This window comes from Cricetulus griseus, chromosome 3 (assembly GCF_003668045.3).
Source record: "Cricetulus griseus strain 17A/GY chromosome 3, alternate assembly CriGri-PICRH-1.0, whole genome shotgun sequence".
NCBI classification, from domain to species: Eukaryota; Metazoa; Chordata; class Mammalia; order Rodentia; family Cricetidae; genus Cricetulus; species Cricetulus griseus.
Genome location: NC_048596.1, coordinates 102472659 through 103413598, shown reverse-complemented (window position 1 = coordinate 103413598; position 940940 = coordinate 102472659). Strand labels below are relative to the sequence as shown.

At 43.9% G+C, this 940940-nt stretch overlaps 1 protein-coding gene, 1 long non-coding RNA gene, 1 other non-coding gene and 1 pseudogene across 9 annotated transcripts; 2 read left to right on the top strand and 2 right to left on the bottom strand.

The window, feature by feature from the left end:
* Nucleotides 1-183032: 183032 nt before the first annotated feature.
* Tenm4 (teneurin transmembrane protein 4) lies at nt 183033-902942 on the top strand. 5 transcript variants are annotated; one of them, XM_027407667.2, is made up of 33 exons: nt 183033-183387; nt 326944-326999; nt 403497-403595; nt 467944-468040; nt 525072-525359; nt 528615-528884; nt 627871-628080; nt 680752-681007; nt 691424-691522; nt 692709-692944; nt 719167-719337; nt 725841-726055; nt 727550-727760; nt 762787-762888; nt 764688-764882; nt 768622-768822; nt 789171-789356; nt 805401-805547; nt 819184-819400; nt 831969-832088; nt 837759-838020; nt 840506-840773; nt 842984-843127; nt 846003-846252; nt 856732-856964; nt 861451-861605; nt 866927-867804; nt 876951-877123; nt 880063-880298; nt 884283-884579; nt 886383-887997; nt 894576-894718; nt 897691-902942. In XM_027407667.2, the coding sequence occupies exons 5-33, from the start codon at nt 525137-525139 to the stop codon at nt 898447-898449; spliced, it is 8472 nt and encodes a 2823-aa protein (XP_027263468.1). In that variant the 5' UTR covers nt 183033-183387; nt 326944-326999; nt 403497-403595; nt 467944-468040; nt 525072-525136; the 3' UTR covers nt 898450-902942. The 5 variants fall into 5 exon arrangements, with proteins under 5 accessions (XP_027263468.1, XP_027263467.1, XP_035298282.1 ...); XM_027407666.2 differs by lacking the exon at nt 467944-468040; XM_035442391.1 differs by lacking the exons at nt 183033-183387; nt 326944-326999; nt 403497-403595; nt 467944-468040 and adding an exon at nt 496316-496497.
* Nucleotides 226200-226299, top strand: Mir708 (microRNA mir-708). The gene has a single exon (NR_105265.1). It is a non-coding gene; the product is annotated as a microRNA mir-708 (primary transcript).
* Nucleotides 470600-504194, bottom strand: LOC113831885. 3 transcript variants are annotated; one of them, XR_003483829.2, is made up of 5 exons: nt 503897-504194; nt 498106-498527; nt 472229-472373; nt 471682-471822; nt 470600-471264 (listed from the first exon to the last, which is right to left on the bottom strand). It is a non-coding gene; the product is annotated as an uncharacterized LOC113831885 (long non-coding RNA). The 3 variants fall into 3 exon arrangements; XR_003483827.2 differs by having other exon boundaries at nt 471682-471806; nt 503897-504189; XR_003483828.2 differs by lacking the exon at nt 471682-471822 and having other exon boundaries at nt 503897-504191.
* Nucleotides 594882-595466, bottom strand: LOC100767601 (annotated as a pseudogene).
* Nucleotides 902943-940940: the final 37998 nt, after the last annotated feature.

Below are 940940 nucleotides of genomic sequence, written 5' to 3'. Positions count from 1 at the left end.
CTGGTAAAAAGGAGGTCCGGGTGTATAGCTTAGTAGGGTGCTTACCTAGCATACACAAGGCCCTAAGCTGAATTCCCAGTACTTAAGGGTAGGGGCCATGTGGGAAGCACAGAAGAATTTCTTGCACAACAGAGGAAAAGCTGAGTCAACTACAGAAGTCAGGGAGAAAGCTCAACAAGCCTTAAGACTATCTCTGATGGTGTGCTGTGAGACCTGAGTGAAAAAAGGAATCAAGTGTGCTTTTAGCAACAAGTTTGTAACTCCCACTGTGCAAGATTGTTTTAGTGGTGTCAGATCCCAGCCAATGTGAGAGGAAAATATCACGGCCCTCTTCCTCAGAAGATGGTCCTGAGACCAAAGCCTAGTTAAACAGAAATACTGAAGGATGAGAGGCTAGTGATGGTAGAGTTTGAGTTTGAGCCCATTCGACTCCCTGCTGTTCCCCTTCACACCCCTCAACTCACATTTGCAAGTAGATAACCTGGGAGCAATCACTGCAGATCTAAGTGACACCATCTCTTTGATTTTTTTGAAAGGATGGTGATCCTTTCATCCCCAGCATTTAGACACAGCATGCAATAGCCTGTTATTAATACACTGACACCCTGCATTAGAGTCTGCAGGTCAATACCCACTCATTTTGTCATAATAAATGGCTGTTCAAGTCAGAGCAGACGAAACTCCAGTTGCATGGTTCTCACTGCGGACATTAAGGCAGAGCTGATCACTTCTAAGGCCAAACAACCCAGACCCCAGCCCAAGACCAGAACTATTAGACAACTAATTGCCTTCCCCTTCCAAAGAGTCAGGCATTCAGACATCATCACCCTCCACCTTCTCACAGCAGTTCTTCGGTATTTCATCTTTCTTGACAGGCAGCCAATCCATCACTGGACCCCTTTCATAATTTGTATTGATTTGCATTTATCTGCAGCCGAGTCCATTTGCAGACCATTTTTAATGACCAGGAAAACTGTCACTTGGACTTGAGACAACTTCAAAGCACCCATGTGAAACTCAAGGGTGTCCATCCCACTCACCTTGAAGGCTCTAAGATCAGCCTAATATCAGCAGCTTTAAATAATTCAGCTACAGAGGCAACTGGAACTTGTCTCTGACTCTGCAAGTCTTAGACATTTAACCCATGGCCCTCTGTCCAGAGCTGCCCCATGGAGAAAAAAAAAAAAAAAAAAAAAAAACACTGGTCACCACCTATCAGACTAGGCCTCATCTGGCTCATAGAGGGGTGTGCTTTGGACCATTCGGTATTTTTAATTAGAGCAAGTTGGCAAGATGGAAAATGTTCTAAGATGTCATATATCAAATTTCTTACTTTCCTTAGAATTTGAAAGTCTGGCAGGGATGACTCTATGTGACTACCTGATGACTGTCAGCGGTAGATGTTAGATGGTTTCTCCTAGGGAGATAGGGGTTCTCCATTCCTACATTACCACTAATCTCCTGCCATTGGCCCCTTGTGGCATTTGAAGGCATAACCTCTAATATAAACATGAGATTGGTGGTCAGGTCTTCCCCTAGCAGCCACCTATGTAGATGTGGATGGGATACTTCTATTCTGAGCTTTCGTTCTCTCATTTCTAAACTTTAAGATGTGGCTCTATTTGAGACTTTGTCATTTTGGCTAGATACTCTACTGGGCATTACAAATGTGAAGATAAATTAGAGATCACAGTTGCTCCCAGGAGAGTTGGGATTTAGGAAAATATATAAACATGGTACATTTTAAAATCATGTGTTAGTAAGCATGAATGCAGGGATGTGCGGGGTGGGAGGGGCCCAGGGGTAGTCATCTCTGGCAATGGTAAGGAAGAGTAGAGAATACTATGCACAGAGTGATGCCCAAGCAGGCATCACAGGAGAAGGGGATTGTGCAAAGCATGACTTGGAAAACAGCCAAGGTGCAGACCTATCTTTGATCAAAAGGACAAAAGCCAGGACATTTCCTCTTAAAACATTAGATTTTAGGTCTTTAGGCAAGGAGGACTCACTAAGGCTTTGGAGAGAGTGGGGGAGATACACAATGAACTTCAGCTTGGAGAACATTGGGCACAAGGCTCTTCCTGTCTGCATGGAGTTTTTGGACTTAGTCCCAGAAGACTGTTTGAATGAAGAGACACAATTCACTCTCAGAATGGAATTGTGAGTTCCCAGTTATTTCCAGCCTGTGACAGATTTGATGGAAAGCAGGTGGATATACACAGTAGGAAGATATCTTCAAGGTCAGAGAGGCAGTCTTAATTTTCAGAGATCTGGGAGACTGCAAGAGAACACTGTCTCCATGTGCCAGCTGGTCAGACCCCACAAGGAACATTGAAACAGCAGCTTCCGTTCACTTCAGAGAGCAGGCATCTAATGTCTAGTATCAATCTCACATTTTCTTCTTCGTCTCAGAGGAATGGAGGATACATGGGTGAATAGGAAAATTAAAAAACAAAGCTTACCTTTACAAGCATACTGCTGCACATTTGTAACAACACTTAGCAAGTAGATAAATCAGTAAGAAAATGAAGACAAGCCAATGAAGATGGCATGAAGGAAATAAAGCAGGGTGGTGTGATAGACAATGATGGGAGGCTGAATGGAGAGCTTTGTGGGGTAAGGTCATGTGGCTTCCAACCTGGAAAAGGGTTAACTCAGCTTGGAAAGGACTTGAGAAGAGCACTGAACACCTCGCTGGCCACTCATGCTATCCATGTCATTGGGAGAGCAGGTCCAAAGCAGGAGAGCTGCTATTTTTTTTGCCATTACTTCCTATAAGAAAGAGTGCAGGGTGTTACTGTTGGGAAGACTCTTTTCTACCCATGTGCTTTATTTGAATCATGGAAGAACATCAGAAAAATACACAAAGAGCCCCTTTATGGATAAACTTCTCCCCTCTCTCCTTTGTGTCTATTTTCCCTCTGGGTTGTCATGAGCCCATCCTCATGTACTAGGTGAGTGAGACCCAGACAAAGCTCAGCATACAGCACAGGTTAAGGATGCATCACTTGCTCTTAAATGAGGATAAAACCAGCAAGAAAGATCCAGGATAAGGAATCAGAGTATGACATCAGATAAGTTATATGCTTCACCTTTGCCTCCCTTATATATGACAGATATTATTAATAGATTATCTCTCTCTTTCCTGCTGGGACCAAATGTAACCTCAGAATCCTTATCAACTTATAGCATAGACTATCAATCTACCAAATTCAAACAACAGGGGAGATCTATTTGTTAGGTCATAACTTCAGCTATTCATGGGAGCAGAGTGAAACATTCTGATATAGCAAGATGAAAATGAAAAAAAAATTCTATCTTATCAAGTTAATTTATAATCTCTGGTTCCTATCTCCCACTCCCCCTCTCTCTCTCTCTCTCTCTCTCTCTCTCTCTCTCTCTCTCTCTCTCTCTCTCTCTCACACACACCCAGAGTTGAAAAGCCTCCATGTTAAAACAGTTTTGTAGGGTAACTACTACTTTGACACTTCTAGAGAGGTACCTTCCCCAAGCCCCATTGAGGACCTGTGTCACTGAATCTTACCATCTTAGTTGCTGCTTTTGGAGAAGATACTAATTAGCCAAGGAAAAGTCTGCATATAATGCTCAGCTTGTTGGCAGATCAAGGCTCTGCCACCATATGCCCAAAGTGTGTTGACCCTGCCATTAAAAATGTGTAGTTGTATCATTCAATTCAACAGGCCTCAACTTTCTCATCTTCAAAATGACTAAAAACAAATTATGCCTACTGTAGATCTGGTGAAAGGATTACCAAATGTTTAAAACTCACGTCCAATTCAGAGTGAGAACTTAATGTGACTGCACATGAACAGGGGAAAAATAAAAGTAGACTGCAATAAAAGCTAGATAGGACATCTTTCTGTGAACAGTGAGAATCCAGAGAGAACAGCCAGGAAGAACTAGCCCAGGCTGGCCATGGGAGGGGAGAGACTGGGTTCTCATGAAGCACAGAATGAACAAGGAAGATCTCGTTACATGACCCCAGCTGACCAATTTCCAGCTGAGAGACCCCACGCCTCAAGTGACTCACATTCTCTGAGGCCTAGTCACCTCATTCATGACAGAGGTACAAAGGCTAATGTCCATCTCTCACTGCTGACATGAGAACCAATTGTGAGCATTAAGCCTGCTCACAGGGGAAACTTAGAAATCGTGAACTGCTGCCTTTGAGTGGAGGTCCTCAGGGTTGGGGGAGAGGGAGAAAAGGCAAGGAAAAGGTCAGAAAGAGACTTGTAGTGTCTTTATAGAGCCTGCAGGAGGGAGCTGACAAGACACTTGCTGGCAGAAGCCCCAGTCTCAGAACATGGCAAACCTAGAGATAGGACCATATGCTGTCCATTGTTACAATAAGATTCTTCACCTGGTGGCCAAAGACAAAACAACAAGGAAAAAAATTAGCATATTGCCACAGGGTCACAAGGACAAGAGAAAGTGAGGGGTTGAGACCAGCATGGTATCACAGGAAAGATCTGCTGTCACAAGAATATCCTGGATCCTCTGAAGCTATAGTTTTGTTTCATTTCCTTTCAACATGTATGAGTGTATGTCTCTGTGTGGGTATATCCATGTGAGTGTGTGCCCACAGAGACAGAACTGGGCATTGGATTCCTTGGCACGGAACTTGAGTCTATAAAAAAGCTGTATGCTCGTAATCTCTGAACTCTTTCCTCAAGCCCAGGTTTTAATGATGTGTATTTATTAATTTGTTGTAATGTGGTGGTGGTGGTGGTGGTGGTGGTGGTGGTGGTGGTGGTGGTGGTGGTGGTGGTGGTGATGGTGGTGGTGGTGGTGTGTGTGTGTGTATACTTGATTTTATGTGAACTACACTGTACAGGTGCCTGCAGAGGCAGAAGAGAGCATCAGATCCTGTGGAACTGTAGCTTAGTTGTAGATGGTTGTAAGCTGCCCAATGAGGGTGCTGGGAACCAAAGCCATAACCTCTCCAAGAGCAGTACATGCTCTCAACAACTGAGCCATTTCTCCAGACCCACAAAGCTGCAGTTTTCCTGGGGAATAGGATTCAGAGAACAGACCTTAGAATAGGTTCAGGTTTACTGATTAGATTTCATGGAGCTTCATTTAAAGGTATAGCTTTGCTCCTTTTCACAAAGAGATTGAAAACTGCAGACTTTGAAGAGCAGAGAACTTGCCTTTTAGAATCCCAATAGCTTCGAATCAAATGCCCATCTTAAGAGCCATCCAGTTTATCTCCTCCAAGCAGGGAAGCATCCTCTGTCACCTGCTATGAAATCATGCAGCTTCTTTCTGGGTATGTTTTCTGTCAGGGACATCACTGTGCAACTTGTCTGATTGATGAAACAAATTCCCTTTGTCATCCTGAAATGAAGCCAGACTTCCCTCCTCCATCTTCCATCCACTACACTCTCATCTCATCCTCAAAAACCTGGTTCCTTCTGGCTCCACAGTAGACTATCACCTTCTCCAAAGACCATGCCTATTCATACCACTCACCACTAAGATGAGTTTACTGCATGGTGGAACCATGCTGAACTCACTGCGAAGCCCTATCAGCTGTGAAAGAAGGTACTTAATACATTTTTCCGTGTGTGAGAGTGTGTGGAGATAACACAGGATAGATGTATGCGTGCTTAGGTCTTTACAGAATACTAATTCAACATCTTCATTCTGTTAAAGAGCAATCTGAAGTCTTATGAATATGATTTTTTCAATAACATTTAGTGACAAAGACAGAATTAGAAGCCAAGTTCCAGTATATTGACTGAGCTCAGAACTGGAGGCATGGCCCTGAGAACTGCTTTGTAAAAATGAGAACCCTGCCACCCAGAGCAGAGCAGCAGAAAGGAGAGGAATGGTCTGAAGGCACACAGGCCAAAGGCTGCTCGGAACCTAGGATCACCCTCACACTTCACGGTTTGTTTCATATGCTTCATTGAGTATGCACTGTGAACAAGGCTCTGTGCCAGACCCTGATGGAATCCAAGATGATCAAATCTCCTCCATAAGTGTGTGCATTCATAACCAGGGACATTCCCAGGCAGGCTATGTGATTATCTATTGCAAAAGCATCAGCAAAGGGCTATGATAAAGCAGGAAGAAGAGTGTGATTCATTCACCCTTTTGGGAAGAAGCCAGGCCTTATGGAAAAGCAAGCACTTGACTTACGCCCCCAGCTGGCTATAGAAGCTAAGCCAGCTTATGAAGCCCTGATATAACATGGATGGCAAAAAAGGTCATGCTGTGAGGCTGGGAATGGAAAAACAACCATAGCTCCTGGCAAATGCTTGCTGCTAACCCTTATACACCACAAGGCTAACATTCCAAATGATTCTCTCTCTGTGAGTCATTATTTGGGTATCTTTTCCCCATGAGACATGAGTTTCTCTAAGCAGACATAATAAAATGGTGGCAGGGCCACCTCCTTCCTCCAGGATCTTTGAGCAAACTCCTTAACTTTCTGACCTTCAGTCCCAGTTCAAATTAGGAGCAATAACGCATACCTCAAATGTGTTGTTGTAAGAATTTAAATGTCAAGTCCAAAGCAGGAAGTTCTTTCCCTAACCCTCCTCCAGAAAGAAAGCCAAACTCACCTAATTGTTTCTCCAGTACCAAGGATTGAGGAAGGGATCCATGAATGCCATTGTCTGTGCAAATGGAGGTTAGCATGGCATTTATATACTTGGCACAAATTACCCGAAGTACCTTGCCTAACTGTTCTTTTCCTCTGTTTCTCAAGAGATTTTTTCCCTTTTGGAACATGGGGTGAAACTTAGTAGCAAGCCCATGACTCATCATTCCAAAAGCAGAATTCTGAACCAATGTCACTGGAGGGAAAAGGGGGCTACTTCGAAGTGGAAATGCACAGTAAGGAAACACAGAGATGTGGCTTCATAGAGCTGCTTGCTCTCTCACATTTAATTAATACAGAAGTCAAAGTGCTGTGGATCTCACTTGTCATCGATGCATAAAGTGGTCCAGGAACTCCTACTGGAGCTGACAGCCTGAGGAATGTGAGTCATGCCAGGTCTGAATCAAAAGCTGGAAGGAATGCTGGAGAGAGATCTCTTGATAGTGCCTGGCACAGTACCTAAATGGTTGTATCCATGTATATTTTGTCTCACATATTCCAAAACTAAATATTTAAGATGGCATAGTGGGTGGAGAGATAGTTCATTTGGCAAGGTGCTTGCCTTTCAAGAGAAAAGACCTGAGTTCCATTCTCAGAACCTACATTTAAAAGCCAATCATGGTGCCATGTGCTTGTTGTCTCAGTACTGGAGATGGGAGAATCCCTGGGGCTTTTGGAAGAGCCAGCCTGGCTAGCCTGTTCAGTAAGACCAATAAGAGACCCAGTCTTAAAAAACAAAGTGAATGGATCCTGAGGAACAACTAGAGGGTGTCCTCTGGTATCCACATATATAGTCACCTGTATAAACCAACAGATACACACACACACACACACACACACACACACACACACGCACGCACGCACGCACGCACGCACGCACGCACGCACGCACGCACGCACGCACACACACACACACACAATGTGCCTTAAGTCACCAATATGTATTATCTCCTCAATCCTCACTGTAACACAGAAATACTTAGTTCTTTGTATAAGAACAATTCAACTGTGAACTTGAGAAGCCCCATGCAGAAGCATGGTGCCATGGTACTCAGATGACAAAATATGAGCTCTAAAGACAACAGAGCATCTCTGTCCTTGCTCTTATGTTCCAAGCAATCACCTGAGCCTTTTAGAACCCCGTTCTGTTTTAGACAAAATAGATCAAGCAGAGCTGGGATGTAATTTAGCTGGTAGAATACTTGCCTAGCATGTGCAGAGGCCTGGGCTGTGATCACAGCCCTGCACATGCTTTGGCTGTTAACACCTGTACTCTCCAGCACTAGGAAAACTGTCAGGAGACTCAGAAATTCAAGATTACCCCTAGTTACATAGTTCCAGGTCCATCTGGAGTGTCTGAGACCCTGTCTTGAAAAAAAATGGATCAAATATAATTAGCTCCTTGACAGCAATAGGAAAAATCACTAGGACAGAATATAAGAGTTTACTATGTCACCTGGTCCATGATACACGGACAAAGAATATTAAGAATTATTAGAAAGTAATTTTCCAAGACCATGCGGCTGCCTGAGCAGAAAGCTATAACCACCTGCTAGGTCATTGCTTCTTTTTTGCCTCTACAGTTTGTTGTGTTCTTCATTCCATCAAGTTAGAGATCCAGGAAGACCCACTCAGGGCAGAGCTAGCAGAGGACAGAGCCAATAGCAGAAGATCCTGGGTCTCTTGGCACAGAAGAATGACTTGTGTGCCATGACTGTGCTCTGCCTTCTCTTTCTGCAAATATCCTGTGTCCCCTGGGATCACCTATACTGAGAGGGGAGGCACAACTTGTCCAGTGAAGCCCAGCTATTAAGGGGCAGAGCTGGGGCTAAACCCATATCCCAGCCCCCATCCTCATTGTTTCTCATATGCTCTTTCTAATTCAGAACACTCCATTATGTGTCAGAGAGACTCAGATGAGGAAGACAGGTCAGAAAAAGGGACAGACAGACAGAAATGGAGACAGAGGGGAATAGAGACAGGAAAAAAATAAAGAGAAATAAAGAGAAAGTTAGTAAGCAGTCAGAAAGCAGTAAGCTAAGAATACATTTTGTTCTTTGAAGAGGTACTTAAAATGATGAGAAGTTGGTGATTTTTAAAAGAAGGTGAAAAGTAATACCATAGCAACTACTGGCACAGTTCGTTAGCAAGTCTGAGTAAATAGGGAGCAGTAGTGAAATCAACAGAGAACCCAGGGCTCTGTCACACCTATAATCATTCAGTTAGGTGCCTGCCCTCTTCAACCACTTCCCATAGAAAGACCAGGTGCCTTTGTGCAACTGAAGGTGTGAGAAGCAACTAATTAAACACTCATAAAATGGAGATGAGTACTTTGCAGATGTAGGCTCTCGCTGATTCCAGAGGTTATTGTGATCTCACCTGTTCCTATTGAACATCAGGGATACTCTAGGCAGGAGAGTGGAGGGTGTCTGAGCTTCCAGTATCAGAAAGGACAGGAGAGGCAGTGTCATACAGACCAGCAAACCACCTCATTGGGAAGTCAAACTTGGAGACTTGAATTGCACAATCCTTGAATGTACCTGACCAACTCATTCCCAGTACAGTGATGGTCTTTTAATTACTGGAGGCTCTACTACACAGAACTACTTGCTGGTTTTCAGCCACAGTTATACTCTTAACCCTGTACTTTTTAAAAAATTTTAGTATATTTTTAAATTTATTAACTTATTTTTTATATCCCAATCCTTGTTCCCCCTCTCTCCTCTCCTCCCACTCCCTCCACTTCCCCCCCAAACTCCATCTGCTCCTAGGAGCCTAGACATGGTGGGGGGAATGCCTTGGTCATGCTTCAAAGAGATGATGTGATAGACTTAGTAGACTTCCTAGGGGAGGCCTTAACCCTGTATTTATGCTTCAACTTAGTCCTTGGCCTGACATGCTCTTTCCACTCAGTCCCATCCCCAGGCCCAATCCTGCTGTCAAGGCTCAGTCTCCACAGGGAGACTCCATTCTACTGGTGAGCTCTGATGTCTCCCTTCTCTAAATGTCTATAGTGGCTTCAAGTTTCTTAAGAAACTCACTTTCCATGGGACTTTATAAAGAAGAGAAGGACACCTATTGACAGTCCACCATCAAGGAAGGAAAAGACATGGTTTAACACACATGTAATTCTGTGTGTAAACATACTATGCCTGAGAACCACTCTGGCTGACTCTGTGTCACCACAATCCTAGTGAAGAGGGAAGTCAGTTTATCTAAATCATCCAGTCTAGATTAAACCAGTGAGCTCCAGGCTCAGTGAGAGACCATGGCTCAAAAGGTAGGGAGGTGTACAACCAAGAAAGACATCCCACATTGACCTCTGACCTACATGAACTTATAACACACACACACACACACACACACACACACACACACACTCCAGATTGTCCACTGACTAAATGAGGGTTCATAACTCAAAAATGACTTTGTTCATTGGCAAAGTAGTGACCCATATACCCAGGCAGTAAACAACGCATAAGCATTTGTTTTGTGTCAGGAATTGTTTGACATACTGGAAATGCAACTGCCAACAAAGCAAGGTCCCTGTCCTCTGAAGACTTTATGGCCTTAGATAAATAACACTAAGTGAAAGGAATGAATAAATTATAGTGATAGATATATATTAAATGGCAAGTTAGTGGGAAGTGCTTTAGGGAAAGAAAAGCAAGATGAGTCACTGGGTCATGATAAGGAAGAGAAGTTGCATTATAAATAATTGACTAGGAAAAGTCTCAATGCTAAAGTCACACATGAGCAAAACCCATGGACTGCATAAGAGTAAGCATGTTGGTGGATTATGGGAATCAACTTTACTGAGCATTAGGATACCTAGATATTTGGCCAAGCATTATTCTGAGAATATTTTTCAAGGATGTATTGTGATGAGTTTAACATTTGAAGTAATAGATCCTGGAAGGATATGTCTTGTCCAATCAGATGAAATCCTGTGTTGAACAAAGCCCTAACCATCTTCATGAAAGGGAGTCCCCCTGCCTGAATCCATCATAGCTGGATGGGCCTCGGTTTTATTAGGCCTTTGAACTTGCAACAGCTCTTCTGCATCTCTAGCTTGCTAACTGCTGGTCTTGGGACCTGGCTGTGTAATCACAATGTGTCAGTTTACCATAATAAATCTTTTTTATCTTACATCATCAGCCTTTCAATTTATGGGTCTCACGTCCATTAGCAGTAGATCAGACCATAGTCGGATATTTTCTTGGCACTATTCTTTAGCCAATGCAACATAACACATTTCCATAGTATTTATATTGTATTATTCCAAGTGATCTAAAGGTGATTTTATGTAAATGAGAAGCTTCATGCAAATTACACACAAACACTAAGCCACTTTCTGTAAAGTACTTGAGTATCTATGCATTTTAGTATCTAAGGATTTCCTGGAACCAGTCCCCCATGGTTACCAGTGGCTGGAGAACCCTGATTAATCCCATGAGCCATGTGCATACTTTTAGAAGAGCTCCTGGCCATGGCAAGATCTATAGTAAATGCCTAGAGGTAAGTATATGCTAGTGTGGGCGAGAGACAGGCAGGGCAGAGTGACCCAAGAGGGCAGCCATGGCTGAGTCCTGAGTCATGGATGTGTCAGGGTGGAAGGTCTTGAAGGCCATGAAGAAAATGTGTTTCCCTCTGTACAAGATAGGGAGAATTTCCAGCTGCAAAGTGAGGTGACCTGGCAGATGCTTCTGAAGGCAGCTCTCGCTGAGCTAAAGGCAATGAGTCTGTTAAGGTGCTGTTAGGGTGGTCCATGGAGAGACTGTGGCTGGACCAGAGTGCTTCCAGGAAAGACGAAGAAATGGCCATACATAGGGCATGTATGAGGGAGATGTGGAGGAGGACTAGGCTGAAGACACAAATTTTGAGAGTCGCCATATCATTAAGATGACTGACATTTCCAAAGGAGATTAATAGAGATACAGACAACCAGAGACTAGGCCTAAAGCCTGCCAACACCCACAGCAACTTCTTAAGCAGTTTCTAGTCAGTTTACAGGATAATAAACAGTTCTTTGTCCAATGGGACAGAAACGAACGGAAAATATCACAGTGTTTAAAATGTGGTGTTTCATGAAATATTTTCAACATATTTCTAAAACAAATGTATGTTTGCAGATGGCTATTTTTGTATCTGAGTGATTGTATATGTTCCAAGCAAATTTATAGCTTTACTACATGATGTAGACATATACATATAACTAGTTGTTATGATTTCAATGTGAAATGTCCCCCATAGACTCATGTGCTTGAACACTTATTTTCCAGCTGGTAGTACTGTTTAGGAAGGTTATGGGACCTTTATGAGGACGAGTTTTGCTGGAGAATATAGGTCACTAGGACGGAGCCTTGAAATTTTATAGCATGTCCAACTTGCTGTTTAATGGTTTCCTACCTGCAGACACAATATAACCATGCCTGAGTGTAACCCCCTAAACTCTAGGCCAAGCTGCTTCATGTCAAGGATTTTGTCACTGCAATGAGAAATGAGAAAAATAACTAACACACTTGTCATAAGGCAAAGTACATCTTTTTTACACTGTCCTAGAATGAAACAATTGTTTCTGTGTCATGGTAGAGTATCCCTGTAGCCGAGCTCTGCCCTGCCAGGAAAGAGAAGATGACTAAACTATCCTAGCTTTTCCCAGAAAGTAAAACAGATAGGGCAACTTCAGAGAAGGAAGCAGAAAAGAGAGAGGCAGAATTTCCGATTGAGAAATGAGCCAGATGCCTACTCCCTGCGGGCCCCTTTTCCTTTGTTGTGGCTCTGAGTCTAGTTCAACTCATGAGCTTATGCACAGATACCTATGTTGAGTGTCTTTCTCACAGCGTGCAAGTTGGTCCCAGTAATGAGCCTCACTTCTTATCCTCTCCATTTGTGCATCTGTAAGATGATGCCGCAGCAGCATCCTTGGCTGTGATCTGAGGACAGAAAAGACATTTGGGCTCCATCATTTGGGCTCATTAAATGCTTCTTGGAAGAAGGTACAACTGATGGTCTATTGTCCCCTGCAATTTTCTGACAATGCTGGTCTGTACTGGCATCAATCTTGTTGGTGACATAATTTAGTCTCTGGGGGATGCCAAGGCCTCTTCTACCCTCCAGAGGAATCCAAAATGGTCTAGAGAGGTACAGCTATTCAAATGTCTTGAAACAAAGGGAAATTTGAAGGGGTGAAGGAAAGTACTAAAAGGCACTGGACTGAAGCTGTGACTATCATCCAAGCCTCTGCTTTCTAATTATCTAATCCTCCTCCCCTGCATCATACAGAGGAGGTAAACACAGGCTATCCCTACCAAGGACCAAAATGGGAGGAAAATAAAAGCAAGCACTGTCTGGGTGAACTAGTGGCTCAGAATCAAGTACTAGAAAAAGGTCTCTCCTTTCCCAAGGACTTTTTTGTTTTATCCAAAAAGTAATGGTTTGGGAGCAGAAAAGTGAGATCAACAGTTAAAAGCACTTTTGCTTCTCCAGAGGACCAGGGTTTGGTTCCCACATGGTCACTCACAACCATCTGTAACCCAAGGTCCAGAAGGGCTCCGACACAGTCTTCTGGTCTTCAAGGCATGCCCATGGTATACATATATGCATGTAAGCAAAACATCCATACACATAAAGGTAATAATAATAATCAAAATTTAAAGAGATGATTTTATAAGCTAGGAGGACCCCAAAGGTAGTATGGGTTAGAGGAAGGTAGCCTTACACCAGGCTTCTGTGCTGCCTTCTACTCCAGGCCACAAGCCACAGGTACATAAGATATACTGGAAACAAATGATTGCCACTATCCTATCAAGCTGACAGAAACTGGGCACAAATCTCCTAATTTCTCACCCTCCCTCAATTTTTCCTCCATGCAGCACTAGTTTGTCTGCTATGCCTAGGATGAATGTAGCAAGCACAAAAACCAGGCTACCCCATGGTCACATATCCATTCATTTTGTCTGTATCTGTGCTAGCCTCCCACTTCTGGCCTTCCATAGCACTTTTCGTGTATCTCTTTGATTTTGCTTATGAAACTTAATACATGTTTGTGTCATTTCAAAAAGAAAAAAATCTCAAGTTTCAAAAAGACAGGATCTCATATCTGTTTTTTAGCATTAAAGATGTAATTGGTGCTCAACGTATATGTGATTTTTCTTGCTTAAATAAATTTATCAACTCAATTCACCAAGCACTTATTGAGCTTAGAGTGTGCACCAGTCAATGAATCTGGGGCTGAGGATAGAATTACTTCCCTGACTTGACATATCTCATATTCTAACAATGGAGAAAAGTATCTAACAAAGAAACCCAGAGGGTTGAATACAAAAATCAAAGTGTGTTCGAGTTATAAACTCGACCCAATTAAAGAAGAATATTCTAAGAAAGAATAGAAACTTTCTAGAAGGATCTGATACCTGAGAGTGGCTTAGAGGATTAACTAGGTTTTCAACAGATGGATAGGAATGGGTAAAGGCAAAGAACACAGATAGAGGGGCAAAAAATAGTTCCAGTCAGAGGCAGAATTGCCCCAACTTCACTGCATGTTTCCCAAGGTCAAGACTGTGTCTGTGTTGTGAGCATGGGACCAAGCTTCTAGAATCTTCCACTGACTGTCAGCTGAAGGCAGTGAAAATGATTTTAGTCTTCCACTCAGGATAAGTTTCAGACACAATACAAACCTGCCTTGGGGGCTGTGAGCAGTGAAATGAGGCTGTGTGCGGGAGCACAATTGATATTCATCTTCTTCATTCTTTAAAAACATTTCTTCCTAAGGACAGTCGAATGTAATTTAACATCTTAAGCAATTTGTTCAAATGAGCCTGACTGCCTTGCGGTGCTGCAGGGGGGACTCTAGAGGCCACACTACACAGGAATGAAAGCGTGGAGCCATCCTGTTGATCAAAAATGAATTAGCCAGAGAAGGCCAAGAGTTATGTGATCAGAAAAGATGCTTCCCAGGGAGATGAGATCATTAAGGATGGGGTCTTGGAAAGGGAGGGGAGAGAGAATATGGACTAGAGGCTCAGCCCTATCATGCAATCACAGAGGTGCCTGTGCTGATCTGCCACTGTGTTTGAGGCTTGGGGAGTGATTGAGGTGAAGATGGTGAGAAAAGTTCCTTTTATTGCATTGATGCTTGAAGAAAGAAAGATAATTGGAGAGAGAAATAGAAAATAGAGAACAAACAGGTTCTTGAGTTCCCACTGTATTATAGCCCTCATGGTGAGTATATCCACAAGCATTAGGGTTGATTAACCTCTCTCTCTCTCTCTCTCTGTCTCTCTGTCTCTCTGTCTCTCTCTCTCTCTCTCTCTCTCTCTCTCTCTCTCTCTCTGTGTGTGTGTGTGTGTGTGTGTGTGTGTGTGTGTGTGTGTGTGTGTGTGTGTGTACATGTATGCGCATGCTGGTTCATTCATCTGTGCATGTATGCTAAGGCAAGAGGAGGATGTCAAGTACCTGCTCTATCACTCTATCTTATCTGCAACTTGCAGATGAGCCAAGTTGGCTGACTAGGGAGCTCCTGGAACCTGCCTATTTGTTGGTGCTGAGGCTACAGTCACACATGATGGCTCCTTACTTTGAAGTTGGTACTAGGAATCTGAACTTGGACTCTCATGCTTGTACAGAAAGAGCCCCTCTACATCATCATCTCTGCATCCCTTACATTCTCTTCAATAATGCAATTTGATTAGCTCCATTTGACAGATGGGGAAGATGTTAGGTGAATATAAAGAAGTGCAAAATAAGCCAGGGGCATAGTTTGCAGGGATTCAGAGAGCACTCTCATTCACTCATTCATTCACGTACCTTTAACAGCCAGGTGTGGTGGTACATGCCTATGATCCCAGCACTGGAGAGACAGGATAACAATGAGTTTGAGTCTAACCTGGGCTTCAGAGTAAGACTTCGCCTCAAATATGAAAAAAGGCACATCCATTGTCAAAGTGAGAGGTATTTTATAAAATATGCAAGTAAATGTGTCATTCAAAATTTAAATGTCTTGAAGGACATGGGGATAACATTCTAAGAACACATGACAAAGTACTGGATCGCTTGAGGAACTGTGTGAGCAAAGAGACTGGCCAAGAAAATGGTAACTCTGCTGGGCAAAGGTGCTGCAGCTGGGCTTTGGGGAGTGTAGATGACAGCACTGAACCATGGCACATACTCCAAACCCTTGCTGAAGGGAAGATCATGGAACTGTCAGGGTACTCAAAGTGGACTAGGACCCAGAAAGCCAGAAAGATGGGAGGTTGAAAAGGGGACATGAGTCGCATGCAAGTTGTTGATTTTGCTTTACTAGAAAGAGGAAACCATTGGATAATAATCAGAGGATGACTGGCACTTTAAAGAGATAACCCTGGCTACCATGTATGTAATGGACTGGAAAAGAGACAGCTGTTTGTGGAATGGCCAAGGCAGAGGCTGTAGCACCACATAGGGAGCCTGTGGTGGGAGCTTGGCTCAGAGTGATGGAGACAGATGCAAGTCGGGTGATTTGGGAGATACCCAGGAACTAGACTGACTGGAGAGTAATGACAGCAAATAGGACAGGACAGCATTTGGACAAGCAAATCAGGGAAGGAAAATGCACATGTTGACTACCAGTGCCTGCTTCTCAGGGCTTGAGGACAATGCAAAATGCTACATCTTTAAAACTGAGAGAAGTATAAGATACAACCACGAATTTCCTAAGTATGAACCTGGGAGCACTGCCCTCGTGGCTCCGCTTACCCACCTGGAACCAACCTTACCCAGGAAAAGGCAGGTGTGTCCCTGATCCCATGTCTTTTCTTGTTGCTGCTTCCCTTGATCCATGACCTTCTGGATAATTCCCACTTGGTTTGAAAAGGCTTTTGAGGTATGGGTTCTCTTCTCACTATTTCCTCAAGCACCTCCCAGTTCTTCCTCTCAAGATATGAATTCCATACCCCAGAATGCACCTGTTCAAAGGAGTGGACTACTTCCCCAAGCCTGGGAAGGCATGCTGTTTCCTTGGAACCATCCCAACCCTCTGCAGTCTGAGACAAGTCTTTAGTGATAATGTTGGGTACCTGTCTAACTTAAAAAGTGATCTGAAGAGACCATCTTCTCTCTCCAGTTCCTATATAGAAAGTTTTAGGTTAATCATTTCCCTCAGCAGTGTTTACATAAACACTACACCTATTTAGGAGTCAGGAGATGAGGGTTTCCAGCCACCAACTCACTGCACATGTTTAACTCTGTCTCTTGGCCACAGGCCTCCTATCTACAGTGCCTTGGGAGGGCTAAGTCCTTCCAGAGTCGAGATATATTCTTTCAGTTTTTTTGTGACAGAAGGCACTTATCTGTCACATGTGATAGAAACATAATAAGTTACATTTGAACTATCAAAGCATATGCTAATGAAGCATTTTCCTCAAAAAGATGGAAGAGAATGGCATAAGAACTGGAAAGAGGAAGCCCAAGCAGTGCTGTTGCTGTGTTATGAGCATCTGAAAAACAACCCAGTTCAGGGATAAGTAGTGGAAAGGGCCAGAAGAGGACATGAAAAGCAGCATTTGGCTCTGCTATTAATGGTAATTTATGTGTTGTTTGTTTTTATGTGTATATGAGTGTCTCTGTACCACATGCATACAATGCCTGTGGAAGCCAGAAGAGGGTGTCAGATACCCTGAGACTGGAGACACAGACAATTGTGAACAGTCATGTGGGTGCTGGGAATCCAAGTCAGTCCCCCAGAAGAGCTGCCAATGCTCTCAACCACTGTGCTGTCTCTCCAGCCCCAATAATGCTAATTTATACTCATGACCAAAATCCTATGAAATTCAAAAAAATATTAAGACACAGAAGGATAACTACCTGTTGACAGAATCAGACCAGGTTATTATAAGAGCACAAAGCAATACAATAGGCCAAATCTCGGATGAACACAGAAAGAAAACACCTAAACAAAGTATCAGCAAGTTAAACTCAGCAGCATGTTAGAAAGGTCACAGGCTAAGGCCCAGTGGGATTTGTTCTGGGATACAAGGAAAGATCAACATGAAAGTCTATTAACATCATGCCACCCTAGCATAATGAAGGATAAAAAGCTGTGAGCTAGATATGAGCAAAATGAATTCTATGCTTGTATGGAAATCTCAACCCAGCACTCAGGAGGCAGAGGCAGGTGAATCTCTGTTAGTTCGAGGCCAGCCTGGTCTACAGAGTGAGTTCTAGGACAGCCAGGGCTGTTACACAAGAGAAACTGTCTCAGAAAAAAAAAGAAAAATTAAAATATTTTTAAAGATAAAGACCATAATATGATCCTAGAAACTGCAGTAAAATTTGGTAACATTTCATTGGTTTTTATTATGAAAGAATTCACAGCAAGCTAGGAATTGGTAAATTTCCATAATATATGAAAACCCTACTGACACCATCTTATTGAGAAGTGGAAAGTTTGGCAGCTTTTCTTCTAAGACAGTGGTTCTCAAACTGAGAGTCTCAACTACTTTGGGGGTCAAATACCAGATATCCTGCATATCAGATATTTATATTGCAATTCATAACAGTAGCAAAATTATAGTCATGAGGTAGCAATTAAATATTTTTATGATTGGAGGGGGTCACCACAACATGAGGAACTGTATTAAAGGGTCACAGTATCAGGAAGGTTGAGAACCACCACTCTAAGATCAGCAACAAGGTAAGGCAGAGTCTCACTACTTCTAGTCAGCATCATATGAGAAGCCTTAGCTGGGGTTATTAGGCAAGAAAAAAAGCACAGTCTGCCAAATCATGAAGAAGCCTGTTTGCAGATAACATTACCTTACATGAAAAAAAAACTCCTAGATATACTATAGAATTGTTACAAACAACAAAAATATAAACTTGCAGAAAGAAAACTCCACATAGACTTGTAGGAGTTGATAGTGTGCCCAGAGGGTAGCTTGTTGTAGCTTGTTCAACTGGTACATTGAGACCCTGAATTTGATCTCCAACACCAAAATTTTTTTTTAAAAAAAAAGCAATAAAATAAAAAATTAAATGTGTACCACAAAAATGAGCCAGCTTAACTGGATGTAAAGCTAGGGAACAATGTCTCATTTACAATAGCTTTCAAATTAATAAAATACTCAGAAAAATATGTAAGAAACTTAAGGAGATACTCTTTGTTTATTTGTTTATCCTTTGACATGGTGTTTTGTGCAGCACCCACTGGCCTGGAACTCATTACACACGGAAACTGGCCTTGAACTCCTTGACTTCCTATTTGTAATTCTTGCAAGTACTAGGATTACAGGTCTGTGCTACCACACTTGTCAGAAAGAAATTACAAAAGAAAGAACTAATGAAAAGAAGACCTTTGTGTATGAATTGAAAAAATTTTAGCACTGTCAAAATATCCATAATATCTCCAAAAGAATGCTATGCATTTAACAGAGTCCCTACCTAAAGCTCAATATCAATTGTCGAAGAAACAGGCTTTCAGAAAACAAAATAGTTTTGAAATCAAGGAGAAAATCTGAATGCATAACACTTCCTGGTGTGTATGTGTGTGTGTGTGTGTGTGTGTGTGTGTGTGTGTGTGTGTGTAGTTAAAAATAAAGATACTGACCATGCAGTGGCAGCGCATGCCTTTAATCACAGCACTCTGGAGGTAGAGGCGGATGAATCTCTGTGAGTTCAAGGCCAGTCTGGACTACAGAGGGAGTTCCAGAACAGCCAAGACTGTTACACAGAGAAACCCTATCTCAAAAAACCAAAGAGAGAGAAAGAGTTGGGGATAGAGATATCATGTGATCTACAATTATACATTGAGCATTTATACAAAAGAATTAAAATCAGAACCTTGAAGAACTGTTAATGTTTGTTGTACCCTATTCATAACAGCTATGACACACATTGTATTCAATGATGTACAAAAAGCACAAAGAAGCAGCATAGATGTTCATCAATAGCTAAACAGATTGGGAAAGCTTGAGGTACAAGATGCAGTGTTATTCAGCCTTAAAAAACAATATTCTGTAGTATGAGTATGTGACAACATTTGAACTTAGGGGACAATGTGTCAAATATGCCAGATCCAAGATAAATACTGAATGATTTCAATTCTGTGAGGTATTTAAAATGGTCATACTTGAGTTGGGTGTGCCTGCCATTCTTATCATAGGGGATGCCACAACAGGAAGACAGATTTGGGGTCTACTTTGGCTACACAGGGAAATCTGTACAGATATACATATATACAGGTAAAAGTGTGGATGTAGCAAAAACACCTAGAGAGGAAAACAAAGGAAGGCAATAGATGGTAAAGAAGGACAAGGGGAGGGCAATAAAACATGTGAGACATGGAAGAAGAAAAGAGACCATAGAGGAGGCTACAAAGGGGTGGGTCAAGAGTCGTCAGGAGGAGAACCACAAAACCATACTTCGTTCAAAAATACCATAAAGATAACTAACAGTTTATATGCTGATTTTAAAAAATGACATGACTGTGGAAAAGGGACCTGTAGGGGAGAAGGGGATGGAAAATAGAGTGGGAGGAAGATAAGAGGGGGTGACAATAATCAGAATGTTACACTGTGTATTTATATATGTCAAAGAACAAATTTAATATGTTTTTGATGGAAGTAAAAACAATAGCAAAACAGTAGAGAGTAGCTTGGTCTCAAAAGTAGGCAGACTTAATGGGAGAAAGAAAAGAACTCAGGTTGCTAGGATAAACCTAGAAACAAACACCCTTCATCTTTTAGTCATTCTTGGTAGATTATTCACATTGCTGACATTATACTGTGTGTCCTCATACACTCTTCTCCAGGCATTTTGTCACATAACTATTATATCTAGTGCCAGGCAGAAACCGACTTATACTTGTTTAGAAAAGCCAATGTACATCTCTTTCCAACCATGGGTTCACTAACATTCACACTGGTAACTTGAAAACAGTGTGATGGAAATGTTTACACCATGGAAATTGGCAAACAGCACAAAACATGACTGTTTTGTTTCATTATTTTTTTTCAAAGACGGTGTTGTTAACTTTATTGCATGCCATGGCTGCATCATATGCTTCTCCAAGGTCTTAGAATTTTCTCTGTAAACAAAATTCAGAGAATACAAACATAAGGTAAGTCTTGAGGTAGCATGTCCCACTGGGTCAACTCACCATCATATTTGAGCAATACTTGTGAATGGGACTGGAATTCCCCAACAATTTTTATCGTCTAAATAGAACTAAACTCCCTCTTCACTGAAAAAGACATACTTAAAACAACAACAAGGGACCAAGGAATAAATAGGACATGTAGTTTCCTACTCAGAGTGAGGGAAACTAAGTGTGCAACAGTCTAAGGACAGTTCTTGCCAAGCAGAAGGCTCCTCTTTGCAGAAACTCTGTGGATGTTGCCCACTTTGGAGTTTCCTGAAGGGCAGTTCACATTTCCTTGAAGTTTTGGCTGTTTTCTGAGACTGCAGGAAACTGCAAAGGGGGTGAGCAAAGCACCCAGAGCCTTCCTTTGTTCCTGCACACCAGACTGCTGTCAAGACTCTGGGCTATGTATAGGTTTGAGTGAATTAGTCTTCCTGAAAGTAAAATTCAGAGCCAGGGAGAAATACATTCTGGTTTATAGTGCATTTTGTTATGTAAATTGCATGGTACCACTTAGGTGATATTGTCATCAATCACCATGTGTATACTAAGGACTATTCAGAATCCTTTGAATCAGATGAGAAACAACAACAAAGCCATTATCCTTATCCTCAAGAAACTGGATCTTTGGGTCACAATTTTCTAGGATTGCCACAGGCTGACTTCTACAGAGCAGGCACAGAAAGGGGAGTGACAAGAGAACAGCAGGAGATCAGGCAGCCTTTAAAGGAAAAACAGGGCTTAACCCTTGGAAGTACCTGTCAGGAGTGAGTACCTGCACCATTTCTTTTTCTATGATCGGCACCTCTAGCCACTCAAGTCAATTAAGTAGCATTCCAAACATGTTAAAATGTATCAAAAATAGGAGTTCTCAATCAGTACATATAATGATCCAATGTGGGGCCTCCTTCGGTATTATATTGACAATGAAAAACAAAAAGAAAAACTATTGCTTTATTTCTCAGCCTATCATAAATCAATAAGCCATAGTATTTATTTTTCTTTCATTTATTATTTTTATCATGGTACTACAAACATAGCATAAAATGCACCACAGGAACTATTTTGAATGTGTATTCAATGGCATGAAATGCATGTACTGCCCAACTCCAGAATCTCTCCATCATCCTCAGCAGAAATTCTGTACATATTAAATGATAGTTCCCAGTCCCTCCTCTGCCAGGCCCTGGGAACCATGTTTCTCCTATCTCATTGGCTATGACTATTATAGACACATCATATAAGTGGAATCATTCCCTCTGTTTTATTTTCACAGTCATTCTCAGTCATGGTCATGGGGCGGGGGAGAGGGGGTGGAGAACAGATGGCATACAAAATTGGGTAGTTGAGAAATTATAATTGATAATTGAATTTAAGAAAAGGAGTACAGATGCTCCTCAGCTTACAACAGGGCTACATCCTGATTCATTGTGAGATGAAAATGCCTTTAATATACTTAACCTACCAGACACTATAGCTTAACCACATAGCACACAGTGGCAATGGGTTATATCTCCTTATGAACAAGAGATTGACTGAGAACTGTCCCTCACTGTGCTTCCCAGCATCTCCTAGAGTACTTTACTCCAGGCAAAGATCACACTTCAAGGATGTGTTCTGCTGAGGCTTACTACATACTAAGCACCACAAAATAAAACATCCTAAACTGAACTGTCATAGGAAGAGGATCACACACACGAATGAAGATTTGTGCAGGTATAAGAAACCTATCAAGAACAGGAAAGTGTTAGCAACTATAGATAGATAGACCCAGATCTGTGTAGAAGGCCTCTATCAGGATCTAGGATCTATCACAGAGGGCTATAGCCAGCTCCCAGAGACCCAGCTGTGAGTGCATCAGAGGACTGAACTCAAATTTCCTCTTCCTTCCTCCCTCCTCCCTCCTGTCAGAGTTAATCACTGAGTAAGCCAAAAGCCAAGGAGACCTTTGATGCAATCCATGGAGTGTGGCCTCCTTCTGTGTATACAGTATAACTGAAGTCAAAAGAAAGGTATCTAACTTGGAAATTCCTTTGGCATATACTAAGTATGCTTTGCTGTGTGGTGTGCAAAGGTGAATGTACAGAAAATTGGGAGGAGTATAATGTAAGAAGAGAGGTGTAAAAGAGAGACTGTATTTGTCAGAAAATTGGAAAAGTACTTCATGATCTGCCAAGGTGAAACAAGCACCCCAGAACAAGTAATAAGGCCTAGCATTAGAGAAATGGCTACCAAGCTTATATGGTGACTACCATATTCCCATAGACTCCTAGAAGTGACCAACTCCTAACCTAGTCTTCTTGGATTACACCATACAAGAGGATTCTGAGAACTAGAAAAGCTTGTTCTCTATAGCCCTAAAACTCTCACACATAAAGATAGTTAAATCAGTGCAGTGGTTCTCCCTGCCATGCCCTTGCCCTCACCTCATGTGGTGATGGCTTTTAACTCAATCCATCACATTCCTCAACATCAAACCCCAAATCTAAATTGTAGTCTAACTTCCATGATCTCTCTCTCTCTCTCTCTCTCTCTCTCTCTCTCTCTCTCTCTCTCTCTCTGTTTATGTGGGGGGTTGTGAATTTGTGAACTATGGTATGTTCAAATTAGCATTAAATGTTATGAAAAATGGGAAACTGCTTCCAGACAATAGTAGAAACTAGATTTAAAAAATAGATCTTATGCTAGGTAGTGGTGGCATATGCCTTTAATCCTAACACTTGGGAAGCAGAGGCAGGTGAATTTCTGAGTTCAAGACCAGCCTGGTCTACAGAGCTAGTTCCAGGACAGCTAGGGCTACACAGAGAAACTCTGTCTTGAAAACACAAAGAAAAAAATATAGATCTCACACCTTTCAGAAGGGCTAAGATCAAAAACACTGATGACAGCTTATGTTGGAGAGGATCTAGAGGAAGGCGACATTCCTCCACTGTTGGTGGAAGTGCAAACTGGTACAACCACTTCAGAAATCAATATGACGGTTTCTCAGAAAAATGGGTCAATCTACCTCAAGACATGTGATACCGCATGCCTTTAATCCCAGCACTCAGGAGGCAGAGGAAGGGGATCTGTGTGCATTCGAGGCCAACCTGCTCTATAGAGTGAGTTCCAGGACAGGCTCCAAAGCTACACAGACAAACTCTGTCTCACAAAACTAAACAAACACACAAACAAACTAAAAGACCCAGCTATACCAATCTTGAGCATATCACAAGGACACTTGCTCATCTATGTTCAGAGCAGCATTATTCATAATATCCAGAATCTGGAAACAACCTAGATGTCCCTCAACTGAAGAGGGGATAGAAGCCAGTGGGTGGAGGCTGGGTACAAGAAGCTGTTTGGAGGAGGGACAGAGGGCTAGGAAGAAACCTGGTACCAGGAAAACTCCCAGGAATGCACAAGGATGACCCCAGCTAAGACCCCTAGCAATAGTGGAGAGGGTGCCTGAACTGGCCACCTACTGTAATCAAATTGGTGACTACCCTAATGGTCATCACAGAGCCTTTATCCAGAAATTTATGGACACAAGTGCAGAGATCCACAGCCAAGCACTGAGCCAAGCTCTGGGAGTCCTCCTGAGGAAAGGGAGGAGGGATTGTATGAGTGGGGGTGGTCAAGGTCATGACAGAGGAACCCACAGAGACAGCTGACTTGAGCTAATGGGAGCAGATAGACTCTCGACCAACAGTTAGGGAGCCTGCATGAAATTAACCTAGGCCCTCTGCATGTGTGTGACAGTTGTATAGCTTGCTCTGTCTGCATAGCTCCTAACAATGAGATCAGGACTTGTCCCTGGTGCTTAGCTGACTTGGGAACATGTTACCAATGATGGATTACCTTGCCCAACCTTTATAAAGGGAGAGGAGCTTGGTCCTACCTCAACTTGATGTGCCATGCTATGTTCGAGCCCGTGGGAGGCCTGCCTCTTTCTGAACGGAGATGAGGAGGAGTGGATGGATGGGGAGTGGGGAGATGGCCTGGGGGATGGGAGGAAAGGAGGGAAAGGAAACTGTGGCTACTATGTAAAATAAAGGTAAAATGTGTCAATTTATAAAAGGAATAGTTTTGGAAGGATAAGAGAAAAGGCACAAAACACAATTTTGCAAAACCTAAAAGGAGCCACCAGGGCTAATTTGTGCCAGAAGCCAGATTGAGTGCTGCTCTCAATGGAAGGAAGAGAGATGGGTCTTCCACAGGGAGAGGCAGTGCCACAGGAATGGGAAACATGCAACCACAGCAGGGAACATGAGCGTCCCTATGAACAGTAAAAGCCTAAGGGGTCTTGTTCCAGTCATCTAAGCAGCCCTAGCAATAACTCAAGGGTCTTTAATGAGACTTTGGGGTTCAGAGAACATGGGGTCATGTGGATGGGAGGTGAGGTATAGCTAGAAGTCCTCCGGGGTCCTGAGTCCCTGACATCATGACTCCTCCCACCTTGGTACTGTTTCCATCCTCTCTTCATTGACCCTACCCATTGGCTCTGTACCTTGGCTTCTGCATAGCCATAATTTGTCCTCCACTTCCTCTTCCTGTGTCGCTCACTAGCAACCCAGCCATCTCCTCTCTACCTAGCCATTGGGTTTCCACTGACAGAACCTTACTCTGTGAGTGGTAACTAGTTCATATTAGCAAGATAACTCTACATCAGATCCCACATTGAATCCCTAATAAATGTGGACCAGCTACTTTTGATCCTTGCAACCAGCACCCAAGAAGACAGAGTCATTCACACTGCATAGGACTTTGGAGAACCAACATGTTTACACTGAGTCTCATGTTAAGTAGTTCTGACGTATAGGAAAGTTGACCCACCATGACCGACTTCCATCTGCAGAGGACAGGGCCACAGAGTCAGACTGCGTAAGTGATCCCCAAAGTGAAAAAGGCATTTCCAGCAGATGCTGGAGCCATTGCTTGAGACTCAGAAGGCATCAGTCATGGAAGGTTGTTCCAAGGTGACCTCAGCGGAGTGCTTCTGGGTCTCACCCAAAGGCTATAGCTCTCTGGTGTGCCTGCAGTGAACCCTTCTGTTTTGAAGGGACAAACTGTTCAAATCTGTGACTTTCTCAATGTCACCTGGAACTGAGTGTCCAGAGTTCAAGGCCAGAAAAGCCCAGCCCAAGTGGGGCTGGAATGACTTCAGAAGCAGAACAACAAGGAGGGGACCTTGGTACAAGCTGCTTCTGCTCCTAAGCACCAGGTTGATTGGAGGATTGATTGCGAGAAGGCCTTTGTAATAAATTGTTCCTGGTAGGTTGCTCACAGGAGGGGGCCAGCTGCTGCTGGCTCTCCCAGCATGGAGGGCACAACTGTGGATTTAGAAGTCAGGCAGAGCAGATGGGGCAGCCTCTCAGCATCTCAAGGATAGCAGCCAGTTTGGGTTTGTGCTGCCATTTGATCTATTTTTTCCTCCTGATGTTCGTATTTTGTGATCTGTGAAGGAGCATGGGATCTGAGAAAGAGTACTAGGCCAGAGGACCAGGCTGAAGTCCAGAATGCCAGCATAGCTGTTCTTCAAAAACCTCTGACTCTCGTCTGCAGAGTGGTCACATTAGTCATGTGTCCTGGTACTCTTGCTGAGATAGCTAACTGTTCACTGAGGCTACTAAACCAGCAGCAACCCAGTGTCATGTTTCAAGGGACATGTTGTTGTGCCCTGAGCACTGTGCCTTCACAGACTGGGAAGTGTTACATCTCAAGCAGGCAGTGATGCCTATGAAAGGCCTTCAAGAGAAAGGGATGCCTCAGCAGAAGGCTTAAACATAAGTAAAAGAAGAGCTTGCAGAGCAAAAAGACCCAGATGGCATTGCCTCCCCATTTGTTCAATCAGGTGAGTTAGCATAGAGGTACACACAGACCCACATAAGTAGATCAACAACCACACCAGGGTGAACAAGGGAAACACTAGGTATCCTGAGATGCTGGACATACAACAGATCACTAGTCTGACTCCATCCATCTCAGATCCTTTAACAAAACACTTTACAATAAATAGGAATGTATTTCTTACAACTCTGAAAACTGAGACATTCAAAGTCAAAGTAACATGAGAATGGTGTCTTGTAAGGAGTTTTTCTGTAGTCAGTACCTTCTCACAGTATCTGTACGTGATGGGAAAAACCAAGCAGCTTCCGGGGACCTTTTATAAGGGCATTAATCTCATTTGTTAGGACTCTGATCTCATGACTTAAGCAGTTTCCAAATGTCCCATCTCCTAACATCACCTTGGAGGTGAAGGCTTCCACATGTAAAAGTGGGAAATACACAAATTCTAGCCAGAGTGAAGGCTCTAAATGTTTGTCCATTGCTTGGGGACCATCCTTTGAATCCATAAGAAATAAGTTCTAAGAAAGTTCTGAGCTTTAGCCTATTGTATAATAGGGGACAATAACGAATCCATGGATTAGATACCTTACCACCAAACATGAATAATTACATGGGCAACGTGTGCCGGCAATCCTAGTGTTGGGAAGGTGGACACAAGAGGACCCCTGGAATGCACTAGACAGACTCCTGTCTGAATCCATGAGCTCCAGCCTCCGTGAGAAACACTGTATCAAAAACTAAGGGGTTGGGGAGATTGTTAGAGACACCTGGCATTGAAAACTGGCTGCTATATATGTGCTTGTGCACAGGTGCCCCCCTCTCAAATACATACACACACAACTGAAGTATAAAAAATACTATATATATATATATAAAATGCACACTTTTCAGGGCTATGGATATCATCCACTATTTTATCAATAAGCATATGGTGTGCCCTGTGCATGCCAGAGATGGAGAGATAAACAAGATATTATCATTATTACCCTTAGCATCTCCACTCTAGGGTAGAGGCAACCACGGTGAAAGCTAAGGAGTAGTAAATCAATAAATTTAGGGCAAATCAAGCCCAGATAAGGAGCAAGAAGAAGAAAATTGGTGGTTATTATTAGGGCAAGTGTTGTGCTCTATACTTTGGGGAATGTTATGTTATTGGATCTTTTCAGAAGCCCTCTGTGGTAAAAATAGTAGGTGAGGCACCACAATCTCCCATCTTAGTGGAGTACAGAAAATCCACAGGGGAAGGAATCACTGGCCCCTGACTCTGGGCCAGGTTTACATGCTTAGCCAGCCAAGGCTGGGAAAATGGGTCATTTCAAAGGTCCAGCCTGGTTTGTTCCTCTCATTGTGTGCATTTGCCTTTTTGCTCCTTACAGAGAATACTAATTCGGTGCTCCTGGGGTTCTGAAAGTGAGAGCTTGATTTGCAGGAGCCATGAAGAACTCCTTGACTATAGTTCTGAGGACAAGTGTTCAGGGGTGAAGGCAGCTTCATGCTGAGATACCTGTTGGGGGAAATAATTCATGAACAGAATGGTGATGAATTTCTTTTGAAATTAGGATTTTGTTTAATTGAATATTTATCACATTTGAGGCTATGTTTTGCATTCTTTTCCTGCCTTGCTATAGATCCTTTGTGAAACACAATTGAACTTCTGAAACTGTAACCAGGGCTTCCATTTTAAGCAATATTCATTTATTAGCTTGTTGTTAATGACAATGACCAAAACCTTTTGCACCCATCAATTTGGTCATCCCATGTGTCCACTCAACAAAAGTTTACTGAGCATCTAGCATGAATAAAACACTGTTGTAGTTCTGCATTGCTGAGACAGCTATTTTCCACTTATAGAGGGAATGATTTATGGTGGCTCATGGTCTCAGAGGTTTTAGTTCTTGGTTGGCTTGCTCAATGTTCAAAAACCTACAGTGAGACAGAGCATCATGAAGGAAGGGCATGACAGAAAAAAAGATCTGCATTCTACAGTGGCTAAGATAAAAATAAGGGAAGAGGAAATAGCTGTTTACAAAATATTCCCTAAGAGTCACACTCTCACTGGTGTACTCCCTCCAGCTTGACACCACTTCGGAAATTTTCCAGGGCCAAGCCTTCAACATATTTTATGTTCAAACTACAACAGGTCCTGTGGGTAGATTTTAGCATGTGGTAATAAGCAAGACAGACAGAGTCACCTGCCTAGAATATAAAGTACGCAGAAAGGAGGCTTTAAAAAAAGGAGTATTAGGATGTGATCTTAATTAGTATGTTGCTTATGATTATAGGGATACATTATTAGTTCCATACACAATGAAGAGCAATGTAAGAAGGGAGGGTTTGTTTGGATTCAGGGTTTGAAGGCACAGTCCATCACTGCAGAGAAGATGTGGAAGTCCAAGGCTGCTTGTTCACATCTGGGTGGGTTAGGAATACTAGCACTCAGCTGACACCTTCCTTTATCCCCTTGCATTTTTCCTGGGTCCCAGTCCCTCAGGGTGGGGCCACCCACACTCGAAATGAGTCTTCCCTCCTCCCTTAAACATCTCTTGGAAAGCCTTCAGAAAGTGTGCCTCATTAATGCCCCAAGAGTTTCTTAATAACTGTAGAGGTGACTATTGAAACCACACATCACAACAAGAGACAAACATTATTATTGGCACGGCACAAAGGTCCAGTACATTCCTAGGATAGAGTAGATGGGAACCTAACCTAATTAACATTTTAGGGATGCTTTCTTTGGGGACTTTTACTTTTCTGCTAAGCTCTGAAGGATGAGCAAGTGTGGATTGGATGAGGATGTTGAACTTAGTTGTGGGAGAGATAAGTATGTCAGGAAGTCCCCAGGAACAAAGGGGCGTCCACTGATATCAAAGGCAGCCAGTATGAATGTTGCATAATCAAGAAGCTGGAAAACAAACAAACCAAATGAAAAGAAAGCACTGTGACTGGCACTAAGCAAGCAAGATGGGAAAAGGAGGAGCCCAGTGAGAGGCAGCAAGTCCCTGTGGGCAGCTTGATTACAAACAGACCTAACTAGTATCCCACACTCAATTCCAACAGCTTTACAAAGCATAGCTTCACGGTCACCTCCATCTGCTCTGGAAGATGATACATCACAGTCTTAGAGACTCACTATACACAGTAGGGTATCCACAGCACTGAAGTTTTACAGATGGGACAGATATTTATCCTGATGTTCCAAAGCTCTGAAGACTACAAAATGTTTGAGGCGCTGGCACTTCTAGAAACCCAGTTTAAGGAACTGTGGATTAGGACACTACATTCTTCAGACTTTAGTGGAATTCTGTGACATTTAGTAGCTTTGGACAAATGGTTCCACTTCTTCAAGTCTCAGAGTTCTCATCTCCAGCATAGCAATCCCAAGAGTTGGCTTAGATGTTTTCTATGAGGATTAAATACAAAGCATGTGTAAATTCTTTGTGTCAGTGTCTGACATTGCAGAATAACTCAATAACAATAGACATTAATCAATGCCATTTCTTCCATAAAACAGACTACATTGTGCTTTGAGTCATACTTCTCACCATAAACCAGTATGCAAAGAGTTTTTCCCAGAAATAAAATCAAATGCCTACAGTTATTTAAAAGAATCCATTGTGTTCTGGTGCAATATGGGCAGAAAGATTCACATTGAATTATATCATGATTGGGGTTAAGAACCCAAAGAATAGAGAATATACTAAAGTTCTAGAGAGAATAAAACATAGAATACAAAGAACTTGGAATCAAATTAACCTTAATTTTATCAAGAATAAGACCAGTAGTTATATGATAAGGGAGAGTTGCTTTCAATATCCTGAAAAAAAAAAAAAGAATCATTTCCAGACTACAGATTTATACTCAGCTAAACTAGCACAGGAGTCTAACTAATTAGATGAGAAACACAAACATTATTTTAAAGTAAATGTTGTAAATGTAGCTTTCTTAGGAAACTGTCTTGAAAAGTAAATCTTATCACAGGAAGCTACGTCCTACAGAAAGTGGAGAAACAAACAAAACAACTTCCCAGGATGGTGGTCAAATGACAATCTCTTTACCACCATTTATCGCCATTTCAAACTGGAACAGAAGGGCATACTGTTATACAGGGACAATCTCCAGGGGAAATGGAATTGACATGTGGAGTTTTTAAAAGAGTTGCTGAAGGGTGAGAGTTGGAGATCTTGGAACATGTGAGGAAAATTAAAAAATATATTGAAGGGTACAAATGAGAAGTAAAGTAATTACTACTCTTAGAGGGCAGGAAAGCAAGGTGTACTACAATGAAGGAGATACCCTTGACTATGAATAATATCTACAAAATCACAACAAACATATCCATTGTTTTGGGATCAAAATAGAATAGAATATGTTTTTCTCATGGAAGGGAATCAATGAGGGAGAGAGACAGAAAAATAGAGGCAGGAGAGAAAGAGTGAGACAGAGATAGGAAAGAAAGAGAGAGAAGAGAGAACGAAATGCTAGTGTTCATCAGGTCTTGGAAGTCATATATAAAATGAGTAAATCAAGCAGCCACTTTCGTCTGGGAATGTAACACAGTGATAGAGCACTTGCCCAACAACTCACGAAGTTCTGATTTCAATCTCCAGCACTGTCAAAGGGGCAAGGAAAAAAGGAATAATATTATAATATTATTAAATAATATTATAAACATAATATTTAACAATTTGGAGATTGTCCTAGTTTGGGTTTTTATTCCTGTGAAAAGACACCATAACCACAGCAACTCTTATAAGGTAAAACATTTAATTGGGCTTGGAAGGATTCAGGCATTGTGCTGACCTACCCCTGTCACCTGGCAGAATGCACTCAGGAAGTACCCTGGTCAGCCCAGAAGCAAAAAAAAAACATTAAAAGAAAGACCTCCAGCCACTTACACTCTCTTTCCCCATCTCTTTTCTGCTGTTCCCCTGGGGCAGACAGGACTTTTCCTGTCTCCCTCTTCTTTCCTCTCTCTGCCTCTGTCTCTTTATCTCTTTTCTCTCCCTCCCTTCCCTTTCTAATAAAACTCACTAAGCTCTGTCTGCCTGGCATGTTTGTTCCCTGCCTGGGTCATCCTCACCTGCCATAGAATCTGCCAAGGTCCCCTTCCTGCTTTATCATAACAGAGGTGGCTTATGGCTTCAGAGGTTTAGTCCATTATCATCATGATAGCATGGTGGTGTGCAGGCAGACATGGTGCTGAAGCTAAAAGTGTTTCGTCTTTCAGGCAACAGGAAGTCAACTGACAGTCACACTGAGGGAAACCTGAGCAAGGCCTCAAAGCCCTCCTCCAACAGTGACACACTTTCTCCAACAAGGCCACACCTCCTAATAGTGCCACTTCCTTTGGGGGCCATTATCTTTCAGTCCATCACAGAGAGTAATACAGTAGCCACATTCAGAATAAACAAAGTAAGGCTAGAGACTAATGTTTGCTTTTATTTATGCTGTTTTAATCATGGGTTTAAATACATGTTTACCACATGTGTTTATCTATGTGGAGTATACATGCCACAGTGATTATTTACTTCCCACCATGTGGGATCTGGGGATCAAATTCAAATCATCAGGTTTGGTGGCAAGTGCACTTATCCACTAAGCTGTCTTGCTACCCCAGGCTCGGGGTTTTCTAAGATAGTATTCTATATTGTTTGAAAATATGTACTTATTAGTTTGAGAAAAATGTCAAATGCTCTTAAAGGAATCAAAACTATAGATACATAACAACCAAAGTTACAACTGTATAAAATTGTATGTATGAGTGACCCAGGCTTAAATGCACACAAGATCTTTAGATCACATAGATAAAGTCTGGGTAAACTGGTGGAAGCCATTGTTTATGAACCACGAGCCAGAATCAGTTGAATTCCAATGTCTTCTATAGAATGAGGATAAAATGGTTCCCCTCACCTAGGACTGTTATGGAGATAACATGAAAGAATACATATAAGGTCCTAACACAGGTTCATACCCAGTGTAAGCACTAATAAAGGGCAGCCTCTAAGGAAGTGGGGGGAGGTCCAGCCCTAGTGAATTGTGGGAGGGAGTGCCATTAACACAACCTCCCAAGCTGTGTTGCTTCCAGCAGGCTATCCTCTTAGTGATTATCCACTTAAAGGGACTTTGTCAAGGTTGACAGGCTCAATTTAATATACATTAAAAAGAACTTAGCCTGTTTTCTCTTGTCCAAGCAGACTGTCAGTGTGGGAGAGAGGGTGAGCTTCACTGCAAGGTTAGGAGATGTGTTGAAGGAAGGCAGTCCCATGGTCCAGCGCCTCCCTAATGGTCCCATTTTGTTTTCACAGTGTCTGAGCTCTCCTTAGAAAATGCATTTGCAGCCCCATTTTTGTCACTGAAGGTCTGATCCTGGCAGGTGAAAATTATTCTCTGGGCGTAATCAGGATCTTCCAGGACTACTTCATGGCCCCATCTTCTGAATATTCAGGGTGACTAACAGGGCATTCAAGCCACAAGGAGCTCTTCCCCCTGTGAGCCTTATGATATCTCCTTTACAAAGGAGACCATGGTTTAGAAGAATGGGGAAGCAGAGAGAAAAAATGCGTGCATAGCTAGTAAGTTGTACTGTGAACATTCAGAGACTGATTAGCTTGACTGCAAGTCCTGCAATCTGTGTGGCCCTCCAGTGTGGTGCAAAGCTCCACAGACAAGGAAAAAGAATGACTGAGTGGATCCCAATGTTCCCACTTCCTAGTTCTGTAAACTTGAAATAGATCTTGATTCCCCTGACTCTGAGTTTTGCCATCTATAAAGACAGGAAAATTGCTGAGTTGGTCCTTGCCTTGTTGAGCTCACGGTCAGAATCTCCAAAGTGGGTGTGTGGAAGGAGCAGTGATAGCTACCAGTCAAAAGACCAGTGACAGCAAGTCTTCCCCTAACCATGACATAGTTTAGGTAAGTCTTCCCCACACCAGAAGAGCCAGGTCTTTCCAAACTACTGACTGTAGCACAGTGGGGCTCAGTTTGAGGCTGTTGATTTTGATGGACACCTCACTGCTCACTTCTCTCTAGCTCTACCATTCCCTGTCTATGTGTCCCCGGTTCTTAAATTACAGAACCAATTCCAGCTCCTTTTTTCTTTCTATTTTGTGATCAACTCCACATAACCTCTGTATTTGATCAGTATCCACTAAGTTAGGCATTTTCCCTGTAACTGCCAGACCAGAGCATGGGAACATGGCCAGAAACCCTAAGCTGCATTGTTCCTTCATCTTTCCGCTGCTCCATGTTACCCTTCAAAGCTTCACAACTTGACCTCAGTAACTCTTGACAGCATTCCACTTATAATTACCCTGGAGGGTTATCTCATTGCCTGAGTCTTTTATTTTGCCTTTGGAGTAAAACCCTTGTGGCCAGTTCTTGATCAAAGCTTGTTGAAATTGAGGGAAAAGAGAGAAAACTTCAGTGTGATTCCTGGAGGGAGGAAGAGATGAGGATAAGGGAACATGAAGTCTGAGGGGTATGAGAAGCCAGAGCCAAAGGCAAGAGATCCTAAGAGGAGACAAGCAGGCAGCATTCTTGCCTTGCCTGGCAACCTTTGAGCCTTGGATTCTGAAGTTTGGCCATGACTCTAGGACATCTCACAACTGTCCCTGCCTTGTTCTCAGCCCAGATATCTGCTCCCATGCAATCACTCCCTTAAACAGGCTGTAGTGCCCTCTCATCTTCACTGTCCTTACCTGTAACACAGTAGTGCCACCACCTTCCAGGTAGGGTCGTCTGAAGACCAAAGTTAAAATTTTCCAGGCATCAAAGCAGAGGGTACAAGATCCAACATGGAGTAGGTACAGGTCAAAGGTCACTAAGAGAATGATTAGTTCTGAAGGTCAGGGACGCAGAACTTTCATAGCCCCTTGCCTTCCATCCTGCCCATTCTGCCTGCCACAGGGACTGCCACAATTCAAACTGCTTCTCTCATGAGAGAGGCTTTGCCCTCCTGCCACCTCTCCTCTTTTGCTTAACTTCTTTTCATTAATCTTGTTGCAGTTGTTCAGGAAGCATATTTTTTTAAAGAAAATCAAGCAGGCTTCCAGATTAGCACTTGAAAGCAGTTGAAAATTCATAAGCCAAACCATCAGAGGAAGTGACAGCCTCCCCAGGGTCTGAGTGAGCTTCCAGTGTCTGTGTCTCATCATTGTGGACTCACGTGGGTGCTGGGGAGGGGGATGTGGTTACCAGAGCACAGCCACAGTGGATGTGACATCAGTAACTCCAAGTCCACTCGGTCCACCCCATCCTCCAGGGAGTCCTTCAAACCCCTAACTCCTGGGTACAATTAAGTACATTAAATCAGCTTCTATAATTGAGTTCAGTTCAATTTCTCACTTCAGACTCGGAAAATTATGTGTAAGGAAAGATTCATATGCCTTTCTAATCAGCCAGGGTTGACAGGAGGAAGGAAGAAAGAAAGAAAGGAAACTTTGGATCACTCAGCCATGAGCCAAATGCCAGCAATGGTGCCGATCTAATTACTAGGTTACTATAGACTTCTTGTATTTTCAAAGGAGGCACCCTAAGCCTGAGGGTCTCCACATTCCAGAAGTCAATGTCTTCTTCCTTTGGCCTTCATGACTTCTACCCAGACTGCTTGGAGGCCAAGCTCAGAGGAGGCTGGTACCCATGTGGGCAGCATGCCCTGACATTCACTGGTGACATCTCCAATTATCCTTTGTGATACAGTTCTCCCATGGGACACCATGGGACTTATTACCATGAGTTCCTGTTCTCCTCTTTCTTCTTCCAATGGGAGTCATTTAATATGTTCAGGGAGGACTAGGGAGATGACTCAGCCAGTAAACTGCTCACCTTAGACTCGAATGACCCTGCCATATCATTACCACTCCAGTAAGCTATGGTTTCCAATTGTGTGTGAACAATGGGAAACCCCAACAGAAACAGAAACATTGAGGAAACAGGAAGGGAGGTCAGATATTTATTCCCTGGATTCCTCTCTACAGGGGCACTTCAGATGCTGTGTCTTTTGGTTGAAGATCACAGTTTTTCTCAAAATCATTTCTATATGACCCACCCTTTGTTGGCTCCAGGAATTATCCTTGACCACATTTATTTGTAGAAGTCATAACAACTCCACTGATGCTGACCCTGTGTCACTGCAGTATTTCTGCCTTATGTGTTTGAATATCTTATCCCTCTCCTGCCCACAGTGAAAGGTCCCTTTATTAAACCTTTGTTATAGTAGCTGGTTCAAGTTTCTCATTGGCAAGCCTCCATTGGAGCTTTATGTCTCTGTCTCTCAGTTCCACCTTTCACTGGGCTGCTCTTGACTGCATATCCATGATGCTGGGGGTAGAGCATGACCTACAGCTCTCTTAGTTTCAGAACCCATAAGAGAAAATTAAATCCTCATTTCCAGGATTTTCTTCTTATTGATTCATGTGTGCCATGCACCATTACCTGTGACCAGAAGAAGTCTGTCTGCTAGAGGCTGGGACATCATGCTCTGGGTGAGACAAATGGTTCTCCTGGTAGGGGATATAGTACCAAAATATTGAGGGAACACAGGAGATATGTTTTTTAATAAACTAAGTGGAAGTCACTCCCCCTGGTCATCCAGTTGAACAGCTATCTGACTTCACATCCTAATACATGACCAAGGATGACCTCGGCATCTGCACAGAAGGCAGCAAAGTAGGAGACACTGGGTTGAAGTAACAAACATGGGCAGAATACAGCAAGAAGTCAAGTTTATTAGATGAAGTGAGACGTTTGGAAGCTGGGAGAGCAATGAGTTGCAGTGGTAAATATGGAAGAAAGCAATGAGCATGCCACAGAAGGGAAGGGAATCCATCAGGGTATGAGTCATCCCCACTGATGCAGGGGCGGGTTCAACTTTAAGACACAGAATATTTACTTCATGGGCACTAATCAGAACAATATATAGGGTACTATATAGCACCCTCAATTGTGTTGGGATTACATAGCTTCTTATGTGGCCCCCATCCCCATCAAAGCATGATTCATCCAGCACTAGTATTTACAGATGAATTTGTATGGAGAAGTGATGACTGAGATTCACACAGGGTGTTATCATTCCCCATTCTCTCACATACTGGCCACCCTGACTTTCACCCAGTGCACCCCAAGAGCCTTTGAAGTAAAGACTACAGTGTACAGATATCACCACTGTTAACACAGAACTCACTTGAGTAATATGTAAATAGAAGAAATGAAGATGGGAGGAAGATAGCATGTGGGGTACTAACGGTGCTGGAGGGAGGTCATGGTATATGGACATCATCTACCTATTTATCTGTTTCTCTGTATATTGTATTATGCATCAAATATATATTGTATAAATGTGTAGACCTTTCAGAAAATAAAGGTATGTTTTTAAATGAAATGTTGTTTAGAATGACTGAGAGAATATGTGAATGAAGATGAATAAATGAATGATCTCTAAGTTCCTTCATTAAAATGCTACATAATCCTTCAAATGCTAACACACAGATGGTCTGTTCAAGGGACCAACAAATATGGAGAGGTGTATGTGTTTTGATCCAGGAAAAGCTTCTTAAAGAAGAAGATTCTGTGCCTCTCAGACTATCACTCTCCCTGCCACCAGACACCATCTTTTTCCAGACTTCAAATACAGGGTTCTTCTGATTTAGTTGTTGGTAGAGCCAAAAGCTTGGAACCTCTAGGCAAACTTACAGAACCAAGGACTCAACTGAGATCCATCTAGAATATTTCTAATTTCAAAAGCAAAAAATGGATCCTTTTCTTCTCTTTTTAGTTCATATTACCCTCTCTCTTTTTATTTATAATTACATGATCATTATGAAATTTGAAAAAACCAAGCAAATTTCACTCCCACTGAGAGTTCAGCCACTGTTGACATATTAGTACATTTCTTCCCAGGATGTTTCTTAAGCATTTATATTTTTTACATAATGTTATTGGTATCTTTTTCCTAAAAATTTGTTCTGCTTGATTTTGTTTAACATTGCACCATGAGCATCTAACCGTGCCATGAAAATGCCTTCATAAACATCAGCTTAAATTGCTATGGAGTGTTCTGTGCTAGACAGATGAGTCAGGATTTACATAACCAATCCCAGATCAGGCATTTAGGTTATTTGCAATATTCATTATTATAGTAAGTAGCCCAATGATGGACATGCTTGTTGTAGAAAGCTGTATTTGTATTTCTGATCTGGTTCTGAGGACAGGGGAAGAGGAAAATTAGTGCGTCAAAGGATATGGACAGTTCTCAGGGTGTAATTATTCAAGAGTGGGTGATTTTCTAAATGTGTTGCCCTAAGATGGACTCCACCAAAGAGTCAGGGGAGACTGTTTCTCTATGGCAACTACTTCTAGTCATCTCTGCCCTTTGGCTTTGCTAATATACCTTGTCTCCACTTCAAGCCTTCCAATTTGTGTTAGCCTCTTAGCAATAGAAATCTGCATCCAGAAAGTTAGCTATCACCCCAAGCTTAGTATAAGATACAAGGAGAGAAAGAGGAAGGTATGGATGGATGGATGGATGGAGAGAGAGAGAGAGAGAGAGAGAGAGAGAGAGAGAGAGAGAGAGAGAGAGAGAGAGAGAGACATATTCAGAGGATTCCCACAGTAGCACATGGCTATGCATATAGAAAGTGTCTGGCCAGGCTGGTGAAATGATTGAACAGCTAAAAAATGCTATGCAAGTCTGAAAACATGAGTTTGAGTCCCAGAACCTAACATGCAAAGAAAGAACCAACTCCTTAGAGTTGGCTTCTGTCCTTCACTCTACATATGTGCTGTCGCATATGACCACCTGTAACAATTCTCTCTCTCTCTCTCTCTCTCTCTCTCTCTCTCTCTCTCTCTCTCTCCTTCCTTTCTTCCTTCCTCTCTTCCCTCCCTAGCTCCATGTTTCTCTCTCATATGAACACAATAGTAATTAGTGTTGAAATATAATATAAAAGAAGTAATCTGGCAGTTACATCAACAAACAGTGCTAGAAAAACTGAACATCAACATGGAGAAGAATGAAAGTAAATATCTAAGCCAATACCAACATCAATTAAAAAGACATCAGGAACCCAAAGTTTGGAGCTGGTACTTTGCAGCAGGAGCAAGAACTTTCTGGGAAGGTATCCATTAGCACAGGAAATAATCCCAAGAGTTGGTGACTGGGGTTTAAAAGTTCCTGCATAGCAAGGGAAACAATCACGATTGTAAAAAGATAGCTACAGAGTGGGACTAAATCTTTTGAGCTATGTACCTACCAGACAAGGGATTAATGTCGAAAACAATGGTTCTCAATTTTTCTAATGCTGTAACCCTTTAATAAAGTGTGTCGTGTTGTGGTGACCCCAAACCATGAAATTACTTAATTGCTATTTCATTACTTGGGATTTTGCTACTGCTATGAATTGTAATGTGAAGATCTCACATGCAGGATATCTTATATGTGACCCAAAAGTTAAGAACCACTGGTCTAGAACATAAAGAACTCCAATAATCAAACACCAAACATCCAATCAATAAATGGATAATGAACTAATATTCCTCAAATAAAAAGAAATACAATAAGTCAATAAATATTTGAAAACTATTTAGCATTGGTTGTGTTTTTGTTTTTTCAAGACAAGCTTTCTCTGTGTAGCCCTGGCTGTACTGGAATTTACTCTGTAGACCAGACTGGCCTTGAACTCACAGAGATGCAACTGCCTCTGCTTCCTAAGTGCTGGGATTGAGATGTACACAATCACTATCTGGCTGAAGTCAACAGACTGAGAATCTGTATCACCCCATCAGAATGGCTATCATAGAAATGCTGGTGAAATGTAGGAAGCAGAATTCCTATTCACTACTGGCAGGAACATAAACTTTTGTAGCTACTATAGAAATCAGAATGGAGGTGTCCCACAAAACTAAAAATAGAACTGCCATGTGACTCAGCCCTCTCGCTCCCAAAGGAAGGACTCCAAGTCAGTATGCCACAGAGATACTTGCTTATCCATGCTTATTGCTGTACTGTTCACTAGCTAAAACCTGGAACCAGCCTAGTTGTCCATCAACAGATGAATGAATAAAGAAAATGTGGTACATATACACAATGGAATCTTAATCAACCATAAAAAGTCATGACATTTCTAGAGGAATGAATGACAGTGGAGTCATCATTCTGAGTAAAATAAATATTGCATGTTTTCTCCCATTCAGATTCAGAATCTAGATTGAAATCCATGTCTCTGTCTCTGTCTCTGTCTCTGTTTCTCTCTCTCTCTCTCTCTCTCTCTCTCTCTCTCTCTCTCTCTCTCTCTGTCTCTCTAGAAAAAAATCAGAATGGAGGTGTGTGTGTGTGTGTGTGTGTGTGTGTGTGTGTGTGTTGAAAGTAAAAAGAGGACAATCAGAGGGACAAAGATTTTAGGAGAAGGAGGAGAAAGAGAAGGCACTGGGATATTTGTGCCTTGAAAACAGGAGGTTTGTTTGGTCAGCAAGATGGAATAGGGAATAAGAGAGGGCAGAAGGGAGAGGCATGAATAAGAGCAAAGAATATTAACATATATGTATGAACATGTTTAATCAAATCTACTACTTTGTATACTAAAAATTGAAAATATTTTTTTTTAAATATAGCATAGACAGTGAGGAATACTGGCCTCTAGACAGGAAGGCCAACTTGACTTCCTACTGGGTAAGAATCAGTGGGAAATATCCCCTTAGACATAGAAGACAATTCAATAGACCATACAAGGACTTGGATCAGGTATCTCTATGATGCATGACAGAGTTCAAGTTCAAACAAAAGCCTGCAAAGCTGAACTCCAAAAACCATCTTTGACCCCAAGATGAGTCTAGACCTCACAGCCAAGAGACATAGGGAGAAGAAGGTGGGCTGCTGGAGTCAAAAGGCAGTATCAAGCACCCTGTTCAGTAAGAAAAGACTGGAAAAATGTATTCAAGGCTAGCTGGGGCTTTGGGAAGAGACAAGGTGGAAACAGACTCCCAGGAAGTGTTCTGTATGCTGTAAGAGTCTGCCTGGGAACATGAGCTTGAGGGTGGAGTGGGACTATTCAAGATCTAAATTTGTATCAGGTTTTGAAAATGGTAGAGAGAGAATCACAGGTCCCTTTGAGACTTATGACCCATGGAAATCAGCTACATGGGGCTCTCTGTCAGTATTATAGATGAAAAATAATGATGTCTCCATGTCATACTTGAAATGTCTTTATCTAGGAGCCATGTTGAATCTTAGTTCTAATCTGATGCCTTTTCTACATTTCTTCAGTAAGGTGTAGTATTAGAATACTCCTACAGGAAACCTGCTGGAGGTAAATTCTCAACAAAGTTTCCCTCTTCACATATGACTTCAGCTTGTGTCATATTTACCAAACAAAGACTGATGAGCATACCCCAAACTGTCAGCCTCTTTCAAGGGACACTCACAATGGGCACGGTTGTTTAAAGCCAGTCACTGACCCTTTGTGTCCATTTAGTTTCTGCTTTAGGATTTCCATCTTTGAATTGGACAGGTTACCACTTTGTCTCTATGTTTCTTGGGAGTCATTTTGTGGGCGGCTGACATAATGTATGTTAAAGCTATTTGTGAATGCCAAAACACTCCTAAACACAAGCCAGGCAAGTGTTTGAATTATGAGGTTCTTGAAGGGTAGTAAGCTTCTGTTGAGAACTGAATGAATGGGCTGAGGCACACGTAGTGCCTGACTCTCCAGGGTCATTTGTACTGTCAATAGAGGTAGAGCTGGGATATTGCTCAGTTCCGAGAGTGCTTGCCTAACATGCATGAGATCTTGGGTTCAGCCCCAGCACCAAATACACTGCTTATGGTGCCACACACACTCACTCTGTAGCCAAGGATGATCTTGAATTCCTGGTCCCCCTGACCCTTCCTCTCAAGTGTTGAGTTTGCTGGTGTATGCCACCACACTCAGTTTTATACTGTTCTGAGCATCATACCCAAGACCTCATGCATGTTAGGCAAGCATTCCAACAATTTAATTACATCTTCAGCCACAAAAACTTTTATTTCTCTTTTGATATTTGCTACCCTGTGATGGCACTAGGGTAAATTCCATTCTTCTCAAGTGTTAGGAAACAATCTGAAAATGCCTGATCCTGGTTTGCAATTTTAGACCCACACAGTCTCATCATTTCCCCATGCTCATTCCTCAGGACCTAGAAGGCCTTGGGATAAGTAACTTGTCACAGAAAGAGAAGCAGGAATGCCCAAAGCTTAAAGGAGATGGAGAAAGCAGGTCTCTCTCACTAGCCTGGTGATGCTGTGAACATCTCGGGCTAAGCACGGCGTCCTCTGCATGGCAGGTGTTCAAACACTGAGGCTGGCTTGAGTGTACTTGAGAGTTCTTCAGAGGGCCTGTCAGACATAGCTCTCAGATAAGGGAGAAACAGAGCTCATGCCTTGGCCAAACTCTAGCAGCCAATAGCAGTCACAGCTCCCATCCAAAGCAGTCTACCTTGTGGCTTCTTGCAGCCAGTGCTCACCCCTAGCAGCCAGTGTTATTGCTAAGGCAAAAGGGTAACTCTAGAGTCATTACTGTCCAGAGTAGACTCCACTCCCCCAGACTCCCCTGTCAGGAGCATTCATATACACTCCAAGCTGCCCACCTGCTCTCTGCTCTCTTTCTCAGCTCTGCCCCCCCCCTCTCTCTCTCTCTCTCTCCCCTATTATCTGGCCCCCTGCTCAAACAGACATGAAACATACCAGCAAACTCAGGGCAGAAAGAGTCATTAAATGGAAAAGGGAAGCCTGTCTCCTCTTCTCAGTGACATCCCTAGTCTTCCACTCTGCTCATGGGCTAAGGTCATGACTCAAGCTGAAGGAATGCCCCTGTATCCTTAGTCTGTTCAGACAACTTGGAGTTGAAAGATTTGGTCAGGCTAAGATGTATGGATTCTGAGTGTTTTCCTTAGAATGTGGTATTGCTGCCCCTCTGTTCCTAGCTCTGGGTTCTTGTAGGTAATTTCCCCTCTCCTTCCAATTATCCAAGCAAGTATCCATGGGCTTCCCTCTGCCCTGATTTTCTCAAGTGGAAAAGGATCTGATGTGAGGTACTAACTCTAGGGGCCTTCAGATTTGGACAAAGTCAGGAAAGGTAGCCATGGGAGCAGAGGCAGATCAGAGAGCTTTGCTGGGCTGTTTCTTCTGAGAGCACCTGAAAGAGGAAATCTTTGGAGAATCTGTGATGTGTAAGAGGTGTTAACCAGCTGAGTGATGGGGTGAGCCATGTTTCATTGCAGTGTCTTATATGTAATGAATCTATTCTGCACCCAAAGCTCTGGAGAGAATTTGTGGTGAAGGGCTGAATTGCTTGTCAATGACTATGAATGCCATTTGGAACCAAGACACTGAAATGGGGGTTGAGTTTCAGGCTCCTTATATTATCTTTCACAAAGTAAATTCTGGAGTGTTGTTATTCTCATTTCTGTTTCTAAGATGTATAAACTGAGCTGAAAGGGGGTTAGGAGGATTTTGAAAAATATGTTAACAAAGAGCTCACAGACTCTAATTCTAACATCAACATCTTCTCTTTAGGGGCTGGGGAGATGCTTAGGAAAGTGCTTGCTGTGTGAGCACGAACAGATGAGTGTGATTCCTGGAACCCAGGGAAAAAAACTGGACTAGGCAATGTGTTCCTGTCACCTCTGTATTGGGGAGACAAAGACAAGAGAATTCCTGGGTCCTCCAAGAGTTTGCTTGCCAGCCTGTCAACCAAACTGACAAGTTTCAGGTTCATTGATAGACTGTCTCAAAAAATGTGTGTGTGTGTGTGTGTGTGTGTGTGTGTGTGTGTGTGTGTGTGTGTGTGTGTGTAGGATGTTAGAAGAAGTGAATTCATTGAGGAGGTTATCAGTGTTATCCCCTGGCCTTCACAAGCACACACACACACACACACACACACACACACACACAAATCTTGATTTAGGCAATGCTACTGCTATATTGAGGAGAAAAGTGTGACACGAGTTATAAATTATTTCAATTTCAATGCTTCTAAAGTTGTTCTAAAACAGTCTGCATCCTCAGAATCCATTTGTGTAAGTAGAATTGTGGGAAACCCTGAAGCTCAGGCTGAGGTGAAGTTAGTAGCCCTCAGGTGGCTGTCCCCTCTTCCTGCCCATAGCTGCTCATAAACAGAGCTGAGACAGGCCAGTCATAGTTAAATCGGCCAGAGCTCTGCATTTGGCAGGATGTCCCAGAGGCCTCTTCAAGAGAGACAAAAAGCCATGCTTCAGAAAAAGCGGAATCTCAGATCCCACTTCTATACACAGGTGCCCAGAGAGTGGCACTGACTCTGGACTTGGCTCTCACACCATTCTACAAGGATGAATCAGCAGCTTTGCAAGAAAACAAAGCAAGCATGAGCTCCACAGGGCATCAATGCTGTGAGGAGCCACTAAAAGCTGAGGCTCTTTCCTAGAACCTCATTACTGTATGCTTTGTTAATGTGCCTCAGGCTGCAGGGGCCAGACTACTCCTGTGACTTAATCTGAGCAGGCCCTCTGGACTGGACAACATGCTATGGGACCTTTGTATCTTCTCTCCATGCTGAGAAGCTTCCAGGCTCATGTGGCTTCATTCACTATTTCATGTTTTCTGAATTCATTTCTAGTTCAATATATATATATATATATATATATATATATTTTACAACACATAACAAGTTTACACAGAAAAATGTATGTGTGTATACACTCCAGTAACCGATTACTGTTTCTTATAATTTCTATTTTTGTTAATTTTCTTTTTTTCTTGCATTTGCTGACATCAGGAAATTTATTTCATCTCATTTAATCCTACAATAGCCTCAGGCATCAGAACTTTCAGTCCTAATTTGTAGATGGAGGAAAGCGGGACCCTGGTGCATTGGGACCACTCTCAGACTTCATAATGCCTCAAGACTGATGCTATAGTGGAGACTTGGTTGGGCTACAGCAACCTTGTGTATGACAATACCTCACAATTAATGCATCTACATCCAACTATAGAGTTGAGGTGGCAGAGACCACAAGGCCAGGACATTTTTTGAAGTCTTTTAAGTCCTTGTTCTGTGAAGTTAAATGGCAATGTAGAGCACTGCCATGGGCCCAGCACTATCATCACTGCCAAAGGGAAAAAACTGTAGCAAAGGAACAAGGTCTCAAGAAAAAGCATATTGACAACTTTGCCCCACTCCTCACCATCAACATGGGCAAGGGAAAACAGCAATGTATTCCATCATGATATTCCATCATCCATGATGCACTGAGTCTCCATGGCAACACACACATGTACACACATTAAAAACTCAGGGCTGTGTTATTAGCTGCATTTTACATGTATGTCTTGGAAAGGCAAAATGACTTATCCAAGATCACATAATGAATAGCAGGGACAGAGGTGTGAATTGTGGTTGTTCATTCTGTCATTGTTTTGACTGTTGAAACCAGTATCTCTGATCACATTGCCATCTCACTGAGAACCCTCCACCATTTCAGAAAAATCTCTAACTCTTCCGTCATCCCTGACTACATCTACATTTCCCTTGAATCCACTTGTGGTATTTAACATTTGGTCCCTAGCTGATGGCATTGTTTGGGGATATTATAGAACTTCCAGTACACAGGGGTTTACTGTGTATGTCACTGGGGTGGATTTGAAGAATTTATTGCATCACTCCACTTCCAGTTTTCTCTTCCTGCTTCCTGTATGTGTAGCAGAAGTGATCTCTCTGCTCCTGCCACTTGCTATACTCTCTTCTGTAATGGACTCTTATTCCTCTGGAACCATAAACCAAATCAATGCTTTTGTCTATGAAATATAGTCAGGGTACTTTATCACACAGCAGAAATGTAACTGGTACACTACCTCATTTAGCTTCTAGAACTTGTTGGCAGTGCATTGCAGTCTGCACATCATGCTACTTTCCCACGTTATGCCTTCTGTCTCCTGGTCTTCTGCACAGGGTGATCCACAACATTCCCAGTGTCTCTGAGCTGTCCAGGACACTACATGCTCTCCCAGCCTATCTCTTCCCCCCCCCTTCAGTTTTAAGAGCTTCTGTGTTCTCAGGGGATCCCCCAAAACTTGATTTGACTATAGATGTATTTTACTCAATGACATTTTTGAAAACATATTCTGTGTATCTATGCCCTCTTTCCCTAATATTCTTCCATAGCTAAATGTCCTAACAGTGGCCCTTCCCAAGTGCCTTCTGTTTGTTAAAAGACAAAAGATTCATATGATCTGAGAAGAAACCAGAGTCATTTTTCACATTTAAATTAGACATTTCATTTCCTTTTAAAAGGACACAGGGCGAGTCCTTCATCTTGGTTGTTCTTCAGTGTATGTTATATAGCATTTATGCAGAAAGAAAAAGGGTATTCTAGGTGTTGGAGCCAATATGGTACAGAGCTGTATGTAGCATCACTACCACTGCTTTAGCAATGTTATTTCGTTTTAATCTTTGTACATTTTAATTAAATAATCCTACCATCTCTCATTAGCTTATAAGGAGACTGAAGTACTTCTGGGAAGAGTTATATATAAAAGTCACAATTTTTTTGGCTCTTCTGAGTGTCTCATGACCATCTTGAATTTTCTAGACTCTAGTTCTGCCTTGTGAAGGTCAGAACTGCAATCTCAATTCCCCTCTTCAAGAAAATTAAAATAATTGGTGTTTCCCATCTCATCTGCTCTTCTGCATCTCTGTTATTGTGCCAGTTGCTGAACAAACATGCCACCTAAAATAGTCACATCTTCACCATTTTCCATCTGCTTTATTGGTTTCTTTAAATAAAATATTGCTGTGATGAATAATACCATATAATTGTAAATGTGCACATCACATTTCACTGCTTCAAGTGCCTTCCTGAAGTACTCTGATGGGAAATGCAGGCTTGAATGGCTCTCTGAAGTGCCATGAAGTAACTTGGACATGGTCCATAGTCCACCTCTCAGCCATGACAAATGCCAATGCTCACACCCCATTGTCTATTAGAGCTGGCACTGTCCAAGGACTGAGCTAATAGGGCATAGAGCAACCAACTCTGGGCACTTTCCATTATATCACAGTCATCTAACTAAGATGGACAGGTTCATTAAGTAAAGAGTTAACAGAGCTAAGTATAAATGGACAAAAGACAAGAGGTAAGTGTTAGTGGATTAGTCACAGGTCTCCTTGCTGTTGTCAAATACCTGACCAGTGTAAAGTACAGTAGGAAGCACTGACTCAGGCTCTGTTTGACAGTACCACCCAACATGGCTGAAAAGTCCTAGGGACAGGGGCTTGTGACAGCTGATGACATAGTCAGGAAAGAGATGGAGAGATAAAGACAGGCACTCAGCTTGCTTTTTCCTTTTCATTCAGAATGATACCACAGCCTATGAAACACTGCTATGAAGCAATGCTCCCTGTACTTAGGACCCCAGCCTATGAAACAGGACTCCCTCCAGTTACAGTGGGTCTTCCCACTTCAATTACCCTGATCAAGAAACTCCTCAGACATGCCCAGAAATTTGTCTTCTAGGAGATTATAGTTCCTTGTAAGATGGCCATATTAGATATCACAGGCAATTAGGTGGTTTGGTAGAAAAGTAGAAAGGATTAACAATGCAAGAAGGATGAAAGAATCTATAGTTTATAATTCAGCTGTGGAATTTAACTGAGTCTTTGGGTTGGGTGTAGTAGGACATACATATAATTTCAACATTTGAGAGGCTACAGCAATTGAATCAAGGGTTTGAGGCCAAAGTGGACTATGTAATGAGTTCCAGGTTAGCCTGAGCAACAGTGAGATCTTTTGTCAATAAATAAATAAATAAGCCAGTTGTTAATATAACAAAAAATCTTGAGCACTCACTATGCCCTTACCTAATATGTGACCATGCTGCAAATCAATTTACTCTTCACAAAGATCATTGTTACTTCCATATAAATATAGATACAAAATTTTTCTTGTAGTACATAGTATGTATTGTGTGCTAGTCACACAATGTTCTGCCATCAGAGTCACATACCTGGATGCACCCCTTGCCACAAGATACCACTGTTTTTTAATCAAAATCAATGAACATGCATTGAGGCTTCATACTATTGGTATTAGATATTTGGGGTTGAGTAGGAAATATTACCAACCCTCAAAGAGCTTATGATGTTAGTGTAAAGAAAAAAGAAGAGTATTGAACACTTGCCAGCCAGATGGTTCAAGCTTCAAGAGAAGCCATGAAACCTGGCCTCATGAAGGTCATCAGAAGCCAAGCCTGATGCTTACTTTTCAGTGAGAACTTTCTGTCCTTCCTACCTATCATTTTCCAAGCCTTTGCCAAGAGGTCCCCATCTTCTGAGTGTATCTCTCAGAATAATATCCCTGTGTCTTAATGAAGAAGAAAAAAAATCACATAGACAGCTTCTGCCTCTCTAGTTCCTCCTATCACTAGAAGAAAAAGGTTAACCTATGAAGACCAGGGGGTTCTGTAGTCTTCCTCAATCACATGGGGATCACTTTGCCCATGCACTAACAGCCTCTACAATCAGCCTTCTCCACTCTAATGGTAAAGGGTAAGAAAAATAAGATCATACATATATTTATTTTTCTTCCATCTTGTCAGTCTCTTTTTTTATATCAGAGTTTTTGTTTGTAACACAAATATGACTTTGTGAAATGTGCTACATTCAAATCAATAGTCAGTAAATTGACTGTTACTCTGTAATGATGTGTTGTTAACATTTTTAAAGAATGGAAAAATTGATCGTGTAATCCCAATTAGTTGATGATAGTTTCCACATTATTAAATGAGGTAAAATTAAAGGCACAATCGTCTCAAAGCATATGCTGCCAGATGTCATTTGTTCCAGCCTTAATTTGGGGATCATGTGCTCACAAAATGGTAGTCTGAGTCATTTCTCAAAATGTTAGCTCTAAACATCATGATGATGCTACTCCTCACTTGTCTGTGTTCCCTGTGAATCCTCCAAAGCAATGGAACCTTTGCAGAGCAGCATTTTTCATACCCCCAGACTGCCAGCAGCACCAGCAGCACCAGCAGCAACAGCAGAGCTTCCTGAGAACTCCTCAGAAATGCAAATTCTTGAGCAACAAATCAGACTGATGATCTGGAGGCAAGGCCAGGAATCTGTGTTCTGAACACATTGGTGCTAGTGTGTGCTAAAATTTGAGAGCCACTGACATAGCATGATTAGACCTTGGGACATGGTTCTGTTCTAACCACAAACATTTATAGAAGCTACTAAGGCAAGTCTAGAACTTGGCACTGAAGAAATGCTCACAGAGATGCATAAAACAACACATCCTTGGGGAACCATAGTCCAGGAAATTATAAAGATGCCTAACTAAGCTAAGAGGCAGCATAGTGGAGCCTTGTGGTACTGGACCAGAACTGACCAATAGAATTATCTCTGGGGATTTTAAAAACTATGTATCCCAAGTGGCGGATTCAGAAGTCTGGGATAGATTCCAATAGTCTCTCCTTACTTGAGAACACGGGTGTCATGACAAAAAGCACCAGTCTGAAGCAAGACTGTGCTGTGCCCTATGTCAACTCTGTGTCCTTAGGTATCTGGACTCCCTGGTCTTGTTCCATGACATGCTAATGATGCAGCCATGGGTAAGTTACTTCATTTCTCTGCACCTCAGTCTTCCTGTCTAGAGAATAGGGATGCTCTGTAAATTTAGTTTTAAGATTAAGTTGGTGATGTGTGTATGGGACTTGGGCCAGAAATGTAACATAGATAGGTTTGTGGTGATAATGATGATAATAGCCTCAAATGAAAAGTAAAATAACAACACTTAGACTACAGTGTTGTTGGGACAATATTAGATGGTAAAATGCAAGGATAAGAAATGTTTCAGTTTCTACCTTAGGGTTTATTATAAATTATTTTCCTCTTATGTGTATGTATCATCCTCTGGGGAAAAATACAATAAGGAGGACTGGTTGTATTTTCAGGAGTTTCCAGATGCTGTTAGTAGGCAATACATGCACGTCTTCACAGAGTCCCACAATGCCCTCAAACCCTCCACAAGTAACATCCACATGTCCTCAGACTATTCTCATTACTCTGGATTTTAGTTGCAAGCTTCTAAAGGCAAATAGCACACTAGAAGAATCCCTGAACTGAGACACAGGCATTCAAATCCAGGTTTCAAATTCAGTATTGTCTTCCCATAAGCCCAGTGATCTTAAGAAAAGTATTTCTGAGAGTTGTCAGTATTTCCCACCTATACTCCCTTGACAGGGTGCTGTGAAAGCCAGAGAACACTGAAGAACAGAAGTCATAGTACAAAATAAAGATCATTGTCCATGCTATGCCTACTAATAACCTTCTTCCTTGTTAGCCCCTTGAACCAAAGGGCCAGAGAATAAAAATCCCCCTTCTTTCTTTCTCACCTTATAGTCTCTCTTGGATTTGAACATTTCTGAGTAAAGAGATTCTGTCAGAAAAGCAGAAGAGGGTATATCACAAAGGGATCAGTCAGCTCTACTCCATAGCTCAGATCTGCCCTCCTGACTGCTTTTTATAAATAAAGTTTTATTGAAAGACAGTCACATCTATTTGTTACATTTTGCTTAAACCCATTTTTATTGTCCAATGTTAGAGTTTAAGAATTGTTTCAGAAACCACACAGCCTACAAAAGTGTACTGGTCTTTACCATCTGATCCTAAGTTTGCCCATCCCGGCATCTTGGACTATTGAAATCTGAAGAGCCGAATGGAGACACAGTTTTTAGAAATAACGATTGAAGCCACATAGAGGAACTAAGCTTCTAGTCTGTTTACCCACTCTACTCAGAAAGATGCACCAACAAGAAGTTGCCTAGTAGAGTACTTACTGGCCATGTTGACTCCTGAATGGTGTTCCAACTTTGGCTGTGCTCCAAATGAATTGCACAAGAATTTCTGCTATAGCCACACACAAAATCAAATGCCTCCCCACTGTGGCTCCTCTTCCTTCCTAGCAATAGAAATAGAAAAAGCTCAGGGGTACCCTATTACATCCTTGCGCAGGTGTAGCTTAATAAGGAAATCTAAATCACATCTGAGTCTCCTGCCATCAGCATTCTGGGAAGCAGATGTTGTAGCTTTCAGTCTACAACACAGTAATGTGTCATGGAAGGTGATTCACACTGACCCTGGACAAATCACTGCCTGCTATAGTCTTTGTTTTCCTGCAGGGTTCTGTAAAAAATTGCAATAGACTTGGGGAGGCTGTTCAAAGGAAGATACTTTGTTTTTCCCAGTTCTGGAAGTGAGGAATCCACCATCAAGGTGCAAGCAGATCCAGTGTGTAGTAAAGACACTCACAGTGGGTTGAGGGAGCCATCTTTACCTTGTATCTACACATAGCGGGTGATTCACTGTTCGGTAAAGACATTCAGTGGGTTGAGAGAGCCATATTTACCTTGTATTTACACATAGTGGAGAGAAGAAGGGTGATGTTCTCATGTCTCATCTTATGAAGCCACTGCTGCAGTCATATTCAGAAGTCACTTCCTCCCAGTCTCCTCCCCGCAGAGGCTGGGAGTTCAACTACGAAGCTTAGAGGGACACAAGCATTAGTTCATAACAGTCCCCAGTCAGGCACAGGTTCTGTCTTCCCTCCTCAGGTCTCTAAACTTTCCAAATGGGTTCTCATCATAGTGGTTCCAAGCTTGTTCGGGTCGCTGTCCCAACAGCACCTACAAGGGCTCTGTGTCAAGATGAAACAATAAGTAAAATCTGAACTCACTTTCTGGAGAAGTTATTCAGAATGAGCCATTGAATCACATACATGAACAGATGCAAACATACCTGAACAGTTATAAAGGACCAGGGTCAGCCTACCCATAGCTGGGTGCCCCTTGAATAACTGTGGATATTCTGTGAATTCTTTTGGAAAGTCATGACTCTTCCCGCTGGCCTTGGTTTTCAGCTAAATGTTTTCTGAGGTAAAATTCCATGGTTCTTAGACAAACATTGGGTCCCAAAAGATAATAATGGGATTTTTTTTAAGCACATTGACCTGAAATAGCTATTGTAGAAATCCAGCATTTGATTAGCCCAAGGCAGAGTTAGAGGAGGCCTAGAGCTTCAACGCCTTGTGACAGCCAGGCTTTGAATACAGATTAGTGCAAGAACCTGTGTCCTGTAGATTACATTAATTCCCACATCCACAACAACCCTTACTGAGGTGGCACTAACCCATCTGCTTGCCTCAGGGTTTAGCCCTCCCTCCCCAATGCTCCAGTAGCTCCCTGTCTCCCTTCAGTTTCACTCTGACAACTGAAAAGATGACGGCAATGAGATGGGTGCAGCCCGGAAGATAAAAACAATGTGAAATGTGGAGATTGGGAGCTTATCAGCTAAACAGGACATGGGATAGAGAAAGTAATCAACCAAAAGCTCTTATCAAAATCTCCCCCAGGGAAAGGCTTGAGAAAAAATCCTATCATTCCTCAAGGAAAAATTATCGGATTATTACAACAGAATCTCATTTGCTGTGCTCCCTGTACACTAAGAACACACTTGCTGGGGACAAATGGGAGTCCGTCTTAAGAATTATGTTTAGAAACTTTAGCCAGCACATTCTTCACAATTAAGACTCAAATGATACACATACACAGGTCCACTACCATCATGGTGGTTACTCTACTTCCTCGGGTTCATGCTGTTTTGTGCATTTCCCTTCATAATGTGTCATACTAAACATGACCCATGTCATTTCCAATATTTGGATGCGGAGGTCAAGGCTTGGGTATATGTTCAAAATCACACAAATAAATGGACAGACTAAGATCCAAATCCAGCTTAGTCTATGCTCATAAGTCATTTGAGTAATTCAAACCTTCGGTGTAGATACCCTTCTAGCCTTTTCAATTACATTTATGTACTTGTGTGTGGAGGTCAAAGGATTTCTTGTGAGAGTCAGTGCTCGCCTTCCAGCATGCAACTCCTGAGAATTGAACTCTGGTCATCAGGCTTTGTTGGCAAGTGCCAATACTTGAACCATCTTGCTGTGCCCCCATCCCTTCTAGTTTCTTTTGGGGGGGGTCTGAGACAGGGTTTCTCTGTGGCTTTAGAGCCTGTCTTGGAACTAGACCAGCTATAGACCCGGCTGGTCTCGAAATCACAGAGATCCACCTGCCTCTGCCTCCCGAGTGCTGGGACTAAAGGTGTGCGTCACCAATGCCCAGCCCCTTCTAGTTTCTTAATAAACTAAAGGAAACTAACTCAAGCATCACAAGACAGGCCAAGGGAAACTTTTTGTCTAACTTCTTAACTAAGATTCAACCAAAGGAAAAGAAAGAGTCCAGGGGTGAACCCTGAGAACCAAGCAGAGGGAAAGGCCAGCCAAGAATGAGACAGAGAGCTGCCACCTCTGGAGCCTCCTGCAGAAAGGCACTTCCCACATTCACTCCTGCTTTCCAAACCTTCAGAACTATTCTGGAGTGGCATGAATAGGAATGTGATATTTAATTTATACATTCTTTGTCCTCATGAAGCAATCTGTCTTCTTTAATTGCACAAAGTATTCCTGATCAGGTGTATTCAAAGTGATGTTGTGTTGAAAGAAAGCAGGTCGGGATTTTTTCTTAACTTCCTGTCATCAAACCTATGTCAGCACTTTAGTGGGAGGGGGAAGAAGTTCATAAAGATGCACATGGAGCTGAGAGGTAAGCCTGGGATACGTTCTCAGACCAGCCTCCTTGCACAAGAATGAAGAAATCGAGATCAGTGCATGGACAGCAGACAAGCCTTACCAACACGTGAGCATCAGGGAAGGACAGAGAGCTAGGTCCTAAAGCCTTTTGCAAGGGCTCCTCCTGCCCCACTGTAGCTCATAAATTGCTGAGGGGGCAGGGGCTGAAGAGATGGCCCAGAGTTTAAGAGCAATCACTGAATGCTTTTCCAGAGGTTCTGAGTTCAATTCCCACTAACCACATGGTGGCTCACAACCATCTATAATGGGACATGGTCCCCTTTTCTGGCCTGCAGACATACATGCAGGCACAACACTGTATACTTAATAAATAAATCTTTTTAAAAATTGCTGGACAGAGAAGGTGGTACACAGATAAGCCTAAGACTCAGAAAGAGAAAGCAAGATGGTAATTGGGCATTTTTGATGGCAATTGGGAAAACTCAGTAAAACTGTTAAATTAAATTTCAGAATTATATTTTTAAAAAGAGGACTTGATGGCATGTTTGTGTTAAGAAAACAACTGAAAGGAAAGACGCCAATATGCCCAGAGCTTCCATTTCGAAAGCATGAGCTCATACATGCACGTATCGCTCATTAACATGTCTCTGTGCTTCCAGATGTTCGACAACTAACGCAATAGCCCCCTTTATTTATAATCTTCCTTCAATGCTCTCAGTTACTTTTGGTCAACCACAGTCCAAAAATGGTAAGTGGAAAATTCCAGAAGAGGCATTTGATACATTTCAAATTGCACACTGCTCTGAGCAGACTGATGATCTTATGCTGTCCTACTCTGCTCCCAAGCACACACCTTCCTCCCCTCTGGCACACTCATGCTGTGGAACCTTCCTTTCGTTAGACACTTAGCCTCCCAGATATCACATTAGCCATCACTGTATTGAGCACTTGCCTTCAAGTAGCTCTTAGCTTATCAACAGTGAGCCCGGAGCACAGCAGCAGTGTGGCTAGCAAGTTAGACTTGTCATAGAGAAACTTTCAAAAGCTTTTCTGAGTGAAAACCTGCAACTTAAAAAGCTAAAGAGCGGAAGCTGGGAGACTAGCTCAGTGGTTAAATCGCCTCTGTGCAAGTGTGCAGAGGGGAGTTTGAATCTCCAGAACCCATTTAAACATTTAAATGCTGGGTGGAAGAGGCAGTGCACCTGTAATTCTTTTATTGTTATTATTATTATTATTATTATTATTATTATTATTATACTTTAATTGATTATTTGAAAATTCCACATAATGCCTCCCAGTCACATTCACTTCCCCATCCTCCCCAGTCTACCCTCTACCCTATAACCTCCCTTAAAACAAAAGAAGAAGAAAACACTACCAAGTCCAATTTGTGTTACACATATACTCACTGAAGCATGCTCAAACTGCCAGCAGCCAGCCCCTTTCCCACCCCACCCCTGCCAGAAGCCCTCATCTGTGAAGAACTACACTTGAGTGTCGCTATCACACTTCTTAAGTGTTCTCTTCAATGGCTACCTATCTAGACTCTTTCTTTGGAGAGGGAGGGACAAGGAGAGTTTGTCACAGAAGTCTTACATCAACATGGTTACTGGCTGCAGTAGGCTCACAGACACCAATATGGTCCTCAGAGGCCCCATGGACCACATACATCAATGTGGCTTCATGTGGCAGCATAGTCCACACACATCAACATGGCCTCCAACAGTGACATGGACCCCAGACTCTAACAGTTCACAGCAGCAGCACAAACTAAGGACATCAATATGGCATCAGGTAGCTTTGCAAACCCTAGATATCCCCATGGTCTTCAGTAGTAACATGGGTCATGGACATCAACACGACCTATGATGATAGCACAGACTATGGATATCAGCATGGTCTCCAGCAACAGCACAGACGATCAACATCCACAGGGCCTTAGTGGACCATGTGGACCATGAGCACTACCGTGGCCCTCAGTGGGAGCACAGGTCATAGACATCAACATGGCTTCAGGTGGCAAAAATAGGCCATTGACATCTCCATTGCCTTCAATGGCAAGACAAGTCACGGGCAACAACACACACACCCATCCACAGCAGGGTCACAGACCCCAACATGGCCCTTAGTGGCAACATGAACCATGGACATCAACATGGCTCCAGATGGCAGCACCACCAACACACATCAACATGTCCTCCAGTTACAACATGAAGCACAGATATCAGCATGGCCTCTGGCAGCAGCACAGACCACAGACATCCACATGGACCTTGGACATCAACACAGCATTGGGCAGCATCAGGGACCACTGACATCAGCACACCCTTTGTAGCATGGATCTCAGATAGCAACATAACCTCCGGGAACATCACAGATAGTGGAGAGCTTTCAAGGGTGCCTAATCCAGAAAATGGGCCATTCTCCATCTCAGACATCCAGTCACTGCTCCAAGCCCAGGGGGTTAATGTGGCTGGGCCAGAGGCAGTCTGTGCTAGCTCTAGACTGCTGCACACTCTAAGCAACTGGGTGAGACTTCTTCATGTGCATCAGGGTGTAGGGCTTAGAGAATCACTTTATCCCATAGCACCTGGTAGAAATTCTTGGTAAATTCTACCTGAGCTGAACCTCCTTAGCCATCACAGTGCTAAATACAGTTTGTGCTGCATCAGTTTGCTTCAACAGTTTTCCAAACAATGTGCTTGAGATTAAACAGGCTCATAAGGGTATTCCAAGAAATGGAAATTAAAGATCTGCCTATTTTAGCATCTTTCTAACACTTACCCGTTGGTTTGATGAAAAGTCTTTTATGATCACAATTGCATTCCCTTGTAGTTTAGGGAAATTCTCTGTTATGCATCCCCCAACCAGAAAATAATAATAGTCTCTTATGTTCACTGTTGACAAACATCATGGACACTGAAGGAAAAGGTATGAAGCCATGATAGAAATGCTACCTCAAGGGATCCGTGCCCAGACACTTGCATAAAGGGTATGATGGCAATGAGATTTTTACACATTTTAATTGTGAAATGCCAACTCCTCTGAGTTGTTAGTCATCTCCATGATGTGTTCAGAAAGGAGTCTCAAAACACACACTTCCAAAGCTTTGCCAGAAATGAGACAAAGGGAGGAAAATATGCCCCTGTGAGCCCCAGAAAAGTGGGTTCATTAACTGTTTCCTCAATGAGCCATCAATAGCAATTTGGAGGGGAAGCTAGACTCCAAAAAAATCCCTGAGTTGCCACTGAAAGGATATCAGGGCCCAGAGGATGCTTGTCAGTCATCCTTACTTCTCTTTTGTGCTGGGAAGTATCCCTGGCCACATTATCTACCCTAACTATGCCTGCAAACATTGTGCTCCTGTGAACATCAAGGTATTATGCATAGAACACTAGCATAACTCCTGGGAGACTTTGAGGGAACTGTAAAGTAATTCCCTTCTTGTGGCCATACCTAATGGCCTTACCCCATATCTCTGGCCTTACCCCTTCCCACATCAACTTCACATCTAACTCAGCTGCTTACTAGACACATTATGGAATTTCCCTCCTCTACATCTTTACAACTAACTGATCCTTTATCTTGGAATGTCCTTAGTACAATCACAAACCATCTTTGTCTTTAAAAACCCAAGTTTTTAAATGCCATGTCTATGAGATGGCTCTCAGCATTTCCTGTTTCCCTGGGTGAAAGCAATGCTTTTTTTTAATCCTGTGGATCTATGGTATGGATCCCTGTGGCCTAGAACATAATGGATGTGACTTCACTGAATTTTTGCCATGTATGTGTTAAATGAGCTAGTGTTGTTACATATCATAGTTTGTAATTTCAACAAGGAAAGAGGTGTGTGTCAATATCAAGGGTATGGCACTGGCTTGGTAAATGATGTTTCCTTTGAATTTCTAACCTGTGATGTGGTGGTAGAACCAAAGGGAAATGTAGATGAGAGAAAGTGAGTATCAATAAGCATTTAGCATTATTTAGTTTGAAAATAACAATAACATGTGTTATTGATGGAATAATTACCTATGACTATGCACAATGCTTGGATCCTTTATAAATGAGCTAAATGCTTAACCTTCTCAGTGACCTATGGATCTGGCCTCTTGATCTCTTCCTAAGAGTCACAAATCTCACTATTTGGGACATGAGTCTTTGGAGCCAATCAGTTTAAATCCTACTACTCAAATAGTTAAGCAGTTTGGAGCAACTCAGTTAGTCACCACATGCTTTGTTTTTTTTTTTCTTCTGAAAAATAAGAATAAACATAGAACCTGCCTTACATGGCTGTCATGAAAAGTAGATAGAATAATATATAAAACCAAGTCAGTGAGGTAATGCAAGTAGTAGGCCTAGTGCAAAATAAAAGCTCAAAAAGCAGCCATATTACAGTCCTGGTCATTGCCTATTTTGTATGTAGGTTTCTAGACATGGGTCTTGTATGCCTGACACCAATGCAACCACATGAGTTCATTTAATGCCACTTAAGTAGATAGTTATTCACCCCAGTCTTCTAAGAGGAAGCAATAAAAAGTTCCAAGGACTATCCCCAACTGTCCTAAAAGAACATGAGAAGACACAATCACTTATCCACCCCATTGGATAATGTAAATTTATTTCCAGTCATTAGTAAAGGAAAATTCCTCAATACCCCATTATTTCTTCCCAGTTCCTATAACTGAGAGAAGTAAAATGTCAAGAGGAGATTTATTTTAGTTTGACTCAAACTGAGAGGAAAGAGGTAGGGGTGGTTTATAATTAGAGTGATCATAGGACATTTCACCCTGGAGAGTCCCAGTTTACCTAAGTTGTCCCAGTGTATCTATTAATAGCACTCCTTTTTATGCCCCAAAATATTCCAGTTAGGAAAATAAATTTTATGTCCCTTCTCCAACAATGGAAAATGCAAGTGCCTTAGAGCCATGGAGATTTGAATTCAAATCTTAATTCCAACCCTCACTAGCTTTAAACCTATTCATGCGCCATCCAAGGCTTTACTTTCCCCCTCTAAAATGAACTTCACTCTCCCTGTTTTCTACAAGTCTGTGAAGATTCAGAAAATGAAAGAATTCTAGAAAGCATTTGACACATAGTAGATGTGTGCCTCATATTGGTGAATTCTCCCCTACTTACTCTCCTCTCTCTCCATTCACAGAGTCTATTTAATTCAGAAGGACTTAGAGCTGTATTTTATAGTTCACCAGGAGCCTCTTGTATACTGGTTACATATTCATCTAATTCAATTCAGTCCTCATGGGTGAAAGAAGACATGCCATCTCCTAAAGGCAATACAAGTATTTTTGCAGTATCTTTTATTCGGGGCAGCTTAAAATAAGCTCTGTAGAGGAAATACAAGAAGCCTTAAGGTTCAGAGCAGGGTGTGGACAAATCTGACTGGTTGGACTTCCTGTAGAAAGTAGCATTTGGGAGAGGTTCAAATGTAATGGGCATGCCGGGTGTTGGTGGCGCACGCCTTTAAGCCCAGCACTCGGGAGGTAGAGGCAGGTGGATCTCTGTGAGTTCGAGACAAGCCTGGTCTACAAGAGCTAGTTCCAGGAAGCCTCCAAAGCCACAGAGAAACCCTGTCTTGGAAAACCAAAAGAAAAAAGAAAAAAAAGAAAGAAAGAAAGAAAGAAAGAAAGAAAGAAAGAAAGAAAGAAAGAAAGAAAGAAAAGTGATGGGCACATCTGTAATAAGCAAAGTTCAAGAAGATTATTCCAAAGAAAATAGCCTAAGGACAGAGTAGGGAATGCTTTCAAAGAATGGTGTTAATCCAACTTAACTGAAATGTTGAGTACATTGGGAACAGACTAAATAGAAGTTCTGCAGAAAGCCATGGTAAGACACTGATGGTCCACGAGGAAGTCTAGTCTTACCAAGACGAGCCTTATGAACAGCTGTTGAGTAGTGGCAATGGCAGGCCATGCAGACAGGCAGGAGGCGGGAAGCCCAGCTCTGATGCTATTGTATGAGCATTATTCAATCAATTTCACAAGTTCAGTTCAAGTAGCCTCTTAACCCTACAGCTCTAGGAGTCAAGTCTCTGCTAACAATAAAAGGTGCCAATCTATCTCTCTTCTAACTGCATAACTAGATTCATTTATCCAGTTTCTAATCATAAATCCAAACATGACAAACATTGAGGGCTCATAATCAGCTGTCTCACATGCTAGAAGATGTTGCCTCCTGTTTCTTTAAGGAATTTCCTCTAGTTTTCCCTATATTTTCTCAGTGTTCTTCTAATTCTTATAGTAATTTCATCTCTAGTCTAACCCCAAAACACTCATCTGTTATATTCCTGCATTCACTCTGTGTTCCACCTTGGAGGAAATATCAACCTGAACTCCATCTAAATTGGAGCCGAAGACAGTAAGACATTGGTCAGCATTCAGGCTTATGAATTAATAAGAGAAGAAAAAAAGGGCCAGAATAAGAACAAATTTCATAGTTTATTGGTAACCATAAAAGTAACTGGTTGTCTTAGTTAGAGTTTCTACTGCTGTGGAAAAACACCGTGACCAAAAACAACTTGGGGAGTAAAGGGATTATTTCATCTTACAACTCTCAGGTCACACTCCATCATTGAGGGAAGTCAGGGCAGGAACTCAAGGCAGGAACTGAAGCAGCGGCCATGGATGGATGCTGTTTATTGGCTTGCTCCTCATGGCCTGCTCAGACTGCTTTCTTATAAAACTCAGGATCACTGTCCAGGGTGGATACCCCCTATAATGGGCTAAGTTCTCCCACATAAGTCATTGATCAAGAAAATGTTTCATAGGTTAGCTTCAAGCTAATCTGGTGGGGTCATTTTATATTTTTGATTGTGAGCCTTGCCTTTAATGACTGAGCCATCTCTCCAGCTCTTCCCAAATGATTCTGGCTTGTGTCAAATGGCAATAAATAAATAAATAAATAAATAAATAAATAAATAAATAAATAAATAAAATAAAACAGAGAACTAGTTCTCAGTGCTACTGGAAACTTCCCCAATCTCTAGAAAATGCAGCTCAGAATCACTGCCTATAGGAGGAAAAGGAGTAGCATGCAGCCTTGAAGTCCTCCCCATTTGACAAAGATGATCCCACAGTTGTTAACTCTCTGGTACCTCTGAACTGCACACATCAAAGTAGGGCAGGTTGCAGAAGATGTGACTAACTAGGGTGTCTGAGACATCCCTGGAAAACAGAAAAAGATACATGACATGAGACCTAAGGTGAGGCACTGTACTGTGCAACCAAACCTATGCAAGGGTATTATAACCTACAGCAAACCAATAAAATTATACCAATTCATATCACAAGTGCCAAATACATAGGGAAAATCCTAAAGGTGGTGAAAGAACATTGGTAGAAAAGGATGGAAATGAGAATTCCTATGACGACTCAGCAGACGCAATCCAGATGAGGAGAGAAAAGGCTGACATCTTCCAAGCATGGTCAGGAGAGTTCTAGTCCAGAGGCAACTCAGTCCAGGTGTGATGCAACATAACACAGTCCCCTCCCTCCCCCCCCCACCTCTTCTCAACCCATGCCTTCTACCAATGTGCAGCATGGCCATATAAGCTCCATTTCTAGTCAGTTAAAACAAAAAGGGGAGAAAGAACAACAAATTCTCCTTTTAAGGACCCATTTTCTAGGCATCACATAAGCACCAATAGAATTATGTACATAACCATAATCCAAGACAAGGAAGTCTGGGAAGTACAGTACTCTTTTTAAGTATGTGTATGTGGGAAAGGGAGTATGTCTGATCTTCTGGAACTGGAGTTACACACAGTTGTGAGCCACCTGACTGGAGCTGAGAACTGAACTCTTGTCCTCTGCAAAGTCAGCAAGTCTCTTAAGCACAGAGCTATCTCTCCAGCCTAGGAACTAAGTTTTTATTTCAGTGGCCATGGGTCCAAATTGAACTTTGGGGCTATGTTATTAAGGAAACTTCAGAGAAAGTTATTAAAGATGACTAGCAATCTTTGCCATAGATACTAAGCTATATAGTACACACTAGTCCCTTTCTTTTTTTGATGCTATTAATAAGGCATAAGCTACGGTAGCCAGTAACCCATGTAGATAAAATTAAGGGGCTGGGAAAATGATCCGCAACAGTCCTTCCATTTATGACTTTTACTTCTATGTGTTACTGGGATACACTGACACATGGTAGGTTTTCTTCCATTAGGCCAAGAAGAGGCAAATTATAGCCTAAAGGTGGAATCTAATTAAATGATCTGAAAATAAAGGCAGTTGGAATACAGTTCCATTCACCTGGTGGAATGTTAACTGTTGCTATTCTCATGTAACAATGACAGGGGTGAAAATAGTTACATAGTCATGAAACCAAAGGACATATGTCCTGGTCCTTTGCAAGTACAGTTTGGAAATTAAGGTTCCTGCATTAGATAAATTTATGTGACCAAGCAATTTGAGAAAACTTTGTTTTCAGCACAACATGTCTTTCTTCTCTTCTACTTGCTTCTGTGGCTTCAATCTGTAGTTTGAAAATGAGTGTACCATGGGCTCAATTTCTAAGGATCTCTGGGAAAACAAATGCCAATGTTCTGTCAAAGACATAAATGAAATTATTTCCTTGACTCTTGAAAAAAAAAAAACACATCTGGCCTTGAAGTCTGAGGTTTAAACACAAGAAACTTCTCCCCTAGAAATTTGACTGCCCAGGGAAATGACTGTTAAAGAGCATATCACAAAGAAGCGAATACATAAGGCATGGAATCCTGGCAAAGGACAGATTTGCATTTGTAAAATTCTCACATTAAAGAGAGTGATAAGACCCGGGGTGGGGATGGAAAGAAGGAGCCAAGCACAGTTTTTACAGGATCCAGAGGTAAGGAAATCACTAGCTAAAGACTAAGCCCTGAATCTGGGCAGGAGAGGTTCAGATTCCATGGAAGAAGAAATGTGTGACAAATGTGAGGCTGACCCTTGGTGGTTGATGCTCAGCAGATGAATCGCCATCAGCGCTGTCAGGGTTAGGGAAGTGATGCTTGTTCGTGATTTAGAAAGGAGGGCTTACTTCAGTAAGCTTCCCAGGAAATGATGGACAGGACCCAACTCCCTGGGCAAGGCTCTGAAAAACGCCTTTCAATGTGTCCTTCTCAACAAGAAGGCATAAAAGAAGCCTGTCCTTTAGCCAAGGCCCACAAGGCATACATTTGGAACAGGGTTTCATGACTACAGTGAGGCTTAGTTTTTATCCTCTCTGCTAGACCTGGGCTCAAACACATGTTCATGGCTTCTAAGAAGTGAGTTCAGTAGGTCATGTTAGTTTCCCCATTTGCCAACAGATAATTTTAGATGTCCTACAAAATTGTAGCAACTATGCTTAAAGTGTTTTGACAAGTGGTAAATATTGCTTTCATTATCATCATGATCACCAACTGCCATTATCCATCATTATCACTCCCCCATCACCATGACAATCAACATTCTGGGCCTATAGTGGTAAATCTAACCTGTACCAATTAGTCAGCTCTTGACAGGGCTAGCTTGGAAGCTAAAAGACCTGAACTAGAAGACTAAATATATCCGCATCTATAGAAAAGTGGGACCTCACAGGCAGAATTAAATTCCTGAGATTTCCAGAAAGTGTATGTGCCTGCTTTGAGAAACAATGTCTGTAGGAGTGAGGTGAGTACAGAGAGAGACAAACAAGTATCTTGGGGAATAGAGCCTGCTGCACCCATGGGCAGAAGAAACCCTACCACATTGTTTCCTTCTTCCAATGTATAAACACAGTATCCAAGGCCTGCCACATGCTGCCTCAGAACAGTGTCTCTGACCCAATCCCCTCCCTGCACCATGTCATGCTCCCTTACTTTATTCCAGACTTTGTTCAAATCCTTTCACAGACTCTCTGTAACCCCAAACAGGACCCCCTTCTTGCAAGTTCACCTGCCTCCTTCTTTGGCTTTGCTTCCCCCAGAGCTCTCATCATTTCCTGATGCATTATACATTTGTTTTATGTATATCTCCACCTGTGAGAATGCAAATTCAATGAGGTTGGAGATTTGACTTTGTTTTCTAGTGTTTCTGCATATAGAACCATATCTGAAATATCAAGAGACATACAGTTTGTTGAATAGCTTTGAATGAGCCTAACCCACCTGCATTCACAAAAAACAATTTTGTTTTTAAAAAAATAGGTCTTCAGGGCAAGGGATACAAGGGATTTCCATATAATCATCAGGATCTGAGTTAAAGCCCTTAGTGCCCATGTAAAAAGGTAGGCACAGTAGCATGCACTTCTAATTCCAGTCCTGGGGAAGGGGTAAGCAGTGATAGAGACAGGAGCATCCCTCTGGCTTGTTGGGCAGCCACATTTTCCAAATTGGACATCTCTGGGTTCAATGAGAGACTCTTTATTAAAAAACTAAAGTGAAAAGCAATTAATAAAGACACCTGGCATCTGTCTGAAGCCTCCAGATGCACATATGTACATACATGAGTACATATACACACATAAATGCATACACACAGGAGTATATACACACACAAAAATGCATACATGCATGAGTACATACACACACAAAATGCACACACATGAGTACATATGCACATAAAAATGCATACACACATGAGTACATATATACACAAAAATGCACATACGAAACAGGCTTTCTAGAAACAGTAAAGAAAAAACAAAAGACCTTAATGAAAAAAATAAGTAGTTCTTAGGTGCTAAGGAAAGAATTGCCTTAGAATACTTTGGCTATGCCCAACATTGCCTCACAAAGTGTGCCCTAGTCCTGTGATGCCTTAGCAATCACAACTTAAGGAATCAAGAAAACCAATAATGATCAAGTAAGACTGCTTTTTCCTTTTTTTTTCCAAAAAAAACCCTCTTAACTCAATGGCTTTCAAACATTTTAGCTCAATAAAGTCCAAGTATAATAATAAAAAAAACAATTAGAAGCCTATGTAGACATTATTGGTTTTTCTTTTGCTTTTCTCTTAAGTTCAAATGTAGCATGGGCTTGCTAGGTCAGTAAGAACAATCAGGTTGTAATATTGCAACCTTCAATCAACCTCAGTATCACTTTTATTTCCCTACTTTGTATAGTTCCTTCTGGCCCAGGAATCCCCTGACCTGCACTATAAGTAGCTGTGGACGGCACATTTTTAACAGCTTGTCTTGCAATTTCAGAGTGCTCCTCAAATCAACTGCTACAGAAACTTCAAAGAGGAGAAAAGGGAGATGTTCTTTTCAAAACTGATTTGCTAATGACCTCTAGCAACACCTTGAGTTTCTTTTCTTTTTTTCACATGAGTACCAAGGACAGGAAAGGAACATCCAAAAATGACAATAAACATCAAACCCAGTCCTAATTCAATAGCTCCATGTAAGGAAACATTTCAAATGCAACTGCTATTTTTTACTCACTGTCCATTTAGTAAGAATGGGAGAAAGCCAAGAATAGAGGCACCTGAGCCTTGCTAGAAATAGATCACAAAGCTCTCCACAGCACATTTCACGCTGCAAGGGGAAAGGAACTCGTGTGGGCCGCATGCAGAAGCCTGACATTGAAAACAAAACCATATACAGTGACAACTGCCACACCAATGACGCACACTGAAGAACCCCAAAATGTGCACCAACTTCTGCAGGGGCAGGAACCAGCCCTCCATTAATCACACACCCTGTACATACACATGCACGACTTACTTTCACAAGTCTTTGACTGAGCTGGAGTTTCTTTACCTCCAGGGGCTGGAAACAGGGGACAGCTTACCTCCAGTTCTGCTAGGCATCTGCCTTTTCAGTGCTGACTGAAGAACGTGTGTGTTTGTTCCTGATCACCATTGATCAGTTTCCACATTCCCAAATGCTCAGATCCCAGACCAAGACCCTTTGTGTCTTCCTGTCTCATGAGCAAAAAAAAACTTTTCAAAAGTTCTAAGGAAGTATTTCTAGGGCCTGTGGCACCTCTGTGGCATCTTGAGGTCTCCATATGAGTACTTCTTTTATCAGTGTACTTGACTGACTGTCAAGCTACACAGTGACAGAGCCCTCCCTTCACAGCAGTTAACCAAAGAATAGCCTCTAAGCTCACGCCAGGTCAGCTTCACACAGGACACAGCAATCTCCACCATGGAATCTCAGCCATGGGCTTAGCCAGACCCTACTGTACATTTTTTAAGAAAAAAAGTTTAGCACCCAATTATCATCACCTGTTTGTTGAAAATGATTCCTTTTTCTGCTTCTTTGGGTTGAAATAATTTTTTCATTTACAACCACACAGAACAGAAACACTAGTCCAAGAGAGCCCATGTCTTTCCCATCACATCTCTGATTCATGTACCCGTCTGCAATTCCTTTAATGAGTTCCAAGAAGCCTCAGAGAGAACCAACACAGAACTTGCAGAATTAGGTGTTTGTAATGGAAAGTGTTCTCAACACAGGGACAGATTAGCAAAGTTTGATTCTCAGCTGTGTGACCTTAGACCCAGTGACATGAACTCCATCCACACAGTTCAATTTCCCTACCTATTAAACAAGCATAGTAATCACTGTTAGGATGGCTATTCATATGAAAGAGATTTGATGTCAACTACAGCAGTGGCAGGTGAAGATGGGCACCCCTTTTCTTCCCTACCCATCCCTACTTACAACCCGCATATCTTAACCAAATGCCCACTGCTCTAACGTCATGCACAAGTCATGTTTTTTCTTCCATATCTGAGAGGGGAAAGTGACACGAACACAGCAAGAGTTTCTATTGAGTTTAGAAGTTATCATCTCACTAATGTCTGGGTTGATTTCCCTTCTCACTTCTGGGAAATCACATCACACATTGGTAACAATTATCAAGTCTGAGTCTGAGGCATCCTCATTCTTGTAGAGTTCAGTGGCTTAACACTAGGGACAGGGCAGGGCATGGGCAGGGGTAGGGGGAGGGCCTAAGAGAAATGTAAAGGTAAAAATGTGGGCTAGAGTACATGTCCTCTTGCTACATTGCCGGCATGTGTCAGGGAACAGACCTGGGCTATTTTGGGGATTTTCTTTCCTTATTGCAAACAAGAAGATTATAAATGTAGTGAGTACCATGAAAGCTTCCAAAGAGGAAGCTATGACATAACGTTCTCCGGGTTTCACAAAGTACTGACTTGCACATTCTGTATTCTGAGGGGCTGGGTCAGCTAACAGTGCAGTGGGTGTTTCCTGGTGCTTACTGGCTTATGAATATTTAAAGGTAATAAATGTCACAGTAAGTGTTTAACGATCTTGTTTACATGTAAAAGTCCTTGAGAAGGGTCTATTGAAGATGAAGCTGATGCCAATATCAAAATGTCTTTATTCTCTCATCCCCTCCCCACTTTTGGGGGACAGGAAGATGTCCTTTAATACAATAGAGATTCAGGGAACGTAGTCTTTCAACTTGAACATGGCAAAAGCATTAAAATCAATACAGGTATTAGAATTTTTTTCTTTGGGGTTTTACAGTTATTCAAAATGACATTTTTCCCTGCTAATGAAAAGAGAGGACAAGAGAGGACAAAAGAGGGAGGAAGAGAGAAAGGAAGGAGGAGGGGAGAAGGGAGGAGAGAGGAAAGAAGGAAGGAAGGAAGGAAAGACGGAAGGAAGGAAGGAAGGAAGGAAGGAAGGAAGGAAGGAAGGAAGAAAGGAAAGAAGGAGGGAAGGAAGGAAGGAAGGAAGGAAGGTCCTTCTCTGCCAGTGTCGGCAATTATTGGTATTCTGGAATTTATCTAGTGACCCAAGGAAGCCAGGGTGCTTATTTGTGGGGAAATAACCTCAGACTTGAATTGAGCAGAGCTGAGTTACAGATCCAGAAGACTGAGCTTGAAGAAGTTCAAAGACTCCCAACATAACCCAGTAGCATCCATGTCAGGGCAGTGGTGAGGTTAAATGGCATAAGATGGCTGAAATTGATGCAAAAGTGCCTGGCACATAGGTTCTTACTGTGTGCTTATGATAAAGTTAGAATTACCCAATATATTCACTGTGCAACCTGTATCATACAAGAAGACTTAACCTGTTGTAAGTGAGCCATTCAATAAAATGACCAACACTACAGACAACCAATACAGGTTTAGGGATCTAGAGTGAGAGAATGCAGATAAAAGCCATCAAGGTCCATCAATTTAGTGAGCTAATCATTTATCACACAGTCATGCCCCTATCTTCGTGAAGAACACAGTGTCATAGAGGAAAGAGCCTAGAATCAAGAGCCTGATTTGTAATCCTCCACCACTATCTGAATGAACTCCACCATGACCTTGTCCCTGTAGGAGCTCAGGTTTCCCTATCTATGTACCAAGACTGAGGAAAACACTCTTCTTTTAGTTCTGTCATTGGACTCAGATGGTAGGCTGACAAAAACAGCAAGATGTTGCTGGCTTAGTTTCCCATTCCTATATCCATTACTATATCATGTGTACACACATGAACACACTCACAAAAATACCCTAAATTTATTTACCCGGAATAACAAAATGTATTACCCCTGATTGAGGATCTGTCACATGGTGCAATACAGGGGAGGAGATTACACAGGGGGTGAGTATCAGGAAGTCCCCTACCATAATTCACTCAGAACTGAAGGGTTATCATTTATATCATAAAATGAGCCGCCTGTATTCTTTAGTGAAAAACTTGCCCCTTTCATGCTCCTACCTGAACTCCTGCTAGCTTGACAAGCTAAACAGCCCAACTTTCAATTATTTTTCTTTAACTTTGCTTTGGTCTACAAGAATGCTCACAGTGAGAGTATGTGTCATATAATGGAAACCAGTGAATGATAAGAAACACAAGTAATTTGGAACATATAGAACAGCTAGGGAGCCACAACATATTGGCTGTCTAGAGTGCTGGCTACATTCTTGGACAACTTGCTTTCAACTTGAGACTAAAGCTAAATGAATCAGCAATGACCTCACATGTGCCTGTGTCTTTGTTGACAACAATAAGAAAAAAGAGACCCATCATAAATACTATTAGAAAAAGAGATGGAGCCTGTTCTACTGAGATACAAAACATCTCCTAGCAATCAAAACTTAAACACATCCTCATGAAGCTCATTGAGTGATGTAGTGAATAGGGCCTCAGCAACTTCCTTGCAGAAACACAGTTCTATGATGCAATTCTAATATCCTTTCTCAATGAAAGTCTAGAGCATTGCTACCAGATACAAAGAAAGTATAATTCAACTGCAGGACCATCCAGGGGCTTGGCTTAATCCAAGCACATCTATTGTAGCATCAAATAAACTTGATCTTGAATGCCAAGCCTACATCTTAGGAGGAATTGCCTAAGAAACACAGGAAAAGGCCCAGAGTCCTCCTTATTGAGCTTCATGGGAGAGAGTATGATGATCAATTAGTAATGTCTTCCATGGCCACAGGAATTAGAGGGAGTGGTTCGCCTACATGTATGTGAACCACAAACATACCTGGGGCTCTCAGAAGTCAAAAATGGTCGTAGGTCCCCTGAAACCAGAATTCAGATGGTTGTTAGCTAACATATGGGTTCAGGGAATTGAACCCGGGTCCTCTGCAATAGCACCAACTGTTCTTAATCACTACATCATTTATCCAGCCCTTCTCTGTCTTCTTGAACTGTAAAGGGTCTCTGGAATAAGAAATAAGAGAGCAATAATAATGACCAAAGCCAAGCAAATACTACTTAAATAATAACTCTGTTAAAACTTATGTTTTATAAACATAAAATGCAGTGGGGTGTCCACGTATGATATTTATGCACATGCACACACACACACACACACACACACACACACACACACACACACACCTTGAAAGAACATACCTTACCAATTAAACTTTGATATGTTATTTTCTTAATATCTGTGTATCATATAAATAATATAATAATAAATAAATAAATAAATCAAAATATAATAAATATTTTGATTGTTAAAAAGAAATTGTAAACCAAATATTAAACCTCCCTGTGACTGTCATGGACTTCTTTGTTGGCCAAAGAGTGTTGTGTTTCTTAGACATCACTGGGTCTCCTCTATCTCTGTGTATTGCACAGAGTGATAGGTGCTAAAGGAAAGAAGACAAGGTCTCGCTTATTCCATTCAATGATAATCTGTACTATGTGCTTCACCTGCTCCTAAGTATAGTCTCAAGGGTTGTCGTAGACATAATGAGCTTGAAACCAAATCTAAATTTTTCCATTTGACTCTCCAGAGTCCATCTTCTCTGAATTAGTTTTGCCTTTCAGATAACAGTTCATGAACCTTCCCAAACAGGCTTCCAAAGGCAATGTGCATATGCTTAATTGCCTCAAGACCTTTTATTATTGTTTTTGTTTTTGCTCATGTAGTTTTACATAGGTACCTGGTGTTCCATGGTGCCATGGCAGACACTCTTCAAGGGAAGGTTCTGCTTTTTCAGTCTCTCTATTCCCTGCAAGTTGTGATTAATCCAAGGGATGTCCCCTCCACTGAGCACTATTAATTACTGGGACATTTAACATGGAAACCTCCCAGGAAAGGAACTGAATGCTCCTGCCCCACAGAGCCTGACTCAGACCCTCCTGGGGCTATAGGGAATGAGTTCCCTTGCACCATAAAGAACCCCCATTGATCCAAATGAGGCATCCTGATTGAGCAGGGCTTCTGGCAAAGAGCCAGGATGCTAGGGCTTCTGGCCACAGAGATAAGAAGAACCAGCCCCAAAACACCCCATTCCCTGTCACAGGCATTCTTTTCCTGTTATTAAATGTCCAAGCCAAGAAGTTACAGTCTCTGAAGGCGACTTCCCTAAAATTGGCCATCTAGAGAAGCAGCCCATGCCTACTCTTCACACAGGTCACTGTGTGCCTTTTTATTTCAGCAAGCATCACAGTGGGTCTTTGGGGGCACCAATAAATGGTACCACCCAATCTTTTCTCCATGGAAGTGTATAGCCTAGGAAAGGTAACCAGAAAATAGCCTGAAAGGAGAGACTCGGTGTAAATCACTGTGTAATTAATAGTAGCCCCTTTTGCTTTCTAAGGGAGTGGGATCTAATGTAATTTATATTCGGATTATGTCATTCCTAAACTCCTTGCTTGACCTTGCTGGAATAGACAAGGTAGGCAAAAAAAAAAAAAAAAAATTCCAAAATCCCTGCCAAATTTTTGTTTCCACTAAAGGATAGGCCTCAAATAAATGGCCATTGTTTACAAACCCTGTCATTGAGTCTTTGGACATGACAAGGTGGGATTTTCAGACAGGAGGAGGTGAGAAGAGGACTGAAGCCAGGAAGCCTGCTGGCCGAGTAAGCACTTGCTGTATGAACAATAGCCTGAGGCAAGCTCAAAAGCAAAGGGGTGCTTTCCTCATCTGGAGTAATATAGAATAGAGAGATGACAAAGGAAGGGGGAGCTGACACAGCCACTCAACACATTAGGCCAAGAGGGAATCAGAGGGATGAAGCAAACCACATTGTTGCCCTCAATGCCTTTCTCTCTGTTTCTCCAGAGAGAAAGAGTAGAGGGAGGGTAAGTATAGCAGGGAGGCACTGAAGGTCCCACTGCCTGGATTTGAGTTTTCAAGACAAATTAACTTGGATGTCAAAGACACATAACTTGAGCTAGCCTCCAAGTTATATATAATTTTGGTTGTAAGCCTAGCCTTTAATGGCTGAGCCATCTCTCCAGCCCCCAAGTTATATATAAAATAAATGAGAGGGGCTAAGGAGATACCTCTGTTGGCAAAGTGCCTTTTGTGCAAGCATGATGGTGAGCTGAGTTTGCATCCCATAAACCCACATAGAAATAGTGGCATGGCAGCATATGTCTGTAATTCTAGCACTGGCAGGACAGAGAAACGAGAATTCCTGGGCTGTGTTGGGTATGCAGCCTAGCCAACCAGTAAGATTCAGGTTCAGTGAGAAGCTCTTGACTCAAAATATGAAAGAGAAATAATTGAGGAAGACACTATATATCTGGTCTCCACTTGCCTGCAAATTCAAGAAACCTATATACCTATGATATATGAACACACACACACACACACACACACACACACACACACCAATTGCAATGTGGACCAGGGTAATTAAATGCTAAACAAGATGGATAATAACATAATTTGAACTTGTTAGAACACATAGCTTTAACCTTAATGCAAGATGCTGTTGAATCATCAAAGACAACAGATATGTGGACTAAGGTAGTTGGGCCTTTAGTGGGATATATGGACTAATGTAGTGGGTATAAATCAGAAAGATCCCCACAGGTTCCTATGTTTAAAATTCTTGGTCCCCAGTTAGTAGAACTGTTTGGCACAGATTAGGAGGCAAGCCTTTGTTGAAGTAGATATGCCTTTGTTGGAGGTGTGTCACTCAGTGTAGGCGTTGAGGTTCCAAAAGCCCATGCCAGGCCCATACTTGCTCTTTCTCTGCCTGCACCTTGCATATCAGATGTGAGCTCTCAGCTGTGCTCCAGCACCATGCCTGTCTGCCTGCTACCACACTCCTCACGGTGATGATCATGACTAACTCTCTGAAGCTATAAGCAAGTTCCCAATTGAATGTTTCCTTTTATAAGTTGACTTGGTCATGATGTCTCTTCACAGCAGTGCAACAGTAACTAAGAACCCTGAACCAAGATCCCTGCTGTCCAGTTTTTGTTTTTTTTTTTTTTTTTTTATAATTCTGTCCCTTCAGAGGGATAGGAAGGTTCACCAAGTTTTCTGTATAATTTGGGCTCCAAGGTCAAAGCCTCGGGTTTCATTCTTCTGTCCCAAAGGAAGGCAGTTGAGCTTTCTGTTTTGGTTCCTCTGTAGATCATCAGTGGTTTTGATTCTGAGCATTAAACTGAAAGATGTAGTATGTACCATGGAGTATTACACAACATCTGGTGCACCTGCAGCACCAGCTGGCCCTCCCAAGGTTACATGAACACCTGGTGCATCTGCAGCACCAGCTGGCCCTCCCTAGGTTAGGCAGAAGAGTTCCTAGCACAGTTAGTACTGCTGCTGCTTACCTAGAAGATAAGTGCATAGACACACCCTTGTGATGAGCTAATCCATTCCTACTCAGAACCTATGGGTCCAATATCTGCCCCTGGGCATTCTGTCCTCTATATAATAATGTTTCCTCTGTCCAAGACACCTAAATATGCCTGCCATAACTTTCCTATATGTGAGATGCATGGGGTTTTCCTACAGGGTGGCTTCCAGTCACTCTAAGGGCCCTTCTAGGGCAGCCAAGGTAAATTCATGTCAAGACCTGTAAGTAAGACTACCCAACCACACTGTTCCACTCCTGCATATGTCCCTTCAGAATGAGTAGTGAGGTTTCCCAAGACTGAGGCTCTGTCCTGTTTTCATAGCCTGTCACTATTATCATTGCTTTTGCTGTCAGCAAACTCATCATCATCAACTTCATTCAAGATCCAGGAGCTTTAACACTCTGCTTTATCAAACTGGGTGACTTAAAAATCCCAGAAATATCATTCTTGCAGTTCTGGTGGCTGGAAGTTAAAGTTCAAAGTCAAGGTGCTAACAAGACCCTGCTGTTTGCAGAGACTCTGAGGAGTCTCTATTCCATGCTTCTCCCATGACTCCAGTGGCTGCTGACCCCCTCTGTCTTTTGACTGACAGATGTGTCACTTTAGCCTCTGCATCTATCTTCCCACAGTCCCCTCCTCTTCATGTACCTCATTGGATTAGGCCCATCTTAACCTAGGATGATGTCATTTTAATGCAAATGCATGTCTAATGGCTGGAACTACAAATAACATCACAATCACAAGTTGTAGGTGAACAAAAACTTGGGATGGGTAGAGACTGAATACTATTTGATTCATAAATAAACTAATATCAAGTATTGAAAATGGTAAAGAGAGATCATCACAAGTCCCTTGAGATTGTATCACCCAGAGACATTAGATCATGGAGCTTTATCAGTTTCATAAATGAGAAATAAATAAATAAATAAATAAATAAATAAATAAATAAATAAATAAGCCCCTGAGATTTGCAAGTTATACTGGGAAAAGTGACTTTATCTAAGACCCATGTCATATCTTAGTTCTAGCCTAACGCCTTTTCTACATTTTCACTGCAAGCTATAGTGTTAAAATATCCATTCCCATTTATGTTCTGATGTGGAAATTCAGTCTTTCCAATCATGTTAGACACTCTGACTGGTTTGTAAGAAGGAATAAAATAATCTGTATGCTTGGCACATAGCTGTAGTAAGTACATAATGGAGTCAGTATGGTAACTGTTTCTTTCCCGCCTTCCATTTTCTCCAAACTTCATAGCACAAAACAAGATGCATTAAGAATTATCAATAATGGTGAGGGGTAAGGTACATTGAATTACATCCCTGTTCTGGCAAATGCTCATTGTCAGCGATACCATTTACTGTCTTCTTGGTGTGTGTGGCTGGGCTCCATTTAATTCAACAGCCATTAATTGAGCATTCCCCATGCATCAGGCACTAGCCTAGGCATTGAGAGCAGAGGCAAAGTATTACAAAGTGGAATCAGATACAGTCCCCGCCATCAAACAACGTGGAGTCTTGTGGTGTATTAATAGTGAGCTGACATTCAAATCACAGTATGATGGATGCTCTAGAAGAGGGGAAAGTAGAGTGCTTTGACAGGAACGACAGTATGATGGATTCTGCCTGGGGTGCAGAGAAGAGTTTTCACCAAGATGCCATTAGAGTGGAGCCTCCAAGAGAAACAGGAATGGTGGGGGTGGAAATGAGTTCCTGGACAGAGAAAAGAGCAGAGGCAAAACACTATGATAGCAAAGTACATCTGGATGTGAGCTGAAGTCACTGCTGTCCTGAAGACAGTGAGTGGGGAGGGTTGAGAGATGAGTAGGGAGGTGAAAGACTGGATCCAGGCTACTGTGCAGGTTGCTCCTTTTTAGATCAGGGCAGAAGTTTGGACACATCTCATATGTCCAATCTTACTTGTTTTTACCCCAGTTCCCCACACTTCCACACTTGCCTGTGATGTTCTCTAAGAAAGTTACCAAGTCTCTTTAAGCCTGCATTCACTATGACATAGGAGGGAATGCCTTCCACTCCTAGTTGCTGTAAAGATAAAATCAGATCATGACAAATAACACCTGTAGATTTACAAAATGAGCTTCCATGTTCTTGAACAGTATTCTTGTTTATTATTTGCCATTGATCAGGTATGCAAGGGGATGTTTGGGGTGGCTTTTTTTTTTCACCAGACTGTCACAGGTCTCTAAATGTTTAAAACAAGAAATTCCTGTTAGGCCTAGTGATAGAAAGACATTTCTAAATCAAGAGGAGGCTGGGAGGAAAAGCAGGTGCTACATATCTAAACCAGGACTCAAGGAGACAGGATGGGATGTGGAAATGAACCAACCAGCTAGAGGATACAGCAGGAGAACTAACAGGGCATAATGAGTGGTGGGGTTGTGAGCTACATACATAGAATGGTTCCAGTTCTCGAATCATTCATGAAAGCACAAACCTTGAGACCAAAGGAAGTTCTAGCAGGAAAGGGAGTGGGTTCAATTTTAAGCTTCTATGAGAAAATTGGGGGTGAAGATGCTATGCAAGACTCTTTCCATTGGCTCTATGGATAGTGAAACTCATGTCATTGTCATATGGTAGGAACATAAGAAGTGACAGAAGGGCATAGCCATCAAGAATATGCAGAGAGGCCAGGCATGGTGGCACATGCTTTTAATCCCAGCACTCTGGAGGCAGAAGCAGGCAGATCTCTGTGAGTTAGAGACCAGCCTGTATACAAAGCAAGTTCCAGAACAGCCAGGGGTATTACTCAGAGAAACTCTGTCTGGAAAACAAACAAAAAGATTATTCAGAGAAAATGAGAAGCAGGCAGATGACAACCTAAGGAGAACCCTAAGATTTAAGAGAAGAGCAAAGCAATTTAGATAGTATCTGCCTTCCTATGTTAAAAATGGTTCCCTCTAAACAACCTGCCAGCCATTGTCTCCAAGTGTATCTAAGTAAAAAAACAGAAATTATAACCCGCCCATGAAAATAACCACAAGTGGGCTATAGCAAGCCCACTCTATTCTCTTGACCTTCAGTATTGGTTCCTTCTGTCATGCCTTGCTGGCTAACATGCCTAGCTGGCTGTCTCAGGAGGTGCTTGACTGACACCCTTTCCTACCTCTCCAAAGCAGCCTTAGTTTTCTCTGTCTGCAGGACTGACCTGGTGACAGCTCCCAGCCAGCTAATGAACCAGTAGTAGTTGTCTGCTGTGCCTTCTTAATTTCCCCCAAATGTGAGTTCCCCTCACGTGGCCACAACTCTAGGAAAAAATGCATCACATGCTCAGTGAGAAGCCCGGAAAGCAGGAGGAGACTGATGGGGGCACCTGGTGTGCAATCTGTGACTCCGTGTACTTGAGCAGAGTCTTGGGATATGGTTGGGAAAGGAGAATAGACAGGATCACCTGATGTTTGTTCTGATGCCTTGATAATTAGGGCTGTCAGGGCACCCTGCCTCTTGAGCTCTCCTGAGGGCAGCAACAAAGCATCCTCACACACTGCCTGTGAATTCACAGGGATGGGAACACCCTGGTCTGTGCGTTGTTACATTGGGGTCAACTCACAAGCAGATTCATCGCTGTTCTCAGTATTAGACACCATCAAAGGATAGAAATGTGATCAGATGAAACCTCTGCCCAAAGGACACATGGCAGCTGTTTAATGAGGACTCCGGGTCTCTTTAGCAGTCTCTTTTGACACATATGCACTGTATATGTAACACCTCAACTCCAATATCTAAAAGACATCTATTAATGGCATGGAAAGCAGACTCATGAGCAGTGCCTTGGTACCCACAGATCTGCTTGGCCCATCAACACTCTCATCTTGCTGAACACTCCCTTAAGCTAGTGGCTCAAGCTAATGCATAGGTGTTAATCATGACTGCTCTCTCCCATACTTACACACCCTCCAGTCACATTGTTTCTCCTTCAATGAAGAACCCAAATCTGACCCACTCCCTGGCTTCTAATCAATGCCAGTCTAGTTGGAGCAAATGTCAGCTCTCTCCTATCCCCAGCAAGCTCTACAACTCAGATGATCTGATTAGTCCCAGCCTCCAGTCTCCCCAAGTCTGCTCTCTACCTAGTACTCACAGGAGCCTGCTAAGGCCTACATAGATTGTGTTATTTTCTTCCCATTCTCTAAGTCTCCAAGTCCCCCTGTGATGCCTGGAGCAATCTTTAGATGCCCACATAGCTTTCTTCCTCCATTCCTCCCAGCCTTGGGCTTGGCTGACTACTATGTCTAATATAGCCCCCATCATTCACTATACCCTCACCACACTGGACTGTTTCCAGGGTATTTATCTCTACCTGATCTTATATATGTAATTTAACACCCGCAGGAAGTAAAGATTCTGTCTCATGTGCTATGCTGAAACTATCATCTGAATAAGACTAGTCACGCAGTGAGCATTCAGTGAACATCTGTTAGAGAAGAAAGGAGAAACAGGAGGAGGGAGGGGTGGGAAGTGAATGGTGTATCATAGTGACATCACAGAAGCCCAGGGAGGAGAAGGCAAGAGTGTTCCTACTCGGCATTTCCCCATGGAACCTACCTGGCAGAAGAGTGCAGGGTATACACAGAAACTACTCTCATGCTAGGTTTTTGACTGAGCCAATATCCTTAAGGACTGAGTACTTCTTTTTATACATGATTACGTTGACCACTAATCAATATAACTTAAATACTAACCTGTGAACTTTTGTAGAATTTCCAAAAAGTATGCTCACCTCACTTTCGTGTGACCACCAGCATAACCCTGGGAAGGAGAGTGCAGAAAGGCACATTTTACCTGCTTCTCATTTTTTGGTTGAAGTCACTAAGGTGTAGAGAGGTTAAGGACTTAATACAAGCCTCATAGTAAGACATCAGAAAAGCCTGAATTGAAGCTCATCCTTCGCATCAGAGACTCACTATGCCTGAAATAACCGGATCATCACACTAGAGAGCACCATGGGGTCCTCACAACATTCTATTGACTGCCTGGGCAGGTAGAATTGCTTATTGCAAAAAGAGACTTTGAACAAACTTGACCTCTGGAGACTGAGTGAGGAAATGACTAGCTTCAGCTATAATCTGACTAGAATAGAGACACCTATATGTCATCTTGCAAGGGCTAATTTTCTTAAACCATTGAACCAGGGATTGTGAGGGATAATTTGGTCTCTGTTAGTAAAACGGGACCTGGAATTATTGAAAACTGCCACTCATTACAGGATGGAGAGGTCCCCTCACATCCCTGCCCCAAATCAAAGTAGACCATGTCTCTGAATGAGGGATATGAGTTTGCAACCACATGCTGGGCAGAAAGACAATGATCTGAAATTAACTGAAATAATGAAATGCTCTGCAATTAATGGGATTGTTATTTCTATGGAGACAAACCCCCTCTCAAAACATCCAAAGATTATTTAGCTACAGTGTTGAAGCTGGAGTTTTGAACAAAGCATTGCAGGATTTTAGTTGTGGGGAACCTGAGGTCAGTCATACTCAGGCTTATATAGCATTTTTATTTTGTTTAAATGGAATAATACATAGTTGTCTGATTTTTAAGGGTTATATGATTATACTACTTCTTTTGAAAATACATGGTTCATACATGAAGTAGATCATGACTTGTGACATCCTTCCATTCTTTAGGATCTAACAAATTAAATTCATGCTGTCTTCATATCCAGAAGTACCTTGGTTTCCCCTTTGTCAGTGGTAAACTCTCCTCTCTTCTGCCTTTAAAACTTCACAGCAAATGATACAAAGTTCCCAAAGTGCCAAAGGAAAGGATGGATATCCAAGGAGGTATTTGAAAGCATCTAATGCCATACTTAGCATCTCAAGTGATGAGTGTCCTCACTTACAAAATGACCTTCTCCTCAGTGCCCTGGCATTGTTCAGCATGCAGAATAGGATAATAGCAGAGGGGACAGAGGGACAGAAATGGACATACCTTCAATAAGGGGCAATTATGAGAGATGGAGACAATAAAAGGCAATCTCTTGGGGTAATAATGAAATAAAGGAAAGTCATAGCAAGTGACTACAAATTATTTACTAAGCAGTCTTCTGATGACCCAAGTTTACAAATGTTTTGAGCTGACAGTCCCCTAGGACAGGCAGTATTATCGTGTCCATCTTACAGATAGGAAAGATATGGCCAAGAGAGGCAAAAACCCTTAGCCAAAGTGCTGAGCTAGGGAGTCACAGGATACAGTTTGAAGATGTCCGAGCCCTGCCCCTCGAGCTGGTGGTGTATTCCACACCATAGCCTTCTCTGTTTGGGTAATCAGAGATTAGTCCCTCCCAGAATTTAGGAGTTGCTGTATTACCAAGGAAAGAACATATTCAAAGGTAGAGAAGTGCAGAGAGCCTGTTGAATACATTTTCTTCAGATTTCCTGGAATATAAACCTTATTTACTCAGGGAGCTTTTCCTTCTTTCATTACTATTTTATTCAGTCATGTGCTATGTGCTGCTATGTGCATGTGTGTGTTCATGCACGTGCATATTTATCCATGTGTGTGTAAGGCAGAGGACAACCTCAACCTCAGTTGTCATCTCAAGAACACTAGGGACTCTCACTGGCCAGGATGAGATTGGCCAATTGCTCTCTAACTGATCAATTCTGATGATGGGCTAGACAGTGAGCTGCAGGGATCCTCTCCAGCACTGAGATTCCCAGCATGTATCACTGAGTGTGCCTTCTTACACAGGTCCCACATAGGTGCTGGGTCTCAAGTTCAGGTCTTTGTGCTTGCAAGGCAAGTGCATCAGTCATGGAGCTATCATTCCAAACTCCATTTTTAGTTGAATTTGTTTTGAGCTGATACATAAAATCAAACAAAAATGCACATATTTATGAGGCACCATGCAATACTTTGATACATGGATTGTATGTGTGTGTTTTTTTAATGTTATTTTCCTCAAGCATGTCTTTATGGTAGAAACAGTCAAAATATTTGCTTTGAGAAACACATAGGATATTATCTTTGGCTGAATAGGGTATTGTTGTGTATACATATCACTTTTTATCCATTCTTCGGTTAAAGAACAGTGAGGTCATTACTATCTCTTAGCTACTGTGAATACTACTATGGTCAACCTGAGAGTGCTGCTGTCTCTTCACACTGATTTCATTTCCTTTGGATATGTACTCAGGAGTGGGATTGTTGTTTCATAGAACAGTGCTGTCTTTAGTTTCTTATTTGCCATAGTGGGTATACTAGTCTCCATCCTCACCAACACAGTGTAAGAGGTACCCTTTCCTCCACATCCTTGCTAGCAATTGTTATCTCTTGTCATTTTAGGGATGCCTATGCTTTCTAGACTGTGGTGATACCTCGCTGTGCTTTTGATTTGATTTCCATGGAGACAGTCACTTTGACCATTTGTTTTTGTGTAACTGTTGGCTGTTTCTATGTTTTCTTTTGAAAGATGTCTGTCCAGCTCTATTTCCCAGGTTTTTTCTTTTAATTAAATTTATTCTTCGACATTTTCATATGTGTACACAATGCATTCTGATCCCCTCCAGCCCCTACCCTCCTTTGTCTTCCTCCTACCCTCATCAGCCCCCTCTGCTGCCTACAAGTCCCTTTTTCATATCCATGTGTTTCTGTTTTGTTTGGAAACCAAGTGGGTTTACCCAGGGCCATCTGTAAGAACGTGGGTTTGGAACTCTCCATTGGAGCCTGGTGGGTTCACCAGTGGTTACTCAACAATTGCCCAGTTTTTAATTGGGTTATTTCTGGTTTTGTTATTATTGTTGCTTTCACTATCAAATTGCTGGAAGTCTTCACATACCCTAAGTGAATTAACCCCTTCTCTGGGGTACAGTTTGCATCCCATTCTGCTGGCCGTATCATCACCCTGCTGATCATTTCTTTGCTGTGAATCATCTCTTTAGCTTGACATAATCTTGTCTATTTTTGCTTATATTTCCTGCTTGAGGCCCTATTTAAACAGTCATTACCTGTTCAAGGGTTTCAATTCATCTCCCCTAAGTTTTCTGTCTAAAGATTTGTTCTGTAGAGTCTTACACATTGTTCTTCTGCATGTACACATGCAGTTCTTCCCAGCACCATATCCTGAAAAGGCTGCTCTCAGATTAACATATGTTTTATCATCCATATTAAAACTTGATGGACTGTAGATATGCAGGTTGGTTTCTAGGCTCTCTAACCTGTTCCCTTGCTTATTCTGCTTACGTGTGTTGCTTGTTCAATGCTGGTTACCATGGCTTTGTAGTATATTTTGAAATCAAGTAGTGCCATGCCTTTGTTCTTTTTTTTTTTTCTCTCAAAACAACTTCAGCTATTCAGGAATTTATTTTTAGTGTCATGCAAATTTTGGGGATTTTTTTTCCAGTTCTGCAAAGAATGTCAATGATACTTTAATGGGTTTGCAAGGGATCAGCAGATGGCTTTAGATGGTGTGAAGACTTTAACAATACTGATTCAGCCAATCCATGAGAATGGGGCTCCATTTTCTTTGCTGTGTGTGCTTGTTAATTTCTTTCATCAAGATTTTATAGTTTTGTCATACATACCTTTAGCCTCTTTGAGTCCTAGGTATCTGTGTAACTAGTATGAATGGGACTGCATTTTGATTTCTGTTTCTTTCTCTTGTTTGTTTGTTTGTTTGTTTTTTGTTTTGTTTTTTGTTTTTTTCGAGACAGGGTTTCTCTGTATTGTTTTGGATCCTAGCCTGGAACTCACTCTGTAGACTACGCTGGCCTTGAACTCACAGAGATCCACCTGCCTCTGCCTCCTGAACTCTGGGATTAAAGCCGTGAGCCTTTTTCTTTTTTAATATACAGCATATAGCACCACTACTGATTTTTCTATGGTTATTTTGTGTCCTGAAACTTTGCTAAATTCATGTCTTCTTTCTAATAGATTTTGGTTGCATCTTCAGATTTTTATATATATCAAATCACATGGTATGTAAAACGTGGCAATTTGACATTTTTTTCCAGCTCAGATACCCTGCATGAATTTCTCTTGCTTGATGGCTCTGACTGATATCATATTGAATACAAGTGGAAACACACACATCCTTTCTCTGGTCCAAGTGTTAGAAAGCTTTCTGCTTTCCCCACTCAGTCTGATGCTCTTTGTGGGCTTATCCTATGAAGTGTGTTCTTCGTAAGTTTTATTTCCTCAGATTTTTTTTTTAAATCATGAAGGGATATTTGAATTTTCTCAAGTGACTTTTCTACATCTGTTTACATGTCTGTAAACATTAACATACATGCTAAACTTTTCTGAGCAGAGCATTGCCATAGGAAGGTAAAGACATCAGGAATTAAAAAAAAAAAAAAAAGGAAGGGCTCTATACTGTTGGAGCTTCTAGTATGCTCCATGTATATCCATGTCACCTTCATCCAATGAATGAGGAACTCTGGAGCTCAGAGAAATGGAACTACCTTGCCCAAGCTCTTGTAGCTCCAAAGTACTCAACTTCTTTCATCTGTTTGACCCTACAGTCTTTGCCCTAAGTGCTGTAACACACAGTTTCTCTGGTCATGTACTGAGTGCTTAGGGTACTCTCCAGGGAATATGAGCAGATACACAACTGGGCTTTAAAAATCCATGTCGTGCTGGGCACAGTATAAGCTGGCACACCTGAAAAGGACTTAGCTCTCCAGTGCTATTCATAACACCAGTACTCACATGCAGTGATCCTTGCTATATCACCTGCAATGATCCTTGCTATATCAAGCCTCTCAGTGTTAAGTGTGAAAACTACAATTGTCAAGTTGAGCCTCTTACAAGACCCACACTCCTCGTGCAGCAGACCATTCTTCTTACACAACTCTCACCCCCATCTTCCCTCCACCATTGGTAAAATTACAATCATTAATCTCAATGAAGAGAAATATCAGACTCTGATTCCCTTGCCATGGGTCCCCATTATTCATACTTTAAATATCGGGTAGCACTAGATGACAACAAGTGTAGAAATAAATTACCAGGAGAGGGAAGGATCAGAGCGATGGGCACTGTTGTTTTATTTTTTCCTACCTGAGGCCACACTTGAAAGACTTACCTACCTGTTGCCTTGCAGAGTCAAGATCTTATGCAGACTTGACTCTCTCACTCTCCACAAAGAGAACTGATTCCCTGCCATTAGCCTTAGTGGTGGTGTGCATTTGTGCATCTTGCTTCTACCAAGAGCATCTTATTGGACTTTCTCTCATGGTCAACGTTCTCATACCCTTCAAAGACCCATGGAAATCTGCTCCCTGATTCCTCTGGCCAGAGGGACCTGCCAAATGTGTCTTGTGGGTAATTCTGCCCAGCTCTCCCAGATTCTTGGCTTACAGGCTTTCTGGATGAGTAAGAAGCAGCTCTTCTCTTTGCAGAGCTGTGTAGTCCTAGGCAGTTCAGTCAGTACACTCCCAGCCAGCTATATTTGACAACCTATTGTCAGGAGTTGGGGGAGGGGTATGAGGAGGACAAACAAGTGTGAGATCAAAGAAATGCCTTTACACTTGGGTTTTTGTGCACAAACCAGCTCCACCTGGCTAATCACAACAGTGTGCATTCTTGGTTGAGGCACCTTTGATAAATGTGATATAACAGAAACATTTTGTCATTCAACCAGATTGCACAGTGTAATTGGAGTGTCTGTTGCTAAGATGGCTGGGAGCAGCCTTGGCAATGGTGTAAAGAGCCAGGGTCTCTGTGCTCTCAAATCAGGGTTATTGATCTCAGTAATACTATACCATAATCTAGTTGTGTGCCTCAGTTTTCTCCTTCATAAAATTAGAATCACACACACACACACACACACACACACACAGAGAGAGAGAGAGAGAGAGAGAGAGAGAGAGAGAGAGAAGTGAGAGACTCTGGGAAATGATATTAGTATTCAGCAGTCATCCTCCTGCCCAATGCGTATCTGAGGTCAGTTTTACACATTCTCATTGTCTAGACGTGGGACGAAATACTATTTTAAAGCAGTGAAGTCAACTGTGGACCCTTTGTCACCACAGATCTGCCCCCATCCCCCATGATACTACAGCACTTCTAGTAGTATTTCCAATCCAGAATCCTTTGGGAAGGCTACAAGGGTCTATAAAACCAAGCCACCAAGAGACACAACTAAAGAGACTGCAATCCAAAGGAAAGAACAGACACCTCCCTCAAGGGCAGAAGAGCATGGGGGTTCAATATGACATCTCTAAGTTCACTGCTTTCTCCCACCAATTAGAGCTTCTGAAGACAATAAAAGAGCATTTGTTTTGTTTTTTTAATTTTTTAACTTTAATTAGAAAGACTATTGTACATGTCAATCCCAGGTCCCTCTCCCTCCCCTCCTCCCCTCCCCCCCCAACTAACACCCTACCTATCCCATAGCCTTTCTGCTCCCCAGGGAGGGTGAGGCCTTCCGTAGGGGGTCTTCAGAGTCTATCATATCCTTTGGGATAGGCCCACAGCCTTGTGTCTAGGCTCAGGGAGTATCCCTCCATGTGGGATGGGCTCCCAAAGTCCATTCCTATGCTAGAAATAAGTACTGATCCACTACAAGGGACCCCATAGATTTCTGAGGTCTCCTCACTGACACCCACATTCAGGGGGTCTGGATAAGTCCCATGCTGGTTTCCCAGCTATCAGTCTGGGGACCAAGAGCTCTCCCTTGTTCAGGTCAACTGTTTCTGTGGTTTTCACCAGTCTGGTATGAACCCCTTTGCTCATCAGTCCTCCTTTTCTCTGCAACTAGAATAAGAGTGCATTTGTTACTTTTCTTGTTGCTATGGGGAAAAAAATACCTGACAAAAGCAATGTAAGGGAGAAAGGGTTATTTTGCTTCACGCGAGTCAGGAAGAAGAAAGAGACCACTGCTGGTGTTCTGCTTCGTTTCTCCTTTGTCATTCAGTCCAAAACTCCATTCATTGAGATAGTATTACTTGTAGCTTAGGTGAGGCTTCTCTGCTCAGTCAAACCTTTCTGCAAACAGCCTTGTAGTCACACACAGAGTGTATCTCCATGGCGATTCTGAATCCCATCAAGTTAAGAACCAAGGTGAACCATCATAACCTCCAAAGACTGGGAGGAGAACTAAAAGAGTTAATAATACTACTTGCTGCATGGCAAATGCTAACACCAACTGTAGCTGACAGTGTTAACTATTACCTACTCAGCAAACAAGATAGTCCAAGAAAAATGAAGTAGGAAATAGTCTTTGGCCAGGAAGTCCCTAAGATTTGAGGATAAGGAGAAAGAGTAAATACGAATATGCCCTGACATAAATTAGCAATCAAAACTAACCTGGGTCTATTTCATTTGACGTTATGCTTTGGCTCCGTGTGTCTTAAGTGTAAAATGTCTTTTGCAAGTTCATACATTTGAACACCTGGTCCCGAAATGATGGCATCGTTTTTGGAAGGTTGTGAATCCTTTAGGAAGTGGGGTGTGGCTGGTGGAAATGAGTCACTAGTGTCAGTCCTTAAGAGTTACAGCCTGGCCCTTCCAGCTTCCAGTAAGTTTTCTGCTCCCTAATCTGCCAAGATGTGAATAAGTTGTGTCTCAAGCTCTGTCACTATGGATAAAGTTGCTCTGGCTGCCACGCTGTTCCCAACTATGGTGGACTAGAAAGTGCCCTCTCAATCTATGCACTGAAGTAGTAAATCCTCCCTTCTCCTTAAGTTCCTTCTGGCAGGGATTTTGTCATAGCAATGAGAAAATGATTAATATAGAAGGTGTTTGGTTTGTCTTGGGATTTCTGTTCAGCAACTGGTATCTTTTATTCAGTCTTAGTTGCCAGTGGGGTAGTGGGTATGATGGGGGAGCTAGATGGAGGTGTCAAAAATGAGCAACATAAAAAAATTAACATTAGGAAATGCTTTCAAGTTTATATGGCATATTTATACCCAACAGCTCATTTGCCCCTCAAAGCAATGCATGGAGATGGGCCAGATGAGAACTTCACACACAGCTTAGCACACACAGATGGAGAGAGTGATACTGCAAGGAATAAGGAAAGAAGATAAGGAAAATGGAGATTATGGAACAGTTATTATATAACATGCCTTATTTAAAAGGTTGTCTGTTAAGTGGCTACCTGAGCTACATGCCAAAGAGACAGAGCTAAATAAATGGCATTTTCTACACAGGGAAGCTGTGTTCCCTATAATGGATAACTACAGACAGGAGACTAGCCATTGTCTTTGGATGATGGGATGCACAGGGTCAATTAAACTCATCAAGGGGGCTCAGGAAGGACATAACAGATAACCTGCCAAAGCCTGAGTCAGAGTTAGCCAGAAGTGCAGAGAGGTGGAAAGAAGATTCTCAGACATCATAAGAAGCTAAACACAGGGCAGAAGGGCAACTGTGGTTGCCATGTGGAGATCAGAATCTGTTCAGGATCTCTGGAGCCGGGGTGAGAGCCAGGGCAAGGAAAAGCAGATCATGACATAGACAAATGGATGGACTTAGGTTCTGGTCATTCTGAGTCCTGCAGGTCAATCTAAAGAGGTGAGATATTTTCCTGTGGGTGATGGGGCACCTTAGATCATCCTGGCAGCTATGTGGAAGATGGGAAAGGAGCAATGAAAAGAATTCAAGCTGAAGGCAGGGAGACCAGTGTACAGGCCAATGCAAAGGTCTAAGGAAATGCTAACAAAAGCCCGAGCAGGGCAATGGCCACAGAAATGGAAAACCCGAGTTGTTTTCAGAAATTGGTAGCTGCATACATATAGAAAGAGGAACCCTTGGCAGTTCTAAGGCTCCTACTGACTTACAGACAATGTCACCTTGGCAGGCAGCGATTAGATAGAGATTGAAAATATAATGGTTGAAGATTTCACACAGCAAACCTCTAAAGACTCAAAAGACAGAGTTTTGAGTTGTTAAATACTGCTTACTTTTTAGATTTTATTATTGAAAAAACTTCTTTTGGATTAAAAAGTACCCACTCCTGGAGATCCACAGGCTCTATAAATTCCTAGTCAGCTTCTTCAGATTTACGACATGTTTTTAAAATGTGAGAGAGGGAAAAAAAAATCACAGGTGAGGGGAGAATGACATTTTGTGCCAATCACTTTACAAACAACCTGACTTTGCTGATGGGAAAATAGACCTTGAAAAGCCCGATTCATCAATAGAGCAGAGGTCAGACTCCAGTAAATAAAAGAAAATTGCTATAATTGCTGATAAAATGCAGCTTTTGTCATTTCATTTATGCATTTCAATTGCAATTAGATTAACAAGGATTTCAAGGGGGAGAAATTTCCATTGCAAACTACTTTTCAGATTGAACAGGCAGGGAGTTTCCAAAATAGCTCAAAATCTACAAGCAAGGGCCCAGAGGGACAGGCAGGGCCAGGTCGTTATTTCCATAATCTTCAAGTCACATCTCCAGTGGAGAGGTTTCCTGGGGTGCTAGGAGGAGAAGGAGCCTATCAACTTAATTGTGACACAAGCAATAAGTGGGTACACTGCCTGTAGGAAACTTAAAGGCAGCAAAAAAACCCAAAAAGTCAGAGTGCTAAACTGTCCACATATTCAGGCTATTCTAAACATTCTCAAGGATTTAAGATTCTTCCCAGGGACCCTCTCCTGCCATAGTCTGTCCTTGTGAAGTCAGTCTTTCTAAACCCAAGAGTGTTTAGGTCAGCGGAGGCTACAGTGTTTGATAGACACCATTCCATCATTTATGCACTCACCACATCAGCAGACATTTAAATGTCCCCCTTCTCTTTGTCATTATCCTACCAGGTAGCAAATTTTATGAGAATCCCAGGGTCCAGAAAAGTGAACAGACTAACTGAAAAGAAAAATCCAGATCACAGACAGAATCATAGAGTTTGAATCCTAGACTACTTGAATTTCATAACCTATGATTTTTCCATCTCATCAGTTCACCAACCATAGCTGGTCCTACGCATGGCTTGTCCTTTGTTTCAGGGTGCCATACTGCAGATTGCACTTGACTCTACCAGGCTTCCTTCAGGATGGGCTAGGTTGAAAAGTGGTAAGAGAGGCTTATTTAGGATCCCAAAATAATAATAAAAAAACAGACATGCATGCATTTCTCTCAAATTAGTATTTTGGTCTCCACACTTATAATGGGGAGAAGGTATTTCTATGCCAATGAAAGAAGGGAATTAAGAAGAACAGCACGGGGGGGGGGTTCATTTTCCAGTGCATTGAGATTTGGCAACATGATCCACATTTATGGTAGGCTCACAAGCAGAGATAAATTTTATCAATCTTCTAGGTATTTCTCAATCCAAACAAGTTGACAACTAGATTTAACCACCACACACCATCTGTAACATCCTATAACTTGGAGCTGAGTGAGGTTGATTGCAATGTCTGATTTATCAGCTAACCGTCCTCTGCTCAAAGTATGTTGCAGTTAGCATGCTATGAGTTCTACCACCCCTTCCTGTGGTCTTAATGTAGGTATGTATCACCTTTTGTTGTTGTTATTGTTGTTTTGGATCTCCTTCTGTCCCCAGTCTCCACCATTGCCTACAGGTTTCCCTTGGCAAAACTTCCTGGGGTCTCCTCTTCAACTTGGGTTTCAACCTCATAGTTTCACACAAATTACCTGCAGGGGCTTCCTTCAGGGACCCTATTCTGCAATGCATTGCCTACTTGTCAAGATTTTCCTTTAAGATCTTGTTGCCTGCCTTCATGACTCTATAATGCATGCATCCTGCATTTTGGGTAGGCACAAAATCAGTATCAAATGGACAGGGTCAAGTTCTGCCAACAGTGTGAACCATAGCCTCCTCTGCTTGGAAATTGGCTGAAGCTGCCTCTGAGAGCCTGAGTTTAAACCTAGGGAAAGACTTCCCTAGGTAACTGAGAAAAAAAAGTAAAATATCCCAAAGAAACTTTCTTTTAAAGGGAAATCTTCAAAGTGAGTTTTACATGCTGGAGTCTTCTGTGGGTGGCGTCTCACCAATTCCTAAAGTGACCTTAAGGAAACTTACCTATTATTTTAGTGCTTAGATGCCATTTAATAATGCTAATCGTTCTAATAATCAAAGCCTCTTTGTCTGCCTGTTTTAGTGTGTGTGTGTGTGTGTGTGTGTGTGTGTGTGTGTGTGTTCCCTTTCTGATTAACCTTCATATTTTCACATCTTCCCATTCTCTCAATGTTATTAATTTTCATTGTAAGCCTAGCAAAAACCATCCAGCAGCTTTAATGTTACACTGCCTTGCAATTCCTTCAGTCTTATAAGGTGAACCATTATCTTTGACTTAGGCCTCACTCAAATTATCAGGACACTAGGAAAATGAAGACAAATTCTTTGCTATGCTGTAATTCAAGTGATCCTTACTCCAATATCCAGTGGAGTGCTTATTCCCATCAGAAACCTCACCAATGCAGTCTTTGCTAGCTACAAGGCTTTTGCCATTCTGGTCTTCCAAATCCCTGTAAGTATGTTCATCTATTCTCTAGTTATGACATTCTAGGGCCTCTCTAGTCCATATCTCCAGACTCTTACAAACTCCTCCTCCAAATCTGTTCCAAAGGCCTGAGAACCACATAGACATGTTTAGTCACAGAAATGACTCCACTGTCATATAAATTTTCTATATTAATTACTTTTATTCACCATGACCAAAACCACACAAGGGAGGAAAGGTTCATTAGGACACAGTTTCAGCAGGATTCAATCCATCAGTACAACAAGTTTTACATACTTGGACAGACATCTTGACTATGAAATCCTATGACATAAGACAGTTGTGCATATCTCAGGAGCCCACGCAGCAAAGAACAAAACAGAATTAAGGACCAGGTATAGTTTCAAAGCACTACCCTTAGTGAACTACTTCCTACAGTTAGGACCCATTTCCCAAAGGTCTTACACACTTCCCAAACAGCACCTCCATCTAGAAATAAACATTCAAAGTGCATGCCTGTGGGGGACATTTCCTATTCGAATCATACCAACTACGTAAGAGAACAATTACAAATCTATGGAAATGGCCACAGATGTATAAAGCTGCAATTTGCAAAATAACATTAAACAGACATGCCAGTGCTTAAATAAAGACAAGGCTATTGTATAATAATGAAACTCGGTTGTTATTAATTTAGACTAAGATTCTGTAAATTGAAGTAATAGCTATGATTTTTAAATGACTCCGAGGAAAGACTTGAAAACAAATGGTATAAAAATTAGGATCTAATCAAAAGAGTGTATTATAAACATGTATCTATATCTATTGTCAAATAATGTACAAATTTAGAGTAAAGTATGTATGATATATATGTGTGTGTATGTTATATGCACACATATATGCATGTATATAAAAATAGCAAAATTAAGCCATGCCATATCAGTCATGCATGTCAGTAAACATTAAATGTTAATGGACTAAACTTAAGACTAAAACACACAATGTTTTTTATGGTACACTGTATATTTCCCATAAGAGACTCAAAGGCTGAAAGTGAAAGAATTCTAAAATATGTATACAAACAACCACCTTTAGTTTCAATAATGTATAGAAAACTACAGATAGAGAAAAAAAACTTGCCCAATACAATAAATTAACTATACCTATACTGGATTTCCCACTCAATGGTAGTAAATGATTCTTCTCGAGTTCATATGAAGCAGTTTCCATACATTAGGTTATAAAACAAGTCACTAGAAACTTTAAAAAATTGACATATACAGCTATCACAATGGGATAAATTTACACAAAAAGGATGAAATTAATATGGAATATTCACAGAACCCCCAAGGTAAATTAGAAAATGCTTTGAGATAGATGGAAGTGAAAGCACAACACACTAAAACAGAACAGGACATAGTAAAAACAGTGATCAAATTAAAACTCATCTATTTAAATGCCTACATTAAAAAAATAAGAAAAATCTCAAGTAAGTAATCCTTGAAGAGCAGGTGAAAGAAGATACAACTCTACCCAAAGCTACCAGAAGGGAGGAAATATTTAAGATGAAAACAGAGATAAAATACAAAATGAAAATATATTATGTATTATCAATGAAACAAAATAATGTTTCATTGCGAATATCAACAAAATTGGCAGATCTCTAGCTGTGCTGAGAAAAGAGAAAACTGAAATTACTAAAATAAGATTTAAAATTATGAACATTATTACCAATTCTACAAACAAAATAAGGATTACAAAAGAATATTACAAATTTCTGTATGTTGATAACCTACCTGAAATAGCCACATGCAAAGAAGCAAAAGTGACAAAAAGAGGAAATGGAGTGTGCGGATAGACCTGCAAGTAAGTGTGATCAACAATCAAAAAACTGGAAAGACAAAGCTGTCCACTCTCTCCATACCTCTTCAATATTGTCCTTGAAGTTCTAGCTAGAGCAATAAGACAACAAAAGGAGACCAAGGGAATACAAATCGGAAAGGAAGAAGTCAAACTCTTACTATTTGCAGATGATGTGATAGTCTACATAAGTGACCCGAAAAACTCAACCAGGGAACTCCTACAGCTGATAAACACCTTCAGCAAATGGGCAGGATACAAGATTAACTCAAAATAATCTGTAGCCCTACTATATACGGATGACACTTTGGTGGAGAAAGAAATCAGAGAAACATCACCCTTTACAATTGCCACAAACAACATAAAATACCTTGGAGTAACACTAACCAAAAAAGTGAAAGACCTGTACCATAAGAATTTTGAGTCTCTAAAGAAAGAAATTAAAGAAGATACCATAAAATGGAAAGATCTCCCATGCTCTTGGATAGGCAGGATCAACATAGTAAAAATGGCAATCTTGCCAAAAGCAATCTACAGATTCAATGCAATCCCCATCAAAATCCCAACACAATTCTTCACTGACCTTGAAAGAACAATTCTCAACTTTACATGGAGAAACAAAAGACCCATGATAGCCAAAACAACCCTGTACAATAGAGGAACTTCTGGAGGCATCACCATCCCTGACTTCAAGCTGTATTACAGAGCTAAAGTCCTGAAAAAAGGCTTGATATTAGCACAAAAATACAGAGGTAGACCAATGGAATAGAGTTGAAAACCCTGATATTAACTCACACACCTACAAACACCTAATTTTTGACAAACAATCCAAATGTATACGCTGGAACAAAGAGAACATCTTCAACAAATGGTGCTGGCCTAACTGGTTGCAAACATGTAGAAGAATACAGATAAATCCAAGCCTTTAGCCCTGCACAAAACTTAAGTCAAAATGGATAAAAGGCCTGAACATAAACCCAGCCACACTGAACCTATTAGAAGATAAAGTGGGAAATACCCTTGAATTAATTGGTACAGGAGACTGCTTCCTGAACATAACACCAGTAGCACAGACACTGAGATCAACAATTAATAAATGGGACCTCCTGAAACTGAGAAGCTTCTGTAAGGCAAAGGACACAGTCAGCAAGACAAAATGACAGCCCACAGACTGGGAAAAGATATTCACCAACCCCACATCTGACAGAGGGCTGATCTCCAAAATATACAAAGAACTCAAGAAGCTAGTCTCCAAAACACTAAACAATCCAATTAAAAAGTGGGGTACAGAACTAAATAGACAATTCTCAATAGAGGAATCTAAAACAGCTGAAAGACACATAAGAAAGTGTTCAACATCTTTAGCCATCAGGGAAATGCAAATCAAAACAACTCTGAGATACCATCTTACTCCTGTCAGAATGGCCAAAATCAAAAACACCTATGACAGTTCATGTTGGAGAGGATGTGGAGAAAGAGGAACACTCCTCCACTGCTGGTGGGAGTGCCAACTTGAACATCCACTTTGGAAATCAGTATGGCGACTCCTCAAGAAAATGGGAATGAGTCTACCACAAGATCCAGCAATTCCACTCCTAGGCATATACCCAAAAGAAGAACATACATACAACAAAGACATCTGTTCAACAATGTTCGTAGCAGCCCTATTTGTAATAGCCAGAAACTGGAAGCAGCCTAGCTGCCCCTCAACTGTAGAATGGATAGAGAAAATGTGGTACATTTACACAATGGAGTACTACTCAGCAGAAAAAAACAAAGGAATCTTGAAATTTTCAGGAAAATTGATAGAACTAGAAGATACCATTCTGAGCGAGGTAACCCAATCACAAAAAGACAAACATGATATGTACTCACTCATATGTGGATTTTAGACATAGAGTAAGGGATTACCAGCCTACTATCCACACTGCCAGAGAAACTAGTAAACAAGGAGGACCCTAAAAGAGACAAACTTTGTCCCCTGGAGAAGGGGAAAGGGTCACCATCCCCTGAGCAAATTGAGAACATGGGAAGAGGGGGGAGGAACCTAAGAGAGTGAGAAGGGAAGAAAAGGAAGGATGCAGAGGTCATGAGGGAGCAGAGAGGTTGAGTCAGGTGTAAATTAGAAGAAAGGATATGTGATAGGTAGGGTTTTAGTTGGGGGGGTGGTAGGGGAGGGAAGGAGGGAGAAGGGAACTGGGATCGTCATGTAATTCAATCTTGTTTGTAATTTTAAAAAAAAGTAAAAAAAAAAAAAAAAACTGCAAAGAGACTTTGGCATGATAGCAGACACCTGGAAACCCTGATTGGGGAGACAGAGACAGGAGAAACATGAATTTAGTTTTAGCCTAGGCAATATAGTAAGTTCAAGCAAGTCTAGGATACTTAGCTGGATCCTGTGTGTAGATGGGAGTTCCTGTGTGTAGATGGGGGGAAGCCATCTACTTCACTAGAGAATTATGTCAAACATCTAAGTATGAATTAACACCAGTCTTTCTCAAAATCTTTCAAAATTAATGGAGCAGGCTATGGGATGTAATCAGAGGATAAAGTGCTTGCTGAATAGCCTGGCATGGTAGTGCACATCTTTAATCCCAGCACTTGTGATGCAGAAGCATGCAGAGAGCTGAGTTCAAGGCCAGCCTGGTCTACGAAATCCAGGACAGTTTGCGCAAAGTAGAGAGAACCTATCTGGAAACAAACAAACAAAAGTGCTTGCTGAACAAGTGTGGGAACATGAGTTTAAATGCTAAGAAACTATATAAAGCAGGAGAATTGGTCTATGATTCCAGGATTCCTACAGTGAGATAGGAAGTAAGGACAGGAGAATCTTCCCAACCTAGTGAGCCAAGTAGCCTCGAATATATAGCAGAGTCTTAAAATAGACCCTTCCTCAAATAGATTATCCCCAACAACCAACATTGTCCTCTGACCTATGTAAGTATGCCATGGAATATATGTGCTTTCACTCACACACATAAATGTGGAAACACACATAACATCTATCATAAACATAGGCAATCAATGTAAAATAATCTTAAAAGAAAACAAGTAGAGGAGGGAACATCTTTGTTAAAATAAAAAGCACTTATTATAAAAGTATAGCTAGAATCCTAAATAATGGTAAACAATCACACACCATCTCACAAGATTATGTACATTTTCACCTGTTCAATATAATATAGTATCAGGTAAGAACCAGGTTTAAAAGGTACCCAGGTAGTAAAGGAATTAGTCAAGTCATACCTTTTTGTAGATAACATCTTATAGAACATTCTGAAGAGACTACTTTAAAAACATTTATAACAAATGATTTCAGCAAGATTGCAGGATATAAGATCAATATACAAAAATCAATTGCCATTTTCATACAACTTGCCATAAACAATGAGTTCACGCTCCATCCCAAAATTAGATTAAGAAAGCAATTCCATTTAGAAGGCCGTAAAAAATAACAAAATGCATGGGAATGCATTTAGCAAAATGCACACTCTGAAAATCACAAAATTTTTGCTGAAAGAAACCTAAGTAGATGGAAATACATCCCACATCCATGGATCAGAAGACAATTTTGTTAGAATATTTCCCCTAAATTGATCTAGAAACCAACGAGCAGATCGTAAAAATGTGTGTGCATGCAACTAAGACTACCCAAAATAAAAGAAAAAGAAAATAAGAACTCACACTCCCCGATGTCAAAACTTACCACAAAGAAATAACAATCAAGAGTGTGGACCTTTTCATTTATAGAGCATACATCAATGAGTTAAAACTGAGTGTCAGAAATGAACCATGAATTCAAAATCAGTGAATTTTCAGCAAGAGTACTAAACTCATTTAACATAGGGGAAAATATATCTTTTGGGTGATGCTGGAACTACTGGATTAACACATGGAATTATTTTTAAATGTGGACATTTACTTAAAGGAAATTAATGCAATATCCTTATGATACCTGATTGCCAATGCACACTTAAATGTGGTAAGCCAAACACAGGGAACAGAGATAGAAATAGATGACTTTGACTTAATCAATATTAAGGGACACCAGAAAGTGATATCACTACCTGCAGAATGGGAGAAACTATTTGCAAATCAAAAACTTAGTAAGCATTTAGTATCTAGAACTTATAAGAAATAACAAAATGATGCCAGGCGGCAGCACACACGCCTTTAATCCCAGCACTCCAGAGGCAGAGGCAGGCAGATCTCTGTGAGTTCGAGACCAGCCTGGTTTACAAGAGCTAGTTCCAGGACAACCTCCAAAGCCACAGAGAAACCCTGTCTCAAAAGAAAAAAAAAAAAAAAGAAATAAAAAATGATTTAATTTGTACAATGTGGAATGGGCTTCATATACATTTCACCAAAGAAAGTATGCAAGTGGCAGAAAAATGACATGAAAAGCTCAACATCATTATTCATCAGGGAAATGCAAATCACGGCTATGATGAGCTTGTGGGCTGCATGCTCAATAGAACACTCATTATTATTAAAGAGCAAATGGAAATAAAAAAGATTCTAAAAAAAGAGAAAAGTGGAAAATAAGTTCTGGAGATGGGGAGAATGGGATACATTGCAGATAAGGATATGAAATAGATTACGCATTCTAGAAAACAGCTTGATGGTTTAACCTGATGGCCATTTCATTATTATTAATAATAGCCATTCATCCAAATGATTAACAATTGATGAATAAACACAATATTGCCTATATTCCTTGTGTATACAAGGCAATGTGTAGTATCTAACCATAAAAATTAGTGAAATACTGGTACATTTTATAGTGTGTATGAACCTTGAAAACATGGGAAGGGGAAGACAGCAGGGACGAATGATGATTTAAAGACAACACATTGTATAATTACAAACATCAAGAGTAGGCAAGTATATAATGACAGAAAGACTACTAGTTGCTAGAGGATATGGTGGGGTAGAATGGATGCTGAATGGATATGGGTTTGACTCCAGGACCACAGAAATCAGATATGGTGGTGCTCACCTGTAATTCCAGCACTCAAGAGATGGAGGAAGAGGGGTTCAACAGTTTAAATGAACAACATTATGAGCAAACTAAAAGCCATTGATTCTTCCACTGTTGCAGGGTTAAAGTGGGCTGAGAATTTAGCTCAATAGTAGAGGGCCCATATGTATAATGAGACCAGAATGAATCAAAAGCGAGTGGGGCGTGAAGGGTTACACTCTGGCCCTGGACACATGGGGAAGGGCCCAGGACCAGCACAGGAAGATTTGGTGGACGTTGCAGAGCCCCCATTGAGGGCCCTACCCTGCCTGGGGAGTGGTGGGTGGATGGGGTGGGGGATAGGCTGGGGGTGGGGAGGAGGGATGGGGGTGAGGAGAGGGAGAGGGAGGAGGGACTTACATGTGAAACAAGCTTGTTCCCTAACTAGAACTAATCAATAAATAAATAAAAGCGAGTGGGGATAGGTAGGCAGGCAGGAAGGAAGGAAAGAAGGGAGGAAGGAAGAAAAGATTGAGGATGTAGCTCAGTTGGCACTTGCCTAGCACACACAAAGCTGTGGGTTTGACTCCAGGACCACAGAAATCAGATATGGTGGTGCTCACCTGTAATTCCAGCACTCAAGAGATGGAGGAAGAGGGGTTCAACAGTTCAGATGAGCCTCTGCTCCACAGTGAGTTGACGGCCACCATGGAATAGATGAGGCTCTGTCTCAATATGGGGAAAGTAAAAAGGAGAAGAAATAAATATGCTAGTGCAAATGATGGGGAGAGACATACCCTTCAAGGAACAGACAGGGAAGTTACAAGTGTATGATATACATGCTTAAATTGGATAAAATGTGCCCCCAAAAGCATAATAAATTAAAAACCAAGGAGAGGAAAACAAAATACCTGGAAGAAACAAATTTAAATTTCTGTACATTTCAAAAACACCAATAATTAAATTTTAAAGCAAAACAGACTAACAGAGTAGTAGCAACAAATTGGGCAAATTCCTATGCATATATGAATGTTTGTGTAAACAAATATAAATTGTGTGTGTCTCATTAATAAATAAAAATCAACCACACAGAAAGTCTAAAAATTTGGATAGAATAAGAAATAAAACATGACCTCAGTCTTAATGCTGGGGACTCAGCATTGGATTGAACCAAACCCTCTGAATGTGGGTGCCAGTTAGGAGGCCTGGGCAGTCTATGGAACCTCTAATAGTGGAACCAGTGTTTATCCCTAGAGCACAAATGGACTTTTGGATCCCATTCCCTATGGAGGGATAATATTGCAGCCCAGATATACAGAGGAGGGCCTAGGCCCTCCTCCAAATGATGTGACAGACTTTGATGATTTCCCCAATGGAAGGCCTCATTGTCACTGGGGAGCAAGTGGGGGGTGGGTTGGGGGTTGGTAGGGAACATGGGAGGATGGAAGGGAGGGGGGATGGGGGAATTGATATGTAAAATAATTGTTTCAAAAAAAAAAGGGAAATAAAAGATGGCGTTTTCTTGCCAAAAAATTCAATCCCTAGCAATTAAAATGAAGCATTGGGTCTAAAATATTTTCAGTCTCTTCAAATTGTTATTTCAATAACAACACTTTAGCAATATACAGCATACATCCTAATACATTGTGTATATAAGCACATAATATTGCAATCTGAGTAAGAATTTAACTACATGTATCAAGAGCCATACCTAGCATTAAAAAAATAAATAAATAAATAAGAGGGAGTAGACATGGGCCAAAATAAAAAAGATTGCTTTCACTGCAACGATAGTCTTAAAAGTATTCATGCACATTGAGAAACATTTCAAAAGTGAGTGTTAAAAAGCAAAACAATCAACCCAAATCTGATCTTGTGGTAATAACCATCATTAAAAACAAGGTGACATTTCTTTCTGTTTCTGGAGCTATAGACAGAAATGGGTAGGTGGGGTTGTGCAGAAAGCACTGCATAAATGGAAACAGCTTGGGGCAGAGTCCCTCATAATGCTGTAACTAGCAAAACAACCTATTTTTTGTATATTTATACATTGAAAACACATAGAAATTGGCATTAAACTGGAGGATTAGTAAACTTTAGACAGATGATTTTTCATCATTTATACAACAATCCTTTTAAAAACACTGTTATGTTTACAAGACTGTTTCAAAAGCATGGTACCTCAAGTGTCTTGGAACAACAGCCTCTCATTGTCTCGGAGTTCTCAGGGTCAGGCATGGGATGGGAAGCTGTAATGAATGTCTGTAATTTCAGTTCTTGAGCAGGAAGATGAGAAATTCAAGGTCATCCGTTGCTACATAGTGAGTTCTTGGACAGCCAAGGATACATCAGACCTTATCTTAGAAATCAAAAGGTAAAACTAAAACAAACAACAACAACAAAAGGGCTTTGTTGTTGTTGTTTCAACTTTGCAGTTTGGGGACTAGAGTTAGGGTGTCAGTGGTGACATCCTTTCTCCTCCAGTTCCTGACAGCCTCAGAGGTCATCTCAACCATCGCTGTCTTCTCCCTATGTTCAAGTCTGTGTCCAACTTTCCCCTTGCTTGTAAGGGCTTATGATCTGCCCCATGACCTCATTTAAGTTCTGTAAAGACCCTATGTCCAAATGGGTCACATTCTGAGGTAATGGAGCCCAGGGCTCCAATTTATCTATTTTAGGAGGACAAAATTTAGTAACAAATATGCAAGTAAACAAGTCTCCTTCCAGGGAGATATCATTAAAAGATTTGAAAAGTGTGAGTCTGTGTTTTCTAATATGGTCTTAAACCGTATTGAATGATTTTTACTGTGAAAAATGGGAAAATTAGCACTTCTACAATTTTCCCTCTTCTGTCTTCTTTTTTCCCTCAAGGATTTTAGTAATTTTACTGTATTGATATTTATAATATTTAACTTCTATGGTGAAATAGTATATCATATAATTTTTCAACCATGGCTCTCTGTTTGTGGAGAGCATTTTATTTAAGAATATTTGTTTAAACATTTTTATTTGTTTGTTAAACTATTGAATACTAATCAACAGACTTTTACCAAGGCATTTGTACTGGTAGAATTTTATCCTCTTATAGTGAACTGTGCTGATATATTATTTGTAATTTATTAATTCTTGCCTGAGAATTCAGAAAGCAAAATCAGCCACAAGCTATAGAGATCAGACGATGGTGGTTCACACCTTTAATCCCGCCATTTGGGAGGTAGAGGTAGACTGATGTCTGTTAGTTCAAGGCCACACTGAGCTACAAGAAATCTATCCAGTCCTAAAGAGAAACAGCACACACAAAGATGATCTCAGCACTTGGGATCACATGTCTTTAATCCCAGGACTCATGAGAGGTATTTAAGACAGGAACAGGGTCTCAGAGCTGGCATTCTTCAGCCATACTGAAGATAGGAAGGTATAGAGTCTCTAGCCACCTTGAGGAGATCATAGCAGTCTGAGTGAATCTGAGGAGCAGTGGAGTCGGAGCAGTCTGAGGACCACCCTTTTGGTCTGAGCTGAGGTAAAGGTTAGAGCAAGTTGCCAGTCACTTTGCTTTTCTCATATTCAGCTTGAACCCCAATATCAGTCTCTGTGTCTTTTTACTTATTCATGTTACAGTGAACTTAATGTCATCATCAGCTAACATATTTTTTAAAACATAATATTCCCATAAGTTCTAACCTGTGGCCCATGGACCACATGCTCCTTGCTATAGTTAATAGATAATCAACTTGCCCCAACACAAAATCATAAGCTTGTTTAAACCTCACAAGGGTTGGACATGTAGCTCATGTGGTAGAATACTTGTCTAACATGGGTAACACCCTAGGCTCTACCCTCAGCACCAAGTAAACACACAAGCTGGGCATGGTAGCACACATCCATAATCTCAGTTTGTCTGTATTTCTACTTAAGAGATAGAAGCAGGATGATCAGAAGCCCAAGGTCATCCTTCATTACATGGTGAGTTCTTTGTTAGCTTGTCTCAAAAAAGAAAAAGTTGAAACAAACAAACAAAAGCAAATGAGTTTTTTTTTTTTTTTGTAATGTTTTATGACTTCATTGCATGGCTCTCCAGCACCAACTTGTTTTTAACAACATGATGTTCACAACGTCATAATGTTGTACAAGCCTATGTATCACTCATCTCTGTGTTCCCATACCTTGAAAACACACGTTGGACTTGTGTATAAAATATACTTAAGCTGACACAGCCACATCAGATCACACTCTCTCACTTGCTCCTGCAGACATTGTTCCAACATTGTCTCTTTGACTGTGTCTCCTCTACTCATGCTATTTATGATCCCAGTTGGCTTGCTTGCAACTGAATAGTTTTCTCTGGAAGTGCAATTGATGCTGACTTCTTATATTTTGTTTTCTGATATTTACTCTTTTGCTTTTGTATTTATTATTGTTGTTATTATTAGTGTATTTATTTCTGTGTGTGTGGTATGTGTGTTAAATGATGTGTAAATGAGTAGGTGGATATGTGGGTGTTGTATGATGTGTGGGTGTGTGAGTGAGTGGGTATGTAGGTGTGTGTTGTATGTGTATGTGAGTGGGTGGGTATGTGGGTGGGTGTTGTATGTTTTTGTGTGCTCGAGTGGGTGTGTCTGTAGGTAGGTGAGTGTGCATGTGCCATGACACATGTGGAGGTCAGAAGACAATATGAGGTACTTAGTTCTCTCCTTGTACCTTCTTAAGACCGAGCCTGTCAAGTTGCTTCTGCCCTGCTGCTGATAGATGGTCCAGTTCTCCCTGCCCCCCATCTCTCTGTAGGATTGCTGGAATTACAGATGCACACCACCACATGGGCTTTCTACATTGGTTCCAGGGAGCAAACTCAGCTTTTCAGGCTTATATAAAAAGCACTTTGACCAGCTAGACCATCTCTGGGCCTGAAGGATTTTTTTTTTCCTTTGTGTATCCACAATGAGTGGTCAGTCACAACAGTGCTTGGTGCCTGTGATGTTGCTCCCTAGCAACATCCCAGGCTCTGCGTTAGTAACTTCTGGTGTCAGGTGTGTTTGTGCAGAAGTCTGAAGTCAGCTTGACCTCTCTCATTGAACTCAGCCTATTGTTCCTTGTTTATTGCCAGAACCAGCATGTCTTCATTATTGGAACTTAGTAGGAACAGGCTATCATTCTTACCACCTCCTCTATTTCCCTGGAGTGTGATCAGCCCTTTCACTCTAGGGGACAGAAGGAAGATGTGTCTTCTATCCCACGTGTTGCTCCTCAACAGAGACAATGTGACCCTTGTTTTAAAGTGGCCCCTTCACTAAGAACCTTAGACTCTGTTCTTTACAGAAGCTTCCCTGTTATTACAGCAAGCCTTTTTACTATGACAGCAGTGCAATTTTCAGCTGCCTAATTTAGTTATCTTTTTGTTTGTAATTTGTTATTTCCATAATACTGTAGTTTTTCGCCAATTTTCTAAACACTGTGAATTCTGCTAATGCTGTGCTGAGTTGCTTGTCTCATTTCTTGTTGAACCTGTTTTCATGGAATTTAGGATGTTAATGTTCTTCTAGTACAATACAAAGCAGAAGTTTTCCATAGTCTTTGTGATGTGTGCATTGTAGGCAGAGTTTTTGTCAGGACCTTCAGTCAGCTCCCAAATAACCACACAGAGATATAGTATTAATTTTAAATTTTAAATGCCGGACCAATTGCTTAGGCTTGTTACTAACTAGCTCTTACAACTTAAATTAACCCATATTTCTTATCTATGCTCTGCCAGGTGGTAGCACTGTTTTCAGCACAGCATGATTATCTTGCTTCTCTTGGCACTCTGCCCTCTCCTCCCCATGCTCTCTTTTTGTCCACAAGTCCCACCTAACTTCTATTTGCCCAGTTACTGGCCAGTCAGCTCTTCTTAACCACTGAGAGCAATACATATTCAATGGCTACAAAAAGATGGCTCCACCCAAATGTATTTCTTCATAGTTGGATTTTCATTCATCTTTTGTAATTAATTTTCTTCTTCCCTCCTCTTTTTCTTCCTTTCTCTCCTTTCCCTCCCATGTCCCTTTCTTTCATGAGGATAGAATGGAGTGAGGACCACATTCACTTAGCCACTACATGGTTTCTTTGTTCTTTGCTTTCTGTTTCCTGGCTCCTTCTTGTAGTATCTGATATTTGTTTTTGTCCCTACTCTAAAATAATGACTATAATATGGCAAGACTAAAACCTTCTCAATAAATGAAGACATTACTTTCCAGTGTATAAAAAGCATAGATATAACATCTGAGAAATACGGTGAGCCAGGAGACAATCTGAGCTAGTGGAAGTGCCTTGGGGATAGAGTACAGGCTCTGCCCCTGGACGGTTTGCTCACATCTTCACATATGGGCTCACCTCTCCTCCATGTGGCTTCTAACCTGGTGTGGTTAGCTTAAAACACCACCAGCAGAGGCAGAATATTTCCTTGAAATTTATCACATGAAATGGAAACTCTTATTGATTGCTAGAAGATTTAGGGGAAGAGTAGAGATGAGCAGATTTTCAATTAGCTACTACTTATTTAGTCAAGAATTAGGATGGACTAATTGTGCAGCTGACATAGCTAAAGTTGTTCCATGTAATTATTTAAATGAGTGAAGAAGCAAAGAAGATCCAAGTTTTCAATAACAGAGGATTGCATAGATAAAGGAGAATAGATCTTTATGATTGAGCATTAGTTATGAAAATATGTTTGAATTCAAATGAGAAAATAAAGTTTGTACAACATATTAAACAGTAGATCAAACCATATGTACAGTATGATCTACTTATGCTTGCCTTACAAATCTAACCAAGCAGAATAAATCAGCCTGCACAGTTTGAAGTTCTAAAGTCCCCATAGTGTTGATGGTCATTACTCTGGGCAATTACTTCACCTCTTGACAGTTTGATTTCACCAAAGAGAAACTTTTTGGAGCATTGAAAACAAAGAAAATGTAAATGATCCCTTACTAGAACTTGAGCGATGGCTCAGTGTTTAAGATCACTTACCACTCTTCCTGGGGACCTGGGTTCAATTCCCATGTGTTGGCACACAACCACCTATAACTTCAGTTTGAGGGAATCTAATGCCTTATTTTGGCCTCCATGGGCACTGGACATACATGTGGCACACTGACATACATATAAGCAGAACATCCATATGCATAAAAATAAAATACATTTTGACTAAAAAAAGATAATTCCTTACAGGACAGATAGAAACCTAAGAAGTGGTGACTGGAAGACTTAATAGCAAGAAACTGAGAGCCCCACCTCTAAGATTTAAAACAAAAGAATCAAACTTGGGGGAACTGGAGAGGAAGAAGAAGGGTTCCAGTAGATGTGAGAGAAGGACAACAGGGGTGATGGGAGGTTCACGTGACAACAGTACCTATATACCTTTCTGAAAATATTAAAGAATGCATCTATAAAATCACAGTGAGATCCAAAACCGATATAAACTAACAAACAAACAGAACAAAGCACGATGCCCAGTCCTGGGGCTGGGTTCCCTGTGAAAGTGGTCATGGGACACAAACACAGTATCCTGCCGTCATCCAGTGTTACCTTGCAATTAGCTCAGCCCAGAAGATGACAGCTCCCGCTACATAGAAGTGAAGAGAAAGTGTTAAGAGATGAATGTGAGGGCAAATAGGCTCTAGCCAGAATAGTCTCTTTCCCATGAATCCCAACTCAGGGCCCATTGGAGAAATAACAGGCATACAGAAAGATCAGGGCAGGACTTGCCCAGGAAGGGATTAATAACTTTTCAGATTAGTGAGGTGCATCTTGGTAGGATTATCCGGCTGGAGACCAGGAGAGAGAGTTCAAGCAAAGGCTGATGATGACTCATAGTCAATGAGAAGGAAGAAGCATTGTTCACAGTGACTCACACAGCTTGCAGGTGTGCTGTCAGCTCCATGATCATGAGTCCCCGCCATCCGTTCTCCACCTAGAAACCTCCAACAGACTGAACACCCACCACATGTTTAAGTATCTCAAACAGAAGCTGTTGAGAACAAACCTGTGAGGCCCTGCTGGTGCCCCTGAAAATCGTGACAACCCTACTATTTAGGATTTCTTAGCAATCTGCCTCATCCCCTTTTTTCTTCTCATTCTTTACAACTGCCGAATAAAGTGTGGGATCATAGCCGCCAAGCATCCTCCTTATTAGCATCAGAACTATAGTCAAAACACATTATGCTTGGCTAATACATTTATTTTTTATGTAATGGAAATGCCATCAAAGCACAGTTAATCGGAATTGAATTAAATCATAATTGGAGCTCTTGTGCACAAGGAAGAGAAATTATTCTTTATTGTGGCAGATGGAAAATGCACCCGTTGTAATTTACTTTTTTAACGAAAAGCCATTTTTACTCAGAGGAGCGCAGCACAGTGGTGCTGGATTCCAGTGTCATCAATGTCAAGACAGCTTGTGTCCATGGCTCTACCAGTGGAGAGGGATGAGAAAGATGCTTTCATCTAAACCAAGAGCCTGCCCAGCCATGTGACCTTTGCCCTCTCTGTGAGAGGAGAGTGTTCCTGCATGCACACTGAGGGAATTCCGCAGACAATGAAATGATGCATCAGACATACTAATCTCTGGATTACTCATGGGAGAGAGGAGTTTAAAACCAGGTCCGGTTTCTGTGCTGTAATCTGTTTATTCTTTCAACCATGTATGGCCTGAAGAGTGCAGGAAATGTCTTCTAAAATTAATTAGATACTATGTCTTCCCACACTCATTCTAGCAAGCTCTTCAAAGGATTTTGGGGTTCTCTGGAAGTTCCCTGGGTTCTATTCACACCTGGTCTGAACACCACTCTGCCAGCCCTTGGCATTCTTCATGGTAAAGAGCAACCATGTCTGTGTGGATTTCCCATGGACCCAAATAAAACCATATAGCCTCCTGCTTCCTAATAGCACTGGAGACCCTTCTTATAAAGATGTGATAGCTCAAATCCAGATCAAGCAAGTACAGACCTGCACACATGTGCACATGTGTACAAACACACACACACACACACACACACACACACACACACACACACACACGCACGCACATCCTGACACACATGTACATCCTGACATTCTTATGGGAAACTTCTGCCACCAAACCACAGACCTCTCCCTCTGTGTTTCACCTCAGTGACTACAGAAAGATGTTTAATTCCAACTCTAGGGTCTCCATCTCCCCAAAATGGCTTTTAGATAATTCTTCTCCTCCTCTATCATTCACAGAGAATGAATGAGAATCTTGAGCATTACCCTGCAAAGAGGGTCAAAATCCTGTACCAGGAAGTGAACTGAACATGTCCCATGGCCCAGAATGGCCCCAGGCAAATGCTGTTCCAGCCTTGTGTTCCCCGACTTCTAAGCCAACATCACACACAGCAGAAAGAAAATCAATAGAGGCCCCTGACTCCAGGCCTCAGAGGCTTTGCAGGCTCTCTCTGAATTTTGTTCAAGAGCAAGACCAGCAAGACCAACAAAGGATACCACAGGATGTTTTTTTACCTCCAGAGCTCATATTGTGTTTGAATTTGACCCTCGGACTGAGTCATCCTTATTTATCAGATGAAGACAATGAGGCCCAGGGAACTTGGACAAATTGCGATGTTGCATGTGGTAGAATCAGGACAGGAATTACATTGACATTATACGCTCCTTTTGTCTTAAGCATCTGTATTCTTTCTTTAGCAGTCCTTATTAACAGGGCTATATTTTAATAAATACACTGTTTCAGTTTTCACTATTAGTCTGTCATTGCCTGTGAAAGGCCTCAATACATAATCCAGCCTGACCTTGAACTTGAATTTCCTCTTTCATCTTTCAAGTATAGGGACTTGTGTGTGCCCCACAGTGATAGTGGGTTTTTAAAGCAGTCTTGTTGCACAAATATCAAAGAATGCACTTATGCAAACTAAGACGGCCATAATGTAGATGAACCATGATTGACCAAATGTCTTTAAGCAGCACATACATGACTAGACCAGAAGAGCAGGAAGTACAGGAGGGAAGAGAACACTTGTCAGAAAGGGCCACCTTGCACCCACATTCCAGCCACCATCATTCACTGTGGGGCAAAGGCCAGGTGAGTTGAGAGAGAACCCTTCCTAAGGAGGGAGAACAAGATGAGGGAAGAACATGGCTTTAGAGTCCCAGAACTTGGGGTTTGTTCACAGTTCAGTCCCCACACTTCCCAGCTGTGTGTCCTTGGGCAACATAACTAGCTATGGGAGGCTGATTGTCCATGTACCAAATGGCAGCAATAATCATATTTGCCTTGTGGGCTATGTGATGGACAGCAAATGTGCATTCTTAGCACAGAGCCTAGCATGTAGCAGGTACTCAGGAAGGAATCACTGAAGCAGGTGGTAACTGCATAGTAACAGTAGTGACAACACTAAGATGCTAAATATAAACATCATGCTTGGCAGATAATAGAAGAAATCCAACAAATCCACCCCCTCCTAAACTTTAGTATTTCCTTCCCTAAGTATTTACCCAAAGACTCCAAGCTAGCACATCTCAGAGACACTTGCACATAGTGCTCATTGCAGCATCAACAGCTGAGTTATGGATCCAGCCTATGTTTGAGACAATGGAAGAATGAGTGAGAAAACATAGTATATATGCACAATGGACTTTTGTTCAACCATAAAGCAGAACAATTACATTGTTCACAATGAAATGGATACAACAGGAGATAACCATATGAAGCCAATCTCAGAAAGACAAATATGTTACATGTTTTCTCTCATGTTCCTAGATTTCCATATATATATATATATATATATATATATATATATGAAACTTTAAATTAATTATTAAAATAAAGCATAACAGGATAAGCCACAGGTATTCATGGTCTTTGACACTAAAGTGTCAACAGTGTATAACAGGCATCTGTCCACACGTGTCAGTAGTGAAGGTGGATTTGTATTCCATATCACCATTTCCTAGCCATAAACAGGCAGGGGTACAACCTGCAGTCTGCTGGGGTCAACAGACCTTGTCAGAATTGCCATATAGCAATGTGTTAGGCCCCTAATTCAACCATGAAAGGAGGGAACCTGATGGCAAACCTGTTTGAAACAGTGATTTAGTGATTTGGTGTCCTCTCCTCACCAAAAAGCAAAAAAAAAAAAAAAAAAAAAAAATGTGGTATGCAGGGAGGGGGAACAGGAGTATGGGTACTTTTATACAAATATATAAAAAGCATTTGAGCTAGCAAATGCATTTCTTAAATCCAGAGTGATTTTTTTAATGTTTGATGGTAGAGACGCAATTCCCTGAGCTTATTTCAGCAGGCATGTTTTAGGCACAAGTCTTCAATAGTATGATTTTTTTTAACCCAACACAAAAGTAAAAAGGATGTGGTTTGTTTGTTTACTCACTTAAAAGTAGTATGACCAGGTCCTGCTAGTGCACCTGACTGTGGCTCTTCATACTTCTGCCTATGAACAGCTGCATCCCTACCCCTCAGGTTAATATTCCCTCCCCCACTCCTTCCCAGTGCCCCAACTCCACCCCCACCAGCACCCTTTCCTGTACCTCAGTGGCCTGGCCTCGGTCTCTCCCATGGGGCTCCTTCCTAAGGCCCTCATCCTCCTTGCTCCTTGCTCTGTGGTGCAGCCCAAAGGGGAGCTGTGAACACCATCTCCTTACTCTGTGGGAAATGCCACTCCTTTCCTCTCTATGACTTTTACAAGGTGATTATCAATATCATAAGGGACAAGAAGTCAGGTGAGAAACAGTGGGGTTGAGCAAATCTGGGGACTACAAATTGACCATGGAGAACACAGTGGGGAGGTGGCTCTGGGGACTTAGTTCCATTGTAAAGTGACTGCTTTGAAACCATGAAGACCTGAGTTGGATCCCCAGAAACCACATACAATAAAATCCAATTTGGTGACACAGGATTGCAATCCCAGAACTGAAGAGGCAGAGAAAGACAGATTCCTGAGGTATGGTGGTCTTCCAGCCTACTCTTGGTGAGTTTCAGCCAATCAAAGATCTTATCTCAAAGAAACCAAGGTAACCAGAGACACCTGAGCAATGACAGATGAGATTGTCATCTGTCCTACACACACACACACACACACACACACACACACACACACACACAGAGAGAGACACACACACATACACACACAGAGAGAGAGAGAGAGGGAGAGAGAGAGACAGACAGACAGACAGACAGACAGACAGACAGAGAAGTGGGGAGGCAGTAGAGAAGCAGAAAATAAAGGAAAAAATAATCTGACCCACTTAGAATTTTGACAAGGCTGGCCTCTTGAGCATTATGTAATTTCTTGAATTGATTTATATGCTGCCTCATTCTAGAAAGAGTTTGGGGAAAGTTACCAAAAAGAGGGCATTCACTGTGAAGTTAAGTATAAAAATAAAAATATTAAGAAAGGGGACAGCAGAGAGGAGATACAAACAGTTCGTTTAATTGAAATAGGAGAAAACAAATGTGTGGGATGCCAGCCCCAGGACTCCAGCAAGCAGGAAAACACAGGAAGGAACCCGACCTCTGGGGGTAGGTTCCCCAGGGATGCAGGAGGGCAGAAGGCCCATGGAACCCAGTAGCCTCTTCCTATTTGCAGATCAAAGAATTGCTAGGCTTTAGCTCCTCACCTCTTCTGCAAGCATAAAATGATTTCATGAGGAAACTAGAGTAAGAGACAAAGCCTTGACCCTTCAGGGCATCCCAGGGCTGATACTGTAGTGCCAAAATAGCCAGGAGGCAGGATGCACTTTGACCACAGTCAGGTAATCAAACTGGCCCTTCACTTACATCTAAATGTTCTACTGTGGAAGTCTGCTTGCTTTGTAAGGGAGGGGAACCTTGAACTCAGATAATATGGAAAGAAAGCATCTTCAGGTGTTGCTTATACGGGTGCCCCATCAAAATGTCAAAATTTAAAAATAATTACAAAAACTTCACGTTTTTATTTTCCCAGTTTCAAGAGAAAATTGTGCTATGTTGATATACTTAGTGGCTTCATTCACCTCCTGGTGTACAACTGATAATCCATAGAGGAAAAAAAAAAAAAAAAAAAAAAAAAAGAAAGCCCAAATCTTAAACCTGGCGTTGGTGGCACACGCCTTTAATCCCAGCACTCAGGAGGCAGAGGCAGGCGGATCACTGTGAGTTCAAGGCCAGCCAGGTCTCCAGAGCAAGTGCCAGGATAGGCTCCAAAGATAATCCATAGAGATATAAGCAATATGAATATCCCGTGTTGTTGGCCCCATCTAAGTCTTGTTCTGAAGCCCATACTCTGGTACCCAGTATTCAGTGTTAGGAGCATGATTGTAGTACAGAAAGAGACTTAGGTGACAGGCAGGTAGAACTTTCACCACACCCAATCAAGTGGGGTACCTATCTCCCACCCATCTCAGTAAGGCTGGAGAAAGGTGAATCACTTCCAATGCTATGAGATGCTCCTAGATGGTTAAGAGCAATTTCTGTTTTTGCAGAGGACCCAAAGCACCCTCTTGGTGTCTCACAACCTTCATTAACTCCAATTCCAGGGGATTAGATGCCCTCTTCTGGTCTCTATGGGCACTGCTCACATGAGGTACACATGCATACAATGCAAGCAACACACAAACATAAAACAAAAACAGTTAAATCTTAAAAAAGAAAAGAAATAGATTCCCTTAGGAAGGTTGGGGATTTGGCTCAGTTGTAAAGTACTTGCCTAGCAAGCACAAAGCCCTGGATCCAGTCCTCAGCTCTTGGGGGAGTGGGGGGATGAGGAGTGCCCAAAGTGAAAATGATAGCCAAATAGCATTCCCAACACCCTTGATCACTGAACACTAGTTCTGTGAGTTTTCTCATTCACCCATTGGTCCATGAGCCTTGGGTGTGGTAACATAGATGTCAATTCATGGCTGAGCACTTCATAGACATTTATTCCCTGCACTTGGACCAGTAGTGACTTATCATCTACCACACAAAGACACTACTCTAGCAACTGAGAGCGGCACTAATTTATGACGCCTCAAAACCTTACTATGGTAAACTTTATTTTTCTTATCGAAAAGCAGTCAGGGATGGCAAGGAAATTGAATTTTTATTTGAGATCCCAGCACTGCCCATCTTGGGGCACCATACCCCAAGAGCATCCCTGCAGAGCCTCTAGACTGAAGAGGTGAAGATTCCAAGGAAGAGGTTTTTCAGAAGTGAAGCCATGAAGTGGCATAGATCTCATCCCTCACATTCCATTGGCTAGATTCAATCATGTGAGCATTCCCCCACTGCAAGGTATGCTAGGAATTGGGCATAACTGTGCTGTAGGAGATCTCTAGCAGTTTTGGAGCATAGTTTCTCTTTTGGTCCAGCTTTCTCCTTACTTTCTGGTTATCCTGTGGGTCTCTGTGGCCCTGATGTCTTTCACCCATCAGCCATGCAGCCTACCATGAGGGCCTTTTGAAAGAAGCTGCTAGAAAGTAGTGTGAACACAACTTAAGCCAAGACCTCACACTGTAGCTAGTATTCATGTCCCTCAGTTCCTTCTGACCCTGTGAAACTGTTCTGAAGATTGATCACACTTTACATTTGAGGGAATTTCAGAACAGTGTGCACAATTATTCTGCCATCACTAATGACACAGACACACCTCTAGAAGCAAGCGCATGTGGGGGTTGAGGAAGTAGAGGTGCAAATGGAAGTTATGCACACCCTTTCCTAACAGCAGGTAAGCATGTTAAATGTGTATGAACCAGAGTGACTTCCCAACTGCACAGCTATTCATCCTTCTTACTGAAGGAAATAAGGCAGGAGGCTTCCAGGACAACAATCTACCAGCCATCCCTCCTGTCCCCATCAAGAACTAATACCCAGCTAATTATCGCACTGACCAACTCGGCCACTTGGCACAAGTCACATAACCCTATCTACTTTCTGACCAGCCTCAGTTTTGTCTCTGAGGTGGGAAACTAGAATGATCATGCAGAGATTTTGTGAGGATTTTGATAGGATAATCTGTTAAGTAACTTTCCAGGTAGCATATGCAAAGTGCTTGTGACTAAGAATGTCTAGAAAGAAGCTGTGACTATAAAGGCTGATTGATAGATGTGGAGATATTGGAATGGTGCAGGGCCAGAGCCTAATTGCAAAGCATCCTGTGCTACCTTTCACCCTACAGTTATTCCTCGTCTACCTCGGTGTTACTGTACAGCTTGTGGTTAACAGATAAAAACCTTCTGGAATGTATTAACTTAATGAAACCCTAGTTCTCCACCAACCAAAGGGCTAAGAATGCTGTCAGTTATCATCGTATGCCCATAGAGTTCTTTCCATCTTGTTATAAGCCGCCTACCTGATATATCCATTGACATATTTGAAACGGGGTCTTGATTTGTAGCCTATTTGTTCTGTTACTATAAAAAAAAGTTCACGAAATATCTGCTTCATTGGAACACAGAGTTTGAGGTAAACTAAATCTGTGTTTACATTGCCATGGTCACTCATATTTGGTCCCAGAATAAATTATCCCTTTTCCCTTATGAGGTCAGAGTTGTGTTTTTGCATCATTGTGCCCCGATGACCACCAGCATCTCCATGCAGCTTGTCTAATTCAAATGCTCCAGCCTTGATACAACATTGGAAAAAAAAAACCTAGTTTCTGGTACTTAGATAGCCACCTGCTTTTAACAGAGTATTAGACACTGAATGATACCCTATGACCTAAATTTACCCAGAAAACTCAGCAGTTCTCTGAACATCTACATGACACACCTTACAAATGGTACTATGAACCTGGCTTTAATTTGTTGGTTTTTCAGCTATTGTCAGACATAACTCTCCTCTTATTCAACTATGTCCTTTATCAAGAGACTGTATTAGTTTTTCTGTGGCTGTGATAAAATGCCCTGACAAAGGCAACTTAAGGGGAAGTTTCTTTTTATCTCACAGTTCCAGGATACGGTCTGGAACACAGCAAAATCACAGTACCCTTAAGTCTGGAACATGCCAATTCCCAAAAGATGATGCACAGTGATGATGATGGTGATGATGGTGATGATGGTGATGATGATGTCTTAACATATCTTTCATGGGGAAAGTGCTGTTCTTAATGAAGACAAATAAGCAAACTGAATATTGGTGATAATGATGATGATGCTTGGTGACAGTGATGATGATGGTGATGATAATGTTGATGATGGTTGTGGTTATGATGGTTATGATGATGGTGATGGTGGTGATTAGAATGATGAAGGTTGTGATGATGATGATGACAACAATAATTAGCAATTAAACAGACTTCACCCATTTCATGCTTTGTCTCTCTATTTTTAAGAAAAATGTATTTCATACTGTGCAAATAACTACACAAAAATAAACTTATTTAGTATTTTATTCCTAATCCCACAACCTAGTTATCATTATCTCCATTTTGTAATGGAGAAAACACGAGAGCAGGCAGAGCTCAAGTCACTTGTCAGAGGTCAGCCATGGGTGTGGCATCTAATCTGCATACACCTCCTGTACCTCCATACACACCTTGAAGACAAACCAACTTCATTCCGGAGAGTTGCTCAAGGGACATGGCCCTTAGAGTCTGAAAAATTGTTCAAAATAACAGAAGACTGATGAATCCAGTCCTGCTCAAAAGCTTGCTTTCTCTGTAGCCTCGGGCCAAGAGTAATCACCTCACATTTTGGTTTCCTTCATCTATAAGCACAAATTTACACTTACCTACACACAAGGGTGCTAGGAAGATTAATCTGATGCAGCAGAGTGCTTTTAAGATGAAAAATGTGGATTATTTGCATCATTATTTTAATAGCCTTGGACTTTGTTATCCCCAGTTTACACAGATGTGGAGAGCAGGGAAGATGGAGATTGGTGAGCTTCATTTTCTCCAGCCTGGACCTCTGAACAGAGCAAGAGAAACACAGTCACCAAAGGCCTGAGGGTTAGGTGGGAGTCTGGGTGTGCATGCTACCCCAGGGTTAATAGCTAGCTACCTGCAACTGTTCGAGAGGCTAGAACCTCAAAACAACCATTTACCGAATGATTCCACAGCTATAAAATGAACAACCAAGGCCTGAAAACTTTGCTGTCTCTATGGATCTAGCCTAGAATAGAGTATCATATGTAGTGGTGCTCAATACAGGTATGTTGAATGAGTGAGTAGGTGAGTGAATGAGTGAGTGAGTGAATGAGTGAGTGAATGAGTGAGTGAATAAGTGAGTGAATAAGTGAGTGAGCAAGTGCATGAATGAGTAAGTGAGTATATGAGTGAGTGTGTGAGTAAGTGAGTTTGTGAGTGAGTGAGTGCATAAATGAGTGAATGAATGGATGAGTGAGTGCATGAATTAGTGAGTGAGTGACTGAGTATATGAGTTAGTGAGTGAATGAGTGAGTACATGAATGAATGAATAAGTGAGTGAGTGAGTGTATAAGTGAGTGAGTGCATGCATGTGTGAGTGAGTATATGAGTGAGTGAGTGTAAGAATGAGTGAGTGTATGAGTGAGTGAGTGTATGAATAAGTGAGTGCATGAATGAGTGAGTGTGTGAGTGAGTGAATGAATGAGTGAGTGTATGAATGAGTAAACAGGCAACAAAAGAAATCAGGAAGTGTCAAGTAGAGAAAACACCCAGGAGTCTCTTCTGGAAAAAAGCAGGCGTCATTCTGCTAGAATGGACACTGAATTCCACAGTCTCATCCTTAAGGAAGTTTCAAGTTCACCATAAGTTATGGTCCATGGAAGTTTGCCTCTGATAGATGACTAGAGTTTCCTGTGAATGATTGCTTGCTCTGGAAGGGGCAGGCAGGAAAGGTAGCATGTAGCTCGATCCTAATGAGGAACATCTCTAAGGAGTATGTAAGGAAGTCTCTTGCTATGGAGTGGGAACTGTGTGCAGGGAGGAGGTAATCAGATTGGTTACTGGGGCATCAGGAATCCTACCTTACTCCTGTTAGTACTGTGACTACAAGAAGATAAATTAGTATGCGGGTGTACCTGAGGAGTCTCTGTAGGATAGTGCATTACTGGCAGGCTGGCTAGCAGAAGCAAACTAAATGTACAAAGATGATCAGGTATTTCTTTGTTCCACAGTGAGGCAGAGGTATGCTCTTTGCCCAGGAGGGGCAGCAGGCAACCTGGAGTAAATTCCAAAGGGCCTTGAATACCACACTCACATTCAGGAATTTGGAATGCTTCCCAAACTCTGTCCTTGCACGGTTCAATTTACTGTTTCAAGCAGTCTTTTTCCTCCTAAGGCTCTCTTTCCTCTGCCAGGCCTCAGGGCATGCTCATGAAATGTAAAATCTGTTTAAATAATTAAACCTGTGGGCAAGAGCTGTGGTCAGGGTGGAGGACACCAGCCCGTGACACTGTAAATCACTGCCAGGGTTGGGACTTGGCATAGTCCAGCTGAGTCTAGGAAGGCGCACGCACACAGCCAGCCTGTGGCCCATGGAGGAAGAGCTGAGTCAGCATCTCACACTTGGTTTGGGATGAATTATGGAGTTTAGGTGGGGACAATGTGCAGCCCGACTTCTGACAGATGTTATAAGGCTATACCACACCCTTTGCCCCTCTTCAGCACTAGATTAGCTTCCTCTCAGACAAGCAGTAAAGGAGTAGAGACAGAAACCTGCATGGGATAGCATGGCGCTAGAAAGGGCCCTCTGGTTCCAGTCAGGCCTAAGCCTTCCCATCCTGAAAGAGTACAAAAATCCAAGGGTCTGTGAAGAGAGGAGGATGAGAAAGACAGAGACAAGGCCACCGGGGGCAGGCCCTGTGCTCCCTGCCTTCCCCCAGAGACTCCAAACTACTCCCTGCATCGATTGAGCTCCTACTATGTGCTGGGTTCTTCATATACATCATTGAAATCTGTTGTTTTATCTAAGTTGTTCTATTTACCAATAAAGACTCAGGAGTCAGATGTTGCGGTGAAAACCTGCTAGATTTGTCCCGCGCGATAGTCTCGCCGGCAAGAACCACACAGGACATTCGGATCCTTCTGCAGTAAAGCTTTAATGCGTCTTGAGAGGAGAGCATAAGCTTACCAGAGCGGAGACCCGAGCCAAGAATCCCGTCCCCTAATAAAGGCTGGCAACCGCCGCCTCGGACGTGTCACACCATGATTGGCTGCAGCTCATCGGGCCATATGACGACACGGAATAGGCAGAGATCAAGGAATGGAAAATTACCCAGCGCCTGCGCAATAATCTTGTTTACATTCGGTGCCTGCCGGATGCAGGCGCCATCTTGTAATGGAGAATGCAGGGACGGCTCCCTACATAGATCAGAGAAGCCAGGGGCAACAGGCTGACTTTCCTTTGGGGCTGAAAACCTACCAAGAGAGCATCTCTCCACCTGTCCCAAACCATAAAGGTTCTGAAATCTCTCAGTCCCTCCCTACTCCTTCCTTTGTGTCTTTCTATCTGTCTTCCTGGGTCCTCCATGGTCTCTGTGGTTAACTCTAATCAACTAGTTGCTGGCTCCACCCCATGATCCAGGGTTAATTTTATTAACACAGTCTCAGAGTTTCACAGTGCTATCAAATACTTTGAGACAGCAATCAGTAGACTTGCAGACCAAATAGTCAATTCTACCACTCAATGGTGAATCTGTGAAAGTTATTTAGTTTCTCTGTGCCTCTGTTTCATCATCTTTAAAATGTGGTCACTAGGTAGAAATGTAGTTTGGTTGGTAGAGTGCTTTGCCTAGCATGCATGAAATCCTGGGTTCAATCCCAAAACCAAAACTCTGTGAACCAGTCACATATCTGTAATCCAGCACAGGTAATAGAGACAGAGGATCAAAATTTCTAGGTCATCCTCAGAGGCCATCCTGAGATATATAAGACTGACTTAAAAACCAAGCAAAAATGGGAGAAATGCAAAATGGGATCATTTAAGCTGGTAAAGATTGCTATAGGGACTTCATACATGTCAATCACTGTGTGTCAATCACCTAGAGTACTGCCTGGTACATGTGAGAAAGCTGTATAAATACAAATGCTGATGACCATATAATTAGCAGATACTCATTAGCCATCTGCTCATGCCAAGCTATGGGATGCATGCCTTTATCATGACATTCATTCATCTACTTATATGTCTTAAGAGCACCTGCTGGGGCAGGAGAATGGTCTCAGTGGTTAAGAGCAATGGCTGCTCTTCCAGAGGACTGGGGTTCGATTCCCAGTACCCACACAGCAGCTCACAACTGTCTATTACTCCAGTCCTGGGGGGATACAATGCCCTCTTCTGGTGTCTGTGGGAAACAAGCCCACAAGTGGTGCACAGAAATATCCTGTGAGGGATTTTTTCTATATCATCTCATCAATTTGTTTGGAGACATTTCTAACCTTGGACCTTCTATGCCAGGTAACAGCCTTGGATCTATGCTGCCTTCTATTTTATTAGTGCTCCCTATATTTGATGCCTGGGGCTGCCATTACAATACATCACTAACTCTGTCTTAAACAAAGAAATGGATTTTCTATTATTTCTGGAGACTGAACAAAATCAAGGTGTCAATGGGTTTGGTTTCATCCAAGGGTTGTGAAAGGAATCTGTTCAGGCCACCCTCCTAGCTTCTAGTAATTTGGCATCCATCTTTGACATCATGGAGGTTGTGTACACCCCACCATGACCTCTGTCTTCATTTCCACACAGGGCTCTCTGTATGTCTCCATAACCAAATTTGTCCTATTTATAAATAATTGGACCATTTGAGCTACGACCTTGCCAATACCCCCAATTTTAATCCAAATGCCTCTACAAGACTGTATGGCCAAACAAAGCCATTCTCCAAGGTACTTGAATTCAAATTCCATCACAAGCTCTACATAGGTAGCAATGCAACCCACGGGGTGGCATTCTTGTGCACATCTTACAGCCAAGAGCTGTGTCTCCAGAATTTGGGTCTACTCAAAGTCTGCACTGCCACTGAGATAGCTGCCACCCCTGAACCTCAGATATCTTTGCTCATTCCTGGGTTCCAATTCAAGGGAACGCTGTTTTCCTAGCACTGGGTGTCTAAGAATTGCAGAGTTAATAAGCTGGGTAAGCTGCAGAGCAGCTTGCCACAGGGAAGTGGACAATAATGCCATTAGTTGTTTGGAGGAGCTAAGAATAGCCTGATACCGCCTAGCTGAGGGGGGCATTGGGTGACACAGCCTGTCCCCAGCACACAAAACAAGGAGGGCATATTGCAGGCTCTGGCAGAGGATTCATAGGATAAAGTCAGAGGCAAAATCACAGAAAAGTTTGCCCTTAATGAGAAATGACCTTCATAACTCCCTGTCTCCCCAGAGTTTCCTTCAAAGAATATTACATTTTTTCATATCTAATTCCATTCCATCTATCTTATCACTATTGTGAAAATATTAATAAAGATGGTTTTGTTTAGGGCCTTTAATACAGTGTGTATATATATATATATATACATATATTGGTACTAAAACCTATAAGATGAATTTTCTGCTCCTTCTCTCCCTTCATATTCCTTTTGTTTTGTTGTGTGGGGTCCTTGTTGGTCATTTTAACATTTTTTAATATCCTGCATGTTAGGCTGATACCCTGGTCCTTTGAAAAACTTGAGTACCCTATTGGGGTGCTGGGTGTAAGCCTTTCATCCTACCCAGTCTCAGGCCTGTAGGGAGGACTTCCCAACAGCTCATTGTCCTGAACAGGTATGAAGCATTTGTCCGCAGCTCCAAGTCCCCAGAATGGCCATGCTCTGCACTCACAGTCCATTCCCTCTCAGGTTTACGGCAACCATTATTCAAAGGCAGACACGTCTATCAACTGAGAACATTTAGTTATGTTTGGCAGAGTTCTGTTCTGTGAGCTTAGCTCTGGTCTCAGCCTTATTTGAATGGTACCAGTATATCATCAGCACAGGCTTTTATCCATGTAACTCTCATATTCTTCTTCTCTTTCATTCTGAGTCCTCCAGAAGATGGCAATGTCCATGGTATAACATTATTGTAACAGTGAGAAGGGAAAAAATACCCACAGCACAAAGAAATGGTAGATTTGGTTACTAATGTGGGGAAAACATCAGAATAAACTAATCTTCATCAAGTATGAGCCCCTCCTTGTTTTTCTTTTTAAAAATGAGGCCCAGGGACTGGTGAGATGACTCCGTTGATGAAGAGCTTATTACACAAGCCTAAGGACTTGAGTTCAGAACTCCAGCAACCATGTGAAAGCAAGACACAGCACTATACACCTATAATCCCAGAGCTTTGGAGGTGGAGACAGCAGGATACCTGAGGCTTGCTCACCAAACTATCTAGCCAAATTGGTGAGCACCAGATTCAGTAAGAAACCTTATCTCAAAAATAAGGTAGAAAGCCACACAGCCTTGACCTCTAACCTCCATATGAGAGCACATATAAGCATGAGCACATACATGTATATAGGCACATCAACTGCCTGACTTCATAGCACAATGCAGAGACCAAGCAAGTATTTTAACCCACTAGTCCACAGAAAAAGAGGCTGAACCTCCTCAAAACAGTGGGAAGCCAGCACTGGAGGAGATCTGGCATGTCTGAATGACAAAACAGTGACTTAGAAGGTAGGGCATTACACAAAGTCAAAGCTAGCGCAGCTTCCTCAGTGTCTGTTAAGGACCTTTGTTACTCCCGGGATTTTCAGATGCTAGCTGTATCTCACAGTCACACATATTTTAGTTCATAATCAAGTTCCTCTCTTTAGAGAATGCTACTGAAAAGTTTGCCATTAACATATTGGCCAAGTGCGAACTTTTCTCAAACAAATGAATAAACATCAGTCCAGCATTTCAGCAGCCCTTCTACCACGGAGGCCCTCTACCACTGCCCTGAAGCAGAGCCATGGTAAAGGCAACCATGTCTCCGGCTGGAACTTTGAGCTGGCAGGCTGTCTCCCTTGCCTCCTTGCAGCCTTCCTCAAAGCACAGTCTCAGGCTGGCCTTCTGCGGCACCTTATTTAAAAATAACTTCCATTTTTACTCCAACCCTCCCCATCTCTCTTCACCTTCAAAAACACTAAAGGAGGTTCCCTTTCTGCATTGTGTCTCTTCTCCATGGTGATGTAAGTTCTAGGAGGACCTAACTTTGGGCCTGGATTGTTTGCTTCCTTATCCTGTCACCTTACCCAATAATATCTGCTCAATAGCATTTGTTGAGTAAATGAATGAATGAATGAGTCTGTACTGTAGCCAGTTATTATTTTTCTTTATAAAGCATTCTTTCTGTGGAAATGCAGATAAGGGAATGAGCCCTATGAGGGACTCCTTCTTGGATACTGAAGAAATAGGATCTTATTTTAGTCCTTCCTAGTTGCAGAGCCAGGGGAGGGAAATGGTGTCCCAAGACCTGGGACTAATCTAGGCAGTTTCCTGGTTTAGGGATGAAATACATTTTCAGCAGTGAATGCCTCCAGCAAGCCAAACAGACATTCCCTGTGTATATTTTACATATTGTGAGATGCTCCTTGACCTAAGGGGGTTTTGTTCTGTTTGTAACAGCCGGGCTAGAGATTTACAAGTCCCACAAAGCCCTCAGTTCAGAGCCCCTCTTGGCCACCTCTTGGCAAGAGCAGTTCTCTTTCTTGTCTCCCTAGTGAAGGTTTGCTGTGTGGGTCAAATGAAGCAATGTTCATAGGGTGCTTATCACAAGGCCAAGGGCAGAGGAAGTGCTCACAGTGTGGTTCTCAGCATTGATTTCTGAGCCAGATCTCCATGGGAACCCCAGCTCCTTTCCTGCCTGGCTGGGTGAAACCAGAAAGCTTCTTAGTTTCTCCTGCCACAGTTTCTTCATCCACAAAATGGATGAGCACTATTCTTGCTTGCTAGGGTCATGACGACTGCAGGAGTTAAAATAGCTACAAAACACAGAATGGTACCCAACATGCAAGCTAGTTGTGTTACAATCCTATCGTCTATGCTCAAAGTGGCCCTGCCAGAGATTAACTAGGAAGCTTTCAGGTCAGTATTAGCATTAGAGACTCTAGAAAATCCCATGACAAATACTTGCCAAACCTCTCTTTCTGTTTCCCTCACACTAGTCTCCATTGTGGATATTTGTTCCCAAGCAACTAAGAATCTGATGACTTCTTTCCTGGGGGCTCTCTTTTGGGAACTGTCAGGATCCCCAATGAGATGAATTAGGTGTCTGGAAGACACTTTGGATGGGACTGGGTGACAGCTAGATATTCAAGTTGTTACTCTTCCAGTTCAGAAAAACTCATAAAAAAGTGTCAGGAAGGAAGTCTCTGTGAAATTCACATGAGAGAAGGCCACTCTTGGGGACATAGAGAGTAGCAAGCAGCTGTAGCAGTGCTACTCTGAGATGCAGGTGTGGGCCATACTTGAGAGGAAAGGGTGTACCTGATAGTGACCTAGAAGATAGACCACTCAAGAGAGAAGCAAAGCAGGGAGGCCTGAGACATAACTCCAGGTCCAGACCATACAGGCCACAACCATTGGGTATGGGTATGGATAGCTGAACTACCCATAAAACAACCACTAAGAAATGGCAGGGTGGACAATGTACAGGGTTATGTGGTAACCTCTTGCTTGTTCAAATAAAGCCTGTCCGAAGGTCAGAGAATGGAGCTTGCCACTAGCTAACCATAGAGGTCTGTAGGTCTGTACAGACAGATAGGAAGTAAACTATCTGGGCAGAAACAGGATAGAAGATGGGAAAAACATGAACCCGCTCTCTTGTCTGTCTTGTAAATGGAGTTCTTAATTGGTCTGGATAATAAAAATCTGGAGTCAGGTATAGAGGAAAATGCTGAGAGATCAGAGAGAAGAAAGAGAAAGCCACCACCACACTTTACCTCCTTAGCATCTCTGCAGACAAGAGAGTGAGTTCCTGTTTCTCTCTGCTTATATTCTGTTTCTACCCAACTATCTCACTTCCTATCTCTCTGTACAGACCTCCAGACCTCTATGGTTAGCTAGTAGCAAGCTCCATTCTCTGACCTTCAGACAGGCTTTATTTGTACAAGCAAGATATTACCACAGAGTCACCAAGGTGACTCTGAATGGCCTTCTCTCATACTTTGTCTCAGCAACACTGTAAAAGCCAGGGAGAGGATTAGAGAGCAGTAGTCTGTGAAGTCTGGTACTGGCTGTTGGTTCTTCCCCTCTTCTTCCTTGCCAATCTGTAGCCCTTTCATGTGTGTACGTACTTATACACACCATGGCTCTGACAGTCCTGTTCCCTCTGCTGAAACTGCTGGGGACATAGCATGTGGGGAACTCCAGTACATCTGAGATTCAGATCTTGAACAGAGAAGATTATAGCCCCCGAGATCAAGGCTCATGGTCTGTGTCCCACTAGCAGTCCTTACCTCTCTGTGTGCCCCTTAGGAGTCCTGGTTGTCCCTCTGATACTCAGTTTCTTCATCTGAAAATGAGTTATTCTGCTTCATTGAGTCATTGTGAGAGTTAGCTGAGGTGCAGGTAAGTGCTATCAGATAGCCCAGCAATGGGAATAACACCATCAACTTCAAACAAATACCGAGTTCTTTCTGCAAGTCACCTCAGCTCCTCATGTTCTTTCTGCTTTCTTGCCTTTAGTTTCCAAAAATTCTGGAGGGACAGCCTCTCATTGCCACTTCACAGTGGGGAAAACAGTACTCAGATAGAGTGGTTCACTTTAAGTTTGAATAACCAGGGCAAAAAGCAGGGGGCAGGGACCCTGATCCACACTTTATTCTACATTCTCAAGAAAGTGGCAGCAAAGACTAATGGGGGGCGGGAGTTCTCCTCTGGAAAACAACTTTATGGGGATCCTTCCCACTTCCAAGGTCCAGATTGTTCACCCACTAAATAGAAGTGGCATGGGAGCTGAGGAACCCCGGTACAATGAATTGCCTTTGAGTAGAGGACTTAGTTCAACAGCCCAGTGATTGTCACCCTCTCGGGTGACTCTGGCTCCCTAGAGGGAAAGCTGTACCCATTAGCCAAGCCTAGAAGTCTTGTCTTAGAGAGAGAGCAACAACAAAGAGCTGGAGTTGAAAGTCACAGGCAGGGCCCTTGGAGGCCAGCCCTCAGTGGGCAGGCAGCCTTCCAGCTTGGCATTTTCTTCTGGCACCTCTGTGTCCAGGCACTAAAAATAGCACACAAGGTCTCTGCAGCCAAGCCAGCTCCCCAGCAAGGACTTGCGCCCTTTATGGCCAGTAAGCATCTGCTGCCTTCTGAGGGCTGTTGACAATTACAGCAGTGGCTTATCTCAGTGGAGGCTGTTTCTGAGCCCAAAAGGAGGTCCCTGATCCAGCCTCTAGCAAAGTGGTCTCCTGGCCAGCTGTGAGAGTGGCCAGAACCCTGCCTGCAAGAGGTTGGGCATAGACGACTGGGGTAGAGAAACCAGGTCACCAAGAAGGGTGCAGCTGGAGCCAAGAGGGAGAGAATGAAGGAGGAATGGAGTGCTTTCTTTCAAACCTCCATCTGGGCTGTCTTAAGCCAGAACAAAGGTGACATGGCAGAAGTGGGGGAATACTAATGAACACAGATGTAACAGCTTCCTGTTGTTTGTACCTTCCCTACACACAAGTTAAACACTGTACAAAGGTACTCAGGCCAGGGTAGCTAGTGGGGCTGGAACCTATAGTCTTTGAAGGAAGGGGTGTGTGCAGTTAACCAACCATCACTGTAAGAAAACACCTAAGATGACTAGCTACAGGGAGGAAAGGTTTATATTCCGCTTCAAGGGTTAAGAAGATTTACTCCATGGTCACCTGGCCAATTGACTTTGGGACTGAGAACAAGATGTACATCATGGCAGGGAGTGAGAAATCAGGGAAAAGAGAGAAACAGAAGGGCTGGCCTCCCAAAATACACCCCAAGTGACTTACTTCTTCCCTCTGGTCCTTGCCACCTGAACTTTCCACTACCTACATAAGCTACCAGTAGTACCAACAGTTGGGGACCAAGCCCTCAACCCAAAAGATATTGGAGCATTCTGGACCCAAACTCTCATAGATTATCCCTTCCTAATTCATGATTGGCCTTGGTCTTGATAACTGGATACTGCTGAGCAATTACCTTAGTTCCAGGCATGGCCCTTTCACTCTCGTGTCTCTTGCTCAGGCTGCCCAGTAGGTCTTGTTTCCTCACTTTGCTCAGGCTGGAGTAACTCTGTCACACTCCAGTATTGGAGGATGTTGTAACAAGCACTGCTGATGGCTTGAAGACTATGCCAGACATTGCCTGGGTATTTTCTATGCACTCAGTATTCCCCACCATGCTGCAGATGAAATAGGTGCAGGCAGACTGAGCTGTTGTTTATGGCCACCTAGGAAATGGCCAAGTGGGACTTAAACCTGGTTATCCTGACTTGAAAGCCCTTGCTCTTGACAACTCTAATACAAAAGCCTTCTGAAGTTTCTTCATCTTTGAAGGAACCTAATCTACACCCTAATCTACACCTGAGCCCTACTCAGATTCTGTGAGTCCTCAGATCCCAGGAAAAATTCACACCTCCCAGCTTGTACTAATTGACCACTCCAGTGGGCTGTAGGTTCCCAATGGTTGACCAAGGAAAACCAGAGGTAGCTGTCCATCATCTCCTGCTCATGTCCTTGCTGCACTCCCTACTCATGTCAGCTAATCCACCCTAGGTAGAAACATGGCTTTGAACTTTGATCTTCCCCAAAGTATACAAATGATTTTGTGGCAGGCTGGTTAATATTAGGTCTTCAGTACAAAGAAGCAGACAACATAAAAGAAAAAATACAAAGGGCTCCCACAATCTTTGGAGCCTGACATATCTGACACACAGGACCTCCCCACGGGCAGTCCTGTGCCACCAGGTTACATTCCCCCCTTCATCCTTCACTTTTATAACCCACACCACAACTTCAACTTCACAAAGTGTAGCTTGGTGTCCTTTAAGCATGGTGTTCATCTCCCCCTGATCCCATGAAGTGAAGTGGCTTCCAAGGTATTTTCTTGAATTAATACAGGTTTCCCCACTACCATGAATGCTAGCGACAGCTCTTCAGATAGTTTTGTGGGTTTTTTTGTTTTGTTTTGTTTTTTTGTCTTTTGAGATGGCCTCCAATGGAGTAAGCCATCCTCCATCCTCTTCCAAAGATAAAGACTCAATGTGTTCTTCCCCAGAAGTCAATGGCACTATTCAGGAGCCCAGGCTAGAGTCAGATGGCTCTCTCCACCACTTCCTGCTAGATCCCACAGTCCTCATCTAGAAACTGAGAGGACAGGGTAGTTTGTTTCCCTTACACATGGGTGATAAACTAACAGTGACTCCTGAGTCATTGAAAGAATTGAGTACAATGACACATTGATAATAGGGGGTAAGTATTGGATAGTAAGTAGATTGATAGAACTGGAAGTAAGCCTGCAAAGCCTGCAGTGATGAAATATATGTATATAATTTTCTCCCAACTCAACGATCTCTATTTGAGACAGGGCCTCACTAACCATTCCAGACTGGCCTTCAACTCCTGACCCTCCTCTTCCAGTTTCCAAGGACTGGGGTTACGGGTGTGTATCATCACTCCACCTCCAACCATAAGCTTTTCTGAGACTCTGCTTTTGATCTTTGTTGTGTCAAGAGAACCTGTGATGGGACCTGGCATACAGTAAACATTGGAGGGATAGCTTGAGAGTAAGTAAAAGAATGAAAGAGTAGATGAAAATGAATAAAGAATAAGACCAGAAGGACACCATGAATCATCCTTCATGCTTATTGGTTTGATTTCAATTTCTCGCTAATCACTGTGTATTTTCTTGTTTTCTTGGTGTTGCCGACAGAAGAAAGTACAGTCAGTTCTTCTATCTTACCCCATATGTGTTCTGAAAAATCACTGAGATATGCAAATTCACACATGGGAGGAGGGACAGAATTTATAAGAAAATGGAGGTAGGGCCACAACACTCTAAAACTTCTCCAGTGAAGCATAACTTTAAAAATCACACAAACAGACACCCAATAATAAAAAGTAGCATCATTTAAACTATATTAATGACCAAATAAAATAATAGCATGGCATTTCATTTTGAGAAAGCCCTACAGCTTGGACCTGACTGTAGAAATGTGAGATGGTAGAACCCTCATCTGAAATTAGACAGAGTGTTAGGAAGTCAGATATGCACAAATGGAGATAATAGCATGTATATTTATTTATTTATTTTATTTTATTTTTGTTTTTTCCAGACAGGGTTTCTCTGTGTAGTTTTGGAGCCTATCCTGGCACTCGCTCTGGAGACCAGGCTATCCTGGAACTCATAGAGATCCAACTGCCTCTGCCTCTCGAGTGCTGGGATTAAAGGTGTGAACCACCAACGCCCAGCTTCGAATGTGTAAAATTTTTTTAAACTTTTTTCATTACTCTAACAACTGCTTCTGACAAGAAACAATTTAAGGAGCGAAAGATTTGTTTTGGCTTACAAATTTAGGGCACACATTCCATCCCCTAAAGAAAAAGTGTGGTGACAGGAAGAGAGAAGAGACAGGCTGATCATTCTGTACCCATGGTCAGAAAACAGAAAGGAAACAGGAAGTGAGGCTGGGCTATAAAACCTCAGGGGCTTCCCTCTGTGACCTTCTTTCTCCAGCATGCCTCCCCCTCTAAACATTCCACAACCTTCCAAAACAGCGCCACCAGATGGAGATCAAGTATTCAAACACAGGAGCCTGGAGAGGACATTTCACATTCTAACCACAGCAGCACATGCAAGGAACTCCTGGAGAGGACCTTTCACATTCTAACCACAGTAGCACATGCAAGGAACTAAAGAGGCTAGATGATGTTTGGATGTGTCTGTGTGTGTGTGTGCGCATTTTGTGTGTTCCCACACACTCTGTTTGACTGCTTTTGGGCATCCAGCTAGGGCTTTTCTTGGGGGAAGGCCTTGTCTCATGTTCATGTTGCTCCCTAGCATCAGCTGCATGAGAACAAAGCCATGTCTTTAGAACAGTAATAAGGACAGAACCAGGGGTCTGGCATTTAACTAAAACTATGAGAAGCTGCTGGAGAATTTTAAAGGGGAGCGTGTGTAAAACGTCGTTGCAATTGGTCAAACTTCCACAAAGCAGACCCTTCCTTCGGATAAACAGTAAGCTTAGAGGCAATCAAGACCAACATGTCCTCCACATGCATGCACCTTGTGTCCTGTCAAGTTCCGAGAACAAGCTCAGTCTTCAGTGGGAAGCAAGGGCTTCTCTTTATGCTAGCTTAGCCCTCTAATTCTTTAGGGCAGGGCCCCTGAGTATACAGTGAGTAGACAGGGCTGCAACCTTCAGTAGGATTTATGATAGTGAGAGCTGACCACCCGCCCCCCACCATGGAGGCACTCAGCATTACTGCATTACTGAAATGTTCCTTTCCATCTGAGGCACTCTGTGAGTCTCTGGTCCATTATTTAAGTACATCTTTAGACTGTGAGCTATGTGAAACTAGGGGCCATCTGTACTTTATCTCTGTAGCTCCAGACTAGCATGGAATCAGGGCTGAGTAGGCCCATGTTGAAAGCAGGGTTATGTGGGAGAGAAGGACACCAAAAGATTAGACCTCTTTTTTATTTTATTTTATTTTATTTTATTTTTTGGTAGGAATCAAAAATAGGAAGAATACTAACAAACAGGAAATGACAGGTATCAGAACGCTTATCTGTGGTCTAAAAGACACTATAATCTCTGAGACCAGTGTAACAGTCCAACCTCACTTGACAGCTCCCCGTCCAGCACCTGTATTCCTCCAGAAACCCTGCTTTTGCTGAAGACTGGTCACATTGGTTGTATTTGTTCTCCATGCTCTGGGCCTTTAGACCTGCCCTTTGCTCTGCCTGGAATGGACTTCTTGGGAGTGGTTCTCCTATCCATTCTCAGAGTAGCCTTCTCAGGTTATTATCTCAGTGTGATTTCACCTTTATTCTTAGCTTGGATCATAATCTGTAAAAATTACTACCAGCTGCCTTCAGGCAACCGAAAGTTACTTTCCAATAGTTTCCCAAGTGAGAAGCCTGAAGTGGGTGGGCAGAACTGCATTCCAGTCTGAGGCTCTGGGACGTGGAAGTCCACTTCCTCTGCCCTCCCATGATCTAGTACAAGGGTGCTTTCTTTCTCTGACCTCTGGCCTCTCCCATTTTGGAGCTGTCAATCACAGTAGCTTGACCTGGGTTTCCATGGTCCTATCTTTTGTGTGACTGGGAGCTTGCTGCTGGCTTTTCTAAAGATTCTTTTGATTGCATTGGGCCCACCTGGTTAATCCAGGTTAATTCTCCATTTCAAAGGCACAACTTAATCACATCTGTAAAGTGTCAGGTAGCTCTCAGAGGTTCCAGGGATAAGGATGAGGAGGTCTTTGATGGGAGCCATTATTCAGCCTACCACAACCTTCTTTACTATCCATCCCCATCGCCATGCTAAGCCCTGGGAGACAAGGATCTTTTTTATCTCATTCACTGCTGTCTCCTCCGAACCCAGCATAAATCCTAGCGTGGTAAGTGATCAATAAATATTTATAAAGTACAGGGATTAATGACTGAGAGTTTTAGTAAAACTGCAACCAATTCCCACTTTTTAAACAGTATACAAATACATTCTAGTAAAGAGGATTGATGTTCAAAATGTACCCAAAACCCAGAAACTGTGTAACTTGGGCACAAGTTGCTTCACTTCTCTGATTCTTTGTGGTCATATCTATAAAAGTAAATACAGAAAAAAAACTTAGTTCTAATACTGTAGGTATTAAAGATGATAAAGAAGAAAAATGCCAGGAAACTGTGGCCTCCACAGCTATACTCATTCCTGATGCATAGATTATAGATGAGCAAGGCTGCCTAATGAGAAATTGCAACATCAATAACTAATGCAAGGCATGTGTGTGTCTCTGTGCTGCCGGGGGCTGACAGACAGGGTAGGGCACAGGAGCAGGTCTCCTTCCACTCGAGGAGCCAGAGAAGGTACAGTAGTGGATGTCGGGGAGTGCCCTGAATGGTGGCAGCAGGAAAAGGCCAGAATGGGAAGTGATGAGATTGTTCCAGGAACCACATTCCAATAAATCCCCCAGCACAGTGGAGGCAGAAAAGGAAGATGCTAGAGAAGCCATTTGCAATGACCATCTGGCTTGTTAAAATTGATTAAAGGTAAAAAGAGAAATCGAGATCTATGTCAGTGGCATTAAATTACTCCTCAGACAAGCCAGTCTGTGAGCTACAGACTCTCCTTGCTGCAATACTGAAATATCTGAAGACACGATTTCACTTTATAAAGAAAATTCTTTTTAAAACTCCACTAAGAGCCTGCTTCATTGAGAAATGTTGAGCATTGCTCAACTGCTTTATTAAATCCTTTTTATTTATGTGTTAGGAAGGGCACTGTGGCATTTCAGAAGCAGGCTCGGCATCGTGTCCTTACTGGAGAGTGGAGACAGCACACATGCATGCATCTTCAACCTTCTCAACGCTCAAACATTTTATAATGATTTAGGAGAAGAAAAGAAAAGAAGTGATAGGCTCTGAGGTGAGGCACATTGGAGCACCATGCTGAATCCTCTTAGCTCCCTGGCTGTGTGACCTTGCCAAGAAAGGGATATGTCTGACCCCAGATTCTTCTCTAAAATGACAACAGTCACAACCACCACACTGGTAGGTGTGACATGAGTCGTGACACAAGGTAATATTTACTTTTGGTGTCATAGAATTCAGTGAGTTCCTGTTCTTCCAAGAAGGAGAGAGTGGAGGATGGCTTGGCACAGCAGATCCTAGTGGGTTTATTGGTCAAGACTGATTAGCAATGTCTGTCATAGACAGGGTTGTGGCAGCAACAGTACAAAACATTTGTATTTTCCCTTTAGAGTTTCTGACTTCTAAGAAAATCTTAACAGTGTTGCTTCGCAGCCCCACCACCACCACCCACACAGACTACTAGCACCACTGCCAGCCAGCTCTTCAAGCAAAAGAATATATAGTTCTTGTGTAGTTTGGGAGTTTTGAATGTATTCCTATGCCATGATGGCCATGGTTTGTGGCAAGGATCTGTTTACAGGATTTTCTGTCCCATTCCACCTTGAGGTCCATGAGGACAGTAAGTATCAGTGGGTGACAGCATGAAGGAAACAGCCCTGGTGACTGCATGAGCTTCCACTTTGGTTGACTCTAGGCAAGGTGTTTCACTTCCTGGACACTGGTTACCTCATCTGTAAAATGCATTGATAGAGCCTCTTGGAGTCATCATGGATGGTAGCAAAAGATGGGTTTGAGAAGCCCTAAGGCTGTCCCAAGATTCAGAGAAGGAGATGCAGGAACAGATGAGGCACAGAAGGACAAGCTGGGGACTTCAGGTCTTGGCTATGGTAAGTTTGGGTAAGTCGTCACAGTGCTGGCAGTGAAGCCTTGAAGGAGTTCTTTCCCATGCCCCTCCCCTGATATGAGCTTTTCACTAGGAGGTACTCTGATCCAGGCTTTGCAGATTGAAGAGAATGCTGACTCGGAGTAGAACAAGGATGGTGACTGGTTTTCATAGCAAGGCATCAATAGCTAGCTGCCCTTGCTCCTCCTAGCTGCAGTGAAAGTCAGGAGAATGAGTGGTCTCAGATGGGAAAGATGGAGAAGCCAATGGTCAGAGCAGAATTTACTTTCTGTGATGAAGGGTCATGATGTGTGATCATGACCTGCCACATGGGGGAGCCCAAGAGACTGAGTCTGAGGGTAACAGAAGCTGGAACAGAGGGGGTGGGGAGGACCTGGGTGAACTAGGGTGACCTTTGGAGAAGGTAGTCTGTGCCATGGACAGAGAGATTGGGGCTGTGTTCACTCCACAGCAGGCAGATGGAGAGATGAGGCAAAACTGTGGGGAACAAGAGTGGGTAAAGGAGGCAATACACCATGTTGTGAAGCTGCTAGACCGGGCCTGGAAGATAAATACAGCTTTCCCGCCCTTCTGCAAACTAAACTGAACAGAGTAGGGAGGGAGCATGTGACTTGATAAAGCCCTTTGAAATAGTGATTTATTCCCAAGGATGCCCTAAATTTACACATGAGGGAGAAGCAAGATTGCATTCCACTCAGAGTTTCTTCTTAATACTGATGAGTTGTAAGATGAGCATTAGCACAACATAAAAATTATGATCATGATAACAACAATAATAAAAAGGGTTTAAATTTGTACAGCACGTTATACTTTGCAAAATGCTTTCTCATTAATTAGCTTGTATGTGCCTCATAATAGCCCGTTGAAAAAGGCAAGATGATGGTCACTATCCATTTGATGGGTGAAGAACAGGCTCAGAGATAAAGTGACTAGCTAACAGCTGGTAGGAGATGAGATCTTTACCCTACGGCCAAGGCTCTTGGCCAGGCTTTCAGAGAGAGGCTTGACCACCCTTGTTCATTGCCCTGAGATTAGCAGGGGAGACATCTATGATAGAATCTCAAACCCAACATGGCTTCCACAGGCCTCCCACTGATAAGGGATCACTGGATTTGAGACACATTGCTGGGTACCTCCCCCACCACTGCTTGGAACATAAGCCAAACCAGCATTAGGGGTTCCAGAACTCAAGCCCCTCTTTTAGTAAACATTTGAGGACCACACCAATGTCTGCTTCAAAAACAGGTGTGAGATTCTCTCCATTCAGGAGCAAAGGAACAGGAAAGTGAAAGAAGCCAAAAGTGGAAGATATCCAGAGAGGAACAACAGGGACAGCAGACACAGGACAATAAGGAAGTTGGATAAGAAGGGGGCTGAAGAGATGGCTCAGAGGTTAAGATCACTTGTTGCTCTTGCAGAGGACCTGGGTTCAGCTCCCTGAATCCACATGCTTCACAATCATCCGTAACTCCCCTAACTAAGGGGATCCAACACTCTCTTCTAACCTCTGGGGTCGCCAGGCACATAAACACGCACACAAATAAATAAATCTAAAAGAAAAAATTAAAGAAAGGGCAAGAATGTTGAACAATAAAGAGGAGTGAAAAGGAAGAGAGGAGAGAGAGAGAGAGAGAGAATTTCGGAACAAAAGAAATAGAAGAGAAAGAGGGAGAGAACATTGCCTGGCTTTGAGTAACAAAGAAAGCATTTGTTTTTAAGAGGCGATTAAGTATCTTATTCTTCTGTCCCCAAATGCAAATGTTTCTGTCTCCTCCGGAGTTAATCAGGCTTAAAGCAATTCTAAGCCCTTAAGGGCTTGGTTTAACCATAACAAAGAATCTGTCCAGTATGCTGACCTCTGTCGGGCCAGTATGTAAAGGCAGCAAAGAGTAGAGATTAAGGAGTTGCCCTCACCCAGGCTGGGCTGCCACTCCTACCAAGGCATCTCAAGCCCCCACCCCCATACTCATCCCCAGGGGCAGACAGCTGACCCAAAACTGCTGATGTGACTCAGAAGCCACTTAAGCAAGCTTCCACTCCCTCTGCCTCTCTTCTGCCCACAACCACTGGAGGAGTTGGAGGGCAGCTCACAGACTGAATCCCCATTGGCAGAGAGGGTGATGAGTGGGGCATTAACCTCGGGGCGGAGTCTCTGACAGCGCTAGCCTAGCAGGGCAGCTGTAGTGGATATTATGTATGGGCACTTCTCTAATCACAAATCCTGCTGTTCCTTCTGTCTGCTATGTACTGTATTTGTGGTTTTATTAAAACCTGCTACATAATATATTGCTGTGATTTTGCTAGCTTAAAACAATTTGCAGGTCAGGAATTTGTAAAGAGCAGCAAAAATGGTTGGTTTCTGTTCCTCCATGTTTGGGTCTACCTCTGGGAAAGCATAGGCTGGGAAAAGCTGAGAACATCTTTAGGGTTTAGGGTTAGGATTAGGGTTAGGGTTAGAGTTAGGGTTCCACACACATATCTAAACAGTGGTTGGAGCAAGAATCTGGATGGTTCGTCCTGTTGTATAGGTTCCCCCATCCCACCATAGACATCCTACAACCCCACCCAGCTTAAAGGAGAGAATAGCCAGAGCCCAGGTCTTGGAGACATGGCTAGCTCCCAATCAAACATGTAAGATTAATGTCACTGTGCGTCTTTGGAAAATGAACAGCTCTGAGAATGGCTTTTCCCTTAAACCACTACAGTTCTACTAGGTATCCTTGTTCCCCTTCCTAGGAATGAGGAGTCTAGTCTTTGAAGGAAGAAGTAATGGATCCCAGATTCATCAACTAACATGAGCAGGGCAGGAATCTGAGCCCCAGTGGTTCAAAGAGTTCTGACTTCATATTGCCATAGGTATCCTGAATGATGAAAAAGAAAAAGAAAAAGAAAGAAATCCTCCCTCTTGTGGCTCTTGCAGCCACACCATATGTGGGACACTGTTCTGAACATATTTGTTCTTTTCTTCATTGGACAAAATAATTGCTGTTATTTGTTGAGATTACTCTGTGCAAAGACTTGTTTTGCAGTAGGCCTCTTCAGTCTTGAACAGAGCCCTCCAGAGTCAAGGATGTGTCTGTCTTATAACAGAGGAGACAGAAGGGAGAAGCAGCCCTGCTAGCTCAAACTCCCAATTCTAGGAATATGGGCATCTGGGAACCTGCCTGCAGTTTTCCAACAAGAGAAGGGTACAGGTGGTGCGCATGGGAAAGGCTATTGTTTGTGCAGAGTGTTGAGGGGTCTGAGGCTCCTTTGCAGAGGTATAAACTTGTCTAAGGAAGAATGTTCCAGTGTTAGTGATGCCTGCGCAAAATAGGAGACAGAAGATTTCTGTCTCACTTGCAATTGTTTCAGAGGTGTGTGTGTGTGTGTGTGTGTGTGTGTGTGTGTGTGTGTGTGTGTGTGTGTGTGTGTGTGTGTGCACCTGTGTGCATATGCATGTTCCAAATCCAGAGGAAAATATTGGGTGACCTGGCTACCAGTTTCTGACTTATTCCTTTGAGACAGGATCTCTCTCTCTCTTTCTCTCTCTCTCTCTCTCTCTCTCTCTCTCTCTCTCTCTCTCTCTCTCAAATTGAACTAACCTGTCAGCCAGGAAGCCCCAGGGAACTTCCTCTCCCTGCTTCCGACAGCACTGAGGTTACAGGCATGCATCACCATGCCTAGATTTTTATGTGTTGCTGCTATCGGGAGTCCAGGTCCGCATGCTTGCAATAGGAGCATTCTGGAGAGATACCCACTGTGATACCTCTCCAGATCTGATATCAGGATTATATTAGGAGAAGACAACCTTATCTTCTGTAATCTACATAATGCACATGTATGGAAATAAACCCAAAGGCTTTGGAGATTCTCAATCAAGAAGGAAATATAAAGTAAGCCCACAAATAGCTAGAGAACATAAGATAGTGTTAGAACATAGAGTTTTGCTCTGACAGAGAGAAAGGAGCAACCTCTCTAAGTATGGAGATCAGGAAGGGCATCCTGGAATAAATGGCATTTGAATGGGGTCTTGAAGATAAAGAGGATTGCATAGTATAGTGATGAAAGAACCAAGTATTACTTTCCCCACATCTTAATTTTTTTCAATTTTTTGAGACAAGATTTCTCTGTGTAACCCTAGCAATCCTGGAACTCACTCTGTAGACCAGGCTGGCTTTGAACTCAGAGATCCAACTGCCTCTGCCTCCTGAGTACTGGGATTAAAGGCGTGCTCCACCACCCACCTTCCCATGTTTTACTTCTACCGGTTTTCAGAGCTGTATTCTGAAAGAGCTATCTCTTCTGCAAGAGTCAGAGTCTTACTAGCGGATGAATGACTAGTCAATTCAAGAGGTATTTTCAACAGAGAACTCAGAGCCAATCAGGAAACTTATTTGAATGAAGTCTTAAGTCAAGTTCCAAAAACCTGACACCAGTTTTACCCTCCAAAGTAAGATTAAATATTGTATAAGGCCCCTAATTTCCAGGGGCAGAAGTCAGTAAGGATATATACCCATGGTGAGAGAGCAGTGAAGAAGAAGAAGAAAGGACAGCTGTTCAGCTCTGTATTGGATTATGGTACTCAACTTCCATATGGCCCAAACATGCATTTTGATGTCTCAATCATACACTTTGACGTCCCAGCAACGCACTTTGAGCTAGAATTTCCTTCAAGGCAATTTGCTAAGTGACCTGCAAGTGACCTGTTATAAGTCCTTTAGTTTCCATAAACTGACTTGCACTACTATAAGGCAGGAATACTGCAGAATTAAATACCAAATTTTTGTGGCACCTTCTTGCTCTTCTCAAGCGTGGTACCAGGGAAACATTATTTTAAAACCCCATGAGGGCAAGTGAAATGACTCAACATGTAAATGTACTAGCTACCAACCAAAAAGACCACAGTTCTATTCCTGGGACCCACAGAGGGGAAGAAAATGACTGATTCCTGCAAGTTGTCCTCTGACCATTTCACAAGTTCCAGAGAGTGTATGCAAACAAATAAATCAATAATTTTTAAGAACTCCATGAAACGATGTCCACATACATGTAACTTCTTAAAGACAGATATCTAAGCAGCCACTTACTAACATCTGACTTCAGTCACCTTTTCTTGAGGCAATTTTAGAGGAGTATGGTTTTATTTTTATTGTTTCAGCAACGTTGAATGTTGAAAGTATCATGAAAATGTGAATATCAGAGAGGCTCATGAACATTCTTAATTCAAAAATAAAATAAAACTTTCTCTGATGAGTACCCAAGAGCACTGAAGCAATAATAAAAATGGGGGGAGCTCTTGTATTGATATCTTAAAGGTACATTAAAAATCAATCTTATGTTGGAATTATATTGCAGAAAAATGACAAATAACACAAATTAAGAAAATATCCCTGGAATGGTGGCATTGTCCTGTAGTGGTACCAGCACTTGAGAGGTAGAGGCAGGAGGACCAAAGTGTTCAGAAACATCTTCACCAACATTTGAGTTAGAGGATAGCCTGGGTTACAAGAGATCCTGTGTGTAGGAAAATGATCAAACCAAGAAAGTGAAAGAGAGAAGGGAAAGGAGAGAAAGAGGGGGTAGCATAAAGGAGATGGGGAGAACAGAGCAGAAAACGGAGAAATGGAGGAGAAGGAAAGAAAAACCATAAAATCAGCTGACAGGAAAATTAGCTGTGTAACCCAGGAATGTAACCACAAAATGATTCCAAGACCTGAGGCTTTTGTGAGCTGGTGTGAGGTGTGGGTCTATACTTCATTGATCATAAGCTCTGGCTTCATTAAAGTACTGGAGAAGCTCATGAATGACTGTGGGCCATGGGAGATGTGGGCCATGGGACTTGACTCTGACTCTGGTTTAGTGCTGATTCTGCTCACTATCCTTGCAGGGTGGTCAGGACATGACTATTGTGTCACTGGCCTCAGTTAAAGCGATGAAGGTTTGCTGCTCCTGTCAACACAGAATACTAAAAGCAACGCTGGGTGTACACCCACCTCAGAGGATCAGTTCAGAAATTGAGACAGGCATATTTTTTGACATTGGTAGACTCTACAATCTCTGTAACACTCAGTTCCTACTTAAGAAAAATGAAGATACTGGGAGAATGACAGATGTCACTGTGTATGTGTTCTCCCATGTTTGGTCCTCACTGTGCACATACAGAGACCCCAGTTCCTTTTGTGTACAGGAATGATTTTCATAAAAAACTTGTCAACTGTCTGTCTCATTCTGCCAGGGACTGTGAGGTTAAATGGCTCAGCAGGCAGGATTGGGAAAGCCCTGGAAATGAGATCTTTGCCTGTGGCTGAGCCTCCTCTGGGAAGTTGTGAAACGGAGTTGGCCTGGGGATTTCAGAGCAAGGGTGAGGTGGTTCTCCTGGTTTGCTTGGGGAAAGGCTCTAAAGGAAGAGAGCACAAGGCTCCAGTGTCCAGGGATCCCTGGTTTCTCCTCTCTGTGTCACTGCAGAAGCCCTTCCTTCTCACTCACAGATACCCTTAGCCTCTAGCATGAGGCTCTCCACCAGTCCCCACTGAGGATCACTCAAAATCAGCGTCTGCACAGACCATGAGAATGGAAGCAAAGCTTTCTTGGTACTGAGCATTAGCTCTACCCATCAGAGAGGGAGAGAAGGGACCGAATAACAGCCTCCAGCACTGCAGCTCAAATGTGCCCTTAGGGAGCAAACATCCCTTCTAGGACTTAGATCATAGGCCATTTGTTCAATGTTGGAATAATATTTTATATCGTATTAAACCAAAAAGTTATGATTCTCTGTCTGCATTCCCTCCCACACCATGTCTATATGAACCAAAGCTGATAAGTGGCCACCCTGGTTAATTGGGATAAGAGCTCAAGTTCACAACTGCCATACGTGTGCACCTGGTGCATCCATTAGATCCCCAGACTGGCCCCTATCCAGGGTAGTTTGAAATCTGTGGCTTGGTTGATAGGCTATGAAGTGAGTATATGTCAGATTTAATCAGGTGTCTCTCAGAGAGTTTTCAACAAATTCCTTAACTTCTCTGAACTTCAAGTTTCTTTCTTCTTGAAAACAGTTGCAAATGACTTCTAATCTTGTAGTTTGTGGGAAAGGATTGTGATGATGCATTTAGTATGGTGCATGTGCATACAGTAGGAAAGGATTAGGATGATGCATTAAGTATGGTGTGGGTGCATACAGTAGGCACTCACAGTTTAGCATCATTGTTATTGTAGTCACCTTTATCATCACTCCCAAGTTCACTAGGACACTCTGTGAATATCATTGGAAAAGCTTAGACATTATTAGACTAGGAGTCCACCTCAGTTAGCCTGTACCTCAAGAATGATGCCACCATCACTGTGAGCAAGAAAGCCCAGGCTATACCTATGGAGGATTTAGAGGCACTTTACAGTAAGTTCCCACTCAACACGAAGGTTCAGTTGTGTATTGTCATAGCTGCCACTTTTCACATCTCACTTTAATAAGATCCCCACATTAACTCTATGAAATGTGTGCCATTGTTGTCTCTATTGCACAAATGAGAAAATTAGACTCGGAGAGAGAGAGAGTCAGAACTCAAGGCCAAGAGTTCTTTTTGATAACTGAGGAAGCTTCCAGAAGTATGTGTCTAATAGGACATTAGAGCACAACTCTAATGTGAAGCAAGAGAAATGGATGCACCTGCGTGGACAGAGTCCTAACCTGAGCACCAGCAACCTCAGGACCATCCTGGAGTGACCTGGAATGGACTGATGACTTCCTGGAAGCCACAGCTTAGTCATGGCATTCCTAGTAGCTGTCCCTGTACCTAGCCCAGAACCTTTCCCCTACAGAAGGGAAAAGTAACTATGCCATACTTCTGTTAGAAGATGAAATGAGGTCTGGGCAATGATGGCACATATCTTTAGTCCCTGTACTTGGGAGGCAGAGGCAGAGGCAGAGGCAGACAGATCTCTGTGAGTTTGAGGCCAACCTCATCTACAGAGTGAGTTCTAGGACAGCCAAGACTACAGAGAGAAACGCTATCTCAAACAAAACAAAACAAAACAAAACAAAAACAAAAGATGAAATGAATTTCTCATGGTGTACTGTTCTTCTTAGGTCATTGTATAGTAAAGTGCCATCAGCAAAGGACTTAACAAATAAACACATCCACATGGTTCTGAAATCTGGAAGGCCAAGGTCAAGGCTGTAATCTAGTCAGTTTCTGGTGAGGGCTATCTTCCTGACTTTTGGGTTTGGCCTTCTTTTTCTGATTCACATAGCAGATATATCAGATATCTCTTATAAAGCCACTAATCTAATTTAGGGGTACCAGCCTTATGGCCTGATCCAATGACAATTACCCCCCCCAAAGCCCCTATTCCCAAATAACATTGCACTTCAGAGTAGGGCTTCAATAGAGGAGCTTGGAGGGGGCGCAATTCAGTTCATGTTGTTCGTGCCTCCAGATGACAAATGCTACACTAATGCTGACTGATGGGTTGTGTAGGTAGTTGTGTAGGGCAAAGTCCCAATCTTCCACTCTGCTGTCCTGCCCCCACCTCCCCCTTAATTGCACAGTTGATGGCTTAATGTGAAACCTAATGCAAACATAAAGGATAGGAGAGAAGGAAAGGGGACAGTAACAGCTGTGTGACTGCAGGGTGGCACACAAGATTTGCTCACTCATGTGTCTGCTGTACTTAGACAGCCCACACAGGCTGTCTGGTGGGAAGGGAGTGTGGAGGAGTCCTATGGCATTAACACCTGCTACTCCCTGGAAACAGAGCCTCCCACCTCCTGTGAGGAGCCTCAAAGTTCTACCTTGGCATGCAGAATGAAGAGAGCATTGGCCAGAAACAAGTGCTGTGCCTGCTGACCTGTACTGGATCACTCACTCATGAAAGGCCCAGTTTCCTTCCCCAGGAAGCTCCTTCAGGTCTTATGACAGTACAGCACAGGGTGTGAGGAAAAGGCAGACCTGTAGTTTAACCTCTGTCCCTTCCTCTATCTATTCCTGTGACTTTGTCCTAATTACAGACTGACTGAGCCCTGTTCATTTCAAGGATCAGACTGAATACCTTATGTGTGACCTCATCTCTCATCCCATGTGATTTTCTCACTTCTTCACCCAGAGACATATCATCTCCATGACCCCTGGTACTTCAGAGAGAGACTTTGTCCTCAGAAGAGGCAGCATGTAATGATAAATCTTTCTACAAGCCATCAAGCCCCGCCACCATGTGGATACCCAAAATAACACACAGAGATTAATATTATTTACAACACTGCTGGCCAATAACTAGGATTTCTTATCTGCTAGATCAGTCTTAATTATCAACCATAACTATTAATCTATATATTTTATAAAGACTTATCTTATAGAGGACACCACAGCATGCATCCTCTCTTGCTGAGTGATCACAAGGTGACTCCACAGAGAAGAGAGGAGGAGGAAGAGCACGATTTCCTGCTTGTCCCTGCTTATATTCTGAGTCTGCCTGCTATGTCACTTGATCACAAGACTTCTCTTTACTACATCTCCCAGAATCCTCCTTGACCCCTAGTCCCACCTAACTTGCTTCCCTATTGGCCAACAGTACTTTATTTATCAACCAATAAGACAAACAAATACACAAAAGAACATTCCCCATAATCTCCTCTTTTCTGTCTGAAAGAAGGGTTTAACTTTAACCTAGTTAAATTATATATACCAACTATAGTTATGATATTTAGTTCATTAACATTTAGCAAGATTTAAAGAAAACATTTATCATCTATTTTATCTTTGTGAGTCTAAATTCTTATATGTAGCTTATCTTTTATAAAAACTAAAGAAAACTATAACCATAACTATGTGTCTTCAACTCCATCAAAGACCACAGAAGGATAATACATAAACTCTAGAACCAACAGAGATATCTTGCTACCTGGACAGTCACCCAAAGTTCCTCTGTAACGTTGGGGCATCCATCTTCAGCCTATAGGCCACAGTGTGTTTGGCAGACTTCTCCATGAAGCAGGAACCCTTCAGTACTGTCTTGTTTTGCAAGTTCAGCAGTCACTTTCCTGTGGGTCCTGCATGTCCAGTTTATACAGCAGCAAACAGTCAAGGCAAGAGCAGTTTCTTACCCAAATGGCTAATCTTGCCATGTTGAAAGCAAACTCCATAATGAGTTTCTTTGATGCCAATCTTCCTCTCAGAAGTAATTGGTGTGCCAGGAACAGCTGTGTCTCACCACCATGAAAAACCCTAAACCATTTAAAGTGCCATATATTCTGTGGGTCTTTGAAAGGTTTGAAGAATATCTATCCATCTCAAATATAATATCTTTGTATATCCAGAAAACCTAAGGAAATTAATTATAAGTTCTGACTATTATATGTGACTATAATCTGTATTATATGTATTATAATATAATATTATATGTATTATAAAATGCATTACATTTTAAAAGATCAGTATAAACACAATACCTAAAAAAGAGGAGACATACAAATCACAAAATTGACCTTAAACTTGTATCAATTAAAGAAAATCCATACCAAAGCAAAATATTCATTTCCATATTCTATTCCCCTTTTTTCATTTAGAAAGAGATTGACTGTGATCATTACCATTTATAAACAACCCCATTTAAATGAAAACAAACATTTATAAACAATATTTGGGAATTTGGGCATCCTTCTTTCCAAACTGCTTCCTACTGGTTGGGGGCGATGTCCATACCATGGGGATCATGATAAAATACAGAAATCCTGGCTGTAGTGGTCTATGAATGCATCATCTCAGCTGTTTTGGATGTAAGTTCAATTAGTTGGGCCACTGCTTCAGGGGGTTTTGCTAGATCAAACCATATTAGTCTGGAAGGAATCCATAGCTTTCCATTTTCTGTGGAAACACAAGCAAAAACTCTTTTCCCAAATAACCTGTCCTTATATTTAAATTTAGAAGTCAAAGCATTTTTAAAATATGTAAGTTGGATTAATTTAGCAGCACCTATAATCAAATGTATTTTAGCAGCTGTAGCTCTTTCCTAGGCAATCAAACAATTTAAAGACAACACAATAGCATACAGTATCCAGACTCTCTGTGTATTTTCCATCTTTACAAGGCTTTTTCATTACTCTATTTCCTTTACTTTTATTTTTTCCTTTTATGAGACAGGGTTTCTCTGTGTAACTTTGACTGCCCTGGAATTCACTCTGTACACCATTTCTTTTGTTTTAAACTTTCTCTGTACTTTCTCTTTTCTCTACCAAGCTTGCATATATTTTTAAGCACACTGTAAACCTTTATGACATTTTACTTCATCTGACTCTGTCTTTACTGTAAATCTTTATCTTTTTCTAGCCACACAATCTTTTATCTGCTAAACAACACTGCTAAAATTAAAGCCATGGCTGTTTTAGCCACTGTCTTTCCAAGATGGCGGGAGTACATTTATTGCCAGCACTGAGAGCTGTGTTCACTGCCTTGGTTTATGTTGCCATCAAGCAACAGGCTGCTGGGAGAGCCAGCTGGCCTTATACACCATTGAATTGTTAGCAAGAACCCTGTGGTTTTTTCTGCTTATGCTAAGTCAGGAAGCCTCTCTTAAAGGAAACTGCTCAAGTCTCTGCTTGACTCTAGCAAAACAGAGACCACCCGAGAAAATGCTGCTACCAAGAAGTCATGTTCATCTCTGTTCTTTTGCTTCTAAAATCCCTTTTAAAGCTTTTGTGAAGTTTTTATGTGGTAGTTTATAAAACCACATCTGACACCATTTTGTAATGATAAATCTTTCTGCCAGCTATCTGAGCCCCACCACCACATGGACATCCAAAATAACACACAGAGATTAATATTATTTACAATGCTGCTGGCCAATGACTAGAATTTCTTATCTGCTAGATCAGTCTTAATTATCAATCATAACTATTAATCTATATATTTTATAAAGACTTATGGAGGACATTGGTGGCATGCATCCTCTCTTGCGGGGTGATCACATGGAGACCCCACAGAGAAGAGAGGAGGAGGAAGAGCACAATTTTCTGCCTGTCCCTACTTATATTCTGAGTCTGCCTGCTATGTCACTTCCTGCCTGGATCACAAGACTTCTCTTTACTGCATTTCCCAGAATCCTCCTCAACTCCTAGTCCTGCCTAACTTGCTTCCCTATTGTCCAACAGTACTTTATTTATTAACCATTAAGACAAATGTATACACAGAAGAATATTCCCCATCAGCAGCATGCTCAGTTTTTTTTTTTTCTTTCAGGTATTTGGGCACTTTCATCTTCTGTGTGTTTGAAAGGATAGACAGTTTTCAGTCCGGTTCTCAGACAATGGTGTTTTGAAAGTTCATGATACCCATGTGTTTCCAGGCATTCTCAAAGTCACCAGGATCCAGGCAAGAGAGCCAACACCTTGACCCATAGGACTGTGCCCTTCCCACTTAGCTGTCTTGATGTTCACATACAGTACACATCTTTTGACAGTGAAAACAAAGACCATGAGATCAACCACAGGCAAAGATGAGTGTCTAAGCTACAGACACTGTGGAGGGGAGATTAAAAAGCCCCTCTCATTTTTAGAGGTCTTACAGGAATGTACAGGGAGGCAGGTTGGGGACCCTCAGGAGCTTGGAGGTGAATGAGACTCTATTCTGGGGCTCCAAATGCATAAGAAAAAATGTTACCATGTCTGATCAGGATTCCTGGAAAAAGTTGAAAACCTTTATTCAACCTATTCTATGTGGCTCTAGCTACCATGGCCCATCACACAAAACTCAAAAGCCAGTTTTACAGGGGAACCAAGAGCCTATGTAAAGGAGTCCATGTAATTGTTATAACATCTGCTGTTCATGTAAAACGACAGCTTCATCCAAACCAGAGTGACTTCAGCAGGAGGCTGGTATCAAGGATAGACTGTGGGAAGGCAAGGGAGAAAGGGAGTGTGAGCCAATCCTGCCTGATTCATATCCCTGAGGCCCTGAAAGTGCATCAGGCCTCATCAACCTGCTGCCTGTTGCAGGACATATTCTTGGATGCCTCTGAGACCCCTGGATGCTGGGGGCAGGAGCCACCTCCTCTGGATGACTACTTATAGCTTCATTCTTGGTCCCTGGACATGTTCTCCAGCTTTCTGCTGCCTGCTTCCCATCCCTCAAAGTATCTCTGATGGCCAGCATGTAGAGCTACCCATTTTCCTTCTTTCTCAGGTAGCATAATCTGGTGGTGCTTCTGAGAAGACTGGGCATGTGTGCTGGCTAGTTTTATGCCAACTTGAAATGAGCTCAAGTCATCTGAGAGGAAGGAATCTCAATTAAGAAAATGCCTCTGTAAGATCAGGCTGAAGGCAATGCAAGCCTGTAGGGTATTTTATTAGTTAATAATTGATGGGGATGGCCTGGCCTGTTATGGGTGGTGCCATCCCTGGGCTAGTGGTCCCTGGTTCTGTAAGAAAACAGACTGAACAAAGCACTAGGCACAAGCCAACAAGCAGCATCCCTCCATGGCCTCTGCACCAATTCCTACCTTGAAGTTCCTGCCATGCTTGAGTTCCTGTCTTGACATTCTTGAACTGTGATGTGAAAAAATGTGAGCAGAATAAATTCTTTCCTCCCCAGTTTGCTTTAGTCATGTTGTTTCATCACAGCAGTATCAGTCCTAGCTAAGACACCACTAATGGTACATAGCTTTTGCTCTTCTGATCAAGAAGCAGCCACGGGCAGTCTCTTCCCTCTAGATTTCTTAGACCTCAGTTGGATATCTGGGCTCCACATTCCATGGTGATCTATAGAGTTCTATCTGTGTTATTGGGACAGCCCAATGAAGGAAGGGTGCACCTGCTTTTAGAAGCAAGACTGAATGTCAAAGATCACTGGTGGCCTTCTCCAAACTCCCTCATCCATCAAAATTTAATGGCTTGGATCTGTGAACACTTCTCACCACTCCCAGCTCTGACTTTTAAATTGGGAGTGTTGGGTACCCATTGCAGAAAAGTTACTAGAAGCACAGACTGGAAGGTTCCTCGAGGAACCTCTGTCATAGCTAGCTACAACTGGACACAGAGTCACCCCACCCAGCAAGGAGGGAACCTCAACTGAAGAATTGTTTGAGTCATATAGGTTCATGGCCAGACCTGTGGGGCTTTTTTCTTAGTTGCTAAGTGATGGGGGAGGGCTTAGCCTATTATGAGCAGTGCTATCCACCAGCAGGTAGGCTTGGGCTGTGTGCAAAGCCAGCTGAGCAAACCAGTAAAGAGCATTATTCAGTGGGCTCCACGTTCCTGCTTACATTCCTGCACTGATCTCCTTCAAAGATGGATGCTGACTTGGAAATGGAAGCCAAATAAACCTTTGTGTCTTCCATGATGGTTTTAGTCAGTGGTTTGGCATAATAACATCACACACTGGAGAAAGTGAACAGAGTCTAAGTGGCCTAAAGAAAGAATGAGTTTATAAAGTGTAAGTGTAGTCTTAGCCACAATGAAAGCCAAATGACATAAAAAAGACTCTGTGACTTTGAAATTCACTGAAACATGGAAACCCCGATAATAGAATGAGAAAAAATATTTTTGTCCATTTGCTAATTCCTTCCTTTGATAAGTATTTATTGAACCCTGACAATAAACACTGACTGGGTCTTGGGACTCTGACAGAGCTTCTTCATACTGCAGCCAAGGGAAGCACATGTGTGCCTAAGTGCTTTGGTATTGCACATAGGCTTAATATCATGGTATTTCAGTTTGTGTGAATTTAACTTAAGCCATACGCTAAGCATGAAAGGGAACCCAAAGACATCCAGGTCCTAACACCAAGACCTTGAGGGTAAAGCCAGCTGTGGCTAAGAACTCCATGGGGCCTCTGCCAGCTGGGAAAGCACTAGGAACCGGATTCATCTGAACATCTCCTAAATAGTGCAGCCCTTTCGGAAAACTAGATGTTAGCCAAGAGAGGCCTATTTTGGACTTATACACTCTGAAACCATAAGATGATAAATGTCTGTTCTTTGGCATCTTTAAATGGGTGCTAATTTGTTACAGCAGAAAGAGGAAAACTAATTTAAGTAATTGCAACTAAAATCATTCAGTAAAGAAAAGGAAGCAGGGAGGGGGAGGGGAGAACATAGAAAAGAAAGAAGTGTGTAATCTAAGTATTTTCAATGAGGTGGCACTTCTGTCCACCTTGCTGGCAAGGTGTGTTTCAGATCAGTCCAGATGTTTTTTCTATATTTGGTCTCAAATTTGAGATACAGCTTTAGGGGAAATTTGGAGATGATTCAACGTTCCATACCTTCCCTAACTTCACAACTTGAGCTCTAGACAGGAACATTCCTTAGCTTCCCTTCTCTTGGCACTGAAACCATAACTTTTATGCTACACAAGCACTATACCACTAAGCTACACCCCCAGCCACAATGACATCATTCTGTCAGAAAAGAGAGCCCATTGAGTTCACCAGGCATGAACTTGAGCTATGAAGTGAGATAAATTTGAATTGAACAAACTCCAGCCTGACCCTTACCAACTGTGTACCTTAGACAGGCTTCCAAATGCCCTTAGCCTCAGTCTTCCAGTCTGTGAAATGGAAAAAAGATAGTGATCCCCTACTACTAGTTAAGAAGGTTGCTAGGCAATGCATGCAGAGTGGCTAGTGCATAGTAAACTCCTAATAAATGATTGCAGTTAGTACAGTCTGAATTACTATTAGGATCCTCTCTGCTGTTGGGATTGAATTGCCCTCCAAAGACTAATTTGCCTCCCAGATAATGTGCCTGCTTCCGGTACCCATTGCACAAGCTTATTAATAAGTTTTCCAATCTTATTTGTTAAGTAGGCAAAGTCTTGCAGGGAATAAAAGGGGGCAAACAGTGAAAAGGAGGTCCTTGCAGTGAAAAAGGTAGGTGTCATGAATCTCATTATTGTATAAACAGGACACACCTGACATGCCAAAGGCAAATACATGTGGCAGGAGTCAATTCTCTGGGCGAGTAGACTAGAACTTGGGCCTCTCAGACCCCTCTGGCTTCCTCTCCAGCATGCCACAAACTGTCTCTAACTATAGCAATGTCTCAAAATCACTAGGTTAGACCATGATCATTGGTGATCCTGTCTCAAATTAGGGTAAACACAAATATTCCTTGCCCTCTCCTCTAGCAATTTGTGGAGTGTTATTCTTCCAAATCTGATTTCTGAAATATAAATATCAAGCATTTGAATAAGTGCTTGTTAAATACGGCTGGAAGTATTTTTTTATACAGCCAACCTTTCAACACCTTTCAGTTATTATTTTTCCTCTGTAAAAAGACACTGTAGTTTTCTTAAGGCATTGTAGTTAAGGCATGCCAAAATAATTAAAGAATTATCTTTTCTAAGACAGCCTAGGGTTAAATTAAAGGGGTCACCCCTTGTATCCAGTCATACAGCTTCCTTCTGGAATGTGCTCTATTTCACTCTGTCTCCTGAGTTGTCAGTACATGAAACATCGGTTCTAGGTTCTTCAGTAAGACCCATCTTCGATTTTCCTAGCTAAAATGTGGAAATAATCCCGACTCACTCATTTGACCCTCAAATCGAGTGAACATACTAAGTGGTTAATGGGAGGCAGTGACCTCTCCCTCAACACCTTGGTCAATGAGAAAAGTCTGTCCTTCCTAGGGGATTTTACTATTGTTGTTGTTACGGTTATCATTATTATTCTCAGTTTGTAGATTAGCAAACTGAAATTGGGGGAAGTTCAATGACTCTTTCAAGGTCACACAGGAAAAACTGAAGTCAGAACTTGAACCCTTATCAGTGGACTCCAAGAACAGGCTCTTCTTCCTCATGTGTGTTCCATGAGAGAGACTGCTATGAACTATAGTCCACAGAATGTATGAACTCATAGGAAAGGAGGAGGCAGAAAACTACTTCTATGTTCCCAGTCACATCGTAGCACTGTCAAACATTCGCTTATTCTACGGGTAAACAGTTAGAAGGAACAATGCTGCCCTCCTGCACCTGAGCATCCCCCCTGGGAAAGGGACATTGAAGCTCAGCAATAGGGTCCTCAAGTCTCATTTTGAAAAGATCTCTCTGGCAACAATAAGAGTTAGACGTTACTTCTATCAAATACCAGGTTCAATTGTGTGTGTGTGTGTGTGTGTGTGTGTGTGTGTGTGTGTGTGTGTGTGTGTGTGTGTAAAAACAAAGGAGCTTTTATCTAAGAAAGTCTCCTCCTCTGGGCTTCCTTGTGTCTCATTTGTTCTATCCTTTTGTAGCTTCAAACGGAGTTAGTTTCCTTTGATTTCCAGGTGTGTTCTCCCTGCCACCTTACACTGAGAACACCTTGAGTGCAGAGTTTGTCCTCTCTCGAGTCTCTAACATCAAGCGGAGTGCCCTATATGTCATTTGTTCCCCAGTAACTTCTGTTAAATGAACAACTCCTTTCCACCCCTAATGTTGAATTGTATGCATTACTACTATTTTAATAGACAACAGTTAACACAGTGAAAGGCTTTCATGTGAAATGTATATTCACATGCACTATGTTTGTATGTGTAGCTTTGCTTTTTTATTGGAATCTTCTACCAACAGTCCAGAGGTGATCACACTTAACCTTCAGGCCACAGCTACATTGCTGTTGGTTACACAATCACTAATGATCATTCAGTTGCTTGTTTGGTGGAGGGGGCCTTATATTAGCACTGCTATTGTTCACTCTCTGTTTCAGCATTTAATTATATGGCATCTGATTTCTCTTTATGTGGTTATGTGAGAAGGAGCTCATTTCTCTTTAATAAAGTGAAAAATTGTGTTTATATTTATTGTTTAATCCACAAGACTAATTCTCGGAATTTCTTTTCTTTTCCAAAACACCCTTTAATATGTCAAATGTCATAAGGAGGAAACACAATTAATCAAAAGTTCCCATTAGAGATGAAATTTCAACATCGATACAATGGGAGGTGTCAATTCCTATGCCATTTGCAAGTTCAACAGTGACAATCATGAAGACTCCAGCTTTGTCCCCATTGATTCCCTTGCCACCTACTGTCAGTTGTTGTCATCTTTATACCATTCTTCTGTCATCATCAGGTTACATCTTAGAAACAACATTCTGCCTGCAGCTTTAGTAGAGTGTTCAAGAAATAAAACCAGCATGTATTCAGCCACTTTTGCTGGGAACTCTTCATGCTTACTACCATAGGAAACCCAAACCCTGGGCGACCCTCCTGGTGGGGAACAGATGGTCACACCTCAGACACCTGTCTTTCTCCCAGTGCCACTCTGAGTCCTTCAGAATGTGTCTTCTGAGTGCAGACTGTCTCACCTTCTTACAATCTCCTTTATCTAGGGTGTGCTTGTAGGGCTGACTCAGCTGGCTCAGGATGGTGATTAAAATGCTAAGGTCTTTTCCTGCTGGATGCAAGGCTACTGTTCCAAACCCCCCTCCATCTTTACCCTGACCCCCACAGCTATGTCCTGTCTTAACAAGCCAGTAACACAGCCTGGTGTCCTAAACAAAAAATCTTTTTCTTACTGTTTATAAGCCTGGAACCCAAGATTAAGGTGCCAATAGGGTTGATCTCCTCTAAGGCATGCTGTCTTGGCTTGCAAATGGGCTGATTCTTCATAGTTGTGACTTTCTACAATAGCCCTGTACTCTTCTATGTCTTCATCTCTGTTATTTAAGGCCACCAGACTGGATTAGGGTCCATCCAAAGACTCTCATCTTAATTAAACTACCTCCTAAGGCTCAATCTCCAAATACAGTGATGTCATGAGGTATAGGGCCTAGGACTTCAAGGAGGTAAGGAATACAGCTCAATCCCTGCCACTGGCCTGGTTTATTCTAGCTAGCATTCTGATCTTTTGTGTCCCACCATGCCTGGGGTCATGTATCTAGAGTAGAAGTACTGAGTTTGCCACATTCTTTAGTTCTCATTTGCAAGCACAGACTGTGAAACTAGTCCTGTGAAGATAGCCATGCCCTGCAGCCTCTACCATGTAGCACAAGGGGAGCCACTGGTGTTTGATGACATGTTTTTATGTCCTTACTTCCAAAAATAGTTTAAAATAAAAAGAAAGCAGTATATACTATAAACACGTATTATATATAATCCCCCAATTAAATTAACTGTGTGTACACAGTGTGCACCTGTGCATGTGTACATGTGACATGTTTGCATGTGCATGGGAGACAAGAAGTCAATGTTGGGTACCTTCGTCTGTTGCTCTCCAACTTATGTCTTTGAAACAGGCTTTCTCATTGGACCTGGAGCTCACCATTTGTCTAGACCAGCTAGCTGGCAAGACTCAGGAATCCCAGATTTCCACCTGTTCCCAGAAATAGGCTCCAGATGTGTGCTACTATGCCCAGCTTTTATGTGAGTGCTGAGAATCTGAACTCAGTTCTTCATATATGCCCAGCAAATACTTTACCAAATGCTATTTCCCCAGCCCCCAGATTTTCATATATTCTTTTGTAGATTTGGCCTCCTTCTGTTCACATCTCAAGTTTCAGTTTGAAAAGACAGTAAAGAACTCAGGACAATGATCCTTCATACATACCCCAGTTAATAGACCTTAAAGCAAAATGGCCATAGTCAATGGGCATCCTTCATGAACAAGGGTGTACTGGCAGATCAAAGCAGAGGTTCTGGACTTACACAGCCTATATTTAAATTCTGTACTGACCACTTTTTAATTGCATGACTTAGAACAAACTTCAGAATCCCTTAGTTTCCTGGTTTGTAATAATATGTGGCTCATGAGACCACTGCAAGAACCAAGGGAGATGGCATGAGCTCAGCATCTCCGCATGCCCTGCATGGGAGCACAGACTGCTCAAAAGGTGATGCTCCCTCTCCTCTCCTCTCAAACCATACACCTGCCAGGCAGTTCTCTTCCATACCACCTGGCACCCCCTCCTAAAGTGGCTGCCAAGCCCTGGTCTTGTTCAGTTCTTAATAAATCCACCCTCCCCTTTCACCCAGTGCAGAGGGCTTGTGCAAATCCTATGGTAATAGATTTCTTTGGCTGATTCACTTGGCAGATTTTACATCTGAAGGACAATTTGACAGTTTCCCTGGGCATTTCTCCAGGGCCCCCCAAGGGCTAGAAGCCTTTGGCAGATTAACTTCTGCCTCTTCTGGTCCCGGGAGCCACTCCCTGCAAGCAGCACCTTTAGCCTCACTCCCTACCCTATCCAGAGAAGGAAAAGGGAAACTTGCTGACAGGGGTTTAGGAAAGAAATTTGAAGAGGAGGGAAGGAAAGGATAAACATTTACAGAGTGCTGCTTTTAATCTTCCAGGCCCTTGACCTTACTTTGTGGTCCCAGACACTCAGAGCAGAGAGTAGGCTGTATTCCTCCCTGTTTTATTTTCAGAAATGGCCTCATGTTCCTAGGCTCAAACGCACAGCCAAGGATGATCCTGAGCACTTGATCCTTTTGCCTTCAACTCTGGAGTTCTACAGATATTATAGGCATGTGTAACCGCTATCCATTCATATGGGTTGTGTGGGTCAGAGTTAGATAAGCACTCTACCAGCTGAGCCATGTCCTCAGTCTGATTCATGCCCATTCTGCAGATGAGACAAAGATTCAGAGAGATTAACTAATGAGTGCAAAACTACACTGGAGAGCTTGGTTCAAGGCTGGTGTTCTGTAAGACTAAATCCAAGCCAGCTCTCTTTCCCTGGGGGAAGTGGGAAGTCCCTTAGATCTCCCTACAACCTTTCCTTGTATCCCTTTGCCCCCCTGGAATCCATCGTCTTCCTCTTTGTGTTAGAGTCTAGTTCCTTGCATCAGTATCTTCTTTCATCCACTTTCAGATCACTAGTTCATTCTTTTGCTGTTGTTGACTTTTGGAATTGTATTTTAATTACAACATCTACCCTTCCCATTTCCTCCCTCCAAAACCCTCCATATACCCATTCCTGCTCTGCTTCAAATTCATGACCTCCTTTTTTATCAATTGCTTTTGCATGCATAATCATATACACATATATATTCCCAAATCTAGCCTGTTGCTTCCATATGTTACTTGTATGTATGTTTTCAGGGCTACCAATTGGTGTCCTTTCTCTCTTTTTTTTTCAGCATATAGTAAGATTTAGGATGTATCTTCAACAAATAAAGAATTGCACGAATATGTGCATAAACAGATGAAAATTTATATTCTCAGACAACAAATCTATGAATCAGTGAATTTAAAATGATTTACTGGATGGATGGATGGATGGATGGATGGATGGATGGATGGATAGATATTGGAAGTAAAAATAAATGCTTCATACATGCAAAACTGAATGTGTATGTGTTTAGTAAGTGTATAGATTATATGAAATGATAAACAGGTGAAAATATATCTTGATAAATGATAATACAAATGAATGTGTCGATCAATGAATGAATAAAAATATATGTGAATACTGACTGGGTAGACGAACATAAGAGGGAATAGGTAAATTATTATATAAATGAATTAGTTCCAGAATGAAGAAGAAACACAGGAATATACTGATGAACTCATGCATTCAGGGGATGAATGTTTGGGGCACAAATGCCTTTCCTGTTTCTAGAGGACAATCCCACCCAGACTGTCCTGTGATGACAAAGCCTGAGATACTTAGACCACTGAGATTCCAGGAGTCAGCATTAAGTTATAGCTTCGAGTTTGGGGTTGAGTCCCACCTGCACATAGAGGATGCATCGGGCAGGAATCTCCTACGGCTCGTCTCTTAAGAGCCAGGCATCAGTCAAAACTGTGGAAACCAAGGGCACTGCTTCAGAGAACACAGGACCCCTGCTCCAGTGTCCCTAGTCCCCATTCTTAACAAGCACCCCACTCCATCCACATTCGGGAGCACAAGCAGGCACCTACAGGCAAGGAAATTAATCCTCTGAATCCAAGGACAGCCTCTTGTAATGAAGAGGCTGCTGCAATATCTTTGCAACAAGCAGCAACCCACATGTTCGATTACAACAGGTTGAGCCATTCCACGCTCCCCAGTGCCAGGGCTCAGGGAAAAAGAAATGAAAACACCAGCACAGAAACATGAAGCAAGAACACAGGCTCCCTGACAACCAGCGCTGGGTGGGGATGGGAAGAGCCCCAAATCTGGACTCCTCCGCTTGCCGGCCGCTGAGAGACATTCTTTCCCTTTCCTTCCTTTTCTCTTCTTCAGACTCTGAGCTTCAGCAGTTTTGAATGACTGGAACCTCCCTACTCACCCCTGGGACGTCATTCCTGCAGGATTGTGGCAAACTAGTATTTCAGGTTCCCTTGGCAACCTTGCTGCCCTGTCTCCTGAGAACTGCACTTCTCCAGGACCTGAGGAGACCGGACTTGTAGGTAAGAATCTCTCCGCTGCCCCCGCCCCCTCCAGCAGCTGGCTACCGCTTGGATAGGGAGGGGTTGGCTGGCAGAAAGGCTATGCTTGAAGTTAGAAACCACGCAGAGCGAGGAGGAGGACCCTGTGTGTTCCCGGCTCTGGGCGAGAAGGCACAGCATATTCCTGGGATGGAAACCCGTCTGTTTCCAGTCTTCAATCCAGTCATTGCTTGTTCGATGACGCAACTTTCGAGTAATACCTGCGACTGAGCACTGGGTGCCTATTTAGCCTCAGGCATTTGTCAGTCATTAAGTTAATCATTCTAGTTTGACACATGCTGGAAGGAGTTACTCGCTCTCATGGCTATGGAGGAGCAAGCAGGTGGGGAGCGGACCCAAGCAGCCTCTGTGGTGGCAGAGCTGTGGGGCAGTGCTGTGTGTAGGGTTGCACCTTCCCTCTCTGCTTGCAGAGTAAGCACACCTGCCAGGCATCAAGAAGTCTATAAAGCATGCCACCAACCATCCAACTTTCTGCTTTGTTTGGGGAGGGGCTGGAAGTGGCAGGACCTTGGCCTTGATGACTAACTCCAAACAGCCGCCTCTGAGAGAGATAGTGATGTGCAAATTACTGATTTTTATTGGATGCTTTGGGGAATCTAGTTGTTTGTCAGGAAATGAAAGAGAATGTTTGTGCTTATAAAATTATATGGAAAATCAATGTGGTGTTAAGTATATTTTTCAGTCGTTTGAGTCAAGGACTGTTCTCCAGCCAATTCTAGCCAACTCCAAGGGGGATGGCGAGGGCCCAAAGTGCAGCTACGGGACTGAATGGAAAGGTCAAGCCTCTGCTTACTACTGCCCTCTTTCTCCCTGGTGTGTGCCTAGTGACATGAAGTGACAGAGTGATGAAGGCTGGGCTGAGTTTAAATGTGGTGGGTTAACGGTTCGCCTCAGCAGCTGTACCTAGCTCCACCTGAAGCTTCGGCCTATTCCTAGTTCCTTTTCTCTACGCTAATTCAGGGACAGCTCTCCCCTGCCCCACAATATTAAGCTTCTGTCACAGGTGGGATAATCCCAGGGGAACTGGAAATCCATGAAAATGTGAGGCAGGAGGAGAAAACAGAGTTGTCTAAAACTTGAATGAAAATGGCATCCTACATCACTTCTGGGTTTCAGGAGCCACCTCCCATGGTGGAAGAGCCCTGTGTTACACAGGCATTATCTAGCACTAGGCTTGACACACAGAATAAAGTGGAGGTGTAGGAAGAGCTGAGTCTTTGGCCCTCTCGGGGAGTGCTTGACATTGTTTTATGAATAAGAGTCTTTGACATTAGGGCTGAGAGGATGTCAAACTGGACAGAGCTCTCAGAAGGTCAGAGTTTGAAACCTAAGAAGCTACCAACAAGAGTCCCCCCTGTGCTTACAACTCTTACAATGTACCAGATAACATTATAAATATTTTGGAGATATTTAATTGAGAGCCAACACCTCTGTTTCTTCCCTTGGTGACCCATGTATAACCTCTCTGGGCTCAATATATATAGTTTCCCCTCCTTTCTCTCCTCTCAGTCCCTCCCCAACCTTCCCTTTGCCCCATCCATCTACTCCTTCTCCATTTCTACACAGAAAAGGACAGGCCTCCCATGAATACGAACAAAACATGGAATATCAAGTTGCAGTAAGACTAAACACCTCATCTTGTATTAAGGCTGAACACGGTGACCAGGCATGAAAAAATAGAGTCTCAAAAGCCAGCAAAAGAATCAGAGACAGCTCCTGTTCCCACTGTTAAGAGCCCCACAAGAAGAAAAAGCTACACACTGCACATAAATTCAGAGGGCCTACATCAGTCGCATGCAGGCACCCTGATTGCCAATTCAGTCTCTGGGAGCCTCTATGAGCCCAGATTAGTTGATTCTGTGGATTTATGATGTCTTGACCCCTCTAGACCCTAAAGTCCTTCTTCCTCCTCTTCTACAGGATTCCCAGAACTCTGCCTAATGTTTGGCTGTGAGTCTCTGCATCTGTTTCCATCAGTTGATGGATGAAGCCTCTCTGATGACAATTGGGTTAGGCAACAATCTATGAGTATAACATCATTACATTGACTTCTTTCCTTCCTTCCTTCCTTTCTTCCTTCCATCCTCCCTTCCTTCCTTCTCTCCTTTTGTTTGCCTGTTATATTTGGTTCTATCCTAGGCCTCTGGGCAACTAGTCTCTGGCTTCTAGCACTCCAAGTAGTGTCAGGGATGGGCTCACTCTCATGGCATGGGTCTCAGGATGGACCAGTCATTGTTTGACCATTCCAACAATCTCTGTGTTACCCTTACAGACTGTAGGTTAAAAGGCTATATGATTGGGTTGGTGTCCTAATCCCTGCACTGGAATTTTTGCCTGGTCACAAGAAATGGCCAGTTTAGACTACCTAGCCCCTATGGCTAGGAGTCTTAGCTGGAGTCATCTTTGGAGATTCCTGGGAATATCCCTTGCACTAGGTTTCTGCCTGACCCCAAAATGTTACCCTTTTCTAGTCATCTATTTCAGTACTCTCCCCCTTCACTCCCCAACGGATCCCTCTTGTTCCCATCCCCACTCTTCCGGAGTCTACTCAAGAAACTTATTCTATTTCCCCTTCCCAGGGAGATCAAATACTCTCTGTCCCCCACCCCACCCCACCCACACACACTTTGAGCCTTCCTTGTTACCTTGCCTCTCTGGATCTGTGGATTACAACATGGCTATCCTTTACTTTACAGTTAATATCTACTTTTAAGTGAGCACATACCATGTTTGTCTGTCTGGGTCTGGGTTACCTCACTCAAGATGACCCCCCCCAGGTTCCATTCATTTTCCTGCAAATTCCATGAGGCCATTGTTTTTAACAGCTGAGTAATACTCTATTATATAAATGTATCACATTTCCTTTATTTGTCCTTTAGTTGAGGGACATCTAGGTTGTTACTTGGTTCTGGATATAATAAACAAAGCTTCAATGAACATAGTCGAGCAAGTGTCCTTGTGGTATCGTAGAGCATTCTTTGGATATATGCCTAAGAGTGGTATAGATGGGACTTGATTTTCAATTAGAAGCTCTTAGTTTGTTGTTTAGAAACAGATTTCACTGAAAAGCTCAAGCTGACTAAACCTCACAATACCATCCAGACCAACCTTGAATTTGTTGTGAGCTCCCTGCCTCAGCTTCTTGAGGCAAGGATGACAGGTATATTCTACCATTCCCAGCCAAAGTAACATCTTTTCATTAGTCAATTTTATTATTCACCTCTCCCCACAACTGCGTTTGTGTATATTTGCCAGCCACAGTACACATGTAGAAGTCAGAAGACAATTTTTGTGGCTTTTCTTCTCTCCTTCCACCTATATGTAAGATACAGGAAATCCAACTTGGGTTGTCAAACTTGCATAGCAGCTGCTTTTGAGCTGTCTCTGGCCACACATAGAAGCTTCTTCTGGTGTCCTCTCTTTATATTCTGGGATGTTAGAATGCAGGGGTCACACTAATGAGTGAAGATGGACAGCTAAATGGATAAAATATAAATGTTTTTTTCTTACATTGATGCATTTATGGAGTGGTGGTCCTGTACCACAGCACTCCCGTGGTGGTTCGAGAATAACTAGTTCTCCCCTTCCACCATCTAGGCCCAGAAGATCTAACTTCTGTTATCAGTCTTAGCAGCAAGTGCCTTTACCCAAAGTCATCTCTCCATCCTGTCAAAGTTTCCTGACGTCGCTCACTAGCTGTGTGTAAGGCAGGCCATTCATCTTTGCTGTGCCTTAGTTTCAGCTTCTTCATTTGAGAACTAAATGTTAGCTTGCTTGCTTGCTTGTTGTTGTTGTTGTTTGTTTGTTTGTTTTGGATAGAACTGTGCAGGTAATTAAATGCAGCAATGCAAGTCATATATGTTGATCTCCATACTTCTCACAGCAGATGTATACTCATTACTGATGCTATACAAGAAGGTAATGAAAACAATGTGTTTAGCAAACTGTCCTGCTGTTCATACTCAAAGGAACTGTCATAAATGAAAGAACAAATTTCAAGTGACTCTTTTTTTAAAGAGCAAATGATCTTGCAAATAATACCTTAGTAGAGTCCAAGGACCACATTCAAAAGATATCTGCAGCAAAACACAACGCAACATGAATTCAGGTGCTCTCTCCCATCATGCATCAGTTTTGTCACCTGTGAGATAGGGTACAGACCAAAAACTGTCAGAGAATTAATGTGACATGTGCAGAGCATGCTTGAGGCACCAAATAATGGTATCAGTTATTACATTAGTGACTATTATTTGAAATTTATGATTTGAAAACAGAAAGATCAAAGAAGCTACAAAGCCCACATCTGTTTTTAGCATGACCTCCTTGATATGTGGGCACTGCTTTTTCCCAGAAAGCTTTTCCCTGTGTGTCTTCTTTCATTTACTCATGTGCATAGCTCATTATTTTCTAAAGCAATGAAGCAGAGATGGCTGGAAGTATCATCTGTATTTTACTCAAGTATTAGAAGATTTTTGGGGCTTCCAGCTGCATTGCAAACACTATCCAAGTGTTACAGCTTGTGTTAGCAACAGAATTTCCTTGCTGTAAAGCATTGAAATTTGAGAGAGAAATGTATTTGTTGACAAGACGTTACTGGCCGTGACTGTGGCCAATTGTAGTCACAGACCCAAAGAACTCTTAAACAGTATTTTCTGGCATGAAAGGAAAAACACATGTCCCTTAAAAATAAAGACATGATCCAGGGGTGTAGGGTGGCATAGCATACCCATTTAATACCAACACTTGAAATGCAGCAGAGGTAGGTGGGTCTCTGTGAGTTCAAGGCCTGCCTGATCTATACAGTCGGGATTACATCATTAGTGAGAACCTATCTAAAAATAAGTAAGTTAATAAACAAACAAGCAAATGTGCTCAGCTTTATTGTCATTGCTATGGGTAGAGAAGAGTATAATAAGATGCCTACATTCCTTTCCTGGCCCTGGCACCTGAAGATGGGGATTTATTAATATATAGTTGAGTCTCAGTTTCAAAGAGAGAGATTTAAATGTTCCTAAATCTTATAGAATATACAGATCAAAGTTTAGGATGAAAATACCATTGTGCCACATATTTTTTTATTTAAATGCAGATGTATTTGGTTGTCAATTTTATTCTGTGGTTTTATGATTCTCTAAAAAGCACCCATTCTTTTGCATGGACATAAATAACTGCAAATTCTATCATCTATCTATCTATCTATCTATCTATCTATCTATCTATCTATCATCCATCTCCTACACACACACACACACACACACACACACACACACACACACACTTAAAATTGTATTTCCTTTACATTATGATTAGCTTGTCTTTACTGGAGAGATATAGAGATAGAGAGAGAGAAGAGGGGGGAATCAATACATTAGCATAAAAGTTATTCTTTTTTATTATTATTAGGAAAGAAGCATATCAGACATATCAAAAATCTAAAATAACAACAAACCAATTAAAATTACCCCATTCTTACAGGCAAAAATATAGTAAAATGTGAACAGTAGCCATTTTTGCATTGTAAAACTAAAATTTTCCTCTGTGTATTCATACCTTCTCATTTTCAGTATACATATATATATATATATATATATATATCCAAAAGTTTTAATATTTTTAGAATTATTATATTAAGTGATAGTGCTTTTCCAGAAAAAAAAATGTGTTTCTACCTAGTGAGTCCACAGTCACACTGTGCAAGTCATCTTTCTGATAGCAGATATCTCCTGTGCAAGGTAGCCTACTTCTAAGCAAGTGTCACAATGTCATGCCACATTTTATAAGATATGAGGGTACAGCTCAGTGTTAGAGAACTTGCCTAGCGAGGACAGTCTGTGTGAAGCTTTAGGTTCAATTCCTGGCAGCACAAAAGAAAATAAATGTGCACTCATTGTCTGTTTCAGTGGTGTACTGACAATAGTCAGGGATGCTCCAATGGGCTGGTCTAGCTTCAGTTCCTGGGTAAGGCCTAGGTCTGACCCAGTCTGATCCCACGGATGATTTATTTCTTCAGACAGTTCTCCAACATAGGCTGCCACATTTTCACATTTCCATAATACCATATTCCCTCCACCCAGAATCCTCGTTGCACACTTGTGAGTTTTCTTCACTTTGGTATATGCAATGTTTACTGGATATTTTTTAAGCAATTGAGATTATATTATGCCTATGTACTTGTATGTGTGTGTGTTATGCATTAAATATGCTGGACATTTTCTAATGTCATTCCAACCATTCACTATAGGTTTTTTTTGTGCCTGTGAAGCAATACATATATTGTAATTTATTTAAATAATTCTCTTTCTGGGAATTTAGCCTTCTATGAGCCCAGGTTTTGTTAATGTAAACAATGCCATGATAAAACTAACTCATACTTCATTATTTTCTTAGTATAAAATTGGAATTAATGAGTCAGAGAACATCAACACTTCAAAACCTTTTAGAGTCAAAAAGAAAAAAAAAAAAAAACCACAAGGCTGAATGGGTCAGGAGAGGCAAGTCTGTAATGCATCAAACTGAGAAATGGAAAAACACATCCCACATGCTTACAAACAGTGAGATTTATCTTTTCACCTTTGACAAAGAGTTTGCAAACATTAGTCCTGTCATGTTATCTTAATTTACATTTCTTTGATTATTCCTGAGATGAAACTCTTTTCATGTTTATTGCAGATTGTCTATACTCTTAATTTTCTGTTCGTGGCCCTTGTCCATTTTTCTGCTGATTTCTTTTTTTCAAATCATGAAAGATTCATCCCTAGTAATGATATTAGGCCTTTGTCACTTCTATTAAAAAATATTTCCTTCATGCTACTTGCCTTTCATTTTTTAATGAATTTTCGGGTGTGCAGACATTTGTTTTCTGTAGTCCATTGACTGATCTCTCACACAGTGATTTTTTTCCCTTTGTGGTCCTTAGAAATATGCCTGAATTCAGAAATGAGATTCCCCACTGTCAGCATTTTTAAGTTTTTCTTAATATTAAAATAAGGGTGTGAGTGGTGGCCCAAAATGAGACACATGAGTTTCAGCAAGAGGCTCTTTCTGCCTCTTGCATCATAAGAACCCACGGAGCACTGGCTTCCCAGGGTGCTCACTGGTCTGAAGATACAGACATAGGGTGTAAGAGCCAGCCAGGGTTTGCTAAACCCCTGAGACTGGGAATTTTGAGTATGGGCATGAGTGTTTGTACAGCAAGCATGGTTTTGAGTGTTAGTAACTGGTGAGTCCTTTGACAGAAGGGCCTCTATAAATGTTGATCCTGAAAAGTCAGACAGCCAGACGAGGTCTGTAAGTCTTCCTCCAGTGAGCCCTGCGCTGGGATAATATGGTTATGGTCTCAGGTGGCAGACAGGCAGCTAAATGATTTTGAATTAGATCTTTGCTTTGGGTCACATCTGATGAAGTCTATTTTCCCTTTTCATTGTAAGGTGGTGGTTGTCAGTTTGGAGCACTGCACACTGTAAGTTCTATATACAGCAGGGAGGGGTGCTGCAAAGGAACCCCAAAATAGGCCACAGATCAGGAGTAGAGTTCATTGCTAGTCTCTGTCTGTGTCACCTTGAGCCTCAGTCCCCTTGTCTACATAAGGTGGAAAGCCCTAGAGGAGACACCCAGTGTTCTCTGGCTTTCACATATGTAAGCACACACCGAATGCCCCATACACAGCACAGGCACACACCAGAACTAAATAAATAACTGTGGCATAATAATGTAACAATGTCTCACTGTATATTCAATGACTTGCCTTATTTTACAAAGTACAATTTTAAGAAACCCAACTGTCCTGGGAAATCTGGTATGTCTCCACACACAGTACCCTGTGCCTCAGACCTTCCTGAAACTGGCCCTGCAGTTTACTGACTGGCATATTACCTGAGTATCGGTTGCATGTTGGGTAATATCTGTTGGGTATTTCGCCATAAAGAGTAACTGTGTTAGGGAAGACGTGCATAATTAATAGTCCTTTAAACCAATGCTTAATCATCTTTGCTGCCTTATGTATGAAGGGGAAATCAAGTAAGAATGAACTGACAGGAAAGCCAAGCTGCAACTCTTTCATGAGTCCTACTAAGTGCCAGGCACAGCGCCAATTCCCTTGGCAGGAAGGAAAGGCTGTAAGATATAGTGGAGGGAGGCAAGAGTGCCAACACCACCAACTCTGCTATTCCAGCTTGACTGCATTGGGAGATAAGTATAAAAAAGCGAACTTTCCGATGGCAATGTCAGATGTACAGAATGACTTAACCCTCCTGTCTCATCCTAAATGCTTTAAGTTAGTGGTTCACAACCTTCCTAATGCTGAGACCCTTTAACACAGTTCCTCATGTTATGGCGACCCTCCACCAAAAAAATTTTTTGTTGCTACTTCATAACTGTAATTTGCTACTGTTATGGATTGTGATGTAAATAATCTGATATGTAGGACATCTGGTTTGTGATCCTAGCGGGTTGCAATCCATAGGCTGAGAACCACTGCCCTAATTGCTGGTGTTAGAATCCTTAGGGATTTATGAATTTGTCTCATGGGGCACATGGGAAAGGCAGTAAAATTTAAAACTCAAAAACAAAAGACCCTTTGGGCTCCTGTCTAGAGGTACAGTTCTGTGATGGGGCAGGGCCCCCAGTGTAACACTGATGGGTGCAGTGGAAGCAAGTGCTCACCCTTCCAATCTCCCAAACCCAGGGTGGTAAAACAGGGGTAGTAATAGGTCCCAGTGACAAGCAGATAGGAACAGGAGGAGGAAGGGCAGGGTTTGAGGGGCCTCTGTAAATCTTTGAGAAGCAGGAAGAGAGCCCCCACCCTTGCTTTCTCTTCAAGCACCATTAAAACAGCAAAGTGGCAAAGTGGGGTGAAATCTTCAGTGTTCATTGGGCCCTCTGGCACAGAATTACCCACAAGTCCTTGCACATTGTGCAGATGCCCCTGATTTCTTCCTAATTGGCAAGTGAGGACTGGTGCACCTGACCTGTCTTTATCTGAGATGGATGAGCAGTGCCTTAAAGAGATGGACCCTGGATGAGGGGAAGCATGATGTGTAAGGAGACAAACAGATACTTCATAAAACACTGGAAGTCTGTGTTGTATTGTCTGCCATGCCCTTGGCAGTTGAGAAGTCTTTTTGTTCTCTAGAGATTAGAATAATGTATTATGTATAGGTTTGCTCATGAAATTGTTATGTTGGGCATACTAAGTTTAAATGGGCCATCAACACAGATAGATCATGCTTACACATTTAGTCATACATAATTTACTTTTAAAAAATCTCTAGTGTGGTGGGCTAGAGATATAGCTCAGTTTTTAGAGTGTTTGTTTAGCATGCAGGAAGCTCTGGGTTCAATCCCTAGCACCATATAAACTAGGTGTGGTTTCGCACACCTGTAATCACAACGCTGGGAAGGTAGAAATAAGAAGAGCTTCTCAGCTACATAGCAAGTTCAAGGCCAGCCCTAAGCTATGTGAGACCCTGTTCAAAAAACAATAAAATAAAACAGAGGTTGGTGGGGTTAGGTGCCTGACATATGACTGACTATGAGGACTTGAGTTTGGATTCCTAACTCCCGTATAAAAGCCGTGCATGGCAGTGCCTATCTGTAACCCCAGCTCTGAAGGGTAGGGGTTGGGGGTCAGAGACAGGAAGGTCCCTGGAACTAGCTGATCAGTAAGTCTAGCTGAATCAGTGCACTCCAGGTTTCAGTTTCATGAAGACACCCTGTCTCAGAAAATGCAGGTGGGGAGTGATAGAGTAAGAAACCAGTTTCCGGTCTCTGGATTCCATACTTACATATGTACATGTATTAGCTCCTCCACAGCATGAACATGGCCACAGGAACCACATGCAACAAAAATAAAATTTAGTGTGGCCACAGACACTTGAGGGAAGCCTTCATCTTCTGGTCCTCACCTGTGCAGGCCCAGTGAGCCCCACCACAATCATGCATTAAGGCCCAGGATTGTTTAGAATTTGTGTCTTGGCAAAGGTTGAACAGACTGAGAAGTACTTATTTCACAAATGTAGAATTGGGACAAAGTAGAATTTTTTAAAAAAAACTGCTTTTCTGGAGACAATTTTTGCCACATGGAACCTGGTCTAATCAGCTTCACACTGAAATATATATTTCTTCTGACACACAGCTGCAAATTACACTCCCACTCTCCTGCCCCACCCTCACCCCGAAAAAGCTAACAGTGTAGAAACACTTCCATATGCTCAAAGTTTCTTTCCCCATTCTTTCTGAGGAGAAATAAAGAAAAACGGAGCCGAGTAGCCAGCTTGCATATACGAGTAAACACTTAGCGGCAGCACATGTAGAGGGAGTAATAACAGTCCTCAGAGTTGTTCATAAATAACACTCCAAGCCTGCAAGCCTTTGCTCACTGTGTGTTGAAGTTTTCCTACAGAATGGCCTATTAACTGGAACACAATTATAGCTTACATCGGTTATGAAAATAGTTTAAGACCATAGAGCTCAAAGTTCCCAAATTGGGAAATATTGAAGCAGGGATTATGGGTGGTGTTACCTGCCAATGTATCACATAAGGATCCTGTAATCTTGCTTCTACTCTGGCCTCTGTTGTTGTGTGTTCTTGAGTAGGTGATCAAATGTCTCTGGGTTTCAATAGTATGAATGAAATGCAAAGATATTAATAAATGTGTCTGTATTGCAAAATGAACATACAATTGAGTAAGCAAAAGTCTTTTGTCGGCTAACACTAAACTGAAGTTGGCAATATTGGTGCAGCAATGGAAAGGCCTCAGGAACAATGGAAAGGTCTCAGGAACAATGGGAAGGTCTCAGGAACAATGGAAAGGTCTCAGGAACAATGGAAAGGCTTCAGGAGCAACACTCCTTGAATGCTGTCTGGTGCCAATGTTTGGCACCACCGTCCAAATTTTCTGGTTCTTGGCTTCAGATTTGTCATCTATAGTGTGGGGTCTCCAACAATGCTGATTTCTCTCACTTAGATGATGCATTATCGAAGAATCTAGCAAACCACAAACCACTCCAAAAGAACCATGTCTAGATTTGATCTCAAGATTTGGCATAGTGGTTGGCACATTGTAAATACACCATACATATCACCGGCCTTGGGCAGAGCCGGTGATAGGCCCTTTCCAAATGGAAGTGTCCTTTCGATGCAGAGTTAGGCAATAATTACTTTTTTGGTTATATCTCTAAAGGAACATGTCACCAAGTTTGCCATTTCTTCTCAACTCAGGTTTGAAAATTAAGTCAGTGGGCAGGGAATGTTTCTCAGCAAGCGTTGTGATTTTCCCAGAGACACACAGATGCTAAGGCATACAGTCAAAAGCAAAACTTGGGACAGGCTGACACAAAGTTTGCCATTTTGTGTTCTCCTGTGTAAATCTACTTACCAACCTGAAGTTCATCCGCTATCCAAGGACACCCTGGAGCTTGCCGCCCTGTCTTATGAGCACGGTGTTCACTGGAGGCCCAAAGGACACTGTGTGGCTGCCAGGGCTCCCATGCCTGCTCTTGATGGGTAGGAATTATCATCATTCACTTTCTGCATGATTGTAGGTAAGAAGCCATCAGTGGTCCTGCATGGCATAAATAAATAATTCTAGGAGGAAAAATACACTTATATCAAACATCTGAATCATATTTAATATAATTTCCTAATAAAAATTATGTTGGTGGGGATCAAAGCTACCAAGCCCTGCCCCTTCCCTCTCACTATCTATAAGATCTAGAAAAAAATCTTGCAGACTGATGATATATTCAATTGAATATGTGTAAAGACGTCTTAAACCAGGCATGGTGATAGGTATCCATAATGCCAGCTATTCAGGAAGCTGAGGCAGGGTAATTGCAAGTTTGACTACATCTTAGGCTACATAGTAAGTTTAAGTCCAGCCTAGGCAATTTAGCAAGCAAGACTCCTTTTCCAAATAAAAATAGAAAAAAAAAAAAAAAAAGGCTTGGAATGGAGTGCTACCTAGCACAAGCAAATCTTGGGCCAAATAATAACAATAATAATGAAAATAATATTCTCCAATCTCCAAACTGTTCCTGGCTCTATCTTAAAGACCTGGGCAAACAGATAATCTTGATTCTCCATCTTACCCCAGCCTGCGATATCTCTGCTCACCTGACTAGCAAAGCCAAAACACTTTCCTCTCTGCACAGGCCTGGCAGCCCGGGGGCTTCTGTGTCAGTTGTTGGCATAGATTTTTTCTGCAAAAGAAAAGAGGAAAGTTCACTTCTTGTCACACATAGCTTTGCACTTTAAAACACATTGCATGCAACAGTAACATCATTTCATCTAATTAATGGCTATCTTGGGTAAAGTGCAGGATTTAGCTTAGAATTCTGTGCGCAAAGTAATTGCTGAGGATCTATGTGCAGCATGTTACTGAAACATACAGTAATGGGAGTTTTGACAATACTGTGCTTTTAAAGCCTTTTAGGAGTACCATGAGCATGTCTGCAGGAGAGCAGTGTGAAATGAGACTTTTTAAAATGCTAATGTGAGTATAAAATGGAACTGAGCCTTAACCTTTGTCCGGTATCACCTTAATATCTATCTGCCCCTATGCCTTGACCAGATTTCTTCATGCCTTTCAATATTTACTCTTTAAGCACATGCTGGACATAAGGCATATGATATTCTACAAGACAGACACCCTGAAGTCTCCAGAACCACAGGAAAGACTAATGGTGAATACATAACTATTCACAATGCTGTGTTGCTTGTAAACAGGCAAGTGTAGGAATGGAACTTGAAACATTCTCCTTGGCTTGACAAGATGGCTGAGTTAAAGGTGACTGTCACCAAGCCTGATAGCCCAAGTGAAATCTTTGGGACACATGTAATATAAGGAGAGAAGAGACTCCTGCAAGTTGTCCTCTGACCTCCATGTGGACTCTGAGGATGTACATGTGAGCCCATGAACATGTGCACATACACATACTCTATAAATAATTTTTTAAAGAGAATTTTCTTTTCTGGGTCTATTACTGATTCATGTTGGTGTGGATAAGTAGATATACCTTCTCCATGTGAAATGTCCCTCTCTCTTGCCTGCAGAGAGAACCTGATCCCCCAACACAGTAGACACTTTTCTGGACTCAATTCCCAAAATACAGTTTAAGTCCTTTAAGAGTTTGTTCTGTGCCTGGCCTCAGTTTCCCCATATGTGGAGATCTATAATAGTATATAAACCCTAGGATTTCCTGAGAGGGTTAAAATGATTCATCGTATAAAAACCATTTAAAATAACACCCAAGTCCCTGCTGAACACTGGCTCTTGCTATAACTGTACCCGTTAGTGATCAATGCTGAAATGGTGTGTCTAATGCATCTGCCTTCTTCATTAGTTCATAAATTTGTGGAATTCAAGGCCCTTCATTTAGCCACCCTTTTATTCCACCATATGGCAAAGGATTTGGCCCTTTTTTTAGATACCTGTCTCAGTTGCCTTTTCCTGCTGCTGTGATAAAATAGTGTGACAAAAGAAACTTACTGGAGGGAGGAGGGTATGGCGTATTTTGGCTTTCAGTTCAAGATATAGTCCATTATGTCAGAGAAGTCAAGACAGCTGGGGGTTGAAGTAGTTTGCCACACTCTGTTCACAGAAGAGAGCAAGGAATGTATGCTTAGCTAGCGTTCCTCATTCTGTCCAGCCCGGGATTTTCCCGCCTAATTCCTGCCCACGATTAAAATGAGCCTATTCCCATCAATTTCTGTGATCAAGATAATCTATCTACCACAGCTATGCCCACAGGTCCATTTCCCAGACGATTCTAGATTCTGTTAAGTACACTATGATCAGGAGCCGTCGTAGTATCCAAGTAGCGTTCTTTAAAAGAACCTAAGAGTGGTGAATCCCCACAAACATAATGCACCTACTGCCTGCCTGAATCAAGAAAATTTATATCAAACTATTCTACAAACTCAACTTATGCTTCTCCTACATAACTTTGTTCCCTTTCTTGGTAAATAACAAGAGAAAAGAAAGTGCATGTATCTTTTGGACAAACATTCAAATTGCTCTTTGGCTCTTCTACATAAATGTGTGTTCTTTTTGGGTTCTGTGGACAAGACAGAAAGTAACTGACATTTCTTTAGATACAGCCATCATATTCTTTGAATAGGAAAACGATGTCATGTCTCTCTTACTTTAATTATGCCAAGCTGCATGCATCAGAGTCACGTAACACAATGCAATTTTATTTTGTCAAATGCTTTTCATCTGGAGCTACATCCCTAGCATTCAAGTTAAATAGTAAATAAAGCAGCACAAGCTGTTGGGGGTGGGGAAGAGGAGAATTAAATAACAAAAACAACGGAGAAGGAAAGCTGTGAGCATAAAGAACCTCTCATCAGATTTCAGAGGACCTCCAGCTCCCCATGCAGATTTGATTGTTTGGTGATGGTATAGACAGAGGAATGGGATTGGAGATGCGATTTAGCAAACGGCTTAAACAATGGCTCTGATTTCATGGTGGTGACATGGTTGCACCACATTTGTCATGCTGCCTTGGAGCTTTTGATACACCATACAGGTTTTTCACTCAGAAGGACATGTCTCAACACACAAAATGCTGCACACACACCACCCCACCCATATTGTCTGAAGAGAGTCGGAACGCCAGTGAGAGTTCTGATGGGCACTGTGGCATCCACCATGTCTAAAAGGGAGAGAGGGAGAGGCCGGGGCTTATGATGTAGAGAAGAAACATTTGTTGATACTAGTCAGGTGATGGGCTTCGTAAGTTCTCAGACTTGGTAAACTTCGGCCAGAGGCAAATTTGTCTGCCGCCTGCCTTTATACAGCCTCAGAGCTAAAGAGCCTTTACATTTTCTTCTTTTGAAATTCATTTTAAAATTAAGAATGATAATATAAGGAGCCTATATAACTATGGAAGGTACTTCAATTGGCAGAATGATTACCTAGCATGCTTGAAGCACTGAGCTGGAGCCTTAGAAAGGGACATAGAGGGAAGAGAATCAGAAGTTCAAGGCTATCCTTGGATGCTTAAGGAGCACAAGGCCAACCTGGATCCCATGAAACCCTGTCTTAGAAGCTAGGATGGAGAGGAAGAAAACCAAGAAATCACATGTGATCTCCAACTCCTAACATACTTCCCTTCTTCCCCAGAAGGCTGCTGAGCTTCCCGGCACATTAATGTAGCCTATATAATAATGTGAGCACTTACTATATACCCACTGAAAAATTTGGACACTGGGTTTTAGAAAGGGTAAATAATTACCTGACAGTATGCAGCTCATCCATGTGACTACCAGTCAGAGATCACCAGCACACATTCTTCCAAGGCTTAAGTAAAATAGAAGGCTAATGTGGACCCAAGAGGGCTAGACCAATGCCGAGGACACACCTCTTACAAAAGGTGGCTGCAACTTCCTAGTGCATAGTGAGGCATTAAACAGAGAAGTGTAGAAGTCTCTTGAACATACCGATTTCATTCCCTTTAGATATATAAAAAATAATCAATGGAGGCTGCGGAGATGGCTCAGTCAATACAATGCTTTCTGCATAAGCATAAAGACCTGAGTGTGGTCCTTGAGAACCGAAGGAATAAAGGCAGACACCAAGAGCCTAGGCCAAGACTTGTATGTCATAGCATATAGCAGTTGAGTTCACAGACATCACCTGCTTCGCCTACCTGGAAATTGACTCCAGTAGCCAATTCCAAGAAAATTGGTCTAGCAGCTAAAGAAAGAGAAAGATGCCAGAGAGCAAATGTTGTATTTCTGGGTGGGTCATAGGCTGTAGGTAGCAGCTGACAGAGTTGCTCTCACAAGGGGACTTCTGACACCTAAGGTATATAAAGGGCTGCCTGAGGTCCCAGTGACCCTGAGTGGCAGAGTCTTCTGCACATTTCTACATAGGTGACATGGCACAACCCTGCTGAGGGCCTCAGGGAAACATTTCCACACCTTGAGAGTTTTCTTTGTTGTTGTTGTTGTTGTATGTTTTTAAACTTGTGAAGTTTTAAAAAAAGAATTATTACATGTAGTGTGTGTGTGTGTGTGTGTGTGTGTGTGTGTGTGTGTGTGTGTGTGTGTGTGTGTGTGCAGTTTGCCACCACACACATGTGAAAATTTGTGGGAGTTGGTTTTTTCTCTCAGTCATGTATGGTCCAGGAACTTAGGTCATCAGCCTTGACAACATATCCCTTTATCCACTGAACCATCTTTCCAGCCCCACACATGAGGACTTGTACGTTCCAGGAGACCTGCTTAGAATGCCAGTGTTGTGTTCTAGAAGGTGCTAGAATCAGTGTGAACAGTAAATGACAGGTATACTCCTGGATCAATCCAAAGGCAATGGCAAGCAGTGAGAATCTTGTCCTCAGACCAGTGGGAGTATAGTGGTAGAACCATGCCAAGGATTCCTGAGCAAGGATGTGGCGAAGGCAGGGTGTCCATGGTCCTGGATATGCACACAGGAAGAGACAGTGAGCACATCATTGTTCTGATGGTCTCACTTGTGCCTTTGGGAAATAAGGTTCCATGCAATGCAGCATCCATAGAGATCACTATTTGAAATGGGGTTCTTGTGGTAGCATCACAGACATCACCTGGGAGCTAGCTGGATATGCAGACTGTAGCCCCATACCAGGCCTGCTGAGCCTGCACTATAACAAGATGTAACCATGCCTGCACTATAACAAGATCCTCAGTGATTTGTGACAGCATTAAAGTTTGAGAAAATCTGGTCTTGATGTAGGAATAATCACCCTGGGGTGAACTAGACTCTCTAACCTTATGACCTGCCATGTCTCTATTGTTGTGCAATTGACCTAAAGACTTAACATATCTGTGCCTCAGCTTGTTCCTTTCTGGAACAAAAGCAGTAAAGGTACACATGTACAGAGAGGTGTCATGATGTTCAATTGAGATGACATTGGCAGCCCCTCCACACATAATAAGTTTGTGCTAAACATCAACTATTACCATCGCCAGCCATCATCACCACTATTATCTTTATAGTCTGGGATTTTTCATTACAACATTTATAAAGGAGGATCCTCTCATTCCATGTAGTCCTCCTCATCTCAATAATAACTCAATAAGCTTTGCCACCAATACAAGCCAGAAATGGCAATATTGCAAATATATGCGACTGGCATTTGTAGGTATTCTTCCAAAAAATAGGAACTAGGATTACAGACCAGACATCACTCTGGTTGTTCTCAAAACTAGAAGACAGACATGTTTATCTCCACTGCAATGCAGAGAACACTAAGGACCACCAACTCACCCACAGTCTGGAAATAGTATATAGAGCCAAGAGGGTGGTGTAGCTGATTGAAGTGTCTGCCTTAATCTCCTGCTGCTCATGAAGATGAATCACATCTTCAATTCTTGTTTCTTCTATAATAATTACTAACTTGAGAAAGAAATGTTAAAAAGATACATAACCACAAAGGAAAAGAAAGAGCTAAGAAGACAATTGCATTTTAGAACTACAGCTGATGAACCAGAAGTGACTCAGCAGACCTGAGATTTCAGACCCCAAGCTCTCTGTAGGGAATGCCTGTGGGTATCTGACTGTCACTGCAGAGCTCCAGGGATCCTTGAAAATGGGAAGCTTGAGGCGCTTCTATCAACAGTGGTCTGGGAGGAGTTGAAAATGAAAAGACTGGTTGACAGTCTTCATCTCAACCCGATATCCCACTCTCCTGGGTACCTGCTTTCTCAACACAGGGCACTAAGTATTCCTGGGAATCCAGGAATCAGTCTAATAAAGGAAGACACAATGTGCTGTGAAAAGGAACAAAGGTAAATTAATTCTGTCTAGAATGACCAAACCAGCTCTCCACCTTCCCTCTTGCTAGGTCTCCAGGAAACCTCTGAACCAGTTTTCTCCTCCCTTGGAACTGCCTAAAGAAACTGAGAGGCCTGTTATGCAATCACCAAGGAAATTACCTGGCCAGAACATCCTATGGCAAAGCCCACCAGCAATAAGCATTACTCTACACCTTATATTATCCAACTGTTTTTTTCTTGATTATGCATGTACACACCTAGACCATCCAATATGAGCATACTCATTAATGCAAACAGGCAAATCAGAAAACAAAATAACTTCTAAAAGATTCTCAAAGTTTGTGCTTTCTCTCTCCTCTCTCAATTTGTATTAAATTATTTTTTCTTAATAACCCCAAATTTAGTGCAAAAAGGAAAAAATGCCCTTATCCCATAGACATGCATATGCAAGCATTTTCACTCTAATTATATTCAGTAGATTATTTAAAGGAAGAAAGAAAAACATGAAAATAAGAGAGGACATGTTGGGAAGGAGAGGGTTCCAGAGTGAGTGGTAGTGGGTAAGAGAGAATTAGGGTTGCATATGGCAATCATCCACTATATATGTGTATGAAATTGTCAAAGAATACATAAACAAACTTCAAAGAACATAGAGACAACGATGGGAGCAGCATCAATAGAACAGCTCATAAAATAAACTGTTAGCATCCTTAGAGATGCTGCATGCATGAAATAAGAAGGCTATTTAAAGAGAAGCATCCAAACAACTAAAACAGGCTCCCGTCGATTAAAAACATAACAGCAGAAGTGAAAATGTCAACAGAAGGGTTAGTAGGCAAAACTGACAACATCTCCCAAAAGTAGAACAGAAAGAAAAGAATATGGCAAGTAAGAAGGAGAAAATTTAAAGATGAGAGACAATCTATAAGTTCTAGTATGTGAATATGGTGAATTTTGGAAACAAAGAAGAAAATTATCAGTGAAGTAAAGCAAAAGCCTAGCACAGTGCATGAAATAAGGCCCACAGCAAGCATCCTGTGACCTCTGAAATGGAGATGTAGGAAATGGGGGCAGGAGAGATGGCTCTAAGCTTAGTCACCTGAGTTCAATCCCTGAGACCCACATGGTAGATGGAGAGAGCCAACTCCACCAGGTTGTGCCCTGGCCTCCACCCAGTGTGCAACTGAGCACGGACACACACACACACACACACACACACACACACACACACACACACACACACACCGGTAGGGAGGGAGACAGAACAATAAATACATGTAATATTATTTTTTAATATTATTAAACTGAAGTGCTCTTAAAAACTTTCAAGACAAAGTACTGGAATGCCAGGGCAAAGAAGGGCTGCTAGAGAGAAACAGGGCAGACAGTTTCTCCCCTAGTCCTTGAAGTTGGCTGGAGGAGTAACAGACCTCCTAAGTTTCTCACACCACATACACATAGCACTGAATTTGAACACTGCTTATCTTATTAAATTTATCTTCAATGTTCAGACATAGTTGGGATCCTAATGGTCATTCACACAAATAAGCTTAGTTGTGTACTTTAAAAAATAAATACTGGCATTTATGTGAATCCTCAGGTCCCATGCTAAAGGAAGTTCTACCAGCAGGGAGGATCACCATCAAACCCTTACAACCACTGTTTAGCCTTACAGTGATGACCACTGAGAGATAGTTTTATGCATTGGAGGGGCACTGGCCAACAAATGGGTAGCCCCTTGAGACCATGATCTATGATAGTTTTAAACCTCAGATTTCTTTTCTTGTTTACCTTGAACTCAAGGAGATCCACCTGTCTCTGTCTTCAGGTGCTAGCATGAAAGACATGGGCCATAACACCTAGACAGGGTTTCTGACAAAACAATACTCCTATCCTGCCTATCTCAGAAATATGTTGAAGTGATCATGAAAGATAATAAATACATTGTAAATAGTACAGCACTTAACAGATGTCATAGATGATCATTATTCTGCCCACATATAAGATGGGTAGTTTATAATATTGTAATTTATACCATCTAGTTTATTTGGGCGGGGTGTTTGGTTTTTTGTTTGATTTTGTTTTTGTTTTTCCAGACAGGGTTTCTCTATATAGGTGGTTTCTTAGTAATGCTAAGGAAAGTAATTGGCTGATTGTGAATATTTGGCAAACAATAAAAAGCAAAGGAAGAGAAACTAAAATTTATTCTTAATTTCATTTTCAAGAATTATTATTGTTGCTGGGCAGTGGTGGTGCATGCCTTTAATCCCAGCCCTTGGAAGGCAGAGTCAGGCAGATCTCTGTAAATTCGAGGCCAGACTGGTCTACAAAGCAAGTTCCATGACAGCCAGGACTGTTACACAAAGAAACTCTATCTTGGAAAAAAAAAAAAAAAACAAATCCAAAACAAGCAACAACAAAAACAAATTATTACTGCTATCCTTTACCCCCTCTCTCTTATTCTTAACTATTTTTATAGATAGATAACATATGCATTATGTTACATATGTGTATCTATATATGTGTATATCTGCTATATATCTGCAATTATTTTCCATCAATGTAAATGTTATGGCTGTTTTTGAAAATTATTAAGTACTTTCTATGGTCTTGTCTGTAATGGAGGAAGAGAGAAATAGGAAATAGATGAAGTTAAATAAAAAGTGAACATATCTCTCTTTTTTTGGGGGGGGGGTCTTTCAAGACAAGGTTTCTCTGTGTAGCTTTAGAGCCTATCCTGGCATTCACTCTGTAGATCAGGCTGGCCTCGAACTCACAGAGATCCGCCTGCCTCTGCCTCCTGAGTGCTGGGATTAAAGGCGTGCGCCACCAATGTCCGGCCACACCTCATTTTTTTAAGATTTATTTTTAATTATGTTTAATTGTGACGTGTCTGTGAGATTCAGAGGCATCTGGTCCCTTAGAGCTGCAATGATAGAGAGTCATGAGCTGCCCAGGAGGGGTGCTGGGAAGGGAATTGAGGTGCTCTGAAAGAGTAGCATGCACTTTTGGTTAAAAGTGCCATCTCTCTAGTCCTGCAGGTGAAAAAGTTTTGCTATAAAATCATAATGAATTTCCTTTTTTAAAATTACATATTTTCTGGTCATTCCAAATGACCAGGGGGCTAGAATAATGCAGTAGCACTGAATAATTCATAATGATGAGATTGTGAATTCTAAACAAATTTGCTATTTAAAATTAAGTGATAAATAAATAAATCCCAAGAAATGAAACAGGTGTTCCAGGTAATTTCAGTTCTATTTTTTGTTATAAGCTCAACCTGGAACATTTCCTTTCATTGGTGTTTTGTTGTTTATTTTGGGTTTGTTTTGTTGTTCTGAGACAGGATCTTGGTCCCATCTAACCCAGGCTGTCCTCAAACTATATCATCCAGGCTACCTTACACTCAAAATTCTCCTGCTTCAATCTCAAGAGAACTGGGACTGCAAGCAAGTGTCACAGTGTTTAGTTCTGGAACATCATTTATTATAGAAAGAAAAGAGATTTCAAAAGGCTCAGGAATGCATATGAAAATGTTCAACTGTCAAAAGATGGGATAATTTGAAACTAACAATACATCAGATATATTTAAATGCATAAATTCACTAATATTCTTTTCTTGCTTATTTTCACTATTTTAACTTCTGTATGTGGAAGCTACAGTGTGTGCACTTGAGCATGGAATCTCCTAAACTGGGATTACAGACAATTGAAAGTTGCTTTTTTTACTCCTAACCCTGAGCCATCTCTCTGACCCCTCATTAGTGATTCTTAAACACACACACACACACACACACACACACACACACACACACACACACACACACACACAGCCTTTCTTACTTCTGGGAGATTCTAAGGAGCCAACTTGTGTTTTGGAAATCTGGCAGGTAAAAGGAAAAATATCAAAAATGGATCCTCCCTTTTTAAGATAACCAAGGAGCTCGTGTAAGGTCATTTCTCTTTATAGAAGTATTCTGCTAGAAAGTGAAGAAGGCATGATGGACGATCACCTCTTTACAGCCCCCGGGGAAATGATGAATCTGGTCAATGAGCACCAAAGGCTGCTGACATCACAAAGACAGATGGAAGCACACTCTACCATTTATAAAGCAGTCTGGCCAAAAAAAACTAACTCTGAAGGGGACCAAGCTTCTAGAATGAACTTCAAGTTTAAGGAAAGAAAGCAAAAGGTGTTCAAACATCTCCCAGAAGAGTGCCATAACTAGATTGTAGAATACTCTAGGATAAATCAGTAGCAACTAATTTAAAAGAGAAGAGAACTAGATGGCAGGAAACCTGTAGATCAAAAGGAACTTAGGAGAGCTGTCAATCAGTTGCAGCATGTAGAATTTAATTGGATGATGACACAAACAAATAGACTGGCAAAAGGGACAATTTTAACAGCAACTGAATACTTTGATAATATTGATAAAAACTATTGTTTTAATATAAAACCTAATATTTTTTTAAAAAATAGCTCATATCTTATAGTGATGGTGACTGGAATATCTGTGGGTAAATGAAATAGTTCCTAGATTCTTCATTCAAATAACACAGAAAGAAGTGTCAGTCAACCATGACTGGATGCAAGCTACTGATTACTGCAGCTAGGTGATGGGAGGAGTTTATCAACACTTCCTTTGCTTGGAATTCTCTATAATGCATTAAGGAAACGTCACAAGAATATTTATTGCAAATCCTTCACAAATTCATTAAATGTTGTATTACATCATAATCTGTAGTGGCTCTGTAACATACGCCTGTGTGCCACAAGGCACTTGATCATAAATTAATAGGTTAATATTTAGGGTGTTTCCAATTGGCCTGGATTGATCACAGCACTCATGTAATGTTTTCTACAGTTCTCTGAGTCCCTGTGATTATTTTATATTTTTAAATGTATTTTTATGTGCATTGGTGTTTTGCCTACATGTTTGTCTGTGTGATGGTTGCAGACAGTTGTTAGCTGCCATGTTGGTGCTGGGAATTGAACCGAGGTCCTCTGGAAGAGCAGTTAGTGCTCTTAATTGCTGAGCTATCTCTCCAGCCCTGATTATTTTCTTTAACAACATTAAATCACTGGCAAACATAGAATGTAGGTGGAAAGTGACTCACAGCTGAGACCTTTGAGTACATATGGCTTAATAATCTAGCTCATATTCTTATGTAAAGAATAAATAGGGAAAGTGACACTCTTCTTCGTACTTTTTTTCTTATGTTTTCTCATCTGAGGAGCAAACCCAAAATGAAACAGAAACACAATGTCATTGTACCTCACAATTCAATGTCATTAGTGAGTTATATCCATAATATATGCATAATATGTATATTGTACAAAAAGCATTTTTAAATAAACTAGCATTTTATGTCCTTTGCCCTTTTTTCTTTTGAGATATCATTTCACGTTTCCCCTTTCATTTTGTTACTTGTTTAATTAAATTATGTGTATGTTACTAGGCAGTGGTTGTATGTACACACCTTTAGTCCCAGCATTCAGGAGGCAGAGGCAGGCAGATCTTTGAATTCAAGGTCAGCATGATCTACAGAGTGAGTTTCAGGACAGCCTGTGCTACATAGAGAAACCCTGGCTTAATAAATAAATGAATAAATACATAAATAAGTAAATAAGTGCATTCCTCTATGTCTGTTTGTGGGTATGGGAACATGCATGGAGATATCTAAGGAGGCCAGAAGAAGTTCCAGCTCTCATGAAGCTGGAATTACAGACAATTGTAAGACACTCTGTATGGCCCTTCAAAGTGAACCCTAGCCCTCTATGGAGCAGTTCATTCTTTTAACTGCTGAACCATCTGGCCTGCCCCAAGATGTCTTTTTCTTATATGTCTGCATAACTTCACTATATATTAAGGATACTAACTCACATTTTCACATATGCTTCAAATACTTCAACATTTTTTGTTCTTCTGACTTTTGTGTTAGACTTTCAGTATTTTAACTTTACATATTTTTAAGTTTACATAATTCTTTATGATTTCTTCCATTTAATATGACATTTGAGAAGGTCTTCTATATTCACCACCCCCATTAGATAAATTGTTGCCTATGATTTCTCTAGAATTTTAAATTTTTAGTTTCACATAAAGGCTGGATATTTTAGTGTCAGTGAAGGCATTTGCTAACAAGTTGAGGTCCGGAGTTCAATTCCCAGACCCCATAAAGTGAAAGGAGAGAGCCACAGAATCCCACAAGTTGCCCTTTGACCTCCACAGGTCAAAGTAAGTTTTTAACATGTAAAGGAAGCAATTCCCTTCAGGGACTTCAACAAGTAACTGGAGCGTTTGTCACTCCTGAAGTGACCTAAGGTCTTACCTCTTTCTGGGTTGCTTTGCTAACAATCAGCAGACATGAGAGTGATAATATAATTTACCTATTTAACATTGTGGAACAACTGCTGTGTGCTTTATCTTATGTTATTTACCTGAGTTTTATTTAAGTCAATATTATCACAATTGCTGTGATTGCTATGGTCAACTTCACAAAGTATCACATATGTGTATGCGGAAATAGCATGTAACCATGAAAAATAAGGCTACACACATGCACAGGCACACGCGCGTGCACGCGCGTGCGCGCGCACACACACACACACACATACACACACACACACATACACACATAACTTCCAGATACACTGTAAACAAGAAAAGTATTTGGAATTGAATAGTGTTAGGTTCTGTTACTGCATATATAGGCTGTTAAGGCCTGAAAATATTGGATGATAATATGACTTGGAAGCAGCAACAGGATCCAAGAGGACCTAGTGTGTGAATACTTGTCAAGTGCTTGGCAAGTATAGTGTAGTGACTCACACCATAAAGGCTCTGAGGCTTGAGTGAAAGCCTTTCTTAAAGCTTTCATGTTTGCTCTTTGTTCCCTTCTTGGTTATCTCTGCCACATATCCAGGACCAATACACAGTTCTCATAAAGGCCAGCGACTTCTACAAGTAGGGGATGGAGCTGTTTAGCTTTGCAGCACACCAGCACCTGCCTCTGACCTACCTCAAGTGTAGAGGACACATCTATGCAAATGACAAGGAAGCCTGTTAGGCCAGTGGCAAGGTGAGGAGGAGGGCAACTGGGAGGACTGAGGTCTTGGCTGAGGGGCATCCTTTTTAGAGAGTATCACAGGGGATCAAGCAGGCTGGAGAAATGGAAAAGCATTAAAATGCCTTTTGAGGAGATCCCTGGGAAGTGCTCCCACTAAGGAAACATCATGCAGGGAAGGTCAGGAGATGCGCTGAGTGGTGGTGGTTGGGGAGTGAGACGGTGGCTACTCCGAGAGAATGCTTCGGCCACAAAATTTTGCCAGCTAGTCACCTTTGACCAGGACAGATGCTGTTATTTTCTGACCAGTGTTTTCCCTGCTATCTGGGAGCAAATGTCAGTGGAAGGGCACAATCTGACATCAGAATCATCACATGCTCATCTGAATCTCAGCCCTGCTGCCCGAACTGCATGCCCTCAAGGACAGATAGTATAGTGTTGGCATGGAAATGAAGTGAATTCATGGAAAATCTCTAGCTTTCATCAAGGTACATGCATGGAGGCTCACAGATGCTCTGCTGCTGTGGAACCACAGGAGCTCATGTTCATGTATTCACTTCACAAGTATTTATTTAACACCTACTTAGTGCCAGACATTGTGCTGGGTGCTAGGAAATACAACAGCAGCTAAAAGACAGTGTGGTCATTCCACTCATGGTACTTAATCTTCCATCTTGAAAATAAAAGACATGAATAAACAAAGCAATTGCAACTCTAATTTGTAAGATATGCAATGAAGGAAATAAAGAGAACATTATCATGGAAAATAATGTGTTAACCTACTCTCAACAAGCTTAAATAAACCATAAATTGTACTACAAGCTCACTCACTTCACTACTGATATCAATAATTCTACCCACCTAACCAACACAATGTGGTGTTCAGGTATAGTCTATACCAGAAGGCCACTAGCTTTGGCATTTGTTAGAATGTAGCACAAATATTAAAAACCTAGAGACAGATATTGGGGTTCAAGCTGAAGGTCAGAAAAGCAAAGCAGCCAACTACTAGAGAGTTCTTACCTCTACAAAGGCTGGAGTGATCCTGTCCTCAGAGCATCACTGCAGACTGAATACTCTGCACTCCTGTCTCCACCCACCTTATATTCCTCTCTAGTGCTGGGATTAAAGGTGCATAGCACTACCACCTTGTCTCTATGCTAATTAGCATGGCTACTGAGATTAAAAGTGTGTGCACCACCACTGTCCAGCCTATATGGCTGACTAGTGTGGCTAGGTTTGCACTCTAACCTTCAGGCAAGCTTTATTTGTTAGATCATAAACAATATCACCACATTAAAATAGTGTTAGAATAGTGACTTCCAGCAATTTGCTTAATTTCTCTGTTTTATTTTTAAATTGTATTTACTTATTGCCTGTGTGTAAATGCACACGCATGTTCATGACATGTCAGGACCTGAGTGTAGAAATTAAAGATGTCATAGTTAGGGTTACTATTGCTGTGATGAAACCCCATGGTCAATAGCAGCTTAGGGGAAAGGGGTTTATTTGACTTACACTTCCATATTACTGTGTATCTCTGAAGAAGTCGGTTCAGAACCTAAAGGCAGGAACCTTGAGGCAGGAGTTGATTTGGAGGCCACAGAGGAGTGTTGCTTACTGGCTTGCTCCCCATGGCTCATTCAGAATCCAGAGCCACCAGCCCAAGGGAGGACACCACCTACAATGGGCAGGGCTCTTCCTCATCAGTCACTAATTAAGAAAATGCTCTATAGGCTTGCCTAAGTCAGATCTTATGGGGGCTTTTTCTCAGTTGAAGTTCCCTCCTCCTCTCAGATGACTATATCTGTGTCAAGGTGACATAATACTAGCCAGCACAAAGGACAATTTATGAGAATAGGTTTGCCCCTTCTATGTGGGACCCAGGGATGAAGCTCGGATAAAGCCCCTTTACCTGATGAGAGCCATCTCATTAGCCCTGGCTTAACTTCCCTGTCTGTTTTCTCACCTTTGATATGGAAATAGAGATCCTGTCAATCACTTGGCATGGTGCTACAATTGAAATGAGGGTCTCCAGGACGGTGTTCTGGCCACCTAGGCTCTTTGCATTAACATCTATCTTAATTCTGTGAAGGAAGTTTTGCTAAAGATATGTAAATGCCAGATACATTGCTGAACATTTAGGAGTAAGGAGTAGGGTGGAGGACAAGACCTCCTCTAAAAGAGAATATTTGTGATGTTTCTGAACAGAGTTGCGCAACCCCACCCCACTTACTTGCTACCAGACAATGTAAGCCATTGTTTATCTCCAGATACCAGCTTCTCTTTCCCATCAGGTAGAAAGACAGTTCACAGGTTAGACAAACGCTGGGCAGACAGCACAGAAGTTCCCTGAGTCAGCCTGCTAGGGAAACATCACCTCTTCACCTCTTGCCTTTTACAAATGTGGTTGAGCTTGGAAAGACTAGGTGCCTGGGTGTTCTGACATTAACCTTCCATTCTCATGTTGCTGAGCCAGCAGCACACTGACTTCAGTTACTTGCCCCCTGTCCTCAGATATCAAGTGTATCCTACAGATGGCACATCCAGTAAGCTCCAGGCCACACCCCAAAACTTCCTGGAACTTCTCCTGCTGCTGTACCTCCACCCTCACCCCTCCCACCTGCCTGTTAGCACCCTTCAGCACTACTCAGTCTTTGACCATTTCTGGGTGGTTCTCCTTTTCTGTCACCGGCTCCCCCTTGGCTAGTCAAGGGACTGAGAGAATCAGCAGATGAAAGGATGAAAGGGCTCTGTTTAGGTGCTGTGTTATTGTTACTCAGATTGGAGAATCCTGGTCCTGGTCCTGGCCTCCTGCTAAACAAGAAGTAGAAACACAGCGAGCAGCTGTTCTACAAGCTTTCTGCTTAGAACTTGCTTTCCAAAGCCTGGGGACATGGTCTGGCCCTTTCCTTACCCTCTAATTGTGAAAGTCTGCTGGGACTTACCAGTGGGTGTCTAAATCCTATGTAACCAGCTTGGTATTTGATGAAGTATCAGACAGCAGGCAGCAAGCATTGGCTGTCGCCCTCTGTGACCCCTTGCCTGGAATACTCACATCCAGAAACCTTTCTGTAGTAACTGCTGGTCTCTGAACAGAATTTTTTTCAAATAAATATGTTTCCTAATTAAAACTTGCCCTTTAAAGACTCACATTTTTTTGGCCCCACTCTATGTTTTCTTTTCCTTGTAACATATTACAGAATCAATAAGGGCAATGCAAATATCTTTAATATATACAGCTCCAACCAGCTCTAATAATGCATCTTCCTCTACAAAGTGGCCCCCTCCCCTCTCCAGGCCAGCTGATAAGCTCCCCCTGGTTTGTTAAATGCCTTGGTATTTCACTCTGGATGAGAAAGCTTGGAAGGCACTTAGCTCTTTAGAGGAGTGGGGAGGGCACCTTGAAAAGGGATAGAGTAGATGGAGAAGGTGGTCCAGCCATGACTGTGTTTTCAATGATAGTTCTTTAGTTTGTATTATGAAAATAAGGAACATTTATTATGCAAATTAGAGAACATATAAAAATACAAAAAAGGAAATACCTGTTACCTGTAATCCCACCAACATGAGGCAATCATACCTAATATTTTTATTTCCTCTTGTTCCCCAGATATTTTTGCTAGAAGATTTCAAAGTATAATTATCAATTTTGAATTGTTTTAAATTTTTTACATAATAACAATGATATTTTAATGGTATGAAAAACTAGACAAAATATACTTTAAGAGTATATGTACAATATTATAACAAAGGCTGTTCCCCTTTTGCTTTTCAAACTTGACCTTTTAGGTTGTTTTGATCTCTGTCTCCATCATTATAAATGATGTAGGTCTCTTGTAAGCAGTGTCCCAGCCTTTGGTGTAACATTAGGTATCCATCCCCACTTTTTTTTTAATGTCATGTGCTTTCTGTGGCCCAACACAGCCACACAGGAGCATGTGAAGTTAGCAACAAAATTGATTACCACATAATGACAACGGACTTTATTTCCCCTCTAAGCCCTCTACTTAGAAACTCCACTTTGCAATGAAAGTAGTTCCATTCTCCACCACGATAACAAAACTAGAAAACTGGTTGTGACTTTGGATTTCTAGCCCAACCCCGTGTAGTCAGTCGCCCACGCATGCTCATTGGGCTTCCCCCAGGTTTCAGACCTCTCCTCATCTTCATAACAGCTATCTAAGTTTTCCTAAAAGACTTGCTTAGTCCTATCTTTTGTCTTCCCAAGATACCCCCATTTTTCTATTTTTCCCTCCTACTGCTGAATCATCTTGTCTCAAATATACTCAAGAGCACTTGCCTCCTGAGGTAAGAACCTTCAGTAACTTTCTCCCATCCCGGGAAGTGAACTTTGAGACCTTTGGATCTTTGGCTTCCTTCAGACCCCTACCTCATCCAAGCATGCCTACTGCTCTAAACTTGATCCAGTTGTAACCTACACATTCAATTATGCTTCCTTAAGTGCCTCATGTCCTGGACTGTTCCCTGTTTGAGAAGATAGCCCTCTCCTTTCATATTCTAGCCTGCCTTGGGAAGCTAACCCACCAGGAAGCCTTCCCTTGCCCCTAAATTAGGATAGACATATTGATCCCCTACTGTACCTTTCAGGCAGACACAACTACACTTGTGTCTCTTTTTAAAAGCAAAGACTGGCTTTACTACTTTTCTTGAACCTCTAAATATCTTACCTGTCTATTTATTTAAAAGGAAGATAGTCTCCTGTATAACCACCCAAACTAGAAATTAACATGGACATATTATTGTAAAATATTCATTTTATTTAACAATTCCCCCATTAATGTTCTTTGCAGATCACTTGTGGCATTTATTATAATAATGACTAAGCTATTCCTTTATCTGAAACTACTCTGGAGACCTCTTTCATGATTTTGCTGTTCTTGAATAGCATGCAGCATGTGTGGAGCCCTCAGTTTGGAGTTGTCTGACATGTCTCAATGATTAGATTCTGGTTGTTTATTTCTTGCAGACATACCACAGAAATGGCATTATGCCCTTTGTCATGCACAGTGTCAGGAGCACATGGTGCCTGTCACTCTCCCTATGATGTTAACTTTAACGTTTTGATGAAGGTGGAGTCTGACACAGTTTTCAGGTCTGGAGCTGTTATTGTCTCCTTTGAAATGATTTGAATCTTGGGGGAGATACTCTGAGCCTATGTAAATATCTTGTTTCTCATTAAACATCCACTACCTTCAACATCAGGGCCTGTTTTCTTACAGCTTGAAGAAGGTGCATAGTCTGAAGGCAATTTCCAAAGTTTTCATTTTCAAACATCCTTTATTATCCCCATCATGGACCTCATGTTTTAATAAGGACTGTAATTGCCACTGAAGAAATGGCACTTGCTCAGATCATGTGTGTCTTCTTGCTCATTATGTAATTATGAGACACATCTAGTACACTGAAGTCCAGAAAGCAGGGACGGTTGGCTTCATAGCTAAGCAGCCAGAGCCCATTACATACCTGCCACAGATTAGATGGCCAACAGGTACTTGTTGAAGGATGTAATGTGACTGCCATTAATGATGGTAGTCAGCATTTGATGTCTACAGTGGACATGGAGTTGATAAATGCCTCCCAAAGGCTTGACATTTTAGTTAGTCTCAAAGGCTTTGTCAGTGGTCAGTGTTCACTCATCATTTGGGTTTTAAAAACAGACTGGACTGCCTATAAAGCAATCTGCCCACACCATCCCTAGTCTTGCCTTTCTGTATGCTAAAGTGGGAATATACTAAGGGGCATCCAATACACCAAGTCTATAAGCCAGGATAGCTTTGTAATCAGCACAGGGTCTCTAGAACACACAGTAGCAGGTTTGTTTGTTTGTTTGTTTGTTTGTTTGTAAGAGCCTAACCTTCCTTTCACATAGTGTGAATTCAGCACCATCACCTATCCTTCTCAAAGCACTTTATAGCGAGATAGCAGAAGATGGAAGAACTGAAGGACGCTAAGTACTTTCTATGTACTCCAATGCTTTCTGTCCCTTGTTCTTTCTAGTAAGGTGGCTATAACCTGTTTTACAGGTGAGAAAACTGAAGCTGGACGAAGGGAAATATGCTGAAGTCAAGTCCTACAATAGTCAGCATGAAGCAGGCTTTGGGTGGGGATTCCTTTATTCTCTCTCCGGAAAGCCTCTGTGAGTTCAAGCTGTCTCTCTATTACAGACAAATGTCCTTGCCTTGGTAATATGCTGGCAATTACGATCCAGATTCATGAGGGACGGTAATTTCTTGGACTGTATTCACTGCTGCCCCCCCCCCTTTGCTATCACGACTCAGTAGCTGTTACCATGGTTTTGGGGAAGTTGTCCGAGGAAGGAAGGCCTTTCTTTAAGGCATCTTGCATTCCCAAGGAAGGAACCGTTAATTACCTCTGGCCATGCAGCAGAGCAGCAGCCAGACATGGGAAAAGCTGGCAAAGGCAACCCGGGAAAAGTGTTGGAGGTGTGGAAAAGCATTTCAGGGAGTTAGGCAAAGAGAGAGGCCAAGGCCAGCAGAGAGGTGTGAGGAGAGAGAGGAGTCGGACAACACCGCATACTAATAAACAACTCTGAAGGGAAGGAACAAGAACAAAAGACAAGAGGGAAGGAAGTAGAAAAAAGTAGGGACAGGGAAGGAGAAAGTTTTCGAAAGGCTGTGAGGAAACCAGAAGGGAGGGTCAAAGGGAAACCCGAGAAAAATACTCAACTAAGAGCTTGGAGAATTCCAGAGAAAAAATGAGATGAGGAGATGGAGAAAGCAGCTCAGAGAAAGGGAGGAAGGAGATAGGGGAAGACATGCACACAACAGAGGCTTGTAAGAGGCAAGAAGGGCGAGTGGCCCCGGGAGGAGGGGCTCATCACCTGTGTGGCGCCCCCAGGCGCCATGGTGCAGCCCTGCTCCAAGCACTGCTTGCTGGGGCTCCTAGGATTGGCTCCCGCCTCTCATTCATGTAACCTGCGTGTGTGTGTGTGTGTGTGTGTGTGTGTGTGTGTGTGTGTGTGTGTGTGTGTGTGTGCGTGTGTGTGTGTGTGTGTGTGTCTGCGCGCGCGTGTGCGCGTGTGAGTGTGTCTAGCTCGCTAGCTCGCCCTGTGTGTAAGAGAGCGAGGGTGGGGGACCTAGGCAGGCAGGCGAGCAGGCAGGGAGGGGAAGAAGAGGAGGGAAGCTATTAAACACACACACTCACACACACCCGCGCGCTCACCCCCGCCCCAACCCCCAGAATCCTCGGGATTGCAGCTGTTTCATGTGGGGCAGCAGTGCTGGCAGGGAAGCCGGCCAGGAGCGGCCGGGAGCCGGAGTCCGGCGTGTGCGTGCGGGCTGGAGACGCGGAGACTCGCTGGGGCTCTGCTCCCCGCGGGAGCTATTGTTGGTCTCGTCGGAGCTGAGCGCAGAACCGGGATCTGATCCTTCTTGGGCGCTTCTATCCGGCTCGTGAAGCGGTGGAGCCAGCCGCGCAGTGCCTCGCCTCCCCGCCGTCCTCGACCCGCTTCCCCGGCGGTGGCAGCCTGAAGCCACGGTAAGGCGGCGTGATCAGCTCTACCGAAAAAGCGCCTTGGGAACCGCGGCGGCGGCTCGCCAGCTCCGTCGCCCCTCTCTGAGCTCGCAGGTCCGGGCAGCTCATGCAACTCGCTGAGAGCTCTGGGAGATGCTAGCCTGCACCCTTGCTCCGCACCGGGGAGGGAGGGAGGAAGAGAAGGAGAGCCGGGCGTCTAGGTTACCAGCAAGGCAAGGAGCCTGGAGCCCAGAGCTTCGGCTACCGCAGCCCCGGGAGTCCGCCGCTGACTGGAGCCTGGGAGCCACTGTTGGGGGAGAGTGGAGAGGTGGAGGCCAGCCCTAGACTCTGGACCGCGGGTAGGATCGGTCCAGGTTGGTCTGCTGCACCCGGCTCCCTTTCCCCGCCACGGCCCAGTCGCCCGCAGCCCCTCTGCAGACTCGTCCGCCCCAGATTCCCGGAGGGCGCTGGAGGAGCCCACGAGGCGGCGCCGGGCTCCCGTGCTGCAGCCTGCCCTGCTGGGTGAGAGCCAGCTGCAGCGGCCCCCGTGCGCGTTGCGGTTGGTGCCGGGGACCCGGGGACGCGACCCTCAAGCCTCACGCCCCCTGAAACCCCACTGGTTCCCGCCTATGCTCGTCGTCCGCGTTGTTTCAGTTCGGTTTGTCTGGGAACGAGTTGAGGCTACAGGCGCTGGATGGACTCTCTGAGGGTTCACGGGTGTGAGTGTGTGACTTCTTGCACCCCCAGCTTCGGGAAATGTGCTGTGTATTGAAATGTGATCTCTGGTCTCCTTAGTCATTTTCCTAGTGATTTAAAAATGCAGTCGTTACGTTGGAGGAGCGGATAGAAGGTGGTGGCGTGGTGTGTGTGTGTGTGTGTGTGTGTGTGTGTGTGTGTGTGTGTGTGTGTGTGTGTGTCCACATGTAACCCAAGAATATCCCGCTAACTACCTGGGGGAAAGGGGAGAGGATGGCTTGAATGGTCAGTGCTTCTTGGCGGTTCCGTAGGTGGGTTTCTCTGGCCACTGCCCTCCTCTTCTCTGCCCTGCCCCCGCCTAGGCCAGGTTGGAAAGTACTGGAAATTCAATTGCGTGGTCTCTAACTTTGGAAATTGGCACCCCTTTCAGTGGGATGCGTTAAGATGGTTTCTGAACTCGGGGTCTGTGTGGATGAGAGTTTTGCTCAGGTTAGATGTAGAGCCCCTCCTCAGACTTGCACCAGTCCCTCACTCTGTCGCCACCCCCTCCCCATCCCTGGAGAGAAGGTTTGTACACATGCAGTTAACAGTAAGCCACCAACGCAGCTACGGGGAAGCAGGGAGTTAGCCTGGGTTTGCCGGAATCTGAGCGCACTATTGGCGGCGTTTCATTAGCCCTGGAGATTGCCCTGCTGCTTTGTAGAAGGCGCCGGTGGGGCACGCTCGCGATCCCCAGCGCCGGGGCCAGAGGGTGCCCATGTGCTGAGCTGTAAGGCCGTGAACGGAAGATATCTGCCGAACAGTATCGCGGACAATTATATAAGCTGCCTCGGTGATTACCCAGAACTGTATTGCGAGCACCCGGTTCTTGCTGAAAGTTTTCCTGCTTGGGGACTGTAAGTACCTGGGAGGGAGATCCACTTCGAATATGGAGATCTTAACATCTTGTAAACGAGGCGCCCAGTTCTGAAATGGGCTTTGGATGCTAAAGCTCTGCCCCCAAGGAACCGGTTACTGAAGCAGGGACTGAGTGGGTGGAGATCCAAGATTAAGCGGTGAAGAGGAACCGGTCAGAACTCAGGTTTCTTTAAGTCCTTGGAACCTTGTGACTCGAGGAGGGGGGTGTTGGAAGGCCTACCAGGGAACGTACTTTTAGGAAAAATGGTGTTCTAGGCAGCCCTAAGACTCTCTTCTTTGCCCCTCTCGGCGCCCCTCCCTTCACTTGTTTAGAAACCTGCGCCCCTGCCCCGGTCTCTTTTAGAAATGTCCAGGTGCCTCATGCATCCAGGCCCAGGTTGGGGTGGTGGTGGTTGGGAAGTAGACTATTTGCCTCTGAGGTGGTAAGCAACGATTTGTGTATCTAATGCGGATGCGATGGGAATGGGTGCTTGATATGGCTCTGTACCCTTGCCTCCCTCCTGGACGAAAAACAGTTTGTTTCTATGGCGCTCACCTGCCCCCACCCCCATCTCGCTGCCTCCTTTCGCTGCCGCAGCCTGTCGCACGTTGATGGGCCTTGATAGAGAACCACAGTAGTGGAGTGTTTTTAAATCTTGTTTTTCGCCTGTAGAGGGAAAAGCTATCCCAGCCCTGGCAGAACCCTGCAGAACGCTGAAGTCTGGGGCTTGGTAGCCCTGAACTCCCTTCCCCAGTCAGAAGACAGCGTGCATGGGTGGGGAGGGTTTGTTTTTGCCACATTCTGGCGTCCTGAAACTCCGCATCCCCCCCTCTCCCGAAATCCTGGGTCTGTCGGAGTGCTTTCGGCGCTGTAAAATAAATCCTCCCTCGCGCAGACCTGTGGGGCTGTTCGGATTTCCTGCATCTGCCATGATCCTTAACAATGTGATTGCAAAGCCAACGCTGGGCTGGGAAAAATCCCCAGGTGCCGGCCGGCCGCGTCCTGACCTTGCTGAAGGCGCCTTCGCCTGGGCTGCTTAGCGGCTCTGGATCAGGCGCTGGGGCTGGGGAAGGAAGACGGCACCCCAGAGCCGGCCGGCCTCGCTCCCAAGGCATGGCGGGAGTTGGTTCGTGATCGGGTGGCTTGGGGGTGGGGATGGGTCCGGCGGCGACAACCTGTTTCCCAGTTCTCGGGGCCCAACACTTAGCTCCCCAGCCCTGCTGCTGGCCCCACGTGATTCACCTCTCTTCATCCGCCTTTAGAAGCCTCCGGGAAGAACCCTTCTAGGGTTGGCTGCGGCCCCTTTCAGCTGTCTGCCAACCTGGGCTAGGCGCCCTCGGCTTTGGGCTTTTTGGTGGCCTGATCTGTGGTCGACGTTGGCGGGGCTGCAGAGTGGGCGGGGTCTAGTCACAGAAACCCAAACTGTGGCAGCCAAGTTCCCCCAGGAGCAGGACCCAGCTGGGGTCTCCAGCACGCATCCCTCCCTTCCAATGTCTGATCACTTTCTTTAAGACCCTGGGTGTGCTTCATGCGCCCTGCAGCTGTACTTTGCAGGTTTCCCTCTATGCTAAAGTTACAAGGACTGTTTTCACAGGTGGTGGCAGTGAGAACAAGTTTTCTGCGTGTGTGTGTGTGTGTGTGTGTGTGTGTGTGTGTGTGTGTGTGTGTGTGTGTGTTGGAAAGGGATGTAACCAGTCCATACCATAGCCTGAAAGCAGGATTTCCCTAATTCTAAGCATTGTAAGACTACTGTAAAAGAATCTTTGGTGAGGGTGACAAAGAAACCCTTTCTCTTAGTGGGACTGGGTTAGTCTGTGCTATATGACTGCTCCCAGTTTTTAATTGTCAGCTGTAGGCCCTTGTGGATGTTTAGAGTGGTGGATGCCTCTGTAGATGCTCCTAAGGTTTAGAGGCTTTTCCTCCCGGTATGGGTACTGGAGTGAGTGGGGGCAAAAAGCAGGGTAGCTTGTGAAATTACCATGTTCTTGGGTGGAAGTGTCAGGGATGGAGAGATTCCATTCTCTAGAGATTTCCCCTGCTCTTGGGTTGCTAGTCCTGCTTTTAATCAAGGCATCTCTGGGTGGAAGTAGGCTTTGGGCATTAAGCCATGAAACCACCCTGTGAAGGAAAGAGTCAGTCCTTGCTCCAGGGTGGGGTGGGGTGGGGTGGTGGGAGTCACAGCCAGTGCTAGGTTTAAGGAGGAACCCTTAGAGTACAGCAAAAGGAATGAACTGGAATGCTAAGTAGTGAGCAGATGTTCCAGCAGAAGGGTGGGTATTGGGTTAGAGGACTCTGTTCCAATAGAATTTAATTCCTTTTAGTATAATCCCTTCAGCCTTTTGTTATTTTGTGGGAGGATGTTGATGGGGATTCCACTGCTTAGGGATTGTGGCCCTGTGGCCTTAGGCAGGTTATTTTGGGAGTTTCACTTCTCTCCCCTGCAAAATGTCATGATGCCATCTACCTTATGATACTGTAAGTAAGCACTGATGCCCACTAAACCTCTGACAAACTTCACGGCTGATCCTTTTGTTCCACCCTTTTCAACTTTCTCCAGTATTGTACATTTGTTGGGTGAGGTTAGTCAGGGAAATCAACAGTGCCCAAAGAACCAGCAACATTGCATCCAAAGTCTATTTAAAACCAGCTTCAAATGCTTGAAACAAAAATATCTTCTCTTTTCTTAGAAAAGTCATTTCCAGCTTTGTTAGAATTTGTGCTTCATTGGGTCCCTTTTCTCTGACAGAATTACATCCTTGTGCAGATTGGCATATTATATAACCTGATATTTTCAGACCAGAAGTTACAACTCTGGGGAAAGAGGTGATTAGGAATTTAAGGGAAAAACTGTTGGACAACACCAGTGAGAGACTCAGTTTAAGATGCCAGTTTCCACTATTTAACTATGATGGAGGTTGAAGGAAAACGAGTTTGGATAAGCACAGTCATGCAAATGCTTGCCTTAGTCCTTAGCTCCCTGTCCTATACTGACAGACAGCTGCTCTGCCCAGGCTCCAGGCTTTAGATTCTCCAGTCCCAGGACATTCTCCCACATGCATCACTCTAAACAGTGAGACAAAGGAACAACAGGATTTAAGTCACCCCCTTGAAGATTTGCTTCTAAAAGCTTAGTAGAGCAAATCAAAGTCAACTTAGAAATAAAGGGCTAATTTTTACCTACCTTCTTACATGGTGTATCACACAAGTTTATTGCAACTGAGAGCAGAATCACTCCATCTTTGTTTTGCTCTGGCAGACAGCTGGAGGAGCCACTTGGAGAGTAACATGCTCCAGAACCCACAGAGCTAAGTAACATGGATTCCCAAACCTTGTAACTTTCCATAGGAAAGTAATGAAACTTATAAAAATAAATGTGTATATGTATATGTATGTGTTCATACACATAAGCACACACACATATATGGTATGTGTTGTATGGGTTATATGTTTATAACTTTGTCATCCTTTTTTCTCTATAGGTTTTGCTCAGATTTCCTAGGTAAAATGTTGTCATTGAAGAAATTCAGACAAATAGAGACAAAAAAAAATCGAAAAAATTTACTTGCTATTGGGGTTGTATCTTGAGACTATGAGTACAGAAAAAGTGAGATCACATTTATAATATTTTGAATGCTTACTTTTACTTAGTGATAAAGCATTCAGATGTATCCTGTTGTAAACTCCTTGCATGCATGCGTGCGTACACACACACACACACACACACACACACACACACACACACACACGCACTCATAGCAACAATTTCAATGGCAGTATAGAGCCCAGATGTTTTAACATGGAATGCTTTTATTTAGCCAGTCCTCACTTTATGATTTCTTGTTTACTTTTAGTGTTTTATTGTAATATAACCACAATAGACAGCTTTGTAAATTCCACAGAAGTTTAGCATTTCCTTAAGACAGTTTCCTAGAAAGTCGGACTGCAGAGTCAAAGGCATGCACTGTACCAAGGCTCTGTCACACGTGAGAAGCAGGAGGCTAAACTATGCTGTCTACATCTTTTTAAACCAGAATCTGGCTGTTTACTTTCCAATCCCCTCTGAGCTTAGAAACTGAGGTGGAGAGGAAGGTAGGGGTGACATGCAAACCTCACATTAGAGATTTGCATAACTTTAAGATGTTCTGCTGAACTGATAATCAAATCCTTTTTTTTTTTTCTTTTTTTTTTCCAAGAACATTTTTCTTCTCTGGCTGTCTTGGAATCATCACTTTCTCTGGTGCTTCAGCCAGCAGTGGAGTTGAAATATGTAAATATGTTCCTCAGCCTTGTAGGTGGGGTTGGCTCCATGATAAATGACAAACAGTTCCCTGGAGAAGTGAGCATGTCTTCCAGCACTTGCAGAGAGGGTAGATCCACGCTTTCCACTTCTTCCCTTTCCTTGGTTCAGAGGCCTTAGATTGACCTAGGAGCTCCCCACAAGAGACAATGGAGAGGGAGAGTGTTCTCAAAGAAGCATGGCTGTCCTACCTGCAAGGAGCACTGCACTGCAAACCAACCCTTTGTTCACTTCACTATCCCAGGGCAACGGTAAATAAATCACTTGTTGTTTCAAAAGCAAAATTAGTTGGGTATCTTGTCCCCTCGGTACACGATCCACTTCAATCAGAGGGTGCATTTGTCAGCCTTGGTCCTTCCCTGTTGCTTTTCTGTGACCCAGAAAGGATTTATTCCCTGTGGCTAGATGACTTGTTACCTGACAAAGAACTCTGTAGAACCGGTAAGGGAAGCCTCCCATTTCCAAGATGTCCCCATCCCCAGCAAGAGAAATCAGGAATTCCCTTAGATCTGGGACAAAAAAAAAAAAAGGTCACTTCAGGGTTGTTGGATGATGGCTTGTCACTATAAACGGAGTGGCTCTGATGGTCACTGCCTCTGACTTCAGACAAGGTTTAGATGCTGCCTTTGATAACTATGACACTCTGGTTTCATCAGGGAAAGTGAGAGAACGTTTTTTGTCATTTGTCTTGTCTGAACATCAAACCGAGGCTTGTCTTTTGTTTGGAGAACAGGTGGAAACAGGCAAGTGAAGCAGTCTATAGAGCAATAGCGACTGCCCACTTCTTTTCCCTATTTGACATGTGCTTGCTCTGTGGCATGGGACCTGGAACATCAGAGCATACCGAGTGCAATCAGCTAACCATTAGTGTCTTGGAAATCAGGTTTCAAAAAAATGTGTTTTTAACAGAGTCTGAAGGCATACACTTGCAATTCCAGCACTTGGAGGCCAGGAGTTCTAGGCTGGCCTAGGCTACCTAGTGAGTTCAAGGCTAGACTGAGCTACTTAGAGAGCCTCTGTCTCAAAACAACAAACAAACAAACAATTTTCCCCTGAAAAAGTCTATTTATTTACTGTGAAATTTGTTGGTTTTTGAAAGTTTGGACTTCGTGTGCTTTGAAAGTCAAACAAAAGGGTAAGAGCTTTGCACATACCTTGCTAATTCCTAGAGCCAGTTTCCCTCACTCTGAAATCACCTTGGGTGTTGGGAACCAGTGTTGCTCAGAGTTGAGCATGTGTACACACCTAAATGAGAATCCTGTTAAGAGGCATACTCTCGTTCAGTGGGTTGGTGGACTCAAGAACTTGCACTTTTAATCAGTTTGCTGATGGATGCCAGGCTTTGTGTCATACCAATGAGAATTGAATGAAAATGCATACCAAGGAGAATGTTTTCAAGAGCCTTCTTCTCTGGTTTTTTTAGAACATGACAGTAGTGACCCCCCAGACACCAAGAGATTCCAGTTGTCCTAGATTTGAGGGCTTGCATTATAAAGAGAGCATCTGTCTTTCCTTATGGGTCCTGAACCCTGGCATCCTCATTTCCATAGACACAGCTAGATGGGTATAGTGAATCCTCTTGTCCTAAGTCGTGAAGGAGTGAAAGAAGGGACAGGAATCAAGGGAACACCTTTCAAGTATCATTGGACTCCATCCCAGATGAGGAAACTTGGTAAGGAGGCACAGTTTGCCCAAGGTCACATGTTTGGAACTGACATTTGATAGTAGGTCTCTCTAGCTCTCACCTGCTCTGTTCCATAGAATGGTAACCATAAAACTTTCTAGAATGCCATGTCATCAAAGTGGTTGACAAAGTGGTTGTTTTTTTCTGAGTTTCTCCTCTGTTTGTTTGTTTGTTTGTTTGTTTTTTTCTCGGCCAACTTTAGGAATAGATCAGGATATTTACAAATGTGCAACACTATCATGTAAGCAATTAAAGTGCTTAAGAGCTTAAAAGCAATTTGTTCAAGTTGGTTAAATATCCACCCTCCCCAATCTTGTTGGTATCATTAATTTACTCATCAAACTTGTAATAGCAACTCCACAGTGAAGGCCCATTTCAGTATCTGCTTATTGGCAGAACCTTCCCAATGAGAGAGGTTTGTTTTGATAAGGTCCACAGTGAAAGGACCCAGTTCAGGATGAGTCAGAGAAACCAGCATTTTACTAAATAAACCCAGCCCTTCATTGGCCTCTGGACGAGAACTGGTTGTTTAAACATTTTATTAAGGTGCAATTATTCTGAGAACCAGTTAGTAATGCAGCTCTTTGCAAACATTAATTAGCTGACCCCACATGACTGATAAGTAGCATTAGCCTCCATTTGAGAGAATAAATGGACACAGGAAGCTGAGGGGGTAAGAGGCCAACTCTTGCCCTGATGGAAATATGGTCGTGGCAGGTGGAGTTATGAGACTGCATGAGTTCTTCCTTCAATAGTCTGCACTACAGTGCATAGATGGCACTGAGCTACACAATCTAGCTCAGTAGTCACTAGTCACGATTGAAGTTTAATTTAACCTACATGCAACAAAACTAAGATTCCCATTTCTCCAACTGAGGAAGCCATTTTTTCAAGTGTTCCAAGAGCCACCTGTGGATAGTGGCTACCATAATAGATACTGCAGTTATAGAATGCTTCCATAGTTGTGGAAAGTTCTCAGAGGTAACACCAAATTAGATGATGGGGATAATCAAAGAACAAGACAAAAGTCCTTGCCATTCATGGAGCTCAAATGTAAAACTTCTCCAAACTGGCTCTCACATGAAGAATATCGAGCAGTTCAAGCTGTGGCACAGCACTTTGGGGGTGGCCATTAGGGAGCCAGCTTTAGACACCAAAGGACGAACTCAAATCCTGTCAGTGCACACAATTCCTGCACCTCTTTGAAGGCTCATGTTATTATTTATCACTTCTCTTATTAGCCAAGATTATTTTTAAGATAAAGCTGGTTCCTGGAGAGGATGATGGGAGACAGGTACTCTCCTTCCCCGCTGGTGGAAATGCAAATGAATGCACCCTTTTTAGGAAAGTAATTGGGCAGTAACTGCCAGTAGTTTCAGAAACACTTATTCCCTTTAGTCCAGTATTCCAATACTAAGGATCCAGCCAAAGAAGACATTCAGAGACAGGCAGAAAAGTTTCCAGAATAGCAATGTTCCCTGCAGTATTGCTTATTAGTTGAACAAAGAGTAGGGAATGGGCTGGACAAAGTGCCTTGTAGTTAGATGTTATGATACTGTACAAAGTTTAAAAGTTGTTTGGAGTTTTCTTTTCTTTTCCTTCCTTCCTTACCTCTATGTTATATCTATATATCTATATCTATATCTATCTATAGATAGATATATCTATAATATAGATAGATATATCTATATCTATCTATGTTATATCTATATATCTATATCTATATCTTATCTATATCTATATCTATATCTCTCTCTTTCTCTTTCTCTATACACACACACACACACACATATATAGAATTAGGATCATTTAGAATCAGGGTTGCTGTATAGCTTAGCTTAGGCTGGCCTAGAACACACTAGTTTTAATCTTTCAGCCTTCTTGCCTCAGCCTCCCAGGTGCCAGGATTACAGGTGTGGACCACCATACCCAGTGAGATTAGTGTTTTTCAACCATATTTAAGTAGTAGCAAGAGTATAGACTTATTACAATGAAAATAAAAGCATTGAGTATGTTCCATGTAACTCCAGTGAGCATGTGGCTAAAGTGCCTAAACATAATTGATGACATCTTTCTGTGTCACAAATCATATTTTCAAAAGCAACAGTTAATATAGAGCGCGACTATGATCCATGACTATAATACCAGTAACTCGATGGGCTGAGTCAGGAGGACCATAAGTTTGAGGCCGCCCTGTGATGCATAGTGATATCTGTCTCAAAAAAAAAAAAAATCAAAACCATAAAACCCCCACTAAACACCGTATTATTGAATCCCTATTTATATATGTATATATTTTTCTTTTTCTTTTTTAATTGTATGCACGTGTGTGTGTGTGTGTGTGTGTGTGTGTGTGTGTGTGTGTGTGTATGCTTGTGGAGACTAGAGGTTGACAGTGGGTATCTTCTTCAGCTATTCTCTACCCTATTTTTTGGAACATGATCTTCCATGGAACTTTGAAGTCACCAATTCAGCTAGAACAGCTGGGGAGCAAACTCCAGGGATCCTCCTGTCTCCACCTCCATAATGTTGCTTTGTAGTCTGGAACCCCAGGTGTCATGGATGTATGAAGCTGGGTGTAGCATTTGCCTGCTATCCCAGAGCTGGGGAGGAGAGGTCACTGAAGTTCACTGGCCTGTCAGTCTAGCCAACTTGGCAAGCTTCAGGTTCAGAGAAGGAAAAAAAAGAAAGATAGGAATGAAGGAGGGAGGAAGGGAGGGAGGGAGGAAGGAATGGAGGGAGGGAGGAAGGGAGGGAGGGAGGGAAAGGGAAAGGAGGATACTGAGGTGACTCAGATGAGCAGGGTAGGCTAATTTGAAGAACATTGGCTTTGGAGACTGTGTTCAGGGGAAGAACTGGCATTCAGACCCAGAGCCACTACGTCCTGGCATGGAAACCTTGGGTAAACCTTCTGTACCTCACTGTCCTCATCTATTAATAATAAAAAGTGCAGTAAATCAACCTCACATCTCATGGCAGTGAGGATTCAGTGTTAACCTTAGTAAAGATACAACCCAAGCAGGTAAAGATGCAGATGACATTAGGGCCTGGTATGTGCACTGTCTAGAATGTACACTCATGATGTTCCCTGGAGATTTGGGGATCCTCACTCTCCAGAGGAAGGTAGAAGGTGTCTAGTGGTTCTATGATCCTTATCCGACAGGCTTCTGATTGGCAGAGCTGAACCTGGTACAGACGTGGCTGACTGTGGTCCCCATCTGTCTCTGGTGCAGACTAGGAAGCTGTCTTCCACCTGGTCCATTGTGTTTATGGGCTTCCCTGCAGTGCATAGCACTGAAATGCTATGTAAGCCCCTAACAAGCCCCCATCCTTGCTGCTCCTCTCTCCCAAGGAATAAATAAAGCTGGAATGCCTTGTTCTCCTTGTTCACAGGGTTGTCTGATTAAAACCCAAAGGGCCCCTAACTAAAAAGTAGCCCTGAGCTGCTAAGTGACTGTGACTGTGAGGCTCAGCATAGAGCCACGTTCCAGGCAGTGTCTAGGGCTGTAGATCAGTACACTCCCTGCAACCCTTGAACAATCTCCTCCCAAGCTTTCTCCCCCTACCCCAGCAGACATATGAAAGGGGAACTGAGTTACCACTCCCTGTTTTAATGCCTGCTTTTTGTGGGACCTTGACAAACTACTTAATGTCTGCATGCCTTAGTTTCTCTGTTCATCAAATGGGAATAAAATTGAGAAGTTGGCAGGGTTGTTAGCATGGTTATTGGGAAAGATCATTCATGACAAGCTTAGGAGTCCTTATTGCTGCTGAGTCAACATGATTATTCCCAGAACCTTAAAAGTAATTTATTGACTTTTAGCCCATAGCAGAGGGTTTGTTTGGCACTGCAAGGCTCTGGGTTCAATCCTCAGCACCGCAGCAAGCAAACAGAAATATAAAGGGAAGAGAAGTAATTGATTGGGCTACAAAGAAGTTCTGGGTTCCTTCCTCCTTAATTGTTGATGGTTACACCTTGTGCTGTGGTTTTGTAGAATGCTTTTGGGGGCCTGGCAAGACTGGGGAGATGCCAGCACAATGAAGGCTGAATTCTGTCTTGTCACCTAATAGCAGCAAACATTCAAATAAGATGCACAGAAATCCTCTGAGCATCCTCCCTCTTTTCAGTAATAAAATGGAAAATCGGAGTCCATCTCTAAAGCATTTGTGTGGTACTTGTGTAGGATCTTGGTCAGGGTCCTTTGTACCAGTGGTGGCTTCTGGCATTGGCCTATTTCTTGTTGTTCCCCATCTGCTCAGCTCTGGGTCCTCTGGCCTGCATCTGAAGCTTGTCAGTGCAATTCAGTGGTGGGCACAGGTCTGGGCTGGGGAGGATCAGACACATAGGAGGATTTGAAGAGACAGGCTGCAAGGTTGTACAAGTCTGGCTCCAGGAGGACCTTGGCATCCTTGCCCATTGGTAATGAAAGTACCTGTAGAAGTAGAAAGCTAGCCATCTCTGATGAACAGATCCTGGCTCAGTATCAACTGTCCCTTTGCTCCCTGTACCAGCTTGATCCTCTCTACTTGCTTCTCCAAATGACTATTCAGTGCTAGCTCTGGTTTCATTACAGTGCCTGACAGGGGTTTCTAGCCCCATCACTGTAACAGACTCACCCTGGAATGTTCTTATTAGAGACCAGCCCTTTTTCCCATGAGTGCTTTGTGTGTGTGTGTGTGTGTGTGTGTGTGTGTGTGTGTGTGTGTGTGTGTGTGTGTGTGGTGGTGGTGGTGGTGGTGGAGGAGAGGAGGGGACCAGCAAAGCTACTACCATGATCACAGAGTACAGGCAGGGCTGAGAAATGGAACTTCGTTAAACATTAGATTCTCCCCCTTTTCGAAGAAGCAGAAAGAATTCCATATTGAGTGACCTAATTCACTAGGGCCATGGGACTAGAATATGGTAATCAAGGTTTCTTGCTCTGCCCTCCACCCTGCCTCTGGCAAACTGGGGCATCTCAGTGGGAGAGTCAGCCTTCTTTCTCCCTTGGCCTGCTCTGTTCTCTCCAACAGCTGCATTCTGCATGCTGGAAGGAAGGCCTTGCCTGGAGGTGTTACACTAGGCCTTTGGGCTACTTCTGCTCTTTTTATGTTCTTTGCTGGCTGTGCCCATTAACCACTCCTGTACAGCTCCCCCAAGACTGTGAGGGCTTTTCTGATTCTCTAGGTAGAAGAGAGATGTCTCATTTCTTTGAGCATGTCAAATGCACATCTCATGGTACTAACCTCTCAAAGTTGTGCCAGAGACTTGGCATCGTGCAAGGACCTGAAGGATCTACAGTTTGGTGGACTTGGGAGACTTTCATATCTTGTAGATGACTACAATTTTTCAGATGTCCTTGGTAGGCAAGATGACTTAACCAGGAAAGTTGCTTGCTACGAACACCTGATTACCCGACTATACTCCTTGGAGCATATGTAAAGGTAGAAGGAGATACTGTATTTTACAGAGTTATCCCTCCACCTCTACACATGTGCCTTGGCATATATGTCCTCCTCCAAGTCATGTGCATGCACACACACACAAATACATATGAATACTGTTACCACACATAATAAAAATGAAGAAATCCTTCATTCCTTTGGATGAATTTTTCTTGATATCATCTCAAACACGGAAAGTGAGTTACATTATAGAGGCCTTTTTAATTTTTTTTTTTTTTTAAAATTGCCGGGCATTGGTGGTGCACGCCTTTAATCCCAGAACTCAGAAGGCAGAGGCAGGCAGATCTCTGTGAGTTCGAGGCCAGCCTGATCTCCAGAGTGAGTGCTAGGATAGGCTCCAAAGCTGCACAGAGAAACCCTGTCTCAAAAAAACAAAAACAAAAACAAACAAAAAAATTAAATTTAAATTAGAAACAAGTTTCTTTTACATGTCAAACCCAGTTCCCTCTCCCTCCCTTCCTCCCCTGCCCCCCCCATCCCATCCCCTTTCTGCTCCCCAGGGAGGGTGAGCCCTTCCGTGAGGGATATTCAAAGTCTATCATATCTTTTGGAGCAAGGCCTAGGCCCTCCCCAGTGTGTCTAGGCTTAGAGAGTATCCCTTTATGTGGAGTGGGCTCCCAAAGTCCATTTGTGTACTAGGGATAAATACTGATCCACTACCAGAGGTCTCATAGATTGCCCATACCTCCAAACTGACATCCTTGTTCAGGGGAAAAGTCCTATGCTGGTTTCCCAGCTATCAGTCTTGGGTCCATGACTTGATCGGGTCAGCTGTTTCTGTGGGTTTCTCCAACCTGGTCTTGACCCCTTTGCTTATCACTCCTCCCTCTCTGCAACTGGATTCCAGAGTTCAGCTCAGTGTTTAGCTGTGGGTATCTGCTTCTGCTTCCATCAGCTACTTGATGAAGGCTCTAGGATGGCATATAAGGTAGTCATCAGTCCCATTATCAGAGAAGGGCATTTAAGATAGCCTCTCAATTATTGCTTAGATTATTAGATGGGGTTAAACTTGGAGATCTCTGGACATTTCCCTAGTGCCAGAATTCTCTTTAAACCTATAATGGCTCCCTCTATGATGGTATCTCTTTTCTTGCTCTCCTCTATTCTTCCACTGACTAGATCTTCTTGCTCCCCCATGTCCTCCTTTTCCCCTCTCTTCTCTCCTTCTCTTTCTTCTAACTCCCTCTCCCCGCCATGCTCCCAATTAGCTCAGGAGATCTTGTCCCTTTCCCCTTCTCCAGGGGACCATGTATGTCTAGAGAGGCCTTTTAGAGTCAAATGTAACAGTGCATTTCTCTAGTCCCAGCAACTTGGGATTCTAAGGCAGGAGGATCACACATTCAAGCCCAGTCTGGACAACATACAAAGGCCTGTCCCAAGAAACAGACAAAACAAAATAACAAACAAGAAATGCCTTACAACATGTAGGAACTAGCTTGAGACTTGTTCAGATGCAGGTTCTCAGGGTTGCAGAGATGACTCAGTGGGTAAAGTGCTTGACACACAAACAGGAGAACCAGAGTTTGGATCCCTAGCTGGGAATGTTGGCCTGTTCCTGTAACACCACAACTGGGAGGGGCAGAGGCAGAATGATCACAGGAGCTCCGTGATCAGCCAGGCTGGTGAAAATAGTGAGCCTCGGGTTCAATGCTAGACTCTGTCTCAAAAATAAGGTATCAAGAGATAGATAAAAGACACCAAATGCCAATGTCTGGCCTCTAAATGCATATGTGGAAAAGCATGCACTCATGCTCCTGTACACACTCACACACACCACACACAACCCCTTGCCACATGCACAGAGATTCTTAGTCGACAGATTGGAGAGTAGACCCGAGAGTCTGTGTTTCTGACGAGCTCCCTGGAGATACAAGTGCTGATGACGGACACCCTTTCTTTGCTGAGCAGGGCTCTGAAACCTTGATCTACCACTCTGTTTCTACTTTTCTCCTCTTCATCTCCCCAAGTCCATAAGTACCAGATGTGGACTGTCATAGAGCAAATGAAGTCTACCAGCCATGTGTGTCTGGCTGTTAGGGTTGCTGTGGTCTCTGTAGTGGTCGATGCAGTATGCCAATCAACAGAGTAAACAGTGGCCATCATCGCCATGCAGGTGCCAATTGCATTTGCAGTTGGAGCAGTCTGCTCTCCAGGCTTCCTCACCATCCTTAAATCTATTAAACCTTGTGACATATTGTGGAGGAGGTAGCAATTTTATTATTAAAGTATTACATTAAAGATATTATAGTTTTTTTCACGTTTGAGGGCAGGAAATATAGTTGAGTGATAGATAATTTGCCTAGCATGCATGAGGCAATGGGTTCAATTTTCTGCACTATTAAAATGAATAGAAAATCATGTGTTTATTTATGTGTTTTTCCCTCGTGATAGGAACAATTCACATTAACACCAGAACATTTAGAAAGCCTAAGGTAACCCAGATAGCAAGTAAAAACAACATACATCCCTGTAGTTATACAAACAACAGTTCTCTCCAACATTTTGGTCTTATAGCAAATATTGGTTTTATGTGCAAATCTTTGAAAAAAATCTTTTAGATTATTTGCTTTTATTTTATGTGCTTGAGTGTTTTGCTTGCATGTATCTGTGTTCACCACATGCATGGTGATCTGAAGAAGGTGTCAGATCCCCTGGAACTGGGGTTACTAATGTTCCAGTTACCATCTTTCTGGTCCCTTAACTGAAATTCTAATCTTCCTCTATTCCTGCTCACCCCTACCACATAGAGCAAATTATACCCATTATTTTCTGACTTTAATGTTAAGATCATTTCCCATGCCATTACATTTTTCTCTCGAGCATGCCATTTATATGTAATTTTCCATCATAAGGATATACCATTATTTCTCTAATTTCGTACTGTTGTTTCCAGTTTTCTACCACTGTAAATAACACTGAGGTTCACATGGCTGTGGGATCTTCTGTTTTAATTCCTTTCACCTGTTTTCTTTACTTGAAATTTCTAGGTCAAAGATGAGGCAGCACTTCAGAGCATTTGATAATGCTGTTCATGGAGCAAGGTGCAAACTAGGTTCTCCTACTCTGGGAGGAGTTTCATCAAGGATGTTTTCATGCATCATTCCTATGTTAGGTTGGGAGCTGTAGAGATTGTCACTTTCTGTGGATAACAGGATATCTCTGGAGAACTTAGAGCAGACAACTTCACTGTGCTCTTCTTCTGGATGTGTGTCTAAAACTGTGTCATGCTAGGTGAAGTGGTCAACAGCTGATACAGCTGAACACAGACCACATATTCTTTCCAGAATTTCTGGGTAGGTGAGAATGCAAAGAGGACAAGGGAGGTACTTTGCAGAATGTTCTCCAAACTCTAGCCTCATTATTCCAATCAGCTCTTTGATATTTCTCTTGAATAATCTCATAGCTATCTTGAACTTGATGAGCACCAAATTAATTTTTGCCTCAAAAATTGTTCTGCCTATAGTCTTTGACCTATCTTGACAGGTGGGAACTGCATCCTATGTGTCATAAGTCCCAAACATTGGAATCACCTTTAGTGTCTGTTTTCTGTTTCCACGTCTGAATGTAGAACCATCTTGAGATCTTATGATGGTTCACCTTCAAAATTAGACCCAGAAACTAGCATATTTTCATCATCCTTACTGCTATCATCTTGGTCTATGTTCATCTTCTCTCATCTGGATAGTGGCATCTTCTTGCCCTGGGTTCCCAGTCTTGTCCTTGTCCCCTTGCAGTTTCTTGTCGTCATAGCAGTTAGAATGATCTTATTATTACATCTATATTTAAATCCTATATTAAACTATAGCTCTGGTCTTCTCCCTCCTCTGCTCAGGCGAGTAAGCCTCTGAGCAATGGCCAATGTACTTTCAAAGTCCACAAAGCACCTGCTTCCTGCCTCAATAACTCTCTTCCTCTTTTTGTAGAGCATCAGGTCCACTCTTGCTTCAAGGCTGTTCTCTTTCCTGAGATGCTTTCCTCCTTGGTATTCCCATGAGTAATTCCCCACCTCCTGGTCTCTGCTCCAATATTCCCTTCTTATCAAGCCTTATCCTGACAATCTAGTAGCAGGCAGAACCTTACACTCACCCATACTCTACTGTTCCCTAACCCTGATATATATTTGCTTCTTCCCATTGTGTTAAATGCTATGCTCTAGTGTGTGTGTGTGTGTGTGTGTGTGTGTGTGTGTGTGTGTGTGTGTGTGTTTTAACAAGATCACCCTAGCTACTATGCTGAGAATAATCTGAAAGGAGGAGGTGGGTCAAGGACAGAACATGCTATGTAATTTACTTATTTATTACACTTATTGGCTGAAAATGAATAAAGACTACCCAAATAGGCACAGGCAGAGACTGTTTATTCAGAGCTTGTTGTAACAAGGGAGTCAGCCACCATCACTTGCCTTTGTCAGTGCCTCAAAGGCAGGCAGGGGAGTAGTCAGCCTCCCAGTGAGATCAGGGGAGGCTGCAGGATTCTCTGATTGAAGACTGTTGCCAAGGTAAAGGGGCTAACTAGAAGTAAACATCCTATGAAACTGGTTTAGAAAGTGGAGTTTCCTTCTGAGGACAAAAGTTACGAAAGCTGGAGGGTCAGGGTTGTTGATCAATTTGGCCAGTTACTACTGAAGTGCTGGGTCACAGATCTGTTTTCATGTCTGGTCTAGCCATTATTTGTTCATCTCAATCACTTGTGAATGCTATTAATCTCCATGGAGGTAGAGATCTTTGCCTTTTGTTCACAGAGGAAACCCCAGTGCCTTGACAAATGAGTCTGGCAAGGTCATCCCATTTAGTGTTTTTGCTGAATTGTGCAAGGCATCTAGCCTGCATTGCCTCATTTAATCCTCACAACAAACCCAGTGAGGTCTTCTTAAAATTACATTTTAATTTATTTATTATGTGTGTATGAATATGGGTGGGTAGATGCATGTGTTCCTGTGTATGGATGCCAGTGGACATGCCGAGAGTCAGTTCTCTATACCATGTGGCTCCCAATGATCAAGCTCAGGTCATGAAACTTAGCAGTCAGTGCCTTCTCCCACTGAACCACCTCACTGGCCATCAGTTTAGTATAGGTTCTGTGGTGGCAGTGGGGACAATGAAATATCTATAACAGTAACCCTGCCTCCTCCCACAGTGTGGTATTCTTATTCCTTCTTTCCAAAGGTGGCTCAGAGAGGTCAGGCACCTTGCCCAAAGTCCTGAGCCACAGTGAGTCAGACAACTGGGTCCATAAACAAATCCACCTGGCCCTAAAGCAAATGTTCCTCCTATAGAGGTTTCTACTTAGCTCATGGGAAATGGAGGAGGGGTGGGGAGCTTGCCCAGTGGCAGAAACAAGATTGGTTCCATCTCTAGAGGTCACTAAATTTTCAGACAGACCTTGGAGCAGACACAGATCATCACTGAAAAAGCAAACCCTGTTTTCGAAATTATTTTGAGCTCTTGGAAGCTCCCTTTAAAGCTCTCTGTTAAGATGCAAATATATCTGTAGTATGGGAAAATTCATTCCAGACTAGAGTTTGGGTGATAGCTTCGTAGCATCAAAATAGACACACCACACACACACACAAACACACACACACACACACACACACACACACACACACACACACACACACACACATTCAGGCCTGCCTGTAGTTTCCAGAACATTCTTAGAACTTTTCAAGTTTAAAGCATTGCCATGGTAACTCTCATGGTTGCCATTTCTTGATCTGTTGTCACCCATCTCAGTTTTCCATCTGCATCGTCACGAAATTAACTTCACCTGTTCAGAAATGGACTCCAGAGACAAGCCAGCAGGTGTCACAAAGTTCATACCAGAGGCAGGGAGTGACAGCCAAGGGCCCCTGCAGCAGTCTCTGCCAATGAAGATAGGCTTTGCATGTGCTGAGAAATGGCAGTGTGTGTATGTGCCCAGTGTAGCAACTCTGCCAGCAGTATTTATTATGCTCCATTGTCTTCCATGTAAACAGTGGAGCCAAGTGTGAATATAAGTCTGCCTGACTTTTACTTCAATACTCAAGCTCTCAGAAGTCTGTAGCCAGGACTTTAAGGCTAGTTTCTTATGGGCTCATCAATGGGCTCACCAGCAGTTATTCCTCTAGGCTGGATGAAAAGCTGTCTTCAGCTCTGCTTCCTGGAACTTATTCACTAAGTACTGTGGTACTGTGGCAGGAGTGAGCCTCTCATCTCTGGAGGAGAACAATGAGGTTGAGTCTCCTGAGCTTCCTGAAGGGGCTAGAAAATTTTCTTCTAAGATCCTGGGCAAGAATGGCTGGTTTCTTTTGGTGGAGTTTCTCAGCAGGATCCCGGGCACCATCCTAGGATAGAACTGGTTAAGCAACAAGAGTTAGCTGAGTGAGCTCACACTTGGACAACATGTGGTGTGAGAAGACAGAGGAGTAGGCATGTCTGTTCAGAATTCGGGGCTCTTAAGATTTAAAATACTCAAGGGAGTATTTTAAAACACTGAGTTGGAGTCAGGTTGACCTCTGCTTAAGTTCTGGCTCAGCCATCTCTGCCTGGGGTTTTCTTAACCTTGGCACCATTGGCTGTGTTTCTCTGTTGCACTAGCGTGTCTTATGCATTGTAGAAGAGTCATTGTTGCCTCTGTATCACTAAGATTCTGGAGCCTTCTCCACCACTTGTGACAGGCAACATTTTCTGAGACATTGTTAAATGTCACCTAAAAGAGGAATACAAGATTGTCTCAGGTTGAGAACCATTGTGCTGACATGTGTGACCTTTGGCCAGTTACCTAAACTCTTGGATTTAGTGTTTTCTTCTTCACTATGTGGTAACAAGACCAGCTTAAGGACTAAATGAGAGAACGTCAGTCGAGCTTCTAGCATAGAGCCTGGCTCAAGACAGATGCATTTGGGAAAGTGCTCTCATTCCCACGGTGCCTGGCAGAGACAGGAGAAGCTTCCAAAAGAAAGAAGAGCTTGTGGTTGGACTGGAAAGCTGAGAGCATGTTTTCCGTAAGGACGTGAACGGCTGTGGTCAGGGTTATTCTCCCTCCTCTGTCTACCCCCACAGACCTGCTCTCACTTGCTCGTCACCCTTTCTTCCCTGTGAAATAGATAGACCCAGTGGCCTCTTAGTTTCTAGAAGAGGTAAGTTTGATTCTAGCCTCCCATTTAATTCCCCCTCTGCTCCAGATGTGTGTGGACTTGCCCTGTGTCCTGAGGCAGGCCAACAATAGTTGCTGTTTCCCCATCTTGTTAAGTACAGACTGGAAATTTCTTTCTGCACTGTTTCTTTCTGCACTGTTAAGTACAGACTGGAAATTTCCTCTGCAGAGAAAATGCCCCAAGGAAGCTTTCGGATCTGGTCTGGAAGGGGCAGCCAGAAGCTAAGAATGTGGTTGAATATTTCATGGAGACCCTTTTAAACCACACACTCAATTCTCATGGACAGTGTGGGGGAGAGGCCATGAAGTGAGAGCCAGACTGCTTCAGCAAGTCCCCGCCTACTAGGTGGAACTATGTGGGGGAAGTCCCTTCATTTCCGAAAACCTCTGGTTCCTCCTCTATAAAAACATGGAGGCTTTGCTGTGGGGTTATTGGAGAGTTCTAGGAGATAATATAGGTGGCTATCCTTATGAATGACATAGACCTCTGGCACTACATTTCTTGAGAGACTGGGTTTAAAGTGGTCTTACTAGTCTTCTCTTTAGAATTTTCACTTTGGGATTGGGCCTGGAATCTTAGGAGAGCGTACCAGGAGAGCATACCAGGAGGGTGTACAAGAAGACCAGATGTAGAAAAAGCTTTTCCCATGCTTCCAGCAGCCCAGCTGAGCATACTTTGGATTTAAAAATAAGCCAGCCTATGAGAAGGCAGTTTTAAAATATAGCTGTGACAAGCAAATGCCTGCCCTGCTATCATACAAAAATTAGTCATTAGAAAGGTCAGATGAAGCCTAGGAAGCTCCCAACTCCCAGTCCCCACCCAGGCCCAGCTCCAGCCAGACCAGACCCTCACTCCTGTTTCTACCAGGGAGCTGAGGTTGTTGTAATAAAAACACAAAGAGTATGGTGTTTTGTAACTATTTTTATACCTACATCAGACTTGATGTTAGTGCTTCTGAATTATTTAACATTTTTCTTTCTCAGCTGGCCTCTGCAGTGAGTTTCTCTTCCAGGGCGGAGGGAGTTGTTTTATAGGAAACCAAGGAGGCAGACAAACATTGACTGTAGGCCCTCTGCTTTTCTTTCTGGAGAATGACAGTATCGGGTGTCCTGTTATGGACCAGTGGTCTCCTATTAAAGGGAGGTGGCAGATGGCTTGTCTCCATTTTCCAGACAGAGAGGCTGTGTAGCTTGTGTGATGGAGCCCATCAGGAAGGGTATAGGGGTCGAGGTCTTCAGGTGCACGGGTCTTTCTGACTCCAGAACTGGTGCTATTTCTATTGGAAGGTCCCGTACACCCTGCTGTACATCACATGTACATATAGTCTCAAGTCCCCTGTTGGCTTACAGGGTGCCAGGTCACATGTCTCCCACCCCCACCCTGAGAGTATGAAAGTGAACAAAGGTGAGAAGATGAGCCTCAGAAGGCTGAAGAGTGGGAAGAGGAGGGGCCGAGCTGTTCCTGTGTATTGCGTCACAGGGAGATTGCTGGTAGCTGTAGTAGGAAGCCAGTTCAGTGCACTTTGCAGTACTCTAGGGCATTTTAACTTGAGTCTATCAGCTCTGTGGGCGTGCGCAGAGCGGATGGAGCCCCTCCCTTACTGTCCAGCCTCTGTATCTTGGGCCTCTTTGAGGGGGTAATGATTGGCAGCTTCAAACCACCCCTAACAATGAGAAGCAAGGAGATGGGCTCTTATCTGCTGCTTCTCATAATTAAAGTTCATCATAGACTTTTTGTGGGCATTTGAAATGGATATCTGGGCTGAAAAGAATCCTGCTGCAGATTGGGATGGTCTCACGGCTGCTGCCCCAGTGTTATCCGTTTCTCTATTTCAGAGTCAGAGATTAGACATTTTCCTTATTCTATTCCTCCAGCTCCTATTTAATTATCAGTGACCCTAAGATGACTCTTTTCTAAGTATTTTAAAATCCTCATTCTAGCATGTGGGAAACCTCAGTTAGAATTGTGATGTGAAGTCTCTGGGGGAGAGTGGCCTCTGGAAATTAGCTAGGGACAACTCACTTTAAACGTGTCCATCATTATGGTTTCAATAACATTCTCCAGGATAAAATAGCTGTTAGCAATGTTAATAACAGCTGTATTTTGGTAGGACTGCACTTTATGACTCTATCAAGTGATATCACATTCTGTTAAATAAAGTAATATTCGACATAGGCAGATTCCATGTTATTAAATTTTAGATAGCTATATGAAATATTCGATTCTCCTTCACACACACATGTGCTCTTGTGCACACACACGCACACACACATACACACACACACACACACACACACACACACACACACACGCACACACGTGCATATAAAGACAGCAGTGCCCCTGCCATGACTTTATTTATGAAAATGTGCAGAGAAAGAGAGTGACTCCTTTCCTTCCAAGATGGTTTCTTATATAAAATGTTTTGGTTTCAAGGTTTTTTTTTTTTTTTTTTTTTTTTTTTTTTTTTGTTTTCGAGACAGGGTTTCTCTGTGTAGCTTTGGAGCCTATCCTGGCACTTGCTCTGGAGACCAGGCTGGCCTCGAACTCACAGAGATCCACCTGCCTCTGCCTCCCGAGTGCTGGGATTAAGGGCGTGTGCCACCAACGCCCAGCTTTGTTTTAAGATTTACAAGAAGAAACTGGCTAGTATGTTTTCCAACATCTCATCTTATGATTCTGCAAAGAGGAGGGAAGAGGAGAGTCACATTTTCAGAGCAAATCCTGTGTGGCAGATGCCTCATTATGTGTGTGTCACAGCTCATCTCATGTGACACACAATACTGCAGGAGCCTTCTAGATCTTACAGGTTAAGTTCTGTCTTTAAGGACATACTGTGGGTGAAATTATCATTGAGCTTGGGTTTATCTAACTGGAACGCATGCTCTACCTAATCCCCACCCCCACCCCCACCCCAACCCTATCTTGGTTCCCTGCACTTGATACAAAGCATGTTTTTCCATGTTTTCCATGTATGTGTGGTATATGAAAAGGAGCAAGAGTTCTCTCCCTTCATGGGGCAGAAGAACCTTTGGCAAACTGTGTCCAAATAAGTTTGAAAAATGCCAAATGAGGGTGGCTAGACATGTGTCTGCATTGTCCCGGGCCTTGGAGCCTTTCCTCTGCTTGGGTGCATCTGCAGTGGGGTAAAGGGCATGTTGGAATTCTCCAACTGGATGGAGCTGTAGCTCAGTGGTACAGTGCTTGTCTTTCATGCTTGAGGGCCTGGGTTCAATTCTTCCTGTGGATGAGGGCTGGGGAAGTGTTCTCAAACTAAGAATTTCAGAATGTCTCCAAGAGAGGAAGAGGGTGCTCTTGAGAACTGTTTCACAGTGAGCCACATGGATTATTGAATTTGCAGGATTATAGCGTTTCTTCCTCTGTTAGTAATGTGCTCGGACCAAAACCCTCTGATGGCCTGCCTTGGGAGGCCACAAGCCTGCCTCTCTCCCTCCCTTTCTGACATCTTAGACTAACAGAGTCAGGCTTTGTTCTGGCCTTTCCCAACTTATCTTATAGGAAACATCAAAAAAATTAAGCAGAAAGAATAAGCACTTAACCTTTTTTTTTTTTTTTTTGTATGTTATCAGGAGGGAGAGAACCTTTACTATGTTTTGGGGAGGATTTATGCTAGTGAAAGAGCTAAAAGGCAAAGATAAGCTTTTGAAATACTTATGAAGCAAAGAGAACACAGTGGGTTAGAATAAAAATATTGAAATTGTATTCTCTGAAGGAACTTTAAAATCTCCCTCCCTCGCATAGACACACATGTACATGCACAGAATACCACATGGAAAGTCTCACTCCAAACCCTATCTTGGATCTAGAGGGAACAGAGGGGTGATTTGCCGCATCCATGTTGCTGGGGACAGAAAGGAAATCTTCAACCATCAAGCCTCTTTAAGGGACACAAGGTACTTGGATAGAACATTGATGTCTAGCATGTCTAAACTCTGACCATATAACCAACCCTAACCTTGTTACCTCTTTACAACTAACCCAGAAGATGAATTCTTTTTTTTACTAAGGAAAAGAGGCTGGGAAATTTTAAGTAACATGACCCATGACTAGTGACATGTGGTGGCACTTTAGCTCACTACAAGGGTGATGCTACAGTGTCAGGTCCAGAACAGATGTTTTTTGATTGCAGATCTCATTTTCCTGCAGCACTCATTACCTGTCCCTGACTCCAAGGAAAGAGCAATGTGCTGTCCCAGTTGTCTCCTAGAGAGCTAGGAGAGAGCATCCCATCCCAGAGCTGTGGTTTCTGTGGGTGTCCATGTGAACAGGAGGAGGAGCAGAACTCCTACCTGTGGTTGTGAGCTGTAGTTTCTGCAGCTGCTCAGGTGCCTGGTAAGCCTTGGAGTGAGTCATAGAGCAGACAAAGGCCACTGACTCAGCAGCACAGAGGGAGGCATCTCAGTTTTTAATTCCATATTACCATGGCTTGCAGGAGTTGTTTTGAATTCTTTCCTATGTATTTTTGAAAAGCCAGCTGTGTGTGTGTGTGTGTGTGTGTGTGTGTGTGTGTGTGTGTGTGTGTGTGTGTTTGACTACTTTAGTTGTGAGTTTGTACTGGTGGCAGGGATATGGCTCAGCTGCTGTCCTGATGTGCTTCATTCCATCTTATGCCTCAAACATTTCTGAGCTAAGCCTATGATAGATATGACCCAAGGCATAAACAATCCAATGAAGTTACTTCCTGCATGGGGTACCTAGGGAGACCGTTTATTTATTCAGGCGATACAGCTGTGGCTCAACACAAGGTGGAATGCCTCTTCGGGAATGTGGCAGTTGAATCATTCCTTTCAAGTAATATTTGTGGAGGACATCTGATTTTCCAGGCACAGTGGTAGACAGAGTCAGGGGAAGAGACAGCACCTGCCTCCAAGAAGATCATAGTTTGCTGGAAGACAGCCACATAACAGAGTGGCTGCAAAGGGTGTTAAGTGTCCCTACACACACAGCTACCTCTGCCTAGAGGCAGTCAGGGATGGTATCATGGAAAAGAAGTAGCTTGGTGGAGCTATGGCTCAATGTGCAAAGCTCTTGCTCTGCAAGCATGAGTACTTGAACTTAGATCCTTAGCACTCACATAAATTCTGGATGAAAGTTGCAGCTCACCTGTAGTCCTAGCATGTGGCAGGCAGAGACAGAGGGTACCTAAGTGGAGACAAGGGATTCCCTACAGCAAGCTGGATAGCTAGACTAGCCAAATTGGTTCAGTTTGAATGCTGGGTTCAGTTCAGAGACATCCCCTTAATCAATAAGGTAGAGAATGGTCAAAGAAGACATCCATCGTAAACCCATACATATGCAAACATACACACACAACACACTCATAGACATAAAAAGAAGATAAATCCTGAGTTGCACTGTGATGGGGAAGGTACTTCTGTGTATATGACTGTCTTATTGGTTGATAAATAAAGTACTGTTGGTCAATAGGAAAACAAGATAGGTGGGACTAAGAGTCAAGGAGGATTCTGAGAAAGGTAGGAGAAAGCACGGAGTTACCATGTGAGCCCAGGAAGACAGGATGCTTCCGCTGGCATCCAATAAGTCTTATAAAATATATAGATTTATGATAATTAAGACTGAGCTAACAGATGAGAAATCCCAGTCATTGGCCATGCAGCATTTGTACCTAATACAAGTCTCTGTGTGTTTACTTGGGACCATAACGTGGCAGAGGGCAGAACTTGGGCGGCCTGGCAGAAAGTACCCACGTGGCAGCAGGGCTTGGGCGGCTTGGTGGAAAGACCTATTGTTACAGCATTGAAGGGTGATGGGTGTTGGTCATGCTGACAAAAGAGGACATTGTAGGTGCAGGAAGAAGTATGTTCTAAAGTGGAGAAATGGGAAGTCAAATTATTTCAGTAGGACTCAAGCAGAGGGTGGTATATCAAGAATGGACCTGTACAGAGGAGAATGGGTTAAAGTTCATAAAACACAGAATTAGCCACCAGAGTCTAATTAAAAGTCACTGTGTTGACTGTGACTTTATAGATATGGCACCTTGCTGCTAGGGATATCGGCATGTCTATGTTTATTTTTCTACTACTACAATTCCTGTACATTTTGCTTATTTAAGAAACTAGTTACACTCTAAAACAAATTTAGCACCACTGAGATGACTTTTGCATGGGAGTATTCTAGATGGCCATGTCCTGAATGTGTGCCTGTAGCTGTAAGTCATAAACAGAAGTTAGGCTCCTTGACCTTTTTGTTTCATTCTGCTTTGTTTTGCTTGAGACAAAATCTTGCTAGGTAGTTGAGTTTGCCTTCAGCTTGTGATCCTCTTGCTTCTGCTTTCTGAGTAGCTGGGATTATGTGTGTGTGCTACCAGATCTGTGTGCTACAATATAATCTGTCTGCTACTGGGCTCTTGAAATATGGATGGAATAGAGTCTTACATTTTATTTAGTGTGCTATATAACACTTAAATTATTATTATTTTAAATATTATGATTATTGGTTTTTTCTTTGAGACAGGGTTTCTCTGTGTAGCCCTGGCTGTCCTGGAACTCACTATGTAGACCAGGCTTGTCTTAAACTCTGTATCTGCCTCCCAAGTGCTGGTATAAAAGGTGTGTGCCACCACAACCCAGCTAAATTTTAATTATTGTAATGTTACTCACTATGCATGCTTATTTATTTTACTTAAATTGTCATTCTGTTGGGTGATCCTGGTGTAGCAGAAGTAAACCCACAAGCCCATTGTTTATTCACTCTCAAATGGAGAGTGAATAAACATGGCGGGGAAAATAGCTGACCTGGAAGTGAGCATCCAGCGCTTTAGGGGTGACCCGATCTGCCTGGAGGTCACTAGGGAAGACCTCAGAGAACAGAAATGCCTCTAAACAAGGCAGAAGGCAGACCATGGAGAAGCCCTGAGGAAGTTTGTTGGGCTGGGGAAATGAGGGAGGATGAGGTGACCCTAGGACTGAAGAAGACCATTAGGGAACTTAGACTTTATTCTGATAGGGCAAAGGAACTATGCATAGATGATGTCACAATCTCATTAGAAAAAAATGCCAAAAGCCTCACCCAAAATCATAGGACACATGCATCTTCTTCAGCATGATAAAACTCTGTAGACATGAAGCATCAACCCCACAGTACAAAGCCAGGGTTGCAGAGTCAAAATGTGAAGTTGAAACTTGGGTGCAGCTCTTTTATTGGGTTAAGCCTCCTTATTATATGTGATGTTCACTAGCTCTTTCATGGTTGCAGTTTTCTGCAAACCTTTAAATTCAAATAACACAGCTTTTCTGGAAGAGGGAGAAGAGGGAGCCACCTGAAGCCCAGAGAAGAAACTAACTCCAAAGAGGGTAATGGGCAGGCTCAAGGCCACTCAGGTTTCCCACTGAGTATGCAGCCTTGCACTAGATGCTAGAACTCAGTCTCTGGGCTAAGAAAACCCTAGATGTGTTTCCAGTGCTTATGTAAGAATCAAAAGCTTGAGATATCTGCCCTCAAAGAAAAAAGAAAATAGAGGTTTCTTTTTGAGTGATTTCTTCAGCAATGCACAAATGTGCTAAACATTGATGTCTTACGCTAGTCCTTAGATTCGAGGCTCTTAGTTAACTGCTTTCCAGATATCTGCTCTCCCTTTAATGTTATCCAGTATTGATGTATTGATCAAGGCCTCAGCCACAGTGTATCTTGGCTAACCCGTCCCATGCTCCTAGCAAACAGGGAATGACTGGATGAGCGGCAAGAAAGGGTCGATGTTACATTTATCTGCAGTGTCCATCTGCATTGTCTGGTCAGAAACTGATGCTTTGACTGCACTGAGACGGAAGACACAAGCTCCGCACCAGAGTGATAGTAGAGGTCGCCTCAGGATGAAGGGCTGAGAGCAGGTCCTGAAAAGGGAACCCAAGGGAGGGACTGTGGGACAACCTAAATGTCAGATGAAGAGAGAATCTCCTTCTGAAAATAGTTAGGCAGCCTCTTAGTGATAGAAACACAAGCCAATCTTAGGATGCATGCCTGTAATCCCAGGAGTTCGAAAGATGAGACAGGAGAATCACCACAAGGTCAAGGCCAGCCTGAGCTGCCTAGTCAGTTCTAGGTATACTTGGGCTTCAAAATGAAAGCTTGTCTCAAAACAAAACAAAGTGATACCTACTTTATGACAAGCCTCTTCACTCCTAAGCACTTAGCTAAGAAATGAAAATATTTTGACACAAAGACCCCCCACTAGGATATTTAAAGTGGGTTTACTTATATCAGGTGAGAATGGTAAGCACCAGAAATGGCTATCAACAGGTAAGTAGATAAACAAATCATTCTGTATCCATCCATACGGTGGAATGTATAAGCAATCAAAAGGGAATGGATTCTTAATAAACCCAATAGAATGAATTAGTTTCAGAGTAACGACAATGGGTAGAAAAAGCCAGATAAAAATAATGTGTATCATGCAGTTCCATTTGTTCAGAGCCCCAAATGTGTAAAATACTCCAATCCCAATAGAGTAGATCAGTGGTTGGAGAGAACAGGGAGGGGTTATGAAGGGGACCATGGAAGCAGAGAGTGATGCACGTGTCCTTTCCTGGGGTTGTGATGTTTCACAGTGGTGCATCTGTATCAAAACCCAAGCTATGCAATTTAGATATAGAATGCTTTATTGTCTTTCAAACACAGCTTCATGATGTTTTTTCAAAATCTGACGTTGAAGAGGAAGGACAAATAATGTACTCAAACTGAAGTTTGTTTACAAGATGACAGAGCAGCACAGATCCTACTGCAGTGATTGACTTCTCACTAACACCCTGGACATGATTTTTAAGCTCTCTGAGCTGCAGTCTTTCTATATAAAACAGGGATGAAATGTCCATGCTACCCTATTGTTGTGGTTGTTGACTTACACACAAATCTCTTAGAATAGAATTCAGTCTGTATTGGATGACCCCCAGCAATGGCTGTCTATAATGCTAGTATTGTTTATTGGTTTTTAATAAGGTCTGTAGATGGCTTGTTTATCCCTAATCGCCTGCTAACAGATGACTTCCTGTGAATCATCTAGACTGGAAACTGCAATGTATGTTCTTCCATGCATAGTCATGAGAACATCCTAAGTGCTCTGAGCCTATTTGCTCTCTCTGTTTGGTTAAGTGTGCTTGATTTTCACAGATACCAGTTCTAGTCAGCAAATATTGTTTTTAGATTAGGAGGACTTCTCCCAGGAGAAAACTAATCATAGAATCTTAGAACTGGTCAGGACTGGAACAGCCTTAATCTAACCTATCTTTTTTCATTTAAACAAAATTTTTAGGAGATTCTTGCTATGTAGCCCAGGCTGGCCTTGAACTCCTCATCTCCCTGCCATATTCTCCCTATTGATAGGATTACAGGCAAATGCCACCACACCCAAAAACATCAAAATTTTATGAAGACAAAAATTTCTGGGAAAGCACAGTGCCTTATAATAAGTGATGGAGTCCAGAGTGAAGCAAATTCCCTGTCTCCACTTATATACGCAGCGCTGCCCCCTGAGCTAAGCTGTTCTTCACAAATTGGACAGGGGCAAGGTCAGACAAGGCCTTGGCTAAATACATTCACAGTTTCTGCATGAATGAGGTTTTCTGCCCCTGTCTAAAGTCACAAGGCACTCAGGAGACTTCCAGCCACAAGCTTGGCATTCTTTACCCATGATCTAGGCCTGGTTGTGTGGTTGAGTTCCATGGCTATTTTTAACCCTTCTGCCTCTACTACGCTTCAGAGCCATTCGTATAAGATGGCTTTACAAATTCTTGCTTAAAATAACTGAAAAGCCCATGATTTTTACTACCGTGGCCATGCAGGTGGAGGCTGGAAAGTTGTGTGGCTAGCAGCAGGCAGCTCTGAGTGACACATTGTTGGAGTCCAGTTTCAGGAACTTTTAGTCAATATTCACCCATACCCTACATTTGAGCCTTAGGCTTGTTTTTGTTGTTCAGTTCTTTTGTTTTGAGGATTTTTGTTTGTCTTGTGATGTTTGTTTGTTTTGTTTTGCTTTTTGAGACATTGTCTCACTATGTAGCTCTGGCTGGCCTGAAGCTCACTTTGTAGATCCTGCTTGCTTTGATTTACAGAGACCTGCCAGCCTCTGCTTCCTGAGTGCTGGGATTAAAGGCCTGAAAACCACAGCCAGCAGCAACTTTGCATGCTCTCATCACAAGTAATGATAGGGAATGTTGACATAGCATCTTCACAGCCATTGTTTCTCCTGGTGCTCATATTAACCTTGTGAGACTTGTAGTCCCGTCATTTATTTTCCCTGGTGATACTGGATGAAGTGACACTTGGATCAGTTCAATGGCCTCTCAAAAATATCCACACAAAGGTCAGAGTGATAGCTCAGTAGCAGTTAAGAGCACTTGCTGTTCTTGCAGAGGACATGGATTCAGACCCTACACTTCAGGCCCCACACTTGGCTCACAACCTTTGTAACTCCAGTTCCGGAGACACACATGCCTTCTTCTGACCACCTCAGGCACAAGAAATGCACATGGCACATATCCACACATGCAGGCAAAATACTGACATGCATTAGAAAGAAAGAAGGAAAGAAGGAAGGAAGGAAGGAAGGAAGGAAGGAAGGAAGGAAGGAAGGAAGGAAGGAAGAGAAAAAACACACTGGCAGAGTCCTCCAGTAGTCTAGAGTAGAGACTGGCCCAGTCTGTCATTGCTCTATAACAGCTCTTATGAATTTTCTCTTACGGCTTTCAGCTTAAAGAAAGTGCCTTCTAGTGCAAGTGTGAGCACATGCGTGTGTTTGCCTGCCTGCACCTGTGTATATGTGTGAGTATGTGGAAGAAGAGGTGCAGGGCAGGAACTAGAGACTTTTCTACTTTGAGAGAAAGGCAAGTTGAATTTTTGAATTGTGGAGATAAACGCATCCTGTGGTTCAGTTCTCCATATAAAGGATGCACGAATAAACTCTGTGTAGAGTCACAAGGAATTAATCTTCCTTTCTCTTAAAATATCTTCCATGTATGCTTTATCCTTGTGCATTTGTGACACATGTGAATATATGTATCCTCTGCATTCTGTGGACAAAGGTCTCTTTATGCACACAGAGAACAAAGATTGGTTTTTTAATGTCCTCACAATATGGGACTTATACCTCAGAAAAAAAACTAATAACACCATAAATAACCATCTGCTTTATGGTTCATGTCACATTGCACTGATTGTCCGAACATGTCTTCATGGCTTCTTTTTTCCCCTCCCTAAACTGGGATCCAAACATGATTTATGCATTACATTTGGTTGGTATGTTGAACCAACATTCCTAATAAGCAGTTTTCACAAGCTAAAATCATCTCCAAATTGGAGTGAGCCGGCCCTCTCCAGCTGAAGCAGCTGCTAGGGGCTGGCCAGTAAGGTCTCATGGGCACATGTGTGCCTTCCCTCTGGTGTGTACATACAGCAGGAGGGACACGAGTCCTTGTGCCCAGATATAGAGGCTCATAGGGCAGGCAGAGGAGAACCATCTAGCTTCTTGCCTGAAAGGCTATGGCTCTCGAGGAGCTGTAAACCAAAGTCCTGGACTCAGTGCTAGTTTCTCAGGAGACTGAGAGCTGCCAAAGGAGTTATGAAGAGTCTGGTATGTGAGCCTAGGGTCATCTTGAGAATGGAAGACATTGCCAGTAGGTTTGAGAACCCTACATGTAACGGAACCAGAGCTAGGACAACCTCCTTGCTCTCAAACTGTGTTTTTTCTACTCTGACCTCTTTTTGCTGTATTTCATTACATTTTTTAAAAGTAACCCTCTGACAATGAAGCTGCCCTTTAGAAAGAGACTCACACTGCCCCTCCATCATCTGATTAGGTGACCTGTGCTTGTTACAACATCATTAAGATGCTGGGTAAGCAATACTTAGTGCCTGTTGTTCTCTGCCCTGGCCTTTGTTATGTGATGATCCACCCTGCTTCTGTCTTCCCTGGTGGACCATGTGCTGTCGGTGTGCAGCCTCAGTGCAGCCACACTGCAGTGAAGATGCTCTTGGATATGCTTCAGTGACCCAGAGTTCTCAGCACTGTGATCAGGCAGAATACTTTAGGAATGCTGGGGAGAAAAAAAAATAACTCAGTATATGGAGATGAAATAATTAATGTGTTTTCCAAGAGGTTCACTCTAGGAAGCTGGTGGAAGGTGTGGTATCTACTCAGTAAACAACTCACAGGTTTTATGATGCCATGGTGCTTTCTGAATCACTTTGTAAAGCATTCATTTTATTTTCTTGAAAGCCAAGTGGATAAAGTCTCCTACAGTGACTTGTCCAAAGTCATATGGGATGAGCACATCAGGTAATTTGGCTCAAGTCCATTGCCAGTCACCTCACTTTGTGCTATAGAAGGGATGGCTACTCCATGGTCAGGGAAGTCACTGATAACTGCTGGACTCAGAGTCTCTTCCTGGCATCATGGCCAAGGCTGTTCTGGATTTATGGACAGCAGAGGGCTTGACTGACTTGAGGGAGCCAGCCATCTTTGACATTCTTATGTTTGTCATTTCTCACCCTGTTGGTTAACATTTCCTTCTGACCAATCGCTAGAATGTTCTGGAGCTGTACTGAACAGAGAAGCACTAAAAGACCTGAGAACACTCTGTCCTTTCACAGGGTCTGGGAGGTTTCTGAGCTGTCATGGTGGCTGCCCTCAGGCTACCATCCTTTTTCCTGACTTGACCGCTGAGACTTGAGGGTCTCAGCCCAACAGAAGGCTGAGCTAGTGGAGCCCTATGGTGTGGTGGCCTAGCCGTATCAAGCCCTGCTGGGTTCCTCTGCCAAGCGGGAAATGAGATATCAGCTCCTACTGTTGTGGACCTCTCTCTTGACAGGGAGCATTTGGTGGTGTTTAACAGTGTTGTTTGGTGGTTTGAACTGCTGCCCAGTGCTTGTCTTTACATGTTAACAGAGCTGAAACAGGGCCATCAGCAGAGCAGCCATCCAGAGTTGAGAGCTAACTCAGTTGAGTATCTTTACTCTGAGCTCTAACATGACCTGCAGATAAGATGGAAAGCAAAATGCAACCTAGGAGATTCTTACCTTCTAACCTTTGATAAAAGAGGAAACTAGGAGAGGGAGAGGATGCTGTGGGAGACCCAAAGAGGATGGAGCAATGCCAGATCAGAAGGGAGCGGCAACAGGAGGCAGAGCCAGGAGGCACCAACTAGCCAAAGCACATTTTGTGCTCTGGAAAATCTCAGCTGTAAAGCAGGCTAGCAGTACCTACCTGGAGGTTCCTGGTGGTGCATTAGTTATCATCAAACCAAACAAGAGTGAAGCCATTCAACACAGTGGAGTACTGCTGTGACCTTCAGTAGACTGTTGGGGTGTTATAGCATTAGCAACACTGCAGGCTGTGGACTTCACTGGGAGCCCAGTGCAAGCAGAGGGTCTGCAAACAATCCAATAACCTGTAGACCTCTGACCTCTGAGCACTGAGGCATTCAGCTTCTCCTACTGGGTTTCACTTCCAGTGTGTGTGAAATGGCTAAGTGGCCTGGTGGTAAGGATCACAATGAGTCTAGAAATATTCTGTATAGAATAGGTGTCCTGGGCTTATAAAGCAGCAGTGTGTGTGTGTGTGTGTGTGTGTATGTGTGTGTGTGTGTGTGTGTCTGTCTGTCTGTCTGTCTCTCTCTCTCTCTCTCTCTCTCTCTCTCTCTCTCTGTGTGTGTGTGTGTGTGTGTGTGTGTGTGTGTTGTATGTGTCTGGATGTATCTGTGTGATTCTGTATGTGTGTATGTCTCTATGTCTGTCTGTGTCCTGTTTCTGTGTGTATTTGTGTGATCCTGTATATGTGTATGTGTGTTTGTGTGTCCATGTGTGTCTCTCTGTATGTGTCTGTGTTGTTTGTATGTGTCTCTGTGTGTGTCTGTGTCTATCTGTGTCTGTATGTGTCTCTCTGTGTGAAGAGGAACACAGGAATAACTCACCAGTGCCCTGGGGCTTGAGTGACATGGTATTCAGGGGCTCCTCTCTATAGAGCCTGGAACTTAGCTAAGGAAGTTAAGGGCTTTGAAGATGGCAACAGAAAGAAATGGAGATGGAAAGGAACTCATTCTTGTTAAATGCATACCATGTACCAGGAAGTCTGTATCTCTCGGCCCACAGTATTTGCTGTATGCTGACATGCAGGCTATACTATTGCCACTTAGTTCAGGGAAGCTCAGAGAAGGCAAAGACTTCTCTTCAAATGTGACCACTTTCCTTTAGCTACAGCACTTCAGCTAGCCTTAGAAATACATCCCTCACTTGAGGATTTCAGCCCCACCCACTCATACCTGAATCTATGTCTAAATGTTCTAAACAATCTTAGAAAACTCTGTGATATGCACATGTACCCCCACTATAATACCACTCAGCTTATATTTAGTCCCAGTGCCAAGTTCCAGCCTTTTCATACATTCTGCTTTTTCAGGAAGAGAAGCTCACAAAAGATTTGTCTCTGTGGTTTATTTTAAAAATACCACCACCATGTACATGCACACACATGCTTGTGAAGCATGTGCTAACACACACACACACACACACACACACACACACACACACACACACACACCTCTATTCCCCCATAGACAACAGTTTACAAATTAGGCAAAGGAAGACCAAAGGGATCACTTAATACTTCCCATTTATTCCATTCAACAACAAAGTACTTTTAAAACCCCATGCAATTAAAGTTCTATTTTATAATGATTGTTCTGTATTAAGCTTCAAACAAATCAGATTCCATCAAGCACCTCGGTTTTTGCCTGTAAGTACTTTCCCAGTAGGCAATGCTCCCACAGCAAGGCTGAGCCGCTGGGAAGAGCAGCCCTTTCTAATCCACTGGTTTTTGCTCCAATGGGTTCCAATCACAATCATTTTCACCTGCCTTTCTTTCTTTCGCCTTTCTTTTTCACCTGCCACCATTTTCTTTTTTCTTTCTTTCTTTTTTTCATAGAAAATGTAGAGGGGACTTGGGTTGTAACTCAATCTGAAGAGTGCCCGCTTAGCAGCACAAAGCCCCAAGTTCAGTCCCCTGACACTGCTTCGGATGGGGATGGGAATGGCGGTACATGCCTGAAAACCCAGCACTTTGGAAATAGAGACAGAAAGATCAGAAGTTCAAGGTTATCCCAGATTGTGTATCCAGTTTGAAGATAGCTTGTGATACATGATACCAGAGAGAGAGAGAGAGAGAGAGAGAGAGAGAGAGAGAGAGAGAGAGAGAGAGAGATTGAGTATTTGGGATGAAATGCCACTATCCCCAAAGGGCCAATGCACTCCCTCCTCTTTCCAATGAATTAGTCAGTGGCAAGAAACATGAATTTTCTCTCTGGATCACTAATCAGTATTGTTGGAAGCCATGTTTGGAATACACACTATACAGTAGATATTTGACAGGTGATATGCATAGCCTCATGCAATGTAATCTTCACTTGGCTTTAGCTGATAGCACCTTTCTCCTTGATAACTGAGATCAAAACTTTGTGACTCTGAAAGTCACACAAAAAGCAGGTGCCCCAAACAAGGTTGTGATGGTGTCTATCTACCACTACAACACATGATTCCATCACCTGGCATTTCTCAATGTGTGGTCTCAAGCAAGCAACATCCCCACCTGGGAACTGGCTGGAAATGCTAGTCCTCAGGCCCCACCCTAGACCGGCTGAGTGAGAACCAGGGGCTGGTCTCCCTAGTCTCTGTCCTAACAAGCCACCTAGATGATTCCAACACGAAGTGGTATTTGGGGAACACAGCCACACCCCTTATATGATAAATGGATAAACTATTAATTAAACTGATAGGGCTTTTAAGCTGCCCCTCCTTCATAGTTATATTATTCAAGTAAAATAAAAATAAAATAAAACCTCAATGAACTTTTATTTCCCATTCTCATAAATATGTGTTACAAAGTTTGATGAGTTATTATCTTATAGCCAGCTGTCCGGATTGGTATGGAGGCCTCAAGTCTTTTTATCTGTGTGATCTGGGAAAAAGCTGCTTAACCTCTGTGCCAGACTTGGTTCCCAGCTCTGTGTAGTGCAGATGGTAACGATCCTTTATAGAATCCGTGTGAGGATTGAGTGAGTCAGTGTCTACAAAGGGGTTTAGCACAGTGCCAAGTATACTGTAAGTACCCAATAAACATCAGCCAGTTGCTAACCATTAAATGATTAATGTGGCTATGCTGGTTCTTACTAAGGAGAGCTAGACTAGCAAATGGTTTGATTTACTTTTTTTGGACATGCTGGAGGAGGGACCCAGAGTTTCAGGTATGCAAAGCAAGTATTCTCCCACTGAGCCATACCCCCAGCTGGAATCAACACTTTGAAAACTATACCCTTCTGCCCTAGCTTGTTTTCTGTCTCTGTGACAAGCACCGTATCCCAAAGGAACTGGAGGAGGAAAGGGTTTACTTGGCTTCCAGGTTGCTCTCCGTTGTTGTCAGAAGTCAAGGCAGGAACTCAAGGCAGCAGCTTAAAGCAGAGAGCATGAAGGAAGGCTGCTTATTGGCTTACTTCCCAACCTCATGTGAAGCTACCTGTCCAGTGATGGCACCATTCCACGGTGGGTCTCCAACATCAACTAACAATCAAGAAAATGGTCCACAGACAGGCTCTCGGGCCAGGTTCTGCTGTTATAATACTCTTTGAGATTTTATAAACAAATATAAAAGTAAACTCTATTTCTTTCCCTCCAAATGCCGCAGCCCAAAGTTGAAGAACAAATCCAAGAGCCATCAAATAAGAAAGGCATAAAGGAGGCTTGCATTCTTGGCCTAGCTTTACTACTAGGCTTAGATACAGCTAAGTTTTATCTCATAACCTCTAGGTCTTTTTTATTCCCATGTAAATGGAGAAGGTCAGGCTCATGAGTGTTTTCCACCAGGGACAGGTGGAAATGGCTGTGTGGGGTACCTAAGCATGGAGTTAAATACCATTGAATCATGTGGTGATAAAGTCGGTTTTCATTTCTTTTCACTCTTTGTGAGTTAGCTGAGGATGGAGCCTGATATTGGGGCTGGTCGATATTTAATACCTCAGTGACGTTCTCTCAGCTCCCTGTTTAACAAAAGCCTGTCTGGGTTAGGAAGCAACAGTAACCATTTGATTCTCCTGGCACCCATTCTTAAACTTTTTCTCTCAATCCACAAGATGATGTCTCTTAAATGATCATAATGGGATGCATTTCCCTCCTTAAATAAATTGATTCAAGACACAGTCCATTGAATTCAAACAATACTAGGTTAATAAGAGTTCAAGAAGACTGTGGATGTGTCTGAGGTCAAGTCAGTGGAAGGAGCTTCTAGTGAGAAGCTAGGAGATTGCCTGCAGTCCTGAGGCTCTGCAAAATATTCTTTTCGTAGGCCTTTACTCCCATAAAATAGCTCATCTGTATAGTCAAGCCAGGAGAAGGGGCAGAGCTGAACATCAGTACTGGCAACTGGTTAGAACCAGAGTCATCAAAGCATGTATCCTACCCCACTGGAGATTTTGGTCCTTGCTCCACAATGGGCTGTGTGTGTATTCTAGAAACTACCCTAGGGGATGCTCTTGCAAAGTCAGGGTTCTAGACAAGGATCTAAAATTCAGAGCACATCTGGAATCCGAAGATTCTGAGAAAATAACTACAGATGGAGAGAAAGTGGGTGGGCAGAAAGGATTACATCTACTTTATGTATATTCACAGGGGCTGCAAATCCTTTACCTGCCCAATGTGAAGAGTTAGCTATGACATCTCAGACACAGAATAGTATGCAGCTGTTCCATAAGGTATGTGGGGGTTGTAAGATGTGGAGAAATGTTCAGGTGCAATGCAAAGGGAGAAACCATCCTACCAATTGAATCTGTAATTAAAAGAATAATTAATTTTCATGTGTATGATTATTTTGCACATATTTATGTCTGTGCATGCGGTGCCTTTGGAATCCATAAGAAGGGACTGGATCAACTGGGATTGGAGTTACCAGTGGTTGTTAGGTAATATGTGGATGCTAGAAATCAAATCTAGATTTATCTCTTTGGCGCCCCTTTCTTTTTTATCAATACAGGGTCTGACCATGTAGCTCTACCCTGGACCTTACTATGTAGATGAGGCAGGAATTCCTCAGACTCAAGCACCTGTAGCTTTATTTCAATCAGTCATACCGGTATATTTGATATATTTGTGGATGTTAATAGTGGTTATTTCTGCTGAAGTAACCATGTCTGTTTAAAATGTTCGTTATGCTTTCTAATATTTTTCTTTGACAATTGAAAACATTATTGTGTTCTCCTCCCCCCACCAAAGCACAGACATCCACTAGTTGGACCAAATTTGACTTTTGGTTCTGGCATTACTAATGTGTGACCTTGGACAAGTGCTTAATCTTGATCCTCAATTTCCCCCCTGAAAAAAAATCAAAGAATTAGTTTCTTTTGGGTTTTTGTGAACATTAAATCAAGTAATTCATTGGAGGTACCTATTGGAGTGCTTGACTATCAGCAGCCTCCCAATAAGTAGCTCCACTATTTAGTAAAGGGTAGACATTATAATTTTTATTTTTTTCATTCATTTATTTAGCTCATAAATAAAGTCATGCACAATTATGATACACAATACAGTATGTTCACAATGGCATGGCTAAATTAAACCAATTAACATGTTATATCACACCTATTCATCATTTTTGTTTTGAGAACACTTAAAGTATGCTATCTCACAACTTTTAAAATATAGCATATTGTTATCAACCATATTTATCATGCTCTCAGTAGACCTCAAGACTTCACAGAGTCCATTCCTCTTGTCCAACTGCAGTTTTATATTCTTAAACCAATCGTTTCCCCATTGTTAAAAGACCCACATTGAAGCCTAATAGCCACAATTCTGCTCTCTGTTCCCATAAGTTCATCATTTCTAGGTTACACATAAAATTGAAATTGTGTGACATTTGTCTTCCAGTGTGTCACTTATTTTTTTTTTTGGCAAGCATATAACTTTACTACTTACTAAAGATGAAATCAAATTTGCATGCACAGGTGAGCACTCTCTGAAACACCTTGGATTCATCACATATTTGAGTTTCAATTAGCATATATATATATAATTTATATAAAAAGAGCAATAATGGCAATATGTTATGCATCAATAGCAGCAAGAGCTTTTCCAGGTTCTGCAGTAATTTGAACAAAATTGTAGAGACATCCAGCACACTCCATTTAAAAAAAAAACAAAACAAAAACAAAAAACAAACAGACCACAACAACAAAAAAGTAAAAAACAAAATCCCAGAAAACAGCACAGTTCTGTTACTCTTGTGGTACTTGACACCATTTTTTTTTTTTAAATTAGCTTCTCAGTCATCATCTGGGAGGAAACCATTCTGAGCAACATCATTAAAAACAGCTCTGATAAAGCATGGTCACTGCTATGTATATGTGGACCTGCTTTATGATATATAATTTTTATTTTTAATGTTTATTAAATTGGAAGGCATAGTGAGTTACTATGTCAAAGCGAGTCCAGGCCTATTGGTACAGGCTTGAAACCCCAGCTACTCAGAAGTCTGAGGCAGGAGGACCATAGCCCAAAATTGGTCAATGTAATTAGATTCTGTCTCCAAAAGCAGTAGGCAGATTTGGAGAGCTGAACATACAACACAGTTGGAGAGTGCTTGCTTAGCATGTACGATGCCCTAGATCCAACCCTCAACCCCCCAAAGAAAAAGACTGAAGCTGTAAAGATGTAATTTTGAAGCCACTGCCTACCCGCAGCCATTGTATAAATGCAGGTGCATGTGTTCACAGTGGAAATGGGTGCTTACATATGTCTGACTCATGCTGGTGCTGAGCATGCACTCTGCTGAGTTCCTGGACACTCATGTTGGGCAGCAAGAGGACTGCTTTCATCTAACAAATGCCTCCCGAGGCCAGTCATCTCCAGACTCCAGAGTTGATTCAGCACATATGGCTTTTTTTTTTCCTTGAGCTCATTGGGAAAGACAGTGAGACACTGTGTGCCTGTGGTACTGAGTGTCATTTCTGGAACCTCTGTTGAAAATTGAGATTAAAGTTAATGTAATCCTCTGCTTAGAGCTCCGTGCCAAGTTGCAGAGCTTGTGAACTAGGAGTAGACCCATCCTCACTCCCTAGGTATGGAAAGTCTTGGGTTTTCTGAAGTTGAAACTAAGGAGTCTCAGTGAACTCATTTAAGATAAGACTTTTCACTCATGAAGGGTTTTTTGTTGTGTTTTTTAATGGTTTTATTTTGTTTTGTTTTGATGGGAGATGTTTAACTACAATGTCAAGTGGTCTGCTTTAGTGCCCATGAGGATCCCTGTTAGGGTGACCCTTTTTCCTGAACCATGGTGGGGCAGAACTGGGGGACTAACACAGAGCACACTTGGCTGGTAAGCTAGTGAGAGGCATCATTACTCTTGGGACTGTTTCTGTCCAGAAAATAAAATCAAGTTCAAATCCTAGCTCTCCTGCTGATCAAGCACCCCCAAGTTCAAATCCTGGTTCTGTCACTGTAGGCATATGACCCTGATCAAGATCAGTATCTTGCTGGGCCTGTTTTGTACTTCTCCAAAAGGGTATACCTATGGTGAGTGTTTGGTAGAATACTAAATGGAATGCCACCAGGGGGCTTATGAACATCATGACCTGGGTCTAGTCCTTAGAAGTAGAGAGGCAAACTCAAGGTTTGGTCTCCTACCCAAGAGGGTAGGAAAGCATACTCAAAAAGCTGACACTAATCAAGCTGAATTAAAATTTTAAGCCAGCTACTTACCAAAAGTTTGGTAGACTTCAGCCAGACTCTTCCACTTTAAGCTTTGGAGCTGAGAAAATTTATTTGTTTTTACAATCTACCTCATTTTTTAGACAGAAGCAGCAAAGCCTCCTTCCCAGTTCTGGGTTGGTGGACAATGAGATGGGGTGTGCGTGTGCGTGCATCCGTGCTTGCATCCGTGTGTGTGTGTGTGTGTGTGTGTGTGTGTGTGTGTGTGTGTGTGTGTGTGTACTAAGTGTCACTTCTGCTACCCACAGTACTATTCTATGACTGTGGATAGTCTAGATGGCCACTAGAGGGTGTTCTGTGGACCAGGGAAGACAGCTGTGGCGGAGGGAGAAGGAAAGTACAGGCACTGCCTCTTGGACACTGGCAATTCCATGGTGGTGGTGTGATGGCACCCCAATTCAGTTTTCCTTTTCCACTTGTAAGCCAACAGGAAATAGAGCACTGGTTGGGCAATTATCCTCATCTGACTGCTTCCTTAGGGTAAGCCTCAGTTTCTGCATTTGCAAAATGGAGATATCAATCTATACCTCCCTTGAATACCTCCACAGGGGTCCTGTGAAGAAAAGGTGAGATAAAAATGTGTGTAGAAATATTTGTAGACTGTAAAGGGCTGCATAAGTGTGCCTGAATGTTTCATTGAAAAGACATTGTCATTCTGATGTCTTATCCAGGAATGTTCATCTTCCCACTTAGTCCAGGTGACAATTTTGTGTCATAAATATGCTATGTGAACCAATGGTTAGCAGGTCTTTGGATTTATCCAGGTGGTCCATGAGCTGGAAAAGATGGAGAATTTCCTCACTAAAGAGCCATATCACTTGACTCTATTGACAGAATGTCATGTGTATCTCAAAATTACCTTCCTGAATGCAGATAGATTGCATCTATTAGTTGCTTCTTGTTGTCACGACCTGCCAGACGGGAAAATTAAATGTGCCTACAAATATTTCAGTATCTGTGCTGTGTGAAGGTTTAATATTCATTTGGAGCAGTGAGTAGAGAGAGGGGGAAAACAGTCCACATCTTTTACCTTGGGCTAATAAATTGCTAAGTTCAACAGGAGTTCTTTGAGCATTCACCCCAAGCAAGCAAGTAAAGGATGTGTTAAGTCTCCAAAAAGAATGCCATATAGCTATAATATTGATAACTCTACCTTTATACACTCTGTAAAGCTACAGAGGATCTAAGTTAGGCAGAAGCCTGCCTGTTCCAATGGGACTTGATGAAACTTGCCCCAAAGTAGGTGGGTTGCACAGCAGAGGAAGAACATGTCCATGAAGGGAGGGAAAGATGTTAGTGGCAGGGGGACTGTCAGACCTCAGCAGTGATCTTGTCTGTTAGGATGTGGGCATGTATTTGCATTTGTATGTGGGACCAAGAAATAAAGTCAATAGACTAGAGTCATAAAAGCCATAGATATCTAGTACTGGGCTAAGAATGTGGCTGGGTGGAACATTTATCTAATTCTTATGAGGTCTTAGGTTCAATCGACAGTATCTCAAGAAACAAAATTAAAGATGAGAACAGTAAAACAAAATGCAATTGTATTTCTCTTAACAATTAAAGAATGATTCCATATACATATTGTTAAAGATATGAAGAGGAATCTATTGAAGAAATGAATAGTCAATTAAAGTAACTTGTAAAGTGTACGCTGTTAATATATGTTGATATGTTGACATGTTTAATTTTCACAGATTTTAAATGTTTTTAGTATGCTGCCATTGTCAATTTTCTATCAGTGTAAAATATGGTTTCAGAAGTTCATTTGTGACTTCATCCCCCTAACCCTGTTTTTTCCCCAAGAAGGTCCTAAATTCCTCAAGCCTGACTTCTCCTGCCCCAGGGGTTTACAGAAATCTATCCCCCTTGGTTGACGAGGGACAGCTGTGTTTGAAGTGGTGACTGCCCTCAAGGAGCTTACAATCTAGCTGGGGGTAAATGACTTGCACTTGAACACAACTAGACTGTGAGCTTCTAGAGGGCAGGGGCCTTACCCTAGTCATCTCTCTGCTCACCCTGCACACCCTCCCTGTGGGACATCCTCCATCCCCATGGCATCAACCACTGACTGTTTGCTGAGAACTCTGTAGGACTGAGCTGTCTTCTGAGTGCTGAATCCAGTTTTGCAATGTCTCCAGCCTCTATCTCTAGTTGGGATGCTCTATGGGCACCTCGGATGCAACTTGCTCAGCAACATCCAACTCAACATCAATTTCTTCTTGAGGCCAGGCCTGGTTCCTCACCTCCTGGGCTTGGTCACCAAAGCAAAGATCCAGAGTTATTCTTTTGGACTGAGCTCAATGTAAAGTGCTTGTGTTTACTGTTAATTGAACAAGATCTTTCTTATTATACATAGATTGGTTGAATTTGTGGGTTGAAAGATTAATAGAGAAATGCTCTGGAATGTATCAGTCATTGCCTCTAGTGGTAAGAAAATGGTTAGTGTTTTAGTTTTCTGATATTGTGCTTTCCCAGTGTTCTGTAATGACTATGTGTTAATTTTATAACCAGCAAAACTGTTTAATAAAAATGGCTGAAAAGTGCTCCATATAAGTGTCACCTTCTCTGGAAAATATCTTTTACTTCTTATTATCCAACATAGGATCTGATGCTATGGCTTGTCTTATCTCTGTTGGGCGACTTGTATTCTTTGTATAAATTTGCCCCTTTAGAATGTGAGCCCCTAGAGGGCAGAAGGACCGTTGGCTTACTTGTTTTCTTTTCCCAGTGCTTAGCACAAGGCCTACACAAGTAACACCTCAGTGCATGTTTAGTTTTTAAAGGAAGAGGGGCTGGAGAAGACCCTTAACAAAGGATCCAGGACATTAAAACTCTCTCTCTCCATATATATGTGTGTGTGAAGCATCAAGAAATCACTAGCTTTTGCTTCTTCTGGCTGTCCCTTTATTATGATTTTTAATCTACTACTAGTCAACGATTTTTAGGTCAATATTTTAAATTGTTCTAAGTTTTCACTAAGACTTCATAAATGCCTTTTAAGACTCCTCTGAGGTGAGGTCTGGCATATTGACTGTTTTTCTAAATCTATCTAGGGTAAAGTGCCCCCGCCTGATACCTCAGGCATAACATTCAGGACTGCAGAGTCTAGACCAGAGTGTAAATTCTGAAGCACTCTCTAAATGGAAAAGTGGCAGATGACAGTGACTCATGGAAAGAAATAGGGCAGGAGGATAGCTACAATAAGAGAAAAATGACAGTAAACGTCTTTAATTCTGTGTTTACTCTGTACCAGGCACTGTGCTAAGCATCAGCATGCATTGTCCCTGTCTACTTTTGTCCTACAAGGTGGGTATGGTTATCATCTCCATTTTGTTCCCAAGGAAACTGAGGCTTGAGGACACACTAGACGGGGAAAGTAGAATTTGCACTGTGAACTGTAAATTTTAGTTAATTGTCAAAGTGTACTGCAACGTTGTTGATCTTAATTCGTCCAGTTTCCAATGGTGAAACCAAAGCCTAGGGAATAGGAAGCAAGGTCACTGCTCCCACCGTGTCTCTTCTGAAATTATGGGAGGAGAGGGAAAGAGGGATACTTGGAGAGAGCAGCAATTTACAACCCTTTTTGGTGAGATGCTGGCTTAGATGTGCTCTGCCCCAAGTGCACAAAGATCTCCACCAGGTTCACAATGCTCCTGAGTTACAAGTTCCATGGTTATGCAGTGTTCTGGGAAGTTCTTCAAAAGAGTCTGTGCCATTTAAAAAAAAAATAGCTAAGAAAACATAGCAGGTACTGGAGAGAAACCACACAAGGTCTGGCTCCGTGCTAGGGCTTTAACCATTAACTGTCAGCCAGTGCAGTGAGGTGTGGTCTGAGAAGACAGTTCCTTCCTCTAGAAGACTTGAGAAATCTTACTGGAGAGTGTGTGTATGCATGTACGTCTCCCGGGTATGTAGTCAACTAATTACAAAACCAGCCAACAAATATTTATTCAAGAAGTGACCTGATAGCTCTCTAGTTTGTTGTCTTTTAAAAAGGGTTACTGCCTTGGGTGGAGTTAGGGCTAATGAGATAATAATAATTACTACTTATTGAGTGCAGGTTACATGTCGGGAACTTTGCTGGGTGCTTTACATACACAATTCCAATTAATCCTCACAACCAAAACAAGGAAGGCCTTATCACCCACTCTACACAGAGGAAGGAACTTACAGAGTTTGGATGGCTTGCCTAAGGTCATAGTAATCCAAACCAGGGAACTAGAAAGCCCAGTATGACTCGATCTCCTCAAACCCACCTTTTGGCATCCTTTCCTTTTCGTGTGTGATGTGTGTAGCTTAGGTTTATTAAATTAGCAAACATTTGTTATCCAAGCTGCTGTTTTATTAAGAAAACTTATCCTAGGTAGCATGCTGAACACGATCATTCCAGGTTGTCTCCTAATGTTACAATCCCCTCTCACACTCTAAAACATCAAAGGCTTTATTATCCTGACAGAGCATAAAACTGTGGCTCCCACTCTTGCAGTCTCCCCTCCTTAGCTATGGTAGCAGGAATTGGAAATTTTTCCTATGCCTTCATAGTAGATTAGTCATTGTCCAGACATGTTTCAAGGAAGAGGAACATAACATGTAAATATGGGGAACAAATATTCATTTCAGTCAATTCCCCAAGGAAGAGTGTGGAGCCCCTAGACTCTGTTAGCTGAAATAGTCAGAACTCTTGTTATGTTTCATGGGACTGATTTGCCTTCAGGCAATTGCCAGCAAATCCCAGTAAGAAGCACAAAGCTGGGAGTCATTTTAGCAGGAGACACAAGGAGCTGTCTCTGTGCTTCTGCTTCTAGAAAGCCATGCAGGGTAGCTACAATGACTGTCGTCATCGACATACTCTGTCTCTTCTCAGAGGTTGATAGGTCCCTGTGAAACCCTCCATACTGAACTTGCCTATGTCCCTCTGCCCATCATCCTACTCAGGATTCCCTAGGAGTCATGTGACATGAGTTCACCTGGATCAGTGAGGATCCTGATGATCTTCTCACTAGCTGTCTGACCATGTTTATGCCACCAAGTCCCCTAGGCTTTTGTTTTGCTATTTGTAAAACAGAGATGTAATAAAAAATTGTATGCAATAGGATAAATTTTGAACACAAGATAAACTCACATAAATATCAGTGAGCATACACATCTACTGCCAGTATGTAATAGGCTGCTTTGAGTTTGATGCCCTCATTCGTGGACATAGCTATTGTCTTCTTAGCTCCAGGTTTCCCCAGCCCAGCCCTTGGAATGTCCCTTCCCAGTGGTTCAAGCCTGTAACTTACTGTGGACCAGAATCTGTCATTTGAATTGGAAAGCCCTGTCTAAGGCTCCCATGTCCTTTGGCTAGGCTCTTAAGCCCTCAGAAGCAGTATTCAGAAAAAAAATCCATTGAAAGACAGACTTGAGATACAACTGAGTGACAGAGTACTTGCCCAGCATGTGCAAGGTCCTGAGCCCATCCCCAAACACGGAAACAAGCAAAAGCACAAGAAGGCACGGCTGAAGGAAAGCAAGAAGAAAGGAGGGAAGAAAGGGAGAAGCAGGGAAGAAAGCCAAGTTCTCCTTATCAATGGAGATGGCTCAGGTTCCCCTAAGCATAGCCTCCAAAAGAGCAGCTTTATCTGTGTCTATCTGTCTGCCCTGGCCTTGGTGATTTAGTTACTGAAACCACTCTCATCTTGGTCTTGTGGTCTTTTCCGAAGCAATACACTGGCACTAAGGGGAAGAAAGCAGAAAGGGCTGTGGAGGTCCAGCAATCCTACCTGTAGGTTAGAGACAGGCACCAAGAGGTCCTGTTCTGGGAGACACACAGAGGAAGGAGGCATACACGTGAGCTTGTTCACCACAGACTATCACACCATCGCCCTGGTCACCTTCCAGTTAAGGCTGTCATCTGCCACTTATATCTATCTTCTGCCTGAAATGGAAGGTCCTTGGCAGCAGTATGAGGAATTGGCTGCTTTGGGAGCCACAAAAGAGCCATTTCCATCTGGGAACCACAGGGATTCTGATAGGAGAATTCCCCTGCCTCAACTGTTAGAGATACTGGCTCCCGAGTAGCCCCAGTCCTTGAGGGACTTTGTATGACATCTGTTTTCTCCCTTTTTAAGGGAACTCGCATAATAAATCAGTCAGCTACTTCTAGAATAAGAACTAGACATATAAAGCATAATAACGCAAAGACCATGAGAGGGAAGGAGCTAAGGCAAAGTAAAACACAGATTAAGGAAGTAGTGTTCAGTCTGACCATGCAGTGGGGGGAGGGGAGCCTCAATTTCCATACAGCTGGAGAATGTTGGAAAACTAGTTAGGGAACAGTTCAACAGTCCATGAATCTTACAGATGTGTCAGCCACGAAAAAGTTGGGATGAAAGGCAAATCTTAGCAAGGGGGGAGGGGGCAGGGAGGGCAGTAGTTCTGAGCAAAGATTCAAGAAGAAAAATAAGTGCGGGGAGATCTGGTATATGTCGCACACTAGTGTTAGATGTTGGCACATCAGTGTTCCTTAGGCTAACTGTAACGTGCAGCCCATATTGCTGGCCCCCATTTTACAAATGAGCAAATAGAGGCCCAGAGTCTCTGGCTAGCTCTTCTGCTTGAGGCCGTGGAGAAATGTGTGATGAATCTTTGTGTATTGAGTATTGAGCCCCAGAATAGGCCTCTGTTATTTAGTGATACTGAAGGGCAAAAAGCTGAACCTGACTTTAACTCAGTCCCCAACCCCCATGTTACCTGTCCATTTGGTGGACTAGAAAGAGTAACATGTGGCAAAAGTCAGAAAGAGATGAGAGAAATTCCAGAAAACCCTAGAATTTGTTTTTGCCCCAGATGCTGTAGCCGCTTGAAGTCATAGTAAGAACCTGAGATGTGAGTGATGTGTTGCCCGTGGCCTTTTCTAACTTGTGTGAGTATGTCAAAGTGGAGATGGTGACAGATTTAGTGGATCATCTTTCATCTTCCTACTGTACCTCCTCAGAGTACATATATGCCTGGTCCTGCCTAGTCATGCATTTCCCAGGTGCAAGACCTTGTTCAAAGTGCAGTGTTCCACCCCTGTGTCTTCCATGTCTTCCTTGGAACAGGATGGCTGTTCAGGCTTGCTTTGATCTATCAGTTTTACAAAATGTGGTCTGTACTTGTAAGGCTGCATTTCAGGGGTATCTTGCTACCAAGAAGTCAGAAATGATTGATTTGGGGATTGGAAGTCAAGGCTAAAAGAACAGTATAGCCAGAGAAGCAAACATTCAGGGGTGGTGGAGGTGAGGTGCCCCTTCTTATTCTCTGTGGCTCGTGTTCTCTATTATGGTATTTCTTTGTTTTGTTTTGTTTTGTTTTGTTTTTTCGAGACAGGGTTTCTCTGTGTAGCTTTGGAGCCTATCCTGGCACTCGCTCTGGAGACCAGGCTGGCCTCGAACTCACAGAGATCCACCTGCCTCTGCCTCCCAAGTGTTGGGATTAAAGGTGTGAGCCACCAACGCCCAGCCAGTATTATGGTATTTCTTGCATGGAGGTTTGGTTGGTAGATTTGTTAGAAAGAACTTCCATTACAAGGTCTCATAAACTGAGTGAGCTGAGGACACTTGGAGGGACTCTGTGGTTTATCCCCATTTGCTTAGCAAATAGACAGCAGAGATCAAAGCACCTGTTCCCGGGCACATTTGCCTCAGCTCTGCTATAGGACAAGGAAAAGAGGATGGAGGACAAGACTCAGACAGACACCTTTAGGAGTCAAAGACACCAAACATTATGACTCAGAGGACCTATAGAAACATTATATGTGTGTATTTTCCTCTGAGACTCTCCTTCACCACTGACAACCCATCAGTTGTCAGAAATGACCACACATACTAATTAGCCAGTGAAGCCATTATTTAATTTTCTTTGTACATTTTCTTCCAAGTCCACAATATGGTCTGTCCTGCCTAATGTCAGCACCCAGTCTCTGACCCTGCAGGACACCCCTGTGAGCCACCACCACAAAGAAAGAGTGACTGGCTATGGCCTTGGGGGCAGTTGATGAAGACCTCACCCTTAGAGCCCTTGCTCCACCTCTTCACCTAGCCTGCAATATTTCTGGGGCTAAGGCATGTTGACTGATGTCAAAGCTGGGTTCTTCTGTTTGAGAGCAGTCTGTAGGAATCTGAACTGGCTATAAGTAAATGTTTGAAGTATCAACTGTATGAAAAAAGAGGAAAGCTGATTTTATTGCTTGGATTTCAACAATATATTGAATTTTTTTCAAAGAGAAATAAAAAGTCATTCAGTTATGGGCAAACACCAATTTTCTATATCTTTTGGTTGAAGGGAACAATAGGAGTGATTACAGCTGTCCCATGGAAATAATAAATTCATGTCCACAATCTATCATCCAGAGCCTTGGGGTCAGATATATTTAGGAATCTGTGTCTTTGGATGTTTGAAGGGAAATGGGTTGCATATGCTATATATTCTATAATACCCCTGGTGGAGTCTGGGGCAGTGTTCTATAATCAAGCCTATTAATTTTTCTGAAGGAAAATGTCTGGCTGTCACACTAAGTGGGAAAAATAAAGACAATAAATAGCCTCACATCACTGCAGGTCAGGTTTTTAAAAAAAAAGAACCCAAGCAACCTTTTGGTTTGAGAATTTTTTGAGTGTCAGGATTGATAAGGGCCTGTGGCTCTTGATGATTAATACTGGCTACTTTACTATATAAACCCATACAGAGAAGATGATTGCCTGTGTGCCACTGTATAAATCAATTTTCAGTAGCTCATCAAGTGAAGACCTCAGCCATGGGGCATGGAGGGGGACTTACTCCATGTGGCATCCCTAAGGATTGAACAGACCAGGCGTGGAAAGGGTGCTGATAAGCCCTGGATGGATACATCTCTTAGCAGGCTCCCAGCACTGACTCTTGACCCCAGTTTGCGTTGATCCAGTTGCTTCTGTGCAACTGGACTACTGGGAAAATATGTAGGAAAAATAAATCGAACTATAAAATAATAGCAATAACTCACACTACCCTGCTTGGGTCTTTACTATAGCTTGGTTCTGTGACTGACATACATGCCACTCAAGACAATGTAACTACTACGGTTCTGTTTTTGTGACTTCCCAGGGATCACACAGCTAGTTGTAGAGCCAGGTTTGGGACTCCAACATTTTGGCTCTTGAGTATATATTTACAACCCCATTGCATCCTTGTATATGTACATTGAAGCCAGGCTCCATTGAGAATGTGGACTGATGAGAAAGAAGCAACCATATAGGGCAATATGCATCACTGAGCTTGCACTTAGTAATCTACATTTGCTTTATGTAACCTCAGCACCTCTACAAAGGGGAATCCACCCCTGTTTTCCAAATGGATGAACTGAAGTTCAGAGTAGAAAGACACACAGGGCTGGATTTCAAACCCAGGACTTTAGGGTTTTTGGTCCTGGAGCATAAGTGAAGGTTTGGGGCCCATGTCACACAAGTACCAGGAAGCATTCTGACAACAATTATGAACCACAAAGCAATCTTGGTGCCCCATCAGCTCACAGAGAGGGAAATATGCTGAATTGGCCTGTCTTTTCCTATATGTTGCAAGCCAAGTTCCTGCTCTTCTCTGCATCCCTGTTCTTGTTTTATAAAATGTGGGCAGTATGGTCTATTTGATTGTCATAGGGCCAATACTGAGGATGATTTGAGGATTCAAATGGTATTATAGTAAAATTGCCTCTTTTTGCCAAAATGTCTATACACAGAAGTACCAGGGAAGTGCACCAACTCCAAAGGCTGTTTAGAAGAGCACATAGGGTCTTTTGGAAGTTAAGTACAAGAAGGATGAGCAGAAGGAGAAGGGACTCTTGTTTCCTACTGAACATGCTGGATCAATTTCACCAGTGTAACCCTGCAGATAGATTTACTTAGCCAGGTCTTCTCTGTATCCTCCTGTACCTGGTTTGTGCAAACCTTTGGGATGGCAAGTAGAACAACACCCTCTTCCCATCACATGCTTCAGGTCTTTGCATCTTTGTAAATTACCATGATGGTGCCCATGGCTCTGTCTGATCATTGTGACCCTAACAAGGTCTCCTGGGGGCCTCCTCTTGCCCTCTTCTTCCAAGTCAGTCAGCCGTTGTCCTGAGTGCTGCTTCTCAAACCTCTGAGGTCTCAGTCCTTCACCCTCTTCATTCCCACTGCTCCCAGTTAGCTCTCTCCTAAGCCAAGACAAAGTGATGATGGCATTTTTTTTCCCTATTCCTTCCTCTTTCAATTCACCTCAAGTCTGTCACAGAGGGCTGTTTTGAGCAAATCCTTACCATGTTTCTCTTTTGCTGGAAACAATCCAGTCATTTCCTATAAACTATAGCAGGGCCAGCAAATGTTTGCTGTGAAGGGCCAGATATAAGTATTTTAGGTAACAGTCCAAGAAGGGAAGTTGAGAATGTTAAGTGAGTACCCATTGAACTTCACTAGCCCCCAGAACTGAAATGCTCCAGAAGCTGAAGCTATTTGAGTGACAACTGATACATCAATTCACTGGACACAAACTTTGTCTCATACAATAGTTATCTAAAGTAGCATGTAAAACTGCCTTTGTGACATGTGTATATGGGGTTTATGAGAGATAAATGAGTATTGCCTTTAGGGATGCTACCCTGAATACAATTTTATATATGCAAGCACTCTCAAATAAGAAGAAAGTTCAAAATATGAAATGCTTATTTTATGTGTATGTCTGATGAGTGTATTCATGATCACATGTGTATGTTTGAGTGCATGTGAGTACACATTGTATGGAAGTCACAGGTCAAAATAAGGTATCTTTCTCAATTATTCTCCATCTTTTAAAAAATATTATTTATTTAAAAGTTTTTTTCAATTTACATACCAACCACAGTTCCCTCCTCCCCTCCTCTTTCTCCTGCACCCCACACTTTCCCCAACCCACTCACCCCATCCACTCCTTAGGAAGGGTGAGACCTCCCATGGGGAGTCAACAAAGTCTGGTATATCAAGTTGAGGGAGGAACAAACCCCTCCCCGCTATATCGAGGCTGAGTTACATATCCCAACATGGGGAATGGACTCCAAAAAGTCAGTTTATGCACTAGGGATAACTGCTAGTGGCCCCACAGACTGAATCTTTGCTCACTAATATAGGTTGTAGGCTATTCTAACAAGCTTGCTCGCTCCAGAGGTCCAGAAATTACAACTGGGATGTCAGACCCACCTGTCATTTACCTGGGGTCTGGTCCTAGTGCTTGTTGCTTGCATGGCAAGTGCTTTACCTGCTGAGCTACTTCCTTAGCCTCTGAAATACTCTCAGGCTCAAGAATTTCACATTAGAGCTACGTGACCAATCTATAGTCATTTTCTAACACAGTAAGAGGGAAAGTACATTTCCACAAGCCTAATATTGATGGAAGTCTGTGTGTAGGGAGCACTGAATACTTTCTGTTTTCAAAGTTTTAATTTTAAGCTGAAACATAAAAAATTAAAGTTGTGAACATTAGTGGTGTACCATGTGATGCATATATATGTTTTATTCAGATTAGAAATCTACCTCCTTATATACCGATCATCTCTTTAAGATGAAAACATTCAGAATTACTTTCCTAGCTTTTTGAGATGCAAACTACATAGCCATCTGGACCAACCTCTTCCCACCCCTCTTCCCCATCTCTCCACAGTCCAGTGACCACCATTTGTGAATTCTTTTCCATGCTTTACACTGGCTGATGAGGAGAATAGAGCTTTTTGGGTATAAAACCAGAGCTTGCTTAATTGGAGTTCATGTTCCCTAGCACAGAATTCATTGCAACTATTTCTCCAGTGAAAACCATTCTTAGTCCACTGGTCACACAGAAACAGGCTTGGGCCAAGGCTCTAGTTTTCTCAAATGACCTGGGTGATTCTCAAGCACCTGATGATGATGACTGCACCAAAGCCTACTTAGCGTGCAGTCCGGGTATCAGAACATGGTATCTAGTATCCTTTGAAAGCTTCTTTGTGATTGTGAGGTTGTAGCCAGGACTGAGAACCACAGGCCATAGGACAATGTCTATGGAATACCTACCCTGATCTCACGGTGACAAACTTCTCTGCTCTTTTTTGCTTCTGTTCTGGTGATACCAGCTGGTCCTTTCTTACTTCTGGGTCTTGAAGCAATGCCCACATCTATTTCTCCATCCTTTTATAACTGCTGCCAGTGATGGAGAATGTTTGCTTGGCAGGTAAAGGATCAAAGCGTAAGCTAAGCAGTTGGGGAAGGGGCTGCTCAAGTGCATACCAGGAGCCAACCACCATCCAGGAAGCCCATCTAGTGTTACGTGGTTGAGGAGACATCGGCAGTAGTGGGTTTCAAGTTCCTGGTAATCACTAATTTAGTTTCTGGGAATATCATGTTTTCTGTAACTCAGACTTTCTCGCATCAGGACTTTGGCACTTGTTTTGAGAAAATAAAGTAGGTTTTTCCTTGGTTTCTTTTTGGTCTGCGAACAGTTTCACTATTGAAAACAGCCCATGTGTGGTTAAAAGAAAAGAAAGTGCAATGCATACAGCATCCCACAGCATTCTTCCTGCAGTCTCTGTGCAATCCCCAACACCAGTGCTTCCAAATTGACCCCAACTGGAGGATCACCCACAGGTTCAACTCACACCCCAGTCCTGTGGCTGCAGCTTGATACTTCTCAACCTCCCAAGACTACCATGAAAGCCTCATACCTTGAAGACATCTACTCAGGTGCTGTTGTACTTATTTTGGTTTGGATTTGTACCTTTTACAATGTGTATAAGAGAAAAAAAGACTAAGTATCTAAAATCCCAGGCCACAGAAAGATAGTATGATGTTCCAACAGGGAGGGGAAGAAGACGAAGGGAAAGGAAGGAACGGAAGCTACACAACATGTAGGGCTAGGAATCTGTGGATATATGTCTTGGAGGTTTTCTGTTTTGTTTTCCATTTTAACCTGAACATCTCAGCAAATCAGGAGAAGCAAAAGATTAAATGTTTTGCAAGGTTGTATAGTTAAAAGGTAAACTTGCCAAAGCTGGTTGGTTGGTTGGTTGGTGTTGGTGGTAGAGGTATGTCCTTATGTGTGTAAACTTTTCATGTGTGTGTACTGTCCATGAGGATGGTCAGCACATTGTTTGTAAACTGAACTCAGCACTAATCTGGAAGCAAACATTACCACCTGCTGAGAGCTCCCCTTTCCCATCCCAGACTCCACCTTTCTCTTCACTTCCTGTTAGCTTCATTTCTATCCAGACATAGAATACTGTAGTTTGGCCAGTTTTATGATGATGTAGTGGAGTCATAGAGCTTAGGCTCAGTTTGTCTGCTCCTCTTGCTCAGTGTTCAATTGTTGGGATTTATCCATGCCCTGCCCTGCAGTCGTTCATTTATTATGGTCACTGTGTAGCATTGGTCTTACATGACATTGTTTTTTGTTTAGAAGCATTTACAAATGGTGCTTCAAGAAAAGTGATTGTACAAAACTTTTGGTGCTACTTTGATTTGAGGATTAGAGTTTCTGGGCTATATCCATCTATCCCTACACACACACACACACACACACACACACACACACACACACACACACATTGTTTACTAGATTTTGCCAGGTACAAACCCAAATCCAGCTGTCCAGTAGTGTGGTCTGATTGCCTGCCTACTCCAGGGACATACATCCCCTAAAAACTGCCACTTTCACTTTAGCTACTCCAGAGGTCACATTAGTATGTCTCATTGTGGTTTAGATTTCCCTAGTATCTAATGACACGGAGCACCTTTCACAAGCTTATTGGCCCCTTTGAGATCCCCTTTGTCAAGTGTTTGGTTACAACTCTTTTTAAACACTGAATCACACGATCTGCTTTTTGTTTCTTGTTTATTTATGTGAATTCCCAGTACATTACAGTCTAAATCCCCTATCAGACACTGTCATATTCTTCAAGTTGGTGACTTGTGTGAGTTCCTTTTCCTGTTGCTGTGGTAAAATACCCTGCCAGAGGCAACATAGGGGAGACACAGAGTTGAATTTAGATCACAGTGCATGGTGGGGACATCGAGGCAACATGAGCTTGAAACAGCTGGGCATTTTGTATTCATAGTCAAGAAACAGGAAGCAGTGAATGCTTGGGCAACTCATGTCCTTTTTCTACAGTTCAGTATCTCACCCACAATGAATGGGTCTTTCTAACCCAATTAACATAACCAAGATCATCTCCCACAGGCAGAGGCCCAAGGCCTAGTGATTCTAGGTCTCATCTAGTTGACAATTAAGATTGGTCACCACAATTATCTTTTCACTCTCTTAACAACATCATTTGATAAGTACAAGTTTCCATTTTGGTCAAGTTGATAAGTTTTCCTTTATGATTAACATATCTTACATCATGCTTAAGAAACTTTGCCTAGTTTTAGGTCATGAAGATGTTCTATTATTTTGTCTTGTAAAATTTATTTTTCTGCCATTTACATTGGTGATCTACAGTCCATCTGGAATTGATTTTCCTTTAGAGTGTGAGATGGAGGTCAAAGTGCACTCTGTTTTTTGCTGAGCTAGAAACACCCACTGAAAAAAATTCCTTTTCCTCCACTACTAAGCAGACTTCTCTTGTTCACATATAGGGTAACTGCACCTGTGTGGGTATGATGCCAGCGCCTACATCAGAGGAGCTTTTGGTAGAGTGATCTAAATCCAGAGTGTAACTTCTTTTCATTATTCTGTAATAAAAAGAATTTGAATAATGGATTTAAGAACACTTTACAGATGGAAGGACCCCACACACTGTCATTTGAGTGGTATTCTTCTATGCTGTCTGATAAGGACACTGTCAAAGTCTGGAGGTAGAAAGGACAGGAAGTTCTTGTCCCTAAGATGGAGGTATGGGAAAAGTGCTGGCCGTGGGCTGAGACCTTTGAAAAGTTCTAAGAGTTTAATGCCAGGGGATGAGGGAAACACATTTTCATTTTCTATAGCTGTAAAATAAAGCAAGCTGTCAGACAAGGAATTATTTGTTGAATAAATGGAGTTTATAACAGTTTGATTTTAATGAGCGTGCATAATTTGTACTTAGGGATTATTAGCTCTTCAAAATCTTGTTGTAACTGGGTTATTAATTACATTTTTTGATTACAGGAGTTAATCCATATATGCTCTTTTCTTAATAGGGGATTACATTTTTGTAAATGAAGTACGAACATAAATAGAGCAGTTAGCAGCCCAGCTTCTTTACTGTGATGGAAATCCCCTATTCACTCCATCTAAAATCCATGTTCTTGGTGGACATGATTAACCATCTGGTGTAAGTTACCCAAATGCTGAAGGTGAGCTTGGTCTTGGCTACACATTTACATCGTGAACATGCATTGCAGTTCGAGACTCCTGTTTCATCAGTCCAGGGTTAACCTAGGCTTTAAGACTGAAGAAAGCTCTTCAGCCAACTCTAATGATTGGAAAAACATTGGACAAGGTCAAGTTCATCCAATGGTGGGACTTTCTCTCCATGCCCTGCAGTACCAAAAGTGGACCACGGTTCTTTTCCCTGCATCCCACAGCACAGTGCTCAGTGAATGACAAGTGTCTGTGAACTGGGCAGTGAATTTCCATAAAGGGCTTTGTCCCTATATCATCCAAAGCCTGATGCAGCTGAGGAGCATAGGAAGAGAGTGTCTGGTGGGTACTGATACAGTGGTGTTTTAATGACAGATAGACGCTGAAATACCTGGCTCAGGGTCAGAGGCAGGGTGAGAGTGACAAGAAGACAGGGATGTGAGTCCCCCTGGAGAAAGGACACAGAACAAGATTCTGAAGCCCAGCTCTGTACAAAGCCGGTCCTAAGCAGGAAGCTCCATAGCTGTTGAGTGAATTCTAGAAGCATCAGGGAGTCTTATGGTTCATAGGTAGACTTGAACACAGGCCCCTGTGAGCCCATGCTCTATGCAGATCCTATCTGTCTTCCATTCACCAGGTCTTAAACAGTGTAGTCAGGGCCCCCATGGCATGGGTGTGGAAAGTCCGGATTCCCCTACTAAAGTGTGTGGCTGGCAGTGTCCTTCCAGATGAGTCAGTACAATGAAGAGACTATCTTTATTCTGGCACAGAAGGTTTCCTTGGTCACACAGTACACACCAGAGGCTCAGTAAGTATCCCACAGGCTCCAGAGTGTAGGCATACACCTCAGGAGGATGCTCCTTTTTGAGGGTTGACTTCTTGATTAGGGTTTGGCACACAGAATGCTCTAAGGCACCTGTGGGTAAGTGAATGAATTATGGGGATACAGTCTCTACTATTATTTCCAGAATTTTATTTGCCAAGGATGTAGTCAGCATGGCATTTTGTTCTTGGCTAAGGTAGAAAATGAACACTCCTTCCTCCCACAAACACACTGTGCTATGAAAGACTGCAGGAATAGTCCTACTCCTGAGTCCCTGTATCTCTCTAATGCCTTCTACTAGCCAAGGCCAACTAATTGTTGCTAGCTAGGGAACCAGAATGACACATGTACTGTGTCAACCAATGTAGGAACCCAGCATGAGGGTGGAGTACAGCAGGGTCAAGGTGGCCACTATAGTAGCAACATGCATAAAGCGTCTGCAGTAGCAGGAGGAAATCCAAGAGGCCTACAGGCTGCCTGCCCTCACTTCCCATCTCTGAGTACTGCAAGCTGCAAGGAATTAATTAATACCACATCCAGGATTTGAATTCCTGTACCCACAATTACACATATAAGAATTTTTAAAGATGTGATGGCAGTGGTTTTAATATCTCATAAATGTTCCTCCAAGGATCTTTGGCACAGAGAAGAGTGGTTTTGCTTCTCAGGAAGGGAGCCAGAGTAGCCTGTCCTGGAGAGAGAGTCTATGGTGATTCTCCTCCTTCCTTGTTGCCCAGACTCAGGCTCCATTGATAGCTTAGCGTGTGGGTTCCTCGTTACAGGAACCTCTCTACCTTAGAATATCTTGTAAACCAGTCTCCTAGGACTGCTGCCAGGAGAGGAATGGGGGCCTTTGATCAGGCCTGGGGGTTATACTGGGAAAACCTGCCATGGAAACTCAGTTTGTGTGACTAAATTCTGGTCTGATTATGGCCTGTACACAGCAAGAGGTTTTATTCCCTCACCAGAGAAATAAACTAGAAGGTAGAAGGCAGACAGTTAGTAGGCATGTGAAAATGAGTCAGTGGTTAAAATGCTTGCTGCACAAGCATGCAGACATGAGTTCAGCTCCCCAGAAACCGTGTAGAAGCCAGGCATGGCAGCATGCTGAAACACTGAGCTTCCAGTTCTGTGAAAGAATGACCCTGTCTCAGGAAGAAGGGAGGGAGGGAGGGAGGGAGGGAGGGAGAGAGGGAGGGAGGAGGGAGGGAGAGGAGGGAGGGAGGGAGGGGAGGGAGAGAGGGAGGGAGGGAGAGAGAGGGAGAGAGGGAGGGAGGAGGGAGGGAGAGAGGGAGGGAGGGAGGGAGGGAGGGAAGAAAGGAGAAGGAGGGATGGAGGAGAGCAACAGAGAAAGACATCTGATGTCAACCTCTGGCTTCCACATACACTGGCAAGCACATGTATGCACACACATCCACACAGGACACAGACACAAAAGCATGTGTACCTAGAGCCCCAGAAGAATGATATTGCACAGACTTTGTGTCCTCTGACATAGGCACGGTCCATGCAGTGAAACACTCCCCACTGGTACAGACTTAAGTTGAACCTTGGCCTCTCCTCATGAGCTCTTTAGATTTGAAAATTCCCTGCATCTGCCTGATTCTTCATTTTACCTTTGTAAAATATCATAATTGTGTCTGAGTAGAGATAATTTATGTAAGCATCTCCATCCCAGAATCTGGCTCTCACCAGTTGTTCCCCAAATACAAGCTGATTTCGAAAGCACTTTTAGAATGAGCCAATGCCTCATCCTTCCCTTGGTCACAGGGCTGTTTGTAACTCTGTCCTGGTGCTAACTGACTCCCTTGCCCTCCCCTCTCCAGCAGACTGGCAGCTCTTTTGCACCTTAATGCCTGGCTGCAAAGTCTGTCTAGAGAGGGGATCAGCCAAGATGTGTTGAATGAATGATGGAGTGCCGAGCAAATAGTGGGGGCTGTTGAAATTCCAGGCCACGTCCGGCATTTGAGCCACTGCAGAAGCCATAGTTAAGGAGACAGGGAGCTGGGAACGATCCAGAAACCTGATGCATTTAGAAGGCTATTCACACTGGCTCTTTCTTCCTTGAGTTTTTCAGGCCATTTAACTTGAGGGATGTGATTGCATCTTTGGCTACAGTCTCCACGTGCCGGGTGGGGGTAGGGTGCTTATTTTGAAGTTCCAGATTGTTCTTGGCTGCCCCTTGTCTGACTACTTGAGAGCTGATAAAAGCAGGAAATTGGGGTACCTTAGAGGGCTGTGACCAAGGACAGGTGCAGATGGTAGAGCAGAGGAGTGTGATCTACAATGACACACAAGACTATGTACCCAAAGTTCAGGAAGACCTACTGTGTGTTGATCTGGCCTCCATGCCTTCCTGGAGGTTATCTCTAGTCATCCTCATGGTCAACTTGCAATTGAGAGAACACGATTCAGAATGGTTCCTCTTGTGGCTCTGGATGCACAAGCATTCAACCTAAGTCTCAATACATAGCCTTTGTTGTTCCCTCCAAGGCCATGGCTTCCCTTTCTGATCCACAAACTGGGGAAACTTCAAACTTCATTTCTGAGTCATGAGTCTGTTGACTTTCCTTGAAGAACCAGACATGAGAGCAATCTGTCCTCAATCTGTCCCCTGGGACTCTTGAACTGGGAGGTTCCCCAGTGGAATTGTTAGCCTTGGTGAATCTCCTTCTCATCCCTGAAGGCCCATAGAGTGCTTTCCTGAGTTCTCACAATCCTGTTGTTAGGAAGCTTCCAGAAGCTGGCCAAGTCTGAATGTATGTACTGTTCATGTTTATTAGCATCCCACAGAGCTGAGACTCCCTAGTGAATGCTAAGACCCCCAATCAGACTGCTCCTAAGGCCTGACCCAGCAAGTGTGTCTCCTGGGATGGGGATTCTCTTATGGTTATTCAAGGGTCTCTGAAATAGCACTGGAGTCTGCCTCCAGGGTTTGAAAATTCAGTGCAGCTCCATGTTGACATTCATTCTTTCTCTCCTGCTTTTTCTACCTGTCTTAACTTGAATGGAAAATAGAAACAAACGACCACCCATGTTTGAGCAGTTTGGCTTTGCTGTGCTCATTTAGGGTCTACTGTATTTCTGAGCAAGCCTGCCATCTCACACAGACAGGTAGAAGTTCTTTTGTGTCCCCTGACCCATAAGCCCGATCCCCACACAGCTTCCCTCCATTGACTGCTGTCTAGTCAGTGGCTGGACCTCAATGTGTCCCAGGCAGAGCTCTTCCCTCACCCCAGGATTCTCCTTTTCTTTCCACCCTCCATTTTCTTTCCACCAACACTCAGGCTACGAAGAAAATACCCACAGATCTCACTCTGAAACTGGTGATGACAACAGGAGGTGAGGTTGAGTGCAATGCACCCAGAGGGACAAGCTTGAGCAGGACAGGCAGGTGACAGCGTGTCATTTCTATCTTTGGGGAAAGCATACACATTGGCTACCTTCTAACATGCTTTAATGTTGAGATCTTGGGATCATAGTTCATATTCATTGATTAACTAGGAAGTTACTGGGCAGATATTCTCTGCCAGACCTCTCACTCTCACAACCTAGACAGCAAGCCAGATAGGTCAAGAAATTAATACATTCACTGTGGCAAGGAATGAATCAATAGGAAGGCCCTTCCTAGGAAACTTTTTCAGGAAAAGGCAAGCCTTAGATTGAGGCTGAGGCTGAAGGATAAGGAAGAGTCAGCTGGGTCGACCTGAGAGAGAGAAGGGCTTTTTAGTAGAGCGGTGTTAACAAAACTGCAATCACAACCAAGCCTGGCCAGGCACATGGCACATTCCTTCAATCCTAGCCCTTGAGAGGCTGAGGCAAGAGGATCATGAGTTTGGGGCCAACCTGAACTACAGAGAAAGACTCTACCTTAGCTAAAGCTCAAAAGACTATCTACCTGCCGATGTCACGGTGACATCGATGTCACAATGTCACCCAGTGGTCATCTAAGGACTGAGACAAATTTTAAGTGAGGACATCTCACCCCAAATATTGCATTTTGTCATAGAGTCAGAGAAAGACTCTACCTTAGCTAAAGCTCAAAAGACCATCTACCTGCCGATATCACGGTGACACCAATGTCACGATGTCACCCAGTGGTCATCTGAGAACTGAGACAAATTTTAGGTGAGGACATCTCACCCCAAATATTGCATTTTTGCAATATTTGAAGTCCTCTTGGTATCTTTCCCCCTGTAGCTTTCCATATGGGCGAAATCTACCAAAGAACAAAGGACAGATTCTGCACGTATGTGCTAGGTGACAGGGCTCATCTTCTGTTGGATGGATGCCCTGCTATCCTGTACATGTGGCCCGTGGTGCACAGACAGGCAGACTGGCCAGCCGTGAAATCTGAATGCAAACTGGTTGCTAATTAGAGACTTGTCAGGTTTGAAGAATCCAGGACCACAATGTTCTCAGTGTTAACACACTTTGCCTTTAAAATGCTAAAATGCATCTTGCATTTATCACAGTGCGAATGGCTTTTCAATGAGTTTAGGCTTGAGTGACCTGGAGCTGGCCCTCTTCCCTGCTCACTGCATAGTCCAACCATGAAAGAAACCCTGTGCAATCTGCAAGGAACATCCAAATCGTGCCCAGGTGTGTTTGCATATGCATTTCCCTCTGGCAGCTGCCTCTGCTACTCCCTTTCTGACCTCACTATCCTCTATGGCCTCAGGTCTCAGCTGAAGGGCCCCTTCTCTTATTGCATACACACAGCTTTGATTAACTATGTGTACATAGTTAATCTGCTTCAAATATTTCTTCCTGAGATAGCGAAGATAATTTCATTGACCCAGGTGCATAACACAGGAGCAGGTAATAACAAACAGCAAAGGAAATTTCAGATGTCAACTGTCTAACAGGTGAATGAGTTCATGCCCATGATATATACATTCTAGGTAATATTCCATAGCCAGTAAATACGTTTTGAAAGAATATTTTTTTATTAGAAACCTAAAATGCTGAAAGGGAGAAGCAGGAGAAAATGTTACATGCAGTCTACCCACAACTTTATAAGGTTAATACAAATTCACTTTAAAATCTATTAAAATGTTAGTTATAGACAGCAATTCAGTGAATAGCTGTTTTTATTTTTACTTTTCTACCTCTTCTCTGTTTCCAAAGTTTTCTCTGATGAAAACATGTGACATTACTAATTAAAAGAAATTAAACTATTACTGGGGGTACTTCAAGCCATCTGGTGTCTTGGTCCTTTCTCAAACTCAGCCTTAATCTTCTCCACACATATCACAGGCACTCAGGGATGAGTGGACATCCCCCACTAGAATGATTTAACCAATTAACTTATTCATTAACTGCCATGGTATCTTATAAGTGCTAGACAAAAGATCTAGACTAATCCTTATTATGGGCTAGACAAAGGAAATATTTGAACCCCCCCCCGCCCTCATTCCTTTTCAGCTTTTCTTATGGAATTCCCACAAGAACTAATGCCCAGGGGGATAAAAGACAAAGTGGCATTAGAGTCTTTGAAAGGAAAATGAGCTCAAGACGCTGCCAGAGCAAAATTCCCATGGTGTGTGTGTGTGTGTGTGTGTGTGTGTGTGTGTGTGTGTGTGTTTACTAACTATTCCAGGCTTTCAGCTGAACTTCCCTTCTACATGGTATATTCTTGAAGTCTGTTAAAACATTGCTGTAATATGTATTATACCATTCTCAAATCTAGAGCCATTTTTTGAAATTAACCAGGCATCATTCTTCCCATTCAACTACCAAGAGAATAAAATTAGCGAGTCTGTGGCAAAATCAGCATTTTATTTATCATTTATTGCAAAGCTGTGATACATCTATGTCCTTTTTGAATACTTACCTTAAAGATATAATTCAAGAGAAAAAGAGGAGGTGTTACCTGTAAAGGTTGTATTCTGCTGTCATCCACATCAGAGAGAACCTGGAAGCAGTGTAGTAATAAATTTCTACCTGTCAGGGAGTGGGCTCTCTGGTAACTATGGGCTAGTTGAGACCGTATGAAAGGACAGTTCTAAGGAACAGGGGACAATGTGTAAAGTACTGATTGCCTTAGGTTCAGTTTCTACATTGGTGTGCCAGGAGGTGAAAGTTTGTGTAGAGAGAGACATACAAATGGCTTTGTCACACTGTGACACAAATGTCTTCCCCAGATCCACATGAGTCCTTGCAATAGTGCTGGGCTCACAGTTTATTACATATTAATAAGCATGGGATTTGGCGGGGCCAGTGTGGTTACTTACTAATGATTCATCTTGGAAGAACTCAAAGTCCCGTACTTCCCTGAATTTTAGCTTTGAAAATTGTCAGGTGACCTTTGGCTCTGACACCAGATTCACAGAAACCATCATCTTGTTTCTCATTTGTGGAGTTTGGGAGGGAGTGCTAGTTGCTTCTGTTCCACCATCTTAATCTGTTTTACATAACTGTACTTGGGGCTGGATAGCTTATGAAAAAAAAGAGTTCTTGGCTCCTTGCTCTAAAGCATCAGTTCTCAACCTGTAGGTCATGACCTTCAGAAAATGTGTATTTCCCATGGACTTAGGAACTGAGACACTGCTCAGTAGCAAAACTGCAGTTATGAAATGGCAACAAAAGTAATCTTATGGTTGGGGGTCACCACAACATAGAATTGTATTAAAGGGTCTCAGCATTAGGATGGTTGAAAACCACTGCTCTAAAGGCTGGGAACTCCAAGAGATGGTACAGGCACATGACAATGGCCTTCCTATTATGTCATTCCATGGCAGAAGGGCAGGAGTGAATGAGAGCAAGAGTGAGACCAAACTCTCCTTTATAACAATCACTTGTGTAGTAATGACTCCACTTGACATTTTTCCATCTCATGAACGCCACACCTCCTAACTGGCCGGAAGCACCAACACTGTTGTATTGGGATGATTGTTTTTTCTAATTTAAATTAGAAAGAATCTTGTTTTACATGTCAATCCCAGTTCCCTCTCCCTCCCCTCCTCCCCTTAACCCCCCCCCCCACCAACTCCCTATCCCGTCCTTTTCTGCTCCCCAGGGAGGGTGAGGCCTTCCATGGGGGAATCTTCCAAGTTTGTCACATCATTCGGAGCAGGGTCTAGGCCCTCCCCTGTGTGTCTAGGCTGAGAGAGTATCCCTCTATGTGGAATGGGCTCCCAAAGTCCATTTGTACACTAGGGATGAATACTGATCCACTACCAGAGTCCCCATAGACTGCCCAGGCCTCCCAATTGACACCCATGTTCAGGGGGTCTGGGTCGGTCTTACACTGGTTTCCCAGCTATCAGTCTGGGGTCCATGAGCTCCGCCTTGTTCAGGTTAGCCGTTTCTGTGTGTTTCCCTAGCCTGGTCTTGATCACTTTGCTCATGGGATGATGTTTTAACACATCAACTTAGCGGGCACCTTCAAACTCTAACAGCCCCTCCTCTCACTTGCCTGTGTACCCCTCTCTCCTACCTTCCTTCCTCCTCCAGCCTTGGGTAGCCCTACATTCTCCTTCTGAATCAAGGAATTCTTGTTTTCCTGTGTTGGGGAAAGGTTGGAATTGAAAGTGAACACTAGGAGCAAGCCCAGGAGCTTGGGACCAAATATCTTCGCCTTTAACTTAATGGCTTTAAGATGACCTTTAGCTGCACGATGTGTCATGCCAGGCTTTTTAATAAAATAACTATTTTAAGAATCAGCTCCTTCACCATATTTTACCTTTAAGATAAACAAAAACACATATTTTCAAATGATAATTTGTACTCCCGGAGAAGGTACAAAAATTAGCAATAGTATATGACCTGCCCTCTTCCTGCCCCTTCTCTGTGTCTCCTGCTCTCTGATCACTCCTGTTGCCCCCATGCAGACCACATTTTCATCTGTGCCTCATCCATTCTTTATTCCCAATGTACACACCAGACATTTATTAAATACCTGCTACTTCTCAGACATTGTTCTAGCTTCAAATACACAGCAGTGAACTCTGCAAACAAATCTCTATGTATTTAATGCCTCTGTTTGGTGTGTGTTTTTAGTGGTGAAAAACAAAACAAAAACAACAACAACAAAATTCTTCTCTAAAGAACAAAACCAGCAAAGCTTCTTGTCCTAAATGTCCAGTCACCTCTTGTACTTTTGATGTGTCTACTTGATACACTTTATTGTCTGCATGGATGAGTCCCCACCAACCCATGGAGAGCCTGTGTTTATAATGTTGAGATTTGCCATCCATCTCCTTTATACAGTGCTGTGAGTTTGTCAGGGAGAAGTAATGTAGAACCCAGATGGATCGAGCAACTGCAACACTGCATGCCAAGCTCTGTAACTCAGGTGCCCCTCTGTCTGAGTCTTAGATAAAAGTCAAATGGTTTCTTCAGGGTTTTTGTAAAGATTTTTGTTTTTAAATATTGTGTGCAGAGGGCAGGGGCGCACACATGAGTGTGTGTGCAGATGTGTGTGTGTGTGTGTGTGTGTGTGTGTGTGTGTGTGTGTGTGTGTGTGTGTGTGTGTATGTGTGTGTATGTGTATGTGTGTGTGTGTGTCCGTGTCCATGTGTGCTTATGCACAGATGAGGGCACATGCTCATAGAGGCCAGAAAAAGGTGTATGATCACCTGGAGCTGGTGTTACAGGTGGTTGTGAGCATCTTGATACGGATGCTGGAAGAAGAATTCAGGTCCTCTGCAAAAGCAGCAGTGTGTACTCTTAACCTCTGAGCCGTCTCTCCAGGCCCTCTTCATTAAAAAAGAAAAGCTATGTACTGGCATTTTGCTTTCATGCATGTCTGTGTAGCATGTGCATTCTGGTGCCTTGAGAGGCCCAAAGAGGGCATTGTATCCCCTGGAACTGGAGTGGCAAACAGTTGTGTGCCATCATGTGGGTGGTGGGAATCAAGCCCAGGACTTCTATTAGAGCAGCCAGTATTCTAAACCACAGAGGCCTCTTTCAAGTACCTCCTTCTTCAATTTTTTTAAGGCTGGTGTTTTCGGGTCATGATTCACACCTGCTCTGCTGACTCAATTACAGTCCTCTCTGCTGACATTATTGACTGGGAGAAAGGGATCAGTTCTGAGTTTTAGATAAGGGAAGTTAACAGCTGTGAGATAGGCCTCATGCCCCCACACCATTGGTTGGGGGTAGGAACTCTGGCCTGGTAGAGCTCTGCTTCTACCAGAACCATGAAGATTTGCCAGAGTGAGGCCATTCACTATCCTTAACATATAATTTTAACCTCCTCTTCTTGCAGATTTTCTTATTATATTTTACTGCAAAGAAAATGGTTCTGCTCTCTGGAGCCCATCACATGGGTCCAGGCTGTATTGCAAACCCTGGGATGTCCATCTAGTATGTATTGGATTGACCTTTAGAGACTGAGATTGGAAAAAATAAAAATAAAATCACCACTCAAGATATATTTCACGGCCTGGAAGAATGATACAAACGTCCATCTGTCTGTGCCAAACTTCCAGTGACCCTGATGGAAGTACGTGATGCTCAGCTGCCCAGCAAGGGGAGAGGCAGAGCAGGAGCCCTGAGCAGGCTCTCAGGATTTCTTGCTATTTGCTAGTCCAGCCTCAGCCTGGTATCTAAGGCTCCTCCTCAGCTAGCAGCAGATGTGACAGCCACTGACTTGCCACATTCTGAACGCCATTTCGGGGTTGTTTGCCCCAGCATCGGTGGAGCTTTGAGCTAAGGAACAGATAAAGCCTTTTTTTTTTCCTGCAAATTACAGGGGCTGGTGACAGGGGTGATCACATTTGCTGTATGTAGTCCTCAAGAGGTCTCTTGCTTTGTCAGTAATAGCCATTGTCATGCATAGCAACTCTGTATTTCTTTTGTGCCTTTCCTTAAGGATTTAGGGGATTTGGGGGTCACAGTGCCCAGGCTTGTGTATCTAGGACTCACAGCCTCCTGCACACCCTAGGGAAGCTGCTAGGGAAGGGAAACCAAGAGCTCAGGGCTGTTGTGGGAAGGGCACATTCAATGGATTTTCTCCTTTTGGTACATGGTAAGTAAGAGAGCTTGCAGGAATGTAAGTGAGTCCCAGATTCGAAGGGCTAGGGATAGTGTTGGCAGTGAAACTGTGTCCTAAAATGGTAAGGTAGTGTTTTCTATGTGCCTGAGCCCATGGACCTAGCCTGTGACACACCCAGCTACCTTTTATCTTCCAGCCCAAGTTGTTGTTGTTTAATATTCAATGAAGTTGTACCATAAAAGCACATTGAAATTATTAGGTTTCTAAGCAACATGATTGTTATTATCATTCTTGTTCTTTGTATCAAGGGACTTCCAAACCATTCTTAGTCTCATTGCTCAGCAAGCAGGCCAGTATGGTTTGGTGGCATAGGTCTGGAGACCAGCTGCAAGTCCTGCTTCCGAGGCTCACTTGCTTGGTGACCTTGGGCGAAGCACCCTTGTCTCAAACCTGCTTTTGCATCCGTACATGGAGCCTCTGACTCTGTGGCTTTGGTGAGAACAGAGCAGAAGATGTGAGAGCCTTATGCCTTCCAAAAATGGGTTGATACGGGCATTTCACTGTCCCCACTCTTCCTATTAAATCCCGTCACTATTAGGTTTAGAAATCTAGATTTTTCTTTAGCTTTTCCCTCATGGTGTTGTCCTGACTGGTCTGGAACTCTGATTTCAATGATATTCTCTTCTCAGCTTCCTGAGTAGAGACTGCAGGTGTGCACAGCCATGTCTAGCTTTAGATCCTCCCAGATAAGATGCTTTGCTCAGATTTGAAGTGAACTGCATGTGATGAAGCTAACAGACACATTACAGGTGTTTTGAGAAAGTCTCCCAGTGGAGTCCCTAATGTGGACAAAGCATGGTTGGTGGATTAGGGTCTTCATGTATATTCCATGTGCATGTCTGTGGTCACTCAAAGGGAGATGGTGCCTCACCTAAACTCAGCGAATACTCATGCACTCACACCCTCATGCATTCACACTCATGGACACACACTCATGCACATGCACTCACACACACACACACATACTCATGTACTCACACGCACACTCAGGCACTCACACATATGTACACATATTAGAGCTGGGACTTAGAGAAGTTCAGTAGCTTAGCAAATCACACAGAGAAATCAAGTGACAGGATGATATTATACCATGCCAGGTGACCTCTCAATCCATCACATTTCCTAAGGTCCCAGATGCTTCCCAGATTCTATACCCTGTCAGAGTCTTGAAAAGAATGGGCTGTACTTTTAATTTGTATCAGTCTGATGGCTTTTCTCATATCTTGCTGGGTTTTGTCTTTTTAGTACAAAGTCAGTTTGCCTGTTAGCTTTTATTGTCCCTTGTCATTGACTTCTCTATATTCTTTGTCTATTTGTCAATGGAGGTTCTTAAATTTTCTTATCTTCTGGAAGGAGCATCTAGTGAATTACAAATATGAATTTTTGTTAGTGGCAGACAAGTATTTTCTCTAAAATTTATAGATGTACATAAATTGCAGAATCTTTAATTATAGGGTTCTCACACCCATCCTTTTTTTTAATCTTAGAATTTATATTTCTGGAGGTTTAAGTGTTGTGCCCACCAAAGCACAACATTTTCTTCTCTTCTTTCTTCTAGTACCTCTTGGAGGCAAAGGAATCTGAGACGTTATATCCTCCCAAAAGAAGGCCCAGATCTGTGACTCCCAAACTGACCTGGCTGCTAGTTTTGTTTTCTTTCCTTCACAGGACCCTGTAGCCAACAGGAAAGCAATTACATGGGGAGGGCTTTAATTAAATTCTCCACTCTTTAATTTTTCTGAACTTCAGGGGTGCTCATACCTGACATTACAGAAGCAATAGTTAATGAGTAGAGGATCCCTGGGAGTTCTGCACTGCAATCCATCACCCTCCATCATCATTGCAGTCTGTCCGTCATCACTGGTGTCTGTCCATCTGTCTGTGAGGTCAGGTAAGAGGCACCTGTGAAATTCAGAGTCAGTGGACAGAGGAAGGAGAGAGACAAGACTGAGGGGTTGGTAACAGCAGTGTGTCTGCTCAGGCATATACCTCACTGGACCCTTGTCCACACAGAGGCCACAGGGAAAGCAAGGAGAGCAAGTAGGAGGCAGTTCCAGGGCCAGAGGACGTCTCTGCTCTTTGCTGGCCTTCCCTCTTTGGGGACCAGTCCTTGTACGCATGAGTCCTATTTGACAACAAATCCTAAAAAAGTACAGTAGGTAATTCAGATGCCACAACACATGTCCTTCACTAAAGGGGAAACAGATACAGAGAGAAAGCAGGTGATGAAGGATAGAACATTCTATGAGTTGGAGACCCAAGATCAGCTGGAACTTTTTCATAGGGAAAGATCGTGGTCTTGGAGATAGGCAGTCCAGAGTTTAAACTGAGCATCCATTAAATAGTAATCACACAGATAGGTATAGTATTTTCCACTGTGCTTAGTGCTTTAAGTCAGTTTTACTTACAAATGTGAGATCTTAGGAGATTTTTGATCCAATTTTCAAAGGTTCTGGATGGAAATTGGCAGAGATCCATAGATGAATCCAAGTTAAACTGGTAAAAGGAGGAACAATTATTGGATTCATAGAAGTGGGTGGCTGGGTGGGTAGGAGGTAGGTGGAAGGATAAGGGGATGGATTGATAGATGGATGATGGATGGATGGATGGATGGATGGATGGATAGGTGGATGAGGGGTGGGCCATAAATTTGTATTACAGAAGCTCTCCCTCTGTTCTGCATACCAGCTCCCTTCCCTCCTACCCGGGGATCCTGATAGTAAATTGCTAAATCTGGCAGAAGGGCATGAGGAAAATGTCTTGTTCTCTGCCCATCAATTGTCTGAGAGTTTCACTTAAAGCTGAGCACATGTTCTATTGAAGCGCTCACCTCTGTCCCTCTCTGCTTCTTTGAACCCTATCACTGGTCCTTAGAAAAGGAAAATGAGAAAGGAAAAAATGAAAAAATTCTGAGTGAAAGAGGTGTTAATCATGCTGAAACGTAATGTGCCTCTGTGAACCTTGCTAGATGAGAATTATACATGCTGATTTCACCCGCTATTTAACTCAGGGGGTGACAGGCTGCAATTGAAGAGGCTTCTGCCAGTTAAGTGCTGCAAACCCTTGCCCAGGTTCTTAAGCTGCTTTCAGAACCCTCTGATTCTGGTAGGTAATTTGGTGGTGGCCTTGCCACTAAGTCTTGGCTCTGCCTTAGGGGAAAAAAAGAATTTCATTACCAGCTAGAATGTAGCCTGTTCTTTTGTTGTCTAGAGACTAGAGACAGTTAAGAGCAAAAGGGTGGGGGAGAGATTTTACAGGGAAAGAAAAGCAAGCAAGAATAGACTCACATGCATCAGAAATAGGTAGCCCCTCCACAGAGCTGTCTTCTTACTGGAATTGGAAAGGCAAAGAGAGAAAACTAATATTTATTTCCTGTTTACGGAGTTGCAGGTTCCTGTCACTGTTGAATTCCTGAACTCCACACATTCCCAAGAGACAGGTGTTGTTACCCCTATTTTTCAGGTTGGAAATTAGGCTAATTAGCTTGCCCAACACAATGACAACAGGATGGTGATGATGCTGACAGTGATGGTAAAAGCTAATATTTATGTGGTAGTTGCTGCTCTCAGTTCTTTGTAGGGAATGTGCTCTCTGGCTGTCTCCTCGCATTACCCTGCAGTACAAAAGTGGTTATCATAAGTGTTTTTCAGATGAGTACTAAGTCCAAAGAATGCTTGTGTTCCTATACTCAGCTAGTGAATGGAAGAACTGGGATTCAAAGATATGCAGCCCTGACCAAAGCCTGCACTCTGTCTCCTAGGGTGAAAGTGGGAGAGCAGGTCTGAAGGGCTGCAAATATGCTTGTCTCTCTAGCATACCCATCCTGTTTGAGCTCCTGGGAGAGAGCAGTGCTGTGTAATGTAGTCCCAGGGACTTTTGAGTGCTGGCCAAGAGCGGGCCCTGTACTTGTTGCTTCTTTTTGTGTATTTACTTCTCAATGTCTCCCATCCAGGCTTGTGGAAACTGGAGATCAGAGAGGTCAAGTGATGTACCCAAAATCATACTGCTAATTGGGGCTCTGGGCTACTTTTAAGCTAGATGATTTCTGTTTCTGGCTCATCTCATTAAATTTAGAAAACTAGTCCTGGAGGCCTGATCGGTTGAACAAACAGTGGCTCAACAAAAGCTGCACAGCTGCCCTTGGAAACTGTTGCTGGAGGGGCAGAGGTGGGGCCGGCCTGGCCTGCCCCAGAGGACCCTGAGTCTTGGGGTAGGCTCTGAACTTCTGCCTTCTTGCTCTCTCTCCAAAGGACCACAGTGAGCCAGAAATAGCAGGACTTGGCTTCTGTACCTTGAAGAAAGATACAGCCACCTCCACTTGGCTGAGTCAGATCTAGTTACAGTCAGATGGACATCAATTATTATTGCTGTTAATCCCAACACAATGGAGGCTAGGCTCCTGATGCTGAGAAACATAATACGCCCTCCAAAGGCAAGACCAGGGCCTATTCAAATTGTCACTTTTTGCAGTCTTTGAGTAAAAAAAACCCCACCCCCACCACAGCAGGCAACTGGAATGTCATGATTGTTTCCTTTCTCTCCTTTTTATTTTCTTCAAATATTTGAACCAAAGTGATGATAATTGCTCCACTATAGATGTTTTAAGCAGGCCAGTGATATATTGGATTAACACCAATCAAGTTTTTCCAAAGCTCCAGTCCATATAGCCAAGAAAAGCATAAGCAAATAAATAATTGTGTGTCTGCATCACACACACACACACACACACACACACACACACACACACACACACACAAAGAGAGAGAGAGAGAGAGAGAGAGAGAGAGAGAGAGAGAGATGTATTTGTGTATGTAGACAAGTACCTGTAGTAAATGGTGGCAGTCCTTTCATGGTACCTAATCAATAACAGATGTGTACCAGGCAAGGCTTGCCATGTGTTAACTCCTGGTATGAAGAATAGTTCTAAGGAACTATTTTCTTAGACTTTCCTGGAGAGTGGTAGTGGGGAGACAGGGTAAGGGTGGGTGGTGATGAAAACCACCAGGCACCATAGCCAGGCACCATGCTGTGTGAATGCCCCCTTCATGGCCGGCTCATAGGGGGTGGGTGATTCAGGCAGCCCTTGACTAGAGTGTCTTGCATACTCATGTTGAGGTGTATGAGGAAGAGGATATACTCATTCTCACATAGTAATTCCTTCGTAGGAGCTCATAAAGCTCCACCCTGTCTTCCCAATCTTACCAGGTGGTTTCCAAATGAGACTATCAGAAATTCTAAATGACTGGTATTGCTCTCAGAAAACTTCTTTTGAACAACCTTTCTTTGTGGAGGCCGAACTCATGCAAACTTTAGCTCCATGTCCAAAGCCAGGCCCAACATGTGCTAAAGATAGCTTCTATGTCTAAAACGTTAGGGGAAATAAAATCAAAAGAATATTTTGTGGCCTGTGAAAGCTGTATGAAATTCAAATTTCAGCGTCCATAAATAAATGTCTGTTGGAAGACAGCCACACACGTTTGTTTCCATGTTGTCTATGGCTATTTGGGGGCTGGAGTGGTAAAGTCGAGTTGTGACAGAGACCATAAGCTGCGGCTTGGAACTCACAGGAATGCTCTGAGAGTCCTGGGCCTCCCACCTTCTTTCTTATGTTCATGCCTCTGTGTCCACCTCACCCTGCCCCCAGCCCCTACTTAGCAGCTCTCAAGGCTGAGCTCCAGGTCACTAACTCTGGGAAGAGGAAACTTTCTTCCATGTATTCTCTCATACCAATGAGAATTTGGGACAGGTTACTCAATCTTCCAAAAGTTAAATTTTTATCATCTGTAAACTAGGACTGATCACACTGATCGCCTGCCTGGTAACAAGGCACATTTTTACACAACAAGCATGGCCATAGCTGCTGCTGTCGCTAACACTGCTTGAATGTAAACTATAGAATTTAGTGTGTCCCAAAACATGGCCTATCCTAGCATGAGCTAGAGTCCTTTACATGGCTTTTCTCTCCTTGAGGATGTGTAGAATAGCTTTCTGCATCCTCAGCCTGGTCATGGGAAAGGGTCCAGGAAATAGTCTCAGTCATCATCTGTCTTTGTAGCCATCACAAATGGCCTATAAGAAACACACTTACCTCCCCTGATAGCATCCTAGTCCCTGTTACCTTGTTCTGCCTGGATTCAAGTTTCTCACCGTTCTTCCCATTTCAATGACCTTTCTAGTTGCTGGGCAGAAATGTAACAATCAGCTTCCAGAGTGGGGAAGAGTGTTCTTCCATCTGTGCAGTGTTTGCCAATTTCTCTGATCTTCTCACGTCGGCTGATCTGGGCCTTCCAACATAAGGCCTCTGCATGTGGGGCTGCAAAGTGGGGCATGGAAATTGGTCTCCAGCTCTGTATATGATTTCATCATTTTGGCACACCACAACCTTCTTCTGTTCTACAATCACAGTGACATTTCACAATGGTCTCTTCTGCTTCAGCTGCTTCCTGTTGATCCCAGAATAAAGCTCCAAGTCCTTAACACACACACACACACACACACACACACACACACACACACACACACACACCTCACTAACCAGCTCTGCTGCCCCCCCAAGTCATGTCCCCTCCCCAGGTTTCTCTCTGTACTAGACTTTCTTCTGAACTTTACACACCATGTGCCTCCACCACCTCTGCCTTTACAGGTCTTCCAAATGCTCTACAATGTGGGGCAGCTTCCTTGTTCCCATGCTTTAGAAGCTTTCTATTTGTACTTGCCATTATTATGGTAGATCACTAATCTGCCTGGTTATCCATTGCTGCTGCCTGTTTCCCATCCGAGTATAAGCTCCGAAGTACAGCACCCAGGACTCATCATGTCCCAAGTCCCTAACATAGGGGGAGCTTAGAAAATCCTTCTCTGAGGACTGCAAGGCTTGGCCCCTCTTGGGTATTTGATTTCTGTCTCTGGCATAGCATTTAACATTTGGATTCTATTTACATTAAAATCTCATGATTTTAGAATTGAGAAAAGCTCATGATATGGCACCTTCTGGGAGCACTGAGGCAGACTACATCCTCCGGGAACTGTGACAAACCTCAGGTAGAAGAAAAGTCCATGAGCTACATTTATCAGAGGTTGGAAACACCCTGTCTCAATTCTTTGGGAACACAGGTGTCACATCAGACTAGTCCTTCCTTAGTTGATGAAACAAATGTTGGTGCTTAACATCCCAGCTCAAAGCCGCTTGGAGCTGCCATTTTTAGAGTCAGAAGTTGAAAAACAATCTGTTATTCCTGTGCTGCTGAACCCATGTAAATCCATCGATTTTCTCCAAAGTTGGAATGGCAATCCCATATCTATCCTGCAGTCAGAGGATTGTATCAGGCAAACACCCTTATTGGGAGGATTTGGAAAAATGTCTCCCAACAGTTTTTGTTTTCCCCTTTAAAACAACAGAAGTTTAAAGAAAAAGTGTGTCTATTGTAATTGAAAATGATTTGAGTGAGTAACTTTGAGTATCTCTATCCAGTCCTCTTGAGAGAAGAGAATTGCAAGATGACAAGTTACAGATGGGTTTTAAAAGAAAGCATATGCTGCCTATGACGGCATAGTGGATGGCTGCTCGGATTTGGGTGAGCCTGAGATAGGATTAAGTTCCCACTCTGGCGTGCACCGATGTGTGATTTGGGGCCCCAGGTTAACCCCAGCCTCTGCCTTCTCATCTGCAACAGTGGGGTTCTAACACTTCCAGGAGTCACTGGTGGGTGAAATAGAGTGGTGAAATAGGTATTAATAAAAGCCATTGCTATTAACAGCATATGACAATTCATTGTCTATTAGCAAATTGGCCTGACTTTGATTTTACTATAGCTTTTCCACACCTGTGAGGATTTTAGTTAAATGTATGTGAATTTTGAAATTGCTCTTTACAGAGAGCAATTTTTTAGGGTGTGTGTGTGGCGGAGGGGGGGGAACTTCAGACTTCAGCAAGAAAAAAAAGTGGTAAGATCATGAGGGATTGGGAGAGATGGTGAGAGGAACCCCAATCCCTTGTCCCAGGTCTTGCCATTCTGGCAGGACCATGAGGCCTGTGGAATATGCTGAGGTATAAGGAAGGGTGACAATGATCTGATGGGCTTGAGAAAACACATGTAGTTCAGGACCATAGGACCAGTTCTGTCCTATTCACTGTTGTATCCCTGTGACCAGTAGTCACAGTTTCTGACACATGAAGTTATGGGAGCATGCATGTATTTAGCAAGTGGCTTCTGTGGCCAAAGCTGACTACTCATCCTCCTGTTTCATGGATGACATTTGAAAAGTACCAACTCAGTGATGGCTCCTAGACAAAATAAGAGTCACTCCTAGAATTTTCTGTCTCAATCAGCAAAATAACCCTTCATTTCTGGGAACACAATGGAATTGGAAGGTAGAAAGTGTCAAATCTAATTGAAAACAGCCATGTTCATGGACATTAAGATGAATGGTGAGACTCATTCCTTTAGGCTATGTATCACTTGTCACAAAGCATACAAAGTCACAACTATGTCACGGAGACAATGGGGGAGAAAGATCCCCAGGTGTTTCAAAGATTAGTATCTACAGACAAAATATGTAGGCTACTACTATTTAAAACCATCACTGTTTAAAGTAATTGTAGAAGATCTGGTATTATTAGTTCCATTTAATAAAGCAACATGAGGAGATTCCTTAGGTTTCTCCATAGTCTTGGTCTCCTGGCTGGATTTTCCTCCAAATAATTATCCAATGTCTATCCTGTTTAGGTCTGCTGCTATGGCCACACTCTGAAATACTTCACATCTACTGTCTCATTGAAACCTTCTAGTGTGGATGGATGCTTTCTTGATGCTTTTCAGAGATACATGAGCATACAGTTCAGAGACAGATTCAAAGAAAGCTGAATCCCAGAGACAAAGTCTACCACAGAGCCCTAAGTGGCAGGACCACAAGTCAAACTGAGGTCAGCCAAATTGTAAAATCCATCATCACTAGATACATCACCAGTTTTCTAATTTTGCATCTTCAAATTTATACCATTGGGGAAGAAAGCTCATGTCAGGATGAGTCTAAACCCATTTCAGGAATCAGGATGGTGGAACAAGTGGGCTAGGTCGGGACAGTAGCAAGGGTAAGTTGACCGTGACCTTGGTGAAGCAGACAGCTCCTGCTCATTATCTTGGAAAAGGTGTGTCAGTGTTTTGACATTAAACTTCTCGGGCCGGGCGTTGGTGGCACACGCCTTTAATCCCAGTACTCGGGAGGCAGAGGCAGGCAGATCTCTGTGAGTTCGAGGCCAGCCTGGTCTCCAGAGCGAGTGCCAGGATAGGCTCCAAAGCTACAGAGAAACCCTGTCTCAAAAAACAAAACAAACAAACAAACAAAAAATGACATTAAACTTTTCAGTGCTCCAAGGAAAGCTGGAAATCCAAATTTTCATGTGAAAATTTATGTTCTTAATGTGTTATCACTTGACTAAAATAAAAACAGGTACAAAGCTATAGTTAGGAGGAATAAGGTCTTTTGTTCTCTTGCACAATGGCTAGCAATATTAATATTGAACACTTCAGGACAGTTAACAAGGGTTTTTAATGTCCTTACCAAAGGCAATGACATGTGTGTAAGATGATGTCTGTGTTAAATACCCAGATATGGTTATTACAAGATGTATGTGTGGACTGAAATTTCACACCATGTTCCATAAACACGTACCATTTGTTATATGCCAATTAAAAACCAGTAATGAAGCTAGCTGTGGTGGTATGTGTTGTAGTCTCAGCTCTCAGGAGACTAAGGCAGGAGGCTGTGAGTCCTAGATACTTACAAAGGCCGTATCAAACAACAAACAAACAAACAAGGAAACTAGGTGGCCCTTTTGAGGAATGCTATCTGTGTATGCAGTGTCTATGTGTATGTGTTCAGAGGAGGATGGCAGATATCCTATGTTAGCCTTCTCACTGTATTCACTTGAAATAGGGTCTCTCCTTGAACTTGGAACTAGGCTAGCAGCCAGCAAAGCCCCAGTGACCTTCCTGTCTCTGACCACCATCTCTGCGCTGGGGTTACAAGCACGTGTCTAACTGTACACAACTTTATACATAGGTGCTTGGAATTCAAACTCATGTCCTCCTGCTTGTGCAACAAGAGCTCTTACAACCCCAGCCCATCTCCTCAGCCTCACAGTAAAATATTTTAGAAGAGATGTCAGGGAGAGATAGGGGAGAAAAGGGAAAAGGAGGAGACACAGAAAATCCACACAAGGCAATAGAATATACATGAGTGGCCTACGCCAGTGTGACATCAGTGGCCAGCCTTCTATAATCTGTTCATCATTCTCAGAGTAGTCAGCAGACAGGCAGTGTGCATGCTCCAACTGTGCAGCTCAAATTTGAGAACTCTACCCTGGGAATATTCTTTGAGGCAAAAAAAAAAAAAAAAAAAAAAGGGCCACACTAGGAAACGAACTTAGTCTTAATTAAAGCCCATCAGTTGCCTATGTTAATACCACTCCATCTTCCAGTCCACTGATGGATATTGTCATTCCTGTCTTCTGATGGGAAGAGAATACATTTGAAGAGGTTGAAAGCCTGAGCTAGGGTCATAAGACTTTGAACTGGCTAGGTCTGTTTGGTTTCTAAGTCTGTTCTCTAATCTCTGCCCTGTCCTGTCTCTTCTGGGCTCTATAAGCATGGAAGACCTGCTTTGGACATTGCTTTATTCAGTTCCCATTGTTCACCAAGGCTAGATGTCAGAGAGTGTGGGAACTTGTTCTAGAAATAAACACCTTGCCTGGAAAGGCATCGGTCTTCCAAGTAAAGTGCTTTGTGTATCGTAAAACCTTCAATTTAGCTCCATTATATTTTAGGTCCAGGAGGAATAGATTGCAGCTCCTGCTTTCCTGCTGATTAGAGCATCCTATTTACGTGTGTACAGTACCTATTAGACGGTGAGCTTTGCAGAATTAGCTCCCTGATGAACAGGTATTATTTCCCTCTCGGCTGACATGCAGCAGATGTCTGCACTCATTGTGTTCAAGTTCACCCTAGCCAGGATGCTGGGACAAATGTTGCAAAACAGTTGCCTTCAAACCCAGAGATGGGTGAGGCCAAGTCCTTTGGAATACACCTTTTTATTACTTACTAGGTGACTCGGAACAGCCTATGTAATGTCTGGGCTTCCCTGCTTCATCTGTTAAATAGAATGATCTCCTTCCTAACTGGGGTCACCATCTGCTCTGGATCCTGTGAGGGTCCTATACTTTTGCTGCAGCCCCTCCCCCTCTCCCTCCCTGAATATGTTCTGTGAACTTCTAAGTAAGCATGTGCTAGACGTCTTCTTGTGCTAGTCTTATTTTCGTCCATATACTGCCTCTGAATAGTCTGTTCTTTCCTGTCATTGATTTGAGCTGCCACTTCCATTGTGCATCAAATCCCAACATCCCTCTCTCTCACTTCTGCTGAAATATTTATCTCCCCTAGTGTTCCCACTGTGAAGAACATGGCTTGATATCCGGAAGAGCAACTGTTTCTTCTTTCTTCACAGTAGTTTATTTGTGCTTATCAGGGCCTCAGCCGGAAATAAATGGCCCATTAGAATAGGGTGACTGAAAGGAGTTTTGTCAGCTGCCTATGTGTAGCGAGACATGAACAAGGATGAGGACGTGACAAGCAATGGCGAGGAACTCAGAAGCTAGCAATAGTGAGGAGTCATGGCCACCTTGTGCCTAAGGGATGAGGAAGAGATGCAGGATATTGAACTGGTAGAATATCTCAGAATGCTGTGTGAATGGGATCTGTTGCCTATGTCCCACAGTGCTAGGGCTGCAGGTACGCACAGTCATGTCCAGCTTTTATAAAAGTGCTCTGGGGATTTGAATTCAATCCTCCTGCTTACACAAGTACTCTTATCAACCTAATCAGTCTCTAGGTTTTCCCAAAATGTTTCAAAAGTAGATCCATTCTGAATATGATGACATATGTCTGCAATCCCAGCACTCAGGAGACTTTGGCAGGATTTGAGGGCAGCCTAACTAAGAAGATATATCCCACCACATACACATCAGGAAGAAAAATCTTACTCAGTCTTCCTTCTAATAGGCACTGGTTCCACTTTTTCCCACCCACCCCTTCCATTCCTACCCTTCATGCTTAAGACCTCAATACTTCCCATCCAACTCATCCTATTTATTTTAATGTGGCTTTTAAATTTTTATATGGGAATAGAAAAATACTCAAACTTATGCAAAATATAAACTAGCATAATAACCTCCACATAATCACTATCTAGATTCAGGAGCCATCAGTATCCTGGTCATTCAATTATTTCATTTGTAAATACTGGTGAGTGTCTAAAAAATTTAAGATTTCCCCTGATTTGGGAGGAAAAAAATCAAACGTGAGATCATGTGTGCATCAACATTAAGTTATTTAGTGGTGTCAGATATTAAGAAAGTGTTCATATTTCTTGGATTGGCTTATAGAATTTATAATTTGTTATTTAGAATAATGTAATTGTTTTATGCCATAAAAGAAATATGCCATCTATTTTGAAAAGAAGACAGATACATATAAAAGATACATATAAAACATAATGAGAGGTAAAGGTGTGTTTCTTGTTACTAAACTATTACCAGGGCCCCAGCATAATCTCTTCTTGGTTGCACCTAGCTTCACAGGCAGCATGGATTTTCTGAATGGAACTTTTCATAAATGTGATTTGATACTCCTATGATCACAGTGTATGCACAATCTGCATCCTGCTTTCCCATATGGTGATAAGCATGTGTCCTTAGGCTGACTGGTGATTGATTGATGGGGCTTCTCCTCCTGCTGGTCCCCACAGCCCCCAGGCTTGACCACAGCTTCTCCTCTTTTTAGCCCATATCTTCCTGCAAGGAGACCCTCACTCAGTGGTTACCCAGTCATGGCTTCTCAGGCCTTGGAGCGAGGTGATATAATGCTGGCATTTATTCAGCTGGCACTGAGCTGGAAGTCATTTAAAAATATTTATCATTTAATTTCCTAAATTGTCTGCCATATATTGAGGGGAAGAGAGGAGTTGCACAGTGGATAAAGAAATAATTATTCTAAAGCATTTGGGGAGCTTTGTCATCCAGTAGGATGCTCTGATAACAGATCTCATGACTCCTAGGCCCAGAGGCACTGTTCAGGGAGTGCCATAAAAGAGCTGTCTTTCTGGGGGTAGCTCAGGCTATACTATTCCTTGGGACTAGGCTAGGATTGTACATCTTTTAAGCTGATATCTGAGGCCACTGTGAAAGTGATCTCAGATCAGGAGATGTACTTTTACACCACACCTGTGTGTGTGTGTGTGTGTGTGTGTGTGTGTGTGTGTGTGTGTGTGTGTAAGAGAGAGAGAGAGAGAGAGAGAGAGAGAGAGAGAGAGAGAGAGAGAGAGAGAGAGAGAGAGGAAACCAAAGGACAGTACAGCCCTTGGCATGGTAATTACTGTGTTAACATTTCTATCTCATCTATTCTGTTTCTGTCTCTCAGTTAAGCTGATACATAGTGTTGCACTTAAAATATTTTGTTATTGACTGTTTTTACGGTATGTAAACATATTCATGTATGAACACACTTGCCATACCAGGGCAGGTAATTGCACTCGTTGCTAGAAATTGTCAGGACAGTTTAATTAAGAAGTTGCCAACCTAAGATGTAAATTTAACAACAACCAAAAGCAGCAGCCACACTTGCTTTCACCCATCTTTCCTCCCGAGGGACAGAAGATCTCTGTGAAAGGTGACTGGGATGACTACTTAGTTTTCTGCACAGTCACCAGCCCTTTGTGCTGTACCAATAGCAACATGGCTATAAAATGTTCCTTTCCAACATGCTTCAGGAATATATAAGTCAAGAAGTTATGGACACAGTGGGTACCAAACACATGGAGCAAGAATTTTGACAAGTCTTTATACAATCCTAAATCCTTGTAATTTAATGAAGTAGGAATTCTGGGGAAGAGTGGAAGACATTGAGTGAAGAATCTTCAAATTCTAGTGAAGACTGAGAATGGCCTCATGCTGGGACCAGACGAGGACTCTGCTTGTGCATCTTTTGAGCTGATATCAGAGAGAATTCTAAATGTGGCCTTATGTCAGGAGATGCATTTTTCACCACATTTGCTTTGGTCAGTTTTGTGTGTATGCATATATGTGAACAAGCATGTGTGTGTGTGTGTTCATGTATGTGCAGTTTCACATGCACATGTGTAAGTGTGTGTGGAAGCCAGAAGACAACTGTGGTGTTATCAGTTTTTGAGATAGGGTCTCTTTAGGGACCAGGAGCTTGCCTCCTGTAACCACCTCTCTGGTGACATAATTGGAACTGCATGTTCCCACATCCCGCTTTTAATGTGGTACTTGTATTGTACTGTCTGAGATATCTCCCCCAGTCCTCAGAACCCCATCTAAATCACAAGCATGTTTGGTAAAAACAAAGTGTGTGTGTGATTTGAGAGTATGCCATTTTTTTAAAAAAAAATTCCCAACTAGAATAGTTCAGGTTAAGTTTTTGCTTTATTTTGTTTGGTGGCATATTTTATGAAGAAGAAGAAGAAGAAGAAGAAGAAGAAGAAGAAGAAGAAGAAGAAGAAGAAGAAGAAGAAGAAGAAGAAGAAGAAGAAGAAGAAGAGAAGAAGAAGAAGAAGAAGAAGAAGAAGAAGAAGAAGAAGAAGAAGAAGAAGGAGGAGGAGGAGGAGGAGGAGGAGGAGGAGGAGGAGGAGGAGGAGGAGGAGGAGGAAGAGGAAGAGGAAGAGGAAGAGGAGGAAGAAGTCCACAGTGACCACATGAAGAATCACCTACCGTGCCTCCTGTCTTCTGATCATGGCCTTGTTAGAGTCAGGGAGTAGAAGGGGGTGGGGAGAGAACGGTCTCTGCCTTCTTCCCAGGCAGCTTTTGATTTCTGTAAAGTAGATCTCACACCTCCCAATCCTGCTCTTTTGATAGCACGTCCGTATCCCCAAAGGAGACTTCCTTGACTGTAGCAGACAGGAGGAGGGGGGAGTAGTTCTCATTAGAGTGTGATATCCATTATGGATATGTAGTACAGGAATAATTTCTGAGAGCAAGCACCAGGTCATGAAACCAAAGTTTTAAAAAAAGAAGTCTAAGAATGCATTGTCCTGTCAGACATAAAAATGAAACGCAATGGCTCTGCAGATAACTCCCTTACTATAATAACACTTCCATCACTTAGGCCTGACAGTGGTAATGATGATAATAATGACCTTGACTCATTTGTGAACAGCACTTTGCTGTTTACAAAGCCCTAGCATGTCTATTACTTCACTTGATCCTCCTAATGGCCTCACTAGACAGATAGATGGGACCTATTGTTTCCATTTGCTAGGGGAGGGACTGAAGCTTGGCAGGTTTGTGGGCTAACTTTGGTCGTATGGTGAGGACAGTCAAAGTAGGAGCCGGAGCATCCTCAATGTCTTTCTCTGAGATGAGGTGTCAGTGTTGTACTAGAGCAGAAGGGACTCAGGCCCAGTCACAGTGACAGGCATGTCATATGAATGTCCTTACTTGATGCTTGCAAGTCAGTCCTGCTGCCTCTTTAGACAAGAAACTTGAGGGTGGAGAAGGTTACCACTTGCCTGAGGCTATGCAACTGAGTGTATAGACTTGAATTCAGGACCCTAGAATCCCTAATAACCTCTACAGGTTAGCAGAAAAGACTGAATGGTGAAGGGTGGAGATAGTTATTGGTCCTCTTCCTTGGAGATGTTCCCAAACAGATGGCAGGGACTTACTGGTGGGCCCCAATACTTTCTGTTTATGTTGTCCAGATGTCCACTTACCACTGGTGAGACCCACACAGGGTGGCTTACATCCCCATTGCCCATGGTTTCTGAAGCTGAAGCGTCCAAAGACCACCCAAGGGGGTTTGCCTCAGGTCTCTTGCGTATCTTGGGGCTCTGGAGCCTCTCAGAACATGTGCTTCCTGCCTTTAAGTTTTAGATTCTGGCTGCTAAAAGCATCAGAGTAATTTTCATTTCTCATCTTGACAAACACTCAATTGTATGAATTTGTTCCACTGAGGTCCCATGATTCATCACTCTGGTCTCATATGTCAGTGTGAGTTGCAGCTCAGCTTCTAGCCAGCTAGCTGTGTGACTTAGTTGAGGCACTTTGTTTCCTCGGTCTGTTTTTCTTTTCTATAAAAGAGGAAGGTTATGACATGCACCTCTTCTTCGCATGACTTCTCTGACCATCAAATAAAGTTAGATATGGGAAATTCTCCAGAAGCTAACAAGGCTCAGTATAGAATATTGCACATAATTTATTCTATTCATGCCAGCTTTTCTTTAGGGCTGACTCGAACCTTTTGAAATTCAAATTCTGTTTTGTGTAGAGATTTCTTCACATGTGTCATAAGGAGACATATCGTGAATACTTGAAACTTTCATTTTTTGCAGTGTATATAATCATTAAAAAAAAAAGAGAGAGAGAGAGAGATGGAGTGATGGTTCCAGCTTTGTCCTCGGACACACTTATGTCACTCGCATCCCCTTTGTAGATAGGAACCCCTCAGGATTTGGAAGTGGGCTACTCTGTCAACACTGGTTCTCAGTATTTCCAAATAAAGTATCACCAGCACTTTCAACCACATTCTTTTAAGGCAGAAAAATAATCAATGCGAATTTAAGGTATGAGTAAAAGAGACACAGGTATGCATGCCCTCTTTGTTGTTTGGGACTTGGTGTCACCTCTCTGAACCTCGACGGTCTCACTCATGAAAAAGCACCAACTCTTTATGGGAATCAAAGAAATGAAGTGATAGGAACTTAGAGAACACTCACCTCCAAATGTCCACTTCCTTCAACTTCAAGGTTTTATGGGAGGCTGATCTCAGTTCACACACCAACATGACTCTGCATACTGGAAAAGGCTTCTGTGACTAGAATGTTGTATAGCACAAGAGATCTCTAAGTGAACACTTACTGTGTGTCAGGTGGTGTACAAAATACTTTTTTTAGCTTCCATGTTTTACATTAAATCATTATGTGGGGAACAGTGCAGAAGTTAGCCTTGGGTGTTGTTCCTCAGGAGACATCCATGTTGTTTTTTGAGGCAAGGTCTCTCACTGAGACCTAAGACTTGTTGGTAGGTTATACTGTAGCCACAAAGTCTCACAAATCCACTGCATTTGTCTTCCCAGGACTAGGGTTACAAGGGCATCCAACCACACCTGGCCTTTTCAGTGAGTTCTGAGGACTGAACTCAGGCCCTCATGTTTACAAGTCAAGCACTTAACTTACTGAGCTGTCTCTCTAGGCCCTACTTTTTTTATTCAAACTCAATTCTTAGGTTGGTAGACAGAATTATACATTCCATTTTTAAATGTAGCGGGGTCACCCACACAGAGAGCAAGATTTAACCTATAGGAACAAAAGAAAATGTTGAGTCTAACTCAAAAGTCAGAGGTTGGCAAACTTCTTCAAAGATTTGTTAGTAAATCTTTTCAATACTTCAAGTTGTACAACTTTGGTCACAAGCATTCAACTGTGTGTAGTCATGGAAAGCAGCCATCTATGACAGGCAAGCAGATGGGTGGGGCCGTGTGCCAGTAAGCCTTTATTTACAAAAAATGGCTGGCTGGGTGGACTTGGCCTATGGCCCTGAGCATGCCAACCCTTGCTCTAAACCATCCCTCCCCCCCACATTCTTTTGTTTGAATTACCCATCTCTGGCTGGATGGTTGATCACAAGCCCACCCCTTCTGAAGCTTTGCTTGGCAGTAGGTGTACAAACTCTTACAGCTTTTCTGATTTGCTCGATAGGTTATAAGTGTTTCTCATGAACCAGGCAGCACGCCGGAGTCATTTATGAGCTGCGATGCATTATAGATTGTCACAGCCCCAGGATGCTACCTTTGTTGGGTAGCAGATAGAGGCTTGGGAAGTTGTAGCAGTTCAAAGTCTAGTTCGATGGGTTCAATGTGAAATACATTTCCTCATCAGTGGAAAACAGGTCCAGAACTGGGAGATGGCTCAGTAGATCCAAGTGCTTGTCATGCCAGTGTGAGGACCTGTTTGAATTGTCAGACCCCACACAATAGCTGGACATGGAGCACAGAACAGACATCTGTGTCTCAGTGCTCCTATAGGTAGATGAGAAGCAGAGCAAGAGAATACTCAGAAGCTTGCCTGCTAGAAAACAGTTGTACATAACATAAAGAAACAGTAAAGAGACCATGGCTCAAATAAATGATGGCAGGGACTGACGTTTGAGATCATCCTCTGACTTCTACATTCCTGCCATGTCTTGCAATGCCTGCTTTCATATACATGGATACCCATGCATATATTTAGATTATAGAAACACACCCAAATAAATTAATGCAAAAACCACCTTTAAGGTGGGTCTGAAAATGGAGATTTCAGATCAGAAAGCCTCTCTTTACTTGACTATCAGAATGTAGAGTCCTTCAACAGAAGTAGGACCTCTCCTAGGAAGACTTTGAAAGAAAATATAACCACTAAAGATAAATCAGTTTATGTCCAACTATTCTGGAACATTCTGTCATGCACATTGGCAGTGATCATGTCCCAGAAGCAAATGTGAGCCCATCACACTCACTTCCATCCCCAATCCTTAGCAGGCACCATACATTGTATTTTCCCACAAACTAAGCCCTGTTTAATGTTCTATAAGGCAAAAGTGCTCTGAACTGTCTTTCCCTTGTCCCTATTCCCTAACTGGGGGACATTCATTCCCCATATTGCAGAGCTGGTCTTGTTCTTACGTTGTTGGCATGCTCAGGGTACCCATCTCCCTGAATTTCTGTCCTTTCTCTGTCTCTGCCTCTCTCACACATCTTTCTTTTCTTCACACTGCATCGTATTTTCCTACTTCATTAGAAAAAAGCTTGAACACAGGAAATGCTAAAAAAAAAAAAACCCAACTGTTTATTTTGTGTTCATGTCCCCATCTTATTCCTCTCTCTTGCTCTCCTCTGTATTTTCTTTTTTCCTGTCAATTAAAATCCAGAGGCCACTGTGGAAGCTGCTGCAGGCTGGCCAGCTGGCCAGCAACTGACAAAGCTACCCATTTTGCTCGAAGCCATCGCAGAGCATCCTGCTCCTGGGTCCTGCACGTCCCTCTGTCCACAATGCCCACAAATCAATTAGCTGCAGGCAGTCATGCTTAGTGGCTTCTCTCTGTTCCCACAGATGTCATCCCACTGGTGGTGTGAGATGCCTGCCTGGAGAGAGCAGGCCAATTGGGTATAATCAGGGCAGAGAAGGAAGCTGCTGCATTTTTTGGGAACTCATGGTCTCAACAGCCCCAGGTTTGGGCTTCCCCTCATGCTCATGGCTGGTAAATGGGCCTGGAAGTCAGCTGAAGCAAAGGCCAATATTACACAAGGTCTCCCACAGCTACATAACCCTCCTCTTACCCCTCATGATCCTCCATCTGTGCCTACATCAGTCCCCCTAGTGGGTTGATAGAGAGGATGAGAAGGTAATGCGTGGGGGAGATATTCATGAACAAGACTCCAGGGTCCAGGGCTAGCTGTGTTTTTTTTTTTTGTTTGTTTGTTTTGTTTTGGTTTTGGTTTGTGTTTTGTTTTTCTTATGCAGCACACATTTCTGGACTCTATGTAATCTCATCTCATTTTACAAAATAGGTATTATCATCTTGATTTTACACAGCAGAACACTGACACTTCTTACTTGGGGGTTTGAGGGAGTAGGAAAAAAAAAGAAAAGAAAAATAAGACCTAGACCATGTATTCTTGGTTTCACTTTGTTTCCATGGCACCAAAAACTGGCTCATCACCTCCTTGGCTCCAAGGGAAGCTTGTCAAGTAATGGCACCAAAACCATGGGTGGTTAGAAATAAATAATCTTGCCTTGAACCAGAAAGAGGGAAATCAAAGGAAAGACAGCTTGTTTTAAGCCTTGCATTGCAAACCATATAAAAATCTCCTTCATGAAGGACCTTGCAGTTTGTTAAGGGAAACCAGACCATAAACAAAATAAGTTACTTGGTTACATTTGACAAGATACATGTGTGGAGAATAAGGAATGTTGGGAAGGGCAGAGTGGAAGTTTCAAATTAAAATATGATGAGGTTTGTAGGAGGCAAATCTTGAAAATACCAGCAGAAAGCCATTCTGGGGTATTGTGTGTGACAACCTTGAGGTAGGCCCCCAGTCCTGGTGCCTGGAGAGAGGGACAAGGAGGTGAGAGGGCAGAGCAGAGTAGGTAAGGAGAGTGACATAAAAGAAGAGAGCTAGATAAAGGGGTACAGATTACATAGGGTCATGTTGTCAATGGAAGTGATTTAGGTCTTGCACTCAATGTATTAAAGACCATTGGAAGACTCTGAAGAGTAGGGTAAGGTGACTGATTAGTGTTCAATAGGACACTTAGCTGCTGGTTAAGGACACTGTGGAAAGGGTGTGGCAGCCTAGGTGCTGACTATCCAGGTGAGAGATGATGACAGCATCCACACAATATGAATGGGAGAAGTGGCTGCAAGTTGGGCTTGTGTTACTTGGATGATAAAGACAAAAGTGATGCCATATGGATCACTAATTCATGAAAGCTCCTTAAACAACAAAACACCCAGAAAATTTTAAGAACTGTCCCTGGCTAGCTTCGGTGGAGTCTCATTTGGAAGGGCCAGAGATAGTTGTGTGCATCCTGTCCTGAGGCACGGCTGTGTATGCATTTGTCCCTGAGGGCAAGACCCTTGTCTGCCGCAACTTCCCAGCCAGTGTCCAGTCCAGGTCCAGCACACTGTAGGTGATGGCAGGTGGGTAACATGAGAGCACAGGATCCAGGAACTCCATCTTCATGCACACTGAGCTCACCTTGCCCCTGGGACTGACTTTCTAGATTTGGTATCCTCCAGACCAGGATGAAAAGAATAAGAGATGGCTTTCTGGCCCTTCTGTGTGCCCATGGTTGGATTCGTGGCCCCTCTGTGTGCCCAGCGTGCACATCTGGGCTCTGTTTCCACACCTATAAAATTAACAATCAGTCATTCATGCAATAATTTGGTAATCATTGCTCAAATCCATTCAAGAGAGAGCTTCCTGGCTACTCCAAACAATTCCCTCCCTCACCCCCTCTCCTCTCTCCGTTTTTCCCACCTTAGTTCATCCTAACACTTGCTGGTATTTGAAACTATTTTACTTCTAGATTATGACGTATCACTTCAATCCAGCCGAAGCCCCCCACCCATCCCCCTGCAGGCAGAGGCATGTGTGTGTCTTATTCACCACCAAGCCAGGCACCTTGTTCTGACTAGCACTTGGGGGAATGCTGAGCCTGTGTTCATGTGGCAGTGAGAACTGGAACTTGACCATTTACACACCATAAAGAGCAAAGCAAATGAAAGCTATTGGACTAGAATAAATGTGCCATGTGGGTGGCTCGGTGCTAATTCCTCCGCTAACATTTTTCAAAGCAAACTTTGGTTATTACAGTTTGGTTTTGTTTTAATTGGGGTCTTCTTCAAAGGGATGAATCTTAACAACCTAATTTAAGATAACTCCAGGTGTGGTATTCAAGCTGTAGACTCCAACTGTGACTGTCTGTCTCCTAGCAACCTCATTGGGAGCCTGGTACTACAGGAGAAAGGTGATAGGGCCAGTGGGCCCCCAAAACGTCAGAGATAGTGAAGAGGACTAAGCATGGGGGTTTCCCCAGATGGCAGAAGAGCCCAACACCCTGGAGTAGATATTCCCTAGCTAAGACCCCTCTCTGCGATCCTCATTTCTACCACACAGGAGCCTCAAGAGCCTCTTCCAGCCCACTGTCCTCTGAAGGACATTTCTCTGCCATCATGAAGCCAAGTCTCCGTATTAAGCATTTAACACATATCATTTCTTGTATTCCTCATTTAGGCACTGAGGGTTGGAGTCATTTCCATTTTCTAGATGAGGAAGCTGAGACATGTAAAAATCAATGAAAGACTACAGTATTAGTCAGCCATGGCCTGCTGTACTGCAGTTCTGTGTAAGTGCACTCCAGGTGGCTTAGACTAAGGAAATGTGGTTCTCACAGTACTGGAAGCTGAGAAGTCTGAGAGCAGTGTATGGCTCATTCTGTTTCTGGTGACATCTTGCTGGACTCTGAGTGGCCACCTTCTCAGCATTTCCTGAAGTAGCCTTTCCTTTCCCCTCTGGTTATAAATCTGATACTCCCATCGTAAGAGCTCTGCCCACAAGACTTCATCTAACTTTGCCTCCATAGCCCATCCTCTCCAACCATCGCATTGGGAGTTGATTCTGTAGTCTTTAACAGTCCCATACCTAGCAAGTAACAAAACAATGCTTAGTTTCCACCATCATCAGCTCCCCTGTTCTGGATGCTTGGCATCTTGTGAAAGCCCTTTATTTGACACCCTACACCAATGAAGGGAATTCTGCTAGACTGGAAGGGCTGCCCAGGTGCAGCATTTGTAGTCAGAGGACAGCTGCCGTGAGCTCAAGCACCAAGTGCTGTTCACCACTGTATCCCTGTATCCACATCATAATCACTAGACCAGAGACGTTTTAATAAACACGAATTTCATAATGAATTGATAACTCTGATAAAGACTGATGACTATATTTGGGTACAAAAGGCTACAGATGGTGGCTTTGTTTAGGTATCCTAGGAAGATGGGGCCCCTTGATGTCTGTCAAGGCGGGTGAGGGGAAGAGTAGTAATTAAACATGATAGTTTGGCATTGTGGTGTTGCCCATAACCCCAGCACTTGGGAGGCTGAGTCCAAGGGGCTGGGATCTGAAGGCCAGCCTGAGCTACATAGTAAGACACAAAAACCTTTTCACATATTCTACCCCATTCACACCCCACAAAAATACATTTCTCTTAGGTGGTGATGGAAGCTTAGAGAAGCCCAGGAAGTGAGGAGCAGATAACTTTCTTGCTCAAGGAAGTATGGCTTCCTGCAGACCCTACTCACAAGCAATGAGTTACTGGTGTGCCATAGGAATGAAGTTCACCCTACATCTGGTAACTGATGGAAGAAGATGCAGATATCCACAGCCAAGCACTGTGCTGAGCTCCTGGAGTTCAGTTGAAGAGAGGGAGGAGAGATCATATGAACAAGGGGGGGGGGTCAAGACCATGATGGGGGAAAATCACAGACACAGCTGACCTGAGATAAAGTGAGCTCACAGACAATGGACTGTCAGCTGGGGAACATGCATGGGACCTAACTAGACCCTCTGAATGTGGATGACAGTTATGTGACTTGATCTATTGTGGGTGAGGAGGGGCTGGTAGTGGAACCAAGACCTATTCAGAGTTCATGAACTAGCTTTTTGGAGCCCAGGCCTTATGCTGGGTTACCTTGCTCATCCTTGATATGGGGAGAGGGACTTAATCTTGCCTTAAGTTGGTACACCAGACTTTGTTGACTTCTCAAACACAGCATGCATATGCTCTTACTATGACAAACACAACTTCTGCTACAGCTGTAGTTGAGTGCCTACGGTATCACCAGCTGTCTGCATTTATTCTTCAAACCCCTGGAGGTAGGAATGGCAGCCTTCCTATGGTTAAGGTAACTTAGAAGTTACTTGGGTTTGACAGCCCCTAGAGTAGTGGAGTAATCTGGAAAAGAGTTTGATGTTTTCTTTGGGAATGTCACTTATATCCTTAAGACCGAGACCAAATCGTCAAGGTGCTGCTTCTCCGTTGAGCTCATGCAGTTAGATTATAACCCCCACCCAATCCCACCCCACCAGGGATGAGCTGAGAAACTACATTTCATTAAGTTTCTGGATGATGGGGGGCCAGGTTCCCCCACACCGAATAGCATGGGTTTCTTCTACAAGCCTCTCCCAGCTTAGCCCATTTGGAAGTCACAATACAGTCTGCTTAATTGGAATATATGGTGAGATATGATGGTAGCAAAGATGCCTTTTTTAAGTTCCTACTATTTGCAAGGAACTTCTCAACGACATGTGGCATGGGTGTTAGACCTGTCCTTTTACATGGAGGAAAGTGTGGTTTAAAGGGATAAGCTAACCTGAACTCATAGCTAATAAGTGCTGAAACACAAACTTAAACTCCTGTCTTTTGTCGCTGTCACATCTTGCTTTGTCTATATATTCATGTTATGAATATAAAACTACCTAGTGATTGAAAAATGAAAACTTTTGGTGATGGTGGTAGTGGTGGTGGTGGTGTGTGCGTGTGTGTCTTTGTGTATGTGTATCACTGTGCATATGTGTATCTGTGTGTGTTTTTCTGTGTCTGTGTGTGTGTGTGTGTGTGTGTGTGTGTGTGTGTCGGTGTGTGTGTGTGTGTGTGTGTCGGTGTGTGTGCATGTATCACAGCACACATGTGAAGGGCAAAAGAAAATCTCAGATGTTTGTCCTGAACCTATCTTGAGATAGGGTATCTTGTTTTTTCTACAGTGTGTGCTAGTGTAGTTAGCTCTCAAGCTTCTAGGAGCCCTTCTGTCTCCCTATGGGAACACTGGGATTACAGGGAGTTCAGCTTTATGTCGGTTCTTGAGATTCAAACTGAGTCCTCGTGTTGGAGCAACAAGTGCTTCACCCATGAAGCCATCTCTTTAACTCTGAAAGATAGAGATTTGTAATACAACAGATAATTATTTTTCTTCGGATTATAGAAATAACATAGGAAAAATGTATTTTCCAAGTTGTCAGGACTTTGGGGATGTGAATTCTTATTAGTAACCAAATAGTGATAGTATGGAATTTAATGACACTAATACTATGAAAAGTGTTGAGAGGAGGTAAGAATGTAAATGGTTACAGGAGAAAAGCAAAAAAACATTTGTTGTAATGCCTGTCAACACACAGAAGCAAAGCCTGGGAACAATGGCTATCCATTGAGGAAAAACCCCCATGGCATTAGAGAAGAATGAAACAAAGAGAAAAGCATCCCTGTTTTTTGGCTGTGCTCCCTCCCCTTGGGTTCAGAAAACAGAATTGAGACAACACCAAAGGGGGTGGGTAAAGAGTTGGAACAATGAATACGCATTACCAGCATCGGCTGGGTATCTTGTTAGTGTTAACCTGATGCATTGCAAGTGAGCTGCAGTTAGAACAGTAATTACAGTAAATAGAACCCATTTGGAATCCTCTAGCAAATATGAGCAGGGAAGAAAGATGAGCTGAAAAAAATCCATTACCCTTTGGAAGTTGTGGAAGCTTCAGATGGCAGTGATTTCTACGGTGAATTGCATCTGACTAAGAAGCTGCAATGTGAATGAATCTATCTCCCGCTCTCAAGTGTGTTTAGATGGTAAATAAAATAAATTACCTACCCATTCCAGCCATGTGCAGTTTCCTGAAATATTTGTCTTGGTAATTTAGGTAGAAAATATAGGTAGAATTGGGATGGCATCCTGTCTTTTCTTCCTGTTGCTTGGGCTGCTGGGTTTCTTAGTAACCAAAAAATATTGCGATTCTCAAAAAGTCAAAAAGAAGGGCTGAGGGGGGATGGGAGAAGGTAGAAATTTTCGCTGGTTATGGGTCTTACTTGTATATGTGCACACCTGCGTGTGGAAACTAGAAAACTAGGGGCCAACCTCAAGACTTGTTCTTCCCATGTCATCCTCCTTGTTTTTGAGATAGAATCTCTTATTGACTCAGCAAGTAAACTGTGCTGGCTGGCTAGCCAGTGACTCCCAGGGATCCACCCCTCCCCGACTTCCCAGGGATGGGATAACAAGCATGTGTCACCACACCTAGCTTTATATGTGGTTTCTGAGGATCAAACTTAGGCCATCATGCTTGCTTAGTAAGCCCATCACTACAGCCTGATCAAAGGTTTTATTTTAAAGACTCCTGCACCAGACCACCAGAACTGGGTACAAATAGTCTTTTGGGTGGGTGTCCATACTCTCGCTTAATAGTTCAGATATCTACCCAGCTCAGCCAGAGGACCAGTGACCTACCCAGCTCAGAGCAACAGTGGGGAAAGGAGACCTTACTTTTGGCCTGAGTCTTATTCCCTGGTTTTACCTTTAGCCTTCCCTCTCTGTTCATGCCTAGGTCAGACATTCCTCTCTACCTTCCTATTTTCGTTTCCTCACCACCACTGAGAAGATATTTCTCCCCCCGCCAGCTTCCAGTTTCCTGTGGTCTCATGCTCTGAGCAGCTCCCATGACCACTGTGCAGCTAATGACTGCAAGCTTAGGGCCACTGAATCTGGAAATTAGAAGCCTTAGGAAGAATAGATGAATGTATGTTCATTTACTCAAACATTCATTCAACCAACAGTTATTAAGTGAAAACTCTGGGCCAAGCATGATCCTCTGTCTGGTTGAAGACCCATTTCATACTCATGGGATCTGAGATGCCCCACTGACAGGATGTTTTAAAGTAGAAAATAATGGACAGTGAAAAGTAAAAACACTAAAAGCAGCATGTCCGTGTGCACAGAGGGGAAGTATGTAGGATGCTCAAGATATCACCTGAGTGACTTGTGCCACTGAGCCACCTAACCTCACAGACCCAGCCGTGGCAAGGTGAGGCACCAGCCTGGGGGAGCAATCTGCCTCACTTCTTACCTTCATCAAAAGACCCCAGCTGGCTGGCCTCAAACATCCTCTCATTGGCTGGGTGCCAAGACAAAAGTTAATTAGTGATGACAATGATCCCATTCATTTTTCAGAAAGCATGGAAAATAATCACAGCAGAGATGGAAAAAATAATGCTCTGGTCTCAAGCTATTGTTTTTTTTCCTTTGTCAATATAACTGTATAACCTCTTCAAGCCAAGCACACATTAACATGGCATCCTTCTAAACAGAAAATCAAGGGCCTTTGTGTCAAGTGTTTACATCTAAGTACCAACCACCTCCTTCACATAGATAGGTAAACATGGTACATTTCAATGCTTCCAAGGAATTATTGTGATGCCTTGCCATTTTACAGGTGAGAAACGTAGATCCTGAGTGTCAAAGGTCAACCTCTGGAGTCACAGACCTGGGTGCCGGAAGCTCTAGCTTCTCCCATTTATGAAACCCTAAGCCATATCCTTCCACTTCCCGGTGTCTGTGTAAGCTCAGCTGTAAAACAGGATGCCTGGTACAGGCAGCTGCCACATGAGGAATCATGAGAAATTGACTCGCATGATTGCACATGCTCCAAAACCAGATACAGAATCAGGGTTAAGTCCTTTGATCCTTTGATCCCTTACTTTAGGGCCAGTAACAAGAAGCCCCAATCCATCCATGACCCCTCCCTTGTCTCCAGGCCATTCATGCTAAGCATGGCTCATAGTGAAGCAAGCTTTGGCTATGCTCATGTGAGCTGGAAAGGCCAAGGCCTCAGGTGTCTCAGGATAAGGCCACCAAGCCACTGTGACACTCTGACTGGTGAGGAAAATGAGGCGGGTGGAGCCTAATCCTCAGACACTGCACAAACACCCCCAAAGGCTCAGTTCAGACGAAGGACAGGAAGGGAAGGATCATGTTCACACAGTGCTTCAGGGCTGGGGGGCAAGGCAGGGGGAGGGAAGTGTCACAGCAGCATGGGAAGGGCTGAAGATAATCCACTGAGGTGGAATTCATATGATTCCAAGCTGGCATTCTGACCCTGGGGACAGGTCTCAGAGCACAGCTGCTCAGTCTTTTAGGGATTTGCAATTTCCCAGAGAGCTCTGACTGACCTCACTCCTAGAAACTGGGTTCAGTGGCTTGGAGTGCAGCCCGGACACTGGAATCTAAGCACTCCTCAAGTGACTCTCCTTATGGAGTGAGGGCTGAGAGGCCCTAGCCTTGATAGTTGGCATGTGACCCTTGAGCTTGTAACTGCCAGTCATGTAACATTATTTCTTTACAGAAAGGCTAGGTATCCGCCCGTTCCCATTTCCATTGGTTTCCAGCCACCAATACCACTGTCCCTATTCCCTCTCTTTGCATTCCTTCCTGTCCTTCCAGTCAAGCTGCCAGATATTATAGTGTCCTATGCCTTTGTCACAGAGGCCTTGGCTCCATAGTCTTCTGGCTTCTCCTTGCCCACGAGGCTGTCTGTCCTTCATGTCACTGCTCAGCCTTTGCACACCGCTTTAAAGCCATCCTCTCACCATGGTGCATCAAAGTTGCATGTCCCTTTGATGATCACAGGCTGGGCTCTAAAGTTCTAGGTGTTCCCATCTATAAATGGAAGGATAGGATCTGCTTAGCAACACTGTAGTAAGATCAAGTGTGCTAATGTGTGTGTGGATGGTACAGGTTTTAGTTAGGCCTGGCACGCAGAAGGACCTTGAGAACTTCAGCTGTGAGAAGTTCCACAGTGGACAGGGAGTTCCAGGAATGCAACGGAAGGAGAAAAAGGCAGTGTGTTGGTGCATTGGTACTCTATGTTGCTATGGCATGTGACCAGAAGCAAAGCCTTGAAACAATGCACACATATTCTCTCATGGATACATATCTCAAAAGTCTGCAGTCAGTGTCACTGGGGTGCAGACAATGGCAGGTAAGTTTCCTTCTAGAGATTCCAAAAGTGAACCCACACGCTCACCTGTGTGGTTCTTACAGACACCTACTGTTCTTGGGTTGTGTTTCCTCCTAGGCTTTCCTTCAATTTCCTGTTCTCATATTCTGTAACTAAGTCTGAGTTTACTGTCTCCCTTCTTCCCAATAAGGACCTGGAGATGATAGTGGGCTTAGTTAGATAATGTCCCCATACCAAGATCCATAACTTCATCCTATCTGTCTGCAAAGTTCTTTTTAGCCCATGCAGTTGAAGTCATAGGTTCTGGGGATTAGGGCATGGACACGGTAAGGGTCTATCATGGTCAGGTGTGACTTCTTAAGCAGGAATGTTTCACACATTCTCACTCTGGGAGAATGAGTATGGGTCTGCCAGTCTGAAATGCAAAACTGGCCATTCTAAGTGGAGCAAAGATGCCAGGGCATAGAAGGAAAGTCTGTGGGTGTGACCAGGTAAGAATGTCAGGGTGAGGGGAATGTGGCTGTGCCTAGAGGAATGACGGTTGTCAGGGCCTTTTTATGTGGTGACAGCAGAAGCAAATGTGCATGATATGGCAGCTGCAGATGGAGTCGGCTGTGCAGTGTGGCATTCTGTTTAGGGAATGCTGACATTCCATCCTGGCTCAGTCTAGCCAGCCTCAAGAGTATCACATTCCACTGGGAGGTGTGTGTGTGTGTGTGTGTGTGTGTGTGTGTGTGTGTGTGTGTGTGTGTGTGTCCCTATAGGTCCCTAAGGCTCACAGTTATCTTTATTGCCTTCTCCAGACCAGCCCCCAAGCTCTAACAGAAGAGGTCCCCTCCCTAAGCCCATCCCGTGACTCCACTTCCTCAAGCTCCTGAGCCGCAGAGCAGAGGATCAACTCTGGTGATGGAGAACAGACCCTGATGCCCATTTATTGGAAGCCATTTTCCTCCTCAATATCTTCGGGAGAGGTGGACCGGCAAAGCGACATTCCCGCAGAAATAATTTTTCAATTTCTTATAATAGGACATAAAAGTCGGCCCGGGGAAATTGATTCCGTTCGGTGCTCCCTTTGTAGGACACTTTATCTTCCATTGCGGCCTCTGTATTTCAGCAATTTCTAAAGCCTGAGGAAGTCTCGCTTAATGTTTTTTTTTGCTACCCTGGCAGAAGGCTTTTGTAGCTCAGCTGAATGTCTCTGCTGACCTGTCACTTCCTCATGCTGTGGCCTGTGCCCCCCCTCGGGTCTGAGGGGCCCACCCCACCTCCATCTCATACCCACCCACCTGGGGGCAGATTGTTCGACTCCCTAAGGTTCTGTCTAAGGCAGTTTATCCATATCCTTTGCTCTCTCCTCCTGTCTCTTTCCCCTTCCTTTCTCCTGGTTCTCTTTTGATATTGACGTCCCCTTCATTTCCCTCTTTCCAGTGCTTTCATTTCTCTTTCTCCTTCTGTGACTCTGTCCCCAGGTTACAGTTACTATTTAATAACTATGGGACCAAGCAGCTGACTTGGTCTTTCTGGACCTCAGCTTTTAGTCTATAAAATGAGAATTAATAACACTTACTTCAAAAATGTGAGGGCTCCACATTAACTATTCAATGAGCCCCAGGGAGGGGTGTACTCAGGGGCAGAGAGCAAGCTCTTGGCCCGCGCAGTCCTACACAGGAATCCCCGGTCTTAGCTCTGGCTCCCAGAGGGAGCAATGTTTTTTTCCAATGTGCTAAGGTGATTTTTTTTTCTGCTGTATTACCAAGTTTGATTTCTATGACAATGAAGAAAGAGCAGGTGCCTTGGCCTGTTTATAGATGAGAAGCCCAAGGCTCAGAGAATGCATGTACAAGGACACTAGTTTCAAGTGCCCATGGAGCCTGATGTCCTTTATTCCATGGATCACGGAGTAGAGCATTGGTAGACAGCCATCCACTTTTCTCTTGGGTGGCCTGTTGTTCTCTTGACCCTGAAGACAGTATTAGGGAAACTATATTAAGATCTTTCCTGACTTGCAGAGTCTCTTCCCTTTGCTGTGCTGTGTGTGAGACTTGAGAGGGGGTCTGAAGCCTTAGGTCCCCAAAGTGAACAGAGCCCATCTCCAGAGTGCTCCGATGTGCACCCAGCCTTGCTCTACAGCTCATTTGAGTGTTCACAAATTCACAGACAGCTGGCTAGCATTTTTCTGCAGAGCTCCAAAAACAGGCTCAGTAGCAAATGTTGCTTCGCAAGGTCCAGCTAGGACTTGAACTAAAGTCTTGAGTGATGGTTTCAGGCATTTAGGATTCAGAGAGGATAGGGTGACCAGTCAAATTTCACTAAACAAGTTTAGAATTCACATCTCCCTTAGGCAACATTTCAGGATGATTTTTTTTTGCTCTGTGTTTTATTTGAGGTAGTGTAGATTGCTTCGACATGGACCCAAGGCCAGAGCCCTGGGGAAAGAAGCAGAAGTCAGTGGGTAGAAGTCGCCCTTCTACTGGTGCAGCTGCCTCTCAGGGAAAGGATGGGCTGGATGCAGTCCCTTGGGCTTATGTGCAGGCACCAAAATCTCTTGCTGGAGATGCTATGAAGAGAATTCCAACGTCTGCCATTTGGGTGGCAGTCAGAGGCCAACCCATTCCAAGGATTAGGTAGCCCTCTTATATCCCGGCACTGACCCGAAGATGAACCCAAGCTGATGACAGCTGTTGTTCATAAAGAATTCCCAGGGGAGAAGGAAGTGAAAATTTGACTCCAAAGAGAATCTGGAATCCCAAGTGCAGTTTTTTTGTTTTGTTTTGTTTTTGTTTTTTGGTTTTTTTTTTTTTTCTGTCTGTGCTGAGGGAGTGAACCTATCTTAATCTTATTATAGTCAGAAAGTCCTATGGCTGATGAATGGATGCATTCATTCGTTCCCCACACATCTCTAAGCATCTGCTCTGCGGCCAAGTCCTGTTCTGGCCTACAGAAATGCAGCAGAAAATTCAAGAAGACATCCCCAACCCCAACCCCCAGCATCATAGTCTATAGAAGGGATATTTGGGAAGCAGGTCATCACAGTATATATGTCATATGATTTCTTTCTTCTGAGACTCGGTGGGTCCTTAGTAATTTCTCATAGCCTGATAAAATAGAAGAGGCATGGAGAAATGATCCTTCTGGAATCAAGTTGCATGGGACACAGCTCCAGCTGTGAGAGCCAGTAGGTCTCAGGACCTCCCTGGTCCTTGTGTGCCTCAACTATGGAATGAGGATGATGTTATCCACTCTGATCTTGTCCTGCACAGGATCCTAGGAAGAGAGGAAGGCCTACAGTGCAGCAGTGGGGGAATAGGCAGACAAGAACCCCATTGCAGCAAAGACTCACCAAAATCCCAGGTGGGGATTTGTAGGACACTGGGGTATCGATGTGTCGTTCCCTTCATGTGGCTGCTCTGTTCTGCTCTCTGACCTTCTACTGCCTAACAGCTTATAGACCCACAAAGTTTTGAACCATAAATTCCATTTTACTCATCCTGGCCTTTTCAATATCCTAAAATTTCTTGGCAACCCCTTTGCTGTTTCTCCCCTCTTCTCTATCTCTATCCCCTCTGCCTCTATCCCCCAATCAAGGTCCCAATCATCAGAGTAGTAGCTTAACCAAGACAAAGTAAGGTTACTGAACCATTAAGGGTTGTCCCATCCAAGGGACAAGTACCAATTCTGTTTTAATTAGCCCTGATTACAGTAGGACATGTTCATATGACATGAATATTCCTTAGCTCTACATGAGATAGCTTCCAGTAGGGTGTGACATTTACGCATTCACCATAGATGTGCTCCTCCTGGGATGCCTTGGACAGATCAGTGAGTTTTTCATTGCCTTTGTTTTGTTCCTCCTTTTGCTTATGTTTAAGTACCTAGCAGGCTGATTTCCTATACATAGCAAGATTTGCTAAATGACTAGTTTCTAGAATGCCTTGAACTCTAAGGTACTCTGTGGATGTGAGGTGTGTGAGAATCTCAGGCAAGTGCTGACAAACTTAAACATTGCAAATGGCTGGCCTGGTTGGCTTTAGGCCAGTGGCTTTAATCAGGAATGATTTAGATTGGGAACTTCCTTGTCCCCTCAGCCGTTGCTTTTCTGTCCCTGAGGTCTGGGGAGACTGTGACTTGAATGTGAATTCTTCAAAGTTACTCTATGCTGTGTCCCTGAATGGGGTCAGGTCTCAGCGTTAGAAATTATAGTTTGTCACATCCTGCTGTGCAGCATGGAGTTAGTGCACACTGGTCTATCCCAGTTCCTAGGAGATCCCAGGCAGCCAGCAGCAGGACTGACAACTAGTGAGCTGCCCCCTAACATTCTAGAGAGAGGGAAGAAGGGTGGAGAATCACAGATAGGTTGCACCCTGTGGATCTGGATCTTCACATATCTTACATCATTGGATCTTCACAGCAATGTCATCAAGGGGTCACTGTAATCCCCATTTTAAAGATGGGAATAATTAGGCTTGGGAGGATTAAGTAATTGATCCAAAGTAGTAAATGATAAATGGGAGCTCTCTGGCCTCCCCACTGCACTGTAGTGATAACTTATAAGCATATAACCAGTAATTCCTCCTGAGGACTTAGAGCTCTCTCCTTTGGTGTGGAAATGAAACTTTGCCAGGCTGTGTCTCCACCAGACTCCACTTACACAGATATGCACAGACTCTAAGACTGAAGGAAGCTGGCCTCATAAATGAAATCTGCCCCACTCTGTCCTTGGTGCCTGCAGACCCACTCTGCACTTCAGAAATGCCCTAGGGAGTACCTCCAGTCTTCAACCTGATTTCAAGCTTTGCCTTTCCACTGGGACTCGATAAGAGATGGTATGCCGATGCCTAGCTAGGACAGGTTGAAAAGATTCTGTCATTTCTTGGTTTCTGTCTTCCTTGCAACACTAATCAACCTGCCTTGTAGCAAACTAGCTGTTTCCTAGCAACAATAAGTGTTGTAGCAGGGTGGCATCTATTTTGAATCTTCCCAAAGTGACCTGTTGACTCTCTTTGAGCATGGCAGCTATTGCCTTAGACAATTGGCCTCGATGGCAGGGTTCTTCTGCAGGGATGCCCTGAACTGTACCTCCATCCTGAAAGTAGATTCCTTCATTTTCTTTTTTATGAACTTTTGCACCCCACACACAATATCTGTTGCCTACTGTTCCAGGACCTGTGCCTTCTACAGGCATTTTCCAGAGAGGAATTAGGCCTAGTTCCTGCCACTGGGTAGGAAAGATCATTTTATATTAAGTCTTGTAGTAAAGGCTATCAACAAGAAGATCAAAGTTCAAATTTACATAAATATTGTTCAGAAAAGTTGTAAGTTGAGCCAGACTTTGAAACATCACTAGGAGTTTTCCAGGGAAAGAAGGGATACATTTGTCATGGGGTATAGTACAAGTTAATACCCCAAAGGCATAAAAGTTGCAAGAGGGATGTGGTTGACATCTCTGACTAATCCAAAATGCTTTCCCTTTGGATGATAATGGGTGTTATTCAGACAAAGGATTTTTGTCTCAAAATAAGAACTCTGGGCATGAAGTGAAACACTTGTTTTCAAAGTTATTTGTGACATGCTGACATTCATAGTTTTCTAGGACCATGGAAGGGTCTTCAGCATTCCTTCCTGTCCAAAGACACCAAGACCATGCTCTAAGAAGATTGGGTAGAAAATTCTGGGCTATACAATAAGGTTGTTTCCACCAGGTGGTAGTGGCACACACCTTTAATCCCAGCACTTGCGAGGCAGAGGCAGGAGGATCTATGTGAGTTCAAGGCCAGCCTGGTCTACAGAGCTAGTTCCAGAACAGGCTCCAAAGCTACACAGACAAACCTTATCTCAAAAAACCAAAATAAAAAAACCCCAACATGGTTGTGTCTTGGAGATGGTTCTAGAATGAAAGGCCTAGGCTGAGGATGGAGTTTGCCCTTAGAGGATGAACACTGTGGCATATATTAAACAAGAATCTTTATTGGAAATAATGCACAGAGAACTGACAGCCTACCGTTGTAACAGCCACCCTTTGGAGTCTTTGCTATGGATTTCTATATGAGCATCTCTTACTTGTGATAACTCAGGGGACTCAGCAACAACACACAACAGTCTTTAAGACTCTGTTGAGTGATAGCTGGGTGGTGAGAAATGCCTTTAATCCCAGCTCTAGGGAGGCAAAGGCAGGTGGATCTCTGAATTCCAGGCCAGCCTTCTCTACAGAGTGAGTTCCAGGACAGCCAGGGTAACTCAGAGAAACCCTGTCTCAAAAAACAAACAAACAAACTCTGCTGGGTGTCCAGATAGGCTTTCACTGGCCTAGAATAGATTCCTAAATGTGATGCAGTAGATTAATTACCTATTCCTGGAAGTTCTTTGCTTTTAGGATGGCTAGATTATGGTGTCTGCTTCTGGCAACTGGGTTGGTTGGAGTTATTATTCTGTCCACTCTCTGCTTCTGTGTCTATCTAGCCCAGCTACATACTCTATGTTATTTGTCTCCAAGCTTTGATGTGTCCAGGAACTTCAGAAACCTGAGATAGATCCACTCTCTGTGCTGAGAAGGGTAGAAAGTGCCATCAGATAGAGGATCAAACACTGTATCCTAAAGCAATGGTCCTGTTCAAAGAAGAGGAAACTTCACAGATAAAAATGAGAAGGCCCAGGAGGTGAAAGAAAGCTCAAGAGCCAGAGGGCTGAGGTCTTACACCCCAGCTTTCCTGCTCACAGGCTAGAATAGCACAGACAAGTTACTGGGCTCTCTGAGCCTTAACTTTTCTTGAAGGAAAATGCAACATGTAATACAGATTTTGAAATGTGCCCATTGTTTGTCATTAAAACCAGCACTACAAATATTAGGAGTATTTTTCAAGAACAAACATGGTTCAGTACCAACAGCCATGAAAAACGATTTTCATGGTTTCAGTTGAAAAGTTGTTTGTGGGGCCAGAAGAGCTGATGTGAGCAGAGGCTCTGTAAGTAAAAGGAGAGATTGCCACATCAAAGGGAATCACTCCCAGCCACATGCTTGTCCAGCCTCTGTTCAAAGATCACCCTTCCTTCAGAGTCATGGGGATGTTGGTCCATGTTCATTTTAGACAGCAATGGTTTAGAAACTGAGTCACATAAAGGACAGATAATAGAACCTTGGAATTTTTGCCTAAAAAAGACATTGGTTGGTGATATGATAGCTAAGAAAGCTGTGTCCTTTAGTAACTAAAGCTTTGTCTGGTACATGGTGTTTTTCTGAGTAAGCATTTGTTTGTTTGGATGGATGATAGACAGGCAGGCCTTTATGGAATCACATCTCTATCTGATGCCGCTCTGACTTTTTGGATGGTGCTTAGCCTTCCTGGATGTCAAATGGGATAGGGGAGCCCAATGAGCTCCCAGAAGGAATCAACAGAAAAAGGAGCATGCAGTAGGTGTCAAATACTGAGCTTCCTATCTGGGAGATACTTGTGAAATTCTCTGCCATATTCATGGTTGGTGGCCAGCAATGCCTGTTGTCTTAGGATTTCTATTGCTGTGATAAAATGCCATGATTAAAAGCAACTAGGGGGGCATTTATTTCAGCATAGTTTCAATGTAGCCCATCATGAAGAAAAGTCAGGGCAGGAACTCAAGGCAGGAATCTGGAAGCAAGAAGTAGATGCCATGAGAAGTGCTGCTTACTGGCTTGCTCTTTATGGTTCCCTCCCTCCCTCCCTCCCTTTTTCCCTCCCTCCCTCCTTCCCTTCCTTCCTTTTTCTTTTGTTCTTTATTTCTTTTTAATTAATTAGTTTCACATCCTGACCACAGTTGCCCCTCCCCTCCCCTCCTCTCCTCCCATTTCCGCCCATTACCTCCCCCCACCTCCCCCATGCACTCCTCTTCCACTTCTGTTCAGATGGTGACAGGCCTCCTATCGATATCAACAGAACATGGTATATCAGGTTTCATCAGGACTAAGAACCTCCCCCATGTATTAAGGCTGAATAAGGGGACCCAATATGAGGAGTAGGTTCCCAAAAGGCAGCCAAAACCTTAGGGACAGTTCCTACTGCCACTGTTAGGAGTCCTGCAAGTAGACCAAGCTATACAACTGTCACATATATGTAGAGGGCCTAGGTCAGTCCTATCAGACTCCCAAGTTGTTGGTCCAGACTCTGTGAGCCCCTATGAGACCAGGTTAGTTTGTTCTGTGGGTTTTCTTATGATATCCTTGATCCCTCTGGCTTGTACAATCCTTCCTCCTTCTCTTCAGCAGGTTTCCCAGAGCTTTGTCTAATATTTGTCTGTAGATTTCTGCATCTGTTTCCATTAGTCCCTGGATGAAGGCTCTCTGATGACAATTAGGGTAGTCACTAATCTATATGTTAGGCTTCACTACATTGACACTTTTTTTTTTTTCTCCAACCATGTTTGGTTCTATCCTAGGTCTCTGAGCCACCCAGTCTCTGGGTCCTGGCACTCCAGGCAGTGGGGGGGGGGCTCACTATTGTGGCTTGGGTCTTGAGCTGGAGCAGACATTAGTTAGCAACTCCTACAATCTCTGTGCCACCCTTATCCTAGCATATCCCATAGGCAGGCTAGACTGTAGGCTGAAAGTCAGGTGGCTGAGTTGATATCCCAATTCCTCCACTGGAAGTCTTGCCTGGTCACAAGGGAAAGCTCGTTCAGGCTACGTATCCTCTATTGCTAGGAGTCTTAGAATTTCTCTTGGACTATGTTTCTACTTCACCCTGACATGTTCCCCTTTTCCAGTCATCTCTTCTAGTCCTTTCCTACTCCTCCCTCCATGACCTGATCACTCATGTTCCCATCCCCACCCACCCCAATACATTCACAAAATCTATTTTATTTCCCCTTCCCAGGGAGATCCAAACATTCCCCACCTTGAGCCTTTCTTGTTTACCTACCCTCTTTGGGTCTGTGGGTTGTAGCCTGGTTAACCTTTACTTTACAGCTGACATCCACTTATGAGTGAGTACATGCCATGTTTGTCTTTCTGGGTCTGGGTTACCTCCCTCAGGATGAGTTTTTTCTACTTCCATCCATCTTCCTGCATATGTTATGATGTCATTATTTTAACCTCTGAGTAATAATCCACTGTGTAAATGTACCACATTTTCTTTATCCATTTTTTGGCTGAGGGTCATCTAGGTTGTTTCCAGATTCTGGCTATCATGAATAAAGATGTTATGAACATAGTTGTGCAAGTGTCCTTGTGATATGATTGAGTATCGTTTGGGTATATGCCCAAGAGTGATATAGCTGGGTCTTTTTTTTTTTTTTTCGAGACAGGGTTTCTCTGTGTAGCTTTGGAACCTATCCTGGCACTCACTCTGGAGACCAGGCTGGCCTCCAACTCACAGAGATCCACCTGCCTCTGCCTCCCAAGTACTGGGATTAAAGGCATGCGCCTCCAACACCTGGCTAGCTGGGTCTTGAGGAAGATTCCCAGTTTTCTGAGAAACTGCCATATTGATTTCCATAGTGGCTGTACAAGTTTACACTCCCACCAGCTATGGAGAAGTGTTTCCCTTGTTCCACATCCTCACTAGCATGATTTGTTTCTTGTGTTTTTGATCTTAGCCATCTTGACAGATGTAAGATGGAATCACAGAGTCATTTTGATTTGCATTTCCCTTAATGGTTAAGAATGTTGACCATTTCTTTAAGTGAACATTTGAGATTCTTCTGTTGAGAATTCTGTTTAGATCTGTACCTCATTTTTATGGGAATATTTGTTTGTTGATGTCTAGTTTCTTGAGTTCTTTATACAATATATATATATATATATATATATATATATATATATATATAATCAGCCCTCTGTCATACATGGGGTTGGTGAAGATCTTTCCCCATTTTGTAGACTGCTGTTGTTTTGTCTTGTAGGTGGTGTCCTTTTTGCCTTGCTTTCTTGTACAACTCAGGTCTTCATGCCCAGTGGTGGTGGGCCCACACCCATCAATCATTAATCAAGAAAATGTAGCATCACTAATGAAGAAAATGCACAACAGACTTGGGCATTTTAATGGAGGTATTTTCTCATTTGAGGTTTCTCTTCACAATTAATTGTAGCTTATGTTGACCAAAAAAATTAAAAACCTAAACACCTGCTTCACAGATGGAGAATTGAGCATGCCTCTGAAGTTCCAGAGTGAGATAGACAGGCAGAAGCTCAGGCCACTGGTTCAGAATTAAGGACATTCAACTTGATCCAGTTTACTGTCACAGAAGTCAGCTCCCCAGCCCCAGAGGACAGTATACAAAAGGAGAGAGACATGTGTGACACTTAGCTAGGATAGTGTATTGTATCAAGTTCAGTCTTTTCTAATGATCACCTTGAGATAAAAATCTGAAGCTCTTGGTCTCGGTGTGTCCATCTGTCACTTGGAGAGTGAATTGAGTATCCTAGCAAAATGAAGAAGTGATTAGGAAGAGTGCTTATAAATCATGAAGTACTGGGTTGTCAGTCACCCCTGGAAGGACTTTGGTGAATGGTATAATGAGCATCATGTTGGCCTTTGGTGGAGAATTGGATTCCATGTGAAAAGTTCAGGTTTTTCAGCTTTCTGTACAGAAAGAATGTAATAAGATGATGGGACCCATGTTGCTACCTGGTACATGAAGCTGAGCAGTGGAAAGCTTCCATAGTTCTCATACTCTCTTACACAAGTCTCTTAAAAGCCTAAGGCCAGATTTGGCTCTCTGGCCTCTATGGCCACTTAGTAGTGACCTCTGCCCTCATTGTTAATTTCTGGGATCCCCTGTAACCTGAATATTCCATTCTCATCCACTGTGGGAGAACAAAGGACAGCCCAAAGTGGGTGTGGACACCTTGACTTCTACTATTGGGTTACCTTGGGGCATGCCTGAGTTCTGCTACTTTCTAGATTACTAGTTTCTCAACCTTTCTAGTCTCTGTCTTCACTATAAAATGAGGCTAGTAGTCAAAACAGCTTTACCCATTGTGTGGTGGCTTGAGGATGTGTCTAGCTCTGAGTGGGCATTCAATAGAAGGCACCTGTCATTACCAAAGCAAGGAGATCTCTTGTCATGAGAATCAATGTCATTCAGGCTGCCTGGACTTGTTCTGTGGACCTGGACACAAAACCTGACAGGTTTTGACAGCAATGATTTCAGAACAGGTGCCCTTTCTGCACCAGTAACCACGAATGCCAAAGATGGACCTGGAACCAGTTACATGGTGAAGAAAAGATTGGATCAGTAGCCCCTGCCAGATCTGGGAGGGCTGCACCTAAGCACCTTGGCCCCAGGAGCCTGCTCTATAGCTCTATAGTGTAGGCAGCACTATGATTTTGCAGGGCTATTAGGCTACCTTTAACATCTGACAATTTATACCCTTCCCAGGGTGTGATGTAACTAATGTGTCACTTACATTTGTATAATATCTAGATAAGAGCTGATGGGATGCTTCCCCCTTTGTCACCCCCACACACACTCCTGCTTAGTCTGCTGATACTGTGTGCAATAGGTGTCTGAGAACAAACCACATCTCCCCTGGAAAAGAAAAGAGGATTCTGGGATTGGCTCTTGGCTGTCCTTGCCCCCCACTCTATGGACCCCTCAGTTCTCCCCACAGCTTTCTGAGGGGAGGACTTTCCTGGAGTCCTATTTTCCAGGTGAGCAAAGAGAGGTGTTGCCTGTTCTGATGAGCTGCTGGCTACAGAGCTCGGAGTAGTTAGAGTGGAGCCTAAGTTCAGGCTTAAAGGACCATGCTCCTACACCTCTATCAGCCTGGGAATGTGTGTTGGCCTTGCAGATGAGTTTTTAAAAACGATCACTTATCAGTCAGGAACAGGTCAGCCTGTCTCCATCAGGGAGACACACTGACTACTGTGCTGATGACATACAGGCTGTTTTCAGCTGGGTAGCCATGCCACCATCACGATCCCCAAACGGTGTAAGCAGATCACCATTGCTTCTGTGATACATGCTTGTAGATTTGCCATTTGCCTGCAAGGCTTGGTAGGATACTGGTCACTATTATGTCCTTCATAGTCATGTGACCCTTCTGTCCCTAGTGGAAACTGACCTACCTTTGGCTGTGGTTGCATAAGCTTCTGTAAAATCAGTCTGCCAGCCTAAGCCTCTTTGAATCCTGGCTCTGCAACATGTGAGGTGATATATTTTAACCAATGGCTCAGCAGCCACGAGACAAGAAAATAAAACTTGAAGGGCTGAGGTGAGGGTACATGTGCAGGTGTGCAAGGACTCATAGGTCTTCACTCTGGAAGCTGTTATATTATCTCCCGTATGATTCCCACAGTTCTCTTTGGAGGGAGTTCACACCACCATTCCGTTTTGCAGATGAGGCAATCAAGCGTGCATTTGTTCTCACACCCATCCCTTACTAAATTCTGCCTGTGTGTCAAATCAAGTGCTGGGGCAACAGAAGGGGCTCAGGCTTGGATCTGCTCTCAGAGGCTCCGAGCCTCAAGACTGTGCTCTTTCTCCATAGCCTCCTGAGTTTCTGTAACCCAGAATCCAGAATCAGATACAAGCCCCAGAGGGATTTAGGAAGTGGCTTCTTTCTCCTTCATGTCAGTCTAGCCCAAACCTTTGAGGTCATCTTTGGTCCCCCTGCCCCTCCCACATTCATGTTCAGTCCCTCACTGCTGAGACTGCTCCTGGACCACTGGTGTGCAGGGTTCAGCTCCCACCTCCTAGTGGGGATTTGCTAAGCACAGTTCTTCCCAGTTCTGCACTCAGTGTCACATTGACAGCTTGACATTGGCCACAGTGGGATGTTTGCACTATGGAAATTGGCAAACAGGGATGCCTCCCAAGTTAAACATTTACAGCACTCTGTTGCCTGACTCTCTGCACTTCCCTTTCTTTCTCCTTTTACCATCTCAGTCTAAGCTACTGTTATCCTCTACTCAGCAGGTTCTGCCTGGTTTCTAAACATTCTACTGTCTATTCCATCCCAAGGAGCTGGAGGAATCCTTGGAAAACTACAAACTAATTCCTGCCACCCATCCCGCACAAAAAAGAAACCTCTGCTGTTCCAAGATTACTGGGACTAAAATCCACTCCTCCTTGAGGACTGCCCAGTGTGCTCCCTATGCCATGGCAGATTCCGATCTTGCCATTATCCTTGACACCTGGCCGCCTTACTGTGGTGGAAAAACTCAGCCTCACCTTGGATCTGTGCTTCTGCTAGGAGCACTCTCTCCTCAAGTCTTTGCAGGCTGCTGACTTCTACTTTCTGTATTTTCAGTCACAGTTACATGCCACCTCCTCACAACATCCCAACACAGACAGGTCCTCCTGTCTGCCTGAAGTTCCTGCCCAGAGCACCCTCTTTTACTATTTTATTCCCTGTCATTGATGACAGGAGGTCTTTGCTGCATGGAAAAAAAGGTGGACAGATGTTGACAAATGTAGGGAGTATCTGGTGAATGATGGAAGGCTCACTTCTAGAAGAGCACGTGCTCCTGAAAGGGACCCACTCGCCACTGCTGACTGGGGTTCTGTTCAGTTTCTTCAAATCCTTAATTCAACCAGCCTGAGGAAGCATTCCTATCCCCACTGTGTGTGTGTGTGTGTGTGTGTGTGTGTGTGTGTGTGTGTGTGTGCATGTCAGATGTAATCCAAAACTTAGAGAAGTGGAAAAGAAATCTCTGTGCTTTGAGGCTAGGAGAAGCATTGAAGGGAAACTGGAAGAGCTTCTCTGAGGGCTGCAGATGTAACTCAGTCTAGGGCCTAGCTTCCATGAGGCCATGGGTCCCGTCCCCAGCACTGCTGAAAGCCGGCATCGTGGAATATGCTTATAACCCAAGCACCAGCATTCAGGATGTTGAGACAAGAAGATAGGGGATTCAAAGCCACCATTAGCCATATACTGAGTCTGATACCAGTTGAGACCAGCCTGGGGTACATGAATCTTCCATAAATAACTAATTAAATAAATAGGAAGTATCCATTCTTCTGACTGTGGCTACATATGCTTCAAACTCTCCAGGCTTTTGATGAATTTAGCTGTTATGATAAATCTTTCCACCAAAAGCCGCCCAAGCCCTATTGGCACGTGGGCCGTCTCTGCCAGCTGCCAGAGTTCTGCCCGTCTCGTGGATGGACAAAATAATACAGAGACATATTAGGTACAAATTCTGCTTGGCCAATGACTAGGATTCTCATCTGTTAGCTCAGCCTTAATTATTATAAATCTATATATTTTATAAGACTTATCTTACAGAGGATGCCTTGTGCTGGTGCCCTCTCATGCTGGTGGCTCACATCCCTCTGCTGGAGGAGGCAAAGGGGAAAGGGGACACTTCCTGTTTCTCCTTTCTTAAATATGAATCTCCTTGCTATGTCACTTCCTGCCTAGAACACCACTTCTCTACTACATTTCCCAGAATCCTCTTTGACTCCTAGTCCTGCCTACCTTGCTGCTTCATTGGCCAAACAGTATTTTAATTATCATCCAGTAAGACAAACACACAGAAGCACTTCCCCCATCACTTAGCTGCTCCTGAGTGGTGTCCAAAAGGCCAGTGTTAGATGGTTAATTTCCATGAGGTCATGTGCTGACTGGCTGGGAAGTTACCTCTGGGAAAACTTTCTGTGATATCATAAACAGTCTCCAGGGCTGGGGACATAAGGCAGTGGTAGAGCACTGGCCTGGCACACATGAGGCCTTGGATTCAATCCCCACTACCACAGATAGAAAAAGAAACAGTTTTTAGAGTCTGACAAGTCTTGGCCTGTCTCAGTTCTTGAAAACTAGAAAAGACCTTGAAGCCCTAGGAACCTCAGTTTTGTCTATGACAAAAGGCTCATACAGTTTACTTTGCAACATGCTCTTAGTGATCAAATGCAATAGAGTATATAAAGATGCTTAGATAGTATGGGGAATAACACATAGGATTCTATCATTGTTGGTTTTATTCCTTGCTTCTCTAAAAATGTGCCAGCATGAGTCTGTTCAAACCATCAAAAGAATGGGCATATTCTAGAAGACGCTATGTATTTTCTCTGTTCAATCCCTATACTAAACCCTCAGTGCCTCCAACAGGGGATGCTGAAGAGAATCCCATAGGTGTGGCAGCCACGAAGTTTGCTAGCCCAAGGATAGGAATCTCTCACTGTGAGATTCAGTGACTTTCTTGGAGTCACCAGACAGCCAGAGATATCCACTGAGGAGCCAGCATCTGTCTTTACACAAGCCTGTTTCCCTGAGTTCTGCTTTCTAGAAGTTGAAAAGACAGGGACCGTCTGCCTAGCCTGAAAAGGAAGAGTGGGGTGCTAGAGAAGGGCAGCCCTGAGCTAGCATTCAGGGCCTGCATGCTCTCTTTGACTGTTAGTAACTCAATGGCCTTTCTGCATTGGTATAGCCCCATTGACTGATGAGAACACAGAGCCCGAGAAGAGAATGGGATTGGGTGCCCAGAGCAGGAATGTGATAAACATCTTTTTATCTTCTTCCCACATTCTTGATTACAGAAGTTCTGACTCAATGCTTGGATGGGTCTGACAGGACAGTGTTGCATTCCAGAAAACAGAGGGAAAAGACATTTAGACATCTTGTTGAGACAAGCATGCTTGGTGACCTGGTGTAACTTGGCCTGGCTGACACTGGGTCCTCTGTGGGGCTGCTGCTACTCTCAGAATTGTGCCTTGGAAACACTTTCCTCCGTAGCTCACAGGGCAAAATCTGGAACCCTAGTGCTTGAGGGTTCCATTTTAGTGTCATTTGCAAGAGTGATGTGTCTCTCTTTGGGAGCACACACATAGCCTCAGGGTGCCAGGATTCAGGCAGCCAGGTTGTGATCCATTTCCTCAGGGTGTCTTTTTGCTATTAATATTCTGTTTCTTTCTTTAGTTGGTCTGGTTTTGTGCAAAGGTTACACAACTGGGTAGTTCTGTTTTTGGTTTTTTAAGCTGATTTCCAAGTTTGGCCTTGCTCTGACTAGATATTTAAGTGAGCTTGGGAACAGCACACTAATTAATTCACTAAGACTCAGCTTCCTTAGCTGTAAAATGGGAACTTTGAAACTTAACTTACCAGGTTACTTGAGGCACCATGAACTTTACATTGGCATTGACTTAAATTCAATGAGGTGATAAATATTATTTAAGTGTTGTAGAGCATTGTGTGGTGATGGTGATGACAGGGGAATTGTTAAGTCATAAAACTTCTTTCTAGAATGTACTTTTGATGTTAGCCCTAAACTTTAATTTACTGGAAATGAATATGCTGAAAGTTAATTGGCTCGTATGCCTTCCTCATTGATTCAAATTAAACTCACTGTCATCTGGTAGAGGAACCCTCAGCCTCTGCTTCAATCGGAGGATTTTATATCTGTAGAAATACAGGATCCATTAAAATTATCTATTTCTTTGGCACTTAAAACTGTCCACATAGTCTCCTTGCTTTATGTCCTGGCTGACTTACACAACCCCACTTTGCTAAGGCTGGGGAAACGTGCTTGAATGTTTGTGAAGATTAATGTTTTGTTTAAGAACCAGGACTTAAGTGTGATTCAGTTCTGAGTAGCTCATATCAACTATTGAATATTTGCTGTGATGGAGCGTTCAACAGGGCAAGAAAACCAAGCAAGGCAAGGCTGGTGACCTTCTGGAACTTATGGTTTAGGGTTTTGTTGTTTGGTTTTTGTTTTCTTCTTCTTTCTAATTTGTAAATAGTTTCCTAACTTACTTAATAGTGGGTCAACACTAACACCTACAATATTCAAAGCCCTGGGGCACAGAACCAGAAATGGATGGACCTGGTCCCTGCCCCTAACAGGAGAGTAGGAGGAGATGCAGACAGAGGCTGGTGTGGGTCTGGAGCCCCATAGCCCTTAGACAGGATGCTGGAATTCCACTGAGTGAGGGCCTGCTTTATATCTTATTATGGTTTATGAACACTGCTACAGTAACACACCTGGACCAGACAGTGAACAGGCAGGAAAGGGGGACTCAAAATATACAGGAATGTGAAGGTTTTGTTACACCAAACAGTAAATGTTGTTAAAGAAAAACAAGCCTGGAAATATGGGACTTTAGGTGAGGAGATTTCTTTGGACTGGAGAGTCACGATGGGCCTGGGAAAATGTAAATGCTGCCAAAAGTCTTGCCGGCTGGCTGGACACTCCTGACCAGGTAGTGCTGGCCATGAGTCACTATAACAAGAAGGTAATGAGCTAACCTTGGGTGGCCTGATTAGGAGAGTTGGTGTCTAGGAGCAGAGGAAATTAAGTAGAAAAGGGATCATTAGGGCTCTTCCATGTCTGATGGGAGTTTCTGCTTCAGTTTTCAGGCAGAGGAGCACAAGGTAGGCTTGGAGCTAGGTTCTTCTTCAGAGAGGTGGGACTTTTGGAGAACTTGTTGAAAACATTCACTATATTAGGAAGTCTCTTCCCCCACAGTATGTTCCTGGGATAGGGCTCACGTTTTCTCTCTGAGGGCGGTAGTTAATAATAGGCACCCAGCCCAAAGTGGAAAATGAGAAAAACACACAGAGATGCACACAGGCACATGTTTAATGAGTTCACAAAGTAATTCTGTTTCCTGATTTTTCACAACGCACCCCCCACCCTCCCACCTGTGCGAAAATCTTTAGTGGCACTGGAGCCTTGTGCTTCCTTGAGGCTGGCAGGAGCCAAGGAGTATGATGTGACATGTGCTGCTGGTGTGTGTAGGGGGTTGTGGGGATGCTATCAGGAGATTCAGAAGCAATCCAGAGCCTCTGCCATACCTTTGACCTAGTGAACTGGAAAGTCATGACCCTAGTCTCTGAGCCCTGAGTACCTAACAGGCCACCAGATAGCACAATCTCAGTTGGCACTCCTCCTTCAAATAGGAGTCTGTAGGGTACTTTTCTCGTTGCTTTGATGAAATCCCTGGCAGACAGAACACAAGCAAGTGAAGGTTTATTTGGGTTCATAGTTTGAGGATAGGTCCATCATGGCAGGGAAGTCATGGCAGTAGGGATATGAGGCAATTAGTCACGTTGCATCCACAGTCAGGAAGAAGAGGGAAATAATATTTTTTTATTGTGCCCCAAGACTATAGACCATGAAATGATGCTGCCCGCATTTTGACTGTTTCTTCTCAGCTAATCCAATCTAGAAACTTCCTCACAGATATCTCCAGAGATTTGTCTCATAGCTCACTACAGAAAATGTCAAGTTGACAAAATTAACCATCATCATCATCATCGAATCTTGTTATGATGCCCAGGTCCCCTGGAACTCATAGACTCAAGTGATCCTTTTGCCTCAGGCTCCTAAGGAGCTGAAACTACAGTCACATGAGCCATGATGCCCAACATGTAACCCTAAAGTCAGACAATGATAGCAATCTCTGCTCTGGGGAGCCTTCCTGTCTATGCTTACACAGCTAGTAGCTAACAAAGCTAAAATTATGCCAATGGAATATTCTTTTCAAAACATGTCCTAACTTAGGGTTCCTAGTGCTGTGATGAAAAATCATAACCAAAGCAAATCACTGTTCATCATTGAAGGAAGTCGAGATAGGAACTCAAACAGAGCAGGAACCTGGAGGCAGGAGCTAATGCAGAGGCCATGGAGGGGTGCTGCTTATTGGCTTGCTCATCTTACTTTGCTCAGCCTGATTTTCTTTAGAACTGAGGACCACCAAATCAGGGATAGCACCATCTGCAATGGGCTGGACCCTCCCCACCAATCACTAATTAAGAAAATGTTCTATAGGTGGATCTTATGAGGGCATTTTTCTCAATTGATGTTCCCTCCCTTTAGATGACTCTAGCTTGTATCAAGTTAGCATAACACTAGCCAGCACAGAGGAAGAAGGGAACAAATTGAAGAAGGAAATATGTGACTGCTGTCAGTTATAATTCTCACTTAGATATTTCCCTTGTCTGGGGTTTCTCAAAATGAAACAGTCATTCCTTCTCCAAAGTATCTCTGAGAGGAAAAGGTGATAGACTTCTCATAGGTGATATCTACATCTGGAGCAGTCTTTGTAGATTTGGAAATTGGAGCATCCCCTTCCACCACATCCTCACATGGGTACCAATCACTTCTCAGTGGTGGGTCAGATCTAGCTTAAAGCTACCACAGTCACCTTTTCTTTAACACCCCCTCCTCTCCCTCATTCTGCAGTCAGTTTTGGAACATCTCTAACATGGATTTGTATGCTGCAGATGGTGGAGGGGTATAAGAGCATATCTCAGCCCTGTCCTGGTGTGTATCTGCCAGAACTCCCTGGGGAAACTGAAGTTACAGAGTTTCTTCTAGGATCAGTCTCTTCCTGACTCCCATTTTATATGTCACCTTTTGAAACCTAAGCAGGTGGTTCCCACATTCTCTTTGGTTCTTAAGAATGTTTTTCATATATCCAGTTTGCCAGTTGTGTGCACTTCTGGTGCACATAGCCTCCAGGAAGAGCAGTGATGTCATTTAGGATGCTTCTGGTATTCAGGCACTGTGCAGGGTCCTTATTGGAACAGAACCACTAGGGTATGTCTGTCTCTATGGATATATAAGCCAGCTATATAACTGTCTCAACAGCTAATACATGTATGAACCTATTCACAGATTTACATCTGTGCCATATACATTCTGAAAGAAGAGATTTATTTGGAGGGATTGGTTCATGTGATGGTTAGACCTGACAGGTCCAATATCTACAGGGCAAACTGTGCAGCCTGGAAATTCAAGTAGGATCTCCACATTGAATCTGGAGTCAGGGAAATCTTTCTGTGCCTCTCTTGGAAAACAATGGCCTTTCCTTTTATGGTCTTTCTGTGGACTGAGGAGGTCCGACTGGGTGAGGTCTACCTACATGGAAGAAAATAATCTGCTTTGAGCCAACCAATTATGAGTGCCAATGGTATCCACAACACTTTCACAATAACTCCTGACTAGATCTGGGTGCACCCACAAGAAACCCTAGAGCTTTGAAGGGGCTGGCTTGGCTGATGAGTCCCCAGACACAGGAAGTTCTCACAAGATCTGTAGCTAGAAAGGAGGCTAGTATTGCTGATGAACAGCTCCATCTTCATCTAGGTGGAAAGCAAGCCAGATGGATGCTAGAAGTTTTGGGTCATATATTCATGCATTTATTCATGCAGATGCCTGGCCACTGTTCTCAGATGCTGATTAATGCTAAGTCTTGGGTTAAGCCTTCTAGGACAGGAGGCAAGAAAAAAAGTTTGAGAAGAGCTCCAGGAATGTGTAATCCCACAATCTAACAGGTTCTCCATATTGCTCCTTGGTGTATAGAACAGGCAGGACCTTATAGGTAGTCCATTAACTTGGGTGGAGGGTCATTATGGGAAAGTGAGCACATTCCACTAGAGTCCAGTGCATCTCAAGCCTTTGTGGGTCTTGTATCCACTGGAGAATCCAGTATCAGCCATGGAGCTTATGCTTTGTAGTTCTCACCCCATGACAATATGAATGGAGGTGACTGTGTGAGGAGGCACAGAGAGTAGATTGAAGTCATTCTGGCTTGCAAGGTCCTTTAGATGATAACTCTCATGGAAAATACCACTTCTTTTTCATTTTAAAGATAATACAAGGGGATGGGGAAAGGGTTCAGTGGGTAAAAGCACTTTCTGTGCAAACCTGACTGCCTGAATCCAATTCCCCACTACCCACAAAAGATAACAAATGTGATGGGCCATGCATCTGTAACCCCAGAACTCCTACAGTGTCATGAGAAGTGGAGACAAGAGAATTTCAAAGAAGCCCATAGGCCAGCTAGCCTAGAATACTAAGCAACAAACATAAAAAAGGAGACCATTCCTTAAGAGCAAGGTGGAAAGGTAGAGACTAGCTTTCAGGCACTGTCCTCTGACTTAGACAGGTGCAGCTGCACTTACACCTTGCTCCCTCCCTCCCTCTTTCCCTACCCCCACCTCTCAACACACACACACACACACACACACACACACACACACACACACACACACACACTAAGAATGCATATCTTGGGGGTTGGAGAGATGGCACAGTGGTTAAGAACACTGGCTGTTCTTCCAGAGGACTTCCCACACCCACATGGAAGCTCACAACTGTCTATAACTGTAGTTCCAGGGGGACCTGACACCCTCACACAGACTTAAAATGCAGGTAAAACACCAATGCACATAAAAAATAAATATATTTTTAAATCGCTAGAGTGGTTTGTTTTATCTTGTAAGCCCAGAGCTGTGAGAGCAGTGGCTTCTTGTCCCAGTAGCCAGCTAGGAGGTACTGAGCCACCCTGAAGTCTGCCTGTTGAGAGAAACGGGCTAATTCATAACTCACTTTGAGTTACCACCCTGCCCTTTTCTTTCACACCTAAATGTTTGTGGTCATAAACTTGGAGAAGGCTTTGGCATCTATTTTCACAGTTTAAATACTCTCCCTTTTTTTGGTAATGAGGCAGAGTGAAAGAATCACATAACTAAAGCAATGGCAAGCTATGCACTAAAGGAACCTTTAAGGTCCGAGGAGGCACAACCTGAAGGGGTACGAATAGTCGGTGGGACCCAGTGTGAAGCGCTAACATGGAGTCCCTCATTCAAACATTCGAGCTTTAAAAACATTAGCAGTAGAGCACAGGCCGAGCTCAGGCTAGCCCAGGCTTCATCTATGCATATGGAACAGACATAGAGGAACCTAACCATGATGGGGAAAGAGACTTCCCAGTCAGGCAGTGCTCAGAAAATCAAAGAGAGAAGTAGAATTTTACCAGCAGAGCATCATAGGGCTGTCTGGGAAGAGAATCAGCTAATGCTACCATATGAAGATGTGGGACTCAAGTCATGAGAAGGGCTTAGCCTGAGGTGATGCAGAGAAGGAAAGATGAATTGAACAGGGCCTGCCAAGAGCCTGTGACCTGTGATTTTCATCCGTTCCCCTCAGAAAGTCCACGAGGATTTCAGGCCCACAGAATCCCATCTGTGACACAGCCCAGTATATCCTCACTTGCCGGCTCATCTGTCCTTTGCCTTTGCTTTCATTGCCCGATCTTCCCACAGCATGGTTAAGGTAGGCCAAACTAGCTCATGTGAGGTCCGTGAACGGCCAGACCCTAGCTAAGATGGGGATAGTCCCAAGACACACTGCTCTCAGCAGCTCTCTGGTCTTTGAGGCTCTGAGACAACAGCCTTCCTGAATTTCTGCCAACTTCAACGTGTCCCAATTGTCCATCTTGTTGTCATTCCCTGTTTGTGGAGAAAGTCATCACAGGAGCTTGGTGACAAGTTGTTTGAACTCTGATAGATTGCCTCTTAGCTATGGCTGTCTCAGTCCTTGCCAGCAGAGACTGGGTGGTAACCTGCTTCTTTCTCTGTTATGGTTTACTGTTCCTCTACAGCACTTTCTTTGATAAATCATTTGGGTTGTTGAACCATCAACAGCATTGCCATAAGCCCTTTCTACAGATTCATAAACGAGATCACACTGAGAAGGCACATTAAGCAGTGACTTGGGAAGCGTTTCGGGCTGTTTATTTGCCTGAAAACCTATCCAGCAGGGCAGAGGGGATGATGGAGTGTGGAGCTGAGGCAGCCCTTCTCTGAGATGAGAGAGAGTCCCCTACAGTTCTTAGTGGCAGCCAAGGATCTGTGTAGCAAAGTTGGGATGGAGCATCCATTAGATCCCCTCACTGTTCTCCCGAGAAAATTAAGGCGTAGTGGATAAGGGACTTAACTGATGTCCTACAGACAACAAGCAACAAGTTTGCTCCCAAGTCAGGCCTTCTGCTCCTGAAACAAAATCACCACTGGATGAATGCTTACATTTCTCAGCCATGAATCTTTGAAGAAGTCTTGTGGCTTCCCCATGTAAGAATGCACAACACCAGCAATTATTTTCCCCAAACTAGTAAGAATAGACTGAGAGAAGCATTCACGTGCCTTAGCCCCACAATTTCGGCGTAGGCCATATATGCTCTCTGAGCTTATCTTCTCACATTGAAAGTTAACGTTTTTAGAAGCATCTAAAACCTGAGTTTTATCACTACCTGGCATATACGGTAAAATGTAACTCTTTTCAACATTGCCATTATTTTCATCATTATTATTGGTACCAAATAAGCCCTTAGTAATTGTTATTTTTTCCCATTATTATAGGCAGGAGCTGCAGTGTAGTTGGAAGAAGCATTCTCAGCGTAAGCAGCCAGGGCTTTAAATCATGCTGTACAATTTATTGGCAGTGTGAGCTTCCCAAATGTCTGAGGCTTGTTTAGCATCCAAGAAGTGGAGTTGCAATAGACACCTTGAATTGCTGCTTATAACAATTGGAAAAGAACCCCTGGCCTGCCATGTTATTCATGCTGAAAACATTAGTATTGTGCTCCTCCTTCATTCTCAACTGCTATTTTGAATGATTTTAAAGTGAAAAACCCCCTCGCCGCCAACCAAGAGCCACATAGTCCTCCCTGTGTTTGTTGCAACAGAGGCATTGCCTGCAATTTAGGCAGTTTGCATCATGCATCTGTTTCCAGCCTGCCTATGCAAGGAGGCATGATGAAAAAGCCACCAATCCGCATGGCCCAGGGATCTTGCTGAAGTTGGTAACAAAGACTTTTGCAGATAAACACTGAGTGCAAACGCTTGCATTTGGTTGTAGTCTTGGCTGGCTCTCCCGGAGACCACAGAAGTGGGCAGTGTTCTTTGGGCTTTCTCTACCAGTTTTACTATGAGTGTGATCTGGCTGGCCTGCAGGACCCTCTACTGTAGAAGGTAGGTGATAAACCATATGGGGAGGGAATTAGACCCCAGGCCCACTTACCATGGGTGAAGCCTTTAGTATATTGGTAAAAACATCTGTCAACCCACAGGGTAAACCCAGCTGCAATGATCACTTATCATAGACTAAAGAACTCGGGAGAAAGCTTCAGGATACAACAGAGAATTCCATAGGCTTTTTCTAGAGAATTATCATCCTATCTGGAGGCACAACATGGAGTGAAGGGTTGGTTCCCAATAAAGACCTATGTGTCTGTGTGATGCAGAAATACGTTGTCGGGCCTGTCTCAACTATCTACAGGCAGGTATACCTTACACTTACCAGCTTGTGTATTGCTGAGCATCTTGTTGGTGTACTCCACATTGACCATTAGTGGAAGAAAGTTAAGTTGTGTATATTTCACTCTTTTGGGGGATGGTCTACATTGATAATTATTTTATATAGAAAAATGTAAGTCTTAATAATTTAATTACTTTTAATATTGATTATCAAACAAAAAGAATAAAATGAAGTGTGCTACCCATTTAAAAACTTCCTTTATATGCTCTGGGCTATTTGATTTCTGGATCCCAGAGACTAAACAATGCTGCTAAAATCTTCAACTTGAACAAACTTGTTTGATTGTTTGTTTGTTTCTGTTCTTCCAGATGAGTTTGTCTTGGAGGGCAATGGAATAGTAGGAATAGTGTATAGCTTCTTATGTCAGAGTAATATACTTTTTTAAGGAAAAAGGATTAGAAGTCAAACATTTCCACAAAGTGACTTACTGTTTTCTGATCCTAGGCAAGTTGTTTAGTTTCTAAGCCTCGGTTTCCCAACCTGTAAAATGGGAATGATATCCACTCCAAATCTACCTACTGATGTTTTGGTCAAGACACTGAATTAAAGCATGCATAACTCTTGATACTGTTATAGGCACATTGGAGGCCATGACATGCCACCAGGCTTTCTTAGGACAGTAAGACTACAGCTGCAGTAGTATCTGATGCCTTGATGGTGTGGGCTCAGAGACTTATGTGATAACCTCATTGATAAGCAGCCATCCTGCATCCACTGGTCTACCTCCATCCCTAGGGTACTGAGGGCCTCAAGAAGGTCTGCATCTTCCAAGCTGGCTGGCGAGAAGACATCAATGCATGGTTAATTATTAAGGGATTTGTGTGAGCTAGTTATTAAACACAGTTAGAATTAAAAATTAAAGGACATGACTTTACTTATAAATAAATTATGTTAAAAACAAAAAGAAAGCACTTGACACTCACCATTTCCCAATTCTTTTATTACATTACCCTGTCCTCCTGAAGTCATAAGTCTGTTTTATCTTGGTGGTAGAAACAGCAAGATAGCTGCTTCTTCTCCTGTCTTCCCAGCTCCCCTCTGATAACTGTGCCAATTGCATGAAGGCAGCCATGGCAGGAGTATTTACACCCCAGGAATGAGAAAACTCTGAAAATCAGTACTGTTTATTCATTGACTTACTTACTGTTCCTTCAGGGGGGCAGTAGTTAAATATTTTCTAGCATGAGTTTGGGTTAAACTTACTAACAAGCATGGCTGCTTTGTTGTGGGGCAGGATCTGGCAGAAAGCTGAGATGAATCTCCTTCCAGCTGACATTCTTGTTTGAACTTACAGGGAATTTGTGTTTGGCTTGAGTTGATGACTTTGTACGGTTTTGTAGCCCCTTATTAACAGTGTGTGGAACATCAAAGGCCCGGAGGAAAGTATTATTGTGTAAAATCAACTGTCTTTGTATTCAGATTGGGGTTTTTAAATGTCTTTTCTCAGGTAGGACCATTTCCCTCCAAGCATTAACCAGTTTTGGAATGCTTAAACTGTGCTATTGAGGAAATCCAGCCTCACAGACAAATATGACTGAAATTTCCCCACAATGATAACAAACTAGTTTTGTTTTGTTTTGTTTTTGTTTTCCAAAGTGGTTGACTGAATAGAAGGGAAGCAGGTATCATTTGGGCCAGCATGAAATGCTTCCAGAGACTGACTTTCTATAATGACCATCCACCAACACAGGACAGCAGCAAGGGGAAATGTCAGCCAGCTTCAGTGTAGGACCCAGAGAGAAGAAAGTAGGAAGGAAAGAAAATAACAAAAAGCCATAGGAAAGGCCACTGTGACACACTAGGGCCACTATGACACACTAGGGCCACTATGACACACTAGGGCTTTTAGAACTTGAGGTAGAAAAGTAGTTGGGCGTGTTGACCCCTGGACAACTTGATTGACATTTTGTATATCTTCTGTTTATGTTCTACTTGTATCGCTTTTTGTTTTGTTTTTCGAGACAGGGTTTCTCTGTGGCTTTGGAGGCTGTCCTGGAACTAGCTCTTGTAGACCAGGCCAGTCTCGAACTCACAGAGATCCATCTGCCTCTCACTCCTGAGTGTTGGGATTAAAGGCATGTGCCATCAACGCCCAGCTTCTACTTGTATCATTTTGATGAGCTGTGTACCATCTCACAAAAAGTACTTACCCCATTGATTATTGCTTGCATTAAATAAGATAATATTATAAAGTTCCTGGATCATTAAGTTTCCAGTAATAGCTACCCCAACTGCTATATCAAGCCAAGACAATCATTTTAAAGTTTGGGGTGCTCATGATGACTCTAGAAATGAGGTACTCTGAATAAGAAAACTTGTTTTTATAAGTTGTAGATTTTTATCTTTTAATAATTTCTTTGTTTAAAATATAAAATGAAACTGTTCCAGTAGACTTTGTAGGAGCTTATTTTTGGAGGGAATTCTGGTCTTGATTCTGTCATTTTGTAGGACAGACCCAAGACCAACTACAAGAAATTGTGTGGAGTTGGACATGATGGTGCATACCTTTAATAATCCCAGCACTTGGGAGACAGAGGCAGGTGGAGCTCTATGAATTCAAAGCCAGCCTGGTCTACCTGTTGAGTTCCAGAACAGTCAGGGCTATGTAGAGAGACCCTGTCTCAAACCTGTGCCCCCCCCAAAAAAAGTTGTGTCTTCATTGATTTTGAAAATCTCTATCTCTTCTCTTCTCCCCCCCCCTCTCTCTGTGTGTGTGTGTGTATGTGTGTGTGTGTGTGTGTGTGTGTGTGTGTCCTGTGCCACTCCATCCATGCAGAACTAAACAAAGTGGGAATACTGAGGTCCATGTTTTATAAACTCTACTAGCCTGGAAAATTTTATTTTAAAAGTCATTTTTGTCATCTCCCATTAGACACCAATTTCCTAGGCAAAATGAAATGTAGGACACTGTTGTGTGAATGAAATAGCAGACATGTGGCCAGAGGTTAATAACTCCCATTGCCCAGTCCTGAAAGAAAGAAAAACCACAGTGTCACTTCTACTCTTGACATTTGGTTCTGTCACCCCTTGAATCGAACAAAGCATCTTTGTGCATTATAAAGAGACCTCCATTTATGTCTTTCCAAAGTTTTCCAGAGCTGTGCCTCTGCATTTGGGGGGGGGGGTGAATAGTGGGTAGAGGGAAAGCTTAGCAGCAGTGCAAAGCAAAGAAGCCTGCCATCAACCATAAACTACATTGCCCCCTAACTCCCTCCTGGGACAAGTGGCAACAAGCCATGAGAAACGAAAGAGACTTCTGCAGTACAGAAAACCCACTGCTCACAGTGAGAAATATAATCACTGACATATTTGCTCTCAGGGTGGGGTAAAATGCTACAAAATACTGTTGAACTAGAAAGAAAAAAAAAACAAGAGCACTTTAAAATTGATCCATGGACAGTGAAACTCAGAGGCATCCCCCCCTCCCCACCTCAGCAAGTATGCTTGCTTGTCCATACCGCAGTTGCCCACTGTTGGGTTGCTGCTCCTCTCGAAAGAGGTGGTGAATGACATCCAAACCAGCCTAGTGAATTGTTCTGTTCTCCATGGCTCCTAGCTGTGTACCTCTCCAGCAGCCCCAGGGTCACTCTTTCATTCTTGCTCTGTTTTGCTGTAACCTTTACTCCAGCTATCTGTTCTCCAAACCACTCAGAATCCTCAAGATACTGGATAAGAATCACCAGTGCCTGGTCTTAAGAAAAACTTTAGGTGTTGTTTAAAATGAAGCTCATAGTAATGACTACTTTTAAGTCCTGCTTGGGACCTGCATGTAAGAACAAAGCTTGCTGTTGATATCTGGGATGAACTCCTTTTTAATCCTTTTTAACCCCATTTCATTTTTCAAACCCTTCAAAATGATCTTTCTGATGCATTAAATTCATTTCATGGCTCATGAAAAAGAGGCAGCTTCCCAGTGGAAAACCCTGCGTTTTGGGCTTTAATGGGCACACAGATCATCTAGGTACTGGTAAGTGGCAGGTTCTGACTCATCAGGTCTGAGATGGGGTCCCTGATTCTTCATTTTAACAAGCTCCCATGGGGTATGGATCGGGCTTATGTTCCGACAATACCTTAAGCACCCCAGTTCTCCAGGGGAGGCATTGTTCAGTACCATGGACAGAGCAAACCCATGTCCTCCTTCCCCTTCCCCGATCCAAATGTCTGCCTGCTCTGCAAGACCTGCTTTACCAATTGATCATGGAAGCCAAGGAACCTTCTAGAGGCTGCCTAATGATGTAAACTATGATTACACATGTAAACTAGGCTTCCACAGAGGAAGCCTCTTGGTCTTCAAGGCTGAGCACCTTGAAGCAGAGACCCTGCCAAAGAGTCAGGTACAGGGGCAGGACTTGACAAAGCAGAGGAAGATCCTTCCTTATGGAAATAAGCTTAGCTTTTCATAGAGTCCTACCAATCTCTCTGGCTTACTTCAGTTCCTGAAGCCTAAATCTAGTTAATCTTAATCAATTAAAAACAAGGAATCAGATATTGGGGCAAGAACCTGGAAGATCAGGGAACCAGGAGCAGCTGCCAGTTGCTTGCTACCTGTCTCCTTTGAGCATCCAAAAGGGGACTGAGATCCTGTCTATCCCCTGCCTTATCACTTCCTGTCTCCACCTCCTGATGGCCAGAATTAAAGGCATGAGCCACCATCACCCAGTTTCTATGGTTAATTAGTGGCTAGCTCCATCCTCTGATCTCCAGGCAAGCTTTATTTGTCAGGACGCAAACAAAATATCACAAGAGTTCCTGCCTACTGACTGTGTCTTTTTCTCCACTCGGAGTCATGCAATAAATGTACAGAATGTCCCACTCACAGAGTTGCTCTGGTGAACTACATTCCAGCCTTAGTATGCAGCTAAGGTGACAAGGCCTTTACTGTAGTCTATGACCATGACTCACATTTTATGAACTATGATTGGATCATGGAACACACATTACTAGGAACAACTGTGTATTTATGGAAGTCTACAATCAGACCAGTCCTTCCAGGTCCTAGCCATGTTATGATCACCTGGCAACTTTGCAAAATGCTGATAGACCAGTTCCACCTGAGACCAGTTCCAACAGAGTCTGTGTAGAAAGCATATCTCTGGTGTTATTAGAAGTTTCCTAAGTGGGCTGGTCATGTGGCCAGGATTGAAGATCATGGAAGGTGCCATATTCTCATTGAGACTATTGATCAGGCTCCAGTTACCTTTGCTTCCTCCTCCTTTTGTTCTTCAAAATTCTTCCAGCACCTTGTACAATGTGATAGGCTCCCACTAAATACCTAAAAGTAAGTAAATGTGACTAGGTGACCTACACTAAATACCTGCTTCATACACAGAATGAAAAACCCATGTATTTGCTTCCATTGCTACCCAACTCAACAGACCTGGGAGTAGACCTTACTTATCTCCCTCTGAAGTGGAGGTTGCTGAGGCTTAGAGAAGTTGGCTGGATCAGATGAGGTTATGCAGGAACCACCAGAGCCAGCATCTCATCTTGATCCAGGTTATACTGAAGCTGTTTGGAACTGGCCCCAGCAGGCTTCTGAGGCTCAGGGAGACGCAGAACCACAGACAAACTCCTTGTTTCTCTCTACCATCACTTTTAGAGTTTTACAGAAAATACAGAATCCTTATTAGTATTTTTGTAGTATTCATTTTCAAAACAATTGTAGCCATTAATAAATATATTTAGTTTGGTAATTAGAGTTGTCAATCAGCAGACATAAAGGACTGGCTTCAGGTCCCCTTGAGGATATCAAAGTCCGTGAACATTCAAGTCTCCTAAGTACAATGCTGTCATATTTACTCGTAATCTGTGTTAATCTTTATACATAAATGAAATTCTCTATGAATGACTTCCAATAGCCAATGTAAATTGTATATAAATAGATATTAGATGAATTGTTTAGGGGATAGTGAGAATTAAAAGCATGCTTGGAACAGACATGAGTTTTTTCCCTCAAATATATTCACTCCTCACTGCGCTCCAAGATGTAGAACCCAGAGAGGGAGAGACAAAGGTTGTATCCAATGCATCTTTACCCACTTGAGCTTCATGGTGTCATTGCAAGGTAGGTATTGCTCCTCATACTTGGGCAGAAAAGAAACTGAGGCTTGAAGAGGTTAATTAGCCTACCTGTAAGGTTACAGCTAGAAAACGGCAAAGGCAGATTTTAACGCAGGCCTGCCTGGCATGAATCCAGCCCCTCATTAAGCACTTTGCCTGTTACTTATTTGCAGTGAATGTTAGTGAAATTATCTTATTAGATCCTTGAGCTCAATAGGGAGATAGATAGCATGATGGCAGACAAGTTCAGGATGCAGATGCAAGTGGGGATTGGCCACCCTGCAAAAGATTACACAAACAGGGTTCACAAACTAGAAGGGCTTCGTGTAAAGTAAAATCTTCTCTACATCTAATCCCTGTTCCAATGATCCTAGCATTTCTGGTAACCCTCCAAGGATACAAGGAGGAAGGTCCCAAGCAAGACTGCTTGCAGAGGGACACAGAAGCACCTCTGTTGTTGCCATTGGAGCTCCTTGATGATGGATGGCAGGCCATTTGTCAAGCCTGAAGCTATTATTCATGAAGGACAATGGCTTCCTGGAAGCTAACACATTCGAAGAAGAGCACGAAGCAGACAGAAGAGGGATTGTGTGAAACAAAGTGAAAGGGAAACTTAGGAGTCTTATTTCCAGAGTCTTGAAAGCAGCAGGAATGAAGCTCTCTGGAAGAGCTGGCTGTCAGCAAATGCTCTGAGAGCCCAGACAAGTTCGATGGTTTCCTGGTGTCCACTACTAGCCAGCATGGAAAGAGGCTTTATGGATTTAGTGGAAGATTACCCTTTGGACAGCATTACATGGGATATACTTTGGTATGGAGAGGAGCCTAGTGTATGTGAGATTTACTTTACTTTGTAGTGAAGAACTGACATACAAAGAACTGGGTCAGTAACTTCAGAACCATCAGCAAGAGTTTCCTTTGTCGGGAGCACTGATTCCTGGGCACTGGTTTGTGAATACAAACAGATGAATGGCTTTGTTTCACTTGGCCTAGGAATCACTTTCTAAAATGCTAGAAACCCCACTGTGTAATCTGAGGAAAAGTTAATGCTGTGTGTATGAACATGGGGTTAAAGATAATAAAGGCATCCAGTCAGAGACATAGAGTCTCAAGCCTGCTTCTTTGGCTTTGGCTTTGGGTCAGGAAGAATTATTGGCTTCACAATCTGATGCTTTTCTGACAGTGGTTAAGGAGGGGGTTTCCGGAAGTAAGTGGATAGCCAGCCTTGATGGTAACAAAGCACACAGCTCCCTACCATGGGGGCTCTGTGTCTTGGAAACTGGACATCTCATTAAGTGAAGGGAAGCAGCCTGCTTCAGACCATGCTTAGAACAGGGTTGTCAAGGCTGGGGCACACTCTGCCAAGTACTCATTGGGTCTTCCCATGATGGGTAGTAGCCTTCCACTGAAGGGCTGTTGGGAACACTTCCCAGTGGGTGTTTGGTGCTGGCCTGGTTACTTTGTAGATGCTGTTTACTAGTCTGTGCTTATGAAACTCATTTCTGGAACAGCATGGCCTGAAGTCAAGCGTAAGTTCTGTCACTTGCTCAGCCTTAATTGGATGTATTACTTGCCCCCCCATTTCTTCATCATAAAATGTGAGACTGTAGGACTTTCTAGAAGGTTCAGCAGTTCAAGGGGCCAAACTTCAGGACCTGAATTTTATCCCCAGGACCCACATTACAAAAAGAGAGAAACTAAAGGAGAGAACTAACTCCTGTAAGTTGTCCTCTGACTTTGATACATGTATTTTGGGGTGCATCTACCCCTCAACAAACACACACACTCACACATATTCAAATAAATGAACAGAAAATGAATATAATAGACCATATTTTATAGAGAGGTTATATATGCTAGATATGTAAAATAAATTAATATTTATGAAACATTAAATAAACTAATATATTTAAGATATTAGTTTAAATAATATATAAAGTATTAAATGATCTAAGATACAGCAGTTACAATAATATCTGGAACATAATATTTTATGATGAGTTATTATTATTGTATATATGTGTGAGCAGATGCACATGTATATGTAGGCACATGAGTACATGTATGTCTATGAATGTGAAAGCTAAATAATGACCTTTGGTGTCATTCCTCAGGAGCTGTCCACTTTGTAGTTTGAGATAGGGTCTCTCATTGGGACCTGGGGCTAATTTATTAGACTAGATTGGCTAGTTGAGTAGCCCCATTGATTCTACTGTCTTCACCTCTGTGCTGCTGGGATTATAAGTGTGCACTAGCATATTTTTTTTACATGGGTGGTGAGGAATGAACTCAGGACATAGCACTTGCAAGGCTGGAACCTTACTAAGTTATCATGCCAGCCTTGTAAAACTGATATGCAGCTGGGCGGTGGTGGCACACATCTTTAATCCCAGCACTCAGGAGGCAGAGGCAGACGGATCTCTGTGAGTTTGAGACCAAACTGGACTGCAAGAACTAGTTCCAGGACAGCCTCCAAAGCTACAGAGAAACCCTGTCTCGAAACCACTCCCCTCTCCAAAAATCAAACAAACAAACAAACTGATAAGCAGTGAAATCTTGCTCACGTCCACCTTTGTGCTAATGCCAGGAATGTAGCAGTGAACATCATATGGTCCTTTCCTCATGTGCTCAGATGAGAACCAGCACCTAAATGACCATTCTGTACAACAGGAAGTAGTATGTCCTCTGAAAAGGATTCAGGGGAAGTGCTGCAGGGATTCATCAATGGGAGAGATAGAGACCAGTTTGCTGAGCCAAGAAAAACCTTCTGGAGAAAAGAGCACTGATTATGAGGCTTAAGGACAGGGAGGAAATTTCTGACCTGCTGACAGCAGATGAGAGCTTGCACCACAGGGGCTTAAATGACAGGGATGCTGTCCATATGTAGGTAGGAGTGAGGGAGACAATGAAGTGTTTGGATTGTTCCAGGACAGAAACAGTCAGCATAGACAAAGGTGTAGAAGTGGGCTTGAGTAGAATGATGGTGTGTGTGTGTGTGTGTGTGTGTGTGTGTGTGTGTGTGTGTGTGTGTGTGTGTGTGGTGCATAGATGTCTGTCTAGTCTGTCTATCTGTCTCCCTTCCTCTCTCCATCCCTCCCTCCCACGCTCCCTACCCCCCCATCTCTCAGTGAAGATTTGTATGAAAACTACAGGGCTCACTGGAGAGAATTTGGCCAGAGAGCTTAGAGGATAAGCTTGAGGGGCTGTAGTCCTCAAACCAGAGAATAGCAAGTGAATTTGATTCCACTCTGAAGATTTTTATGGACTCATAAAACTGTATCTTGTGGGCTTGTTAAGCATCAACTCAATCCACAAAGTAGGATTAGCAAGGTACAACAGAAGCAAGGTTCCAGGAACAAAATAGTGCACCTTCTGTATTTGTCCTTTTCGATTCATCTTTCAGTTACTTGTTTCTCACACTCAGCCCCCTAGAGCTCTGCAATGGGAGTGGTAGGGAGGCCAGGAAACCAGCATTTAAATGTTGGACACAGCACTGAACAGTTGGCAAGTATCCTTGTAACTACTCTCCTGTCTGCCTAAGCATAGAAGCAGAGTCACAGGTTTTCAGTGGACTCAGGACTTTGGTTTCTCTGACTCCAAGCCCTTGTCTCATCCACTTCAAAGTATAGGAAATCAGTATACAAATCATTGACAGACACAGGGTGTGGACCACCATAAGTTCCAAATGCCCAGAGTGCACAGAGCAATCAGGATGTTTCCATTGTGTAGACTCTCTGTCAGTAGCTATGCTGCAGGTTGGAGGTAGAGAAATAATTTATTAAAGCCCATCCTGACTCTCCTGCCTAGGATAAGCAGTGAGTAGTGAGAATGCCCCGCAGTCGTGTGCATCAGCTTCCAGCCCACCCTCTATCCTGTGACCTTTAGCCTCTGCTCTTTCCATCCCTCTAAAGCGGGTGTATCCCACCTTCTTCAAAGCTTATGGAGAGGCAGTGTGTGGGGTACCCAGGTGGAACCTGGCAGTTTGTAGATCTTCAGTCATTACTTAGCTTCCCTCCTCCATTTGTTCTCAAGAGAGACTTTCAAAGAAACCTCATACCTTTCTCACCAGAGTTCTAGCTCTTCTTTGATGTTAGAGACCAAAGTCTCTCTTATATCTCAGGTTTGTGACCATTTGCATGTTAGATTGATATCAAGGTGGAGTTTGGTGAGTTCTTTCCTATCAGGTTTTATTTGCAGCTTCCATATGTCACAACAGGTGGGAACTGACACTCTGTATTCCTCACCACAGTGGTTTAAAGAGCATCACTGTGTGCAGGCCAGATCTGGCCACTGAGTAGGGACTGGTGGATGAGGCAGAGCCCTATCTTTCAGCTACAAGGGCAGAAAGAAGCACCCACAGTGGCCACCATGAAGGGTGTGTGCTACAGTCGATGGGGACAGAGGGACTGTGATCCCCAGCAGCTTTCTATCTGCTTCTGCATGGAGGAGTCAAGTCAGGGCCAGACTCTCACAGGCTGACTCGAATGGGTCCTTCAGGTCAAGACTGAGATAGTCAGCTCTGCATGGCGAGGACATTGGGTGGGAAAGAGCAGTACACTTTCAAGAAACTGGGATTGTCAATTTAAGAGTTCTCAGATAAGGACACCGATGCTAGGAGAATTCATGAGTATCAAAATGATCAGCAGGACCCCAGCATGTCTTTTATTTTCTCTGGGTGTCTCCCCATCCTCCACATGAGCATTCCTTCCAGCCCCACAATCCATGCTGCACAGTGTGTGGCTCACACAGTGTATGGCTCACAGCCTGCAAGCCAGTGTGAAACCGGCTTGGCTCTTGGTCTATTTATCTTATCTCCTATTTATATTTGGAAGCCTGCTTCTTCATCTGTTAGAACTGCCTGCATCGCACGCCCTGGAAATGTCTCTGTTTACCTTCATGTTCTGTGAGCATGATCCAGGGTTATTAATAAACACTGCAGCTTCCCAGATGCTAGGGCTAAAGAACTGCTATAAAAATCAATGGCCACAGCTGGGGGCTCTAGTTGCCCTAGTGAGAACCCCCACTCTCCACTGGCCCCATCTGATCTTAGGGACCAGGTTGGGCAAGGGTCACTGAACCAACCTGCTTGGGACACACTGCCCTGTTTTACCTTTTGCAACCTCAGATGGTGGTAGACCTCACATTTCTGTACATCCCAGAGATAGCAAACAGACAAAATTTTGGTCACACATTCTGTCTTAGCATTAAAAAAAATGCCAATATCTTACCAAAATAACTGTTTTCACAATCTCCTAGAAAGCATGATTTGTCCATGGCAGGCCTGCCTTCCCTTGTGGCATCCCCACCATTCTGAAGGGCACTGTGTTGAATGGAAGCTACCCCTCTGTCTATGTTTACTGCGATAAACACTACAACCAAATGCAACTTGGAGAAGAAAGGGTTTATTTAGCTTTAACATCATGATGACAGTCTATCACTGACGGAAAGTAGCAGGTACTCAAGCAGGGCAGGAACTTGGAGAAAGTTGTTTATGGCCTTGTTGCCCCTGGCTTGCTCAGCTTTATTTTTAGCTCATTTTTAAATTTTTAGTTAATTTTTTGAGACCATCATATACAGCCCAGGGCCACCTGCTCAGGGGTGGCACAATGAGCTGGACCCTCCCATTTCAATCACTAATCAAGAAAAGGCCCCACAGATTTGCCTACAGGCCAATGTGAAGAAGATTTTTTTTTTCAATTGAGGTTCATCTTCCCAGATGTCTTTAGCTTCTGCCAAGCGGACAAAAACCTATCAGTGTGAAGTTTTGTTTGCCAGTCTCCACCCCTCCCACTCTGTTATATTTTCTGTGACTTTTTCCTCCCTGGACCATCATGTGGTGTGGTTTCTCATGAGAGTATAACTATGAGTATTATTGATACACAGTCCCAGCTTGCAGTTATTCAAAATAAGAATTTTGTGATGGTGCAAAAGTGACACAATCAGTAGAAAACACTTGAAATGATGGGTGTTTGTCTCTTCCTAGGCTAGGGATAATCTGTAAGGTATTCTTCCAAAATGCTGGGCAGTGAAGCAAGGAGCTGTTAGTCACACAATCTAAAGGGGAAACAACCGATGCCCCACAGTGCACTGTTACTGTTCAGGTGTACTGCATGCACATGTATGTGTGCATTTACACCAGGTACATGTGTTTTTGCATGCAGATTCTTGTATACATGTACATCTGCATCTCTCTCTCTCTCTCTCTCTCTCTCTCTCTCTCTCTCTCTCTCTCTCTCTCTCGTGTGTGTGTGTGTGTGTGTGTGTGTGTGTGTGTGTGTGTGTGTGTGTGTATGTGTAGACCAGAGGTCAACTTCAGGTGTCTTGCTCGTTTGCTCAACATTTTTATTTTTTGAGAGGACTCTCTCACTGAGCCTAGAGCTCATTGATTCCACTAGGCTGACTGTCTAGCCAATGACTTCCAGAGGTCTGTCTGTCTCTGCCTCCAATCTACCCAGGACTGTGCTTACAGATGCACACCTCTGTGTCTTGCTTTGAGGATCAGTGCTCTGGTTTTCATATCTCACACTCACTCACACTTCCTAACCTAGCCATCTCCCAACCCTGTAAGTGCATTTTTGACTCAATAGTATTTTTAACTTATAGTGGGTTTATGAGCTTTGACCCCATTGGGAGGAAGGAGAGTCTATACACACAGCATAAACCCTTCCAGTCACCATTCTTTTCTATTCCCTTATTCTGACTCCATTGCAGCCTGCTGAGGTGGGGGTAGTTATTCCCCTTTCACAGCTCTGGAGACCAAGGTTGAAAGAATGAAATGACTGTTCTGTGTCACAGGTTCAGAGAGTCTCACATTTGACCATGGCTCTGCAGAGTGGGCAGAGTGGGGCTAAGGAGGCAGCAGGTGCCCATGTTAGTGTCTGATTTAAGTCATACTCGCTGTGAAACTCTGTTCAGGGACCTGCCCCTCCCCTTGGGAGCTCAGTTTCCTCCACAGTAAAGTGAGGTTACTGCCCTAAATCAGAGCTTCTTAATGTGAACATGTGGCCAGGAAGAAAATAACTGAAAGTTAGCATTTTCTCCCATTGCGAATATAGGCAATAAACCACAATAGCATTAGCAGTTTCTGGGACTTTGTTACCAGGAAGAATCAGATATTTTTGTATCCCATTATAGTTATTGGAGATGCCTCAAAATATCATTTGCACTCATCACTACCTCAAGGTTATGATAGTTATTAGACAAGCCGTTAGATCTTGTTATGACTTGGAAAAGAAATAAAAATATAACAATCACAAATTTCTCATTTTAACATTTTGATAACTACTTCAATATAATTGGTTTCCTTTGTAATCCGATTGGTTTTTATTTTATGCATTTGAAGATATGGGTTTTTTTTTATTTCTATGAGGGTCTATGTGTTTCAAGGAACTGCTGAAGGGGTTTGTGGGACCCCAGAGGTAAGACCCCAGATTTCCACCAAGCCCAGATGCTCACCCAACAGCCCAGACTCTCACCCTCTTCTCAGACCCATCTGCTTTCGCACCTGGGACAGCTGCAGAGATGCTCCCCTGGGCCCCATGCAGTGTGGATGGCATTGAATTTCATCAGACCAGTGCCTCCAGGTCTACAGTCTAAGGAAGGCTGGTGCTGTCAGAGAAGTGTGGATTGGGTAGGAGAAGGGAGGTGGAGGCTCTAAGCCCATCCAGGTCTTTTGCGATGGGCAACATCTAGTGTTCAAATATCTTGGTCTCATCTCTCACAGATGACATCCTCCTCACCTCTGCTCTTCTGTAAGATCCTCCTGGGGTATCACAGATTCAGAGAGTTCAGGTGTTTCTTTATGTTGTATAGGAAAAGAGGCAGGGAAGATCAGAGTCCAGAGTCGTACAGGACAGGTTATAGGAGGAAAGGAAAGGATGGTTAGGGAACGAGGCTGACTTCTGTCCTCCACATGGACATGCATACATGTGCACACACACACACACACACACACACACACACACACACACAGGTGCGCGTAAAACCCATAAGTGAGTATAAGCAGAGCTGCAGACAGGAGATAGAGTGGGCTTGTAACCTTGTAACCAGGGCAGAAACCATGTGTTCTAAGAGCACAAGGCACAATAGAACTAGTGATAAGAATCATACCAGAAGTTCATGTGAGAGATGACTGTGGCTCCATTTGGGTCACAAATGGAGTCAGAAGTGGAGAGAAGTGGACAGAAACTGGGAGGGCTTGAGAAGGCAAAACCAGCAGAGCTAGGAGATGGTGAGCTATTCAGTAGAAATAGAGGGCAAGGAACTAAGGGTGACCTAGGTGCTCCACTTGCTGACATAGGGACCTGCAAAGGAAGGCTGTGGGGATGTGAACTGCTGCCCTGTGAAGTTTGAGGTTAATAGGTGGTTCCTAGCATCAAAACAATTGTTTCTCTTTCATGCTAATTACTCTGCAGTTGGTATCACCCTCTCGTGCTTCCATGGCAACCATCAGACTAGAGGAGTAAAAGCCTACTTTAGGAGTTTGCTGTGATGGTTATTGCAAATATGGAATGGAAGCATCCAATGCATTGTGAGCTGTCCATGGCCTCATGTAGTTTCTGCCAGTAGCTGAGTCCCCAGGAATCCCAGAGAATCCGATTACAGAAAGGTAGCTCTAGTGTATTTCCCACTATGGAATGAAATTTGGAATCCATAACAAGTGTGACAGTGGTGATGCTGAGTCTGTTTCCTTGACTGTTAGAAGGTAGTCTGTACTTTTGTCTCTGGCACTTGAGATTGTGGCACACAATGGCATCACTGGATGAAATTCAGATATTTGTTTTCCAGTATTGTTTCTGTGGCCCTGGTAGGCCATGTAAGTTCTCTGAGCCTTTGTTTCTTAAGTTAAAAGAAGAAATGGTGTTATCTCTAGCTGATTAAGACTATTGAAGTTGAAGTTGAATAAATTTATGTAAAGTTAATGTAATAAAATTCACCTTAGCAGGTGCATGGTGGATACTTAGTAACAGTTATTGCTTTCGTTTTTATTGCATGATCATTTCTCTGCTGCTTCAGAGTTGAAAACAGGAAGAGATAAATGCCAGACGCCTCTCAGTATGACCTCTGCCTACCTCTGCCCATGTCTCCTGTTACCTCTTCACCCTTGAGGTCCTGCTACATCAGGAAGGCCATTTTCTTCACGCAGACCCTCTCTCTGCCTCTAATGCCTTTTTCCAGACCATTACTGTAACTTCTGAATCTCTAGGCCCAGCAAGTGCTGCTTTGTCCATGAAGCTTTTCCGGTGCTGCTAAGGCTAATCCGAGGCTCTCTTTTGTCTGGACAGCACTATTATCTTGCCCTCTCTTGAACAATCTGAAGACTTACTTAGGGATTGTGGGATATCTGAACTTCCTTCACTGCAAACCTCTTGGGCCTATGGCCTTCTCTCAGAAATGAGCACATGGCCCACACATGTGAAAATGCTCTGACTGAGTAGTATAGAATTCATTTGGCTGGTAAAGGTGGGGATGGTACCATAGTCACCCTCCCCATGGCTCCCCACAGCAACTCCACACATGTCAGCACAGGGCCTGCCAGGCCTGCCTCAGAGCACACTGTACCAATTAAGTCAGAAAGAAGCATGCTGGTTAGGTTTTGCAGCTGGTGTCTAAAAGGACTTTCCTCAGGACACCTCAAGAGCAGTCAGGCCTGAAGCCTACAGGAACACGGTGACATATGATGCTACATAGTGACTGAATAGGGTTGCCTGGTACCTTCAGCTGGATCATCTGTGATCTATCCTTGTGTTCTTCAGCCTCCATCCTATCCCCAACTTCAGTATGTCTTCGTTGCAGCCATCAAGGAGCTCCAGAACAAACTGGGCTCTGAGTGTCCAGCTTCAAATCCCTTGACTGCAATCTCACTGGTAGAACCAGAGGTCTGAACTTCATCCTTCCTAATCCTCGTATCCAGCTGCTCTCTCAGAGGCTCAATATCTTCTTGCCTGCCTGCCCGACTGCCTGTATCAACATGGGTCTATATTTCACACCTCCTGCTTGCAAAGGCTATTCCCAACTTCCCATTCTCATCCATTAGAACAGGGCCTTCACTGGGTTCCACTATTGAGCACGAGACCCCCTTCTTCCACTTTGTGCTTTAGAGACACACTTGATCATCCAGAATGAGCCATTGAAAGATCACAGTGGGGCTGGGGAGATGGATCGCCTGTGTAATTCTCATAATATACATGTAGATTGTAGTAAAGAGATCCACTTTGCAGATGAAGGAAGATGAGGCTTGGGGGTGCTAAGTGACTTTTTCAGTGTCACATGATACCTTTGGTACAAATCTGGGGTTTGACACTGATAGGGTACATAGACTTCAGGACTCACCCCTTACTGAATAGCTAGCTCATAGTTGCTGGGGAAGGGAAAATCATTCTTTTTCGAGGATGTGACCACTTGCATGTCTCCTATACTCCAGTGGATGGTCCCCTATCCCTGTACATCCAATCAGTACTACCTGAACTTAGTGTGGGTATGAGAGAGAAAGAGAGACAGAGAGGGAGGGAGGGAGGGAGAGAGAGAGAGAAGAGAGAGATAGAGAGAGGGGGGAGGAGTGGGAGAGAGAGAGAAGACATGAAGTTTGGAGGAAGGGGTGTCTTGGGAGCATATGGGGATAGTTGGAGGGGAAATAGGGTATGGTAATGATCATATTTCATTGTATATCCGTATGAAATTCTCAAAAATAAGTAATTAAAGTTGGGACTTGGACACAGATGAAGCCCATGATCTTTCTATTTTTCTCAGTCACAAGTTTCTTTCCATGTGTAGTCCAGAGATGGGGGCTGGCAATTGTGTGTCAAATGGAAGGGTGAGCATGAAATTGCTGGGTGGAGAAGTTGCTCTTCTAAGCAAGGCTCACTTGCTAGAGTTATTAAAATTAGAAAGCCCCTCTCCCATTGATCCAGAGGTCTGGTTGAAAATTGACAGCGTCTTGCAACATCCTGGATGGTTACTAGACCTCTCGTGTTTTTAGATAAATAATGAAAACCATTATTTTTGTAGGAAACTCCCCCTGAAAGCAGGGTAATGTGGAACATCCTGCTGTGAGTGCCTGGGGATGGGGCAGCTGTCTGGAGGCCCTAGCTGGTCCTTGGAAAGCCAGTTAATGCACTAGTGTTTCATTCTTGGTCCTGCCAGGCTATGGGGAGTTGTTAGGTGGTGGGGGTTAAGACCTTGTGTCTACAGCATAATTTTTTTCATACTAAATTGCTTCCATCACCCTGACCACACACACAAGATGAAATCTAACTGAGGAGTGAGAAAGGACAGGACCTTTGATTCTAAAATGCCCAGGAGAAAGCTCAAGTGAGCATGTTTTGATACCCTAATCAGCAACAGAATTCCAGGCGAAAAAAATCCAAGCCCCAGCAATGATGGCATGGGAAATTACAGAGCTTCATCCTCGGGGAGAACTTCCTCACTCAGCCATCTGGTGGCAAGGCAACTGGCCTAGCTTAGATCAACAGAGTTTCCTGGAAGTGTCTATACCTGATGAGCGGACACTCAAAGCTCAAACAATGTGTCTGAGCCTCAGGGTCCCTGGAGCCTCCTGAGTAAAGGTCTATAGAAGTTTCCAGAAGGGCTGTTCATGCCTTCTTCAGCTCTGCTGTGCCGAGTCACTGGGGTACATAACTCTCTCAGGTCTGGCATCCACCTTGATACAAGATCAACCCAGTGAATGTCTCAGCCCTCCTGGTGGGTGGGCCTGGAAGTTCAGATGCTTCCTTTTCAGTGCAATTAGAGGACGACTACCGTTCCATCCCCCAGCTCTCACACATTGGCACAAGGCAGCTCTGGGACCCAGACATGCTTTCCTCTTCAAGTCCTTGTTTCCCATGGGAACTGGAAGCTTTGGGAACTCCATGAGTTCCTAACACCTAACCCTGTCACAGTCACCCCACCTGCTGGATTAGTGTTCTAATGCCAGTTTGCCTGGGTCCTGAATCTTGGTCCTACATCTTGGTCTTACATCTTGGTCCTACCCAGGCATGGTCGTATGCTCCCGAAGTCTCTGCATTTGGGAGGCTGTGGGAGAAGGAGCCATGTTCTTGACCTGTCTGAAATAAATAAACAAACAAGTCCTGGCTCTACTACTCAATGTTTATTTTAGGAAATTTGTCAGCCTTTCAGTGGTCTTATTTCAACTGTAAATCAAGGAAATGACAGCACCTAACTCACAATATTGTAAATGAAGATTAAATGAGGTGATATTTATAGAGCATTTAGGACAGTGCATGGCCCACTTGGGCTGCTCTGGCCACACAATTAGAACAAGTTGCCTGTAGTGTCATAAGCAGCTCTAAACCAGGAAAGACAAATCTTTTTCCTGGTGTGTGAAGTCATACACCAGGACAGATACCAGGCAAGCAACACACAGGGCTCTGGGGAGTTTCAGAAAGATGGGAGCAGGGAAAAAAGGAACACTACTGCCCTGCAAACGTGATGGCGGGAACTTAAGGGATCCTAGGCCGAGAGGCACCAGAGTAAGAAGCTGCACTTTACTGTTGGCAACTCAGGCTACTCACTGCAATCATAGGGTACTTGCCAATTTGTTGAATCTCTACTAGATGTCAGAAGAATAAAGACTGTGGCAACCCCGAGGTTCAGTGCTTTCAGTATCCACACATTTCAAGTAAAAACATGGAGGCTCAGGGAGATCACAAATGCTGCCTAAGATCAGCAAGCATGTGAGGAAATCGGAGGCAGGGGCCAGTGTTTGTTAGCAGTGTTTTCTAAGGATGAAGGAGCACCATGCATTGTCCCCAACACTCTTCCTTGGAGACTGAGATGGAGAAAACTTTTCAAGGGTGGGGGGAGGTGCCTCAAAAAAAGGAGATATTGAAGCAATGCCTAGAGTGTTTGGGGATGAGGCTGAAACAAATGCAGAACCCAAACTACTAGTAGTATCTTGGTCTTAGCTTCCTAATGGAAATTTGACTGTGACCAGGGCATCAGAGAAACTTTGATCTTTCTTGGAGCCTCCTTTAGGATCCAGAGGATCCTGATTTACTGACTTCTACTTCCCAATGTCAGTGGCTAGAGGGGACAAAAGCAAGTTATCAACAGGTCCCTGGCAACTGGGGTGGATTAACTTGAGAAGATTCCACCCTGACCTGAAGAAATGGCACTACACCTATCATCATTTCTTTTCCTGTTGCTGTGATAAAAGGCAGCTTAAGGGGAAAGGGGTTCATTCAAGCTCACAGTTCAAGGTCCACTCTATCCTGGCAGGGACAATAAGACCGTGGGAGTTGGAAATATCCTGTCTAATCACACGCACGATCTGAAATAGACAGCAATGTAGGCAAGCTGAAACTCCGCTCACTTTCTCCTTTTATCCAGTCTAGAAGCCCTGCCCAGAGAATAGACTCACTTTCAATTATGATGGGTCTTCCTGCCAGTATGCTCAGAGGTTCATATCCCAGGTAATTCTAGATCCCGTCAAGTTAACAACTGATATCCCACCTGACTTTTTATGTCCCTCTCTGGGTCCCTGTAGGAGAGTGGGGGTAGAGTGAACAGAGTCTCAGTAAATATGGTGACTAGATGCTGTACTGAGGACAAGACAGACTTGGGGAGCAGAATAGAGACATAGAGATGCAGTCAGAGGAAAGAAGAGCCTCACTCCCTCTATCTGCTTCCCTCCCCCATTTAACTCAGAAAAATAACGTAAGAGGAAATATCTATAAATATCTGTCTCACTCTATAGAAAGAAAAATTCATCAAGTCAATAATTCCAGTCATGCAAATTTATTTTTGAATGTGGGAGGGAAGAGGGTAAATTTGATGTAATTACTACATAATTTGACTTAAAATTGAGTCCATTGAAGAGACATTTATTGAATATGGGCCCAGAGGGTAGAGAGACACTGGAGCTGCAAAGGAGCATGTGCTGTGGATGTAGCCTTCCAGGCACCCCCAGTTCTAGGATGCTGTTGCCAAGGCTAAGACTTGAATTTTATGTGTGGGGAAAAAATGTGATGGTCCTTCATGATTGCTTTAAGCCAAATCCTGGCATTTGATACAGACCTGGTTTGTCCCCTCATGTTTTTTCTGTCATCATTAAAATCTGGAGGAAGCAGGTATGGTGCAATGTACCTGTAATGCTAGGGACATGAATAGACAGACAGATAACACCCAGAAGTGCTGTTCCCAGCTTCTAGAAACAGCCTTGTAAGGCTCAAGGACTCCACTGATTCCAGGTTTTAATTTTAGTAGAGCAGGAAGTTTGGCAGGGCTATTCATTTATTAAAAAAAAAATCACGCAGACTTATGAGAAGAGAATGGCAGTAGAAGATGTGTGCCACGTGGACAGAGGGTTCCTGCAGAAATCTGTGTGAGAGGCATCAGTGGCTTGGTGAGATTGTGGAACTGAGGGTCTGGTTTATCTCTGCTGATGTGGTAGGTGCATGGTGCCTTGGTTTTTTAAATCTGCATCTCTTCATTGTAAACATTGTTTTCTACATCTCTTAGCAATGAACTCCGCTGGAGAGTTAACATGCTCAGCATGCTTAATACAGGCAGAGAGGCCCAGATCTCCCTCAGCTCTTGTGGAGGGAGAAAAATGAACTGATTTAAGGTATATTTGAAGGTAGAATTGATAGGCATTGGTGAATAATTGGCCAGGGCCAGTGTGACACGCAGGATGGTGTCAAAACAGCTATCCAGGACTCTGGTGGAAGCAATTGGGAGCTGGTGCTGTGATTGAACACACTGGAAGAATGCTAACAATAGCAGCCACTGCAACAGTAATAATAAAGGAACAGACAAATGGCAAATCCTTTTGTACCAACACGGAGAGTCCAGCACCTACTCAGAAATAGGTAAAGGGCAGCAAGAATGTTAACTCCCCAACAAAGTTATTTGCTAAGACATGTAAAAAAACATGTTTATATTGAAGATATGCAGATTAAAATACCAAGGCATCATGCACCTACCACACCAACAGAGATAAACCAATATCCTAATGTTTAATATTGACAAGAGCAAACGAAGCTGGTATGCACATCAGAGACTGATGGTAGAGATTAAAGTGATACATTCTTTTGTGAGGGGTATTTACACATTTTTAAAAAAATTGTTCAGCAGCATAGCTTAAGGACATAATCAAACTGCCACGTGAGAAATATGTATGAAATATTAATTAGCAAAAAATTGGAACGCTTATACCTCCATCAGTGGGGGATTTAATTATCCATCTATATAGCCATTTCAGAGTATGTTATTTTACTAAGTTAAAAAGACATTAAAGTCAGTGTACATGGTGTGACCCTGCTTTGGAAAACATCTGAACACATACTATGTCTACATCTGTTTCTCAGTATTCTTAAAGAAAGCCTAGAGGGGCCTGAATCTAAATTGACACTGCCAGGTGGTAGGGACTTTTAAAAATATTTAGCGTATTCTGGTAAATAAAAATGACTTTAAAGGAGAAAGCAATCTGTGGCTGCAATATCACAGACAATAGTACTTGATTAATTCTGATGTGGATTGGTGGGCAGAGTACTCCAGAGAGAGGGGTTGTTGGACTGGGAGAGACTGATCAGGGCTATGTTCTGTTGCTGCAGCTGCTAAGTCTTGGTTGAGAGAATGAGGACTTGCAGCAAGGCAGGCTAAGCCACTTCTACAGCCCTTTTCACCTATTTGCTGTCTTCTCATAAAAATTCATGCCAATTAATTTTAAACCGATGACAGGAAGTGGGAACTTAGAGTTCTAACAAGCCTACTCCACCACCTCGTCAGCCAGAGTCCAGCACAGCCCCTTGTTGGCTGGGGTTTTGTCCTCATTTCCAGTGACAGTGGAGTCCTGGGTATTATGTGACGGGCCCTTTCTATTCCCTTGGCTACTATCTTGGATCTTTGAATAAAGAATCACTTTTAGTCACATATTTTGAAGCCTGGATGCTTCTTATTGAAGTGCCCTTTTTGGGAACTTAAACAGCTATTGATAGGATCTCCTCACTTTATGGAAAAGCAGACAATGTTACAGAATGGGCTGTAACCTGTCTTGATTTGGAAATAGAACTTAATTAGTGGCCAAATGCCAAGGAGTTATAGACTGGAGTTCTGAAAACAGGTTGTAGGAGAGGGAGTGACTATATTCACAGAGCACTGGATTAGAAATGGCAAGTCCTGGCTTCTCCAGTCCCTAGCTATGTGACCTTGGGCAACTTTGGTGACATAACAAAATGTAAAGAACTTTTGTTATCTTAGCTTTAAAATGTGATAGCTCTAAGTTCTGAGGCCACAGAATAGCCAAGGACCAAGTGCAAGCATCCCCAAGTAGTAGATGGATGAGCATTTTAGACTTCAAAAGTTACATATTCTGATGAGACATGAGCAAATATGTTATACAGACAGCACCTGAACCCTGGAAGTTTGTAGACATTTGTCTGTAGATCAGCTACTATGATCATCTCTTTTACATTGTTAACGGCCCTTTTGCAATTATAGACTCTATCTTTTTTGCAAGGTTGCTTTTTATTGGACCACGGATTGAAGGGCAAGAAATAAAGAGCTGCACGAACTTCTTTTATAAATCCTTTTAAAATGAAGTCAAGAGCCAGAGAGATGGCTGAGTAGGTAAAGTCACCTGTCACCAAGCCCAATGTCCTGAGTTTAACTCCAGAAAACACATGGCGGAAGGAGAGAACCAATACCCACATGTTGTCCTCTGACCTCCGCCTGTGCTCTGTAACATCCCCATCCTCATGTGCACACAAAATAAATATTTAAAATGTAAAGTAACAAAAACTGTGAAAATTAAGTAAAGCAAAAGAAAAAGTGAATTGACCCTAAAAGCTTAGTAAGTTCTGGTATAATGACACATAGATATCACACACACACACACACACACACACACACACACACACACACAAATGTGAAGGTGGCTCCCGGTGACTGCAGCAGGCTTCGGGTGGATTGCAAGCCAGGCTGAACTAGCCTTCTTTGTTGTGAAAATTTCCCAGTGTATTTATGAAATCATGAGATAATATCTATAGATAGTGTCAGCTCGAGAGCTGTCACATAGTAGGGGCAGAGATGGAGGGGTTTCCTTTTCTTTCCTTTGGCCTCAGGTTTCTACTTTGAAAGTAGTATCTGTGAGTGACTGGCTGGTATGCCTCCCTTACTCTCCAGACAAAGTGGTCAACTTAAGGCTGTGGTGAGTCCAGTGGCCAAACTTGTGCACCCTGCACTCCACTGGACCTGGCATAGACCGTGTTACAGCCAGAGACCAAAGCACAGCCTGCAAAGTTGGAGAAAGAGAATAAAAAGATGAGAATCAAACAACAAAATAAGGGCAACAGCCCTGGTCTAACTCTAGGGACAAAAAAAGGAGGGCTTGTGATCTGATGAGTCCTTTAGATTTTATGTCCCATTGTCCTGCCATGAGAAAGGGTAAACTATAGTCCTGGGAGGAAAATGATTGTAAGAGTGATTCACAAATGGGGCTGCAGAGATAGCTCAGCCATTAGGAACTCTTCCCTGTCTCTTCTAGAGGCCCCATGTTTCAGTTCCCAGCACCTGTGTTGGATGTCTCACAGCTACCTGTAACTCCTACTCCAAGGGACCCTATGGCTGCTTCTGGCCTCCAAGGGCTCCTCACATGCAAGGTATTTACTCACACAGATGACACACACAAATATACATCAGTAAAAACTTTTTAAAAATTAAAAGAAACACCTCTGCATAGCAAAATAGAATGTATTCTCTTTGTGCTTTCTTATGGTGTCCCTAACATCGTATGTTGGCATCTGCGAAAATCAAAACTGTGTGCCAAAATGATTGGAAGGCTGAATTTTCCATACTGAGATGTAAGTTCTGCTGGTGTCAAGCTTGACACAGAACCATCATCGGGCTTAATATTTTTATGCCTACACTTCATTTTGTGAATAGTTCCCTGGTGACCCCTGAGCATCAGAAGCATCATCTGTTCCATGGGCTGGTGAGTAGGTAGCAGGCAGTATTAGGTGTGGGATTTGTGATGCCTATGAGTGCAGAGGACACCCAGGGTTCATTGTGGTTGTCTTCTTGTTTTGCAGATGGACAATCTGAGGCTGAGAGGGGGCTAGTGATTTCTCGGACACTTGGGCAGTAGGTAAGTTATGATGCTGAATTGGGCCTAAAACAAGGCATACAGCTGGTCCCCAGGGCCTCACCTTTGTAGGCACATGCACCCCAGTCTCCTGACTTTCCTGTTTGATGCAAAAGTAAGGAAATGAACTGAGCTGGTTTGAAGAATTTGGGTATTAAGTGACTTGTGATTTCTGTTTTATTGCCACAATCTATCTGGACTTTGGACCTGACAAGTTGGTAAAGATCTCTTGGGCCTGTGGTAGGCCTTTCCTCAGGGTAGTGGGACTCATTAGAACCTGGCTGGTGTGACACCCATGGTCTGTCTCTTTGGTAGGCCTGAATATTTTGTGTAATCAGGAGTCAGTAGGTCTGTACTCAAGTTCTGTAACAACATATCAGTGACTTTCAGCAAGTTACTTCAGGCTTCATCCTCAGAATTGTTGATCTTCACAGATTCTTTTGAACTGCTTTTCATCAGACTTAGGTTTTAGCTCTGTGCTGGGCACAGAGAGTGACAAGTTACTATGGAGTAGGCTGTGCCTCTGGGATATAAACTTCTCCTTCCATCATTATTGGTTCATGGAAACTTCTAATAGCTGCTTTGGAGTTTGTTGTTATAGTGTTTTTGAGATTGATTCATTTGTTGTAGAATGGAACAACATTGGTTAGGGTTATTTGATACAGACAGTAAATCTATGAATTAGAAAGTACTATGGACGTGTTTGAGATGCAGACTAATGTCAAGGTATTTCTGATCTCAATGAACTTGCCTCCAGCGATTTTATTTCATGAATGAGAATTCTTCAAAAAAATTCTTTGACAGTTCCATATATATATGGAAAATTTATAATAAATTTTCATTGTGAATGACCATTTTAAACCTATTTCTCAAGAGTAAGGATGGTGCTGGGGAAGTGGACATCAACTTAGGTCCTATGCCTGGGCAAGGATTTTTTGCCTAGGGTTTTTTGTTGTTGTTTGTTTATTTGTTTTTTCCCTGTGTCTAAGTCTTTGTTTTGCAGAAAGCAATGCCTTCCCTTCTCAGAGTGAAGGTAGTTGTGAGCTCTGAGCATGCTGGTACCCAGAGAAACCTGCCCAGGGTCCCAGGACCCCTGCCTCCAAGTGGCTGGGATTTATCATATCACAGAGACTCTGCCAAGGGCTATGGGACACACTCCCCCCTGTTGTGGAGTGACCCTGCTGAAGGCTGCTGCTTTCCAAAGTGTAATGGTTCTGGGCTCTGAAGCAAGTGCTTAGCTCCTGCCTTTGCAGAACCTTGCCTTAGGCATGAAGAGTGGTAGGGATTACAGGCTAGGCTGTTTGTTTATATGGAGGACAACTTCTGATAGTTGAATTTCTTGGGTTCCTTCAAAGTCTGGAATTTCAAAGCATGCATGAATAACCTCCAGCCCAACCTGGTATTTCTATTTAAGTGTATGTTGGTGTGTTTGGAGGTGGCTGGTGGTCCTATTTAATTAAGAAGACACACATTGTATGTTAAAGGGGAACGGAGGGAGGGAGGGAGGGAGATAGAGAGGCCAAGAGAAAGAAAATACCTCTGTGTGTGTGTGTGTGTGTGTGTGTGTGTGTGTGTGTGTGTGCGCGCGCGCGCGCGCGCGCGTGTGTGTGTGTGTACAATGCTTAGAAAGAAATTCGTACTACATACTCATACACACACACACACACACACACACACACATATGCATGTGTATTTCCAGATTTAAATTTTCAGCAGGGCTCTCAAATTGGCTTAGAATATTTGTTTTAATGTTTTTATCATGTGTCTGTATTAGTCTACACACACATGTATGTGTGTAGATGTCAGCCTCTGCTGAAGAGCTGGTGTTACAGGTGTTTTTTGGTCTTCCAATGTGGGTGCTAGGGACTAAATTTGGGTCCTATGGAAGAGCAGTAAGCACTCTTAGTACTGGGCCATCTCTCCACACCCCAAATGGCTCTTAACAAGCCCTGTGGACCTCTCTGATGACAATGGGAGACCAACTGTCCCTTCATTCTGGCTAGAATTACCCAGATCTCCCCACCTTCTTCTTTGGAGTCAACTGCAAACTCTTGCTTCTTGTACTAACCTCTCTGTGGCAGGCACCTCCCAACTCCCTTTGCAGTACCCCCTCCCTTCAGGCTGCTCTCTCTCCCTCCACCTGTCTCACTCAGCACTAATAAAGCAAGTGACTGCCTGGCTTGATAGGTGATAGCTGCCATGCTCCTGGAAGCTCATCCCCTGATGTTCAATGTTGTCCCAGCAAGAATCTTTGAGGTCTTTGTTCAGCAGTTGTTCTGAGCTTGGAGTTCAGGGATGTCTTTCTTTCTCTGCAGGTCAGTTTCAGCTGCAGACAACCAGCAGGGCAAAGCCTTTCCTTGCCAGGTAGGGTTTCCCTTCATCCCAAAGAGGACAAGGGGTAGGCCTGTTGAAAGGCCGACTTGGCTCCACACTGCCAGCATTCTGCCAGGTCTCTTGAGCAGAGCCCGTTCCCAGAGCGATTATCTTTCCTGCATGAGAAGCAGGTGCATGGTGACAGGAAGCAAAGTAGGCTTAGCAACAGACTTATCAGGCTCGCTAAAAGAATGTTGTTCCTGTAAACAGGTCTGCATCCAAGTTGTTTTGTTCCTCTCACCTGCTCAGTTGTGGGGCTGGTGCGCTCTAATTTGCACAGCTCCACTGCAGAGGTAATCAGTCCCTGCAATGTGAAGTTCTGTCTGAAGTACTCCTGTTTATCCCCACAGTACTCTGAGGGGGACTAGGCCAGACAGGCTCTGGTCTCCAGGGATGCCTCTGGCTCCCTCCAGGAAGTCCTGTGGAGTAGACATGCATGCATGCAAGTGTGTGTATGTATGTATGCATGTTTGTATGTTAGGTGTTACTGCACTTGAGTCCTAATTTGGCCTTTTATTCACCAATTTACTCAATCTCTTTGCACAAGCTGTTGCATACTGGTCTTAAAAGTGTACCTTGTATATGTGCCTTAGGCACAGGACAAAGATGTGTTGGGGTCAGATAAGATTCCTGTTTCTCTCTCTCTCTCTCTCTCTCTCTCTCTCTCTCTCTCTCTCTCTCTCTCTCTCTCTCTCTCTCTCTCTCACACACACACACACACACACACACACACACACACACACACACACACACACACACACTTAATTAATTAAAAATAAAAAAGATGCCTCTTCCTTATATTGATCTTTCCAAGGCAACTTTGCCCTCACATACTCTGTAGATCCCTCTCCCTCCAAGGCTGTGACATCTCCACTTGTCTTGCTCACAATGGACAAAGCTGATGTCCGGATTGGCAGGATGGCTGCTGTGTGCCTGGAACCCTAGCTCCTGGTGCCTCATGTTGTCCTAGCAGGAAACTTTGGAGTCTTTGTTTAGATGGTAGAACCATCTCTTCCAGCCTCAGTTTCTTCATTTTTTAAATGAAGGGCAGATTGCTGATAATACTTAAGGTACACCTGACAGATATATAATAGCTGTCGTTAGTACTTCTCATGGGAGCAGCAGGAGTAGGGGTGTCAGTATCGACAATGCATCGTTTTTATAGAACTTTATATTCTCCAAGGTTCTTTTACATTTGATTCTCTCAATAACCCTGCAAAAGAAACAAGACCAGGATCGTTCTCCTGACTGGAGATAAGGAGACTGAGATAATGAGAAACATGATGGGAATTTTCTGCAGTCAGCTGCTGAAGTCCTGGATGGAGCCAGCAAGACCCCTGTAGCCATAGTAAAGGTGAGGTGGTATGAACCTTGGAATGTCTGGGAGAGCCTAATGTTCCCAGCTTCTCCTGGAGCTCAGATCACTTTTCCCTGTCCTCCTACCCCCATTACCCACCTTCATCCTGGAGGTCTGGCCTATTTATTTGAAGCACTCTGCCTGATTCTTGTCAATTGTTTCATCTGTGTGTCTAGCCTCTGACCCCTGGGGCTGCTGCCTTTAGCCTACTGTGGGTACAAAACTAGAAAGGCCACTGAATGTCAATCCTGCCACACATCCTGGTAGCCTTTTGCCAGCCTTCAGATTCCCCCAGATGCACAGTCCAGGGCCGGGAGAGCACAGCCACTCAGTGTCAGCTTCCCATACATTCCTGAATGCTCCTGCTTCTAAGGCTTATTCTACCCTCTAGCCAATGACCATTTATTAATATCAACTAGACCAGAAGCCATAAGCATTGCCTTTATATGAAGCATGTAGCAAACAATACATACCCAAATAGGGTGTCACTGACTGGGGCTAGTTCTTTTAAAAATTAATGCTACATCCTAACCCTTGGCTGTCTGTGGTCTTCTTCCATTGGATAGTGAGGTTCCCTAGGGTGGCAACTGGAAGCCCCAGCCTCAGCAGGGCACAGGGTCTACAGCAACTAAGAGACACAGGACAGAATGATCAATAGTGTTAGTAGTAAGTTATTGACTGTGTATTAACTGTACATAATACTAAGGGTTCACATATGTCACTTAAGGATGAGATGAGTCTCAAGAACTGCGAGGTGAGGTGATTTCTTCATTGTGTAGCCATTCTAAGTACAGACTCTTTTTGAATGGTGCAGGATTTGGTCACTCCACATGGCCTCAGATATATAATTAGCAGAGATCTATGAGTCTGGTGTTGACATAACATGGCACACTGTTTGTACTAAAGTTAACTATACTAAACTGGTGTTCAGTGGTGCTCTATTGTAGTAAGTAGAAGTGCAGTCTAAAAGATGATTTAAAAAACCATGCTAAATCCGTAAACTTACACAGTAGCTTGCTATCTCTACCAAGCAGTGTATTCTGTAGGCAATGAACATGCTACAGTTTCCTACCTCTAACTGTGCAATAACTTGTTTACATTAGCATCACCACAATCATATGAATAACACATTCAGCTCTACCATGATGATGATGTTACCACAAAGCAATAAGAATTCTATCAGCTCAGTTATAATCTCAGGAGTCTGCTATTGCATATGTGATCTGTTATTGATCAAAACAGCTCTGTGTGACATATGACTATATTATTTTGTTTAATTTTTGAAGCACCCTCTACACTAGATGCTGTAGTTATGACTATCTTACAGTAAAGCCAATGGCTTGAACATGTTTAGTTGCTTTCCCAGGTTGCACAACTTAACAGTAACAGACTTGGGGAGGTATCTGATCTAACAGACACAAGAGCTGGCACCCAGTGGATATCCTGCCCACTGAGATGCACTGGTTTCCTTAAGTAATGTTTGTCATAGATACAGCAGGCAGTCCTGGCTGCATCTGTGAACTCTTATGAAGCTGTCACTCAAATCTAGTGCCTGACAACCTAAAGCAGTGTTTCCATACAGTCAGGGCCAAACCTAGATAAGGCTGAGAAGCCATGTCATATATGAAAGATGATATGAAGAGCCATGAATAGAATCAATAGGATACAATGAGGACTTTCTGGGGAGTAACCCTCATTTGTAACATACAGGTAGGACAAGGACAGCATTAAGAGATGCTATCTAAAGTCATGGAAAATGGTGGGAAAATTTGCAGCCACATTCTCTGGGGGACTTTTTTAGATCTGACAAGTTCCCTACAGCCAGATCATTGGTGACTGAGGCCCAGTGAAGTGGGGGGGGTGCAAATCTTGATGCATTGCTCTCAAGGGACACCCTTCCCTTTCCTGTGCCTTCCCACAAGATCTCGAAGGCCTGTGACGTGTTTCATCATGTGGAGTTTCATCTTATGCAAGCCGGCGAAATGGTCCTTCAGCCTCATTGTGGCAAGATAATTGACCCCTTGTGACTTTGTCCAAAGGGTAGTAAGAACATGTGCTCTTGTAATGTTAAGCAGCAGAGAAACTGAACTGAATCAGGAAAGAGGGCCTTGGAGAATCTCCAAGGAGCTACTGGAATGTGACTAGATTTCTGATGCAATTCATAAGCTGCCAGGGTTCCCTCACATTGGAGACAGCAATGACTAAGTGGCCTCCCGTATAAGTACCCGAGTCAGGGAACCTGTTTGGTGAATGGAAAGGTAACCAAAATAACTATGAGGTGACTGATGAGCTACAGCATCACACACTTGCCTTTGGGTAGAATCAGAACATTGCTCTCTTTGTGGCTGTTGGATGTCCTTGTGCACCAAAGAGAGAGACCATCCTGTGTCTTGAGCTGAGGTCCAAAGGCCCTGTCTGTTTCCTGCACTGCAGTGGATTTTCACCAGAGCTCTTCAGAGCATCAGTAAAGGTAGGGAATCCTCTCTGGGACTTTAATGTGAGATTAGATGGAAATTCTCTTTTGACTCCTGGGCTCCAGCTGAGAAGTCTCCTCTCTCTATTTATATGTTGTGTTTCTACTATGCTGGGGCAGATTTTCATCTGGGACATCCAACCTCCCTTTGCAGTGTTGTTCTGCAATTCCCATCGTCTGTTCTGATGGTTCAATGCCCACCTACCACAGTTGGTAAATACTTTTCATTTGAACTCTGTTTTCGAGGTGTCCTTTGTGCAGAGCCAAAGGAACCACCTCATGCCCTTTGCTCCTTACACAGGTCCAAAAGGACAATGACTAGTCTTTGAGCCACTGCTGCACGTAACTAAGCACTTAGGCTTGCTGACAACTGCTTCTTCTGCTAACTAGTCTACCCCAGGGTAACAAGGTCCCTGGGAAGTCATCAATCCACACTGGTACATGGGGCTGGTGGATTTTTATATAGTCCAATGTTCCCATCAAATCAAAAGCCCAAGTTTAATGGCAGCAGCAGGCCTGGGAGCTGGATCTGTCTTCACTCTCTCAGCCACCACAAGTCTCTTGAGTGAACAGGTAGCACCACACTGTATCACGTGACTCTGAGACACTCTGCAGAGCAGGTTCCTTAAAGGAATAAATAGTTAGGTTTCTCAGGTAGAAACCCTCCTGGTGTCCTGGTGTCCTGGTGTCCCTCACTCATTTTGTTCTAAAAAGGCAAAAAGAAAACCAAAACAAAAACGACAGAAGAAATATTCTATAAAGGTAAATGTGTGCACTCGGGATCCAGGTAGACCAGGGTTTCTATGCAGGCTGTGCTTCTTATTCAGACATTTGACCTTAGGGAAATGGATGAATCTCCTGTCTCAATTTCCTGGTCTAATGAACATGAATGGTGATGGAAATGACATTTAACATTTACCATGTGCCCAGAAAAATTTAAGCATGTAGATGGCAGTCCTTGCTAAGAAATATAGCATGATTCCCTCTTCATCCTACAGATGGGGAAACTGAGGCACAGGTGACTGGTCAACTTCTCTAAGGTCAACTTCTCTAAGGTCACATGGCAGAATGGTAGAACCAGGCCTCACACTTGGATGGCATGGTGGCAGAAGCCATAATTAATCTGTGTGCTTCTCTGGCTCTATGTGGGGGTTGTAGGGAACATTCCTGGCTCAAGGGCTAGAGCTGAGCTCCATTTTTATATAATTGTTCTTCCAAAACAGGAAGCACTTCCAGCCAGAGCTCCCACTGTGCACTCAGAACTGTGCTCCAAGTTCTGTGTCCCTCATCTCCTTTCAGTGTCACGGCCTTCCTTCTTAGTCGCAATCCTATCATGCAGGCAAGTGAACAGCATGATAACGAGCCATCTCAACAATGAGCTGCCCATGGAGGGGGAGTCCAAGCAGGTACAAGAAGGCCCTTGTCCAGCCTGTAGCAGGGACTTAAACACCTTCCACCTCCACTATGATCCTCAGCACTCACTGCAGGATCTGGACAGAACCAAGACTCTGGGGATTCCACGATAACATAAAGAGGGCAGTTCAAAGGGTCTCCTAAGCTAATTTTCCAGGACTCTCTCCAACAAGGCATCAGAATCAAGAAAAGCAGAGTTGAGCCTAAGCTTTTCAATAAAAAGTGCTGTGTTCAAAAGAGTTGATGATAATCTGCCTTCACTGTGCCTATGATAACACATCTAAGTTGATGCTCGCTGTATCATGCTGAGAGTCAGGGGGGATGTATTCTTCAGACCCCTGATAACATCTTTGATCTATAATGATCCCCAGACTAAAATGTGGACAAGAGCAGTCTCACCTGGAGTCAGAACCTAGGAGAAGAAGTATCTGAAATGAGAGAAAAAGAGCCAAATCAGCAAAATTTTACCTCAGATATCAGTGAAGGAGAAGAGAGAATGGAAAACTTAACTTTGAGTCTCCTTGCCACCTAAGGAAAAAGAAAGCTGATGAAATGTCTTGTTCTCATTGGCGAGCACTGAGTTCTTTGAAGGAATAAGCAAACACAGATGACAAGCTATTAGTTAGGCACAGAGACATAGAGCTTATGCAGGGATGGCAATATATGATGGATTGAGTGGACTTTCCCTGACTGTGTCTGGGGCAGATTTCCTTGCAGAAGGTTTATAAGGGCATGTTCCTCAAACCAAGCACAGAAAGTGAGAATAGGAACCAGGTGGAGGGAGTGGTGGGGGGAGCTACAATGTAGTCACAGCAGTGCTTCAGTTGACCCCACTACAAATCACAGGATGCCTCCTCAGACAGCCCACATTACATCTAGTGCCATTTGCCTTAATGCCACTGTAGTGACCGCTGAGGAATGCCCACAGGTGACCACTCTTTTGAGCTGAAGGCCATTTCTAGAAAAGAACTCAACTGAGGATCCAACAGCAACCCTCTCCAGAGCTGGAGGAGTGAGTGCCTTGGTTCCTTTGTACACAGCAGGCAGCTGTCATTCTTGCCTGCCAGCCCTCCATAGACACCTCTGGTTAATGCTGAGTTCTTTACCACTGTGTTTCAATGAAGTCTCAGAACTCCCCCAAGTGCAGTGTTCTAGATAAATGTTCCCAATCACTGGAATCCACTCATGAGAAGGAACTTATTTATTCCTTTTGCCCTCTCCATCTATAGGGGACGTTTATTGATGGTGTAATAATAAGTCTTCAGTGTTATGATTGAGCTGGCAAGATCGAACGCTTGGCAGACCTCGGACAATTTCCCTGACATGTCTGCTGGAAAATGTGATTTTCTTGTATTTTCCCTTATTATGCTCCCTGACCACATTCCATTTGAGTGCAGACTTGTGTTCCTCTTGCCTCGCTCAATGCACTTCCCCCCACCACAAATTCATTTCTTTTCCCTTTTATTTCCTGGTCTACACTCTCTTTGCAACTAAGGTTGATCCCTAGTTAGCCTGACCATGCAATTAGCCCTGTAGCCTTCCTAACAGGGCAGGTTGTATCCATGCTAGTTGGATGTGGATGACATCGGGGACATGGGGAGCTTACAATGTTTTCTGAAGGTCAGACATCCTGGGAGAGATAAAACCAGGCTTTATCTTGGCTCTGCAGCTCCCTAAGTCTGTGTTTCTGTGTTCTTCCTTCTGTAGCTTTGGTATATTTGCTAGGGTTACTTTTTTATTTGCCAGTGTGTGTGTGGTTGTGTGTGTGTTGCGTCTGTGTGTATGTATGTGTGTATGTATGTGTCATGTACATGTGTGTATGTATGTGTGGTGTGGTTGTATGTGTGTGTGGTATGTGTATGTGCATGTATGTTATGTGTGTGTAGCATGTTTGTGTGTGTGTGTGTGTGTGTGTGTGTGTGTGTGTGTGTGTGTGTGCGCATATGTGGATGCTGCCCTCAATCACTTCTACCTCACTTATTGAGACAATCTATCAGTGAACCTGGAGCTCACCCAGTTGGATAGATTGGTTCCCCAGAGAGTCCTGGGATCCTCTTGTCTCTGTGTTGGGATTATAGAGGTACACTACCCCATTCAGATTTTCACATGAGTGCTATGGATCAAACTCAGGCAGGCTCTCATGCTTTATGTAATGGGTACTTTACCCAAAGAACCATCTCCCTCACCCCTGGGGTGATTTTTGAAAGGTGCTCCTGGCTGAGTGGGGTCTAGCTTTGGTTGTTATTCTTACGTGTTGCTGTTAATTGCTGAAAAATCACGTTAGAGTTGTGGGAGCTACCCATCCCTGCTCTCACCCCCAAGACATACTGGACATCTCAGATAATCTTTTCTTTCTTTCCCAAGCACACACTGGTTCTCAATCTGAGCAGAGTCAAACCTTTTATTCATTTCTATACATGTTTCCACTGCAAGAGGCCTTTGGGATCACAAACTTGCTGTCAGACAATGGGCTGGGGTAGACACCTAAACCAAGTCAGGGCTGGTAATGACTCTTGATAAATAACACTGCTCTTGGTTCAGCTGGCCAGCTTCTACAAGCTTGACACTGATGCTCTAGGGTTTCAGGGGTCTTTGAGTGGAATGTCAGAATTCTGCTCCTGCTCTTGTATTCATGGAAACTGGTTTTGGTAAAGGCAGGAATTTGGTTCTGAGCTGGAAGCAGACTCCACCAAAACCTAAGATAGATTAAGGCACTTCAAAGAGGACCCACTGAGGTCCAGTTCTGTGCCAGGGTTGAACAGTACCCCCACAATTTAAATTATAAGCATGGTTCCTCAGCTCCTTGTCTTCTATACTGTGTGTGGGTTGTGCCCTTGGCCCTTGAGATGATGGCTTCTGTATATAAAATGGAATTTAGAATCAGCCTGAGTTAACAAAGAGCCTGATTCAAATCTCCACTCTTGTCTGTGCAATCAGGGATAGGTCACTTGACCTCTCTGGTCTTCAATGTTACTATGGTGTCTGTATAGACTGTGTCCATTGTATGGCTCAGTCCCAAAATCCTGTAGGAACAACCGTAAATGATGGTGCTCTGGGAACGTGAAAGCTCTGCTTTCCTTCAATGGCCTAACTTTTCTTAGGGGAACCCCAAAAATATTTGACTCACCAACAAATAGATAAACAATTCTATACCAGTGCAATATGGAAAACCAATACATTTACCGGAGTTACTAGAAGCATGAGGGTTTCTTATGCAAGCATGGGTGACTCAAAGGTGACACATCACTGAACAGTACCAATTCCTGGTCAACTATCTACCTTCTATATTCCTTAGCATTCCTCCATAAGCCCACCTCTCAACAAGCCGTAACTGCTTCATCATCATTACCATGGGCCTGGCAATAACTGAGTTCTTCAGCTTGTCTCTTTGTCATGTCTGTGCCCAAGGTCTTCTGTATAACCCCAGCTGCTCTGCTTCAGGATGGCTGTGGCCATGCCCCACAAAGAGGAAATAGATTATTTAAAGTACCCTCCCTCCACTCATGACTTAGCAACATACTAACATAGCTTAGTACTTCCTAGACATTGATAATGTGCAGACACACAGTGTTTCCTGGAAGATAGCATTATATCTTAATTGGATGATCTAAGGACAATGAGTCATAGGGTTTCTGTCTGACATGATACTCCCTGGACCCTAAGGAAGGAAAAGGCATATTCAAGTTATCCTACCACCATGACTTGGGAAGATTCCTATTCCTTGTCTGAGGAGTCGCCTTCCCCATCATCTTCCTTCCTGGTGGTAGAGCCTGGGTTGCTCAGTAGAGGCAGTAATGGTAAAGTGAGAGGGATTCCATCACTTGTGGTGACTGCATGAAACCAAATACTCAAGTTCTTCAAGACTAGCTTGTCATCTTCAAATCGATTGCCACCTTTTCCTTGTGGCCATTGTCTGAGAAGCTCATGAGATGGTATATGTGAAAGCATACCACAGAGCAAACAGAGACTGGGGTGAGGGTTTGTAGCTGTGGTTCTGTCTTTTCTTGATTTGAATTTCTTGGTCTAGGCCAATCAACAGTAGCTCCCAGTGTGAATGTAGAAATGTCTTTCCTCTGTGCACACAGCCATCCAACAAGCTATCTGAATTATGCTACCCTTTCCCGATGAACACCATGGAGCAATTGCTATGTCCATTTTCCACTTTCAATTCTAACACGTTTAAGAACAAAGCCTCATGTTGATACATTTTTTTGTCCCCAGTAGGTAGCTGGTGCTGTAGAAATGAGTGAAAAAAAATGAAGGAAAACAAGCACTATGGGAAACTGGCACATGACACTCTGGGCATGGAAAGCTTCATGTAATTCTCATGGTGGCTTTAGAGGGCTGGTGTTATCGTGTATCTGAGAAAAGGGCACTTGGGCCCAGATAGGCAAAGACCGGACTCAGTAGCGCATGGTCATCCACTAGCAGCATGAGGGGTAGAAACCTCAGCTCTCCTAACTCCAAACATGGCGCCCATTTTCTATACCAAGCCCAGCTCCCTATCTCCTTCCTTTTCATATCATTGTTCCACAAACAACAATAATGGGAAAAGAAATAAAATCACCTTCCGTCTTACCATTTCTAGCAAGTCAGCTGTTTCCATTTTTTCCACATTCCCTACAGCCTCTTTCTTGCATATTTTTTATAACAGCATTATTGAGATATAATTCACATGCCATAAAATCCACCCTTTTAAAGCACACAATTCCCTGGTTTTTAGAATGCTCACAGAGTTGTGCAACCATCATCACTATCTAATTTTAGAACATTTCATCACCCCCCAAAGAAACCCTCATTAGTAGTCATTCACCATCCTCCATATCCCCCATCCCTGGCAACCACTAATCCACTTTCTCTCTCTATGGACCTGTTTATTCTGATGATTTTATAGAAATTGAATCATACAAGATTCTGCCTTTCTGTCTGTTTTCTCTCACTTAGCATTTTTTCAATGTCCATCCACGTTGTAGCATGAATCAGTATTTTACTACACACACACACACACACACACACACACACACACACACACACACACCTTAATGTTTACATATTTATCACACTTGAATTGACTCTACTACGTGACTGTTATAAATAATGATTTATGTGCAGAAAATATATATGTGGATATATATTTTCAGTTATTTGTGTATATTCAGAGAGTGTTATTACTAGGTAATACATCTTTGGAAATATACCCTTATGGCAATATTTCTGGGTCCTACATTCTTTGGGTATATCCTAAGTGTGATATTGCTAGGTATTACATTCTTTGGGTATATCCTGAGAGTAATATTGCTAGGTCCTTCATTTTGGTAACTCTGTGATGGTTAATGTTTTTAAGAACAACCAACCAGTTTTTAAAAACAGTTATACCATGGTAATTCCTCTAGATGTGCATGAAGTTTCCAATTTTTCATGTCCTTGCTATTCACTGTTATATATATGTATATATATATATATATATGTGTGTGTGTGTGTGTGTGTGTGTGTGTGTGAATTTGATTTCTTTAATGACTAGTAATGGCATCTTTATATGTGATTATTAGCAATTTAAAAAATTTCCTTGAAGAAATGTCTATTATCGTTTTTTGCCCAGTTGCTAATTGGCTTGTCTGTCTTTTTATTGTTATTATAAGATTTCATATATTCTTGGTTTAAGTCATTTGTCCATGATTTGAAGGTATTTTCTCCCTTTCTATGAGTTGTCCTTTTCCTTTCTTGAGATTATGCTCTGAAAGGCAAATTCTTAAATTTTTGATGAAGTCCAATTTAGATCCCATTTCTCTTTGTGTCACATCAAAGAAGCCACCGCTTATCCAAAATCAGGAAGCTTTTCTCCTCTGTTTTCCTCAAATACTTTGAGCTCTTACATCTAGGTCTGTGATCCGCTGTGAGTTAAGCTTTGTACCTTGAATGATGTCTGAGCCCAGCTTTACTCATTTGCATGAAGATGTCCAATTATCTTTGAATCATTGATTAAAAAGACTTTTTTCCGTTCATTTGTCTTGGTACTTTCGTCAGAAATCAATTGAGCATTAATGTGAGACTTTATTCCTGAGCTCTCCATTTTATTCCATAGATCTATATCCTTCCAGTGACCCTTGTCTTCATTATTGTTCCTGCATAGCAGTTTTAAAGTTGAAAAGTGTGGGTACCTCAACTTTTTTCTTGCTTTCCAAGATTCAGTCTTCTGTATCTCATGCATTTACATGTATATTTTAGAAGACACATCACATTTTCTTTTTATAAAACAGTGATTTATTGTATTATGAGTGCTCTATCTGCATGCATGACTTTATGCCGGCAGAGGGCATCAGATCCCACTATAAATGGTTATGAACCACCATGTGGTTACTGGGAATTGAACTCAGGTCCAATGAAAGAGCAGCCAGTGCTCCTAACTGCTAAGCCACCTCTCCAGCCCCAAATCTCAGTTTCTAAAAATAAAACAAAATAACAAAGTTCATTCTAATATTAGATCATTCGTTTTATGAACATAGGATGTTAAACTAATCAGTTAAGACTTTACATTTTTTTCTCTCTGTGATTTTTTAAAAAAATATTCAGTATGCGTGTTTTGTATTTATTTTCTTAAATGCATTATTATTCTATTCCTTTGGATAGCATTATAAATAAAGTTGTTTTCTTGATTGCATTTTTGGATTGATCACTAGGCATGGCCCTGGGTTCAGTCCTCTGCTCCAGGAAAAAAAAGACAAAATAACAGAAAGGACTAAAAAGAGGCAGGTAAATCTTTGTGAGTTTGAGGCTAGCCTGGTTTACAAAGTGAGTTCCAGAACAGCCAAAGCTATACAGAGAAACTCTGTCTCAAAAAACAAACAAAGTAGTTGTTATGAGAATAAAGATTTTGACAGCTCGTGGTTAGGTTTTTCCATATACTTGTGTCAGAAAAGAGGGGGAAGTCAAGAACACAAAAATTTGATGTTGAATTGAATCTTGAACATTTCTCCATTAGCAGAACTGTAAATCTCTTGCCATTACCCAAGGCCCTTAACTGCAGAGCAAGGGTGGGCAGAACAGATGGAATTCCTGCTTTTAAAAAATAAATAACTGTAACTATTTCAGCACAGATGTCTAGATAGGTTATCCTCTCAAGCAGACGGTTCCTCCATCACAAATAGGAGGCCGGCCTCTCTATTACATACTGAACAAGACCAATGTTCACACCACCATCTTCTCTGGAATCCATCCTGGTCACCATAGAAAATCAAAACACCCACAAGTATTAAGATATTAGTGTCTGCCGGGTGGTGGTACCACACACCTTTAGTCCCAGCACTTGGCTGGTGGATGAGATCAGTCTGGTCTACAAGAGCTAGTTCCAGGACAGCCTCCAAAGCCACAAAGAAATCTTGTCTAGGAAAGAGAGAGAGAGGAGGGAAGGAGAGAGAGAAAGAGAGAGAGAGAAAGAGAGAGAGAGAAAGAGAGAGAGAGAGAGAGAGAGAGAGAGAGAGAGAGAGAGAGAGAGAGAGAGAGATTTGTGTTTAAGGGGTTAGCCAAAGGGTACCGGGTTTGTTTTTGTTACTTTTTAACTTGTGAATGTGAGAAAGGAATATTCTTGTCTTAAATGGCTTGTCACAGAAAAACAGGAATATGAGATTATCTCCATAAATGCAGTCATTTCACTACAGGACAGGTGATAATAACAATCCTGAATATTTCTAATGCAGAGGGTTGGAGATGTGGCCTCTTGCTCATTCATTCAAACAATCTTTTCATTAGTTAATGCAACAATTATTTATTAATCTCCTTTCCTGTGCCAGTCCCTCCACTGGAGTGTCTGCACAAAAAGGAATCTAAAGGAATCTATCTGAGTCCCTGGACCAGAGCAGCAGATGGTCTGATGCTGGGGGGCTGGGATAGCAAGTTATATAAACAATATTCTCAGGCATGGACAGAACTGAAAACTGGGAGAAATGTAAGCAAGGAGACATGAGGATTGGTCAATGTCAGGAGAAATGTGCTCTACATAGAGCCTTGAAGGATACATAGCAGTTTTCCTAGCTAGCCTATGGTACACGCTGAGGTCCAAGCAGAACATGGTGTATGTTCTTGCATTCAAAGTAATTCTCAAGGCTTTAGAGGACAAGCTAGAAAGTGATTTGAAGAAACCCAAGAGGCAGATCCTAAAGGGTCTGTGTGCTTTCTATCCTGGGACATCCAAAGTTTTAAGGATTTAGGACTTTGGTCCAAACAGAATCCCACAATGTCAGAAAGTTGACACTGAAATAAGATGTCACACACTCATAAAAATCATGTTTAGATCTTGGAGACTTCTTCTTGTATGGATGCAGGTGTCTTGAAGCCTTACCACCAAGTTCTACCTCCACAGGCCTTTTCCTGTCTGTTGTAACCTAAGCATGCCATTCAGATGACTAGGAGGCTAGAGTAGAAAGTGTTGAACTCTGACCCTGACTCTTATTCAAGCTAGGTCTGAACCCAGTGTTTCTCATCTACAAAACAGGGTCACTGATTCCATTTCCTAGGTTGTTGGGACAATGAAATGAAAATGGGGTCATAAGTTCAGTATGGTGGCACACACCTGTAGACCCAGCACTTAGAAGGTAAAGGCAGGAGGATCAAGAGGTCAAGGTCATCCTCATCTATAATAGTGAGTTCTAAGACAAGCTAGGTTGCAGGAGACCCTGTCCTACAAACAAATCAGCAAACAGAACAAAAGGAAAGGAAAGAAAGATAAAAAGAAAAGGACATCCAAAGGTTTTAGGAATCTCTGTTGCCAGCTGAATTAAAGATAAGTCCCAGGCCGTTACAGATGTGTGAGCACCAGTATTGAGAACTATACTGACCAGTCCCACTTACCCACTGCATGTTTGATCCTTGACAATTCATCTAACTCTGAGTCTCAGTTTCTTCCTCTGCAAAACAGAATAGACTATGATGTCTCCTTCATGGTGTTGTCAAGGGGCGTTGGTGTGATGATCACTGTATCTCTCAGGCATGTTGGGTTTTGAATTGTTTTAAAACTCATTGTGAACACCAAGTTCTATTTTATCCCTTCTCTCAGATTGACACATAAAGACAGTTGAATGTTTCTGCAGTTGCGTTTATTTCAGCTTTCCACCCTTTACTCATTCCAGGCTTTTGTCTGACTGCAAAAGAATTGACTGTCCTTTCAGAAGTCTAAATAACCAACCTGGAAAAAAAGATTCTAAATCATCTCATTTTATATATCTGTTTAACTGAGTGGAACAACCAGGTATTAATCCATTAGGGGCTACCCCAAGAGAGCAGGCAGGACCTTCATTCAGCTCCTGCTTTGCTAACCCAGCCTGGCTTGCTCCACTTTATGCAGATAAATGGTGGGACTGTGGCTGCTGTGCATTAGGGTATTAGACAGTGTCACCTGGGAGGGATGTATCTTTAGCAAAGCTTCATACCCGTGGCCCCACCAAGAGAAGAACTTTGGAAAGGTAGAGTGAGACAGAGACTGCAGGATCCATAGGCCAGGGGGACAGGGATGTAGGAAGATGGGAGCCACGCCTTAGCATGTGTCTTAGGGGAGGGCATATGTTTTGCAGTCACCTTAAGAGATAAATTTTGTGCAGTGTCTGCTCCTGACTTGCTTTTCCCCACCATCTGGCTCCTGTACAGGGCATCTACTGATTATCTTTCTACCCAAAGGCAAAAGGTCTAACTGAGATGTCCCCAGGTCCAGAGTCAGGCTCTGAAGTTACAGCCCCTGCCCTAATGTTTCCTCACATGTATTGCCCACTCATAGCTAGGCCCTGGGATAAAGAAACTATGCTTCCATCTGGAACTGCTAGCTGAGGGGAGACACCTTCAGATGGCTGAAAGAGGGTCTTTGGAGGGCCCTTTGGAGGCTGTGGTCAACTGTGCCTTGGGGAAGAAAGAAAAGGAAACTCCTGAAGAGAAATATCCTGGTCCATCATACACCTCAGACTGGGGGATTTGCCAATAACAGAAAAAGCAAGAGCTCAGCAGGTTTAATGTCTGCTGAGGGATACTCCCTGCTTCTGAGATGGCACCCTTTGCTCTGTCCTCTAGAGGAGATGATCCCATGTCCTCACATGGCAGGAAATGGCACGTAAGGGCCTAGCTGGATCCCTGTGTTTATAAGACACTAAACCACGGGTGAAGGCAGATCCCTCATGTCGAAGTCACCTTCCAAAAGTGCCACCTCTTAAAGCTGTGGCACTGGGGAATTAACTTGAAATATTAATTCAGGAGGACACAGTCCCCCAAACACCGGGGTAAAAATAGATTTGCAGTACATCTTGAAGGGTGAGAAAGAGTTCACCAGACAGAAGAAAGCAAAAGATATTCTAAGAGAGGGGGAGGGTAAATGTCCCTGAGATTAATACATGGGATTTCAAAAGTAAAGAGCAAAATGAAAAGATAACCCAGGAGGCATCAGGTGGGGGTGGGAGGTCTACACAAGGGCTCTGAGGTAAGTTCAGTGGAGCAGGAACAGTTGGAGAGAGAGACACTGGAAAGGCATAGATGTGAGGTTGATAAGAGCATCTAGGCTGATGCAGTAAGGCTGGTGGATCTTGTTACTAGGGACATGCACTCAATACTTCTAAGGGGTGAGGAGAGCAGATCCCAGATGGAAAGACTAAATGAAATTCACCTGAAATATCCCTTAATTTAGTCACTGAATAATCATCTATGGAATCATGACCAGGTGTGTTCCATATGGAAATGGAAGTTGTACTTGACCTTGAGCAGGCTTAATCTCCATTGCCCTTCGTTCTTGCCTTCGTTGAAGAAGAGATTAGGGAACTATGCTGAAGATGACAGGTGGGAGAGTTGTGTGAGGTTGAGCTCATCAGGTTAGAACTACTCCAGAGCAGGTAGGTACCCAGCAGCAGAGTCCCTAATAGAGTGGATTTTCAGCCTGAGAAAACCATCCTCCCTTGCTGCAGGCTACAGTCTAAGATACAAAGAAGGCTGAGGGATATGTCTGTGTGTCTGTCTGGTACGTGGTGGTCACACAATGATCTTCAGTGTCAGAATATGTACTTCCTGCTTCCTGCACATGTAGGTCTGGTCTCAAGTGTGCATATTACATATGTCTGTATCCTTGAGCCCCCAAGTGTCCCTTTGGTATGCTGTGTGAGATGTGCTGCGAGATCTCCCTTCAGGCTCTATTGGTTCTGAGAAAGGCAAAAGCCTGGCCTCACCTAGAAAACAATCCTGTTGTTTGTGGTTTCCTGATAGTGACAGTGTCGCTGCGCTTGCCTGTCACTTTTTCACATGTACACACATTCTCAGTACCACTTGGGAGCTGTGAACTCAGAGAATTCCCAAGAGACGACCACAGGCCACTTGAGTGACTCACTAACAAGCCTGCTTCCTTCCTCAGAGAAATAGTGTGGGGGAAGGTTCTAGAAATGCAATTTTAGCATCAGCTCAACTTCAGCAAACTACATCCAGCATCCAGTGTCCGGACACTTCATCCTCAGAGGCTGCTGTGATGGGAAAACCCCTCAGATGTCTGCAGCCTAGAAGGGAATCCTTCCCAAAAGCTCTTGGGAACTCCCTCTAGTTTCCCAGCTGCACACAGGCCCTGGTGTTTAGTTCCCAGTCTTAAATCCAGATGTTGATGATGAGGCCGACTGCCCTACTGCGTGTGTTTCTGCAGCTGCCAGAAAATAAGCTCCTGGGACATTCATCAGTCACTGTGCCCAAAGATGTTCATGTTATGGAGGGGGTAGACAAGCTCAGTTAGATCTTTTGTTTTTACTGACTTTACTTCTTTTTAGAAAATTACCTCACCACCCTGTTAGGTAGCAGCAGCTTCTAAACACACTATTGCATGTCTTTATTGGAACAAGGTGGGACAGAAGCACGGAGTAGCATCAGTACTGCTGTCTCCCCACACCTTGTCTCTGCTCACTGTCTCTCATGACTGCTTTCTCCTTTGCTGTGAGTGACTCTGGAGCACCACAAGGCCCTCACTGACACTAAGCTGCTTTGACAGAGTTATCATATCTGTTTTGTTCTCTCCTACTCCATGGGAAGGAGCTAAAAGCTATGGAGCTGATCAATTTGTTTTGCACACCATGTGCCTTGTGCTCCAATCTGGACCATCAGACAGTAAAGAACCTCAGCACCACATATGACCGAGCACACCTACAGTCTCAGCACTTAGGAGGCTGAGGAAGGTGAATTGAAACTCCAAGGCCATCCTCATTTATGCATTGAGATCCTTTCTCTGAGAACAAAAACAGGGCTGGGAGGAGAAGAAGGACTTCAAAAACAGGGCCATCTCTGGGGGTCAGGGCCGTAAGCATCTTTGAGTTTCCTTCTTTCGGAGTTCCAACTCAGACCCAGATGAGTTCGATAGATTACCCCAATTGGCCTGGCAGCAGGAAACTTAGAGTTCAAGATGCGGCATCCAAAGTCAGTACTTTGCCTCTATGACCATAACTGTGTACCTTCACAGCATCCTCCAAAGAAATCTTTCCAGGGACAGAACAGGTAGATTCAATGGCCTGAAGAAGAGTGAGGTTTTATTCACACAGTCACAAAACCCTAGGTTCAAATCCAACCTTGACATTGGTAACCCATTGTCCATAGGGCAAACTGCCTTCATAGCTTCACTTCTGTAAGCATCAGTGGCCTCATCTGTGAAATAGGGCAGTAGCCTTCTCCCAGGGTGCTGCTAGAAAAATCCAATGATATCATGTGTGTGAAATTCAATGCTATCAGGTCTGTCTCCAAGAAAATTATCAACAAATATTAGTATCCCTCCCATTTGGTAGCTGACAAATTCAATTAACCAGAGCCACCCATTCCCACCCCTACCCTCCACCCCCATTTCCAAGCCTCCCAGTTCACAGAATCATAAATTTCCTGTCTGAAAAGCAGCTCTATTAATCACCTGGCACAGCCCAAGTGGGGGAACTCTAGCAGAATTGGCTCCATGTGTTCCTCAGTCTTGCTGGCTCAGCCTGCGAGCCTTCCTATAAGTAGAAGGGATCCCACCAGCACAGCCAAAAAGAGGGAAAGAGGCTGTCAGTAGATTTCACAAAGGGGCTAATATTAGCCAGGCAGGAGGATGGCTATGAGTGTATATTTATAGATCTGTGTCTTCAGTCCTTTCAGATACAGCAGAGTTGGGTGGAGGGGTGGGTATTTACAAGATGTAGACACAGCAGCTGGACCATGTCTCCCTTCCTCTCTCTCCTGGAAGTGGGCAAGCAGCACAGGGCTGCTAGGGAAGGGGCAGACAGTAGAGTGTGCTCCCATAGTAGAAAGAAGTAATATAGTGGCAGAAGCCTTGGGGGAACTCCAGGAGTGCTGAAATTGGCCAATAGGATGGCAGAGAAGTAAGCTCTATTTTGAGTTGGTACCCAAAGAAGTATGTCCCTGGCTTTGTTCTATAGATGCTTTGGATGGAGGTAGCATATGACAATGGACTTGGGTTAGAAGAGAGGCACAGGACACATGTCTTTCACAAAGGCTCCTTGCACATCCTCCCTCTCTCATGTCACCTCCATGTCCCTATTCTGCTTGCACACTGTACATACACTGCCTGCCTCCCTGAGGCACTTCTAGTCCTTCTATGAAGTTTAAACAAGAATATATACTTCTGCCACACATATATAGTACTGTATCCAGCAAGATCCAAGGCAGACAGTGTGGAGGTGTTTGGGGGTTCCTCTTACTTCATAGTGTAAAGTACAACCTAAAAAGCGACATGCAGAGGCCTTGATATTCCCCTACAAGAACCATGTCCACATGCTCTCCCCAGCCCCCCTTGCCGTTATGTCTTAAGGGGACTTCAAAACGTGGCCTGATGTCTACCCTGGGCTCTACTCCAACAGCTAGCTGACTCCCTGAGGGATTGAGACCTGGCTAGCACCAGAAGGGAAAGCCAAAGTACTTCCCTGCCCACCACATAGGGGTTTTCCACCCTTGAGATGAGGGAGGTGAACCAGATGATCAGCAGGCCTCCCTGCCTTGCAGTCAGTCTATTTATCTGTAGAGTTTTAGGTGGCATAATGAGGATATAATCAGAAAAGCATGTGTTCTCCACCCTCTCCCAGCTCCAATAAAACCCACATGATCCCAAGAAAAATAGAGATGACTTAGGATTTTTCACGGTCTGGTGTTCCTTCTCATTCACTCCCCTTTCTGGAATCTCAAGCAGGCCCAGAAGGCCTGACTACACAGGATGGGAGGGATTACCCATCAGCCAGGGAGAGCTGGCTTCAACTACTCTCCACCCTTAGGCCGTGTCTGATGTTGCAGCTCTGGGTAGGCAAGTTGCCCCCATGAGAGGTTGGAGACTGTTTTGTGGGCCTGCTGCCCCTTCTGTGTGTGCTTTCTGCCATTATGTCACCATCTTATATGGTTCTTGGAGCATGCTTTCCCCCTTCCCTTTTCATCTTGGATCTCTGTTCTCTCCATTGGTTTGCTTGTTTGCAGTCTGCAGGCACAGTGTTGTCTCCCCTGCAGACTTCAGAGCACATGGCTGGGCTGGCATGGGAGTAGTCTCACCCCTCTTAGTCGAAAGGTATTTTTGACACATAAATAAAGAACTCTGAGAACAACTGTTGTTTCCAGGTAAAATGTTTGCACATGATTTGTATCTGAGAAGCAGAGGCACACATACACACACACACACACACACACACAGCCTTTTGGAGAATTAAAAACACAACATGCACAAATACACCACTCACACATGCACACATGCCTGGCCCCTAGAGACACTCTGGAAGCTGTTTGTTCTTGCACATAAATTGGGAGTTGGTGAATTTGAGAACCATGGAATATCAGGGCTGGGAGGAACATAGGAGAGTATACAGTTAGAGGATTTCAAACTTACTGACCTCCATCACCCATCTTCAAAGGGAATTTTATAGGACCTGTGAGATACAAAAGAGAAAATCAGGGGTGTTCTGAAGCAAGTGGGGAGGAGGAAAGAGGGGAAGCCTAGACTTTGCTGAATGTAGTGTGTGTGCAAGCCAGAATACTCAGCACCCTCCAGGAAACTGAGGCCAGAGGAAAGCCTTGCATTCGGTCAGTGTGTAACATGGCAATTGAAGAATGAAGCCAAAAATGGAACCCAAAGCCACACCACAAGGACATCTCACAATTGAGCTAAGATGGAAATACCATTGACTTTTGGTATATCTGTGAAGGTTCAGTTCCAGGAAGGTCAAACCGTGAGTAGCAAGGGCTAAGGACACCCAAGTGCCTTATATAGAATGACATGGTGTTTGCCTATAACCCACGCAAACTCCTTCCAGGGTACTAACAATCTGCTGTCATTTGCTGAGAATGTCCACTGCAGTGTAAGAACAAAGCAATGATGTTGTTTAGGATACAATGATGGGGGGGGCTACTAAAGAGTTCTGCCCAGGGACACTCCAGGGTGAAGGCATAAGTGGGCAGAGGGCATATTCTTACTGTATGTCTTTGATTTTGAGGGCAGTAACTTACTGGTCTCCAAATACTTTAATACTTTCACACTGAGATGATTCCTACAGCTGGAGGCTATCATGGCTTAGGTGGCATCGTTGTAGGAATTTTCTGCCTTTAAAAAATTGTCTTAGACAATAATTAATGACATCATCTTGTAGTTCAGGAAATTGCAATTTATGCCACTTCAGCTTCATGAAATTGATTTTAAGGACTTGTGGGCCAGGTCTTGTGGGCCAGTCCCTCTTCAGGACCACACTGCATCACTCATTGTGTTTAATCTTTGGAGCCCTTATGGTTGTCAGGGATAGAGAGCCTCACTCTATAGATGGGGAACTGAGTCTCTGAGGAGCTAAGGGACTTCACCAGGACACAGATTCATTAGGGAGTAGAACTGGAATTTTTAACTAATGTCCTGCTCCTGTGTAGCTGTGTAAGAGAGGAACAACTTGTTTCTCTTCACTTTTTAGAGCCAGCTAAACAGACTGATGTGCAAGGCCTGAAGGGAGCTTCATTTTAATTAGTAACATCATCTCTACTGACTGCTTGTCTGCTGTGTACTAAACACGCCCTAGACATCAAAGCTTTGTCTAGAAACAAGGTAGAGTTAAAGGTGAAGAAATCCAAATAGTTGAAATCCATTCGGTGAGTGTCTTCAAAAACCGTTAACATGCTATGGGACATGTGAGAGAGGCCCAAGAGTGGACTTAGGAAAACCTTCTAGGAGGAGGTGTCCTATGATCTGAAAGTTCAGGCAGCTGAGTGAGTTGGGGTGGTGAGGTTCTGAGAAGTCAGAGAAAATGTAACCACTTGGAGAATCTGAGGCCAGCTGAAGGTTTCCAAGTTAGCCAAGTATGCCCACTGAGCCCCAGAAATGTGGCTAATCCTCACAGATGTGTACTATAGATACAAAATACACATGGTTTTAAGAAACCACATGGGAAAAATTGTCAAATATCATTGATTTTTTATTTTGATCATATATTAGAGTCATCATTTAAATAAAATATATTTATAAGTAAAATTTAAATTATATTATTGAAACTAATATACTTTCCTCTTGTAAACAGTCAACAGAATTATATATATATATATATATATATATATATATATATATATGGTCTACCATTTGCCTCACAGTATATTGGGACTTAATCTATCGGGACATGGGAAATGTCTCAAGGGTTAGAACCTTGGAAATATAAATTAGGGAGACTGGACTTGGAAAGTGTGAGGTTCTGGTACATTTCCTCAAAACTCATTTACTTCCCAAAGCAGCTAACTTCATGTATATGGCTCAGACAGAGAGATGATGGATCCAGTCATTCTCTGTTGGACCATCTACAAGTCAACGCCCATAGCATGCCACTATGCAAGTACAATCTGAGCTCATGTCTTACACACTTATTATTCTCTATACCCCATCCCTAGATGCCAGCCATTTCCTTGGTTTCATTCTTTGTGTCTATTGCTAAACAGTCATCAAGTTGAGGTTTGGTTTTTCTTGCTTCCTGTTTCTCTCACTTTACTATAATGCATCTGGAAAACCAGCTATCTCACTATCAGTTTTATGAGATGGATCTCAAAGAAAAATACTGTCATATGATGATGTGTCTAAGGGTATTGGTTTAGTGGATTATGCTGGTTCAGGTTTCCTATGGGAGCTTCAGTATATATAGTGTCTTCAGCTGCATCCGTATCAGAGATGTCTACGCCTCTCTCAGTGGCCTGAGCTTCAGGAGCCAGAATACAACCCTCTTAGTTGGCTGTGTCTACAGAGGATCTTGGTCTAATTCAGCTGACTGAAGACACAGGATGTTGATTAATTTCTGTAAGTTTCTTAGAGGTTGGGTTACTCTAGTGAGCCCCAGTAGGTGTAGCCCAATGTGACTGACTGGTAATGGGGACAGGACACCTGACAGTTTTTGAGTGCTACACTGGAGTGAAGCCACACCAGTGAGTACCTCCAGTGTTTATGAGCTTGGTAGGTAACCTTATAGAACCTTTAAGGGGGCTAACCTTTCCAAGAAAGACTGCTTGTTGGTTGATGAGGCCAAAAATGATCAGGTAAGAACTGCTCCTCTGATATTCTGAGCCTGTGAAGAAATGAGAGTTCAGGGTGGGTGATCAGGGAGTTTCAGGAACTCTTCTTCATGCCTTGTATGGTAGGGAAATGTATACAGATCAACACTTGAAGTTCTGCTCACTGCTGATGCTATAGGGATTTGTGTGCATGAGGGACTATTGGGAAACTCTGGGATGCATCTCAATAGACAAACAATTGTATTTAAGAAAGCCTTCACCTTCACTGTTGAGAAATCCCTGCACTAGAACCTTGGGGTCTTACATAAGGCCTTTAGAGAAAATCTAAAAGTTCCTCTTCTCTGAAGAAAGAATACATGGAACATCACCAGAAAGAAACTAGGCAGATCCTTCCCAAAGTGAAAAGGAAAGATTTGAGATTTCATCGCCTAAGTTATCCACAAACCCAGACTTCAGAGTCAACCTGAGCCATAGAAGGAGCTGAGAATGAAACTCATAAGAAATTAGAATTAACTTCTGCTGAGACCAGGACTTCACTGTGGTGGGATATTTGAATACCTTTTGTTTTGGGAATGGGTTCAAGCATGGGTATGTGAATATATATGGCTATGTGACTGGTATGGACAGATGGGTAGTGTGAAAGACATTAATGCTAAGCTTAACTGCTAGCCAAATATTTGCCTTAATTTTTAGAAAATAAAAAACACCTTATTAATGGCCTAAAGTATATAGATTGCATTCAACTTAATATTGAGAATATAGGAATGTTTCAAATATTAATTAGATACAATTTAGAAAGCAACTACCATATGCCAAGTGCAATCCGAGAAGCACAGAAGGGCCACCCACAGCAGGAGAAATCACAGTAGACTTCTTGGAGGAGGTACCTAACAAAATCCTGGAGGATTGGTGGGTACATGTAAGGGAAGATAAATGGAGGGGATTCTAGGCAGAAGGATCATGAACAACTGGCATAGCCAGAAAAGAAGTAAAGAATATTGGAGTGGGACTGGAACCATGATCAGTGATATGAATGAAGAAGAGATAACTGGAGAAATAGGATGCAGAATTCAATGAAACTATGTGCCATTTGTCACACTTAAATTTTATACAATACAAATGGTATCAAGTCATTTAGGAGGTAAGTATAGGAATTGGATAGATAGATAGATAGATAGATAGATAGATAGATAGATAGATATAGATAGATGATAGAGATGGATGATTGATATATAGATAACAGTCATAGATCAATGATAGACAGATAGAGAGGTATAGATAGATAAATAAATGATAGATTATAAACAGATAGATAATAGACATAGATAGATAGATAGATAGATAGATAGATAGATAGATAGATAGATAATTTATTTAGTACAATGCACATGGCATATAATGTATTGTTTGCATTATGGGACTAGGTGCTAAATTGCTTTGACTGCAAAATGACAAAGAAAATAAAACTGCTGGGGGATCATTCTGAATGGTTCACTGCTTTTGTGCCTATGCTAAGCCCTGCTTATATTCCCTTGTTAACACAGCCACTCTGCCCTCCCTACTTGCTGAAACCTGGGAGGAAAGACCATTTCCAGAGTCAGAAGCAAGAGGGGAGAACCAGCCTCTGGTTCCTGAGGGCCCAGGCAAAGGAGACACTGTGGGGCCAGGACTGGAGGTGGAAAAGGGGTCAGGGAACCTGGACATTGGCAGCAGCATCACAGAGGTGCCTTAGCCTACAGGAAGCCTTGGAAGGTGTGGGGAGGAATCATAGGGGAAGAGGAAGGGAGGAGGAGTTGTGGGGCTGGCAGGACACCCACAGAGCTTCAGGGAGAAGAGGAAGCCCAGAAGCAGTTAATCCTGCTGGTTGAATTGTTTTTATAAACGACACTCTAAAATCAAATAGATGCAATAAAAACACAGTGGCCTTTTCATTAAACATGCCACAGAGGCCCCTTGTTCAGCAGCCGTTGTCAATCAGATCTGGGCCATTGTCTCTTTTCTCAACCCCCTATAATTGGCATCTGTCTGGGAACAAACAAATAAATACAGGACTGGCATTTTAACTAGGGCAACAGGGAGTGAGGGCCCCTGGAAGGCTGCTTCTCAAGCTAGAGCCCAACTAGGTGCAGCTCCCTGGCTGCGACTGCTCTCATTTGACCAGGAGAGTACTTTGTTTCTACTCCTGTCTAAAGAAGCCCCTCAGAGACCATTCATTAGAAGGTCTTGGTTTTGTTTCCCTTCAGGAAAGTCCTGGGAGAAAGAAGTGGACATATTCTCTGGCTGACTTCAGATACAACCACTTAATAACTGTAATGCAACACTCTTGCCAAACTATGAAAGCGGAACAAAACTATCACGCTTAATTAGTGATAGCATTAAGGCATTGTGACTAACCAGTAATAATAGCCTGTCATCACACTATTATTAACTAGGAGTTTTAGAATAGATTGCTAGCTACCACCTTGGACCACATATTCATGCAGGTGATTCTCATTATTCATGGCAGCTATGCTCTGCAAAATGGATATGAACTCTGAATTAGCAAATTCCAAACATTTGCTACTAGAGGAAGTTGCTGCAGGCCTTTGACCACCACCTGTCCATTAACTATCAATGCACTACCTCGTTTCTTGTGTGCTTCTAGTTAAACACACCTGATCTAACATATACTTTTAAGTAATTAATGTTGAACTCAGATGTGAAGGAAGATTACATAACACTAAACAACCTCCTTGCATATAGGAACACTAGACGCTAGCCTTGAGGGCATTTAACTCAGGAAGTCACCAACAGAATTAGAAACATGAAATATGCGGCACTGAGTAGACTATGACAAAGAGGCAGACTGTTGCTGTATTCAGCTTACACATGGTGATCATAGTGAGTGACTTTAGTTTTCCATATCTCTGTGCATGTTGCAAACATCCTGAGAGTACTTAAAGTAGGGTTACAAGCATGTTTAGTGAATAAGCAAATTCACAAATACATTTGAGCAGCAGGGTAAACAGGCTCTCCATGAATAATTAGGTCTGACTATTTCATTACATTTGGCTGTCACTCTGGCAATACCTCCTGCGTTTGGATACAGGAAGTAAGATTTGAAGAGCTTCAGTGACATACCCTAACATCTGGATTGTGCTATGCTATAGAACTCCAGGGTCAGGTGGAGCATTATTTTAAAAGTTCTATTGAAGCACTCTTATTTTACACATTGTTTGGTTACATATTGTCTTTTGTGTCAAAATGAATACATAGAGTCTTTGCAAGAAAGATCATATAGACTGTCAAGCCTACACTGTTTATAGTCCAGGCCTTTAAGATCCAGGTATAATCACAAATGTATTCCCCCCCTCCCTTTCTTCTTCAACTTCCTGGTTCAGAGTGGAAGAGATTTTCTTTGGCCACCGTGCCAAAGCCATTTGCACTTTACTTAGTTCATTTTCCCCTCTTGAACATTTTTAACATTAGACACTTTATGTTTTCTTCTTTGCATCAATGGTAAGGAACTTAAAGCTCAAACAAACTGGAATTCCTTACACTGACATGATGGGAACAGAGATGATCTCCATCTTTGTGACACTGGAAGAGAGTTAGGTAACCCTGAATGGTAAAAAGTGTGATCAGTGTGTAAGTTATACAGGTGTCTGGAATTTTCCAGTAATGAATTGTTACATCTGGGACAGGGCCTGGGTTCTGCAGGAATCACAGTTGTCCCTAAGGAGACAAAGACCTACTTTCCATGAATAACCTTTTTTCTCTTCAAGCAACTATGACTTGCTGTGGGTTTAAATGCCAGATTCCCTGGTACCATTTTTCCTCTATAGCATATAGCTATGGATCTGGATTGTCTATACCATAGGGTCAGATATGATTATCTCTTTTACAGAACTGAAAGGAAAGAAGAAAATTGGATACTGGAAGTCAGTATTTTCTGACTCCAAAATATAATCTCTACAGGTTGCTTCATCACCCTGCATTGTGACTTGAGTGTGTAATATCCCCACAGGTTCATGTGTTTCTCGTAGCATTGTTTTAGGAGATTCTGGAATCTTGGAGATGGAGCCTCCCTGATGGAACTATGTCACTAGGGCTGATATTTGATGATTATACATGTTTCTGGATCTTGTCTGAGCTCTTTGCTTCCTGGTAGGCCACACAATGTGACCAGCTGCCTCTGTTTCCCACTGATATGGACCAACTCATTTCTGCAGCCTTGCTTTTTCCACCATGATGAATGGAGGTCCTCCTGAAATGATGATCCAAGAAAAGTTATTCCTCCCTACTTTGTGACAGTAATGAGAATGTAACTATTAAGCCAGACATGCCTGGCACTGAAAGTTGACCCCATTGCACTCTGTAACTTACTCAGCATTTCCCTCTCCACCTTTCTAACTCCTGATATTGGGGCTGGAGATTGAGCACTGAGGCAGTGTTCATATTCCCCTCATATTGGGACACTAGTCTTTGGGTTGGAGTAGAGTAGGCAGCATCCACAGAACACTGGGCTAGAAGTGTAGGAATCCTATCAAGATGAGACTTTAGAGACCAGCAAGAGTAGTAGAGAGTAGTAGCCTAGGTGTGTGATGACCGTACTCTAGACTCTAGAGGTGTAGGGAATTGGTGAGTGGGATATGTGTGGTAGGTTACAGAGTTGAGGACTGGATCATCGAAGTTTATTCCATGTGGATGGTGAAAAAGGAGAGATGGTGATAGGATGACCTCCATTTCAGTCTAAGAACAGAAGATGAGCAATATTCAATCGTAGGGGGAAGATGAGGAGTTTACACTGAGGACTAGACTCCTGAACGAGTCCCATAAGCACCCCTTGTGTGATCAGCCTTCCTCTCAACATTGATTGTGTCTCTTAACCTGTGAGCATGACAATTTTCCCCCTGAAACTTGAGGTACCTAGGGTAGAGAGCCTTCAGATTTATGGCCCTTTGGAAAGTTAGGAAAGCAGTGTGGGAAATGCTGGGTAAGTTACAGAGTGCAATGGAGTCAGCTTATCGTGCCAGCCATGTCTGGCTTAATGGTGACTTTCTCACTGCTGCCACAAAGTAGGGAAAGAGGACCTATCTTGTATCATTATTTCAGGAGGACCTCCATTCATCATGTTGGAAAAGCACGCTGCAGGAATGAGTTAGTCCATGTCAGCGGGAGAGGGAGGCAGCTGGTCACATTAGTGACTATGATGGCTTCAAATGGTTCTCATGAAGATGGAGAGATAGCTCAGTGGATAGTGTTTGCTGTGAAAGCCCGATGATTTGGGTTCAGATCCCCAATACCCACATAAAATGTGGGCATGGTGGCACAGATGCCTGTAACCAGGTGCAGGGATCAGAGACTGGTGGGTCCCTAGGGCCCACTGATCAGCCAGTCTAGTTGAAATGTTGAGCCCCAGGTTTGGTGAGAGAACCTGTCTCAAAACAATAAGGTGGAGAGTGGTGGAGGAATCAACTGTTGTGATTCTCTAGTCTTCACATGAACCTGCTCAGGCAAATGAGCATATACATATGTCTTTCCCTCCATGATTCCTCCTTCTAGACAATTCTGACAGTCTTGCCATTCTCTTTGGTCACTTGTGCAGTGACTGCAAGAAAAGTGAGAAAGTCTTGCCTTAGCCAATTCAAGGCCTCCTTCATCTCCAATAAATAGTGGTTGTCACACTGCTATTTCATATCCTAAACTATGTAGTACACAGCATAAGCAGAAGGTTGTAAAGACTCTGTTAAGACTGTCTCTGTGGGAACAGAAGTCAAGAGAAACCTGAAAAATGGGCTGGAATTCCCTTGCACTCCTCCTCTGCACTCACCTTGTAAGGCTCTACTGAAACCTGAGCATCAGCTGTGGCAAGGGGCATTCCCACAGGGCCTGGCAATTCCCAGTGAGCAGATACTTAGTCTGCTTCATTCATTACCTTTCCCTAGACTGAGCTTGCCATAATGTTTCTGTTTCCCTTGGAGGAGAAAGAGGCTTCCATTGATCCAATATTCACTAAGCATGTATCAGGCTTCAGTTAGGCCTGAGAACTCAGAGAAGACCACCCCTGAATTCAAGAAGTCATGAAAAGGAATGGAGAAATGGCTAAATGGTTAATGTACAATTAAGAAGGCTGGAGTTTGGATCCCCAGAACACACAAAAATGCAGCTCACCTGTAGTTCTGGCTTAAAAAGACCAAGGCGGCATCCTCAGAGGGAGCCAATTAACATAACTAGACATGTTGGTGAGCTCTGGTTTTATTTGAGAGACCCTGCCTCACTGGATACCATGAAAGAGTGATCAAGTAAGATTTCAGACCACTTGGCCTCCGCAAACACATGCACACATGCATATCCATGTCACACCACACAAATACATGAAAAACTATAAAAGATGATGTGAACTCTTGGGAGTTGCAACCATTTGAGGTCAGTGTCTGGAAGAGCATATTGTGGCATGACATGGAAGATTACAGGAGGCAGTGTGATCTGGGTCTTGAAGGATGAGAAGGAATACCCCAAGCAGACAGTAAGAGTTCTCCAAACAAGAGAGAGAGAGAGAGAGAGAGAGAGAGAGAGAGAGAGAGAGAGAGAGAGAGAGCTGAGACTATTCTTGTTCATAAGCCTGTATCCATACAGAGGGGTGCTACCTCTTAATCCCTATTACTTCCCTATCTTTCATGGTACTGTGTTATCTTCCTCTCTGAAGGCTCAAAGGGAAAGGCAGGAAGTGAGCAAGAAATGCTGAAAAAAAATCACACAATATAGATACATCCATGAAAAAAGAAATAGAATAAAAATAGTCTAGGACTGTACTTTCCAATAAAACTGTAGCATTTTAAGTTGTCCACTAAACATATTACAAAAAAGGAAAGAATCTGATAAGATCAGTTTTAATAATAATTGATATATTCAAGTAATTCAAATTCAAATAATACTTTAATATATCCAAAATACTATTTCAATGTTTAAATAATATAAATATTTTAAAACAAAATTTAAATTCTTATTCATAGGTTTAGTCTGTGAAATGGAATGTGATTTTTATACTTCACAGACTGGTGGGTCCCTAGGGCCCACTGATCAGCCAGTCTAGTTGAAATGTTGAGCCCCAGGTTTGGTGAGAGAACCTGTCTCAAAACAATAAGGTGGAGAGTGGTGGAGGAATCAACTGTTGTGATTCTCTAGTCTTCACATGAACCTGCTCAGGCAAATGAGCATATACATATGTCTTTCCCTCCATGATTCCTCCTTCTAGACAATTCTGACAGTCTTGCCATTCTCTTTGGTCACTTGTGCAGTGACTGCAAGAAAAGTGAGAAAGTCTTGCCTTAGCCAATTCAAGGCCTCCTTCATCTCCAATAAATAGTGGTTGTCACACTGCTATTTCATATCCTAAACTGATAGATCAGTTTGAATCACTACACTTCTCATGGCCAATGGTTATAGAATCAGGCTGTAGAAGCCTGGGCCCTAAACCTTGTTGTTATTCACCCTACTAAAGAACTAGGAATGTCTGGGATCCACCTACTCACCCATCCATTCAGCTACCTGTGGACACATCTATGAAGCCACTCCATCCATCCATCCATCCATCCATCCATCATCCACCTATCATTCACTCAGCTGCCCAGTAACCATCTACCCATCCACCCATGTACTCATCCACCAATTTATCCATTCATCCATCTACCCATGCACTCATCTATCCTTTTCATCCATCCATGTATCCACCCATCTACTCAACCATCCAGTCAGAAGTAACTATTCCCTACATGCTCAAAGTTCCTGGTGGAAACTCAAAAAAGACATGGCCCGAATGTCACCAGAAAGTAACTACAAGCTAGTAAACTAGCCACCTAATGTGTACTGGAACTTGTCAGTTTACTAGGACTGTCAATCTGGGGCTGCTGACCATGGGGATCAGTTGGTTCTTCCTGTCCCTTGTCTTTCACAGCAGAATATACCCAGCAGATATAATAAGTATCTCTTTGTTCAGGGCTTGGTTCCCTTTACAAATGAGGTCCCTTTGGGGCTCTATGCAGACATATGTGTTTGAGAACCCTGCATCAGACATCTCTTAGAAATCTCAGATATGAACAAGCTCAAAGCCTGGGTAACCACAGCCCAGAGACTGTGTTTTGGCTAGGGTCACACAGTAGGTCATCCCTGACTTCCTATCCTTGATGTTTACTCCAAATAGCACTAAGTTCAGAGGGGCCCTCTAAGAGTTCTTGCATATTCATGAGGCTCCACCAGGAGCTTGGAGCAAGAAGACAGGAGACTGCAAGGGCTATGTTGCCTCTTCAAGAACAAAGCCCTTGTCGGTTTACCACTCTGGGAAGATTGCCAAGCTCCGGTATTAATAATAATCCCTTTGTATTTTAAATGCCTTATAATTGCATAAATAAAGCATACTTTCTCTTCTTCAATGATAATGAGCCTTATTTGACTGATTGGTTGATTAATAACACTCTAATTCCTCCAATGACAAAACACAAAGGCCAAAAGATGGTTGCAGAGCTTCAGTGGCTTGGGATGGGAGAGAACCATTCTGGGTGGGTTCTGCGGCTGCCTGGGCAGCTCAGTGAGAAGGGACAGGCAGCTGGCTTTCTTCTTCTCGGTTACATGCTGATAAGCTAAGGATGTAGCCAGCAGTAGGAAGAATCCCTGCTTTTCTTGCTGGGGTATCATGGACACATTTGACCCCACATCATTCTAAGTACGTTCTCTGAAGACTTAGGGACAGATTTCAGTGACTTTGGGTTTGGGGATTTCTTGGTTTTTAATTTGGTTTTTGGGGTTTTTGAAGGTGTGTGTGTGTGTGTGTGTGTGTGTGTGTGTGTGTGTGTGTGTAAGGGGGGTTCAAGACAGGGTTTCTCTGTGTAGACCTGGCTATCCTGGAACTCACTCTGTAGACCAAGCTGGCCCCAATCTCAGAGATCCACCTGCCTCTGTCATCCTAGTGCTACCACCCAGCCTATAGCAGAGATTCTTAAGACTCAGAAATGTTAAGCAACTTGTCCAAGATCACACAGCCAGCCCATAATTAGCAGGGATGGATTTGAACCCTGTAATACATTTATACCTAATACACCGACTTGCTTCTTTAAGTGATTCTTGACTCACTGTGTCCCACATTCTTGTTTAAATAGTTTTCAGGTTTCTATTTTGAGATTTCATTTCTAAAGTATCTCTTCTTGGTGTCTGGGTTTTCATGAGAAGGGGACCACCAACCTTTGAAGCCACAAGGGCACTGGAGGGAACAAGCGGTTTACACTCACACAATTTGTTTTCAATTCTAGCCAGGGGTCATAGTAATTGAATCGTCAGAGCTGGTGTCCACTTCCTCGGGGACTCCCTGCCCTGAGCCAGATGGGTTTCTTGTTGTTATTGAATCTGGTAATTTTCAAAGAAAGGTCTACTTTGGGCTGTCAGATCCATAGCTGGTGTTAGAAACACAGTGTGGGAAGGAACACAAAGGGACAGAAGGACATTGAGTTCTATACCACAGCTTCTTCCCTGCTCCCCCAGAAGCTCAGGGAGGTAGGCATGGATTCCTGAGTGAGAAAACCAAGCCAGGGGCTTCTTCGAGGTAAGGCAGAACTGCATCTGCCATATCCTAGGAGAGGCAAGCCTGGACTCAGCGTGGGCCAGCATTAGCCAGCATGGCTGTAGAGTCCTGCTCCATCCCATATTCTTCCATGGTGCTTCTCTGTCTCTAGAAACACTCCATTAGGAAGGCTGGGGTTTGTTTGTTTATTCTTGGTTTTATTTTTTGGGTTTTTGTTTGTTTTGTTTTGTTTGTATCAGACAGTCCATCAAGGGCTCTGATCACAGACCAGTCCCATAGGTCCCTTTGAATTTCTGAGGGACCTGCACAGTCCTCACTTTCAACCATTCCAGGGTTGAAGGAAGCTACGTGTTGGTCTTTCTTCTGAGGAATTCGGATACCTGCTTTTGTCTCTAGGGTCAAGGAAGAAACTTGAGAGGTTGTGGAGGAAGAAGGCGGCTGGCTTTGTTTTGTCAAGGTCTGTGCCATGTTTTAAGCAGTTTCATCCTCAACCCAGTACATATTTCCACCAAAGAAAAACAACCCAAAAAGCTGCAGGCCTCTGTGGCCTACAGCTTGAGTGCACTTGTACACCCTTGTCCTTCAGCCCCTTCCTGCTTCTTTTCATCCCCAGCTAAGTCCCTCCGAACCAGGAAATAGAAAGAACTGTTTTCCAGTGGTTTCTGGCCTGAAGAAATGCATACTTATTTCCTTAGTACTCCAGGGGGTCATAGTGGACACTCACAAGGGAAACAAAGGTGGTGCCTAATTAGTGTGAATTATATAACCTCTCACCCTGGCCTCTGTGCATTGAGTTAAACACTACCGGCTTTCCCTGCCCAGGATAGTAAAGGCAGTGGACTAGGGCACCCTACCTGCTGTCCTGTGCTCAGCAGTGGGACATGATGTGGGCAGCTTCTCATCAGCCAGGTCTGGGCTGCTTGTCTTCACTCGGAAATGACCCACCATTTGACTTCTCCCTCTACCTGCCAATTTAGGGCAAGTAGGGACACTGCCTCTCATGTCCAATTGCCATCATCCAGCTATATAGACATCTTTGCATAGGCCCCCAGACGACTTAGTTGCTCTCTTGGAACTACCTCACTTTCTCCATATTTTTTCTTCCTCTGATTCTAAGGAGGGAGAACCAGACTGAGCAACCTTCATTTCTGTATCCCTGATTCTACCCAATGAGGGAGCTTTGGGAAGAGGACAGGAGTGGCCCACGGAAGTCTGCACATGATCTGGTTTGAATCCTGAGGAGACCCTCAGATCTGCCTATGTAGGGAGGGATCCAAGGAGAGGTGAAGTGAAGGCAGCCTGGAGAGATGTGAGGTGTGCCTTAGGGCAAATGGTGCTTTGCTCATATGGCAGTTGAGTGAGGGCTCCATGAACCTCCACTGTGTCTTGAGCCCCAGGGCAGCATGGGGCAGAGCTGAAGTCCATGGGCTTCCTGATTCTACAATCTGAGGATACATCCCTTCTTTAGTTTCAATATATTCTCTTCCAAATGGGGCTAATCACAGCCATTTAACAGAATGATCATGAACACCAAAATAATATAAATGCATCCACAGTACATTTACAGGAATAAAGGTATTGTTTACTAAAGGGCTACTGCTATTTTATTGCTGATGAGACTGAAGTATAAGTGAGACACCTGAAGCGAAATTTAAAGAGACACTCACAGTCAGGACCACACCACTGCTGCAGCACACTGGAAAAATGAGTACCTCCTTAAAGTGTCCATGGTTTGACCTTCACTCACTTTATAGTGGTCCCAGCTATGAGATTGTATGACAATTCAGATCACTGATGCTTTTAAATGAGATTATATATTACCACAACAGTATCTACCTTTAAATAATAAAACAGATGTACAGTTGTGCGTAAGGTATGATATTCAGTCTATTGAAAAGTTGAAACCTTTTACAGGAAGCCACAGCCTTCCAGCCACCCACTGTTGAAGGATGATTAATGGCTGCCCACTCTGTCTCACTAACCTTAGTTTTAGTTGTTTCTTGCTCTATAGAGAGCTGTTTAACTAATAGGTTTCTGAGAAGAAACCATAAACAGATCACACCCTCGGGATCTGTTCTGAAAACAGTTTCATGTTGACCCATCTTGGGGTAAGGCTACCCCAAGTATGTTAATGTACAACTGCATAGAACACCTCAGTTGTTTATTTTTGAAAATTCTTTCTATCAGCTAGCACAATGGAAGTATACAGTGGTAATTTAATGAATACTTGGTGATACAGCTCATTGGTATAAGGGCAAATAAATGTATTCACACATACATGGATGGATTTGTGGATTTACAACTAAATAAAAAGGTGGGCAGATGGATGGATGGGCGAGTCAATGAATAAATGGTTGGATGGACATACAGATTGTGAACAGGTGGACGAATAGGTAGATGAATGAAGAGATAGTTGTGTGAATTTACAAATAGATGGATGGAGGTTAGATGTGTATATAGTGAAATGGGTGGGTAGATTTCCAAATGATAGACAGATAGGTAGGTGGATGAAGGGATCAATGGATGTAGTCACACATAAATGGTCATATGAGAAGATAAATGGATGGATAGGGTAATGGATGGAGTAGATTTATGAATAGATGGGAAGAGAGTAGATAGATAGGTGGGTGGATAAATGGGTAGATGGGTGGATTTACAAATAAATAGACAAGTGGATGGGTGGATGGATGGATGATGGATGAGTAGATTTATTAATAGATGGACATGTGGGTGGACAGATGGCTAGGTGAATGAATGGATGGATGGGTGGATTTATGAGCAGGGAACAGGTGGGTGGGTAGATTGATGGGTAGCTAAATGTCTGGGTGAATGAATTAATGGCTGGCTAGGTTTCACCATTGTAAGTTCCCAAGAAGCAGTGATTTCAAATATTTCATTTATTGACATTTATGCAATTCCTAGGACTTGGCTATACTAAACATTCACTAAATATTTGTAACATTTATTATTGAGCCGGGTGGGAACGTGAGAAAAACTGTATAAACGATGAAGGTAGTTGGGTGAGTAGATACCCATTCACTTTTGAACACCATTCTTGCCATTCTGTAATTTTATGTGAGCCTTGATAGTCTTGGGAGCTCCAGGAGTAGCACCTCCAGCTCCTTCTTGAACTGCAAGCTCATCCAATCTGAGTGCGTGCCTTAGCACACTGCAGCTGCTCTGCTGGACTGCTTAAGTTTGATCATCGAAATTTGAATGCTCCAAAGTGATGAAGGAATGGTCCCTAGCCACATGACTTGTCAGTGGAGAAAAGCCAGGACTAAAACTCAGTTCCAGACTGCTCATCTTAGACTTGCTTCTTTCCTCATGTGATAATTGGCCTGCCTAGAGAAGTGAAGCCTTGAACCAATGAATGTCACGCACATCATTCTATGGCATGGGGGAGCAGACAGGAGATTGTTTGTTTAGAAGAGACACACAGCTTTACCTGAGCATGCTTGAAATAGCCATGTCTGCTTAAGCCCCTGACTATGTCATCAGACATGGACTATGTGCCTTGCTAAGAATCTTGGACATCTATTTGTGTTTAATGGATTCATTGTCAGTAAAGTTCACCTGGTGCAGGAAACTGATGAGATTTAGAGGCAGTTAAGGCCCCCCATTTAGAAACTAGTGATTTACAAGTCACTTTTGCTCCTGCAAACTTGACTCTTCTGAAATAAAGCCTTCCTTGTTCTGGTCCTCTTTCATGAAGTATGGCGGGTGCGTAGAATGGTTGATGAGGACCAGTCTTTGCATTCACAGACTTTTACTAGAATGGAGATACCACTTCATACCAAGTTAGAGAAGCAGCAAATGGGAAGGAAGTTCTGTTTTCTGAACATCAGCCATATCAGGTCATCTGAAACAATATGGAGATGCACTAATTTACTCCTTAGCTAGAACTCAGAAATACATCTTACAGATTGAGGAAGCCAAGGATAAGAAAGGTTATGTAGCCTATTCAATGTCTGATCATTGGTCACTGGTATCATAATTTCAAAGTTTATCACTTAAATTTGTGGCAGAACCCCAAACCTATTTCCTTCTCTCCTCCCGGTTGTGAGGGGAATAACTAAAACTCCAATCACCCAGTCTGTCCCAGTAATCAAGTGAACCACACTTTCCAGGGGTTGGCAGGAAGAAGTCCTGAATTTTTTCACATGAGACAGCTGTTTGCACCCATGACGGTGGTGGATTCTCAAATGACAAGACTTTTGAACATTTGCCAGAATCTCAACCCTTCTAATTAAAACCACATTATCCATGATGATTCTTAATGATAGCATTTGTGGAGTTGGAATGCTCTCTGCTCTGGAGTTCAGTGTGAAAATTTCCCATCAGAACAGTACATGCCATGGCCTTGATAATGGGTTGGGTGGAGATTCCACATGACCTGCTCCAGTAGCTTATGTATTACCTCTCATTCTAGAAACTTCTATTTGGGGAGACTTGGCTTGCCTGGCAATTTTGTTGTTGTTGTTTTGGGGGTTTTTTGGTAGTTTACATGTCAAAGACTCAGTTGAATACTTTCTAATTTATTATTTTAATTGCACTGGTTATGGATACCTCTCCCTTCCAAGGTACAGGTGTGAAGAAACAAATAGATCAGTGTGTGCTGTCCAGGGTTTCCACTAGACTGCACAGAGCCCACTGGTATGTCCTTCCCCATTAATTGAGACTCTGCACCTGCAGGGTTTTTGAGCAACAAGCCATTCTCACCTGAACCTAGAGGAGACAGCTAGAGAGCATCCTGAGTAATGGGTATGTGAAAGTTCACTAAATTATTCATTTTACTGCAAAATAAGCTTGAAACCACCAAGAAAATAAACTCTTTAAAAATGTCATAACACCCTTTTTGGGCATGACATACAGTCTAGAGGTAAAGGTGGAAAGGACTGGGCAATTAGCTACATAGTTTCTACCCCACTTCCAAGCCCTATCCCTACAGCGTCCTGGAGCCCAAGAATAGCCATAAAATCTGAAGGTAGCCCATGTGAGGCTCAGTGTCCAGTATCTATGACTGGGACAAGAGCTTAGCAGTTAGAATCCAAAAGATAAGGCAATAAAAGTCAGGATTCTTACCACATCTGGAAAATATGGCATGGCCACTCTCAATGGCCCACTTTCAGCATACTCTCAAGGAGAATTTCCCAGTGGTTCTTTCACAGTTGGCAGCATCTTGCAAATTCTGGCTGCCTGCTTTGGTTTCACAGCAACATAATGAAGCTGTCAGATGCCAAGCTCTGGTAGTAGGCAGCCTTCACTTTGGTTCCAGCTCTGCCAACTCCTAGTATGCAACTTAGGCAAGTCAGATATCCCTTTGAGGTTCTCTACTCCCCTGGAAAATGTGGCCATTGAACTAGACAATAAAGGGTACATTTAGATGTTGATAGCATAGTTAAATGGGGTTGCTGAAGGGTTTAATGAAAGGTATGGTCTCCAGACATGGAGAGAGATGCAGCTATCCAAGACAGTTCCATAAAGCATGGTGTTAGGTAGAGAAAGCAATCCCTTGCAAGCCTGTAGCCTACTTGCAGGCATGTCCAACATCACAGCCCACTACATGTGGCTAAGTACAGCTCTGAAAGTAGCCTAACACAAAATCATAGATTTCTTGAAATGTGACTTTTTAAACTTTTAACTCAGTTGCAAAGTTCTCAAGCAGGAACTCTGTAGATAACAATGATGTATAGTAATGTCAAAAGTTTCTTTTTCCTCCTCTAATGATGGAGCCTCCCATTGGCTAAGCCTAAGCAGAGATCAAAGGGAAAGGTACAGGTACTGCTGGAAGCCACTAGGGCAGGGAAGGTAGAGAAAGGAATAGGAGGGCAGCGGAAGCACACCCAAACCAGCTTGTTCTGAGCAAGGAAGGCTCCCAGGCTGGTCCTTTTCTCCCTTAGCTTATCAGCCCCTCCACCGGGACAAGAAAAGGGACCAAAGACAAGATCAGAGAACTAGGCGAGTTCTTTACAGGGCTTCACAAGAGTGTGGTAAGGATGAAGTTGAAATAGAAAGAAAGAATAAAGGATTTTTAATTGTGATTATCTGTGGATTTCTTTTATCCACCTTATCTCTCTGAGCCAGTAGCTGGGGTCATTAGAACCTTGCTCCTCCCCTAACCATGGCTCTTAAACGAGCTGAATGTACTTCAAAGGTACTTTTGTAAGGAGCTATATGCTGTCACTTTAATTAATTTTAGCTTTATTTTTCCATTTGATCTGGTGGAGTCAAATGAACTTTTATTGCTCAGATATCCCTAACTGGTGAACTAGGTCAGCCTTTCCAGGAGTTCTTTGAAAGTTTTCACATGTATAAATAACTTCTGCCTGCAGGGCTCTGCAGGAGAACTAGCTGCCCTGCAGGGATGTATGGGAGATGGGATCCACCCACAGGCTACTTCCATCAGAGAGCTTGGCCCACCCACAGGTCTTCCTGAGCATCAGGCACTTACTGGGTGCTAAGTAGGAAAGGGATCCATGAGGCTATATGTGTCCCACTGGGAAATAGCAGTTAGGACCTGAGGAGAAAAATTAGCAAGCATCTTACCTTTTCCTCCTGAATCTGCCTTCCTGGGGGAGGGGAGAGGGACAACTGCAATGTGCCCACCCCTCTGTCATAATTTCTGGAGATTTCCTGTCCCTTTTGATGATGCTTCTTAAAACTCGGTGGGTGTCACTTGTTAGACACTTCCCACCACTGTCATCAGGAAGGTAATGAATGTCTCTATGGGATTGGGAAGACTTGGCGTGTCTCTCTACCCCATCCTGCCTCCTCCCTGTTGCTTCGATTCTTTTGCTTATTATCCCTTCCCATTAAGAAAAGAAGCTCCTTGCTGTGGAGCTGTGCCTCCCCCACTCCTCCGCACCCTGGCACTTCTGTGCGCGCGCGCGCGCGCGCGCGCGCGCGCGCGCGTGTGTGTGTGTGTGTGTGTGTGTGTGTGTGTGTCCTTGTCCCCCTCATCTTCTGCTGTTCCACATCCTTTGCTTGACACTAGGACACATACCATCAACCCTTCATATTGTAGTATGTCACAATATTTGTTAGCCTTTTTCACTGTGCTCAAGAGTATGAAGAATGCACACATAATCTCATTTCCCAAATAGCTCCTCGTGGGAAAGTGCAGAGTTCTGAAGATGTATTAGAGCACATGGTGACCTTGGCTCATCCCCATGGTTGTCTGTCTCCAGCGGTGACCATTGCTTCTCCTCATTCTTCTAGGAAAAAGGGAGAAAAGCTAGGCCTGTATTTTATTTATACGATAGAGGTAATTTGTATCCCTGCTTTTCCTTAATAAGGTGGATGGGAGCTTGCTCCCCTAGGTCAGGCACTCCCGTGAGTTGTGCTATGCTTTTCTATTGTGTGAATGCCTGTACCTGGTGCTGTCCTCTGACAGCTGTCCTAGACATGTGCATAATTCCAAATGCAGCTGTTACCCACAGCTCTTTAATGGCCTCTGTGTCATCTGTCTTGATGTATTTGGTGGGGATGACTATATCTATCAACTCATATCCTAATAACTGAATGCATGGCCCCAAATACTTTGCATTTCAGCAGAGGTAGCCAAATTGGCCAGTAAAACATATCTCTCATGGTCATCTCATGTGTGTGAGAAAGCCCCTTTGCAATAGGCAAACCCTTGGAATTATCATGCCTTTGAATGCTTGCCAGCCTGATAAGGGTGTTAAAAATTACATTTCTTTGTTGTTTTGATCCGTATTTCTTTAATTATCAATGCAGCCAAACATCTTTTCATATGTTTATTAGAACATTTGTTCTTCCCTGAATACATTTATATCCTTTATTGTGTTTCTGCTGGAAATAAGTTTTAAATTATTTTGTAACATCAAATGCAGGATCCAAATCACAAGTTTTTAAAGTCATCATCAAATTTATTCTGGCTTAGTTGGAGATGCCAAACCCAAGGGTGCGGGAGGAGGGTCTAGATGTCTTTATCTCCTGCTGCTGTCACAGGGAACCCTCTGTACCTCTTTGAGTGGCTCGACACTCTCATACTGGGTAGAACAAGGAGATGAATTATTTAGGATGCTATTGGTTCCAGGGGAAGCTCTACTCATCAGACCATTCTCTGGCAGCTGCTAAGTACCAGGCACTACAGCATGGATCAGCTGTGGGACTCTGTGTCGTCCATTTAGATGAGGACTCTGTCAACTGCCCATTGAGAACCTCTAGGGGTCACATCCTTGACACCATCTGCTGGACCATGAAGATCACCAGCCTGCCAACAAGTCTGACAGGCTGTGATTATTTTCCCCTCCAGTGCAGTATGTTTTCCTTTCCCTGGCATTAAGGGGATTCATTTTTCTGAGCAAGCTCTTTGAGCAGCAGACATCACATAAAGGAAAATGGGCCTCTCCGGGGACCTTGATGTACTGGACCAGACCTCACTGTTCAGGTCCTGAGTGTGAGCTTGAGTGCCTGCAGGTGATGTTTTTGGTCTTGTAGGTAAGTTGTTATCCATTCATCCATCTATTCTACAACAATTGTGCTGAGATGCAGTTTGCTAATACATTATAAATTCAGGCTTTAAGAGGACAACAAAATGGCTGAATAGGTAAGGGTACTTGCTGCCAAGTGTAATGGCCTGAGTTCGATTCTTAGAACCCATACGATGAAAGGAGACAACTGAGTATACACACAGGCAAAAAAAAAAAAAAAAAAAAAAAAACAAAAAAAAAAAAAAACAAATCTAGGTTTTAGAAATAGTACAAGTCTTAATTCTTGAACTTACTTGAATGACATTGAGCAAATTGCATTGTTCCTTGGAGCCTATGACATCTGCTTAAAATATAAAAGGAAGTAAATAAAATGGGGTCAACAAAGTCCATCTCAGAGTTGTGAAATTTGTTGAGCTAATCAACAATTGTTGTCACAATCTAGCTTCATTAATGAGCCACCTCAAAATACAGGTACTTAAAATAATCATTTATTCCTGTGAGGGTAGACTGGGACCTGCTGATCTAAACCAGGGTTTCCTCTAATCTGCAAGGTAGATTCAAATGTTCCCAGGAATCTCTTATCCTCCCTCTTGGACCAGTGAAACAGTTGGAGTATGCAGATGTTGCTGCAGAAGAGGGCTAGCTATAGCAGTACATCTGCTACTGTTACACGACATGTTAGTGCCCTGTGGCCATAGGAAGTCACATGACCAAGCCCAGCTTTCAGTAGAGAAATATATTCCACCCATAGTGAGAAGTACTGGGAGTCAAGGTCACAAGGGAACAGTACTGCCAACTTGTGCTACAGGTACAGCCCCCACAGTTGCTCTAGCTTCCTGCCTAACACCAGAGAGAAATGATCATAGCATTAGTCTTCAAAGAAGGCTACTTGTTTCAATCCACAGCTTCCCTTTATTTCTTATTTCTTAATATTCAGCTACCCATTAAGAGTATGATATGGAAGGAAGACTCAGTTTTTTGGGTTTTTCAGTGAACATCCTCCACCCTGGTGTCATTTGTCAGTTTGTATGCTGACTGGCTTTGCCCCACCCCATCACTTTGTTTAGCAGAACTGTTGCATTTTCTGTCCTTTCCTGTGTACTGCATTATGGGAAGATTTCCAAAAACCTATTTAACATTGTATTGTCCCCCCACCCCTCGCGCGCGTGCGTGCGTGCGTGCGTGTGTGTGCGTGTGTCTGTGTCTGTGTCTGTGTCTGTGTCTGTGTGTCTGTGTGTCTGTGTGTGTCTGTGTGTGTCTGTGTGTGTCTGTATACACAGGTGCCATAGCATGGGGTGGAAGTCTGAGAGTCAGAGCCACCTTTTCCACCATGTGTCCCAGCACCTTCACAACCTAAGACATCTCACCAGCCCCACAAAAATATTTTTGAGTTTACCAAATCCCCTTTAATTGGATTTAATCTTCAATTTCCTTCATCTTCTGAAGTTTAATATAAATAGTGATTTTTTTAAAAAGAAAGTCTTGACTTTCATTTGTGTATGTTTCAAACCTTTATATCTTCATGGCTAAAAGAGCACAATGCTATTTTTCCAACATAAATCTTATCCTTTCACTTCCCTTCTTACTCTGTTATTGCATCTATAATCTATCAGATTATTTAGTATTTCAAGGGTATCAGCTCTCATTGTTGTGCCTGCTAATAAAATATGCTTGGGTGAGTTGTAATTTTTTTGTAAGCTCATTTCCAGATGATGTGTTTTGTGTTCTTTTGGTTTTTATTATTGTTAGTTGTCATTCCCCCAGTGGGTTTTACTGTAATCAACATTGTCGAAAGGCCTCTGCAGCATCTATGAATTACCATGTACTTGATGCCAACCATCACCAAGGATGCACTGGCTTCTGGCCAGTTTTCCATTAACTTCTTGGTGTAGGATCCCAGAAACCCATCATTGGTGTGAGCCTAAATTTCAGGTTTGCATCTAACAGAGACTTCATTTTTCTAATTATGAGATTTTTCCCCCTTCCCCAGTCCCTGAGCAAACACAAGCTTCTTGGTCTCCTGTGTTGTTGGCTGGACAGAGGCCTCAACACTGGAAAAACCATTCAGGCTCAGGCTTTAGGCAGAAGTCAGGGACTCTGTTCTAATTGTTGGCTTCACATGGCCTGGGTATATGTCTTTAAGCTCCCAGCCCTCAGCTATTAAGGTCTCTGTGTCTCCTACAATTCTGAGTCACCATGGCTCCTGCTTTTTCACTCGATAATCTAGGTGAATGTTTCTTATTTTTTGTTCTCTCTATTTCATTTTGTCTCCTGTTTTATAAGGCTTAATAGGAAAGAAAATCTATAAATCTAGCCTTCTGTATCAGCCAGAGCCACAAACCCAACACTCACAGGTCCCCAACAAAACCACTAGTGGTTCCTTGTATTTTAAGCTTCTTCCCAAGACATACACCCCCGCCATGTGTTTTTGTTAAGTAACTGACTAGCTGGATGCCTACTGGATTTAAAAAGCAATTGAGAATTTAAGCTGTGCCCAGCAAGTTACTGTCTTGAGTTACCTTCTATTGACTCTTGTAATAATTAGAATTTCAATTATTCATTTTCAATTAGGAGCGTGGCATAATCATCATGAATGTCATTAAGAAATTTAATTGTATCTAATGTTGGATTGATAGAAGGGACGTTTCCTAGGAAAACAGACATCCTTAATTAGAAGAGCAAGAGTTACAGCAGAACTTTTGAAAGATGCTCAAAGAACAAAGTCCAGTAGGCTGGACTTTAGTGTGTTGAGAATGTGTAGTTTAATGCTCCATTCATGGCAAAGGTTCCCTGTCTAACCACTTGCAGAAGCAGGAATGGAAATCACCAGATATCAGTTCAAATTCTAGCTCTAGCTCTAGACATAATGGCTACCGTGGTGCCTGCCCTGTACCTGGTACCTGTCCTGTGCCCAGTGCCTACCCTGTGCCTGGGTGCCTGCTTAATTCTGTGCTTGGATTGTTTTATTCAGTCTCATAGCCAACTGCCTGGGTATTACAATGGCTGACTAACTCTACAACCACTGCAGAGAGTAGCTGCTTACTTTGCTTCTGCCTGGTGGGAGTTACCAGAATAGTTGCCTGACATGCCTCTCCTGACTTCATATGCTGAACCAACTCCTGGGAATGCTCCTGTTATAATATGGAGAAGCTAGCTTGGGGGACATAGGTGAGTCACCCAGGACTCAGTCAGGGAGTAAGGGACCTGCAATTCAAACCTTCATCCTCCGTCCTCTATTTTGGGATTATTGACATTGTATAGAGAGAAATGCATGAAACTGTTACCAGTTTCTCAAATAAATAAAGTGTGTGGATTCAGGGGTATGTTGATGTGACTTGGGGGCTATTTGATATCATTTCTTTGTGGGGGATTCATCTGAATTTCTGACTGAGTTTTCTGGGCAGATGAATGTGCAATAGGGCATTATGCTTCACATATTGTAGAGGCTTAAAATATTTAATAAATCAATCAATTCTTTATGATTTGGTGATTGACTGCGGAGGGGTCACACCTTTAAAAGGAAGACTGAGAGTGCAGTAGAAAATTCACAGGCTAGCGTTGTGATTAGAGGAACCTAATGTGTTCAAATTCTACTTTCTAGCTCTATGACTGGAAAGTGGATTCAATCCCTCCAGGCCTCAGTTTCCTCATCAATAAAATGGTGCACCCAGAATAGGCCCTGCACAGAGAAATACTAGACAAAAGCTCTTGTTTTGTTGTAAGTACTCAAGATGACACTGGTCTTAATAATTGTCAAATGCATTATGTTATAGTCGTGCTAATAAGAACGAATATAAATTGGTGACGACCAATTAATTAGTGAAGGTCCAGCCCTGGATAAACACCTAGGCTCTGTAAGTAGGATCACAAGCAGAAAATCTTCCTCTTTCCTTGTTCTTATTCCTGTCTTCCTGGAAATCTGGCAAGTAGTGTCTGCTGTCCCAGAGAGGGTGGAGGACATAACGAGTCTGGAGTGGCATAGGGAAGGGGATGGAGGACATAACATGTCAGGAATGGGGTAGGGAAGCAGAGCCTTGTTATCCCACAAAAGGACGGAAAAAGGCCCATTATTCCAAGTTTTTTTTGCTGAAAGGAGAGAGAGAGAAAACTCTGCAAAGAAAGAAGATACTGTAGTTTCCATGGCAATTAATGGTGTTAAGTGCACTTCATAACTCAAAGGTCTCTAGTGAAGGTGCAGGAGGATGGTATGTGGGTTTTTTTTGTTGTTTTTTTTGTTTTGTTTTTGTTTTTTGTTTTTTTAGTAGTAGTAGTAGTAGTGTTGGAAAAAAATATTTGTTTAAAAAATCCTTTCACTGACTATTGGGCAAGTTTTATTTTTGAATTCTTGGTAAGATATGCAAAATAGCTTGAGTTACAGAATTATAGGTACAGTTGCAACATCCCCCAAAGGCTCTAAATGGTGAGGAGGTCTCCCCTGAAGACATTGCACTGTGCTCTGCCCCAGGTGGGAATTCTCCAACACAACAGTCCCTGGCCCTCCAGGGAGGTGTGGCCTTGTAGTCTAAATGGACTCTCAGCAAGGAGAGGCTGGTGGGACCTCTACCCTACCCCAATCACAAGGGATCAGCATTTAGCTAACCAATATCGATTTATTAAATGTCTACTATGAAACTGGCACTTCACTGGGGTGACACATAGATGTTCCAGTTAATCCTAAAGGGGTTGGAAAGGTCTTCAGTTTGGAGGGGACTGGGACTCAAGGGAGATTACTGAAGTTCTGCATTACATATGACGGGTCACAGAATTCAGGGCAAGCCACAACAAAGCTGAGGAAGAGCCACGTCATTTGGGCTTCTCTGTTTTCCCATAGACAAGAGATCATCCCTATGTTGGCAAGCCAGGCAGCAGGGTGAACAGTAAACATCACTGCAGGTGTCACCTGGGACAGGTTCCTGTTGAATCCTGGCTCTGTCACATCTTAGCCAGGAATTTGAAAATATTCACACATTCCCACCATTGTAGAATAAATTCTCATTGGCGACATTGCAGTGTGGTTTTAAGAATTACTGATAAAGACTGTAAATACCCAAAGCAGATCTGGGCCTGCTAAGTCCTCAGAATGCAGACATGATTGTAAAGTAGCAAGCCTCCAGGCCTTCTTCAGCCTTAAGACTCTGTCCAACAGGACAGCAGTCGAGGGATCAACAGTCTGCATGCAGGGAGGCGATCTTTTTTGTGCTCAAGATGAAGTTGTGAGTGCTTCTAGTTGGTGGAATCAAGGAAGGGCTTCTAGAAGAGCAGTCTCCGGGGCCTTGCTTTCCCAGCTCCCTTCTGCTGGAGAAGAGAGTGCATCCCTGATAGCAGCCTCCTCTTCAGGCGACCAGGGATCTGGGCTATGTGTCTGGTGTTTAAGACCGAGTGCAGACTTCACCTTGAATAGAGTTCCCTGCTCTCCCTCCAACCTCCCTGTAGTCCACTGTGGACACAAGCTTGTGAAAGAGACCACTGTTTGTTTTATAACAGGAGCTTAACATGATTCATCTCAGGTTCCCCAAGGACTTTTGTAAAGTTTAGATTGAGTGATAATATATTTTTTATTAAACTCCAAGACCTAACAAACAGGAAGCTGTGTTCGACAACATAATAGAGCTGATACACTGCAAGGCAGCTTTTTACGGGTGAGCCTTCAGTAACTGCAGCATCTTCAGGCCTTTCTACCACCACTTGCTTTAGCAAGGAGATTAGAAGAGACTCTAGAGACTTTCTATACCACCCAGAAGGTCCCATCCCTCCCAATGCCACTGACAAAAGCTGAGGGTCTAAGGACAAGGGCAGCCCACTTCCAGACCTCCCAAGAACAATGGTCTGGCATCCTCTGTGGAGTCAAAGGACTCAGCACTCTAGTACCGGACCTGGCTGGCTCCCCAACCACCCAAGAGCTTAGGACTTGGAGGATGGGGAGATGGTTCATTGGGCAACATGTTTGTCCTACAAGCATGAAGACTGATTTGATCCCTCAGATACTATATAATAATTGTGGGTGTCATGGCTGGAGAGACAGAGACAGGAGGATCCCCGGAGATAGCTGGGAAGACCCCCTAGTTAAGTCAGTGAGTTTTGGAACAGTGTGAGGCCCTGTCTCAAAACAAAGACAAGAACCAAGGTGAATCTCAAAGAAAATAAAAGGTTGACTTCTGGCTTACACACACACACACACACACACACACACACACACACACACACACACACACACGTAGGGCTGTGTCAAGGGACAGAGGGTTATCCCCTACACAGCATCATTATTGCCTGAAAAGTTCACATAGCACAAATTCTGAGGTTCCGTCATAGACCTGCTAAGTTACTAGCTTCAGGGGCTAGACCCTGCATTTGTGCTTGAAGGGGCTTTCAAGGTAATTTGTAATGCTTGCTAAAACTTGAGATGCACTTGCTACTCAAACTTTGGTCCCTGACTCAACAGCTCCAGCATTGCCTGGGAATAACTTAGAAAGGCAGGCACCCAATCAAATTCTGAATGTTAATACTGCTGGATGACTCTCCTGCACATGAAGCTAGAGAAGCATTCCTGCAGCCACCACTGGAAACCAGTTTCTGAGGGTCAGAGATTTCAGCTAGGCATTTTAGGCGTCAGTATTTTGATGGGATCCTTGCATTGGTCTCTGCCCTCTTAGCTACAAGGATTATGAAGTCTCCTCCCCTACCCCCCACTTCCCATCCCTGCCCAGCACAACTACACACACACACACACACAGAGAGAGAGAGAGAGAGAGAGAGAGAGAGAGAGAGAGAGAGAGAGAGAGAGAGAGAGAGCCTCTGCTGCATTAGGAAAGCCTCCTTGGTGACAGTGCCCTGTGCCTGCAGCCACCTTCACTGCTTGTGTTGAGGGTATTTCCCCCCTAATAAAAAGCCCTGTTGGAGTTCTCATTCTACCATAAAAATCTCCATCTGGGTTCCCTTTGAAGTTTTTCATTGTTTTGTGTAAGTTCCTCCTTACACTCTGGTCAAGCACCTCTGATGTCCTTAGAACATAAATCAAAAGTTTCTCTAAGGCCAACTGAACCCAACCCCAAAATCCATCACATAGAGTACATTTCAGGACAGCTCTTTGACATGGCACAGAGCCTTCCCATGTGTGTGGGTTCTTCAACAAAAGAGGGAAAACAAAAAGTTTTCTGCAATCTGATAAATGGCTGAAAGAATGCTAAATGACCTTGGAAGCATGGATGCTCCCTACCCCTTCCTTGCATCCTATGGAATTGTGATATGTGATGGGCTAAGCCATGCAGAGCCTTCTCTGTGCCCTTGGCTTAAGGCCATAACACCAGAATAAAAATGGGGAACTCTGGACAAGGGAGGAGGAGACTAGGGAATGGGAAGATGCATCCCATGTGTCTCCATGGAGACAGTAACCACATCCTTCCAGTACTGGGTCAGGGCCCTAGGCAAGTAGTATTTTCCCTTCCCCCAAGAGGATGGGTTTTTAAATGCACACTTGGGGTCAGCGGGCTAAGTGCACCAAGGGGCCCTCAGACTCTACTGTGGGAGGGAGATGTTAGGGCTTCTGTCTGACAGTGAAATTCAAGAACATCTAAAAAGCCTGTCTCCTCTGACCCAATAATTCTATTTCTGGGAATCTGTCCTAAGAAAATAATCTGAAATGCAGGCAAAACTGTATCCATACTGGCAATCACTGTGGCTTTGTTTATGAGTAAAAACTGGAAACCACTAAATGCCTCACTTTAGGACACTGGTTAGGTGAATTGTGGCTCACTTGTAGGATGGAGTATTTTGTTGTCGTTAAAAATGATGTTTGAGGGGCTTTTAGTGACTGGGGAAATGTTTCTGGCCAGACCATTAAATGCCAAAGACAGGATGCAAGTTCTCAGAGTTAAAATCTATGCTATGTGAAACAATTACAGAAAAATGACAGGAAACAAAAAGGAGAAACCTGCTCCAACTGGTTCTCGGGGTAGTGGGCCTCCGCATGACTTTGCTCCTTTTTTTTCTCATCTTTTTGAATTTTCCCCCTGAATTTGGAAACTACTGCCTATCTGCATTAGGTGATTGTTTCAGGCTTGCTTGTGATAAACCAAACAAATATTCATCACTGGTGAGAGGCTAGGCATGGGGTGTAACAGCTTCCTTTATCTTCTGAACATACATTGCTTTTGAAATGAGAAAAAATATTAAATAAACAAATTATTTACCAAATTAAATTCAAATCAAAATAAATAAAATAAAACATTGGGGATGGCCTCTGCTCATGGAGGAAGTGACTGCCTGTTCCCAGCTTATCAGTTTTCGGGGATCTTCAAAACCCAGCCACTGTGAAATTGACTTCTAACTGATCTTAATTGAGATGGGCCCCAAATGCAAGGATCAGAAATGACATTTGTGCTATCAGTCCCCATGCTGTTTTGTGGATGGTTCCTGTGTCAAGGATGTTCTGGCCTATAGCGGGTACACTGGCCCAGGTTCCATCTCTGCCTTATCCAGGGTCCTGCCACACACTGGCAGAAATTTTCACCAACTCCACAGAGTGGGAGTTAATCTTAGTCCATCTGGACCTGCTTCTAGTTGAGCCCTTCCTCCTTGCTTACCTACACCTTGACACTGGGCACTCACTACCTTGCAACAGTACTATATATGGCCCTTCCCTTAGCATAAATGAGTGTATCATTCTAGTGATGCTGTCTCTGCAGGACACGAGCCCTGTGATCAGCCTCCAAATCCCACAGTGACCTACGAACTAAGTACTATCAACTCTCTCTGCCTCTGCTTTATACCAAACTCTATTAAATATTCTTCCTCTGCCTATTGATATAGCTCACATGATCTCAGGAGTGGGCCTGCACCACAGCTCCAAAGATGAATTTCCTGGCCAAAGACGAATTCACAAGCAAGCCAATGTCTTAATAATAAAGTGTGGAAAGCATCAATATTAAAAGGAGAAGAGCCGATAAAGGAAAAGGGAAGCAGGCAACTGATATGACTTAATAATCCAACAGAATAAAGCTCTGTGACTGTAACATGTCTGGAAACCTTAAGACCGGATATTTTCTGAGAAATGTAAACTGTGCAAATTTACTCAAGAAAAATTTAGAAAGGCTTAAAAGGAGAATAATTCTATATTCAAAGAGAACAATGCTCAACTTACTAGGGGGGAGAGTGTTCCCCTGGGTAGAAACAATGAGTTAAAAAAAAAAAAAACCTTTCTGTTTTGAATTTATTTTTGTCCCATTTTGTCTTAACAAAAACTGTATGGAATCCATATCACCACTGTGTGCTGTGTCTATGGGTAAAAGAAAAAACCTAATCCATTTGCTCTGCCAGAAGCTGGGAGGCTCTGGGCCTCGGTAATAGTGCATGGAATTCTAGTTACCCCTGACCCCCATTTCTCTGTATATACTGGGCTGAGAGACTGTGCTATGCCTCCATGTGAATATGGACAGTTAACATCTACCAATATGTGCCTGCCTACTTTCTCTTCTTTAATGAAGATAAGAAAGAGAAAGACAGACAGACAGACAGACAGACAGACAGACAGACAGACAGACAGACAGACAAAGAGAATGAGATATAAAATTAGCAAAGGACAGGTTTGGGACCCTTGGATGAGTCAAGTGGGCATTTTGATAAAACAACTCTTTCTTTAGCATGTTTAATTGGGTTTAATGGACACCCTTGCTTTTTAAGATGACACAGTAAAATTTTCTCCTAATGATGACTTGAGCCCTGCCACTCCAATGAGGGAAATCAGCAGAACCTGGGGGACTTTATTTGGAACTGGCATTCTCTATTGTGATTTTGTTCATATTTATTTATTTATTTATTTATTTATTTATTTATTTATTTATTTGGTTTTCACTGAAAAGAAAGATAATGTTCAGTTTTAAACATCAAATATTTACAAATTTGTTTCAATAAAACCAAGTCTGTATTCTCTCTCTCTCTCTCTCTCTCTCTCTCTCTCTCTCTCTCTCTCTCTCTCTCTCTCACACACACACACACACACACACACACACATTCACCTATACAGGCACACACAAGATAAAGGTTTTAATGGGATTATTTTGAAAAGGCTCCAGGTTGAGACAGCTTAATACCAAATCAAAGAAGCCAGTATCAGCTCTTGCTTGTGTTGGGGACAAACTTCAGTTTGCTGTTTTCTAGTCCTTAATCTTAATCTTGGGTGCAGAACTTGATCTTGCTGAATATGAGTTTCCATAGAAATCCAGTCCAGGAATCAGCTATGATAACCCAGCAATGCTGGGAGCTTTCTGAATGGCTGCCTTAGATGGATTAGACTATCAGCCATGCTACCAATAGCCATTTCACAGTCTTATGCAGACCCCTTACTCTTAAGATGTGGGCTTGTAAGTTGCCTGGCAAAGTCTGGATAGAATCCACAACAGGGAAGTGTTGAGCACCCAAAAGCTCTGGGCTCATTTCTTGGCTATCTGTGTGATAGAGTCCATCTAATCCTCAGAGCACCCCTGAGAGATGGACACCACGGTCATCCCTATCTTAGAGATGAGGAAAATGTGCAGAGACAGTCCAGAGTGTGCCACAGTCAGAGTCCACTCACACCAGAGGCAGGAATAGAACTGAGTAGTCTGATCTCAGAGCACTTGGCTGCTATGAGATTGTTCATCTGTTACAGCCTCCGGCCTGTAAAGCCTTGGGCAACTGACCTATATCATTTGCACTGCTCATATGCTCCCTGCAGTATCACAAAGTTGGGAATGGATAACTCTGAAGAGACTTACTCATAGTCAATAGGGTGCCTTAGCTCGAGGCCTGGCCCACCCTTTCTTTATTCCTCGAGAACCCCAAGTCTCAGTTTCTACATTCTCAGGATGCAGGGTGCCCAGGAGTGGTACATGCTGAGTGGATGTCAGTGACTAGTTATGACTAGCTGTTGCATTCAGTACTAGCAAATGACATTTGTTTCCTTTGTCCTTCTTGAGCAAAGAAATGTCTTAAAATGCCCTATGATGCCTGGTGCCTTTCTGTGCACCCTTACAGCAATGCTAATCAATTCCAGATGTGCGGGACAGCACAAGGGTGCTAGTCACTACTTCCAGTTCTCTCTACAAAATGCAAATGACAACATTCCCCTCAAATGCTACTTGGGTGCATGACATGAGCCTGTGTGTTTTGAAAGTGTATAACTTAAGAACTTGCAACAGCAAATATGATTTCCTTCCCCTACTCTGGTTGTATTTTTCATGGAACAGAGCCATATTCTTTTTTTTTTATGAAAAGCAGACATTGGCAGACGTTCTGCTGTAGGTTTTCAGTGGGACTTTTCAAGGCAGGTCTGTTGGGGAAGTGTTAACCAAGCACTTCCTATGAGCACAGGGTTATGTGGATTGCAGAGGAAACACAAAACACAACCTTGTGTCTCCACGGGATCAGGCATTGGCACAGGTATAGCTGCTCCACAGACAGGAGGATAGAACCTTATAGCTCACCGCACAGCACCTAACTCTTAAGGCCTATAATCAGTGGGGCTCTCCAGAGAATCAGAACCAAAAGAGCAGATTAAAGTAACAGAAGTATAGATTACTCACACAACTATGGAATTGAGAAGTCTCACCAACTGCCAGCTGCCAGCAGGCACAGAGAAACCAGTGATGTCAATACCAGCCAAGCCCAAAGACCTCTGAATGCACGGCATGCACCTCCAAGAACAGAAGATTGGTGGCCAAGGGCAGACTACGGATCTCGAACCTCAACTCCACCCTTCCCTGCTGTCCAGATCTTCAAGGTTTGGCCAATGCCCACTCATACCGAGGAGCTCCATCTAGACTCCAGTCTACAGAGTCTCTTCCACAAAATGCCTTTGCAGACACATCCAAAAGGGTTTTAGCAGCTGAATGGGCATCCTGTAGAGCAGTGAGTCAATTCACAAACCTAAGCACTCATGTCCAGTCCTGGGTCAGGGGCAGCTCTCCAGGAAGTGTTTGCCTGCAAGGAGGTTGAACAATCCAATCCAGACGGCACTCCTAAACTGTTAGCTGCATATTAATCTGCAGGGACTAATATCATAACATAATTAGTGTAGCAGTGCTCCCAGCTTAATTGAAAATGCTGCATATGAGGGGCAGCTAATGAGAAATGCAAGGTTTGATGATTCAGAACTGCAGAGATTTGGCTGTTTAGTGGGTGTAGCTGGGAAGAGTTGTATTTATTTCCTTTTGCTATTCTCTTTGTACATCTGGACAGGAAGGGTCTGAAAGGAGTTGCTAACAGTATGTATGGTGAACGAGCTTTGATTATCTGGAAGTCCCTCAGCTATTTGGAACACGGCAGAGAGCCAACCAAGCAGGAAACAAAGAAAAAATAAGCCTCTGCGCCGACAAAACACATTTCAATTTGTCTGTACAACAGTCTTTCCACGTTTCTGATAAGAAAACCTCTCAGCCCACCCCGCTGTTAATGCTTATGTTATACACAATGTTAATAAGCCAGGTGATCTGATTCTCCAGTCCTTAGCAGAGCAGCAGCTGTGCCCACCCCCCCAGAAGGGGTACAGTGCCTACAGAGGAACTTGGCTCTGTACCTACATCCAGTCTCAGAAGGACTTCAAGGCACAAGGTTATGCTTTGTACAAAGAGAAGACAAAGATGTAAGATTGTCCACTCATATGTAGCCTATGGCATGGGGAAGATGTGTGCCCATCTAGTTCTGGCTAGTTTAGACAGAAAAGGACATAAAGGAGGCTAGTAAACTGCTTACACACTTTCTTTTTTTTCCATGTTTATTTTTCTTTCATTTTTATTAGTTCAAATTAGGAACAAGCTTGCTTCACATGTCAATCCCTTCTCCCTCTCCCTCCCCTTCCCCCACCCCCCACCAGCGGCCCACTACCTCTCCCTCTCTACTCCCCAGGAAGGGTAAGGCCCTCCATGGGTCTCCCCAAAGTCTACCACATCATCCTGGGCAGGGCCTAGGCCCTCCCCCATGTGTCCAAGCCCAGAGAACATCCATTCACATGGGATGGGCTCTCAAAGTCCCTACTTACACCAGGGAAAAATACGGATCTACTACCAGGGGCCCAATAGAGTTCGGAGGTCTCCTCATTGATGTCTACATTCAGGGATCTGGATCAGTCCCATGCTGCCCTCCCAGACAGCAGTCTGGGGTCCATGTGCTTCCCCTTGTTCAGGCCAGCTGTTTCTGTGGGTTTCACCAGCCTGATCCTGACCCCTTTGATCTTCATTCCTGACTCTCTGCAACTGGGTTCCAGAGTTCAGTTCAGTGTATAGCTGTGGGTGTTACGAAAGTAATACTTAAAATTATATGTATTTATTTGTGTGATTATGTTGGGAGGGGCACTTGGTGCCATGTTGTGCATTTGGAGGCCGGAGGATAATTTTGTGAGAGTCAGTTCTCTCCTACTATGTAGGTCCTGGGGATCAAACTCTGGTCATCAGTCTTGGCAGCCAAGATCTCTGCCTCCTGAGCCATCTCTTTGGCTCATTATGGGTATATTTATTTATTTATTTGTTTGTTTTTATTTTACTTATGTACTTTCAAGGAATGATATGACCCAAGCTTGGCTACCACAGGACAGAGGAGGCCCCAGCAGAGCACAGAATCCCTCTTGCCCTAACTCTTTGACATTTAAATTCTAGAAACCAGACCATGCAGGCTAAAGCAATGTTTAGATAGGCAGTCATCTCTACCAGTGGGCTGCTGGGAAGGCCCCTAAGTGTACTCTCCACCTACGGTGCTGTATCCATCCTGGACTATCTGTGTGCTTGCTGGGAATGAAGGGGTTTGTAGTTTCCCAGTGTCCAGCCTGTTTGGAACAGAGCGGATATTGAGGTGAGTGTGGAGAGAGTGTGTGATGTCTGCTACAAATGTGGACATAGGATGAGAGTTCAATGGCCAAGTCCTACTATCAAGTTGCATTCCAGGGCTGACCTTCTGTTGGGCAGTAATATAACAAAGGGAATACAAAGTGACCCCTGTGTGCTGATAGCCATGGAGGAGCTCACAGCATGAGAAAGAGTAAACAGAAACTTCAAAGATGAAAGAAGTGGGAACAGTTCATTTAAGAGTGACTAATGTTACAGAGGGCAGACTCACAAAGGACATGAAGGGAATAGCTGGGCATCAGCTGGAGTGACGATTGCATTCAGGACACTGAGTGGAGAGTAGACACCTCCAGGAGGCTGTTGAAAATTTTCTGCACACACCTTGTGACTTTCTTCTTCTTCTTTTTTTTTTTATAAACCTGTAGCACCAAGGTATAGAAGTGTTATTTGTCACAGCCTTTCTTCTGCCATGTTATTAGATGACAGAGGAGTGGTAGCAATATGAAGCCCTGCTTTATACTCCTAGAGTGTCAACCAGGGATCTGGATACCAGAAACCACAAGCATCCTTTCTACAAGGGCAAGTTACCATCCCCAAAAAATATTGCAAACATCCACAGAAGACTGGCTTAGAGCAATAGTAGCAGCCCCCCCACACACACACACACCATGTTCAATGACATACAGAGAGAAAGGTGTGGACTTTGGCAGGAACATAGTAAATACACACCCAACTAGGATCTCACTTTGAATCTCAGGCTAGCCCGAGCCTCACTATTAATGCGAAATGGCCTTGAACTCAAGATCCTCTTTCCTCTTCCTCCTAAGTGCTGGGGTTACATGTATATGATGCTATGTCTAACTCATAGCTCTAATCTTACCCTGAGATTTTAGGCAGATCTTTGCAAACTAAATGAAAGTGTGTTGAACAGTTTGGAAGGAGGGTACTGGCCAGAGGGAGAGGTCATTTTCAAAGAGCCTCGGGCAGATTATTTAACATGCCAATCTAATACGTGTTTGCACATTTGCATATTCATTTATGTCTGAATGTTTATGCATCTATATCTGTGTAGAGGCTGCCATTATGTCTGCTTTCCCCACTTCCATTCCTAGCTATCTGTTCGGTTTTCCCTGCCTTTCTATACTATCCTGACCTGAGCTCCACTGAGTCAGTCACAGCCTTAACCAGTATCACTGATCACTAATCACTAGTGTTAATATCAGGGTTCCAGCTTTGTCACCCCAGGTCCCTACTTCATGCCAGGTAACATGACTAGAGAGGACCATAGCAGGAGCTCCCAACTGTCTCCAGGTGTTCATACCTCAGGTTCTTCACTTTGTACTCCATAGATGGGAAACTCTGGCCATAGGTGTTTAGCTAGAATGATTGTCAGGAACATTTGCTAGAACTTTTAGTCCCCTCTTGGTGTTATGATAAGCCCCCAGGGCTTCATCAAGCCTTCTACCAGGTGTTTGTTTCTATAAATGGCATGTATATATGAGATATGTGTGTATATGCATGCTCACATATATGTGCACATGTGTGAGTGTGTAGGCCAGAAATCAATGACAGGTACCTTCCTCTATTGCTCTCCAGCCTATTTTCCAAGATGTGAATGTCTCTCACTGAACTTGGACTTCATCTATTTGGCTAGGCTGGCTAGTTAATGAGCCCCAGGAATCAGCCTGTCTCCACCAGCATTCCCAGCAATGAGACAGACATGTGAGTTGTGTCCAGATCTTACATGGGTGCTGGTGATTGGAACCCAGGTCCTCATGCATGTTAACCACTAAGCTGTCTCCCCAGTCTTATCTCTAGAAATCTGAAAGCTACAGTGAGTGCTGCTATCTTGCTTGCTAGTCCTCCTGGCCAGCTGCCCAGAATAGATCAGGGAAAGCCAACCACATGCTCCACCAGCAGGGATGCAGGAAGCAGCCTCGCTGTTTCCTAAGGGAAGCACCAGCTTTGGGAAATAAGCAGACCTCCATTCCCACACAGCAATTATGTGCACAATTACATTTCCAGCAGGTGTCACTTAAGAGGGTGAAACCCATTAAGTGTTCAAATGAGAAAGCAGAGAGGAGTCTCTGAGAACACCAGGGAAAGGTGTGCTCTGCAGCATAGGGAGGGGACATGTGCAAGCCTCCACCATGGCCATGTGTTTCCTCCACTCAGTCTGAATACTGTACTGTGTGCAGAAGTGCACAGGCCTGAGGCAAACTGGTGCAGACATAGAACTCAGCTGGGAGAGCAAGTTGCTGTGATGATCAGGCATAATGTGTATACACCCTGCTAGGGACTGAGTGTGGATGGCATTGGCTGCTTCACTTCAAGTCTACAAAGATCTGAATCTCCATCCTCATGCCTCTCTTTTAGTTTTCAGGGTACCAGACACAGGAAATAAGAAATAAATACACAACAGACTTTTAAAGGCAATTTTTTTCTATATTTCTTAAATGATGAATTAGATGTTTAGCAGAAACATCTAAGGAGTAGGAGTTCCAGGCATATACGAGCTTGCTTAAGTTGACATTTGCCATGGAAAGTGGCTGTTATTGCCCCCATTGCCCTCATTAACAAATAATGAAACAGAAGCTCAGAAAACAGAAGGGTCTCACGCCAGTGTATTTGTTGATGAGCTGCAGACCTAGGATTTGAACCCAGGCTTGCTGGACTCCAAAGGTTGTGTTCTTTGCACTACACTGAACAGCCTAAGTTGGGATCCATTCCATCACAGAGGTGATCCAGTCTGTCCCTGAGGATGCCATACAGGAGGGGAGATCAGGGACCAGAGTCCCTTCTGTCCTACTCACTAGGCCTCAGAGCCTATCTGAGACAGAAGGAACTTCAATTTGCTCTGCTCAGGGCATTCCTACCTTTGGTCCTTTTGGACTTCCTGATGGCCAAGGAATTGGCAGCTAGAAATGGGGTAAGAACACACCCTGGACACTTGCAGTTGGCAGGCCTGCCTCCTTTCCGACAAAGCCCAATGGCTCAGCCATATGCCATTAACACAAAGTAGCATTTCTGAGTCCACACCATGCCAAACATACCATTTCTGCACTGTCTGAAATGGGGGACTAGCCTCCTTGTCCAGTCTCTCAGCCTTTCTTTCCTACCGTCACTCACAGATTCTAACAAGTCCATGTGGTACTATGAATAGAACCCCTCTGTCCTAATCAGGGTTCTTTAGAGGGACAGAACTCATAGGATGTGTGTGTGTGTGTGTGTGTGTGTGTGTGTGTGTGTGTGTGTGTGTGTGTGTGTGTGTAGGGGATTTATTAGAATGGCTTACAGGCTGTGGTCCAGCTGGTTCAACAATAGCTATCTACCAATGGGAAGTCCAAGAATCCAGTAGTTGTTCAGTTCTGGAGGTTGGATGTCTCAGCTGATCTTCAGTATATGCTGAAATCCTGAAGAAGTAGGCTCTAATGCCAGTGAAAGAATTGACTTGCCAGCCAGAGTGAGGGCAAGCAGGCAAAGAGCAAATGCTTTCCTCTTCCATGCCCTTTATATAGTCCCCCACCAAAAAGAATGGCCCAGATTAAAGGTGGATCTACCCACATCAAAAGATGTTGACTAAAAGTGGGTCTTCCCACTTCAAATAATTTAATTAACAAAAATCTCTCACAGGTGTACCCAGCTGCTTGGGTTTTAGTTAATTCCAGATGTAGTCAAGATGACAACCAAGCATTGCCATCGTACCTCCTTTGTCAGGCCCCTGCCTCTGCTGAACTCCAGCACTTTACATAGGTTGTGCTTGGGACTTCTTTGTCACTCCTTTACACCTGTCTATCACGTTATTGAGGGTGAACTTTGTAAACAGTTTCGCATGTCCATTCAGCCAGTTGCCTATGACCTTCTATCCACCCAAGCGATAGTTACACAGTGTGAATATTTACTAGGAGGTAGAGTTCATGATAGACTTGAGATGGATACAAAAGTCAGTGAGCAGCAGTCCAGTTTCCATGTTGGAAAGATAGGTCACCTAATAAGAGTGCAGGTGAAGGGGCAGGTGACGAATAGGCTACACTCTGCTTGTTAGCCTCAGCTGACACTTCTGGAGGAGCTGTCTTGGCACAAGGCCACTGTGTACTAACAGAGTTTTGCCTAACACTAAACGCTTGAGCAGCTATCAATACTTAGATTGGGAAGTGGGGGTTAATACTTCAAGAACAGAGACCAAACCAGAAAGTGCCTTGTTCTACAGGGCTAGATCAGCAGTGTAGATGATGGGAAGAATGCCCAGGGCAGAGGGCTTCTCACTTCTGGCTCCCTGCTCTTATCAAGCTGTGGGGACATGCTAGTATCCAGGTCCCACCCTCCCAAAAGATCACTGATCAAACCCCTTTTCTGGATGACTTTAATCTGGTCAACAATTTTTTTCTCCCAGGCACTGGAACTCACAGGACTCCTGAATCTCACTTGGAGAAATTCATCATTAGACTCTTTCTGTGGTCGGCATTGTGTATGTGGAATGCTGGCACGCTTCTCTGGGCCTGGATCTGTCTTTGTGTGAAGAAAGGGTCATATGGGATGCACGTGAGGCACCCCTGCCTCCTGTGGCTGCAGTGCCAGGGAGTTGTAGATCATCAGCCAGGCCAGCCGCCACCTCCTGCTCTTCTGTCAGCTCTGGAAAAGGGGGGGGAGCCCTCCAGTGGTCCTCTCTGAGAGCAGATGGTGACTTTGTATTTGGAGCTTGGGCTCAGGGTGGGAGTCGTCTGTGAAGGTTTCTGCATCTGAAGAATCTACCCCAGCGTTGCATTCTGGCCCTGTGTTCTCACCTGTCACCTCAGGTCCTCTCTTCGGCCTCTCTTTGGTGATCTATTTGTGTACTCAGTATATCTGATAAAGTGCCCAATGAGTGCTCTTTTTAAATAGCTGCCTCCAAATAGATTGTAACTTTTCAATGAGTCTGCAGCCATTTGAAGTTAAATTCAAATTTAAAAAGTAAGATGACTAATTTAGATAAAATGCTATTTTGCTTTGCTCTGATTTTCATTTATTTAGTTAGTAGGAAAACAACATTTTCCCCATGTGTCTATTCACTTAAGGTACAATTGGCCTCCTGCCCAATTTATTTATTGGGCAACTAAACTTCCCTCATCATTTGCACTGGATCTTCAATGAGTGGGTATTGACCTTATTCTACTTTACATCCTACATCCTCATCATTTGCACTGAATCTTCGATGAGTGGGTATTGACCTTATCTCTCCTTACATCCTACAAATATGGGATTTTCAGTCTGATGGCCTTCTTACTTAGTTTCTTTTTTTATGCTGTATAGAATTTCAGAGTGCAATTAATTTCCATTCATATGAAGTTGTATCATCAGTGCCCTAACGTCTACATTGAGTATTGGAGTGAGTCTCCTCAGGCAACACATGCTCCTCCCATCTCAGCTAGAGTCCCAGCTAGACGGGTGAGTCGAACAGGTGGGAAAAGGGCACAGAAGTGCATCCGGAAGCAAATCTCTTGTTCTTTATGTTCACACCACTGGCTTATGCATATGTGTTTTGGGGTCCCCTCTCCATTTTGCTCTTAGTTAAAAGCCTAGCTGTTTGCGACAAAAGTTCTACTTGAACTTGATGGATTTCCTCCTCTCTCCACTGATTGAGCAAGGTTCTCCTCAGTCAAATGTCACAAGGCCAGAAAACACGAAATGGAGTTGCATTGCTGATGAGGAGCAAAGAATCATTTCCTCTTTATTGCACCTCTCTTTGAAATACTGTACTGTTGTGCTTGGATCCCTCTGCCCTCTAAGCACCTGCCCCATCATGGTAGTAGAGGTTTATCTTACATGGGTATCTGATGTGGAAACTGAGGCACAAGAGCTTGTCTCTGGTCCCTACCAGTCACACTTGCCCTCTTGTGTCAGAACTGCTGTTGGTTTTGCCTTAGCAGAGTCATAGAAGTGAGAGGTTTTCATCTTAAACCCAGCTCTAAACAGAAAAGTGTCTCTCCACTATTGAGAAGTTGCTAGATTTTAGATGTCTGGTGACACTCTTGCATGGATGTTCCGGCAGGGAGGGCAAGGTGATGTCCTAACAAAATAACAGTAGCTGGTGACATCCAGTGTGTTCTGAAAAAAAAAAAAAAAAAAAAAAGCTGTAGGAAGTGACTTAACTGCCAGCTTTGCTATCAGGCTTCTTTTGTGAAGCAGGATCTGTCCTTTTCCAGAACTTTGTTATCCACCTGAGGAAACAGGCAAGCCTGGACAACTCTAAAAAAGTGTGCAAAATGCATCAGGAGCCCATGCATTCATCCAGAAGTTTTTAAAAATTATTTGCCATCTAATGTCAGGGTGGTGGCGGGGGACAGACCAAAATCAGGAAGTTTGTAGCAGGGAAGACAAAAACCAAAACAAACAAACAAAAAACAAGTTAATAACCATTTCAGTTCAGGCACTGGGGCCTTGGGTAGAGTAAGGTGTTCAGGATTAAACTAGAACCCTCTACACAGCACAGAGACATGGGGTAAATGCTGCTCTCAAGATGAGTGGTTTTGTGCTGTCCTATGACTTTCAATGGTGGCTCCAGGCAGCCAGCAGGAGAATATATCTGGTGAGGGAAAGGGCAAAATCATAAGTCTGAGAGATGTGAGAACTCTCTAGCAAGGCTAGAGAAAGAGGTGGAGGAAAATTCAAGACTCAGGAGATGTGGGTTGTAGCCAGACTGTGAGGGTTTGATGGCATCCCCAGGAATAAGGACACCAGGACTGTATAGATGCTGTGGTGACAACATGCATACCATTGCTCTGTGTCTGGGATATCAGCTAGAGGCCCCAGCAGTGGTTCAGGCATCACTTCTATAACAAGGAACAGTGAGACATGTAAGGGCACATGTAAGAGAGAGACACCCTTCCGGGTCCTATAGCCTCAAAGAGCAATCCAAACACACTCCAATAATGTGTGGGTTAGACACTCTCCTTGCTGTCATGATGGTGTCTTAGTTAGGGTTAGTATTTCTGTGATAAAAATACCATGGCCAAAACAACTTGAGGAAGAAACAGGCTTATCCCAAACCACAGTTCAGCATCAAACATAGCGAGGGCAGAAACTCAAACATGAACCTGGAAATAGGAGAATGCAGAGGTCATGGAGGAGTGTTGCTTACTGGCTTGCTTTCCATGGCTTCCTCAGCCTGCTTTCTTATAGAACCCAGGAGCACCAGCCCAGGGATGGCACCACCCACGATGGACTGGAGCCTCTCCCATCAATCACTAATTACGGAAACACCCTACAGGCTTGCCTATAGACCCGTCTTATGGAGGCATTTTCTTAATTGAGGTTCCCTCCTCTCAGATGATTTTAGCTTGTGTCAAGTTGACATAAAACTAGCCAGGACAGACAGACTGCCTGGGAAGAAGCAAGCTAAGGGAAGAAGTGTTTCTATTTGCTTGAGGGCATTCGATCTATCATGGTGAGGAAGGCATGGTGATGGGAATACCACATTCACTACACAGCTGGGTAGCAGAACAGGATGAAAACTGGTGTGGTTCTCTGCTCATTTGCTGCATTTTTGTGCAGTACTCTAGCTGATGGAATGGGGTCTCTTTCATTTAGTATGAGCCTTTCTATTTCAGCAGTTCTATCTTGAATTTTCTCACAGACGGGCCCAGAGGTTTGCTCCTTCAGTGACTGTAGATTCTGCCGACTTGCTAATCAACCTTAACCACTGGAGTGGAAGCATCCTGCAAGGACCTTCCTTCTCATTGCTTCCCCCAAACTGTCAAGTACTGTCTGAAGAAGTGGTCCAACCAAGAGGAACTTAAGGACAACTAAATATGACAACTAAATCCAATTAGGTATCATTGCTATAGATCCTGGGAGAGAAGAGGGCATTAGATATAAAGCCAGGAAAGCTGAATAAATTATAGGCATCAGTTAAAATAACTTCCCAAGATCGGTTGATCATCTGGAGCAAATGAAGCATAGTAATGAAAGGTTACTATGAGGAAAACTCACTGCAGGTTATCGAGGATTCTCGGTACTGTCTTCATAGTATTTTTGAAATCTATAACTTCAGAAATTCTTATGTTAATCATGGAAGATGTGTGTGACTAAAAGGTTAAAAAATGAAGGGGGAGACATTGTTAAGCACCTTCTCCCTCTGGATATTCTGGGTTTCCCTGTCTTTGGGTGGAACTCTTTGTCTCTTGGTTTCTCCTTGGGTAATGTTCTCATCTTTACTAGAATAATTCGGGCATGTGTCCACCTGGATGAGCCTGGGACAGCTGAGTAGGTGGACAAGAATGCTGAGCTTGACAGGAAGACTGTGTTGATGTCTCAGTCTTGATTTCCTCCCTGGGGCCAATTTCCAGGGAAGTGAATATGCAGTGGTTCTTTAACAGGCCTGATGTCCCACACCCGGCCATCCTTGCACTTCCTCTGGAGGACATTGGTCCCAAACACTTGGGTCAGTCAATAAAAGGCCATCTGTGACAAAGGCTTGATCAGAGATAGAAGGCAAATGTGTCACAAGATCCCAGAACCCCTGCTCTCACTGTGAGAAGCTGGCCTCTGCTGTGAGCCTGCCACCCAGGAGACATGTTCACACAGAGAGCCTGCTGGGCTTTGTGCCTTCGTTTCTGGTCTTTTTGTTGTTGTTGTTTGGTCTCTGGTTCCAGCTGGTGTCTGTCTCTTCATATATACTTTTTAAAAATATCCAAATGCTTCTTGACTAACAAAGGCTACCTCTCAATGGTCAGCCCATCATAGCTAGAAGAGAGAGGCTTCCTCCCTCTCTCATAGAATTCAACGGAGAATTGACCGCCCCAGATGATGGAAAGATTTCCCATTATATTCCCATCCCCATACATCCCTCTCTAGCAGACATGGTGCTCTCAACCCTTCTGAGTTTGGAAGGATGGAGGCTAACTTTATCCAGTACCTTGTCCACCCAGACATGATCCCCAAAGCTACATAGTAAACATCTCACCATCTCTGCAGCATGATATCTTCTTCTATACCTTTGGTTTCATTAAACTACAGGCTTCCCTGAAACAGGACACTCTGACCTCCCCAAGAGTTTGTTAGTCACAGTGGAACTTACTGGAATTTAGTGGATTGATTGACAGTTGGCTTTCCCTATGTTCATCTACCAGGAAGAGAGTCACATGCAACTCTCTCACACACGCTAAGACTTGACTACATGTCATTACCTGTCTTTGTGCAAAGCTTCCTTCTCATCCTCATACATGCCTCACCTACTGCTCATTTGCTTGGAAGCTTAACTGCTGGCCAAGTCCATAATGAGCTCCCTTTCTTAGCCACACACTGACCTTCTTGTTGCACTGGTACATTCTCTCCCTGAGATTTGCCAAGCAGCACTTCCACCTGCAGATTTCCTCAGTACCTTCATCAGCTCAAGTCCAGGCAGAAAAACAGAAACCATTCCAGATGTTTCAGCAGAGGGACTCTAATACAGGAAATTAGTCAAAGAATTGAGGAAATAGCTTAGAAACTGTCCAGAGCTCAGCTGAAGCAGGCAATCCCTATCATTTCTAGGCTGGAAGGACAATGAGAAAGTGACATTTTAGATTCCAGAAGCCAGAACAATCAGGAGAAGGATCTAGAACCACTTTGTAGAGCACCTCTCAGGACCAGAAACAACAGAGGGTATGTGGTTACTGCTCGGCATAGTGTCTAAGACAGAGCAAGGGAGGGGTGGCGACTCTGGTTGCTCAGGATCTTTCATTAGCCAAACCTGTCCAGAAGCCAGTGAGCAGGAAGACTGAGAAAACAGGCTCCCACAGAGCAGAGCAGAGAATGGCAGTGTGGGGGGTGGATCCGCAGCCACTAGCCAAGTAGGCTCAGTGTCTGTTCAGACTTCTCAGATGCACCAACAGGCTCTGTCCAGCGCTTAGCTGGGCCCCTCCATTCCTGAAACCTGATCTTTCCCAATTTCTCCGAACACAACAACTGACCTCTTGATAAAGACATCTTGTTCCCATGCAATCTCCTGAATAGAAAGACTGAAAGTCAGGATTTCCCTTGTCCCTGGGGAGGGGGGCAGTGAACTATGTCACACTCGTAGCCAACAGTTCTGGCTCTTGTGTGTAACTGCTGTCCCCACTCCTTTGGAGAAGACCATGCCTCTTTTCTTTCGTGGGATCTTCAAGGTAGAATGGTTCTGTTCATCCTTACCACATGGCAGCCTTGGAGGCTAAGCTGGACCTTGAACGATTATCTTTTGATATATAAGATCAAGCCCATCACTCACACCCCACTATCCAGGCACACTCTGCTGTCAAGGGCCCTGCCCAGGAGCTGTTAGGAAAGCCAGTGCACTTGCATCATGGGCTTCAGTTCTTGTCCAAGAAGGGTAATCAGTTCCAGCCTTTCAGCTCTGTAAGCACGTTTCCCTCCTCTGCTTGCTGAGAGCACTTACTGCTAGCACAAGAGCTCTGGACAGAGGTAGATGTGGAAGAAAAAAAAAAAACCCAAAGAGAACAGAGGAAACGAAGGTCCTTCAGTTGGTGCAGCCAAGAGAACACCATGAAACCTGAGAAAAGCTTTGTGATGTTTTTGTTTGGCTTTGCAGCATTGCAAGGACCCAGGCACACAACTGTGTTTGGATCGGGAAGAAAGACATAACTTCGCTAAAGAAAATCCTTTCCAATTTTATTCTGCCTGTTAGCTGGATTAAAGGAAGCAGAGAGAGGATTAGGTTGTGCAAGGCAGCAGCAGCGACTGGGCAGGACCAGTCTGATTTTGCCTGGGATGTGTTAAGGCAGCATTTGCAGCAGTGGGAACCCATGGCCTTCGGCCCCCAGACTAATAGATTCAACATCAAGTGGCATCATTCCTATCACTCTTCTTCTTAACTCTGATGGCAATAATAACTATGAAATATTAACAGCAGTATTAGGAAAGACTACTATTAATTTGAGATTTGAGGTAACAGAACCCCATCCCCATGCCCAGTCCATTATGCTTACAACAAAGTGACTTCCTACTGTCTCCTAGAAACCAAGAGTTGGCTGAGCCAAATGGAGAAGAGGGAAAGATGCAGTACAGTTAGGATGTAGTTTTGTTTTTTTCTATTTTTTATTAATTAAACATTTTCATTCATTTTACGTCTTAATTGTAGTTTCCCCTCCCTCCTCTCCTCCTGTTTCCCCCCCCAACTTCCCCTTTACCCACCACCATCCACTCCTCCTCTGTCTCCATTCAGAAAGGGGCAGGCATCCCATAGTATCAACAAAGCATGGCACATCAAGTTGAGGCAGGACCAAGCTCCTCCCCCTAAATCAAGGCTGGATGAGGCAACCTCATATGGGGAATAGTTCCAAAATCCATCTCAAGCACCAGGGACTGGTCTGGATCCCACTGCTAGGAACCCCATGAACAGACAAAGCTACACAACTGTCACACGCATGCAGAGGGCCTAGGTCAGTCTCATGCTGGCTCCCTAGTTAATGGTCTAAAGTCACTGAGTTCGCAGGAGCTCAAGTCAACTGTCTCTGTGGGTTCCTCTGTCATAACCTTGACACCCCACCCCCAGGCTTGTATAATCCTTCCTATCTTTCTTCAACAGGACTCTGGAGCTTTGCTTAGTGCTTGGCTGTGAATCTCTACATCTGTCCATCAGTTACTAGATGAAGGCTCTCTAATGACAATTAAGGTAGTCACCAAACTGATTATAGGAGATGGCCAGTTCAGTCACCCTCTCCACTATTGCTAGGAGTCTTAGCTGGGGTCATCCTTGTGGATTCCTGGGAGTTTCCCTGGCACCAGGTTTCTCCCTATACCAAAATGCCATCCCCCAGTCAAGACACTTTCATTACTCTTGCCATCCATCCTGCCCCCAACCTGCCCAGCCAAATCCCTCATGACTTCCAACCCCAGGCCTCCAGCCCCAGTTCACCCAGATCTCTTCTACTTCCGCTTAGGAAGAAGTTTTAGTCCTATGAAGTTTGTCCTGTGCTGTGGGTGGCTCTGGTCTGGCCATTTCATCCACATGCTTCCTTCTCTCCTGCAGACTTTTGTCATTGCCATGATGAAATACCCAACCAAAACAATTGAAGGAGAGAAGGGTTCCTTGTGGCTCACAGCTTGAACATATACTCCAATGGTTCTCAACCTTCCTAATGCTGTAACCCTTTAATACAGTTCCTCATGTTGTAGTGACCCCCAACCATAAAAGTATTTCATTGCTACTTCATAACTGTAGTTTTGCTACTATTATGAATTGTAATGTAAATATCAGATGATATGAAGGATATCTAATATGCAACCCCTGTGAAAGGGTCATTCGATCACCAAAGGGTCATGACCCACAGGTTGAGAACCTCAGGAACTTGAGACTATATTGGGTCTACAGTCCAGAAGCTGAGAAAGATGAAAGCTGGTACTCATTCAATATCTCCTTTTATTCAGTCTGAGGTTCGAGCCCATGGGATGCTGCTGCCCTCATTCTCAATGGGTCCTTCTCCTCAATTAAGCCAATCCAAAAACTCCCCCACAGACATGCCCAGAGATCTCCATGGTGGTTCCAAAGCCTGCCAAGTTGACATCAAGATTAACGACCACACCCATTGTATGATTTTCTAAAGGCTGTTGTATGGAAACCATATACGGGAATGGGAGAAGAACAGAAATTTGTTTATTTACAATTTTGGAGGCAGAAAGTCCCAGATCCAAAGTGACACTGGTACTAGGCTTCCCTGAAGGTGCTGGAACAGAGAATGACCTGTTCCAAGCTTTTCTCCAGTGACATCATAAGTCCCATCATCATATGCTCTTATCCTATGAGCACATTTCCTTTGTGCCAACATTTCCTTTTTCTAAGGACACCAGTTTACCTGTATTATGTAGTTTCATCTTGATTAGCAACAGAAGGGCCTATCGCCTACTGATGATTTGGATTCAAACATATCTGTGTGGAGGACACAGCTGACCCTCTCTTTATTGGGTCCCTGCAACAGCATCTCTTCTCAGTTATTTCACACACACACATACACACACACACACACACACACACACACACACACACACACACACACACACGTCAGATTTGAGCAGCAAACCTATGGAAGTCTCACAATTCATAGCATGCCATGGCTGACATTGTGAGCCACTTCATGCATAAGCATGAAAACCACCCAAGAGAATACTGAATAGAAAAATCTGACTACTACCCCCAGACAAGAAAATGGCAGATGAGGTCTAACCTGCTTTCACACGAGCAGAGCTGACACACACATCCTCTCTGCCATATATCTAGAGGTGGCTGCTTTTTCCAATAGAGGCCCTACATAAAAGACTCCTTCACTCCCTCACAATGAGGACATCTAGTTAAAAATTTATAGGCCTGAGAACAGAGCGACATACGTATTTAGGAAACTATATATGCACACACACATAGTGTGTGTGTGTGTGTGTGTGTGTGTGTGTGTGTGTGTGAGAGAGAGAGAGAGAGAGAGAGAGAGAGAGAGAGAGAGAACAAGAAAGAGGCCATAAAATAATAAAATAAATTCATAGGGAGATTCCATAAAGCCATCTGCTACCTTTATTTCCCCCTATAAGTGTTTTAAAAGTATGGTTGCCCACCTTAAGACATTCCATCATACCAATGGGCCCCTGAGTTGCTCTTCACGGTCGGCCGCAGAGAGGAGGTCAGGTGGGAAAGAAGGCATGTAGGCAAGCACAGGGCTCTCACCTGGATCTGTCCCAAGTAGGACAATCCAGGTTGGCTCAGGCTACTATTACTGCCTTGCTCTTTGGAGAAGGGGCCATTCTGGGCTTGAGGTAGGCTGTGTTGGTGAGTTTGTATATGACTGTGTGTGTGTGTTTACTCTGTGATCTGAACACTGTACCACCAGCAACTGCAGCTACCATAATAAAAAAAACGATACAATCGGCTTCGCTTAGGGGAGGGAGATAGGCTTCAAGTGGGAACTGTAAGTGAACTCAGGCATGCAGTATGTCTTCTCTTCTCCTGTTGACTTGTGATTTTCATGGCTTCATTTTTCTCCAGAGACAGAGGAAGGGAAGGAAATTAACCTTTACCAAGTACTCATCCTGATGTTGCACTGCACAGGGATGCACCCACTTGCTCAGATGAGCGTTTGGATCTACTTCAGATGCTCCATGCTTCCCCTGTTAGGCCTTGTTGGCTCCCCTACCTCGCAATCTGGTCTGTTTCTGGGCACAGAGCTGGGAAAATTGGCAATATTAAGATGTTATCAAATAGATTGGCACGTGGAATTGGCTTGGATTAGAAACCAAAGCTCTCGGCGAAGCAACAAGGTGAAATATTTTGAGCTAATGATTTATACAATAACAAGATGGTTTTTCTGGAGGATTGCTTGTGTTCTGGAAGGCATAAGTCCCTCTTCAAAACAGACTGGTGATAGGAAATCCCACAAGAACTGAAGACTCTGAGGCTTGTTTGGGTCTCAGAAATAAGGCAGCTAATGTGGAAGGGAGAGACATGAATGGGCTAGGAATCCAAAAGTGGTGTCCATTGCCAAGAAGCATCCAGACTACAGGAAAGAAAAGTTAAAGGTCAAATAATGGCAAGACTCTGGTTATGAAGATGATAACAAGAGCATGAACATCTCAGTGTGGTTTCAGAACTTCTTTCCTCCCTACAACCATTTCTTCAGCTGGGAAGAAGTTCAACTACCTGAGATGATAGTTGTGATCAAATACCCAACAAAAGCAGATCCAGGAAGGAGGAGCTTGTTTTGGCTTACAGTTTGAAGGCACAGTCCTTCATGGAGGTGGGAGCTTGAGGCAGCTGGTCACATTGTGCTGCCAGGAAAGAGAGAGAGGTGAACGCTGCTTGCTTTCTCCCTTGTATGTGGTCTGTGACCCCAGCCCATGGAATGGCACTACCCACACTTAAAAAGTGGGTTTTCCCACATGAATTCATCCAGTAAAGAAACCCCCTCACAGGTATGCCCAAGGAATTGTCTCCCAGGTCATTCTAGATCCTGTCAGACAATATTCATTACTACAGCATCTTCACTGAGGGGCCAGCAATGCTCATGCATTGTATATTAAAAGAAGAGCACTCAAATGCCTAAGGCAGGAGAAATGTTGTGAGCTTGAGACCAGTCTCAGCTATAAACTCTCTCTAAAAACAAAATAGATAAATAAACAGAAGTAATTATTTCACTGTCCACTGCCATCGATGTACTAAGGGTCTGGTAGTTATCCTGTGTCATCCATTATTTTCACCTCCACTTAATGAGAATGCATAAGAAGCTAGGAGATTGCACCCAAGCCAGGGAGCTGGTGATGCTCCAGGTGGGCTCGGGGATGAACTCACTGTCCAGGGAGGATTGCTTGGAGAACTGTCCATGCCCTTGGAGCATCTGTTAAACTTAATGTCACTGTGACAAAGTACCTAAGAAAGCCAGCTAAGGAAGGATAGACTCACTTGGTCTCATAGCTCAGAAGTTTCAGACCACTGACAGGTGGATCCATTGCTTTGGGCTAAAATAGTGAGTTACTCCATGAGCAAAGACATACTGGCACCCTCACATATTCTGTCTCACACCCATGTTTCTGTGTGTACAACAAATGGTACTTGGGGAAGCCCACTGCTTCTGTAATCTCAGCTTTAGGTGAGAAATGAAAGATGAACATGAAAACACCTTGACTGAGAAGAGGACAGTTTTCCTCTCACTTTGTGAAGAATGGCACAAAGGAACTAAGGATCATTTTATCCCCTTCATCTGTGGTCCTTTAGGGGAGACACTAAGAGAAGCCATGGGTTCTCTGTTGAGCATCTCAGGATGGCCCAGGAGGTGATGGAGCCACAAACATCCTGGGACATACAGGATGTGACATACAAGCAGCAGCAGGTGTGTTAGGTAGACTTTCTGTATGGAGTCAGAACATGCTTCCAAGCACATTTGCACAGGAACACACAGGATTGAGAGCATGTCTCCACTGCTTCCTGGCTGAGGATTACAGAGCCCCCAAATCCTCCCTTTCTCATCAGAAAGTCAGAAAGGATAATGCTGCCCTCCTGCAGCTATTTAGAAGGCTCAATGAGATCAAAATACCTAACAGCCAGCCAAATACCTAGCATATAGCCAGGAGCTTCCTGCCCTGTTTGCCGCCTCTTCAAACTCTGCACCTGTCTTTAGCAGATCTCCAGTAAAATCACACCTCTTCTCAAAAGCCCTCCTTGCCTCCTTTTGCTAAGAAGCACTTGCAATCTGACTTGGCCCTTGGGTCCATGTGCATCGAAGCTCCCATGTCCCGTGTTGGAATATCTGCTGTCCTGAACATAGCCACACTGAGCGATAAGTGTATGTGTTTGCCATTTTTTTCTCCTCCTGCACTTTTACACCCTTACTTGGAGAACCCCATCCAATCCCCACTCTGTATCCCTGGGGCAAGACTGAACGTCCTCAGCACATGCTCTATTAAGTCCTTTCTGGTTTGTCAGCCAAGGAGATCCTTCCATCTTGCCTTTGCCTATGGTTTATCTATATGCCTTATGAAACTGTTGGAACATCATAGTTTTGTGGCCAAATCTTGTTTTCCTTGCCTGTAAAGTTTCTGAAGTCAGGTTTTTGTCCTCAGTATATCCACCCAGAATCAGACTCATCATATGAATAAGTGAAGGATGAATGAATGAATGCCATCATTTCCTAACTACACTTCCCTTCAATGGAGTATTAAAACTTTTCAGCCATCCATATGTGCTGGTTGATTTCTGTCAACTTGATACAAATCTGACATACCTGGGAAGAGAGACTCTTATTTGTAAAAACACTCCTCAACACTGGCCTCAAGGCAAGTCTGTGGAGTGTAGTTCTGATTATTGATTGGTGCGAGAGGGTGCAGGTCAGTCACCCCTGGGAAGGTGGGCCTGGGTTATTTACGGAAACAGGATAAACAGGCCATGAGGATCAATCCAGGAAGTAGCATTCCTCCTTAGTCATTGCCTCAGTTCCTGCCTCCAGGTTCCTTCCTTGCCTTGCCTTCCTCCATGACAGATAACAAATGGTAAACTGAAACAAACCCTTTTCTCCCCAAGTTGCTTTGGTCTCCATGTTTATCACAGAAATAGCAAGCAAACTAGGACACCATGAATATTTTGGTTTTATGAACAGTTATTGTGACACTGTCATGCTTGCTAGAGGTTGTGTGAAAGGGAAGGAATGCTGGGCTGGAAACTGAAAACAAATGACTAAAGGGGTGGTTCTCCCTGAGGCCTCAGCCATGATGAAGGCAGAAAAGGAACAGACATGGCAGCCCTGCAGTTTCTTCCAGGTGGGGAGCCAAGGTGCGCAGCTTTGGCCTGCAGCCTTCAGGGGCTAAGTGGAATCTTAAAACCCGGACAAGTGTTCAGTCACACATCATCCATCCAGATCAGTGGATGTGACTAGGACCCCACAGGATCCTTGGGAACAAACCCAACAGATCTAGATCCTAAAAGCCACAAATGATTTGGGATAGATCCAGACACAGATACAGGGCATGTTTAACCTCACCCATGGGTGGAGCAGAACAAGGCAGGTTCCTGCTCTCTTTGAAGCCCCAGGGGATGATATTCTCATGAATAAGGCCTTGTAAATAGGAATTAAGTCTTTGCACGTTAGTTTTGTAAATTTAACACATTAAGTCATCTAGGAAGATGGAACCTCAATTGAGGAACCACTGCCACTAGGTTAGGTGACGAGCAAGTCTGTGGGGCAATTTCCTAATTGAGGTAGGGTGGCCTAGCCCGCTGTGATCAATGCTGGGTCAGAAAGCAGGTTGAGAAAGCTTCGATGGCTTCTGCTTCAGTTACTGTTTCCAGGTTCCTGGCCTGAGTTCGTGTCTTGGCTTCCCTGAGTGTTAGATTATATAAGCTGTAAGATGAGATCTTTTTTTTTCTTTCCAAGTTGCTTTCAGTCATGGTGGCTGTCACAGCAATAGAAAGCAAGGACAAAGTCCCAGATCCATTTGAGAGGCATAGAATGAGCGCCATACCCTAACTTAGTATTATAGCTTTTATCTTCTTCATGGGTATGTGCTTTTAGTGTGTGTGTGTGTGTGTGTGTGTGTGTGTGTGTGTGTGTGTGTGTATGAGAGAGAGAAATAGAGAGAGACAGACAGACAGAGAGAGAGAGAGAGAGAGAGAGAGAGTTCATGTGTTCCTGTGTGATGATGTTCATATGTGTACAGGTAAACAAATGCACGTGTGAGTGAAGGTCAGAGGTCAGCCTTGGGTGTTGCTTCTTCAACTGCTTTCCACTTTTTTGTTTGAGTCAGGTTCTCTCTCTTACAGGCCTGGAACTTCTCAGACAAGTTAGCTAGGCTAGTTAGCAGTCAGCTTCCAGGGATTCACCTGATGCTGCCTCCCTTCCCACCACAGCTAGGATTGCAACTACTTGCTGCCAGGCCTGGTTTTGTAAACAGATTCTAGGGATCCAAACTTAGGTCTCAAACTGAATCATCTCCCCAGCCTTGTATTTTGTTTTAGAGGAACCTTTTTAGTTTTTATCCAGACTCTTTCTCTCTACTCTGCAGTAGTTCATGAGGTCAGTAGAGCTTGACCCTGGGGTGGGGGCGGGAGGGCCCGCATTTGGGCACATCCTGGAAATGTTCCTGCCTACTAGCTACTCTCTGCTTAGAATAATTAGAATTTACAGTAAAGAAACATCTGAGACATAGGGAGAGTTGGCAAATTTTCACACTTACAAGATTTTTGTTTTTAATGGGAATTGCTAGTAATTCCTCACCTTATAAGAGACAATAATGACTTCTTAGCAGGGTTCCTAAGTATATTTGGCAAATATGTATTCAGGGAACTTCTCAAATAATGGCTTGAGAACAAAACTCAGATACATTAAGTGCCTTGACACCCAGGTCTTTGCCTGCAGGATCTTTATGCATAGAGCGTTTGGAAGTGTCTGTTATGTTGCAGGGATCTGCAGCTTTTGAGGATCCGTGTTCAGTTCCTTTTGTTGCAATCACCAGAGGCAAATTAATTAAAACCTTTTAGCCCCTCCCTACCTTTCTTTCAAATGGGAAGGAATTTCTTGGATTCATTTGACAAATACTTATTGTATAAGGATACTAGTGGTACTGATTAATCAGATTCGTAGTTGTTGAATTCTAGGCCAAAAATGTTCACATGTTGCCCAGTTCAGAGTTTTCTCCTTTCCAATGAAGAAGTTGAGGCTGAAAAAGGGAAAGTGATTTGACAGAGGTTGCCATAGCAAGAGGACCAGAGCAGAGTTTTAATGGGAGAACCCCTACCCAAGTGACTCTGAGACTCTATATGGTACATCTTAGTGAAGCAGGTCCGCTTCCTAAGCCAGATGCCGAGACTCAGAGAGCCAAGGTGCTTGCTTCATTTATTTTCCTGGCATGCCATTGATAGGACTGCTGCAAGGCTTCAGGCCCATGCTGTGTGCCTTGCACCATGGAAAGTCTATGGAGATGACCTTTTTGTTCAAGGCCTTCAGGTTTTAGAACTCCACTTGCTTTGCTTCATGACCATTGCACCCCATGTTTCCAATTAACATACATTTGCAAAGGATGCTGGGGAGAGGAAGGTGAGAAAGCACTGGGAACCAATCATGCTGTTACTTAATCTACTCTCTCTGCTTCCTCAACAGAGAACACACGGCCCTGTCCTCAAGGATCCGATGGCCTTGGAGAGGGGGCTACACGGCCTGTGGACACAAACTCTTCCCAAAGTGCTGACATGGAGCCAGGTCAGTCCCTGTCATCTCTGATTTTCTGTCATCAACTACGAGCCTGAGGCTTAGTGAAAAGGCATTTTAGTATCTGGAAATGCATATACTTTTCAGGATGTATAGGACATGCAGGAGATTGAGTGATGGTGCAGTGAACTTCTTAATAAGAGAACAAGAGGCAAAGGCTCCTGGGAGCTGTAGTGCCTGTCTTAATAAGAGAACAAGAGGCAAAGGCTGCTGGGAGCTGTAGTGCCTGTCTTAATAAGAGGACAGGAGGCAAAGGCTGATTGGACTTGTAATGCCTGTTATATTTGCCTGGTGAGGAGATGGTAGAACTACAGCTGGATTGGTGTCCCTGGGATCCTCCTCAAGCAGCACGGCATGGTGAAGAGGGCAGTGTAAGTGGGTTTGGGCATCTAACAGTATTGCGACGGTGTGCTGGCCGCAAGTAGGTACTAGTCAGGACCATCCAAGACAACAAAAGCTATGGTGGATTGGCGTTCGTTCTCACATGCAGGATACCAGGGTACAAGTCCTGGAGCTCATAGGCATGGTTGAACATGAAAAGAGAACAGTAAGTGGGGGACTGTCAGAAGGGGTCCAAGAGGACTCTCTGGAAGGTTTTCCTCATGTTGTTCTGCAGCATAGCATACATAATGGGTAGGAAATGCAGCTCAGTGATGATAAAGTTGGGCTGTATGGGGAAAGTGGCATGATGGAAAGCGTCATGGTGAAGGAGTATAGCCTACAGTAGGGAAGCTTCATAAATAGAAGCAGAGCCCAATGTAGGAGGCTGCAGAGGTGGAAACGAGGACAGAGGAGTGAGCTCCTCATTGGAGATATGCTGCATACCCATTTTTACCAAGTTCAGATTCTTATCCTCTGAGCAGTCCCATAAGGTGACATATGGGCTCTGTTGGGCTTCATATTGCTGTAGTAATGAATCAACTCCATAGTCCCAGTGAATGAACAGACTGAGTTCTTACAATAAAGCCCAAAGCCATCTGGTAGAGAGTTCTGCACACTACCTGGAACACATGGCCTCCCTGGTCCCTGCTCCAGTACTGATAAGTACTTTGGATCAGAGGTAACATACCTGGCCTACTGGGTAACTCAGTCTCTGCTTGACTCCCAAGGTCCTGGGGTCTGTGGGAATGAGACAATGAAGGAGCCATAATCACGTTCATTAGATTAGACAATTATTTCCATCTCACAGCCCAGCAATTGGGAGACTTGGAGGCATTCACTGTACTGTCCATTTTCCCAAATACAAAATGTTGTGGTTTGGGTGTTGCATAACCTCTGTTTTGAACATTCGTGTGGCCAATCAACAAAGGCATATGGAATAGTTACCATAGTCTGGAGAATGACAAAACCAGAGGTGACTGGAGCATATATAACTGCATGGGAAAGCAAATGCTCTGCCTTGGCCAGATGGTTCTCAGGAACCTCTGGAGGCTTTAACTTTTGTCTATAGGGACAGGTAAAATGAGATCACATGTACAGAGGCTTGATTGACACATCTCACTTAACTCACATTACCCCATGAGCCATTTTTCATGGCCTCACATTTAAGATAAGAAAGCTGAGTGTGGCTCAGCCAGGTGAGAGGAGAGCACATGTGGTCCTCAGCCCCATCTATGGCTTGTGTGCAATACTGATGGGTTCCAGTAAAACAGTAACTGAATCTCCGCAATCCATCTAAACCCTAGAAATGCAGTCCCTGGTCTTCCTAGAAGTCTTCTCCAACGAGGACTTTCCTTCCCTGCTTCCTCAATGTGCCCAATATGGCATACTGCACTTTGGAGACACTGCCTTCAGCCCTGACAGGAGGAGACTGAATTGCTCATTCCTATTATGATGCCACCCACAGAACTGGGCCTGGAGCAAGGCTTGTTGAGCTAATCTGTACCAAGGGAAGGGAGAAAGACATTGTGCAAAAATATCTGGTTGAAAGATCTGAATCTGGCAGGGTGGGATCATGCATACACCTTGACATCAGTGAGTCTTTGTCTCGGGAATATTCTCCCTTGTCTCTCCAGCTCCATCACCCACCATCCCATCCCCACACTCAGTGCTGTATTTACACTGACAAATCCCTTCTGTACTTCTCTCATGCCCGTGACCACCTCCTCTATCTGCACACTGACCAGGCCACTCTCAGTCCTGGATTCCAACAGTACCCTGCTCTCTGCTCCACACAAGGATTGTCCCATCTATCAGACAGAGCTCCGGGAGTTTCAAAGGCAAGAACAGATCCTGGTCTTTGAACCTGATGTACCAGAAGACCTGGTTACAGTTCATTGGCCTCAACAGAGTGGAAGGAAACTTTACATGCAGCTTCAGCCCTTTGCTCCACCTCCTTTTCATGTCCTTTTTGCCTGCAGTCAGGCACTGGGAAGCCCTGGTTATCATCCAGGCCTCCTCTTGCCTACCACCTGCCTCAGAGATCAGGAAGAGGAGGCAAATGGGACACTAATGAAATTCAGAGTGAAACTAAATCTGGAGGTGTTGCAAACAGCATGGAGTGGGGAAACAGGACTTAAAAGGTTCTCTCTGTAAGGGAGGGGGAGCTAAGGATGTAAACAGCTAGGACCAGCTTCACACTGACCCATCTTGGACAACACATTCAAGCGTGGCCCTTATCCTAACTAGGGGTGTCACTTTGCAATCTTTAAATTAGAGACCTTTTAATTGGTGGACTGACTCATTCATGCCTTTTCACTCCAATGACAAAAAAAAAAAAAAAAAAAAAAAGAACTTGAGTAGATTCACAGCTTAAAGTTAATCAAGTAATCAAGACAAAAGCATTTAGTACTTCAAATAAAGGTAGAGTTAGGAAGAACAGAGAGAAGGAGAGAAAGATGAGACAAGAAAGATGTGTAGGAGAAGAACTGTAGGCTGGTGTCTTGAGAATGGCAATGACTGTGTGACAGGTAACTCAGGTCTTGAACCTAATGAGCTCCAGGAATGGAATGCTCAAGTCACATAGTAGTAATGGTGATGGGTGTTTAGGACCTTTTCAGATCCACTGTTCATTCATTCTGTTATTGGCATTCAGTACTTCACACCAGAAGCACCACAGGCTCTTTCTCCCTGTGTATGTCATTAAACTCCCTTCAAGTCTTAAAGGGTGGTCTCTGAAAGCTCATATGAAAAGTGAGGCTTCTGAAACACTGGGATGATTATGTCTTTACAAATGATGCTGGCACAATAGCTGTCCACATGTAAAAGCCTGGGAATAGACCCTTCCTCATATGCAAAAGTGTCTCAGAATAAATCATGACCCTGAATCTAAAAGCTAAAACTATAAACTTTAAGAAGAAAACATAGGTGTAAATATTCATGACATAGTGGTTTGACACCTAAAAGGGAGAGGAGAAATACAATAAATAAAATGGATTTCAAAATTTTAAGTTTTGTGTTTCAATGGACTGCGGCATGTCCAAAATAGGACATGGTATTTGCCAATCATATATCTGATAAGAGACTTATATCTACAATATATAAAGAACACAACTCAATGATAACATGATGAACATATTTTTAAAATGAGCTAAATGTTTGAAGTAGATATATATTCAGAGAAAATACAGAAGTGGTCAATACACAAATACAAAGGTATTTAATATCCATAGTCACCAGGGGAATGTGAATCTAAGGCATGGAGTTGCTTATGCAGCCCAGCCTTTCTCATTCCGAAGCCTCCATCTCATAATCCAATAAGCCTGAGAAAGAGGCTACTGGGGGAGAGAAGGCTGGTGTTCACTGAAGGCTTCCACAGGAGGTAAAGAAACCACCCTGGAGTGTGTGGAAGAAAGATTTGGCTGCATCCCACCCTCAGGCAGCAAGCTTCCTGTTTTCAGTACCTGTGTTCTTCAATATTATTGATGTCCCAAGAGGCGTTTTTGTTTACACAGATTGTATATGACAAGATAGTGTTTATTTATTTGTCATATTAATAATTAACAGTTAAAATGTTAAATTGGTATGTATAATTTATTAAAGATAAAATGCCAAGCTGTGATATCAGCATCAATAACAAATTTTCATGAAAACTGTTTAAAAGAAAGAAAACAGAGCTGGATAGGAAGGCCTCACTTTACAGTGTGGAAGATTTCTTCAGTAGTTGGCTCTCTGGAAGATGTCCTTGCTCTGCCTCCAGTCTGGAGGCATCACCTGCATTACTGATGGAGTGGGAAGGAAAATGATGATAGGACATTTTTGGAAATAGTTTGATCTCATAGGTGACCTAAGGGGCCTTGGGAACCCTCAGAGATCCCTGCTTTTGTACCTTGAAAATTGGTCAAAGGGACTAGGTGTGGTGGCACATGCATGATTTAATCCTAGCACTTGGGACGCAGAAGCAAGTGAATCTCTGTGAGTTCAAGTCCAGTCTGGTCTACATAATGAGTTCTAGGACAGCCAGGGCTATGCAAAGAGACCCTGTCTCAAAAGAAAGAAGAAAGAGAGAGGGGGGGAAGGAAAAGAAAAGAAAGGAAAAGAAAGGAAAGGAAAGGAAAGGAAAGGAAAGGAAAGGAAAGGAAAGGAAAGGAAAGGAAAGGAAAGGAAAGGAAAGCTGTACAGAAGTGAGATCACTGACTAGCCTGAGTGCTATGGGAGGGGACAGGAATTCTGGGATGGAGCTTGGCTGCTTCAGGAGGCCCAGTCTTTATGCTTGTCAGATTTCACAAGCTTTCAAATGGCAATCAGAAGCTCCTCATGCCATCCTTTATCATTCCCAAGTCTTGACTAAGCTCTGTTCAGCATCTGGCAGCTGCCATGAAAGAGGAAAGAGGTTAACACAGGATTCCAGAAGGAACTGAGTCCTGTTTGCAGAAAAGTTGGCCTGTCAGGTAGGGATTTGGCACTTTGTGAGATTGTTATCTAGCTAGCAGCCATTAAAAGTTTTTGCAGGAGCATCTCTTTGATATGTATACACACAGGAGACCACAGGCAGAGAAAGGCTTCCCAACAAATTCCAGTTCCTTAGCAAACAAAGTAATGTCCATTTCCCAAAAGATAAGGGTGGAATGTCAGGAGGAAACAGGTAGCTGAGCACTCCCCACTGCCCGGCATTCCTCATGGTCCTAGCAAGAGCTACCTGGGAGACTCCATTATACAGATAAGCAAATTGAGGCTCTCTTCCCTTCTACCCTTTTAGTCTGTCTAGCAAATGTCTAGGAGTCGACAGATTGCCCAGTAAATGGCAAAGTGGGGATTCACATGCAAAACTCAAGCCAGCCTGCCTGTGATGCTCATGACTTTGTTTCCAACTCACCTATATGACCTTAGCATCACTGGTTTAGACATGAGTGTTTATATTGCTATATATTGATTTTGGAAGAAAAAACAAAAACAAAAACAAAAAAAACAAAATTTAGTCCAGGGTTGGGGAGATGGCTTAATGGGCAAAAAAAAGCATGTGCTATACAGACAACGAGATGTGAATTCACCACCTACTGAAAAAGCCAGCTGTGGGTGTATGCACTTATGACCACAGCACTGTTGGGAGCATAACAGGGGGATTGTTGGGACTTGTTGGTTGACAGCATAGCTCAAAGCTCAGTGAGAACCCCTATCTCAAGTGAATAAAGTCAGACACCAGATAGCTTGTTTTGACCTCCTTTCATGGGAATGTGTGCTCCTAACACATGAACACCATACTCACACAGACTACACATATATTCTGCCTCCCTGCCCCCATAATCATACTTTTCCAAGAATATTTTTAATTCATGGAAGGATGGATAGAAACACTAAAAACGTGCTTCTTTTTCCAAATTTTGGTATCTACTGTGGCAGATTCCGAAGACAGCAGCCAATCTCTACTTTTGCATTGCCTCCTTTTCACTGAACAATACCACAGTTAAGATGTAAACCCAAGTTACTATCAATTAGAGGTACTAGTAACTCTGACATACTCAGTTGGTTAGACCCTATCAGAGATGTTCATCCTGGTTGGTGATGGGAACCAGGGAAGTCAAAGGGACTAGTATATAAGGTCAGTTTGGAAAAATAATCCTAAATTGGACACTCAAGGTCATATATATATATATATATATATATATATATATATATATATATATATATGAGACAAATCAGTCTTAGAAAACTAAGAATGTCCTGTCACATGTGGTGCCAGTGACGTCAGCTCTCAAGGGTGAACGTGCATTTAATAAACTCTTGTTATGTGTCACATCTGAGGTAGGCATGGTGTAAGTTTTACCTCCAGTACAACAAAGCTTATATATTTGGGCGTGTATGACATGGGGCTTTTCCTATTTTTAAGCTGTGACTCAGAGAAAAATCTTGCCTGGGAAGGCATAGCTGTGACATGGTGAAGTCAGTGCTATTTGCTTTGTCCTTTAGCAATGACACTGGGAGGAAATGGTGAGTCTGGTCTCATAGAGAGCCAGGCTGTCACTCTGAGGTGGAATACTCAGGGGTTCAGCAGTTGTCATTCTAATCTCATAGAGGTTTCAGGCTTTCTTTGCAGGCTCTGTGCATCTTCCCTGGCTGCAGTCCTGTATTGAGTCTGTACCTCCATATTCACTCAGAGACCTTCCAATGCCTCCATCAGCATCCAACAGCAGCCTCTAATTAATACCATTGGACCAACAAAACACATGTTTAGGCTTAGAAAGAGAGAATACTTAATCTGAGTAGAAATTCAAACAGTACCCCTGACTGACACTGAAGCCCAAAGTTCTGTTTGCCCAAATGGAACCTCCTCTGGCCCCGGCCTCCCACAATTTGAAGGCAATGACGAGGCAGATATTGTCAGAACCTTGTGTAGAAGTCGGCCTATCCCTAAGGCCTGGCAGGGTTAATATTAGAAGCCTAATCCAGCCAGTACTGTAGACGTGGCTCTGTAGGTTCTGAACCCTTTCATGTCACCTTTCATGTCAACCTTATTTCACTATCCCTGCTTCCCCAGAGTGGTGCACAGTGTGTGAGGGGGGGTGAGAATGAAAGAGAGAGAGGGGGACAGGGAAAGGGAGAGGGAACGGGAAAAGGAAAAGGAAAGGGAAAGGGAAAGGAAAAGGAAAAGGGAAAGGGAAAGGGAAAGGGAAAGGGAAAGGGAAAGGGAAAAGAAAAGGGAGAGGGAGTATTCAAAGTGATCACAGAGCCATTTAGCCACTTGCAAGCTGAATGCCTAATTTATTTCGAAATGGAAGATTGGTGTCATTATCCTTTGTGGATTCAATCACCAAATCACAAGGCTTGCTTCCTATTGCTAATTGCACCTACAACCATGTACTTCCCTGCCCAATTTGCCAAAGAGGCCGAGGTAGGAGTCTAACCACCCATGTCTAAGGCTTTGGACCTCTATGACTGTATTGCCTCGACTTACATACCCTAAAAGGAATATGTTTAGATATTGTCAACCTCCCTTTGCTTTCCTGAAAGTTCCCCTGGTGGAAAAGAACAAGTCAACCAAAGGCTCAGACTCGTCTGGTTTTTTTTGGATTGTAACCATAGTGGAAAACCCACGTGTGCAGAAATGCTCCAGGGGTGAGAAGAGACATTTGTTGAGGGCCTATAAGATGTCAGCCACTGTGCCGAGTGTTTCACAGTCCATTTAACTCTCACAGCTACAGGGAGAGGTAAGCATTGTTATTTCTGATTCACAGATGGGGCCATGGAACCTCCGAGAGGGTCAGTGACTTGAAGTCATATAGCTGGGAAGTGGAGGAAGCTGGAATTCGCTCAAAGTCATCCACCACAAAGCCCTACCTTTTCCCTGTGTATGTGGGGGGAGGGGCAACACTGACAACTACAGCTAGAACTACCATTTGCAGAATGCTTACTCTAGGCCCAACTTATATTAACCCATTTAACCCTGATAGGAGCCCATGGGATTACGTACTCATCACCCCTATTTGGCACAAGAGAAAACCAGGGCTGAGAGAAGTATTTTCAGAATGGATGATTTTTCTGAGAGTGGCTGTTAGAAGATGAGCCTCAGAAATCTGTCACTGTTTGCTACTCTGTCAGTGGGGGCTGTCATGCAAATAAGCACAGGCATTGCCTATAGACTGTACTTAGAAATCTTTAACTTTGTATTTTCCTCGCCAGTGGAGTGGTTATTCTGGTTGCTACTAGCAGCCAATTCAAGCCAGTGAGTTGCCCTCTACTATGAGAGACTTCTAACAGGTCAGAGATTACCAGAATGTTGACCATCAAGACTAGTATGAGGCCATGGACTAAGAACAAAAGAGAAGGCTCTCAGATTACACTGATGGAGGCCAATCCTGGACTACTAGTTCTAGACTCCAAGCAAGTTACCAGCAGTCTGTGATTTTGTTTCCTAATGTATAAAATGGTTATCCTTAGCCCATACTTTGCTGGGATATCACAAGGACTAAAAATCATGTATGATACTTTTTACTATGGGGTGACAAAAACATAGGCCAGGAGATGCTTTCCCATATGACGGAATGCTAATATAAAGAATAGGACTTGACAGGGAACCTCCTTCCTTCCATTTGCAGCTGAGGACACTGAGGCGCCAAGACAGACTGATTTACCAGATTGTCACAGTTTTTCCCTTTTCTTTTCTATTTTTTGAGACAAAGTTTCTATGTAGTCCTGCCTGTCCTCAAAGGTGTAGATCAGGCTGGCCTTGAACACACAGAAATCTACCTGCCTCTGCTGGGATTAAAAGCCTTTTGGTTTTGATTCTTCAGGGCCCAGGCAAGTTATACTTAGAACCCCAGCCTTAGGGAAGCTCATGATTCTTTCAATCTGCTTTGCTTTTCTGCAGTATGGCCTCAGTGTAAACTTTCTCAGGCCTCGAGGTATATGTGTGTCCTGCAGCTGCTGTCTTATTGCCGGATTCTGATTGCTGTGGGAGTTAGCATGTGTAGCACTGGTCATTTCAGTCACCCTTTCTTTTGCCTCTTCCGATGGTGGCTTCTTTTGTTATGTACTCTTTGATCTGTGTGAGTTCATGATTTTGAAACTTTGGGACTCTTTGAGGCCTGTTCTGAAAATATACTGCTACAGAAAGGGATTGATTTGCTCTATTGGAAACTACCTCAGGGTTACTTTAAATTAAATACACAGCTTGCACTTTGAGCTTTTGGAGGGGGTGTATTTTTGTACCCATTATACAGAAGGGTCACGCTTGGAAATTTCCTTGTAGGGTCGTTTTTCTTTTTCCTTTGCCTCTGACAGGACCACATTCCCTTGCTATATCCTTCTGTGGTGTGCAGGTATGGGGTTCTAGGCTTTTCTAATTCATGGACACACTAAAGTTTGGAGTCCTAGCTACACTGAGGATTCCAGCCTGTTTTCCCTTCTTTTAAAGATCTGCAGCTTTGTTTCCTGTGTTTTCGCTTCATAACCCAAAGCCCCAGTACCACAAACGGTGCTCAGTTACCCTCAGGACACTAATCACGTTCCATACTGTATAACCTCTGTGGAGTCATGTTATCTTGTGTTATTATGGCCTCTGAGGAGTTCCTTCTGTATCTTGCCAGCTTCACTATACATTTAGAGATAAATGAATATATTAAAATTCAGTAGTATTACTTGGGGTGAATAGAAAGCTATATTTCTGGAAATAGAAGTCTAAAGTGGTCATTGCTAGCCTCCTCTAAGTGGGTGATGTCATCATTTAAGGCTTCCCTGGTCATTACACAATTGCTATTTAGTGTAGTTTTCCTTCTAAGTTAACACTGTAATTCAGGAGAATGGAGACATTTCCACACTGCAGAAATCTCTGTCTTTCAATATTGTTGTTATCTTTCTTCTGAGGTCTTGGCTTGTGCTTGTCTCAGTCCCAAAGGGACCTTGACCACCTACAGATGTTGACAAACAGAAACTTGTTTGAAAAAAAAAACTGATAAATGCTACATTCTGAAGGAATTCCTGCTCTCTATTCCTGTGAGACAGCCAGCCCAGATTGGTCCTCAGATAAGCACCCAGCCCTGCAAAGCAGTGGCAGGCAGAATAAGAAAGGTTATTTGTCACTTGGGTTCATAAGTTCTGCAAACATTTTCTAAGCACCTATTGTGTGCTGTGCCCACTCAAGGTTCTAGAATTGCCAGTAGGGAGGTAGGCTATGGTCCTTCTCCTTGCAGACAAAGACACTGATATGGATCATGACCACCCAGTTTGACATTGCTGTGTGGTAAGAAAACTGACTCAGCTCCAGTTAGAGGTACCCATGAACCAGCACACAAGGGATGATGACAAGAGCTAGAAATGAACAGACCAAAGACAGCTAGTCCCTCAAAAGAAAACACTACTCAATGAAATGGTCCTTAGGCATTCCCTTCTTAAGTTTTAGGTTGTAGCTCAGACCCCAGAAACCACCTTTGTGTATTTTCAGCAGGGGCAGTATTATCTCTAAGGGGGTAACATTGTTACTTGGGAATTGGGGGTGAGAGAATATTAGTTATTTTAATGGTTTCTGTTCCCCCAAGGGCTACATTATATAGTACTGTGGTGCTAAAAGAAAATATGGACAGGAAACAGGGAGTAGCCAAGAAAAGCAAGTTTCTAAAGGCTCCCTGGTAGAGCAAGCAGAGCCACATTGAACAGAGATGGTGAGCATGGCAGCAGCCATACATAAAATCAAAAGCTGCCAGTCTTGGTGAGAGCATATATAACCAGGACAAACTAATCTCACTGCACCTCTGTTTCCTCATCTGCAATGTGGGGTGTGCCTCTCTTTGCCAAGTTGTTCTGAGGATTGCATAAAATGACATCTGCAAAGTCCCTGGCATGTAGAGGTCAGGTAGGGTATTAGCTCCCTACCTCTGTTGAGCCTACCACTTGCTTGTTCAGAAGGCCCAACACTAGGGATGCTTGTTTGGGGGAGCTGCTTTCCCACTAGTCTGTCCTGGGGGTTGGAGAGAGAAGCCATAGGAGAGCTCTTTCCTTTGTCCCCATGAAGATATACATTATCCAGAGCCCTGGGAGTCACCTGGGATAGGGCATAGAGTGATCTTTAATATTCAAGGAGTTTAAATAGATCCAAGGATGACTAGGGTTTCTCTCTTGTGTTTTCAGCTCATTTGAAGACCTCAGCTCTTGATCTTTGTAATACCATGGAGGGAGCAACCTGCTGACTCAAGCCTAGGCATGTGTGATATACACTTGAGAGCAGTCCACAGTGGGCCTCAGTGAGGGCAGCAGGGAATGTTAAAGAAGGAAGGCTAATGTCCCCTGCACCCTAAAATCCTTCTTACCTGTCTGCATCCTCCACCGCTGTGAAGGCCTGTAAGAATCCCTGGATAGTGGCTTGCACAAGCTGCACCCTCATGATACATCTGTTAAGCAGTTAGCTATCCTGCCCCCAGTACTTATAATCACACCTTCATTTCTTGATTACTTGGTCTTTTGATGTATCATTGCTCTTAACCCTCAAAGTGACTCAGCCATCAGTCTACCACCATCACCATCATCATCACCACCCCTGCTGAGATCAAACTATGTTGTGTTCCAAGTTACTCATACTGTGTAAAACCGTGGTTTTTCAGGCTGAATCTCTCCCCCAGAAACTCCATATTATAAGAAGCTTCTGACTCTGTCTTGACAATACCCATTTTATAGGCAGGTACCCCGAAGCTCATATGAGATTAGGCATTGCCCTAGGTGAACACATTGAAAAGCCAGTGTAGGCATGTCATCCTGCTTATCTTTTTCCCTCAGATTTAGGTCCCCTTGACTGTCACAGAGCCTTCTCCAGAGCAGGGCCGAAGGGTTATTTCATTCCAAAGTCCATGCCTGGTCCAAGAAGAGAAGTTACAGAAAAAGGCTTCCTGTCTAGCAGTAAGCAGGGCTGTCTCCCTCTTCCAGCCCTGTCAGAGTCATTCCAGCTCAGCTGCCATCCCTGACTCCTGTCTGGACTTATGTACATCAGGTGTGACAGGCAAGTCACCTTTACCACATCAGTGGCATACAGAAGACAGCATGCAGGCCCATGTACCAAAGAGAAAGGAGTGTCACCATGTTCCACAGAGCCAGGGAGAAGGGCTTCTGTCTGATACCAGCTCTTTCCCCACAAGCCAGTCTTCTACAGCAAGGAACAGCAGTTAAGCGGTTCTTAATCTCTGTACAGAACACGTCAGGACAAAGGCCCAGCAGATCAGCCCCACCTGATGCTATGCTGCAGCTCTGTCCACCTCTTCAGTCTGCATCTGCACCCACCCAACCCCTGCTCTCTCACCCTTCTCAGTGTCTGCACAGGAAACACACACACAGGAAGGAAGGGGAGTCTAGAAACATGGGAAACAAGCTAGCTTGGACATGGAAAACAATCTGCTCTTCAGAACACAGTACAGGTGGCCAGGGTTGACTGTGTACTTTCTCCTTGACCTTCACAATGGGCCATTGGCAGGTGGATGTTGTTGTGTCTTGGAGGAGATATGGTACTCTGGGTACTCCAGGTGGGGCTGCATGGGCTGGAGAGTCCTTGGGATCTGACCCAGGGGCGGGGGGGGGGGTGTGGGAGCTTTCTAGGAAAGTTTGTTCAGGTGACAAGTGGCAGAGCAAAAGACTGATCCCAGAGGCTGACCAAGAGGGCCGTGTTTATCTTTCCATTGCACAGAAATGTCTCAGAGAGGAGAAAACACACAAGCTGAGGCCTGGTCCTAGGTGGCTTTGTGAACTCAGAGCAGCAGATAGGCACTGGGGAGTCTCAAGTCCATTGCCCAGGTTAGGAGAAATGTGTAGTATTTGGCTTTTCTATACCATGTCTTGTCTGAGAGAGCAGGAGTGGACTCTGTGTTTGGACACTGTGACCCCTGTAAACCCTGCAATGTGAGCTCCCACTATGTAGACTGCCCTGACATCTTAGGATGACTGCCTTGCTCTTTCTTGCCTCTGTCCCACAGCAGGAGTCATAGCATTTATGTGGCCATCCCAGCATGTGTCACTATTCTCTGGGCAGATGGGGCATATATGGATGTCTAAGCTGGAAGCTTTTGTGGGTGAGGAAGTGTTTGGGCCTTAGAGGAACCCACATTGGATGTTTGTGGCATGGCTCTGTTTGCTTCTCTGTTCTTTCCAGGGCTATGAAAGTCATAATAGATATTTGCAAGGATTTAAGCAAAGAAGGCAAGAGCCACAGGGGGAGCAGTGTGGGAGATACACAGGAAACCAGGGCTCCACATGGCTCCTCTGCACCTGGCAGAAACAGATAGTATTTGGACCTCATTATCTACTCACAGGCAACAAAAGTCCCAAACAGCGTTGACTTTATTAGAAAAAGATTCCACCTTTGCAATTGGCATTCCATATTCCAGGCTTTCAGGCAGCTCTCTGCTGCCATTCTGGGTCTTTCTCAAGGATCACTTCATTGTGAGGCTTCAGTGCTCCCTTGTGAGGCCTAGAACCTCAAGCCATCTGGTACCCAGGCCCCACTTCCTGTACACAAGACCAGATGCTCAGGTGGGAGGCTGGCCCAGCATTCCTGGAATCCCCTTACTCTTTTCTTTATTTAAATTATCATTATTTGGGATAAAGAAAGAACACAGTGAAAGTCTACATACCTACCACCCAAGAAGAGATTTAAAACAGATAATCACTGTAATTGCAGATATCCTTCAGTAGGCAAATGCTAGGACACATGTGGGCCATCTATCCCATGCCTCTTCACTTTTCTCAACACCAAAAATGAATGAATTAGTGGTATACTCAACAGCTTGGATGAATCTCCAGGGAATTTCTCTGAATGAGAAAAGGACAAATTCATAAACATACATATTGTGTGAGTCCATTGATTTTGGAAGTTACAAAATTTTATAAAAGGAGAATGGGTTAGTGGTTGACAGCAGTTGAATGGAGTGGGGCAGCTGGAGTTAAAAAACAGGCAACAGGGGAGGCAAAACATTGCTCAACATGTAAGGCATATGGCAGAAGTATCACCAACTCACAAAAGTTGTCCACTGACCTCATGTATGCACAGTAGTACATGCAACTCCCCTCTAAAATTTGTGTATGTGTTGTACGAATTGTATATGTGTGATGAGGAGAATAATTTGTGGTGACAGAAATCTCCTTTGTCTTGACTGTGCTCAGAGAGGCACAAACCCTTTAGAGGTGATAAAATCGTGTAGAAATTAACACAGGTACAGACAGGCACCATCCAAATGAGGGTGTGAATAAAGCTGGTGGGTTGTCCACCAGTTGTGTTAGCATCCATACCTTCACAAGATGTGGTCAATGAAAAACCTCAGGAACACACACAAGGGACTCTGTGAATTGTTTCCACAACCATGTGCGAATTTATAATTATCTCTGTATTAGTTGCTGTCCGTTGGCTGTGATTTAATACCTAACTAAAGCAACTCACCAAAGGGGTTTCTGTGAGCCAACTTACTCTGGCTCCCAGTTCAAGGGTACAGTCCATCATGACAAAAAAGAACGGCAATAGGAGCGTGAAGCAGTGGCTGCAGTGCATCTACATTCAAGAAGCAGAGAGTTAGGAATGCTGCTGTTGCTGCTCACCTCAACTTTCCATTTTACTCAGTCCACAATCCCAGCCCATGGAATGGTGCCCCCTCACTCAGGATGGGTTTTCCCACCTCAATTAATCCTGTCTATAAACTCTCCTGCAGACATGCTAGAGGTGTGTTTCCATGGTGATCCTAAGTCCCATTATGTTGGAAATTAAAGTTAACCATCATAATCTCAATATATACATACATACACACACACACACACACACACACACACACACACACACACACACACTCACACACACACACGGCTTCTCTGTATAGTTCTGCCCATCCTGGAACTCACTTTGTAGACCATGTAGACTCACAGAGAACCTCCTGCCGCTGCCTCCCCAGTGCTACGATTAAAGGTGTGTACCACCACCACCCAGCTCGGTATAATTTTTTCAATGAAAAATAAGATAAAATATATTGTGAGTAGTTTTAAAAAGTAACATTGTAAGTTCAATTAAAGGTCTCATGATTTCTTCTGGTCTTATTCATCTTAAGGGCCAACTAGCACCCTCAAATTGGTATCTGTTACTCCACAAACATTTTTATATTAGCTCTCTGCCTCACATATAACATGGGCCCCAATTTTTTTTAATTTCTCTTTTAACATTCTATTGATGCTTAAAAAATAGTTTTATCAAGATACAATTGATGTATAATTGGCTCACTTAAAGTGTGTAGTTTAGTGGTATTTAGTAGACTCACATTATCATAGAAGAATTCACCACAGCCTATTTCGAAGCATTTCTATCATCACCCTCCAAAGAGCCTAAATACATCAGCAGTAATTTTTTTTTCCCAATATAAGCCCTACTCCAGCTGGGCGTTGGTGGCACACGCCTTTAATCCCAGCACTCGGGAGGCAGAGGCAGGCTGATCTCTGTGAATGGTCAACAGAATAAGTGCCAGGATAAGCTCCAAATCTACACAGAGAAACCCTGACTCAAAAAAACAAAAAACAAACAAACAAAAAAAACCCAAACAAACAAAAACCGCCCTACTCCTCCCTATTCATGTTGTTAGATCTGACAGCCATAAATGGCCATTGCTGTGCTTCATTCAGAGTTTGGATTTGCTTGTATTGAACATTTCCAGTAAATAAAACCATTCCATTTGTATTTTCCCATGACTGACTTCTTTCAGCTGTTTCAGGATCCACCCACATGATTTTATCTTTCGGTAATTCCTCATGTTTTATTGCTAACAAATACTCTATCATATAGATATGGGCATTTCATTGTTGATTGTCTAATGAATGAATGAAGTAGTTTCGCCCTTTTGTTATGATGAATTGTACTATACTACTGTAAACATTTGTGTGCAGATTTCTGCATGGCTACTCTTTTTGCCTCTATTAGACATATATATATATATATATATATATATATATATATATAACTATTAGAGGAACTCTTTGATTATTTCAAGTGACTGCAGTATTTTACATTGCCACCAGCAATGCACATGAGTTCCAGTCTCCCTTCATCTTCACCAATGCTTCCTATGATCTCTTGTTCTGATTATAGCTCAGTTATAAACTTTTAACTCATGTAACCTGAGTTACAATTCTAGCTTTGCCTATTTATTTACAGGCCATGCAATTAACTTTTTCCTCTACTTGATCCTTCTACCAAATGAACCTAACAATGCTCATCCCACAGGGCAGATGGGAGGATGAATCAGATAGGACAAGAAAACAATCTGGGAAAGCCCTAACATGGTAACAGATGAAGGTGGCTCTCCCAAAGACCCAATAATATGATAGCTTATTTTTACCTGCACATGCCTTTCTTAAAGTCACCCAGGCCCTCCAGGAGTACCTGTTCTCACTGTGTTGAGAGCTAATGACAATCCGAGAGTGCTGTTTTCATTAATGCTCACAATTCACAGGGGGAACCAGAGCAGTCACTCCATCATCTGAATCCCATAGGCTACAGGGTCTACTGCTGGAGACTGTCTCATCCCAAAGTCATACCCTTTTTTCCTTGGCATGAGCAAAGCAGAGAGCCAGAAAACAAAAGTAGACTCTTGTTTTGGATACCTTAAATAGTGTCTGAACCACTTGAGTTTGTTTAAAATAGGCTTTCCTCCTTTTCTTTGGCAGAAGCCCCACTTTTTACAACATTTTTGTTGTTGTTGCAAAAACCACAGACATTATCTGCACACCCAGCCATTGCATTGGTGAGGAAAAGATTATTATTTTTTGATTACCATTTGGTTAATAACTATATAGGTAGGAAGGACACAGCTCTGTGTGTATGTGTGTGTGTCGGGGGGATAAGAGACAGACAGACAGACAGACAGACACAGAAAGGCAGAAAGCAACACAGTTCACAATACCAGAGCATGTGAGTTAGCGAGTGGGATTGGTGACAAGGGGCAGAAGAATGGCGATGGATGAGTCCTTCATAGTGGGAAGGCCTAAGTGGTGTGACAGTGGGGTTCCTCAGGACAGCTCCATGCAGTTCATGCAGGAGACTGCTAAGAGGTGATCCTGTCAGGCTCAGCAATCCCCCAAACAGATTCAACATAATCTCTACTTCCAAGTTACTTCCCTAGTCCTCACTGACTTTTCCTCATCTTACTTAGTGACCCAGGAACTTGTAGGCCATCTTGATTGTGCCTTCACCTTTTCTCCAATCTAACCATTGACCTCAACATATGCATACAAGAGTTTGCAAGTGTGTGCATGCATACTTGATAAATTAGCAAGTGACCAAGTTAAACTTCTTAACCACCACTATCCTGGTTGTGTTCTCTGTGCTACCTCTGCTGGACTGGGTAGAACCAAAGCTCCTCCCCAGAGCCTCTGCAGCATGGCCTTTTCAATTAGGTCAAAAAGCCATGTGAGGGATACACATTCCCATCCACTGAGGATACTTTCTGCCAGGACAGATTAATCCAGTTTTCCTCCTCAATGACTCTAGATGTTAAGGAAACCAGAACATGGGTCCCTTGTACTGCCCCAGGTAGAAGCATTTCTGAGGCCAAGCAATCTACCAACAAGGACAGGAACTGTTAGTGACAGCAGAAAGTTCAAAGGCTGTGACTGTGCCTGAAGCAACAGCTTTGCCCTCTCCTGCCCCCACCTTGACTTTGAAACATTCTGTCAAAAATGATCAGCTTAAAATGAAACGCCATCCATGTACCATCTGAGCCCCATAGTGATGGGGAACAACCCTAGAAGGCCTGAACTACAGCAGTCTGATATGTGACCTCAGATGAACCCCATCTTCCTAGACCAGGTTGGCTGTGGTGGCCTATCTCTGAGGCCCTTATCAGCTTTGATGTTAAAATCATGGCTTATTCTGTAGGACACTAGTCTCTAGAAAGATTTCCTCTCAGCCTTGCAGATGGGAGGTCAGTAGGATGTGGTCAGTTGATACCACAGGAGGCTCACCAACCCCCAACACTTGAAGCTCATAAGTGTGTAGCCTCTGAAAGACAAGGGAGGAGACATGGCTGTGTCCTCCCAAGTCTCTGAGTCCCTGGCTGTAAAGGACTTTAAGGGTCAGTCACCTTGTACTTGCTATTCTGCCCATCCATTCTGTCCAGATGTCCGGTTCCCAAATTCATGGTGTGCTTGTATCCCCTAGGGAGTGAGCAAAGCTGCACTCCCAGAGTTTCTGCTTCAATAGCACAGAGATGAACCGCTAGATAGTTCCTTTCTAATGTGTTCCAAACATGAGATAGAACATTCTAAAGTATTCCCATGTATGGTTGCTGCTGCTCTGAGGGTGACAGTGAAAACTGATGATGCTTTACCACATGGTCCCCAGTGAGTGACCTATGATGACACCTCACTCCTTTCCAGGAGGCTCCTTTGCCCTTTGGCAACTGTCCCTTGAAGGAGTTTGAAACCTATCTCCTTGTGCCTTTTACCCGCTTAGACTCCACAGCAAGTCACAATGCTTGGGGGTGATGGCAGTGGCCTTATGGCACTGGCTATTGTCAGGTACTCCTTTCAACATTTTACATGCATGTTACCAACTCTCTACTCTTATGGGAAATATATTCTTTCTACCTTACAAGGTCATTACAAAATAAAACAAAAGCTGCAGGATTTGTGATCTTATACACTGGTAAGAGTTTTGCTTCTATTTTTAAGCTTTAATATTTGTTAGCTAGAACTTCTGTTATAAGATACCTCCGAGCAAAAGAGAGTAACTGCAGGTTGTTTCCTTAGTGTTATGGGAGACAAAGTCTGTGATCACAGTATTGATGAGTCTGGATTCTTCCAAGCCCTTTCCCTTGCTTTTCAGAGGGTCACCCTCTCATGGTATCCTCACAAGCCTGTCCCCCACTGTGTGGTGTCTGTGTCGCAACCTCTTCTTTTCAGGACACCAGTCACCATGGATTAAAGGCACACATCTGACCTCATTTCAACCCAGAAATTTTTTCCCAAATACAGTCACATCTGAATTACTAGGGCCAAGACTTCCACATGTGAATTTAGAGGGAAGCTGGACCAATTATGTAATCCAAACTTCATTGATGAATAACTGTGTGACTATGGGACAGTTACTTAATCTTTCTGAGCCATCTTTTCTCCATCAAAGGCCAGCACATAACAATTCCAGGCACTGTGAGAGGTTTTGAATAGAGAAGAGACTGGATTTGGAGAAGGATATTACCAGGATGGACTCAGCTGAATCAGAGCAGGGAGCCCTTGTTTGGGCATCTCTGAAGGTTAGAAATAAAGCTCTGAGCACACCCCTGAAGCCAGCCTGCAGAGTCCCCAGGTGGAGTGACATAGTCTAGAGCTTCATGTGATGGATGTGGAGTAAAGGACAAGACCCCAGAGAAGCCGTCAGATGGGAAGCCCGGAGCTTGTAACTTCCCCGTTCACCAGTTAACCCAGGGAGGTCTTCAGCCGGAGCTGCTGTTACTGCTCTCTGAATTCCAGAACTTGCCAGAAAGGGAGTCTGTGGTGGACTTCAAAATTAAGCTAAATACCTGTCACCAGAGGGAATAAAGAGATCTTGATCTCAGTTGTAGTTTAATAGAATTTATCGTTATTCACTGTATTGTGACCTTGTTGACAGTCCTTGAGCAGTCATTAGGAAAGTGTCTGTACTTTGCCCTTGTCATAACCTATGATGGTGGTAACTACTGGTCACCCACTTCACAGATGCAGACACTGAGGTTCAGGGCCCAAGGCCAAGAACCAGGACTTGAAGCAAGATCATTCGAGAGGAGCACATATGCTTCATCTTTACACCATGCATAATTAAAGTTCAGATGAAGAAAACCATGAATGGTGTGGGAAGATGCTGTTGATGTGGTTTTCAGTGAGGGGAAAAAAACTGGGAAGCACTATCTCAATTATGTAAATAGGTGGGGGGTATATGTGTACATGGTATATGGTGTGTATGTTCATGTGTGTGTATGAGGTATGTATGCATGTGTTACATGATATGTGTGCTGTGTGTAGTATGTGTATGCCTTGTGTGGTGTGTGTATGCATTATGTGTATGTATGTGCAGTGTGTGTGCCAGCATGTGAGCAAGTACACACACTTGTATGGGAATGGTGCTGAGGAAAGAGAGAAAGAATAGTCAGTTTTTATTTCTGAACAGTGAGATTACCTTTTGATGATTTCCATATTACCTAGAATAATGAATAATGGATATGTTTTTAAAGTACAAAATAAGGGATTCTAAGGAGACAAACTGAGTAAGAAGCCTCATTTCTCCTGCTCCCAGCATCCAACCACTTTCCAGCCGCTGGCTCCCTCCAAAGGGCTCTGGGACTGATGGTGAGAGACTGGGATGAGGAAGCACACCTGATTGGGGTTCTATTTTTGAAGGAGGCCTGCACTGCCATCCCCAGAGACAGATCACAATATTTCCCTGAATAACCACTGCTATTTTTAGAGGGCGCCGTTGAACTGCACCCCAGGAGTGGGGAGGGGAGCTGTAGGATGCTTCTGAAGACCCTGCAGACCCAGAGCAGGCTCAGTTGCTCATCACCCACTCTGTGTCACTGATGCACTGCAGCTCCTGGCATCCTGTGTGCTGTGAAAACACAGGAGGCTAGGAAGCTGGCCCAGGGACCACTCCCCAGGTTGTGTGGTACCCTTCTTGCAGGCTGTTAGCTCTTTGAGTATAGATGATTGACTATAGCATCCATTCCTCTGCTATTGCAAGAAAACAAGCAAGACAGGGATTGGTGTCTGAGTGCAAAGCCCCCAGGACATGTTTGTGAGAATTGTTAGATGCAGACAGGACTCAGCAGAGATCAGAACTGGGTAGACTCATGGATTCTTTACTCTAAGTGTATTCTGGCCAGGCCAAGATGCAGACCAACTGTCAAGGTGCACTTCCCTTGAGGAAGCTCCATTCTGTTCCAGGCTGTTGGCCAGTTTGCTCCCAGAAGTCTCACACGTCCTGCCCAGCATGCCCAGTGACTGATGCTAACAACAGAGGTAAACTTGCACTGCTGCCTCCTATTCGTGGGATGCATACTGCATACTCAGTTTCTCTCCCTTAGTCTGAGTCAGGAACATTATTACTCCTCCTTTATGGGTGTGGGATCTGAAACAATGTCTGGCACAATTACTAGTGACAGTGAGCATTTATATGCTCCTTGCTATGTCCCATGTGCTCTTCCAAGTGCTTTTACATAAGCTAATTAGTTTAATCTAATTTTCACCAAAGCCCTCATTATCATCTCTGGTTTAGAGATGGAGGTCAAAGAGGTTAAGTTATAGCCCAAGGCCACAGAACTCCTAAGTGTCTGAAGCAGTGTTTGAGCCTGGCCTATCCAGGCCCAACAGTCATGTTCCTCACTGTCACTGCTGCGGCCCCTGTCTTCTGCCGCCCATTACTAGTGTGTGGGGACCATGGGATGCTGCCTTCAGGGTTCTTCAGAGGCAGCTCTTTCATTCTGGGCACCATGTCTGGTGCCCAGTGTCAAGGTTGTTGCTCAAGAAAGTCGCCATCCTCTGCTGACCAGCTCAACCTATCTCATCACGTGATCTCCTAGTAACCCTTCTCCCCTTCACTCAGATCAGAGGCTCCAGGAGCAAGATGGCACTGCTGTCCTTAGCTACCCACCCTAACATTGCTGCTCAGTGCTGGCCTGGGAAGTCAGTGAAACAGGCTGGGAATACCAGGTCCTCTAGGAGGCAAAGCTGTGCGTATGGTCAGGCTAGATGCTTCCTGCCTACTCCCCAGCTTACCCAGAGCAAGGCTGTGAGCCTCTCAGCAAACCCACCATTGCTTTCAACCACCCATGCACAGCAACAGCTCATGCTCATAGCTTCTCATGCCTCGCTGCTTAACAGAAACCTGACAGCTTTACACACACACATACACACACATACACACACTCATTCACATACACACCACACACACTCATACTCAAATAAATACACTCGTACATACATACACACCACACATACCACACACAAACACACACATACACATACACACCACACACACTCATACACACATAAATACACTCATACATACATGCACACCATACACATACACCACACACATATACACTCATACACATATGCACACACTCATGCACATACACACACTCATACACACAAATACACACACATCACACACTCTACATACACACATACACCACACATGAACCACACACGTACCACACTCATACACATACAGACACACACTCATGCACACATACAGACACAATACACACTCATACACACATACATATAAAACACAAGTATACATAGCACATATATACCACATACATTTACAAACACACTACACATACTTGAATACACACACACATATACCACATACTTACATATACACTACACATATACACAAAACACACACACAGTACATATACACACATACATGCACACCATACACACTACAGACATACACCACACACACATACATACACCACACATACCACACACATACAACACACACACACATACTACACACACACACACACACACACACACACACACACACACACACACACCACAAAGGCAAACACACCCCACACAAAACTGCATACCTGTTGTTGCCTAGCCAGTGGAGTCAGAATCTCTTGGTTCAAGAACAGCTTTTATTTTCAGTTCCTTCAGCTTGGTCTTTGAGACAGTGTTTTGAAGGCCAAATCATTCAGACAGAAAGAGCCCTTGTAGCACACACCTGGGATCCTAGGAGGACTGTAAGGTTGAGCTACATAGGCAAATCCTGACAAAAAGAAGAGTGGGGCAAAAGGAGACGTAGAAGGACCAGGGAGAAGAAGAAGGAAAAAAGAGAGGGGGTTGGAGAGGGAATTGGGCAAACACAGCCCAACCTTAGTCATTCCACGCACACCAGAGGCCTCACTCGAGAGGCTCGCAGAAACCTGTGGTCTGATAATGGCCTCCATCCTCACCACTTAAAGATGAGCAACAGTTGCCATTTGCCGAGTAAGTGTTCAGGACCTTTGTCTCCAGACTGGCAGTGCCTCACTAGCTGGTGCCTCTGCCCTTTTACACAAGGGTGAAAGACCTCAGAAGAGGTACTTTCGTAGAAGGAGACCTGCACCCAGGAATCGGCGAAACCACGAACTTTGGATGCAAAAGCAAGAGGTTTTATTGATGGCGTGCGTACCCGGGGTCTTAGCTTTTGTTAGGCCAAGCCCCGAGCCAAGGGAGAGGGGTCCTTATATAGCTAAAAGCACAGTGCAGAAGCGAAAAGCATAGTTACAGGGATTCTATTGGACAATTTAATGAGGTACAGAGTTATTTTTGGTCAGTATATTCTCAAGGTCTGTACCTGGTACAACAGACTCAATTCCCCCCTCCGCGTCCAGATGGCTGACCTTGGGACGGAGGTTCCCCATCGGGCGGGGGGTGGGGGTGGGGGCGCCCTCTCCCCGCTCGGCCCCAGCCCCGGGGCGCAGCGCCAGGCGGGCGGGCCTGGGTCTCGGCCCCACCTGGGTGAACCGGCTTGGGAGGGAGCCAGCCGCCAGGCGTGTGGGTGCGCGCGTACGGGAGTGTCACCGAGAGAGAACCAGCCAGGGGGCGGGGTCTTTCAAGGGGACGTAGGATAGAGTCATAAAGCAGGGACTCAGACCTCTGTGAAGAATCCTGAGCCTGTGGTCTACAGTGACCAGAAGGGCCACAGCATTGCACACGTCTCCCATTCCGTGTCCCCTGAGCCTGGCCCAGGTGGACAGGCTTCTGCCTTCATGACTAACAAGACTCTGAGGTAGAAAACTGTTCTGATTGGAAGCCCTCAGTATTCTGTGATAGGATTTCAGAGAAAGCCAGGATTCCCCCCCCCATCGGGTCCCCCAGCAAAACAATGCATTTTAAATGTCTCCAAAATTGCTAAGCTATTTCACTGCTTTGGAGGAGAAATAGCTTGGGGGAAGCTATTGGCCCTTCATGCCTTGAACATCAAAACAAAATGCCAAGTGGGAAAATGAAATCACAGGAGGTCGAGGAAGTGGGGAGGATTGCGTGGGAAGAGCTTGTGTGATGCAGAGGGAGAATGTTGAACCTGGGACTCTGGGAGGATCTGTAGGAGGCTGTGTAATACCTTGCTCCTGATGTGGGCTCTGGAAGTCCTGGGCCAGGACCTAGCTGGGCACTGGTGGTTCTAGCTGGAATTCACGCAGTCATGCTGGGAAGACCTCAAGCACCAGTGAGGGGAGTTTGCTGACACTCAGGCTCAACCCTCAGAGGCTCTAGTTCAATTGATGTAGTATTGGACCCTGAAGGAACATCCTGAGAGCTGCCCAGGTGATTCATGAGAGACGAACCTCTGCTAGTCTCTCCCCACTCTTTCTGAGCCTATTTCTTCACCCATCAAATCATGTTATCTGAGGAAGCAACCACAGTGTCATCCAGGGAGCCACAGTGATCTCTGTAAGCTGTAACGAGGAGGTGGGCACAGGCCCAGCCTGTTTGTAGTCATACCTTTGCCTCTGAGTGGAGCCAATGCCAAACCCGTTTTCTAGTTGGCACAGGAAAAAACCCACCAGGGGGAGGACCTGCAGTTGGTTGGCATAGAGCACTGATAACTCAGAAAATGATTTCTTTTGACTGTAAAACCCATAAAAAAAAAAAAACCTTCAAAAAATCAAAAACTCTGTTTTCAACCCAAGGGCATCTGTTAGACACACTCCCTGCTTCCACGTTTGTAGCCTGAGAAGAAGTAGCACCTTCAATCCTGGGACAAAGGCTACTACCAGAGGCTTCCAGTGAAAGTATAGAAGTTCTAGAAATACAAGTTGGGTATGCTCTGGGCCAGCAGTGTCACAGCTGAGACACAAATCTGAATGCCATAAAAAGAAGAGGGAAGGATTTTTCTCACATCTAAAACTTCCCGCTTGATGAATAGCCCAGGGTTGGGAGAGAAGAGTCCAAGAAGAAGTGTGACCATGGCCCTGTCAGGAATGGATGTGTCACCCTGGAAACATCCTTGGGGAGAAATTCCCAACTTGCACCTGAGCTGCCCCGTGTGTGGCTGGCTTAACAATAATTACTTCTGACAGAACACCATCCAGAAACTTCCACTACTTGCAACACCAGCTCTAGATGGCAGAGTTGGAACTGAACCCAAGGGGCCACAGATCTAGCCTATGCTTAGGCTGGGGCAGGGAGTACCTTGGGAGATGCTTGTCAGAGAGGCTTTCTCACTTGATCTCCTCAGCAAGACTGTGAGATGAGTGAGGAAAGATTCGCTGTCCTTTTATTTTTATATTTATTTATTTCAATTTTTGGAGGCAGGGTCTCATGTAGCCCAAGCTGGCCTCAAACTCACTTAAATAGTCAATGATGACCTTGAACTTTTTATCCTCCTGCCTCCAACTCGGGAGGACTGGAGTGGTGGGATCACAGACATGAGTCACCACACTCATTCTTACATGTTGCTAAGGATTTTTTCACACAAGCATTGGACAAGCTGAGTTACATCCCCAGAGCTCATTGTGCCTGGTTTATAGGTGAGGAAAACATGCACAGAGATGAAGGGTGGTTTCCCCACTGCTACAGCTAAAGAATCATGGCTTAGACAGGTGCTTTCGCCTTCAACCAGGGCCAATTTGTAGATGCATAGCCTCCTACTTGCACCCTTAGGACCTCATATCCTTCCTGATAGGCTACCCTCCCATCTTTGGACACCCCTCCTGAAGTCCACTCTGGTTGCCTGTTATGTCATTTTGGGGAGGCTGATGACACTTCAAGCTGAGTAAGTTTTCATTTTTATCTCATTTAATGTCCTTACAAGGTGGGGAGAGGAACATGTACCTCCCATCCTCCCGAGAGGCAACTGTCCCTGGCCCTTTGCTCCATGCTGTCACTGCTCAGTCAATGCCAGATGCTATTGTGTGCTGAGGGACATTTTCAAGATAACATATGCTAATTATCATAAATACTCACAGAAGCCACACAGCACAACTCCTCTTGGGTGGCAGAAGATCAAAGGAAACCAGGGTCGCTCAGCAAGTTAACGAAGGACCAGCCAGTTCAGTCCCAAGCTCCACAGCCACAAAATATGACACCAGAGGGCCTAAGGAGTAGGGAAACACAAGTGGGTAATTCTAAAAATGATCTCCACTTTCAACCCAGGATCTAAGTGTTGTTTACAAATAAAGCATGTCTGAAGATCAGAGGGTAGAGCTTGCCGATAGCTAACAGACAGGCAGGAAATGAGATGGCTGGGCAAAGAAAGGAACACCGGCTGGAGGAAACAGGAACTTGCTCTTTTCAGCAGTTGGTGAGGTAAGATGTGTATGTGGCTTGCTCCTTCATCTTTCTGATCTCTCAGCATTGTCCCCTGTATCTGACTCCAGGCTTTTATTAATAAGACCTGTTAGAACTCATACTACATTTGCTGATGAGGCAACGTGTCAGCTGGGAAAGGACTTCAAATGTCCCTCTCAGACCTGAGCTCCTGGCTATCCTTGCCATGTGGCTGCCTAGATCTTGCAGGCTGGAGAACCTTAGTCTTCTGAGGCCCAGGTTTCAGATCTATAAGACCAGATGAAGATGGGTTGTGCCCAAGGAGATCAGGATTTTTACTTATGAGCTGAAAGGAAATGATGGCCGTGAAGGGTGGTACAAGTGGGTAATTCTAAAAATGATCTCCACTTTCAACCCAGGATCTAAGTGTTGTTTACAAATAAAGCATGTCTGAAGATCAGAGGGTAGATGGTGGTGGTGGTACATGTCTTTGATCCCAGGACTCAGGAGGCAGAGGCAGAGGCAGAGGCAGAGGCAGGCGAATCTCTGAGTTCCAAACCAGCCTGCTCTACAGATTAAGTTCTGGCACAGCCAGAGCTACACATACACCAAGAAACCCTCTCTTAAAAAACGAAACTATGGCCATGGGTTAGGGAGACGGAGATGGCTCAGTTGGTAACGTGCTTGCCGTGCAAATATGAGGACCTAAGTTTGAGCCCCAGTTTTAGCAACAACAACAAAAGCCTAGCATGGTGGCTCATGTTGCTAATCCTGTACAAGGAAGGTGAAAAGGAGCAAATCTCCAGCATCATTGGCCAGCAGGCCTAGTCTAATCTGAGAGCACCAGACCAAGGAGAGACCCTCTCTCCATAAACAAAGGGATGAGGCCCAAGGATAAACACCAGAGGTTGACGTCTGAGCTCTACATATGCACACACAGGTGCATGCAAACCTGGATATACATGTGTGTCTGTCCATGTAGATACATGACTATATACATGCACACACAAAAATGACAAGGCCATTGATAGTGGTCATTGTAGCAGTGGTAGGTGGGAAATCTCCCTGTGTGTGGAGCTTTCCTTCTCTTGCTTAGCTGGGATCTGCAGACCATAGAGGAATAAACTGCTATGCTGGGGATTCGCCTCAGGCTATTCCTTGTATCTCCTGCAATATCCTCACCTAGTCTTGGCCCTTCCTGGGAACAATACAAGCAAGGAGTGGGGAACCGTAGCTGGAGAAGGCTGTCACTCTTCTACCTCTGCTGGGAAAATAACTATCTCATCTGGATTATTCTCCAAAGCATCTTCTGCATGCCTGGGGTGCTCCCATATAAGCTTGATACTCAAAAATCTTTTTTTAAAACAGTAATTTTACTTTAAATTGCTTTGCAACACAGGAAAAACATGCCATATTCCCTGAACCACACTCCCTATTTATGTTGACTATTTGCATTTAAAAGTATTTCCTTCCACACCCATTCTACCACAACCTGTATTTCAGGTTCTCAGGGGCTGTCTGTGCAGTGTCCTTAGGATGTTACTTATAGGGGTAGGGGACAATAGTGGATAAATTTTGAAGTGCACACACTGAAGCTAAAAATGAATAATGAGCACTTACTCTTTGCCAAATATGGAGGATCTTGAAAAATAAATACTAAGTATTGCCTTCGAAAGAGGGTGAGGAGAGGAAAGAGAAGTTGCTGTTGACAAGACACGGAGACACACTGTGTCCTTTATGTTATCCAAGCCTGTGGCACACTCAGAAGCTAGCTGAGACTTGGGAGGGCAAGTCAATGTCTGGGGCACTTTAACCAGTAGTCAAAAGAGGAAAATTGAGAGCTCGTGTCTGGCTGGTTGGCTAATCTGGACATCTCTTCAAATGCCACCAAGGTATCCTGCAAACAAGACAAACATGTAAATGCTGAGCTAATCCCCTATGTGACTGGAGCTGAGGGACATTTTTTTCTCTCTCTCCCAAGCTACATAGAACAACAGTGTGAATAGTGTGGTCACTCTTACACTGAAGGTTCTAGAAGGTCCGCCCAGAGAGAGTGCCATTTCAATAGATTGCTGTCTTCATCTACTAGGAGTGAGAAGCCACCACTAGAAGAAGAGATGACCACTGCCCTCAGTCATTTCTTCTGCCTATTAATGGCCCAGAGACCCCACAATGCTCTGTGTCTTGAGCCCAGGAATAAGACCACAAGGCCATCTCAACATGTGCCTTGACCCTATGAAACCCACAGGAATAAACAGCTTCTGGCATCACAGTGTCAGGCCTCTCCACTATTATTCATGCCAACTGTGGAGCCCAGTCAATATTAGCTTTGGTTTTCATTCAGATCAAAGCAAAATCCATTTCACAAATATTTATCAAGGCCCTACAGCTTTTTACACAGACGTCACTTACCCGGGGCATGAAAGGAGAGTTAAGACTGAATTTTGAACTTGAAGCGTTCTGTATAGGAAAGAGAAGATAATCAGAAAGTCTCATTGCAGGTGCCAGGTCAGGCCACCTCAGGGGTGCTATGGAAGGGAGCCATAGGTTAATTTCTCACTGTTTGATGAGCACCTACTTTATATCAGAATGGAACCAAACCCTGGAAATTATTGGAGTGCAACCCAGACCATACTATAAAGAAACACAGCCTAAGCTGAAGGAACAGATGTGTAGACACAAAATTATAGTAAAATACCTGCCATAATGGTGAAGGTGACTACAGTGGGGGCACAGGGAGGAGAGGATGCTAACTCAGTATGGAAAGGAGAAGGGGCCTAATATTTATTAGTCTTACTACTAAATGCTCCAGACTTGCATGTATTACCATCACTTCATGAATTTCATTTTCTATGTAGATATGGCAAATAATACTAATACAGTTAAAGTAACTTGCCCAAAATCACAAACTATGAAAATGTGGAATTAATTGCCTATTCTGTTCCATAATATATCCATATTTACGATCCTGTGATACAGTGCTTTGAATACCTTGCTAAACCTTTACACATATTTTCTATATTCCCTGCAATTCATGAAGAGTGACATTCTACCTAGGAAACTATGCCAATCACATCAATTCTAATACCTGTAAACTTCATACTAAAATAAAATCCCCTGAGCACTGAGAACTCCACAGTTTTGACAAGATCCTTAAATACCTATTTGTGTTTTTAAATGTTTTAATTAGCATATATAAATTACACATAATAGTGGGCTTCATTATGACATTTTCATACATGTCTGTAACACATTTGAACCACATTTATCCATTACCCTCTCTTGTCCCCACCACTCCCATTGATCCTCACCTCTTACAACCTAGTTATCCTTGAATTTTCACTGGTGTGCACACACATCTGTATGCTTTTGTGAGTGTGTGTGTGTATGTGTGTGTGCACGTGTGTGTGCGTACACATGCATTTCATTAGCATGGCTCAGATGATTAAATATTTATTTTCAATGTGCGCAACTAACATAGTCTAAGTTGCCCTTGTACCTAGACCTCTAAGTACTGATGAGTTTCTGGAGTTTGGACTTGGGATGTATACTGACCACCTATGTTCCTCTTGCTTTAATTCTGCCTGGACCAGCCCTTTCTCTCTTATCCCTCCTGCATTCTCCACTGTGTGATTCTCCCTCTTCTCCCCCTCTGGATCTTCCCTTTTCCCTTCTCTCAGTTTCAGTTCACTTCCCTTCTCCCCTCCTTTGTCTCCTGGCTCTCTTGAAGCTCAACTCATCATTCTATTTTCCTGGGGAGAAGTTCCACAACTTTCATTATATTCTCAGATTTCTAGGACTGTGTTCCTGGCTCTCTCAATCCTGGATCACCAGGGCATGTTTCTCTAACTCACTGTTTCCAATGAGGTTTAAATGCACCCATAGTGGCTTGTTACTACTGAGAAAGCAAGCCTTTTGTAAGAGGACTTCCTTTTGGTAAGTGAGACCCCTTGGATACATTTGTATCTTGGTGATGCTAAACAGCAGTGCCCTGGAACCCTGTTCTTTGCAAATGAGCAAAGTTGCAAATAGCCTGCCACAGCTGCCATGAAGTGTCATGGACAGAGTGTTTCACAGGGCAGACACTGATTTCCTTCCAGTTCTGGAGACTGAAAGTCTGTGGTCAGGGTGTCAGCAGCAGCCCCTTCCAAGGCATCTCTCCTCAGCTAGTGTATAGCTGTTGTTGTTGAGTGTCTTCACACAACAGTCTTCTGTGTGTCCATGCCTCAGGCTCCTTTTCTCCCAGGGACACACAACACTCTGGATTAGGTCCCATTCACAAGACTGCACTTTTGCTGCATCACCTCTTTGAAGTCAATTCTGAGATACCAGGAGTTAGGGCTCTCATTAGAATTTAGTGAAGGGGGGGGCATTAGGCCCTTAACAAATTGTGCCTGCCTGAAGAGGTGACCCAGGAGGGGACCATGTACAGAGCCAATCAGTGGAAAACTATTACATTTAGAACTTGGTCTTTATTCAAACCACTATTGACAGAAGGTTATTTAGGAAGCACTTTCTGGCCAAGAAGGCCCAGGATTAATTATTCAGGACCCATCTATGGGCCAAGCCAGAGTTGTGGACACTGCATTAGCAAGCAGCAAGCCCACGTGGATGCCTCATCTCTCTCTCTCTCTCTGACAGATAGCAAGAATCTCTGTTTTCTTTATTCATGTAGCTATTCTTAGTCTTCACTCTTTGCTCTCTACCCAGTAGAAGGGATTATTGTAACTGCTGTATCTCAAACCTCTCCTGTCATCAAATCAATGCACAGAGTTCAGTTCACTGTGCTGGAGTTCAAGGGCTGGGGGTTATCTTTTTTTATTTTTTAAATTCTATATGAAAGTTAATAGTGCATTATCAAAATGTTGAAGAAATATCAATATTTGAGAATATCCAATATTTGAAACAATTGTAATTTTTTAAAATTCTTTAATTACCACTCATATTTACATATCCATCCCCCCATTCCCTCGCCCTCTCATCCTCCCATGTTCCCCACGAACCTCCAAAACCCATCCCCCAACTTCTCCCCAGGGACAGTGAGGCCCTCCACCAGGGACCTTCAAAGTCTGTCGTATCATTTGGGGGAGGGCCCAGGCCCTCCTTGCTGTGTCTGGGCTGCAACAGTATCCCTCCATAGGGAATGGGCTCCCAAAATCCATTTGTGCTCTAGAATTGAAGACTGGCTCCACTGTTAGAGATCCCATAGACTGCCCTGGTCTCCTAGCCGGCACCCATATTCAGAGGGCTTGGTTCAGTCCAATGCTGTTTTTGTAACTTTATGACTAGGGTCTCCATGCTCTCACTAGGTCAGGTCCACTGTTTCTGCAGGTCTCTCTAGCCCTGTCTTGATTCCTTTGCTCATCCCTCCTCCCTCTCCACAACTGAATTCTAGTAGTTTGGTTCAGTGCTTAGCTGTGGGTGCCTGTTTCTGCTTCGAACAGCTACTGGATGAAGGCTCTGGGAGTGGTAACCAAGGTAGTCACCAATCTCATTATAGGGGAAGGGCATCAATGACACTTTCTCCACCACTGTTTGTTTCTTAGTTGGGGTCATCCCTATGGATCCCCTAACATTTCCCCTGTTCTCTTCATAACTGCTGCTCTGTATAAACAAGAAACTTCTCTGACCAAGGTTGAAAGCAGCACTAATCTGTAGGCATAATCATAAATATTTAGAGGGCAGTTTTAACACATGACCATTAAGTAAAACAATAGCAGTACGTTTCTCACTTAGGGCCTATGACTTCTCCAGCATAATCTGTTGGATTAATCATGTATTCAATTAATAGCGAATCAATTTTTGTTGTTACCTATCCAAATAGCTCTTATGATTGCCAATTTTTCCATGACATCCCCATTCCATCATGTATGCCAAGAGTCAGAAGCCCACAATTTAAGAAGCTGAGATGTAGACTACATTCTCAGAAGCAGCAAGACTGTCAGTCCCTGCCTCCCTGCTTTGACCAGAGCAATCTATACTCTGAGCCACAACTGCCACCCTAAACATTGAAGTTATTACTAGCTTTGCCAATAGCTAGCTAGCATGTGGCCTGTTGCAATGTATTACTTACCTAGTACATGAGGCAATTGTTAAAGGCAATGCAATATAAAAGAAACTAGATCTTATAGTTAGAATTAATTCAAACCCCAGGTTTGCCTTTTACCTTGGACACATGACACTTATGTATTAGTCTCTGAGTTTTTGTCTTTGAATTTGAGAATTGAGATTTGTTTTTAATTGATTGCCAAGATGACAGGGACAATAAATTCCATTCTTCTGCATAAATAAGTTAGCAGATTGAGTCACAGAAGACACTCAGCCCTGCTTCATCACTTACTGTGATTCTGGGAGTTACTTCATTTGCAGATGTTAGAGGGCTATAACAGGAGAACTCTGAAAATCGAGAGATACTGGGTGGAATCATGCTTCCTCCTGTCTGAGACAATGCTCTTTTATTTATTTCTAAAGAGTGCTAGAGTTTATGACTTCATCAAAATGAAGATATGTGGACAGGGATAAGCAAATTTCCCCAAACCTTGGGCAACAACATATCCAACTTTACTTTTACATCGTCCATGTCTCTGAAAAATCAATCAGCAGTAGGTCAACATTCATGGTAAATAGGCTCTCTGTGGAAAATTCCAGGCTGATTATGATTATCTTGTCTGGCACCAGGAGTCAGATGAACCATGCCATGCTTTAGAGATATGATGTAAAAAACAACTGGACACCTACCTGGACCCAGGGACACTACTGGACCCCCACTTCAGCTATAGGCTAGAAGCTTCCCTTTCATTTCTTTTCAAAGTCATAGGCTTCAAAAGTTACTTCTAGTTCAGAACTCTGTTTTTTTCTTATATGTTTAAACATTAATGGATTTGTACTCCGAAACATATTACACATTTTGACAAGAATATAAGACATTAGACATCCCATACATTAATATGAGATATTGAGCCTTTTGCTTAATTTTTTAAATTGTGGTAAAACATACATAATGAACTTTAATATTCTGATCATTGCAAGAGTATAGTTTGTTAAAGAAACTCAACCGTACATGGAATATGGTTATTGATGGCCAATCTATTAAGAAGAACCACTCACATGAGAAGCCGATAACCAGATTGGTGCTCCGAGAAGATCCAGTCTCAGCCATACTCGGAGACCCGACCAGAACCCCAAAAAGAGATTGAGTCCCCCTCTCTCCAGCCCTTTATTCCACAAGGCTTCTACATACCTGTGACCACACCCAAATGGGCGTGATCAGCACTACAGGTACATAGCCATTTCTCCCTACAATAGTTAAGTAGATAGAAATCTCTTCCTGTTGATATATATCTGTCCACCTCCAGAGCCCTGTCAGTCTTCCCAACTGGCACCCTGACTATGCACATTAAGCAATAATCCCTCCTTCCCCCAACCCCTGGCAACTACAATCTATCTTGGGTCTCTGAATCTGATGATCCTCAGCAGCTCCTATAGTTAGAATCACACACTATTTCTTTTTGCTACATCTTTATTTCACTTGACATACCTTTTCCAAGGTCCATCTATATTACCACAGCAGGAACTTCCTCTCTCTCTCTGAGATTAAACAATAGCTCACCATGTGTGTATGCAATGTGTCTTCCCTATCTAGTCATTTGAGATGGGCCCTTGGATTGATTCATTTTTGACTACTAATGCTTCTCTGAACACCTGTGTATGAATAGCACCATCAGTCCTTATTTTAAATTCTTTTGGTCATCCACCCGCAACTGGGAGTTTTGGATCATTTGGTGATCTGCTGTTAATTTTAGTCTTGATTGGTACATCACCATGTTCTTCACACAGTGGCTGTAGCATCTTGCATTCTGATCAGCAGTGTACAGGCATTCTATTTTCCCACTTTCTTTGCTAATATTTTCTCACTGTTTTGACAATAGTCACACTAATGAACATAAAGTATAAAACAAATGTTATTATTTCTCCTTTTAATTGTATTTAAACTTAACCTTTTTAGAATAGTTTAAGTTTCACAGCCAAGTTAAGTAGAAATTACAGAGCCCAGCATGTACTCTGTCCTGATGAATCCACAATCTCCCCATCAATGTTCCATTTCAAAGTGGTACATTTACCACAGCTAATGGCCCAATGCTGACATCTTTATCACCCATAGCCCATGGGCTACAATAGTCTTCACTTTGGGGCTTATAGATCCAATTGGCTTTGACAAATTTGCATATAATGTCATATACCCACCATGGAGGAATCACACAAACCTCTGTGTACTAGGCCTTCTTCCTCGGACCCCTGGCAAGGTCACATAATGGGAATCCTAGAGTAACTAGGCTTTTTGGAACAGGTGCTTTCTTTCAGCAATATGCATTTATATTCTCCCATGCTTTTCCATGACTTTATAGTTCATTTTGTTATTTGGATGTACTAGCATTCATTGATCCATTCTCCTTATCTAAGACATCTAGGATGGCTCTGAAATTTGGCAGGTGCTAATGAACCTACCATAAACTTTTACATGCAAGTTTTGTGTGAAAACAATTTGTCAACTCATTTGGTTAAGTGCCAAGAAGTACAGTTTCTGGGATGGACAATAAGGATGTGTCTAGCTTTTAAAAAGATTACAACTGCCCATTTATCATCTGTGTAGAGAAGGGCTACTGATTTTTTGTTTTTTAGTTAATCTTGTATCCTGCCACTTTGCTGAAGGTGGTTATCAGCTGTAGGAGTTCCCTGGTAAAGATTTTTGGGTCACTTATGTAAACTATCATATCATCTGCAAATTGTGGAAGTTTGACTTCTTCCTTTCCAATTTGTATCTCCTTGATTTCCTTTTGTTGTCTTATTGCTCTAGCTAGAACTTCAAGGACAATATTGAAGAGATATGGAAACAGAGAACAACCTTGTCTTGTTTCTGATTTTAGAGGCATCACATTGAGTTTCTCTCCACTCAGTTTGATGCTGGCTGTAGGTTTGCTGTATATTGCCTTTATTATGTTTAGGTATGTTCCTGTTATACCTGATCTCTCCAATACCTTTATCATGAAGGGGTGTTGAATTTTGTCAAAGGCTTTTTCAGCATCTAGTGAGATGATCATGTGGTTTTTCCTTTTCAGATTGTTTATGTGGTGGATTACATTGATGGATTTTCTTATGTTGAACCATCCCTGCATGCCTGGGATGGGTGTCAGTTAGAAGGCCTGGGCTATCTATGGAGCCTCTGGTAGTGGATCAGTATATCCTTAGTAAATGGTGGACTTTGGCAGCCCATTCCACATACAGGGATACTCTCTCAGCCTAGACACACTAACCTAAGCCCTGCTCCAAATGATATGACAGACTTTGAATATCCCCCATTGAAGGCCCCACACTCCCTAGGCAGCAGAAAGGGAATGGGATAGGGAGTTGGAGGGGACAGGGAAGGAGGGGAGGAAGAGGGAACTGGGATTGACATGTAAAACAAGCTTGTTTCTAATTTAAATTTTAAAAATCTGGGGAAAAAAAGATTACAGCATAGTCTTCTGGGCTGTTTTTCCATATAAAGTTGAGACTTGTTCTTTCAAGGTCTGTGAAGAATTGTGCTGGGATTTTGATGGTAATGCATTGAATCTGTAGATTGCTTTTGGCAAGATTGCCATTTTAACTATGTTGATCCTACCTATCCAAGAACATGGGAGATCTTTCCATTTTCTGGTATCTTCTTTAATTTATTTCTTTAAAGACTCAAAGTTCTTACGGTACAGGTTTTTCACTTTTTTGGTTAGCATTACCCCCAAGGTATTTTATGTTGTTTGTGGCAATACAGTATTGAAAAGTGTGGTCAGAGGAACACTCTTGCCTGATTCCTGGCAGAGGCACCTTCTTGTTGTGAACAGTCATGTTATCTATAAGCCTTTGAAGATAACCTTTATCAAAGGGAAGGTATTTCCTTCATTTTCAGTTGACCACAATGTTCTCACAAACACATATTGAATTTTGTCAAATTCTTTCTCTGAATCTGTACATGTGATTATGTGGTAGTTAACCTGTTAATGTGATGGATTAGGTAATTGATTTTTAAATGTTGAACCAGCCTTATAGCTGGAGGGAACCCCATGCAGTTTTGATCTATAATTATTTTTGTGTATTACTCATCTTGACTTGCTAATATGCTAATATTTGGCTGGAAAATTTTTACCTGTGCTCATGAGAGATACTGGTCTATAGTTTTCTTGTAATGTCATTGTTAGTTTTGGTGTTGAGATGACTCTGGTCTTACTGAGTGAGTTGGGAAGTTCTGGGTGGGGTTATGGTGACCCCCCTGGATTGTTACATAGAGCCCCATTGGAATACTGGACAGATCCTGCCTTTAAGGCTGATATAGGAATCTTTAGAAGATTTTAGTCAGAGAATTAAATCATAGGAGAGGAACAAACAGAGGAGACAAAGAAAATAAGCCATGGTGCTGCCACAGATGATGAAGAGAAGGGAGAGTAAGAGAGCAGCTATGTATGTGAGTTGAATGGGCACTGATGATTTGGGGGAATGCTTCAATTTCATGTTGGGCAGGGGTGAAGACTAGAGGCTATTTGTGTGTGACTACTTTCCAGGAGTCATATATAAACAGAGAATTTAAACAATTGAGTGGCTGAAGCCCTCCTGGGGAGGGGGAATGTGGGACAAAACAAGGTGTGTGTGTGTGTGTGTGTGTGTGTGTGTGTGTGTGTGTGTGTGTGTGTGTGTGTGTGTGTGTGTTCCTGGGGAGACTCTAGCATGTTTCTTTGTTCTTTCCATTTCTCTCATGTGCTTCATCCAAACCACCATCACTAATATCAAACTACACTAAGGCTCAGAACACGAGCTTTTCTCTGTCTGTGTTGTTTTCTACCTGCATGGCTCCAGCAACACAGCTGGCTTCCTCAGGCTCTTCCTGGTTCCTTCTTGCTCCTCTCCACTCTGGTCCTATGTTTCAGTCTTCTGTTTAAAACTTTGTAAAGGTTCCTATCACAGAGTGAAAGCCAAAATTTTCCCAGTATCCTATGGATACTGTGGAAGGATTACAGTGTGTCCTACCCTGGTTCTGGGGACTATTCCCCTCCCCCCTGCTCTCTATACCCCAGTTCTGCTGCACCCGCCTCCTCACCACCCTTCCCACATACCCATCTCTCTTACACACACCTTTGTGCCTGCTGGAGTGCAATCCAGAGGTCACCTGCAAGCCTGTCCTGGATGCTGCCCATTTCTTACCTTTTCTGGCCTCACTGTAGAATTGTCACTCCCCATTTTTTCTGCTCTGCTTTCCTCTGTAACATTCACTGCAACCTAATGTGTCATATATTTGTTCTCTGGGCTCTGTTTTAGACCCAAGACTCTGATAGTCATTTTGTCAGTTCCATGCTTGAGCCTGGCCCTAGACCAACACATTCAGATGTTCAAGCAACTGTTTGAGAGAAGAAAAAAGCAAAGAAGTAAAGGGCAATGAGTTCTCAGCATCTACCTGCAGGATGATGGCTGCACCAAGTCTAAAAGCCACTAAAGCTGGAGGGGAGCTGCAAGCCACTAGCCTTCCTCTGCCAGGCAGGCACTCATTTGACTGCATTGTATTCTGAGCACTTAAAGAAGTCCCATTGGAAACTTCAAATAGTCACACCACTTGTTTAGGGGTGTTTAGCAGTTCATTCCAAGCAGTCACCCTATATCTGGGAGGCCACTGGAGGACTTGGCACAGGAGAGTCAGAATGTGCCATCTACGAGTTATGAAGAAGAGGCTGGCAAGGGAGTGTCAATCAGAAGAAAGGGCGGGAACCACAGCCAAGAACCCATAGAAGGGTTAGTGCTACTGAGGAAGCACAAGGCAGTACACCTCACTCACTACTGTGGCTACATACACAGGAGCTAATCTTCACACGCAGAGATGTTCATGCAGTTCTCTGTTAGCTAATTGCCTTCCTCGAGTTCTCGGGAAGCAGAGGCAGAGTGAAAATTATAGAGCAAATAATTAGGTGCCTAATAATTAAGAGTACTATTGAGAAAGATGTCTCTTGAATCTTTTTGTTTTAATAGGTTTTTTAATATGACTGACTTAGAAAGCATCTCTGAGAAGATGTTGCTGATTGACAGCCTATGTAGGTATTAATAACATGTCACTGAATCTGCTAGGAATACATTACGTGTTCCGGAGAGAGCACACCTGAGAAAGACTGTAGGGATACTACTGGCAAGAGGCTCAGATTGGGACATGTCTGTCTTGTGAAGAGGCAGTGGATCCTGCTCGGAACTCGAGTTGGTAGTATACTAAAAGCAATGGGCCTGAGGATCCCAATGGTCTGAGTATCGAAGGTTTGAAACGCCAACCTCCTTCAGGGAGACCAGAAACCTTTGGCTAAATATCTAGCTTTACAGGCTGTAAAATCAGAGGCTGCTAATAAGTAGTTGCTGGATAACACGTCTCTAAAATTACACTAGGTGGTTTTGAAAACTACATTTTATTGTGATATTTTCTCACTAGTAAAACTATTTATTCCTGAAGTCGTTGAAACTATGGATAAGCAAATAGGAGGAAATGAGCCACGCTAAAGGCAGCATTGCTGATGTGTAGGCAAGTACACTCGACTAAACAAAAAGGTGTAGGCGAATTAAACTTAGGAGAGTTTATTAGTGCAAACTGCGCCTCGTAAGCCAGGCAACACTCAGAATCCCTGCCTGGCAGCTTAAATAAAATAGCAGGATTTGGAAGGCCTGAAACAAAAGCAAAGTCTGGAATTACCTGCCTGGCTTCAACCAGGCATCTGCTTGTATAGGGTGTGGTGTGGTGAACTGGCTGTCATCTATGACTGGTGAAACTTGACTGTTCCTATACTTCTAAGCTATGTCTCCATTTGTAATGAAGATTAGTCAGAATTATGTTGCATTTTTTTTATATGTATAAATTCAAAATACAGGAACACCCTCAGGCTAACAGCTTTCTGCTTCTTTAACATGTTTACCTACTCTTTGTTTTTGTAATCTTCTTTTTCATTGAACAATGTGCATCTCTTTTCATGTCAAGTATTTACCTACAAAATGAGTCATTTTGTGTGGTTGCATAGTATTCCATAACAGGGAAGGTAGGAGTTCATTCCCATTTTTCTCCCTGTTTCCCACTGCTTTAGTGGACTGCTCAATCCAAGATGCAAATGCCAGCTCTGACTCCAGGAGTTGATACTCAAACAGTATAAACTCACAGGAGCCTATACCAGTTGTTCAGTATTTTAATAACCCTTTAAACCTCTTTATGTAAATCTGAGGATTATTAGAATATCTGAATTATAGGAACTGAACATTTTTCAGGATATTTTTTGACAAATTGATCTCTAGAAAATGAGGTGGGGTTTTTTTTGCCTTATAAACAATTTAATTGTGTCAAACATTATTAGCTAAAACAATAATAAACTGTTACTACTGATACACCTGGCAAACCCCTATTCAATGATCCTTAGCTTTTTTGTATTTTTTTATTTCTTTTCTTTTTTTTCTTACTTTTATTGAAAATAGATTCTTTCCTCACATAATATATATCCTGGGTCTTCAATTTGATTCCATTGTTCAATGTGTCTGTCTTTGTGCCAATACCATGCTGTTTTTATTACTGTAGCTGTGTCATAAATCTGAAATCGGGAAGTTCTTTTATTATTCAGGGCTGCTTCAGCTATCATGGTTTTGGTGTGTGTGTGTGCGTGTGTATGTGTGTGTGTGTATGCTTCCATTAGAAGCTGAGTATTGTCTCTTCAAGATCTGTGAAGAATTGTGTTGGAATTTTGATGGGGACTGCACTGAATCTGTAGATTGCTTTTCATAGGATGGCCATTTTTACTGTTACTCCTACCAATCCATGAGCATGGGAGATATATCTGCCATCTTCTTCAATTTCTTTCTTCAATGACTTAAAGCTTTTATCATAAAAATTTTTCACTTGCTTGGTTAGTGTTACCCAAGATATTTTATATTTTTGTGATGTTGTTTCCCTCATTTCTTTCTCAGTACATTTGCCCTTTGTATATAGGAGGGCTATTGGATTTTCTGAGTTAATTTTATATCCAGCTACTTTGCTAAAAGTGTTTATCAGCTTTAAGACTTTCTTGGTAGAAAATTTTGAGTCAGTTATGTATACTATCATATCATCTGCAAATAAAGATACTGTGGCTTTTTTTTCCCAAACTGTAACCCCTCAATCTCCTTCAGTTATCTTATTGTTCTAACTAAGACCCTAAGTACTATATTGAATAGGTATAGAGAGTGGACAACCTTGTCTTTTTCCTAATTTTAGTGGAATTGCTTTGAGTTTCTCTCCATTTAATTTCATGTTGGCTATAGGCTTGCTAAAAACTGCCATTATTATGTCTAGATATAACCCTTCTATCCCTATTCCCTCCAGGTCTTTCATCATGAATGGCTGTTGGATTTTGTCAAAGGCCTTTAGAAATGAGTATTAATTAATTAATTAACATCACATTGGACAGTTCATAAGATTCTCCTGTGCTAAATTTGTCTGGGGTGATTATTCAAGACTTCCCCTATTCAAACCCCAAAATAGAGTCTTGTAAAATGCATGCAGACCCTGACTTCATTATATAGCGAAGGGTGATCTTGAACTTCCTCCTTCCACCTCCCAGCTACAGGGATTATAGGCATATGCTACTATGCCTGGTTTTATGTAGTGTTGTATCTCAGTCAGCCAGGGCTTCATGTGTGATAGGCAAACACTCTACCAATTGAGCTATATCTCAAACACTGCTAAAATCATTTCATGGGGAAGTGTTTCGAAAGAGAGGAAGTGATCCATTTGAAGGCAAAGGAAAACAGACTTGGACATAACTGTTGACATGGAAATGCCGTGTATTGATTAAGGTCCCGGTAAGAAACCACTGCACCATCAGATGAGGTCTTGAGGCAGGGGTGGGGAGGGATGATTTTAAAACCATGGGTAGAAGAATGATAGCCACTAAGGTGGTGACACACCCAATGACTGACAGCAGCTGAGAGCTATCATTCTAGGCCCAATAGAGCAAGTAGTAGCACCAGGAGAGAGCTGTATCTGCAGTTAGGACTCAACCAGGGGATCTGTGCCCTCCTACATAGGCACTCAGCTCCTGCTAATTCACATCCCAGAGAGGAGTTATCCAGAGAATGAATACCCCAGCATCATTCTCCCAGCTAGCTCAGACCTCCTACCTCTGCTTCCTACTGGCCAGATCCAACTAGAACCCTCAAGGAGACCCACTAACCTCTGCATAGTTGGCACAGATACCATGCACAGAGCAGTCTGGAAAGGGGGCAGAAAGAAGAAATAGGATGGCTCCTAAAAGCATGGCAGCTTTGTTTTCACGGCTGTTGTTTTACAGACTTGGAAGAATGAAGGAAGAATGGAGCAAAGAAAGAGTAATGAAAGATTCTGGGACTATCCTCTATTGCTGTAGGAGTGTATGAGAAAATAGTATGTGTCACTATGTCCCTCTGGGGAGTGTCCTAAATTATGCTTCCTTATTGTCCCCTCTTGCAAGCCACTCCTGCTGTTTGAAGGGTTGTTGTTTTGTTCTGCAGTACCTGGGCCAGAAGCAAAGGGAGGATTAAATGATGGGAGCAGGGAGCCTGGTTTGTCTTATGTAACTCACATCCTCATGAGAGCTCCGTTTGCCTTTATTTTAAGAAGTGCCATTTATGAACCCTCCGGGGGGTTAAAGAGCATAGGAGATGGCTTTTTGATTCGATGTCAATAGGAAAATCGCTTAGCTCCTGGGATAAATGATGCTTCTGTTTGGGCTTTCTGTTTTTCAAAGGGGCCATCTGTTTTCATAAACAGAAACGAGCCTCTCTTGCCACGTTTCCCTTCATAACCCTCCGTCTCTTTGCACAAATGACAGTATTCCCTTCGTGATTCATTCCTGGGGACATTCTTCTGAGCTAAACGCGGCTGCTAAATCTGAGCTTGAGTTTTTACCGAGAACCACGTGATTCCCACTCAGGCAGCAACTGTGGTTGGATGGCAGCTTTCCTATCTCCAGAGCCAGGGTGGCACAATCTGGTTGCCAGGGGCTCTGCGTCAGGCTTGAAGCAGGGGTTTCTCCCATTCCTTGGAATGTCTGAAGTCTTTGAAGGAGTCCAATAAGTGATATTCCTCTCTCCTCCTCAATTTGGATGCACTGGGTGAGAAGAAAAGAGTGGCAGATGGAAGCCAAGATGCCACGTTGATTGCTGAGGATGAATAACTTAGTTTAGTCTGAGTGCCAAATAGACTTGGTAATTGGATTCAGAGTTAGGCAGACTGACCCATCTGGTCATGGGCAGTGGTGGGTGAGGCAGAGGAAGAGCCAGCTCCTTGGAAGAGGCAGAAGTATGGTACCAACTGCTGGGGCTTAGAAGGTGGCGGTGCTCGAATGAGCCAAGTTTATTCCTTGTTTACTGCTACGGCGATTCATTGTACTGCCTATGGCTGAAGTAGCAGAGAAACACTATGGGCCTCCTTCTCATGAAAATTACTATTAGAAACTCGGGATGAATGTGGTGGCCAGAATCCCAGAGCTTGGAAGGCTGAAGAACAGGGCCATACATTTTAGCCCAGCCTGGGCTATGAAGTGAGAATTTGTTTGAAATAATAAATTTAGCAAAGAAAAATGTCAAAAACAAAGTTTGAAGATGCAGCTCAGTGGTAGCTCACTTACTCAGAGGCATAAGGTCAATGCCCTGGGTTCTGTCCTCAATAGCATGAGCAAATGTGCATGCATGCGAGCGCGCGCGCGCACACACACACACACACACACACACACACACACACACACACACACACACACACCACTAACAACAACAAACCTCCCAACACTTGAAACTATGATGAAAATTTCCTCTCAAAATTGATGTGAGTAGCCTAGAAGCTATAAGATAGCCTTTCGTGACATATGCTCATCATAACTACATTTCTGTTCATTTATGTAACACACATTAATTGCACAGACATGTAAGAACAAGATAAAAGGATGGCCCCTGACTCTCAACACACACACACACACACACACAAAAAAAAAATGATGCTAGAAGATTATGAGCAAGGGCAAAGAAAGCATGATCATATTTGTGTTTTTAAAGACGTACTCTCTTCTGCCCCCTCCTGTCTTTCCCCTGTTCCTCCATTCTCTTCTCCTTGTACCCTCTTTCCTCCTCTTCCCTCCTCTCCCCTCCATATAAGAAAAACAAGTGACTGAGTCAGGTGATGGATCTAAGGGTTCCTGCTGCTGAGGAGAGAGGCAGCACTGCTCATCACTGGGGTGGAATTAGGAGAATGGTGCAGATGGACACGTGGGGACAGAGCGTGCAAGTTGAGCTGGAAAGATGAGCTGTTGGGATGGTGTTAGGCATATGAGCCTGTGAGAGAATGAGAAGACATGTGAGGTGTTCCTATCAGAGCAACCAGATAGACAGAGATCCATCCAAGGAGGGGCAGACTGGGAACCTGGTAGAGTAATCAACTGAATGGATAGAAGTGATGATCCTTGACGTATCTTTTGGAAGCTGCGGTAGACTACACTTGCATCCTTGCTTGCCTGGTTCACATCTTCTGAGTCCAGAATATCACAAAGAGGGAGGGCTCAGTTATACTCTTTTAGTTTCATTTCTGTGCTAAAACATCCTGACAGAGAAACAACTTAGGGAAGACAGAGTGTGTGGCTTACTACTAAAGGGGAATCAAGGCAGGAATTTAAAGGGGCTTTGCATATAGCTTCTGTAGTTAGGAACAGGGAAAAAACCTAATGCAGCTATGCTACCTTCCTGCTTACTATTCAGCCAGCTTTCCCTAGTCTTAGAGCGTCTAGAGCCCAGTGCATAAAACGGCGCCTCCCACATTCAGTGTGGGTCTTCCTACATCACTTGGCAGTCAAGACAACCCCTCACAGACATGCCCATTATCCAAACTGATATAGTAGAGAATTCCTCAACTGAGACTGTCTTCCCAACTGGCACTCGGTTATGGCAAGCTGACATTTAAAACTAACCATCACTCCCTCCAAAGGACCTTCTCTGTGTGATGGAGTCACTCCCACTTAGAGAGAATGTTGAGCCTGCTAGAGTTGTTGGAAATGTGCTTTCCTGTGTGGCAAACATTAGGTTAGTGTGAAGTGCCCCACAGCAATCGCCAGGCTGATGATACCCCCAAAGGCTGAGTCTTCTCTGATCGCTAACTTCTTGGATTATTTTAGGGTACATTCCTCTGCTTTCTGATTCTTCATCCATGCCATGTGGCTCCCACCCTGCGGTGGAACTTAGGTTCCCGTGCTGTCCTCCCTCTCCTCTTCCTCTTCTTCTTCCTCCCCCAGTGATTTCTGAAACATGCTACTTAATGAGCCTGTGGACTCACCACCCTTTAAAAGCACCTCATGGTTGATCTTTTGACCACATGCTTCATGTGGGCACTAACTATTTACTTCCTACTGCACAGCTTCTTCATGGCTAGGTTTTCCTCCAGTCTTGGAAGAAAATCCTCACTTGTCCCAACTCCTAAAATAATCTGTGAAAATGGAAAGAACCACTTTCCTGCCAGCCTCCCTCCTTCCTTGAGAATGTCTAAATATACAGTTGTGCCCACGGAGGCTATAGCATTTCACACAAGGCATAGTTCTGGGTGTCTGCTGGCCAACGCAGGCTGGTATTTGAAGGATATTTGCAGCTTGCCGAGTTCTAGTCTCAGTTCAGCCTCCACCTTGCTAACAAGAACATCACCCTATCCTGAGCTTTTCTTTTCTTCCCTCTGATTACTTCTGCTTTGACACATGCATCCATTAGGGAAATGGAAAATGTGATTCCTGGGCCTGAGCCTGGTGGCACCAATGAGCCAGAGTCTCCACCTTTTACATCCCATGTCAGATTGAAACTCACATGAGCCTTGCACAGATTATTTGTAATCCCCTTCCTGATTCCTCCTAAAACTGAGGAAATATGCACTGCTCCCCTGGCCTCAAACCATAGAAAGTGTCTCAGAACCTCCCTCTGTCATCTTGGCAGTATAGGACTGTACAGCAAGGTACCACAAGGTGAGTAATTTTGACTGCATTCAGTCACCGTCTAGAGGCTGGGAGACTCAGCTGGTGTCACAGGCTGCAAGATTCATCTGCTCATTCTCTCCTGTAGCCTCTGCCAGTCGCAGTCAGCCTGGGCACTCCTGGGACAATAGATGTGATGTATCACCCCAGTCTCTGCCTTCCTGTCTCAAGGTGTTCCCCCAGGACTCACCTCCTGAGTCAATTTCAGTTCACTTGTTGGAGACCCATGCTACCTAGATTTGACCTCATCCTCAATTAACGAACTGCCTCCACAATGACCCCATTTCTAGATGTGATCACATGATTGAGGTGCCAGGAGTTAGAATGTCAACATGGGAACTTTGAGTAGGAGTACCTGGAACTCCTGGATGTAAAAATAGGCCAAGATAGTCTGAGCTATCCTGCAGGATAGCTGCAGCTGCCTCATCTTGCTTCTTAGACTGGTAGTGATCTGTCCAGCATCAGAATCCTGAGACAGTGAAATCTCACCTCCCAGCTCCCTAAGACTGGATGACCCTTAAGAGAAGAGGGGTCTTCCTGGTACTCTATTTGTTCCTTGTTCCCCACCAGATTCTTGAGACCACCAGCCCTGCTTGACACCAGTCTTCTACCCAAATTCTGGGCTGTCTCTATCCCCAATGTATTCATAACAACCAGACAAGAAAGGGCTCATAAGAACTCTCTCTCTCTCTCTCTCTCTCTCTCTCTCTCTCTCTCTCTCTCTCTCTCTCACACACACACACACACACACACACACACACACACAGAGTCCTGTGTTAGTTCTATTGTCACTATGATCAAATAAATACCTAACAGAAACAATTTAAGGGAAGACCGATTTGTTTTGCTGGGTCTCAGAGGTTCTGAGCCATGATGTCAGGGAGAGCCTGGTGAAGTAGCTTACACCATAGCAGACAGGAAGCATAGCTGAGCCACTATAGGAAAAGGCCATAGCAAGATACAATCCCAAGGGTATGTCTTCAATGGCCTGCTTCTCCAGTCAATCCCCACCTTCCAAAGTGCCACCAGCTTCTAACCCATCAGTGGGTCATACCAAGCCAGAGCCCTCTGGAAATGTGCTCACAGGTACACCCAGAGCTGTACTTTACAAATTGCCTAGGTATTTCCCAAGTCCATCAGGTTGCCAGTCAAGACTAATAACCATTATGGCTCCATGTGATATGAAGCCATGTGTTTCATCAATACACATTGACTAAGGAGGTCCAAGCCTAGTACTGGGTTCTGGATACCAAGTTGATCAATCCATGGCTTCTACTCAAAAAGAATTTACCATGGATAGTCCAGGTTTTATAAAACAGTTTGATAAACAGTCTGACAGAGAAAGGCAATAATGTGGTCAAGGTGCAGAGGCTGGTCTATGTCAAAATTAGAACTTGGATCCCCTGCTGAGCTCCTATTTTTGTTCAAAGTCTAGGTGTCTTTGGGCCCCTGTGGCATGGGGAGTGCAGGTAACATGAGGCAAATCTGAGCAGATGACTATTTTGACTGACAAGCACTTGCCTTTTCCCTGCTCTGTGGCCATAGTGGAACTGGTGGTGGCTTGTGGTTAAGCACTGGTCTCGTCAGTGCTTCTGGGGAGGTGGTCATAGCTTATGCTCTGACATTGAATCTTGTAAAGAAAACCATCTTTGAGAGCCAAGCACGACCAGAAATTTGTTAAATTAACAGTCTCTGGGGAAGCTCGAGTTCCTGCCACACAAATGTGCTGGCTAAAGAGGCAGCTGGATGGGGGGAGAGGGAATTGAGCTCCAGTCTGCATTCCAGACTCATTGCTGGTTCAGATTGTTCGTCACCTTCCTGAAACTTCTAAATTTTCTCCATGGCTGGGTGTGACTTCTGCATCATCAGGGCACCTTAGAAGACCTGTGGGTCTAGACCAAGCCTGGCTCTGACCACTCATACCCCAGATGTCAGACTCTATTTCTAAATAGAAAGAAAGGAAGAAAGAAGGGAGGGAGGGAGGGAGAGAGAGAGAGAGAGAGAGAGAGAGAGAGAGAGAGAGAGAGAGAATACAACGGACAAAGTGCCTGAGGAAGAACATCCACTGTTGTCCTCTGCCCATATGGAGATGTGCACACAGGTCCCTGCAGATACACACACATGGGCATGTGCTTTCTCCCTCCCTCCCTACCTACCTCCCTCCCACCCTCCTTCTTTCCCTCCCTCCCTCCCCCTCCCCTCCTCCCTTCCTTCCTCCCTCCCTCCCCCTCTCCTCCTCCTTACCCCCAAGACCAGAGAGGATAAACTAGGTACTGTGGGTTAGCTGGTGGATCTGCTAGAGCTGAGTGTCACTGAGGACAAAGAAGTAACACCAGCAGAGGAGACTTGATCACTTCCATTCTCTGTAGGCTGGCCTGGGCCTGTTCCCCTAGGGCTAGGTTTAACAGGTAGCAGAATTGTCTCCCAGGGAGCCATACCACAGAGGGATGTGGATGCAGGCAAGACTTGAGATTCCACAATCAGTATACCACAGCCCTAAAAGTTTTGTCTACACCTGCGTGGAGACAGCTCATCAGGTTACCAGGGTGACAATGAACAGTTCCAGGTCCTCCCTGATGCCCTCTGTGTGCCTTGCTGTCCCTCCTGTCTCCAGGCACGGGCAGCAGAAGATTGCTGCTCTGCACACTGCCTGCTGCTTGGCTTGGTCTCAACACTATCACGGGGGGGGGGGGGAGTCCACAACCAGTGACAGTGTGGGTGGGATGGCAGGTGTGACTCTTCATCTGGAATCTCTGCCGTGTCCAACATTAGTGCCCAGCCATGTTCACACGGACCCAGAGAGGGCCCAGTCTAGAGAGCAGATGACTATCCAGCCCTGAGATTCTATTCACGAATCACCTTCAAGCCTATGCCACTCCTGTCTCTGTGTCCCAACACTCCCCACTTCCCGCCCCTTTTTCAGGATCCTATTCCCTCCTCGGGCATCGTAAAGTCAAAGTGTGCTTTCTAAAACGCACAAAAATGTGTGATTAACAGAAGACACGAGACCCAGACTATCCAGTTCCCTCTGCTCCAGGCTGGGCCACCTTGGGTCACTTTCTTACCCTTTCTGTGCTTCTTCACTGTGTTACTTCATAACTAGAGATGAAGATAAGACCTGAGGAAAATGTTAAGTCTGGCAGAGCCAGAGCATCAAAGGAGCTGGGGTGACATTGTTGACTGCTGGCAGCAATTCTTTTCCTCAGATGACTTTCTGTGATGTAACTTCCTGTGGGAAATAGTCAAACCCTGTGTATCTCTTGGATGGACAAACTGTGTTAGCATCTATTCTTGGCATTCTTCAGGCACCAAGGGCCAGTCCCTTTCCCTTCTGCAGCTTCATTCCCAAAATCACACCTCAACCTCCCAATCTCACCCTTGTGGAGCTACCTGGCATTCTTTCTGCACAGGATAGTTTTGCCTCTTAACCACTGATCAGGTTTCTCTCATGTTCTTTTTCCCGTCTGGGACTTCCTAGCCCACTCATAACCTGTGTTCTTCTGCCTAGATAACTCCTATTCAGACTTTAAAACTTGTTCTTCATTCCCTCTTCTATGATAATGTAACTGACCTCCCCAACAGTGCAGAGGGAATTAATCACTGCCAGTCTACAAAATCCAGCTTGACTGACAGAGTGTGACCCCACTTGATGGGCAACCAACCCATCTCTCTGTGCCTCATTCTCCTCGTGAATTAAGTGAAGCAAGTTAACAGAGCATGATGAAAAATGAGATAGTATATATGAGTGCAGTCACTCAGACAGAACAGCTCAAAATAAGCAAGCACTCCATGTTGACATGCCCCAAGAGATAATAAAAGTAAAAGCTCTGCAGGGGGTGTCAAGTGTCACTCAGGACCACCAGTGTAGATGCTGCCAGTGATCAACCCCTGAAGTATGGCAGGACCTGTCTGGCTCCAGACCCTTCTGAGTCTGCATGAAATCCAAGGACCCTGCCTGTTTGCAGTATAGAAGTCTGGTGTTTGCCTGGTGTCGAAGAAGATGCCAGACAGGGGTGACTCTCTTGAATTTTCTGGGTAATGAGGCCTGAATGAGAGCCTCCCCCTCTTTGGCCTCAGTTTCTGCACATGTGACACAGGACCATTCTCGGGATGACGTATAAGAACAGATGGAATACCTGGCCCTGCATCTGGCATCAGAATTCTAAGTCCTACCCCTTCCTCCCCTTGGCCTTCCTGCTCTCCCCCTTCAACCTTTTCATCTCAGCCCATCTGTGCAGCTGAGGTGAGGGGGATTCTCACCTCTCCGTAGATTGGGAAAAGACTGCCTCTCCAAGGAATCAAGGAATCAAGCTGCCTCATGCAGGGCTGAGGCCCTGGAGCTCATCAGGAAGAGAGGCCTTGTTTGTATTGTGCTCTCTCTAGATGCAGCCCTCAGCCACGCAGAGTCCTCCACCTGCAGGGCCTGGGAATGACAAGGACTTGACAAGGCCTTCTTCCATCAAGGCTGCAGCCTGTCACCTCTGGGATGTGTGGGAAACTTCCAGCCAGTTCCATCTAGTGGGGAACCTGGTAGCTCTGGTAGCTCAACCCTCAGTGCAGACAGAGACTATGCAGCCTTCAAGGGTAACCAGGGGTCCCCGCTCATCTCTGAGACTGTCTCTTCACTTGCAAAATGAAGCTAATGAAGATTGGAGTTGATAAGTTTTGGGGCTCTGGGGAAGTCAGAAGGTAATGAAAATAATGCCAGTCGTCCATCCTGAGTGTTAGCTGAGACACAGGAGAATCAGAGAAAGGAGCATGGTGCTAATAAAAACAATCCCACGGCACCATCAGCACCAGCCAAGCTTTAACACTGACAAAGCTCTATTTGTTCACGCTGCCAAAGTGTTCTCCAGTAGTAACTAATTTAAACAGCACAACAGTTCCATAAGGAAGGGATTGTTACTACTGACATTTTCCATATGAAAAAGAAAATTTAATTTCACCTGCCACATACAACAGTTTGGCGGACCAGGCCCTAATGTTATGGTTTCAGAGGCCATTGTGACCTTGATTCCAAAGGAAAGTCCTCAGTGTGTCTGCATCTCTGCAGCCAGAAGGCTTGCTCCCACTTCACCCTGGACTCATACAACTTTGGCTAAAGAGGAGAGCAGAGGGTAGAGGAAGGAAAAGGAGACACCATTCACTCAGAGCATAGGGGTAAAGCTTGCTTTCTGTAGGCCATCTAGGATGGGGCAGCTCGCCTTCCTCCTGCCTGCACCACACACTCCACTCAGAGAGTCTTGGTTTTCTAGTGCTGCCTCTGGCTGCTGCTCACTGTCCTTGCTGCTCCTTGCTTGTAGATGCAATGATCCATGCTCCTCTGGCACCATCACAAAGTCCCCCTACCACCACCAGTGTCTTTTCTTGTTTCCTAGAGGCTCTCATTGAATGTGATGTTAACAATAACCTGCTGTGATCTCATTTCAAACTGCTATTACATCTCCCAAGATCCTACTCAGCTGCACTCTGGGACGCTGAGTAGACACGAGCTTTTAGGGAACTCGGTACTCAGAAGAGAGCTCAAAAAAGGGACAGGAGGCAAGAGTGTGCCTCTGAGGTGTTTCTCCACCAGGAAACAGGATGAAAGAGCAGGCACTTCCTCTTTCCATAGCATGTGGTCCTCCCTGGCTTGCTGCTTTATTGTCACACCAAACCACTGTGGCTAAGCATGATGCATGAAATCCCAGCCAAGAGACAAAGTCAACTTCCCCAGTTTCTTCAGGAGCCAGGGCCTCCTGTCTTTTTCTCTTCCATGCCCTGTAACACTTCCTTTACCCTGAAGTCAGATGACAGTAACTGTCTCTGAGGGCCACTCTCTGCAGCAGGTGCAGAGAAGGGAAATGAAGAATGCCCAGCTTCTTTTCAAGGGCACACCTGGAGAGGTCACAGAAATCATCTTTGCCCACACCCAGTGGCCACAACTTTGTTGGATGCATCTCTCAGCAAGGGAATCTGGGAAATGTAGTCTTTGCCTGAGGTGTCACAAGACCAGCTCAAAGTCAGGAGACTGAAAGGCTGAAGAGATCACATTGAGGGACAATTGGCAGAGTGTGAGACACACCCAGCATACATAAGAAACTAGTAAAGTGTTGTTTCCATCTTCTGCCATTGTATTGTTAACACAGTCCTCCTCGATGGTGTCCAGTGTTCTCTGGCTCTGTGGACTGTCACTAAGGTAAAACAACTCTGGGCTGCTCATGCCTGGCATCATCAGCCCTCCTCCCTTGGAGGCCCCATATTGCTTTTCAGACCCTGCTTGCCTGTCCCAGATCATCTGCGACCCCAGATCCTGGAGTAGAGAGGTCCTCCAAATGCCCTGTCTGGCTGCCAGTGCTACACCATGCCATGGAATCTGTACCCCCAGGCACTGAGCTCCCTGCCCATGCTGCCTGCTTGCCTTCCTGTGTGCTGCAGGAGTTTGTGGAAAGAATGTTCTGGCATTAGGGGGTGAAAGTCAAAACAGTAATTACAGGAACATCTGTTCCTGAGTGGAAAGCATGTCCCCTGCACACCAGGAGACATGCCTGCACAGCTCAGCAAGCTGATGTTCAAATGGAAGAGAATGTTCTGGAAGGGAGGGCTAATGGACCCAGCCAAGGGAGGTTCAGCTTCCTGGTAGGATGCTGTTCTGTGCTGGAAAGCAGAGAGGGAGAAGTGAGGGGGCAGGCAGGGAATGAATAAGTGATTGGGCATGGGAAAGGAGGGGAAATACGTGAAAAGAGTAAATGAGTGAGTGGGTTAATGAAATGGGTAGAGGAGAAAAAACTGAGGAACAAGATGAGTCAATGAATGAAAAAAAGTGAATGAATATATTAAGAAGCCAGCAAGCAAATAAATGAGTAAATATGTGATTGTGAAAATGTGAGAAATGAATATGAATGAATGACTAAATGAATGAATGAATAGTTGAATGAAGAGAGGAGTGATATCGGAAGCCACGGGGAGTGATACTGTAAGCAATGGGTGACTGGGTGAATGAGTCTATGGTTCTGTTATCCTTCTTATAACAGTGGGCACAGTGGGAGAAGTGCAGCTCTCCTTATCTTCTCAGGACTGAAAGAATGGCAGAAGCATCCTTCTCCTCCCAGGTCACAGATGGTGAAATGAAAGACAATAGGATCATAGAGACAATGGGAAGGAGACCATGGGGACAGTGGCTATGTGATAGTAAGGAAAGTACTTAGCCCTTTAAGATTTCAGTTTCTCTATCTAAGTGGAGGTGATGCTACCTCCTGCATAGGATGGGAGCAAAGAAGACTCTGTGGGCACAAACAGTTATTCTTGTCATATTGATCTGGTGTTCTGTCAATAGCTTCATCTTAGACTCAGTACTCTGGCTAAACTAGGATAAGGTATGGTGAGAGAGGATTCACCAAACCTGAGTTAGTTGACACACCAAGATTTATTTCTTCTTATCACACAGGAAGGGCATGCCCCACCCCTACCTAGTAGCTCTTCAGCCTGAAGTCCTGGCTTCCAAGGTCACTTTGGTGGAGTTTCCTGGTTAGTTGCTTTGTTTTGTTTTGTCTTGTCAGTTTGACACAAAATAGAATCCTCTGGGACAAAGGAACCTGGCTTGAGAAAACAACTCCATCAGGTGGCATGGGGACAACTCTATAGGACATTTTTATTAATGGTTGATGTAGGAAGGCCCATCCTACTGTGGATGGAAAGGTAGTCCTGGGTGTTAGAAAGAGAGAAAGAAGGAAAGAAAGAAAGAAAGAAAGAAAGAAAGAAAGAAAGAAAGAAAGAAAGAAAGAAAGAAAGAAAGAGAAGGAAGAAAGAAAGAGAAGGAAGGAAAGGAGGGAGGGAGGAGAGAGGGAGGGAGGGAGGGAGAGAGAGAGAGAGAATGGTTGAGAAAGCCACCGGAAGCAAGGCTGTGAGCAGTGATTCTCCGTGATCTCTGCTTCCCCAGGACCATGAAGTCATGGTCCTGACTTGAGTTCCTGCCCTGCTCTATAATGGGCTATAAACTGTAAGCTCTAATAAAACTCTTCCTCCGCAAGTTGGTTTTGGTCATGGTGTTTATCACAGCAATAGGAAGCAAACCAAAGACGTGGAGGAAGAATGAAATAGAGGCTGCTGCTCTTCTGGGACTAGATGTGACACATATCCATTCCACTCTCTGTAATGAGTCTTTCTCTGTCCCAACATCCCGCTCCCAAATAATGACATAGAGCCTTTTTTCTGCAGATTTTTTTATTTGAATCAGAAACAAGATTGTTTTACATGACAATCCCAGTTCCCTCTCCCTCCCCTCCTCCCCTACCACCCCCCCCCCCCAACTAAAACCCTACCTATCACATATCCTTTCTGCTCCCCCTGGATGGTGAGGCCTTCCATAGGGGGTCATCAGAGTCTATCGTATCCTTGAGACTTCTTATTAATTATGAAATCTTGGCTTTTAGCTTAGGCCTGCCTCCAACTAGCTCTTATAACTTAAATTAATCTGTTTCTATTAAACTATGTTCTACTACATGGCTCTTTTCTTTTTACCACTTTTCCATTTCTGTACATCCAAATTGTTCCAGATCTCTTGGCTTCTCTGGCATAATTCTCGAATCTATATTCCGCCTCCTCTCCCTCTCTCTCCCCAGAAATCCTGCCTAGCCACTAGCCATTCATTTCTCTATTAAACCAATCAGAGTGACACATCTTCACACAGTGTAAACAAATATTCTGTAACAACCCTCCCCCCAAACCATCCCCACCTCCAGGAAGATAAGTTGGGACAGTGGCTATGCAGTGTGTATAAACCACCTTAACTATGCTGGTGTTTTGGAGGGGCTGTGGCCACGGTCCTTTAGAGGTGACCATCATAGCAGAATTACTTATCCATTAATTGAAGATCCATGTAAATATTTAAATGGCCTCTCTGTGTTCTGGGGCCACTGAAGGATCCAGATTTTGAGGCAGAGAGTTCACTAGTCCAGGACAACCTCTCTGTCACTTTTTGGCTATGTGTTCTTAGACAAATCCTCCAATGTCTCTGATCCTCAATTACTGTGATTACTGTCTCTATTTTTTTTTTAAAGGAATGACCGGGTGTGTCATACATACATGGTTGGAGGCTTCACTGGGACATTGTTCATAATCTCAATTTCAGATTTATAAAACATAAAGAGGCATGGTGTTCCTATTCTATTTAGTTGTCCCAAGGGGTCCAAGAGTCAATTCTCACTGAGAGTCCACTGTCACATTCCATATCCCAAGAGTCTAGCAATAGCAGAAAGGTTGTGTGATCAATTTTCATGTTCAAATGAGAACCTGGAGTCTCCTCTCAGGAAGTAAATGAGTCACTGAGGCCTTATAGTTGGCATGTCAGAACTGAAGCTCAAGCCCCAGTGGTCTTATGCCAAGACGAGGTCTTGCCTGTTTCTGCAACCTCCTGTGATTTCACAGACTTGTAGAAGCTATTTATCATGGTTTCCTCCTTGAAGAACCAAAATTGTAGGATGCAGAAAGCAGAGCTAATGGCCCTAGGAATGCATTTTACTTGTGAAAATGACACAAAGGTGAATCTTCCTCCTTTAGATGGTGCACCTTCATCAGTACATCCTCAGAAAGTCCACAGCATTAAGAAGATATCAAGGATGCAGGTATAGGGTTCATGGAACCTGTGTGAGCTGAGAACAAATTCTGAGGGCAGAAGAAGCTATTGAGCAGCCTGGTTTGGGCATTGATGGCAAAACAACGGGTACGATAAGGACTGTCCTACCTTTTCTTGCATCCTAGGCATGATGGTAGTTCAATTAGTTCAAATTGTGGGATGCAGCAATGGAAGAGCAGTATCTGCCCTTGTAAAGTTCATAATAATGAATGGAAGATATAGAATCCACCAATACAGCATAGTGTGCTTATAGAAGAAAGAAGGTGGGTCTGGACTCTATAGTGAAGGCAGATCAGGGAAAAGTATCGAGGAGGCGACTGAAGTATGTGGGCAAGGTCTTGGGAGTGGATAACAGACCTGAGACAACAGAGAGTGCCTTCCAGGCAGGCACACACAGGAGCAGAATCACTGAGAGCTGATCCACCCACACTGTGTGCATGGCTGAAGAATAGGATGCCAAAAACCAAAACATCGAAGACCAGGAGGTTGAAGAGCAGGAGCCTGAGAACTGAGAAGCCAAAGACCAGGATGGTGAGGACCAAAAGTCTGGGGTCCAGGATGCTAAGGACCAGGATGGTGAGGGGAAGACAAAAAGTCTGGGGCTCAGGATGCTGAGGACCAGGAGCCTGTGTACCAAGAAGCTGAGGGTCAGGACTTCCACTACTTCCCAAAAGGAAACCTCTAAGTCAACTTTATCACTATAGCTGCAGACATGGAGCATACTGCCAGGTAGTGACTTCACACATTTATTGAATGAAGGTATACAAGAGAAAGCAAGGGAAATGGAGGGAGGCCAAAGGATCAGAGCTTAGCTGTGAAGTGGTGCAGGTTTCTGGGCCAACTAAGTTTGGTAGTATGTAAATAGAAGTATTTCCATGGAGAAGCTAGGCCTCAGGGACCTGCAATGATGCTTCCTTGTACCATGTATGTCTTGAGTGTGCATCACAGGAAGAAACATAGTTACACCAATTGAAGAGGACCTGGTCATGCCATAGCTTATCATCTGGGATGTCAGCTCCACCCTTCTGGTGTAAGTAAAGCAGCCAAGGCTCAGCAGGGAGCAGCAATTTACCAGCAGGGAGTGAGGAGTGAGTGTTCCTAGTCACCACTGGGAGTCCCAAGGTCATTTCTCAGCTGCCATTAGTTGGCAGTCTCTCTCTTCTCCCTCTCTCTCTCTCTCTCTCTCTCTCTCTCTCTCTCTTCAGTTTTCCTTGCTAAAATATGTCCTTTCTAAGGCCATTCAAGTCTTCTCTATCAACCAATGTCACGTGTTCAAAAGCATCCACTAAGTGTACCCTCATATTATTCTTGGCCCAAAGGACAGCAGAGGAAAGGGCCCCTCCCTCATAGCCCTCATCCAAATCTTATTATCTCAGCCCTTAAGAATGTGTATATGTCTGCTATGCACGTTAAGCTCCTCAGGGGTGTATTTGATCTTTGTGCTTCCTTAAATTCTTCTGAGGGTAAGGCAGAGAGTCGATGCATGGATTAATTAATGTATTGACTCTTCTTTGCGCATGTGTGCTGGGTAGGCAGGCACTCCCTCAGACACCTTCTGGAGGCAGGTACAACTGTAGACCTACTTACTGCTCAAAGACAAGAGTGATCTCCAAGGAAGCATAGGATGGGAAAAGCATCCATAGACCCAGAGCCAGCCAGATGGTGAGAAGGGTTTAGGTCTTCAAGGACAAAGAGAATGTACTTAGTAATAGGAGGAAGAAAAGACAACAACAAGAAGCATTGTGTTCTAGGATCTAAGGACCTTGCCTATTGGAGGATCTGCAAGCAGTTTTGATGGTGGTAACATCTTACCCTTCAGCTTGTCCCTCTATGACTTCTTATGAAACATGTATTATGTACAGTTCAGCATAACCAGAGGGAAACCAAATTCCAATGGGTACTCCACAAGTAGCCCTTTGACACATAGCATTGCTCTATAGATGATCCTAGGGTACCAGCTAGCCCTGGGACAGAAGTAGTCTGATGGGCAGGACAGGCCCAAATGGCACTTCCTCAGGCTGCCAGCTGGGTGAAACCTTAGTCTAAATCCCACCCCTCAAGCCTGCATAGTGCAAGGATGGCCACTAGGCAGTACTTCTAGTGCAGTGGCTCTTCACACCTGACGGAAAAGGCCAGCCGTGACTGCTTACACCTGTCATGAGAAGAAAGTTCACCCCTTGCAGGAAAGAATCTTAAGCATTCTCAGAGTTACATTAGTTCTATGACAGGCAGCAAGTATGTAGGATGGGTGGCTTGGGAGACAGAGGGAGGTAACGAATAGAAAAGAGAACAGGAAGCTGAGATAAAAGGGCTCTAGAGGCAAGCACAAAACTCCAGTGTAATCCACCTATGCATCTCCATGGGAGAAGCCCAAGGCCAATATATTCTTAGCATAGCAATGAAGAAGGAGGAGAGGAAGAAAAAGAGAAAAGGAAGGAGGAGGGAGGAAAAAGGGAGGGAGAAAAGAAATGCAGAGTATCCAACTCCACTTGGAAACAAGCATCAAATGTTATTTAAACATCAAGTGTTATTAAAGGAGAAAAGCGGCTGGCTTCCGGAGTCCTCCACAGTGCATCTTGATAGGTCGCCATTGCTCTGGGGTTAATATGAGGAAATGACATTCTTAAGAACCCATATTAACCTGTCTGCTGTTCTATGAACTGTGACAGCTGCATTTTACATCTTAATGGCTAACTATTTATTTCACGCCAAAGGGAGGAAGAAAGAAAGAGAAAGGCAGTTTTATACCCATGGAACCAGAAAGGCTGGAAGCTTGGCTCCAGAAATAGGTTGTGAGGTCTCTGCCTGCTGTTTCAGGATTTCCCTTCATGGACCTCCAAGGCTCAGGGTTTCCCTTCATGGACCTCTGGGGCTCAGGTTTTCCCTTTGTGGACCTCCTCCAATGTCCTCTCTAAGCTGCTATGGTCTGCAGGGAAGACAAGCTACTCATTTGGATAATGATTAAGTCAAGGAGTAAATAAGACATGGAAAGGCACAGACATGGGAAGTGTAGGGGAGGACGGAGGAGAGAGGGCGGCATAGTAGCAGCTTCAGAAAAGAAATTGACTTGCATGGAAATGTACTTAGTAAGTTTTTACTAAGCACCTACTAGGTGCTACGTGTTGCTTTAGAATCATCAATAGAACAGGTGCTGAGTTCGCTGTGCTCATGGCTCCAAGAGGATGGACATGAGTCTGTCTGCTCAGAGGATTGACCTTCAAGTCAAGAGGTAGACACTGATTGTAGAATCCCTCATATAGGTCAGTCTGCTGATACAGACTTAAAATCCCAGGTATGGGAAGCTGGGCAAGACTGTGAATTCAAGGCCAGCCTGGATGACATAGAAAGATCAGATTCCAAAATAAAATGTAAAAGCAGCTGGAAAGTAGCACAATAGAGCACTTGCCTACAAGGCCCTGGGTTCAATCTACAGTGCTGAAACCATATTTAAAAGTCAGTGAGATCAATATGTGGTTCCAGTACTCTGAAGATGGAAGGTGAGAAGACGGGCATTCTGGTATGAGGTAGTGAGGCTGCCCCAGGCACTCAGTCTAAGAAGACTGAGAGTGGAGAGAGGGGTGCCTCTCAGAAAAGGGGGAGCCTTTGTGCCTTGGATGGAGCCATGGGATGGATAGTAAGTGGAGAGATGTTTATGAGTGGTCTTGAACACAGATTTCAATATTTCCAGGTCTTCTTGGCTTCTAAAGCTCTTCAAGACCACCATCCTGGTTTGGTTTTGTTTGGGGGGTTTTGGTTTTGGTTTTGGCTTTGATTTTTTTGTTCATTTGTTTGGTTTTTTGTTCGTTTGTTTGTTTGTTTGTTTGTTTGTTTCAGGCAGGGTTTCTCTGTGTAGCCCTGACTGTACTGTCCTGGAACTCACTCTGTAGATAAGTCTGGCCTCAAACTCAGAGATATTCTTGCCTCTGTCTCCAGAGTGCTGGGATTAAAGGTGTGCTAAGCCCCCATTCTTGACTTTAAAAATTGTTGGGAGACTCAGGCAGGTCTGGGATTTCCTGATTATAAACCATGGCACCAATGTGTTCTCAGCTTAGAGAGCAGTAAGCAGTGGCCATGAAAGCCAGTGTCTTATTTAGGTGGGCAAGTTAGAGAGTCATGGGAGAAAAGAGACTTCTTGGTGTGCATGCACGGTGTGGGTGATGGAGCATTATGTCAAGTGGCAGGCTTGCACATGAGGGCAATGTGAAAGTGTCAAGTCTGTGCCTGGCACAGGCTAGATCCTGGGTATATACTGCCTTCCTTCCCTCGCTGTGAGAAGCACTTTACCTGGTTTCTTCATCTCACCTCCTGTGTCAGTGTTTGGGAGATTTGGCTTGCTTAAGGGAGGAGTGCTTTGAGTGGCAGGCAAGCTGTTAATGCTTCAACCTGAAACCCAGTCTTCTCTCCTAGCTCCAGATGGCTCTGCTGGGAGACCTGTCTCTGCCAGAGCACCATGCAGGGAACTAGAGAAGATAACCTTCCAGGCTTTCTGTTGCTCTGTTCTTGGCCCCATAACATTCCATAGGACCTTGCTCAGATTAAGGCCTCGGCTGAAAGATCCTTTGGAGGGACTGGGGACTTTGCTCAGCCAGTAATATGCTTGCTGTACATGAGGGACCTGAGTTTGGATCCCCAGCACCTACATGAAAGAGTTGGCATATGCTTGAAATCTCAGGGCTTGAGAGGAAGGGACAAGGAGACCCCTGGAGCTTGCAGGCTGGTCTGTCTGAAAAATCAAGGTAGAGAACAGCACCCAGCATGGACCTCTGACCTTCACATGCATGTGCACATATACACGTGTACAGCTAGACACTTACAAACATGAACACACAGGCATGCAAAAGAAAGAACTGTTTTGGAATTTATTTACTCGACAAAGACCTCTACTATTCATTTCTTAAACTCCTTCCTCACTCCTTTTATATTTCATGGACAGAGCAATGTAGTTACTCATTATGGCCAGTTTACACAAAGTACTCAGAGGGGTTGTTATTCCTGGCACATGTAAGGAATGAAAATCTAAATGATTCTGCTCCAAGCCTAGTACTGTCTTCCTTTAGCTGCATGGCCCAGCCTCTCTGGGCCCTATCCTCTACTGAACCATCATAGTAGGCTACCCTGTGTCGAGGCAAGCTGAGGGAATCTGTCCTGAAAACTCATCTAGTATTTGTGGAGGGAATCCCTCTGTGAGATCAGTCTTGGCTGTGTTTGGCTTGGTGCATGCTAATGCTTCCAGAGATAAATTTAAGGCTTGTGACTCTTCTTTCTTCCATAGCAAATAAATGCCTTTGGGTTTCCCTGTATATAAGTGGTGATTTAGGCATCTTCCAGGTTAGTAAAGAGTAAACCCTGTTGAAGGCCTTATCTCCAAAGTCATACTTTCCAGAGACACCAGAACCCAGAGTTCCCGTCCCCTCTCGTGGCATGTCCACTGGCCATCAGTAGGTGGATGCCTGCCAGCATGGAAATTATGGCTTTGGAAGGGGGCTGGAGGAATGTGGCTGGCGCCCAGCCTCTTCTCTTCCCATTCTACTGGAAGGTTGTGTTCATTTGAGCTTTGAAACCAAAAATAAATCATTGTAATCCATTTGCTAATTATACCATGTGAAGTTCTAGACGCTGTAAATTGCAGCTGCGATATATCTAGATGAAGTTTTGGGAGTTTATTTTTAGTGATACCAAAGCTCTTGGCTTCCTGGAGGCTTCATTTGCCAGTCTGGGAGGGGATGGGGAGCTTCATGGACACAGCCCTATTGCCCTGCTGCTGGCCTCTGTGGGAGGGGCTGGTTGTATGGTGATGCCTGAAGCCCTTTCTACCTCCAAGTTCTAAATATGATCTTTTGACTGTGGGAACTGGGATGCATCTGAATGTAGGCTTCCAATGCTTAATTCACCTGGAGAGTGTCAAAAAGCAGCTCACTGACATGTTTGTGAGCCACAATGCACAGGCTTTCAGTAATTTCATGCCCACAGGAAACATCCTCCCTGTTTATTTTGGAATCTTCACATATTTGGAATGGGTTTGGTACTCATTTAGCACCCTGTATTTGCATCCTCATTTCACTGAGACTTGCATTTGGTGATTTTTGAATGCCCACACCATCTTGTCTCAGTCACTTACTGACATTTGTGTGCCAGACCCTAGATTTGGTTCTGAATGCACCAGGAATGAATCGTTTGCATCCTTGAGCCCAGCTATGAGAGAGGGAGGGGAGGCCTGAAGTGAGGATGCTGCAATTCCTCTTGAACTGTGACATTCATGATGGACGATGGGATGCCAAGTGTGACTTAGGGAGCAAAGATACTCTGGAGTGAAAGTGGGTTCATTTACACCTCTTAGGGCAGGAGAAGCCGAATATCTCAAGAATGAGGAGGCATTTGAGTGTGGCTTGATGTGTAAATAGGATTTTAAAATGTGGAGATTGGGTAAGGAAATTGACAAGACCTGGTTTAGTAACCTTGGCAACTGCCCTGGCCAGATCATGTGAAAGGCATCCATGCCCAAGTGCTGAGCTGAACTCCTCCCTCACCCAAGCACCACAGCTTCTAGTAAAGTTCCTTCCATTAGAACAACAGCCTGATATAGTTTTTCAAAGGGTGAGCATTTAAAAAAATCCTTAGGATGGCTGGAGAGATGGGTCACCACCTGATGCACTTCTCAAGGGCCCTTGTTCAAATCTCACCACCCACAGCCATCTGTGGCTCTGGTTCTAGAGGACCCAATGCTCTCTTTTGACCTCCATGGGTCCCAGTCATGCATGCAGTAACATACAGGCAAAAGACTCATACATATAAAATAAGTAAATAAAGTAAAGAACAACAATCAAAAAAGAAGGAAGAAAGAATAAAGAAAAAAGAAAGAATAAAACCAAGAAAAAATTCCTTGAGAACAAATCCTTTTGGCTGCTTCTAGTATTTAGACTTCTGAAAAACCAATCTGCTCTGTATGTGCAATTCCTAGGGGTAAGACACCAATGGGTGGCTTCGTATGGAGCTATTTCACAATGAGGGATGGGAATAGTTTCATTGACTTGGCTTGGCAAGAGCATTGAGGAAGGAAATATGAGCAGAGCCTGGACCAATGAATGGTTTGCAGACCAGAAGCCTTGTAAGGGAGGCATGGCAAGGTGAGGGAGGATGTATAGCATTGTTGAGAGGTGGTAACCCCAGAGTCGAAGAGCTAGGAGAGAGCAGGAGTGAGGACCGACCAGCTGAGCCCACATTGGTGTGGATTAGATGGAACTGGAGTTTTTCTCCTAATGTGCCATGTCTCAGCTGAGTGGTCCTAGGAGCTCACAAAACTTTTCTAGGCTTCCATTTTCTCATCTGTAAAATACAAACAGTAACATCTACTTCTGGTGGTTATTGTGCAAATGAAGAGAAATAAAATAATGTTAAACACAGTAACAGGCATGTACTTAGTGTGCTCTTAATAAACAGTGGTTTGAGGCCATTGTTCTTTTTGAAATAATTCCAGTGAAACTATGGAAATTCAAGTTCAAACCACAGAGATTCCTTTGAAGAGAAGAAGGGCTGGGAGAAGTGAGCAGCATAAATGCTGAGGCAGGACAGTTTCCAGAAGGGTGGGTGGCTCCTGCTGCAGATGCTCAGAGAGGTTGCCATGAATTGATAATTTGCAGTGACATCATTGTGATCCTGATGAGAAGGGGTGAGAGCCACACCACTGTGATCTGTGATAAGTGAGTGTAGGTGTAGCAGAGAGATGCAGACAGCTATCTCAGCTAAGCTGAGCATCGGATGGGGGAGGGACAAGGTCATGGAAAGGGCGTTTGCTAAGGGAAGAGTGTTGGAACTCTGTCAGCTCAATGCTTCTCTGCTTGCCACCCACTACCTAACCCCAGCCCTGTTCCAGAATTATACCTGCCAAGGAGATTGCCTCTGAATTTCCCTCCTGGAGTTGTATATTAAAATCTTGTCAGAATGTAATCTTGGAATGAAGCAGGTTAGAAACGAGGTCAGCATTGCAGGTGATCAGGAAGGCGGATCTCGAGGGCAGTGAGAAGATGTATCTGAGCAGGGCAAGGAGTGACTGAAGGAAAAAGAGGAGAGATCCAGGTTCCAGTTCTCAGAGCTGAGGGACTATCTGTATTCCCCTGTGTCACTGGCTTCATTGGCAGTATCCTACCCCCTACCTCTCTGAGCAACACCACAACTTCCATTCAGACAGACTTGGTTTGTGACAGATGTGGTCATTATTTTGAAACTCAAATGCTTGGTGAGCACAAGCTGCTGGTGGTAATATTATTATAAACAAAACTAGTCCAACCTGGACTGCTTTCTCTTGTACTCTGTGTTTGTTTTGTCTTGTTTGTTTGTTGTTGTTGTTGTTGTTGCTATATTGTTTGTTGGTTGATTTGTCATCACTGGAACTAAGAGCAATTTTAAGTTATAAGAGGGTTGCTCATAACCTCTTTCATGGGTAAGGAAATGGAAGTGTAGCAGGGGCTGCTGAGGGGGCCTGCAACTAGAGTACTTGCCCAGCATGCACAAAGTTCTGAGTTCAATCCCCATTTAGTACTCAGGAAGTAGAAGCAGGTGGAGTAGGTGTTAAAAGTCATCTTCAACTACTTAGTGAGTTTGAGGCCAGCCTGGACTACATGAGGCCCTGGGTGGGAAGGAGGGAAGGAGGAAGAAAAGAAGGCAGGAAGCAAAACAGAAGCTAACATGAGATCACACCAGCATAAGCATTCTAAGCGTAGGTGAAACATTTACAGAAGTTGACTACATTTGAGTCCATAAAACATTTCCCAATAAGTTTTAAGAATTCAGAACCCTACAAACCACATTCTCTCACCACAATGCAATTAAGCTAAAAGTCAATAACAGGAAAATGAGAGGTATGAAAAAAAACTGTATTGAGAGAATTTTACAAACACACTACTAACTCACTCATGAGTCAAAAAGAAATGACAATAGATATTGTAAAATAGTTATAAATGAACAATCAAGGAAATATTAAATATCAAAAGTCATGGAATATGGCCAAAACAACACTTAGAGGGGAATTTATGGTCTTCAGTGCTTATATTAGAAAAAGAAAAGGGCTAAAAATTAATGAATGGTCTACGTATCCAATTTAAGCACAGCAGTGGTCATAAATCAGCCAGCTTAGAGCTTATGGTAGCAGCAGAGCCAGGACTCTGGCCACAGATATGGCTGGCCCAGCATCCCTCAGTCATATTCCTATACCACAGACATGGCTTCGGGGCTGTTTCTCACAATAGGCTCAGTGCCTTCCAAAGAGTTGAAGAGTTGAGCCTCCAGGGCATCTCTCTGTGCCAAAGTGTGGCAATAACCTCATCCACCCATCCTTTTTGTTCATTCATTCCACCTAGGTTGACTAAGCACTTGCTCAGACCAGACACTGCTATCTTCATAGAAAACCCAGCCTCAGCTTAGTGCTACTGCAATGCTGTGGCTCCTCCAGCCCACCCCTCCCCTTCTTTCCTGCACCACCCCTAAGCTTCCAGACTCTTCTCTGACACTTGTAAGAACAGCAACCCCCATCAACAATGACTGATTTCTCTCTTGTCTTTTCCAACAGGTAGACTGAAATTATCATGTGTCCAAATTAAAATTGCCTACTTCAAGGATTATTTGAAGGACTATTCTTAGACCCTTTTAAGAAGATTTTTTTAAAAGTGAGTCAATTTTTTTTCCACTTCAGAGTATTCATGACTTAAGTTAATGTCACAGGTGCCCCCTCCTACCCTGCCTCTTAAATATGCACTAATAGGTAACTTCATCTCCATTTATTTTATAGTAAAGGTTTCCCCCCCTAAGAACAATGAGCAGGGAATATGTGTTTATTGCTATACTGATTCGCATATATTTCATAGCCTTATAGAATTTCAGAGATGAAAGGGTGTTAAAAGTGTGGAGTCTTTCTCACTGTCTGTCAGAGATTCCCATGAACCTCTGGGATCCTGGAAAGATCCCAGGAACTACTGGGGAAGCTGGTGTCTGTTCATATCCAGGCCTTTTAGAGAATTCTCTTACCTGTCAAAATTGGAAATCTGTGCCTCCTCCTCCTTCCATCTTGCCAAACCTTCCTGGCTAGACAATCCTAACCATGGCTGTGCACCAAGAGCACATACCCTTCCCCAAGATCATTTATTTAAATCCCCTGTTCCTCTAATAATTCCACATAGTTTCATTTCCAGGACAACTCCTGCTCAGTTCTTCGTACCAACTCAGCAAATGTCACCTTAAAAATGGAGCCAGCCTCTATAGAACACAGACTTTAGGGCACTGTGGGCACTGCTGGTGGGAGGGCCAGTGCAGAGGCAAGCCTCTGAGTTCTCATTCCAGTTTTGTTCATGCTGAGCCAGTGGCGGGAAAGCTGCTGTGTTATTCTGAGCTCAGAGTAGAGGAGGAGATGGGGTGAGATGCTTCCACAGGTGCTGCTCCCTCCACCCATATGCTTTGCTGACTCATAGTAAGGAAGTTGCCACTTCCGGAAGTCTCTGACACTGGAAGTAAGTCAGGATTTGCTGGCCAGTGGGGCCTAAATCCAATCCTGGCTTTAAAGGCTTGCAGACTATGCATGTGGCTATACACTGTTGCTTCTCAACTACAAATATCTAGCTCTTCACTTGTGAAATGGGGATGCTAATGTCTGTTGGAGAGGGTCTGTGCGACAATGTGGCACTTAGTACCTAGTTCCTAGGAGATTTGCAATCAATGAGAGTCCTTGAATTCATTAACTTGGGATGGAATTATTTATCTTTGGCTTTAAGAGAGGACAAGAGATGATGTTGAGGCTAATAAAAAAGGAACAAGAAGAGATAACATGTTTATTAGGAGAAATGTTCATACCTGATAAACTCCCATGCAAACATAACCCCCAGCCAAGAAAGCAGATGAGGTTAAAACTCAAAATCTCATAAGGATAGATTGATTTTTGAAAAGGAAAAATGACAGTGGGTTCCAGAGCTGTACAAGCATTCCTATCCCTTAGCCAGAGTCACAGCTCTAGCCATAGACTGCAAGAACTCATATCCCTGGAACAAGGATCCTAGACTCACTGATGGGGCCATGCAAAGCATCGTGTATTTATGTATGCTTAGAAGGCTGTTGGGAGCACCAGATGAGATACTGACTGGAAATGAGAGTTGTAAAGTGTAAAATTCCCTACATTTTTGTGCTTTTGAATTATATGTGCATTAGGGACTCTTAAACACTTTCAAAGCAACACAAGGCAAAATTCAGATGAGTGTGTGATGAGCCGCTCTAGTGCAGCTCACAGATTTTAGAGGAAAACAGATATATACATATATGTACATGTCTCTGTGTGTACACATGTTTATGTATGTGCCTCTGTGTGTATGTTCAGGGGTATGTATGTGTGTGTGAAAACCTCCAGCCCTTTTACTATGACCAGTCTCTACACAGTGTCTGATTCCTGCCAATAAGTATAACCAGGCTATGAAGTCAGTCAACCTGACTCTGTAGCTGAGTGTCAATTGACTAGCTCCTTTATCTTGGATTAAATAAGGTCATCCTATTTGACAAGAATGGCACTGTCCCTGCCTTCCTGAAGCCTCAAGTCTGTGGAAAAAAGCTGATCTGAAGAGTTGGGATAAGGTTGCTTAGAATTACACCTCAACTAAGAACTTACTCTAGACTTGCAAAGCCAGGATCCTGTGGCCACTGGCTGCTGGCAGCATTAAAGGAGTGTGATCCTTACTTGTTGGATATAAAGGACCTCTGGGAACATCCTGGGTTCTTGGGACTATTTTTTGAGGAATTAGCCACCTCTGTGGATGAAGAGCCATATAGTTAACATATCCCCTCTCTGTGTCATGGTGTCCCACAACTCATTCATCCCTGAAGTCCTTTCCCTCAGGAGAATTGGATGTTACTGTCATGTAAGGCAGAAAATAGATTTGTTAGTTGATTTTAACTAAATAAAACTAATATCCTGGCCTTTGCTCTCCAGACAGCTACTGGATGCAGACACAAAAATGTTCTGACTGCTCTAGAGCCAGCCATGCCTTTAGGAGATATCTAGACCCACAGAAGCTACACAACCAATCTGAAGCCATTTCCAAATTGTGGATGATTCATTTGCAAGTCATGAAATTAATTTGGTGACTCAAGACCATTATTTATTAAAATTAAATAGAGTAACCCATTAACCCATAGGGAAGGGAGAATATTTTCATTGTATGTATTTAATTATTTGTGTTTTTTTTTTTAATGGGGTCTCTTTGCTGTCCAGACTAGCCTGGAACCCATGATTCTCTTGTCTTAGTCTCCCCTCTGGAAAGCTGGGATTACAGGCTCACCCTGTCGTGCTTGACTCTTTAACAGTGATTCCCTTATCTAAAATCTATGTAATAGGGAAGAATCAGCTCTCCATGTAAGTTAATAAGAAAAAGACAAACAGCTCCTAAAAAACATGGACAAAAGATTTAGATATTTCTGAAAAGAGGATAGCAAAGCAACCAATAAGAATAAGGAAGTATTATTGTTGAGAAAATGGTACATGAAAGCCAGGATGAAATGCTACCACCACCAGGCTTCCATTAGAAAGACTCAAATGGAAGAGATGGGCTTTACCTAATGTTGGTGGCCACAGAAAGCCACTGGTACACATTCACACTGGTTGAGTTGAATTGGTATACTGACTTAGGAACACTGTTCAGCAGTAACAACCACTCGGAATGTGGGTATGCAAGCAGTTCCACTCTGTGGGGTACACGCATGAAGTGTACACGTGGGTGCATATGATATAAAATCACAAGTAGCACACAAGTGTGCCAAGCCCATGCCAAACTCAGGCTTTAATGGACAAAATACAGCCTCTTCCCACAATGGAGCAGCTCGTTCAGCAGTGCTAATGACCCCAGCAAACATAAACCTGAAAGACAGAAGCCAGGCACAAAGCTTTGTGACTCCCTTTTATAAAGTACAAAAGCAAGCAAAACAAATCTGTGCCCTAGGCATCTGGGGAGTGATTACCCTTAGGGGAGAATCTGGGGTCTGGGAGAGAGTGAGAAATGGCTTCTGAGGTACTAATGTTGTTCTGTCCTTTGATCTGAGGGCTTTTTACAATGGAGAATTTTTTTTTTCTTTTCACTCCCTTTGGTACGAAGGATTGAATTAAGGTCCTTATACCTAATACCTCAGTGAGAAACTGTATGCTACTGAGATATATACCCAGCCCTCTTTTTTAAAGATGGGGGAGGGAGAAGAGAGATGGCAGAGGGAGAAAAAGAAAAAATACAACTAAGCTGCCATCTGGCCTTGTGATCACTTTAGAGTGAGGTTGACTTACTGTCCTTGTGCTGCAACCTCTTGAGAAGCTGGGATGATGTGCCGCCATCATCACCGGACCTGGCTTCCATTTGGTGTAGTTTCCACTGAGTTCTGATGGGCTCCTTCCACTGTACTTAGGTCACACTTTAATAAACAAATGCTTGTGACAGTAATGGGGGAAACACGGTGGGACATAAAGTTGGCATTGTTTGGTAACGCCTAGCCTCACCCTAGGTATGCCTGCAAGGTCCGGGTATTTCTTACTATGTATTTCTTACTATGAGTCACAGGCAGAGAGTAAGAGCTACCATTTTTAGGTGAAGAACCTGATGCCCAAAGAAGAATTAAGAGCAGAGGTAGGGTAGCACAGAGCTAGGTGGCAGCCTCACTGTGAATGGTAAAATGTGTAACCAGTTGTCACCAGATAGAGATGGATGGCATGGTGAGGCCAGATGGGTAGACCACTGAGTCTGGCACCGTCCTCAAGGGAGGCATCCCTGCACAAGATGACTGGGACTGGGGCGGGGGGTGGGCACTGAGAGGCAATTGTTTTCCTCCCCAGCTACCTTGGCATGACTCGGGCTCCCCAGAATCTCTCCCTCCTCCTTCCAGCCTCCTCTGTCTGAATCTGTTCTTGGTTCATCAGTGCACTCAGTCACTTTTCCATTTGTGTAGAACAGCCTCTATGCCAAAGCTGTAGATGTTGGAAACCTGTGAAGAAAACACACTAGGTAACTAAGATCTGATAAAGCACATTTCCAGGCTAGTTTGTGGTTTTGTTGAGGAATCTCTGGCAACAGAGCCTCCACTCTGGACTTGAGTAACCGTGAAGCTTTCTAGGTGAGGGCAAGTTTGTGAAAAGGGCCTGAAACCCTCCCAAGCAGGATGGTAGGTGTGTCATTAGCTCCTTTCCAACCCTTCTACCCAGGATCCCACAGCACAAGCTACATGGGGTCTCTTTGCTTAAGGCATGGTCCACCTGCACAGATACAAGGATAAGTGCAGTATATAGAGTTGCCTATGCTGCTAGAAAGGGGGCCAGAGAAGATATTGAGCTGAAGCTAAAGACTGAAGAAAGGGAATGCGCCTGCATAAGGCTGCTGAAAAATCACCACTCGATGTATAAGGAAACTGCCTGCTGTCCCATGTAGAGAGAAGAGGCAAATGACATGGGCAGAGCTGAGTGCTGATGGAGCCTTCCTGTGTGATGAGGAAAACCTCATCAGAGACTTGTAAGGCAGAAAATTCCTGTCACCTAGGAGACAGGATAAAGAGATACAGGCAGATGCTACTATGAATGTTGGTACAGGTCTAACATTATGTTCTACAGCACTCACCAGCTTATGCCCTCTTTGAAGACCTGTGCTGCTGTAGGTCTGGCTGAAGGCCGGAGCTAGAGAGATGAGTGGGAGATTCCCCAGCCCTCCCAGCCCTGCCAGGGACCCAACTCTCAAAACCAGACACAATTTGACATCATCATTATTCTAGGACAAATGTCCTAAACTATCTCTAGAATACATTAGTCCCACGGGATAGTCATTCCTCTGTGCATGCGTGCATGCATGCATGAGTTTGTGTAGAGATGGTCTTGACTATCTATGAAGCACCGTGCACTGAATCCATCTAGGGAGCTGTTAACAGGACTGGCATGCTAAAGGTTCTGAGAAAACCTGCAGAGAGTATGCTAATGGTTCTAGTCCAAACTTATTTGTCCTCATTCAAATCCTCTATTCCTCAGCTAGAAAAGTCCGTCCTTAAGAAGGCTTGAAGGCAATTTTTCAGAGGCCTAAAAACGAGACCTGGGCTTCTCTAAGGAGGAAAACTCTGCATATTATGTAAGGTCCAGTCTGCCCCCCTCCCCCGTAAATGCTTATAGAATGGTAAGTGAAGTGATGGCTAGCTAATGTGTTCCCTTGCTGAGAATAACTTGGAGTTCTGAGCGGAGGCAATGGCATTGGAGTGTAACTTCGGCAGCCTAAAGCAGGGCCTTGGCCCTTCCTTTCTCACCTGCCCCCTTTCTCTCAGCTACTTGGGAAAAGGTAAGAGACAGAAATAGTAAAATGGTTAATTCAGGCATGACAATATACACCTGGGATCCTAGCCTTCCAGAGGCTAAGGCGGGAGAATTGCCAAGTTCAAGGCCAGCCTGGGCTACATAGGAAGACTCTGTCTCTAAATAAATAAACTAATAATAAAGGAAAATGGTTTAAGGGCATACTCATTGGAACCAGACCATCTGGCTGTGAATTCCAGTGCTGTTCCTCTTTTCCTGTTCCTTCAACAAGGTGCTCCCCTGCAAAAGTAGTGGCCAACTCAGTGGCACCCAGAATGAAGTGTGTTCATCTATTTCCATCATGAAGCAAGCAATGTAGGTATAAGGAAGCCTTCCTGAGTGTCCTTTCCAACAACTCCTGGCAGCCCAAAGAATCTCCTATTTAGATTGAACCAACTGCAAATCCACCTTCCCCATCAGCCTCAGGAAGGGCTGGATGCTCTTCCATCCTTTACAATAGGCAGAACTGCTCCAGGTCAAGCTTAGGTTCTATTCATGGTTTTCAAGCTGGAGCAGCTGCCAGGATGGGTTGATCCCAGGGACTCTAATGCGTCTATTATTAATTTTCTGCAAGCAGCCATTAACTTCCCAGACAAGTTTCTGTCTGTAGATGACTATAGTCTTCTCAGAGCACTCCTACCCTTTGTACTTCTCATGAGGCCTCATAGGAAACAGCCCCCCTCCAGCACCTGTCTCCCTGGGAAGGTGGACTGTGGTGTACTGGATCTGACCTATGGAGCTAGGAGTCTTGTTTCTTCTTCACACCTCCTGCCTCACACATGGTACAGATTGTAGAGATCTCCTGTCCTATTAATCACTGAGGGCTGTGATGCCATTGACAGTGTGTCATGCATCCAGTCCTTCCTCTGTGTGATGTCACCAGGAAAGTCCATACAGCTGTCGTCCTTACCTTCCAAGCTACCTTCCCCAATCACTGAACTAAATCAGAGCTGTTTCTTTGTGTCCCCTGGGGCACAAATCCCTCTTTAAAGTCACCTTCAAATCTCTCAGCTGTTGGGGTCCTGACTTTGCCCCTGGACTGTCAGCTTGTGAGGGCAGGGGACTGTTCATGTTCTAGCATACTTAGCAGTGTGAATATCCTCCCAGTGATCACTGCAAGAGTGGACTTACCTCCCTCCCTTCCTCTCTCTTTTGCTTCCTCCTCTCTGTCTTCCTGATCCCCTTCCTTGTTTCCTTCATTGTTCTTAATTACATCAGAAAGGGAGTTAGTAATCATCCAGTCAAACAATGCCCTAGAGGAACCCATGGGCCCACTGTGGGGAGAAAAGGGACCAAATAAGGAAAATCTCAAACCTCCAATCTCTCAGCCCAGCAATCCATACTTTGTCTCTCCTATCATCAGAATAAAAGGTTCTTCCATGATAAATGATTTAGACAACTTCAATCTATTCTTATATTCTCCCCTCTCTTTTTTTCCAAAACAAAACTGTGCCAAGTGCCCCACATATATTCAGTCACAACAAACAAGGTGCTGTCCCCATTTGTAGATGCAGAAGATGGCTCCAGTTACCTCAGAAACTTGCCTGTGCTGGACATGTCACCAGTGTCCAACAGGTCCAGAGTCCACCAGAGCTGCCACACTCCAGTCTCTCATTGGCTACCTCCCACCCACCTCTTGGGGACTTGTGATTCAATCCTCAGCCAACCTTTGAGCCTGCCATGGCCACAAGTACCAAAGATAACATCCATATAAACCACTGGGGATTAACTGGGCACCACTTGCTCATTTAAGAGCAGGCCCTTCATTCCTGGGGTTTCCTGGCAGTGAGAGAGAGTGTTGCTCATTAGAGAAGCACCGAGTCTGTGCAGGTCCAGGGAAGAGCTGGCTGCCCCCACATAGTGCCCTTATCCCCAAAATAAATCTCTCCATGACCTGGAGGACGAGTCCCCATCCTGTCCACACAGGCTGGCCCTTGCTTCCCAAATATTAGGAACTTCTTCCAAGAAAATCTTAGACAGTCCAGGGAAAGAAGCCATGGTCTAGATGGTATCTATTTCATCTTGACCTTTACAGTCTCTTGACTATTGTCTCCTTTGTTCCTGGCATAGAACATTTTGACTTTCACTTTGGAATGAAATCTAGCTTGTTTCCACAATAATGGAACTAGAATGGAAAACAAGAAGGCTAAATTCTCACCCCAACTCTCTAGAGAATTTACTAGGCATGTCACATGGCCTCTTACATCTCAGTCTCTCCATCTTTAAAATGGGTGTTTTGGAGTCTACAATCTCTTCTCTCTGGACAAGGATAATGAAAAAGTTTAATTTGGGAGCCATGCTTCCTGAACCCCAGCTCTGCCTCTGCTAGTGTGTGACCTGACCAAGCTATATGAGTTATCCCTGGTTTTGTGTGATTATTTGCATAATGCAATAATAATAATATGACCATCTCATAAATTTCTTGTGGGGGTTAGCATATAACACTTCTAGAGGAATGTCCAACACATGGCACATTGTTGACTGTGGCTGTTATCATCATGAATCCATATACAGTGTAAGTCTATACTTTTCAGTTGCCAAATAAGATCTACAGTCTCCTGGTGGGTAGCATTTATTCCCTTTGCCTTTGTTGGTTCAGGAAACTCATGACAGAAAGCTGTTATGAACCTGATAATAGTTGAAATGAATGTGTGCAGATCATAATAGTTCCCACATATGTTGTGCAAGACAATGACATATATAGGCAGTGTATAGAGAAATAGTGTACATGTTCCTAAAAGTGCCAGTACCAATATGTCTCCCAGTTAGAAACCTCCAATCTAGATTGCTTTTTTCTTCCAGTTTGATTCTTGCCCACAGTAGATGCTAAATCAATGTTGGAATAGACAAATGTATTTACATATGTATAGGTGGGTGGGTAGATGGATGAATGGGTGAACAAGTAGATGGATGATGAGTAGGTGGGTAGATGTATGAATCTACTTTATACTTGCTTCTTCATTTAATTTAAGCAGAGTAATAAGTGTGTGCATATATTAATATGTGTGTACATGCACACCCATGGGCTTTTACAGAGAATGCTCCAGTTATTTCTTTTGCAGGGAAGTAGATGGCCATAGCTGTGTATTTGCATATCCTCCCATCTGTTAGCATGCAGGGTCATTTTTCAGAGTCCTTTCAGCTGCCCATCGTTGACAACAGATATGCACTCTTCTGCTTCTTCCATGCCTTTCTCCTCAAACAATGAGGGTTTTGTGCTAGTAATATTGCCTGTGGCTGCTTCTTTCCCAAGGCCTGGTCTGGCTTTTATCAGTGGTATTGATGGAGGAGGGGGTCCCAGAAAGTTGGATTCAGGGAGTGGTGCCTGTGGCTAGGTGCCAGCTGAGCAGGACAGGCTAAGATAGTTAATCCAGGTCTGCTCTGGGAGACAGGCAGCCTGATTACCTGAGCTGGTTATCCAGCTATTTGCAGCTGTTGCATTGCCATCATCAAGCTGTTCTCCCAGGGGAGGATGGAGATCTGGAAGGGATGGGATGGGCATGGCAGAGTTGGGTACTCTTGAGTGTGAAGAATCTTGCCCCACAGTGCAAAGGGCTGCTCTGGCCTCTGCCTCTTAGAGCTCCAACTCCCTAATGAGATTAAAATGCCAACACCCTGCCTCTATGAACACTTGGAACACATTGACTTGAGTTGCTTAATGAGCATTAGTCAGGAATCTAAGCGAGGTCTGGGCAGGCGCCTGGCTGATGCCTTCTTGATTAGAATACTGAATGTGGCACCCTTTGAAAGCCAGAAATTGTCAAAGGCCAGGCTCTAGGCTCCATGTAGAGAAATCCTTGGTAACTCTACATCCCCCTCCCACACACACACACACACACTCACACACACAACTTCCAGACCTTTTTACATGCTCACTGATCTGGTACAGGATGATTGTGACAGGGAAATTGGTAACAAAGACAAAACTGATGATAATTATCACAGTAGCAAACAATGGCTATCAAACTGGCACCCACCAGAAACACTTGAGGATTGGTTTTTGGAAGACATTTCTTTCTTCTTTAGAGATATAGTCTTATGTAGTCTGAGCTGACCGCAAACTTGCTATATACATATAACTAAGGATGACACTGAACTCCTGATCCCCACGCCTCTGTATCCCAAGTTGCTAGGATTATAGGCATAAGTCCATGCCCAGTTTGTGCTGTACTGGGGATTGAACCCAGGGCTTCATGCATGCTAAGCAAGCACTCTACCAACTGAGCCACATCCCCAACCCCTTGGATAACACTTTCATGGTTCTCTTTCTCTAGACCCAGAGGCCCAGAAATCTACCTGCTTAATGAAGGTGCTGGGTGTACCTGTGCTCTGACTGAGCCCCAACATCGGGAACTGTTGTTCAGTCAGTGCAGGCATTAGGAACTGCCACTTCCTAACCTGTACAGCCTTGCACCTGCTGTTTAGCCTCTGCGCCTCAGCTTTTATCATCTCTAAAATGAGATTGGTTAAAATAATAGCAACTGAAATTGAAAAATTGAATTACAATATGACCCACTAAGTCCACTTCTGAGCACACATCTAAAAGACATAAAAAGCAGGGAGCGGGACCTTGAGGAGCTATCTGTGCACCCACCTTCCTAGCCCCATTCATAGAGCCAAAGGTGAAGTAGCTGCTAGTAGGTGAATGGTCATGGCATATCTATACCATGGGATGTTATTAAACTTTTTTAAAAAAGTAGGTTCACATATTCTAACATGGAAGAAGCTTGAGGACATCATCTAAGTGAAGGAAGATGCCACAGGAGATGCATGCCATGACTCCATTCTTAGGAGGGACCAGAATAGTCAGAGCTGTATAATGAGAAAGTAGAGTGGCAGGTGTGGGAGGCTGGAGGGAGGGAGAATGGGGCTATCATTGTCTCGTAAGTTCCAAGTTTCAGCTGTGCAGGTGACAGGGGTCCTGGAGCAGGATGGTAGTAATGGAAGCACAACCAGTTGTGTCTTAGAGCCAGAACTGGATCCTTGAAAATTACTAACATGGAAACTGGTATACTGTGGATGTTATAGGTTGGTTTTTACCTCTCTCTCTCTCTCTCTCTCTCTCTCTCTCTCTTCTCTCTCTCTCTCTCTCTTCTCTCTTCTCTGTGTGTTGTGTGTGTGTGTGTGTGTGTATGAGAGAGAGAGAGAGAGAGAGAGAGAGAGAGAGAGAGAGAGAGAGCAGATGCCCCAGCATACTTGTGGAGTTAGAAGGACAACTTTTTGGAGTTGGTTGTCTCCTTCCACCTTGTTGAAGCAATGTCTCCCTTACTGTTTCTACCACTGCACTGTTTACTTCAGCCTAGCTGGTCCACAAGCTCCAGGGCAGTGTCTCTGCCTCCTGTCTTGCTGTAGGAGCGCTGCAATTACAGATGTGGGTCACCACATCCAGATTTAGAATTCTTATTTTGTATGTATGAGTGTTTTGCCTACATGTATGTCTGTGTAGCACATGCTTGCCTGTTGCCTAGAGACACCAGAAGAGGGCATCAGAGCCCCTGGGGCTGTGATTGCAAGCTACCATGTGGGTGCTCAGAATCAAACTAGGTTCTCTGATAACTGCTGGGCTATCTCTCCAGCTCCCACATCTAGCTTTTTCTGAGTTCCAGGGATCAAACTCAAATCATCATGCTTGTATGGGCAAATATCTTTACCAGATAAACCGTTTTACTAAGCCCATATCTTTATTTATTTACTTTTCTAAGATCAGCATACTTCCCTCCAGAGTCCCTAGGAGGAAAGTTTGCAAATGGCGTAGCACAGTTTCTGACAACATCTATATCTAAACATCCCTTTCTCATCTCTTTATCAATTGTCAGGTCTTTCAAAAGCATCTTTTAACCTAGCATCTTCATATGTATGCTCTGCACAGATGTGTCTAGCGGGAGTGGAGAAGGGGATACATGTTTGTGAACACTTGAATACCCAGATGAGGTTTAAGTTTAGATGACTTCTCCCAGCACTTGGGAGGAAGAGACAGGTGTATCTCTGTGAGTTAGAGGCCAGCCTGGTCTACAGAGTGAGTTCCAGGACAGCCAAAGCTACACAGAGAACTCTGTCTCAAGAAACCAAAAGGGGGAACAAGTTTAGATGACTTCTCATAGTCACAGAACTAAGGCAAGGCCCATCAAGGCTTGCCTCCACTCACCCATCTGAGTGGCCTTTGGCCTGCGGATGACTGAGGAAAGTGCCTGCCATTCTTCAGGAAAACCATGCAAAAAGTCACACTTGCCAGTTGACTTTAACATCATTTGAGGCAGTGGGAAACTTCACTGATCCTCTTCCTAAGAGTCCTTGCTTTGTTTGACTTTCACCATACAAACCCCTTTTGGAACCATGCTTCTATAAGGCCAGACCCCAGTGATGCTCACAGCCTCAGAACATCAGCCTCTCTAAGAGACTGTGATTGACAATAGACAGACTCCAAATCAGCCTTGAAAATAGCCACCTGCCTACTTAGGCCGAGCAGGAAAGATTTATGCCCCTCAGGTCCAAAGGAATGTTCATTTCCCTCACAGCATGTCTAGTGTGTGCCTGGTTCTAAGATGAAGAGAGCTGGTGAAGGGGAAAACCATGTGGATATAGTGTGGTCAGAACCCCACGGGTGTGGTTCCTGCCAAAGTCAATGTTAAGCCTGGAGTTTTATTACAATGAATGAATTAAATTGGACAGCAAATTGAATAGCTCCATTTTCAACATTATCATAGCAAATTGAATAGTTGCCTTGGATAGCTAAGTAAAGATGATGATGATGACAACAACGATGATGATAGTGGTAGTGATAATGCAATAGACTACTTGCATAGCTGAACTGGAGAGCAAATTAGATTCCTCCTCACCAGAAATGTTTTAATTGTTCTTACCACAGGCATTGTCTATGCTAATCACATTATACTCATTGCTCCATTTTTCTATTAATAAAGAGTCCAGGGAGGTGTTGTTGTCTCTCTTTTGCCAATAAGGAAGCCTGAGACTGGGTGGCAAAATAGTTAATGCTACCCAGAACTGGAACCTGAGGCCTACCTGACCCCAAATTCCATGGTCCTGACACCAGTAGATTTACTGTAGAATGCAATCACAGCTAATTCTGCATCTTCAGAAACGAAATTGTTTACTTGCTTCACAAGAGGTGTCATGTTAGAAATAACTCTGACCTTGTATGTTTTGCACAAAGCTCTGATTATGAAGAGTCACTTGGGGAAGAGAATTTTCAGGAATAATTCATCCCATTGGCATGGTGGCAGTATTATCACAGGTATTAGGTTAAACTTCAACTTGACTTAGACAAAAAACGATACCCCTCTTATCTATGGCAACACCATCCATTCAGTATCTCTTAGTGGTTAAATAGCAGAAAATGATGCTGGGGTCCCACAGTCAGGTACCAGCTATGTATACTCAAGCAAGCTACTTAGCATTTCTTTCTTTTTTGTTTTTGTTTGTTTGGGTTTTGAGATAATTTCTCTGTAAATCCCTGACTATCCTGGTACTCACTTTTTAGACCAGGCTGGCCTTGAACTCAGAGATGTTCCTGTCTCTGCCTCTGCCTCTCAGTACTAGAATTAAAGGAGTATAGCACCACATCCATGACTACTTAGCATTCCTGAACATCAGTGAATTTGTGTGACAAACAGAGGTGCATATATAATATATGTTGTTATATCCTGCTCTTATAATGTCACAGACTAAGCAAGGAATTTGCTCTGCCCACCAAACAATCATTTGAGAACAACCTGACTTCCTGTATGGACAGCTCTGAGTAAGGGGACAGGTTGGTGTCAGTTATCATATTGGCATTCCATCTTATACTTCAGTATCATGTGTTCCTCTTTAGCATCTTCAGGTCCCATTGGTACTGAGGCAGTAGCTAACTGGGTCCTTGAGAAGGCCAAGCTATTATTGTGACACTAGGCTACACAAAATTCCCCTAAATTCTGTCCTTGCTGCATTATACTCAGGGTAAAGAAACCTATAATTCTAAAGCTAAACTGACCCTGAAAATCACACAATGGGACACAGCAGGAGCTTGGCACCTATGGGGTAGGTGAAGCAGTTGACTAGTGGGATCGAAAGTCCAGGACCTTGCCTGGTCACTTTGCCTCCCTACCCATCAGTTTCCTTTTCTTAGCCACAGGCTCTGGTATCCTGGGCAAGCACAATGAATGCCCAAATGTAACAGGGTCTGACCCCAATGGGGAACCACACCTCCCTCTTTCAGATGCCCAGAAGCCCCAGGGAACAAAGGCAGTTAGTATTCACGTCTGAAATTCAAGAGAAAGATGAGGACTATAGGATAAGATTCAGGATAAAGAGTCTAAGCAGGAGGGAGGAAGCAGAGGGGTGGGAAGAAGTGGGATTTGCTGCAGAGAATAGGAGAAGTGAAAATCTATCTAGCCTCTCCTGTCACAGTGAAAGAATGGGAGAAAATTCCGAAGTATGACCAGGAGAAAGTGGTCTCTGCCTGTTTGAGAGCTGGGGAAAGATGAGTCAGAGCTGACTAATCCAAGCCCTTCCCCAGCCCTGTCCTTGCTCATCCAGGTGGTGCAAGTTCCTGCTCATTTATGTTCTAACTCAGTCTCTACAATGACAAACTCACAGTGTAGTGTGATTTTCTGCTTCTGTGTCAACATCTTCTGTGTTTGAATCATCCATGATTTATTGACGTTTTTACTACTCTGAAACGAATCGTGTGCCCCCCCCCCCAGTTCCAGCCCTCAACATTTTATCCTTCTGTGGCTTTCCCCATAGGACTGCCCAGCAAAGAGAATTGTTTATTTCTTATCTGTCTCCCCTGTCAGCATCTAAGCTCCACAGGGCAGGGACAGATGGTCTGCTTTGTTCAGTTTTTGTCCGAGAGCTTAGAATAAGGCTCAAGACATTCAGTAAACACTACGTATCTTCTGCTCCTTCACAACCCCACTGAGAATCCCTAGTCCCCTTGATGCAGCACACGCTAGTTTCCTAGTTGTCCTCACCATGGCCTCTGACTCGGGCTAGCTAGACACAGCACTCCAAAGGGTGTTGGCTAAAGAATTGGATGGATAAAGATACTGATAATCAGCCTATTACCTAAAATTGTGGTGTATGGTGCATAATAAAAATGTGCCAGGCTTCTTTAAAACCTAAGAAAGCCATAGCAGGAGCTTCCACCAATCCCATTTGCTTCTGAGTACAGGCCCTGTGCAACTTCACGCATCACACACCATGAAGCCAGGCCTGCTGATGAGGACCAGACCTTAGAAGACTATAAATACCAGATACTGGATTTATGGTTTGTCGTGTAAAAAATAAGGAACTACAGAAGGTTTTTTGAGCAGAGGTGACATTTCGAGTTTATCTCCCTATTTCCTGACTGTAGGTCATAAGCACTGTGGAAAATATGTACAAGTACAGCAAGGCATAAAGCCTGGCTAATCTCCTCCTCCCTTTCTCCCTGCAGGCACCCGGGCCAATAGGACCCAGCAAGCATTTGGTTAACATCCTCCGTCTTCCCGAGTTCATGTTTTTCTAAGTCTCATAGTCAAACTGGTACTTCTTCAGCTATAGTATTGGGTTTTGCTTTATTCAAGTGACATTTTAAGAGGTGGAGAAAGGCTTTGCAAACATGTGCATAGGGAGCCTTGGCCTGGAAGCCAGCTTGTGGAGTTGAAGGGAGGACTGTTTATAGGGTTGGCATTAAGGCACTGAAATGGAGGAGGAAGAGGAGCTGGGGAGTCCCTACTGGGTGGGAGTGGAGGGACAAACAGGGAGCTGCTACCACTGTAACAAGAGAAGTTGTACTCCCACCTTCCATAAAGCCCTCCTTCTGAAAGGAACTTGCAGGATTGGGTGAGCCTTTGGGGGGATCTGTAGGTAACAACAGGTCCTTGCCATCTTCTGTCCAACATCGTTCTTCCTTTCTGCCATTCTAAGGTTGAGCCCCTCCCTCCTGCCTAGCGCTCGGGCTCACATTCTGAGTAGCCTGGGGTAGGCTATGGGATGGCAATCTACCAGAGAATGTGTGCAGGGTCGGGGTTCCTAACATGGGCAGCTCCTGCCTCAGGGTTCAGATTCACCCATTTCTTGATAATCCCCCCTATGCCTGGGCTGGCAAAGGAGAGAGTTAACATTGTCATCGGATCCTTAATTGTGCGTTTCATGAATTTTCATGTTTCCGCTTGCAAGCTTAATGTTGCTTTCTCCATGAGGTTTTTTTATACTCAAGCATAAGAGACTTGTAATTACAGAGTGTTGTGGATTGCAGAGGGTGATTAAAATGGATTTCATGAAATCTGAGATTCAACCCCCAAACTCTCTCTCACTCTCTCTCAACACACACATACACACACACACACACACACACACACACACACACACACACACACACACACACACACACACACCAGTCCGATGGGCAGGGGAGTAAGTCAGAATCCCACGAAGTTCAGAGAGCTGGGATATGAAGGCTATGAATTTTCTTTATGTTTTTCCTCCCTGGATCTTGGATCCGCTCCAAGACAGCCCTCCCCTCCTCTCCCTCCTCCACCTCCTCCTCCATTTCCTGAAAGGAGTCCAGCTCCATCCCTGACCCCCAGCCAACTCTGACCCCCAGGGCCCTCGCTGCTTCTCACTCCAAGAGACAATGAGACAGAGTAGGTTTGTCTTTGCTTGAGTGAGGTTGTTGAGCTGTTTCATCGTGGTCATGGCCAGCCTCTGTCCCTGTCAATTTGAATGAGCCCTGAAGATGCAGAAGCCAGTGAAGGGTAAGGATTCCCATTTCATGGATCTCTCCTCCTGGGACAAGTTGGTGCCTGGTAGATGTAAGACCTGGGTCTCTTTACTTTTGCCTGAATCAGGAATGGGCTGGTTGTTGTTCAGAAGACATGAAAGAATAGGTGGCTTAGGAGTAGGAGAGGTAGCTGCAAGCTTCCTTGAAGAGGCAGACTTCACCTTTAATAAAGAAGAGCTGGTTCTCGGGGGAAGGCAGGCAGAACAGTAGGAAGCCTAGCCTGGCCAACCAGGAAGATGATCACCTGAGAGTGCCTCAGAGGTTAGCTCTGAAGGTGTGTAATATAGCGTTGGAAGGGAGTAAAAGTACTTCTGTGTAAAAGGAAGACTATTCGCCACAGTAGGCTTGAAACATGGGGCTTCCCCGCCCCTGACATGTGGACATGCACTAAATCAACCCTCTCAGCTCTGTGCACTAGAGCAGTAAACAACCTGCCCACACTTTGTGGCAGCCCTGGAGCAGAGAGAAGTCAGGCCTTTCTTTGTCTTGGATCATGCTTGGCCTGTGTCCTCTGGCACAGCACATGTGCTGTGCATGAAAGCAGTGCCCAGACATTCATGGGCTGCGTTGTTGTCTGGACCTCTGGAGCCAAGTCACTAGCTGAGCCTGGAATCCCGAGGGCAGCCCTTGTGGGTCTCCAGAAACTCTGCCCAGGATGGGTCTGGTGCACTTTCCAGGCTTTACTGAGGTCCAGCACTGGTTCTTGAGTGGAGCTTCTTAGACAGTGGATGAAATCTGAAAGAGGGAGGAACCTGCCTGGCACACAAGAAGAAACGTGTGTCCTTCACAGCCCACGGAAGAAGGGTGAGGCTTTCCAAGCCAGAGGCCCCAGCTATTGGGTCCCATGCCTGGGTTCCAGTGTCACCCTTTCCAAAGCAGACACCTCCCCAGCTGTTACCGCAAACCAGGACCTTTTCTGAAGTTCACTGCTCCTTAACTTTGAACTTGGACCTTGCCTGAAGTGCACATCCTTGCAGACCTGACTGTTTTTGTGAGGTCTGCTCCATCCTGAAGACCCTGAAGTGGGACGGGGGAGACACAGTCCTCTCTACTCTTAAGCCTTCATTGTTGCCTGGTCCTGGTCAAGTTCCTGACCTGGTGAATATGGCTGCTGAAAAAATATCTGTGACCCATGTCTCATTCCACAGAACATTTCCCTGACACCCCTTGGACTCCTGGCCCTAGGCTAGAGTTGCCCCCAGGGTTTTTTGAGTGCTATGCCTGGATGACAGGGATCTGTTGCAAGGCGACCAGGCTGATGCCCTAGTGTCAGTCTACCATTACCATCTCCTCTGTGTGCTTAATCGATGAGGTTGGTGGCGGCACAGCAGATACTAACAGCAGGGGAGAACTGGTCCTCCAGGGAGGATGAAGAAGACAGAGTCTCCTCTAAAACAGGATGGGCCTCATGCTAGAGTGAGAATGATGGTCACAGATAAGGTGTCCTAGCAACAGAGATAGTGGAGGCAATGTTTTAAACAAAGGGATTAGAGAAAACTTCTAGCAAATGAAACATTTAAACTAGGCCTCCAAGAACAGACATTCACCAGCAAGACGATTCAGTTGGGGTGTAAGGTGGGTTGGAAAGAAAACAGCAGCGAGACCGTTAGCTGTGCTAGTATTAACAGAAGGCCATATAGATACTCTCAGGCATCTCCATTTACAGATGAGGTAACTAAGCACCAGACTGATTCAGAATTTTTCAGAGTCACGCAGCTTGTATTTGGCAGAACTAGGCTTCAAAGCCAAACAGTTCTTGTTCTCTAACCCATTGTCCTTATAAACACTGAGCTAACCATGTCTGGCAAGCATGCACTGGCTTAGGCATTTCCCAAAACATGTATTTGTTAGGCTGTCTCAGCAGCTCCTTGAAACCCTTCATTCCTATTTGTATGTGGGAAAGAGGTTCTGATGGGCTAGGCTGGGATTCAAACTTCTGCCTGCCTGTTACCCTAAGCTCTCTGCTCTGTGTGTCCATAGCAGAATTTGCATTGCAGGTTCCCTCAGTCTTCTGTATCCTGTTGCATGCTAGGGGCAGCTTGGGCTTGTTCTCTGGGAACAACCAAGGGGCCATTGTTTCAGAACCCCCCACCCCCAGACAAGGTGGTTCCTTTCTGGAGCTTGAGTTCACTCCCTCCCTATGGGAGTCGTTATACTTGCAGCAATCGGGCCTGTGGCTCCAAGCCTGCCAGTGGGGCTTCCTGGGTGTTTGTTTTTGACCAAACTTATTGGCAAGCTCTATTGGTCCATTTATAACACAAGAAGTGAAGTAAGTACTAAGTGATAATATTCTACTTCTATAAAAAGGCACCTGTGGCTCAGAAGGCTAGCAGGCACCTGTCTTCTTTGAAGGTCCCTATCCCTGCATATGGCGGTAGCACTAACATCTCTCTGTAGGCAGATAACGAGGAGCCCACAAATGTATACAAAAATGACTTTTTGCCTAGGCTGACCTCTTACAACCTAGGAGAGCAGATTACCAGGGGCCTGCTGAAAACCAGGCCCCTGTTTGTGATTGCGTGCTTGGGTGGGGAGAAGGGGAAGAAGGCAGGGGGCAGAAGTAGGGAAGGGAGGAAGAAAAAGAAGAGAGGAGAGGAGGGGGAGGGGAGGACAGGAGAAGAGAGGAGGGGGAAAGGAGAAGAGGAGAGGGGAGGAGAGGAGAGGAGAGGAGAGGAGAGAGGAGAAGGAGAGGGAGGGGAGGGGGAGGGGGAGGGGAGGGGAGGGGAGGGGAGGGGAGGGGAGGGAGAGGGGAGGGGAGGAGGGGAGGGAGAGGAGAGGAGAGGAGAGGAGAGGAGAGGAGAGGAGAGGAGAGGAGAGGAGAGGAGAGGAGAGGAGAGGAGAGGAGATCCTGGGATCTTAGAACCCAGATGCTCCTTGTGTGAACACATCCACCAGGTGTGAACCTGTCTCTGCAGGAGCATTATTGTGGCTGCTAGACTCATGGGCCATCACCACTGCTTACATGTGAGCAACTGAGGCAAGGCTGCTTCTGCTAGTTCATTTCTTCCTCAGTTGCATTAGAAATCCTGCATGAGTCTGGGAGGCAGGGGTTGGTTCCCATGGGGATGCACAGGCCACCGGGATGCTCAGGCCACCGGCATGTACAGGCCCTCTTGTGTCTTACTAATGATGCTCCCTTGAGCTTTGCTTAAAATGCCGTGTTGGTCAGCACTGTCCAGGAAAACAGAGCCAGCAGAACATTCTCACGGCTGCATACATATATCCACATGTTTATAATCTACTACATCCACATACATACAGATTTCTGGTTAATACAACAGGCTGTGATAGAGACTGTGCAGCTAGAGTCTGAGAGCCACAGGGCAGAAAGCAGGCTGTGAACTCAGGAAAGAACTGTTGTTGTGGTCTTAAGATTGAGACTTCTTATTTAGAAACCACAGCCTTTGCTCCTGAGGAATTCAACTAATTAGAAGGGGCCCACCCAGATTCTCAAAACTCATCTCTCTTTCTTGAATCCAGATGATTATGGAGGTCAATCATACCTTAAGAACCCTTCAAAGGGATCCCTGATACAAACTCTGTTTTCCCGACCACTAGATACTGTCCATGTTCATGCAAAGCTTGCATCATGGGTGGCTTCTGGTTTCTCCCATGACCATTTTACCCTTCCTTGGTCATAGGAACTGTGTAGGGAGATATTTCAAGACTGTGCAAATGCTCTGTTCCTTGTCTAACCCCTCCCACCTGCATCAAGCATCTATTGCTGGTGCTTCCTGGAAGGAAGTGGTGTCAGCTGTGACCTTTATGTAAAGAACTTTCTCTTGGAGAAGAGGTTTGGGAACCACCTGCCCATGACAGTGCTGTCATTTAGTCAACCCTGTGGCCTGGTCAGATTCCCACCCAGAACCCCTTGCAAACACAAGGTGGTCAGACTTGGGAAACTGGATACAGCATTATTATGTGCACATGTATGAAAATGCCACAAACAAGGAAGGTGCCCCCATGCATGTGTGTGTCATGAAGAGCCTTAAATAGACATGTATGACCTCAGTCATGACTAAGAACACCATCAATTAGGAAAACATTTATCTTTGTCGTCATCTCTATCACAGCCTTCTGTATTAACCCTTGCTGAGTCACAGAGTGTTTCCCACTATATTACTTCCCTCATTGCTGTTACAAAATATCTAACCAAAAACAATTGACGAAGGAAGGAAGGAAGGAAGGAAGGGATTATTTGGGCTCTGAGTTTGGGGGTACAGGTCTTCATGGTGCAGAAGGCATAGCAGTGGGAGCATAAAGTGGCTGAATGCATTTCCACCCATAGTCAGGAAACAGGCATGCTAGCACTTGGCTAGCTCTCTCCTTTTTGTTCAGCCACGTTTACAGTGGCCTTTCCCTCCTTGGTTAATTCAATCTAGATCCGGCCAAGTTAGCTGTCAATATTAACCATCATAGCCAACATTACAAGGGACACTGTGGGAAGGGTGTCACGTAGAGAGCAAGCGTCTAGCTGAGTCTTGGAGAAGAGGTCTAGAAGCTAGACCTGGGAGGATAACACCTATAGACAGCAGGTGTGTGATCAGCAGACCCACTGGAGAGAGAGACAGGAATGGTTATTTGGGAAACTTGAGCACATAAGGTTAAGTTCCTGAAAAGATACTCCTAGGGAATGTTTTCTTACACATTCTGTTTAATTATGGCTATGGTTAGTATCCTCAGGGAGCACCCATGTGCACACTCAAATTCACAGCATAAAAGCAGTGACTCCTTATTCCCTGTGAAAAGCAGCACCACGTGGTAGTGATGATATGTGGACTCTGGAGCCAAACTCTCTAGGTTCAAATCCAAGTGCTGCTGATTTACCAAAATTAGAACTTGGTGCTAGTTAACTAAGCCATGAGCACCTCAGTCCCTTTGTCCATGAAATGGGACTCCTAGGGCTGCAGTAATGAGTCCCATTTAGAGAAAAGCCTTAGGGCAGCAGCTGGTGTTTATCACCACGATCACCACCTTACTTATACCAAAGCTTACTGTGCCACCTCTCTGAAGAGTTCCCAACCTGCTGTGGTAGAAAGAACAGACGGCAGGGACTCAGGGGTGTGGGTTCCTGTCCCATCCCTGCCATGGCCCTGTGCTATGTATGACTTTGGGTAAGTTAGTTTCCCTTTCTGCTAAGTTAGAATGTTGGACCGGGTAATACCTAACCTAAGGCCTGGGTATTAATGCCCCTCCCAGCAGCTTTATTTCAGAGACAGTTTGGCCAACTTAAGTCCTCCAGGTACCTACTGCCTCCCAAGCATTCTTTATACAGTGCTCCATTGGGTCCCCAGCATAGCCCTGTCTTAGATACGCTGGAGAGATGCCACACCAATGCTCTGAAATGCTGGACTACTGCTGGTTCCTCTACTGGTAAAGGGCACAGCCAGGACTAAAGCCTGGGGCTGCCCATCCCAAACATCGTTTTTTCTTTCGAGCTGGCTTCCTCCATGATCAGTGGTCAGGAGAGTAAGTTTTGAGAAGGCACCAGGCTCAGTATTGGGAAAGCCCCACTGCTTCCCACCTGCAGCTCTCTGAGCCTCAGAGGTAGAACTATCCTTCTTGGCCTCATACTGACCTGTGACTTACAGAAAATCATTTAGCTTTTCTTTTTAAAAATAATCTGTTTAAATTTATTTTATGTGCATTGGTGTGAAGGTGTCATATGCCTTGGAACTGGAGTTACAGACAGTTGTGAGCTGCCATGTAGGTGCTAGGAATTGAACCTAGGTCCTCTTGCCATGTGAGTGCTGACAATGGAACCCAGGTCCTCTGGAAGAGCAGTCAGTGCTCTTAGCCACTGAGCCATTTCTCCAGCCCCTCATTTAGCTTTTCTATGCCTCAGTTTCCTAGCATATAAAAGGTAGTTATTTCACACAGTTTTCCCGAGGCTTGGAAAAAAAAAAAAGCCTTGTAATATATTAGCATAGTCACTAGCAGTTAGGTACACTAAGCTAAATAGTCCTGCTGGGCCAGTCTTCCAATCCTGTTGTGAAGAACAGATGCACCAAACCATAAATAGTGTATTATAGACTATGGTGTGCTGTTTACATATGAAGGATCAGGATTCTAAGATCTGACCCTGGAGAAACAATTGAGGGCAGGAATAACAGGAGCTCTGGAGGAAAGTGAACTTGCTGCTTCCACACATCTTTTGTTCCTGAGTTTCCAGGTGCAGTTTTTTCCTCAAGGTCAGACTAGATTTGTTTGAGGGGACAGGCAACATGAGTTTGTAAAATTTTCAGCTCAACTCAATTACAAGGAAGTGGTAAAGGAAGTGGGAATTCCAAATGAAGCCAAATTACATGCATTGGTTTTACACCAGCAATTAAGTATGTTAAGGGGAAGGGAGAAAACAGTGATTTCACCCTTTGGAACTAGAACTGGGGTTAGTTGGCAGCACACACCTGTGTTGTATTAAGTTGTGGGATCAGTGGGTATAATTACAGAATTTAATTATAAATTTTGCCTTACCGGCATGTGCATGTATGGACCTACATATTGTAAATCCTTTCAAGATAATCTATTTAAAACAAAATCATGCCAATCTGGAGGGTCAGACACTCACTGAAAGGTCTGTAGTAGATCTCCCCGAGTAGGGAGGGGCACAGAATGTCTTTAATTTCCCGTGTGCTCTGAGTTAGAAAATACCACATTGTGTGTCTCTCTCTCCTTCTTCTCCTCCCCCTTTCTCTCTCCCACCCTCCCTCCTTCCCTCTTGATCCTTCTCCACCCACCCCCAGCAGTAGTGAACATCAAACCTGAGCCTGATGTGCACTAGGCAAATGCTCTATTCCTGAACTATAGCCTCTTCAAGGATTTCTTGGCTGCCTACAAGACAAATATTTCTTTAGAGAAACTTAGAGTCCCGTTAGGAATGACAGAGAATAAATAACCAGACAATTAGTTCCAAATGCTGCTGCATGCTGGGATGACATGGTGTGGTTAGTTTGAGAAAAACCGATGATGTAAAGGGAGGTGGTGACACAGGCTTCACCTGGGATGTTAGGGAGGGACACTCAGGCCCCATCTGTGAGGCCAGAAAGAGACTCTCGGGTAGAACCTGGGATGGAGAGTTCTAGGAAGAAGAGAAATCAAATGTATAACCAGGGTTTGGAGGCAGGGTGTTGCTCCGGCCTCCCTCTGCCTTTACAGACATCAGCCCCTTCTGTCTCTGTAAAAGTGTTTACAGTTAGGGATAACAGTGATGGATGCTGCCAGTTCCCCCAGCTCCCCTAGAAAACATGACAAGTTACTGCTTTTGAAGCTTCAGGATGCCTAGGTCTTCCCCTGTCTCAGGCAGGTACCCTCTTGCCAGGATCCTTGTCTTTCTGTGGAGTTCTCTGGACTGCCATTTAGTCTCCTCCAGAGAAGGACCGCAGATGTGGCTTTGCATGCTCCAGGTCCTGAGTTCAATCCCCAATATCATAGAACATGAAGGTAAAACAGCCCTCTCCCAGCTCACATCCTCTCACAGTTGTGTCTTGCTCTTACCGTGCATAGGTCTGACCTGACCTATCTAGGGAGTGGATATGTTCCTCAAGAAATGCACAGGGGACTGAGTTTCCTTTTACAGATAAAAGGATTGGGAATATTTGTTTAGATTTGTATTTATTTGTATACATTTATATGTGTGTGTGCCATGTGTGTGCAGCACCTGTGGGGACCAGAAGAGGGCATTGGTACCCCTTGAACTGAAGTTACAGGCAGTTGTGAGTCACCATGTGGGTCCTGGGTGCCAAACCTGGGTCTTCTGCAAACTTCAAGTACTCTAAACTCCTGGGCCATCTCTCCAGCCACAGCTGGGGGACACTTGTATTAAATACTTTTGTCCAGTCTCACACCTTGGGAGGCAATGGAAGGAGCCTCCTTGATAGACTGACCCCAAGAACAACACTATTAATTGTCGCCATGTGGGCATCTAAACCGCAGAAGGTCATTTTTTTTTTTGGTTTTTTGAGACAGGGTTTCCCTGTGGCTTTGGAGGCTGTCCTGGAACTAGCCCTTGTAGACCAGGCTGGTCTCGAACTCACAGAGATCTACCTGCCTCTGCCTCCCGAGTGCTGGGGTTAAAGGCGTGCGCCACCACCGCCCAGCCAGAAGGTCATTTCTTATACAGGGTGTTTACTGTGTGCCAGACAGTGCCCTAGGCACAGGGAATGATGTGGACAAAATGACAGACACACCCCCTGATCTAAGGTTTACTAACAGGCAGGCCCCAGCCCTACATCTGCTGTTGATCCTCTGTTTGCCATCAGTATATACAATAGAAAATAGAGTGTGGATAATATGAGGTAATAAGTGCAGAAGTGCTTGGAAAAGCAGAGAGAAACCTAGCTGACCTTCTTTGCAGGCCTGTCTACAATCCTGGAAAAGAGCTAGAGCTTTGGCATCTGTAGTTATTCAAAACTACCGCTAGATGTCAGTGGTGTGCAGGAGGGGAGGAGGACAAGTGGTGATGACCTTTTAGCCAGGTTGTGGAAAACACAAACTAAAGACCTTCTGTGTGCTAGATGCTGTCCTGCATATGGTGTATTTCTCATACCGTTTGATGCTTACAGAGGCCCTGTCATTTACATATTTCTATCCCTAGTTTACAGGTGAGGAAATGGGTGCTCAAAGTAGAGAGGGCTGCAAATGTCACTCAACTTTCCTTCTGAAGCCACCAGACAAAGATCTTGTTAGCAGCAAGTGTTCAGCCAGACAGTCCTCAGCTGCTGCTGATCCCCTGTAAACAGTGTCTCCCCATATTGAGGGCAGCAAATGGCTGCACAGATAAATGAGAACAAAACATCCATGGATGCTTGAGAAGGGTACTGTACAGGTGCTCATTAGACAAAGGTGTGTTAGACAAAAGCCATGTCTTGTCAAGTACATTAGAAATCACAAAAGCTTTTTCTGGCTTAGGCTTGACATGAAGAATACAAAAAGGCCTCAGGAGACCCAGCTTTAAATGAGCATGTAGATAGATGTGCTGGATGCCATCCCTAAATAGCTAGGATCCAACAATAACCAGATCAGCAAGATATTCCCAAGGTGCAATAGTGGCACTTACATCCTGGGGTAACCAACAGCCATTGTACTTAAGGCCTGCTCAATAAAAGGGAACTCATGACTGGTACTGTAAATCTAACCAACTATCTGTGGCTAGTGAGGTCATAGACCCTAGAGGAAAACATAATACATACCAGTATACTGTTTACCTATATTCTAAATCCTTATATACGCAGATAAGTGTAGCTCTCAGTCCTCGTCAAAGAAGTTTGTTTTTGTAGCAGACAGATCATTCATAGAACAAACAAAAATTCACAACTGGTCAAAATGTAAGAACTGATTATGAGATGCCCAGCTCCGATCTACACATCTACAGCAACCCTCCCCCCAAACCTAAGTCTCGGGGAACATTACAAAAGAGGAGACAGAAAAAGTGCTAAGAGTCAGAAGGACAGGACATCTAATAATGACAGGGAAACTGAGCCCATGAAACCCCAAAAATGTGACTGCTTAAATAAGATCTGCACAACGATACCAGTTGACATGCCAGTATGAATAGGTGAAATCTCACAAGGCCCAGAAGGGGAGCTACAGGTAATTAATAGCTACTGAGAGGGGAAGAATTACTGCTTTTCCTGGACTAGCCCAACCTCCTAGAAGCTTATCCAATCCCAAGTAGTCAGCGCTAAACATGTACATAGGAATAATACTAAATGGACTCAGGAAGATGGATATATAATATATATTATATATCAGGTTATATAAAAAAGAGGAGCTTATGAATTTGAGATGGAATGGGGTCATGAGAGGAGTGGGAAACGGAAAAGTACTCATCTATGAAAATTAAATTAAAAAGAACTAGGGTCCTATACCAGGTTTTCTGGGGGGGACCACCAACCAGCTCCCATATCATGATATGGAGATTTCTTATTAGTTATGAATGCTTGGCCTTGCTTAGGCTCACTTCTTGCTAGTTCTTATAACTTAACCTGTCTCTTTTCATCTACATTTTGCCTCAGGTCTTTTTACCTTTGTTTCATTCTGTATATCTTACTTTCTGGTTGGTGGCTGCCTGGCTTCTTGCCCTGACTGTGTCTCTTTCTCCCTTCTTCTCTCCTCCTCATTTTCTCTTATTTATTCCCTCTGCCTGGAAGCCCCGCCTATCCCTCTCCTGACTAGCTATTGGTTGTTCAGCTCTTTATTAGACCAATCAGGTGCCTTAGTCAAGCAAGGTGAAACACCTTTACATCTTTACATAACTAAGCACACATCCTTACATTGTTAACAAATGTAACATAAATAAATGTAGCACAGCCTTACACAGTTTAAATAATATTCCTCAGCATAAACAAATGTAACACATGTGTTAAATAATAATATTCCAGTTAAAATAATATTCCACAACAGGGTACAGATCCTCCCTAAGCAATCCCTAAGAAGATACTGAAAGTTAAAGAAAAAAGTGGGAAAAGGTTCAAAGTCAAAAATCAAACAAAGACAATATGCATGTAGTAACTTTAAATAATTCTGGAAGTCAAACAACAGGCCCTTGTGAGCTGGGGAAATGGCTCACAGTTAAGAGCACACACAGCTACTACAAAGCACTTGAGTTTGACTAGCAATACCTGCATTGGGCAGCTCACAACTGCCTATAACTGCAGCTCCAGGGGACTCTGTCACCCTCTCTGAACTCCTGAGGTACCCTCACACATGTGCAGATATCCAGAAAAGCATACACACACAACTAAAAATAAAATAAATGATGACATCATGGCAAAGGCAAGGAAGACACTAGGTTTCTGCTCTCAAGACCCATGGACCTTCAGTTTGGACCCTGAACCATGGTGAGAATGACCTACAGAATAGGATGTGCCACAAAAGCCTATGGAGAGGCCTTGAAAAGAGCAGAAGAAACAGACTAGGCCTGATTCCTATGGACAAAAATCTTAGAATCCCTCTCTTGGACTGAGCTCCACCCAAGGGACAACCCAGGTGATACCTGCTGCAAACCAATGATCTTGGAGCTGGCTAGTCAATGTGGTCACACAAATAGAGAGGGGAAAGGCTCAGAGGACCTGATAGCAAGATGTCTCTGTAATGCCCAGTGGCACCTACTAGGAAGTAGGTTTGGGCAAGGCAGAATAAACACTTACATTTGTCCTTGTTGAACTCTGTGTAAGGCAATTTCTACATGTTACATCCTGTTTGAGGTCAGACAGTGAACTGCTAAGGGGCTCTTCCTGTCCTTACTTGACAGATGAGGAAAACCAAGGGGTATTCATGGTTTCCCCAAGTTTGGGTGCTGGAATGAAAATCCTGGTTTTTCTACCTGCCATGTCATGCCCATTTCACATTGGCATTGTCCAGAGATGCTGATAAAGTTGCTAATGTCTATGGCTCTGAGGTCCAGCATGTTGGCCCTGCTTTGTACATCAAAACTCTGAGGGCCTACAAGGCACATGGCATGCCTAGCATGACAGAGAGGGGACTGTATGCAAACTGACACTTTGGTACACTAGTCAGGTGCGCTTTCCGCTCCTCTTCTTTGCCAGAGTGGGGGTTGCCCCTGTTCCAGGAGAGTGGGAGCCTATTCTGATGGCCTGTCACCAGGCTGCCTTCAGGGTGAGTCCTCCTCAGGCACAGGCTTGGGACGAGCCATCCATGGCTAAGGGCCTGCAAGTTCTCTGACTTATGCTGAGTGGAGCCTGGGCACAAGCAGGTGCCTGACTGGGAGCACATTCCTGGGGCTTAATGAGCAGCTGTGGGGGAGGAGACAGGAGCATCTAGGGGTAGAGCTAAGCGATCATCTAGGAGGAGGGGAAGCCTGGAGAAATGAGCCTGGACTGGGAGTGATATGATCCCATGGTATCTATGAAAGATGACTATCACTGGCCAGGAGATGGGATGGAGGCCTCACAGAAGACCCAGGATGAGACCCAGGATGAGGCTATGGAAGGCAGCACATAATGACACTTGGGCAGGCCACCACAAGACAGCAAACAGCCCTGGGGACAGAGGATCCTGTGAGTTGAGAACTATGCATGTACCTGGGATTCTGCCAAGTCCTCCCTTGGAGCCTTTGCTAGCTGTTGGAAAGAACATTTCCCTTCTTAGTGATGTTTATGCTGCCAGATGAGTAGAGCTTGGCCCACTGTCATAGTTTATACTTATCTGTTTGGGTTTTATTTTCTTGTGGTCTGTTGATTCCTAATTCTAAATCAATTGGTGTTAATTTTTCAAGGCTTCTTAAATGGTTTCATATTCGGGTTTTAAGAAGGATGTGTGAATATGATCCCTCCCCATGCCACCCCCATCAGTGGCTAAGAAATACCATCATCTGGATCCTCAGTGTGGTCACTGGCAGCCAGGTGATTCTCATGGTCATTGTTTGGAACTGTCCTGCCAGTGCCACCCAGCTTGTTGTTTGGTCTCTCCTCAACACAAGATGCTGCTTGTAAATGCACTTTTAGGATCCTTTGATTTATTTTGAAGGGTTAGGGGGACATTTTTGTTGTTGGTTGGTTGGTTGGTTGGTTGGTTTGGATTTGTTTTTAAGATAAAAAAAATGGAGGAAATTTCATTTTCTAAACACATGTTCTGGAAGAAGGAATTTGGACTATCAGGCCACAGAGAGGAGGAACAGCTGGCTAGGGCTGCACTGTTCAAGAAAGCCAGAAAGGAACCTGCAATTGAAAGTGCAAAGAATTCTGGGTTATCTGGGCTTCCAGGGGAAGAGACCCCAGTGATGATACAGTCCCTCTCTGCCAACCTTAGAACCCAAGGAAGGAGCAACTATGCCTGGAAAGCTCCTGGCCTAGGAACAAGGGTATGGGCAGAGGAAACAGGCCCCCAGGACCATCTCCACCATGTACTCCATGCCTACTGTGCAGGACTAGTGTCTGCCTCTGGCAAGTCAGCCTGCTTCTGTTTCCCTATCTGTGAAATGGGGATAACAGAGTCCTCACAAGTCCTCTGTGAGGACTTGGTGTAATGATAAAGAAGGAAGCTACTTTTTTAGTTAGCATGAGCTTAATGAATAGTACAGTCATTGCTATTACTTGATGCATTGTTGAAATCTTTTAAAATGTTTTAATAATTAGAACTTTATTATAAAGAAAGTACAAGTAAAATCCACTCAGTGAGATTAGCCAGGCCCAAAGTTTAAACACTGATATCTTATTAATCATATCCAGGGCCAAATTAAGTGTGTGTGTGTGTGTGTGTGTGTGTGTGTGTGTGTGTGTGTGTACACTTACACAAGAACTGGTCTTCCAAGAAAAGGGATTTAAAAGTGTGAGAAAAGAGCAGATTGTTCCCTTAGAGACCAGAATATCCTGGGAAAATGTCTATAAGTTGCTGAAACTATTTTAGAATTGCCAGAATATTCCAAGGAACAGAGGAAAAGTCAGCCAATGGCCCAGCTGTGGGCTTTACTAGGCTGTAGGTCCATATGTTTGGCTAGGTCTGGTCTTCTGGCATCAAAGCCATGCTGAACAGGGGACAGATCCCAAGGAATGGCTGCCCAGACAGCTGCTTGCTATCTTCAGAGCTGAGCACAGGGAAGGCTAGAGGACATGGAATTGATTCTTTCCAGCTTCGGATGGACATAAAGAAGACCCTTGGTAACTTACCAGGTGTCTGTCTGTGAGGACAAGCTCCATCTGGATGTCTCTGTAACAGTGGAACCAATGCTGTCACCCCAGCATTTGTCATCACAGTATCCTCACTCTGTTGAGTCAACAGAACTTTCTTCATCCTATTTCCTTACTGGATCTGATGGGATGGAAGCAGGGCCACTGCGATCTTGAACTTTTGCCATTTGCTTACCTTGGACCAATGTGATGCCAGATGCTTCATGGGAATAGTCAGTTACCTGGGTTTGGTAGCTAGGCAGAACCAGATGCAGATCCAGAGAGGTTCCTCATGGAGAGTCACAATGCTAACTCACACAGCTCTAAGAAGCACTGGTGACATCTAGATCCAAACTCAGATTTTAGTGTCCACGCTTGCAACCTCTACTGTGTGTGTTTATTTCCTGGATGTGAGACACCCTCTGGACAAAACAGCAAAGAGATGGCATCATATGGCACACAGAAGAACTTCATTGGGTTAACCCAGGATAGCCCTTTTGTAGAGGCTACAGTGCTGCAGTGAAAGCATAATGGGGCTAGGAGATAATGCAGCTGGGCTGAGCTCTGGTGCTGCCGTGCATGAGCTGTGAGTCATAAATCCCTCTGAATTCCTGCAAACCAGAAGGAAATGTCTACTTTTCTGAGCTAAAAAGAAATAATGATAACAGGATGGCCTAGTGCCTGCTGGGCAAATGGCAAGTGGTGCCACAGTTGCAGAGAACTGAGAGAGTTAGGGCTTTGTTGAACCCTAGGGGGTCTGGTCCCTCACTGCATGGAGATGTGATTGGTCCTCTGGAGGCCTAGGCTAAAAGAGGCAAGCAGCTTCCCAACTCTCCCATAGGCTGCAGGCTGCAGGCCTGGCGTTGGCCCTGGCATCAGAACTCATCCTATTTTCTCAATGTTTCAGGACCTGATGCCTCAGTCTTCATTCACCCCTCAGTACAGTATGTGGGACAATGTAAGGGAGCCTGCTGACTGTTCTCCTTGATCAAGAAAGAATGACCAAATTTGGGATGTTGGGCAGGGAGATGAAGGCAAAAAGAAGTGTGTCCTGGCTTACTGCCACTCACCCCTTGGGATACCACTTACCCTCCTGAGCTGTTGTCTGCATATTTAAAAAGATGGTCCAAGCTTCTCTAAAGGATTCCCATGATAACTGAAGGCTGGCTGTTCTAATGTCTACCTACTAATGTCATAGGTAGCTCTGCAAACAACCAGGGCCCCACATCCAAGGTCCTGAGGCCAGGACTCCTCTGCCCCTCCACCTTCCAGTAAATTGAAAAATGGGCTTGGCCAGGGACACCCTCCCCTGTGGGACACAGCTGACTCCAAGCCCTCAGGAGAGCAGATGGAATAGATCTGGCCTATTCGGCTGGGTCCCGCCTCAGATCTTTTGACCCATCTCTAGTCAAAAGCTCAACTTGGGACTGGGGCAGGCACAGATCTGGGACAGCCTGGAGCCATCAGCAACCTTGTAAATCAGACCCAGCCTTTGAAGCTGCTGCAAGCTCCCTGGGGGAGCTGAGAAGCCCCAGCCCAGCCTGTGAGGGGAGGCCCCAGGAAGAATGAGTTTGCCCTATGACCTGCCTCCCAGGCCACAGAAAGAAGCAGAGGTGCCCGGAAGGGAGAGCCACCTCCCGCTGGACCTAGGTGGAAACTATCATCCACAGCCCGCCCCTGTGGAATTTGGTTTTCCTCATAGAAAATATCCAGTTGATTCTTTCAGAAATGAATAAAGGGAAGAGACACTTCCAAAATGGCCCCTTGAAACAGAGATGAGGTAGAAGGATCAGGGTCCTCATTCCAGCTTTACCATGCCCCTAGCGGCATGACCTTGGACACGTGTTTGTCATATGCCTGTATTTCACTGTCTTATTTGCCACCTGAGAGAGACAACCAGCTAGCAGAGGTCGGACTCACTGTACAGTGACAGTTGTTCATACTTGAAAAAGGTTCTCTTCCCCCATTCCTTTCTGCTTCTTCAAGCCAAACAGGAGACAAGATGTTTGGTTCCTTGTGCTAACTTGTCAGGTAGGGACTCATGAATTATTCTATGACCATACCAAGCTCCTAGACCACCACTGTCTATGCTTGGCCACTCTCCATATGTGCCTGCTGCACTCATGATATGTGACTAATACTATTGAAAACCTTAATGTTACCTTAATTGCAATTAGAAATCTAAGTCTAACCATTATGTGTTGGTGATGGCTACTATGGTAGACAACCCAGGCCTTAACCACAAAGACAAGAAGACCTGATTCAGCACTGGTCTCCTGACAAGCCTAATTACCCTCCACACCTCCTGTTTCTTCATCTGTGAGGTAAAGGCTGTGGGTGGAGTCAGCACTGAAGTGTTTCATTCCATCCACACCTGTAGATATTCAAGGGTCTGTTATGATTAGTAATGATTTGCTTCGTTGAGAGAAAGGGCAGTGCTAGATAAGGCAGGAGCCCAGTTTGGGACAACCATCACATTAAACAGATCAGCTCCTATCGTTGTGCCCAAATTCTGAACCCCAAAATCAACAAAAGGCCCATTTTGATGCAAAAGCAATGAGTCTTTTATTGCAGGTGTTTAATGAGCTAACCCCATTAGCTAGGGTCTTTCATCCACCCACCACTGCCAATGGCTGGGGAAAGACCCCAAGAAACCACAGGACAGAGATCTTATAGGGCAGCGAAAGGGGAGTGTCTAGGGGTACACACAGGCTCAGGATTAGTGCACCTCCAGTCTTGGAGGACCTGCCCTGTGTTGATTAGTTAACTGGTTGTTATGGCCTATAGGACCACCCAGGGTGGTTGCTATGTTCTGTATGTCACTGCTGTGCTCTTGTCCATAAAGCACACCCAGAGCCATAAAGCATAGCCCTGCTAGCTAACTTCTGATTGGTCCCTTGCCATGAGGCGAGCATCTGACCTCCTAGTGACCAAGGCAAGTTCAGGCAAGCACGTGTGTTAGGCTGTTATGGCTGCCAAAACGGGGAGCTGGTCCCTTCACTATGATATAGATGAGGGTACAGACCCAATCCTGTCCCCAGTGTTCTCTCACCTCCAAGGTACCCTATTCTAGCTCGAGCCCTGTTCTTTTCTCTGACTGTGTCTAGTGCTTCTTAGGCCCCCAAGATCTTTCCCTACGGTGCCACAATGTTTTCAGAATCAACATCTCATCATGTTTTCTGTTACATCAGCTTGACCTTTAGAGTTTGCCACAAGACAGCATCTGGTTGGAAGCTGAAGCTGTCACCCACGATAGATGGCATCTCAGGTAGTATGGAGAGGCCACAGAGATATGGGGAGCAGAAAGAGCAAGTGGGGCTATGCAACCACCCTGAAGCCTGTTTTGAAGTCTTGTCTGTCAATGCAGAGTTCCACCACGGCCATTTGACCTCACATTTGTGATAAGGAAATAAGTGTTATCAGCCACTTCCCTCTCAAGTTCCTTCCACCAGTGAGTTTCCTTTTCCATCTTATTGTCATGTGATTACCAGTAGCTGCAATGGAGTCTGAGAAATTGAATAGCTGGCAAACAGGGACTAGGCAGGCTTGTCTTACATGTCTTACTTGCCTTAGACAAATTTGGTTTAGTCTGGGAAAAGTGAGTTGACAATGATTCTTGGATTGGCCACCAAACCTGTCTGCCTTTAAAACCACTGGTACAATTAATATAGTGTTTTCTAAATTGCCACACACTTTTCAAATTTGTGATTCTGTGTGTTTCTCAAGATTGTGAACAACACAGAAGTTGTAATCCTCATAATATGGATAAAGAAAATGAGGCTGTTCAAAGCAGAGTAACTTACTCTGGAAACAGTGGATTCTGCTGGGCCACCCAGTTTTCCACATTCTTAATCCCTCCACTGAGCTGGAGGAGAAACCTCAGAGGGGGCAGCAAGCAGGAGTTATTTATATTTATACCCCAAATAGCAGCCTTGGTGGCCTCGCACAAAGTAGGTGTTCAGCAAATCTTTGCTGGTAATAATGAGCTACTTTGTTTATTGAAATGATGGACAGTAGATCCATTCATATGACTATGGTTTCTGAAAACACTGTTTAGAAGCCAGGGGCTATCCCTCAGGGAACAATAAATGGAGGAGGGGAGATGGTTTCTTTGCCTCAAAAAGGCTTTGGGTTAGTAAACATCTTATTTACAGATCTGTGCTGAGAACATGTGTTTGTACTCACAACTCTGGCAGTCTTTCTGACTGAACTGGGTGTTCCCAAGGCAATCTCTAAGTCCCATCTGCACCCTGAGGGCCTAGAGAAGTGGTTCTCAAACTTCCTATTGCTGCAGCCCCTTAATACAGTTCCTCATGGTGTGGTGATCCCCAGCCATAAAATTATTTTTGTTGCTACCTCATAACTGTAATTTTGCTATTGTTATGAAATGTAATGTAAACATCTGTGTTTCTCAGTGGTCTTAGGTGACCCCTGTGAAAGGGGTCTGTGACCCACAGGCTGAAAACCAGTGGCCTAGATGCACAGGATATGGAATAATGGATGTGAAGGAAAGAGAAGGCACATCCCTGCCTCCTTCTTGGACTCACCATATTTGTAACAAGGCAGACACCTGCATAAGTAGCTGACCAGCTGCAGGGCCCTGAGCTCTGGGAGAGAGGAAGCTAGGCCTCAAGGGTCATGTGGAAGGGAAAGGGAAGTTGAGGAAACCCCAAACACATGGGAGTCTGTCTTTCAAGGATTTAGCCGCCAGTGTGAAGGAGAGATATTCTAGGCAGAGGGCAGTGTGTGTGCAAGATGAAGGAGAGGCTAAGTGGTCAGGATAGAGTGGCATTAAGGGTGGTACATTTGAAAACAGGGTAGAGAGGATGTGGGCAGGTAACAGCAGGTGTTAGGATTGAGGGGTCACAGAGGAATCCTGAAGATCTAATTTCAGACAAGGCTTGAGGAGCTCCGAGGTGGAGCCTGAGACTCTGCATCTCTGACAGGCTCTCAGATGCTGCAGCTGTAACTTGTCTGTAGAGTAACAAAGCCACCAAAGATTGGGCCAAGCTAGTTCTTCTCCCATTTAGCTGGATGGGAGCTACTGCAGGAGCATGAGTAAACCTAGAGTGCTAACTAGCTCCTAAAAGGTGGCCAATATACACACATGGAACAAATCAGCTGTCATTCATGATAGAGTTCTTAAATGGGAAAAGGAATAATGAAGGGTTCAGTTATCCTGGCTGAAAAGCCAATGTTCTGTATGGCTCTCGCTGAGGCCAGGCCAAGTCACTATGAAAATGGAATGGCTTTGCAGCTTGTTTTTAACCAGGCATCTGACAATACATGTGAAATTCCAGAAAGACACATATGAAAAGTAATTTAGTGCCCACCCAGATTAGCCCAGAGATGGGGCCCTGGAGCCAATAGTCTAGTCCTCTTATCTCCCCAACACCAGGGACTGGCAAATGCCCACTGCCTCCACCTACCTCTCACAAGGATCAGTTTTCCTGAAAAAGCCAGGCTAGCTCTTCTCCCATTCAGCTGGATGAAGCCACCCTACAGCAGGGGCTCAGGTGTGGATTGGATATGTCTGCATTGGTTCCCTGACTAGATAGCATGATACTACCCGATAGAACCATGAAAACCCCATTTGCGTATCCCATGGCATATGCAAACTAGTTCAAATGAGGTCCTTAGGAAAGGGAGATTTGAGGTAGATGGCTGATGCAGCAAGTCCCAAAGACAAGGGAGGCTTGAACTCACTGAACCCTTCTCTCCTCCCAGGCAGCAAACAAAGTGTGGCAACAGAGCATACAGGAGACAAAATTCATCTGTAGCATATACATACTCAGTATAACATTTGAGGGTTCAAATCCCAGCTGTTCAATTTTAGAAAAATCCTCAGTGTCTCTGGGTCTTGGCTTCTCATTCATAAAAGGACGATGGCTGGTCTTGCCTTTAGAGATGCACACTGCAGAGCACTAGATGCGTGACTAGATGCAAGCGGAGCTTTTCAAACTCTCCCCAGACACTGCCTCTTCCGGCTCCCAGCCTGTTTCTCTTCTGCATAAGTGTCTGCACACTGTTGCATTTAAGCAGGAAGCATCAGTCACGCTGACAAATCTCTGTGCCCCCAGGTGGTGTTTCTAACCAGTTAGAGGTTTGGCATTTATTCTCAACTGCTTGTTGTTATATTTTTCAAATAACCAAGTATTTAAATACCATCAGCCTGAATGCTTCTGCAGATTTGTAGCCCTTGTCCTGCATCAGGGAAATCCTCCCATAGGCTGTGGTAAAAGAGGCAATATAGCCTAGGGAAGGAACTCCAGGACTCAGAGAAAAAGATCAAATCCCAACTCTACCTCTTACCAGCTACATGACCTGGGGCAAGTCATTTCACCTGGTGAAGGCTTCACTTCCTCAATGGGAATAACACATATTTTTGTTGTACAGTTTCAAGGCCACATATACCTGCTGGTGTGGCACACCCTAAACCTCTCCAGATATACACCTTAATCATATCCAAGTTGTGACTCAAAACATTGAGGTTCACTGTATAACCCTCTGGATATGATTTCCCTTCAAAGGTGGGGAGACACCATGAGGAGATGGTTTAGTCTACAAGGTGCTTGCTTTGCAAGTGTGAGGACTTGGTTTGGCTTCCCAGAACTCATGTAAAACTCTTAACAAGTGTGGCAGTGCATGCTTGCAATCCCAGCACTAGGGAGGCAGAGAGGAAGATCTCAAGTTTTCTGGCCAGACAGACTAGTTTATTGGGTGAGCTCCAGGCCAATGAGAGACCCTATCTCAAATGTAAGTAGATGCTGCCTGAAGAATAAAATGCAAAACTATCTTCCATCCCCCACCAAATTCACCTACCCATATACCCCATCCATATATGCTTGCACCTTCACACACATGAACACACCATACACATACACAAAAACCTGGAGTGGTATAGAACAAGTCCTTGCTCACCAGTTATGGAGTTTCTGTAAGAAAGTAAGGATGCAACAAGCAAGCATCACCAGGTGGTCAGTAAGTAAAAGCCACCATTTGGGTGATGATTTGTACATTCTAGGTAATCTAAAGGTAGCTAGCATAGCATGACTAGCAGTTCTGGGTCCAGGTAAGGCCTCAGCCTAGTATATTCTCAGGGTGGCCTGGACCATCTGGCAATGTGTAGCCAATGTTGTCATAGGTTTTGACTGTTAGGTCTACACATTATCTAGAAGAATCATTGGCCAGGCTCTTCTCAGTTCTTTCTTCACCCAAGACTCACCTAAGCATCCATTTCTTGAATTCACGGGAATGGGAAGAGACAGGACTTAGCAGCCCTGCCTCCACCCCCGCTGAGCCATAGCAGAGGCTCATCTCAGGAAGGTCTAGGCAAATTGGGCCAGTGTCCAGCCACCTGCCCTGCATGTGAGGTAAAGCGTTGGCCTGCTGTGCAGAGTGGAGGGGGCAATAATCCTATTTTTGGAAGCTGTCTTGGAGTGGGCACAGAGCCTAAGCCAATTAAAAACTCCTCTTTGAAGGTGGCTCCAGTTTCCCAGAGAGGACGAGTCTGCACAGTGACCTGGGGTAATCGCTGGCTCCCTCTCCTCCCTGTCGGCCCAAGCTGGAGGAGACCAGGGGCTTTGCTGGGAAGGCACCATCACTTTGTGCCTCCATAGGGCCTGTCAGACCATGGTATAGATCATCAGCAAAGTAGGACACTAGGAATATTGAAATTCCAGGACAAGGAGGAAGGCAAAACCCAGATGATCTACCATGGCTCATGGCTACCAAGTTCAAGGATGTGATTCAAACCAGACCATGCCTGCTCAAAATCATTGTCTAGATCCTTGTCACATTGTATTTCACCACTGATGAGGAAATATTGTAGGTTCCCAATAGAGATTTATTTTGTGACTAAATGAATATGAATGAATAAGTACAGCTAAACCGAGTAATTTGTATCTTACCCCAAGGATGAGAGGGTAAAGAAGGCTAAAACTGAAAACGAGCTACAGCGAGAGCTTTGCAGTGAAGATGAGAACCAGACGATCCCATAGCTGGGAAAACTGTTCAGCCCAGAAAGTGTTAGCTTTGTAAGCACAAGGACCCAAGTTTGTTCCCTGGGACCCACATTGAAAATAATAATAGTAGTAGTAGTAGTAGTAATAGTAGTAGTAGAAGGAGGAGTAGTAATAGTAAAAGCATTGATGTGGGGGCTGGAGAGAAGGCTCAATGGTTAAGAGCACTGGCTGCTCTTCCAGAGGTCCTGAATTCAATTCCCAGCAACCACATGGTGGCTCACAACCATCCATAATGAGATCTGGTGCCCTCTTTTGACCTGCAGGGATATATGTAGACAGAACACTGTACATAATAAATAAATCTTAAAAAATAAAGTTTTCTTAAAAAAAAAGCATTAATGTGTACTATGGATCCTGATGCTGGGGAAGCAGAGACCAGAAGTTCTTGGGGGTCACCAGTTGGCCAACATAGCCTACTTTGCAAGTTCCAGGCCAGTAAGAGACCCTGTTTCAAAAACTGAGGTGAACAGTGTGGGTGGACAGTTCCTAAGGAATAACATCACATCACATCCACACATATGTGCATATTCCTTACACACACACACACACACACACACACACACACCGGGTGGAGGGGAACCTGCCAAGTGTCAGCTGTGGTCTGCTCCGCTAGAAGTGCTTTGCCTCATTAAATCACTAGCCCCTCCCCAGCAGCCCCACTAGGAAGGTAGAATTAGTGTCTCCACTTTGAAGAGAAGGAGGAAAGTGGGAGGGTTGAAGGAGTGAGTGTCATTGTACACCATAGGGCACGACAGAGCAGGATGTGAACCCTGACCAGAGTGAGGGTTCTCAATGGCCACAGGTTTCTCTCTTAAGGGATGGATGGGTGGTCTGTTAAAAATATTGCCAGATAAATGGAGGTTTCTGCTGCTTAGCAAAGGCAGGCTCAGCCCCTGTAATCCAGCCTGCTAAAGCCAAGTGGCTCACCCCTCTCCCTCTCCTGCAGAGCAACCTCCAAGGCTGGCACCATTAATTGAGGTTAACAACCCAAAAGGGCAGAATTGATGGAGTGACGGGCAGCATTTCTTAATGAAAACAAATTTAGGTCTATGATCAAGAGAACAAAGTCCCCAGGAAGCCAGGCTGCTGTGACCCAAGTGTAACATTAGACAATGGAGGGGCAAGGGCCAGAGCTTCCCCACTGAGGGGACAGATTCAAGACCCTCCTGAAAAGCAGAGCCACCACAGCCACCCAGGGGGCAGTTCACAGGAGCTCATGGAGATAACAGAGGGCTACAGCATGGTCTTGGTGCCTGATGGCTGCTGTAAAGGTAAACACCATCTCAGGTACAGTTGGGCTTCTTGGGACGGCGTGGTTAAGGGCGTTCTGAGAGGATCACTTCTGTAGAGTAAGTAGAGGGGTTGGATAGGGCAAAGGGACACAGGCATCTGAAACTAGTCCCTCCTTCAGCCTGTCCTAGAGCTGAGGAAGGACAGTGCTGTTCTGGGTTGGGTCTGCAGAATGGGAGCCATGTTCCTAGGTCTGAATGTGTTGGATGATACAAGTCCATGCAGGACCTCAGCTAACAGGCATCTTGGGTCCTAAGCAGTGGGGTTCTTGCTGGTTCACTCCTGCTCCAGCTGGGAGCTTGTTTTGGTCAGAATCCTCTTAGCATAGAGATTGGCATTCCTTAAACATATGGAATTCATCCAGCAACATTCCCTCCTAACTGTGGGGTAGTTACTCATTTCCTCATCTGTCTCGCCCTCGGGATGCATGGAAAATTTAAGGGCAGACCTTTGCACCCTGGGTTAGAAGAACAGAGCTTCACCAGTGCCCAGGCCCTGCTAGCTATGCATCTGGGTAGCAGGGTCCTTTTCCCTGGGTGTGGGTCTTCTGTCTGAGACAGCCCAGCTACTCAGAGACCTTGCATATTTATCCAGTTAATCAATCATTACATATTAAGTGCCTACTGTTTAAGGGGTTTGGGAGCATACAGTTGGGAGCATATGGTTAAATAGTTACTTATAGACTAATGCCAATATGAGCAGTAAACTATGGAAGAGGTGCAGGGTGGTGGTAGGTTAAATCACACCAAAACGAAGGAGAAATGTACAAGTTCTACAGTGCTGGTTTTAACCTGAATCGTCTGAGTCTCACTCAGTCTCCTCACCTCTAGTAAGGAAATTATAGTCATGTTTTATAGCAATTTCTCTTTACCATGTAACATGCCACCCGAAATCTAGTGGCGTATTACACTAGTCTTTCATTGGTTCTTACTCATTGGTTCTGAAGGTCAGTGATCTGGGCCAGGTGGAGCTGGGTAGGTCAGAGCACTCGTGGGTTTATACATGTGGCTAAATCAAGTAAGAGCTTGTTTTTCAGCTCTGGGTCTAGTTGCAAGATCCAAAGCTCTTTGTATCACACAAGGGTCTTCCCTGCCTCTGCTTTGAGTTTCCTATTAGTCTTTGGTCCACAAGATGGAAGACACATGGCTAACACCCTAGAGGCAGAGTTAGTGTGCACAGAGTTTGAATACAAGAGATGGAATTCCTTGGAGTTGCTATTGTAGCTGTCTGCTAGCATGCCTAGGTTCCAGGGATGTCTTGGAGATTTAGGAAGATTTACAAGATGTCATGTCTGTGATGTTTGTGTTAATACACAGGGTTGGATAAATATGAAGCCGAGCCATTTGCTTTCTTCTTAGGGAAAAAGATATTGCTTAGAAAGTAAGTGGCATATAAAGTGTCTTTGTGGCTAGAAATCATAAGATGTCAGAGTTGTCTGTGGTAATGAGACTCATCAGACTTTGTCACTGTCCATCCTGGCATTATAAAGATGACATGGAGTCTAAAGTCATACCTCCCTGAATGTACCTGGTGTCATCTGATCTCAAAATAGTAATATTGACCAAAATTAACCTTTTCCTCAGAGGAAGATTGGCAGAAAGGACAAAGGGGGAGGGGAGTTGATAACAGAACCAGACAATGGAACAGACATATTCATCTTGGCTAAAGATGCAGGATCTACACATGTTGTCTACCAAGCCCTTACTACTCTGTGCCAGGCCCAGAGTGAAGTATTTCCATGGATCACCTCATTTAAACCTCAGGACAGCCCTTCAGAGTGATAGGAACTATCTTCATTTTATGGATGGGGAAACTGAGGCTCGGGCTCAAGTACTTTATTTGTCTAAAGGAGCACAGGAGCATGAACATAAGTAGACTCAACATTCAAATACAATGTGCCTGACTCAAATGCATTGGCTCAAAACCCTTATTTAAAAATATTTTATTGAGATAATTATAGTTCGCATATAGAAATCATACAGAGATGTTCTGTGTATTCTTTACATGGTTTCCTTCAGCCACAGTGCTTTGCAGTAATAAGAGTGCACATGTCACCACCAGGATATTAGCATTGGAACACTCCATTCGTCTTACCCACATTTCTTATTTTATGTAGAGTCCTTAGTTAGTTGTACAAAATGTGACAGCGTGGACAGCTGAGTCTATGCAGGAAAGTGGTGAGATGCCCTCCAGCACAGGCTTCCCTTACAGTGCCCTTTGCAGCCACGCTGTACCCCATCCCTCTCTGACCCCTCCTCGTGAAGTGTTGGCATTTCCAAATGTTATGGAAGTGGAAGTGTTCAACCTTGTGTGTCTGGCTTTTTTTCCCCCACTCAGTATAAGTCCCTGGAGATGCAGGGGTGTCATTCCTTCATTCCTTTTTATCATCAAGTGATATTCCATGGCATTCTACATTGATATAACCAATCCCCTGTCAAAGGGTGTCTGGCCTGTTTCCAATTGTTGGCTATTGAGAGCAACTCTTCAGTACATGTTGTCCTGTAGGCTTTTGTGTGCACATAAGTTTCCATTTTTTGAGGGCTAAACGCCCAAGAGTGCAATTGCTAGCTCGTACAGTAATTGCATGCTCTGTTTTCTAAGCAATTTGCCAAATTATTTTCCAGAGGGACTGCACCATTTTTCATTGTTACCAGCAATGCATGGGTGATGCAGTTTCTCTGCATCCTTGTCAGCAATCAGAGTTGTTGCTATTTTTCATTTTAGCACTGCTGATGCAAATAGGGTGATAGTTCATAGTGATTTTAATCTCCATCTCCTTGGTGGCATTGTGTCCTGGGATTCTCTGTGATCGGTATAGCCTCTTTGGTAAAATATTTACTCATCTCTTTGGAGTGTTTGTTTACTTCACTATTGGGTTCCTGATGGGATCTACATACTAGTCCTTTGTCGATGGGTGGTTTACACAAATTTTCTCCCACTTTTTAGCTTATCTTTTCATCCTCCAAACAGACTTTTGTAAAACACAAGAATTTCAGGGAAGCACTATTTATCATTTTTTTGACTGTTTGGATGGTGCTTTTGATAAAAAGCTTGCATTTTTATCCACTATGTTCTGCTGCTTCCCAGAGCCCAGGTAAAAGAAGTCTTGTCCTAGAGGAGGGTTTTCTTGTTTGGGAGCTTTCCAAAGCAGAGCTAGGACCAGCAGGAAATCTCCTTTAAAGAAAGCAAATGTTAGCTCACAAGCAGAATGGGCCGTGTAAGGCCAAATTTGGAGGATGCAATGTGACAGGAGTAAGCAGCCTGTCATCACAGGTCCATCAAGGGCTGGCAGGGCATGTGTATGTGCAAAGAAGTCACCCTGCATCAGATGAGTCTTGGGTGACTCCTGCTTTACATTCCCTTCTAAGTCTGAGACTGGGACAGTGATTTTATCTCACTCTTGCCAGAACTTTTTAACAGACATATCTTCCATAGAGTAACCCTGTTGAGGAATTAAGAAAGGCTTTTCATGGCTTAGCCAGGCCTAGCAGAAGCCACCAGCTACTCTGTTGTGGCAGAAAGCTCAGAGGTGAGTAGCCATTGAGGGCCATTCTCAGGAATGAAGACCTATTCCTGGCTCCCTACCTCCTGTTCTAGGAACTAGCACCATAGCTGCCTGCTCCACCTCCACCCTGGCAGTCCATTCTCCATCCTGACTGCCTTGGAGAATTCCTTTCTTTAAGACACTTAGGAGACTTAATTACTGATGGCAGAGTCTTTTGAGCCTTTGGATGAAAGAGATGGGGGCAGTACAAGGCTTGATTAGGCGTGTACAACTCTGGGCACAATTAGCTTCGTGAGAGACTGGCCCTGCCTTTATCTGTCTCCAGTTCTGTGAGACTTAAAACCGCTAATTATTGAAATGAAAATTGCCTGGCCACCCAGCTACTGGCAAGAGGGTCCTAATATCTGCCCTAATGACTGGAAATGGAGGCAGCTCCAGGCACTTAGGGTTTTCCCATCATTAAAGGAGTTGTCTTCACCACCTCCAGATTTGAGTACCCAGATATGCAAGTGAAATTCTGCCAAAGCCACTTTGCTCTGCCTTGTTTTCTATGGGACATATCTTTCTGGGACACCTTCACCAACCAGCCTTGTGAGCCTAAGGGGTGTTGTAGTCCGTGTACCATACATAAATTGTGGTATGTAACAGCCAACTCTGTGTGTGTGTGTGTGTGTGTGTGTGTGTGTGTGTGTGTGTGTGTGTGTGTGAATGTGTGTTTATTATGTGTCTGTAATGTGTCTTTGTGTCTGTGTGTATGTTTGTGTGTGTGTGTCTGTATGTGTGTTTGTTAAGGCTCCAGCCACAAGGAGGATATGTCTTGAGTGCTATCAAGTGTCATGTCACCAGTAGCATTTAGGCTGCTTTGGGCTGTCACCAAGCAAAGATATAATCAGAGGAACCTGCAACTGGTGTGGGGAACAAGGTACACACATCATATGGGACTTCTGGAGAGCTGTGTACTTTGTTACTCTTTGGCTTAGTGTAGCAGATCCTTTCTTTGCTTCTAGAGCAGTCTTGGCACCAAGATGCAATAACCACCAAGAAAGCAGTGATCCAGGTCTTTCTCACAGATGGAGAAATTGAGGCAGAGACATTTGGGGATTCGCTCAAGGATGTGTTACCAGCTCTAATGGCCCATGAGAGTACCAGATGAGGGGACTGTTAGTGGGCACTATAACACTCCATGGTGGGACCCAGTCATCAAAAAAAAAAAGTTAAGAGAAGTTAAAAAAAAAAAAGACTTAAGAGTGTCTAATTCTTAGTGACTGGGGACAGGATAGATACAAGCAGAGATAATAAAAATGTGGTTTCTAGCCAAGTGGTGCAGAGAGCACACCCTGCTGGTGAGGATAGGAGAGAGCTGGAGGGCTGACAAACCCTGCAACCACCCAGGCCCAGAACCAGGGCTATGAGTTGGCCCACCCCAACTCTCTATCTATGAACTGCTGGAGCATGTGAAAGTGCAGGTCCTACTGATCTAAAGCTGCGGAGTCTCCATGACACAGGACAACAGGATGTCCTAGAGGAGTCCTAGTGAGAGCCCAGTATCAAGAGTGTAGTGGAAACCAGAGGCCTCCAACCAGACCAATGGTTCTTTGCACTTACAAGTAAAGATATATGAACTAAAGCATTTACTGTGTGACTCACTGTGATGCACTACAGCTTCCATGATGAGATTTTTCTTTTTCTTTATTCTATTCTTTTCTCTTAAATTTTATTTTATTTTTGGTGGGAAGGATACAAGGGTAGAGGGTGGATACAAAGGGACAGGGAGATGAAAGGGACTGAGATGCATGATGTGAAAGCCACAAAGAATCATTAATTACAAAGAAAAGGGATAAGAATTATTAAATGAAATAGGAATAGGTGGCTATGGAGACGGCCAATCAGAAAACTGGGATATCCAAAAAAGTCATAAACTTTTAAAATATTGGGCCATCAAGATGGATCAGTGGGTAAAGTCATCTGCCTACAAGGCTGACAACCTGAGTTCTATCCTTGAGCTCCACATGATAGGGGACAACCAGCTCCTGGATGTTGTCCTCTGACGTCCAAACATGCACTGCAACACACCCAGTCACACAGGCAATAAGTAAATACACAAACATATAAACAATTAAAATATCAACTGGGATAAACTATGGATTTAATGCGATTGAAAGACTTTATATGATTTACCTGAAACTTAGGACAGGCAAAGAAATAAACTATGAAAAAGCAGTTAAGAAATATAGCTAATAACTTGACAGTCCCTAAGAATGTGTTTGAGAGGAGGAAGAAGGTAAATGAAATACATTGTATGCTATTCACAAAGAAGTAATTAGAAACATACATTTAAAAAAAAATGTGAAGTTCCTGCCCCTGCCACACCATGATCCTGGGTCAGTTCCCCGAAGGCTCTGAGCCTACAACCTTACAGCCATTGAGCAGCATTTCAATGAAAGTCTTGCCATTTCCAGAAGCCTTGAACTGTTGCCTGCTATACCCCCTCAGAGAGCCTGGTTCCCCCTCAGACTCCTCCTCCCCATCTGTTGAGGAGGAGGCCTGGTGAGAGCCCCAGGTAATTGCAGGCTAAGACTTGGCCACAGTAGGATATGTTCAATCAGCCAGCATCTCTGCTCTACTCTGAGTATTTCACAGTATAGTTCTAGACCAAGCCCACTGAAAGTCAGGAAAAAAGAAAACTTGATGCGTAGTTAGCACCCAGACAAACTGAGTTGCAGCCTTGTCTCTTGCAAGGGTTTCCTGAGAGAAAGAACAGAGATACTAGTCAGTGGGCTGAACTCTGCAAGAGGTAGGCAATGTCCCAAGGTAGTACTCATAAAGAAATGGAAGACCTAGAAGATAATCCCTGCGGGGTGAGTCTGGCTTTGAGAAGCCTACAAGACCAGCTTCCTGGGGGAAGATGGAGAGGGTTCAGTGGAAAGAGAAGTAGAGGCTCCAGCAGGCTCCCATGGGAAATCCAAGGGACAGTGAAGAACATCTTCCTCTCTAGTCCACTGGGTAACTCCAGACTCAGCCTGGTGGCTTGGTTCAGAGATCATCTCTCCAGACAGCAGAGGTCTAGAGTTGCTGTCCCATCTCTGTCTCTAGGTCATCTTGTGTCCATTGTTTCTTTGCCTGCTCTATCCTGGACCCAAGGGTAGATGTGTTTGACTTTCTGACAACTTTGTGACTCCTTGAAGATCAAATCCAATCCAGCTCCTCAGTCTATACCCCAGGATTTTATAAGGGCCTGATTAGAAGTGGAAAGGGTAATAAGGCAGACAAACCTTGTGGGGAGGGTGATTACCAAGAAGGCAGGGACTTGAAGAATTCAAGGACACAGACTGGCCCTATCTTCAGTCTGGAAGGATTATTCTGGCGGAATAAAACAGTAGACAGATATCCTAGAATCCCAAGGAACAAAGCTGTGGTCTACAGAAGGAAGGAGGCTGAAAGGAGGCCGATTGTGACTCCATAACAGGAAGTAAAAGCTGGCAGGCAGAGCTGTCCCAAGAGACAGCCAAGTCTCCAGAGTTGAGGTCATGTGATGATGTCTTAGTACAAATTACAGCAAGGGTCATCGAGCACCCAGTGTGAGTATTATTACCTTCTATCTGAACTATGAAGTGACAGTATCTGTAAGAGACACTTCAGCTCATCAGTGAATTTGGGGGCAAAAAAAAAAAAAGGACAGAGAGGGTTTGTAGACAGCACAGCCATCATGAAGCCTCCTTCTGCCTGAGGTCCTGCTGTGTACCCAAGTCCTGGGCATGCCCACCCTTTGAAAGGGAACCCTCTGGCTCAGGATCAGAGTCTCTGCCCTTTGATACCTGGCCTCTGACAAACCTCCAACAGAAGGCAAGATGGCTCCTGCAAACAGTGGCACCATCTGTCATCTGCCTGCCAACCACTGATTAGAGATGTCCCCACAGCCAGGCTGGGCACAGGGCCACACTCCAGCCAACTCACTCCCAAGAAAGCCCTTTCCCTAGTCCAGAATGCTGTTCAGTTCCAGGTAACCAAGAAACTGCTGTGAAATCCTTTGGCCTAGTCCAGACCAGAGGCCAAGTGGGCCAGCAGAAGAACTGATGCTATTAAAAATGAAGCAATAAAACATTGGCACAAATTAGAATCAGAATGACTAGATGGGAGGCATATAGGTTGGTTAAAAGTTTGAGCTTTGGGGTTAAGCAGCTAAGGAGTGACTCCTGCCCATACCATCTTCCTAAAGTGGTCCCCTAGGCAAGTATTTAACCTCTCAGACCCTGAATTCTCATCTGTAAACTGGGAAGGACATGGTGTGGCTTCAGTGTGGGAATATATATGAACACCTTACTCTTAGGCACCACTCTTAACATCACTGTCCCCCTGCTTAAATGGTGAGGGTTCTCTGATAGTGACAGGGCTATGGCAAGGTATTCTGGGTGTAACTGTGAGCATAAATGTGGAAGCCAGAGCTCCAGGATCTATCCTGGTGTCATGAACTTGTATCCCTTTGACACTGTAACCTATCCCAAATCTCTAACATTGGGGAAATGATGCCCCTCTTCTGGTCTGCAGAGTCCATCACAGAATCTGGTGCCAGGATAAAGGCTGTGCCTTTGCTATCCCAGCTGAAAACAAAGGATTCTAAGGGCAAACTTTGAAGGACTAAGGAAAAAAAAGAGATTTATGCCTTTATACATGCCTCGTTACTCCCTGGGACTTTCATTCTGCAGAACACATGTTAGCTCCAAAATGTTTAGGGGCCTTTCTGACACACAGAGAACTCAAAATACCACCCCCTGCTTATGTTAAGCAAAACTGATAAAACTTTAGCCCGGCAGGAATTCAGCCAATTTCCTGGCTGGGTTTGGGTAAGCAGGTGATAACAGCCCTTTTCCCTGTGGGCTGTGGGGGGAAGATGTATTGGCAGCCCAGGCCTGGCTGTCTATGAATGTCTCCCTCACAGATGTTCCATGCGCCGCCTCTATGTAAATACAACTGGAGGCCATGTGAAAGGTCCAGATGTGGGTTTCTCCCCAGACGTAGAAAGCTTTGTTTCTGAGACCTCTCCTTCTGCACAAACCCCACACCCAGGCCATTCTCCTGGACAGTTTCAACCCTACCCTGCTGCCCCAGGCATCAGGGTCTCGGAACCCAGTTGAAGGTATCTCCCCCTGCCCCCGCCAGACTTCCATGGGTCTTTCGCCAGCATTCTCTTTACTGTCCACTGATACTATAGAAATGTATTTCTTCCAGCAGGCTGCTCACTCCACACTACAAGCTTCATCTCCCACTTCTTCCTTCCCCATAGTCTGAACTCCAGGAATAACCTGGCTTCTTTCTGCTCAAGGTCATTCATCCATGCTGTGACCTACAATTATGTATTCTAATGCCAGTTGGCAACCCATTATAGTTCTACATAAGTAGAATGGACTTGAAAATACCAAATTCCATCCTGGCTGTAAGATTTAGCATGGTTTCATGAAGCTTTGGGTTTGGTTAGATGTGTAATACAGGGGCTAAGCAGGTGGCTCAGTGGGTAAAATGCTTGCTGTGCAAGCCTGAATACCTGAGTTCAGATCCCAAGCACATATAACCCTGGTGCTGCATGGGCAGATCCACCCAGGGGCCTTGCTTTCTAGTCAGCCTAGCAGAACCAGTGAGCTCCTGGTTCAGTGAGAGACCCTGTCTCAAAATGTGAGGTGGGGAGGAACAGAAGAGGACAAACCATATACACCTCTGTCCTTCACACATGCACACAAGGGCACACACAAACACATGAGACATTTATAATGAATGGATGTGAGCCTTGGACTGTAGCATCAGTATATTTTCAATTTATCAGAGCAGTTAGGAAGCCACAAATCTATATTGACTGCTTTTTTCTTCTTATCTCAAAATCCTTGTTCCTTCTCACCTTTTACCTAGCCCTTTCTGTCCTTGGTTTAGACACCACCACAGTCTCTAGTGAAGGACCTTGATTGTCTTTCTACCACCCAATGGCCCTGTGACATTCTTCCTTGTCTCTCCTCCTATCTGAATTGCCTGCTGGAGTCACAGTCACATGCTAAGCAAGCACTCTGCACAGGACTCGACTTCTGATACCACAAATAAAGCTTGGACAGTAAGACAAGACTTCGGCACTCAGAGAGGAGGGAAGATACCATAAGGGAGGCAGAGGGGGGTTCCTGTGATGCCAGTCTGTGCCTCTGCAATACTGAAATAAGAAAGGGGATTTAGCAATTATTTATCTAGTGACTCAGCCTGTGGCACTAGGTGTTCAATGCTTTTCTTGGCTTTGAAACATTTATTCTGTTTCAAATATAGACCCAGACGTGAGAGAACCATGTGATTTAGAGTAATTCACTTTACCCCCTTGAGCGTTTGTTATCTCATTGCTAAAAGAAGAATAAGAGAAAATATAAAATAAGAGAATAACACCTAGCTTGCACTGTTGTTATGGGAACTAGGGGTGATATGCACACAGTAACCAGGACAGGAGGAAACATAAAGCGAACAGGATTTTGTTTGTTTGTTTACTTGTTTTATCTGTTTCAGGCAGGGTCTCATGTAGCCCAGACTGTGCTTAAATTTTCTGTGTAGCCAAGGCTGGCTGACTTTGAGCTCCTGATCTTCTTTCTTCCACCTCCCAGATGCTGGAATTGCAGGTGTGTGCAAGTGTGCTCAACACAAACTGATTGCACACATACCTTCTCTTAGCTTCATGTTTCCAATACTGGTAATTTAACCTACAGCTTTGCACATGCTAAGCAAAAACTCTGCCACTGAACTCTGACTGCAGCTCCCTTATTTATGTCTTTGTTGGTTCTTTTCCTATCCGAAATGCTATTCTGATCGCCATCTCCGCCCTTGGCCTCCCCATTTCCACACACCTGCTCAAACCTTCCAAGACTAGCTCAATATAAAGCTACACCAAACCAAAGTAAAAATACAAAAATGTGGTTAAGAGTTCTTGCTTCAAAGGAACTAATGACCTTAGTTAAAATCCCTAGCACACATACAAAAAGTAAGGGATAGCAGTACAACAACCTGTAACTTACCCAGGATCTCTGGAGCTTGATAGTAGCCAGCCTACCTCCAGGCTCAGTGAGAGACCCTGTCTCAAAGGAATAAAGTGGAGAACAATCAAGCAGCGTGGCCAGTGTCCTCCTTTGGCTTCCACAAGCAGACTCAGCATACACATACGTGTATATATACCACAAACACATACATAAATGAATACCAAATGTTGACTTTAAAATCAGAGAGTCCTGGGTTCAAGTCTTAGCCTTGTCCTTTACCCACTGTGTAAAATGAATCAGCTATCCCTGTCATGAGAAACATGAGACAGTGTGGGAAGGCTATGCTCTGTGCTCAATACACTTACATTTCTTTTGCCTTCCTGTCCCAGCCCCTTCCTCTGGCCATTGACAGACCAAACTGATACCCATGTCAGAGTCTAACAAGAAACTTAGGAATCCACAGTCCTAATTTATCAAAGCACTTTCCACTGATAAGCCTTCTGCTGACACTTTACCCAGGCAGAAAGCTATCATTGCAAGGCACATGTCCTAATCATCTCTGGATAGACACTAGCACAGTGACCGAATGGTCTGCTGCTTTCTCAGAAAGGACCTGTTCACAATACACCTTTAGGCTGCAGCTAGAGAAGAATCTCAAAGAGTTGTGCTTAGGAAGGGCTGGCAGCTGAATCTGTGCCAAGGCCTTGCTTGGCTCCTAGATGTGGCCAACATCAGCGTTCTCACACAAGGATTGCCAACTTCAGCTGGAGACACAGTGGCAGCTGCCTTATCTAGCCAGAGGCCTACAGCCTGCCCTACTATCTATTTCTTGGCTACGCATTCATTTTTCAGCAGAGTACACTTAAACATGCCCCATCTGCTTAAGTTAGTTCATGCTTTGCATTATTAAGAATATTTTGTTTAGAAATAAAAAAATGATGGTGATGATGAGGACATAATAACTATGACATTAATCAAAACTTCCTAATCCCTTATACTGGCATAGAACATTGCAGTTGGCAAAGCATCCAACAAATTACTGTCTTGAGAGACCTTCCCAGAGTCACACAACTAGGAGGTAGCCAGAGCTCATTCTGCCCCTGAGAGAAGATATGGGAAGTTCTTGATGACCTTCCTATCATTTCAAACTGGTTTTTTAACTTCTCTAAGCCTCTCCTTCTTCCATCAAATGGAACCAAGTCACAGAGATGGAGACTGTGAGAACACTAGCCCATGCTAGCCAATTGCAAATTGTTCTAGAGCTCTGTGCTCTGCATGTGACATTGCTGTTGCCTCTTGAAATCACAGAAGCCATGATTACCTCTCACAGGGAGACTCTCACAAGACTGGAGCCTTTTATGCTAAGGAGAGCAAGGACTCCGAAGATGACACACAAACACAGCAGACCCTACTCCTCTAGGAGGATATACAAGCAGGCCAATAGTTGCTACGAAAGAATTTCTTCCATAGTGTACCCCTATGAAAGCTGTTCTTGTTCCTGACAGTAACCCATTTAAACTCATTGGTCAAGATAGATTTGAATGAAATCATTTCTTGGGCTTATCATTGGTGCCCTATCTGGTGTAAATAGACATTTGTTCGTGTCTCCTTGGGAGAATTTAATGGAGCACAATCATGAGAACATGACAGCCATTGACATGTTAAGGGAATGGTGATGGTGATGATGATGGCTCACAGTTAACCACCTAGTAAGAGGTGAAGCTCTATCACGTGCCAAGATGCTTACAGGAAACACATTCATCTTACATGACATTGATGAAGAGACAGAAGTGTGGAAGGCTCAGGGAACCAGCCAAGGGGAGATGCTCAGGGTCTCAAAGAGCAGGGAGGGGTCCATCCTGGAACTGCATAGAGGAAGACCCTGTGACTGAGGTGGAGAGGCCATCTGGAGGGAAATGGTGTAGACAGATACCTGCAGAGAAAAAAAAGAAGCAAAGGAAACACCCATAGACGTCTCAACAGGCACACTCCAGGTCCTCCTCTCCTTCTGTCCCTCCTGCAGGAGAACACAACAATGAATGCTCAGCATCAGACAGGGCATAGGGGATTGGAATAATGGTGGGCAGCTCTATAGATTGCCTTAGCTTGCCTTCTGTTGCTTTGATAAGCACTAGGATCAAAAGAAACTTGGGGAGAAAGGGTTTCTTTCATTTTAAGCTTGTAACCCATCATGAAGGACAGTCAAGGCAGGAACTCAAGGCAAGAAACTGGAGACAGAAACTGAAACAGGGGACCTGGAGGGGTGCTTACTGGTTTGCTCCCCATGGTTTGCTCAGTTTGCTTTCTTAGAAAACTTGGGATCACCTGCCCAGGGGTGGCACTCCCAGTGTGCAGGGTCCTCCCCCATCAATCAAGAAAACATTACCTACGGACTAATCTTATGGATTCATTTTCTCAGTTGAGGTCCCCTCTTCCTAATTGACCTTAGTTTGTATCAAATGGACAAAAAAAAAAAAAAGCCAAAAACAAACAAAAAACTATTCAGCACAGGAACTGAAATAGAGGGAAATAGAGATGCATGTCAGAGGAAAGAAACTGGGGAAGTGAGTTGTTATGAGACAGTAAGAGAATGCAGAAAATGTGTTTTAAAGGGGCAGGGCTACAAAGGCCTGGGATAACTATTACTCATGAGGTTTATGGGCAGTGGAGAACCCAGAGGTTGGTGTGTTCCTTAGTCATGGGTGGTTGCTACAGAGGACCACCAGCTGATTTCTAATGTTTCTCAGTTCTGAAATTCAGGAAATGCCATGTGAGGAAGCGTCAGGTGAGGATCGTCTTGCTTTGGGACTATGTAATGGGAGGTATCATGTAGCAGAACAGAACTTGGGAGGGGAATTTGCTTAGGCCTCCCTCTTCCATCTCCTTATGAAGACACTAATCTTATCTGGAGGCCTCCAACCTCATGACCTCACCCAAACCTAATTCTTTCCCAAATACCATCAACACCACAATGGTGTGAAGGCGGGGTCAGGAGGGGTGCAAAGATATGTGCAGCACATTCAAGGCATAGCAATGGGTACAAAAAATACCAGGTGTGTTGAAGCAATGTGTTTCCTCCTGCTGTTTCTCCACCCATGCATGCATCACAGAGCCATGAGCAGGAACAACCCCACCCTGAGCAATCTCCCCATCCTTTTGTCAAGAGCCCAAGGTCTCTGTCTACTTCCAGGCTCTCTTTCCCATCTTCTTCACCCAACCTCTTCTTGTTCCGCTAAATGCCAATTGAAATGCGAACTCTGTCTGACCCCTTATCTGTTCATAAATGTAAATATTTACTGAATTGCTCTTTTAAGAGGGAAAGACAGGCTCTCCCTGCCTCAGCTCCACTTGGGGACATCTGGGTTGGTAGCTGTATCCTTTGGAACTTGCAAACTTGCATGCAGCTAATGTCTTCCTCTTGAAGCTGCTGTGTTTCTCCGGAAGAGACACTAGTGGGTAGTATTATCAGCCACTAGTTTAGCAGCCTTAATGACAGGTTTCTGTGAGGTGTCCCTTTTTCATTGGCAATTGGCAGCTAGTTGAAGCCTTCTCAATTGTGCCTTTTAAAACAGGGTTTCTGAAGTTAAATAGTTAATGCATGTTGAGCATTAATTGTATTGACACATCTAATCCCCAGAACAGCCAAAAGAGGCTTTGCTGTTAAGGAAACTGAAGCATAGATAGGTTAAGTATCTTGCCTAAAGCCATCCAGTTGGTCAATGCTGGGACACAGACTTTCAACACAGACTGACCACTACATTTAAAAGAACATGTGTAAGCAGTGTCTCTAATTTAGTTTTATATTCAACTAGTTTAGTTGTTATGTGTTTGACTAAAGCAAACCACCAAAAGCTTGCTAGGGTCACAGGAGTGAAGTGCCACACAGTTCTCTATTCACTTATGTATGCAGTGAACACCTGCAAGCCCCTCGAATGCCAGACCTACTTTCAAAAGAAGTAGACTCAAAACTGGTAGCTTGTTATCGGCGTGTACAGCAGGGAAGGAACAACATATCCAACAGGGTGGGAGAATGCACACTGCACAAGGAAGTGAAAGTGGTTCTACGGCTGTAATGAGAGGGTCCAAATCTAGAAGTTCATTTTGGTTAAGAAGCTAGAACTGGTCCTAGCAGATAGTCAGGAATGCAAAGGAGACAGGAGCAGACCAATGGCATGGCCTGGGCTTTGGAAATTTAACTGGCACAGCCCAGGAAGGCCAAACCATCCAACAAACCACGCAAACATCCATGTGCCAAATTCAATTCTCCAGGTCATAACCTAGGATCTAGCAGAGCTGTGTGACCTGTGTGACCTTCAGCACCCTCCTAGGCTGAAATTTGCCAGTACTTCTATGTCCTCCATAGCAGGCTTAGCAAGACAATTGACGTGTTATCATTTATGATCGCAGGTAAATTAAGCACCCAGTAAATATCGGCTTCCACTACAAATATATTTGCTACTGCTGGTGCTAATTTGGTACGATTATGAGGTGTGTTAGTGATGCTTATTTGTGATGGCTAACCTTTATTGTGTGTATGTTCATATCAGCAGCGTCTCTGGGGCTGGAAAAGCCACAAGGGTTTGCAGCAGTTGCAATAAATCCTCACCCAAATTAAACCAGAGCAGTGCTGTGGGTCAGTAGCCATGATTGAGCCATCATATTATAATCAGCCTTTCTTTAAAAATTAAAGATGGACAGCCTGGAGAGATGGCTCAGCAGTTAAAAGTGCTTGTTCCTCTTTCAAAGGACCCATGTCAGGTGACTCACAACCACCTATAATTCCAACAGTGGGGAAATTAAACACCCTCTCCTGGCCTCAACAAGCACGAGAGCGTACATGGGTGCACGTGCACATGCATGGGCACATGCATGCGTGCACACACACACACACACACACACACACACACACACACACACACGAGATAAAAATAAAAATAAATCTTTTTTAAAATTATTAGATTAACATGGGAGCTAGGAACACGCATTGGCTGCCATGTATTAACTTTTATAGATTTTTCTGCTTCTAATAACATACTCCATAAATATATTCACTTACCAATGTATGTATGGGATGCATTGCAAAATGCTATTTAAGCTAAGGATTACAGTCAAGGAATTTTAAAGACCCTGGGATAGAAGGTGTGAATGATCGCTGATATTCCCTGTGGCCTTACTTCCCAGATCCTCAGAACATGGTCTTGGCAGTGAATATTGGGAGGCTGAGTATCAAGAAAACACAATTCCAGGGCTGGAGAGAAGGCAGAATAGACTTGTAGAATCCCCATGTGGGCATCCAATGCCATCTCCTGGCTCCTGCAGGCACCAGACATGCACATAGTACACATATATACATTCAGGAACATGTTCATACACATAAAATAAAAGATAGCAGAATTCAGAGCCTAGATTTGGGTCTTAGTCATATGAATTGATTCTTGTGTGTTCTAGGTCAAACTGCTACCCAGTTATCAAGGACATTTTGAGAATTAAGACCTCAAGAAATACACTTTGGTCTCTCTAGTTATACCAACTTTGCTACTACTGACATGTGATATGTGCCTAGGTGGGAAACTGAATGGTTCAGGATCCATGAAAATAGCCACACTGTATGCTCCATGGCTTTTATGCAACACCAATTAAATCACAAATGTTTATACTTTGAACAGTGCAGGAAAATATGCCAGAGAAAGTCTATAGTAAGGCATGTGGGATCTATAATATACCCAAAGACATCGAGTGCTATATCCTTGACTCCAGACTATATTCTTGCAAAGTGACTGTGGTGTCCAGCTTAGGGTATAGGGCTGATGTTAAGGGGTCTAGGGGGCTCTTCAAGTAAGTGGACAGAGTCTTGTACTGGAGTAGAGCTAAGAGCTACCCTGGGAGAGCCTTTGAGGTCTTGGGAAGGAAGATCTGAATATCTGAGGCTGGTGTCAATGACCAAGAGCAGACCTGCTAGTCCTCAAACAAAATCTGGTCTATCATATTGGGTTTTGTTTGGCTTACAAAATATTTTGAAATCAAAAATAAAAAACATTACATCTTTAAATTACATATTTTATTTCTAAATCCAAATTCCCAGCTCACCTTAAAATTTCAGAAGGCATCTTCTAACCCTCCCCCACCAACTGCATCATGGGCAGGCACTAAGAGCCACTCTTGCTAGCAGTCTGGCCAGGCACTGAGCCCCCGGGTGTGTTCCATTTATCACAGAGCTCCTGATCTGCTATTTCTCTAGCAAAACAGGGAAAAGGGGGGTGTTTTGTACCCCCATGTTGTTGTGACAAATGGAACAGAACTGAGCAGGTTGTAGGCTTCAAGAAAGACAAGTTGTCTCATTGATCATTTGAAAGATAGATACACTGCTTTCCTCCCAGACTGCACTCCTGGCCCTTTCAAGGGTGGAAAGAAGTTGTGTCTATGCCACAGACTAAAGAAAGACTCTAGAAGAAGAAATGCCACTCAGCTAAAAACTCTCAGGCCGACAGTCTAGAACAATAAAGCCAATGCCATTCTGACCTAAGTGAAATAGAATCTCAGTGTAGTGTTAATGTGTAGCCAGAGTGGCAAGTCATTGAGAAAGCATAACAACAAATACTGGTGAGGATATGGACAGGAGGAAACCCTAATACACTCCTGGTGGGGAAGTAAAGTCAGCCACTATTAAAATCAATATGGAGATTGTTACTGGAGACAGTAGTAATGTCTGCAGACCTACTGTGATCTAGTGAGGTACCTGAAGAAATACTTCCCAGCCTGGCTATAGTCAACCATTTCTCAGATTCCTAAAGATCCCCTATATTCAGGGTTAGCCCCCTCCCTCAGCTGAGAAATAGTAGGGATGCAGCTCCTGCCTCCAACCATCACTAGTACCAGCACCTTCTGGTCTTTATTGGTACCGCTATAGGAGAGCATGGAGCAACTTCAGTTAGATATGCCCAGTAACAGAAAGGGAAAGGATTGTTCATGAGAGGCGCTGAGTGCCAGTACCATATGCTGCTGACTGCAAGTTAGTGATGGCGCCTGCCACACTTCAGAAGCCTGGTTCTTGGCTCACTTTGCTCCAGGAGTATGTTGGGTCCAGGATAGACCCTGGCATTACACCTCCCAACCCAAATCTGACACTCAGCATTTCCTTGGTTTTCCCCACTGCAGACCGGTCGGCCCTGAGTGCGGCAAGGGCCCAATTCGTGGATGTGGAAGAGCGTGGGGCAGAAGCCATGGAGGTGAAGGAGAGGAAGCCCTACCGCTCGCTGACCCGGCGCCGCGATGCTGAGCGCCGCTATACAAGCTCATCGGCAGACAGCGAGGAGGGCAAGGCCCCACAGAAGTCCTACAGCTCCAGCGAGACCCTGAAGGCCTATGACCAAGATGCCCGCCTAGCCTATGGCAGCCGCGTCAAGGACATGGTACCACAGGAGGCCGAGGAGTTCTGCCGCACAGGTGAGTGCACACTGAAGTGTGGGCCGAGACCAAACGTATACAGGTGTGTGCCTGAGTGATAATATGGGTGAACTGGACAGGAAGGAGGTGACTCTAGTAAATCCAAGTTCCTGCTGCTTTGGCCCCTGGATTTGGTGAGGGCCTGCCCTGTAGTTCATTGCTAGGACAGACACGTCCTCGTCCAGCTGTCCAGCTCAGAGAGATGGTTGGAGGCTAGGCTCCAGCACCATCCTGAAGTCAAGCTCTTCTGCTAACCCTTGTCCTTCCATCAGATGGCCATGAGCAGTCTCCCTATCACGGTGACTGGTAAGGGAGGCTTCAGTGGGATGACATGTTTAACTCGTAAGCAGTAAGTGCTGAATAAAGGCTAGTGCTTAGTTGGGGGGTTTATTCATTCAACAGGCATATATGAGCACCTTTCTTGTGTCAGGCTGCATGTCCTTGAGAGAAAAGCTGCTCCCCGAGATGGTTAGACTAGAATACTTAGTGATTTGGAAGACATCCTGGTGTGCACTCTTCCTTCCCCAGCTCCTCCCATACAGTCCTCACCAAAGTCTAGCCACCCTTTCCCAGAATACCTTTCAGCCAACCCCTTTCTCCTTTCCCTCTGCCACTGTCCAGTCCTGGACCTTGTTATAAGTCCTGGAAGATTGACCTTAATGACCATGCACCCCCAGAGTGGCGCATTCAGGCCGTTCTCCTCCATAAACCACAATGAAGCTTGAGGGTGACTCCGTGTACTACTGACTCCAGCCTCCTCAACCCAATGCTAGGAGGCCTTCCTCAATTTCCTCCCCATCTTCTTAGAATTTTTTTGTCTCTTGCTTCTCTACCACATCTCTACACCCCACCATCCATGGCCCAGCCCATGTGAATGGTTGCTGCATCCTGCACGGATGATCGCTTCCTAATTCGGTGCCTCCAAGGTGCCTGCTGTTCTGCTCCAGGCCTCTGTGAGTCCTGGTAGGTGACCATATTCCCTCAAAATGGCAGCAGTCCTCGGGGATTCTGCCTGTGCTTCTCCCCTCCACAGACAGCATCAGCCATGTAGCAGGCTATGTAACTTAGATACATTTTAGCAATGCTGTTTAATTCTCACAACAACCCCAGATTGAATCATGTATCCAAGATCAAACAAGTAAGAGGAGCATGTGCAGGCTTGGACACACACACACACACACACACACACACACACACACACACACACACACACACCTATAGCCTCATTTCTGCTCGGTCCCACAGGCCTGGACCCACATGAAAGCTGCTCCACTAGAAAGGCTGCCTCTCAGGCTTGAAAAATGACGGTTCCACAGCTCTTCCCTGGCTCATGATTAAGAGCTCAAGCTCTGGCATCAGACAGATCTGGATTTGAGTTCTGGCTCTGTGGCTGTTACAGCCCTCGGCATCCTCACCTGTTCTGAGGGATAATGGCACCTAATGGTAGGGTGCTCATGGGGATTAGTGAGGACTGTAAACAATATCCTTGCCACCAGAGCCTGGCATGTAACTGATGCTTTATAAATGCCACCCACTACTCACTGTCACCTCTGAGCCTCAGTGAAGGGAAGAGACAAACACCGCTGAGCTTTCCTCTAACACTGCCCAGCCTCTGCTCGATAAAACTCAGTGAGCTAGCGGCTCAGATGCAAGCCTAGCACAGCAGGCCCAGGAAAGGAGCCCCTCTGGTTCTTGTGAAGAACAACTAAGTATCCTCAAGCTTGTGCAGAGCCATTTGCTAACTGTCATCCAGGATCTTAAAAGATCCTTTGAAGGACCAAGACACAGGTTATCCCCCAACTGAAGGAAACTCTCAGGTGACCACTAGCCCAAGATTGTAGTTACATGCTGAGAGAGGTTAGGATGGTAATCCATGTTCTGGACTCCTCAAGAAAGAGGTCAAAGGTCACAAAACAGAGCAAGTGGTGAAACATATTTCCCACCTCATGCAGGGCCCAGTTGGCTAGCCGGGATCCCTGAACTTTAGGAGTTGGCCCTTACCTTGCATTCCTTCTGTCTCAGGATACCTTAGCTCACTGGTATTGATGCCAAATCTGTCTGCTTAAAAGGGAATGGAGGGCAAGCCATATGGAAATCAATGTGGCTCAGGCTGTTTATGGCAAATAAATTTGAGTTTCACTTAGCATAGCAGTCATTCTTTATAACTTGAGTGGCCTCTCTTGAGAGGTTTAGCTCAGTAAAGCACAGATATAGGCTTGGTGGAAAGCAGGGCAGGACAAGAGTATCCACAGCAGCCAGAACCTGAAGTGTGCAGAAACCTGCAAAAGTGATAGGTGGACTAGGGCTCCAATGTACACTTTGCTTTTTCTTAGAAGGAGAAAAAAATAGAAGAGAAGAGTGGAGTATGGTACATGGGGGTGAGATTCAAAGTATGCAACATCTGGTCTGGCCCACACCCCAGCCAATCAGAACATTTGCCTGGGCACTGAGCAGAGCCCAGGGGTCCCTGAGGTATGGGGCCTGCTGACAGGAAACTATTTGTCTGATAGCTGATCTAGGGAAGATAATGGAAAGGGGTGGAAGAAAAGTGGCTGAAATAGCCATGGCAGAGTATGGGAGGAAGAGGGGGCTTCAGATACTGAGCACATTACTTACCCACTAGGGTGGAAGGGTTTCACAACTTTAACTTCAAGTCATGGCTGTGTCAGCCTCTAAACTCCTTCCCATTCCAGGCTCTTCTGGCCTGGTCAGAAAAGAAGTCCTGGTTCCAGAGACATACGTAGGGCTCATCCAAGAAGTTTCTGGCCTGTTCTGGACTTGTTGGCAAGCCCTACTTGAGAGAGGAGACAAAAGCCTTCCATGCAATTTAACAGACATATTAAACTGAGTGCCTTTGTTACATGGGATTTGGCCAGAGACACAGAGATTTAGAAATAAACAAGTCATAGTATCAACCTGTGTAGAAGCCACCATCAGCTGAAGTGGCAGACAACTCTACCATGTAATAGCACTGGGGCCAGGCATCTCCCAGAGGGAACTGGGACAAAGAGACAGTGAACTATGCACAAGTATGGGTGGGCGATGGGGCGCTTGCACGGAGGGAGGGAGTTTGAATCAACTTTGATGCACAGCACTTGATTGGGGACGGATGTGCTGAAAGAGCCCTACAGGCAGACGAGGTGGCTGGAGCCATTACAGTGAGTTTAAAGTGCAGCAGGGAATGCAACAGTAAGGGGCTTCTGGTTTGGAAAACTCACCCAGCACCCTCACCATAATTATCTTGTCTCCTTCCAGGCACCAATTTCACCCTGCGTGAGCTGGGGCTCGGGGAGATGACTCCCCCTCATGGGACCCTCTACAGGACAGACATTGGTCTCCCACACTGTGGCTATTCCATGGGGGCCAGCTCTGATGCAGACCTGGAAGCAGACACTGTGCTGTCTCCTGAACACCCAGTACGCCTGTGGGGCCGGAGCACACGGTCAGGGCGCAGTTCCTGCCTGTCCAGCCGGGCCAACTCCAACCTTACGCTCACAGATACAGAGCATGAGAACACAGAGACTGGTGAGTGCCTTACCTGGCCTGTTGGTTACTGGGATTGCCAGACCATGGTTTTAATCATACTATTGATTTCTTGCTCTATCCCTGGAGCTCCAGGGGAAGCTGATGAAAAATTGCTTTGCCCTCAGTGGGCAAAAGTCAGAGCCTTTTGTAATGTCACATGAAATACCCACCCATCAGCCATGTGTCAGAGAGGGGTCACTGCACTTTCCATCCAGACTAGGGCAGGGCTGAAGTGCTGGGTTATTGCTTACAAGGTAAGGGAGCAGAGGGCTTCAGGTGTTGGTAACCCATCCCCTATAGAGCTGGTTCCCTCTGTATCCGTCAGTATCCAGCTCTGTTCCTAGACTCTCTAGCATCCAGTTGCTCCCCAGGCCTAGGCCATCTCCAGGGACCCTGTCCCATTCCACAGTCTTTGGTTGCTCAGAAGGTTTACAGACTAAAGAGTATCATCTGAGAGCAACTTGACCTTTGGGGTGTAGGGGAGATATAGAACAAAGACTCCAAAGTTTTAGTTAGGAGGAATAAATTTACATGATTGTATGTGTGGAATGTCCAGTAACCCAAAAGCTCAGAGTAGGAAATCATAGTTTTCTGAAACTGCGTCTATTTTAATAGACATTACTTTTTGAACATTTCTAATCCCAAAATCTGAAATCTAGAAATTCTCCCTATTCCAACACAATGTTCAAAAAGTTTAGATTTCAGAGTTTCTGTTTTTAAGATAAGGGTCTTCAACCTACAATGACATGCATTTCAAAATTATTAAGGTATAGGTTGCCAGTGTCCTCTCCTCCCTCAAAATGTAAGATGGTGGACTCACGATTTGTTTGACTTAATCATTGCACATCTACCAAAGCATCCCACTATAACCTGTAAATATATGCAATCACCATTTGTCAATTAAAAAGAGTTAGGAAAGTAAGAATCAATTTTAAGTTGAAAAGGAGGCTCTGCCCCACATCTTCACGTCATCATGAGGGGCTGGCTGCAGGTTCCCTGTTCCGCAGCTCCACTCACCAAGGCTCAGGGGTGCTAAGGTGTTAGAAAAAGGACAATTAGTTCACACATGTTCTTATGTCAGAGGAATGGGAGCCCAGCTTCAGAACCTTCCTCTCCCTCACACCTTGTTGGTGGTGCTCTGAGGAACTACTTTGGTCCTATGTGTGGCCCAGCTGCTAGGGAATCAGCCACTCTGCAACAGTGTGGTTTGTCCTGCCCGGCCAACCCTGGGGAGGGGTCCACTGTGATCCAGTACTGGGGCCTTGGAGACACTGACAGAGCCTAGAATAGCCCCATCTAGGGAGGTTTTTGTTTCTGAGAAGCTCGACCAGAGATCTGGGCTCTTATTCCTATAACTGACACAGTGCAGTGTGGAATGTTACTAAAAAAAAAGTCAGAATGAGCAGAGCCAGCCAGATGCGAGTGCCCCCTACTGGCTGCCAACTCTAAATGCAAGAACCTGGTTTCCCAGCCCACATATGGGTCAGGATGAGGGCTTAGTCCCTTTAGTCTATTACAAGACAGCTCCAGCTGAGCTGCAGAAGATGAAAGCCCAGATTAGAGATCAGGCAGCTGACCATGATAGTTAGAACCAGGTACAGGATTTTATCCCCTTAAAGAGACCAGCTGCAGCAGGATTCCAGATGTCTATTCTGCCATCTAGGCCAGCGAAGTCCTTCCTAGGAGTGGGGGAGAGGCAGGGCCTGGGCACTAACTTGACAACTAACTCCCAACTCCAGGGAGGGTCCAGTGACCTAAGCCCCTGTGGATCTTTCTTTCCACTGTGGATAGCTTGTGTATGTTCATCTCCCACCAAGGCCCAGGCTGAGCTAATAGTCCCATCTCCCCCTAACTCGTGGAACCACAGCACATGTTTAAATGGCCAAGTCACTCATAGAAAATGAGGTCTGGTTGTGGGAACAGAATGTGTTTAGCCCATCACTGGTCTGGAGTATGCCATTGCTTGAGTTGCATCCTCTCTCTTGCCCTCACTTTCCTCACTTAGAGTTTAATGAACTTAGCATCTCTCATTTTCTGAGCCTTTCATTTAGGAGAGGGAAAGGGTTTTGTGGTAGTGAAGAAACACTAGATTAAACAAGCTTAAACCAGTTTCTCCTAGCCGGGCGTTGGTGGTGCACGCCTTTAATCCCAGCACTCAGGAGGCAGAGGCAGGCGGATCTCTATGAGTTTGAGGCCAGCCTAGTCTCCAGAGCAAGTGCCAGGATAGGTTCCAAAGCTACACAGAGAAACCCTGTCTCGAAAAACTACCAAGAAAAAAAAAAAAAAGGAACCAGTTTCTCCTGTGCAGGACTTCTCTGAGCCTCTAAAACATTAAAATACATGAGATGGATAAAATGCCAGCATTTGTAAACAGTCCATGTCATAGTCTTCCATCACAGAACCCTTTATTCTCAGCTCATCTGGAGGGGGCAGTGTTCCGACAGCTGCCTTTTACACCAGCTGGGCTGAATGACATTTGGGACTTGTAGATGTGGGGTTCTGGCTGTCTAATGTTGGCATGTTGGTGATGAAGGTACACAGGCTGAAAGTAATAGGGATGCAGAGAGTTAACCACAGCTCCTGATTATCAGCGCAGGGGCATGGCTGAGTACTTCAGCCACGGGAGCTCATTTACTGCCTCTTCAACTCTTTGAAGTCAGTTTTATTACAACCATTGCTCAGAAACAAGGAACTGCAGCCACAGAGGCCAAGAAGTCTATCTGGTTCACATGCTAGATAGAATTAGAACTCGGGCCTTTTACCCACCTAAAATCGTTATCGGTTATCCTGCAGAATTCTCTGTGTAGCAAAATGTGTGTTCTTTTGAAGGCTTCTTGCTATGGTGATAAGGGATCGTTTTCTGTATTGTAGTGACAAAGTAAGACACACACCGCCCACGTTATTGTGTATCCCTGAGAGCTGAATTAAGCCTCTGTTTGGGGGGATAATGGCATACATGATGAGACAGCAGACAGCAGGACCAGGAGGTTGGTTGCTGGTTCCCCAGCATGGGCATAGCTCCCTCCCTCTGCTTTCCATCTCCACTCAGACCACAGAGCCCTAAGGCCGCTGTACTCAGAAGAAATGGAAAAGCAAAGGAGTGGGAGGGGAGTCCAACAAACGACCCTGATTTCTGCATCTCTTTCAGGCCTGGACTCCCAGAGCAGACATCCTAGTTTCCATATTCTCAAGCCCTCACTCCATTGAAAAGTTGTTAATGGCTATTTTATACTCTGGTCTGAATCACAATAGCGATCATCAGAATAGCTTGCTATTGTCCATTGATTAGGTCTGAATTACTCTTGCTCAGCGGAGGAAACTGAGGCTTAGACAGATGAAAAGCACAGTGCTGTCTGCCTGGCTGAACTGAGGATGGGCCCTGTTGCACTTTCCATATTCTCCTCTATCTGCTTGCCCTTCCCATCCAACTTCCCACCACCCCATCCTCTGTTACTCCACTATCCACCCCTCTAGACTTGACTCTCTCTGTTTTCTCTGAAGAGAGCTTGGATCTCACCAGAGGAGGAGGGATTGGTGTACTGGGCATGCTAGTTATTCATCCCATCCCAATGAGGCCACTGCTCAGTAATAAAGGAAACCGGCACCTGCCAAGGGCCCCCAGTGTAACCATGTGATAGCCTCTAATCTTCATGACACTGCAATGGCATTCCCACCTGCCAGATGGGAAAACACTCCACAAACAAAAGCCAACTAACACAACAGTCACTCATATCGGCATGTTGGCCAAGCTTTAATTGGACTGCAGGTCTCTCTGGTCCCTTGCTTGTATCCATCTGAGTTATAAGGAATTTGAGGCCTCTCATTTGAGAACACCAGCAATGTGCATCCAAGTTATCAAAGGGACCTCCTGAAAAATGTAAAGGGCAGAGCACAAACCCCAGTGACTCCTAGCCACAGAAATGTGCATTCCACTTCCACCTGGCCTTGCATCCATCATTAGTAATGGTCAACCCTACTGACAGCACTGGGAGCTTCCAATGAGGTCACAGGGCTACTGTGTGCAACTGTCATCAGTAATAACTTTTATAGGGTCCATTAAAGCCAATTTCTGTCCCAGATAGTTAATGTCAGCCACTTTTATGTCGTTGCTTAACATTTGAAATAAATATAAAATTGACTGGGTGATATAAACACAAGCCTTCCTCCTCAAGACCATCAGACAGAGATAGCCTTCAGGGTCCCTCCTTCTGGAGGCAGCAAGGAGGATCCAGCATGACAAACACCTAGTAGGCATTCAATAAATGTTTCTCAGAAGGTAGAGGATGTGATTAGGGCTCCACTCCCAACACTGTGGAAGGATGGCAAAAAAAAAAAAAAATCTCTCTGTAGATTCATGTGAAATTTGTTTGTGATTGCTGATTTCTGGCATGGCAGGCATTATTCCAGAATGTTGAAAACAGAGTAGTAGTGGGAAGGATATGAAGCTAGCCCCCTGTGGCTCTCTATGATAGCAGAGGCATCCAAGATTGGAAAGAACACTGACTTGAGAGCCCCTGAGGAGACCTGGTCTCACAGTCCATTGCACCAAGTCCCAGCTGTGAGACCTTGAACAAGCTGGTTCACCTCTGAGCCACAGAGCCTGCATTTTAAAAGTGACACACTGGTGGTTATTAGAGACAGGGAAGGGAATCCTAACAGGTGATTGTTACTGACTACAGAGTTCCAGTTTGAGGAATGAGATGGTGCTAGAGATAAATAAAAGTGATGGCCATACAATAATGGAAACACAATAATACCCCCCAAGTATGCTCTTTAAAAGGCCTCAATATTACCTTTAGTGATCATAGTTAAAGACTATAAAATCTGGAGGCTGGGGAGATATCTCAGTCAGTAAAATGCTTCCTTCATAAGCATGAGAACCTGACTTCCATCCTCAGAACCAGCATTTGAAAAGAATAACAGGCCAGGTGTAGTGGTAACCTTGTAATCCTGTCATGGAGACAGATGGGTCGCTGGTTCTCACTGGCTAGTCAGTATAGTCTACTTGTCAGGCTTCAAGCCAATGATAGACCTTATCTCAATAGTGCCTGAGAAACCATGTGCCTGGTTGACCTCTGACCTCCACATGCACATGCATACCCATAGACTTCTGTGAACTCACTAATATGTATGCACACGCACACAGACAAATAAAAATATAAAACTTCATGCCATCTTTAAGGTGTTGCTAGCCTGGACATCACTTGGGAAGTTTCTGCTCTGTGAGTCCTGAATTCAAGCTTTTGATCCTGCTATTTGCTTGAAGTTCCAGAGGAAGGAGTTACTCCTCTTGGGTGTGCAGAGGGTAGTCCTCCTCCTCACTCATGCTCTGAACCTGGAGCTGAGGGCCTGGTAAGATCTGACAGTGCACTAGAGAGAGGCGTTCCCAGGGGAGAACACTGCAGGAGCCAGAGCTGGAGGTATGAAGAAGCCTGTGTGGCCTCTGTGCTTTCATCCCAGGCACCAAATTAGAAATTCACTGAGGAGAGAAAGTGAAGGAAAGTCAGTTTACCCCTCCTCCATATGATTACATAATCTGGCATCAAAGGGGAGATTGTGGGTTAAGCTAATGAGGCATCAAGTCCACAGAGCAGTCGGGCATCTCCAGGGCATGTGAAGAAAGAGCTCCTTACCACGTCGAGCTGTTCTCAAGGACACAATGTTTTTAATATCCTTAGATGTTTGCTGTTTTTCCCTGCCCTTGTTCCAGAGCCAGTGGGTAGCCTAACCCAGGACAAGGTTTTGGAGGACACTTGATGTAAACATGCTTGAGTCTGAGACGAAGGAGGGCCTTCTTGATACCACAGTCCACTCTTGACAAGCCCAAACATTTCATGACTATTCACTATGATGAGGTACATTTCAGATGCCATGATATCTCTTGAGCACTTATTGTATTCTAGGGATGGTTTTAAGTACAGAGATTCTGTCAATGGTCAAAACTATTGAAACCACTCACTCTTAATAATATTAGATTTTAATGGGGAGAACTAAGGATGACAAGTTGAAAAACTAAACTGCATAGGGTCCTTCAAGATAATAAGTGCTATGTGAACAGGTCTTAGGGTGAGGAAAAGGAGTTTTTAATATGGAGGCCACAGAAGAGTTCATAGAGACATGGCTTTGGAGCTTTGTTGTTGATAACAGGAGATGTGAGGACATGGGATAAAAGCCAGTGGGGAGGGGGAGGACAGCTGCAGGAACCTTGGTAAAGAATGTAAATGGCTTGTTTGAATAGCAACAAGGGGGCCAGTGGGTATAACAGTAGAGAATGCCAAAGTGATGACCTGGGGTGGAGGGTGTGCAGGCTGTTACTAGGAGAACCACTGAAGATTCTGACTGAGGATGAGTAAGGTCTAACTAGTGTGTCAGTGAGATCATTTTGGAGGATGTGTTGAGAGTATACTCCAGCAGGTAAAGGTTGAAGAATGATGCTATGGCAAAAATCCATGTAAGAAAAGATGGGGATCTCTGACAATGCAGGCAAGCATCAGGGTTACCTCTGTGCTGAGCTTCTCTGTCCTGCTTTCCCAAGATCTTGCTAGCATCAAGTCCTTGTTATTCCTAGTCCTATGACCAGCATGGATTCCTAGGTACTCTAGGGCAAGAGAACATCTATTTGATCTTCTACTTAACACACCTACTTTGGCACAGTTGCTGAATCCTTTAGCTACTGGCCCATCCAAAGCTCCCTCTCTCTCCAAGTCTGTGGCTTTGATCTTGAACCATATCCCCAGATGCTTCTCTCCATCCTGCTGCTGATCATCTTGTTTTCTGATCCTGCTGCCTCCCTCCCACTGCTGGCCTTACATTCTCTTTCCCTTGAGAGACATTTGCTACTAGCTTATTTTTGCTAAAACCCTGCCTTTAGCCACAGTTCCAGCCCTTCCTCTGCTCAGTGGCCTCAGACAGCATGACCAAGGACCCAGCGAGCCTTTTCAGCACTCTCTCTGCTGTGATTCAAAGGCCATTAACAATGCTGTCCTTGGGAGATCCTGGTAAGAGGACTTTAGGAAGTCCTGGCCTGGAACTGGTGCTCCCCACCTCCCTCTATCTGTAAGCTTGGTTAGCAGTGCTAATTAGGCTGTGCTCCATTTCTGCACGGGGAAAGGAGAAGAAGAAGGGAGATTCAGACCTTGCTGAATGAAAATGGATTGCTTTCTTGAAACTCTGTTAAGACCCAGTGGGTGTTCAGAGAGGTGCAGCAAACAAAGATTTTGTTTCTAATTTGAGCAAACATGATTTTCAATTCCTGTGGAAGTAAAGCAATGACCAAATTCTTTCCTAAGATATTCGAGAGGCATTTTCTCCTTGGGTAAGTTCAGCCTTGTCTAGGTCAAGTTGGCTCCTAAGCCTGTTTGAACTTCATCTCACTCATGATGAAAGAATAGCCAGTGGTTAGAATCGAGCCTCCTGCTGATGAGAGTGTAGTGCCAGCTGGGAGTGTAGCATCCAAGGACAAATCTGGTTTCAGAATGAGGCTGTCACCATCCCTGATGTGACCCCAGACCAGTTATTTCTCTTCTCTGTCCACCTATCAGCAGTCGGACGATAAGGGAAGAGGATGGGTTTGGGACTTAAACTCAGAATCTCAGCCACATAGCAACTGAGGAGTTTTATGCAAATCACTAAAGTTGAGCCAGCCTCGGTTTCCTCATCTGCAGCTTAGGGATAAGTGCCTGTTCCCTAAGACATGATGAGAGTGGAAAGGGTAAAAAAAAAAGGGGGGGGGCTGTACATGAAGGGAGCCGGACACTATTTTTCAATCAAAAGTTATTATGTAGAACCATTGTTAAAATAATAAATGACCTAGGGAGATTTAGGAGAGAAGACATAGCACAGAGCCAGATGGATGTTGACCCTGAAAGATGTCGATTTCAGGGACACTTCATACAAAGCATGTGTACTAGGTCACCCTGTAACATATATCAATGGTTATATATTTCAATTTTTCCAAAAGTTTTAAGGGGCCAGTGAGATGGCTCAGCAGACAAAAGTAGTTGCCACATTAACCTGACCACCTAAGGTTGATTCCTTATACCCACAGTGGAAAGAACCAATTCCTACAAGTTATCATCTGACCTCCACATGTGTGTGGTGGCACATGTTCTGTGTGAATGCATGCTTGCACTTCTCTCTCTCTCTCTCTCTCTCTCTCTCTCTCTCTCTCTCTCTCTCTCACACACACACACACACACACACAGACTAATAAGAATTAATTTTTAAAGGATTTAAAGAAAGTATCCAGCACATAACTGGATCCTGTAAATGTTAATTCCCTAACTTTTAAAGAACCTTTAGCTCAAAAGTTCCATGATTCATTTCTTGATGGGTTTGATCAAAAACTATTAGCCCACTATTTCTAGGACCCCCTGTCTGAGACATCTGGGCAGAGTTTATGGCTCTGGGATCTGTTAGGCTGACTCAAAGGCTCAGAGCATGTGTGATAAGACTGAACCCCCTGGCCTGTGAACCTGTCCTCCCTTCTTTTTCTCCCTCCTGTGTGAACGGATGACTCATAAGCCCAAGGGTAGTCATGGGCTAGGAGGGTGGCAAGAAAAGCATCCTTGAGCAGGAAGTGCTGCCCTGGGAACACCTGGGGGCTGGATGAGTCATAATGTAGATTTACTCAGCCATCTGGACCACTGTGCTCAGTACAACAGTGACGGCAGGACCTTGGGGCACATATTTAAGAATACCACATGTAGCTAGCTAGCATGGCTAGTGAGTTTAACATCCCCCAAACCCTTACTACAATTAAATTTCACACTAATCACCCAGGTAGATGGACCACCATGTAGAAACAGCTTTCTTTCCTTTGACCTCATTGTGGGGAGAAGCATGGGGTATACAAAAGGTAAAGGGGACCCAAGGGGCTCATATGGGCTTGATACATGAAGTTTGATGTGGGGAGGATGACACTGGTTACCCCTAGGATCTCTGGAGCCAGGCTCAGGGGAAACTCAGGACAAACCTACTTAAGTGATTTAGCAAGGATGAGACACTCCCCCAAGCTCTTCCCACAGTGACAAGGCCAGCTGTCTCTGATAGGGAAGCAGCCACGCAGAGAAGAGCACCCTCAGCAGTGAGGGGGATGGCTCTGACTGCTGGCTGGATATACTGTTTATCAAATAGCTAGCGTTTGTTATGGCTGAAGCTTAAGCGATGGGCCAAAGGGAAAGCTAGACTCCCCGATGGTGTGGATAAGGCTGAATTGCTGCTTTGCATGCAACATTTCTTCTGAAAGCGATAAGAAGCCAAACAAAGTTTTACCCGGGAGAAAGTGAAGATCTCCCCTGCTTCAGATTAGGACACATCTAGGGAGACCTTACTCTCTAGAAGACTCATTGCCTCTGGGTATGAACTGCAAAGCAATCCGGCAAAGTCTCGGGGCTAGCTGGAACCTGGGGTCAGAATGCACTTGCCTCAAACAGTTAATCAAGAGCTTCACTCATTGATGATCTCAGGTCCTGTCTGTTGAACTTGGACTAGAGGGTTCCTTAGTGCATACAGTTTCTACAGAGCTAGTTTGTACAGTTTTCTTGAGTGTATAATTTCTGCCCTCTTGTATTGATAAAACTGATTTAGTCTGAGTTTTCTAGAAAACAGCTTCAAGCAAGGAGAAGAGCCCATGTCTTCTTTGGGAAGTATAATTTCAGGGTAGTACGGGCAAAGTGGAGGAGGAGACTCAGAAGAAAGGTATTGTGTTGCCATGCTAGTTAGTCTCCACAGTGGCACAGGATGCAGGTACATAGCTGGCTTCTACTCAGTACGCCAACTCATTGGGTTCCCACCAACTGTAGAGAGAAACCATGCCTCCAGAAGGAAGAAGGTGAGAAAGAAGGGAAAACAGAAGACAAATCATTGGATCCTGGATCGAAGACCTCAGTGAGCATCAAGAAGTTCTAACCGATCACATCAGCAGGTAGCTCATTTAATTCCAGGGAGTTAGGACTCCAGAGAATTAGCAAAGATGCTATGCTCAATAGTCTTTTATCAGCTTGACATGAGCTAGAGTCATCTGAGAGACTGGAACCTCAACTGAGAAAATACCAACAGAAGATAGGCGGTAGAAAAGCTTGTGAGGCATTTTCTTCAATAATGGTTGATGTGGGAGGGCTCATTCACTTGGGTGGTCCCATTCCTGGGCTGGTGGTGGGCTTGGATGCTGTAAGACAGCAGGCTGATCAAGCCCTGAGGAGGAAGGCAGTAAGCTGTATTTCTCCATGGCTTCCACTTCAGTTCCTTTCTCTGGGTTCTACCCTGACTTCCTTCGATGATGGCCTGTGATGTGGATGTGTAAGCTAAAATACCCCCCCAAGTGGCTTTTGTGCATGGTGTCTATCATAGCAATAGAAATGCTAAGACAGGTGCATACACTGTCTTCAGTACCACTCCTGTGGGTTCATTCAGAAATATTCCCAGAAGATTCATGTTCTGAATGTTTGGGATGAAGACTGGCATGAATTAGGAGGTTCTGGAAGCTTAGCTGAAGGAAGTGGGTCACTGGGGGGGCAGGTTCTTGAAGTATATTATCCCTGCCTACTTCTTGTAATGCTCTCTTGCTCTCCATCATGTTGTGAAGATGTGACTTGTTCTATAAAACCTTCCCTGTTAGGGTGAACCCAAACCTCTAAAACTATGACCCCAGATTAACTTTCTCACCCCTAAGATGTCTGTTGGGGTATTTCTGTCAGAGCAAAGCAAAGTGACTAATCTACTGGGGTTAACTATTTCCTTCTCCCTTCTTCTGCCTTTCCCTCTTCTTTTTACTCATAAACTCTATGTCTGTTAATAAAGGCATCAATAATGCTTACTATCTATTGTGTGCATTTATAATAAGCCAGGCAGTATGGTCACTTTGTTTCATTTAATTTCCCCAATCAGTTTGTAAAGTCATTTGTTATTAGCATTTTATAAGTGGTTAAAGTGAGGCCTTAAAAGTTTTTAATTATTTACCAGGCAGGAAGTCCCAGAGTTCAAATCTAAATCCAAAGTTTGAGCCACTAGCAGTGTTGCCTGGTGAAGACAGGACTACAAAAATGGTTTGAGTGAATGACCACCAATGCTTTCACAGGTTAAAATGATGCTGATACACCAGACTTACCCCTCTAAAAGAACATAGTTGCCCACACTTAAGCTCTGGGGCCACATTATCTGGATTTGAACCCCATCACTTTCGCTATGTGTTGTTGTATATAGAAAGGCAAAAATCCCTTAATTTCTCCATTCCTCTGTTTTCTTGTCTGGAAAGTTGGGACAATTCTGCTCCCCACCTCACAGGAAAGTTATAAGGATTAAGTGAAAGTGAGTAAAGAGAGTCTCAGCACTTGACATACTATTTGGCACACAAGGAGGTGCTGGGCAAAGTCTGTGTTGTTATCATTAATTGCACAGCACTTCAGGGCTTATGACATTGTTTCACATCTGCAGGAACCTAAGAGGTAGAAGTAAGTAAGTGCTCACAGATCACTCATCTGGATGGAAGCAGAGATGGGATTCAACCCCAGGTCTCTCCAACTCCACACCCACACATAGTTGTTCATGGTTCCATCTGGCATCCAGTGAGCTTGGCTCTTACTTCAGGGATGATTCTCAGGTACCTGGGCCAAAAATAAGGGCTCCAGCAAGCCTGATTGTCCTCCTAGGCTTCTTCCAGGCTGCTCTGTGAGAAGCAGCCACCTTTTGGACGAAACACACTTCCCTTCAAATAAATAGGCAACCCCTTTATGTTCCCAACACTGATGAGCTTGCTACACTTAGTTTTGTAGTACCCTAACTACAAAATAAATTGCTTTGGCAAGTGCACCTCTATGAAGCAAGTAAGTGTGTGAAACAACCCAGGTTCAAAGCAGGCTATAAACAAAGGGAAATTGTTTGCAATTCTAGATCCTTGTAAAGATGGAAGAGGGTGGAGAGGAGAGCCATCTTGGGTGTGAAGTGGGCTGTGAAAATGCAGAAGCTGCTTCAAGTGGGAACCGAATGGGCTGGAGGCAGAAGTTAGGCAGCAATTAGAAGCTAAGAGAGAGTATGTGCTTGTGTGTTTATACCCCAAATGTTACAGCCGCTCTGAGTCCCAGGGCACCTGAAGTTTCTGGGCTCTTGTAGCTTAGCTCAAAAATAGAAATAGAGAGTGTTATTAAGAAAGGGAAATGTGCTTCAAAGAATGGGAGTGAGCTGGTAAGCTAAGGCTAGAGCATTCGCTCAAAAGAGTAGAACAGGGACTTCTGAGCCATCACAGTCATTTCCATAGCACCCATCCCTCCCATGATTGTGCACCATGGGTTTTTTTTTCCAATCATGGTCTGGCCCTTATGTGCAGGTTGGGTGGTGAAGGGATTCCAGCCTTTCTCTGCCAACTGATTTCTTTCATGTATTAATCCTGATGTAACTTTTTCCAGTCCCTACTCTCATCACTCAGGATTTAGGTTTCTTCCTAGCTCTATCCACCACCTTCGCATTCACAGCTTCCCCACAACTATTGGGAGCTAATGGTATATGTGAAGAATACATTTGTACCACATTTGTCTCCAGGTGGGTTTTTAAAGGCCTTAGAAATCTACCCCACTAGGCTGGCCATTATTATTCACATTTAGAAAGAGCAGAATAACTCACAACTCTTCAATACCTGCATTCCACAAACAGCTATCTCATTACCTGTCTCTTAACACTGACAGTGAAATTAGAACTTGGAGCCAATGTTGGGACATACCCACAGTTCAGTGAGATCCTGGTGGGGCCCAGTATACTGCAGGATTCACTGCCAAAATTTATGATTCAAAAGAGACCCAAAGCAAAGCATCTAAGGGGAAGGCATATGGGATAGAGTGTCGAGGAAGCCAGCTCCAAGCTTTGGAGGGCCTTCCTTGCTGAGTGACAGAGGGTGAGCTTGATCTGTGCATCCATGAGTTGTAATGACATCCACAATGTGCTGTTGTCCAGAAAAGCACAGGAGAGACCCGGAGCCCTCGTTTTTCATCAGGAGACTGATCATATAGGTAACTTCTGCTGGCTACACACCAAATTCCAGACTCAGAAACAATGCAGCTTACTTAAACACATTACTTGAATAAGCAGCCAGGTACCGTGAGTCACTCTGATGACTCAGGGTGGGGCTGTTTATCAGCAGGTTCCCAGACACCAGTCCAGGATTAGCCTTGTAGGCAGAAGAACTGTGTGGATGCAATGTCAGGTTTGCTGTGGGTTAGTTCCTTTGCACACTGCCCTTGGATGTGCCTCCTGATTCATTAAAGACTGATCCAAACAGACCATCTAGTCCGTATTTCTCAGGACAGCCTCAAAGTTTTTCAACATTCTCTGTCCTTAGAGTCAGTCTTAACCAGAGGCTTTAAGTTTTAGATGGGAGAACTTGTCTAATGGGGAACACTCCACAATGGTGCCGTAATAAGGGAAAAAGAGATGGAAACAATGCCTCTTAGAGGAAAGTAACCTGCATTCAAGTGACTCTCACGGTAGGACCATGCTCCTAAGTCTGTGGTGTGGGTGAATTACACTGGGCAGGACAGTATGAAACTTCCTTTTGGCTATGCAGTGGACTAGCTATGCATGGCTACAGCAAGCCAGAGGTTATCTCAGCCTAGAGGCTCACGGTGCAGAGAAGACAGTAGATAGTCCCCAAGTAGCCACTCTGCAGAAGGACACCTCAGTGCTAGGAACAGCACCGAGTGGCCCATAGCCAGCCAATCAAGGAAGAACTGCCACAGAACCACAGGAAGAGGTGTCTGTCTCTAATAGTAGGCAATGTGGGAGCTGTCAGATCATTTTGTGGTTTGGACAATGCTTTGGGGTTTTGTCTGAATTCAGAAATGACCCTCATTTACCCTTATCTTTGGCTTCATCCACTGCAGTCACAAAATTGTCTGGGGCTGGTATATAAAACCGCGTTGGTTGTTTATATCCAATAGGAAAATGCCACCATCTATCTAGCTGAGGGTGTTTGGCTTCTACAGTTGCTTTTTCCCTCTCTTATCTCTATAACTTACTTTCTCACTGAAACAGGAAAATGAAATTCAGTTTAGGAGAGTTTCTTTTGGTTCACAGTTCAAGTATAAAGTTCAGCATGACAGGGGAGGCAACATAGCAGGACTCTAAGACAGTGGGTGGCTTTGTACCCACTGTCAGGGTATAAAGAGAGGGGAAGGGTTGGTGTTCCTCTCATCTACATTTTATTCAGTCTTGCACCCCAGCTTATTGGATAGAGATGCCTGAATTTATGGGGGATCTTCCCACCTCAATTAAGACCAATGTAGAAACTGCTCTGCCCATACCCACCAATTCTACATCCCCTCAGGTTGATGATCAGCACTAAGCATCATATTATGTGAAAAATAGAGAATAAGACATTGGTACCAGATATGAGAACTTGCTTTGAGAGCCTTCAGTAGCTGTATTTACCCTTGACAAAATCTAGTGTTCAGAGAAGATAATAATAAAAATGACTTATTTAATAATAAGTACAATTATATGATTGAATTAAGTGCTATTGCAATTTATTTAATAATGCATATTTAGTATAATTATTATAGGCCAAGTATAAACATACTCTTTAAAAACCCTTATTTTATCTTTCTGTCTCCCTAAAACTGCTACCTTCTTTTTGGGCAGATAAGAAAATAGAGAGTGAGACATGCCAAATGCAAACACATATATCTGCATGGCTCCAGAACTCACATTCTCTCCACTGCCTGGAGTGTCCTTGACTTGCAGATGCCATGGACACTGAAAGAAATGACTGACCAAGCTGTTTGCTGAGCTGAGACCAGTACAAGAGCTTTGTGATATATTTCATCGTGTTCACACACAGGGAGTTTACAGGACTCCAAAAAGGCCATTGCCCTGGCAGAGGGAGGAGGTACCTAGGGGGTTGCTGTCACAGCTGAATCAAGTGAGCTGGTTGTTGGGCATCCCCAGAGAGCAAGGTTCTGTTTTGCCTACTCTCCATTCCTGCACAGCCAATTAATGTGAAAAAGAGCTGCCCATTATTGATCAGTTTGTATTCCACCACAATGATGTCTTAATGAAGAGCAAAGTCTTCAAAAAAATGGGGTGAAACCTTTAAAGTGGAAGTGATAGTTAACTTTGCTGTCCCCTTCAGGGGTTCATTATTATCTCATGAAGGATATTCTTCATGACCTTTTTTAACTGTGTCTCATAGTCAGCTGCATTATTTTCCCTTTATACTTAAACATTTTCACAGGTCTATGTATGTCTTAGCAAGACTTTAGTGTATGCATCTCTTTCCATGGGATCAGGGCCTGGACATGAGAGTCTGTACACACATGCAGGCTGGAAGGCATTCTTCATACATCCTGTGCATTATGCTCATCATTTCAGAATACTAGATGGTGGTCCAGTAAAGATACAAGATACAGAACTCATACACAGAGTACAAGACTAAGTGTCTCAGAAGGACCAAGATCTCTCACCTTACCACTTCCTTATCATACCAGATAGAAGTTTGACATCTAAGATGTGCTCCCTCTGAGATCTGCTGGATCTGTCCTCATTTCCTCCTGACATTTCCACCATCCCCTGTGTTGCAACTGCATCAACACAGTCTCTGTCTTCTCTGATACATGGCTCTCTCTCTATCAACACATTCATCTATTTCTTGTCCAATAAGGGCAGATTGGATAATGGGGCTCTCTAATTCCAATGTGACCTCATCTACAATTCCAAATATGGCCGTGAGCTGAGGTCCTGAGCATAATATTTTAATGCATCTTCGGAGGGGAAAACAGATGCTGCCATTAAAGATGCCTATTAGGCACCAGACACTACCCTAGGCACCACGGTTCTCCCAATCAGAAATGGGATTCCTGAGTTCATGTGATCCATGAATTACAGGAAGGAAAGAGACTGTAGTCTGAATGATGGACCATTTGGAACCCTGAAGCTCTCTCTTCTTCCCTGATTAAACCAAGTCAGATCACCCAATCTTATACCCCTTCTCAGTGTCTCAACTCTTCACTGGGGACAAGATACCCCCAGAACACATTCCTGCTTGAAACCACAAAAGTGACCTGAGAGCCAAGTCTTAACAACAGTGTGTGTGGCTGTGTGGTGACCTGATGATGTGATGGTGTGTCTGTGCTGGAATTTCTATGTGCAAGCACTTGCAAATGTCAAGGGAAGGTATCCCTGACAGTACATAAGTTACACCAATATAAGTTTTTAGTGTGGAAACAAATTGTGGCAGTGCTTGGGAAGCGTGGAAACAAGTGTGTGTGTGTGTGTGTGTGTGTGTGTGTGTGTGTGTGTGTGTGTGTGAATTTGAATATACACGGTCGTGGTGGTGGTGTGGTGTGGTGTGGTGTGTGTGTGTGTGTGTAAGAAAGAGAGGAAGAGAGAGAGAACAAGTGGGAATTTTCTAATTAACTATTTATTGTATTCTAGAATCAGCCAACATGCATAAATGAAGTCTTTCCCTTCCCTCCTATTAAGACTGGGAAGAAAGGCTTTGAAGACAGAGAGAGAGAGAGAGAGAGAGAGAGAGAGAGAGAGAGAGAGAGAGAGAGAACATTCAGTTAGTGTTTGTTAATTAAGACCAGGTCCCAGGGAAGCTGATACACAACAACACCAATAAATCACTCATTAATGGTCCATGGCTGCCTGCCTCTCAGTCAGCTATATTGCAGCTCCAGAGGGATCCAGGCCAGGAGGCCTTCCACTTCAGACCTGTCAGCTGGGGAAAGCTGTGTGTCCCCACCCTCTCTTCTATGAGCATCCCCAAGTCACACCAGGCCAGATAAGGGCTGAGCCACCATCCCCAGATTCATGGACTTAAGACTAAGTCTCAGCATCCAGCCTATCTGACATCACTGGTATCATGGCTCTCCCCTCTGCCATGACTGGTCCCATCTCCATGGTGTTCTCTCAGGATTCTGGTCACGTGCTTCTCCACTACTTTATAGCACCTATACCTGCTCTTCCACAGACACCTGCCCCTGAAGAGAGCACCTTGCAGATATTCACAGTCAACCAGCTAAAGCTCATAAAGAAACAGCTACCAGTTATGCTTTAAGGGATAACCTTTGTCTAAAACCGCCATAACTTGAGAGGATAATGGGAATGGGAATTTCTTAATGGGAATGGGAATTTCTCTTTGGAGTGATAAGAATGTTCTAGAACCAGGTAGGTGCAAGCATTGCATGGATTCCAGTGCCACTGAATTTTATGTGGGGGTGGGGAGGCCAAAAGAAGAAGGAAAAACATAGAACATCTTATTTTATTTATATTTATTTACTTATTTTTTCAATGTCTCATTTTGCTTTTGGTGCTGCCACTCAAACCCAGGGCTTTGCAAAGTGCACACTGTACCATTAAGCAACCCTTCAGCCATCACACATTTATCGAATGTGTCTATTAGATCAGTCCTGGGAATATGGAAGTGTTTGGGATGAGAGGATGCAGGCTAACAAGCTGCAGAATATAATCTGTATGATTCCAAAAACTAGAACTCTCCTATACTTTCCTCTACTTTATCTAGAGGGAAAACTCAGAAACACAAGGGCATGGACCTTGCTCAAAGTCATAGAATCCTAAGGTGGTCTGGTAGGATATGTACCTCATCTTTGTGCTGCTGTGTGTGTTCAGCTCCCTCAGCTTCCTCCTTGTTTCAGGCTCAGCACCAGCTACCTCCATCCTAGTATAGCCAAAGAGTTGAGAAACACAGACCTGACCAGAGTATCAAGAACCTTGGCTCTGTCTCCTTTGACTGGGAGAGCTTCTCTCCTTTCTTGCCAGCCTCCTTGCCTTAGGCAGTCTGCCTCCCAGTCAAGCACTTCCCAAATCAGGTTCTTTCTACACTGTGAGCTTGACCTTTGTATGAGTACTTTGACTTTCCGCTAGGCAGGGACGTCAAAAACCTGTGATACTGGAATGGAATGCTTTTTTGTGTGTTTGTTTTTGAAAATACATGGTCTCAATCCAAAAAACTCTACTTTTGCATTCAACTGAAACATGTTGAAAAGTTTAGGAATGGTAACCCCCCCATATGCATAGATATTTGGTCTAATGAGGCTATTACTTAATCTGGTGTAGGGGAAGGAACTGTCAGAATCAAAAATCTTTGGCCTGGAGAGTTTAGGAACCTCCATCCTTGGAGCCAAATCCAGATACAGCCCTGGAAGTATTCAGGACTATAGACTGGTGCAAAACCGATTTAAAAAGGGTCACCAGTCTCCCAAGGCACTGAAGCATACTCCAGGACCTGTGTGTACTTTTGATTGGCATATATACAGTGCTGTCTCAGAGACAGAAACCAAAGGCTCAATCCTACCATGGGTCCACATGGAGATAAGATGAGCACCAAGGGGAGAGGAGATATTGGGATGCTTAGCATGGCTTTGACTCTAGGTCTCAGGTTCCATTTTCTATACTTATTTGCATATTCATGCCTGCATTCTTGCTACTATCCAGTGTGTCATAAGTGCTTATATCTCCAGGTCCTGTTTTAGTGATTATAGATGGAAATGTATTTCTGTATTTATCAGTCTATGTTCATGATGGAACTAACAATTAGGGGCGAGTCTAGCATTTCGATGATTTAACAGACTTCTTATGTCCCTTACCAGTCAAACTTTGCTCCACATAATCTCTCAAGGACCCAGAGGAAGAGAGGTTCCATATCTGCAGCCAATGGCCTTCCAGCTGCTTTCCACCGCCCACAGTCTGCTTAGTCATATGGCTCTGCCTAACTACAAGGGAGCTGAGAAATATGTAGTTAAATAGATGTGGCTGGGAGAGAAAATGGACACAGAGTTGTGTTACAGTTTCTGACTGTGTATATGCCTTAGACCAGTGGTTCTCAACCTTCCTAGTGCTGCAACCTTTTAATACAGTTCCTCATGTTATGGTGACCAGCAACCATAAAATTATTTTGTTGCTATTTCTTAGCTGTGATTTTGCTACTGTTGTGAATCATAATGTAAAACATCTGTGTTTTCTGGTGGTCTTAGGTGACCCCTGTGAAAGGGTCATTTGGCAACCCCAAAGAGGCTGGAACCCACAGGTTGAAAATCAGTGCCATAGGCCATTTGGCCTGTTACGATTAAATGACTTAGAATGTAAATTATATAACAACAGAAAGTTCTTGCTCCGAGTTCTGAAGTCTAGGAAGTCTAGGATCAAGCCCAGCAGATTCCTTGTCTGGTAAGGGACCCAATATCTGTTTCTTTTTCTACATCCTCACATGGTAGGAAGGGGAACTGTGTCTTTGGGCCTATCTTATAATGGCACTAATTGCAGAAATAAAGGCAGAACTCCTATGACCTAATCACCTCCTAAAGGCAGTAGCTTTTCAAACTGAGAGATTGCCCTAAATTAGGTTTCAACATATGAATTTTTCAGGAACATCAGACCAGTTGGCAAGGCAACTGTATGGATGCAGTGAGGGAATGCTAGGGCACAACTGTAGGGAGAGATAATAAGATGAGAGCTAGACAGGGCTGTGTCTGTAGTGCCCGTGGAACCTCTAAATCAAAAGTGTTTGTGAAGCAGTTGAATATTAGGGCCTGAGGCTTAAGACTTCCCACTTTTCCCAGTGCCTCAGAAACTGAAGGTGTGGAGCAACCCCTGGGGAAATGGTGCTTTCCTCTGGGGACCTCAAATCCCACATCTATGCCAGGGTCAGAATTGCTTTTTAAAACTGTACAGCAATCTGGGTGTTTTCAAAATGGAGTCATTTCCTGCTTGTTACCTTCCTCAGGCCCAGTCTCTCAGGTTGGGGGATGTCACAGCTCCCTGGGCTTTTGGAGTCCTGTTGCTGGGATACTAAGCCCCTCTCATTGTTCAGAGGCCAAGTCCAGGGGGCTGGTACTTGCTTGCTAGGCCTGGTACCCAGGTGCTCAGGTAGTGTTTTTTTTTTTTTGTTTTTGTTTTTTGTTTTTTGTTTTTTTTGAACAAATGAATGAATTAATGACAAGCTATTCAAAACTGTTGGATCCCTGGTGAGAACAAAAATAGTACTTCCACACTGCAGAAGCTTTTAATAAGTTATAACTCAACAAATTAAAATAAACATTTGTCTAAACTTCCACCAACCAAGTCTCCAGAGGGTTGAACACCTTTTCATCTTCAAAGTGCTTTCAAAACAAGAGCTGATTTTCCCCTCCAGGCCCCTCAGTGGATATTGTAAACAGTAAACACACAGAGAAATATATTAACATTCAGTAGCTAGGTTGCCTTGGGCTAGTTTTAAAGAGTGCCTTCCCAGGAAAGAAAAGTAATTGCCTTTGGGGTGCGTGCCTGCATGCGTGCATGCATGCATGCATGTGTGCGTTTGTGGGTGCCTTCCATGAGCTAGAAGTTGTGCCAAAGGCTTCTAGGATCATGATGTTATCATCTCAAAGCACATGTCAGGCAGGTAGTCTACTTCCTGCTTTAGAGATTTAAAGAATTTGAAGGCTCCGAGATATAACTTTTGCAAGGGCACATACTGGATAGATGAGAACCAAAGTTCTGCTAATGCCCCAACTACCACCCTTCACCTTGAAGGCTTACTTCCCAACATTTGGCCTACAGATTGGTAATATTAGCAACATCTAAGACTTATTAGATGAGACTCTGGAGAGAGAAACTTGGGATGGCACTTTGTCTTCTTTGATCACCTAGACCTTATGCTCATAGTGTGTCTCTAAAACTGAGAGAGATGTCTGTCTAAAGGGATAAGAGGGAAAATCAAAAGGGAATCACTGGGCCCAAACACCTCATGCCTTGCCTTGAGCTTGGCAGCTCGGCTCTGTGCACAAACCATGTGGCAACGGCTTCCTCCCCCTGCCTCTGCAGGCTGTGCCGGCCAAGATGGAAAGCTTCCTCTATGCCCTGCTTTTCATGGCAAGCCTGGGTGGATGTTTTCTCTCCACTCCATATGGATTTTGCAATTAACTCACTAGAAAAGTAAATCACAGGGTGCCTGGAATAATAAGTGCAGTGAACACCAGACTGCAGCCAAGTAGACTGGGACTGGATCCAGCATGACTAAGGTTGCTGGGCAGACACAGGAAAAAGGCAGGAGGCTGGAGGCTGAAGAAAGGCAAGGGGGAGATGGAGCACCTTTGTGGACTAGCCATCTAGGTCTGCGCTCCTGTTCAAGTCATAGGTTTCATTCCATCCTTACTGGCCCTATTAAGGATATCACTTTACAGAAAAAGCGGTTGTAGCCCAGAGAAATATCAGTGCTCCCTCCCCAATTTTGAGCTTCTCTAGGAAGTTTTCAGATGTATCTCCTGGCCTATGGGGATCTTTCACTGAGCAGCTAAGTAAGGAGAACCCCTTACCTATGAACTTGAAGACAACTAGAAGAGAGTGAGAGCTAATCTCAGGGGACCTGGCTCCTCTTCTGTGAGATAGGATGGTGACTATTTCTAATGGACAGGCATCAAATCTGGTATCTTACATAAGAACACCTCAGATGCTGCTTGGCACACAGTAGGCCTTTGAGATGTCACTCACCTTTCACTTCTACCCAATCACAGAATGACTGGTGCTTCCTTCAGAGAAAAAAAAAATGCCATTGAGTCACACAAAGGACAAAGTTGGGAACCCAAGCTATCACAGAGAGTGTGGTTTCTAGAGGGCTTGTGGATGGAGTAAGTGATAAGTCACTGGCATGGAAAAATCATGAGCAGTGGCCAACCCTTCTGGTCATCCTAGTCACTGCTGCTGGCTAGACGTTCAGGATCTAAGGCTGGTGCTGAATCTACATGACTAGGCTTCAAGAAGCCTAGAGCACTGCCTTTCTCATCATCCTGCTTCTCACTGGGTTGGTTTTAATCTCTTGAACTGATTGGTTGAGCCCATCTTTGCCTATAAAGCTGCTGAACAGGTGAGACCATGAGCTGCAACTTGACTACATAGGCTATAAGAGACAGGTTTGTGCCAAGCTGCCAGCTACTGTTCCACAGGCAAGCATGCACTTAATATGGGTTCTTTTTTCTTTCTTTATTTTTCTTTTTAGCAAGACTGAAGATTGATCCTGGGGCTTGTTCATGCTATGCATATGGTCCATCACTCAACTATATCTCTAATCTTCCTTTGCTTTTTATTTTGAGGCACCAAGTTGCTCAGGGTGGCCTTTAATTCACTCTATAACCCAGGCAGGTCTTGAACTTGGAATCTTCCTGCCTCAGCATCCTATGTTGCTGGATTACAGTCCTGTGCCACCAGAGTTGGCTTCTTTGTCATGGCTAGTCCTATCTAGATTTTGTACCACACACTGCATCTTTCATTCTGTCTCCTTACTCTGGGCCTATCATCATTCATCAGAGAAGACTAATGGGGTTAGGAAAGAGATTCTGAAGTGGTTAGAGACACATAGAGACTCTGTTTGCCCCAGCTGGAAAATATGGTAGCTGGCAGAAAAGCCTTCACATGAGACATGAGTGCCAATGTCCTTATTCTGAGAGGGTCTTACCTACCTGCTGGTCAGTGAGACTCTTCTACAAATCTTTACTAGACACCCTGTCCTGGGCCTGTCACACTCTTCCCTCTGACCATCTCTATATTCCATAGGCTCAGTTCACAAGTCAGAAAAGGGTTTCTTTCTTTGCCTCCAGGGCCTAGACATCAAACTGGCTCCTTTGTGCTTCCAGCATCTTCTGGAGCAATCACATCTGGGCAGGCTGGCAGTTGCGTTGATGTAGAGAATCACAGGGTTATGCATCTTCCTCTGGCAGCATTCACTTCCTGTCACCACTGTTCCCAAATCCTTTTGGGGCTGTAAGGAAAATGAGTGAGGATGACTCAGCAGGCACCAAGAACAGGCAGGGGAAAGATAATACACTCAAGCTCTCAATGGGGTTTGGTGATTGTTTCTTTGCCTAGATAAAAAACAGATAAAGAGAATAGGATTTATAAAGAGCAGGGGAGATGAATCAGTAGAAGATCGCTTGCCATGCAGGTGTGAGGAACAGCGTTCAAGACTCCTCAGCAACATAAAAGCTGGGTGTAGTGGCATGTGCCTACAGTTGCAGGGGAATGGATAAGGCATCGACAAGAAAATCCCCAGAAGCTTGAGGGCCAGCTGCCCTGGTGTAGACAGCGGAAACATAACACAGAAGGTAGAATGATGCCCCATGTGCACCCTCCACACACAGATACTTTATAAGCAGATGCAACTATTTCAATGCAACCCAACAGATGCCCAAATCTCTAATATCCCTGCAGTCCTACTCAGTACATCTTCTCTGCTTCCACCAGCTAAATACACTTGCATCTTTCATGACCACCGGTGTGATCCTGAAGGTCTTTGGGTATTCCCAAAACCAAACAATTTTCAACTACACTATTCAACAGAACTCTCTGCGATGATTGGATGTCCTGGCTGCGCTTTCCTGTGCAACACCCTCCACACCATCCCCTGTGGTTACTGAGTACTCAGGAAGCAACTCATACAACTGAGGGAATGGCCTTTTCAGTTTAGTTGCCTTAATCTCACATCTAAACTGTCATGCACAAAGACGGAATTCGTTCAGCTCTCCAATGGGGGGAGGGATTCCTTCATGTCTGTGAGGGCAGGAAATATGTTTTGTGCTCCATATTCCATGTCTAGTACAGAGGCTGCCTTGGGCTCAGTCATCATCAAAAGAGTCACTAGAGTCTATGGTGGGAGTGAGTCAATGGAGATGATGCAGAAGATGCAAGCATGCCAGATATAGGCTCAGTTAGTGTCAGAGTTAAGACTAACTTTGACATTGACCTATGGAACTGCAGAAATGTGATGGGCACTGGTAAGCCTTTGTCTTCTGTGAAAGTCTGCAATGCCTGCCCTTCTCATGAAGGGATCTATGAGTTGGCATATGCAGAGCGTGCTACAGTGCCTGGCATATCATAAACCCCTTGATAAGTCATAGGTTCATTTTTTAAAAAGACACAGATAATGAAATTTATTCCTCCCTACCTCGACTGTGATATTCCCAGCACAGACAAACCCTCCTTGTGACCGTGTTCAGGCCATAGACAAGGTCAATACATGCTATGACAGTGATGGACCAGCCCCTTCTCTGACTACCGTCATCCTCCTCTGTGTGATCTCTGCTGATGTGTTTATTGCAGTCTCTTCCTCTCTCTAATCTTTGCCCGATCGAGGTATCATTCAGCTTTCCCCACCTTGAAGTCACCTCGTCCAGAGCAAGCGTGATTCCCTTGATTGTCCTGACTCACCCAACAGATGCCCAAATCTCTAATATCCCTGCAGTCCTACTCAGTACATCTTCTCTGCTTCCACCAGCTAAATACACTTGCATCTTTCATGACCACCGGTGTGATCCTGAAGGTCTTTGGGTATTCCCAAAACCAAACATTGACTTTCCCTCATGACAACAGAAGCTGAGCAGTGATGAGACACTCTTTCAATGGCCTCTTCTTGTGAGCCTCCACTTCCTGCAACTTCCCTGCCAAGTTCAGTGCAATTCTAAGATGGCTCTTTCCTGAGTTGGGCTTTGAACTGCATACTGGTTGGAGCCCATGGCCTCCTCTGCTTTCCCCAATCAGTGGTCTATATTCTGCAGCTAAAAGGACAACAGAGAGAGAAGAGCTGCAAGAAACTTTTCCTTGCCCTTCAAAGACAATCCAGCTGCCTGTATGCTTAGGGCATCTTCTCTCCTCAAATCCATAAAGGCACTGGAAGGACCAGTAAGATGGCTTCATACACTAAGACATGTGGTTCCAAGCTTGACAAACTGAGTTCAGTTCCTGGGAATAAAACCCTTTTCTGCAAGTTGTACACACACACACACACACACACACACACACACACACACACACACACACACTTCAAATCTACAAATCTAAAGGCACTGGTATCACTTCTGAGTCTAATCTATGCTCAAATAAGAAAGCCAATGAAAAGGAACAGGTGAAAGGCATCAGGGAGACAGGAACACTCACACTGAGAGGTTTGTAAATAAAAAAGGTGAGGAAGAGAGGCTCCAGTGATTAAAGATGGTGTTGAAATTCCAGAGTCCTGAAGGAGCAGTTAGCAGGGACAGGGAGTGGGGTTTGATGAGTTAGAATTGTAGATGTGATGAGCTTGAAGCACCTGGGAGGCATCTAAGTCGAGATAATTACTAGACACCTGGAGCTGAATAAGAGCTTCTGGAGATATTGATTTAGAAGTGATCATGCTCTCAACCCTGTCCCCATTCATTCAAGGGAAATATATGCAGCACCTACTTCATGGGCTGAGCTGGATGCTGGGATACAGTGATAACTAAACAGATGATAACCCAGACAATGGCAGCCTCTGACTTGCTTTGTCTGGCTTTGGCTTCGCAGAGTCACTGGTTGGAGTGTCATCTGTCCCTGTTCCCTGGAGATGTTCCATAAAAAGAAGGTATATTGAGGCTAGGAAGATGGCTCAGTGGGTCAAAGCACCTGGTAGGCATGTCTGAGGCCCTGAGTTCAAATCTCCAGAACTTATGTGTATGTCAGGTAGATAGCACAAGTGTCTATAAATCCAGGTATTCCTACAAGGAGAGGATGGGAGACAGAGACAGGAGGATCACCAGAAGTTCATGGGCCCAGTAACTTGACATGCAGTGAGAAAACAACAGTCTCTGCCTCAAGATGCAAAGTATGGACCAGTACCTGAGGTTGTCTTCTGACTTCACACATGCGCATGCACGCACGCGCACGTGAACACACACACACATACACACACACACACACACACACACACACACACACACACACACACACGCACGCGCACACACACACACACACACACACACACACACACACACACACACACACACGCACACACGCACACACACACATGGTATTTTGGGATCCTGACTGATAGACCTTGGTTCTATATGCAGTTAAAACCTCCTTGTAGCTGATGTATAAGCTCCTCACTCTCCCACCACAAGAGTCATTTCTACCCCTGTTGCTCAGCTGCTTCAGGTAGGGAAGGGAAACCCAGTCTTTGTGGGGATTTTTGTGTGAATCAAAGTCATGGAAGTTTATCGGAAAGGTGTGTTGATTTCTGGGATCTGGAAAGATATGAATGAAAACTGCAAATGCATGTCCTTCTATGTTCTTTGTAGGTTTGAGTTACTTTGGAGGAATAATACTTATAGACAAATTGTTAAGAAATGCCTGCCAACCATTATCAGTGAAAATTTAAGATGCTGTGGTCTAATAGGGTCTCAAGCTATTCTCTAGTATCCAAAAGATTTAAAAAATTTAAAATGCATGATGAAATGTGTTACACTTAACTGTAGAAACTATAGGACATTGTTTATGCTTGGCAGACACCATCTTACCCTAGGGGAACCCTGGTTCTTTAATTCTCAGAGTACAGCAGATTCAAAGCTGTACTTCTCCCTAGTCCCCAGGCTGGATGACAAATCATCTGACTGGTCCCAAAAGCCTTGTGTTCATCATGGCCAAGTGCCATGGTTACATAAGATACCAAAGGCTGTGGTTTAAGATCATCACTGGGTGGCAAGGATCTTTGTGAGTTCCCTTGAGGAGACCTATATACAGAAGCCACACTGGTGGTTGTATCAATGGGCAGCTGCTTGCCTTTTTGTGCCTGTGAGCACTGCCCCACCCTACACTGTCTCCACTTTCTCAAATCACCCTGTTCCCACAAGACCCCACCCCTACCTAGAATCCTTTCTCAGAACAAAGGAGCGTAGATTCACTGACTGTCCGTTTCTGTTTCTGTCCAGCTCACTCCACCCTTCACTTCAACTGGGGTATCAAAAAGTACTTAACTCTTTCTGCTGAGTTTAGGGGTTTAACTTTTGCTGCACTTCTGGCTTCTGTTACTCAGTGCAGTTTAAACCTCCTTGTAGCTGATTCCTTGGATGCCACATCTTTGTGCACTTGCTATGGTGATTATGATGTCTCTTGCCCCTGCAGAAGATGATTCGCACCAAGTTACCTTTTGTTTGGGGACCCAGCACCTTCCAAAACTCCTTATCATGGATTACCTAAAATCTCAAGAAAGACTTGTGCTTTAGACTTTATTCTGGCCAATCAGGAAAGGATAGTGATACAATACTTGGGACAAACAGGAGAAACAGTCATCTGGGTGATGAGGCCTCAAGTGGATGGATGCTTTAAACTCTGTTCCTCAGAGTGCTCCAGAGAACCAATGGCCTGAGTCAGTTAGGAGTGCAGAATCTCAGCCCAGTCCAGACATCCTCACAAATCTCTTCCTCACCCAGTTTCCAGTGGCTCACACACACACAAAAGGTAAGCAGTCCTGCCCTAGATTTTCTTTAAAGTTGACTTCAGAGAAAATATTGAAGACCAGATGTTTTTGAGCAAAAGGATCCACAAGGCCTGAGAAACCAAACATGAGGTCTGAGGACATCATTTAGAGTTTTTGAAGCATCAGTAACTGACCATAATATGGAAATTAAGAGAGAAATGTCTGTACATACACCAATGAACAGTGGCTGCCTCCCAAGATGAGTAGGATGGGTGGGGTAGGAAGGAGTAAAAGAAGACATGTACAGTTATGATCAGCTTTTATCTGTGTTGCTTGAATTAAAATATATGCATACATTAGTATTTTTTTAGAGAATACATATGCAAACTAACATTTCAGAAAGTACAGGAGATTATGGTAAATGTACATTTAACCACACAGTGGAGAATAGCCTACAGAAGCAGCACAGGCATTTCACGGAGGATCTTAACAGAAAAGAAACATGTTTTTGTGTTACCAGGGTAGCTCCAAGGAATGGAATTATCGGTAATTGCTTTCTTTATTTCTTCTTCGTTCTTATTGTCTGAATTTTAAAATTTTCTACAATGAATGTGTATTTCTTATATAAAAAGAACCAATAGACCAAAAATGTTATAAGGAAGAATTAGGAAAGAGGATAAGGCAAAGTCAGCTAATGTAGGCACAGTGGCATGACACAGACTTGCAGGATGGAAAGGGCTATGGCTGAGGGTGATCTGGGAATATAGACAGAAGTAACAGAGGAATGTCAGGATTAGATGGCTGTTATGTTTTGAGCCTCCGCTACAAAACAATTATGATTACCACACAGCTGGAGAAACAGAGGTTAGGAGAGCTGCTAACACCCTTCAAAGGTCAGAGGTGACCTGGTTTGCAGACCTCACAAGAGTAACTCCACCATTGCCTGGCAACAGGAAGGCAATGTTGTAGTCTGAAGATGAACATGAGGTTTGGACTGACCCAGAGGCCTCAGTTCTTCCTCTGTTGAGGAAAAGTGACTTCCCACATTCTCAGTGGAGCATGGGAACTAGTCCAGGGCCTCGGAGCACCTCAAACTTCCTCTAGGAGCCTCTGGAATCCTAAAGAACACAGTGTGAAAACCAGTGTGCAGCAGAGATTCAAGAGCTGGGTGTGTGGCACAGCACTAGGGCACTTGACACACATGAGCAAGGACTTAGGTTCAATTCCCAGCACCACTGGCACCAGGAAAGGTTCATGTAAAAGGCTGTGAAAACTGAGTTCCCTAAATGTCCTAAGGACAGAGGTTTCCAGGAAAGTTCAAGAACCCCCTACCACTGTGTCTGCTATCAAAGAAGCACCCACTGCAGCAGCCTGCTCCCTGCCTATCACCCGAATCCCACAGCCACAAGTTTACCTCGCCAACCTTTCGTGCTGGCTTGACTACTAGTGACTTAATATGGAATTCCCAGTAACATCTCACAGACATCTCAACTGTCCCAAACCAGAGCTTTTGAGATGCTTTTTAAAGACATCTCAAGCATTACTTTTTTAAACCTAACATTTAAAAATTGTTTTAATTAAACTTCCACAATATTGCCTACACAATGGCTTAGGATTTCTTCTGAATGTTTCATTCCTTGCAAGGGATTCTGGAGAGCCAAAAATATCTGTAATTATACCCACAATGAAAGCAGGATCTCAGGCACGAGCATCTGAGAGCTGGAGGTTAACAGGGATCACGCCTTGGTGAAGCACCAGAATAGCATCTGTGGCCGCAATGACTACACTACAATTACAAGGGCCTTTCATCCTTGACATGAGTGGGGAAGGGAAGACATTGAGCGTAAACGCTGACATCTGTAAGCGGGCCTACTGTTATACACTATTTGAGTGGTAGGTTTGTTTTCTTTCTTTCCTTTCTTAACTTTTCCCTTGTACACAATTAAAGTTGCTTTGAAATTAAGCATTTGTAAGTGGACACAAAATGCTAAGTCTGCCACAGCTATAGTAGCCAGGGCTTCTGTGCTGTGGCTTACTAGGATACTTTTAAGGTCATGACCTCACAATAGACCGATGTAGATTTCAATAGACCTATGTAGATTGCATGTTAGGCCTGCTTTACAGTGTACTGTGAATTGCTCCTGCAACAGCAGCTTTGTGATCTGTTCTTCTCAATCTATGACCTATGTTGCCCTGTATGCCTTGAATAGAACTGAATTTGGGGGATTGTTAAGCTACGGTCAGGTCATTAAGCCCTTATGGAATATCGCTTATCTGTATATTTGTAGAACCTTTCAAACAAATAGCTTCATAAATCTGAAGTCTACAAATCAAATCAAGTCTTTTATGTATTTCTTCCAACTGAGGAAATAGACTTCTAGTGATCTGCAGCCAAAGCAAAGCAAGCAACAGCTTGGTAGACCAGAAACCCTGGCTCTTTAAATGTAATACCATCTCCTTATCAATAAGCTGGGGTAATAACACAAGTCGCCCCTGAGTCCTGATGACTCAGCTTAGTGGGTTTATTTTTACTTCATAGACATACAATCTTTCTGTATGTTGTGTTTAGACAGTATTCAGTCAATTGTGTAAGACGGACAACACCTTGTTATAAAACAGATGTTGTATTAAGTAACTTTAAACAAACACAGGCTACTGTAGGCAGTCTAGATTAAGCCAAGTTTCATGCCTGTAACCCTGGCACTTGGGATGCAGAGGTTAGATGATCACAAATTTAAGGCAGGTTTAGGCTACAGTGAGTTATGGGGCATCTTTAGCTACATAGAGGGAGCACAAATTTAAAAGAAAAATAAACCATAAGTTAGGCTAGTTGAAGCTTTGATTTTTGGAAGGTTGAGTGGATCAAATGCATGTTTTCAACATAGGTTGGGTTTGTTGGAGTATAAGCCTATCAAAAGTCAAGTACCATCTATATTTTGTTTATAGGCTTGTCAGGAGAACTAGGCCTATCACCATAGTGTCTCACACAGTAACAGATTAGCAGGTGTGAACATCCTTTGGCATAACAAAATTTATTCTTCTTTCTGGTATATGGCATTTCCCTTTCAAAACAGCCTTGGTACCAGGAACTAGCTCTCTCTCTCTCTCTCTCTCTCTCTCTCTCTCTCTCTCTCTCTCTCTCTCTCTCTCCTCTCTCTCTCTCTCTCTCTCTCTCTCTCTGTCTCTGTCTCTGTCTCTCTCTCTGTGTGTGTGTGTGTGTGTGTGTGTGTGTGTGTGTGTGTTCGTGTGTAGGTATATGTATAGGATAAATATTGACTTGGATTACTTTCCCCTATCTCCAATTGTTCACCATCTTATCTTTTGAGACAAGCTTCCTCACTGAACCTGGAGCTCTCTCTGATCCAACTAGGTTGTGTGGCCTGTGAGTTCTAGTGATGCTCATGTCCCTGCCTCCCCACTGCTGGGATTATAGGTATGTGCTTCCACCTCTGATTCTTTAAAGTGGGTTTTAGAGATCTGAACTCAGGTCTTCATGCTTGTACAGAAAGCCCTTCACCAACACAGTCAGCTTCAGCATGTCAACAAATGTTTAGTGAGTTCCACTCTCCATCCATCCTCATGCCAAGCACTCAGAACACATCTCAGAGTCTGGTGGGGACACATCCACAATATATCAGGTGCTGTCTGTGTATCCATTAGAGTAATGAGGTAGTGCAAATTTGCCTCTTAGGAGAGGATGAGACATGTTTCTGGGGTCAGGGATACAGGAGCATAGTGCTCAGTGATGAGTGGGTGGATGAAAAGAGGGAATTTCACTGTTCCATGGCTTGTTAAGTGACCCCATTTTCAGGACAAGTCTGTGATTTTCAATTTTCACTCAAAATGAGCTAGCTGATACGTCTCCGTGGACAAGTGAAGAGCAGCTTTTTAATCATCAAAATAAATCTCCAAGGTCCCAGGAATGGTGAAGAAATGCCAGTGCCTATTTGCAGTACTTATTTATTTTTAACAATATTTTTATTATTTCTTTAAGAATTTCATACCATGTATTTTGAACATATTTGAACCCCCTTCCAGGTTCCTCTCATAACCTCTACACCATCTATTCCTACCCAGCTTTGTGATTTCTTTTTCTTTTCCCATCAAGTCCAATTTGTGGTGCCTAGCTAGTCTTGGGAGTAAGGCCTGCCCTGGCATGTGTACTATTCACGAGGGGTCACAGCATTAAAGAAAACTGACTCTCCCAGCAGCTCTCCAAAGTGCTAGCTCCTCAGCTAGTGGTAGGATCTCACATTCACCTTCCCTACTCATCACTGGGATTTTGTCTGCATAGGTCTGTGTGTGCTCTTAACAGTTGTTATGAGTTCTTCTGTGCACCTGCCCTTGTTGTGTTTAGAAAACACCATTTCCTTGATGTTATCTACTACCTCTGCTCTTATTATTTTCACATCCCCTCTTCCTCAAAGATCCCTGAATCTTGGGGGAAGGACTATGATGTGTATGTCTCCTTTTTAGGGCTGGATACTCTGTAGTATCTTATTCTCTCCCCATTGATCAGTTGACGGTCTCTGTATTACTTGCCAGAAGCTTCACTAATGAGGGTTGAGAAATGTCTGGCCTATGGGTATAGCAAGGTAGAGTCTCATGTGTCCCAGACTAGCCTCAAACTCAACTATGTAACAGAGGATGGCTTTGAACTCCCAATCTTCCTCTCTGTACTTCTGTATTGCTGGGATTACAGGCACAAGCCACCATGCACGACTTGTCCCATCCCTTTCACTACCCAGCACCAACTTTTCTTAGGGAAGTAAAGGAGACATACCCTGGCTATTATACAGTAGTCTTGGTCTTTGGCTCTTTCAGGCCCCCCATGAATGGTTAAGAAAGTCCTTGAGCAACACAAATGAATTGCTCAGCCACAGGCTCCAAAGAGAACTTCATCTTGGGCTCCTGCTCCCTGATCAACAGTCAGTCTGGAGTGAGCTGAACCTGGTTATCCAAATGCTTGCAAGACTTACAGCAGGTCACCTGTGGATCTCATCACCCCTTCTTGTTGAAAGTGGCACTTCTTGGGACCCAGGTTCCCAGGGACTGTTTCTCATAGGAAAAAAAAGCTCCAAGGCTAGCCATGCAGAGCTACTCACATGCCCCAGTACCCTGGATACATCATTGCTGTCTTGAACATCTGTTTCTTTACTTGTCAGGCAAAGTAGTGCTCCTTCTATTTCAATGGTCCAAGGTTGTAAATTCCAGAAATCAAATAGGAAGCCCTGAGTAAGGAACCTTCTAGTAACCTCATATCTGTGGATGAGGGTAACAGACTTGTGTCTCTGAGTGCAAACTACTACTTTGCTTTAAAAAGAAACCCAAGAGGGCAACTATCTACTTTCACATCTTGGTACTTAGTGAATCTTTAACAATCCCAGCTATCTTAATTATAATGACTAAAAAGCACTTCTCAGTGAGGCCTGAGATTCAGAGACAGCTAGCCCCTTGTAGTCAGTCCCAGGGAGCTACAGAACACCCTGATGTTTGACAGCTAATTCATTGTTGTAGAGTTTGCCTCCTGTGTTGTCGTGTGTTAGCTGCAGTTCCTGGCTTGATCCTAGCACCTTCCCTGAGTTGTAACAGCCAAATAGGTCTCCAAACATGGGCAAGTATCACCTGAGGAAGAAAGTGAACCCTTTTTGAGAACCAGATGTCTCAGTGTGTGAGTAAAAAGAAGGTTCATGCACTGTGCCCACCTCACAAATCACACTGTTCTTCCACGGATACTGCTTTAAACCTCCAGCCTTGACCTTCTTTTCATCCTCCACCTGTTCTCTTTCAGCACACAGCACACTTCTCTATGGGCCCATTGCGTGTCTGGATTGGTGTGGGATCTAAGAGAGCAAGTGTGAGTTCTCACCCCTGTCATTGTCATCCCTCCTCTTCGCTATTCAAGAATGTGAGTGACCATGCTGACAGCTTCTTGGTCCTCATGAGGAGGTTTCCCTACCCATGACTGCATACCCTGGCCTAAACCCATCTGCTTGAAGGCAGTATTTGGCCCTTTGCTTTTTCTTTTTCTGTTGGATCTGCTAGACTCCTGGCCTGAAAACTAGGTCTCTTAGACTCCCCTACCCACAGCTACCTCCTGATCTTAAGTAGTTATTTCATAACTAAGCATTTGCTGCACTCCTTTAAGTTGCCAAGACTGATATTCTATTATTTCTCTTTATTTTTAATCGCACTTGATAAATAATTAAAGCACCCCCCCATCTCTGTCAGTATGCTGGGTGCTGTGGATGTAAAAGTGAGTAAAACCAGGCATGGCCTGTGGGGGAGGGGAGTTTTCATCACATAATCCATCATGTACGTGAATGTGCCTTCACCAGCCTTCCTGTCTCCTCTCTCTCGCTACCCCTGCCTTCCTCCTACCTTCTGTCTGCCTCCTTCCTGTTTTGACCTCTCTTATGTCCCTCTGGCTCTCTTCATCTTTTACTCCCACCCAAATCCATCAGGGCCTTTTCCCAGGGCCAATGAGCAGCTTCTCTGGGGTGCCAGAGAGAGATCAAGTGCCTGCCACCCTGGTTTTCTCCCTGGTGAAAGAGTGACTGTTTAAGAGGTCTGCTGATGTGGTTTGACAAGTTAGCTGGGCTGAATGATAAGTAAGAAGGATGGTCCCTTCCTGGGGATGGTAGGATATGAGGCCCATCAGTCATCCCAAACAAGCCCTAGTCTAACACATGGCTCCTTCTGTTCCTTGTGCTTCTATGGAAAACTCCCAGCAGTGGACGATCAAGGGCTGATAGCCCAGGACCAGTGGCCAGATGCCACAGATATGCTGCATGTAATCCTGCCTACTCTCTGCTGGAGGGAAAAGACGTGCCACATTTTATCGGTTGCCATATTCAAATGAAGCAACTGTTTCACTTTGCGGATGAGGCACAGCCTCTCTGGAGAGTCAAGTCAAGAAAGGGGATGGAGTAGTTTCTGAGACTTTTTTTTTATTTTTCTGATTCTGAGTGAGGAGTTGGGAGCCCAGGTTGAACTTGGTTGGGTCTCTTCTCTGAGACTGTTTTCTATCATATAAAATGTGAGTACAAAGGTTCCAAATCCCATAGGTGTGAGGAGTCAACGGATCCTTTGCAAATGGCTTAGCACTGTACCTGGCCCATGAGGTGCTTGGCATATTCCAGCTCTGCCCCCAAGTGACTATTCTGGCTCACCTGTCTCTCCACTGATCGTATAACTGCTGAATACCAAGTAGACACACTCTTTATTATTTTTTTACATTATTTTTTATTATTATCGTTTATTTTACATCCTGACCACAGCTCCCCTCTTCCCATTCCTTCCCTCCACCCCCTTTTGCCCCCTAATTCACCTCTGTTCAGAAGGGGGAAGGCCTCCCATGGGTGCCAACAAAGCATGGCCTGTTAAGTAAGTTGAGATAGGACTAAGTTCCACTCCTTGTATTAAGGCTGGTCAAGGCAACCAGTGTTAGGAACAGGTTCTGAAAAGCTGGCCAAAGCATTAGGGACAGGCCCTGCTCATACTGCCAGGAGTCCCACAGGAGTCCCAAAAGCAGACCAAGCCACACAACCATCAGACATATGCAGAGGGCCTAGGCTGGTCTCATGCAGGCTCTCTAGCCATCAGTCCATAGTCTGTGAGCTACCACAGCAAGCCAGTTGTTTTTGTGAGTTCCCTTGTAGATGGCTCTGACCCCCCCACTGGCTCATACAACCCCCCCAACAGGTTTCCCAGAGCTTGGCCCAATGCTTGGCTGTGGATCTCTGCATCTGTTTCCAACACTCACTGGATGAAGGCTCTCTGATGACACTGGGTTAGTAACCAATCTGATTACAGGAGATGGCCAGTTTAGGCTACCTATCCACTATTGCTAGGAGTCTTAGCTAAGGTTATCCTTGTAGATTTATGGGAGTCTCCATTGCATCAGGTTTCTACCTGACCCCAGAATGCCCCCCATCAAAACATCTCTTTCCTTACTCTCCACCTCCATCCACTCCTCAACTTGACCCCTCATGTTCCCATCCCCACCCACTCCCAGTCTACCAGGAGATCGCTTCTATTTCCCCTTCCAAGGAAATCCATGCATCTCCCTTTGGGCCCTCCTTGTTATCTAGTCTCTCTGGGGTTGTAGATTGTAGCATGGTTATCCTTTACTTAACCAATAATATTCACTTATGAGTGAGCACATACCATGTTTGTCTTTTGGGTCTGGGTTACCTCACTCAGGATGATTTTTTCCTAGTTCCATCCCTTTGAGTAGGCACACTCTTGCTCTTCACCCTGGGTGGATGCAAATTGTTCTGTTAAAGAAGGAGCTTTGTGGCTAGTATCTTCCCCTAAATTGTCCCGCTGCCCTTTCCCTCAGCTAGAGAAATACAGCTGTTTAACAGCTGCTCACTTACTCTGCTAGGCAGATCAAGCTCATTGTCGTGTGATATGATTTCTCCCCATAAAGGACTTGGGGATTTCTCACAGTGAAAGCCATTTCCATAGCGAATAGTATTATTAATAGGGCTTCCTGGAAAAGAGCCCACATAGATAGAAAGAGCTACTTGTTACAAATACCAAATCACCCTTGTCCCATTTTACACTCTCGCTGCTTTCTTTTGCCCTCCAACTTCGAAGGTAACTTTCTGAATTAAGATTCCAACTGCAAAGGCCCCTCTAGGAATAGAACTGAGAAATGTTGGGGCCTGGTTTTGAGAAGCTCTAAATCACTCTGTCCTCTTGGGCCTTCAGCTCCCCCAGGGGCTCTTGGGTTTCCAAGACAGTCAGACATCTAACATGAAATAGGCTGTACTTGGCTGAGAACAATTTAATGATGCAGTAAGTAGAGAACACAGACAGAGGAGAAGCTGAGCCTGTGATCCAGTGCCCTTGGACAGATAGCAAATGATTGAAGGGGGGGGAGGTGGCAGACCCAAGCAAAACCCATCTGTCAAATGCTGCGAGCATGTGTTATTGGGTCCCAGAAAACACGCATAAAAGCAGCTGGCCAGGCTGTCTAAGGAGGCCAGGAGGAAACAGCAGCTCTGGAAGATGCCTGGTCGTGTTAGCTTTGAGCTCCTTGTAGGCAGAGTCTGGCTTTAATATTTGTAACCCTAGCAGGTAGTAAAGAGACATGAGAGGAAATTGAGGTGTACCTTGGACCTGTGCAACGCTCTCACTGACAGTAGTTCTTAAGTACAACTCTAAAAGCTATGTTAACTATGCACCTTTACCATGTCTATCCTGCCTTCTGGCACTGGAGGCGGTGGTGGTGTCCTACCCTTCTGCTGTTTGGGCTTGTGGTAGCTGCTATAGAAGGGCCCTTTCCATAAGCCTACTTAGCCCAGTATGTTCATTGCCCCTGAGGCCAGAGTGTGAACTCAAGGCCACCTGAAAGGAGCTGCCTTGCCCACCCAAGGTCAAGACGGCTCTCTGAAGGCTGCCTTGCCCAGACTATCCTCTGAGGGAAAGGTGGAGGCAGGAGTGAAGTCCCCAGGCCAGGCTTACTTATCCTGCTCAAGATGACTTTTAAAGGCCAGCTCAGCTCCAGGGCCCTCCACGACACTGGTAGTATGTGCTCTACCTCCAGTTCAACCCCTGCCCAACCTGGCTCCCTCTATCCTTTAAGGGGGTGCTCATAAATGTAGGAACCTCCTTCTGGAGAACTGCCACCTCACACTCCATTTCCCCAGAGAACCAAAGGCTAGAATACTTAAGACAAGCCTGAGGAACAGATAGTCCAAAGTCTGTAGTCCAGAGACCTAGATAAATCGACATATGATAATAACACCAAGAGCAACAACTAATATTAATTGGTCTTTCATTATGTCTTAAATGCTTTACATTTACTTTGCTGTAAATCTTTACTACCATCTCATTAAAAGCAAAAATGGAATCGTAGGAAAATTAACACCTTGTGCAGGATCACAAAGCCAAGGAGTGGCAGAGCTGGGATTCAAAAACATGTAGTCTGGCCTCGGCCAACTTTTGGCCACTGAAGATAGTGTTTTACTTCTCAAGTTTAGATTGAGGTGTTTCCTAAGCTAACTGCATAACCTTTCTAGTAGTGAACCCACATGAGCCTCACCAATCTACAGAAGGGGCTAGCAGTACCTGTGCTGTGGGGCTGTGAGACAGAAGTCAGTCTCAATCATTAGCATATACCTAATATATCTAGCTCTTGTCATTAAACCTAAGGATGCTGAAGCCATGACAAATTCAGCAAATACTCCTCAGACAGTGCCTGGAGAAAATGGGTTCTCCATGATTCATGAAAATCTTGGAGCTGGCTTTGAATCTGGTCAGAGGAGAAATGGCCATGGAAGTGAGAGACCTGGGTGTAAGAAGAAATGAGTGGAACCAAGTTAAGGGAAGAGAGCGGTAAACTGTACCCACCTTCAGCACTCAGGAAATAAGATGCAGCTGAGGGTGCCACAGGATAGTGAGATGGGTTTTCTGGGTGGCCAGGTAGGACCCAGGTACTACAGCCACTTCCCTCACAAAGCCCTCTTCCAAAACTATTAGACTTTGAGCAGAAGGGCCCCCAATTCTGAATCTATTACAAAATAGCTGTGTGATGCAGGGAGAGTCAGTCTCTCCTGATCGTGACTGCAGCTGGAAATGAAATTGGGAATTGGAACTTGTGATCACCAAGATGCTGCTAGAGCAGAAACTCAGAGAATACGTGAGTTCTTGGCCTTTCTTAATTTGGGGAGAATTGCTGGCCCTCTGTGGTTTGTGGAGGAAAACCACAAACCACAAACCTACTCTTAGGAGCAGTTTCTGTTCTAACCTCTTCCCTTGAATTTCACAAGACTCTTATTTAGGTCTAGAAAATTCCAAGTTCAGATCTCTGGGCCGAAGGGCTTTGTGGAAGCACCTGCTAGGAACAGCACTATATTCCTCTGCCTGTTTATAAATTAGAGCCTTAAAAATAACGCTGGGGGCTAGAGGCAGGGGTCAGCAATTTAAAAAGCTTACTTTTTTTTTCAGAGGACCTGAAAGTGGTTAACAGCACCCACATCAAGCAACTACATCTGCCTGTACCTAACTCTATCTCCAGGGCATCCAATGTCTCATGTGCATGTGACCTGCTCCCCACTGCTAACACATGCATTCACGCACGCATGCACATACGTGCATGTTATCTCTCTCTCTCTCTCTCTCTCTCTCTCTCTCTCTCTCTCTCTCTCTCACACACACACACACACACACACACACACTTTTTAAAATAAATTTTAAACAAGTAAATCTTTAAAAAATAACACTGGGTGGCACACGTCTTTAATCCCACTTGGGAGGCAGAGGCAGGTGGATCTCAGTGAGTTTGTAGACCAGTCTGGTCTACAAAGCAAGTTCCAGGATAGCCAAGACTGTTACACAAAGGAAACCCTGTCTTGAAGAATAAAATTAAATTAAAAAACAAAACAAAAACAAAAACACTGGGAAGGGTACCTCAATATGAAGTATTGGAAGAGCCAGAATATTGATGACTGGTTTCACTGAGACCCTGATCCATGCACACAGTCTTATACATAAAGGTTCCAGAATCTTTGTGGCATTGCTTATTTCATATAAAATTTTTGATTCCCAAGAGATTCTATGGACTTTGCTCTTTTGTGTGAATCCTAGGGGCCTGTCATTTCTACTGCACAATCACATTTATTGATCCATTTTGCCAAAGAAGCCATTTTGTGAGGCCTGTGGAGCCAGACTGGCCACCCAGTTTTCACTTAGCCTGACAGGAAGTCCTTGAAGCCCTTCCCTACAAAGCTGGGACAACGATCACTTCCATTCTTGATTCTGTGTGGATCACATGAACTAATCCATAGAAAGTACCCAACAGGTTTCAACTCCAAAGAAGCACTCCAAAAAGTGTGCAGAGGGCTCTCTAGGACCATTGATCTCTCGTTCTGGTCCACTGGGGAAGGCCGTGAGATGTGCAGCTGTTCCAGGCCCTTTCCACACCTTGTTGATAGAAAGCAGCTTTGTGTGCTTGGTTGGTGGCATTCTCTGTTAACCTCCCATTCAGCTCCTTGGATGACAAGCTTTCTCTCCTAGTTGCTTTCCCATGCCCTGAATTCTGACTGCCAGGAGTTGTTCTTGTTCCTCCCTGTCCTAATAGTGTCAGGTCGGACAGCCCATTTCCATTGATTTCACTGTACTCACTATTAGACTTTGGTTATTTTTGGATTCACATGCAGAGCTGGTGGAATACCCTTAAGGAATGACACACACACACACACACACACACACACACACACACACACACACACACTCAAATATACCACCTGTGGTTCTTCTTGGCTTGAGGACCCTTGCCTTCCAGTTCATACCTGGTCAGGTGCTGTCCTGAATTTGGCTCAGATATGCTGTGATTGCTACTAAGGGCGTTGTCCCACTTTACAGCACAGGGAACAGAGGTTTTCAGCTTCTAGAAATATTTAAGAGATGAACCCCAAATGGGGTCATATTCTCTCTCTCTCTCTCTCTCTCTCTCTCTCTCTCTCTCTCTCTCTCTCTCTTCCCCTCCCTCCATCCCTCTCAGCATGCATGCATATAATCAGAAACCAGCCATGCAACTCACACCGAGACTTGTTTCTGTTGCTCCTATAAGATTCCCAATTACCTTCCTTTCAGTTGTCAGTGTGACAAGCACCTCATTAAGGCATCCAGCTCCTGCTGAAACTGCTCAGGCTGGGGAGCCAGATAAGTTGGACTTTAAATGAAATTCCTACCCATAAGACCTTAGGCTTCATCTCAGGGGTATAAATAATAATAGCAGCCATCACAGAGTGCCCACCGTTGCCACGATTTGGATGAGCTACCACCAGCAAAAGACTTGACACAGTTCAGTAAATGAATCTTACAGCATCTCCTACATTGAAGTAATAGTGAAGAGGACCCAAGTTTGGTTCCCAGCACCCACATCTTGTGGCTTACACCCACCTGTAACTTCAGTTACAGGGCATCTAATTCCTTTTTTTCCTGGTCTTCATGGGCACTTATATACACATGCATGCACACGGGATGCACACACACACATACACACACACACACACACACACACACACACACACACACACACACACACATACACACACATTAAAATAAATCTTGAAAATAAGAGATAACTCTTGTCCTACAAAATAGTTTCCAAAATATGTTTATCACTGGTATGTGTTATGAAACACCTTGCAGCTCTGAGGGTTTATGAGGCCACACCTAGTATTTGAAAGCATATAGATGTCCCACATTAACACACTTCACCGTCCATACCTTCTTTCATTAATTCCAGTGTTATACCAAATCCCTCTTGATGCTGCAAGTGGGAAAATGCATGTGAATTTCACCCAGACCTTGCCTGAGGGAGATTAATGTCTAGTGTTAAGGACAGAGGGACAAAATAACCAAGCATTTATGGCAACAACAGGGAACTGTTTGAAGCAGGAAGAGTACCAGGGGTCTGCCCTCACTTTCCTTCAGCCAGCATCCTCCAGGCTTCTCAAAGGTTCCACAGCAGCCTAGTGCTGAGCATGGCAGGTCTTCTCTGAGCATACTACTGTTCTTCGGAGAGGCAGTTCCTAAGACCTTTCTCTTTCTTCTGAAGGAGGAACTGATTTCTCCGTCAATGGATGGTGGTATGAACCCTAGTCCAAGTATCTGAAGACCTGGTACCAGCCTCACCCCCCGACTGTTATGCAATGTGCAGCCATTGGGCAGCCCTTCTGGATTCTCTGGGCCCCAGTTTTCTCCTGTGGAATATACAGGTGGCCATCTTGGTTTTGCTCAATATGACTCCTGAGGCGAGGTGCCATAATATCATAGTATTCATACAGTGATCCTACAGATCTCTTTCTGTGCCAGGGCTGTGCAGGGTCTATGGGAAATGCAAGAGGAGTAGAAAATGGCATTCCTGTCCTCCTATTTTTGCCTTCTTACTGAGGAGGAAATATACACAGATGATCTAGGCAAGGAACAACAATATTTTCAAATTGCAGGATATAATTCAATTTTCTCCAGCTTTCCCATTAGGTTACCTGTTGACTACAAAGGTATGTTTTCTTAGATATTCACAACTTTAGGATACTATGAGGATACTATTTAAGATGCATAGATTAATAAGATTGATATATGTTCCATCTGCATTGCTTTATGATCAGATGAGTTAAATAATAGGTGAGCAACTAAGACTAGAATCTAAAAAGTCAGTCAGGGGAGGCTGAAGGGACCTTGGGAGTCAAACCGAGCAGTTCCTTCCCTCTGCAGGTGAAGACCCTGCCTTGTCTGGCTTGTGCTGCCATCTGCTTCTGAGATGGCACCTTGAACACTACGACCTCTGGACATGAGGAGCTAAGTGAATTCAAACACAGCAGAAAGAAGAAAGGCCAAAAGAGCCACACTTCCTCTGTCAAGCTATTACAATGCATTTACCTACTCATGAGGTAGGAGTCTTTGTGTCCTAAACACCTCCCAAAAGGTCCCACCTCTTGACACTGTTGCATTAGAAAGTACATATCTAATGCATGAATTTTAGGGGATACATTCCAATCATAGAGGTCCCAGAGGCATCAAGAACAAATATATTCCAGAGAGGTGAATAGTCTAAGTCAGAGATAGACATGGACCCACATCCAGATGTCTTGACCATCAGCCTTGCTCTGACATCATTATCAAAGTCCATTATATCTGTCCTTCTCACTACATGACTGGAGAAGTATCTCTATGACAACTGTTACGTAGACTCCCAAAGTTCATAGACACTTACTTTCACTTACTAACTGAATGAACTGTATAGTTCTTATAACAGTGTCTAATGTTCCTTTTGTTGTATCACATTACAAGACAAATACCTAGCAATGGATTTCAGCAGAACAAGACTCTCCATAGTCCTATACAGAGTGTAGCCAAGTAGTAAGTGCTATCCAAATCTCCACCCATATTTGGCCCCAGATGTTAGCCCAGCATAGCACTGTGAGCCTTCAAACATTCCTCCCAGAATCCACCAGCCCTGCTCAACTGGGCTGCCACCTAGGGCACAGATATCAGTGAAATGCAAGGCAGCCCTTCTCTTCTCAACCAATTACTGGGTAGCTTTTTACTGCCACATTAATTAAGAGAGAAGCAGATAATCGGCATTAGCTTATAGGAGCTGAAAAATCATTAATGGTTCTTTTTACAACAGTTGTAGACCATTCATCGTGATAAATCTTGATTTGAATGTAATTCACACTCATTTTCATTTATCCCTAATGTGAGGATAGAGGCATATTCTTGACACATGGAAATTAGAAGGGTCTAGCAGCTGCAGTAGGTAGACCCGAAACTGGTGTTTGCTGAATAAATGAATGGATTTTTAAAAGTAAATGAACAAATGGAAGAATAAATAAAGGGAGTTTGTTGGGTTAGTGGTTATGGGTGAATGCTTTGGGTTGTGACTTCATTTCTCTGAGCTTTAGTCTCCTGTGTGTTATGTAGAAATGCTTATCCCCAGTGCACAGTTAAGTGATAACCACAAAGTGTGTCTGAAGTGCCGTAACAATAGGCCTATTTAAGTGCTTGAGGAGTGCTCGTTGTTCCCGCCCTCCTCTTCATCACTGCCATTATCTTCTTCATCACCATCCTCTTAATATGTGCATCATCACCACGCTCTTCCTTATCTTCATCATCCCTATCATTTTTCACAAAGCGTTAGAGACCATGATCAAAGCTAATCTTTGCCTTTACCGGGAATGTCACTTTCAGAAAAACAAAACACTTCCTTTTTGTTGCATATGTGTTTTTCAAACCTTTTATTCTGAAATAATTGCATTTCCAGACAGGACCTCTTTATTCTGAAGTCTAAGGGGTAATTGCCACAGTCACTGCCATGTTGAAAGGTTTCCAGGGTCTTGTGAATAGAGGCATGCATGAGGGTGAGAGCCTCTCTCCGTCTGGTCCTGGAACTGATTATCTTGTTTGCTTTAATCACAAGTCAGTACAAAGAACCTTTGCAGGAGATGTTTACTGCCTAGCTGAGCCCAGTAGCACATCCTTTGAAGGGCTGTGAAGGAACAGCTCCGGAGAAGGGCACCATAGGGTCACACAATGAGTAACAGACTCACATTCCTGTCTTGATTTGCAGTTTACTCTTGAGGTTTTTGGAGCCTCAGTCATTTCATAGGCAAAATTATGTTTTTACAGCATCTTCCAGGGTGGCTGTGAAGATTCACTGAGTTAAATTCATGTGAGGATGACATAGTGCCTGGCACAAAATAGGTGGCTGGTGAAATGTCAGATAATTGGTGAAAGTCATCACTATGACTGGGGCTCCCTGGCGCTTCCTATTAGTGTTTTCGTCTGTCTGCCACTGCATCCCTGGGTTATCTCAGGATCCCTTGGTCTCTCAGCAAGCTTGCTTTCCTGTAAGAAAGATTGAGCCAAACTGGCCATATATCCATTCACTCTCATACTTCTCGCATAGTATTTTACTTGCTCAACCCAAAGACACAGGAATTTTCCTTTGCAAATTGTCTATACCATGAAAGCCAGAAGGAGGCTGGCCAGATGGCTCAGTGAGCAACTCTGCTTACCTCCAAGCCTTGTGACCTGCAATTGTGCTCCAGGACCCACACAGTAGAAAGGAGTGAATTGACTTCTGCAAGTTGTCCTCTCACCAACATAGCAAGCAGAGAGATGACTAGACAAATTAATGTACTTTAAAAAATGTAAAGCCAGAAGAATATACGTGGCTATGGCATACTAGAATGGTAAGTAGCTTAGACAACCTCTCACATCTTAATCTCCAGGGGCACCATGATGGTTTCAAGCCCACACTTCCCCTTTGGGTGGTCTGCGGTTTCCCACGTCATCATATGGTCAGAATTGATCTGAAGTTGTGAGTTGGTATCCAGTTCATACCCTCTGAGGACGGCAATGCAGCCAGCCCCAATTCTGCTCAACCCCACACTCCAAGTCATTCTCTAGGGTAGATCAGGTTCCATATAGAATGAACGCCACCCCCCCCACACACACACACAAACACACCATAGGAGCAGCCATTAACCAATGGCTGGCTGGTATTACTATGTCAATACCACAGCTCATTCCTTTGTCATGGGTGATAATCATGTGAATGCCTGCTATTGGCTGTCTTCCTATCCCTGCCTTACATCCCTACTCCATTAGTGTTCACCTCGTCCTCAGAATCTCTGTGAAGCCAAGTCATTTCCTTACCAGTCTTGTATACAAGAGGAGCAGCTGCAGGAGGCATGGCCATCCCCTCAACAGAAGCTGCCTGGCCCTGAGAGGGAATTATAAAAGCCCATCTTGAGAAGCTTGTGCTCTTGGGAGGAGACTTGAAAATGCAGTTTAGGGGCATGAGGACTGTGTAGAAGGAAAAGCTACCCAGATTGCTCTGAGGACTGAGTACAAAAACAAAAAGTAATTTCAGGTAATTTGTTAATATCCAATAAGCAATGGGTGAGAGTGTGTTGGGTGCCAAGCTCTGGGTTGGTGTTTCAGAGAAGAAAAAGGCTCACCCGAGCTATCTGAACAATGTCAGTGACAATAGGCAGCAGGTCCCAAAGTGCAAGGGTTTTTGTTGTTGTCTTTTTTTGTGTGAGGAAAATTCCCATTTATATTCCAAGGTTCAAATGCTTTCAGGGATGAGGTGGGGAGGAAGAATCTGAGCTGTAAGCTATTGTTCATGCTTGGCTGATATTTAATCAGTTTGTTGGGTGGTAATTGAGACCACAGCTCCAATGGCAGAAATTCAAACGATCAAGTCAAAGCCAGTGAGTCTTTCTCATTATTTACCTTACAGTAGAGATAACCTTTCCATTATTGAAATGTAATTTCCAAATGAGATAGTTAATATTAAAACAGAATTAGCAACATGAGCACAACATTTGGGAAGAAATTTCTAATAGCTTTTTTTTCCTATTTTAATGTCTGCAAAATTAGTGTTCAATCTTGCTGTAGTGTTAACTGATGATTGAGGCTGGGTGAGAGAATGGTCCCAGCCACCCTACTGTCTGGCAGTTGAGGTGTGGGAGGTCTCTTAACTCTTTGTTTTAGTCACATAACTCGTGAAGTCCGCTAGTAGACTGGATGCCTTGTTTTGCACTACAAATGGGCTATGATTGCTGTTTTCTTTAATAATGAATTTTGAATTCTGAGTATGGGAGATGAGCTATGGGTATGTGAAAAGATGAATTAGCCTTGGGGGGGGGGTGGTTCAAGACAGGGTTTTTCTATGAAACAGTTCTGGCTATCTGGTAATTCACTGTAGACCAGGCTGGCCTCAAACTCACAGAGATCTGCCTGCCTCTGCCTCCCAAGTGCTGGGATTTAAAAGCATGTGCCACCACTGCCCAGCTAAGAATGAGTCTTAAAAGTCCTCACAAAGCTATTTAGCTGGCACAGTAGAAAGATAATGAAATAAGAAATGGCAACAAGAATTCCCATGCCTGAGTGTCATGCACATTTATTTCTCCAGTTCACAGACACACCAGGCTCACCTTCCAACATCTCATTTCTCTTGCAATCCTGGTTTGCGGAGGAGGCATCTTTTGTGTCCCAGGGCTCTCATTGGATCTTGCCTACTCATGTCTGTACATTCATCTCTTCCATCAGACTCTGCCCCCCAGACTGTGACCTTGAGGCAAATGTCAGTGTCTTGTTCTCTCAACTACTACCAAAGAACTTGTGCATAGCACAGACCATGATTTTTAGAAAGTGGTTAATAAATATTCTTTCAAATAATAAGGAAGCAAGACTTGGGGCGGGAGGATGCTTTGAGAACAAAGTAAAGGGAGAACTTGGGAGGGAGTGTTCCAGCAGCAGCAACAACCAGATAGGAACCCCAAAGGTAGGGACAGTGAATCTGCCCTAACAAGCTCGGCTATTCTGATTCTTGTGGGAGAACCGGCACCCTGGGTACGTTCAGGTACAGGAGTTGGCTTTGGAGAGGACAGGTTGCTCGAACTCTGTTGATAGCCCTTTCCCCTCATCCTCAAGGAAGTGAAAGATAGGAGGTTAAGTGCAATGATTCCTGCTCAACTGCCTCCCCTATATGGCTTTAGTCCAGGCTCAGGGGACCTAGGAATGGGCCAGGCCCTGGAGGAATTCCCTCTCTCAAGTACAAGCATATGGTGGTACTGCAGACAGAAGAGTGGCTTTTGCTGGGTCACAGGAGTGTGAAGGGAAACAACTCAAACAAGGGTTCTAGAATAGATTCTTCCAGAAAAAGAAACCCAAGAGATGGTGAAAGAGTAGGGAAGTGGGAGTAATGCTTCCATCCTGCCAGAGTCCTGCCCCTCTCTGGGCTTGTCCCTCTGTAAAATGAGGTTATGGTAACTCTGTGAAACCATCTCCATTTCTGCCTCTTGGCCAACCCAGCCATTCTAAGCCTGCTAATTTGAAAGCCTAGCAAAAAGAAAAAAAAAAATCCCTGAAGAACACATGGATCAGCTTGGCCTTAGAGAATCACTTCCATACTACTCGCTGTGCCTGGCTCAAATCACATCTCATATATTAAACCCATTTGGAAAATGAGGAGGGGTGTGGGGTGGGCTCCAGGAAGCAAGTAAACCTATTCCGGGTAATCTCTCTCTTGCCAGCCACTCTTGCCTCCTGAGACAGAGATAAGCACATTGTTTCAATCAGGCCCGAGTTCCATTTCCTTATCTTAAAACTATCTTCTACCACATTATAAATAATCAGCTTACCAGGGAGCTAGGCCAGACGTGTGTGTGTGTGTGTGTGTGTGTGTGTGTACATTTTTGCTGTAGCAAACAGGGCCCAGGTAGCAGCCTAGATCCTCAAGCATCCCATCAGAACAAGGAGCTGGATACCAGCAAGAGAGAGAACCTTAGGGTGAATTTACAGTCTAAACATTAAGCTAAGAACCCTAGAGCAGCAGGCACAAACCACGATCATCCCAGCCTAGCTGCATTATGCTCACCAAACTGTAGACCTTGGTATTAGACAGCTAGAAATAGGAGTTTGCTGCATGGAGTCAGGAAATCTGACCTCTGAGAATGAAGTCCACCTTTTCTCTAAGCAGAGCCTACTACATTGTTTATGGGACCAAATTCAAAATGAAAATGCACTTTGTGTGCAATGAGTAATAATTTCAAGATGGAAGCAATAGAAGTTAAACGGAGTCTACAGACTTTCTTAGCCCTGGGCTCTGGACAGGCCAGCAGGGCCATGCCCACATCACCAGCCCTGACCCTCAGGCAACCTGAACCATGTTTGTGGGCCTCAAGGCTTAAATGTACTTACTGGCTTGCCTGCATGCTTGCCAGCCACTCTCCTGCCTGCAGGCCCTCCAGCCTGCACACTTGCTAGCTTCCATTTCATGTCCAGTTTAATAGTTTGAACATGTAATGTTTACTTGGTGCAAAAGGCAAACAACACATGACGATGTATGCTAGAAGCTTATTCTGCCCCATCCGTTCTCTTTCCCACACATTTTCCAACACTCCACATCATGAAATTCCAGAATCCTTTTTACAAATATAAACATGTTCTTACCTATGCACCTTTTTTTTTAATGACCCAAAGTTGCATACTCATCATTTTTTCTGTGCCCTGCTTGGGAACATCCTTCCAGGAATCCAGTAGATCCCCACCATAGCTGCCCCTCTGCTGCCCACCTTCATAACCACACAAAACAAGGCCAGTTCCTCCCACCTCCCATGTGAAACACTTTAAGGGTGTGGAGACTGAGGATGGTTCCCTCACAATCACGCTTCACTGAGCCTCAACTTCTTTGGTTCAGACTCTATTTCCTCAGCCATTTTTCTCTGGTTCTGATGTCTGGAATGTTTGGTTACTTGTAACTTCAGGAGGGTGTATGGGATATTTGATGTAATTGTCCCTTATAGACAAGCAGCTCAGGAAGAAGAATAAACTTATACTTTACACAACAAGGAAATGTCAAAGGGAAGGTTCCAGTAGATCTGTCCAATGCTCAACCTTGTTTTGTAATCAGATTTTTCTTTGGGCCACCAACTCACAAATAATGACACGGAGACTTATTATGAAAGCTTGAATGTTAGCTTACGCTTGTCCCAGTAGCTCTTATAACTTAAATTATAACTTAAATTAACCAGCCTTTGTTAGCCTACATTCTGTCACATGGCTTGGTTACCTCTATTCTGAACTGTTTGTCTTCTCTCTTGAGAGTCTCCCTGGTGTCTCCATACTACCCATCCTGCTTCCTCCATGTCTGTCTGGGCAACTCCACCTTCTTCCTTCCAGCTTTCTTTTTCTGCCCAGCAGTCCCACCTAGCTCTCCTGCCTAGCTATTGGCCATTCAGCTTTTTATTAGACCAATCACAGCAACACATCTTCACAGTGTACAAACATCCCACAACATTGCTCTTCTCTGGTCCAGAATCACAGCTCCCCTCTCAGTCCCCTTGGGGTCCAATATGGGATTGACAGTTGGATACTCTCCCCAAGAACTTCTTTACATGCAAGATGTCAACCATGTAATTCCTCCCAGAACATGCCGAGTGCCAAATCTCCTATCATCTGTCCTGTTATGTACTAGGCTTTGCCATGACTCTCAAGAAGATGTTATAGTTTCAGACTTTAAATATCACCCAGATTTACAACTTACCTCCTCAAATGTCAAACTTCAGTTTCACACTACTCATTTACATTTCATCTTGACTGTGTAGTGTGCCTCCAACTATAATATTAGAAATACAACTCATGATCATAACCCCCAATCCTGAATGTTCCCCAGTTTTCACTGTCTTAAGGAATGGACTAATCTCCCACCTTATTGCAGTTGGAAAGTAGGAATGACATGTCACATGTCCCCTACAATTCCTATGACTTCTTGCTTTCCTTTTATTCAAAAAAAAAAAAGAAGAATCCAGGGCATCAATAAGAATTCTCTCATGGGACAGGAGGTGATGGTACACACCTTTAATCCCAGCACTCTGGAGGCAGATGCAGGTAGATCTCTGTGAATTCAAGGGTAGCCTGGACTACAGAGTGAGTTCCATGATAGCCAGGACTATTACACAGAGAAATCCTATCTCGAAACACAGCAACAAAAAGGCTCCCCCATATCTTTGATAGTTACAGATCATTCTCTCCTCTTCTAATGCTTCCCCAGTCATGCCTTCAAATCCTGACACATCAAAACCATCATTGTCTATGGTCTTTGCACATGCTCTTCCTCTTCATGGAATGTTTTTCTATCTTCTCTTGACATTCTTTGCCTCTTAGATATCAACCTGATCGTCACCTTCTTGAGAGATTTTCCTAATAAAACTTTTATTGTGAACTCACTTATTATTATTGTGTGTAGACACACATGCGTGGCTTGAATATGAGGGTCAGAGGACAACTTTGTGGAGTCAGTTCTCTCCTTCTTTTATGTGGGTTCTGAGAATTGAACTCAGATCATCAGGCTTGCACACACTCCCTTTCTTGCTGAGTCATCTCTCCAGCCTTTCTGACCATCTTATCTGAACTACTCTGCCATCCTTTCTCAATGAGTCTTGATGGAGATAGTAAATCTCCATCATAATACTTAGGTCCATTCTTTGGGCTGTTGCTTTTGTTTCCCTTTAGTGCATGTCTCCATACCAGATGTTAAGCTCGGTAAGGGCAGGAGCTGTCTCTCTTATGGTGGCACCCCCTACAGCAAGTATAGCACCACATGCAAGAAAACTGTAGAAGTTTTTCCTCCTTTCTTTGGTCTTTTCACATAATAGGTCTTACTGGGATGCTGCAATATGAGTTTCATGACCCGTTATTTTAATTTAATAGGTTTTTACACTGTGGGAGAATTGACAATAAGGTTGTCTCTTGGAACAAGCACACACACACACAGCTTTCCCTTATGAAATCAGCAGTCACTTTTCCTCATTCTTTCTGATCCATCTTGTAAAATGTAGAGATGTGGATTCTAACATTTCTCCTTCTCCAGGAGGCAGTAGAGTACCATGTGATTAGAACGGTTGTTGGTACCACTCAGCACAACCCAAAGTGTTTGCAATGGCTTTGGCTTTGACTATGAACAAGGGTTAGTTGCCTGGGTTTAAATCCCAGCTCTGTGGCAATCCTTCATCTCTGCAAAGGGTGATAAAATTACTACCTCCTAGGTGGGAGAAGATGGCTTCATTGGTAGAGTACTTGCTTCTCAAACAAAGAACTGAACCCAGTTTCCTGGTACCCAACTAAAAAGTGGAGGTGTGCACTAGTAATTTTAGCACACAATTTGTGAGGTGGAGGCAAAGGTAGGTTTCTGTGATCTTGACAGACTTATACAACTAATGAGTTCCAGGTTCAATAAGAGGCTGTCTCAAAAACTAAAGTGGACATGCTCTGCTGAGTACACCTGCACGTGTGTATGCATGTGCACATGCAAGTGAGCATGAGCATATGCTAGTGAGAATGAGCACACACACACACACACACACACACACACACACACACACACACACACACACACCTAAACCACCCTCCTCCTCTGTAGATTCCACATGTTAGAAGATAATGCCTGGCAGATAGTAAGCAGGCATTGTTATAGTGCACATTAGTGATCATCAGCCTCCAAACTGCAAGTTGAGCCTCTAATTAATGTTTTCTCCCAACAACCTAAAGAAGTATTTTTATTTCAGTTTAGCTCAACAAACCTTTCCTATAACCTCCTGCCATGGCCTACTGATATAACCACAATCTTTTAGGGACACCACACATCTCAGAGAGAAGTCATAAAAACAAGTGCAGAATCAAAGAGATGCCTGAGAAGGAGACTATGACCCTTCTGCTCACCCTAACAGTCAGTTATCTTCCTGGTAGTAAAAGCCACAGCTTCTAGCCTGGCCTACAAGGCTCATGCGTGAAGGCTGTTGTCCACCATTATTCCTGCCAGAGCCCAATGCTCCCTTTATATTACTTTATTTGCAAAGAGAAAGAGCAAAAGCAATTCTCTCTGCAGAGACAGAGTCCCTCTCACTCTTCACTGGTTACCTTGGGTAGCTGCCTCTCACTCTCGACTATTGGTGGCCACCAAGCGATTAGACTGTTGGTCTAATGAAGTACAAAGGCAATTCCCTTCCCTGGACCCGGGAATGCAACAGTTACTGGCTGCTGAAGGCAGACATGAAGGAGAACCATTTTAATAGATTAGAATGTGCATATGCTGTATTGGTTTAGTTTGAGGGCATTTTGGAACAAATAGCACTGTCATTGTGAGCCTTAATTAGATAATAAATTAATAGATAAATGGATTCCCCAGCTCTACTGGCCTCTGCCTCTTTGTCAGCACACCAGCTCAGAGATAGAAGCTCACTCCCACATGGCTGAGGAGCTGTGTGAGGGGCAGAGCTGGGTCTGACCTACTCTGCAGGGGTCTTCCTGCTTCCAGCATCCTGGAGTAATGTGGAAGTTAGAAGATGAGGTAAAGGACAGCTTCTCGCTGGGAAGAAACATCACAGACCTGGAGTCCCAGACCGGTTCAGTACTTCTTTACAGTTCTGTTTGTGGGCTCTAGAATGTGCTGGGCACTGGAGATACACATGGCAAAAGCACCTGTCATTGTGGGGAGACTAATGGAATGGGTAAGAATGCTGTAGTTAGTTAGGCAGTGAAAAACTACAGAGATGAGTAAAGTAGAAAGGGGGGAGATTGTGGGCATAAAGCAGGGAACTCAGCGGGAAAGAAGGTGACAATGTAAAAGAAATTGGTTAGTAAAGTGACTTGGGAGGTGACATTTGAACCAAGAATGGTAAGGAGATGAGACAAGAGTATCCGGTTCAGAAACTCTGAGACAGGAGAATGCCTGGTGAGTTGGAGGAAGAGCAAGAAGACCTGACCCATGTGTGAGCAAGGAGCAGAGTAACATGTAAAAATGCCAGAAAAATCACCATCCCTGCTATCTGGAGCACTTGGTGTCTTGGAAACCACCATCCCAGCTAGCTGGAGCATTCGGGTCTTGGAAGTCACCATCTTGGCTAAGTGGAGCACTCAGGGTCTTGGAAGCTGCAATTAAGAATTTGGGCTTTAGGTCTCAGCAGAAGACCTGCATTGCTTTCATTTATGATTCCTTATAGTCCATAATAATTACTTCCAGTCCTGAATGGAGGGCATAATACAAAGAGCAAGAAACCTTCTCCTACACATTTGGCAGATATTGCTAATTGATCACAGCTGTTTCCAATGAACTTGATTTGGCTTAGACATTTTGCTTATCCAGCCTTCCTGAATTCTACCACTAACTTCAGGTGGCACTACAGAGAGCATAGGCTAGTCTGCAGTTCCTACACCTGGGGAAGGATGCTGGGAAATAAGTAGAGGAAAGTTCTCAGTGGGTGCTCTTGTGTTGACATCAAGAATGCTTGCCATCCCATAAATGTAACCTTTCTAGGAAGCCTGAGGAAAGAGAACCACACCAACTTCATTTACCAGCTTTATTGGCAGATTAAACCAAACATTCAGAGGCTTGAATAAATCTCGTTCTTACATCAATCTGGGACAGTGTTCCTGGATGGCACCAACATCTCAGAAGTGTCTATGAAAGAGAAGACAATGAAGAGGAAACCTGCATCCTATCCATCTGGTCAGAGAATAGTCATGATCTGTTCTGGCAAATTCCCTAAGTTAGATCCAGTGCCTTGGGGGCTTAGATACACAGAACTGAGAAATGTAGTCTGTGGCTGAGCAGACCTGAGAAGTCTTGGTTCTGTGCTCTGGATGGAAAAGCACATACATGATAGACAATGAATATACAGCAAACTCGAATTCATGGTCCTTTCCCCTACATCTAATCCAGTGCTTCAGCTCACATTGCCAATGCAGCTTATCCCTTTCCATGTTTTAGAAAAATGTCACTTCTCAAGAATTTAGAGGCCATTTCAGATTAATCAACATGTATTAAGCTCCTACTCTGTGTCAGACAGTGGGGAACTCTGCCTCAGTTTCCTCCTCTAAGTAAAGACTCCCACATTCTCAGGTATTAATTAGGATTAAAGGGGGGTTCCCAGGCATGAAATGGGTGCCTAGTAGCCATCAGCACCCATTTTTTGAGATAGATTTTCTCAGTGTAACCATTGTTGTCCTAGAAGTCACTCTGTTTATCAGGCTAGCCTGAAACGCACAGAGATCTACCTGCCTCTGCCTCCCGAGTGCTGGAATTAAAGGTGTGTGCCACCACCACCCAACTCAACACCCATTTCTTTTGAACTTTTGGGGGGGAAATCCTGGGAGTAAGTAGGATGACTCCTCTTAACCATCCTAACTTGGAAGAGCTTGTATTGTTAAGGACAAGAGACTACTGCCTGCATAGATGGGGCATAGCTGAGTATACAAGGATTAAACATAGAGATGAAGGCTGGAGAGATGGCTCTGAAGTTAAGAGCATTTACTAGTCTTGCAGATGACCCAGATTTATGTCCTAGTACCCATACCAACTCTAGCTCCAAGGCATAAAATGTCCACTGGCTGCTGAGGGCACCTACATGCATGTGGCACACATAAACACTCTCTCTCTCTCTCTCTCTCTCTCTCTCTCTCTCTCTCTCTCATACACACACACACACATTTAAAATAATAATAATGTCTTATGTAGTGACAAAGCTCTTGACATTATGTGAACAGAGTTCAAGTTCATATCCTTCCAATCCCATTTCTCCAGTGGACATGCCATGGCCTGGACCAAGAACCAGCAGTGGTTAGTCATTTTTTATCATCAAGGCTCCACATGGGCACTGTGGCTGCAATCTGTCATGTTTTATAGAAAGATGTGTGGAAGGGAAAACAATCCAGAGGTTCCTTCAAGGAGAAAGGTTGTCCCCTGAAAAGGGGTAACTGAGAGAGAAAAATACAGATTTGGGTCTTCTGAATCAGAGTGACAGTTGGAGTAAAGGGACTTTTTTTTGAAAAGACATTTTTTTAAGATGATATTTAGGATCCCCTTCATTAGGATAGTCTCCTCTTTGTTATGCCTGGTGACTCCATTAAGGACCTAGTGTAATATTCCTCCCAGCCATGGGGAAAACATGGCAGGGGTGCTAGGCTGCCTTCCTGAAGCTGGACAGGGATTGCCAAGCAAGGGCTCAGCTGGTGTTCTATCCAGCAGCTAGTTGGGTGCAGGCAGGGGATTGGCCCCATGTTCCACCCTTGGGAATCCAAGCACATCTGCCAGGACCTCAGAAAGGTCTTCTTGAGAAGGTGACTCATGGAAGTGAGGCAAGCCTGGCCTAGGAGGGCCTTCGTCAGGCTACCAGAGCAGACACCAGACACAGAGTTAAAACCAAGCCCGAGAGCTGGGTCTTGGGACTCAGCAAAACCCATGAACTCTTCCTTAGCAGAACAAAGGTCCCTAAAAAGACAGGGTCAGGATTGTGGCTCTGATGGGGGTTATTTGGGGGCCCAGGGAAAGGTAGAGTTTGAGTGCTGCTCATCTAGGTAGAGACAAGGAACTTTCTCTAAGGAGCAGCGTGGAACAGAATCCACGTGAGGGTTCTTTGGAACTTCTGCTTGTTGAGGCAAGCTTTTTAAAAAGAGGCTATTCCCCAAAAGCTTAATAAGGATGGACAGAAATGGGAACACACTAATTTTCTCTCAAACATTCTATGTGTTTCATCTATTTTTCGCAAACAACCTTCTAGAGATCAGAAAACCAAGAACCAGAGGGAAGGCACTTGTCTGGTTAATGAGGGCAGAGCCTATCTCCCAAGCCACTGTGGACTGGGCCAGGCTAGTGTTTCTAATGGGATTTCTGCCTGTCTTCCCTTGCTTGCTTATCACCTGGTACCCTGGTGGGACACTTCATCACCACAGGATAAGCCAAATGAGGACTTCTACCCCGTCCTATCCCAGTCTCCTCTGAGCACCAGCGCCCCAGTTACTTGCCATATGTACACTGCCAACCCCCTGAAAGGCTTCCGCCTCACTAACTGTGAGTGCTTTCAGAGCAAAGTAAACTCTATGTCCTAGTGATTGACACATAAAAACTATCATATAGAGGTAAGGAGTGGGGACTCCTCCACACCAACTTTGTGTGACTCTGTACCTAACAGCCAGGCTCCTTGGGTTCAGAAACTGACTTCAGAGATCTATAAATTGAAGAATGTGAACCTCAAATGTTGGGACATATCCTTATCACATGGCATTTGCTTCCCTCCTAAGTTCTAGGCATAGCAGCACTTGTTAGCTTTCAAGAAGAGGTGTAAGTTTGTTATCATGTCCCCAGGATCTAGGTGTACAGGGTCAGGCCTAGGAATGATGAAGTACTGAGTTGGGGCCTGTAACTGAGTTAGGCCCAACATGAGTACCCTACATACCTGACAAAGCATTAGTACCAATCCTTCCACCCTGAGAACCTGGGACCTGGAACAGACACCATGAGTGTTCCCTGCTAGATTTGTAGCTGAGAAATGTTCCAGTATTAATAAATGGGTGAGAAGCTTCCTGTAACAAATAAATCAGACAAGCCTTTCTATAGTGAACAGTGCAGTACAAGGTCTCTACTCTAGCAGAGAAAGGCAGGTGATATGCCAATGGCCAAAATATTCAGCCTTGCCATTAACCCAAAAGCACACGACACAGTGAGGTGGTGCCGTGTTCTTAGTGAATTTTCTGGTGTGTCAGGGACCAAAGAACACAGCATCCACAAAGATGTGGCTGCATAGGTACCCTCATGGAACGTGGAAAGAAGGGCCTACTGATCATCTCTATGGAAGGCAAGTTGAAACATATGTTAGGACACTGTAAAATGTAGCCCATCCGTGAGCCTGGTAATTCTGGACCTTGAACTCTATGCCAAGGAACTCACAGGAAATGTGAGCAAGTTTTATATCACCAGATGTTCATGATGTCATTATTTACACACACACACACACACACACAAGAAACCAGCTCCAAATCAAAAAAAAAAAAAAAAAATACAGAAAACAGTAGCGACAGCCTACACATACCAATCTAACAGAATATTAAAGTTACTTAAAATGAGGTCTATCTGCAAAAAGATTCCCATGACTCCAAAATGTTTATCATAAAGAAAGCTAAGCAGAAGTTATAAAGCTATAGCATAGCTATGTTCAAACTCTGTCAAAAATGTGTGTAATGTGTAACAAAATACTAAGGGTAGTGTTACTAATGTTATGTGAATGATGTCATTGCAGTGTGATTTATTTTTTTATTTTTTGAGAACTTTCATTATCTTTATAAAAAAAGTGTACATTTTAAAGAAAGATATAGAGGAGCAGTTTGCTGGCAGCAGAATAGTTAGGACCCATTTGTCTCTGCAATCACCAGGGACCGCCTGCTAAGGAAGCCGGTTAAACTGGGGGCGGCAGAGCCCCTGTGCCGAAATCGCTCTGTCTCTGGAGCATATTTTTTCTTTACTGAGGAAATTGCTTTCCATAAAACCAGCTCTCTGACACCTCCGAGTACCAGGGAACCATGCAAGCCTGCTTTCCTGGGGACATTCTCTAATAGGGAACTCCATCACGTTCCAGCTTGGCGCTTCCAACGAATCCTAGCCAGCCATAAAAATTTTTAGCACCCTGTATGCAAGACTGATTGTGGCGGCCTCATAAAAATCCCATTCACCAACCAAGAGCTGTAGCTCTGAAACTCAGAGTTCCCTGCTGTTTTAAACCCAGTGGCACCACACATTGCTAAGTGACGCCTGCTAGAACTCCACATAGTAAGTCAGGACTGGATCTGGGGCGGAACTAGCAACAACACAGTGGGCCCTTGTGAGGGTTCAGGGTAGAGTGACTGGGGGGTGGAAAGCCATCTTCCAGCTACAGTTTCAGTGGAGTGAGTGGAAAGTAGAGGGTTTGGGAAAGATGGCTAACCTTTAAGAGGTGAAAGGAGATGGAAAGGGAGTTAGAGGAGGAGACAGCATGAGGGCATTGTGCCTTCACCCTTAGCTGCACACTTGGACTCTTTATGGGTCTTAAGATAGAAGAAACACAACATATGCAAAGTATCTCTGTCTTCCAGGAGGCGATTCATTGCCTAAGCGCCTGGTTGAGGTTTTGACAATCCCTCCAGCAGTGGCCAGATGGCCTGTTTACATCAGGAACCCACTTTCTGCATGCAGTCTCAGGAATTGGGTCCTAGCAACTGACATAGACGTTCCACACCACTGGGCAAAAGGAGGCCCGTGTTCAAGCCTCTGTGTTCTGGTTAGTTCTGCCACACTAGGGATGCCCTGCCAAGGCCTTTCTTCCACCTCTGTGCCCATCCCCCACAGTGGGATAGTAGTAAACTGTCTTCCCTGCTTCTCTCATCACCCAGACACCATTCACTCTATTAAATGCTCACACAAAAATAGTTTGGTGCTCCAGTCAATTAAAATCATTTAAAGGTCACTGAGATGTTGCACTGGCCAGCTACTCCAGAGAAACTGTTCCAGTGAGGTGTCTGACTCCACATAAAGTGATTCATGATGGGAAATCTGCTTATGCCACTATGGAAGGTGTAAAACTGAAAGTAAAGGATGGGTTGCAGATTTGAGGCCCAGGAAATGTGGTGTGATAGGCCCAGGATGAAGGCTGACCTTAAGAGAAGTCAGATTTTACTCTAGTAAGGCCTCCAAATGATTGGATGAGGCTCTCCCCTTTGTGAAGAACAGTCTGCTTTACTCAAAGTTTATCTGCTTAAATAGCCATCCATTTTAAAAATCCAGAATAATGTTTGACCAATCCTTTAGGTTCCATGGCCTGCCCAAATGACAAAATTGATCATGATAAGATTAGAGAGAGCACAGTGGTTAAGAGCACTGGTTGCTCTTACAGAGGACCCAGCTTTGATTCAGAGCACCCACATGGCAACTCATAACCATCTGTAACCCCGGTTCCAGGGAATCTGATACTATCTTCTGGTTTCCATAGGCACCGGTCATTCAAGTGGTGCACAGACATACATGCAGAAAAAAACACCCATACACATAAAATAATAAAATTAAGATAGTTTAAACAAAAACTTTTTTTACATTGTAAGAACTTTTGGCTGGGCGGTGGTGACACACCCCTTTGATTCCAGCACTCAGGATGCAGAGGCAGGCGGATCTGTGATTTCGAGACCATCCTGGTCTACAGAGTGAGTTCCAGGACAGGTTCCAAAGATACAGAGAAACTCTGTCTCAAAAAAGCAAAACACACACACACACACACACACACACACACACACACACACACACACACACACACTACAAGAACTGTCCATCATAACTCTCTAAAACATCTACAGTGGCCCCTGCTTCTTTACATTCATAATTCTCTCTAATTCTATACTCTGTAACCAAAGGTAGCAAAGTCTCTCATGCAGGCCTTTGAGGCCCATGCTTTGCAAATAAATGTGATAGATACATATGCCAGGCCTAACACATTCCTTTATGGATCTGGAATACAACTGTCTCTGCCTTAGTTCTCTCACCTGTGAAATAAGAGAAGCCTGCTTGCATCACAAGGCTTGGCGGAAATTAAAGTGCCAGCATCTTAAAGATGTGCCTTGTACAACCCTTGACCTAGTAAGAGACCCTGCCCTGCATTTGTCTTGATGATGAATTGGTCTTGAAGTATTACTCAGAGCCCACACTGAAGATCTGTATGTAATAAGATCCTAGGTTGTGTTTTAGACAATACAACCAAATGCCCCGTTTTTACAGCATTGCGACTGACCATCACCAACGTGAAAGTCTCCAGAGCTTGTTTTGAGTTGCACATCTAATAGAGCAGAAGTGTGGCAGGATCAGGAAGAGATTAAGGCACCATTCTCATGCCTTAAAAAACAAGTACTCCCAAGAGAGGGACCCCTGGCTGTACAGCCCCAGGCTATAATCTGATAGACTGGGCATAGGACAGTGGTTCCCCTATTTCGTTCTTTGTGATGGTAGTGGTAGTAATAATCTCAAATATAATTCTGTCATGGCTACAAAATACTGTATAATTTCAATCCCTTTAGATTTATTCATATTTGTCTTCTGCTATCAAATAACCCAGAGAATATTCTATGTCCTCTTGAGAGAGGTGTGTGTTTAGCAGACATTGAGTAGGGTGTCCTCTGGAACCTGTTAGATTTGGTGGCTGTACAATGTTGGTATAATCTTCTATAACTGTGGTTCGAAACCTGTGGGTCATGACCCCTTTGAAGTCCCATATCAGACATCCTTCGTATCAGTTGTTTACATTAATATTCCTAACAGTAGCAAAATTATAGTTATGAAATAGCAACAAAATCATTTTATGGTTAGGGGATCACCACAACATAAAGGATCACAGCATTAGGCAGGTTGAGAACCACACTATTCTATAGCATGCTAGTGTTCTGTCTAGTTTTTCGATTGAGAGTGAGCGTTTTTATTGTTTTGTTTGGTTGGTTTTTGTTTGTGTTTTTGTCTTTTGTTTTCCTTAAACAGGACTTGGTGGTGGATGTCTGTAATTTCAGCTCCTGAGAAGGCTGAGGCAGAAAGATCAAAGCCTGACTCAGATGTGGCAAAGTGACTTCATTTTTGTCTGTCCTCTCTTTATTTATTTATTTTTATTAAATGTTTTAATTTACTTTACACACCAACTAAAGTTTTCCCTCCCTTCTCTCCTCCTCAGAAAAGAAAAGAGGGTGGGGCTACAGTTCAGGGGTCCAGTATTTACCTAGTATTTGTTAAGCCTGGGTTTAACCCCACAGTACCACTACCATCAAACAAACAAACAAAAAAAGAATTTATATTAGAAGTGCACTCGGCACTGGCACACTTTCTTAATACACTGACCATCTTCTTACTGTGCCTCTTGGTTTCTAGAAATGTCTCTTTCCTGAGTTAGCTTACAGTGGCCACACTGGTTTTGCATGGCTTCTTGTTTGCATGACATCAGGTTTCTCTTCCTTTCCTCTCAGCCTACTTGTCTTTCTCAACATTCTGAGGGACGCCTCCTATAGGAAACTTATCAGACAGTGCCTCCTTTCCGTGGTCGCGTTTAATGTCTATGAGATTAGATTTACATTTGCCACCGTCTTCTTTGCTAATTAGACGTGTCCTGTCTTTCTCATTCCTCTATTCTCACCCCTTTGTGTGTGAAAACTTTTCAGTATTGCATTTAATTCCCTTGTTGGTGTTTAAAACATGGCTGAAGGGTTTATTGTGGTTGCTATGAGGATTACAATACAAATCTTACTTATCACGAGTACTTCAGATTAATACTAATGATTTTGCTAAAACCCAGAACTCTGCTGGGGGGTGGTGCATTTCTTCTTTTTCGGCCTTTTTTCCAATAGTGACTTGCAAATGCCATTGTACTCAATGATAGTTTAGAAATTCTTTAAGAGAATAAATAAGAAAATTCACGTTGACAAGATTGTTTTCATCAACCCATGTTTTCCATTTCTTATGCTTTAACCTTCCTGCCTATAGATTTTAGAACATTCTAGATCTTTTCTCTTATCTAAGAGATTTGATTACTGTATATCATGTCTTTGCTCAGTTTCCAGGACTTTGAAACGGTTATTTTTGTCACTTTTGTCCAACTTTCTAGTTCTTTTTAAGGGGAGGTGCTTTGCCAAGGTCCTTAGCCTTGAAGGCTAGAATCCTCAGCTAGAATCCTCTCTGTAGTTTCTAAACTGTTTTAATATCCACAGTCTCATTTGATTGGGAGAGACAGGTGAGGCAAAATGTTGGTAGTACCATTTCAAAGATAAGAAAAATGAAGGGGGAGGGTGGCTGGGATATTGGTGCAGTAGTTAAGACTAAGAGCCATCCTGTTCTTCCTAAGGAACCAGGTTCAGTTCCCAGCACCCATGTCAGGTGGCTCACAATTACCTGTAACTCCAGCTCCAGAGAACACACACACACACACACACACACACACACACACACACACACACACACACACACACACAATTTAATTAATTACATTTTAAAATAAAATGGATGGATGAAGTGCAGAAAAGTTCAATGACTTTCTATCATTATACAGCTAGAAATTAGCCAGACCAGTACTCCAGGTCAGTTTTCTAACTTTGGGTGTCATTTCTGCTATGCCTAGAGCCCGGGCAGGGCTTTATTGAGCACTAGGAAGGACGTCTCTTAGTTCCAACAAAAGAGCATAGAGTAGGTGGCATATGAAACATATATTGATATATAATGCGTGGGAGACTGACAGGACTTTCCTCAATCTCTGGAGACTTGGTTGTTTATGGGGACTGGATTACAAGCCAATAGCTGCCTTCTTAGGATGCCTTCCCATGACCTTTCCTCGGACAGTGCACAACTGAACAGAGAAAGGGGAGAGCACTTTCTTCCCTTATACAGGCACATGTGTCTTAATGTAACTGTGCACACCTCCTTGTATTGCATTTCCAAACTCCATCATTCTAGATGCTAAACCTTTATTCAATTTAGGAATCTGAGAGGATACACACAGATTTACTCTATAAAGGATCCAGTCCAAAGCTGACCGTCTCTTGTTGCCCAAAGCCTACAACAGCATTGAGTCTCCTTATTCATCAAGAGTCGAGCTTCTGGTCACAGGAACAAAGGATCAATTGTGCCCTTGAACAGAGCATTGCCCCTCTCACCATGAGATGACAGCTGGGAATGGAGGTTCTGTTCTCCTTCAGCTGCCTACGAGGGATGCTGTACCTTGTCCATGAGAGGCCCTGAATTATAATTAACAGCCCTATTTTGACCTGACTGAAAGTTACCAAAGTCACTTTTATCCCAGCAAAGAAAGGTGATATTTCCTTAACATTCAGTGATTCCTAACACCCAAGAGCACAAAATTACTTTTTGTCACCAAACAAGGACTTCCAAAAGCAAACTCTGGAGGTTGGTGAGATTTTCCTGAGTCTCCCAGGAGGAGTCTGAGCTCTGCATTCTTAGTGTAAATGCTGCTGCCTCTGAAACATCCCCAGAGTAGTTGGCAAGGGATAGAGTCTCACAGAGAGAAAGTGCTAGACTTCCCTATGTCAGTGCCATGTCCCTAATGATAGGCTGTCTCATGTTGAACACTTACCATGTACCAAGAACTATATTAAAAGTTTTATTGGGGCTGGAGAGGTCATTTAGAGGGTAAGAGCACTGGCTGCTCTTCCAGAGGACCTGGGTTCAATCCCCAGCACCTGACAGCTCAAAACTGTCTGTAACTCCAGTCCCAGGAGATTAGGCACCATCACACAGACATGTAGCACATAGATAGATAGATAGATAGATAGATAGATAGATAGATAGATAGATAATTAATTAAAAAGAACTTTACTCATAAAATCTTGACTGTTCCCATGCCTTTTCAATTTCTGGTCACACTGGAAAATAATCTGGATTTCCTGTCCTTGTACTACGCCCCTTCCACCAACAACTTTTGCAGAGCCTACCACTCATTCGGGGCTTTCTGGAAACCTATACATGAGTTTAAGCTGTGTGGTGATAATTCACATTATACGTGCCATTGCTACACTTTTTGCCTCTTCACTTGTAGCTGAGCCCTCCACCAGTTCTGCACATGCAGTGAGCTCTGAGCACTCCTAAGGCTGCAGACCTTCCCTTGCAGTTGTTCTACTCCATACACTATTATCATTGCTCTATAGATGCTCTATGACTGGGAGGAAAAGGATTTCTAGCCTACTGTGTCCTAAATCTTAGTGCCTGAGCCCCAGAGCATCCGTACTTGGGACCTTCCCAGCAAGTTTCAAAGCTTGCCTGGATCTAGGCAAGAGAGCACACCTTCCTATCTCTTCTGAGTGTCCTTTCCAGTGAAATTAACTACCCCAAATAGCTTAAAATAACAACCATGTATTTTTTTCATAATTATGTAGGTTGACTAGGTATCTCTCAAAGTCCTACTCCAGGTTATTATGAAGCTATGGGGCTGTGGTAGCAGTGGGTAGGGCTCCCAAAGTGGCTTTGCTCTGCTGAAAGGCTGGAACTTCTCTCTCTCCCTGTGGTCTTCTGACTTGTCTAGCTTGGCTTCCTTTCCTGAGAACTTGATCTCGTGAGTGGAGCATTCCCATAGACAAGAAACAGAAGGGGCTATTTCTCTTAAAGTCTGAACCCAGAACCAGCAATTCATCCCATCTCCTGTATTTGATTGAAAGGATGATAGCAAGGTCAGCCAAGACTCATAGGGAGAAAAATAAGGCCCATCCTCTTATATGGTTGATGGGGATTTGTGGCTATCATTAATTTACTGCCTCCTCTCCCTATTCTTGGGCTGCCTTTTCTCCATGGAATCATTTGTGCAGAGAGGCAGCTGAAGAGCTGAGAAGCCTTCTCAGAATAGTTCTTTGTAGGCTCTGTAGCAGCTTCCCTATGGATCATTTTTGTAGGTTTATCTTCAATCCAGCAAGATAGACCTGTTATCCTCTGGTGTTCAACCAAGGAACCAAAACCCAGAAAGCATAAGGCCACACCCAGCACATGGTCAAGCCAGGATTCAAATGATAACCTATCTAAGTGCAGGACAAAATTTCTTCAGTAGCCCCTCCTTTGGATGTCATCTCATTGGGTCTCAGTTTCTTTTTGAGGGGAGAAAAAGATTAATTTTTCCCAAGGGCCATTCTTAAGCTAATGTGTTACAATATTCCCAACCTGGTAGCTTCCTGAAGAAACACACATTACTACTTCTCTGCATCTGTTAGATGGGACTTAAGCCCCATAGGTTCCATTTGTAAGTATCTGGAAATATTATTATTATTATTATTATTATTATTATTATTATTATTAATCCAAATGGCTCTTAGGAAAGGTCTTACCAGTTCTAGTAGAAAAGCACTAAGTTCTAAAGCCCTTCCCAGACCCATAAATTTCCTTGGAGTATTAGACTGGTTAGCTGCCCCTGGGATATGTCAAGGACAGGAGTTTTCCAGTGCCTGCTTAAAAGCGTTCCATAGCTCCTCCCATTGCCCTCAGGAGAAAACCCAAGCTCTTCACACAGCAGACTAGTTATGAGATTGGAGACCTATCTGCTTCAGGCTCATCTCATCCTACCATCCTGAGATGCTTCAAGCTTCCTGCAGGATGCTGTGTGTGCCATTGTCTCTTGATTAACTCTTAGTCATTCTTGGAGACACTGTGCATCTATCACAAAGGTGGGGACACCTACCACCTCTCTTCTTCCACAGTACCTTGAAATGTCTTTGTCACGTGGCTGCTTCATTTATATCTCTCTCCTAAAATCATGGTGAACTGTCTAAAGAGAAGAATTATGCCTTTTTCTTTATTGTAACACCAAATTCCTGCCCCAATAGTGACTTACACAAAGCAGGCATCCCAAAAGTCATTGACATGAACCCAGGTCACAACATTAGGGCAAGTCTCTATTTGTCTTATTTACCACAAAATTCCCAGTGCATAGCACATGTCAGGAACTCCACAAATCTTTGCCAGTCTTGCTGAAATGAGCCTTCTCATTCATTGCCTTATGTCTGTCTAAGTCTTTCCTATTCATCAAATGACTCTAAGTGTTCTCTCTTCTCCAGACTTCTATTCTGGCTATCCTTTAGTGCCCATTCTATCTGATACATGATTGTGACAACGGGAATGACATATAAAATTACCATTTTCTGATAATGAATGAAAGGCAAAAGCAGCAATGGTTTCCAGTGAGAAAACAGCATGGATCACATGTGTGACTATCCCAGCTTAAGCCTAGGGTATTTATGAAGCACCAGTGAGGAAGACATCAAGCAAAACATGTCCATCCTATCCGTGGAGGTGCAGATGCTGGCATGTTCGGAATTGAAAACTGGTTGACTAGAGAGAAAGGAATCCCAAAATAAAAACCCTATTGAGCATCCGCATGCCTGGACTCACACAAGGCTGAGAGACAATGAACCATCTGGAATAGCAAGGCCTTGTTTGGATGCTGTAGACTTCAGGGAAAACTTCAGAAAGGTCATCTGTTAGGCTTAACCTAGTCAGGGAGTGAAAACTACTTTGGGCTTGTTCTCATGGAGTTTAGACTAAGCTTTGACATGATGACACTAATCTACCTAGAAATTCCTTTCCCACCTTAACAAAACTCAACACACTTCCAAGGGAGACAGCAAATCCCAGAGCATAGATGTCACAGAGCTCATGGCACGCAATGGACAGTGGAAACAGTACAGTTTGATGTCAGGGCACTCATAACACACAGTGGACAGCAGAAACAACTTGAAGTGTAAAGGAGGACACAGGGTCCATAACTAAGAAAAGCACAGCCATCCAAACATGAGGGAACAAAGAGAAAATCTCCTTGAAGAAATAAACCAAATGAAAATTCTTGAATTGAAAAATGTATCTGAAATGAAAATTTTCAGTGATGAATATATTCATTATTTATAACTTGTCTAAGAAAAGATCCAAGCACTTGTAGACAGGGCTATGAAAACTATCTAAATTCAAGAAGAGGTAGATAGATGGAGAGAGGGAAGGAGGAAGGGAGAAGAAGAGGAAGAGAGAGAGATTCTGATAAACTGAAGAGATCTTCAATAACTTGTAGTTGAATACTACTTAGTATAACATGAAATTAGAATGCTTTGCAAGGAGATATATGTAAATAATAGGTGATAATTCCCCAAATTTAATATAAACTAAACTCACATATTTGGGAAACTCAGGAAATCTCAAGAACAAACATAACACTATAATAAAAAAAAATCACTGAAAATAAGCACAAAATCTTGAGGATACAAATTGTCCTTTTCCTATGAACCACTTTCTCTTTCTGTAGTTGGCCATATTTCTACAGACCTCCCCCCCTCCTTTCTTTCTCTTCAGCTCCACTTTGATTCTTCCTAGCCCAGAGCTCTGTTTCATTGCCCTTACAAGATTTTGAATTTTGGTGGCTGGAAATCAATTTTTTTTCCAAAGCTATTTTTTTTAATAACAGTAAGATCCAGGGTTAGTTTTTATAGCCACAGCTGGCCCTTCTGCCTCTGGCACGTCCGAACTTCCAGCCCTTGGACGGACATAGGGTTTGGTATGGCTGTGTGGTGTTCCTGGGGCCTTGCCAAAATGCCGGTATACCTCTCGGCCCTTCCAAGGACCAAGCAAGAGCACAGTGCCACGGCCCTTGGGAGACTCCAGAGCTAACGGGTCAAACGTGAGGATCTTGCCTCCAGCCTTCAGGATGCGACTTCGAGCCCCGCTGCTCACCCACAGTGCACACACCTTCAGTTTGGGCACTTCGAGAATCCGCACATCATCTGTGACAGTCCCCACAACCACAGCTGTCTTGTTCTCTCAGCCAGGAAGCTTCATTTTTCATATCATCCGGGACAGGGACAGAGGTGGCCGGTTAGTGCAACTCATAAACAACCTTTTCAGCACAACCTGATTGAAGGTGGAGTTGGTTCTTCTGGCCAGAAACCTGTACAGCTTGACTAGCAGCCGCAGGTAGATGTCCTGGCTCTTAGGCTCCTTGCACCGAACCTTTCGGTCCTTGTTGTGTCGAATGTCAACACTCATGATGGCACCTCCTGCTCTGGAAATCAATTTTTTAAATTACATTTAGTTTTAATTTGAGGTACATGTCCCACAGTGTACATGTGGAGATCAGATCTCTCCTCATATCATGTAGATCCTGGAGATAAAACTGAGGCCCTCAGACTTGGTGGCACATTGCAATATCTTGCCAATAGTAGTTAGTCAATAAGCAAATTGAATTAATGAGGGAAGTATACAAATGAATAACCATAAGAATAGCACAAGTTAGTTATAAAGTCTTGGTCATCTAAGAGAACAATTTACAAGAAATTGTTAGAAATTGAAGACCCAGGTCTTCGTACAATTTCAAAATAACCATCACCTTCCAGAATAATATTACTTAAATCCACAATTTATTGAGTGCTTGCTGGATGGCTGGCATTGTGGCAAACCATTAATAAACACCCAATTAAAGTCATCCTGGGAAAACCAAAGGGCAAAGAGTTAAGTAAATTGCCTCAGGTCACACAGGTAATAAGTGGTTTTTCTAGACTGTTCTCTCAGAATTGATTTAAAGTTTTTTTTTAACTACTGTTTCTATTCTCTACTGCAGCTAACTCATCAGATATTTCCATGCTTCTTGTGTCTGCTTGTTTTACTCCTTTAGTCTATCTTGTGTTTCCCACATCTATCTGGTGAAGTCCATTTCTCACTCTAGATCCACACCAAATATTATCTTTGGAGGAAAAATCCATTCACATACAACCATGAACACAGAAAACATGACTATGCTCAGTGCTCGCACTGTTATAAGCAATAAGAATACCAATGAGAGTCAGATGTTTTCCACCCTAAAGAAATGCACAGTGCAAAGAGCCCCGTGAAAAATGGGATCATTGTATGAGAGAAGGTAGCAGTGTGGATTTGGAAGGTCCTGAACCAGCTTGCAAGGATCGCAGAGCACAGCCTAGAAGAAGTCATACCTGAGATGAGTCTAAAGGAATGAACACTGGCCAAAGTCTAATGTATCCATGGGAAAAGAAATTCTTTGTGCCTTCAGAAGAGGACCTGGGCAGAGACCCAGGGTCCGTGGGGTGTTGAGAAGCCATCTCAGAAACTTCTCATTCTCTCAGCATCTGTGCCTAGCAGAAGTCCAAGGTAACTGAATCCTGCTCTCTCCACAGCCTGGGGAATTCAATTCCTTTCAGATAGATCTACCTTTAAAGTGAAAAGTTAATAGCTCACAATTTTTCAAATTTAGAGGAAATCCATAGTTGTCCCTGCTTTATAGCTCAGTATTATTGGATAATCAAACACGACTATTTTCTTAAAATAGAACGGGTTTCCCTTGCCCCATTCCAGGCTCTTCCTGGCTACCTCCACAAGCAGTGGAGGCAGGAGGTGCTTACCAGGGTCCAGGCCCAGGTTGCTCTTTTTATTCCAGACTGTCTAATTGGCCCTTGCAGACAGAGGTTAATTTCCCACCGTGAATTCCCAAAGTAGCCCTGCTCCTGCGGGGAAACCAGGGAAGAAATTGCTTCCAGGTGCCACCTGGCCTCCTCTATGGCTGTGTGGGAAGCCTTGTGAAACCTGACAAGGAGCAAAGGCTTGGGAAGCCAAACCAGGGTTTGAAGTGAGCCATTTGCTAGACAGGGCCCTCAAGGTGCAATAGCATAAGCTCCAGCCTTCAGCTTACTCATCTGTAAATGAGGCTAATAGCAAGCTCTCTGTTAACCATGGGAGGTCACTTGGCACAACATGTGCATGAACAAGCACCCATCAAATGCTCAAATGCTCTTGCCTCTCGGGTACTCTGTGCAATCCGGCCCCATCTGCTTCTTTCTTTCTCAGGGGGTTTTCTCTAGAAGACCTGTGGGGAACCTACCTCCTAAATATGTCCTCTCTATCAACAAGAGACAAGAACAAATTCTTCTTTAAAGAGAATGTAAAGGTCAACTGGGGGACAGAGACATTCCACAACTCTACTTTTAGATATTCTATGGGTGTTTCTTAGAAAGACTCCATTGGCATTTTGGGAAGAAATTTTTTATATCATTCATAGTAGCAGGGTATTAAGTGCTAGCAGTAGGCACCTTAGTCACTGTGACAACCCAGAAAGACCTGTACACAGCTGTAGCCACTCTCAGTGAACACAGGCACCTCAAACCCACCTCAAAAATCATCTCCATGAGACACGGGCAGACTGACTTCATCTGTGCAGTGTTACCCCTTGTGTCCTAAAAGTGTCCCATACAGCAAGTATTTTAGATTCAGGTCACTACGGCTACCATGTATTTATTTTTAATATTGATTTTTCTAAGTATGCAAATAGTGTGTGGTGTATGAAAAAAGTCAAATAATGGGAAAGCATGACAAGTAGATGGAGGGTCCCCACAAAACTCTCCAGCATTAACATTTAAATATTTATGCCATTTTTCTTATAAAAAGTCATGAAGTCACACAGCTAAAAATTCAAATAGTGCTGATGGGTATACAATGAAAAGCAAAGGCACTGGCATCCACCTCAACCTGTCACTCACAGCTTTATGTATGTCTTTCTAGAAATCTCTATGCCAAGCTCATGCATCTATACCTTTCTCCAACACTAACGGAATCCTGTACTCAGTTGTTCAGTAGCTTGTGTTTGTGGGGCTGTGCAATATACTGAGTCTCACTTCCTAACAACATGCTGAGGTTGTCTTTATTAAAACAAAACACTTCCAGTGTATTCCACAGACTACAAGGCCCTGGCTATGCTCATGTCTTTACTGTTGTGGATGGCACTGCCATAATATTGTCAATAAGAATAGAAAATAAACTTGAACACAGGTGGGGGCATGCTTGAGTGGTGATCCCAAGCCACACAAGAGACTAGAGACACTTGAGACTAAACCAGGAAGCCTGGATCCCAGGCCGAGCTCAGGCACGGAGCAGTTCTCTCTGCATCACAAATCTCCAGGGTGGCACCAAAGACTCTTAAACCTCTCACATATCTGTAAGTCTAAAAGTTTAAAAGTTAGGACGTGGTCCTGTGAGCCAGTGAAAGAGGATGTGCAGAACTGTCTTATAAACCACATTCTTAAGCACTGTGGCTTCGGAGAGGGCTGGTTTCTGAGAGGCTGTGTTGGGCAGGAGTGGGGAAACCCCAGTGATGTTGAGCAAAGGAGTGTGATTGCTGTTGAATGTGAAGACAAAGGTTCACATTGCTCTTAATGTGTGTGAGAGACAGAAATGTATTTGACTGTCAGTATTAAACAAAACATAACAAGCAAAGCACAGTTACTGCCAGAGGAGGGTGTGTGAGTCTCTGCCTCTGGGCACATCAAATAAGGCTAAAAATCTGCCTAGGGACAGAAGATGAGGCCAAACATGTCAGTAGGCTCTTCCCCATGTCCTGTGATTCTTGCAGTCTTTAAATGTTAAGTGCTGACCAAAAGCTAACCTTTGCTTAATGTTAATAGAATCCATCGACTCTTGACACAGGTGATTAATATTCTAATGAGGAGAACTGTTACTAAATGCCACTGAACTGATATGCTCTTTGTCTTTCATAGAGCTAATTTATTAATAAACAATGGGCAGATTTTCTTTCTGCACAATTTCATGTTATTCAGGCCTATATTTTTAAGGTTATGTGGATATAGCTGAAGTGTGGAATGGCTGGTCCTCAGCCTTAGTTGTGTAGACCTAACACAAAAATCAAATTCCAAGGAGAACCATGAAGATCAGGGTATAGCTGACATTGAGGCTGTTCATTAGGAATTATCACACATATCTCAGCCCTCAAATGAGGCTCTGTGAGTCCTTTGAGTAGGTTCTGGGGGCTGAGGAGATGACTCAATTGCTGCAGAAGCCTGAGGACCTGAATCTGAATCCCCAACACACATGGCAGTGTATGTCTGTAATGCCACCACAGAGGGGGGACAGAACCAGGAGGATCCTGTAGCTCACTGGTCACCAGCTAAGCTCAGTCAGGCAGCTTCCGGTTCAGTGAGAATGGAGCTGAGCAGAGTTAAAGCAGGATATCTGATGTCTTCCTCTAGCCTCTGCATGTATGCATGTGTGCACACAATATGACACACACACACACACACACACACACACACACAGAGAGAGAGAGAGAGAGAGAGAGAGAGAGAGAGAGAGAGAGAGAGAGAGAGAGAGAGAGACCTTCATTTAAAGGGCTGAAAAGGTAGCTGGGCAGATAAGAGTGCTTGTTGCTCTTCTAAAAGACCTAAGTTTGATTCTCAGCGCACCCATATTGGGTGACTCAAAACTTCCTCTAACTCTAACTCCATGTCATCTGACACCCTCTTCTGCCCTTTGTGGACACCTGCAAATACATGTGCACATGCATACACAGAAACAAATTAAAAATTAATATTTATTAAAAGTTACTCACCACTTAATTACTGTGGCCTTTCCTCTATGTATAATTTTCACATATTATGTATTAAGTTTCCTTGTACTTTTACTGTGTGGAACATTTATTATTTTAAAGTTTCTGGGGACCAGAATTCCTGATCATCTTAGATTCTAGCCAAACTTAGGTCTCAGCCGGGCTTGCAGTCATCCAAAGATTTGACTGGAATTGGAGCAATCCACTTTCAAGATGGCACACTCACTGTTGGAGGACTGAGGCTGGCTACCGGCACATGGCTTCAGGTCCTTCCTCACCACACATGCCTCTTCACAGCTCTTTAAGCGTCTTCACAACATGGCTGGTTTCCCCATGACAAGTGACTTGAGGCTTGGGAATGATCCGTATTTCCAGTGTTGGGATCACAAGTCAGCTCAACTGTGAATTATACAAGAGACTGAACATAAAAGTGGAAGCCAACAGATGGCCTTCACATGGGATCCCTTAGAATGGAGGGAGGTAAAAGTGAAGGCCTTCGTGAAACCCAGACCTGACCTCACTTCCTGACCCTATATAGTTGAGTTTTCTGAGGCAAAGAACATGACTCATCATATCCCAACTTCATAATTTTTCAGATAGAAATGACAGTACCTAACCCTCAGAGTTGTGGTCGTTATATGTGATAAACCCAGTGAAGTGGCACAACCCTATAATCCCAGGTACCTGGAAGGCTGAGATGTGAAAAATCCAGGTTCAAGGACACCATGGGCAACTTAACAAGGCCCTATTTTTAAAAAGTAAAATAAAAGGATGGGTAGAGAAGGGACTAGGGATATAGTTCTGAAGTACAGGGCATGCTTAGCATATACAAGACCCTTGGTGTCCACTCCCAACACTTAGAAAAAAATTAGATGAGATCGAATGTTAAAAGTGCTTCAGTGCCCTACAACTTAGAAAGCAGTGTCTACAGGTACCTACGATGTTTATTTCTTTCAGAAACTTTACATTGAACATTTTTTAGATTTGGCAGATAGCCTATCTCAAAAAAAGGTGGGGTTTGCATTTGACTTGCTGTCTGCTCAGACAGTTGAAGAAGAACATGTATACACTGATACCTATAAAGCATACTGAGCTCAATGCACAGCCTGGTGATACCGGACCACAGGTCCATCCATCCCTGTAGCTACCACACAGACCAAAACATGAAAGATTGTCAACAAACTCTCATGGATCCCCTCATGCACCCCCTTGCCCTCAGCACCCCAAGCACTCTTATACCTGGATAACAACTCCACAGTTTGTACATTGCTTTTGTGAAGCAGCTGAATTCATGGAAGTAGATCTTAAGGCAGGTGTTCTTGTGTCTGGCTCCTTTCACTTGCCACAAATGTGGGAAATGCTCATACTCATTGCTGTGGAGCTTCACCGGTAGGAATCATGATGATTTATTTATGGATTATTTCTAGAACACTATGAAAAAAACTGCCTTGAACATCATGATTATTCTATCATCGTCACCACAGGCCACATATAAAAGTGCCCTACTGGAAGGCAATATGATTGACAAGGGAATAATATGATTGAGAAGAAGAAACAATGAAACCATAGCTGTTTCAGTTGCTGTAATTAGTCTAGAAGTTATTAGACTTTTTGTCAAGCAGGTGTTAACCACATATCTAAACTTCACAGACTCCATTTGAGGAAACAATTATCTCCAGTTGATTATCTAGGAGACTGGATTCAGGTTAAGGGGTCTGGTTAAGTCAGATTGGTCCATGTGGTTTCAGAATCCTGCCCCAGAAGTCAGAAAATGTAGCCCTATAACTGTCATTCACTTAAAACATGACAGGTCCCCATGGAATCTTCCCAAGCCATACCTCTGGAAACCAGGATGACCCTGCTTATAATCACAGAGGTGACACAGAAGAATAAAATATAAAAAATCACCTAGTTCTATGTTTGGAGAATAGCATGTGTTCAATTAACATATGTTATCTGCCTTATGAAAAATTAAAAACCTTTCATGCTAGAGACATTTTGGGTGATCTTAAAGAATAACATTTAGGGCTGGAGAGATGGTTCAGAGATTAGGAGCATTGGCTGTTCTTGAGCTCCCAGGTTCAATTCCCAGCATCCACATGGCATCTCACAACTGTCTCTAACTCTAGTTCTAGGGGATCCAGCATCCTGACACACACATACATGTAGGCAAAACAATAATACACATAAAATGAAAATAAATAAAGCTTTAAAAAATAACATAATCATCTCAATAGATGCCAAAACTCTGTTGACAATTTTGAACCTTGAGCAAATCAGCCTTGGGGGACAATTAGATGTTTCCATTGCCAGAGGAGCCTGCCTTTTAAGCTTAATGATTTGAGTTCAGTCCTCAGAACCCACAAGGTAGAAGGAGAGAACCAACTCCCACAAAGTTGTCCTCTGATTCCACACATATGGAGACTGAACCCAGAGTATGGAGAATATGAGAGAAGGTCTCTACTATAGAGCTACATCCTCAGCCCATACTAATGGATTTCCATTTTTAAATTAGCAAAGTTTTAATTTTTAAATTAACACAATAGGAGTCATTATTTTTATCTTCACATACTCCTATCTTGTATTTAATTCATATTCACCCACCGTTACCACCCCAAGTACTTTAACATCATGTATGTGTGTGTCAACACACACACACACACACACACACACACACACACACACACACACACACACACACACACACGAGAATGCAAAGTATTGTCTTTGTGAATCTGGTATTTCCCCCTTAACATAGGAACTACATGGAGCAGTTTCTGTACATTCATTCTTCTGATCTGTATGTAGGGGGGAGCTTTCTATCTTTGGGGGCTTTCTTCAGTGTTTTGAAGTTTGGACTGTAGAGGCCTCTCACCTCTGCTGTGATTCTTCTTAAACATCTTTTCCTCTGTTGTGAATGGAACTGTTTTCAGCTTTTAAAAAACTTTTTAAATCTTTAATTACTACTCATATTTACATATCCATCCCCCATTCCCTCACCCTTCCATCCTCCATGTTCCCCACCAACGCACCCCCAACTCCTCCCCAGGGATAGTGAGGCCCACCACAGGAGACCTTCAAAGTCCATCATACCATATGGGGGAGGGCCTAGGTCCTCCTTGCTGTATCTGGGTGGCAGTAGTATCCCTCCATAGGGAATGGGCTCCCAAAGTCCATTTGTGCTCTAGGGTTAAAGACTGGCTCCACTGTTAGAGGTCCCATATACTGTCTTGGCCTCCTAGCTGGCACCCACATTCAGAGAGCTTGGTTCGGTCCAATGCTGTTTCCCCAGCTTTATGACTAGGGTCTCCATGCTATCAGTAGGCCAGCTCCACTGTTTCTTCAGGTTTCTCCAGCCCCGTCTTGGCTGCTTTGCTCACCCCTCCTCCCTCTCCACAACTGGATTCCAGTATTATGGTTCAGTGCTTAGCTGTGGGTGCCTGTTTCTGCTTCGAACAGCTGGATGAAGGCTCTAGGAATGTTAACCAAGGTAGGCATCAATCTCATTATAGGGGAGGGACATCAATGGCATCCTCTCCACCACTGCCTGGTCCCTCGAAGAAGGGGATGGGGACAAGAACCCCTGACCAAAGTAGGAGCTGGGGGGGGAGGTAGAGAGGAAGGAGGTGAGAAGGGAAGAAGGGGAAGGGGGAGGAGAACAAGAGGGCTGAGACAGGGGAGGAATAGAGGAGGACAAGAAAGGAGATGCCTTGATAAAGGGAGACAGTACAGATTTGGAGAGAGGTCTAGCACAGGGAAAATGTTAGGAGATTCACAGGGATGTTTTCAGGTTTCTATATGCTGATTTGGGGCCTGCTGTTTTGCTGAATTTATGGTGAAGTCTTTAGAGCAGTTATTTCTCAACCTGTGGGTCACGATCCCTTTGGCAGGTCAAATGACTCTTTCACAGGGGTTGCATATCAGATATTTACATTATAATTCATAACAGCAAAATTACAGTTATGAAGAAGCAAAGAAAATAATTTAATGGTTGGGGGAGGGGCCACCACACCCTGAAGAACTGTACTACAGGGTCGCAGCATTAGGGAGGTTGAGAACCACTGCTTTAGACTCTTTTAACTGTGGGAAAATATTGTCTGCAAATGAGGATAATTTGGCTTTTCTTTTCCTCTTTGCATCCCTCTTATTTCTTTCTTTTGCCTTATTGTGGCTTGGAATTTAGGTGCTCTGTGGAATAAGAATAAAGACAGTGAACACCCTGCTCTCATTCTTGCTTTTAGAGCAAATGCCTCCAGTTTCCCACCACTTAGGATGATGTTGGCTACATTAAGACAGTTCTATTTTTCAATTTCCCTTTTTAAAAAGGTTTTTTGTTACTACATTGTGCATCAGCATACATGTGACAGCACACATATGGAGGTCAAAGAACAGTCTTGTGCAATCTGTTCTCTCCTTCCGACTTGACATGGGAACCAGGGACTGAACAAAGGTTGCCAGGCTCAGACAGCAAGTCCCTTAGCTTCAGGAGCTATCTCACTCTTCCCCAGATCCCTGATTTCCTCAAGGCTTTTCTTATGGGGATACAGAACTTTGTCAAAGATTGTCTTGGCATTTGTTAAGATGTTGATGTGACCTCTGTCCCTGAGTCTGTATATGTGCTATATTGTATCTTCTTTCAACTCTGTAATAGCACTGACTTGGCCACAATGTGTGACATTCTTCATTTTATTTTATTTTTCATTTTACATATTAACCATAGTTTTCCTTCCTTCCAATGTGCTGTTGAACTCATTTTGTGAATTCATTGTTGCAAATTTTTGCACCATGAAATTGGTCCATAGTGCTTTGCTGTTGTTGTACCCTGTCTGGTTTTTGTCCCAGGATAATACTGGTTTTGTAGAGTATGTTTAGTAGCACCCATCCCACCCTTTTAGGTGGGATAATTTGAGGAGCACTGGTACTAATTATTGCTCAAAGTTTCATAGAATTTGGTAGTCTTTCTAGCCCTGGGCTTTTCTATATTGGAAGATTCTTTGTAATTTAATTATTTTATTTTTGAAATAGGTTCTTGGTCACGTGTAGCCCAAGCTGACTTTGAACTCACTACTTAGCCTAGGCTGGTCTTGAATTCCTGATTCTCTTGCCTCCTAAATTCTGGGATTATAGACATGAGCCATCATACATTTTTTATGTGGTGCTGGGGATCAAATCCAAGGCTTTGTACATGCTAGACAAGCACTCTGCTGACTGAGGTAGGACCTCAGGCTGTTGCTGGAAAACTCTTTAACACTGCTTCAATCTCATTACTTATTATGGATCTATTTGAATTGTTTATAACTTCTCGATTTAATTTTGGTATGCTATTTGTGTCTTGGAATTTATCCATTTTTTCGTTTCCAGGTTTTTTAAAATATAGTTTTCTAAAGAATTCTCTAAGAACACTCTGGATTCCATTAGCATATGCTGTAACACACCCTGTTTCATTTCCAGTTTTATTGATTTGAGTCCTCTTTCTTTTGGTTAGACCAAGGGTAGACCAGGACCTTCACTCAGTAACCTGATCTTTCAATAACATTCCCCAGTTCTGCTAGAGTTTGTCAATCGTGTTTATCTTTTCAAAGAACTGGCTCATTGTTTCATTGACTCTTTGTATTGTTTCTTAGTCCCATTTTATTAATATCTTCCTTGATCTCATCACTTTTTAGATAATTAATGATTACTATTAAGTAAGTAAAAGTTAGTGGAAGGCAAGTATTGAAGTATAAGACAGACTCTGATAACTGAGATGCATACTAAGTTACTGATAAGCAAGAAAGATGGACAGAGGGATGTTTCTCATCCTGGGGAAGACCTAATGGGCTAGCATGAGATTGCATCACACTTCTCAGAATCCTACACTGTAGGAGTCATTTATTTCTAGAATTTTCCATTTATATCTTCAAGCAATGGTTGAGCATAGGTAATTAATTGAGGCCACAGAGAAATGAAACCGTGACTAATGGGGAATGAGTGCCAGTCATGACCATAGTGGCAGTGTTAGTGGTAACAACAACATCAGTATGTTGATATGTTTGAACGAAGAATATTTCTTTCTCTTATTTCTTTAAAAATAATTTTTCTGGCAGCCAGGGCCTACTGAGATGAGAATAGGTTGTCTGTAAAGGAACAGTGAGTTTCTTGTCATGTCAGCAGTGACATTATGAGATTCAGGATTTGGGTTTGGGATGTGTGGCTGCACAGATTACAATAAGGGATTGAGCTGTCCTTCATTTGGCAAGTTGAATCCATCAGTGAGACTCTGGATTCTAAGAACCAAATATAATTCTCACCTCTTCATCTCAGGAGAGGAACTGTGTACAAAAAAAAGTCCTTCCAATAAATCTTAAGGTTACCTAACCTCTCACTCAGAAAAGGGAAACTAAAATTTACTGAGTATGGTGGTTGGAATAGGAATGGCTGTCATAGACTCATGAGTGTGAATGTTTGGCCCATAGGAGCGGCACTGTTAGGAGGTGTGGCCTTGTTGAAGGAAGTGTGTGTCACTGTGAAGATGGGCTTTGAGTTCTTATATGCTCAAACCAGGCCTAGTGAGACATATGCCTTCTGCTGCCTGTGGATCAAGATGTAGAACTCTCAGCTCCTTCTCCAGCACCATGTCCTGCCTGCATGCCACCATGTCCCACTATGATGATAATGAACTAAACCTCTGAACCTGTAAGCCAGCCTCAATTAAATGCTTTCCTTTAAAAGAGTTGCCATGGTTGTGGTGTCTCTTCACAGCACTAGAACACTGACTTAGATACTGGATATTTACTAAGTGCCAAATATTATACTTTATTTCAAGGGTTACACCCAAAGCTTTATATTGACATAACAAGGCAAAGATAGAAACCTCCATTTGAACTGAAGGAAACTAAGACTTAGAGAGAAGCAGCTTACTACAGATCACAAAAAGTCAGAAATGGAGTTTGACTTAAATCAATGTACCTTATTCCAAAGCATGGTCCCCTCATTTTTCAGATGAGAAACATGAGACCCAAAGAGGCATAGAGAAAACCAAAGTCAGTATGTCTTAGGGCCTTTGTCCTGGCTCTGCCTCCCTCCCCTTCCTGCTCTTAGAATCCCTCCACATGAAAGTTGACAGGCACATGACTATCACTTCTAGAACACTCCCTGAGGATTCTCTTTGTTGGCTAGGAAAGCCTAGTCCTGGTGAGATATCTTGAATTTGCCCAAGGCATGAAGAATGTTGCTAAAAGACCAATGCTAAGAGCTGAGCTTTCACCCCATTTATCCACTTGGCTCCTGCCCAAACCTCAAAGCACAGGAGATTTCCCTTAATAAACATGACCATAAAGGGTTTCAGAGCAGGTATGGGGGCAGTTGTAGGGGCTGATCAGAAGGCACTCTGTCTCCTGATTCATCTCCTAGGGTAAGTAAAGCCTTGTTTGATCCACAGGCAGCAGAAGTAGACTGGGTGTATCTTGAGCATATGAGATCTCAAAGCCCACCTCCACAATGATACACTTCCTTCAACAAGGCCACACCTACTCCAACAAGGCCACACCTTCTAATACTACCACTCCCTGTGTGCCAAGTGTCACACACATGAGTCTATGGGGACCATTTACATTCAGACCACCACACCTTCCCTCCCCACCAGGTGTGACTTAGGTTGTGCAAAGCTTCTGCCTGACTCACCCACCTGGATCCCCACTGCTGACACCCAGTAGGCCTCGGTTCTATGCTGCAGAGTAGAATAGATAACAGTGGAAACTCAGAGAAGGGCACAGGTCAGTTGACCTGAGCTTTGGCAGATGTCACACTTACCTATAAAATGTCTCAGGAAACTACATTATAAAATAACATAAACATAATGCACAGTAAGTGCTGTTTGTTGTTGTTGTTGTTGTTGTTGTTGTTTTGTGGCAGACACTTTTAAGAAGCCATTCAAATGAAGAAAGATGTTTTAAGTCCAAAGTTTCATAGGTTTGAGTCCAAGATTCCTTGGGTCCCCTGTGGTGAGGCAGAGCATCATTGCCAAGAGAATGGTACAGAACCTCTCTCCACCTGGCAGACAGGAAGCAAAAACACTATAGGCAGGAAAAGTATGGGCTTTAAAAGTATTCAACCAGTGACCTGCGTCTTCCAACCAGGCCAACTTTCTAATAGTCCATTCAGTATAAACTCATCAATGGATCAAACCATTGATAAAATTAATACCCTCATGATCCCATCACCTCCAACAGCACTACCAGATGGGAGCAAGCCTTCCACACATGAGCCTTTATAGGAACATTTCCCATGCAAAGAATAACAGTGAACATTCCATGAGTCTGTGAATTCACAGACATAGCCCCAGGGACTATACCACATGTGGCTTTCAAGAAATATTTTTGGATGAATAAATGTATAAATGAATGAATGAAGACTTGTTAAGTAAATGAGTGCTTTAACAAATATGAATAGGATGTGAGGCCTTGACCGCCTTGTATTTCCAACCTGCTTAAGAGGGTGAGTTCTTCCACCTCTTTCCAAGGATGTGGTATTTGAAATATGCTTTCCAAAAATTTATTGTAAAGGGTATCACATGTCAGAAGAAAAGTCTACAAAAAGACCAGAGAGTTCAAGACCCCAAGCTCTTGTGTGTAGTCAGTAACAGTGAGAGCAGCCATAGAGACCCTCTACAGAGGTTGTCAAGGACAGTTCTCAGCCTGCCTTTAACAGAAGCTAATCACAGAGGCTTCATCATAGAATACAACTTTCCAAAAAGCAGCAGTAGGCATTAGCACCAATGGGCACTGTAAATGCCTGGAATGAACCTCAGGAAATCATTTATGACCCAGGGAGTCATCTGTTACTTTCGGATAAGGCCTTCTTTGGGAAGTGCACAAATTCAAGCCTAGCTGAATGGCTGTGTGGAAAATTGGCAGCAAGATGGTCCCCACTGAGTATAAGCAGGTTTCAGAGTGCAGGCTCAATGGGAGTGTTGAGGAGGGCTGGAAGAAGGGCCCCTCTTGACCACCTGAAACATGATGACACTGAAACCAGCTGTGGGGATCCTCCAAGAAGAAGTTAAGGTTTACAGCTAGATATCATGCTTTGTCATCACCAAAACAGGCAGGAAGTAGGAGCCCAGGGCATAGGACCTCTTACTGTGGCTTTATCCCTAATAAGATTGTTCTCTGTTATTCATTCTTAGAAGAATCAAAGGTCTTAGTGGGCCTGGGATGAAATGTGATATGGCATCCAAGAGTCCCTGCCTTATTGGAGTAAAAGTACCAAGAAAGCAAAGGATCCATTCATCACAGATTTCTCATGCCTGGCATGAAGTACTAACAAGAAAATGTTGGAGTTGCTACTCACTGAGGAAAGTAGTCTTTCTGTGGTGGAATACTAATAGCACCAGTGCCCACCCTTGCACCACAACAACCAGCAAACAGGTGTCATCATCTCATGTAGCAGTGGGGGAAGCAGCCTTGGGATCACTGTGCAACTGATTTAACCAGGATTCTTGGGTGTGTTTCCCATGCCTACCCTTTGACACATCAGTTCAGACACTGGAAGTAAAGGAGGTGTTACAGAGCCACAGTTTGCTGACAACTGAACAGAGCAGCAGAGCTGTTCCTAGCATAGGCTGTGACTTGAAAATAAGTACAAAATGCTGAAGTAATGGGAAGAGACTTCTAGGAATGCTGTGTTATTTTTCTCATTACTATGATGATATACCTAGCAAAAGCAACTTCAAGAAGAGGGGTGTTTCAGAGACTAGGGTTTATCCTGCATGGAGAGCACAGTTCTAAGGTGGAGAGATGATCAGACACATTGTGTCCACAGTCAGAAATTTGAAAGATGAAGGCTAGTTTTTAACTAGATTTCTCCTCTTCCTATTTTTAATTCAGCCCTGGACCCCAGCAGATAGGATGGTGCCACCCATATTCAGTGTGGGTCTTTCCTCAGTGAAACTTGCCTGAGAACATGCTCAGAGGTTTGCCCAGAGGTGTGTCTTCTAGGTGATTCCAAATCCAGTCAACATGATAGTGATTATTCTTCACAACTTTCCAAAGAAAGGTAGGATATCTTAAGATGACATATACAAAAGACAAACTCAACTCACTTGTAGCCATTATTAATTTAGTCCCTCATTATTTCACTCAGAAAGAAGTCCCAAGGCAAAGCAATTCCGGACATGGTTTATTAATGCTCAGGGCAGCTTCTTAGCTTCTGCTACTGTAGGCTCACACAATGTATGCAGATGGTTCAACATCCAGAGGATTCCAAGCTTCTCTTTATGTCAAACTGACCCATGGTCACACTCCCAAAAGAAGAATGGGAACACTGTAATTTGTGAGTCACGATCCAGCAATTGGGGCACATGATAGAGGCCTGGCCTGCCTAAAATGTTGTTAGCAAGGGCAGTGGGTATTGGTAAGCAACCAAGAGAGACTGCCACAAGCAAAACATAATATAATTAGCTCTGCTCCCCTGCCTGTGGGGCCATTATAGGATGCAGTGAGATAATGGTGTAGGGTTTCCTACACCAGCAAGGATTCTGCACATGGGATGAGTTATTATCCTTATGAAATAATTACATTTCTATTATAGAACAATAGCTGTTGCCTCAGTGCAGTCTCCTGCCTTTGCTCCCTTGTTTCTCATGCTCTGTGATCCTCAGCGTGAATGTGCATGCACACACACATACACAAACACATAGACATGCACACAGGCACACACATACACACTCATGCACATGCATACACAAATAATAAGCCAAGAACTTCATAATAATGGCTGACTGTTCTCTGTACTGTCATCTGTATGCATATAGATGTCACTCTGGGAAACAACATGGACTTGAGAATCAGACCATTGTGGATCCCTATCCTGTTCTGTGCAGTTTCCATGCTGCATAGTTCTGTGTACACTGTATAATTTTTCTAAATGCATGTTTTGGGTTTTTTGTTTTGTTATGTTTGTTTTTGTTTTCATTTTGTTTTGTTTCAAAATAGGAACACTGCATTCCCTCCCCCAATTCCTGTGGGAATCAGAGATAAGGCATGCCAGGCATAATGCCTGGTGCAAAACAGGTAACAAGTGGCCACAAATGCTCAAATGGAGCTGTACAAGCCTGTGAGGCAGGCACCAACACTGTTCCCATTCAGCAGATCCAGTGCTGGAGTTCTGAGAACTTAGGAATCATCACCCAGCATTGCACAGCTTGTAAATGGTAAAACAGATTCAAACCCAAACTTCATGCTCTGGCTGCAAAGCAAGGCTGCTCCATACCATGCTTTCCTGCTTGTGAAAATCTCCCTACATTTGGGCTACAAGATCTCTGCTGATTTTAAGCTGCAGAGAGGAGTGGTTGGCTGCTCAGGCTGTGGGACCACATGACCTTAGCCAGGTTGATTGAGCACTGTTAACAGGAACCGCATCCCTGAAATGGGGATAATCTAAGTATCTGCCTCATCAGATTGTTGTGGGTATTAAAAATGGATATGTGTCTTCCACACAGTGTAATAGAGGGTCTGTTAAGGAGAAAGCATGAATCGATAGTAAGCCACTGTGGTCATTGTTGTGATTAAGGAGTCTTTTTTTTTTTCTTCCCACGAATAAAATTTCTCCTGAGAGCAAAGGATCGAGTTATTCTGGAAGAACGCTCAAGGGCGGCTTCCTTCAGAAAATCATAGACTTTCAGAATGTAGTCACTTAACCTCCCCGAACTTCCCTCTTCTCATCTGCTAAATGGGGGTAATAAAGAGAGAGACAGACTTGGGACTCGCAGAATGGTGCCAATCAATCTTGCTGGCTTTATTACCGGAGCATTAGGAGAGCTCGAGATGTAGCCTGTGCACAGGTTCATTTTCAGCTTCAGGGAAGTTTGGTGGCTCAATTCTAGTAGAGTGCAGCCTACTTGGTCTAGAGCCGAAGAAGTAATGACGGTCAAGATTCTACAGGAAGCACACACATGCCGCACATACATGCACACTCAACACACAGCTGTGCCTACCTGCCTACTTAGCCTGACTTTAGAGCTCACCAAAAGCATCAACTCCATTAGGAAGCTAACACTGAGTCCTCCATGAGTTAGAGACCCACTCAGGGCTGCCTGGCCTCATAGCATTATGGGTAATTGGCATTCTACCTTCATTTGGTCCCTAGACAGAGAATTTTACAAAGGCAGGTAACAGCCTAATCGAGCCATGATTCCACTGAAGTGCTTGTTAGAGCCATTGTGATACCGTGAGGAACTGTCTTGGTATGACCCATGTGTAGAATAATCCTCCAGAAGGAGACTTGAGCATCTTCCTTAGCTAGTACTTGCAGTCTCCCACTTGCCTAAGGACCTAAGACAGATCACATAGAACTGTTCTGTATGTTAATATAAGTTTACCACAGGATCCAGCAATTCCATTCTTAGGCATATACACAAAAGAAGCACGTTCATACAACAAGGACATCTGTTCAACTATGTTCATGGCAGCATTATTTGTAATAGCCAGAACCTGGAAGCAACTTAGATGCCCCTCAACCGAAGAATGGATGCAGAAAATGTGGTACATTTACACAATGGAGTACTACTCAGCAGAAAACAAAACAAAACAAAACAAACAAACAAAAAACCAATGGAATCTTGAAATTTGCAGGCAAATGGATGGAACTAGAAAAAAACCATCCTGAGCAAGGTAACCCAGTCACAAAAAGACAAACATGGAATGCACTCACTCATATATGGATTTTACACATAGAGCAAAGGATTACCAGTCTACAATCCACACTATTAGAGAAGTTAGGCAACAAGGAGGACTATAAGTGAGACATACATGGTCCCCTGGAGAAGGGGAAAGGGACAAGAACTCCTGAGCAAATTGGGAGCATGGGTGAGGGAAGAAGGAGCTAGGAGAATGAGAAGGAGAGAAGAGGAGGGGTGAGGAGGCCATGAGGGAGCAGGAAGTTTGTGTGGTAGGAAGAATAGAGGAGAGCAACATAAGAGATACCATCAGAGAGGGAGACAGTATAGGTTTAAAGAGAAATCAGGCAGTAGGGAAATGTCCAGAGATCTACAAGGATGACACCAACTAACCATCTAAGTGACAGTGGAGAGGCTACCTTAAATGCCCTCCCCTGATGATGAGGTCGATGACTACCTTCTATGCCATCTTAGAGCCTTCATCCAGCAGCAGATGGAAGTAGAAGCAGACAGCCACAGCTAAGCACTGAACTGAACTAAAATCCAGATGCAGAGAAGGAGAACTGATGAGCAAAGGGGTCAAGACCAGGCTGGTGAAACCCACAGAAACAGCTGACCTGAACAAGGGGGAGCTCTTGGCCCCCAGACTGATCACTGGGAAACCAGCATGGAACTGATCCAGACCCCGTGAATGTGGATGTCAGTGAGGAGGCCTCGGAAATCTATGGAGCCTCTTGTAGTAGATCAGTACTTATCCCTAGCATAGGAATGACTTTGGGAGCCCATTTCATATAGAGGGATAGTCCCTCAGGCTAGACACAAGGGGGAGGGCATAGGCCCTATCTCAAAAGATATGACAGACTCTGAAGACCCCCACATGGAAGACCTCACTCTCTCTGGGGAGCAAAATTGGTATGGGATAGGTAGAGGGTTAGTGGGGGGCAGGGGAGGAGGGGACAGAGAGGGAACTGGGATTGACATGTAAAACAATCTTGTTTCTAATATAAATAAAAAATGGAAAGAAAAAAAAAGAACTGTTCTATATGTACACACCTGCCTCACCAACCACCACACTCTGAATTTAGCACAAAGGAACATCCTAGATGCATTTCCTACCTTGCAGGCCCCTCTCTCTTCCCTCATTTCCCCAACCACATGAAATCCAAGATCGATGCAGTCCTTGGAATTGGTAAAGAATGTTGTTCCTCAGGATCTGCCCAAGAGGCAGAGAGTGGCTTTGCATGCCAGCATCTCTATGTTCTGCCCTCCAGAAAGCAAGGCACTGTTTGGCTAGCCATGCTGTGGTTCTGCTAACCAGGCAGTAAGATATGACCAGAATGTCTAAACTGGTCTGTCCAGTGCCAAATGATAAACTCATCTATCTCCAGATAAACCGTTTTGGTGAAAAAATCCTAAATATTCACAGCCTTATTTTTTCCAGTTTTCTCTGTTAAGATGAATAAAAAGCCTTGAGAATCAAGCCAATTGTGTTGAATTATTGGTCCATTTCTGGTGTCCAATCCCTATCACAATGCCATTGATCTCTTAGTGAGACTGTGGAAAAAGCGTAGGTAGACAATCTTCTCTACTCTCGTCCTTTTCCAAACACCATGACTTTGCCTGTCCAGAGCTCATCTTCTTCAGCAGTAAGAAAGGGATGACATTATTTCATTGAGGCTTTGTGGAAGTCCTTCCATGTGAATGGCCACCAGCTGAGCAAACCCCATGGTGGCCAAGTAGAGCCTTGTGGCAGACACCCTTTGGGCATTGTGGGCAGATCTAGATTTGTGATTTGCCACTATAGATCCTGAGTAAGTCATTTGGCCATTCTATGCCTCAGCCTACCCATTTGTCAAAGAAGTTTCTATGCTAGAAGCTCCACAAGGTAGTATTATCGGTTAAATTGGGTCTCCCATCACCCCACAACTTCACAAAACTGGATAGGGTGAAATCCCAATCTCCAGATGCTGAGCATGTGACTGTTTAGAAATCAGGTCACTGTAACTGCAGTTAGCTAAGAGGAGGTCATCTCAGATAGTGTGGGACCCTTATCCAATAGGACCATTTGCCTTGTAGGGAGAATACCATGTGAATGAAGATGGAGACACATGGGAGGTCATCCTGTGATAGTGGAGTGACATACTGTAGCCATGGTGTTGTAAGCCAAGGGATGGCAAACCTTTGGCTAGGAAGTTGGGTAGAAGTTCCCTACAGGCTCCAGAAGTTGGCTGTGGTGGTTGATGTTGATAGTCCACTTGACAGGATCTAAAATTACCTAGGAGACAGATCTCTGGATGTGTCTGTGCAGAAATTTGTAGATTGAGTTCATTACAGTTAGAAGATGAAAGACACGCCCTACATGTGAGCAGCATGGATCCGTGAGCTGAGGTCCTGGGCTGACTAAAGGGAGGAAGTGAGCTGAGGACCTGCGCTCACCTCCCTGCTTCCTGCCTGGGTACAATGGGACCAGCTGCCTCATGTCCCTGCTGCCATGTCGTCACCACTGTGATGGACTCTATCCTGAAACTATGAATGAAAATAAACCCTCCCTTCCTTAAGTCACTTTGGTGAGATGTTTTGTCACAGCAATGAGAAGGACACACTGGCCCTGCCAGTGCTGTGGCTTTCAGGTTTGAATAGTCTTTGTTCAATAAGGACCAACAGCTTTTGTGAAGGCTATTTGGCAAAGCACACCTAAAGAGATCTGCAGAGTGCTCAGTGCACCAGAGGCATGTGATAAATGTCTGTTCCTTTCCCTTCTCACACAAAAGCCCCTTTGTATACACAGTGCAGTTTAGAGTAAAAAAAGCAAGTCTGGTTTTCTTCTCATTTGTCCTTCAAACCTGCTCAAGGATCATTTTTTGAGAACCGTCCTCTGGGGATACTCTTAGCCTGGATGAGACAGTCACTGGGAGACAAGACGGGGCTGGGCAGCCATTTCACTACCTGTCCATTCCTCCCCTAAGTGTTTCTCTTGAGTTTTCAAGATGGTTTAGAGTGACAGTAGATGAATCTATGGCTCTGATTGTGTTTATAGTTTCCCTCCAAGTTGCAAGAATCTCTATGGAAGTCTAGTGGGAATGAGAGGCTGTGGCCTGGTGAGCAAGCTCAGGGCAAGCTGTTTCAAGTCAGTTAATTTAGCAGGAAAAAGCCATTCTAGGACATGCCACTCACTGAGCCCTAATCTTCACCAAGAATGGCTCTGTGTTGCTTTTTGAAATTTTTATTGAAATACCATAGTAATTTAGAAGACACTAGAACTGAGAAGTCTACAGTGGTGGCTTTGTTTTTGTATATTTTCTGTTTCCTGGTTGGTTTTCACATAATTTACTGGTTACACTCATCCCTGAATCCCATTCTAAGACCTCATGAGACACAGAGCAAGTTTCTGGAAAGAACTCCAGCTCTGAATCAGGGTCTGAGTTTGAGACCCAGCTCCACATCTCTCCAGTGCAGTGGTTTGAGAAAGCAGCTTGACTTTGTACATTATTGGCCCTGTCTGGTACCCAATAAAAGATGGGCAAAACGGAGCAGAGGCATGGCCCAGTCTTCAAGTGTTTGACTTATAAGCATGAGGACCTAAGTTTGAGCCCCAGAACACACATTTAAACGCAAAATGTTGCACAGAGCTGGCATGCATGTGATCTCAGCATCAGAGAGATGGAGCTAGGCAGATCCCTGGAGCTTGGTCTAGCCTGGTCTGACCCTCGCAGATCTTTTAGTAGGAAGAGTGTAGGCTTAGGGTTCATCAGAGCATGGTCCACAGCCCAGCCTGGTATCCATGAGCTGAGGACCCTTGAGCATGCTTCTTGAACACCCCATTCTACATCTGTGAGCTGAAGGACCCTGGCTTTCGAAGGATTTCCGATCGAAGGTGATGATTCATATATAAAGGTTTCCACAGTGCTGGACGGACACATAGTAGGTGCTCAGTCAATGTCTGTAACCACCCTATTCCCCAGAAACTGGCTCTTCCCCCCCCCCCCGTGGTTCCCTATCCCTTGTGTCTTCCCTCTGCATCTGAGATCCCCAGCACCCGAGTGGAGGCGCTGGCACTCAAGTTATGATCTTCCTCAGTTATGAGGCCTGGAGTGTTGCAGCTGTGTAAATCAAGTGGGAGAAGGCAAATATCTAGAGATACAGCCCCAGGAAGTAATAAATGATTTTGAGCAGCTGTTTGGAAGCACTTTCTTAATCACATCTCAGCCCAGAAGTTAAGCTGCCCAGGCCTTCCTGATAGAGACAGCCCTCTGTGGTCAGAGAGTTTGAGGCTTGCCATCAATTTCAGTGGCTCTTTCGTCCCTTTTGCCAGCACACTTTGACACAGAGAGATAATACAGATGGACTTGCATCATCTGCTTCTCCCACATGCTATGGAAAGTGGTTTTTTGTTTGTTTGTTTGTTTGTTTTGTTTTGCCCTAGCCCAACTCTAGGCTCCAGAAGCCTAGATAAAACATCCTATACCCCTCAGGAGGCAACCCCTGGGAAAGGCTGCAAAAGCTTGTGAGGCTATAACTAGGACTGGAAACTTAGAGCATCTGCCAATCACCCTCCTATCAGTACCTCCTTCACCACACTTCCTTTCCTCCGCGTCCTGGCCTCTCCTTGTAATGTGATACATTTCTGTCTCCTGCATCCTGGAGGTCTGGGTCCCTCCAGGGTGAAGGCTGGCTTTAACACACTCTCTGAAATCCCAGTCAAGGCCCCCACAGAATTGCTTTGGGATCTGACTGTGGTTGGCCATGAAAGGGAGATGAGCAGAGAGAAGAGGGAGTGAGGGGGAAGAGAAGGAGGGGGGAGCACGATTGATCACCTTTTGATACTTATGTGTTCATTTTTCTTCATGGGACCCGTGTTGAGTGGGACCAGATATTGACATTCTAAGTTTTTAAAAGATGAAGCAACCTGCCCGAAGTCTGAGTTTCAGGTCTAGATCTTACTCTCTGGACCTCCCCTAGGCTAGAATCTCATTTAGCCCCTTACAACTGGAATCATGTGTCCCTGAAAAATAGCATCACCTGTCCTCAGTTTTCCTATCCATAGAGGGAGAAGGATAGGGCTAGAACAGAGGAGATGACAAATATGAAGCTTGGGCGTAAACACCCCCTACCACAGCTCAGTGCTGTTTTGATTAGGAGATTAGTAAGTTATGATCCATGCTAACATGTAATGAGGACCCACTCTAATGTGTAGCAGATTCCAAATATATGTGAAATCACTATGTTGGCCATGAGCACATGTGATGAATAAGATCCATCCTGTCTTGGGTGAGATGACCCATAAGACACACGTGCCTGGTGGCCTTAGTTTGCAGAATTTATCCATCTATAACTTAACCCCTGGAAAGGTCTCCAGTCTTATTTGTAGTTCTCTCCTTATTAATTCCATCCATCTAATCCAGTTAACTTCTTTACTGTGACCCAAATGACTCCAGTTCTGCTGGAAGGGTTTTGTCGTTGCTGGGTTCTCTACCTATATTGAATAGCTCATCTTTCACTTACTTTTACTGTCACCTCTTCCAGAGAGACCACCCCTTACCCCACTGCTAAAAACAACATGCCCACCGCATCACACTTGCCCTGTACTCATTTAACATCTCTTCATACTGTTTACCCCCACTTGAATGTCATATAGATAGATATTTGCTTCATAGATTACTAATTTTCTCTTCTAATAGAATGCAACTTTTCTGAAGGGAAGGATCTACCCTCCTTTGTCTGTCAGTCATGCTCAGAATGGTGCCTGGCAAAGTAGGCACAAAATAACTTGTTTGAGGAAAATGTCAGGGCTGCAACTGAGTTTTATAAAAAAAATGAAATAAAATTTAGAAAACACAAATAACTTGATTTAAAAATAGGAGAAAGCAAAGAGAAATTTCTCCAAAGAAGATAACCAGGTGGTGAGTAAGCACATGAAAGCTGACCAGCTTCATTGTGGGGGAAATGCAATTCAAACCCACCAGAATAGCCGCATTTAGAAAGTTAGGTAATAACAAGTGTTGGCAAGGATGTAGACAAGTCAGCTCTTAGAGGGAATGTAGCATGATACAGCCACTCACCATAGTCTTACCATCTGTTCTAATTTCCTATCTGTTTCTGTGTTAAATTACTCTGATAAAAACAACTTTGGGAGGAGAAGGTTTATTTTAACCTACAGATTACAGTCCATCGTTGAGGGAAGTCATGCCTGCTTGCTATTCTACCAAGAATTGCCTCTAACCAGGGAACTCAGAGCTAGGGAAGTACAGCAGGAACCGTGGATAAATGATTCTTGATGCCCTGTTCAGGTTCATACTCTTAGAGCTTTCTTATATAGTCCAGGTTCACCTGCCCAAGAAATGGCACCACCCACAGTGGTCTGGTCCTTCTACATTAGTTAACAATCAAGACAACCTCCCTCAACATGCCCATAGTTTGTTCTGATCTGAGCAATTTCTCAGTTGAGACTCCCTTCTCAAGTGACTCTAGGCTGTGCCAAGTTGACAAAGCTAACTAGGACAGCTTCCAATCCAGTGATTCCACACCTAAGTTTATACCCAAGGGAAAGTGAAAACATACTACTATGCAAAACCTCATGTGCAAGGTTTTAGCAGCCAGTAATAGTAGCCAAGAAAGGAAACAAGCAAGGTTTGATGTGTGGATGATCAAAATGTCGCACATCTATCCAATGCAGTGCTATCTGGCAACACAAGGAAATGTGGGTAAATTTTAAAGACATGTTCAGTGAAAGGAGCCAGTCACAGAAGAACCTGAACTATGATTGCATGTCCTTGAAAATTCCAGAATAGACAAAACCATGGGGGATAGAGAACAGAACTGTGATTGTCCCAAGCATCAGGGTCTAGAGGAACCATGAGGAGTGCCTGCAGGTGACTATGATGCTTCCTTGTGGGTAATACAAACATCCTAAGATGGGTTATAGTAATGTTCATGCTGCTCTATGAATAACTTTGTGGGTAGCGCAAACATTCTAAGAAGGTTATAGTAACAGCCACGTTGCTCTATGAATATATTCAACACCACTGAGGGGTGTCCTTGAAATGGGTGGCTTGTATAGCATGTGAATTATTTCTCCAATAAAATGGAGATCATATAAAACAAATGAATGTCTTCCTCTAATATTACGCTACCCACACAGCATACTTACTGTCAGATTGTCCATCCCCATGTGAAGACCCCAGGGCTACCTTCTCAGTGTGGAGGAGGAGGAAGCTACTCCTTGGGCAAGCCCTTAAACACAGAGCTCTGTTCTTCATGAATAAAACAAAACAAAACCTCCGTGAGAAACTTGTGAGGAGGAGAGAGAAGATCAAATGCCCTGAGCCTGAGTAATTTACTGTGTCCTGTTCTCAAAGACCATTTTCCCAGCGTAAGTCACAGAGACAGATGACCAGGACCGGCTTCTGAAAACAAGTGCTGTGGGGATGGTTGACTTAGTGGGAGCTGCTGGGCTGCAAGCATGAGACCCACGGATTTACTAGGTTGCACTGCTGGCCTGAGATTGGAATCTGCAGGGTTGTTCTTCCCCAGCTCCTCCGAGCCCAGCGGGGCTCTAAGGTGAAAACTGTGTGTGTTGTCTTCCCTTTAAAGTGACTTTTATTGTTTGTTGTTTGTTTTTAAATCTTACCAGTGAATTTGTTCTGTGAAAAGAATGGGCAATGAAGAAGTCAGGCTCAGTGGCTCATGCCGATAGTTCCAGCAAGCCTGAGGCAGGAGGAATGCCAAGGCTTTGAGTTTGAAACAGTCCTGTGTTGCATGCTGAGTCCCAGGCAAGCATGGGCTAGAGTGAGGCCTGGTTTCACAGAAACCAAAGAGGAGAGGGGAGCAGAGGAGAGGGGAGGGGAGAAGAGAGGATTGGAAAGGAGAGGCAAGTCAAGGGGGGGGGGTGGAGAGGAGAGGAGGGACTAAGGAGTTGGGAAGGAAAAGAGGAAGCGAGAGAGGATATAAAATAAATAAACTTCATAATCCTACTGTCTGAAAGTAACTGAGATTAACATTTTTGCAAACTGTGTGCAGGTACATGCATGCACACACACACACACTTTAAGAGTCAAAAGAGCCTTCCTTCATACACTTTCCATCCTGTTTTTCTAATTGCTTACAAGCACAGTTTACACCATCTACCTGTCCATCCTGGCATTATATTTCGGTGTCTTACTTTATGTAACTATGCACTTGCTTTTACAATTAAAAATGTTTAACCTTTTTAGGATTTTCTTTAACGTTTTACTTTTTGCTGTTGTGTGATAAGAACATCTCTAAAATTTTTTCAAAGGCCATTCTTGAATAGGTTTCTAGAAAGGGAATTTCTTTGTTAAAAAATCAGTTTATACCTGGATGTATCACTAGCTTCATGTATAAGTGTGTATTTATATTTAAGACCAATGTCTCTCTTAGCACCTACTAGACACAAGATATTTTCATGTTTATTTCTCCATTTTCCCTACAGTTTTAAAAACACTAGCTTAAAAATATGAAAAGAGCTAACTAAATATGTTCATTACAGAATGCTTTTGCATTTTTATTTGTTATTTATTTGGGTGTACGTGTGCCAGTGCTTGCATGTGAACTCCCAGGAGCTGGTTCTCTCCTTCCATCATGTGAGTTCAGTGGTTCGCACTCAGGTTGTCAGGCTAGATGGCAAGGACCTCTACACACTGGACCATCTCCCCAGCATGTCATTGTGAATAGCTTGAAGGTGTAAATGCATATTCAAATTTAAAATTGTTCACATAGTGATAACATCATAAAGACTTTTTTTCAAGTTTAGCTTTTTTCTTCAATACGATTCTCCAAATGCATACTTCTATAAAGCTCCTAGGAGCCTCTGCTGCACTGAAAGCATCTGATTTTCCGTTGAAACTGAAACGATTTCTATCCTGCATCCTTTTTACGGACTCCTTCAGTCTTCTGAACAACACCAGGAAGTGCAGGCTACTGTTGCTTCCATCTTTGGGATGTTGGACCAGGAAAATCCTTAGGAGGTTTCAGTTCAGGTGAAAGGCAAGCGGGGTGCTATGATGATCAGATGCTCTGCTGACACTGTGCCCACTGCGCTTGCCTCCTGCTCCATGGCCACAGACTGCTGCCTCTGATGTGGATCTATCTATACCTCATTGCCTTGCAACATGACCATGTAATGCTTTATCCAAATAAGATCCCCCCTTTACAATAATAGAGCATCACTATTGAGCCGTACAGAGCAGCAGGTACCAACTGGGGCTGCCTCCAAAGCCAGACCACATAGTCACTCTACCAGATTTTCATCCCTTTGGAAAGGAATGAGACTGAATCAATGCAAATAACCAGGGGAACAAGTTCTGCAACTTGGTGGCTGATGTGAGACTCTGGGCTGGGCTCTAGCACAAAGATGAGTAGTGCATGGTCCCTGCTGGGAGGAAAGCCTGCTCAAGGGGTAGACGTGAACACATCTCACTGGCATATGATGCAGGGCATGGTACTGCTGCAATAGAGTTCCTGACTTCCACCAGCCCCCAGTCTCTTAGGTATCAGTGCCCCTTCCTCTGCTCAGTACTGAGTGGATCTTACTTGTTCAATGGGACAACTGGATGATGTCATTTCATGAGAAGAGAAGGAAGGTGCTTCCTTCTAGGTGGAGTGATTGAAGTGAGCCAGAAGAGAAAAGAGAGAAGAGGCAACATGGATAGCCTTTGTCATGTCCTGAGTGTGTATTAGGTGTCAGTTTTTGAGTGATGTCTGTGAACATGGCTCAGCACTTTGCATGAAGTCTTCCATATTATAGGGCTACCTGTCCAAAGGTTCCTAGGAAGCTCTCAGGTGACACAGAAAGTTTCCCAGGATCTTCCCTCCTGACAACTAAGACTGACCAGATAAAGGCTCATGCTTTTCTACATTGTACACATGCCACAAATTTCCCTACCATAGCCTATATGGGGCTAAATACTGATCAACACAGTTTTCTTTAGGTGGTCAAATGGATTTTTCAGGAATGTTAAGCAAAAAGGAAAAAGTCATTTTTATCAATGGTTATTCTTTGAAAGAAATAAACTAATCTACCCGCCAGTGCCACACAATTTTAGTCTTCTGGCATATTCCAAAATTATTTTCCGAATCCAGAATGCTAAAAGGTTTTCCCTTGAGAAGTGTTATAGTTTTAGGCCAGGGTTCTTTTCCTTTCATTCTTTCTTATTGTTAGTAGGTTTGTTTTTGTTTCATTATTGCTTGTGGTGGTTGAGACAGGGTGGCTTTAAACTCTCAGCAATCTCTCTGCTCAGCCACCCAAGTGTTCTGACACAAGAGGGCATATGCATTGGATTTCAAGTGTTTTTAAAAAAGACTACCATCAATTCACACAAAGGTGTGCCTCATTTGTCAGGATTCTCTGACCTGTGTTCTCACCGTTCTCTCTCCCAAACACTGTCCTCTTCTATTGTTACATTATCAAATAATACAAATTTGTAAAAGTCTCACTGACAGGCTTGTAGAACTGTCTCTGTCTCTTTCCTCTGGCCTCCACTTGGAGAGACAGCAGGAAGAACAATACTGCTTGAGCCTTTAGTGAGAACAAGCAGACTGCTGGGCTCCTGGTAAGTATTAGGCCACAAAGTCCCAGCAACGTTTTGCACTCAACTATTGTTGCCCCTCTTTTCAAAGGAGAAAACAGAGACTATGGGAAGTAACATACAATGTCACTTAACTGGTAAAACTTGTCTTTGATCCCAGGTTTGATCAATGGGAGGGCCATGGTCTTTCTGCTTTCTCTGTTTCTCTTTTCCTGAGTCTCCTTGGGAATCCAAACGGGTTCACCCTCAGGATTCAGTGATAAGAACTTTGAAGCTATGGGTTTTCTAATGGGTCCCATGTCCACAGACATATGATTTCATTGCTCTAAGCCTGCATTGTTTAAGCTTTAACATGAAAATGAATCTGTGTCTGTAGCATTGTGTGGGAAAACATCTACCCATTGCTGGTCTCTTCCAAGAGCTCTGCCATGTTTACCCCAACTCTAACTCAAACCTTGCAGGTGTCTGTTCTCCCTCAGTTTGCCTACCCTTACCCGCTCAATGCCAAAGCTGGATTTACTGGGACCCTGTCCTAAGAAATGTATATGGCATGTATGTATATATTCAATGAAAGTAGAAGTGATATTGTATAGGGGATAAATGGGAAAGGTGAGGGGCAATAAAATAGAGAATAGAGGGAACTGGGAAAAGATGCTCAAAATACAACATGTATCTATACAAGAAATAAAAAAATAAAATAGAGAAATTCAAGCATTCTGGTATTTAATTGATACAGTTATTCTACAGTTTATGTAGATAGGCAAGTTCTTCCTACATGCATACATAGAAAGGAATACCTAAAAATCCTAAGTGACACAAAGGCAAATGCTCAATTGATGGTAAAAGTTGAAATGTTTCTTCTTTGTCTACCTAACTTTTTGAATCAAAATAGCTATTTTTAACCCTCCCCAAAGAAACTGACATGGCTCTTTCAACCACCTTGGTTGTTGGAATGGTCCATGGGAAGGTTCATTCTAGTCATCGCATCTCATCTGACTACACAGTAACAGCAGCACCATCTATATTTCTGGGTTCCCTGCAGCATAACCTGAAACCCAGGAGTCAGACATCCTTATTGACCTACATGAGTGTGCATGTGGCTCCACTCTAAAGGCAATCCCCAGGTCATTTTGACATTTAGCATCCTACTGTGCTAAGAACTAGACAGGGAATCTGGGTGACTGAGAAGATGCTGCAAGCTTACAGGATGAGCAGTCCCTTGTCGTGTCACCTTCCCGCTCTGAAAGTGTCCATGGCTCCCCAGTTAAAATCTGATTTCCCTTTTCCAGTATTCAATGTTGAAAGCTACTCACAACCAAGACTATCTCCTTCCTTCCATTCACTTAGCAAATATTGACAAGTGCTTACTCTAGGGGAGACACTAAGCCAAGCAGTAAATGTAGGTTAACACATAAGCCAAGCAGGCTGGTGGAGGGCACAAACAACTCAACACCACAGAGTGGGGAAAGTTGCAACGCGGAGGATCCCAGGTGCTCAGGGGAGCACCTCAGTAGAGTGAAATCCAGAATTGCGGCTTAAGAGAGGCCTTTCTGCAGGAGGTCACATGAGGCTAAGCCCAGAGAATAAGGTGAGACCACCAAGACAAACCGGGTGGTAGTAAGGAGAACAAAGACTCCACGGAGAATGAATAGCATGTGCAGAACTCAGAGGCCAAACTCCCGTTCAACACTAGGGTGCCATCCAGATGGATTCAGTGTAAAGAGTTGGGTCCATTCATGCATTTAGAGAAAAGTAGCTAATCCAGGGGAGCAAGAGCAACCAGCATGCCTCCGAAGGTCTCTGCAGACTTGATGAGAAGTTGACAGTCGCACAAAACTGTAGACTAGGATAGATAGATTGCTGAGACCAGCAGATGCAAGGGAGATTTACGTGTGAGTGTTCTGCCCTCTGTCAAACATGCTCACACAGTAGTCTGTCCATTGCAGTCTCACTTTCCAGCTGAAATAAGCCCCAGCCTTCCAGCCCTTACATTGGGTTGGCATGCTTTCTGGCTTGCCCCATCTCTACCTTGCTTAAAGCCTATGTGTGCTCTCCTTTTCCATACCCCTCCCACTGACTATTCAGTGCTGGGTCTTTCATTGTGTTCCTCGTCTTCCAGCCTGACTGTAGACAATTAGGATATATATGTAGGAGGAAGCCATTTCACAGTACATTTCCAGACATCCACTACTCTAGTAAAAAATAAACAAGCCCAAGGATGCCTAACCATGCCATTCCACCCACATATCCAATTGCTATATATGCAGCATAAACACATACTAATAGAAACTAGGAATTTTTGAATTGGCAAAGTAAATATTTCCTGAGGTTTTCTTAACTACTGGGAAATTATTCAGTGACCACCTACCTTGGAGATCACTGAGATTAATGGCTGCCAGTAAGTAAGTAGAAGCTAATGAACATGTTTCTGGTGGTGTCTGTACCTCACAGACACTTCCCAACCTGCTAAGGTCTGACCCTTTGTTAAGGAATTCAGTTACTGATGAGTATTCAAAGAGAACCCATAACCCAGGGAATGACCAAGACAGGAAAGCAGAGGATGATGGGAAGTCCTGAGGGAGGCATAGGGTCGGACTTGAACCTGGGTCCTCAAGTTTGTGATGGAACAATTTCCTTAGTTCTATAACTGTAAAGTCAATGAAGCTTGACAGTTCTACTGAGGGGGAGGGGAACTGTCATAGGCACCCTGGAACAACATAGTCTGTTTCTTAGTTTTGGTCTGAAACTGAACATCTGGATGTGGTGAGGACCTGGTTATCTCAGGCTCATCAGAGGTTCTGACTGGGGAGTGAATAAAAGATGAAGAAATGAGTATGTATGTACTTAATACATGCAGCCTGGTAGAGAGAAGAATGTTCAAAAACTCTGACTGTAGGGGGAATGTGTCATGAACAGGGGTCTTGATGTGATGGTTTTGTTCAATTTCCTAAACATGTGATGAGCACTGACCTAGGTTCCTACATGTTCATATATACTGGAGACACACAGATCATCTATAGTGCTTACAGCAACTGCATAAAAATTGGAAGGTGTGGGGAGAAGCAAGCTTTCAAATGGGCTCATGGAAGTCATTTCCCCAAAAATCATAGAACTAATAAAATGGTCAGTGACGTAAAGCTCAATTCTGTTACACACTTATGAAGCCCACGTTACGTGTGAACCATGCCCACAGGATGTGTTGTACATTTTTTGTGTTGGAGGCAGTTGCAGGTGTTTGAACAGAGAAAACTATGGCCTCAAACAGGGGAAAAGAGGCAGGTAATGGTGTGCTCATCCTTGTTGTGCTGGTTTATAAGTGTGTCAGGGAAGGCTCTCTCTTGGTGAATCAGGGATACTGGTTTGGATAGCTGAACCATAGTCCAAAGTTTTTGTTTAAAGAAACTGTGTCTCAGAAGGAAAAACCACCCAAAGAATATACCTTGGTCATTGATCCCCACTACCTGCATTGTCATTGGTGAATCTCTGAAATAACCAACCAAATGACACATGAAGCAATTCTATAAAGTGTTGCTATGCACAGTCAAGCTCTGGTGGACTCCATAAAATACTGTTGGAGTTTGTGGCTGTGAAATGAGGGGCCTTCTGATACGTGTCCCCAGAAATCAGAAGTTCTGTGCCTCTTAAGAGCCTGCTAAGTGATGTAATAATCCACCTGGGCTGGGCTGTGTTTCCTGAGGTTTAAGGAAACTCCTTTGCAGAGTTGGCCACATACAATTGTATCAACACATTCTGCCAGTCAAGGTGGGAGAAAATAACACCCTTGCTAGCGAATGATACCTGTGCTGTACTGTATACTTTTATGTGTTTGTCCTTATGTCCCCTCTTGTACATGATGTACTGCACGTGTGGTAAGGTCCTCACAGACAAGACTGTGAATGTTCCTAAGTTGTCACCTCCTCCTTCTGAAGAGCTGGAAGTTTGCTCATAAAACTAAGGAAAGCTAGAAACTTAGAACTATGTAATAGTTCTATATTGTAGAAACTCAGAGCCAAAATCTTGTCTTGGAACTCATAGAATGCTAGTGTCCTAATATGACAGGGTGTTGTCACTTCAGCTATCAGGACATAGAGATCCTGGTATGTTAGATCTGTAGCATTAATATATGCAACAAACATCCTTTCAGTGCCTTGTGTGAGCCTGGCATTATGTGACGATCTGAGGACAAAAGAATGAGTAAGATTGCTAAAACTCTTGGTTTCAAGAAGTTTGCAAAGAATGTCAGAATTTAAGAACCGTAAGGTGTTAGATCCTCAGAAAACTAAAATACTGGTAATCTGAGATTCTAGGCTGCCAAAGGTGGAGGAGAGCCTTGGATCATTTTTTCCAGCTCTCGCAAGCTTTTTTTTTATGAGGCCCAGGACTTGTTGCAGGCAAGTCGGATTCGAATCTCCCTAATAAGATCATCATTTCAGTTCAGTGACATCACAGAATGGCTGGGTCACAGGGGCTCAGCCTTCACCCAACCCTGGCTGCTCATTTTACCAAAGGCCACTGTGGCTCCTAGAAGGCAGCCTCTGGTTCCCTAAAGGCTCAGTCAGAAGTAGACAACTCCAGGCTTTCTGGCCTCTGTCAAAGAAAGGCTAAACAAGGAGGACGCTCCTGCTGTTTCTGCGGTGGTCTTTGCTAGGCCCACTTCTGTGGGCCCGCCCCTGCTCTTCAGAAGGAGCGATCACCAACTTTTTCTGCAGAGGGACAGCCCCTGTCTAGGCCACACGTGCAGTGGATCGTAGCGTTCAGAACCCCCTCCCCCGTTGATGCGTGTTTTATTTTGTTGCCTCCCCTTCCCCGTGTGCTTCGAAATCGATTTTCATTATTTTTTTCTGTCTGTGTTTGTCTTTGTGGCCCGCAGGTGCTCCCTTGCATTGTTCATCTGCCTCATCAACCCCTATTGAGCAGTCCCCCTCCCCGCCCCCCTCCCCTCCGGCCAATGAGAGCCAGAGGCGGTTGCTAGGCAACGGTGTGGCCCAGCCAACCCCGGACTCAGACTCTGAGGAAGAGTTTGTCCCTAACTCATTCTTAGTTAAAAGTGGCTCCGCCAGCCTGGGGGTCGCAGCAAACGGTAAGTGCTTCTCTCTTTTGCTAACTTTTAACGGTTTGTTTCTTTCTTTTAATGGGCTATGCCTGCTCTGGCCGCTTGCTCCTTGCAAGAACCGAGTAGCCTGGTGCACGGTGGGGCTAGTGAGCAGGCAGGGACCTTGGGCAGTTCCGTGGGCTTGGGGTAGCCAGCTCCTGTCTCTGCCCCCACGGAGAAGGCTTTGTCCCGTGACAGGGGCATGAGACAGAGGTGCACAGACAGCAGGAGACTAAACACCAGGAAGAGACACAGACACAAACTGGAGGGTGGGGAACAGGCTTCTCCGATTGGCTGCTCCTGGCTGCAAGGGACCACCAGGCACAATCACCTGTTACTTCTTGAGATCCTACTCACAAAGCTACCAAGAGAGGGCTATTACAATGACCCTCATTAGCAATAGGAAAACGGAGAGAAAGGGTGGTACCCAACGCCCGGGGCTGTTTTTGAAAGTTCCCTGCCCTGGAGTTCCAGGCAGCAGCGCTGACTCTTTGCACAGGCAGTAGGCCTGGGTTTCAGCATGATTTTCCCATGGTTTACTCTTTTTCTCCATTGTCCTCGAGAAGAGGAGGTGTGAAGGGTGTAGTGAAAGAGCACCACCCTGATCCTGCACTGCTACACTTGGCCCAAGAGGCCCACCTGTCCAGAGTGGCCAGTGCACTTCTCTGTTCCTGTGGGGCATTGGAGCCAGTAAGAGGGATATAAGTCTATGTGTGAGAGAACTTAGAGTCACAAATAATGGCACCAAAGTTTCCTGATTCTAATAGAAGGAAAGAAATTGGACTTTTCCAACAAATACCATGGAGGGGGAATATTGATTTGGCAAGCATTTATTTTTATAAATGCCTGTATGGCTCAGTGGTTAAGAGTGTATACTGCTCTTCTGGAGGTTCTGAGTAAAGTTCCTAGCACCCACTCAGGTGCCTCCCAATCACCTGAAACTCTAGCTCCAGGGAGATCAAATGCTGCTGCCCCCTGTACCCATGTGCACCTCCCCATTCACAGATGAACACATGCACACATAACTTAAAATAAAATAAATCTTATAAGTGCCTGTGTGGAACTGCATTCTAGGCCATGTTCTGGAAAAGGAGTCTCAGACTGAGAGCAGCATGAGGCATCATGGTTGGTGGACACTGGAGCCATACAGCTATACACCTAATCAAAGCCCCATACCTGGTGGCTTTGCACAAGTCTCCCCGACCCCCCTAGTTTCTTCAGATGTCAAAGCAGACAATGTGGTATCCAGGTCACAATGAACAGCATCCTAGCACCTGGGAAAGAAGCTTGGTAAATGGTGGTGCTTGCCCCATCACCTGTCATGTCCCTATAGAGGACATACAGGGCTCTCCGTGAACACCCCCCACAGATCATGGCACATTCAGTCAGCATGCTGGGAGAAATACCAAAGGCCCTCTCATCTCTCAGGAACAGAGGGAGATGGCTAAAGGTGATAAGGAAGGACAGAGCCTAGCACGCTGGGTGTCAGAGTGACTGAGAAGAAATCTCTACACTGCCTGAGAGAACTGGAAAATGCCTCCTGGGGGAGATGCTGGCTAGGTGGGAAAGAATAGGTCAGGTGGGTCAGACTTTGATTCCAGGACTATTCTGGACATGCATGGACATAGAATCCTGGGTAGGAGTTGGGGAGCCTGTTCCCACTCCTTTACACCTAGGAACTGGGCACAAACAGGTGTTGACTTGGAAGGGTCTGAAAGGCTTCGTAGTGAACATCAGTGGAGTTTCTCTGGGAACTGAATAGAGCATGTGCACACAGGACCTGCATACTCTGACCAAAGCCATCCACCCCAGGACTCCATAGCCTTGGGGCTGCATGTGAGACAGAGTATCCTCAAAGAGGACAGAAGCAGGAACTCTGGACTAGGGGTGAAAACCCCAGTTCCATGTCCAGCGTGGTTCACTAGCTATTTGTCCTTTGGCCTCAGGCCATCTTGCCAGTGATGGAGCAGTTTCTAAGAAATCTGGTTTTATTAATGTCGTGTGTTGCTGTTCATGCCCCTGCCAGTTATCATCATGAGCTTAATGAGGAAGAAAAATTATGTGTGTAAATATCTATATCGACCTATATACATTAGTGCACATATATAGAACAAATATAGATAGGCTGATAAGGAAATGATAATGTTCATCATTCATTTCTGAGTAAATAAGCCTTGCAGGAAAAAGAAGACAAGAGATGAAAGTCCTTAATCTCTCCCTTTGCTAATAACTGACCCAGAGCAGGGGCTTTGTCATATGTCCTGAGGCAGGCTGAGGCGCTGTTGCTTTGTTGATGTGCAGAGACCACAAGAGGCCTTTGGCGACAGATGTTTGCTCAGTTCAGCTCCTCTGTGCTCCTGCTTCCCAGGGGCCTTGACATACTATGGATTCCTTCCCCAGGGCTGCTCTAAACACCATTAGTAAATGTGTCCTTTGTGGAAAGGGAGAGTCTGTGTCCCACTTGGTCCCTATTCTGGAGTAGGTGCCATGAAAGCCCATTTCTGTGCTGTACCTACTGTCTTTCTGGCCCTGAAGTCCCACATGGGAAGGCCCTGTCCCTGGGCAAGTGACAACAAGCAGATAATTACATTGTAGGTCCAGTAAATGTTTTTAATGTTTTATTTTTTTAGGGGGAGTGAATATATCTTTAAAGAAGTTATCTTCATTGGTTATGCTAATTATTAAAGTAAGGATGTATGTTTACACCACAGATAATCCAGAAAAGTGTAAAGTGACTTTCTCATGCAATCTGTATTGCAGAAACAAGCACTTTTTTTTTTTTTTTATCAGTTTGGTACCCGGTCTTACAAATGCTCTTTATTCAGTGAAGAAATGACCCCAGGAGCAAGCTACAGAGCCAGATCCCCAATGTGCCATCTTAGGCAAGGTCCCATCCCCTCATAGTCAGTTGCTCCATCCATGGGGTAACGACAACCTGCCACGGTTTTGATAGTTTTAAAATGACAAAGCTGGGTTGTAGGTCAGAGGTGGAGCACTTTGCTAATCTGAGAGGCCCTGGGCATCCCTACGTCCATACCCCACCCTCTGCTACTGAGCTGAGGCTTGAGGCCACTCTAGGCAGGTCAAATGATAAACCCATGGAGGGTGGCTCACCTGAGACTTCATTCTGGCCATTCTTTATATGATACAGGCTGCTTCCCCGGCTACTGGAGGGTGACAGTACAGAGGTTTCCCACTTTCCAGTGTTTTCCAGAGATGTTGGGAGGGGCCTTCTCAAGGCCCAGGATGCCTTCTAGCTACTTCCCTAGAGTTTCTACCAGCTTCTGTGTCAGCTCCAGAGAGTGCTGGGACAGGGTCTGTGAGGCCTCAGAGCTGCCCTGCAAAAATCCCCATGTAAAGTGCAGAGAGAGCATGGGACGTCTCTGCACAGCTCATTGTCCCCATGGAAAAGAAGAGAGGGTAAATCGCTCTTTCTGTCATCACAATCCTAATCCTCCCCAGGGCACTCGTCCAGAAGCCACTGGTGTGAATAGGAAAAGATCCCACCAAAATATCAACTGGTCACAGTCCAGGCACTCAGGAAGTGGTTAGGATTAAGTAGATGCTTGTCCTAACTCCATAGAAACGTCTAGAATCAACAGTGTTTCATCAGTTGTGCTAATCTAAATTCTGAAGCCAGGGGTTTTTGGAAACTTAGAGGTAGGGCTTAATGGGATCAGGAAATGAAGAGCCCTGAGAAGGCTGTGAAGAGTTTCTCAAAGCCTAGGGGTGTTGGGAAGGGTGAGAACATGCGTCTAATGAGCACCTTTTGATGCATGCATTTCTTAACATGCATTATCATCTTTGGTCTTGCGTTTATTTTCACTTTCACTTTGAGGAAAACTGAGGCCCAGAGATGAGGGCAGTGACTTAATCATGGCCCCACCAGAAGACAAAGACTCAAAACCAAAGCATATTGCCTCCAGGGCCTCTGTTTCTTTCGTCTTATTTCTAAAGCCAGATCCGGGTCATTCTGTATCCATAGTAAGACTGAAGATAGGAGGAATCCCACCAGAGCTGGGTTGGGTTTTTTTTTCTTTTTGAAGAATTCCAGGTTGTTTGATTCCTGTTTGTCACCTCACAAACATTTTTGAAGCAGCCAGCACCGGGAGCCTCTTTATCTTAGGGAGTCATTGACTCCTCTTATCTACCCTGTGACCTATTTCAGTCTCAGAGAGGTGAACCCCTTCCTCTGCCTCACAGGGCCCTTAAGTGATAGGGTCAGATTTGAACCCCGGGCCCTTCTGAGGCCATGGAATCTTTATGGCATATTTCTATGAGGATTTCAAGGGTTTCATATATGAATCAAACCAGATAATTTCAACACAAAATTTTGCTGCAAAATTATTGCAAAAATCTCCCAAAGCAAAACCCCACATGTGTCCTTGGTTTCCCCTGGCTCCAGGCCCTTCCTACCTGGCCTTAGAAAATGCTTCACTGGCCAGCAGCAAGGTTGTTTAGCATTTTCATTGACTTGCTTAGGTTTTAGGCAGCTGGGATTATTTTTGTTTTGACTTCCAATCCAGTAGAGGAGTGTTTATTTTTCTTTCTAAATGGGAAACACTGCTATGTATGCAAGCTCCTTCCAAAAAGTGTTTTCTTTAAAAAAAGAAAAAAATCCAACTTAATTTAGAACCTATGCAGCATTCCCAGGGGAGTCTGTTGGGTCCTTTTAAGTCAACTTGTGAAATCAGAAGGCAAAATGATGCCTGCTTCTAATGATAGAGAGACATGCCCAGCCAGATTGTTTTTCTTCCTTCGCTATAAATTTCATGGAACCTGTGGTGGTACTGGACTTGGGTCTGCCTGCTTGACATGTTCCCAGGACAAAAAGCTGCTGGGTGTGTAAAGTACCCCGTCAATTCTATCCACTGCTTCCCTCAGCATTTCTTGTATCAAAAAATGCTTGTTGATAAATACATTCTTATGACATAAGCTGTGTGGGGAAGTCAGTTTAGTCTCCTTCCTCCTGCTAGGAAGACAAATGGAATCCTTCCTTTCTTCATTCATCCCCGGTGACATGCTAAATGTCAGTGGATGTTCTTCAGAGAGATGAGGGTGAAGAGTGTTGTTAGCAGAGAGAACTGATAAAAATAAATGAGCCTTTGGAAGCACATGCCTTGCAGATTCCAATGTTTTCAGATTTCACAAAGTAAATAGAGTGCATGCTGGGTACTTGTACTGTAACTCCTCCAATCACTGAGCACATCACCATCTCTGCAGTAAAGCGTTCAAATAGTTTATAGCAGCGGGATAAAATGGAGAGAGGGAAGGAGGGTAAGAAGGAAGGAAGGAAGAGAAAGAAAGAAAGAAAGAAAGAAAGAAAGAAAGAAAGAAAGAAAGAAAGAAAGTGTCCGGGTATTATGTCTGTTTAAGACAGATTTTGCAACCAAACAAGGTTGATTGGCTGGTAATGGTTTGGTGTTTTGAGACATGGTCTTGCTATGTAGTCCAGGTTGACTTTGAACTTGTGATCCCACCCCCATGCCAGCCTCCCAAGTGTTAGGATTACAGGCATGGCTACCCATGACCATATTCACACCCAGCTTCAAAGTTGTTATTATTTTATGTGTGTGTGTGCACGCGCACATGCATGCATACAGCACATGTACGCACACATATAGGCCAAAGACAGCCTTGGGTGTCATCCTTCCTTTAGCTTGGGGCTCACCAATTGTGTATGTCTAGAAATCAGACTCAGGTCCTGTGACTGTGAGACAAGTATTGTACTAGCTGAGCTGTCTCTCCTGAAACAACAAAAGCTGGATGCCACGCTGCCTTTCAAACAGATTCCACTTCTGCCAGTGTCTCTTTTCTTGGCACAATTCTAAGTTTGTGGAGGCCAGTTTTGGCTATGACTGCCCCTAACTTCAAACTTGAAAAGTCACAACTACACTGAAAAGTCCGTAGTTGTCCTTACTTCTTCCTTCCCCCAGCACCCCTTGCACATGACACGAGAAAGTGCACTGAGTCACACTGGCACAGCCTTGCACACTCACAGAGACAGAGACTGGCCCTGGTACAGTCAGGGGTTGCAATTGTGGCCCCATCTCCTGTGCCCTATGTGCTCTGCAGGTGCTCCCTTAACTAGTCCAGGGCTCACTTATGCCTCCCACCAGGAATAAACTATTATGCCCCCTAATTGGGGGCACCAGGGATACCCTCAACAGGTTCGCTTCTATTTTATGTAGTTTACAAAGCCCTTTTTCATGCATTTCCTCGGGCAAACTCTAGTGATTGTAATCTAATTGCCACTTTGGCTTTCTAGGAGGTAAAGCTTCTCCTTGACCCTACAAAATAAGCAAGTCACACTTTGAATTAATGTAACCCAATGTCCGCAGAGAACCCGGGCCCTCTAATTAGTCACTCGCGTGACTAGAATGCAACCTCTGCCATTTCTTTTCCACTCACTTCCCCAAATACAGTTGTATTAAAAAGTACAAAAATAGCACGTTTAGTGTGTGGCTTGATTGGATCTCAGGACTCCAAGGCCACCACATGAGGAGGCATGTCAGCTGTGTGCCCTGACTTTTTCCATCTGGAAATAGCCTACTTTGTGTTCCTGTTGAAGTATTAGTGATGGGCTCTGTAGAGTCCTCATTTATAACAGACCACATCTGAAAGTATCTCTGACACCTGGGTGCCCAAGCTGTTGAAGAGGAGCCTGGAAGGAGGCCAAGGAGTGACAGGAAGTTAGCATAACTAACTTATGGGCAAACCTCTCTTTCCCAACGCTCCCATCCAGCAGCTTCTCCCTTAACTGAGCTTGGGGCCTGATGAGTATTGTGTGCTGTGTAAGGTGTGCAGAAGGGCAGCTGTATGTCCAGTTAGGATTGGCTGAAAACAGTTAGAGTCCAGTCTGTGAGGCCACTACCATTAGCAAAGCTTGTTGTCTAGTTACAAACCTCAGCTGATGGTGCTGCGGAGACCCAGGGCTAGCATGGCATTCCACTAGCGAGGGAGCTACAAATCAGGACATCTGAGTGCCTCTCTCGGCCTGTCTCTGACCTTCTACAGGATTTTTGTGCTGTGAGTCTGGGCAGTGAAAGGACGGGACTCAATCAACTTTTTCCAGACCTTGTTTCTTTCTGTGTCCATGTTACAGAGTGGACCCTAACTAGCATCATACCCACCTACACTGTTACTTATGTTCTTTTAAGCTGCTTCTTTCCCCCAACTTTTTTTCGATTTAACTGAATTTCCTTGTTTTAAGAGGGAATTGTGTACCACTGCCACAATTCCCTTGCCATATGGCAAGTGTATGATTGGCCATAAATAGAAGCTAACTATAAAAATAAACACAATGAAAGCGGTTATCATGTTCTGGTGAGAGCATGCCTGCTCAAGGCTGTGGAGCAAAGCCTTGCCTCTCTTTGTTAAACAGGGACATTGGCAAGTGTTGAATGTTAAAACACGCTCTGGGTGCTGAGCTGAGAGTTCCTCCATCACTTCATGCAAAGGGTTGAAAAAGGAAGCCCTCCCCATGGGAGAACTACTTAATGATTTTTCTCACCAGAGGCTGAGGATCGACCACAGGGGACACAGCTCTGCAGCCTTTTCTAGACTGTTGACTAGGCATTTAATACCACCCCTTTATAACCTTCCCACCTTGAGAATAAATGTCTCCGGCTGCTCCCAGCACCCAGTCTTCCCTTCCCTAAGCTTGGCCTTTGCAGGCCATCTGTTCCCACCCTCCCCCTCTGTCTCTGGCCCTCTACCCCTGTCATCAGGTCTGAGCTGGGTGCTTTGAGCTCAGCTGGATCCCCCATTACTGGTTAATGGTTCTCAGTGTGGACCAGGAAACCATGTGGCTTCCTCTGAATTGCCATTATTTATGTAGGTGTTTCAGATTCAACAACTAAAAAAAAAAAAAAAAAAAAAAAAAAGCTTTGCTTTACAAGTCTAGAAGAATCAGAAATGGTGCAATGTGGAACTAGGGTAAGGGAAAGATGATTAGGGGGAGTGCACAGATCCCTGCTGAGATGTGTGGCCATGTGGAATCTGTTCACCCTCCTCTTGGCCTAGCTCTTCTTCTGTCAGAAGATTTCTTCCAATAGCTTCCCAAGATTGCCCAGCAAATGAGAAAACGAAGTGTTCTTTCTGTTAGAGATGACCAATAAATGTTGGTTTCCTTCTTGCCCTTCTATAGCACAAAAGTGTCCAGATACCCTGGAAAGAAGGCAGATTCCTTCATTCCTTCCCTTCCAGGCTTAGAAGAGCCACAGCCATTAATAACTCTGCCTAGGAGTCCTCAGATTGCACCTACACACACACACACACACACACACACACACACACACACACACACACATCCTCCTCTGGGTGACTTCCAAGGATTTCAGGTTGGGAGGGAAGGGAGCCCAAGGTGGCAGCTAAGCAAACATAGCATGGGGGTCTTAGAAACATTGCCCTGCTGAGTTCCTAGCCAGAGTCACTGCACTGTTCCTGGTCCCCACTGGCCTGGCACCATAATGCCTTTTCCTTCTGGCCAGCAGCCTTCCCCACAGAGTTGAAAGAAGAGGAAACTGGCTGGTAATTCGTTTATGCCGCCTTCTCTCTCTCCTGGTAGATCATGTTTCTATAAATAACTCTAGAAAGCTGCAGCAATAGTTCATGATAACAGAACATATATTTATACCTCCAGAAACTTCTCTGTCAGTGCCCCAGAGGAAGGTCTCCAGCACACACACCTGATGAGAACAAGTTTCTGCTCCCCACTGCCTGTGTGACCTAAGGAGCTCTCTGGTCTCACCCAGTGTCTTGTCTGTGAAAGGGAACTGTAGACAGCAGCCTAGGGCTGGCTCAAAGGCAGAGAAGGCTATAGTTTAGTGTGCCCCATGCACTCTGTTCTCCCCTAGTCTCCCCTTGCATTTATTAGACACAAATAGGGGGGCATTTTTCAGGGTGAAAAGGTTATTGAGTATGTACTGAAGTTTGATCACCTGTGTGCTGTCATCCTGAAAAGAAATGGAATCTGAGCTGCCTCTTAACCTGTTTGCTGATTTTACAAACTCTGCTCTCCTCATTCATAGTGCTCCTTAGAATGTCCTTGCCCTGAAGCACTGCAGTAATGTCCCCTCTGGCTTGCTGCCTGCCTCTCCTCCCTCAGTGATCTCAACCACAGCCATCCTTCCAAAATCTGATCATAGTGGCTCAAGGCTTCACTCCCATTGTGAAAGCCCAGGCTTTCTGTCCAGTGTTTACCTGTTTCTTAAGACAGCATCCCCTATGCCCAGCCACAAGGCCCGACAATGCTGAGAGCAAAAGCTTCTGTGCCCTTACTCATTGTAAAGTGAGACCAAGGGAGGGTCTCATGTGACTCATGTGGAAAGAAAGAGCCTTGTTTACCCTTCAGAAGCAATTCAGTTGAGCAAATTATGATCAAGGACCAATTATGTGCTAGGACCCACAGTCAGGAGAAGAGCCATCAGTCAGCTTCTCCCCCACCTCCCCACCCTCCCACTCCCACCCTCCACCCCTGGGAGATGCACTCACACACCTCAACAGCTCAGCACTGAAGCAGGCAGGCATGAGTGAGGACAGGTGCATTCTCAAGGCTGGAGCTACAGAGGTTCCATGTAACCCAAGGGGATCCCCGTATCATCTGCATTCTCTCTGGTGGCTGACCTGACATTGGTACAGTGTGTCTCAGTTGCCTATATGTAGCCAGAGGCTCTCTGCTTCCAGCTGAGGTCTCTCTCACACAAGAATCTCTTCCTGGTGTATGCTGTAAAGGGTTCTTTGCTAGATGCAAGCTCTGTTCAGACCACACCCCAGTCCTCTATGAGCAGCTATGTGACAGAGACACTGGGGTCCACTTGAAGGAAGGCAGAGCTCTCTTCGCTTCTGTGAGTAACTAGTGTGACAGGTCCACAGTCAAGGTCCACATCCACTCCACCTTCTTCCTTCTCTCAGGCAGTCCTCTGGCAAACTCCATCTTCTGGCAGTTGACTTCTGGAGTAAGCAGTACCATCTGAAGGCAGAGATGCTACTCTGTATCCAACTGGGCTTGCAGTCATATTCAGATTGTGGGGCAGAAAAGCAGGTCCCATCACCAAACACCTCAGGGCAGAGGTGCTGTGATGAGTGTTTTGCCTTTTCTGTCTGCATTGAATCATCCGAGAGATTAGAAGGTTCTAGAGCAGAAGATTTACAGTATGGCTTCAGTTATTATAGTAGCCGTGAGGAGAGTTACAGTATGACTTCATTATTATAGTAGCTGTGATTATCAAATGACCGAAGCCCTGAGTTTCCTTCTTTTCCAGTATTCGAATGTGATGTGGTTTGTAGTTGTGGCCGAGTGGTTAAGGCGATGGATTAGAATGAGATGTGAAGTATTAGCCAAGTATATGACTGGTGTCAAGCTTGAAATGGAAAGTCTTTATTGTAGTCATTGTTCTTGTTACTAGTGTACTCGGCTAGCTAAGCCTTGGAAAGATACAACAGTCTTCCCAGGATCATACAGATAGCAGGTGGCGTGCTGCATCCCCAGTGTGCCTGGCCTTTCAACCCAATCTCTTCTTGCCCCATTGGGTCCCTTCTTTGGTCATCTAACAGCCTTTGTCCTCCTTTCTTGACAGCCCCCCAGGAAACCACAGGGTCTAGGGGAACCTCCAAAGCAGATCAGAGATTTCCTTTCTGGCTCCCTTGCCTGGAGGGGAGGGCAAAGCTGCGTGTGCATTTTGGCACCAACCCCCTGGGCCCTGATCAGAAGCCTGCTGAATGGAAGTTGCTGAGTTGCACTTCAGTGCTCTGGGCTCTAAGACATCCCTGTTGGGCCCCTGTGTGGGTGACAAGATGATGCATGAGGTCCTCTGAGTTGCTTATTTGTCTGAGCTGGTGATGGCCTTTATCCTGAGGTGAGTTAATGGCAAGGGGGCAGTGGCCCCCGTAAGGCCTGGACAATGGGCTGGCTTCTCAGGTCATCAAATCACTCAGCGGGCTGGCTCTGAGTCCCTCCCAGCACAGGAGGCCTCTGCCCCCTCTGCTTCCCAGAAGCTCTGCTCACCAGCCAGAGGTGCTCCCAGCCCAGCAGGAGAAGCCCTGGGATAATGCACAGGCCACATCAAAGAGTACTGTGGTGACAAAGGATGAGAAGGGAATGGAGACAGAGAGGATGATACTGTATCTTCACCCATCCTGCATGGGGCCCACACTAGCCAGCCCAGACTAGATTCCAGCTGCTCCTTTTGCTGCAACTTCTAGTTCTACCTTCTCTCCTGGCAGCCATGGCCCTCCAGGATTCACCATTTCCTCCCATTACTCCAGTGAAATACATCATCGGCTTCATTGACTTTACTAGCCACTTCAGTTACAGCAGCCCTTCCCAAGTCCCCTATATTAGCAGCTGAATAAGGTCCTATTTAATGAGCATTTTGAATATTAGGCTTTTTTCGAAGCAGGAGAACTCTTGATTAAACTTGTCTTCTGTATGAAGATGGGGAGCTGGGATTCCAAGCCTAGCCTTCTCACCCCAGACTTTCCCCTGTTTGTTTAGTCACTTGCTTGCTCACTCACTCACTCACTCAATCATTCTTCCATTCCACAAAGATGTCTGGTGTATTTATAGACTGACAGATACTGAGCTAGACCCCTGTCCCTTGGAGGAGCCTAAGCATCAATGTCCAACCCTGCTAAGGGGTCAAGAAGGCACATCACCTGTTAATATGTTAAATTTTTAGGTTTTTATGTCCAACTAAAGAGAAATTTAAGAAGGGTGGAGGTAAATGTGACAATACCCATTGACCTTGGCATCTGGCTGGCTTCTGGAGACCATGACTTCATAGAAGCTGAGCTTCCAGATAAGAAGATGGCAAAGAGAGAGCCGGGGGCAGTTTAAATGACAGACTCACAGAGCTGGTCCTGTGTCGCAGATTGCTTCCTAATTACAAAGAAAGGAACCATGTAGGGAACTAATTCTAACAAGGATGCCATGCCTGTGGTGGAGCTGGCTGGGAACAATGCTATAAGAAGCTGGGGGCTGGGGTTGTAGCTCAATGCTAGAGCACTTACCTAATTTGTGCATGGCCCAGGGTTCCATCCAGCACTGTAAGAACAGGACAAGGAAAGAAAAAAAAAAAGGTAAGAGGGGAAGTGAAAGAACAAGAGATAGGTACAATCAGCATCCTGTTACACCACACATGGGCTCACCAAAGGTGCTGAGCCTAAAGCTAGCCGAGAACTCAGTCAATCTGCCCACAGTGCCAGGCAGGCTACACAGCAAAAGGCTGGACTGTTTAGAATGGTGGTTCTTAACCTGTGGGTTGCAACCCCTTGAATTACATATTTATATTATGATTCATAATAGTAGCAAAATAACAGTTATGAATAAGAAATGAAAATAATTGTATGGTTGGGGGGTCACTACAATATGAGGAACTGTATTAAAGGATCGCAGAATTAGAAAGGTTGGAAATCACTGGTTTAGAAAAGTCAGTGCCATGAAAAGGAATTGTAGGTGTTTGGGCAGCTGCGAAGCACCTCTAGGTTAAGAGTCACCAACAAAATGCAACCACATTTCACTTAACTTTTGATCAGGTCTTAACTGATTTTTAAGCTATAAGAAAAAATGTGGGATTCTTTAGATACAGTGTGTGTAGAACATTGCAGGGCCATTGCTCATTTACTTAGCTATGCTGCGATACAGAGGCATCCTGATTCTAGGCTGTGTGCAAATATGAAATGTACTGAAGCCTGCAACTTGCTTTCAAAAAAAAAACAAAAAACAAAAAACAAAAAAACCAAAACCCTACCTGTGAATATAGATACCGAAACATGACAACGTATTAATCATGACAGATTTAGGGATGTTTCTGTACTATTTCAAATTTCCTCTAGGGCTGAGATTTTTCAGAATATGAATAGAGGTTTGTGTGGGTTGCAGAGAGACTAGAATTCAGTAAAGGGTTTCTTAAGACAGATGAGGCCCTTTTTGTAGCCACCACCCTCTCTTCCCATCTTCTTCCCTGCTGGGATGCAGAACCACTCTGAAGCTTTAAGAGGATCCAAAGCTGGGTATCGTGATGAAAGGAGTCTGGCTGGGCATAGAGGGGACCTCAGCAAGGCGCTATAGCTGGTAATAGGAACCACATTGTTTGGGGGGTGTAGGGAGCCCTGCCCTAGAAACAGCTCTTCTATGCCGAGGCAGGGCTGGAAGGAATTATGTGCGTTCATACTTGTTAAACTGCCTTGGCACCAGAAGTGAGGCTCATAACCCTAGCTTTACAGTGGCTGGGCCACAGTTAAACCTGGGTCAGTCCCGTCCCTGCACCCCCTCTGTCAGAGGTTTATGGCTGCAGCATAAAACAATTCAATGCGAGCTGCAACATGAAAACCCTATAGTCTGCAAAGGCGAGCATTCCTTTGTGAAGTTTGCTAAGGGGGAAGCAGTTGGGCATAAAGTCTTTTCTGTTCCCTTCTGCTTTCCCAGTCCAGGCCCAAGCACTCTGCTCTATGCCCCTCCCCACCTCCAGCCTGCACCACAATCCTATCAAACACAGGAGCTGCTACATTATGGGGTTGGGGGTGGGGGCGGTTGTTGTGCCAGGAAGTATTGTTTCTGAGATGGATTTCTGCAGCTGTGTGACCTTGGATAAGTTGGTCTCCCTCTCTGAAGTTCAGCCTCACAAACATTTAATACCTAGTTGCCCGGCCCACACAGGTGTGTAGTTAGTTATCAAGTGCATGAAGCACTCAATATTGAGTTTCTGATTGTGTCAGTGTATTCAGAAACATAGAAATGGACAAAATGGTTGTTCAAAACTTCTTATTTTATCTAAAAGGTAGTCAAAGGGAAAAAACATTTTTTACATTGATTTCCTTATCCATGTCTGTGCACTTGTGTGTATCCTATGAATGGAACCCAGGTTATCAGGCTTGGCCACATGTATGTTTACCTAGTGAATGATCTCTCTGGCTCTCAAAGTACAGTTTTTTAATAGAAGATAAGTCACATGGAAAATCACACTAAAAAAAAAAAGAAAGGAATTTTATTTTATACTTTGAAGACGTTTTGTCTAAGAAAAGTAGAAAGAGGCTTTTAAGTGCCACTCATCTAGATTCGAACCCAGCTCTGCTTCTTACTGACAGGAATGGCCCAGACGTATCAGTAGTTTCCTTGGTGCAACAGAATATGGCATTGCCATCCCAGTAACAAGGGGACAGTGACCATGACCGCTTTATGAGAGACTAGCCCAGGCATTTGATGAACAGAGCAACAATTAGTTCCAAATCTGGGAGAGACCAAGAAACACTCCCATCCCCCCCAAGCCAGACTCATCTCTGCAAAACTGTTCTTGGGTAGCAGGCCTGAGCACAGGGAAGGCAGCTGACACGGGAGCTCCACCCACAGTCCCCCAGACCATGATGAAAGCATGATGAGGTGCTGCCCTTTTGAAGGTGTATCTGAGCCAAATCCTTCAAGCTCTGGGAGGCTTGAAGGGCTAGGAGGACACTGAGCAGAAGAAATATCAATTTGTCACTCCAAATCAAGGCCATTGCCTCACATAGAGATTTCAGGAACTGATTCTCCTAAGTCTCCCCACAACCCTCCTTTTCCTAGTGCAGGCTTCAAGCCAGGCAAGGAAGCTCACAGTACAATGGAAATAGGTGCCTTGTTCACTTCTATAGAGCCAGGACTGATACCTGGGTGGCATGGGAACGGGTTTGGTTATTTAATCCAAAGCACAACAACCTCAGCCACTTCATCTCAAGCGCTCAGCGCTTTGGACACAGCTCTTTCTTACTAGAAGGTCTCTGGGTGCTTGGACCTTCCCTTCCCCTTGCTTCAACACCAAAGGGAAGTGAAAGCCACCCACTCTGCTGGCTTCTGTGGGACATGGCAACATGAGTACTTACAAAGTCAGGGGTGGAAAGGTGGGCCCTACCAGCATATACAATAAGACGTATCCCAGGCACATTCACACCTTTGTACAGCAGATGTCCCCAGAAGTTGTGAGTAAGCATGTTGGGTGCTTAGTCCTTAGGAGCTTTTCAATGCAGAGCAGGAGATAGGAGGAAGGCTTGCTTACCTTCTGCTAGCTTTCCAGTTTGGGTATCTAGAGCTTTTGTTTTGCTTCCTTTGAGACAGGTCTCATATATCCCCTTGCTGTGTAGTTGAGGACAGCACTGAACTCCTGATCCTCCTGCCTCCACCCATAGACTGCAGTGATTGCGGGTGTGCTTCATCATGCCTAGTTTCTATGATCCTGGAGATCAAACCCAGGGTTTCATGCTTGCTGGGCAAGCATTCTACCAACGGAGTCATATCCTCAGCTCCTTGGGCATCTACATTCATGCCTGCAGTTTTGACATTAATATGGCTCCTGAATTCTTGGGTCACTCAGATCATCCAATGAGCTATACTACCACCAGAGGTTTATGAAGGTTCCTACTAAGGGAAATATAGTTTCTGGATTTGCCTTGGCAGTTTCCATTGCTCCAGACAGATGAGAATTTATGATTGGCAACTCAATGACGTCAATTTACTGAGTGTGAATTTCTCCCCGTGCACAGAGAAGTAATACGTGAAGAGGACAGATGCAGTTGGGAAGGGCATTGAGCTTGTTTCCTGACCTTTTGCAGGTGGGGGTCAGAATTTCCACTTTAATCTCTGCACTACCCAGGTTAGGAATCCCCTGCTCACAACCATCCCAGATCCTCACCATCCTCATCACCACACCAGGGTATCCTTTCCTGCTCTGTCTCACGATTGATTCCCAAGGTCTGTTTCCAAGGGTCAGGATGCTGTTTGTCCCATCCCTCAAGCTTCTGAAAACAGCCTAGAAACCAAAATATGAAGTCACCCCCTTCCTTCAGGGCTTCTCCTGAGTCAGAATGAGGGCTGTTGCACACCTGCTGATTGAAGCCAGCTTAGGTCTTGCCACCTGCAATGTGATCATTAACAGGGGCTATGTAAGCCTCCTTCTTTGGGGACTAAAACTAGTACAATTGCTGAACTAGGAAGAGGGGATCTAAAAGGATCCTTGCACCAGGATCTGAGGGGAACAATTCATCAGGTGAAAGGTCTGGCAGAACCCTCACTGCACTTGGGAGGCCACAGCCTCCCTGCCTTCTAGGAGTTCCCTTGCAAAGATTAGTGATGTTGTGCCTAGTGCTGACTCGGGAGCCATCCAGAAAGACTTCAGTTCTCTGCTTTCCCATGTGTGGCCACATAGCATTAGACACTTCATCTCCTTTACCAAGCATTGTTTTTCTCGTTTGCAAATAGGCATAATTATTCTTATGTGGAGAGAGAAGAGAGTCATTGGCAGGAAGGATTCGGAAAAGATGAGCAGATCAAGGGACTGGTACCTACAAAGAATGGGATGAGTCAGTTCTTTGGCCCATCACCTCTTTGAGGATAGCTGCCTGACATTGCCACATGCTTGTACCTGTGAACCACTAAGATCTATGAGAGGATGGGGGGAGGGAGATCTGCCCTTGCACTAAAGGAATGAATGACAGTTGGTGGCTTGGTCTAACAGTGTCTACAGTGTCTTCAGTGTAGCTACCTGCACAGTTCTGGTTCTCTCCATTTAAAGGGCCTCATCCCCAAAGTCTGACGCTACTGTAGGAGGAGAATAAAATAACCACATCACACACATGTCTCAGGATCCAGTGAAATCTGTGTATAAAAGCATGAAGCCAGCACACAGTAGGAGACCAGAAAAAAACTAAAGCTTACAGAAGAGAAGTTTGCAGAGAGACAGGTCAGGAATGCGGCCTGGGTTCTGTCACAGGCAGCTCCTACCCACTTCAGGGACAGCTTTGTGAGGTGAGAATGAGTCCGGGCAGCCTAGGGAGAGAGCCTGCTCTGCATTGCAAGACACCTAGGGGTGGCCTCAGAAAGTCAATCTGTCCATGTTCCCATGTCTGCCTGCCAGCACCTGCAGCTAGCGGGCTCCTAGTTGGCTCCCTGCCAGTGCCTGCCTCCCTGCTCCCAGTGCTGGGACCAAGCTGCCTCCCAGTCACACCTGAACTCATGTCATCAAGACCTGCACAGAACAGCCCTTCCCTGATGGAACATTCCTCCCTCTCCCTCCCTCTACAGCCCAGCTAAGTGCTACGGGAGGCAGCCCTCTACAGCCCAGCTAAGTGCTACGGGAGGCCTAGTCTGTGGTGTGGAGGCCCTCCTGCCATACCTTCAAGATCACCAGGTTCCTTGTACACAATCCCCATGGGCACCTTTACTTAGGGCTCCATGTGCTTTCATGTGTCAGTCTCTGGTTCATCTTCATAGCAATTATAGGACAGACATTCCAGCTATTTTTAATAGGTGAAGCAACTGAAAGACTCAAAAACCACTTTGTCTGCACAAAGTCAGGCAACTAACAGGGACAGGTCCCCTATGTCAAGTGCCTGTTTGTCTCAGTATCACTCAAGCAGAGAGCTCCAGAGACACAGTGCCTTGGCACTAGTGACACATAGCTCAGCCACTCCTAATGCAGGGTGTTTATTCATTCTCTCAATTGACAAAGTGAAGCAATTTGTCAGGCTCTTTGGGTAAAGTCTTTTGGCACAGGGGCTGTGGTGAAGACAGCTCTTGGCTTTCACATAGAAAGGCTTGAGTTTGCAATTTTGAGGTAGGTCTAGGACTAGAGACAGGAGCAAAGGCAGCTGTAGAGATTGGGGTAAGTGCTTGGCTTGTCAGGAAGATAATCTCCTCACACCTGTGTTCTGGAAACACAATCCAGAGCTCTGAGATGCACTTTAATCTGTCACCAGTATGTCCCCACAGTGACCTGCCCAAGGGAATCCAAGCCTGTGGGGATCAGGTTACAGGCCCATTCTCAGGGCCCTTGAGTCCCAACAATGCTTGCCTGTCCTTAGGAACTGCATCTCCCAAAAGGAACGTTAATGGGATGGGATGGGATATGGGGGGATGGGGGCATATCAGACTTAAGTCTGAGCCAGCAGTCTGGTCAGTCTCTTGAGTAGGCCCACCTGGAAACATCTGCTATTCTTCCACATGGTCATTCAAACTGTCCCAAGAAGAAGAACCTGCTCTTCCTAGGCCCAAGCATCAATCCTATGATGGAAAGAGAACTATCTACCTGGAGCCCAAAACACCTTGTCAGAGCTTCCAGTCCATTGAAATGGTTTCAAAAGCAAAAACACTGAAAATGTCACAGATGCCCGATAATAGGAAGTGGGAAAAGAACACTGCTTTCTGTCCATACAACAACGTTTTGAGTAGGTATTAAAATCCTGGGTATTTGGCTTAGTTTGGTTTTGGTAGGTTTGGTTGGTTGTTTTTTACAGTGCTGGGAATTGAGTCCAGGGCTTCATGAATGCCAGGCAAGTGGTCTACCACTGAGCTGCATCACCAGCACCTAAAATTACATTTTAAATAGCAAAGATATAAAAATGCCCTAGAAGAAACTGGATAGAAATGGTATAGTGTACATGAACCTGATTTACTAAGTTTATGTACATACATACACACACACACACACACACACACACACACACACACGCACGCACGCACGCACGCACGCACGCACACGCACTCACACACACACGCGCCGTGTCGTGTGTGTGTGTGAGTGCGTGTGTGTGGTGTGCGTGTGTGCGTGTGTGTGTGCGTGTGCGTGTGCGTGTGCGTGTGTGTGTGTGTGTGTGTATGCGAGTGTATCAGCAGGTCTCACAGCCGAGAGAACCATCCCTGGTTTTCTACAGGGTCCTGAGACTGATGGCTTTTGTTTTCTTCTTTGTACTATTCTCCTTCATACATGTTGTAAAAGCATGCTACTCTAAGGTCCTTAGAAATTTCATTTCTTGGAAAGTAATTCGTTTTCCTTCTACCATACAACTGACAACTTTGTCCCTGCCCTCCAAGAGCAAGTGCCCTGGCAAGGGTGTAAAGACCATGCAGGCAGATAATGAAACGTCTTGTTTTGTAACAACTGCAGCGATTGCACAGGCAGGTTGGTTAAGAGCTACTGATTGTTCTGGATGCTTTATGTGTGTTTACATTTAAAACTGCCTCATCTCCAAGAGGTCGGTAGCAGTTAACCTGCTTTGTTTATAGTTGCTGTGGGCAGCTATGGGGACCAAGAGCAGGATCGGGACTGTTACCTGGGAATTCTCCAAGCAGAGCAAGGAAAATGGTTTCAGACAATGTCATGGCCAGAGTTAAAAAAAAAAAAAAAAAAAAAAAAAAGGCATGAATGTCAACTAGCGTTTTGCCTCGGCTCCTCCCCTTATAGAGACTGGAAAGGCCACAGGGCTGCCTTCTGAAGTGGTCAGTCATGGTTTCAGTTGGCATGTGGTTCCCTCAGGCAGCAATAAGTAATCCAGGGCTCTGACATGGGTAGTTCCACAAAGGAGAGAGCAAACTGGCTTCTCAGACCCAGAAACAGCCCAGTCTTCAGAGAAAGGGAAACATTCTTCTGGAGTCTGAGTACTGCCTGCAAACTCATCTCTGCCCGCTCACTTTACACTGGGAGAAAGTTGTTACAGCCATGTAGAATCTGGTCTGGGAGGGGAGATGGGTGTGTACAGAAATGTGTTCACCACCCACACTGCGTAATCTGCATTTATTATCCAAGTCAGGCCCCATACGCCTGACAAAGTGCCAGAAAGCCAAGGCAAGCCTCCTTTTGCCATATCTGTGGGCTACCAGATGATGGCCTGCTGCGCTTGGCCCAAAGCTGTGCTTGCTACAGAAGAGATCAGAACTGGGTAGGCTCTTCCTCACCAGGACTCCTCCCTCTAGCTTCGTCCTTCATCCTCAGGTATTTTTCTCAGAGAAGTAATGGTAAATTGTGAGTGGGTTTGGTCTAGTTCTTTCTTCTTTGCTTCTGGTTTTTAGTTGTTTGCTTGCTTGCTTGCTTCCTTGCTTGTTTGAACTGTAACAACAAAATAAGACAGTTTGGGAAGCACCGAGTCTATGCCTGTTGATTCATGCTTAGTGTCAGGTTCCTGGAGAGATGCAAAGATAAGTGAGACACAGACAAGGACTTCAAGACTGATGATCCACAGGTAGGAAATAAAGAGAACTATTTGGAAAAAGTTAAGTATTGTCACAGAGCAACAGTGGGCAGGAAGTACCAAGAAATTATGTACCTTTTTTTTAGACAACTTTTAGGTGAGTCTAAGATTATTACAAAATAATAATCGGTATTACAAAAAGCATATGGGTATATGCTGATACCGATAGTGTGTGATCAGAAACCAGAGGGCAGCATGGTGACAAGAGTTGTCTAAGGCTGCCATTATTTAGAGCAATGTTGGGGAGCAGACTGAACATGAGGCTCGAGAGTTCATGCTTTATTCTAGGACAGTGAGCAGTCATGGAAAGTTTTGATTAAAAGTAGAGCCGAGTCAGGTTCCCTATTACCAAAATCATCGGTAATCAGGATGATGTCTGACTGCAGAGAGCTGAGTCTTGGAATAGTTGAAATAAAGCAAGCAGGAGAAGATGCTCCAAATTCACTGCCTGAAGAGCTAACTCTGCACAGTGTTTGTGGCATGGCTTGGACCAAGGGTTCCACAGACACTTAAACTCTGGGAAGACTAAGGTCAGAGAGATTTCTTGTTGCATGAGTTCTCAGAGGTATTAACTTGCTAGATAATGTCCTCTGATGTCGGTGTCACTAAGCAGGAGAGAGTATATGCAGAACTTTCCCACCTCTAGGAGGGCCGACACTGGGTTACACCTGTATGCATAAGAGTGCATGTGCAACCAGGCGTTGGTGGCGCACGCCTTTAATCAAGGCAGGCAGATCTTTGTGAGTTTGAGGCCAGCCTGGTCTCCAGAGAGAGTGCCAGGATAGGTTCCAAAGCTACACAGAGAAACCCTGTCTCGAAAAACCAAAAAAAAAAAAAAAAAATTAATAGTGCATGTGCTTAGGAGACTAGAGGTCAACCTCTGATGCCTTAGGAGCTATCCACCTTTTGGTTTTGAGACAAAATCCCCTAGTGAGACCAGGACTTACCATTTAGCTAAGCTGGATGTCTGGCTAGCTGTTAGACTCCAGGGATCTGCTTGAAGCCACCTTGATAGCACTGGGATTATAAGCACATATCACAATGTTTGGCTGTCTACCTGAGTCCTGGGGATGAAACATCGCAGGCCTGTTACAGACTGAACAGCTTCCCCAGCCTCCCAGAGCATTGTTTATTATAGTGCCCTCCTAGGAACTTCTCACAGGACTTGTATCCAGTGCAACACATTGCTGCCATTGTGCCACAGTCACTCCTAAGTTCTGCAAACCTAAGTATTGTTGGGTCTCATTTCGAGATGGACAGAGGACAAGGTCCACATGACTCCCTTCTTCTTCCTGTGATCCTGAGCCCCAAGATTCAGACATGCCTGGGGTCCCTGCACAAAACATTCTTCTGCAGGTTTGTGAATAACAGTATCAGGGATGCTCTGGGCCACATTTCCAACCTAATTCAAAAAAAAAAAAAAATCACAATGATGAAAGGAATTCCTGAAGAAGGAAAGTGGTTTTGAAGGGTCCTTTAAATGTCATTTTTCTACTGAGTAAGTTCTGTAATTAGCCAATCTTTACATTTGGTGGAAATATACAGCAGTTTCCAGTTCCCTTCCCTCCCCATTTATGAATGCCATCTTGATTTTGACTCATGCCCTCTAATCGGTGGGATGGTATCTCCTTTTCCCCACCTAAGTGCTCAGCCTAGCACACTACCTTGTGATGGAACAGAGTGGTTATTGAAACACCCAAGTTATTGGGCACTTGCATTTAAGTTCATTAAGCCTTCTGATCTTGCCAATCTACTGGCCTCTACCAGTTGTTTAATGTCAGCGGGTGAGCTAACCTCTCTGAACTTTGGTTTTCTGATCTTGAGAATGAGAAAGGCACCCCCTGCCTCCCACAGCTAGTGTAGAATACTGTGAAGCACACAGACTCTACTTCCCATTAGTTGAAGAGATAATCTCTTTCCAGTGAGCAGCACTCCCCACTTCACAGTCCTGCCAAACTGCATACCAAGTGAACACAGGTACATCTGTGCAGCTGCCATTAGCCTAATAAAGCTATTCATTACAAAGCTAATTGCACCCTTTAAGATTTTTATTTATTCTCTCTCTTTCACCTTCCTTTCAATAAAAATCCTTAACTTGGCAATAATAATAAGCGGTAAACAACCCTGTGAGGAAGCCGTTATTGCTCCCAATTTATAAATGAGGAAAACAGGGCTCAGAGTGAGGCTATATTAAGATTTCATTTTCCTGGCTCCTAAATTCATTTTCTTTAGACTGCACCAGCAATGATAAGATCCTCCTGTCACCCACTCTGCTAGTTAACTTAACAGTTGTGGGCATGAGCTGGGCGCCAGACATTAAGACACATTCCATCCCTCCAGGAACTCACCTCCCAGCTGAAGGAGATGAACTGCCCACATGAAACTCACAAGGCAGCCCCGTAACACCTCATTTATCCCTCACTGGGGAATGAGCTGTTAGGTTAAGTGGATTTTACAGATGGCATCATAGAACTCAGAAGAGCCTTAGAAATGGAACCGGATGTACAACCCCGCCATCTCAAGGGCACAAGCACTGTCTCTGGGTCACTGGGTGACAAGCTCTAAGTGGTTCCGTCCAATCATAGGTGATTTAGACTAGAGTTCAGCTCCTTTTACTCCCCAGACAGGATTTTAAAAATATGCTAACAATTTTCTTGAAGTATGTATTTTTTTGGAATTTGGAAGTATGAAATTCTTTGTCAAAGGGATGGTTCCTATCTAAAACTTTCCCACTTGTGTTAGTATATTTATCACAATCTATGTTACGGAGCTGTACAAGGACACGGTGATGCCTCTGAACTTTCTGAAGAATGTGTGGGAGATTGTCCTGTGTGTTTCCATGGACCAGATATCTGCCTTTTGCATGAGCTCCTTGGTTTTTGTCCAGCACTCAGAATCATTCTGCTGTTTCATTTTTACACACACACACACACACACTTGAACAAAGCATGCTAACTCTGTAATTAAACACATTTGCTGGGCTCCTTAGCTTCAGGCCACGTATCTTATTTTCCTGAATCCATCCCCTCACCTGTGAAGTGGGCAGAGTACAAGAACTATTCTCACAAAGCCACTGCACGAGAGTTAAAAGGTACCCAGAACTTACTAATGTGCTTAGTTCCCACATTCCCCTTCCTGCTATCCAAGGGTTCAAAAATCTCCTAAAAGTAGTATGCTTCCTTGTCACAAAGTTCACAGAGACACAAAAGTAGAACCAAAATAAATGTGTGCCATGGGATACAATCCCCTCCACATTAGTAAATCAAAACTCTCTGGGCTCCAAAAACCAAAACAAAATAATCCACATGGAGTATGTCTGCTTTCTTCCTCCCGGGAGAATAAGGTAGACTTTAACACTAAGCATAATTCATATCATCCCCAGATTCTGGGCCATAGCACCTCATGAAAACTATTAACACATCTCCCACCGCCTACTTTATGAACTCATATAGAAGCAGATCAGGTGAACGTGCTCGAGGTAATGGCTGGATCACCAGAGTATGTGAAATTTGACCTCATGTGAAGCGATTGTGTGCAAGTCACCTTGGGAAACAGGCAGAGCTTTGAGGATGTGCCCAAGCTGTCCCCACTGCACTGCCAAAACATGAGCAGAGGGAAGAAGCCCTCCAGCTTTTCTAGTTCAACTCCCAAATGGTAAAGAAATGGAGGCCTAGGGAGTCCTTAACAGTATAGGTCCCAGATGACTCCTGATTTGCTAGGCAGGAATCCTATATCCATCATATAACAAAGGGCTGAGTGGCAGAACTGGGGTCTTTTACCGGCTAATGTTTTCTTTTTAGGGTTTGGGTTCCCTGTTTTTAAAATGTATGTGGATGAGCCTGGCTAGAAGTGCCTGATGGGTCTTTGTTCTGAGGCTCCCCCAGCAGCATCCCTTCAGCTCCCTTTTCCAGGGCGGATCCATCCTCAGGAGCAATGCTGGGCTCCCTTCACTGGCAAAACTTCTGCCCTGTACCTTGCCTAAGTTATGGTTGTCTTCTTTTCTTCCTGGAAATAGTTCACAGAGACAGAATGGAGATCTAATCCTTACTATGCATGGTGATGCTAGGGGCCCATTGAGCAAATTTCATCCCCTCCCATTTTCCTGTGAAGGGATTTTAAATTCTAGCCTGCAGTTGGTAGATGGAAATAGCCAGACATAAGGTCCTGAACTCTCCACAAGCACAGACAGGATGCAGGGAGCTCACATGTGCTTCACTGGTTCACAGAGAGGTGGTCCTACCCTGTGCAACCAGAACAGAGGTCCATGGGTACCAAGCCATACACAGTCTTGCTGCTGGCACCTCAGAGCCAGCTAGAACTGTTACCCTCTGCACCCCTGCTTCCTCACTAGCCTCCCTGGTCTCCATAACACCTCTGAGACAAACTAAATGAATCCACCGCCATGCTCTCTGGATGTTGCAAAATCTCATCTGCCTTTAGCAGGGTCGGGTGTTTGGAGAGTGATTTTATGTCTTGCCTGAGGCTTGAATAAAAGTTACAAGGAGCACAGAAGACCAATGAAGAAAGCAAATATGGGCAGCCACCCTTGTAACCTCTACTAATCTTTAATTATGCCTTAATTGAAGGCCTATGAAGTAGATATAAGAAGAGGAATAATAATATGTTGGGTTTATTCAGCATGTTAACCCCCAAACCTGTATTACACCAGTGATTGCTGATATTTCCTGCACCCAGTGAGGTGCAGGTCTGGGTAGCTTCTTTGCAATGTCTTTCCATTCTTTCTGCCCTCTGAGGAGAGTGTGATACCTTTCATACAGTTGACAAAAACAAGTCTTCCTTGTCCAGAGGAGAAACATTGGGCATCCCCTACCCCAAACTCAAGCAGGAGGCCTCTGCCCAGGTCAGCTGTACCCCACTTTATATAAGTGCGACCTGCAACAGACACTTGATGCCCTAAGACCAGGGGCTAAATTCAATATGCTCTTGTCTCTCCAGGACACCTCACTCTCCCCTTTGGGATGTTCAATGGCAAAGGTATTAAAACCCAAGATCAGTACCTTTGTAGTGTATGCCTTACCATATCTCTTTGTACAAATGAGGAGACTAGGATGTAGATTTCTAGACTTAACTTGGTCAGCCAGTCTCAGCAGTGAAGCTAGCTGGGTATTGGTGATATTTATTCTGCCAATTTTATTTTCAGAATAATTCTGTGGTCCCCCTTACCCGCATCATGCATATGCACATGTGTGTGCACACACACACACACACACACACACACACACGCATGCCCACGTGTCTTCATCCACCATTTGTGGTCTCATGGAGCTGTCTTCCCTCAAAAGGGTGAATAGAAGGCAGCACATCATGAAAGCCATCAGCCTATAGCTGCCAGACATGGACTGACATGACTCACGTGCCATGTGGAACTGGCATGAGACCTCCCAGGGCTGGGGCCTCCATGGCTCAGGACAGTGTTTTAGTTGGTCTGTTTGCTTTGTAAGGTGTTCATTTCATTGTGCCTAGATCGGGGGTCTTGACGAGTTAAAGCAGCCAGGTGGACCTTCCCCATGTCTGGTGTGGCTCATCTGCTTAGTCCCTTCTGCATGACAATGGTTGTGATTTATTAAGTACTTCTGTGTGCCAGGCAGTGTGCTTGGTGCCTTACCAGGATTATTCCAGAAATTCTCCCATAACAATAGGGAGGAGAATTTTTCATTTATTCATTTGTTTATATCACATGAAGCCCAGGTTGACCGTAAGCTCACTAAAGAGGCCTTGAATTTCTGAATCGCCTGCCTCTACCTCTCAAGTGAAGTGATTATAGGTGGAACTGCCACACAGTGCTGGGGATCAAACCCAGTACTTCCTGCATTCCAGGAAAGCACTACCAACTCAACTACACCTCTGGCTCCTATCAGCATTTTTAACTGAGGTATAAAGGTTCTGTTACCCTACTTAAGGTCACATACTTGTCAAGAGTGTCTGATTGGAGAAGCAGAACTTTGCCATTGCAATGATGACATTACCCCTTAGCAGCATCAGGACCAAAAGCCAGTCACTTAGTAGGTACTAAGGAGGGAAACAATAATACCTAACTCCCTGGATGTTTTGTCAACATTAAATAAGAATACCATTTGCCAAAAGCCTGTGGGTAGTGGTAAATGCCGTTCTCTTTCCTTTGGGTCTCAATGGCCAGTAATTCTCACTGACACAGTTATTAGACACTTTGATGCAAGTGCAGGCATCATTTTCACTGCATTTCTTTTATATTATTTTATAGTAGAGAAAAGCAGAGCTCTAGGCTGTGTGCTTTACAATGGGACATCCCTGGTCCCACATAGTCACTTCCTACAGTATCTCCCTTCAAGGCTTTAGGTGTCCTTTGTCGTATGCATCAGTGCTACTGTTAGTACTTGGTGGTAGCTTGCCTTTTTAAAGGTTGGCTTTGGGCTAAGGAGATGTTTTATCTGGTAAAAATGCTTGCTGCGTAAGCAGGAGGACTTGAGTTAAGAATCCAGCAACCACATAAAGCGAGGCCTAGTGATGTGTCGTGCCTGTAATCCCAGCACCTGGCAGGAAGAAGTAGGCTTGCTGGGGCTTCCTGTCCAGTCAGTCCAGCTAATCATGCAGTTCAGTTAGAGATCCTGTCTTGAATAATAACAGGGAAAAAACATAGAAGATACCTGATATCAGCCTCTGACTTCCAAATATGCATTTATGGACATGTGCAGTCAAAACACACACACACACACACACACACACATACACACACACACACACACACACACACACACACACACACAGCTGTCCTATAAAAGAAGAGAGATAATGAGGAATCTTCCAGGCTGTACTAGGAAGGTATAGACAGGGTGCTACTCACAATGTGCTTTGTAACCTTCCTTGTGATTGGTGGGCAGGGAGAATCCATGTAACACTCCAGCCCTTTGGAGGCTTCTGGGAAAGTGCCCTGACCTCCCTAAAAGGCAGCATGAACATGCTGGGGGAGGGTTGCTAGCAGCCATCACAAGGATGAAGTGAACGTTCAAATTACATTAACTGTTTGCTTAAGGAACAACAGATGAGGCCCTGTGGATTCTCAAATCCTGTTGGCAATACTGAAGAAGGAAAGCACAAGCATTTGGAACCTTCCCCTGGACCATATGCAGTCTGGGCCGCAAAGATGACCTTTTAATGATAGTTTCCTGCCTCCGAAGGGTCAGTGTGGCAAATTGCTGTTTGCTAGCAGCCTGGTTTTAATTATTGCTTCATTCAGAAGAAAGGGCTCATATCCACACCATCCTGGGATGTTCTTCCAGATAGGATTCGTGGTGACATTTACTACATTTGGGAGCTTTTTTTGAGGACCCACAGTGCCCAACCCAATTCACATGAATGGAATTTCATCTTCAGAAAGATTCTGGCACTAGATTCAGAGGCAATTTTGAGCTACCCAACATGGGTGCTGGGATTTGGACTCCAGTCCTCATGATAAAGCAGCAGAATCTGCTAACCACTGAGTTCTGTACCAGCTCCGCAAGCCTAGTGGTTAAGCAGGATACTGGATGCTCACTGGTATTCAGTCCTTCCAGAACTTCCTTCCCTGGGCACTGCCAACTCAGCAGCCCCTTCTCTAGTCCTTGGAATCCCTCTCTGTAAGGCTCTCCTCAAAGTGAAATCCACTCTGCACAGGGACCCAGAGCTGTTCCTCTGTCTAAATTTAATCCCTCCATGTCCAGCCCATGACTACAGTGATGTTCTACAGTCCAAAAATCAAAATTGAATTAGTCTTCAAAGGAACCTTTGCTGGTAATGTAGATGGCATAGAAGCCATTGCTTTCAATGTTTGGTGGCTTTTAAAAAAGCACATTTTTTTGTGCCCAACTGACAGAGTCCAGGGGTAATAAACTTTTGACATAAGGAGACTAAATCCTTCAAGAGAAAATCTATAGCCACTTGAGGCTTGGCTTGGCCCCAGCAGGATTGTAGGAACAGTTATAACTGGACCCTCCTCACAGCCTCCCTCAAGGGCTCCAATCCTTGGCTTAATTCTTGCATTTCCATAATAAAGGTCACCATCTCTCACTTTATCACCAACTCCCCGAGAACCCTTTAAAGACCCAGGCAGCACCATTGTGGGAGGATTTCCTTGGTCCTTCTCTGCCCTCTCTCCCTCTTGTCTCTTCTGAACCTGTGGGTTTTTCCAAGGGAGAGATTAAATCAGTAGCAAAGAGCTGTTTAATTAAACTCTCCCCCTCCCATCTCCAAAGTTGCTGGAGACTTTTTTGACTTCTCCTTGGCAATGCCTAATCACTGTAATTTAGCAGATTCTGTAATTACTTACCACACGGAAGCAGTTTGATGGCTGTTTCTTTGTCCTGCCTATTTCAACCTCAACTGACAGCTGAGTTCACCCCATGAATGTCTAGAACAGCCTGGTGGGAGGCAGTGGGGTTAAAATTCACTAGTGGTCTTTGAAAGAGTCTGGGTTATATATAAAGGACTAAAGGCATGGGGCTACTTCTTTGTGCAGGTCCTGCGAGGGTGGTATTTAGTACTTGTTGAAGTTTGTGTCTGTACTTTGTAGAAAGAAAAGTCTACTGGCTGGATGACCGGGAGTAAAGAGAAAGCACTGTGGCCCTGGCAGAGGCCCATCCAGGGCCCACCCTACCATGTTCTTGCAGGTTCCTGCACATGTGGCAAAGGAAGCCCACCTCCACCTTAGATGCTCAGTTCCCATTTGTGCAAATGAGCAAAGAGCAGCCAGGCTGTGTGTAGACTTTGGTTTGGGATCCAGTCTATCCCAAGGCCGACTCCATCTACTCAGCACTTCCTCACTGGGTTCCTGTCCTGTACAGAAGACCTCTCATTCCCTCACTTAATTCTGCCGATGATAATTTAGTACATAATTATAGGCTAGGTTTAATTCCATTAATGAAGAAAAAGATATTCAAGAAGTTACACAATATGCATATAGTCACACAGCCAGGAAATGGCAAATCTGAACACACTTAGATGTGCTTCCAAAGCCATGCTTCTAACCTCTGCACTTGTGCATTCCAAGGAATAGTTCTTGTCTAGTTTTTCTTTCTTTTGTACTTTTTTAAAATAGTTTTTTTCACACATTATATTCTTATGATAGTTCCTCTCCCCCAAATCTTTCCAAACCCTCCCTACTTCTCCATCTATCCAAGTCCACACCCTTTCTTTCTCTCTCTCTCTCTTTAGAATATAAACAGGCATCTAAAAACAATAAGATAAAAGAAAACAAACAAACCATAAGAGGACAAAAAAAAAAAAACAGAAGAGAAAATAGCCAAAGCAAAAGCACAAGAAACACATCCAGACACTGAAACACACATGTTTGCACACACGGAAAACCCGTAAAAATAAAATTGGAAACCATAATATATAAGCAAAAGATCTATAAGGGAACAAAACAGCTAAACAAAGCACTGAGAAACAAAAAATACCTCCGAAAATACTGCTGGGTTAGCTTTGTGTTGTCCATCTATTGTTGGACATGGGGCCTGCCCTTAAGTGTGGTTTGTATACCTAGTGACACTCCGTTGGAGAAATAGCTTCTGGGTTAGGAATGGGGCTTGTGCCTACTTCCCCTGTCAGCACTGGGATCTCATCTGGCTTAGACTTGTGTGAGCCTTGTACATACTGCCACAGTCTCTGTGAGTTCGTATGTGCATCAGACCTGTCATGTCTAAAAGGACTTTTTTCTTTGCTGTCTTCCATGCCCATGGCTGTTACACTCTTTCCACCTCCTCTTCTGCAGAGTTCCCTGAAATCTGAAGGGAAAGGTTTGATGGAGACGTCTCATTTAGGACTGAGTGTTCCAAGATCTTTCACTCTCTGCCCAATGTCCACTTGTGGGTCTCTGTATTTGTTCCCATCTACTGCAGGAGGACGCTTCTCTGATGATAGCTGAGCAAGATAATCTATGAGTATAGCAGAATGTCCTTAAGAGTCATTTTATTGCAACATTCCTTTAGCAGAACAGTAGTATTTGGCTTTTCCTAGGACCACAGCCTATCTAGTCTCAGGTTCTTGGTCACCCAGGCAGTGTTAGTCATGATTCCATCTCATGGAGTGGGTCGTGATTCCAATAAGATGGTGGCTTTGGTTACTCCCACAACTTTTGTACCATTACTGCACCATTGTATTTTGCAGGCAGGTCTCCATTGTAGATCTCAGGGTTTGTAGCTGGGTTGGCATTTACCTTTCTCCTATGGTGCTGTGCAGTATACCTGCCTGTACCATGAACGCTAGTCAACAGAGATGAAGGCTCTAGGTAGGCACCAGGTTGATTTCTCCATGTTCAGTGACTAATATAGGTATTGTCTTCAGAAACAGGGTCTTACCATCAATTTGTGATGAGCAACCAATAGCCCAGGCAATAGTGTTAGGTTTTTTTTGGGGGGGGGTTGGGGTTCCATTGGACCCATTCCCAGCACTGAACATTTCATTTGGTTGTGAAAGATGTCTAGGTATGGCTTTGTCTCCCCCATTATTTGGCGATTCCAATTTAGGTTTCTTTCATATATGTCTGTCTTGTAAGACTCTTCCACTGTATTAGGTTTCCGTATGACCCCTTGAGCAGCATTTTGTTTTAGCTGTCCCTCCACATATTCCCTCACTTATCCCCTCTTCCCTCTCCCTCCCCACCTGATCTTCCTGTCCACCCCCAACTCCCTGTCCATCCATGACTATCTCACAGTGCCTTATTTAGCCCAGGCTGGTTCCAAATTCGCTATGTGTCAGAGGATGGCCTTAAACTCTGATCCTCCTGCTTCTACACCCTAAGCACCAGGAATGCAGGCATCTACCACCATGCAGTTTTATGTGGTGCTGGGATCTAACCTAGGGGCTTGTGAGTGCTCTTTAAGTACTCTGTCAGCAGAACTATACCCAGCCCTCCAAGAATATATATATATATAATGTGTGTTGCATATAATGCATATATGAGTATGTGCAAACATGTGAAAGCCATAGCAAAATGCCTGATGTAGCCTTTTGCTCCCCACCTTATTGCTTTGATTCAGAGTCTCTTTTGGAATTTGCGTATCTCTGCTCACCAATGATGCGGTTACAGGTTTAAACAGGTGTTGAGGATTCAAACTTAGGGCCTTATGCTTGCATATCAAGTGTTCTTGTCCGCTGAGCCATCTTCTCTGCCTCTCAGGATATTTTTCAGTGCTAGATAATGTATTCTGTTAATGCCTTTGCAGATTTTTGGGCCATTTTTATATCGCTTTAAATATATATATATTTTGCTTTGTGTGTATTTAATTATTGAGGAATTGTATTAGGAATTAGTGGCCTTCCAAGCTTTTGTGTATATATTTATTGTCATGACTATGGAGAAAAACCTTTTGGCTTCTTAAAATATAGTGTCATTGCCAAGTGAGTAAGACAGGCTCTGCTAAAGATGACATTTCTCCCTGCATTTTCCTGTTTCTTCCAGAAAACTGCTATAGGCCACATCAGAGCTGTCACTAGACAAAGAGCCAGAAACCTCAGAAGACAAAGAGCCAAACCTCAGGCTGCTGTTTAGAGGCTGCAGAGTAGGGCATTAGGAAAGACCCAGGGCCCCATGGGGCAACATGGAGCAGAGTGGCTGATGGTGGCAGCTTTGGAGAAAGTACTGGCTTTCACCCTGCAGTGGGATTCTGTATGTGGATGTACAGATGTACTTCGGCTGTTTTATATTTTAAAAAACAGCAGAAGAGACTCCTAGAGACTCTTTTCTCAGAGATGGGTGGGAGAGATCTACACCTGGCTGGGTGCCAGCTCTGTGGTAGGTCTGTGCTTTGACATGTCTCTTGGTTTGAAGGACACTGTTAGTGAGGGTGACAGAAAACTTGTACACATCTCATAAGTTTTCAAAGCAAAGAGCCCTTCAACTTAACATGAGTGTGTGGGTGTCAGTCAGGTGCTTGTCTGGTCTACTGAACATTCTGGGACATAAACAGCCGGCCTCTACACAAATGGGACACCCATCTCTGGTGGGTTTGGAATGGAAGCTCCTATAACACAACACTCTCAGCGTCATATAGCCCTCTATTCAAATCCTATTCCTTCACGAGATCTTTAATTCTTATCTGTTTCTGCTTCTCCCATTGCCATCCCTTGCTGACCATCTCATACTCTGTGATGCTTGCCTGATTGCCTTTAGTAGAGGAATGAGCAAAGGGCTGGCTGGATGGAAGCAACCACTTCCTTGCAGATGTTGTTTGTTTTTTCTAATATAAAAGTAATACATCACTGGTTCTTTCTTTCGAAAATAAACGGGGAATAAATTGCCATACAATCCATGCAGACAAAGCAAATAGAGCACTAAAAAAATGGCATGGGGCAGTGAGGAAATGACTTCAATATTAAATCAATCCCTATTCTAGTAGCCGCAGTGCACACAAGCAGATAATTCATCCAAAACAAGCTCCAGTCCCACAACAGAATAATCCACCATTGCTGAGGAGATTTCAGCATCCTGCTCACACATGGGCCTCAGATAGATTGTTCACTGAATGTTGGTGCACAGTGAACAAAGAGGACTTTAACTTTAGGAAATGATCACTAAATCTTTTGGCGGCTGCCAGTGCTATATAAGAAGCATCAAAAGTGTACAGTGTTAGAAAGGTTTTAATCTTTGGTGCTCCAACTGTGGAATTAGCTTCTCGCCAGGAATTGGCTTGCCAGTTCAGGTAAGAACACATTTGCAAAGCCTTCAAGCTCATGCCATAGATGGGTTACAAATGATGTCCCAATCACTGGTGTTCACTGCAACATTGGAATACATGTTATCTTCTTTTGTAAACCACCACTCTGCAGCTGTTTTCTGTGGCTTTTCTCAGAGCAGTGGTTCTCAACCTTCTTTTTTTTTGGGGGGGGGGCAGTTCGAGACAGGGTTTCTCTGTGGCTTTGGAGGCTGTCCTGGAACTAGCTCTTGTAGACCAGGCTGGTCTCGAACTCACGGAGATCCACCTGCCACTGCCTCCTGAGTGCTGGGATTAAAGGCATGCGCCACCACCGCCCGGTTCTCAACCTTCTTAATGCTGCCACCCTTTAATACAGGTTCTTATGTTGTCCTTACCACCAAACATAAAATTATTTTTGTTGCTACTCAGTAACTATAATTTTGCAACTATTAGGAATCATAATGTGAATATCAGTGTTTTCCAGTGGCTTTGGTTGACCCTGTGAAAGTGTCCTTTGTTCCTTAGGGGTCTGGACCCACAGGTTGAGAACCCATGGCTCAGTATGTCTGTGACATTAGTATGAAATGTGGTGTTGGAGTTAGGCTTCTCTGACTTAGAACAACTATTTCCTTGTGGTTATTTGTAAATGAAAGTGATCTGTAACCCAAATTTTAGAAGTTACCTTTCTGTCAAAGGTTTACAATAAAAAGAAAAGACTTTGACCTAGCCTTTCTCTCTCTTAGGTCTCTCTCCCCAGAGACATCAATTCCCATCAGTGTTGTGCCTGTCATTTGCCATTTACCCCCGTGTTTGTGAGTCACACACCTCTTGCTATTTCTGCATTTATCAACTATACACATTCCTCGTTGATTTTGTATAAGGAAAATGATTCCCACATCACCTGCTCCTTGCTGTCCTTCTTCCCACAACGCCTCATAATTAGTATAATCATTTCTTGTTAAATAAACAGTCCTTGGTTATATAATTATGATTATGTGATGTGTAGAGATTCGGGTTCTGGTTTTTATTGTCTTTCCTTCTAAGCCAAGCTACGCCCTCTCACCACATCCTGTCTCATATGTGCCTTCATTTTTCTCTGAGTTGTTAATTGATTCTTTCTTTCTAGGAAATTTCCATGGTTTCAGTGTGACCAAGACAGGATGCTTAATGCAAGGTATTGCTGACAGATGAGACTATAAAAGGAACCAAATCTTAATGGACATTGAATGTCAGGCTGAGAGACTTGCACTTAAGGGCAAGGTTTCAGGCAGGGAAATGCCTTTCTGGAACATTACTCTGATAGCTTTGTAAACGTACCACATGGGAACTCTCAGACTGACATGGAAGGGTTTTGAAAGCATCTGCATTGTCACTTCTCCCCAGCACAACTGGTGCCATCTTTAAGAAACACCCACATTGGGGTATGTGTCTGTTGAGCTGCTAACAGTCTCCGTCTTTCTCCCTGCACCAGCCTCATATGGAGATGGTGTAAAGCAGGGTAAAGATCCTACATGAGCACATGAAATTAGAAATTTTCAAGATTCTTCTGAAATTATCTGATCACAAAGTGGTTCATATAATGGGCAAAAAAAAAAAAAAAAACCAAAAAATTTTTCTACTCCTGTCTACCCAACCCCCCTTTCTTTTAAAGTAAAAGTAACTCAAGTATTAGTGGAGCATGTTCGTTCATTTCCCATCAACATTAAAATTAGAATTTATTCTCTACCCTAAAATTCAGTTCCTAAGATGAAATCATACATTTTAGTTGGTACTTATTTATTAGGGAAGATTGGACATTTTCAAGAGACCAAAGAGAATATAGTGTAAGAATTCAGATTCAGGTTACTCAGATAGAAATAGAAAGTAGGATTGGTATTTGGTAGTGGAGGTGATTTTTCTGTTGACTTAGAGTCTCACTATATACCTCAGACTGGCCTTGAACTTGAGATCTTGCAACTGCTCCCTCCCAAGTGCTAAGACCACATGTGTGCTCCACCACTATTATTTTTATTTTTGCAAAATCTCACCCTTGTCATCTTGGACTATTCCATGAACTTTGCAATCGTATTCATTAAGAAGAAAGCACACTATAGTAAGTGGTTGGGGGAAGGTCCAGATTTCTGAAAGAGCAAAACTCTGACTACCTCTGCAATGTGCACATAATTTAACTGGCTTTTCTAGTCCTTTGCATTCTGTTGGTATAGGTGTACATGACTTTTTATGCAAAGGAGGAATTTTATTTTAAATAAAGATTTCTACTGCTTTTCCCTGTACTTGGGAAATTTAGCTCATTATCCACCTTAACACCAGGAAACTAACTGGCAGGATCTATCCATCGGGTTCAGAAGTTGACCATCATGGTTCCTGTCAGTGACCCAGCCGCTGCGTGTAGCTGGCACTGTCCAAGCTTCTTTTCAGAATTACTTCCTTTGGTCTCCATTGCTATCTTATAAAATGTAATTACTCACCCTCATTTTCTAGTCAGGGAAAGAAAATGAGGCTTGCTGAGGGTGTAATGTGGGTAAATGACAAGATCTGGATTTCAGATGAAGTCGTCTGACTTTGTCGGTTGAGATACTTTTAGCTGTAACTCACAGTAACAGCCCCAAGTACTGAGCATGTCGTATTACACAGAAGGAAGCCCAGGAATTAGGTGGGTTGAGGGTTGCCTAGGAGAGAGACGGGATTGTGAAGGAGCCAGGCACTCTCCATATCTTTCCATGATCTAGTCAAGCTGACTCCCCTTATATCTGGAAGACTGCTATTAGTAGCAGTGCAGACCATGTAATGGTCAAGAAAGACTGGCTTTGTATCTATTGATGCTAAAAGCAAAGAAGATTTTCAAGAAATCACCTTTAAGTCTCCTTGTCCCAAACTAGGTCACATGCTCATTTCTGAACCAATCATTGACCCAGAAAATGGAGTCACCTCTCTGTCTCTCAAACACCTTCAGCAATGGTCACATCCCCAAATGACCTTACTCCTCTCTGTCAAAGGGCAGAATAGAAGCCAGGTGACACTCTTTCTGTATTCAGAAGTGCCCTCATAATTTATGGGGCCCAATGTGCAATGAAAATGGAGGACCCCTAATTCAAAAGTTATTTGAAGAATTTCAAGATAGTAACAGAATATGAAATAGAGATCATATAACCCTTGAATGACTGAAAAGTTGGCACACTGGCCTTGACCATATGCCACTTCATGCCCAGTGTTTAATTGTCAAACCGTCTACCTTCTGTTTGAGAGGAAACATTCTTGTTTGTGAGGAAACATTCATGTTTGTTATCATGTTCTCTGTGGTTCATTCATTGCCTGGCAGACAGAAGGTGCCAGGGGGAAAGAGAAACAATACAGACATGGCTGAGCTGTTTCCTGCGGTCTAAGGAAATGGTGACAAGTATGATGGATGCTGGTTATCTTTGCCTGATTCTGAGGTCAGTCCTGAAACTTCCCCACTGTCCCCGTGAGCCTCCTAGTGCAACCTTTGTATTTTGAGCTTAGAACATTTTGTTTATTTTCTTATTTTTAGTCATTTGGGCAATGCTACTTGTGGATTGCAATAATACATTTGACACAAGCAACCAGGGCATTCACACTGTCACATGAATTTACTTTTCATCCGTGTTCTTCATGCAGTGGACTTCCTTTCTGACTGGCCTTTGGATGGGATGTTCAGAAGTGGCGGTCACACTATCTAATCTGTGTTCTTTTCTAACTTGGGAAAGTGGTCCTCAGTTTGTTAGTCACAGTTATGGCGACTTTTGTCTCGCACAGAGAACTATGTGGACTCTAGGGAGAACCAGAGATTTAAAGAAATGTTTTGACAAGATGACCTAGTTGGAGACATTGGGCAAAAACACAGGAGGAGTTAAGTAACAAGAGCTGTCACCATAAAGACATCAGGAAGGCAATGCTTAATTAAATTAATTGCCTCTGAGTGGTACAAACCACATTCCCTCTATTTTCTGCCTGCCTGCCTATGCTCGCACTGTCCCTGCATATTATACATTGTCCTTATCATTTAGCTGTGTCCATCTTCAAGGCCTCCAGAGATTGCCCCTGAGACCTTGAACAAAACATCCCGTAGTATGCCTGCTGCGCGCTGCCCTCTGGTAGCTGTTTGTTGCTCCTCTTAGGTCCCCTCTTCAAATTTGGCGAGAGCCTATCTGTCCTTTCCAGCCCTGTCACACAGGACATGCAACACACACAGGGTCTTGCTGATTTCCATGCTGCCTTCATTTAGGTCTCGAGCTTAGCCCCTAAGAGAAACTTGGTACTTTAGTGGCCTTTCTTTCTTTCTATGCCCATCCCTGGCCTTGTACATAGTAGGGGCTAGTGTCTGTCTTGCCCTCTACCTTGAGATCAGAGGAGGGGAAAGGTGGGTGGATTTAGAGGCTCCATGGGTTTCCAGGATCCTTAGGAAATCTGAGATCCCAGCTGAAAGATGCAGCACATGCTATCAAGGTGGACCCAAGGCAGGGCAAGAATGGTTTGAGCTGTCAGCCTCTCACCAGGCTCCCCAGAACTACTGCCTCTCTTCTTCTTGCCTCGGCCTTCCACCTTCAATTACAAGCTTTCCCCATTAGTCTGCTGGGACAACAGAGTTCCTCTGCAAGGCTTTCCTGTTCTGACTACAGCCCAGCACAGATGGACTCAGACAAGACAAATATGGATGGCCAGGGAAGATGTGTCTGTAATTATAGCGCAGACCACAAGTGTGTGCGAAGGAGGCGGGCAGGCAATCTTTACAGAGGCTCTGACATTTAGAAATCTTCCTCAGTGCCACATTTGAGTCCTTGAGAGGGAGGAACAGAGATGTTATTTCTGAAGTTCCTTTGGGCACAGTTCCTATGTGTTTGGACATGCTTGCTCCTCTATGGCATTCCTTAAACTAGACCTCAGGTCCAGCATCCAGGACCAAGATGAACCTGGGCATTTTGACCATCCCTCTCTAGGCCTCTGAATGCAAGGCTGCAGGTAGTGCCCGTGGCATTATGTAAGTCGGTCTTGTCAAAACTAGCCGTCTCCAGATTCACTCTGCTGCCAAAAGGAGTAGTGAAGAGAGGGAGAAAGTGCCTCTCCTGCAGGGTTAAGTTAGTCCTGAGTTGGAATTGACCTAGGGCAGCCTGAGGCTTACCATTTATTTTGTGAGCACGAGTTCCCTTCTGTGTGAAATAGGGATGATGGTGTTAGGTCTTCACAGTGCAATATTGTGGACTGGAAAACACCACCGTAAAACCTTAAACACAGTGCCTGCCTGGCACACAGGAGGTTCAGTGCTCGCTCATGAGAAAAGGGGGCAGCCCCCAGAGGTACTCCCTGGGTGACCTGACCCAAAGAAGGGTCCTGAGAACATACACAGCCTCCAACAGCTTTTACCTATTTGGAAGGCCTCTGCCTGATTTGCATGGGCCATTAAGAGAATGGAGACATTAAAAGGGTTTTGGTCATATTTTGTTTGATGTCTTCCTTTCTGGTGTGACGCCTAATGTGTATCAGATGGCTGTGTTTGCCTAATTTTAGTCATTAGATTAAGGAGGGATGAGGTAGTTTGTCCTCGGGGATTAAAAAAAAAATCAATGGGAGCAAGTGTGATTAGTAACAGTGCTCTCACATTATACAGTGGGAGCTGAGGATTTGAAAAAACTGCAGACCTCAAAATTCCAGCAAGGATAAGGGTGGGGCTCCCGAGGACTCCCCCTTCATTGCAACGTCATTAAAGGCAGTTTATGGCAGCTAGCAGGAGGGAGAGTTGTTTTTTTTTTCTTTGAGAATGTAGCCACTGGTAGGCTCCCAGGGCACCAGTGGATGGCTCCACACCCGTGCACATTCAAATGCACTGATTGGACTCCGTGGGTTATAAAAGCAACAACAACTAAAAATAACATGAAATTGGTGGGCAAGAGGAATTGGATGGGAGGAGGAAGGGGTGGAGAAGATTGAAATACATTGTATACATGTATGAAATTCTCAAACTAAATAAAAAATATTGCGTTATTTTAAAAGCACAAACCATGTCACCATGACCCACAGACTGTACTGCCTGTCTTCAAGCCCAGAAACACAGCTGTTCTGATTCTGTGCTGGTCCAGCCCTGTCCACTTAAAAGTGGCCACCCTCTTCTTACTTGACACCCACAGATCACTATTACAAGGCATTTGCTTTATGAAGTAAAAATGGACACACTTTATTGTAAGGACAGGATGTTCATGAAATGTGCTTAAATGTTAGTGAGGTCTGAGACAGCCATTTCTGTTCATGTATTCACCCACCATATGTACCTACTATGTGACAAGTATCAGACTGGATACAAGAGGCATGACCATGAGTGGGACTTATCTCAAAGGACTCCCAAATCAATAAGACACCTTCATGGACATAGGAGTTAGTGTATACCTGGGTGAGTACGGGTACTTGTGATCTCAGTCACAGTGTATGAATGACCTTCAAAGGATAGCGCTGAATCTATCTGCAGAGTAAGGAAGGGCTTGGATGTGTCATTTCAGTGTCTGAGGTGAGTTTCAATCTCAGGGAGTGAGGAGGAAGCTCGAAAAGACACCAGGGTCACCTATCTTTGCTTGAATCAGACACCCAAGCCAGAAGGACAAGGGTGTTCATTGGCTGCCTTGTTCCACCCAGATTCACCGGCTGACAGTGGGAATAACTGGAGTGAGAAGAAATGGCAGCAAGCAAAGGCCCTATATACCAAACACTTGAGGGGCAAAGGCATGGTGGGAAGAAACAGCCTAACAAAGTGAATCCTGCCTGATTTCCAGATGGACAGCATCTGCCCTATTTCCCCTCTTATCCATGAGGCCCTTGTATATCATTAACGGAAGTGCTACGTACCTTCAGGACCTCATCATCCCACACTGATTCCAGGATCTTATGAGTCACATCATCTAACAACAGTGTTATGAGCGATGGCCATTGTTGCAAAAAGCCCCACCAAAAGTGGAGTCGTTGTCCTATGGCAGCACTGGCCCACTATTAGGGCATCTGATTAGTAGTGAAAAAGTTGCCACCGAGCATGTTGGGTGGTCTACATGGCAGTCAAGGCAGGGAATGTGAGGATCAAAAACATAGGCTCCAAAGCTGACCACCTAGGTTGGGATCTGTCTGCTTCAGCAAATCTGGCATTGGGAGACCTACAAAATCCTTTCTGGGGCTGGAGAGATGGCCCAGAGGTTAAGAGCATTGACTGCTCTTCCAGAGGTCCTGAGCTCAATTCTCAGCAACCACATGGTGGCTCACAACCATCTATAATGAGATCTCGTGCCCTCTTCCGGTCAGTAGGCACACATGCAGGCAGAACATTGTATACATAATAAATAAAATCTTTCAAAAGAATCCTTTCTGTATTTTAGTTTCTTCAGCTACAAATGGGACTCTTAGTAGTAATTACCCCCGCAGGGTTCTTATACAGATTGGAGTAACATGTATGTATCAGTTACTTTTCTCATTGCTAAGCAGCCTAAGGGAGGAAGGATTCATATGGATTGTGGTTTCAAGCGATGTGTCAGTCCATCGAGATGTGGAAGGCACAGCAGCGCAAGCATCAGTCCATGGCAGAAGCAGCTTGTGGTGTTACTGGCTCAGGTCTTATCGGACAGGAAGTGGGGAGTCCAAGCCTCTGCAGAACCAGAGGCCAATATCACCATCAAGGCCAGCCCCCAGAGAGACACTTGTGCTAAGTAGGCCACAGTCCCCTCCCACCTCCCAAAATGGTAGCACCAGCTGAGGACCAAGCATTCAAATATGGTCCAGTGGAGACTCTGTCCCCTCTGAATCCTCCTGAGCAGTCTGTCCACACTTCTATCAGTATTCTGGTCTTCTGACTGCCATCCCCCCCCCCCTGCCACAGTGGCCCATTAAGCTCTGCACACAGCATTCTCCAGCTTCTTCAGCCCGAGGCTCCAAAACCTTTCACAGTCTGCAGGCCAATTCTAAGGGTCTATTTTCTCACAGTGAATTCACTCCTGGTACCAATTTTCTATCTTAGTTACTATTCTTGTTGCTATGCAACATAACTGACAGAAGCAACTCAAGGAGAGGGATAGATTTTGCTCATGGTTTCAGAAGACATCAGTCTCTTATGGCATGGATGGCATGGCATCGGCAGTGGGTTACATCCTCGGTGGTGTGAGCTTGTGGCATGGCTTGGGAGTTCACAAAGCAAAGCTTAAAGTAGGACCAGAAAGACAAAGCAATTTCAAGGCCCATCCCCAATGACCCACTTCTGCTAATGAATGTCGAAGTCTCCAAGATTCCACCTCCTCCATCAGCTGAGCCATCCTCACACATGAGCTACTGGGGGACAATTCACATTCAAACCATAATCACAAGCATAAGACAAAGCAGGATTCAAAACTTACTTCTTTTCTCTCATCACATAACAAGAAAACATAGTTTGCCATTTGGGTGTGAATAGAGGGTGAGGTGCAAGGCTGCAGGTCTACATGTGCCCCTGATTTACCCAGGGTGCCAGGCCTGGATAACCATGCTGCCTCCTCAGCGTCTGTCTTGGTGTTAGTTGCAAATGTTGACAAGAGGCATTTTCCTAGGACACTCTGGACAGGATAAATTAGGCAGAGCTCTGATCACTGTGGCTGTGAATATAACTGTTTGATTAAGGTTCTGTGCTGGCTGCGTTATTTGTTTCGCAAACCTGAGCTGGGCTGATTGGATTTCTTTCTCTTCCGTTTTTAACATAAGTAGATTCTGAAATTGGAAAAATAAAATATTCCACAGCCGAAAGAAAAGAATCCACTTGGGGAATGAACCCAGGTGTATGCTTTCTGCATCGAAATCAGGTTCTCTGCATCAGAGACCTTGCTGGTGTGGGAAACAGGGACCGGAAAAAGGCTTTTGGTATGGCCAGTGTGCAGCAGGGAAGGTAAGATTTGAACCTGAGGCTGCTGGAGGTGGAGTCATGGTACTCTGAAATCCTGTTCTAGGTTCTCATACCTTTTTAAGCCAATCTGTCGCTCTCACCAGGATGTGCCAGTGTAAAGCGGTCAGGATGCTGTGACTGTCAAAGGGCAAAGAACTCCCATCACTTCCTGGGAGGGCATTTACAAGAGTACAGCACTGAAGAGATCACTGGCAAATACAAATGATAATAACAGCATTTACAGGGTCCCTCCTGACTGCCAGTGATGTGAACAGGAGGGTGAATTGGGGGAAGTGTACCGTTGCCCTTGCCAGGACAGGCAAGTGAAGCTAAAGACACATGCAGTCCTGTCTTTGCCCTGAGTAGCAACTGAACAAGAGCATTGCTCAGTTTTCCCTTCTGGAATACAATGATAAATGTAACCAAAACCAGAGGGCAGGTGTTATAGGCCATGTGTTTTCTCAGCTCTTTCGATGGACAATGTCCCCTAAGACTGGCATCTCCATAATTCCTATCAGGAAGATGCCATGAGATGAATTCAGTCACAAGGGTGGGTCCATAACTGTTTCAGTCCCAGGCCACCCTCCTAACACAGAGCCATGTGTTCCTTCTGCTGCCTCAAAGACACTTGGTACCAAAGGTGCTTAACAGAAAAAGCAGTGGCCTTCCTTTTGATACTTTGAGGCCATTATAGGTATTAGTAATACATTTCTATGGCCTGGGGACAGAGTCAGGCACTTTGCAGAGAGCCACAAGAGGGCAAAAATGTTTCCTGTCTCTGGTATGACTGGGCTTCTGAACATTGACAGATACAGTGCTTGCCCACAATTTCCTGAATGTGTATTAGAAAGCAAGCCCAGCTATGGTGGTGTAGCAAGAGACAAGCACCTCCCTAGCCTGAGTAATTAGCTGATACTTTTGGCCTCTTCTGCCATCAAGTGTGTTAGAGCCTAAAGGAGAAAGGTACCCATCACATGAGCAGGATGCCACCATGCTGTATTGAGACTTGATGGCATTGGATGGTGCTGTGGTTGGGACTCACAGGTTTCACATTTACCTCTGTAATGCCTGGGGTGGCCCGTGGGGTAGCCTCTGAAGTCAGGCTTGAGGGTCTCTGTTCATGGGCTTTGAGAATGGGTTAGCCACAGAATCACGAAGAGCTCCAGGTTCCCAATCTTTAAAACACAGATAATATCTATTTCCTGCCATTGTTCCTTTCATATCATGACTATTTTTAATTTATTTTTATTTAAATTAGTAACAAGCTTGCTTCACATGTCAATTCCAGCTCCCTCTCCCTCCCCTCCTCCCCACCAATCCCTCCAAGCCCCCACCCCCATTCCCCCTCTGCTCCTCAGGGAGGGTAAGGCCCTCATTGGGGGATCTCCAAAGTCTGTCATATCATCCCAGGCAGGGCCTAGGCCCTCACCAATGTGTCCAGACTGAGAGAGCATCCCTCCATGTGGAATGGGCTCCCAAAGTCCCAAAGATATCCAAATACTGCATATCATGACTTATGACACCATGGGCTTTAGCACCCAAGTGCTGTTGCCAACTGTCAGGAGGCATGGAGGGTTTTAGGTACTCTAGGAACACTGATCCTCTCTTTACACTTGACCTGGCAGTTTCCAAACCACATGGAACACAGCTGATAACTGAGGCAGCTGTAAATGCTTTATGTCTTCAGCAGCAGCTAGGCATGTATGAAAAAGAAATAAAGGCATGGCTCTCAGAGCTTCTAAAAGGAACACGTGTGTCATGGAAACCAACCCCAGTGCTGAAAGTCAGGGCAGTTTGTCAGGTCATTTTCCTAATTCTCTTTCCTGATAGAGTACATTCGGGAGGAAAAATCACCTCCATCATGTTTGCTTCTCTCCCTCCACTTTATTCCCATCAGTAAATTCTGAAGAAATAGCATTCATTACCTTGTGGTCGACACTGGCATACCTAGGTAACAACAGCAGGTTGGCTGAAAGGACACAAGAACCCAGAGTAGTCTTGTGAGGTATGTGAGTGCCATGATTAAGGCTGAACAGCTTCAGGTTCAGATCTCCCCTCTCCTTCATACTGGCCTCATCACAAACCTTTTGATGTTGTTTTGGTCTTTTGAGACAGGGTTTCTCTGTAGCTTTGGAGCCTGTCCTGGAACTTACTCTGTAGACCAGGCTGGCCTTGAACTCAGAGATCTACCTGCCTCTGCCTCCCGGGTGCTGGGATTAAAGGTGTGTGCCACCAACACCCAGCTACATCATTGTCACAAACCTTTAGTGGGCCCATTTCCTTTCATCAAACTGTATGCTCCAGTGTGCTCTAAGAATATGGTGATGACTTAGCGAGTTATGGAGGCTTGAAGAACCTGATCGAAGAGCCTCTACCTCAATTTCCTGGAGGAGGCAGCTTCTAATTTGAGTCAACCTGATAGTGAAGGGGACGTGGCCTTCTGACCAGAACAGTGAATGCAAAGCTATGACTGAAACAACTCCATGAGGGGTCTAAGATGGGCTTGACTTTGACATCTTTTGTGGAGGGAGGTAGAGAGTGTGGGTACTACCCTGAATGGTGGGGCTCATGCTACAGGATGAGAGGTCCTATCCAGTGGCACTGGAGTCACCAACATGCTTGAAGGCAAGGAGTGACAAGAACCAGTTTGCTTGTTCTTAAATTGGACTGCTATTGGCTTCTAGTAATTGCCTGGTCCAGTCCAGATTTATCTGCTGAAGGCCCCATGGAGACAATCCACTCCTCTCCCACGTTCAGTCTGTTTGAAGACAGTAGGAGTGTCCATCCTGCGTCTTCTTTCTAGGACATTCCCTGAGAGGAGTAAAGGGAAGCCACTACAAATCATTTTGTCAAAGCCTGGCAGAGACTACCAGAGATCCTCTGTTGAATAGAGGAATCCCATTTTCCTGATAGAGAAATTGAGGCCCATCCAAAGTAATGAGTGAGTTAGTGGCCAGACTGGGAAATTCTTCAGTCTAGAACTCTGCTGCTACATAGGGTGTAATTGGGCGTTTAACTTCCTGGCATGTAGACTGTGTGGACATAAGCCACAAGGCTTGGAAAGCTAGTCCTGGGCTCTTGGCAGGCTCATGTACACACACACACACACACACACACACACACACACACACACACACACACACACACACACACCACACATGCGCACGCACACATGCTTGAAATCACTCCTGTCTTACCTATCAACTGTGGCCCTTTGTTGATTTAGGCCTTGACCTGACTGTTTATGGGTCAGACCATTTTTGAAAAGGCTATGAAGGTGACAGTGGCAGAAAAGAAACCTCACTTGACAGCCAGAAAGCTCTCAAGAACAAATTCAGCCTTGAGGTAGACATAGATTTAAGTTGAAGGAATGCATGAATCCAGAAATGACACCCTACCACCACCACCGCTTCTGGCTTCAGCTGGCCTTTTCCAACAAATCTGTTCCACGTTTATAGCAGAAACCCTGTCCAGCCCAGCTCTGTCTCCAGCACCAGTACTTACAAATTCAGAGGGAAACTTGCAGGAAGCAGAGAAGGAGGGAGCAGCCTGTGTTTAGCTTCCTTCTTATTTGGTACCCAGCCACACAGCATACCTCACACATAGCAAGCTGGGAGTATCTTTTCCAGCCAGATGCTCATGAGCAAATATCACAGGTTCACTGACACCTATGATCCAGTCTTGCATTCTAGAATTAAAGAAATCTCCCTCTACCTCCTTTCCCAGTTTGCCAGTCCAGAAAATTGGGACTCATTTTAGGTACCTTACTGAAGGTCACAGTGCAAATTAGCTGCTGACAGGGATAACCACAAGAGTCATGTGTAGCCTGGTATCTGCTGTGAGATAGTTATACTCTTCTGATGGAAGCCCAGTCTGCTAGCCATACACCGCACTTACAAAAGATGAGCTTTGTAGAGCTTGCTTAGTTTGTGAATTATTGAGACAGGGGATGGAAAGCAGTGCCAATTATGTCTCTCTGATGGTCTTGGAACATGGCTCTGCTCTCCTTGCTTGCTTACAGAGAGCAGGATCCTCCACCCAACCCCATCCTGAGTCCTGACCCAGCAGGGCATCCATTGCTGGACTGAAGCTGCAGGTTCATTTAATCGTCTGAGGACTCTAACTACCATTGACTTTGAGAGTCCAGAAGTCAAAGTGAGCCCCTGAACTAGCCCCAGACTTGTCTTTCTGAAACCTCTCAGTAGAACTCTACTCCAGGCATCCAGGTCTCCATGCCATCTTGGGCCTGTTTCAGCCACAACCTTTGCTCACACCAGCTACCTATCTGGATATCCTCTCCCTCCTCATTATACACCTTAGCCTTCTTTTAATTTAGCACCCATTCCCAGCCCTTGATCTTCCTAAACATTTCTTGACAACTGTATCCTCATGCTTTGTTGCCTGGAGAAATGTCACTGTTGTTGGGGACTCTGACCTGAGTGGGTTGCACTGGGCTGAGGAGCAGGTGTTTCCTTCAGTCAGCTGTCCTATCTCAAGCATTCTACTGGCCTTACAGTGAGCCAAACCTATAGGAATTCAGCTCAGGGACAAGGGAATCTCAGACATGCTGTCTTCAAGGTCAGAGAAGGGTAGAGAATGATCTAGAACTAAGAATGGAGTGAACACTAAAGTTAAACTGTAAAGTAGCTGTCTATCTTCTCACAGCCCCTGCAGCGCATGCCCCTGAGATGGACTAGCCAGTACGTGTTTGCCAGCTTCCCTAACTGTGTCCTTCCAGTGCAGCCTCTGGGTATTTGAGAAACACCCCTTCCTCATTTCCAGTCCCCTCATAGGAATCACTGTATCAGACAGTAGAGCTCTGGCATGCACTGCCCCACTGTTCTAACCTGAACAAGGCAAAGGCATCGTCACAATCCGGGTTTTTGGTCTGCCTCACATAAATAAGAAAGTAAAGCAGCCATCTTACAGCCTCAAAACTGTGTTACCCCCAGCATGAGAAGCTCTACAGGGGTTGCCCAACCTCCAGAGCCTGTCCTTCTCCCTAAGTCTATCTAGTGTGTCAGACCAAATACCATTGAGAATTCCTGTGCACTGGCCATTAAAGGGACATCAGTGAAAAGTGAACAGCAAGTATTTAATATAGGGAGAAAGTGAACGAGTGAATAACACACCCCTAAGATCTACCCCTCACCTCCGGCTCGCACCGGGGCTTGCTTTTAGATTAGAATCCATTCTAGGTCGAAGCATAATGCTAGTGGTAATTCTCTCTAACTCTTGCATAGGACTTTGCAGTTTGCCAACTGCTGTCATGTACCTTTGCCAGGCGACAGAATTAGAACTCAAATGAAATAAATTGTCTGCAGCACCACATTTTAAAGGAGGCAGAGCTGAGATTAGAAGTGGGGCCGTCAGATGCCGCTGCGGACTGTGGTGAAAAAGAGCTCTCTGGTCTCACTAAATTGGTCTTGTAGGCCAAGGTTCATTAGCTAAGGTCTCAGCGCCTCTACATCACCACACCGAGTCAGTGGTGGTTGATGGCATTTTAATGGAAGCCAAATAATTCTTTCTGTTGGCATGCTCAGGCAGCTGGAGTTTTTGTGTTTTATGATAATTAAATATCGTCATCTTTCATATCTGACGATCTTCAGAGCCCGATTAATGACTGCAGTGCACACTGGGGTCATCATTAACTCCGAAGCAAAGAGAGCTTTGGGCACCTGTCTGCGGTTTGGCAGAGTTGGCGTGTGAGGGCACCTGACCTGGAACCCTTTCTTGGAGTCATTTAATGTCCTTAGATCTCAGCACTTGAGTCCCATGACTGAACAAAAGCTATGAAAGTTTATGCTTTTTTTGTGAGCATGGCCTACTCCACTACAACCCATTTTCTAAGAAGCTATCTGACATTGAATTGGGGCATGCTTGCTCCTCTACCTCTGCCCCCTGCCTCATCCTCCATCAGCCTCAGAGTCTCCCTCAGTGCTAAAGTGGCCACAGCACCAGCTCCTACCCTCCCAGTGATGACCTGGTTTCCTAATCTTTCACCTCCAGCATGCCTGACCATCTCTACCTCACCCACAACCACTGCCACTCACACTGTTGATTCAGTGTGCCCCCAGCAGCCATGCTCTATTTGGCTTCTAACACATTGTACACTCATCATTCTCTCCAGACACAGGACATAAATTTCACCTCTCAGATCTCTTCCTGGACCTCATGAGCTAAAGTCAAGCCTCCACCCTCTGTGCCTCCAGGGTACTCCAGAGGGACTAAGTCCAAGGTGACAAGGATAACAGTCATCAACACTTGGAAGGTACACCCTGTATGACAGACATTGTTGGATAAACTTGGCCTGTCCTGACTCACTTGATGAACACAAGTGAAGGATTTTACACTCTACGCTTGAAGCCAACCTGCTGGTTTGAATTCTGGCCCCATCACTTAAGTGTGGGCAAGTGGCTTGGTCTTTCTGTGAAGAATAACAATAGACTCTTCTTTTTGAAGCTATTGCTGGTTTCCTAAGTAAAGCATTTAGTGTCTGTCACTTAGTAAGTCCTCAATACATGTGAAATGATGTGTATGATGATGTCACACAGTTCTGTCAGCAGCTGTTGTCTAAGTAGATTGAGTATTTCAAAGTTGGCCATGTTTGTGAATCTTTATTTTTTAAACCTATAAAAGACCATCATCTCTCAACTTTTATTGGCAATTTGAACACATATACATTTTCTAAATGAGTAAGTAGCTAGAGGCTCAGAAAAGTGGTGACTTTCCCTAATATCACATCACCTGTCAGAGACACAGCTGAAACTGAAGCTTCTCTGTGTGACGCCTGGGCTCTGCTCTGTGATCTTAACAAGGCACCCCCTGAAACTAACCTTTGCCAAGGATGGGGTGTGTCTTTATCTGAGAGCCCATTAGTCCCTGAACAAACCATAGAGCTCCACTAGGATCTATTGTGTACCCAGGACAGATTTGATATCAGCCCTCACTTGCCCTGAGAGGCTTGCCTGAGCATCCAACAGCCTTTCTCTTGTCTTAGAGAACCTGAAGCCCCAGGTAGCTAGCTCAAGGGTCAAGGCCAGTCATTCTGGTTACTTCCTGATCTGTGTTGAGCTCCAGGCACTTTTCCGGCTTCCAGGGGCAAGTGGATTGGCCACAGTGGGATTCATCAGCCATAATAGAAGGGCACTGCCCCTCTGCTCAGTATTTCCCTGTTCTTCCCCCTCACTCCTTTCATTTTGAACCTCCTGTAGTAGATGCTGAAGAGTCATCTCCATGGTGACATTTAATGTTTTATAGTTTATCCATTCATGTTCCTTTATCATTATTGTGGACTAGCAGCTACTGTTTGCAGAATTGGGGTATAGATCCATGGCAGAGTACTTGTCTAGTACACGTGAGGTGCTGGGTTTAGTCTGTGGCACTGCAAAGCAAATAGTTACTATATAGTTAAAATGCTGTATGCCAGGCACTGTGCTGAGCACTTGACATACAGCATCTCATTGAAATCTCAGAACAACCATATACAGGGGCCATTGTATCTAGTAAGAAATCTTTAGAAAACTACAACTCTGAAGAAGTTCAGCAACTTGAGAGACATCATAGGTTTTTTTTAATGCTACATTAAAATTTTTACATTTATTTATGGGGTGCATGTGTATGAGCATGTATGCATTCATGTGCATGCATGCGTGTGTGTGCACACTTGTATCACAGTGTATGTAAGCATGTATGTGTATACATGCTTGTGCCGTGGTGTGTGTGTGTGTGTGTGTGTGTGTGTGTGTGTGTGTGTGTGTGTGTGTGTAAGCACACATGGGAAGTCAGGAAACAACTTGCCAGCCCCACAGTCACAGCTTGTTAGTGGAGGAGACAAAACTTGAACCCAGAGCAGTGGGACACCAAGACCCAATCCCTTTCTGTGATCTGCTCAGCACTCACAGGCACCACCATATGATCTCAGTTTGAGGAGAGTCAGCCGGGACGCCAGTGTTCAGGGTTTCTGCACATATACAATGAAAGAAGGTACTGGAAAACCATAACCATTGGTTACTGCAAATGTCTATTTATTTATTTAGTTGGGGTTTTAATGAGACAGAGTCTCATTATAACTCAAGCTGTCATAGAGCATTCTGTGCATCCCAGGCTGACTTCAAACTCAAATGAGGCAATCCCCCTGCTTCAGCCTCCTCCTGGGATTATATGCATGAGTCGCAGAATATACCCAAGGAGTTTTTAGAAGAAAAAAAACTGTTTCTGGAAAAACAGGCTTGCAAAACTTACTCTAGTGGCCTTTGTTGAAGGCGGTGTCTATAAAGTAAAATGGCTCATACATGGCTGGATGGAGTGATATGGGTGACTTCTGGAATTGTGGGAAGAGAGTATGGATTGAAATTATAGCAGAATTTTACAATGGTCCAGAGTTTCTAAACAGTTACTGAGGCAGGTGTCCCTGCTCAGACACATAGCAAAAGTCTTGTCTTAGGCCAGCTTGTCCTAGCCCAGATACTACTCCCCTCTCTAAACGTACTTTCACTGCCTTTGTCCATGAACTACAATAATCTGTGTTAGATGCAAAGGCACATTGGTTTAGAAGACAGAAGTCACACTGTAGTTTCATAAGGACCCTTACATTTTCAGGCCTTAGCTTCCTCATCTAAGAAAAAATGGGAATGATGCCAATAACTCCATCAACGGGTTGTTGTGAGCATTAGAAAAGTTAAGGATGTGAAAGCTCATTTTTGGCACAGCCTTTGTTAATATCGATTAAGTGAAATGCCGTAAGGGGATGCCTCCTAGGACAAGGCAGATGAGTCTGCCGTCCCCCTGCTGGCCCTGGACAGCCATGGCATAGTAGGATCACTCACTGCCTCTCTGCTGTGTTGCCCTGCAGCTAGAAAGGTCGCACTGGGGTGGGCCACTCAGCCCAGGGGTTGAGAATGCTGGACTCTCATGCTGGATTCTGCCTAGATTCTGTCTGCCTCTATTAAAATGCTGCTTGCCAGGTGTGGTGGTGCACACATTTAAACCCAGCACTTGGGAGGCAGAGTTTGAGGTTTATATAATGCACTTGTTCTCAACCTCCCTAATGCCATGACTCTTTAATATAGCTCCTCATGTTGTGACCCCAACCATAAAATTATTTCATTGCTTCTTCCTGTCATTTTGCTATTGTTATGAATCATAATGTAAGTATCTGATATGCAGGATATCTAATATGTTACCCCAAAGGGATCATGGCCCACAAGATGAGAAGTGCTGACATAGTTCCAGGACAGCCAGAGCTATGTGGGAGACCCTGTCGCACACAAACACACCAAATTACTTGAGAAGAGCTGGACACAGCAAATGGCCCCACACTTGCTTCCTTTCTTGATCAAGGCTATTTACTCACTGGGTGAATTGGATACTCTACCTACACAGGTCCTATTGACTTCCAAGTTCTCACCATCCCCTCAAGGGACAAACAAGTGTGCTTGCTCTCTACTAACCCAGGGCTTCAGCATCTTCAGGGAAGAGTGGGTTTCATCCACACTGGATGGACTCTGGGGACCCTCCTTACCAGCAATGAACTTTCAACCTCTCCTGACCTTTGAGGTCCATATGGCTGGAGTCAATAGTTATGAGGAGACCGATGAAAGAGGAGGCTGGAAATCAAGAGTGCATCAGAGTCCAGAGGGTCTATAGGCCCAGCACACACTTTGCATGGAAGACCGCAGCTTGGAATGTGTCCCCTTTGGATGAATTATCATTTCCTTCTCTGTTAGTCTTCCAACCTCCCCCCTCCCAGCTTCCCACCAGATTCACTTTATATCTCTCTGCCATAAAAGGTAGCTTAAAAAGTATAGCAATATATCCTTCATTAACGTATTTCTTTCTTGCCTAATTTGTTGTCATTGTAGCACTTTCATCTTGGTAAAAAATGCACTTCCCATTTCACAGATGAGAAAACTGAGGTTCAAAGAGCTTTAGTGACTCATCTAGAGTTGTATGTTTAGTAAGTGGCATAATCCAGACAGGATTCTAATTTTCCAACTTCTTCCCCTGTTACACTGTTCAGCTTTGTGAGAGGAGGCTGCTGTGAGTAACTTAGGAGAGGGGAAAGAATCACCTGCAGGCCTGTCCTCATGATAGCAAATTTTTGTTTCTTTATTTATTTGCAAATATCATATGCTTTACCAAGTTTCTGATGGGAACTTCAATTATCCACTCCAAGACCTGTTTTTATTTTTTTTTACCTACATATTAGTGGTAATAATAATAATAATAGTAGTAGTAGTAGTAGTATCTGCTGCTCTGAGTGGCTGAGGGAACTAAATAAATAAATCTGTGTGGGGGATCAGAACAGCATCTGGAATATAATGTGTGCTCAGTAAGTATACTGGTAGTTTTTAACCACCCAGACACAGCATGGCTCACCATTCTCAAAAGTCATCTTCTCCCAGAGGCCATCGGTCTATACCTTCGTAGGTATATGTGCTTCCTACCAACGTAGCCTCTGCCCTGGCTCTGTACTCTTAGATGTGTCAGCCTCTCAGCTATCCGTACATTGCAGTTATTTACCTTGTTGATTTAATTTACTGTGCACTCTTCATAAGGTCGGTGATTCTCAAACTGAAGCATGGGAGGCCCTGCAAAGTCAGATTCCTGGGGTCCCCTACCCCAGGGTTCTTGAATCAGTATGTCTGGGTCAGGGCACCAGAACTTCCATGTCAAACATACTCACTCCCGGGTGAGGAAGCCACTGGTGTGAGACCATAAAGACAAAAACCATAAAAGTCCGACAGATAAAAAGCAAAGTTATTGACAGAAGTCAGGTCTCTGACATGGGCAGCTAGAGTCTCACGAGCTCACATGTCCTCTCTCTCAATCTTGCTCTCAAGATCTTGTGTGTTACTGCTCTCCTAAAGTTTAAAATCAGTGTATGGGGAGGGCTTTTTTTTTTATTGCCCCAACACAGGCATATAACAAAAGGAACTCAGAACTCTCTGTGGACTACAAATTTGACTGAATGAACGTGTAATTTGCTAATGCCATATACACTCATTCTTGCCCCTGCAGTCTTGTTCAGTCCTCTATGGCTGCCTTCCCACCAGGGGCAGCACCCAGACAGCAGCCCATTGACCATGACTGCTTGTTCCCTAGATCACCCCAGCGGCCTGCAGAACCACCCTCGGCTCCGGACACCACCGCCACCACTCCCCCACGCCCATACCCCCAACCAGCACCACGCGGCCTCCATCAACTCCTTGAACAGGGGCAACTTCACCCCCAGGAGCAACCCCAGCCCGGCACCCACAGACCACTCACTCTCCGGGGAGCCCCCAGCAGGCAGCGTCCAGGAGCCAACCCATGCCCAGGACAACTGGCTACTCAACAGTAACATCCCACTGGAGACCAGGTGGGTCCCAGTGGACTGAGGCTGGGAGGGCACAGGTGGGCTGGGTGGGCAGAAGGCAAACCAACCAGGGTCTAGAGTCTTTTGGTGGCCAGGCCAATAGGGAATGTGTCTCTACTTCCTGTCTCTTTAGAGAAACTGGTATGAAATGCCTTGTCTTGGGATGGGACTCTCCAATGGTAGGAGAGAGCTGTGGGAGGCTGGGATTTTAGAATCCGCCGGAGCTGAGGTCCAGTGCTAGCCTGTTGCTTACTGAAGGTATGACATTAGTCAAGCTGATAGACCCATGAACATTGCCTGCCTTGTCTACACAATGGCAATGAATCTGGTTGGGCAAGGCCTTTAGAAAAGTAGGCAAGAAGTGTGTAAAGGAGGTAGGCACAGGTGTAGGACAAGTCAGGCACTCAGTTCCACTTTGACTGGGTCCTCAACTCAGCCAGTTGTGTGTGATTTCACTACCCTATAGCTAACATCAGACCTGTCTGGACTGTGACAGGTACTCTGTGAAGGCCAGTCTGCCCTTTCCTTCTTGTTTCCTGATCAATTGACCCTTCTGTACCCAGATAGTCCCTAAGGTTTTTCCATCAGCTTTGGTAGCATAGGCTTTCTTATGGTGATTCCATGTATTCGGCATACCTTGATGAGATGGCCCCATAAAAGATGCCCTCATTCAGGAGTTCTGGAAGTTGAGAATAAGTGGGTCTGTGACCAGTTCATGTCACACAGGAGGATTCAAACCCAGGGCACAAGACTCTCTGTCTAGTACTGGTACCTGGCAGTTCATTCCCTTCTTCCAGAATTTGCCATGGGATGTTTCCCTCAGCTCAGGGACTGCAGCCAGGCTCAGTCCTGCAGCCATCTTCCTCCCCTGTGCTTAGCCACTGTTTTCCAAATGGTGTGTGTGTGTGTGTGTGTGTGTGTGTGTGTGTGTGTGTGTGTGTAATTATAAAAACCATGCAATTCACTTAAGAAATTATAGGGAGATAAAAAGAGAATTAGATTATCTGTAATTCTACCACCCTAGTAGAGCACTTTTGGCATGCCTGTCTCCCTGCTCTCTAAATCACAGCTGAGAAATTCCAGGCTGCTCCAGCAAATCTTCTCCTTCCACCCTCTCTCAAACAGAAATGGCATACCTAGGTTTTCTTTTCATAAATTCCTGTTCTTTGTGAGGAGTACAAAGCCAAACCACATTTGAGGAAGGGAAATTAGCCTATACACAAAAGGTACGCCCACCTGCCTCTGCCTGACCGGCGATGATCATGATGATGGTTTTGGCACATTGAGCATGTGGGGTCTGCAAGAGAAAAATCACATTTTATATTTGTGTAATCATTTTTCCAAAGTTTCTCAGAGAAATGAGCCTACTGTGACCCACCCCAGTGTCTTCATTATTACCGTTTCTGTTCACATCCTTTAAAAGGCCTCTCTCACCCTCATCAGTTACAGGGTGGATTAATTGTTGGCATCCCACCCAGGGTAGCCAATCAAGTCTCCATTATTTTCAGTGCTTATTGAGTGGGACCTGCCCGAAGGCAACCAGCAACTAATCAGTGGTTCTGGTTGTCTGCATGGATCGTGGATGCCATTCTCTCTACTTGGAAACTCATTTGGGGGAGCAAAGTAGGACCTCCTACTGTGACTCTGTAAGTTTCTCAATGGAAATAGATGCAGGAGAGGGGCACCAAGAGAGGTTTTCCGGACGGTTAATGTGTGAAGTTAAGATTATCTCAACTCACCTCCCCTGCACCGACAGCTAGAACTCGCCTGCCTTGCTGATCCTCTGTCTTCCTGTCTCCATTGCTGAGAATAAATGGAATTGTGCTTTCATATTTTATTATCATTCAAATAATTAATGTCCATAATAGAGCATCTAGCAAATAAAATAAACAAGAAGAAAAATGTTACCAAAATCTACCAAAAGGTGCACACAGGCATGTACACCCTTTCGCCAACATACACACAGCACACCATTCTTGTATATAGTTTGATTGCATACATTTAATATTCAGTGTGTGCATGTAGCCTTCTCCAAGTCTATGCTCTTTTAGGCTTCTGCACAGGCCTTTGTATGCTGATACCAGAGTTGCCCTCTTCTTCACTTACTGGTCTAGCTGGGTCCTATTTATTCCTGAAACCTAGCTGAACAGCTGAAAGAGGCTTCTTCTGTGACCCCAGAATTCTGTGCATGTAAGGATAACCCCCGAACTAAGAGCAGTACCAACTCTGCTAGGTGATACCATCAGAATTCTGCATGATAATGTTGACCTTACCAGGCTAAGGCACCAGATTAACAAGATGAAATTTAAGGGGGAGAGTTGCAGAGTCTGATGGGTGGAATCAGCAACTGAACATCAGGAAAAAATTGTAGACTTTTTAAAGTAGACAGACATCTTTTTACCGTGGCTTTCAATCACACTGAACCTTTTAGCATGACAGCATGACATATCAACAATGTTCATACTGGGAAACTACAGTCAAGTTACCAAAAACCAGAACAGAACAATCAACACACACACACACACACACACACACACACACACACACACACACTCCTACCTTCTAATACTTTAGGTAAGTTAATAATTTTGTGTTAGGCCACATTCATAGCTATTTTCAACCACATGAGACCTGTACATTAAACACATCTGCTATCCCCAAGCCTTGATTTCTTCATTGACATATTAGGATTTTAAAAATTATGCTTTTCAAAGAGGTTGGGAAAAAGCAAGTGTAAGAAACACACATACACCTAGCAACCACACTGCAAGAGCCATTTCCCATATTTTCAACAAGCTGTGCTTCCCTGTGTCAACACTGTGAAGAAATAAGTCATTGAGAAAATATCCATGAATCCCTACCCAACAGAAGAGTGAAGAGGAGAGGGCAGGGTCTGTCCCCTCACTGCTTTGCAGAAGTATGGCCTGGTGTTCTGAGGATTTGACAGGCCATTTGCCATTGAGTGTTTCAAGGCACAGTTCTCAGGGTCATATCCACCCCCCACACACAAACACTCAAACTCCCATTCTACTGCTCACTAGTAAACCTGGACCTTGGGAAAATAATAGTGATTCCTGGTTCCGGTTGCCTATTGCTACATGACAAATGCTCAGCTTAGTGGCTTAGGGAACATGCAGCTGGTTCTCCACAGGGAAGGCCAGGAGATAGGAATAGTCTTGAATAGATGGCTCTTCTCCTCCATGTGGTATTAATGGGGTCAGCTGGTCTTTAGCACAGAACACATGCCTTCCACTTGTCTTTGGGGACTCCTTCACCCCTGAGGTGTCTCAGGACCTCTGTTTATGATCATTTGAACAGGACAGGTATACTTCATTCTGTGTGAATCAGGGTCCCACGATATTGAGACAGAAGCCATTGACCCTCCCAAAGTTTTGCCTAGAATGGCATAATGTCAATCCTGCTTTATTTTGCTGCCTAAAGTTGCCATGGGACAGCCAGCTTCAGGAGGAGAGGAATTGGACCCCACTTCTCAATGGGAAAAGTGTCAAAGCTTTGGCAGCCATTTTCACCCATCATCATTCATTATCAGGCTTTTCTAGGGTTACATTGAGACATTACTGTCTTAGGGGCTCCTCTAATTCACAGTGGTACTCATTATAAGTAAATACTCACATGGCCTGCCATGTCCTACGATAGCAAAGAAAACAGCCTCTTCCAACAGATCGTCATGGCAGAGGAAGCTGGGGGGACACACTGTGCTTTAATTACTTCTGGGTCCCCAGCACATTACATAGTGCTTGCCACAGCAAGCTGGGGGCTTATATATGAGTGCACAGGTAAAAAGAGTAAAGATGGGGCAAATATGCTTAACTGAGACTTGAGTGGGGAAAGGGGACAGCTTCCCAATGGCTCCAGAGCAATGTGACTGAGATGAAAAGAATTAGAAATCTTAAGGATGCAGAGAAGAAAATGAGGAGGCCCGATAGAACTGGTCCTGCTTGACAGATTGTCTCCAACAGCTTTTGCCAATACCCAGGAGAGCCCCCTGGTACCACACACACACACACACACACACACACACACACACACACACACACACACACACACACACACCCTTCCCTCATTGTTAGCAGAGTCCATGCTGAGAATCTAAGCTAATGTACAGATACCATAGTAGCTGGTAGATTGACTAAGGGAGATTATACTTCATCCTGGCAAGAAAAGAAAGCTATCAGAAGGGTGGAGAGAGGGATTTTTCTGGATACTCTTTCCCTTCTTATCCCCTGTACCTCTGACAATCCCCAACTTTAGCTAAGTCCTCCAGGGAGGAGCCCGGACCTACTTGTGCTCCCCAGACCTTTAGTATGCCCTAGCGTCTGTGGTTCTTCTATGTGGAGCCATGTGTCTAAGGTCCCCCGACCTCCGATCCACTTCTTTAATGGGCTTCAGCATCAGGCATTTAATTGATTTCACAGGGACTGTCTGATTAGTAACCCACAAGGTTCCTGTTGGATGAAGGGGAAGCCTAAACAGAAGGCTGCCAGACCTCTGCTCGGCCTCAGCTCATCCCAGGCCTGGTTCAGGAGCCTGAAGCCTATTTTGTGGTCATGTTGAATTATTAGAGAAACCACCTCGGGGATGAGGGCTACCCTGAAATCCCTAGTCCAACCCTACTGTGGTTCCCCAAATGAGACAGAGGGATGGGTCAGGGCAACCCCAGAAAGTCCCTTACCCTGCCTGAGCCTCAAACGTTTATTAATAAAATAACACTGCGGAGTTGGAATGGGTGTCTTCCTTGTCACTGGGTGATTCGATCTCAGTTGTACACAAGACAAAGCTCGCTGCCATGCAAGAAGCTCCTAGAGGGAGGTAGAGCTGTGAAGGGAAGACAGGCAGTATAGATGATGCTTGAATGGAGCAAGCACAGCAAGCAGAGGAGAAGACATCATTCCGTGTGCTGGAGCACACCGGTAACCATGACAAACACTCATGGAGCCCTGCCTGGGAGCTGTCAGGTGCTAGTCAGAGTACTTCCCCCATGTAACCCCTTAATCCTTCCAGCTCTCCCACAGATGGCATGCTTGAAGTCCCCAAGACCTCTTTCTCCAGGTTTGGTGAATGGCTAATAAGGCTCACGATACTGTCCTGAGCACAGTAGCTCCGAGTTCACTGCAGTGAGAAGATGTGAGGCAAAAGCGGTGGAGGGAAGATATGTGGGGTGAAGTCAAAGGCTTCAAACCAAGTTCCAGAGGCTTCACCCAGTGGAGTCACTCAGAATAGGCACACTTTACCCCCCACCCCAGCAGAAACTGTGCCACACATTGGAATGCTGCCGGGCAAGAGGCACAGTAGGGACCCAGTGCCCTAGGGTTATAATAAGGGTTGCCATATGGACAACATACTGAAATTATAGCCTCCTGGGGAAAAAAGTATATGAAGCATTAGGTTGAGTGTGTAGTTTGTGCACACTGAAGCAATCACCTCATCATTCACACAGGGAACCCTCCTGAAGCCCACGTTTTCAGATACCAAGTAGGGGCCAGTCTTAGGCAGAGCCTTTCATACAGTCAGGACTGCATCCTAACTCTTTCCTGCATGAGTGAGTGATCTTATTAATACACATACACCATCTCCTGTTTAGAGAGGAAGGATCTGAATCATAAAATGTTAAGTTACTGCCTAAGATCCCACAGCCAGCATAAGAGAAGGCTAGAACACCTGAGCCATCTTCCAACATCCTTGCATCTACCCTCTGTCCAAAGCCATTTCCCTCATCACTTCAAGTGTCTTCTCAGGCCAGGTGAGGCGGCACAAGCAATCAGAAGACTAAAGCTCGAGGATGGTGGGTTCCAGGCTGCATAGTGAGATCCTGTCTCAAAAATAAGAAAAAAAAAATGGAAGCATCTTCTCAAGGAATCCATCGGCAGGGGTTTTCAGCAGAAGGAATACTCAATTCAAGAGAAGCTGGACAAAGGCATGGAGCCAGGAAAGAGGAAGGATTTGAGTAAGATGGTAAATGGTTGGCTGAAGTGGGAGGCCCAGGGGTCAGTCTCCTGAGAATATCAGAATGAGCAGCAGAGCGGATCAGGTCATTGAAAAGGAGGTCACACCATCCCATGGTCATGAGGCCAGGATTGCAGAAGTTAGTGAGTTGCTTCTCCCAGCTTTTAAGTAGGCATTATGAGACAGGCCTTTCAGAGGATAGCTGTGACCTGGAAGTGCTGGGTTTTGTGGTTATCTCCTTCGCTCATGTGTCTGAACACCAGGTGCATAGCTGACCCCTCATGAGCTTGGCTGAGTCACTGATACCTCCGGACCATGAGGTGTCAGCTGCAGCATGTAAGGTATGATCCCTATTGTCCTACACCACTCATTGTGATGATGGCTGTACCAGGGCATTGTGGACAGAAACGAAGTCCAGCACAGTGGCTTGTTGTAAGCACACTGGTTGTTGGGTGGGGCCATCCTGAAGACCTACTTCCCTTGAAGGTCAGGTGACTTCCCTTCCCAAGGCCATTTTTTTCTCCCCTTTTGAGGCTTATTGCTCCTGCCCTGCCTCACACTGCTGGGCCCCAGCTTCAGGCTGCTCAGGGATTCTTCTGTATGTAAAGGGGACCAAATCCCTCCCCACTCAAGAAGAACTGCTAGAACAGTACAGCGCTTATCAGAAAAGCTCCCTCTCATGAGCCCAGTGTAGCCAAAGTCTAAGACACCTGCTTTAAGCCCCATTCCTGTAGTTTCCTTTCCATACAATCCTCAGAAGTCTTGCCAAGTCAGGTTCCATATCTGTAAATGGAGGTAGAAACACCATGATCACAAGAAGATCATACCTAATCTTAAGTCAATACCTAGCTGCCAGCAGGCAAGCAGGGAGCTGTGCAGGGTGAGCAGGGAGCCGCCAGCAGGAATGTAACCCCAAATGTGCTCAACATCTTGTGCTCCTATGGAAAAACCCAGAGGAACTAGACATCTAAAGTGTTGGGGCAGGGGTATAAAATCTAGGGGATCCAGAATCTGGGAGTCAGGACACCCATGACTCAGTTTCTGCTCTGCCACTGACTTGTGGGTTTAAGATCAGTAGACATGTTTCCCTGGACCTCAGTATCCTCATCAATCTCACAGGCCACATAATTTGATCCAGAACTAAACAAAGTTTGAAAAGTATGAAGTAAAGTTGCTTCACCCCAGCAGCAGCAGCCTGAATCACCATCACTTTCAGCAAGTGTTTGTGCCCCCCCACCCAATTCTTAAGTGACCTAAATGACAAATGCCCAAGTTGGCATGCTAAGAGAAGCACTTTCAGAAGATCCATCGCTGTATGGCTTGAGAAATCCTTCATTCTGTTCCACTGCCTGTCTCCTTATCTTCCGGCTCTGTGCTTTTAAGTGACACTTGTCAGCTCTTTCCCTTTTTAAACATGTTTCTTTTTAAATTGCAAACATTAAAATGGGGCTGGAGGGGGCTCAGGCAGGCAGGCACTTACTTTCCAAGCACAAAGACATGATTTGAACCCCCAAACCCACATAAAAATTCAGAGTGTGACAGTGCATGCTATAATCCCATTGCTGGGGAAATGGAGACAGATGGATCCCTAGAGCTTACTGGCCAGCCAGCTCAGCCTAATTATCGAGCTCCAGGCCAGCGAGAGACCCCGTCTCAAAGGAAAAAATGATGAATGATGTCTAAGGCTCAGCGCCCAAGGTTATCCTCCAACCCTCACATGCACTAGCACATATGAACATCATGCAGACACATGGGTTAAAAATAAAAACCACTTGACCTAGGCTCTTGAAATATCCTATCACTAACATTTTGATCTTATTTCTTGGCCTTTAAAAAACATGCTTATTTGTTTATTTTTGGTGATTATGAGGTACAGGCTTGACTCTCTGGAATGTAGGCTGATGCCAAACTCCCAAGTGTTCCCAGAAACAGGCTTGTAGCCAGCATCAATGCCTTTCTAGGCAGCAGAAGCCTTTTTAGGTTCCCCTGAGTGGACACTGTGGGGCCTCCTTGTGCCGGGTAAGGTAGAATGAAGAGAGACTAAAAATCCTCCTCAAAAACAAGAGACTAGAGGAGGTAATAATAGCCACCGCCTGCTGCTGTCTCTAGGCACTGTGTGTCTGCCATATGCTGAGAAGGCCTCCTTCTGCATACCCCAAATCCAGCAGTATTCAGCTCAGAGCGATTTAGTGACTGCATGTATGTTCCAGGCAACCTTCTCCTCTAGGCACATAGCAACAAACCAGACAGAAAGGACAACCGTCTCATAGAACTGGATTACATGAGGAAGCAACATACTATGCAGACAAGCACCCCCTGTGTTCCCCATCATCATTCCCTGAGCTCTTACACTGTTTTGGGTTTTCCTCACATGGCTTCACTCGTGTGTGTGTGTGTGTGTGTGTGTGTGTGTGTGTGTGTGTGTGTACACGCACGCGCGCGCCGTGAGACGTCATTGCTGCGAAAGGAGTATCATCTATGGGAGTATTTACAGGAGGAAAATTCAGACTCAGCTTGTTTGAGAGAAGCAAGGAAGCTAGGGTATCTGTACCAGGAAATTACCTCAGAGGAGCAATCCAGCCCAGATCTTGCAAGATCTTGTGAGCCTGGGAAGGACTGGGGAGGGTTAAGAGCAGAGAAAAGATCCACATATTCAGTTCTGGTTGTGTAAGTGAGCAGTTACCAACCACCCTTAGATAGCTTCTCAGAGTATCTGCCTAGGGCAGATGAAGGATACAGCTAGGGCCTGAATTCAGATCTGCCATGTCCCTCAGGCCTCTCATCTACAGTGCTAACTGCTAACCTCTGCACTCCTCCCAGACACTGGGAGCCTTAGGACAGAAAATCTGTGTAGTGTCGGGCCAGGCTCTGTTTTGTGACTCTCCAAAGGACAAGGCCCACTGGTGCCTCATTATCAATGTCCCAGCTACAAAAGAGTGTCACTTTATACTCTACTGTGCTTGAGATGGTCCTTACAGTTCCTCTCTCTTTGGTTTGAGGAAATGGTAGACAAAGTCAGGCTGTGTGGAATGCAGAGTTGTGAAGCAGAGGGTCTGAGCTCTGGGCCCTGACAAACCTAGTTCCAGGACAAACTCTGCCACCTGTTCACCATGTGATATGACCTTAGAGAAGTTGCTTCTCTGAGCCCTGCCCCACCAGCCTGAAAGGAGAGGTGACAGAGCTGGCTCGATAGGAGTAGGGGTATAGAATAAATGTAAGTCAATCACAGAGCTCCTCCAACAGCCGACCATGTGTGGTGGCTACAGGATTGGGCAACTGTCACATTCAGCATCATCTCAGTTGTCCCCATAGCAACCTATGCATCTCAGTGTTATAATCACCAGTGTGTAGAAAGGATGAATGAAAAGAAGTTACATTTTTGCCCAAAGTCACACATCAGGAAGTCCTTGCATCAGAGTATTGTTCTAAGGCTCGGTTAGGGTTCCTTGGCAGGACTGGAGCCCAGAGATAGCATGCTGACATCTCTCCTCCCTCTAGTATGTTTTGTTATGAGGGTGCAGCAGCCCTGAAACTAGCTAGAAGTGGAATCCAGAGCACTTGAGGATGAATGACATCACCTAGCAGGTACAGTTGAGACCCAAATAGCTATCTTCATTCCAGGGCACAGTCAGGTGAATGCATAAGCATTGTCCTGCCCTCATGGACAAAGACCCAGCCCTATGTCTTCAGGGGATGGTCTTCCTTGCTAATCAGTTACCACCCAGTTTTCACACAAGCTGAGGGATGGTAAGACACCAACCAGGGTACTCATCCACAGGGACTTAAGAAGAATACAGATTCTTTGGCCCTATCTCAGTGTACATATTGAGTCCCTGGGGTTCTGCTGGACCTGAGCAGAGTACAGATCTCCAGAATGTTCTCCTTCTTTAGAAGACAGCAGCTACAAGTGTTCAGTGCTCTTGTGTCCTTAGAGAAGCCAAGTGGGTGTTTCCAGATGCTGCTTTAGCAAATGTGGAGTGGGTCAAGTTGAGGAAATTGGACTTTGGATCCAGATAAGTTCAAATTCTTGCTTTGAACCTTGTTGCTGGTGACCTTGGCAAGTCCCACTATAACTCCATATCCCAGCATCCTCATCTGTAATAGTGGGAACACCCTGACTTCCTTGCATAGCAGCTATTTGGAAAATCTGAGAAAATGGATATAATTTGCCTAGCCCACTGCCAGGCACCAGCCAGCCCTCCTCGATGAGAATTGGAGTTGGATGCACACAGCTCCAGCCATGCGGGTTTGTATAGAGAGTGCTCCCTCTGGATGCTGTGTGCAAGGGGGATCCTTTGCACATGTGGCTTTGCACACTGACCTATTGCCTGGAACCTTTGTCCCCGCTGGTCTCATGCACAGCCACACCCAACAGCCACTCTCCATTTATTTCTATACTATCCCCTTCATCGATGCATGACTCATTGCTTCATTCGTGTCTCCATGTGTGCGTAGAAACCTAGGCAAGCAGCCATTCCTAGGGACATTGCAGGACAACCTCATTGAGATGGACATTCTCAGCGCCTCCCGCCATGATGGGGCTTACAGTGACGGGTAGGTGGCACCCCCATGCTCCTCCTTTGTGTGTGCTCTCCGTGTTGCTCCTGCACTTGCATGCAGATCCCTGAGCCCTTTCCCTGGGAACGCCTGGGGGAAGTGATGCCATGCTGCATGCACATCCCCAAGTCCATGTTCAACTTGCAAGTTTATCCTTGGAAAACCCTGCCCTCCCCTCCAGCATATTAACAGCAATCTTGTTAATATGCAGCTCTCAGCATCTCATTGGCTGCCTTTGCCATACTGGAAACCATCTCATGTAGCATTTTTTTATACAGTGCAGGCCCTGTGTTTTATGTATTCTGGCCTTGAGTATATACTCTGTGGTCTGAATGTCTTCTACCCTAGGAAGAGTGGGTTTGACCTAAGATTCCAAGCTATGCGGTACAAGTCATGCAGTCCACCCAAGATTTGCACAAGTCCCCCCATGGCCATGGTTCAGGCCACAGTGTGCAGGTCTTTTCAATACCTCCTTTGGCCACAACCATGTGCTTTGACCATACTCTGCTGCCTTCAAAACTGCAGCAGGCTACAGGATAGAATTGCCAGTCTTTCCTCTACATAGCTTTCATGTGGGCTCTGCAGACAGCAGCCGGGCTCTCGAGGCTGTGAGGGCATTACCAGCCATTCACTCATGAGCAGAACTTAGTGGCAACTTCTTGGCTTCTACTCCAGTTAAGCCCCATTTAAAAAGAAGGGCTTCCAATGCCTTACCAAGGTGCACTGAAATGCAGGTACTAGAACAGAAGGAAAAAAAATAAATACCAGTGGCCTCCAGGAGACAGGCAGGACTTTAGACACTCCCTAAGGTACTGTAATGACTTTATAAAACAGAGGGTTTTTTTTCCCAAGACCCATCCTTTACCCCAGCTCCACTGTTCCCAGGAAAAGGACTTCAGGGCAACCTCTGTTGAGTGAGTAGTGCCTTCTGCCTTGGGTGTGTGTTCCTGTGGGTAGCACTGCCCTAATAGTGCTCTGTGGAAACGTGTCTTCTTGTGCCCCGTGTGTGATCCAGTCTGTGACGTTTCCTAACCCTGTCATCTTCCCTGTGATGATTCTTTCTCTCTCTCTTTCTCCAGGCTCCTCTGCATGCTCCTTCTTCTGCGCCTCTATCCTGCAGGTTGGCCTGGGTACCTGGTTAGCTGGCAGACCCTGACACCTTCCCGCCTCTCTCCATCCACAGGCACTTCCTCTTCAAGCCAGGAGGCACCTCCCCGCTCTTCTGCACCACATCCCCAGGGTACCCCCTAACGTCTAGCACCGTGTACTCACCCCCACCCCGGCCCCTGCCCCGCAGCACCTTCTCCAGACCAGCCTTTAACCTCAAGAAGCCCTCCAAGTACTGCAACTGGAAATGTGCAGCCCTGAGCGCCATCGTCATCTCAGCTACACTGGTCATCCTGCTTGCATACTTTGTGGGTAAGCATGTTCTCCCCACCCCACCCCCAGCTCCCCATGGCTCCCATTTGGCCCAGAGAGTAGCAACCAAAGCACCTGGGACCACCAAAGGCACTGCACCAGAAACACAGTCATAGTACACAGGTTGTACCAAGAAACCGTTCACTGGTGTGGTCTCTCCTCTATGCTTGGGCCAGGAAGGCTAAAGTGAAGATAGGGAGACGATCCTAAGGGTGAAAGGAAACTGCCAGGGAAGCTCCAGGTAGGTTTCCGGCAGGGTGGTATGATAAGCATTGTAGAAACTTCCAGAAACTGCCATGATTGTTAAAGTACAGTCAGAACCCAAAGAAGTCCTTCGTGAGAAGCACCAGGCCCCAGTAAGTGGAGAGCTGGCTGAGGGAAGAGCAGAGTTCCAGAGCCACACTGCTTGGCGGGGGGGGGCGGGGGGTGGGGGGGTTCCTACCTGACCACAGGGTACATAAGAAAGTCCTCCGTTCTGTGACTTGTGGCCCTGCTCCACCAAGATGGCTTCTCTTTGGCATTCTTTGAACACATTTCTAACAAAATCCGATTTTCTACTTCTGATTCTCCTCTTTGGTCTTCTCCTGGGAAAGCAATAAATCTAAAGAGAAGTGGGCTCAGTGAGGAGTCTGCCAACTCTATGATAATAAGCCTCTGAGGAAGGGCACCCAAAGTGTGTTTGGCCTAGTTCTTGGTGGCTTTTCCAAGGTTGAAGGTAGGTGACATTAGGCTGAGAAGGCCTTGAGCCCATGTTAAGGAGTTCAGAGAGAGTTCTGGAAGCAAATGGGATTGTCGTCAGTATAAGCCAGTAAGTAGAACTATAACTGACAAGCAGAGGACAAAGGAAGACAGAGTTACTTCCCTCTGTGAAGAACTCTCTAGCAGGCTGTCACCATGGATGCAAAGCGAGCCTATCTTGAGAGGCATTACCATGTCATCACAAAAGAATGATTATTAGAATATGAAGCACCACATGTTTGAGAAATGAAAAAAATGTTTTGAAATAGAGGAGGTTCAAATGATGATGTAAACTGTAAGTTCACTTCCCTCTACAGGGTCCTCAGTTTCTTAAAAACAGTCAAAACGGTGACAGTCCTGAGAATATTCTAGTATTTCCCCTATGTCAGGTCTTTTCCCCCCTTATGATTATATGTGTAGAGAATGCATAGCTCCAAAACAAGATGGTGCACAATTCATATGTCTTCTCCCAATTGATTTGTTGTTTCTGCCTGGAAAGCTACATTGAGAAGAATCCTGAGGCTATATTCACATGAAATGAAACAGAACCTCTGTGATTGATTAGTGATGCCCATCATAATCACCTTGAAGCAAACAGGATGGGCACATTATTGGATGGACAATCATAGAACCACTGGAGAGCTGTTAACAATTGTAGGCTACAGTTAGGTTTTCATTACATAAAGAAGGAACTGATGGCAGAGCTATTAGGAAGAGCTTACAAAGAACCAGTCCAAAAAAAAAAAAAAAAACAAAAAAAAAAAAAAACTGATGGCTTCAACTAAGATAATGACAAAGTGGGCATGGAGAGAAAGGAGGTAGATGTAAGATAACTTTAGGAGATTTGCAACTCCAATCAGAAGTAGTCAGTCCACTAATAGCATGAGCTCACTAAGAGTAAATACATGCTTGTGGTAATGAAGGTAACGCTGGACTATAGCAATCATACCCAAGAAATACATCAAGAGGCAAGCCTATGCATTCCCTTTGTCATTTGGATAGACTCACCAAGGGCCTGGGAAGAGCATAGCCTCAGTATCAGACAGTCCTAGAGACCCACTCTCCTACATGGTGCCCGCTTACCCTCAGACAGCTCAGACGATTTCCCAGAAGGCTGCCTGTGAGGCTGTAGTTAAGCAATGCAGACGAATGCACTGCAGGTATGGGGGGCCAGCCACCCCTTTTTTCAAGGACTGGGCATGGCAACCCTGGTACCTGGTCTCTTCCAACTGATGAGGGAAGAATGAGCATGTGGGCATCTTGCTTGGCCATAATTGCAGGCTGTGATGACTAACTTGTAAGGAACTATCAATTATTAAAAATCAAATTAATTGTTTCAGCCAAGCACAAATATCCTTAACAAAGACTCTTTTCCAGCAGACCAACTGATCTAATCAACAGGCAAAAAGCACAGATATTTAATTAGATTTTTGATGAAAAATTGTGTTTAATTTCAAGTATAATCAATTATTAATTACTGCAATGAGTGAGTCTGACTGGGTTTACTAATTAACTCATTTAAAAATTATGAATAACCTTTTCATTTATAATTATTTTCTACGGCCTATCAAATTCCAGATAAGAATTGCATCACCTAACCAGCAGAGGGGGAGACAGATTCGAGGGGTGGGAAAGAATGTTGCTTTTGCTAACATCTGTCCAGGGCAGCCATATCAGGGTGGTGATCCTGACAGATCTATTTGACATTCAGCCTCTTAGTTGGGAACTGTGCTGAAAAAAATGAGCAGCCAGTGACCTTTAAGTTTCAGACATATTTACTGGTATTTTCATGGGAAAATAGAGAAATCGGAGTTAACACTCCATAGAAACTTGCCTTTGGGCTCTGTCTGCCCACTTCCCCCAGCAAGCTTTCTTTGGCTTGGGTGGGCCCCCTTTCCCCCCACGGAGGACCTTCTCATGGCCATGTGATGTCTGCATGGGGGTAAGTGTAGGTCTTTTCTTACTCTAAAGGACTCCCATTCAGACAGGCAGCCTTGCAGTATGTTCACCCCACTTGACTCTTCCTGTTATGTTTTCAGATCTGCGCTGGTCTCCATTTATTCCCTTCCCTTTCCTTTTCTAGAGAAATCTGCTTCAGAACACCATGGAGAGAGTGATACAAGGCTAATGCTGTGCCATCATGTAGACGATGCTTTATTCTCAGCATTTTGATCATGCTTAGACATTTTCAGTAAAACAAAAATATATGTAGAATAGGAGGAATGGTAGTGGTCACTGTCATTCACAAGATCAATTGCCCTTACTTTTGAGTCCTCCACAGGCCCCTTTCTAGCCCAAACATCTCACTTGTACTTTTCTATTGAAATCTCCTAACCCTGGTGGGTTAGAACCCCATTTGCAGATGAGGACCCTGGGGCACACAGAACTAAAGTGACTCACTTACTGTCTAGTGGTTAACATTAGGAATGTGACTCACCCAACCACAGGCATTCTGACACTTTTGAAAACATACTTTTGCTCTTTGGAGCTCAGTCTTTACCCTTTTGCTGTAGCTTTCCAATCTTGATACTTTGGGTTTTTTTTTTTTTTAGGAAAAATAGTGTCTTAAACGTGGCCTCAGCATTGGGCCAAATCCAGGACGTGCTTTTTCTTCCTGGATGCTCCCAATGAATCTGTGGAATCAGTATTGTTTTCTCATGGTGAATCTAAGCTAAGAGAGAGTGAACAACTTTCCAGGATCCTAGAAGCAGTAAATGATGTAGTTGCAATTCAACCAAGACTTGGGATCTCCAAAACCATGCCTTTAGCCATGATGCAATGTCCTAGCTCAAATGGATGATGTCCCCTTCAGGTCTGATCTTTATTCACTGGGGAAGCTTAGATACCTTTCCAAACCTCTCAGAACCTCAGCTTCACATTTCCATATTGTTCATATAATGGGCATGACTGGCATGATTGGCCCATCTTACAGAAGAGGAACCTGTGAGTGACAGATCCCCCTGGAGAGCCTAGCTTCTGGAATTAGGCCACTGACTTTAAGACCTCAGCTCCACTACTTACAAGTTTTCAGGTTCAGTTTTCATACCTGTAAAGTGGGGACACAAGTGGCTACATCACAGGGCTGCTATGAAATTTGAGGAAGAAACTTTATACAGAGTACCTACCTACACACACACACACACACACACACACACACACACACACACACACACACACACACACACACACACACATACACCTGGCACAGAGTGAATAAGTGCAAGTTGGATACTGGTATGATTTGTGTCGTTGTCACAAGGCTGAGTATCTACCTCTTTATCTTTTGAGTGAAGACCTGAGCCAAGCTTGCCTTGCTGTAGCCTGCCAGCTTCCTAGCCTGCATTAGTCAAGAAAGCAAACAGGGTGTTTGTCAGAGCGCACTTGTAGGGATGTCTGACTGTTCCAGTAGAGCAGCCACAAAAGGAATTGTCATCTAAAATGCAACCCCTCCCCCTGGCCCGAGTGCGTGCGCACCATGTCTTTTCTTTAACTAGGACAAAGGTGATTTTGTATCACTGACAGCTGTATCCACAGGCAGCTGACAACTTCTCTGGCTTCTCTACCGCTGTGTAAAAGGCAGTAGATGAGCTGCAGATTATGATCTTGAGGGTGCTTCAAGCACCTGTCTGGCAGGAGAATCATGGAATGGGGGTGGAGAAAGGCTTTCCATTTAAATGAAGGCCCCAGAGCACCTGGGGATGCTGGCCCTTCCACACCAAGTCCAGGCCCACCCTGAATGGGGGAGGGGGATGCTTTAACTGTAATATCAATAAGGAAGCATGGTGTCTCAACCCATTGAGTCTTGTTTCTACTTCTGCATAATAGAAGGAATAATAGAGCTGCTATGGTTAGGCTAAGGGACACAACAGTGAAAAGCACGGGGTCTGTGATCAAAGGGACATCCTTGCTGGTGGCATTGGAAGACTGTCATTCCTACTCCTTGAACTTCAAATATCAACATGACCAGGCAGTGGTGCTGCATGCCTTTAATCCCAGCACTGTGAGTTTGAGGCCAGCCTGGTCTACAAAGCTACACAGAGAAACCCTGTCTCAAAAAATAATAATAATAGAAAAAAACCAACCAGTCAGTCTATCTTAGCATGGTATAGATGTAGATGACCCCATTTAGCTCCTTGTATTTTATAGTTCCCTCCCTATAGAAATCCTACCAGAACAAACAGAGCAGGGTGTCACAAACATGAGCTGTAGACACCTCTGGGTGGGACATTCTTGCATGCTCAGAAGCAGTGACAGATCTTTTTCTTAATTAGGTCATATTTTCACCTCTACCAGAAACTGAGTGTGGGTTGCAAACACTATACAAACTCTGGCATAAAGTGGTGATAGTTTAACTTGTAAATGAGAATGTTGCCAAGCTTAATTGCTGTTCTTCAAGAAGCAGTTCTGAGAGAGCTTTGCTTGGTGGAACGTTATTGCTGGGTCTGGTGGAGTCTGAGTCATCCAGTTCTTAAGGCCATCTGGAAAATGTTGGTAAAGGAGCACTTGGGCAATTAAAGTGGTTTGCAGAGAATGTGGGCTCCCTGAAGGTCTCTGACACCTCACCCATTTATTAGTTACTTTTCTCATGCCTATGACAGAATACCTGACAAAAGCAACTAAAGAAGGAAGGTTTGATTTGGGCTTATAATTTAAGAGGGAATACAGTCCATCATGGCATGGAATGTATAATGGCAAAATCATGAGGCAGATAGTTACATTTTATATATAATCAGAAAACAGAGTGTGGGCAGGAAGTAGAGCCAGGATATGAAACCTCAAGCCCCATCCCCAGTGACCCACTTCCTCTAGCAAGGCTCCAATTCTTAAAGATCCATAACATTCCAAGACAGCGCCAGCAGATGGGGAGCAAGTGTTCAAAATGTCTGTGGGAGACATTTCTCATTCAAACTACAGTACCTCATAAACTGGCCTTCAGTGTGGCAGAGTACCACAGGAAGGGACAGTAGACATCTCATCCCAAGAAGGCTACAGTATACATCTCCTGTGGCCTATTACCTTACCCAGAGCCCAGCACAAGGTGGCTGTGCTCAAAAAGCCTTTATTGAATTATGGACCTTCCATAATTCTTAAGTCTGCTGTAGATAGTCTACATACAAATGTATGGGCCAAAGCATGGTAACAAAAATGGTGGTTTCACCTCCTAGGATTCAGGTACAAATGAGATAGACATGAGAAGAGTAGGGAAAACATGGAAGCTAGGGTGATGGTAGCCTCCTCCCCCATTCACTAGCCTCACTGGCTCCTCCATGCCGCCTCAGGTCCCTGATGCCGTTTGTTTCATGAACACAGACACTTAGAGCCCAGGAGTTATTAGTGAGTGACTAGGCTCATATTTTCTCCTTTCTCTTCAACCTCACATCAGGTCTTTTGGATGGAAGTCATAGGTTTAGCTTGATGGCCCAAAGAATGGGGCACAGAGGTGGAGGGTGGATCCATAGAACCTGATCTTTCACAAGGAGGAAGCAATGATGAAAATACAGGATCCTGCATTAATGCCTTTCTCTCTAGGATTGATTCCTCTCCCTGCTCTATAGGAATTGCTAATAGCAAGATGTCTGTGGATTGAACACTTTACAACTGACCTCAGACAAATATTTTTCCAGCTCTCCCAAAGGAAGACCTAGAGACTGGCATGTCAGAAATGCTGTCCTGGGAAGCAAGCAGACTCACTCTGCAGTTCCAGAGGACAGAATCAGGCATGGAGTGTACAAAGACCAGAGAGGCTTGGGAGATGGTCCATTGAGTATGAACATGAGGATGAGAATTTGTATCCCCCAAATCCTGGCACAGTTGTACACTTGCCTGTAAGCCCAGTGCTGTGAGGAGGACAAGAGAGAAGGACCTCTGAGGGACACTAACTGCCAGCCTAACTCCATGATTGATTAGAGACTCCGTCTCAAAGAAGTAAGATGGACATTGGTAGAACAGGACATCCAGTGTCCTGCCACATGCACAGGCATCTGGAATGGGAGGAGGGGTAAGTGCACAGCTCTGTAGGCCCATGATCTTGTCTGTGTCATCCTGCCACAGAGACTAGCCCTGCCTTGTCTTCATTCAGCTCTCAGCTTTTTATTTGTAAGGCAGGAATAAAAATGAACAAACAAGAGACTGGCTGAAATTATGACTCACTCAACATGTTTCAGCTCAGCATGAAAGAAAGTCTTCCAGTCTGAGGAGCTGCCCACAGTAAAACAGTTTGGGGGTGATCCTCCTGGCAATAGAATTATCAAGCAGTAGGTTGTTCTATTTGCTTGTTTATTTGTGTGTTTGATTGTTCATTTGCTTTTAGTTTGAGAAAAATGTAATAAAGAAGCTAATTGCAAAGGCGAGTGCCAAGTGTCAAGGCACAAAATGACTCTGAGCTAATGGAACCAAGGTATTGTTACTTTTCCAAGCATGGCAGGGCAAGAGAGGGCGTGCTTACCAAGGATGGGAGGAGGCCAGTCCAGGATGCTTCTTGGGAGCTGTGGTCCTCAGTGGCAGGACAGTGATGATGGAGTGGGATATGTCACTGTCTCCCTCTCTTCCTTTTCTCCCATGTCTTGTTGATAAAACCCAATCAACATCAGAGCTCCAGGGAGCAACTCAGATGAGCTTCATGGAGCATATAGCAGGTGGAAGGGAATTCCAGGGAAGGTGGATGGAATTAGCCTCCCACAGCAATGTCCAGGGCTCTGACTAAAACCTTGGGACCTAACACCAGAACTGAGATGCCACTGCCACTCAAGAATGTCTCCCTCACCCTCACACTTACTCAGACACAAGGCCCCAGCCCTTGCTTCTTAAATCAGTTACTGCAATATGATGGCCACATAGACACCTTTATGCCATTCTGAACGACAGGAAACCTGTCACCACCAATGTGAGCCAAGCATAAAACCTTTCTGTCCTTCTAGAAAGTTCCCTCTGCTCTTCATGGTTGGCTCCCTTTCCTTACTTTCAGCCTCTGGAAACTCCTCTCCTCTTCTCAGTCGAGGCATTGGTTTTGAGAAGTGTGGTAAAGAACGCATTTATTTGCTACATTTAAAAATCAAGAATTACCTAAAATAATGCCCTGATTCTAAGTATTTAAGTATTGAGAAAATGTTAAGATATGTTTTAATATTTCAGGTTCCTGGAGCAGCAGTGTCTTGTCTATGTATATACTTCAGGTGTAGTTCCTCTGGAACTGTCTGTCTGTATGTTGTTTGTTTTGCTTTGCTTTGTTTTGTTTATCATCAGCCTGGACCTCACCCAGTAGGTTAGGCTGGCTGGCCAGGAAGTCCCAGGGATCTTCCTGTTTCCATCTTCCCAGTGCTGAGATTACAATCCATGCCTGGATTTTTTCTTTCTTTTTTTTTAAAAACATGAGTTCTGAGGATGGGACTCTGAGTGTATCTTGGAGTTTCCTTGTGCTGTATGTAATCTTCCTAAGGAGCAGCAGCCATAGCCTTAGCTTAGCGGCATGAATGTACAGGTTGATAGTGTACAAATATTTTCAACTGTGACACAGCTCTCTTCCTTGTCAAGTTCATTAGCTCTGTTACATTCATGCTGTTACTACAACTGCTCTCCTCGTTTGTTGTGTATAACACTTCCATGGACATCTTCATGTCTCCCCTGTTTCCTTCTTTCTTCCTCCAGAATGGGAGTCTTGGGTGATCAGATGTTGACAGACCAATGCTGCAGGACAGGACTGAGTCCCAGGCCCTACTCAGGTGTCTAGTCCCCTCATCGTCCTGCAAGCATGGAGCTTTGTGTGTGATCTTGGGTCAGCTGAGATCAGTGGGGGTCACAAGTGACCCAAAGAAGGTAGCAGATCTTCATTCTGGAGGGTGCCACCTGCCACCTGCTTCTCTCTGTGTGTCCTTTTCCAAGACCCTCACCCAAGCCAGGCATGAGGGGTGCACTACTACAACCCCAGCAGCCAAAAGGCTGATGTAAAGCAGTGGGTTTGAAGGCAGCCTGAGCTGCAAAGCCAGACCTTGTCACAACAAATCCAAATTAAAAACCTATAAAAGAACTCAACTTAAATGTCATTATTCAGGGAAGCCCTTTAATCCCTCTCACATTAACCCAGCAACTTATTTATGTCTTTCTGTAGCCTGTGTTACTGTCCACAGTCACATCTAAATCACTGTGACATTAGGTGGCGACTATCCATCTCCACCACTGGGCTGCAAGCTCCATGGAGTGTCCCTATTAGGCTATGCTGTCACCACAGCTGCTTGTGTTCAGGTTCAGCATGTGTTTGGCCAAAGTTCCTTGGAAGAAAGACAGAAGGGAAAACACTGAGGCTGGAAGCAGAGGACACTAGACAGGGGTGGGAGGGAGGAGAGAAGAACAGAGGCTCCAAATTCTTTTGCACATCTAAAGTCTATATCACATGAGTGGAAAATGGCTGCTGGAAATGGGGTGGGACTAGAAAAGCAAAGGCCAGGCTCTGTGCCTTAGTCTGTTCCTGGTTACTGTGCAATTTTATTCAAGAACCCTGCTCTTAATGAGCCTCTTTCTCCTGACTGGTGAATGCAGTTAACAGTTAACAGGCCATTCTGGGGGATAAAGTGACTTGCTGGCACCCAGTGCTAACTTGCAATAGCCACTAACATGGACAGTCTGTCTCCTGGAACCCTGGCAGACAGGACTCATTGAATTTGTGGGCCAAGCAGCTCCTGAGTTTGTAAATGTCACAAGAAAGAGAGACCCAAGTTTATGAGTGCATTCACTTAATACCAGCAATTCAGACAGTCAAGCCCCCTGGGGAGACAGCACAGGAATGGTGGGCAGGAGATGGCCCTGGCTGTATCTCAGGATGCTCCTGCAGCTTCACCCAACAAATGTGGAAAGGCTGTGGTCTTACAAATTTCCAGAATCCTTGGAAAGAATTTTCCTTCAGTCTTATTTTTTACTCCAGACTCATTACTCTGTGGTCACATAGTTTGAGTCTACTTACTTGGAAGGGTCTGGTTTCCTTGGTGGCTATCCTTTCACTTCCTAGTGGCTGTAAAGGTGAAGTCAATTTGATCATGGTGTCACATAGGGTGTCAGAGCCTGGGACAAGGGTAGGAAGCAGATCTCAGCCAGTTCTCAGCAGGAAGCAGAGAAGGATGGGGAGAAGGGAGATATGTTTGTCAAAGCTCAGTACTTTTTCTTCCACTCTGTTTCCTCCTCTCAGTAAAACAACAAGACGGTGTACAGCCTTGTCCTAAGGACAGCTGCACAGTCATCTGGTCAAAGCAGACTTCTTGCGCAGTCAGACCTGCAGCCCAGCTCCACTGCTTTTAAAATAAGTCTGGACTTCCTCTCTCTTTGTGAGTGTGTGTTACACATGTGTTGGGGGCAGGGATGTACACGTGTGTGTATATGTGTGTGGGGGCACATGAGGCCATAAGTCAACCTTAGGTGTTGTCCCTCAGACACCATCTATTTTTTTTGACCATTTTTCACTGGCCTAGGACTCATCAAAGAGGCAGGGCTAGTAGCCAGCAAGCCTCCAGGCACTGCCTGTCTCCACCTCCCCAGTGCTGGAATTACAAGAGGTAGTCATGCCTGGATTTGTTTTTCCTTTAAGGTGAGTTCTCAGAATCAAACTCAGATCCCTCTGCTTCCAAGGCAAACACTTTACTAAAGCATCGACCCAGCTCTCCTCTTTGGTTTCCTCTTTAGATATCAATTGATATCTAAGTGGGGTTTTGAGCCACTGAAGAGACAACATCTGCAAAAAGTTTAGCTTAGCCCAAGGCCCACAGAAGATTTTCAGTGCATTCAAGTGTCACTGTTGGGCAGCTGGGTCCTCCAGAGATTTAACCCTAGGTTATACACCCTAGGACCATCTTGGATGCAGGGCTTTGGTAATTTGGGATTAGTAGCTGGAGCATTCTACACTCAGTGAGTAGCCAGTACTGACCGTTCTGCTGCACTGAGTCCTCCTGGGCTGTGGCTGACAAAGCTGGATATGCTACTTACTGCCTTTGAGTCATCCAGGACTTTCTAGAGAGCCAGATGTGCAAAGAACTCCCAGAAATATGGGGTGGCTATTAACACTGTGGTGTGGACTTTGAACCTCATCCCTGTGGAATTACCCAGGAGACACTAATTCATTCCAGCCAGGAAGTTCAGCTGAAACTTCCACAAGAGGTGGAGCTGCAAATCAGCTGCTTCCTGCTGATTGGGGGCGATGTTCATATACCATAGGGATCATGATAAAACACAGAAACCTGACCAAGTCCTTGTTTTTGTAGTCTGTAAGGCTGTATCGTCTCAGCTTCAGGGGGGCTTGCTTGATCAAACCATATTAGTCTGGAAGGAATCCACAGCTTTTCATTTTCTGTGGAAATATAAGTAAAACCTTTATTTCTAAGTAGCCTGTCCTTAGACTTAAATTCTGAAGTTAGAGTGTTTTTTAAAATGTATAAGTTGGATTAATTTAGCAGCATTTATAATCAAATGTATTTTAGCAGCAGTAATTCTTTCCTCGGCAATCAAACAATTTAAAGACAACAATATGGCATATAGTATCCAGATTCTCTGTGTATTTTCCATCTTTCTGTGGCTTTTTCATTATTTTATTTTTACTTTCTTTCTTTCTTTTTTTTTTTTCCGAGACAGGGTTTCTCTGTGGAAATCTGCCTGTCTCTGTTTCCTTCAGCAAATCCTACTGGCGCCACCACAATCGGCTACTCTATTTTCTCCTGTTACTTTTTCTCTCATAAGCCTACATATATTTTTAAATGTAGTGTAAACTTTTAGAGGTTTTTCTTTATCTGGATCTGTCTTTATCATCTCTGTAGTGCCGAGTCCAACGCCCAAGAGCACTGTAACGGCGCGAGCATATGGATGGCTGCTGAGAGGCAGGTTTACCTCTTTCTCTGGAAACCTTGGAGCATGGGGTCATCCCACTTCTGACACCTTTCTGTTACGTTAAATCTTTCTGCCAAAAGCCGCCTAAGCCCCACCACCACGTGTGAGCTTTATGCCAGCCACCCGCCCGAGTTAGGCCCAAATGAATACACAGAAACTTGTATTAGGTTCAAAGCTGCTTGGCCAATGACTAGGATTCCTCATTTGCTGGCTCAGTCTTAACTATCATAAATCTATATATGTTATAAGACTTATCTTATCAGACACCTTATTGGCGTCCCTCCTTGCTGGTGGATCACATCCTGCTGCTGGAGGAGGAAGGGGAAAAAGGCTATAAATGGGTTTTTGGAGGGAGGACTAATCACACAGAGGCAGAGGATGGCAGATAGAAACAGCAATCATTTGTGGAGAGCATGTTTGCATGTCCTTTTCTGTGTTGACATCTTTGGGCCTCAATCTCTATTGGACCAAAGTGTCTGAGTGTAGAGCTATTGAAATCAAGGTGAGACAGGTGAATTCTGTTGCCTGCTGCATTGGAAGAGAAGCTGACTAGGCAAAGGCATCATAAGCCTGGCCTTTGTGCTCAGCCTATCAGATGATTAGCCTTTTGAAGGATTCCTTGTGTCAAGTATAGTTAGCAAAAAACATTTCCAGAGGTGAAAATTGAGGCGGAAGTTACTAATTCAGTTGTGACAACCAGTAGTCTAGAGAGCTGGCCCTAGACACCAGGTGTCCTGGCTCTACATAGAACATTTCTGAAGACACTCCCAATGCCTCACACCTGAGCTCACATGTGCACAAGGAGCTTTTCCCTTCTGGTGTGAAGTTTTCCTCTAAGACACTCCCAGACATCTTGGGGCATTGGCTCTCCTCAAACAGCCAACAGCAATTCACATGAACTGTGAATACCACACCTGCCTGAAGGTTCAGCTCCGAATGAAGCTTGGGTTTTTGCATTTGATCTTCCCAGCAATCTCAGCTAACCATGATCTAGGTGCTGGGTCATCTTCACTTCCAGTTTCCGGATAGGAAATGAGTTCTGAGCTACCTGGCTAAGGGCAGGAGAAAGCTGCTGTTCTTTTTCCAGGCTGCCCTCTTCCCTCTCGTGTCTGCCTGCATTTGGCCGAGGATGGAAGGACTTGGGCTCTCTCCTCTCACTTGAGCTATGTATGGAGAGAACTCCTTGCTACAGAGAAGAACTGACTGCATTTCCTATGAAATGAGTCAGCGAGAATCTGTCTGTGCAAGCAGAGTGCTTTGAAAAGACTATGCCTTATAACCTCAGTGCTTCAGAATTGAGCAAAGGGGGGCCTGGGAGCTGTGGGGAGACCTTGGGACCCAGCCACCACTTGCTCAACAGCAACACCTCAGGGACTCTGGTCCTGCTGCCTCCTGGGTTTCATCAGGTTCTTGTAGGTTGCCACTGAAACCACATTCCACTCTGAAGAAAGGCCTTTCTGTTGGTGTATAGCAGGTAGCTAGATTTCTGATACCCTTGAGCTTGAACTTAGTTTTTGTTCACAACCTCCAATGGGAAGGAGAACAAATGCCAGGCTCATGCATTGTGCTGTGGTCCAATCCTATCACATTGCCCCAAATGTTATCCATCAAACCATCTAAAGGATGCGGCAGTGAGGCCCTGTTCCTCTTCTACATGTCTCGCTCAGTGTGTGTCTCTGTATGAACATGCCCAATTTCACAAGCTGTGTATGCAGTAAGAATGTTAAGAGGAGACAGGTCTTTAGTAAAAAATTGGGAGTAAATACCATTTTCTTTTTCTCACAACTACAAACTCTCCTTTGCCATCTTGTATCTCCCAGCTCCCCTCTAAGGCATAAGGTCTACGAAGTCTATTGGCATTTCACATATAACCTAAGTCTGAGACCCTGTTGATAGTTTGACATTGAAATTTTTACCACAGTCTGTATACTAAACATAGGCTATATCAAATTAGAAAATTTGAGTGTTTTCATTCCATTAACGGCTAAGCAGTGTGATAATAATGACTATTTTCAATGCATTTTAAAGAACCCTCACGAAATGTATTATGAACAAGAATGCAGAGAGTGGTTTTATACCATTTTGATTGACACTGGAGAAAATAGCAAAGGGTCAGAGCGGTCAAGTGACTCACCTGCTATTACCCAGCTAGTGAAGGCCAGAGCTGGGAGCCTGGCTCTGTCCACAACTCTACTCCACTGAGCACAAATTCTGGCAGGGAAATAAGCAGGGAAGAAAGCACAAATGGACACCATCAGGGCATTGCCAGTGAGAGGTATGAGACAACAGATAAAGGCCAGGGAGAGGTCCCATTTGCCTGGAAAAGGGAAGAGGCAATATTGAAAGTAAGCCTTACAAAAGAGGGAAATTGTCTAGAAGTTAATAAGATAGTAGACATTCCAGGCCAAGATCAAAAGCACCAATGTTGGCTGGATGGGTATGTTGAGGGGCAATGGAAGCCATACAAAGCAAGACTTTCATGCACGGAGAAGCAATGGAGTTCATCAGACATGATGATCAACATACATTGAAATGCCCTCCTAAAATCAAGTCTATTGTGACTTGATCTTACCCCAAGTGCCTATTTTGGGGAAATATTGCCAGTAAAATTTGAGCAGTTCAGCAGGTTCATATAATAAAAGGACTGACCCATTTTCCTTCCACATTTGTCCTTTCCAGGGTTCTATAATTGGGAAGTGGTAGGGTATTGTCAGTCTAGGTCCAACTCAGATTTAAATTGAATCTGTACCTTGTGCTAAATGGAAAAGTTGAGCAAGATGCTGAACTTCTTTGAGCTTCAATGTCCTTCTCTTGTTAAGGCAGGTAACACCACTACATGCCAAGGGGGACTTTGTGAGAATGGAATTATCTTCATTTGTTTACTTCTTCATTCATTTTTATTGTTTGCACTTTTTGAGACAGGGTCTCAGGCAACCCAGATTGGCCTGGAATTTGCTGTGTCCAGACACTGACACAGTCCTAGACATGGGATACCTTCTGCTTAAAGCCAGGGGCTGTGGTTCTTACCATCATCTTCACTGTCCTGGTCACCATCCTGGTGCCTGCACTGCCCTCAGATATCCTAATCAAAGACTGAGCCAAACACAGGGGTCTGTGTGTACAGAGAATAACAGAACCTCACATCTGTCATATGCACAGTAGGAAAAGGGAAGAAAAGAAACCTCGATGATCCCAAAGGGTGGGGAATGCCTGAGGGCAGGACAGTGGCCTGTAGAGTCCCAGGGTAAGAGAGGACATCAAAGGCTGCCATGTGAGGTTTCACAGGGAGCAGTCACCTTAAAATAAACACAAGTCTATAAAAGTAAGATATCTGCCCTCATTCCTATCAAAAGCAAATGTTCAGGGGCGGGGGGGGGGCTCCACTAATAATACATGTTCAAATTAAAACTCCACTTGAGAGATGATGGGGACCACTTCTTAATTGACTTTGACCATAGAAAAAGTAAAGGATAAGTCACATGGTTCATGTGCCAAAGGAAATCAGAACATGGAAGCTTTGTTCCTGGGGGGTCCAACCATGGCATACCATCTAGGAGGTGTGAAGGTGGAACATTAGCAACAGGCATCTTCTGTCTAGCCATCAGGACTAACCAAATTTATGTTTAAAATTCAACTGCTTTGGATCTTATCTGAAGGTAAAGGGGAGTGGTACTATAGTGATAGGCAGTCCCTTGCATGCAGCCATGCCTTAGGTAGACTTCTGATCAGTGTTGCAGCTTGGATGCAAGTGCTGCCCCCTGAGGAAATGACAAGCCTTTCCCAGACTTCCCTGCTGAGGAGTTTGCTGCCCAGGGCAATGCTGCCTGCCCCTTGCTGAGTGGTGTGAATAGGCAGGCTGTTCCTGGGTTTCTCTGATCCCAAGGTCATTAGTAAAGCCTTGACCAGGAGGTGCAAACAGGCCCTCACCAGGCTTCAGCCTGTCCTCTCTGTAGGGTTACTCTCTGACTGCGGTGTTCCCTCAGCAGTGGTCTTATGAAGCCACTTTTGTTCAATGGGAGATTAAATAAAGGAGGAGGTTGCCTGGGCTGTGCTTCCTTGGCAACAGCATAAGCAGAGCTGAGGACCTGGAGTCACCAGGACTTTCTATGGAGCCATAGCACTCCTTTAGTAAATGGTGTGATGGTAAACAATTAGGAGTCAGCTTCTTTAAAACTTGAAAATTTAATTAACATCTGTTGTTTATCTGCTTTGTGACACCTAATCTATAAAATGGGTTACTAACAATATCTATCTTAAAGGGTTGTTTAAGTGACATGGTGAAAGTGACTTGTGCCACATTATACCATCCATGCACAAGAGAACAGTTCTTAAGTGAGGGCTGTGATTGTTGTAATAAGGATCCTCACAATGTCCCTGCCCACCCCACTTCACATCTGATGCTATGCTGAGAAAGGGAAGGAGGTTTCGCAGCCCTGAGGGGAGGGAGGGCCTCTCCTCACTTGGCCTGGGTTGGGAACTATTGCCCATGCTATGGACACTGGGCTAGACTCCTCCTTCAATCTGAGAAGTGGTGCCTGGTGAGACAGCGAGCTCTGAGAATGGTTCTCTCTGCTCTCACACAGAACTGATTTCTTTTTGTGTTCAGAACTGGATCTTTTAATGGAAAGAGCTCAAAGTGTAGTCTTAAGATGTTTAGTTCTTGCCCGGGTCCCTCCACAAATGCATTGGCCAAGTCCCAGTCTGCTTGGCTATTCTTCGAAGGGTGGAAACAGTCAGGGTAGCAACTGTCCTCCATCTTAAAACAAAATCGCAGGCCTCTTAACTCCCCAAGTCCTCATAGGTCCTTATTTTACTCTTCATCACAACCCTGATACACCACAAAAACAGTCAGGATGGTGTGAATCGCACTGCAGTACACACCATCTCATTGAAGGTAGGTGTTGGTGCTACTATCTTAGGGATAAGGGAAGTCACTCCACAACTGGAGTGTCAAAACTGAAGAAGTAGCCACATGTCCTTGACCACAGAAGCCAGGCTGGCCATCACCATACATTATTGCCATTGCCCCACAGTAGAACCAGCATTGCTGGCAACTGACAGGGAAAAACTGTCAGATAATCGGGCTGAGGTGGGCTGAAAGGTTGGGGAGAGCAGGTCAGCCCTTTCATTAGGAATGCGTGGACAAGTCTGCATGGGTGGGAGGGGGCTTTCTTAGTCCATTGTTACAGTAAGAATTTCTGTGCAAATTAACATCCTGCTTCCTTTTATCTTCAGCTTGTCTTTCACCGGTTCTGTGTGCCTTCCAGTTAAAAGGGCATCCGTATTGACCATGGGCTCACATGTTTACCCCACAAAAGTGGTCTTCTCCCAGTACTACACAGTGCAGAAAAATGATCCATGGTGCCAGGGTCCATTCTCCAGAAACAGTGCATCTGTGGGTGGGGGACTGTAGGCTCAATTGCTGCCATCACGTTCTAGCCAGAGACAGGAAGGGAAGCAGTATATTTACTTAATTTAAAATTATCCCCACGTAGCCACCAGTGGGACCCTGTCAGCCTGCTTTATAGCAATTCTCCCCTTAAAAGCTGTTTTATCTGTTGGACAAATAACTCTCGTTCTGTGCCCAAAGTCTGTCAACTCTTGGGAACAAGAGAGCGCCTGCAGCTAGAAGGAACCTGCAGATGGTATGGCAGGGAAGTCATGAGGAATACAGAGAAAGAGGAGGAAAACAGGGGGTGCAACAGAACTGGCTTAACCTTTCAGAAAGTACAGGAGCTAAGGACAGCGAGGTATCAAGTGACAGTGGTTATGACAGCTTCCATGTATCAAGCTCTTACTATGTGCTAGGCACTGCTCTATGATGATGCTACCATGTATTATCTCTTTGAACCTTTGGGATGGGTGTTGCAAGCTTCATTTTGAAGAGGAAGAAGCTAAGGGTGAGTGAGGCTAAGACTTTTGCCCAAAGTCAGGACACCAGCTAATGGCCAGGCTGTGTGCTTTGGACAGACCCCACCCTGCATTTGGCTACAATCTGACAGGCATGTGATTTTGATTGTAACAGTCAGGATTAAAAAGGATTCCTCTTGAAGTGCCCCAAGGATCCAGTCTAGCCCTGCTTGCAGCACACATTCGCATTGTTTTATTGTTATTGTTTTAACTTTAGCCATTGTAACTCATCAGAGGGTGATAAATGAGAGCCCGAGCTTTGAAACCACGAAGATCTGGATTCAGATGCTGCTCCATCACATTCCTGTGTGTCTCTGGAAGTCACAGAGCCTTTCTGAGCCTCCACTTTTACCTGTTAACCGGGTATAATTTCCCTTTTCTTGAGTCTGACACCTGTTATGTGTTAGGGCCTTTTCCCTCTGCTCCATCACTCTTAGAGCCATTTTGTCTTGCTAGAGATGTAGTTACAAAATCTCTTCTCATATGTAGAGTGCTAACATGCTATAGGGAACCAGAGAACAAAATGTATCTACAAGCCTGCCACCCTGATTCAAAGCATGGTGTCCTTTGAATCTACTTCTTTGTTGGTTTTATTGTGTTGTTTTTGTTTTTTCAAGACAGGGTTTCTCTGTGTAACAGTCCTGAATGTCTTAGAACTCACTCTGTAAACCAAATTGGCCTCAAACTCAAAGAGATCAGCTTGGGATTAAAGGTGTGTACCACCACACCTGGCTCTTGTTAATTTTTTATGTGTAGATACAGAAGTACAAACAGAAGCACAGCCAGAAAAAAAATGCAGTTTTATGCCCTGCTGCCCTTGTCCATACTACATCTCAAACATCTTCTTCATTGTGAGTTATCATTGATGTCTGCTATAGCATCTGTCATGTGTGCAGTGCCTGTGCCTTAGTCAGTTTCCTGTGTCAGGGGTCCAGGCCACTTCTGGTTCCTCTCCTGGTACACTGCCAGGCATATCTCTGTGTCCCTGGGCTTTTGGTGGTGGCTTTATAGGAAAAGCAGGAATGTGGGCTGGGAGATGAAATGCTGCTGTTTCTGTTGTATGGTTTTGCCTTTTCTGTCATTACTAGTGTTGGTGCGAAGCCAATAACAAGTAACTCAACCTGAGCCCAATATGACAACCATGGCCTGGGAATACAGATTCAGATGGCTCTAGTGCCATGTTTTGCTCTGAACACAGTTTAAGGAAATCCTCATATTCACCAAACTAATGGAAGTCATAGATCAATGCATTTGCCAGATACTTTGTGGGGATACAGCAAAGCAGGGTGATTTCCTATAGGTCTCAGATGCTTGCTGATAGCTTGGCTTTGGTGTCAGTGTGTGACAGTGATCTGATTATGGTACTGTATTCCAAAGTTTAACTGATGCTGAAAGGAGAGTAAGTCGCTCATAGCAGCCAGTAATAAATGACTACTAAGGAGATTGAAGGCAGCCCAAGGTAATATTGACCCTAGATTTGCAGCATTCCAACTCTCCTCAACCAACGAAATTCTGTTCAGTCAATCTGCAGAACCTCCAGCACAGCTGTGTCCTTTTCAGGGCACCTTGTTTTATATTGATATTGTCATTTTTCTCTCCTTGGAAGACCACAAGTCAGAACATTGTAGTGATCTCATACAAGTGATTGTATTTAAACAAACAAACAAACAAAAAATCCCAGATGTGAGTGTGAAAACAGAAAAACAGGTAGCCAGCCATGGGACCAGGTTTTGAAATAAAAATTGTCACTTGATGAGACATGGCTCAGAGGACTGAGGTTGGATTCCCAGCACCTATACGACTGCTCACAACCATGTGTAACGTCAGTTTGAGGGCATCTGATGCCCTTTCCTGGCCTCTGAGAGCACCAGGCATGCAAGTGATGCACAGATACACATGCAAGCAAAATACCCATACAGAATATATATATATATATATATATATATATATATATATATATATATATAATGCTGCTTGGATTAACAGTTACTTGCAGCTATAACTACCTCCACTCCCTCCCTGGACAAATACCTGTTCCAGAACAAATGCAAGTGGGTTCCTGCACGGAGTTACACACCCCCCTTTCGCTGCCTGGCTCCCCACTGGCTTAGTGACTTTGTTAATTGCCTCTTCTGGGGTGGGTGCTAGGGCACCTTCCATGTGTCTGAACATCAATGGAGCCTTTTTTCCCTCCCAAATGTCAGGACAAAGCTTGCACTTTCTGAGCCATCGCTCATGTCTCGCTGGGCAGGAAAAGGCGACAGGAAAATGTCAGCCCCAGGATCAGATGGGCCAGAGCTGGAGCGATTGAACTTTCCCACCCTGGCTCTTGGCTTTTAGAAATCATTAACATTTCAATGTGGGTGATCCTGTGATCCTTGCTACTTCTCCACAGCCTCTCTCTGAACTCTTCAAGCATCTTGTCACCTTTTCATTGAATTACAAGTAGTCTAATGGGAAAACCAAGTTTCTTATCTAGGTCGCTCTCGGTATACTTGAGCGGGATTTGCACCTTAGTTATAAATATACAGTACAGGGTGTAATTTACATAATCCTTCGATGTACATTGGTGGGTGGTTACTCTTCATTCTTCAGAAGATGAAGAATACAATAATTATGATATAATACCATCATATTATATAATAATAATGTTGTTTGAATGGCTAGGCTGGATCACTTATATTTCTTGGCTTCCTTTATTTTTTTTAAGTCCATAGTTACTACTTTCAGAATATTTGGCCAACTGTATTCACTGCTTTACACAGCTTCAAAGGGGGGGTAACTATAGAGCAGAGACCCCATCATTTAGTGGTTCCATCAGCTCCTAGCCTCCAATACTCATTTCACCCTTTATTTTGTGGGTAGCTCTATGTGGCCTGTATCTTCAACTGAAAGTAAAATGTAGAAAGAGGAAGAACATGAAACTTGCCTCACCCTTAGGACAGCCCTGTTGTCTGATCTTGGTAGGTAGCTCACCATAGCCTTTTTCAGGAATTCAAAGATCACTTTAGTTCAGTTTCCATTCAATACCCTTATATAGAGTCTTCATTAATGTTCCCCAAGCCACCTTTTACATGAGCATGAGGCTGACTGACATACACAAGTTGTTGGCCATGGAGCACACTTTCAAATGATATTATTGTGACTTGAATGACTGTCAGGGATAGGGTGGTGGCTGTATTCCAAGGACCAAATTCCTGACTGAGCTTTTGTGTCTGTGTCTGTGTCTGTGTCTGTGTCTGTGTCTGTGTCTGTGTCTGTGTCTGTGTCTGTGTCTGTGTCTGTGTCTGTGTCTGTGTGATGTGATGTGTGTGTGTGTCCCTGGCCATCTGTTAGAGAAAACCATGCATGGCAGACTATTTCTCTTCCTCTCTCTTCCCCTTTCCATCACCCAAGACTGACAGACTGGACAGTGACAGAGCTGAGGGCTTACTAGCATGACTTCTGTTTGGGACTCCTGATGGCAGGCAAACAAAGGTCCTCTTCATTTTGGCTTCAAGATGCTATTGCTCATTTGACCTCTGCCTCCTCAAATTCCATGTCTTTAATTCTCACCTTCCAATGATTCCAGTGTTTTTGATTAGCATATACTAATCATGCATGTTAATGGGCTTCATTATGACACTCTCATGAATGCAAATAATGCATTTTGATCATATTTACCCTCCATTGCTCTCTATTGTATCCCTCCCACTGGCACTGTTCACCTTCGTTTTCCTACTAGTTTCCCCTTTGACTTTCATGTCCTTTTCTTAAAATTTGTGACCCAAACAGTTTCGCTAGATGTACCTATATGTAGGTGAAATGTGACTTACAGAAGCATGAACACCTTACCAGTGGCTACACCACAACAGAAAGTGTCTCTCTCATCAGTAGACATTAATTGCCTATAGATCTTCAGAGGTTGGTGAAGCCTCGGGAGGCCCACCCTGCTCCGTGAATGGACATTGATAAAATAAGCTCCCTCTTGTGCAGGTAATCCTTGTAGTTGTGAGTTAAAGAGTACAAAGGTCATGTCATGACCAGAAGGTGGCATTCCACAATATTCTACTCAATCCTTCCACTCTTGTGCTCCTGTCTTCTGAGCCTTGGAGAGAGTGATAAAGATGTCTCATGTATGGCTGAGCATTTTCAACAGTCACTTATTCTCAGCACTCTGGCCAGTTATGAGTCTCTTCAGTTACTACCATGCACTGTTTAAAAACATATCTCTGACCAAAGCTGCCAGCAGCACTAATCTACAGGGATAGACATAATTATTCAGAAGGCAATTTGATAGGCACATCATGTCCATTTAGCAAAATAACAGCAGTACTTTCCCAACTAAGGCCTATGTCTTCCTAGCCCTAGGCTTCTTATGAGTTTTGTAGTGCTTAGTGTGAATTCCCTCCTGCTTATGGGGCCTGAGTCCCAATCAGAAAGTGGTTAGCTACTCCTGTAACAGACTTGCCGCTATTACACCAGTGGGCTCCTCTTGCCTGGTAGGTCAGTAGTAAAGTATCAGCACACTGTTTCTCCTCAGCTCCATCTTAATGACCTGGGTCCTTTCTCTACCACTGTCCTCCATTGTCAATTCAGGGTGGCGCAAGTCTCTGGGGAATCAGTCACAAGTGGTTTTGGATGGAGCTTTGCTTTCACAGGGGCCTCTTCCACAGGTCACAGAGACTACCCGTCACCCTCACAGCTGGGCCTTTGTTACTACCAGGGGGACAGAACAGAGAGGATAAGATGTCAGCAGCCCCCTGTACACTTCCACCACTGTGGACTGTCTTACCCTATTAACTTCCCCTGGAGCTCTGGTCTTGGGAATCAGATTCATCTCTGAGATTCTGCCCTCCCACACACCCAAACCCTGCCTCATTTTTAAAAGGAAAGGCTTACTTTTGTATCTTCCTAAAATTAAGAGAAAGCTCTGACAATAAAAATGTTTCTCTTCGCAGAGCTCTGAGCATTCTATTCATTCTGGAATTAGTTAATTCTCGTGACCTTTTAACAAGACAGCCCTTGGCACTCTTAGATAAGATAATTGACTCTAATGGGGGAAGAAGCGCTGCTCCTTTAATGGTGTACATCTGAGTTGTGTGTAGTTCAAGGAAGTTCTCTATTACCTTTGGTGTTGCCAATATATAGATTAAAACAGTAGGAAAGTAAGTAGCAATGTGAGCTAATTCAACCTAGGATAGCAGTTTTCTTCCTTGCAGGCAAGCTAACTGTCTCCTTATTGTCACCATTACTCAGAAGGGGAAAGCAGGGCGAAGCACCTGGCACAGTACTCCTGGCTAAAAAGGTGCTCAGTCGGTGGGAGCTGCTATTGTCACCATCGCTGTTACTATCAACAGCACAATTCTAATGCCTAGAGAAATACAGCACTTATGTATACTTGACAAAGTATCTTGCTACATGGTGATGATATGGTACACTAGTCATTGTACCCTCATGACATGGTAGCCCACTGGCATACCACTCTGACATGGTATTTCCCTTATGTGCTATATTATTGACATGAAACCCTTCTGACATGGTAAAGCACTTATACAGTACCTCACTGACATGGTATACACCTCTGATGCAGTGCTCCTCTGACACAGTACTCCGCTATTTCAGTACTAAAAACACTACGGAATGTATTTGCCCATTTCTCAGATCATACTACTGCAGCTAGGAAGCAACAATTAGGGTTCAGAACCAGTTTACTTACCCTGGCCCCACATCACAGTAAACCAAGGCAAAAGCAAAAGGTCATTCTCCCTGCTGTCACCAAAAGGCAGCCTCCTGGCTAAATTAAGGATGTGCCTGTCCCCTACATGATTTGAATATGGACCTGGAATCACAAGAATGAGCTGCGTGTGCCTCTACAGTGTTTTGTGACTTAAAGGCTGTATAGATCTGTGAAAAATATCTATAATATGTAAAGTCCTATGAGGCTGTTGATGTCCAGGAAGAGGTGTCTTCATAGGGCCACCTTGTGAAATAGAGCTAATAAGAGGCAGCGGCTAAGTGGGTGGAGCCTGGGCTCTGTAGCAGAAAAAGACTCATGGTGTGAGTTTTCAGGTCTGGGCAGATTGGGTTCTAGACCAGACCCTGCTTCTTCTTGTCCATGTAATCTTGCACATGCCAGTTGCTCCCTTCCCCTCACTGGACCATCTATAATATCTGGCTACAAAGATTAACCTTTTAGGGTTGTCATGAAAGCTAAAGTATACATGGCTTTAACACAGTGTCTGGTACATAGTAAAACATCTCAATCATTGTCTTATAACCATCTTGGTTTCAACTAACTTTCTGATTAATTTTTAATTAGTGTTAAGACCTAATATTTACTCATCCTCTCAAAGTTGGGTCTAGTGGGGTTGCCATGAGAATTAGATATAATGTGAACAAGTAACCAGGCATACACAGTAGGTAATAAGTATAATTCCATGGACCTTCCTATCTCTGTAGATCCTCCCTGTATTTCTGTGATCCTCCTTCTCAGTCACCTCCTTCCGAGGTCCTTGACCTTCTGAGTGGACTTTCTAATCCATCTGTCTTCACTGCTTTACTGTGGGCTTTGGCTGTCTGAATAGATACTAACGAACTCTCCAGAGTCTGCCACAGAGGACCTTCGAAAATAGCTTCATCAATGAGATGAAGGGGTACTACACAGTGTGGGATCCAGGAAGGTGAAGGCTTGATACATATGTGAAAGCCAGAGTGAACATCCTGAAAGCTCACACACACACACACACACACACACACACACACACACACCTGAAACCAAAACTCATCCCACAAAATGAAATAAGACTCGAGTCTTGTCAGTGGTGTGTGTGTGTGTGTGTGTGTGTGTGTGTGTGTGTGTGTGTCTGTGTGAATGTGTGTCTGTGTCTGTGTGTGTGTAGTATGGTAATATGTGAGTATGGGTACATGCATGTCACAACACTCAAGCAGACATCAGACAACAATTTTTAGGGGTTTGTTTTCTCCTTCCACTTCGTTAAGGCAGAATTTCTTTCTTTTTTTTTCTTTTTTTCTTTTTTTCATCGCCACTATGCATACTCCAGACACCAGCTTTTGGCAGCTTCCAGCAATTGAACTCAGGTCATCAGGCTTGAAGTGCTTTTACCAATGGAGTCATCTTAGTGGCCCTCATGTTTTGTTTTTGTGAAAGGATATCACCAAATGGAGAAGAGTGACTTCCCATATCTTTAGATTTCACCCTCATGGTCTGCCCCCCTCAGCCTCCCCACTGCTGGCATTATAGGTGTGCACCACCATGCCCATATCAACAGATAAGTCTTGATTCCCAAAGTGACGTTCACACAGCTGTCACACACTAGGTTACAAATCTTTCTGGAAACAGCCTTCACAGCCTTCTCAAGCATTGTGTATTTCAGTGTTCATTCTTGGTTGTCTTATAGCCTCTTCTAGATTGTTGCACCAGACTATTTGGTAGCTTGGTACTTAGGAAAAATATTTCTAAAGCCAGAAAACATGTCCATGGTACAAAATGAAGATGTACAGAGCATCTCCCCCTACTATGCCCTGCAGCATCCCCTCCCATCACAGGGAGCACCTGGTGGTTTGACTGTCTTTCATGTCCTTCCAGATACTCTACAATGTAAAGCCAAAAGCAGTGTGTCAAACCCATTCTTCTGTAGGTTATGGTTTTTCTTCTAGAAAAAAAAAAGCACATAAAAGTCTTCCTCAGTCTATTTATGATCTGTGCTATTGTGTTGTGTGGATAGACCCTAACTATCCTCTTATCAATGGAATAGTTTGTGAAATGTTGCTATTAAAACTGTGCTGTAAGCCAGGTGTTGGTGGTGCACGCCTTTAATCCCAGCACTTGGGAGGCAAAGGCAGGTGGATCTCTGTGAGTTCGAGACCAGCCTGGTCTACAAGAGCTAGTTCCAGGACAGCCTCCAAAGCCACAGAGAAACCCTGTCTCGAAAACCCAAAACAAACAAACAAACAAAATTGTGCTGTAATGAGTAACCTTATTTGTGTATGATTTATTAAATGTGTGAGTATATCCAGAGGAGAATTTTCTAGAATTGAGACCTTGAAATCCCAAGGGAGAGGGTGATGTATTTTAAATTTTATGACTTTTATCACATATCATTTTATGCTCACACCAGAAAAGTGTGCGGGTACTTGCTTCCCATCCTCTGCCAACATAGTATTTTCAGCCCTTTTTAGCTTTGCCAAAGCATATGTGAAAAATAATATTTCAGAATTTAACTTAGATTTCTTTCACAGTGAGTGATGTTAGGAGCCTTTTCACACGATTAAGAACCCTTGGTATTTCCCATTCTGTCACCTGTCTGTCCATATCCTATGCCTATTTTTCTACTCCATTGTTAGACTTTACTGATTTGTGGGTGTTATTTGTCTATTAAGGAAATTATCCTTTATGATACAAACTGCAGTTCTCCCCTCTAGATTGTCATTTCTCTTTTGAAGAAAAAGGCTGAGACCTCCTGAAACTCTGACTTCCTTCATCCATTCCCAACATCACCAGACTGTGAGCCCCTCACAGGGCAAGCTCTAAACCTTGATCATCACCGTGTCCCGAGTCCCCTTTGCAGGGCCTGATACTCTCTCTCCAGGGGCTGATGTTGAACTGAACTGAGGGTCTGTGTTCCCCACCCCAGACCCCCTTTCCTTGTGGCTTGGGAGTTCCATTTCCACCTCCAGCAGAAAAAGATGACTTTTTTCATTGCTCACCACAGCCATGCACCTGTTTGGCCTAAACTGGCACCTGCAGCCGATGGAGGGGCAGATGTATGAAATCACGGAGGACACAGCCAGCAGTTGGCCTGTGCCAACGGACGTCTCCCTGTATCCCTCAGGGGGCACTGGCTTAGAGAACCCTGACAGGAAAGGCAAAGGAACCACAGAAGGTAGGGTTGCTGCGTTGTCCATGTTGTGAGTCCTCTGTGTCTGCCTATGAATGGAGAAGGCCTCCATCACGTGCATCACATGCCTGACTCACAGCTCATGCTTCCTCCATCCTCTGCACTCCATGCTGGCTGTGGCCTATCTGTGTCTGCATCACAATTCCCTGTCAGTATGAGCTCAGAGTGGGGTTCAGAAGGACCCATGGCGCTCTGCAGTATCCCATCCCATGCTTCCAAGGATGCATTAGGGGCATTCACATTGCCAGCTATCCATCCTGTGTGGGGTCAAGGGGAGCACTTCTGGGAAGCCCTGTGGGATCAAGAGTCATGTGTAGGACATGGTAGTGGGTAGTGGGTTCCAGTGAAAAGACTTCTGGACCATGTGTTTCAGTGGAAACATTTCAGGTGATCAACCCACCCCAATGACCTGGAAGAAGTCACTAGTAAATCTGACCCAGGTTCCTCATCTGCAAAAGCAACAAGCGTCACTGTTTACTCACTGTGTCTGTATCAAAACTTCTTACTAAGGTCATTTCATTGTACAAGTAGACCTCAAAGAAACCCTGTGAAGTGGGTAGAATTAGTTATGTCCATTCTAGGTGCAAGCACAAATGAGCACACGAAGTGACCTGACCCCCAGATCTCAGGATTAAGTATATGAACTCAGATCTGGGACCTGAGGTTTCTTACTCCCTCCATGAGTTTTCCCACCTGACCCACGTAAATGGTTACAGGACCTCAAAGATGATACGAATGTGAAATCCCATTGTGCAATGAGGCAAAGATATTTCTATCCATGACAGAAGTGGTGATGACATTTTGGGTTTGGCATTCAAGAGTGGGAATCCACAGATCCATGTTTTGAAGTTCTCATGGGTCTTTATAACAATTCATAGCTACAACTTTCTTCACTGTCAGCCAAGAGTGGCTCAGGCTCATCAAAAATGGAAAGATGTGTAGGCTCACAGGCCAGTCCATTGTCCTTCAGGTACAGTGGCCTTCCCTTCTCCTGTATCTGCTGTGTTTTGCAATGTTGCAGTAAAGTGACCATGTCTCCTACCTTTACAGCTCATACCAAGTTTCGGCTTTCCTCATTTAATTCTGGGGTCATGCTTTTTGGGTCTCTGTGTCCTTTCAAAGATTTGCCTTCCAGCCATCAGTTTGGTTAAAAGGGTAACTTGTGCTTACTCAAAGTACCTCCTCATGACCTCTACAGTGATGATCCAGAAGTTCAAAGTCAGCTGCTGACCAATGTACACTTTAGGGATGTGAAGAGGATATTTCTGAAGGAATCAAACCCAAATGCTTACCCACTACTTAGAGAGGAAAGGCCAGGTCTCTTTTTTTAAAGATTTTAAGACTTAAAACATTGAATAATATATACTCCCCTTTGCCCAGCAACAGGATAGGGAAGAAAGTAGCATGTAGCAGGCCTGGGGCCACTAGAGGAGTCAGTGTGGCATAAGGAGACACTGTGATGTAAGTTTAAGCATGTCCCCTGAGTCAGGTATTCTAGGCTTCATTTTCCTCTTCAAAAAGCACTGGGCTGTAGGTTCTCTACAGGGTGCATTGCAACTTGCAAGTTCTACAGGTGAAATTTCTAAAAGAATCATCATAGGACTAAGGAGAACTAAGTGTTCTTCAGAGATCTTTGAAATCAAGGTGGCACTGTCCATGGTCCTGCTGGTTGCTTGCAATGCTCACACCAGTTTATATTGTCTAGTGCCACCAGTGAAGACTCATAAAAGGACAACTGTCTTTAGATAAGCCTGTGAAAACAACTTAAAATGTCTTTATCCATCATGGACTTGGCAAAGGGTCTCCTGTAATACAATGTTGTTTCTTCCCACCATGATCTCTAACAGACATTCCTTCAGCAGAAATTAAATCTATCTGAAATCTTCCACTCTAATGAAATTAGTTTGTGGCTTGTTTGGGTTCTCCTTAGTTTTTCCGGAGAAGCAGGAGGTGTAGATAAGAGACAACATAAAATTTCACTGCCTTATTGGCTGATTTTAATTCGAGTATTTTTGCTTAAAGGGATTATCTGTCATTACTGATGCAAATGGAAATCCTGTTTATAAACCCCTTAAATGTAGGACAGTACAGTCAGCAGCAGAAGCAATTACTGTGAGAAAAAAAATGTATGTGCCTGAAAAGCATAGGGAAAGCTTCTTATAGTCTATGGGAGACCACGTGGTTCTTCCCTACCCCTCCCCAGTCAAACCAATGTCTACTCAGTTTCTGTTTTTAATTGTGTTGATAAACCTCTGCTTCCTTAGACTTTATCTCAATAATGAAAATGTTAACTGCACTGTGAGGGCACGTTTCTGGTCCTGTCTGATGACATCAGGGAAAAGAATCAATTACGGAATTAAGATTAGCGTCTCTGCACCATGATGGTGGGAGTAGTAGTATGAGGAGATTAAAAGGGGGTGAATGTGCCTTGGAGCCACACAGCCCAAGATGTGGTTCTCAACCCAGCCTTTCATTTGTTCTGTTAACTTATACCAGTTACCTCATCTGTTTGGCCTTAGTTTTCTTGCCTGAAGAACAAGGGTGATGATGGCTCTTCTCAGAGCCCAGCAGGGGGGAACCACCCATCTAGAGAGGTCATCAGTTCAGCTGGTGTCCCTCATCTTGTCCACCTAGTCTGAGGTCATTCCACTTTAGACGCCAAGATCCTAGAGATATATACTAATTAAAATTTCCCCTCATGGATCCTCCTAAGGTTTGGGATATTTAAAAAGTATTTCTAAAGTACATCTTTTTAGTTATATAAGTTAAATACATGATAATCCAAATACTGTGTTTGTCATGTCTGTGAGAATAACATCAAAGTATAATTTATACTGTATTTTCAAAGTGGCTGTAACCATTTCAGGGTCATCATGGGACAGAAAACAAATGTAGTAGCTTCCTGAGGCAAGACCTTGTGTTTGCATTAATGGGGAGGGGTAAATCACTGAATAAACAAGCATTTCTGACAGTTGACTTGGTGGGCTATGGCTAATGCTTTCTCTTTGCAATGGAATAAAAATTGCCCATCAGTTTGAACCATGCAAATTGCTGCACATGGGCTCAGCTGGGTTCTCCAAAATGGAATAGTTTATTTTGATAACCAAATAAATTTCAAACAGTTGCTAAGGAAACTAAGGGATCCTTTGTGCGATCTATGGAATTGAGAAGAATAAAAAAAAAAAAAAAAAGGTAGGGGGATTGTTAGTTGATTAGAAATTTAGAACCTGGATAGATGAGTCTCTGGTCAGGAAAGTAGAGACTGTGATTGGAAAGCATGGGAATTCTAGTTCTTCCAAATTGTCCATGTTTGATGGAGCTATCCCATCATCTCAGTGATTCGTTGAGAGATTTCTTTTATGACATGATTGCATATTTGCACAGCATTGCTCTAGGAATCCTGAATCTTTATAAATTTACAAAGAAAAAGATGATTATCAGTGCAATCTGTGCCTTGAAACTGAATCATGCTGCTGAGAGGGGAAAGGTCTAAGCTAAGCTTCTTGTACCACTTGGTAAGGCCTAGAGATACCTCATAGTGGTCCAGTATGTTTCTCAAAACTGTCTCCAGACCCTGGCTACTCCAAGGCCTGTTTACAGCTTTCCAATTAATAAAAATGATCAACTTTCAAACCCTGGTGTACCATAAAGTTCTTAACTTGACCTAGGATCTAACTGGTTAAGTCTTGACATTTACCCCAGGAACTCCATGAGTTGCTGCTCTTTGAGAGGTGTGTGCACCCCATCACCACTGAGAGTGTCTCTTCAGATACTTAATTCATCACTCATTTAATTAATCCTCAAAGAAGCCATATTCTAAGAGGTAAAGAGGTTTCTCAAGTGACTTCATCTCCAACTGGTTTCTCCAGCATTCAGAGACTCAGTGTAGAGATGTTTGTAGTGCCATGAGAATCAACAGAACTGATGTAAATGAAGGCTCTTGACATGGCTGGAACTCATTAACCTCGGCCTTCACTACTGTTTCTTCTACTAATATCTGTTATCTTCCAGAATATACGTGAAGAGGAAGATTTTATACACAGAATATGTCCCCTCTACCAATCTTAGCCTATTCTTCACCACTCTGCAGTGGGACATTTTATATTCAAGTCCTCATGCTTTGTGATCAGAATTAAAAACAAGAAATCTCATGATTTGGGCAGACCAAGGCAGGATGGGTTTTCCTTAAGGCAAAAAAGAAGGGTTTTTGTTTGTTTGTTTGTTTGTTTGTTTGTTTGTTTTTGCTATTCCAGCCCCAGCCCAACTCTCAGGCCTCTTTCCCATGAACTAAAGTGGGTAAAAGTTGTTCTTTCTTTCCTCCCAACAAGCAAGCCACACCAGCAGTTGGTCCAGTGTGGAGACAGTGTTTCCTCCCCCGTGACCCACAGCCTTGAACCACTGGAAAGTGCAGTAAAAGAAAAATCACCTTCTGTCACTTTATTGGAGCAAGAACCACATAGCCCTGCCTAAGAATCCTGCCTGAGGTTTGAAGGGTATCACTGACCCATCCTGACCCATAAGGCCACGTACTACAAGCAAGGGGGCAGTTTTCCATTATTTATTCAGAGACACGAGAACACCAGAGTGCAGACACTGCCCTACCCCATCAGCTGGAACACCTCCTTCCTTTCAGAGGAAACCTGCCCTCAAATTATCAGTCTTGTGCTTCTCTCTGAGCCCTTCCTAGGAGTGAAAGGTTCAGAATGCACCATGCTTTTGTTTCTTACGCCCCCTTAGTTCTGCCTCCCCCTGAGAACTTGAAGCTGAAGGTGTACTCCTTTCTACCTGCACAATAAAAGGGTTACAGTCCTAGGAACCCACAGATCAGATGAAGAAGAGTGTGACTAATTCTCTCCCCTCCTAACACTTTGTGAATTGGGCTCCTGTCTTTGAAGTTTTGTGACTCATAGTATGGAGGTTTGTGTGTCTTCATTTTCAAGGTAAAAGTCTGGAGCACATTCCTTCCGCACAGAATTAAAAGCAAACTCTTTCCTATGTTAATGATAGAATAGCCATGGTACTTTTATTGATAGTGTGCATTTTAACTTTTTTTGTTGGCACATTTTTAATTAAAATAACATTTAATGGTTTGAAGCTAAAAACCTGATGTTTCTGCTTAGGAGTTTATAAGGGAATGATAACATATGGAGAAGTTTAACATTTAAATTGAATTTTATTATTTAAAACAGTAAAATATTTTATGACTACAACAATGCCCTGCCAAGCTCCATTTCAGCATCAAATGTGCTTTGTAAGGAGGCTTACAAAGCTGGGGGGTGGGGAGACATTGTAATTTCTTCTCTCCAAGTGCTTTTTATAAAAAGTTCCACAAACTTGTTTTCTTTGCAAATAATTCTTGTTGTCTTAGAACATCTTTGAGCATCTCTAACCACACAAAAAGCCCTAGAGCCAGGATGCCCAGGGTGGGGTTACTACTGACAAATACAAAGGAGCCTGTTGACTTGATTTGTGTTTTTTGGGGTCCTACGGGTGGTCTTCCCAATGTTCCTGCCCCCTCTTCCCCACTCTTAAGAAGGCAGGAAGTTAGGTCTTAGTTTGCCCACATGCTAGTGTGTTTAATTACTATGAAAAGGAAGTTTGGTAAGTAGCCTTTCTTCCTGGGGTTTGTTGCACCCCCCAGAAAACAGACACTGCTGATTGGCAATAGAGAAGAGCAGGAGATCTTGTTCTTGAGTGCCCTCTGCCCTTTGTGGTACAGGACTGAGGGCTGGGTTAAATATTTAAGTATGCTATAGATTTCATCCTTTGTAAGTTCTCTTAACCATTTTAACACAAACACACACACACACACACACACACACACACACACACACACACACACCAGCTGTTTCAGACACATTTGCTTGCTTCCTAAGAATGTTCTTCCCCATCTTTGTCAATTCATAGCCCTGTTCCAAGCCCAACCCCCTACTCACATGTGTAGACTTACGATGTGGCTGCCAATTTTCACATAAACATAAAATAGCTTTTTCCATTCTCATCATGCCTCCTGCTATAGGGTTGAAAATCGAATGACAGCACCTAATTCCCTCTGTCCTTTCTACTTTATCATACAGCCTTTACTCTCTCTCTCTCTCTCTCTCTCTCTCTCTCTCTCTCTCTCTCTCTCTCTCTCTCTCACACACACACACACACACACAAAGTTATTCTCATGTGACCACCGATGATTATTTTTAGGATCAAAATATATCTTAACAAGCTGTGGCATTATGCAGTAAACAGATGGTCCTTTGGGAGGACCCACACTGCTTTAGAAGAATGAATATTTTTAGCTGAACAATTTGAGCATCACTGGGGGAAAATTCTAGACTATCTTACTCCTGTGGAGGAGGGGGAGGTGTCAGGGAGCTGGCTGCGGACCTCTATCGGGGTGAGGGGTAGAATGGAGTCCTGGATGTTGGGATGCTGGTTCTATCATGTGTGGCTAATCAGAATGCATTTGTCTTCCCTTCCCCATGTCTTGGTAGGAAAACCAAGTAGTTTCTTTCCAGAGGACAGTTTCATAGACTCTGGAGAAATCGACGTGGGGAGACGGGCTTCCCAGAAGATTCCTCCTGGAACGTTCTGGAGATCTCAGGTGTTCATAGACCACCCTGTACATCTGAAGTTCAATGTGTCTTTGGGGAAAGCAGCTCTGGTTGGCATTTATGGCAGAAAAGGCCTTCCTCCTTCCCATACTCAGGTAACTAGACCCCACATACCAATTGACCTCATGGGAGTCAGCTCAGATCCTAACCCAGGTCAGAAACCCAACCGAGTCCTAAAGCCTGAAGGGAACGTCATGTTATCTTATCCCTTTGCCCCACTAACATCCTGCCTTCCAGAAGAGTGGAGTTAACTCTCTGGAGCTTTTTCAGAGAATTCTAGGACACCTCTCAGCTGCCTTTCTGCTATCACACTGTCTCCTAAGTTACCGTACCCAGGCGATGTGACCTAGAGAGAAAACCACACACTGAGCATGAATCCTCTTGCCATTGGCTATGGGTTCATGATCCATCCTCTCCTTGAGAGTTTCTTCCTCTATAAAGTGGGGAGCAACAGTAACCACCCTGCAGAATTCTCATAACAAGGAACACTCATGGAGCCCTTAGTATAGAGCCTGGCTCAAAGTAAACAGTACTTTCCTTGCCTCTTGCATCCCATCTCTTCTTCAGGATTGCACATTTGTTTGTACACATGTACCAGAAACAAAGATAATGGCCAAGTAGCTGGGAGTATCGTTCAGAGACAGAGCATGCTGGACTCTGGATTCAGTCTCTGACATCAAAAGAAAGGAAGAGGGAAGGAAGAGAAAGAAATAAGAACAGGAGGAGTCATAAGTCAGAGAGAACAGAGGTCTGTGAAAACTCTACACACACACACACACACACACACACACACACACACACACACACCACACCACATACTAACTTTGGAGTTAAACACCCATTATACATCCTAAGGCCATATTCAGTCTTCTCAGTTCCAGCATTTGGTTAAGTTTTAGCACTACAGCCAATGATCAGGTCACAGAGCCATAGATGAACCTGATCCCTGGGGACCACAGAACATCCATGCAGTCCTGAACTTCACAGCTTCAGCTTTATGTGAGATAAATATCTTTCATCTAATAAAACCTAACTAGGTAGATGACTCAGGGTGCTTCCTAGTGAGGCAGCAGGGCTTAACCTACCTGTCCCATACCTGATGTTCACACTGTATGATGGACTTTTCTGGAGTCTCAAATCAACAGTCCTGGATCAATCAGTACTTGTGTTTGACACAGCATGTAATTACTGATGGAATTTTGAGCTAAACCAGTTTAGTTCCTGACTAACCCAACTCCACTTAGTATTCCAATCCCGTTCCAAACCCCTAAGATTACCCTCCATACTTGCATGAACCTCCAATGAACACCAAGTGTCTGGGTTTCTACTGAGGGACCTGCCTCTGAAGAAAACCTCTCTGAAAACAAAACAAGACAAGGAATAGTCATTAGTTATGGCACATTCACAAAAAAATTAGAAGATTGCTATCATGAAAACTGTAGATCTAGGGAGGACTTGATTGATTTGCCCTCCTGGCTTCCCTTTCTGACCCTTTCTTCCCTTCTAGACTCCCTAGGAGAGTTCCTGCATGGAGCTTAGCAGGTGGGGGGTGTCATTCTATTGCTAACTTTACTCTCTTTGTTCTTCAGTTTGACTTTGTGGAACTGCTGGATGGAAGAAGGCTCCTAACCCAGGAGGCAAGGAGCCTGGAGGGTCCCCAGCGCCAGTCTCGGGGTGCTGTTCCCCCATCCAGCCATGAGACCGGTTTCATCCAGTATCTGGATTCGGGAATCTGGCACCTGGCCTTTTACAATGATGGGAAGGAGTCTGAAGTGGTTTCCTTTCTCACCACCACCATTGGTAAGCAGCCATTATACCCTCCATGATGTCTTTGAATGAGACAAAGGTTGTAGATGCAGGAGTTGGTGCTTGTAAGGTATTTGAATTGAATTTGTCTTGCCCAGAACTATAGATACCACTCTGAGCATGGTGCAAAGTCATCCCAAGTAGACTTGCTGAATATGGACTCAGTTGCTGGATAAGGGTGATGCATGGACCACCAGATGCCTCTCAAGAGCTATGAGGCAAAACTGGCATTGAGATAAGAATCCTGGGTGGCAAGCCACACAGAGGACACAGCTCCCCTCATTGGTAATTGCCTCCCACCTGTCTTTAAAGGTTCACCTAGTTCAACTCACTGATTTGTCATTTGGGTCTGGTTTGTTTGGGGTTTGTATTACTTTTGAAATCAACAAGTCCTGGCAGATGAGGAAAGAAGAAAACAGCTGGAAGAGAGAGTGAAAACAGCAGAGTCAGGAGTGGGAAGAGCAATCTACAGTTGCTCTTAGGGTTTCAATGAGAATAGATGTGTCCTGTTCTCTGAGTGAGTCCTAGCATCAGAAGTGAGTTTGAAACATTGTTCCCATGCCTTGTAGTGATAAAGGGCCTTGGCCACCTCCAAAGTCTACATGTGTGTAGGTAGCCTGCCCCTCTGTGAAACAGATGTTCTTGTCTTTGCCAGTATATTCCATCTCATAGATTTTGTATCCTCCTTAGGTGGCCACAGTCTGCAAATGGATAGTCTTAGTTCTCCAACTCAGAATTTTTCCAGCTTCTGTCAGAAGCATTAGGATGCAATTTAGAAATAAAAATCCTTGAAGGAAAATAGAACTTAATCAGAACATAGACGGGAAGACCTAAATGGGACAGTTGTATGGTGAATGCTTTAGGATGCACCTGAAAGCTCTTGGACCTTGGCTGGGAGTCTCTCTCTGACAAGGGAAATGGAGTTGAAGGGAAATATCTCAATTTGGTACTAAGTTTCCAACATTCTTCAAAGACCTCAATTCTCCCTCCTAATCAGTGGTAGTCATTTTCAGCCCATTTGCCTCCTATTTGCAGCTTTGCCCTTAGGATTGAGACAGAGCAAGCCTTTCTGTTAAATGGAGTGTGGTTAATAAGGTTCTGCTACACATTCAGCCTTCACATTTTGCCTTGATGGCAAGGAAGGGGGCGGGCATCCAATACCTGGTGTGGATGAAGGAACTGTCTCTCTGTGTTGTTCTTGACTGGAGGTGTGGTCTGTCTCCACAATAAACGTCAAGTCTCCATGGGCAGTGCCCCTAGGTTGGTAGCAAATAAACAGAATCATGGCCGTTTCTCTGCCCGGGTTCCCTTCAGCAGCCCTGGTCTTGGCAGTTGCCATACTATTGGTTTTCCTCTTGAGCAGTTTCTTGTGTAGTGTAAAGGGAAATAGGCTTAGTCCAGAAGCTCTGCCATGAACTTGGCTTTTAACATCATGCAGATCACTTATTCTTTTCCAACTCTTGGTTTCTTAAGATTCTAGAATCTGAAGTTATGTCTTAGTAACTATTGGTGATGTGGAGGTCAGCATTACAGTTCCCCGTCCCTGCCATTAGAGGCTGGGCTCTGGCTGCACCAACATCCAAGTTGTCACTTCAGATTCTGCTAGGCAGCAGTCACTGCGGATTTTCTTTCTTGATATGGTGGCTTTGATTTAGGGACATAATTTTCATGTCCCATGGTGTCTCCTGACTCCTCCTACGCACAGCTCACAGGAGGCACATAGTATTGGGCCTACATTTACAGTCAGATTTCTGTTTTAATAACTGAGTATAAATATGAAAGGTTATTAATTTAAATCCCTAAAGAAAGCCATTTGAATTAGAATATGCATCTTAGAACAGCAAGGAAATAGTGGGATGCCCCTTCACCAACCCCTAGCTTGTTGGAGCTTGCTAATTTGTTATAATTAAGGCATGGTCTTGCTTTTTACTCGGCTCCTCTCCTCTCACCTGTATGATGAAAACTGTCCCTTAATCCCTCCATGTATGCTAGATTCAATAGGTTTTATCATATTTCCATACATCAGTGCATTGAAGACTTACCCAAGGGTCTTGGTAAAATGCAGAATCTACTCCGGCAGGTTGGAGAGCAGCACCCAGTGGAGCCCATGCACTGTGCATGTTTTTGAGTAGCAAGGGGATAGTGTCTTAGTCCTTCTCATGCTGTTGGCCTCAGGAATCACCTGAGGCATCAAGTAAAAGTTCAGGTTCCTGCTCCTTTCTTCAGAAATCCTGACTCTGTGAGCAAATGGGAGAGCCCCATCCTCTTGCTTTTGGCAAAGCTCCCAAACACCCCATGAAAACTGATTTGTAGTCCTCCCTTCTCTTGTGACTCTGCCTTGCTTCTGTGATTGTCAATGATGGTCACCCCTTTTCTGTCTGGATAAACATGTTTAAAGTGGCAGTTTGCAGTCCCTGTTGTGAAGACTAGAAAAAGAAGTAAAATGTGCCTGGTACCTATGGGGCCGCTGCACGTACTCAATAGAGGGAAGCAGTTAGGGTTTTGTCTCCCCCTCCTTTCTCCTTCCATTTTCTCGAACTGCCTTTCTGACCTGCCTGCCTCCCTTCAAGCTACAATGATTGTTTAATGAACACTGTTGTTGTTTTTTTTTTTCCTTTAATACAAAAACAGACTGATTCTGATGTTGCTATTAATCCCTCTTTCCCGAGAGTCCCCGGCATTGAGTCTCAGCTGTCTGTGATCGTTACCTGTGAACTGTGAGCTGTAATTTGTCTTGGCAGGTTAATTAAAAGTTTAGGTCTTGCTTTAGCAAAGTCATTATGGTCCCAATATACAATTATAACTCTCGGGTTTGCTTAACACACAAATTGGAATATGACCCTCCTTTCGTTACATGCTGAAACACAAATCGAGAATTCAAGAAGACCTGAGATGTCAGAATCTAGTGTATTTATGTCTGCTTGTAATTAAGTAATGGGAGAAATAATTGTGTTTAACAAATGGCTGCATTGTGTACGATTTTGCTTTTCCCTCCATTTAATGCAATCCAGCTGATGACTCTAAATTAAATGAGTTTATCTTTAGCCTTGAAAGAAATATCCAAAAGCACTTTCCAAACTGTATATACAAATATTTCCACACAGAGACCTGATGCTAACAGAGCTCTCACTGAACTGGCTCTCCGCCACACACGGGCATGCGTGCATGCACACATGAACATACACACTTGCACACTCCCCACTGAAACCAAGCTAGTTTTAGAGTAAAACATGACATCTGTTTTCAAAAACAATAGTCTTCCCCTAGCATGGGGAGGTTCGGAATCATGGGGGACCATTTCTACCTGTGGGGTAGTAGTCTTGCATGTGTTAATGAAGTCACAGGATCCCACTGGCTAGGCATATCCCACCAGCAAAATCTAACTCACCTCTTGCAGTTTGCAAAGGATTTTTACATACATTCTTAGGACTTAACAGTAACTCCATGAGGAGACAACCCTCCCCACTGCAAATGAGAAAGTTGAGGTTCAGAGTTGCTGCAAGAAATACTAGGTGCGATTTCACATTGGCCTCGCTGCAGGGTTTATGGTTTCCTTACTCTTAGCACATTGCCTCCTCACCTGGATCAGACCCTTGCAAGTTTTCATATTTCATTTGTTTTCTACATATTGATTGGTTAATTTATTCATCAAATATTTAAAGCATGTCTAGCACGTGTTGGAGCCCATGCTTCACTCTTATGTAACTCACAATAGCCTTAGAAAAGAGAGAGAGAGAGAGAGAGAGAGAGAGAGAGAGAGAGAGAGAGAGTGTCTGTGTCTGTGTCTGTGTGTCTGTGTGCATGTGTGAGTATACATGCCAAAGATGTTGGATGTTGTCCCTCAGGTGCCATCCACCATTTTTGTTTTTTGAGAAGACAAGGTCTCTTCCTATCCCAGAACTCACCATTTAGTCATCAAGTCCTAACACTGGGATTATGTGTACTGCTACACCCAAGCTTTTTTATGCAGATTCTGGGAGTTGAACTCAGGCCCTAGTCCTTGCAAGGTGAACACTTTACCCACTGATATATCTCCCTAGCTTTGAGAGAGAGAGATTTTAGCTTCAGTTTAACTTAACAAGAGTGGGGACTGAGGTTTGGAATGTTTAGATGACTTGCCCAAAATTAAAGGCAAAGCTAGAATGGAAACTGGGTTTCTAAGCCCCTTAGGCCCCCACCATGCAACAGAGTCTCACTATTTGTCATGGATACAATTTAATATTTCATTTCTGTTTGTGTTCTATGGATCATAACTTCCCCCTTGTTAACTTGCCTCCAATTATAAGTAAGCACCTCACACCAGTTCAGGACGTTTTCTGGAGGAATCATTAAAAAGACCATGGTGAAAAATCTTACGGAATCCAAAACTATAAAAAACGAGAATACCTTCTCCTGGATAGCTTGCCACCCCGAGGTCTGACAAGTTAGCATTGATGTATTTTGGGTCTCAAGCTAGCAACTTATCTTTTCGTTTGGGTTGCTGCAGAAACATAAAAGGACAGATCAGCCTGACACCACGGCAAGGCAAGCCAAACCGCAAAATAACAGAGGTGGTCTCCGGTGGATTTAGAAATCCAGAAAGAGAAATGAGAACCACTTCGAGAAAGCACCAGGCATGGCAGTTTTTATAAGGAAAATGCTCTGGTCTTCCGGGTGCTAATTGACAGGAAGGGTCCACTTGTTTATGTTCAGGCAGCTGCTGGAAGTCTGTCTTTCCTACATTCAGGTACTGGAAGTGATTCAGCTCCTTTCTTTCCTTCCATTTTCCTTTCTGCCTGCTTCCTGTCCATTATCTAACCTTGCTTTTTGCCATGCTGACTACCTGGAGAAAGCAGCTAATGGTTTGGATTGATGGAGAGGGCATTTATATAGGAACTGCCTCTAAGCCAAAGAAAAGAGCAAGGACAGCCATTCCTGGAGGCAGGAGGGGGGGGGGGTGTTCCACTGAGTGGCTCCCAGAAGCTCTTGGGCTAGAGGAACATTTAACGAGGTCCTTATTGCATGGAAGGCATGGTCATATTTAAAGAAACTGGGCTAGTGGAATGGCTCAGTGGGTAAAGTACTTGCTGCCAAGCCTGGTGACTTAAGCTGGTTCCCTGGGACCCACACACTGTAAGGAGAGAACTGGCTCCTGCAAGTTGTCCTCTGGTCTTCTTTTGTTCACCATGGTGCCTGCAAATATGCATAAGGCGACACACACATGCTACATAAAAAATTTAATTTAAAAGATACTCATTAACGAGAAAAAACATGAAGTAAATGGTAAGCAACCCATTCCAAGTCCTGGGAATGACATGAGCTAGAGGTAGGTAGCTGAAACCCTAGGAGCTGGCTGTGAGGTTGGGCACCTCTGTAACTAGAGCATGAGGAGAAGTGAGTCATTAAGGAAAGGCTTGAATGCTACCCTGAGCAAACAGTTCACCCTGAAAGGACCAAGCATTGAGATAGGATTTTGCATAAGAGGATAAAACAATAAGAACCAGGGGGCTTTCTTCTGAGGCCTGGAGCAGGAGCAATTCACTTCTGTGGTCCAGGGAGTTTAGTGCGCTGCAGGTGGTGATCTAAGACGGGGAGGGGACAGGAAATCAAAAAGGATTCAAGGTCTCTTGCAGTGGTGCTAGCTGCCGGCTCCCTTCATTTCTTCTAACCCATTGCTTTTTGTTATAAGGAACACCTAGATTCTTGCATCTACATTTCTTCCTCTCTGCAGGCTATCATAACCCCCCGCCCCCCCCCGCCATGATTATCCAAAGCATGCTGGAACATGCTGTCTCTTGATCCCCTTGTTCTGACTAGGCATCAGCCTTTGAGTATGTTTGCTAGGATCTGGTGACAAAGTAGTTCTTACAAAACCCAGCTGCTGTGCCTCAAAGAAGAAACCAAGAGAGGTGACTGAGGACTCATTTTCAGTCTCTAATAAGCCTTCACCATTCCCCATCTCCCTTTCCTTTGAATTCTGTTGTCAGGTAGAAAGTGAGTAGTGAAGAATCTGGCTCTCTTGATACTAAATTAACCTTCTTGTAAATGGCATTGGTGTACTTTGTGGGATTTCTAATGGAAACACTTCTTTGGAACAGTGCCCCGTGAGTTCACCTCTCCCAATACAGTGATTTATTCCGAGCATTGGTATAAGTGGGATGAAATTGTAGGTCAAAGAAGAGCTCAAGTCAGCATGCTGGAGATGGTGGTCAAAATTCTGTTCTGAGGAAGAGCTGGGAGAACCAGAATGCTATCTGTGGACTGGAAAGGTAGCCCTGCAGTAGATGACCCTGCTCCCAGAAGGTCAGGGCTCCCCACCACCCCACTCCTGCTGCTGCTCTGGGTATCTTATCTCAGACATCTGAGTGTCCTGAATGCTCTACTAGGAACTTCAAAGACAGAAATAAAAGATAACCGAAAGACACCATGGATGCCCAGCAACAGAAGGGCCTGCCTGTGTAGGACGGACTTAGACATGTGACTAGTGTGTGAAGAACAAGAACCATACTCAAGTGTCATTTAAGGGCTTTTGATGTCCTGTGTGTCACTCCTAGCTCAGGTGTGTCCTACAGTTCAGTGGTAGCATTGGGGACGAGGCTCTGTCTCCCCTGTGCTCTGCCAGGCTTGCTCTGAGCTTTTGTTTATTTATTTGCTGACTCTCATGGTCATAAGGTGGCTGACACACACACACACACACACACACACACACACACACACACACACACACACGCCAAAAATAAGTGGTAAGCAACCTATTCCAAGTCCTGGGAATGCTATGAGCTAGAGCCAGGACTTACTTTCCTATTGATTAGGGAAAAGAAAGGGAAAGGAGGTAAAAAAAAAAAAAAAAAAAAAAGGGTTTCCCCCTAAAGCAACCTAGTTTACACCCCTTTGGTTAAGTTGTGTTTCCTGAACACTCAAGGCTGTAAGATGTCTGAAATGGAACATTTTAGCTTGCTATGTTGGCTCTCCAATGAAAACTAGGGTTCTTTCAGAAACAAAAGAAGTCAGTGTGGGGTAAGACGCCAGCAGTGTCTGCCACAGACTTCATCCTTGCTGTTCAGTTAGCAAACACCAGGCAAAACCTGAGGACTATGTAGGATACTGACCCAGGGCTATGTCCAATCATAGGCAGCTGCACAACTTGATCTTGGAAGTGATACCAGGGGAATCAAGTGAGAGAAAGCCAAGGAAAAGGAAATGCTGTGTGTATAACTGGTGAAGAGGGGAAAGGGCTTGGTTCAGTTTCTTCACACCACCCAGAGAGCCAAGTACCATGTCCATAAGCCTTGATGTCTCTCGTTTTATATTTTAAGGTGGATGGACAGGAGTCTCAGAGGCAGAACAGCAAAGACCAGATTGCAAACAGACTGAGACAATATCAGATTATCTATCTATTTATTCAACCAGTTGTTCCTAACTGCCATTTTATCTTCCATGGCCTGATCAGGCATTCATGCCAATCTACATAAAATAGTCATGTTTCCTGCCCTGTTGGAATCTGCAGACATTTTTAAAGGTCTCAAGTTTAAATACAAACATGAACTCTACATTATCACATATATGTAAAGATCCCTGACCACAGATGGTTGGTGCACACTGGGGTAAGAAACAAAGATGCTCCAGAGAGAAGCACCTGTGAGGACTGAGTATGGCAGGAGCTATGAAGAGTGGAGTTGGAGGAAGAGCAGACTGCACAGAGGGAGGAGCAATGTAAAGCTTGAGGAGGAACAGGGTGGGGTATCCCAGGAACTCAGGAGGTCTCATGGGATGTGAGCTTCAGAGGGCTGTGTATCTGGCATGGCAGGAACGGTAGCCAGAAGCCCATCTGTGAGGATCTTCATGTGGCACATGCAAGATCTTCTTTTATTTTTCAGCAAATCCAGAAGCTAGCAAGAGAAACCACTGCAGGGCTTGAGGTCAATCTGACATACATATTTCAAAGTTTCTTCAAGTTACAGGTTCTGGGAACTCTGAGAAGGATATTCCTGTAACCCAGGCAGGGCAGGTGCTAGTCTGAGCCATAGTGGAGATGGGTGAACAGAATGGACTGGCAGCCAAGCCTTGGAGATACGTGGCCAGCCTCGGGAGTTAGGATGACATTTTCCAAGGGTGGAGGTGAAAACAGGAAGGGAGCAGAGGAGAAGAAGCGCCCATGAGTTAGACTCTGTTGTTTTCCATGTTACAGATGAAGAACTCAAGGCTACTGGTCAAGGTCCCATAGATAAATTAGCCATCCAGGCTGCATACTCTTCTTGTGAACCAATGACTGGGTCTACAACTTTCTACCATAGTGACATTTGTGTGTCCTTATGCACTCATAGTCAGGACATCATGAAGATAGAAGGGGTTTTACAGACTATGGCTTCCAAGCCTCCCAGATACACAGGATGCCTGCTCTCTTCTCTGGTGCTTGAGGTTCATATTTCTGACTGAGAGAGCACTCCAACTGAGCCTCACCTTGCTAAAAGCTCTCTTCCCACTCTCCAATCATATGAAGTTACCCATGGAAGACATTTTGTCAGTAGTGCTTTGATTTTTGCAAGTGATGGCTGGGTGTTCTGATACCTCGTTTCTCTGTCAGTTACTAAAAAGTTGCTTCTCTTGCTTAGAAGAGATGTCAGGGCATCAGCTGTGAAGGCTGTCATTGCCTTCTCTCTTTCCCTTCATGGTGCTACTGACAAAAAGTATGGCCTTTTGCCTTGTAACACCTCTTGGATATATCCTAGCTTCAAGATGAGGATTGGTGGTGGCTAGTGAAGGATGTCTGGATCAAAGCTGCAGCAGAGCCGTGTCTGGAGAGGTGGTGTGGTCCAGAGGAAGAGCAAAGGCTTCAAGTCAGCCAGAACTGAGTTCAACTCTAGCTGCTGTATGCATGAGCCGTGGGGTTTTTGTATGAGGGATGTGGGTTTTCCGTAACTCTCCACCTCACCAGACACTCCTATAAAAGCGTACCCCAGAGTCTCACAATACCGTGAAAGCATAAATATATTTGTATTTGTTTTCATTTTTATTCATTTGCTGAGTATCTGCTTGAGTAAATGCTGGAGATTTAGCAGTGAATAAAACAAGCCTTGCCCACAAAGAACGTACAATCAAGTGGAGGAACTGACCCTTTCATGAGTAATTACCCGGTAATGAGGTCTACAGGAGCAGAGGGGGTCATGGGAGTTCTTGTGGGCATAGAAAGGAGGGCTGTCCCCACTGCCAAGGCTGTAGAAGGGGCTGTGAGGCACAAAGGGCTCACTGTGAGGAGTGCTGAGAGTGCTGGGAAGCGGTGTGTAAATATTTTCAGCAACTTGGGGCCAGAGCAGAAGTGGAAACCCAGAACAAGTGTGTAGTGCTTTTGTGTGGAGAACATATCCCAAGACCCCAATGATTGCCTAAAACAGTAGATAATGTCAAACCCTGTATGCCTTCATAAATACCCATGATAATAGCAGTTAACAATAACTAGAACACCACAAATGTGTGATGCAATTAAAGTTATTGAAAGTGATCCCTCTCTCAACATATTTTACCAGCCAGAAGGTTTTGAATGTCTTTACCACAAATAGAAGATTAATGATGTGAGAGATGTGCAAACTATCTTTGTTTAACCACTGCTCTGTATGTGTGGAGAGCAAAGCATCAGCCAGTATCATACTTTACATTTGACTCCATGTGTGTATATATAGCTATATGTCAATTCAAAGCACTTTAAAAATCATGTTCTGCTGTACACAACTATCCTTGGCTGAAGGTGGGCAACCGATTCAATAGAAAACAGAGCAGTAGAAAGAGGAAGAACACTGCAAAAGGAAGCAGTCACCAGGAAAAGCAAAGGAAAAAGATGAGGATACTAGCTCACTAGGACTCCTGGGACAAAATGCACAGGCTGGGAGTCTTTTCTTGCCCTCTTAGAAACAAGGCCTGCAAGACACAGGTGTTGGTGGAATTTGTTTCTGTGAGGTCTTTCTCGCTGACTTAGTTTGGCTTCCTGGGGCTTTTTCCTTGTATAAGCACAAATGGGGCAAATGAGTCCTGTCAGACAAAGGCCCCATCATGATAGCCTGACGTAACCTTTATTACCTCCTTCTAGCCCCTATCTCCAAGTAAATTCAATCATTTTGGGGATATGAACTTAGTAGGGAACACAGTTCAATCCACAGAGAAACTGAAGAGTTAATGAGAAACAACTGTTTGACAGACTGAGAAACTGGCCAGAAAGGGCCATTGCACCCCCTAATACAGATGCACAAAGTAAGTATTCTCCCACAATGCAAAATGAAGCTCAAGCTATTGAAATGGCTAGGTGCATATTAAACACCCAGTCACCCCAGAGGCTGGGATTAGAGTCCAAGTCCACTTGGTCCTACTGTCTGCACCACTCACCTTTTTCCCCCTTTTGTCTTTGGGTAAGACACCTAGTATGCCTAGGAGTCTGGTAATGAAAAGAAAACTAATATGATGATGTATGCACCCAGAGAGAAGCCTAGAAAATGAAGTCAAAGCCAGTCAGGAGGGACTTTGTAGACCAACTGGGAGTCTTGATTTTGAGACAGTAGGGCATGCGTGGTGGTTTTTAGGCGGAACTATAGCACCCACTGTGTCCTGTGAGGATCTTAGTCAGTGGCATATACAGAACTGACACAGGAAGAGTTGGGAGGGGAGAAATCCTGGATGGGGCAGTGCCATTTCCTTTTCATAAAGGAGAAGATGTACCTTAGTGTGTCCTGGGATGTTCTGGACCACTTCCATTTTAGCTGTTAAGGAGAAGTTCAAATTTTTATCTTGAAGGATGAGTGGATGAGGACTAAAGAGTTATCTCGGTCAGTAAAAGACCCAAGTTTGATGTCCAGAACCCATGTTTTAAAAACAGAAGTCAAGGGTGGTGGCATGCATTTATATCCTAGCACTGAGGCAGCAGAGAAGGGAATCCCTGGAGCTCACTGACAGACAGCCTAGGTCAATGAAAGATCCTACCTTATGAAACAAGTGGACAACGCTTGAACAATCACCAAGGTTGTCTTCTGCCCTCCACATGATGAGCACACATGTGTGGGGGGGGGGCTGAATGAATGAATGAATGAATGAATTATGCTAGGAGGAAGAGCTAGGAAGATGTAAATTCATGTTAGATTTGAGCTGCTAACAGACTTTCAGAGTGGATGTTAGCTGCTCACAGACACCAGTACTTGGGTAGCTAAATATGGCTTGACTTGGGGATAGTGCTGAGCTGGAGACTGAGCCCCAAGACAACTCATCGTGGGTGTGAGAGTAGGTAGCAGGGTAGAATAACTAAGATGTTAGAACTGGAAGTGGGGTGGGATTAAAGATGGAACCCCCACACCTAGAAGGCAGGAAAAGGAAGACATCTGGAGAGATTGAACTCAAGGAAGTTAGGAAGAGTGATTTCAGAGAAGATGCTGGAGTTGGTCAGTGGTGAGGCAAGACTCAGCACCCTCAGGGGGAGCAGCTTCCACCCCTGGTGCAGGCTGTAGGCAGAAGCAGGGTCATCATGAGTTCAGGAGAGAACCAGGCAGAGTGGAAATGGTTCATGTTAGAGCAGACTGAGAGACAGATGGGCGTAACCTGAGGAGGAGGCAGGTTGAAGGAAAGGTTTATGTAAGGTGAGGGGAGCCTTGAGGGTGTTGTCAGCAATGGGAATGAAGCCAAGGAAGAAAGCTGGAGACCCAGTAGATGACTAATGGAGGAGGGGGAGGCACAGTGGAGGATGAGCTCTGAGAGGGCATGGAGGGGGGGCACATGGAGGTGCTGAGGGAAAAGCACGCCTGAGGGTGCAGGGGAGGAAGATAAGTGACTCATCTGAGCTTATCACTGGGTCACAGCTCTTCCTTTTTCTTTTTGTTTCTTTTTCTTCTTGAGACAGGGTTTTTCCATGTAGTTCTGGCTGTCTGGGAACTCACTCTTAGCTAGGCTGGCTTTGAACTCAGAGATACACATTCCTCTGCCTCCCAAGTGCTGAGGTGACCCACCACAGCACTTTCTAGACATGGGATGCCCTGTGAAGACAGCCATTCTGCTTGTGTCCCCTTCTATGTAAAAACTACCTCAGTGTTGTTGCTTCAATGGATCAATGATCATGAAAAGGAAAAGTAGAGACCATGGGTCTCGGTGGTTAGGAAGTGGATGTGAGTAGCTGTGTTTGTATGCAGTCTTGGCCACTTGTTAGCAGTGTGACTTTGGACAAGATGTATAACCAGTCAGTGCCCCATTACCTCATTTGAACAACTGATGATGTTAGTTAGAACCCACCTCTTAAGGGAAATGATGAAGAGAAATGAACTAATATTTGTAAACTACTCAGAATCATGCTGGCCCATAAGACTATGTGTTGCTATTATTGGTATAGTCCCCCAAGTGCTTCGGGTGCCTACAAGGTCCCAGGAAGCAGAAAGTGTTACACGTGGATCACTTAACATGAAGTCTGTGACAGTCCCAGACAGGCAGAAGCAGCTACTATTTCCTCTAACAGATGAAGAAACCAAGTTCAGAGAAAACAACAAACTTGCCCCCACACAGTATTAAGCAGGAACAGAGGTAGGATTTGAATTGAATCTAAGCAGGAGTGACTGAAGAATCCCTTATTTACACCACTCACTCCCAAGTGAACATCCCCTCCCTAGTCTCCATTTCCCCACCATCACATGAGGAAGATATACACACAGGCTATACTGAGCTTCCACAACCCAGGACCACTACTTGGCAGGATGGCTCCTTCAAAAGAAAGCCACAGTTCAGTGAAGGTGACTTTGACAAGGGCTTGAGCTTGTTCCCAGTGCTTAAACAAAATACCTGGCCTTCTACATCCATGACAGGATCACGAGTGTTATGTGAAGGGCAATAGAAAAAGTGTAAGCCAGAACTGTCTGAACATCTGGTTTAAGTTTGAGTTGCTGCCTCTTCCTGCCTTTATCTGAGCACACTCATGTTCTGGGCTAATGGAAGCACAGTTTGTTTCAGTCCTGGTTCATATTACATGTCAGCTTGGCTTTTTATTTCCATTGGGTGCCATAGGTCAAAAGAATCCCCTCAGGATGCAAGAGATGGGCTGCATAGTTTGAAAACATGAATGGCCATGTACACCAAAGCAGGAGGCCAGCATAGTGTATGCCACAAATGAAACTTGCATAATAATGGTGTGTCACCATTATTATCTTTCTTTTAAGTGGTAGAAGAAAGTAGGATCTGTTGAGCTCTTCCTACTGCCAAATATTATTCTGAATATAATGGAAGTGCATCAAATCATTTGAATTCTTACCATGAGCTTGCATGGACAGAATTATTACCCTATTTTTCCAAAATAGTCAGGGAGTTATGTGTGAGGTCACACCCAGGGTCCCAACACAGTGACATCTGGTTCAGATGCTCGAAAATTTCAGATACGTTTTGAGGGCACCCTGTACTATACTGAGAGCTGACTTTGTGTACAAGTGATGAAAGCACTTCTGATGACAATATTGGGTCACAAAAATACTGAAAATAAAACAAAGAGCAGGGAAAACGCCAACATCTACCAAAATGCCATTATTGAATTTCTAGGTTAAATAGTAGAAATATTCTTTAAAATCACTAACAAAATATGAAATATCAACTAGTAGACAGAGTTTTAGAAGCTTTGGCCAATATAGAGAATAAAAGAAATAAGAGACTGAGATAAAATTGGTTATTATTTTTCTGAGGATTGTATTTATATTTGTAAAAAAGCACACACACACATACACACACACACACACACACACACACACACACACACACACACGCCCCACTAATTGAAAAAGCTATTTAGTAAGAAACCCAAACTTGTAACTGAGGTATAGATAGCTTTTTCCAAAGTCAAGATATCTCCAAAATACCTGAAAAACCACTCAGGCAATATACTAAAAATGTTCTACTCAAGAAAATCAATAACTATTACTATGCCATCCTAATGAGAACAATATAAGACCTGTTTCACTGAGCAGTGCAAAACAGAACATGAATAATGAGGACATATAGCATGTTTCTGGGCTAGGAAGGTGGGATGACAATTTGTAGGTTTGACAGAATGCCTAAGAAAAACCTAAAGGAAATTGTAGAGACATGAGGAATGGTTGAAGACTTCATCTGGAATAGTAGACAGATGAAAACATAGGATAGCTCTCCAAAGAAAGAATAAAGAGTGATAGTCCACATTAAAGTTCTCACCGTATCATAAATCTACAATAATTAAAAGAGATTAGGAGCCAAGCTGATTGGTGGCACAAAATTGCTTTTAAATACTACCAATAATACATTTAAAAATTAATATTCAAAAAGGGGGAGTTACAAGTGAGTAGAGAAAAGAAGGTTTAGCCAATAGATTCAAATGGAAAAACATTAGCTTACACCAGAGGTTACAGAGCAGCGATGAGTGGACCAGACGTGGCTGGTGGACACAAAGTAGTTTTGTAATCCACAGTGCTGGCCCACCCACTATTTACAAGATAGATTTTCAGAAAATGGCCTGCTTATGGCTGGAGGTGTGGCTCAGTTGTTAGAACACTTGCCTGGCATGCATGCATAAAGCCCTGGGTTCAGTCCCCAGCGCCAACTTCTAAGAACAGCATTTAGGAAGTAAAGGCTATAAGAATATAATGTCCCCCATCATCAGAAAGATGGAGGGGACTCCCACTTCTACCCTACTCCTACTTCTACGTGGGCCATGCTTTTCTCTCTTCAGAGTCCCTCCTATGCTGCCTCTAGTGGTGAGGTCTTAACACTCCTGAGAATTCCTCCCCTTATGTTATCTGTCTGTCTGTCCATGGCATTGACTCCTTATGCAACTACTACAATCCATCCCAGTGTCCCTCTGGAACCTTTCAAAGGTATGAGAATCAGAACCTGCATAGCAAGTTCAAGGTCAGCCAGGGAAAAAGGAAACCCTGATTCAAACAAAACAAACAGGAGCTGGAGAGATAGGACATCAGCTCAAGGTGATGCCTCCACTTACAAAGCACCTGAGTTTGGTTCCCAATAATCAGGGCCACTCACAACCTTCCATAACTCCAACTCCTGGGGATCTGACACCATCTGCTCTACACACACATATGCACATATACACACAGACACACAGGCACAGACACACCACACACACAAACAACAACAACAACAACAACAACACAATTAGAAATACTAAAAAACAAAATCTTCTTTTAAGAGAAACAACAAACAAAAACAAAAAAATGTTCCAAATTCCTAACTTATCTGCCTAGGCTCCAGAAGAATGTAAATTTTCAACCTCAGATTCAGACTTCAGCTCTTAACACATGCCAAAAAAAAAAAAAAAAAAAAAAAAAAATCCAGATAAGCTAAAGAGGCAAATACTTAAAACTCAAACTCAAAGAGGGTAAAACCCAATATCACCTATCCCTGGCCCAGAGAAAGAATTTTTAAGCTTTAAAACTTATTGAAGAGCCTGGCAGTAGCACTTAGGCAGCAGAAGCAGGTGAATCTCAGAGAGTTCTAGGTCAATCCAGACTATAAAGCCAGTTCCAGGATAGCTAGGACTGTTACACAGAGAAACCCTATCTCAACAAACAAACAAACTCATTAAAGAAATCACAAAGGAAAAGACTGTCCAGTGTTAATATAAATATTTGAAATTTCCATGTCTAATAAGCTTATCAAAATAAGAAGAAAATAGTAAATGTGGAAATGCTTGCAGTAAATATGAAGATCAAGTGTTAAAATGTGTGTATGCAAATATATGTACATATAATATTAAAGCTAGTGTAGTGGGGATGGACAGCATATTTTAGGAAAAATGGCTAAAATGTATGTGTAGAAGAAATAAATGGTTTGAGAGGGGCATACATCAAGTGTTTCCCCTCACTGGTAAGCAAATACAAACTGAAATAATGCTGAATCAACTTGTTTTAACCTTGTGAGAAGAATCTCTCAGTAAATACCAGTCCACAGAGGCTGTGGGGTACCTGCACCTGCAGCTGTTACCGGTTGCACTGCAAATCGCTATAGCCCTCTGGGAAGACAAGTTGACTGTTCGTATCGAACCATAAAAATGGCAAACTTCTGAGAGTCTCTCATGAAGGAATAAACCCATAGCCAGAAAAAGCTCCTGCACGTTTATCACAGCCTTGTTTACAAATGAGAAAAACTGGAAACAACCCAAAGGCCCAATAATAAGAAAGCATTGAGGTAGATCATGGTTTATCCACTTACAGAACATTAAATGGTCATTAAAACTCTTACAAAAAGTCTAAAACACAGGGAAACTCATCATTTTGGGCCCCAGAAGTAGGACATAGATGTGATATTTACAGTATAAACACATCTATTGATAAGGATGTAAATTGCCTGATCCTGAGGTGATGTCTAAATTTGAACTCAGATCTATTGGCTCGGAAACCATTGCTTTACCCCACTGCATGCTCCCTGCTGTGGAGACAAAGTTGCTGCATCCAGCCTGTGGGTGGGTCAGGCAGGGTGGAGGCTGCCACTCTTCCAAGCTGAGTCCTCCCTGGCAGGATGTATGGGAAATGAAACTTTTTGTCACCTAAAGACCTCCAACAATTGATGTTTTCTAAACGTTCCTCCTCCTCCACTTGGCACAAACGATCAGTGGTCATCCAGAGGACCAGGAAAAGACCCGTGGGCCAGGTGGTATGCACACACCTGTGCCCTGAGCGCTCTGCTGCACGCACACCTGTGTTGGTATGTAAATGTTTGAACTAGTTACCTTGTTGTTCCTTAATGAATTGTTTTAAGGTAAAGCCAGGATCCCTGAAGCACACCTTCTTTCTAAGCCAGCTTTGCCTAAGGTGAAAGGAAAGCCCCCAGGTGGTCTCTAGAGCCCTGTGCCTGGTGTTAAAGAACACAGAGAAGGCTTAGAGGGGATTCACTTTACAAAAGGAATTGTATTTTAGAAAATCCTGAGATGTGAAAACCTGAGCCTGCCTTTCTGTTTCCTGTATCACCCATGCCGGAAACATGCTAGAAATTTCTGTGTGATACAGTTTGCATGACAATAATAATCCCTTGCATTGTATAGAGTGTGACTTACTGAACACAGTGACTTTGTGTTTTCATTCCTTGTTGTTGTTTTGTTTTAATCTTCACAACACAGGAAAGTAGGATGGTACTGGGATTATTGTCCATATTTCATAGCTGGAGCTGCTAAGGTTTGGAAAAGTTAAGGCACTTAACTAAAAAGCTTTTTGACAGCTATGATCCCAGCAGGTACTTAGAGAAGAATTCTCTTAGATGCCATGCTCTTGTTATTTTTCTCGTCATTCATTCATTCATTCATTCATATACTGTTGTTAGCATGCAGTCATTCAGTATGTGTCTCTTCTGCTCCTCCTGTGTGCCTTGCTTTCTGCTCAGGTTGGGCTCACTGCTGTGATGAGGCTGAATGAGCTCTGCCCTGCAGGATCTCAGAGTCTACCATGGAAGACAGGCTTTGGGCAGCAATGCCCTGTGATGACACAGAAAGGAAAAGTGTGGGGTCTAGGGATACGGGATGCTGACCTCATGGGAATGGGAGTCAGGAAAGGTTTAACTGTAAGTGCATGGAATCTGAGCTGAGGCTTCAAAATGCTGAGGGGGCAGATGAGAGAGCAGAGAAGATGGCTTCGGATAGATGCCTAAGGAGGACCAACTTTTAATAGGTGAGGGAAGAGCCAGGAAGGAGAGTGAGGAGAGACTCTAGTGGTAGGAGAATCAGAAAGCATGCCATTTGTAAAGCTGGGGAAAGAGCTCTTCAGAGGGGCCAGAAGCTAGTGTCAAATGCAGCAGAATCTCCCCCTATAACAGGAGCAATGATTTGAAACAAACAAATGTGTAATAAACACACAAGGATAAAAGAATGAAACAACGGCCTACAAGACATGTCGGCAGGTGGCAGGTTTTTCTTAAGTAGACAATGGGTAGAGTTGGGGACATGGAGAAAGCTGAGCACTGAGCACATGGGTGGTTGAAACAGTAAGAAGCAGAGTCCAGACAATTTCTGGTATGAGGGTGGAGTGGGGAGAGAACAGAGACAATGAAGGCAAGAGGAAGCACAGCTGGGAAATGAGACACAGCCCTGTGATATAGAGGCAGTTGCAGCCAGACTCCCAGCTCTCTTTCCTCACACACAGACAGGATGTGAGGCATATTCCTTAGGACTAGAGAGAGAGAGGCTTCATAATCAGGGCCACAGGCAAAAGGCATAGGGGAGACAGGGGAAAGCCACACACAGAAAACAGGAAATAAGTGTAAGCTAAATGCAGGAAGTGACATTTCTAGACCCTGTTTTTGACAAGCAAACACACGTCTTCTGTCTAAGGAAGGAGATTATTAGAAAAATAAATTAGACGAGGGGATGAAAAGCCCCTGTAGATGGTGCCATTGAGGGATTATCCACAAAATGCAAGAGTTTCCATCCTGCAGTGACAGTCAACAGCTGACAGGGCGCTTCTTGTTCTCAGGCCTAAGTATGAAGAGGCCAGAGGATTATCAGGCATGTGAGCAAACCTTTCAGCAAGTGAGAAAAAGACTTAGCAAATAGGAGAAGGAGGAAAATAAAAGGATGAGAAGGGAAAAAAAAAAAAACAGTGGGGCAAGCTCCAGTGATAGGAATTCCAAAGGAAAAGAAGCAAGAATCCATGGTGATTGTGCTGAAAAGATCTCACTATTCTATAAAACAAGAGCATACACCCAGGAGGGAATAAATCAGGGAGTATGGAAGGGCCTGGGACATTAAAAGTAGGAAAGTTGAAATAAAATCTCCACTAATGGAGTGGATATGGGCTGAAGATAAACACTAGATAAGAAAACCGAAGGCTGAATGCATCAGGTCCAAAAGCTGATAGAGAAAGGGGACTAACACAAGTGTGTTCCTGTCACTGAGGGCGATGGCTTACTGGATCACATGTGGCCAGCCCAGCTAAGTTTTCAAAAACCACTCATCTTCCCAAGAGTCCTCAAAGGGGAAGTCTTCTGCGAGCTTCTCACAGTCCCACACTTGACATAGACAACACTGAAGACAGCCAGCACTGTGATACAGGGTGAACTGTCAATGGAATTTTGAGAAGGCCAACATGAGGGGCACTATATGATAAGGTAAACAAGAGAGCAGAGAAGGATGGTTAGGAAGAGCCAGGGGCACAGATTCTGAGAAAGAAGTTAATGGAGTGTAGAGTCAGGGTAGAGAGGGAGGCTTGGGAGAAAGATGGTCTGTATCCGTTGGGTTCTGAGGTGGTAAGAATATCCTTACCCACCATGACTCCTGCAAGGACTGAGTGAGTCACATAGATGCTACCTGATGGGAAGTAGGCATTCATATTGTGTTCTTCTGTGTTGAATCCCAACACAGAAGCTCGATGAGAAAGCCTGAGGATTGAGCAAAATCTGGAGGAACCTTAGCCCTAGGCTCAGACTTGTGCTTCCAGCCAGCCTGCTTGTGGTTGGCCTCAAAAGGCTGTTCAGAAAGGAGACACATTTACAACAGCCAGCACTCAATTTACCTAAAATACAGCTCCTTCCAGCCTCCAGCTTGAACTGTAGGGAGTCCCTCCTGACCTTGTTCCTGGCCTCTGTCACCTAGCTGCCTTATGTGGCCTCCTTTTATCTACACTAGAAAGACAGGAACATGGATGGAAGGTAAGAGAAACCAAATGTTCTTGCCCTCCTTTGGCTCTCACAGGATATCTCAGGAAGTGTTCCCTCAGTAAGTCTGAGGAGGAAGTTGTCGGTGTTGGGTCTCTCCAGACTTTCAGCAAACCAGAGGTTGGCAAACCTTCAGATGTACAGGGCAATAGCCTGAGCGCTCTACGGCTTCAGATGCCCTGGGCAGTAGCCACAACAGTCTGAACACTCTAAGGCCCCTGCATTTAAGTACATGGGAATCCTGGCCAGTGCCACAAAGGCAGAGTGACAGAGGCCTTGCAGCCACTCACACACTTGCTGCCTCTCTGGATCCATATGAGGGAAATCATCAGGAAGATGAATCTGCCCCCCTGAAGGGTTTAGTCCATTTTTTGTTCCTATTCTCTGTTCCATCCTTTAGAAGCCTCAAAACCCACAAATCCAGCATGACTCCTAATCACCTCCAGTTTAAACAAACAGTGGGCAGGCCACAGCTGTCTCGTGGCTTTCCCTGAGTGCACAATGCTCTGGTCACTGGGGCCCAAAACCTGCCTGTAGAGATAGAACAGGCCTGATCATTTAAAAAAAAAAAGCCTCCTTTGTCATGAACACCACCAAGGCATTGATGGAAGGCAGAAACAGGGCATGGGTGGGGGGTAGCAGCAGGAACTAGCCAGTAGTAAGTGATTTCATGAGAAAGTTCCAGTGGATTAGACCCTTGAAAGTCATCTTTCACAGGAAGAGGAAGTTGTGTCTATGAAATATCTGTGGGTGCCTGGGAGGTCAGAGCTGAAAGGAAGAGGGAACTGAGCAGCCACAGTGCAGGCCCGTCGCAGTGTGATGTGTATCCTGCAGGTGGAAGAAACATGATCTCCCACGAACTCAGTTGTGTCTTAAAAATATAAGCCATCTCTTTGTGAAGACGGCGTGGGAGCATTAATTGCTGCTTTCCCAGGCCCACAGCCAGGCACACTCTTACCCGGTTGTCATAAAGCATACACACCTGCACACACAGTGTCTTGGGGGCCCCGACGAAGGTCAGCCAACAGTCAGCTTCAAAGAAGGGTCCATGGCCCCCTGTCCACAGTTGGTCAGTTACTGATACTGAAGTGATGCTGCATCTGGAGCTTTATACATATTCGAATTCGCAGGCTGGAAAAATGGAGGTGTGGAATGGGAAAGTGACCTCCTCAAGGTTACATGTATGTGGCCATATGGAATTAGAAACCTGAGTCTTGCTCTCTTAAAGCCCATTGTATCATGTAGATTCTGGCTAGGCACACACACGTGTTGCTTTGTTTGACTCAGTTTCATTTACCTCCCACCGCTGAGATCTTTGCATCGAATCTTCTGATTGCTGTATATGCTGTATCTTCTTTACCCCATGGCTGCCTAGAAGATATGTGAGTGAGAAAACCAGAAGCCAGAGCTGCTTGTGAGAGTCAGAGCTGTAACTCCAGTCAGGGCTCATCTGATGGCGTAGACCATGTTCAGCTGCAAACCAGAGAGTTCTGTGTGAACAATCAAATCATGCCCGAGGTAGGCTCCTACCTGAGCAGCTGGGGAAGTCCAGAGGCTCAGCAAAGACAATGAAGACTCCCACTAACCACTGGGTACTTTAAGCAAGTGGAAGGAACTATGGGGGTAAAGGACAGCTGGCCCACCATGGGTGGTGGCAGAACGCCCAAAGCTGCTTCACCCAGGCACACAGAGAACTGAGGACAGGAGCTAGAGATGTCCAAACTTTTTCCTAGATACACAATAGCCCTGGTCTGCAGAATGCCAGCATCTCACTGGGCTGGGAACAAGGCAGCCTTCCTCTGTAGGTAAAAGCAGTGTTTGAACTATAGCCCAGGACCAAGGCAGCTTAAAAGCCTTCTTACTGTCAGAGAGTCATGTTAGAGAGTCAGAAGTCACTGGAAGGCTCTCACATTCCACAGCAGCAGATATTTCTCAGTTCCTTGCAAGATATGTAGCTATTGTGTTTGCCATGGGGTGGTGTCTGCCTTAAGGCGACAAGCATGAGCTGTCTAGGTGGCTGAGACAGCTATAAAATATTGAACATGAACATATAACCACATTACCATGGTCTCTAATAGGATTTGGTGTCAAGTAGAAGTCCAACTTGGCCTCTGGCCTGTAGATATAGACCCAAGTTATTATGCTGAGTGTTACCTAGTAGATAAATAAGAAAGAATGATTGGTCAAATCACTGTGTGACTGACCAACACACATTATGATTATTGCAAAGAAAAATCCACCAGAGGCAGAGAATTTATCCATCTTGCTAATCAATTTCTCCTGTTATGTCCTGATAGAAGTAATTCAAGTACATAATTCATGGAAACCATGTTGACAGCTCCCACTGAAATAGGGGACAGAGGGCCCACAAAATTTTATTACCACATGCCCTCCCACTATGTGGTTAGTTTGAGAGAAGAAAGCCAGGACCAGGTCTAGCTGAATGTAGTGGGTTCAATGGTAAGGGATGACAGTGAAGCCACAGGCTTGGGGAAAGTTGGCAGAATGAAAGTTTAAAGACTAAAAGAAGTTAACAAGGAAGCAAGAGGAGGCCCAAGAGAAGGTCCTGGCCTTAACACATGAGGCCAAGCACACCTGAAGACTTCAACTATCGTTGTGGTTCCTCAATTGCAACTTACCAAGTATGGCCTCGGGACAAAGCAGAGTAGCATAGATAAGTGGGGACAGACCCCTTCCTTTGCAGGAATCTGTTGTCCAGTCAGATGAACATCAGAGCTTGTAGATGACTGCACAGCCGAAGACAAATGACAGAATGATGTAAATTGCCATTAGAAGATGAGGAGAGCTCAGTCTCACTAGGAGAAATCTGAGAGATTCATAGAAGGGGCATGGTATAAATTAGGTATGGGGGCTGGAGAGATGGTTTAGTGGTTCAGAGCACTTCCTGCTCTTCCAGAGGGTCCAGGTTCTGTTCCCAGCACCCACTTAGGAGGCTCACAACCATAGCCCCAGCTACATAGGGTCTGATACCTTCCTCTAGCTTCTGAGAACACCCACACAAATGTAGCTAGCTAAATGACATAAATTTACACACACACACACACACACACACACACACACACACACACACATTAAAAATAAAGTTAATCATTGAAAAGAAATAAATTGTGTAGATGAAAGTTTCTGTCCTGCCAGATTCCAGTAGTTAAGTCCCAAATAAACACACAGAGGGACAGAAAAATCTGTCTAGAAATTTGGGTAGAGGAAGGCCAGGATTGACAGGGAATTTTACCAACATTGGCTGCCCCAGGGAAGCTGAGAAGGTTGAGTGGACTCAAGAGGCCAGACTATGGGGAGTAACTAGACTGCAGCATGAAAAGTGCACCAGGCAGACCTTTGGGGCAAAGAGATGTGTTTGGGTTTCATTTTGTTTGTGAACTAGAGACTTAACACAGGCCTCAGGCATGCTGAACACTCACTCTATAGCAGAGCTGGAACCCAGCCCCAAAAATAATGGATAGAAAGGGCAGTGAGCTTTGCCCTTCCTTGTGTTTCCTAAAGCGTAGCTCTCAAGACTCTGTTAGATTGCATGGGCTGTTTCAGAAATCACGGGTTTACTTGAGTGAGCTGGCAAAGCTATAATTAGGAAAAGCGAGTCATTGTTTCATAGTGATATTAAATTTTCTGTTTTAAATTTGCTTCAGAAAATCAACAATTCAAACAAATGCTAAGTGAATAATAGGACAGATGGTATGTGGCTGGGATACCCTACCAAGTGGCTGTGGGAGGACACTGCTCCAGACCCTGTGGCCTTTCAGATACCTTGGGACCAGGCAGGTGACACCAAGCTAAAAAGCTCCAGAGTGCACTGACTGACCACAGGGGCCTTGACCTTCTCTAAATGAAAGCAGATTGCTACCACATCACTGTTTTTAGTTTTCAAATAAAAGCCAGCATTAAGATTTTCCCCCTTGTTGAATCTCCTTGTTGAAAAATCCTGGCATCCAATTCAAATTTCAAAAACACTGCACAAACAAATGTGTCCAAGGGGCTCCCACTGGTGATGCCTGCTCCAGATGGTGGGGAAGAGACTCAATCCCAAACTGACAGCTCTGCCTGCATAGCAGGGATGCGTGAAAGGGGAAGGCTAGCGAGCAAAGGCCACGCAGAACGCTGATGCAAGAGTCCGTGCTGGAGGTAACTCAGGCTTGGAGAGTTTTAAATAAGGAATTTAGTTGGTCAGTTTGGGGAAGATTTTGCTGTGAGTTTGTGTGTGTGTGTGTGTGTGTGTGTGTGTGTGTGTGTGTGTGTGTGTGTGTGTGTGTGTGTGTGTCCTTTGTGGTGGGGATACAGGTGTGCATGTGAGGCGGTAAGGATGTTGGTACTCATCTTCCCTCCTTGATGGAGACAGGGTCTCCTTGCTGAAGTATAAGTAGGACTAGCTGGCCCTTAAGCTTTTTTAAGATTTTCTTGATTTTATCTCCCACTTTCCCAGGGGAGCACCCTGGGGTTTACAGGCTCTTGGGCAAGGTGTCTGGTTTGTATGTGGAGACCTGAACTCAGATCATCAGGCTTGTGCAGCAAACACTTACCCACTGAGGCATCCCCAGAGCCACCCCCCAAAAAAGGTGTTTTTACCCTGTGCCATATAAGCCATCCTTGCTTGGTTGTATGGATCTTTCAAAGTAACTGTCCTGACATCAGGCAAGAGGGAGAATTTGGTTTTCTGTGTGATCTGTAAGCAGCAGAGAATGCCTTGGTGACTAGCCTGGATAAATGATTGGAGAATAATTAGCAACCCCCCACCCAAGCCTGTTTCTGTTCTTGCATTGTCTGTCATCCTGGAATAATTCCACACAAAGTGATGCTCATTAGATGGAAGTCTCTAGCCAGCAGCTGAGTCAAGCTTTTAAAAAGCTGATTTCTTAAGTAATTTGTCCCAAAGACAGGCTTGACATGAAGTTGGCAGGATGATTAGCAGGTCACTGCGTGGGAGCACCAAAAAAAAAATTATTCTGGATCTGGCTCTGGCTTGGCCCCCATCCTCCCCAGAGCTGCTTAGCATTTCAAAAGGCAGTCTATTCTCTAAACTACTCACATGGGTAGCCCCTGGAGGACCAGACCCTCCTCTTTGGAACTGGGCCACAAGTTCTCTTGCATCCTTGCATACTTTGCATCTTCCTGCCACTTCTGGCTTGCTTTCACACACCTTTGTATAAAATGCCATCCTTGCTGTCCTCAGAGTGGGTCCTAGGCATTTGGCATCAGCATCAATCACCTGGGCCCCTATCTCTCTACGTTCGACCTATCACATTGCTAACTTAAGGGGTAGAGCCCAGGATCTCTATGTTCTCACAAGCTTTGAGGTGGCTGTCATAGACCAAAGACTGGAAATCACTGCCCTCACATAGAATCAGGCCGATTTTCCTAAGGACCTCTGTACCAGACATATTTTTGGCAGTAGGTGAGTGGTCACTGAAGAGTAAACTGGCATTCAGATATAGTGAGTAGGAGGAGAGTGTTTGCAAGGCTGCCTTGATAAACTGGGGGTAAGGACAGACTGCCATGATCTGAATTGCTTTGCTTACTCCATCCTCCCTACTTTGATGGAATGATTTCAAAACCATGAGCCATAATAAACAATTTCTCCTATTAATTCTTATGATGGGTATTTGGTCAAAGTGGAGGAAAAAAAAACCCTAGTACACCAGTGATCCTTGAGAACAAGAACCAAGCTTTGGGGTTTCCTGATACATTAGCTTGATGAACTAATTATTAGAGAATAAGTGAATCAATACTGTGGCTTATATAGGATACAAGGGCGTGTGCTTCCTGCTGTGTGCTGAGTTTGGAATGATAGTAGGCCTTTTGTAAATGATCAAAACCCAGTCTCTTGTTGGCATTTTCTGGGTTGTGCACATCTTATAAGCAGTCTAGATTCTTTAACTATGAGATTAAAGGTAAAAAGAGTGACGTTGGCAGTTGTGCAGGAGGCACCCCTATGTGAAAGGAAAGCAGAATGACCCAATTTAAATACTAGTCTGACACTAGGTTTTGGACGGTTGGGCAAGTTGTCGGGGCCTGCGTGCTTGTCTGTAAAATGGGGGAGTGATAAGTACTCCGCTTGTCTTCTTACATGTGAGAAATGTACCCACATATCCTACATAAAGGACTATGACCCTTTACTCATAGAGACCAAGTACAACTGTATGTGGAAATGCTATAAAAAAATACTAGCTTCTGCACTTGTCAGTTTTCCTGAAAGCCTGCAAATGTCAGGCATGTCAACCCTGAGAAGGTGCACGGGTGAGTGTATGTCCTGGGGTTCTCTCAGTTGCCAGGGGCAAAAAAGCACATTCAGGTGACCTCGAGGAAAAGCCAGCGTGGCAGTAGAGTCATTTCACAAAGCACTGTGGGCTGTGGCTGAGGGCAATGAAGAGCCTCCAGGAATCGGGCATCTTGAGAAATCTATTCTTTCTTTTTTTGTAGGCCTTGGTTGCCTTCAGCCCTGGCTTCCCTCAGTTGACAGCCTGCATCCTGGCCCAAGACCACTTTCTCTGACTGGGTTACTCTTTAGCCAGAATGGCCTTTATAAGTCCTCTCTTTCTTTTTTCTTCTTTTTACTTTTCTGTTTGTTTGTTTGTTTGTTTGTTTGTTTTTATTTCTTGTAGCCCTCAAATTCACTATATACCCAAGGACAGCTTAGAACTTCTGATCCTTCTGCCTCAGCTCCTACGTGCTAGGATTGGTCATATTAGACTTCTGCTTCCAACACCACATGCCACATTCTTAATCTTTAAAATACATTTCCAGTTTTAAATGACACACAAAAATTGCACAAAATGGGTACACAAAATGTACACGACGTGTAATCAATATAGCTATCACTCCAAACATTTGTGACTTCTTTGTCAAATGTTGAGTGCAGTCAACATCCTTTCTATTAGCTGTTTCGAAGTATAAAATTAGTTGTTGTCAACCACAGTTACCTTGTTGTGCTAGCAAACATTGGAGTTATTCATCCCTTCTAGTTGATCTCTTCTAGTTTGAATCTGAAAAAGCAAGACCCTGATTGGTCCAAAACAGTAGAGTGAGACCCAGAGTGGGGTTCAGCTTATGAATGGGCTCTCTCTGCATGGTCTAAACAACCATGGACAGAGGAAGGGTGATGTCATGCAGCCTGCCTGGGCCTGTTGCTTTGGAAGGAAACTTGAATGGAGCAATGGATGCTGGAAGCACCTATGGGGAAATGATCCCAGGAAGGGAAGGTCCCCCTAAGTGCCAACCACGCACCCCTCCTCCAGATCCCTTGTGTTGAATGACACAGCTCTTGTCAGCCCCATCACCATTTGGTCTGCATCTCAGGGACTCTTCAGCATGTGTTCTCAGCCCAAACAGGAAAGTACACGTATCATTTGCTCTGGGAAAAGTTGTGGAACCAGAGTCAGCAGCTTGCCTGTGACACCTGAGAAAGCCACTGCCAACAGACCCAGGAAGAGAGGCCAGGCTCAGCCAGAGGCAGTCAGTGAGTGCAGTGTTCAGGTGGATGGTAGAGTCTACCCTGAAAAGAGCAAACTTCTTTTCCACCTCAAACCACAAACACCAGGATGATTTTCTCAGGCTTTTCATTGACTTGTATAGTTTCCATGGTGGCAACTGGGTTTGACTCACTGGGTCTCATATGTTAGACTTGACAGATCACCTTGGCCTTCATTTTCACTAGAATACCTGCTAAGCCTGAGCAGTTTCTCTGCAAATACTTGCAGAGCAAATTAAATAAATGTTGGAAATCAAAAGATAGGGCCCAAGACAGAAAGAGACTTGGCCAAGGTCACTTAAAACTCTGGTGTCAGGAGTAAGAAGAGAGCCTAGTTTCTTGGTATATCAAGTGTGTTCCTTTATACCATGGTTTATACCTTACATTTCAGGCTTTGTATTTAATCCCCCCATCCAAGGTATGACCAGTAGTCATTAGTGTATCCTCTACTTGAATACATCTAGAAATTGAAAATGTATGGCCTTGTTCTAGCTACTTTCTATTGTTATGATAAACACCATGACCAAAAGCAACTTGGGGAGCAATGGGTTTATTTGGCTTACAGGTTATAGTCCATTATCAATGAGGAGCCAAGACAGGAGCTCAAGATATAAACTTGGAAGCAAGAACTAAATCAGAGACCACGAGGAACACTACTTACCGACTTGCTCTTCGTGGCTTTTTCAGCTTTCTTTCTTACACAGTCCATGACCACCTGCGCAAGAGTGGTACCCCCCACTGTGAACGGGGTCCCCTCACATCAATTGTTAATAAAGAAAATGTCCCACAGACATGCCCATAGGTCCGTGTGATAAAAGCAATTCCTCAATTGAGTTCTGATCTTCCCAGGTGACTCGAGTTCGTGTCAAGTTGACACTGTCCAGCACAGGCCTTGTACCATTCATTTAGTCCTTCAGCTAGCAAACCTCCAGCAAACCCCTGCTTTGAGTGACACCATTTGCTGTAGTTTGAAAAGTGACATGTACACATCCTGTCTCCAGTCCTCGGTATTTGGACAGATATTTGCACATTAAGTAGAACACTGCCCAACCAGGAAGTAATGTTCTACCCTGCCGCAAGCAAAGCCAGTTTTCCAAAGACTATAGATAGTCCTTACTCATAGGCCAGCCTGTCAGGACCACAGAGCAAAATCTCCTTCTCATTTCATGTAATGTATGTATTTTGATCAGAGGTCATACTACCTGAGCTCAATTCTCAGTCCCTGCAAGAATTCCTTCTTTGAAATGTGACTTCAGATTCCCTTATCTTTCCTCCCGTTCCTCAGCGAGCATGTCCCAACTTATCTTATCAGCCTCTTAAATGTGGCTGCCAGATGTGAACTTATGAACTCTAACTATGATCTGAGAATACAGTGCAGTCCGGCTGTGAGCTTCCTGTCACTGCCTGCGTTCTTAGCACCATCCAGTAAGAACAGAGGCGAGGAAAAGACTTTCTTAGATACTCACCTACCCTTTCCAGCTTAATGGCGGTGTTTCGCCTTACTCTCTGACCTCTTCCTCCACTTCCACTTCGTGTCCCTGTTTACTTGCCAGCACAGCAAGTGTCGTTGACCATTTTGTTTAACCCCCATCAGGCTCCTTGGGAAACCAGACATGGCATCTGTCTTTAAGGAACTCACCATATTGCTGGTGGAATTTGATTTCCCCCAAAGAAATAATGAATGAAGAGCCAAGACATATAGAGGGAATAAAGGGAAGACTTTTTTCCTAGACCCCTCCTCAGAGCGTCTCTGTGGTGGTTTGGTAGACTTCTGAATTTGACTGAAAACAGGTTTCCCAGCTCAAATGCCAGCACAGGGCTGGCATCAAGCCAAGGCTGTCAGGGGTTCTGTCAAGTTCTTGTCATTGTGTTGACCTAGACGGCTGCAGACTGAAGACCTTTGGATTCCATCATCTGCAAAGAAAGCTGGGGTGCCTACAGGGACTGACACCTCACAGGCCCCAGAACAGCTTTCCGGCACCTGGCGCCTGCCCAGCACCAATCTGGAAAACACGGGAGAAAAGTCCTTTTAGGTGTTGGCATGAGTGTGCCAGAGTTGGACTTGAGGAAGACAACAAGTTTAATTGTCTTTGACAGTGCTTTCCCCAGGAGAAAATTTACCCCAATGCCCTGCCCTCTGTACACTAGGAACATGGATTGTTTGCTTTCACATTTTTTTACCAAGCACAGTTTCTGTGTGTTTTACATGTGTATATATTTACCTCCAACAACCTGCATCTCCTTATCTGGATTCATTAGACCAACTAAGTGTTTTGTGTTAGTTCACAAATGGCAGACATGTGTGAACCTTCCTTAAAGCCTAAAGACCAACTCAGCCAGGTCCTGGGCCACCTACTTTCCACATACAACATGACCCTGTTTATTCTCTGTAATAACTCCTCAAAGTAGATACTGTCATATTACTAACCTACTTTCACAAAGGAGGATGGAGAGATGTCATAAGAGACAATCTGCTTCCAGAGTCCTTGTTTTTGCCCAGGCCATACAGCACTTCTCAGGCCATGATTCATTTCCCAGATTCACCTTCTTAGCTTTGTGAACTTGAACAAGTAACTTCAGCTCTTGGTTTCCATTAAGACTGTAAAGTGATTGGTCATGATACTTATTTTTTAATTATTGTGAGAGCTGAGTTAGACTATATTATTGTGTGTTTATAGTTTCATTAACAGGATAAAGAGGCTCTCAACTTGGACTTAAGGTGGAATCTAATACTAAGATCATCATCTCACCTCTTTTGTTACTCCTTTTTGTTGCTCATCAACTGAGCTCAATCTTTGTCAGTAACTGAGAGGGTGGAATAGATGTAACATAAATTTTACTAGCTAAAGTCAGGGCCATGTCTTGAGGTCTAAGTTCAATATTGTATATAACATCAGTTGTCATCAGTTCTACACAGCAGCCAGAAGTAGGCATCAGAAGATTGGATCACTGTTTGGGTAATAGGCATACGTTGGCTCCTCAGCCAAGTTCTCAATGAGTTTCTGAAACCTACCTTTACAATTTAGGAAGAGACACAGAAACCGGAAGGAAATGGAGGTAGTGACCACAGGCTCAGACACATCCCAGGGGAGCAGAGAGACTGAGGATGCTGAAAGGCCCTCCTTGTCTTTGGTGAAGGGTCCAACACCAGTCTCCTAGGGCCACAGGGGTTTGACTGCTTAGACCAGGGTCACAAGCAAATGTCCCCTTCCCTTCCATTGTCCTGGTCCTGGGAAACAGGAAGTTCCTGAGCTGTTCCCATTATCCTCCTCCCGTCAATAGTTTCCTTGGTTGTACCCTAGATAAACAGGCTTTGGGATTTCAGAAACACAGAAGGGACAAATGCAAGCAGAAATTCCCAAGCATCTGCCTTCTTTGAAGACCTTTGGTCTTCAGTGTCATATGTGACTGGATGGCTATGTTAAGGATTTGGTTCCAATAAGAAGGCATCAGTAAACAGAATGGGTCCCGCAGTAGAATACCTACATCCTCATGAATCCCTCCCCATCCAAATCTCGTTGGGCAGGGAATAGGATGAGGGGCACCTTTGTCCTTTCTTCCCTCTGAATATGCCCCTTTGTATCTGTAGCAGTGTTGTGTTCAGCATCCACAGGCCATTATCATTCACAACCCATGTCCACAGACAGAGCAAAGAAACTTTTAAGCTTCACATTCTAAGACTGATGGAAGAGAAAACAAATGCCTGAAAATCTCCTACCAAAGTCCACTACTCTTACAGAAAACAAAAAGCCGGTGTAGAAAAGGCCATATACTCATGAGCATGCTATAAACTCAATTATGAAAACCAGTTTCTCACAGGGGGTTGGATTCTGGATTCCAATTCAGGCATTCCTTCTGCTAGACAAAAGCATCTTGAGTATGGACATAAGCAGAGCAGAAGGAAGGCAGCGGCAGAGCCTCACCACACACTGATTGGGAATATACAGCAGGCTTACATAGTAAAGTTCACACTGCTAACTGGTCTGTGATGGTCACTTCTACCTCAGACCGTAGCACAGCAATATCTAGGTGGTCAGTAGAGACTTGGTATTCATGGGATCTTAATCTATTTTTTTCTCTCTGTAATTAAAAAAAATGTGTGTGAATGTTTTGCCTGCGTGTACATATGGGCACCATATGATGCAGTGCCCATAGAAGCCAGAAGAGGGCATCAGTTCCCCTAGAAGTGGAGTTTACTGATGGTTGTAAACCACCATGTGGGTGCTGGGAACTGAACATGGGTCCTCTGCAAGAGAGCCAAGTGTGTTTCACTGCTGAGCTATTTCTCCAGCACCATATTCATGGGAACTTAAGTAGACCCAAGGTTGCTGAAATTCCTCTATGTGGAAGCAAACCTATACACATAAACATTTTATCAAAAGCAAATATTCTCCAAATGACTCCCTTCTCTTTCACAGTGCTGTCTTCAAATTACTCCATGTCTCTTAAAACATTTGTTTTCCCCAATGTTAACAGCTCACGACAAATTTTTAAGCATCTAGGCTTCCATTATGTAAGATTTAGGAGCTGACACTATCCTGCATCCCAGAAAACTATGCTTTCCTCACTCTGTTACAGCAAAGGGGTTTTGGCAGGTGACAAATAGGCTCATGTCTTGCAGACTTCGTAAGATTAGAATGTGGAAAGTGTATGCTAGTCACCCATGAGTGGATCCTGTTGAAATGAGCTCGTGGTTAGTGTGAGTTTATTAGGAGGTATAGTCCATGCCCTTGGCTTGAGAGGAACTTAACTATAGCCTTTTAGATCTGGGAGACCACCTAGTGAACTCATTCAGTGAGAGCATCAAAAGAGAGCCTTGTGTGCGGGTAGATTCCAGATAAATAAAGTCAGATAAATAAACCCAGATCAATAAAGTCAGTTTCTAAACTCAACAAAGTTGACCATATGGTGTTTCCATAGTGATGAGAACTTGGCCGGCTTAAGCTGCCAGGAAGGCTTCTCAGAGGTTGTGGCATTAGAGTTAGCTCTGCAAGAAGGAACAGAAGTTGGAAACAGGGACATACAGGGATAATGAGCACAATGATGAGGAGATAGGTAGGGAAGAGATAGATAAGAGCCAAGGCCATGGCCTCAGCCATTCCAGAGCATAAGGTGATACAGAACCAAGGCCATCAGCCTCCTTGTGCTGTGCTCCTGCAGCAGGGCCAGCAGAGCTGCCTCTCCCATTGTACAGTTAGCAGTAGTTTAAAGGGAAACTCATCTGGCCTTGAACTTTACTCAAACTCTTGTGATTTAAAATAATGTTCAGAATGATACTTCTTGAGTGGCTTTTATTTAGAAGTGTATTTAGGAAGCCAGTACTGATTTAAACATCTAGGAACATGGACTCTTTCAGGAAAAGCCTTGGAAAATAGATACTCAGACCCCGGCCCATAAGCCTCACTCTTTAGCAACACAGACAGACCACTTGGCCCTGTGGTGAGGCCACATGTTGGAGTAGTAACTCTTGCTCTCAATTCTGTATTCCCAATTTCTGAAGGTTCTGGAATGTTCTTCCCTTCCACTGGCTCCTTTGCTGCCTTCACTGGTGGCCTTGCTGTCCCAGAAACCTGCCTTGCTCAACCCCCCAGCTTCTGCTGTAGGGTGAGTTCTGGCAAGGCCCAGAAAATATGCCTCATGGTGCTAAGAACCAAAACCAGGGCTTCTGTAAGAGCAGCGTGTGCTCCATCCTGAGGAAACCCTGCTATCAATGCCTCCTACTCCTGTTCCATGTCACCAGGCTACCATTCAAGCCTCTGACCTAGCAGTTGCCATTGTACCCTTGAGCACTCTGCTGCCCTTATATTTTGATGACCTCTCCATCCAATTGATGTCTTCACTATAATTCCTACTATTTTAAAACAGGAAACAGTCCCAGTGAGTCACCCGTACCATCACCTTCATTGCATAGACAGGAAAGTGAGGTTCAGAGAAAGGAAGGTAGTCGCTTTTGGTCACACAGTATGGTACTGGAAGAATAGACCCCAGTACATGCCCGCTAACCCTCAGGGAGAGGTTTTTCTCTTTACCATGCTGCTGACCAGGTGACAGGTCACTTCTTGCCTTGTTAGCGCAGCACAGGTCTGAAATGGTGGTGTCTCTTTCATAGATACGACAATCTTGGCTTTTTTTTCTATTTACTTACTCATTTATAAGAATATTTTATTTTTAATTATATATACACATGAGTGCAGTGCCTGTGGAGGCCAGAAGATCCTCTGGAGGTGGAGTTACAGGTAGTTGTGATCTTGTGAGTGCTGGGAACCAAACACTGGTTCTCTGCAGCACCAGTATACACTCTTAATCACTGGTCCATCCCTTCAGCCCCCAGTCTTGGATTCTTGATGGATCCTTGTGATCTAAGACAAACCAAGTCCTTAATTCTTCCTGCCCTACTAGCTTCCTCCTCTGCTTTAACTCTGCTACTCTCCGAGTCTCAGTTTCCTTTTCTGTTAAGTGAGCACATTGAATTTGATGGTCCAGCCTCCAAAAGTTCTAGAATTCTCTGCCCTTGCTTGGTTCCTCTGCTGCCTTGGGGATTACTTCAGACCCCTGGCTTCTGCTGTGGAATGAGTTTCTGCAAAGCCTAAAGAATATGGCATCATGGAAGGTGTAAGCTTGAAGTCTTAAAGTATGTGTTCAAATCCTGCCTCTGTGACTATTATCCATGGCCTTCAGCAAATTGCTTTGTCTCTCTTGGCTGTTTTTCTTTCTAGCAAAATGGAAACAATCATACACACACACCACACACACACACACACACACACACACAACACACACACACACACACATGTCAGATTTGGTGACAGTGACATAAAACAGATTTGTGGGACTACATGCCAAGCAGGTATTCTGAGCAGAGTTGTGTCTGCTTTGTTCTGCATCTGGCATTATTGACAAATGACTATTCTCCTGCCACCACCTCCTTCAGTAAATCCTACCAGCATGTACCACCAAAACCGGTGACAAATGACTATTCTCAAAGGATCATTTTTGTAGATATTCTGTTTACTAATTAGAGTAACAAACTGCTTAATATTTTATTAAAATCTTTCTGAAATCAATCATGCTTCCTTGACATGTCACACAAAGTATTTGTCAGAGGTTCTTAGGAGTCAGAGGAAGTAACAGTCCACCCAAAAATGGTCCAGATGGCTGAATGTGGGACTGAGTGGGAGGAGGAGGGAAAGGTCTATGCCTTTCAACAGAGCATTGATTTCTCATGCAGCCAGTGAGGACTGGTGGAGGGTGTTTAGTATCAGAATAACAGCATCAAGTTCATATCACAGAGATCCCTCAGGCTGTCATTGGAGAATAGAGAATGCTAAAAGGCCACCCACAGGCTGCCTTTGCAGTGCCATCTAGAGACAGGGGTGGGGGTGTGAGGATAGATGGATATATGGAAAGTAAAGGCAGGAGAAGACACATTGGTGTATTCATGGAAGAGAACTGAAGATAACCACTGTTCACAAGTCATACTGCTTCCTCCTAACGATGTTTAGCTGCAGTACTAACATAACATAATTATAAAGGCACATAAATAACTTATAAAATTGTGGCACAGAGGCTGAGGATGTGACTCATTGGGTAGAGTGCAGGCCTTTCATGCACAGAGCCCTGGGTTCCATCCTCAGCATTGCATAAAACTGGGTGTGATGGTGAACACCTGTAATCCCAAGGTGGAGACAGGAGGATCCAAAATTCAAGGTTATCCTCCACTACACAGCAAGTTCAAGGTCAGCCTGGACTACTTGAGTCCTGTCTCACAAGAAAACAAACAAACAAAATAAACCAAAACAAATGTGTGTGTGTGTTCGGGTAGGTTTTGGTTCACTTTTGAGTCAGTCCAGACCCTGAACTCTGTGGCATGAAGCCATCTCCACTTTCAACTCTCCCTCTTTTCTCTTCTAGAATCAGTGGATAACTGCCCCAGCAACTGCTATGGTAATGGTGACTGCATCTCGGGGACCTGCCACTGCTTCCTGGGTTTTCTGGGCCCTGACTGCGGCCGAGGTGAGCTCTCGCATGGGCCTAGTGGTAACTACTTCCCAGACCCTATGGATACCTGGGATTCACTTTTCAGAGGGAACTTCAGGCTCAAGCTGACTCCTGAAATGTCTAGGAAGCCCTGCCAAGAGCCATTCCTCAGTAGCCTTTCAAAGGGAGCCTTTTAAAGGTAGAGCCACACCCTATCAGCCATTGGTGTCCAACTATGGAAAGCACACAGGATAGGTCAGGACTGGAAGCACTGTGTCTCTTGCAGTGAGAGCAGAAGTGGGGGGGGGTTCCTTTGAAAAACTGAGGTCTTTAGAGGGACCATCAGCCCTTGTCAAGCACCTTTGATGTCCCTCCTCTCTGGCCTGTGGGTGGGAAGCACATGGCACCACTCCACTTTCATACAACACAGGCAGAATCTCAGCTAAGATGCCAGCATACCCTAATGTTACCTTCAACATATACACTGCTAAAGACAATAACTTTTGATATAGGCTATCTGAGACATACTGTGTGCTTTTGGCCTTCATTTTGTCCTAGTTGCATGAACAGGGAAGTTTCTAGAGATCTGTGCCCCTGAGAATTTGGTGTTCCCCACAGGAAAACCAAAATGGCCTCTTGTCTTGGTTTTTCCATCTCTCTATCCAGAAGCCACTGGCTTCATGTGCATTTAGGAGTCTTTCCTGTGCTGGAAGCCAGGCTTACCCCAGCAGTGAGGCTGTTGTCTGAGAGTAAACCAACTATTACAAAGTAGCATAGTGATATCTAAAACAGAGGCCACAAGTAAAGTGTGGGTGTCTCAGCTAGGCAGGGGGAAGATCCACTCAGAAAGGTGTAGCGAAGAGATGGGGTTGGACCTACTCCAAGGTTTGTGGAGTTCAAGAATGGAAAACAGAGATGTTTTCCCAGGCCAAGGGAATAACAGCATACAAATCCTACCCAGTGTGTAGCTCTGGGCACTCTGCTCACTTCCACTAATATGAAATAGACTTGCATAGAAACAACCAAGCTGGCAACCCTGGGAAGCATAGTGATTGCCTGCTGAGTGCTCTAGAAGGGACAGAAGCCAGGTGGGGCACAGCAAAGGTGGTGCAGAGAGAGCTGAGTCATTCCTTCTAAGGAGAATTATTATGTTTTCCCATACGTGCTCCAAGTTAAGAGTCATGTATACAACAGCCTTCTCGTAACTCAGCACAGGTGAGTCCCTATACCATACTGCAGTATAATTTATCCTTATATAGTGTCCTTCCTAGAGATGACCACAAAACTCTGTATGCTAAGAGGCAGAGATGAATGGAGCGCTGCTCTTCTCTGAGGGGCTGTGATGTATGGGGCTGGAATGGGGGCCTGAAAGACTTGCCAAGGGTAAAGACAACAGTTAATGGTGTTGTGGTGGCAGGGGTGGGGTCGGAGAGTGACAATAGAGAGCTAACAGAAGGAGAGTGCTGAAGAGGTGGCACAGGCAGCCAGGAACCCCAGATACTGTTTTTTCCTATGGTAATAAGGAACAGATGCCAGCCTCCTGTCTAAGGCTCCTGGCAGCCAGGATGCTCCGTCTGATTCTGAGGAGGCTGGAGAAACCGATAGCACCACTCCACATCTGCTGGCCTTGCATCTCACACCTTCCCTTCCAATTCCAGAAGTGTTTCAAGCTGAAATGATGTAATGCAAGGGAAGTGGATGATGGCTACATACACACATGGATGTTTCCTACAAAGCATTTGGGGCTATCAGTCAAGCTGAGGGCAGGAGAGAACAGAGACCAACTGAAGGGTCTGGGTAGCAATTCACCCCAGATTTTGGTGCTATCTCCTCAGCCTCCTGTCCCGTGCTGTGCAGTGGGAATGGCCAGTACATGAAGGGCAGGTGCCTGTGCCACAGCGGCTGGAAGGGTGCTGAATGTGACGTGCCCACCAACCAATGCATAGATGTGGCCTGCAGCAGCCATGGCACCTGCATCATGGGCACCTGCATCTGCAACCCAGGCTACAAGGGCGAGAGCTGTGAGGAAGGTAAGATTCACAGGTTTGCTGCTAAGGTAGAGGCCAGCATATGACATTTCAAAGATTCATGTTTTGAAATCAGATGTACCTGTGAGTCCTGGCTCAGTCTCCTCTTCCATAAAGCAAGGCTACCTTCCTCAGGGGGCCACTGCCAGGACTGAATTAAATAGCCCATATCAATCACTTAGCTCAGTGGCTGACACCTAGTAAATGCTCCATAAATGTGGCTGTTATGTTAGTAGTATTATTCTAGGGATGACTAAGTTTCACCCCCGCACCTTTCGTCATCCAGGATTTGGAAATGGATGGACTTTGCCTTTTACAGCTGATGGTCAACGTATGCACTTGCTGTCACCTCCTGCTTTCTCCCACCCAGTGCCCTGGCTCCTTCCCCAGTGGGAGGGAGAGGTTCCTAGGAAGGCTAGTCTTCTTTCTAAACCCATTTAGTATTTAATAGAGAACCTTCATTTACAGCACCATTCTCTCTTAAAAGAGGCCTAAAGTAGGAAGCCGGGCAAGATCAATGTCTGAAAGGCATTTCCTGTCTCAGTTACCCATAGCCCTCCAGTGATCCTGTGGGTCCTGATGCAGACCCCTTAGCTTCTATGGCCATGGTAGCCATTGAGAGAGGAGAGCAGCCACCATAACACACAGACCTGGTTTTTCTTACCTGGAGCTTGAAGCTCTTATGCTTTCCCTTTCTTTTGGTCACATGAGATGGAGACCCTGCACAGCATAGGTTCCTATTAGAATGGTTGGCCATCCTACCTGAGCCCTGCCCACGTGTGTTCACCCTGACAAAAAGACACTGGACAGTGCCCCAGAGCTGTGGCATATTTTTCGAAGAGAAAAAAAAATAGTAATGTTTAGGACTTTGATTTCCATTATCTATTTGAAATGAAGTGTTTTTCCTCCAGGTCTCCTTCTGAAGAGGGCCATCTGGGACTGATTTCTTTTATTATTTCTTTTTCTCTGCTAAAACGTGCTTGCACAGCCTCGTGTTTATAATAATGTTTTTTTTCGGGGGGGGTCTACCTCCTCCTTGCCCTCCTCCTTGGGCTCTGTTGCTAACAGGTTCCCCCTGTTTATAAAACATCAGCTAACAAGTTTACTTTTTTCTCCGTCTTCCTTCTTCTGAAGTTTATGGTCCCATATTTTTTAAAGCTTGAAAGGAGCCAAGGGTGGGATGCTTGAAGGGGACTAGCAGGGTGGGGGGGGGGGGACGGACAGGAGAGTGCAAACAACTTAGATCTTTTGCAGTGAAAAGTGAGACGCTACATTCTCCATCCTGAAGGGCATCTAATGGCTTGTGTGGTCACTGAAGCATGGAACATTTTGGGGAGAAAGCCTGTGCTTGCAGCCTAGCCATGTGGGCATTGTCATTCATTATGGGCTAAGCTTCTGCCAGGAATCTTGGCTCTGTGAAAGAGGAAAAGAAGACTGACTGTCTGGCATGCCTTCTAGAAAAAATCTAAACCAAGTTAGCCTACCTCCCAGACACCTCCTCCCTTCTAGGCATGCTGGTTCCTCCTGCATTACGCACAGCTCCCGGGAGATAACCCCTGTTCACAAGGCTGTCTTGGTGTGAGGGAAGAAGACAGCTTTATCTTTTCTTGGAACTCCTGTCACCCAGAAGCCCCAGAGGGGGCAGATCCAGGCCACTCAAAGCCTCTTTGGCAGAGTATCACTGTAGCATAGATGACAGCCTTCAGTTGAGGATCAGGGCTCAAGGCCGATGCCATTCAGTGAGTTCAAGTCTAGCCGGAGTGCCAGGAGTTACCTTATGCCTTCCATGTGGACCTCTGTGAGCCTCCCCTCCCCACATGCTTCCAGGTCACCTGGAAACATGAGACCAACCATCTTGAGAGGAGGTGACCTCTCACCATCTCCTCCTGGTCTTTATTCTAGTGAGACTGTGGGATTCCCTTTGCTGGTTCTGTTTGTGGAAAGACAGGTGTGTGGTACCCAGTACATTTCACTAAAATTGATACCTTCCCAGCCTGCAATCTAACTTTGAGTATTTACAGGATCCACACCGAGGGCACCTTGGGATCCTCAGAGGCAAGGTCATCTCAAAGCAGGGCCAGGCACTCACAAGACTGGAAAAAACCTTCATAGGTCTCTGGGTAGGAATTGCTGAGTTGTTTCCTGTCAAGTTGGAAGGTTCTCTGGACCGAGGGAATTACCATAGTAGCCTAATGGGCTGGAATAATCCTTGTGAGATTCCAGGATCTGAAGCCTATCATGATAATTTATCACTGTTGTTGTCTTTATTATTTTTAATTACCCAGACTCCAGCAGGTCATGCTTTAGCCGTTACTAAATGGTGTCTGGAGACCATGAGAGAAGAATCATTTGCCTTCATTGGGCTTTATTAATTCCCCACATTGTCCTGTTTCTTTCCGTGTTTTGATTTCGTTTCTATTTTTAAAGCACTTCATGTGTTTATGTGAGCATATATGCACAAATGTATTTTTGAAACAGTCTGATTATGAGAGAAAATAGCAAGTGATCTAGACAGGAGAGGCAGAAATATAAATTCCTTCTGTGCTGCCTTGGAAAAATTATATACCAGAAGTAACAGATTAAGTAGAGTTATATAAAATGCTTAATATCAAAATATATGACAAATTAGCATCTGAATGAATGACAATTTTTGCTACTGTCACTACTCTGATTTAACAGCTGGCTACTCCTGGCTCCTGGTCTTCTCACTTCCCATTGAGATTGCCAAGCAAAACTCTTTTTAAAACTGATATAACTAAAGAACCTTCTCCAAAGACAGGTCCTCACAACAAGTGTCCCAGAATGCTCTCTTTTTAAAGTCTTGGCCCCTTTGTGACTGTGATTCTTTCATACCCAGACAAGGTTTCCCAGTCTTTGGCATGAAAGTCAAATATTCTGGACCATAAATTAAATTAGTACATTTAAATGTTTGGATTATAGATGAGCCCATATTTTGCATAAGTTTCATGACTCAAAGTCCTGAGAAGTTGGAAAAATAACCCTCTGTGACATTATAGTTCATATAGTCTCTCATATCCTCATTGTCACTTATTCCTTATAGCAACTTGATAGGTAGGGACTGTTGGCCATGTCTCTTTTATAGTTAGACAGCTCAGAGCTTCCATTCCTTGAGGGATCCTGCCTTAGTGCAATAAGATACAGAACAGCATAGGAAGACAACCAAAATCTTAATTCACATACTTACATAGATACTCGTGTGCATGTACCATATACATGTATAGTACACACCCACACACTTGTTGTGTGCATGTACCATATACATGTATACACACATACATCCACACATTTGTGCGCGTGTACTATATACATGTATACACACTTACACACACACATTAGAGGAAAATCCTGTCTAGTAGAATTTATGTGTGGGAATCTGGCATAAATTGTTTATCCCTCTGAGCCTCGGTTTCCCCATTTGTGCCTCCCTCTCTCACTGCAGTTTTAGCAAACATGGTAGGCTCTGGGTGCCATGCTGATGCCTGATGTATGTTTGTATTCAGTTCACCTCACAAGTCAAAGAGAAGAGACTTGTAGCCACATTTTACAGGTGAGGAATCAGCCTTAGATAACCGAGAACTCAGGTCCGCCATTCACTGAAGTCCTGCTCTTTACTGTACCTGCAGCTCCCCAAGTGGACAGATCACTTTACAGCATGCCCCTTTCCAGGGTCCTCACTCTGCTGTTCCAGTATTCACTGTACCATCTTCCTTCCATGTCACAGTGGACTGCATGGACCCCACATGTTCCAGCCGGGGTGTCTGTGTGAGAGGTGAATGCCACTGCTCTGTGGGATGGGGAGGCACCAACTGCGAAACACCCAGGGCCACGTGCTTGGACCAATGCTCAGGCCACGGAACCTTCCTCACAGACACCGGACTTTGCAACTGTGACCCAAGCTGGACTGGACACGACTGTTCCATTGGTAAATATGGAGGAAAGGGTTTGGCATTGGGGAGGCAGGGTTCAACTGCTACATGTGACCTCTCAGCCTTGATGGGTAGTGTGCTCTGCTCTCAAGCACCTAACTGGGGTCTCCTCATGTTGTGATTTTTTTCTTCTTTTCTGCCCTCTCGTCTTTAATGCCTCTCCTTTTGGTGAGCAAAGATTTCAAAAATCACATCCTCATCTAGTTCACTCCTGGGATTCTGCACAGTGTTGTGTTGGGTACTTTTGTATAATTCTGAACAGAATAATGAGGGAATGGCTTAAAGGAAAAAAGATTCCTCTTAGACCACAGGTTCAGAGGGTTAGGTTCATGGTTGCTTGGGGCACATCATCATTATGGTAGGATGGTGAGGGTTAGGTCCATGGTTGCCTGGGGCATACCATCATTATGGTAGGATGGTGGAAGAGGTTCTTTACCTCATAATGTCTAAGAAACAGCAAAAGACAGCAGGGGGACAGAGACATGATACCCACAGGGCAAGCCCACAGTGACAGTATTGGTTACTTGCCTGGTTGCTGTGATAAAATACCTGTCGAACTATTTCAGGGAGGAAGAGTTTATTCTGGATTACTCCCAGAGGATTCATTCCATTCTGGAGTGGAAGATAAGACAGCAGGAGTCTTGGCTGGAGGGTCACATTATTACCACAGTCAGGAAGCTTGAGCAGGAAGTGGGGGTAGGCTAAACCACCTCCAATGACACATTCCTTCAATTCTGAAACAGCACCACCACCCTAGGGGCATAGAATTCAGCACCTCACATTCACACCACATCAGTGACCTGCTGCCTCCAGCCGCATTCCACCTTGCCGAGTTTCTAGAACATCCCCAAGTAGCATCATCAGCTGAGGACAAAGTGTTCAGCAGACAAGCCCATGAGGAACATTTCCATGTTAAACCATAGCAAGTGTCATTTATCAATACTGACAGTGGCTCCTATGATTCAAGATGTATTTTACTGAGACTTATCTGGTGCCAGGGCCACAAAGGATCCTAAGAGAGCTGCAGGAAATAGGGGTCATAGGGGAGCACCTGCCCCACCATGATGTCCTTTTAGTTTCATTCTTTGCTTAGAATGAAAGATAAACTCAGTGTGGGTTTGGAGGGTCCTCAGAAATACACTTTCAATTCTATGCCTGCTTAGTGCTATACTGGACAGTAATCACCACGGATGAACAGAAGTAAATGTGTCTGCTAGTGGACACAGTCCCATGCCTCGACATAGGTCTGACCTACTTACTAGACCTGCTCAGTAAAGATGCATGGATGGATGGATAGATGGATGCATGTATGTATGGATGAATGGGTGGATGCATAGATGGATGGGTGGACAAGCACTGAACAAGGCATCTGATTATACAAAGAGTAATGCTGTTGGCAACTTCTTTGTAAACACCCTCTCATTAGACCTGCCCATTTAGTATAGAGACTAAATGAGAACATGTGTGAACTACTTCATCCAGCATTGGCGTCTTACAATTCATTTCATCCACACCAAACCCTTGGAAGAAAGCAATCAGCCTCCCCTTTTCCAATTTATACCACACTTTAATGTGCCTACTGTGTGATAGGTGCTGCTTTTAATCAGATGAGGATGGAGAGATAAGAATATACCTGCCTTGCAGTATGTGCATTCTGGGAAGTTGGGACAGGACAAATCACTGTCCAACCACTCCATACTGTTAAAGTAAAGCTCCAATCAGCTCATTATGGTGTGGATTAACAGTTCTAATCATGATCAAGAGAGATGTCTGTGATCTTTGTCAAAAACGAGAACCATGCAGCATCTGCGCCTGTAGAATAGTTTGAATTACCTTGCCTGCCAAATAGAGAATTGCTGTTCAATGCACAGTCTAAATTGGACTTTTATCCCTGTTTGCAAAGCTCACGTAAAGACATGATTGTGAGCACAGATGTGCAGTCTCAGGAATAATTCTCTTTATATAGCTCTGTTTATTGCAATATAATAAATGGTCCTCTTAAAGCCACGCTGCCTTGTATTGTTCATTATGTGGCCGAAAAGCTAATTTATGATGGGTCTATAACCCGTGCCTTGCACTGTTAATCCCCAATGAAATTCCACAGCCTGGGAGGAGGCAGGGATAACTTTGGCTGAGCTTTCTGAGGACTCTTCAGTTGGGCCTGAAAACAATGATGACAAAACCACTAGAAAGGGGGTTAGAGAGATGTCTCAATAGACAAATGCTATGCACCATGAAACTCAATCCCCAGCACCCATGAAAAAAACTAGGTACCACATTATGTACTAAAGCCTCAGCACTGGGTAGAGGGGTGAAGACAGGTGGACCCCAGGGTCTCTCTAGCCAGCCAGTACAGCCCCAGGTTCAATGTGAAATCTCGTCTCAAAAATTAAACTTTAAAAGTGGTCAAGGGAGAAAGCCAATATTGACCTCTGGCCTCTACATGTGCTCACACATGTACTCACCCACACAAACACATATACACCACTAAAAAAGACTTTAAATAGATTTGTTGGTTTCATCTCCTCAATCATAGGCCTCATGGCCATAGCTGATATCAGACATGTATGTGGAAAGACCTAGGAGAGTTCTGTGCTAGGAAGAGTCCCTGAGGCAGATAGACCTCGGTTCAAATCCTGGCTACTTACTAATTATAACTTTTGAACAGTTAACATCACCCCTTTAAGACAAAATAAATGGACAGAACGATGGAACCTACTTCTTTATGGGAATTGTCTAAGATAATGTTAAACAGAGCTTAGATGTAACTTGACCCATGATATGTGCTCAATAAATGTTACTGGTTATTATTATTTGGTTAAAACACCCATTGAAGAAAGTACCAGATATTCTATTCACAAAGAAATCTGATAGCAAGAGGGAAGCTGCAATGTACCTCTCAGAAGTGGGCACTGTTGTCTTTAAGTCCCTTATTCTGTAACTGACTATAGGGCCCTGTGCCTCCTGCCAGAGCAGGAATTTAAAGATGACTACTGAGTTGGTTATTATTCCCCTTTATAATAATAATGACATACTGTGTTTGTTGAGTGCCCCATGGCATGCCAAGATCTTTCATATGGGAACACACACACACACACACACACACACACACACACTCATATACATTCACACATACCCACACACTCACACACATACACACACTCAGATACACATGCACTCATACACACTCATATGCACAGATATACACACATATTTAGACACACTCACACACATACACATACTCATACTCACACACACATACACTATACATACACACTCACACACAAATACACACACTCACACACATATACACATACACTACATACACACACACACACTCACACACACACACACTCTCTCTCTCTCTCACACACACACACACACACACACACACACACAGCCATGGGAGATAGAGATGGTGGTGAACACAGAATCATCTGAATGCCTGTGATAAGGGCCCTGTTGCCCTGGGGTGGCTGTGACTCACCTAGGGCACACTGGTGAGTTAGGAGGTGAGAGTCATAAATCAGGCCTGGGTTCAAGGTCTAGCCTGCTTTCTGTTGCCCTATGCTGCCTCCTTATAGGCACTGTCTCTCCTCGGTTATCATTTCAACTCCAGAAACCAGCGGTTCTGCTACAAGCTAGCTGTGTAACACTGGCTGTGTGACACTACTTCAGTCTCCTTGTCTGAAAATACAAAGGTATTAATACATATCTCAGTGGGATATGTCATCATTAAATTAAGACATTTTGCATACATGTAGCAGTGACCATCACAGATTAAGCATGTGATGTGTTTCTGTAACCTTCCTTCCAAGGATACTTTCCCTGAGAAGAGCCATTCAAAAACTATTAGTGAAGCCAAGCAAGAGACACCTCGTTCTCTAGACCCACTACAGCCAAGAGGCTATCTTCATGTTCAGGGACCTTGATAGAGGGCTATGGCCTCTGTTACAAAGCCCTAATAGGAAGCCTTGTTGCCCTTGAGCAGCTTCAGGCAGTGGCTTAGTCCCTTCTAGCCTGCTTTCTCCTACATTCAATTACCTTACAGGCCTGTAGTAAGGGCAAGTGAGAAAGTGTAGGAGAAGTACTTTTCACAGACCCTGGCTCAGTGCTGCCTGTGTAATTTATGATTCCTGCTACCTGTGCCTACATGACGTAGGCACAAATACTGCCAAGTTTTCATCGGGAGCTGCAGGCCAGTGGCTTATCCTAAGCAATCCTTGCCTCATCAGCAGTGCAGACTGCAAGTTGATGAGTTGACGAAGATAGCTGTGCCTGCTGCCTCCTAGGAGAGGTGACTGTCTCCTCCATGATATGAGTGTCTGGCACCGAGAACAGGATATAATGAAGGTAGCTTAAGTCAACATGCCCCGTAATAAAATGTGAGCTGACAAGGTCCTCGGCACTTTTGTGAGGACTGTGGAACCAGTGAAGCTAGATCTTACACAGTATTTACTCAGGTCCCTGCTTCGGCTTCTGCCCTCATTTCAGCAAAGTCTCCTCAAATCCGGTCTCATCCACATGGTCCTCTGTCTTGACAAGCCAGACAAGGTATCTGGGGACAGAGTCTCAGAGGCCACAACGTCTAGTCTCTCACCTCTAACACACCTCTGTCCTTAGCTCTGGAACCAACAGTATGGCAGTGACAGAATCCTTTTGGATATTGATGCTGATGATGAGGGATATGATCCTTAGCTACCCCTGTTTTATATAGCAAGGAAGGGACTGGGGAGGAGAAATGGCTTGCCCAGCTGACTAGAGACAGACTTTGAATTAAATCTGGCCCCTTTAGATCTTAGTCTTCAGCACTTATGTCAGATACTTTTCCATCAAAGAGGTCTCCTTGCCAGTATGTTGCCTTTTTTTGACAAGCAGTACTATGTAATGCTAATTCATAAAGCCATCTATTTCGTTGTGCTTACTACATACCAGCCACTGAATTGCATGCTCAGCAGCCATTAAGTTGCCCAGGATCCATTAAAGCCCGTGAAGGTAGTTGTGATATTGAGTGTATGTTGACTGTCAACTTGGCAGGATCTAGAACAGTCATGGAAATTAACCTCTGGGTACATGGGAGGGAGTTTCTAGTCTAGGTCACCTGAGGTGGGAAGACCCTCCCCAAAAAGGTAGGAGGCACCACGCCATTGACTGGGCTTTACAGATTGCATTTTAAAGAGGAAAGCCAGCCAAGCTGTGACCGGCTGCCTCAAGCCATTGTTGGCATAACTTCCCCCAACTTAATGGACTAGCATTGAACTGAGAAACAAAATAAACCCTTCCTGCCTTAAACTACTTTTGGTAGGTTATTTTGTCTCATCAACAAGATAAGTAACAAATGCAATCATGTTACTATTATTAACATTGCCCAGTGAGGAAACATGAGGCTTACAAGGATTGATACCATGCTCACCCCCTGTTGTTTAGTGATCAACAAACTCCAGCCAGATCTGGTTGCAGTCTTTCCTTCCTAAATGTGTTAACCAGTTTCTGTCACTGTGGCTAAATGCCTGAGAGACAATCAAGTAAGAGTCAAGCTCAACTTTGACTCAAAGTGTAGGAAGTTCAGTCCATGGCCATTTGGCCTTTCTGCTTTTGGATCAGAGCCAAGGCAGCACACTGTGGTTGGAGCAAGAGCTGCTATGTCATGGCTACCAGGAAGTGAGAGAGGAAAAAGGAGTCAATGTCCCATTGCTCCCTTCCGAGATATGCCCCAAGTAAACTAACTTCTTTGTATTTAGTATCACCTAATAAAAGGGCAACCACTTACTGATAATGCCACAGAATGGGGACTAATCCTTAAACATGTGGCCACCGGGGACATTCAAGATCCAAAGCATAACATTAAGCATGAAGGTAATTTGAGTGCTATTTGGCAGCCACATTCCTCAAAACAAACTGTGAACAATGTGAGGTCAGGTCTGTCTGTGAGTATTCCCAGCACAGGGCTGGACATATATTAGTTCTCGTGATATTGCATTGAGAGACCTAACCAGGGAATGGTCAAAGTGAGGACAATGAGCCCTGGAGAACACACATAAAAGGGGCTAGAGCTGAAGCTCCCCCTCCCTCAAATCTATCACAGCCCAGGCCTCATTCCTCTTGGTTCTGTACCCTTCCTTCCAGAACAAGGACCAGCACTGACTCACCTCTCCCAAGCCATCTCCCCAGGGAGCAGTTTTCATAAAAAGTGGGTGCACTCCTTATCTGTGCCCAACCCCCACCAAAGTGCTTTAACTGGTTTTTCTTTTGCTCCAGGTAGAAATGGGAGGGAATTTAACCTCTTTGACATAATCCTTAAAATCAGCAAAATCTACTTTTCTTCCAGAGTCTACCGGCTTCTAAAATCAATTCAGGCTCCTTGACACTTTCTAGGTACCAATTGCCCCAGGCCAGGTTCTCCTTGGGTCTTCTTTCCCTCTCTCTCCCCAGAGCCTCTCTTCTCAGCCTCATGAATTGGGTCTTCATTCCCACTGCTCAGCAAGCTCTCTCTCGCATCTTATCTTCTATAAATGACTTTTATTTGAGAGGAGCCTGTCACTGCATTTTATTCCTTTGGGTTGCTGGCTCACAGGAGCAGTGCATGGCAGAGATTCTTGCCTGTAAAATGCTCATGCTGGTAGTTTATGATTCTTGTAATTTCATTGCACTCAAGTTTCATGGAATAACAGGTGGAGATGCATCTGAGGTTGAGTGGCACGGGTTTGAAGGCAGCATGTGCCATCAGTAAAATCATGTGGGATTTGGAGTAGGACTAGGCTATATGGTCGAGATTCAACGTATCTATTAGTATTCCTAATAATAACTCCCCTTGCAGGACTATTTTCTAAATTAGCTTTAGTATATGTGCATAAACTGCCCAGCATGGTGTCTGGCATTCAGTAAGCACTTAGTAAAAGAAGTGAGAGTACATTTTTTATTATGCATGATTAGGTCTAAATCGGCCAAACAGTTCGTAACCTCAAACAAATTCAGGTCTGGAGGAGAGTTTATATGGTCCTTGCATCAGCATCAGTCTCTTCTCCAGACAGTGGCCTCCTAAACTCCCTACCAGATAGCCCAGTCTACAGACAGCAACCCAGAGCAATCCTAGTCCATAGCTACACACATTCCTGTCACTCTTTCCTATGTCTCCTGTGTGCCTGCAAATGATCCAAGAGTCCTGTGACGCCCTCAGATAGGGGAACCCAAGCATGCAGATGGCTAAGAATTCTGGTTGATGTACATACAATAGGTTTGGAACTATGAAGGATAGAAATTGATGAACTGGCCTAGGAGATGACTCGACCCAGGAGGGTCCTTGCCAAGGAGTCTTTTGTTTTTGTTTTGTTTTTGTTTGTTTGTTTGTTTGTTTGTTTTTGAGACAGGATTTCTCTGTGGCTTTGGAGGCTGTCCTGGAACTAGCTCTTGTAGACCAGGCTGGTCTCAAACTCAGAGATCTGCCTGCCTCTGCCTCCCGAGTGCTGGGATTAAAGGCAGTCAGTAAGGTACTTGCCATATAAACATGAAGACTCAATCAAGTTCAGTTGCCAGCACACACAAAGAGCAGAGTATGGCAGCCTGCACATGTCATCTTAGCACCGGAGAGGCAGAGACAGGTGGGTCTCTGGGGCTCTCTGGCCAGCCAGCAGAACCTAATTGGTGAACCCCAGATCTTTGTGAGAGAACCTGTCTTAAAAAGCAAGGTGGAAAATCCTAAGGAACAACACCCAAGGGTGACCTCTGGCCTTCACACATGCATGTACATACTTGTACACACACACACACACACACACACCAGCACATTCGCGCACAAAATCCTGGATTAGATTATTTCAATGAACCGGGCATGGTGGCACATGCTTTTAATCCCAACACTCGAGAGGCAGAGGCAGGCAGATCTCTGTGAGTTCAAGGCCAGCCTGGTCTACAAAGAGAGTCCAAGACAATCAGGGCTGTCTCGAAAAACAAAATAAATTCTTTCAGTGAACCCGAACTATTTCCTTTTCAGACTCCACTTTTTTCTTTGCTACCTGCCCTAGGTGATTCCTGAATTTGGATGGAAACCTTCCAGAATTCAGGTTGAGATCCTCTGGGCTTCCATTCTTCTTTCTTTTGTAAGGAAGGAGAGAGAGAGAGAGAGAGAGAGAGAGAGAGAGAGAGAGAGAGAGAGAGAGAGAGACAGACACAGAGATAGAGAGAAAGGGAAAAAAACAACAAAGCCTGTAAAAGAACAATAATAATTGGAGGGATTGGATAGATAAGAAGCTGAAAAGTTCTGTATTAAATTAAGTCACAATTGACAGCAAAATGAACTAAATGCTTCAAAAACATAAGCTGAAAGTAGCATCAGGGTTAAGAAAAATTAAAGCTCTGAGCATTAGCACTAAATTTTGAAAATGGTAATTCAATTTTATTTACGAGGCAAAATATAATTACATTTAAATTTGAGGGATGAGAATTTAATTCTTATTAATGACAGAAAGACAGAGTGAGATGCTTTAATGCCAGAAAAATTGTCTGATGTTCATGGATGGGAGAGAAAATTAGATTCGGCGTTGAGCATTCTCCCCTGTTACAAGTCTCATTTGTGTAGCCAGAATTGTTCTCTCTCTGAGAAACATTACCTTCTCAGCCCAGAGAGCACAGTGCCGACAGCCAATTAAACATCAAAAGGAAATGATTGGGCTGGGCTATTTCTGTATAGGTATGTTACAGGACAGGAAACTCAAGGTTAGAATTTCACCAGAGGAATAATATCCATTGAGACTTGACATTTCCCATACCCCTTCCCAAAGCCAGTCACAGACTCAGTATCAAAGTTCAGAATAATAAATATCTAAGAGGTTGACACCAGTGCAGAGGAGTAGAGTGAGATGGGGGAGGCAGAGAAGAGCCCAGAAGTTGGCTGGAAGTAACAGAGGTTTAGACAGAATGAGATGGTCAGTTCCCAGCACTTAATCAAAGACTGGAAAATTGAGCCCAGACAGGCACACTGCTAAATACTGCCAGAGTTAAAGGTTGATAAAGCAAAAGCTGGCAGCTTTGTAATTTAGCAGAATTTCCCTCGACAGCCCTGGAACATTTTCTATCAGAACTGGAGCCTTTCAGTATGCAAATATAAGCCCTCCTGCAATTGGACTTCAGAGTCAGGCTTCTGTTTGGATGCTCAGGCTGACACTTTGTAGCAAATCTCCAGTCATCTTCCTGAATCAAACTGCTGGTACGATAACTTGTAATTTAAAAGAAGGAAAAAAAAAACCTGTTCTTTGAATGGAAATGTTACATTTTACAGAGTCCCTTCCCATATGTGCTTCATGATTTATTCAAACAACAACTATATAAGACTCTGACATGGCAGATGGGGTTGTTCCCGGGAAATCAGGGTTCAAGGAACTTGGGTGATTTGTCCAAAGATACTTCATGGAAACCAAGCTTCAAAGCCAGAACCCTCTGGAATCAGGGCTCATATTTATCCCCTGTGCAACTCTTTCACTGGCAACCACCAAGGTTTGTACTAAGCTGGCAAGGGAGGCATCGGGATCATGCCAATCAGTTAATGACATGCCACTGTCAGGAACCATGTGTCTTAGTTTTGTTTCCTGTTGCCATGATAAAATACCCTGACAAAAACAACTGATGGGAGAACCGGTTTATTTTAGCCCACAATCCCAGGTCAGAGTCCATCAGAGCAGGGAAATCAAGGCATCAGGAATGCAAAGAAGCTAATCACATCATACCCACAGACAAGAGCATCAAGAAAGGAACACATGTATGGCCGTGCTCAGCTCACAGACTAGAACACAGACCCAGGGAATGATAGCACCTACAATCAGGGTGGGTCTTCTCATGTTGTAATCAAGACATGCTCACAGGCCAGCCTGCTCTAGACAATCCCTCATTTTGACTCTCTTCCCAGGCGACACTCAGCTGTGTTGAACTGATCATTAAAACTCACCATTTTGCCATGAAAATTGAGTCCAAGAAACAGGAAGGTTGTGTGCAGTTCTTTCAGCTGGGCTCATATGGTGGCTTCTTGGAAAGGGTCAGAATTAAAGTGGGTGATGGAGGTTGGTCAGTTTAGACAAAAGTAATAGCTCCTTGCAGCAGCCCACCGTAAACACCATGTTTTTGTAGCATATGCAGAGATAAGATAGATTCGGGTGTTTTCTGGGCATTTCTAGTCACGTGGCATGACTAGAATACCTTAGGTATTTGTGGGAACAATGAAAGGAAGGAGTGATGGGGTCCTGAGCAAGTTTGAAATTTTGTCTGTCATTGGGAATAATGAAGTAGTTTTAAGCAGAGGTCCCTCCTGAGTAAATTTGGTTGTAGAAAGCTAGCTCTGGGTTTGAGGGGAGGTGCTCAGTGGTTAAGAGAATTTGCTGTGCATGGGAACCCAAGTTTGAATCCCCAGCACTCACATTAAAAATCCAAGCATGACTTCACAGCTCAAAATTCCCATCACTATGGGAGGCAGAAGCAGAGTTTCCTGACCACTGACCTAGCTCAAGGTTCACTGAGAGACCCTGTCTCAAGGAAATAAAGGGCAGTGATAGAGCAGGACACTTAATGACCTCTTCTGGCTTCCTCGGGCTCATTCATGGGCACAGACTCACATGTGTTCATAACACACACACACACACACACACACACACACACACACACACACACACACGATAATAATACTAGTAAATAAATAAGTAGAAAGATTGTGTATGACCAGTACGCTGAAGCACAGAGGGGACATCCAAATGGCAGTGTCTAGGAAAACTAGATAGATGGATTCATGCTTAGAAAGAGACCAGGGTTAGAGATCTTTGTGAAGATTTAGCATCATCTTTCTCCTCAGTTTACCCCCTTTGGCTCTCTTGGAGGAGTTTGGGGTGGGGAATTTTCAGTTCTGGCCAAAATATGCATCCCGGCCATGTTCTTTGGCTTCTCTGCTCCTTGGCCCTTTCCTGGTTTGTTATCCTGCCAATTCAGATACCACACTGAGTCCTCTTCTGGGCTGGGTTTGAAGCCCTCGAATCACAAAGCCAGATCACCTCCAATTAAGATGAATAGCAGTGGCTTGCTGCTTCTTGACAAGGTACTTTGTCAGGACTTGAAATCTGAGTTCTGGGGAAATAGGTGTGAAACCCTGCTCTGTGCCTGCATCCCAGGTTTCTCATCTGCCTGGACTGAGAGCTCTCTAAGCTACTAGAATGAGGTGAAAGACCATGCGCTTTCCAAGGCTCATTAGCTTTCTGCCTCCTTGGTCTATGGAACAGAGCCATGACTTGGACCAGTTCTGGCTGGAGGGTTACAGGGAGGGAAGTTGAAAAGCACAAGAGAGTGGCTCCAGTTTGGCCTCGGTGTCTAGAGGAGACTAATTACTGCAGGGACGTATGTCAGAGGCTCCTTTTGTACCTTCTTCCTCTCCTGGTTTCTTCCAGAAACCTGCACTGAGACAAAACAACCATCTGCTCAGCTTGCAAGGAAAGGAAGGAGGGGCCACCATACTTGGGTAATGATAGTTTGGAAATACAAGGAGATTCTCTCCCCTGGGAGAAAAATTAACTGTACTCTAATAACCTACCATGTGCTGAGCAAGTGGCTGTCTTTGTGCTAGTTTTTGCACATGAGTTCCTTAGAGATAGGTCTAATTTTATATTATCTCCACATCCCAGACTTCTACGGATATCATGTACATAGCAGATGCTCGGTATATTTTTTGAATTACTTTTAAACTTCTGGTGGAGAGTTGTCATTTTCACCATCTTATAAATGACACAGAGGTGGGCAGCATTTGTTCTCCACAGGCAGGGAGTAGCAGAACACATAGCTCCTTACCTGACTTCAGCCTTAGCTCTGTGCACAGAGAACTTTGGATAATTACATGGTGCACTCTGGCCCATGCCAGCAATGTGGCAACATGGAGAAGTAGCAGAAGACACCTTTACTGTGTGAGACTCACCAGGAAATGCAGACATTAATCTGTGGTGGCAGGGTCCTCCAGGCAATGCCTGTAGACTAATGACCCTGAGAAAATATTGCACACAAGGGTGCACTGGGGTGCTGGAAGCAGAGAAGATGGGACTGCTTCCAGCCAGGATTAAAGGAGGCGGGCCCAAAGGGTTGCTGCTGGAACTGAAAGTGTGAGCCTGTGTAGATGGACACAAGGAGGGCCACAAGGAACGAACCCACACAGAAGCTCAGAGGAGGGGGCCTCAGATACAATGGCTGTTCTCTTGTAGCCATTTGCAATGATGATTCTACATGACTCCTTTTCTGAGGTAGCTAACAAGTTCTTGCTCAAGTACTGACACATATGTCACTAAGTATATAAGGCAAGGCACCTTCTTGCCTTGCCTTCCTGTCCACAGAGTAGCTAGAAGGTTTCTGAGATGCCTTCATGCTCTAACCACAAAAGCTGCTCCTCTGAGCCCTCAGCTCCTTCTCCCTTTACATCTGCTTTAAGGGGATCTCCTGGTGACAGTCTACACCTACAAGCTACCTCTAGTTCTCTCCTAACTCTCCCTCATTTTTCAGTTTCTATCCAATTCCAGGGTCCTAGGTCTCTAGCTGCCTTTATTCGCCACTCAGTTCCCTTATTTCTGTGCCTCTCTTTCACACCTACCTTGCAATTCCCAGGCTCACTCAACCACTCACAATCTTTGGACACACAGCTGGACTCTGCCCTCCAGTAGCATCATGAGAATGATGGGCAGGCAGCCTCTCCGTGCCTTCCAGCTGCAGTTCTTCACACACTCCGAGCTATAATACTCAGCCCACAGGACTGTCACAGTGTCCATGCCTATTCACCAGCACTCCGTTCAGCAGATAGTCCTGCCTCCTATTTCCTGAGGACTGACACCATTGCTTAAGTCCTCCCCCATTACTCTGGAGGGTCCCTTACACAACCAGTGTCCCATATAGGCCTATGCCCAACTGATGAGCTGCCCACAAAGCCTGTCCCTCTGATTACACTTTGGATTCAGTGCTCACCAGCTGTTCAAAGGCACCCCAGTGGAATGCCATGTCCTTCCCCTTCTATCTTCTAATCTCCCTTCCCCTGGCTATTTCTAGTACACAAACATGTTGTGCTTGCTGTAGAATAACTGTTTACTCCATGGAAGGTGGGAAGAATATGAAGCACCTTCCTCAGACTTCATATAACTAATCCCAAGATCCTGGTCTCTATACCTCATTTTGCACACTTTTTATGCAGTTTTTGAGAAAGCAGAGGCATAGAGAGAGAAAGCAACTTGCTCAAATCACATGGTTTGGGCATCAAATGGATGGTGCCATTTGAAATGATAAAGTAGCTGGATAGACAGTATGATGTTTGGGCAGATGGATAGAGAAAAAAAGCAGAAGAGAGGGGTTTAATCTAATAAGGTTTGGATTAGGGTGAGCAAGGAGACTTGGTTTCCAATTTTAGCAGTCATGTTGTTTAACTCAGGCAATGATCTACTAAACAATTTATACTCACAAAACACTGTCAGATTGTATCAGAGGCCTTACCTCAATTGATTGCATAATTGACAGACCAAGAAAGCTAGGATAGACATCATCTTTCATTCTGGCCAGTATACCATTGAGCAAATGACTTCATCTTCCCAAGATGTTTGCTCACATGGGATGTAGGAGTGAATGTCTAACTGTCCTGGGGTTTTAATGAGAGGGATATGTGCAGCACCACCTTTAACTCTGGAACACATAGACACATTGTTCCTTCCTCGTTTCGACTCAAATGCTGGCTAGTGTGACTTGGACTTAACATCTGCCAAGATTTCAAAGACAAGTAATTAGAGAGAAAATGCTATTAGGAAACATTTTAAACCATTAAGCCCTCTATTGAAATTTCCAAGGTCGTTCTCCGAACCTGAGGTCCTAAGCAACATAGAACCATGTTCCTTATTACCACTTTCAGTGCTCAGTACAGACTTAAGAAAGCTTCCCAGAGGTCACATGGGGGCAGACTCTGCTTCCACACCCAAGGAATTTCAAAACCATCTTTGTCTCACTTCTCTTGTTCCATGGGAGTGTTCAGGCATTTGGGCGGGGTTCCTTCTCTACTGGAAGTCTGTACCAATGTACATCTTTCCAGGTAGATGATGCTTTATGAGGAAAGTGTGCGTGAATCTCTCCCATTAGGGCAAAGACACAGCTTCACCTCCCAGCTTTTTTAATGAATGGGATGCCAAGTAAGTCCTGACAAATTAAAACATACCTGTGATAGGCTTCATCTCGGCTTGTATGGAGATTAGTGTTTAATAAGAGGAGCCTGGGGCAACTTTTCCCTGATGAATATCTACACTTTGGGGCACAATTACCAATAACCAATTCTTTTTTTGTAAGATTTTATTTATTTTATTATGTATACAACATTCTGCTTCCATGTATATCTGCACACCAGAAGAGGGCAGCAGATCTCATAATGGATGGTTGTGAGCCACCATGTGGTTGCTGGGAATTGAACTCAGGACCTCTGGAAGAACAGCCAGTGCTCTTAACCTCTGAGCCTTCTCTCCAGCCCATCCAATAACCAATTCTTACATCTTTCCCTACCCTTTTTACCTGTGCCCCATGTGTCCACTTCTTTCTGTGTCATAGATATATGACAGGTACAGCTCATGTGGTAGTATGAAGGAAGATGCAGGTGTAGCGACCAAGAATTTTTTGTTTGTTTGGTTGGTTGGTTGGGTTTTTTTTTTTTGTTTTGTTGGTTTTTTGTTTTTGTTTTTGTTTTGTTTTGTTTTGTTTTGTTTTGTTTTGTTTTGAGACAGGGTTCTCTGTATAACAGTCCTGACAATCCTGAACTCACTCTGTAGACCAGGTTGGCCTGAGAGTCACAGAGATCTGCCTGTCTCTGCCTCCCAAGTGGTGACCAAGACATTTAACAGTCACAGAGTTCACAAAGATTGGAGATGGGTGTCTAAAGAGCTTATCTACTGAGAGTATTGAACCTCTGTTTGGATGTACTTGATGGTAATTTTTATGTAGCATGGCCCTGACATACAATTGAACTCACAGACATGGAACAGACTTCTCCAGGAAGCAGTTTTTCCGTATCTCTCTGTTCATTCAACAAATCAAGTGAAGAACTGTGACCGAGGAAGGTTAGGGAATTTTCCCAAGTGCCCGTGGGAACTCTGGTATTCACATGTCTACCCTATTGCTTATGTATCCCAAAAGATTTCTTCCAGACCCTGGGACCTTCCACATGCAGGCAGAAAGCTCTGGTTCTGAACACATGAGTTAAGTGGCCATTGTCAAATGATTTCTTACATCAGGTGTGAAGCAGACCTGCATCAGCATTCACACTGATTTTCAGGTGTGAAGCAAACGTCAGTCTTCACACTGATCTTTTGACTTTGCTACGTTTGCCATGTCCTTTTTCCTTTTTTATTAAATAAATAAATAAACAAATAAATAAATATTACACATGAAATTCACCATGTTCTGACTGTGCCAGGCATAGATTCTATGCTAGGATCTTTACTTTGGGGCATGTCAGTTTGTTTAACCTGATAGACCCAGGTTACATCCATCTGCTCAGCTGGAACACAACTCCTCAGGGAGAGGAAAGTGAGGTTTGTCAGGTTTTGAGTCTCAAGCCTGCTGTCACTTTTGCACTTAGGAAATTACCCATTCGAGAATGAGTCCCTACAACACTCTTTAAAGTGGCTGGTGCCGCTACCACCACCACCCCCCATTTAGAAGAAGGAAACCTGAGATTTAGAGAGGAACTGTGACCCACTTTCATAGAAGACCATTTCTATTATGTAAATGACATACGAGCTATCAAAGCACATTCTAGAGCATTGTCCTGCTTGGTTCTGACCAAGCATTCTGTAAAGTTTTATCTGTTTTAACGTCAAGCAGAATCTGAGAAGGAAAAATAAAACAGCTCCTTTCATTTCAAGGGCAGAAAATAATAAATCAAAGTATTGAGGGAAAAAATAGAGACTACAATCTGAAGCCAAATGGTCAAGTAGAGTCTCAGGTTTCTCCTCCCATCATGCATTGAGGGTTTCTTCCACTTGGTCAAACAGGCTTTTCTGTGTTACCATCAGTTAGCACCCCATAAACATCAAGGTCACCCGGTTTGGGCCCCTTCCATTAAAATGTGCTGGCGTTCACAAGCCAGCTTGTAAAGGGCCTGTGGAGGGATACTCAGTTACCAGGCAGCCTTCGACAAAAGGAGAACATGTCCAGCATAAACCAGCAAGAAAGTGGAGTGCTTAGATGGTCATATCAAACTCTTCATGCAGAGGACAAAATGCAGTGTCATCCTGGGAACTCTGCTTGGAAGATCCCATTTCATCTCATGGACACCCAGGATTAGACTCAGATGTAACAAAGAAAACAATGGGGCCAGAAGTGGGTAGGAGGTATCTGCTGGATCTTTGAGCGAGGTCCCTCCTAGGTATTTGTCTTGCTTATTCTGTGCCTCCATTTGAAGAAATGTCTGCTTTGTTCCAAGGGCGCCAAAACAAGGGAAATGCAAGAGACACTGTGAGACCTTATCAAGCATCCATGGACTTTGTAGCTCTCAGAAGTCACAATTCTAAGGACAGTAACAAGGTGTTCTCACAACATTGTTGTAAGAATTAGTGAGAAACTGTACATGAAATGTGCTTCTGGAAGTGTAAAACTTGATAGAAGTGTTAAATCAAAAATATCTTTCCCCCACATTGCCTCATTTGATCTAATACCAGGCCTGTGAGAGTAGTGAAGTGAAAGTTATTACCCCTATTTTACAGAAACGCAAAGCGAGGCTCAATGGGTTGTATAATGCAGTGCAATTTATTCAGTCAGTAAATGACAAAGCCATGGGTAAGTCCCAGGTCTGTCTCTTCCTTAGATCCATGGTATTAATCCATTGTAGCTAAGCAAAAAGGCATAGGATTAATAATAATGGCTATGTATAAATATACATGCTATATGCATATATTGACTATTTAGAATGCCAGTATCAGTGTGTGTTTTGTGTGGACTGTCCTTTCTTGAGGCAAAGGTTGTATCTTACTGGTCTGTGCATTTCTAGCACTAGGCACAGTTCAGGCTCAGGGTAAGCTTGTGAGAAATCACTAGAAGTCAATCAGTCGGAATTCCCTAACACCTAGATCAGACAGTAAGTCCCCTCTGCAGTGTGGCTCTCAACCTTCCCATCATACAGATGAAGGAAAGAGAAAGCCCAGGTCAACTGAGGGGGTCACCAGGCTGGCAGCCAGCATTGCCTAATTAATAAGTCTGAGGTGAAGACCATAATCTGTGTCCATACCTTTGCATTGGGAGATTCGATCAACTGTAGACTGGGCGTAAAAGTTTCATCTATACTGAATATAGATTTTTTTTTCTTACCACCATTCCCTAAACAATATAGCAAACAACTATAAACACAGTTGTTTGGGGATGACAACTAAGCTAGGGATGATTTAAAGTGTAGAGGAGACTGTATGCCCGTTAAATGTGCATTTTGTGCTCTTTTATATAAGGAACTTGAGCACCTATGGATTTTGGTATTCAAAGGGTTAGTGGTTTAGGGACCAATCTCCTTTGATACTAAAGAATGAGGGACGACCTCACCTGTTAGCTAAAACCTGAAGGCCCACAGAGCAGGGTGAAGCCTAGCTCCCTGTTCTCCACCCTTCCATCTCCCTGTACCCTGCTGCCTAAACCCCTACAGCTTTGGTTCCAGCCTCTTACAAGTCTCCCGGTTCACACCTCAGTGAACAGAAGTGCTATTCGCTGTTTACTTTCACACCATCAACTGCCACTTGGAAAAAGTGCTGGGCAAAACCAAACAGATGTAGAGTTATTCTTCTCTCCCAGAGTGCTCATCCAGCCCCCAGAGTCACCAGGAGGTCACTGCCCTTTGAGTGTGTATAAATAGATGGGACTGTCAGAGATGTGGCCCAACCCATGACCCACAGGGGGCTGGAGCCTGAAGCTTGTTGTTCTTTGTCTTTGGGGAAAGCCCAAGATGTTGTTTGAGGGGAATGCCACCCTGGAGAGCTGCTGGATGTGGGACAGTGAGCGCCTCAGTTCCATCTTCAGACTCCAGAGGAGCAGATGGATAGGCTTGCTGGACATTGAACCAGGCTGAGTGGCATACACAGGAACTCTCCACCCTCAGACACCTGTCCCATGGGGCATCTTGATCTATTATTTAACAAGCATCAATTCAGTATCAGAGTATGGATCCCTGACCAGGGGCTGCTGATCAGAGTGTAACACAGAGAAGCACCAGTAAAGTGTAGTATGGGGTGGGGAGAAGCAAGCGGCTAACTACCAGTGAATCACAGGAGACCCTTTAGAGAAGGAGAGACCTTGAGCCAAGCCTTGTGTCTGCTGGTTGTACTGTGTAACATGGAGGGTACTGTAGCATAGAATTTGTCTTGGAGTCCACGAGGACTTTAGACACCTAGGCTCCCCCAGAAGTGGATGAGGCAGTGGGCACCCAGGGAGTGGGTCCCAAAAGGAATGACTAAGCAGGCAAGGATCTCACACGCCTCACTGAATGTCCAGGGGGGGAGTGCACTGCCCCTGACCTCCATCTCGAATTCCTCGGCCCTCTGTGCTCTGCTCTTCCCTGAGCACTCACTACCATCTAAAGAGCAACAGAAGACTGTTCCATAGCCAGGCCTCACTGCCCACACCCTCCAAACCCAAAACTGCAGCTCAGTGGATCCAAGGGACCTTCCTACATAGTCCTAAGCTCAGAAGCTCCTGGGCCCGGTATGATCCTGGGCCCTGGTGCCATGTCACAACTGTTTCTGTCCATCTTCAGCCACTACTCTGCCCCTGGACGCTGAGAGATGTCATGTACACTGCATGTAGCCGCAATCTCCATTCTGAGGTAGCAGCTTGGCAAGATACCTATGTAGAAACACAACATAAATAACAACTCATATTGTGCTTTTTAAATTTCCCAGCTCTTTGTCTATTGTCTTCTATATTGGTAGAAAAAATTCAGAACTGCTGAGATCCAATTTTCTTTCGTGTGTGTGTGTGTGTGTGTGTGTGTGTGTGTGTGTGTGTGTGTGTACGCGCACACACGCTCACACCCTGTCTATTACCCTCTGCCATATTCTTCTGAGGACAGCATCTCTCACTAAACCTGAATCTCACCTTCTAGACCAGGCTGGCTGGCTGAGAGACCCTGGGGCTGGGAGACCCTGAGGTTGTAGGTGCTTGTAGCCATGACCAGCTTTTATGTGGGTACAGGGGTTGCAAACTAAGGTTATGCTCATGCAGAAAGCACTCTTACTGAGCTTCCTTCCAGCCCCTTTCATTTCTTTTGTGGAAGCATCTAGAATATTAGCAACTTCTAGACCAGCAGTGCCTCTGACAAAGGAGAGATGGGTGGAGACAGCTTGACACAGGTGCCACTTAGCCCAGTTGCAAAGGAATTTAAAATTGTTGGGATTTTCACACACATTGGAAGACTGTTGGGCCATGAGGCATGAGCCAATCACATCTTGGCTTCCATCAGAGCCCTGGAGAAGATCCTGGGGTGTGTGTGTGCTACACAAATTTCCTAAAAAGCAGTTGCAGTTTAGAAACATTTTGGTCTCTGCTTTTCAGTAAGCATGAAGCAGCTGCTGGCTCAGAGCCCAAGGGACTTGTGAATCGGGCCCTGTGTGTTTTGCACCCACACAGACCAGCCTTTGTGAAGGACAAGGCAGCCCCACTCTGGCCATGAAGTGTCCTCCTCCCCCAGCTGTTTGCTTTGGAACTGAAAGCTCATTTAAATGGTGCCTGAAGTTGTGGAGAGCATCAAGCTGAAGGACAGCGAGTAAATCCAGCATCGCAGGACAAACCTAGATCTGGAACAACCCTAAAAAACACAAGAGTGGGCCAGCCCTTCCAGCTCCCACCCTACCCCACCCCACCCCCTCTCCCTGACTCCACTGGAGTCAAGATTGTAGAGCAACTCTTCATGGGGTCCTCGCCAGGCCCACAAGCACTTCATTTGGTGACAGGGACTCATCCTCACTTTGTTTTCACACATAACTGGTTTTTAATTAAATTTGACTTTTCTCACATCTGTTCAGAAGGCCGGTTCCCTTTGGAAGTGGCAAGCACAAAAGCAGGGACAGACTGGCAATAGGGAAAAGCAAACAGAGCGGAGCTACACAATCCCCCTATTCTAGTGAAGAAGCCAGTGCTGGCAGGCTTCTGCCGAAGGCTTGTTCTTCGAGGTCATTGTCCATGGAGATTACTCTGCCAAGCCTCTGGAATCCCCACCGCTCACAGAGTCTAACTAGGTGGTCAAGTGTGACCCTTGTTCCCAGCAACAACTGGCTCAATAAGTTTTTGTCCTCTCTCTTCCCAACCCTGCCCCTTTGCCCCTCTTTCTTGCCCACAGAGATCTGTGCTGCTGACTGTGGTGGCCATGGCGTCTGTGTAGGAGGCACCTGCCGCTGTGAGGATGGCTGGATGGGGGCTTCATGCGACCAACGAGCCTGCCACCCTCGCTGTGCAGAACATGGAACCTGCCGGGATGGCAAGTGTGAATGCAGCCCCGGCTGGAACGGCGAGCACTGCACCATCGGTATGGCACAAGCCCCAGGGCATTCTGTTCGCTCTGTAAGACACTTGGGGGCCAGCCTGGGCCTCCATTGCATGCCATAGACGCCAAAAGTCCTTTCATCTGATGACATTATGACTGGCCTCTCTTAGACATCAGTTGGGTTTAAATGCACCATCTGTCATTTTCAACACATGTCCTCCCTGTTTGCATCCCCCACGTGGCATCTAACTGGTTAGCAGGTCTTGCTGCTTAGCCCTTCCTAAACTATAGGCAACATTGCTCTTTGCCTAGAGATGAGTCAAATGGCAGCTATGGGCAAGTACCATGGCCCCTCTGAATCTCCATTTCCTCACCTGTAGGATGGGGAGAATAAGGCAAGTCAAGAGCTTGGCACAGGGTGGCACATGGTGGGATGCTCCAAACGTGTAGCCATCATCAGCAATTTCATTATATATGGCTGTGTGGCTCCTAGTGGTATCCCAGGCTCCTGAAGGGGCCTCTAATCCTGGCAAAAACTCTTCTCCAGAGCCCTAAGGCCACATCTGCATTCCTCTTTCCCCTGCCCCAGGCTTCCATTCTGTCTGCATCTGTCTCCTTTCTCCTCTCTGGGGGCTGCTCTGCACCAGTCCCTGCTGAAGCAGCACTGTCGGCAGCTTTAAAAACACGCTGATCACTTCTTCCAGTCTCTCTGCCTTTCCTGCTGGCTTTGTTGATTTTAAACACAGCCAGACGTTTCGCTTGGTTTATTATCCTGGAATGAACACTCACCAAAAGCTCTTTATTGAATCAACTGCTTTGTGTACGCGTTTTAACTTCTTCCCTTCCCTTTTTCTTTTTTCTTTTTCCTTTTTTTTTTTTAAAGAAAGGGTTTGTGATCAGATGGTAAGCACATGGCTTTCATAAGACGGGATTCCAGGTGCCTCTCAGTGCAGAAAGTGACCTCTTGGGTCTCATAGAAATGGCAAGAAAAGCCCTAGCTTTTGAGAGACAAAGGAGCCTTAAGCATGTATCCATTCTTTCTGTTTTGCCATTACTTCACATCCTTGGTCCCCTGCAACATCAGCAAGTTAATAAACAGCTATGGAACATGTTATATTTATTAACACTAATGGCCTCTAATTTTTGAGTATTTATGATGTGCCAAGCACTGTGCCTAAGGCTTGAACTGCATTATTTTACACTTCTAACAATGCAAAGAGGTATGGATTATTTTCTCTTTCTCAGGGATCCAAGAGTAAAGGGCATATAATTTTTTAAAACAAGAATTAGAAGCTTGATTTTTTTCCCTTCCCAGCTGTTTGCCCTACAGTCCTTGCAGCTGGTACCCAGGTGTCTACCAGGCATCCAGCTCAGATCCTGCCTAGGGGCTGGGCCCCATTTGTCTAGTCAGGCTGAGCCCCCACCCGCTTTGCTTCACCCCATGGTCCTCACAGATCCCTTCATATTGGTGATATAGCTTTCTTCCCCCACAGCAGATTGTGTCATCCCATCTCATGGTGTTCTACTTGACGACTTCTGTATGACAATGTCATCCTACCTCAGGTCTGTCTTGGACTTCTCTTAGTGAAAAGTGAACCTGGGTGTCAGAGAACCTCCACTTTCCTCTCTCATTCACTCCAAGGACAGCTTAACCTTTCAGCCTCTTAACCCGGAAATCCATTCCCATGTAAAGAAAGAATCCGGTCCCAGAGAAATAGTTCAGTTAGTAAACTGCTTGCCTTGCAAGCATTAGGCCCTGAGTTCAAATCCCAGAACCCATGTCAAAGCTGGGTGTGGTGACCAATGCCAGAATTTCCAGCACCAGAGTGGTGGAGGCAATAGGATTTATTTATTTGTTTATTTTTGATCTTTAGAGATAGTCTGTGTAACAGTCCTGGCTGTAGACCAGGCTGGCCTCAAATTCACAGAGATCTACCTGCCTCTGCCTCCCAAGTGCTGGGATTAAAGATGTGTGCCACCACAGTGTTTTCATTTTTTGAGAGCCCTGGCTGTCATAGAACTCACTCTGTGGACCAGGCTGACCCCCAAAATCACATCAATCCATGTGCCTCTCTCCGCCTCCCCTGCTCACATACACACACACACACACACACACACACACACACACACACACACACTTTTAAAAAAAACAAATAGTAAGAACTCAAAGAGAACACATTTTGTTTTCCATACCTTGCTTATGGAGTTCTGAGTTTGCTTTACCAAATTCCAAAAGGTACCTGCCCTTTATAAGACAAGACTTCCCACCCGTGTCAAATGATAAGCATGGAAGGAAATCCTCCCTTGGTCTCACTGCAGAGGATTTATGCCTGGGCTTTGGGGCAGGCTGGGCTACTTCTTCAGTAGCTATTCATTGGACAGGCTTTAAGAAGATCCCATTCATTTTGGCTCCAAGAAGCCCTCCCCTCCTTCCTACCTTCCCTGCTTGCCCTGTGGTTTCTCTTTAAGAACAGGTTCTTCTTTGGTTGCATATGGTTTTCCCTTTAGATAAGAAATACATCAAGGTAAATGTGCATACCAGAAAAGGAAGGTTGACAGTCATAAATATCAAAACAAGGAAAAATGTCATAGGACACAGAAGAGGTCATGGGTGAGTCACAGTGGCTCAGATGAAAGGACTTGGGCTTGGAATTCTATTCTCTCATTGTGTGTTGAGCATTTTCTTTGTCCTTGTGTAATTTCCCTGCATGGCTCCCTTCTCTTTTTGGGTCTCTGCTGTGGCCAGCTGCATCCCTGTGAGAAACCCAACACCCTCATGCTGAAGGAACACGTCAGTAACCTTGTAAGATAGAAGGGTTTGGGGGATTCAAGTTAGAGAGACAATGATGAGTACCCCTTTCCTTGTTGAAGTGGCAAGAAGAAGAAATCCTTTGTTTTTATTTAATCCCTGTGAACATCGTGAAGGGGAAAGAGGGTGCTGACATGAGAAGTTAGAGATGTCAAGCATTCAGTTTTTTCTTGTCACCAGTTTACTGTACCAGAATGGGTCATTATCCTGAAGCTAGTACCTACACTGCCATCCAGTTCTCTCCCAACCAGAGAAGAAACCGGTACTCCTGACACTGATTCATAGACCTCCATGCAGTGGAAGGGAAAGTCTCAGGGTCTGTTTATTTAAACACTGCTACCCTCCACAATCAGGAAGGAATGTTTACCTTACAACAGGAAGGAAACACATCAAGACCAAGATAATTCTGGGCTCTTTGAGCCAAGTCCCCAGCAGGAGCATTTTCCCTCAGTGACACTTCCCAGAGTGGATTGTTACAGCAGACATTACACACCTTCCTTTAAAGAATGTGGTTCCTCCATGATCTTTCAAGGAAGCTACTTGTTTGATCTCAAAAGAGGGTGGTTTTCCGAATAACAGGAAGCATGTCAACCGCACCGTCTTTAATGACAGTATTTTTAATTATTGTAAGAATGCTCTGCATGGAGCCCCTCCCGCTCCATGCCTGGAATCACCCACTGTTAGCACATAGAGGATAGGTCTCCGGTGAAATTGACATAAGAAAACCACTTGGTTGCTTGGTACAGTTTCTCTCTCATTGAATCACAGAATGTGCAGCTGGATGATGTCATCAGTGATGACAGAATTCCAACCCTCTTCACCACCACCCATCATCACAGAAGTGGTTCACCTGAAATTGCCACCCCCCCACACACAAAAGGATTCTTCAATTTTGTTTTGCTCTCTCAACATGAATGATTTCATTTGCATACACGGTGCTCATTTGAATATATGAGTCTACATTTTCTTAGTCTAGAAGCTAAGGTAAGATGGATTGACTTGGCTCTGTTCCTCAAATATATGGCCCATACATAGTCATCAAAAGTGCATTTTTAAATGTCTATTCCAGGAATGTTATGGGTCCTGCAAGTCCAAGGCTTGACCTCCAATTTCAGCAGAAAAGCTGAAAAACATTGTTAAATTTAAGAAGGTGTTTAATTTTTTCCCCTGTCTTTGAAAACACATTTTGGATCAATTCTATGGTGATTATTTTATTCACCTCTACGCCCCTCATCTATGAAGCCTCAAAACACGTGTGGGAAATGCTAGCTTCTGATTTCATTTATAAAATCCAACCTTGACCCCAAAGCTGTGATTGCAGGAGATGCCAGACATTCAGAATTATTTACTGAACTTCAGGAGAGCCGTCCAATCACATAAACCCCGATTCTTAAACAAAAGCCTCTTCTGGGAGGAAAGATCAAAATAACACTCTGATGATGCAATCACTTGAGTGAGCAAAACCAGACTTCATGATGAAGGGGAATTTTAAAGAAAACCACAGAATCTTCTGAAGCACTTTGTCCACTTTTGAATGGTAGCTCTCAGGTTTCACTCCCTAATCAGATTGTCCTTCAACAAGAGCTCAGAAGCTGCTCAGGAGGTGTCAGCACCCAGGTGATGACCCTATGCTATTCATCCCCAAAAGCTCTGTCTCATAACAGGGCCTGAGACCCAACAGGAAAGGGAGAGAGAAGAAAAAGCACACAAGGATCCACCTGGAGCCATCAAAGGATGAGTCTGATCACCGGTTTCTCTGGGAGATTTCAACACATGTGATAAGGGTGGGAAACTAGAAGACAATAAATGAGATTTGTGGGGTCATTTCAGGGTGGGAACCACTGACCATTCACCCACCAGTCCTGCATTGAAAAGGAAAAAGAATGTGAATTTTTTGGATCTTAATAAGAACATCACACTGGTAGTTGGTACCTGACTGAAAGATGTTCAGGTGATTACAGCTGCCATACCACCACCTGATGTAATGCTCTCTACTTCATCTGTCAGAGTGGGAACCATTGATGCAAGTGTTAATTGTCAACCCAAGATTCTTGGGGAATAAGAAGGGGAAGCCTCCCGCCATGTTCTCCACAACCCTTGATAGAGTTCATAGTGCTCCCGGGTGCTATTGTGATGGAAACACAAGAATGCCAAAGAAACCTAAAGCCACCCCCCAGAATCTACTGTAAGTGACTCCATGCTGCCAGTTTCTCCCTCTTCTCAGTGACAAGGAGATAGCAAGAAAGCAAGAAACATTTGTACAACAACAAGAAAATAACTGCAGCTTTTGAGGAAGATGCTGCTGCCTCCACCTTTATCCTGAAGCTCTGAGTGGAATGAGACAGAGATTTCATGAAATCCTGAACCCACCTTCCATAACACAAACTTATGGGTTTGCTGCCATCGTCTCTAAATACCTTAACATCATGGATTTCAAGATGGTGGTGATCGAGAACATTCATGTCATGATGCTCACAATGTGGGCTTCTGCATTTGTCTGTTTAAGTAAATGGAACTGAATTTCAAAAACCCAGATGTCACTGCCATTTTCTATAGCCTGAGATAAAGAAGTTCTATTTCCAGAGAACTCCTGGCCTTGGCCTCGACAGGTGTTTCCAGCCTTTTTATTCAGTATGATTTGTGGTGTCACTGTAGCAAAGGAACCCCTTTTAATTTGTGGACTCAGGATTTGAAACTTTGAATGCCCACACTGTGAAAACAGCCTGAGCTGCTTCAGTCACTTCTTATGGCTTCTGTTCCCACCTGTGGTCTGGAGAAATTAGCAAGCTTTTATAAAAGGTATTAAAGTATTTTTTCATAATAGAGACCTATAGTACTATACAGTCCTTGAAAATGAAATGGTATTCAAAGAGAGAGCTCTCTGAAGCCAGCCCCGGTTTTCAGGAGTACATCTAACCTCCAGGAGCCACCATTGAGTCTGGAGATAATCAAGAATGTTTTCTGTTCAGAAATCTCCCTCAAAGCCTGAGCTGAACAGTGAGATGATCATGTGGATCCCAGTGAGGGGCACTCATCTATGCTAGGCATCTTTGGGAGGGAAATCACAGCTCGTGCCACACATTCTGCAACTGCATTTAGAGTTGTTAGAACATTGTATGATTAGAATTTTCCACAAGAGCTCTGCATATCTGAAAGCTAAGAAATCCACCAGAGCTTAGACATTCTATGAGTCCTTGCTCTCTGGCGGCAAAACTCTGGGACACCACACAAGGTAATATCTACAATATTTTAGACCACTTTGCAGATTTAAGATGTATAAACTTTAATACAACCAAGAACCAATGAAATCCCCCTATTGGCTAGAGATCTCCTGGCTGTTTTTGAGATGAGCTTTCCCATGTGTCATTTTTCTCATTTGGGTGGTCCCTATGTTTGCCATTCCATGGCTTTGTGTATTCACTCCTGCTTAAAAGTCATTCTTCTTCACAGTACCTTCTTATATCCTGCTGGTGTACAGACCCCACAGTACCTCTAAGAATAAAGGGATGTTTGTAGGCCCTGTTAAATCACCTGTTCTGAATTTTCCCCTTGGCTATGCAGCTTCATGGTTCATATATCATCATAACAGCTACTGCACTGATACATGAACTAAGAACAGACTCTCTCATCTACTGGTATTTTGATGCAAAGAGATATATAGCTGATAGATAGATAATTGATACAGATAGATAGATAGATAGATAGATAGATAGATAGATAGATAGATTGCAATGATAGATTGAAAAGAAATGACCTGTCTTTTTTTAATGAAGTGAGGAAAAATGTTCTTACAGTTTACATAATCATATGGCTTCCAGATAAAGCCACTCCATTATATTCAGTCCTGTTTCAGGGACTTTGAGTCACATGTGAAATCAAGCTGAAGATGGAGTGTACTCCTGGAGGCATTGGTTGCTTTAGAAGATTGCACCCTCTGCCTGGCCTTATGGGAACACAGCAAAAAAGAGGTGTAGAGAAACTGGAAAAGAAGCCTCATTTATGTAGATGAGAAGGGCAGAATATATTACTGACGTAGGCTGGGACTGAAAAGGCCAGTCCTGTCCTGGGCATTCAGACACATACCTCATGTACATACTAGGTTTAGACATTAGAGCAGTGTCTGACACATATCCTCACAAGCAGGCAAGACTTTAAATTATCATATAATTCAAATAACCCCTCCATTGGAAAACCAAGCATGCATCATTCTGTCTCTTGAGTTAAGACGTGTCTAGGTTTCCCTTTCTTTTTCTTACCTTTCACAGTGACGTTCATTGACCTATGCCTCACATCCTTTGTAAGATGCACAAAGCAGGGGTACATCTTACTTGGCATACCCAACATTCTGCATCCGAGTCTGTGTAGGCATATGTGTTCCTGGACAATTTTAGAATGCCAAACAGACAAGCTAGCAATGTATTCAACCAGAACCCTAGGATATATCAGAAATTATGGAAAATTTGCTTATCTCCAACCTCTAATTTCTCGGGAACTTGTCTGCCCAGATAAATTGTCAATATAGCTGCTTCCCCTTGAGGGAGGTTGGCCATTACTTTGGGTAGACAAGGGGTTAGTTGTAATTTTCCATGGACCTTAATGAACCTGACAGAGCAGGACTGTGGCCACTTGTGCAGCTTCCCAGACTCGTTTTTTCTGTTCCCCTTCTCCATATGTCTTCTGTTTACACGATCACATTTCCAAATGCCTGGATCCCAGAATGAGTTGACCATTCCTTTTGGCTCTTCATGGAGAATGTGCTTGCTCTCCTTCCTTCTAGCCATGTCATTTTGTCTTTGTTTTTTTTGGGGGGGGCTTGTTTTGTTTTTTTGTCTTTTGGTTTTCTTTTTCCCACCATGGCAGAGGCCTGTCCCAAACATTGGGCACCACCCTGAGTCCCCACCCCTCCCTAGTGTCTCCTTAACACTTGGCATGGTTACATGGCAGGCAGTATTGCACTTCCTTGGTCCTACCTTAAATGTCCTGTCTTTTATCTCCCAAGCTCACTATCTGGATAGGGTAGTTAAAGGTATGGTCTTCCTCTATTTTCCTGTTGTCTTTGTGTCTGTGTTTGTGTGTGAGCATAAAAGAAATGTGCATATAAAAATGTCTATACACACCATTAGCATGACAGTGTCTATATGCTGCCACATCCCCAGCTTTGTCACAGTATCCATTACCTAATGAGGGTGGGCTTGGGGGTCACAGAGTGGTTAATAGACCTAGAATGTTGTTCTTTGCCCAAGTCACTTAGATCTGTCTGTGACATTACCATTGTGTTGTTATCCTTCCATCACCCCTGTACCCTACCCCCATACCTTTCACCCTCTCCACCCCATCTCATGTCACCCCATCCATTCCTCACGGCCTCTGGCCCTTCAGAATTCAGATACTGGGAACCAGCCTGGGTGGCCTGAAAAAAGGAAGAGGCTCAAGAGCAAGCGAAAACAATATTGAGGACTGCATTCCATTACTGTTGTGTTCCTTCATCCAACAGCCACACGTGGAGCACCCACTGTGTGCTAGGTACACATGCCAGGCCCTGGAAACGAGAAGTAGACTGCAGCCTTGGGGAGTGGGTGGTCTGTTGCTTGCTGTCTGTTTTTCTTTACAGAGAAGGCCTGGCTTTGGTAAGTTTGTTCTTTGAAGAGTATTCCCTAAAGGCAAAGTGATTTATAATATTTAAAACATTTACTTAGGTGATGTCTGATTCTCCACGAAGACCTCATAGCTGTAAGAATAAGGCTTAGATTGAAACATTTAAAAGGCCCAGCACTTCTTAAGGAGAAACATCATGTCATAGCTTTTAATCCTTGGGTCTAAACACAACACCTGGCACAATACATGTGTTCATTAGTTAGGGACATGTATTCTGCAATCAGACCTTGAAACCCAGCTCCCAAACTTGATGGCCAGGGTGACCTTGGGGCAGGTTATTTCACTATTGTATATTGATCTGTAAAATGAGCATGGTGGTAGGTCTGCCTCACAAGGTCAGCAGGAGGATGACATGAAGCAATGATTACCAAGCATTAGTATATGGGTGGGAATGTCACTGGGTATATTTAAGTTGCACTATGTTGTCATTGTATTCTTATTCTTTCTCTTGACTTGAAGAACTCTAAGAGCTAGATTAAAATCAGAAGTTGTAATATAAAAGGGTAAATTGGCTTTCTGTAAGAGAGAATAACTTTTTTGAAAATTAAGGGAAAGATTCAGGGAACTATATTATATATTACTATGTTTATTGTTGCTATGACCAGATACCTGAGAAGAAGCCACCTAAGAAAGAGAGAGTTTATTTCAGCTTACAGTTTGATGCATACTACCCATCATAGTGGAAACATGAGACTGCCAGTCCCATTACATCAGCAGTCAGGAAGCAAGGAGAAGACAGGAAGTACTGCCAAACTCCAAGATCCTCAAAGTCCACCCCTCAGTGATCCACTTTCCTCCAATGAGGTTCCACCTCCAAAAGGTTCCACCTTCCCAAACAGCTGGGAAACACATGTTCAGATATGAGTCTATGGGGAACAGTTTACATTCAAACAACAGGGACCAATAACGGACTAAATGCTTTTCAGCTGGGTCAGCCTTGCCAATACAACAAATGTATTATTAGGACCCAACCAGGATAGGAAGCAAGGTTCCTTGACTTTAATACACTGGCCTTTGCTGAGAACAAAATCATACCAACAGGAAATAGATGTATGTCAGTGTTCTCCTGGGACAAGCAGTCAATACACCATCACCATCAGAGTGTAGACTAGATTCATAATGGAATCATTATTCAGTGGGCTGCTCCTTACTGTGTGAAGTTCTTTGCACACATGAGTCTTGAGTCCTGTTAATTTTTTTCAAAGGAAACAGATTTAATGCCGCCCATTTAGTTGAAAAGGTAAGCTGAAGTTGAGGGAGTTTAGTGGCTCACACAGGTTACACTTCTGGAAAGTAGTTAGGCCAAAGCTTTGAACTTTATAGTCATATACAGACTTCCAACATTTTATATTCTGTCACCATGAGTCATCAAGAATGCCTCATAATTCCCAATATTTTACATCTAAATCACATATGCCAATCATATCCTCCCTGAAAGTAGTTTGCATCCTTTCTCAAGTCACCTGCTCTGACCTTTAGTTCAGAAAATCCCACCATTACACCTTTATCTGGCTGAGGTCAGTGAATCAGAACTTGCTTTAAAAGACAAATGCTTCTTGGCAAAATCTGGGTATGAACCAAACCGCATCTGGGCACTGATTCTCAAAACCAGTCCAGAGATCTACAGGAGGCTGCTTGAGACTTGTCAGAGCAGAGCAGGTATTTTGTAGTTCAAAGAAAATCTCACTTTTGTTCTCTTTCCAGTTGCACTAGTAGAGAGTACGTAGATAATAGTCACTCGCCTTGTCTCCTAAACTGCCGGGAAATGTAGATGCTATGTACGCATGTACAAATGTAGAAATGGCTCTCTTTGCAGTGTCTACAGTCTCTCAGAGAAGACTCAAAAGCAAATAATTCCAACAAGTGTGACAAGAGTATGATGTGAGAAGGGTGTGATGGTGGTAGTTTGGAGACCTCACCAAATTAGGCAGGGGTCTTTCAGATTGTGGAATTTGACATGGGGTTTAAGAGAGCTACCAAAGGTTCTTTTATGAGTGTGGCAGCAGACATTTGTGATTTAGAAGGCTCCCATTAGGCTATTTTTGTGAAAAAGGAATTGGGGGAGAATATTAGGAAGAAGAAGGTCACTTATCCTAGTGCTGTCATCTAGGTGAGAAGTGAATGCATAGACCAAGAAGTGCAAGGGAACAAAACACAGGGAGAAGGGCATTTGGTGGGTGGGAGGCAGGCTGCATAGCCGCTTACTACTCTGCAAGATTTTGAATGGCTCCTGGCCATACCTGATGCTGGCCAGCTGCAAGGGGGATATTGAGATGAAGTGGTCCCTTGTCATTTAAAGGGCATCATTTCTTTTGAAAAACTTAGCCCTTCTCTAAATCTTAAAACTACATTATTTCGGCTCCAGCAAATGCCTGGTGTGATTCCTTCCATAGGGGATTGTTAATGTCACTCAGGCTCTCTGAATTATTGATGAGTTTCAGGGTTTGTGGAATTAATGAGCTTCTGCCATGGGGAAGGATGGGGATATTGCTTTAAGAAAGTCAGCAAGTCACTCTAGAGGAGGCTTCCTCCTGCTGGCTAATAGGGCTGTGACGGTGCCAGAAGCAAGTGAACCTGTTCCACTCACAAGTACTCTGAGGCTCCTCTGAAACCAAAAGGAGCAGGTCCTTAGGGTGGAACTTGGCTCATTTGAAGAAACTGACAGTGGATAGTGTCCCTGTGGTCCCATATTAAGTGTTCCCCTCCCATGGGTGCCTCTGAACAGCACTGGGTATCTACAGTAGGCAACCAGAGGAATTCACAAGAACCCAAAAGGCAGGTTCTGTGGAACACTATTGCAGCAATATGGGAGAGAGAGAGAGAGAGAGAGAGAGAGAGAGAGAGAGAGAGAGAGAGAGAGAGAGTTCCAAGGCCAAGAAGAAAGATGCTCTGAAAATCAAACAAGGATTTGTTGTTGTTGTTGTTGTTAATTTTTTTGTTGTTGGTTTGGTTTGGTTTGGTTTGGTTTTTGGTTTTTCAAGACAGGATTTCTCTGTGTAGCTTTGGAACCTATCCTGGCACTTTCTCTGTAGACCAGGCTGGCCTTGAACTCACAGAGATCCACCTGCCTCTGCCTCCCGAATGCTGGGATTAAAGGTGTGTGTCACCACCACCTGGCCAGGGTTTTCTTTAATAAGGTTGTTAACATTCATGTGACTAAGATAAGAACTGAAGTGTTTTTTGAACTTACTCGACAACAGAGACTTCATTGTTATTGTTGTTGCTTGAGTCAGGGTCATTAGCCCAGGGTGACCTGGAACTCTGTATAGCTAAAGATGACTTGATCTTGCCTCCACCTGCCACAAACTAGAATTACAGTCATGCACCATACATACAAGCATATATATATATATATATATATAATATATATATATATAGTTTACCAATTGAGCCCCACATCCAGCCCCTGAAGCTTCCATTTAAAGACCCCTTACCACCAGTCCTTCACAGAGTTCCCTGTGAGAATGAGTGTTTAAAATCTTAAGACCCAACAGATGTGAGTGACACAAACTTGTTATCCCAGTGCTTTGAAGGCTGAGTTGGGAGGGAGAATCACAAGTTCAAGGTCAGCCTGGGCTACATAGTAAAACTGTTTCAAAAAATAAATAAATATATTTAAGCCCTTCCTGGGACACCAACAGGTATAGAAACACAGAGCAAAAAACAAAGGCAAAAGATATCTTCCTCTACCCATCAACTGACACAGAGTCTGGCATCCAGTAGGTGATGCATAAAATGTGTTAAATTATGAATCAGTTGATCAAATCTGATGTTCTGACCTTCCTTGAGTCAGTTTTGCTAGAAGTACTTAATGGATCATTTATGTTATATATACATCAGGAAACTGAGTCCAAGACAGGAAGGTAGCTTTCTCAACCCTACCAGTCAGGAGGGAAGAAGCAGAACCCATTTCTCTCTGATCTATTAATTCATTTCATGGTGAGTGCCTGCTGGATGAAGGCACCAGATGAAGCCCCCAGTTGTCTTTCTGGAGTCTGAATTCTAATAGAGGGAGTAAAATCATTAAACTAATTGAGAAATTAATCAATAACCAGAGTAATCATCACCAGGACAGTCTGCCATGGAAGTATGAGGATTGATACTGTCCATGTTATTCCAAAACCGTTTGCATAGAATGGTAACCCTATGGCCATGTCACTAGGGTGCCTCTTCTCTTCAGAAAAGTTAGTATTCATGAGCCCTAAACATTGTCACAGTTTGGAGCAGCAAAGGGTTACTTTCCACTGAGTGCAGTCTTAGTAAGGTTATACAAAGTGAAAACCAATCTAATATTAATGGCTCTTATATACTAAATGCCCCTTGTAGTAGTGAACAGCCAGCTCTCGTGCTTACTGGGTTCAGTAACTGGCAAATATCATGTCACTTAATCTTCTTGGGGCCTCTTTCATATCTACAGATATGAAAACTGAAGTTCAGAGTTAATTTGATAATCTTCCCACAAACAGAAAGTCCAATGACCGTGTTAAGATCTGAGTTGAAGTTTGTCAAGTTTCACAGTCCCCATAACTGCAAAACATACTTTGTTTTTCAGTTAAAAACTTGAGACTAATGGTGTGAAGCTGGAAGGTCTCTGAAAATCTGGGAAATTACAGCCAGGTTTTATGTGTGAATGTGGGTGTATGCAAGCCACAGCATGCTTACAGAGGCCAGAGGAAACCTGGGGTGTTGGTCCTCACCTTGCATCCTGTTTAGAGTAGAGTCTCTTGTTCACCACTGTATGCACCGAGCTAGCTGGCCTTTGAGTTCTGGAGATTCTCCTGTCTCAATCTCCCATCTCTAAGTAGATGCAATAAGATTACTGTGTCTGGCTCTGTGTGGGTTCTAGGGATCCAAACTCAGGACCTCCCACCTGCAAGTGTTTTACACACTGAGCCATCTCTCCAGCCCCCAAAGTCACCCCTTTGAGGGATAATCTATGCAAAGCTCCTAGCCTAGTGGCCAGCCATGATACCTGATACCCTGAGTACATGGCAGCTACCATTGTCATTGCTGTCCTGAGGCATCTACCAGAATTATATAGCCCACAGACCAAATGTACCTCATCACAAATTTTTGTAAATAAAGTTTTATTGGAATATATTATGCTCATGACTCACAGATAGTGTATGCTTGCTTTGGCAGCACAGTGGCCGAACCCAGTGATTATAACAGATTCCTTACCATGTTGAGCCCCCACTAATGCCCCTATGTTATAATTAAGAATATTGGATCTCAAAAAATTTAATAACATTCTGGATCCCATGGCCACAGAGTCTTAGAGCTGGAGTTTGGTGTGACTCCCAAGTTTGTGCTCACAAAGAACGAGTCCTCTCTACATCTTAGGAGATGCTGTATCTTACAGGAAAATAAAAGGACCTCTTAGTATTTTTAAAGCCTTCACCTTCTTCCTCTAAGATTAACTCCAATATAAATGGTTTGATTAAAGGCAGTCCCTGGCTAGATGGACAAAAATTTAAGTGAGACTAATTGAAAGACCAAAGAGGCTCTGCTTGCTGAGATCACTCTGGGTGACTGATCATGGTGGCTCAGTCAGAACACAGAGCAGTCACCCACTGCTCCGAGCACCAGTTTCACAGCTTTCTTCTCAATCAGTTTTGAGGATGGCCATGCTGGTAGCCTACCACACACGCTCTATGTTTACTACTAAACTTTCTGTGTGATCCCTAGTGAATTCTGAGGACACACGCAACCAGTGTTCCTTCCTTTGAATGGAAAGGCCAGTGACTGTGTTGACTGGTTGGAATAAGACTCAGCTATCAAAAGCCCTTGACCCATGATGGAATTTAATCTTTGTGTGCTAATTTCAATGTGTATTTTTAATTGATATGTATGCCAGGTTTGGTATTCGACAGCCACATTCACATTTGTTATCCCTTTTAAAAATGATGAGTCACAGATACGGATAGCGCAGCTGACAGAGTGCTCACCTAGCGTTAATGAAGCTTGGGCCTTAATCACCACCAACACAAAAGCCAGATGCGGTGGTGCACACCTGTAATCCCAGCACTCGGAAGCAGAATCTGGAAGATCAGAAGTTCAGGGCCATCCTCAACTGTATAGCAAGTGTGAAGTCAATGTGGGCTATATAAAACACTGTCTCAAAAAAAAGAGCCCCCCCCCATGGCAATATGTTTGTTTTCCCTGGTTCATGGGAGAATATTTAGTTTACAGCCAAAATTTATAGGTGTTTGCTGCTCATCATTATAACCCATGCCTTCCCTGGAACAGAGTAGAGAAAGAAGCCAGGGATAGTATAGTTTGAGTTGGTAGCCACTTGGAGAAGAAGGTTGGCCATTATGGAAATAAGGACTGGAGTGGAAGAATAGGAATGAGAAGAATTCAAATGAAAGGATAGAAGCTGAAGTGAACTGTGGAACCTGACATTTTCTTAACCACAACCATTGCTTCCTTTTTTGGTGTTATGTACATGTCTTGTACATGTACATGACACAGGTGTGGAGACCAGAGGACATTTTTTAGGAATCAGTTTTCTCTTTCCATCCTAGGTTCCTAGGCTCAAACTCAGGTCATCAGTCTTATGCGGCAATGGTTTTTACCTTCTGAGCCACAAAGTCTGCAGGGCTTGAAAAGGTAGTAATCAAAAACCTGTAAGTCTACTTGACTACCTACTAAAAAGTCCCCACCTTATCATGGGATCAGAGAAGAAGTAATAAGCTCTAAGCATTGTCTATTCTTTTAAATTGGGTCATCTTCTCAGATGGCCCTAGCTGTGCCTAGTTCCCACAATGTGCTTTAGGTCTTCATCTAGACACTTGCTTATCCTTCAGTGGGATGCCTGCTTTTCAAGAATACAACTGGGTATCAGCCATCTCTGTGCCTGCAGCTAGCCCAAAGAAGATGCTTAACAAGTGACAGGTGGACAGATAAACAGTTGAGCAGCTAGCACCGTTTGTATCTTCCTTTGTACTGGAGACCTGCGGTGGGAGTTTGTCTATGTTGTGACAGTCTCCTGTGCTCCTCTAGTAAAAACACCTTTTCAAAGTATACTATAAACACAAGCCCTCTTTCTCAAAGCAAAGCAAAGACTGTTATTGTCTAGCAAAAAATGAGCCAAATAAATGAAAAGCCTAAGGTCAACTAAAGTTGACCTAGCTGCAAGGACTAAAACAAACAAACAAACAAACAAAAATATAGCTCAAGTCCAAGTGTGCACGCCTTTAATCCCATCACCCAGGAGGCAGAGGCAGGAGGATCTCTGTGTGTAGTAGGGAAGAGACAAGGTGGCCAAGCACAGGCTTGAGGACAGATGGAAGACCTCTCTGATCAGGCACTAGCAGGCTTGATCCACTGACTGCATCTCTAAAATCCTGGTCACTTGTGAAATGGGCAAGGTGGGAGTGGAGATGCTGTGGGTTCCAGACCTGCCTCTGCTTGACCATATACCCCAGTAAGTCTCCTTACTTCTCTGAGTCTCTGCTGTCTTCTCTGTAAAGTGAAGATTCTTTGTGGTACCTGCCTCCCCAGCTTTTGAGACTGATAGATGTGAAAGCATCATGTAGGCAGTAGGTGCAGCACTTTTGAGTGCAGAGGTAGCAATTGCTGTTGGGCACCAGCCCTTGACTCTCTGCTTTGTCTTGCAGAGGGCTGTCCTGGCTTGTGCAATGGAAATGGAAGATGTACCCTGGACCTGAATGGGTGGCACTGTGTCTGCCAGCTGGGCTGGAGAGGAGCTGGCTGTGACACATCCATGGAAACCGCCTGTGGAGACAGCAAAGACAATGATGGAGGTAGGGATCTGGCACCTGTGGACCCTGGGCTGTTCCAGGGAGAGGAGACAGAGAGAAAGGGGTGGACATTGCTGGGTTAGCAGGGTACCAATATCCTAATCCACAGGGAGGGGACTTTAAAACACAGAAGACTGTGCAGGTGGCCTAAAGAATGGGTGATATTGCTAGTTAATGCATTTTGATTCATTAAAATCAATGAATGTAAGTGAAATTAATTGGCATCTATTGGCCAATGGAGAGGAGGCATGGAGAAGCATCCTCAGCTGGCCCCGTGGTGGAATGCTTACTTGGCCAGGGCTTGAAGAAGCACCCTTCTTCTGTATCCCAGAAACCATAAAGGATGCTCCTCCATGGGAAGGAGGTTCACTCACTTAGATCAAGGTCTCTCTTCTGATTCTGGAGGTAACCCTTCTCAGGTACACCAAGGGACACATTCCCCCTTACAGTCTCCCATCCCCATAGGTTTGTAATAATATCTGCCTTTGCTTTTTATTTTTTTCAAGTGTTGGACAGCCAAAACCCAAGGGAAAAGGGGTTAGTCTTATGAACTATTAACTCAGGGTGAAAAATCCATGTAAATTCTAACTCCAACTTTAATCCCACCTGAGGCTTCCATAGGCAAGGTACTGGGTTTCTCTGAGCCTTTCTCTCCCCAATTATAAAATCAGGCAGTTTGCCCATGAAGGTCATTCAAGTCTTTATATTAGCTGTAAAATCAGCTTCTGTTTCTCTATTGTGTAAACTTGTACAATATACTCCATAATAAACTCCACATTCCCACCTGGAAGAATCTGCTTCTAGCAACCTCGGGGAGTTACTGGGAAAATAAAGAAGACAGATATGAAAACAAAAAAGCTTTTCTTTCTAACGTTGGCAACTGACACATTTAGCAGCTCCCTTTGATGTAAACTGAGAGACTTCCTCGTGTTCTGCACAATGTTAGAAATTGGTGAACTAGGAACTTGGCATCCTACCTTTTGGAAATTTCCTACCTACAATGTTTCTACAATCTTAAACACCATAAGGATTAAAAGGCCAAGTGTGTAATATTGTGGTCACTCTGATTCATTTGGCTGTGTTGGCTCTGGGATCCTAGAATGGCTGTAGAGCATTGATGTTTGTCCGGACTGCCCTACAGTCATTCTTTCTACTGCCCAAATCCAGAAACCAGACATGCAGATGACCCCAGACTAGAACTATGAGAATAATTATGAATGAGATACCCATGGGTTTGGGCCTTGATCCCTCAGCAGAGGTGTGTGCCCCCCTGAAATCCCACAGTGTTGATATGTCCCTTAATCTAGCTGAAACTTGGAGAGATCATCCATCATTAAGCTACCCAAACATGAAGAATCTTTTTTGGAGGACCATGTCTTACACCAGGCACAGAGATGCTGAAGTCCTGTCCATCCATCCTCCAGAAACTCAGGAAAGGAGAAAGCTCCAATGTTGAGTGTTAATGGATTGTGCTAAGTGTAGTTGCAGAATTATGTTCCAGTTGTGAGAATGGGAAAACATTTATCAGGAAGGTGATACTAGAGCAGGAAAGAGTTTTATGTGAGGGAAGGGACGTTTTGTTCTCAAGAGGTCACGTAGAAAAGGACAGGGCAAAGTGAGGAAGGGTATCGAGCATCCTTGTCTTCAGGTAAGAGAAAGAGCAATCAGACTCTGTGGGAAAGAGATGCCAATCTGTTGTCTATATGATGCCCTCAGCATCCCTCTGCATTTTTCCTGTGTGCCTGAAAGGCCAGTGATAAACAGTAACATTCGTGGAAAAGTAGGAAAAAGGATAGAAGCCACAACGGAGAATCATTTCCTCCCCAGAGTCCAGGGTGTTGGCCCAAGCTTTCATACAGCTGTGGAACATATGGGAAGCTAAGGAACTAAGTGTCTTTGTGATGTTTAGAAAACATATAGGCATACACACATACACACATACACACACACACACACACACACACACACACACACACAAGCAAGAACTGACTACAGACCAGGGTTTGTTCGTTCCTCTCCATAAAATGCAGCACCAGAGTTTACACCCTGGTTGCCATGCTTCAGAGACAGCCAACACTGAAATAACCAGTTTTCACAGAGGACCTGGGCCCACAGTAGCCCTAACCCCCATGTCATAGGAAATGATCCAGACCCTAGGAAAATGGAGCCTTCTCCAGCTGCTCTGAGCAATGAGCCAGCAAAAAGCAAAAAAGAACAACCAGAAAAATCCCCAATTGTAAGAGAACATGCCTCATACATTTTTGAAGCATATTATAGAGCAAAATGAGTTTGTATGTACTTTGTGGCAATGCCGTTCAAAAGCTATGCTGTGAGTTTGTTCATTTGCTCCACAAATGTTCGCTGAGCATGCACACTGCATCAGGCCCTGGTTCCCAGGGCTTCAGAAATAAATCTGAGAGTCTCTACCCTTGCTAAGTGTAAGATCCAGAGAGAGAGGAAATGGAGGCAACTGTGAGACTGTGAGTTTCTGCTACCACAGAAGAGCATCCAGCCATTCAGACAATATTGGCAAACACCTCAGAGGGAACTGAGATATGGCTTCCCCGGGGAGACCTCCCATAGGCCATCACCACTGGAAATACAACCATCTCAGGAGGACAAGTCTTTGGCATTTGGTTCTCAACTGTGAAGTGAGAGAATGCCTCATTTTGGTAGACTCTAAGTTCAGTGACCTTTCTATCCATGGGGAGAGTCCAGAGGAAACCCCAGAGGATCCCTAATTTGTAGGGTGGCATGGGTGAAATGAACTACAGGTTCAAAGGTGCAAATATTATCCTCAATGACTTTTTATCTCTTGGTCTTGCCCAAGCAGAGACAGTTTAGTAGAAGGAAAAGTAGAGCCACTGTGCAGGGAACACACACATAGGCCATATTTAGCACTGCACTATTTTCCCTTCAGCCAAGCATACATGCTCTTGACTCTTGCTGTTGACAAGGCACCACACTCTTTTCAGAGGGGGTCTAAGGACCAGTGAGCATGGCCCATTCTCCTTCAGGAAGCTCACAGTCATTTGAAAGAAATTGTTAGCCAAATGACTAAATCTAATGGAAGGAGAATGAAATAAGTAACTTCATGTCAGCCAAGGCAAGGGATTCAGCATAACATGAGAAAGCAATTCATCAGGGTAGAGAGAGTGTATGCAAGAGGCCCGCTGAGTGCTTTAAATGACTCTGGGGCTTGGAGGAGAAATTAGCAGAGTTTAATGTCGAGTAACAGGGATAGAAGGAACTTCATCTCCTTCCTTCTCCACCCCCACATGGTGTAGACAAGGAAACAGGAAACCAGAGAGAGAGATGACCTCATATATCTCAGAGTCACACAGAAAACCAATAGCTTGGCCCAGACTAGGACTCCAGGCTCCAGCTGAGCTACTGCATGTAGAGCACTCTTCCTTCTCCCAGGGTCTCTCTTCCTCCCTGAAATGTGGAGAGTGTCTACCCAGGTCTGTAGAGGCTCTAAAAAATGATACAGAGCCTTCTAGAGCATTCATTCATATCATTCGACAGCTTGTAGCTCAGTGGTGCACTCATGCACTTTCCTCTATGAGGAAAGCGGTATTGATGTCGCTAACCCTCTCCTTAGGAGAAGGACACAAGGACTTAGCTATTGTTCTAGCCAGGTCACAACACTGGCTAGGAGCAGTCTGCCAGTTTCCTTCAGGCCTGGCTGCACTAGAGCCTTTCCCAATAAGCAGACCTTGGATCTGGCTCCTTCAAGCTACCTGAGAACAACCATTTCCTCCTTTTATTTCTCCAACTTTCTAGGTTTAAAGCAATCATTTTCAAATTCAAGTTGAATTCCAAGGTTCATTAAGAATGCTATTGCAGTGTTTTTAATCTGTGAGACAAAAAAAAAAAAAGTTACACAGTATGGTTGAGTTGGGAGCGGCTTTATTGGCTTGTATTGTTTTCGTGTATGGTTGTTTGTTGTCTGAATTGAAAACCAGAAAGCATCTGAATGTGACTAGGAATTGGTTGGTCTCCCAAGCCTCTGTGGGGTTGCTCAGGGTATCTCAAATGCCCTCAGATTTCACCCCAGGGAACTGGGTGCTGAGAGGGCCCAGAGGGACAAGCACTGGGGATCTGACACTCAGCACCAGTTCCTCTGTGTATGTTGGATGCTGATGAAGACTGCGTTCTCCTATCTTTTTTTTAAAAATTATTTATTTATTATGTACACAGTATTCTGCTTACATGTATGCTTGGATGCCAGAAGAGGGCACCAGATCTCATTACAGATGGTTGTGAGTCACCATGTGGTTGCTGGGAATCAAACTCAGGACCTTTGGAAGAGCAAGCAGTGCTCTTAACCTCTGAGCCATTTCTCTAGCCCCTGTTTTCTCCTGTCTTACCTGTGTGAATCCCTTCATGAAATGCAATCACACATGTCTTCTCACATGACACACAGTGACCATCCATAAAATGCCCACGTCCACTTCAAAGATGGTGAAACTGTGGTCCACCTGTGCCGGTGACATTACCTCAGGGTGTCTCCACTACAGGGTCATAGTAAAAGCCACAGCTGTAAAGTGCCTCAGGTGAAACTGTGGTCTACCTGTGCTGGGTGACATTACCTAACGTATCTCCACTGTAGGTCACAGTAAAAGCCACAGGTTACAGCTGTAAAGTGCCTATGATGAGGCACTATAACACAAAGATGAAAATCACATTCCCCAGATCTTCCTCACACTGATTGTGTGACCACGAGTGAGCTGCTCAACTTGTCCTTCACAAGTGTCAGCTCTCTTCCTGATCCTTTCTGCCTGAAATCACAGAGCATCACATTTAAAATATATAATTATATATAATTTTCATTGTAATTTTGCACCCTATGAGGTTTTATATACCCCTTTCACACAAACATATAGTATATTTTGTATACATTGGTGGATTTTGACTGTTTTTATTTTCTTTATTAAAATCCACATTCCAAACTGGGTATGGTGATTCACACCAATAATTCTAACACTTAGGGGACACAAGCTCAAGAGGATCACAAGCTCAATGCCAATATGGGTTTCCAAATCAGACCTGGTCTTAAAAAGATCCATTGCAAACAATTAAATAGTCACAAAATAGAAAGTCCACATCTGCCTCATTTTCAAAGCTCCCCCTAACAGACTTGTAGGTAGAGCCATTTACATACAAGGACAGGGAGTCTCGGAAAACTAAAAACAGTTACTCAGCCTCACGCAGTGGACCAGCGGGAAAGCTAGACTAGACAGGAACTGTATCTGTAAAGGAGATGCCAGAATAAAAACTCCACTGGAATTTAAACAGCCAGATCCTTTTTGATAAAGCTTCCTGAAGCAGCTTCAAGGTATCATAATGTCTTCTGATGCTCCTGGCTCCATGAAAGACAATCGTGGGTGGCAATACCCCAACTGACAGATGAAGCCCAGAAGGAGAAATTTCAAGAAAACTGCAAACAAAGCTCTCTGTCCTTCTTTCTCCCGCCCCACCCCATCTCCCACTGAGGGAATGGAGCGCTCACACAAAGCCCTAGAATCTGGTCACCCTCCAGACTATCTCCAAACCACGCATTTCTCATGATAAGAGACAAGAGAGAAATTGACCTTTAAAAATCTTGTGTTCCAGGGAGCAGATAAAGATTTCACAAGCCCTTTTGAAAGAAGGCACGGAATTCATTATAGCAAATGACAAAAACTTCTCTGGGATGTGTATAGAAAGGGGAGGTGCACCTACCCTCCCTCCCTTAGACCTCCCCCAGGGCTGCTCACAGCTTGCTGTAAGATAGCTCTATGGCCAGACTGCAGACAACAGCAGATAGGGTTGGCTGATGCAAGCTTGCAGAGAGAGCGATTAGCTCTTCCCTGACTTACAACCACCAGTTTAAGCAAACCTGGAACAGTCACAGTAAAACTGCTTCTTCTCAGCAATCCTGGTCTGCATTTAAGCAATCTCTCCTCTGAGCTATATCCCACCCTGGGCTGAGGTGGGTCCTCACTTGGGGGATCTCCACTACCCCATGAGCATCCCTTCTTCCCAATGAGAGGGCTGAGCTCTTCCTGTATGGTTTCTGTCATAACTCGCACCCCTGATGGACCTGGGAAACTGATTCATCTGTTAGATGTGGGAGCCTCACAGAATCATCCATGCATTTGTTCTTTTACACTGTGAGCCTGATGCTTACATGGGCAAGGTGCTGTACTATGCATTGGAAACGCAGAAATAAGCAAGTCAGTTCCTGTCCCAATGGACATGGGTGAGGGGAACCAGAACACCCAAAGCACTGATATAAACTGTGAGCTGTGGCACACACCTTTAATCCCAGCACTTGGGAAGCATAGGCAAGCAGATCTCTGTGAGTTCAAGACCAGCCTGGGCTACAGAGATAGTTCCAGGATAGGCTCCAAAGCTAAACAGAGAAACCTTGTTTCAAAAAACCAAAAAAAAAAAAAAAAAGTAGACTATGGAAATGGCTAACATCCATTTATGGAGAAAGTGGTGAATTCCCATCTCCACCACTTCACTAGCAGGGTACACAGGGTAAATCACTCCCTCTCAACCCAAACCAATACCCTCATCTGTGAAGATGAAAAAATTAGCTCATCCATTACTGTTAGGTAGACAGCTTCATTCATTCTTACCAAGGAGGATGCTGGCAGGAGAGAAAGAAACTTTTTACCAAGTGACCATTCAGGGAGAGCAGTTGTTGGGGGTCACATAGCAAAGGGGAAGCCATTTCTAATCAAGTCCCTAGGATATGTTCCCAAAGAAGAGCCAGGCAACCAGCAGAGGACTTCACCTATTTCCATCCACAGCCCCTGACTGTAAAGCTCCAGGTATAGTCACTGCATGGGGAAGACACCAACCCTTCACTTGCTAACTTCGTCCTTTACAACCACTGATGTCTGGACAATCCCAAGGAGCTGGAGAGCTTCCAACCAGGGTCTTTCACAAACATATTGCTGCTCAATCCTACGATGTCCATGGCTAGAGTGACAGCTTCCAGCCTAAATGTCTCCCTTTTCCCAGTTCTGCAGATACCTACCTGCAGGGCAGGCACTGGAGAGGATGTGAGATGAGGTGGAAGTGTGCACAGTATTTGAGTACCGTCTCAAGTTCAAGGGTCAGGAATACATGATCCCCTTCAGAAAGTTCAATATGCTATCCAGTCTTCCCCATTCCTTAACCTTCTGCTTTTCTTCTAGTCACACCTCTCTCTTTCCTTTGTTTTGCCCTCCACTCGCCATCTGAGGTCATTCCTCACATGGCATTGCTATGCCTCTCTATGATCCAGGAGCCCATGTTTTCTTCCATTCCTCTAGGCTGTCACCATAGAAGAATGTGAGGTTTCAGAAACTCAAAGAAAAAGGAAGTTTCTGGAGAAAAAAATTCCTTCCCAAAAGTTAGGTTCTTAAGTTAGGAGAATTTTGCTGAAAAATTGGAGGACATTGAGGGTAATTCTGTTTGACTAGCTTTTCCTTCTGTGATAAAATAAGGACCTCAAAATGAAAATATAAAATATATAAGACAAGACAGTTTATAAATCCCAATGTATTTGCAATGTACAGTTAAATGAGTCATAAAGCACCCAGAAAATATAAGTACTTCTAAACCAGAGGTGCTCCCAGATTCCAGGTTGGTTGTTTCTTCCCCAGAATTCACTCTTCTGTCCAAAGCACTTTTCCTTATCATATACATTTTCTAAAACTTATCATCTGTGGCTAAGAAAATTGAATTATGAAGGAGCACACACATATGCATATGTACACATACACACATGTATATACACATTTACACACACATACACAAGCACATACACACATACATGCATACACACATACATACACACATTTGCATACATACATGCATGCATATAAATACACAAGCATACACACATGCCTATATACACATACATGCATACACACATTTATTTTTTTATTTGAATTAGAAACAAGATTGTTTTCCATGACAATCCCAGTTCCCTTCTCCCTCCATTCCTCCCCTACCAACACCCCCAATTAAAACCCTACCTATCTCATATCCCTTCTGCTCCCTCTGGATGGTGAGGCCTTCCATAGGGTGTCATTAGTGTCTATCGTATCCTTTGCTATAGGGCCTAGGCCCACCCCCGTGTGTCTTGGCTCAGGGAGTATTCCTCTATGTGGAATGGGCTCCCAAAGTCCACACTTATGTTAGGGATAAGTACTGAACTACTACAGGAGGTCCCATAGGTTTCCGAGGTTTCCTCACTGAAACCCATGTTCCTGGAGTCTGGATCAGTCCCATGCTGGTTTCCCAGCTATCAGTCTGGGGACCAAGAGCTCCCTGATGTTCAGGTCAGCTGTTTCTGTGGGTTTCACCAGCCTGGTCTGGACCCCTTTGCTCTTCACTCGTCTGCATCTGGATTCCAGTTCAGTTCGGTGATTAGTTGTGGGTGTCTGCTTCTACTTCCAACAGCTGCTGGATGAGGGTTATCAGGAGGCATATAAGTCAGTCATCAATCTCATTATCAGGGGAGGGCATTATGGTAGCCTCTCCTCTGTTGCTTAGATTTAGCTGGTGTCATCTTTGTATATCTCCAGACATTCCCCTAGTGCCCGATTTCTCTGTAAACGTAAAATGTCTCCCTCTATTATGGTATCTCCATTCTTGTTATCTTCTATTCTTTCCCCCGACTCAACCTTTCTGTTCCCTCATGTCCTCCGCACCCCTCCTCTTCTCCCCTTCTCATTCTCCTAGCTCCCTCCCCCCTCTTCCCGTGCTCCCAATTTGCTCAGGAGGTCTTGACCCTTTCCCCTTCTCCAGGGGACCATCATATACACATTTACATACACATGCATGCATATACATACACAAGAGCACACATACACATACATGCATACACACATACTTAACACACACACACGTACACAGACATAAGCAAACACACACACACACACACACACACACACACACATACTGAAGAGCTGACATGCACAGTGTCGCAGGATGACATATGCTATTTTGAAAACAAAGGTTTTGCACAAATGCTGAGCTTATATAATGCAGTTTTGAGAGTGAAGTTTGTGGGTCCCGTTCATTTAGAAATATGTGCCTCATTTAAGTCTGACGGCAGAGGAGTTGCCCACATGTATTAGGAGGAAGCATCAGCATAACAAGGTGCCAGCAGGCAGACTTTCTGGCCTGACATCAATCACTAACCCACTGTGCACACAGTGGGCAATCCCACAGTCCTGAAGTTTCTGGTAAGAGTGTGGTTTACGTGGTATCTCCTCTTCCTAGACACTAGTTTGAAAGGGCCCTGAGAGCTACAGTAACTTAATTTACATGTGCCACCATGGTTGGCTTTATCCAGTTCAGTCCTCTGAGATCACACTGTACCCAGAATCCTGCCTGGAATATGTGCAAAGGAAGAGATCAGGGCTTGATTGAATGGCAACTGGTTGCCAGAATACTCACTGAAGTAAAGTACCTGTCCTCGAAAGCCACAGTAACTGTCCTTGGTTGGTTCTTACATAGAAACTTCTCACTGCCCCCCTCTGTGATACTCACAGCATCACTGTGAAGTAGGTTTCATGGTGAGTCATCTAACAGATGGAGGCGAAAAGCTCAGAGCTTTTGCTGGGACATTTATTTCCAGCAAAATGCCCAAGTGGATCATCATAGCACCCTATTGACCACAAGATATAACAACTTACTTTTAAAACTCAGCGAAGGAGAAAGGGGGAGCAGAGGATCCCTGGAACTCAGAAATAAAATGGAACTGAAAGCCAGGGCAGCAAGCACAGAAGCCGTGACACACTCATACTGACAGGGCATACTCACAGTGGGGCATTGCCCTGACACCACACAGAAAACTGGAACCCTCAGAGGTGAGCTCTCAAACATGTGCCTGCTAGAACACAGAGGGTAGCATGGAGCTAGGGTACAGAAAGAGGCATCTGTGAGAGACAGAGCTCACAGAATAAAGGTCCTGTCATAATATTATATACCAGAGTACTAATGCCAAGCTAAAAAAATCCACCCCCAAAGCCATCCTGCATGAGTGTAGGTACTCTGGTGTGGCAGGCAGAAGTCACTGGAAGTCATGCTAGAGGGTTAACCAACCATGTGAGATCCCCAGTAAGAATTCTAGAACAGGCAGGAATTGACTGACTACAGGCTGGAGTTAACAACTATAGCATACAAGAGGATTACCACTTGCAAGGATGTAATCCAAGAGAGACTACCATAAATAAGCTTTTATGTGACTACAGAGATAACTGATGTATAAAACCATAAGGATGGAACAAGATATAACCAGGAGGGGAAAAAAAAAACAGGGAGATTTCGAAAAGTCCCAAAGAAACCATCTACAAATCTTAAAGTATGGTCATTTAAATTAATGACCCAAGGGACAAATTAAATAGCAGACCAGACACAAATGAAGGGAAAATAAGAGAAATAGAATAGAAGTCTGAGGAAATATATCAGAATGAGACACAAATAAAAAGATAGAAATGCAGAGGTTGAGAGGCATGAAATAGGAGATGGCCCTTTAAACTTTTATTGGTATTCCAAAGAAAGGGCTAAAGAGAAATAAAGAAAGGAGCATTCCCAGCTTATAAGAGAATTTTCCAGAACTCATGCAAGATGAAATCCTAAATAAAATGCCTAAGGTATGGCATATGGTCCACTGTAGAGCATACGTGCTGTATCCTGGGCTTGAAGACAGTCAGGCTACAACTTTTCTAGACAATCTGTTTCATTGTCACAAGATACCCAAAGAAAGCCTCATACAGGCCATGAGGACAGATTCATGAGTCTAAAGAATGGAGCATCTTTCTTTGTTGTTATACATAGCTAAAGAAAGTGAAGTTGGAGACATTAAGTGACTTGTACAGGCTCACACAACTCATGTGAGGATGGGGTGCGGCCATCTGGCTGGAGAGAAGTCATCTTGACTGTTGAACATGGCATGATAGGGCATTGTTTCAGTAGGATTCTTAAATTCCTATTCTCCACTTACAAAACTATTCCTGTGAGTCTCTCCAGGATGACTCAAAGAACATTCCATATGTCAGAAAGAACTGAGTTCAAATGCCCCCTCAACTTCTTTACAAACTACCTCTATGACCATCAACTTTATCACTTCTGACCTGTGGTACCTTCTCTCTGAATTGACAGTGATGACAGGGGCTGCCTTACAGGAGGGATAGGAGCTAAGACCATTAGTTCTTATAAAGCATTTAGCACAATGCAGGGCCTGACATGACTGTCATTTATCATCGTCATCAACCTAATACAGTTGTCGATGAGAACCTCCCTATTCCTGGTTCACCTTCCTGGGGTCTGGAGAGTAGACATCCCTCCCTGGCAGGAAACAGTGCCTCCCAGGTTGCCACAAAGTAGAGGGTTTATAAGAGGTAAAAAGCAGGCTTCCAGGGACTACTTTTCTGGTAAACAAGAGCAGGCAAGAGCTAATAAAATTTCAAATTAGCCATGACTTTTCACGGCCCTTCAATTGTGCTAGCTGATTTAATGGTCAACGTCCCTGCTCGCCGGGATTGAATAATGGAGTGTCTACAGAGTTATGGATACAGCCACTGAAGATGCCGTGCTAACATCAATAGCAGAATGCAAATAACCCTCTGCTTGGGCTGTAATTATGTGTTTAAGCGATGTCTGATGGGGGCAGCAGAAGAGTGTGTGACGAGACCTGCTGATGGCAGCATAGGGTGGGTGCTTTGCTAGGCAGTGGGACCTGGAGACTTGAAGACAAGTTAGGGTTACCACCCAAAATAACACTGGGCTGAGGGACATAGGGTGGCTCTGCCAGGTAAATAGTCCCTCATTTTAGTAAACCATGTTCTAGGTTCAGGGTCAGAGGGGAAACTACCCTCTGTTAAGCACCTAGTGTGTTAGATTTGGGGATGTAGGGCTACATAGTTTATTGTGGAATGGAAACTTTCGTGAAGTCTTATTATCTGCATAAGAAACATGGGAAGCTGAGTAAGTAAAATGCCTCAGGGTGGAAGGAGAGACTCCATGGTTGTCCCCTTAGCTCTACATGCACACTATGGCACATGCTTTTACACACACACACACACACACACACACACACACACACACACACACACACACTTGAAGAAAACTTAGTAATTTTAAAAAGAAAAAGATGTAGGAATCTGAGACTAGACAGTTTAAGTGACTTGCCCAAGGTCATACAATGGGAAGAGCACAGCTAACATCTGGTCCCCAGTTGTCTAGATCTGTACTACCATCCAGGAGACTCTTGGCTATTATACAGAAAATGGGAGAAAAAATAGAAAACAAACAAAAAAGGGAATATTGCCAGGGATATTTGTCCCTAATTTACTTACAGGGGGGCATGGGAAACTGGGATTGAAGACAACCAGGAGGCTTGGCCGTTTGACTAAAAGATAAGTTCCCTAAGCACTGCTCATTTTGCCATTGAACACATCATAGAAGGGTAGGCCTGAGGGGACTCAGCCAGTGAGAAGGTGAGGACCCAAGGCTAGCCAGTGTGTATGCCACGCCCTATGGGTGCAGATTCTACACTATAAACCCTAGGGAAACGGAAGTGTAGCATTCCTCCTACATTATTGGTGAGGACGAGGTATTCAGAGAGACTGAACTTGGCAAGTTGTCTGGGGTCAACCTTACAAACAGTGCTGAGACATGAACTTCAGTCTCCATGCCTCATGAGCCTACCATCAGATCATACTGCTGAATATGGTAGGGTGAAGAAGATTTTCTGGCCTTTGCAGACTGTTACTTGGGAACTATAAAACTACCTTGCAATAATGAAGCCAAAAATCTGTAACCTGGGATAATCTCTTTCTTTGCATTTTTGGAAAGTTAGAGAGCCATCATAGCTTAGAGGGCCTGAAGCTATCCATCCATGTGGTAAAGGGAACTCACAGAAGGCAGAGCTGAAGGGCCTCTGAAGTCCTCTGATCCCACAGCTGAGGGAGATGCTACAGTTACAGGGCCTTACCATTCTTTCTTCTTCTTCACGCCGGAGCCAGGTGGTCACCAGGTCTTAGATTTTACTAAGTCTCTCAAAAGCATCAACTTTTCATTCTCCATCTGTGTACCACTCTAACCTAAGCTGCTTTATTTCTCACTGGTGCAGCCTCAGCACCACCATCTTCCCATCTGGCCTGTGAGTTTTAACAGTGTGTCTCAAATGAAGTCACCTTCTATTTCAAGCTTTTAGGGGTACCTATTGCCTGATGGCAGAATTGCAGCTCACTAACATGGACTAAACGGCCCAGCACAGCTGTCCCACCCAACACCGAAGCCTCATCCTTTGCTGCTTTCCCTAAACACTAGCATTTTGGCTCAGCATCTCTGATGGCCATGCATTCTCTCTCCTCTGAGCTTTCCCATAAATTCTTCCCACTATCTCTTTAGAAGAGGAAAAACAATGTACACACCATATGCTTACTTATCTGTATTAGATAAGTCTAACCTATTAGACTGAAAGGCTAGGGCCAGAAGCTTCTGAAGTACCTGGATCTTCCTGTGCTCAGAAATAGCCTTAGCTTCTGTCTGCATTTGAAGTTTGCCAGTGAGGGAAAGATAGGCAAAGATGCCTGATTGAACATAGTTGTATAAACCACATGCTCTGTTACCCCTGCAGATGGCTTGGTGGACTGCATGGACCCTGACTGCTGCCTCCAGCCCCTCTGCCATGTCAACCCACTGTGCCTAGGCTCTCCGGACCCTCTGGACATCATCCAAGAGACACAGGCCCCTGTATCCCAGCAGAACCTACACTCCTTCTACGACCGCATCAAGTTCCTCGTGGGCAGGGACAGCACACATATCATCCCTGGGGAGAACCCCTTTGATGGAGGGTGAGTCCATGGGGCTCAGCTCCAGCAGCAGCTCTTGGAGGGAAATTGAGTCATGTCTGGGTGTGAGGAGGCTGAGAGGGTGGGTGGGCCCTGGAGGTTCTAATGTGTTTGCAAGAGAGGCAAAGAAGCAGCCTTCGGTACCCACACTGACAAAACTGCTGTCCGAGGGCTGCTCCCACTGGGTGATAGATGGGGAGAGTGAAAAATCAAAGGTCTGAGGGGAATCTTGGATCAATATCCACTTTGCAGTCAGCTCTTTCTGATCCTGTGGTCTCCACATGAGCTGAAGGGCTTTGACACTGTTTGCCCTCATAGCTGATGGAAGGCTTTACTAACCTGGAGGCAGGGACCGTTGCTGCACCCCAGGCCACGTGTCCACACATTCTTTCTTTGACATTTGTGTCATCCGGTGAATGTTTTCTCACTGAGACCTACTCTGTGCCAGGTCCAGTGCTAGGATGGCAGAAATGAGTAGAACATCCTGTTCACTGAGCTATGAATGAATATAGTTATGATATGCTTGACCAAAAGTATGTGGCAAGGGTGCTAAGGGACACAGAGGGAGGAGGTGCTCTTGGGCACCACTTATGTGGATACATTAGAGGGCACATTCTTAAACATACCCCAAAAGGGACATGGTGGCTTTTCCACATGCGCAAGTCCAGTCACATGCTAGAGCCAGGAACAGCAAGAGTGAGAAAAAAAAATGACATTTCTTGGCCAGAGCTGCTGCTTTTGTTTCTAGGCAGGAAGCTGCTGCTATCTTATTCAATTGTGTGATTTTTGTGTATACGCTTTGTGGGCCTTCCCCTGGCGTGAGTTCTTTTAATCAACTGCAGATATAAATAATATTTCTACCAAGGAAAATGTTACTTGCTCAGCCTTTCATGACCAGCCCATATGGCATCCGATTAGGGCTATGGTTTGTCAGTTGCCTGTAGCTGTTCTGTTTAAGGAGTGCCCTATTCAAGCCAACCTGCTCTGTGCCAGCAGGAATATGCCCCCAGGGTGTCTTCCTGGTGACATGCTGAGCCTACTGCTTAAGCTCTATGAGATGCCATGGGACCTGCACTGGGTTCTCGGCACGGCTTCTCCAGTACAGAAGGCTTGCATGGACTTGAGATGCCTGTGCTAGCGGAAGATCCGAAGCTAAACTCCACTTCAGCTCCTGGCTCTGCCACCCCTGTGTACATAGCTCTGATGAGGGACAGAATAAAATGAGTCATCCTATGTCTACCACCCCTCTAATCCGTGTTCTCCAGGCAAATCCTGCATCTCACTCATTAGAGCACTCAGTAGTTGCTCAAGAATATATGTGCACATAAATTGCCTTGAAGAATGAAAAATTAAAAGGGAGAAAGGAAGGGAATGGAGGAAGCAGAGGGAGGAGAAAAGAGGAAGAATGGAGGGAAGGGGGGCAGATGAACACATTATATAGTTTACTTGGTTTTATATGGAGGATTCAGTGTCCTGCAGGATTAAATCTCCTATCAGACACCACACTGGAGGTGGGGAGCAGAAGCTGGAGAAGACAGCTCCTAGATCCTTTTTACACATCTGTTACTTTCAGTTAAGTTCCAGACACTTGGAAGGCAGAAACTATTCATCTCTCCAAACCTGTGACACTTCAAGAAGGGCCTGGAATATGGTATTTGTTCTACAAATGAGTAGATAATGGAAGGTTTCAAAATGTTAGTATGAAATCCCTCTCTCCTGGCACTTGCCTGAATCAGTATGCCCCTGCTCCTTGCTGATCTAGATTCAGAAGAAATAGCCATCAATCACCATGGATCCCCAAACATCCCTCTGTCAAATAAGCCTTGGTGACCAGTCATCAGAAACACAAAGCTTCAGGTGCCTACTACATGGTCTCAAATGGGTCTAGAGGTAAAACCCTTCTTTGTGCGATTGGGATGAAGTGGAGTCTGCTACCCAGCTCAAGTTGTTTTATTCTTTCCTCTTGTGTGAGAGGGTGGTGTAAGTGTAATGGGGAAGGCTCAGTGTTTCCTTCCTGGCTTTACCACAAGCCAAGCATGCATGAAATATAGTAAATAGTTCACAGCAGCCATAGAAAAGATTAAAATAAAGGATCTGTTTAGGAGGTGCCCTATTCATGCCAGCTTGCTCTGTACCAGCAAAAACACATGTCCCCTGGCTGTCCTCCTGGTTACAGGCTGAGCCTGGCACCTAACAGATCAGTAGATGATGGCTTTTATAGTGGTAGCATATCACAAACTAGGACAAGCCTTGCAAATAGACAGACCTGGACAAAAGGGCAGTTGCATCCTTTTCCTTACTGTATAACCTGGGGGAAAGAAAAAAATCTTATGCTTTTAAAGGTCCAGTCTCCTCATCTGAGAGCCTGGGTGAGTAATGTGTGTGTCAGAGAGTTGCCTGGAAAATTAAATGGAAAAAAAGTACACAAAGGCTCAACCCGAAGCACCTGCCACCCAGAAACACCTCAGATAATTATCTAATAGCTTGATGATGGAGGCGATGGTGTTAAGAGCTGCCAGCTCTACTGTCTTAATTGGAAGCAAAGCTTGAGAATCAACCACTCTCCAGAAAAGTTCAGCCACTATACAGGGAGAAATGGGTTTAGACTGTTGGATCACTACCTGAGGATAAGAAAAGGCTGTATTCTTGCCAGCCAACTGACATCAGGATCCTTGTTAGTGAGGAAACCAGAGACACTTCTCCAGGGTGCAGCTGATGGACAGACAGGCCTGCCTCATGTGTAACAGTAATAAGCCTGTGCCTAACTCACATCCTGACATCCTATATGTTGTATCACAAGTTGCATAGTTTGACTGTGATTTCATTCAACAGCTTCCAAGATGTCACCCCACAGTCCTTCTGAGTCCGGTAGGGATGGCAGGCCTCAGAGGGTAACTCCTTTACTGTGCAGATTCACTGGCAGGTGTCAGGCCTGGAGAGATTCAGAGTGAGGGGTTCAAGGTCACTGCTTGGAACTGGCTGGACCTCTATGAGAGATGGAAGTAAACAAGCCATTATCACAGTACAGGCCTCTCCTCAGCAGCCATCCTGTGCCTGGTATGAAGCAGGAAAGCATTCAAAGAGATACATAACTCAAGAAGCTATATGATAGGGATACCATTCTCATACTTCTATACAATACCCCATATGGTGCTGGAAATAATGGAATAAGGAGGGGTAGGCCACAGCTCCTCAGGAAGGGAGGCTGGACTCCATGGAAGAAAGCACCAGGGTGATTCAGAGATAAGGCAGAAGCACTTCAGAGAAGGATGAAGAACAGGGAAGGCCTCCCTAGCCTCCTGCTGAAGTTACTTTTGTGTCAGCAGACACCTATAAGAACACCTTAGAGGGAGGGAAGGTTTGTCTTGGCTCACAGTTTAGAGGTCTCAGTCCATGGATGGCTTGCTCCCTCGCTGTTGGCCTGTATTGAGGCAGTGCATCAGGGTGCAAGAGTGTGTGGTGGAACAAAGGTGTTTACTGCATGGTAGCCAGGAAGCAGAGAGAGACTGGGGAAGTGACCTGGGACAATGGCCCCAAGAATGTGCCCCTCAGTCACCTATTTTCTCTAACTAGAGCCCCACTTCCTGCGGTTTTCACCATTCCAATAATGTGGGAAATTATTATGATTCCTTCAGTGGATCCATCCATCAGTTAGGCTAGAGCCATTGTGAAACAGTCACCTCCTATGGATTAGATCCACTAGCTAAGGCCTGAGACTTCAGCACCAGCTTCTTTTAGAAAACACCTCCTATCCAAACCATGTCACCATTCATCAGTGTCCCAGAGCCCAATACAATGCTTGGCTAAACCACATGTTCAGCATAGGTTTAACAAAGACAGTAGCTCTGACATTCTTCCACTGCAAGTATAATGACCACACAAAGTGATAGAGCCCTCAATAACCTCAGGGGATCCTAAAGTGGTAGGCCTTTAGGATTCAAGCCTAGGCACCACCATCATCAGATTAGGTAGTATAAATACCATTGTCCCTCCTGACCAGGATACCCAGACCACCAGCTGCCCTTACATGTTGTCGTAGGTGAATATGATGAAGGCACTTGTTATTGAGACTTGAGTGAGAGAGAAGGAGCTACTGAGGTCTCAGATGGAAGAAGGGTCTCCAGCTGTCCAAGCAGAAAGGAAAGAAAATAGGTCGTAGACTATGGAACATGGAATCAGACAGCCAAGAAAGGGACAATAGCCCAAGTATCTCCTGGAATCCCCCAAGGCAGAGCAATTTCCTCTTTTGGTTGTGCAGGTGTCTGAGCAGGACTAAGAAGTTTGAGAATCTTAATGAAGGGCAGAAAGAACCTCCATGAGTAGTTACTTGTTACACAAGATGTTCTGACAGAATAACCACCCAAAGCTAGTTGAATCTAGGTTGAGAATGCGTTTGAGAACCCTGTCTAGGTCTGAGAAAGGACATGACGTTGACAAGTCTTGCTGGTTGTCAGCTCACTCAGTCAGAAGATAGATGTGGACAGGATGCTATGAGATTCAGCTGATAGAACATGGTGAGCCCAGAGGAGAAAGACCCAAAATGATAAGGGGTGTGAGTTGGAATGTGTGGATGTGTGAGCATGTGTGTACATGAGAGTGCATGGACATGTGAGGGTATGTGAAATGTGCGTGCATATGTGTATTTGTGGATATGTGTGTGAATGAGTGCTGTAGGGAAAGCTGGATTACTTCCTATGGGTTTCAGTCACACAGCAATTAGAAATGCATGCTAGATTGAGAAACCAAGATAGGGAACAGTATGAGTTTCTAGGGAATCAGAAAATAGAGGATTTTAATGGAGATGGAAGATAATTATGGTGGCATTCTTTAGGAGGCATGCTCTAACATTTGAAATCAAGACGGGCTTAGGAAGTCAAGTAAATGAGCATGGTAAGCACAGGAAACACACTGTAGATGGCGACCAGAAAGGGAACGTAAGGGCAGGGACCCAGAAAGATCCACAACCATGCTAAAGCATTGTGTCTGACTCAAGACTCAAAGTCATCTCTAAACATAGAGGAAATAACCATCATGGGTCTTAAGCCTTCAGAATTTCTTTTATATCCCTAAGTAAAATGCAAAGTTTTCACAAATTTTAAATATGAGAGTTTAAAAAGGGAAAAGTAATGGAAAAAAAAACAAATGATCCTACATGTGATATTATTTTGACCAGTCCACTGCCAAGTATAAACTACACCCAAGTGTTGGTGCCACCGAGTTACAGATGGGCATCCACTCCCCATCCCAGACTCCTGCCCGACCTCTGTCCCAGGCCTCAGACAGCCACCAAGATCTTCCAAGATGCTGAGCCATAGGGATCTCCTAATGAACTTCAGATAAACACCAGCTTCCTGACAGCTGGCCTCTGAGTGAATTTATTATTGAATTACACTCCTGCTCCTTCAAAACAAACTGAGCTGACAGGCTACCCCATAAGTTACCAAAGAGGGAAAAAAAGGAAAGAAAGACAATGATAAATTACCTACTGGAAGATGGAAAAAGATAAAGATCCTGCTTCCTCCAAAATGTCAGCCGTAATATATTATTCATGTTGGTTTTTAAAAATCCCTCCCCACATTGAAATGAATGTTTATGATGATAAAGCAACAAGGTGGATTCAATTGAGGATGCAGGCAGCAACGGCTCACATCATCCTGATGAGCAGCTAACAACTCCTCCTCGGCCACTTGATCATCCCTTTATTGATTTCAAAAGGAATTACCATCCCTGTTTGCTTTGCAGCCTAAGCATGTTCCTCCTTGTCCATCACAGGAAGCATTAGCAGAGGAGGCCATGGTGATGCGGAGACAATTTAGTGCACAGGGAGAGGGGACCTAGATCAAGTTCTTCTGTGAGTCAAACAAATAACCTTAGACAAAGGAGACTCGCTCCTCTCTGTACCATGAGGTTCCTAATTCCCACTAGGTTGTTCTGAAGATTCAGTGAGATAAAATACCCAGAAACCCAACAGCTGTCTGACGCTTATAGGCAGAACTAACACAAAACATTCAGCATCCCGTGCTTTTTGTCAGGCATTGCTAGGATTACTTTCTATAAGTAGTGATGTGCTTAAGTTTCTACCTTCAACTCCCAAACCATAGTGCAGAGGGACTCAGTTGGTGGCCCTTGTTTTAGAACTTGAAAAACTGAGGCCCAGAGAAACTGAATCAGGAAGTCAAGGTCATAGACTTGTAAATTGTAGAGGCATCTGTTCTCGGCTGAATCTCGCGTGTTCCAAGTTCAGCATCTATAGTTCAAAAATCTCTACAGCAAGATGCTGCCACACTCAACATATCCAGCTGGCTCTAACCAGCTCGTTAATGCCACACAACATAGCACAACACACAAGGAGGCTTCACGCTACAGAGCACTGGCTGAGAGCAGCCTGGCCTGGGCCTGGAGCCCAGCCTCCTTTAAAAGCAGTATGACTGTAGACACATCTCTTACAGACTTCAGATAAATTGTGGTTGGTGCTGGAAAAATCCCATTCAGTCAGCAGGCGCTCACAGAAGACGGTTTAAGAGTTTGTACAAGTCAGGCATATAAATCCACTTAAAGTGCCTTATGCAGTGTGGTGATTTACATAACCAATAGCAGCATGGAGCAGCAAACACTGTAAGGCAGGAAAAGCATGCAGTTAGTATTTGCTACCTAGATCCCTAATGGTTTTTCCAATACCCTGAATAGGAGCTATTTTCTTTGAATAACCAAAAAAGAAAAAAGGAGTTTCAGATTCTCTCCCTTCACTTAACATTTCCTTTATCTATTTGTACACTATACTTCAAACAGCAAACCCCAAACCTAGCTCATTCCTAGCATTTTTTTGTTAAGTGTTTCAAACAACAGGTACATGCAGAAGCCAAGTGAACCATCAAAGGACAGGAATCCCTACCTTGGGAAGAAGTTTCAGTGCTTTCTGCCTGGGGTCCCTAAACCCATCCCCATTAAGGTCAAATGGCTCAAGGTCCTCTGGCACCACCCTCACCCTCAGCAAGAGAAGCATCTCATCTCTTGATTCAGTAAATAATTTATTAAGAGCTTATGCCATGCCACACATTCAAATTCTAGGACAGTCCCTTGAAAGATGTTTTCCTCTTCCTACTAAAAATGAGCATCAGCCATGCCCAGTGCATGAGAGAAATGTGTTGGTCCTGTCTACATGGGGTTTAACCCACTTTAGGAATAAGTGTGACTTGTTTTCAACAGAAGTAGCCCAGAGGGGCAGGAATGTGGCCACTGCTTGGTAAATGCTCTGGCTGAGTCTGAAAGATGAGCAGGCAGATTTCCAGGGAGCAGTGTCAGTGGAAGACAGTGGGAACAGCTCAGAGGCAAGAATGTTATGAACCCATTAAGATTCTGCAGCCCCCTGTTCTGACAACCGCTTGAACTGGGTCGAGTAGCACCAGGTAAAAACTATCAAAACTCTTTGGAAAAACAAACCCCCCAGCTGTTAGACACACATTAGATTCTGTTTTACACCGGATTGGGGAAACCTTCAGGAGACTTAACAGCTGAAAAGATGGAGACTCAGAAGTGGGGTGACTCTCCAGATCATAACAAGGAACTGTGACTTCCCAGCCACAGTTCTTTCTGCTCTTTTTCCCTTGAGTGACAGCCCAGCCTGTTTTGTTTTTTTTGTTGTTGTTGTTTTTTTTTTTTTTTATCTGCTCCATTATGAGTGATGGAGGGCTGGGTAGCAATCCATCTGTTGTCTCTCTGGCAGATTCTTCTCTTCCCAGGCCTGGCCTCTGGCCTCAGGAAGCAATCGGGCAGATCTCATTGCCACCAGCAAGGGCACCTTGTTCAGGCACTGAGTGTATAGTTGGAATAATGCCAGTATGTGTGACACCAGCCCTGCTGGCCTGGCAGAAGTGCCGCCTCCTGGCAGGGTTCAACCAGCCTAATTGCTTGTTTTGTGTCCCAGCTGCCTGACATATGCTAATTCCATGTGTTGACACTCTGATAACAGGGACAAACACACTAGGGCATTTCAAAATGTTTTTTGTGAGCTCTAGCAAGTAACCAGGAACTGGAATTCATATATCTCAGTAACTCTAGCACCTAGCACAGTGCCTGGCTCATAGGAGGTAGCTGGGATTATTGTGACTATAGATGTATGACACAGCAGTCACGACAAGGATTAAAAAGTGAGAACTAAGCCAATCAAGCTAATCTCTGGGTGACCTTGAGCAAATAGTTTCTCTCTGAGTTTCAAGTTCTTGGTCATTATTCACCCAACTAGCAGGAAGCTGCATCCCATGCTTGCTCTACCTCCTGGAGTCATGGCCCCAGACATGTGAGACAGCTTTGTAAAAGTGAACGGTGTGATCATGGGACAATCAAAGTCTTGGAGAGATAATCATAAGGTATAGAGGAGCCCAGAGGAAAGGATGATTAATTGGACCAAGAAGAGTTGGTGACAGCCTTACTGAAGTGATGACAGTGGAGGAGACTCTAAGGATGACTAGAAAATAAGACCTCCAACCTCTGTTATCCCAAGAAAGTGACCAAAGAGAAAATAGGAGACATCATCCTAGCTTGCTTTCTACTTCTGTTATAAAATTCCATGATTGAAAAGTAACTTGAGGAGGAAAAGGTTTGTTTTGTTTACATGCCTCACCATAGTCTTTCATGAAGGGCTTGAGGGCAGGAAGTCAAGGCAAGAACCTAGAGACAGGATCTGAAGCAGAGACCCAGAGAAAGGATGCTGCTCCCCATGGCTTGCTCAGCCTGCTTTCTTCCAGACCCCAAGACCACCTTTCTAGGAGCAGTGCTGCCCACAGTGGTCTGGGCCCTCCCACATCAGTCATTAAGCATGAAAATGGCCACACAGACTCACATATAGGCCAATCTGATAGAGACTTTTTTTTTAATTGAGGTTTTGTCTTCCTAGATGACCCTAGTTGAGAAAAAAAAAAAAAACTAACTTAGCACAGGATTTTGATATGAGCTAACTGGGAAACCCATAGTAACAATGATTCTCACCTCTGGTCAGTAGTTTCTTGACAAGGTAGAGTTTTACTGTCAAAGAAGCAGCTATTGTATCTTAGCCCCATCCACAACATGAAGCCTGACTTTCAGTATGAGGTCAGTGTCCCAGGAAAATGTAAACACCAACTCATTTGGGCTCATAAGAAGTGATTATTAGCCTAGTGGTGGTGGCCCATGCCTTTTGGATGCTGAGGCAGGTTGATCTCTGAGTTAGAGGCCAGTCTGGTCTACAGAGTGAGTTCCAGGACAGCCAAGACTACACAGAGAAACCCTGTTTATTAAAAAAAAAAAAGAACCAATCATTAAATTATTTAGGAATTTGGTACGCTGATTGATAAACAGCCATTATTTAAAATTAGAGATATGGCTTCTTCCCTACAAGACCCAGGTGTGATTCCTATTACCCACATGGTGCTATGCAACACTCTATAACTCTAGTCTCAATGTCTTTTTCTGACCTCCATGGGCACCAGACATGCATGTGGTACACAGACATACATACAGGCTAAACACTCAGACACATAAAATAAAAATTTCAATTTCAATTTAAAAAATCTAAACTATATAAAACTGAATTATATCAGAGGATTATACTCAAAACCTATGACTTCCTAAGGATTTGATTATATTTTATAATTATCATTGCTTTTGAGCTTGAGACTAAAGTAACCCTGAGATAGAAATACTACATATTAGTATACTACTGTGTATTTCTTCCCAAGGCTATATTCAGTGGTGTCATGTTAGTAGCTTGAATTCAGCCATGATGGGGATATATGCACCACAGGGTAAATACTACAAATTACAACTGCCCCTCTCCCTCACCCTCTCCCTTTCCTAATCTCTTTCACTCTCACTCTCTCATCTATCCTTAAACATTTACCAATACCCCACTGGTCATATCCATTGAATTAATACATAAGGGGAAATCATTGGGAAATCTTGCACTCACATCTTTTCAAACCTCCTTAGACAAAAGCACATAGCATGAAACACATACAGAGGCCGCCACAAAGTGACTTACCTATCCCCTTTTGTTGCAGGAAGGGGGTCTTAATGTTAAACAGGGTTTTCTTGACAACTGAAAACCCGTGGTTGAACACAAAGAGAATGGAAGTGTTTTCCTCTAGGACTTGGTTTCTGAGCCAAATGTGTGTCTTGCCATGAGGCCTCAGTGGCCTGGAGGGGCTTGGTGAGTCAACTTAATCTTCTCCAGAATCAAAAGCAGAATCTTCAGGAGCCTGCACTAACATTACATCTGCTCTGGTTTGCCAAACGAAGACTAAACGATAGCCAAATGGTGCTGATTTAATGTTTCCCAACAACCAGGAAATCCCCAAAAGAGAGATCAATCAGAGGATGCTGGTCTGCGTGAGCATGAGGTGGGGGCAGCCAGGGCAGCCCCATGAAGGAAACCACCCTCAGAGGGCTGGTTACCATCCAGGCAGAATCTAAAGGTACGGTGCATGTCAGGAGCCTGGAGAGTAGCCAGGACCAGGCGCTGAGATCTGTTAGTAATTCACTGGAAGGACAAAGTTCCAGCAATACAAAATTCAATTGTCCTCCATTAAAGAAAGCCTCTCTCAGTACCAGCTGAATGCAATTGATGGAATAAATCCTTCCCATTAGTGGAAAGATAATTTCACATAAATACATTGAGAGACCTTCAGAAGAGGACTGCAAGTCTTCGCTGAGCCTCGTCTGCTTAACTGGGTTGCCATGTAATTGCATTTAGACCAAGGGCCTCGGAAGGAAACTACTGACTGAATTAGCACTAGCCAGATTGTGCAGAGTGAGGTGAGGTGAGGTGGGATGGGGTGGGAGGGGTGAGGCTTGTAGTGCATTGTGGGTAGTTGTTGTTGCCTTCAGAAAGGACAAGCTGACACTAGTGAGACCAGCTGCTTGCAAGCCTGGTGTTAATTGCTTTTCTCATCAAACAGAGAAAAGCTTATCACTTGAGGGAAGTAAGGATCTGGGTGCCTAATAAAGATGGGATCAAGTTTGAGATTCTTTTTCTCATAGATGCCCACAGGCCTTATCAGAAGCTCTTCCATAGGCCAGGAAAAATAGTTCCTGAACTAGGAGAATGGAGAGAATGTGAGCGACAGTACCTGCATTTTTGCCCTACACCTGTCATCAATGGCTGTGTCCATAGTGCCTTGGTCTCTCAGAGCATTCAGTCAGGAGTGAATTCACTCACACCTTCATTCCACAAATTGCTCAGGAAAACACCAGTGTATCTGGGCCTAGAAATGCAAGGCCTGGAGTGCAGCCTTCTGCTGCCACTACCTTCCTAGTGGCTTTCCAGCAAATAATAAGATAGCCCCTCTTTATAAAAAGGAAAGGATCCTGGCAACTTCCAGATGGTTCCTTTGGCACCACCCAAGGCAAGGAGAGATTCTGTCACCATTGCATCTAGGGCAGGTCTTCTTTTGGTTTGCTTCCTACTTTGAGGTCCTTAGAAAATGTCATCTATAAAATGATTCTATTTCTGAAATACATACAAACCATCGTTCTACATGATGGCAAATCATCTGTTCATTTGCTCAATCCCCCGTTTTTGGTTTGGTTTGGTTTGGTTTTCACTGTGAGCGAGTACTTGCTAGTTATGGCCCAGGCACTGCACTATGGAGAACACCTTGGTGTGCCCTCACACCACCTGAGACCTAGGTGGAGAGGAGAGGGATGTGCAGTTTGGCAAGGTACCAAAGCATCTGTGTGAGGTTTGGAGGGAGTGAGGTATGGGTTGTGAGCAGGAACATCAAGAAAGCCTTAATAGAAGAGACTTCCTTTGAAGTAGGTGTTGAGGGATGGGAATGTTGGGAGGAGGTACATGCAGAATGACATTTTAGGCAGATGGGAGAACATTACACACATGCGCTCACACGCACGCACACACATACACACGCACACACACACACACAGCATTCTCCTGGCAAATGCAGGGAAAGCACATGGTTTGTTGTCTAGAGTACAGGGAACAAGTGGGGATGGGAGTCAGGGCTGGAAGTGGGGGCAGGTTCCTAAGGAGACACCCCAAGGAGATGCTATCATCTATCCTCTTTTTAATGCCAGGTGAAAGGAGGCACACCCCTCCATCCCCATCTCTTCCTTGTATCCTGCCTTCCAATAATGTGATGATGGTCATTGTCACTTACTCTGTACCAAGATGAAACAAATAAACGAACAAGCAAGAATGAGGCTCAAAGAACTGTTACATACCTGCATATGTTAGACATCTAGGAAGTTGCAAATCTGGGATTTGAACCTAGGGCACCTTACTCTGTAGTCCCATCTTAACTATACTGTGTTGTTCCCTGGAATCAGCTTTCTCTCCTTATATCAAATAATGGCCTTAGAAAAATAATGTTGGAGTGAGATATTGGAAAACATTTCCTGAGAGTGATTCTCTCAATGACAGTTTGATATCTTGAGAGGTGATAGATTATTATCGGAAGTGAACACCCAGGGCTCCTGAATGTAAGGCGTGTCTAAATGACCAGCCTTCTGGCTATGATGTCTAGGGATTCCCTGTTGACCATGAAAGGTACTTCATGCTTTCCCCCTTTTCTTCCCACAGGCATGCATGTGTCATTCGTGGACAAGTGATGACATCAGATGGGACCCCACTGGTTGGTGTGAACATCAGTTTCATCAATAACCCTCTCTTTGGGTACACAATCAGCAGGCAAGATGGCAGGTAGGAGACCTTTTGTGGACCATGGAGAGTTAGAGCCTGTGGTCTTGCAACCAAGGATTGGTTATGTGGACAGGGCTCAGACTTGGACCCAGGCAGCCTACCTTCTCACACCCAGATCTGCAGCTTACTGTCTTATTGAGACCTGTGCCCGACTCTTACCTCTGTCCCTTTGGCTGTAGACTACGCACTTCCTTCTCATGAGACTCTCACATAAACACAGGGCTGCTTATCTTGCTCCTCGTGTGAATACTGTCACATAGGCTACTTTATAATGGATCAGATGGCTCCCAGAATCTAACCATTCTCATTGTATAGCTTCTACCTTTCAACTGCTTACAAGTTGCTTCAATGGAAGCTGTTTGGGTGATAGCAAATTCTGGCCTTTTAATTCCCCTGAGAACCATAAGCAGTATGAAATAAAGCTAGGGTTTCCTTGATGGCCCTGGATCTCCCGAAATGACTAGAGTATGCTTGGACAAATATTGCCTCCCCAACCCTCAGCTTCTTCATCTATAACATGATTCTAACACTATCTGTCTTATAAACTGGGTGTGAGAATTAGAGGAATGGATAGGATAGTACAATGGATGAGGGATCACCTAGCACATAGTATGTGTTTATTAAATCATGATTTCAACAGGCGGTGGTAGCACATGCCTTTAACCCCAGCACTGGGAGGCAGAGGCAGGTAGATCTCTGTGAGTTCGAAGCCAGCCTGGTCTACAAAACAAGTTCCAGGACAACCTCCAAAGCTACAGAGAAACCCTGGCTCGGAAAACAAAAGAAAACAATAAAAATAAAAATAAATAAATAAACCATGATTTCCTGCCACACACTAGGATTCACTTCCTAATGTGACACATAGTAAGTAAATAAATAGTGGACGTTAAAATTACAAATTATGATGAATTATTGAATAACAAGGAGATAGTAGCACAAATATTTTAGAAAAAAAAAGAAGGCAAATGGAATATTTAGCCTGTCAGTGGTGATAAGTCCTCTATTTTTAATGAAATCAGGTGGTGTCAGTCCATCTGGCTGAGCGTGGGCCCATAAGGTTGATTCTTCACTCTGTGTTAGAAATTATGCTCCAGCCTGATTGATTTTAGCACCTCTTTAATCCAATATCAGATGTGAGCATGTCCCAGCCGAGGTGATAATGAAGCAGGACTCATCTGTTTGGAGACATGTGCCTCCTAGACAGCTTGGCAAGCCCGGTGTGGGGAGCTTCCCCTCCTCCATGGCAGTGGCAATGACCCAGCTGGAAGAGGTCTGTGCCAGTCCCCAGGAAGCAAGCTACTGCTCCCCGTCCTGCACAGTTTCTGTCCAGAAGCCCCTCAGCAGACACCCACCAGGGCAGGAAGGAGCTTCCCTCTTCACTATGTCTGTCTCCAGGTTTGGGATAATACAGAAATGGCAGCTGTGGGTATCCTAGGCCACGAATATTCTTAGAACACTCCCACCCACAGGGGAACAGTCACCAAATATGGAGCTTTTTCAGACTGCTCTTTTTGCCATGAAACTTGCCCCATGAAAGAACAAACTGTCAGTCAGTAGGACCTCTGGGCTTGCTTAGACTAGGTCCATGAAACATGCCATAGTAGTCCTACATGTGACCTTAGCAATCACCCATTCTTTGGCCTTCTGGGCTATGATTTCCCTGTTTGTGCTATGCTAGCCATATCTATTGCTTCTTGGGGCATTATATGCTGAGGGATGTTTCAGCCTCTAACATTGTGACATAGCCAGAAAGGGTGCCGCTTAGAAAGTGCATTTCAAATCAGTTCTTGCCCATGCACAGTGGGGCAAAAAACGCTCTTTCCACCATAGACATCATAATGTATGGGAAAGCAATCACTTGTCCCCATAGTGTCTGAAACTCCCTCTGGTGTATGCATCTGACCCTCCCCTCCTTCCTCCCTTGACTCAGTTTCTCTTACCCCTGGATACATAGGAGACGCCATAAGGCTAAAGATAGTGAGGAGGTGGGAATGAGTGAAAATGCACTGAAGGCCTAGGCTGCATCTGAGTCGCCTATGTAATCTTCACTTTCCAGGCAACACCATGACACTCTCACTGTTCCCCACCCACTTCACACCCCCCAACACACACACACACACACACACACACACACACACACACAGGACTTCAAATTTTAACAGTAGTTCAAACACAGAAAATAGTAACAGAGAAATTACCCAAAAAGATCATTTAAAAGATGGAAAATACAAGTCATGAAGAAAAACTAAGAGACCTCCTAACAAGGGGAACAGGTCAGGCTCATTGACTTGAAACATAGGGTTGTGCTGTGTGTGATGCCCAGGGAATTCCAGGGCTTGCCCATCCATCACCTATCTAGCTAATTAGTAACCCTGACAAGTGATTACAATGATCAGCCTAATTTTACAGATGGGGAAACCGAGGCTTGGAAGGGTGGTATAACTCACCTGTAATATAAGCAGTGGTACTTGGACCAGTGAGAGATGGACTCCATTTGAGAACCAGGCCTTCCCTCTGGGGTCAGGTCTACACTCACATCTATAACAGGATTTCCCTGCCAGATGAGCAGGCCTGGCCTTAGCCCATTGCACTCATCACCTGCCATGGCCAGCTGCCCTGAGCTGCTCACAGCCTTGAAGATGAATCTTTTCATGTTTGTCACCCCTCCCTTCCTTCCTCCCTCCACGCTGCCTCTCTTGAGCCCAGCTTGTGAGTTTGGCCAATTTTCTGTTTGGTTGTTTAAAACATTCTGGCAAAGTATAGATACTGACTAGTTCTGTGGCAAGAATATCAGCCTGTCCTGTGAGTGTTTCCCCCAAACTGTGGGTATTCTCCTGGAGAACTACAGTCTGGACTCTGGGACTACAATAAATGTCCACCCTGGTGTTTCTCCACCATCACTTACTAACTTCTTCTAAAGGTGTCATGAGCATATAAAGACCATGAGCATAGAGAGGCCATTCACATAGAGAGGCCATGAGCATAGAGAGGCCATGAGCATAGAGAGGGCCATGAGCATAGGAAGGGCCATGAGCAGCCAAGTATGTGGAAAGTTCCCGAAGAGAGAAGAATCTGTCTTAGGAGTTTGAGGACCCAAAACTGGGGTTATCATTTCCCATGAGCAGATGCTGCTGGAACAGGATGGTTAAATGGAAGAAGGAAGGAACGGGCAAGCTGGAGCAGCAGCCATAGCTTTACAAACTAGTGTTGGTCAGGGTAAGGATGGCATCCTGCACTGAAGGTTCTCTAACCAACTACAGAGGTAGTCACAGAGTTGATGTATGTCAGTAGCTGAAGAAAGAAGGGACTCACAGCATTTGACAGTCAGTTTAGAAGCAGTGGCAGTGACTCTCATGTATTCATTCTGTAACTGAAGGGATAGACCTGTCCCCGGAAGGACAGAGAAATTGATGGCCCACACACTGGAGCAATTACAGTGTATTATAGTGGGGGCTCTTAGGAGTCTCCATGGTACAACAGGCCCCTAGGAGGGAGCTAGAGTTCTGCTTGAGCAAGGCCTTGTTCAGAAGGTGACTACCGGCTTTGCAAGTGTACCCTAGTTGGGTATGATTGCACACACATGAAATCTCACGTCCTTTGAGACTGGAGCAGAAGAGTTGAGTTGAAGGCCAGCCTAATCTACATAGAGAGACTGTCTCAAAAGAATAAAATTGTAAAGCTAAATGTACCTCCTAAGAAGACTTTGTGCAAGGTGATACTACAGTGGAGGAAAGCTGGCAGACAGAGCCACTGGTCTCAGGTCACCATAGTAGATAAAAACAAGCCCAATAAACAAGAACTAGAATGAGGGAGACCCAGCTGTGTTCCAAAGACTAAAGTCCTAATTGTCAGAATTATCCAAAGATGGGCCTGTCTTCCTGTGGCTGCAGCAAGCTCCTGCTAACTGGATATGGGCAAGTATGAAATTAATGGCCCCTTGATGGTGATCTATAGAAGTGACTAGTCCATTGCATTGGGAGAGACTTGGGAACACGACCACTAAGATCCCTCCCATGGGTTCAGTTACTGCATGACTTCAAACTATCTTTTTAGGGAAAGAACAAAACTCCGGGCTGGACTCTTGCACACCAAACACAGGGCCTGAGGTGACAGCCAAGCATTGTTCTTGGCTATGCAGAGCCTTCTTGCAGGATATGTACCACATCTTGATTTCTAGTCCCCGTGTCCATAGCCTGAGCTCACCCAGGGTCTGAGTATGAGTCTATAGAACAGAAGCCAGCCTCCCTTCAGGGCTGACCCAAAGGGCAGAAACATTAAGGTGTGCAACTGGGGACTCACCTTCCTTGAACTTTCAAAACTGAAAGGTACATATCACCAGTTTATAAGGGCAAATGCCTGTCAAGGTTTCTCAGAAGGTGGTAGGGACAGAGGCACCAGAACCTGACAACTGTTAATGTGTTTCAGGGCGGGGCAGGGAGGTCCTATTTGGGAGTAAGATAAAGTAAGGAGGATCTTGCCTACATTCTCACACATAAACCTGAAACAAGAGGCCCAGTATGAAGCTGTCTGGAGCAGGGAAGGAATGGAGAGCACAGAGTCATAAGAGAAGCTGGACTACTGGCTCTGCACACACCATCACAGTGATCTCATCTCAGCCAGGCACTCAGGCCTCCATCTCCCCTTTCACTATACGATACTGTGGTCTAATTGCAAAGTTTCAAACTGCTTAGCTACCTGGGACTGAAGAACAATCCATTTGAGAGATGGACAGATGGCTCAGTGGAGAAAGGTGCTTCTATGCAAACATGAAACCCCAAATTCAGAACTCCATCACTCACATAGAAGCTGGGAGGTAGAGACATATGGACCTCAGGGACTTACTGACCAACTAGTCCAGACAAAACTATAAGCTCTGGTTTCAGTAAGAGACTTATCTCAATGCCTGGACATGCCTTTAACCCCAACACTTGGGAGGCAGGAGGAGGAGATTCTTTGATTTCAAAGCCAGCCTAGTCTAAATAGTGAGATCTAAAACAGCCAGGACTATAGACAGACCCTGTCTAAAGGGTTTTTTTTAATTATAAAAGAGAGAGAGAGGAGAGAGAGATCTGCTTCCAATAACAACACCAATAATAATAATAATGCACAGAAGCAATTGAAGAAGACACTCATATCAACCTGTGATGCCCATACATACACATGCAGTCAGTACATGTGGACACATATGCACACATACAGAAAAGTAATCCACACGAACCTTTAGGTTTTGTAGATGAGAAAGTTTAAGCTCAAAGAGGCTGGCTGGTTTACTCATGGCCACACTGTCATTCATGGATTCAGGGTTCCCAATGATCAGGTAATACCTATTCAGTCTCATCCTACTGGCTCCTTAGTGAGCTCTGGTCCTGACAAGCGACAGCACCAGGAGCTCCATAGCAGAGGCTCACCAACTGCCTTGGGTCCTGCTAAACATCTCCTGCTGCTGTGCTTAATTTGGTATCTGTAAACCCTCCTGGACAATCAATTTATAGCAACAACTAGTGGTTTCTGGAGTCCTTGTCATTATTTGTGGCTGCACTCCAGTCTCTGGATGTTAACGTAGTCCTCAACCAAGTACTCAAGCCCTTCCTGTGATTTTTCTCACCTTCCTGTATCTCATTGTTCTCATCTTCTTCTTTTTCTTCCTGTTGCTACTGTCCCTACTTGCAGCTTTGACCTGGTCACAAATGGAGGCATCTCCATCATCTTGAGATTCGAACGGGCACCCTTCATCACACAAGAGCATACTCTCTGGCTACCGTGGGACCGCTTCTTTGTCATGGAAACCATCATCATGAGACATGAGGAGAATGAGATTCCCAGCTGTGACCTGAGCAACTTTGCCCGCCCCAACCCTGTGGTGTCTCCATCCCCACTGACATCCTTTGCAAGCTCCTGCTCTGAGAAAGGCCCCATTGTCCCAGAAATTCAGGTACTCAGGTTTCTTGATGATGTCAGGCCATTCTATTATTTTATTTGGGGACAGAGGACAATCTCAGAGACAATGGAAAGCAAGAAAGCATCTGTACAGGCCTAGGTAAGAACCCAAGGGCCAAAACCCATAGTGGACATGGCATCAGGATATGAGGCCCATCTTACATGCTAAAGACTGATGCATGCCTACCATCTGCCTGGCACACACTAGGACTTACAATAAACCCCTTGGCTCTTCCTAGTCTGCCATCCTGTTCACTCTACATTGCTCCTCCTCAGCTTCTAGAGTCTCACTCCTCTGCTAAAAGTATTTATAATAATAGTTTCTATGAATAGGAATAAGCCATGGGATCCCAGCTAGTAAGCATTTTAATAAAGAGTAAATAAGAAAAATGTAACATGAGGTACTTAGCACAATGTCTGACACCTACTAAGTGCTCGATAAATTTTAGCTATTATTATTACTAAGATTATTTAACACATGCTGCCTTCATGCCAATTAAGGATTGCTTTGGATCAAATCTACACACGCAAATGTTTTACTTAATTATCATTAAAGGGAAGTAATTGAGAAAAATGTATTTTAATCTGATGAAAATGAAGATAGATTCTTTGCCAAGCAAAACCATACTGGGTTATATCTCCTCCATCATCCCCACTCTGATGTCTTTAGGCAAAAAAAAGACCCAAGGCAAAGGGGAAATGGTGGTGCAGAAGCCCAGAGAGGCCCAGGTCACCTGCCTGCCTAATGAGACCTCCAGCAATGTGCATGTTAATAGATTGCCCTGGTGCTGGTGGAACAGAGTGCTTATACATTTGTGCGTGTGTGTGTTTCATGCCTGGATAAGCAAACACATCTCACTGAATGTGCCCTGTTGAGCAGTTTCCAATGCCAGTCCCCAGTAAGGAAACACAACCATTTCTGAATTCTCATCATACTCCTTCTCAGAGATTCAGTGCCTGTCTCCCATCTCAATGGCCAGGCTGACCTTTTGTATGAAATGCTTGTCAGAGCAGAGACAGAACTTGCTGGAGAGAAGTAATTTGTTACTCAACCCTGGCTCAGCTCCAGCCAGACATCTTTTCCCAGGAGCAGGGACTGTGGAACAAATGAGGGTCAAGGTCAGACCCTCTTTCCAGTGCTCTCTGAGCTAGGTGCCTACAGTTCGGCTGGGGCACAGACCTTGCTTATTGTTAGTCTCGCAAAACACATTAAAAAAAAAAAAAAAACGAACTCTTTGTTTTCCCAGCCCCATTGTTGGTTAATCTTTGCAAGTGCTGGGATGTGGAAATTGTGATGGGCGCATTAACGAAGGGAAATATTTATGAGAACATCAGGCCAGCACTCAAGTGCTGCCTGTGGCTCACCCTGGTGTATAGCCTACTTTGCCTGAAACTATAAACTGTGGCCTGGGACACAACAGTGGATTGTCCCTTCCAATCGATAGCATTTCCTGTATTCAAGAAAGAAGCATAGACAAAAGGTCTAACCCTTCTATGGAATAAACAGAATGAAAAAGGTACAATTCCTCTGTAAACATGGGGTAAAAATAGCTGTTGTCCTTTGAATGGACGTGTTAGGCTTGGTTGATTAATATTCCCTTCTTGAGAAAGAGCCCAGAGCATCAAGCTGATAACAGTCCCTTGCATTTGCCTGATGGGCGATCATCTGGAATTGGCTGACTGTTTCCATATTCAGTCCGAGCCTGCTGCCTTCCCTACTCTGCTCATCTGGAAGGCACGAGTTGGAAACCAATGTGCACTGCAAACTCTAGGTAGCCAGTCCAAGCTCTCTGGAGATGAACTGGGACACTGGAACAGGTTCTTGCCAGGCTCTCAAGAGCTGCCTGATGATGTTGTGTTTAGCCCTGTGTGGTCCCTGTTGACCTGCCTGGAAAAGACATCTTGAAACTACATCTCACTTTAAGAAAGTTATAGATAGAAACCATCTATCAGCCTAGGCTTCTGTGTCTCTTCATGGCACCCCACTCTCTGTGCCATAGGTGCCAGCCATACCACTGTCCTGCCTAATGACAGTGATGGGCCAGGCACTTTGCATATGTGGCCTTACGGGTGTTGATCCAGTAAGGAAGTGCAGATTTCCAGATTCTTATGCTTTCTTGACTGACAATAGCTAATGAGTCAGAGGTGTACATTGTTGAACCCCATGTGCATTATCTTATACATCCTCTCAGGGCCATGATAAAATATCTTCATCCTTGGGGAGGGGCCCAAGGCTCATGGAGGTGAGTTTGTGAATGCAGGTACACCATGTAAGAACTGGACCTGGAAGCCAGGGCCATTCCTTCTTCCTCATTCCTCACCTCCCCCATCTTCTTTCTGCTATTCTTCCTTCTCCTTTTCACCTCCTTCCCTTCCACTTCCTCCTGTGCCCCCTGAACATCCAAAGTTCACATGGTTTTGGATGTCACTTCCCCCATGACCTCCAGTGACATCCCTGATGTGATCTGTCTGTGCTGTAGGCCCTGCAAGAGGAAATCACCATTGCTGGCTGCAAGATGAGGCTGAGCTACCTGAGTAGCCGCACGCCTGGCTACAAGTCCGTCCTACGGATCAGCCTCACACACCCCACCATCCCCTTCAACCTCATGAAGGTCCACCTCATGGTGGCAGTCGAGGGTCGCCTCTTCAGGAAGTGGTTTGCTGCAGCCCCTGACCTATCCTATTACTTCATCTGGGACAAGACAGATGTCTACAACCAGAAGGTGTTTGGGCTCTCGGAAGCCTTCGGTAAGGCTCCCTAAGTGTCCGAGACACAGACACCACACACTGGCAGAGACAGAGCAGAACCAGGGAAGCGTTTTCCTTCATGGACCTTCCTTCCTTCCTCTTTTCAGGTCAAAACCACCTAGGGCTTAATGGGGCTGTAAGACCTCAGTGGCCATCCATAACTTGAAGGATGCATTAAAGGACCTAGATGGGCAATGCCCTCACATGAAAAGTGTTACAGAACCAGAACAGTCCTGGGAAAGCACTGTGGTGGTATGTGATGGGCTAAAATACACTGTTTTCCAGAAACATAGAATATGCATATGTTATCTGGCCACCCCACAGCCATCCTGCCAAAATCTAAAATTAAAATAGAGGAGCTAAGGTTGGGCTGATTCTATTTTTTTATAGAATCAAAACTTTGTTTTGGGCCTCATATTTGTTTTGACTTGTTGAGACAGGGCCTCCCTCAGTAACCCAGAGTAACTTCAGATTTCCTGTGTAGCACAGACTGGCCTTAAGCTCACAAACTTCCTTATTCAGTACAACCTAGTGCTAGAACTGTAGGTGTGCAACACCATGCCCAGCTGGCCTCATGATTTTTTGCCTCTGTTGTTGTTTTCACTATCTTCTTTAGGGATGAAGTGGAAGTTGGCTGCCTCACCTGGGTCTTGGGCTTTGCAGGATGACTGTCCTTCCTACTTCTGGATTAGAGCAGGGTCCCAGGAGCTTCAGAGATGGGCAGTCAGTAGTCATAATGCCTAACAAGATGACTGAAGAGCAACAGCCCAGCAAATTCCTTCATTTTGAACCCTATTCTCTTTCAATTGTCTTCACCCAGCAAAGACAGATAGGAACTGAGAAGTAAAGATGCACTTAGAAAGGAAAGGAAAAAGGGAGAGGGTAGGAGTGGTGGGAGGCAGGAAGAAAATGAGAGCATCTCTTGAACTCTTGCTCAATGGTTGTGCTGTCATGCACATTAGTATCACAATGAATCCTCACAGATGCATCCTTTTGAGGATGCTAAGGTGACACCCCAAGAATACACAGACAGACAGAAGAAAGCTAGACTCATCCAGCTCTTCATTAGGATTTGCATCTAGGAGCAGAAATGCCATATCTCACCATTCATATTCCCTTCTATTGTCTACAAAAATAAAGCCAAGGCCTTAAAGCCTCCTCCAATGAAATGAGTATATTTAGTGCCTACTAAGAAGTTTCAGAAGGTCCATATCATAGTACTGGGGCTCATTTGCTGAGATCATCATGGCCAGAGATGTGGGGACATCTTTTAACCCACTCCCCTGTTGCTGTAGGTGGGTAGCCATCTTCCAAGACATCCGTGAACAACTCTCAGAGGTTGACCAGATGCTCATTCTTGTCTCAACCACATGGTCAGATGTTGCCAGGTGGAAACCAGGGCCCTGTCAGAGGAGCTACTCAGAAGGGATGGCTTGCCTGTCTCAGCTGATGCTCTTCCAAGGCCACTTCCCAGGCTTCCACAGAAGCCAAGCTTAGGACCTAGTAACTTTTTAAATCACAGATGACCAAAACAATCAGCCTTTCAACTGAGCCCCTTCCTTTAAACATTTCCTATGCCATCACCTGGTCTTCAAGACCATGATGGCCAGGGGCTGAGTAATATTTCTGGATTGGACATGATTAGATTCTCACCTGATTAAACATTGTGTCACCTCCAATTATCTACTGCCACAAATAAGGCAAATTGATGAGTTAATGGGGTGTTTTATTAAAGATTACTTCCATATTACTTCCAGGCTTGGGAGATGGTGCCAACAGTAGAAACACTTTCAATGCAAGTGTGGCAACTAGAGTTTGGATCCTCAAAATGCATGTACAAGCCAAGTGGTCTCCACACATGTGTGTACAAATACCCACGCATACATACACACTCACACACATATGAATAGCACCACAACATATGCAAAACATTTAAAAGGATTATTTCTCCAGAATCAATTCACTTGGGTTCTTTGAAGGCATGCGGCACATTTAACTTTTCCTAATAATGTACAGTTGTTCTTTTAAAAAAAAAGTTTTTAAGGCCCAGCATCACTGTGTTGGTATTCCACATGGTTCTAGTGCCCAAGTAAAAGCATGATCCTTTTTTTTTTCTTTTCTATAAAAGATAATCAGAGGCCTTGCCTATAGGACTAAGGGTCAGGGCAGAGGTTTTGTTCACCTGTGCATTTGCTCTTCTGTTCCTTTAGTTTCCGTGGGTTATGAATACGAGTCCTGCCCAGATCTGATCCTGTGGGAGAAAAGGACAGCAGTGCTGCAGGGCTATGAAATTGATGCCTCCAAGCTAGGGGGCTGGAGCCTGGATAAGCACCATGCCCTGAACATCCAGAGTGGTGAGTGGAATCATGGAAACCCTTGAGCACCTTCTCTGCTAGCCTATGTATCCTCAAAAAATTGTATAAAATGAACACATGGGCTCCAAGGTGATCATTCAGATGGTTGTCAACAAATGCCAGTGAGGCATAGGAGAAGCACTTCATTCATGGTCATCAAAGCTGCAATGGAGGGAGGAACCCTGAGCAGCATCCCAGAAGATCTAGGACTAGCCCAGGTTATCAAGTAAGAGATCCTCCAAGAGGGCAGGGCATGAGTCAAGTCACTGAGTTCTGAAGACAAGGATTTGAAGAGAAGGTCCATTGTAATTTAAGCTAAGAGTGGAGTCAAAGGAAGAACTTCCAAAGCACAGGCATAAACAGCTGGGACCCAGGGTAAGAAAATTAGGACTTCAAGCTTGATCCACAGTAGGTGTCAATCATATATGTACTTCAGGAGCAGTCTGACCATTCTCTGCCTTGGGACAAGAGCCATAGTAATGATGTTGCTTTTCTCCTGCCTGCTCTAAAAGTGAAAGGAATACTTGTCAATCCCATGCCAGGTTTAAAAACTGAATCAGAATGTATAATAGAAAACTTGCACATCCCTGAGTCTTTAAAATAAAGATAAAGCAAAGGAAAGGGACTAGACACAATGAAGATAAAAATCTGGAGCTGTGTTGTGCTGGTACAGAAACAAGTAAACAGAGTCATGGGGCAGATCAGGGAGTTCAGAACTGTCCAGGATCAATAGCATGAACCAGTGGTGAACAGAACGATTTCAGAGGAGAAGCACAAATGGCCAGCAAATGTGACAAAGAATTGTTTAACATCCTTGGTCATCAGGACATGAAAATCCAAACCCAGTGAAAAGTCCATCTCTCCCCAGTAAGAGTGGCCAGCGTCCAGAAATCAGTCGGGGAGTGGGAGCATAATATGAGGGGGAATGCACTCAACATACAGTACATATTTATATTTTTGAAAGCTTTACATAAATGGAGAAAAGAAAATAACAATAGTAGGGAGGATACAGGAAAGGGAACCCTTATACACTGCTGGCAGGAATGTAAGTCATTGTTACCACTATGGAAATCAGTATGGAAGGTCCTCAACTAACTAAAAACAGAAAAACCAAATGAATAGATACCCCAAAGAATGTAATTCACCCTACCACAGAGATACCTAAGCATCACATTGGCTGCTACACTATTCACAATAGCCACATTAAGGAGCCAGCCTAGCAGGCCATCAATAAATGAATAGATAAAGAAACCGTGTCTTATATAATGGAGTCTTACTTAGCCATAACAAAGAACAAAATTACATTATTTGCAGGGAAATGGATAGGACTGAAGATAATAGTGCTAAGTAAAATAAACTAGATTCAAATACCTTGCTTTTCTCCTGTGAAGAATCTAGCCTTTTCTCTTAAAAGATGTAGAAGTAGGAAGGTGCCTGTTTAGGAGCAAAGTGGAGATCAAAGCTAGTGAGGAAGAGAGAAAGATTGCTAAGAATGAAGAAGTGGTGTAGATGCATGAGAAAGAAGGCCAGGCATTGAGTTCAGTTCCTTCATTTGGTTGGTGGGGAACTGAGGCCCCATGGCACAATGAGTAGTGAAGACATTGGAGATCTCTACAAGATGTAGGATCAGCCTGTCAATTGTAAAACCAGGCAAACCGGGGTGTGTGTTGGTGAGCAGAAATTGTGTTTACTTCCTTTATTTCTATAAACATTTATTGGTATCTACTCTGTGTCAGATTCTATGTTAGACCCTGGGGATACAGAAATTAAAAATACATAATCTCTACACTAGAAATAGGATTGGTGGAAAGAGAGAAAAGCAAGTATGTGTACCTAAGAAGCAGCGGTACACAGATTCAGAAGCAGCCTAAGAGAGATACATAGCCTGATTGGTCAAGAGCTGCACCCTGGGGCTGAAGAAATAGCTCAGGCAATAAAGTGCAGGTCTTGCAAGCACAAGGACCTCAGTTCCATCCCCAGAACACAAGTAAAAAATGCCAGAAGTATGTTGGGAACTGGAAAGATGGCTCAGCCATTAGGAGCACATGCTCTTGTACAGGACCTGGGTTCAGTTCCTTGCACCCACATAATGGCTCACAGCCATCTGTAACTTCAGTTCCAGGGAATCCAATGCTCTCTCTGGCCTTTGCAGGCACAAGGCACACATGTGGTACACATACATACATGGAGGCAAAACACTCATACACATAAAATATATCTTTTAAAATGTCAGGCATGATAAAATGTGCTTGCCATCCAAACCCTAAAGAGGAGGAGACAGGGGCATCCCTGGGGATCACTGACCTGACTAGCCTACTTGGCAAGTTCCAAGACATGAGAGGTCCTGCAACAAAATTACTAGGAGGAAGGGTGGCAGAAGTTGTCCTCTTGACCCCAAGTGCACCGACATACACCTGCACACCTACATACACCTACACATGTATCCTGCATGAAGCACGCATGCACACACACACACACACACACACACGCAGACACACACACACACACACAGAGAGAGAGAGAGAGAGAGAGAGAGAGAGAGAGAGAGAGAGAGAGAGAGAGAGAGAGAGAGAGAGAGAGAGAGAGAGAGAGACTCTGGGCCTGCCCACTTCTTATCTGTGGGGCTTTGACTAAATTACTGGTCTATTCTGTCTGTCACAGCAGTGATAAGAATGCAGCCTCATAGCCCTAGGGTGAGAATTCAGTCAGTAAACACCGAGTCTCTCAAGTCCCTCTGGGTTTCACTATAATAAGACAAGTCTGGAAGTATTTAGTCAAGGCTTCATATACTTTGCAAAATCACATTGACCAACCAAAGGAAGAGGTACCCAGCCTCTGTTCCCTCATGAATGCTTATCTCCTCTCCTTGTCCCAGGCATCCTGCACAAAGGGAATGGAGAGAACCAGTTCGTGTCTCAGCAGCCACCAGTCATCGGCAGCATCATGGGCAATGGACGCAGGAGGAGCATCTCCTGCCCCAGCTGCAATGGTCTTGCTGATGGCAACAAGCTCCTGGCCCCCGTGGCCCTCACCTGTGGCTCTGATGGGAGTCTCTATGTGGGAGACTTCAACTACATCCGCAGAATCTTCCCCTCTGGAAACGTCACTAACATCCTGGAGATGAGGTATGTAACGGGGTGCCTTCCCCATGATTCCTGGTAATGTCCCTTGCCACCATGAGAACCAACAGCCTTACCTATGGGGACCTAAGAAGTAGGACAGGACAGAGCCATACCTACCCGACTATGAGACTTTTCACTTCCCAGCTCCATTAGGTGCTGCCTCCCCCATGCTCTGAGATGAAGACACAGTGAGTTGTCCCTTACATCCAGATGATGTGGAAGGCTGCTGGCATCTGAAAATTAGTCCCCTTGGAGCCATTGTGCCTTCTGTCTGCACTTAACTGATAGACTTGGTTATAAGAGTCTTCTTGTAAGAACAAAGGATGCACAGCAAGCAAATGTCACCACATTTGGCCTTGTTCCTTAGTGTTCCTCCACAGTTACCTCTGTCGAGCCAGGGTTGAGGTGAAGTGAGGCCCAAGGCTGATGCAGGCTGTGCCTCTCTGCTCTATGGGTGCAGCAGAGCCTCCCAGGGAGAGATTCAGTCCTGACCACGAGTGATGGAGCACTGCAATCCTCCATCAAGATGGAGAACAGCTCGACTTTGCATTTTTCCCTATGTCCCTATGCTGTCTTTCTGTCTGCTTAGCCGCTGTATATGAATCTGATATTTTAATTACCATCAGCAGCCCCATGGCCCCCCGCCATTGGTGCCCTACCAGCCACTCAGGCCACAGCCTTGAGGGACTTCTGGTCCCATGGCCTCAGTTTGGCAGCAGCCAAAATATATAGGTTTAAACTAAGTCTCTAGTATTCTATTTACCAACAAAGACTTGGAAGTCAGATGTGGGGGTGAACACCTGCTAGTTCAGAGCAACCAAGAAGCAACCAGCTAACCTTTCTTTTTGACCAGAGACCCAGCATGAGACAAGTCTCTCTACCAAACCAAAAAGAAGTGTAAAACTCCAAATCCGCACCCTAGTCTTTCCTATGTGTCTTTCTATCCGTATTTCTAGTTCCTCCAGACTGTCTATGTCGAATCCCAGTCAACTAGTTGCTAGCTCCACCCCATGAACCAAGGTTGATTCTATTTAATTAACACAAATGCAAACTCAGGGTTCACAGTGTGATCACATGCTCCACAGTACCACAAGCCAGGTCTCTTTAGAACCAAAGTCCTACTACAGGGTGGGCACTACGGGTAGAGAGACGCTGCACTTCAAAGACAAGGAAACCTACTCTCAATTTCAAAAGAAACTGCAGGAAGTGTTTTACAGCTATCTTGAAGCAAAAGTCACCTGTATCCTGGTTTGGAACCACATGAGCAAGGGATGACTTGAGATGGAAAGGCATCCTCCAAGTGTATGGAAGGGCAGTTAGGCTCCTACTGTTTGCTAGTGTGACAGTTCTATAAAGTAGTAACTATTATCAACCTTTGGCAAATAAGGAAAAGCAAGCTCAGGGAATGTGAAGTATGTGTTCAAAGTCCAATATCTAGAATGGTAAACACAAGCCTAGAAAACCACTACACAGCTCTGCCCCAGCAAAGAGTAGTCACCGGGCACAGTTTGAGTTGTTCCATCTTGTAAAGTTATTCTCTGCTGAATGAATATCATTCTACAAATCACGTGCAAAAGGAGGCCTCCTCTTTTCATATCCTCTGAATAAGATGTTCTATTTTCCCTCCCTCCCTTCCTCCTACCTGAGGATCACACAAGACTGCAAGAGGGGAAAGAAGGAATAAATGAAGTTAGGAAAGAAAACTCAGCATATTGTCATCTTAGCATCTTCCTCCAGTCTTTTCCTGCTGGGCCTTTTTCTGTGTCACACCCTACCTAATTACACTCATTCGCCAATCTCATCCCATATTTTGAGTAGGCTCTTGGTAGGGTTCCCACGTATTGAAACTTTCGTAGGAAAGCATGCATTCAGAGACGTGGAGCAGCAAGCCTGTGTATCTCTGGGTGTATATGTGTCCAGGGAAGAGAATCAACTGCCCCATGTCTTCTGAGCCCCTGCTAAGGCAGCACACTGTATCAGTCCTATCTTCTTCCCAAAGTCAGAAATATGGTGCAGGTGGAACCAGGCCTCTTCTGTGATGTGTAGCTGCTTGTAAGTGAACTCACTGACAAGGAGTATCCAATATAAAATGTATCAGTGTCATGGCTGCTAAGTCTTTATTTATTACAGTGTTGTACAATACCATTGCTGTCAAGTTTTCAGCTGCTAATAATGCGTCTAACCCTGCTGCTAACACCTCATTCTTTCTTCTATTCCCTGCTCTCCTGTCTTCTGTCAGAAATAAAGATTTCAGACATAGGTAAGCCAACCAGTGGAGAATTTCCTGCCTCTCCCCTGCCTTGTTGCATGCTGTATGGTAAGCCACACTTGTCAATTTCAGATGGCTCAATGGTAAAGGAATCCTGTGTGGTTAGAAGCTGATAGAGGATAATCAGTTGCAACTAGAACATGACACTAATGGTGGTGGAGTAGGTGGCAAAGATCTGAACTCCTTCTACCTGTGGCAAAGTGAGGCACTTGTCAGGACAAGTATAGATGTGACAGGCTGGAGTAACAGGGGGAAGAACTTGAGAGCCACAGCCTGATTAATCCTCAGAACAGCACATCTTCTAGACTGTTGAGTGAGTTTAATGACCATGATGGGAAGGGCTGAGATCATCTTATGGATGTAAAGAATACAAAAACAGACCATTTCTCCAAATGGAAAACAGCTAATCCATTTCTCCAGCCCTGTCAGTGATCTTTTGATACAGCTATAGTATGGGGTCAAAACCAGGGCCCTGTCTTCTTTCAACCCATGTCGTCTAGGTGAGAAAGTGACCTCGAAGTGAGAGCACTTGGAATGCCAGGGACCCCCTTCAGAGGCTCTTCCAGACAGGACATCACTATGACTTTGTGCAGACAACAGTCCTCACACAGAACTGTGTCAGAGTGTAGATATGAAAACTGACCATGAGCAGACAGAGCTATGTTTTGCACAGTCGCAGGGGAGACTCTTAGGTATCTACATAAGACTCAGATCAAATGATGTGTGGGATTGTCCTAGGTTAGGATAAAAGAAGACTCTTTGGGAGAGTGATGAGCAGACAGAGTCTGAACTACCAGTCATTATTGAGTTTACCTCTATATGACTATATGTCAGTAGGAATTGTGTAGTTGGTATATTATGTTAAGTAATAATTCCTATGTGTAGAGTATTTATTACATAGCAGAGAGTTAGACAATTCACATGAATGCCATCTTATGTCTGAACCACCCTGTGAGGTAGACATCTGTGATTATAACCAGTTTACAGACAAGGCTGGTGAAGTTTCCCTGTGGTATATGACCTTGAAATAACTGCTTCATCTCTCATTATTTTTATCTTACAGTTATTAAAAATTATTGTAAGGAACAAAAGGAATTTACAAACTATTCAGCATTTTTAGGCATAAAGAGAAGTTCCAGAAGTTACTATGGGAAAACATTATTAGTGGTTTTAATAACTGTTACAGTCTCTATACACTGGTTTTGTAATTAGCATATTACAACTTAGCATAATTATGATAATCATGATGATAAGATGCCTCCATCTTTCCCCCAAACGGAAATTAGTCCTCTTACAACCAAAGACACATATAAGAAGATAAAATCAGTAGAAACTGGGACCAAAAGTAAAAACAAAGAGAAGCAGTGGTCACACCTTAAACTCTACGCCACGGCAAAGTAATCATGGAAACACAACTGATTCCCTAGTTTAAACTGTCTCCAGTGGGAAAAATGCACTTCCCAGTGCAGAAATATTCTTTGTTCACACTGAAGCCTATGCTCAGTAGCTTTGTATGGATGACACTGAATTTCTGTATTGCAGTGGTACACTTCACGTGTCCCTTAAATTAAAACCTGACATTTAACATTCAGTCCATGGTGACATCCCCCTGGGACATGGCTGTGGTACTGTCAGACACAGCTGGGAAGTCTTGTGCCATATGGCATTGGCTGACCAGCCAGCTTTTCTGGTTTTCATTCACATCACCTATCAGTTGAAAAAGTCCTGATTGTCTCTGTGTGTGGGTGTGTGTACTTCTGACGTTCAGTGATCTTTTCTTTTTCATCAGTATTTTGCCTATATGTATGTCTATGTGAGGGTATCAGATCCTGGAGTTACAGACAGGTGTGGGCTGCCATGTGGGTGCTGGGAGTTGAACCTGGCTCCTCTGGAAGAGCATTCAGTGCTCTTAACTGCTAATCCATTTCTCCAGCCCTGTCAGTGATCTTTTGATACAGCTATAGTATGGGGTCAAAACCAGGGCCCTGTCTTCTTTCAACCCATGTCATCTAGGTGAGAAAAATCTGTCTCTAAAGTAAACCACAGTGGAAGGGGGACTCACCCATTGCCAGCCACTTTCCTAAGATAATAAGAAGGCAGGAAACTTGGCTTCCAGCTGATATTTTTTTTTTTACTGGTACCTGAATATTAGCAAATCCTTTCCTCTCTCTGAGCCTCACAGTTCCCTCTACTGAATATTGGATTAAAGAAATTCAAGCCGGGCATTGGTGGCACACGCCTTTAATCCCAGAACTCAGGAGGCAGAGTCAGGCAGACCTCTGTGAGTTCAAGGCCAGCCTGGTCTCCAGAGCGAGTGCCAGGATAGGCTCCAAAGCTACACAGAGAAACCCTGTCTCAAAAAAAGAAAGAAAGAAAGAAAGAAAGAAAGAAAGAAAGAAAGAAAGAAAGAAAGAAACTCTAGTTTATCTTCTTCATTTGTCAGCTCCTTCAGTTTCTTCAGTAACAGCATTTGGCTCCATGGGAACCCTGGCTTGTTGTATGTTTACCCCCAGGATAGACCTCTCTCTGTCTTTGACTCTTATAGCCTCATGCCACCTGCTATCCTGGGCATTCTCAGCAGCCTTAGTCCCTTCAGCATCTGCTGCTGTGGATCTGCTCAGGAAATAAGCACCCTTACCTCTTGCATGATTTCTTCACTGGGGTCAAGGAAGACTGTTGGAAGCCTGTTCTTAGAAGTATGCATTAAAATAATCTCCCTCAAACCAAGCTGCACATATTGTACTAAACTCAAAGGTGCCCCTGTCATGGAAAATAGATTAACAGGACAACATTATGTCAAGAATGCATAGATTTCCTATTATGCACCAATATAAATATTCTAGAGAGTTCTCAGGGTCACCAGATTTGCTCAAAAGCTGCCATTTGGGTCTAGGGACATATCTTAGACAGTAGAGTACTTAGTTAGTATTCTTGAAGTCCTGGGTTCATTTCCCAGCACCACAGGAACTGAGCATGGTTATTCAGCACTTGGGAGACAGAAGAAGGAAGATCAGAACTTTAAAATCATCCTTGGCTACACAGTAGGTTGTAAGTCCCTTGGTATATATGACCCTATCTCAAAAAATAAAAAAAGCCACCATTTATTAACCATCTCAGTTTTTATTGGGACAGACACCATATGCAGAGGTTTATATTCATTATGTGTTTTTTTTTTTTATCCTTCCAATAATCCTTGAAGTGGATGCAATTGCCCCAGTTTCTCAGATGTAAATACAGAGCTTCAGAGCAGCAAACCAGTCCACCCAAGCAGATATAATTAATGGATAGAGGAGTTGGCATTTGAACCTTTGCCTATCTGGCCCCAGCACTCACCTCAGCCTATCGGTGGGAAAAAAATCAACTAGTTTCTGTCAGGGCTGCATCCAAAGTGGTTAAATTAAGGCTCCCTTGCTCAATGGAGCTCTTACTCTGGGACCAAAGGAGGTTTCACCCTCTGAAGCAGGGAGAAAGTTATCTTTTGTCATAAGAGAATCCCAAGTTCCCAGTCTCTACCAAGAATTTCTCTAATTCTTCCCAAAGGGGTGGGGAATGACTTCAACTCACTGACTGTAGGAACACTACAATAGCCAAGGTTACATTCCCAGAGCGAGAAAACGTGAGACCTTGGTGTTCCCTGTAGCAAGCTATGGAGCAGGTCTGTGATTCAGCTCTGTGCCTGGCCCAGCTCAGGGTCCTGGACATCAGAATTGGATTAAACACAGTCTGTGTAGCCTGAAAATCCTTGATGTCCATGGACCTGGGCCTGGTGCCTCCACTGCCGCCATCTTCCACCACATGCCTTCCAGGCTGGTGTGGTTTGCAGCAGATCTCAAGGCCCTATGCACACAGCACTGGCATGTTCAGGAACTGTCAGAAATGCCAAGTTCTGCATTGTGGAACTGAGATCTGCATTTTAGTAATGTCTTCAAGTGCTTCCTTAGCACGCTGAAGTTTGAGAAGTTCTGCTTGGTTCCCAAGTCTGGCTGTGCCTAGGACTCACCTCCAGAGCCGTATAGGCAGAGCCCAGCCCCTTCGGTTACTTTTGTTTAGGCCACTTCTAATTTCCAGGTGATTCTGATAGACAGAACCATCAATCCAAGATCACTAGCAATGGGTGCGTCCTGTGAACACTCCAGCAACAAGGCTAAATTCATTCATTCATTCATTCAGTCAGTCATTCATTCAGTCATTCGTTCACACATAAATTCAGCAGAATTTGTGCAGTGGGAATCGTTGTTTAAGACTTGAAGTCAGTCCCTATCCTAGAAGAGTTCAAGAAGGTGGTGGTGGTAGTTTATATGTATGGGGTTTTGCCTGTATATGTCTGTATATCAATGCATGCAGTACCTTTGGAGGCCAGAGAGAGCACAATATCCAATAGGACTGGAATTATAGATGGTTGTGAGCCACCAGGTGGGTGCTGGTAATTGAACTCAGGTTCTCTGGAAGACCAGGTGGTGTCCTTAACTGCTGAACCTTAACTCCAGTCCCAAGTTCAAGATCTTATTGAGGAGACAGGCAACTCAGCAGAGAAGAACCTGTGAAAGTGCTACAGACACTAGAAGCAAGACCTGCCCTAGCTCTAGTGGAAACATGAGGATGTGGTATGCTACAACAGAAAAGTGAGGGTTCAGGGATGGTTGGACAGGTGAGGAGGAGTGGTCAGCTGAATCTCCTGACTTGAGCAAGTCAACCAGGGCCCTAGAGCTTTCTTTCATCACATGCTTTCAAGGATTGTAGGGCTTGCAGCAGATCCTTAGGGCTTTAGGATGCAGCACCAACATGCTTGGGAACTGTGGTAGCCTCGTGGGGTGTAGAAAGAACAGACTGCGGAACCGAGCAGATGTAGACTGAAATTCACTCAGCAGTTTGTGGTCCTGGTCATACACTTCATCGCTATCCATCTCAGGTGTCTGAAATGTAAGAAGACAGTCCCTACATAATGTGATAGTTATGAGGGAATGAGGCTATGTGTGTCAAATGCAGACACAGAGGCTGGGATGGAATCCACATCCTTCAGTGTCAGACACACCCCAATCCATAGGATCAACTCCCCAACTCTGTTGCATAGGCTTCTGGGGCTGCAGCCTGGGGGAGGACCCAGTGGGAACCACAGACACAGTTCAGCTGCCAGCTCTGGCTGGCATGAGGAAGAAATGCAGAGCTAGGGAGGTAGTTCAGCTGGTAGAGTGCTTGCACAAAGCCCTGGGTTTTATTCCCAGTACCAAATAAAGCCAAGCTTGGTGATACACACCTGTAATCCCAGCACTTGAGAGGCAGAGGCAGGGCAATCTGTGTTCAGATATATCCTCGGCCACATGTGAGTTTGATGTTCAGCCTGGAATAAATAAGCCCCTGCCTCAAAACAAAACAAACAACCAGTGTGTGTGTGTGTGTGTGTGTGTGTGTGTGTGTGTGTGTGTGTGTCTGTCTGTCTGTCTGTCTGTCTGTCTGTCTGTCTCTGTGTGTCTGTGTGTCTGTGTCTGTCTAGATGTGTGTCTCTGTGAATATATGTATGTATATGCGTATGTCTCCACAGGCCCAAGTGTGGGCAGAGCAGAGACATGACCCTTGGACAACTGAAGGAAAGACAGCTATTTCATTGACTTGCTCCAGTTAAACCTTCATCTTCTCCATTTAGAGCAAGCATTTTCCTTCCATGCTGACCACCAGATAAGGATAAAAGATGTAGCCATAACTTCTATAGGATCTGGAACAATCCTACTAAGGCTACCCTCTGCTGGAATTAACCCATTTGAGAAGCTCCACCCAAGTGACACCTCTCCAGGGCAGTGAACAGTAATGTGAACTGGAAACTCAAGGGGATAACCTAAGCAGACAGGGCCTCAGCCATCCTCCCTCAGGGTCCTCTTTCTGCCAAGGGAGATAGCACCAGTTTATCGTGAGTGATGCACACAAAAATGAAATTGTCCCCCTGCCTCCTGGCTGTCGTGGGAGTCCAGGATGCTCCAGCACGACAGAGCTGGATCTGAGGTCACTGTTTTTATTATTAAGCTAGGATCAGGTTGTCTGGGAAGATTAATTCTGTGCCACCTTCTAAGTCCCAGGGGATATCTCAAGATGAACAGGATGTCTGTGCTATCACCACCAACCCCATGAGAAGTAAAAGGGAAGCTACGTTATTTCAATGCAAATGCCACCAGATAAACGGAAAATAGACATGTCATCTACTTATGACAAGCTGCTCCGAAGGGCTGGGAGGCTGCAAGTCAAGTACTGAAAATGGAGAAGTGAATAAAAACCTGGCCATTTCCCCTTTAAGTACTGATAGTTGGTATGGAAGACATATAAATAGCCATGGCCTTGTATTTCATGTGAGACATAAGCTAGTATGAACCCTAGGGCACAAGAAAAAATGTCCAGAGGAGTTTGTCAGAAAAGGTCTCTGGCAAGCCGGGCATTGGTAGCACACACCTTTAATCCCAGCACTCGGAAGGCAGAGGCAGGCAGATCTCTGTGAGTTCGAGGCCCAGCCTGGTCTCCAGAGGGAGTGCCAGGATAGGCCCCAAAGCTACACAGAGAAACACTGTCTCAAAAAAACAAAAAAGAAAAAAAAAAAAAAAAGGAAAAGGTCTCTGACTAGGCACCTGGAGAATAAGTGGCAAAGCGGAGGAACAGAGCAGAGGAATGAATGCAGGCAGGGCCAAATGTATTGAGGGGCCTGGCATGGGGATTCCTAGAGTGAGATGCCTGTGAGGAAGGTCGGAGGTGCTTGGAAGATCTGTGCTTCTTCTGAAAGAAGGTAGAGTCATGCAAGATGAAACATGGTAACCACCTGATAGGGTTCAGGTCAGATCAAAAAGAAGGCCTGAAGAAGACCTGGGCAGGAAGAGGATACTGCCCTTATTCACAAAGAAGCAATGAGATAGCAGCATGGGGCAGGAGAGAAAACACCACTGGAGAAAAGCATGTCATATTAGTGGAACACACACCGTACACAATACACACACGCAACACACATAGAGTGGCCCAAGCTTCACATATGATAACCAAAGCATGTAAAATATAAAGGTTTTCCAAAGGACCTGGATTAATCTCTATGCTTGATAAATGTACAATATTGAGATGTAGTTTGAGGGACCAACAAATGATCAGACCACACAACAGAGCTGAAAGTCGACATCCCAGTGTGCTCCCAGGGGTGAGCCAGAACCCATCTGCTTTATAGGATTGTTTAAAGCCAACCACCTCCATGGTCCTATCTGGAATTAGCCTGTCTCCTGTGAAAACTTCATTGGTAATCTTTTTAAGGAAACATGCACTGGACTAGAGGGATGGCTTGGTAGTTAATAATACCTGCTGCTCTTCCTAGAGTACCTGGGTTCAAGTTCCAGCTCCCACATGGCAGGCAGCTTATAGCTGTCTGTAACTCTAGTTCCAGGGGATCTTCTGCCCTCTTCTGGCTTCTGTAGGCACTGCACACACATCGTTTACATACATACATGTAGGCAAAACACAAATGCACATAAAAGAAAAAAGAAAGCATGTGTTCATCATTTCATATAGGCATAATCAGCAAGAGCCCTGGTGGTGGGGTTGTTATGTATATGTATATGTATATGTATATGTATATGTATATGTATATGTGTGTGGGCGCATGTATGTTCAGGTAGGCATCTGATATGTGTACATGAATATAGAAACCAAAGGACAACCTTGAGAGATGTTTCTCAGGCAGCATACAACTTTTTTTTTTCTTTTTTGAGTCAGTCTCTCAATGGCAAGAGCTCATCAAGGAGTGTGGACTAGCTAGCCAGTGAGCCCCAGAATTTTCCTATCTCTGCCTTCTGAGCTCTGTGATTACAAAAAAAAAAATGGGTCCTGGGTATTGAGCTCAAGTCCTGGTACTTGCAAAGAAAGCACTTTAGCACTTTACTGACTGAGCCATGTCCCCATGCCAGGCAAGAGGTTTTGTGTTACTTATTGAAAGGGGAGGGATCATCAGGCCAAGCTCTCAGGTGATCCACAGTAAAGATAGCATCCTCATAAGAGCATTTTGCTTAGAGTCAAATGGGTTGGGGATTTATGCTGTATATCCCCATCCACGTACTTAGCAGACCCAACCCTTCTTAGTTTCTGAGTTCACATGAGACCTTACATGTTTAGGGTGTGTGGCCACAAACATGTTGTACATCTCTAGTTATGTGATGAAAAGAAGAAAAGCACTTACCCTAGCCCTGCCTCTCTTGCAGTCACAGCCCAGCACACAAATACTACCTGGCTACAGACCCCATGAGTGGGGCCGTCTTCCTGTCTGACACCAACAGCCGGCGGGTCTTCAAAGTCAAGTCCACCACAGTGGTGAAGGACCTGGTCAAGAACTCTGAGGTGGTGGCGGGGACTGGTGACCAGTGCCTCCCTTTTGATGATACTCGCTGTGGAGATGGTGGGAAAGCCACAGAAGCCACGCTCACTAATCCCAGGGGTAAGGCCTTGCATCTAAAACAATAGCATTTTTGACATTGAAATTATATATTTCAATCGTGTGTGTGTGTGTGTGTGTGTGTGTGTGTGTGTGTGTGTGTATTATAGACAATCATTATCAAGAGGCCTCAGAGACAGACAGACAGAGAGAGAGAGAGAGAGAGAGAGAGAGAGAGAGAGAGAGAGAGTATACAGAGGAACTGTGATAATTCCACCTGCCGGAAACCAACCCAGTTAATAATACCTGTCTTTGCTCGTCTTTTTCTCTGAATGTTTGTTCACATTAGTCACTGCAGTCAAACAAGATGAAACCACACCAAGCACACTCTTTAGGAAGCTGCTTTTATCTAAACGACACAGCACGATTTCTCCGTGACAGTAAATAGTCTCCTAGCTACTCATTTTTAACAGCCGTGTAGGATTCTAACAAACCAATGCCCCAGTCCTTGCAGGCTTTCTCTCAGTTATTTCTATACAAAGACATTGCCCTCTGTCTTCCTTGCTTATAAGGTAGACTCAAAGAGCTAAGTCTCTAATTTTCCAATCATCAAGCATTTACCAAGTGCATGGAGCTTCATAATACATGGCAAAGCTCACTGTGACAGAATAAAGGAATCTTAAATGGGAAGCACTCAGAGAGGAACAAGGAGACATGTGCCCTGAGATCTAAGAAGGAAGAGCTATGTCTGGGGCTCTAAGCCTGAGACCTGTATGCCTGGAGACTGAGGAGACCTGACAGATGCCATCACTGCCAACAGGCATCCTTCAGTAGAGCATTGACTGTGTTGCAAGTGCTATAGCCAGGGACTTCCAGCCTCTTAAACCTCAGGTCCTACTCAATAAAATGAGTGTAATAATACCATCCATGCCCTCCTCCTAAGACTGTTAAGGGGTCAAAGTTGATATATTTCACATGCTGTCCTGTAAAACTCTTAGAAATGATTATATTGTTAAGGAACACCAGATTTCAAGGTCTGGTTTCAAATCACAGCAGTAGGCTCCAGAAAAATCGATGTCATTCAGTAACCATGTGAGGTTGGGCAAGGTGCTTAACCTCTCTGAACTTCATTTTCCTCCTCTATGATACAAGGCTATACCACACAGTCATAACCCAACTTAAATGTCAGGAATATAAATGTCTAGTGCAGACAACTAGGTACACAGTAAACATAGCATCAGAGGAGACCCCGTTATTATCATTATAGTGTATTATATAATCATGTAGCATGGCGTAGAGTCATGGCAGGTTGTCATGGGATGACAACCTAATGGTCAGGTGATAACTCTGCAGGGGAAGTATTGTGCCGTCAAGGGTTAAACTCCCTGGTGGTTGTGACTCCTTAGGAACAAGTGAGCAGTAGAGGGCAAGCACAGACTTGCACTGCGATTTTTCTCTGCTACTAGAAGGCTCTCAATAGAGGCTTCTCCCCTTTCACACCTCAGTTTCCCAATTTGTAAATAAGAGGGATAGGCCAAATGATCCCCAAGGCCCCTGTCAGTTGCAACATCCCACTCTCTTCAAATTAAAACAGTTTCTTACTGAGAGATTTTTCTTCTCTCCTGGCATTTCTCCATTGTTCTGAATGCCTGTGGTCCCCTCCCTCACCCACACAGATGGAGTGGCAGTACCATTGCCCAAAAGCCTATAATTAACCCAGATAGAAATGACAAGGGTGCTGCAATATGCAGTCACTTTGCAGCAGGGAGGAGAAAAGATGTCCATCTATTTAGCACAACAAAAGGAGAAAAAATGAAGTAATTAATCAGGGACAGATCACTTCTATTAGCCTGCGCAGCCAACTTTGTAAACAAGAAACCCAATTGTTCATGGAGCGCTCATCAGTCCTGGCAGATGGAAGGGAGAGACAGGGCATAGCCAGGCAGACAGGCAGACTCATGTCCTGCTGCTTAAGGAAGAAAATTAATTGACATTCTAGGCAGCACCACAGCAAAGGCTGCCAGCCCTGAAGCCGCCTGCACATTGGTGTGACGTCCTCTTCCAGCTTTCCAGCTCTTTAAAGAAGGATGGAATGAGTGTTCTGGTGTGGCCATCACTCAGAGATCTCTGGAGGCCTTAACCCATCCTGCTGGCCTGGAAGAGACACAAGGACCTAAGAACCCACCCAGGCCTTGGAAGACACAGAGCATTGGCTGTCTTACAGTCACAATGGTCACTAATGAGTATTGGGAGCTAAGAATTCCAAGTCAGCTGCCCCCCCCCGTGTGTGTGTGTGTGTGTGTGTGTGTGTGTGTGTGTGTGTGTGTGTCTGTGTCTGTGTGTCTGTGTGTCTGTGTGTCTGTGTGTGTGTCTGTGTGTGTCTGTGTGTGTTTGAGTGTGTGTGTCTGTGCATGTCTGGGTGTCTGTGCATGTCTGTATGTGTGTGCGTGCATGTCTGGGTGTCTGTGCATGTCTGTATGTGTGTGCGTGTATCTGTGCGTTTCTGTCTGTGTGTCTGTATGTATGTATGTGCGTGTGTCTGTGCATTTCTCCCCCCCCTCTCTCTCTCTCTCTCTCTCTCTCTCTCTCTCTCTCTCTGTGTGTGTGTGTGTGTGTGTGTGTGTGTGTGTGTGTGTGTGTGTGCTTCATGTGAACATGTCAGGAATAGACCAGAATAGACCAATTCTACCTTTTGGGGTTTTTTGAGGTGAGGGAATTGGTTAGTTTTGGTTGTTTTTGTTTTTGTTTTGGGGGGTTATGCTTTTTTTGAAACAGGATCTCTCATTGACCCAGAATTCAGGGAACCCCAGGAATCCACCTGTCCCCACCTCCCCAGTGTCAGCAGTATACAGTGCTCTCACACCTAGCTTCTTTTTATGGGTTCTGGGAATAGAACCCAAGTCCTCACTCTGTCAACTGATGTCTCTCCCTGACCTCCCAAGGCAGAAGCTGTCATCCCACACAGCAATGAGAAGACCAAGAGTCAGTAGTGAAGTCACACAACCAGGAGCCTCATAGCTCAGGTCTGCCCCCTCCCCGTGCCTCCCTCCTCTAACCCTTCTCCCATTGACTGGACACAAGGAAAAAGCATATAAAGTGACCAGATTATCCTTTATGCTACTACATTTCTCCTAGGTCTGTCATTTTTCCATGGCATGCATGTGTTTCTGACTCAGTCCTGTGCCTCCACTTCAAAACCTGTCACCCCTTACTGTGTACATGGGTGACAGATACCACCCAGAAATTCTGAACACATATACCACCCCCAGTCCCTGCCATGTCCTGAGTGGTGTTGCCAGACATGAAGCCAAGCAAAAGTTCTCTGGGTGACTCTCAAATGAGTGCCTGGCCAGGAGGAACGACCTTCTGAGTGGCCTTCTGACTGTGTTGCACCACTGTCACCTAGGGTTCCCTTCAGAAATACAAGCTTCAAATGAGCTCTTCTCAAGCAGTCCTCTGAGGGTGCCATGGGATCCTGATAAGTTCTCAGGCCTGAGGCAGAAATGTGGGCTGCAAACAGTCCTTTGATTTAACAAGTAAGAAAACAGATGCCAAGTGGTCCAGTGACTAAGTCACAGAGGCCTGGAGAAAGGTGACCAGGTAAAAGAGCCTAGCAGGTAAAAGGAAGGGTGCTGAGTGATAGCCTAGACCCCAGTCTTCAGTATGCCTTCCTCAGACCCTAATCTCAACAAACCCATAAGATTCTTTTTAGACCAGGCTTTTATAATGACCAATGAAACTGAAATAATAAGGTTTGGTAAACTTGAAGAAAAGAGAAATTGTTGCTAAAAAGGAGATCCATTATTGTGTTTGTAGGACTTGAGAAATAGGTTAATTTAAATAATTCACAGTGAGCCTGGAAAATGTCTCTCCTACCTCTACCTTGAGTGCTTCACAAACCCAGTTTCTCCTGGTAGTCAAGTGAGAGATTAAATGTCTCTTGTGGCAGCAAAGTGGGAAGCAAGAGCCTGAGGTATAGGACACTGGATTTTAACCCCTAGTTCATGGGACACTCAAAATCTTGGCACCTTCCCTGTTCCCTGCTCATCAAGAGAAGCTGGGGGTGTAGCTCAATTGATAGATTACTTGCCTGACATGCACAGAGTCCTGGGTTCAATCCCCAATACTGATTAACACTGAGCATGCTACCTAGCACATGTATAATCTCAGCACTTGGTAACACTAAACATGTTAGTGCATACATATAATCCCAGCACTCTTGGGAGGTAAAAACAGGAGTTTCAAAGTTCAAGGTCATCCTCTCTGTATCCAAAATTCAAGGCCAGCCTGGGCTATATGAGATCCTGTCTCAAAGAAATAATAACAATTTTAGATTTTTTTTTCTTAAAATTTAAAAGTATGTAATAAATAACATGGTAAGTAACAAAAGGGAACTAGAGGGAGTTGGGTGAAACTCAATGCTATAGTGCTTACCTCTGTGTAAGAGGGACAGAGAGCTGAATAGGAGTAGATGTCAAATCCCAAAGCTTTATACTGTATGTCTCCTCATCTCCAATGCTGAATCTTTGTTTGGCCTTCTCCACCCCAGGAATTACAGTGGACAAATTCGGGCTCATTTACTTTGTGGATGGCACGATGATCCGACGTGTCGATCAAAATGGGATCATCTCCACCTTGCTGGGTTCCAATGACCTCACCTCTGCCAGGCCCCTCAGCTGTGACTCCGTCATGGATATATCTCAGGTGAGCAGATTTTGTCTGCTGGAACCCTGTGTGCCTATGTGTTCCTTCTGTCATCTGTCACCCAGCCAGCCTGATGACTACTCCTCTTCCCACTGTTCAAGCCTTTGAATGGGTCTCGCTTGGGTTCAGGGTCTGTGTTGAGTACCAGGGTTCAAAGACATGGAAGAAACTACCCCAGCCCAACTGTCCCAAGAGTTTACCATTAGGTGTAACAAGTGTGTGACTGGATTGGTGACTCAGAAATCAGTGACAAAATCTTCCCAGGGCCAGCAGACCAGTGTGGACTTAGAGTCATAGTCCTGAATGTCCTCTTTGACAACATGGACAGATACTTGTGTATTTTCTAGACCATAAGCTGCACAAGGACTTAGTAGATCCCTAGCTACCCAAATTTTTGGTGCATTGATGAGTTTGTGAAATCTTTTGATCCTAACCATACAATGAAGTGATTGACATCAGCATGGCAGGATTGCCTTGGACATACATGAAACAATACACGGGATCAACAATACTCATTACTTCAGCTGTAGTGAATAAAAAGCATCCTAGCATCCACTTTCAGTAAGGAAGTGATATGGGTACTAGGTTTGGACCAGGGGTTTGCTGGGTGACCACAAAAGAACAGAAAAGAGATAGTATTTGAAAAGATACAAAGATGTTACTAGGCCTGGTGTGCTGAGAGAACACTGGTAGCCTGGGGATGCAGCTCAGTTGATAGAATGCTTGCTTAGCATTCACAAGGCCCTGAGTTCAATCTCTAGCTCCATATAAATTAGATATGGTAGCACACTACTATAATCCCACTTCTGAGAAGTGAAGGCTGAAAAACCAAAGTTCAAGGTCATTCTTAGATATGCGGTAAGTTCAAAGCCAGCCTGAGATACATGTTCTCAAAGAACATAGGAAGGTTGAATGCCAAAGCAGGGGGTACTTTGAAGGGAGTTGAGATAGGAAGTATGGTCTAGAGCTAGTGAGAGAAAGACCTCATACTAGACCAAGAAATTTGGGCCTCAGCAGGCAGACAACAGGAACCCAAATGAAACCCAGAGACTGGTTATCCAGTATATCCTGAGTATAGCCTATGATGACCTGGCAAGGACCAGGTCCTTTACTGCCAGGTCCTGGAGCAGGACTTGTCTTGAGTTCAGTTAGTGAGCATCCATCTTGCTAACATTATCAGAGCCTAGAGAATATAAAGAAGCTGACAGGAGCTCCCTCGCAGCCTCACTTGCCATGCCTTCCTCTGTTACTAACACATAATCTCTGAACTCCTTCCTCCAAGCCCCTTGACCACACTGTTTACAGTCTCAGCATCCATTTCCTATCCCAGCCTGGTGCTGGTGCAGTGTCCCAGCTTCTGAGACGATGCGTTCCAGGGTAGAATCTGTTCTCTGCCACTTGTCTTTGCAATTTGGCAGGCTTTGCCTTGCTGGCTCGAGAGTTTCTCTCTCCAGTCTGTGAGCAAGCTAGAATTACCCAGGAGGAAGCCGCCAAAACCTAAGGATGTGCAGACAAGTATTTTTGCTTCTCTAAATGGGCCCTCAACCAGTCAGCTCAGGGTGCCGAACATTTTCAATCCACACATTGGAAAGTTGTTTAGGTTTAGATATGGGCACTGCCAGGCTCTCACACCAAAGGCTTTGGAAGGCAGCTGGCATGTTGAAAGGGAGAAAAACACAAAAGCCACATACTAAGAAATCATGAAGTAAAATCTCTACTCCTGGTTCTTGCTGCCTTTGTTTGAATGTAAGAATTGGATTTTTTTTTTCAATGAACTATTAACACGGGCATGTATTTTTACATACATGTATGGGAGGTGGCATTTGTTTCCAGAGCTCCCTCTACTAACAATACCCAGCTAGTTGGCTTTCCTGTGGGGGTAAGGAAGGAAAGCCACAGAAACCATGTCCAAAGCCTACAAAGCAGATAAGCATGGAATTTGAGAGGAGACAAAGACCAAACCCCAAAAGACACTATGGGAGGCATGCGGCAGACAAGCAGATGTCACAGCCCTGGAACCTGGTTCTCAGCTCTGCAGATAGGGCCACCACTTGTGCTGTGGAGCCAAAATGAAAGCTTTCTATGTGTTAGGTACTCTGCTAGAAACAAGGTCACGGCTGAGTACAACTCCTATGTTCTTATTTAGTTGCCACCATAATCCCTGGGGTGGATTGAAGGAAACTGAGGCTGGGTGAAAGGAAATACCTTGATAAACAGAGCCCTGAACTGGGTTTCATCAAGGACGGGGAAATGAATCTTTCTAATGAAATCATGAACATAATTGCCTAGCACAGGGCCACCAGCTGGTAATAGGATGTAAATATTAGTTCCCTGAAATTCTACAAAGAACTTCCTTATATATTGTCTCATTTGCTACAACTACCCTGGATAATGCTGATTGCTCTGATTTTCATATGGGGAAGGAAGCCGGGAGGTCTAAGAAACTTGAGTGAGATGACTTGACCCATTAGTGACTGAGGAAACAAATAGGAAGTGAGGTACCTTGCCCCACCATTCCTGCTCTGTGTACCACTGCAGACATTCATTCATTTATTCATGTGCCAATGCATTTGTGTACATTCATCATTCTATGGCAAAGCAATTGCCTCAAAATAGCTTAAAGGAGATACAGAGTGCTCAGGACAACTAGGAAAGGGAGGCCCCTCCACAACAGGCTACTTGAATATAGGAACTTGAGGACCAAGGAAGTTCTAAGGTCCAGTCAAAATATTTTGGTGATAGGAATTAAAGCTGTGGCAACATTATCGTTAACCAGAGGAGAAAACAAAGAGGTATATGCATGGGATCTGGTGCAGAGACATCAAGCCAGCAGTATGCCAGAGCCGGGAGCAGCTGAGAGCATCGGCTTTCTTTCCCAGGCACACAGTAGCATAAAGCAACATGCAGTAAATGCTAAAATGCTTGCCTGTTCCTTTTTTCTTCTCCCATCTCCCCACTAGCTCACTCTCTGCTCATTCCCACCCTCCCCCACTCATCAGGGTGCCGTCTTTTCATCATAATGACAGGCAGAAAGGTCTCTGCAAGTAAGTCCCCAAGGTGCCACAGGACCAGAGGGCATAAAATATTTAGTGGCCAGTGTTGACAAGGAATGGGTTTTAGGAAATTGAAAATTCTCCTGTCACTTTAGAGCAAACTGTGTTCTTGATGTAGCTGAAAGCTGGCGGGGCCAGGCCCCAGAGAGTACTGGGGAGTATGGGCAGCAGTAGCTCTGGAGGGTCTGCAACTCTCCTGCTCTGCAGACAGACAGGGGCTGGGGATGGGTGAGGAGAAAGAGCTTTAGGATACAGGCACTGAGCACTGACTGTTTTGGCCCATCCTGGGAATGGCTCTAAGCTAAGGGGACAGAGGCAACCTCACAAACTGGTTTGGGGGGTTTTGTTGATTGGTTGGTTGCTTTTGTTTTTATTTTGTTGTTATTGTTTTACATTTGCCAACAACCACATATGTACTATAGCAAATTTTAAAAAAAAATAACAGAAAAAAGAATATTAACATCATTTTTTATCCCATTTTGGTATGTTTCCTTCAAGCTTTTTATCTCCTCTTTGTCCCTAAACTAACTTCTGTATTTTCCCTAGCTGATTTCACTTACTCCTGAAACTCTGTAGTTTGTTCTCTCTGTTTAGTACATAGCAAACACTTCCAACACATTACATATCCACCTAGAGCAGTATTTCTCAACCTAGGGTGCGACCCCTTTGGGGTCACATATCAAATATCCTGCATGTCAGAGATTTACATTACAATTTGTAATAGTAGCAAAATTACTGTTAGAAAGTAGCAACAGAATAATTTAATGGTTGGGCATCACCACAACATGAGGAACTGTATTCATGGGTCACAGCATCAGGAAGGTTGAAAACAAGTGGCCTAGAGCATCATGTCGAAAGATTATTTACAGTATTCTAATTTACAAGTAAAGTAAATGTGTCATAATTGTTTAGCCAGATCTCAGTTGTTGGGCATCTGAGTTGGTTCTGCTTAGTTTGGAGTTTTTATTGTTTTGTTTTGTTGCTATTATTAAAATGGCTGTGATTTAAAACAAAACAAACTATAGACACTAGCATGCAAGAGCAAATTCCTAGAAAAGAAACTTTCTAATTACATTATTCATATTGTTGAGTAAACCCCCAATTGGAGTGTTTGTGGGAAGCCCAGGAATGTCAAGGTGATGGGTCTTCAGGTAGAGCTGGAAAACCAGCTGCAGGAATAACTGGTCAATATTTCCAGATTATGTGCAGTGTGGCTGATGCTCTTTTGGGGACATGATTGGCCAAGGGTTTCCTTTAGCCAGCCCTTCCAAGAGCGATACATCCAGCAATTCTTGGAGTAAAACATTGTTCACCCCAGACTCTGATGGCTGCAGCACCTAGGTACCCACTTGAAGACTCACCATGATTCCAGCCATTTTCCCAGCCTGGTTTAAGAGAAACTCCATGTGAGGCTTGGGGCTCTGAGCCTAAGTACCACTACAAGTGGCAGTAATCTCTTTTAGGAGAACCTGCTCTTTGGAGTCCTAGAGATCCCCCATGTCAATCAGGCTTGCTGAGCTCCAGTGTGAACTCAGTTCTGTACAGATTCAGTAGGTTTGGGGTAAGCTTCCCATTCTGCATTTCTGACCAGTTCCAAGGGAATGACCGTGTTACTGGTCTTACTATTTTCCTGTAAGAGAAGAACCCAAGTGTGGTTCCCAACCCAAGAAACAACAGCCAGGAAGTTACTTTTAAACGGTCCCAATGAGCAAACCAACCACACCAGGCACCCAGCTTGTCTGACTACTCAGAAGGGTTCTGACAATCTCAGTAGATAGTGTGAATATGGGGCCAAAACTGAAAACCACTAGTCTAGAACCGTGTGTCAGACAGGGGCATGGGTGCGTTGACTCTACATCCCCCAAGCCTAACTTTGTGTTAGTCTCCTTCATACATGAGTCATGTCAGCATCTCATGAAGATCTTTTTAAAATCCTCCCAACAACTCCTATGTCACAGCCTCTGGGCTCTATCTCCTCTCCCTCCCACTTCTGTATCCTTTGTTTGAGCATTTACTATGTGTCAGGAAGTAAAGTTGCCACTCCTATTTTCCCAATATGAATTTTGAAGCTCAGAAAATCAAAGTAACCTGCCTGAGGCCATAAGTATGGGTCTACCTAAGCCTACTCCAAAGTCTCCGTCTCAACTACTACTTTTTGAGGCTATGGTCCCCTTCTTCAGTTTCTGTCAGGCTGGGCTATTGGGAATTTGGGGGTAACTAGTAGTAGGCATCTTGGCATCAATTGAGTGTCAGTGTCTCCATTGTCAGGTTCGCCTGGAGTGGCCCACAGACTTAGCCATCAACCCAATGGATAATTCCCTCTATGTCCTCGACAACAACGTGGTCCTGCAAATCTCCGAAAACCACCAGGTACGCATTGTGGCTGGGAGGCCCATGCACTGCCAGGTTCCTGGCATCGATCACTTCCTACTGAGCAAGGTGGCCATCCACGCAACCCTGGAGTCAGCCACTGCTTTGGCTGTTTCACACAACGGAGTCCTGTATATCGCCGAGACTGATGAGAAAAAGATCAACCGCATCAGGCAGGTCACTACAAGTGGTGAGATCTCACTGGTTGCTGGTGCCCCCAGTGGCTGTGACTGTAAAAACGATGCCAACTGTGATTGTTTCTCTGGAGATGATGGTTATGCCAAGGATGCAAAGCTGAATACCCCATCTTCCTTGGCTGTGTGTGCTGATGGTGAGCTCTACGTGGCCGACCTTGGAAACATCCGAATCCGATTCATCCGGAAGAACAAGCCTTTCCTCAACACCCAGAACATGTATGAGCTGTCCTCCCCCATCGACCAGGAACTATACCTCTTTGACACCAGTGGCAAGCATCTGTACACCCAGAGCCTTCCTACAGGAGACTACCTGTACAATTTTACTTACACGGGGGATGGGGACATCACACACATCACAGACAACAATGGCAACATGGTGAACGTCCGCCGAGATTCTACCGGGATGCCCCTCTGGCTAGTAGTCCCAGATGGCCAGGTATACTGGGTAACCATGGGCACCAACAGTGCACTCAGAAGTGTGACCACACAAGGACACGAGCTGGCTATGATGACATACCATGGCAACTCTGGCCTCTTGGCGACCAAAAGCAATGAAAATGGGTGGACAACGTTTTACGAGTAAGTATCAAGATTTGGTCATGTTCTATGAGATGCATTGTACAACTGAAGATGTAGGAATTGATGGAGTGTAATTTTTCATGTGTTTCATTTTAATTCAGGATTGGGACTGAAAACCATTACCAGTGGTAGGTTCTGCGTTTTCATGTTCTGAATGAGTTATCCTAAAAGGGAAATGGTAAAGTGGGAAAAGCATAGCTTTGGATTCATAGATGTGGGCTTCAATCCCAGCTCTACCATGGGCTTAATCTCTGCAGGTCTCACTTTCCATGCCTGTAGAAAGGATACCGTAGACACTCATTTAGATTATCACAGGAATGTGATGTCCACCAAAAGTACTTCCTGTAAGTAGAAAGGAGATAACAGAAGGAACACTCCACATGGATGAATTTTCTACATAATTGAAGTCCCATTTTTTAATTTTGGATGAACTAAAGGCATTCATTACATCCTCACTTCTCAAACTCATAATGTAAACATCACCTGGCCTTTTTTTTTTTTTTTGTAAGCCAAGTTCATTAAGAAATGAGAACAGTTGTGTATCATGCTGTGCTACAGAAATAACTTCCAGAAGTGGGGACCCAGAACCCTTCATCACTAAATGAACTAAATGCTTTTGAACTATGTGTTTATTGCTTCTGTATCTAGTGGGTATGATTTGACTGCCTCCCTCCTCACTGCAGGGCCGAAGTCACACTCTCTGTTTTCAGGTGTAATGTAGTGCTCTCTTCCAGTAACTGCTTCCTGCTCTTCAGACAAGATAGGCATCTCAAATCAGTGGGGCCAGAGAGACAGAAGTTCAATTCATTACAATCCTAGACAAATTATTCATCTCAAATATGTAAGAAGACAGAGGTGCTGTTTTAATGAATGGGTCTTGTAACGTCTCTTTTCAATATGAGTTTTTTTTAAGTTTCTCTTCTTTGTCATGTTCAAGACAACTGAGCCAGTTGAATATGTCAGCATTAGACAGGCTGCAGGAGCTGGTAAGGAACTTAGTCTTGTTGAACATCAGCTATGTGCTAGAAACTGAGTCATTGAGCTAATCCTTACAGAAGTGGGGGTGACGGGTAATATTTTCTCTTTTACAAAAACTGAGGCCAAGAGAGACTCATTTGCAGGCTGTAATAAAGTGAGAACACTGCAGTGAATCCAGTGATGGGGGGGGGCTATAATTGATTTTTAAATATAATTTACACTAAAAAAATGTCATAGTCCCATGTACAAAGTTCACTAGCTAAATTCCTTTCTCCAAACAGGGGCCTTGTTAATTGCAAAGAAAAGACAAAGATCCAGGAAAATAGCAATTATCTTGATTAACTCATTGAAATGGAAATACACTAAATAATTCAATTTTCCCCATTGCCTGGTAGAAACTCCTTATACATTATTTAGCTAATACAGGGGTGTCTTTGTCAGAGCAAATCCATTCACACAATTAGTTCTCAAGGTCATCCCCTCAAATCCCAAACTGAATGCAAACACATCACTGCTACTGTCACTCTTCCCATCCCTGGAAACTAAAAATCCTTTCCTATACCTTCACCAACAAAGGATCCTAGCCTCTCTTTCCCCCCACCCCACCCACTCCCCTGCCATGTAAATCATAGCCACAGGTGATGGTGGTTTAATTATGATGCACAGTGTAAGTTCCTGCATGTGTTTGGTTGGATGCACTTGTGGGAATATGTGCATATGTGTATGGAGGCCAGAGGACCGCCTCAGTCATCATCAGGAATGGCCCCACCCCCCTTTTAAACAAGGTCTCTTCATTGGTCTGGGGCTCAGAAATTAAGCTAGACTGACCAATACACTTTAAAGTCTTATGGTCTCCACCTCCTCAGTGTTGGGATAACAAGCACTCACTATCAGGCCCAGCATTTTTGTGTGGATTCTGGGGACCAAACTTAGGTCTTTGTATTTGCAAGGCAAGCACTTGACCAATTTAGCTGTCCCCTCAGCACCCACAGTTGATGTTTTAGGAGGAAGAAACTGGCAATTGTATTTTAAAACAGCATTTAAAACTTTTAAAATTCGTTTTATATCAGAGCAGAGGAGGAAGACTGATCCTTGGCACAAGCCAAAAGTGAAAGGTAGCATACCAAGCATTAAAAAGAAACTCATTTTTTTTAGATCCTGTTGTGTGCCAGACTCTTCCCCCAGTACAGTGTCTCCCTTTTGCATCATCAGGCAGCTTACTGGATTCAAACCCTGTGTGCATGCATATGAGAGCCCAGGGATGCCTGTGGTGTGCACTGTTACCAAAACAAGTTTTAATTTGTTTACATCAATCCTCTTGATGATTGAACATCTAATGTAAACAGGATCTACTCTAGAGAAACTTGTCTTAAAGAGTCTACTGTTGTTGAGAGTCAAAGCTACTCCTACTCAGGCTCCATGTCTGTTGGGAAAACCCTTCTAGAAGACTGCAATGCTGTCTTTAGCTCTGTGGAGGGGGCACCATTGCTTTCAAACTCAGCTCCAGGTCACAGGGAACTTAGTGGCCAAGAAAATGTCTTGCTAAAGCCAGATGTGGTGGCACACATCTGTAATCCCCGTATTCATGAAGCTGTGGAGGTCTGGACTACATATAGAGTGAGTTCCAAGCCAACCTGTACTATATAGTGAGACCCTGTCTCAAAAACAAAAAGCAAGCGAGGAAGGAAGCTGACAGAATGAGGCTAGTTTCAAAATTAACTCTCTGGGTAGGGGTGAGCAACAAACTTCCCTATGTTCCTTCAGGGGAAGTAGCTCTAGCTTCCCATAGTACCCCATGACAGCTCCTCTTATAATTACACTTGCATTAAATATGTGGGTCCCTTACTATATCTTTAAATTTAGTTTTGCTTCAAGTTTAGGGCCTTGTCACCTCATAGGTGCTTAGTAAATATTTTACGGATGATGTGTAGATTCAGGAGGGAAGGGAGATAAAGAAGGGGACTCATGCTGCAGTGAGAATACTAGATTCAGATCCTGGCTCCAGCATTATCAATGCACCTGGCAGGACATAGAATTCAATTCACACAGTTCAAATGAAATACTTGGCTTTCAGTCTGTGCTTGAGAGATATGAAAACTAAAAAAAGGAGCATCCTTCCCAACTTTACAATGAAAAGAAGCCCAACAAGAGACAAATTCATGAGTTTTCCTCAAATTCCTTCTCTGGGGTCACAGGGCAAGCAACTGCCCAAATACAAGAACTCAACCTACAGAAATGTTTAAGCTCCAGCTTGCCTGGGTAGACACAGTCAAACACCAGAGTATTTGATGAAATACTTCAGGAATTGATGGGGGCAGTCCATGTCCTCTTCATTATCCACCCCACCCCTACAAACTACAACAGGGGTTTTTACACACACACATGCACGCACGCACGCACGCACGCACGCGCACACACAAACACACACAAAAACTTAAGGAAGTGTCTCTCACAGTTGACATGATAGAGGGGCACAGCAGCAGCTAAGGGGGACCATAGTATCTGCCCATTCTACCCAGGCTTTTGTCACCCTGTCTCCCCTAAGGAGCAAAGGAAAATGACAGTTGCACATCCTTCTTAGACGCTGGTGAAAAATCCATTCAGCTCAATGAGAGACAAAGTGGAGAACATAACTGCTGCTGAGAGACAAGTGAGGATAGGTCTCCAGCCTAGGGCTGCTACCTAAGAAGGGCCAGGAGCATGAAACAGCTCAGGCACCCATGAGCACCTCCCTTGAAGCCCTGTCAGAATGATAGAGAATGCTCTGCTACTGCCCACAACTGCCTGAAATACTGGAGCAAAAGCAAGAGGCAGAATACAGTAGAGAAAGGGGTAAGGAGTGGGCCAGAACACAGAAGGAGACATCCTTCTGAGGCAGTACATAGGGAAAACCCAAAGCTGAAGGTGGAGTGACTTAGAGGCAGAGAAAAAAGTAAATAAATAACCGCTCTGGCAAAGCAGTTACTCAATCAAATTATTACTAGAAGAACTTAATGCCTGTGATGCACCAAGGCTAAACATAGAAACAATGAACTTCAAAGCCAGCCCTAATCCTAAAGCCATGACTTCACACACACTCACTAATGACCTCACAGGAGGAAATTCACTTCAGTCTCTTCTGTGTGATACACAAGATATCACATTTTCCAACTGACTGTGCAGAAAGGCAAGAAAAAGCAAAAAAAAAAAAAAAAGGCAAAAAAAAAAAGTAGTCATCAGACCCACATTCAGCTATGACACGGATGTTGAAAACCCCTTTCAGGGAATTTAAAACAACTGTAATTATATTAACAGCTCTAATGGAAAAGGTGGGCAGTGGGGCAAGATCAGATGGACAATTTCAGCAGAGATGTGGGGGGAAAAGAATCAAATGGAAATGCTAGAAATGAGAAGCACGGCCACAGAGATGAAGAATGCTTTGATGGGCCCACAGCTCTTGATGACAGCATAACACAGCTGAGGAAAGAAGCTTGGTCAATAGAAATTACCCAGACTAACACACAAAGAAGAAAAGATAGACCCACAGAGCGGGGCATTCAAGAGCTGCAGGGAGACCATCAAATGGCTAAATGTACATGTCACAGAAGTCTAGAAAAGGGAAAATAGGCAGAAGAAATACCCGAGCAAATAATGACCAAGACATATTCATAATTAATAGTGGGCCACAGTCCAAAAACACTCAGAGAGTAGCAGGCAAAATACGCATGCACACACGTACATCCACAGGCAGAAACTTCTAAGTATATCACATTCAAACTATTGAATTGTTGAGAAAAGGCAATTTTCTGAAAACAGCCCAAAAGGTGGGGATGGGATATTTTATAAGAGAAAAAAAGGATAAGAACCACAGCAAATTTTCACCAGAAACTTGCAAACTAAAAAACAGAAATGTTAAAAGGAAGCCAAAACAAGTGTTTGTCCACTGAGACATGATTTCAAAAATAACGTTTGGATGAAGGCATCTAGAGGGACAGGTAAGGATAAGGAATCACAAAAAGGTGCTGAGACCCACAGGCACTAAGAAGAATGAACAGCCATTACTAGCCATCAGGCTGAGGGAGGCATAGGACAAGTCACTGAAGTTGTAGCCATGAGAAGAGACCCCACTCAAAAGAAGGTGCATTTGATGCAGCTCTGAAAGGACTGCTGGAGAAAGTAAAGGAGACCATGTCCTGATCTCACCTCTTTCCAGTGCCTACCACTGACTTGACCCTACAGTGAAGTGAACCAGCAGAGGTGCCCAGTCTTCAGCTGCCAGCCTCTTGGGGAGCAAAGAATGGCAAAGGCTGGGTCTAGGAGGGAGCATCATACCCAGCATAGACACCAGCTGGCTCTGTGGCATGTTTGTGTAAGAGGAGGAGCCAGGATCCCATGCCTGCTGGACGTGACTCCTAAGTCCTCTCCCCACAAAACTCCTGGCCTTGGAACAGTATCAGTGAGCTTATGATAAGGTCTGCAGATCTTATACATCTCAGTAATCCTGAAGGCTAGAATTCATTGTCAAGACTCAATCATGCAGTAAATACTCAGTATAAGTCAAGATTACAAAATCCAGAAAGTACTCCATCTCTGCCTGGCCCTAGGAATGCCCAGTGATGGTGATGTCATCCATTACAGTGATCCAAGGCCAAGGGAACTACTGTTATAGCTGGCTTTGAACTCTAATTATTTGCAAATGACACGGTGACCAGATCTTTTGCTGGTGACACTGGTATTTAGAACAATTACAGATGAAAGTCTTAAAAATCACATCTTTGTTATCCAACCGAAAAGTCAAGATCAGCAAAAGTTGCGTATCACAGAGGCAATTTGGCATTTTCATCACTTGCTGCATGTAGCGAGTGGCTAGCAATGAAGTATGCAGTGTGAAGAAAGCCTTGCAGCGAGTGTGAAAGGTACCCTTTAGCAGTCCTCTTCTGAAAGCCAAGCTCACGGAAGCTCCATGAATCTTGTATGTGTTTTCTTTCACTGTGCTGTAAAGATGCTTTGGAAAACTGGCGTGAAAAAAAAAAAAACAGTCAGTGGAAAGAAATCGTGGCAAGCCAATCATCTGGCCATCTTTACCTCCCCCCTCCCAGTGGGGACCTGGCTCTGCAGCAAAGTGAGCTGCAGCCGGAGCCAAGCAGAACATCTTGAAAACTGTCAGTCTTCTTGACCCACTTGAGACTTCCAAACAGGATTTTTCCCCCTTTTAAAGCAGAGGTGAACACAAAGGTTTTTGTTTTTTTTCTTTCATCTGAAACAGCATCATTTTTAATGGAAAGTTTGATCAAAAAACACAGTCATTAGGGTCAAGCAGACCTGATTTTGAATCTGTTGCCTCCTATGAGCCTTGTCATTTTAGGCAAGTTGATCATCCTCTCTGGCCTCTGTCATTGCCATTTGTATAATGATAGTAACAGTTCCTACCCTGAAAGATGCTAAGAAACATTATGCTTGTGTGAACACTAATAAGCTCTTCTTTCTTCATATAGAAGGGGAAATAAAACAGATGACTGTTCTTAATCAGACCAAAAAAAATCAACAAAAATAAGTAGCACTCTCCTATTCAATCAGTGAACATTGCAGAGCAGTATCTCCACACTCAGTATCTTCTAGGCATTGAGAATACCGACAAGGTCCCTGTCCTCATGTATCTTACATTCCAATACGAGGAGGCAGGTAAACAAGATAGTGAATATAGTAGAGAACACAGAACAATCATGACGTAGAGATGGAGAGTGTCTGTTTTACAGTCAGGGAAGACTTCACTGTGAAGATGGGGTATTTGAACTGAAACACAGATGATGATAGGAACGAGCTGTGCCGGTACTAATAGGAAGAAATCAACCTCTACAAACAGAACAGCACCCCAGCACAACACTTGGGCATGGCATGTTTTGGGATAGAAGCACAGTGACTCCAAGGAAGCTCAGAAGAGCAATTTTCTATGCAAAGGCAGAAAGAGAAACAGGAAGGAGTCAGGTCACACAGCCAACCTTCATTCCCATTATTAAGCACTCCGAGTTCTAGGCATTCAGCCATGACCAGTTGGATCTCTCTCTTTAGGAGCCAGTATCCCACTAAGGACAGTCTCCTAGGATATTGAAGGCCCTGCTAAGAGTTCGAATCCACAGGAAGTGCATCACCTCTTTTGGTCCTCACTGTGTATTTGTGAGATAGACATTAGTGTTCTCACTCATGGAAGAGGGGGCATAGCTGCCACAGTTATACCATGAGCCTTCCTGCATTATTCCTGGTTGTGGTTAATGGTTAGGAGGAAACAGAGCTGAGTGCTGTCCTCCAGGTTCACCTCTGTCAGGGGTATAGACAGAACCCCCAGCCCAGACTATGCCATCTCTCCTGGTTTGGAAGAAAACATGCCAGTGCTTCGGGAGTTTTTGTAATAGGAAGCAGGACAGTCAAGCAAAAGTGGTGACACGTCTGCCATCCCATCACCTGTGGGGTGGAGAAGTTCTATCTCGTCCCCAGCTGCACAGTCAGCTCAAAGCCAGCCTAGCCTACACCAGACACTGTCTCAAAAAAAAAAAATCAAGAAACAATAAAGACATGATAATCAGAATTAAGACAATGCCCAACATCACCCAACAGACCTAGGGCTCAAAGCAGCCACTAGGAACCTAAATTGCTTAGAGAACTGTCTTTCCCTGGTCCCTCTACCATAGCAGGTCTATGGGGGCCCGGAGCCCTCTGCCCTGTGGGAGACTCCAGTTCTCCCCACAGAGTAAAAGGAGCAGTGCTCTGATGGGATAATCACAGGTATTGATCAAGAGGCTGGGAGATCCATTGGCATTTCTCAAGCTCTGGGAGATACTGAAATTAATGAATATGAGACAAAAATTTATAAATTGGCTGTTCCATTTGATGTTCATTTAATTAAGACATTCAGTCCTTCTAATGGAATATGTGAAAAGTGGAAATTACTGGGTTTGGGCTGTCGCATGCAAAATGAAAACCAGATCTTGAAGGCACAGGGCCTTTTCATTGTATCTTCCTCTGGCTCGATTTAATTATGCATTACAAGCTACCTTCCATAATAATTACAATTGTCTGCCTTGATACAAAGCCTCCTTCTGTTTGGAGACTAAAACTCGAGGGAGAAGCCTGGGGAGATTGTGAAAGTACCATTTAATGAGAGTGGTTGCCTCTAGATTTGTGCTTTCAGCAGAAGTTTATCATGTACCTACTATGTGCCCGAGTCTGCAGAAGGCAGTATGTGAATGAACCACGGTCTCTTTCTCCCCATGCCCACTTCTGTATCCATTTATTTGTTCATTTTCTGACTGTTCTCTTCATGTCTGTCCTGAGTGATGCTGAAGCAGGGATGAATTGGGAGCCAGCACCCCTGCATCACAGTAGTAGCAAATGACAGAGTCCAGACTCTCAGCTTAGTGTTCTGACTCCACAGAGCTGTCTTGACCTGGAGCATTCATAGTCCCAAGAGGGAACCAAGTTGTACACCAGCCTTCTAAAATATTCTAGGAGAAAGCAGGGCCCTTTCCATGCTGGGCTGCAGGCATGGCAAGGATATTCTTTCTACCATATGGACTAGGAAAGATTAAGATAAGTGGTTTATTTGCCTGCTGAACGCCAGCAGGTGAAGTCACATCTAGGAAACTATGCCAAACCCTGAACAAGGAGAAGTTGGAGACTGGGGAGTAGATCTGACCAGAAAGAAATAACAGGGCATGCAAAGCCACGGCCTGAGCACACCTATCTCACCGTTCTGCTTTGTTATCACAGCCACAATGATCAAAACTAACTTGGAAGAGGAATAGGTTTGACTGGTTTACACATATACATCACAGTCTATCACTGAGGGAAGTCAGGACAGGAACTTGGAGGTAAGAACTCAAGCAGAGACAGAGGAGGAATACTTCTAACTGGCTGGATCCCTCTGGGTAGCACAGCTAGCTTTCTTTTGCAGCTTATGCCCACCTGCCTAGGGAATGGCACCACCCACAGAGGACCAGGCCCCCCTACCTCAATTAGCAATTAAGAAATTGCTCCCATGGACATGGTCACAGGACAGTCTGATCAAAGCAATTCTTTCATTGATGTTTCCTCTTCCCAGGTGACTCTAAGTTTGTGTCAGTTTGACTGCTGAAGCTAACCTTGACATGCACCATCATACTTCTGTCACTAATTGCCACCCCTTTGGTTTCTAGGTATGACAGCTTTGGTCGCCTGACAAATGTGACCTTTCCAACTGGCCAGGTGAGCAGTTTCCGAAGTGATACAGACAGCTCAGTACACGTGCAGGTAGAGACCTCCAGCAAAGATGACGTCACCATAACCACCAACCTGTCTGCCTCAGGTGCCTTCTACACTCTGTTACAAGGTAAGAAAGCCAGGGCCTGGGGCCTCTGAGACCCAGAGGTGACCCCTTTGGAGGAAGATGACCAGGGGAATAAGCTACAGTAGCAGTAGCTGTCCAAGACTGACTCCCTCTTTGTTTTTCTCTGTGCTGCCACCTCATTTGTAAAACACTCCAGGCAGAGGCCTGTAAATTGTCTCCCAGAAGTTTGGAAGTGATTTTTCATTGTCCCATCCTATTATCCTCAGAACAAAGGGGAGAGAATCCATTAGCTGTTAATCCAGGTGACCTCCTCCTCTGCTGCTATAATGGCTCCCAGATTAAAAAACTTTCCTCTCACACTGGTGCTAGGGAGACAAAGGACTCGAGTAATTACACCTAATTGTGGCATGGAGAAATCCTTCCAGAACCCCAGGAGAGGTTTGTGCCTCTGCTAGGACGTCAAGGGAAAGAGACACTTCCATGCATCCATCAAATCATCCCATACATGGATTGGGATTTTAGCTTTAGGTAAATGACAGTGAGGGAATCTTGCTGTGAATCCCCTGTCTAAACTGTTCCCACAGGAAGTGGTGACCCCAGAGTAGTGCTTGAAGCTTTGTTGGATTTAATAAACATAAGATAAACGCCAGCATCACTTAGGAAAGCCTGTTGCCTTTTCCCTTTCTTCCCTGGCTCGGTGTACAACCAAAGACTTGACATTGAATAGTAAAAGGAGCTTTGCTCTGGTGTCCAAGGTCCAGTCTAGCTGGGTCTCTGCTACCTTCTCATACCACAGCCCTTGTGTTTCTTCTCCAGGGAAAGAGAGCATGGTGAGGGGGTGTTGGGTTGTATGGAGTCCCCAAGTAGACCTGAGGCACCTGTGCCTGCTATGCAATGCACATTCCCAACTATATGAACTGGAGGGGGTCAACTCTTCTTCCCTGAGCCTCAGTTTCTTAATCTTGGAAATGGGCCGCATTATAAGATCTGTCTCACAGAGTTGCCTAAACACATTGTAGACAGCATTTGTAAAGTGACCAGCATGGGCCAGGCACAGAGTATTGCTTAGAAAACAATTGCTAGATTAAGTCATTAGTTAGTAAGCAGTTGAGTTTACCACAAGTAAACAAATGTTTGTGTATTTACATTGCTGCTTTTGTTCCCAAACATAGTTTTCATCATTCAAAAAACTGGATGAAAAAATAGCAATTATTAAAGAAATAGAAACCATGTCCAGGAATTTCTTCCTTTAATGAGGAGTTGGGACACATCACAGGGTGTGTGCAATGGCAAGGTTATTGCCAAGAGTAGGTGCCGGATCCCATCTGATGAGAATGCTGCCCAGCCTAGGATAGCAAAGCCAATGACTGTTAAGATGTGTAACCTTCAGCCTAGTTTCTTCCCTCAAGAATTGTTGCATCTGCCCACTTTATACTGCTAAGCCGCTTTAATAAATGTTTATATTTGGGAAACTTTTTAAAATTCAAAAGTGCCACATTTCTCAGTTTTAAAATGTACCATGATTGAATCACAGCTTTTCAGGTTAAGAATAAAAGTACAATGTTCAGCATACATGCCTCGATTGTAAGGCACACCCCAATTCCAGAAACATCAGAACATAAAGAGGGAAAGCACATCATAGAATACAGGGGACACAGTATCTATTTTCTGCCTGGTAGCACTGCAGGTTGCCCGTCTCTTCCGTGTTCCAGGCTCGGGTGCTCAGCCTGGCAACCATCTCAGTAGAGTCTTCGTAAGAAGCTCTTTCAGTTTCATCTCAGGTCTGAACTACGAGAAATAATGAGAAGTAGCTGCTAATGAGTAGCAGCCTTGGGCAGTCACAGCCCACATTAACTAGGATCGTGTGTGATGGACCTCCCCACATGCTGGTCCATCCAAAGTCAACAGTAATAGACATATGTGCATTCAGCGAGGAGAAGCTTTACGAGATAAATTGACACAGGCTTTTCCACTCTTCGAATGGAAGCAAAATACAGATTGTCAGTGAATGATGCCTAGCAACATTGAGGCAGAGTTTAGAATCCCTGTGAGTGCTAAAGTGTGGAAAGATGGAGTGGGGAGGAGAGAGGAAAGGCCTGATTTGATGTCAGTCTAGTGGGGAAGACTCAGTGAGCATTTCCCATGAAAACTACATCTTTTTAAAAAAGAGATACTTATTTTGTTTTATGTGTATGGGCATTTTGCCTGCAGGTATAAATGTGCACCATATTCATGTCTGGGGCCCATGGAAGCCAAAAGAGGGGATCAGATGGATCCCTTGGAACTGGAGTTACTGATGGTTGTGAGCTCCCATGTGGGTGTTAGGAATTGAGCACAGGTCTTCTGCAAGAGCAGCAAATGTCTTAACCACAGATGCATCTCTCTCTAATTCCCAGCATTATATTTTTATGGTTTAACATAGCCTGGGACATACCTAATTTAATCCACCAAATACTCACTGAGCTCATACAAAAATAGTAATGCTATCATGTTTTGAACACTCATCAGCTAAAAAGGATATGTGACCACTTGTGTCAAACTTCTTTCACTTAGTAATATTGATAATACATTTTCTTACAGTGGTATTTGTAGTTGAAAAACTGAAACAAATTAAATATCTATTTGGTGTTGTTAAATAAATTGTATTGCCATATAATGGAAGATTGTAGTTATTGTGAAAAATATTTATTAAAAATATTTAATAGCATGATGTGATGCACTGGCTGATGAAAAACTCCATAGTAACCATTTGACTCAGTAAATGTATTAGGAAATATTGTAAATTCTACAAATTTTATAAATTCTACAAAATATTTCCATGGTTTTGTGTAGTGGGTTTATGCATAGTCTCCATATATCTTCCTAGTTTTCTTCAGTGACAATGTATTGCTTCTATAGTTTCATGGGAGACACATTTACACTCCCCATCCTAGCCTCCATCTTACCTCCTCTTAAGCCATCTTTGCTCTCCTCCCCTTCAGACCAAGTCCGGAACAGCTACTACATTGGGGCTGATGGCTCCCTGCGGCTGCTGCTAGCCAATGGCATGGAAGTGGCTCTGCAGACTGAGCCACACCTGCTGGCTGGCACTGTCAACCCCACTGTGGGCAAGAGGAATGTCACACTACCCATTGACAATGGTCTCAACCTAGTGGAATGGCGGCAGCGCAAGGAGCAGGCTCGTGGTCAGGTCACAGTCTTCGGGCGTCGTCTGCGGGTGAGCAGAATTTTGCAGGCACTAATCTTGTGGTGGTGGGTAGGGGTTGTCTAGAGAACCAGATTCCATTTTTTAAACTCTTCCGGAAACCCAAGTTTCCTCATCTACCAAAGGGAGAACTGAGGCCATGAACCACATGTAATGAAAGGCTGTGGGACATCCTTTTCTTTTTTGACTGATGGGAACATAGCTAGCTTTGGGGTTAAGTCTGAGCTGAGTTTCCAGCTTATTTTATTCTATGACTGAACTTGGGCATGTCAGTCATCTTAGAGCCTCAGTTTGTCACTGGAAGATAAAGCCGATTTTACATGCTGTTTCAAGGATTAGAAGTGTTGTGCACAGTGTCTCAGACAGAGCTTTGCAGCATCAGGGATCAGTAACCTCTGCTGCTGGGGTCGTTATTGCTATGGTGTTGATACTGTCATTGTTAATATGTCCCCAAGTTTATTTCAGCTACTTGGAAAATAAGCCGCATTTTCCACTCTTTCCAATTACCATGACCCTTCCTAATGATCAAAAGGACTGAGTGTGGTGGCAGAAAGATCACAAGTTCAAGGCTATCCTGCCTATGTACCAAGCCCTTGCCTATCAGGATGACCTTACCATAGCTGTCACTGTGGAAGGGAGGAGCTCCTGGTATTGAGGGTTGTGTTGCAGTCTGTTATTTTGGAGCATTTTTCAGGATGTGGATCCCTGAACACCTTGTCTGCTCCCCTCCCATGTTTCTATAGAGTGAAACCTTGGCCCAGCACTCATTGCCCAACAGCTCCCACCCACCCAAGTTTCAAAGGCAAAGGGTTAAAGAGCAAAAGGCATTAAAGCAGGAACTGGTGGATGAACACTTGCCTAGCATGTGTTAAGCATGGGTACAAAGAGAAAACCAGGGTTAAGGGAACCTGGAGCTTCAGTTCAGTGGTTGAGTATTTATTCAGCAGATTGCCCAGCAATGCACAATACAAAGCAGAAGGCAAAGGCTGTACAGAGGGACAGCTGGTGACCTGGGCCTGGCTTTCTGCCCAGGACCTCATAGAACACAGGTGCTCAGGAGACCACTGCTGAGCTAAAGTGAAGCACAGAAACATCCTCACAGCAACAGTGGACTCTCGATTCCCTGCCTTGCAACCAAGAAAATTTATACATGTTCCCGCCTTCTACGTGGTGCAAAGTCCAGAAAATAAGTGATTGTTTCAGACTCATACAACCAGATGGTTGTAAATCCTGGGAAACAAATCCATGCCAGAAGCACAATAGTTAGGTGACTTATCCAATAGCAAAACCTAGAGCCCCAGAACACCAGGCTTCCTTTGCACCCTCAACAGCCAAGAACTCCATAGCTAGCTAGCTAATGTGGAAACCTGCCTCCTATGAGTTCCTGTGGAAGGTCTAGATGTCTTTGTTCCCTACCACACCGTCTGTGGTCTCACTAAACCCTCATCTGCATTCTCAAGAACCCTTCATGCACATCTGAGGCAGTATGCCAAATGGGAAGTTTGACCTAGGTTGGATTCCCGCTGGGCCTTGTATGTAGCCTCTAGCAACTCCTCTGAGCCTCAACTTCCTCTGCAGATGCGGATGATGAAGCATTCAAAGCACCTAGCCCAGGGCTGCAGATCCCAGGTGCTCAGTAAAGGGCAGTGATTAGCGCTATTAAGAGTTTCTCTCTACCGTGTGAACACGACCAGAAGTTTCCCAGGCTTTAATTGGTCCCTCTCCCAGCCGGAGATAGATGATACTCTAGTCGGGTGGCCACATCTCTGCTTCCTCCCAAAATAAATGGCCACCCACAGTGGCAGTGTGTGGAATGAGAATGTTAGTCGGGTGTGCCTCCCCATAATGGAGCTCATTTTTTATACAGCTGGGAATTTTTTTTTAATAAAGAAAGATGTAAAATAATTTCATTGCCGCCACTGCTGAGCACAGAAGACACAAGGTGCTTCCCCCAGTAAACTACTCAACTCAATTTTATTAATTTTGTCACAAAGGTATAGATCTCCTTCTTCACTGGGGTCCTTGGGTAGAGGTGAGGCTGTCTAGGTGACACCAATACTGGGGGTATAAAAGGACCCCCCCAAAGGTGTTTTTCCAAGGCACCGACTATTATTGGCAATGTGGCCCCCTCTTTCCATGTGCCTTCTCTGCAAAGAACATGGTTTGAGCTTCCAGTGCGTCTGATTTTTCATGGGAATTGTCTGCCACACGGTTTTTGCTTCTACAATTGTGTTTGATTACCCTAGGGAAGGCAAGCTTATTATAACCAGGCCATTCACAGCTAAAGCCGTCTCACCATCATCATTATAAATCCTTATTTTCGGGGCCTTGACATTTGTATGGGGAGAGTGGGGGAAGACAAACACACATCTCTCCCTCCTCTAGTACTGGGTCCTAGATCATATGCTGTCATTTAGTGGAAATAATTATAACCATTTATCTGGTGCCTTCTGTGCACCTGATAGTCCATTGGTGATTTACTCACAGTCTAAGAGTATGTGCACAGGAAGAGTCTGAGTCTCTAGGAAGTAAAGACACTTGACCAAGGACACATAAAGCTAGTCACATAGTCAAGGTTGAAATTCCAGCCTTAACCCTGACACCTGTCTATACCCAAACCCTCCTCTAAACATACAGATCCCAACAGGACCTGTGACTTCTTCAAGCCACACATGCCATTTTTTATACCGTGTGACCTAATTGCCTACTTTCCTCTTGGGTCTTCCTGCTTGTCAAACTTACTGAATGACAAGTAGAAGAGACAGCAAAGGTGCCCCTGTGCCCTGTCAGGGGGGCCAGCACCCCTCCCCACCCCAGGGGTAAGCATTAGCTTTGAGAACCTACTAATATTTGGGGACAGCCTGTGCCTTGGGGTCAAATCCAGGGGTTCCAGAGCACATTTCTGTATTAAAATACAGAGCAGGAAAGCTGGGGAAATGGCTCAATCAGTAAGGTGCTCGAGGGTCTGAATTTATTCCCCTGAACCCATGTGGGAAAAAAAACAACAACAACAACAACACAGAAGACAGACATGGTGGTACATGTTTGTAATCCTAACTCTGGGAAGGCAGAGAGGGTGGGTTCCTGGGGTTCACTGGGCAGCCAGTCTAGCCTAAACAGAAAGTTCTAGGACCCTGTGTAGCCCCACTCATACCTATGTACTCACACAAACACACAAAGCTCCAACTTACAGCTTCCTCTGTGACAGTCTTTATTTCTGGCTCAAAAAGGAAACTGAGTTGGTGGTGGCCTCTCAGACCACAAGGAGACTATAGAGGTGGGGCACCTGATCCTGGAGCTAAGTACTCTAGAGTTAGGACTGGTTCCAACAAGACTACAAGAGAAACTACTGGGGTTGTGAATGCCCCTGCCTCCCTCCTGGCCACCTCTGAAGAGAAACAAGAGAAGATACCTTGGGAGACAGCGGTGACCCAGAAGTCCTTGACTGTGGGTAAAGGCAGCAGACTCAAAAGTTAGCCAGTATAGACCCAGGAATGCTAGGACTTGCTCAGAAAACCTTCAAGAATCTATTGCACTAGTGAGAGTAAAGTCCACATCTGCATCTGTGCTTGTAGTCTTGGAATCCAACACAACACAGCGACTGGCACAGGGCAGTCAGGTCAGGTATTGATTTGCTTTGCCCACTTGGTAGTTCTGTTTTTAGGATGGAACTAAGAAGGATCTGACTTCCTCCTCCTCTTTTAAATGAATCCTCACTGATATAACACATGATAAAATCATGTGTCTTCTTTGGCCAGAGATACTGTATGCTCATCACCCATGTTGTCCTTATTCTTACAACAGGCCAATGAAGCTCATTTCTTTCTATTGTACAGATAAGGAAACCTCAAAGAGCTAACAGATGACAGAGTGGAGGTTGATGCCCACAACCTGTGCTGCCTGCTATTCTCTGGAGCTTGACACAGTTATTGGTCATCAGAGCCAAGTCCTCAATGTCCATATCCATAGTCTCTCTCTTTCTCATCCCTTCCCCAGGTTCACAACCGAAACCTCTTGTCTCTGGACTTTGACCGTGTAACACGCACAGAGAAGATCTATGATGACCATCGCAAGTTCACCCTCCGGATCCTATATGACCAGGCAGGGAGGCCTAGCCTGTGGTCGCCTAGCAGCAGGCTGAATGGTGTTAATGTGACCTACTCCCCTGGGGGTCACATTGCGGGAATCCAAAGGGGCATCATGTCTGAGAGAATGGAATATGATCAGGCAGGACGCATCACGTCCAGGATCTTTGCAGATGGGAAGATGTGGAGCTACACATACTTAGAGAAAGTAGGTATCTGTCCCCTCCATCAATGGCCTTGCCACACAGAAGGCTGCTCATCGTGGCTTTACTTTTTGGGATGGGTACCACTATGCTACCCAAGGTAGTCTTGAACTCATGGGCTCCTCAACTGATCTCCTGAACAGCTGAAGACATTCACTACTGCACCTGCTTTCATCATTGCTCCCCATGGCCAAGCCTAGCCTGCTGACCTCAGGGAGATAAATCTGACTGTTGTGGTTTCCAAAAGGGGAGATGGCCATTTTCCAGAAGGAAAGGAGATCCCAGGAGGCATCTGGATGGAAATTGGGTTTAGTGTAGTCAATAGCAGGTCCTAGGCCAGGAAAACATGAAAGTCTTGCTGATGGAGAAGAGCAGGACCACCCTAGCTGGACTATGGGGCAGGACCTTCATAGTGTGGTCCAGGAGGGTGCTGACATAGGATGGGTTCCCACTCCCAAGATTATCACACACCGTGAAACCTCACCCTAGAGATCCAAGCAGAAGCCTGGAAGTCAGATCTGAGGCAGAGCAAGCTTAATTAATCCCTTGTTGCTAGTATCGGTATGGACCTAGCAAATCCATTCCACTTTGGGTCAGGGTTCACTTCACCCAGAGACTAGGGATCAAAAATTGACCTAAATCCTAAACATATTTGGATAATTTTTAAAAAATTACCCAAATTCAGAAGTTGGTCTCATATGAGGGAGGGAGGATGATAGATTTTTTATTTGGTTTTGTTTTTGGGGGGTTGTTTTGTTTTGTTTTTCTTTCAAGACAGGGTTTCTCTGTGTAGCCCTGGCTGTCCTGGAACTTGCTCTGTTGACCAGGCTGGTCTCAAACTCAAAGATCTGTCTGCCTCTGTCTCCTGAGAGCTGAGATTAAAGGTGTGCACCACCACCACTCATCTGGTAGATTTATAGCTAGATGTAGGCTTGATATCTGGTGAGTTTCCCAAGAATATTCACTTTATGCCCCACCTCTGGATCCAAATCCTCACTATGTTTCTTGCCCTGGCACCTATTCAGGGCCCTAGGCTCTGCTTGTTCTGTGGTAAATGTCTCTGTCTGTGCCAGGGAGCACCCCTAAAAGCAAGAGTCTATTGTGGGGCTACACGACAGACTGTGGAAGTCAGTTCATGTTCTGAAAAGCCATGCCTAGGGAGGAGAGAACTTGCTAGTGTTGCACACTGAGTGCGTTGATAGAACAAGGTTCTCCCTTCCCATTCCAGCCTGCCCTAACCCAGGGTCAGCCCATGGCTTGCTCCTACATAAAAGGTGGGGAAAGTCTAAAGAGCCCTTCTCAAACATGGTCTTTATGCTACAGGCTCAGGGAAGCCACAGAAGCTATTTAACAGGCAAAGGCTGCCAGGCTTTAAGACCATCCAGCTGTGTTGTAGAGTGCTCCTTCTTGCTTGAATAGAAGACAGAGGTCAGAAGTCTGGGTCAGGGAAGGCAGCTGGGAAGTTGTCACAAATACTTTAGGGCAGAGAATCCCAGTGTTGCACCCCATTGTGTGTGGAAGTGATCTGATCCATACCTCACAAAAGAGCAGACATGCAGACTGCTTGCTCACAACAGGAAAGCAAATGGCCCGAGTGGACCCTGCAAGGCCAAAGGTCGAGAGAAAGCCCAGCCACAGAGCCTCTTTAACCTACTGACAGCATCCCACAGTGCACAGGCTGGAATGCTCTGCTTGGCCACAATGCAGAACCACCACTTTTCTCAGCCTTCCTTTTCTTTAAGTTGTGGGCACTTGGTTTGTCCTTCCTTCTCCCACCTCCTTCATCTATGATTTTCTTCTCCCTCCAGTCCATGGTGCTTCACCTTCATAGCCAGAGGCAGTACATCTTCGAGTTTGACAAGAATGACCGTCTCTCTTCCGTGACCATGCCCAATGTAGCCAGGCAGACACTGGAGACCATCCGCTCAGTGGGCTACTACAGAAATATCTACCAACCCCCAGAAGGCAATGCTTCGGTCATACAGGACTTCACTGAGGATGGACACCTGTTGCACACCTTCTACTTGGGCACTGGCCGCAGGGTGATTTACAAGTATGGCAAGCTGTCAAAGCTGGCTGAGACTCTGTATGACACCACTAAGGTGAGCTTCACCTATGATGAGACAGCAGGCATGCTGAAGACCATCAACCTACAGAACGAGGGCTTTACTTGCACTATCCGCTACCGTCAGATTGGACCCCTGATTGACCGTCAGATCTTCCGTTTCACAGAGGAAGGCATGGTCAATGCGCGTTTTGATTACAACTATGACAACAGTTTCCGTGTGACCAGCATGCAGGCTGTGATCAACGAGACCCCACTGCCCATCGATCTGTACCGCTATGATGACGTGTCAGGAAAGACAGAACAGTTTGGGAAGTTTGGTGTCATCTACTATGACATCAACCAGATCATTACCACAGCCGTCATGACCCATACCAAACATTTTGATGCTTATGGCAGGATGAAGGAAGTACAGTATGAGATTTTCCGGTCACTCATGTACTGGATGACTGTGCAGTATGATAACATGGGGAGGGTAGTGAAGAAGGAGCTGAAGGTGGGACCCTATGCCAACACTACCCGCTACTCCTATGAGTACGATGCTGATGGCCAGCTGCAGACAGTCTCCATCAATGACAAACCTCTCTGGCGCTACAGCTATGACCTCAATGGGAACCTACACCTGCTGAGCCCTGGGAACAGTGCACGGCTCACACCGCTACGGTATGACCTCCGTGATCGCATCACTAGGTTGGGTGATGTGCAGTACAAGATGGATGAGGATGGCTTCCTGAGGCAGCGGGGTGGGGATGTCTTTGAGTACAATTCAGCTGGCCTGCTCATCAAAGCCTACAACCGGGCTAGTGGCTGGAGTGTCAGGTACCGCTATGATGGTCTGGGGCGGCGAGTATCCAGCAAGAGCAGCCAAAGTCACCACCTGCAGTTCTTCTATGCAGACCTGACCAACCCCACCAAGGTCACCCACCTCTACAACCATTCCAGCTCTGAGATCACATCCCTCTACTATGACCTGCAAGGACACCTCTTTGCCATGGAGCTGAGCAGTGGCGATGAGTTTTACATAGCTTGTGACAACATTGGGACCCCTCTTGCTGTCTTCAGTGGAACTGGCTTGATGATTAAGCAGATCCTATACACAGCCTATGGGGAGATCTACATGGACACAAACCCCAACTTCCAGATCATCATTGGCTACCATGGTGGCCTCTATGATCCACTTACCAAACTTGTCCACATGGGCCGACGGGATTATGATGTGCTGGCCGGACGCTGGACGAGCCCAGACCATGAACTCTGGAAACGCCTGAGTAGCAGCAGCATTGTGCCTTTTCATCTCTACATGTTTAAGAACAACAACCCCATCAGCAATTCTCAGGACATCAAATGCTTCATGACAGGTGAGGACTGAGGCACACCCTAGGTCAAGAACTATCCCATTGCTCCTTGAGAATCTGGTATGGGGTAGCAGGAAACACTGTCCCTAATAGCATTATTGTCTAAAGTCTATTTAAGAAACCCTAGTATGGAGACTACTCTGGAAATAATGACTCTGGTATCAAATATAGTTGACAGGAGCACATCCTTAACTTTTCATAATATACTTCAGTTTGTGAAGGCTCTGAGAGGTTCTGTGGTAAAGAAAAAAAAGAACTCTTTATTACACTTACCTATAACTTTTCTAAATTATTTCACCATAAAATCCTAATGTCTCAGCCAGGCAGTGGTGGTACACACCTTTATTCCCAGCACTCAGGAGGCAGATAGTTGAGGGCCAGCCAGGTCTACAAAGAGAGTTCCAGGACAGTCAGGGTTGTTACACAGAGAAACACTGTCTCGAAAAACAGCAACAACAACAAAAATCATAATGTCTCACTGGAAAACAGCTGGCTATGAGTCCTCAGGAATATGAGTTACAGTGTCACTAAAATAAAATCAATTTTTTTTCAACTTAAGATAATGAAATGGAAAACATAGATTTTGGAGACAGACAGAACTAAGGGAATGGATCCACCATTTCAACTATGACACATTATTTTACTGACCTGAATCTTAGTTTTCTGTGCATACAATAAAGTTAGAATACCAGACTAGATATGGTGGTTCATACCTTTAATCCCAGCACTCAAGAGGCAGCGACAGGCAGGCTTCAAGGCTAGCCTAGTCTACATAATGAGTTCCAGACCAGCCAGGCTATCGTAAGACCCTGAGCCTGTCTCAAAATAAATCAAATGTTAGAATATCTGTCCTTATTCTGGTTGGATAAATGTTCATATGCTACCCTAGAGCAACCATTAGAAACCTAAAACTAAAACAGATAATCTGGGAGTATGATAGAGGCAGGAGAATAAGGAGTTCTGGGCTGCAGGCGACTCTGTTTCAAAGGGGAAAAAAAGTAAATCAGGCACAAATAGACATCATAAATAAGTCAGAAATCATGGAAATTAAGTTGATTTCGAAAACATCAGAGCTGGGGATATAGTTCATTTGGTAGAGGGCCTCCTAGCATAACAAAGCACTGGACTGGATCCCAGCACTCAGGAGGTGGGGGGTTGGAGGACGAAGAGTTCCATGTCATCCTTGACTACATGGTGAGTTTGAAGCTAGCCTAGGATACAAATAAAGGAAGATTTTTTTAAAGAAAGAAATAGAAGCCTGCTGGCAAGGGTGATGTGAGATACACATTTCATGCCTTACGCAGCCACGCTGGTTCCCTTTCCTTCACCCTTTGCTTTAAAGGGGGAACATTAGCTTTCATTTCCCTGAAACTAACTGGAGTGTAAAGTGTCCTGTAGGTCCTTCACATGGAGACATCTCAGGCTGCTACAGTCACCAGCAAGTCACACAAGGAGAGTCTCTATGGAATCTGGATAAAGCCAGCCAGTTCCTTGTGAGAATCTGTACTGAGAAAGCCTAGTAATCTTATGATTCCATTCTCTTGCCCCCTCTTGCATGTCTGTTTCCTTCCTTCCACCCCCTCCCCAGACTCAGGCACTGGGAATAGAAAGATGATCCCCACCCTCCAGGAATCCTCACTATCAGAGGAAATGCACGCTGTGGTCCAATGTGAGGACCATGAGGAAGGTTTGCACAGACGGCCATTAAAACACAGAAGACTGGCGACTGGCTCTGCCCACATGGTTCTTGGAAGCCTACAAAGAGTAGCTGATCCCTGAGGCTGGCTTCTAAATAGATTTCATCAAGTAGTTGTAGGGGAAGCTGTAGCCACGCCTTCTTAGGGGCTGGCTACAAGAGTACCTGAGGGCTTGTGAGGGCGTGGTCAGAGTGAGTAGGGGGACTGCGTTTTCGGTTTCGGTCTCTCTTTGCTTCTTGCTGTACAGACTACCACCGGCTTGCTGGTTCGCTCTGTAAGTAAGGCTTTTCCCTATTAAATACCCTTATATTTCTACCTGACTCCGTATTGGTAATTACCTACTATAAGTAGTAGAAGAAAGGCATTCAAGAGAGTGGGGTCAGTGCACAAAATTGGAGAGAGGGGTGTCTAGCTCACTGAGTAGTCCCCCATGGGTGTGTTCCCTCACTCTAAAACTGGATGGCCTCACCTGGGTCCTGTTTCTGCTGACAGCAATAGGAGGATTTCTTTTTCCAGGAAAAATTCTAGGTTCATTTATGAGAAAGAGTCCCAAACACGGACTAGAAGGGAGAACAAGGTGGTACATGGGTGTCATGAAAACATACTTGGGACCTGGGGATAAATACATATATTTTGACAGTGTTTCCCATGCTCAACTTGGCTGCTAGCACTAGAGAGACTTGACAGATTAGGGTGACATTTCCATTACATCTGTCTGCACAAAGCACGCCCCCCTGCCTCACCCTCCAGTGAGTTTCCTGTGAGACAGCTTGGCATGTTACTATAGCTGGGGGAAAAAATACTGTAATAGGAAATGTAATTTTCCATAAAAAATTGTCAAAGCTTGCCAAAGTATTATTACCCTCCCCCTCTTCCTTTGTACACTACCATATGCATATAGTCTCCTTCCAGAATAGCACTGGCATGATTAAACACTCTTTGCAAAGCACTTGGAGATACTGTCTCCTTTAAGCCTGGCAACAACCCTGTGAGCTCACGACAATTTTCTGCATGCTACAGATGAGACCTGCGAGACTCCAAAGGACCAAGGGTCTGTGTAGCCTCACACAGAACAGGACTCTGATTTCAGAACATCTCCCATGATAATCACACTGGTCTCTAAATCCCACTTTTCAACACAGCTCTCAACTATCCAAGGGGATCCTTACATTTTCAGTCTGTGTTTCACTTCCCAGACAGTTAAAGTCAACAAATATCATATTAGTTATGCCTTCTCTGTGTCAGGTCCACACTGAGGATCCAGAGGGGAAGAAGGTTTAATGCCCGCCTTTATGGAACCGTGCCACTTTTCACAGATTGTCTTTGACTAGACCCCACCTTAGGGAAATGAGTTTTGAAGCCAGAGATGTAGCTCCATGGGGTGAGCATACTTGAGCATGGAGTCTAGGATGGTGCCCTAGACTCCATCCCTGGCACCAAGTAAAATAGGTGTGGTGTTACATACCTGTAACCCCAGTATTCTAGGGGTTCAGACTGGAGGATCAGAAGTTCAAGGTCATCCTTGGCTACACAGCCTCAATACATGAGAACCTATCTCAAAAGAGAAAAAAGATTTTTATATCACAATAAAACACTAAAAACAAAGGTTTGCAAAGCAGTCCTTAAATTTGGTGTCTATAGATTTTCTCATCTAGCCTATTGCACTTCAACAAAAATACCAAAATTGATTTTACCTACATAGTGGGTCCTGTGGCATATGAAAAAGAAAGATATATGCTGTCTAAACTCTCAGGCTTTCAGAACATCAGAAATGATTTGCAGTGCCTAAGAAAATAAGATTCTACTGATTTTCGCTACACCTTACCTTTTATCTTCTCTGCGACCTAAGTGTATCCTCATTTACATCCTAAAACAACCACAAAGCAAGTTTGTTTTTCCCAAACATACCTTCAAAGGTCCTGAGGTATACTGTGGTAAGGTAGGCCTAGTTAATGGGACAATGGAGCAATTACTGGGGTTGAGGAGGACAGAATGCACTGGTTGGCTTATCCTGGATCATATGGTCCACTGTGACATCAGTGCACCCCCCCCCCCACGGAGAAAGAAGGTAGAATTGGCTCATGTCCACCACAGGTCTATCTCACACATCATCACGATGAGTCTTTACCAAGACATGTTGGGTGGAGAACTCCAACACAGACAGTGAAGTTCAGGACAGGTAACGTAACCCTCCCACAAAGATGTGGGGAGGCCAGCCTTAGAACTCTGCTGTGTTGGCCTTCAAATGCTTAGAGGTTTTGTTTTTGTTTTGTTTGTGAAGGGGAAAAAAAGTAAATCATACATTCTGTGAAGAACAAAGTCATACACATGTGAAAGGGATTCAAATCACTCACATTTATCCCTTCCCCCTGGCATCAGGGACTTCTGGGACAGACAGGTAAAACAGAGCTTTTCAACAGGAAAGAGACACCTGCCCCTAGGTTCTAAGAGTACAATTCCCAGTGCTTCAGAAGAGCCCTGTAAGAAAGCTATCGAATAAATAGATCTCTGACATTTTCCTGAGAGGCATGATGCCAAGCTTCCTATCTTCCATCACTCATAATTAAAGCCCAGCCCTCTTCTGAGCCCCCTGCTTTCCTAAGAATGTCGGTTGCTCCAGATAGAAGTTTCCTTTGCAACCACAAATCTCAATGCACATTCTCAGCCTGAAGTAAGAGTGTTTTTGTGAGGTGTTCTGTCCCCATATTCTGCTTGTTTTAATTTCCCAAAGACCCATTTGTTGAGAACCAAAGAATGAGAGACTTCTGGAAACTCAATGAGAAAAGGGCCATGGAGAAGTCATCCAAGCCCCCTGTTACAAATAAGAAAAAGAGGGTCTTGGGATAGACAAAGACAGAAAACCCTCTGTGAGCCAGTACCTTATGTAGGTATTGTGAATTAAACCCAACGTTTTAGGCACAAGCTTAGAAAAGCTCCTGCTCTACAGGCACTACCTCCAAGCAATATCCTTGTTATCCTCCAAGACTTAGATAAAACCATTCCTGTTGTCAGTATGCAGACAAGGGAACTAAATCTATGAGAAGTTAAAACATAAGCTCTTCAAGTTCACTATTTGTACACTGAGGAGCCAGCAGGTGGGTTTGTGTGGCCCCAGCTACCATGCTCTTTCTTTTCTGTGACCTGCATAGCAAGGCTGAAGGGAGGATCTAAATGGGGGTCCCCAGTGGAGGGGCCTGGGACAAATGAAAACAACACAACCGAAGAGGCAAAGATAAACGAGAAACATGGGGTCTCAACAGTGTCAAGAACACATTGTTGACTGTTGACCCCCACAGGTCTCTCCCACTCAGCAGCTGTGGGGGGTGGATATCACTTCCTCCTTGGCAGGGCTCATCACTTGGACCTCCCCCCCAACAGAGATGCTTCCATTGGAAAGAGAACAAATGGCCCCTGGCTCTGAGGCTGGCCATAAAACCTTGTACACCTCTCCCGCCCAACCCCCACCCACCCAGCCACTGAGACTTTGGACTCTGAGTCTGTCACGTGTTTTAGCATCTTAGGCTGCCCCTTCCCAAGAAGGTTGAGCCGCCTTGCAATACAGACTACCTCCTAATAAGGCTCTGATCACCTCCCTCTTGGCACCCCAGGCTGTCCTTTCTGGTTCTTCCTCAGCTTTTGTAAACTACTTTCTGCTTCCTTCCACACTGCCCCCTCTTGGGTACCTCACCTCGTGTAACCATCATTGCCTGGAGTGCAACCTCCAACTCCAAGGATGCCAAACAAGCAATGGTTTTCTGGTTGTTTGCCTTCAATGCCATGCTTTTGCCGTGCCTGCTTTTTATCATATTTAAAAGATATATGGGCTCAGATCTCATCTCCCTTTGGGGGCATAAGTATTCAAGGGGAGGTTCTGTGATGGCACAACATCTACTAGCACAATAGGCCTTTTGCCACATGGGCCAAGTGACTGATAGCCCATCTCAACCCCCTATCTAAGGTCTTTTGGAGATTTTTATTGGTTGATGGATTTTTGTTGTTGTCATCCTTGATTTTGCTTTGCTTTGTCTTGAGATGGATTTCATACAGCCCAGGCTAACCACAAACTCACTATGTAGCTAAGGATAGCATTCAACTTCTGTTACTACTGCCTCCACCTCCTGGGTGCAGGGGTTACAGGCATCAATTTAGGTAGCACTGGAGACTGAACCTGGGACTTCATGTATGCTAGGCAAGCACTCTACCAACTGCACTACACCCCAACCCAGGATCATAGATTTCTGATTCCATTCTTCAATGAGCCAAATGCTCACTGAAATACAACTCCAAGGAATATGATTAATAAGCTTAGAGACACGCAGGCTGAGGCACTGGAAGGTTGAGCGACTTCCCTGTGCTGTCAGAAATAAGACTGTAGCAAACAGGAGAGCTCTTTGATCTTCACACTAGCCAGCGCCATGCCCAGAGGCATGTTGGCCCTGAGGATCTAATGGCTACAAAGAGGGCAGGTAGAGGAGGGGCAGTTTGTTTCTTAAGTGAATTTTTCTCTTTGCAAGTTAGCCATTAAAAATCCTTTCTTGGGTCTGACTGATCTTTGCAAGGGTTTCTTATTGATGCTGGGGGGGGGGCGCCTGGGAGAGCTTCATCTATCAATAGCTACCTCTGGGCAAACAGGTATGGGTGAGAGAAGAAAGAGATATCTGAAAGCCTAGGTTCTCTTTCTCTCTCTGTCTTGGATCTATCCTGTTGGAGAACGATTCTGGATATATGCCTTCGAGCGGGATTGCTGGGGGCCCAGCAGCACATTCAACTTTATGACCAGGACATCATTTTTCAGTGTGTGTAGCAGTCAGCTCTGTAACCACTCACTTTCCACTGTGACCCCTGGGCATACTCCTTGGCATATTTCTGCTTCTCTCCTCCCAGATGTCAACAGCTGGCTACTCACCTTTGGATTCCAGCTCCACAACGTGATACCTGGCTATCCCAAACCAGACACAGATGCCATGGAACCATCCTATGAGCTCATGCACACACAGATGAAAACTCAGGAATGGGACAACAGCAAGGTAACTCCCCCACAAGACAACCACACCTCAGGCCATTCTGACATTAAAGGAGGACCCCACCAATTGTACAGGAAAGTTCAATCCAGTTATGGAAACTAGGGCAACACCTTCATGGTTCCTGCCAGACAACTTTCAGAAAACAGCAAATCTATGGCTAAGCAGGCTCCAGGGACCCAGCTGCAGCAGCACATGGACACCCATAGACTGCATGAAGGCGTTCTATGTGATCCACCAAGTTCAGAGTTCCACAAAAAATAAGCCTTTGTCACTATGCAGACAAAAGTGCTAAGAGAGAAGGTGTGCTCTGAATACAGATGTTACTTTTTTTTGAACACCTGAGGCACCTGCCTTGAGTGACACACTACTTAAGTTAGTTCACAAATATACCATGTCATTATTCTTGTCATTGTGCAGGTTTAATGCATGAGACAATTCAAACCCAGTTTTGTCCACTTTGTGTCGTTTGGCTGAACATGGCTAGGAGGGCTATAGGAGAGAAAAAAGAATCTTCCTTTTATAACCAGATTTCAAAGACTTGGAATTAAATGGCTGGAAAGAACTTTTACAACAGTCTCATCCCACCTGCTGCTCACTGCATGCATTTCTCATCCCAAACTCAGTCTCCATTCATAAATCCTGTACCAGGAACAGATTCTGTGCCCAGCTCTGTACTGTGGCCCATGGAATGCAAAGGTAGATAAGCAGAAACCAAGTCTTCTAGGGGATGCCAGCCCAGGAACAGAAAACCCTGGGGAGAAGCAGCAATGCCCTCTGGCAGGATCCTGTGCTTGGAAAATTTCCTAGTCTTCCCCGACAAACCCACTTCTCCTTCCTCCTCCTGCTTCCCCTACCTTGGTACACATGGTGTGTGTGTGGGGGGGTGTAGGTGTGGGGGGGATGTGTGTACATATCACCTTTTGGAGAGAGATTGTGTTTATGTGTGTCCTTCACTAAACCTGAAGCTCACAGATTCAGACAATCTGACCAAAACAGCCAGTGATCTTCCTGTATCTGTGACCTAAGCATGGGGATCACAGACATATGCCTCCATGATCAGCTCTTTACGAGGTCCCCATGCTTGTGGGGTTAGCCCTTTACTAACTGAGCCAGCTCACCAGCACCATGTCGCTGTTTCTTGCTCTAGACTAATTCCTTTAGTCTCATCTTAGCTATCTCCTCCCAGACTTGTGAATAAGTCTGCTCCAGTGGTTTGCTCTGTCCAACTTCTGTTTTCTTTCTTATTCCTTTACTAGATTCTGAATCCCAACAGATTAAGTTGTGTATCTCAATTAGTACCTAGCATACAGGCTAGTACATTGTAGGTGCTTCAGTGACACAACAATTGGACCATTTAACAGCCCATTTCATAAATATGGAGGCTAGGTTCAGAGAAACCTACCCACGAATGTTCAGCTAGGAAATGACAGAAGATGACATGAACCTGAGTCTGCCTGGCCACAGAGACCCTCCTTTTTTTGCCCTAGCCTATCCCAGACCTTACTACCCCAGCCCCTGGGTCCAGATGTCTCAGTATCTGCTGTCCCCAAGGCTGATTCCAGCCACACAGTGCTTCCTCCCACCCCCAGGTTTCTTCTGGGCTCCCTAGAGCCCCTGTCTCTGCCTGCCTGTTTGCCAACCTTGCCTGTCAATGAATTATTGATTTCTGCCCTTGGCAAGCATTGGAGATCTTTGTTGTTGAGCACTCCGGCTTTTGTGAAACTCTAGGAAATAATTGTTCACAGACAGGGTTCTATTAATTATAAAGAGGACTTAATTTCAATGGGAGGCTGATGGGTCTGTTTCTAAAGCCTGCACCCTGAGTCACTGATAAAGCCCTGAAGCCCTGAACACGGCTTCTCTGAGCAACTTGAGAGTGGGAGGGGCAGACAGATGCTACACCAAGTTGACAGGGTCCAACCTGACCCCACAGCAGCCAAGTGTGGGGGGGATAATTGAGGAGGTCCGTACAGGCTTTGTGGGGCAGAGACTGTCTGTGAAAAGTGTGGATCATGGGGGTAAAGAGCAATAGAACAAAGTGAGAGGCCTGAGATAATCCTTGGCTTTCCTAATACCATGCCTTTATTGCCATGCCATCCTCACTAATGTCACCTTCCACATCCTGTAAGTCCTAACTCAGACTTGGCCCTCTCCTTGGAACCTTAGCTTCTCCCTCACTTCTCCACCATTAGGTTGAGTATCTTCTGAGTCTTGTTTGCTTCTCACCACTGCAGCTGCCCTTGACACTGGCCTCTGGAGTCAGACAGACCTAGATGTTAATGCTAACATGGAGTGAGTAGTAGGACTGTAGGCTGGTGAGGAGCTGTGTCAGCCTTAGTTTCCTTAGACGTGAACTGGAAACTGAATGTGGTGGCCCACAACTTTAATCCCAGCACTTGGAAAGCAGAGGCAGGTGGATATCTGTGGTTTTGATGCCAACCTGGTGTATATGGTGAGTTCCAGATCAGCCAGGGATACATAGCAAGACTCAAAAAAAAATCTCTCTTGAAATAATAACAGTATCTGCTATGGGGCTTAATCAGGGTGTTGGATGGTAATTCTTGAGCTTGAAGATCATTCTATATTACTATATCTATTAACTATTATGTCCTTTAGACCACCAGTCATTACATTTGGTTGCAATATTGTTGTCATGTCTGTCTGTCTGTGCCTATGAAAAATTGAGTTATTTGAGGGCAAAGGTAATATCCAGGTCATTTTGTATCTCCACTGCTCAGAAAAGGACTTGGCCAGGGTAGTTGCTCTCTCAACTGTCCCTGAATATAAGGGTACGGGGATGAATGGATGAAGGAGGGCTGGGTGTTCTTATGGTCAGCACCATCAAGACAGATGCCACAAGCTAATAAATACCTATAGGTTTGACTTCACCATTTGCACTGATGTACTCTTGGGGGTTTGGTTTTCCCCTTGTCTTATTCTCTCCCTCTCTCTTTTTCATGGCCCTCTCCCATCAGTCTATCCTTGGGGTACAATGCGAAGTCCAGAAGCAACTCAAGGCCTTTGTTACTTTAGAACGCTTTGACCAGCTTTATGGCTCCACCATCACCAGCTGCCAACAGGCTCCAGAGACAAAGAAGTTTGCCTCCAGTGGTTCCATCTTTGGCAAGGGGGTCAAGTTTGCCTTGAAAGATGGTCGAGTGACCACAGACATCATCAGTGTGGCCAATGAGGATGGGCGGAGGATTGCGGCCATCTTGAACAATGCCCACTATCTAGAGAACCTTCACTTCACCATTGATGGAGTGGATACCCACTACTTTGTGAAACCAGGACCTTCTGAAGGTGACCTGGCCATCCTGGGCCTCAGTGGGGGGCGGCGAACCCTGGAGAATGGGGTCAACGTCACTGTGTCCCAGATCAACACCATGCTCAGTGGCAGGACTAGACGCTACACTGACATCCAGCTGCAGTACAGGGCACTGTGCCTGAACACCCGCTATGGGACAACAGTGGATGAGGAGAAGGCACGGGTGCTGGAGCTGGCCAGGCAGAGAGCTGTGCGCCAGGCTTGGGCCCGGGAGCAGCAAAGACTACGGGAAGGGGAGGAAGGCCTGCGGGCCTGGACAGAGGGGGAGAGGCAGCAGGTGCTGAACACAGGGCGGGTGCAAGGCTATGATGGCTTCTTTGTGACCTCTGTTGAGCAGTACCCAGAACTGTCGGACAGCGCCAACAATATCCACTTCATGAGACAGAGCGAGATGGGCCGAAGGTGACAGAAAGGGCCAAGGCCTGGACTTCTTGCCAAAGACAGCTACTCTTCTGTGTCCGTATACCTGACTGTGTTGTACTTAACAAAAAACAAAAACGTTTTTTTAACAAGTGCAGAAAACAAAACAGAAAGATATTGGTTGCATTGTTAATTAGTGCAACATTCTTTTTTTTTTTTTAAGAAAAATACAAATTTGGCCTTCACACATTTTTGTTTTGCAAAGAACAGAAGGTATTTTTTTTCCTGTAGTGTGATCACAATGATAACTTTATTGTCTTTTGTTCCCTTTTCTCCTTGAGGAATTTTCCCTGTTGTTTGGGGTACAATTCTCCTCTCTTTGGGGATACACATCCCCTTGGGTGTGTCCTCATCCATCCCTAGGTACCCAGTGTGATGTGAGACACGAGTGTCTGTGCTAACTTGTCTCATGTGTAACCCTTTCTTCTTTGACTGGGGTCAGGTGGGAGTGAGGGGTGCAGAGAGTACCGGGCCTTGTGGTACCTCGGGAGCTTTGGTTAGGCTCCCACAGAAAGTGGTGAGTTTCTCTTCACCATGTTTTGTGCCTCCTGAGGACCTACATCATGCTCCGGAGAATTCCATGATGTTCAGCACCTTTACGAACCACCCCAAACTCCCGTCCAAGCTTTATATTTTGATGCTAAATGAACCCCCCTCTCCCTTTAACAAATCTCTAGTGTAGTTGTCAGTGCCACCACCACCCCCATAATGAAATAGAGAAAGTGTCTCCTAGGTCCTTTCCCCAGTCTGATGACATAACATCCTGGGGCTACCAGCCCCATCCTTTCCAAGAGGTGAAAGCACCATGGTGTCTGTGAGTGGTTGACCCTCCATGATGTCCCTTGTGCACCTCCTCCTCTCTCCCAAAGTCAGACGTGAGAACCAGCACCACACAGCCAGCCCTCAAAGTCCAGGAAAGGCGAGGAAGCCCTGTCCCCTCTAGTACTCAACTGCCACCACTGAGAATCAGGAGTGTGGCAAGAGATGCCTGATGGCCTTCGATCCTGGAAAGATGCATAAGAAACAAGTCAGCCAAAGAAAGGAGTCAGCAAAGGCAAGAGCCAGGAATCCTTCTAGCCAGCTCCTGGCCTCTCTTCTGCCTTCCCTCTACAGGCTATTCCCAGAGGCTCTGGAGTCCCAGAGCCTGGACTTTCAGGAAATCCCTTCTGTGGAGTTCTTCACTGGAGAACTTCAGCCAGGATTGTTTGGGGTTTTGTTTTGCTTGTTTTTTAAATAAGAGGAAAGTGCTCATTTGGTATAGCCTATCTGTGTCAAGCCACCCCACCTGGGATCAGGGATGGTGGTGCCAGAGGCTGGTGCCCATGGATCGGGAAGGCCAGGCTAGCATTGTTCCTGTGAAGACCTCTGCACATATGTACACCTCATCTGGAAGAGGCTAGGCACGGGTGCAGCCAGAGCTGGAGGGCTGCCCAGAGGGAGGCAGCAGCCAGCAGGCCAGGGGAGGTATGAACACAGAAGAGTGTAATAGCAAGAGCTGGGAGCTCACTGGAGGACTCCTTTGTGGTTTGTCTGCCTAGAGACCATTGTCATTAGCACTCACAGGAGGCTCTGGGAGATGGGGGGTGGGGAGCCAAATGCTTCCTTTTGAGCTGGGCTTCTTAGAAAATGGGACTTTTATGGGTTACATTTACATTAAGTGTGGAAAATGAATTCTGAGTCTAAGCTATTCCCTGTGGAAACCTTGTTGGACTGATAAGCTCATGGCACCTTTATAGCCTTACAGTCTTCAGAATATGGCATGAGTTAATGAAACCAAGAAGGTCTCTTACTGCATGAGAATCAGAGCAATGTGGAGTCTGGGTTCAGCCTGGCAGAGGGAGGTGGCCAAAGCTTCTCCGGGAGGGGAGATCTCGCCTTACGTTGTCCCACTGGGATTAGAGGATGTGTTTCGCTAAGTGCCCTTCCTGATTCAAAAAAAAAAAAAATATGTCACACTGCTGCAACAGTGTATCACGGTCTGCTTCACCCACTGGTTGCTCATTGCCTCTGGATCAGAGCTCTGCTGGGTCAGATCCAATGCCGCCTCAGGCCCTCTCTACCCAGCATGAGCTGGTAATGGGGACTCCCTTCTGGCATGATCATTCTTGGATGGGATAGAAATAGTTGGACCTGAAAAACACAATTCTTTTTCACCCAAAAGACTTATGCCTCTCAAAATGTACCTTTGCTGTAAGGGTCCTTTGGGCAGAGTCCTGTGAGTTGGCCTAGTTGGTCTATCCCATGCTGGTTGCCTGACATTGGCTGAGATCTACTGGGGACATTTACTTGTAAGCCAGAGACAGCATGTGGTCCAAGGGAACCATGCCCTTGCACCTGTCCAGCCTGTGTCGTCCTCCTCCGCTACCTTCCTCCCTCAAAGAATAGATTTTTAGGGATCAATAACAATGAATTATTGGGTGTTCCTTTTTTTAAAAGGAATAACCTGATATTCTTCCTAGGCTTCATCCAAGAAAGGGTACCTAGTTTCTGCAAGGGAAACAAGCAAGCTTCCCTGCACTCTAAAGAACCTCACTACAGGCTAGACAGCGCCATGTGCCTCTGCCTTATGCTGACGCTACCCTCTCCAAATGGGTACTCTGGCGTTGGCCCCTTTAAGTTGGATTCCACCTCCCAGGTGGGTTTGAAGGCATAAGCCACAGTTCCTTTTGCCTATGTAGGAGACTTTGAGTATTAAATGTCATCCTGGATAGCACTTGTCTTTTGGGCACTAACTACATCTATCCACTTGATAAAGTGACCAGGTCTTCCTCACTGGTTGATGTGTGTGATTCTGAAGCGTGGTAGCCTCTGAACTTTTAAGATTCACTTCAAGTAGTTCCTGCCTCCTCACCCTCCACAACTGCCAGCCAGTCCCTTAGCCTCAGCCCCTCCTCCATGACCTTAACCACAACTTTAGCAACTCACAATTTTGATTTTTAAACCCTGAGATCCACACCCCCTTTACCCCCCCCACTGCTTTACAACTCAGACAAGATCACTAGAGGACACAGTGGTAACATTGACTCCATGGCAAACCACACCTTAGCCTCTGACACTTGGCTCAGAATTGCTGGTGGGCTATACGGAGGGATGCAAGGTTTGAAAGAAACTCTAGGAAGCTAATGGGAGATTGAGGCTGGGCAAGTAACTGTAAATAAGAGGGATGGGATGGAACAGGGAGCAGATGATGGAGAAGCAGAAGAGCTGAGTTAACTGAGCAGGGCTTTATAGGCACAGAGCAAGGGAAGAAGAAGAAAGGACCTTTCAGCTGTGACTTCTAAGTGGCTGCCTTTACAGACAAGGTTTTCAATGTGACATCTTAGAATACAGCTTTGCCATTTGCAGCCCTCGCATTTCTGGTGGCCGCGTGGTGAGAGCAGCAACACTGGGTTGTGTACCCAGGAAGATGAGCTTGCTGGCTTTCAGTGGGGTGCTGAGCTTTGGGATTCAATCACCCATTACACAAAGATGATAATGGTCTTCATCCCTCACAGCAGCCACTTAGCCCAAGAGGTTGCTTCCGAACCTGGGGATGGGAGGATTCACTTCCCGTGGGGTCCCCGAAAGACCCAGACTCTCCTTTCTTCTGGGATCTTCATCAGGACTAAAAGCCCTCCACGTGAGGCATGCCATCCCCAGCTAGGTCGAAACCATTGTCTATATTTTGTGGGAGGGGAAGGAAGTGAAAAAAGAACTCTGTAGTTCAAAGCCTTTTTATTTCACCTTCCCAAAACAGCAAACTCATTTTAAAGACTCATTGCTCAGGTGACAGAGAGAAACTTTATCCTCTCCAACCTTTCATTCTCAAAAACCAGCCTTGTGTACTTGACTGCCCCGAACAGTGGTGCGCTCTGAGGTTTCATGGTGTTGTGGAAGATCAAAGGTGGGAAGGTGTGGCGTGGGGACCTTGTGTTATATTGGGAGCCCTTGGTGGGGTCCTGTGTTGTGTTTCTTACTCTCTGGGAAATGCCAAAGGCATAAGACTGGGCTACTTCCTGGTCCCTAAGAAAAATGTGATTGATTCTAAGGGCAGATGTTTCAGGGATGACTGCCCATGGGCAGGCTCGGCTGTCCCAGCAGAAGCAGACCCGCAGATGTCTGGTGGTCCCCAGCAGCTTTGATCCACTCACCACCAGAATCCCACTGTTCTAAATGTGCCCGTTGTTCTGAGGACCTCTGAACCCGCAGCTCTGGCAAGGGACAATTCTGAGCTGCCTCTGGATGACCGACACTGGAGACTCTGGCCTTACCATGTGGAAATGTTTTCATGAAGTCTGGAACTAATTTTGAGAAGTTTTTTTCTCAACACTTTTGTGTTTCTAACACTGTATTCTTGACTGTGTAAATACCAACAAGGCTGTAAATAAATGCAGATGTAGATACCTTCTAGAAAAAAAAGGGGGGAAAAGCATAAAAAGAAAACCAGAAGTGATCCCGTGTAGCCTTCGTTGACAAATAAAAGACTATTTTGTGTTTAAAGGCGTGCAGCAGCCTTTATTGGGAGACAGTAGCAGTTACCAGGAGGGCTGGAGGAAGACCCCACCTTAGTCCTGCAGTGCCTAGCAGGTCCTACCTGTCATGGACAGAGATGTTCAGAGGGCCACAAAAACCTGAGGCCTCAATTTACTAAAAGCAATTTTCACCTCAGGCAGTGCCAAACTGCCCCCAGGCCATGTCCTATCCTGGTTCCTATGCTCACTGGCTTCAGAAACAGACTCCCAAGGGCAGAGACACCTGCCCTGTCCACCCACACACACAGGACCTGCCATAAGGATACTGCACTTAACATACATGTTCAACTGAGACATGATTATAATCACTTGGTATAACTTACAGAGAAAAGAAAACAACTTGTTTAGCAGTGTGGGTGTTTCCTCACTGTGTTCTTTCCAATCTAACAAATCTCAGTGTATGGGTCCTTCTCTTATTTAATCTCACACTTGAGCTCTAAGCCCTGAGTCAGGGATGAAAGTGGGTGGTTTAGAAGAGGTTATTTAGTAAGTCCTGCTCCCATGTGTGTATGGCAAGCTTTATGAAAATTCACATCACTGAATGTCATACCACTCTCGTTGGCCTCGGGGTTGGCCCACATCTGGGGAAAGGAGCTTCAAGATAGAGGCCCTGTACTTCCACCCAGGCCAGATGGAGACTCCACTGCAAAGTGGCAGGCAGCATCCGAAGTGAAGACCTTCCACTGGGAGTCAGATTGGCACAGAGGAGACCCCAGTGCTGAGAGCTGACCATTGGTGGGACATTTTATTACTCTGAGCCTCAGATCTTGCATCTACATGAGAGATGGTGACACAGACTTCTTGGTTGGTTACTTCTTGTATCACTTAAAGAGGAAAGTATGGCCAGGCAGTGTTGGCACACGCCTTTAATCCCAGCACTCAGAAGGCAGAGGCAGGCAGATTTCTGTGAGTTCGAGGCCAGCCTGGTCTACAGAGTGAGTTTCAGGACAGGCTCCAAAGCTATGCAGAAAAACACTGTCTTGAAAGAGAAAGAAAGAAAAAAAGAAAGAGAGAGGGAGGGAGGGAGGGAGGGAGGGAGGGGGAAGGAGGGAGGGAGGGAAAGGAAAGAAGTATGTAAAGTAGTACACTGCTCAGAACACCAGAAGCCCCCTCTCTAGCCTAGCGCAGCTAACCCAGCCCCCTCCCTTAACAGCTGTCCTTAGCACTCTTTATGCTATTCCAATGCTTCTCAAACTTTGTCTTACAGTTTATGAAAATATAGCACTTCCCACCTCCCCCTGGATTGCCGAGTAAGCAGGCCTGGGGTGTAGCCCCGGAGTGTGCAGTTCCAACAGGTTCCCAGGTGTTGCTGCTCTGAGAACTGCAGGTAACTAACTACATTACCCTTGATGTATTGTATGTCATAAACTGTTGACAGGAGTGGCACTTCAGAGGCGGCAAAATCTCATCTTCCTCCCAGTGGGGCAGCTGCACTGGGCTCTCTGTGCCGCCCACCTTTCACATATGTCACAATAATAGGCTGCCTGAGAACTTGGACCACCTAGCCAAGCCCTCAGATTTTCATGCCTGTTGGTCTCTCGTGCACAATCTCCACACCCAGTTAAAATAAATTTTAACCCCCCCAAAACTCATGCCACCCTCAGAAGGTTCTCCCAATATAACCCCTTAGCCCCTCAGCATTCTAGGACTTTCTCATGACCCTGAGACAAACTGGGCACTGGATTTCCAAAGGAGTGGCTATGCTGTGGACAAGAAAGTCCTCGCATGTGTTGGGTTGGCACTGACTAAAATCAGCCAAGATCTTTGCACCAAGTGAACCCTCAGAAAACCCTCACTTGTTGATGAACATCTGAATCTACCAAGGTGTAAGTAGAGTGGGTTAGAAAGAAGCTATAAGCCAGTTCTTCCTTCGGGGGTGAGATCATGGGAGGCTTCCAGGAGAAGGCGACAGCTGGACTGAGTAGAAAGAGAAAAGAATGAAAAGGGGTATTTCAGGTGGAAGTTGTGGTGAAGCAAAGGTACCAAGGCATGCTGGGAGACAGCAAGCATCTCATGAGTGAGGGCCTGACAGTTGAATAGACATGTGAATAGAAGGCAGACAGCCACATAGCCTTGACTTCCCCTCCTTTTCTTGTAGTGCCCTCCCCTTGCACACTCCTGCCCATTTCCAAAGCCAGTCTCCATTCCCATCCCAAGTCTCACTAGATGGCTGGAATTTATTTAGACAGGACCAATTCTCTCTTGGAGATGTTTGCCAGCTCTCCTGCTGACACACTAATAGTCACACTCATGATTTCTTCACACTAATAGCACCACCTACTGGTCACCTGCCACAATTTGCCATCTCTTCAGCCCGACTTGGAGAAAAGCTGGCTAACACCAGTTTCCTGTCCAGTTCCTTCACTTTCCAGGGTTCAGGTGACCTTCACACAACGTCCCTAGTGACCTACAGCCAGCCATGTACTATATCTAAATGGCTTCTCTGTTTCTCTGCCTTAGCTTTCTATATGCCTCTGACCTGGGAAGAGAAATCCTTACTAATGTATGATCATGGCTTCCTATAACAAAATAAAGGACTAGAGCCTCCAAGAAGCTTCAGCAGGTAAAGGTACTTGTAGAAAAGCCTGGTGACATAAGTTCCATCCTCAGGATTCACATAGTGGAAAGAGAGAACTCACTATTGAAAATTGTCCCTCCATGCCCATGTGCACACAAACAAATGAACACACACACACACACACACACACACACACACACACACACACACACACACGTATACATACATACATAGTTTTAAAAACAAATAAGATGAGCTCCTCGTGGTCCTAGGTTCCACTCATGTCTGGATAATGACTCAGAAGTTGCCTCAAAAGCACAATAGGCTCTAGTAAGGAAAACAAGCCATGGGGTCCTTCATCTTTTGCCTTGGTGTTTTTTGGTCCTTGAGGCATTATGAATATAATCCCCCTATGGTAAATGTGCTATCCCCATAACTCTCATGTAGTCACCTTCAGAAGTTACTGCTGAGCCTATGACTGGAAGCAGGTGGACAATGCAGTGTCCCTGACTCATGTAGCTTGGAGTCTTCCCCTGGGCACCTTCAAACCATTAGTGACAGTGAGAATGAAGAGAAGGAGGAACTTCTTTTCCTTAGATGCTGCTACCAGTGTCAGTCAGGCATGCCAGGCCCATGGCAAATCTTCTTTGGATGCATTTGCAATTGCATTAAGTCTTCCTCAGGGCAAAGCAAGTTTCAGAAGGCAGTGAACAAGTTTGGGAACCTATAGGCATGCCGGATATTTTCATTTAACCCTGGCCATAGGGTAATCAAAGAGATGCCATTGGTATCCCCAGTCTTCAAGTGGAGAAATTCAGCCATATTGGGAAGGATATTCAGCTAGCAAATGGAAAACTAAGTTTTGAGCCTAAGTAATCCAGTTTCAGGGATTAGTATGCTATTGTTAGCCAGGCTACCTCTTGGGCTCAGAAACAAAAGGGAAATGTATAAACACTGTCAGAGAGTCTGCTAGAGAATCCAACTGAGTAACCATGGTAGGTTTATTTAGTCACTTAGTAAACTTTCCTTGATAGGCGTCTGATGTCAGGTATGGGTAGGTACATAGCTACAGTTTGCCTCTAGTCTGAGAAGGAAGAGAGCTGAACCAGACTGGACTTGCACACAGGTGATGCATGATGGGATGGAATGGAGTGGGACTCAGGTGACAAGATGCAAGATCCAGACACAACTAAGTCAGGAAATGCTTGAACCTGCAGATGAATTCTAAACAAACTTGTTAAACCTAAAAACCCCACCAACTCTAACTGTTAGCTTCACACTGCCTACCTAGGAAGAGAGAAGCATGCTGGCCTCCATGGGTAATCAGGGAGCTTCTTAATACAAAAACAAGTCCAGCATCTCATGGGTCCCGGGGTCCACATAGGTGGGCATGATATGCCATCTACTGGTTGATATGAGCATTGCACTAGATTTTGGTGGCATCTTGCCTTTGAACAGGTTAAAGTGGAACCCAGTGCTTTACAAAGAGACTGAGATGGGATGCTGAGACTTGGCTCTATGTAGTGATAATTTTCATTCACGATTTGCCAGGCAGCTCTAAGCAGTTCACATTAATTTCATTGAGTCAGCTCTCGCATACCATAAAGACATTTATTTAGCCTCCCTGATATCTGTTCTATTTCTGAAGCCTATTTTGTAATTTCCTCCTTACTTTGGGTGCCATTTATTTGTTAAAGTGACACTACAAAATGTCATTTGGCCAGAATCTGATATTTCTTCAAAGAGCCACTTCCTCTGTTCTTGGGCCTCACATTTCCTACAAGCTTCTCAGGCTTGTAGGAACAATTGCAAACCAGGTTTCACTCTTCTAAGCAAGACTAGTCCACTGCCATATCTGAACATGATGAGCATAGTGTTTTTTGGTTCTTCTCCAAAGAGTAGTGAGATTTGGAGGTGTTGGTACAAGGTAAAAACACTGACTTCTTAAGTTTGTTTTCTCTTTATTGCTTGCAATTTTTTTCCTTTTTTATTTATTCTTCTTTTCTATATTACATCCCAACTGCAGTTTCCCCTCCCTCCTCTTCTCCCAGTCCCTCTTCCCACACCTCCCCCAGATCCACTCCTCTGTTTCCTTCAAAAAAAGGCAGGCCTCCCAGGGATATCAGCCAAACAAGGTACAATGCAATTTTTCTCTTAGAAGAACTTTCAGGTTCTGATACCAAGAAAGGAACAGCTATAGAACTTGACAGAATGTATAGAGCAGAGTTGTGCATGCTCTAAAAGCAAATCGAAGCAGGCAGATTGGGGGTACAAACAAAAACCTAGAATCCCACTGCATTGACACTGAGCATGCTTCTTTCTCAATATTGGAGTTCCCAAAGCCTCTGTCCAAAGGAACCTGGGTATCTAGAAGTGAGTGTGCAGGAGAATCAGCTATTTCATGTGATAGGAATGGGAAAGAGACATTCTAGAATGGTCAGACTTGACTTCAGAGGCCAACAGATACACTGTCTTGGTTAGGATATGCTGGCTAGTTTTATGTCAACACAAGCTAGAGTCATTTGAGAGGAGGGAGACTTGATTGGGAACATGCCTCCAAAAGATTGGGTTGTAGTCAGGCCTGTAGGACATTTTTTTAATTAGTGGTTGATGGGTGAGGGTCCAGCCCATTGTCAGTGGTGCCATCCCTAGGTTGGTGGTTCTGAGTTCTACAAGAAAGCAGACTGAGCAAGCCATGAGGAGTAAGCCAGCAAGCACCATCCCTACCATAGCTTCTGTATCAGCTCCTGCCTCCAGGTTCCTGCCCTGCTTGAGTTTCTGTCCTGACTTCCATCAATGAAATAGAAGTATAAGCCAAATAAACTCTCCCTCACTTGCTTTGGTCATGGTATTTCTTGACAACAATACTAACCCTGACTAGACCACATGGAGCTGCTCCTCTGACTGGAGAGTGTTCTTAATGTAGGAGCCCCATTGCATCTCTCTCCAGCTCCCCACCCATTGTCCCCAGAAGAAGTTTGTGTAATTGCAGAAGATTCTGTCAGAGAATGCTAAACAACACTTGAGCTTTTTTTACTGTAAAACTAAGAGGGATTCTTGGGGGAAATGGAAAATATCAGCTATAGTACAGTGGCAAGGGAAGAAGGAACTCATGAAAAGGAACCCATAAGGCAGTTGGTGAACATGTGATGCCTAGACTTTCCTCTGGCACCACATGCTCAAGTCTGTCCCTAAGCTTTGAGAACTGAGCTAAGAAATAGACCATGGCCTGGTCCTAGACTCATCCAGTGTGACACACATGTAGAACAGATCCACATAGTTTTACAAAGTCCTTGAAAATCAGTGTAGGGACCACAGTCTATGAATGGTTGTTTATAACTTGTTGTGAGTATGTACCTCCATAATAGAGCCCTAGACTAACGCTAGCAAAGCCCTATGTTCAACCCTCAGCACTACTCAAAAGAATAAATAAATGGGCCAGGTGTGGTAGCATACCAGAGACAGAGACAGGCGGAGCTCTATGTGTTCAAAACCAGCCTGGTCTACATAGAGAGTTCTAGGCCATTTGGGGGCTACATAGTAAAAACCCTGCCTCAAAAGGAAAAAAAGTTAAGAATAAACAAATGAAAGTAAAGCCAGTCTTTAGAAACTCTCTAGGATTTAAATAACAACCACCCCAAAACCTTGTATTAAAATGATCTAGGAAAGTTGGCACATGAAAAACCAGAAATCTCTATTTAGCCAGTTCTGAGATGACATGGATATGAGAATTGTTTAATAGAGATTTTTAAGGCAGATATTACAAAAGTGCTCCAAAAGTAAGGATGAAAACTCTCCAAGCAGATGGTAAGACAGAACATCTGAATAATAAATACATATAAACCAGATGTAAATGGAAACATAACAACTAAAGTAAACATAACCAGTAGCCTCAAAACCCCCTGGCCAGGCCATGTATAGAAGAATGGAAAGAAAAGGAAAAGAATCAATGAGTCTAAAACAAACTGATTAAAGTATCCAGTGTGGTCAGCCAGAGGAAGAAATGATTGAAAAGGTGAGCTAGAGCCTCGGGGTCACTGAGACCATTTGCAAAGGTGTAAGCCTGAAATCTTACAACTGGGGAGGCAGAAACAGGGGTAGTCCATAGAGGTCACTGGCTAGCCAGTCTAACCAAATTGATGTGCTCAGACCCTGACCCCAAAGATAAGGTGGAGGGTGATCAAGGAAGACACTCAACATTGGCCTCTGACCTCCACATGCACATGAACACACAAGAGTGTGCACCCACACATGTGCACACGTGAATATGTATACACACATACATTAAAGAAATTTTTTAGTTAAAAATATTCAGAGGGAAACATAATGCATGGCTTACAGGGAGACAATGACTCAAATGACTGTCATGACACCTAACATTTCTAAAGTGCTGAAAGAAAAGAAATGTCAGCTCATAATTCTGAGTGTAGTGAAAAAAACCTTCAGGAAAGAGGATAAAATTAAAATTCTTAGATGGGATGAGCTAAGGAATTTCTCCTGAGTACCTGTGCTCAAAGAGCTGCTCGGGGATGCTCTTCAAACAATAGAAATGAGGCTAGGAAAAAAAACTTGCGACCTCAGGAGTCAAAGAAGAACAGCAAAAGTGGTAACTGTTTTGGTAAATATAAATTGATTTTTAAGTTCTTTAAAATATGTTTCACTGTTGAAAGTGGAAGGGTCAGCACTCCGGAACGGAATTTCATCAAAAGGATACAAGGGACCTATGTAGCATATTTTTACATTACACTCGAAATAAGATATTGTTTCTGGGCAAAACAGGAAGGACATCTGTTTTAACTCCTGAAGTAACTACTAAAAAGCAAAGACATGGTAAAAACATGACAAACTTTCAAAAGTTCAAAAAGTCCAAAAGAAATCAAGAAAACTAAGAGAAAAACAATACAGTAAAAAGCCTAAATGTAAATATGTCAGTGATGACTTCAAACATAAACCAGTATAAGCACATCAAAATAAAAGAGATGCTAGAAAGCAGAAAAAAAATGTGATCCAACTATACGCTTTGTGAAATAGTCACTTCAAACCTAATGATATGCATAGGTTAAAAGTGAAATGATGGGAGAAGATATACCATGAAAACATTAATCAAAAGCAAGTCAGAGTGACTACATGGACATCAAACAAAGCAGACTTCAAAGACAGGGACGAATTACCATGATAAAAGACTCAATCCACCAAGAAGACATAATGTACTTAATTGTGCATGCATTGAAAGCAGGTTCAAATTGCGAAAGGAAAAACCTGACAGAAATGAAAGATAGAGACAGAGCCACAGTCACAATTGGAGACATCAACATGTGTGTCTTTGTTAGGCATCAGTAAAATTAGTGGGCAGAAAATCAGCAAGGTTGTAAAACAACTGTGCCAACCATCAACCAGTCAGATCTGATCAACCCGGTGCTTGCTTGATTCCAGTACTCTGTCAACCACTAACCAGCTAGATCTGATAGAATGATCAACTCAGTGCTTGCCAATCATCATCAACCAGCTAGATCTGGTAGTCCTAATGTTCTGCCAACCATCAACCAACTAGATCTGATGGACTCAGTGCTCTGCCCAGCAATGCACAATGCATGTCCTTTCCCAGTTCATGTGGGATGGTCACCACACAATTCCATTACCTGATTCATAGAATAAAATCCCACAAACTTAATGTAATAGAAGCAGAGTATGCTCTCAAATCAATAAGTCTTCCACCCTAAGGAACTGGAGAGTAGGGACGGAAGAAACCTAAGGCAAGAAGAAAGGAGATGATGGAGAAATCAATTAGACAACAAGCAAGGTCCTGAAAATCAACTAAACCATATTTTTAAAATATGAATAGAAAACAATAAACCAAGAGAGGAAGAGAGAAGACATCGGTACAAGGAATGAAATGAAGAATACTACCACAGATTCAACAAAAATTAAAAGAATAATTAGAGAACACTATGAACAACTTTATACACACAAGTTCTACAACTTCTGTGAGATGGACCTATACTCTGAAAACCACAAACCACCACCCAAATTCACCCAAGATAAAATAGCTCATTTGAATAGTATAATATTTTAATTGAATCCACAGTTTTAATGACGTTTGTAAAGAAGAAATATTCAGGTTTAAAACACTTACATTAATGGAAGAAATGAGTTTCTGGATGTTATGGCACGTGCCTGTAACCCATGCACTTGGGAAGCTGAGGCAAGGAAATCATCAGATTGAAACCAATTTAGGTTATATAGCAATACTGTCTCACAAAAAGAGAAAGAGGAATGCATAGTGGGACATATAATTTAGCACATAGGAGGACATATATAATACCAGACAAGTTTGAAGCCAGTCTGAACTACAAAATGTCTGTTCACTTAGAGAGGGGGGGAATGAAAAATCTCTCCCAGACAGCAAAAGATGATGGAATACTTCCTAGATCACTTTCTAAACCAACATTATTTTTATAGGAAAATAAAATATAGATAGCACACAAAGAAAAATATAAAGCAATATCCCTCATAAATATATACAAAAATCCTCAGCAAAATATTAACAAGTGTAATAATATGGAAAAAATAATATACTACAAGTAAGTGAAATTTATTCCAGCAATTCAAGGCCGGGTCAATATTCACAAATGGATCAACATTATCCAGTTCCTTAATAATCTAAGCACAAAATCACATGATCATATCAACTGATAGAAAAAGTTTTTAACCACAGTCAATATTTGTGATTTAAAAATAAAACCCTCTCATCTAATGGAATAGAAGATTACCTCAAGTTGACAAAAGATGGTCTTAAAAAGCCAACAATGTTACAGTTAATGATGAAAGACTAGATCCCATCTTTTTGATCAGAAATAAAACTAAGATGTCTGCTCTCACCATTCCTAGTAAACATATATTCCATGCCCCAGCCTGTGCAATAAGGAAAAAAAAATGAAATACATAAAGGAAGTTGTAGCACTGGGGAAATAGCCAACAGGATCACAAGCTTGAAACAGGAGGAGCATGAGTTTGAGGCCAACCTGAGCTACATAGCAAATGTCTCAAAAAGAAAAAGATAATACTGGCCCTACATGCAGATAACATGATTACCTACATAGAAAACTCCCCTCAAGGAATCTATTCCTATAATACTGTGACTTTAGCAAGCATACAAAGTCAATTGACAAAATGAATTTTATTTCCACATAATAGCAATTATCTCTGAAAACCCTAAATCTAAAAGCCATAGCTGCAAGAAAAAAAAAAGTAGGCAGAACTCTGGTTAAGCATGCACAGACTCTATATGCTAAGAACTACAAGACAATGTTAAACACCCCCCAAAAAAAGACACCTGAACAAATGGAGAGGAATACCACATTCAAAACCTTTAAATCAGAGATATTAATGGAGACTACATTCACCAGATTGGAAAGTTCAAATAACAAAGAGACTTCACGAGGCTGGTTGCAAGACACTTGGCTAGATCACACAGAGAGTACATTGCTATCTTACTAGAGCTTTGGATGGAAGTATCTGGGCTGGGACCCAGCTCAATGGTCGAGAATTTGCCTAGCATGAGTGAGGCTTTGAGCTTCAAAACATGGGGGATGTCTGCATCACCATTGTTTAGATTAAATCAGAGCTGTACCACCAAAATGACCTCAGACATTCGTTTCGATGCTGGTTTTAATCTACAGACTTCTAATTTGAAAATTAATGTATGAACTGAAAGATAAGGAGAAATCAAATTGACAACCAACAGTCATAACTTTTATCATTGTCAGCAAGCTCTGTGAAAGTAGAGAAAAGGGTCTTACCTGTCTGTGTCCCTGGTAGCTCACTAAGATGTATCCCACAACAGCTATCCAATAAATAGTTTCTATACCTACCAAAGGAAAAAAAACCTTTAAACAGGGCATTGGTGGCACACACCTTTAATCCCAGCACTTGGGAGGCAAAGGTAGGTGGATCTCTGTGAGTGGGAGGCCAGCCTTGTTTACAGAGTGAGTGCCAGGACAGGCTCCAAAGCAATACAGAGAAACCCTGTCTTGAAAAACAACAACAAACCCTTTACTGGGGCTTTGAGTAAATGATGACAAATAATTTGTGTAGCATAGCTCTATCCAATTCCAGCTTAATCCCATGCAATACTTTTGAGTATCTAGTATTACAAGAAAAGTAACTTACAAGCAGTTTACCAGGACTAAACATGGGAAGTAAACCTACCTATTAAACAGAAATTAAATGCTCTCATCACAAACATCAATGCCTACTGTAGTAATCATGATTCTTGAAAGAAAGAGAACCAATACAGACTGTGAGAGACAAAGAGGGTGTGCATGTGTTTGAGTGTGAATACAGAGTGTGCTTGTGTGTTTGTGTATATGTGGGGGGAGTGCTATTCTTGGACTTTAAGTCTGCATGTGAATATGTGTATAAGTGTGTGACTGTGAGTGTACTTAATTGTGTAGGGGTGGATGACTGTGTATAAGTGCGTGTGAGGGTGTGTGCGATTATGAGAATTCATGTGAGTGTAAGAGTATGGAGGTGAGTATAGATAGGCATGTGAATTTGCACTACACAAAGTCCCACCCACAACCAAGAAGCTATACCTGATGGGAAAGGGAATATCCATTTTCTCTGATGGAGTGTCACTGGGTTTATCATCACATACCAGGGCAGGACCCATGCCAGGAGTAGTCAAAGACTTCATGGCTTTGGGTGTGTGTGTGTGTGTGTGTGTGTGTGTGTAGTTTCTGTTTGCATTTGTTTGTTTGTTTGTTTGTCTGTTAGTTTTGGTGGGGTTTGATTTTGGTTTTGTCCTTTGGTTTTTGGTTTTTTTTTGGTTTGGGGGTTTGTTTGTTTGTTTTTCTTATTGATTTTCCTTTAGTTTGTCTTTTTTATTTTCTTTCTGTTCTTTAGTTAGTTTTTTGTTGTTGTTGTTGGTGGTGGTTTTCCTTGAATTTTGTTTTTCTTTTAGAGAAAGATCTTGAAGTTGAATGGTTAGGGAAGTGGATAGGATCTGGGAAGAGTTTGGAAAGTAGACAAAATATGATCAAAAATATTGTGTGAAAAATAAATATCTAAAAAAAATAATAATCCCCTTTCTCTCCTAAATTGCATGTTTTCATGGTGTTTTTTTATCGCAGCAACAGAAATGAAACTAGAGGAGATACCCATTAAGAAAGGTCTATATGCTTTTGGTAGGATTGCCATTTTTACTATGTTGATCCTACCTGTCCAAGAGCATGGAAGACCTTTCCATTTTCTGATATCTTTTTAATTTCTTTCTTAAAAGACTTACAGTTCTTTTCATATGGGCCTTCCACTTGTTTGGTTAGAGTTACCCCAAGATATTTTATGTTGTTTGTGGCTATCGTTAAGGGTGATGTTTCTCTGATTTCTTTCTCAGCCCCTTTATCATCTGTATACAGGAGGGCTGCTGATTGTTTTTATTAGTTAATCTTGTATCCTGCCACATTACTGAAAGTGTTTATCAGTTGTAGGAGTTCCCTGGTAGAATTTTTGGGTCACTTATGTAAACTATCATATCATCTGCAAACAGTGAAAGTTTGACTTCTTCCTTTCCGATTTGTATCCCCTTGGTCTCCTTTTGTTTTCTTATTGCTCTAGCTAGAACTTCAAGTATAATATTGAATAGATAAAAGCAATCTACAGATTCAATGCAATCCCCATCAAAATCCCAGCACAATTCTTCACAGACCTTGAAAGAACAATACTCTATATGGAAAAACAAAAGGCCCAGGATAGCCAAAACATTCCTGTACCATAAAGGAACTTCCAGAGGGATCACTATCCCTGACTTCAAGCTCTATTATAGAGCTATAGTAATGAAAACAGCTTGGTATTGGTACAAAAATAGACAGTTAGACCAATGGAATTGAATTGAAGACCCTGATATTAACCCACACACCTATGAATACCTGATTTTTGACAAAGAAGCTAAAATTATACAATGGAAAAAAAGAAAGCATTTTCAATAAATGGTGCTGGCATAACTGGATTCGGACATGTAGAAGAGTGTAGATAGTTCCATATCTATCCCCATGTACAAAACATAAGTCCAAATGAATCAAAAACCTCAACATAAATCCAGCCACACTGAACCTCTTTGAAGAAAAAGTGGGAAGTACTCTTGAATGCATTGGCACAGGAGACCACTTCATGAATACAACACCAGTAGCAAGACACTGAGATTGACGACTAATAATTAGGATCTCCTGAAACTGAGAAGCTTCTGTAAGGCAAAACACACTGTCAACAAGACAAAACAGCAGCCTACAGAATGGGAAAATATCTTTATCAATCTCACAACTGACAGAGGACTGATCTCCAAAATATACAAAGAACTCAAGAAACTTGACATCAAAAGACCAAATAATCCAACAAAAAATGGGGTACAGATCTAAAAAGAGAACTCAAATGCCCTAACGACACTTAAGGAATTGTTCAACATCCTTAGTCATCAGAGAAATGAAAATCAAAACAACTTTGAAATACCTTACCATCTTACACCTGTAAGAATGGCTAAGACCAAAAATTCTGATGACAGCTTATGCTGGAGAGGATATGGAATAAGGGGAACACTCCTCCATTGCTGGTGGAAGTGCAAACTTATACAGCTGCTTTGGAAACCAGCTTGTATGGTGGTTTCTCAGAAAATTGGGAATCAATCTACCTGAAGACCCAGCAATACCACCTTTGGGCATATACCACTAGGATGCACACTCATACCATAAGGACATTTGCTCAACTATGTTCATAGCAGCATTGTTTGTAATAAAAAGCCTGAATCAATACATGCCCCACAACTGAAGAATGGATAAAGAAAATGTGGTACACATACAAAATGGAATACTACTCAATGGTAAAAAAAAAAAATGACATCTTGAGATTCGCAGGCAAATGGACAGAACTAGAAGAAATCATCCTGAATGAGGTAACCCAGACACAGAAACACAAACATGGTATGTGCTCACTCATAAGTGGATATTAGACTTAAAACAAAGGATAACCAGCATACAGTTCACAACCCCAGAGAAGCCAAGAAACAAGGAGGACCCTAAGAGAGACATACATCTACCACCCCCAGAAGGGAAAATAGACAAGATCTCCTGAGTAAATTGGGAGTATTCGGGGAGGGGAGTAGGAGAGTGGGGAGGAGAGAAGGGGAAGGAGGAGGAGAACTATAATGATAAGTCTTTCCGCCAGCTGCCTGGGTTCTGTCGACACGTTAGGGCCCCCAGATAACAGACAGAGATTAATATTAGTTACAATGTTGCTGGACAATGATTAGGATTTCTTATTCACTAGCTCTGTCTTAAGTACCAACCATAAGCATTAATCTATATATTTTATAAAGACTTATTGAAGACACCAGAGGCATGCATCCTCTCTTCACAGGATCACATGGTGACCCCTGTCTTTACTACATTTCCCAGAATCCTCCTCGACTCCTGGCCCCACCTATCTTGCTTTCCTATTGTCCAACAATGCTTTTTTTGTCAAGCAATAAGACAAACATATACACAGAAGGACTTCCCCTGTCGGAGAACTTGAGGGATTGGGAAGGTCCTGTGGGGGAAGGCCAGAGAAGGAAAGCAAGGAAGAGATACTTTGATAGAGGGAGCCATTATAGGGTTAATGAGAAACCTAGCACTAGGAAAATTCTCAGGAATCCACAAGGATGACCCCAAGGAAGAATCTAACCAATAGTGGAGAGTAGAGAGGGTACCTTAACTGCCTTTCCCCTATAATTGATGACTGCCTCAATTGCCATCATAGAGCCTTTATCCAGTAACTTATGGAAGCAGATGCAGAGATCCATAGCTAAGCACTGGGTTGAACTCCTGGAGTCCAGTTGTAGAGAGGGAGGAGTGATGAGCAAAGGGGTCAAGACCATGTTGGGGAGACCCACAGAAAAAGCTGACCCGAGCAAGTGGGAGCTCACTGACTCCCAAATGACAGCTGGAGAACCTGCATAAGACCAGACTAGGCCCCTTGAATGTGAGTGACAGCTGGGGGGGTGGGAAGTTTATGGGGCCACTGGCTGTGGAACCAGTATTTATCCCTAGGGTATGAACCAGCTTTTTGGAGCCCATTCCCTATAAAGGGATACCTTGCTCAGCCTAGATATGGGGGGAGGGCCTTGGTCCTTCCCCAAATGATATGATATGCTTTGATGATTCCTCATGGGAGGCCTCACCGTCTCTGAGGAGTGGATGGGTGGTGGGGTGAGTGAGAGGATGGGAAGGAGAGAGAACTGGGATTGATATATAAAATAAGATTGTTTTAAAAATGAAAGGGAGGAAGGGGGAGGGAGGGAGGGAGGGAGGGAGGGAGGGAAGGTATATAAGCATGCCTATTCCTTAATTCCCTTGTCACTAAATTTCCAATTATGTTCCTCCCAAGTCTCTGACCATGCAACCAAACATCCCCCACAGCCTGCAGCTCTCTATAGAATTGCATGTCTGATCATTCCATGCAAAAGTGAACAGCCAGCTGTGCTGTGACATTGTAGCCAGTAAGAGGACTTTCTTTCATGGACATCCTTCCCAATTGTCCCTAAAAGAGTGCAGTCACCGTGCACCTTGAGGAGACGCTTTCGTGTCTCGGGAAAACAAGGAAACAGCTGTAAATCAGGCCTGAATTTTCTCTTTCTCTATCAAAGAATTATAGGGAAAAATCTCTGAGGCCATAGGAACAGGCTGGGATCAAGAAGGTATTGTAGCAGTAATGGGAATTGTGAACATTTGGGTGACTTCATGTAACTTTCTTAGCCTTCAGAGTCAGTGCAAGCCTAGTTATATGTTATTAGATACAGCTGGGTACACCCAGCTTTATGGCTTGATGGTTCAACTGATACTCAGCACATGATGGGCAGCTCGGGTTGGCTAGTATTGCTGGTGCTCCATGGCTAGGCAGTCAATCTCTGTGGCCTAGTAGCTAGCCAACAGCTGTTGTAAAAATGAAAATGAATGATTGTCCACAGAAGGCATTAGTGGTAAAGGACTCTTCTGAGGTTCATCATAGGAGTTTACCAAACACTCCAAACAGCAGCTCTATTTTCTGCTGGAATTTCAGGTACCATTGATATATTGTGGCATGTGGTCCAGATAGCAGAGTGGCCTGGACTTGGTAAAAAAAAGTCTCTTAATGTAGCCTCCATTCAAAACAAGCAGCATATTTTCTGGTCACATGACATAAGGAGCAAGCATAGAAATTGAAAAATGTCACTTCCAAAGTCCAAAGGAGCCTTCTATGTATATATATATATATATATATATATATATATATATATATATTATTGTAAGAGATGCCATATACATCACCTTATCTGGCACCCCAAGAAGAATATCTTCTCCACATCAAAGGAACATTAGAAATTTCACTAAGATCTCTGTTTTTTTCTTAATTTCCTTTCATCTTATGTACATGTGTGTACATGTACATGCATACTGTGAACAGTGCCCGAAGAGGTCAGAAGGTGGATCTCAGATCCCCTGGAACTGGAATTACAGATGCTTGTGAGCCACCACGTGGGCTCTGGAAACCAAACCGAGGTCCTCTGCAAGAGCAGTAAATGTTAACTGCTGAGCCATGTCTCTGGCCCCAAACCCCAAACTTTTCCCGTATTCTGACACATATGTTTACCAATAAGCCTGAAGTACTCTCTACTTCTGTCCACTCATAAACAGATAGCATGGCAGGAACAGAATAAACCACTGTGACATTTTGAAGAGGGAAAGAGTGATGGTGATCCCTGTGTAGTAAATTGTGATATAGGACTAGAAAGTTGAACCTGCTTAGGGAAGGACTATGAAGATGTATTGCTAGCTGTACCAGCTGAAAGAAAACTGCTTCTTGAAGTCTTTCTTAGCAGGAAAATAATAGGAAATTTGGTTTGCTGAATTCAGTTGCTGTGCTAATTTATTTGATGAAACCACACCTGGTATATATAGCACCTGCAGTTAGAAATAACACCTGTTTGAACTTGTGACAATTTCCTCTTGTTCTCTGGATTCTGTGTCCTGACAAGCCTATTAAATAATTGGAATGGGAAAATGAGAAGGGAGTGAGACACCACCCCAGAATCTTTCAGACCCTTGATGTTGACACTGAACTCTGCATCCTTCTTGGGATAAAGCACTTTTGGAGGAGGGTCCTGCCATTTTCCTAGGAAGGAGCAGCTCAACTAGCCAATGAGTACTACTACTCAACAAGGCAGTTGCCAGCCCCCTCCAGGTTAGAAAGCCAGTGTGGAGATTCTGTCAGTTGCTCAGTGTATCTACTAGAGTTATACTTCAGTAACTGTGGAAATGACCACAGGGTATGTCCAAGGACTCATTAGACCACAGTGATGCTTTGGGTCCTAAGAATTAGGGTCAGTTCAGAGACTTTGTGTTGTAGTATCCAAAGGTTCTGATTATTTTCTCTCCTCAGTCTAGTCACTCAGATAAAAAGCTGTGTGTCCTTTGGGAAAAAGTCCAAGGAAACACTAATCACAGAAATTTTTAGTAGCATCTTTCCTTAAGAGTACCCAGTCTCCCTTTCATCCAAAAAGTTCTGTAAGAGTCTCAAATCTGAGAACTGATTGGGGGTCATGAGCCTCTTTTTTATGATTGTGATTAAACTTTTCTTCCCTTGACCTAGAATCTTCTGGCTTATGAAAAATCAAGTAGGAATTTAGTAGAAATCCCACAATCTCCCAGCTGATGCAATCTACATGAGCCAGGCTACTCTGATCGTTGTCTGATATCTACCATGGTAACCACTCCTACAATCCCTTTGGTATTTAAGCATGACCACTTAGCCCCTGCCAAGCCAGGATAAATCTTTCAGTTTAATATATGATATTGCTTGAGTGTCTACCGTTTCAAGGCAAGTTACTTATAAACAACATAGAGTTAAGCATTAAAAGATAACTTGTCTTCTAAATGTACATTATTGGGACCAATAAGATACCAATATTCATTTACTCAGTGCTTCCTTCCTGTCCTTTGCTGATGGCCCACATCCATCCAGAAGTCCTCAGCAAATTCTCGGGCTTCTGAGACTTGGACTATTCATACTTTTTCCACCGACTCCCTAGATGCCCAATCAACTAAGCCCCTCACCTTTACATATTTTCTCTGACACCAGATTCAGAACTAAAACCACAAAACAGCAGATGCTATTTGCTCTAGTTTTGAAGCTCTGGTTTTCTTCCTGCCGAATGCTTACTTTTTGTTTGACTTTTCAAAAACAGAGAGAGAGGGTGAGAAAGAAAGGAAAAAACTCTAGTTTTCTTGAAGGGATCAGACCACTTTGCCTTCAGAGCTCCTTCCATAATGACAATATTTTAAACCATCAGACTAAACAGGGCAGATTTTTATGCACGCTTACAGATTAGGATCTTTGCAATATGTTACAGCTAAATGTCAGAACTGGATAATGTCAACATTAATCAGAATAGCCAGCTAAGAATTGAAATTGTGTAGGAACTGCTAGAGTTCCGAACGTTCCTGAGGTAATGTCACATTAGCAGATGTCAGAGTTAACAATGTGAGCTAACTAAACATGTAACTGTCAGTGCAGATGGTGGAGGTTAGCTGGTCAGCATTGATATTAATCATACTTTGGACAGTAGACAGGCAATCTATAAGCACTCAGTTTTACCAGTGAAGAAAACTGATTTTATCTTCTTCCATTGCTATTGAAGTCTTGACCATATTTCTTGATATAAATTTATTGATCAAGTTCCATCTCCACCTTGTACACACTTCTCTGTTTAAAATTCACTGCCATCTATTTAATTACTTGTCTTTCTTTTTTCCCAAACCAGCATGGAAGATTTCTGAAGGATTACAGTTTGTTAATATCTCCAGGCTTCCAATAAAATAAGCCAGGGGTTTGGAATAAAATAAGTTTGTATTTAAATCACAGACTGAGAATTTACAATGTCATCCTGAATAAATTTCTTAATATATATTCAGATGTCTGTTACATATATGTATATATAATACACATCTATCTATATGTAAAAAATAGAAATGAAATAAATATGAAAATGAGACTAACAGTGCTGGTTTCTAAAGCAGAAACGTTTGTGCCTACATGGAAGTGTTGGTTAAGATAGGATGATGAATTATGTTTGATCTTTGGTCATAAACAACACACTGTATAACAGTAAAATTCTTCAGTTACAAGCAACAGAAATAAGCTCTAGCTAATGAGGAAACACAGACCTAAAAGTTAAGTGGATAATGTGGATTTAGATCTTAGATCAAGGAGAAAATTTATACAAAGGAATAATTGGTACAATTTGAAAAATAGATATTATAAAATAGTATTAACCTTAAATTTTCTTAATTATATCATTGAATTGGGGCTATAGAAAAGGAAATCCCCCAAGGATATAAGGGCAGACATTTATCACCCATTCATCACCAGAGCTGATTCGGCTGAACTGGGCAGGCATTCTTTTTCTCTCTCACCACTTCATGTTTGTCCCTGAGACTTCCCCAGTAGAGGAAGATAAAGATCAAGAGTATATGCCACAGTTACTTTTCTACCGCTGGGATAAAACATGATGGCCAAGGCAACTTATAGAAAATAGGGTTTATTTGAGCTTGTGGTTCCCTAGGGATATGAGTCCATAACTGGGAATGGAAGCATAGTGGCTGAAAGCTGAGAGCTCACATCTTAAAACCATAAGCAGGAAACTGAGAGAATGTCTTGTGGCTCTGAAACTTCAGAGCTTACCCCACAGTGACATACTTCCCCAGCAAGGCCACACTGCCTAAACCTGCCCAAATAGTACCACCAACTCATGACCAAGTATTCAAACATCTGAGTCTATCGGGACATTCTTGTAGGGGAAGCTGTAGCCACGCCTTCTTAGGGGCTAGCTACAGGTGTGCCTGACCACGCTTGTGAGGGCATGGTCAGAGTGATGTAGTGTGACTGCGTTTGCGCTTTCGGTCTCTCTTTGGTACTTGCTGTACAGGCTGCTGACCCACCGGCTGGCTAGGTTGCTCTGTAAGTAAGGCTTTTCCCTATTAAATACCCTTATATTTCTACCTGACTCCGCATTGGTAATTTCCCACTATATCTGGTGTCAGGAGTGGGATATTGGAAACCATCGGGCCCGCGGCCTAGGCCCGGAAAGCACCCTCTCTCCACAGGCGTTCCCGGCTAACAGCCAACCTGCTGCGGCTGAGCTGCTCAGAACCATCCACCCAGCTCGGAGACAGTTTCTAGCTGCCTAGAGTGGAGGTAAGCCTCGGGTTTCAACAGAGGCTTCCCCTGGCCACTGCTTCAATAAAGCTACATCTGTTTCAATGGTTGCGGCCACAAGACCGTATACTCTCTAAGATAAGCGCAGCCGCTTTTATGATCTCTCTCCACCGCTGACCGACTGCTGCCAAACGCCTCGGAATAACTAAACACCTATGCTACCTGCTGGTCAAATATATTTACTACATCTGGAGTAGAAATCAGGTAAAATTATGGCGGAATATTTATCATTTGCATTGGTAATTTCCCACTATGCATTCTCATTCAAATCACCACAGTATACAAGTTCTTCTCTCCTGCTAGAACCTCTAAACAAGCTCTCAAGAGAAAGTCCTGATTTTTATAAAATAAACAGTATCAAATTTGGAAATAAAGGAGAATAATGTCTGAAACTCTCAAATAGATAAAAATTATCCATCTACATATGTATATATTCTATACACATATTCCAATAAATATTCTAGTATGCACTTATACACATATGAAGACAGAAATCAATAAAATAAAAAACTAAGTAAAAGGTATGGGAACTCTTTCAACTTTACTTATAATTATATATTACTTTTAAACAATGTAAATTTCAAAACATTTATAAAGAAAAAAGGGGTAATTTATAAGAAGAGTCATCAAAATCTCAAGATGAACAGACTTGGAAACTTGATAAATACTAGGACAGGGATCACTCCATGACTGGAATACAACAATGGTCAAAATGACTCCTCCTTATTTTCACTATTTCTGAATGACTCTCAAACCTGAGAGAGATACCTATTCATTGGGGCAAGAGATAGAATCTAATGGGAATTTCCAGAATAGCTCAATATTCTCTCTCTCAAAGCCTAGAGCAATTCCTGTATGAGCACATAGTAGGTACTTATAACAAATTTGAATGCATGCTTACACTTATGGACATTATAGGTATACAATAAACCCATGCAAGGAATCTTTCTTCCCTTCCCTGGGCCAGTAGCATAACCCTAGATTGTCTCTATGGCTCTTGAAAGTTAAGAATACTCATTATATATTCAATTTTTCTCTCTGAATTTATTTTAATTATATTTTAATTTAGCAGCTGTATATTTTAATAATATAATCATTGATGAATATTTATGTTGTAGAATGATTAAGTCAAGACAATTAACAAACATATCACCTCATACATTTATCTTTAGAGATGAAAATGTCTCAGCAATTTCTAGGAATACAATACATTATTACTTTTTAATATTATTTACCTTAGGTGTATGGGTACTTTGCCAGGGTGCATGTCTGTTTACTATGTGCATACCAGGTCTTGTGGAAATCAGAAGAGGGTGGTAGATCCCCTAGAACTAGAATTACAGATGGCCCTGAGAATCCAACACAAGACCTCCAGAAAAGCAGCCACTGCTCTTTTGGATGTATATCAAAAGCAACTTTTTGAAACATCTGGTAATTGTATTTTTAATATTTTGGGAGGGACTGTCTTCTAGAACAGGTATAATAATTTATAATTGCATCACCGATGTCCCAGAGTGTCCTTTTTATCTACATCCTTAACAATCTTGCTATTCTTTATCTTTCTAATGAGAACCATCTTAGCTGATATAAAGTGACAGCTCGTTGAGGCTTTTATGCCTCACATTCATGCCCCTGACATTTAGTGATGTTGAACTTCTCTTATTTATTTGTTTATTTATTTATCTTAACATACTCGACCATTTCCATGTCTTCTTCAGAAAAATGTCTGTTCCAGGTTTTCCCACATACAAATTAGGTTGTTTCTGAATATTGAACTGAATATCTCATGTATTTCAGCTTATTAAATATAAGGGTTTCAAATAGTCTATTCTGTGGTTTAATCATTTGCTGTGCAGAAGCTTTTAACCTGAGAGAACTTGGCTTATCTGTATTTGCCTTTGCTCCCTGTGTTTTCTATCTTAATGTTGAAACCAAAACCATTGCCCAGGATGCTGCAATGGTGCATTTTTCTAGACTTTTTTTTTTAAGACAGGGTTTCTCTGTGTAGCTTTGGAGCCTATCCTGGCACTCTCTCTGGAGACCAGGCTGGCCTCGAACTCACAGAGATCATCCTGCCTCTGCATCCCGAGTGCTGGGATTAAAGGTGTGCACCACCAACACCAGGTGCATTGGTGAGTTCTAGAGTGCATTCTAGGTGCATTCTAGAGTTTAGTAGAAAATTTTTACAGTTTTAGGAGCTGGTGATGTGGTTCTGTGATCAACAGTGCTGTTGCTCTGGCAGAGGAATGGAATTCAGTTCCCAGTACCCACATCAGGTGTTCCCAAAACACGTATCAGGTTGCTCCAGCTCCAGGACATCCAATGCCTTCTTCTGACCTTCATGGGCACTGGCATACAAATGCTCATATACACAACACATAGAAATAAATAACTTTTTGTTTGTTTGTTTGTTTGTTTGTTTTGAGACAGTCCCAGAATTAGCTATGTAGGCCAGAGTGGCCTCAAATTCACAAGAGATCCACCTGCCTCTGCCTCCTGATTGCTGGTATTAAAGGTGTGCACCACCACTGCCCAGCTAAATAATACTTTGAATTGATAGTTTCAATCTTATATTTAAATCCTTACTTCATTTTGAATTTGCTTCATATGAGTACAGTTTCATTTTTATGTATGTAGCCATCTAGTTTTCCCAGGACCATCGTAAAGAGACTCTTTCCCCCTTGTCTGTTTGTAAAGCAGTCACTGGAGATCAGCTGGCCATACACCTGTGATATATTTCTGGGTTTTCTTCTGTGCTTGGGCATTTACTGTTCTGGAGAGGTATAGAGACAAATTTGAAATACAAGAAAAGAAAAGAAAAAAAACATGTGAGAAAGAACACACCTGCCTGTGAAGCCTCAAGTATTTTACTATCTCTCTTTACAGATTTTGCCCACCCTGATCTCAAACCTCAACCCCTTTAAGTTTTCTTTGTGTTTATTTTTCAGGAACACTTCACATAGTATACTAGTTATTTCTTGCTGTGCTACATTATGAGACAGACAAGGTCTCCTTGTCCCACCTTTAATGGTGTCAAGTTTAACCCATGTTTCAGAGGCATCAGCCTGATCCCATTCCTTACAGATTTCCCTATCAATGCTTCTTCTAATGGTTTTAGTATCCACTGATGATTGTTGCCTTAAAATTTCATTAACAATTGCAAAATTATAATTTTCCTTCTTCCACCTTTCCCTTTGCCTTCATTAGCTGGAATTTTTCAGTACAGAAAAACACTTACCTTCCTTGTTGACCATTTGATTTCTCTGAAACACTCTTTGTTTCTTTCTTTTTAAGAAAAAAAAATATATATATAGTGTGTGTGTGTGTGTGTGTGTGTGTGTGTTTGTGTGTGTGTGTGTGTGTGTGTGCAGGTGCCAACAGAGGCCAGAGAGGGCACTGGATCCCTTAGAGCTGGAGTTGTAGGCAACTGTGAAACACACGATGAGGGTACTGGAAACTGAACCAGGGTCCTCTGCAAGAGCAGCAGATGCTCTTAACTGCTGAGACTTCTCTGCTGCCCTGTTTTTTTTTAATTTACTGATTTTCACATTAATGAACTATCCTGAAAATCTCCAGAAAAGGCCAATAAATACAAGGTTTTAATTTTTAATATTTTCTTTCATGTGTATGATGTATGTGTTTTGTTGGGGGGGGTACATGTCGTGTGTGTGTGTGTGTGTGTGTGTGTGTGTGTGTGTGTGTGTGTGTGTGTATTACAGGACAGCCTCATGTGTCAGCTCCTGCTTTCTACCTTGTTTGAGACAAAGTCTCATGTTTGCTGTTGTACATGTCAGGCTAGCTGCCTCATGAGCTTCTGAAGATTCTCCTGTCTCTGCCTCCCATCTCTCTAGAGGAACTCTAGGGTTACAGACAAGTACTTCTGAACCAGTCTTTACATGGGCTCTGGGGATTTGAGCTCAAATCCTCATACTTGTGCAGCAAACACTACCAACTGAGCCATCTCACAAACCTCAATACCAGGATTTTAATCAACAAAAAGAAAAATAAGTGTATAATTGTAACAATAACTTTCTGCCAGCTATCTGGGTTCTGCTACCACTTTAGGGCCCCCAAATAACACAAGAGTCTTATATTAGTTACAATGCTGCTGGCCAATGACTAGGGTTTCTTATTTGCTAGCTCAGTCTTAATTACCAACCATAACTATATATATTTTTATATAGTTATATGTATTTTTATAAGGACTTATCTTACTGAGCACACCGGCCTTATGCATCCTGCTTCCTGGGAATCACATGGCAACTCTGTCTCTTTCCTACTTTTCCCAGAATCCTCCTTCTCTCCTAGTCCTGCCTAACTTGCTTCTCTATTGACCGACAGTGCTTTATTTATCAACCAAAATGACAAACATACATAGAAGGACCTCCCCCATCATACAATATTTCAGCTGTTAATTTTTTGTGCAGTTGAAAGAAGGCTACTGACTATGTAGGCTACCATTTGATCACTCTGATGACAAGATAGCCAACATTTAAGTAAACTTGACATTGAAGTTTAATATATATAACCAATGTTTCTTCTACTTTAGCTTTTCTGTTGGTCTTTATTCTTCTGCTTAGGCAATATCTTTTTATGCCTTGAGAACCACACTAATGTGGGTCTGGTAGCAATAAATTTGCTCCATTTTTCTTGTCTGAAAAAATCTTATTTATTCTTACCATTAAAGGCTATTGCCTGGGTTGGCAGACAGTGCCTTTCAGAATTTTTAAGACAGGAGGATTGCCATTTGATTCTGTTATTTTTATTGAAAAGTCAGTCACTTGTCAGTTTTACATTTAGTTTCTTTGAAATAATGAATAATTGTAAATGTTTTCTCATTTTACTTGGTTGGCAGTAGCTTTGCTGTATGCTAGATGTGCTACCCTTTGCATTCATCCTTCCCAGGGTTCATAAAGATTCTTGAATATGTAGTTCAATGCTTTTCATTGGCTTTAGAAAACTCTTAGCTATGATTTTGTCAAGTATCATAGTGTGCTTGTTTCCTTCCATAATTTTCAAGAATATCAAGTTCTTTTCACCTTGTATGTTTCACCCATATGTTTGCCAAGTAGACCAACAAGGCAGACAAACCTGCAAAGTTACCAAAATGATAAAGTATCCATAGCCAACTAGGAGCACTCCCTGAGAATACATTTGCTTTTAGATTTCATGAGATCCCCAAGTTGGAAAACTCTAATCTGGAACTCCATATAGAAAAAAAATGCCTAGAAGCCCAGTTCCTACCTTTACATGGCAATGTACTGACAATTTGATGAGTGTGAATAAAATATGGATGATCATCTTGAGGGCATAGTAATCAAGATACTCAGAGTTCTTAACAAAATAAATAAAGCATTCTGTGTATTTCCTAAAATGGAAAGCTCAAACCAATGAATAGGAAGAAGCAACGAGCAGGTAGCGACATGGTGTTCAATAGTTTCTTGAGGCTTCCTTGGTAACATGTAACATGCTTTCTCACTCTTCCTCTTCTTCCTGCTCTCTGCTCTGGAGCCACCATGTGATCCCGGAAAGACAGGACGCATTTCACCTGCGGTCTCCATAAGATAAGTCTTATGATTATGGTTGATAATTAAAACTGAACTAGCAGATAAGAAATCTTAATCATTGGCCAACAGCATTGTACCTAATATAAGTCTCTGTGTAATATTTGGGGCCTTAGTGCAGTGGGTGGGACTCAGGCGGCTTGGTGGAAAGTGCCCATGTGGCGGTGGGGCTCGGGCAGATGGAGTGAAGACTTACAGTTACAAGGCTCTATAGTGAACATGGATTTTTAAGGGAAAGAACTGTTTTTCAGCTGTATGATAATGGATAGTGTTCCACATCACTGGTTCTAAGAGGATGAGGAGGGGAAGGGCTATTACCCACCCACCCCCAAGGAATTATATCTGAATCTGGAGGAATTTGGGTTTGCTTTTCTAGGAAGAATCTGAAAGACTCCAGATTTCTCTCCCCCATTCCCTTACTACCACGAGCCAGTATTATGAATGTATTTTATTCTTTTGCTCAAAGGAGGTGGGAAACTGTGAAAACCAATATTTTGCATAAAGCTAAGAAGAGATATATTTGCCAGGATACAAGTTACCAATTGTTGTGTGAGAAATTACTCCAACAGGGCTGAGGAGACAACTCATTGGATGAAGTGCTTGCTGTGCAAGCATAAGGACCAGAGCTTGGAGCCCTAGGACCCATGTAGATGCCAAATGGGTGTGGAGCTGCCCTGTAATCTTAGTATGCAGGAGGCAGAGTCAAAATCTCCCCAGTCAGCTGACTACCTAGACTAGCCAAATCAATGAGCTCTGAGTTCAAGAAAGAAATTTGGCCTCATTCTACTCAGGCAGGTGTTAGCCACCTACAGGCCAGCAGGACCCTTAAGGCACTGGCTGGTGTAAAGATATCCACCAGCCTACCCCAGCACCTTGCAATACTGGGCAGGTTGGTCCCATTATGATAAGCAAATATGTGGTGGAGAATAAGAGAGAAAGAAAAGTGGAATGGGTTGTGTGCTTTGGAAAGCAGCAGAATGGAAGAAATAAAGGTGGTGAGGAGTAGACCTATGTGGGTACCCCGCTTGCCACCAGTGACCATGGTGACATCTGGCCTAGGCTGCTGCCAAGGGCCATGTCTGGGTCCATGGCCCTGCAGCAGCCAGGGTCTATGTTACGGTCCATGGCCTATGTTACCACCAAAGGCCACATGGAAGCTGGGGTCTGTGGGGGACCAAAAATTCAAATTAATAAAGGTTTAAAAACTTGGGCCCTGAAAGGGAACGTCTAATGATAAAGGAAATTTTAACTCCTTAAATCAGGAGTGCCATGACTGGCGCCTGATCCCCTGCTCTCAGAGAAGGAGAGGTAACTGTCCCCCACTCCTGTTAACATTCCTTTGCTAATTGCTGGTCATAAAGATCCCCCAGCCCAAGGGATAACTAACAGACCCTATGACTCTGTAACCCTGCAAGCCATGCCCTGTCTTATCTCAGTTAAATGTATCTCCCTTAAATGTATATTTACTGACTAACTCTGTATTTTGTATGACCTTAAGTAACCATGGAAACTCTGTAATTTGTGGCCTTCAACCTTATGGTCTGTCCCTTTAAAAGCTTCTCTTTTTGGCAGGGTGGCATCTGATTTGCCCACCATGCAGTGAGATCCTAGCTGGCCAGCTTGAAATAAAAAGAAACCTTTTGCTTTTGCATCAGAGTGTCGACTCCTTGGGTTACTCTCTGGGCTCCTTGAACCTGGCACAACAGTCTGGGCCACCCTTGTTGGTGTCCAAGGGCCATACTGTCACTGGAGCCACACTGGTCTGAGTGTCCTGTGCTGCCACCAGGGACGATAGTGTTCTCCAGACCTGGGCTGTTGCTGAGGTCTATGTCTGGGTTCATGGCCCTACAGCAGCCAGGGTCTGAGTCAATTTCTGTGGCTCCTGTTGCAGCTGAATTCTGTATGGTTGCCCGGGGTCTGATCCGCCACCTGGGACCATGTTGGTGCCCAGGGGCCATGCTGCAGCCGGGGCCACACAGATCTGAGTGGCACATACTACTACCCAGGCCACAGCTGCAGCTGGGGGTCAAGTCTGCAGCCAGGGTCTATGTTGATGTCCACGACTCCTGTTGCCATCGAGGACCATGATGATTCCTGGAGTCTAGGCTGCTACCTGGGGCCATGTTGGTGTCTTGGGGCCATGCTGCAGCCAGAGCCAAACAGATCTGAGTGACCTGCACTGACACCCAATACCATGGTGATGTCCCAGCCAGAGCTGCAACTGAGGGCCCTGTCTGGGTCTGTGGCTCTGCTGCAGCCAGAGTCTGTGTTGATGTTTAGGCTCATGTTACCACTGAAAATCATGCAGACGCCTAAGGTCCTGGGCCATGTTAATGTCCAAGGGCCATGCTACTGCTGGATCCATGCCAATCTGAGTAGCCTGCACTGCCACCTGGGGATGTGGTGACATACAGACCCAGCTATTACTGAGGACCATTTCTGGGTTTGTAGTCCTACAGCAGCTGGGTCTGTGTTGAAGTCTGAGGCCCATGATATCACCAAATGTCATACTGAAGCCCTGGGCTGGGGCTACAACCTGTGGCCTTGTTGGTATCTGACGGCCATTCTGCTGTGGAAGCCATCCTGATCTGAGTGGCCAGTGCTTCCACCAAGATCCAGAGTGTCATCTGGGCAAGAGCTGCTGCTGAGGGCCATGTCTGGGTCTGTGGTCCGTCTGCATCTGGGATCTGTGTTGATGTCTGTGGCCTGTGTCACCTCAAGGGGCTATAGAAACCATGAGTGATGAAATCAGAGGCCCATGCTGAGCCAGCCCCACCCTTTGTTGGCCCTGGAAAAGCTGGCCCTGCCTTTCACTAGACATTGCAGCAAGAAATCTGGCCCTAACCATCACAGGGGAACTGGCCTCTGCACTCAGGAGAAATGGCCCTGCCCCTCATCACAGGCTAGGGAGAATTAACCCTGATGGCATGGGTGTAGGTGAGCCGGCTCTGCCCCCTTGCCTGAGGTGGGCAGCCCTGGTGGCCTGGACTGACCAGCTCAGCTAACACCCAGGCCCACAGCCAGACCTTGGGTTGACCCACCCAAACATCTGCCCCATCTAGGACACGCTGGAGCTCATGAAGGAACTGGTCCTGTGGAATAATACCCACAGGATCTCCATGACTCAAGGTGGCTGCAGAATATTCCAGAAGAGTTTCATTGACAATCAAGTGATGAGGGTGTACCAGAAACCAGAGGTCTTGAACCAAACCAGTGACTTATTGCAATGAGCACTTGCTAGTAAAGCTGATTGGACAAAAGGGTATACCATGTGACACACTGCTCCCAATGCCACCAGTACAAATGAAGAGGTGTGTTGGAAAGGTAGAAAAGGAGAATTGAAGAGGGTTTTTTGTTTGTTTGATTTGTTCTTGCTTTGTTTGTATACTTGCTTGCTTTGTTTTATTTTGGTTTGATTTTTTTATTTTCTTTTTGGGAGTACTGCAGGAATGAGGGAGGATATGGGAGGACTGGGAGGTGAGCAGAATTAGGGTGCATGATGTGAAATTCCCAAAGAATCAATTAAGTATGTTTTTTAAAAAGGAAAAGAAAAGAACAACCCATGTGCCGATAACTGATGAATAATAGGCAAGTTTGTAATATACCCATAGAATGGAGAAGAAATGCATATGAATGCACCTGCAGTGCAGATGAGCCTTGAAAACTACTAAAAGAAAGAAGGCAGCCACAAAAGGCCACATGTTATATGGATCTAATTCCATGTCTCAAACAGGCCAATTCACAGAGATGGAAAGCAGATAAATGGCTGGCTGTTCAGCACTGGGAGCAAGGAGGGATGGGAGTGACAGCTTCTTGGCATTCCCTTTGGGATGATAAAAATGCCCTGGAACTAGGTGTTTGTAATGGTTACAGACCATTTTATACTGCTGAGTCAAATACCTTAAAGTGGCTATAAAGGTCAGTTTTAAGATATGTGTATTTTACCACAATAAAGTATTAAAAGTGGAAAAAAACAAGAAATTCTGCCTCAATATATAAGATGAAGAGCAATCAAGAAAGACACTGACCTCTGACCTACACACACACACACATACTTGTGCACACATGTGCCCAAAGGCATGCAAATATACATATACACACATGCACACCACACATATACACATGTCATCAGACATCTCGCACATGTAAATATGAAACACATTTATATTTGTATTCTTTTGTTTACATAAACTAATCTAGTGTGATTAATACACAAGGATATGAATACCAGAAGGCAAATATCATCATTACCATGGTAAGTCACTAGGAAAATTAAAACTTATATAAAGACAGACAGAGAGAGAGAGAGAGAGAGAGAGAGAGAGAGTATGTGTTGACAGCTTCTCACTAGATAACCCATGTTGGCTTTGAACTCATTTTATAGCCCAGGTTAGTTTTAAACTCATTATGTAGCTGGCCTTGAACTTGTGATCTTCCTGCCTTAGCCTCACCAGAACACCAAATTAATAAATAGTAAAATATTACCAAAATGTGCATGATATCAGTACCTCGGTGTAATTTACAAAAACATCACATAAACCATATTCTTGTGGCATGCATGCTTAAACGAAGTTAAAACTGCTTAATTTTATACATGGAAAATGAAAGTTTACATTCCCAGATCTATCAGGATACGTGATTCTGAAAGCAAAATCCTGGAGAAGAGGATAAAGTTCTATTCAGAGGAAGCCACATTGCCCTTCAGTTTTCCTCACTACTGTTTGTATGCATTAGTAAAACTCAAGGGAATTCTGCTGAAGGAACAAATCTACAAGGAAGCATTCTGTTCTCTGAATTCCTGGGTATGACTAGTTATATAGAGAATCAACTTGATATTCTATTCCAATGTACTTTTTCACAAGCCTCTTCTGCAGGTCACTCAACCAGTTATACAAAATAGTCAATGGTTTTTCCTTCTAATAAAAATAAGGACTAACATTGTCTCCTTTTGGTATTTTAAATGCTCACACAATTATCTCCTCAATGTTTACCAATGGTGAGTGCTGACAGCATAGATTCTAGGAAGACCATGCAACCAAATTCTCCATCATAAGCACAGTACTTTTTCAAATTTAGAATTTGCAGACTTTTTTCTTTTTTTTCTTTTTCTTTTTTTTTTTGCAGAGCCAGAGAAATACTTCATCATTCACATTATGCAGGCTGAGCATATACCATGGGAGCTGCAATCCTCAGGATAACCAGGAAACTTCCCTGTGGCATGAGTCATTTACTAAAAATTCACAGATCCTACAGTCAATGGCAAAGTCATCCTAAGAATGGAGAACTGGGAGTGGTCTTCCAAAGCTGTAGACAGTAACTGAGTGCATGATAGAGAATATTTAAAGAAAAACAAAACAAAAATACACCAAAAAACTGACCAAAGGTCACTATTTACAGTTATGAACTAAAACTAGATCACTAATAAAACATTAATCCCTACCATGGTATGAACATTTGTAGAATGTACTCTTTCTGAAGCATATCCTTTTTTGTTCATATTTTGGGAAACTTTAGGAAAAAAATTGTCCTTTCTTTTCAATTTCACCCTATCAATGGAAAAAGCTGCAAAATGCAGGTATAATAATAAAAAGACTTCCAAGACACGATGGGGGAGCTCATTATAAAGCTATGTATTCAGTAAGACACATTTTCAAAAGCTATTCACAACCTTTGAAGTTCTGTGCAATTCAAAAGAAAATATGAACACAAGAGGATAGGCTTAGATTTTGTTATCCGCTATACACAATTTTACTTTTCTGAATTATATTATTTTCTGGTTTGAAGTTTTAGAAGTTAATCATGCATGAGAATATTGGCAAACAGCCAGAACCAGCTTTGAAGGATGCACAGCAACATCCCAAGCTTTATAGATTGTTCCAGGAAGATCATCATATAGACAAGCATTAGCTATACAACAAGGAACACAGAACATAAGGAACTAGGCATTTCAATTAAAAATAAATCCACTTTCAAAGAAACGGCAGGTGAAACAACAAAAGATGTTGGTCTTACATTATCAGAAAAAGTATAAGGTATATTAATATTCCTTAAGAACTGAGTGTTATTTCTAAAGCAAGGGATAAGATGTTTATTAAGGTTTGCTATCCCTCAGCAAAAAGTGCACAGCATGCCATTGTAGAGACAGCCCACAGCATTGTTGAAGATTCTTGCCATGCATTTAACTGAGGAGAGCTCATATATCCAAAGACACACCTTAGACTTTGTATAGATTTAATAAGAAAATCAGTAAGACTAAATAAGGTCACTCAATGGAAAATGGGCAAAAACACTTAGTCAATTCATCTAAGAGTGTTCAATAAAAATAAACAAACACTGAGATGGGTACTCAGCAAGAATAAAGATCATTGAAATGCAAATTTAAACTGCTAGGAAGAAATAAGCCTGAGATGGACCTCCACCTTTACTAATACAGATGCATCAAAAAGTCTGACAGAGGCTAGAGAGGTGGGTAGGCAATTAAGAGCACTTGCTGCTCTTTCAGAGGACCAGGGTTTGGTTCCTAATACCCTAACACACATATCATATGGCTGGCTCACAACCACCTGTAACTCCAATTCCAGGGGAACCGACAACATCACCAGGCCTCTATGGACCCCCCACACACACACACACACAATGTGTATGTATAGACAAGCAGGAACACACACATACACATAATTTATTTTTAAGTCTGAGAAGGGGTCTGAGAAGGTGGTTGGGGAAGTGGTGGAGCATTTACCTAACATGTGCAGAGCTGCAGAGCTCTAAGTTTTACCCCAAGTTCTCTCTCTCTCTCTCTCTCTCTCTCTCTCTCTCTCTCTCTCTCTCTCTCTCTCTCTCCTTCTCTCTCTCTCCTTCCTTCTCTCTCTCTCCCTCTCTCTCTCCTTCCCCTCTCTCTCTCTCTCTCTCTCTCTCTCTCTCTCTCTCTCTCTCTCTCTCACACACACACACACACACACACATACACACAAACTCACACACTGGTAAGTCAAGAGGCTGTGAAGTAACACAAAGTCTGGAAGGTGACACTTTGGAAAAGCTGTTTTTATCACAGGCAAAAATTTCAAATCCTATAATATAGTAATTTCACTCTTAGATGTTACTCTCAAATTAACTGATGCACATTTGTGATGAGTTATACACACAATGTTACTCTTAAGAGCTCTGATGTAGAAACAAATGAAATGTCCATTAACAAAAATGGATTAAAAAAAAAAAACGTAGTTATTGCTATGGCTTAGGGGTGGGTTGCCCCTCAAGGGTTCATGTGCTGGAGGCTTGATTGTACTATGCAGTGACATTAAAGGACTATGAAACATAAAATAAATGCATTCTAGTGGGAAGTGGTTAGGTGGCTAAGGGCACTACTTTGAGGAGTTAACTCTGGTTTAATGGAGTGAGTTCATTCTTTGAAGCATCATACTCTTTTCTGGTTTGAAGCTTGAGGTTAATCATGCACAAAATATTTACAAATAGCCAGAATCAGCCTTGAACAGTGAATGGAGAAATTTCAAGCTTTAAGTTTCTCTCTTGAAGCTCGCCATATAGTCTGGCATTGACTATGTGGCACCAACAGCAAAAAACAACAGTGGACCCTGAACCCCTCTCTGAATTCCTAACACACCATGCTATCTCTCATCCTCACTCATTCTCAGAGTGATGCTACTACCCCCATGTGACATAATCAAAGAGAATCTCACCAGAACTGAAACAGATGGAGCTGCTCAACCTTGGAGTTACAGCCTCCACGACTATGAGATAAATAAACCTCTTTTCAGTAGACATTACTCAAGGTCATGAGTCCTTTGTTTGTTCAAATAACCAAAAATGGACTAATTCGGTTACATTGACTAAATGAGATAATACATGTCATGAAAAAATGAACAAGCTTTAGTGCTGCTCCTTTTCTTTGGGGTATCTTCTAGCACCCCAGCAAATACCTGAAGCCAAATAGCATCCCAAACTTCATCTATACCATGGATTCTTTTTGCATCTGTGTATAGTATGTGTATGCATGTGTGTATGTGTGTATGTATGTTCACCTATATACATGTACATATGAGGTCCAAGACTGACAGAGTGTCTTCCTCAGTCACTCTCCATCTTACATATTGAGGCAGGGTATCTCACATGAACCAAGAGCTTTCTGTTTTGGCTAGTCTTGTTAACCAGATTGCTCTGTGGATTCCCATCTCTGCCTCCCAGTGCATTGGATCGAAGGCTGGCTCCACACCTACACAGCTTTTATATGGGTTCTGGAATCCAAACTTTGGTCCTCATGCTTGTATGGCAAGCGCTTTACCTGCTGAGTCATCTTCCCAGCCTTATGTGTTTTTTAACTTGATAAATGAAATGGCTACCAAGTGACTAACGGACAGATGGTGCATATACCAGGGTGGATATGCAGAACAAAGACATGTCCCATGTGAGAGGGGGCAGACTTTGTGAGTGCTCACGATGTACCTCAGAATGATATCCTATTTAAAACCTTTGAAATGTTTCTGTAACTTCCTGTTTAACAATTTTGGAGCGTGGCCGACCGCAGGTCAACATAAAATTATAGAGAATGAAACTGAAGATGAGTAGAGAAAACTTAATGTGTGGCTAGAGGCAATGGTGTACCTGGGCCTCATGAAAATAATGTTAAGCAAACAATTCACACACAAAGTAATACATTCTGCAAAGTTCTAATTGCATGAGTTCAAATATAGAGAAAATAAAATTATAATGTTTAGGCTACATACTTAGATTGTTAAACTATAAAGAAAAAATTGTAAGCTAAAAAGGTTACATAATTAGAAACCCCTGTGGGCAGGAAAGCTGTAACTGGAAAGGTGAAGTAGCTTGAATACTGCTTGGCAATGCTCTTTGCCTTGACCCACATAGTGTTGACACAGATTTCATTTTTATAAATACTCCTTAACTGCAAATTTATGTTTTATGCATTCTTCTTTTATTCATGGAATAACAAAAGCATTTTAACCTCCTTTCGACCTCAGCAGTGAAAACCCAGGCAATTATTTTACAATTTACCCCCAAATAATAAGGCATAGAAATTGGTATGCTTCACACACTGACCTATTTGCCGTAGACATTATGATTCACGTTCAACTCCATTTCGGGAATACAAGTGTCTGCCAATGAGTCAGCTAATTAGTAACTATCTAGAATTAACTGAACAAAATCAGAATTAGCAGCAATCTGTCTATTCCAGTTATGCCCAATCACTCCTAAATTTAAAGAATGCTTTTTTATTTTTAATCTTGAGCAGTCAGGGTTTCCTTATCTGCAATATTACGTGTGATAATGCATTAAGATAAATATATCTCACCAGGTAAGGTGGTGTATGCCTTTACTTCCAGCACTTGGAAAGCAGAGGAAGGTGGATCTCTGAGTTTGAGGCCAACCTATTCTACAGAGTGAGTTCCAAGACAGCCAGGGCTACTCAGACAAAAAGATAAATATATCACTTACATTCTAAGCTTTTGCTGAACCTCACAGCCATAGCTAATAATAAACCTTGAGGTCACTTAAGACTGCTACCCTACTGTATACTCAACCTGTTTATTTAACATGCCTGTTAAGAAAACAATGTAACAACCAACCTTACTTACCTTACATTTCCCATGTGAACAGCTTTACAACCCAAATTAATGCATATCTGTAATCTTCAGTTATGTGCTCTTCCATGGCCCTGACCCATGAGTAATGTCATAATAATCATTTTCTGGAAACAGCAAATAGGATGAAATTATAAAATGAGCATCCACTGTAAACACTAACCACAACATGAAGATATTGCTTGATAAACAATGATGTTTGTAATATTGGTTTTTGTCTGGGTCAGTGGGGTCAGTTGGAGTCAGTGATTTAATCCCCTGTAAAACTGAATTGAAACATTTTGTAAAGAATCCCTCATTCCTTCTCCTTGTGACACTTCCTGTGCTTGTCAGTAGATACAGAGCAAAGTCCTTTGTTATGGACACCCAGACAATTAGAGTCATTAGACAGTCTTCAAGCAGGCGCAGATTCAGACCCACACAACAGATAGATAGAAACAACAAAAGACAAAGGGAGAGGGAAGTAGGGAATTCAAATCTCAGTTATATTACACCACGCAAAGCACCTCAGTAACATCCTTTGCTTAATCAGCAATGACACATTATGGTGACTCTGAGTTTATAATAATGTATTCAAACTGACCATAAGTATCTTCTGTTTTCTGTGATGATGTTAACCTCAGATAGGGCACCATGAACAAAGCAAAGAGTCCACCCAAATCTAGCTTAGAGACTCGGTGAGACTACCCCCCAAAACACATACACACTAACACCCTCCCTCTTTCATCTCCAACCCTTCAACTTGAGAGTACTAGTGACTTCTTGAATGTTCCATCATGGGTCATACAGATAAGACTCAAGCAAGGACTTCTGATTGCCAGGCTCATGATTTTCTTCATGCAACTGAAGAAAAAGGGAGATGCAATAAAATGGAATTTTGATGAACAAGAAGAAGTCAGCCAAAGTGTAAACTTCGAAACACAAACACACTCCTTCCACTCATGGTAAAAATTAGGAAGTCTAACTATAGCAATTGTCACTGAAGGTATCTCTGGGAGCTTCCATAGCATGTCAGAGGGCATGTAAATTCCAAAAACCATTTGCAAGGACCTTGTGAAGTTCAACATGAATGTGCTTTAGGCTATAACAATAGACAATCATTTAAATGTGTCCAGTATATTTACTGAAGTATTTTTTAAATCAAAGTTATATCTAGTTTCATGAGACCTGAGCCTTCTGAATTTGGAGTATTCTCCTTAAGAAAAAGAATACATTGCAAACATAAGTAAATGCCAGCTTAGAGTAAAAGAAAGAATTGTTAGACATTTCTGGCTCAAGTTAGCTAAAATGTGTTGTGTAGAACCCTGTTAAAACATTCCAGAGGGGCTGGAGAGATGGCTTGGTGGTGAAGAGTACTAGCCACTCTTCCAGAGGACCTGGGTTCGATTCCCAGCACCCACATGGCAACTCACAACTGTCTGTAACTCCAGTTTCAGGGGATATAATACCCTATTCTGGCCTCTGTGGACACTAAGCACACATGTGGTACACAGATATACATGTAGGCAAAGCACCCATACAGATAAAATATTTTTTACTTAAAAAAATTTCCAGAGCTCAGGAATAATGCTGACACCATTCACTGCACAGATTCAAAGTTTCAGAGGTTAACAACACCATCGTTTCTCATTCCAGACCACTTCAGTGAACCTCGTGGATCAGAGAAGGTCTAATAGATATTCTATAGTTGATAAGTGTTCTTATATTGTAGAGGGAACAATTCATGGGTGTTTAATCACTAGAGTAACAAATGAGTAAGAGCATGGACTTCAACAAGACGGTTAAGTAACTTGGTGTGTATTACAAAAGCTCTCTAAGCTTTAGTTCCTTCTAACCTTGAGGAGGGCAAGGGCTATTGTGATGATTGAGTTCATACAAAAAGTGTTCTTGGTATATAATAGCCATTCTATCACACTCTACCAATTGAACATGGTACAATATTCATGTTGGAGATGTCATTCTAGCTACTATCTGGAAAGTGATGACTCTAAAGACAGAAGTGTGAATCCAAACATTGAAGACAAATCAGATTTTAGAATGATATGATTTGATACAGTAAAAGATACAGGGAGCAGTTGGATCTCAGAATGAGGCATGCAGGTAAGATCAACTTTCACTGTATAGTTGATTAATCATTACTAATTTTCCATTTCACCCCCTGGGTTCCTTTTTCATTGGGATACTGAACAATGGTCCTCTGCTTAGACTTTTCTAATTAAGTGAATTTCTAATTACTCTGGTTTAAATAGAGGAAGACAGTCTCCCTGAGACTCAGACTAAGTTCTTAAAAATCCAGCATAGTAAAGAGGAGGAAGAAAGACTGTGAGTCAGAAAACTGACCTGATGAGAAAATGAGCTTGATGATTGTAATGAGTCTTTTTTCTGTCCCACCAGCCAGCTTCCAAATAATGACAGAGAGACTTATTAATTATCAAAGCTCAGCCTTAGCTTAGGCTTGTTCAACTAGCTCTTATAATAACTTAAATTAACCTGCTTTTACTAATCTATGTTTTACCATGTGTCCTTTTAGCTTTCTTTCATTCTGTATGTCCAGCTCTTTCCACTTTATTTCCTCTACTTCCTCTCTGCCTAGAAGGCCTGCCCTTATCTCCTGCCTAGCTATTGGCCAGTCAGCTCCTTATTAAACAAATCACAGCAATATATCTTCACACAGTGTACAAATATCCCAAGCAGCTGGTTGCTGGTTTTGCTTTTTTATTTTGGAGGGGGAGATATCTAATATACATTTGTACTTTAAGATAAAAGATATATCCACATATCCACATAATTTGGAAGGCTACAAGTTTCTGGTGTTTTGTTTGTATGTTTGTTTGGTTTTTAATTTTCCATTTCTTAAGGTTCTAGAAGTACCCAAAAGTATTTTGCTGCAGTTTCATCTGGCAAAATTCTGACTTTCCTCAAAAGTCAGCCTAATTATCTCTTTTTCTGGGCTGCCCTCCACTTGTCACATACAAATCTATGTG

Coding starts and splice junctions, on each gene's coding strand:
- Tenm4 (XM_035442391.1), top strand. CDS start 496,353: ATGACTATCACTGGCCAGGAGATGGGATGGAGGCCTCACAGAAGACCC. Junction 691,523..692,708: donor GATGGGGCTTACAGTGACGG/GTAGGTGGCACC, acceptor CTCCATCCACAG/GCACTTCCTCTTCAAGCCAG. Junction 856,965..861,450: donor CACGCTCACTAATCCCAGGG/GTAAGGCCTTGC, acceptor TCTCCACCCCAG/GAATTACAGTGGACAAATTC.